Consider the following 1,153,433-nt stretch of genomic DNA (forward strand, 5'->3'; position numbering starts at 1 on the left):
ACGTACACAGGTGTACATACACGGGGGTACGACACGTACACGGGTGTACATACACGAGTGGGGGTACGACTCTAACGTACACAGGTGTACATACACGGGGGTACGACACGTACACGGGTGTACATACACGGGTGGGGGTACGACTCGAACGTACACGGGTGTACATACACGGGGGGTACGACACGTACACGGGTGTACATACACGGGGGTACGACTCGAACGTACACGGGTGTACATACACGGGGGTACAACACGTACACGGGTGTACATACACGGGGGGTACGACTCGAACGTACACGGGTGTACATACACGGGGGGTACGACACGTACACAGGTGTACATACACGGGTGGGGGTACGACTCGTACGTACACGGGTGTACATACACGGGTGGGGGTGTACATACACGGGGGTACGACTCGAACGTACGGGGGGTGGGGGGGGTCGGCGCGTATGCGGGCACATGTCTCCATGGTTGCTATGGGAGTTCGGTGCGGACGGTGTTTTTTCCATACGGTTGTAACATCGGACGCACGGGATGGATCGTGATTCCGCGGTCGGACTTCACTTTTCACATTTGTACGGTAAATTGTCCGGGGACGTGTCGGACACATTTTCCGACCTGAGGACGTGTGGGGAATTATTCCCAATGCGATTCGTATGGTCTTTTTCCCATGCGAATCGTAATTGGCAGTTTGCACGGCACTTGTACGATTCGTACGGTAAAAAGACCGGATACGAGTCGTACGGGGAATTTTTTTACCGGATCGTAATCGGCACCAAAATGTATTGCAATGGTTTTAATTAACTACACAAATAAAACTTGAACTATGCGTTGCCTCGCTGTGGAGTTGTAGGTGACCTTGTATTTCGCTTCCTGCTAGTCCCTTTCTATAATAGCTTCTCAAGCAGTGGACACCGGTTCTGTAATTGACGCTGCTTCGTCGTAGAAGCACGTAGTATACCGCGCATTTTCGGTTTGTGTTTTTTGCCTGGTGGAGGCTTGCTGCCTCAAGGGATCACCATGCCCCCCAGTGGCTGCCTTGAGCCAGACTGGTTGCAGTCGAGGGCAGACAAGGTGCAGCTTAACTGCTGCTAGATGGCGGCTAGAGGTCCCTTGACCTGGCCAACGTCAGTGACCCCGCCTCAGTGCCCGCCTCGAACAGGCACAGCATCGGTGCAGTGGGTGTGAAGGCGCTGCACAGAGCAGACAGAGAGCTGAGAGGACAGCAGCCCAACGTGGCTGCCTGCTGCATCCTGGCACGAGCAGGCAAAGCTTGGAGATGGAATAACGCTAGGAATGGGACGCGCTGCCTAGTCCCATGGTCTGAAGGAATTGTCACATTAGATTGATTGCCACGTTCACAAATGACATGTTTTTTTTTTGTTCAGGTTGAGATGCATTACCTTTGGTGTATCTGAGGTTTTTCACTAGGGTATAAGAAAAGTCATTAAAAGAATACCAAACTATTTCAATTACACGTGAAAACATTTTTTAAACGATTGGGCAAAAAAAATGATGTGACTACTTTGAAAGTGTGTGGAGACTTCGCAGATGTCATTCTTTTAACAAAAATAAATGTGAGGTTTGCCAGCCCCAATTGAAGTTTTATTGACACATTTTCCCTTGTGGGAGCAAGTGGCCTGATCCAGAAAAAGTAGAGACCCTCAGTAGGAAGTTGCTGCTGCCATGTCTCATTTGTTTGCTGGCTTCTGGGCATCACTAGCTACTGTGCCCACTATGGCCTTGATCAGTGCTCCCTAGAGGGGTCTCACGATAAAAGGGCAAACATACATGAGGTCTTGGGAATTCCAGGGCACCTCTGATGGCAGTGAGACTCGCATTGCAAAGTCTTACTTTGACTTTGCACTGCAGAAGACATTGTTGATGCCAGTCTAAGGGGCCTGGGTGGCATATGGACTTAACACGAACCCAGTCTTGGGTTACCATAGGGCCTCCTCACTGCTTGTGCCAAGAGAGAGGAGTGGGCCTGTGAAAAGTTCCATGTTTGGAAAGGCATAAACAGCTATGGATGACCAACATGCCCTCGAGACCATCTATGACAACAAAACAATAAAAATCAGCCCTGTCCTGAAAGGCACATGGCCTGCAAATCGAAGGCTATGGTGTCCACATTGTGCACAAACCTGGAAAGGGTTGTAATACTGCTGAGCTCTGCACAAGATTTACTTTGCCTTCCATGACGTCGTCTCACGCCTCCTTCGCAGAAAAATACATTCCGGATATGAAACAGGCTTATCCCTGTAAAGAGCAGCAACAGCGAAATGGGTAAAGGCCCTATCTCTCCTGAAAGCATGGAAACAATGCGAACAAACAGACCATGGGCAGCTGCTGTTTGCGGCACCTGTGTTTTTTTGCGGTATTTATTTTAGCACCCAAATATAGCACTAAATGCCAGATTTACGTTGCACGTAATTTTGTGCAGTTTACCAACATTTGGGAAAATTAAGCAGAAGGAAATAACACGAATTTCGCGCAGCCCTAATTTTGGTCGATTAGACATCTGCCTGATCAGGTTTTTGTTGGCAGGATTGGTAATAGAAAACTATAGCTAATATACTTCTGCTTGTATATCTATATGGAACAAAGGTAGCCAATATTTATTGAGTTGAATGTCTCTTTTATCTGAGTCAGATCGTGTCGGCAGGGTAACAAAGAAACACAAAATTTGTCAGGAGTTAAATACCAACATATTAATTTGCAAAGCTCTTTCGTCTATTTGTTCCGAGACCTCAGTTACCAATTGGTCTCATGCTTTGCGTCACCTCCTCACCGCTCAATTTCCACGTACCTTATTTTATTAACTTAAACTTTACTGAAGTTTTCAACATTAAACAGAGAAAGTAGGACAAACACATTTGTTGCATCTTATGTGAAACATTAAAAAAAAAATGCAAGTTTGGTGTGGTGACAAATGTCACATTTATCAAATTGATATGTTTTGAAAGAAAGTGCATTTTTGAATAAACAATTTTGCTACCTTCTTCAAATGAAGACAGCTTCTAGCATCTGTGCGTTAAAAAGCCTCGGAATGCGTCCATAAATGTTTCCTGAGGAAAGCATGTATTCCTGTATCACACTGCATGACTCAGTGTGTAGTAATTGTATAGCTCTTAAATCCCTGCCGGCACAGCACCCAAGATAATGTGCTGCATGGCTAATCACTTATAAGGTTCCAAAGGTGGAACATATTGGCTATGCCAATGCTTGTTTCGAGATGACATGGACCTGACCCATGATAACAGACTTTTGTAGAAAGCGATGGAGGCACTATTTTTAGTGGTTGGAGTACTGGTAGAGGGGGTTGATACTGATGTGCCTCCTGGGGCTGATATCAGGGTGCAAATATTTGAAAATGCATGCGTGAATGATAGCACTGGGTATGGTCTTAGCAAAGAAGCGGGTTGTGATACATTGGATGTCACCCTGAGCCCCAGGGGAGACAGACTGGAAACAAGCTCTCCTTCAGTGGTACTATAGCTGATCAGCAACTTTTTTTTTTTTTTATATGTTTTTATTGAGCATGGCATACAATAAAATATATATTTCTTTTTACAATTAGATGTTAAAATACAATTAGATGTTTGAAGTACAATTAACAATACAGAAAAAACTACGAAGAAGAGGGACTCTCAGTAGTATTCAATAACCTCTATACTGCCATATTCAATTTTCCTTTTTGACAAAAGTGTACAGAAATTTCAACTAAAGTGCAATAGCCATTGAAAGTGCAAGATGCTTATTAACTCTTCATATCTAATGAATACTATTTCCACAAGTAAAGTGCAAATGCTTATAAATATGCTGACTGAGTCCATTTAAATATTCATATAAAACATTTTCGTTTTAATCCCCTTTATCCTTTTCTAAATTTTCAAAATATCTCCAATTCACTTCAAATTTTTTGAGAGCTCCTACTCTGCTAGCATATGCTTTTTCGAATTTGTAAATCCTTTTCATTTTATTATACCATTTCAATGGGGAGGGTACATCTCTAGAATTCCAGTTCTGCAATATTAATGATCGAGCTACAGTACAATGTTATGTTATTTACTTTTATTACGCGCACAGATACTCGAAAGAGTGTCCCGGCGCGGCCCAAGGAAAGACGGAACTAAGACCAAGCCCTACGAGAAGAGGTGCGTTTTTAGCAGTTTTTTAAAAACCCCAGTGTCTTCAACAATTCGGAGTGAGAGGGGGAGCGCATTCCAAGCCCGGGCAGCAAACACGACCAGGGAAGCGCCACCTAATCGATGGCGCTGGAAGCAAGGCATCTTCATCAGCCTGAGGGAGGAAGACCTCAAGTATCTCCCCGGCACGTAAAACGAGAAGCGTTTCTGCAGGTAGCCAGGCCCCTGCCCATGCAGGGCGCGGTGGGCTATGGTGAGAGATTTGAAAGCTACCCGAGCCCTGACCGGGAGCCAATGAAGGGAGCGACGGTAGCCATGAACACTCTGCCTGGGACCCAGCCCGCCCAGCATGCGGACAGCCGCATTCTGTGTCACTTGAAGCTTATTGAGAGCATAAGCTGGGAGCCCAGCATAGAGAGCATTGGCATAGTCCAAACGGGACAAAATGAGTGCCCGGACCACTGATTCCCTAGCCGCTTGAGGCAGCAGCGGAAGGAATCTTCTCAGAATTCTGAGAAGACCAAAACAGCAACCTGTCAGACGCTTAACCTGGCTGGAAAAGGAGAGATTACTGTCAAAATAGATGCCCAGGTTCTTTGCAGTCTGACTGTTGGAAACAGGCGGTGGGAACTCGGGAGGCCAGATAGACTCTCTGAATCCTGAGGGGAAGTCGCCGAACATCAAAACCTTGGATTTATCCTCATTGCATTTCAAATGTGCCGACGCCAACCATTCAAAGACCGAGGAGAGGCACCTCTGCACGGGGGCCACAGAGGACCCCTGTTTGTCCCAAGTGAACAGAAGTTGCGTGTCGTCGGCGTAGGCAATGACCTTAGCCCCCAACCCCTCCGCTAGAAAGACCAGAGGAGTAAGGTAGATATTGAACAAGAGGGGGCTAAGGGATGAACCCTGGGGAACCCCCGTGCCAACTTGAAGAGGTGACGAGGCCACCGGGGGTATCCAGACTTGCTGGTACCGGCCATCCAAAAAGGATTTAATCCAGCCCTAAACCGAGCCCGACACACCAATCTTCGAAAGTCTGTCAAGCAGCAGTGAATGGGGGACAGTGTCGAAGGCCGCCGACAAGTCAAGCAGCACAAGGGCAGCCTTCCCGCCGGCGTCTAAACACTCCCGAATGGCTTCTGAGATATCCAAAAGAGCACCTTCCGTACTGAAGGAGGGGCGGAATCTTGATTGGGCAGGGTGAAGAAGACCCGCACTCTCGACAAACTCCGACAGCTGTCTGTTCACTATTTTCTCACAGACCTTAGACAGGCTAGGGAGGAGAGAAATAGGTCTGTAGTTTCCCGGCACTAAAGGATCGAGAGTAGATTTCTTCAGTAGGGGGAGGATTTTGGCCTGCTTCCAACAGCTAGGGACCCTGGCATCCTGCAAGGACAGGTTAATGATGAAATTAACTTCCTCATTCACCGTCTCTGCCACAGAAGCCAGAAGTCTTGCTGAGCATGGGTTGTCCGGAAAACCAGACTTCAAACCTTGAAGAATTCTCAAAGTGCACGACAAATCTACCGGAGAGAAATTAGACAAGGAATGAATGGAGGGCAAAGCAACAGGAGTGGTGACTGAAGAGACAGGAGGAACCGCGGGCCCAATGGAGACAACTGTGCCAGAGAAGCTGCCTTGTATCTTTAGAATCTTGTCCCGGAAGAATGTAGAAAGCGTCTCACACCAATCAGTTGTTGCCGGTAGGATGCAGCTCTGCGCCACAGAGATATATAAAAATACTTCTTCAGCCTTGGTCATTAATATATTTTCCTTGGATATACCAAACAAGGCTGATTCTCTTTCAGGCTGTAGTCTCTTTCCAATTGCCAAAATTTATATCTAAAAAGACTGCCTCAAGAAGGGTTGGATTTGGGAACATGTATAAAATATATGATGCCAACCTCCCTGACCATTAATATGACACCTAAAGCAGCGATTTTCGACTTCCACATACCGTTTCCCCAAAGCTTCTGGAGTCAGATAGGCCAGCCATCGAGATAAAAAGGCCATCTTTTTAAAATTAGCTGCACCCAGGGTTTTATTTCCAAGATGGCAGATTTTTTCCCACTCTCTGGTTGACAAAACACATTGTGTTTCATTAGCTATTTTGGCTAAATGTTTATTGATTAATTGTATATGACCTTGATTGTGCATTAGTTTATACCATTTTCCCATACCCTTCGTTCCTGCCCCATACAGGGCTGCCACTCGATTGCTTACTGGGTTAATAAAGCCTTCCATACTACTCAAAAAATGAACAATCTGCAAATATTCAAAGAAAATTGGTAGATTGGGACTTTTAGCTCTTGCTGTAACTTCCTGCCATGAAACTAATCTATTTTGGGTAATAAATTGTCTTAACTCCTTAAACCCATAGTTTGCCCAATTTATTAAATGATTGTATCTAATTCGAAGACCTAAGCATGAGCCTTCCCCTATACTTAAATATTGCAGCCCCGAGGAGCCCTCTTTTTTAAAAAAGGACTGAAGTCTAAATTAATAAGTTCCTATTGTCTTATATCTAACTTTCTTCGGACATTTAGAGGTTTTTAAAAATACACAAAGTTGAGAGCCGGCTTCCAACATCATTTTATCCAAAAAAAAAGTATCTCTATTGGATTTTGGTCTTATCAGTCCTGCCACTATATCTAGGAAGTGGTTCTGTCGGGTGTAGATTATCTCTTTATACCATTAGGGCAATCATTGGTTTACTTATATGGAAAACAATTTAATCATAAGCAACACACATGGAGACCATAACGGGTATTGCAAAAGTTTTATAAATTACGTCATTTATAAATACCCACATTCATTTGCATGGCTGTCAAAATATAAACGGCGCTGTGATTCGTGACAGGGTGAATCTGGTGCTCAGTGCTGTGGTGAAGGTGCGCAATATATACAAAGTGAGATTTCATAAAATTTTCGTTTTTCAAAAGGCCAGTAAGGAACAGATGTTTGAATAGCTCTGTAAAATAAATGAATTGGACTTTGACACAGAGGTGCCGATTACGATCCGTTAAAAACCGCGTACGAACCGTCGGTCGGAGCGAATTCCCCGTCCGACTCGTACCCGGTTGTAAAACTTTACAAACATGGAATTACGATTCGCACGGAAACACCATTTCCGTACGAATCGTAAAAAACACCGACCGACGAAAATATACATACGAATGTGATCCGGGAATGCTGCGACGTGACGTCGGGACGCTTTCAGGCAGCGTTTCACGAACCAGGAATTACGATTCGAACCGACAGCAGTCCGGACGGCAATATTTTCACGGCACCCAAAAAGTGCCGCAAAAGCGAAGTACGGCGCGAATCGACCAGAGTAGGTGGCCCGGTACACGCCGACCCCCCCCCCAGCCCCCGTAGGTACGCGCCGACCCCCCCCCAGCCCCCGTAGGTACGCGCCGACCCCCCCCAGCCCCCGTAGGTACATGCCGACCCCCCCTGTGTGTACACCCGTGTACGGTGCGTACCCCCCCGTGTACGCTCGAGTCGAACCCCCCTGTGTACGCTCGAGTCGAACCCCCCGTGTACGCTCGAGTCGAACCCCCACCCGTGTATGTACGGTGCGTACCCCCCCCGTGTACGCTCGAGTCGAACCCCCCGTGTACGCTCGAGTCGAACCCCCACCCGTGTATGTACGGTGCGTACCCCCCCCGTGTACGCTCGAGTCGAACCCCCCGTGTACGCTCGAGTCGAACCCCCACCCGTGTATGTACGGTGCGTACCCCCCCGTGTACGCTCGAGTCGAACCCCCCGTGTACGCTCGAGTCGAACCCCCACCCGTGTATGTACGGTGCGTACCCCCCCGTGTACGCTCGAGTCGAACCCCCCGTGTACGCTTGAGTCGAACCCCCACCCGTGTATGTACGGTGCGTACCCCCCCGTGTACGCTCGAGTCGAACCCCCCGTGTATGCTCGAGTCGAACCCCCACCCGTGTATGTACGGTGCGTACCCCCCCGTGTACGCTCGAGTCGAACCCCCGTGTACGCTCGAGTCGAACCCCCACCCGTGTATGTACGGTGTGTACCTCCCCCGTGTACGCTCGAGTCGAACCCCCCGTGTACGCTCGAGTCGAACCCCCACCCGTGTATGTACGGTGCGTACCCCCCCGTGTACGCTCGAGTCGAACCCCCCGTGTACGCTCGAGTCGAACCCCCACCCGTGTATGTACGGTGCGTACCCCCCCGTGTACGCTCGAGTCGAACCCCCCGTGTACGCTCGAGTCGAACCCCCACCCGTGTATGTACGTAGCGCTGGGGGTACGCACCGTACATACACGGGTGGGGGTACGACTCGAACGTACACGGGGGGTTCGACTCGAGCGTACACGGGGGGGTTCGACTCGAGCGTACACGGGGGGGTTCGACTCGAGCGTACACGGGGGGGTTCGACTCGAGCGTACACGGGGGGGTTCGACTCGAGCGTACACGGGGGGGTTCGACTCGAGCGTACACGGGGGGGTACGCACCGTACATACACGGGTGGGGGTTCGACTCGAGCGTACACAGGGGGGTTCGACTCGAGCGTACACGGGGGGGTATGCACCGTACACGGGTGTACACACAGGGGGGGTCGGCATGTACCTACGGGGGCTGGGGGGGGGGGTCGGCGCGTACCGGGCACCTGTTTGGACGTCTCCATGGTTGTTATGGGAGTTCGGTGCGGACGGTCTTTTCACCATACGGTTGTACATTCGGACGCCCGGGATGGATCGTGATTCCCCGGTCGGAGTTCACCTTTCACGTTTGTACGGTGAATCGTACGAGGACGTGTCGGACACATTTTCCGACCCGAGGACGTGTGGGGAAATATTCCCAGTGCGGTTCGTATGGACTTTTTACCATGCGAATCGTGATTGCCAGTTCGTACGGCACTTGTACGATTCGTACGGTAAAAAGACCCGATACGAGTCGTACGGGGACATTTTTTACCGGATCGTGATCGGCACCCGAGTCTTTCAACTGGTCCAGCGAGTATGTCGACGTTTCAACCCAGGGAGCATTACTATATTAGTCAATGCGGGTCTTCATCAGGACAGGGACAGTAGGGACAGCCTAAGAAAGCCCATACAACTCAAAAGGGGCGTGTATTTCTTTATATTTTGACAGCCATGCAAATGAATGTGGGTATTTATAAATGACGTAATTTATAAAACTTTTGCAATACCCGTTATGGTCTCCATGTGTGTTGCTTATGATTAAATTGTTTTCCATATAAGTAAACCAATGATTGCCCTAATGGTATAAAGAGATAATCTACACCCGACAGAACCACTTGTTTATCTTATACATGATTGCCCAGGTTCTGAGGGATACTGGGTTACCCCATTGTTACTATAATCACTATATCTAGGAAGGCTGCCTCATAATATGTTTTTATATCCGGTAGGGCAAGCCCCCCCTGGGCGATTGGGAGTTGAACCACTGCTCGTTTAACCCTTGATACCTTATTTCCCCAGATAAAACTCCTAAACATCATCTCTATTTCTTTAAAAAAAGATATATTAATTCTAATAGGAAGATTGCTGAATAAAAACACTAATAACGGAACAATAGACATTTTGATTAGTGAAACCCTGCCTATAATCGAAAGGGGGATTAGCAACCACTGATCTAATAGCTTCTTGATTTTATTTTTCATTTTAATATAATTTAGATGGAATAATTGATGATATTGAGTGGTTACGAAGATCCCGAGATATCTAATTGGATCTGGTTTGGCTGCTTGTAGCCTCAAGCCTGGAGGAAGGGAATCACTATCTATATTCACAGCCAAAACTTCGGTCTTATTTGAGCTTATTTTATACCCCCCAATTTGCTCATATTTATTAAATTCTCTTAAAAACTTCTCTATATTTTCCTTATTGGGCTTCAGATATAAAACTATATCATCTGCAAATAACTTCAGTTTAGTCATTTGAAGGATGGGGGGTAAAATTGCAGTGTTATTTCTTATTTTGACTGCAAGAGGCTCGAAGAAAAACGTAAAAAGTAATGGCGAGAGGGGACAACCTTGTCTTGTCCCAGGATTTATTGATATTGTTCCCGCTTGTTTTGCATTTATTAAAATCTGGGCCGTCGCCCCCTTATAAATATTTCGTAACATATTTACTATCTGGACTGGAAAGCCAAAATATCAAAGGGCTAAAAACAAAGTGGACCAATTAACTAAATCAAATGCTTTTCAGCATCTACCATTATGATACATGCTGGAGTAGTATTAAAATAATCCAGGGCTTGTATTAGGTATTCCGTATTGGCTGCCATAAGTCATCCAGTTATAAATCCTGTCTGGTCTTCGTGAATTGTTTCCTGAGCCGCGAAGGAAAAACACTCAGCCCATATTTTCATAAAAGTCTTATAGTCCGAGTTTAAAAGACTTATTGGCCGATAGGAGTTTACATCTTCGGGATTTTTATCTTTTTTTACAAAAGACACAATTATTGATTCTTTAAAGCTTGTGGGTATTAACCCTCCCTGATTAATAAAATTAAATAGCCTTTGCAGGGGTTTTAATAGTTCTGTTGAAAAACTCTTATAGAATTCGATAGGGAATCCATCATTCCCACATGCTTTTGCGCCCGCTGTTTTTTTTATCGATATTGAGATTTCATCTAGCTTTATATCCATTCCGAGTTGCTCTATCCGATTTTCTGTAAGTTTACAAAGATCTATGTTTGCAAAATATTCTCGGATTATCTCCTCCCCCACTAAATACTCTGTGGAATATATATCTTTAAAGTGTTGTAGAAAAATCTGTGGAATCTCATCTCTATCCTCTTCTACTCTGCCGTTGTGGGGATTCCAAATCTTCACTATTTTTGCTGCCTCCTGCTTATTCCTAGTAGCGTTAGCCAGAAGTTTTCCTACCAGCTGACTTTCTTCATATACCCTTTGCTGATACATATTTGAGCTGTTGATTTCCTCTAATAAAAAAAAATCTCTAAGAGCAGCTCTCACCTGCTCAAATTTATTAGGAAGCTGTTGTAGATGTAGAGCATATTCCTGTTCAACTGCTTTTTCTAATGTATCTATCCTTAACCCCTTGCATGCCCGCCCCTTTCCCCGCCCAGTGCCGCGCTTTTTATTAGCGGGCGGAGTTCATGACGAGCTGGACTCGTCATGGGCACAGCGCCACCGCAGCCCATGACGAGTCCAGCTCGTCATGGGCACTGAAGGGGTTAATCTCTGATTCCTTGCCTGAGCAGCTGTATAGGCAATAATCTGTCCACGTACAGCCGCCTTAAATCCACCCCATATAGAGAAAGGTTCCGCAGTTCCTTCGTTGATTTTAAAATAATCTAAAATCCATTTCCTCAAACTTGCGACCCATTTTTGATCCTGGAGCAGACTGCGGTCCAGTTGCCACCTGGGTCGCTCTCTGCTCCCGGTCTCCAACAGAATCTCAAGCTCGACCTTTGCATGGTCTGAAAAGGGATTACAGCCATTATCTACTTAAACTATTTGGAGGGATCTCGATATCAAAAAGAAATCGATCTGAGAAGCGGTTTGAAAACGATATGAATGACAGGTAAATTTTGTCGTTTCTGGATGTTTAGCTCGCCAGGGGTCTATTAACTGATATTCTTGTTTCAAGGCTTCGGTGATTTTCAAAGTTTTTGGTTTTAGTTGTTTTTTGTTTTTGTTAGATGTATCTCTCTTTAAGTCTTGTATAAAATTAAAATCCCCTCCCAATATAAGCTGCCCCGAAGCCCATTTATTTTGACCAGACTGATCGTATCGTCTGACACTGGTCCATAATAATTTACAAAATTAATAATCTGCCCTTGTATCTTAACTGAGACCTCTATCCATCTCCCCAGTATATCTCTTTGGACTTCTAATATTTCCCAGGGTAGTTTTCTTGAAAAAAAGATTGCTACACCTCTCTGGGCCAAGCCAGCTGATGCAAAAAATGCATATGAGAAGTATCTGGGTATATAGTATATATACTTTGGGAGAGTTTGATTTTAGATGGGTTTCCTGAAAAAATATTACTTGAGGATTGCAGGATATCAACCACTTCATCAGGGCACCATACTTTTGTTTGTTCAACATCCCGTTGATATTGACTGATAAGATTTTGCATTTATTAATTGCCATTGAAATTCTGTATTTCTATATTTATCTCAAACATCTGATTGTAATAAAAACTGCCACTTTGCACTTGCACTTGCTCTATTTTTCCTGTTTTATACCCCACACCCTTTAACCCTTCCCTTATAACCCCCTCTGAATGTGGAATCCTCCCCACCAACCACGCTGACCACATCCCCCACCCTCCTCTTCTCTGGGTGTCCTGTTGTTACACCCGAGTGATCACACATCCTGGCAATCCCAGCAAATTTATTTTTCATCATTTTCTTTTTTTTTCCCCTTCTTTCCTCCTTTCTTCCCTCCTATCCTTCTCCCTTCTTTCTTGAATCAAAGAGAAAGTCTTAATCTTAGACCGATCCTGCCTAAGATGCCGGACCTTCTGAGATTTCATTCAATAATTTCTGTGCTTCCCCCAAATCAGAGAACATATAAAACTTGCCCCTTATCAATACTCTCAATTTGGATTGCTGAGCAATGGTTGCTTGAGCTCCTCTGGCTTTAAACAAACACAGCATCTTAACAAATTCTTTCCTTCTCAGAGCCGCGGTCGCAGTCATATCAGAAAAAATACAACATTTTACATTTTCGTTTACTGAAAACTGCCTCTGTTGTATTGCTTTAGACAATATTTTTTCCTTGATTCGAAAATCAGCATAATTTAGCAGTATTGTACGTGGCATCGTGGAATTGGGGAAAGGGCGAGCTGGGATTCGATGGACTCTTGTAATAGTGAGGTCGCCATCAAACTCTGGAATAACTTTTTATTTTATAAATGCGTCAACCCACTGCAGAGTTTGAGAGCCCTCCATTCCTTCTGGAATCCCGACTAAAGGTAGATTAGATCTCCGTGAATGGTTTTCTAATTCTTCCATTTTATTCTCGAGGAAGTTTTTGCTCTTCACTGCAGCGTTTGCTTCTTTCATTACAATCGTCATTTGATCTTCCAGTACCGAAATCCTTGCCTCCGCCTCTTGAAGTCTGATTGGAAAACCTAACATTGCTTCTTCAATTTTTTCCAGACGGGCATGGACGATATTTAACTCAGTTTTCTGTGATGTTTTCAGCTCGCGGAGTTCTTCTAATATCAAGTTTAGCATATCCTTAAAATCCATCTTACCTTCTCCGATGAATTGCCGTCTAGGACTATTACCAGTCAGAGGAGATAGGTGGTGGGCTACGGTATTATTCCTATTAACCTCAGAATTTGTTTGAGGATCTTGCCACAATGTTTCAGTGATGCTGATCAGCAACTTGTCAGACACATCATAAGGGACGACAAAGTGGACGAGGCCCTATACTGGAATCGCCTGTGGACGGGACACAAAGAGCACTTGTTGCGTGGTTCATGGACCCATAATGTAGCAGAGGAACGAACACCACTGAGATTGGGGGGCAAAAGCTTACATCGGAAAGAAACTGAAGGCAATATCATTTTGCATGCAGCAAGTCACCATCCACTCAATCTCAAGTGGAGCACCTCATATGGGGAGTTACTCCGTGCCAAGCGTAACTGCAGTACAGAGGAAATGTATGCAAGAGAGAGGGATAGGATGTTTGAGAGATTCAGGGCAAGAGGGTTAGGAGAGTAGGATCTGGTTCACATGTTTACCCCCACTTTTTGCTGGTGTTTCACTGTTTTTCGACTTTAGTCTGGCTGGGACCCTGCTATTCAGGGCCCCAGCCTAGCTGCTTCCTCTCTAAATTGATTTCATGTACTTTAGGTACACTCCAGATTGGATTCTAGGGTACCCTTGTGAGTCCCTAGTATATGGTATACTATGTACCCAGGGCATAGGTACCCCAGCGGCCTACCAGGGGCTGAAGCATGTATTGTGCCACCCCTGGAAAGCCAGGCAAAATGACACCACAGGTCTGCTACTGCAGCCTGAGTAAGGTGGTGCATGCACCCCTTACTGAGGTATAGGTTCACAATACCTCACCTATCACTGCATATAGTAACCTATCAGTCACCCCTATGGCAGGCCTTATCTCTCCTGAAGGCAGGGTGCTTGGTTATATGTGAGAGGTTGCCCAGGCATGAGCTGAGCACCTCTGCAGCCTTCGGAATCTCTTCTCCGGGGTTGTCTGTGGTACAGCCTGACCATAGACTCTGCAAGTGCATTATATCTAAAAGGTTAATGCTAACTTTGGACTGGCTGCACGGAAACATGTTGTGTTTGGTGTCAAACACCTTGGAATCATACCCCCACATCAGTTCTTGATGTGAGGATATGATCCCACCCTTCTAGAGGGAGAGACATGGCAGTACTGGTATACCCGGTAGAAATCTAATAGAGCCCTGGCATCACAAAATGGATGCTGCAGCCACAGATACGGGTCTGGCCTCCTGCTGCTGACTGAAACTCCGGCAGGGGAGGCCTGGACAATAGGTTTCCTGTCACATGGAGGTGCAACCACCTCCCAGACAGGCTTATGTGTATTGGGGCTGGGTGGGAGCACTCTTTGTGTGCTTTGAAGTCCTGCACTGGGGGCACATTTGGTGTCCCTGTGCATAGTCCAGCTCAAACCAGTTCAGGGGCTTCCAGCCCCTACTGTGGTGCGAAACTGGACAAAGGAAATGGGTGTAGCCGCCCCTCTTTCCAAACCCTCCCATAGGTGGTTCCCTAGAGTTAGTCCAACCCCTTCCTTAGGTATAAGTAAGGAACCTCTGTAACCAGAACTTTAGATATCCATGGATGAAACTCTGAAGCTGAATCCTGGAACTTTGACACTCTACTAAAGACTAGAGGACTGAAGAAATCTCCCTTGGGGTCAAGGAGTGACTCCCCTGCTTGGCAGGCACCAACGATGCATTCTGCCAGTATGCATCTCTGAAGCTCCCGCCGGACTCCGAAGTATTTGCAGCCCGGTTGAGGATTTCCAGACATCTCAGAGGCTGACCCGAGTCCCCAGAAAAGCTGGGACCCGCAGCGCTCGTGAGTAGCGTGGAACCGGAACTCCTGGTCACCGTGCACTTTTGCAAGTTCATTGACTTCTCAACATCTCTTGAAGTCATGCTTGGGGTTACTCATAGCCCCTACCTCGAGCAAAAGATCCACTGAAGATTGTTGACCTAGTCACCCCAAGTGACCCATGGGCCGCCATTTTGTGTTCCTCTTGAGGTCCCATCGCGATCCCTGGTCTGTCGACTGTTGGGTCCCTGAGGGGGTAACTTTGATTTTCCTTGGGCTTCCCTGGTTGCTCCAGACGTGCCCTGACTCCCAACCAAGTGGTGAGTCCCTCAGATCTTGCTGGTCTGCACCAAAGCATCTTTCTCCTTTCTGCATGGGTTGCTGTTGCCAAGGCTTGTTGTGTTCAATCCAGGCACCAACACTGCAGCACTCGACATCCTTTGTGGGACAGTTCAAATCCAGCTCCTGATCATCCTTGACACCTCCTGGTCATCGTGGCTGAAGAGTCAAGCTTCACCATCTTCACCTGAAATCACCCGACATCGGTGGGCATCCGCCTATCACCTTCCTGGTCACTGGCAAGTGACCCAGACTCTGTCTCCTCTGCTTTCAGGTTCTTCTCGACTTCGATCCAGGCTTGGATCTCTTCGGACACTTCGCATCTTCCCGCAGCAGCACTTCTTTGCCAGCTCCCATTGAAATCGACGACGCGACCCGACACCATTTGACACCTATGCACCTGGCTTCCCTGGGTGAGGTAACACGAGCACTCCGGTGCTCCCGTGGGTGTTGACCCTAGAACTTCCTAATTCCCAAAGGGTTTGGTCCTGACTAATTTCTAAGTGTCCCTAATCTTTAACCGCGACGTTCCCCAAAGAAGCTAACGGGAGCTCGCGACTGTGTTCTCACACTGCACACGGCCCCGTGGGTCCCCTGTGTCACTACTTTGGGTGGTTCCTTGGGGTCCCAGCGATTCTACAGGCTCTAGGACTTGTATCTAATTAAGTCGTGGTTCTTATACCACTATTTTAGTATATGGTTTGGCTCGCCCCTAGGGCCTGACGTGTATTTGTGCTATTTTACTGTCATATTTGAAGTGTAACTTATGTGTTTTGACCTCTAGTCTCATAAAGAGACTAGGAGGGTGTGTTATATATACCTGATGTGGTTGTCTTTCATTTAGGCACTCAAGAGATTATAGACTGGTAAAACAAGCTGCTTTACATTCCTTCAAGACTTAGCCTGAAGGCTGCTCTCCATAGCTACCACTAGGATAGCTTTCAATAAAGGTTGTCTTTAACCTATAACCAATAACGGGTTGTTTGGACTGGTACAGGGTGCCCACTATAACTAGTGGACAGCATATACCAGGCCAACTTCTCACATTGGTGTGCAGCGGATGGGATTCCAGCTTGCTATTGTTTTACCAGATAATCTCAATTGAGTCACTAACTAAAAACCACTATTCAATTCAATTTATTTATTATGTTTTGGCTCTCAAAAGAGGGCCACATAGAAGTTTACAATGATAAAAGCAGAAGACAAGTACATATCAAGATTATGACATTTGAGAAACATATTTAAGTACAAAAATAACATACAATGACAGATCTACAGCAGGAAGCAATGTCAAACATCTCCAGAGGCATGTTAATAAATAGCTAAAAAACCTTTAAAAAAGTTAAAAATATAGAAACAGAACATTTCATTAGGAGGCCAATAAAGTGCTTGGAGAAAGCCGTTCAAAGTGGAAATGCCCAGACGGATACAAATAGGTTTTAACCATCTGAGACGCAATATACGGAGCGCAGGGCAGGTCAATAAAACATGCATACAATCCTGGGTACTCAGTTTACATAAATTGCACATAGGAGAAGAACCGTACCATTTGGATAAAAGTAGATTTAAAGGTACTAGGTCGTAACGTAAAAGAAACCAGAATCTACGAATACCATGCGGCAAGTTCCATGTGACATAGGGTTGGGCCAACTTCATCACATAAGAATTAAGGAGAAGGTCTACATCCCTTTTTTCACAGATTAACTTCTTATCAGACTGAAAACATAGTTCCCACGAGGCCTGTTTTAATACGAGTTTTAACTGTAAGGGAGAATACAAAAACAAGGTGTTTTCATCTAATTTTAGAAGGGTTACGGCTTTTCTAAAATTCCTTACAAGTTGTGAAAACTCTTTGAAATTACCCAGTAATTCACTTCTGAGGAGAGCTCTCATCGTCCCTAGTTCAGCTCTAGCCAGGCAGGCCACCCATTTTACTAGGGCACATAGTCCCTGTACCCAACTGCTCCTGAGACCGAAATCGAGCCTACAAGCGGCCAAAGAGCACGCAGTATTCAGAGAAGATAGGGATCTTAAGAGTTTCCCCTCAATCTTATGGCAAAAGTCCCAATATTTCACCTCTATAAGTTCTATACCATACAGTATCGTTGCGGGGATTTTAGACCTGTACACCTCCAGTAAACACGAAAAGTGCCTTTTCCCCGTAGCCTGATAGAGGGAGTTTAAACCTTTGCCATGGGCGAGGGCTTTGCGTGAACTATGCTCAATATGGGGCCTCTCACTCAAGTTAGCCTTGATAATTTTCCCCAGGAAGGTATAGGAGTTAACAACCTCCAGTTTTTGGCCGCCGATATACCATCCAAAATTTACAGATCGGCACTTCTTCTTACCGGCTATGCACATAACTTTACTTTTAGATATATTAATCTTCATGCAATGGGCAGCAGCAAAAACATGAAGGGCATGTAGCCGATTTGTAAGTCCTTTAGGAGTCAAGTCTAGAATAAGGACGTCATCGGCATACATCAAGCAGGATATTGGGGTCCCCCCCATCACCGGAGCAATACCCTCACTGGCAGACAAGGCGGCGGGTAGGTCTACAGTATATAAGGAGAACAAAAGGGGAGCCAATAAACAGCCTTGTTTAAGGCCATTCAAGGACGAAATTTGATGGGAGAGCCCCCTTTCGCCCCCTTGCAAGACACTACACCAAGTCTCTGTATGGAGAGTCCGAACAAGCTCCAATAGATAAGCTGGAACACCAAGAGCTGCCAATTTTCTCCACAGCGTTCTACGGTCTACTTTATCGAACGCTGTGGAGAAATCAATAAAAGCCGTATACACCACCCCCCCTCTCACCTGCACGTATTTATCAGTAACCACATGGAGAGCGGTGAGGTTATCTAAAGTACCATGCCCCCTACGGAAGCCAGTTTGTTCAAGAGGCAAGATATTATTCTCCTCGACCCAGTCGGAGAGGAAATTTAAAAGACATTTCGCAAAGACCTTTCCGATAGAGTCGAGGAGGGCTATCAAACGATAATTGCTGGGGCTATCCCTGGTTCCCTTCTTAAAAATAGGGACCAAGATACTTCCCCTCCAGGAGGCAGGTACCGTTTTAGACAAGAAACAGGCTTTAAACAATGGATACAGGATTTTACTCCACCTTAAAGGATCCTGCTTCAGGAGTGTCATAGGGAGTTCGTCAGGACCCATTGCCCCAGAGGCACGCATATTTTTTATAGCCATCTCAATTGCTTCCTCTGTGGGATAATTAATGAGTCCTTCGGGCGTTGCATCTAGGACAATATCTTCACCTGTAATACCATTCCCTGCATAGAGGTCCCGAATATAAGTGATCCATACCTCTTCAGCTATGGGGATGGGGCAAGGGCTTATTCTAGTACCACATCCCTTCCCAATTATTGCCCAAAATTCTCTAATCCTACCATGAACAACTGATTCCCTCAAGTTGATCCAAACTGTATCTTCCTTCTCCTTTTTTATTTTCGCCTTTAGTCTGCATCTCTTTCTTTTTAGTCTAGAAATTTCTTTTTCTCGTTCCATAACTCTATCTAGATATTGCTCACGGACTAGTTTATTTATTTCCTTGTTCAGGATGCGTAGTATACTAGGCACCACTACCCCTTTTCTAGGGCGGGAAGTCTTTTTTACATGTAAAATAATGTTTCGCATGAGTTTTTCAAAATTAACTATTTCTAGACCACGCCACTCATTTAATTCTATTAAAGTTTCACATAATATATCCTGGACCCCATTAATGGCAGAAGGATTCCAAAAACACCTTCCCGTGGAAGCGTGGAAAGCAGCGTCACTGCCGTTAAGGGACCATGGCGCAGTGGGCATGGAATTTAAAGAAATAGTTATGAGCATTACACTATGGTCGCTCAGAGATGTAGGAATAATCTTAAAATCCTGAATACACGGAAACAAGCCATAATCCGAGATTGCATAATCCAAGATAGAAGACCCAAAAGGAGACTTATGTGTAAATTTGGCAGGCACATCGGACGGGAATCTCCCATTTAATATAAGTCCCTCAACGGCCGCTAGTTCTTTTAGCAGAATCTTCCCTCTTTTGTTAGTCACTAACTTATCTGGGAAGAGGGGTAGGGGAACAAAATGCGCCTCTTCTTTAGATTTATTTCTAAAAAGTTTCAGACTAGCATTGGAAATTTTGCAGTTCAGATCTCCAACGAGAATGATATCCGGAGGGGATGGAACATTTTTAATTTGATCAATATATCGAAATACCTGCTTCAATATGAGATTAAAACGCTCTTCTGGAGGAATATACACATTAAGAATAACAATAGGTGACTTTTTAAAATTACTAAACAGATTTGCTATTGTTATAGCGTGAAAAAATTTACTTGGGTCGGTGTAATGGGAAAATCTCCACTGCAATTTATTTGATAATAGACAAGCGATTCCCCCCCTAGCGTGACCTTTCTTGGAAGGGGCAGCTGGCACTTCCAAAACATAGAAATCTTTCGAAACGTCCAGCATATTAATACACCAGGTTTCCTGTATACAAATCACATTTGCTCCTAAAGAGAATAAAAGGTCAAATTTCTCTGGGCTACTATGAATCCCTGCCGCATTCCAAGAAATAATTTTCAATGGGGTGTTAAAGATGGTGAAACAATTTGGGGTTATCTGTGGTCTTAGTAGATAAGGCACTAAAGGTACCCTAGGTACATATAATACACGCTTTAGAATACAGTAAGTTCTACTGAACTTAGAGGAGAGTAGGATCTGCACTTATGTTGCCCCCACTTTTTTTCTGATGATAACACTGGTTTCTGGCTATAGTCTGGCTGGGACCCTGCTAATCAGGGCCCCAGCCTCTCTGTTCTCTCTAAACAACCTGGAGTGCATATTAGATGCACTAGTGATTGGATACTGTGGTACCTTATGAGCCCCTAGTATATGGTAACTTAGGTACCAAGGGCATAGGTACTTCACAGGCCTACCAGGGGCTGAAGCATGTATTATGCCACCCCTGGAAAGCAGACTAAATCTGGCACCACAGCCCTGCTTCTGCAGCCTGGGTGAGGTAGTGTTAGCACTCCTCACAGAGATATAGGTTCCCTATATCTCACACATATAAACCTATCAGTCACCCCTAAGGCAGGCCCTATCAATCCTGAGGGCAGGGTGCTTGGTTTCCATGTGAGGGGGTGCCTCTGCCTGATCAGGGCCCCTCTGCAGCTGGCAGAGTCTATTCTCTGTGGCTGTTTGTGGATGCGGTTAAACCATATACTCTTAAGTGCATTATAACCTCGCGGTAAATGCTAACTCTGAGATGACTGCATCAAAACATGTTGTGTTTGGTGTAAAACGCTTTGGAATCATACCCCCACACCAGTAACTGGTGTGGGAGTATGATCCCACCCTTCTAGAGGGATAGACATGTACCTACTGTGGAAACACGGTAGAATCCTGAAAGAGCCCTGGTATCACAAAATGGATGCCACCAGCACAGACACTGGGCTGCCCTCCTGCTGCTGACCGAAACTAGCAGTGGAGGAGGCCCAACAATAGGCATCCTGTCACAGGGAGGTGTCACCACCTTCCAGACAAGATTTAGTGTATTGGGGCTAGGTGGGTGCACTCCTAGAGTGCTTTGAAGTCCTGCACTGGGGGAGCAGTAGGCTCCTCTGTGCATATGCCAGCTCAAACCGGTTCAGGGGCTACCTGCCCCTGCTCTAGCATGAAACTGGACAAAGGGAAGTGGGTGTAACCACCCACTCCCCTGACCCTCTCATAGGAGTGGTCATAGAGCTAGTCCCTCCCTTTCCTTTAGTATAAGATAGGGAAACCTTGCCATTGCAAACTAGATATCCCTAGACGACGCTCTGAAGAAGAGTCCTGGACCTTTGACATTTCACTACCTTTGGAAGACTGAAGAATCTCCCTTGGAGTCAAGGAGTGACTCCCCTGCTTGGCAGGCAACAAAACTTTGCATCAATGGTCGCAAACTTTCCCACTCCTGCCGGAGTCCGAAGTCCATGCAGCCCCGAAAGGGGATTTCCTGACCTCTTGACGGCCATCGTGAGTCCCCAGCAAAGCTGAGGCAAGTGGACCCCAGGAGTGACGAGAAACAGCAATACCCGGGTACTGTGCACTATTTTTGAGTGCAATCCCTTCACAACATTCTATGAACTTGTGCATTGGATGACGTATGGTGCAAGCCTCCAGCAGGATTTCCACCGAAGATCAGAGGCCTACCTCGTCCCGAGTGACCGTGAGCTCCTGTAAAGTGAATCCTCCTGAGGCGTCTTCGCGATCCCATGCCAGTTGGCTTGTGGGTCCCCTGAAGACTTTTCCACAGAACCAAAGGGCTCCCCTGATTTCTCCAGGCCTGCCCTGACTTACCCTCGCTGGATGAGTCCCTCAGACCTTGCTGGTCTGCACCGCTGACTTTCGTCACTTTCCACAAGACTTGCTGTTGCCAAGGCTGGTTGGCTGCAATCCGGTTGCCGACACCTCAGAAAGCTGCAGACTTCGTGGGACACTCCGAATCCAGCTCCTGGTCATCATCGACGCCTCCTGGACCTCGTGGCTGGAGAGTCAAGACACCGTGATCACCTGAAATCACCCGACGACTGTGGTCATCCATCTTCCTGGGCCCGGGTCACTGGCTAGTGACTTTGAACACTGTCTCCTCTGCTTTCAGGTCATCTTTCTTCTGAATCCAGCCTTGGATTCCACCGGACACTTCTTCTGTCTTCACAAGCAGCAAGTCTTCTTTGGCTCCCATTGAAAACGACGCCGCGACCCGACACCAAAAGACACCTATGCACCCGGCTTCCCTGGATGAGGTAACTCGTGCACTCCGGTGCTCCTCTGTGTGTTGGCTCTAGAACTACTTACCCTGTAAGTGACTTGCTTGAAGACTCTCCCGAAGTATCCTAAAACTTTCAAATTCCAACCGCGCCTTGCTCCATCGAAGTCTTTTGAGATCCGCAGCTGTGTTCTCACACTGCATGCATCTCCCGTGGGTCCTTTACTTACCTGCCTTGGGTGGATTAGTGAGGCCCCAGCGCTTCTGAAGACCTTCTCCCTTCTCAAGTCGTTCTTCTTATACCTCTTTTTTAGTATATGGTCTGGTACGCCCCTAGGGCCCCAGCCATATATGTGCTTAACTTGTTGTGAACTGTTGATTTTTGCATATAATCTTGACTTCTAATCTCATAAAGAGATTAGTAGAGTGTGTTAGAAATAAATACATATATATTTTATATATATACCTGTGTGGTGTCCTTTCATTTGGTAATTCAAGAGATTATAATATAAAATAAGCTGCTTTACATTCCTCAGAGACTTAGCCTGAAGGCTGCTCTCCACAGCTACCACTAGGATAGCTTTCTTTAAAAGGTTGTCTTAAACCTATCTACCATAAGAGTCGAATTGGACTGGTGCAAGGTGGCCACTTTAACTAGTGACCAGCATATGCCAGGCCACCTTCTCACATTGGTGGGCAACGTTTGGGATTCCAGCTGGCCATTGTTTTACCCGAAAATCTCTATTTGAATTACTAACTGAAAACCACTAAAGGTACTCAAGGTGCATATAAAGTCAAACTTAGTATCAATAAGTTCTACTGAACTAAGAGCTGTGAGTGAAGGGATAGCACACCCTTGCTACAGCTCAAGCTAGGATCAGTAGCCCACAAACTAGTGTAGGTAGTACAACACTGCACAACACTAGAATGTCCTTAAGGGCTGGAGCCAGTGGGTCCACCCAACCTCAGTATAAGGACATGACTTTCTTTGACTTGAAAGCCATGTGTGCTGCAAGGCACCTGAGGATAGGACAGAGTCCCTCCACACTACACCTGATATATCTGTTGACAAAAGATGATCTTAAATTAGCTCTAGGAGCTAAAGGGTCTGAATCAGGGGGGGTCAGCTATAGTCTCTGGGTCAGATGATGAAAATCAAGATGACCTGGACTCTGTGGTTGAAGGGCCAGACCCACAAGGGTCTGAAAAGGACAGAGGAATTCTCCCTAAGAGAACTGACAGAGTGGAGGAGAGGCCTAGGTCCCTGTCTAGGGAATCTGACCGCTCATATCACTCTGGCAGGGAATCTTTCCAGCAGAGGAACTTATACTTTCCTAGAAGGGAGACCTCCTCTGACAGAATGGACAAACTGCTGCAGTATGAGGAAGCAAGATTTTCCCTGAAGGCCAAGCAGTTGGCATTAGACAGAGAAGCCTTTGAGCTCCAGAGAGCTTCTAGAAAAGAGGGGTTAGAAACCCCTGGTGGCAGCAACAGTGTCCCTAGAGTCAGAGATTACATTCCAGACCATAGGAACCTGTCCAAGGTTTTTCCTCTCTACCAGAGTGGGGATGATATCCACAAATGGATAACTGCTATGGAGAGGGCCTGTAGAGTACAACAGGTCCCCCAGAAACAGTGGGCAGCAATATTGTGGCTCTCCTTTTCTGATAAAGGTAGAGACAAACTCCTCACTGTTAGAGAAGAGGATGCTGATGATTATGAAGTCCTGAAGAGTGCACTAATAGATGGGTTTGGCTTAACCACTGTGCAGTACAGGTTGAAGTTCAGAGACACCCAGAAAGCACAGACTCAGGACTGGACTGACTTTGTAGATTGTGCAACCAAGGCTCTGGAGGGTTGGCTGGTTGGTAGTAGAGTTACTGATTTTAAGGGATTGTATAATCTTATGATGAGAGAACAGATCCTTAATAATTGCCAAAAACAGTTGTTGCATCAATACTTGGTGGACTCTGATCTTACCTCTTCCCAAGAATTGGGAAAGAAGGCAGACAAATGGGTCAGAACCAGGGTGGGGCAGAAAACCCAGAGCCAAGGGGGTGACACTAAGAAGCAGGATTCTAAGGGCTCTGAGAAAAGTGGGGATAAGTCAAAAGACCGGAAGTCTTCACAAGGGCCCCAAAAATCTGCATCTGGTGGGGATTCACAGTCTAACAAAGGGAAAGGCCAAAAGAAGCCCTGGTGCAAATTCTGTAAACAGAAAGGGCACTGGACTTCTGACTGTAACAAGTCCAAAGACCAAATCACCACCACTCCTGCCCCTAAGGCAACTGGTCCCCCTAGTACAGCTACTGGTGGAGGTGGTAATCAGAATAAGGGTGTAGTAGGGTTGACCCTGGGTTCTGAAGTGGACTCTGGCCTAGTCAGAGTACCCACTCAGGCATTACTGATTTGTGATGGAGACATTGATATGTCCTTCCTAGTGAGCCCCAGTAATCTGGGCAAATACAAACAGAAGCCTGTAATAAATGGCAAACAGGCTTTGGCATTCAGGGACACAGGAGCTAGTGTCACCATGGTGGCAGAGGATCTTGTGGACTCTGGGCAGATCATCCTGGGCAAAATGTATCAGGTTACCAATTCAATCAATGACAGGACCAACCATAGTGTGGCAGTTGTGAATTTCTCCTGGGGAGGGGTAACTGGACTCAAGAAGGTTGTAGTCAGTGCAGACCTCCCTGTTGAGTGTCTATTGGGCATTGATCTAGAGACTTCAGCCTGGTCTGAAGTAGAGTTATGGACTCATGCTGAGATGTTGGGCATACCTGCAGAGGTATTTGCTGTGACCAGGTCACAGGCCAAAATGCATCAAACTGAACCAGCTCGGGATCCTGAAAGTATGGATCAGGTGCTACCCAAGAGGAGGAGCAGTAGGGTTAAGGCAGTGCTTTCCCCTCTGTCTCAGATCACAGATTCCCCTCCTGAGGGAGGAGAAGCAGATCCTGAAGAAGGAACTGCCCCAGAGGGACTTGAGCCTGATCAGGTTGAGTTCTTGGGGGTAGGGGGGCCTTCTAGGGAAGATCCGAGTAAGGAGCAACAGTGATGCCCCTCTCTTGAACCCCTCAGACAGCTGGCTGCTGCTGAGGCTGCGGGGAGTGCTAGTGGGTCCCATAACTTTTATTGGGATGAGGGACTCCTATATTCTGAGGCTAGATATCCTACCCCTGGAGCAACCAGGAGGTTGGTAATACCTCAGAAGTTTAGGGGGTTCCTCTTGACCCTAGCACATGACATCCCTTTAGCAGGACACTTGGGCCAAAATAAGACCTGGGACAGGCTTGTTCCACATTTTCATTGGTCACATATGTCAGAGGACACCAAGGAGTTTTGTCGCTCCTGTGTCACTTGCAAAGCCAGTGGCAAGTCAGGTGGCACAACAAAGGCCCCCCTGATACTACTACCTGTGGTGGGGGTACCCTTTGAAAGGGTAGGGATTTACATTTTTGGTCCCCTTGACCCTCCAACTGTATCTGGGCACAGATTTATCCTGGTGGTAGTGGATCATGCCACCAGGTACCCAGAAGCAATTCCCCTGAGGACCACCACAGCCCCTGTGGTGGCAAGAGCCCTCATTGGAGTTTTCTCCAGAGTGGGTTTCCCAAAGGAGGTTAAATCTGACAGAGATGCCAACTTCATGTCAGGGTATCTAAAAGCAATGTGGAAGGAGTGTGGTATAACTTACAAATTCACTACTCCCTATCACCCACAATGCAATGGGTTAGTTGAACGTTTCAACAAAACCCTAAAGGGAATGATTAAAGGCCTCCCAGAAAAGCTTAGGCGAAAATGGGACCTTTTACTTCCCTGCCTTCTGTTTGCATACAGAGAGGTTGCACAGAAGGGGGTTGGCTACGGCCCATTTGAACTTCTGTTTGGGCATCCTGTAAGAGGTCGATTATGTTTGGTGAAGGAGGGCTGGGAGTTACCTCTCAAACCTCCCAAACAGGATGAGATGGATTATGTACTTGGTCTCCGCTCCAGGATGGCTGAATACATGAAGAAGGCAACTAAAAACCTGGAGGCCAGCCAAGAACTACAAAAGACTTGGCATGACCTAAAGGCTGTGCTGACTGTATACCAGCCAGGACAGAAAGTGTGGATGTTGGCGCCTGTAGCCCCAGCAGCTCTACAAGGCAAGTGGAGTGGCCCCCATACAATTGTTGAGCAAAAGGGAGAAGTCACCTACTTGGTGAATGTTGGAACTCCCAGGAGCCCCCTTAGGGTGCTCCATGTCAACAGATTGAAACCATATGTTGACAGGGCTGACATGGGCTTGCTCATGGCAACTGATGAGGAACAGGAGGAGGAGAATGACCCTCTCCCTGACCTGCTCTCACAGAACCCTGGTGATGGGTCAGTAAATGGTGTTGCTTTGGCAAGCAGCCTCACTGATCATCAGCAAACTGAATGCAGACAAGTTTTGCAACAGTTTAGACATATGTTTAGCCTGACCCCTAGTCAGACTTCCTGGTGCACCCATGAGGTGGACACTGGAGACAGTCCACCTGTCAAGAGTAAAATCTACAGGCAACCTGACCATGTCAGGGACTGTATCAGGACTGAAGTCCAGAAAATGTTGGAACTAGGTGTAATTGAGCCTTCAGATAGCCCTTGGGGTAGTCCAATAGTCCTTGTGCCCAAACCTCATACCCAGGGTGGTAAGAAAGAAATGAGGTTTTGTGTAGACTACAGAGGCCTCAATGCAGTCACCAGGACTGATGCCTATCCAATTCCCAGGGCAGATGAACGGATTGATAATTTGGCCTAAGTCAAGTATCTGAGTACATTTGACCTAACAGCTGGCTATTGGCAGGTCAGGTTAGCTCAGGATGCCAAGGCCAAAACAGCATTTTCGACCCCTGGTGGGCAATACCACTTTGTGGTGATGCCCTTTGGTTTGAAAAATGCACCTGCCACTTTTCAGAGGTTGGTGAACAAAGTTCTGACAGGTATGGAAACTTATTTCTCAGCTTATCTAGATGATATTGCTGTCTTTAGTTCCTCCTGGCAGGATCACCTGGTCCATTTCAGAAACGTTTTGGAGGCCCTGCAAAAAGCCTCACTATCAAGGCCACTAAGTGCCAGAAAGGGCAGAGTCAGGTTGTGCACCTGGGACACCTTGTAGGTGGAGGCCAGGTTCAACCTTTACAGAGCAAAATCCAAACCATCATGGAATGGGTTGCTCCAACTACCCAGACACAGGTGAGAGCCTTTTTAGGCCTGACTGGGTACTATAGGAGGTTTGTTAAGGGACATGGAGCTATAATGACCCCCTTAAATGATCTTACCTAAAAAAAAATGCCACAAAAAGGTTCAGTGCACAGCTAGCTGTCAGAAGGCATTTGAAGACCTAAAGCAGGCCTTGTGCACTGCCCCCATCTTGCAGAGTCCAGACTACACCAAAAAGTTCATTGTCCAAACAGATGCTTCTGAGCTGGGTGTGGGAGCTGTACTATCTCAACTGAATGATGAAGGTCAAGACCAGCCAGTAGCTTTTATAAGCAGAAGGCTGACCCCTAGAGAGAAACGTTGGTCAGCTGTAGAGAGGGAGACCTTTGCTGTGGTGTGGGCCCTGAAGAAGCTGAGGCCATACTTGTTTGGCACTCACTTCATAGTTCAGACTGACCACAAGCCCCTCCTATGGCTCAAACAGATGAAAGGTGAAAACCCAAAACTTTTAAGGTGGTCCATTTCCCTAGAGGGGATGAACTATACAGTGGAACATAGACCTGGGACCCAACATGCCAATGCAGATTGACTCTCAAGGTATTTCCACTTAGAACACGAAGATTCAACTGGTCAAAGTTAGTTTAGTGTCCCTGCGTTTGGGGGAGGGGTGTGTAGGAGAGTAGGATCTGCACTTTTGTTGCCCCCACTTTTTTCTGATGATAACACTGGTTTCTGGCTGTAGTCTGGCTGGGACCCTGATAATCAGGGCCCCAGCCTCTCTGTTCTCTCTAAACAACTTGGAGTGCATATTAGATGCACTAGTGAATGGATACTGTGGTACCTTATGAGCTCCTAGTATATGGTACCTTAGGTACAAAGGGCATAGGTACTTCACAGGCCTACCAGGGGCTGAAGCATGTATTATGCCACCCCTGGGAAGCAGACTAAATATGACACCACAGTCTTGCTACTGCAGCCTGGGTGAGGTAGTGTTAGCACTCCTCACAGGAATATAGGTTCCCTATATCTCACCATACACACACACATATAAACCTATCAGTCATCCCTAAGGCATGCCCTTTCAATCCTGACGGCAGGGTGCTTGGTTTCCATGTGAGGGGGTGCCTCCGCCTGAGCAGGGCCCCTCTGAAGCTGGCAGAGTCTATTCTCTGTGGCTGTTTGTGGATGTGGTTAAACCATATACTCTTAAGTGCATTATAACCTCGCGGTAATTCTAACTCTGGGATGACTGCATCAAAACATGTTTTGTTTGGTGTCAAGCGCTTTGGAATCATACCCCCACACCAGTAACTGGTGTGGGAGTATGATCCCACCCTTCTAGATAGACATGTACCTACTGTGGAAACACGGTAGAATCCTGAAAGAGCCCTGGTATCAAAAAATGGATGCCACCAGCACAGACACTGGGCTGCCCTCCTGCTGCTGACCAAAACTCGCAGTGGAGGAGGCCCAACAATAGGCATCCTGTCACAGGGAGGTGTCACCACCTTCCAGACAGGATTTAGTGTATTGGGGCTGGGTGGGTGCACTCCTAGAGTGCTTTGAAGTCCTGCACTGGGGGAGCAGTAGGCTCCTCTGTGCCTATGCCAGCTCAAACCGGTTCAGGGGCTACCTGCCCCTGCTCTGGCATGAAACTGGACAAAGGGAAGTGGGTGTAACCACCCACTCCCCTGACCCTCCCATAGGAGTGGTCATAGAGCTAGTCCCTCCCTTTCCTTTAGTATAAGATAGGGAACCCTTGCCATTGCAAACTAGATATCCCTGGACGACGCTTTGAAGAAGAATCCTGGACCCTCGACGTTCCACTACCTTTGGAAGACTGAAGAATCTCCCTTGGAGTCAAGGAGTGACTCCCCTGCTTGGTGAATTTTTTCAGCTAAATTTAAGGTTTGCAGGGCATTCTGGGTAAGGAAACGTTGGGGGATCCACGCAAGCCATACCTCCCTGGAATCCCCCGGGTGTCTAGTTTTCAGAAATGTGTGGGTTTGGTAGGTTCCCCTAGGTGGCTGCCGAGCACCGGGCCAAAAACCCAGGTGACCCCCCTTGCAAAACCAGGTCGTTTTGATGTAGGCAATTTTCATGTCGCCTCAATACGTTTTGGGCCCTTGCCTGTCGCTGGTACTTGTGCCTCCCACACGAGTGAGGCACCGTTTTTATCGGGAGACCTGGGGGAACGCTGGGTGGTAGGAAATTTGTGTCAGCCCGGTGATGCCACAACTTTTCCACACAAAAATGTGTGAAAAAGGTGACTTTTTCAGCTAAATTTGAGGTTTGCAGGGCATTCTGGGTAAGGAAACGTTGGGGGATCCATGCAAGCCTTACCTCCCTGGAATCCCCCGGGTGTCTAGTTTTCAGAAATGTGTGGGTTTGGTAAGTTTCCCTAGGTGGCCGCCAAGCCCGGGGCCAAAAACTCATCGGACCCCCTTTGCAAAACCAGGTTGTTTTGTGATAGGTAATTTTGATGTCTCCTCAATAGGTTTTGGGCCCTTGCCTGACGCGGGCACTAGACCTACCCACGCAAGTGAGGTACCATTTTTCTCTGAAGACTTTGGGGAACGCAGGGTGGGTGGAATTTTGTGGACCCACGCAGATTCCAGAACTTTCCACCACAGAAATGTGAGGAAAATGTGTTATTTTGGACACATTTTTAGGTTTGCAATGGATTCTGGGTAACAGAACCTGGTGAGAGCCAGTGAAGTCACCCCATCCAGGATTCCCCTCGGTGTCTAGTTTTAAAGAATGTACAAGTTTGCTAGGTTTGCCTACATGCCAACTGCGCAAGGGCCCAAAATCCACAGGTATGCACATTGCTAAACAAAATCCGGAGCCCAGTGGCCTTTCTGCCGCCCTGGGGGGAAATCGGGGAAGGGGGTTTCATCCTGATATGCCCCTAAAGGGGCAGAAAGATTGTGGCTATTTTTTGTGGAGGTGTGGGCACTGGTGGGGGCACTGGTATGACCATTTTGGGCAGCCCCCACCCCCACACATAAAAAAAGCCTGCATACTCGCTGGCGCCTAGTGGGCTTTCTGCCCCCCCAGGGGGCAGATCAGGGGCCACTGCCACCATTTGCCCTCCCGGGGGGGGACAGAAAGACTGGAATTTCTCTGGGGATGGGGTGGAGTATTGTCATGCCCATTTTGGGTAGCCCCTACCCCATCACTAATAAAACAAAAAATCTATGGTTTCTAGTGGGCATTCTGCGCCCCCAGGTGGGGCCAGATTGGGGGCTACAGCTCCCATCTGCCCCCTGGGGGGCAGAAAGACTGTCATTTTTGTGGGGGGAGGGTGGGGGCACACACCCTAAAAACAATTGCGCAAAAAAAATCCCTGGTGTTTAGTGGGCTTTCTGCCCCCCCCGGAGGGGCAGATTAGGGGTCAATGCCCCATCTGCCCCCCAGGGGGGCAGAAAGACTGTAATAATTGGGGGGTGGGGTGGCAGCATGGGCCAGCCCGTTTTGGGCAGCCCCACCCCTATTTTTTTTTTTTTTTACAATTCCCTGGTGTCTAGTGGTCTTTTTGCCCCCCATGGGGGGGGCAGATTGGGGGCCAATGCCCCATATGCCCCCCAGGGGGGGCAGAAAGGCTGTAATGGTGGTGGGTGGGTGGGGGCATTGGCGTGCCCGTTTCGGGCAGCCCCCACCCTAAAAAAACCTGAAAATAAATCCCTGGTGTATAGTGGGCTTTCTGCCCCCCCGAAGGGGCAGACTAGGGGCCAATGCCCCATCTGCCCCCCGGGGGGGCAGAAAGACTGTGATAATTAGGGGGTGGGGTGGGGGCATGGGCCTGCCCGTTTTTGGCAGCCCCCACCCCTATTTTTATTGTCAAAAAAATTCCCTGGTGTCTAGTGGGCTTTTTGCTCCCCCAGGGGGGCAGATTGGGGGCTACTGCCCCCATATGCCCCCCAGGGGGGGCAAAAAGACTAAATGTGCCCAAAATTATTTGGGGGGAGCAAAGGCCCTTGCCCAAGGGGCCGCTCCCCCCTCCATGGTGTCTAGTGGGTGGATCCCTGCTTGGGGATCGCCCTCCTGTGGCGATCCCCAAGCAGGGATCCACTGGGGAGGGGTACAATTGGAATGGGGAGATTCTCCCCTTTCCAACGATACCTCTCCCGTCTTTCTACGTGCTCAGGGGGCTGAGATAGCCCCCTGAGCACGTACAAAGTGAAAACTGAAATGAGCCTCTCGGCTCATTTCAGTTTCACTTTCACTGTAATGACGTCGGCGCGACGTGCGCGCCGATCGTCATTACAGTGAAAGGGGGGGGGGCCTCGGGAGCTGGGGAAGCTCTTCCCCAGCTCCCGAGGCTATTTTGGTTTAAAGGGAATCCCTCTGGTGCCTGCACCAGAGGGATTCCCTAGGGAATGCCTCATGACGAGCTGGACTCATCATGGGCACAGCACGACTGTGCTCCATGACGAGTCCAGCTCGTCATGGGCATACAAGGGGTTAATCTAACCAGTTTATTTGTTTATTTTCTTTCCACAGGAGGAAAGGAAGGGGCCCACCGAACACTTGCGGGCACTTCACGGGCCACCTACCCTTTTCTTCACCTCCTAGGAGTCACCTCTTAGAAGAGATCAACCACCGTATAGATAAGACTTTTCTCTCTTTATTTAATTATATGCTTAGTTATCTCACAATATAGTCACTTAATGTTATTTGTCTCTGGACAGTACTGAGGGATCAATATGACAGAGCCACTTGGCACGAGCACAGTGTACAGCTTAACATGTACATCCTTTCGAGCAGGTAGCAAAACGCCACTCGGCGCAAGTATTGTTGATCAACCTATTACCCTATTACTTGCTTGGCCTGCCAGGGGTACCCACTTTCTTTCCATTGTGTCCGTCACCTTATACTCTGAGGCTGTGTGACATAGTACACGGTTCTGTTAGTGCTGGATTCTTACTGCACTAATTTTGGGTGACTTAGGGCTCACCTTGCCCTCCGGGTTTCATTTCGCATTCGGAACTACAAACACTACGAGGCACTGGACTCACAGTGGGTACTGTGGGCACAGTGGGGATCTGGAGAAACTTGTCTCAGATTGCACCGCATAGGATGTGCCGCCTTTAATGAGCTACGTTAATTTCAAGTTTATTTCACGTTAGTTTCATGCTCTTTACCAGGTTTACCCATGCCGTTTTTCTAGGTATTATGACACTAATAATACAGCAGAACAGATATCTGTAATGTAAACGGTGTACAATTGCATACAATAACATTTCGTTTTGCATTTGAACATTATACCTTCACTGTAGGCACTCTAAGATGGCCACATATTATTTGTAATTTTCTTGCAAAGTACACAGGTTATCCTCCTTCTATGTACATGACAGAGACTATGTATTCACTGAGTTTACACTCGGTTCTTAGTGTGATCAAGGAAGTCCGCTTCCGAAACGTGTTACCTTGAACCTGTATTAAATCAACCTTAACGGAGTTCTGAGAGCGTGTGTCATTATATTTGTTTGGGAAAATAACAAGATATATATATATAGACTGATAAAAACACAGGTTTCAGGGACATTATAGTTAGGCTTACATCTCACTCGTACAAAACCAGAGAAATTCAGCTTTTATAGTTAGCTGAGCTAACTATAACTCGTGCCCCCGCAATGCACTGCTGATGACGTCACATATTACATCACTCATGACATGATCAGTGACATCATTGGTGGCGTCACTGATGACATCTCAAATGACATCACTGATGACATCACAGAGGTGCAGAAACAGACAAGAGGGGTGGGTGCAGAAAGAGGCAAGAGAAGTACAGAAATAAGCAACAGAGGTACAGAGAAAGGGAACACGTATGCAGGCAAGAGAGGTGTAGAAAGAGAAAAGAAGGGAGCAGAAAGAGGCAAGCGGGGTGCAGAAAGAGGCAAGAGGGGTGCAGAAAGAAGCAAGAGGGGTACAGAAAGAAGCAAGAAAAGTACAGAGAAAAGCAAGAGAAATACAGAAAGAGGTAAGAGAGTTGCAGAAACAGTCAAAAGACGTGCAGAAAGAAGCAGGAACAGTGCAGAAAGAACCACCACAGGTATAGAAGGAGTCAAGAGGGGTGCAGAAAGAGGCAAGAGGGATGCTGAAATTGGCAAGCGAGGTGCAGAAAGAACCAACAGCAGTGCAGAGAGAACAAACAGAGGTGCAGAAACAGACAAGAGGGGTGCAGAAAGAGGCAAGAGGGGTGCTGAAAGAGGCAAGAGGGGTGCAGAAAGAGGCAAGAGGGGTACAGAAAGAAGGAAGAGAAGTGCAGAAAGAAGCAAGAGGGGTGAATGAAGAAGCAAGAGAAGTGCAGAAAGAAGCAAGAGAAGTGCAGAAAGAAGCAAGAGAAGTGCAGAAAGAGGCATGAGTGTTGCAGAAACAGGCAAAAGAGATACAGAAAGAAGAAAGAGCAGGGCAGAAAGAACCAACAGAGGTGCAGAAGGAGGTAAGAGGGGTGCAGAAATTTGCAAGAGAGGTGCAGAAAGCAGCAACGGCAATGCAGAAAGAACCAATAGAGGTGCAGAAACAGACAAGAGTGGTGTAGAAAGGGGCAAGAGAGGTGCAGAAAAAGGGAACGGTGCAGAAAGAGATGCAGAAAGAGGAAAGAAGGGTTGCAGAAAGAAGCAAGAGGTATGCAAAAAAAAGAAGCAAGAGGGGTGCAGAAAGGAGCAAGAGAAGAAGATACAGAGGTGCAGAAGGAGGCAAGAGATGTACAGACAGAAGCAAGAGAGTTGCAGAAAGAGGCAAAAGAGGTACAGAAAGAAGCAAGAGCAGTGCAGAAAGAATCAACAGACATGTAGATGTAGGCAAGAGGGGTGCAGAAATTTGCAAGAGATATGCATAAAGAAACAAGAGCAGTGCAGAAAGAACCAACAGAGGTGCAGATTTAATCAAGAGAGGTGCAGAAATTTGAAAGAGAGGTACAGAAAGAAGCAAGAGAGGTACAGAAAGAAGCAAGAGAAGTGCAGAAAGAATAAACAGAGGTTCAGAAAGAGGCAGGACGTGTGCAGAAAGAGGCAAGAGAAGTGCAGAAAGAGGAAAGAGAGGTGCACAATGAAGGAAAAAGGGTGCAGAAAGAGGCAAGAGGGGTTCAGACAGAGGCAAGAGGGGTACAGAAAGAAACAAGAGAAGTGCAGAAAGAAGCAAGAGAGTTGCAGAAACAGGCACAAGATGTGCAGCAAGAGGCAAGAGAGTTACAGAAAGGCAAGAGAGGTGCAGAAAGGCAAGAGAGGTACACAAAGAGGGAAGAAGCGTGCAGAAAGAGGCAAGAAGGGTACAGAAAGAGGCAAGAGGAGTGCAGAAACAGGTTAAAGAAGTGCAGAAAGAAGCAGGAGCAGTGCAGAAAGAATCAACAGAGGTACAGAAGGAGGCAAGAGGGGTGCAGAAAGAGGCAAAGGGGTGCAGAAACAGACTAGAGGGGTGCACAAAGAGGCAAGAGGGTGCTGAAAGAGGCAAGAGGGGTTCAGAAAGAAGCAAGAGAAGTGCAGAAAGAAGCAAGAGGGGTGCAGAAAGAAGGAAGAGAAGTTCAAAAAGAAGCAAGAGGGATGAATAAAGAAGCAAGAGAACTGCAGAAAGAGGCAAGAGTCTTGCAGAAACAGGCAAAAGAGGTTGTGAGAAGTTGGCCTGGTATATGCTGTCCACTAATTAAAGTGGGCACCTTGTACCAGTCCAAACAAACTCCTTATGGTGATAGGTAAAAGACAACCTTTATTGAAAGCTATCCTAGTGGTAGCTATGGAGAGCAGCCTTTAGGCTAAGTCTTGAAGGAATGTAAAGCAGCTTGTTTTACCAGTCTATAATCTCTTGAATGACCAAATTAAAGGACAACCACACCAGGTATATATTTAAAATATATGTATTTAAGATAAAACACACCCCTCTAGTCTCTTCATGAGGCTAGAGTTCGAAGTACTTAAGTTACAAGTCAGTATTCAACAGTAAAAGCACAAATACACATTTGGGCCCTAGGGGCGTACCAAACCATATACCAATAAAGTGGTATAAGAACGACTGAACTAGACACAAGGCCTAGAGCCTGTAGAAGTGCTTGGACCACAAGGAACCACCCAAGGTAGTGACACAGGGGACCCACAGGGACGCGTGCAGTGTGAGAACACAGCCGCGAATCGCCGTTTACTTCTATGGGGAAACTCGCGGTTGGAAATTAAGAGATTAAGGACACTTAGAGGATGACTATGAGCGAACCGTTTTGGACTTAGAGGTGTCTAGGGTCAACACCCACGGGAGCACCGGAGTACTCGAGTTACCTCACCCAGGGAAGCCGGGTGCATAGGTGTCAAATCGCATTGGGTCACGTCGCTGTTTTCAATGGAAGCTGCTCAGGAAGTGCTGCTGCTGTGAAGAGGAGAAGTGTCCGGAGGGATCCAAGCCTGGATCAAGGATGGAAGGAACCTGAAAGCAGAGAGGACAGAGTCTGGGTCACTTACCAGTGACCAAGGGCACGATAGTCCAATGCCCACAGATGTCGGGTGCTTCAGGTGAGTTGATGGGTGACTTGACTCTTCAGCCACGAGGTCCAGGAGGTGCCGATGACAACCAGAAGCTGGATTCGAGCCATGCCACAAAGTCTGTCAAGTGCTGTAGTGTCAGCGACCAGATTGGACCCAACAAGCCTTCGCAACGGCAAGTCACTTGGAAACAGAGAAAGGACGTTGGTGCAGACCAGCAAGGTCTGGGGGACTCACCCAGCGAGGGTAAGGCAGGGCACGTCTGGAGCAATCAGGAAAGCCCAATCAGAAGAGGAGTCGCCTTCGTGGGGACCTACTAGCTAACAGGCTAGCGATCGCGAAGGAGCCTCAAGTGGTCACACTGGAAAATGGCCCACGGGTCACTCGTGGAGTGGAGGCCAGAAATCTTCATTGCAGGAAGTGCTCAAGGATGGGGCTACTTGGAGCCCAAAGCACAACTTCGAGGAAGACCAGGAAGATGATGGATCAGCAAAAGATCACGGTGTCCAGGGGTCACGGTTCCACGTCACCCACGATAGCCACGGGCCTCAGCTTTGCTGTGGACTCAGGGTAGCCTCAGGGAAGTCTGGAAATCCACCTCTGGGGATGCAGAGACTTCAGCATCTGGCGGGAGCTTCAGAATTGCAGACCAGACAGTTGCTTCTTTGGTGCCTGCCAAACAGGTGTGGAAATTTAGCCTGCAAACTGAACATTATCTGCGCCATCTTGCCTCTCCCCAGCGCCACGCACAGCGAATGCACGGCCGCCATTTTAGGCACCCCACTCTCTCCCCGCTCACTCTCGACCGCCAGCGCTTTCCCCTGGCGCTGCGAGCATCCCCCGCGCGCCGGCCACCCCCGCTCTCTCATACAGGCCATAAACCCTCTCCTTCTGCGCGACCCTGCTACGGAACCACATCCGACCGACATCCCATACATGGTCATGCCTCTCCTTTGATAACCCCCTTCCTCTGCGCCCCATTGTCCGAACTGGTCCCAGGCCATCACCTAGCCCTGCGGATGCAGTTTATTGCCCCTACTGTAAGGGAAACACCCCGCATCAAAGGGATTACAGTAGATCAAAAGCCCCTACTCCCTGAGACCGGACCGGTCGCACACACCCCCAGGAATTGGCGGAATACCCTGCTGCGCAATAGCCATCTCCTACTGTGGGTGGGGTGGGAACTTCTACTGTATCTATGTGTGGGAACGGATCTGAACCGGGGCTTCAGGGGATATTCCCCCGCACATCAAGGGAATCTCAAGAATGTACTATGTGTAATAAAGCAATAAACCAGTGTATAAGAGACGAGGTCTCAGAGATGCAGTTAGAGCACCTCGTGACGATACCTTGCTGTCTGATCTGATGTGTTCTGCTCCGACGGAATAAAACTTTGTTTCCTGCCTTCCAGTCTCCGGCGCCTGCCTCTTTTATTGGTAAATTATCGAGTGGTATGAGAGGCGATTACCGCCGGGCAATTACTTGAAAGGATACCGACTGAAACTGCCGCTACCATTTAACAATTGGCGTCCCAAACGTGGGGCCCATCAGCGACATGTGGATCCAGTGGGAGAGGTCCCGACGACAGAGTGAACGACTGCAACGATCGGGAGAGCTCCTGCCCAATAGACCCTCGTCTGGCAGCCGATCATCCGAACTTCACTGGTTCCGAGCAGACCTCTCTCGAGTGATCTACGGTCCTGACTGGGAACCATCAGGAGTGCCGCGGCAAATACGGAGAGTAGAGGACGATCGGGCGCTGGAGACGGAAGACGAGAAACTGTCCACGCGGTCCGGGTAAGGTCGTGATACACGACAAATTGAGAAATAATTGATTGATTGTTTGAAGCTTTGGAAATTCTAGTATTGCTCATTGATTGCTCTTTTTTGAAATATTCGCTGTCTACAAACGGGGAGGAGTAGAAATACTCTCTCTCTCTCCCTTTGCAGATAGTGAAGGGTAGGTAACGCAGACTTTTGTCCCCGTTGAAACCCGTCGTGCCTATCTTTATCTCCCCATTGATTGATTGTCCGAACATTGATTGTTTTGAAGAATAGTGCTTTTTGAGATATTCTCTGTTTGCAAATAACGTAGAATAGGAATATTCTGTCTAGTCTTTGCAAATAGTGAAGGGTAGGTAACGCAGACTTTTGTCCCCGTTGAAACCCGTCGTGCCTATCTTCATCTCCCCATTGATTGATTGATTGATTGTCCGAACACTAGTTGTTCGATATTGGTTCTTTGGAGGTATTCTCTGCTTACAAATAACGAAGAATAGAGATATTCTGTCTAGTCTTTGCAAGCAGTGAAAAGATAGGTAGTGCTGACTTTTGTCCCCGTTGAAACCCGTCATGCCTATCTTCTCCCCACTGATTGGTAGTTGGTTCTGCCCGGACCGCTTATTAGAGGTGAACCACCCGGCTCCACTGGAAGGCACCCCTAATAAGGACATGTTCACTAAATATGGACTAGTCGCCGTAGCCTATAGCAAGCTGTGGCATAAATATACCAAGAAGGACCCCGAAAGTCAGTGGCCACTGATGGGATCCTTCGACGACCGCAAGATAGAAGCGCTAGAAGTAGCTCTGCGTAGCAATAAGACGACGCCTACTATGCTTGACAGTATTGGCATGTGGCGCAAAGAAGCGACGCAACGGAAAAAGAGGGAAGAAGTAAAAGCAGAAAAGGAATTACGAAAGGCAGCTCACCTTGCCGCTAGAAAGTTAGAAGAAGACATAAAGGAGAGAAGGGAAACTAAACTAAGACAGGAGCCCGAAACCTCAGGCCAGTACGCTGTTAGGACCCCTTCTCTGCTCTACCCTGAGTTGTCCTCCAAGCAGCGAACGAATGACGAATTACTGTTAGGTCCCCCGATCATTTACATGCCCCCTCCGTATGCACCCTCCCAATCAATAGTGCAACACCTACAACCCCCGAACACGAGCGAAAGCAGTACAGGGGCCTCGGCCCTCACGGCCTCCGCGCCGGCTGAGCCTCTTGTGCCGAACCCAACGTCGACTACAACGCTAGACGACCATGAGATAGGAAAGAAAGAGTCCACCAGAATGAATCGATTAACTAAGGATGAACGAGCAGGAATTGACAAGATAGTAGGGACGCTGGTGGAGCGAAAAGAAAGTGAGGAGTATATAACAGACGTGTATAAATCGTATGCCGACAGCCGCAGACGACACTTCGTCGTACGGCTCTGTTATCACGCCCTGAATGCATATGAGGATAGGTACCACGATAAAGGTCCCGAAGGCTTAGCGGCCCTATATAGGAAGGTAGACATTGGGGAAGAAAGAGAGGGCGATGTAGCGAACCTCTTCACTCGTACACTCGAGGTCTACCGACACCTTAAAGAACATGGACAGACCACCAAAACAGAAACCCCCATAGCAACTAAGCCCCAGGGAGGAAGGGCCGATGCCATGATGCCCATTAAAGAAGCTGCCCCCTACTGGGTCCCCCCACGGGGTCAGGGAACACACGACGACATCAACAACCCAGATGCGAAGGGAAGGGTTGTATATAACTGGGTCTATCAGCCATGGGACCGGCAAGATATTTTGACTTTTAGAAAGACTCTACCCGACTTAAGAAAGAACCCGACTGCCTTCTACACGGAATTGGGTACAGCCTTAGGCTCAACGATAATGACGTTAGCAGATATCGACTTGTTCTTTGGGCTATGCCTGCCGGCTGATGTGTGGAAACAAATCCGGAAAGTTGACCACGCTGAGCCGTTCGGATATACCTGGGTACAACTCGATACCATAGATAAACAGCGATAACCAGGACAGAAACCCCCGAAAGCCATCTTAGAGCTCCCAGACAAGATTGTACAAAAGCTGAAGACTCTAATCCCAGAAAGAAAGGTAGACTGGTCGATAGTGACGGCTTGCCGTCAGAAACCCCAGGAAGATGTGTCTGAATACTTCTCCCGATTCGAGACTGTGTTTTCCGATTACAGTGGCCAAGACATGACCACCGCAACCGGACACCACCTCTTTGTCCAGAATTATGTAAAGGGTCTGTCTCAAGAAGTTTCCCAGAAGCTACAGACCAGCGAGAGCAGTTGGGCAGCCTCCAAACCCGCAGCAATTCTCCAGATGGCCCAATACTACGAAAACCAGAAGAACGAGAACGATAGGGCGTCAGAGAAGAAGAAAAAGGAATTAAAGGAGAGGGTGATGATAGCTCAGTTGCAAGGGGTGACCATAGGAAGGGAACCCCCAAAAGAGAATTACCAACCAACCGCCCCAAGAAAACTACCCCCTAGAGACCATACACCTACACCCTACAACGGACGGAGAGACTTAGATGGGAACCAATGTGCGTTCTGTAGAGGGTTCGGACACTGGAAATCCCGGTGCCCGGTCCTTCTGGAAATGAACAAAAATAGGGACCCCAGAGACACAACATATGACCCCAGAAATAGAGGACAGGGACGAGGGCACACGAACAACACCATCAACGACAGGCCAGGCAGACCAAACACCTTTGATCGCCCCCGACAAAACCAGTATCAGCAGTCCGACTACGAAAGCACCCATGACTTCGCATAGGACCGCCAGGGACAAGGGAGGGATCCAGTTGAACTCCGTGTTGACCAGCAAGGTCCTTACGTTACCGCTAAGGTCTTGGGCACAAAATCTCCATTCCTGGTAGATACTGGGGCGACACGTAGTGCGTTATCTAAACGACTGATTCCTAGGGCACCCTTGTCTGGCTCACACGTAACCTCAATAGGCTTTGACGGAACGCCCTCCACTAACCCCTTATCAACACCAATCTCCTTTGACTTAGAAGATAACACCACTGACACGACCTTTCTGCTCTCCTCCAACACCCCCGATGCTATTATGGGACTTGATTTGCTAAAGCATTTTCGAGCCACCATCAGATGCTCCCCAGACGGAGTTCGAGTCATCCTACACGATAACCCAGATCTGTCCAGACCCTGTCACACACGGCGTATGCTCTCTATAACCGATGCTGATATGTCCCTACTCGACACATTACCTTCACATCTATGGGCTAAAACCGACTCAGATGTAGGGCGCATGGTGATCGACCCGGTACACATAACCGTCCGACCGGACGCAGTGCTCCCGAAGCTTCCACAGTATCGGATATCACCCGAAGGCGAGAAGGCATTGGTGGAAATCATCGAGTCCCTGGTCGAGGCGGGAGTGGTGGAAGAAGTAGTCAGTAATGTTTGCAACAGCCCTATCCTACCCATTGTAAAGAAGCAAGGCGAGGGGGATGAGAAAGCCTACCGTTTCATTGTTGACTTGCGAGAGGTTAACAAAGTAGTCATACCCCAGTACCCCGTAGTCTCAGACATCACCACCATCCTCACCCTGATTCCATCCACTGCCACCATCTTTACTGTTATTGACCTCAAGAACGCATTCTTTTCCATCCCCATCCACCCAGACAGCCGCTACCTGTTCGGCTTCACTTTAAAAGCCCGTTCGTACAGATTCTGCAGGGCACCCCAAGGTTACACTGAGAGTCCCAGTATTTACAGCCAAGCCCTCAAGAGGCAACTGGATGCAGTCCAACTACCCAATGGAGTGGTGTTGATACAGTACGTTGATGACATTCTTTTGGCGGCCGACACCACTCCTCTCACCGTCACAGCCACCATTCACCTCCTCCGCTTCCTTGCGGAGAACGGTCACAAGGTCTCCAGAAAGAAATTGCAATTCTGCCAGCCCCAGGTAACTTATCTAGGCCACCTACTATCCAAAGACGGGAGGAAACTTACCCCTGACCGAATTCAAACCATCCTAGAAACCCCTGTTCCCAAAACTCAGAAGCAAGTACGATCCCTAGTGGGCCTCACCTCCTTTTGTCGACAGTGGTTGCCAAACTTCAGTCTTACCATAAAGCCTCTGCTTTCCCTGCTGGCTAAGGATGTCCCCTTCCCCCTCCCCTGGACACCTGAATGTCAATCCTCCTTCAAAGAATTACGAAACGCCCTCTGCTCGGCCCCAGTCCTAGGAACCCCAGACTACACTAAACCTTTCTCCCTCTTCACCCACGAAAGGGAGGGATATGCGTTGTCTGTCCTAACCCAGTCCATAGGCCCTAAGCAACGCCCTTGTGCCTATTTCTCTGCCACTCTTGACCCCGTAGCCAGAGCTCTGCCCGCCTGCCTTCGAGCAGTAGCCGCCGCTGCTGTCTCTATCCGACAAAGTGAGGGGATCGTGCTCTCGAACCCCCTCACGGTATTGGTACCCCATGCTGTTGACACCCTCCTGAACCAAACCAAGACTCAGCACCTGACTAGCGCACGACTGACTGGTTATGAACTGACTCTGCTTGCACCCCACATCACATTAAAACGATGCACCACTCTGAATCCAGCTACACTACTGCCTCTCCCTGACGCTGACCCCAATGCATCTCCTATACATGATTGCGTGACCCTCACCGACGAACAAACCAAGAGTAGGGTTGACCTCCGGGATACTGCCTTCCCGGACCCTGACGGAGAACTGTGGGTGGATGGCTCATGCATCAAGCTCCCCGATGGCACCACCTCAGCTGCCTATGCAGTCACCACAGCCCGAACAGTTGTTGAGACACAACGATCCGCACAGGCGGCGGAACTAATTGCTCTTACACGAGCCTGCATCCTGGCAGCAGGGACAACCGCAAACATTTACACAGACAGTCAGTACGCCTTCGGGGTAGTTCACCACTTTGGGCTCTTATGGAAAGAGAGGGGAATCTTGACTTCTCATGGCACACCCATCCTGCATGGAGATCTAGTCTCTGCCCTGACCGAAGCAGTCCTCCTCCCCACACGGTTAGCTGTGATCAAATGCCAGGCACACAAGAAGGTGACAGACATTATAGGACAGGGAAATGCACTGGCTGACATTACTGCCCGAACCACAGCCGAGAATAGGTCCACGACCCGTATGTACGTGACCAGGTCACAAACTGAGAAATGGAAGGATGCTAGGGAAACAATTAGGGATATCCAACTAGCCTGCACACCACACGAGTTAACCGAATGGGCCCGGGTGGGATTGAAGGACGATGACGGTTGCTGGCGAACCAAAGAGTTGAACAAATGGTTGTTACCAGATTCATACTTGATCCCCATGCTGACCATGGCACACTCCCCCGCACACATAGGGTCTGCCCCCATGATCGAACTCATCTCTAAAGTCTGGCACAACGACAAAATACCAGACTCAGCCAAACGTCTAGTCCAACAATGCCTAGTATGCCTCCAACACAACCCTGGGAAAGGAACTGCTGTACCCCGGGGAGGGTTCGGGGTCCCCAATCACCCCTTTGAAGTCCTACAAATGGACTATGTCCAGCTAGAAAGGTGCCAAGGTTTGAAGTATGTACTTGTCATTGTGTGTGCCTTCAGCAAGTGGGTGGAAGCCTACCCAACCCATGACAACACCGCTATGACTACCGCAAAGGTACTACTGAAGGAATTCTTCCCCCGATACGGCCTTTGTCGAATTTTGTGGAGCGACAATGGCCCCCACTTCGTAGCCGAAGTTATCCAACTCATCTTGAAAGGGTTGGGTGTAAAACAGAAGTTCCATGCGGTCTTCCATCCCCAATCTGCAGGCCTGGTTGAGCGACACAATGCCACATTGAAGCTTAAGATAGCAAAAATAGTCGCCACCACAGGGCTAAAATGGCCAGACGCTCTCCCACTAGCATTGCTATCAATGCGTTCCACCCCCACCAAACACCACTTAACCCCCTACGAGGTCGTCTTCGGGCGGCCCATGAACCTTTGGACTGCACCAAAACCGACATCCATCCACGTCGTCCCGGACGTCCTCATGTCTGATTATCTGTACAATCTAACTAAAACGTTGTCTATCATCCATCAGCAGGTGCTGCACGCCATTCCCGATGTTTCCAGGGGCCCCGGGCACGACATCCAACCTGGTGACTTCGTCTTAGTGCGTAACTTCCAGCGCACCAAGAGTCTGGAGCCCCGGTGGACGGGCCCCCTGCAAGTCCTGATCACCACCCGAACAGCTCTTCGAGTGGAGAGGAAACGCAATTGGCTGCATGCACACCACTGCAAGAAGGTATCACCGACCCTGACAGCCACGGACAACGTCACCGCCCAAGAGGTACTTCTGGACAAAGACCGACCATCCCTGAGCCGCCGCCCGGATACAGAGACACTTGAATTGATTGAATATCCCGATCCCACTGTGCCATCCAAAGAAGGGTATAACTTGCGACGAAAGGAGAGGACTTCGGCTAAGCAGACCACAGGCTAAGTGGAAATCTCAGAGCGGTAGCCCAGTCATCTCAAAGGCCACCAGGAGAGAAACTAAGCAAAGTCTGTGGTTCTGCCCGCTACCGTCTCTCGAAGGTGATGGAAGCGCCCGACATGAAGGTGATGGAAGCAACCGGACGTCCGAAGATCCACTACAGAAACCCAAAGACTGACCGAATGCACAGCTTTAAGACAATAGCACTTTTCATTTCCCTTCTCTTTTGCCTTCTCCTCGTGGTCACCTTCTGGATCATGGAGGAGAGCACACCCGCTCATAAGACATTGCTGACCACCTTTCAACCTACCACCACGAAAGAACACCATCTGATCTCACTTTCACCCCAACTCCGAGAAAGGCGTAAGGAGTTCTGGAATAACTCTTTTGTGCAGTTGCTCCACCAACACAATCTTGCCACCAACGCCACTAACTGCTGGATCTGTGGATTGCTGCCCCATGCCACTGGGCACTCAATCCCTTTCATCCCTTCACCTTTTTCTGTCCATGGTTCCTGCCTCGCCTGGCTGATCCTCCTGCAGGAGAGCTACAAGGACAATGCCACTTCCGGCAGAACCATGTCACACTTCTACCATGGGTTCTGGCTGAACAAAACTGGTAGAACCTCCGCCCTCTTCTGCCCTCTGAGATCGAACACTTCCTTTCACATGGACATCCCCGCCAAAGAACGAGTTGAAATGCAAGTGTTCAACAATCCAGCCAGACCCACCTTCTCTTACCTCCGAAAACGGACAGCCGCCACCCTAACAGTGGCCCTGTCCGTCATCAACATCACTGGATCTGTATGCCTCGAAGGCCTGGGGGCACAGCTGGTGGGCCACAGCTACCCGAACATTGGACTCAGTTGACCCACCCTCCTTTGTTGCCTCCCCGAATATGTACTTCGTCTGTGGTACTAAGGCCTACACCTGGCTCCCGAAAGGTTGGGGTGGCACCTGCTACATCGCCTTCGTCCTTCCCCCGACATATGTGGCTCCAGCAAACCATCACCGACAGAAACGTGCCAAAGACATTGTACAAGCCGACTCCACCGGAGCACAGTTCATGGACGCAGTAAAGGGTCTTGTTCCGCTCTGGGGTCCGATGGCAAACAGCCGTGCCATCCGCCACTTAACCCAGGCAGTCGAAACAGCAATGAACATTACAGCTGGCGCCCTCGCCAACAACACCGCTGAGCTTCAGGCCGTCCGCCTGGTGGCTCTTCAGAACCGCCTTGTTCTAGATGTGGTTCTGGCTGATCGTGGAGGAGCATGCCGCATCATTGGGTCCAGCTGTTGTACCTACGTACCAGATAACTCACCCTCAGTCTACAAAGCAATTGAACACCTCCACAGACTGTCCACAGAGGTCCATCAAGAGCAAGAAGAATGGTCGCTGGGGAGTTGGTTTTGGGACACTATTAAAAGTTGGGGATGGAGGCTGTTTTCATTTATCCTAATACCGATTGTGATACTATGTGGATGTTGTTTGGGGATTCAGTGTCTGCCACCTTTATGTTCGCTTTTTATGAACTGCATCTGCCCTAAGACTTTGAACTTTGAAACAGAGCGGATGAAAGCCCTCTATGAGGTGGAAGTCCGCAGTATTATGGGGATAAATCCGAACTAGACAAGCTGGCGAGATATGTTAAAAGGGAGGACTGTGGAAATTTAGCCTGCAAACTGAACATTATCTGCGCCATCTTGCCTCTCCCCAGCGCCACGCACAGCGAATGCACGGCCGCCATTTTAGGCACCCCACTCTCTCCCCGCTCACTCTCGACCGCCAGCGCTTTCCCCTGGCGCTGCGAGCATCCCCCGCGCGCCGGCCACCCCCGCTCTCTCATACAGGCCATAAACCCTCTCCTTCTGCGCGACCCTGCTACGGAACCACATCCGACCGACATCCCATACATGGTCATGCCTCTCCTTTGATAACCCCCTTCCTCTGCGCCCCATTGTCCGAACTGGTCCCAGGCCATCACCTAGCCCTGCGGATGCAGTTTATTGCCCCTACTGTAAGGGAAACACCCCGCATCAAAGGGATTACAGTAGATCAAAAGCCCCTACTCCCTGAGACCGGACCGGTCGCACACACCCCCAGGAATTGGCGGAATACCCTGCTGCGCAATAGCCATCTCCTACTGTGGGTGGGGTGGGAACTTCTACTGTATCTATGTGTGGGAACGGATCTGAACCGGGGCTTCAGGGGATATTCCCCCGCACATCAAGGGAATCTCAAGAATGTACTATGTGTAATAAAGCAATAAACCAGTGTATAAGAGACGAGGTCTCAGAGATGCAGTTAGAGCACCTCGTGACGATACCTTGCTGTCTGATCTGATGTGTTCTGCTCCGACGGAATAAAACTTTGTTTCCTGCCTTCCAGTCTCCGGCGCCTGCCTCTTTTATTGGTAAATTATCGAGTGGTATGAGAGGCGATTACCGCCGGGCAATTACTTGAAAGGATACCGACTGAAACTGCCGCTACCATTTAACACAGGGGAGTCACTCCTTGAACCCAAGAGATATTTCTTCAGTCTTCTAGTTGAAATAGAACGTTGAAGGTCCAGGATATATGTTGCAGAGTTTCGTCCAGGGTAATCTAAAGTCGCAAGGACTGGGTTCCCATACTTATACTAAGTTTGGGGGTTGGATATCTAGGGACCCACCTATGGGAGGGTTTGGAAAGAGGGGTGGTTACACCCATTTCCTTTGTCCAGTTTCACGCCGGGGCAGGTAGCCCCTGCAACCGGTTTGAACTGGACTATGCACAGGGACACCAAGTGTGCCCCCAGTGCAGGACTTCAAAGCACCAGAGAGTGCTCCCACCCAGCCCCAATACACATCTGCCTGTCTGGAGAGGTGGTTACACCTTACTGGGACAGGAAACCTATTGTCCAAGCTTCCCCTGCCAGAGTTTCAGCCAGCAGCAGGAGGCCAGACCCGTGTCTGTGGCAGTGGCATCCATTTTGTGATGCCAGGGCTTTAGAAAGTCTCTACCGGGTAGACCAGTGTAAACATGTCTCTCCCTCTAGAAGGGTGGAATGCTACCCCCGCCACCAGAACTGGCGGGGGGGCAGTATTCCAAAGCATTTGACACCAAACACGACATGTTTCCGTGCAGCCAGTCCAAAGTTAGCATTTACCGCAAGGTTATAATGCACTTAAGAGTATATGGTCAAGCTGCACCACAAACAGCATCAGAGGAGGTACTCCGAATGCTGCAGAGGGGCTCTGCTCATGCAGGGGCACCCTCTCACATAAAAACCAAGCACTCTGACTTCAGGATTGTTAAGGCCTGCCATAGGAGTAACTTATAGGTTTTATATGTGTGTGCAATGGTAGTGATATAGGTAGCCTATACCACAGTAAGAGGTGTGTTAGAAATGGGGGTCTCTAGTTGGCAATGGCTGGCCACTGTCCAAGTAGGGACCCTTCTTCCTAAGTCAGAGAAAGCGGGCTACACCCTTTGATAACCCCTGTTCAACCCTGTGGTAACGTAGCACGAGCAGCTTGGCTTATCTCAGAAGCAGTGTATGAAGCATTTATGACCATACACAGTAACACAGTGAGGAACACTACAAAGGGACACCACACAAGTAGTTATAAAAAATAAGTATCTTTATATATAGACTTAACACAAGACCAATAACAGTAAAAATCCACAATACTAGAAAAAATAGGGTTACTCTTAATATGCTGCAAAAATAGTTCAAGGTGTGCAAAGAGGAGTTCAGTTCAAGGCAGTGGTCTCTGCGACCCTTTTACTCACAAGATACCTGGATTCTGTAGCAAAGCAACCAAAATGTCGCTAAGGAGTTGTAGCGATGATTTTCCTTACGCTAACCAGCAATGCGTTGAATCGTTGCCGCAAGGGAGGATGATGCGCTGATTTGTTTGCAGGACAAAGCGACAAACTTCTACATGCTAAGCCGGCGATGCGATCAAATCCTTGCCGCAAAGGGAGGATGATGCGCCGAGCCTGTGGCGTGTGCGACCTTGTTGCGATGAAAAGAAATGGCGCACCGCGAGGGAGCGACGATCCTGATGCGATGCAATGAAAATGGCAAATGCTCGGCGTCCGTGCTGCGATGTCGTGAAGCGATGAACTCGATGCGATGATCTTTGGTTAGCCAGCACTTTGAGGCCCGCAAACATGCAATGCGATAATCTTCGGGTTAGTGAGCATTTGGCAGCCCGCAAACATGTGATGCGATGATCTCCAGTAGCGAGCACTCAGCGGTAGCAGCGTGATGTTTTCCTTACGCTCTTCAGCTGCGGCGGCTCGCTAACGGGCATTAGCCATGATTTTCAGCACTCTCTTCTCCACAGTAGAACTAGAGGCCCTGGAACTCACAGGAGCCTCACCTGCAGATAGAAATCCTCGCTGGGAGGAAACAGGAGGCTGGTGGTGGAGTCTGATGTGCCTGAGACTCCTGCAAAGAGGCTAGCTCTCTTCTAGCCCTTGGGTGATTGCTGTAGCAAAAATAAAAGTTCCTTCAAGGTCCTTTTCCTCTTCTTCCAAGTCCAGTAGTAACCACTGCAGGCCAGTCCAAGAAACAGCACACAAGCACAAGGACAGTCCTCTCCTGCAGATTCCTTCAGTTACACGGAGAGAGGTTCTTCTTGTTGTTCAGGAGCAATACAAATTGTAGGGGTTTCAGCACAGATATTTATAATCCAAAAGTCTTTGTTCTCAGAAGCTACAAGTCACTGAACCCAGCCAGAATCAGTTCTGCCCAGTCCTGGAGCACTTTGTTTACCAGGCTGCTTCTTTCCTTTCAGAGTGCAGGGCAGAGACATCAGACGCACCACAGGAGGTGGAGCCAGCATTGTGGAGGGAAGGCACAGCACTATTCAGGTCCCAGGTGCAACTCCCCCCCTCCCCATCTAGATGCAGATCTCTCTATTCACCACTGGGACACCTCACCCTGTCTCCTGGAATTCCCTAGCCCTGTCACTCCAAAACCAGACAGCCAATACACATAACAGCAGAGCACACTGGAAGGCTTAGGAAAGAAAATACCTACTTTCTAAAAGTGGTATTTTCAAACACAGAATATAAAAATAAACTTCACCAAAAGATGTATTTTAATATTCTGAGCTCAGGCATACTAAATTTGTTTTTCTACCATGTCCCAACTGGGGTCAGTTAGGACTATAGAATGTAATAGTCAAACCTCCCATTTTGGCCTATGGAGAACAGGTAGCCTTACAGTAGTGAAAAACAAAATTGGGTGTAATTCACTACCAGGACATGCTACACACACCAGGGCATGTCCTACCTTACACATACAATGCACCCTACCATAGGGGTGACTTAAATGATGCCAAGGGAAGGTTCAGGGGCTGGGAAGTGGGTGCACTTCACAGCCAAGATGGCAGTTCTAGACTGCACACAGACACTTCAGTGGCAGATCTGAGACACACTTTACAAGCTGCTTCTGTGGGTGGCGCAAACCAGTGCTGCAGGCCCACCAGCAGCATTTGGCTTACCAGCCCTGGGCACACACAGGCCACGCTACTTGGGACTAACAGGTAAAGCAAATAAGCAAATCACGGATATACCAATTCACATGTCATATTTACACAGGGAGAGCATATGCACTTTAGCACTGATCAGCAGTGGTAAAGTGCCCAGAGTCATAAAGCCAACAAACACAGCTTAGAAAAAATCCAGGAGGAAGGCAAAAAGCTTAGGGATGACCCTGCAAAAAGGACCATTTCCAACAGGGTGCAAGCACCAGCTTGCCCAGGCTGCAGTAGCAGACCTGTGGTGTCATTTTGGAGTGCTTCCCAGGAGTGGAGTAATACATGCTTTAGCCCCTGGTTGGCCTCTGAGGTACCTATGCCCTAGGTACATAGTATACCATATACTAGGGGCTTAAAAGGCATTCCAGAATCCAATTAGAAATGTACCCAATGCACATGGAAACCATTTTAGAGAGGAAGCAGCTAGGCTGGGGCCGTGATTAGCAGGGCCACAGCCAGACTAAGGTCATAAAACAGTGAAACACCAGCAAAAAGTGGAGGTACCCATGTGAAGCAGATCCTACTCTCCTACACGACCCGTCCAAACGCAGGGACATTAAACTAACCTTGACCAGTTGAGTCTTCATGTTCTAAGTGGAAATACCTAGAGAGTCCATCTGCATTGGCATGGTTACTCCCAGGTCTATGTTACACTGTAAAGTCCATCCCCTGTAGGGAAATGGACCACCTAAGCAGTTTGGGGTTTTCACCCTTCATTTGTTTTAGCCATAAGAGGGACTTATGGTCTGTCTGAACAAGGAAGTGAGTACCAAACAAGTATGGCCTCAACTTCTTCAGAGCCCAAGCCACAGCAAAGGCCTCCCTCTCAATGGCTGACCAACATTTCTCTCTAGGGGTCAGCCTTCTGCTTATGAAAGCTACTGGCTGATCCTGACCTTCATCATTCAATTGTGACAGTACAGCCCCTACCCCCAATTCAGATGCATCTGTTTGGACAATGAACTTCTTGGAGTAATCAGGACTCTGTAGAATGGGAGCAGTGCACATGGCCTGCGTCAGGTCATCAAATGCCTTTTGACAGATAGCTGTCCAATGAACCTTTTTGGGCATTTACTTAGAAGTTAAGTCATTCAGGGGTGTCACTATTGATCCATACACCTTGACAAATCTCCTATAATACCCAGTCAGGGATAAGAAGGCTCTCACCTGAGTCTGGGTGGTTGGAGCAATCCAGTCCATGATGGTCTGGATTTTGCTCTGCAGTGGTTGAACCTGGCCCCCACCTACAAGGTGGCCCAGGTACACAACCTGACTCTACCCTATCTGGTACTTGATGGCCTTGATAGTGAGGCCGGCCTTTTGCAGGGCCACCAAAACATTCCTTAGGTGGACCAGGTGATCCTCCCAGGTGGAGATAAAGACAGCAATATCATCTAGATAAGCTGCACTGTAGGCTTCCAGACCTGTGAGAACTGTATTCACCAACCTTTGGAAAGTGGCAGGTGCATTCTTCAAACCAAAGTTCATCACCACAAATTGGTAGGGCCCACTGGGGGTCGAAAATGCAGTTTTTGGCTTTGCATCATCAGCTAGTCTGATCTGCCAGTAGCCAGCTGTCAAGTCAAATGTGCTAAGGTACTTGGCTGAGGCCAAAGTATCTATAAGCTCATCTGCCCTTGGAATTGGATAGGCATCAGTCCTAGTGACTGCATTGAGACCCCTGTAGTCCACACAAAACCTCCTCTCTCTTTTCCCACCACTGGTGTGAGATTTTGGCACAAGGACCACTGAACTAGCCCAAGGGCTATCTGAGGGATCAATAACTCCCAAATACAACATTTTCTGGACATCTGTCCTGATACACTCCCTGACATGGTAAGGTTGCCTATAAATCTTATTGTTAATAGGCAGATTGGCCCCAGTGTCCACTTCATGAGTGCACCAGGTAGTCTGACGTGGAATCAGAGAAAACATGTTTCTGAATTGATTGAGCGCCTGTCTGCAATCAGTTTGCTGCTGGGCAGTGAGGCTGCCTGCCAAGGACACACCATCAACTGACCTATCATCGGGGTTCTGTGAGAGAAGGTCATCAGGAGCCATGAGCAAGTGCATGTCAGCCCTGTCTACATATGGCTTTAGCCTGTTGACATGGAGAACCCTGTGGGGACTCCTGGGAGTTCCTAGGTCTACTAAGTAAGTAACCTCTCCCTTCTGTTCAACAATAGTGTGGGGTCCACTCCATTTGTCTTGTTGAGCTGCTGGAGCCACAGGCTCCAACACCCACACTTTCTGTCCTGGCTGGTTAACAGTCAGTACAGCCTTTTGGTCATGCCAGGCTTTTTGCAGTTCCTGGCTAGCCTCAACATTTTTAGTTGCCTTTTTCATGTACTCTGCCATCCTGGAGCAGAGACCAAGTACATAGTCCACTATGTCTTGCTTTGGGGGCTTGAGAGGTAATTCCCATCCTTCCTTCACCAAGCACAATGGACCCCTGACAGGGTGACCAAACAAAATTTCAAAGGGGCTGTAGCCAACCCCCTTTTGTGGCACCTCCCTGTATGCAAACAAAAGGCAGGGCAAGAGAATGTCCCATCTTCGCCTAAGCTTTTCTGGGAGCCCTTTAATCATGCCCTTTAAGGTTTTGTTGAACCTTTCAACTAAGCCATTGCATTGTGGGTGATAGGGTGTGATGAATTTGTAAGTCACTCCACACTCCTTCCACATTGCCCTTAAGTAACCAGACATGAAGTTGGTACCTCTGTCTGATACCACCTCCTTAGGAAACCCACTCTTGAGAAAACTCCCAACAGGGCTCTTGCCACCACAGGTGCTGTAGTGGTCCTAAGGGGAATAGCTTCTGGGTACCTAGTAGCATGATCCACTACTACCAGGATAAATCTGTGCCCAGATGTTGTTTGGGGATCCATGGGACCAACAATGTCAATCCCTACCCTTTCAAAGGGCACCTCCACCACAGGTATTGGTATCAGGGTGGCCTTTGTAGTGCCACCTGCTTTGCCACTGGCTTGGCAGGTTACACAAGAGCGACAAAACTCCTTTGTGTCTGCAGACATGTGGGGCCCGTGAAAGTGAGGGACCAGTCTGTCCCAAGTCTTGTTCTGGCCCAGGTGACCTGCTAAAGGGATATCATGGGCTAGGGTCAATAGGAAGCCACTGAATTTCTGAGGTATAACCAACCTCCTGGTGGCACCAGGCTTGGGGTCTCTACACTCTGAGTACAGGAGTCCATCATCTCCCTACACCTTGTGGGTACCACTAGCACTCCCAGCAGCCTCAGCAGCAGCTTGCTGCCTGAGGGGTTCAAGAGAGGGGTAGCTCTGCTGCTCCTGGCTCAGATCTGCCCTGGAAGGGCCCCCTGTCCCCAAGAACTCAACCTGATCAGGCTCAAGCTTCTCTGGGACAGTTCCCTCTTCAGGACTGTGATCATCTCCCTCAAGAGACTGATCCACCTTCTGAGTCAGGGGGGAAGGCTCTGCCTTAACCCTTCTGCTCCTCCTCTTGGATGGCACTTGGTCCATTCTTCCAGAATCCAAGGCCTGTTCGGTTTCAGACATTTTGGCCTGTGACCTGGTCACAGCAAACACATCTGCAGGGATGCCCAGCATTTCTGCACGAGTCCTGAGCTCCACTTCTGCCCAAGCTGAAGTCTCTAGATCATTGCCAAGCAAGCATTCGACTGGTAGGTCTGCACTCACCACAACCTTCTTAAGGCCAGTTACCCCTCCCCAGGAGAAGCTAACAACTGCCAGAGAATGGTCTGTTCTGACATTGCTAGCATTGGTCACTTGGTACATTTCACCAAGTATAATCTGCCCAGGATCCACAAGATCTTTTGTCACCATAGTGACACTTGCTCCTGTGTCCCTGAATTCCAAAGCCTGTACTCCATTGATCAAAGGTGGTTGCCTGTACTTGCCCAAGTTACTGGGACTCACAGAGGGGGTCATATCCATGCCCCCATCACAGGCAAGAACAGCCTGAGTGGTTTCCCTGACTAGGCCAGAGCCCAACTCAGTACCCAGGGTCAACCCTACTATACCCTTGGCTTGTGTATTCCCACCACCAATTGTAACTGCACTAGGGGGAGCAGGTGCCTTAGGGGCACTGGTGGGGGCTGGAGTATTCTCTTTGGACTTGCTGCAATCACTGGTCCAGTGTGTCTTTTATTTAGAGACTTTGCACCATGGTTTCTTTTGGCCTTTCCCTTTGTTGGACTGTGACTTCCCACCTGAAGAAGATTTTGGGGGCCCTTGTGAAGACTTCTGGTCTTTACCCTTCTCCCCGCCCTTGTCAGAGTTCTTAGAATCTTGCCTCTTTGGGTCAACACCTTGGTGCTGTACCTTCTGCCTCACCCTGGTTCTGACCCATTTGTCTGCCTTCTTTCCCAATTCTTAGGGAGAGGTCAGATCAGAGTCTACCAGGTACTGGTGCAACAGCTGATTTTGACAGTTATTAAGAATCTGCTCCCTCATTATCAGATTGTACAATCCTATGAAGTCACACACTTTACTGCCCAATAACCATCCTTCCAGAGCCTTAGCAGCACAGTCAACAAAGTCCACCCAGTCTTGATTTTGTGCCTCTTGGGTATCCCTGAACTTTAACCTGTATTGTTCAGTGGTTAGGCCAAACCCATCTATCAGTGCACTTTTCAAGAGCTGGTAATCATCAGCATCCTCTTCTCAGACAGTGAGGAGCTTATCTCTACCTTTGTCTGCAAAGAAGAGCCATAAGATTGCTGCCCACTGCCCTTGGGGGACCTTCTGTACTTTACAGGCCCTCTCCAAGGCAGTTATCCATTTGTGGATGTAATTCCCACTCTGGTAGGGAGGGGCAATCTTACTTAGGTTTCTATGGTCATAAGACCTCTCCCTCTCTCTAGGGAAGTTGCTGCCACCAAGGGACTCTAATCCCTCCTTTTTGCTAGCTCTGTAGAGCTCTAGGACTTCCCTATCTAGGGGCATCTGCTGCTTCCTAAGGTTGAATTTATCTTGCTCATACTTCAGCAGTCTCTCTCTCCTCTCCTGGGAGGTTTCCCTCCCTCTGTGAGAAGAAACAGAGGTCCGTACAGATGAGGTAGACTGAACAGACTCCCTTGAGAGAGATCTATTCCTTCTAACCCTACTTTCAACTCTTCCTAGAGGGACAAAGAGGGGAGCATTCTGCTCATCCTCATCATCCTCATCCAGTTGAGCTGGGGTCACCAGATCCTGATCAATCATTGCCATCAGTCTAGTCAGCAGCAGAGTTTGGGCCAGGGGGAGTTCCACCCCCAGATCCACCCTCAACTGAGTAAGGAGCAACAGTGCTGCCCCTCTCTTGAACCCCTCAGACAGCAGGCTGCTGCTGAGGCTGCTGAGAGTGCTAGTGGGTCCCATAAAGTTTATTGGGATGAGGGACTCCTATATTCTGAGGGTAGAGATCCAACCCCTGGAGCCACCAGGAGGTTGGTAATACCTCAGAAGTTTAGGGGGTTCCTCTTGACCCTAGCACATGACATCCCTTTAGCAGGTCACTTGGACCGAAACAAGACCTGGGATAGGCTTGTTCCACATTGTCATCGGCCACATATGTCAGGACACTAAGGAGTTTTGTCACTCCTATGTCACTTGCCAAGCCAGTGCCAAGTCAGGTGGCACAACAAAGGCCCCCCTGATACCACTACCTGTGGTGGGGGTACCCTTTGAAAGAGTAGGGATTGACATTGTTCGTCCCCTTGACCCTCCAACAGCATCTGGGCACAGGTTTATCCTGGTGGTAGTGGATCATGCCACCAGGTACCCAGAAGCAATTCACCCGAGGACCACTACAGCCCCTGTGGTGGCAAGAGCCCTCATTGGAGTTTTCTCCAGAGTGGGTTTCCCAAAGGAGGTCATATCTGACAGAGTTACCAACTTCATTTCAGGATATCTAAAAGCAATGTGGAAGGAGTGTGGTGTAACTTATAAATTCACTATTCCCTATCACCCACAATGCAATGGGTTAGTTGAACGTTTCAACAAAACCCTAAAGGTAATGATTAAAGGCCCCCCAGAAAAGCTTAGGCGAAAATGGGACCTTTTACTTCACTGCTTTTGGTTTGCTTACAGAGAGGTTCCGCAGAAGGGGGTTGGTTACAGCCCATTTGAACTTCTGTTTGGGCATCCTGTATGAGGCCCATTATGTCTGGGGAAGGAGGGCTGGGAGTTACCTCTCAAACCTCCCAAACACGATGTGATGGACTATGTACTTGGTGTCCGCTCCAGGATGGCCGAATACATGAAGAAGACAACTAAACACCTGGAGGCCAGCCAAGAACTACAAAAAACTTGGCATGACCAAAAGGCTGTTCTGACTGTGTACCAGCCAGGACAGAAAGTGTCGGCGATGGAGCCTGTGGCCCCAGCAGCTCTCCAAGACAAGTGGAGTGGCCCCCATACCATTGTTGAGCAAAAGGGAGAAGTCACCTACCTGGTGAATCTTGGAACTCCCAGGAGCCCCCTTAGGGTGCTCCATGTCAACAAATTGAAACCATATGTTGACAGGGCTGACATGGGCTTGCTCATGGCAACTGATGAGGAACAGGAGGAGGAGAGTGACCCTCTTCCTAACCTGTTCTCACAGAACCCTGATAAAGGGTCAGTAGATGGTGTTGCTTTGGCAAGCAGCCTCACTGACCATCAGCAAACTGAATGCAGACAAGTTCTGCAGCAGTTTAGACATATGTTTAGCCTGACCCCAAGTCACACTTCCTGGTGCATCCATGAGGTGGACACTGGAGACAGTCTGCCTGTCAAGAGTAAAATCTACAGGCAACCTGACCATGTCAGGGACTGTATCAGGACTGAAGTCCAGAAAATGTTGGAACTAGGTGTGATTGAGCCTTCAGATAGTCCTCGGGCTAGTCCAGTAGTCCTTGTGCCCAAGCCTCATACCCAGGGTGGTAAGAAAGAAATGAGGTTTTGTGTAGACTACAGAGGCCTCAATGCAGTCACCAGGACTGATGTCTATCCAATTCCCAGGGCAGATGAACTGATTGATACTTTGGCCTCAGCCTGAGTACATTTGACCTAACAGCTGGCTACTGGCAAATCAAGTTAGCTGAGGATGCCAAGGCCAAAACAGCATTTTCGACCCCTGGTGGGCACTACCACTTTGTGGTGATGCCCTTTGGTTTGAAGAATGCACTGCCACTTTTTAGAGGTTGGTGAACAAAGTTCTGACAGGAATGGAAACTTATTGATCTGCTTATCTAGATGATATTGCTGTCTTTAATTCCTCCTGGCAGGATCACCTGGTCCACCTCAGAAATGTTTTGGAGGCCCTGCAAAAAGCAGGCCTCCCTATCAAGGCCACTAAGTACCAGATAGGGCAGAGTCAGGTGGTGTACCTGGGCCACCTTGTAGGTGGAGGCCAGGTTCAGCCTTTACAGAGTAAAATCCAAACCATCATGGAATGGGTTGCTCCAACCACCCAGACGCAGGTGAGAGCCTTTTTATGCCTGACTGTGTACTATAGGAGGTTTGTTTAGGGATGTGGATCTATAGTGACTCCCTTAAATGATCTTACCTCAAAGAAAATGCCAAAAAAGGTTCAGTGGACAGCTAGCTGTCAGAAGGCATTTGAAGACCTAAAGCAGGCCATGTGCACTGCCTCCATCTTGCAGAGTCCAGACTACACCAAAAAGTTCATTGTCCAAATAGATGCTTCTGAGCTGGGTGTGGGAGCTGTACTGTCTCAACTGATTGATGAAGGTCAAGACCAGCCAGTAGCTTTTATAAGCAGAAGGCTGACCCCTAGAGAGAAACATTGGTCGGCTATAGAGAGGGAGGCCTTTGCTGTGGTGTGGGCCCTGAAGAAGCTGAGGCCATACTTGTTTGGCACTCACTTCATAGTTCAGACTGACCACAAGCCCCTCCTATGGCTCAAACAGATGAAAGGTGAAAACCCAAAACTTTTAAGGTGGTCCATTTCCCTACAGGGGATGGACTATACAGTGGAACATAGACCTGGGACCCAACATACCAATGCAGATGGACTCTCAAGGTATTTCCACTTAGAACACGAAGACTCAACTGGTCAAGGTTAGTTTAGTGCCCCTGCGTTTGGGGGGGGGGGGTTGTGTAGGAGAGTAGGATCTGCACTCATGTTGCCCCCACTTTTTTCTGATGTTAACACTGGTTTCTGGCTATAGTCTGGCTGGGACCCTGCTAATCAGGGCCCCAGCCTCCCTATTCTCTCTAAACAACATGGAGTGCATATTACGTGCACTAGTGATTGGATACTGTGGTGCCTTATGAGTCCCTAGTATATGGTACCTTAGGTACCAAGGATATAGATGCTTCAAAGGCCTACCAGGGGCTGAAGCATATATTATACCACCCCTGGGAAGCAGACTAAATTTGACACCATAGGCCTGCTACTGCAGCCTGGGTGAGGTGGTGCAAGCACTCCTCACTGAGATATAGGTTCACTATATCTCTCCTGCACACACATTTAAACCTATCAGTCACCCCTAAGGCAGGCCCTATCAATCCTGAGGGCAGGGTGCTTGGTTTCCATGTGAGGGGGTACCTCTGCCTGAGCAGGGCCCCTCTGCAGCTCTCAGAGTCCATTCTCTGGGCCTGTTTGTGAATGCGGTCAAACCATATACTCTTAAGTGCATTATAACCTCGCGGTAAATGCTAACTTTGGAATGGCTGCATCAAAACATGTCGTGTTTGGTGTCAAATGCTTTGGAATCACACCCCCACACCAGTAACTGGTGTGGGAGTATGATCCCACCCTTCTAGAGGTATAGAAATGTACTTACTGTGGAAACACGGTAGAATCCTGAAGAGCCCTGGCATCACAAAATGGATGCCACCAGTCACAGACACTGGGCTTCCCTCCTGCTGATGAATGAAACTCGCAGTGGAGGAAGCCCAACAATAGGTATTCTGTCACAGGGAGGTGTGACCACCTCCCAGACAGGGTTTAGTGTATTGGGGCTGGGTGGGTGCACTCCTAGAGTGCTTTGAAGTCCTGCACTGGAGGAGCATACACCAGTTCAAACCAGCTCAGGGGCTACCTGCCCCTGCTCTGGCGCGAAACTGGACAAAGGGAAGTGGGTGTAGCCACCCACTCCCCTGGCCCTCCCATAGGTGGGTCATAGAGCTAGTCCCTCCCTTCCTTCCAGTATAAGTTAGGGAACCCTTGCCATTGCAAACTAGATACCCCTTGACGACGCTCTGAAGACGAATCCCGGACCTTCGATGTTCCACTACCTCTGGAAGATGGAAGAATCTCCCTTGGGAGAAGTTGGCCTGGCATATGCTGGTCACTAGTTAAAGTGGCCACCTTGCACCAGTCCAAATCGACTCTTACGGCTAAAGAAAGCTATCCTAGTGGTAGCTGTGGAGAGCAGCCTTCAGGCTAAGTCTTTAGAGGAATGTAAAGCAGCTTGTTTTACCTTATAATCTCTTGAATCACTAAATGAAAGGACACCACACAGGTATATATATAAAATATATATGTATTTATTTCTAACACACTCTACTAATCTCTTTATGAGATTAGAAGTCAGGAACATATGCACAAATCAATGTTTCACAACAAATTAAGCACTTATATGGCTGGGGCCCTAGGGGCGTACCAGACCATATACTAAAAAAGAGGTATAAGAAGAACGACTTGAGAAGGGAGAAGGCCTAGGGCCTTCAGAAGCACTGGGGCCTCACTAATCCACCCAAGGCAGGTAAGTAAAGGACCCACGGGTGACGCATGCAGTGTGAGAACACAGCTGCAGATCCCAATAGACTTCAATGGAGCAAGTCGCGGTTGAAATTTTAAAGTTTTAGGATACTTCGGGAGAGTCTATAAGCAAGTCACTTACAGGGTAAGTAGTTCTAGAGCCAGCACACACAGGAGCACCGTAGTACAGGAGTTACCTCACCCAAGGAAGCCGGGTGCATAGGTGTCTTTTGGTGTCGGGTCGCGGCGTCGTTTTCAATGGGAGCCAAAGAAGACTTGCTGCTTGTGAAGACAGAAGAAGTGTTCGGTGGAATCCAAGGCTGCATTCAGAAGAAGGAAGAGCTGAAAGCAGAGGAGACAGTGTTCAAAGTCACTTGCCAGTGACCCGGGCCCAGGGAAATGGATGCTCACAGTCGTCGGTGATTTCAGGTGATTATGGGTGTCTTGACTCTTTAGCCACGAGGTCCAGGAGGTGTCGACAGCAACCAGGAGCCGGATTCGGCGTGTCCCACAAAGTCTGCAGCTTACTGCGGTGTCGGCACTCGGATTGGAGCCAACAAGCCTTGGTAACAGCAAGTCTCGTGGAAAGTGTAAAAAGTCAGCGGTGCAGACCAGCAAGGTCTGAGGGACTCACCCAGTGAGGGTAAGTCAGGGAAGGCCTGGAGCAATCAGGGGAGCCCTTTGGTGCTGTAGAAAAGTCTCCAGGGGACCCACAAGCCAGCTAGCAAGGGATCGTAAAGACGCCTCAGGAGGATTCACTTCACCACTCTGCAAACGCACCTCCTGGCGTGCTCTTGGTTAGGGGATGAAGTCCCCATGCCTCCTGAGGGTCCCTGGGGGCCAACTAGCCCTCCTGTAATCTCTAGTAAGCCCCTCACTGCTGGATTGCTGAGAATGGTCAGAGGCCACGCCCCCTTTCTACACCACTCTGCAATCGGGCCTCCTGGTGCACTGGGATGAAGTCCACTTTAGTCCTGAGGTCCTCAGGACACAAGAGGACATCATCACCCCACCAGCAGTGAAGCAAGAGGCACGTTTGCAGGGTGGTGTAAAGAGGGACGTGGACTTGGACCACCTCTCAGCAATCCCACTTTGTGGTGCTTACTGGAGGTCTGAACTCACAAAAAAGAGAGAAGGGCTAATAAAAGGGCCAGGGACGTTAACCCAACTTCGGTTGAAAATGTTCTGTTCCTGCCCTAGCCACTATGTGGAGATAGTTAACTAAGGAGAAACAAAACAGAGGGAAAATCAAAAGATTTTTTAATACTGCCATCACCCACTATGCAGTGGCATGCTTCATCATAGGGCCGCTGCAAACGTCCTGGCGCAGACCAACGCACTGGACGGAGCTTACAGGAGGTACCTGGTGGCCTAGTTGCCCCTAAGTATCCTTAGGATTCAAGGGGACTTAATCCCCCCACCCAAAACGCGCCTGGAGGTGCGTTTGCAGAGTGGTGCAGGGAGGGGGCGGGGCCTCCATCAAGATGCTGGTTTCTATTTCCTGTCTTGTTTTTGGAAGGGGGCTGTGTGGCCCCCTTCCCTTAATACTTTGGGGGCCCTGGGGACCCCATCCCCCAGGGCCTGAGCATTTAAAAAAGGGAAGGCAGCCACCCTCCCGAGGGTGATTTTGGCCCCGGGGACCCCATCCCCTGGTGCATGGCCACTTCTTTTTTTTAAACCTATATTTAAAGGATTGGGGCAGCGGGCCCCCCTCCTGAGGCCATTTTCTACCCCAGGGACCCTATCTCCGGGGCCTGGCCCCAGGTTGTGGACAGCGAGGGGAGCCCCAATGTCCCTGTGGTCCCTGCCGGCTCCCCGCTTACTGTGGGAGCCGGCATTGCTTTTGGACAAGGGGAGCTGCAAACAAGCAGCTCCCTTTGCCCAAAAGCAATTCTGCTTTGTTTCATGGAAGCAAGAGCAGGTTTCCTGCTCTCGCTTCCATGAAGCAAAGCAGTGTTTGCTATGGCAGGGCAGGAGCAGTGCTCCCACCCTGCCATAGCAAATTGCAATGTCCCGGGGACATTGCTGGAGCTGGCCCTGGTGGGTGGTGGTCCCTAGGGCCATCTAGGGCTCCACCAAATGGCCCCCTCCAACAAGTTTAAAGCCCCGGGGAGATGGTGGTCCCCGGGGCCGGGGGTCTGCAACAGACCCCCATATTAGAATAATTAGTGCCCAGGGGAGGTGGGGGTCCCCAGGGCAGTGTGGCAGGGCTCGAGCCCACCCACAATTACATTTTAAAGGTAGCTCTGCTGAGGGGGTGGTCCCAAGGGCTGCGGGGGGCCGTATGGCCCCAGGGCTGCGGGGGGGTGTATGGCCCCATGCATTTAAAGCATGTAGCTCCAGGGAGGTGGTGGTCCCCGGGGCTTGGGGGAGCTCCCCGCCCTAAAAAATTAAACCCCGGGGAGGTGGCAGTCCCCAGAGCTTGGGGCGGCCCGTGAGGCCCCCCTGCCCAAAAATATTTAATGCCCCAGGGAGGTGGTGGTCCCTGGGGCAGGAGCACCCCCAAGCATTTTTAAGAAAAAGCCCCAAGGGAGGTGGCAACCCACAGGGCTGCAGGGGCCCCCGCGGGCCCCCACGACATAATTATGTATTGCCCCAGGGACCTGGCCCACCTGGGGGCTTAAAAGAAACGAAGCACGGGAGTCAGCGCTTCATTTTTTTAAAAAAATGTCTGCCGGATTCGCGGATCCTACGCGAATACAGCTGAACTTTTTTTTAAATATGCTTTTTTTGGCCCTGACCACCTGACCAGGCCTAGGGGGTCGGGGTGTTTCTACCCTGTCCCCTTTTCTTTTTTTAATAGTTTTTTACTGTTTCCTTGTGACTCAGTTCAACCAAGTCACAAGATGGCTGCCAACACTTCCTGGTTTGAAGTGTTAGCAGCCAATCAGAATCAAGCTTGTGCTCGGGAGGGTTCGCGGATCCACCGCGGTTACCAGATATCGATTTTTTTTTTATTTCTCAGGAACTACTGAACGGATTTACACCATTTAAAAAAAAAGAACACTTTCTGAACCAAAAGCTACCTTTTTGACAAATTTGGTGTGATTCAGTTCAGCAGTTTGGGTTGTAGCTTTGTCTAAAGTTTCCTATGGAAATAACATGGAGAAAACGTGTTTTGGGACCCCCCTTTTTTCTCGGGCCCCACTTGACGAATAACTCCGAAACTTTCAAGACAGAAGCTGACCGGAGCAGGGCATTTGTTTTAACATTTTGGCAAAGATTCATCAAACGGCACTTAAGATATTGGCAAAAGAAAAAACGCTCTTCCTATGGAAACTAGGTCCTAACTATAACTACCTACTGGCGACCGCCAGTAGGTGTTATACATATATATTATCTACTGGCGGTCGCCAGTAGATAGTTATAGTTAGGACCGTGTTTCCATAGGAAATCTGAAAATTCTATTTTGAATAACTTTGGCGCCGGTTGACGAATCCTCGCGAAATTTTCAAAACTAATGGGGCGCTCTGCTCAGCTCCTACCCTGAAAGTCTCGGGGCGATTCGTCAAGTGGGGGCCGAGAAAAAAGGGGGGTCCCAAAATTCGTTTTCCCCATGCATTTTCCCATAGGACCTTTAGTCGAAGGTACAGCCCGAACGGCTGAACAGAATTACTTGAAATTTGGCAGAGAGGTAGTCCTCAGGTCAGGGAAGTGCCTTTTGCAGGTCTGGTGTCAATCTGTTCAGTAGTTCCTGAGAAAATAGCATTTAAAAGCATATAAATATCTATAAGCGCTCACCGTGCGCGCACTGTGCGACCACCGTGCAAGCACCCTAACGTGCGCGAGCGTAATTCTGATTGGTGATTACATGTTAGTCAACATTCGAATTGGTCGAAATCAGGAAGTGTCGGCCGCCATTTTGTTTGTTTTCAGTGCGAGAGTGAAAAAGGAAGGTGGCGAACGTGAAAAGGGGGCAGGGTAGAGAGTTCCTGACCCCCTAGCCTTTGTCAGGGGGTCCCTGAAGGAACCCGAAGGCAGAAATTTTTTTTTTTTTCTTTTTAACTCGCGGGGGTTTGCGCTCCGTGCACGCACGGTGAAAAACCAAAAAAAATAATAATAATAATTTAATACGTAGTTTATTGTAAAATAAATATATAAAAAAAATAATAATACATACATAACTTAGCATTTAAAAAACCGTACAAATTCACTGAAAAAACCATAGGTTTCATACACGTTATAGTTAGGAATTAGCATTTAAAAAACCTTGCAAATTCACTTAAAAAACCACAGGTTTCACACGTGTTATAGTTAGGTGGATATTTCACTCGTAAAAAACCAATGAAATTCCCCCGTTCTAGTTAGTTCAGATAACTATAACTCGCGCGGCCGCCACTCTATCACAAGGATGATGTCATCAGTGATGTCATGAGTGATGTCACTGACCATGTCATGAGTGATGTAATATGTGACATCATCAGCAGTGCATTGCGGGCGCGCGAGTTATAGTTATCTGAACTAACTATAACGGGGGAATTTCATTAGTTTTTTACGAGTGAAATATCCACCTAACTATAACATGTGTGAAACCTATTGTTTTTTAAGTGAATATATATATATATATATTTACACATAATCTTTTTAGGTCAAGCCTAAAATCAGCTGCATGCGTTGCTCTTCGTGGCATGCTGTAATCCATCTGTGGAGTTTGAACACACCCCCGGTTTTGGATTGGTTGCTTGGGCTGCCTTTACAAATTCTATTGCTTTCATTGGTGAACAGTGTTCACTTGTCCTGCTTTGTGTCCGTTTCGTTACTGCCCCTGCTACATGGATCCTTTCACCAATGCCCATATGTTTCCTTATAGTGTACTACTTTTTCTGTGTGCCGTCTACTCCCCAATGGTGGGTGCACAGGCTGCCTCCAGACCTAGTTCCCTTTATCTGCCCGTGCCTTCCCCCAACACCTCCTGCTTTTCGCTTTGGAAGCATCTGTTGGTAATTGTTCATGAGTTTAAGTGCCTTTATTTATTTATGTATTGCGTAGCTTCGACTTTAAATTTGAAGAGCGAGCACCACACTTCAACACATACGCCTTTATTTCTACATGGCATGATTGGGTTTGCCTTTGATATTGCAATGCGAAGATTTCTAAATATCTTCCCATGGTGTTGCAGATGTTGTTGTCAAAGCTGGAACCGTGCGGGATAAACACTCCCAGTGTTTAGAATCATACCCTCATGTGTTTTGCGGCCATTATAACGTGTATACCTTCATTTCATTCCGAGCAGTTGTCCTGGGCGTTGGGACACTTGGGTGCCTTTCAAAAGGCCTGAAAAGTGTGTTCCCACCACTTTCTGAGACTCGAGGAATGGGAAAGGTGGACAGATTTTGACCTTCAAGCCCAGCTAGGGCTGACGTAGCAAAACAGATGACACGCTGTGAACATGTATGACTTGCAGGTCAGACAACTGCCAGTAATACATATGTACAGGGCCTCTGGATTTATGTGGGAATAAAAGGGAAATTAAGCATCATGTTTTGTGATAGTATCGCCTCATTATTTTGTCATTTTTACGCAGTTGAGCACTGGGTAAAGGTTTTACCTCATTAGTTCCAGTTTGACACTCACAACAAACAATGGGCAAAAGATAGGTGACTAAACAACTTCTTTGAAGGGTTTTCTACTACATGGCAACATGACTGCGTTTCACAAATTCTTTGATAAAATCTGGAGAGTATGTAGCAGATGATAGATTATATGGCAAATCCAAAATAATGTGGAAAATGCCACAACCACAAAAATCGCATAATTACAGTGGCCCTACATATATACGATGTCGGCACACCCCTCCAATGTAGTGCACTTTTTATTTAACAGCCCTTCCTGTGCTAACAGCGGAACCAAAAGATAAGACCAAGGGTATGTGTTCTGACGCAGTAGTAGGATGCTGACCAGAAACCTTCATACTAGAGGTGTAATCCATTGTTCCTGTTTTATTTTCATTATTTATTTTGAATGCCTCACGATGACTATGCATTCTGCGCCAACGTATCCTTACCTACATAGTTTTTCATTTTTACAATTTATAGCAATACAGAGAAGGAGTTAAGCATTACCTTAAATTATACTTAACTGATTTATTTATCTTCATTTTTGAAATGTTATTCGAATCAACTAATTAATAGTTTGTGTAAAATAACGTGGTCCGAGTTCATTGTTTTAAAAAAGATTCTCGTCAAGCGGCGTGATTTCAACTGTTTACATTTCTCCTTGAAAACTTTAACATTTTTATGTCGACACAGGTGCATGCAAAGCATCTACAGTTTGCCAATAGCACTGAAAGTTTTGGGCATTTAAAGTGGTAAGAAGTAGAGAGAAAAGGATTGCGGTTACTGTTAAATGATTGACGCAAAATATATCAAAGCTAAATGTCCACCTGGCTGAGTAGGCATCCAGCATATATCCCCCACAGTAGAGGGTGTAACTTACCATTGGCTGCTTGAGTGCTGCCACAGAAATCTTGACAAGGTGACAAAGTAAATTACAGTCTTTTGCTGTGTCCCAAACATTTGGAGCTAAAGTCTCAAAAATATCCACCTAATGCTAGATGTTCTTCCCTTTGAGAAGACCCACGTGACTGATCCTTCTTAGGTATGGAATTACCCAAGACCTTTAGATTTTTCAGCCTGTCTGCTTTGTCCATTGGTCCTTAGTAGTGATTCTTATTCTGCCCACTGCAGCACACAACGTGGGGCAATGGGACAGCTCATCCCTACACAAAGTAGTTTGTTTTAGTATCTGAGACTACAGTGGCAACATGTGATTTATTTTTTTAGACTAAAAAATATGTTTGCTTTCAGCAACGTATTTCTGGTCTTATGTGAGTGTGAGGTTTTCAATTGCTTACCATAATTTAAATGGAACAGGATCTTTTATATCCCCTAGGATGTAGTAGTCCCAATTGTTGCTTGTGATTGTATATATAGGCATTGACAGAAGGGGAATGCTTCATAGATTGTTCCACGAACGCCATATGTGACATATTTCAGGCTATCAATTTACGATACTTTTACATAAAACAAAGTAATCTAGGCAGTGCTCATCCTGCAACTATGGCTTGGATTGGGTTTATATTTTGGATCCTCTTTGAACAGCCCTATGTTAGACACTTTACAACACCTTGCAAGGATAGATGATTTCTGAAACATTCTTTACCTCTCACTCCCTGCGGCTACTCCTGTTTATCATTCCAGTCAATGTGATAAAACCAAATGTATCGGTTTCAGTTTTGAAGAACTCATTGCTCAAGGGAGATGGGGCGGTGTTTTAGCATTCCTTTCCATACATGTTCTCCCTGAGCTGCTTTGCTCGACACAGCAGATGCCTGCTTGTGCATTTGCTACAGCAGGGCTGTGCTGCAACAAAACACATTATGAGACTCCATCCTACGAAATTTACAAAAACACCAAGATTTTTCTAGCTTGTGGTGATTTAGGTGAATAGTAGTTTGGAAATATCCCCAGCGTCACTCCTGTATCATAGCAAATTGTAAAATAAACCCATGCTTGCACACCCGTAATAAAAAGCGCATTTGCCCTACCCACAAAGATCGAATTTCAAATCATGCACGTTCTGTTTACGCACCAATTTTCATTCCTGCACTCCTTTAATATCTCAGTGGCACATACTCTTGGGGGAAAACAAACAATTTATAGCCCAGAAAAGTGATTTCGCAGTGGTATTAATGACCTACTTTTTAAAGGCCAATGTCTCAATCAAAAGAGAGAAAAAGAGCATTTTAAAAGTTGCATTTTACACACACTTTACAGTAGTATCAGACTGCATGACCCAGTGTGTAGCAATGGTATAGCTATTCAATCCCTGGCAGCACAGCACCCAGGATAATGTGCTGCAGGGCTAAACACGTATAAGGTCCCAAAGCCGAGACCTATTGGCTATACCAATGCTTGTTTATATAGTGACCGGAGTTTAATATTAACAATGACTATTCATGCCTGGGTGTCCTTTTATAGGAGGGTGGATGGGCACTATAAAAATAATTATACTAGTGATAATTATGGGGAGGGGCAATAAAGGACTTCAACGGTCCGAAAACCTTCAATTTATCAAGATGTTTCTGCTCCATTCTTACAGGCAAAATTGGTCTCAGGCATCCAGCAGGACAAAATAAAATTGTCAATGGCCCAGTACGATTCTAAGACTTCATAAACAAAAATGGCTTGCACAATTATTTATATGCAATAGGGAAGGCTACTTGCCTGTCCGGTAACTGGCACAAAAGTATCAGAGATACCAACCCGTATGGGTGTATTAATCAAGCCCCTTGGGCATTACAAGCTTCCGCACCCGAAAGTCTTGACTAATGATTGCCCAGGACCTATACTCGACACCTGTAGGTACACAATGAGCTGAAACCTCCATCCTGCTTGGTAACCAGAAATAAAGGTAAATTGAATCCTGTGACCCTTTCCTCTAGTGGCACCACTTCTACTACCCATTTGTTGAATAGGCTTCTGGCTACAAGATCAAAACGTGCACCCGGGGGTACTTCATTGGACGAGGGTGGTATGTTGGGGAGACCATCACCCTTGCGAATACACCATCTGACCACAGAACAGGCAACTTTAGGATTCACTTTGACGCATACAAATGTCCCTGACAGATCAGAGAAGGCTTTATAAAAAAAAAGAATTACAGACAAGGGAAAGCCTAATGGGCCTGATAAGGCCCTGGGCTAGAAAGCCTGTTCCGGTGAAACCTACAAGGTAAGACTATAATCAATTGCTTCTCCCAGCACCCCATACTGCAAATCCCCACAATCACACCCAGATGTAGACAAGCCAGACACTCACCTCATTCAAACTACAGACCCAACCTCCAACATTTCCCACTAACTACAACACACCCTTAAAACTACATTCCAACTTATGCTCATCAACGCTCAATCTGCAGAACTTACTCCACGCACCAGATGTCACAGACCTCATTACTTTTCACAACCTTGACACCCTCTTTGTCAAGGAAACATAGTCCCCTGCTCATTCTAGATGTCTGTCTTTCCACAGTATCCATCATGTAGATTACACACATAAAAGGAAGGAAATGCTGCTGTTATCCATTAGTCCTGCTGGTCATGTACACTAGGAAAGCAAGTAACACACAACTTCATCGGGGACAGAACCTGAGGCTGAATTTACCTGGTGGGGATTCCGTTGCTGCCCCGTCCGCTTTGCCAGTGATTTTCGCCGCTGCTCCTGGGTCCTACACGCTGGTGTCTCCCCTGCCGCCGCTGTTTCATCTCGCGGCCGAGAGCGGAGGAGACTACAGCTCCCAGGCACCACAGCGGCCGGTGACGACACCCACGCGCCCGGAGGCGCACAAAAGGACGAGGCTCCCTCGGGGGAGCGGGGGACAGAACCTGAGGCTGAATTTACCTGGTGGGGATTCCGTTGCTGCCCCGTCCGCTTTGCCAGTGATTTTCGCCGCTGCTCCTGGGTCCTACACGCTGGTGTCTCCCCTGCCGCCGCTGTTTCATCTCGCGGCCGAGAGCGGAGGAGACTACAGCTCCCAGGCACCACAGCGGCCGGTGACGACACCCACGCGCCCGGAGGCGCACAAAAGGACGAGGCTCCCTCGGGGGAGCGGGGGACAGAACCTGAGGCTGAATTTACCTGGTGGGGATTCCGTTGCTGCCCCGTCCGCTTTGCCAGTGATTTTCGCCGCTGCTCCTGGGTCCTACACGCTGGTGTCTCCCCTGCCGCCGCTGTTTCATCTCGCGGCCGAGAGCGGAGGAGACTACAGCTCCCAGGCACCACAGCGGCCGGTGACGACACCCACGCGCCCGGAGGCGCACAAAAGGACGAGGCTCCCTCGGGGGAGCGGGGGACAGAACCTGAGGCTGAATTTACCTGGTGGGGATTCCGTTGCTGCCCCGTCCGCTTTGCCAGTGATTTTCGCCGCTGCTCCTGGGTCCTACACGCTGGTGTCTCCCCTGCCGCCGCTGTTTCATCTCGCGGCCGAGAGCGGAGGAGACTACAGCTCCCAGGCACCACAGCGGCCGGTGACGACACCCACGCGCCCGGAGGCGCACAAAAGGACGAGGCTCCCTCGGGGGAGCGGGGGACAGAACCTGAGGCTGAATTTACCTGGTGGGGATTCCGTTGCTGCCCCGTCCGCTTTGCCAGTGATTTTCGCCGCTGCTCCTGGGTCCTACACGCTGGTGTCTCCCCTGCCGCCGCTGTTTCATCTCGCGGCCGAGAGCGGAGGAGACTACAGCTCCCAGGCACCACAGCGGCCGGTGACGACACCCACGCGCCCGGAGGCGCACAAAAGGACGAGGCTCCCTCGGGGGAGCGGGGGACAGAACCTGAGGCTGAATTTACCTGGTGGGGATTCCGTTGCTGCCCCGTCCGCTTTGCCAGTGATTTTCGCCGCTGCTCCTGGGTCCTACACGCTGGTGTCTCCCCTGCCGCCGCTGTTTCATCTCGCGGCCGAGAGCGGAGGAGACTACAGCTCCCAGGCACCACAGCGGCCGGTGACGACACCCACGCGCCCGGAGGCGCACAAAAGGACGAGGCCTCCTCCGCGTCGCGGGACGCGCGCGGGCGTCGCCGGGCTGAGCCCGGGCAGAGGGCGGGCCGTCTGTGGCCGTCCGGGGCAGGACGAGGCTGGGCTGGGCCCCCCCCTTGCTTCGCCAAAGCCGTACAGGTAGTTACATAAATTATGGTGAAACGCACGAAATCTATACCTGCTAATACTGCTACCCCTATTGAGCTGCCCACATCGATTGATGTATTACTGGCTAATGCCCTCACCATGGTTACCAACGAGATTGCGGACACCGAACGTAGGATGTCCTTTGGACTTCCTACTACTACCTTGTTAAACTCCCAGTCCCTTAACGATTCTCCCACTTTGGGTCTCCCCCTCTCCCCTAGAGTAACAGTCATCAAAACATCAGCACAAACTGATATTGTAACTCCCATTACTGATACAACCAGCTTGGTGACTGTACCTGGAACCGTTCAACTAGCGGAATCCGCACCAGACAAAACAACACGTCCTGTCACAACAACAAGGGAGAAACGTAAGAGAGGCCCAGTGAAATGTACCATAAACAAAAGGAAACAACCAAGTCACAGCAGAAACCAACCCACCCCACAAAGTTTATGGAACAAAAATAAAGGAAATGACTGTGAAATAGTGTTATCAGGCTCCATTGAGGATTTATCTTCATAACTTTCACCATCGGATGAAGGAGCGGGAAGACCTACCGTTCCTGCCTGTAGTCCCGAGTCTCCCGCCCGGGATAAGGGTACATGTGAGGTCATTAGACTATGCGATGAGATTGACAATTCGGTCAGTACCCAGACTGAGCATACTGACCGTAATATCCAATCCAAAGTCAATGGTAACCTGGTTGAAACTATCGTTGACACCATTTTTAAGCAAGTCGAAATTCAAATAGCTAAGCAATTTAATCTCGTTTTTAAAAGACTGGACAAAATTGAAACCCTTGTAAAAAAAGAGGAAATTAAAAGGAAAGGCACTATGAGTGCGGATGTCGCCCGGGGTGAAAAAATTATGAACAAATTAGAATCATTATGCATTGATCTGAGGGAGGGAGGTTTGACCATTACTAATGACCCCGGCCATGGTAACACTAAAAGCTTAACAGCGGTTAAAGCCGTTCCTTCTAGCAGTACTTCAACCAATATCCAACCCGCACTGACTAAGGGCCCAAATTATGATTCTTTTGGAGCAGCAGGAAGAGCTATTACTAATACTGTGAGCTCGGACGCCAATCCTACTATCACTTCATCAGTAACCCGAAAAGATAGGACAGGCAATAAACCGGAGAGTGTAAGCGCAAGTAGAGGTGCGACAGTAAGAAATAGCACCACTAATAATTCAGGACCATCACTTCACTTACCCCCAGAAGCCTGCCCATATGTTCTTGTGCTAGCTGGTGTACCAGCCCTTAATGAAAACCAAAGTGAGTCATGGCAACAATTGCACAATAAATGCATTGATTGGCTGACTAAACATAAAGGGGCAAGATGGAACATATCCAATGAGATTATATCAACCCGTCGGGTAAGCTGGGTGGGCCCACAACACAAAAATATCAGTGGGGACTGCATAGTGATTAACTTCCGACACCCGAGTTCAGTAAGATTCTTTTTATACATACATGATACCTATGCCAATACATCGACTGCAATAACTCTTCACCCACTGGGCCATTTTTATAGGCCTCCACACAGAATATTCCAAACGGCCCCTAACACAATTCCTTTATCCAACAGATTTTCCGCCCTATCTGAATTAGGTAGCCTAGATTGACCACTATTAACTTTCCCCACTACACTGGATAAGGCTACTAGTACAATGCCTTTGGAAAGGGCAAAATTCATAAACACTTCTGAGTCCTGTCCAGATGGTTTAATTTCACCCCTTGTAGTACGCCCCCATCTTCCCATCGCCCAGCCCTCTCGCATTACTAATCCATCAATTGATACTCTCAGTATCATTAGTTGGAATATTGCTGGCCTCTCAAGCAAGATGAAAATTAAAGAATGGGTTACATGGATAAGTCATTTTGATGTGGTAATGCTGCAGGAAACATGGTGTACATGTCCTCAATTACTAGAGGTTTTTTTTGCTCATAACCTTACTGCTTTGCCCTCTGTTTCGGGGCGACCAAGTGGTGGTTTATCCATCTGGGCAAAAGTTTCTAAAGACGTGAAAATTGAACCTTTACATGTGGTCAGTAAACATCTGATAGCTGTGAAATATGTTGCAAGGTTAAGAATTTGTCTCATAAACTTTTATAATAATGATTTTATTAACCATCCAAATCCTACTTTTTTGGAACTGTTTAATTTTATTGATGAAGTTGCAAATGGGGAAAAGTTTGGCCAATTTGATGGCATTTGTGTTGGTGGAGACTTTAATGCCCACATCCACCAAACATCATTGCCCTGTAGACGAGGTACCGAATTATTGGATTTATTACATAGCAGGGATTTAGATGATGTAATGAGCCTATGTGGATCCTCCGAGGGAATTGAGCCGGCCCCTACTTACATTGGCCGTGGTAGTTCATCTACGATTGATTACATGTTTATCTCTTCCCTCCTTAGTGAAGTGCTATTTAGCTCTGAGGTTGTTAATAGCCCATATAGCGATCATCTGCCCATAGTAATCCAATTTAAATCTATCAATAAACCTATAGGCCCTTGTGAGACAGGAGCCCAAAACATCACTGTCTCTACAGACAGGCTTAGGATTGTCTGGAGAGGGGTCGACAACCATGAGATCCTATCTACTGTGATCAGGAATAATCCTCTGTTGATCTCCAAATGTTTAGCATTCGATGGCCCCGACATAATTAAGTCTTTTTGTGATTTATGCATAGCTATAAAAAGGGCAATATCCAGACCGTCAAAAAAACATAACGTAACCGATCAAAGATGGTTTGACACCAATTGCTCGAGGGCCAACAGAGAACTCAGAAAGGCCTTGGCAGTTAAACCCCGTGATGTGCCCCTTGTCAGTTCACTGCGCTTTAAATATAAATACGCACTAAAAGTCAGAACTGAGGAGCTTTTAATAAGTCACTGGGATAACCTAACGAAATCTGCTGCCCTAAAAGACTCAACCGGGTTTTGGAGAAACGTAAAGAACTTGAGAGCCCTGGGAAGTAACATCACCCCAATCAACTGCAATATCACAGGAGACTCATGGCTCTCCCACTTTTCGAAATTATATGCGGAAGATGGAGATCATACCGAGGATAATTTCCCAGACAGCACCATCGTTATAACACTAGAGGAGGTAGAGGAAGCTATTGGAAATAGTGCCGGTAATAAGGCACCAGGCCCGGATGGCCTGTCTATCGACCAGATTAAATCCAATATAAGCTTCTGGGCCCCCTTACTCTGTAATCTTTTTAACAACTTGAGTAAGAAATCTATCCCCCCGACTTGGTCCAGTAGTACTATTGTACCTATTTTCAAAAAAGGAAATATGTTGGACCCGGGGTGTTATCGACCAATATCGTTGATCGATAATACCCTGAAGGTCCTTGGCAGGGTCTTATTTGATAGAATTAGCACATGGGCAGATGACAACTCTATCATCCACCGCTGCCAGTTAGGCTTTAGGAGCAAACTTGGCACGGTGGAACAATGCCTGAACCTCAATCTTATAATGGCCAAATACACAAGAGCTAAACAATCCCCTCTGTATTTTGGGTTCATGGACCTAAGCTCAGCATTTGATTTTGTAAACCGCTCCCGCTTGTGGTCCATTCTCTTAAACTACGGCTTAGATGAACCACTAGTCCACTTTTTGGCCAACCTCCACTGCAACCTGAAGGCCCGCGTCCGAATAAATAATGAAGGCGAGGTCTCAAACGAAATTTTAATAGGCAAGGGGGTCAGGCAGGGCTGCGTTCTGGCCCCCTTGCTTTTTATATTATACATCAATGAATTAACCCATTCTTTATGCAACCTGACAAAAGACGTTCCTATGATTAATAAGAAACCAATCCCGGCGTTACTCTACGCGGATGATGCGGTACTTATAGGCCGCACCCCGAACGCCCTACGTATTTTAATTTCGGGATTTGTCGACTATATGTTTGACTTAGGTTTGTGCACTAATTTCAGCAAATCTTTTATAATGACCTGTGGTCCTAAAAACTATAAAATCCCAAAGATCGTGATAGGTCAAAACTCCTTAAAAAGCACTTGCACTTTCCCATATTTGGGCCTTCTATTTTCTAATAGTGGCTCGTGGCAACCCCACGTTGCAATGGGGAGAAATAAACTCTCAAAATCGATCAACTCTGTTATCTCTCTCCGCCAACCACGCCAGGCGGACGTGGTTCCCAGCCTATTACAAATTTATCGGAGCCAATGTCTCCCAACTGGCACATACGGGGCTGAAGTTTGGGGGTTTTCGAACTGTTCCGAATTACAGAGAGAAGAGAACAGATTTTGCCGGAAAATTTTGGGGGGAGTCATTTGTGCACCAACTACTGTATGCCATAATGAATTAAAACTACATTATGTTGAGGATTTTATAAGAGCCAGACCTGCACTGTTCTGGTTAAGGGTCTGGAAAAACCCGGCAGCTTCCCTGTCCCGCGAGATTATTATGGACTGTCTAAATTGCGAGAATGTCAACTTAATTCCCTGGATTAATGCGGTAGAAAAGAGCCTCATGAGTGTTAATTATGGTCATCTCTTTACAAACCCCGACCAGATTGATGGCTCCCATAAAAATTTAGTGAGAAGGGCACTCTATCAGCATTATCACATAGAGAGGGAAAGAGTAGATTCTGTGAAACCATCTACTATCAGTTATCTACAAATCCAGGAATTATCCCTTGAACTCCCGATGTTACCTCAGCCCTATTTACGCAAAAAATTGGGCAGATGGAAGAGGACCCTACTCTTCAGATTCAGGGATCGGAGTATTATTAATCTAATTTGTTTTCCATTGGGGTACATTAAAAATCTGGAAAAATTAAATTGCCCATGTGACCATGGTGGAACCCAGAGTATGTTACACTTTATTTTTGGCTGTGGTTTTTACATGAAGTTTACAAGGCATTATTTAATCCCCTATTGTAGAAAACATGATTTGACCGACCTCAATCACGCCTATAGACATTTTTTAATGTTGGGATCTGATGAGTTAATTTTTAGAGTTAGCAATTTTCTTAATGCTATTGTATGCTCTCGCAGGTCCTTGAGAATCGATTAATTTTATACCAAGATATGCACTTTGCACTTTAAAACGTGATTTGCACTAACCTAATGTGTCATAACGCATTTGTCTTGTTTTCATGATAACTATATTTATCCTTTGCTATACACCGCTATATATTGTATCTAAGGTGGTTCTATGCATTGTATAGTATAAAGGCCATTCGAGTTTTCATTGTTGTTTTTATAAATTATATTTGTAAATAATAAGTTGCGGCCCAAAATTGTAGTATTACATGTGTATTTTTAAAATTTACTTTGTGCTTTTATGGATGGTATTTGAAATCCGAATAAAGTCTATTTGAATTGAATTGAATCATCGGGTTGCTGACATGCCATATCCCACTCAATGAAAATCAGAATTCCACCTTCTGATTTACAGGCTTTCTGGGCAGAACAAGGACTTCTCAGATCTCTGTGCCACCGTGTCTATCTGTCATGCTCAGACCATCCTCTTGGGAAACTTCAACATCCCAGACTACAAGTTCAGAAAAAAAGCAATACCATAAGAAACCCTCAACGTGGTATAGCATGGAACACAACCAACACACTCCAAAGGCCACATCTTTGACCTTGTCTTCTCAGCACCACCAATAATCCAGAGCAGCCACCCACATTCCCTGACTTGACTGCCCATTTCAACATCCATATCTAGTTGCCAGCATCCTACTAGCAAGCCAAGGTCGACCCAAAAAGAAGACCAAACTTTCAGATTCTTTGAAGGCTTCTACATAGACAAGCTAATGCATGAACTAATCTTTAACCTCCCCGACTCCCTATTCAACACCAGCACCCTTCTAAAAAACTTCAAGATTTTTTGGGAAAACTATGAACATCCACTGCCCAATAAAACACTAAAGAGCAAGCTAAAGCGTTTCACATCCTGGTTCTCTAAAAACCTTGCAAACAATAAATAATCCATCCACAGACAGGATAGAAAGAAAATGGAGACAGCGAAGTCCCAATGATCTCATAATACTTAAATCCCTCGGTGCAATACACAGACAGCTTATCACATCACCTGAAACAAATACTATACAAACAATCAATGAAGCCACCAACAGAAGCAAAACACTTTTCAAGACAGTCAAGCACTGCATTAAACCCTTGCCACACTCACCTATTACTCACTCTACAGAAACATCAAATGCCAGCAACCTTTTCTTCAGTGAAAAAATACAGTTGATCTCACAGCACACAGACGATATCAATCCTACTTCATCTCTCACACCCACTCCTTCTCTTAGAATCCCACAATGGTCAGCATTCAATGCCCTATCTCTCCCAGAACTGACTGACATAGTCAAGTCCCTCAAAGCCACTTCTCATGAAAATGAGCTCTCTTACACCACCTTACCATTGTCAATGTCTGCCTCACTAACTGCATTTTCCCAGAAGCTCATGAGTGGCCAGATCATCCAACTCCTTTAAAGAAAAAAACACCTACACTAGACCCCGATGACCTCGCCAGTTACTGGCCCATCACTCACCTAGCATTCACCTGCAAGAAAGATCAAAGAAAAAGCAGGTACGTACCACTCCGAGATCACATCAATGCTAACCATCTCATGCAAGACTACCATTCTGGCTTCTGGTCACACAGCAGCACAGAGACCGCCAACTTACACATCATAGATGCCCTCTTGACCACAGATGAAGAGGACCCCTTCCTCCTGATATAGCTGGATATCTCAGCTGCCTTTGACAGTCAACCATCCCACCCTCGTATGCACCCTTCAGTCACAATGGGGTTCAGTGGCAATGTCCTTCACTGGTTTTCCTCCCACCTTTCCAACCAATACAAATTTGTTCACAAGAGGCCTCTAGGTCACAATGATCCCTTTATCATGAGACGTATTCCAAGGTTCCATACTGTCTTCTTCAACCCTTACGTGGAGAAGTTTGGTGCTCCACTAGCAGATAACAGCATCATGATTCTCCAAAATGCTGACAATACACAGCTCTCCTTGAAAGTCTCCTCTGCTTCAGATATTTAACACCTGAAACACTGGTTGCACATAATACAAACCTGGATGTCCAGCATCTACCTGAAGCACTGGCCAACCAAGAAAGAATTCCTATTATTTGCTGTGAGAAAATGTATTATTAGTTGGGGTGGAGGATAGTTCACCACAATTAATAAGGTCACTATTCTTGTAAGGGCCTGTAAGGGTTTCAGTAATTTAAGCCTGAGCTCAATTCCTACTAACAGAGCAGAGAGGCTTAACTTAGGAAAATGTATAAAGCATTTAAAAATACCAAAACACTTAAGAAGCCAAAAACACAACACAATAAAAATCCTGCACCAATTTATAAAAATAAAGAATAATTTATTGAACAAGTGACACCAAATCACAGAAATCCAATAAGGGGCCCAGAGATATGAAAGATATTAAAGTTTTAAATAAAAATAGAGCCAAAAAGCATTAAACAACAACCAATGTGTTCTGGTTGCGCTTACTGAGACCTAGGCGCAATCTAAGACTGACTACTATGGAGAGCTGGTCAGAAACAGGGTTGTTACCGGTCCAACATTTTACCTTCGGACTTAGCTTCTGAAATCGAAGAACAAAATCCTCAGCCGGGCAAGGCAGTAAGCTTTGGCTGAGAAAGGCTCCACGAGGCCAAAAGTTGCCAGACAAGTTCCCAGTGGAGCTGTTGGCTTTTGCACGAAAGCTCTGAGCAGGAGAAATTCAAACATGCACTAAGGGAAGGCCTCTCACCGCCAAATACATTTGGCGCCCTCGCTCTGTGAAGATGTAGTCACTTTTTTGAAGCTCCGATTTCTACAGCAGGGCAAGGCAGCAAGCTGTAGTCGAATAGGGCTCCTTTAGGCCGGATACCTCCTCTGCAACATCCTGCTGAAACTGATTTGTTGAAGTAGAAAAGCACTTAGTGCCTAGCGCAGTGGATTTTACCTTTTGACTTATGCTGACCACCTCTTAATCATTACTGGAAACTGGGGACCACAACGGAATAATTTTTGGAATCTGGGGATACCCACTGAGTAATTCATGAAAACCAGTGACTTCCAACTAAGCTTTTTCAATAGATTAGGCCACATTACAATACATAGAAAATACAGGAACAGCCACCTAACAACTATACAAGCAATGAAATCTTTTAATTCACAAATATAAAAAAATATTTAAAAAAAATAGAAAGTTTAATTGGAAAGTTGAAGCCTTTCTAAATTTAATTTAAGCCACTCATTGTCTATACTATATTCTGTTTCATGCACTTGTACTGCTCTCATTAATCAGTTTGGGGATGCTAACCTAATTTTTAGCTTCCAATTTCAAATTCTTCACAATGTTTTAACATTTTCAATTTGCTTATTTATTTATATACACTTTGTTAATATTATTTAATTTTATAAGCAGTTGCAGACCTCCAGTGTAGGCTTCATGGACCCTCACTAGTCCCTGGACCACAGGTTCAGTCCTAGTAGCAATGTAGCTTCATCAGATTGACATGGAAGGTCTGTCCCAGTCCTACGGAGGAATATGAAGCCAAAAGGTTTTACATGCCAGTTTCTTCAAGATGGTAGTAGTATACTTCGACACAGCCAGGAATAACAGGACCTCAGAAACAGCACTTGGGAGGGGGCCAAAAATCACTCCAGCAGAAACCAACAGTAGGGTTGAGGGCAGGTCTGGGTGGCCTCTTTAGGAAGAAGGGCTTCTTACAGCTTGTTGAGTCCCTGTAGCTTAAATGTTTTCAGCCAACTGACCCTTGGGGTCCACCTCTGTGTCCTGGGTACAAGGAGCAAGTCCAGCCTTTCAGGTCTCCTCACAGGTGTCAATCTTGTTTTGCCTTCCACAGGTCCAGTAGTGTTCTGAATGGGGTGCTCATTGGTACCACATTTATGGCAGGCACTAGCCGATGGGTGGGGCTTCCGTGCCCTTTCTCTAATCAATAAGGAAAAGGTTCCCAGAGGCATCCTACCCATTTCTGCAGCAGGTCCTGTGTGCCCTATTACAAACAACCCCACAGTGCCACACTACCCAAATACAACATAGCAGAACCTTTCTTTCCCTGTGCAGAGAACTGCGTCGCTGGTCACTCAAAACAGATCCAGGAGGCAGTTTCCCTCCCACTGGGACTGGTGCCTAGCTAACCAGTGGGACAAAGAAGGGTTGCAGGCCTAGGTGTTAGCTACATCTGCCTGTGACAGGGTAGGCCTCTTTAAGTTGATCAAGTTCCTGGGCACTATCCAGACAGTCATCCTTTTAGAGGAACAGAATATCTCTCAATGCCTTTGTAATCCACACCTCATTACGGGGGCTATTCAGCTCCTAGGTGACATTTAGAAGTTCACACAAATAGGCTACTAGAGGCCTTTTCCACCTATACACCCAGGATCTGGATCAACATCCCTATATTCATTAGGACTGCTCTAATTTAGGAAAGAGTTGAAGATTTGCTTCTTTAAAGATTACTACATCAAAATGCATTAACAGTCCACAGCTCTGTGTCCTCTCCTATTATTCGCTGACTTTATGATTGCCTTTGATCATGTACAGCTCTCCACTGCCTTTTGGCTTGGTTCACGCAATAGAAATATTATGAGGAAAATGTTGCTTACTCAGTAAGCATCTGTTTGTAACACGTAGTGCTGTGGATTTACATGCTTACCATAAGTTTGCCATCTAGATTGGTGCAAGTTGTTTTCGAGTCACAAGGTGTAGCGATGACTCCTCTCGCTTGCAATGTACATGGTCCTCAACTTCATAGTTAAGATTGTTTTCTGCTTGGCGGGTGAGGATGGAGTGTAAAGGATGATGTATCCTAGTGACATGAACATGCGTCAATAATGTAACATTTAATGTAGACAACTGCAACCAACACAGATTTCGATAGAGGAGGGTGGACTATGTGAATTTACATTACTACATGTCACAGACAGTAAGTAACATTTGCCGTTTTGAGCATGTATTGCCGTAGATACATGTTTAGCAGACTGTAAAGCAGTTTTCCTCCCAAAGCAGTGGCTAAACTGTGTGGGTTGTATTGCTTTGAAATATTGTACACAGAACTGCTTGGCCCACATTAGCTTGTTGTTGGACTAAGACAGCTACACAGTAATGTCTTGTAAACTTACACGTAGCGGCTTTACATATGCCAGCTATAGGTATGTTTCCTAGAAAGACCATTGAAGCTCCTTTTTTAGGAATAAAGTGAGCTTTTGGTAGGATAGGTAGAGTTCACTTAGCTTTAGCGTAACAGGTTAGGATACATTTAACGATCCAACGTGAAATGCCTGATTTAGAAATGACCTTGCCGAAGTGTGGTTTTGAAAATGCAACAAAGAGTTGTGATTTTCTAAATGATTGAGTTCTATCAACATAGTACATAAAAGCTCATTTTACATCTAAAGTGCATAAAGTCTTTTCCGAAACTGAATCAAGTTGTGTGGGAAAAAACTGCTAACTCGATAGATTGGTATAGGTGGAACTGAGACCACTTTTGGTAGGAAAGAACTTATGATTAGTACGTAGTGCCACCTTGTCTATGCAGTTGGATGAATGGTTCTTCTAAAGTTAGTGCCTGAAGTTCACTGACATGTCTGAGTTAAGTGATTGCAACGAGTAATGTAACCTTTCAAGAAAGAAACTGGCGGGGGGAGGAGCCTAGCGCGCAACCAAGATGGCCGCGTAGGCTTGTGGCTCCCGAGGGTCTCCGCAACCTCCCACGTCTATCCTGTCATAATCCTGGTTTTCTCGATGGGCTTCTGTTTATGATCTTGCGCTAAGGTGCCACTCGTTTTCCAAATCGAAATTGGACTCCGGGAACCGGTTTTGTGGCGATCTGAAGTTTGAGGCCTTCTTCGGCCTTGGTCCCGAACTCGAGTTGGTGAAGTGTCCGGGTGCGAAGTGAACAACAGCGGCATGCCAGGTTGGGCCAGCCCCGGACCCCGTGCTTTCACTTTCTGTTTCGTGTTGATCTGCGGAAACTGACGTCGGGACATTGGGTTAGCAGCGCCGAGGACGGAGTGCATAGCCTGATTCTTGAACTGTAAACGGGCCTATTTCAGTTGGTGGCCCTGGTCTCCTGGCCTTCCTCCGGGTGCTGGAGGGTGCTGACCTTGGTGGTCGCCGACGATGACGACGAGAGTGGACGGCGATAAGCTGAAACCCAAGTCTACCCGGAGGGGAGCCTATTCCCAGGCCAACAATATGGACCGCTATGCGCAGCCAAAGGGATCCCCTAGTGGATCACGTAAATCGCTGAGCCGCCCAAGGAGGCCTCGGGCGCATCATCCGAATTGACTCTGCTGGATGTCATGGGGGCCATTGAGGAGATGAAGGCGACTGTGAACCAGCAATTTGATACCTTGGCTAATAAATTGGACTCGGTGTTGATTGATGTCACTTTGGTCAGAGCGGACCTGTCCAAAACTAATGACCGGGTCGACTCATTGACTCAAGCGGCGTCGAGCCTAACGGTAGATGTGGCCGCTTTGCAGACGACGGTGCGGAGGTTGCAGCTCGCCAGTGACCTGACTGATCGTCGCCTTGAGGACTCCGAAAGCAGGGCCAGGCGGAATAACATCCATATTATCGGGGTGCCCGAACGATCGGAGGAGTCTGCTGTGGATCTTTTTGTGGAGGATCTAGTGGTGACTCATCTAGCACCCAAAGGGCTGAGCAAGTTCTTCGCCGTGGAACGGGCCCACAGGATTCCAGGGGGTGCACCGAAGGTGGGTGCCCCCCCGGGGCCTATCATTGCCCGACTTTTAATTTTCGGGATAGAGACGCTATCCTTCAGGCATCGAGGGTGACTGGGCCAGTAAAATTTGAGAATTCTAATGTTAGCTTTTACCCAGACTTCACGCAAGCGGTTCAAAAGCAACGGATGGGATTCTCGGCCATCAAACGGCGCTTGAGAGACATGGAGTTGAAGTATGCGATGCTATTCCCGGCTAAGCTGCGGGTCGAGTTAGATGGTCGCTCACACTTCTTCGACCGGCCGGAGGCGGTGGGAGAGTGGCTGGACGCCCTACCCAGGAGTCGAGGTCGGGAAGGTCGGATGGCGGAGAGCGGAGAGGGTTTGACGGCGTAGGAATGGAACTGTGATCCTGTCGATGGACTGGACTGGTAACGTTTTGCACCTGTGGCTGCACTGGACTCCAGTTTGTAACTCTTTGCCCCGTGGTATTTGGAGGTTGCGGGGGGCTAGCTGGGGCCCTTTCCTCCTTCAGGGTTTTTTTTCTTTTCCCCTTTTTTTTGTCCTTTCTGTAGTGAGTTTCATATTGGGGCGACAGGCACACTGCATGTTGGGGGGGCTGTTCGGGCTCACGCAGGGGTGCAGGGTGGGGGGAGTTCTGTTGGGGTTGATGAGGTGGGGTTGGGGTTTGTTTGTTTGTTTCACAAGGCGGAGTAATGTTTTTTGTTGTGCTATTATGATTGTGCTCTCTGGGAGGGGGATAGTTTGTGCGGGGAGGGATGGGGGGTAAGGGGTTGAGACTTCTTTCATGGAATGTGAACGGACTGGGGGACAGGATAAAGCGGGGGGTAGTCCTGCAGTTCTTGAAACGTATTTCGCCTGACATTGTGTTTCTGCAGGAAACACACCTCATAGGGAACTCTTTCCATGCCATGAACAGACGTGGGTATCGCCTTCTGGCCCATTCTGGTTTCACCTCTGGCTCGAGGGGAGTAGGCATTTTTGTCAGGACCTCTCTCCCGTTGGTGGTGGATGAGGTGCTCCATGACGACAGAGGGCGGTACACTGCGCTGGTGGGGAGGTGGGAGGGTAAGCTGATTTCGCTGGTCACAGTTTACGTGCCGCCGGGCCTGCAGACGGCCACCTTTGCTGATTTGGGGCGCCTGCTACTTGGGCTTCCGGGGGGGGTTTTGGTCTTGGGGGGGATTTTAACGCGGTGGTTTCCGGAGTTGAGGATCGACACCCCCCTAGGGACCTCCCTCGGGCCCAGAACTGGCTGGGGGGCTTTCTGGATACCCTGGGACCGATAGACTGCTGGCGGTTGAAACACCCTGGACAGGCGCAATATACCTTCCACTCTGGGGCCCACAGTAGTCTTTCGAGGCTTGACTATATGCTAGTGCCTGCGGCCCAAGCTGGGATGATCGGGGAAGTGCGACACTTGGCACGCGGTATATCTGATCACTCCCCTCTTTTGCTACACCTAGATATCGCCTTGGGGGCGGAGGGGAGGGTGGCGCCGATCAACCCCTGGTACCTACGAAACCCCACGATCCGTGCAGACCTGGTTAAGTCCCTGGAACACTATTTTAATGACAACGTGGGGTCGGTGTCTTCCGCCATCTCCCTTTGGGAGGCCTTTAAGACGGTGCTCCGGGGCCAGGCTCTGTCTCTCATTTCCCATACCAAAAAATGCGTGGCGCAGGAGGTTGTTCGGCTAGAAAATGAGATCACCGAGTTGGAGATTGATTTGGAGGAAGGTGTTACGGATGACAGACTGCATGTGTTGGCGCTTAAACAGGCCGACTACAAGGCGCTGGTTACCGAATCTGCTAGGAGTATGAGCAGGGAGCAACAGGGGCGTTTGTACGATATGGGTGATAAGACCGGGAAGTTGATTGCCTGGTTGGATAAGAGGGAGAGAGCGAGTCGAGTGGTGCCGGATGTTGAGAGGGTGGATGGTGTGCATGTGACGGACCCCGGTGATATTGTTGATTGCTTTGCGGAGTATTTTCACGGGGTTTACTCTCCGGTCTCAGAGCGATCGGAGGAAGACTCTTGACTATTTATTCGAGACATTGCTCTGCCATCTCTATCTGATGAGGATAAATTATTGATGGATGCGGCCCCATCGCCGGATGAGATTGCTTTGGCCATTCGCTCTATTGCCTCTGGTAAGGCCATGGGTCCTAATGGCCTTCCCATCGAATTATATAAGTTGCGCCCAGATAAGATTGCGCCGTATCTCCGGGACATGTTCCTTGAGGCTCAGGCGGCGGGTTCCCTCCCCCCTGACCAACGTCTTGCTACTATTGTTGTTATCCATAAGGAAGGGAAGCCGCGGGATCGGTGTACTTCTTACAGGCCTATCTCTTTGTTAAACGCGGAGCCCAAAATCCTTGCCAAGGTACTGGCCAATCGCCTGATCCGGGTTGTGGGCGACCTGATTCATCAAGATCAATCCGGTTTTATACCCCATCGCAATACCGCTTTGAACCTGCGGCGACTGCATGGCGTCCTCGCTAGAGCGCCATTCATCCATGAGCCGGCCATTTTGGCGTCCCTTGACGCTACCATGGCGTTTGACACCTTGGAATGGCCGTATATTTGGGCAGCATTGGCGAAGTTTGGGTTTGGCCCGGGGTTTATCGGTTGGGTGAAATTGCTTTATGATAACCCACTGGCACAGGTGGTGGTCAACGGACGGGTGTCGGCTCGCTTTGTTTTGGGTAGGGGCACCCGACAGGGATGTCCGCTGTCGCCTCTCCGCTTTGTTTGGAGCCCCTTGCGGAGTGGCTGCGGTGGCACCCCTCGATGCGTGGCCTTCGATGGACGCCGGAATACGAGGATCGTGTCTCCCTATATGCGGACGATATCCTCTTGTATCTTGCATCTCCGCGCAAATCGCTTATTGTATTGGTGGATGTGTTGAGCTCCTTTGGTCGCAACTCCGGATTGGTCATTAACTGGGCTAAGTCTTGTGTGTACGTTCTCTCCGGGGAGGCCCCCCCCCTTCTGCGGGGGTGCCCTATCCAGGTTGCGCAGTCGGGGTTCACGTATCTGGGAATCTTTATAACCCTGGACCCGGTGGCCCGGTATGAACGGAATCTTCTCCCCCCCCTTCAGCGCCTCAGGGCGGATGTGGCGGGTTGGCGGCGGCTGCCGCTCTCGCCGCTCGGCTGGGCGGCGTTGTTCAAAATGATGTCGCTGCCGCGCTTTTTGTACGCCCTGCAGAACACTTTGGCCGTAGTGCCGGCCCGCTATTTTCGGGAGGTGGAGTGTCTTCAGCGTCGATTGTTCTGGGATGGGCAGCCGCGGATTGCTCTCGCTAAACTAACCCTACCGTGGTATGATGGGGGGGTCACTCTCCCTGACATTAAACGATAATATTGGGCCTCCCAGTTGGCTGCTATCAATCACGGGATGTATGGGCCTGCTTTGAACCCGGCTTTTGAGATGGACAAATTGTTATTGCCAAGCGGGGATTATAATCGAGCACTATACTCGGGGTCCCTTGATGCGCGGTTGACTGGCCCGACGCGGGTCGCGGTGCAGGTGTAGCATGCAGCAAATGCGGCGATGGGGTGGAGGGATCGCTTGACTCGGGCAACGCCATTGTACGCTTCCCAGCGTTTGGGTTATCTGTGTACTACGAAAGGCTTTGAGAAATGGGATATGATTGGTATCAGCAAGGTAGGGGATCTCTGGACGAAAGGGAAATTTAAGACGTTCGACATGCTGAAAACTGAATATCAGCTGAACGATAGGGAATACTTTCGGTATGCTCAGGTTCACCATGCCTTGTGTTCCGTGTTCCCGGACGTGGCGGCTATTCCAGAGTATTCCCCGTTGGAAGACAGAGTATTGGACGGCTATGTGCCGGATAGCACCATTTCGCTGATTTATAAGAAGCTTATCAATGATCGACTGGGTTTGCTGACCTCATTGCGAGAGACGTGGACTGCCGACGGCTTGGAACTTGACGATGAGGATTGGGTGTCAGCGGTGGCCTCCCCAAAAGAGGTGGCTATCCCGGCCCGTTTGCGTTTCGTCCAGCTTAAGATACTTCACAGAGTGTACGTCACGGGGCCTGGTTTGATGCGTATGGGGTACTCGGTGGATGGTCTGTGTAAGCGAGGCTGTGGACTACTGGGGACTTTCCTCCATATCCTGTGGGAATGTCCGGAAGTGACTCGGTTTTGGTGTAGAGTGCATGCGGTGTTAGAAGAAGTCACGCATGTTGCCTTGTTGCCGGAGATGTTTGCTGAATGTCTGGGAGCCGACTGATTACAATGTGATGCAGACGCAGTGGGTGACTCTGGGCTATATGGTAGCGAAGCGTGACATTGCACAACTGTGGGGCTCCCAGAGGCCACCAACGGTCTCAGCGTGGAAGGAACACATGGACTGGTGTATGTTCAGAGAGAAAACGGTGTATGTGGCGAGAGGCAAGCCTGGGAAGTGGATTAAGGTGTGGGGTCCCTGGAACTCCTATCGTGGAGGTATTTGCGCCCTGCCCCAGACGCGTGAGATGGATGCTGCTCTGTCTCCCTAGCCCGCGCATTCCTATATGCTCCTGCGACATGCGACTTTGGTTTCTTCTGCCTGCCCCCCCCCCCTCTGTCTCCTTGGGTTTGTTTACTCCTTCGATGCGGGGAGCACATGTTATTGCCATTAACCCCCTCTGCCTTGTGTGTGTGATGTTTTTTGTTTTTTCAAAATATGAAACCTTTCTTTGCTTATTTATGGACTACGGCTGCGGCCGGCGGAGTTGATTAGCACCCCAGTAGCTCTTTTGTTGCTTCATCGATGTGAATGTAAAGCTGTGCCTAGGTTTACACTGTGCGTTAGCGGCCGGCCTGTTGGTTGTAGGCCCATATTTGTATGTCTCTGAAACTGTTATAAAGGTTTTCAAAAAAAAAAAACAAAATCTGAAATGGGCAGTGTGTGGACACATTGTAAGAAAGGGAGTGACTGCACTCATGATGGCAGTCAATTAGAGAACAGTAGGATACATTAGAATATATTGGTTATATTATACGGTTTATATTATATTGATTGGCAACAGTCAAAATTGATAGTGTATTGCAGTGAAGACTGCTATTTATATACGTACAATGCTAAGTTAGCACAACCGCGTTAGATGTTAGAAAGCCATCTTGACACTTTTGCTGCTTTTGCACACGACCCTGTAGTTACATGTTATTAATTGAGAAATGCTTGCTCGCCTTTGCTTCACATGAGAACTGTCTGTTGTTCACATCCCTAACAGTGAGCAGCGACCTTGGTCTGAACATTGTGTAAAGAAACAGTCTTCTGGGTCGCTAGACGGTGCATGTTGTTGGGTTCAGGTTGATCGGCCCACTATTTAGCCATAACACGCACGCAGCTGCAAATACCTGAAAGTCGAGTGCTTTTAATATTGCAGTGCTGCATGTTTTGCACACATTCGGAAGAAGAGCTTTCTCAGGAGCAGAGTCTAGCTGATCCTGTGATGTGATTCCACTAAGCTGATCTTTACGGTATGGGGTTCCCCATTCAAGCCTAGAGACCTTTTATTAGTCTAATAATAATAATAATATTAGTTTACTAGCGAAAGGAAGGTGGCTGATGTCCACTGTCATTTTAGTATGATTACTCCTTTCATTTTCTATGGTATTGTAACTATGCTGATGGTTTTGATCGTAATCATTTGTCTGCTTATGTTAGCCAAAGTACTGCATCTTAGGACACGAGGTTTATAAAATAAACTCTAAACTTTAAAAAAAAAAAAAAAAAAAGAAAGAAACTGGCGAGTCTCAATGTAGGACCCACTAGTCTTGTTAACACAATGTTGAGATTCCAAGTAGGGGCTGGGAGCACACTAGAAGGAATCACTCTTTGAGGCCCTATAAGAGTATTTTGATTACAGGGATTCCAAAATACAGATGTGTGTTGTCTGTTCTGCCAATATGCAGCGACTGCTGCTAGGTGTAGTCCTATAGAAGTAAACGCTAACTCAGAAGTATATAAATTAAATGGGTAGCAAACAATATTTTTGGCGCTTGCTGTTAAAGGATCAATGCTTTTTGAATGATAATAGTGGACGAAGCGTTTCCACTTTGCTGCACAACAGGCTCTAGTAGTGGGCTTTCTTGCTTCTTAAAGAATGTCCGTACACTGTTGAGGTAGATTTAGATATCCAAACTATAAAACCAAAGGAGCCAGATTGCACCTGGTTTTGAGTTAGAAGCTCCGGCCAATTGGGTAGTACGTGATGTGGAACTACTGAGAGTTCTAGTAGTGTGGTGAACCATGGTTGTCGTGCCCATTTGAGAGCCACAAGTAGGAGGGTGAGACACATTTGTGAATCACAAACAGAAGCAGTGGAAAAGCGTAAGTAAATATCCCTGACCAACTGTTCCATAGTGCATTGCCTTTGGGCTGCGGGTGTGCGAGCCTGGATGCGAAGTTGGAGCATTTAGTGTATTCTGCTGTGGCGAAGGTCTATTTCCACTGATGGAGAATGGGGGAGGACATGTGGGTTGAGCTCCCATTCGTGGACTTGTCGGTGTCTCCTGCTGAGATCTGCAAAGTTGTTGTCCACTCCAGGCAGATACTCTGCTAAGAGGTGAACGTGGTGCCAGAAATCCCACCTCAAGATGTTCTGGGATAGATGAAAAGACCTGGTGCATAGAACATTGCATTCATGTTGTCTGTCTTGATGAGAATTACTTTGCCAATGAGGTGGGGGAAGGAATGCTTTCAATGCTGGATGACCAGCTAGCAGCTCTAGGTGGTCGATGTGGAGATTTGTTTGACTGACAGTCCAATGTATCGTACAGTCAACTCCTCAGAATGGCCATCCCTTTACAAGATTGTTGGTATTCCACTAGTGCAGAGAGTGGCAAGTTTGATGGCTCACCAACACAAGATTTTCCAGTTGGCCTTCCGCTTGAGTCCACTGATGCGCTAAGCATCCTTGCAACAGACTCGTGTTCAGGCTGGTATGATGCATTATGGCTATGCACGACGCCATGATACCTAGGAGTCGCATAACTGTTCTTACTGTTATTTGTTGATGAGGGCAAAATGGTGGAATGAACGTGTGGAAGGATTGAATCCTTGCAGCATTTGGATAAGCTATCTCCATGTTTGAGTTGAAGAAGGCCCCTAGATAAAGTTGTATCTGAAGAGGTTGGAGGTGAGATTTGATTGCATTGACTGTAAAACCTAGCTGGTTAAGTAGATTAATGGTAGTTTGAGTGTGTTGAAAACACTTGTGATCTTTTGTGCTTTTGATCAGCAAGTCGTCCAGATAAGGGAAAACGTGTATTTTTTGCCTGCGTAAGTAAATTGTTTGCTACTACTGCTAGGCATTTGGTAAACACGCTGGGGGCTGTGGTGACCCCAAAAGGAAATACCTTGAACTGAAACTGCTGTCAGTTTAACACAATTCTAAGGTATTGATGTTGTGCTAGGTGAATTGGAATGTGGAAGTAAGCATCCTTAAGGTCCAATGTAACCACAAACTCGCCTTGCTTTAGTAACGGAATAATATCTTGAAGAGTGACCATGTGGAAGTGATCTGAGAAAATGTGCCTGTTTAAGGGTCTGCAGTCCAAGATTGGCCGTAGAGACCTGCTTTTTTTGTGGAATAAGGAAGTAAAGCAAATAGACCCCTGTGTCTTCTTGGTGTAATGGCACAAGTTCTATCGCTCTGCATTACAGAAGGAAAGTAACTTGTCCATCGGAGAGAGACATCTAGCCGTAGATTCCTTACCTTTGAACAGATACCCAAGCAATTCCACCCCCAGAGGAGGGACTGCAGAACGGCTTAGACCATATAATCATGAAAAACAGATCAAGCAAACAGGCCTTCTCTGCAAACCTGGGAATTTAGGCAGTAGTGTCCAGCAAATGAGGGCAGAGATGCCCACGTGGCAGCTTGGCAGATATTGGAAACACCACGCTGGAGAGCTGTGGTGGCTGCTTTTGCCCTGGTGGAATGGACCCTAAGCCCTTCAGGGTGATCCTTCTTCGCTAAGGTGTAACAGATTTTTATACAGAGGATAACCCATTGGGATATAGTCCTCTTCTGGACAGCACGGCCTTTCATGGCATCAAGATATTCTATAAAGAGTTTGTCATCCACCTGGAACTCTCTGGTTCGATCGAGGTAGAACGGTAACACTCTTTTTGGGTACAGACGATGGAGACACTCCTCTTCCTTGAAAGGGTGCAGGGGTGCATAGAAGATGGGCAGGGTAACAGACTGTCCCAGATGGAAGGGTGTGACCACCTTAGGCAGAAAAGATGCCCTAGTCCACTTTGTCTGTAAAGACAGTCCGGTAAGGAGGCTGCAGTTCACTTACCCTCCTGGCAGAGGTTATTGCCACAAAAATCTGTCTTGATGGTGAGCAACTGCAGAGGGCAGTTATGCAGCGCCTCAAACGGTGCACACATCACAAAGGTGAGAACCAAATTAAGGTCCCACTTTGGCATAATAAAAGGTGAAGGAGGAAACAAGTGGGTTAACCCCTTCAAGAATCTCTGCACCAGAGGAGATCTGAAAAGAGAGGGCTGATCAGGTTGCCGAAGGAAAGAAGAAAAGGCCGAAAGCTAGCTGTTCAATGTGATCAGTGCAGAGCCCTGCTAGGCCAAAGAAAGTATAAACAGAAGGACTTCAGATAAGGGGGCAGATAAGTCAATAGACCGGTCTGTACAATATTTCCAAAATTTGTTCCATCGGCCGGCATATACCGATTTCATGGAGGGATGCCTGGCTACCAAGATAACCTCACAGACTTTGGGAGGGAGGTCAAAAGTTGTCAACTGTCACCGCTCAATCACCATGCAAGGAGGCAGAGAGTGGAGATGTTTGGGTGGAGAACCCTCCCCTGCTGCTGCGAAAGAAGATCCTCCCAAAGGGGCAGCCTTACCGGAGGATTGATGCTCATGTCTAGCTTGGGATACCAAACTCTCCGTGCCCAGTCCAGAGCCACAAGAATAACTTGTGCCCGGTCGCTCCTGATCTTCTTGAGCAATCTGGGCAGAAAGGCACATAGGAGGCCTGAGCTCCACTCGTGGCGAAAAGCATCACCAAGCTAGAGCCGCCTTGGAAACTAGAACACGCAAAACTGCAGACATTGTGCGTTCTCTTCGTAGGCGAACAGATCTAATCAAGGCTATCCCCACTGCTGAAAGAGACCTTGTGCCACCTCCAGATGGAGACACCATTTGTGATCCGCAAGGCACTTTCGGCTGAGCACATCCACCCTGGCGTTCAGAGAATTGGCCAGGTATTGAACCACCAGGGAAATGCCCTGTTGTTCTAGCCAAGTCCAAAGACGCTGGGCCGCTTAACAAAGATTCCACGACCCAAATCTGCCCTGTTTTTGCAGTACCACGTGGCTGTGGTGTTGTCCGTGAACACCTGTACAAGCCTTCCCTATGACGGTAAAAGGGCTTTCAGTGCCAATCGGATCACCCGAAGCTCCAACAGATTGATATGGAGCTTGGCTTTAGCCAGAGACCATAGTCCTCTGATCTCCACCTCCCCCAGATGGCCACCCATCCCAGAAGGGATGAATCCTTCACTAGTGTGAGATCGGGTGGGGAAGGGAGAGGGGTCTGCCCTTGAACCAATCGCGGTCTGTTAGCCTCCACTGCAGGTCTCTCGCAGTGCCCTTTGAAATCTGAAACAGGTTGGTGAGATTTCCTCGATGTGCGGCCACTGGAACTTCAGGTCCCACTGCAGAGCCTATATGTGTCACTAGCTGGATGCAGGCAGCTATGAGGCCCAACAGCCTCAGAGTAATTCTCACCGAAATCCAGGAAAGAGGCTGAAACATCGGTATCATAGCCTAGACTCGCCTTTCGGAAGGATAGGCCCGAAACTGCACTGTGTGCAGAACCCCCCCAATGAAATGGGATGTCTGAGAGGGAGTCCGGTGTCACTTCGGCATGTTGATAGTGAACCACAGCGAATGCAGGAGATTTGCCGTAGCTTGGAGGTGGGAAGAAAACCTTCAATGACAAGTTGTCGAGATAGGGGAAGACTGGAACCCCTGATATCCACAGATGGTCTGCGACCAGCACCAACCTTTGTAAACATCCGACACCCGAGGGGCGCTGGTGAGGCCAAAGAGGAGCACTGCAAATTAAAAGTGCTCATGACCCACCGTAAACCGCAGGTAGTGACGATGGGCAGGCGTGATGGGAAAATGCAAATAGGCATCCTGCAAGTCCAGTGCTACCATCCAGTCTCCCAGGTCCAAGGCAGAAAGGACCTGAGCAAGGGTGAGCATCTTGAATTTCTCCTTCTTGAGGAAGTAATTGCAGTCTCTTAGGTCTAGGATAGGACGAAGGCCTCCATCCTTCTTGGGGACCAGAAAGTAGTGGGAATAGAAACCACTACCTACTTTGGGCCCGGGAACCCTCTCTATTGCTCCCTTGGCCAAGAGAATCTTTACTTCCTCTCGGAGCAAACCAAGGCGATCCTCCATCAGCCGATCATACACTGGAGGCATAGATGGAGGAGCAGTCTCGAAGGGGAGGGAGTAGCCCCTTCGGAGTAATTGCAACACCCACCTGTCCAATGTAATGTTTTGCCAGTGGTGGAGATAAAGGCATATTCTGCCACCGACTGTCCGAGAATGATCCTGGGGGAATCGGATTAGGAAGGTTTTGCGGTGGAGGAGGAGATGGTGGCTTGGCTTGACTTATGGTTTCCAGATCCCACGAGGCCGGGGTGAACCGCGTCCACAGCCCAGCAGGGGTTGCTGAACTTGCGGGACCCTCTGGCTGGATTAGCTCAGCTGGTAGCCCCTTCCGTAGCCACGAAAGGAGCAAAAGGTAGATGGAGCTCTGGGGGCAGTGACATGGCCCAAAGACTTGGCTGTGGCCTGCGAGTCTTTAAAGCGGTCAAGGGCAGTATCTGCCTGGTCTCCAAAGAGACGGGAGCCATCAAAGGGCATGTCCAAGAGGTTAGCCTGGACATCCCCGAAAAAACAGACTGTAGGAAGGTGGAATCTGACTGCATGGTTGCCCCCACTTTTTTCCTGGTGTTTGAAGGGTGTTTGACTAGTCTGGCTGGGATCCTGCTATCCAGGACCCCAGCCTATCTGCTTACTCCCTTAAATGACTGGTGTGCATATTAGATGCACTAGTGATTGGATACTGTGGTACCTTATGAGCCCCTAGTATATGGTACCTTAGGTACCAAGGGCATAGGTACTTCACAGGCCTACCAGGGGCTGAAGCATGTATTATGCCACCCCTGGGAAGCAGACTAAGTCTGACACCACAGGCCTGCTACTGCAGCCTGGGTGAGGTTGTGTTAGCACTCCTCACTGAGGTATAGGTTCCTATGTCTCACCATACACACACATATAAACCTATCAGTCACCCCTAAGGCAGGCCCTATCAATCCTGAGGGCAGGGTGCTTGGTTTACAATGTGAGGGGGTGCCTCTGCCTGAGCAGTGCCCCTCTGCAGCTGGCAGAGTCTATTCTCTGTGGCTGTTTGTGGATGCGGTTAAACCATATGCTCTTAAGTGCATTATAACCTAGCGGCAAATGCTAACTTTGGAATGACTGCATCAAAACATGTTGTGTTTGGTGTCAAACAACTTGGAATCATACCCCCACACCAGTAACTGGTGTGGGAGTATGATCCCACCCTTCTAGAGGGGACGACATGTACCTACTGTGGAAACTCGGTAGAAATCTGAAAGAGCCCTGGCATCACAAAATGGATGCCACCAGCACAGACACTGGGCTGCCCTCCTGCTGCTGACTGAAACTCGCAGTGGAGGAGGCCCAACAATAGGCATCCTGTCACAGGGAGGTGTCACCACATTCCAGACAGGATTTAGTGTATTGGGGCTCGGTTGGTGCACTCTTAGAGTGCTTTGAAGTCCTGCACTGGGGGAGCAGTAGGCTCCTCTATGCATATGCCAGCTCAAACCGGTTCAGGGTCTACCTGCCCCTGCTCTGGCGCGAAACTGGACAAAGGGAAGTGGGTGTAACCACCCACTCCCCTGACCCTCCCTGAGGAGTGGTCATAGAGCTAGTCCATCCCTTTCTTTTAGTATAAGATAGGGAACCCTTGCCATTGCAAGTTAGATATCCCTGGACGACGCTTTACAAGAAGAATCCTGGACCTTGGCAAGCACCAAAAACTTGAATCAACGGTCGCAAACTTTCCCACTCCCGACGGAGTCCGAAGTCCCTGCAGCCCCGGAAGTGGATTTCCTGACTTCTCGACGGCCATTGTGAGTCCCCAGCAGAGCTGAGGCGAGTGGACCTCACGAGTGACGAGGAACCACAATACCTGGGTACCGTGTACTATTGTCGAGTGCAACCCCTTCACAACGTTCTACGAACTTATGCTTTGGACCACGTGTGGTTCAAGACTCCAGCAGGATTTCCCTCGAAAATCAGAGGCCTACCTCATCCCGAGTGACCGTGGGCTCCTGTAAAGCGAATCTTCACGAGGCGTCTTCGCGATCCCTTGCCGGCTGGCTTGTGGGTCCCCTGAAGACTTCTTAATCGAACCAAAGGGCGCCCTGGTTGCTCCAGGTCTGCCCTGACTTACCCTCGCTGGGTGAGTCCCTCAGACCTTGCTGGTCTGCCCCGCTGACTTTCTTCACTTTCCACAAGACTTGCTGTTGCCAAGGCTTGTTGGCTCCAATCTGGTTGCCGACACCTCAGTAAGCTGCAGACTTCGTGGGACACTCCGAATCCAGCTCCTGGTTGTCGGCGACGCCTCCTGGACCTCGTGGTCGAAGAGTCAAAACACCGTTGATCACCTGAAATCACCCGACTTCCGTGGGCATCCATCTTCCTGGCCCGGGTCACTGGCAAGTGATTGTGAGCACTGTCCCTTCTGCTTTCAGGTATTCTTCATCTTGAATCCAGCCTTGGATTCCACCGGACACTTCTCCAGTCTTCGCAAGCAGCAAAACTTCTTCGGCTTCCATAGAAAACGACGACGCGACCCGACACCAAAAGACACCTATGCACCCGGCTTCCCTGGGTGAGGTAACTCGTGCACTCCGGTGCTCCTGTGGGTGTTGGCCCTCGAACTACTTACCTTGTAAGTGGCTTGCTTGTAGAGTCTCTAGAAGTACCCTTAAACTTTAAAAATCCAACCGCGACTTGCTCCATTGAAATCAATAGGGAACCCGCGGCTGTGTACTCACACTGCACGCGTCTCCTGTGGGTCCTTTACTTACCTGCCTTGGGTGGATTAGTGAGGCCCCAGTGATTCTACAGGCCCTAGGCCTCAGCCCCTTGCAAATCGACTTTACTAAACCTCTTTTTTAGTATATGGTCTGGTACGCCCCTAGGGCCCCAGCTATATTTGTGCTCAACTTATTGTGAAACATTGATATTTGCATATGTTCCTGACTTCTAATCTCATAAAGAGATTAGCAGAGTGTATCTAGAAATAAATACATATATATTTGATATATATACCTGTGTGGTGTCCTTTCATTTGGTAATTCAAGAGATTATAAGGTAAAACAAGCTGCTTTACATTCCTCTGAGACTTAGCCTGAAGGCTGCTTTCCACAGCTACCACTAGGATAGCTTTCTTTAAAAGGTTGTCTTAAACCTATCTACCATAAGAGTCGAATTGGACTGGTGCAAGGTAGCCACTAAAACTAGTGACCAGCATATGCCAGGCCAACTTCTCACACAGATGTTCTCAAACAGGCGTGGTGACAAACAGCCACCGTCGTGGAAATCGCTCTATCTAGCGAGTCCGTCGTGACCAAGCAACATCTGATGGCGAACTTAGCTACGTTCCCTCCCGTCTGAGATAGCTTGAGAGAAGAGAGCAGAGCCCCGTCCTCCTCCGAGACTCTGGGCAGCACCTGCGCTACCGGACTAATGGCCCAACAGGCATGTGGTGTTCCGCGACCCCAATGCCAGACTGGCGGAAGAAAAACATTTTCTTGCCGAAGTTCTCCAGTCTCTTGGATTCGCTGTCCGGGGAGCGGAAGGGAATGCCCCATGAGAAGTGTATGCTTGGACCACCAAGCTTTGAGGGGTCGGTGGTAAGGAAAAGTGGGTCACCCGGTGCAGGGCGATGGCAGCGGGCGATCACCCTGTTCACAGGAGCATGTTAAGGCATCATTAAAGGGCAGTACGGGTTCCGAGTTCAAGACCCAGGCTGCAGGACCTCTGTCAAGACATTAGTGTTGACTGTCACAATAGAAGGCTGCAGGTCGAGGACCTTAGCAGCCCTACGCACCACCATGGCAAAAGATGCTCTCTCCTCCGTAGCCAGGTTAAGAGAGGAAAGCATGCCAGAGTCTGGGGAGGTGTCCAGGCCACTGGCATCACCCAGTTGATTGAACCAGTCCAGATGTTGAAGCTGCAGGATTTCTAAGGGATGCTGCTCCCCTCCACTCCCAAACCTCTTCCTCCATCCCTAAGCCTTCAGAATAGGGCATGGAGCCATACGGCTCCGTCGGCACCGGTCTCGGAGGACGCCCGACAGGCTCCGTGTCATCTGGAACAAGGATCAGGGAGGCACTGTCGGTGAGGACCGCGACACCGGACACGATGCCGGGGGTTGCTGTGGAGGTGCAAAAAGTTTCAGTCCAGACCCGGGTCCACTCGGAAGCAGTGGCCGGAGCCTCCGGCATGAGAACCACGGGGCTCCTCAGCCTTCTGAGCCTGGTGGCGCACTGGCAGAGTCAGGCCGCCAAATATGGCACACATGGCGTTCTAAAACTTTTAGCTGGGCAGGGATTGCTCCTGGCCCCGGAAAGGGAGGGAAACGTAAAGCTGACCCAGGCACACGCTCCACGGAGCGGGGCCTCGAACGCTGAGGATCATCCGCCACGTCGCAAGACTGGCGGGGCAAAGTCGAAGCATTCTTCAACTTCTTGTGTTTTACAGTGGTGCCTCTTACCGGACTTCGATTCCCCGGAGCGGTGCTCGGACCTTCCTCTCAACCGAGACCTGGACCAGGATCGAGACCGAGGAGGCGTCGCATGGCTTGAACTCCAAAGTCTTTTTACTTGACATGACTTCCTAACACACTAACGAAGTTGACAAAAAGTCTGTCAAAAATAACAGGTGGTAGCTCTCTTCAGTGGATCGGCACTGATGGCACGGAAAGAAAAGAGCTGAGGTCAGCGCACCGGAGTTGCGGTTATATGGACAATGTGGACATCACAACGATGAACAGATCACGCAGAGTGGACCGACGCCACCTACTGGCGCACAGGGGTACTGCTAAAAAATATCTTCCGGATCCAGCCTGACGTCTGCGGCTAGTTGTCTATCAGATAATCCCCTATAATATCTTCTTGGGGAGGATGATAGGTGTGGGTTTTATTATAGAAGATGGGTATCTCGGGGCAAGTTGTCTTGGACCCTGCACAATAGGATGAGTGGCAAAAGGAGCCTCGTTGTGATGGTGTTTGCAATGCTCCATTGCTTTCAGTAGCTCGTTATCTTTTTCCCAGAAGAGTGTCTACCTGGGGTCCAAAAAGATGTTTCCTATCAAAGGGAAGAGCTAGTAAGTTCTGTTAAACTTCAGGCTTAAAGTCTGATACCCTTAGCCAGGCATGTCTCCTAAGGATCAGACTTGAATTAATACCCCTAGCTGCTGTGTCACCTGTAACCTAAAATCTGTTGTATTGTACACAAGGCCTTGAATGGCAAAGGCCCCAGCTGTCTTGCAAAATAATTTAACCATTGCATACCTTCCAGGTCACTCCACTCGGGAACCAAATCTCTGCATCTCGAACCGCAGTTCAAGAAATCGCTACTGGGTGGGAAAGCTTTCTTTCAACTACCCCTCTCTTCTGGAACCAACTTCCTATCCATCTGCGTCAATGCTCTGATCACCTCCATTTCAAAAGGCTTCTAAAAACAATACTATTTTATTTGGGGTGATTCTGGCGCTTTATAAGTGAATAAATAAATAAAATTCGCTGTGCCACCTGCATCGAGGGCACAACGTATCATTGTGTTTGATATGTTTGCCCTCTGAGGCAATCTGATATACCCTTTTTTTGTGCTCTCTGGGAACATCCTCAAGAATCTCCCAAGCGGGCCCTGTCTTAGCACGATAAGAGACAAATGGAGTTTGCAATCCTCCAATGGTGAATTTGCGCAGCCACTCTCACCCACTGCCTCTATCTTTTTGCTCTCTTTATCTGATTGGGGGGTATCACGGGATGTTGGAGTTTGCCCTTTTATGGGCTATGGCCACCACTAGGTAGACAGGTGTAAGTTGTCCCTTAAATGTATGCAAGGTCAATTGCTGAGAGCTTGTATTGTTTTGTTTTAATCGACCCTGGGAGTGACAGCTCTAGCCCTAACAGAGCCGATGGAGATGTTCTGAGTGTGTCTGAGCAAACCCTTGAGCACTAGCAGATATTGTACCAAATGCAGATTGGATGAGAGGGTTTTGAATAAAATAAATCATCCTCTAAAGGCTTAGTATGTAGAGGTACTTTATGGAATATAGCAGTCCTACTTCTCATATCATAAATTGTTGAATCATCAGGGGGAAGATAGTCTGGCCAGGTATACATCCTTGTCTGTATTAACTTTTCTGCTTCAGATGAATCCCACGGATCTTCTTGAGGTGAGATTGAATGTTGGTCTTCCTCTCCCCTACTCATTGTGTAGGAGTGTAGTGAACAGTCAGGTGAATCGGTAACAGGGTGAACAGGTGAGAGTTGTGGAGATGGGGCATGCACCGTAGGTTGTGGTGTTGGTGGCCTTGTGTGCACTGGGCTGGTAGCCATATCCTTTTTTAGGTCTCGCCTGACCCAGTACATGCGCTGGTCTGGCGAGACTTATTGAGAGGGTTCCAAAAAGTGCTACCAGGCCAGCCTAGAGCTACAGTACATGTGCGCGGGCACGCGCGCCGCGCTTTACCGCGACTACTTTCACTTTTGCGGCCGCACGGCATAGCCAATAGGTCTCGCTTTTGGGACCTTATAAGTATTTAGTTATGCAACTGTTGAATGGCTAAACACTTATAAGGTCCCAAAGCCAAGACCTATTGGCTATGCCAATGCTTGTTCTTCTTTGGAATGGAGAAGAGGAATGTCTAGAGCCGAGTTTTCGGTATCAAAGGTCGACTAGAGTCTGATGTGGTGGGCTAATAATCCGAAACCAGTCCCAGGATGTTTGTTTTCCGGTCCTGGCCTGGCAGTTCGGGCTGAACTGTTCCCATGGGGGAGCAGGGTCAAGCCTTATTTGCATATGGCTGGGTCTAAACTGGAATGGCATGGCAAGCAAAATAACGAAGGATTAAACCCAGATGTGACAGGTGGGTGAACGTTTGACAATGTTCAGCATTCCATCCATCATATTTTTTTGTTGTAACCTTAAAATACAAGACATTGCCCGCAAGCTGCTCCAAGGCTGTAACCTGTGGGGGTGCAGGGTCAAACCTGCAGAATTTTGTCCACTCTTGGGCAGTAGCTCAGGGGGTAACTGCAGTGCCTTACAAATATTCAACAGAGCCTGTTAAAATACCTCAACCTGGAAAGGGTAGGTTGATGGGAGTCCGGTACTCCAACTTCATCTTTTCCATAACTGGAATCAGCTAACAGGGTAAATACCACTGTTAGAGGACCATTTCTTCACGGTAGAAGAGTGCTTCTCCTTCCTGTGGTGTTTCTTTGCAGGATGACCAATTCAGGATCACTCCTTGTCAGAAGATTTACCTAAAGGAGAGTAGATATACTTAGGAGTACAAGTGTACCTTTGTCAAAAATTACATAGCCGTCTTCTTCCCGATGGACATGAAGTGCATAGATGAGCAACAACAGCAGATTGAAATAGTAGTGGCAGCTTCTTATGTCACAAATAGAAGCCATGCAATCCAATAGGGATGCCCTTGTCACACTGATGACAGGGTATAAACCCCAAGACCTTAGGATGAGACATCTGATCTTGTCACTGTCAAATTTACTTAGAAGAGCTCGAGTCCTCGGAGACAGATCACAAGGGAAACGTTTTCTAGATCAGTATGCCATCAACACCTAACAGAACACAAGGCAATGTATCAGCTGGATTATTTCTGATCTATTTGAAGGATTGGGAAGACATTTGGTTGTATAATTTGGAGTGCTTGCAATTTCATGTTTAATCTTTTGGGACTTCACTCGCATCCATGGAAAGCATGGAAGTGGCTGTTCTTCCTTTTTGCAGAGCATTCAATTTTGAAGCAGTCAATCAGTCAGGGGATTTTAAGCGCACTACTCACCTGTGAGGGTTTTGAGGTGCGGGGGGTAGGGGTGAAGCTCCGGTCAGTCAAAGAGCAAGGGATTGAGGGTTTTCCTGAAGATGTGCAGGGTGGGGGCGTGCCTGATGACGATCGAGAGCTCGTTCCAGGTCTTAGCTGCTATGTAGGAGAAGATTCTTCCACCCATTCTTGATCTGTGAATGCACGGGGGTTCAGCGAGGGCAAGGTCGGCGGATCTGAGGTTCTACTTTGGTACGTGGACGGAGTCTATAGTTGAGATATTGGCGTCCGGTGTTGTTGAGGCATTTGTAGGCATGGGTGAGTATCTTTAAGGTTACTCTTTTCTCGACGGGTAGCCAGTGGAGGTTACGCAGGTGTTCGGAGAAGTGTTTGTATCGAGGGATGCCGAGGACGAGTCTGGCTGTGGTGTTCTGTATGGTCTGGAGTTTGCGGAGTAGAGACTTCTTGATCATGGCGTAGATGGCATTTCGGTAGTGTAGACTGCCGGTTAGGAGCGCATCGGTGACTATCTTCCTTGATTCAGAGGGATCCATTTGTAGGTCTTTCGGAGGAGGCGGAGGGTGTTGAAGCAGGTGGGGGGCAACGGCGTTGACCTGTCGGGTCATGGAGAGGGAGAAGTCGGGTATGATGCAGAGGTTTCAGGGGTGGGAGGTGCTGCTGACGGCAGTGGGCCACCAGGTGTTGTCACATGCAGAGAGGGAGGGTCCGAGAACAAGGACCTCTGTCTTCTCCGAGTTGAGGTTCAGGCAGCTGTTGCTCATCCAGGATGCAACGTCCTTCATTCCTTCCGGGAAATTGAGTCTGGTGGTGAGGGGGTCCTTGGTGAGGGAGAGGATGAGACCGTGCTGTCTGACGATGGCGGCGGGGGGGCCATGTAGATGTTGAAGAGCGTGGGGCTGAGCGATGACCCTTAGGGTACTACGCAGTTGATCTCTGTGGGTACGGAGAGGAAGGGTTGAAGTCCGACTCTTTGGGTTCTGCCGGTGAGGAAGGAGCTGATCCAGTTGAGGGCGCTTCCCTGTATGCCTGCATCGTGGAGTCTCGCGGTCTGAGACTGTTTCGAAGGTTCCAGAGAGGTCAAGAAGGATCAGGGCTGCGGTGTGTCCTTGGTCAAGGAGGATGCAGATGTAATCTGTGGCGGCAAGTAGATCGGTCTCAGTGCTGTGGTTGCTGCGGAATCCGGATTGGAAGGGGTTGAGGATGGAGTTTTCTTTGATGAATTTCATTAGTTGGACGTTGACTGTCTTCTCTGTGACTTTGGCCGTGAAGTGGAGGAGGGAGATGCGCTAGTAGTACTTGAGGTCCGTGGGATCTGCTGAGGACTTTTTGAGTAGGGCTCCGACTTCTGCGAGCTACCAGTAGTCGGGAAAGATGCCGGTTTCAAAGGTGGTGTTGATGGTGCGCCATAATTCCGGTGCAATGGCGGCCCTGTGGAAGACGTGCGGGGGTCCGTTGGGGCGACTTTCATGGTTGATGCGGTGTCTTCAGTGGTGACTGGGGTCCAGGAAATGGTGGGCTGGCTGGCGTTGCTGGAGGAGGGAGTGGTTTCAGAGTCAGGTGTCTGGTTGTTGAAGATGCCGTAGAGGCCCTTGATTTTCAGATGGAAGTAGGAGTGGCGCTTGTTGCAGAGGTCCTGGGAGGGGGTGATGTCTGTGGCTTCGCTGGGGGGCAGTCGACAGTGAACTTCATCCTAATACTACTGAACTGGTATAAGGAGTGTATTTCTCTGCTCACCCCAATTACAGTCTGTTGCCTGGAGATTAATCATAAGGTGAGGAACCTGCAGATCAAAGTATCTATCAGAATGTGCAAACTATTTGTAGGAAGTTTGCTAAGCCAAAGCTCTAGACGTTCAGGAAGGATGGGTTCTGTATTCTGGTGGGGGAAAAATCATACATCCATTTCAGGAACAGGTAACTGTTGTGTTCCATAAGTTGATGTGAAATACAAAGTACTGACTTGTTTAGCTTTTTGAATGACTAGTCCTTGTGATGCTTGAAAATATAGCTTAAATGAACAAGTTACTTACCTACGGTAACGCTTTTTCTAGTGGATACAGTATCTGCCTGTTGATTCCTCACCTTTTGAATTGCCACCCATGGATAGCATTCCACAGAAACTTTTCTCCTCAGCTCTCCCACGCTGACAAGGTCGTCAGAATGGAACAGCTCCGCATGCGACTCCATGTGACATAAGACAACCACGGCTGCCTGCCGACATCAGTTCCACCCATTTTTTCCATTCCTTCAAAGGCAAAGAGGAGAACTGACAACATTTGCACGAGTATACCAACACGGACAAAATTGGACTCCTTCACCATAGACATTTCCTAGTGCCAATCATCACATGATTTTAACAATAAATCACGTAAGATATACATGGATTATTTTTCAGTATAAGCACGCAGGCAACGGGGAGGCGGGTGGGTAAGTAAGTAACTTGTTCTTCTGATGGATACATCTGCCTGTGGATTCCTCACCTTTTGAATTGAATCCCCAAGCAGTCCCACTCACGCCAGAGGTTGTCTGCCTGCCTAGAACAAAACAATCCTGCAACACAAAACGTGCAAAATGGTAGTCTCTCCTCACCTCATTTCTAAGCAATAGTGTTTTGCAAAAGTGTGAAGGGAGGCCCAAGTTGCAGATGTCTACCACAGGAACACCTCTAGCTAAAGCCGAAGAAGACTTAGTTCTGGTAGAATGAGTTTGAATACCTTCAGGAGGCTCCTTCTTGGCCAAGGCGTAGCATATCTTTATACAGAGGATGATCCACCTGGACAGCGTTGTCTTGTGGACTGCCTTGCCCTTCATCTTGCCCACATATCTGATGAAGAGTTGGTTGACTAACCTGAAGTCCTTGGTTCTGTCCAGGTAGAAGCTGACCGCCCTTTTAGAATCCAGGCGATGAAGCCTCTCCTCCTCCTTAGAAGGTGGAGGGTAGAAAGTGGGTAAGGTGATGGATTGCCCTAGGTGGAAAGGAGTTGTAGGAAGGTGGAATCTGACTACATGGTTGCCCCCACTTTTTTTCCTGGTGTGTTGATGGTTTTTGACTTAGTTTGGCTGGGAACCTGCTAATCAGGTCCCCAGCCTATCTGCTTTCTCTTACAAATTGATCCCATGTACTTTAGGTACACTCCAGATTGGATTCTGGGGTACCCTTGTGAGTCCCTAGTATATGGTATACCAGAGTTCTTCAAACTGTGGGGTGTGCCCCCCTGAGGGGGGCGCGACCCCCATCCTGGGGGGGCACGCACTCCACTGTAATTTACCTTTGTTCCCCGTCGCAGGTCCTCTTAGAGAACTCCGGTATGGTTGGAGGGAGGGGAAATCGACGGGGCACGAAGTGCCCATGCTTTTATTATGTTCACCGTCCCAGGAGGGGGTTAATTCATTCAGCTTCAGCTGCAGTGAGGAGGCAGGAAGTCTCCTCTGCTAAAACCGAAGGCAAACAAACACACAGCCTTCAAAATCGATATTATAGTAGAGGAGACTCCTAGCCTTGCACTGCAGCTGAAATGCCTGTCTGTTAGTTTGCTTTCAGTTTAAGCAGTGGAGACATCCTGCCTCTCACTGCAGCTGAATCATTTCAGCTCTATGAATTAACCCCCTCCTGGGAGGGTTAGCGCTTCCCAGAAAGGAGACAACGTTTCTTTTAAAACTACACAGGCAGGTGCGCAAAATGCCAGCCAGCCATGTGTTCTTTTAAACAGACTGCAAATTGCGTGTCTATAAATAAAGAAGCATGTTCCCTTTTATTACCAGCCATAGATTATTCAGACAGCCCTATAACACAAGTAAAAGTTATTTCTATTTATATTTGCTGTTCAAAGTATGCATGGACAAGTACTGACAAAACAGCTTTAGGTGACTGCTTATTTTTGTACCGCCTGGGACATCAAAATAATGAGCTGGCAACCCTAATCACAAGACATGGAGTTTGTTGCAGGATCACCACATTCTTTATTTCCTCCACCCTGATCCTTGGTTACTGCCATATTAGCAATAGTTTAACACATTTGAAACCCTACGCTGCCGTCAATAACATTCTCAATTACTTCAAGTGTCTGGGAATGCACCTTGCATTCAGACAACTCGCTTCTCATTCTCGCCCTTTACTTTCACGCTCACCCTGCACTCACACTGATACCCATGCACTCACACCATTCACCCACTTACCCTGCACTCACAGTGATCACTTTGCACTCACAATGCACTTGCACTGTTCACCCTGTACCTCACCCTGCAATCACACAAGCACACAACTCAACCTGCGCTCAAGTGACACTTCACTCACCTGTCCCCCTCACTGCTCAATCTGCAATCTCACTCAAATAAGCCCACCACTAACCATACATTCATTCGTCCACCTCTGCACTTATATCTGCAACCAAATTCATATGGTCACCTCGCTCACCCTGCAGTCACTCCTCTTACCCTACTCGCAAACTGTCGCACGGCTCACCGTGCACTCACATGAGCACTCCTGCCACCCACACAGCACAGAGAATGAATGTGCCTGCTCCACAGAATGTGTACCATGCAGATCACAGAACTGTGTGAGTAAACAAGGACTAGCGCTATAACAAAATAAAGAGAGATGAGGTGCATCGTTGGTGAGTGGTAGTGAGGGAATTCATGGAGAAGGAGGAAATGTGGGAGGGGGCACCAAAAAAGACTGTTGCACTGTGTGCAACAAGTGCTTGGGCCAGCCCTGGCTGGGAGTGTTAGCCCCCACCCGAAGTTCCGGTCTAGTTGCGCCCCTGTACACGAGTATGGGCATGTCGTCCTAAATTACAAAAGGACACATTTACATGCACGGCAATCCAGCCTTCTAGGGGTTCCCTTGATAGAGACAGCTCTGTTTTTGCCCTGATGGCCTGGAATAATTCCTAAACAGATTCTTGTAAGTACCGTTTTGTTTCATTTCTTTTTAATGTGATTGATGTAAGGAGTTGTAGGAGAGTAGGATCTGCCTCTTATGTTTCCCCCACTTTTTTTCTGATGTTTACACTGGTTTCTGGCTATAGTCTGGCTGGGACCCTGCTAATCAGGGCCCCAGCCTCTCTGTTCTCTCTAAACAACATGGAGTGCATATTAGGTGCACTAGTGATTGGATACTATGGTGCCTTATGAGTCCCTAGTATATGGTCAAACAACTTGGAATCATATCCCCACACCACTGGTGTGGGAGTATGATCCCACCCTTCTAGAGGGATAGACATGTGCCCAATTTGGAAACGCGGTAGAATCCTGAAGAGCCCTGACATCACAAAATGGATGCCACCAGTCACAGATACTGGGCTGCCCTCCTGCTGATGACCGAAACTCGCAGTGGAGGAGGCCCAACAATAGGCATCCTGTCACAGGGAGGTGTGACCACCTCCCAGACAGGGTTTAGTGTATTTGGGCTGGGTGGGTGCACTCCTGAAGTGCTTTGAAGTCCTGCACCGGGGGAGCAGTAGGCTCCTCTGTGCATACACCAGTTCATACCGGCTCAGGGGCTACCTGCCCCTGCTCTGGCGCGAAACTGGACAAAGGGGAGTGGTGTAGCCACCCACTCCCTGACCCTCCCATAGGTGGGGTCATAGAGCTAGTCCCTCCCTTCCTTTCAGTATAAGTTAGGGAACCCTTGCCATTGCAAACTAGATACCCCTGGACGACGCTCTGAAGACGAATCCCGGACCTTCGACGTTCCACTACCTCTGGAAGACAGAAGAATCTCCCTTGGAGTCAAGGAGTGACTCCCCTGCTTGGCAGGCACCAAATCTTGCAATCAACAGTCGCAAACTCCACCACTCCCGCCGGAGCCCGAAGTCCCTGCATCCCAGGAAGAGGATTTCCTGACTTCTCCAAGGCCATTGTGAGTCCCCAGCGACGCTGAGGCAAGTGGACCCCACGAGTGAAGAGGAACCGCAATCCCTGAGTACCATGCACTATTTTAGAGTGCAACCCCATCACGACGTTCTACGAACCTGTGCTTTGGGCCACGTGTGGTCCAAGCCTCTAGCAGGAATCCCTCCAAAGATCAGAGGCCTACCCCATCCCGAGTGACCGTGGGCCTCTGTTGAGTGGATCCTCCTGAGGCGTCTTCACGATCCCTTGCCGGTTGGCTTGTGGGTCCCCTGAAGACTTTTCTACAGTTCCAAAGGGCTCCCCTGGTTGCTCCAGGCCTGCCCTGACTTACCCTTGCTGGGTGAGTCCCTCCGACCTTGCTGGTCTGCACCGCTGACTTTTTATCCTTTCCACGAGACTTGCAGTTACCAAGGCTTGTTGGCTCCAATCTGGTCACCGACACCGCAGTAAGCTGCAGACTTCATGGGACACGCCGATTCCAGCTGCTGGTCGACGCCTCCTGGACCTCGTGGCTGAAGAGTCAAGACAACCGTGGATCACCTGAAATCACCGGACGACTGTGGGCATCCATCTTTCTTGCCCCAGGTCACTGCCAGGTGACTTTGAACACTGTCCCCTTTGCTTTCAGGTCTTCCTTCTTCTGAATCCAGCCTTGGATTCCACCGGACACTTCTCCTGTCTTCACAAGCAGCAAGTCCCGACACCAAAAGACACCTATGAACCCGGCTTCCCGGGGTGAGGTAAGTCCAGCACTATGGTGCTCCTGTGGGTGTTGGCTCTAGAACTACTTACCCTGTAAGTGACTTGCTTGTAGACTCTCCCAAAGTATCCTTAAACTCTTAATTTCCAATCGCGACTTGCTCCAGTGAAATCAATAGGGATTCGCGGCTGTGTTCTCACACTGCATGCGTCTCCCGCGGGTCCTTTACTTACCTGCCTTGGATGGTTTCGTGAGGCCCCAGCACTTCTGAAGGCCCTAGGCCTGTCCCCTTGCAAGTCGTTATTCTTAAGTCTCTTTTTTGTATATGGTCTGGGACGCCCCTAGGGCCCCAGCCATATTTGTGCTTAATTTATTGTGAAACTTTGATTTATGCATATGTTCCTGACTTCTAATCTCAAAGAGATTAGCAGAGAGTTGTTAGGTATATATATCACATATATATGTATTTATTACTGTGTGGTGTCCTTTCATTTAGTGATTCAGGTGATTATAAGGTAAAACAAGCTGCTTTACATTCCTCTAAAGACTTAGCCTAAAGGCTGCTCTCCACAGCTACCACTAGGATAGCTTTCTTGAAAGGTTGTCTTAAACCTACTACCATAAGAGTCGAATTGTACTGGTGCAAGGTGTCCACTTTAACTAGTGAACAGCGTATACCAGGCCAACATCTCACAGGAGTCTATTACTATTTGCAGAGAAATGTTAGTTTCAAGCAACAACCATAAAAAAGTTTATTTTAGATCCAAGAGGGGTCCTCACATATGAGAAATGAGGATATCACAGATATTATTCGCTGTAAAATTAGTGGGCTGCTGCTTTGTTACAACAGTGAAAACACACACCACTATCTATGAATATTAGATGTAACCGCTTTTAGAATTCCAACCATAGTGCCTGTGCACCGTTAGTAGCCTGGCTAAAGAGGGTATGGCAGAGCTGAAAGTAAATCGTTTAGACTCAAAGCTGTACTGAACAGGGGCCCCCAAAATAGTTTTGGCCCAGGGCACCCAAAATCCTTAACATGCCCCTGACACCACAAAGTCTGTCAGACAACATTGCTCCGAAGTAAAATAGACAACATCATTCATTCATTATTAGTTCTATTTTTTTTTTTAAACATAAGCCCAACGTGTCCTTAACCCCAACTGCTTCAGGCAAACAACTTATCGTACTACTAAGGAATTCTCAATTAGGTGTTCGTTCAACACCCTCTCTGTGGACTTTCAACTTTGTCTTCGGGTCCATAACAGGTTGGTAGGCAATTATCCCATTATAATGCTGCCTAAAACGGTTGTTAATGATTTCTAGAGAAGATTTGTTTCTCGTGTACCAGCTCTGAGCTAGGGAGTGCTTGAAAAATCTGACAACACTGTCTCCCTTACAGTCCCTGTTTTGGCTGAAAATGTCTGCAGAATATTCAGCTTTGAGAGAAACTGCTATCAAAACTTTCTTGCCTTTCAGCTGGTCCTTTTTATGTGAGATTGGGTTCTCAGCACTTGCGGTATTAAAGACAAGGGGGCAGATTTACAAGCGCCCTGCGCCACCAGTACGTCACTTTTCGTGACGTACTGGTGGCGCAGGGGGCTCCTCCATATTTACAAGGACGGGAAAAGTCACCCTGCGTGACTTTCTCTCCTTGTAAATACGGCCCCTTCACACGCAGCACTTTGTGTTGAAGGGTTGGTCCATGGGTATTGCTGTGGTTGTTCCCACGCAACACCCATGGAACAAGACACATCCCCAGATTTACGAGGAATCGTAAATCTAGAAATGCGTCTGAATGCTATGCCACCCTAGAGGTGGCTTAGCGAGGCGCAACGAGGAGAAAGTTTTAATTTCTCCTCGTTTTTCCCTCTTTCAATGCGTGCTGAATTCTAGAGCATGCATTGAAAGAGGGAAATGCCTGTAGTGATATCCCCACGACGCAGGCAACCTTGCACAATGGTGCAAGGATGCCTACGCCAGCGCATGGCTGCAGTTTGTGCGCGAGCGCAGGGGGAAGCACAGAGATGCGTCATATTCTTGTAAATATGTCGCATCCCTGTGCTTCGGCAGTGCAGCGGCGTGGCGCAGCCAAAGGGCTTGCGGTGCCACGCTGCGGCACTTCCTTGTAAATCTGCCCCTGGATGTAGAGCACTACCTGAGGATGGCAGTAGCAAAAATCCATCCACAGATTGACCGTCTGGCGAAAAACAGGCACACCCGTCACATTTATGTTGGTGGGGTTATCAATCAATGTCATGTGTAAAACAAAGCATCCTAGTAAAAACAATTTGCGCACATTTTATCTAGGAAAATGGTGGTTTGAGCTATGTAATAATCTGTCATTTCAGCACACCCACTCACAAACCTGCACTTTACTAAACACTCTTATTATGTTGAACATTATTTGCTGGATATGGCACAGGTTATGCGCGCGGCGGTCAATTATGTAGTGTACCAGATTCCAGAAATTTCTGTCAGGTGTGGGGGGGGGGGGGGGGGGGGGGGGGGGGGAATGGGACAGCTACAAAAATTGAGCTGGGGGGCTCAACCTACAAAAGTTTGAAGACCTCTGTGGTATACTATGTACCCAGGGCATAGGTACCCCAGAGGCCTACCAGGGACTGAAGCATGTATTGTGCCACCCCTGGAAAGCCCTCCAAAATGACACCACAGGTCTGCTACTGCAGACTGGGTAATGTGGTGCATGCATCCCTTACTGAGGTATAGGTTCACTATACCTCACCGATCACTGCACATAGTAACCTAACAGTCACCCCTATGGCAGGCCTTTTCAATCCTGAAGGCAGGGTGCTTGGTTATATGTGAGAGGGTGCCCAGGCATGAGCTGAGCCCCTCTGCAGCCTTCGGAATCTCTTCTCCGGGGTTGTCAGTAGTGTAGCCTGACCATATTGCATTATATCTAAAACGGTTAATGCTAACTTTGGACTGGCTGCACGGAAACATGTTGTGTTTGGTGTCAAACACCTTGAAATCATACCCCCCACATCAGTTCTTGATGTGAGGATATGATCCCACCCTTCTAGAGGGAGAGACATGACAGCACCGGTATACCCGGTACCAACTTAACAGAGCCCTGGCATCACAAAATGAATGCTGCAGCCACGTGTCTGGCCTCCTGCTGCTGACCGAAACTCCAGCAGGGGAGGCCTGGACAATAGGTTTCCTGTCCCAGACAGGATGCTGTGTATTGGGGCTGGGTAGGAGCACTCTCACAGTGCTTTGAAGCCCTGCACTGGGGGCACATTTGGTGTCCCTGTGCATAGTCCAGCTCAAACTGGTTCAGGGGCTTCCAGCCCCTGCTCTGGCACGAAACTGGACAAAGGAAAGGGGTGTAGCCACCCCTCTTTCCAAACCCTCCCATAGGTGGGTCTCCAGAGTTAGTCCAGCCCCTTCATTAGGTAGAAGTAAGGAACCCCTGGCAACAGGACTTTAGATATCCCTGGACAAAACTCTGAAGCTGAATCCTGGAACTTCGACGCTCTACTCAAGACTAGAGGGCTGAAGAAATCTCCCTTGGGGTCAAGGAGTAACTTCCCTGCTTGGCAGACACCAAAGAAGCATTCTGCCGGTCTGCAGCTCCGAAGCTCCCGCCAGACTCCGAAGTATTTGCAGCCCAGGAAGAGGATTTCCAGACATCTCAGAGGCCGACCAGAGTCCCCAGCAAAGCTGAGACCCGAAGCCCTCGTGAGTAACGTGGAACCGGAACTCCTGGTCACCGTGCACATTTGCAAGTGCATTGACTTCCCAACGTCTCTCGAAGTCGTGCTTTGGGTTACTTGTAGCCCACGCCCCAAGCACCAGCTGCACCGAAGATTGTGGGCCTACACTCAACGAGTATTCCGTGAGCCCGCTTCTTGCATTTCAGCTCGAGGCTCCTTCGTGATCCCTGGTCCGTCGACTGGTGGGTCCCTGAGAAGGCAACTTTGATTTTCCTTGGGTTTCCCTGGTTGCAGCAAACGTGCCCTGACTCCCCACCGCGTGGTGAGTCCCCCAGACCTTGCTGGTCTGCACTGAAGCATCTTTCTCTGTGGGTTGCTTTTGCCAAGGCTTGTTGTATCCAATCCGGGCACCGACGCTGCAGCACTGGACATCCTTCGTGGGACAGCTCAAATTCAGCCTCCTGGTCCTCGTGGCTGAAGTCAAGCTTCACCTTCTTCACCCGAAATCAGCCGACTTCTGGGGGCATTCGCCTATCGTGCCCCTGGTCACTGGCTAGTGACCCAGACTCTGTCCCCTCTGCTTTCAGGTTCTTCTCGACTTCGATCCAGGCTTGGATCTCTTCGGACACTTCGCATCTTCCCGGCAGCAGCACTTCTTTGCCAGCTCCCATTGAAATAGACGACGCGACCCTTCACCATTTGACACCTATGCACCTGGCTTCCCTGGGTGAGGTAACACGAGTACTCCAGTGCTCCCGTGGGTGTTGACCCTAGAACTTCCTAAGTCCCAAAGGGTTTGGTCCTGACTCATTTCTAAGTGTCCCTAATCTTTTAAAAATCTAATCGCGACTTTCCCTAAAAAAGCTAACGGGAGCTCAAAGCTGTGTTCTCACACTGCACACGGCCCCCGTGGGTTCCCTGTGCCACTACCTTGGGTCGTTCCTTAGGGTTCCAGCGATTCTACAGGCTCTAGGCCTTGTGTCTAGTTAAGTCATGGTTCTTATACCACTATTTTAGTATATGGTTTGGCTCGGGCTCAACGTGTATTTTTGCTATTTTACTGTACTATTTGAAGTGTAACTTATGTGTTTTGACCCCATGCCTCATAAACAGTCTAGTAGGGTGTGTTTAGAAATAAATACATATGTTTTATATATATATACCTGGTGTGGTTGTCTTTCATTTAGCCATTCAAGAGATTATAGACTAGTAAAACAAGCTGCTTTACATTCCTTCAAGACTTAGCCTGCAGGCTGCTCTCCATAGCTACCACTAGGATAGCTTTCAATAAAGGTTGTCTTTAACCTATCATCAATAAGGGGTTGTTAGGACTGGTACAGGGTGCCCACTTTAATTAGTGGACAGCATATACCAGGCCAACTTCTCACAGGAGTGACCACCTTAGGCAGGGCAGCAGCTCTGGTCCTAAGAACCGTCTTATCCACAAGGAATGATGTAAATGGAGGCTTGGCGCTAAGAGCTTGCAACTCACCCACCCTCCTAGTAGAAGTAATAGCAACCAAAAATCTAGTTTTAAACGCTAGAAACCTTAAGGTACAACTGTGTAATGGTTAAAAGGGAGAACCCATCAAGAAAGTGAGAACCAAATTTAAATCCCACTGAGGCATGATAAAAGGAGTGGGAGGAAATGTATTTGTGAGACCTTTAAAGAATCTCAGAACTATGGGAGGTTTAAATAATGAGGGTTGATTTGGTAAACCGAGAAAAGCCAACAAGTAGCCTGTAACAGTAGGTACTGCACAGCTGGGGAAAAAAAAACCTAGAATATCAAACAAACGAGCCTGCAAAGGATCAATCGATCGCTCTCCAGACCATTTAACATACTTTGCGCAGATACCAGAATACACAGATTTGGTAGAGTATCTCCTGGCCAATAAAATAACATCCACTACATCCGATGGGAGAGAGCGAAAGAACTCCGGTTCCCTGGTTCAATCTCCAGCCATGAAGGTGCAGGCTCTGGATGGGGAGGGGGTACAACTGTGAAGGACCGCCTCTGGATAGACTCCACTTGTGATCAGCCAAATACTGCATATTGAGACTGCCCGCACTAACATTCAGTTCTCTGGCCAGGTGATTCGCGATCACGCAAATCTCCTGATCCGGAGCCCAGGACCAGAGTCGCAGAGTCTCTCTGCAAAGAAGCTACAACCCTACTCCTCCCGGTTTGTTGACGTACCACATTGCGGTAGTGTGGTCAGTCAGGACCTGAACCGACTGACCGAGAAGAGAGGGAAGAAAGGCCTTGAGAGCAAAACGTATAGCCCTCAATTCCAGAAGATTGATGTGAAAATCTTTCCTCTGGAGACCAACGACCTTTGAGCTCCAGATCCCACAATGAGCTCCCCACCGTAGAGTGGAGGCATCCGTTATCATGGTGGCCACCGGAGAAGGAGGTTGAAACAGCTTCCCTTGAGACAGGTTGCCCAGAACACTCCACCATAGCAGCTTCGCTGCAGTCTCTCTGGAGATCCTGACCACTTCTTAGAGATCTCCTTTCTGTTGAAACCACTGAGGCAGAGGCACCACTGGAGCGCCCTCATATGCCAGCGTGCATGGTTGAACAGTATGCAGTAAGCGAACAGACCGAGCAGGCGCAAGACCTTCAGGACTGGGACAGCCGCTCCATTCTGAAAAAGAGGAATTATAGCCTGGATGCCTTGAATAATCTGTAGAGGCACGACTCATAGTAGTGTCCAGTAATGCCCCTATGAACAGATTGCGCTGAGAGGGCACCAGGTGAGATCTGGGTACATTTATGGAAAAAAACACATTGAAGAACAGTTGTTTTATCACTTGCAAATGATGTAGCACTATCTCTGGCGACTTCCGATTTGAGCATCCAGTTGTCCAGATAGGGGAAAACAGGAACCCCCAAACTTCTGAGATGTGCTGCCACCACCACCATCTCCTTTGTGAAGACTCGAGGTGGGGAGGAAGCCCATATGGAAGGGCCGCAAACTGGTAGTGTTGAGACCCCAACACTACCAAAGATATTTCCGATGTGACTTCAGGATAGGAATGTGAAAATACGCATCGTGCAAATCGAACACCACCAACCATTCTTCCTTCTGCAGCAGAAGAAGAAGAACCTGAGCCAGGGTCAACATCTTTAATTTCGCAGATCCATTCAGCCGAAGAGCCAGGTCTTGAGAGTCTTCCTGAAGGTGTTCAGGGAGGGGGCGCGTCTGATGTCTGCCAGTAGCTCATTACAGGTCTTGGCTGGAATGTGAGAGAACAATCTTCCGCCTGCTCTGGCTTTGTGGATGCACAGGGTTTCAGCTAGTGCGAGGTTGGCAGTTCGGAGGTTTCTTTTGGGTACGTTGAAGTTTATTCTGTCGTTGAGGTATTTGGGTCTGTTGTTGTGTAGGCAATTGTAGGCGTGCGTGAGGATTTTAAAGGTGACTTCTTCACGGGGAGCCAGTGGAGTCTCCGCAGGTGTTGCCTGATGTGTTTGTGCCGGGGGATGCCCAGAACAAGTCTGGCCACGGTGTTCTGTATTGTTTGGAGTTTGCGGAGTAGGGACTTGTTGATGACGATGTAGAGCGTGTTTCCAGTGTTCTGGTGATGAGTGCGTGGGTGACTGTCTTCCTTGACTCCGGGGCGATCCATTTGAAGGTCTTTCGAAGGATGCGGAGGGTATTGAAGCAGCTGGAGGTGACTGCGTTGACCTGTCAGTTCATGGCGAGTGATGAATAGAGTATGATGCCGAGGTTTTTGGCGTGGCCCGACGGGGTAGGTGGGCTTCCGAGGGTGGTGGGCCAACAGGTGTTGTTTCATGCTCAACGGGTGGTCCAAGGACGAGGACTTCTGTCTTCTCGGCGTTGAGTTTTAGGCAGCTGTCTTGCGTTCCTCTCGAAGTTGAGTTTTGTGGTGGTGGGGTCTCTGGTGAGGGAGGATGAGCTAGGTGTCGTCGGCGTAGGATATGATGTGGAGGTCATGTTGTCGGACATTGGCTGCGAGAGGGGCCATGTAGATGTTGAAGAGGTCAGGGATGACCCCTGTGGGACTCTGCAGGTGATTTCCGTGAGGGTGGAGAGGAAGGGTGGTAGTCTGATCCTTTGGCTTCTTCCGGTGAGAAACTATCAGATCCAGTCCAGGGCAGTTCCTTGTATGCTGGCGTTGTGTAGTCTGTCGACTAGTGTGCGGTGAGAGATGGTGTTGAAGGTTGCAGATAGGTCGAGGAGGGTGAGGACTGCGGAGTGGCCTTGGTCCAGGAGGGTGCGGAAGTCGTCTGTGGCGGCAAGTAGGGCGGTCAACGTGCTGTGGATGCTTCGGAACCCGGATTGGAAAGGGTCGAGGACGGCATTCTCTTCAATGAATTGTGTCAGTTCCCTGTTCACTGCTTTCCCTGCCACTTTGGGTGCAAAGGGGAGGAGCGAGATGGGCAGGTAGATCTTGAGGGCGGTGGGGTCGGCGTGGGCTTTTTGAGTAGGGGCCTGACTTCTGCGTGCTTCCAGTCGTCTGGGAAAGTGCCTGTTGTGAAGGTGGTGTTGATGGTTGGTTGCAGTTCAGGTGCGATGGTGTCTGCGGTCTTGTGGTAGATGTGCGGGGGGCAGGTGTCGGTGGAGGCCCCCGTGTGGATGCCTTTCATGATCGTGGCAGTGTCCTCGGTCGTGATTGGTGTCCAGTTGGAGACGGTGGGCTGGCTGGGGTCTCTGGGGGGCGCCGGGTGTGGATTTTTGTGGGTGGTCGACAAAGTTGTCGTAGTGTTCTGATCTTCAGGTGGAAGTAGGTTCCAAGCTTGTCGCAGAGGTCTTGGGACGGGGTGAGGTCTGTGGCTTCGCTGCGTGGGCTGGTGAATTCCTGAATGACACTGAAGAGCTCCTTGGAGTTGGCGAGGATTTTGTTGTGGATGAAGTTTCTTTTGGTTGTTCTGATTTGGTTGTGGTAGCCCGTCATGGGGTCCTTGTAGGTGGTGTAGTTTTTGGTTGTCTTGGTGTTCCTCCAGTTCTTCTCCAGGCATCTGCTGGCACGCCTGGCTTCTTGGAGATTGGTCGTGAACCAGGCAGCTTTCCTGGGGCGCTGTTTGCCGGGGTTGCGTAGTGGACGAGCTCATCTGCGCAGTTGGAGATCAAAGTGTGGAGTCTTCTGGCAGCGATGTTGGCATCGGAAGCCCAGGTGGGGTTGTCTCAGGTGAGGGTAGAGATCAGTTGCTTGTTGGTAACCTTGCGCCAGTTCCTTCGTGGTGAGTGGGAGGGTGGTTTTGGTGCCTTGGGTTTGTCGACGGTGAAGTGGACGCAGTGGTGGTCGGTGATCGGTCCATGCTGTTACCTTCAGCGACGATGGGGTCCAGGGTGCGTTCCGCTCTGTGTCGTGTGGTGACGAATTGGTTGAGTCCGATGTTGGCGAGGCTGTCACGGAGGATGGTGGAGTTGGAGTCGCTGGGGTTGGCGAGGTGGAAGTTAAGGTCTCCAATGAGTATGTAGTTCACTGATATGATGGTGTGGGGTGCGATGAAGTCGGTGATGGTAGTGGCGAAGGGTGTCCGGGGGCCCTGTAGATGTGGGTTCCTCAGTGTGGTGTTAGGGCTGGTCTGGATCTGGAAGTGCAGGCGCTTAGCGGAGGGGAAGGTTTAGATTGAGGTGGTGAGACGGAGGATGCTCTTGTGGGCGATGGCGAGGCCCCCTCCTGGGTGGTTGGGTCCTTCCTCTGGATCTTGTATCCATCCGGGATGGCGGCGTTGATGTTGGGGTTGCGGAGGTGGTGTTGGTCCAGGTATCCTTGAAGAAGGCGATGTCAGGCGAGAGAGTCGAGTAGGTTCCAGATTTCTATGGCGTGTTTGTGTACGGAGCGCACGTTGAGGAGGTGTAGATTCGAAGAGCACGAAGCCTGGCCGATCAGATTTTCTGGTGAAGGATGAGTTGACAAGAAAGCAGGAACCATTCGGAGCCACCTTGTACCTCCTTGCCACAGACCTGGACACCGCTGGAACAGACATCGGTTTCTGTCAGGATGTCAAGAATGGGTTCAGTCAAAGCCTTGTTAAAGTAGAGTCAAGTTGGCGCCGGTTCAGAACCAGACTGCGCCAGTGACGATCCATCCAGTGGCACTTGCCCCTCCAGAGATTGTACCAGCATTGAAAATCTCAGCGTCACAAGAGGCCAACTCCCCGGAACCATCAGCATAAAAGGCAAGAGGTGCCTGAGGGAAATGAGGTGGCAAACCTTCCAGGGAAAATGACAGCGGACCAATGGGGCCCAACAGGCCCACCAGTAGGATTTGCTGCTCTAGCGAAAAAGCCCAACATCGCTTTTAAAAAATTGGACGGATCCGTACCAGGAGTTGGGAAGGCAGGATACACAAGATCATGCACTGCATTCTGTAAAGCCAGTCGAGGAGGCAGCACATTCGGTTCCAGCTGCAGTGCCAGAGACCCTAGAGTCAGAGGTGGAGTGGCCAGCTTCGGCAACTGTGGAGGCGTTGCTTCTCTTGGAGCCGGTGGAGTCACCAGCCTCCGTGCCGGAGATGGGGCTGGAGTCACCTCAGGAGGAGGAGATTTTGAATCTTTCTGATGACACCTGGGAACTGGGGACACAGACGTCGGCGTCGCATCTTTCGACAAACAATGCTAAGACCCATGCCATTGCTTTTTCTTGTGCTTATTTGACGACCTCGAAGTATGTGGAGCCGGTGACTTGGAACAGGACCTCTACCATCGACCCCTTTTTTGCTCCTTGGCCAGGAATAATTTGTCCTCCCTCTCCTTCAGCGCCTTGGGATCTATGCGCCTGCATGATGAACACTCCCCGACGTCGTGGTCAGACAATAGACACCATAAACAATCTTCATGGGGGTCAGTGATAGACTTGTGGCCCCAACATCCCCTACATGACTTAAAACCAGATTTTCTCTGAGTAGCCATAGTCGATGCTACAAAGACACTGCGACTCGCAACAAGGAAAGTACCAGAAATGGAGAGCCCTGGAAAAAACAGTTGCGCGTCAACAGCATGGAAAAAAGGGACATCAGCACACCGACGAGGTCTTATGGCTCCAATGACGTCACGTGGAGTCACGTACGGGCAGTTCCAATGTGACATCATCGTTGATGTGGGAGAGCTGAGGAGAAAAGTTTCCGTGGAATGCTGCGCTTGGGGGATAATTCAAAAGGTGAGGACTCCACAATGTATCCATCAGAAACACTCCAACAGACTAACAGTACCACTTTCCTTAACACAAATCTAGGTAGTAAACAAATATAAACTGCATGGAGCTTTCAGCATAAAAGCAATGAGCACACACTAGTCTATACAAAAGTAGAGCTATGCTGATCATCAATAATGCTTTAACCTCACAACCTACTTATTCAGTTTTTTGCTGTAAAATAATGTATGTATGTATAAAATATTTATAGAGCGCACTGCAACCCTACGGGCATCCTGGCGCTGGCGACAAAGTGAAGGGAAGGAGGACGAGGGGTTATGCTCTAGGAAAGAGCCAGGTCTTGAGCTGCCTACGGAATGATGTCACTTCCTGGACCTGTCTGAGCTCCAAAGGGAGATGTTTTGCATCCGGTTGTTCTGCAAAACATCGTAAGTGCTTTTATTAGCACAACTTCTACATAAAATAAACAAAGAAAAGACAAGGCGTCAAGCAAACTTTAAGAACTTGTTATAAAATGCAGTTACAGCTCATCCATTATTTCAACGGGAGCCAATTGTAACAAGAGTGAGTTACCAGTTAATGCAACCTTAAGTCTTTTTAGAGTTGGTTTAGGCAAGTTATGAAGAACCCTTACGGTTAACAGAAAGTGAGTTTATGATTAAAGGGAAAAAGATCAAGGGATAATCTTACCATTGTAAAAGGATCTAGCCTAACGGTATGTCCCTTTGCATGCCTGGGACCAGTAACTACCTTCTTGAGACCCAGTGCACCAAGATGATACAATGACGAGCATACATGAAGTTCGCCACATTGGTTTGCTTAAATGTTGAAATCACCTAGTGTCAACACCAGCTAGCATGTTCAATTAGAGAACAAATCATCAACGCTGTGATCCCCAAGTGGTCCAGAGAGATCACAATCTACATCAACTTAGATTATGTAGCACAATTACTAAAAACTATAAGCTAGCTTAATATATTTAACCCCCAATTTATTCTTTACAAATACTAAAACTCCACCATTAAAACTGTACTAGCCAACCAAATGGAGTAACATTCAGATACAGCAGCTTTAATTCCACACTGAATTGCCTCTTTGCTCAAGTTTCTTCAATTGGTAGGATATCAATTGCGCTATCATCAACAGATAACACACATCATAGGCATGAGCCATCAATAAAAAGGCATTAGTACTAGCTATGTTAAGAATAAAAATATTAGCCTACAAGGTTTTATAAATGTCAGCATCTTTCAGGGAGTTCAAAAGCCCCATAGGAGTGGTAGGAACATTCTGGTTCTACCCAACTCCAGGGCCTCATACTGAAACGGATGTTGACTACTGAATTTCTCTGTCACCATGTCAAGTTGCAGCTGGCAACTCCTTGGCTTCTTTATCCTTAGGTCCAGCACCCCCAACTTTGATTTCAAGCAGCAGAATAGCACCTAAGAAAGGAGAAGGTGGAGAGCTTACTGATGACAGACAGCAAACTTGATATAAACGTATTTCTATACATTGCGGCCCCTCTCAGGTACTTTTCTATCCCGGTGGATCTTTTAAACTTTTTATAGAGCACCAGATTGTTTACATTGTGGTAGTATAATCACCAATTAAATAGCGGGATGAAGCCATAGCCAAGACCACCAAGTATAACTAATGTGTTTCAGAGATGGTGTCTTAGTAGAAGTACCAAAGCAGATGGGGCATTAATTAATGGCCTTTTCCTGAAACAATGGAGCTTGGAAGACTCTCCATGCTGCAGAAGAGCAATGGGCTGAGATGAGCCCTTTACATTTCAGGACATGAAAATGCATTGTCATATACCGGTTTACAATATTCTGGGAATTTCCAACTAATTTCCCCTCACCACTCTACCCTCCATACACAACCCCCAAACTCAGCACAGCTAGAGATTAAGTTCCTATTTTGTCAGTAACAGCAAAAATTGCTTTGCAGCACCTGTGGACTCTGGTTACAGCCTGGCAAACCCTTGAATTACTGTTAAAACTTTAAAAAGTACACCATTGGAAGAAAAAAAAGACCAATTGAATCAGAAATGGTTAGTATGTGTGCCGAAAACAAATTACAAGTAGCTCTGACTAATGAAAGCCAGTTCAAAGCGTAAACAAAATTGCCACAAATATGCTAACAATTCAGCAAAATAACCTAAAAACTACATAACACAAATGGGCAGAATGACATTGCTCTTCAACGTAGCATGTGGCACTGCAAATCTAGCAAGCCCTATATGTGCCCTGTCCCAACTGGATGATGCAGCACATATTAAATTCCGCTAACAATACTTAGTTCCCATCAAGCAGGCAGCACCAAACAAAATCTGTTGAGGGTGATGGCCATTTTAACACTGTTTACTGCTATTTTAGATTACCTGGGATTTCCAACCTATCGCAATTAATCATTCCATTTGTCAGGTCTCAATCGCCCTGCTAGTGGCACCTGTTTAACGTGTACCCATACTACCCTTCCCAGGCTTCAAAAAATCTAAACACTCACTTCCTACGGAGAGTCAATTTTTATCAGGGTGAACTAGTTTTCAGGCCTACTTTCCCATTCTGGTAAGATAGCTTGTGCTGGCAATGATTCGATGTTCTGTTCATCAAGAAAGTGAATGAGTAACCAAGATGCCTTTAAATTTAGGTTTTATCCGGTCACATTTACTATGCGTGTAAAAACAGATCAAATATCAGGTTAGGTCTTCTAACAAATCTTAATTTATTTTATCATAGAGATTGGTGTTTACTTTTCTTTCTCTGACTGTAACGTTAGAGATTTTGTAAAGTAACCTGCCTGACTACAGTGCTGCTGTGTTGAGCTACAGGGAGAGTAAAAGGAAAGGCTGGAGAAGGTCAGTTTTTTTCCAACATTTAAACACCTTGGAAACAAACGGAACAATTATTTCAAAATCAAGTTAGGACAGGATTTTTTTTGTAATTCTGAAGTGTGATGGAAAAACATGTCAACAGAATAAAAGCAAATCAGAACACTATTTGGTGATATGCAAATGTTAAATATTTACTGAAACCTGATCTCCACACATTATTGTAAGTAGGCGACAGTTTTATCAATTAAACTGCAGTTCAGTGGGAAACTGGGGCAATTTCAATGGATGTCTGTGAGCTACCACATTTAGTAATAGGTTCGTGACAGTGTGCTCCACCATGCACCACCAGCTACAGACCACACCCTTACTGGTCTCCTACTGAATAGGGGTGGCTCATTTGGTACACATGTTTTTTGTGTGATGCTCATATGTTTCATAATCCCTATGACTTCAGTGATGTAACATTGACGCCAGGACCACACACACTAAAAAGTTTTCCAGCATACGGATTCTGATTAGGACTGCTGCTCAGGCTCAGGTCGCAGAGATAGAGCTTCAATCAGATGTTAGTCACACTTGTGCTTTTGGTCAATAATAGTGGGCTTCTGTACTGCTCGATTTTCCCGGCCTTTCTTGTGTTAAAGAGGGACCAATATGACTTCAGTCTCTTTCCATTCAAGTTTAAGGGTTAGAGTAGTGTATAGAGCCTATTTATTAGGCACTCCGACATGATCCTGTGTTCTTCCCCATAGATCAGGGTTTGCATACATATCCTAGGGGATAGATTCGTTAGCATTAGGGGTAATCTGTTCTGTAGTGAGGGTATTTGATGGAGCCGTGCTGAATTCAGGCCTGGTAGGCCTTAAACGGGAGAGACTCCATCTTTCCTCCTGCTCTGGCAGCTTGGGATGTTTCTAGGTCATAGGCAGTGTTTTAGTTAGGAGGTGTTATTCGCTTGGAGAGAACCGGTTCAGGCCGGCCCTTATCGAAGGATTGTATTTTTCTTCATGCCGAAGACACTACATCAGGCCGGCCGGCTGGGAACGTGTCCTTGGCACGGGGAGGTACAAGAATTTGGTGGGCGGCAGGTTACGGGCTGGAATTTTCCATGAGGAAATGCACATCTATATTAGTAAAAGTTTGAGGCAGATACTGGCACTTGCTTTTAGTCCATAGGCGGCACCTGGCCGTTAGCAGTAAAGCTGCTACTTATTCCAGGGAAGACAGATGACAAACTTGGAGGTGGAGAAAAACCGAGAAATAGATATTCCAAAGAGAAGAGAGTAGCCGATGAGGAAGAGGTCCCAGTGACTCGGAGAGGGAGACGGGAGTAAACCCGTGATTGCGGAGGTGTGACTTCCAGGCGAAGCCGAGGCGCAGACGAGAAGGGAACCTAGATGACCATTGAGTGCAGGCTACATACGCCCAAGGTGATGTCAACCCCTTACTATTAGAGTGTACAACTTAATCTTTCACTTTTCTTTGCAGGTTATGTGATATGTATTATGTTCCGTGAGTGTGCATGTAATAACTAAATAAAGTATTCAGTTTGTAGTAAAGCAATATGTGCTACGTGTTCTTGTGTAAGAGGGTAACCTATTCTTCTAGTCAGCTGTGACTTGACATGAACAGATGTTAATCCTGATCAGGTAGGTGGTAACTGAATAAGGGAGAAAGGAGCCCCTCGAACTGGGGAACAGGTTGTGCTCAACTAGCCGTCTGTGTGTGATCTGATACATAGTAACACTGATTCCCTTGTTGTTAATTCCCTTGTTGTATGTCGTGGTAATGATAGGATGAACTCGTGCTAAGGCTGCCGTCTGGGCAGGAAGTCCTGGGTCCGTTTGGGACCGCGAGGCTGTGGCTGCCGTCTGGGCAGGAAGTCCTGGGTCCGTTTGGGACCGCGAGGCTGTGGCTGCCGTCTGGGCAGGAAGTCCTGGGTCCGTTTGGGACCGCGAGGCTGTGGCTGCCGTCTGGGCAGGAAGTCCTGGGTCCGTTTGGGACCGCGAGGCTGTGGCTGCCGTCTGGGCAGGAAGTCCTGGGTCCGTTTGGGACCGCGAGGCTGTGACTGCCGTCTGGGCAGGAAGTCCTGGGTCCGTTTGGGACCGCGAGGCTGTGGCTGCCGTCTGGGCAGGAAGTCCTGGGTCCGTTTGGGACCGCGAGGCTGTGACTTGTAGGTCTTGGTATATATAGTAGGAATTCCCTGTCCTTAGGTGGTACATATATGTGGTTATTTAGGTGTAAATAGGCCCTAGGGAGGGGGTAACGTTCTGGTTTGGGTTAGAGAGGCTCTGTTGAGCGGGTTCTATCTGATCCGAAAACCCAAGCAGAACATTTGGCGTCACGAACCGTTTACGAAACCTGTGTGCGTTGTGGTTGTCTTGTGTTTGCTTTCGGCGCGTGCGTGGTTTTGTTTGCATTTTATTTTTGTATATTTGTGTGTATAGTTTTTATTTTTCTTCCTTCTTTTCTTTTTCTTCTTTTCTTCTTTTTCCTTTTTCACGATGTTTTCTAGAAGGTCTAAATCTACTTTTAAGTTGCCCGTTGATATTCCCGGATGGGATTCAACGCCTTATGAAGCCTTGGCCCGTGAGTGGGCTGATTCTACTGGTTTGAGTGAGAATTGGAATTCTTCTTTGGAGCTGGCAGAGCCGGCTAATGTGATTGCTTGTTTGCAGAAGGCACCCGTATCGAAGGGTGAGGAGATTCCCATTTTGGGGCGCAGAGGTTGGATTCTTTTGTCTGCATACAGGATTCTGCATGAGAGATTGTTGAAGTTACAGATATCTCTTAAGGATGTGGAAGCGCACTTTGTTGAGATTCAGAATTCTCACACTTTGTTGCGGTGTCAAAATAAGTTGCTTGCTGATAAACTTGAGACTTACCAAACTATTGCCGAACGGGCGGCTGTGCGAATTGCTCGTTATAAATACAAGAACAGGCGCGGTCGGGTTTCGACGCGAAAGGTGCGTCTGGTTGTGGCGACAGCCGGGCTGGATTGGAATCCTGATGAATGGGATGGTAATATCTGGAACTCGACTGATTCTTGTTCCTCGGGTGAGGAGTCTGCCAAGCGCGAGTCTTCTCGCTCCCGCCATGAATGTAAGTCTGCTTCTCGCACCTTTGATGGTGCACCCAGTGATTACGCTCGTTCTTCGAGTGGGATCAATGCCTCTTACACTGATTGTCCCTCTACGAGTACTGATCGGGCTCCTTGTGATGCTCGTCCCGCGGTTTCTGCGCATCCAGTTTTCCGTCGGAAGTTGCAGCAGTCTCCCAATGCTCCGCAGGGTATTTCTTTGGACTGTTTAGAAGACTTTACTCAACAGGAAATTAGTGATATTTTACAGCGATTTCGGCAGCGAGCTGGTGAGTCCTTGCTCACATGGATGGTGCGCCTTTATGAACTGGGCGCTGCTGGTATTATGTTGGATACTGGCGATTGTTTAAAGTTCTGTTCCTTGAGTTTGGATTCTACTGTGCAGGATCATTTTCGTAACTATAATGGTGTTGGTCAGATTTCTTTACTCCAATTGGCGACTGAGGGTTGTAATCAAAAATATCCTACTGAATCTGACTGGCCTGTGAATGACAAGCCGTGGTATACTTTGCGTGATGCTGCTCAACGTCTCAAAGAGGAGGTGATGAAAACGGCAATTTTTCTGGGTACTGCTGACAGATTGCTTGATGGTTTGTTGACATCTTCTGTGCGGAACCGTATCATTCGATCTTCCCCTGTTGCCTATAAGCAGGTCATGATGACTTTATTGATTAATCAGACTGGTAACGTGTTATCTACGGTTTTGGAATCGGTGCGCCAACTCGGTGAGTTGGGTGAGTGGTTTAAACCTGAACGTCAGTCCCGGCCTGACACTCGTACTCCTGGTGAAAATAAACTTACTAGACGTGATATTTTTTCTGGTCTTCTGGCTGATGGTGTGCGGAGGGAGGACATTGATGGTGAGACTACCGCTCGTTTGTGGGAGTTGTTTCGCAAACGTGGCTTGGATCGAAAGGAGGGTGCCCGGCGTGTTCGGACCACTGAGTGTGATCGTGGTGGTTCTGACGGTAGCGGTGATGACGACCGCCGTGGGCGCTCTGTTCGTCGTGATGATCGACGTTCTGCACGTGATGTGTCCCCCCGTCGAGAGAGAGACAGGGAGAGAGAGGGGGAAAGAGAAAGGGGGAGAACTGACTATGTTTACAGCAGACGTAGAGATGATAGGGATCAATCCCCTGAGTTGAGGAGGAGAGAGGATCGTCACAGTTTGGTCGATCGTAACCCGCAGTACAATGCAGAAGATACGAATCCGTTCCGTACTGGGAATGGATATGAACAGGAGGTACCGATACCTAAGAAGCGTGAGAGTCTTTATCCTGATTTATCCTGGTATACAGAATGCAGTAAGAATGATTAGGAAATAGGTCAAGCTCCGGTACACAGATGGGCTCACAGAGATAATAGACCCTATGTAGATATTGACATTTATTGGAGACATCGTAATATCCAAAGGGCCCGAGCATTGGTAGATACAGGAGCGGAGGCCACTCTTATTCATGGAAAATCGAAGAAGTTTACAGGTCAGCCTTTTACTATTACCGGATTAGGTGGAAAAGAAACCCCTGCAGTTCAAACTTTGCTTGAAATGAGAATAGGTAGAATTCCTAGAAAAGAGTATTCTGTACTAGTAGTGCCACTTCTAGAATTCATAATTGGGATTGATATTTTGAGAGGAATGACTTTGCATCTAGATGACGGATGTTACCAATTTGGAACAACGCATTATATATCGTCCAGACCTATACGGGTTGGTCGTTTAAGAATGCCCCCATACAAGTTCCCCATGCGACAAAAGTGGTTTGTCAGAAGCAGTATCGTATTCCAGGTGGTCATGAGGAGATTAGTACCACTATTCAGGAGTTGGTGGATGCAGGAGTCATAACCCCAGTTACTTCTGCTTGGAATAATCCTGTTTGGCCGGTGCGTAAGAGTGATAACTCTTGGCGCATGACCGTTGATTATCGAGAATTGAACAGGCACACACCCTCTTTGACTGTTGCAGTACCGGATGTTATTACACTAATTGAGAGAATCCAAAAGCATCCAGGTACATGGTATGCGTCCATTGATATTGCTAATGCTTTCTTTTCAATTCCGATTGCCCCAGAGTGTCAGGAACAATTCAGTTTTACGTGGAACGGGCGTCAGATGACGTTTAGAAGTCTTCCCCAGGGCTATGTGCATAGTCCTACGATATGTCACCGGCTGGTGGCAGAGCATTTGGCTGAGGTACCGGTTCATCCCCAAATTCAGATATGTCATTATATTGATGATGTTTTGATCCAAGGCGAAACACAAGAGGAAGTTCAGACCCAATTAGACAGAGTCATTGAGTGCCTGCGTGAGAAAGGTTGGGAAATCAACCCAGATAAATTGCAAGGTCCGTCCCAGGCTGTAAAATTTTTGGGTATTAATTGGCATGAAGGGCACCGTGAAGTGATCCCTCAGGTTAAACAGAAGATTCTTGATTTTGCAGTTCCTAGAAATAGGAAAGAAGCCCAGAGCTTCATTGGTCTGTTTGGCTTTTGGCGCCAGCATATTCCTCATTTGAGTCAAATATTGGCCCCCTTGTACCGGGTCACGCGTAAAAAGAATGCATTTGAATGGGATAAACCACAGCAAGATGCGTTTAGTCTGGCAAAAGAGGCAATTCAACATGCTCTGGATTTATGGCCTGTACGTGATGGTGACGTGGATTTGAATGTGTCTGTACAGGGCCTTTATGCAAATTGGAGTTTGTGGCAGAAACAAGGCAGGAGTAAAGTGCCAAAAAGTTACCTGATGCTGGTGAGCGTTACACACCCTTTGAGAAACAGTTACTTGCTTGTTATTGGGCTCTGGTGGATACCGAGCAATTGACTTTGGAACATGATATAGTTCTGCGTCCGGAAATTCCTATCATGCAGTGGGTTCTGAGTTCGCCGAAAACTCACCGAATTGGACACGCTCAAGAGGCGAGTGTGATTAAATGAAAATGGTACATACAAGACAGGGCACGTGTGGGCCCGAAAGGAGTTGCTTCTTTACATGAGCAGGTGGCGCGAGCGCCATCGACTGAGACTGAGAGTGAATGTTCCGTACCTTTAGCACAGGAGTCTCCTGTCAAGTGGGGTAAGTCTTTTGATGATTTGTCCGCAGCGGAAAGAAACCATGTTTGGTTCACTGATGGTTCAGCGAGGTTTATAGGGATGACACGGCACTGGAAGGCGGTGTCCTATAATCCGATCACACAGAAATTGTTGAGCACAACTGGTGAAGGTAAAAGCAGCCAATTTGCCGAGCTTTACGCTGTTTACCAAGTTTTGAAACAAGAGTTACCTGGTACATGTCATATTTTCACTGATTCTTGGTCTACTGCCAATGGACTGGCTGTTTGGTTGCCAACTTGGCATTCCCATAATTGGAAGTTACATTCCAAAGAATTATGGGGAAAAGAGTTATGGCAAGAAATTTGGGAGATGCTCCCACAGAGTACTGTTACAATCTTCCATGTGGACGCTCACACCCCGATAGATTCTCTTGACAAATTTTTTCATAACATTGCAGATGAGAAGTCTAAAATTGCTGAGGCAGTGGTGGACAGGCAAGATTCTGATATTGCGGGATTGGCGAAATGGGCACACCAGAAGGCAGGACATTTTGGAGAGAAGGCCACTAGCAGGTGGGCTGCTGATCGAGGAATTTATATTCCCTTAGACTTAATCAAAAATGTTATTTTACACTGCCCCGTTTGTCAGCATATCAGACGGCGTAAGGTGCCCCAAATTGTTAAAGGTCATTTACATCGCGGCAAACTGCCCGCTCAAATTTGGCAGATTGATTACATTGGTCCACTTCCCATGAGTAGGAATTGTCAATATGTTTGCACTATTGTTGATACATACAGTGGCCTGCTGGTAGCCCTTCCCTGTAAGCAAGCTACCCAATTGAATACCATTAAAACATTAGAATTGATTATGATGTACTATGGTGTGCCATTCCAAATTCAATCTGATAATGCATCCCATTTTCGTGGAAGATTGGTACAGGAATTCTGTGCGGAAAACAATATAGAATGGATATTCCATATACCCTACTACCCACAGGCCTCGGGCCTGGTGGAGAGATTGAATGGCCTGCTAAAGGACCAGCTGCGTAAGTTAACGGATGACAAGTATAAAAATTGGCGAGACTTTTTGCCCCACGCACTATTGATTTTGTATAATCGTCCTTTTTTAAATGCTGAATCTCCACTTATGCGTTTGTTTCCCCCGAATGTTGAGGCTATGCCTAATGAAATCAGAGAAACTGTGATGTATTGGGAAATTACTCCCGGAGCTTTGGCTCCATGTAGAGCGACCCCAGGGTCGGCAGGTTTAGACTTGCATGCTATGGATGACATTGTTATAAAAAGTAGAGATCGAGTCATCATAGAGACAGGTGTTGGTGTTCAGATACCACCTGGAAATTTCGGATTGATCGCCCCTAGATCGGGGCTGGCTGTAAAAGGCATTCAGGTGCTTGGAGGAATTATCGACAGTGATTATCAGGGAGAGATTAAGGTGCTCCTGCTGAATAGCAGTGAGGTTGACTTACTGATACATCGCACTGACCGAGTGGCTCAATTACTCATAATGCCTGTTTTCAGTGGTGTATTAATGAAAGGCACTGCTCCAACGTTGCTAACTGTACGTGGCCAGAAAGGTTTTGGCTCCACGGATAATCCTGGGGCCAGAGTTTGGGTTCAGTCGCCTAAGAATCCCCCTGAACAAGCAGAGGTCATTGCCACCGGTCAGGATAATACCATTTTGGTTATGAGACCAGGGAGAGATAGCTGGGAAGCGGTCCCGGCTGATAAATGTTATTTACGAGAATGATTAATGCCTGTATTTGGTTCTCTTTCAGATCATTCTTTGGATTGTTGCTGCAGGATGTGTCGGAGCCGGACTGTTTTCGGACTGGTACGACGAGAAAGGAGGGATCCTATCAACCCGGGATGAACTGGGAACCCGAGTGTTGCGTTCCTTCGCTGCATGAGATTCATCATCGAACTTTTGGACCGCACTAGCTAAGAGGGTGACTGACGCCCCTCACTTCTGTTTGACACCGATGAGATCTGTACATGACATCCTGGCGACCTGTCTGGTTGCCGTCCCCGCCTCATTGGAAACTTTAGTTCATATTTTTAATGTCTCGAAGGCCCGTCCCAATATTCTCCTGGGTGATTTTGCTACCCATGTATATTGCCCCCTATGTATTGAATTGCCGAACGAGCAAACCCCCATCCAGTCCCAAATACTTACTTATAATATCACACAAGGTGATTTGTGCTTCTTTCTTACGTGTAATCCTAGTGCGATCTCTGAATGTCTGCGCCTAAAACTAAAAGGCGCCACTTCGTTTACAGCTCACGAACAGACTTTGTGCTTTCAAAGGACACCGACCACATGTGTTTCAGTTCAGAACAATATGACTTGTAATAGTTTGGTAGTTACCCCCAGTCACTATCGCACGATGTTACTACCTGCCGGATGGCTTTTCTCATGTGGTAATACTTCCTGGCCATTTGTCCCTGCAAACATTTCCGGAGGCCCTTGTGCCATTACGAGACTCAGTTTGTTGATGTTCGCATCACATCCGAATGCCAACTCTCGTGTGCTTCGAGATACTATAATGTTACAGGAGGATTGTGACCCATCTTTGCATTTATATTCCAAGTCTGAATACCTTAGCTTAGCTGTTTCAATTATTGGTGTTCCTGCTTTGGCGGTTTATAATGCCAAATCTATTGGGAAAATGGCCTGCTGGATGGTGAAATCTTTTAATCATACTTCTACAATTTGTCTGACATGCTATTAGACGCCCAGGGTGAACATAGGGCCATTTTGCAAAATAGAGCAGCCATTGATTATCTTTTGCTTAAACATGGACATGATTGCTCGGACTTCGAAGGTCTCTGTTGTTTTAACTTGTCTGACCATACACAATCCATTCGTGCTCACATCGACAAGTTGCGTGACTTAACAGAAGAAGTTAGAAAACACATTGACCAGGGCTGGTTTGACTGGCTCTTTAATTGGTTACCTGATATACACATGCTACGCCAAACATTAGGTGGTATTTTGATTGCTGTTGCTGTTTTGATTTCTATCTGTTGCTTTATTCAGTGTATTCCTTCATTACTTCAATTCTGCACACTTGGTACTAGACATAGATCAGTTAGTTTTGTTTCATATTATTCTTCCACAGATGTTAGCTCCATTTAATGAATGTATAATAGACTGAAGTCAAGGGTGAAATGTACTGCTCGATTTTCCCGGCCTTTCTTGTGTTAAAGAGGGACCAATATGACTTCAGTCTCTTTCCATTCAAGTTTAAGGGTTAGAGTAGTGTATAGAGCCTATTTATTAGGCACTCCGACATGATCCTGTGTTCTTCCCCATAGATCAGGGTTTGCATACATATCCTAGGGGATAGATTCGTTAGCATTAGGGGTAATCTGTTCTGTAGTGAGGGTATTTCATGGAGCCGTGCTGAATTCAGGCCTGGTAGGCCTTAAACGGGAGAGACTCCATCTTTCCTCCTGCTCTGGCAGCTTGGGATGTTTCTAGGTCATAGGCAGTGTTTTAGTTAGGAGGTGTTATTCGCTTGGAGAGAACCGGTTCAGGCCGGCCCTTATCGAAGGATTGTATTTTTCTTCATGCCGAAGACACTACATCAGGCCGGCCGGCTGGGAACGTGTCCTTGGCACGGGGAGGTACAAGAATTTGGTGGGCGGCAGGTTACGGGCTGGAATTTTCCATGAGGAAATGCACATCTATATTAGTAAAAGTTTGAGGCAGATACTGGCACTTGCTTTTAGTCCATAGGCGGCACCTGGCCGTTAGCAGTAAAGCTGCTACTTATTCCAGGGAAGACAGATGACAAACTTGGAGGTGGAGAAAAACCGAGAAATAGATATTCCAAAGAGAAGAGAGTAGCCGATGAGGAAGAGGTCCCAGTGACTCGGAGAGGGAGACGGGAGTAAACCCGTGATTGCGGAGGTGTGACTTCCAGGCGAAGCCGAGGCGCAGACGAGAAGGGAACCTAGATGAACATTGAGTGCAAGCTACATACGACCAAGGTGATGTCAACCCCTTACTATTACAGTGTACAACTTAATCCTTCACTTTTCTTTGCAGGTTATGTGATATGTATTATGTTCCGTGAGTGTGCATGTAATAACTAAATAAAGTATTCAGTTTGTAGTAAAGCAATATGTGCTACGTGTTCTTGTGTAAGAGGGTAACCTATTCTTCTAGTCAGCTGTGACTTGACATGAACAGATGTTAATCCTGATCAGGTAGGTGGTAACTGAATAAGGGAGAAAGGAGCCCCTCGAACTGGGGAACAGGTTGTGCTCAACTAGCCGTCTTTGTGTGATCTGATACATAGTAACACTGATTCCCTTGTTGTTAGTTCCCTTGTTGTATGTCGTGGTAATGATAGGATGAACTTGTGCTAAGGCTGCCGTCTGGGCAGGAAGTCCTGGGTCCGTTTGGGACCGCGAGGCTGTGGCTGCCGTCTGGGCAGGAAGTCCTGGGTCCGTTTGGGACCACGAGGCTGTGGCTGCCGTCTGGGCAGGAAGTCCTGGGTCCGTTTGGGACCGCGAGGCTGTGGCTGCCGTCTGGGCAGGAAGTCCTGGGTCCGTTTGGGACCGCGAGGCTGTGGCTGCCGTCTGGGCAGGAAGTCCTGGGTCCGTTTGGGACCGCGAGGCTGTGACTGCCGTCTGGGCAGGAAGTCCTGTGTCCGTTTGGGACCGCGAGGCTGTGACTGCCATCTGGGCAGGAAGTCCTGGGTCCGTTTGGGACCGCGAGGCTGTGACTTGTAGGTCTTGGTATATATAGTAGGAATTCCCTGTCCTTAGGTGATACATATATGTGGTTATTTAGGTGTAAATAGGCCCTAGGGAGGGGGTAACGTTCTGGTTTGGGTTAGAGAGGCTCTGTTGAGCGAGTTCTATCTGATCCGAAAACCCAAGCAGAACAGCTTCTCATTGGCTAATTATAAGGCGGGATATACGGCCCTAGACATGTTCCCACTGCTTTTACCAGTTCGGGTGTTCGGTGCCTCAGTGCTCGGTCAAGGATTTAGTACATTGGACTGCACATGAAACGGGGTCAGTCTTGCCAAAAGCTTCTCCTGTGCTTTTTCAGCTGTGGCAAAGAATCGCAAAACATCAGCTACTAGGGAAGCCGTCTGAGTCACGACCCCGTTGCTTCAATTTCTCTGTGGAAGTGACACCTGCCGGCCTCCCTATGGGACGCTCCTTGCTTAATCCAGGACTTTTTTTTTTTTTAAGGTACATAAAATGTAAAGATTTTACCTACCTCAGATTATAGTACTTCACTGAGAGGTATTAAAAGTGATCATTTTTAAAATTGCACTTACAAACAATCCTGCCTTCATCAGTCCTGATGAATATATGAAGTGAGTGGCTACAGCCAAGGTCTATGGGAACAGTTTGAAAGGACCAATGGTCTGCTTGACCTTTTGTGCTAGCATGAAGTTCAAAGCTCCTTTCACTTGTTAGACCTACACATTTTAACTAGGGGTGGGACAAAAATTCCACTCCGCCTGCAGAGATCGAAGCGTTCTGCCTGCTCCATATTCCAAAGCTCCACCAACAACTGCATGGCGGAGTTTTTTCTTGTGTGTGGCTTGTTGATGTTAAGTTAGTGTGAGAATTTACGCTCTCTAGCGGGATTTTCAGGCAATAGAATGCCTCCCAATGAGATTTCTCAATGTGGGCAGTCACGGCAAGTGGTGACCGATCGCGGTGAGAAAGCTGCTGCTGCTTAAGTAGAAAATCTACTTGAGCGGCAGAAAGAAGTTGCACCTCTAGCGCATCGCACGGTGCCATTCGTGCTGATTTTTCTGCGCTGAACAAGCTCCCAGAGCTAAAAATCCGACTGATGTGCCGAATACTGTTGCTTGCGAATCTTTGGGGAATCTCGCAGAGTTTTTTAGTAACTCCCTGAGTACCACCACCACTAGTTTTAAGGTTGCATTTACCTTTTGCACTTGGACTTTTAGTTCTATCAAATCTAGGCTGCAGCTTACTGACTGTATCGCCCCCTAAGTTTTAATGGCACAGGCCCAGACTGGACTCCTTTGTCTGGGAACCCAGCCAAACTAGGCAAACTCTTAGGGAACTACGAGGAACACTGCTAATTACACTGTTCAAGTTGTATAGTTAGAAAATCATGCTAAGTGAAACTGACATGCTTTCTTTAGCATCTTTTACATGGTTTTTAAGCCCTGAAATACATGACAGTGGTAACTAACGGGTTTCAGGATATGTACTGACCATATGGAAACTTCACTCAAGCCTGCTAATCCAATAATAGAACCATCTGCTTTCAGCAAGTGCACTCAGAACGATATGTATACAAAATATGAAAAAAACATGAAAAAAAAAGTCCTGCATCGGTCACATAACAGTCTACTAAGAACCAAGACCGTTTCTAAAGCACCGGAGCTTAAACGCAGAAATGGCAGAAAACAGGGTTTAGTGCAGTTCAAGTAGGTGTAAGGTTGGAAGTATTGCAGCTCTACAAATACAACTTAACTCCACTTGAGTGAAATAGAATGAAAGACCAAGGTGGCACTACTTCAAGGCTTAAACCAATTTAGTGGAACATGGTGAGATACAGTATTGCAAAACCATCCCCCGATGACAAACATGAAGAGAACATGACCGCATACAAAGCGGCAAACATTATGACTCGGCTGATGCATATTTGCAGTACCTGGTTTGTAAAGAAAAGGGGAAGCACACCATAGATCCTACAATGAATGCAAGGGGAAAAAAAATAAGTAGAAAATGGTCTACTAATGAAAAAAATTCAAAATATAGCACTGATCACAAAGTATCTTAAATAGATGCATGAACCCAATAATAGTTTGGTTTTAGTAAGAAGGAAAATGCTACTTACCCGGTACGCATCTGTTTTTGGCATATAGAGCTTTATAGTCCTATGCTGTGCATAGATTGCCATCTAGTTTTGGGTCCAGATGTTTGCACTTTGTTTTTTCTTTGAAGAAGTCTTTTCCAGTCACAAGTTAGGTGGCTCCTTTCTGTGATAGTGCGCATGGGCATCGACTCCATTGCTAGATTGTTTTCCTGTCAGAGGGTGATAATGGAGTTAGTAAGAGTAGTAAAAGGAGATTTCCATGAATGCATCTATCTAAGTAAGATGTTAATGCAACAGGTATATGTACCCGGGGAGGCGGGTGGGCACATATGACTCTACAGCTCTATTTGCTAACAGATGCATACTGGGTAAGTAGCATTTCCCGTTAGAGGCATATGAGCTGTAGATCATATGCTGTGCATAGACTACATAGCAGTTATCTCTCAAAGCGGTGGCTAACGTGGATCTGTTGCAGTGGTCTGAGATAGTGTACGTAAAACTGCATTTGAATGCACTCTACTATCCACCTTGCAATACCGGATTTTGATATGGGATTGCCTTTGTGTGGTGGAGCAAAAGCGACCAATAGTTGATTTGTGTTATGGAAAGGATTTATTCTTTCTATGTAATAAAGCAATGCTCTCTTTACATCTAAAGTATGTAGGCACGTTCTGCCACTGAATCTGATTGAGGGAAGAACACAGGCAACTCAACAGATTGATGGATATGAAAAGCAGAAATGACTTTAGGAAGGAATTTAGGATTAGCCCGAAGAACCACTTTATTTTGGTGCATTTCTTAAAAAAAAAAAAAGGGTTCTTCTATAGTTATTGCCTGAAGCTCACCCACTCTGAGTGATGCGATAGCAACGAGGAAAGCAACTTTCCATGTCAGGAATTGCAGTTCACATTTGTATAATGGCTCAAAGGGTGGACCTATTAGTCTGACGAGAATGTTGAGATTCTACACTGGAGCTGGTGGACGTTTCGGGTGAATGACTCTAGAGTCCCTCCATAAAGGCTTTGATAACAAGCACTCTAAAAAGAGATAGAGGTCTATTCTGAAGGTATGCAGCCAGATGTAAGCGTTTCGACGTGTACGCTAAATTGGAACGTTGTAGCTGTAACCAATAACAATGTTTTGTATAGAAGCATCAAGCGGGTTGATGGGATTATTACAGTATATCATAAACCGCTTCCACTTTGCTGCAGAGCAGGCTCTTGTGGCAGGACGTTTTGCCTCTTTGATAATATTCATGCAGTCTGGAGGTAGATTAAGATAGCCAGATTGAGTTGACTGGGGTCTGGATGTCCTATGGCTCTGTGTGAGGAGACTGGGTTTAAGATGTAGTTTTTGGTGAGGAACTACTGAGAGTTCCAATAGGGTTGTGAACCAAGGTTGACATGCCCATGTGAGAGCAACTAGGATTAGTGTCAGGGACGCTTGTTTGAGTTTACGAACCACTCATGGAATGAGTGGGAGAGGCGGAAAAGCGTAACCAAATATCCCTGACCAATTCATCCATAGTGCACTGCTTTTGGACAATGGGTGTGGATAGCTGGATGCGTAGTTTGGGGATTTTGAGGGTGTATTTTCCATTCGTGGATTAGCTGCGTCTGACAAGTGAGCAAATCTGCCATCCGACTGTTCTGCTAGGAGATGTATCTTTTGATGTAAGGCCCACTTCCAGATGGTCTGCGCTAGCTGTGACAGCTGGACAGTGCGTATCCCTCCCTGTTTTTGTATGTAGTACATAGCTGTCATGTTGTCTGAACGAATTAGGATAGTTTTGTGCACTAGCCGAACTTGAAATGATTTTAACGCCAGAAAAATTGCTAGCATCTCTAGATGATTTATATGAAGCTGTTTCTGCTGCAAGCTCCAAATGCCCTGAATTGTGTGGGTTTGGAGATGTGTTCCCCAACCTGTCAGTGATGCGTCCGAAGTCAGTACTTTCTGTGGAACTAGGTCGCTGAAGGGCCGCCCTTTTAAATAGGTTTTGTGTAATCCACCACTGCAGAGAGCGATGGGTGCTGCCGTCTACCAACACTAGATCTGATAAACGACCGTGAGCTTGGTTCCACTGAGGTGCTAAGCATTACTGTAACAACGCATTTGAAATCTTGCATAGGGGACTATAAAAATGCAAGACACCATCATTCCCAGTAACTGCATGAACACTTGAGCTCGTAGGGGGTGTTGAGGCTGAAACTGAGACATCAGGGTTTGTATATTCTGGACTCTGGCTGGAGTTGGGTGTGCTTGAGCTTTATGTGTCTATAGTAGCTTCTAGATATGCCTGAGACGTGGATTGTTGGAGATGGGATTTGGACAGATTTGCTGTGAATCCTAGCTCATGGAGCAATTGCAGTTTTTTGTGTGTGGGGTAGACAGCTGTTGAGCGAGCTGGCCTTTATGAGCCAGTCGTCTAAGTATGGGAAGACATGATTATGCTGTCTTCGTAGATGGGCTGCGACTACTGCTAAGCATTTTGTGAAAACCCTGGCTGCGGTTGTTACTCCAAATGGGAGGACTTTGAATTAGTGCTGACCTGCTACCACAAACCGGAGGTATTTGCGGTGCACAGGGTGTATTGGAATATGAAAGTAAGCGTCCTTCAAATCCAGAGTGGAGAGAAAATTGCCTTGCTGAAGGGGGAAGCACTTGTTGGTGTTACCATATGAAAATGGCCTGACTGAATGTATAGATTTAGTTCTGAGGTCTAATAGAGGCCTGAGAGAGCAGTTCTTTTTGGGAATTAGACAGTAGAGGGAGTACACCCCTGCTCCCTGGTACGGTAAAGGGACTGGTTCTATTGCACCTTTCTGCAACAAAGAGAGAACCTCGTTCTCTAGAAGGGTGAGATGTTCTTGTGACATGAGGTGGGACCTTGGAGGAATGTTCGGAATTGGAAATTAGAAAGTAGAGGGAGTACACCTTGGAGGAATGTTCGGTGGAGTACTTGTAAGCTCCAGGCAATAACCAGATTGGATAATTTGTACAACTCATTTGTCTGATGTAATCGTATTCCAAATGGCTAGAAATTGAGAAAGACGTCCCCCGACAGGAGTGGAATGGTCGGGTGGTATGGAAAGGAAGTCACTGTTTGGAAGTGCATATTGAGTTGCCTTTGCCTCTTCCCAAGAAGGTATTTCCTCTATATCCGCCTCTAAAATAACGTCTTGAAGAGGGCAACTGATTGTTTCCCTTGTAAGAGGAGGAGGGATTGTCTGTAGACGCATTTTTGGAGCCGCCCCTATAAAATGAGCAACAAAAGGATCCTCTGTTGGAAGGTGATTGTAAGGCCCCGATGGACTTAGCAACTTCAGTATCCTTTTACATCTTTTCTAGTGATGTATCGACAGCTGGACGAAAGAGGTGTTCTTTGTCAAAGGGTTGATTAAAAATAGAGGCTTGTACCTCAGGCTTGAAACCTGAAATTCTTAACCAAGCATTTCTACGGAGCAGTACACTAGGGTTAACTGGTCAAGCTGTAGTGTCGGCCTGATCTAGAGCACACCAGATAGCGGTATTAGTTATTAATGTACTCTCTTGAATAAGGGCACTAGCTCTAGACTTATGCTTATCAGGAAGAAATTCAATGAGCTTTTCAAGCTCATCATAATGAGCTCTATCACACCTTGCCAAAAGTGTTTGAGCATTGACCATGCGCCAATGATTAGCTGCTTATGATGCTACCCTTTTGCTCGAAGCGTCAATTAGTTTGGACTCTTTATCAGGAGGAGGGGCTTCCCCTGTTTGAGGATTAGCTCTTTTACGAGCGTTGGAAACTACGAGAGTCCAAGTGTAACTGGCCTTTGATATATACAGGGTCATTAGGTGCAGATTTGTATTTTTTCCTCTACCCTGGGAGTGATGATTCTAGCTCTCACATGGTCTTTAAAGATGTCATCAGTATGTTTAAACATACCCTTTAACATTGGTAATGTTTGTGTAGCCCTTTGAGATGAACTTAGTGTCTCAAACAGAAAAGCATCCTCTAAAGTCTTTATGAAGCTCTACTCCATGATATTGTGCAGCACTGTTACCGAGCTCAATATATCCAATGTTATCATCTGGAGGAGAAGGTCAGGATGGAAATAGGTCTGGGTCATTATCTGGTTGAGGGTCAGCATTTTAATTATCCCATGGGTCAGTATCCTGTGGTGTGTAGTCATCTATATCCCCATCCCCTCTATCCTGTGGGTCAGGTGATGGTGGTGGAGGAGAATGTGAAGGTGTAATGAGTAAATTTGGATCAATGGGTGAAGGTGGAATGTATGGTGGAGAAGGGTTAGTACCCAAATTTTCCTTTTTAGAGGAATGTGGTAGTCTTTTTCTAAGCCCATTTTCCTCTTAGGATGTTTGGCATGAATATGTCCAGTTTCTGGATAAATCACAATCTTCTTCTGTTTCGGATCCAAAGCTTGAATATCGGTCCGAGGCTCTTTAGTTGAAGTACTTTCTTTAGACGCCGGTTTTGGTGTCGAAAGTTTTAGATCAGACGTTTTTGGCTCCGTAGATTTAGCCTTATACACCGGTGGCACGGAAACCAGGTGTTTCGACGCCGAATGTTTCGGGTCGGCACCGGCGTGGGAACGAGTAGAGCCCGAGGCGGAAGGCTGTTTATGTTTCAGTGCCGAACTCGAAGGTGGGGCACTCAAAACCTTCTCTCGGAGCCGACCTTGGCCCGAAGGCAGAGGAGGGACCGGAGTCTTTTTATGGGGAAGATGGTAGGGGACGGAAGTCTCTTTACTCATGATCCGTTGCCCGGTGTGAGGTTGGCTTCAGACACGGAGATGTGTTGCTCCTCCTTTTCTGCTTCCTGCGCTTGTGATTCTTCATGTCCAAACTAGTCTCCGAGGAGATCCAGCGTGGAGCCACTTTGCTGGTACATTTCGGGACGTCGAACCAGACTGTCACGGAGCGTCTTCTTTGATTATACGACCGACACGCGTCACAGTCCTTCTCGTATTCCGGGATAGGCAAAGGTTGCACACTTCGTGCAAGATGGTGCAAGGAAACTTAGCTCAACACCCTGGACAGAACTTGAATGGAGTCAGTTCCATCGACTGCTACCGACCCCGGCGCGGATAGGCCCAGCGGCCTTCCATGAATCTTTCGATCGAAGGTTTGAGTGTAAACAATACGCGGAGAATGGGAAAACTGATCTTCAAACAATACCGACGAGGGTAGTGGATTGCGTGAATGGGGCCCGAAGAACGGTGCCGAACCGGAGTGCAACAATTCACATCCGAACCCGATGGCAGAAAAAAAAAAAAAAAAAAAAAAAAAACAATGAAGTCGATGCCCATGCGCACTATAACTGAAAGGAGGAGTCACCTACCTCGTGACTGGAAAAGACTTCTTCGAAGAAAAATAAAGTGCAAACATCTGGACCCAACACTAGATGGCGATCTATGCACAGCATATGATCTACAGCACATATGCCTCAAACATTACTGTTTTAATAAACAAATTCAATATTGTAATTAGCGAGCACTATGTAGCTTTCCACTTGCAAAGAAAAGTTGGTTGGTTAGGGCCAGGTCCAGTCAGGTGAAACGGTCTATTATAGAGAAGGATAACAAGTGTTGCTTTGCCAGAAGGCATAACTTTTTGTCAACCCTATTTCAAGCACTCAATAAGACACAGACTGTACTGTTTGCACAGGCTAAAAATACATCACTACACACTTGCTACATTGGGGAAAGACTGCAAACCTAAAAGTTGGCAGGGTATGCCCAGACGTGGGTCCCTTGCTCACTTTGCCACTGGATTCAAGATAGCCTGGCTGATGAGGGTTATGAACCTGAAACCGGTCCCAGGATGCTTGTTTCCGGTCCAGGGAAGACATGGCTTGGCAGTTCGGGCTGGACTGTTCCCATGAGGCACAGGGTCAGACTGATTTGCATATGGTATGTCTGAACTGGGGTGGTGGAGTGAGCTAAAGAATGATGACAGATTAAACCCAGATCAGTTGACTGGGGGTGAGTGTTTGATTTGCTCAAGCACTCTGTCCATCATCCCCTTTGGAAAGACTGTATACCTGCCAGGAAGTTTCTAAAGATTGACCAAGTAAGTTGACCTGTAAGCCGAGCAAGGTAGCCAAAACCATTTCAATTAAGGAGTTTGAAGATTCAATAAACAGCACAACTAGAGAACTTGTGATCTGAAACATCTATGTAACCAGAAAGTAACTGCTTAAAATACTATTGTAAATCACATACCAAAGAAAATCAAGTTTCAAGGTAAAAAGCAGTTTATGGCACAATACTCTGTGAATCCTAAACAATGCTATGGTTTAGAAACATTTCAATCACAGAATTCAATGAAAATACATTTAGGTCTGTAACTTAAGGAAAAAAAATAAAGTATTTGAGATCTGCAGGGCACTGAAGTCATGCTACCTTTAATAAGAACTGACTTCATATGAATAATATTCATGTTCTAGAGCTACACACCCGATGCAATAAAAAGGAGTACACCCGAACATCGGCAACTGAATGGGAATTCACATTGTGAAAGCAAGTCCCTCTCCACTCAATGAAGCAGTTGAACTACTCACTGGCCTTAAAAGAAGTCTGAGTAAAATGTTTGACTATACATTATTCATGCTTTCTTTGTTAGTGGATAATTCTTTTTGCAGTAGGTGATTTTAATGGAAAGCAAAAGTAAAACAACAGTCAATCCACCACCACCAACCTTTCAAACGCAGCCAACACCATGCCAAACATCAAACAAATGTAACTTGCTGGACGGAAAGAAGATTCATTTTGCGGTCATACAAATCCATATTTGCTTCTTGAACAAGGAAGCCATTGTCTTCAAATAGAGTTCGGATAATAAATCAAAGTTCAGTGCTTAAGAAAATGACGGTGCGAGGAAGAATAATCCATTACTTTAATAGATCAATTTGAATCATCGTTAAAGCAGAACCTACATTATGTAAGGGATTTGCACATTTTAGGTCATCCGGTCAGGACGAACACTATAGAAACCACAATTGAACTAGTTGGTGAAAACAATCAGGGAGGCCACTGACGTTTCAATAAGTGGTCATAAAAATACTTTTTTTTTTTAATACTTTTGCACCATCATTGCAATCTCTTTCCACAAAGCTACACCTACACTGTATGACGTCTCCAAACTTTCCACAGGTATAATACAGTAGTGCAGCACATATGAACTAGTCATTCCAAGATGGAACAAAAAGTTCTTTAACTTGAGTAGTCTTTCCTCAATTTAAAACATACATCTTAACACATACAGTCTCTCGATGATGAAGAGGCAAACAAAAAAAAAAATCACAGCAATTGCTGTTGCGATGTTTTCGCTCATCATCCTTTACTTAACAAAATGTTTCAGTGGGACACAAATGTAAAAATGCTAAGGAGTCTTCATACTATTTTATATTTTACAACAATCCATGCAGGCGCTCCTCTTAAAATATTTCGACACTAAATATGTCAGGATGTAGCACGCTTCTTTAACTGATTCATTGCACAATGAACGGAGACATATACATTCTGTTCTTGAGTTTTCATGTAAACACTGTGCATATAAATCCTTATGATGTACAAAAGAATCGCAGCTGCCCCAAAATGCAAACCCCCGTACATTAATAGGCCAAGCACAGTCATGCCAATGTTACAGACGATCCCACTACACAAACAGTAGAATTCAAGGCATTTACGCCTCATAAAAAAATTAAATGTGGCAACAGCCTAATTAAAACATTTTAGTCATATGTACAGAATGTACATTTCAAAAAACACCTGAACAATAAAAATGCAAGAACAGCTGTCTCACCACGAATTAAACTAAAATAGTTTTGTTTTAATGAACAATGCATTAAAAGGAATTACAAAGGCACTTCCCTACACAAAATCTGAATTGAAAATCTGCAGGCTAGGAATGCAACTACTGCAAAGTAAATCGACTTTATGTGGAAGGGCAAGGATGGAATTATGAAGGTCGCAATCAAAAACATTTGGGATTCAATGTGATCCATTAATGAGCAGTCAGAATCTCGTCTTTGTGTCTATGCTGCTTTTCCTGGCTTCCTCTTTCCAGACTTCGACTCCTTCTGCGATCATGCTTATTTGAATGGTCCTTGCCATCACTGTGATCCCGTTTGTGAGACCGATCCTTGCTTCTACTCCGCTTATGAGGCCTTTCTTTGCTCTCACTATGTTCTCGTTTCCGGGACTTTTCAATAGTGTCAGTTCTGCCCCTACTTCCGCTCCTACTGTGCTTAGACCTCTCTCGATTGCCATTTTTATGCTTACTTGATTTTTCTTTGCTTCTACTTCTGCTATGCCTACTAGCATTCTTACTTGGGCTTCTGCTCTTCTGCTTTTTATCTCTACTTTTACTCCTACTGTGTCTTCTTTCTCTTCTTGTATCTTTTTTGTCATCTCGATGCTTCCTGTCATCTTTCTCCTCTTTATGTCGTCTCTCTTCACTTTTCTTCTCTTTTGACCTTTCATGCTCTCTTGATTTTTCGGTATCTCTTTCTCGCTCGTTTCCCTTTTCATAATCGCGGTCTCTACGCCTGCTTCTTTCATTTTCCTTCTCTTTATCACGGCGATCAAACTTTCGTTCATGACTGCGACTTCTGTGTTTCTCTCTGCTTCGGCTTCGCCTACGGTCCAACCCACGTTCAGCACTTCGGGAGTTTGGCTTATCTTTCGTTTCACGTTCTGCTCGCTGCCGTTCTCGCTCTCGTTCTAGTTCTTTATCAAAGCTAGTGGACCATCCATGTCCTTCACGATGGCGACTCCTACTTCTTGATTTTCTTGGAGACCTCTTAGGACTTAAAGACCTTTTCGGAGACCTATGACATCAAACAGAATAAAGAAATTCAGAAGCTGTGGACTGCAGTTAGAATACATAGGAAAAAGATACTCCACAGTTATTAATTTACCTTTCCTAGCGTAACATACTTTGGATTTTAAAAAAAATGGTGAAACGTTAATCTTTCCGATCCATCGATCAAGAACTCCTACCTGCAGAGTGCACAGTATTTAACCCTTCACCACAAGTTAGAAAGACAAGCCATAGGCAAAATGGGGATGCTGTTACATTTAAACTGTTGGTTTGTACCTAGTTCATCTATGCATGTACTCTCCCCCCCCTACACATGTGTTAAAAACACACATATACTCGTGCTACACCTCCCTCCCCCAACAGCATAAAAACAGGAAACCGAGACAGCATAAGCCCAACCAGTCTTGGAGTAATACAAATGCACATATTTCACGGTCAAAAGCAGGACTCTTTTTGGATGATGTATCAAGAGTCAATACTTACCAAACCCTGGTGGAGCAAGTTGTATTGAGAAATGGGCATGGCTTTAAAAGCATGCTCCCTTTACTCTAGTAGAAAAAGAAAGAAGGTGAAGTGGGATACTTCACATATTTGTCAAGAATGTTGTCAAATTTGACAATAGAGTTTTAAACCTGCTGCAATGTTTTTTTTTTAAAGGGGCAAGAAAACATCTTGATAAAATCAGACCATTCTGGAAACAAACTGTTTTAGGCTTCTCCCTTCAAAGATACCCAAATGGAGGGCCCTGCAGATAAAGATGATATCAAAGGTTTTCCACTGGTCGAGCAACATGTTACAAAAACGGACGAGGTGAATGCATATAAGTATCCTAGACAACATTTGAAATTAAATCTAAAGTGGAATGAACACTTTGATTCAATTAAAATTAGGTTCACATCAGCATTACGTGTAATGGTTACATTTATATAATAAATATTTTGGGCTTCTGCTGATTATGCAGCTCATTGCCTATAAAGGAAAGATTCCACTCATGAATCTCTATGTTTCCGAAGTGTTACATGTGAATTCATGAGTAACATGGGAATCATTACTTATCAACTGTATGAAGAGGTTATTAAATGTGGCCCCTGGAACCATGCTTCAGGTCTTTAGAGGCAAACTGAATATCCCCTCCTGGTCGGATACGGCAGGGGTATATATGCTATGATTTTTAAAAACCTCACTAAAAAGGACTACATATTGGTGTTGGAAGGACACCTTAACGAGTGAAAACATTTGTGCAAAGAACAGTGTATGCCGTGTAAAGTACATGGAGGGGGCTGACCAAGCTTCTGACCTAGTCAGAGGCTCTCTGGTCAGTGGCCCTCCGCCCGTGCACAGTGCCGGAGGCTATTGTTATGCACAGAACACAGTCAAATTAGTGAAATAAGCACCGAGGGCCTACTACAATCTAAAGAAGCCTTGAATCGATTTGCCTTAAATATTTCTAGTTATAATTAAAAAAAATCTTTAATTAGCAAATAAACTTTCAATTTCTTTTATAATGGGAATTTAAGGAAATGACAATATGTTTCACTATAGTGTGAGATTATGCAGCCATTACCTAAGAATAGAGGTTTCAAAATTTAGATTACAATGTATCCACTATTTCCTATACCGGATATAGCTTGCAAATGAATGGTGGAAAGTGTACATGTACGCTTGGTGATAAATGAACAAGCATTTATGTACTAGATTGTGTCCTATGCAAAAAATGTTTTGACAGCCATTGTTTAAGGTATACTGACAGACAGCATAAATTCCTCTTGTTCACTCAGCCACAATGACATTCATACAAGTGAACTTATTTAAAAAAAAAAAAAATCAAGCTATTATAAACTTAATCACAGTAAAGGTTTCAAAGGAAACAAATACTTTACCTGTCGATGTAGTTTTGCAACTTGAAGAATTTTCTGGATTCACATGCTGAGCATTATTCCGCCATCTAGTGGTTGGGTCCCACCTTTGGCTGCCATCTTCGGATTCTGTTTTTTTTCCCCTCCTATTGTCATCTTACTTAGCGGAGGAGGGTGGGTTCGCTAGTGAATCCACAAAATTCTCCAAGCAGCAAAACTACACCGACAGGTAAGAAACTATTCGTTTTGCAGTGTGAATCTTTTCTGGATTCACATGTTGTGCATAGACTTTGAAGCGGTTTGCTAGTCTTGTGGTGGCTGGGTGGAAGATGAACTTTGGTTCGTAAATAGATGTTGTACGATCTTTTGTCCTAGTTGTGCTTCTTTGTTCATTTGAATGTCCACACAGTAATGCTTTATGAATGTGTGCACTGAAGACCATGTTGTAGCCATGCAGATGTCTTGAATTGTAGCTAGAAATGCAATAGTTGCTCTTTTCTTTCTGGTTGAATGTGCCCGCGGGGCACCTTGTAGGGTTTGTCCTTATCTGTGGCATAATTGTATGGCTTGCGCTATCCATCTTGCAATAGTGTTTTTGATTACTGGTCTTCTCAGAAAACTGTTTGCAAAGGATACAAATTACTGTTCTGTTTTCCTGTATTCCTTAGTTCTTTCAATGTAGTACATGACTGCTCTACTTGCGTCAAGTGTGTGCAAAGCTTTTTCAGCTTTGGTCTTTGGATTTTGAAAGAAACTTGGTATATTTAGACTCTGATTTATGTGGAATTTTGATCCTACCTTTGGTATGAATTGAGGATCTCTCCTCATGCCAATCCTGTTACTATGTATTTGGAAGTAAGGTTCCTGTAGTATTAGTGTCTGCAGTTTGCCAAGGGATGTTATTACCACTAAAAAGGCAGTCTTAAGCGTGAGCATTTGTGGCGTTGCTTTGTGTAGTGGTTCGAATGGTGCTTTCATCATCTGTGCTAGAACTACGCTCAGGTTCCATTGGTTCTGGCACCATTTTTGGAGGTGCAATTCTTTTTGGCCCTTCTAGGAACCTTTTGACTACATATGAAGTGAAGAAACTTTTCCCGGTTTCGCCTCTTGTATACGCTAAAATTGCTGCTAAGTGTACTTTTAGTGATGTATAGAATAATTTACATTGTAGTAAATGTGTAAAGTACTTTAGCATAGTCCTTTCTTTAGTAATCTACTTTGAAGTAAGTTTTTTAAGGCACCATTGTGTACATCTTTTCCATTTAGCTGTATAACATTTTCTTGTTGTTTGTTTCTTAGCTTCTCTTAGAACAGCCATTGTGCTTTCTGGTAGTTTGAGATGTGCGAATTCTAAGTCCTCCGGAGCAATGCCGCTAGGCCTAAGCTCTCTGGTTCTGGGTTTAGTACTTTTCCGTTTTGCATTGTTAGCAAATCCTTTTTTGGAAGATTTGCCTTCTTCCTTGAGACATCTCCATTATTTCTGAGAACCAAGTTTGTCTAGCCCACTGTGGTGCGGTGAGAATCATTGTCATTTTGCTGATTCTGCAATTGCTGATCACCTTGTTCAGTAACTGTATTGGGGGGATAGCGTAATCAAATAACCCTGACCAGTCTATGCATAGCGCATTCCCTAGGGACTGTCTGCAAAGTCGCCTGGATACGAAGTTTGGCATTTTGCTTTGTCGGGTGTTGCAAATGGGTCTATTTGGGGTGTCCCCCATTTCCTGAAAATCTTTTGCAGTTCTGTCCGATTTAGTTCCCACTCGTGGGATGATGTGGTTTGTCTGCTCAGTCTGTCTGCTTCTATAGTGTCTTTACCTGGTAGGTGTATTGCTATTATGTCTATTCCCCTTGGGATTGCCCATCTCCAAATCTCTTGAGCTAGCGTCGTGTTACAGACTGAGTTCCTCCTTGTTTGTTTATGTAAAAAACTGTTGTGTTGTCTGTTTGTATCAACACCCTTTTCCCGTACATCTCTTTCTGAAAGACCTTTAAATCTAAGAATACTGTTTTAGCTCCAAGATGTTGAAGTGTTTAACTGCATCCTGCTGTGTCCACAATCCCCTCACTTTTAGGTTGTTGATGTGTGCTCCCCACCCTATCAGTGATGCATCTGTTATGGTCCCTGTTGGAGGTGGTGGTGGTGTGAAAAGCCTGCCATGTGCTATGTTTGTTTAGTTCCACAATGCCATCTCCTGATGAACTGTGTGACAACAACTAGATCCTCCCAACTCCCTGTTGCCTGTGACCATTGTGTCTGGAGCCATTCCTGAAACTGTATCATGTGTAGTCGAATGTTGGGAATTAAATGAATGCATGAGGCAATCATTCCTAGTAATTTCACCACTGTCCTCACTGCCAGATGATGCCCCTTCTGGTATAGAGGAGTCTCCTTCAATAAGGCTGATCTCCTTTTCTCACATGGGAATGCTCTCCCTAACACTGTATTTATCTCTGCGCCTAAGAACACCTTTATGAGTTCTGGCTCTGGTGAGGATTTCTCCCAATGTATGGAGAACTCCAGTTGAACTAGTGTCTATCACCTGTCGTATATGCTGTTTGCACAGACTAAGAGTTTGCTCTTACTAACCAGTCGTCCAAGTAGGGGTAAACATGAATTCCCTGCCTTCGGAGATGTGCTGCTAGGCCCTCTGTAAACACTCATGGTGCAGATTTTAGACCGAAAGCCAGTACTTTGAATTTGTGGTGTCTTTTGTTCACCACAAATCTTAACAGCCTCTTGTGTCTTTTGTTCATGCGGGATGTGTAAGTATACATCCTTCAAGTCTATTGTGGCCATGTAATCTCCTTGCAAATGAGGTAGCACCTATTGCAGTGTAGTCATTTTTGAATCTTTGTGTCTTTATACATTTTTTAGAAACCTTAGATCTATTACTGGTTGTACTGTTTCATCTACTTTTGGAACTAGGAAGTATCTTGCTCTATTGCATGTTTCCCCTGAAGTTCCTGCACCTCTTTGACAATGGTGAGATAATTCTGCTTTTGAATGCATCTTTTGCTTTGGTCTCCTGTTTGGAGGTTTTGTTAGCTCTACGCAGTAACCGTACTGTATTATGTTTAAAAGCCATTTGTCTGTGGCTATTTCCTTCCATTTTTGCAGGAAAAATCTTAGTCTGCCTCCTACTGGAGCGGTATGTTGGAGTAACTGTAAACTGACAGGTTTTTGTATATGTTTTTCTGTGTGTACCCTCACTGCTGTTCTTCGGGAGTACCTTTTTTTGAGCACAGTCACTTAGTAGAGGTTTGTTGTCCACCTCTTTGTGGCTGTCCTCTGCCACGTGGACACCCTTGAAAGGATTGCCTTTCTTGTTGGTATTGCCAGCTCTGCTGCTGTCCTGGCTGCTGACCCTGGCTTGCCCCTTGGTACGTTTGCTGGTAACTTTGATGTGAGGTAGCTGGTTGGTGTGTACCTCTCCCTGCTGGTCTCCTTGATGGTGTGCCTCTACGCATGCCTCTGAATTGAAGAGCACCCATGGATCTAGCGGTCTCATTTTCCTTTATAATTGAGTTTTTCATCAACCACACTTCTAAACAGTTGTTCTCCGTTCAATGGCGAGTTAATTACGTTACTTTGCACCTCTGGCTTGAAGCCTGATATTCTCAGCCATGGTTGCCTTCTTTCTGTGATACCACTCATCATTTGTCTGCTTGATGTTTCTGCAGCATCTAGGGCTGATTTTAAACATGTATTCACAATGTTTTTACCCTCTTCTACCAAGTGGCTAGCTCTTTTTTGGAATTGTTCAGGTAGATTCTTTAACAATTCTCCTACCTCCTCCCAATGTTGATAAGCATGTCTGTTTAGCAATGCATTGGAATTAGCTATGCCCCATTGATTTGCTGCACTTCTTTCTACCTTCCTCCCTACAAGGTCCATCCTCTTGCTTTCTTTGTCTGGGGGTGGTCCCACTGTTGGTACATTTGCTCTTTTCCGTGCTGTGGAAGTAATACAGTCAACTGGTACAGACCCTCTGATGTATATAGGGTCCTCAGAGGAGTGCTTATATTTCTGGTCTGCTCTTGGTGTGATAGCCTTGCCTGTTGCGGGCTCCTTGAATGCCTCTTTTCCCTGGTCCAGTACACTTAGCAGCATTGGAAGGAATTGATTTGATTGTGTTGGCATCAAAGTCTCGAATAAAAAACATGATTACTTTTTTTCTTCCTCCAGCTGAACTCCATAAGTTTCTAATCACCTGGTTATACATGCCAATGTCATCTGGGGGTGATGGCCTCAAAGGATATGTTTCTACAGCCTCCTCAGGTGATTCTGTGTTCATATCATGCCATTGGAGGTCTTGATTCTCAGAGACTGCGGATTCGGCATGTGATTGTTCATTTTCGACGTCTTCACCGAAGAAGAATGATTCTTCCTCGGATTCTTCAATCGGCTCAGGTGTTGTCGGTGCTATTAGCTTCGACGGCCTTTTTGCCTTCAGTACTTGTTGTTTTCTGCGGTATCTTGAATTGTTTCAAGCTTTCGTCTTAGTCTTTTTTACATTGTAAAATATTATCCATTTCGGCTTCAAGCCTCTTCCTTTTCTCCATCTCGGGCGCTTGTGTTTCGGCGTTAGGACTTTCAGCTTTTCGCTTCGTGCTCGTTGGAGCCAATCCGGTCGTCGACACTTGCTTGGATTCTGAGGCATCCTTTTCTAGTCTGTCCTTCGACGTCTCTCTTTGAGGGTCCTTGCCGTTCCAGAGTCCTTATTCAAGGATGCTACTGTGTGTTTTTGCTTGGATGCCGCGTGCTTAGACGCCGAGGCTCCCTTTGAAAGTCTAGAGTCTGATTTTCTAGTTTTTTTTTCAAGGTAGACTAGTCTTACCTCCTTCAAAGTCTTCTTCTCAACCTCCACGACCGAAACATCTGTCCTTGTCGCCTTCTAGCCCTTCGGCCTTGCATGTTGTAGTTGGCTCGTCGCGGCCTTTCTTTCACCCTCAACGTCTTCGGGGTGACGACGGAGCACATGTTATAGGCCTCGCTTCGATGATCCAGTGGTAGGAAAAGGTTGCAGACCAGATGCTGATCCTTATGAGCGTACCTGTGGCGACAGTTCTTGCAAAACTTGAACTGTGTCTTGTCCATTACCGCGCACAGGGAGCCCCCTGCATGCGCATTCTCCGATCATTGTCGAAGTTTTGTTTTTTCACCTTTCGTTGATCTCCAGTCGATTTGTATTGAAACTTGAAAGTAAACTTTCTACTGTTATTCTTGAGTATTTTCCTTATTTTCGTCGATCCTTCTCTCCAATCTTGGGAGCTCCTTCCGTATTGATCCAGACCTAACGGCGGAAGGCAAAATGGTACTTACCAGTATGCATCTGTTCTTGGCATGTAGAGCTGCAGATCTACACACTGTGCATAGATCGCCAGCTGGTGTTGGGCCCGGATGTTTGCAGTTGTTTTTCCTCTTGGAAAGTCTTTGGAAGTCACGAGGTATGTGACTCCTCCCTTGGATCGTATTGCGCATGGGCTTCGGATCCATCCTCAAGATTGTTTTTTGCCAACAGGGAATGATGGAGCATAGTAATAAACAGTGAAGATGCCCATGTGTGTTGTATCTAAATAAGATAAACTGGAATAGATAAAGGTAGCCAGGGAGGCGGGTGGGCGTGTGTAGATCTGCAGCTCTACATGCCAAGAACAGATGCATACTGGTAAGTAGCATTTGCCGTTCGAGGCATATGAGCTGCAGATTACATACTGTGCATAGATTATATAGCAGTACCCATCCTTAGCGGCGACCACCAGTATCTGGTGCAGTGGCTTGAAACAATGTTTTGAGTACAGCCTGGTCCACAATAGCTTGTTGCTTAGTTTGCACATCTACACAATAGTGTTTAGTGAAAGTGTGCGGTGTTGACCATGTAGCTGCTTTGCAGATATCATCTAAGGGGATGTTCCCCAAGAATGCCATGGAAGCCTCTATCTTACGTGTAGAGTGGGCTTTAGGGGGAACAGATAGCGTTCGTTTTGCCTTGTGGTAGCAAATCTAAATGCATTTGACAATACACCTAGCTATCCCAGATTTGGAGATGAGGTTGCCTTTATGTGGTGGTGAGAAGGAAACGAACAGTTGTTTTGTCTTACGAAAGGGTTGTGTTCTCTCGATGTAGTAGAGTAAGGCTCGTTTGACATCTAATGTGTGGAGAGCACTTTCTGCAACGGTTTGTGGTTGCGAGAAGAATACGGGTAGTTCCACAGATTGGTTTAGGTGAAAGGAAGAAATGACTTTAGGGAGGAATTTTGGATTCGTTGGAGAACCGCCTTGTTATGGTGCATTTGCAGAAAGGGTTCTTGAATGGTGAGTGCTTGTATCTCGTTGACCCTTCTGAGAGAAGTGATGGCTACAAGAAAAGCAGTTTCCATGTTAGGAATTGAAGTTCACATTTGTGTAGAGGTTCAAAGAGAGGCCTCATTAGTCTTGTGAGAACGATGTTTAGGTTCCACACAGGTGAGGGTGGCACTCTGGGGGGAATTATTCTTTTGAGGCCTTCCATGAAGGCTTTTAAGGCAGGTACTCTAAAGAGTGATAGATGTTGCCTGTTTTGTAGATAAGCTGCTATGGCCGCAAGGTGCAGTCTAATAGACGTGTAGGCTAGGTTGCATCTTAGTAGGTGTAGTAAATAGCCTATGATGTGTTGAATGGACACATCTAGGGGATTGAAGTTATTGTTGTGACAATAGATCACAAAACGTTTCCACTTGGCTGAGTAGCAAGCTCTAGTGGTAGGTCGTCTAGCTTCTTTAATGACGTTCATACAGTCAGGGGTAAGATTAAGATAACCGAATTCTAAGATTTCAGGAGCCATATCGAAAGGTTGAGCTGAGCTGGGTCCGGGTGCCTGATCTCTCCATGGTTCTGGGATAAGAGGCGTGGAGAGAGGTGTAACTTTTGGTGCGGTACTACAGATAGTTCCAGCAGTGTGGTGTCAAGTTGGAGCTACTAGGATGAGAGTGAGGGAGTGCTGCTGTAGTTTGCGCACCACATATGGAATGAGTGGGAGAGGCGGAAAGGCGTACGCAAATCTGCCTGACCAGTTCATCCATATCGCATTGCCATTGGACAATGGGTGTGGATACCTGGCGGCGAAGTTTGGGCATTTGGCGTTTTCATGGGTGGCGAAGAGGTCTATCTGTGGATGCCCCCACATTTGAAAGTAAGGGTGAAGAACTTGTGGATGGAGTTCCCACTCGTGGATCTGTTGTGTTTGTTTGCTCAGCAGATCGGCCATAGTGTTTTGGACTCCTGGGACACGTTGGGCTAGGAGAAAGATGTTTTGGGGTATGGCCCACCTCCATATGCTTTGTGCTAGGTGAGAGAGCTGCGGAGAGTGTGTGCAGCCTTGTTTCTGTATATAGTACATGGCTGTCATGTTGTCCGTGCGGACTAGGACGGCCTTGCCCGAGACTTGTGTTTGCAAGGCCTTTAGGGCTAAGAATATGGCTAGTAACTCCAGATGGTTGACGTGGAGTAACTTTTGTTGAGGTGTCCACCTGCCCTGCATGGTGTGATGTAGTAGGTGAGCTCCCCAGCCAGAGAGCGATGTGTCCGCTGTGAGTACTATCTTAGGAATCCGCTCCAGGAACGGTCGCCCTTCGGAAAGGTTTTTGGTGGTCCACCACTGCAGAGCGCGATGGGCACGACCGTCTACCAACACCAGATCTGTCAATTGACCCTAGGCCTGGTTCCATTGGCGTGCTAAGCACTCTTGGAGATGACGCATCTGGAGTCTTGCGTGAGGTACTATGAATATGCAAGAGGCCATCATTCCTATAAGTTGCATGAACACTCGAGCTGGAAGAGTGTTCCGGTTGAACTTTGGCGCTTAGAGCCTGAATGCTTGCTATCGTGGCAGGACTGGGATAGGCTAGCGCTTTTGAGGTGTCTATGGTGGCACCGAGGTATTGTTTTACGTGGGACGGTTGCAGATGGGACTTTGCGTGGTTTACTGTGAAGCCCAGTTTGTGAAGTAGTTGGATAGTGGCGTGAGTGTGATGTACACACTGGTTGTATGAGCTGGCTTTTATGAGCCAGTCGTCTAGGTATGGGAAGACGTGGATGTGTTGTCTTCGCAGGTGTGCTGCCACTACCGCTAGGCACTTGGTAAACACCCGTGGTGCTGTGGTGACTCCGAATGGGAGTACTTTGAATTGATAGTGTTGACCGTCGACTACAAATCTGAGAAACTTCCTGTGAGCGGGGTGAACAGGAATGTGGAAATAGGCGTCCTTGAGGTCTAGGGTGGCAAGGAAGTCGTTCTGGGAGAGTAGGGGGGGGGGGGGGGGGGGAGTACCTGCTGGAGTGTGACCATGTGGAAATGGTCTGAGTATATAGTGGTTTAGGGGTCTGAGGTCTAGTGTCGTCCCTTTTTGGTATGAGAAAATATAGGGAGTAAACTCCCATGTTTTGTTGGTGGGCAGGAACTGGTTCTATTGCACTCTTTTGTAGGAGGGAGATTACCTCCTGCTTTAGAAGTGACAAATGTTTGTGACATTGGTCGCTGTTTGGGTGGTATGTTTGGGGGGGGGGGGTGTAGATGTTGGTTCGAGGCAGTAGCCTGACCGAATTATCTGTGTCACCCATTTGTCTGAGGTGATGGTAGTCCAGACAGGAAGGAAATTGTGGAGTCTGCCCCTGACCGGAGTGGGATGGTCTGGGGGGGAGTGGAGGGAAGTCATTGGGCGGGGGTGGAGGCAGAGCGGGAGATGTTAGTTTTCCCTCTGCCTTTATTGTTGTTACCCCTGTAGCCGCCTCTCTGGTAACCCCTAGTGAAGGTGGATTGGGTAGGGGCCTTATAGGAAGTGGATGCGCTGGAGGAGTAGCCTCTGGAGTTGCTTCTAAAGGAAGAGGGGCGAAAGGAGCGCCTGGGAGCTTGCAACTGCAAGGCTCCCACAGATTTTGCCGTGTCGGTGTCCTTTTTCATTCTTTCAACGTCGACGTAGGGGCCAAACAGATGTTGCTCGTCAAAGGGGTGGTTGAGGATGGAACTCTGCACCTCGGGTTTGAAACCTGAAATTCGTAGCCAGGCATGCCTACGCAGGAGGACGCTGGTGTTAATTGCCCTTGAGGCGGTGTCAGCTACATCGAGGGCACCTGGAATGGAGGTGTTGGTGATGATTTTGCCCTCCTGGATTAGCTCGTTGGCCCTATTTTTGTATTGGTCAGGAAGGTGTTGCATTATGGGTTCCAGTTCATCATAATGTGCCCCGTCATATCTTTCTAAAAGCGCTTGTGTGTTTGCAATGCGCCATATGTTGACAGCCTGTGATGCAGTTCGCTTGCCAGAGGCGTCCAGGAGTTTGGACTCCTTATCGGGTAGTGGAGCCTTGCCTGATACCTGGGAGTTTGCACGCTTCCTCACATTGGAGACTACTAGGGAGTCTAGTGGTGCGGGGCCTCTGATGTAGGTGGGGTCTGTAGGGGCGGCCTCATATTTCTTTTCAATGCGAGGGTTGATGACCCTGGCTGGGTCTTTAAAGACCTCCGTTGCATGCTTTAAGCATGGGTAGAATGGAAGTAGCCCTCTGTGTAGTGTCAAAAGTATCTAGGAGGAAGTCCTCTTCCACGGGGTCTGTATGGAGATCAACTCCGTGGTAGTGTGCAGCCCTATGGAGCAGTTGGTTAAACCCCATTGTGTCTTCAGGGGGGGATGGTCTTGAAGGGTAAAGGTCATCCTGCGGGACGTTAGGGATGTTTTAGTCGTCCCATGTGTCTGGGGAGCCTGTAGGAGTGGGGTCCCCTGTGGGCTGGTTATCCGGCCCATCCCTGTGTCGTCGTAGACGTCATCATCCTCATCAGGAGAGGGTGTGGGAGAATGATGAGTTGGGGGGAGGTGGAGGAGGAGGAGGAGGAGGAGGTAAAGGCAGTCTCAAAGGGGAGGTAGCAAAGTCTCTTCTCTTTGGAGGTGGAGCAGGCTTGTCCCGCGGTCTCTTTTTGATGCTGAGCATCAAACGTCCAGTTTCAGGGTCCTTCACAAGTGTTTTTTGTAATGGATCTGGCCAAAATAGTTCATCTGTGGGGGGCCGATCCTTCGGTGCCGGAGCCGTAGGTTTCTTAGGCTTCGGCTCTGCATCGGTTTGTTGTTTTGAACCATGGGCTTTCGAAATGTCTGTTTGTTTCCTCGGTTCCGAGATGACTTTCGGCTTCGAGGTGTGGGTTTCGAGGTCCTTTGGTTTTTTGCTCGGCTCCGGAGATGGTGTCGGTACTGAGGAGCTAGTGCCAGTCTTCGGCGCCGAGTGCTTCGGGGTGGAGCTCGGCATGGAGGAGGCAGTCTTCTTTTTCAGTGCTGGTGCCGTGGAGTGTTTCTCGGCACCGACGGCAGGCTGGCTCGAGCCGCCGGAAGGCTTGATGGGCTTCTTAACCAGACCCGAAGGTGAGGTATGGGAAGCAGTGTCTTTGGCCGTGCCTAGGCCGAAGGCGTGACCGAAGCCTTTTCGATGTCGTCGAGGGTGGGGGTCGATGTTAGTACTCACGCCACTCTTTGCCGGAGTGATGTCCTCGACATCAGAGTCGTCTGCTTCGGAGGCGCTGACGAGGCCCTCTTCGGTGTGCTGCTCTTCCGGAACAATAGACGCCTTCTCCGAAGATGTCGTCGGGGATCGAAGTCGACGAGTGAGCCATTGTTCTCCTCGCTCGTCGGTCCCGAATAGTCTTCTTGGAACGGAAGGATTTGGGAGCCGGACAGTCTCTTGCCTCGTGTTCTGGGGAGAGGCAGAGGTTGCACACCTCATGTAGATCGGTGTGGGGAAATTTTGACCCACATTGAGGACATTTTTTGAATGGCGTCCTTTCCATCAGCAGGACAGGAGGCCAGGTAGGCCCGAAGGCCTTCGTCGACGGCCGGGATCGAAGACTTCGAATGATGAGTCGCGTCGAGTGTGGAGATCGCGATCGAAACAATACCGCGGAAATGGAAAGGATTGCGCGCCGATCAGAAGAGCTGAAACGGTTCGGAACCGGAGCGCAAAGAACACATCCGAGCCCGATGGCGGAAAAAAAAACAATCTGAGGATGGAGACGAAGCCCATGCGCAATATGATCTAAAGGAGGAGTCGCATACCTTGTGACTTCCAAAGACTTTCCAAGTGGAAAAACAACTGCAAACATCCGGGCCCAACACCAGATGGCGATCTATGCAGTGTGTAATCTGCACCTCATATGCCTCGAACATTCTAAGTCCTCTGGAGCCAAGCTGCCAGGCTTAGGCTCTCTGGTTCTGGGTGTAGCACCATTCCGTTTTGCAGAGTTAGGAGGTCCTTCCTGTTAGGGAACTCGTGCCTTGTGACATTTCCATTATCTGTGAGAACCAGGTGCTATGAGGATCAGTGTCACGCGGCTGATCCTGCACTTGAGTACCTTGTGCAGCAGTGGTATCGGGAGGAGAGAAGCGTAAGCAAATGTCGCTGACCAGTCTATCCATAGCGCATTCCCTAGGGACTGTGTGCATGGTTGTCTGGATGCGCAGTGTTGGGATTTTGCATTTTGGGGTGTAGCAAATAGGTCGATTTGCGGAGTCCCCCACTTTTTGAAGATTTTCAGAATTTGATTGATTCATCTCCCATTCGTTGGATGCTGATGTTTGTCTGCTCAATCTGTGCTTCTACATGGTCCTTCCCTGGAAAATGAATTGCTAGTAAGTCTATGTTCCTTGGAATATCCCATCTCCATAGCTCCTGGGCTAGGGTTGACAGTGTTAATGACTGTGCTACTCCTTGTTTGTTGATGTAAAACATTGTGGTTGTATTGTCTGTTTGGATCAACACCCTCTTTCCGTAAAGCTCCTTCTGAAAGGCTTTTAAGGCTAGGAACACTGTTTTTAATTCCAGGAAGTTGATGTGCTGTATCGAATCCTGCTGGGTCCATAAACCCCTCACCCTGAGGTTGTTCATGTGGGCTCCCCGCCCCAGCTGGGAAGCGTCTGTTGTAATGGTCACTGTAGTAGTTGGATGTGTGGAAGGTCTCCCCTATGTTATTTTCTTCCTGTTCCACCATGTCATCTCCTGAAGAACTGTGTGTGACAACCACTAGATCCTCCCAACTCCCTGTTGCCTGTGACCATTGTTGTTGAATCCATTCTTGGAATGGTCTCATGTGCAGTCGAATGTTTGCACCTAGATGAATGCATGAAGCCATCATCCCTAGTAGTTTCCCCACTGTCTTAACTATCAGAGCTTGCCCCTTGCGGTATAGATGTGTCTCCTTCAGTATTGCTACTGTTCTCTTTGTGCTTGGGAACACCTTCCCTAATGTGTCGATTTCTTCCCCGAAGAATAACTTCACCTGTTCTGGTGTTATTGATGACTTTTCCCCAATGTATTGAGAAACCGAGCTGGAACAAAGTCCCTATGACCCTTTGTATGTGCGGTTTGCAAAGGTTGTATGTGCTTGCTCTTACTAACCAATCGTCTAGGTATGGGTAAACGTGCATTCCTTGCCTTCTTAGGTGGGCTGCTACTGCTGCTAAGCATTTTGTGAACACTCTTGGTGCCGACTTGAGTCTGAACGCTAGCACCGTGAATTGGTAGTGCGTTTAGTTGATTACAAATCTGAATAGGTTTATGTGTCTGTTGTTCATGGGGATGTGCAAGTAATAGTCCTTTAGATCTATAGTTGCCATGTAGTCCCCTACCTGTATCTGAGGTATTGCTTCTTGATAGGATGTCATTTTGAATTTGAGTCTTTATGAACTTGTTTAGGAACCCTAAGTCTAGTATAGGTCTTAGTGTTCCGTCCACCTTTTGTATGAGGAAGTACGTTGAATACACACCCTTGTGCTTTTCCTTGTAAGTTCTTCAGCTTCTTCGAGCAAATGACAGTTCTCTTTTTGAATGAACCTTGTTCTTTGGTTTCCTGCATGGTGGTTGTCTTGCCAGTTCTATGCAGTAACCGTATCGTATTACGTTTAATATCCATTTGTCGGATGTAATCCTCTTCCACTCCTGGAAGAAGTTTGCCATTCTGCCTCCCACTGGTGTTGCATGTTGGAGGTATTCCTTGTTGTTTGGGACCTGATGTTTTTGTATGTCTATTTGTTGTTGCGCCCTCTGAGATCTTTTTAGTGTGCGCGCCAAGGTTGTAGTGCAGTCACTTGGAGGTGGGTTGCTGTCCCCCTCTTTGCTGTTGGCCTCTCCCTCGAGTGCGCCCTCAAAAGGACTGCCTCCCCTGTTGGTATTGCCAACCTTCTTGTTGTTGACCTGGTTGTTGACCCTGTTGCTGACCCTGGTTCCCTCCTTGGTAACCTTGTTGAAAGGTCTGGTGTGAGGCTACTGGCTACTTCTCTGCCTGTTGGCCTACGCGATGGTGTCCCCCTACGCATACCTCTGAATTGTAGTGCCCCCATGGACCTTGCAGTTAAATTTTCTTTCTTCAGCTGTGTTAGCTTGTCGTTCGCAGCTGTTCTCCATTCAACGGGGTGTTCAAGAGGTTACTCTGAACCTCTAGTTTGAATCCGGAGATTCGTAGCCAGGCGTGTCTTCTCTCCGTAACCCCGATCATCATTTGCCTGCTTGCTGTCTGCAGCATCTAGGGCTGATTTTAAACATTATTAGCCATGTTTTTCCCCTCTTCCACCAAGTGGCTTGCCCTTCTTTGGACCCAGGTCTCGCAGATTCTTGAGCAGTTCGCCTACCTCCTCCCAGTGTTGGTATGCATGCCTATTGATCAATGCGTTAGAGTTGGCTATGAGCCACTGATTAGAGGCACCTTGTTCCGTCTTCCTTCCTGTGAGATCTATTCTTTTGCTCTCATTGTCTGGTGGTGGGCGCATGTTAGTTGGTACATTAGCCCTCTTTCTGGCTGTGGAAGCTATTATAGAGTCAGCAGGCACTGAGCCTCTGATGTACATTGGGTCCTTGGAAGAGTGCTTGTATTTTTTCTCACCCCTTGGTGTTACTGCCGTGCATGTGGCAGGTTCCTTAAAGGCTTCCTTTCCCTGGTCCAGCACACTTGGGAGCATGGGCAGGAATTGGCTCCTTGTTCGTGTCTGATTGTACATTCCTATGTCGTCGGGGGTGAGGGCCTCGAAGGGTATGTATCTACCCCTTCTTCTGGCAAGTCTGCGTCGAGATATTGTCACTGCATGTCTTGTGTCTCCGAGGTCGCCGAACCGTGATAGGTTTGGTCCTCTTCTTCTCCCTCAACTTCGAAGTAGTATTCTTCTTCCTCCTCTTCGATTTTCAGGCTCTCTTGGCGCTTGTCGACATGGAAGTCGAAGCTTGCCTCACCATCTCTTCCTTCGATGTCCAGGAGTCTCTCGTGACTGCTCTTCGATGACCTTGTCTTATCAAGGGTTTTCGCCATCTGGGGGACCTTGTCAAAGGAACCGACGGACTGTTTGTCCTTGGATGACATTGCGGTCGCCGTACGTTTCGACGCGGGGCTGTTTTAAGAGGACTTAGAGTCACTCTTTCGGGGCTCTGTCGACTGTTTTGGGGTCGCTGTCTCTTACCTCCTTCCGAGTTTTTTTTTCCAGCGTGGACGACTTGGACGTGCGCATTCTCCTCGACCTCAGGCCCTTCAGCGATGTTGTCCTCTTCCTCGCTGGAGAGGCCCATGTCTCGCAGCAATGGTGGTGGTCCTTGACCCTGCCGGTTGTAATTAGCTTTTTTTGCCTTTCCCTCACCCTCAAGGTCTTCGGGGTGAAAGCAGAGCACGCGTTGCACTCTTCGGTGCGGTGGTCGAACGGGAGGCAAAGGTTACAGATCGGGTATTGGTCCTTCTGTGCATACTTGTGGTGGCAATTGTCACAGAACTTGAATGGTGTCTTGTCCATTACAGCGCCCAGGGAGCCCCCTGTGTGCGTATTGTCTGTTAGACGTCGAAGTTTCGGCTTTTTTCCCCCTCTTCTCTGCGTCCCGGTTCACCACCAAAAAGGCCGGTGTGTTGATAAGTTATCCTTTTCTTCTAGCTGATTTTCGTAGATTCTTCTCGCCAAAGTTCTGGAGCTCCTTCCGTTTCGATCCAGACCCAATAGCGGAAAAAAAGATTCTGAAGATGGCGACCAAAGGTGGGAGCTTCCAGAGGAAGCACGTCGATGTCACAGAAGGACATCAAATGACGGCATGGCGACACCCACCAGGCCACGAAAAAAAAAAAAAAAAATGCACGAACAAATTCTACAATTCCGGACCCAACCACTAGATGGCGGAATAATGCACAGCATAGTGGATCCAGAAAAGATTCACGCTGCAAAACTGTAGTTCTCCAGTATTGGAATCTTTCTAGACTCCCGTTTGAATTATTCACCATGGTCGAGATGGGAGTCTCCAGCACCATACAATAATACAATGTTAAAGATAGTGCATGAAGGCCCTAAAAACAAAAGTTATAATTAAGCCAATCAGGCTGCTTTGTCCTCTAGAACACTCCTGACAGAAGCTCTAGTCCCTCGGATTATCCATTGCACGAGTGCTGGAAAACCACTTAAAGGAGGCTTAAAGGAGCTTCTCAGAAGAGGGGGTGTGTCCCATGTGAATCTATGAAAGATTCCAGGACTAGAGAACTACAGTTACAGCTAAGTAACTTATTTTCTTACTCTAGTATTGGAACTTTCATAGACTCATGCCTGATTCAGAGTATAGAGCAGTAGTGAGGCACACTGAACTGTGAGCTGTATACAATTCTATAGACATTCCTTTTACATAGAATAAAAAAGACTTAACAATGAACATCTCTTATGATATTCGCTAAAAATATGGCATTTCTGTATGCTGCAAAGACAGAAGAGACATTTATAGGCAATGTGTGGAACCAGTAAGAGGTTGGTTGGTTCACTCTGCTCACTTCCTCTGAGTTAGTTGTCGCAGAAGACTCCCTCCTATCCCTGCATCCTCTCATATAACACTATTTCTCCCTCTCTCCCACCCTTTTTGATCTTTCCACTATCCTTGTTAACTCCCTGCTACTCGATCTTGAATTATTTCTCCTTTACCCTATGTTAATCGCTATGATGCCTTTCCCTCTCTGCCTTCCTTTATTTGTGCATTCACTCTGAAATTTTCCGTGAAAAATGTTTAATTTATTATTGTTGTTAACTAGCTCTTGTTCCTTATGTAAAGCGCTCTGATACCTTCGGATCTAGCCAGCGCTATATAAAACACAATAAATAAAATAAATAAGAAAGAGGAAGCTCATCTTTACAAGAAAAGAGGTCTTAGAACCACTTGGCCTACTGCAACAGACCCTTGAGGAGTCAAATCCAGGCAGTATTGTTGTGTACAAGAAAACATTCTTCCGGGTAGCTGCTCTGCAAATATTATGGAGTGGCACACCAGCAAACAGTGCCGCTGAGGTTGAAATAGCTCTTGTAGAGTGGGCATGCACAGAAGTAACGAGTTTCCTGCTGTTTGGTGACAAAAGTGAATTGCAGCAGATATCCATCTAGCACTGCTGTTTGGAAAGGGTTTGCCGCTTCCCTGGGGCACTGTAAGCCACAAACCCATTAGACTTATGAAAGCTCTACAACGAGGCTGTGGCTAAAGTGTAAGGGAAAGACAGGGATTCCTAGTGGAGGGCGAGTACCCATGTCTGATTTAAGACAGGGAAGGGGCACATCGGGAGCGAGGTGAAAGACAGGAGGCACACTGACATGGGGTGGGGAGGGAGGGGGGAGGGCCGGTAGCTCATTCTCCCGGTTGTTGGCTGGTAACTTTGTGTACTAAACATTCTTTGGCCGTGGAGGAAGCGGGTTTGTACTGTGTTGTTGCTATGAAAACAATAAAAAAATGTTTCAACAATAGACTTATGAAAGCTCTTGGTCCTGTCTATGTAGAACTTGATGCACCTCTTGATGCCCAAACCGTGAAGAGCCCTTACAGCCGGTGTTGAAGGGTTGGAAAATCAGTCTTCAAAATCAGCGGCTCATTGAGATGGGAGTCCGAAGAGACTTTAGGGATAAACTTTGGGTTTGTACGTAGAATTGACCGGTCCTCTCTAAACTGTAGCAAGAGTTCCTGAATAATGAGTGCTTGGATCTCACTGACACTTCTGGCAGATGTCAGGGCCACAAGGAGAGCAACTTCACAGTACAGGTACGTTTAACTCGCTCTGTCAACGGGCTCAATTAGGTGTTTCATGAGCTGCGATAGCACAATGTTCAGATGTCAAGATGGAGTAGGAGGTTTGGCTGGTGCTGGAAGAACTGCTTAATTATTCTGGAGAACCATAATGAGGGTGACCTGGCTGCTCGGCTGAATCGAGAAATGGCCGCCAGGTGAAATCTGATGGATGCATGCGCTAAACCTGAACATGCCAACCACAATAGGAATGGTAATATATTTTCCGCACCAGTTGACACCATAAAACAAAATCTTTTCCACTTGTGAGAATACGTTTTGTTAGTACGGTCAGCTCTGGCCCTGGAATGTATCTCTCCGAATTCAGGAGGGATGTTCAGATGGGCGAATTCATTGTGCTCAGAAGCCAGGCCGAAAAAAGAAGAGAATCTGGACTGGGTGTAGGACTTGACCAAGACTCATCGTTCGAAGAGAAGGCGAGACCTTCAGATGAGCGGTTTCTCCGACAGCAGAAGGGGTTTTGTAAATCAATGTTGGCAAGTCCACATTGGGGCTATCATTATCACTCTGCAAGGTTCGATCTTCATCTTCATGAGAACCTTTGGAATCAGGGGAATGTGAGAAAGGCATAAACAAAGATCCCGGAACATGCCATCGAAAATGCATTCCCCCACGATTCTGAATGGTGATGCCAGCTTGCAAACAATCGGCATTTGGTGTTCTGTGGGTTCACAAAGAGGTCAAGATTGGGTTTCCCCCCCATTGTTTCCTGATTCAGTTCCCACTTGTGGCAAGAGGACTTCAGTCTGCCGAGAGTGTTTGCTAGCTCTTTTTTTTCCTGGGACATGCTCCGCTCGTAGATACACTCCATTTTGGATGGCTCAATCCCACAAGTCTTGTGATTCTCGAGAGAGGAGTGATCTGGTACCTCCCTGTTTATGTAGTGCATCGTTGTTGTACTGTCCATTCATATGAGAACCTCAGAGTCATTTTGTCTTGGGGAGGAAGCCTGCAAGGCCAGGTGTACTGCGTTTAGCTTGAGGAGACTGATAAGGCTTCTGCCACTTGCCACTGCTCTGTAGGTCTGGATAGTATGTTCCCCATCCCTCCAAGGAAGCATTGGTGGTAATGACCAAACGAGAGGTTTGAGCTAGGAATCAAAGGCCACCTGAGAGGTGTGTCTGCTGAGTCCACCAAGCTAGTTTTGATCGTGGCTGGAGTGACTTTGATGAGATCGAACAAACCTGTCGCTTGTACCCATTGGATGTCTAGTTCTTCCTGGAGGGATCGCTTCCTTAGCCAGCAGAACTTAACTAAAGTAACGCATGAGGACATCCTTAATAATGACTTGTAGAGGCGCACTGAAAGACTCTTTCTGATGGACTTTGCCAATGTTATTAGCTTGACTTGTGTTCCTTTGCGTTCAAAACATTTTATTGAATTTTAAAATAGATCAACACAAAAAAAGCTGCAAACTGGATACCTACACAAGCTTATTAATTAATATTAACAATGGAATAACAGTACCTATATACAAAGATTAAATAACGTCTAATATATAGGAAGTAAGAATTGTAACGAAAAATTAAGTGAAGAACAGATCATCCATGTACAAAAACTAAGAATAGAGCTATTAACTATCAAAAAAACTTATAATGATGGAAATAAAGCATTAACAAGGAATTAAAAATGGGTAGTTATATAGTGATCAACTGGTTTCAAAAATCTATGATACACAGAATTATTATGAACACCACCAGATAAAGATAGACTAGCACCTCTCCTAGTAAACACTATCCATGACCACCATGTAAGTCCTGATAATGAGGAAGAAGCTTTCCAACTAGCCGTAATAGATTTAAAGGCTTCTAAAACTAGAAAATCAAAAAGTTTAGATTCTAGAACTGACATAGAAAGAACAGCAGATTTACAAATCAAAGTGGAATATGAAACTGTTTCAGAAAAACTGAATATACATTTGATAACATCCCAAACCTCCAACCAAAAATTAAATATATTACATTCATAACGCGTATGTTTTAACGAACCTGTATGTAATTTAAAATGCCAGCAAATAAAAGGCAAAGGCTTTGCTTGAAATAACTTTAAAGGAGTCCGTAAACAATTAGAGAATATAAGAATTGGTTTGAAATAATGACACAGGAAGCCATCCTGAAATCCCATTTAACCAGACTTTCTGCCAAATATCTTGTGATAATGGTAATTCTGTATTACAGAAATTAGAAATCATACCAATATTACTCCCTTGTAAACTATACAACTGCTTATAGATTAAGGATATAGCATGAGGTTAGGTAGTCACTGTTTGAATATAAACTTAAGTCGGAAGTATTATTGGAGGGAATATTACCAGAAAAGGAATCTAAAATAGAATTAAATAAGAGCTCGTATTTGGAAAAATTAGAAGGTAAGCCAAAATTTTGTTACAATTTTTTAAATGAGAGAAAGGCATTATGGTATAAGGCTTTAAGGAATCAAATACCATTATTTGTCCAAGCCTTCCAAAAAAGTACGGTTCTGAAAAGTTTTAACTGTGGATTATACCATAAAGATATTTTCTAGTTATGGGAGACAGGAGATTGAAATAACGAATCTAAATCATGGAAGATCAGTTTAGTGGATTTTAAAATAACAGATTTAATTAGTTAAATTTGATGTATTAGACATTGTCATTAAAGTAGACATAGGAAATGGTGCTATTAATTCTTTTTCTATAAGAAGCCATGCGGGAGGATTAGTAAATTGTGAATGAGTGAACCAAAAAATAACTTTGCTTTAATATAAAAGCTTTGCTCACCCGGGGCTTGAAGATCTTCCGTGGCCGGAGACGGAACCGGCGCCGGAGATGGAACCGGCGTCGGAGTCCGAGCTGGAACCGGTGAAGCTGGAGACAAGGAGACCACTGGAGATGAAGGACCAGCAGGCGAATCCGGCACAGGAGAAGGAGAAACAGAGTCCTTACGACGCCGAGCAGGTGACTTCGGCGCCGAGCTCTTATCAGAATGGTGTCGAGACGAGTGCCTTCTCTTTTTCTTATGTTTCTTGGCCCGAGAAGTATGTCCCGAAGTCAACTTCGACGCCGACTTAGATCTCGATCTTCTCCCTCTCTTCTCCTTCTTCATTTTTGCAATGAAGAGTTTTGCCTCCCGTTCCTTAAGAGCCTTCGTGCTCATCTTCCGGCAGCTGGTACAGCCATCCACGTCGTGGTCCGACGATAAACATCACACACAGTCCTCATGAGGATAACATCACACACAGTCCTCATGAGGATCAGTGATGGACATGTGCTTGCCACACTCCCGGCAAGGCTTAAATCCAGACTTTTTTGTCGACATCCTCGAAAGAGAACAGGAAAAATAACCAGAATACACAAAGTATCAACGACGCTAACAGCGATTCCCGAAATCCGTTGGCTTTGACGGCGCGAAAAAAAAGGGAACTGACGTCATCACGCAGACGAGGTCTTCTTATGGAGCCAGTGACATCAGCGGAGTCGCGAGCGGTGCCGTTCCTCTGTGACGTCGTCTTCGACCTCATCGGCGTGGACGGCTACAAAAGTTTCCGAATGTTGCTGGCGCAGGGGATATTCACAAGGTGAGGAATCCACTGGCAGATGTATCCATCAGAAACCCCATAACACCCATTACATTTTACCATTTTCAATATATTATAACTGATGCAAGGAGTTTTATTATTCCAAATGAATTTTATATAAAATGACCTAGGGAATTGAGTTGGTAACATAGCAACAAGATAAAATATTTTGGAAGCAATTATTTTAATTGAATCCATTTTCCCGCACCAAGAAAGATGTAAAGAATGCCATATGGATACTTTTTCTTTGATATAATTTATAATGTCACAATTTAATGTGAATAATTTTGTAATATTATGGGGGAAAAAATGCACCTAAATATTTAAATTTCTCCCTTTGCTAAAATATATCTTGAATAGGCATCATGTCAGGCACACAATATACATTTAAAGGAAAGAAAAAATCCCTGTTTTGTTTGCATTTAACTTGGATCCAGAAATTTGAGAATATAGCGATATTGCGTGAAATATGGGAGGAAGGGATGACTCAGGATTACTAATAAACAAATGATCATACGCATAAGCTGTTTTTATAGTAACATTATTAATATTACCACCATTAATATCTGTACATTTTCTAATAGCAGTAAGCAGAGATTCTAGAAGAAAAAGTAAAGGAGACAAAGGACAGCCTGGTCTGGTTTGTACCCCTAAAAAGAAAATTGATAAGAAATATGACCACTCATAAAAAGTCTAGCAGAAGGTCTGGTATAAAAAGCAGATATCATGCAAATAAATAACTCAACAAAATTAAACATAGCTAGTAATTGAAATAAAAATGGACAATTAACTTTACCGATGGCTTTTTCTGCATCTAATGCCAACATTCCACGAGGTTCTAATAATTTAGGTCCCAGCTCAATAGCGTGAAGCAACACTCTGGTATTATTTGCAGAATATCTAAGTTTCATAAAACCAGATTGATCAGGATGTACAATAGAATCAAGCACAGAGGTCAATCTAGTTGCAAGTATTTTGGCATCAAGTTTACAATCTTGATTTATTAAGGAAATTGGCCGATAGTTTGGAACAATACTGATATTTTCTGTAAACCACAATTGTGCAAAAAATTGTCAAAGAAGAGTCAACAGATGGTTGATTATATGAAGATTCTTTATAAGTTACAAATTCATTAACAATATCTTAATGGGATAAGGCCACATTACCATCAACACCATGGATCGCAGTGATAGGAGTCAAGTAATTTGCCAAAAATCTACCTGATGTATTAGCATTAAAAGAAAATTTGGCCTTATTATTGGAAAGTTGCATACCTGCACGTCTACTTAAAATGGAGTTGAATTCATAAGTTTTTGTAGTTGCATTTTGTATGTAAGATCATTAGATGAAATAAATCTCTCCAATTTTGCAATTGGTTTGTCCAAATCTTTAATTTTAGCATGAAAAGATTTGTTTTCATGAGCCATAAAGGAAATGGTTACACATCTCATATATGCTTTAAATGCGTCCATTCATGTTACCAAGTACAGAGTGCAGATAAATGTTTTGGTGTATTATTTTCATTGAGAACAGTATGAGTGTTCATACACCATCTGGACAGAGTAAAAGAGTTGGGGTGAACTGAAAAATAGCTGAATTAAGAGCATGGTCAGAAATATCTAGATTATGTAGTAGAAATTGACTGAATTATTGTCGGGATACTAATAAATAATAAGAATTATGAGGATTTGAGAAAAAAGTAAAACATTTTTTACTTGGATGGTGTAATCGCCAAATATCAACTAATTTAGTTATTTAAACAAAATATTTTAAAGCGAAAAAAAGCTTTAGGTGGGCGATATTTACATTGTGATGATCTATCTAAGAAAGCATCACATATTAAATTAAAACCCCCTCTAATAATGAGTTTGAGCACTTCTGTGATAAATATAAGAACCACAATTTGGGTTCATCATTTGTTGGCCCATAAACAATTAAATAAATAGGTGTAGTATCCAATTTAATTTTAACAATAATGTACCGACCTGTATCTGAAATTTTACTCCGTATTTGAAAATGTCTTTTTTTTGCAAAAAGGAGAGCTATTCCTTTTTTCTTATTAATTGCAGGTGAAGAAACTATAGTATCAACCAATGTTTCTGCATTTATTTTATCGTCAATGTATCTCCTGTAAAAAACAATTCTCCGTTTTCTGACTTGCTAAATTAACTGATAAAAATTTAACAGAGCTGAATCACTCAATGAAAAGGATAGGGCGCTCCAAGACCTACTTCTAATAGCAGCGGTCAAGATTGTACTCAGCAATTGGAAGGACACACGCAAAGCCTCCTTTAATTGCTGGCTGAACTGGGTCACTAACCTACGAGGGGCTGATAATGTAACTCTCCAGAACTCACCGTGGAAATCTTCCACCAGACATATTTGGGACACTCGTGATCTCTACTTTAGCTCACACAAACCACCATGAACCACACCAATTGTAAAAACTAACCCCACCCACAGTCTACTTACACTAATGTTCGCTTCTCCTAACATAAGTCAGCGCTCTAGAGCCATTAGTTGAGGCAGATTCCTAAGTGGTCTGTACTATGTGCTTGGGCTGATCATTTGGATACCTCATGGCTTCGACAACAGTCTTAGTCGCCAGTGTGGTAATACTCCGATACTACAAGTGTTTAATCTGTGATTTACCGCCATATCAATCTGTTTAACAGGGACATCTGTTTGCCATTTAATTATGGTCTTATTCTTATTGTTTATTTTCGTATGTCCCTCATTTGTAGTTTTGTACGTACTGTTTTATTTGGAAGCAACCAATAAAAATAAAAAAACTTTTGAAATACAAATTTAACAGGATGTCTTAATCCTTTAACATTGAAAGAAACAATTTTAAAGGGATTGAAATTAGCCATAGGTTAATAGAAAAGCCAGTAGAAAAGGACAAATCGCACATCAAAAGTAGCTCTAGATAAGATAAATAGGGAGAAAAGGAAAGACAAGGACAAACATACGCAAGACAACATGAGACCATAAATAGAGCATAGAATCACACACACCCATGACCAAGAATAACCCACCAAAAAAGAAAGCCCATATAGCTAATCTGAAAAAAAGGCAAGTTAAATTGAAAAGCAAGACCTAGAAAAACGAACCAGAAAAAAATGAATAAAGTCAAGTATTTGTGCATTTGTTTCCATGGACACGGATGATTGATGATCCAAGAAAGTACATAGTTCTTCTGGGCGTTGAAAAGATTTTGAAACACCTTCTTTCCAGATTCTCAAAGTAGAGGGATCGAAGAGACCATACTTGAAACCAGAGGAGCGTAGTCGTGGTCTCATGTCAGTAAATTCTTTACGTAGTTGAACAGTTTCTTTGGCAAAGTCTTGGTGTATGTAGATTTTATTTCCATTTACCATTAAAGACAGAATTTGTCTAGCGGCTTTCTTAATCATCACCAAATGATTAGGGCGTAGAACTTAAAGGATCATTTGCTGTGGTTTGCTATGACGAGGGTTTCTGTGAGAAGGAATGCTATGCGCTTTATCGATTTCTAATTTCTCAGAAAATTGCAGCTTTAACAGACCCAGCAGCAAAGTACTGCCTACAATCATTTCCTTCCAAGTCTTATGGCAGATTAAAAATACATAAGTTGTATTGACGGTAATGATTTTCTAAATCCAACAGTACCTGACTCATTGGTTAAATCTTTGCTACCATAGGTGTGAAGCTATCAATTTTAGCTTTATTATGTCGGATTTTAATTGAGTTATACGAAATTTTCATCAAAAGACTAGCCATGTCTTTACGGATTTTTTATTTTACTTCTGACACAAGAGTCAGCATTTAGACATACAGCTTGAAATTCTTCCAACAAAGTGGACAAAGATGGTTCATTTGAGTCCACAATCTTAGATTTCACAGGTGGTGAAGAAATAGTTGGTTTACGTTTGTTATTCCCTGTAGAGATGGTTTTTCCATCAACTTTACTGAGTTAAAACAAATATATATATATATATATATAAAAATAAAAATCACCCAAAGTTAAAATGTAGAAGAAAAACAGATATTCAAGTAATGGAGCGCAGCAGCTGAAGCTGACTGTGGGAGTGGTTCCAGACCTCCAGCCTCTCCCTTTCCTGAAGTAGAGCTCAGCTCTCCTGACAAATCTCAGATGAGCAGCCGGTGAGAACAGTAGCCTATAAAAAAGCACCAAACCTGTCACAAACGTCTTCCAAAACCTGCCAAAGGAAAGCGCTGGGGTGAACAAGCAGTATTCTGGGCAATAGGTATGTAGAAAAAAACCCTAATCGTTTAAATAAGCCGTCGGTAATTTGGGCTACTTAGAGGTTCAGCGGGAGGCAGCCATCTTGGTTTGCGTGACTCAGCTCGACTTGTGTTCTAGATATTCTTTGATGGTTGTGGGCTTGACTTTTTCCAATTCAGAGTGAGACCTAGCTCGTTGAACAGGACTTTGCAAGCGTTTATTGATTCTTATGCTTCTTGACTGATGTGATTCCTTTACGGAACCGTGTGGAGAGGCGGATTTTGAGCTAAGCTAGTACGCCGTGTTTGTAGAGATTGAAAGAATCTACGTTAACTACACATTGCAGTTGGGGGTTACGATTAATGGGCTCCCCCGTGATTTGGCATTCGGTGATTTTGACCCTAACGATCACATAGTCCTTTTTGATAGAGACTAAAACGCTGATGATTCTGACGGTCCGACAGGGATTCCTGCCCTAGTGGTGTTTCCCTGGGAGAGATATCCTTATAAACCCTAGTCCTGATGAGGCCTAAAGCAAGTTGGGCTGAAACGCGTCGACTTTTTTGAATATAAAGAGCTCCCAATAAATTTAAATCATTTGTGTTATAGACATACGAAGAACTAATAAACTGTTTAGAGAGGTACAAGTGGTGTTGCCTCCTAGTACTGCTGAGTGGGGCTACTTTATATAAATGGAATGCTTATAGTGAAAAGGAGTTAGCATCCATAGACATATTTAGGGGAATAAGGAATGGATAAGATGTTCCTTAGTTATTTAGATTTTGCTTTTTTGTTTGATTTTTGTCCAAACTTTATGTACAATTGAATAGTTGACATTTCATATGTATATTGATTAAAATAAGATGTGTTGAATGAAGCTGTGTTCAGACAATTATATGAATACATGATTTACCCTTAGTAATTTATCTTGAAGGAATAATTTATGGTATCCTTCACATTATTCGAAAAAAGTATATGATCTGTTCCATCGCATCAATGTGTTTTGATTATTATTGTATTACCCAGATGCGGCTGGAGTATTGGGTTACCCCTGTGTATATACTGTCTTGACTGAAATTCGCCTTGACAAGCCAGTTATCCAAGTACGGGAACACCTGGTGTTTTTGTTTCCTTATGAAGGCTGCTACCAGAGCCAGACACTTGATATATATCCTGGGGGCTGACTTTAGACCAAAAGGAAGAACCCTGAACTGGTAGTGGCTGCCGGCTACTGTGAACCATAGGAATCTCCTGGGGGATGGATGGGGATGTGAAAATAAACATCCTGCAGGTCAAGAGTGCACATATCTCTGTGGATTAGATGTAGGAGAATATCTTGTATTGTTACTATGTGGAATGAACGTTTGAGATACGTGTTGAGATCTCTAAAGTCAAGGATAGGCCACCATTCCTTTCACTTTTTGCGAATGAGTTAGAGATTTGAATAGAATCCCTTTCTTTGTTGTGAAATAGGGACCCTGTCTATCGCTCCCTCACGAGGCATGATCTTGACCTCCAATTTGAGCAGTTGTAGATGTTTGGGAATGGAGGTGTGCGCTGGGTTTAATGGTGGGTTCTTAACGAATTCTAAGGTGTGGCCGAAATGAACAAGGTCTAGGACCCATTGGCACGATATGATCGCTTGCCAACGTTGGATAACTGGGATATTCTTCCTCCTAGTCTGAATGGTGAAGAGATAGAGATAGGGATAGCCAGAGCCGGTCACAGTTCATTGGCAACGACCAGCGTCCTTTCCCTGACGTGTTGCTCTTCCTCTAGGCACAGGTCTGTAGTAGGCCGCTTGAGGTGGTCTCTGGGAAACTGCAGATGAAACTGCTGGGAGGTGAATGTGTAGGAGGGATATCGGTACTGCGGACAAACCTCCTCTATATGATGGCATGCCTCTTCACCTGGTCCCACGAAATGGCATCTTAACTGTAGAGTCCTGAGAGATTTAGTCATCTCTGTGTCAGTTGTTACTGCTTGCAGGGCTTCATTGACATGCTTGCCGAACAAGGCCCTCCATCAAAGGGAGGATCTAAAATTTTATTTTGTACTTCAGGCCTAAAGGAGGCAACTTTTAACCAGCCCTGCCTTCTGAGCATTTGTGTGATTTGGAATGCGTGAAAACACGTAATACATCTTTACTTGAGAATCGGACCGTGGGAGGAGTACAAGTGTCTATGAAATTATTAGCCTCCTGGCCACGTATAATTGCAAGGAGACCGACTGATTGAGCGACCATTGTGCCCTCGTGTTGCCTAGGATTTTCTCAAATTTTAATTGACAGTTGCTTCTTATTGTTTTTGTACTGATGATGACCTGCCAAATGACTATGGTAGAAACGCCGTTGACGCCTTCCCTGGTCAAAAATAAAAAGAGGAAGCATTGAGTGTTAGGTTTTTGTGATTCCACAAACTTGTCATTGCATTTAATCGGTTTCCTTCTTTTGCCACCATTATTATTTATGTTTACAAAGTTTGTCCTTGTTACTGACATGTTTGTGTAATTTTAGGAGCACTTTTTATAATGTGTATTTCTACAAAAATAGAATAATATATGAGAAACTTTTTTTGAAAATGTTTGAAGGGTACTGAATCGTTTGTTTGCAGAGTAGTCATCATCGATCTCACGGACATCAGCAGGGTTGTCAACGGCTTAGTCGATGAGATGATCAGGGAAAGCTTCAGGGTCGACGGTCTAGTCATAGATGCCATCAATGACTATCGTCATTGAGAAGGAGGAGGACAACGTAGTGATTGTAGATGTCAATGATGCCACTGTATACATTTTCATCGTCGGTGCCAATGACTATGTTCTCATTGACGGTAGGGTGCAATCTGTCGGCAGGTGGAGCAGAGGAAGGCTTTTTGAATGAGTGACTGACCTTAGGAGGTGGCTCAGAGGATGAGAATCTAGCCTCTTTTGAGGAGGCAGAATGTTCCTTTAGGTACTTTTTTTTGAAGAAGTCTTAGGTTTGTGAGTAGATTTTGAAGGACTGCAGGTTTTGGAAGACCCAGGAGTGGGCTTGTTTTAGGCTTTTCTTGGCTGCTCAGACAAGAATGGGGTGATCTCTCCCTCTCGAAGAGGAGTCGTCACCACCAGAGTCCAAAACTGGCACTTTCCTGGTTTTGAGCTTTGGAGACATACCTTACAGTCCTTGGCAGAATGAGCTGGGTAGAGGCAATAATGCAGTCTTGCTGTGGGGCTTCAGAGCGTAGTCTCTTTTTACCTCGGGTATTGTAGACTCTGAAGAGACTTTCTCCTTGTCGGACATGCTGGTTAAATGAAATCCGATTTCTATGGATGAAAACACTGTGGGTAGAAGGTAAATATCCCCACAGCACCCGAGTACTGGAAATATCTAGAAACTATCCAAGTAGGAAAAAAATGAGAGCTCAATAGAGACCCCCTAGAACGACATGCGGTAGAAAATATGAGGGATTGGAACGTCTCTCTGGAGTGTTCTAGATTGCAAAGCAGCCTGATTGGCTGAAGTACAAGTTTGGTCTTTTTTAAATAGGCTATGATAACTTAGAAGGAGAATGGCCGAAACTCACCTCTTCTGAACACAATTACTAGACGACAGACACTCACCTTAACACAGAGCTTCTTTGATTTCCTGCCTATACAATTTTGGGGTTGCTCAACGCACTCGCCTTCCAGCTAAAATCCCAGAGGGGACAACAGACTGGATTGGTCTTGGGGGCAGCCCTACAGACAGCTTCCTACCCACCATGGTTGTCTCCAAATGCCTCCGGTACATACTGAAGTTAGAAAGCCCCCCCCCCCACCCCCCCGAGTCCGGAATAGCTAACGGGGCTGCGGTAAAACGGCTGTGTGGGACGACGTAACTGGAATCTCTGCCTGCCAGGCCACCATATTCCAGGTGCGGCGGCGCTCGCACTGAACGCTGGTGCCCCGTTGGGTGCCCTGCCCGGCTAAAGCGGAACCAGGAGGTGGAGACACGGCCGCAGTGGTGATTCATGTGATTCCAGGGTCGAGAGGCCTGAGAGTTCACATGTGGAACACCGAACTGGCTGAGAGGAGGAGCAGTTGTGGACCCGAGGCTCCCGGGACCCGTTCATAGGATCGGCCCGAGGTGAAGTGGGTCTCCGGGGGCACATGTGCTGGAGGGGACTGAGAAGCCTGGCTCCCAGCAAAGTGGGGAAGGAGGGATCCTGACCCTGATGAAAGGGGGGTATCCTGGAGGCGGAAGGGCAGCTGCCGCTGTTGAGAGCCGCTCTTGCCACAGAGAGCACATTGTGGAGAGGGGAGGCCCCAGAAGTGAATAATCCGCCAGGCCTAAAGACGTCTACCCCAAGCGAAGCAGGGAGGTGGAGATCCTGACCTTGGTGTATGGGTGACACCTCAGAGGCGAATTCTGGGAATGAGGGTCTGGTGAACAGTGGAGTACACTGTGTTGCGGCGGCCCTCGAGACTTGACCCTGCGATGACAGGGCCAGTAGTAGTACTGACAGCCTCTGGCGACGGATAGCCCCCGCCTAGAGGACTGAGATAAGTGGAGTGCCCCCTACCTCAACAGTGAATGCCAAAGGGGCGCTGTTGAAGGGCTGCCAAGAGCGGCTGGCGAAATGACGGATGGTTGTTCCCCGGGGGCTGGGAGATCCTGATAGCCGGGCTGTGGTGATGGTGTAGCGCACTTAGTCGTCGCACTGGTGATGGATTCTGGGGAGGGTTGCAGGCTTTAGGCCAACCACACACGCAACACCAGATGTGATAGCGGAATTCTGGAGTGAGGAGACGGTTGGAAACACTCCCGGGCTCAGCACCCAGCCCTGGAAGGCGGCGGATACGTGTCAGTTGAAAAGCACGTGGGGATCAACCTGTGGCTGTCCGTAAACCTAGGAGGACACCTGAAGTGCTAGGTATCTAGGGTGCGCCACGATTGGCATACCGGACGAAGTGCCAGGTTGAATATTGGACAGTGTCTATTTTGGTTTCGATAGTACCTTTTAGGTCCGTTATGGCAGCCATAATGTCAAGTCAGCGAAGGTTCTGCTGCCCCGGTTTCTTACGTCTGGGCTCCTGGAGCCACTGTACGGGGGATTTAGGACTGCGTACTTGTCCATCTTGTTTGCTTGTATTGTGAATGAGGCCTTTGGTGTCACCATTTCCTTTTGAGTCCGCGGCCGGTGAGAGTCCAGGGACACTCCTTTGGTGTGTTCAATTTACCCCCGTACATCTTATCAGCTCTGGGCCTCTCTCATTCGTCTTGTAGGTCCAGGTGCCCCCCCCCCCCCCCTTAACCCCTCCACCCGGCCTGACGATTGTACTATCTAGACGTCTCACCAGTCAGCTCTTTTTTCCCTAGTTTCTGCGCACTATCTCCGGGCCCCCCTCCTTAGTCCTGTTGGGCAGTCTCTTCAGCTGCTAGGAGGCAGAATCAGGACTCCTGGTTTGAATGTCCGCCTGGGAGTACCTCTTGTTGACTGCCCTTCTAACATGGCCACTCTTTGGTAAAGTAACTCCCTCTATGCTTTTTCGACTATGTCTGGCTCCGTGTCTCTTACAGTGGTCTTAGAGTATCGGGTTCCCAGTCTGTCGAGTGTACAGAGTTTACTGTGTGCAGCCTCACTTTCTCTTACCCTGGAAACTTCTAGTCTGCATGAGCCGCCAATCCAATCGTTTTACTCAATCTGGATCAGGCAGCCCGCTGCGCGTTGGGCTGGAGCCAGCCTGCCGCCCCCCGGCCTCATTTTTGATCTGAGTCTCGGGCCCTGCAGCGGCGTCTCTCTGCCACCCGCAGACTCAGGGCCTCACGCAGCCAAGGCCTACTCCGCTGGTCCCCGGAGACTCAGCTGCTAACTGTCCAGCTGCTTTTACAGCCTTGTGCGGGAGATGGGGGTTTCTCCCTGGCAGTTGCAAGTCTTGTTGCCCTGATTTAGCCCTCTGATATTAGGGTCAGGCTTTCACCGCTTCCAGGCCCCTCGCTTCTCTGGCCTCTCACGTTTGTTGCTGGCTTTCACGATGTTCTGGCAAGTTCGATTACTCGTCGGGGTGAGATGTTCACTGCTGCGCTCGTCACCCCCGTGCAGGTCCGGATTCATGGACAGATGTAGGGCTAATGCGCTATTAAGCCCGGAGCTCCAGTAGTGTGCGGTCATTACAGGCGGCTCCAAGCCAGGTCAGGCACTCAAAATGAAATCCACTGCGTCACTGGGCAGATCACCTTCGCTCAATATCTATGCACGAAGATGAAGGTTTTGGCTGGTAGGGTTCAGAATCGCGCTGTTGATGGGAGAGCAGGTCCTCCCGAAGAGGTAGACTGAGCAGAGGCAGACAAACAGATTCAGCCAGAGTACAAGACCCTCCTGGCCAAGTACAGCACTATTAGTCCGTTACCTCCTGACTTTGGCAGAGGCAGGAATACCCAAGACAATGTCATAGTAGGTGCAACATGTATTCCAAAGAAACATGAGGGGGAAATTCTAGATTACAAAGAGCTTGACAATGAGTGTTTCGGTGGGCGCATCCTGGCACAACACAAATTCCCACATGATGGTGGTGTTGTCATTCAGGAGTTGCGCAAGAATGCCCTTCAAAGAAGGTAGGAAGGCCATCAGAACCAACTGGATGACAGTTCCAGAAATATGTACAGGTTTGCTAGGTTTCCTTAGGTGCCAAATAAGTTAGTCAAAAGTTCACAGCTACACACTTAGCAAAAAAGTTTGAGTGGAAAATGGGATGTATCCATGTTGCATTTTGGGTGGTTGCAGACATGAGGCATACCCACACAAAAGAGCTAGCATTTTATTTTTTATCAGAAGACACGTGGGAGCATAGAATCATTTGGCTGCGTTATTATCATAAGACACGTGGGAGCATAGAATCATTTGGCTGCGTTATTACCAACTGGATTTCACTGCATGTGTGCCTTCCAAAGGTAGGCCAGTGTGTAAGACTACATTAAAAAAATACTTTGCAAATCATACGCTATACGGATGGGTACTGACAAATTCAGTGATGTACAAAATCATATATTGTGCTCACTTAAGAAATACATAGTTTTTGTCTACTCATTTTTCACTCTACTTATTTCACCATATGAATTGGTCTATGCTCGGTACACAATGAAAAAGCATTGTACAGTGCAGCTCAGTTGTTGGCTCTGGGTTCCTTCGGTTCTTGTAAAACCTACAAACCACGTATATCACTGCAACCATAAGGGCCTAACGGATGAAATGGTATATGGCTTCCATAAAATCGCCCATTGTGAAAAAAGTTACATGAAAACGTTGTCACAAATGACCCCTTGCCAAATGCAAACTTTTGTACACTTTTCAGAAATCAATAGCTTTTCTGGATCGCCCATGAGTTTCACACTGGTTTCCACCACAAACTGGAATTTATGCTGAGGGCCAAAAAATAGGAAAAAAGGGCTACCTCTTTAAAATAAAAATGCCAAAACTGTGGTAAAAACAAAAATATAGGTTTTTTGATTCATCTCTGCATGTTCCTGAAAGCATTTTGTGGATGCCTTTCTAAAAGAAGGGGGAAAAACAGACTTTTACCAGATCACACTCCCCCCCCCCCCCTCCCTAAAAAACAGAAATCTAGATATATTTGGTCTATTTTCACAGTCCCCTCTAAGAGAATCCACAAACCCTGGGTACTTTTAGAATCCCCAGATGTTGGAAAAAAGGATATGGGGTTGATACAGCAGCGACGGGGTTAATAAATAATTGTGAGCACAACATTTTCATGACTGGATTTATCTGAAACAAATGAAATGGCATTCCATGAGTGAGAGCACATGTCCCAATTTAGTAAATGGTCTTTAATGGTGAAGAATTTCCCCACTAGCATCTTAAATTTTAATCATTGTTGTGTATAGCTTTCCAATATGGCTGCCAGATTGTCAAATTCAACACTGCCACAGAGTGGAATGGGATCGTCATATTGAAGTAATTAAACTGAGGGAATTCGGTTTCACTGGAATGCTTGAGGCGGTAATTGTGGCATGTCTTAGGGAAACCTCAAATTTTAGGATAGCACTAGTTACCTCAAGGTAGAGGTCTTAAATCTGAGGGGTGCGACCCCCACAGGACCGTGGAGTCCTGGGAAGAGGGTTCCGCATCCCCAGCTTCACTTGTCCCTAGCAAACCAAAACGTTTTCTTTCCTTTTGGAAAAAGACAGCGGGAGGGCTGATTTAGATAGTTATCAGCTGCTTGCCTGCATGAAATGCAAATGTGCACTGTGTAAAGGATGCTTGGGAGCGGTTCTGGCTTTAATTGATCAAATCACTCCAAGCTTTGTGATGAAAGTTTTTTTTCTTTTGAGTGGTAGTGCAAATATTTAACAACTGGGCTGGGAAGGCTTGCTTTTAATTTTAACTGCATTTACACAGCCCTTAGTACCCCCTAAAGATGTGTTGAAGTGACAGTTATGTAAAAACAAATTGCATTACATACGCTCTGGTATTACTAAAATCTACCTTTTGGAAAGACCATTTTATCGTAAAACTATTTGCACGTTTTGCAGCATTCAATCTTTCACTGTGTGTAATGCAAGTACAGACTTACATATTCACAGTGCCTTCTGTCACAGGCTGTGACCTTGTAGCACTAAAAAATACACATTATTATTCTCCACTGCACTAATCAAGAATTAATTATGTGGCTCTATGGTTACATACAACTCTGCAGTGCATCAACTAATAGAGGTTTCATAATGTACTACAGTGCATTTCCCATAAATTTTTACATTTATGATTTACGCTGCCCATTTTTTTTTTTACATGTAGCTACCTGATGGTGAAAGACCAAAAAAAAAAAAAAAAAAAAAAAAAAGTACAGAATATTTTGGAGCTTATTTATGAAAGGCTTGCATCGCCAGAGCATCACTTTTTTTGACGCTCCAGTGGCGCAAGTGTCTCAACCATACCTATGAGGCAGTGTAAAGTCACCCTGAATGACTTTGCATGGCCTCATAGATATGGAGTAAGACATAGCAGCACAAGTCACTGCGTTGCCTTTCTCTGCGTCAAGGAGGTGGTCCATGGGCTTTGAGCAGGGTTCCCACGCAACACAGGGATTTTGATGCTACCCCATATTTACAAAATCATGTAAGCCCGGGGAGCTCCAAAATCAGACGCCTCCCCAGCAGAGGCATAAAGAGGAGAAATGTTTTAATTTCTCCTTGTTTTTTCCTCTTTCCATGAGTGCTGCATTTTGCAGGTCACGTAGAAAGAGGAAAACGCCTCTCTGGGTTGTTTTTGTGAAGAAAGGTGCCCCTTTCTGTACAAAATCAACCCTGCCTATATTGGTGCAAGGCAGCAATTTGAGCACCAACGCAAGAGAAAAGGACAGGAATTAACCGTATTTCATAAATGAGGTTCATTCCTGCCCTTTCACATTCACGTAGGGCAGCGCTGCAAGAAGACTTGCGGCGCTGCCCTACGCCAATTCCTCATGAATGAGGCCCTTTGATTTTAGCTACACCTTTGACTACGCCCCCACGATTATTGACCTTTGGTTTGCTAAACACTGTTTAATATTATTTCCCCACCATAAAAATTATTTGCTGTGGGAATTGGGGGCGTTTATGGTTGTCAATAGTTGATGAGTACGAGATTCAAGAAATTTTTGTAAGAAGGGGGTCCTTACGCCTTAAAGTTTGACAAGGGGGTCTCAGCATCAAAATGTTTGAAGACCTCTGCCTTAAGGTTAGAGATTTTTCCAGTTTCTAAATCCCTTGCACAAAGCTTCAATGCAAGCCACAACTCACTTCTTTAGTAAAAATGTCATGTAGATTCTTCACATAGAGGTGAAGTCACTGTAGTTGGACATTTTAACAAGCTACAATACTGGCAAATTAAGGATAGCACATTTATAGTGAATAAAAAGGTGCCAAATGAAGTAACATTAGATGAGTGCATATCACGTGTACACAGTCTGCATTCCGTTATATTACCTATCACCATTTAAGTTGGTACATTTATATTGTCTAAAATTAGTTTGGTGAGAGGAGACAAGCTTGTGCACAACACAGAAAACATTCATTTTTTGGTATCAAACTATGGTCTTTGGCCTGCTGCTCATTTCCAAAGAAGATTTTCATTGAAAAGAAATAGTTCTACAGTTTTTTCCTATTTGGACTTGGAGTGGGAATCCCACCCTCACCATTACAGAGTACATTATCAAACACAATCAGAAAGGATATAAATTATATAACCTTGAACGTCTTCGTTCTGTATGTCGCTCAGTTTCTTCTGCTTCTTCTTTGCCCTCCTTGATTTGTCTAGGTTTTGTTTTTATAAGCTGGTCAATCTGTTTTTGAACAGGTACAGGGATTCTTGGGAACAAGGTGGAAAACCACTCAAGTTTTGTGAGAAAAGAGCGAAGCATTACCCCAATAGTCATAATACAGCCTCCACCAGCCTTCACATCTAGGTCCTGCAAAAAAAAAAAAAAAAAAAAAATCCACATCATCAAGAAAAAGAGCACCTTCATCATTCACTGCAAATCAATATTCTTTTTTAATATTACCAGTTACAGGATTGCTGAAATGTATTAAACTATGACATTTTTAATCAGGTAATGCTCTTTAGGATTCATTTGCATTCTTAATAAAAGTTATATAGAAGGGCAGGACCCACAAGTCTACTGATATCTGTGTTGCAGGAGCAGTTTTATTTTGAAGCTAAGTTATGATTTTGTTTTTTAATACACCTACACAGAGAGACATCAGTGACTCATTTAACTGTTGGAATTTTTCATGTCCTGCCTTGTAATCATACAAAATGGTTTGTGAAAAGGGTTCTTAGTACAGTAACTGAAAGCAATAGCAAACCAACTGCCATGAAGCAGCGAGGTTTCCAATTTAGGGTTGTGTATGAAATAAATAAATGAAAAATATTGGTAATGCATAATCCATGATGACCATTGTCTCTGAAAAGTGTCATTACCGCATGAAGGCCTTCTGGATATGCCCTCTCGCAGCTCAGGACATGTTAGTCAGCTATTGTCAGTCCAAAACCTACAGTGCAAGCACACAAGGAAAGTGAGATTCATTGTTACCTAAACATAAACAAAGAATTCTGCTGCTTGCACTCACACACATTAAGTGTTCAGTTTTATTTTGAAAAATATTTGAAGCTCAACAGATCCATGGAAAGAGTGAGCTTATTCAAGTACGAAGAGATTAATAATTCCACTACATAGCATGCACCGATCCATACTTAACCTCCTTTTTACATTTAAACAAGCAATTACATCCTTTACACAATGTGGCCGTTAGTCACCCATCACATTCAGCATCTAATCTTTACATTTCCTACCGATCAACTATGGTAAGAGCTTGGTGCCATAACTTTACTTTCTAGCTGTCTTGTTTATATGCCCAATGAACATAAAAAAAGGCAGAACACACTAAACATTTTTTTTTATGTTTCTGGTTACCGGGAGTAGAGTCCTTTAATGACAGGGTAAAAAAGAAAGAGGTCTGATGTATCAAGTTACATTTTGACCGAACTGCAATTTTCAGGAACTATTTTGAGGTCAGTCTACACATCACTTGTAGAAATCATTATTTACCTCAGCCGTTCAGAATGTCACTTTGGTAGCATCAATGTATAGTGGAAACCTCCGATCGAAACTATCACCTGTAAAATATTCCCCCGACATGATCTCGACCAAAGGTACACATTCTTTCCATCCACTTCACATTTTACGTTCTATTTTGGAGTAATGCTAGGGTAGCGCAAAGCTACACGAAAAGGTGGGCTCACGTAAGAGTGAATCTCCTAAGTGATACGAGTGTTGTAGAATACTAATGCTTGCGCTTTTTGTGCTTTTCAGTTACAAAACCGCGTTGAATCTGTAACTAAAAAGAAACAAAACATGCAAAAGTGTTTATATTTTAGTCAGAAAAGTGAGGAAAAGAAGCAAATGGGTGGAGCAGAACTAACAGGGAGGGGGAAGATGGAAAAAACACAGACGCAACACAGGAGGGCTGGAGAGAGGTGAAAGCAACACAGGTGAAGGTAGATGATAGGCGAAAGCTGCATGAGGAAGGACAGGAAGACCACAGAAGCAACACGAGGCTTGGAGGAAAGCAACACAGGGGAAGGGAAGGAACAAGAAGGAAAAAGGAGGAACATGCGGGTTAGGAGAATCAACACTAAGGGTGTGGGGAAGCAGTGCGGAGAAGCAAACAGGTGAGAAAAATAGGGAGAGGAGAAGTACTCTGGCAACAAAGAGCAAAAAGATAGATAGAGAGAGAGAAATATAGATAGAGATAGAAAGAGAGATATAAAGATAGATACGTAGATAGAGATAGATGGAGATAGATACGTAGTTAGATGGATGGAGATAGATAGATCGATAGAAAGATAGATGTGAACCTGTCGTTTACTGGTGCTCATGAAAAGCGCCAGTGTTGATGATTGAGTGCCGGTACTTGGCACCGGAAACCACATGTTCAAATTAAGCACTGCATGTAGTGTTCTTCCACCTGTGGTTGCACAGTGTACAAGCCAATCAACTAATTAGCTAATCAAATTAGCAATTAGAAGACTTTGCCAATCAAAAACAAATGTAGTTTAAATGTAAATCAGCAACAATTATTTTGATAATGCTTTCCCACACATTGAGCATGTATTCTGTATAATAGCACGTGCAGCCACATACACCACACTAAGCCCTTTACAACTGCAAAAACCACTTCAAGTTGCCCAGCACATAACCGTTTCTTTTGTGCGGCACAGGATGCCTTGCGTGCACTAGCGTTTTATGTGCAAGTATCAAGGTGTTCAGTCCTCTCACCACTTTAAACAGCCATGCTGACTGAATCACAAAAAGCAACAATGAAACCACAATTGATGTGTTGAATCACAGTTATTTTTGGGCACCCTACAATGCAGCACTTCTTCCTTACACACATTGACTTCAAGTTCGCCTGCCACAAAAAATCCCGCAGTATGTATAACCGTGTTTGACCGAATTAAGGTATGTTTTTTGTCCGAAATCTGTTTTTGCCACTCCCCAAAAGGTCCCTTGCTTTCTCTTCGTATCGTCAGCAACACCTTCAGCTTAGTGTCACATCCGCCCGCCTGCACCTTTATTACACTCTTATAAAGCCAAATTGTGACGGAGCAGTTATGGGCTGTGTGCTCGGTTAACAAAATAAAAACAAGCATTGGTAAACACGAATGTTGATCTGTTAACTGTGACAATATCTGTAAAGCATTGTTTAAAACAAGTAAAAGATGTAGGTTTTCATTATTTTAATCCAACTTCTTCAAGTACCTATTGTAGCTGTTTAAAGTGAAACTGGGGCACAGGAGCTTTTAAAAACAAGCACTGTGAAAGTCAACAAGAGCAGCAAGGGCACTTACCTAAGAATCTTCCCTGCTCTAAATGCGCCCCTCTCCACTCAATTGAATAAGAGCAAAAACAGCATACTTAATGTGCGTTTCGGTGCTCGAGATGGCAGTGTTTCCTAGGACTACAACACCATTTTCATATGCAGACCAGGAGCCATTCAACATATAAATGATTCATGTATTTACAGAATGGGAGAGGGAGGCATCATCTTACGCACAAAAAGCATTACAAATACAACTACCATTTGCCCAAATGCACCGTATAACAACACAACAAAGTCTGTTGTATGGAAAACCCTTACCAACAAAATAAAAACATTTATCCCGTGGGCTTATTTCTCCTAGCGATTTGAATTGGGCATAAACCAGTTACAGTTCATGCTCATCCAGTAAAGGATGTCACTCGGGAGAGGAAGTTTCATCTGTAACAGAAGCAAATAGGTGGTTTTGTTTTTCATTGCTGGCAGAGGGGAAAATAATATTAAAGGAGAAAAAATAAAAATAATAATAAAACTGCCCGTTAAACAAAAACAATGACAGAAGAAAATGAAATTTGTGCCCGTGCTCTGAGTGGGGTGAGAAGAGCCTGAACAGACACCCTCAGGACAATAGTGACGGGAGACGCATTCACCTCTCAACGGTGCTGCTGCGGTTGTTGCTGGGCCTGGGGAGGATGGGCCGCCATTTGACAGTCGCGATGCTAATGGTGCCGCCCAGCCCTCGCCGGAGCGCCGCGCAAGGCTCCGAGGCAGCGCTATATGGAGCTAGGTTTCCAGGGAAGGCAGCTCCGGCAGCAGCGGGCGGGGTAGGAAGCTGGAAAGGAGGCGCACTGCTCAGTGAGTCCTCGGCACGGCGGCCATTTTAAGACTGGCAGAGAGTTCGGGAACAGCTGCCCGCTGCCTGGGCCTTCGACTGTGATATAGTCCGTGGAAGGGCGGGGGTAGGAACGAGGTTGCCAGAACACCCTCGTACTCCGGTTTACCAAAGAGGCATCGCATCTGTGGACTGCTCTCCCGTAACGGCCGGTGCGCTTTCCTCTTTTAGAGCCGTCCCAGTTGGACTGGCTCACGAGCCGTCCCAGTTGGACTGACTCGCATGACTGGTTTCTTATCTCTATGGGGCCATGTGTTTGGCCCCATAAAGATAAGAAAACCTTTTACCCAAGCAGTAAGTCGGGGCAGCCAGTCCAACTGGGACGGCTATAAAAGCGAAAAGTGTACGTCACGAGACGCTCCTTTCCAATGGCTGGCCACCGTTTAGCATAAACGGTGACGCCAGCCAATGGAAAGGAGGGGCAGGGCTTAAAGCCCACTAGAGAAATCTAACCAAAACATTAAATCTCGCCAGGCGCAGTGTATGCTCCCAGTCCTTTAATGTCCGCATTCTCCTATGGAGCTACAGGAATCAGTTCATTCAATGATCCGTACATGAAGTCTTCCAGAACCTTGGTTTTGTTCAACACAACTGTGACAGTTCAGGAATTTAAAAAATCTTGTAAGTTGGAACAGATCACCCTTCAAGAGGATTTCCCACCCCTTAGAACAGCTCCATTTACTTTGCTTACGGAACATGAGGGGTAGCCAGGAAGCACCTTTAGACCCGCAAGTTCCTGCAAATGCAGACCACAAGGAATAAGGGACTCCTGGGCTATTTCACACAGGCAGCATTGCTGGTCCACACTACCACTTAGGTATCCGTAATTATGAGCCTTGATACAGCAAAACCTAGGCTGAAACAGTTGTGTTCTTACAAACCAGTTGTCTCCAAGGATTAGACCTGCTATTGATGTCCATGCAATAATGTTTTAAAAGTAAAGATCTGGCACCAACTTTGCTCATTTCTACTTTAAGACATTCCTGAAATTGATTACCTTTACAGTGATGGACCATTCTACTACACAATGCTCATACAGGCAAGGTTTCTCTCGCATTCTCTCAGGAAAAGCACAAAAATCACACAAAAGGTACCCTCTATCAAAAAACATTCTATCATGTAGACATATCTTCTTAAACTTTCCGTATGCTTCTTTCACTGAAAGCTGCTGAGAAAATTAATGGCTTTTTCATGAATACGTGCCTCTTCTCTAAAGATTAATCTCACACCTACCGGTCTGATGTTGCTGGATCTTTAGCACCAAGTAACCCAACACAATTAGTGAGCTATAAATCATTATAACATATCAAAATAATAAACGTGTGGTATGGAGAACTGTAAAAAAACTGAAAGCAACATGAGTTTGCCTATATAAAATTAAAAATGACTTTTGAAAGTAAATTATACCGAGTCATAAGAACTTAATATCAAAGTGCAACTATAAATAAAAACTCTAAAAACAAACATTAACCCGTCTGATTTTTCGTTCAATAAATCAGGTTCAGAAGAAAACATTTGTCTCACAAATGTGCATAAGGCCTATAAATTTAAGTACACGTCTTGCGTCAAACAGTAAGTCATTTACTGAATCATAATATATAATAAGTTTACGAATGGATTTAAAATAAGGTAATGGATATGAGATGTTAATCACACCTGGGAAATGTTTTTGCCATCATAGTATATATTTCCAACTCTAAGAGAAACTTTTTGAAGAAGATCACAGGTAAACAAATTAAGCCTACCACAGAATGGATACTCCTAGTGGGTTTACACCCTTGTCCACACACGGAATAGAAAACCATTTTCCAGAAAAAAACAAAAAACATTGACCAATATCTCAAATTCTGCACTCACTTAGCAGGGAGGGCCAAGTCGCTAGAGTCTAGGGCCTAGACACAGTAACCGTTTATGTTTGCTGTGGACGCCCCCTCCATATAACTAGTGTCTTGCATGTGTGCTTTAGGAGCTGTTGCACTGCCAAAAATGCAGTCTGAACAGAATAAGAACGTGTGGATCCTTTGGAGAAATGGCAGTGTAGTCTCGAGCAGGTTGAGCTGACTGTTTACATTCTTCACAATTTTGGTGACTTGGGGAGGAAAGAATTGCCCAATTCTGCAACTTTTTCGTTAGTCTGATGGTCTCTGTGGTTACTGCCAAGTGAAAGATAGTTCTGTCACATCAGTTTAGTTTACAATGTGAAGGACTTCCTGAAAACAGAGCATGAGAACAAGTGAAAAAAATAAAGTGTATATAAATCAATGCAAGACAAAACTGATTGGATACCATATTGGATAAACTCCAGGAATAAACCTTTTCCAATGAATGATCGTAGCTTCTGGCATACTTCAGCTTCTGCTACTTTCTTTATACATTGCAGATTGGAAATTTAACAGTATGTTTGCACTAACAGACAAACCAAGCTTGGGTTTTAGGTAGGGTCAGTAATACTACTTTTTTCAGCGATTCCCGATAGGATGCCTCTGTAAAGAGGAATTACCAAGAGTTTAAAATGGTACTGGTCATTTAGTTAACTCACTGTTTAGCAATGTCTTTATATTTTTAATAGCTTACTAGATTAACTCTAATGTTAAAGAGGATGAAAAGCATGCACTAGCGTTACTTTCCAAGTGCACAAGGAGTGTGGGCTGAAGCTTTGAAATTGTAAATGTCTGCTACAAAACGTTACGTGAAAATTTAAGATGCACTTTATTTTAAATTTCCACAAAGCTCTTATTTCTGTTATGTGTTAGAAATCTCAAGAAGAGGACTGCAGGGTCCCTAATAACCACAATCTTATACAGGAATCTTGACTGAAGCTAGTACTATATAATTGGTGGACTGGTATACTGGGTACATATTGAGTTCATCTTTCCTCAGGTATTAGTAAAAGAGCACTTGTTATCAGAACAGCTACTTGAGGTCTTTTTGCTTTAACTAGTTGTGGTAATATGCCAGCACCAACATGAAAAGGCCATTTGAAATGAGCACCATGTATATGGGTAAGAAAAACCTAGAGGTGATCAAGAGACACCTAACCTAGAAAATACCTTTTACAACTGGATATATGTGCTTTTATTTGCGGTCTCAAGCTATGAAGAACCTGGTGGCCTAGGAAGACTAAACGACAGACGTCTTTTTACTATGGCAGGAAACATAATTCAATACAGGAAATCCCTCAGACCGGATCATCTGTACTTTGACTTTACGAATATATAAGACAATGCACTGTAGAAATGATACCCCAACGATAAATATTACTTTTCCCTATACCTGGTCCTTATCACTGTATACCATCTCTCAGGAGACTAGATCTTGCAGACCCACACTGCCGAACCACTGCACAAGACTGCCACTACTAGTCTTTCCCTTCTACTCCTCCTAGTCCTCATCTGCCCAGCTCAACTTTGGTTTGTAATATGCCATTGTTCACCAATCACCTCTATCAGTGGAACTTCACCTAAGGTCTAATGTGTCAGTCTAACACTATGTACAGGTCAAAGTATTTAATCCATGAACAAATACAAACAATTAAATAAAAGGAGTCTTGCATACTTTTTTTTTCCATTGGGAATTATTTTTGAAAATGCCTGCGTGTAATCACTATTGAGAGGTACCCCCAAAGAGTAGAAACCTACAAGATTTAGAAAGGTTTTACTTAACTTTAGCTAGAGCTTGCCACCATCTTTTTGACACTAATAACCGTGTAGCAGGTGTTACTACGGGTTAATGCCATAAAAGCAGCTTGAATGGAGGGTAGTTTTACCATTGATCTTGAAAATTTGCAGAGGACAGACCCTGGAGTAAGCAGGCAGTTATAGAGATTGAGCCAAATAATTTGAGCTCCAGGAGGCAGGCAGAAAGTGTGACTTTATGCTCTCTTTCCCTTGTTTGCACACAAGGAGGTGTTTTAACTTGAATTGAGTGCATATTGATTGCACTACCCTCTGCATCAAAAAAAAATAAAGGATAAATTAAGAGTCCGGATCCACACCAAATTATTGAAGAGTGTATCTCCGCATTCACATAGGAGCCACACCATCACGAGTGCCGTAGCACTGGTGAATTATAAATATCAGTGAACAATTTAGAGAAGGGAAGAAAATTGTTAGACCCGAGGAAGGTGGCTTCATTTATATAACCCACCGAAATGCACCGACGCAGAAGATTTATTTGAAGAGAGTCAGCAACTACAAAAAAAGACGGGGAAGCTTTACCCCTGCGGGGTGCTGTCTACATACGTTTTCAAATTAACAGTAGTAAGACAAATTTTACTGTCTGTTAGTTCCCGGTCCAGTGAGGTTGTTCATTTGTGTGTGTTTGTTTGGAAAATCTGTTAAGCGCACGTATACCGAAAGGTCTCTTGGCGCTGTAAGGGGAGGGAGAACCTGCCTACGGGCTACTAGCAGTAAGCTAGAGTGAACAACCAGGTTTTCATTTTTTTCCTGAAATTGGTGTACTCAGGTGTTAGTCTAATGTCTATTGGCAGGGAATTCCAGAGAGGGGGGCAAGGACAGAAAAACGGGAGCCACCCGTTCTCTTGCGCTTGAATCTTGGAATCGTCAGCATAAACATCGTGGCCGATCTGAGATTCCGTTTGGGGAAATACCTTGAGATCTTAGCAGAAATTAATTTAGGGCCCTTCTCACAGAGGGCATTGAAGACCATACAGCCTGTCTTAAACATGGTCCGCTGAGTCACCGGGAGCCAATGTAATTGCTCTAGATGTGGTTTGATGTGACTTGGTTGCTGAAGGACTAGCCTGGCCACTTGATTTTGTACTAGCTGCAGCCTATGGGTCTGATTAGCAGGGAGCCCTAAGTAGATGGCGTCAGCGTAATCCAGCCCGGACATGATCAGGGCGAGCATGACAGCCGTGCTTGCTTCCCTGGTAAAGAATTTCCTAATTTTCTTAAAAGTCCTCAAATGGTAAACGCAAGATGAGGTAACAAGGTTGATCTGTTCATGCATGTATAGCTTGGCATCGATTTTAATCCCTAAACGTTTAACCAAATTTTTAGGGATAGGTGGAATGTCCAATGCAGCTGGCCAGTGTGCTGGCGTCCACTGATCGAGTCGATTATTAGAAATAAATATCTGTTTTATCAGAGTTTAATTTGAGATAGTTATGACTCATCCAGTCTTTAATGAAGAGCATAGTACATTGGAAGAAATCCTTAGATTCCTCCGTCTCGTCAATTGGAAAGATCAGCTGTATGTCATCAGCGTAATTGTATACCTTCACTCCCCTGGTTTGCAGAGCATGAATTGGGGGCTGATCTAGATGTTAAACAGTTGTGGGGAAAGAGATGAACCTTGTGGTACACCACATATGGAATTGACCCAAGCAGAGGCAAAAGAAACCAGCCTAACAGACTGGGTGCGTTCCCCTAAAAATGAGAGCATCCAGTCCAGTGCCTTATCCCTCAAGCCCGCCGCTTCCATTCTATCCGCTATGATGTGATCCACGGTATCAAATGCAGCGGATAGGTCTAATAAGACAAGGGCTTGTGTGCACCCCCTATCTGCACCCTCTTTCAGATCGTCCACTACGCTCACAATAACTGCTTCGGTGGAGTGTGATGATCTGAAGCCTGCCTGATGGGGGTCCAGGGAATTAGTTTCTTCAATGAAGGCACAGAGAAGTTTTACAACATGTGCCTCCAGTATATTTGTCGGATAAGGGAGGAGCGATATTGGTCTATAATTGCTCATTAAGCTGGGATCTACCCCTGCTTTTTTTTGCAGTGGGACCAGCACTGCCACTTTGAAGGCGCGTGGGACCACCCCTTGCTCTAGAGAGGTTTTGAGAAGAGTAAGATAGGTATACGGAAATTGTGTGAGAAGGTCTTTTTGTATCCTAGCGGGGCAAGGGTCATTGGGGGAACCTGATTGTATCTTGTTTCTAAGCTCTACCAGCCGATCCAAGGTGACATTTTGGAAATGAGACAAAGTTGTAGGATTCATGAATTGCTCATGAGATTTCCAATCCTGAGAGGTAAGAGGAGATAGAATTCTGGATGTTCTTAATTTTGTCAACAAAGTAGGTGCTCAAATTGTCACAAGACCTGTAAGATAGTGATGGTCAGAGTGACACGGTCTGCACTAGAGAGTTCTCTAACTATTTTAAAATGTCCTTAGATTTATTTTCAGAGCCAAGTACCCCGTTTGTGTAAAAGGCATTTTATGCCTCCACAATGGCTGCTTTGTACTCAGCGAGTGCTTTATCATAACTTTTCTTTTCTGTTGGGGGAGTAGCTTCTCCTCCATTTTCTTTCCGCCTGGCGGGTTTTAAGTTTTAACTCTGCGGTGAACCAATAAGAGGTTTCATGCCGCATGGAACCCCTCTCTTTCCATTGTAATGGGGCATGCATCTCGCATGCACCTAGTTGTCAGTTGGAGATGGCTCTTTCCAACTCATTAACTTGTCCGTTATTGGAGGGATTGTAGAATTCAAGGAATTGAATTCTGGTAGGCGAACAATTCCAATTTCTAGTCAGTAATTTCGTGTTACACAACGTTTGTGGTAAAGATAGACCATTTATAGCAAAGTGTATCGGGTGGTTATCTGACCACACACACGGCTTGACCATTAATTTACGTACCAAGAGGTTTGAGGTCCATAATTGGTCTAAAGCATGCCCTTTAATGTGGGTGGGAACCGTTATATGTCCTTCAAGATTCAGATTATTTAGTAAATCTGTGAGCTCCTTGGAGCCCCGGCTCCCCTCTTCCTCGCTCGACCAACAATTCAGGTCTCCAATTACAACAGTATTTGCATAATCTATAGCGAGTGGGGTCAGGTAATTAGCTAATTTTATGAATTGGTGTTTATCGGACAACTTCGATGTTTAACAGTTTTTATATTTTTTTGTATTGTTTATTACGATATGTAAATGTCTAAATGTTTATTATGATATGTAATTTTACTGTATATTTTCACCTTATGTGATATGATCTATTAAATATGCACAATTGTAATCTTGGGAGAGTAGTGAAACATTAGATGTCCAGTGGTATGATTTTTTGGTTTTAACTATTAAGTTACATAGGAGCTCTATCCCTTTGGATTGTTTGAGCCCCTCTCCTTGGTTTCAAGGTGTTACTACTACTACCAAAATTAAATCCGAATGAATCAAAAGAATTCAAGGCATAATTGGCTTTGCCAGGATTGCAATTATTGGCCTTCAGGTCACAGACAGGTGCCAGCTAGTTCAAAGAACAAGGAGTACCTCTGAGGTAATTTCAATTAATCAAAATGAACACTAGTCCAAGGTCCAAACTAACACTGACCGGTCAGGCATATTTTGGTAGAATATTCTGCTTAGTTACGCAATGCACGAATGCTGTGCGCATCATCTTTCCTAACAGCTTTGCGATCCGCAAAAGAACAGCTCAGAACCTGAAAATAAAAACCCTAGTGCAAACCAGGGCCGAAGTGGTAATACTTGGCCAACACTGGTGCCTCTGTTACTGGGCTGTGCCAACCTTTCCAGGGACTACATCACCTCATCAACTGAGAGCAACAGGACACCTGTCAATTTTCAACTCACTTGGCTTTTCTAAGGGTATTCTGAATTCAAGAACGCTGTACGACATTTTTGGAAAGTTATGCGAAATTACACTTAATTACGCAAAACTCAAAAAAACATTTTAGAGCAAAATGAGTCTTTACAACACAAAGTGAAAATCACATTGTGCCTGTTCGCGTATTGACATAAGCTACACAGAATGCCTGTCTATTGTCATCTTCTGGATAAGTCATGGAAACTATTTGCTTGAAAGACACTTCTAGTTCCAGAAAAAGTGCACATGGGTGTGCAAATTCTTGATAGTCTTTCTTCTATTCATTTTCTACTCTCCAGCTGAAGTGATATAAATCTATTCATCTGCCTTGAGATGATTCCTTTTCAAATGGTCTATTTTTTTGGCCAACTAATTTTGTCTTACCTCTCAAGAAGTATGTATGCACTGGACTCTTTATGGTGAACTTGTTAGTGACCCAAAGCGTCAAATATGTTTTCATATATTTGCTTTTTTCTTTCCACAGGAAAGGCTAAAGGATATGTTCAGTATCAGAGTTTGGATGATGCCAAAGCTTATACTAAGCGCATAATCTCCTTAAAACGTAAACACAGTTGGCTGCCCAATATACATGTTTGTTCATATATGGCGTTTTCTTGAATAGGTAAGAAGTCCAAACTAGCACAATGCTGGAAAGGAACTTATGGGGTTTGATGTGCAACACTTGTCTAATATTGGGGGAGGAACCTCAAGTTGAGGTTGCGTGTACAGATGCTAGTTCATTGTTTCTACCATGTTGCATGGCAAGACATTTAAATACAGATTACGAGAAAAAAAACCAATGAACAATTTAACAGAACTTGTCAATGTCTGCATTGTGAGCTGTGTTAGTGATATTCGAGGTAAAAAAAGACGAAATAAAGCACAAATGGAGGGGGATGGGTTAAAAAAAGCAAAAAGAAACAGGTTCGGATAGTGAAAGGGAGGCTGAAAGTACACTGGGCCATTCAGAGATCGAGGGAAAGGAAGACAGGGATGACGGAAGTAGATAGGGATGAGAAGGAATAGACTAAGAAGGGAAAAAACAATAAAGGAAGAAGCAGATGAAGGCCGATGAGAGAAGGAAAATAACAAAAGGTATACAAGTAAAAAATGGCACTGTGTAAGGAACGGTGGAATAAAATAAGGTACACAGTAGGTTAGGAGTACTTGTAAACATGAATGAAAATATTAAATAAAAAGGAAAAATCAGGGAAGGAAGTTCTAACAGAATGAATAAAGGGAAGGAGGGATAAATATTAATAGGGAAGAAGGTACAGAAGGTGAAAACAGAAGAAACATCAGTAAGGAATGGGATACCTGAAGAAGGAATGGAGGATGGGGTCAGGAAGGGAAGGGGGGGGGGGGGGGGGGGGCAGAAGGGGAGATCAAGAATAAAAAGTATGATATAAGTGTACCCTCTATACTGACCATCATACTGCTCGATGCTACTGTTGATGCTCCAGAATGATAATACACACTTTATTTGTACTTGAATGTATGTATATACAGCTGAACTGCCTATGTACTGTCTTCGCTGTTGCGTTTCGTTTTCTAATAAAATTGTAAAAATAAAAATAAAAAAGAATAAACAGGATGGATGGAAGAAGGAATAAGATAGCCAAAGGAAAATATAAAAATGGGGTACGAAGGCTGGGGGAAATAAAGAAAGGAACGAATGAGAGGAAAGGGAAGAAATGTGGCCTAAATCGTACTTACTAATTATGGAATCAGAAAATCAGGGTTTTAATGGCAACTTATCCATCTGGATAGAATTTGGTTATTTTGGTACTATCATTTCATTGGTACTGCAATTTGTTTTTGCATGTATCTGCAAGATCAGGAGCACTTTGAAACATGCCGTCAAGTCTTAATTGCTACTTAAAAAGAACTTAACTGCAAAGGAGGAATGATGTTGGCAGAGATGCAACTGTACTATCCGGAGGTAAAACATTAAAAATACTAAGTGTTATTACAGTCAATAAAAGAATTAACTTGTTGAGTCCTGCTTTAGGTTTGAGTGTGCTATTTTTATGTCAGATGACAGCAGAGCTTTTGCTAGACATACTGAGATCAACTTTAGAAAAAACTTCCAGGAGTACTACAAAGAGGGTCTTAAGCTCCGCCTGCATGACGATAGTCAAGGCTACAAGTTTTGACTGGGCAGGAACTTTGCGTTTCCACAGTAAACTAGTGCTTCCCCTCTGTGCAGCTCTGATTATTTTGCTCATTTATCCAGCTGCCTGATCCAGCAGTAGTATGGTTGCTCGAGCCTGAATTTCAGGGGCACACACTTGACATTGTAATGCTGTTAAAGTGTCTTGCGTAACTAGATAGGTTTACAGCTTGAATTTCTTTGCGCCTTCTCCTGATTTTTTTTTACTGTTTATGAGGTTACTACAGCTTCACTTGCTTGCAGGTCATTTAATCGGCTGCACGCCACATCCCACATGGCCATTTCCTCTAAACTAGACCATTATGGAATGCTTTGGTCTATAGTGTTTCACGGTTTTACCCTTCCAAGATGGATAAACGTGGCGGTCGTGCTGCAATTTGAAAACAACGATAGATTGTTGCAAGAACACCACTCACTGCTATGTCTTTTTTTTTTTTTTTGCAAGCGTATGCCTGCCGTGGCATACTTTTTCCACTTGTATTCTTTTACATTATCTTGCATATGTTGCCGAATTTGCATGTGCTTTATTATGGTTGTGCCAGAGTGAATGCAAGAATAAGTCAGTGGATCGGTGAATAGTTGCATGAGTGTAAAGATGAGTGACGTGTGCATGTATGATGACTTGAGTGTCTAAATCCTCATAAAAAGCTATTTGATTCATAAGACAGTGGCATTGCCAATCTTTTTAATATTTCACAGGATTCATGAATAAGAAATCATGAAGTGCCCCTTACCCCATCCCCAGGGGTGAACTATACGTATAGATAACCGTAGGAAGACTAAAGACCTTAGAAACCGCTTTTTATTTTAGTAGCTCAAGATATTCTAGAATAAGTGCCCATTGATTGTTCTGGTTTGTTCATTCATTAATCTTTTTTGGCAGTACACACTTTTAAGTTCATGTGACAAAGTGTGGAACACTAATAACCCTTAAACTACCTCTTACTTGATTTCCATTCTAGTGGTCTTACTTTCAAAATGGTTGAATGCCTGAAATAACACATTTTAGAAATATTCTAAAACTTGATAGAACTGCAAACACTTAAGTTCAAATCAAAATATTCGGTTGACAGAACAAAATTAATAAAAATGAAAAAGAAAGAAATATTACCCTCTTGGACATACCTCTTCATCATCAAGGAAGTCTACATACCAATCCCATAAATCTGTAGGTGGCTGTGTATACCTAGGATGCAAAAAGGAAAAACTATTTAAGTTTAGGATACATACTTTCAGACTGCCAAATCAAAACAAATGATTCACTACTAACCGTATATACATAAATCCTAGCGCTCTAATATAGGGAGAATCGGTATGTGTGATAAGGCCCATCACTTGCTTGCGCGTGAGTTTTAAAGTGAAAAGCTTGTATAATAGGCAAAAAGCAGTTGAGACAATCCCTCCAGTTCCGACACCACGGACCTAAAACAAAAGAAAAATTATTTGAAAAGAAAAGTTTCTTAAATTAAGTTTTTATATATACTTAAATGCAATACAGGCAGCACCTATGATTGTGACCTTAGATTGGAGTATCAAAAGAAAAAAACGATTCTATCTGACAAATAGTTTAATATCAAACAGGAATTGCCACAGTACCTATACATGCTAATCCGAGGATCACAAATTACATTCTTGTACCAAGTTTGCATTATGCCATTTAAACTTCTTTGACCCTTCAAAAGCTGATGTACTTCTTCTTTGGTAGTCAAATAAAGATACCATGTAAGAAAGTAGCAGCCACTCTACAGGGATTCAGTGGTTAAAATGTTGGTAGCATTCACAAGACCAAATAGAGTCATTAACACAATCATGTCTTTAAATAAATTTGAAATGCCAGTATTTAAGATGCAAAGGACCACAAAGACCTACAATCAGTTGCACATGTGGAATTTTGATTTGATAATTATAGTACAGGTGCTCACCAAACCTGAAAGGGAATGGAGTACCTACTCTAACAAAAAGTAATGACTTGCAGGGGGTTCTTCCAGGTTGAGCACTCGTACTTTGCATGCAAATGATCAGTGGCACTTGACCATAAATACGTAATTATTTAGCTGTGTGCTCATGCCTAACACACGTACATTCATGCACGTTTGTCTGTTAAAACAGTTCCATTATTGATAAGCTAAAGACTGGGACCTGCAGGTCATGGACATGCAGGCTAATAACCAGCATGCATGTGTTATTGGACCTACTACATTTAAACAACTCGTACCAAACTTTCATTCCCTCATTTTTGAGTTGTCATTTTTAGGTCTCGCTGAGTCAGCGCATGCGCTGCTCTGCGAGAAATTTAGTGTGTGGGTTTTTCAAAGTGCTGCCACAGGCTTTTAGTGGCCTAGCGCTTGCGTTCACGCGAGCGTGCACGCGCGCAGTCGCCATCTGTCTTTGATCGCGATCACTTTCACGGCCGCGCGGCCACTGCTTGGTTTTTTTTTTTACTTTGCGCCTTATGGCGATTCGTGTAGGTATATTCCTGAATAATTACATAAGTGGGATGCCCGGTCCGTATGTGTCGGAGGCCTCGATAAAAAGGCACAAAACCCATGTATCTTTTCTTTTTAATAGCGCCTGGACAAGGCTGGCCAGCTTATCTTATGGAATATTTACATGGTAGTTACATTCTAGAACCGGAGCTTTGGACCCATCCCCCGTGTCTGTTTCCAAGGCTTGTGTTAGAAGAGCTGAATTTCTTTATAGCGCCTGAGGTTGGCTCGCTTATAATATGGAATATTTAAATTTTATTTCGACCCCACCTCCCAAGCGCTGGACCTGTCGCTGCATGTGTATGTGCGAGGCTTGTGTTTTCAAGAGGCAAACATATTTGTACACCACCTTTGGAAGTTGCTGTGCTTATATTATGGAATCTTTCAATTATAGCTGGAACCTAGGACAGGAGCCTTGGACTCTAGGATCCTATGTATGTCCGAGTCTTATTTACTTACACAAGAGCCGCAAAAACATGACACTTTTCAGCGCCGTTGTTGGTATTCTGATGTTATTCAATTTATAAAATATAATTTCTTACCAGAAATGCAGCTTTGGACCTCTGCCCCATATGTGTTTGTCCAAGGCTTGTTTTAAAAATGGGGCAAACAACATGGCTTTAATAGCGCCTTGTGGAGGTCAGTATTGTTCCATTTAAAAAATAATTACATTATAGTAACTCACCGCAAGTCGAGCTTTGGACCACAGCCATATGTGTATCTGCCCGTTGCCTTTGTTAACTAACGGCCAGAAAATATGGCTCTACATAGCGCCTTGTGTTGATGAATTTGACTAAATATTGAAATTATAATTTCATAAAGCGTGACGTGCGCGCTGTCATTGGGGTGTGTATGTTTATATCACCGGTCTTTTCTAAAGTAGTCCACATATTAGGTTTAGTGACGAAGAAGTGTGTCTAAATATACCATCATTACATCAAATTTAACGTGTTTTGTGCTTAGAATTTCTCCTAAAACGTCCGCCTCTCAATAAACGGAAGTGGATCGTTTTAGCATCTGAATTGTTTTGTTTTTGTTCATAAATTGTGCACCTTTATAAATTGTAGATTTATCCGTTTAAATTTAATTTTGTGTAGCAATTTGCATTATTAGCATCTAAAATACAACTATAATCATGAAGCATGCTTGTATTATAAATTATTGTGATTTTTGCGTCGGTGCAAGGGTGCTTGTGGAGGGGTAGGTGGGGGGCTGTGCAAGTACAGTCAGCGTCTCTGAACCGTCGGACTGACAAGGTGAGAGATTCGGGGACACAGAGTGGAAAGAAATTTCATGTTTATAGCGTAGGGTCTCGGGGACTTGTTAAGTGATGTTCGACCGCAGAAGGGAATTGAGGCGTGTTGTGTAGGAATGCACGAAAGTGCGTGTGTGCACTGCTCTGTTTGCCCGAGTAACCAATGTAAATCCAGGATTGTTGGCTTTGCCAAGGCTTGTTTCTGACGCTATCGTGAACATTGACGCTATCGTGAACATTAATCTAAGTCTTTCTACTTCCGTTTCTTGTTAAACATGGTTATTCTGTGATTCGATAATCCGACCTAGTCTCTGTCGCTGCTAGTATCGGACATTGTGGAATTAACTGCAGGCAAGTTTGGGATGGCTGTAAACAGGACTAGAGTCAGGGGTACACGCGCGTGGACAGTGTCCATCCACTCTTTTCACAGGGTGGACGCCATCCACCCTGCAAAAAAGTTGAGCCCCACTCTAAAATATGCTGAACTCGTCCCGGTGTAAATTTGAGACACCCGGATTCAATCAGTAGCACCTGCTCCTTATCTGCTTCCCTTCCGAGCAGCAACGTGCAGACGGGGAGAGGGTTTTGTTATTTGAGACAGCTGGGCCATAACAAAGGCTGAACTTAAGGGCCCATTTGGTCTTCTTTGTTTCAGTATGCCAGCTGGTGGCTGCCTGTAGCCTCACACCTAGATGTAAATGCTGAGGAAGGGAAACAAGCGGCGCAGCTTGTTAACACTTCAAAGGCGCATAAGAGAGGCACAATGTTGACTTTGTTCGGACCTATACAATACATATTCCTGCACTGTAAGAATGTCAGATGTGTTACTCTGTACCAGGGTAAAATAACAATTTAAACACCATTTTTTTAAAATTTGTTTTACAGTGCTATCCATCCCAATGTACGGTGCCAGATCACTTTACAGCAAACATACATATTGTCAATAAATCACACAAGTTTGTAAATCATTGTACAGGATATGTTACATAAGACGGTGAGGGTTACTGGGTGTAGGAGTCACTTATCCTCAATAGCTCACTGTGCTATACTAGAAGGATTACAACGCAACTGCATGTAACAAAAGGATCTCTGTGTTCAAAGCAGTAACCTACTTACCTAGCTACATATAATAAGATCTGCCATCTGCATGTTGCATGATGTGCTTTGCAGGAGGCGCAGTAACCCTGTATGCTAATTTAAGTCAAAACTAGGATTGGACAAAAACAGATCTTTCCATGAAGTGTGTTAACCACCAGGCAAAAAAAGCAATCATATCTACATGGATACGTGCTGCACATGGAATATTATGCCTGGTGGGGTAGGCTGGCAGCATAGTTAGTTAATCCTTGGGTAAAGGAACCGGTCACTTCCTGCAATGCCACACCCTGTGATACTACCTAACTTGGAGAGTCCCCCCCCCCCCCTCCCCAATTATTTTTTTTAGGACTTGTGCCCTGGCTGTAAATTACAAATGTGATTGGAGCTCCTTTGTATATGAATGATTTGTTGCTTCTCCTGGAGTGTATTGCAGTTCTTTCTCGCTCTCTCTGCTCCCCTCCCCCATACGAAGGTTCTTGGAGACAGGAGAAAGAACATCTTTTAGCCAGACTACAAAATCAGCCTTGTTTCCTCAGAAACTGTAGCTGCTGCTAGAGCAGAAAACAGGCAGGCTGGCCCTCTAACACGCACAGATGTACATTTCTAAATCCACATAAATGCTGGCAAAGGATTGCGTGTTGGAGCAAAAATAAAAAAAGAAAAAAATAAAAAGATTTTTTTAAAAAAAAACCTATCCGACCACCTATCTCCTCACAGCTGCTGCTGTGTATCGGTGCCACCCCCTCCTCACACTCCTTTTCCCAAAGAAACAACTGTAACTTTTACAGCCAGGGCTGAACGATTCAAACCGGTGGGGAAAATTGTTTTAGGCTGTTTCAAGTCTGCCCACTGGTATAACAAGCATTTGCAATGCAACAGGTCTCGCATTTGTTGGAGTTGGAGCTATTGACATTGTAAATGCCAATGTTTGTTAGTTATGTTTTTTAAGTGGAGTGATAATTTAAATAAACAAGGAACATATTAACCTGTAATAATGTGCTAGAATCTGTTGGGAGGAATATGGTTAAAGACCAGTGTGCAGGGGGGCGTGGCTAGCGCCCGCGAGCAATGGCGGCTTCCTCGTAGCTCTCCCGGGCAACGCGGTGAGGAGTGACCGCGACGAACCTCCCGGCGTCTATTCAGCATGAAGAAACTACGAATTATGCCTTCGGAAAGGCTGAGGCACGGCTGAGCTGTCTTTGCGACCTCATAATTGCCTGCAGTTGGTTCTTATCTTCGTCGAAGGTCATGAAGTGATTTCGCTCGCAGCGTCCGCCATTTTATCACAGCGCTGACGGAGCTTCGTTTTTCAGCGCGAAGATGCCTCAGGTACTGAACTTCTCGCTCAAATGGAAGTAGTGACCTTTTTTTTTTTTTCTTTTTCCATCTTGATAGCCTGTTGTACACCTTGCTGAGCCCTCTTCACTTCTGGGAGAGGTTTTGGCTCTATTTGGAGCCCTTTCCATGCAACTTGGAGCTTTGTTCCTTATGGCTCGCCCCTTTTCTTCATAAATTCGCTACATTTTGTGTGAGCATTATTTTGATGACTTTTTTGTTCTCTACTATATCGGATATGGCCAGGTCCTATGCAACATGTTTATATATGTGGAGTTCAATGTACCTGTGACCGCCATTTCGCTGATGCTTCTGATTGCGCCCCACTCTTCGCAGCCTTGCAGTGGTATAGAGTTTTTAACGAAGCTCTTTGTGGATTATTGCTCCATTTAGCCCTGGCTCTTTCAACTTGATTGCCACAGTACTGATTTCTTCACGCTTTTGGATGTCGCTGTCTCTTTTTGCTGCAGTCCTTTTTTCCTCATTTTGTCATTCTTATTTTTATTTTTACTATTCCATCTATGGGCAGATTATCTAAGGAGTTACGCAAGCCTTCCCCAACTCCACGTAAATTTCTTCTTCAAACGGGGTCTAGATATAGGTGTCTGGAGATGGATGACTCCTCCGACCCCTCGGCTAAAGGTTCTCCTTCTGCCTCAGCTCCGCATTCTAGTGGCGTCATTAAGGCTTCCACCAAAAGACTAAAAAAGGACCCTCCTTCTCCTCCCAAACAAACCTCATCAGTAACTATGGATATCCTTTTGGAAGAAATTAAGTCCTTGCGCCCTTTTATTGAAGACACAAAAACCACTCTTGAGGAAACTAAATCCACTCTACAGATGCTCTCCGACAAGTGGTCAAATGTTGATGGTCGTGTAACCCTTTTAGAACACCAAGTAGATACTCTTGCTTCCTCTGTTGCCAAGGTTGATCCATTATGTGTTCAAGTGTCTACACTCCACAAGCAAATTGAGAACTTGGAAAACAGAAGTAGGAGAAATAATCTCCGCATTTATGGCCTGGCGGAAAATTCAGAGGGATCTGATGCCTTAGCATTTTTTAAATCCTTCCTACCGAAGATTCTCCAGCTACCGGATACCACCTGTCTTAACATACAAAGAGCTCATCGTCTGGGTCCTCCTCCCACTGGTTTTTCTACCACTCAAGCAAAAAAGCCGAGAGGTGTTATACTCTATTTTTTGGAATACACCGATTTACTCACCGTCCTGTCTGCTGCCAGGGCACTTCCTCGTCTCACTTGGTCTGGTAATCGGCTTTTTTTCTCACAGGATTATGCAAAATCCACTGCAGATCGCCGTAAGGACTTTCTCTCACTTAGACCACAGCTCCGGTCTATGGGAGCGAGATATGGTCTTTTTCACCCATGCCTCTTCAAGGTGACTTTCAATAACAAGACTACTACTTATGATGACCCGCTGAAACTGAAGAGCTTTCTCTACTCTCACAACGCTACCAGTATGGATACTGCTGCTTCATCTAGTTCTTAATTTTTGATTGCATTTACCTGTTTCGTGTTATTGCCTCTGCACTTTGTTCCTGATTGACCTTTCATGAATGTTGCGTTTACACAGTTTTTCCAATTGCTTATCTCTTTGTCAATTGTATATCTTCTCTGTATTTAACATTTATTCTTTTTTCCCCTTCGTATAGATTTCTTCCTTCATATCACCATTCGCCTTCATGCCCCTGGAGTTCGTTGCGTCTGTCCTCCCTCCCCGCCTTCCCTTGGGAGCCTAAGACTCGTCGTTGTTCTATGTGGCCTCCACCCTCCTCTCGTCCTGTTTGTTCTCGATATTATGTAAGTTCATTAATCTTCCTCTTTTGTTTTATTGTTCTCCCCTTTGTCTGTCTTTCTTCTTTATGCTCTTTAGGTCTTTTTTTCTTCTTGTTCCAGTCCTTTCATTTTTCTTCGCTCTTGCTCTTGCTTATGCTACTGCCCCTTGCTTTTATTTCCTCTCTTTTTCCTCATCATGAAACTGGTTTTCACTGTATGACTCGTTGCGTAAATATTTTTCTTTATCTTTGCTGTCTCCTATTAACATACACATATGCTTTTAATATCCTTTTTATTTTTTGTTTATTTTTACGCTTCTCCTTATTTACTATATTGTTATGTTCTTTTATCATTGATCAATGCCTTTGAAAATATTGTCTTGGAATGTCAGAGGTTTACATTCGCCAATTAAAAGACAGAGAGTGTTATCCCATTTGGCCAAACTTAATGCAGATATAGCGTGTCTGCAGGAATCACATCTATCGGAAGTTGAATCTGTTAAATTAAGAAGGGGTTGGGTGGGTGAGGTATATTTTTCTCCAGGTGATGGCAAACGTAATGGTGTTTTGATTTTATTTAAAAAATCTCTTCCAATCCAGTCAGTAACGCATACCGCTGATGCTTCAGGTAGATGGGTGTTAGTTAATTTTAATCTTGATAATGTTCCTATTTCCATTTTAAATGTGTACGCACCCACTTGTGGAGACGCCTCCTTCTGGTCCTCCTTAGCCCCGCTAATCACTCAATACTATGTTGATAACTTCATTCTAGTAGGTGATTGCAACGACGTTTTTGACCCCTTTTTGGACAGGCACTCAGCTACCGCTTACATCCCTCATAAATCACAAAAAAGTTTCACTCAACTCATTGCACAATTCAAATTTGCTGACGCCTGGAGACTCTGCAACCCCACCTCACGAGAATACTCTTTTTTCTCGCCCCCTCATCACACTCAGTCTCGACTAGATTACTTTTTTCTCTCACATCGTCTTACTCAGTCCCTTGTTTTTTCTGATATTGGCTCCATTTTAATTTCGGATCATGCTCCAGTCTCTATTACATTAGATGTATTGCAGAAGTCTACTCCCTTCAAAAAATGGCGGTTCAATAATGCTCTCCTCCTTGATGCACAATTTGTTTCTTCCTTTACATCCTTTTTTCATGAATATTTTTTGCTCAATCACACAGACGAAGTTCCATTCCCTGTAGTCTGGGATGCTTTCAAAGCGTCAGCCAGGGACTTCATTATCAATTATGTCTCTCATAAGCGGAAGAAAACCCAACACGACACTGATGTTATTCTTTCTAGGATCAAACATTTAGAGCACTTATATTATACCTCTAAATCAAAAGATCACCTAAACGACCTAATTTCTGCCAAACTTCAATTTAACAAAGATTCCACATTCAACGCCTCTAATTTTCTCTTAAAATCCAGCGCCAAGTTTTATGGTGGACAGAACAAGGCTGGTAAGCTGCTGGCTAATTATCTAAAGATCAGACATAATAAAGTTAATATTGAGTCTGTCTATGGTCGGGATGGCTTGCTAAAACATAATAATGAAGACATCTTACAAGAATTCTTACATTTTTATGAAACATTGTATTCCTCTGAAGCAACTTCGTCTGGACAATCCATTTCCCAATTTCTCTCCACCATTTCTAGTCCTTTTGATACCCCTCCAGACCTATCTTCCTTAGAATCTGATCTTACTCACAGAGATCTTCTTCAGGCTCTTCCCGCTCTCAAACATGATAAAGCTCCTGGCCCAGATGGTTTTACTGTCGAGTTCTTTTCCCGTTTTTCAAATTTGCTAATCCCCAAATTGCACTTGCTTCTCTCTAACTTTCTTCTAACTGGCTCTGCCTCTTCCTCCTTCTCCGATGCTCTTATTTGTATTATCCCAAAACCGGGTAAAGATCCACAGTATTGTAAAAATTACCGCCCTATTTCTCTAGTAAACATCGACTACAAAATTTTCTCTAAGGCATTGGCATTGCGCCTAGAGTCTCTATTACCCGAGCTTTTAGGAAAAGAACAATCTGGCTTCGTTAAAGGCAGACTGTTATCGGACAACACCAGACTGTTTTTTGACATTCTCTCTAAGACTTCACATCACCCTCATTCCCTTGCAGCCATAGCTTTGGATGCGGAAAAAGCTTTTGACCGAGTTGAATGGCCCTATTTGTTTCAAACTCTGAAGTGGTTTGGTTTTGGACCAAAAATTTCTTCCTTGATTTCTTTTCTTTATTCTTGTCCTAGAGCTGCTATATCGGCTAATGGAGGTTTATCTTCTTATTTTTCATTAGGGAGAGGGGTTAGACAGGGTTGCCCACTCTCACCCTTTTTGTTTAATTTGGCCTTAGAACCCTTTCTTCTGCGAATACGTCAAAATGACAATATACATGGTTTCAGTTTTCATGATTCCAACATCAAAATGGCAGCTTATGCGGACGATGTCTTATTATTTATATCTCACCCAGTTACCTCTCTTCCAGCATTCTTAGACGAAGTTCATTCTTTCGCTCACGTATCGGGCTACAAACTAAATAAAGACAAATGCGAAATCCTACCACTCACTAAAGTGACTTTCAAGGATGACTTCTCGGCTTCAGGTTTCACTTGGAGCCCTAACTCTATTAAGTATCTAGGCCTTCATTTTCATTCCTCTCTTTCGGGTACGATCACCAAATCTATGGAAGAGTGTATACAAAAATTAACCACTCTTACTAGCAAATGGCATCCTCTCTACTTGTCATGGTGGGGACGATTAGACACAATAAAAATGATGCTCTCTCCCATTGTTTTATTCACTATATCCAACATACCTCTTGCTATTCCCTTAAAATATTTCAAGAAGATCAACTCTATTCTCTCTTCCTTCTTATGGGGTCATAAAAAATCCCGTATGTCTTTGTTTAAGTTAATGCGCTCTAAGAAGGAGGGCGGGGTGAATTTTCCAAACTTCACCTTGTACCATAAATCTTTCTTGTTACACCAAGTTTCCCATTGGATCAATGATGTCTCGTTATCATCTCCTCTCTGGTTGACCTTAGAACAGTCTTTTATTTCTCCTTTTTCATTCATGGAATACCTTATGTTCTCTCGTAGACCTCAATCTATTTCAACTCCTATTCTTAAATATACCTCCAAAATCTTTCCTTGTTTATCTGATTCAACCTTTTTTGACCAACCTATTTGGCATAATACGTCCATTTTAATCAACAACAAGCCAATTTTTTGGAAGCCTTGGAGAACACGTGGTCTTATTTGGGTGAGGCAACTATTTCACCATGCTCAGATAATTCCTTTTGATTTAGTTGCCACTTCTTTCAATCTTCCTCTCGCTTTTCGAACCAAATATTCATTGTTGTCACAAGCATTACAGCACGCCTACGAAGTCCATCTTGCTACACCTTCCTCATCAATCTCCACGTCGTCCGCTGCGTCCTCGCTGAATTCTTTACTCCATACTCAATCTAAAGCTTCAAAGATTTATGCTTTTCTTCACACTTTGTCCTACCCCCGTATTAAAACTAGTACAGAGGAACATTGGGAAAAAGATTTTGAAACCTCATGGCCCACTGTATTATGGGACAAACTGTGGTTGAAAATTCGCAGATCCTCCAGGGCAGCAAATACTACTCAAACATTATTTTTTATTTATAACCGTTTATTGTTCTCACCACTCACTCTCAGCACTCACTTCCCAGATACCTCTGACAAGTGTTGGTCCTGCTCTCTACCAGGTGCAGATCTTTTCCACATGCTTTTTGATTGTCACTATGTTCTTACTTTTTGGAAGCGGGTTTGGTCTCAAATTAATACGATTTTTTCCTCCATTCACCCCTTTTCTCTATCTCATATTTTTTTAGGAAGCCTATCTCCCATCTGGGAGCATTGCACTTACAACATTAGGATAATTGATTTGCTATTGGCTGTGGCATTTCAGCAAATCACCAAAAACTGGAAGGATTTCAGCAATTTATCTTATAAGGCTTGGTGGTACGCTGTTTGCTATAACCATAGACTAGATACTACTTTTGTCCATCCCTTAACCTTGCTGTTAAGCGAAGAGAACTATGGAGCCCAGTTACAGACTTTTTTGACTCAAGTGCTTGTACGTCTCTGTCTTTAACCCCGATACAGCAAGAAGTTTCTAAACCTCCATGATTTCCTGTTCCTTCTAAACAAGGTACTTCTTTCTCGTTCTTTCTTTTTTTCTTCAACTTTGCTACTGATTATATTGTGTATTTCATATTCCTTTTCAATATTTTATTTCATGCCAATTGCCAGTTTTTGCTTCTATTTATTCTTAATCTCGAATGTTTCATAACATAGCATATGTTATTGTGATTACTTAAAATGCTATTTATCCATTTTTGCTTATTTTGTTTTCTTGTTTTATATCTTATTATGTAATGTTTGAGCATTTCTTATTTCAATAAAACTTTTCTGAACTTAAAAAGACCAGTGTGCACACTGATGAGAGGCATGCGAGTCCAGGACAGTGTCTCCTATGAATGAGCAGTGCGGACCCTGATTAACAGTCTCTTAATCATGCAGTTTTGCCATCTGTACTAGTCCTGTTATCAGCGCTATTCTTATTGTTGCCATCGGCACTAGTCTCATCGGCACTACTCTCGTCGGCACTTGTCTCCTCGTCGTCGGCACTCGTCGCGGCGGCACTCGTCTCGGCGGCACTCGTCTAGTTGTCATTAGTGTTATCAGCACTAGTCCCACTGTTATCATCAGTGCTATTCTCATGGCTGTCATGGGCACTAGTGCCATTGTTATCATCAGTGCTATTCTCATTGTTGTCATGGGCACTAGTCCCGTTGGTATCATCAGTGCTATTCTCATTATTCGCATCGGCACTCGTCCCATTGTTATCATCAGTGCTATTCTCATTGTTGTCAGGAGCACTAGACTCTGTAACAGTCACCCAAGTATAAGGTCCGTGGCCAGCTGCATATCTGATGGTCACTGATTTACATTGGTAAAAGGCTTCTGCTCCGGTCCACCCCGCCTGTAGCACAGCGCCTCACTGTGAGGACAGAGGACGAGGTGTTAAGAATAAGAGAACAGAAAGCGCGCCAGCAAGAAAGTAGATGAGGCACATTCAGGCTAATGAAGTGTCCGAGACCAATGGAATAGGAGGCAAAGAAACACTGAAGGCAACGCATCTCCAAAAAGATCAAACAATAGGAACCGGTGTGTCGCACACTTCCAGCTGCACTCACAGTTTTGATTGCATTTACATAGCACTTACTACCAGTGGCGAGGCGTCAAGTTATGCATGACATACTAAATAGCCCACACTCCCTCTCAGAAGTCACCCCACTTACATTTACTGTCACTACCTTCAAACTTATACAGAGCTCCGCAGTCTTAATATGGCTCACTCTACTGCACCACGCTTCCCTGTGAAATGGATAAAAAAAAAAAAAAAAAAAGAAAAGAAGCCTGCGAGTGGTGCGCGCGCCACAGCGAGACATGTGCTTTCAATTATCACGCCCGTGTCTGGGCACGATAATTGAAACCACATGGCCTTTGGTCTGCGTAATAGACACCAATAGGCCATGCGCCTGCCTTTGGCCTATTAAGTGCCGTCTTAGTGAAAAACACGCACGCAAAGGCCAATAGCAGGACACAAAAGGAAAAGCACACGCACAAGCGTGCGCAATTCCTAGGGCACTCTGAAACCCCATTTTTAGCTACTAAATGTCTCGCGCTGCGCGAGACCTAAAAAAGTAAAAGATGGCTAGAGATGTGATCCAGTTCTTTTTCTTCTCCCATTTATTTTTCCACAACAGTGCAAAAAAGGGTCAATTTTTTTTTATTTCTTTCTAAGACTATTCATGACAATCAGGCAGGCAGAATGTGGACACCGCATTTTCATTTACTTTTTTGTTTCACTTTTTTGTGAGTCAATAACACTTGCAACTTTGTTTCCTGTGGCATTCAAGTTGCATCTCAATACAATAACATGATTTACTATTTACGGAGCTGGTCAGCCCTAATAGCCACCTTTTGTCACACTTCCCTGATCTTGTTTAACATGTTTTTTGTATGCCTTTTATCAGCCTGTACCAATACCCTCACAGCCACGCATTCCTGTATACTTATTTTTAGGTCTCGCCAACGGAGTGCGCATGCACTGCATAGGAGACCTTTAGCCGTCATGCCGCTGTTTTTCCAAGCACATACTCGTGCTTGTGGTGGCATACGCCTTGCGGCAGTGCGCAGTGGCGCGCCACAAGCACGAGTATGTGCTTTGAAATAGAGCAAACAGCTGCTACTTAAGGCGCGTGTGCACTCCTCACCCCTCCCACTTGTTAACTTTGCCTCCCAACGCTCCTTCTTGTGACACTGCACAGCCGGCTGACGGCACTTTCATTTGTAACTTTTTTTTTTTGGGCACGGCCCTCAAATTCATACTGGATTTGTCAAAATACTGAAACGTGCACTTCAGGGCTGCCACCCCAAGGACGCAAAGCAACTTTACTTTCTAAAACATGTAGTTGATCAGCCAAATCTAGTGCTTAGAAAGCCGTGCATGCTTTTTAGAGTTGCATTAATTTTAGCATTCATCCTAACAATTACATTTTGGACATAACATTGGTAATGCTTATCAAACGAAAAAGAAGAGGACTGCTCGCATCTCAAATGAACATATCAGTGATGTCCATACAGACGAAAGAGAATTTAGATTCAATAATAAGTCCTAACCATAAAGTTAAAGGATTGCAGAGCAATATGCTGCTTCAAAAGACATGCGCGAAATTACCGAACTGATGCACAAAAATCCGTGCACTGATGTGATGTGTAATCTTCGGAATAAACGGGAGTCAAAATGGCCATCGATTTACAAGACGGGTTGTTCAAAACTAAATTCGGCGTACTCTTATTTTTCCATTATCAAATTGGTGTGTGGCGAAAGCATCTAGATCTACCCAACTGTTGGTGGTAAAACTTCCACATAAAAACACATGCAGGTGTACCAATGGAACACATGTTTCTGAGCGATGTGATAACTAGCCTTTCAAACAAATGCCAAAACGCAGCATGGCAGGTGGCTTTCTACTTAAAGGGCAGGGTAAAAAAAATAAAGTTGTAACAATCAACAACCATTTAATTTGCCATCGGATTCTCGGTGTACCATTTGACAGCGCACAACAAAAAAACAAGCATTGGCATAGCAAATAGGTCTCGCTTTTGGGACCTTAAGTATTTAGTTATGCAGCAAAATATCCTTGGTGCAACAACACCAACTGTTGCATGGCTAAACACTTATAAGGTGCCAAACGCGAGACCTATTGGCTATGTCAATGCTGGTTTATTACAGGAATCTAGTCTACCTACCCCAAAACAAAAAGCATTTATTAGTATAGTTCTCAAACCTCAAAGAACCTACATAAAATGAAATCCTTCAGCCTATGTTTCTACTGAAGGTAGATGCTAAAATATTGGCTTGATTAATGCTCAAAAGGTTAACCAAATTATTTCTAAAACTCATTCATCCACATAAAATGGACATTATTAAAGGGAGGAATGTTAGTGATATGACTCCTAGTTAACATTACTGTTGAGACTGTATGGCAAATTACGTTTTGGCGACTTATATAAAAAAAAATGTTTTGGGCCATAGAATAATGAAATGTTAGGGCCAAGGTAGTAAGGCAGAATGTTCATCGTTAAAGGCACCCGACAGGCTTTCCTATATCTCCCCTTTTATAGCGCCTTAGAACCATTAGCATACACCAGGATCCCATAATACAACAGCAGTTCATATTTATGTTTTTAAAGAATTTAAAAAAATGTTTATCTGCAGATGATGTGTCACCCACCAACTTACTCATACGTTACCCTATAAGATTAGAAAATTGTTCTACATGCGCTATAAGGATACCCCCGAGGTTATGCTTTTTGGTGACTTATTCTCGACTACCGCCCCAGACAACTTTAAATACCTAGGTATACAAATATTTAGAACCTCCCAAGACCTTATAGATGGCAATTTGTTGAATGCTATTTCATCACTCCGAAGCCAGGTCTCTTTTAGGACCTCGCTGCCCCCGTCGGTGATGGGTAGAGTATCCATTTCTAAATTGGTGATGCTTCCTCGTCTCCTATATTTTTTCACTAACCTGCCGATCACTATCCCGGCCCAAATTTTTCGTACACCATATACACTCCTTTTAGAACTTATTTGGGGCAAGTGGAGTAGGAGGGTCAGCCTTGCCAAGTTACAGTTTCGACTTGAGGACGGAGGACTTGGAGCCCCGTATTTACCAGCTTATTATATGGCCAGTAAAGTGGTTATCTTATTGGCTAGCGGGACGACACATTCAGGAAATTGGCTACACGTATCAGCTTATTGACTGGGGTATCCTTCACAATTTACTCCTGCCCCAAACTAGGATGCCACCTACAGCTCCCCCTTTCTAAAAACTGCATTGGAAGAAGGCAATACACCAAAAGGGCCCCCCCCCCCCCATTCTCCCCCAACATTCCCTTTCTGGGAATACCTACTACTAGTTTAATCGCGAAAAGGGCTTTATCCCTATGGGTTCAAAAAGGTGTGTCGGCAATTGGAGCATTATTCACTGAGGACATACTAGCAGATCACGATAACTTTGTCCGTACTCAGGGGTCCCACCCCTCCCCCCCCCCCCCGACACTTTCTTCTACACGCAGCTATCTCTCACTAGATCAAACGCTGGTGGTCCCCTGACGGGATTGAACCCCCCCAAGCATGAACTAATATACGCAACGTCTCTTATGGGAAGGGGACGCCATCTCACTCGCTGGCTATACAGAGGTATTCGAACACACTCAGGGATACCGTTACTGCCACTCCGTGTTAAATGGTCGCTGGAGCTGGGTAGAGAAATGACAGACAAGGAATGGTCCTCTGTTTTAGAATTTCCTAAGAAAGTGTCCTGCAACGCTAAATTTAAATACATACAGTACATGATTTTACATAGGGCATACCTCACACCATATCACCTTAATTGCATATTTCCTAACCTACAACACCTACTTCATATGCTATGGGGGTGCCCGCGTTTACACATACTGGCAAACTGTTGGTTACAGATTGCAGGAAGTCACCGGTACGACTGTTTGGTCATCGGCGGAAAGCTGTCTGCTGGGACTGCATAAACGACCCAAGAGGCAGGAGGTCCAATATAGATTTGGCAACTTGGCTGTGCTTATAGCAAAATGTGCTATCACAATACTGTGGAAATCTGCCCCCGCCCCCCCCTACACCTATCTCATGACAGACAGAAATGGTCTGCAGGGACACCGCTGAGTACGATTATCAGACAAGAGGAATTTAGGGGACTACGCAAGATCCCTATCTCTCTGGATTGGGACCACATGCTTGAAACATTCAAAGCCATTGATATGCTAACCCCTCCAACATCGCAGATCGGGCCCAGCCCAGCCCACCCCCACATCCCCAAGAGCTGAACTATCTACTACCCAGTAACGCCATTTTCCTTTATCTCTGAGGACCTAGAGATATATACATATGTATGCTATGAAACTGTCTTACTTACTGTGTGGATACAATCTTTATTTGTGTCACGCTATAAGTTAGTGGACCAGGAATAGGGGGTTGGGTTAGTTCTAAGTTTTCGTATTAAGTTTGTAAAGTATAGTCTGTCAGATATTTATGGGTCTGCTAATATTCGGATATCTTACTATATCAATGGACTGTCAGTTCCTTATCTTTTGCTCCTTAGATAAAATGACACCGTCTTGATATGTGTTCTTGGATACGAATGTCCACATTGTCATTTACATCTTGGAAATAATTGGTGTATTCATGTTTGATACCTTTTAATTACTAGCGGCCAATTGTCTGGAAGATGTATCACATTTATTATGCTGCTTGAAAACTCAATAAAGATGTGTTAAAAAAAAAAATAAGATTGGAAAATCAAATAGTCTAGGGAAGGGATATTTAGGCACTCTTTTACAGTCTACCAGAATGCAATTTCAAAAAGTTTTTTTCTCCTTTTTCGGAGCTGGCCTTCATATTTAGTACTTCCGGCCTGGGAGCACCCCACAATGCCCAGGCTATTTTAAATGCTGGTAGGTGCTTGTGGAACCACAATGGCAACGGCAACACCAACAATCAAGTCTTATGGAGGGGGCCACAGGGAACGCAGCAGCCCCTAGGGGAAAAAATAGCACACACCTAACCACATGCTTTTGGGCATATGGGAACGAACATGCAGGAAAGGTTTTTCCTCATTTACAAAGCTCTCTCAGAGCCAAGCTTTTGGTCTCGTGCTTTGGAGTGTGGGGACTCCTCGTGGTTGGGCCTATGACAACATTCTATAGCCTGAGGGATCTAAAAGAAAGACGGACACGTTTGAGGTTATTTTGAATAAGTTCTGATGTTTTTGGCCATTCTTTGAGTATCAGTCTCCACCCAGGAGTAATCTTTTATTCAATTTGGCTAGCACTGCTTGTGAGGATTACAGTATACAAACTGACTTCACTTAGAATTTGAAAGCAGTGACCCACACTTTGCTCTAACGCTCTCGAACAGCAGCCACTACTTTGACAAAGAGAACAGAAAAAGGTGCATTTAACCTGCCCATTTGTGACACAGTACTCCTACTGGCCCAGAATATTTCATTAGGACTAGTGAATGCGTTGTGTCAAATAGACATATTGTGTTTTACTCTGCCCGCTTTGTCTGTCTCATATTCTTTGTCACCATTTGTCCTCAGAATGCCTGGTCATGCCTCTTCTTGTGTTTAGCCCCCCCCCCCCCCGGCTTGGACCACATACTTTTAAATATCCCCTGCACCAGTTTGTATGACCATTTTAGGACCATCTCTTCTTCAGCTCGTGCTTTTACCAGCTCCGTCTCCTATCCACACTCATCCCAGCCCACAGATGACTTCCTCCTGCTCATCTAGTTGCTGCTTTTCGTTTCCCCCACCTCCTCTGTCGCTGCTTGCTCCCTCGCACCTCCCGATGCTTGCACCGTCCACAAATCACCGCCGCCCCATCACCGCTTTAAAGCCCCTTTGTAGTCGGTTTCGTTCTAGTGAGTGGTGGTGTTCTGTCTCAATGTCCTTTTAAGTGTATAGCTGATGTGCCAATTGAAGTACGCGTGCACTGATGCCATTACTTGGCACACGTGTAGCCTATATTTATTTTCCATGTGTGGCTACTGTGTGTGAGCGCGGGTCTTTACAACATAGGTGGACGTTCGGCAATGCTGTTTATAGTGGTTATCACAGAGCATGTCAAAGCTTCTGAAGTACTTGCGTCTTCTGCTTTAATTGCATAGCCACGTCCTCCTGTGCGAGATGATTGAACTGTTCGTGTTTCACCTTCTTGTTTCTCATGTCATAGGGTGGGGCACTTTTCAAATTTCTTCCGTTTGAACACTTTCTTGCTAGTTCCGCATTCACCAATGAAGTGATTCTGTGCACCATTGTCACTTAACTTGAATTCTCTTCAAGGAGCCAGGCGGAGACTTGATGTCATCAAGGTCTGCCGGCCAATGGATCCGTGGTAAAAGTAGTCCTTTTAACATAGTTGCCAATGAGATGTATATCCTCATTTTTTTGTGCAGTGTTATATAGCGCCAACACCGCCAGAAGGTAGTGGAGTGCTTTAAATTAGCACCAGTTCCTTTACAGAAGGGAACATTCTTTGTAGGCATAGGAAGATAAAGTGATTTGCCCAGAATCAAGGATGTTAAGCAGACACCGAAACTTGAACCTGGTTTCCCAACTCCAGCAGCTGTGGCCCTTACACCACATCCTTTCCCCAAAAGGATGCCACATAGTCTTCCTAGCCTCGGACTCAGTTCCACATTTCGGGATTATGGCCAAATAACTGAATCTCCCCATCATATTGGGATGGCCTTCAGTCCGACAGTTTCCATCTCCCGTGTGGGGTCCCTCAGGGATCAGAGCTATCACCCACGCGGTTTAACATCTATGTCACCCCTCTGGCCAGACTCATTAGGAAGCATGGTTTTGCCCTAGTGTCCTACGCGGACGATTCCCAGATCATAATATCAACGACCAATCAATCAGATGACACAGCTGTTAGATTTCACATGTGCCTTCTGGAAATTATGACCTGGATGAACCAGAGCTTCCTGAAGATCAATACAGACTAAACAGAGATCCTCGAGTTTGGCCAGGGGCAACCTCTGTGGAACGACTCCTGGTGGCCCCTGAAGGCTGGTGAATGCCCCTGCCCTGTGTCCAAGGTGAGAAACCTTGACGTGCTGTTCGACTGTCAGCTAAATTTCTCGGCCCAGGTGAACAGCCTTGCCTCGTCATGCTTTTTCTTAATAAAGACCATGAGAAAGATATTCCCTTTTATTACGTCAGAGCTACGTAAGACAGTGGTGGTGGCGCTTCGGCTGTCCAAGCTGGACTATTGTAACGCCCTACTGCTGGGGATAAACAAGGCCCAGTTGAGTAGGTTACAGTCTTTGCAGAATGCCGCTGCGAGACTGCTTTTGGACATTCCTAGGATCACTAAATCTTGGCGGGAATTAGAACTTTACACTGGCTCCCCGTACAACAACGTGTGGAATTCAAGGCGTTATGCCTGGTCCATAAAGCAGTCTTCGGGGGAGGAGCCAAAGACATTCAGAAAATGTTGATTCCCTATATCCCCGGCCGTGCCCTAAGATGCAGTACCCTGAATCTTCTTCAGGTGAGCAGGATTAGGAGAGTTAGGTGGGGTGGAAGAGCCTTCTCAAACTGCACCGCAAGACTCTGGAACAAGCTCCCTCTTTCTCCAGATCTGTGCCAAACCATCAACGCTTCAGGAAGGGCCTGAAGACATGGTGGTTTTAAGGGAGTTCTTGCTTAAGAATGATTTATCTACACACTTACCAGCGCCAAGACACTTCGGCATTCGAGCGCTTTAAAAACTCATATCCTACCCTATCCTACAGCCCAGCCTGTGAAAAGGTGAGAGAAGTTGAGTCAAAGGAGAAGCTGCTGCTGCATCCTCGTAGGGGCCAGTTGCATGTGTCTAATGGATCATCTGTGTTTCCTTGCTGCATGAATCCCAATCCTGAACGCCCAGGCCTCTCGCCGAGCATCACTGGCATGTTAAATGCAATTGCTAGGCCTCTCCAATGTTTTGGAATAGAGCGCAACCCGAAGGTACTGCAGCAGAGGAGGGTGGACTGGAGGTCAGGGGCCCAATGGTTAAATGAACATGCAATCCTGAGAGAGAGCGTGCGTCCTTGTTTTTATGTGAATGAGCATTAGCAATGGTTTATTCATGTAAAAATGGAGACATTTATGTATATGCAAGTATGTGCATATTGGTGTGATGGCCTTTTGGTGTCAACCATAACAGCATGACTGCCAACCTGAACATAAAGCTTGCATAATAATAATGCTTGTTCTTGCCATTTTGGTGCCATCCATTATAGAATGGGGATAATAAAGGCAAAAAGGTCTTGCATAAGTCCATGGGAACTATTGCAATTTTGGGGCATTCTTTCGCAAGATGCTGCCTATCCCCTTACATTTTGGTGGCAATTCTTGCAACTGTGCGCCATTTGTGGCGAGATGGAGCTGAATCTGAGCCACCACTGGCATTTACATTGAAATTTCTCAGCAATGAGTTATCCATCTCTTGATCATAGTGGTTGCAGACCATATGTATGTGTGGCAGCAGTACAGGTGCGCCTCTTATACTGGATTTATCAGACTGGTCAAGATCGGCTATTAGAACAAATAATTTGAAAGGCCCCGACAAGACAGACTGGAAATTGACTCCAGAATTTACCTACTGTCCGTGCAATTACATAGATTAGCACTAAATTCCATAGAAAGTTAACATGGAGTTGAATTAATGTGGCCTGTTCTGTTAGTAGCAAATTTAAAATTAACAGTACAGACAATTAATTGGGAGAAAACATTTGAATGGACAGCAAATGCCTAGTAAAAACATAAGAAATTACCATACAATTACTTTACTCTGCGCACATCTGGCATCATATATTTGGCTGAATCTGCCTCTGCTTATTCAGATACAAGTACTAAGGGCTAACAACTGCAAATTAATTTGGATTCACCTGCAAGCACCTTCAATTAATTTGTAGCTTCAACCTAAAAAAAACAGTTCATTTATTAAACTGATTTGTGGTGGCCATTGCTGTACTGAATTTTGTGGAAAATGGGACAGCGGGACTCCTATCTTATTTTTTTAAACTGAAAATGGTCTGTATTCCACATAACGGACATTGTAAAAAAAATATATGTGCGATGCCGCCAGCAACCTTGAATAATGTAGAGGGCTCTGAAATTGTGATTTTAAGAGGCAAACCAAAAACAGCTGTAGTCAGTACCACAATGACAACAGTACAATCTACTTTTAGTGCTGACAGATTTCACATTGCAATGTAAAACAGCTGACTTTAATACCAAGATACAATTTTTTAAAACGAGCTACAAAGCACAGAAAGCTGCTGAATGCACGTACTTCTACTTACCCCCCCGCACATCCCTGTCTGGCCTGCTGTTTTCCTGCTCCCCTTTTCCCAGGGTTCTACATGTATAACCTTGAAAGAAAAAGAAAGCAAGAGGTCAGTGACCATCATCTGGCAACAAATACACATACTAGCATTAATGGATGAAAACCCCTTTAAGTAGGTTATACACATTTTTAGTATAATTAAAACGACATGGTTGACCAGACTCAAAAATTACTCTTGAAATGAGGACCAGTTTGTTAGAAGAAAAAAAAAAGACTTGTGCTAAATTGTAAATCAACTTACTTAATAACTTAATATGCCCATAGTTTTAGGATTGTCTTCAAATAGGGTCAATTGTCTGTATAGATTGTGTAGTTTTATGAACTATTTGGTACTCATTAATAATCAAATTTCTCTGAAGATTTGTGTTCCTTAATTCCCTAGTAAACTTAGTATCTCGCCCACAACCAAGCGATAAGAACGAAAGCTAAATCAGGACTAATGCAAGGTCACTTGCCAGCAGATGCCCAAGAATGCAGCTTCCTCTTTAGTTAGTAGTCTTGAATGTTGAACACCAAGTGGGACTGGCTGAAAAAAGGAGTGCATTAACAGATTAAAAAGGCAGTGTTTGAAGAATCACAACACGTCGGATTTATGTTGCACTGGAAGAAGGACGGTAGATAATCAAGCTGAACAGGCAAAGTGTTTAGCAATTGGTGGCACAGTGTTTTTTTCTCGATAAGTACACATGGCTTGGAAAAACTGAGCCGAGTCACGTTTTGCTCAGCTCTTAATAAATTATTATACGATCTGTAGGAATGCGAGAGAAAATAGTGATCTTCTTAAATACCGCAAATGAAGCTCTGATGTTTGAGTCAACACACAAAAGAGTCTATCCTTGTATGTTCTTTATACAGGCTTATTTGTACTATTCGGGTTCCTACACTAGCACCGATATGAATATAGCCCTTGAGTATTTTTGTTATCAGAGGGAGACTAATTACGGATGCCAGAGGCCTGCAATGCCGCTGTCTGTAATCTTTATGGAGACCCTGCTGGGGTGGGACTAAACCCCCCAGCATCCACCCTGCTAGCTACAGGAGAGGGCCGACTGCTGATGTTACTAAAGTGTACAGGGACTCCCACAGCACAGAAGGCCAATTATGGCCGTCCAGAGTGGATATGGTATTATAGACCACCCCTCCCGTTTTGTTTGTACTGTCCTATGGCAATGTCTGTGAGAATATTCTGTGGGCTACTGTATTTACTCTGCTGGCATTAAGACGTGATACCTGGCATTATGGGCAAAAGAAAAGGAACATGTAATAAGGACCACGGGGTGACTTCTTCCTGCACTATCGTCCCTAAGCTCAGTGAGGAATCTTCAGTTTCTCCGTCACCCATACCCCCGCCAGCCGACATGTGTACGAGCAAGACCCGGAGAGCTGCAGATAATTTAACATCGTCAACACCTCAAAATTTCAAAGGGTTCACTGAGGATTCTGTCTGGGCCTCGGCTATACAAAACGTTAGTGTTTCATTAAGAGTTTTTGAGTCCTCTGAGGGAGAAGCTGGACAAAAGCAAATCAGCAATGGGGAACATTTTTAATTTGTGTCAGCAACAGCAGAAGCCTGTTGCGAACGAGCCTAAGAACATAATTTCAACCGTATCCAGCTGTGATCCCCCACGACTAGCACTTACACATCCAGCGGACATACTGCCCTTAAGCTGTCCAGGCAGACTTCCCAGTCTGGTGCTTTTCCAGATGCTCCAGCCTATGCAACAGGCCTAACTAGTTCTTCTGTGCCCTCAGCTATATCTTGCTCTAAAGTGCGAGAGACCCATCCTATACCTCGGTCTCTTCAGTTACCTGTGATTAAACTTCCCCCTGCCTGCTGTCCATATACTTTTGTTCTGGGCAGTGTCTCCTCATTGTTTAAACTCTAATAAGGAGTCAACTAATCAGCTCCAGAACGAGGTGTGCCATTGGCTGGTGAACCAGTCCAACTTCAACATACAGGAATTTAAGAATATTTTGCTGGCACGGTCTGTGGCATGGATTGGCCCCTCCACTAAATCTAGTCAAGGGGACTGTATCATTGTCAACTTGAGTTACCCAGAGATTACAAGGAAAAATCTGTCCCAGCATTATCGCCCTATGTTAGGAATAGCAATGTTAGCTTTCTCCCTATGCCTTTTTCTATGGGCCCCCTCATCTTGAACAACACCTAGCCTTGGGTCCCATCAGGTCATGATACTCGGGTCTGATTATACATTTGGCGATTATAATATATGTAACAACCAGTTCTCACTGCTAATGGACCTTGATGGTCTGGACTGACAGTTTATTAGTCCTCAGAATATGAATTTATGTGCTGAATATAGTGAACCGATATAGGGGATGTTGGCTGAGGCTTCTCAGTCACAGTGTTCTGAAGCCATCTTTTGTGCTCCTTCAAATCAAGGTTCATATGGCTATTTGTACCCACCTATCTTCATGAAGTGTCACTTTGCCTGTTGAAGGTGCTAGCCAGGGGGGATGCTCAACACAGGGGACAGAATGTCGGGGGGTCAAGTGGCAGTAATTATTTTACATTAAGAAGTTGGAATGTGGCTGGGCTCAATCCAGAGTGGCTGTCTCATTGATAAATATGATTTTGCAGGAGACTTGGACAGTGTTACCCATAATGTGTAAAGGATTTCGTGTTATTCTTGTCCTGCTACGTCCTCACCCCATGGGAAAGGCATTGGGGAGGGGGGGCTCTATCAGGGTTAAACGTAACCTTGGAATTAAAGTTTTTGTTTTAAATTCAGACAGGCTCTGCTTATTTACGATTGTTTCAGCTCATCAAGGTTCTGTAAGGTTAATTTTTACAACAACTGTTTTTTAATTATCACTGTCATTTGTTTGATGGGTTATTTAAATTATGGGCTTGAAACCTTTGTCGAAGGACAAAACCTCTCAGTCATGAGTCTTAATATGTGGGGATTTCAATGTGAAGATGGGCAACGGGCTCACAGAGCTTGGTTCTTTGAGCTCTGTTTTAGGTTAGAGTTGAGGGACTGTGTTGTCCCGGCTGGATATTGTAGATGTAGTTAAGAGGTGTAGCGCAGCGGCCAGGGCGACTGACTCCGGAATCTGGGGATCACGGTTCGATCCCCGGCGCCAGATTAGCCCAGCACCATGTGACTCTGGGCAATAGCTTGCTTAATCTTCCCAACGGCCCCCAGCGCCTAGAGACCCTTATGGGTGATTGTTCGCGTTTTACAAATGTGGATTATTATTATTAACTATTTCAGGGTTCCTGTGCAAATGAGCCAACATATAGAGGACGGGGATCGAGCGTCAACTATCGATTATATATTTGCTTCCAAATATTCCCTGCAGTGGTGTCTGAATGGCGCCGTGATAGAGACTCAATGGAGCAATCATAATGCCTTATTAGTTGAGGGAGCCTACTTATTTTGTAGGGACAAAACATGGTTAATCTGTGATGATATTAACAAGCATTCCAAAGACAGACTAAAGTAGCGTGGCACCCAAAACATCCCACTGCCGTGCTGAGCTGTCTTCTCAAAAAGAACATGCTAGCGTTTTTTTGTGGTGCCAAGCGATGGCTCCGGGGAAGTTATTCATTCGATATCAATAACTATGACACCGATAAGCATTTTTTTCTCGAACCCACGCAAACCTGTCTTAGAGCACCTGCGATGGTTCTATGTGAATTTTCAGCTGCCAATCATCGCATGAGAACAGCACTGGCGGGGATTCCCAGGGATGTCAAGGCAATCCAGGAGGCTAGGCATGGCTATAAATTGGCTATCAACGAGAGCAAGCACTCCTTGTATTGAAAAGATTGGGAAACCCATGAATCAGCCGCTGCCCAAAATTGCAGCAAGGTATTTTGTGACATAGTTAATAGGCTTCAGCATCGAGATGCTCCCCCTATTCAACTTCCAATCTGCAATATCTCAGGCAGGAATGGGTTAAGCATTTTACCCATTTAGATCAACTGGAGAAAGATGGAAAGTGTGAAGGTATATTGCAACAGCATCTTGCCCAATCCACCTCCTCCAAGTTACTGTACAGGAAGTAGAGGACGCAATCCAAACTAGTGAAGGCGGGAAGGCGACTGGTCCAGATGGGATCCCAAGGATCTTCTCAAATGTAATTTGGATTTATGGGGGTCACTTAATCACACATGTATTTACTAACTCTTTGTGTAGTAAGATTTCCGAGTCTTGGTCACTACAATCGAGCAGATCTTCAGGAACGGTGATAGCGGGTCGTCTAAATGTTATAGATCAATCTACCTGGTAGACAGCTCTGTGAAAGTTCTGAATCTTCAATTGACTGCAGTCAAGGCCACCAACAATAAAATTCTATCCCCTTCCCAGGAAGATTTTCGTCCAGGTACAGTGGAGCAGTGCTTAAATTTACACCAGATAGTGAGCAAATACACTATCACTAATCGCTGCCCACTGTACCTGGCTTTTATGGACTTGTCAATTGATTTGGATTGTGTAAATAGGCGTAAATCGTGGTTGATGTTAATCAAATTTAGGGCAGAAGTCCCTTTAGTCAACTTTTTACAGTCTCCATGAGCAACTAGGTGCTAGGGTACGATATGGACAGTCAGGGGAACTCTCGGATGCCTTTTCACTAGCTAGTGGGGTACGTCATGGGTGTGCGTTTGAACCCCTGCATTTTATTCTGTATATTAACTATTTGAACACTCATAGCGGGTTCTACCGAGGACGTGCCAAAAATTGCCACCTCTGCTGTCCCGGCATTATTATATGCAGATGATGCAGGTTTGTTGGCTAGAATATCCAGGGCACTGCGTATCTTAGTAAAATCTTTCGTGCAATTCATGTGCACCCTCTACATGAGCCCTAACCGTGGGAAATTCCATATAATGGCTTGTGGGCCCTATAGAAAAACACTGACAACCGTTAAACTGAATGAGCAACACCGTATGGAATTTTTGCTATATGTGCATAATGTTTGACTCAGACAATTCCTGTCAACCACAAGTAAACACTGCGTGTCTGAGACTTGGAAGATTGGCAGGCTACCCTTTTAATTTAGCCAAGAAGAATGGTAGGCCCACTATCTCCCCCTACCATAAAGTTTATAAAAATGCAATGTGCCCCTACAACAACATACGGAGCAGGGGAATGGGGACACTATAATGCTTCTGCCAAACAGACAGAAGGAAACAGAATCTGTAGGCAGTTAATTAATCTCCCGCCTCCTAATGCTAATGTTATTTTGCACTCCGAATTGAATTTTCAATATATTTTAGATACCATTAAATACGCACCTCTCCTGGTCTGGGTGAGTGTGTGGATTAACAATGATGCAAGCTTTAACAGAGCAGTAATAGTGGATTGCCTTAGCCAGGATAAGGGGCTCTCTATTCCTTGGTTGAACTACGTCAGCAAATCTTTTGCTGATATTGGTCACCCTGGACTGTTTAGTACCCCTGGTTCAATTATTAAACAGATAAGGGGGTGGTCGAGTCTAGGTATACCGAACGTACTTCTCCAGAGAATACAAGAAGCTATTAGTAAACATACTATCTGTAATTTCTACTACACTCTTACGGCAGGAGACACTCCACTGTATCTTACACTGGTACTCACGTGTTGGGAGAGGTCCCTTCTTTTTAGATTTTAGACGAACAGTCTGGCGCTCAGCGTGCTTTTCTGATGAAGCAACGGTGTGGAATAGCTTGTTGCCCCCTTGCCCTCGTAATGGTATGGCAGAGCAATCTGTCGCACTTTGCTATATTCTGCAAATTGTAACCACAATTCTTTTCAGCTCGGTCTTAAATCCACACTGAAAAACTAGCCTCTCAGAAACGTACAGAGGCTTTAATCTATCTTCAAATGCTAAATAGCCCAGATATTTGTTATAGTGTGTACTTTTCTCTGAAAATGGTCATCCGTTCCAGAAAGCCTATGGAGGGGAGTTAGGTGGGCAGGCCTGGTGTTTGCCGAATTAAGGTATTTTATTCATAGTCGGCCATGTATATATAGATGGATTTTTACTGGTTTTTGAAAGGTACATAATGAGAATGTTATCTGATGGATCATTTGTTATGACTACTGTTTTTAAAGTGATAATGTACTGCTGTGATTTATCATGTGCTTTCACAATCTTTTTCTAAAGATCGAATAAAGATTTTGAAGGCCCTAGAGTATTTTTTATCAGAGCATCTAAAGGTTTTTTGTTTACTTCTCAACCACAGTTGTAACAATGGAATGAGGGTGTCTTTCAGCTGGTCTGTGAATTCATGTTTAAGCATAGGTACTTTATTTTGGAGGGCCAGTATACTAGCATGCTATTCGTTGGGGCACGCTATATTGAAGGGGCACTGTAAATGCAGGCAGAACAGTCCTTTGCAAAGAGAGCAAAAAGGAAGGCTACAAACGTACAAGAAAATGCTTGTTGTGGGTCAAAGTACCTGCCAAGAGATCAATCCTATTTGGGGAAAGCAAGACTTGGTAAAAGATAACACGATTATAGATGTTGGCACTTAGTGAACGGGTAGTACTCGAAGAGAGCATTCTTCTTTGGAAGAGGGTATGAACAGCTTCATCAAGGAACGAAATCAGACTAGCAATGGAAAAAGCAAAACACCAAACTAGATGCGAAGATCTAGAACTCTAGTCCCACAAACTTAAATGCTGAATTAATAGTAATGTCCCACTCAATTGCTCTAGATCAACGTGAGCAAGAAAGGTTCAGAAACCTGAGGCGATGTTCTTCTGGGCTACAATTTCATTCTGGTGAGTGAGCGGGCTGGAGACTACAAAAAACAGGAGTAATCCCTCTAAAAAGCAAAGAGACAAGATTATACAAAACCAACCAAGCACAGTAAACTATGTATTGCACTGAGATCAAATTCAAAATTAACGTTTACAGTCTTTTTTTGTATATCAAAGAGTTGTGTTTCTTCTGCCCTCGGAGTAAGCTGCAAGCAGTGAAAAGGTATTTGCGGAAATTAGAAGCTGTGTGCCGACCACGCTGACACTACAAAGGAAGCTTTAATACTCGCAGAGTTGGGGGGGGGAGGGGGGGGTGTAAGTAGAAAGAAGGTGCAAGTCGGTGTAATTCGGATGTATGCAATTCCCCAACCTTGTTGGATCGAGAAGGAAAGTTTGACACCAGTTTGGGACAGGTCTGGATATAAAACAAAGCAAAAACCTAATTATATGACTCACCTGCTTAAACAATTGTAAGGAGTTTTTCTGTACTATTGCTGGAATCTGTCCACAACATAGGAGGTCCAATCACAGTAGGAGGACTGAATTTTCAAAAGTCAGTGATTTTTTGTGTTTGTTGATCTGGTGCTGCATGAACCTGCTTAGATTGGTGGTATTTTAGGAAAATCTGTGGACGTTTGTATTTAGCGTTGTCAAGAAGGTGGAGTAAACCATCATAGCCACTGAAACAATGTTGACTTGAGCAAAATTCCCAGCTGAATTGTGCATATTGTTGATTAAAACCTCATTGTGCACATCAATATTATAAAACTGTGTACAAGTGACAGCAGAGGAGTGAATGTTTTAATGTGCGAGGAAGCTACAACTTCTGTACATTATGTTTAATCCACATGAATTTTGGTTGTTTAAGGCTTGATAATGTCCCTGGTATTGTTTTATATAAAGTATTCGGAAACAAAAAGAGCAATAAATGAACAAATTTCCTACGTTCCCATGTCCAGGCAAAGTGGTTTAAAAGGGTAAGAAAATGCTCCTGCCATCACTAGATTGTGTGTAGATTATAAACTCCTAAAAGCCAGGCAACAACCAGATTACTCCTCCAGTCATAACACAGGAAGTAGTAATGGGGTTCTTTACTGCATATAGCATACACCGATTGGTCTTTGTGCAAAGCATTGAATTATACACTTTAATATAGTCAGGATAGTTATTAAATGTGTATGCACGCCTACATAAATTTAACAAAACAAGCATGTAAAAAATGCAGTTTCAGATTCTATCCATTTGCCTTAAAACTTGGTGCCTCCATCCTAGATTTTAGCAACAGTGAACATCTCCTTGCATCAATAGCACTGATACTGGTCTATTTGGGGTGCATCTTCGGTTTTGGTGGACAATCAGGGGTGTGGAATTCCTATAGCCCGACGACCAGGACATATTGTTTGGTGCCAAGGACAAAAAAGATTTCATGTTTCTTTTGCCCTTGGGACAGGGAGGCCCAACACCATGCAGCACTAACCCTTTGGCTGCCAGATTACAGTATCACATTATGGATCAGGGAAAGGCACTGTCTGTAGTTAAGGTAAGATTTGTGTCCGTATGTTAATGCTGTACCAACTCGTATTTATAGTTCATTAATTCATAGCTTTCATTAATAGGGTGAGTGCTTTAAGTAAATGTAAGAACAGACTGCAAAACTGAGTGGTTTTAGTATAAAATAAAACGTATTAAAATGTGTACACACGTTAGAACAGTTTAACAATATGAGACTACATATAAAGCTTTCAGTATGCTCTCCGATTAGATGTGAATATATTCAAAAGCAATATTGATCACGTATTCAAACCATACTATGGTAAGAGGTCTGGCATAATCAGAGGTTCTATTATCGGGGCCCTAATATAATGAGATTGCTGCCATAATGCGTTGCTGCACCGCATGGCATCAAAGGGACAAGTGGATTTTGTTACAGGACAAGTAGATTTATGAAGCAACCTGTCCCACTGACAAGTAGATTTTTTATTAAATCCCACACCCGATGCCGTATGACATTTTCTCAGAAAAGCACCATTTTAGAACATAGATTTGTTGCTCTTGAACTTTAAGAGGTAGGCTGTCCACCACAGAATAAAGGACAGATCAAGCTATGTGGGTGCAAAGTTACCAACAAAGCATTTGCGTGGTGCACAAGGTAAATTACAAAAAATGTGAAGCCCGTTTGGTGCGCCCAGGAGGGGATCTAGAGTCAGCCTATGGCAGGGAAGGAAGTTCTAGTGTGAAAAGGAAGGGGGATTGTTTCTGCAGAGGCAGGCCTGCAACATGAAAGAGTTAGACAATGGAGTGTTTCGTGAAAAAATGGGGCTCGAGATCTTTGAAGAAATTAGAAGGAAGGCGCTTTGTTGAAAGCTTGTGAGAAGTGTGTCCCAAATGTTGCATTCATAGGATGAAAGGGGCAGATACCTCGCCTCCACGGCTCTAGACACAGGCATGCGCAGTCTCTAAGAGACATGTTGTATATACGTTATTAGCTTTGGTCCGCCAAAAGGCTTCCTGCTTGCTGGCTCCATCGCCGCTCTCCTATTCTTTCTCCCCATTTGTCTATAGCAAGCATGCATCATACCTCTTCCTGTGTTTAGCCCACCAAGAGCATGGACCGATTACTATCCAGGGGTGTGGAATTTAATAAAATATCTACTTGCCCATGGGGCAGGCTGCTTCATAAATCTACTTGTCCTGTAACAAAATCCAGCTGTCCCTTTTGTGCAATGTAATGCGGCGACAAATTATGACAGCAATCTCATTATATAAGAGCTCTGAAATAGCCTCTCTGTTTATGCCAGGGCTCCTTCATAGTAGGGTTTAAATACCAGCAATTCCCTTATGTTGCCACGTTTCTGCAAATCTACATACTGGGGCTGAAGGTAATGGTAATCAGTAGTTCTAGGGTTGGAAGGCCCTACTGAGTCTGTGCAAATCTACTAACTTGCATGTTTTAAGAGTTTTCACCAACTCTTCCCTTATTTTTTCCCATACTGAGAAAGGTTGGATATTTACTCCTGACAATGGCAGACCTAAAATTTCTTCAAGGATTGGGAAATAAGTGGTTAGAGGTAAAGTGAACCTGCAAACTCAGATTTTAACATGAGCAAATCTACACCTGCATTTTTGATCATGCGAAAATGCAGTTCACAAATATTTTCTAGGAGTACTATTTCTTGGCCTACTTCTGTAAAGTCTTGTGAATTCACGAAAGTTGTACATCTGCACTTAATCCAAGGACATGGGTGCACTTTATTTAATAATTGGGACCCTAATTAGGTCTGGCGTTAACCATGACCCTTTTGTGTGTATTAAAATTTTGTCTCTCTCTTTCGGTCTATCAGCTAGCTTCACTGGGAGTGACAGCATTCTGCTCTGTCACAAGGAGCATATTGATACAGTCGTTTTGTTCAGTGCCAGGAACTACTATGCAATGTGTGCTTTTTGAGACCAAAACAATTTTTGCTTTTGCCAATGTTTGTTATAATGGCAAGGGCCCAGCAGCTCCCACACTAATAATGTTTTACAAAAACCATGCCAAAAAAATCACGCATTGACAAAAGGCTGACCAACAATTACAGATTGCTGGCTTTACCAATGCTGGTTTATTTTTGTTTCCCATAATCTTATTAAAACTAGTTCCACTTATTTTCCATTATTAATATTTTGGTAAATACTAGCATGAATCAAAACATTTTAGTAAATGATGCTGCATTTTTTCAGTAGTTTAGCCAAATGTTTTTGCATGTTTTGTGAACATTTTATTTTGAAAGCAAAGAATCATCAAACTTGCTTTCAGGCTTCTGCAAATATTTGCATGTAATCAGAGAGCATTCTGTGAGTAGTATACATATCCACATATTGTTGAACTTTGCAAATGTGTGGCACATTTTTATACTCTAACCACTGTCAGTAGAGCAGTCTGAGCTTACAATATTTACTTAGAGAGCTCACCCTAATAATAATGTATTTGCATTAATGAACCATAAATACAGGTTTGAACAGCATTAACACATGGACACATTACCTTAACTGCAGGCAATGCCTTTCCCTGATACATAATATGGTACTGTAAACTGGAAGCCAAAGGGTTTGTGCTGTAGGGGGTTGGGCCTACTTGTCCCAAGGACAAAATACACACGAAAACTTGTTGCCCTTGACACCAAACAGTATGTCCTGGGCTTCAGGCTGTAGGAATTCCACATCCCTGACTATCCATCCACAGATCCCATTTTAACCACTGTTTTACAGACTACTTTTTTCTTAACACACGCGATTATTTTTTCCACTCGCTCTGTTTCTGTAAACGGGCCTGTAAATCTTGTTCCTATCTTTTCACATCTGCGGTGTATTCAAATACTGAGGTCAAACGTCAGACGCTGATTTCCAAGGGCACCTGCTTACTTTCTCAGACTTCAAAATAAGAGGATTTGCAACCCATGGACATTGTTTTGTATTACTTGTCTTGCTTATTCTGGCTTTGTAAGGCGGTACCATAGTCTTTTACCATTTACTTTTTACTTATGCTGTTACATATGCTTCAACGCTCGAGGATTGGGGGTGCTGCCATTTAACATCCCTTTGAAAGCGAACTTGGCGGCCTCATTTTTGTGTGTTAAATTGCACTTCAAAATGAAACTCTGGTCTTGTAGATGAACGTGTTAGACACTAATTTGAGATTCTCATACGCTTACAGTAACTGGTGCTTACAAAGCTTTTGAAGGTGGGCTCGATGGTCTCCTTTCCATGGGTTTTTATACGCTTAAACTGAAACCTAGAACAGGAGACAAGGGAGACCCTACTCACAAGGAACCACGGTAAGTATTGTATAAACAGTAACAGTGGTTCCTGTGGGAAAATATAAGTATTGGTGTTACTAGTATGCGCAATCGCAATGTAGGCAAGGGTTAGGTCGATATCCAAAGGAGAAAAAACCATATACAACTCAATATTTGGTACGAACAATAGATAATTATGTAAATATAAATGCGATTTATATATTTTTTTTAAACTGTGCAATGTGTCCTCCGTTTACATGGAACCTAAGAAAATGGCGACATATATACTTGGTTTCCAACATTTGTAAAAGTCGACGATCAGAAGTAATTAGTAATAGAGACAGCGTCCTTATATAATAATAGGCGCTGATGAATGGTTCGCTTGGCTTTTGTCTACGGCGTTTCGACCCCATAAGAAATGAGGGGTCTCTTCAGGACCTAATAATATAGAGACATACGAGACGAAGAATTATCTGGAAGCGCGATGGACGTGCACCTCAGGAAAGTGAGACGTGTAAAAAAAAAAAAAAAAGGGTTACTCACATGGGATCGGACATTCCTTTATCTGTTCATTACACACATATTCCTGAGCTAGATACGTTAATCAGGGAAACTACCACGCCTGGCTTGCAACAAATGAAACAACCAACTGTAACCTTCTGAACCACAACAAATTATAAGAATCTGCAAAAGGTGAAACTGACTAAACAAGGAGACAAAACACTGGAACAAACTGCCAACAAAAGGAAGAACAAGGCGACAGACCAATATAACAAGACTTCTAATAGGAAAGTGGCACTCTACGCCTCAACATAGTGTTATAACAGGTGTACTTCAAATCTCACTCACCCGCCAAAAAAAGAGTCTTGTAAATGGAGCATATACGCTGGTCAATCCCAACTCGTCCCACAAAAGGCATACAATCATTTTTACTTAACAAAATATCGTCACACTTGAAGATTAGCTGCCTCCAAATCATAAGCGACAGAGATAGACGTTTAGCGGTTGGCTGTTTTCTAACTAGATTTAAACAATACACTACAAAAAAGACATGCAAGGAAGGCAACGCGCGTCCCATAAGGTGTGTCCAAAGTAGGACCAGGAGGGCTGCACCCGAGCCAGATTTTCAGGATCACTAATCATATGAACGATTACCAATAATACTTGATCAGTTGTCTCTATATACCATCGAAAACGATCTGGAACTGAATTTTTTAAAAAAAAGGGCAATCAGCTTTGGGCAAAGGAAATATCAAGGTGGTGGTTGGCGATATAAAAGTAAAAATGTTGACAGAGCCCCTTCTTACAAGTATCTGGGGGTTCACTTGGACAGAAGGGGAACATTCTCTAAACATAGAGACGAGGTAGAAGCCAAAGCCCTGACAATCCAGGTGGCTTTTAAGACTCTTGCAAGGCAACTATCTGGCCCTAGTCTGACCCCACTTATATGTGTCATGAAGGCAAAAATCATCAATTTCCTCACCTATTGCCAGGAGATCATGCGGGGTAAAGACAACAGCCACGTAAATAAAATAATAACAAGAACATTCAAACAGGTGCTGGGTTTACCAAAATCCTCATCTCCCGCCCAAATACGTCTCGAGTTTGGTCTTCAAGACCATCAAGCAGTAGGGCGTGGAGCGTATATCAGGCTGTGCAATAAGTTGCGTACCTCCGGAGAAGGAACCCTGGAGGCTCTTTTGTGGGTGGAAATCTCAGCCGGACAACTTGGCAGTTCATTCCAGCGCTATCTGCAAGATTCTTTAAAACTCTTAGACACAGAAGAAATCTGGTCCTCTAATCGATCGCAGCTGGCTCTTAAAATTCACATCAAAAGAAATGTCTGCCTTTGGTCCTTTCATTCGGATAGAGCCCAACTGGTGCAACGTAAGCACGCCTGGTCAATTGTATCAGGATTCAAGCCAGGGATTATGGCACCCCACCTGTCATGGTCCTATTCAGTGCTGCGGAAAAAAAGATTTTTGGCCCTCAGAATGGGTGAATGGCCATTCCTGTACCATCTGCCAGGATGGCGTTGTGCAAATCCCAACGCAACGTGCAGGGGGTGTGGGAGTAGCCCAGAAACAATCGAGCACGTGGTATGTCTATGTCCTGCAGTCCATGACGATCGAAAGACCTTGTTAAAGAGCAAATGGAATAAACTTGCCATTCGTACGTGCCGGCAAGCCATCCTTGCATCAATGAATCCGGATAATCCACAGCTCAATATCCGGTTCACCAAGTTCATCACAGGAACAGCAAGAAAATGTATACACCGCGAGCGCCAGCAAGCCATTAACGGTTAATTATTAAAGGACAGATTAAGCCCCACACTGTTTCACTTGATTTGCACACTCGTCCGCACCACCCAAGAACAGTAGAACACGGCCTTCGGCGTACGGTCCATCTTGCTTTCCGTGTAATCTTGGAACCTCCAAACATTGTACGCAGGGACTTCACAATATAAACGGACTCGCACCACTAGGGCCTTTACTACAAACACAGACTCCTATTACAGTATTATTAATTACTAATGTCTGCCTGCGGCCCTAGTAGATGATAAAATTAAAATGGACGATTATGGCCCTTAACTGTTCTTTAATCACTCTTTTAAAAAAAAGGGGTCGTACCGTTTAGATGAGTTAATACTTTTGATCATTATAAAAAACAGGTTTCTAGGATTTTAAATTATTTTATGATGAATTCTTGTCGTGATGGTACAAATGTAAATATTTTAATAACTATTCTTGATACACGTTTTTATTATGGTAGCATGTTCACCATTGTAATGATTTTTATTAATCAAACAATAAAGTATTCTGAGATTAATAGTTTGTATGTAAATTTGTCAGTGGCTATGACAAGCAGACATAAATCTAGCCAATCTTAATCCTAAATGTAACACCACACTGTGTTAGAAGTAGCACGGTCGACCTGTGGGTTGACAATTTGTTCCGTTATTCCTGCCGACTGGAACCACAGAAGCTGCTTTTATAATTCCAGATTAGCCAAGTATCAAAGCATAAAATCCTGAATGTGCATTCTCGACGAAGCGCTCCCAGCAACTACCAACGCTGCCTCAGTAAGAACACAAAACCCAGATAAAACATCAAAGTAATGGAACAGAGCTCGAAATCCTTGTCGTGTTTAAGGAGAACAAGCGTACGTTAGTATAAATAACTCCATGCAATAGGACCCCTACCACGCGTTACCCTTTTTTGCCAAAAAAACTCGCTATCATGGAATTTTTAGACCATTACAATGTTGTTACAAATAAGACCACATAACGAAGTGTGAGATTACAAAATAAAAGAATCAAAAGGATTAGACAGTATGAATGCTTACAACTTGAAAAGAAGCAACGCTGACGCTGTGAAATGTTTATTAAACACAACTACTGGTTCAGCGGTGAAGCTGTACAACCGAGCTGGGCAAAACAGCCATGCGGGATCGCTCACCTTGAAGTAAATCTCGTCCACTACCTCGTGGTAGGTCTTCAGTTCGTAGAGTTGCACCTTGAAGTATGGCGAGGATAGGATGTTGGTGAGGATCATGGGATTCAGGTTCATGGTCTTCTCGTTGCCCCATAACGGCAACACGTTGCCCTGCTTCCCGGGGGGCTTGTTACCGCCCGGCTGTAGGCCGACCCCCGCGCTGCTGTTCGACATCTTTGGTGGAGGAAGCTTTTTCGGCCGTTTCACGCCCGAGAATCGTCAATTAGTTGGCTGCCATTAATCCGGGCGCCAAGGCCCAGGTTGGGATGCTGCGGCCTCTCAATCCGTTCCTGAGGAGTCAGGCCGCGAACAACCGCGCAAAGTGAAAGCGCAGGCCTCGATGTGGGAACTTTAGCAGCGCAGAAATCGGAGGTCACGAAGTGCGCTGCCGCGGGGGATTGCTTGAGAAATTAACGGCGCTTCACGTAATCCAGAAAGAAATTTGCCGAAATTATCGGTACGAAGAGACCAGATGCTTATCCACCAACTGCTAGCCGCACCATCAAGATGGCGGCCGAACCCGGAAGTGACACAACGGAACAAAAGAGAGACGATGGACCAAACCGCCGACCTCCCGCAGTTAGGCCTCCTAGGGGCTGCCATCTTGGCCTGTTATTTCTGCTAGTCGTCTACGAAATCCGAAGTACTTCTGCCATCTCTCAAACAGGTCGTCAGAGTTCTTTAATAATTCGCGTAACATTATGCGTGTCATAATGCAATTTAAAAGTGTCATAATGCAATTTAAAATAACTCAGCGTTGGCTATTGAACGCCGACCGCGCTAGATCTATTACTGTATAGTATGTGTTTTAAGTTTTATCAGGAAACGTACATGTACAGTCTATGCATGTTGCCGCTCCATGCGTTTCTATTGCCGATTTACAAGATACATATGTGCAGTAGAACTAGCACTTCCTTTCGCAGATGGGACAGGGTTGTACTTACCTGTGGGCGGAGCTGGAGTTAAGCCCACCTCGACAGACAGCTTGCTTCAGCCTGCGCTCGTGGGCGGGTCTTAACGCCTTTGGCAGCAGAGTGAGGATTTGGGCGGAGAGTTGGCTTCATGAGGAAGTTCGTCAGGTTAGCTAGAGTCAAACGCTGTGCTTAGTGTGCTTGACAGACCCAGAGGTAATTTCGCTGTACTGTTTATGAGAAATAGGCTCGAGAGGTGTCGGTTTCTTGGGGTTCCTGGTGGTGTGTAGGTTGCATACGTTTGTATTGAGAATGTGAAAGAAACGTGTCTATCGGGCGCTTTGTGAAAGCCGTCTCGCTCTTTTTCTGTGTACGTATGTAGAAAGACTTTGTTTTTTTTATTAAAAATGTTTTATTACAACTTGCCATGAAAAAAGTCTCACATTCTCCCCGCTCTTTAGTTTTCTATCGGGTCTCTAGTGTGAGACACACGTTTGTTTAGTTGTTTTCTTTCGTTTGGTTCACCTCTAGCTAAATCATGCAATTTTTCCACTTTAAAGTAAGAATGTATTAATATGTTAAGTCGCAGCGTGTATATTTACGCCTCAAAATATTTTAGTCACTTACAACTTAAAAATCAGACGGAATACTATAACGTTCAAACAAATACTCCTGTATCGTATTGTAAAAATAGCATTTGAAGTCTGAAACGTATTTTAATGCAACCTTTTAATTTTAAAAATGCTACAGCATGCCAATTACATTGCTTCCTTGAGTTAAAACGGTTTTCGTATATCTCCTCCAATTCATGTTGGCCTTGAACCGGATCTTTAAATGTCATAGACATGTTCCAGAGGAATGGACACGTACAGGGGTCACCTTATTTTTTTTTTTTCCAGAGTTTTATATAGCGCGAACTTGATCCTTTACACAGCACCAGTTACCTTGCATGAGGACACACATTCATTAGGTCTCGCCTGACCCAGCGCATGCGCTGGTCTGGCGAGACATTTTTTGAGGGCTCCAAAAAGTGCTACCAGGCCAGCCTAGAGCTACAGTGCACGTGCGCGCGCGGCGCTTTACCGCGATTAATTTCACTTTCATGGCCGCTTTGATGTTCTGCGTGAGGCTTCAATAGATTGCAGCAGTTAAAACAAGCATTGGCATAGCCAATAGGTCTCGCTTTTGGGACCTTATAAGTGTTTAGTTATGCAACTGTTGCATGGCTAAACACTTGTAAGGTCCCAAAGGCGAGACCTATTGGCTGTGCCTTTATTATTGCGCTGGGAGTAGTAATCCATTCATATTTGCAAATTATACTCGCCTGAATAGCTTTAATAAAATCTGATTTCTTCTGCATTAGAAATGGGAAAAAAGCTAATTTGTATGACGTTTTTCCTCCTATTTATGCTGCAAATTGTACATGGGCGACCAAGTTATTAAAGGTGAAAAATGTGTTTTTCTATGAAGTGTTTTCTAAAACTGCCTCTGTAATATGTATCAAATGCCACCAACTCTGTCTTTCCTATCTATTGCTCCTTCTGTTAACCCCTGATAAGTCGATAGTACCTATTACGTGCTAGAGGGGCTGTGGTGCAAAAGTGTTTCACTAATCCAATAAAACATAACATATGCAATAGATCGTTATAATTCTCGTCATGGCATCCATCCGAGCTAGTTTTATTTGCAGTCCTCGTCCTAGCAACATGCCAATGCTGTGACAACATGGATCCTGCTGTTCTCTTTGTCTTTTGTGATTAGGATCACATTTGGGGGATTCATACAAATGAACTAAGCTAGCGTCAAGTTCCTCCGCTATGCAGCTAATTAAATCAACATACATTAGTCGGGACTAGCTGCATCTTTCCACAAAGAGGCATGCATAACAAGCATTGGCATAGCCAATGGGTCTTGCCTTTGGAACCTTATAAGTGTTTAGCCATGCAACAGTTGCATAACTAAATACTTATAAGGTCCCAAAAGCGAGACCTATTGGCTTTACAAAGCGGCCGCGAAAGTGATCGCGATGGTGATCAAACATCAAAGCGGCCGTGAAAGTAATCGCGGTAAAGCCCGCGCACACATGCACTGTAGCTCTAGGCTGGCCTGGTAGCACTTTTTGGAGCTCTCAATAAGTCTCGCCAGACCCAGCGCATGCGCTGGGTCAGGCGAGACCTAAAAATGGTACAGCTGAAAAGAAGGTTGCTGGAGAAAACACTCTTCAAGCCTCATTGGCAATGTAATGGTTTTCATTCACTGCTGTGTTTACCTTCCTCCGTCAAAGTTTTCATTAGAACATTGCTTCATAAACCATTTTAAGGTTTTTATAGCAAGCTGGAATAATTGTATTAGGCTGAAGACGAGGTTAATGTCTCCTTCCTAACCCACACACACTCACTGGTTCAGCACGGATTTGTTCGCTGGCTGATATCCAAATGAAAAAATTTGATTAAAATGTATTTAGTTTGAAGTTCAATAACCCAGTAACAATACTCTTACAATTTTAAAAGCTCTTTCAGCTGTAAAACAAGATGGAAAGGTGTTCGAGCTGTGCAAAACTTGTAATGCTTGCATAATTTGCAAAATATCCTAAATTTCGCATTACATGGAATATGCATAATTTTGGGCCGCATGCAAATATGACATATCGCACACTTTTTTGCCTCAGGATACTGGATGAAGCAAACAATTTGCCTCACCAAACATTTCCAGGTCCAGGAAGATCCACACAACAAGCAAGCAAACGCACAACTAGATTGGGCCCACCTGGTAGTCCAACTGTAAATGACAAGTGGACTCCGATGTACCTATGACCACTAAGTACAACTTCGAGACAACACAACAATGGCGGATGAAATAGACCACTTGTGACTGGCATTGGACCTAGTAGTACGAGCCCCTACAGAATGTGATGCTATCGGACAGCTGAATCAAAATTGTTAAGCTAAATCTGCTATTTTTGACCCTGACCCCCCACACTATACATTATTAACACCTCCAGCTAAAAAAACAAGCATTTGCAATGTAATCGGTCTCACCTTTGAGACATTATGTATTTAACTATGCAGCACATTAGCCTTGGTGCTGAAACATCTACAACTAAGACCCAGAATTAAAAGTGGCTACTGTGCACATATGGTAGAATTCCAGATTATTATTATTTTTTAAACAAAGCCATATATTGCCTCCTAATCGCCTTGAATAATTGGGTGAGCAGTTATTTTAAAGAAGAGATTTAAAAGAATTCATTATAGCAATGGCACATATTTTTGAAACTACCGAATCTTGAATAATTCCGGTAGGACAAAAAACCCCATATATAAACACTACAATTACATTTCTGGATTATGCTGTATACTTAGGTGTGAACGAATCACATTTCGGAATTTTTATTAGTATTTCGAATTGTTATTAACAAACGGCATATTGGATATAAATGGAAACATTAAACCTGTTAGGCATACATGCACATTCTTAAGTAGGTTTGGACAAACGTGGCCCCCATCTGCAAGCATTTAACACTGCTGTCCATAGATCATCGTAGAACCACATGGCACCACCTATTGGCACGCTGCAGCATTGCTGAAACAATTCACTGGCTATAAACTGCACCTGCGTGATATTTTTAATGTGAGCAACCTGTAGTTAGAAGTATCCATTAGAAAAGCTTAACACTGCCTAAAGTCTTTATAGAAAGTAACTACAGGCAACACGGGAGCAAACTAGTGCCCTCGCCTTAAGCCTTATCACTTTCTCTCAATACATTATTGTGCAATGAGGTCTCCTACTATATTATACTAAGAAATGACCTACGATTTGGCAATTTTCATTTAAATAGTCACTCTTAAAAGAGCAGTATTGAACAGGAACCAATACCCTGTCATCTAGTCTCTTACTTCTAATCTAGGTCCTCCTACCCAGTTTTTTAAGAGGTATGAATAAAAAAGTTGGGGGGGGGGTGTCTCAAACATGGGCGTGGTCCTTTCCAAGACATGTGGCATATGTAGATAAGATTGGGGCTTAAAGCATGGGAACTAAAATCTTCTGCTTCACACAGTGTGGCATTTGCCAGTATGTGGTGCCACTGTGAGTTATTGATACATCCAGACATATCCCACAACAATCAATATGCGCTTAAAACAACCAGACCTATTAGATAGGACATTGAGTTAGCAGGTTCATATAAATGAGTAACAACAATGTGTTTCCGGGAATAATTTGAAATGAAAATGTTTCAACCCATAAAATATTATATATTAAGCATTGCTAAGGTCTGTGGAAGGTAGTGTTTTTCACTCCTGTTCTCCCAAATAACTCACTTCCCTTTGTAATCTCAAATTCTGTTAAACCCTTATGTCCTTTTGCGACCAACCGCTTTTATAAATTTCCTATCTGCATCATATGTCATCTCCTTCCACAAGTACTTTCTTCAGTTACAACCTCCTCACCATGTACTCCCTCATATACACATACTCTAATAACCTATACACACAGCGTTTTCTTTTCTTTTGGGGCTGTCAATATTTTGACAGCTGCGCACCTCTGCATTACGTTCACATAAAATGGTTGTCACATTTGCCTAACCGTGACCATTGCTTTGTATGCTCTGCAGAGGAGCCAAGGGTTGGGTGAAGGTATAGTATGACGTTCTTAATGAACCACTAACAGGCACCGTGAGAGACTCGCACTGCCTTCAACCTCAACTCCAGAACTCTGAATCGTGTCCCTCCATGAATATGTATTCACACTCAACTCGCGCGCTGTGCAAGTGTCCTATGTTGAAAAAAAAACCAGAAACAACACTTGCAAAAACTTATGAAATGCAGGATGAAATGGAACATCTGAACGTTAAATAGGGGATAAATGGCTTACATCCTTGGGAGTTTTTACAGACACTTGAGAAATCGATCAATATTTGTGTCTGTAAAATTAAGGATATGAAAATGGGGCCAGGTAAAGACTCGTTTCAAAGTCAGCTTTAATTACTGCCGGGTCTGTGATCTGGCAAGAATGGTTCGGTTTATAAGCCCTGCTCCTACCTCCCCTCTGGAGACTTAGCATTGAAAGGTCTGCAAGAGTACAAATGAACACATAAGTTCACGTTATTATAGTACACGTGACGTTATACACGGACAACTACAGCCCTGTAAATAACAAGAATTGGCATAGCCAATAGGTCTCGCTTTTGGAACCTTCTAAGTATTTAGTTATGCAGCACAATTTCCTTAGTGCAACAACATCAACTGTTGCATGGCTAAACACTTATAAGGTCCCAAAGGCGAGACCTTTTGGCTATGCCAATGCTTGTTTTGTTAGGCACGGGGAGATTAAGTAATTTACCAAGAATCACAGCATCATTACCGAGACTCGAACCCAGTTCCCCCAGGTCCGAAGTCGAGCGCCCTAACCGTTAGGCCAACTCCTCTCCCCACCTTAAATATTAGGAGTGCGTGCTGAAATCGAAAAAGCAAAGCACATTCCTTTGTTTTTTTTCCGTAGATTTCCTTAATATTCTGGGCTTCGCTGTGTTTTTCAGAATTTTTTGAGCGAACGGTGGAGCATGATTGGCTTAAAGGTACATAATCGCAAGTCATCCACATAAAAAGTAGTTGTATTTGCATTGTCTAATTGCTAGAGATGTGCACAAAACTGATTTGCTTTTTACCAGCTCACTTCTTTTCGCTTGAATAAGAATGGCAGTTTGGGTAACTAAGTGAGGTGTTTTACCCCACTCTTCATCACAATTTGAAGGGAAAGTGACTTCTCCCAAAAATAGTTAATAGGCTTAATTTGCTATTCTAACTACTTCAGTGGAATTTTTTTGGGAAAAATTAAACATTTCCAGAATATTAAAAATTACAAAACAGTTGAGATGTTGTAATATAGCCTCTCTGTGCAATCCTGCTAGCTGTGGTTTTGTCAAAACGGGTGTACCACAGTGACGAGGAGGAAGAGCAAGATGCATGTAAAATCACTGTGAAGGGAACTATGTGTTGTGGAGAAATTTGAAAAGGTAGGGCGGGGCAAGCTACTGTTTTTTAATCGGACAAGATGGTGGTAGAAGAAAACATAAAAGTAAGAGGATGGTGAATAAGGCATGATTTGGACTTTGCCGGGCTGGACTGTCAGCATTCCATAATAAAAACATTTACCCATCATATGTATCACCGGTCAACTGCCATACACATCACTGGGGTGGTGTGCAAAAGAATGATGGATTTAACCCAGATCCTTGTGACTGGGGGTGAATGTTTACATTGTCTAGCATTCCGTCCATCAGTTGTTTCTTTTGCATGTGTCGCCCTAAGTGGGAAGAGTATGCCCAAACGTTCATGAAAATGGCATTTATTCAACTAAATGATTAAAGCCAAGCCAGTCTACAAACACGAGGTGTGCTTTCAGAATTATCTGAAAGCACACGTTCGTGTTTTTAAACTTGATGCATTTCTTTTCTAAATAGAGCATGGCTGTGGGTCTGACTGTTTGCCTTTTGAAAGTATTTATGTTAAATGCAGCCCTTGACAGGCGCTGTGATTAACACAAATACTTTCAAAAGGCCCACAATCGGCCACGCTCTGTTTAGAAAAGAAATGCATCAAGTTTAAAAGCACAACGTGTGCTTTCGAATGATCCTGAAAGCACACCTTGTGTTTGTAGACTTGCTGCATTTCTTTTCTTAATGCAGCACGACTGCAGGGCTGGTTGTAGGCCTTTTGAAATAATTGATGTTAATCACAGCGCCTGTCATGGGTTGCATTTAACGTAAATTCTTTCAAAAGGCAAACCATCAGCCCTGCATTTAGTAAAGAAATGCCGCAAGTTTTATATAGTTCAAACTCAACCTTAAAGTATTGGAGCGCTTTACATGATTTATTATTTATTTCTTTTTTTATGGTATGCATGGGGACATTAATTGATTTGCCCATAATAACAGGATGTTAAGCTGACTGAGACTCAAAACGCATCTCCTAAGTCGGCAGCTGGAGCATTGGGCCACGACCTCTACCACAAGAGCGGAAGCATTTTCAATTTGATATACAAATTTATACAACAAACAACCATTGACAAAGCCAATAGTCCTGGCTTCGTGTAGGTGTATTGTTGCTTGTATTATATATCTGGATGCAATGACAAAAGAAGCAAAATATCAGTCGAGTGGCACACTATGCTAAGCACAGATTTTTAGCTTAATTGCATTTAAGCCACACCCTTAATTGCTTCGGTCACGCCCCTTTGAGAGACTCCCTAGTTTTTCATCCCACTTAAAGCCCTGCTCTACACGTGTGGTCAGGTTATTGGCACACTAAGCCCTGGCTGCAGCTCACAGAGACCTTACTCTGCCGCACACAGGGGAAAAAAATTAGAGGGAACATTACTTATGTGTAACAGTTGTTGAATGCATCTCTGACATGGTGTAAAGTATAATGGGCAGATACCAATATTAATTGTTACTTATTGCTGCGTAAATTAAAAACAGTAAAAATATATATTTTTTTAAGGTGGTGTAAGGGAAGATTTAGGCTGAGGTAAGATGTTTCTCACAAGTCACCAACACACAAGCCTAGTCTCAATCCCAAATGCGTATTCAATTATTCTTCTGAGTGTATTTTAATGAAGGTGATGTCCCTTGAACTATTTCACACTAGTAATCAGAAATAAATCATTATTTAGTTAGGAAGAGAAGCAGTCCATAACATAGATTTATATCTCTGGTAAACAGAAAGTGACTTGGAACAGAATACACAGGAAATGTATAAAAAGTGCTGGACCTTTCAGAAATCATTTTATATAGTAAATTGTACCCTTAAGCTTTTACCTGCTCTTCAGTGCCTCTTTGCTTCCCAATAAGATTTGTTCTATACAAGTACCATCATAAACAAACCATACATACACCATTTCCTTTTGCCTGCTTCAACAGGACTAAAAATAAAAAGTAGAGCAATTTGGGGAATCATCAGGATGAGCCCATCTGTTCTAATAGGAGGATTTGGACTCAGAAAGCTATTGTCAAACCTCCTTTAATTGACTCCGAAGCCTACTTTTTTTTCAAGACTTTATTGATTAAAGCAAGGATACAAACTGCTTGCATTAGAGACTGTCATATATGCTCCGTGTGCCATAAAGCTCTCCTGAGCATACAGTGTGTGATTTCACACGCATCTCCTCTACACCGGAGGGTTCTGCCGAGCACAGTGGGTGTGCTGTGAATTCTGTTTGTTCTGAAGCACAAACCCCCAGCCCTGCTGTCTTCTCTCACACATCACTTAAGGGTTACACTAGCTTCCTCTGGTACCTTCTGCTTGCCATGTCCCCAACCCACTCTTACCATGATAATGCAATGATCTTCTCAAGTTGGATGTTCTTGCGGCAGCATTGAAGGGCATAAGGTGAAAGTTGAAATTGCATCCGTATAGGGAAATGATATCTGCGGAATCTTCCGACGCACACAATATCACCATCTTAGCATGGGATAAAGAGCAGTAGAAAGGAACGTAACTACATTAAAAATAAAACTCTTGGTTCTTTTATTAGAGGTACACCACCAGTGCCACACAGACACCTGTCAAGGGAAATGGTCACATAACCTTTCAGAAAAGGATGGCACCCTCTGATGGAGGACGGAAGTGCTTACTGAGAAACCCGAACTACAATAAATATGTGCAGCCTGGTGTTCGCGTACGGGACGGCCGAGCGCAATATCTTCTCCGTGACAGCCAGTAGTTGAAGCGATAAAGAAATTTACCGGGTGCCACACATTTGACACAGAGCGACAAGAGCGAGAGTGCGATCGGAAGTAATAAAGCGCCAAACTGCATCTGCATTTTAGTAAGTTGGATTCTCATACTCTGGACTGCATGCGTGTCCCTCCTCCCTCCCGTGGCAATACTCCATGGTAGTTAACTTGTAAGGAAAGGTGGGATATGCACCAACCATCAGCCATTATCACACTTCCATTTTTAAATGACACACACAAATGCCAATCCTAAACAAAAGAGGAGTCAGACCACACAACGCACATACAACCGATCGCCTGACAGCGCATGCGCTGTTTAGGCTTGACCTAAAAAAAAATCACAGGTACTTTTATGAATGGTTGTGAAGTATAAGTAGATCTGGGGTTGCAGGTTTACTATTTTCCCAGGACTTTGACTTTAGTTTTTATTCACCATGGTCTACATTAGGAGTTAGACCTGACTTGATGGGAGTCAAGATGGCGTCCGACTGACAGCACCGCTGTGGTGCTCCGCCGAGCATCCCTGTGTGAGCAGAAAATACATGGCTGTGATGCGGTTTTGAAAATCGGATACCTTGTGGAGGATAAGGTATGCTCCATACGGACCCCCCTAGCGCCCCGTATGCTCCTCTTACCGGCACCCTGAGGCTCGAGCTGCAGTGGCTCCGTCACCGCGAGGACGCCCACACATCTCTGGCATCCTGGATCACTTCTACCCTGTGTGCGCCCTGCCTGACATCGTCTGATGCATCAACACAGCGGAATCGGAGAGACGCTGGGGGAAGCAGCGGCCCTCTCCTGCCCCGCAGAAGAAACCGACAGACTCGTGCAGGCAACACCGGCAAGAGGGAACCTGGACCTTTATCAACCGGCACCCTCGTCGCGCTACTATTTTTCAGTGCTGGACAAGGCAGCATGACCGGGAAGGGGGCGCGTGGTGGCAAAGTGAGGAAAGCTCTTACTCCCCCACCCCCCCCCCTTCTGGTGAGCGCTGCGCCTATACTGACCTGGCAAAAAAAGCCAGATGCCCTGGAGGTAAATCCAAATGCGGGGGGAGAAGGGCGAGAGGACTGAGTGCATGGAACAAAAAAGTACTGAAAGTGAGATGGCAAAACCGGTGGTATTTAAGAAAAACACCACACGGCTCACCAAAGACAAATGGCAGCCTACAACCATTAATCACCTCAAGTTTTGGCTCCACAATTAAGGCAGTGAACGGCTCCACTGCAATGGGAAGCTGTTCTGGCGGGTCTGAGGCGAAGCTGGCGCAAGGTGAAAAAGGGCAGTGTGAAACTTGGCAGCCTACGTTGCAAGAAGCCATAAGTGTACCACAAACCCCTGATAACGTAATGTCTACGGTTGCCACCGCTCCTTCAAACCTGACAGAAGGGGGCTTGACAGAAAATACTGAGAGCCCCAGTAGATTTACCAGCAAGGCAACCCACAGTCCAACCCCCCGAGCGGCGCCCTTGAATTCTTCCAGCAATGAGCAAGCCAGCGGCCATGATCTACAAGTCTTTGTGTTGAAAACGCCTGACAACCAGGATAAATTCTTTTCCCTTACCGAGGAATCTGAATTCTCTGACATTAGCATCTCCGTTTCAAGCGGAGAGGAGGGAGCTAAGTGGTACAGCAGCTCAAACACTGATCCTGTGAAACACAAGCAGCTCTCCAAAAAGGCACAAAAAAAAAGAGCAGGGACCAGCGTAAAAAAGACTACGATTCTTCTGACAAAGAAGATAACACCGAACTGAAGTGGGACTATGAAGAAACTGCTCTCACGGTATTCTCTAACCCCGAATCAACCTTGGGCGGCAATCAGACTATCATGGAAAGCACCAAAAAGAGTGAGCACCAGGAACACTGCGAATACAACAAGGAACCTGCTCTAACTGACATCTTACAGTCTATTAAGAGCTTCCAAGCTGAAGCTAAAGCAGACAGCTGTAGATCTCGCCTAGCTGCAAAGAAACTATAGGGGGCAGTCAGGAAAGTAGTAAAGACCTATGCAGAAATTGCTGACCGCATGACTTCAGTTGAAGTAAGAACTGAGCAACTCGAAGAGGATGTCACTAAGCTAAAAAAAAAACGATGAGCATGAGGGAATTGTTAAGGACCTGATGTGGAAGGTAGAGGAACAAGAAAACCGGCAGAGGCGTAACAATCTGCGATTCCTGGGGGTTCCAGAAGGAGTCGAAAAGGATGAGCCTAGGAAGTTTATGATTTCACTCCTGAAAGGGGCATTTCCAGAGCTGCAGGATTGGGACTGGGACAAAGAAGTTCAAAGAGCTCACCGGTTTCTTTTGTTCTCCAATAAGTGGGACCAGGCATCACAGCAACATCCCTGGGCCATGCTGGTATTTTTTGGAAATTTTTTGCTCCGGCAAGTACTCTATGATCTGGCTAGACCCAATAACAAGCGATCATTTGAAGGTATAGCTTTTTTTTACCCGACCAGATTTTGACCACGCCACGGTCGAGCGCAGGTGGAGACTGCGGCAGCTCTTTGATCCCTTTCAGAAACTGGGGGCTACGGTGTACCTACAGTATCCGGCTAGACTCAAAATTGTTTTTCAAGGGGCTACACAAAGCTTCATTTCTGAAATTCAGGCCAAAAACTGTTTAGAGGAAATTGCAGGACATCAACAATGATCGCTTTAGCAACAATGATAGATGGTCCATTGTAGGTGCACACACTCGGAAATCAGATCCCATGTCTGTATTCTCTTTGTTTTTCGTCACTGAATTTTCTCTTACCCCACTGTGTGCATTATAAGATGGTTGGTGTTATGAATCTGATTAGACTTGTATCCTCATAGCCATAGTTACTACAAACTCTTTAAATGGTTCAATTCACATGGGGGGGGGCTTAGCTGGATCACGGGGGGATAGGATGACGGATGTCAAACCCCTGGCCCAGCAGCGGCCTGGTAACCTCCAAGATTGGTGGTGGGTGGGGGGCGGAATAGGGGAGAGGGGAGCGGATGGGTCGGACAGGTCACCAAAACAAACAAGAGCAAGCGTTTCAGGGAGTACAGAAGGGCAGAGGGAAAATGGCAAGAGGAGTCGATTTAAACTCAGCAAACTAGACACTCGTGATGATATCTCTAGGACACTTATCTCAAAAATATGGGGAGGTTAAAAGTGTTATCCCTAAACATCTGTGGATTGAACGATAGTAAAAAAAAGGCAAATGGTAGCAATAGGATTACGAACCTGGGGGGCGAATATTGTATGCCTCCAAGAAACGCACATAGAGGGTTCTCAAAGCCATATTTTAACACATTAGGGTATAGGTTGGTGTGCGCTACTTCACAAGGGGCACGGGTACGGGGGTGGTTGCAATTTTGGCAAAAGGCAGCGGGTACGTTTGTAACCATTCTAAATCCGATGAATTTTGTCGATGGGCTATTACGGAATGCCAATACGGAAAGGGTCAAAAGCTGACTATGCGCTATATATGGGAGCAATACGGATGATCCAGCTGTTTTTGACAATCTCCAATGAGCTCGCGCATTGGCCTCTTCCAGTAATGGTCTGTGGGGACTTTAACATCAACCTCCTGTCAGATTGGTCTCTGAAAAATGACTGGCTGTACAAAGGCCGTAAACTGAAGGTATTTAGGTCTCTGAAAAATATGTGCCTCGTACACGGACTAGTGGACGGTTGGCAATCATCCAACGCGAACGACCCAGGGCACACTTTTTATTCTAATCCACACGCTACACACGTAAGAATTCATTATGTTTTAATGTCAAAACTCACTCCAAAGTAATTGTCAAATCGAGAAATTGCCTCGGATATTATCAGACCACAATCCCCTAATCTTTACCCTGGTCATTGCACCCGTAAAATCAGAATCTACACCCTGGACCTTTGAAAAAGCCCTGCTGATTGATCCTAAATACTGTACTCGTATGAGAGATTGGATCCCCAAATTTCTAGCCGATAATATCGGCAGTGCCTCAATTGACATAGTTTGGGACACCCTGAAGGCAGGGATACGTGGAGAGACGATGCAGTATTCTTTAAGGGCTAATACGCTAGAGAGGGAAACTATGCGGAGCTTACAGGGCAATCTCAGGCTGGCTGAAGAATTGGTCAGAGCTACAAGTAGGGAAAATGCGGCCGAAGAAATCTCTAGATACCCAAGTCAGGTAGCAATTGCTAAGGCAGCTATCCCTAACATCTTTATCGACAACTCAATCAGGAAAGCAACCTCTCGAAAGGAACTGGTGTATGAAGTCAATGAACAAGTGGGCCACCAATTAGCAGTGCGAATGCGACAACAAACCACTTCCAATCTGATCAGGGAAATAAATGATCCCGTTGAGGGTCAATTAAATGGTCCGGAACTCATTAGAGAAGCATTTTGGCGGTTCTACAGAGATCTGTACACAGAAGAAGGTAGGGGGGACTTAGCCGAGATTGAAAGCTACTTTGATGGAGGCGAGCTTGAGAGGCTTGAGCAAGAAGACCAGACCATGTTGGAGGAACCCCCTAGCACAGATGAAATCCTAACCACCGTCCAAAATCTTCTGAAAGGGAAAGCCTCCGGTTTGGATAGCATCCCTTCCGAGTTTTATTCAACGTTTCTGGAGCAAATCAAAAACACTTTGGTAGAATTAATTATACACATATTTAAAGGCGGCCATCCTCCAAACTCCTGGTCTAGAGCTAAAATAGTTATTTTCCCCAAAGAAAAACAAACCTCTAGAGCAGCTAGGATCATACCGTCCCATAACTCTCATCAATGCTGACTCGAAAATATATTAGAAAATTCTGGCCAGCAGAATCGCCCCTATGATACACAAAGTGATCACCAAGAGCCAACATAGCTTTGTGCCAGGGAAATCAACCATCAACCACATTCAGAGAGTGATCACGCTACTTGATGGTACGGAGACTGCAGGAGACCCTATGGCATTGATCCTTCTCGACGCCGAGAAGGCTTTCGATAGGGTCTCCTGGCAGTTTCTTTGGAACTCTGTCTAAGGCTGGATTCAAGGAAGGCTTCATTCGGGCAGTACAAAAACTGTATATTAACCCCAAAGCAGTGGTACTGGTCAATGGAAGTTTAACTAAAGAAATCACAATCTCCCGAGGAACACGCCAGGGCTGCCCATGCTCACCATTGCTTTTCGCAATATACATTGACCCTTTGATTCGCCGGCTAGAAAGGAATAGAAACATTACCCCTATCGTGTTACAGGGATACTCAACAAAAACACTCGCATATGCAGACGACATTGCTGTCGTCTCCACTGATCCTACGACAGCCATGCCTGCCATTGAGAGAGAAGCTAGCAATTTTGGACTAGTCTCTGGCTACGCGCTTAACCAAGGGAAGACACATTGTCTTGAACCAAAAAAGCAGTATGGACGATTGTCGAGTGGTGGACAAAGCTACGTACTTGGGAGTCGCCATCTCCTCTGATCTCAAGAATTTGTTAGACATTAACCTAAAACCAATGCTGTGCTCAATACAGAAGGATCAACGCCGTTTAGACAATCTTCATTTATCTATTATTGGAAGAGCAAATGCAGTTAAAATGTTTTTTTCCCTAACATTTTATATTTGTTCAGAGCAATCTGTCTCGAATTCACAAGCCAATGGTTTAAATCGATTGAACCCACATTTTCTAGTTTCACTTGGGCATATTCGCAACCCTGGCAGGCCTATAAATTTCTCACACTCCCTAAGGACAGAGGAGGGCTAGCTCTCCCCTATCTAAAAGCTTATTACTGGGCATCAGTGCAACTCTATAGCAGGGAACTACTTCAAAATACGGGGACAGGTGGGGACGACGATACACCATCCATATTCCGACTCATCCTGGACAATACAAGTAGAGGGTATCTATGGAGACATCTGCATGATAGCTACCACAAAAAAGTCAAGTTCAAAACACTCTATAGTGGGTTTAAGGTTTGGAAGGTGGTAAGGAAAATGTTAGGCTTGGGGCAAATGTCACACTATACCCCCTTAATGGATAACCCACTTTTTAAAATATCTGCAAATCAGAGATTTTCTGTTACGCAAGCCAGGGGGGAGGACACTAGGCGAAAAAACAACTTTAGTGGAGACAATCATTCACACTAGGAACCACACCATTGGCGGAGTCTACGCCTCCTTAACCGCAATGTTCCCTGATGATTTAGAGAGAACTTCACAGAAGTGGCAGAGAAAACTAGATATATCATCCGAGGGATTTTTGTATGCTTATGAGCTAGCTCAAACTATCCTAATTTCTACTAAGCTCCAGGCACAATTTTGCAAAACCTGCTTCTTCTTCTTATACTACACACCAGATAAAATCGCCAAGTGGGGGAGCGGCAAGGGGACCTGCTGTCCGAGATGCATGCAGGTTAATGTTGACTCTATTCATATTTTTGCCACCTGCACCAGATTAAGAATCCTAAAACAAGACATAGAGAGATTTTTGGCGTCTGTTCTCCATAGAGAAATCGTTCTATCGAGTGAGTTAATCTTACTAGGGCCGATGATCCGAATAGTCCCGGCAGTGGCCACAAGCTTCTTTTTGTTGCAATGGCGGTCTTGAGATTATGTATTGCTTCGGCATGGCTAGATCCTATAGCACCCTCTTTCCAACAGTGGCTAGCTAGATTATTAGCCATATCTAACATTGAGGTTGCCATCTACAAAAGGAAGGGTAAACAACGGCGTAAAAGGGGGCTTAGGATTTGGACTCCTCTTACACAATGGTGCGTCGCACAAAACTAATGGGAGTTCATTGTATTTTCTCTTTGTCTGTTTCTTTGTTGTTTTCCTTCTTCCCTTTTTCCAAGTGACATACTTGCTCTTGGAAAATAACCAAATGTATGAATATGATGAAGCAGATTCCTTGGCAAAGTTAGACTGTAATGCTCATGAGTTAATGTGTATTATGGAATCAATGGTATACCTGTCCGTCTGGGGGGGATAGGGGGGGGGGGGGTGCTAAAAGATGGAAAATTCTGAATCAAGATATTTAAAAAAAAAAAGAAAAAAGTTAGACTTGACTTAATCTCGCAATTCAGCTCTCAAAACAGCAGCTGGTGTCCTGCAATGCATGGAGTAAAGTCAGACTGATGCTGCTTAAAACGACAGGGCTATATCACCTAAAGTGAACGCTTTTGGTGGCCACAGTTTTGGGCGGACATTTGTCTTAAGTGGTTAAAGAGCTGTCAAAGTGCGATTCTACCACCTAAGAAAGTGGTAACTGATTGCTGGTCACAGAAACTTAGAAGGCATGAGCTAATTTTGGCTGGAAAAATAGCAGCGTGTTCTGACCTATCTAATGTGAAAACATCTTATGGTACATCGCAACAAAACAGTACACAACTCAAAACTGCAGTACAACAGCATCAAATCACATTGCAATAATGCTGCGCAAAAAGACAGGTGCACAAAAAACACAGCACTAACACCACAAATTGTCTCACAACAAAAGTGCACAACGATCTTACCACTCATTACCACCTCCAGAATCCTGTTTTATACCACTGTGGTAAACAATGTTAACATCAAGCACTACTTTTGTAGCGCAAGTCAAAACTTTTTTGTGATCCGGCCCGAAGTGTGCAATGTAAGCAAATCCAAGAGTCTGGTGTAATAAATAATAGCAGACCTTTCATATTTTGGAGTGGAATCACATGTAACTATATTTTTACTGTGCAACACCTCCACAAGACGCTTGGACGGAATACATGTTTAAGAAATAAGTGTATAAAAAAACTTTGTGCATGATGTGTTCTTTATGGCTCACTACGCATGAGAACCTACTGTTTTTTATCTTGCTGTTAAAAGCATTTACAGTAATGCTATGCAGCAAAATATAGCTCCTCTTCCTGTCACTGTGAAATACATCAATTTATCCATCATGGGAAAGAAATTCTGTACTGATACTGCAGACACCATGCTTCAAATATGCCCCATCCCAAATACTTCCCCATACCACCACACTGTAGATGCATGTAATAAGGGTGGTGGCGGTGTCCTGCCTTCTTGTTTAATCCTGTGCGTCTTTTTGTAAAACTAACATAATCAATACAATAAGTACTATATAAGCTCGCATAACCCAGTTGTTCTAGATGTGTGCTTTGTTTTTATACTGCTCGATATCTGGCAGCATCTGCTGCTTTGAAGGTAGCCCTGCCAGGAACAGTGTCATTTTAGAAACATTGGTTGTAACAGTAATCTGAGTGGCTGGCACAAATATAGAAGTGTGCAGCAAGTACCTCAACAGAGTGAAAACCTATACCGACCTCAAGAGCGGTAGCTGGAGTCTTGCCCTTCTGCTATGGCATTTAAGTCAAATGTTGGATTTACAAGCACAACACAGTCGTTTGATACAATAGCAGGTAATTATCCTGTCATGTATATTTTGCTCCACCCCTTTGCCAGCAGGGTGCTATGTTCCCAACCCACTCTTACCATGATAACGCAAGGATCTTCTCACGTTGGACGTTCTCGTGACAGCATTGAAGGGGACAATATGAAAGTTGAAATTCCATCCAGATACGGAAATGCTACCTGCCGAATCTTCCGACACACACAATATCGCCATCTTAGCATGGGATAAAGAGCAGTAGAAAGGAACATAACTACATTAAAAATAAAACTCTGGGTTCTTGTACACCTCACCTGTCAAGGGAAGTGGTCAAATAACGTTTAACAAAAAGATGGCGCCCTCTGCTGGAAGACTAAAGCTCTTACTGCCAATGCTGAACTACAATAAATACGTGCAGCCTGGTGTTCCCGTACGGGAGGCTCACCAGCCGAGTGCAATATCTTCTCCGTGACAGCCAGCAGTCGAAGCGCATAAAGATATATACCTGGTTTCACGCAGAGCGAGACTGCGATCGGAAGCAATAAAGCACCAAACTGCACTTTCATTTCAGTAATTTGGATTCTCGTACTAGGGACTGCGCACGCCTCCCTGCGTGCTCCCGCGAGAATAGTCCATGGGAGTTAACTTGTAAGGAAAGGTGGGGTATGCAAAAACCCTCCGCCATTAGCACACTTCCATTTTTAAATGACACACACAAAGGCCAATCCTAAGCAAAGGAGGAGTCAGACCCCACAAAGCACATACAACAGATTGCCTGACAGCGCAAGCGCTGTTTGGGCTCGACCTAAAAAACCAGTAGTACTGCAGGGGCTGGGGAAGCAGCCGACGAGCTATGGGTAACACCAAGGAAAGCACAGGAGCAATGATGTGAAGGAGAAGCAGCACATGAAGAGAGAGCAAGAAAACACGTCCTCCAGTGAAGTGTCGAGAGAAAAAGATAAAAGTAGTTCCCTGATTGTCAGTCAGCGATGCAAGAAGTCATCGAGGAAAAAGGATGTTAAAGTAGCTACAAACAAAAGAAGAGGTAGGAAAGACACACAATTAGAAACAAGCAATTGAGATTGACAAGAAAACCAATCGGTGATAAGCTATGGGCCGACTAAAAGCCCTCATTAAATATTGGTATTGTACACAATAGGTCTTTCGACAAAAGCTGTCTGTAGGCGAGACTTCAAAATACTTTTTTTAAAATAGATTTTCTGTAATAACAGTACAACAACATTGAGTCATGCCATAATTCATTATATCTTGGTTAGCAGTGTTTACAAAGAGTATATCCGCATTGAGGCTTATTACAGCTATAAACAGGTATGTCTTCCTTTCAGAGTGACCGGGTTGAGAATAGGTTATAATGCATTTTCATTGCGCTCCAGTAAGTACGCAGGAAGGGGTGCCCAAAAGTCCTTCGGACGTGATCTGGTCGGCAGCTCCTCCTCCTATGTCTTGAGAGTGTCTGCAATACACTAGATCTTTCAGCCATGTCTTAGGCGCGGGGCATAATGTGGTGTCCCAGTGTATGGACACCCTCTGTTTTGCCATTAGCAGTGCTATCGCCAATAGCTTTTTCCTTGCTGGTGGTATCTTACAGATCAGACCCAGAATGCACACCCGTATAGAACACTCAATCTCACATTGTACGACCTCACTCAAAATTTCCGTTACATTTGCCCAATATTCTCTTACCATCCCACAATTCCATGCTAAGTGTGTGAAGTCTGCTTCCTGCATCCCACATCTGTGGCAGACAGGCTCCGCCCGCAGACCCTGTCTCCAAAGCCTCTGAGGTGTGTGGTAGGGCTGATGGAGATATTTGAGGTGGATTATGCGTAAGTTGCAGTTCAGTGTCAGCATGTCTGTGAGGCTGTAACAGGTTGTCCAGTCGTCTTGTGTGAGTGGCGTGGACAGAGACTGGTTCCATCGTGTTAAGGCTCTGGTAGTGGGTTGTGCGCATTCTATCTGCATAGCGTGATATAGTCGGGCTACCAGGTGACGTCTGTTGGGTTCTGTTATTATTGTCTGTAATGGGGCTAGAGCTGGAGGTTCCTCAGGTAAGTTGGGGTATAATGATTTGATGGCCGCTCTTATCCTGTAATAGATGAAGCGGAACAGTAATGATTGGTTGATAATGTATTGTAATGCGGTCATTTCCCCAAGTGCCCTTCTACGTATAAATCACTCATTGTACTAATGCCTGCGTCACGTAGCATAGTGATGCTTCCAGCGTCTTGCACTGCTGTCAGCGCAGGGTGGTTAGCAAGGGGCATATAGCGGTAGTTTTTGTCATTTGTCCTAGTTGTCGCCATGCATCCGTGGTGGCCTTTATGGTGTTCATTTCAGAGCGAGTGACATCCCTGCAATTGTGCGGTAATATGTGGCATAATGGTATGGGGTAGGCATCGCCCTCTTCCACGGCCAGATGAGGCAGGTATTGCCGTGGATGATACCAGTATTGAGCATAATGTGCCTGTGCACATAATAAAGTTTAAAGTTCGGGGCGGCAAACCTACCCTGATTATACGGGAGCGACAGCGTGTCCCAACTGATTCTTGCTTGTTTTCCCACCCACACCAATTTGTTAATATGTGTTTGTAGTGTTCTAAAGAAGTATTGCGGTAGGGTGATTGGGATGTTGGTGAAGAGGTATAAAAATGTTGGCAGTACCACCATTTTTATAATGGCTATTCTATCTGCTAACGTCAGGGGGAGTTTGATCCATTTATCCACTTGTTCCTCTAGTTTGACTATTGCTCTCCCCTAGTTCTGGCTGATGACTACCGCTGGGTACCTGTGGATCAAGACGCCCAAATATTTTACAGGGTCTGTCTGCTACTCCAGGGGGTATTCCAGGGAGCATGTTTGCGTATGCTCAGTAAGGGGGATGATCGTGAATTGGTTCCAGTTGATTTGAAGGCCAGAGAAACCCCCAATTCCAATGTATTCCCACAGAAGCTGTGACAAATAGTGCTGTGTGTCTCTCCCGTACAGCACCATGTTGTCTGCGTACAGTGATAACCCTATTTGGCGTTGCTGAAACCTAAGTGCCGCGCCTGCATATTTTTGTCGGACTTTACAGGCCAGGGGTTATAGTGCTATAGTAAAAAGTAGTGGGGAGAGCGGACAACCCTGTTGTGTTCCGCACCTAATCGGCACTGGCACTGATATCTGCCCATTCACTTTAATTCTAGCAACTGGCTCGGTGTAGAGAAGTCTGATCCAATTTAAAAACCTATCCGGCATGCCCATCCTGATCATTGTGGCAAACAAGTAGCCCCACTCAACCGAGTCAAAGGCCTTGGCTACGTCCAGCAGGACAGCCGTAGCCTGCGACTTCGGATTTAAAATATGTAAAAGCGCAAATATGGTGCGTATGTTATGGGAGGTCGAGCGCTCCGGAATGAATCCCGACTGATCTGGGAGTACAATTGTGGGCATTAGGGGCGTTAGTCTGGTGGCCAGCACCGTGGCTAATATTTTGACGAAAGTGTTTAAGACTTCAAAATACTTGGCTAGGGTTTAAAGTCGGAGTGTGTGTATCTGTAGCAAGGAGCATCAGACATAATATTTGCATCATTTAAGTATTACAACTAATTTCAGAGCCACTACAGTTTTTTTTTTTAGCAATACAGTCCAGGTTCATTTACCCACCTTTTAATATAAAAGAAGCTGGTAATCAAAGTATTGTAGTGTCTGTAACATAGAAGGATGCCTTGCCAGATACAGTGGGGATATGAAGACAGTAATAATGACCCCTCTTCTGTGCTCCCCTTCAGGCACATGGGCAGCATCTCTGACATGCCCAGTCTTTCTTTATTGTTGGAGTGTAGACCTCAATTAAGGATTTTGCTATCTAATTGTTTCCCCCACAAAATCAGTATTTAAGGCTGCACAGCTCCATGAATCTTTGGAGCTCTATCTCTGCTATGGTCTTGGGCGAATTGCATTCTTCAAGAGAGATGACACTGACCGACAAAGAAGGAACTGAGTTGCTGAGCATGGGGACCTTCCTTGGTGGGTGTCCCTTCGGTCTCTTGCATCACACCCAGGCTGTAGTGAACACTGGACCCAATAAGGTGGCAGTATGAACCAAACATTTGTGAGTGCCTGGCTTGCAGATTAAGCACCATAGAGTGTGGAAGATAGATGGATTGAACCTGCACTGAACACCCATTGAGGACCCAGGACTAGAGGAAGTCTTGGAGGGCTGCAACAGGGTGAAGGAAGCCGTAAAGCTCCAGTGCCTGAGATGCTCTTTGTTAAAGTCGTATGCATGGCAGGTACCTGTTGGATTTGTATTGCTGATATGCAGTCCCAGTGACAGGTTTTAAAATGTTTGAAATTCTAGTGCACCAAGACATCTTCTTAAGCCTGGGTGTTGAAAGGGTGGGAATGGTACATTTCGTAGCATGTCTATGATAAATGATAGAGGGGCTGATGCATATTGGCCAATCTATCTATTCTCATTTGCATGTAGTGTTAGCACCAGTTCCTCTCTTGCTCAGCACTCTGGTCTAAGATGAGGTCTCAGGGGCTGGTGAATGAATAGCATGTAGATGATAGCATACCTGTTCACTCAACTGTTTGTCTGAAACAAGCACAGAGAAGTAATTCCTGGGTTCTGGAAACTGGGTCTGGTGTGCGTAGACTCTGTCATACACATGCTGTATATGCACTGGTCACTGCCTCTTTTTTCAACATCCTAGGTCTAAATGGATACCTCAAGGGCCCAAAGGAAGCAGGGGTCTATGCAGGAGCAGCACATATGATAGTGCGTATGTGTATCAAATCAACACTCTAAAAACATCCTTGCTGCGGTTTAGAGAGGGGCCCTGCAGAGTATGCACGCTGTTGTGCAGACTCTGCATGCTCACTACAATTCAGCTGCTACATTTTCTCCAGGTTCTTTCTCCTTCAAGTTTGTAAAAGAAGAAACTTTCCAGACTCTGAGAAGAGGGATTCATGCAATTGATCACACTCAAAATGTATGTCTCCCCAAAACCCGGGACTGATAAGTCTTTGGTGATATCTCATGCACACTAGCATACATTTGCTGTATATATTAATTGCACTGGCCTTTTTCTCCTTTGCTTCTGTGAATAACCCTCCCAGACCCACTCACTAGCATCACCTTCTATATCCATGGGTGTCGTGTAGTTCCTACAAATCTATATAGGATATACGCATTTAGACAATATAAACTAAGGAATTGGTGTCCAGACTGATTCCAGACACCCCCCAAAGGATATGTTAGTCTGTCGACCAGTTAGCACACAGTGCCACTAGAAGCCCCACTTCCTTACCAAGGAGCAAATAGTTTCTGGCAACTATCAAACATGTCAACCCTGACCCCTGAAGGATTGTGGAAACAGTTCAGTACTTTTCGCTCAGTCACTCATGCTCACCTTGTCTCAGAGAGATACACATAATAAACGGTGGGGACATTTTCAAAAAGTATTTATTGAACCAGTGTCATTCTAGTATAAAATACGTGTGCTGCAACTACCATTAGACAGAAACCTATGTATACGGTTATAAGCACCAACAGAGTAAAGAAAAGGTAGAATACTACCATGGTGCTAAAACAATGAATATATGCAGGCATATAGGTACATGGCAGTAATCATGAGTACTCCTAAGATGCAAACCCTAACTAAGTGTACCTAGCATGTATATAGCCAAGAATCCCCCAGGAAAGAGCCAACCCCATTACCTGTTGGGAGAGAATGAAGGACCCCGCCATGGTCTCGAGACGGACACCCCTCAAGGAATGTCAGGCCGCTGCGTGCTGAGTATCTGTGTGCAGGGACCTCAGCGTTTCGTGTCAGCATGAAAGTTTCTCCTCTGGTTTGCACAGCAAAGATGTGGTACTTACATACCCGAAAGCTACCTACAGGGGTTATCCCTAGATTTGTCATTGTACTGTGTGCTTGTCCGCCAAGGATGACGAAAGTGGTGACTTTTGTACACAGTTAGTATGCAGAAGATAGTAATCCTGCTGTGATACTAAAAATCCTCATACATAATAAATGAGGCTAGTTTTCGAAGAAAACCACACATTTATTCAGCACCTAACTCGGTAAAATGTTGGCACCAGAGCAGTTCTGTAGAGCAAGGTAAGACAAATGTAGGTAAAAGGTTGTGCAACTGCCTTTGCCTATATTGGGGTTTATAACATGGCCACTAATCACAGGAGATCAGGAAGATGAGCCAGTGAGTTAAAAGGTCCCCACTCACCTGTGGTAGTGCCTTGCTTGCTCCTTGTTGCAAAGCCAACTCAGCCTTCCATACTTCCATACTTCCAAGGTCAGTAAATTGAGTCTCTGTAAATCTGGTAACAGTACCAACTCGTATGTAGGAAATAGAAATAGTACCAGTGTGATAGAAATAAGTAATTCATATTGCATTTACTGAATGTGGTTGATAAGCCTATATTAAAATAGTGTAAATAATACAGTTCATTAGTTATATATTCGACTGCATAGTCTCATAAAATGAGAGGTACTGAAATAGACAACATCATTTAAGAGAGAGGAGGAAAGTACTGTTTTGTCTGAGCGAGGATTAGTATACACAGTAAGATGATTGAATCATGCATACAGGTTTCTGCACTCTCCTTTATCTTTGTGTGATACAGTAACCTTTGAAGTTTGATTTATGAGTACCATTAAACACATTACAAGATTCTTCTGATGAGATCAACTTTGAGGATGACCCTTGAGCGCTCAAATGACCTATATATCTATATATATATATATATATTCACTGAAAAAACCATAGGTTTCAGGGGCGTTATAGTTAGCTGGACTTTTCACTCGTACAAAACCATTGAAATTCCTCCGTTATAGTTAGTTCAGCTAACTAGAACTTGCGCACCCGCAATGCACTGCTGATGACGTCACATATTACATCACTCATGACATAGTCAGTGACATCGCTCATGACCTCACTGATGACATCTCAAATGACATCACTGATGACATCATCCAGTGAATGTGTGTTTTTCAGAAAATTACATATGTTTTAAATGTGTATATCTCAAGGTCGATGGAAGAATAAATGGGTATATAAGTGTCTAAATGGATGATTTGTTTTTGAAGAATTGATTGTATAACTGACTGATTAAGTGTATCTTAGTGAATACATGGCTTAGCGAGTAATGTTTAAATGTGTAAATATCTGTATCAGTCTCTCACTTTGTGTATAAGTGGCTGCATGGGTTGGTGAGTAGCTACATGAGTGTCTACATAGGTTATTAGTTGGTTTTTTGAGTATCAGTATGAGTGCGAGTGTCTGTATGGTTCGGTGGGGGGTATTACGTAGTGCATAGGTGCATGAATGAGTCACTCACTGTTTGTATGTGTTGAAGACAGCATGTGTGCAGGACTGTATGGGTGGATGAGTGTGTGCATGGGTGTGTTAGTGAGTGAATGACTGTCTCAACAGTGTCTTTATGAGTAACTACATATGTTTTAAACTAGTATATGTGACTATTGGTGTATATAAGTGAGTATATGTGAGAGTGAGAGATTGAAAGAGTTCCTGTATGAATAAGTATGTGTTTCTATAAGTGATTGTTTAAAAGACTAAGTATGTGTAAGTTTCTGTAGAAGTAAGTGTGGTGGTGTGTGTATAACTGTATATGCAAGTAAATGGATGTTTGATTCTTTATTAGCATGAGTGACTGTGTGTGTGAGTAACTCTAGGGATGAGTGGCGTTGTTTAACAGGATATATAGGTGTACGAGTGCATATGATCAGTGAGTACATGTATGAGTGACTGTATAGGACTGTTGGTGAATGAGTGGATGTGTATGTGGATCTTAGAATTACTGAATAGGTTGTTGTAACTGGTATTGGTATGTCCATTGTTTTGAACATTGTAGTTTCTATTTTTGAATGTGTGTATCAAAGGTTATATTAGGGGAAGAGGAGGTCTGCCACTCTATCACAACGATGATGTTATCAGTGATGTCATCAGTGATGTCATCAGTGATGTCACTGACCATGTTATGAGTGATGTAATATGTGACGTCATCAGCAGTGCATTGCGGGCGCGCGAGTTATAGTTAGCTGAACTAACTATAACGGAGGAATTTCAATGGTTTTGTATGAGTGAAAAGTCCAGCTAACTAACGCCCCTGAAACCTATGGTTTTTTCGGTGAATTTCTAAGGTTTTTTAAAATGCTAATTCCTAACTATAACGTGCCTGAAACCTATGGTTTTTTCAGTGAATTTCAAAGGTTTTTTAAATGCTAATTTCTAACTATGCCTACAGAGATAGGACATGTGAAGAAAGAAGAAACAACGCACAGAAAGAAAAAAAAGAAATGCAGAAAGAAGCAACAGAAGTCCTCAAAGACGAAGAAAAGTGCAGGAAGAAGGATAACGTGCAGAAAGAACAAACAGAAGAGAAGAAAGAAGCCTTGTTGCAAAATCATCCTGTACCCTCAACTTTTTCAGACGGATACTGGTGGTAACTGAGTCTGACTAACCAGTCCTAGAGCCAGTGCTATGTTAAAAGACACTCCGAATACAGTGAAAACACCTACATACACTAGGGAACACTATGCGTTGGGGTCCCCCTGTGATCAGCATGACCTCCTCTGTAAGCCCCTAGTATATAATAGGGCAGGGTATTAAAACTACCTCTTAAAACGTGCCACAGGGCGTGTTTGCACACGTCACCTCAGGCCCTGTCCCCTCACTTCCCCACTGTGTAAACACGCCCTGTGGCCGTTTTAAGTTGGAAGATTAAGTCCCCTTGAATCCTGAGGGTCCCTAGGGTCCAACTAGACCACAAGGTACCTCCAGTAAGCGCCACAGAGCTGCGTTGCAGAGAGATGTAAAAAGTGGCACGGCCTGGACCACCTCTCTGCAACGCAGCTCAGTGGGGCTTACTGGAAGCACCTGGTGGGCTAGTTAGCCCCCAGGGGCCCTCAGGATTGAAGGGGAATTATTTCCCCAACTTAAAACGCGCCATAGGGCGTGTTTGCACACGTCACCTCAGGCCCCGTCCCCTTCCTTCCCCACTGTGTAAACATGCCCTGTGGCCGTTTTTTAAGTTGGGAGATTAAGTCCCCTTGAATCCTGAGGATCCCTAGGGGCAAAATAGCCCACTAGGTACGTCCAGTGCTGCAAGGAGGGGGCGTGGCCTCCAGCGCAATGCCGGTCTTTTATTTTTTAAAGAAGGAGGGCTGTGTGGCCCCCCTTCTTTTTCTAATTTACTGACCCTGGGGACCCCATCCCCCAGGGCCTGCACCCTAATTTTTTTTGTTGAAAAAATTAATTTGGCCCTCCCAAGGCCTTAATCGGCCCCGGGGACCCCAACCCCCGGGTCATGGCCTTTTTTTTTAATTTAAATTCTTTAGGAGGGGGCTGCGTTGCCCCCCTCCTCAGGCAACTTATGGCTCCGGGGACCCCATCCCCCGGGGCCGGCCTTTGTTTTTTATTATTTTAAAAATATATATATTTATAGAAACACCTAGGACATGCTGGACAAACCGTATGTACCTATCACCATGACGATTTGCGTGATATTCATTAACAGGCGACTATGCATAGAATGAATCCACATGGAATGTATTTACACCGCTAGTGAAGCTCTGACGTGTCTGACGCCCTACCGTGCCTAATCCCGGCGCCCCCGCCGGTGGGTACTCTCCAAGTAGACACCCTTGTCGTTTATTTATACAAACATGGGTAGCTATTGACGGGCACATTTGATATACACGCACACCAAGCCATTCAAAGGGGATTCGACAAAAATTCGACCAAACTATGCAAGAAACCCCCCTCACGGTTAATAAAAAACACATCCACCGCCGGATGTGTAATACTTTTTATTTTACTCTCTGGAAAGGAGACGAACCTCACTTGAGAGTCACAGCGTGCTCCTGGCTGAGCCCAATGCTGTTACACCCACCAGTGCCCACCGATTGCCTCACACCTCTGTGTTGTATTCCACCAGCTAGTGCGTATGCTATGACACTCTCTAGCCCATGTGCACTGTAATACCACCCCGTGAATGTCATGCCACACTTGCCTTCGCACGGGTTATATTGCCCCATCTAACGTGCCTTCCTCGATGTGTATGTTATAACGCACAGCGCTATGCCATACATATTACAATCTGGGATCCATATCTTTGTCACAGTGCATATGCAACGTTACACTCCCCAGCACATATTTTATATTACAACTTTAGAGACTAGTTAGGTTACACAACACTGCCCTGTGCATATTACACTCCAAGGCGCATATCGCATAGCACGCGCTAGTGCCTGTGCTATCTCGCGCTCTCCAATGAATCCGTCATTGCGCACAATGTATTGCATATTATATTTCACGCCCCGGTTCATCTTATATCACACTTTTTGGTGCATAGTTTATACCATATACTACATCTAGTTTTCATTTTCAATCGTGCTCTCAGGATTATGTTCTATAGAACACTGCGTCCACCTACCCTTTTCACGGGCATTACATCTTGCGATGGGGGTGGAGGGTCAGGGGGTGTTTCTGCCAAGTGAGCCCGGAGTCACAGTCACAAACGTCCTCTTCTTCCTGAATAAAAGTGAGATTATGCTGCATACTTGTTCAGATTTTAAGTAGTTCGCACAGACACACATTTTAAAAACAATAAAGTTCCTAATACCCACCTTCTCTGAACAGTTAGCTTGCTGCCCCATCCCCCTCCTCCCTATCCTCTGTTGTCTGAATCCATGGACTAGCCTCCTTCCTCCTGCCATGCATGGTCTGATGTGCTGCCACTGCCCTCCATTTAGCATGATGTACCAGTCCACTCCTCCTGCCCTCCATTGCCCAATTCTATGGCCCATCATTGACCTCCTGCTTAGCCTCTGTGCTTAGCTTGCTGCCCCTATTCTCCTTCCCCCTGCCCTCCGATGTCTTTGTGCATGCCCCTGCTCCATCCTTTTTGCCCACCATGTTCCATGGACCTGCCACTCCTATCTACTCTGAGTGTTCTGTTGAGCTGCCACTCCCCTAGCACCTGCCTAGCATTGTCAGATGACTGTAACCTGTCCCTGCCACCTCCACCCTGCCTGTCCACATGCCATGCCCCTATCCCCTTTCTCCTGTCCTCCATGGTCCATTTTACTGCCACACCCTTCTGCCCTCCCTGATCTGTTGTGCTGCAACTGCTCCTCCTGCCTGCCCCGCGCGGTCTGTTGTGAGGCCCCTTCCCCTGAACTCTCTTGTCTGTGTCCAGGTCCTGACCCTCCCTTCTATTCTCCATGGTCCTTTGTGCATGCCCCTGCCCCCTCCTTCTTGCCCATCATAGCCATTGTGCTGCCACTAACCCTCCCGCTTGCCATGCATGGTCTTCTGTGCTGCCATGGCCCCTCCTACCTTCCCTGTGTGGTCAGCTAGCTGCCCCTGACCCCCTCCCACCTTCCCTCCATGGTCTGTGTGTATGCCACCATAGTCTCATTGTTGCTCTCCATGGTGTGTCTTGTTTCTAGTGCCCATCCTGCCTGACCTCCATGGTCATCTTGCTGCTCCTGCCCTGCCACCTTGCCCCCAGCCCTCTGTTTCCATGTGCAGACCCCCTATTCCCTCCCTCCTGGCTTGTCTGTTCCATTGTAATGCCCCTGATCCGTCCCTCCTGCCCTTTATGGTCTGTTATGCTGCAGCTTTCTCTCCTGTCTGTCCATTAGGGTCAGCTAGCTACCATTGCCTCTTTCCCATCTGTTCTCTGTTGTCCATGTGCATGGTCCTGTCCCCTCCCTATTGCTTTCTATGGATTGTTATGCTGCACTCCCGTCCCGCATGCGCTGTGTGGTGTATTGTGCTGCTGCAAACCCTGATGCCTGCCCTGTAGGGTCAGTTTGGTGCACCTCTCCATGTCCCTCCTGTCCTCTGTTATCCGAGTCCATGTCCCTACCCCAATTCCTCCTGCCTACCATGATTCAATGTACCATACCTGCGAACATTTTGAACTTGGTAAGAGGGAGATTTTGAAAAAAAACTGGGGTATTGATTTTCCCCTTTGAGTTACATTGAAAAAGAGGAGATTGTAGACAGGACGTTTCCTGGCTGAAACCGGTCTGTTGGCATGTATGGTTGTACTACCACTGCCTCTTCCTTCTGCCCACAATGGTCTATTATATTGCCACAGCCTCTCTTGCCAGTCCTGTATTGTTGGTTTGTTGCCCCTGCCCCCCTTTCCACTGCCCTCCATAGTCTGTTGTGCTGCCACTGCCCTTCCTGCCTGCCCAGTGTGGTCAAATTGTTGCCTCTGCACTCTCCTACCTGCCTACAATTTTCAGAGTCCGTGCCCCTGGCCTCTGCCTCTCAACAGTATCCCAATGAACAACTAGATTGCTAACATTCTATATTTATTACAAAAGTGTGGAACGCCTGACGTCATCTTGATGTAATCAAAACTGTAATACCTAGAGTATTTCCTTTAGAAATTACATATATGAGAGAGTCTTATTTGCATCAAAAGTATGGTTAGTGCTCTAAAAAACTTAAATGAGGACATATTTTCTGAGTTTTCAAATAGCGACAAAGAACTTTTAAATTATTTGTAATCTTTATGTTTTTTTATCCAGTTGACCACTTGATTAAATGTTGCACCTTGGCAAGAGGATGTGGTGTTACTTCCAAAGCTGCAGACTTTGCAACTGGGGAACCAGGTTGGAGTTTCTGTTTCAGCTCAACATTCTGTGATTGTGGTCAAATCACTTAATCTCCCCATGTCTACAACCAAAATGAATTTGATCTTGTGTGATGTAACCAATGCTCATGTAAAGCATTCCAATACCTGACAAGTCTGCACTATATAAAACTGCAAAAACGCAAAAAATAAGTGTTTTGCACACTTCTGTCATTGGGCTACATCTGGGTGTTATTTGTGCTGCATGTAGGCTCTTTTGTGTCTGGTGGCCATCTTGGGAGATTTATTTGTTATGAAGTTTCCTAATTTCCTCATTTACTGCAGTCTCCTCAGTAGGAAATGCTTTCAGTTTTTTACTTTGATTCCATCAAGAGGGTATTCAGATATGTCACACATTTGCCATAAATTCTGAATGTTAGCACTCTAGTTGCTCATTAGATCACTGTAGTAAAACTACTGCTCACCAGGGAAGTCTGCTGCTGGTATTCAAAGTGCATGTTTCAGTCTGCATGTCAGAATTTGTTTATGAAATAGAAGAGGATTTGAGAAGTCAAAATGTGCCCTAATTTTTCTTTCTGCAGAACTAATCATAATTTCTATGGCAAAATGAACCCCCTCATTTTGTTCCTTTGTAAATTAAATGTTTTAAGTGTTATCACTTTATTCCAATCAAGATGGCTTCAGGTGTGCCATACTTTTGTCATAAGTAAGACTGTTAGCGCTCTAGTTGTTCGTTAGAACACTCTGGGACATTCTGTCATTGGGCTATACTTGGGCTACATCTGGGTGATATTTGGGCTCTTTTGTCTCTGGTGGCCATCTTGGGAGATTTATTTGTTATGAAGTTTCCTAATTTCCTCATTTACTGCAGTCTCCTCAGTGGGAAATACTTTCAGTTTTTTACTTGGTTCCATCAAGAAGGCATTCAGATGTGTCACACATTTGCCATGAATTCTGAATGTTAGCACTCTAGTTGCTCATTAGATCACTGTAGTAAAACTACTGCTCACCAGGGAAGTCTGCTGCTGGTATTCAAAGTGCATGTTTCAGTCTGCATGTCAGAATTTTTTTGTGACATAGAAGAGGATTTGAGAAGTCAAAATGTGCCCTAATTTTTCTTTCTGCAGCACTAATCATAATTTCTATGGCAAAATGAATCCCCTCATTGTGTTCCTTTGTAAATTAAATGTTTTAAGTGTTACCACTTTATTCCAACCAAGATGGCTTCAGGTGTGCCATACTTTTGTCATAAGTAGGACTGTTAGCGCTCTAGTTGTTCTTTAGAACACTCTGGGAAGCTGCAGTAGAACACAAAGGAATCCACTGACAGTCTCTGCCCTTGTTGGATGTACATGTTTTACTGAGAATGTCAGACTTCATTCTCACATGACTGAGAAAGATAATGTGAATTTACAGAAAATATGCTCTGTTAGCTTATAGATCACCTTCCAAACCTCTGTGGGAAAAGCATGAGAAAATAGTTTTCTCTCAAACATGATTCATGATATCACAGCAGAAGGCTTTTTCACATGGTAAAATCACCTTAGAACACACCACAATTCCTAAAATGAGTATGGTACCATCAACAAATGATTTATAATGTAACTAAAGTCTTAAAGCCTTCTATTAACTGCAATGCTTTTTAATGAGGTGCTATCATGTATATTGGTCCCAAGATGGCTGCCAACACTTCTTGGATGAAGTGCTGACAGCCAATCAGATCTCACGATGAGATGTGTGGTTAGGCTCCGCCCAGATATATATGTGATTTTAATTTTGATTTTCTCGAACTACTGAACGGATTTACACCATTTAAGCAAAAGGCACATGCCTGACCTGAGGACTACCTCTTTGCCAAATTTCAAGTAATTCTGTTCAGCCGTTCGGGCTGTACCTTCGACTAAAGGTCCTATGGGAAAATGCATGGGGAAAACGCGTTTTGGGACCCCCCCTTTTTTCTCAGCCCCCGCTTGACGAATCACCCCGAGACTTTCAGGGTAGGAGCTGAGCGGAGCGCCCCATTAGTTTTGAAAATTTCACGAAGATAAGTCAACCGGCGCCAAAGTTACTCAAAATAGAATTTTCAGATTTCCTATGGGAACTCGGTCCTAACTATAACTATCTACTGGCAACCGCCAGTAGATAATATATATATATATATATATATATATATATATATATAATAATTTAGGACGATTTATTTGTTGTTTGGAAGGGCACAGAGAATGAAGCACAAAAATGTAATTCGATCAATTTACATTTTACAGCCACTATAAGTAGAACGACAGTCAATTTTTTAGACACAAAGGTATACATAGAGAATAACCAAATTGAGACAATGCTTTACCGCAAAGAAACTGCTGGGAATTCAACCTTGCACTCCAGCAGGGCGAGTTCCGTATAATTCTGGAATACAGTAAACAACACAAACAATTGCGTATTATCATCAAACGCAATTGGCCATTAGTTTTGAGTGACCCAGTAATAGGATACACTTTGTCACACAGAATATCTATTACGCACAAAAGGGCACCTTCAATCAGAGATGTATTGATGAAAACAAATCCTGAATTGATAGGAAACTGCGGCTGGTTAAAGACTCACAAAGGCTTCTTTAGGTGCAAGACATGCAAAGCATGCCAACTGGGTATTAATAAAACCTCATATGTGACACCATTTAGTCCTGAAGAAATCAAGATAACCAAACTGCTTACGTGTAAAACAGAGTATGTTGTTTATGTTCTGGTGTGTCCATGTGGGCTACAATATATAGGAAGCACAAAGCTACAGGCCCACAAACGAATATTACAACACACCAGGGCTATAACCAATCAAGACACATACCCTGTTGCAAGGCACTTCAGGGAATACCATCAGTCTAAGAGTCCAGATTTGAAATATTATCTCATAGACTCAGTACTCCCGAGTAGGCGAGGTGGCAACCGAGAAGCTAAATTGCGAAGGTTGGAAACAAGATATATTCTTGAAATGGACTCTGAGACACCGGGAGGCTTGAATAACACCGAGGATATGTATACCTGTCTATAAAATTCTATAAAAAAAGTGTATAAAAAATCTAGGTACTGTTTAGCATATTGCAACTCAAATATTGATATACATATATTTTTTATACAGTATTGGTATATTTTATGGTACGTTTTTAAGATATTTATATATTTATTTATATATATTTATTTATATATACATATATTTAATGTTTGGTATCTGGAACGTACATGACCCAATCTACATAAATATACAAGTTCAAGCTGTAATGAATATTTTTGTACTTACAAAAACTGATCTACTTTTGAGATCAAAGAGAGATATAACCTGAGGTGGAATTAACTTGTATAAAAAAAAAAAAATAAAGTCTGTGAAAAAAATAAAAAAATCGATGATCTAAAATTGATATATATCACAGATAAAAAGGAAAGGACAAAGTAAAAATATAGTTAGAACGAAAAGGTAAATTATAACTATAATAACTTAAATAAGATAAGGAAGATTACAAGTGAGGGCAATCGATGATTAAAATAAAGTGAGGGGGAAGGGGAAAAGAAAAGGAAACAATGGAAGAAATAAGGGGAAAAGTATAAATAACCCCCCCCCCCCTTCTTTCTTCATTTCAGCACTTTAGCACTTTTTTACTTTGCACTTTATTAGGCACTCTTTTGCACACAAGGACATATGACAATATATATTCATCAATATTGTCTGTACAATATAAGGGTTTAGTCAGGAATTGAAAAGAAAGAAATTGCGACACAATATATATACCTTTTTTAATGATATTATATTTCGCACAAAGTCTTTTTTATGTCTTTATTGACATGCTGCATTTAAGCAACAATTCATCAACAGAGGGAATATTTAAATGCCTTAATATTGAAGCAGGATCATTCACCATAATTGATGTGTAGACAAAAATTATTATGTCTATATTTAATGGTGATGGCCATAAGAAATGACTTCACAAAGTAGCAGTATGAATACTTGTATTGTATTATATATTTATACAAATGTGTGAAAATAATGTGATACATACATCCTTCGCTTTTTCTTCAAAATAATCATTCTAATGCATTTATATATGTACTCCAAAAATGACAACTATATTCCAGCATTTAAGCCATGACAAAATTGGTTGTAGGGAACTTGGATACATATATGTATTTTTTCCATGTCCTTGATCATGTGCTAGTTTTAACCAATTACACAGCACTGTCACTTTAAAATGTAAAGCAGGACCAAAAAAATGTTACCATGTGATCAAGACTCCTGGCGAGTTGAAACGAGTCATGGCGGCATCAATAAACAACTAAAGGAATGCACAAAACTTGTGGTCTGTGTCCGTATGCGGCGAGGCAAAAGCGAAGAGCTTGCGGAAAAAGTGAGATACACACACACACACCAAACGGTCCCTTACTGCGGAATACTACCAAGCATAAACCATAGAAGTAAAATGGATTATACGCCAGAAGATCCAAATAGATATATATACATTTATTTGTTCAACCATATGACACAAAAAAATAGTGGAACAACGGAACAAGAAAAAAGAATTTCAGAGCTTAGACATTTTCTATTGACTGTAGAAACAACAAGCAGGTCATGTCATATCAGTTTAGATTATCAATGCTATCCTAACTTATTTGCAGAACATTTTCATTAGTCATAGTACTATTTGTCAACAATGTTTCAATCGCTCCATAAAATATGGGAGCCATCATCAGGACATAATTCAATATGCCAAAAACAAAAAATGCATGTAAGAGAGATGAAATAGAAAGAGAGGAGGAGATTAAATGGAAAGAGGAGAGAGATGAGGAAGAAAGAGGGTCAGATATCCTGTAGAAAGAGGAGAAAATGCATGAAAATTGATTATCAATGATTGAGCCATAGAGAAACAAGACGACCAATCAATACATGCATGTGCGTGGTCAGGTGTCAACCAAACGTGCAGCTCGCTGTAGATCATATTTGCCAATACTGCAAGGTAACTCGTGCTGGTGAGAATGTTGTGATCCCAATTAAGGGCAAAACTGGGTAGTTTAAAGTGCAATTGTAAAAGAAACTGGCATAAGGCCATCACCTTTCTCTGAAACACCAGACTCTGTTCAACTGATTAGTTCCAGTCTAGCTGAACAAGTCTAGCAATGCTAAAATAAATGTTAGACTACAGCTAATTATTTACATGCTACCTGAAAGCTGACACCATTCCAGTTGGCCTCCAGTTTAGGAATATTCCCAGTGTCTTCATCGATGAAAAAAATATTTACATGGCTGCAGCTTCATAGGAATCGCATGTTCCCGGCACTAGATGGTGTTTGGAATTTACTGCAAATGCAGCATACCCCAAAATTTGTTGAGGAAATTAGTGACTTGGAAAAACAAATTAAAGAATCCGGTGTCATCTGACATTAAGAATTTGCTTGAAAAGATTGAGAAGTCTATAGCATAACAGAATAAGAAAACCACCAAAGTAAAGAGTCATTAAAAGCTATAGAATTGAAAGAACATTTCCCTATCCTGCTGACAGCGTCAAAAGAGGGTCTACACAAGACCTACCTTTGGGCGCCTTTGGGGTGGACATAAACAAAACAACTTAGTTGCATTCTCAGACATCTCAGCAAAATCTTCAGACAACTATGAAATAGGTGAAGGGACACTCCCAATAGAAAGTGAGAGGCCAGGGATGAGCTCGCGGACAAGGGGGTGGTCAGACACCGTGCTTGTACAGTGCACTAGGGGAGTGTCAAACATGGCAGAAATATTACCGATTGTGATATGTAATTGCTGCCCCCATACAACCCGATCCACGATGAGCGAGTTTCAGACTGCACCCATCTTTAATTTATCCACTTATCTACTTTCCAGAGAGGAAACTTCATTACTAAGTAAGGGACTCTCCTTCGTTCCTACGACACGGCCTAACTTCCTTGAACTCCAAACCGAAATGCTATGGTTTTTCAAAAAGATTTGCCTTCATGCCTTTTTTGTTGATAATCCAAGCCTGCCCTATACTGCCAATACACATTTCTGACCACCCTCCACTTTCTCTCCTCCACACAGTTGTGTTCCTCCTGATGTACACACCTTCGAAAAATTAGTTCTGAATGAAATTTCTAGTTTAGAGCAGAAACATAGTTTAATTCCATATAATTTGTCTAGCACAGGGAAAAATGCATTGAGTAGTCTTAAACTGGATCGTTCCTTAGTTATCAAGCCTGCTGACAAGGGTGGACGTGTGGTAGTTCAAAATCTAGACTCGTATAAACCTGAGATTCTCCGGCAACTGGCGAATCTTGACTATTTCCTCGGACTTAACACTGATCCCACCAAAGACATCCTGAGACTTATTCTCAACGTCACTGAAACCGGAAAATCGGAAGGCTTTCTGACCCAGAACAAGTTCATATTCTTTTTTTTAAACTTTTTATTATTTTTGTTGTGAACAAAACAGCAAGACACTTGAGTAGACATTTTACTCGTATCTTTTGACAATACAACATCCCACTCTACACCCCGGACCGAAACGGCTTATCGGTAATGTGGTCCATAGCCGGCATCAACTTTTCCCATTGCCGCCCCAAAATCTACTACATCAATCTGAATCAGAGGTGTCATCATGTGGCGTCGGTGGTGGGTCACATATGCCTCCCCTGAATTTGTTCCATGCCCCCCATACCTTGTCCCACTTGCGGGGGCAACCCCGCCTGATAAACGCTGAGCGCTCAGCAAACATGGCCGCGTCCATATCTCTCCCCCATGCGGTCAGTGAAGGTACCCCCCCCCCCCCCCCCACCACTTCTGGGCTATGTTCCTCTACGCCGTCATTATCACCAGCGTGGCCCAGCTCTGGGCCTGACGACTGAGGTCGTTGGGCTCCCACACATTCAGCAAGCAGCGCCGGGGCTCCGGCACCAACGCTACGCCGCATGCCTGCGACATTGTCCGCATCATCCGCTTCCATAAATCCTGGATTACAGGACAGTCCCAAATGGTATGATAAAAAGTGCCTTCCTCCCCACAACCACGCAGGCAGAAGGGGTGTGATGCTCTGCCTATTTTATGTAACAAATGTCTGGTATAGTACGAACGGTGCAAAATTCGGAGCTGCACCAGCCGCAGCCTTGATGGTATACCCGCCTCGCGCGGCGAGGCCAACACCTCGCGCCATTCCGGATCGTCAAATTCGCCGATCTCATCAGCCCACTTCTCCCGCAAGGGCCCCATGAGGTCTGGCATGTTATTGATAAGCTTGCGGTACGTGAAGGACGTAACCTTCTTAGGCATGTATTCCGTCAGTAACCTGTCCTCCAATGGGGATGCCTCCGGAACCTCCCCGCCGGGAGCCAGTTTTGCGATCAGGGCATGTTTGATCTGAATGTACCGGAACCATTCCGAGGGGGCCAGGTCACATTGCTGCTGTAAGCGTGCGAACGGGACGACTGTCCCCTTTTGCCACATATCGCCTATCACCGAAATTCCAATGTTGTCCCAACCATCGAAGCCCTTACTATCCCTCAACCGTCCCAACTGCTTTGCATCCCAGAGCGGTGTGAGTTGCGTCAAAACCCCCCGCCACCCCAATTTGGCCTGGGCCGCATGCCAGATAGACACAGTCTGTCTCAGGGGGCCAATCCACGTCGGCACCAGTCTCCCATCATATAGTGGCGACAGTATGCCCCTCTCGCCCAATATATCTCTATCCGCCTTAAACGCCGGGTCCGACTGTGGCGCGTGGAGCCATTGATTAATGACCTTCAACTGTGCCGCCCAGTAGTAGAGTTGAATATCAGGGAGCGCAATTCCCCCATCATACCACCCACAAACTAATTTAGACTGCGCAATTCGCGCCGGCCTGTTGCCCCATAGAAGGCTAGAGACCTGCGCCGCAATCGCACGGAAGTAGGCCGGGGGAACCGGATACGGTGTGTTCTCCAGCACGTATAAGAACCGTGGCAAAGCCATCATTTTGAAGAGCGCTGCTCTCCCCAATAGGGTCAGTGGCAGTGCTCCCCAGTGATGCACGTCCCGCTTGAGGCGGTCCATCGGGGGACACAGATTGCGCCGGAAAAACTCCGTCTGATCCAACGTGATGTGAACACCTAAGTATTTGAACGATCCGTCCGCCACATGGAGCGGATACCCCGCCGGCAGCTGCGGGGTAGGGCCATGCAGTACGAACAGGACGGACTTTGACCAATTAATCGTGTAGCCGGACGCTCTACCAAAGACTTCACAAATATTAAGTAGTGCTAATATAGAACGTCTAGGGGAGGACAGATACAGCAACACGTCATCCGCGTACAGGGAGACGCGGTCCTCCCAGCCGTCAGACCACTTGAGGCCCCGTATCATGGGCTCCCAGCGTATCCAAGCCGCAAGTGGCTCAAGTCACATGGCAAAGAGCAGTGGCGACAAAGGACAGCCCTGGCGCGTGCCACGCGTCAGGGGGAAGTCCTCCGACATATGTCCATTGGCTGTGACATGGGCCACTGGGTTAGTGTATAGGAGTCGAACCCGGGCGCAGAGTTTTGGCCCAAAGCGCAGATGTAACAACACTGCAAAAAGAAAGGGCCATTCAACCATATCTAACGCCATTCGCGCGTCCAGAGAGAGAAGCACCGTCGGCTCACGCAACCATTCCGCCCGGGCCAACACCCCGTGCAGTCACCAAGTTATGGGATGTACTTCTGCCGGGCATAAAGCCTGACTGGTCTGGGTGCACAATGTCGGACAAGTGCGGCGTCAGTCTGCTGGGCAGCAGCTTCGCGAGGATCTTGGCCTCTGCGTTAAGCAGCGATATGGGACGATAGGAGGTACACTGATCGGCAGGTTTACCTACTTTTGGAATCACCACAATGGTGGCGTGCGTTGGTCTAATGGGAGATCGCCGGATCGCAAGCTATGGGTAAACATATTTAGTAAATGTGGGGCAAGCGTCTCGGACAGCCTCTTGGAGTTCAATCGGTATGCCGTTAGGCCCCAAAGCCTTACCGGGCTGCAACGCGCCAATAGCCGCCTGTATCTCCTCCAGCGTGAGTTCAGCTTCCAGGGCCTCCCGCGCTACCGGCGCGAGTGCGGGCATCTTGAGGTCTCTAATGTATGTCAGCGCCTCCTCCACTGTCATAGAGGAAGCGGAAGAGTAGACCCCCCGAAAATGTCCTGCCAGAGCATGCACTATCTCGCGCGAGTCGGACGTCCTGTGTTAAGTTGCGCAATCCACCTATCGCCACTGTCCCGCTTATCAAGCCACGCCAGCAACTTTCCAGTTTTATCGTCCACGTCATAAACTGTGTGCCTCGAAGCTTCCAGGCGCTGTCTGGTGCGTTCTGCGAGGTGCTCCCTATATTTCGTCTGCACCAATCGCAGTTCGTGGGAGGCCGCGGGAGACGGGTCTTGGGCCTGGTGGGCCTCCGCCGCTTTAAGCTCAAGCTCCAGTGACTGCAGCTCAGAGAGCTTTCCACGCTTGTACTCCGCAATAGAGGCCATAGCCTGTCCCCTAACGACCGTTTTGTATGCCTCCCAGAGAACAGCAGGGTAATCAACCGAGGCAGCATTTTCTTGGAAGTAAAGGCTCGTCACCTTCGCTATTGATTTGCGAATAGCAGGGAGCCGTAGGCAGCCGGGATGCATCTGGTAGATGCGGCGCCGCATCAAGTGATAGCGGGTGTACTGCAAGAGTATCGGGGAGTGATCCGATATCCCTCTAGGTCTAATTTCTATACTATCAATATTTTGGAGGCAGCCAGACGACCCCAGAAAGTAGTCTATGCGTGTTAAGCTATTGTGCACCCCAGAGTGATACGTGAATTGCTGCGTCGCCGGGTGATGCAGCCGCCATAAGTCCGTTAGCCTAATTGCCTCCGTAAAGCTCTCAAGACGCGAGACTCCCCCGCCCCTCGTCCGTGGAGGACACCGGTCATGGAGGTCGTTCATCACAGCATTGAAGTCTCCGCCCATTATCTCCTCCCCCTCCGTTAAAGCCAGCAGAAACTCGCTGAGCGCCGTGGCATGCAGTGCAGGTGGAATATAGACACACTATGTTAAGGGGCTGCCCCTCCCATTGGGTATGGATCGCCGCAAATCTCCCCGACCCATCAGTTTTAACATTGTGCAGTATTAAGTGGGACTGTAGGCGCACCAGTATGCCCACCCCCCTAGATCCGGAGGTAAATTCAGAGTGTGTCAACATCTTATAGCCCCATCTATCCATCGCTCTGCTAGCGGTGCCAGTAGGGTGGGTGTCTTGAAGCAAGACCACCGCTGGGGCGCATCTCTTAATACTCTGCAGGACCAGTCCCCGTTTGATTTTGTCTCCCAAGCCCCGCACATTCCACGTGAGTAGGGAGAGAGGCCGCACCGGGGTCAGATTGGTTTCAGTGGGTGTGCCTTGCGTTAGATCTGACATTACGGCAGGTAGGGCAAAAGGGAGCAAACATTGCGGCAAAACCGGTGTAGGACATGTGTAGTGCAATGAAGGCGTGCATTGTGTGATGTAAGTGTCATTGTCATCAGAAACTCAAACATAGCAACAAAAACAGTGAAACAATCCCCAACCCCCTCCCTGCCTCCCTGCCATACGGACCTAGAACTGCCCGCCACCCCAACTCAGCAGAGTGCTCAAACCCCTTAACCCCAAACAGTACTTGCGTGCAAAGGAGCGGGAGGTCCGAGGAAGACCAAGACATCCCCTGCCCCAAGGTCCCATAGATTGTTCGATAAAGTAACATGAAGCAGGCCACTCCGGTGGTAGTAGGTCTCTAAGTTCACCAGGCATTAGCGTGTCTAGAGAGGCGCAGTAGGAGCTCTTATCCGGCGGGTCCTCCCCCCCCCCCCCCCCCCCCCCCCCCTCCTCCGGCCGCCGGTCCCGACCACCAGGGTCCTCCGAACAAGTTCATATTCTTGAACAAAAAACCCCCAGGACACCGGTGATTTCCACACTACCAAAAGTGAACAAAGACATGCTATTCCAGCATTCTGTGTACATTGAACGTCGTGTCCTTAAATGCTAATGTTCCCCAGAAAGAGGGCTTGATGATTATTGAAATAACCCGGGAATCAAGGACTCACTCGCATGGAGTTCCCACATCTTTTTTTCTTACATTGCTGGAACTTTGCTTGACTCACAACGTTTTCCAATTTGACGGAAACTATTTCCAACAGAACAAAGGGACAGGAGTTTTTTCCCCGAACTTTGCTATACTTTTCATGTACCATCTTGAAACAGATATTATTTTCTCCCAGAATAATCTGTTTCACCACGAGATTAGTCACTGGAGATGCTACATAGATGACATACTTATGATCTGGCATGGCTGTGAGAACACCCTTCTAAACCTTGTTCTCTGGCTTAATACTCACTGTAGTGGGTTGAAGTTTTCCCTCACCCACAGTAGATCTGGAATTTCCTTTCTGGATCTACTTATCAAGACATCTGCTGGTGAACCTTTTACATCTTTGTTCCGCAAACCCACGTAGAGGATTACCCTTCTCGCCTATACCAGCTATCACCCATGATAGCTGGTATAGGCAAGAAGGGTAATCCTCTACGTGGGTCACCCAAGGGCCCTGAGGGATTCCTTACCATTTTTATAGTTCCTCCGTCTCTGGAGAAACTGCTTTCTCAAATAAGACTTTTTTTCTGAAGACAAGACCCTATCCGCTAAACTACAATTCAGGGGCTACCCTCGTAGACTGGTCAGACAATCCATGACAAGGACCAGTTACAGTCCAAGGGATGTACTCTCAGCGGCTGCTCCTCCGCTAAGGCGGAGGAGCATCGCCCTACTTATCTGTGAGCAGTTCAAAAAATAAAATGATAATAATGCAATGTTATTATAATTTTTTTCCCATACTGACTTGGGTGCGGGCAGGACTGGGCTGGCCAGACCGGAGGCGCAGGGGAGTAATAGGTGCTCTAAGTGCGCATGACGGTTTGGCCGTCCATCTTATGCCGGCCAAACAGTCTTGCGCACATAGCATGTTCTCCACCCAATTGTATTGCACAGCAAAGGTGGAGAACCTGCACAGGCTCCCAGTCCCTGGCTGAGCACCGAACCACAATGCTTAGACCAATCACGACGCTGCTGTCATGCTGATGACAGCAGCGTTGTGATTGGCTAGGGTATCCTGGGAGCCTGTGTACTTCATGGTTCTATGAGTCCACCGAAGAAGACCGAGAGGCAATGGCCGGCCTGCAGGTAAGCCCCCACCCCCCCTGTCCCGCCACCCCTCTAAGTAGCAGCTGCTACTGGGTACTCTTGACACCCAAAATCAAAAAAGACCATTACCGCATGGCTTGTTGTGTGACTACATATTCCCATGTTGCTAATCTGGTAAATGTATACTAAAACACTGGCCAGCCTTGAACTCTGGCACACTTCAACTGGAGTGACCCTTATTTGCATTCTGCAAAAGTGGGAGTATTAAAGACCACTTGGTCATGGCCAGCCTCCCCATCAGCAAACCAATTCAAATCTTACCAGAAACTTGGGGTATGAACCCCCGGTTGGGACACTAAATGTGGTAGTTGCAGTGTCTGCCCTTTCACTATTGAGACCAAGATTTGTGTACATAATAATGTAAACATTGTGTTGAATTAATTCACTAATTGCAATACCATGAATGTTATATATGCCAGCGCCTGCCTATGCAATCAGATTTGTATAGGGTAAACTACCCTGAAAGTGTGTATTCGGATCTGCCAGCACAGAAGCTGCATTCGTTGCAAAGTCACCAACGCACCACTGGTGGACCACTTTGAACTGAAGGGACATACAGAGAATGATCTGCGCTGGCAAGTGATCACTGCGGTAAAAACCCCACCTAAAGGGGCAGACATGACCTTACTACTCAGCAAGGAGGAACTCAAGTGGATACTCCGCACTAACAGCTCACACACTGGCCTAAACCGAGTGAAGGTCGGGCCTATTCTACTATAATCCTTGTTACTTTAAGGACTACATTGAGATAGTTGCTTGTTGTCATTCTCCTTTAATGTTTTGCAATATATGCCATTCTTAAACAATACGCAACGTTCCTTCTTTTCCATACTTGCAGGCATGGGGTCAATACACTGGTCCTATAATAAAATATATTACGTATATGGTCAATTGCTCAACCAACTTTCTCTCCTGTGGGCCTTTCTGTTCTCTGAATAAAGTCAACTAATTCTATTTTTGTATATGCTGTACTATATGTAAGTTGAAAATATTTAACTCATGTGCTTTGAATTGGTTCCCATACAAAATTTTAATATACATCTTTTGCTTTGACTATGACCAATTCCAATATGGCCAAATTATATTTTCCTATTCTTGGCAATCTGTGCATGTAATCCCTCTTCGCTTTCTGTTTTCTCACAATAAACTCATGCGCACCACATTCCTCATTTGAGAGGCTGTATGTAACGCGCCCATGCACTCTTCCGATGACCGCAGTTTGCCATTCCCACACCACACAGTAAGTTGTGCACTTTCACCAGTGCGCATGCTCATACTTTAGCTCTTAGCAATGCCGTCTCTCACAGCGACATATTGTTTGTTGTATTCCTGAGTCTTGCGTTGTCCTTATTTCTATTCCTGCCCTAGTTTCTCTATACTAGTTATAATGACTCTGCACATTTGGCACCTGTCCCTTACTTTTGGCAGTTGTTGCCAGGTTTACCTGCATTCCACACAATAAACAAACCTTGCTCCATCCTGCCTTGCTTGCACCTGTGGTTATACTTTTAATCTGTATGCCCTTGACGTTCTTCAATTTCTTTAATTTCGATTGGTAGTCCTTTCAATTCACCGCACCTTTCACAGTTCATTTAAAATCTGTGTGGGGCCATCATGGCGGTCACTTGAAGCGTTAGCTTCACTGCGAACCACCCTGAGCGGCTGACATCCGCAACAGCTGCAGCTTCCCACATCACTCCTCATCTCGACCGGGAGGGCCCCCGGTGTCTTCCATGACACTAGGTGGCCACCAAACAACTGATCTGCTGTGTCGCGGCGCATGGCAAGGCCTGCACAGCTGCAAAAAGCTCTCCCTGAATTGGATAGGCCGTCGGCACCCGGGCCAGGCCTGTGACGACTCGGAAGGGTGTAGAGCATCACTGCCCAACCCCTCCCCGCGGACCCGAGCTAGACTGTGGTGGGGGGACTTTTGCCTTGCAACGAGGCTGTGCGGTGCTTCAGAGTGCCCACACTGCTGCGACCAGGAGGCCTTGGCCGCCCTACCTGATCCGTTGCCCCTGCCTTGACCTGTGGCGTCTCCCCGTAAGGCCTGCGGGACTGTGCCGTCGTCTCTGTCGGGACCAGGGGACAGACGCTGTGCCGGTGGGCAATTGATGGACCGGGGCCTGGTTCGACCTGAAGACGAGAGAGAAGCGCCTGGAGCTGTGGGCCCACCATGAGCCCTAGCGGGGACTGTGGCAGAGGTCCCCCTCTCCTGGCACCTCAGGGCCCCATGCAGAGACTGCTGATTTTGACCTTGCTGCACAGATTGGTGCAGGGTGGGAACCTGACACCCCTCATAGTGGCAGGCAGTAGGACGCACACCAGTCTGCTGTGCAGCAACTCACGCGGGGGAGTTGAACTGGTGCCTTGAGACTGAGGGTGGCCCTCCCTGGCATGGAAGCAGGAATGGCCTGATGGTTGGGGGCTTCCCCCCCGATGGGCCCAGCTGGTGGCACCCCTGGAGCTTGAGGAGGCCGGCCTGTGTGGACCTCAGACACAGCCATTGGATCGCCATGGTAAGGCGGCGGCCGCCCCCATACACCCTACGTGACCTCTGCTACGCGGACTGCGTTGTCCTTTCGGTCCGCCTGAACTGGTGCGCTGGGGCCCGGCGGGGGGTAGAGACCCTGAGGCGCAGGTCGAATGCTGAACGGACCGGGCCACCCCTGGCGAGTGGCCCCTCCTGGTTTCTCCCGGGCTCCGGATCCACTTGATCAATCCTGCCCTTGGACGGAGTCCGGAACGATGACCTGCTGAGTGCACCCTGCCGTAAACTGGGCTGATCGTGACCCGGATCACCTTGCGCTGCCCTTAGAAGAGCTGAGAATCTGGCTGAGGCCCGGGATCATAATTGCGGTGGTGCCGGGGGGGATCCCCGAGGCTGCTTCCCCTCTCCTCCCAGCCACCCCTGTAGTGTTTACGGTCGTGGGACAGCGGGGAGCATTCTGTCGGTGACTGCTGAGGTAGCTGAAGACCTGGCTACGGTGGGGGCCCTGATGAGGACTGGCCGTGGTATATCAGAGGGGCCCTCCTCCCGATTGAACCTTGACATGCAACTGAGGCCTCCGGGCGGGGGCTGTTGATATCCACAACGATTGGGCCCCGGCTGAGTCATTTGCATCATAACGAAGGTACATAGTGGTGCAGACTCGAGCGGGTGAAGCCCACATTTGGCGGCCGGCTGCTCTTTTCACTCCTACCTCCTGTAGCCCCCCTTCCCTACCTGTGTTTGAGTTCCTTTTTTGGGACTGTTACACGGCTATCGCTAGACACCGGTACAAATACCCACATCTCTGCAGACTGTAAGTACATTTCTTCCTTGTTGAATTCATTGTTTGGGGCAGGGCGGGGCGCTTAGTCAAATCCCAGGGGAGACCCAAGAAGATAATATCTGTGGAGGTCGATTGGGGGCACTGCGCAGCGTGAGCCCTGAGACATAGCCAAGTGCAAACAAGATCCACTTGTGGAGGGCTCAATGTGATGATGTCGAGGCATGACAATGGTCATATGAGACGCATATAGCCAACGGGATGCCCAAAAGTGGGTAAGAACACTAGGCGTTGAAAGCTTGAACGGTTTGTTGCGCCCTCCTCGGTGGTTACCACTGGCAGAGCGAGACAGCTGTGGCACATGACGGTGGGGCAGACCTTGCTGCGTGAAGCAGACGTCGTACATTGAGGGACCTCAGCGACGACCCACACCAGCGTGAGCTAAATTGCAGCTTCTCAATTTGGAATGGGCCACTGAGTTAATATCATTGGTGTTGAACATAGGCCCTGAACCCACTTGAACATACTCTGAGTAAATAACAGAAGTGCAGTTTGGGTTACCCAAACGTATAATCGAATACACCAACTCACAGGTATTAATGGGCAGAGGAAAGCCGAGAACGACCTCCAGATCAGGGAGGGCTGGGTCTCTCTCGCCGACCTCTGAGCACTCCTCCGGACGTTCATAGCAAGCAGATGACGGAGCGGTCCCTAATCCCCCAGTGGATACATTAGATATGATCTTGCAGGAGATAAGGGACTCAAGGTCTGCGTTAGAAAATCAATTGGGCACGATCTCAGTGGACCACAACTTACTTAAAGATGACCATAGAAAATTAGCTGATAAAGCTAAAACTACAAATCAAACATTGGAAACGATAGTACCACAAGTGAACAGTCATGATGAACAATTCAGTCCAATGCGCCAGCAAATTGAATCCCTACGGGATTGTGCGGATGATGCAGAAGGTCGGGCTCGATGAAATAACCTCAGAATAGTTGGATTCCCGGAGGGATAAGAGGGCCCTAACCCTACGACCTTCATAGAAAACTGGTTGCAAACTAGTGTGGCCCCTGCTGGGCTGTCCGCGCAATTTTACTGTCGAACGTGCTCATCGAGTCCCCACACGTCGGCCTATGCCTGGTGCAAACCCCTGCCTGATATTGGCTAGAATTCTGAATTATAGAGAGCAAGACCATTTATTGCAGGCGATGAGAGACAATGGCCCGCTACATGTGGATAATGCTAAAATCTCGATCTTCCCCCGACTATACTCTAGCTGTACAGCATAAACTTTTTTCATTCATGGAAGTTAAGGCTCGGGTCCGAGCAGCAAGCCTCACGTTTGCATTACTGTTTCCAGCAAAATTGAAAGTCATGTATAACCAGCGTTCTGTATTTTTCGACACGCCGGACAGTGCCTGGGATTGGTTGGACAGAAATTTCCCAGACACGCTGCCTGCCAGATATTTGGACTCAACACAGCCGAAATCACAACGCGCACCCGGAGACGCAGATGGGGTCTCCTCACACAGAGTACAGGATCCAGTCCTCCGCCTCAACAGCAAGTGATGGAGGGCAGGCAGGAGGCCCTCCGGTCTGCCACGGCCCTCCATATCTCTCGTCCACCTATCAGCACAACTCCTTCCGAAGAGGTCATTTCGGACTCTGGCAGAAGTGTCGCACTGTTCCCATCGGAGTCCACGCACCTCAGCAATGATCCTTTGGGGTGACCTGTTTGTGCATATAATGGAATATGGTCCCCAACTAGTTAGATTGTGAAGTATAAGCTTCCCATGTAAGCCATAATGCTGACTCCCAAAATCATATTAACCAGTATCTACATTACTATGCAGTATAATTTATGTTTTTGAACACGTGAAAGGGAAGGATTGGTGAGTTCCCTTGCCTGGCCTGTTCTGGGCGATTTAATTCATTGAATACTGTTTTTGATAGGAACGGTATATGCAACCTCTCCTGAAAGTGTCAGCAACTGTTTAAAGTGTATTATGTTGATGTTTCGTAAACAGTTTGGTCGAGCGAAGTTGGATTGTTGGACCCAGTGTTGGGATTAAAGTTGTATTGTTTGTATTATTGCCACACAATCCGATGTTGGGGTGAGGTGCGGGGGGTGGGATGGGTGGGGCCTAATTAATGCGCCCTGATGGTGTAGACTGCCAAATCTTATACTATTACATCCTGGAATGTTTGGGGAATGGGAACGATGCACAAGCGGCATAGAATAGCTGCACAATTACATCGCCGTTAAGCCCAAATAGTATATCTCCAGGAGACATACCTACTGCCCTCAAACTTTGAAGTTACAGAGACGCTGGAGGCGTCAATTTTATGCACCAGCCTATTCCGCCTTCTCTAGAGGGGCTGCAATTTGGATATGGGCGGGACCCCCCTTCTCCCTCAGTGAGAGTAAGATAGATGACCAAGGAAGATGTGTGTTTATACGGGGGCATTGGATGGTAAGCAAGTGGTGTTGGGTTCCATTTATGCTCCAAATGTGGACCAAGAGGCTTTTTTTTATCACGAGTCTCCTGGGCGCTCTCGAACTGGTTGCAGTACCCATGGATATTAGGTGGGGACCTCAATGCAGTGTTCGGTGTCTGTCTAGACTGCTCTTGGAGAGGTGTGGCTCACTGGTTAGAGGCGGCAGATCCGCAAGCAGAGAATCGGCCAGGGACCAGGGTTCAATTCCCGACGCGGCAGGGTCGTGGACCAGGGTCAAAACGGACTCGATAATTCTCGCCTCGGTACCTACTCTAACCAGGAACACACTCGGCAACTCTGGGCATTAGCTTGCCTCATCTCCACAACGGCCCCCCACATTCGCCGGGGATGCCTGGTTTCACCTTGGAGATACCCAGGAGGGACCATCTCACAGGGATAGCCAGGACGGGTTCCCCAGCGGTCTACAGCGCCACGACGCCTCAGGGCAGCAGTGCGCTTTACAAGACACTTACATTTACATTTATGCCCCTCTGCCGAACACTAATGCTCACTCGCAAGCGGCTGCTTTTAAAGCGATGGGCACAGGGATGGGATTTACTTGATGTCTGGAGATCCCTGCATGTTAACATGCGCGAATATTCCTTTTATTCCCACCCGCACAAGTTGCATACTAGTGTAGACCACGTCCTATGTACACCAGACTTGTCCCCGACCATTAAGCAATATAACTATTTGGGCAAGACCATATCCGATCCTAACCCCATAGAATTAATGCTAAATTGGGGCCGATCTCCCGCACCTATCCCCACATGGCGATTGCAGCCTCTACATTTGGAAGATCAGGTGTTTCGAGCCACATGGACTACAGCCATTCCCCCATTTTATGCAGTGAATGAGGGCACAGCCATGACCAGATCCTTAGAATGGGAGGTCTTTAATGTAACAATACGGGGAGTCGCCATAGGATCCTTGGTGGGAATTAGGAATGAGACGGTTAGAGATATATCGGAACTAGAAGGTGTTTTGAAAGCAAGAGGTAGCAGCCGAAGTAAGCGAGGAAGGGGCAGAGGACTTACAAGAGGCCAGGATACTGTATGCAGAATTATTGGAACGATTAAGGACGATTGACATGCAAGCGTACACACTTCACATACACGCTGAAGCTGATCGAGCTGGCACATTGTTAGCGCGATTGATTAAACCTCAAACAAACCATACTGGCGATAAATAATGCTCAACGCACATTGATCACCTTCCAAGAATACTACACAAACCTGTACACTGCTTCGTGTCCCCCCCCCCCCCCGCCCCCCTGAGACATGTCAGACACAATCACTGGCTTTCTTGCAGATATAGAACTTCCCACTATTTCAGACTCGGAGTTGGCGGCTCCGATCACTACAGCAGAGATCCGTATGACTATAAGGTATTAGCCCGTAATAAAACTCCAGGCTCGGATGGGCTCCCTATTGAGTTTTATTCCACTTTTGCAGCAACATTAGTTCCCAAATTGCTACAGCTCTATACAACCTCGCTCGCTGAAGGTTCATTACCTCCCACCACTAGGGAAACATTAGTCACATCCCTTTTGAAGCCTGACAAAGTCCTGACTGAACTTACGTCCTATAGGCCCCTATCAATCCTTAATTCTGAATACAAAATACTTAGTAACATTTTGGCATCTAGATTACTCCCCCCTACTTCCCAAATTAGTGCCATAGATCAATGTGGGTTTATACCCAAATGCAGCACCTCACAAAATATTCGCCGCCTGCATGCTTTGATCCATGCAGCCTCGTCATCAGCATCGTTCGCTGGATGTTTATCGTTAGATGTACGCCAAGCTTTTGATACCCTGAGTTGGCCATATATTATGGCCGTGTTAGCTAAATTTGGACTTCCCACGACATACTGCAATTGGGTAAAATTGCTATACACTAACACTACTGCCCGTGCCAAGAATGGGTCCACTATCTCACCCACATATTGTGTTTCTCCGGGAACACGCCAAGGGTGCTCCTTGTTGCCCTTATTGCTTGTACTTGCATTGGAGACCCTAGCACAACGCCTGTGTCATATTATGACCCCATATGGTATTCCGATAGTTGTCACAGTCCTTTCTGTGTCACTCTACGCAGATGACATGTTATATTTTAAAGATTTGAACAAAAATATGCACGCCATAGGAGCAGTGTTTTCACGGTTCGGGGAATATCCGGATGATATCTTAACGCCTTGAAATCGGTGGCATACTCCTTTTACGATACGTATAATCGACCCTATTTACAATTTGGGCAGATGCAGTTCAAGGTGGAACCCACAACTTTCCAATATCTAGGAATACCCGTCTACAGGACCAGTGCGGACACTATAGATGGGAATGTGGTTAGGACTATTAACTTGCTCCGTTCCCAGATCTCGTTTTGGATTACCTTGCCATTAACTGTGGCGGGTCGATTGGCCGTGTCTAAAATGGTCATGTTACCCAGACTCCTATATCACTTTGTGAACTTTCCTGTTATTCTCCCGGCATGGATTTTTAAAACGCTGGATACCTTGTTAGCGTCCTTACTGTGGGGAACGGGTAGAAATAGGCTAGCATTGGCCAAAATACAGCTTCCGAGTACCGCTGGTGGTGTGGGGGCTCCCGATTTTAAGGCATACTGTATAGTAGGGCAACTACAATGGCTGGCATATTTGCTAGCGGGCCATAATTTATTTGAAATATGATATACTCCGGACTGTTTGCAGCGTGGTACCCTACAGGCACTGCTATGTCCTGGGGTTGACAAACTGCTGGATCCCCCCCTTTCTCTTGCATATAGCAATGCATTATTGGACACAGGCACAAAAATATGCAAAAATATTTTTCCCATATGCCCCAAATATCCTGCTTTGTGGCCTACCCACCAGACAAGGAATATTATCAAGGGCTCGGCTGCGGAGTTGGACCCAGACTGGTACAGAGACAATCTGATTTATTCTTGGGTGGCAACCTGATGACCCATGATGAATTTGTACGCACTAATGCAGTACCAGAATCCCTCGTTCTCACGCATGCAGCAATCACGCAATTCATCCGGAAATATTGGTTGGTGGATCAGAAAGAACCACCCATCTTTCAATTGTTGAAGTCCATTTACATAATGGGGCATGGCCACCACCTTGATGACTATACTGAGGGCTAAGGGAACATCTGGATACTCCACTACTGCCTCTCCAGCAAAAATGGAAAGGAGCCCTGGTAAGGGAATTTGATGATAGAGAATGTGCCTTAATGTTAGAGCATCCTAGACGGGTCTCTCGTAATTTCGGACTGAAAACAATACAATTATTAATACTACACAGGGCTTATCTCACCCGAGCGCAATACAGAAAATGTTCCCCACTTCCTCTTCTGGCTGTCCAAGATGTCCTGGTCTTGTCCTGTACTGGGAGGGTTTTGGACAGAGGTTACGTAGAGCTTATCATTATTAACAGAGCACTCCCCTTGGAATGCTATAGAGGTCTGCCTTCTGGGCCTATCCCCAAGAAGGCGAAGCTACAGCGCCGCTTTGCAGGGTTAGCCCTGATGCTTGCAAAAAAGATTGATTACCGCGCTGGAAGTCCTGCACAGCACCGCGCGAAGGTGAATGGAGGGAGGAAGTTCTTCGCTGGGCCGTGGCGGAAAGGGAAGCGCTTCAAAGCGAGGAATATAGAGGGCTGAGAAAAAGACCAATCTCCCTGGAATGGGCACAACTAGTAGAACATTTCAAAACGGACACAGAAGAAATGTTGGAGGGCCCCCGGGACACACTGGAAGACCATAATGATGATATCTGATTATCAATACTACGACAATTCTGACTTTTGGGTTTGCTACCCCCTCATCCCTTCTCCCCCCCGCCTTCCTTGTGTCCCCCTCTCTCTGCCCTTCCCTCCGATATCTGACACAACTACCTCGTAGTACTATACTCTAGCGACGAGGTACCTAGAACGCAGCGGCAAAGTTTGTTGTTCTTTTTTGGGAGGGTTGTTTTAGGGGTGGTTCTCTAGCAGGAAAGGGTCATGAGTAGTTATAAAATGAAGCTTAATGATTGTTGAAATACAACTGGTTCATAGTAGTATCATTAACATGGTCACAAATGATAAGTGTTATTGCGTCGTAAGAAATGTGACCAGTGTTTGGGAATATGAATAGACATGTACACTAAGTCATAAGAAATGTTCAAAAGAAAAGAACTCCAATCTATGTAATGTATTTGAATCATTTTTAAAGCTCACAAAATGTGTGTTTAAAAAAAAAAAAACTTCCCCCAGCTCACTCCACCATCTCCAGACCCACTGGGAGGGTGGAGTGGGTCCACTAGAAGAAGAGGATTGGCACCCTGATTGTTTCCCACGAGCTCACCAACTCTTCCAAATTGCGGCCAATACAAACTTACTACCTCCACGAAGCTTCCCTCGCCCCTTCACATCTGCTCATGGCTGGTCTCCGGACTGATGCCACCTGCTCCTGATGCGCGACTGCGCCCGCAGACTATTTCCACATGGTCTGGTCCTGCGTGACAATACAAACATACTGGGCCGCAGTAACAAGAGAACTGACAGAGGTGCTGAGGTGGGCGGTTCCCCTCTCTCCCAACCTGAACCTTCTGAGAATAGCAGAGGACGTGGGGGCACGAGGGCTGATAGTGCCTTCCTGGGTACGGGCTTTCTGGTTGCAAAGCATGACATTGCGACAAAGTGGCTGTATCCCTCTCGTCCCTACCATTGCAATGTGGCGCAGCGAGGTTGACTGGTGTGCCCATCAGGGGAGGGTGGTGTTTGAGGCGAGAGGCTGTCCCCAATAGTATGGTCGTGTGTGAGGGAAGTGGCTGCACCTCTGACTTACTGTATCCAAACTGCAGCTCCGGAGAGACTCCATGACCTATATATGTTTATGTCCTGGTTCGCTTGGTTGTAACTTATACATGTGATACTACACGCTCAACTTGTGCCTTGTTCTCATTAGCCATACAGTGACTTTTTAAAACGCAGCAAAATTGTTTATCAAAAAGAAATCGGCATGGGCACTCGCCATCCCTCCAGGCGAGTGTCTCGCGTATTCCTGCTTCTTCATATATTGATCTTTTCTTAATGTAGTCTCAATATGTCATCATATTCTAATTTTGAGTTCAGGGTACAGCGGCAATATAGGTCAGTTTTCTTTTCAATTCTATTTTAAACTACCCAGTTTTTCCCTTAATTGGTATCACACCATTCTCATCAGCACAAGTCACCCCACAGTATTGGCGAATGTGATCCACAGTGTGCTTCACATTTGTTTGACACATGACCACGTACGTGCATGGATTGATTGGTCGTCTCATTTCTCTGTGGCTCAATCATTGATAATCAATTTTCATTTCTTTTCTCCTCTTTGCCGGTCATCTGACCCTGTTGCTTTCTCCTCTCTCTCCTCTTTCCATTTCATCTTCTCCTCTCTTTCCATTTCATCTCTCTTACAGGCATTTTTAATCTCTGGCATATTGAATTATGTCCTGATCAAGATCCCCATATTTTATGGCAGGATCGAAACGTCGTCGACAAATAGTACCATGACTATTGAAAATGTCATGTAAATAATTGATAGAAATGGTACTTTAAACTGATATGTGACATGACCTGCTTATTTTTGCTACAGCTAATGGAAAATGTCTGAGCTTTGAAATTCTTTTACTTGTTCCGTTGTTATCCACTTCATAATGTTTTGTGTGTTATATGGTTGACCCCTTAAAATGAGCAGTGTGCAGTTAAATTCTTTTGATTGAAGAGGACATGTGAAGAGATACACTGCTAGGCATCTCTCTCCACTCGCTAGGCTGTGATTCATTAGTAAAATCATAGAGCACAGCTCATACTTGTACTATCACATTGCCCTTCTTGACCTTTAGCTTTTAATGGGTGTATAATATAAATCTCCCATTAAAGATATAGCCTGTTTTCAAATGCTGCATTATGAAAACAGGTTTGCTGCCTTCCCCTCATACTTGGCAATAATGGCTTTGTCTTGCTTCCCAGATTACAAACAGTTAGATAAATATCACATAGCCATTATAAACTGTTATGTCCTATTACAAAATCTAACCATTACAGAATAAAACTCCAAGCTACTTTAATTACTATTACTGCTAACTATTTTAAAATAGTGAAATAATGAAGAGGGCCAGACTTATTGCATTTGTAAGTAATGGTTGCTTACTCATCTTAAATGCTGACTTAGGGCCTGATTTAGATCTTGGCAGAACTACTGTGGTCACTCGACGACAGTTTCCAAGTACTCTATCATGCTGAAGGAATCCCGCCTGCCTTATGTAGATATATACAGGCTGAACCTCCGCCCGGGTTGACCGAGTGTTTTCCTTTGCGTATGCTGCTCAACACAGGCGACGCGTCTGACTTCTCTGCTGGCGAATAGTACTCCGCCGCCGTTGGGGCGGCAGGGTTGCACTACGCCTATTTAGAATTCATAGTTGTGCTGGCGGTGTCCTAGCTGCAGTTTCCAGGTGGAGGGAATCTGTAGCGGGACTCAGTCAAGAATGTACCATTACTGAGACCATTGGATGGAGACTAGCATTACAAACCTGTGTTTTTTTTTTTCTTCTTTTTTCGCTTAAATGTTTTCACCTGCATGCCATCTATAAAACACCATCCAATTCAGACCATGATCCTTTGCCATTACAGCACAGCACAACATTTTCCTGGAAAAGTTTTGGCTGAGTATTATTTTGACTTGTGGGTTTACAAAGTCTTTTAATCACATTATAATTAGAACTCCAGGTTTTATGGTATTTTTTTTATTTTTTTTTTAGCATTTCCATCTGTATTTATCCATATTTATTTTTTGCCCACTTTATCTGTATTTATCCATATTTAATGTGTTTTGCGAAAAAATGAAGTGGTAAAACTGTACATTTCCACATTTTATTTAACTGATAGACGCGCACACATACTTTGATGTCTGTCTGTTTTAGCTATTTCAGTTGCCGCATATTATATAACAAAACATCCACTGGTAAATATTAGCATTATACCACAAATGTATGTTGACACATGGCATTATTTAATGAAATTGCATTATTTTTTTTTTATTTCCTATGCTGTCCATCTGCTCAGCTGTTGGCATATAGTTCATGAAAGGCAGAACAGAGTGACTTAAAAGAAGCCCAATTTTCTGTATTTATCCACTTTTAAAAATAAATGCAGACAGAAAACACATTGTTTTCTGTCTGTATTTATCTGTAAAAATCCGTAAAAACAGAAAACCGGGAGCCTTAATTATAATTGGGGCTCCCGATTTTATGGTATTTTTTCAACCTTTCCGTCTATTTATCTATATTTATTTTTGGGCCATTTTGTATGTATTTATCCATATTTATTTTGTGTTTCGCGTATAAATAAAGTTGAATAACTGTACATTTCCATATTTATTTATCTGATAGACGCGCACTCATAATTTGATGTCTGTTGGGTTTTACTATTTAAGCTGTCAAATAATACATACCAATACATCCACTGGTAAATACTAGCATTATACCATAAATGTATATTGACATATGCCATTATTTATTTTTATTTTTTTTTGTGTCAAAAAAACCTTTATTTCAAAGAATATGCACAGTACAATTACACAATTGCCAAATTACAGGAGACAACGCGTGGAAGCGTTACAGTACCACAGAAATAATCACATGTTCAAACGACAATAAAAACTTTATCCAGAAGAGTTACCAACAGCTCAGTGAAAAAGGGCAGGAGCGGGCACCCAGAGGGAGAAACATGTGTAAGGGAGGGAGAGACAAGGGTGGGGGACCGTGTACTGGAGAGGGCCAGCTTATGGACCGGCAGCCGCGGAGCCGGCGGGGAGCGCGGGAGAGATCGCTGTTTGCGGAGCGGCGTGGCTTGCAAGATAGGTAACTAGTGGCCCCCATATATCTAGAGGACGGGTTTTAGCCGGCAAGAGATCCCAAAACTCAGAAAGGAGGGTGTGGCAGCGAGAGGCGTCTTCCAACCAGAGCGGCACCCTAGGCGCGGGCCTGCGGCCCCAACACATGGAGACCCTGCACCTAGCCAGAACGAGCAGCATGGCTTTCAATCGACGGGTTGCATCTGGGCAGAACTTAACAAAGCCCAGGAGGCAGATCGTGGGGTTGGGCAGCAATGGCGAGGAGGTGATTTCGGAGATAATTACACATACTTCCTGCCAAAATGCCGCGACTCGGGGGCATAACCAGGCAAGATGGCCAAAATCGGCCGCGGAGCAGCGTAGGCATCTGTCACTAGCCACAAGACCTAATCTGTGGAGATGAGCGGGAGTGCGATATAATCTGTGTATATATTTTAAAGTGTATTAATCACAAGCGGTAGTTGGGGGAGAGATGCTTAATCTGGGAACAGCAGTAAAGCCAGTCCGCTTGAGATCTCGATTCTCAGGTCCTCGCCCCAAGCCATACCTGCCGGGTCAGTGGAGACCGAGGAAGCTGCTAGTGTACAAGCATACATTTTAGTGACCAGTTTCTTTGGGAAGGAAGAGGCGTAAAGCATGTCAAGCCGGGCCAGCGATTGGGGGGGGCTGGGGAAAGGAAGGATGTATCTTCCTGCATGTCGCCCAAACCTGGTAAAATAGCAGAGTGTCCATGAGACCAGCATTAGGAGCGAGCGAGATAAAGGTCTCCCCAGGGTACAGATCCGAGATGGTTAGGAGGCTAAGGCGATTAGTGTGTTTAACCATCCCCGTCGACTGGAGTGAGGGGAAAGCGGAATGGTGAGCAATGGTGTTTGCCGAAAGCAGGTCCAAGCCATAAAACTTGAGAATGCCGTCCGAGGCCCAGCGCAAGTCCTCGACCATGTCCATTTCAGTGCACAGGAGCTTCGCTGGAGCAAAGAGCGCAGTCGAGAGCGGCCAAGGGGTTGCCAGGTCCGCCTCCACTGCTACGTGAGGCTGGAACGGGGTGGGGTGAAGCCAAAAATAAAGAAAGCTCACCTGTGCGCTTCAAGCATAAAGCTTAAAATCCGGGGCTCCCAGACCGCCATGCGTCATTGGAAGGGTGAGAATGTTGTAGGCGACCCTGGGTTGCCTCCCAGCCCAGACCAGATTGATGAGCAGCGAACGGACCCTACGGAAGAAGTGAGCCGTGAGAGGGATAGGGATGTTGACGAAGAGATATAAGAATTTTGGGAGCACCACCATCTTTGCGATTGCTATACGTCCAGCCAGAGATAGCGGTAGTCGATTCCAGAGGGGGATTTTGGACTCAAACCAGTCAACAGCGCAACCTAAATTAGCCCTCCAGAGCTCATCGACGTCACTGCTCAACCAAACTCCCAAATATCTAGTAGGCTCAGAGGCCCATACAAAGGGGTAGTCAGATTCAAAAGGGGCCGTGGCATCCGTGAGCAGGAATAATACTGACTTGTTCCTGTTAACCTGGATACCGGAATAGCCACCAAAACTAATCGCCGAGCAGACTGAGGTTTTCCCGTGGTTGCCGAACGTAGAGTGTAATATCGTCCGCATACATGGACACTAATAAAGCTCGCGCCGAAAAGCCTATGCCTCTCTGAGTGTGATGCTACCGATGGCGAGCCGCAAGGGGCTCCGACATATGCCATTATTTAAAGAAATTTCATCCTGTTTTTAAATTTCCCATGCTATCCATATTCTCAGCTGCTGGCCTATATTCATCAAAGACAGCACGGAGAGTCACCTGAAAAGAGTGCAATTTTCTGTATCTATCCACTTTTAAAAATGTATGCAGACAGAAAACACATTGTTTTCTGACTGTATTTATCTGTAAAAATCTGTAAAAACAGAAAACAGGGAGCCTTAATTATAATGGCAGGGCGGAGAAATCCCATTTTTACTGAGGAAGAATTGTCAGTCATGGTGGATGAAATGATTAGAGTAGAGACACAAGTGTTTGGAGCCCAAGTACAAAATACAACCATATCTCAGAAAAGGCAAATGTGGGCCAGAATAGTTGACAAAGTGAATGCTGTAGCAAACAACCTGCGCATACGGGGAAATTAGGAAGAGGTGGAATGACCTGCAGAGGAGAGTGTTCCCTGGCCTCCAAGCGTCACATGGAGGCTCAGAGGACTGATAGTGGCTCTCCCAGCCCTCCTTTACAACTTTTTCCCTGGGAGGAGGTCTTGCAGATCCTACATCCGAAGGCTTGACAGGAATCCCTGGTGGAGTGTAGACTGGTAAGTTATACTTTGGAATTTGTCACTCAGCCTAAATATCCTTTTTCATTTTAATCTAGCTGCTGCGTAGAGTTTTGCACCTTTGTTAATCATATAAACCTAGATATATCAGTATACTTTCTTTTGTCTTGTTTGTTTGAATATATTTTGTTGTAACTAAGATTACAGGTTTCAATCTCCAGTACAGTTCACAAGATGAAATGGTGCTTTTACCCCAGACAGCATATCTCATATATGTTTTTTTAAACTCAAAATGTCAGTTTTTGGTTCTTACTGCATATCTTCACTAAGTGTGTTAAACTTAAAATTTTGCAAGTGTTGTGCATGTTTAATTGAAATGAATACAGCTACCACAATGCCTTTTTTGTTATGTGAAAATAATAACACAATGTAATTTTTCTCATTCTCTGTTATGGAAAATGTCACATACTTTGAAGCGTTATATAGTTTATCAATCTCTATTTCATATTTTGTTTTTAAATGTGTGTGTTTAATGTTGTATGTTGCCCTATCCTTGGTATCTCAGTGAATTGATAGTATTTATTTCCCAAATCAATTTTTTCTAGCTTACAAATGTGAAGGTTTGTAATTTTGTATGCAGAATATAAATGCAGTGTTTATATGGTGATTAATGCTAACTATCCTTGTAAGTTGTGTAATTTTCAGAATGTTTGCCTGCTAGGCCTTGGAATGGTATTTGTTGCATTTCTCCTCACTACTTCGTTGTGTTGAATCTTTGGTATATCTTACGTGTACTTTTTATTTTTTCCATTTCAGAACATCTTTTTACCTACTTTTTGAAGTTGTTTAGTGTCTAATTTAAGCTTTTTGTGTATTGTGTCATAATACCACTGAAAGATACATTCATGATAGTAATTAATGTTTTCCTTTTATTCATTTTTAGCTTCAAACTCAATTTATGTATAATCCAGACTTTTACAAATTGTTTTTGTTTCTTCTACATATATAATAGGTCCAACACCCAGAGTACGTGGACAACAATCTACCACTCGGGATACTTCCACTCCAGACTAGGAACAAGACTCCAGGGAGGACTCTACTCCTGAAAGTTCGGCTAATGAGGAGTAGGCTGGTTCATCTGGTCTGCATGGGCAGACTGCTCCAGTGAGTGACAGTCAGCCCACATCTACACCTCCTATCTCAGCTGTTATCACCCCTCAGCCTGTAGATCCCTCCACTTCCGGTGTCCAAACCAACATCACCCCCAATCTTGTGCCCCTGAGTCCTGCCTCTTGTTGATACACCACCTCCAGTTCAGCCAAGAAATAGTGGGATGGGGAACACTGGGTCAAGGAGACAGGGTAGTGGGGGTTTGTGAGGGAATCTGTGGGCCAGCAAAGTGAGGTCACTCTCGGTTCACTGTCACCCAGGCCACCATTCACCAATTCCTGGGACCCCTCCATCAGTCCCAAGACATGATAGGCCTAGTCCTTACAGAGCTTCTGGAGATGAAGCAGTTGCAGAGGGAGCTCAATGTTAAGATGGAACATTACAACTCCAATATGGGCTCCCTGACTGGGGTCTTGCATGACATTTATACCCTTTTGTGCATGCCTTTTTCAGCACCATCTTCCCCTTTCTGTGGCCCAAAAACATTTGAGCCAACTACATCTGCTTCACCCACAGAAAGGGAGGCCCATGCACCCACCTCAGTCCCTGCAACCGTGGATCCACCAACCCTCCAGCACACATTCACCCGGACCATCAGGAGAGGATGGCAAGATCACCACCACCAAGAGACACAGATCTCAATTTCCTCCAGTGTATGACTATTGTTCACTCTGTGGACTATTTTCTGAACAAATTTACCTTTCTGATGCCAATTGTATTTTGAACATTGGATTTAAAAAATGTTTGGCTCCTCAATAATAGTTTCATTCACCATGAGTAAGTTTTATAACTTTTTAATATTTTTGTTGTTGTTTACATCCTGTTTTAGCTTCTTTGAATAAAAACAAAACTAACAAAGTCTAAGACTGCTGTTGTATTTCTTTTCTCAATGTATTTATCATTTATTCCTTCCATCAGTTGATCCTCTGGAATGTCTTAAAATCCTTACAGGTCTAAAGTCGGGCTCGCCTTCGGACCCTTGTCCTGCTAGGATTCTGGCAGTGGTAGCTGAGGTTGCTAACGCAGAAGTGACCTCCCTCATTAATTTATCCCTCCAGAAAGCGGTGGTTCCTCTGGCTTGGAAGGAGGCCAAGATCTTCCCCCTCCTCGAAAAGCAGTCATTGGACCCCCTTTGTCCGGGGATTTACTGGCCTATCTCCCTCCTCCCTGCATTGGCAAAGGTGTGTGAGAAGGTGGTAAACAATCAGCTCACCGACTTTGTGGAAAAGGAGGCGCTTCTAAACCCAGCTCAATCTGGGTTCCGGGCGTCACACAGCACAGAAACTGGACTATCTGGACGCAGGCGGGAGGGCTGCGCTGATCTTGCTCGACCTCTCGGCTGCGTTTGACACGATCCTGCACTCACTTCTTTTGTCACGTCTGGCCAAGATTGGTCTGTCAGGCACTGTGTAGAGCTGGTTTCGATCCTTCCTGGAAGGCCGGTCCGAGCAGATCTGGATTCCACCACCCTCCTCTTCCCCCTCAGCCGGTAACAACGGGTGTCCCGCAGGGATCCTTCCTTAGTGCCCTCATATTTAATATCTATGCGACTCCTCTGATTTACCTGACAGAGGAGCTGGGTGCTAAGGTGTTGGCATACGTGGATGACACCCAGCTGCTTTTTACCTTGGACAAAGGTTCGGACTCTGTACTACTGGTCCAACATTGCCTTTCATCTATCTTCAGATGGTTGGCGAAGGCACAGCTCAAATGCAATGAAGGGAAATCAGAGATTCTGCTTTTTGGCACATTTCCCCTTAACTTCAGAGAGCAGCTCTGGGGTCCCGATTACCCACTACCGACTTCAACTGGGAAGCCAGTCAAAAACCTGGGGGTTTGGTCTGATGAAGGCCTTTCCTTTTCAGTACACATCAAGAAGCTGGCCGGCGGTTGTTTGGCCTGCTTCTTTTAGAATATTCTTTCCCCTTCTGCCGCTTGCAGCGAGGGAAACAATCACTTGCGTTGATCTTCTCTCGGCTGGAATATGCCAATGTCCTTTTTGCTGGTATCCCGGGCTACCTGTTGAAGTTACAGGTGGTCCAAAATACCGCAGCCAGACTTTTATCGGGTCTGTCGGCCAGGGACAGTGTGCATCATCAGTTGCGCTCTCTTCACTGGCTGCCCATGGCAGCCAGAGTGAAATTTAAGCTTCTGACCTTGGCCCACCATGCGTTTTATGGGTGTGGCCCTCTTTACCTGCAGAGGCGTTTACCCTTCTATTTTCCTGCGCGCTCCCTGCGCTCTTCGTCCCTATGCTTTGCCCAGGTCCCACGTTTTAAGCGTCGGAGGATAGGGGGCAGCTCTTTTTCAGTGAAAGCAGCGGTTGCATGGAATGCTCTTCCTCTGGTCCTGCGTACCATCCAGGATCCAGTTGTAATTAAGAAGAAACTGAAAACTCATTTATTTACCTGAAGCTCACTGACGTATCTTGCTGGTCTCGCGCCGGGACACTCACGAGTAGCCATGCGTGTAATACATTTATATAACATACCATAACATAACGCATCACACATATTACAATGTAAAAAATAAAATGATTGTTTACCCATATACAAATGCCTTGTAGCTAATGTACTCACGTTTTTCTAAAATGATGAAAAAGAACAAATAGCACAAACCCTAAAGATGTATGTTATCAAATTGTATGAAATAAATGTTTGTTATAGTTTACAAACAAATTACAACTCCTGCATAATCCAAACCAGCCATTTTAACATTTACAGTTCCAGACATTGCCACCACGGAAGAACGTGATGTAGCCCAAAAATCTGATTCAATAAGTAAACTGTCATCAGTATGAGCCTGATCAAATTACCCCAATAGTGAAAATCCTGTCATGACTCCATTTTGTGGCCACAGGATCATTCCAAGACATTGTTGCAATGTCTGCTGCAATGTCACAACCACCTTTAAATGGTTTGATACTAGAAGTTTGTTCTACAATGATGAGGCACATACTCAAAACTGCAAACAAACTATCAAAAGCTGGACAAAAGAGGCCTCTTCAAAGCTCTAACAGTCTACACCTAATTCCACCCAAATTTAAGAAAGAGCAAACGCGCGCTCCTTCTCCGGGAACGCTCCCAGAATATGGATCTTACTGCCTCAGAATTTACGTGAAAATCGCCCATTCCCTCATTTCAGGAAAAAACGTAAACTTGTGCTTCTAAATGAATACCTGAACCCCCCCCCCCCTCCCCAAATCTCTGATTGCCCTGATGCTCCTACCCCACACCCTCCATGTAAATTTGAGCACCACTACCTCGGGGGGGGGGGGGTGGCACTGCGTCTCTACTCTCCCCACCCTTATAACACCCTACCATAACTACCTCAGAGCTATAGTGTTTAGATAGCCCCTGTATATCATTTACTTCTTTTATATACTGTTCCCATGTATTTTTTATTTACTCTTACGTAACTCGTGCAATTGCTGCTATATCGTTTACATACCCTACTATCTATTGTATACATCTTTTTATACCATTAATATGTATTTTTATTTACTCTTTATGTAACTTGTGTAATTGCTACTGTGCTAGCTCAGTAATGCGCTCTGATACCTTAGGGTCAAGTTTGCGTTATACAAAACCTGATAAATAAATAAACCACTTCATACACTTGACACAAAATGAGGATTTAGCCAATGTCAAGAGATTAGTATGCTTTGGGTCGAATACTAGATGTGATTAGAGCAATTTAAGCAGCACATATTGGCTTGAGGGCACCATTCAACAGTACTGTAATCTTCATAACTCCAAATCAATAACCGTACAAATTGTCTTTGACAAGATATGTACCCCCAAAGTGTGTCTTTCACAGGATCAGTTCGTTTCCTTTGTAATTTGCAACAGCAGCATTAAACTGCAAATGTCACAACTTTGAAATGTCCAAATGACGATGACATGGCAAAGGGTCTTAAAACAAATAAAAACAAAAAGATTTATTAAATTGCATTACAAAATAGGCAACTTACAAATGAATAATTTTGAGGACACGTTTTCTTCGTATAATGAAACATAAACAATGTAAATGGTACCAGTAGTCAATGTGTCAAAACTTTGGTCAACAAACATCTTTGGCCTGAATTTTATCAGCTTGCCCTTTCTAAAGAGATGTCCAGCACGCACTGTTATCCTATTAGATTAAAAGTTGGTTTTACCTTAATGTCATACTATGTTTTTTTTCTAATGTCATACTATGTTATTTCATACTTGCACTCATGAAGTTGTCAATAACATCTTGACGTAAGTCCGTTTCTTTCTCTTCACCACTGTCAACTTCATTTGGCATTTCAACATTATCACCCGGTGCTTCTTTATGGTCTCCACCCTCTGCGATGTACAGGACGTTCGGTCGCAGGCCTATGTTTTGCATCATGCAGCAAGTCCTGATAATCTGGCATACCTTATCACGTGAGTAGAGGAGGGCTCCACCAGTCTATCCAAACCGCAAAATCTGGCCTTTTGGGGCCCAAAAGACCGCGCCACTGGCCTCTGTGTTCTTACATTGGCCTAATTGAAGCGGACTTCCCCTGGCGTTTTTGTATTCCTCGGTGGTGCTAACAACCATGGTCGGTTAGGATAAGCTGAGTCTCCTACATGAAAGATAAAAAAAAAAAAATGTTTTAGACTTGGCATCTTTTGGCGTGTTTCCCCTGTCTTTTTGCTTTTTGTTCTCCTGGTTTTGACCGCTGTTCATTGTTAAAGTGCAAGTGCTCCTGTTGTAGATTGTGTTATGGATTGGTGTTTTCATGATTGGCATATTTGATTTACAATGAAGTTCCTAGTAAAGTGCACTGAGAGTGCCAGGGCCTGTAAATCAAATGCTACTAGTGGGCTTGCAACTCTGATTGTGCCACCCACAGAAGTAGCCCTGTAAAGGTAGGTCAGACCTGCCACGGCAGAGTCTGCGCACAGTTTGGAACTGTCATGTCGACCTGGTAAGTGCACTCACTTGCCAGGACCTAACCTTCCCTTTTTGTACATGGTAGTCACCCCTAAGGTAGGCCCCAGGTACCCCTGTGGGCAGGGTGCAGTGTATGTGAAATGTAGGACATGCCCTGGCGTGTGTGGCATGTCCTGATACTGAACTACTGCCCATTTCGTTTTTCACTATTGCAAGGCTACCTGTTCCCATTGGATAGATTGGGGAGTTTGCTTATAACATCCTATAAACATAACTACCCCAGGGAACAAGGTAGGAAAATAAAGTTTAGTATGCCTGAACTCAGACTGTTAAAATGCATCTTTTAGTGAGACAATGCTGTTTCTAACCTCCTGCCAGAAAGCTGGGCCAAAGAGAATAGAACTGGTTTGGACTAAACAGAGACACTTTATGCCTGAGAGAATAAAGGATTAGTATATATACTGGGGCCCAGACCCCTGAACTTCAGAGCTCGCTGGAATCGAGGAACCTGCCAAGGAGAAGAGCTGGGAGAGCTGCCAGGAGGAGTACTGTGTCGCTGTATTGTTGCTTTGTTGGGTTGGCGGCCTGCAGTTGCTGCTTCTGCCATGGGCAGTGAAAGGACTGGACTGGACTTTCTTTACTTTTTTTTTTTTAAATATCTGTTTTATTGGCATTTGTAAAAATAACATTCACATTCAATATAGTCTCACATCCATAGCAAGAGTATCATCTTTAAAACATTCACTGACAGCCCTCTCCTTTTCACAGCATTGATATACCACTGAGTTAAGATATTATTGCTCTACATCAGTGAGTCCATAATTAGTTTCTCCATTGCGACCATCTCTTCGAGCTCTACATTAAACCCTTGCTATGGCATAGTGCGCGATAGGGAGTGGTTGAGTTTATCAACACCATCTTTTACAGATATACATATATTCAGAGTGCATACACAACTGCCATACAGTAACTCAAAAAATGTATAAGAGGAAAGGAATGGCAAAAAGGAAAGGAAATCTGACTCGGTGCATCCACAAACTTGGTGCACAATTAACAACTGTAAAACTACCAGGGGTCTTCTATCAATACTGGTATCGGAGAATGTGCTTGACGCTACTGTTGGGTTGGGGGCCTCCAGAGGAAGGGGGGAAGAAGAGGGGAACGCCAGGAGAGGCCAAAACAAATCGGGGCAGTGACCAGCCACTGACATCCAGGGAGATATCCAAATAGTGGCCTGATATAGGGGAGCAAACCCAACCTGTTCCCCGGGGCCCAAAGTCATGGACAAGTTCTGTTATAGTCATCAAGGGATTAGGGGTTATGCGCCTCTCCTGGCCCCTCAGTCAGCCGTGCTCGTTTGGGACTCTTGATCCGGTGTGTTACGTGTGTCCCAGCCTCTAAGTATATCAGCCCAGGGTTCTGCCAAAGGTTTGTGCCTCTTCGTAATCGTATTCTCTCCGATTAAGGCCTTCTCCTCTGCTCTGGCCCAAAAGGACACATCATTTTCCCAATCTATAAGTAAGGGATTCCGCTTTGCCTTCCACCGAAGGGCTCTCCGTCTCTTAGCCAAGAGTAAAGCCAGGTCTATAAACCTATGACCCATTCTTTTGGATTTGGGTCTTGGGAACAAGCCCAGAAGGCATACCTCTGGGGAGCTCACCAAATTACGCCCCAAGACCCCATTGACAGTGTCTATTATCCTAATCCAGTACTCTGTAAGCCCAGGACATGACCATACTATACCATATGATCAAAATTGGCGTCGACTAAAGAGCATCTGGCGCAGGCCTGATCATCCCTACTGTACACTACATTCAGCCTGTGTGGGGCAAGGTATGTTCTATGGAGAAAGTTAAATTGTAGGAGTTTAAAGGCTGCATTCCTAGACACCTTTTTGGACTTCCCAGGACCTTCTTCCACTTCTTCTCAGTCAGTTGCCTATTTAGGGTGCCTTCCCATCTCTCTTGTACTCGCGGCAAAGGCCGGTGAGTCATTTTCATTATTGCTAAGTAGAGCCATTTTACTAGGTGTCTCGCCGAGCCCAAAGTCACCATTGCCTGAAGGGTGGCATTGCGTGGCAGGTTCTGTCGTGTCTACGCCCCACAGTTCTGCCAGCGCCCCGTATCTTATGGTAATTCAAGAACTGTCCCTGTGGTAAGTCATGATACTCCAGAAAGGCCTCTGACGGGAGCAGCAACCCATCTCTATAGCAATTCCCCCAACCGTCAGCACTCCTGCTGCCTCTCAGCCCTGCAACTGCCGCTGTGTGAGAGGGAACCCATCCCTACTTGTGGGAGGCCTGTAAGGGGAATACTTGATACATAAAGCGGTCTATCTTTAGATCTTGCAGTGCATCTATCCCAGCACGTTACCGCCACTGAGAGCAACGTCCCCATGTGTTTGATCTTCTGGCGACGGTTAAGCATTCTAGGGAGCAAGGTCATTTCTGCGGTACTAGCCGGCAGTGATAACGTGTCGAGCCCTCTCCCAGCAAGCCACCTGGCCAGCCACTGGAGCTGTGTCGCCAAGTAGTAGGCTTCGAAATCGGGGGAACCCAGTCCTACCCCTGTAAGTGGAAGTTGCACTGTTTGCTGGGATACTCTATTACGTCCGCCATCCCACACCAAATCTCTCAATAAGGTGTCCAGGGTTTTAAACCAACTCTTTGGGATCACCACAGACAAACTGACGAAAAAGTATAAGAGTCGTGGTAGCACCACTATCTTGGACAGTGCTACCCTAGCCATTACTGGCAATTTGAGTGATCGCCAAAAGGAGACCTTTGCCTGGAATGCTCCCAGGGCACTTCCAAGGTTCCCCTCGAGCAGGTCCACTTTACGATGATAGATCTGTATTCCTGGGTACCTGAAGGAGGTCGACGCCCACTCCAGATCTAGCGGGAAATCCAGCGGTCTGTCCAGTGTGGGACTCAATGGGAACACATAGCTTTTGGTTTTGTTTATACGTAGTCCCGAGAGCTTAGCAAATTCCTCAAATTTGCAACACAATCTGGATCCCACAAGGTCCATTCCGCAGATAGATCAATACGTGGTCTGCGTATAAAGATATTATATGGTGAGTCCCATTAAGAGCCACCCCTAGTCTCTCACTTTCCTGCCTGAATCGCTCTACTAGTGGCTCCATAGCAAGAGCGAAGAGCAATGGTGACAGAGAACACCCCTGGCAGGTTCCTCTATATATAGAATATGGGGTGGAGACCGCTGCACCTGTACGCACTCCAGCTCTAGGATTCGCATACAAGAGGACCCATTGTGACCAGCCAGCTCCCATCTGCATTTTCCCCATGACTGCTAGTAAAAAGTCCCATCTCGGGGAGTCAAAGGCCTTTTCCAGGTCTACTGCCACTACCACAGCTTTCGGATAGTCGCCCAGGTCTTTTTGGAAAAGGACATGATATAACCTTCTCAAGTTGTTGGATGTGGAGCGTGAGGGTATAAAGCAGCTCTGGTCTGTATGGACCAGTTTCTGCATCTGGCAGAAGCCTAATCGCTAACGCCATAAGATTTTAAAATCAATGTTGAACATAGACATGGGCCAAAATTCCAATACCGCTGCTACATCCTTCTTTGTTTTTGGCAAGGGAATCACCAATGCTTCCTGAAGCAATGATGGTATCCGCTTCTCTTGTAGTGCAGTCACATAGATCTGTTCTAACCTCGAGGCCAATATATCCACAAAGGAGGCGTTAAATTTGGCAGCGAGGCTGTCAGGCCCAGGTGTTTTCCCCCCACGACATCTCTTTGATGGCTGCTCTAAATTTCCCAGCCTTTACCGGCAGCGCCAGTGAGTCTCTGTCTAATCCCCGCAATCCTAACTCTCCTAAATATTCCAGTACATCATCTCCCCATATTTCTCCTGGGGTCCCATAGAGTTACTCGTAATACTCCCGGAACGAATCCTTGATGTCCTGTGGGGAGCATAGTACATGCCCATCACGGATACTGGGAATTGGGGTTCCCCTGCTTTTCGGTCTAATCAACCAGGCCAGTAGCCTCCCCGCTCTGCCCCCTTCTACGTGTTGCCGTTCTTGGTACATTCGGTAGTCTAGCGTCCGTAGCCTGTCCCATGTGGAGTTACAGAGGCTCCTCACTTCTGCCAGTCGACCCTGCACTTCCGCCCCACCCTCTGTCTATCTAACGCCAGGATCTGAGCTTTCAGGGATTCAAGTTCATGGGCAATCTCCCATCTAGCCCCTACTTCCTGCCCTAAACATTGTCCTCGGAGTATCACTTTAAAGGCATCCCATTCTATCAAGTGGGAGCTAGTGGTTCCATGATTTTCCGCAAAATAGGTGGCCATGGCTTCAGAGAGGAGTTGTTTAAAGCTGTCATCTTCCAACAGAGTGGGATCTAGGCGCCACAGTGGGATGGGGGCCCTCTCGAGGGTAGGGGCAAATCGTATTAGCAAGGGACTGTGATCCTTACATATTCAGCCTGAGATCACATGGGAGCCAGCCTGTCAGGGCAGAAGACCATATCCAGTCTCGTATGTAAGTCATACAGGGAGGAGTAATAAGAGTATTCTCTTCTATGTGTGTTGTACAATCTCCAAGCATCTATCAATTCCCACCCATTCAACCAAGCCTTGAGTCACTTAGCCACAGTGGGTGCTATTGTACCTCTCAAAGGGGGAGTAGATCTGTCCCATCCTATGTAACATACACAATAAAAATCGCCCCCCAGAATAAAGTCATCCTGTGCCACTCCTGCCAACGTCCCAGAGAGCCGCTCTAGAAAGGAAAGCTGATCACGATTTGGCGCATAAACACTTCCCAACGTTATTTCCCTGCCCTTCAATTTACCCCTGACCACTACAAATCTCCCTTCTGTGTCTGATTTTCCGGGAGACCTGGAAGGGGATCCCAGGCCTGACCCACACTAGCACCCCCCTGCAAAAGCCGAGTAAGTAGTTGCAAATAGCTGCTCTCGCCATCTACGTCGCAGCCTAGGCACTTCCACCTCCGTGATATGGGTCTCCTGCAACAGTACCGCGTGGGTTCCCCGACGTCGTATGTAGTTCAGGATACTGTAGCGTTTGGAGGGAGTGCCCATACCCCTAAGGTTCCAGGTCAGGAGTTTAAACTCCTCAGCCGGATTACTAGCACTGGCCATCTCTCAGTACAGTCCGTCCCCCCAGTAACCCTCCCCCAAAGCACCAACCTGTAGAAGTGTCGCAAACGTCCTGGTGTGTAACAACAAAACCAACATAACTCCCACACCCATGAGTGGACTGACAAAGGTCAGCTGCCCAAACCTGCAGAAGAACTGCATTATACTGAACTGCAGTAGTTAGTTAAGGCTCAAAGGTACTAGCGCAAGGACCTAAATAGAAGGCCCAAAGCTGCGGAGTTGGGACCTATGGGGAGCATGGCAATCACCACGGACGCCTAACAAACGCACCAATGAACACCCGGGGTGCGCCCGCCTTGATAGGCTGATCCTACCTAGGAAGGTAGTGAACGCTCGGCGTCTATCCCCCTCCAGTGTGGTGTGCCACAGGGCTCTTCTCTTAGCCCTACATTGTTTAATGTATATATGGCCCCCCTGGAGGATGTGGTGGCCCCTTTTGGTTTTAAAATCATCAGCTATGCTGACGATACGCAGCTGGTGGTTGCTCTCTCCCATCTTAACGACAACCCAGACTCTCTGCATTCCTGCATGTCCGAAATCCATACTTGGATGTGTGACTTGGCTTTAAAGCTGAATGGTTCAAAAACTGAATTAATATTGCTAGGGAACAAAACCCCTTCGCTTCCTCTGACTAGCTGGCCTAGCTGTATGGGAGCTCTTCCGAGTCCCAGGAAGGAAATCAAGAGCTTAGGGATTTGGCTGGAGCAAGATCTCTCATTTAGGACACAGGCGAAGAAAACGGCGGGAGTCTGTTTTGGCCTTCTTCGTTCTGCGCGTAAAGTCATCCCCCTGCTTCCATGGGCATCTAGGAAGCTGCTCATTCTGGAGCTTATTGTATCCAGATTAGACTTTAGTAATATTATCTATCTAGGCGCCCCTGAAGCGACTTTCAACAAACTCCAGCAGGTTCAAAATGCTGCTGCAAGGCTGCTTATGAACACTCCTAGGATGCAGTCAGCGAAACCCGCATTGAAGGCCCTGCACTGGTTGCCGGTGCGGGAAAGGGTCAAATTTAAGGCTCTATGCTTAGTGCATAAAATTCTGCAGGGGAAGGGATCCCCCATTTTGAGGAATTTAGCCGTGCCTTATAAGGCCAATAGAGACCTCCGTTCCAACCAGAGTTATCTGCTCCAAGTTCCCAGAGTGAAAAGGGCGCGGTCTGGCGGACGTAGATTTTCGGTTAATATTGCCTACTTGTGGAACGCGCTTCCAATGGGTCTGCGGTCTGAAACGAGTTTGGGTCGGTTTCGGAAACTTTTGAAAAGTTTTCTTTTTCCTGCTTGACGTTCCTGACTTCTTAGCCGTTTTTTCTGGTTGTTTTGCTCTGGACAAGTGCTGGGATGCCCTAGGGTAACTATGCGCTATATAAAAACTGCATTCATTCATTCATTTCCACCACCCCCTCAAAACCCCAACAATGGAAGCAGGCACCGGATCCCAAGACAGGGAGGGGGGAGAAGCAGATAAAGGGAGGAGAATGGTGTATAAGAAGCCAAATGAAAACCTGAAACCACAGCCCACAGTTTAGATAATATCATCAGCTGTGTTCGGAGTCACAATTGGTAGCTGAACACTGTTACTGCAGGATACATCAGAGTCCGATTCATCCGTCCCTTTATTCGAACCTGTGCCGCCATCCGATGCCGACCCTGCCTCATGTCTGCCACCGCCTGTAGTGCCTCTGCTCTTTCCTTTGCAGTCTGTGATGAGCTCGGTTTCTTGCAGCTCCCCCGCCGCTGATGTCTCCGCAACCACTTCCTGGGCTCCCCGGCTGCAGGTTGAGCCACTTTCGAGAGTGTCCCAGGCCGGCCCTCCGTTTAATAGGCTTCCAACCATTCCCAAGCGGCCTTTGGGTCCTCACAAAAGTGCGACTGCCCACCCAGCACTATCCACAGTTGGGCTGGGAACATCAGTGAGTATTGGATTCCCTCGTCGCGCAGGGCTGTTTTGACCTCAAGGAAGGAGGTGCGGTGCTTCTGAACCTTCAATGTGTAGTCGGGGAACAAGGACACTTTGCTATTGTCGACCACGTTTGGGCCCTCCGTGTGCGCTTTCTGCAAAAGCGCATCTCTATCCTTGAAGTGGAGCAGTCTGGCCACCACTGGGCACGGCGGCCTCCCTGGGGCCAGAGGCCTGGCTGGGATGCGGTGCGCCCTCTCCAAGGTGTAGAGCTGTGACAGGCCCTCCGGTCCAACCATCTCACGCAGCAATTGCTCCAGGTACTGGATCATATTGTTACCCTCCACCCCTTCAGGCAAACCTAGGACTCTCACATTGTTCCTTTGGTTCCGTCCCTCCATGTGCTTGGCCCTTCTTTCCAGAACAGCCACTCGGCTGGTAAATTCCCCCATCTGATTAGACAAGGAATGGTGTTCGGTCTGCTTAACCCTGTCGGCCAGTTTTGCATGCTCCGTCCGCAATAGACCCAGACCCACTGCCACAAGGCTGTTGTCTTGATGCAGCGTCGCCTTGGTATCTGCAATGGCCACTAGAATTTTGGCCAGTTGCTGGTGGACAGGGACTTCCGAGGGCTTACCTTCGAACTCCATGTGTACTAGCTCAGATGTTGCATCCTCGTGGTCTGGGGGAGTTCCCATCTGCTTTCTTCTAGGCTTCTCCATCATTAGCGGGGCAAACTGCCCAACGGAGGATCTGGTGCGCCCCTATCTTGGCCGTCGGGGGGCAGCTGCCAGGATGTCAGCCACCCACCACTTCAGTGCAGAGACACAAAGTTCCTGTGACGGGGGGTGACTCGTCCTTGCACCCCACATCTTCCTGCAGCACCCCAAACCGTTTAGAGCGCCTCCCAGGATTCCTGGCCCACTGCTCTCACTGCGAAGTCCCTTGTCCCGCCCACGTGGCACCTAGGGCAAGACCTCTGGAACAGGTCTCCCAGAAAGTACCCACAGGCAGGTGGCAAGGATAATGGGGGTCACACTGCGCTGCTGCATCCCTATAGCGACACCGCGCCTATTCCGTGGTCCAGGGATACAGCCTGGCACCGCACTCAGGCCCAAGATTGGAACAGTACCCCATTCCGAGCCCCGTTATAAGTCGGCAGTGGACGGAGTGCGCTCCTCCCACAGCTCCAACAGTGTGTGCGCTAACCGACTAAAAGGTATGCGCCACTCAGTGTCCAGGGCCCCTAATGCCTTGCTCAGCCCGCTCCAAAGTAACCAAACCAGGCCCAAACTGCCTCACCCTCCCTGTCCACGGGGTGCCAACCACTGCGGGGAGCCCCCGCCGCCATGCACCCTCTGTTCCAGTCCTCGGGCCCAAAGGGGAGTGGCGCACTCAGCAGCCCAGCCAGCACAGCACCGTCGCACCTCGCGGCCGCACCCCAGTCATTGGGCCGCCAATGCCACACCTCCGATCTCTCTCCGCTGCTGCCAAGGCACACCCACGGCTATATCCCATCAGGGACAGCCACTGCCTGTCGCGGGCAGAGAGAACCTAGGGCACCGCTCATGTCCAGGGGGTCGCTCCCAGCCACTGCCTCTCAATTGAAGCCCCCGCTCCACACACCCAGCTGCGCAATACCTGAGAGGGGGTGATCCGGCCACTGCCTCGCACTTCCAGTGCGCGAGCATCTCAGATGGTGACACCGCTCCCCTCTTTGCGGTGTGGTAGCGACGGCAGTTCAACGCCTTCCAGCGCCTGCAGGGCCTCACTATTCCGCCAGTGCTCGCTCTGTGGTGAGGCACCCCGGGCACGCCACCGATCCACTACAGCCCCCGGCGGGGAGACAAAGTTTCAGCGCTTCCCCGTTCTCCGGAGATCACTGGTCAGGAGGATCTCCATCTCCCGGCTCCGACTTCCGGGCCGCTCCTCCGTCCCGGGCCGACCGGCTCCAGCTCCCGCTAACCGGCTCCGTTGCTTGCACAGCAACCTGCCAGCACCGCATCGAGCACCGCTTCGCCCTGCACCGTAAACCTTGGTCTCACGGACACCGTCTGGACGATCGTCACCGAGCCGCTGCCTGCACTGCATCGAGAGGGCACCGCACCCTGCATCGCTTCCATTTTCCAACAAAACCGCAACTGTTGCTACGACCCACTCACACCATTGTGCCAGCTGCAACTAGAAAGGTACTGTTACCAGTCTGTCCACGCTTTCGCTGACCTATACTGACGTGGTCGGCATGGAGCTGTTAGACTCTGTTTTCATTATCGCGGTAGCCACAGACGGAGCTACCGACTCGTACGAACTGTGTTTTTGAGGTATTTCTGCACTTTTAAGGATATCTTGCAAAGTATCTATGTTTAAGTACTGTATGTTGGATTTTTATCATTTTGGTCTTGTTTTGGATATATAAAAATATTGGATATTTTTCTTAACTGTGGTGTCCTTTTGTAGTGTCTTCACTGTTTTACTGTTAGTTATGTGCAAATGCTTTACATACTGCCCCTAAGATAAGCCTGACTGCTCGTGCCAAGCTACCAAGGGGGTGAGCAGGGGTTATTTCTGATGAATACTTCTGCCTGTGGATTCCTCTCCTTCTGAATACCCCCTGCGCCAGCATTCTGCGGAATTTCTTTCCTAGCTCTCCCACGTCGACGAGGACGTCGTAATAGCACGGCTCCGCTCGCGACTCCGTATGATGTCACCGGAGCCATAAGAGGACCTTGTCGGCGTGCTGACGTCAGTTCCCTTTTTTCCACACAGTCTACGCGTAAGGGTCTTTCTAGGGACTCTCCATTTTCTATAGAGAAAACTTTGTATCCTCGAGGATTTCTAATGGCTACTTCTAGGAAGTCTGGATTTAAACCCTGCAGGGAGTGTGGCGGTCACATGTTGATCACTGACCCGCATGATGATTGCCTTTGGTGCTTGTCTTCGGATCACAACATCGATGAATGCCGAAGCTGCAGGAAGATTAATCCGAAGGCCATTAAGGAGCGTGAGGTAAGCTGTTTATAGCCAGAGCAAAAAAGGAAAAGAGGGGTCGTAAACGAGCGAAGTTGTCGTCTTCTCAAACTTCGAAGTCAAGAAAACATAAGATGTCTAAGAAGAGATATGGCTCTGCGCGGTTCATCGAAGGTCAGGGCTTTGAGGTCGCCTTCTCCAGCTAAGCGACTTCGAAGGCAGGACTTTGTATCTCCTTCTCCAACTTCATCTCCACGGATGACGCTGGTTCCATCTCCGGCTCCGAGGTCGCCAGCGTCGAAGGGCTCTTCGTCGCCTGAAGGTTCTCCGGCTCCTTGTATGTCTCCGACGCCCAGGGAGTCTTCTCCAGTCCATGTGGCTTCACTTCTCCGGGCGCCGGCTCCGCAGGCTCCAGTTCAACCTCATGTGGTTCTTGTTCAGGAAGATACGGATCCATATCCTCCTATTCCTGTTCCTGGATCAGACCCTACGCATTTTCTTAATGCAATATTTGGCATTTTTGCTAGGGCCTCTACTCCATCTGATGCGCCTTCGGGCCCCGTGGGTCCTTTGGCCTTCAACTTGGGTATGCCTCACCACTATGCTCAAGCACCCTTTGTGCCATTGTTGCCGACGACTCCAGCTTGGCATTTTGACTCTGATTCAATTGACGCTAGGATTTGAAGCTGAGGCTCCTCCATCAACGCCGTTGATGTCCTCGCCGGCGCCATGGTTGGCGCCGCCGAGTCTTAAACCGCGCTCTAAGAGAAAGGCACAGAGGCTCCTTGAGGAGGAGGAGGAGGAATATGCACAGGAGCAGGATGAAGGAGAGATTGTTGAGTCTGTGGACGAGTTTGAGGGCTTACAGGAGGCCAGTGGATTGGATACTTCTCCTGAGTATGATCTCTCATCTCCAAAGGCTGAAGTATTGCAAGACATTGCTCCTTATGTGCTAATAAGGAAGGCAGCTGAGTTGCTTGATCTGCAACTTCCTTCAGCGAAGGTAAAATCTAATATCCTGCCTGAGGTTCTTAATACACCTTCTACAGCCTCTGAATCTCTGCTACCCTTTAATGAGGCTTTAACGGAGCCTATTTTGGAAGTTTGGCAGAAGCCCTTGTCTGCTCCTGCAGTTACTCGTTCCGTTTCAAGAAGGTACAGGCATGCTCCTGGGGATCCGGCTTTTCTGTCTTCGCATCCCTCACCAGAAAGCTAGGTGGTCCATGCTTCTTGTTGGAAGCAATGTTCTGGTTCTTTCCCTACCATACCCGGTGATAGGGATTCTAAAAAAATGGAGCAAGCAGCAAAGAAGGTATTTTCTTCTGCAAGTATGGCTCTAAAGTCAATGCACCTGTCTGCTTTGGAGGTATATCCATGCTCTGATGGACTCAGTCAAGCAGCTAGTTTCAAAGTTGCCTGAAGAGGATGGGAATAATTTCTTGGAGGCCCTTTTTGATTCTCAAGCTGTGGCCCGTCATGTGATACAATCGGACACCGCTGACTCTCTGGCTTGTGTGATGGGGTCTTCTTAGATCGTCCAGATTTTCTCCTGATGTTCAAGCGACTCTGCTGGATTTGCCCTTTGATGGGCCGAGACTGTTTGGAACTAGGGCTGACTGCCTTGCAGCGTTATAAGGATAGCCGAGCAACTGCAAGGTCTCTGGGCCTTCAGACGCAGTCTAGGGGATACGGCTATAAGCGGTATCATGGTTTTGGAAGGGCTGCTTCCTTTCGTGGCCGCCAACAGATTCAACAGAGCCAGCAGCAGCAGAATCCTCTGTACAAATCGTACAGAGGGAAAAATAAAGGACGTCTTAGGGGAGCCTCTTGGCAGCAATCCTCCTCCACTTCTCCTCCCGCCACCGTTGGTACTTCAGGAAAGCAGTTCTAGATCCCCCATCTTAGAACATGTTGGTCCGGTAGGGGGTCGGTTGTTCCACTTTCTACAAGATTGGAAATCGATCACTTCAGGTCGTTGGGTTTTAAATCTTGTAGAGAATGGGTACACCCTCCCTTTTTTAGAGTTTCCTCCTCCTTACCCTCCTCGCCAGGGTTGTGCTCAGAGGACCACTTACTGCTTTTACAGAAGGAAGTTCTTACCTTGTTACAGAAAGGTGCGATAGAGGTGGTTCCGGAGCAGGAAAGGGGTCAGGGTTGCTACTCCTGGTATTTCCTGATCCCAAAAAGGACGGTCAATTAAGGCCGATCTTGGACCTCAGGATTTTGAATCTTTACCTCAGACAGGAAAGGTTCAAAATGTAGACCTTGGCTCAGGTTCTTCTTGCGCTGCAACAGGAAGACTGGATGGTGTCCATTGAACTGCTGGATGCGTATTTACATCTTCCCATCCTGAAGTCACATCGGAAGTATCTCCGGTTCACGGTAGGATCGCAACACTATCAGTTTGCGGTTCTTCCGTTCGGTCTCACTTCCGCACCTAGAGTCTTTACGAGGGTGATGGCAGTGGTAGCAGCACATCTCAGAAGGTCAGGGGTTCCTGTTTTCCCCTACCTGGACAACTGGCTGTTAAAAGCAGAGTCTCCGGAGTTAGTGATGTGCCATTTGCAAGCAACAACGCAGCTGTTGTTCAAGTTGGGTTTTTCAATAAATGTACCCAAATCTCACCTGGTGACATCTCAGCGCTGCCTGTTCATAGGGGCAATACTGGACACTACTGTGTGTCTGGCTTTTCTGCCTCCGCAGAGGGTTCTCGACATTCAGAAGATGATCCCTTTGTTTCACGATGGAGCGGTTGTTCCAGTCCTGAAGGTTGTACGCCTGCTTGATCTGTTCGCTTCCTGCATACTGTTGGTCAGTCATGCGCTCTGGCACATGAGGGCTCTCCAGTGGTGCCTCCGCAGGCAGTGGTATCAACACAATGGAGATCTCGGGAAGAAGGTCAGAATCTCCAGAGAAGCTGCAGCGGATTTGACTTGGTGGGGTGTGGAGGGCAGCCTGTCTCAAGGAAAGCCCTTTCAGCTTCCTCCACCTGGGGCCACAGTGATCACAGATGCCTCCACTCTAGGGTTGGGTGCTCATCTGGGGGATCTAGAGGTCAAACGTCTTTGGTCTCCAGAGGAAAGGTTGCTTCACATCAACCCTTTGGAATTGCGGGCGATACGTTTGGCACTAAAGGCTTTCCTTTCTTCACTTCGCAGTCAGTCGGTTCAGGTCCTGACGGACAACACTACCTCAATGTGGTACATCAACAAACAGGGAGGTGTAGGGTCGTATCGTCTGTCGAGAGGCTCTGCGACTCTGGTCCTGGGCTCAGAACCATCAGATTTGTGTGTTTGCAAATCATCTAGCCGGTGTGCTGAATGTTCGTGCGAACAGTCTGTCGGCATTACTCGGCCGATCATGAGTGACGGCTTCAGCCGGAGGTGGTCCATCACATCTTCCAGATGTAGGGGTCTCCTCGGTTGGACCGGTTTGCCACCCACGAGAACGTGCACTGCCCGTTGTTCTGCAGTCTCCAGTTTCCGATGCAGGGAGCGCTGGGGGGAAGCGTTTCAATTGGATTGGAGCTCACAACTCCTTTATGCGTTTCCTCCCATGCCCTTGATTCCTTGGGTTCTGAGGAAGATTCGTCGAGACCGGGCCCAAGTTATATTGATTTCACCAGATTGGCTAAGAAGGGTGTGGTACACAGATCTACTTCACCTCTCATCGCACCCTCCGCTCCGTCTCCCTCTCAGGGCAGACCTCCTCTCGCAGTCGCAGGGGCAGGTTTTACACCCCCACCTCCAGAGCCTGCACCTTCATGCCTGGAGATTGAACGGGGCAACCTGAGTTCCTTCTCTCCCGCCGGATGTGGTGGATGTTATTTTATCGTCCAGGCGACGCTCCACCAAGTCTGTTTACTCTTCCAGATGGTCAAGATTCGTTAAATGGTGTGGAGAGAGACCCATTGATTAATTTTATTAATTTATTTTATTTATAAAGTTTTTTATATAGCGCGAACATGACCCACGGGGGTATCAGAGCGCTTTACAGTACACTGTTATCACACACTTTTTTGCATTTTTTTCTTTCATACAATCGGAAATCGCATACAATACAAAAGAGGTAGACATTGGTGTTTGGAAACAATCAGTGGCAAAAGTCATCAGAAAGTTAAAGTTTTAGGGTGTTAATTTGTTCATTAGAAACATTTTCGCTTCTTTTTTGAAGGCGGCAAAGGAAGAGATTCTGCGTACATCTGGGGGAAGGGTGTTCCAAATCCTCGGTGCGATACCTGAGAAAGCTCTGCACCCAGTTCTCTTTTTGTGGAAGGATTGAGGTTTTAGTAGTAGTGAGCTCGAGCTTCGCGAATGTCTGCATCCGCCCGACCGTTCCAGCTTTTTTGCTAAATAGCTGGGGGTGTTGGTATGTAGGGCTTTGTGTCATGCAGGCGATCTTTAGTTGTATTCTCGCCTCGTTGGGTAGCCAGTTCAGAGCCTTCCAGGCCGGGGTGATGTGGTTATTTCTTTTTATTCTGGTGACCAGCCTGGCCGCAGCGTTAAGTGATGCCCAGAGCGGTGCTAGCTTACATTTAGGAAGACCGCATTGAGTGGTGCTTCCATAGTCCAGTCTCGGTAGTACTAGTGCTTGTACCGCCATTTTTAGATCATCCTGTGGGAGGAAGGGTTTAAGATTCCTTAGGATACTCAACTGATAATTGGCTCCCTTGGTGGCATTGTAGATTTGCGCCTGCATATTTAAATGTTTGTCCAGGGTGACTCCCAGGTATTTTGTCAATGATGTGTGGGGAGCAATTGAAGGAAGTTAGATGCTTCAGCCATAAGTCTATCTTGGGTGTGTGATTGGGAGGGGAGATGAGGAGGAATTCAGTTTTCTTGGCATTGAGCATGAGGGGGTTGCCATTGAGCCAGCTTTGGGTATTATGAAGAATGGCGTTGAGGGAGATGAAGTTGTCTGGTGAGGAGACTTTCATATATAGTTGTGTGTCGTCCGCGTATAGGTGATATAGAATGTTTGCAGAATTCAGAGCATTGGCAAGGGGTTCCATGAGTAGGGGGTTCCATGAGTAGATTAAAAAGGATTGGTGTTAGTGCTGATCCCTGTGGAACTCCTAGGGTGACCATGGATGGTTGAGATAATGATTGCTTCATCTTGATTCTTTGGGTTCTGTTGCTTAGGAAGGAGGCGAACCATTGTAACACTGGACCGGTTAGGCCCATCCTTCGTTCAAGTAGGGACAGTAGATTGCCCTGTTTAACCGTGTCGAAAGCGGAAGATAGGTCCAGGAGTATCAATAGGCACGATTCATTATGATCTAACATTTTTAAAATGTCATCCATTATGTGGGTGAGTGCTGATTCGGTACTGTGGCCTTGACGGAAGCTGGATTGGTGTTTGTTTAGCAGGTTGAAGTTCTCGATGTGGTTGCAAAGTTGAATTTGTACACATTTTTCCAATAGTTTCGCCAGAGTGGGGATGTTGGATATAGGGCGATAGTTGTTGAGGTCTGTGGAGAGGGAGTTGGCTTTCTTTAGTATAGGTGTGACCTACCCTATTTTAAGGCAGTCAGGTATGGATCCTTGCCTCATAGAGGAGTTAACAATTTTTGCCCATCGGGGTAGAATAGAGGTCTTTATCATTTTGAATATGGCTGGGGGTAGGGGATCGGAGAAATGATTGGCAGGGTTGATCGCTAGCGGGGTGCTATAGATTTCGTGTTCCGGGATGGGTGAGAAGGAGAACCAGTTGGCATTGTTTTTTGGAGCTTCGATTGGAAAGTTAAAAAGGTCCTTGATCTGTGTATGAAGCAAAGGCTCATGGTCAGTAGTTTGTTGGGTTTCTTTCTTGGATTGAATGTCATTTTCAATGGTTCTAGTCTTTTGTAGGAAGAATTTGGCAAGCTTGTCGCAGTCAGGGGCTGCTTAGCTCCAATACGTTTGGAGAGTTACGCGCTTGTTGTTTCACGATTTCGAATAGTTTTTTGGGACGGTTAATGGCTTGGTTCAGCTGTGTTTTGAAGAAATCTGCTTTAGCTTTTAAGATTTTTCTGTTGTAAGTATTTCTCAGCGCTCTAAGTTGGTATAGGTGATCAGTGGAGGGTGCTGATTTCCATGTTCGCTCAGCTAGTCTTAACTTGCGTTGGTCCGAGTTTAGGTTCTCATTGAAATTTTTGTGGAGACCTTTTTTTCTTGGAGGGGCGCTGTGTTATCAAGGATTTCAAGCATAATGGCATTGTAAAAGTCTGTGAGATCCTGGACATCAGCCATGTCTGTTGAGGGGATCAGGGCGGAATTGCATTGGGATACCAAGGCGTTGGGATTAATATTTTGGATATTCCTTTTCCATTGTTTTGTCTTCGTAGGTTGGCTTTGTTTTGAAGTTACCTCACTGTTGATGGAGAAGAATATGCTGTAGTGATCAGTCCAGTCACATGGGGAGATGGATTCTAGTGATATAGTGTTTGTTTTTGCTATGATGAGGTCTAATGTCTCCCCCTTGTTGTGGGTTGGGCTGTCGCAGAATTCGGACAGATCCTGGTCTGACAGAAAGGATTTGAGCCCGTTTACATCATGACCGCCAGTATTTTTCCAATAGAGATTGAAATCTCCCAGAAAGATCTGCGGTACTTGTGAGTTGGCGTTTGCTGTAATGACTTCCATTAGTTCATCAATGAACTTCAGATTATCACGGGGGGGGGTATATTATGTGAAGTTTGCAGATGATGCCCTTGTCATAAGAGATGTTGGTGCAGAGATATTCACAGGAGGATAGGGAGGTAGCGTCTGTTTGATTAACTGTGATTTGTGTTTCGATAGATGCAGGCTAACCCCCCTCCAGGTTTCTCAGTTCTATCCAGGCGAAGTATATTATGACTAGGGGGGACCAGTAAGTCAAGGATGGGAGCAGACGAGCTCTTTAGCCATGTTTCGGTGAGGATGATGATGTCCAGATCCTTCGAGAGGATGAGATCATAAATGACTGTAGCATGTTTGTTAGCCGATCTGCAATTGATAAGTGCGCACTTTAGTTTGCTATTTGAGTGAGTGAGGTTAGACTGCATTATGTTGAACTTTTTTGTAAGGTTTTCCCTAATTATGGATCTGTAATTGTGAGTGGGTTCTCTGTAGGGGTTGGGTTGAATGGTTTGGATAGTGCAACCTAAAGACTTGCTGCTGTCATTATGGCTGTTGTACGATATGAGAATGTCATGTAAGTCATTGTCAGATAGGCCATCCATAGCCCTCATAGGACGATCCGGGTCATTGGGGGAGGGTATTTTATTCTGTGTTGAATAGTCTGGGTATGGATTCATGGTGAAGTATCTACTGGTTTGCTGACTAATTCGGTTCACGGTGTCGCTAGTAGCTTTATTAGAGGTTAGGAGTTCACTGGTGATTGATGATAGATTTTACATTTCATCATTGGGATGGGCTAGGCCTATGGTTAACTCGTTGAATCTTGCGGTCCAGTCATGATTAAGACAGTTAAGTGTGTGGACGTGTGTTCTCGTATAGTGGTGGTATGACCTCCAGTAAGGCCTGGTTGCGTTGAGATTTGGATATCAAGTTGAGTGGGGATATCATTATTAGGTTTTGATGGGGTTTGTTGAGTAAGGAGGGTAGTTGGTGAGTCAGAGTAGATGTGAGAGATGGACTTAAGCGGTGATCACATGAAAGGGGGGGCTTCTGCATGGGAAGGAGATATGGTCGTTGAGTGTTGATTTTGGATGAGCGGATAAGGGTCGAAGGCGTGAGGGGATGTTCGGGGATCAATGTAAATGTCGAGTCAAGAGGAGATTTGTGAGAGAGCTCTCCCGCTGGTTGGGCTATTGGGATGTCAGTGGTGGAGTTTCGATTGGTACATTCTCCGTTGGTCGGCATGTGAGTCAGGTGTGTGCCTGCATTGGGGTGTTTGGTATCTAAGCTTATGACTGTTTGAGATGGACCCGGGGGCCCTAGTGTGACTGAGTCAGTTGTGAGGGACATGTAGGGGTCATTGGAGGTGGGGCAAGATATTGGGTTTCTTGATGTCGTTAATGGGTTAAGTAGCAGATGTTGCGTATCTTCTGGATAAACGTGAGGAGTCGTGTCGGGGAGAGAGTTTTTCTTGCCTTGCTGTTTGCTTCTCTTTTGAGAGTAGGAAAGATCTTGTTTAGGAGTGCTAGATTGCTATTAGATGCTTGTATGAGGATATTACCATTATTGTATATGGATATGGTGGCATTCGCCTTGCAGAAGTCCAAGGCTGTGACTTCCAGTTTGAGGGCGTGAGGGGTATTTTTGGTGTTGGAGATTTGAAGCATGGAGTAGAGGGTGTTCCTCCATTGTGCACGTTTTTTGGTGTGGAAGATGAGGTCATTCGATAGTATGCCTTTGTTGGTGCAGAAATAAGGGTCTGAAATCAGTGTCTCCGGGTGAGTTTTCAGTATCATGTGTTTGTTTCTTGGCTGCATTTTTTGATAGATTGGGGGGGGGGGGGGGGGGTAGGAGATGGTGAAGGCATGGAAACCTGATGGCTGTATACTTATTTCCATATTTATTTATTTTTCCTCTCTCGTCTTCTCACCTTCTTCCTTCTTTCTCTCTTTCTTCTTTTCTTCTTCCTATCCCTATTGTCTGTCTTACCTTCACTGCTTCCTTCTTTCAGCTATTTGTTGATAGCTGAAGTCCTGTATCTGTCTGGTGGAGGTTAGGCTGTTCTGAGAGGGCATCAGCCTTAACAGTGTTGTTGGTCCCTGTTTGTTGGACCTTATTCAATAGCTCTGTTATCTGTCTGGTGTAGGCATTGATTGAGGTTAGGGCTGTTCTGAGAGGGCCGCTGCCTTAACAGTGTTGTTGGGACCTGTGTGTTGGATCTTCTTCAATAGACCCATATGCCTTAGCGATACTCATTACCTTCCCTTTTTTCCACAGTTTTTTTCCCCCTCACTGTTTATGGTAAATTTATTTAATTTTAATTGACACTTCTTCTTTAGCAGCATCTCATCACTGGGCAATGCAGTGTTATGATGTTGTAGTACCCCAATCCAAGATGGCCGCGGCTTTTCCTTTGTTTGCTCAGTCCTCTTTTTATGCCCATTGTTGCCGGATCTTCCCCGTGATGAAGCCGAGTGCTCTCGAGGCAACTGAGACCCCAAAATGGAGGACTGGACACCGGGGACCCCCTCCCCCCTGCAGCCAGTACAAACGGGCTAGTGGGCTCAGGTGAAGATCAGAGGCCCCGAGATGCTTCAGGATGGGCCAAAGTGGCGAGGCGCTCGCAGGCGTGCCGGATTTCCCGGGATGGGGGAGGGGAAGGCTCACCTCCACAGAGACAGCCGGCGCCCCCGTGAAGGGCGTGCGATCGCAAGGCCAGGCGTTCCGCAGGCAGTGACTCACCCGGTTCCTGGATCCCGTGGAATCGGGGCTGCACACCAGCCTCCCGCGCTAGACCGTCAGCAGGGCATCCGCTGGTTCCACCATGCAGCCAGCATTCTCAGCGCTCTACGCTCCGGAGCTGCCCCAATGAAGATCGATGGTCCTCGGTGGCCCAGGGCCGTCGATGTGTTCACCAGGCGGCCATCAATGCCTGATGGTCTAGTCCTATTTCCCGGCTGATCTGAGTTCTGTACATCCGCCTCCAAGCCGGAGACGGTGACACGGCGTCCGGGTCTCCAGCCCAGGGAGCGATGACCCGATGGGCTCACCAGGCGTCCCCCACCACCACCAATGTCCGGCAATCCGCCGTCCGACGGTCCGTAGTATGGTGAGTGATATCTGCAGGTTCCAGGGTGGTGTATTTGGATGTTAGTGGGCAGCAGGGTGATGGGTGGTAGGGTTAGACCGGGATATCGACCTTTTCTGGTGATCCCCCAACCCGTAGCTCACTAGAGGAGCTCCTGTCCAGCGGCCATCCTGCCCGTATCTTGATCCTTTAAAGGCCCACTTATTGGATGCTCTTCAGTTTTTGCTGTTCTTGGCCCAGCAGGGTTGTTGTGTGGCTACTGTTAAGGGCTATTTGTCGGCCTTTCTATGTTTGCCAGACCTGCCGTCTTTATTTAAGTCCCCCATTGTCATGACGTTCATTAAGGGTCTTACAAATAGGTTTCCTCCCACTCCTTTTATTATGCCTCAGTGGGATTTGAATCTCGTTCTTACCTTTTTAATGGGTTCTCCATTTGGGCCGCTTCATAGTTGTCCTTTGAGGCTTCTCTCTTTTAAAACGGTTTTCTTGACTGCCATTATCTCAGCCAGGAGGGTAAGTGAGCTTCAGGCTCCTAGTTCTAAACCTCCATTCTTGACCATTCATGCAGATAAGTTGGTTCTAAGGACCAGGGCTGCTTTCCTTCCCAAGGTGGTTACTCCTTTCCATATGGGACAGTCCATTACTTTACCTACCTTCTATGCTCCCCCCTCACCCTTCCAAGGAGGAGAAGACACTTCATTGTTTGGACCCTAAGAGAGCTGTCGGCTTTTACTTTTGACAGAACAAGAGATCTGAGACTGGACGATCAGCTCTTTGTGGGCTTCATTGGACGAATAAAAGGCAGAGCTGTGCACAAGCGGACACTTTCAAGGTGGATCATCTTGTGCATTAAAATCTGCTACGCCTTGGCCAAGAAGGACCCTCCAGAAGGTATCAGAGCTCATTCCACCAGAGCTAAGTCTACTTCTTCTGCTTTGGCTAGAGGTGTTCCTGTTATTGATATTTGTAAAGCAGCGACTTGGGCCTATCTCCACACCTTTGCAAAACATTACTGCTTGCATTTGGAGGTTAGGAGGGATGGTCCTTTTGCTCGTTCTGATTTGCAAGATTTTTTGGTCTAGTCAGGTGGACACCCTCCTCCATGAGAGGTATGGCTTTGGGATTCTATTCAGAAGGTGAGGAATCCACAGGCAGAAGTATCCATCAGAAGAACAAGTTACTTACCTACGGTAACGCATTTTCTGGTGGATACAATATCTACCTGTGGATTCCTCACTGTCCCACCTGCCTCCCCGTTCTCCACCTGTTTCTACCAAAAACTGCTTTAACTGTTGGACATGAATGTTTTTAATATGTCTTACGCATGTTTGTTTTAATAGTGGGAAATGCTTGGTCTGTTGCTATTTCTCCATGCCTTTATTGGTTATGCATATGTATATATACAGCACGACCGATCAACAATATTTATGTATTTAATTAGGCAATGATACAAAACTATGCCATAATAGTAGGTGTATTATTGTCAAATCACTTTGTTTGCACTAGCACTTTGTTTATGATATTTTTTGCACAGTCACTGGCAGATACTCTTTATGCTCTACAAAATGTATTTTCCGTTCGGTGACAATTCCGTGGGTTCCTGGTACACAAGTAATGATCATAAAAGGCACTTGCCGATACATGTACTCAGCAGGATGTATTATCATGATGAAGCATGGAAGATATACATTTTAAATAATTACTTTTACTTGTATTTACAAAATAGTTTTTTACACAGTACAGTAGTTATTGTCACCAATGGGGGTTCTGTAAAAAGTGAGGCTATACATATAGTCTGTTGTTGAGCTTTATAGAGCAACGGGGAGGGATCACTCTCCCAGGAAGTGACTATTTAATCACGTTCAGGATCCTGGCAAGTCATGTCATCAAGACTGGGGTGACCTAGTCGAAACGCGTCATGCTGTGGAATACTGCAATAAAGCACTGATAACTCAACTATACGCTGTGGTCTGTACCTGCTTTGCAAGATGAATACGCTTCAGGACTGGTTTCTTCATTGATATATATATTTTTTTCACTGAAAAAACCATAGGTTTCAGGCACGTTATAGTTAGGAATTAGCATTGAAAAAACCTTAGAATTTCACTGAAAAAAACATAGGTTTCAGGGGCGTTTTAGTTAGCTGGACTTTTCACTCGTACAAAACCATTGAAATTCCCCCGTTATAGTTAGTTCAGCTAACTATAACTTGTGCGCCCGCAATGCACTGCTGATGATGTCACATATTACATCACTCATGACATGGTCAGTGACATCACTCATGACATCACTGATGACATCTCAAAGAAGTAAAGTGCAGGAAGAAGGATAACGTGCAGAAAGAACAAACAGAAGAGCAGAAAGAAGCCTTGTTGCAAAATCATCCTTTACCCTCAACTTTTTCAGAAGGATACTGGTGGTAACTGAGTCTGACTAACCAGTCCTAGAGCCAGTGCTATGTTAAAAGACACTCAGAATACAGTGAAAACACCTATACACTAGGGAACACTATGCGTTGGGGTCCCCCTGTGATTAGCATGACCTCCTCTGTAAGCCCCTAGTATATAATAGGGCAGGGGTATTAAAACTACCTCTTAAAACGCGCAACAGGGCGTGTTTGCACACGTCACCTCAGGACCCGTCCCCTCCCTTCCCCACTGTGTAAACACGCCCTGTGGCCGTTTTAAGTTGGGAGATTAAGTCCCCTAGACCACTAGGTACCTCCAGTAAGCGCCACAGAGCTGCGTTGCAGAGAGATGTAAAAAGGGACACGGCCTAGACCACCTCTCTGCAACGCAGTGCAGTGGCGCTTACTGGAAGCACCTGGTGGGCTAGTTGGCCCCCAGGGTCCCTCAGGCTTGAAGGTGAATTATTTCCCCAACTTAAAACGCGCCACAAGACGTGTTTGCACACGTTAACTCAGGCCCCGCCCCCTCCCTTCACCACTGTGTAAACACGCCCTGTGGCCGTTCTAAGTTGAGAGATTAAGTCCCCTTGAATCCTGAGGGTTCCTAGGGGCAAAATAGCCCACTAGGTACGTCCAGTAAGTGCCATTGCAGAGAGGTGTAAAAAGGGGCACGGCCTGCACCATCTCTCTGCAACGTGGCGCTTACTGGAAGCACCTGGTGGGCTAGTTGGCCCCCAGAGTCCCTTAGGATTGAAAGGGAATTATTTCCCCAACTTTAAAACGCGCCACAGGGCGTGTTGGCACACGTCACCTCAGGCCCCGTCCCCTCCCATCACCACTGTGTAAACGCGCCCTGTGGCCGTTCAAAGTTGAGAGATTAAGTCCCCTTGAATCCTAAGGGTCCCTAGGGTCAAACTAGCCCACTAGGTACCTCCAGTAAGCGCCACAGAGCTGCGTTGCAGAGAGTTGAAAAAAGGGGCGTGGCCTCAGAACAACTATCTGCAACGCAGCTCCCTGGCGCATACTGGAGATACCTGTTGGGCTAGTTGGCCCTCGGGGACCCTCAGTATTGAAGGGGAATTAATTCCCCAACTTGCAACTCGCCAGGGGGCGCGTTTGGAGAGTGCTGCAAGGAGGGGGCGTGGCCTCCGGTGCAATGCCGGTCTTTCATTTATTTTATTTTTTTAAGAAGGAGGGCTGTGTGGCCCCCCTTCTTTTTCTAATTTATTTGCCCTGAGGACCCCATCCCACAGGGCCTGCCCCCTAATTTTTTTTCATTTGGAAAGGGGCCGCGTGGCCCCCCCCCAAGGCCTTAATCGGCCCTTGGCACCCCAACGCCCGGGGCATGGCCTTTTTTTTTTTTTTATCCTTTAGGAGGGGGGCTGCGTTGCCCCCTCCTCAGGCCACTTATGGCCCCGGGGACCCCATCCCCCGGGGCCGGCCTTTGTTTTTTATTATTTAAAAAATATATATATTTATAGGAACACCTAGGACATGCTGGACAAACCGTATGTACCTATCACCATGACGATTTGCGTGATATTCATTAAAAGGTGACTGTGCATACAATGAATCCACGTGGAATGTATTTACACAGCTAGTGAAGCTCTGACGTGTCGGACGCCCTACCGTGCCTAATCCCGGCGCCCCCGCCGGTGGGTACTCTCCAAGTAGAGACCCTTGTTGTTTATTTATACAAACATGGGTAACTATTGACGGGCACATTTAATACACACGCACACCAAGCCATTCAAAGGGGATTCGACAAAAATTCGATAAACTATGCAAGAAACCCCCCTCACGGTTAATAAAACACACATCCACCGCCGAATGTGTAATACTTTTTTTTTGTTTTTTTACTCTCTGGAAAGGAGACGAACCTCACTTGAGAGTCACAGCGTGCTCCTGGCTGAGCCCAATGCTGTGTTACACCCACCAGTGCCCGCCGAGTGCCACACACCTTTGTGTTGTATTCCACCAGCTTGTGCGTATGCTATGACACTCTAGCCCATGTGCACTGTAACACCACCCCGTGAATGTCATGCCACACTTTCCTTCGCACGGGTTATATTGCCCCATCTAACGTGCCTTCCTCGATGCCTATGTTATAACGCACAGCGCTATGCCATACATATTACAATCTGGGATCCATATCTTTGTCACAGTGCATCTACAACGTTACACTCCCCAGCACATATTTTATATTACAACTTTAGAGACTAGTTAGGTTACACAACACTGCCCTGTGCATATTACACTCCAAGGCGCATATCGCATAGCACGCACTAGTGCCTGTGCTACCTCGCGCTCTCCAATGAATGTCATTGCACACAATGTATTGCATATTATATTTCACGCCCGGTTCATCTTATATCACACTTTTTGGTGCATAGTTTATACCATACACTAGATCTAGTTTTCATTTTCAATCGTGCTTTCAGGACTATGTTCTATATAACACTGCGTTCACCTACCCTTTTCACGGGCATTACATTTTGCGATGGGGGGTGGAGGGTCAGGGGGTGTTTCTGCCAAGTGAGCCCGGAGTCACAGTCACAAACGTCCTCTTTTTCCTGAATAAAAGTGAGATTATGCTGCATACGTGTTCATATTTTAAGTAGTTCGCACAGACACACATTTTAAAAACAATAAAGTTCCTAATACACACCTTCTCTGAACAGTTAGCTTGCTGCCCCATCCCCCTCCTCCCTATCCTCTGTTGTCTGAATCCATGGACTAGCCTCCTCCCTCCTGCCATGCATGGTCTGATGTGCTGCCACTGCCCTCCATTTAGCATGATGTACCAGTCCACTCCTCTTGCCCTCCATTGCCCAATTATATGCCCCATCATTGACCTCCTGCTTAGCCTCTGTGCTTAGCTTGCTGCCCCTATTCTCCTTCCCTCCGATGTCTTTGTGCATGCCCCTGCTCCATCCTTTTTGCCCACCATGTTCCATGGACCTGCCACTCCTATCTACTCTGAGTGGTCTCTTGAGCTGCCACTCCCCTCCCACCTGCCTAGCATTGTCAGATGACAGTAACCTGTCCCTGCCACCTCCACTCTGCCTGTCCACATGCCATGCCCCTATCCCCTTCCTCCTGTCCTCCATGGTCCATTTTACTGCTACACCCTTCTGCCCTCCCTGGTCTGTTGTGCTGCAACTGCTCCTCCTGCCTGCCCCATGCGGTCCGTTGTGAGGCCCTTTCCCCTGAACTCTCTTGTCTGTGCCCAGGTCCTGACCCTCCCTTCTATCCTCCATGGTCCTTTGTGCATGCTCCTGCACCCTCCTTCTTGCCCATCATAGCCATTGTGCTGCCACTAACCCTCCCGCTTGCCATGCATGGTCTTCTGTGCTGCCACGGCCCCTCTCACCTTCCCTGTGTGGTTGGTCAGCTAGCTGCCCCTGACCCCCTCCCACCTTCCCTCCATGGTCTGTGTGTATGCCATCATAGTCTCACTGTTGCTCTCCATGGTGTCTTGTTTCTAGTGTCCATCCTGCCTGACCTCCATGGTTATCTTGCTGCTCCTGCCCCCTTGCCCCCAGCCCTCTGTTTCCATGTGCAGACCCCTATTCCCTCCCTCCTGACTTGTCTGTTCCATTGTAATGCCCCTGATCCGTCCCTCCTGCCATTTATGGTCTGTTATGCCGCAGCTTTCTCTCCTGTCTGTCCATTATGGTCCGCTAGCTACCATTGCCTCTTTCCCCTCTGTTCTCTGTTGTCCATGTGCATGGTCCTATCCCCTCCCTATTGCTTTTTATGGATTGTTGTGCTGCACTCCTGTCCCGCCTGCCTTGTGTGGTGTATTGTGCTGCTGCAAACCCTGATGCCTGCCCGGTAGGGTCAGTTTGGTGCACCTCTCCATGTCCCTCCTGTCCTCTGTTATCCGAGTCCATGTCCCTACCCCAATTCCTCCTGCCTTCAATGATCCAATGTACCATACTTGCGAACATTTTGAACTTGGTAAGAGGGAGATTTTGAAAAATAACTGGGGTATTGATTTTCCCCTTTGAGTTACATTGAAAAAGAGGAGATTGTAGACAGGAGACAAATCAAATAAAGCCCATTTGAGCTTAAAAACATTGGACGTTTCCTGGCTGAATCGGGTCTGTTGGCATGTATGGTTGTACTACCACTGCCTCTTCCTTCTGCCCACAATGGTCTATTATATTGCCACAGCTTCTCTTGCCAGTCCTGTATTGTTGGTTTGTTGCCCCTGCCCCCCTTTCCACTGCCCTCCATAGTCTGTTGTGCTGCCACTGCCCTTCCTGCCTGCCCAGTGTGGTCAAATTGTTGCCTCTGCACCCTCCTACCTGCCTTCAATTTTCAGAGTCCGTGCCCCTGGCCTCTGCCTCTCAACAGTATCCTAATGAACAACTAGATTGCTAACATTCTATATTTATTACAAAAGTGTGGAACACCTGACGTCATCTTGATGTAATCAAAACTGTATACCTAGAGCATTTCCTTTAGAAGTTACATATATGAGAGGGTCTTATTTGCATCAACATTATGGTTAGTGTTATAAAAAACTAAAATGAGGACATATTTTCTGAGTTTTTAAATAGCAACAAAGCACTTTTAAATTATTTGTTATCTTTGTTTTTTTTACCCAATTGACCACTTGATTAAAGGTTGCACTTAGGGGAGAAGATGTGGTGTTACTTCCAGAGCTGCAGACTTTGCAACTGGGGAACCAGGTTGGAGTTTCTGCTTCAGCTCAACATTCTGTGATTCTGGTCAAATCACTTAGTTTCCCCATGTCCACAACCAAAATGAATTTGATCTTGTGTGATGTAACCAATGCTCATGTAAAGCACTCCAATACCTGAAAGGTCTGCACTATAGAAGACTGCAAAAACACAACAAATAAGTGTTTTGCACACTTCGGTCATTGGGCTACATGTGGGCTACATCTGGGTGATATTTGTGCTGCATTTGTGCTCTTTTGTCTCTGGTGGCCATCTTGGGAGATTTATTTGTTATGAAGTTTCCTAATTTCCTCATTTACTGCAGTCTCCTCAGTAAGAAATGCTTTCAGTTTTTTACTTTGATTCCATCAAGAAGGCATTCAGATGTGTCACACATTTGCCATAAATTCTGAATGTTAGCACTCTAGTTGCTCATTAGATCACTGTAGTAAAGCTACTGCTCAGCAGGGAAGTCTGCTGCTGGTATTAAAAGTGCATGTTTCAGTCTGCATGTCAGAATTTTTTTATGAAATAGAGGATTTGAGAAGTCACTCAAAATGTGCCCTAATCTTTCTTCAGCACAAATCATAATTTCTATGGTAAAATGAACCCCCTCATTGTGTTCCTTTTTAAATTAAATGTTTTAAGTGTTACCACTTTATTCCAATCAAGATGGCTTCAGGTGTGCCATACTTTTGTCATAGGTAAGACTGTTAGCGCTCTAGTTGTTCGTTAGAACACTCTGGGACATTCTGTCATTGGGCTATACTTGGGCTACATCTGGGTGATATTTGGGCTACATTTGGGCTCTTTTGTCTCTGGTGGCCATCTTGGGAGACTTATTTGTTATGAAGTTTCCTAATTTACTGCAGTCTCCTCAGTAGGAAATACTTTGTTTTTTACTTTGGTTCCATCAAGAAGGCATTCAGATGTGTCACACATTTGCCATAAATTCTGAATGTTATCACTCTAGTTGCTCATTAGATCACTGTATTAAAGCTACTGCTCACCAGGGAAGTCTGCTGCTGGTATTGAAAGTGTATGTTTCAGTCTGCATGTCAGAATTTTTTTATGAAATAGAGGATTTGAGTAGTCAAAATGTGCCCTAATTTTTCTTTCTGCAGCACTGATCATACTTTCTACGGCAAAATGAACCCCCTCATTTTTTTCCTTTTTAAATTAAATGTTTTAAGAGTTACCACTTTATTCCAATCAAGATGGCTTCAGGTGTGCAATACGTTTGTCATAAGTAGGACTGTTAGCGCTCTAGTTCTTTAGAACACTCTGGGAAGGTGCAGTAGAACACAAAGGAATCAACTGAAAGTCTCTGCCCTTGTTGGATGTACATGTTTTACTAAGAATGTCAGACTTAATTCTCACGTGACTGAGAAAGATATTGTGAATTTACAGAAAATATGCTCTCAGTTTAGCTTATAGATCACCTTCCAAACCTCTGTGGGAAAAGCATGAGAATTTTTTTTTCTCTCAAACATGATTCATGATATCACAGCAGAAGGCTTTTTCACATGGTAAAATCACCTTAGAACATACCACAGTTCCTAAAATGAGTATGGTACCATCAACAAATGATTTATAATGAAACTAAAGTCTTAAGACCTTCTATTAACTGCAATGCTTTTTGATGAGGTGCTATCATGTATATTGGTCCCAAGATGGCTGCCAACACTTCCTGGATGAAGTACTGACAGCCAATCAGATCTCACGATGAGATGTGTGGTTAAGCTCCGCCCAGATATATATGTGATTTTGATTTTCTCAGGAACTACTGAACGGATTTACACCATTTAAGCAAAAGGCACGACTCTGATCCAAGGTCTACCTTTCTGTTAAATTTGGTGTAATTCCATTCAGCAAGTTCGGGCTGTTGCTGCGGCTAAAGGTCCTATGGGAAATTGCATGGGAAAACACATTTTGGGACCACCCTTTTTTCTCAGCTCTGCTACACGAATCATCCCGAGACTTTCAGGATGGGAGCGGACCGGAGCTGGCCAAAAGTTCTGAAAATGTTGCGAAGATTCGTCAACGGGCGCCAAAGTTGTTCCAAATAGAATGTCGCTGATTTGCTATGGAAAATAGGTCCTAACTAGAACTACCTACTGGCGACTGCTGTTTTCAGATTCTACTTAACTTCACTATTCACATTTTTCGAAATCATCCAGTATGAATTCCTTAAAGCATCTTCCCATTTTCCCTCTAGGCCGAATAATGCATCTAACATTTTTGTTGAAGAAAAAACAAGTATGAGTTGGGTAATTCATAAGGCAATCTCGGTTTTATTTTCAAGTGTGTATCGTTGCAGTGACTCCAACCATAATTGCATTTTAAATATACAGTATAATGTCCACATGTGGTAGTAGCTCCAGCATGGAAAACAATAGCCAGTGTTGCCAAAGTTCTTCCAGAAATAGATACTTGAGTAGCAACAACATTTTTAATTTTCGTTTCCACTTTTCTTCTATTTGGTCTACAGCGTTGTAGCATTTAAATTAGATATTTTCCATATCTTTGTAGGCATAATGCAGATAACATTTCTGATTGACAACGAGAACATTTCATATCATGATTTGCTTCTTTTACTAATTTTGGAAAAGGTATAGATTTGTTAAATATATAAATCGTTCTCTGTCAAATATAGTGTTTGAAGTTAATGAACACTGTTGACATTTGTGATCCCATTTGTAACTGAGTCCAAATAAACTCAATCTGGATTCCTTCATCTTCTAATACTCCAAGCATAACCATCAGAAACTCTTGTGCATCTTGTTGTATATTAGGGCTGAACGTTAAATATCAAGTACATGTATCCAAGAGTTGGCGAATACCAGAAGCAGTATGGATCTTACTTCTGTCAGTTCTCAATTGTTTAAATGAAGTATAAAGTGCAGAACATAATCTTTTTTTTCCTGACTTTCCATAATTTCACCATAAAGATCTTCTAGATAAAATATAACGTTTAGAATAACATTACCATAACAGTTGACACCAGAAGCATTTTCTAATTGGTATCCCACATCATCACTTGTTTGTATTTTCTGTTTCTTTGCATCTTTACTTTTCTCTTGAATTTTTTCTGCTTTTCAACCACACAACACGTTTTTCATAAATAGAATATTCACCTAAAGTTGGTGCATAAATTCTTCTTAAACAATGATATTCTCTTACACAATTTACATCAGCACTAACCTTGTTTTCATCGTAATCAATTAAATACAATCCAGACAATGTTCTAACTCGAGGTAATGCAATATATGCCATTCCCTCTTTAAACACAGTTGTTCCAACATTTACTAAAGCATTATCTACACTTAAACCTTGAGATTTATGAATGGTTATTGCATATGCTAAACAGAAAGGAAACTGTTTTCTACGAACATACAAGTCTTTTACCAGCAAAAAACGTACAGCACAATGCCCAATCTGTCTTACCTCTGTAATCTGATCAAATTAAATTTTTCAAGAATTCAATTGCATTTCTGTTTTGATATTTCACAAATTCAAGGGGGGCGCTAGAGAGCGCGCGGCCAAGATGGCTGCGTCCGTGTGAGGCTCCCGAGCAACGGAGCAGTTTTCCTTCGGTTATCCTGCCCGGAGTGTGCTGCGGGGCTGCCAAGACTGCCTGTCCCTGCCCGTGGGCTCCCGGCACCCGGTGAATCGAACAGTGGCGGCGGGGGCGGCCTCAGCCCGCGTGCCGCCCCCCCTTGGGGATCTGACCGAAGGGCAACGCGGAGAGTGCTGGAAGCGGCGTTCGGCCGCGCGCATTACCCCACGCCGCGGCCTGCCACGAGGCGGCTGGGCCGCACGTCACGAAGCGGACCGGCAACGGGAGGACTGGGGACCCGCGAGGGGGTCCCCCTGGGGCGACGGTGCACTTGACGCCTGCTGCATCGCCTGCGCTGTGCTGGCACCCCTCACGCCGTGATTCTGCCAGTCCAGGCACCCCAGGACATAGGGGGCCTGCCGTGGTGGACGGAGGAGGAAGACATTGCGGCCGGAGGCACTGAGGGGGGACGTGACGCCTGCACAGCCCAGTGGCCCGGTGAGTGACCTGCTGTGGAGGACCCCTCTCTGGGCGTGAGGCTGGGGACGGGCCCCTGGCGAGCGCCCGACTGCTGCCCCCCGGAGGCGAAGCGGAAACCTGTAGTGGCGCAGGTGACCCTGGCGGCCGCGTTGCGGCCCTGCTACCCACGCCGGTGGATCGGGATTGGGGTGAGGCGCCCAGGGGACTGACCACTTGTCTGCTGCTGGACGCGGGGGAGTGGCTGCTACGGATCCGACTGAGTGCGACCTGGCGCACTTTGGCTACTGGTTGCCCACAGTTCGCGGTGCACCTCCCCCGCTGGCGGCGCTGCCCTGCGCCCTGACACCCTTGGTGCTGGCCTGACTCGTGACGGTGGGACTGGACCCCCTTTGCTAACGGCGCCTGGTAGTGATTGGAGCCCCGATCGGCCTCGTGCATCACTGAGCCCTCTGAATGCCATCGGCGCAGCAGCTGGCCATGGGGCTGCTTCGGAACAAGCAGGCCGAGACCAGACTGAGGGTGGACGGCCCTGATGCGATGACGGAGCGCCCTGTTGTGATCATGGCGCCGCCCGCATCGACCCTGGAGGCCAAAATGGACGCCATGTTGGCGGCGGTCGACCGGCTGAGCAACACGCTGGAACAAACTCGCACCTCACTGGAGTCCCGAATCGACAAAGTCACGGTGGACTTCACCCTGCTCCACGCCGACCATCGCCAGCTGGCGGACACTGTTGCCGGTCACGGCCAGGCGCTACAAGACGTGCAGCCGATAGTGCGCAATCACTCCGCCACCTTGCAGGATCTGATCGACCGCGTTAACACCCTTGAGGACCGTGCGGAGGGCCGCTCTCGGCGCCAGAACATACGCGTCGTGGGCCTGGTGGAGGGCGAGGAGGGGCGGCGACCCGAGCAGTTTGTTGAGGACTGGTTACGAGATATCCTGCCCCCAGGAATGCTCTCCCCGCAGTTCGTGGTGGAGAGGGCGCACAGGGTGCCGATGCGGAAGCCTGTCCCCGGAGCCCGGCCGCGTCCTTTCCTGTTTCGCCTCCTCAACTACCGGGACCGGGACGTGATCCTCCGGGAGACGCGGAAGATGGGAGCCCTTACAATAGGGGGTGGCCCGGTGATGTTGTTCCCGGACTACACTGCGACTGTTCAGAAGCGGAGGAGCAACTACCTGGAGGTGAAACGCCGTCTCCGAGAGCTGCACATCCCATACTCGCTGCTGTTCCCCTCACGCCTCCGGGTGGTCACGAAAGATGGGACACGATTTTTCGATGCCCCGTCCGATGTCTGGGACTGGCTGGAGGAAACGGGCCAACATGGTGGCCCCCGGCCCGCGGACCCGGGGCCTATGGTGCGCAGAGAGAGGAGGCTGAGACGGCGGAGACAGAGGGACCGACGCGGTGGGATGGGGCTGAGTCCCCCGGCTGCGCCAAGTCCGGAGCGGATGCGTGTGGAGCGGCTGGAGGCTCTGGAGGCGGTGGCCACCATGGGGTCTGTGAGCAGCCAAGGGGACGCGGCGGCTCGCATTCACAGTGACACTGAGACTGACCTGTCCTCCTCCCCGTCCATCCTGATTCTGGAAGACCAGGTGTTGCCAGAGGTGACCCCACAGACAGCCGACCTTCTGGGGTGAACTCTTGCTGGTTTGCATTGTGTCCACTGCAGGTACCCTGGGGTGTCGGGCGGGTTGCTCCGAACTGCTCTCCGGGGGAGGGGGGGGAAGCCTACTGCCTCTGCCGTCCCCTGGCCTGTGACTTCTGGGGCCCTGTACACTTCTGTGAGTGAGATGGGGGGTTGCGGGGATTGAGGGGTAGCATGGGTCCCCCTACACATGGGCCGGGGACCGGGGTTTCGGGCTTGTTCTGGTTGCGGGGGAGCGGGGTGACGGCGATCCCTACACACACTCCCCCGGGGAACGATTGGGCGAATGGCGACCCTACAGACACACGAGGCCCTGACGGGGGTAACACGGGGCTCTTGCAAGCCAGGCACAACGGTATTGCTCTTTAGCCCCTCGCCAACCCATCTCTGACCAGGTAGTTCACAGGCGATTGAGCCTTGCATGTTTGGACGAATGCCCAGTTCTGGGGTTCGCCCCTGTGGTTATGGAGTTCCTTTTATTCATATTGTTTTTATTTTTCTCTCTTTACATTCTGCAGTGTTCTGCAGTTTTCTCACACACCATGTTCTTGCAGCAGGAGGTCTGGGTGGCGGTCCCTCTGGTCTTTCTTCCCCCTCCCCTTCCCCGGCTGGCCCGCTTCGGCCGATGAACCTAGTGTTGTCCGCGCTCTACCCCAATGGCTGACACTGCAATCGTCACTTGGAACATTAGGGGCATGCACACACCAACCCGCCGATATTCTGTTTTCGCCTATCTCCAGAGGCACAAGATAGGGGTGGCCCTTCTCCAAGAGACACACATGACACGGCTAGAACTGGACAGACTGCGCGCCCGATGGAGGGGACAGCTTTTCGGGACCACATACTCCGCGCATGCTCGGGGTACACTAGTTTGGGTTCGGGCAGGCACACCCTTCATATGCTCTGAGACGGTGCTTGACCCTGACGGTCGATACACTCTGGTGCGGGGGCGACTCAATGGGCACCCTGTGCTCCTGGGTTCTATCTACGCCCGAACGTTGACCAACCGTCGTTCCTTGATCGCCTCTCGGTGGCCCTGACCCCGTATGTGGGTCTTCCCTGGCTGCTGGGTGGGGACTTTAATGCCGTGCTGGACACGAGCCTTGATAGATCCTATCCGCCACTCCGTAGTACACAGGCGGTCTCGAACGCGAGGAACCTCACTGATTGGCTGTCACGGTGGGCCCTTCATGACGTCTGGCGCACCTTACATCCCGCTGACCGGCTCTATTCCTATTATTCTGCGGTACATGATCTTCACGTCCGCCTTGACAGGGTGGTGAGCTCCCCGTCGCTGGACCCTTTGATAGTCCAGGCGAATTACTTGGGCCGGACTCACTCTGACCACAACCCTCTTCGACTGCGTCTCTGCTGGGACCCGGGGAGACCACCCATCCCCACTTGGCGCTTGCAACCGGCTGCTCTTGAGGACGCGGAGTTCCGGGCCTCGCTCGGCACGTCGGTCGAACAGTTCTTTGACCTCAATGAGGGCACGGCGGGGAGCACGTTGACGGAGTGGGACGCGCACAAGACAGCCATGCGGGGACACTGTCTGGGGGCGACGGGGAATATCCGTAAGCAACTTACGTTGCTACTCACCGCTCTGGAGACCCGGCTACTGGCATGCGAACGTCATGGCGAGGGTGGTGGGCGTGACTCGACCTGGCTGGCCCGGCTTCGGGCACGCCATGCTGAGCTGCTGGAGAGGTTGCGCTGCCACAACTACGCTGCCCATTCGGCACGGGTCCACGCCACATCGGACAGGGCGGGGCGATTGCTGGCCTGGCTGATCCGACAGGAATCAAGCTATGCGCCAATAGCCTCCATTCGCGGGCTGGACGGCACGCTGGTGCACACGCAGTGGGAGATCCACCAGACGCTCACGGCACACTACAAAGATCTGTACACCTCGGCGGGGCGACGGCAGGCACAGGATCTTGATCTGTTCTTAGGGGCTGCCGGCCTCCCCACAGTTCCGGATGCCCACCAGGAAACACTGGAGGGTCCCCTCACTCTGGAGGAGATGGGGGACGCGGTGGCCTCATTGGCCTCTGGCAGGGCGCCTGGACCGGATGGTCTCCCTGCAGAATACTACAAAGCATACCGGGAGTCCCTGGTGCCCCGTCTGCACGCGTTATATCTCACAGCCCTTGAGGAGGCCACCCTACCTGCCTCCATGAGGGAAGCCTACCTGATCTCTTTCCCCAAGCCAGGGCGTGATCCTACTCCTCTAGGGTCCTATCGCCCCCTCGCCCTCCTCAACACAGACTACAAGATCCTGGCCAAGGTCCTAGCGGAGCGGTTGGCCCCCACCGTGCCTGTACTGGTGCACAGGGACCAGAATGGGTTTGTGTCGAAGCGCAGTACCTGGCTTAATCTTCGCCGGTTCTTCCGTGTTGCCGCACACGGTGCACAGCATTGGCCACGGGCGGGCTGTCTAGTGTTAGACCTCGAGAAAGCCTTCGATAGCTTGGAATGGGGCTACCTGGTGGCAGCACTATCACATTACGGACTAGGCCTTGGGTTTCTGCAAATGGCGGTGCTCCTCTATAAGAACCCTGTGGTCCGGGTGAGAACTGGCCCGTACATTTCCGAGGCCATCTCGGTTGGCCAAGGTGCCCCCTTTCACCCCTCCTTTTCGCGCTTGCCATCGAGCCCTTGGCAGCCATCCTGCGGGGGGTGTTGACAGACGGCATTCCAATGGGCGACGCCACCCACCAGGTTTCCTTGTACGCGGATGACCTCTTGATCTTCGTGCGGGATGTGGCGAATATCTCGGGACCTTGAACGGGTTCTCACGGAGTTTGCAACGCTTTCCGGGTTAAGGATCCCCGGTTTCAACTGGGAGGTGTGCCTGTCCGGTGGCAACCGGACACCTTCCGTTACCTGGGCATTCAGGTGTACCGGCGACCCGCTGACTTAGTGGAGGGTAACTTGGGCAGGGCAGTGACGGCGATCAGGGCCCAGATGCGTTTCTGGGGAACCCTTCCCCTTGCGGTCACGGGTCGCATTGCACTGGTCAAAATGGTGGCCCTGGCCAGACTCCTCTACTATTTTGCTAACCTGCCGACCTATATCCCGCCGCCCTGGAGCGCTCCCTTCGGGATTTTGTGTGGGGCACCGCACGGCACAGAGTGGCGCTCTCTAAGTTATACCTCCCCACGGGTCAGGGGGGACTCGCGATGCCCTGTTTTGCACACTATTACCTAGCAGCACAGCTGCAATGGGTGGCCAGGTGGTTGGCCGACCGGGAGAGGGACGACACGGCGTCCGTGGAGCCACCGCTCCCCCTGACGGATGTCATCGCGTTGTTCCATCCGACGGCCAGAGCGATCAAGCCGGGGCCCCTTCTAGTGGCGGTGGCCTGTCGGTGCTATCGGCGAGCCCTCTACCTGACTCGGTCACATACCCCATATGCCCCTGCCATGCCGATTGAGGGTTCACCTAGCGGTCGAGGGATATTGCGCTCGGCAGAGCTTGCCGACTGGCACGCGGCGGATATCTGCACGCTGGGGGACCTCTACCACGACGGTGTGCTTATACCGTTCGCTCAGTTGGCGGAGGAGACGGGGTTACCGGCCGGTCAGTTCCTCCGTCACCGCTTGCTAGTCGCGACGCTGACGAGTCGGTGGGGTGCTCTTCAGGAGGAACCGGCGCAACACCTCATGATGCAGTACCTCCACGTCATGGGACGGGGCGGTCACATGATTCGCTGGTTCGCGGCCTCCTTGCGCACGATGGTGGCGGCGGACCTGTCTCCACTGCGGGGTAAATGGGAAGTGGATTTGGACCGTCCCCTGACCGACAAGGAATGGAGGGAATACGCCACGGGGGCCCACACGGATCCCCAGGAATTTGCGGTTTCGCCAAATCCAGTACTTCATACTGCACAGAGCATATCTCACTCCCGACTCCATTAATCGCTATTTCCACCGGGCGGACGCTGAATGCCCACGCTGCAGGGCTCTGGATGCTGGACTAGTACACATGTTATGGAGCTGTCCAGCGCTCGACTCATACTGGCGGACGGTACATGGAGCGCTACGTACTTGCGCCGGCCCGCTGGCGCAGCGAGATTGGCCCGCCTGTCTGTTACACTTGTTTCGTAGAACTCCCCCCACGAAGGTTGCCTGTCGTTTCCTCGACCTGGGCATGATTGTGGCGAAGCGGGTAATTACCAAGCGCTGGAAGGCGGCTGAACCCCCTCGGGCGCAGGCGTGGCGGAGTTCCTTGCTAGTGTGGGCGGGGGCGGAGGGCACGGCTCTCTTGCGAGAGGAAACGTTAGGCCTCAGACACACACCCATAGCGAGTCAATGGGACGTACACTTGCAGGTCCTGATGCAGTTGGATGGGGATGCCCTGAGACTCTGTGGGACACATACTGCGGAGCCACTTCCTGGTGGGGAGGGGAATGGAGGTGAGCCTGGGAGACCCACTCTGGGGATTGGCGGGGAGGTCCCAGCCGAACCGGGAGGATGTACGGACACTGACATTTGCCTCTCATAGTATGATATGTCGCGGGGGATGGGGGGGCCGGGTTTGGGGGGGGGTGGACCGGGGGGGGGGGGGGGGTATCCTGAGGGTCGTATGGTCTAAGATCGAACCTGCTGCTGTTCTTCTGTTGGACTTCTGGTGTTTAACCTATCTTCTTTTATTTCAGTTCGGTTGTTACATGAATCTGTTCAACTGTGGGCGGTGGCCCTGACACTTACTTGTTTGCATCAATCCACGCCTCGTAGTGGCGTTGGATCTTGCGGCTCACCGCATTCACAATTAGCGGATACTCCTCTGAGTACCGGACTTATTGCCTGTGGGATATTACATTCATGATGTATGTTATGTCTATACCAACAAATGCTAATAAACAGATTTCATAATAATTGATATTTCACAAATTCAACAACTTTCCCCATTGCTCTATTTACTAAACCTTTCTTCTATATTCAAATTACGCCTCAAAATTTCCCGACCGTTTATACACACATCTAAAAAAAATTCTAAGCCAGCAGTTTTTGAAATAGACTTTTCCAAAGATTCCAATTTAATCTGTAGTTTATTTGAAAGAAGAATCGTTATTCCTTGATGCTCCATTTTATAAATAGCTTCAATGTGAACTTTTTCTTGATTTTTATTTTTTTCAATTTCAAAAACTCTTGATTAAATGTATAACACTCTTCCACTGCAGGCATTAAGCAAACTATAGATTTTTTTTTTCTGCAATGTTCTTGTAGAGTACTGCTGCTGGTGTGTTTTCAGTTGTAAACAAGTTCTTTAGTAGACGACTTTTTAAAGCTTGTTTACCATGTTTGCTTAGAGCACCAATTCTTACATCTTTCAGAATATTTCCATAATCTTCATCACTTGCTTGTCGCATATTCTGAGTCAGTTCTTTATATTCAAAATTTAACCAGAGATTCATACTTCCTAAATATTTCCTAGTGTCTTCATGTAGAAGAGTTTTAAATACTGGCTCTCCTTTTACAGGAGTAAGTTGTAGCAGATCTCCAAAAACAATTAAATGTTTTCCACCAAAGAGAACGTCGTATTCTGTTTTTAATACCTGTTGCATTCTTAAATGCACGAAAGCAAGCATAAAGTTTGAGACCATGCTTGCCTCATCAATAATTAAAAGTTTAATCTTCTTCAGCACTCTTGACACTTCATAAGCTTCTCCAGATAACTTCTGATATTCTAATTTATTATCATGTTAAACTGGTAACATCAGTAATCTATGCAAAGTAATTCCTTTAACATTGTGCGCAGCTAATCCAGTTGGAGCTGTTACCACACAAGATAAATGTGAACCAGTAGTTTTTTGAAGGTAACTTGTCAAAACTTTAAACTTTTACCCGTTCCAGCTTGACCACTGATGTACATCAGAATAGGTTTAAACGATGAACATACACTTTCTTGCTTTTCATGTAACAAACCATGTTATATCTGTTCTCTCACTTGTACATATATTTCTTTTGGTTCAATATTTACTTGTTCTAACTTTTCCAGTGTAATATTCTCCTCTTGTACTTGTTGCACTGCAATTTCGAACGGTGGTTCACAGAGGGAGAGTTGTGGGCCCAAGAAGGTTGTTGGGGGCTATGCTTCAGAGAGCTGTGGTCTAACTCGCACAGAGAAAGCAACGGGCCGACAGGCCTACAAGCAGACACACAGCTACGAGCTAATGGGCTGGCTAGCAGAGGTAGAGCTGCGGGCCCGGTGGCTCGCAGATGCAGAGCTGCGAGCCAACGGACTAGCTGCTAGCTGGTGGTGTGGGGAGAGGGAGCGTGAAAGGGGTATCTCACACAGACAGAGCTCCGGTATGTTTTCAGAGTTACCTTGCAGAGGTAGAACTACGGACTTGATGTCTTGTAGATGGAGAGATGCGAGCTGACGTGGACTGAATCACAAAATGGCTGCCAACAGTTCCTAGTTTCAACAGTTCTCACCCAGGCTCGTAGAGGGAGATCTGTGGCCCGTGGGCTCGCAAAGGCACAGCAGCGTACTGGCTCTCAGAGGTAGAGAGCTCCGAGCCGACGGACTGGCTTCTAAAGGCATAGCTGCGAGCTGGTGATGTGGGGCGAGGGAGCGTGAAAGGGGTATCTCGCACAGATAGAGCTCCGGTATATTAAATTGCCCCCGGGACCTTTGTTTTATTTTCACTCCATGCGAGGCACAAGATAGCTGCTAACACTTCCTGGTTTGAAGTGTTAGCAGCCAATCAGAGGCAAGCTCGTGCTTGGGAGTTAGACTCCGCCCAGATATATATATATATATATATATTACCTACTGGCGGTCGCCAGTAGGTAGTTATAGTTAGGACCACGTTTCCATAGGAAAACCTCAACATTCTATTTTGAATAACTTTGGCGCCGGTCGACGAATCCTCGCGAATTTCTCAAAATAGGTGGGGCGCTACGCTCCGCTCCTACCCTGAAAGTCTCGGGGGGATTCGTCAAGCGGGGGCTGAGATAAAAGGGGGGTCCCAAAACGCGTTTTTCCCATGCATTTTTCCATAGGACCTTTAGAACGAGCTACAGCCCGAACGGCTGAACAGAATTACTAGAAATTTGGCAGAGAGGTAGTCCCTAGGTCAAGGAAGTGCCTTTTGTAGGTTTGGTGTAAATCTGTTCAGTAGATTCTGAGAAAATAGCCTTTAAATCAATATATATATCTGAGCCCGCTTACGGTACGCTTACCGTACGCTTACCGTACGCTTACCGTAAGCTTACGGTGGCGTGCGTGAGCGCGATTCTGATTGGCTCTTAGATCTTAGTAAACATTCGAATCGGCCGAAACCAGGAAGCGGCGTCCGCCATTTTGTCTCTCGCACTGAGTGTTGTTTATCAAACATGATGGCCAAAAACATGTTACGGGGCTGTTTTGACAACTCCCTCCCACATAGTCATGTTGAGGGAGTCCCCAAACATCCCCCAAGAGCAAAAACGGTTTTATTTTTTTTTCGGCAATTTCGCGGGGTACGCTTACCGTACGCTTACCGTACGCTTACCGTAAGCTTACCGTACGCTTACGGTAAAAAAATAAAAATAAAAAAAACACTATCCACACTTACCCCACCCCCTGTGCTTTTGGTGGCCGCAGGCCACCAAATGTGCAGGGCTTATTAATAGAGAAAAAAAACGTAATTTTGGCAACATGAAATTATAAAATCGAAATAAAAAAAACACTATCCACATTGACCTCACCCCCTGTGCTTTTGGTGGCCGAAGGCCACCAAATGTACAGGGCTTATTAAAGTTGATAAAAACCGTGCACGGAACGAACTGCGTTAAGTGGGCGCGCACGCCACAAATGGCGTAAAGTAACTTAGCATTTAAAAAACCGTACAAATTCACTGAAAAAACCATAGGTTTCACACACGTTATAGTTAGGAAATAGCATTTAAAAAACCTTGCTAATTCACTGAAAAAACCATAGGTTTCACACATGTTATAGTTAGCTGGACATTTTACTGATAAAAAACCAATGAAATTCCCCCGTTATAGTTACTGTAGGCAACTATAACTCACGCGACCGTAATCCTCTGCTGATGACATATGTGTCTTTATGAAAAAAAAATATTTGTAATATATGTATAGCTAAAATTTAATGGAAGAAGATATGGGCAAATAAGTGTCTAAATACAGTATTAGCATGAGCAGAGGATTGCGGTCGCGTGAGTTATAGTTGCCTACAGTAACTATAACGGGGGAATTTCATTGGTTTTTTATCAGTAAAATGTCCAGCTAACTATAACATGTGTGAAACCTATGGTTTTTTCAGTGAATTAGCAAGGTTTTTTAAATGCTATTTCCTAACTATAACGTGTGTGAAACCTATGGTTTTTTCAGTGAATATATATATATATATATATTTTCCTTTAATATCTCAAACTACTGAACGGATTTACACCATTTCAACAAAAGCGTGCTTTCTGGACCAAGACCTTTCTCCCTGCTAAATTTGGTGTAATTCCGTTCAGCAGTTTGACCTATAGCCTTGTCTAAAGTTTCCAATGGAAATTGCATGGAGAAAACACGTTTTGGGACCCCCCTTTTTTCTCAGCCCCCCCTTGATGAATCACCCCCAAACTTTCAAGATAGGAGCTGATCTGAAAAGAGGAACTTTTTGGAAAATTTCGTAAAGTTTCGTCAAACGACGCCAAAGTTATAGGCCCATTAAAAAATGCTTTTCCTATAGAAACTAGGTTCTAACTATAACTATCTACTGGCGACTGCCAGTGGATAATATATATATTTTAACTGAAAAAGCCATAGGTTTCAGGAACGTTATAGTTAGTTGGACATTTCACGCGTACAAAACCATAGAAATTCCAGCGTTATAGTTAGTTCAGCTAACTATAACTCGCGCCCCCGCAATGCACTGCTGATGACGTCACATATTACATCATTCATGACATGGTCAGTGACATCGCTGATGACATCTCAAATGACATCACTGATGACATCATCCAGTGACTGTGTTTCTGTAAAGTTTAATTTTGTTTTATATATATGCCAAGCTGTATTGAGGAATGAGTGGGTATAAGTGTCTGTATGGAGGATTTAGTAGGTACGTGACTGACTGGATAAGTGAGTGATTAAATGTGTCTTACTGAATGCATGGGTTAGTGATTAAACTGTGTGAAAGTCTGTATCAGTCTGTCTGTTGTATAAGCTGCTGCATGGGTTGGTGAGTAGCTGCATGAGTGTCTATATGGGTTATTGATTGCTTGCCTGAGTATTTGTATGGCTGCCTGAGTGAGTGTGTGTGTGTGTGTGTGTGTGTGTGGGTGGGTGGGAGGTGTGTGACTCTGTGCATAGATGTGAGTGGTTGATTCACTGGGTGTATGGGTTCAAGAGTGCATGTGGATACAGCTGTGTGGGTGAGTGTTTGTATGGGTGTGTTGGTGAGTGAATGGATGTCTCTGGTACATGTGCAAGTAATTACATATGTAAAAGGCAGTATATGTGAGTGATGGTTTATATAAATAACTATATGTGAGAGTCAGTAACTGTGAGATTGGCTGTATGGATGAGTGTGTATTTGTATCAGTGATTCTATAAGAGAGTAATTATGTGTTAGTATCTGTATGAATAAGTGAGGTTGTGTCTGTATAACTGCATAGGTGAGTAAATGGAAGTATGATTTTTTGCATGACTGACTAAGTGTGTGAGTAACTGGATATGTGGCAGTGTGTGAGTGTCTGTATAGGTATATGAGTGCATATGATAGTGTTGTATTAATGAGTGACTGCATGTATGAGTGACTGTATGGGTGAATGAGTGGATGTGTGTGTAGATCTAGGAATCAGTCAGTGCGTATTTAGTAACTGGTATTCATGTGTCTATTTTTTCGAAAATGGTAGTCTGTATTTTAGAGTGGGTGTATCAAAGGTTATATTCAGGTGTGAGGAGGTGCATCAGATTTTCACGTGGATGATGTCCTCAGTGATGTCATTTGAGATGTCGTCAGTGATGCCATCAGTGATGTCACTGACCATGTCATGAATGATGTAATATGTGACGTCATCAGCAGTGCATTGCGGGGGTGCGAGTTATAGTTAGCTGAACTAACTAGAACGCCGGAATTTCTATGGTTTTGTACGAGTGAAATGTCCAACTAACGTTCCTGAAACCTATGGTTTTTTTCAGTGAATTTCTATGGTTTTTTTAAATGCTAATTTCTAACTAGAACGTGCCTGAAACCTATGGTTTTTCCAGTGAATTTCAAAGGTTTTTTAATTGAAAATTTGTAAGTCTAATGTACCTCAATCCCATGTTTTTTTTAATTTGATATTTATTTATTTTAAAAAAATGTGGATAATTTTTAAATATTATACAGAAGTCGCGCACCCTACACGATGGCTGCGTGCATTCGGTAGCCATTTTGAAAAGTCACGCTGGGGTCGCGACTTCAGCGTTATCTGTTAAGTATGAAATATCTTTAAATTATAAATAAAAGTTTTCCTTTAAGTGTTTGTCTAAATTTATTAATAAAAGTATTTTTAAAGTATGATTTTCCATATAATTTCGACTAAAAATTATGCAATTATTATTGGATTCGAAGGTTAGGAGGGATGGCCATTTTGCTCGATCTGTTTTGCAAGATTTTTTGGTCTAGTCAGGTGGACACTCTCCTCCGGGTGAGGTAGGACTTGAAGATTCTATTCAAAAGGTGAGGAATCAACAGGCAGAAGTATCCATCAGAAGAGCAAGTTACTTACCTTTGGTAACGCTTTTTCTGGTGGATACAGTATCTGCCTGTGGATTCCTCCCTGTCCCACCCGCCTCCCCGTTGTCCACCTGTTTCTACCAAAAAGATGCTTTTACTGTTTGGCATGAATGTTTTTAATATGTCTTAATCATGCTTATGTTTTAATAGTGAGAAATGCTTGATATGTTGCTATTTCTTTGTCTTTATTGGTTATGCATGTGTGTGTGTGTATGTGTATATATATGTATATATATATATATATATATATATATATATATATAATATTATCTACTGGCGGTCGCCAGTAGATAGTTATAGTTAGGACCGTGTTTCCATAGGAAATCCGCAACATTCTATTTGGAATAACTTTGGTGCCGGTTGACGAATCCTCGCAAAATTTTCAAAATAGGTGGGGCGCTCCGCTCCGCTCCTACCCTGAAAGTCTCGGGGGGGGATTCGTCAAGCGGGGGCTGAGAAAAAAGGGGGGTCCCAAAACGCGTTTTCCCCATGCATTTTCCCATAGGACCTTTAGTCCGAGCTACAGCCCGAACGGCTGAACAGAATTACTTGAAATTTGGCAGAGAGGTAGTCCTCAGGTCAGAGATGTGCCTTTTGCAGGTCTGGTGTAAATCTGTTCAGTAGGTCCTGAGAAAATAGCATTTAAATCAATATATATATCTGTAAGCGCGCTCCGTGCGCTTACGGTAAGCTTACCGTACGCGTACGGTGCCGTGCGCGAGCTCAATTCTGATTGGTGGTTACATGACTGTAAACATTCGAATCGGTCGAAATCAGAAAGTGTCGGCCGCCATTTTCTGTCTCTCGCACTGAAAAAACAAAGGTGGATAACGTGAAAAGGGGGCAACGAAGAGAGTTTCAGACCCCCTAGCGTTTGTCAGGGGGTCCACGAAGGACCAAAATGTACGAAAAATACATTTAATAATTTTTAAAAAAAAATCGCGGCGTGCGCGTACGGTAAGCTTACCGTACGCGCACGGCAAAAAAAAATTTAAAAAAAAAAAAACGAAATAAGAATCCCATTTATTAAATAAATTGAAGGACCTGCAAGGGAGAAAAAAAAATTGTTACTGTGTAAAAAAAGGCGAGGCGCGCACGGTATGAACTGCGCAACGTGGGCGCTCTGTGCGCGCAGGGTGTGCGCACGGTGAAAAATCAGAAAAAAAAAATAAAAAATAAATACATAACAGCATTTAAAAAACCGTACAAATTCACTGAAAAAACCATAAGTTTCACACACGTTATAGTTAGGAATTAGCATTTAAAAAACCTTGCAAATTCACTTAAAAAACCATAGGTTTCACACATGTTATAGTTAGCTGTACATTTCACTCGTAAAAAACCAATGAAATTCCACGTTATAGTTAGATCAGGTAACTATAACTTGCGCGACCGCAATCCACAATGTGTCATTTCAGATGTCATCATTGATGTGATGAGTGATGTCACTGACCATGTCATGAGTGATGTAATATGTGACGTCATCAGCAGTTTATTGTGGGCGTGCAAGTTATAGTTACCTGATCTAACTATAACGTGGAATTTCATTGGTTTTTTACGAGTGAAATGTACAGCTAACTATAACATGTGTGAAACCTATGGTTTTTTAAGTGAATATATATATATATATATATATATATATATATATATATATATATATATATATATATATATATATCCAAGAAAGAAGTGACTCAAACAGATAGATTCACCAAAGAACAAAAATATATTTCCACTACAACGTTTCAGCTTCCGCCTTCCTCAGGTAGTACAAGATGGTTTGCTCTGTGGCTGCACAGATGACATCTGTTTGAGTCACTTCTTTCTTGGATATTTTATTTCTTTGTGACTCATTGTATCCTTTGGGATCCAGATTTTTGCCCTGGCTGGCTGTTGTTTTCTTGTGATCCTTCATCTTCAAGTGTGTATATATATATGTATATGTATGTGTATGTATATGTATATGTGTATATATATATGTATATGTATATATATGTATATATATGTATGTGTGTGTATATTACCTACTGGCGGTCGCCAGTAGGTAGTTATAGTTAGGACCACGTTTCCATAGGAAAACCTCAACATTCTATTTTGAATAACTTTGGCGCCGGTCGACGAATCCTCGCAAATTTCTCAAAATAGGTGGGGCGCTACGCTCCGCTCCTACCCTGAAAGTCTCGGGGGGATCCGTCAAGCGGGGGCTGAGATAAAAGGGGGGTCCCAAAACGCGTTTTTCCCATGCATTTTTCCATAGGACCTTTAGAACGAGCTACAGCCCGAACGGCTGAACAGAATTACTCAAAATTTGGCAGAGAGGTAGTCCCTAGGTCAAGGAAGTGCCTTTTGTAGGTTTGGTGTAAATCTGTTCAGTAGATTCTGAGAAAATAGCCTTTAAATCAATATATATATCTGAGCCCGCTTACGGTACGCTTACCGTACGCTTACGGTAAGCGTACGGTGGCGTGCGCGAGCGCGATTCTGATTGGCTCTTAGATCTTAGTAAACATTCGAATCGGCCGAAACCAGGAAGCGGCGGCCGCCATTTTGTGTATTTCACTCTGAAAAAAAAGAGTGAAAACAAGGAAAGGGGGCAATGAGGAGAGTTACAGACCCCCTAACAATTGTAAGGGGGTCAAAGAAGGACAGAAAAGTACAAAAAAAACATTTATTGATTTTAAAAAAAATCACGGGGTACGCGTACGGTAAGCTTACGGTAAGCGTACGGTAAAAAAAATAAAAATAAATAAATGAAAAGCAGATTTAAGAGTTTAGAAATTAGGGAGCTCTAAAAAGAGCTGTTGTGTTTATGAAGTCATTTTTTTAGTGGTACCTACAAGTAAGTACCGATGCAGAGTCTAAGGTTCAAGAGGAAGACTCTGTTCCCTTCATCATTGAAGTGCACACCATCTCCTCTATAAATGTCTTGCATGTCATAACGCAAGTTGTTGTGGTAAATGGCACCCATACCATAGTCACGGAGGAAAGCAGAAACAGATTTGTTGACGTGCTTTCTTGCTTTGTCAATCTGCGGACAGAAATGATTGGACCAGTTCCATTTTTGCCTTTGGCATATGTTGGAAAACACAAAGGCAGTTTTAGGGAAAAGTGTAAACAGTTGTGCAAAGGTGTCCTTCATAAGCATTTCCAGACCTACCCCAGTCAAAGTGCCTAGGTCATTGCCACCACAGTGCACTATTATGAGGTCAGGGTGTTGGATTTGAATGAAGGATTTCACCAATGGCATCAATTGGTGCCACTTTAACCCTCTCTGACCAATCCATTTAATGTCTACATTTGGCAAAGCAAGGTCTCTCACCATATCTGTTTTCTCTGCAAACTTTTCACTCCAGAAGACATAGCTGTGCCCTACAATCCACACTGTGAACATCTTCAAAGGAGAACTGGATGCACTCAGGAGGTGTCTTTCAGTAGAATGGCAATATGAAAAGAAAGACAGTTTGCAAATGGAGGCATACATATTTTTTTAAAACAAAAAGAACTGATTGGCTGTTTCATACCATTCCAGAATAAAAACTAGGCTGTATGTGAAAATTAATAGAAGCATGTTGTGTATTGGTACAAAAAAATGTGTAACCAAAGAACAGTACTATGGATTTGCTGTTAGGTTTGAAAAGTCAAGCACTCTTGCTCTGTGGAATTGAAACATTGTGTGTCGAACTTCTGACCTAACTGCACACAGCAGTGTTCCATGAGCTGTTGCTATGGTAGCAGGCAGAAGTCAAGTTGGGGGAAGGGTACTAGGCAGAAGTCAAGTTGGGGGAAGGGTACTTTTGGAAAAGGGTTCGTTTTCAACCAATAGAAATGTGTGAATACATGTGAAAAAAAGGGGGAAGCACTGAGATTTGAAACTTACATGTATATGTGTGGAAAAATAGAGGGAAAGTTTGCCATTATCTGGTTCTGCTGAGAGGAGAGAGGTGAACACAACAGAGATCCTGGCTCTGATAATCTGCTGTTTGAGTGTCACATTTCTTTCACAACTAACTAATTTTAAAGGTGAGTTTACAGTTTGAGAGGGGATGTATGTGGTAACTTAAGAAATGAATAATAGAAATGGGAATTGTTTTTGTTGTAGTTACACATGGTGGTTTCATAATGTGTCAGTGTGTAAAAGTGATTTACACTTGCCCCGAAAAAAAAAAAAAGAGCAGTAAGTGTGCTTTCAAATTGGCAAAGAAATTTCGTTTTGGGACTAATGTGAAAACATGACTCTGTGTGCATAGAAGAATTATAGGCAGAGATTTATTGCGTCTTGCTCTGGTGATTTCACAGTAGCATTAGATGGAAAGGGGGAGCGAATTATTGGGGGAAGAAGCAGAGGCTTAGCACACACCCATGTCCTTGCCGTGTATAGTCATGCACAGTATTTACAAGCCAGTGGGGTTTTCAGGTTTAAGTCTGTAATGCAAATACATTCAGCATCACTAAGGCTGGTTGCCCTTGGTGGAGTGTAGGCAGTCACAGAGAATGCACATGGTGGTGGTCTGAAAAAAAAACAGCTTGGACACGTGCAATTAAATAAATCAAAAATAGTGGTTTCATAATGTGTCAGTCTGTAAAAGTGATTTCAAATTGTAAAAAGAGATTTTCACTTGGCCCGAAAAAAAAAGAGCAGTAAGTGTGCTTTGAAATTGGCAAAGAAATTTCGTTTTGGCACTAATGTGAAAACATGACTCTGTGTGCATAGAAGAATTATAGGCAGAGATTTATTGCGTCTTGCTCTGGTGATTTCACAGTTGCATTAGATGGAAAGGGGGAGCGAATTATTGGGGGAAGAAGCAGAGGCTTAGCACACACCCATGTCCTTGCCGTGTATAGTCATGCACAGTATTTACAAGCCAGTGGGGTTTTCAGGTTTAAGTCTGTAATGCAAATACATTCAGCATCACTAAGGCTGGTTGCCCTTGGTGGAAAGGGGGAGCGAATTATTGGGGGAAGAAGCAGAGGCTTAGCACACACCCATGTCCTTGCCGTGTATAGTCATGCACAGTATTTACAAGCCAGTGGGGTTTTCAGGTTTAAGTCTGTAATGCAAATACATTCAGCATCACTAAGGCTGGTTGCCCTTGGTGGAGTGTAGGCAGTCACAGAGAATGCACATGGTGGTGGTCTGAAAAAAAAACAGCTTGGACACGTGCAATTAAATAAATCAAAAATAGTGGTTTCATAATGTGTCAGTCTGTAAAAGTGATTTCAAATTGTAAAAAGAGATTTTCACTTGGCCCGAAAAAAAAAGAGCAGTAAGTGTGCTTTGAAATTGGCAAAGAAATTTCGTTTTGGCACTAATGTGAAAACATGACTCTGTGTGCATAGAAGAATTATAGGCAGAGATTTATTGCGTCTTGCTCTGGTGATTTCACAGTTGCATTAGATGGAAAGGGGGAGCGAATTATTGGGGGAAGAAGCAGAGGCTTAGCACACACCCATGTCCTTGCCGTGTATAGTCATGCACAGTATTTACAAGCCAGTGGGGTTTTCAGGTTTAAGTCTGTAATGCAAATACATTCAGCATCACTAAGGCTGGTTGCCCTTGGTGGAGTGTAGGCAGTCACAGAGAATGCACATGGTGGTGGTCTGAAAAAAAAACAGCTTGGACACGTGCAATTAAATAAATCAAAAATAGTGGTTTCATAATGTGTCAGTCTGTAAAAGTGATTTCAAATTGTAAAAAGAGATTTTCACTTGGCCCGAAAAAAAAAGAGCAGTAAGTGTGCTTTGAAATTGGCAAAGAAATTTCGTTTTGGCACTAATGTGAAAACATGACTCTGTGTGCATAGAAGAATTATAGGCAAAGATTTATTGCGTCTTGCTCTGGTGATTTCACAGTTGCATTAGATGGAAAGGGGGAGCGAATTATTGGGGGAAGAAGCAGAGGCTTAGCACACACCCATGTCCTTGCCGTGTATAGTCATGCACAGTATTTACAAGCCAGTGGGGTTTTCAGGTTTAAGTCTGTAATGCAAATACATTCAGCATCACTAAGGCTGGTTGCCCTTGGTGGAAAGGGGGAGCGAATTATTGGGGGAAGAAGCAGAGGCTTAGCACACACCCATGTCCTTGCCGTGTATAGTCATGCACAGTATTTACAAGCCAGTGGGGTTTTCAGGTTTAAGTCTGTAATGCAAATACATTCAGCATCACTAAGGCTGGTTGCCCTTGGTGGAGTGTAGGCAGTCACAGAGAATGCACATGGTGGTGGTCTGAAAAAAAAAACAGCTTGGACACGTGCAATTAAATAAATCAAAAATAGTGGTTTCATAATGTGTCAGTCTGTAAAAGTGATTTCAAATTGTAAAAAGAGATTTTCACTTGGCCCAAAAAAAAAAGAGCAGTAAGTGTGCTTTCAAATTGGCAAAGAAATTTCGTTTTGGCACTAATGTGAAAACATGACTCTGTGTGCATAGAAGAATTATAGGCAGAGATTTATTGCGTCTTGCTCTGGTGATTTCACAGTTGCATTAGATGGAAAGGGGGAGCGAATTATTGGGGGAAGAAGCAGAGGCTTAGCACACACCCATGTCCTTGCCGTGTATAGTCATGCACAGTATTTACAAGCCAGTGGGGTTTTCAGGTTTAAGTCTGTAATGCAAATACATTCAGCATCACTAAGGTTGGTTGCCCTTGGTGGAGTGTAGGCAGTCACAGAGAATGCACATGGTGGTGGTCTGAAAAAAAAACCGCTTGAACACGTGCAATTAAATAAATCAAAAATAGTGGTTTCATAATGTGTCAGTCTGTAAAAGTGATTTCAAATTGTAAAAAGAGATTTTCACTTGGCCCGAAAAAAAAAGAGCAGTAAGTGTGCTTTGAAATTGGCAAAGAAATTTTGTTTTGGCACTAATGTGAAAACATGACTCTGTGTGCATAGAAGAATTATAGGCAGAGATTTATTGCGTCTTGCTCTGGTGATTTCACAGTTGCATTAGATGGAAAGGGGGAGCGAATTATTGGGGGAAGAAGCAGAGGCTTAGCACACACCCATGTCCTTGCCGTGTATAGTCATGCACAGTATTTACAAGCCAGTGGGGTTTTCAGGTTTAAGTCTGTAATGCAAATACATTCAGCATCACTAAGGCTGGTTGCCCTTGGTGGAGTGTAGGCAGTCACAGAGAATGCACATGGTGGTGGTCTGAAAAAAAAACAGCTTGGACACGTGCAATTAAATAAATCAAAAATAGTGGTTTCATAATGTGTCAGTCTGTAAAAGTGATTTCAAATTGTAAAAAGAGATTTTCACTTGGCCCGAAAAAAAAAAGAGCAGTAAGTGTGCTTTCAAATTGGCAAAGAAATTTCGTTTTGGGACTAATGTGAAAACATGACTCTGTGTGCATAGAAGAATTATAGGCAGAGATTTATTGCGTCTTGCTCTGGTGATTTCACAGTTGCATTAGATGGAAAGGGGGAGCGAATTATTGGCGGAAGAAGCAGAGGCTTAGCACACACCCATGTCCTTGCCGTGTATAGTCATGCACAGTATTTACAAGCCAGTGGGGTTTTCAGGTTTAAGTCTGTAATGCAAATACATTCAGCATCACTAAGGCTGGTTGCCCTTGGTGGAGTGTAGCACTGTGGACATGGGCTTTTTAAAAAATCTGAAAAGTGGTTTCATAATGTGACAGTTTGTAAAAGAGATTTTCACTTGCCCAAAAAAAAGAGCAGTTTGTGTGCATTCAAATTGGCAAAGAAATTTCGTTTTGTGACTATTGTGAAAAGAAATGTAGTAATATATTTAAATACAATAACAGATTTTTTTTTTAGTTTTTTTCAGGTATTGCTGAAGAACAGTGAACAAAATTTAAGATGCCTACAAAATCTCGAGTTCAAAAAACGCTAAAAAAAAAACTATATTTGAAGACAACTGGAGGACCAAAGTTAGTAGAAGATGCTGATGTTGGGAAAAAGAAAAAATCTTCTGGTAAGCAAAAAAAACAATTTCTAAACAAAATATTCAAAACAAAGAAAAATGTACAAAATGTCTGTTCTCGGAAAAATGTAACAAAACATAGAGAACAGCAAAAAATTGAGAATTTAGTTAATGCAAATATACCTTCTGCAATTGAAAAGTTTAACATAAACAGAAAAACAGCATTTAAAGAGATACGTAGAAAAATGTTTCAGAGAAGAGTTATGTCCAATTTGATAAAGGATATAAAGAAATATAAGCAAAAGGCTAAATATTACAAGAGAAAAAAAGAAATTGAAGCCATTGCAGCAAAAGCATTAGAATTAAAAAGGAAACTATTCATATTAATTTTGAATAGGATGCGTACATTAGATAAAATGGTTAATGTACTGAAATCACAAAGCAAAAGCAAAAGAGTAGTGAACAGAACAAACTTTTGTAAAGTGTTTTTAGGAAAGTGGATGCATAGTTCAAGTAGTGAACCTTTTTTTAATGAAGAGAGCTATTTTCAAAGTAATAGTTTGCTGCATGCAGTTGACACCAGAGGTCGTTCATACGAAGTAAAAAATGGTTGCATAATGGAGAAGGAGATAATGGTTCCAAGAGATGAGGTACAAGTGATGGCAGATGAGGCAATGGGGAGACGTCCTAAAGCCCCAGTGTACACTTGGAATTGTAGTAGTATTTGCACTGTGCGTCAGGAATCTATTGACCGATTTCGAGAGTTTCTAAGAGAATATAGTAAAAAAAGTGTAAAACAAAAGATTAAGGTGCTTCAAAGTCTGGATCCATGCAGAGTGAGAGAGAATACTGGTTTGCAGGGTCATTCTCTTGCTTGTCTATCTAGAAAAGTGTGCAATAGTGTTTTCCATCATTTTAGGATGCTGGCTGTTCATCATACTGAAATGAGAAAGTTTGTGAGACGGTTGTATTTTGCCAAAAGTCCAGCAATAAAGTTAAATGAATTGAATAGGGCTCTGTTCCGAGGAACGGTATCAGATGTAGAGAAGGTTGTTGATGAAATTCAGTTTTGTTACTTTGGTCCTGAACAAAACAGTGCAGAGAAGGACACAGTAAATGAGGCAGAAGTGGAAGACAATGTAGAACCCTCTGTAAGTAACACATTTAATGATCATATAACAAAATTTGCAATAGTCTCTAATGAAAGACCAAATTTTACTTGTATTTGTTGCCGCAGAACTCATTATAGAAAACAAACTAGGAATGTTGATCTCTACAGAAAGAGTGAAAATGAATATAATTATAAGTGGAAGGAATTTGCCACATATATATTTCTAGAAAATTGTTTTGAATTGGGTGAAGATCAGCGTATTTGTAAATACTGTTATAACAAGTTAGAGGAAAATAGAATGCCGACCAGAGCTGTACATAATAATTTAGAATTGGATGCTATTCCTGCTGAACTTTCTGAATTAAATACATATGAGTCTATACTCATTCAATGTGTTCATCCGTTCCAGACCATAGTACGTATGGAGCCCAAAACTGGTAAATTACCTCCTTCAGATTTACTGAGAGGTTTAAAAGGTAGAGTGGTGTATTTGCCCTTGGATTTGAAAAAAAATATGGAAACTATTGATGCGGATACTTTGGAAACTGAACCATTAATTATTCTGGTTAATGGTGTACCTACAAAGAATAAGAAGATTTGGCAGGAGCTGGTAGATGTGCGGAAAGTACAAAGAGCAAATTTGTATTTGAAAAAAAATAACAAATGGTATGAATCAATTTATATAGAAGAAGAAGAAGAAGAAGAAGAAGATTTACAAGGAGACACAGAAACACCAACTGGACAAATTGAAAAAGTGGACAAGTCAAAGGAAGAAGAAATTTATGAACATTTTAGCATACATCCTCTCCATTCGAAAGAAGTTATGGGAGACAATATTGATCTCTTTCAGATGAAGAAAGCAAAAGGAAATCCCGTGAGTGTATGGGAGGAGAGCTTGGAAGCTCGATGTTTTCCCCAGCTGTTTCCTAAAGGAAAAGGAGGACGATACGATGAACGTCCAGAACAGATTCCAGCTTCAGAGTATCGAACTACAAGACTATATGCTGAAGATCCCAGATTTCGACAAAGTATTCCTTATTTGTTCCATCTTTTATTTGAAAGCGACTTGTCTGCACTGTCTTATGCAGTAAATCACATTTTAAAAAGTGGAGTACATTTACAAAATGTGTCTGCTAAGGATTTTATGGAGAAAGTGCAGCACCGAGATGATCATTTGGAAACACAACTGATCAATCTGATGGCTTGTCAGCGTGGGACAAATGAATATTGGTACCGACGCCATGGTGAACTAAAATGCATGTTACGCAATTTAGGAACACCGACATGGTTCCTTACCCTAAGCTGTGCCGAGTACGCTTGGGATGATTTACTGGATTTTCTACGAGAGGCCAATTCAAACATTAAAAACATCGAATACAAGACAGCAGGAGAACTGTGCTCATTGGATCCGGTTAATGTTTGCAGATATTTCAATCATAGATTTGAGGCTATGATGTCCTTCATCTGCAATAAAAAAAATCCACCCCTTGGAGAAGTAGTGGATTTCTTTTGGAGAAAAGAGTACCAGGCAAGAGGTGCTCCTCATATTCATATGCTGCTGTGGATCAAGGATGCCCCAAAGTTTGGAACAGATACTGATGAAGCAGTGTTATCTTACATTGAAGAATATGCAACATGTGCTATACCAAAAAGCACAGAAGAGAACAAGTTAAAGGAGCAAGTTCTACGTTTCCAAAGTCATCGGTGTGGAAAATACTGTCGACGGAAATACAAGAGCAAAGAAAAATACTACACTAAATGTCGATTTGGATTTCCTAGACCTGTTCTTTCAAATGGAAGAGTCAACAGTTTTATGTCAGCTGTGAGACATACTATCACAAGAAAATCACCTAAGAATACCTACAACCTTAAAAGAAAAGAAGAATCTAAAAATATAAATGACTACAACCCAGTCATTTTATCCATGTGGAACGCTAACATGGATATACAGTATGTTGCTGACAATTCCATTGCTGTTGCTCGATATGTAACGTCTTACATTACGAAATCAGAAAAAACAGAATTGAAGGAAATGTGGGAAGAGATTTCTCACGAGAAGACTGTCAGTAAGAAGCTGTACAGTTTCAGTTTGAAGATGTTATCGCATCGAGAAATTGGATCCTACGAATGTTCAGATAGGTTATCTTCTGCAAGTCTCTACTCGAAGTCAAGAAGAATAATTTGGGCAAGTTTAGGCCTTGCAGCAATGAGAAATCGGGTACTGAAATCTGTTGGAGAAATTGAATATTTGGCTGAGAATGACCCAGAAAGTACAGATATATTGAAAACAAACATGTTGGACACATATTATCCCAAGAGAAGTCATCATCTGGAGAACATGTGTCTCTATGAAGTGTTACAGAACTACATTTATTCACGGAAAGCTGCAGAAGACATCAACAGTGGAAAATATAAAGTTGTTGGTGAAGAAGGATGTTTGGTGAAGCAAACCAAAGGAAGTTTGATAAATCACCGGAAGCTGAGTTGCGACACTACCGACAAGAAAGAATTTTACTACTTGGCTCTTTTACAGTTGTTTAAACCATGGCGTACAGAGGATGAACTACTGGGAGAATTCCAGAGCTATGAAGATTCTTTTAATGCTTGCAAAGACAGCATACAATGCAGTACATTCTCAACTTATCTGCAAATGTTAAATGAAGAAATTGAACAGGAAACTACAATTGCAGCAGAAATAGCTAGAGACAGTTCTCAGGACAGCCAAAGTTCAGGAACACACAGTCAAGATCCCCTAGGACAACCAATCGTTGAAAATGAAGCATCAATAGCCATGAATGAAGTGGAAACGGCTATGAATCAAGGTCAAGAAGAATTTATAGACTTAGAAAATTTGGAAAGACAACTGAATCAAGAGCAGCAACAAATTTATGAAGAGATCAAAAACAAAATTGATCACGGATTTCTACATATCAAAAAAGAGTGCTCATGCACATCATTTCATCCAATCAGGATGTATGTAAGCGGACAAGCTGGCACTGGAAAAAGTTTCCTAATTAAAGTCATCAGAAGCTACCTAAAGCAAAAAACTGATTCTACTTTGTCTTGTGTGGTTACTGCTCCAACTGGGTTAGCAGCATATAACATAAAAGGAATCACCTTACATCGTTTGCTAATGTTACCAGTGGAGCATGAGAACAAAATACAATTCAACAAGCTAACTGGAGAAGCATCCTTGGAAGTTTCAAGAGTATTGAAGAAGATGCAAGTTCTCATTATTGATGAGGTGAGCATGGTATCAAACTTAATGCTTGCCTTTGTGCATTTAAGAATGCAGCAAATTTTGAAGACAGACTATGACGTGTTATTTGGTGGAAAACACGTCATAGTTTTTGGGGATCTTTTGCAACTTACTCCAGTTAAAGGACAACCAGTGTTTAATACTGTGACACATGAAGACACGAAGAAGTCATTGGGAAGCATTGGAAATACAAATATTTGGTCCTTCTTTGAGTACAAGGAACTTACAACTAATATGAGGCAAGCAAACGATGAAGAATATGGAAGTATTCTGAAAGATATCAGGATTGGAATACTCACAGAAGTTGAGGAAAAAAGCATTACAGAGTCGGCTGCTACATAATTTATTTCCAAAGGAAGAAATAGTTGCAGAGAAAATATACAAGAATATTGCAGAAAACAAAAGTGTCATCTGCTTAATGCCAACTCTACGTGAATGCTCAATATTCAATGAGGAGCTTTTGAAATTGGAAAAGGAAGAGATCAGGAAATTGGAAGCAGTGGACAAAATTGAGGATGGAAGAATTACTGTCACAGTAACAGGCAAAATGAAAAATAAATTGGACTCACTAGAGAAGAACATCTCCAAAACAGCTGGATTAGAAAAAAATCTATGTTTGCATGAACTGTAGAGTATTTTTAAGAAGAAATTTGGATGTTGAAAAAGGTTTAGTTAATGGAGCGATGGGAAGAGTTGTGGGTTTTATTAATTATCAGAAAAAAGAAGGAGTTGAATGTTTAAAAATAAAATTTGATCAGATAGAAGAAGTTAAAGATATTTGTCGTTGTTCAGTTCGTTTCATGCTTGTGAAAGACTTGTATGTACGTAGGAAGCAGTTTCCGTTTTCTCTAGCATATGCTGTAACTATTCACAAGTCTCAAGGATTGACTGTAGATTGTGCTTTTGTGAACATTGGTTCAACTGTGTTCAAAGAAGGTATGGCATATGTAGCTTTGTCACGAGTGAAAACATTATCTGGTTTATTCATGATAGACTTTGATGACTCAAAAGTTAGTGCTGATACAAACTGTGTAAAGGAGTATAATAGATTAAGAAGAAGCTATGCTCCTCATTTAGGTCAGTATCCTGTGTTGGAGAAACGTGTAGTTTCTCGTAAAAGGAGAAATGAGAATATCTGTAATGAAGATGTAGAGAGGAGGAAAAAAAAGAGGAGTGATGTAATTGCAAGCAAAAAGAAAAAGGAAAATGAAGAACAGGTTGTAGGATGTCATTTTGAAAATAGCTCTGGTGTCAACTGCTACGCAAATGTAGTGCTGAATGTTGCATTTTATCTGGAAAGTTTGCAAGAGCAGATAATAGTAAATCAGGGAAAAAGATTCTGTTCAGAGCTGAGTCTCCTTTTTCAAAAGCTGAGTAAAGATAAAACTCAAATAGAAAGTGCTACTGACATTAGAAAACTTTTAGATGTATGTTCAGGACGAACACAGTTTTCTCAAAATGAACAGCAAGATGCACACGAATTTTTGATGTATTTTCTTCAGGTAGTGGAAGAAGAAGGAGTTCCCATTGACATTTTTTTTGGTCTCTCTTATAAATGGGAACATAGTTGTGATAATTGTTATAATATATGTGGCTCTATTGTTGATAATGAAAGGTTTATTTATTTGACATTGCCAGAGAGTAAAACAGTCACTTTTGCAAAATTAGTTAAAGATGCTAATCATAGCATGAAATGTGGTGAGTGTAATTCTGACATGTTATCAACATTAATTTTAAGGGAATACGGACAGTATGTAATTTTAATGATGCAACGATGTAGAGCTGATGGATCAAAATTGGATACTTTAATAAAGAAGTTTACAGGACAGCAATTATCAATTTCAGGAAAAACTTTTGTAACTGTTGCAATAATTTTCCATGATGGACCTACTGTTACTTCTGGACATTACACAGTTTATCTAAAATGTGAAAAAGGCTGGACACTGTGTAATGATTCCCAATTGATTTTCAAACAACGTTTGCCTTTTGATTTAGCAAATTCCTATCTAATCTTCCTGAAACCTAAATTTTAGAGAGACTTGGCAAGATCTGGACAAAATAATTTTACCATTTTACTGGATTACCATTGCAATTTTGTAGAAAAAATATTTTTAAAATTATCATTTGGCCTAAAGGAAAGATAACCAATTGTAATGTGGACTTTTTTAATTTTTAAAGCAATTTTGAAAAACCAATAATTTAGAGATAATCGGTAACTTCTGCACATTTTAAATTTTGGAATGCTATTGAACTGCCATTGGAAATTTTTTCAAAAATGATTTAAAAAATTACTATTTGGCCATGTGGAAAAGTAAGCAATTCTATTGTGGACTAAATAAATTATTCAAAAAATTTTCGTGAACCAAAATGTTAGAGAATCGGTGAGATCTGGTCAGATTAAACTTTAGAATTTTAATGGATTTCCCTTGGAAATTTATTCCAGGAAAAAAAAAAGAATACTATTTGGCCTAAAGGAAATAAAATCAGATGTATTTTGGAGTTATTTGAGATATAATATTGTGATTATACTTCTCAAACAAACATATCAGACGGTATTTTAAAGAAAAAAGTATTGTTTTTAGATGATATTTTTTTAGAATAATATGCATTTCTGTTATGATAAGTTTAAGTGAGAAGAGATTCTGGGCTTTTTTAATACAATCTTTGAGATTGTTAATTTTTTTTGCCCGCTGTAAAATGATGAATGCAATTGCTTTCACAATTTATAGTGAAATGCAATATATTCTGAAAACAGCAAAAATAAGGCAAAAATATTTTTTGGTAAAAAATGTAAATATGTGTACTGTATTATAAAATGGTTTAAAAATATTAATACTTTTTTCTTTATTTTCAGATCGATATAGAAAATTTTCGGAAACTACAACCATTTTAAAAACTATTTTTTAAAAAAACAAATGAATAAATATTTTTTTGAGTGAGTATGGTAAGTCAATAATAATAATTGTAGTCTCTCAAGGACCTTGTAATGTGATAAATGATTTTTAGTGTTTTTTTTAAAAAATAAAAAAAAAGGTACGCTTACCGTACGCGTACGGTAAAAAAAAAAAAAAAAAGTTTTTAAAAACATGTAAAAAAAAGATGAAAGATAAGGTTGGCTCTTAAAAGAACCGTTGTGTTCATGCAGGGACAGAGGAAAGGAAGCATGGGAAAATCATTCATAGCTACAAATGTGCTGATCTATTTTGTTGTTCACTAGGGAAACACTGGTCTCCCTATGACAAATTAGACCTTTACAAAATGTGCAATGAATATCAACCTTCCGAAATCGAAGGTTCATTTCCAGAGGGCCAGCCAAAGGAGATTCTCCCCCCACAGATGAAGGGCTCACCTGACCTGCAGAAGGAGTCAGCCCTGCAGGTGATGGTCCAGGCTGAGCTGCTGTGGATGTACTGGCTCGTCTTTCTGAAGAGTTACCTCCAAAAAGATGACCATGTGTCCTTCTGTGTACATCCTGGAGGTGTCTCTTCATGGTGTGATTCCCAAAGGAATACTTCCTGTTAGGATTACCTCTAGAAAGTACACGCTTACACAGCTTGCAAGTAACTAAGGGTGCATTCACCTTTTGCTGGCCTTCTGGAAAAGTAAAATAATCCCAAACATAAGAAGGCTTTTGTTTCCTCGATCTCTGCCTCAAGACAGTGCTGCTGGTGCTAGCCTCACTCTCAGAAGAGCTCTGCTGTTCTGCCATCGTATCCCAAAGACAAACCAGCTCCTTCTCCCAAGGGATCACAAGCAGAAATGAGGGGAATGGGTGTGGTGTAGGAGAGTTCTAGAACTGAAAGTAGTTTCAACCAATCAAAAGTTGTGTTTCAAGATCACATGACCTACCGTACGCTTACGGTACGCTTACGGTACGCTTACGGCAAAAAGTACGCGTGCACGTAAAAAAGACACGCGCTTCCGCGCATGCGCATAACAGTCACTCCCCGGCACTTCCGCGTAACGTGCGCGTGTGGCGTAAGCGCGCACGCGTCCCACGCGCAGTACGCGCGGCTACGCAAAGTACGTAACTATACGCAAGCAGCGTAGATAGATTACGGACGTTGCGTAAACCGTACGCTTACCGTGAGCTTACGGTACGCGTACTATTAAAAAAAAAAAAAAAAAAAAAAAATCTGGAAATAAATTTTACATGTTTATTTAAAAAAATATATATAAAAAAAATATTTAAGGATTTTAAAAATTTAAGCATAGTCTTTATAAAAGGTAAGAAAATTAAATTAAAAATATGTTTGAAAAAAATGAAGAATAAAAAAAAAAATAGCATTTAAAAAACCTTGCAAATTCACTGAAAAAACCATGGGTTTCACACACGTTATAGTTAGGAATTAGCATTTAAAAAACCTTGCAAATTCACTGAAAAAACCATGGGTTTCACACACGTTATAGTTAGGAATTAGCATTTAAAAAACCTTAGAAATTCACTGAAAAAACCATAGGTTTCACACACGTTATAGTTAGGAATTAGCATTTAAAAAACCTTAGAAATTCAGTGAAAAAACCATAGGTTTCACACATGTTATAGTTAGCTGGACATTTTACTCGTAAAAAACCAATGAAATTGCCCCGTTATAGTTAGTTCAGCTAACTATAACTCGCGCGCCCGCAATGCACTGCTGATGACGTCACATATTACATCACTCATGACATGGTCAGTGACATCACTCATGACATCACTCATGACATCTCAAATGACATCACTGATGACATCACTGATGACATCATCCTTGTGATAGAGTGGCAGACCTCCTCTCACCTTAATATAAGCTTTGATACACACATTCAAAAATAGAGACTAAAAATTTCAAAACAATGGACATACCAATACCAGTTACAACAACCTCTTCAGTAATTCTAAGATCCATATACACATCCACTCATTCACCAACAGTCCTATACAGTCACTCATACATGTACTCACTCATCATATGTACTCATACACCTATACATCCTGTTACATAATGCCACTCATCCATAGAGTTACTCACACACATAGTCACTCATGCTAATAAAGAATCAAACATACATTCACCTGCATATACAGTTATACACACACCACCACACTTACTTCTACGGAAACTTACACATACTTAGTCTTTTAAACAATCACTTATAGAAACACATACTTATTCATACAGGAACTCTTTCAATCTCTCCCTCTCACATATACTCACATATATACACCAATAGTCACATATACTAGTTTAAAACATATGTAGTTACTCCTGAAGACACTATTGAGACAGTCTTTCACTCACTAACACACCCATACACACACTCATCCACCCATACAGTCCTGCACACATGCTGTCTTCAACACATACAAACAGTGAGTCACTCATTCATGCACCTATGCACTACGTAATACCCCCCACCGAACCATACAGACACTCAGACTGATACTCAAAAAAACAACTAATAACCTATATAGACACCCATGTAGCTACTCACCAACCCATGCAGCCACTTATACACAAAGTGAGAGATACACTTAATCAGTCAGTTACACAATCAATTTTTCAAAAACAAATCATCCATTTAGACACTTATATACCCATTTATTCTTCCATCGACCTTGAGATATCCATATATAAAACATATTTAATTTTCAGAAAAACACACATTCACTGGATGATGTCATCAGTGATGTCATCAGTGATGTCATTTGAGATGTCATCAGTGATGTCATGAGTGATGTCACTGACCATGTCATGAGTGATGTAATATGTGACGTCATCAGCAGTGCATTGCGGGCGCGCGAGTTATAGTTAGCTGAACTAACTATAACGGGGCAATTTCATTGGTTTTTTACGAGTAAAATGTCCAGCTAACTATAACATGTGTGAAACCTATGGTTTTTTCACTGAATTTCTAAGGTTTTTTAAATGCTAATTCCTAACTATAACGTGTGTGAAACCTATGGTTTTTTCAGTGAATATATATATATATATATTGCAACAATGTAGCCCAAATGTTGTTGACGCCGGCGCTCGTTTCTGGGGCGGTGCGCTTGCCACGGCAGGGCTATGCCGATAAATATCCAAACCAGTTCTCTGTCTTACATTTGAATATGCGAGCATGAAGAAGGCTAAGCGCCGAAACGTGTCCTCGCCAATAAATATATATATATATATATATATTATCTACTGGCGGTCGCCAGTAGATAGTTATAGTTGGGACCGTGTTTCCATAGGAAATCTCAAAATTCTATTTTGAATAACTTTGGTGCCGGTTGACGAATCTTCGCGAAATGTTCAAAACTAATGGGGCGCTCCGCTCAGCTCCTACCCTGAAAGTCTCGGGGACTGAGAGAAAAGGGGGGTCCCAAAACGCGTTTTCCCCATGCATTTTCCCATAGGACCTTTAGTCGAAGGTACAGCCCGAACGGCTGAACAGAATTACTTGAAATTTGGCAGAGAGGTAGTCCTCAGGTCAGGGATGTGCCTTTTGCATATATGGAGTCAATCTGTTCAGTAGTTCCAGAGAAAATTGCAGTAAAAAGCACATGCATATCTATAGCCGCGCACCGTGCGCGCACCCTAACGTGCACAAGCGTAATTCTGATTGGTGGATTCATGACAGTCAACATTCGAATCGGTCGAAATCAGGAAGTGTTGGCCGGCATTTTGTTTGTTTTCAGTGCGAGAGTGGAAAAGGAAGGTGGCGAATGTGAAAAGGGGGCAGGGTAGAGAGTTCCTGACCCCCTATCCTTTGTCAGGGGGTCCCTGAAGGACCCCGAAGGCAGAAAAAAACATTTAATTTTTTTTTTTTAAATCGCGGTGGTGCGCGCACGGTGAAAAACCATAAAAAAAATACATTTTTAATACTTAGTTTATTGAAAAATAAATATATCTAAAAAAAATACATACATAACTTAGCATTTAAAAAACCATACAAATTCACTGAAAAAACCATAGGTTGCACACACGTTATAGTTAGGAATTAGCATTTAAAAAACCTTGCAAATTCACTCAAAAAACCATAGGTTTCACACATGTTATAGTTAGGTGGATATTTCACTCGTAAAAAAACAATGAAATTCCCCCGTTATAGTTACTTCAGATAACTATAACTTGCGCGACTGCCACTCTATCACAAGGATGATCTCATCAGTGATGTCAAGAGTGATGCCACTGACCATGTCATGAGTGATGTAACATGTGACGTCATGAGCAGAGGATTGCGGGCGCGCGAGTTATAGTTATATGAAGTAACTATAACGGGGGAATTCATTGGTTTTTTACGAGTGAAATATCCACCTAACTATAACATGTGTGAAACCTATGGTTTTTGTTACAAGATTTATTGGCGAGGACTCGTTTCGGCGCTTAGCCTTCTTCATGCTCGCATATTCAAATGGGATGTAACCCACGGGGCACTTTTAAAATACACACGTAGTCCCCATTGGATGAGGGAATCAGTGGTATAGAGAAAGGAATACTATTAGCAAAGTCCCGAACAAATGTCCAGTTCCTCAAGCCTGATGTTTCAGCATGAGCATGTGCAGTGGGAGGTCTAGCAATATTCCCAAATGTTCGTCTGTATGACGATTCCAGCCTTTACTGCAGAACAGTCACCGCCCATGTTTATTCGAAGCGGTGAGTATGTAGTCCTCCCTCACAATCCAAAAAAGTGCCTTGTTGCAAATCTTATGTCCCACAGTAACTGCCCCTCGCCAGACCATGGCAGCTTTCGCAGGTGAGGAATCCACAGGCAGCTATTGTATCCACCAGAAAAAGTGTTACCGAAGGTAAGTAACTTGTTCTTTAGGAGTGTAACTCCCTTATCCTGACTAGGAAGAAGTGTCCCTACTTGGACAAAGGTACCTACCTCTGCCAACTAGAGAACCCCATTTCTAAAATGACCCCCATTTCTAACAATATGTAACACAATTTTTGATTATCCAACTTGAAATTATTCAAACAATATATGACAGATTGTATTTACCAACAAACCAGGCTTTCTCAGGTCCAAGTTCTGACATTTGCAGGGGTATGCTGCCGTTCCATAGTGCAAAGGAATCATGGGTTGAGCTGCTGAAATGTGCACACACACACTTGTGATGTACAAATCAGGTAAGCAAACAACTTGCTCATCGATTGAATAGAAATTCTTCTAATTGCGATAGACTTCTTCTCTGGCATGTGGTGGCACGAAGGCAATATGTGTGCCATCAATTGCTTCAACCACATGTGGTAGGCAAGCCAAATCATAAAAATCGCTCTTCGCATTGGCAGAATCCCCCTATCATGGAAAATGGATGAAGCTATTGATCTCTTTTCACTGAAGAAAAAATGTCTTGTACTACACCACTGAAAGTTGTTTGAGACGTTCCACCAGATACTGCCAAAGTGTATTGGAAAGATCTTGTGGCTGAAAAATGAAAGTGCTGCCATGAGTTTGACAATTGGTGTAATAGATGTGGAAATTTCTCTTGTCAGGCAGAAGATCTGGCTCCAGCTGATGACATGAATCCAGTATAGTTAAGTTTGCCGATTCAATCTGAATTTTTTGATAATATCCCATTCTTCCATAGTGGCAAGGTCTAGAAATGATCGGAACACTTGAGGCTGTTGTCTCCTCACTCTCCCTGGGTTTATAGGTTTACATACAAAAAATGTCTACATTTTAAAACATTCACAAACTTATTATTTTTTTTTTTTATAACTCTTTTTATTAAAGAAACATCGACAACAAGGCATAGTTTCATAGGAACACCGCATAGGTAGTTGCAAGCACAAGGATTCAGCAATGCATAACATACTTGCACAAACTTATTTTTGATAAATAAAACAAATGTCATGTTTAGCTAAAAATATGTATGCTTTAACTTAATTTAACACATGTAATATTGACATTTTCTCTTAACAAATAACATGTTTGTACCAGTCTACTGTTTAAAAAAAAAAAAAAAAAAATTGGTGTAGATAATACATTTTAAATGTATTATTTACACATTTTTTATTTATTCAACCAAAATACCGTCAGTGGAAGTGTAAACAGCACCTCGCAACTATCGCGTTTGTAACACACTACATATAAATGTTTATTTTCTAATTAATTAGTGACATTAGTATTTTGTATATGTAAACAAACTAGCCACCATTTTTAGTGGTGGTGACACACTTTACATTCACAAACACACTATTTGACTATCTTAAATGGCGTGCACCTGACCTCGCCATCATGACATTTAGAATTAGACTTCCGCGGCAGAAATTGAGCGGGTGGTGGGTGGAAAACTCCACGATGAACAGCCATAGGCTAATGTGTGTGAAAGCAACGCACAAAAGCCAATGTCTGTGTCCGGCTCCACTGATGATCGCATATGTCGTGTACATGTACGCTGCGTTTCTAAAAAAAAAAGCTCACTTGCCTCCTAACAATGTAGCCAACAAGACCTCCTCAACTTTTGCTGCTGTTTCCGATCTCTGGGAACGACTATGTCAGGAAGAGCAGGTGGCTGCCCAGCCTTCTCGCCAGAGGAACAGGAGTTGCTGGCAACTGAGGTTCTGTCCCTATACAGCCAGCTCTGTAGCTCGCCAGAGGAACAGGTACATGTTTAAAATGTATTTAAAAATTTGTTTTTTCTTTTAAACACAGGCTAGAATGTCCCTTTGAATTCCTGATTGAAGTGTAGTGATTGAAGTGTCATTTATTTTTTACATTACATAGAACAATGATGGTGTTCATTTTAAGGCACTTTATGATTAGAGAAAACAACAACATTAGTATATGGTGTGTTTTTTAAGCTTCACATTTTATTTGGTGTGTATTTCGAGATATATCTATGCATATGTTTGAATGCCATGTGAAATTTAGAAGTTTCACATCATGTTAATTTAGAAAACGCATCATATTTTCTTTACAACTGTACATATGTAATTTTTTCCATACCAAATACAAATTATGTTTAAAAAAAAAAAGAAGAAAACATTTTATTGATTTTACAACTCAGGTGAGAAGTAGTGCACCGAGCGCTGCGTATGTATTAAGTACACTACCACATTGCAGTACGGTAATAAGGCGTTAGAACTATAGCTCCACACAAGCCGCCAGAACAAAAATGAGTATCATAACAATGCATGAAACGATCTTCCTGGATGTGCATTGAGAGTGTCCACACCACAATGCCCTATTCACCCACCATTAAACCATGGCCTGTCTGTGCGGGGCTCTCACTGTATCCTCCGCCCAATCCTTCCAGATCTTAGTGTTTCTGGTGGCGACCCGTGCCAGGAATATCAGGTGAAATACTAATGATGTTTGCTATATGTATTATCCCACAAATCAATCAGCCTACATCAGGTGTCTCCAACCAGTTGTTTGGAAGCTACCAGTAGCTCCCAGACACCGTCAGATTAGCTCAAACCTTGAGTTCTATTTGCAGATGTGCACAGGGCCATATTTTCATTTCAAAGTTAAAGGAAGGCTGTGCTCATGTGACATCATTAGGCTGCAGATAGCAGGGTCTGATAGTGAGCAGTCAGATTTTTGGGCCAGGCTGGGGCTGAATCACAGAGGCGAACAACTGAAGCACTGAGGTATTTGACTCTTAGAAGAAATTCCTTGTTAGGTAAATTTGGAATATTGAACAAAATGATGCTTCTGAATGTTTTTAAATGTCAGAAAAATGAAATCGAGAGTTACCTTTATTATGGAGTCAATTCATTTCTATTTTATCCCATTTCAAAGGGATGCATTTACAAACAGCAGGCCCCTTATTCGTAGTGTGCATTATACACTGTGCCATAAGTAAATAGGAAAATTACAGCCCTTTTTTTACATGAGAGAAAATTTCAGTGCAGAAAAATGTTCCATGATATGAAGTGTAAATTGTGTAACATCAATACAGAAAAACAATAAGCCATAAAACTTTTTATTTCCCTCACATTTCTTGTATCAATACAGGTCAACGCCCATCAGAAAAAGACCAGTAGGAAGGCCATCACCAAGAAGGTGTGGATCCTGGGGGTCTACAAGTCGCTCAGCATTTGTTGTTGAAAGAGATAGGACCTACGAACCTGGGCCCAGAAGTAATTGGAGTTGAGCTCGGCAAGTCCGCTCAACGTGGTAAGCACATGCACTACACCCTGCCTCCCACCCCCCAATGGCCCACATACTTGCAGTGGCCTATCCAGAGCTTGATGGGCAGTTGAGCCTTACAGCAGCATCAAGGGGGTAAGTTCTAGTTTGAATTTAAAGTGTTAACTAACTAATGTTTGTTACAGCAACAAATGTTGCAATCAACCTTAAGGTTGACAAATGTCCAAAGCACAAGAAGAGTTCTTGCAGGTGTAAGATTTGCACAAAGTGTATGATGATGTGTTTTGTATATGAATTTGTGCAAAAGGATGTCACCTGGTTCCTGTAAACTACCAAAGGACTGGTTTTAGCAAACGCATTCCTGCCTGCCTAAATAACAAATATACATCCGGTTGTTTGTTGTATAGAACAGTTGTACCAAACAGGCCACTAGTCTTTATAGTGTCAGGTGGGATGCTCCTTCACTCTTGTGAATGGTTGAGCCCTATTACGAGTGACATAGCATTAAATGCACTTATGATACAGTGGATGTTTCAATCGTGACACTGTTAAGTTGGTTTTATACACAAATGTGTGAGCAAGTGAGTCAAAATGACTATTAACATCAGAACAATTGGCTACATTTTAGATTCAAAACAAATCTCAAATGTTTATTACAATTCATGTATGTTTTATTCTTGTTTAAAAGTGACAGATTTGCATGATGTCTTACTCCTTCACAAATGTGCATGTAAGCCAGTGTGTTATTTGGAAAATAATTGTGATAGGCATTTAAGTTTTGGAAAAATACAGACCGGAATGTATACACATTGGTGATATAGTAACACATACCCAAAACCATTTTTCAATATCCTTTGCTATGTCCCGATAAGTCAATGATGGGGAAAAATGGGATACTTAAAGAGACTTTTGCAGATGGAATGTTCCATCACATATATGTTGGAGCATTTCATCTTGAAAACTCGAAATGAGGCCAAATCATGACTTATTAGGAAAATGTAAAAATGCATCAAGGTGTAACTGTTGCATATTGTGATTTACATGTAAATCTTTGACGTAAACACAAAAATGAATCAGTGTATGTAATATTTACAGTGATGTTGCACCAATTTTTGCTTAAAGTAAAAAAGGCAGCACATTTTGTACAATTTTTTCACAGTGGTAAAACACACGTTATATTACTTGAGATATTTAGGAGTCCAATATGAAAATGTTTTTGCTCTGTACTGAAGTGGATTAGAAATGTATCATTCCCTATGTATTTTCTTATGCTGTAGAAGTCCTTTGTCAATCCACTACAGTACTGAATCCATATAATATGTTTTATATTTGATACATACTTTAGTTACTTGAAGTAAGTGTTACCATTGTGACTTGCCCAAACAAATGAAACGGGCTTGCAGTTTATACAAATATTGGTACAACATTGCAGTATTTGTTGACGCATATTGATTCATGTGTTACTTTTTGCGAATGAAAAGAATGCAGCTTATTTGGCCTTGTATACACACTGTACAAAGGTATTTTTGGTTTACATCCTATTTGGTGGCATACTATTCTAAACAACAAACCCCAAACATTCAGAGGTGTTAAACAGTTCCTGGAGCGAATTAATGCTTAAGAGACAAAATCATAAATTATATAGGTATTTTCGTCATAAATTACAAAACTGTGGCTAAATGATGCATGAGATATTGATGATAAAGAACAAAAGTTTGAGAGTCTTGAAGCAGGTGCAATCTGAAAACTTGGAAAATGTTTTGAAATCACAGTTCATGATCAATTCTATTTACAAAGATACAATAAAACTATCATATATATATATTTTCAATATCGTCAGGAGCAGGTGAAGGAGAATTTGGCAACGTATGCAGGAAAGCAGCTGACCACTGTTTCGATGTGTTATACCACCGACTCTGAACACAGTGGCATGGAGGGTGAGCGGATTGCCACGGAGGCCTCCGGCTCTACATCCTCATCGGAGGCCTCCACAAGCGACCAGTCTCTAGTGGTGGCGGGCCCTGCAGCAGCTGTTCCACCTGCATCCTTGTCCGCCACCCAGTGTTGTGTGTTTATTGCACGACCCATTGTGGTTTTCCCTATGTTGGCCTGACTGTGCATGTTGTAGACCTCATTCTCTTTTGCACACGCTACTACATAAACATGCTTGCTTTGTGCCACATTGTACTTTCACACTGAACCTGCATATGTTTTTGTGTTTCGTTCTTTTCCTGGGATTTAGTCCGAATACCACAGATCAACTCAAACAACAATGTCCCTTGTTATTTTTCTGGCCAGGCAGTTTCACCTAGACATAACACAAAAATGCAGCTGTTGCTTATGTGCATGCATGTCTTGTCATATAGATGAGCACATGAGCTAAAAAACAACAAATGTAACGAGTTCCGAGACAAGAACACTGCGTCTGCTGAGATGTAAAATGTCCATCTGTGTATGCTAAGGTACGGGGTCAGCCACTAATCCCAGAGATCTTTGATATATAATTAAGCTTCAGCAGCAGGTTAGGGGGGTGTAGGTTATTCTGTCTTATAATATGACATAGCTTTTCATGGTATACGGTTATCTGAAAGAGACAATTAGTTATGAATTTCTTACCTTAGAATTACCCCCAAGCGTCAAACTGGATCCGGAGAATTTTTTGTCGGCAATACCCCTGCGCATCGAAAGGTGGCGTCGGTCGGCTCTACTTCGCCATTGGTGTCTTTGTCACCGGAATGACGTCACAGTAGCTACTTAGACGCTACCCTCGCGTGCTGACATCAGTTATTTCTTTTTCCGCACCAGCCAGCGCAGATCCGGAGAGAGCAGTATCCCCAGTCACTTTTTGACTGACCTTTTGCTGACTTTTGTCAACGTAATTTTTGAGTCTTGGACTGCTGGTGTACGTCAGGGATGCCTGGTTTCAAGGCTTGCGGTTCCTGCTGACGGTTGATGTCGGTGATGGATCAGCACCACGTGTGCCTGTTCTGTCTGGAACCCGACCATGACTCCAAGTTATGTTCCAACTACCGGACCATGAATCCGAAGTCTTTGCTGGAGCGGTCCCGAAAGCTTCTCAAAGCCCGGCAGTCTGCTCCGCGCCGCTCGAGGTCCCAGTCGCGTCGGAGGTCAAGGGGCTGGCCACGTAGCCGCCACCACCACCACCAATCTTCTTCCAAGTCTTCGCACTCCTCCGGTAAGTCAAAGCACAAGAAGTAGTAGAAGAAGCATTGTTGCTCTTCGACTTCTCCCCGTCCATTGGCCGACATGACAAGGAAAGTGGGTGGTGCCCCTCCCGCGGCTCCGCGTGCAGACCCCATAGGTTGACTCTGGGTTTCCCTCCCTTCCCGGGATCCGGTGCCGACCCCTGCCCAGCTTCGGCGTTTCTACGAAGCAATGCATGCCATCTTTGGGCAGCCTTTCGATGCCAGCGGCTTCGGCCCCGGCACCGCAGGGTCCCCTTGGACCCTGTGCCGGTTACCATGCCGTTATTCGTACTTTTTGCTCCGTAAAGACCTCGCAGTAAGAACCATTAACTCTATAGCTCCTTTGATAGGGAGCCTGATATGGACTTGTGTGACGTCTTATACACCGTATAAGATGAACCTTGTGCTTTCTTGACTTGAGATCTTACAATATATGCCCATTTCCGATCTGATGTTTATCGCGTTAGGAAACTTACACAATGTTATATATATATTATATACTGATTCTTCATTCATAGTTTCAAAGCCCTGACGAAGTACCCTCTGGCAACTGGGAACGAAACGCGTTGGCTGTGAGCCAGTTTTTATGATTATCTTAATAAAAGAAGACATTTAGTTATGTTATGTTATAAAGAACTTCTAAAGCGCACGTACACCAAAAGGTTTCATGGCGCTAAACTTGAGCACTGTTAGCAGCGGGAGGACCTATGCATAAGCTTGCGTGAATAACCAGGTTTTAAGAGCTTTTCTAAAGCCTAGCAGGTTGTCACAGCTCCTGATTGCTAGGGGTACGGAGTTCCAGAATTTAGGGGCAAGGTGGGAGAACATGGGCCCCCTTGACGTTTAAGCTTGAAGAGGGGGAGAGTCAGTAGATGGAGATGGGCAGAACGCAGGTTACGCCGGGGGATATGTTTAGAGATCATACAACTAATAAATTTAGGACTTCTGCAATATAGTGCTTTGAATATCAAACAACCAGTCTTGAATGCTATACGTTGGGCCATAGGGAGCCAGTGAAGTTTGAGTAGCCAAGAACTGGCAGAATGCCAGTTAGGCTGTTTAAAGATTAGCCTTGCGGCCTGGTTCTGCACCAATTGGAGACTGTTAAGTAGGAACAGGGGCAGGCCAAGGTAGATGGAATTGGAAAAGTCGAGACGTGAGAGGACCAAGGCGATGACAACTTGAATAAGTGAGTGAGATAGCAAATGGGCGATCTTGCGAATTTTACGCAATTGAAAGAAACAAGAGGAGACCACTGTACTGACCTGTCCTTTAAGAGACAGGTCAGCATCAATGGTGACCCCTAAGCTCTTCACTGTAGACGAGGGGTTGGGGGGGTCCTAGATCGGTAGGCCAATAGTGGTGGCCCCATAGATTCTCACTCTTCCCAGGCAGAACCAATTCAGTCTTGCCTGGGTTAAGTTTAAGGTGGTTGAGGTCCATCCACCGTTGAATATGAAGCATGGTGGCTTGAAATTCAGCAACTGAGTCGGCGGAGTCCAAGGTGAACACTAGCTGAAGATAATCAGCATAGTTGAAAGTAGTAACCTTTCTGTTTTTTAGGGAGTGAATCAATGGTTTGAGATATAAGTTGAACAGAAGTGGAGACAGGGACGAGCCCTGTGGCACCCCGCAGGAGGTGGCTAGCTTAGGGGCCGTAAAGGGACCGAGGCAAACCGCCTGAGTCCTGTTTTCGAGAAAGGACTTTATCCAGTTGAATGCGGGGCCCTGTATGCCGGCTTGCGTGACACGGTCCAGCAAGATTTTATGGTCGACCGTGTCAAACGCGGCCGACAGATCTAAAAGCACCAGGGCCTGAGGAATGTTCTTGTCTGAGTTAGCTCTAAGTGTATTGAGTGCTGCGAGGATCACTGATTCCGTGGAATGAGCAGGCCGGAAACCAGCTTGGCGGGGCTCTAGGTATTCTGTTTGTTCAATAAAACAAGAGAGGCTGCCTGCGACATGAGTCTCCAATATTTTAGCCAAGAAAGGGAGGAGAGAAATAGGGCGATAATTAGATAGGTGTAAAGGGTCAGCCCCTGGCTTTTTCAGCAGAGGCACCACTATAGCATTCTTCAAGGCTGTAGGGACCGAGCCTTGCGCTAGAGATTGATTAAGGAAGGGCAGCACATGCTGGGAGAAGTTAGAGAAAGCAAGCCTCATAACTTGGGGGGGACAGCAGTCGTTAGGGGACCCAGATTTGACACGGGTTATTAAGTCCGTGAGTAACCGAGGGCAGATGACCGGGAAATGAGATAAAGTTGCGGAGTTAGCAGGCCCGCTGGATACGGGTTCTGTATAGAGACTAGTAGAGATGCTGGCTTTGATGATGGAGATTTTGTCCTGGAAATAAGTATTCGGGGAATTACATAGCTCTTGAGTCGGAGACTGACTGGGGAGTGTTCTCTCAGAGTTACATAGGTCATTTACAATCGTGAAGATTTCCTTTGACTTATTCTGCGCGTTGAGAATTCTAGCTGAGAAATAAGCCGCCTTTGTCTCTAGTATTGCTATTTTATACTCTTTGCGAGCCTGTATAAACAGTAATTTATCTACTGTGGAGTATCTGGACCTCCATTTCCTCTCTCTTTGGCGGAGCATAAGTTTTAGTTTTCTTAACTCCGCTGAAAACCATTTGTGAGCGTTCGAATGACAGGCGCGAGAGAATTTGGTGAGGGGAGCATGAATATTGGAGGCCAGCAATAACCAATTAGAAATGTTTTTTTCCATGATGTTGACATCGGGGTTGAAAGTGGGGGCTGAGCTGGATAGCGTGTAACGAAATCTGATTCGTTAAGTGTCCTCCATTTCCTAGTCACTCCTCCTATAACTGAGGAGGCTTTGGGCCTGGTGTTTATGGAAGCCGTGAATTTAAGTAGATGGTGGTCGGACCAGATGCATGGTGAAATTAATGGCACCGATAAAATGACATTAGACCACCAGATTTGGTCCAGGATGTGTCCCTTTTCATGGGTGGGAGCTAGTACATGTTAGTTCATGTTTAGGTTTGAGAGCAGCTCTGAGAGTTCTTTGGCATGAGGAGCGTCCCGGGCATCCTGAAACCAGTAATTCAGATCTCCTATGAGTAAACCGTTAGGGTAGTTGGTAACGAGGGTAGCCATTTGTTCGCTAAGTAATGCGGGAAAAGTAGGCATTGCCTGGGGAGGGCGATAGATCAGCACAAAGACAAAAGAACCATAATTGGTATCGAGTTTGAGAACAATGTTCTTGACATCCGGGAGAACAAGGGCGGTAAGGGTAATAAACTTGAGTTTTTTTATTAATGATGGCAGCTTCCCCACCACCACTGTTTCCTGAGGACCGGTTGGCGTGCAAGATGTAGTAATCCGAGGGGAGTGCGGAGTGCTGCCAAGATGTCAGAGGCAGAGTCCTCGGTAAGCCAGGTATCGGTGACCAGAAGGATGTCTGGCTTTTCAGATGACAGAAGCAGGAAGATGTTGAGCTGGTGCTTAACCAGAGAGCGGGTGTTGAGGTAGGAGATGTGCCAGGCTGGAGGTTTAGCTGTAGGGGATCTGGGTGTGGGAAAAATGGGGGGTGCGTAGGGAGGTCGAGTCGCTAGGTTTTTTAGAGATGTTATTTTCCATTATCCATTTGTGAGCAATAGGGTTAAGGGGGACGTAGGTGTCAGCTAGTGATCTGAGTTCTATGGATGAGTATTTAATGGTATTGGTTATAGCCCCTGGGCGCAGACAGGCTTGCCTTTGGTGCGCCTTCGGCGCGCCACCGGCGCGCCCGCTGCGCGTGTCTGCTGTGCTCCCGCGCTGCAGTGTTCATTTAAAGGCTAAGCCCCGCCTCAGCTCCTCCTCCTGCCGGCCGATTGGATGAGGCTGCGGGGTGGAGAGGTGCAGGGGAATCGAGCAACGATCACAAGTAAGTTTTAGTGCAAATACAATTTGTAGATAGCGTGATATTCACAGCAGAGATATTTAAGCAAGTTCTGTTTTAAAAAAGATGTAGAAAGTTAAAAAGACGCTGACAGCGGAGGTCCGCGCGGCAACAAAAGCAAGTATGCTTTGGATATTTTGGATCACATTGGCCTGATTTACTGAGTGCACCTTCCTTATTTATGAAAATGTTCCCCTTGGATCCAGGCCTGGATCCGGATCGGCGCCGGTCGACCTGACTACACCTCCCCGGAAGCCGACTCCACCAGCACCACGTCAGCAGCCTACGTCGGTTGTGCCCACAAACGGGGTCTACCCCGACGTAGACACTGAGCCGGACCGGCGCCGACTGACGCCGGATCCAGTGCCGATGGGTACTTTGTTGCCCCTGTTCTACCCTAGTTCTTTCACACCAGATTGTCAACCAGAAGAGGGTGAGGAGGACTGGGAGGGGTCTGGAGACCCTTTGACTGACCAGTTGGATTGCAAACCATACTGGAGAGAGGAGCTGGGGGAAGCCATTGTTCTGGATAACTCACCAGACCATGGCATGTTGTCTCCTCCTACCGTGGCTACGGAGGAGGGAGCGTCTTACGCAGTGGTGTTGCGTAGGGCGGCCGAGGCTCTCAACCTCATGCTCCCTACGGTGGCTGTCAGGACTAACCTCCTGACAGAGGTGCTTCAACCAGCAGCGAGCTCTTCGGAGCCCCTTCTGCTGTTTAATGAAGCCCTAACCGACATCCTTTTGGGCACCTGGTCCAGGCCCAACACAGGAGCTCCTGTGGATAGGATGATTACCCGACGCCACCGCCCGGCCCTGGGCGACCCCACTTTCCTCTCCCACCCCCCCACCCCTGAGAGCTTGGTGGTCCAAGCCTCCAAGTCCAAAGGCGCATTCCCTAACGCACCACCTGATAGGGAATCCAAAAAGATGGACCACCTTGGGAAGAAGATATTTTCTTCCTCCAGCTTGGGACTGCGGTTGGTAAACACCGCATGTCTGTTGGGCCGTTACACCCACTCCTTGTGGGATACGGTGGCGCAGGTGCTGCCCCAGTGCCCGGAGGAGGCCCAGGCCGCACTCTTCCAATGCAGTTGCCGAGGATAGAGACGCAGCCAAGTTTACCATTCGCTGTGGACTGGACACCGCCGACTCGCTAGACAGGATGATTTCCAAGTCGGTAGCCTTCCAACGTTACGCCTGGCTGAGATCGACTGGTTTTTCAGGAGATGTCCAAGCTACCCTTATGGACATGCCCTTTGATGGCCGTCGCCTACTCGGCGACAAGGCAGATAACATGCTAGAGCGCTTTAAGTACTCTCGGGCTACGGCCAAGTCCTTGTGTCTCTCCATCACCCGCCCTGCGCAGTCTGCCTTTCGCCCCTTTCATGGCTTCGGAAGAAGTGCCCTGCCACGTTCCGCCCAGCCTCTGCGCGGCGAGGACGTGGGAACCACTGCCGTGGCTCTGAGGGCCAGTGTGCGGGCCAGTCCACCATAGCCCCCTCTGCAGCAGCCTCCAAACCCTCCTAGTCCGACCTTTCAGGGCGACTAATCGCCAGTGGGGGGCAGGATTCACCATCACCTTCTCCACTGGCACACCATCACATTGGACAGGTGGGTTTTGCAGATAGTACGAAGGGGCTACTCCCTCCCCTTTGAGACTACCCCTCCATCCATGCCACCTCAGCACCATCGTGTGTCGGAGGATCATCTCGCCCTTCTCCAACAGGGAGTTTCGGCACTCTTGGCCAAGGGAGCCATCGAGTGAGTTCCTGCCCCAGAAGTAGGTTGTGATTGCTATTCTCACTACTTTCTGGTGCCCAAGAAGGACAAAGGCCTGTTTCCTATCTTGGATCTCACGAACATTAACCGCTTTCTTCGGAAGGAGAAGTTCAAGATGTTGACACTGGCCCAGGTCCAAGCAGCTCTCAGCCCTGGAGACTGGATGGTATCGTTGGACTTGCAGAACGCTTATTTTTACATCGTCTGCGGTTCACGGTAGGCCATGAGCACTTCAGTTCACCGTGCTCCCCTTTGGCCTTACCAGCACCCCTCGGGTGTTTACGAAAGTGATGGCGGTGGTCGCATGCTCATCTAGGCAGATTAGGGGTTCCAGTCTTCCCCAATCTCGACGACTGGCTGTTGAAGGTGGGCTAGCCCCGGGCTGTTATCTCCCACCTCCAGACTACGGCGGATCTCTTGCACTCGCTGGGGTTAACTTTGAACGTGCCGAAGTCACACCTGACTCCCTCTCGGGAGCTCCTTTTCATTGGAGCAGTTCTAGACACAACACAGTTTCGGGTCTATCCACCCGAGCAGCGAGTCCGGGATATTCGGGCTATCATTCTGATCTTTCAGCCTTTATCCCAGGTCTCGGTCAGAATGACTCTGAGGCTGCTGGGCCTCATGGCCTCCTGCATCCTGCTGGTAGATCAATCCAGGTGGCATATGCGGGCTCTGTAGTGGGATCTGAAGTTCCAGTGGGCACAGCATGAAGGGAACCTGTCCGATTGCGTCCAGATCTTGGAGGGCAGTGCACGCCAATTGCAGTGGTGGAAACCTGGATTGGATCAACGGCAGATCCCTTCCCCAGTACACTGTGGTGACCGATGCATCACTTCTAGGGTGGGGCGGTCACATGGGCGAGGCGAAGATCAGAGGCCTCTGGTCTCCAGCGGAGTCTGAGCTCCACATCAATCTGCAGGAGCTCCGGGTGATTCGTCTTGCACTAAAGGCATTCCTTCCCTCTGTCCAGGGAAGAGTAGTGCAGGTGTTCATGGACAATACCACCGCCATGTGGTACTGCAACACTGTAACGCCCTGAACGTCTCAGGATTGTTTAACAGACACGAAAATGAGAACGCAACCACTTGTGAAGGTTTAGTTATTTTAATGAAGGCAAAAATAATACAAGGAATAAACAAGGGTTATAGTCACTGGAATCCTCCAGGCTAAGTACGTTACCAGCCCACAGCACGGATGGTCCTAACCGTCCTCTGCATATACGCCGATCCCGGCGTATGCCAACAGAGGGCAGAAATGAAATGGCCGACAATGCCAATCGGTAGGCTGTGAGGGGCACGAAGAGTGTTGGGGAGAATCGAGGAGTCAGGGAAACACCCAGCCGGGGTCTCTACCTGAAGGGAGCAGCCGCTCAACCTCTTCCTCAGACTGCACCGGGACGCGGAGTCACCTCCTGGTGATGCGTCACCGATACCCCAATCACAAGCAAAGAAGACTGAACCGAGAGCAGCCGCTCGATCGATCCCGTGGACTTCCGAGTCTGTAACGCGGCAAACACCTCCTGGTGTGCGTTACAGCTGGCAGTCCCTGTATCTCTGGTCGGGCTGGGAGTTACGACTCCAACCAGCAAAAGCGCCACTGCGCTTTGACTCAGCCGAGTCAAAAAGCGAAGCTCAATGGTTATCCGGTAGAGCTTCCGGGTCCTTCACAGGTGACGATGGGGCAAGACACGGCCCAGGGAGTAACGACTCGACCCACCTCCGTTCTTGCCTTACTGGAGCACTACTCCGGAACACTGCTCTTCACTAAGCAGGTACGTCGGTGTAAACACAATAACCGACAGCGTTGTACCTCCCGGTTCCTCCCTTTATAGGGCGTGTTTTCCTTGAGTTATGTAACAGCTCTCCTGTTTACATAAGGGCGTGTTTTCCTTGAGTTATGTAACAGCTCTCCTGTTTACATAAGGGCGTGTTTTCCTTGAGTTATGTAACAGCTCTCCTGTTTACATAAGGGCGTGTTTTCCTTGAGTTATGTAACAGCTCTCCTGTTTACATAAGGGCGTGTTTTCCTTGAGTTATGTAACAGCTCTCCTGTTTACATAACCTCTCAACTGCTAAGCATCCTGGGAGATGTAGTCCGTTTTCGCTGGTTACCGTTTTCCTCCCCTCGCATGACAGGAATTCTTGACAGTACATCCTCCCTCTCAGCGGCTCCCCACGGGTCCAGCGCTGGCAGGAAAACGCCGATGGAACAAGGAGACCAAGCGCGGAGCATGAACCCCTTCAGCCGGTTCCCATGACTGCTCCTCCGGGCCATAGCCTTTCCACGCAACCAGGTACCACAGCTTCCCCCTGCGCCATTTGGACGCCCGTATGCCCGACACTTCATACTCCACCTCCGACTCCACGCATACCGGCCTAGGTGTCCCAGACGGCTTGGAGGGTGCTGGTTTGAGCAATGATACATGAAAGACAGGGTGTATCCGCAATGACTGGGGCAAGCACACCTTCACGTTCACGGGACCCATACACTTGGTAATTCGATAGGGGCCCATGTACTTGGGATGGAACACACTGTTCTTTCGAAACCTCATGTTTCTTGTGGATATCCAGACGTAGTCTCCAGTGCGGTACAGTGGCCCGGGCCTTCTCTTCCTGTCTGCCGCAGCCTTGTATCTTCTCTTGGCCTCTATTAGGACAGCCCTTGAGCACATCAACGTGTCTTTTATGTGTGCCACCCTGTCCGCTGTGGCGGGAATCCTGTCCTCTCTGAACGAATGTAGAAATGGCAAGAACCTGGGATGTTGGCCATAGTTGCTATAGAACGGAGATGACTGTGTGGAGCTGTGAGTGGCGTTGTTATAGGCTATCTCTGCAACCCATAGCAAGTCGACCCATTCTTCCCTGCCCTGGTCCACAAAACATCGCAGATACTGTTTGAGCGTTTGGTTCAGGCGCTCGGTTTGGCCGTCCGTTTGAGGGTGGTAGCTGGTGGACAGGGCGGTCTTAACATGCAGCGCAGTGCACCAAGTCTTCCAGAATTGCGCAGTAAACTGCGACCCCCGGTCCGACACGATCACCCCAGGTAATCCATGCAGTCGTACCACATTCTTTAGGAGTAGTGACGCCAATTCCCCGGCCGTAGGGACTCTCTTGCAGGGGATGAAGTGCCCCATTTTCGTCAAGTAATCCACCACCACCAGTATTGCCGTCATCCCCTGGTCTACCGGTAGGCCCACCACGAAGTCCAGTGATATGCTATCCCATGGTCTATCCGGGGTCGGAAGTGGATGTAAGAGCCCTTGGGTTCGGCCATGGTCGGCCTTCATGGTAGCACACGTAGGACACTCCTGTCCCCACCTCCTGACATCCACTCTCATGGTTGGCCACCAGAAATGCCGTCCCATGTTAGCCACCGTTTTTTCAAAGCCCAAATGACCTGCGCATGGAGAGTCATGGCACCAGATGAATGCTTGTTTCCTTAGCCTAGGCGTGGGTATCAATGGGCACCTGCCCTTCAGGGGTATCCCGTCCTTCAGCTGCCATTCTCTGTGACTGAGGAGCCACCTCCGCCATGCGAATGACCTGATCCCTCTCTTTATTCCCCTCAGGAAAGTATCCGGTTGGATAACCCCAATACCATCCTCGGGGAAATGATGGAATGCTCGGTCGCAGGCAATGGTTCCTTAACTGCAGATTGACGGGACAGGGCGTCCGCCTTCCGGTTTTCTGTCCCCGGCCGATATGTGATGCGGAAGTTGAACCCCGCAAAGAAGATCATCCACCGCAGCTGTCTGGGAGAAAGGTGTTGTGTGGCCGTCATGAACTGTAGGTTCTGATGGTCCGTGTACACCGATACCACATGTCTTGCCCCCATCAACCAATGCCTCCATTCGGTGAAGGCGTCCTTGATTGCGAGAAGCTCCTTCTCCGCAATATGGTAGTTGCGTTCGGCGTCGTTGAGTTTGCGGGACATGTACGCAACGGGATGAAGCACCCCTGTGTCGTGGTTGCGTTGGGACAAGATAGCCCCCAGCGCCACATCCGATGCGTCCGCTTCCACCACGTAGGGGAGATCCGGATCGGGGTGAGCCAACACCGGCGCCTTACCAAAGGCGCTTTTCAGGGCCTCAAAGGCTGTGTTCGCTTCAGGGGACCAGACAAACTCCTTGGACTTCCTCAGTAGCTGTGTGATTGGGGCCACCAATCCTGAAAATCCATCTATAAACCGCCTGTAAAAGTTGGCGAAGCCAATGAAACTTTGGACGTCCTTCACGCTTTGGGGCACCGGCCATTCTTTCACCGCCTTGATCTTTCGTTCTGCCATCTCCTGTCCCTCTGGACTCAGCATCACTCCGAGGAATTCCACGGATGTGACGTGGAAGTCACACTTGCTGAGTTTACAAAACAGCATGTTTTCCCTCAGCTTTTGGAGCACAGCTTTGACGTGGTGTACGTGCTCCTCCACACTGGACGAATAGATGAGGATGTCGTCGATATATACGACCACGTAGATATCCAACTCCTCTCTGAATACCTCATTCAAAAAGTACTGAAAGGCTGCCGGGGCGTTGCACAGACCGAACGGCATGACGAGGTACTCAAAAAGGCCGAACCTGGTCTTAAAGGCGGTCTTCCACTCGTCTCCGTCCCTCATGCGCACCAGATGGTATGCCCCTTTCAAATCCAACTTGGTGTAGATACGAGCTTTCTTGACCTGTTCCAGAAGTACACTGATGAGAGGCAAGGGGTACCGATTCTTTACGGTTATCGCATTCAATGCCCTAAAGTCCACACAGGCTCTCAGCTCCCCATTAGCCTTCGGGATGAAGAAGAGTGGCGAGGCGGCCGGAGACTTGGACGGGCGGATGAATCCTAGTTTGAGGAGTTTATCCAGGTACCCCCGGAGATGCACGTTTTCAGGCTCCGTCAGGGCATACAGCCTGCCGCTGGGAACGCTGGCCCCTGGCACCAGGTCGATCTGGCAGTCAAACTGCCTATGTGGTGGTAGCACTTCCGCCTTCACCTCATCAAATACATCCTCAAAACTGTGATAAGCCTGGGGGAGAGCCACATCTTTTTCTGCCGCTGTAGCCACCGTCTGACTCCCGCTCTCATCTGCGTCAAGGGATTCCGTTCTTATTCCACAATGCAGGATGCAATACGGTGACGTCAGTTCGATGCGATGTGTTGGCCAATCCACAGAGGGGTTGTGTTTCTGTAGCCACGGCAATCCCAATATGACGCCAGATTGGGGCGCTCTGATGATGTTAAAATCGATTTGTTCCAAATGGTTCCTCCCACATCTCATCGGAAGGACCCCCGTGTGCTGCCCGATGGGCCCCGTCACCAATCGCCTTCCGTCTACAGCATAGACGTCTTCGGGTACAGCTTTGGGAAGAAGCACTAGCCCTAGCCTGCATGCCTCGTTGTGGTCCATAAACATGCCAGTGGCCCCTGAATCCACCATGGCCACAACGGGTATCCACTGGTCATGCACTCCCACGTGCACCGTGAGAAACAGGTGTCGTTGTCCCTTAGTGACCGAGTTGGAAAGTGAAGGGATGGATGAGTGACTCCGAGATGCCCCTTCTTTGGTCTGGGAGTCCTCTAGTTTTCCGCCGGTACGTCCACCACGGCTGTTACCGACCGGTTGGCCCGATAACGTGACGTCTTCGGTTTGGCAGGGCATTCACGTACGTAGTGGCCTTTTTTGCCACAATATAGGCACAATCCTTGTTTACGGCGTGACTCTTTCTCCGTGGCTGTGAGGCTCGCTCGTATTGCGCCGATGTCCATGGGTTCTCCCTTGGATGCGGTGGCAGTTTCAGGACTTCCCACTGTCACATAGGATGGAAGGGATTTTCCTTTTCTCCCATGATCCCCTTTTCTTTCACTTAGCCTATGTTCCAGCCGTAATACCAGGTTGATAAGGCCCTCACATGTCTTGGGTTGGGGGTCAATATGAGCCACGGCGTCCTTGAGCTCATCGCACAGCCCGTGATGGAAGAGCGCCGTCTGTTTAGCAACAGGCCACTTGGTTTCCGCAACCAGCCTTCGGAACGCGTTGAGATACTGCACCAGGTCGTTGGATCCCTGTCTCAACTCAAGCATTTCACGGTCCGCCGTGTACGAGTCAGCCCTTCTGTCGAAGACCTTCAGGAATTCCTCGCGAAAAGCACCCCAATCACATAAGATGGGGTCGTCCCTGCTCACCAGAGGTACGGCCCATTGTGCCGCGTTTCCAGCCAAATAGGATATAAGGAAAGCCACACGAGCCTGACTCGTGGGGAACGCCCTTGGTTTGCACGATAAATGTAGCGCCACTTGTGTGAGGAATACCTGCACTGTGTTAGGATCCCCACTGTACCTCTCTGGTGTTGCCAAGGGGACGGCTACCGGCATTTCCACTACTACCGCAGGGGTCTGGTTCGTGAGGGAGGTGCTGGGCGTGAGCGGGTCCGATTGGATAGCATCCAGTCTGGCTTTTACATCGGCTGTTTCTTGCCTGGAGGCAGCCAATTCATTTTGCACGGTCGCTAAAGCAGCCAGCACATCATCAAGTGTTGCCATGCCTGTTATCGACCGGGAGACAGTTAGTGTTATTAAGGTCGGTTATTTTGTAACGCCCTGAACGTCTCAGGATCGTTTAACAGACACGAAAATGAGAACGCAACCACTTGTGAAGGTTTAGTTATTTTAATGAAGGCAAAAATAATACAAGGAATAAACAAAGGTTATAGTCACTGGAATCCTCCAGGCTAAGTACGTTACCAGCCCACAGCACGGATGGTCCTAACCGTCCTCTGCATATACGCCGATCCCGGCGTATGCCAACAGAGGGCAGAAATGAAATGGCCGACAATGCCAATCGGTAGGCTGTGAGGGGCACGAAGAGTGTTGGGGAGAATCGAGGAGTCAGGGAAACACCCAGCCGGGGTCTCTACCTGAAGGGAGCAGCCGCTCAACCTCTTCCTCAGACTGCACCGGGACGCGGAGTCACCTCCTGGTGATGCGTCACCGATACCCCAATCACAAGCAAAGAAGACTGAACCGAGAGCAGCCGCTCGATCGATCCCGTGGACTTCCGAGTCTGTAACGCGGCAAACACCTCCTGGTGTGCGTTACAGCTGGCAGTCCCTGTATCTCTGGTCGGGCTGGGAGTTACGACTCCAACCAGCAAAAGCGCCACTGCGCTTTGACTCAGCCGAGTCAAAAAGCGAAGCTCAATGGTTATCCGGTAGAGCTTCCGGGTCCTTCACAGGTGACGATGGGGCAAGACACGGCCCAGGGAGTAACGACTCGACCCACCTCCGTTCTTGCCTTACTGGAGCACTACTCCGGAACACTGCTCTTCACTAAGGAGGTACGTCGGTGTAAACACAATAACCGACAGCATTGTACCTCCCGGTTCCTCTCTTTATAGGGCGTGTTTTCCTTGAGTTATGTAACAGCTCTCCTGTTTACATAAGGGCGTGTTTTCCTTGAGTTATGTAACAGCTCTCCTGTTTACATAAGGGCGTGTTTTCCTTGAGTTATGTAACAGCTCTCCTGTTTACATAACCTCTCAACTGCTAAGCATCCTGGGAGATGTAGTCCGTTTTCGCTGGTTACCGTTTTCCTCCCCTCGCATGACAGGAATTCTTGACAAACACACAGGGCGATGTGGGGTCGTGGACCCTATGTCAAGAGGCCCTCTGCCTCTGGACATGGCTGGAACATCAGGGCATATCCCCTGTGGTTCAACACATGGCAGGTTCACTGAACGCCAGGGCGGACTTACTCAGCCGCAGGTGCATGATGGATAACGAAAGGCGCCTTCACTCGGAGGTGATGCAATGGCTTTTTCAGCAGTGGGGAGAGCCTTGGTTAGATCTATTCCCCACCGAAGAGAACGCGAAATGTCAGCAATTCTGCGCATTGGAATTTACAAGTCGGCACTCGCTAGGCGACGCGCTTCGTCGCAAATGGAGTCGCGGTCTTCTATACGCCTTTCCGCCTATACGACTTCTGCCCATAGTGCTGAAGAAGATCAAGCGTGACCGGGCCCAGGTCATCCTTGTGGCTCCAGATTGGGCACGAAGAGTCTGGTATTCCGAGCTGTTACACATGGCCATCGATCCTCCGATCCGACTGCCTCTTCTAGAGGATCTTCTGTTGCAGCAGCAGGGGACGGTCCTCCACCCAAACCTGTCCAGTCTCCACCTCCTTGCGTGGAGATTGAGCGGTGACAGTTGACAGCTTTTGACCTTCCTCCCGAAGTCTGTGAGGTTACCTTGGTAGCCAGGCGTCCCTCCACCAAAATGGTATACGGCTGCAGATGGAACATATTTGTGGCATGGTGCACAGCAAAGGCTGTGGATACCCTTTCTGCCCCTCTTTCTGAGGCTACTTTTTGGCAAAGAAGGAGACTCCAATGGGACTGCACAGTCATTCTACCAGGGCCACTTAAGCAACCACTGCTCAGTGACGGGGAGTCCCCCTCAATGACATCTGTCGGGCAGCTACGTGGGCATCTCTGCACACGTTCACAAAACACTACTGCCTGGACAGCCAAGTCCAGAGAGACCGCTTCTTTGGCTGTTCTGTTCTCCAGGACTGTCTGGTGTGAACTTGGTTTGCAGACCCACCTCCTGGGTTGGTATTGCTGGGGTATCTATTCTAGGGTAAGGAATCTATAACTGTCTCTTTCAAATGAGCAAGTTACTTACCTTCTGTAATGATATATCTGTAAGAGACATAGATTAGTTATAGATTTCTTACCGACCCACCCATCCTCCCCGTTCTGGGAACTGACTTGTAGGGTCAGGGAATCCCTTTCAGGGCCCTAGTTTTGTGCACCAGTGGTCAGTGTCTTGAATTGCTCTGCGCTTCTGGTGTGGAATGTCATGTAAAGAACTGCCATCAGCGCGGAAGGGCAGCTTCTAAGTAGCTACTGCGACGTCATCCCGGCAACCACGACGCCAATGACAAACGTGAAGCTGACCGATGCCGCCTTCCGACGCGCAGGGGTACTGATGATGAAAAGTTCTCCGGATCCAGTCTAATTGTGGACAAGTACGAATCAGAGAGCAAAATGTGTATCCTGTTACCACGTTCCCTGAGCGGGTCGAGTGTTTTGTTCTGGGAGGGCAAGTGCAAGGTGAGGCACTATAGCTAGTCGAACTTACAGAGGTAGTATCGTGACTCAGCCCCTACATACTGATGGTCTACGGCTCTAAGAATAGTTCTGTTCCAGAGCAGAATCTGCAACACCAGAGAGCCATCTCCATCCTCCCTGTTGCTCCTCTCCAGTTGGCAAATCTGCCCCCTGAAAGGGCTAGGGTCTCCTGTGTGCAGACACCTCACCCTCTGTCCCTGTCTTCCCCCGGCTGTGCTGAGTAAGGAGGCTGTAAACCTCCTACACAGCATCTCTGTAAGCCAGACTGCACTCCTAAGACTTAGTTGCTATATGCAACTAATGGTAGCATACCTGGAAGGCATTCATAGTGTTATGTCTGGCCTGCAGGGATTTACAGGACTAACCTCCTCACTGACCGCAGCCTCCTAAGCAGCCCAACCTTGTGCCCCAACTCAGGCCCCTTCACCATTCCAATTCCCAGTTATAATCCCTCTTTCAAGCACACTCACTCCTTGGCACGCACCCACTACAACAGACACAAGCGGCACACACACACAAACACACCAATAACCACCCAAACAACATAGAGACGCCACACCACCACCACCACCACCACCACCCCATAACCAGCACACTCACGACCACCACCACAGCACCCATGACCACCACCATGACCAAAACCACGCCCACAAGCACCAGCACACCCCCAACCAGACCAGCCACCTCAACAGCACACTCATCTAAACATACACACACTCACAAAACCAAATGCACACACTCACCCGAACGCCTGCCAAGAAACACACCCAAACGTACAAAACATACACCAGAATCACATGCAACTGCACCACAGACCCACACACACCACACACTACAGCTCCCTCTACCTCTAAAACTCAGTCCTCTTCAGCCCCCCCTACCTTTTATCCTAGTTCTGCTTCCAAACCAAAACACACCCCTCCCAAACCCAAAACCATCCTTCCCAAACCCACCCCTTCTGAGAAAGATCATTGAGGTGCCTGCTCTGGGCCCACTGGATGCCCTTCTTGAGCATGTTCCCCTTGGCAGTTCTACTTGGCAAGTTAGCAACAAGAGCACAACAGTGAAATCAGTTGGCATTTGTATATATTTTCCCTTCATTTTTATAAATGAGAGAAGTAGTATGATTTTTATAAATCAAGATTTTTCATTACACCAAGTTTGTCCTGGCATTAATTTTCATTTGCAATTGTTTACGGGGTAAAAGAGTATTTGATTTTAAATGCAAGCATTCCTCATGCTAATGGACACTTGCACCAACAAAAAAATGTTTTAATATTTTTTTTCAAGTGTTAGTGCAAGTGTTTATTTCAACTTGATAAATAAGAATAAACCCATATACATTATACCTAAAAAAAATATGTAGCAATTGAAAATGGATAAAATACAGGAATTGCACACAGACAAGGGGAAATGTTAAATGGATACATATGTAACTGATTGAAGTTTGGGACTGACATTAATGTAACAGGTATTTAAAAAGTAAACATTACATTTAACTTATCACAATGATGTGTAATGCATATGTTAATAATTTGACAATTTATGCACTCTATTTCAACACACTTGTATGGTCACTTTTTGATTTTTGGTTGCCACTCGTTTCAGTCTGTCTCCCTGCTGCTGTTCTCACCACGCTACAGGAGTAGCACAACTAATCCACCCTGTGCCTGAGGAGCCGCTGGGACGCCGGCACTAACTGCATTGCAGCAGAGGAGGGTGAGGCGCAGGCCCCGGGACTGCGAGGACCAGCATTCCACAGCTCCAGCTGGTCCTCTTCCCGCGTGAGCCGCGCCCCCTCACAGCGCCACGCCCCCAGCCAAAGCCCTGCAAATACTCGCGGCACCCGCTTCGCGGGTGCCACTCGTTTCAGTCTGTCTCTCCGCTGCTGTTCTCACCACGCTACAGGAGTAGCACAACTAATCCACCCTGTGCCTGAGGAGCCGCTGGGACGCCGGCACTAACTGCATTGCAGCAGAGGAGGGTGAGGCGCAGGCCCCGGGACTGCGAGGACCAGCATTCCACAGCTCCAGCTGGTCCTCTTCCCGCGTGAGCCGCGCCCCCTCACAGCGCCACGCCCCCAGCCAAAGCCCTGCAAATACTCGCGGCACCCGCTTCGCGGGTGCCACTCGTTTCAGTCTGTCTCTCCGCTGCTGTTCTCACCACGCTACAGGAGTAGCACAACTAATCCACCCTGTGCCTGAGGAGCCGCTGGGACGCCGGCACTAACTGCATTGCAGCAGAGGAGGGTGAGGCGCAGGCCCCGGGACTGCGAGGACCAGCATTCCACAGCTCCAGCTGGTCCTCTTCCCGCGTGAGCCGCGCCCCCTCACAGCGCCACGCCCCTACAATCTACTACCCTTTAAAGAGCGCGCTCTGGACCGCGTAACGCGGGACGCGCGCGGGACGCAGCCCGGGGCGAAGACCGGGCAAAGAGCGGGCCGTTTAAGGCCGTTCAAGGACGGCTGAGGACGGCCCTGGCCCTGAACCCCTGCTTTTTCGCCCTTAATCCTCACTAAACGTCTAAGGTAGGCGGAACTGTGTCCTGTATTTTCGTATAACAACATCAACGGCCGCCCTCCAGCTATTACACCATTCTCTATTGACTCTGTGTTCAGATGTCGGCCATGCGCAATAGAACTAGAAGTTGTGCGAAAAAAGCTACGGTGGTAGCACAGGTGACAGGACCTATAGATCTTTTCATTTCCCGTGTAAATGAGACTATTGATCAAAGCATTGTTTTACTGGAAAAAAGAGTCTCCACGGATCTGTGGTAAATAAAAATACCGGACTGAATTTCATACGGGATCTTAAATAAAGTAAAATAGCTCAAAATAACAAGAGGCAGAATCCGTGGTATAAGAGGTTTTCTAAATGGGCTTTATTCCATTCAAAATGGCCGACTCGAGTCGCGGCCTTCAGGTTCCGTCACCACGAGGGTTCAGGAAGTGAAGTACAATAATTTATTGACAGACATGTATTTTTATAATAAGTGCATTACAATGAAACGAATGTAGAAGGCGTAACATTTGATAAGAAGAGTGACAAAACAGGTACGTAATCGAAACTAGGCGTAATAAGGAATAAAAGAAACATGATTGGTTTGCATTATCAGACATAGGTGGATCTATAAGATAATACTTGGCATAGATGCGCGCGCAGCAGCATGACGTGTAATTGACGTGCAACTAGGGGGTGAAGGGGACTTGACATTTAGCTCTACATGTGGAGACGAGAAGTCTGGGGGGTCAAGTCAACCTAATCCCAAATCATATCTACCATCCTATGTTTGGAGAACTATGTTATCCACAAGGAAGGACTCTCGGACAGAATCTATTCTATACTAACTGTGTGTGCGTGTACAAGCGTCTAAGTGTCTATATGAGATGCGAGGGATAGAAAACTTTCCATGGCAGCAGGACTATGAATCACTTGCAGGAGGACGGAAAGGCTGAGTCCTTTGCTTGTGAGCTAAAGGAAATGTTTACCTAAATCACTGGACAGGAATGCATCGGCTGAAGAGCAAAATAGATAATTCGAAGGTGAAATACAGCTTCTTGGCAGGCATGCGAAAACTGGCCGAGGCAGGCACCGTTAGCTGCACAGGGAGTAGGACAAAGTTCATGGATACAGATGCGAGCTCAAGCTGAAGCTGTCAGAGACAGAGAGCAGGGAAAGGCTTTGAGGACAGAATCGGGCCTACTTGCCTGAACTGTAAAAATGGAGTAACTTAGCCATATAAAGTCGGTGGCCTTTCATACTTAGGAATCGAATATCCAGCCCATTGATGGCGGATCTGACAGAGAACATGTTGACGGTAGACACACATATGTTTGCGTCTTAGAAACTGGAACTGGAGGGAACATACATGTACTTGTAACATGCATATAGAACCGTTGGGGTCCAAGATAGGGGACATAACTGACCAGGAAAATCCACATTTCCACAGATCTTGCAAATGCTAAGCGCTCATCCTTGGGTTCTCTTGCTAATGCCAAATCACCCGCTTTGCAGTCTTCGAATATTTGCTCCCTACCCTTAACCATGCCCACTAATAGTGCTCCGATTGTACCAAATACTGTTGATTTATCGGTTGCCCTATCAGACTCGGACCCGTCTTTTGTGGATCTGGAGGTAACACCAGATCTAGAGGCCTGTCAGTCTTCTGGCAAAGCGGCTCCATGTCTGAGCGGGTCTAATGATGTGGTAACAGCTCCTGTACCTATAGCTTCTCGGGGAAGGGTTACCAATCTCCCAAAGGCTATATCTAAGAGTAAAAATAAAGCTAAAGTTACAGTTAGGAATCATAATTTGATTTCCCCCAACCCACAAACGACATCAGGTATTCCTTGTTGGGTGCAAAACATGGTAACAGATTTAAAACTGGACCTTGAAGCCACAATAGCAGCACAAATCAAGCCTCTAATTTCCAAACTGGATAGGCTTACGTCTTTAATACATTCGAAATGGCCACATAAAACGAATGGGCAAGGGCCTGATCAGCCACAAGGGATTACAGAAGCAGCCCCTAAATGTTCATCATGTATCCAGCCCCCTAAAGATGTATTAAATAACGTTCAAGTAACCGTAGCCCCCGGGAACCCAGTTATACCTCATTTGTTGCAAACTGGGAGTAATTCTGTTCAATCCACATCTATACCCACTCCGAAGGTGGTGGGTTCTATTTTGACTCCCCAACACTCTGTTGTTGGTAATAATACCACCACTATTCAAGTAAAAGATGTTGTAGGGAAATCTAATACCCCTTTAGCACCTCTTTCTACGAACAAACCTGAAGGTCTTAAGCCAAAGCAGGCACGTTTTAGGTCAATTAATTTACCACCAGAGGTTTCCCCTTTTGTGGTCGTGTTGACAGCAGTCCCCCCGTTGAAGGAGGGAGTAAAAGAAACTCACGTTGAGCTAAGAAATAAATGTGCTCAATGGTTCCACTTACATAAACCTCTGCCCAACAGTATGAACGGTGAAATTCTTACTGTACGTAGAGGGGACTGGGTGGGTAGAAGCAAGAAAACAATAGTAGGGGATGTAATTACAGTTAATTTTAGAGATACAGGGGCAGTTAGTTATATATGTAATGTACCCAATAGTGGTCCTGCGACTCAAATTAACCCACTCCCCTTGTCTTATTTCTTACCGATGCCTTCAAGACCAAACCCTCCTTGTTCCACTTTTCAAAGTAATAGAGGATCTGTGTATTCCCCGCAACATGCTACAAAACCCTGGCAGCAACCACCACACCCTTCTTCTTTTTTTCCACATTATGTTAATTTTCACCAGCAGCCATTACATGCTCCATCTTTTCCCCTGCACCATGTTAATCCTCATTGGTCACATCCTCCCCATTTTCCACCACCCTTATTTCAGTCTGCCCATCAGTGGCAGCAACCCTTTCAGCCACTACAACCAGTTAAACCCCAGTGGCAACAAACATGGCAGGACTTGCCCCCTTCCCAAGACTCCCTGTACTCACAACTTGCTCATCCTAACAGATATGCTGTGTTGGACGAGGTAGATTGACTGAGCTCTACTGAAGCTTTGGATTTAAACATCTCTTTGTCCTATTTAGATATGGCGAGTGCTCCTCCTGTTACATCTTTAGCCGCACTCCCCGAACCCCCAATGGTGTCATCGTTAATACCCCTCTCGCGTTTAGAAAACAGGGATAGCTTTGATGCATGTACAGCTACTGTTACTCCCAGATTAAGCCCAGATATCATCTCTCGGGAAGATGGTCCTACTTTATTACGAGCAACTCAGCCAGAGTCATCGGTAGTTGGTGATTCTGGCAAACCAGCAGGACTCTCTCTTGTTTCCTGGAACATTGCTGGCCTTGCCAGCAAATTAGGTACACCCTTCTGGACCAGTTTTTTGGGGGAGGGATTGGACCTAATTTTGTTACAGGAAACTTGGTGTCTGGACCCCATTAACATCGAAGGGTACGCATCCTACTGTCTCAGAGCCACCAAATCTAGCTCGGGTAGGGCTAAGGGGGGCCTTTTGTTGCTTTTATCTACCAAGCTGTGCGATTGTATGGTTAAATACAGCACGACAGTTGGGACCCATAGCCAAGTTATAAGGGTGGAGTGCAGGAAGAATATTGATTTAGTTGTGATAAATTTTTACAACAATCTCTTTGATGCTACTAGAGGGGATATTCTACCGCCTCTAGAAAGGGAAATAACTAAAGCCCTTGCTATTTCGAAAAGAAAGGCCGAGGTTGTCTGGGCAGGGGATTTTAACCTGCAGCCCTGCCATTTGTCCAACGGGAACATCTGCGGTTTTGGTGCAGCAATGAGTAGTCATTGGGGGGGTTTGGGTGTGAGGGAGGATTCTCCTCACTTCCAACATTGCAGTTATGGTTCCACATTAAATAATATGCTAGTCACACTAGACATGACCCTGTTAAACTGTAACACAAACAACCAGGCAATAATATGCCCTACATTTACAGGCAGAGATGCAGGATCATTTATAGATCATATTCTGTTGTCTAGCAGTGGAGACTTTACCGATCTGTATGTAAATGAAGAAAGTCTCAGCGACCATAACAGCCTTCGTGTTACCCTTCTGGGGCATGGTACCTCGACGGTCTCAGGTGGGAAATGTTCTACTGACTTAGTACCTATTAGACCGAAGGGTCTAAGGATTAAATGGACTGGATTAAATTCTAAGGTTAAGCAGAAGGAGGTTCTTACCAGATGTAAGAACCAAATTAGTTTCTGTTTGGATGATGACTGTGACTTAGGCTGCCTATTAGCTCACTTTGTCTCCATGAATAGTATTATTGATGGTATTTTTACTAAGGCCTCGCTATCCAATAGCGGTCCGAAGCAGGGGTGGTTTGATAAGACCTGTATAGTCGCCCTCCGTGATTTAAAGAATGCTTTGGGCACTAATCCACGCGTTAAGACGGATATTCAATTTTTTAGGGCAAGATATAAAATAGCAATCAATACTAGGAAAAGGGTATTACATACCGAGGCGTGGGATAAGTTGAAGGAAGCAGCCGAGACCAAAAACTGCAAACTGTATTGGGAAACAATTAACAGCCCGTTTCTCAATAAAGAAGATGTCCCAGAATTAACATCTTATGTGGCATGTAGCGATTGGGTCAGTCACTTTTCCAAAATTTTCAATCCAGAAGGGTTATCTCTTGAGTCAATGTTACCTGAGTCTATCTCATGGCTACCCCTCCCGTTGGGAATTACATTAGAAGAAAGCCATGAAGCAATTTCTTTAAGCAAAGGAGGTAAGGCCCCTGGCCCCGATGGGGTACCGCTGGATTTATACAAAGATGAACCAGCTTTATGGGCTCCCATCCTGGCGAGGATATTTAATTGTGCGGCAGAAACTAATTTCCCGTCTACTTGGGGTCAATCGGTCATTATCCCTCTACATAAGAAAGGTGATAAATCAGAGGCCTCTAACTACCGTCCAATTTCATTATTGGACGCCTCTGTGAAGGTGATGAGTAGGATTTTGCTCAGGAGGCTGGAAGATTGGGCAGCTGATTTTAACATCTTAACTAGAGTCCAATATGGCTTTCGGAAAGGCCTGGGCACATTGGACCAATGTGTAAATTTGGACCTTTTAATTAACAAATATACTGTGGCTAAAAATGGCAACCTTTTTTTATGTTTTGCTGATTTGAGCAGTGCTTTTGATTTGGTTAACCACACTATTCTTTGGGAGGTTTTGCTAGATGCAGGGGCTCCGAGGGAAATAGTCCATTTTTTAGCTAGACTTTACGAAAAACTTTCTTGTAAGGTCCGCTATGGCACCCTTGGCGAAGGTACCCCGTTTTTCAAAGTGTCTCGGGGAATACGCCAGGGATGCGTTTTGGCCCCGTTGTTATTTTCCCTCTTTATTAATGACGTCGACCGTTCCTTGGTTGACATCCCAGCAGATGCCCCCTTGATTGGTGGTAAACCTGTTCCGCTGTTACTTTACGCGGACGACGCTGTTCTCATATCCCGAACACAGATGGGCCTTCAGCGCCTAATCGATAATTTTATGCAGTTTATTCAAGTTAGGCGGCTCCGCGTGAACAAAACTAAGACGTATGTTATGTCATGCGGTCGGGCAGCTAAGCAGGTAAAGCATACCTTTTTTCTGGATAAGGAAAAGTTGACTCCTGTCAAGTCCTTTTGTTATCTAGGAATTACATTTAACAATAGCGGGTCTTGGACCTCGGAATTTGATTCTATCAGACTAAAAATGCTGCGGTCTACTGGCAGTATTTTTCGTTTTGCCTCTAAACTCGGCTCACGAAGCATTTTAGACATGATGAACATATACAATGTTTGTTGTGTCTCCTCTGCACTGTATGGGGCAGGTGTATGGGGCCATAGTGTGGGTACATCCCTGCAGAAGGAGGAAAATAAGTTTTTAAGGAGGTTGTTATGCGTTCCCCCTTCTGCCTCGATTCTTCTGATCCATGAAGAAGTTGGGATCGAGTTTATTTCTGATTTAGCAGCAGTCCGGCCACTTTTATTGTGGCGTTCTATTTGGGCTAAACCAGAGACTCGATTTACTCAGGATATCATTCTTGATTGTATAGGCTTGGACCACTCCTCACGTATACAGTGGTTGAGATACATCCACCGCTGGTATCTCCTTCTTTTTAATATTGATGTATTCCGCGAGCCAGAAGAGGTTGTTTCTATTTCAAAAAAAGAAATTAAGACAACGTTTTTAAACTTCCGAAAGGCAGAGCGAGATAAAATTTCTGGCAATCTTATTACCGTGAAATTTTATAAAGATTTAAATTTAACTTCGGGGTTCCAATCCTATCTTGTGTATGTGACCCGTCCCTCCCATCAGTATGTTTTAACACGTGTCAGATTGGGTATTGTTCACCATCTGGTTGCATTTCCAAACACAAGAACCAGTTCAGATATACCCTGTCCGTGTGACAGTATTTCCCGGCAGAATAGTTGCCACTTTTTACTTCTCTGTAAATTTTATCATTCTCTCAGGTTAAAATACCTTAAGCCAATTTTTATCAAATATAATATTCGTACTACAGAAACAGCACTGATACTTTTATCCTCATTAGAGAACGAGGAGATCTGTTTTTTCCTGGCTACTTTTATTCTGAAGTGTACAGTTGTCAGGAAAAGTATTGTACTATAATATTTTTATACTTACCTGTCTGTACCTATGTTATACAGCTGCCAGGTATTGTATTACGCTGCTATTACTGTTTACATTTTTGTCTGTATATATACGTCTTCAAGTTTTATACCATTTTTGTAACTAAGGTATTATTTTTATTTTGTTGATGTCCACAGTATATTATGATTATTTATAAATTTTGATGTACAGCTGCCAGGAAAGGCCCATTGAGTAATTCCTACTGATCTCCTGTCTGTTCATTCATGTACGTTTTGCTTTTATAATAGTACGTTGACCCAAACTGGCAAGATTACTCCTTAATTGTTGCACTTCAGCCTTTTGCACAACGTCTTATCATCGTTTCTTATAAGTGGTCATATGGTGATTTTAAACATTTTAACTATGTATTTTTTGCTTGTATGATTTGTATGTACAAATCGAATAAAAGCTTTAAATTGAAATTGAATTGATTTTTGGTTAGATGTCCTTTTTTGTGCAAGTGTTGAGTGTTTTTCAAGGTTGCTTGCACCAAAATTAGAAATACAATGTAATCGTGCTGGTGTTTTTCCTAAAATGTCTTAAACGTCAGCATTACACACATATGCACTGCATATTGGCATGCTATTGCTTGTGAGTGAGATTTAAAAATGCACGTGTCCATAGCTATTGTAAATAGGTAAGTCAAAAGGTAACGGGTAAAAGTGGAGATTACCTTCGATTACAGCCACGGCGGGGTTGATTTTCTTCTTTGTCATCAAGCAGCAGAGGCAGGACTTGGAAGATCGGATCCATGGCTGAAAAGGAAGCGATAAAAGGTGAGTTTCAGCCTTATATCCCTTCCAATGCGCCAACTCAGGTGTGAAAGTTTTGCCGCCACAGTCATGTCGGCGGGAAGGCACCTCGGGATTGGCCCGGTGGACAAACTGGCTGTCTGCCCTCTGACAGCCGCTTTTGCCTGTGGCACTGTCGCCATGGGTCAACATACATGGCGAATTCGGAGGCACTCTGGTCTTTCGTCCATCGACCCTCTAGCATCTAAATAGAGCGGGAGGACCACCTAGTAGGCGGACTGGCAATCCGACCGAAAAGCGACAGCTGAACCATTACCGCCATGATCTAAATCAAGCCCTTGGTCTCCTGCACAGACCTTTTGGATCCCAAGAGTGGAATTAATTTCCACAAACCGTTTCAGTCCCTGCTTCCCAACTGGTGACATAACATGATGTTATAGCCCTGAAAGTGACTCATACCCTTTATCATAAGGTATATTTTGTTGACTGTTAAATTGTTTCAGTTTCCCGATGCCGGAGTTCAGATAGCAGCCACTGTAGCTGCCGAGAGCTGGTTCATAAAAGCACAGGAAAGCCCTGAAAAAGCTACTTGGTTGTTGATTTGAGCCACACCCATGGTTGGAAAGGGGATAGTGGTGAGTGGAGAGTCGTTGTGAGGACTGACGAGGCTTGGGAGACTATACCCCTCCCCCAAATCAGAGCTGGCCCATTGGCATAGCTGGTAAATGATTGCAATGGGCCCGCTTGTTGATTCACCTCACCTGCTCTCAGCTTAGGGGGGTCCCCCTCATGGAGTTGGTTGTGTGGCGCACCTAGTTCTTTGCCCCCCTCACACCCTCTGGATTATTAGACCATGGCTTGAAGTGAGTGAGGCCAGAGGAGAGGTGCTTGTGTGGGTCTGGGAAGGCGAGGTGTGACTGATTCAGATTACAGCCTGTATGAAGGTGGCTTTTTATTTAGTGTACCAAAATGACGTACGCTATTTAGAAAGTCCAGACAACTCTTATTGGCTTAAATTAAAAACAATCCCGAATGCTGTCTTTCTGGTAGTGTGGGTGAGCAGTTTAGGCTTATCAGAGGGTAGTGTTAAGCATTTGTTGTACACACAGAGTCAGTAAATGATACACACACTTAAGAAGAAACTTGACCAATTTAGAAACTAACATAGATTTTTTTTTAATATCTTAAACACCAAGATTATCACTCGGGTAACTACTTTAGACATTAGAGATTTTTACAGGTAAAACAGTAGCTGTCAGATTTGAGACATGAGCCGTGATTGTGGTAATGTTATCCTATCGGAGAAACATTCACTGCATAGGTACACTTGCAGGACTGTTCTTCTGGACTTAAGGTAAGTAGGGGCCAAGGTCCAAGAAAGCACCAACAGTTCAAGTTTACCTGCCCTGGGGTGTTCAGATGCAGAGGTTCTTTATGCGGTGCTAACGCTACACACTAAAGTCATTGGGAAGAGTACCTGTAAGAAAAAGGCTGCAAATGGGGACTGGGGGACCAGTCTGGCAGAACCCAAGGTGGGAGGGAGGTGCTCGACTCTTGAGGATCTTGGAACCACAGAGACCCTGCCGGTTAACTTGAGCCTGGGCTGGTGAGCTCGGTTGCAGAGGGGTTTTCCGGCGGGTTTTTGAGTTAGAGGCTCTCGCGGTTCTTGGTTTACCTGCAGAAGAGGGAAAAGAAATACAGCAGGGCCACTCTAGGTGTGGAGCTGGCCTCTCTTGAAGTCCTTCAACGTGCAGATGACTTTTGGCGGCAGTGGTGTTCCAATTGAACACAAACAAGCCTTGGTGCATACAACTGGCTCCGGTACCCCAGGTTTTGGTTGCTGGGTGGCTCCTGGGGGTCCTGGTGTCCCCAAACTTGACAGGGAGATGGATCCGACCTCCTAGAGCAATAAATACCTCTTTCTGGATTGCTGCTCCCTCGGTGGGCCCGGATGTCACCAGAACATTGTACCAGGCAGATGCAGTCAATGCCTGCTGTTGCTGGGAAGTGGCTCCTCTACTCCAAGGGAGCTATTGCTGGCTTGATTAAGTTCTGGGTAGATATCCAAGGGTTTGGTGAGGCTGTTCCGCTTCTGGACGAGTTGGTCATGGCGATTGTCAGGACATCAGCACCCAGGCAGGGGTTTGCTGCAAGTTCGGTGCTGCTGGTCCGCAGTTCTCACGTCTTCGGCTCCTCTTTGTCCTTCTTATTCTTTCAGGCAGACTAATCTAAGGTCCTGGTGTCAGGGGGCCACCTAAATGCTAAATTTAGGGGAGTGAAGGGAAGTAGCCAATGGCCTACTTACCCCTGGGGTCACTAAACCCCCCTATATGACCACTTCTTGTGGGGTTGGAGATAATCCTGTCCCAGAGTTCCTAATTCCACCAAAAACAAGATGGTAGATCCCTACTCTCGTGATGCATGTCACGTAGCCCACCTTAGGGGTGTGATTAGCCTGGAGGTGCAGCATGCCTACTGCATAGTTAATTTCCCACCTGCCAGGTGCCAAATGGGGTCACATATCAAAGGCGACAGGGGCTTTGAAGCCCCTGGTCTTGATATGGTAAGTCACAAGCCATCCTGCTGGAGGAGGTGTGAATACTTTCCTCTGGAGCAGGCACTGTTTCTGACCTCAGAGAGCGATGGCTCTCACCTGCAGGGGGTCAGAAATTTCTCTTTGTTGGCAAGCTGGATGATATCATTCAGCCAGCACACTATATAATGATAGATTCTTCAGGAGCCACCTCTAAGGAACCCTCTGGGTGCCTGTCTTAATAAATCTAGTACTGGCAACAGCACAGATGTATTAAGACAAGGTGTTTGATACCAAACACCATGGGTTTCAGTAAGGCCATCATGTAGCTGGGGAAGTCGTAATGACCAGTGCCTAGTACATATACTTAAGATGGCTTCCCTGTTAACTTGTACTATCTAGTAATTGAACTGGACAGCACAGAGGCATATCTGCTCATGCAGATATGTGTCCTCACATTTAATATAATGCACCCTGACTTTGGGTTATAAGGCCTGCTGCAGCGGTGACTTACATAATATGCAGTGACTTTGGCATGGCACACAGGGAGTGTGCAATGTCATGTTTTCACACATGGTGTGCACCATGCCACGCATCCTACATGCAATTTGTATGGGGTTCCCTTAGGGTGCATAATACATGCTGCAGCCTTAGGGACACTCTTTAGTACCCATGTCCTAGGTACCAAGGGTACCATTAAGTAGGGACTTTCAGGGGTGCTAAAGTGTGTGTCAATTGTAACACAATTAGACCATTTTGCCTTGTTTTTAGGGAAAGAGCTCTGGGGTCTGGTTAGCAGGGACCCAGTGCACATCAGTCGAAAAACATCAGTACCAGTGGCAAAAAGTGAGAGTGAAAATGACCTAAAGGGGCACTTTCATACACAGCCACACATGAAAATTGGTTCAGGGGCCCTAGAGGCATCTAGATTAAAGATTGAAAGCAACATTTGCAATATAGTAGATTGTAAACATGGCATCAAAGAGAGGTATGGTGTCTCTATTGCTGATTATTTGATAGTTTCTTATTCAATCTTTGGTTTAATTTTCAATTTGAACATAACCAAAAACTCCTTTAGTGATTGCTAGATCTGACAGCCCATAGGTGGTCTTTCCCCAAATTTTTGCCTACTCACCTCCTATTGCTGAAATTCGTTTTTAGGACTATGTGCCCCTTACCATTGCTGACCAGTGCTAAGATGCTTGTGCTCACTCCCTAAAACATGGTAAAATTGGCCTACACCTGATTGGCACTTTTAATTCACTTATAAGTTCCTAATGAATTGTTACAATATGTACCCAGGACATGTAAATTAAATGGTACTAGTGAGCCTGCAGCATTTATTGTGAGACCCATGTAAGTCACCCTTTAAAACATGTCTTGTGCCTGCCACTGCACCATGTTGTGCAGTTTTAAACTACCAGTTCGGCCGGGCAAAATCAATCTTTTGCCTGGTCTAAGCCTCCATTTTTCATATCTATATATGTCACCCCGTGGTAGACCCTAAACAGACTATAGGGCGAGGTGCAGTGTATTTAAAAAGTTGTACTTTTAAGATTTACATGTCGTAGCAGTGAAAATTCCCAGATTTGTTTTTCACTACTATGAGTAAGATAACCTTCATGAGGACTTGTACTTTTTGCGCACACCGCCTTTTTGTGCTGTTACCACGAATTCTCGATCTACACCACTGTCTATCCTCATCCATTTTGAACAGAATGCCAAGTCATATAATCAGTTATAACAAAATAATTTAACACTATTCTCAAATGGCATGTGACCTATAATATTGCAGAGTAATCAATATCACTCTTCTTCCAACTACCTCACTCCTCTCTTCGATTGATTAGGGCAAGGGAACCACACATCTCCCCTTAAATAATTGGCCATAGCCAGGATCACCTCACATTCTTCATTCCCTGTCTCATTTGCTTCACTGGCTCCTTTTTGTTATTGCTTTCCAACATTGCCTTTTACACCTCTGTTTCTTTTTCCTTTCTTTGCTGTCCTTGTCCTGTTGCCTTTATCCATGGTAGTAATCCACTAGAACGCCTCCCCAATATTGAATGCTAGTGTAAGAACAAAAATAAAACCTATCCCTATCCAATATTCTCCTCTGATAGGCAGTATGTGGTCAACTTTAAGTCTCTTCTCTGTGTGGGCAGAATGGGCAATGACCTGCAACAAAATGGTTCAAAGGTGTGTTAATTGTTAACACTTTCATGATTTTCTCTTTAAGGAGAAATAATGCATCTCTACTAGGACATCAAAAGGAATTTCAGCACTTTTTCATCTGCCTTTGTATACTGTGAGCATGATCAATTTGGATATTCATAACTGCTTCTCGCCCTAGGACCAAGTGAAAAATTACTTCTAGAACACCCTTGAGATCATTTGCCCTAACCTCCTTCTCTCCCAGTCTATTCTGTTAAACCGTATTTGAACAAGGGGGTGTATGCTTTGTTAGTTTGCATTATAGGTTCCTTAGTGGTTGGGCCTTAACCTTGTGGTGTTACTTGTTCATTGAGCTGCACTGTCACTGGGTAGCAAGATTAAACAATCCTGGCACTGGCTATTTTTTAATATTGTGCTTGCAGTGCTACATTTTCTGGCACTATAAATGGTAGTAGGCAAAACGTTGCCGCTTCTATTCTCTTACGTGAGTCATGTAAGTCTACTAGAAGAGTTTCCTCTGACATGTGAACAAAGCATGCAGTGTGGATGTATTTCAGTGGCAGAAGTTGCCCAAGGCTGTATGTACAGTAACATCTTCCTTAAATGATGCTACTCTGGGTATACTTTGAGAATGAATCCTGCCATTCATAAGCCAAGCACTATTACTCTAAGTGCTTTTCAATTTAAATACATTTTCTTTCCTTCCACCAAAATGTTCAAACTCCAACACAGCCAACAGTGTTTCCAGGTCAAAAACTCTTTTTCAAAACTGTGTGTATATGTATGTATGTATGTGTATATATATACACACACGCACTAAAACTGTAATTAAAAGATATGCACAAATAATGTTTGTTTCAAATCGGAGATGGAATACATAATACTTAATATATTCATGAGTCTAAAAAAAGTAATGTTTTCCTCCTAATTAGCATAGATGTTGATCTAGTATAAGTACCTTTTCGGACAATATCTGTACATAAATAGCTAATAATAACCTACATTTTTTATGGCACACATTCATAATCTCCTATCTCTATCTAACCGATTTTACACATTCATAATTTGATCTTGACAGCATAAGTCATAGACTCATTATCTGTATATATTCACTGAAAGAACAAAGGTTACAGGGATGCTATAGTTAGAAAATAGAATTAAGAAACCTTACAAATTCACTGAAAAAACCCAAAGGTTACAGGGATGTTATAGTGTGAGAAGTTGGCCTGGTATATGCTGTTCACTAGTTCTAGTGACCACCTTGTACCATGCCAAGCAACCCTTATGGTGTGGTTGTAAGTCCACCTTTTCGGACTAGCTGCCCTAGTGGTAGCGTAGGCTAAGCAGTCTTTGAGGCTAAACTCGTGAAGCGTGTTAAGCAAGCTGTTTTACCAATAGTAACCCCCTTTTATACCAATGAAAGGACACCACACAGATATATATTCAAAATATATATGTATTTATTTCTCAAAGTAACCCCTAGTCTCTTTATGAGCACAGGAGCACAAATCGTCAAACAAGATTATCACAGAATACACAGAAGTTGCACTTTATATGGATAGGCCCTGGTGGCCACTCGAACCATATACTAAAATAGTGGTATAAGTACCACGAACAGAAAAGGGAAAAGGCCTAGGGCCTCTAGAATCGCTGGGCCTACAAGGAGCTAACGTCAGTTAGTGACCAGGAGGTCCACGGGTGGCGTGTGCAGAGCAAATAGTCACACGCGTGCTCCCATAGGTTTCAATGGGTGCGTAAAAAGTACAAAGTTACTGCAAAAGGAATCTTCCGGATGACCTAGGAACTTAAGATTTAGAACACAGGCACTAGAGATGTAATACTACACTTGGGCACAGGAGTGCCAGCTTTACCTCACCCACAGGAAGCGGGTGCATAGGCCTCGAAGTGCGTCGGGTTTCTTCTATCGGTTCCGTGGGGCCTGTAGACAAAAGTGCTGCAGGCGGTCGGTCGGGAAGAGATGCAGTAGATCCAAGAGTGGATCGGAGATGTTGAAGACCTGTAAGCAGAGGGGACAGTGTTCACAGTCACTAGCCAGTGACCAGCGTGGCACCAGGTGGGTTCCAGGCGATGTCGGGTGCAAACAGGAAGGAAGGTGTAGCTTGACTCTGCAGCCACGTGGTCCCTGAAGGTCGACGACGTCCAGGAGTCGAGTCACGAGCTGTCCCACGCAGGCTCTCGCTGTCGGCGGTGTCGGCGACTTGATCGAAGCAAACAAGCCTTGGCAAAAGCAATTGTTGTAGGAAAGGAGATAAGCTGATGGCTCTGACCAGCAAGGTCAGAGGAACTGCTCCTTTGGAGGGGAGCAAGGGCCAGTCTGGAGCAACCAGACCAGCGGTGTTTGTCGTAGATTTCGTCGCCAAGATGGCCACTAGCCAGCGGCCAGCAACCGGTTAGGCGCGTCGAGTGGCAAAATGCAGAAGGGCCCCACGCAGATCGTGGAGATGCTGGAGGGCTCACCTTTGGTGCAGATGCTGCTCAAGGGTTGGGCTTCTCAGGACCCAAAGCACAACTTGGAGGGAGCCTCGGTTGTTGCACTGGTCAGCTTGTCGTAGTCGTTTCAAGATGGCTGGCTCCACGTGTCTCGGTGCCTCCACGGGTCTCCTCTTTGCAGGGACTGTGGATCGGGCGGTGAGAGGTCTGGAGGTCCAGGTCTTGTCAGTCTCTGGGCTCGGGCTCCGGCGGGAGGCGGCGGCAAAGCAGACGTTGATTCGCTGGATGGTGCTTGCGTTAGCAAGGTGGTCACTCCCTGACCACAGGGGAGATTGGCTTCAGTCCTCTGTGCAGCAGAGCGTCGAAGTTCCCGTCTTCTTCTTAGTTTTAAGTTGATTCCAGGATGTCTGAAGTCTTAGGACACAGCTCCTACCTTTAAGCGGATTCTAGGGGCCGGACTACCTGCTAGGTCCCTCCCTAAGGGTGGGACCAGGAAGGGGGGTGGTTACACCCCCAATCCTTTGTCCAGCTCGCCCCAGGCCCGGGACTGGTGTGCCCCAGGACCGGTTTGAACTGGCATATGCACCGAGGCTCCTTGTGAGCCACAGGCATGTCTGGTTTCTTTCAAGCCCTACCTGACCAATACACAAAATCCTGTCTGGGGTGGTGCACGCACCTCCCCTGGCAGGAAACCCTTTGTCCACACCTCCCAAGCTGGAAGGACTCCCAGCAGCAGGAGGGCAGACTTGTGTCTGTGGTGGCAGCATCCATTTTGTGGAGCTGAGGCTATGTCTGATTTTACCCGGGTTTCAGGTACTGTACATGTCGTGTCCCTCTAGAAGGGTGGAATGCTAACCCCGTCGCCAGAATTGGCGAGGGGTTAGTATTCCAATTCGTATGACACCTTACTCGACATGTTTTGATAAAGCCAAACCAAAGATAGCATTTAACCGCGAGGTTCATAATGCACTTAAGAGTATATGGTATGACGATATCTGGAAACAGTAGAAGGAAGTTGTTCCGACCACTGCAGACAGGCTCAGCTCATGCCAGAGCACCATCTCACATGGAACCAAGCACTCTGCCTTCAGGATTGTTAAGGCCTGCCATATGAGTGACTTATAGGTTACCAGGTGTCCCATTTAAGGTTAGGTATAGGTATACTACACCTAAGTAAGAGGTGATTACACCAACTTACCCCAGCTGAGTGATCAGCCAGTTGTGTCAAATTGTTAGGCCAAGCCTGGGGTGGCATAATACATGCTGCAGCCCTTGGCAGGCCTTGGGTACACCAATGCCCTGGGTACCTAGTGTACACTGGTACAGGGGCTGACAGGGTGATCCAACCAATTGGGTATGTACCTAGGGTACATGGAGTCCATTTTAAAGAGAGAACAGCCAGGCTGAGATCCTGAATAGCAGGATCTCAGGCCAACTAAGTCGAAAAACCAGCTAGACACTAGGCAAAAATTTGGGGGTAACCATAGTCAGATATCCACCTTCCTACACAACCCCCCCCCCCCAAACGAAGGGAGATAAGGCTGACCTTGACCAGGTAAGCCTATATTGCCCAAGTGGCCATATAAGGAGGAACCAGCACTGGCATGGTTACCCCCTGTCTCATGGTCCACTAAGCAATCCCTCACCCTAAGGGTATCAGAGGGTCTCCACCATAGGGAATCTCTACCTTTGGTGTGTCTTGGCAAAGTAAAAGGCTGGTGTTGAGATGGAGTACTGAAGTGAGTGTCCTCAAAGTGAGGCCTCAGCTTCCTCCAATCCCCCTCCACCATGGATGCCTTTCTTTCCTTAACTGAGTTGCACTGTGCTCTCAGGGTCAGCCTCTGGCTACCTAAAGCTGGAGGCTGGGTCCCTTTTGTGGGCTTACTGGAGGGACAGGTCAGGTCTGGGGCCCTAAGGTCCCATGTTTGCCTGTACCCAACAGAATCCCTCTGGGGGAGGTCCCTAACTACCTGTAAAGGAGATCCCTCAGGAATGTGTTTACCCATCACCTGACTAGGGCTACTAGCCAGGCAATCCTCATCCTTTTGATGGGGGGGTTCTTGTGGACAGGGGCCCTCTTGGGGTCCACTGGCCTCCCTGACCTCTGCAGCCCTGGGCTGACTGAGGCAGGGTAGAGAGAGGCAGGCTACCTGCACCAGACTGGGTCCCACCTTGGAAGGGGCAACTGACATCAGAGGCTCTGCCAGGCCAGGCCTGGCTACCTCTGGGGCAGTTCCTTCACAAGGGGTGAGGTCAGCTCCCTGAGGAGGCTGACTTTTTCCTAATGTCTGGGGAGAGGGAGACTTTTCTTCCTCCCCACTACTCTCTGTTTGTGTGGAGTGATCCATAGTTTCAGGCTTCACTACACCTATGTCAGTCTGAGTATAGGCTGAGACCATTACAGCCTTGCCAACCTTTTCAGGGGGGCACTCAGTTTGTGTTTGAGCTGTGACTGTCACAGCTCTGCCAGTCTCTACAGGGAAGTCTGTCTGTGCCTGGGCTGTGGCTACCACTGCCCTTCCAACCTTTCCAGGGAGGAAATCTATTTGGACAGGGGTTGTGAATGGCACAACCCCACTACCCTTTTGTGAAAGGCCTACCATTTTAGAATGGGTGTCTTGTTCAACTCCAGCCCAAGCTGAGAGTTCTAAGTCATTCCCCAGTAAGCAGTCTACAGGCAAGGTTGGGGACACTGCCACCCTTTTAGGGCCAGTGACACCTCCCCAGCTGAGACATACCTCTGCCATGGGATGACTGTTCTGTTTGCCATCAATGTTGGTCACCTGGTAGGAGAAACCAGGCAAAAGCTGCTCAGAGGGAACTAGCCAATGGACCACCATTGTGATGCTAGCTCCAGTGTCTCTGTAGGCCTCAGCTTTTTTTTTTTTTTTTTTTTTGAAACCGTTTATTACATCCATAAAAAGGTTACAAGTATGGGCCTACAACCGCACGGCCGGCCGCTAGAGCATCACAAATATAGGACATACAGACAGTAAAAGTCTCTCAGCGGTGCACAGTAGAAACACAGAAGTAGTCAACGGTGCAGGCCTCACGGCGTCCTGCCACAGAGTACGGTTTCATTTTAAGGACTAACAACATCAACAAAAAACCACAACCGCAAGGCAACCTGAGATTCAAGGTGACAGCACTTGCTCCATAGTGGGGGATCCAGACTGGCAGGAAAGATCTGAAGAGGGGGATGGGAGGAGATCAAGGACTGGGGGGCCGCGTGCCCGCGGCCGAGCAAGAGGGTCCAGCTAGGGAGACGGAGCAGGCGAGGCAGCCGGCAGCTGCGGCGGCTCACAAATGCCCCCACGGTAGGCGTTCCAGGGGCCCCAGATTTTCACCCACGCCCCAGGCTTACCCCTCACCACATACACCACCTTTTCACGGAACATACACCAATCCATGTGCTCTTTCCAGGCCGACACCGCAGGGGGCCTCTGGGATCCCCACAATTGAGCAATATCACGTTTCGCTATCATGTATCCCAGAGTCACCCACCGCGTCTGCGGAACCGAGTAGTCATTCGGCTCCCATACATTCAACAAGCACCTCCTCGCTTCAGGCAGCAGCGCTACACGCGTGACCACACGCAGGACCTCATGCACACCACGCCAGAATCGCTCCACCTTCGGGCACTCCCACAGTATATGCATAAAAGTCGCCAACGCACCACAGCCACGCTTACACAGTCCGTCCACGGCAAAACCCATACGTAGAAGCCTCGGCCCCGTCACATAGACCCGGTGAAGGATCTTGAGCTGGACGAAACGAAGGCGAGCCGGGATGGCCACCTCTTTCGGAGAGGCCACCGCGGACATCCAATCCTCGTCGTCCAGCTCCAGCCCGTCGGCCACCCAAGCCTCGCGTAGATTAGTTAACAGGCACGATCTATCATTAATCAGCTTCTTATATATGAGGGAGATCGTGCTGTCCGGGACATGGCCATCCAGCACTCTGTCCTCCAGGGGGGAAGACTCCGGAATGGATGCAACATCCGGGAAGACGGAGCCCAGCGCATGGCGGACCTGTAGGTACCGAAAGTACTCACTGCCCTGCAGCTGGAACTCCGCCTGCAGCGTCTCAAAAGTTTTGAATCCCCCCCTCGTCCAGAGATCCCCCACTGTGCTGATTCCGATCGTGTCCCACTTCTCGAAGCCCTTCGATGTCCACAGGGAGCCCAGCCTCTCAGAGGCATACAGTGGAGACGCCCGGGTCAAACGGTCCTTCCACCCCATAGCTGCATTAGCCGCATGCCAAACCCGCACCATGACACGCGTCGGTCCCGTCAGACGGGAGTCGGGCGCGCCAGAGTACAGCGCTCGATTGTAATCGCCACCGGGCAGGAGCATCTTGTCCATCTCGAATGCCGGGTTCAGGGCGGGCCCGTAAAGGCCATGATTAATTGCAGCTAGCTGGGAGGCCCAGTAATACCGTTTAATGTCCGGGAGGGCGACCCCTCCATCGTACCACGGGAGCGTCAGTTTAGCCAGAGCAATACGCGGCCTCCCGTCCCAGAACAGGCGCCGCTGAAGGCCCTCCACCTCACGAAAGTAGCGTGCCGGGACCATGTCCATAGTGTTCTGGAGGGCGTAGAGGAAGCGCGGCAAGGACATCATTTTAAACAAGGCCGCTCGGCCGAGCGGCGAGAGCGGGAGACGCCGCCAGCGCACCACATCCTCCTTCAAACGCTGGAGAGGGGGCAGCAGATTCCGCTCATAGCGGGCCTCCGGGTCAAGAGTGATATATATACCCAAGTACCGGAAACCCTGGGAGGCAATCTGGATCGGGCAGTCCCGCGGCAGGACCGGAGCCTCCCCGGAAAGCACGTAGACACAGGATTTCGCCCAGTTAATGACTAGGCCTGAGTTGCGACCGAAGGAGCGCAAAACATCAACTAGGACGATCAGGGACTTGCGCGGGGAGGCGAGATACAAAAGGATATCGTCCGCGTAGAGGGACACACGGTCCTCGTGCTCGGGGGTCCAGCGGAGACCACGGATGGAAGGGTGCCACCGCAGCCACTCCGCCAGAGGCTCCAGGGCCAGGGCAAACAGAAGAGGCGACAGGGGACAGCCCTGTCGCGTGCCCCGCCCCAGCGCGAACGGGGTCGACACACGCCCGTTCACCACCACCTGCGCCATCGGGCCCGAATATAGTAATTTGACCCAGCTGATGAAACCCGGGCCGAACCCAAACTTCGCGAGCATCGCCCAGAGATATGGCCATTCGAGCGTATCAAACGCCATGGTGGCGTCCAAGGACGCCAAGATGGCTGGCTCCCGCACAAATGGGACACGCGCAAGCACGCCGTGCAAGCGCCGTAGATTAAGCGCCGTGTTGCGGTGTGGGATAAAGCCCGATTGGTCTTGGTGGACCAAATCGCCCACCACGCCAACCAACCGGTTAGCCAACACCTTGGCGAGGATTTTGGGCTCCGCGTTCAAAAGCGAAATCGGCCGATAGGATGTGACCCGTTCACGGGGCTTCCCCTCCTTGTGGATTACCACAATTGTGGCCAGACGCTGGTCCGGCGGGAGGGAGCCCTGCGAGTGGGCCGCGAGGAACATCGCACGCAGGTGGGGCGCCAGCACATCCGGGCGTAGCTTATATAGCTCAATGGGAATGCCATTGGGGCCCATGGCCTTGCCGGATGAAATCGAGCGAATAGCCGAGGCAATTTCGTCCGAGGTGGGAGGGACGTCCAGCGAATCCCTGTCTTCCGCCGTAAGGGAGGGGAGTGCAATATCCCGAAGCAGGGCACGGGAGTCCGCCTCCGAACAGGGGGAAACAGGGGAGTAGACTCCGCGGAAATAATCCGCGAAACAGGAGACAATGGCTTCCGGCTCCGTGGCACACGCACCATCCACACTCTCAATCAAAGGCACCACTCGGCTCGCTCTCTCTCTCTTATCCAACCACGCAATCAATTTACCGGCCTTATCACCCACATCATACAAGCGCCCCTGCTGCTCTCTACCAAGGCCCCTGGCCGCCTCCGTGACAAGGGCCCGGTAGGCCGCCTGCTTTAACTGCAGAACATGTAACTTGGCGTCTGTTACCCCGTTCCCCAGGTCACCCTCCAATTCCGCAATCTCGGCCTCCACCCGGGTCACCTCCTCCCGCTCGCGCCGCCGGGCATTGGCAATAAAGGAGAGGGCCTCCCCTCTAAGAACCACTTTGAAAGCCTCCCATAGGGAGACGGCAGATGGGACCGACCCCACATTCTCCTCAAAATAGCGCTGCAAGGATGTGATCAAGTCGGCACGAATGGTGGGGTCGCGCAGATACCAGGCGTTAATCGGGGCCACCCTGCCATCCCCCCTCGGGAAGACATCGAAATGCAACAACAATGGGGAGTGGTCTGAAATACCCCGTGCCAGATGGCGCACCTCTCCCACCCTCCCCGCATGGGCCGCTGGGAAAAGGATGTAATCAAGCCGCGAAAGACTACCATGGGCCCCCGAGTGGAAGGTGTATTGTTGCAATACGGGATGCTTTAGGCGCCAACAATCCACCAGGCCCAGTGTGTCTAAGAGGCCAGGCAGCCACGCCTGTGCCCGGGGGAGGTCCCTAGGGGGATGGCGATCCATAGATCCAGAAACAACCGCATTAAAGTCCCCTCCAACCACCAATAAGCCACTCGGAAGTTCCAGAAGGAGGCGCCCCAGGTCCGCAAATGTAGTGGCCTGTAGCCCAGGCGGGACGTACACCGACACAAAACTGAACACTCTACCCTCCATACGTCCCGCCAGAGCAGTGTAACGGCCCCTCTCATCGTGGTGCACCTCATCGATCTCCAGCGGGAGCGAGTTCCTAACCATAATACCCACCCCCCGCGAGCCCGAGGTGAAGCCAGAGTGGGCCGCCAAACGATATCCCCTCCGATTCATTGCATGAAAGGTGTTACCTATAAGGTGCGTCTCTTGCAGGAAGACAACATCTGGGGAAATACGTTTTAAATACTGCAGGACCACACCACGCTTAATCCTATCCCCCAGGCCGTTAACATTCCATGACAACACAGTCAAGTCCCTACCCCCCATCATACGTCGAAACAATCGGTCGTCCCCCACCGAGCAGTCTAAAGACAACAAAACAGTTGCAGGATTGCCTTGCGGTACAAACAAACAACACACCCCCCCCACCCCCCGGTCCCAACAAAACTCCCCCCTCCCTGCACCCCTGCATGAGCCCAGACAGCCCCCCCAAAGTGCAGTGTGCCTGTCGCCCCATAGCTAAATACTAACTAGTCCCCCAGAGGAGGAGGGAAGCCCCCAGCAGACCCCACACGACCTCCACGGAAGGGGAACCTACAGAAGCAGTATGTGGTGAAGGAACAATGTCCCGAGCAAGGCAGTACAGTCACCCCTCAATTCTGATCCAGCGGGCCCTCCTCGCCAGCCGCGCTCCCCCCACCCCCCCGGCCCCGATCCCCAGGCAAGGTGTCCAACCAGTCCCCAGCCGCCTCGGGCCGGTCGAAGAAGTGCGTGCGACCATCCACCTCCACCCGCAGCTTAGCCGGGAAGAGCATTGAGTACTTAAGATTTAGGTCCCTTAAACGACGTTTGACGCCAATAAAGCTCTGCCGCTGCTTCTGGACCGCCGGAGTAAAGTCTGGGTAGAAGTTTACGTCCATGTTGTCCAACCTGACCGGGCCCTGTTGCCTGGAGGTCTGGAGGATGGCATCTCGGTCCCGAAAATTAAAGATTCGGGCAATAAGGGGCCGCGGCGGGGCACCGGTCTTAGGGCGGCCCCCGGGGACCCGGTGGGCACGTTCCACCGCAAAAAACTTACTCAGCCCCCGGGGCTGGAGATGGGTCAGGATCAAGTCTTCCACGAAGAGATCCGCCGCCTCCGCCTCACGTCCCTCCGGCACACCAATAATGCGGATATTATTCCTCCGGGCGCGACCCTCGGAATCCTCCAGTCGCCGGTCCATCAGGGCGCTCGCCTGGCCAAGCCGGCGCACCTCCTTCTGGAGGGCCACCACGTCAGTCATGAGGCTCGTTGTGGTGTGGGTCAGGGAGTCGACTCGGTCGTTCGTTTTTGACAAGTCCGCCCTCACAAGGCCCACATCCACCAGGACCGAGTCCATTTTTTGCGACAAGGTATCAAAACGCTGGTCCACTGAGGCCTTCAGTTCAGCGATGGCGCCCATGACGTCCCGGAGGGTTAGATCCACTGGATGGGCGAGTGTCTCCGTCGGGCCCACCGGGGATGACCGCGTTGTCTCCGGAGACCCCTTTTGGAGCGTGTAGCGGTCCATACTATTGGCCTGGTGCGCCGTGCCACGGCGGGTCGTCTTCACCTTCGCCCGGTCGCCATCTTGTTTGGTGGCCATGCTGGCCCTTTCGCCGTCGTGCCAAGATCTCAAAGCGGGCCGTCACACCAGATCACGGGTGTCAAGGGGGCGACCACAGAACCGCGGGTCGACCCACCGCCGGTGGGCCAGCTGGGCACCTGGACAAGGCCACACCACCGCACCCCGCTCCGCAGCCCGACCTCGCCAGAGAGCAAGGAGGCGCAAAAGCGAAAGTGAAAGTGCGGGGTACGCGAGTCGCCCAGCCCCGCTCGCCGCTGTTATTCACCTTGTCCCCGGATCGCGCCACTACTCCAATCCGGGGGGCCGGCGAGGAGAAGGCCGCAACCTTCAGTCGATGTTCCCACCGTTGTTCGGGGTCCGATTCGAGCCCAAAAAACGGGTAGTGCCTCAGCTCGGGTTCCCCGACACAGTCCCCTTAACAAGGACAGGATATTTCCAGGATTTATTCAGGAGGTCGCGGAGGTCCTCGGGAGCCTCGCACCTACGCGGCCATCTTGGTTGCGCGCTAGGCTCCTCCCTCAGGCCTCAGCTTTTGTACCATTGATGTAGGGCTCCTGTCTGTACCTACCCAAAGTGTTGGGACAGGCAGTGAAGTTGGCAAACCCCATGCCACCATCACAGACAAGAGTATCTGCTGCAGGGGAATTGGCTAAGCCAGGGTCCCCCTGTGTTCCCCAAGTAAACCCACCCAAATTTTTGGGGGCACTCCCACCACCTGGGGGATTACTGCTGACAGTAATAGGTGGTGTGACAGGAGTAATTGGAGGAACAGTTTTGTTTGTAGCCCTTGGGCAACTGCTGTCAGTTTTCCAATGCCCAGGAGTTTTACACTCATGGCAGTAAGGCTTTTTACCTGTGGTAGAGGAGGGAGCCTGGGACCCACCACCCTGTGTGGACTTTTGGGGCCCTGAGGAAGATTTCTCTTTTGCTTTATCCCCACCCTTCTCTTGAGGTTTGGTGGTATCTTTCTTTTGGTCACCACCCTGATTCTTAGGCCTGATCCTGGTCCTGACCCATTTATCTGCCCTCTTTCCCAATTCTTGGGGAGAGGTCAAATCTGAGTCTACCAGGTGTTGATGGAGGAGCTGGTTTTGACAGTTACTTAAAATCTGTTCTCTCATCATCAAATTGTACAATCCTGTAAAATCAGATACCTTACTTCCCAGCAACCAACCCTCCAAAGCCTTAGTGGCACATTCAACATATTCAGACCAGTCCTGAGTCTGTGTCTTTTGGGTGTCTCTGAACATTAACCTGTACTGTTCAGTGGTTAAGCCTAACCCATCTACCAGAACACTCTTCAGGACTCTGTAATTTCTGACATCCTCTTCTCTAACAGTGAGGAGTCTGTCTCTGCCTCTTCCTTCAAAGGAGAGCCAGAGGATTGCTGCCCACTGGTCTTCAGGAACCTGCTGTACTTTGCAGGCTCTCTCAAGAGCAGTTATCCATTTGTGGATGTCATCCCCACTTTTGTAGGGGGGCACAACCTTAGACAGGTTTCTATTATCGAAAACCCTATCTTTGTCCTTAGGGACAATGCTGCCACCAGTGGGTATAGACCCACTCTCTTTATGCTGTCTAGCCTTGCTCAGTTTCTCTTCCATCAGGGCTACTTCTAGCTCCTGCTTCCTGATCCTCAGCTGGGCTTCTTGCATCTTGGCCTCATGTTCCCTCCTCTGAGGGGTGGTCATCCTTCTCCTGGAGTGACCTTGAGAGCCTCTAGAGCCATGGGAAGCATTGGAGTCACCTGAGCGATTCCTTTGCCTTCCAAGCCCTGTGTTAAGTCCACTGGGGAGATCCAGTGGGGTGAACCCACTGTCAGTCCCCAATAGCCTTGGTTTAGCTGGGCCAAGTATAACACTTGGCACTGGGCTAGTTCTCCCTTCATCCTCACCACTGTCTGTATCCCCCTCACTTTCCTCCTCTGTAGTATGGTTTTCATCTAAGGGATGGCTATTGGAAAGGGGTACCTCAGTGGCATCTTCAGAAGGGGGGCCTCCTGTTCCTGTCCCTAAGGGGGCTAACTGGGAAGCTCTCTTGAGCTCTCTTTGATTCTCATCATCTTGCAAGAGTGCTCTGAGCACAGCAGAGGTAGGGTTCTTGGGCTGTTTAAGGCCTCTAAGAGTTGCCAACTGCCTGAGCTCATTCTGATTAAGGGTAGCAAAGATGGATGGTGCCCTCGGGGGGTCACTCTCAACAGAGATGGGTACAGTGGACCCCTCTGCCCCAGCCATTGCTCTTAAGTGTGGGTGGATGTGTTGCAATCTACCTACACTTGGGTTTACCTACTAAACCTATCTAGTAGTTGTAGTCAGGGTGTGCTACTCCCTTTGCTCTACAACAACTAAGTTCAGTAGAACTTAAGTATATCTAATCTTGTTTTATATGTACCTACAGGTACCTATGTGATCTTTCAATTGGTAACCAAGAGATTACAATGGTAAAACACAGCAAGCTCAAATCCAACCGCTGCTCACCAATGTGAGAAGTTGGCCTGGTATATGCTGTTCACTAGTTCTAGTGACCACCTTGTACCATGCCAAGCAACCCTTATGGTGTGGTTGTAAGTCAACCTTTTCGGACTAGCTGCCCTAGTGGTAGCGTAGGCTAAGCAGTCTTTGAGGCTAAACTCGTGAAGCGTGTTAAGCAAGCTGTTTTACCAATAGTAACCCCCTTTTATACCAATGAAAGGACACCACACAGATATATATTCAAAATATATATGTATTTATTTCTCAAAGTAACCCCTAGTCTCTTTATGAGCACAGGAGCACAAATCGTCAAACAAGATTATCACAGAATACACAGAAGTTGCACTTTATATGGATAGGCCCTGGTGGCCACTCGAACCATATACTAAAATAGTGGTATAAGTACCACGAACAGAAAAGGGAAAAGGCCTAGGGCCTCTAGAATCGCTGGGCCTACAAGGAGCTAACGTCAGTTAGTGACCAGGAGGTCCACGGGTGGCGTGTGCAGAGCAAATAGTCACACGCGTGCTCCCATAGGTTTCAATGGGTGCGTAAAAAGTACAAAGTTACTGCAAAAGGAATCTTCCGGATGACCTAGGAACTTAAGATTTAGAACACAGGCACTAGAGATGTAATACTACACTTGGGCACAGGAGTGCCAGCTTTACCTCACCCACAGGAAGCGGGTGCATAGGCCTCGAAGTGCGTCGGGTTTCTTCTATCGGTTCCGTGGGGCCTGTAGACAAAAGTGCTGCAGGCGGTCGGTCGGGAAGAGATGCAGTAGATCCAAGAGTGGATCGGAGATGTTGAAGACCTGTAAGCAGAGGGGACATTGTTCACAGTCACTAGCCAGTGACCAGCGTGGCACCAGGTGGGTACCAGGCGATGTCGGGTGCAAACAGGAAGGAAGGTGTAGCTTGACTCTGCAGCCACGTGGTCCCTGAAGGTCGACGACGTCCAGGAGTCGAGTCACGAGCTGTCCCACGCAGGCTCTCGCTGTCGGCGGTGTCGGCGACTTGATCGAAGCAAACAAGCCTTGGCAAAAGCAATTGTTGTAGGAAAGGAGATAAGCTGATGGCTCTGACCAGCAAGGTCAGAGGAACTGCTCCTTTGGAGGGGAGCAAGGGCCAGTCTGGAGCAACCAGACCAGCGGTGTTTGTCGTACATTTCGTCGCCAAGATGGCCACTAGCCAGCGGCCAGCAACCGGTTAGGCGCGTCGAGTGGCAAAATGCAGAAGGGCCCCACGCAGATCGTGGAGATGCTGGAGGGCTCACCTTTGGTGCAGATGCTGCTCGAGGGTTGGGCTTCTCAGGACCCAAAGCACAACTTGGAGGGAGCCTCGGTTGTTGCACTGGTCAGCTTGTCGTAGTCGTTTCAAGATGGCTGGCTCCACGTGTCTCGGTGCCTCCACGGGTCTCCTCTTTGCAGGGACTGTGGATCGGGCGGTGAGAGGTCTGGAGGTCCAGGTCTTGTCAGTCTCTGGGCTCGGGCTCCGGCGGGAGGCGGCGGCAAAGCAGACGTTGATTCGCTGGATGGTGCTTGCGTTAGCAAGGTGGTCACTCCCTGACCACAGGGGAGATTGGCTTCAGTCCTCTGTGCAGCAGAGCGTCGAAGTTCCCGTCTTCTTCTTAGTTTTAAGTTGATTCCAGGATGTCTGAAGTCTTAGGACACCGCTCCTACCTTTAAGCGGATTCTAGGGGCCGGACTACCTGCTAGGTCCCTCCCTAAGGGTGGGACCAGGAAGGGGGGTGGTTACACCCCCAATCCTTTGTCCAGCTCGCCCCAGGCCCGGGACTGGTGTGCCCCAGGACCGGTTTGAACTGGCATATGCACCGAGGCTCCTTGTGAGCCACAGGCATGTCTGGTTTCTTTCAAGCCCTACCTGACCAATACACAAAATCCTGTCTGGGGTGGTGCACGCACCTCCCCTGGCAGGAAACCCTTTGTCCACACCTCCCAAGCTGGAAGGACTCCCAGCAGCAGGAGGGCAGACTTGTGTCTGTGGTGGCAGCATCCATTTTGTGGAGCTGAGGCTATGTCTGATTTTACCCGGGTTTCAGGTACTGTACATGTCGTGTCCCTCTAGAAGGGTGGAATGCTAACCCCGTCGCCAGAATTGGCGAGGGGTTAGTATTCCAATTCGTATGACACCTTACTCGACATGTTTTGATAAAGCCAAACCAAAGATAGCATTTAACCGCGAGGTTCATAATGCACTTAAGAGTATATGGTATGACGATATCTGGAAACAGTAGAAGGAAGTTGTTCCGACCACTGCAGACAGGCTCAGCTCATGCCAGAGCACCATCTCACATGGAACCAAGCACTCTGCCTTCAGGATTGTTAAGGCCTGCCATAGGAGTGACTTATAGGTTACCAGGTGTCCCATTTAAGGTTAGGTATAGGTATACTACACCTAAGTAAGAGGTGATTACACCAACTTACCCCAGCTGAGTGATCAGCCAGTTGTGTCAAATTGTTAGGCCAAGCCTGGGGTGGCATAATACATGCTGCAGCCCTTGGCAGGCCTTGGGTACACCAATGCCCTGGGTACCTAGTGTACACTGGTACAGGGGCTGACAGGGTGATCCAACCAATTGGGTATGTACCTAGGGTACATGGAGTCCATTTTAAAGAGAGAACAGCCAGGCTGAGATCCTGAATAGCAGGATCTCAGGCCAACTAAGTCGAAAAACCAGCTAGACACTAGGCAAAAATTTGGGGGTAACCATAGTCAGATATCCACCTTCCTACATATAGTTAGTCTCAGATTTCACTCGTACAAAACCAGTGAAATTCAGCAGTTATACTTACTTGAGCTAACTATAACTTACGCCCCCGCAATATACTGCTTATGACCTCACATATTACATCACTCATGGCATGGCTAATAACGTCACTGATGACACCTCAAATGACATCATCCACAAAACCACTCACACCCCCCATAGGACCACTCGTATTCCCACCCTCAAAGAGCCTGTCACATACCCATTCAGAGGCCCATACCAGTATTTACACAACCAGTCAACAATAGAGCCACTCACTCATACTTGCACTCACTCACCTACTAACTCACTCACCAATACAACCACTTGCACATTGAGTCATGCAGACACTTACACTCCTACTCTTCTACCCTTACAGCTACTCAGACACCAATACAGAAACTCACACAGCCACTAACTTACCCATACAGGTACCCACACACTCACTCATACAGCCACTCACAAAAACATCTACTCTCTGAAACAGCCACTCACCCATTCGCACCCAGACACTCATACAGCAGCCCACTTACGCATACAGCCACTCCCACACCTACTCAGTCATCCATACAGCCACTCCTACACTTACTCACGCTTAAACATCCACTCACACAGCTACTCGCATCCCCACTAGCACATCCATTTAGCCATTCACACATCCACTCACACACTGATTCAGACAGGCAGCCACTCAGAAGAGATATGTTAGAAATAGATTGACTAATTACTAGTACAGAATGAAGAGTGGTTTAACTAAAGCTGTAGTTTAGCATGCATCTTTAAGTCTCAGAAACTTAGCCTCAGGATGATGTCATCAGTGATGTCATCAGTGATGTCACTGACCATGTAATGAGTGATGTAATATGTGAGGTCATAATCAGTGCATCTTGGAGGCGTAAGTTAAAGTTAGCTCAGGCAACTATAACTGCTGATTTTTACTGGTTTTGTATTAGTGAAATTGGAGCCTAACTATATGTCCCTGTGACCTTTTCTTTTATTCAGAGAATTTCTTTCAATTTTACTTCCCAACTGTAACCTTTAAGAGTGAGTGTGTGAGTGAGTGTCTCAGGGGGTGTGTGAGTGAGTGTCTCTCTGGGTATGAGTGGGTACGTAAGTGTCTCAGTGGGTCTATTAGTGGGTGCATGAGAGTCTCAATGTCTGAGTGGGTGCATGAGTGGCTGAGTGGGTGTTCTGCTGGGTGTTTGAGTGGGTGCGTAAGTGTCCAAGTGGGTCAATGAGTGGTGTGTGTATGTCTGAGTGGGTGCATGAGTTTTTGAGTGGGTCTGTGAGTGTCTGGGTTTGCAAGTGCCTCTGTGTGTGAGTTAGTCTGTGAGTGAGTCTGTGGGTGGGTGTGAGTGGGTCTGTGAGTGTGTGTATGAGAGTGACTGGGTCCGTGAGTTAGTGGGTGCGTGAACCTGTGAGTGGGTCTGTCGGTGGTTGCATGAGTCTCTGAGTAGGTCTATGAGTAGATCTGTCAGTGGGTACATCAGTGCCTGTGTGGGTCTGTGACTGGGTGCGTGATTGTCTTAGTAGGTCTTTCAGTGGGTGCATGAGTGTCTGCGTAAGTCTGTGAGTAGGTGCATAAGTCTCAGTGGGTCTGAGAGCGTATGTGTGAGTGTCTGAATGGGTCTCTGAGTGGATGCAAGAGTGAGTGGGTCTGTGAGTGGATGCATGAGTGTCTGAATGGGGGTTTGAGTGAGTGGGTCTGTCAGTGGGTGTGTGAGTGGGTCTGTAAGTGGGTGCATATGTGTCTGGGTCGGTTAGTGGGTATGTGGGTCTGTGAGTGGGTGCATGACTCTGAATGAGTGTGAGTGGGTGCATGAGAGTGGATATGTGAGTGGGTGCGTGGGTCTCAGTAGGTCAGTGAGTGGGAGCATGAGTCTCTGAGTGGATCTGTGAGTAGGTAGGTAGGTGAGTGAGTCTGTGAGTGGGTGGGTGTGTCTAAGTGAGACTTAGGGTAGATGTCTGAAAATATTTTTGGTGTTTGTTTTTCAGTGATATTTACAAAGTTGTTGCGATGTATATTTGCAAATTCGTCGCAACGTTACACGGGGGCTACTCTGATGGTTGCGACGAATTCGTGAATAATGGGCGTGAAAATAATCCTGTTTATCAACATATTATACACATGAGTGGTCCCCCAAACACCCCCATATTCCAGCCAAGATGTCTGGTCACATCCAACCTGACCCCTTATGCCACTGCCTGTCATTTCGTTTGAGCCCCAGAGACTGTTCCGATGAAATAAAATGGCAGCCGCAATGCTCTGCTCAGGTTGCAGTCAGCCAATCAAGGCAATCCTGTTGCACGCATTTACGAACAATTGTGAAATCGTCGCAAATTAGCCACGATCGCAGATATACAAATTGGAATATCCTTAAATTTCTCAACATTTACTGAGCGGATTTACACCAAATAACTGAAAGCGTGATCTGCGATTCATTCAAAAGCTACCTTTCTGTCATAGTCGGTGTAACTCCTTCCAGTGGTTCGGGCTATAGTCATGTTCAAAACTCCTATGGGAATTAACATGGAAACACACTTTTTTTTCAACCAACCCGCCTTTTTTTCTCAGTCCCTGCCTGACGGATCACCCCTAAACTTTCCATGCAGAACAAGATTCACCAGGGCACTTTTCGGAGGAAAATGTTTGTGAAAATTCATCAAACGGCACCAAAGATGTAGGCAAGTGAAAAAAAACGCTTATTTTAACCCCTTCGCTGCCAGGCCTTTTCCCCGTCCTGTGCCATGCCCTTTTTTGGCTATTTGGCGTAGTGCGCGCTGAGGCCCCTGTAACTTTTTGACCACATAAGGTATCCACGCCAAATTTGCGTCCTTTTCTTCCAACGTCATGGGGATTCTGAGGGTACTCAGGGTTTGTGGATTCCCCTGGAGGGGTCACAGAAATGAGCCAAAATACAGCAAAATTTAGGTTTTTTGGGGTGAAATGGGAAAAACGGGCAGCAAATGAAAGCATCTGGGTTTTTCCCTGCAGGTGTTATGAAAAAAGGGTTTGTGGGGCTGAAATCACCATTTTCCCAGCTTTTAGGGGATATCAGACTTTTGTCAGAAACCCAACATTTTTTACACAGTTTTGGCATTTTTCTGGGACATAGCCTATTTTTGCTATTTTTTGTGCTTTCGACCTCCTTCCAGTTAATGGTAGAAATGGGTACAAAAGCAATAATGGATCCTGGAAAGCTATGCATTTTGGAGAAGTAGACAAAATTCTGAATTCAGCAAGGGGTCATTTGTGTAGATCCATCAAGGTTTCTTTATAGAAACTAACAGTTAAATATAGGATAAATTGAAAATTTGTTGAAAAAAAGCGCCTTTTGTGTCAACGTTTTCACCTGTAACTTCTTCTAATTTTGACAACTCTTTGAAAGCAATATACCGTTACATCCGCTGGACATTTCTGGTTGTGGGAATATATAGGACTTGTAGGTTCACCAAGAACCCGACGAACCCAGAGCCAAAAACTGAGCAGCAACTTGCAATGGTTTTTTATTATGTACCGGGTATATAGTAATTATTCTGTAAAAATGTGTACATGGAAAAATCTGTATGAAAGACACCTATGTATTTCTGAAATGGGAACAAAATATAGAGTTTAGAAACAGTAGATATTTGCACATTTCCGAAATTGGGAATACTCATACTAGCATGAGAATTATCAGTCATTTTTTAGAATGACTTCTTTTTTACACAATGTCTTTCATTTGGAAGGCAGAAATGCATCGAAAGTCAATAGGTAATAACAGTTCCTTTACTAATCTGAATTACCCTAAGTCTCCCGATAAAAATGGTACCTCACTTGTAGGGGTAGGCATAGTGCCCACGACAGGAAATGGCTCAAAACCCAACGTGAACACACCACATTTTCACAATGCAAAATTACCCTTTTTTAGCAAAGTGCCTAGCAGTAGTTTTTTAACCCTAGCTCTGCCGGCACCTAGGGAAACCTAGCAAACCTATACATTTTTGAAAACTAGACACCCAGGGGAATCCAGGATGGGGTGACTTAACTGCCTCCCACCACGTTCTGTTACCCAGAATCCCTTGCAAACCTAAAAAATTGCCAAAAAAACACATTTTCCCCACATTTCTGTGGTGGAAAGTTCTGGAATCTGCGTGGATCCACAAATTTCCACCCACCCCGTGTTCCCCAAAGTCTTCCGATAAAAATGGTACCTCACTTGTGTGGGTCGGCCTAGTGCCCGCGACAGGAAACGGCGCAAAACGCATCGTGGACACACCTCAATTTCGCAGTGAAAAATGAACCTTTTTTGGCAAAGTGCCTAGCTGTAGTTTTTGAACCCTAGCTCTGCCGGCACCTAGGGAAACCTACCAAATCCACACATTTCTGAAAACTAGACACCCGGAGGATTCCATGAAGGTATGGCTTGCGTGGATCCCCCAACGTTTCCTTACCCAGAATGCCCTGCAAACCTCAAATTTAGCAGTAAAAAATCACCTTTTTCACACATTTTTGTGTGGGAAAGTTGTGGCATCACCGGGCTGACATAAATTTACTACCACCCAGCGTTCCCCCGGGTCTCCCGATAAAAACGGTGCCTCACTCGTGTGGGAGGCACAAGTACCCGCGACAGGCAAGGGCCCAAAACGTATTGAGACGACATGAAAATTGCCTACATCAAAACGACCTGGTTTTGCAAGGGGGGTCACCTGGGTTTTTGGCCCGGTGCTCGGCGGCCACCTAGGGGAACCTACCAAACCCACACATTTCTGAAAGCTAGACACCCGGGGGATTCCAGGGAGGTATGGCTTGCGTGGATCCCCCAACGTTTCCTTACCCAGAATGCCCTGCAAACTTCAAATTTAGCTGAAAAAAATCCCCTTTTTCACACATTTTTGTGTGGGAAAGTTGTGGCATCACCGGGCTGACACAAATTTACTACCACTCAGCGTTCCCCCGGGTCTCCCGATAAAAACGGTGCCTCACTCGTGTGGGAGGCCCAAGTACCCGCGACAGGCAAGGATCCAAAACGTAGTGCGCCTCAACAGGCAAGGGTCCTAAACGTAGTGCGCCTTACTACGTTTTGGGCCCTTGCCCGTGGCGGGTACTTGGGCCTCCCACACGAGTGAGGCACAGTTTTTATCGGGAGACCCGGGGGAACGCTGGGTGGTAGGAATTTTGTGTCAACCCGGTGATGCCACAACTTTCCCACACAAAAATGTGTGAAAAAGGTGATTCTTTTCAGCTAAATTTAAGGTTTGCAGGGCATTCTGGGGTAAGGAAACATTGGGGGATCCACGCAAGCCATACCTCCCTGGAATCCCCCGGGTGTCTAGTTTTCAGAAATGTGTGGGTTTGGTAGGTTCCCCTAGGTGGCTGCCGAGCACTGGGCCAAAAACCCAGGTGACCCCCCTTGCAAAACCAGGTCGTTTTGAGGTAGGCAATTTTCATGTCGCCTCAATACGTTTTGGGCCCTTGCCCGTGGCAGGTACTTGGGCCTCCCACACAAGTGAGGCACCGTTTTTATCGGGAGACCCGGGGGAACGCTGGGTGGTAGGAAATTTGTGTCAGCCCAGTGATGCCACAACTTTCCCACACAAAAATGTGTGAAAAAGGTGATTTTTACAGCTAAATTTGAGGTTTGCAGGGCATTCTGGTTAAGGAAACGTTGGCGGATCCACGCAAGCCATACCTCCCTGGAATCCCCCGGGTGTCTAGTTTTCAGAAATGTGTTGGTTTGGTAGGTTCCCCTAGGTGGCCGCCGAGCACCGGGCCAAAAACCCAGGTGACCCCCCCCTTGCAAAACCAGGTCGTTTTGAGGTAGGCAATTTTCATGTCGCCTCAATACGTTTTGGGCCCTTGCCTGTCGCGGGTAATTGGGCCTCCCACACGAGTGAGGCAAGTTTTTATCGGGAGACCCGGGGGAACGCTGGGTGGTAGGAAATTTGTGTCAGCCCGGTGATGCCACAACTTTCCCACACACAAATATGTGAAAAAAGTGATTTTTTTCAGCTAAATTTGAGGTTTGCAGGGCATTCTGGGTAAGGAAACGTTGGGGGATCCACGCAAGCCATACCTCTCTGGAATCCCCCGGGTGTCTAGTTTTCAGAAATGTGTGGGTTTGGTAGGTTTCCCTAGGTGGCCGCCAAGCCCGGGGCCAAAAACTCATAGGACCCCCTTTGCAAAACCAGGTTGTTTTGTGATAGGTAATTTTGATGTCTCCTCAATAGGTTTTGGGCCCTTGCCTGACGCGGGCACTAGGCCTACCCACGCAAGTGAGGTACCATTTTTCTCTGAAGACTTTGGGGAACGCAGGGTGGGTGGAATTTTGTGGACCCACGCAGATTCCAGAACTTTCCACCACAGAAATGTGAGGAAAATGTGTTATTTTGGACACATTTTTAGGTTTGCAATGGATTCTGGGTAACAGAACCTGGTGAGAGCCAGTGAAGTCACCCCATCCAGGATTCCCCTCGGTGTCTAGTTTTAAAGAATGTACAGGTTTGCTAGGTTTGCCTACGTGCCAACTGCGCTAGGGCCCAAAATCCACAGGTATGCACATTGCTAAAAAAATATCCGGAGCCCAGTGGCCTTTCTGCCGCCTTGGGGGGGGAATCGGGGAAGGGGGTTTCATCCTGATATGCCCCTAAAGGGGCAGAAAGACTGTGGCTATTTTTTGTGGGGGTGGGGGCACTGGTATGACCATTTTGGGCAGCCTCCACCCCCACGCATAAAAAAAGCCTGCGTACTCGCTGGCGCCTAGTGGGCTTTCTGCCCCCCCAGGGCGCAGATCAGGGGCCACTGCCACCATCTGCCCTCCCGGGGGGGGCAGAAAGACTGGAATTTCTCTGGGGGTGGGGTGGGGTATTGTCATGCCCATTTTGGGGATCCCCTACCCCATCACTAATAAAACAAAAAAATCCATGGTTTCTAGTGGGCATTCTGCGCCCCCAGGGGAGGCCAGATTGGGGGCTACAGCTCCCATCTGCCTCCTGGGGGGGCAGAAAGACTGTCATTTTTGTGGGGAGGAGGGTGGGGGCATTTGCGTGCCCGTTTCGGGCAGCCTACACCCTAAAAACAATTGTGCAAAAAAATCCCTGGTGTATAGTGGGCTTTCTGCCCCCCCGAAGGGGCAGATTAGGGGCCAATGCCCCATCTGCCCCGGGGGGGGGGGGGGCAGAAAGACTGTGATAATTGGGGGGTGGCGTGGGGGCATGGGCCTGCCCGTTTTGGGCAGCCCCCACCCCTGTTTTTATTGTCAAAAAAATTCCCTGGTGTCTAGTGGGCTTTTTGCCCCCCTGGGGGGCAGATTGGGGGCTACTGCCCCCATCTGCCCCCCGGGGGGGGCAAAAAGACTAAATGTGCCCAAAATTATTTGGGGGGAGCAAAGGCCCTTGCCCAAGGGGCCGCTCCCCCCTCCCTGGTGTCTAGTGGGTGGATCCCTGCTTGGGGATCGCCCTCCTGTGGCGATCCCCAAGCAGGGATCCAACGATACCTCTCCTGTCTTTCTACATGCTCAGGGGGCTGAGATAGCCCCCTGAGCACGCACAAAGTGAAACCTGAAATGAGCCTCTTGGCTCATTTCAGTTTCACTTTCACTGTAATGACGTCGGCGCGACGTGCGCGCCGATCGTCATTACAGTGAAAGGGGGGGGGGGGCCTCGGGAGCTGGGGAAGCTCTTCCCCAGCTCCCGAGGCTATTTTGGTTTAAAGGGAATCGCTCTGGTGCCCGCACCAGAGGGATTCCCTAGGGAATGCCTCATGACGAGCTGGACTCGTCATGGGCACAGCGCGACTGTGCTCCATGACGAGCCCAGCTCGTCATTGGCATACAAGGGGTTAATGGAAACATGGTCCCAACTATAACTATCAACTGGCGGTCGCCAGTAGGGGGATATATATATATATATTTTAGTGATTGTACGTTATGAGTGGTCAGTTCATTATGTTTCAATTAATCATATTTTCTGCTAAAGGTGAGAACCCTGCCATTCTCATAATCTTTTTAGGCCCTCAGGAACATGCATTGTTTTTTCATTTGAATCTCTGGTATTTTGTTAAGTTATTTGTCAAAGGCTTCCTGTGTGTCTGTAGATCTTGTTTCAATGCTTCCAATTCTTCAAGAATTCCCGCCCTGTCCTTCCATACGTATGTAATTAATAATCCATCATTTCATTCCTTGAAATATTGGTGGCCCACTCTTGCAACATCTCAGGGTCAGGATGCTGGTATGAAAAGGCAATAAGAATACGGAGTCCTCGTGGAATGTGCCCGCATTCCAGATATTTCTCCAATGTTGCAGCTTCCCACCACTTAGTAATTTCTTGTCTCATCAACTTCCATTTTATAGTACTTTTGTTTAACATTAAGGTTCATAGCTGTTTCTCCAGTGGTATTGGTAATATTGCTTGTTTTAGAGAACACTTCCTCTGCTTTCTTCCTCCTTGCAACTTCACTGGTTTCCATAGTAATGCTGAATACGGTGGGATTGTTACGTTCCCACTAATTAGGTCAATAGCTCATATAGTCCAAAACACCTCCACGCTTAACACATACCATCCAGTAAATGATGGTCATGCCAAGCTTTCCCTTCTGTGAGACCAAATACTTATTGCCCTACGGACAGTCCAAATATTGACCATCAGCCATTACTTTCTCTAAATATTATCAACATTGTTTGTAGATATGAAAGAATTATGTGGGCATAATTTGCATGTGTACAACTGTAAATGATTACAGTATGGCCGCCATAATATGTATACCTGTCACTTTCACTTATGTAACACTTTAAATGTTGCATTTTGAATCAGCTGCTCACCCGTGATCAAGGCGTCGAAATGCCGATACGTGTAGGGTGCTTTTCTTTTGCTTGTATGCTGATTCTGATAATGATTCGGATGCAGTAAACCATCTTTGCACACCCCCGTACCTTTCTAGTTGTGTGTGTGTGTGTGTACACACATACATACATATATATTATGCACATTACTGAGTGGCGGTCACCACTGGGTGGTTATATTTAGACCTGCAGTTTTACAATAAGTTTGACACCATTTGCTGAATCTTCACGGAATTTACACAAAATGTCTCATCTACCTCTGCTCCTTTCTGAACAATCTTATAGTGATCCGTTCAGCAGGGGATGAAGGTGGACCTTGTGGGGGCGTCCAACTGAAACCGTTCCAGGGGCAAATTAAAAAGAATTTGAGGGGGATTCCGATGAATCTGCAGATTCACCGCCATGCCCAATGTGACGGCCCTGGGAGTCCACAGTAGATCCATGATCATCTGTAGGGGGTAGGGCGCAGTGCCTTCCTGCAGGACAGGCCTTGCGTCCAATCCCATGCCACATAGGGTGAAGGCCATGCAATGGTGGGGGCTTGGGTTGCCAACTCAACGCCTCGTATGGTGATGAACATCTTACATTATGTTAAAAAAAGCATAGAAATTCTTTTTGGTCCCTGGAGCTTTTTTTCCCTTTGGGCCGTCTCGCTCCCATGACGTAAAATGTCCCTGACCTGTGTCTAATTAAAAATAAAATATATGGGGGCAGGCTAGGGATACCCTGGTCCCCTAGACCTTGCAGGGAGGGGGGTCTCACCTGAACACACTCCCCTCCCTGGACCAAAATATTTTTTTTTTTAAACTCAACCTTGCGGCGTTTTAATTATAAATAGAACAGACCCAGGAGTGGGCCAGGGCCAGGAGAGGGTGGGGGTGTCTTAGCATTTTTATTTTTGTACATCTGGACAGTTGGTTTTGAGGCATTCTTTTGAGAGGCTCTTGAATCCGATTAAATGTCTCTTTTGGCCATCTCATTCCTCCCACGGTGTCGAGCTTTTTGATTGGGTGCCTTCAACTTGAGGATAAATGTTGCAGGCAGTCATTACAGGACTTGAGCCACACAGGGCCTGGGGTCAAATGCTAATTTAAGTGGAGGGGGCCATGTAGCCCCCCTCTCCGAGCTGCAAAGGGGACCTAGGGACCCATCTTCATCCTCTGCTGCCAACTTGATAATAAAGGGGATGGGGGGCACTCAGCCCCCTCTCCGATCCTATTTTGTACCCCGGGTTCCCCATCCACTGGGACCAAAATACTAATTGAAGGGGATAGGGACCGCTTCCCTTTTCCCTTGCCTTTATCGGCCCTGGGGACCCCATCCCTCAGGGCTCGATAATCTACAGTATTCCAGGAAGCCCACCCCCGGGACACAGTGGTTCCCAGTATGGGAGAGTCTGGGCATACCCTGCCTGAATTCTCCCGGGTAGGGAGTACCACTTTGCGCCTGTCTGGAAGTTCCCTTTATAGTACTGGCTGAGGAGCTTACTTGGGCATTACGGCTCACCCCACGGCCCCCAATGTAGAAGTTGGTGGGTGCTCCGGGTGGGGACCAGGGCACACACTCGAGGCTCTGGGGGATGGGGCCCCTGAGGCCCTGTGCCCCCTCCCCCTATTCATACATAAAGACCCTGATTGTCTGCTTCCCATGGTCTTTAGGAGTTCGGGAGGGGAGCAGCGCAGCCCCTCCCTTATTTTAATAAAAAAGACCCTGGGACGGGATCCATGAGGCCTTGAAAGGCTCAGGGAGGGGAGGCTGCACACCCACCTTCCCTTATAAAAAACATTATATACACTAAACACTTTTTTTTAAAGTGAATAATACCTGAGCAGTAGGAGCCGCTCATTTATTATTCACTGCTCCTAGGAAGGAGCATCTCATAATGCCCTGCAGCAGCTTTATATTTTTTTGAACTTGGTGGTGCTCCTAGAATAGGGAGGGGCACCACCAACACTTTTTTAAAATTTGTATTTAATGTTGTTGGGGGGCTGCAAGCAGTCCAACAGCCCCCAGCACCATTCAATAAAAGGAAGTTTCCGGGGTCATAAAATCCATGACCAGAGGACTTACCTTATGTTTTTTAACCACTCCTAGCTGGCGCTTTGTATTTTTCAACTGGAAAAGGGCCTCTTGTGGTTGTTTTTATAATGTAATTTCTTTTTTGCCAAAAAATTTTTTAATAAACCTCAGACATGTTTATTTTATTTTTTTAATTTAAAAACCATCTGTCTCTATTTAATTTTGACATTTTTCACTCACAAAATGTAGTAACGAAAACTATATAAAAGGAGTAAATGACAAGGTTTAAAAAAACAATTAAACATATTAAACATTGGGCGTGGCTTGGATTGCCAACATGGTGGACGCAGCCTGACGAGGCTCCGGCCGTCCAAGCCGTTAATCCGCCACAATACTGCTGTAATCCAACTCCAGCAGAGAACATTAACCGCTATCAGGGGTCAGAGACGAGCGGTGCCCTGAAATAAGATAAAATGGCAGTCAGACGGAGGCTTTTGACGGTGATTGGCAGACAGGCAGCCGGGGCTTGGGCTCAAACAGATGCGAGTGGACGTCTCCCTTCGGCCAGTGCCTGGAATGGCGTACGAACTATGAGACAGATAATTGCCGCATTGATTCCCCAGAGGTGAATGCCCGTGTTGGCAGCCCAGGGGCTGAACACACCACCGGTGATGGGCTAACGGCGGGGCAGCGCGGTCCCAGCCACGACTGGGGCTTGGAACCGGAGCCGCGCAGGCCAGACCGCGTTGGACCCTGCTGATCCCAGACGACGTGACTGGTGGGGCATAATGGCCTGCCGAGAGGGGTCTGCCCAGGGCCAGAGATGAGGTGATTGGTGAGTGGAGGCCCTGGCCGGTCCCAGCTGTATTGCAGTGCCCAGAGTGATAACAAACCAGGAGTGGACCGGGGCCCAAAGAAGTACACAGGGGCTGGGCTCGTCCTCATCTGTGAATCCGTGAACCCCAAGTGCGAATGTGGCCAAACTGAGCCCTGCATACAGACTTACTGGAAATCAACCAGAGGGACACAATTACTGCGGCAGGCACCGCCTGCCTTGCGAAGTTAGGCCATGGGCTCCTCCTTGTGGCTGCATTGGCGGTAGCAAGGGGAGCACCAGTCCACGACTGCCGGTTGCGGCCTACCCAGCAGCAGCCACTGCATCCTTACCATACAGACTCTGCAGGAAGGGCCGGTCGGGGGCAGGCTGCGGGCTGGGTGTCTGACGTGTCTGATCCCGCCAGGGGGTCTACTTGGCTGGCTTCCCAGGGCTACGTAAGCGGCTAAGCTAGGATTGGTGCAGCTTTTGGTCAGGGGTGGGTCGGATTCCGAGAGGCCTGGCCTGCAGTGCTGTTATCCGGTGTGCCCAGTGAGATGTCCGGAGAGGACCTTTGGACAGCGTCCTCAACTAATCAGTCACAGCTTGAAATTGCACAGGCATGAGACATAGCCGCTTATGGGTCTGGGTGCCTGCTGGGGCCCTTTCCCGCTTTTTTCCCTCTCCTACTGATATGGGCAAAGACAAGCCGGTGAGCTCCGGCCCTATACAAAGCACCCTGGATCAATTTGCTACTGCCCCGGGAGGAGCTAATGGAGGTGAAGCAGGTGGTCCAATTCCAGATACTGTGGCGCTACTAGCTGCAATCATTCAAGCTCGAGATACCCTTGACGCGAAGATTAGCGCAGTGGGGACAGAGGTGTCATTCCTGCGTCAAGACCTCCGCAAAGCTGTGGACCGCATCACGGAGGCGTAGACCCACGTCTCAACAGTTGAGGACACCGTAACTGTTCTGCAAAAGAAGGAAAACGACCTCAACGTGGTCACGCAAGAATTGGCATCCCACGTGGAAGATGCCAAAGGCCGGTCTCCACACAATAACTTGCGCTTCATTGGCTTCCCGGAAGGGAGCGAGGTCCCCTCCATGAACCGCTTCCTTACACAATGGCTGAAAGCACTCCTGACAGAAGCCTCCTTATCCTCCTGCTTCGTGGTGGAGAGGGCACATCGGGCGCTGACCAAGAAGCCACCCCCAGGGGAGAGCCAGAGACCAGTGATTGCTAAACTAAAATTACGCAGGCCGGGATGCCATCCTACAATACACCTGGGCGGATGAGATGATGCACCTAAAACTACACACACCTCCACCGCTGGAATCCGATTTCTCTCAGGGCTCGCAGAAAAACAGATAAAAAAAGGAACAACTCCAAGAGGAGGCACAGATCTAGATCCAATTGGCGTTCTCGGACCCAAGACGATGAGGCATAAATCGCCGCCTTTGCCTCTCCGATCTCTGTCCAGGATTGAGTTAGTATCCCTCTGATGATTCCAGCACCAACTGGAGCACCATCTCATGTCATCTCAAAGAAATATCTCGCCGCTGGACATCTATGTTCACGTTTTAAGGGAAGTTCGGGTATGATTGGATGTGGCCCCCTGGAACCGCCAGTTGGGGCCCCAGGTTGTCCTTCTCCGCGACAGATGCTCATTGTTGTTGGCAGTATCGGGGTGGAGTGATGGAGGACTTTCCTACTTTTCAAGTAATTATTGTTATAGTTATCACATACACACAGGATCATGCCACGATTTTGCGAATGCAACTGAAACTATGCTTCATACAGACGGTAGAAGACTACACACGCACATAGTCCCCAGGTCGGGGAATTGACCATAGTGTCCTGGAATGTAAGAGGGCTACTTAACAAAATCAAGACAGGTGCCGTTCTACGACAAGCCAAGCGCTGTGAGGCTGACATCCTGCAGGAGACCCACCTCCTAGGTAACAAAACCCCGTGCCTCACTAAATTCGGGTATCACATAGATACCATTCTGGGTTTTCCCAGGGCACAGCAATCCTTATACACTGCTGGATCACATTTATCCCATCCAAACACTGGCTGGACCCTGGCGGCCGATACACCATTATATCTGGTACATTACATGGCGAGCACAAAAGCATCTACGCTCCCCCTCCTTTGGGGCATACCTTCATTGACCGGATCAAGCGACTTTTGGGGGGGAACTCCCAGAGGGCCTGATACTGCTGGGCAGGGATTGGAATGATGCCATGTCACCCCTAGACCGGCGGCGGGTGCAGGAGCGTGAGCCTCCGATGTGGAGATCAAAATTATACCTCCTAGCTACTACCCTGGGGTGGCCTGATGTATGGCGCGCCTACCACCCCTCCGAGAGGGGGTTTACATTCCTATCAGCTGTACACGGCTCACTATTAAGATCAGATTATGTCTTTGTGCCACACAGTTACATACACAGAATATCACAAATCTCTATTTTGCTTGGGGGACGGTCTGACCATTCTCCTGTTCTAGTTAAACTTCACACAGGATCGCAAAAACCTCCCTTTAAGTGGCTTGTGTCACCTTGGCACCTTTGAAATCCAGATTATCAAGAGGCTCTCAGTCAGGCCATTTCTGATTATCACACGTTCAACACTGCCTCTGCCTGTCCAGGACTACCCATTGGGAAGCTCTCAAACCTACAATCCGCTGGGTAGATATAAGCTTTCGTGCAGGCAAAAAGCGTAAACGCCTCGCACAAATTGTTGACTTAGAAAAATGTCAGAGGTCCCTCTAAGCCCAATTCGTCACAGGTCCCTGCTCAACATTACACCGCAATTTACTCCAAACACAACAAATACACCAACGCCTTACTGAGGAGGAACATGTGATCTGACTTGCGTCACAACATAGAACCTATCAATGGGGGGATAAATCCAGCAAAATGCTCCAGCGACTGTGCCAAGCTGCGTCGTTCCCCATCACAGTCCCGACGCTCTGGGATACAGAGGGTGTTCTGTGCTCATCTCCGGAGGCAGTGGCCCAAGAGTTTGCAGCATATAATGCCACACTATATAAGCAGAGGAAACACATCTTGAGCGCCCTGATAGGAGAATTTTTAATCGATATCCGGATTGCGGGAGACAGATCGGCACCCTTCCCTATCAATCGCAGTACAAGACAGGGTTGTCCCCTGTCCCCGTTATTATTTGTTATGGACAAATGAGAGGGACCCCTTAGACCAAAGGAATAGGGTTCAAACGTCACTAAACAAGAGAAGATTTCCTTTGGGTTTAATTCTCAGGACTTTTGGTTATGGTACTACTGATCACTGCACCGTCTTGCCCCAATCAGAACCACACCCGTTCACATCACTCCTCATTTTCCATACCCACTAAGATGTTACAGAAGGCCCACGGTCAGAATGATGCGCAAAAGTAAAAAATAAATCTATTTATTGATAGTATAAAACATATGCATAAAAAGTGCAGATACACTGCTACGTTAAAAACAATTTAATACATAAAAATTGGATCACAAATGTACTAATAGAGCCTAGTAAATCCTAGACAAAGTTATTCAAACTTCATAAAAAGAAATTGGGTATAATCACAAAAAGCTATCTATATCACGAGAGAACACACAAGAGACAACACACTTTGTCTTTAAAAACTACACATCCGTGTTACAAACAATAATGGCTGGAACCCGATACTGAAAGACTTATTGGTGATCTGTGGATTGGATGTGATGGAGCGTCGACGTGTTTCGAAGGAATCTTTTAATTTACACCATCTTTTTCAAGACCTTTATTGTGACTCTCAAAATAATTTAGTATTGCCAGTGGAAGGTCAAAAAACCTGTGTGGTAAAACCTGTTATTTGCCTTGGCTGTAGAGCCTTTAGCATCCTGGGTGCAGCAAGATCCATTGATCAGAGGGTTCAATTGGTCGCAGACGTGATCCGACAGAATCGCATTATATGCAGACGACGTGCTGTTTTTTTGGCGGACCCGTGGTTCTTGGGACCCTGAATCCTCCAGATCCTCTGGGTGTTCGGGAAAACTTCGAGACTTGGTATTAATCCTTCCAAATTGGTGCTATTTCCTATCTGTGGAGAACAAGGCTGTTGAACATGGGCCACACAGTGTCACATGTGACCGGCGGTTTTAAATACCTAGTAGTCTTCAGCTCACCTTGTCCCATCACTTTGTGGACACATAACATTAACCCACTACTAGCAAACCTATGCGATGAAACCACTATCTGGTCCCACTTACCGCTGACTCTGTATGGACAGTCAGCGATTTTTTAAATGTTCTCCCTGCCTCAGATTTTTTACAGGTTGCAAATCTTCCTATATAATATTCCTCGCACATGGTTCGCCCAAGTCAATGCAATCTTAAATAAGTTCCTTCGGAATGGAGGCACCATTCGGGTAGCACTGCGTACTTGCACACAGTCCACATAATACCGGGGAATTGCGCCGGCGGATGTGTACTCCTACTATGTTGCATCTCATCTGTTGGTTATTCATGAATGGTGGTATTGCTCACATGCAGACCCAGCTTTTGCATTGTAACATCTGGCGATGGAAGGTGTTCCCCTCCAGAGGCTTCTTTAGAGCCAAATAAACCTAGATTTCCTGCCCCCTGCCAGCAGAACAGTCATCCAGCTCTGGCCGTACGCTGTCAGAAACATGGGCTGGTTGGCCCGCCTGACACAGACAACCCCACTATGGGATGGCACATATGTACGCCCTGTAGCAAAACTCCCTGGCTTTTACAAATGGGACCTGTTGGGCATTTCCACCCTGGGCTTTGTTATGCAGGGTACTTCTCTTAAATTGTTCCAGCAACTGCAAAAAGATTTCCAGCTGCATAAGTCACAGTTCTGTAAGTATTTGCAGCTGAGACACGCCCTGACCCCCCGATTTGCTTGTTAGATGACCTGCCAGAATTTCACCCCCTAGAGGGTCGTTTACTGATAGGGGACTTAGGGGCACATACGATTCATCAGATCTACCAGACACTGACCACCCATACCCACACCACATTACATAAAACAAGAGGGGCATGGGAGGAGGACCTGCCCGACATCACGGACGATGACTGGATAGAAGCCCTCTCCAGTCCCCGCTGTACTGCAGTTTCCACGCGCTACCGTCTCATCCAATTCAAATACCTCCATCTCATATACCTCTCACGCACCCACTTGTGGAAGATGGGTGTCATTCAGTCCCCTACGTGCCGCAGATGCGGGGATGCAGAGGGAACCTTCTTTCACACTGTCTGGAGCTGCAGAGCGCTGCAGCCATTTTGGTGTAAAATTTCGTCCTGCCTGAGCCCGATCTGATCATGGGATTTCCCTTTGGACCCTAAGTTCTTCCTGCTCCATAGTACAGAGAGGATTGAGGGGAACCACTATAAATAACACTTAGTTTTCCTGGGCCTCACACTTGCCAAACGGAACATTGTCCAAACTTGGAAAGGGGCATCTCCACCAGCAGTAGGAGGGTGAAAAACGGCCATGGACAGATGCATGGGAGCAGAGCTAGCGGTTTATTCTGGCACGGGGATGCCCGCAGAAACATGGGAAAAGCTGGTCCCGATGGGCGGCATTTTGGGGCATAGATCTCTCCCCCCCCCCCCCCCCCCCCGCAAACAGGCCCTCCATAAAATTTGCCCCTGATACATCTACCTTATTACTATGATGCCCAAAATGTGTAGCCCTGACATCCGCACATATACACTTAGACATTCTGCGTTCAGAAAATGATGTGGTAGCCTGTGTTGCGTTCTAGTTGTTCGGCCTGCAGATTCGCAGGCTAAGTGGCTGTACAATATAATTGGTACTCTTGATCCGCTATGTTTTTACTATGTATACAGTGGGCTCCGGTCCATCATGTGCCATGGAAATCTAATAAAAAAAATTAAAAACAAAACCAACATGTTAAACATTGCATTGTGTGAATTTTTGAAATATGCATTGGATTAAAAATATTGGTGATTTTTGTAGCAAGATGATATAACAGCTTTTAATTTTTTTATTTTATTGCATTTTAGTAAACCTAAAACATATCAGATTTGCCTTGGACTGTGTCAGACATTGTTGCACGGGCCGCAGAGTAGCAACAGCTATACATACATATGAGAAAATACAGGCATTATGGACTCCGCGATGAGCCATGTACATTATATGAAATTGTAGTGTTGTATATTATATAAGGTTTGAACAAGAGAAAAGCAAAAGATAAACAGCAACGCAACTACCCACTCACGCCTCCAAAATTGTTCACCACATTAAGCCCAGATCTGTCATTGGATCAACATAACTTGGTAATAATGAGTGTCATTACACCTTGCCAGAAGTCACTGGAGTCAACATGTAAGATCTGCAATGGGTAGTAGGGGAACATCAAAAGACACTGACATGCGAGTGCCTGCCCCACCACATGTATCGAGATCAGACACAAGGTCTGATTTGTATATATTAATATGCTCACCCTTTCATATAGCCAATAGGCTCACTTTTTATATGTTGGCGTTGCTGAGCCTGTACGTGGCGTGGTGCGTTGCCTAGGTTTGGCTGCTTGTGGATGGTTGGTTTTCTGATGTTTGGGGGATAGCCGCAAGGCCTGGCCTTGCAGCCATCCCCTACTGTGTATAGCCAAAGGTCGTACGTAGCAGGTTTGGCTGTCTATGGTGGGGGGTTGGGTTTATGTATGGTATTAAAATATTACTTTGTTTAAAACAAAAAGTAGAAATACACTGTAAAAGTAAAGATTAAAGTGACATCTTAGTTAAGAGGACATTTAAGTGAAAGTATAATGGTTTAAAATAAAAACACGGAAATTCCCAAGTTATAGTTATATCCATAAGCTATAGCTCATGCCTGAAGGTAACTATAACTTGGGATGTATCCATGCATAGCTAATTTCCCCACATATTACATCACTCATGAGATGCTGTATAACACCATTGATAATATCACTGCAACATTAGAAATGATATTATTGATGACAAGATTGTGCATGGTGGGAGTGGGAGTTATAGTCACCTAAGGGCACAAGTGACCGTTACTAGAGGTAACAATACCCAGTGAATATCAGTGTTTTTTAGAGTTCAAAACGTTACGTGAAATTTCCACTTAACTATAACATCACTTTAACCTATCTTTTTTTTCCAATGACTTTATAAATGTGTGTATATGTGTGTGTGTGTGTATATATATATATATATATATATATATATATATATATTCACTGGAAAAAAAACGGTTTCAGAGAATTTATAGTTAGAAATTGGCATTTAAAAAACCTTAGAAATTCACAGAAAAAAACATAGGTTTCAGGGGTGTTATAGTTAGCTGCCCATTTCACTCATACAAAATCATAGAAATTCCTCCGTTATAGTTAGTTCTGCTAACTATAACTCACGCGCCCGCAATGCACTGCTGATGATGTCACATATTGCATCATTCATGACATGGTCAGTGACATCACTGATGACATCATCCACTGAATGTGGTTTAGTTTGAAATTTAAATATGTATTATATATATCCTAATCTGTATTGAAGATTGAGTGGATATATAACTGTCTGGATGGAGGATTTAGTAGCTGTCTGACTGTCTTTTTAAGTGAGTAATTAAAAGTGTCTCACTTAATACATGTATTAGTAACTAAACTATGTGAATGTGTCCAGCACTGTCTCTGTTGTTGTATAACATGCTGCATCAGTTGGTCACTAACTACATGAGTGTGTCTATTAGTTATTGATTAGTTGTTTGAGTATTTGTATGGGACACTGAGTTTGTGTGTGGTTGGATGGGGTGTGTGTAACTCTATGCATAGATGTGTGAATGGTTGATTGACTAGGTGTATGGGTTTAAGAGTGCATGTGGAAACAGTTGTTTGGGTGACTGAGTGTATTTATTTGTGTGTTGGTGAGCGAATATATGTTTTAGTTGTACATCTTCAACACAGCAAAAAAATAAAAGGCATTGTATGTGAGAGTTGGTGTATATAAATAAGTATGTGTAAGTCAGTGATTGTGAGAGTAACTATATGAATGAGTGTATAATTGTAATGGTGCTTTTTTAACATATTAACGATGAGTTACTATGTGTTTGAATAAATGAGGTGTTGTTGGATAATTGTGGAAGTGAGTAAATTTAAGTGCGGTACATTTTTTTTCATGAGTGAGTAGGATGACTGCATAACCGACTAAGATGACTGCTGATGTGTCAATGTCTATATATGTTTAGAAGTGCATTTGATAGTGTTCTATTAATTAATGACTGCATGTATAGATGATTCTGTTGTTGAATGGGTAGTTGTGTGTGTAGACTTAGGAATCAGTGAGTGGGTATGTAGTAACTGGTATTGGTGTGTCAATGGTTTCAAATATGGTACTCTGTATTTTACAGTGAGTGATGAAAGGTTAGACTAGTGTATGATGAGGTGTATCAGATTGTCAAGTGGATGATGTCATCAGTGATGTCACTGACCATGTCATGAATGATGCAATATGTGACATCATCAGCAGTGCATTGCGGGCGCGTGAGTTATAGTTAGCAGAGCTAACTATAACGGAGGAATTTCTATGGTTTTGTATGGGTGAAATGGGCAGCTAACTATAACACCCCTGAAACCTATGTTTTTTTTCTGTGAATTTCTAAGGTTTTTTAAATGCTAATTTCTAACTATAACGTCTCTGAAACCTATGTTTTTTTTCAGTAAAATTTCAAAGGTTTTTTAAATGCTAACTTTTAAGTGTGATAGTAGTTATATCTATTTTTTGTACTGATTTTCTACAGTTTTTAAACTGTTTATTTATAAATATTTTATTCATTAAATAACATTATATATTCTGAAAATTGCAAAAAAAATAATTTTTAATTAACTGAAATATTGATTAATTTTCTTGATTTCATTTTTTATTTTAATATATTTAAATTATTTTCTTTAAAAAAAAAAAATTTTTTTTTCGGAGTCGCGCACTCAGTGTACACATCACGGTGGGTGCGCGCATTCCAGCCGCCATTTTAGAAAAGTCATGAAGGATCCGCGTATGGTGTGCGACGGCTACGTGTTTTTCAGTTACATCATAGACATTTAATATCACATATTGGTATGCGACCAGTCCGCGACTCCTGCTCCCGCGCATTTGCGACACATGCGCATTACGGTACGAGATGTTTGCGCGGTTGCGTGTCCCGCGTGACATATACGTGCTGGGGCACGGTGGGTGCGCGACTCCCGCAAAAACATGTATGTTCCAAAATGATATGTATGTGTCTTTAATATACATATTAAGGCAAGAGATTATGTAAGATATTAGTCAAAATAATATATTTGTACTTATAATAAACTTATATTATTTTTAAATATATTTTTGCGAAGTCGGGTGCGTGCATCGTGAGTGCAGAAAACCAGGTCAGCAGAGCTGCTGTAGAGCCAGAGAACCAGGTCAGCAGAGCTGCCCTAGAGCCTAAGAACTAGGTCAGCAAAGCTGCTCTAGAGCCAGAGAACCAGGTCAGCAGAGCTGTTTTAGAGCCAGAGAACCAGGCCAGCAGAGCTGCTTTAGAGCCAGAGAACCAGGTTAGTAGAGCTGCTTTAGAGCCAGAGAACAAGGTCAGCAGAGCTACTCTAGAGCCAGAGAACCAAATCAGCAGAGCTGCTTTAGAGCCAGAGAACCAGGTCAGTAGAGCTGCTCTAGAGCCTAAGAACCAGGTCAACAGAGCTGCTCTAGAGCCAGAGAACCATGTCAGCAGAACTGCTTCAGAGCCATAGAACTGGGTCAGCGGAGCTGCTTTAGAGCCAGAGAACCAGGTCAGCAGAGCTGTTGTAGAGCCAGAGAACTAGATCAGCAGAGCTGCTCTGTAGCATAAGAACTAGGTCAGCAGAGCTGCTCTAGAGCCAGAGAACCAGGTCAGCAGAGCTGCTTTAGAGAGAGAGAACCAGGTCAGCAGAGCTGCTTTAGAGAGAGAGAACCAGGTCAGCAGAGCTGCTTTAGAGCCAGAGAACCAGGTCAGCAGAGCTGCTCTAGCTGACACTGACTGACTGACACAGATTGACTGCCACAGATTGACACTGATTGACTGACACAGATTGACACTGATTGACTGACACTGACTGACTGACACTGATTGACTGACACGGACTACTCTCTACTACTCTACTACTGGCTCTCTACTACTCACTCTCTACTACTCACTCACTACTACTCTACTACTCACGCTCTACTACTCACTCTCAACTACTCACTCTTTACTACTCACTCTCTACTACTCACTCTCTACTACTCACTCTCTACTACTCACTCTCTGCTACTCACTCTCTACTACTCACTCGCTACTCACTCTCTACTACTCACTCTCTACTACTCACTCTCTACTACTCACGCTCTACTACTCTCTACTACTCACTGTCTACTACTACTACTCTCTCTACTACTCTCTACTATTCACTCACTACTACTCACTACTACTCTCTTCCACTCACTCTCTACTACTCTCTACTACTCACTCGCTACTACTCACTCGCTACTACTCTCTACTACTCACTCTCTACTACTCTCTCTACTACTCTCTATTATTCACTCTCTACTATTCACTCTCTACTACTCACTCTCTACTACTCTCTACTACTACTCTCTACTACTACTCTCTACTACTCACTCTCTACTACTCTCTCTGCTACTCACTCTCTACTACACACTCTACTACTCTCTACTACTCGCTCTACTACTCACTCTCTCCTACTCTCTACTACTCACTCTCTACTACTCTACTACTCTCTCTACTACTCTCTCTCTACTACTCACTCTCTACTGCTCGTTCTCTATTACTCGCTCTCTACTACTCACTCTCTACTACTCTCTACCGCTCACTCTCCACTACTCACTCTCTACTACTCGCTCTCAACTACTCTCTACTACTCACTCTACTACTCACTCTCTACTACTCTCTCTACTTCTCACTCTCTACTACTCTCTCTCTCTCTACTACTCACTCTCTACTACACACTCTCTGCTACTTGCTCTCTACTACTCTCTACTACTCACTCTACTACTCCACTACTCTCTACTACTCACTCTCTACTACTCTCTACTAGTCTCTCTCTACTAGTCTCTCTCTACTAGTCTCTCTCTACTACTCTCTCTCTACTACTCTCTCTCTACTACTCTCTCTCTACTACTCTCTCTACTACTCCACTACTCTCTACTACTCTCTCTCTACTACTCACTCTCTACTACTCTCTCTCTACTACTCTCTCTCTACTACTCTCTCTACTACACTCTGCTACTCATTCTGCTACTCACTCTCTACTGCTCACTCTCTACTGATCATTCTCTATTACTCGCTCTCTACTACTCACTCTCTACTACTCTCTACCGCTCACTCTCCACTACTCATTCTCTACTACTCGCTCTCAACTACTCTCTACTACTCACTCTACTACTCACTCTCTACTACTCTCTCTACTTCTCTCTCTCTACTACTCTCTCTACTACTCTCACTCTCTACTACACACTTTCTACTACACACTCTCTGCTACTTGCTCTCTGCTACTCACTCTCTACTACTCTCTACTACTCACTCTACTACTCCACTACTCTCTACTACTCACTCTCTACTACTCACTCTCTACTACTCTCTCTACTACTCTCTCTCTACTACTCTCTACTACTCTCTCTCTACTACTCTCTCTCTACTACTCTCTACTACTCTCTACTACTCACTCTGCTACTCACTCTCTACTACTCTAATACTCTCTCTCTGCTACTCACTCTCTACTACTCTCTACTACTCACTCTCTACTACTCACTCTCTACTACTCTCTACTACTCACTCTCTACTACTCACTCTACTACTCACTCTCTACTACTCTCTACTACTCACTATCTACTACTCACTCTACTACTCTCTACTACTCACTATCTGATACTTTCTCTACTACTCTCTACTACTCACTCTCTACTCTCTATTACTCACTCTCTACCTCTCTACCTCTACACCTCTACACCTCTATACCTCTACCTATACACCTCTACCTCTCTGTACATGCACACATATGCACATATATATGCATATGCATTTATATATATGTATGTGTATATACATATATAAATATAATCTGCATATCTATATAAATATAAATGCATGCAAACATATACATATATGCATACATATGAATGGTATGCACATGAAAGTTTGAAAAACTCTAATACAAGCAAAGCTAAAAAGCCACCTAATTACAAACAGAATTGCTTTAACTTAAACGAGGGCGAGACCTATTGCATTTTCAATGCTTGTTTACTTTGATTCCATCAAGAAGGTATTCAGGTGTCGCACATTTTCCATAAATTCTGAATGGTAGCACTCTAGTTGCTCATTAGATCACTGTAGTAAAGCTACTGCTCACCAGGGAAGTCTGCTGCTGGTATTCAAAGTGCATGTTTCAGTCTGCATGTCAGAATTTTTTAATGAAATGGAAGAGGATTTGAGAAGTCAAAATGTGCCCTAATCTTTCTTTCTGCAGCACTAATCATAATTTCTATGGCAAAATGAACCCACTCATTTTGTTCCTTTGCAAATTAAATGTTTTAAGTGTTACCACTTTATTCCAATAAAGATGGCATCAGGTGTGCCATACTTTTGTAATAAGTAAGACTGTTGGCGCTCTAGTTGTTCTTTAAAACACTCTGGGACATTCTGTCACTGGGCTATAATTGGGCTACATCTCGGTGATATTTGTGCTACATTTGGGCTCTTTCGTCTCTGGTGGCCATCTTGGGAGACTTATTTGTTTTGAAGTTTCCTAATTTCTTCATTTGCAACAGTCTCCTCAGTAGGAAATACTTTCAGGTTTTTTACTTTCATTCCATCAAGAAGGCATTCAGATGTGTCACACATTTGCCATAAATTCGGAATGTTAGCACTCTAGTTGCTTATTAGATCACTGTAGTAAAGCTACTGCTCACCAGGGAAGTCTGCTGCTGGTATTGAAAGTGCATGTTTCAGTCTGCATGTCAGAATTTTTTAATGAAATAGAAGAGGATTTGAGAAGTCAAAATGTGCCCTCATTTTTCTTTCTGCAGCACTAATCATAAATTCTATGGCAAAATGAACCTCCTCATTGTGTTCCTTTTAAATTAAACTACTCACTCTCTACTACTCACTCTCTACTACTCACTCGCTACTACTTTCTACTACTCTCTCTCTCTACTACTCACTCTACTTACTCACTCTCCACTACTCACTCTCCACTACTCACTCTCCACTACTCACTCTCCACTACTCACTCTCTACTACTCGCTCGCTACTACTCTCTACTACTCACTCTACTACCCACTCTCTACTACTCTCTACTACTCTCTCTGCTACTCACTCTACTACTCACTCTCTACTACTCACTCTCTACTACTCACACTACTGCTCTCTACTACTCTCTACCACTCACTCTCTACTACTCACTCTCTACGACTCTCTACTACTCTCTCTACTATTCCCTCTCTACTATTCCCTCTCTACTACTCTCTACTACTCACTCTCTACTACTCACTCTCTACTACTCACTCTCTACTACTCACTCTCTACTACTCACTCTCTACTACTCTCTACTACTCTCTACCACTCACTCTCTACTACTACTCTCTCTACTACTCTCTCTACTACTCTCTCTACTACTCTCTCTACTACTCACTCTACTACTCACTCTACTACTCACTCTACTACTCACTCTCTACTTACTCACTCTCCACTACTCACTCTCCACTGCTCGCTACTACTCTCTACTACTCACTCTACTACTCACTACTACTCTCTACTACACTCTCTACTACTCTCAACTACTCTCTCTACTACTCACTCTACTTCTTACTATCTACTACTCTCTGGTACTCTCTCTACTACTCACTCTACTACTCACTCTCTACTACTCACTCTCTACTACTCACTCTCTACTACACTACTCTCTACTAATCACTCTCTACTACTCACTACTACTCTCTACTACTCACTCTCTACTACTCTCTCTCTACTCCTTCTCTACTACTCCTTCTCTACTACTCCTTCTCTACTACTCCTTCTCTACTACTCATTCTCTACTACTCTCTCTCTACTACTCACTCTACTACTCACTCTACTACTCTCTACTACTCACTCTCTACTACTCACTCTCTACTACTCACTCTCTACTACTCACTCTACTACTCTCTACTACTCACTCTCTACTACTCACTCTCTACTACTCACTCTCTACTACTCACTCTCTACTACTCACTCTCTACTACTCACTCTCTACTACTCTCTCTCTACTACTCTCTCTCTACTACTCTCTCTCTACTACTCTCTCTACTACTCACTCTACTACTCATTCTCTACTACTCTCTGCTACTCACTCTCCACTACTCACTCTCTACTACTCACTCTCTACTACTCACTCTCTACTACTCACTCTCTACTACTCACTCTCTACTACTCACTCTACTACTCTCTACTACTCTCTAATTCTCACTCTCTACTACTCACTCTACTACTCACTCTCTGCTACTCTCTCTGCTACTCTCTGCTACTCTCTCTCTACTCTCTACTCTCTATTACTCATCCTCTACTCTCTACCTCTCTACCTCTCTCCCTCGCTCTACCTCTTTACTCCTCTCTACCTCTCTACCTCTACGTCTCTACGTCTACACCTCTACCTCTCTACATGCACACATATGCACATATATGCATATGCATTTATATATGAATGTGTATATATAAATACATACATATATAAACATATATATATAATCTGCATATCTATATAAATACAAATATAAATGCATGCATACATATACATATATGCATGTTATGTACATGAAATTTTGAAAAACACTAATAAAGGCAAAGCTAAAAAGCCACCTAATTACAAACAGAATTGCTTTAACTTAAACGAGGGCGAGACCTATTGAATTTTCAATGCTTGTTTACTTTGGTTCCATCAAGAAGGCATTCAGATGTGACACATTTGCCATAAATTCTGAATGGTAGCACTCTAGTTCCTCATTAGATCACTGTAGTAAAGCTACTGCTCACCAGGGAAGTCTGCTGCTGGTATTCAAAGTGCATGTTTCAGTCTGCATGTCAGAACTTTTTAATGATATAGAAGAGGATTTGAGAAGTCAAAATGTGCCCTAATTTTTCTTTCTGCAGCACTAATCATAATTTCTATGGCAAAATGAACGCCCTCATTTTGTTCCTTTGCAAATTAAATGTTTTAAGTGTTACCACTTTATTCCAATCAAGATGGCTTCAGGTGTGCCATACTTTTGTCATAAGTAAGACTGTTAGCGCTCTAGTTGTTCTTTAAAACACTCTGGGATTTCTGTCATTGGGCTATACTTGGGCTACATCTGGGTGATATTTGTGCTACATTTGGGCTCTTTTGTCTCTGGTGGCCATCTTGGGAGACTTGTTATGAAGTTTCCTAATGTCCTCATTTACTACAGTCTCCTCAGTAGGCATACTGTCAGTTTTTTACTTTGATTCAATGAAGAAGGCATTCAGATGTGTCACACATGTGCCATAAATTCAGAATGTTAGCACTCTAGTTGCTCATTAGATCACTGTAGTAAAGCTACTGCTCACCAGGGAAGTCTGCTGCTGGTATTGAAAGTGCATGTTTCAGTCTGCATGTCAGAATTCTCTAATGAAATAGAGGATTTGAGAAGTCTCTCAAAATGTGCCCTAATTTTTCTTTCTGCAGCACTAATCATACATTCTATGGCAAAATGAACCCCCAAATTTTGTTCCTTTTTAAATTAAATGTTTTAAGTGTTACCACTTTATTCCAATCAAGATGGTTTCAGGTGTGCCATACGTTTATCATAAGTAGGAGTGTTAGCGCTCTAGTTGTTCTTTGGAACACTCTGGGAAGCTGCAGTAGAACACAAAGGAATCAACTGACAGTCTCTGCCCTTGTTGGATGTACATGTTTTACTGAGAATGTCAGACTTAATTCTCACATGACTAAGAAAGATAATGTGAATTTACAGAAAATATGCTCTCAGTTTAGCTTATAGATCACCTTCCAAACCTCTGTGGGAAAAGCATGTGAAAATAGTTTTCTCTCAAACATGATTCATGATATCCCAGCAGAAGGCTTTTTCACATGGTAAAATCACCTTAGAACATACCACAATTCCTAAAATGGGTATGGTACCATCAACAAAGGATTTTTAATGTAACTAAAGTCTTAAAACCTTCTATTAACTGCAATGCTTTTTAATGAGGTGCTATCATGTATAATGGTCCCAAGATGGCTGCCAACACTTCTTGGATGAAGTTCAGACAGCCAATCAGATCTCACGATGAGATGTGTGGTTAGGCTCCGCCCAAATATATATGTGATTTTACTTTTGATTTTCTCAGGAACTACTGAACGGATTTACACCATTTAAGCAAAAGGCACGACTCTGAACCAAGGTTTACCTTTCTGCCAAATTTGGTGTAATTCCGTTCAGCAGTTCGGGCTGTAGCTGTGTCAACAGGTCCTATGGGAAATTGCATGGGGAAAAAGCCTTTTGGGACCCCCCTTTTTTCTCAGCCCCCGCTTGACGTTCACCACGAAACTTTCAGGATAGGAGCGGACCGGAGCTGGCCAAAAGTTTGGAAAATTTTGCCAAGATTCGTCAACCGGTGCCAGACTTATTGGGAATAGAATGTTGCGGATTGCCTATGGAAAATAGGTCCTAACTATAACTACCTATTGGAGACCGCCAGTACGTTATATTCTATATATGTGTGTGTATATATTTATATTCAATTTAAGCAAACTGCACCCATTAATCCCATATTATCACGTAATGATGGCCTAGTATAGTATGATATGATATAATCTGTGATCAGTGAGCAAATGGAGCGTGCACCCGAGGTGAGTGGCATTCCATATTTTCCCACAGTAATGTAATGTAACTATGCATTTGTTAAGCGCAGACTGTCGCTCCGCAATGAGCCTTCTGGCGCTAGGAAATAGGGAATGGGCAAGTCGGTGGGAATTAATCCTGAGGTCTGATTAGATTAACGCGAAACAGTGGGCATCAGGGATATTATATATCCAAGTTTTTAATGCCTTCCTAAAAAGGGATTCCGAATCCTGTAGTCTTAGATTGCTCGGATGTGCATTCCAAGCTTTAGACCCCAGGAAGGCAACCGTTTTACCTCCCTTTGTGGATCGTTTGAAGGCGGGTGGTCTCAGGAGGTTGGCTGTGGATGACCTAAGAGTCCTGATGGTGGTATAAGGGGAAAATCGGGCTGAGAGGTAGGTAGGTCCTGCCTTGTGCATGGCTCTGTGAGTGGTTAAAAGAATCTTAAAGAGGATTCTCTTATGGATTGGAAGCCAATGCAGAGTTTTTAGTGCCGCGGAGGCAGATGCTCCACGAGGGAGTTTCAGGACAAGGCGTGCCGCAGCGTTTTGGACCACTTGTAGTCATTTTATTTTAGTCTTATTGGCCCCAGCAAAGAGGCTGTTGCAGTAATCTAAGCGCCAGAGGATTAGCGCCACTGCAACAGATTTCCTTGCTGGAAATGGGATAAGATCGAAAAATTTCTTTAACGATCTTATTAGACTAAAGCATGTCCCTGCTGTGGATAACGCGTGAGGGGGAAAAGACAGCGTGGAGTCGAACTGAACACCTAGGTTTTTTGCATCTTTGGCCATCTTGGCGGGGGGGGGGGGGGGGGGTGATTCCTTCAGACCACCAACTATCCGGGATGAAGGTAACATTTCTTCCAATGGGCAGGATTTCTGTTTTATCAGTGTTACATTGCAAGTGGTTGTCTCTCATCCACTGTAGGACTTGTGATAGGCAGGTATTAAAGTTCACTTCGGCCTCAGTGTTATCGTTGTCAAGGGACACGATCATTTGGGTATCGTCCGCATAAGATGTTACTTCGATTCCGAAGGAGCTTATGAGAGAGATGAGAGGGGCCATATAAATGTTGAACAACAGAGGGCTTAAAGAGGAGCCCTGAGGGACTCCTGTTATGATTTTCTCTGCTGAGAGAAAGGGGCCTAGGGATACAGTTTGTCTACGGTTGGTTAAGAATGATTTGATCCATTCTAAGGCAGTGCCTGCAATGCCGCCGCGTTCGAGTCTCTCCAAGAGGATGTCATGTGAGATGGTGTCGAACGCGGCCAGTAGATCAAGTAGGATCAGGACTGCTTTCCTTCCCTTGTCTGCTGTGGTTTTTAATGCCTCTGTGACTTCCAAAAGGGCAGATTCTGTTGAGTGCCTAGGCCGAAAGCCTGATTGTTGAGGATGAAGAATATTAGCAGATTCAATGAATTTTGAGAGTTCTTTATGCACAAATTTTTCCGTGATTTTACCCAGTACCGGAAGCAATGAAATGGGCCGGAGGTTAGAAAGGTTCGAGGGATCAATATACTGTTTCTTTTTGAGGGGTTTGACCAGGGCGAGCTTCCATTCGTCTGGAACAATACCCGTGCTAAGTGATGAGTTAACAATTTGATTTATAACCGGATTGACTTTGTCAATAAGTTTGTGTAGGATCAGGGGGTGCAGGCGTCCAGTGGGGATCCTGATTTGCAGGTCAAGATGATCTCAGAGGTTGATTCTAAAGGTGAGAGTTTAGCCATTTGTGGGGACACAAGTAGTACTGCTAGAGATTCAGCAGATGAGAGTTGGAATCAAAAAGTCGGAAACCTGCCAGTACCCATGTATAGTTAGTCCAATTGGTTTCTAAATATAATAAAACCTGCATCTTGATGATTCCCATTTGTATTCAGGGCCTGCTGCACACTGTAGGCGTAGGTAGATAATAGAATGCTCCAAAATTGTATTCTGTATAAGGGGGAATTGTATACAGAAAAAGACAATATATATGGAAAAAAAGAAATTCCAAATCTGTGAGGAGGATATGAAGCTTACTGAAAATGTAGTATTTTAAAATATTACGGGCAATGTCTTCAGAGGTATATCCTTCAATATGTGTGCCGAAGGTCAATCTAGTAAAAATATAAACAAAATTGGGAGTAACTATCCTAGAGTGACGACATGGACTGAAGTGCTGACTTACTCATATGTGATATATCAGGAAATTTAATGTGCGAATTGCAGTCATCAGTAATTCACACTGCCCTTTAATTTGGTATGTAGTAAAATGTGCATACATTTACACCAAGTTCAATCATGTCACAATATTATATTTTTGCTTACAGGCATGGGCAGATTGTTCATTTTAGTTTGCAAAGCATTATTTTCATTCTAGTTTGAAAAGTATTCTTTTCTGCATATAATTCAACGTCGAGGAACATTATCCTATGTTGATGATATTCGAGACTCTGGTTTACATTAATACTACTCATGATAGTTCTTTAGTTCTAATTCCTTGCCCTTTCAAGCCTCGTCTATGTACCTCCCCCAGTACTCCACATTCTCGGGGGAAATTTGGCGGTTGTTCCAGGATTGCTCCCTCTCATACCTCCCCATGAAGAGGTTTCCATAAGAATGAGCAAACCTAAAATCCATCGCTGTCCCTCGTTTTTGTTGATACCGTTTTTTCTTGATAGAAAAAGAAGCTGTTCTGCAAAACAAATTGTGTGCGATCATACGAAATTCTGAAGTGAAGTAGGTAACTTGCTAATATCATAAATAAAGACTTTATGGCTTTCAGACCCTACTTATGCTCTCTGCTAATATATAAACTGGATACATCCAGTGTGACAAGATGGTATTCAGCCTTCCACGGTACATCCATTATCTGATTCAGTAGCTCCTTCATATCTCGAATGTAAGAAGGGGGCATGGTGACCATTGGTGCTAGGTAAATATAATTATCCTCAGAGTTTCTCCTTATGAGATATAAGGACATCCCAGAGGATTCTACCACCCTTGTGAATTTTGTGGACAAAGTAGATAATGGGGGTCTTCGCATATTTAACATACAAATATGTAAATTATTTCTCAGTAATCCAATGTCTCTATATTTCAATAACTTGGCTCTCAACAACCTTTTTGACACACTTAGATTAGATACCTTCACCAGGGTGTGGTTCTGTAAATTATTAAATTGTCTTACTTGTCATGATCAGAATAGTTCATGACGGCAACATTCCTCCCCTTTATCCACCTGCAAATGATAATTGAGGTATCATTCTTTAGACCTTTCAATGCATTAAATTCATCTATATTCAAATTGTGATGGTGCCTCCATTCAGAGTACAAATCAAAGTACCAAATCAAAAAATATAAGTCACATTGTCACTTTTCATTTCTGGAGGAAATTTTGAGTTGCATTCCGTATCGCATTCCATGGGAATAATTTCCACAATATCCAAATGCTCCGCTATATCCTTTATGTCCCTGTTCTTTTTATCTTCTAAACTTGTAAGTGTTCAGATACTTACTAGATCCCTAAAAGGTCTCACTCACATCCCCTCTTATCTCAAGATGCAAGCTTTGTCTCGGCATGTTATACAAATAAAATCATTTCACTTTCTGGTTATGAATCTTAGCAAATTCAACTTAATCTGTAATTAATTCAAATGTTTTGATGGGGCAAAACTTAATCCTTTATTCAGAAGATCTATTTCTGTCCTACTCAGTGCTCTATCAGATATATTGGTCCCTATATTCTCTACTTTGCATCCCCTTTCTTACTCTGTGCTCTTGCTCTTACTCCATCCCTTTATGAACTTCCTTCTGATTTTTCTACTTTTTCCACCTCCTTTACCTCTTGATGTCTTCCTTTTTTACCTTGTACAGTAACATACAGTGTGTGAATGAATAATTGGAATGTGAACTTTACACTCTAAAGTAACAATGAGAGAACCCTCGTAACCCGATTGTCTGAGCCCTCTTCTCACCCCCATTCTAATTGGTCCATTGTCGTATGTGGCTGTTTAGCTACTAACTTAAGAACTGATTCAGCATGCAAGCAAGCCAAAAAACATCCAAAAGGTGAAATGTTGTTCCTGAGATGCAACCGATTGAGCTGACCACAGGAAGGTGAGACCAATCATCCCCTGGTCTCTGTATCAAATGGGTTCCACCCATTTAGGCCCTCAGGGGTTTTGCTTTTGACTACCAGGTTTTTGGACTTTTAGTGGGTGTGAGTCTCACTAACTGGGTGTCACTCATGGTAAATTCACTGTAATAGGATTGAGCGTGTAAACCTCCACTGTCTAGTTTTTACGATAAGGTTGCTGCTGTACAGCTAATGTAAAAGGCTCTGGCTGGTTACCGGTGAACACGTGAATGCACACGTGCGGGCTGTGTGTGTGAGACTACCATCTTGCACAGCACTGGTATCTTTGCACAGGTAGTCTGTCACATAAGGGACCCTTCAGGGATTGTTACTGGCCTGGGGTAGGTCTTATAATGTGGGTGGGCATTCATAGTGTAGGTCTGTACCGCTTAGTGGTCTTTGATGCTTAAACTATGTACATATTATACGCAAAATATGTCCTAAAGTACAGTTTTGCTCTATTTTGGACAGCAGGGTCCAGCGAGGTACCAATCTGGGGTTAAACATGCACCTCAAGTATGGATTAGCAGCTCTCAGGATGTGGACCCAGAAGCAGAAAAAGAGCACAAGGAACCAAGCAGAAACCAGTTCTGGTGCAGGGAACCATTAAGAAGGCAGCTCTCCGCAAAAAGAGCATTTAGAGACTAGGAGGCCTGAAGATAATGCTCCTGGTGGCTAGGGCTGGTCCGCATGAGCAAAATGAGTCTAGAGTTGTTGAAATTGACCCGACTGTGCCAGAGAAATGGGACTGGGAAGTTTGCTACCCCACAGGAAAAATATAAAGAGAACAAGTGCATTGCGTTCCACCCAGTGTTCCTAAAATCCCCTCGGGATTGGCCAGGGCCTGGTGGTCGGTGCAACATTCACTTCAATATTTTCTGGGGGAGGGGTTGTGCGTTGGGCTCCCTTCCTGGCCATTTTCCCCAGGAGCAGCACATGCATTAAAGGTCACAGGGGCTCACTCCTCCGGACCAAAGAAGCTGATGGCCAGGTTCCTTGCCCACCCCATACCTGTGTCTGAGAGGCAGGGCACACACGCTTCTAGTTTCCCGCTCCTGTCCATGGCTGGAGCAGAAAGAAGAACTTGTTCATGCCATGGTGGAAGCAAAAAGCAAGATCATGGCTCCCGCTCCGGTTCAAGAGTGGTGCACGTGCATGGGTAGCTAATTGGGGCCGCAGGGACCTTTGGGTTACACCTGCGTCATCCAGCGACACTCTGGAGCCCAGTGTGGGATTAAGACACTCCATCAAAAGCAAGGAAATGTGTTGCGACACTACATTCACACAGGAATTGAGAGCAGAATAACCTGTTCATTTAATATGCAATCCTCCGTGCTTCGATGCCCTTTTGAGAGGGCTACAATGTGCAGAACTCTTTGTGGTGCTCCAGGCAGGGGCACTTCCACGATTTTACCAACATCGTGGGGGTCTGCAGAACCCCTTGGAATGTTTTTAGGAAATTAAGCCTACCTTTCCCAGGGTATTAAATTATTGGCCCTGGTATAGGTTTTTCCTTTATTTCAAGCACTGTCAGAGCTGTAGCTTTTGTTCTTGGGCTCTAGAGTGCGGTAGCCCCGATGGTTGGTCCAATGACTATAATGGCAGTCTAATAGAAGCCAAAGAAAGACTGACACCAATGTTTTTGAAAACAAAATGCTTTATTGACAACATTGCTACTGACAATACGATGTTTACCATTATAACGAATGATGTTGATTATTAATACTGTATTCATTGATTTCCTTGGGGGTACAATGTTGAATCACAATATATGGGTTCCTTTACCAGCATGTTGACACCTGGTCTGCCTTATTAATAATGGCATACACTTGATGTTGCATCGGGTATAGGTGGGGGGGGGAATGAGGCCTCACTAGAGGTGTGACGTGATAAAAGAGCATCACCAAAGGTATTTCCGTTTACCCAATGTACATATAGGTATAGGGTATAGGTGGGGGGGGGGGGGGTGCTCGCGCTCTACAAGTACTTTTCAAAAGCTCCAACTGGACAATGACTTGAGTGTTGACGCTTCCCAGCTAGCCGCGGTACACCCCAACTCCCCTGAGTAGGCTTTGGTCTGCTATGCTGCGAGAATCAAGTGCTGTAATGAGGTAATTGGTTTCCAGTAAAAAGACGGTTGCCGATTTATTACTTGTGAAGGACTCGTGTCTTTCGCAACAAATAGCCCAATTTCTAACACACTCAAATTTCAAAGACCCACTTTCTCTTCCTTGGTGACTCCTACCTGTCACCTACAATATGAGTTGTGCAACCGACTACATTCCATGTATGTTAGACAGTTTCCGCTCCTCGCTGCTGTGAAGGGCTCACAGTTTGCCTGTAAGATGACCAGTAGAGCTCTCCCAGGATACAGTCTTCAATATGGGATGGAAGAAGGGCCAGTGTGTAAGCTCCTCAAATGCATTGTCTTCTAAACTGGACTGTTATATTATGGAAAAATCAGATTCACCGTGCTTTCCTCTGCAGTCAGTCTTTCTACCTTAAAATGTCTGCTCCTCAAAATCGCCCCACCTGGTCTGTTCTCAATCCTCCACTACGGTGGCCACCAGTGTTTTTTGGTGGGCTGAAATGCCCACTGTACACCCACCTCCCTAAATCCGTCACCACTCGGCCTCATCATTTATGATGCTTCCTTGGCCAATCCTACTCGGTATGCTTAGTCCAATACAGAGCCTTTGTGGGCTTAGCATCTCAATTCTCAGCTCAATTCTGTTTTGTGTCAGGGATGCCCAGATATATGTCCTATGCTCTTTGTGCAGTTGGACTCAAGCTGCACCCCACTGACGAGGGCCAAATAGGCCAAAACTGGTCTGGGGTTGCATGTGTTCCTAGAGGGGACCTGACATGGTAGTTTGGGATGGACTGTTCGTTTTGGAGTAGAACCAAGATAATGACTTGCATATGAGTGATTTCTGTCTGAGGTGGCATGGTGGGCACAAAATGATGGCCTAGATTGCATCCCTGTATAATACCAGTGGCAGAAATTAATTCAAGCTATAGAACCCACAACTTTTTTTTTCTTTTTCCTGCAGTTTAATTGTATGCCCAGAAATAGGACATGTGCTCACAGTGGCATAGAACTCGACCTGCACCCGGTTTACTGATCCAAAACCTGTTTGGGATTGTTGGTATTCTTGTCTAGTTGGAAACTGGCTCGACAGTTCGAGATGGAGTGTTCCTACTTGAGCTGGACTAAGACTGACTTTCATACAGCAGGTTCCTATCTGCGGTGGCCTGGTGGACAAAACATGATGGGCTGGATTTGTTTTTGCAGTTTTATATAGCTAGAAAGTGGCTCAAAGGCATAAGAGTGTTTTACACGAGCACTGGATTGCCTTACACAAGGTTAGATTTGTATTTTTAGGCACAGTTCGATTCACAGGAACTTGAGCCAATGGCGGGACTTGAACCTGGTTCCCAAGGTCTAAAGTCAGCAGCCCAGTCAGTCAACATCTCCTCTGAAATTGTGGCCAACAGTAATTGCCATTGGCTGACATAAATTCAAGCAATCGACCTAGCACTTTTTCGTTATCTCTTAGAGGACAGGTCGCCTACCCCACTGCTTCCTCTCATCCCGGCAGCTGATCTAGATTTGTCAATTGCTCAAGTTGTTATCAGGCTTGTCCCCTCCTAAATTACCTTGCATTCTTTTCACTTATCTTCTGTATACAGGAATACAGACACCCTCTTAGAAATTTGAATTTTTGAGTGAGTGGTGTGGGAACCCTTCTCATGCAACAACCACAATCCCTGTCAGGGTGAACCACAAAAAGTCAATTAACCTGTACTTAACTTCTCGTAGCTTGGCACGAAAGCAGTCAGACTTAATTTAGAGGCAATTTGTAAAGTATTTGCGCAGTACTTAAACAGCAATAAAGTGAAAATGCAGCAAAAGAAAAATCCCACACCAATTTAGAAACATTTAGTAAAATTGAATAAATTATTTGACACCAAAACAACAAAAATCTAATAAATTGAACTGGAGTTATGAATTGTTAAAATGTTTACTAAATCCAGCACCTAGAAAGTTCAAGGCGCCAACCACCAACATCAAGTCCCTCGAGAACGGGGCAAAGTCAAAAGTTATGGCAGATCGTGATGGAGCATGGTTCGGATACACGAGGTTGATAGGGCCTGCTCTCCGCTTACCTTTGGACTTGTGAGAAATATTTGAAGAAAAATATCTGTAGTTCTGCCCTCCTGTGGGGGTGTTGTGCCCTCTTGGGACACTTGGCAACCCCTTCACGTGCCCATACTTGTAACACTCATGGCACTTGAGGGCCACTTTTGTGTTTTCTTCTGGTCCGGTTGGGGCTGGGCCTCCCCTATGAACTATTTTGGGGGCTTTGAGAGAGCTCCTTATTTTTATCTCCCCATCCTCTTTCTTCTGGTGGGCACCCTGACCATGCCTGTTGGGAATCTGCCAGAATATTTTTGGACACTGGTGCTGACCCAGAGGTCTGCCTCCTTTGCAAGCTCCCTAGAGTCAGTGATCTTACTGTCAACTCTGTGTTGGCTTAACTCTAAGGCAGGTACTGAGCATGTGCTCCCTCAAAATTAGATTTTACAGCTCAATACAATCATTTACTTTGCTGCCCCTCACCCACTCAGTGCCTTACTGGAGTGGTCTAGCAAATCCACTCAAGACTGGTTTTGTAGTTTACGGCTGTCCCTACGCCTGATGCAATACTGCTCAGGGGTCAGCTCAAACTTTGTGAGTAAAATGGCTTTCATGGGAGCATACCTAATCCAATCCTCACCTCTAAAGTAAGAAGCTATCCCTTCCCACTGGGGCATGTGTTTCCACAGGCTGGCTCTCCCATCATCCTCTGTTAACCTGTGCATCCTCAAAGGTATCTCATAGGCAGAAAAGCATGTATCTTTGTCATCCCCCACCACAGGGACCAGTCTTGGTGTGTGTGGACCCTCACCTCTCCATAGGACACTGGATTGTTGCTGGATCCTGCTGCTTGCTTGACTTTAAGGTCCAGGTCCTTCAGGTTCCACTCATTTTTTGTTTGATCTGTTTATTAAGTTTTGTACATAAGAGAAAAAAATAATGAAACAAGCATTTGACAATCTTACATGTTACCATATGGATCCGGTGAACAATTTACCTGACCGAATATGTGAATCGGTATCACAGTGATTTTAAAGCATCACTGCCATCAGTTCAACCTGGTTAACAACAAATAGCATCCGTCCTCTTCCAAATAACCTCAAATTTCCTTCATCCATGTTAATGTCAGCGGGCACTCGGGCTCACTAACCTTATAAGCCGGATACAGCAGGGGCGATCCACGACGCTAGAGTCCTCTCTCCCCGAGAACAGTATTACCCAAGAGGATGCTATAACCCCTCCAGAGGCAACACCACCCCGGGGAAGGGGGATAACTGGGGAAGGGCTGTGGTGACTTGGGACGGGACCTGCACTCCGGAACCCCACTCCTGTGAGAGAGAGAAGGAACAAGGATGAGCCACCGGACCCCTTACCCACCCAGCAAGGACAAACAAAAGTAACAGAACAGGGTGACCTCCCCTAAACACTCACACAAGTAGTTCCCAGGTTAGCGCAGGTAGTCACACTCAGCACAAAGTACTCACGACACCGCAGGCCGCGGAGATGAGGAACGAACGCTCTCCGAGCCTTTCAGTCAGCTCCAAGCGCAGGAATGGCCTCCACGGCGGTTTCAGTAGCGTCGTCCAAGAGCTCTCCGAGCCTTTCAGTCGGCTCCAAGCAAGGGTGAGAACAGGTCCAGTAAACGAAAGTCTCGAAGCGGAGAGACACTAGCCAGGTCTCCAGGCGCTTAGAGGGCAGGGGCAGAAGGGTGCCGGGTATTCCAGAGGCTGTGCACACCCAAACAGGACTCACGCTTTCTCGAGGGCAGGCGAGGCTCCTACGAGCGTGAAAAGGTGGTTGGTCGGGATTCGTAGGTGGGAGCCGGGCCACGGCTCCTTCAGCAGGGCTTACTTCGGAATAGTTCTAGCGCGGTCCGTTACACCGCGGTACGCAGGAAGGGACTTGATTGACAAGCCCTGATTCTTCCATGTGCGAGGCTTTTGTACCACCTCAGGAAGTGCGTCGCGCGTTCGCTAGGGGTGATGGGTATTGTAGTTTTCGTACCCACCCCCTCCCTAACGACTCGCATAACTTCCCCGGTGCGGCGAACGCCAGCGTACTTGCAATTCCTGACAGAACCCCCCTACTAGGGCCGGCGTCTCGAAGGACCCTTGGGTTTCGTAGGATGAGCCGCGTGGAAGCGGCGAAGCAGGTCAGGGCAATGCAAATTGGCCAGAGGTTCCCAGGACCTTTCCTCGGGACCAAACCCCTTCCAATCAATTAAGTAGTGTAGCCTGCCCCTGATATATCTAGAATCTAGTATCCCTTTGACTTCGTACTCGTCCCCACTATCTACAAGAAGTGGCTGAGGGTTTGGGGGGAGTCTAGTGCGAGGGAGACAGGGCCGCAGCAGAGAGACGTGAAACACTGGGTGAATGTGCCACGTGGGCGGGAGAGACAATTTCATAGCTACAGAGTTCACCACTTTGATAATGGGGTATGGGCCCACGTATTTGGGTTTCAGGCGCCTGTGCCCCTTTAAGCGTAGATGTCTTGTGTCTAACCACACTTTGTCTCCTATCTTGTAGGCCGGTTCAGGTGTTTTTCTTTTGTCTGCGTAGCGTTTGTCTCTGTCTTGAGCAGTTTCCAGTTGTTTCTTTGCTGCTTGTAATACCTTTTTCAGGTGCGCGTGGTGTTCTTGGATCGAAGGGTGTTTGGTTTGTGCAGGCCACTCAAAGGGCAACATGTTGGGATGGAATCCAGTTAAACAGAAGAAGGGGGAGCATCCCAGAGATGAGTGTTCAGCATTATTGTAGGCGAATTCAGCCATCCATAGGAGCGTACTCCATTCTTCTTCATAGAGCAATGTAAAGCATCTGAGATATTGCTCTAACGTATGGTTCAGTCTTTCCGTCTTGCCATCTGTTTGAGGGTGGTAGCTGGTGGAGAGACGTGCATCCACCTTCATGACTTGACACAAAGCCTTCCAAAATCGCGACGTGAACGGTGTGCCTCTGTCCGTAATGAGAACCGCGGGGATTCCATGACTCCTTACGACATGCTGTAGAAACTGCTGGGCTAGGCCCGCTGCGGACGGGAGTTTCTCCATGGCAATAAAATGGCCCATTTTCGTCAAGTGGTCTATGACCACCAGGATGGTAGTCATTCCTTTACTAGAGGGCATTTCCACTATAAAATCCATAGACAGTGTGCCACGGAGCTGGAAGGATGGGAATAGGGCGGAGCAGCCCACATGGTCGTTTGTGCTGTGACTTCCCTTGCGTGCAAATGGCACATCCTGCGATGTAGGCAGCTGTATCCGGGTTTAATGTAGGCCACCAGAAACGGCGCTTCATGGCTGTAGTGGTTTTCATTACTCCCAGGTGTCCACCCAAGGTGGAATCGTGAATCCATCTCAAGGCTTGTTGTTGTAGGGAAGAGGTCGGTAGATACAAGCGTTTATCCTGGAATAACAGACGCTGCCTGGAGGACCGGTGTAGAGGGTCTTTGGCTATCCAATCTCCTTCCTCTGTCTCTGAGGTTTGGTTTCGTACTTCTTCTATGAAGTCGGGGGTAGTATCATCTGCCGTCAATTCATCAGGGAATGATGCAGATCCTAGAATCAAGGGGGTGTCCTCCACGGGTACAGGGCTCGTAAGGACAGGTTGTTGGGGCCGGGATAGCGCATCGGCCTTTCCATTTTGAGGCCCCGGGCGATATTTGATTACAAAGTCGTAATCGGAGAAAAACAACGACCAACGTAGTTGTCTCGGGGTCAGGGCTCTGGCGGTTTTGAGGAATAAGAGATTCCGATGATCCGTATAGATCTCTACGGTGTGTCTGGCGCCGAGTAAATGATGTCGCCACTCTTCACACCCTCTTTTTATGGCCAGAAGCTCTTTATCCATGATGCTGTAGTTGACTTCACAGGGAGTCAATTTCTTGGAAAAGAATGCAACGGGATGTAACTGTCCCGTGTCCGGGTGTCTTTGTGACAGTATGCCACCCAATGCATATTGGGAGGCATCGGTTTCTACCACAAACGGACGAGTGGCGTCCGGATGGCGCAGCACAGGGGCTGTCATGAAGCAGTTCTTTAAGGTCTGAAAGGCTCTTTCCGCAGCAGAGGTCCAGTCGAAGGAGGCTCCTTTCCTCAGGAGAAGTGTTAATGGTTGGATAATACCGGAAAAGTTCTTTATAAAACGGCGATAGAAATTCGCGAAGCCCAAGAAGCTTTGTAGGGATTTCACGTTGGTAGGTGATTCCCACTGGGTGATAGCCTGCGTTTTCTTATTGTCCATCACCAATCCGTCTGGACCGATGATGTAACCCAAATATTCTACCTCCGAAACGTGGAATAAGCACTTCTCTAGTTTGGCGTACAGCGCATAAGTGTGTAGGCGCTCCAGCACCGCCGCCACGTGCTTCACATGTTCTTCCAGGGAGGCTGAGTACACCAAGATGTCATCGATGTACACGATGCATGATACGTCTAGGAGGCCCCTCAGTACCTCGTCCATGAAATATTGGAACGCGGCGGGAGCGTTACACAGGCCAAAGGGCATGACCGTGTATTCGAATAAGCCGAATTTGGTCCGGAAGGCTGTCTTCCACTCATCGCCGCGTCGTACCCGCACCAGATGATAGGCTCCCCGGAGGTCCAGTTTGGTAAACACCTTCGCCGTCTTCAGTTGGTCTAAAAGAACAGGGATCAAAGGCAGGGGATACCTGTTCTTTATGGTGATTTTGTTGATCGCCCTGTAGTCAATGCAGGCCCTTAAGCCGCCTTCCTTCTTTGGGATAAAAAAGATCGGAGAGGAGGCAGGCGAGGTCGACGGACGTATGAAACCAGTGGAAAGCATGTCGTCAAGGTATGTCCGGAGATACGTGGTTTCCGCTTCAGTAAGGGCGTAAATCCGGCTACAGGGGATACTGGCTCCAGCTTCTAGCTCTATGACACAATCATAGTCCCTATGTGGGGGTAATCTTTTGGCTTCTTGTGTGTCAAAGACCGTTCTAAACCTCTTGTATATGCTGGGTAACTCGGTGACTGGACTTGCAGGTTGCGGGCTGCTAGTGCTGGCAAGGAACCCCGCTGGACTATCCTTCAGGGACGAAGCGTTGACTTGTTCCTTGTTACAGTGTTCTTGGCAAAAAGATGAATTTAAAGTCACAGTGCGTGCTGCCCATCTCACTAGGGGATCGTGGAGAGTCAGCCAAGGCATTCCTAGTATAAGTTTGAAATGGGGGGCATCGATCAGGTCGAAACGGATCCGTTCGAAATGATTCACCCCTATTTGCATTACTATGGGCCTTGTGTGGTAACACACTGGACCCGAGGTTAGAGCCGAGCCATCCACTGCCTTCACCTTCTCAGGTGTATCCTTTTGATCCAAAGGGAGACTTAACTCCTTGGCGTATCGTTGGTCCATAAAATTACCGGTTGCCCCGGAATCCAGCAGGGCATGGACCACCACGGAGATGTCATGAGGCAAGTTCAACAAAACGCACACATTCATGTGAGCGACGGAGGGCTGTATGGTGTTGGCTACAGTAGGGAAGACCTCATTTTGTCTAGGCCTCAAACAAGCGGTCCCCGTCTTATTTGGGCTCTTTAGTTTCCCTGGTCCTCAGTTGTGTAATCCACTACAGACACATTCTTCGGTCCAAGGCTTCTTGTAGTGGTATTCGGGGGTCGGCTCCTGCACTCCTTGATAAAGTGGCCCGGCTTGCCACAATACAAGCAGAGTTTCTGCGTTCTCCATTTTTCTTTTTCTGCAGAACTCAAGGGGCCTCGAATGCCTCCAATTTGCATGGGCTCGGTCCCATCCCCCGGAGAAGGCTTTTCCTCGGGAACGGCTCAGGGCCGACTGGGAAGGAACCGGGTGTCGCTGCGGTTCTTGTCCCCTTTTCGCTCTAGAAGCCGGTGATCCAATTGGACGGTTAAATCAATTAAGTCCTCACAAGTGGTCGGCATATGTACCACTTGGGCCAGAACATCCTTGAGTTCGCTCCTTAACCCTTGATAGAATAGGGAAGTTCTTTTTTCCATGGGCCAGTCCGTTTCTACCACGAGTCTGTTGAAGGAGGTGATGTAGGTCAGCAAGTCCTGTGAACCTTGTTTCAACGTAAGGAGTTCTTTATCTAATGACAACTGGTGCGCCTTGCGGTCGAACAGCCGTCTCATTTCCACACAAAAGGCGGAGAAATCGTACAGAACCGGATCATCTCGTTCGATCAACGGGAAGGACCAACTAGCCGCATTGCCTCCTAAATACGACATTACAAAAGCTGTTTTTGCCTGGTCCGTTGGGAAGACTGTTGGTTTGCACAAGAAGTGGAGCTTACATTGACCCATGAAGATGCCATACTTCTTTGGGTCCCCAAAGAACCTTTCAGGAGGGGCAAGGGGCAGCTGCATGGGTTGAATAAACTGCACCGGGGGAGGGCCGGAATGGAGGGGCGTAGAGAAAGAGCGATGTGGGAAACCCCCAGGGCTTGGTGACCCCCCGCCTGCAGCCTGTGTACCCCCTTCCGCTACGTGCATCTGGGTTGTCACTGGGGGCGGCAGGGTCCAGTCTCGAATATAAGAACCCCCTTTGGTTCCAGCGGGAGGGTGACGGGACAGACAGGCTACCTCTCTTCTCATGGTGCCCATCTCATTCTTCATCTCCTGATTCTCTACTCTAAAGGCGTTCACCTCCACCCTAAGCGCGTTCAAGGTGTCCATCATAGTGGCCAGGACGGTAGCAGTATCCATCGCCCGGGCTGTAGTAATCCGTGGGCTTGTCAATCTGTCAGCGGGCACTCGGGCTCACTAACCTTATAAGCCAGATACAGCAGGGGTGATCCACGACGCTAGAGTCCTCTCTCCCCGAGAACAGTATTACCCAAGAGGATGCTATAACCCCTCCAGAGGCAACACCACCCCCGGGGAAGGGGGATAACTGGGGAAGGGCTGTGGTGACTTGGGACGGGACCTGCACTCTGGAACCCCACTCCTGTGAGAGAGAGAGAGAAGGAACAAGGATGAGCCACCGGACCCCTTACCCACCCAGCAAGGACAAACAAAAGTAACAGAACAGGGTGACCTCCCCTAAACACTCACACAAGTAGTTCCCAGGTTAGCGCAGGTAGTCACACTCAGCACAAAGTACTCACGACACCGCAGGCCGCGGAGATGAGGAACAAACGCTTTCCGAGCCTTTCAGTCAGCTCCAAGCGCAGGAATGGCCTCCACAGCGGTTTCAGTAGCGTCGTCCAAGAGCTCTCCGAGCCTTTCAGTCGGCTCCAAGCAAGGGTGAGAACAGGTCCAGTAAACGAAAGTCTCGAAGCGGAGAGACACTAGCCAGGTCTCCAGGCGCTTAGAGGGCAGGGGCAGAAGGGTGCCGGGTATTCCAGAGGCTGTGCACACCCAAACAGGACTCACGCTTTCTCGAGGGCAGGCGAGGCTCCTACGAGCATGAAAAGGTGGTTGGTCGGCATTCGTAGGTGGGAGCCGGGCCACGGCTCCTTCAGCAGGGCTTACTTCGGAATAGTTCTAGCGCGGTCCGTTACACCGCGGTACGCAGGAAGGGACTTGATTGACAAGCCCCGATTCTTCCGTGTGCGAGGCTTTTGTACCGCCTCAGGAAGTGCGTCGCGCGTTCGCTAGGGGTGATGGGTATTGTAGTTTTCGTACCCACCACCTCCCTAACGACTCGCATAATTTCCCCGGTGCGGCGAACGCCAGCGTACTTGCAATTCCTGACAGTTAAGTGTACAGCTATACTAAGCATAAATATATAAATTGCATATATACAAATCAGATGGCTTCACTCCGCCATGTCACATTAATCTGCTTAGTCAAACAGTTTTATTGATAACATCTAATGCAATAATTCAACTAACGAAGGGGGTAGGGAAAGGGAATCAGGAGCCCTATAGAGGAAGATAAATCCCTGGGCCGCAAGCGGTACCGGGAAGTACCATTAGTACCGTCGTGTATTGGTGTGTTTTGACCACTTGGAAGGTATAGATGACAGTTCAGGGTATATGGAACATACAGGACTGTACAGCTCACAGCTTGGGCCACGGTATGACACATAGATTGCACAATACTAATTAATACTAAGAATATCCTGGGGGTCATCCGGTGCAAGCATCCCCTGAAGCATGCACAACATTACATTCAATTCAGTGGCAATAGGAAATTTGCGAAGGCCCAATGTGTTTCCCCGTACAAGGGAGACCGCCTCTGTCTTAACCCAATTCAACATTTAATGAAACCATGCTTTCATCGGTGGAGGTTCTGCCGCCTTCCAGCGGCATGTAATAAGCCGTTTAGCCACCAGCAGGTCCAAATCCAAAACACTAGAGGATGTTTTGTATTTTTTCCTACTGAGGAATACTTCAGTAATAAATGCCTCACATGTCCGTGGTATCTCTCTACCAGTACTAGTGGCTCGTGCACTGATCACCCCATCCCAGTATAAGTGAAGGTCAGGACAGGACCAGAGCATATGCAACATATCCACATCCAACAGCTTACAGCGAGGACAACACACATCTGACCTATGAAAGTACCTATTTATCTTGTCTGGGGATATGTATGCCCAGTGGACAGTATAAAACTGAACAAATCTAAAACGAGCATTTCTGGGGATCTGTCTGAGGCTTTCTAGGACTATGGGCCACTCCTTCACCGAATATGGCTCTCCCTATCAGCCTCCCATTTAGTCCGTAGTGGCGTTAAATCTGCTAAGGTGTGCTCTCGGATCAACTACGCAAGGGCGTATCCAAATAAGCGGCCCTCTAGCAAATAGAGAATAATCAGTGGCGTATATTTTACCCCTCCATCTGCGCTGCAGCTTAGCAATCTCCACCTTGTTCAAATGTGTTTCCTGCAGAAGTGCTAAATGCACTCCATGTCGTTTGAGATAGGAATATAAAGCATACTTGCGGGAAGGCGTCCGGAGACACCGCACATTCCAGGTAAGTATCACGTGACCCATCCTAAAGCTACGCTAAGCATAATGTCCCAACCCTTCCAGGTCTCATTAGTGGCCAGTCTGGTATGCCCTCCAATATCTCCAGTGCTCCCCCCATGTACCAATATGAATCCCCAAAGTCTTTTAAATAGGCATCGCCATAGTATATAACCTAAATCAACCCCCTGGGGCGCGGAGGCGCTCCCGGCGCATCTCCTCCTTTCCAGCCTGAACTTTTACAGACTATATAGTGATTTCACCCACAATGGTCCCTAGTGAGGAGTGTCTGGTTTAGTCACTTTCATACAAACCATCCGCAGTCTGAGGTGTGACATCTGGCATTCTCAGTGAGACCTTATCAGATGTGTCCGCTCTCAAGGTGCCCCCCTCTCCAGAGGAGTGAAAGGAAATAACTGTCATCCAGCTCCGCCGTGTCTGCCAGCTGTTCCGCAATGCGGACCGCTGCCTGTTGCTCCCTGCGGATTTAGTCTGGGCCGGGTGCTATCGATGAACCAAGAGATCGCCTCCCAGGTCCCCGCGGTCAAGGCCCTTCCCTGCCTACCCCTCGAGGCCACGCAGCTACTGTGCTCCTGGGTCACGATCTTGAGTACTGACCCGACGTCTCCAACCAGTCCCAAGCTTCCTGAGGCGTGTCGAAAAACCTAGACTTTCCATCAGAGACCACACGGAGTCTACCTGGGAATAACAGTGAATAAGTGATATTTAGCGGCCGGAGCGGTCGTTTAACAAGCAGGAAGGACCACTGCTGACGTTGGACTTTCATTGTGTAGTCCGGAAAAAACAGCACCTTGGTGTTTTCTAACGTGACTTTGTCCAGTTTCCTTGTCTCTCGGAGGATCACGTCACGATCTCTAAAATGTAGCATTTTAAAGATAAGCGGTCTGGCTCTGTTGCCCGAGGCCGGCTTTCTGCCCGGGACGCGATGCGCCCTTTCTGTGGTGAAAAACGGGGAGAACTCAGTTTTTGGCAGGATAGTCTTGAGCCATTGCTCCAGGAAGGTAACCTTGTCTTGTCCTTCCGCTCCCTCCAGCAAACCAATCAAACATTATTTCTTCGGGAGCGGCCTTCTGCATCCTCTACCCGTTCCTCTAGATATCAAATACTAACTTCATGAGCATTTTGCTGCTTTTCTTGGAATTCTGTGGCTGGATTCAGTTCTGCTACCTCTTGCTCCACAGCGGTGACCCAGTCCTTTAGGTTTCGGTGGTCAGCGCGCAGCAGGTTGAGGTCCAGAGCCACCTTGACCAATTTGGCTTCCATTGATGCACGGGAGCACTCGATTGCTTTCAGGATAGCGTGCAGGTGGTCATCCGAGGTCTTCTGCTCCTCCATCTGGTGCAGATGATCTGCCTCACCGGCACCTGCCGCCTGCGAGGATGCCCGCGCCCCTGGTGCGCCCCATTCTTCTCCTTGTCCCCAGTTTCACTCAAATGGCAACCAAGGCCTTTGGACAGCAAGAGCAGCAAGGCAGTACATTGCCACAGGTGAGTAAGCAGCAACCCAGGCAGGCAATACATAAGGGCATAGTCACAAGCGACGTCTTCTGTCATTTTATCACAGGTGTATCAGCGCGGTCAATGCACCACCCAAAATGCTGATTCCTTGTCCCACTGGCCAGTCCTGTGTGTGGGTGTACTCGTACCCCTTGTTCGGGAGCGTTCTACCGTCCCTTATTCGTGAAAGAATGCCCGGGAGTCTTGGGTTTGCAGCGATGCGGAGCCTTTATTAAAAAAAAAAGAAATAAAGGATTTTGGTTTTCAATTTCTTATGCTCAGCAATTCCCATGCGTCTTTGACAAACTGGCGTTTGTTAGCTCAGAGCAAGGGTAAGGACAAAAAAAGAAAGAAGAAAAGAGAAATTGGGTTCTTTTCCTTGAATTTCTTTTGCTTCTAACTGGATTCTTCCTGTTGCTTCGGGTCATGTTAGCTGTGGGGTTGATCCGGGTCTGGTCAGCTCCTGTAATGTAGGTGTCCGTCTCCTCAAGTAGGGAACCGGAAGAAAACAAGAACAGAAGGAGTGTCAGGTATCTCTCCTTCGATTAGGGAAGAGGATAGGGATTGTGCTGCCACCACCGGATCCTAACTGTGGCGTGCTTAAGTGAGGGAAGGTATCAGTGTACTAGCGTGCCGTGCCCCTTATTCCCTCCCACCAACCCCGAAACCAAAAGGAGCCCGGCACTTGCCTGAACCCACGGCCCTCCTGGGCAGCGGGGAGGGGAGTCGCAGCCTCCACTTCCCCTGCTGGAGTACCGGACTCGAGGGCGCTGCTCCTAGAGCGGTTGTCTTTTTCGGTCTTCCCCTCCGATTGGGACAGGTCCCGCCACTGTAGTGCTTCCTCCTCTTCCGGGATCTTCGGTACAGGGCGTTTCTCATCGCCTTCTCGGTCCGCGCTGTCCTCCATGCTCCTCTCCGGTTCCTCCTCCGAACACCTGCTCAGCTCCCGTATCGCACTTTTAGCCCTTCCCGCGGGACTCCCAATTACCGGCTTCTGAGTTCCGGCCTGAGCAACTAGACCACACACTCCATTTCCGTCTCGGATCCCGCCGTCCGCCATGTTGGAGGGGTCCGTGTCATCCGGCGCGGACAGGAAACCATCACCTTGGGCTAAACACTTTTTCGGGCAGCTAGTGCCCCCCAACGCCGCACACGCAGACCCCCAGTCCTCTCACTCCACCACTTACACAAAGCGGATTCTCCACTGATCACGGGGGTGAGTGCCAACTTCATCCGCATTGTGAGGCCTTTAGCACAGCTCACTGGGCCTTCCGTCCTACCACAAGTTCATTTGCCTTACCAGGTCTCACTTGTGGGCCTTACACTGTTCCACACCTTGTGCCGCCATGCGTAGTCTAGTCTCCTCCCCACAACGCAGTAACAGCGGGAGTGCCACTCTGCTCCTCTGGCGCTCCGTATGTTTCTTCTGTGTTATAGGACAGCTGGTCAGGGAACCTCTGCGTCCTGCTTTGCGGCCACACCTCTCATCGTATTGCTCTCTGTCTTTGCCCCAGGCCACCGCCACCACTCTTTGCTGCGTTGTTCCGCCGGTTATGCACACCAGGGCGGCCTGTACCTGCTCTGTCCGGCATTTTGCCTCGCAATAATCTCCGCACTCCTTCAACAGCCAGGCACCGCCCACCCTCACCAGGCCTACCGTGAGCCAGCGGGGCTCTCCCTCTTCGTGATCAGCCCATGTATGTCCAGCGGGTGCCACTCTACCGCATCCACCACTCCTTGTTGGATCGGGGCCAGGCCCCTCGTGGTCTTCACGCATGTCGTCTGCACCTTTAGGAACTGCGCGACCGGCTACTCTCACCGCCTACAATATCCGGGGACAATCCCCTCGCGGCCGTCGTGCAGTCGTCTGTCCCGCTGTGGCGAAGCAGGCACTGCCTTGCCTACTAGAATTCAGCCGCGGCCCTCCGGCCTCTCTCCGCCGCTCCACTTCCCAGGCAGGAATATCGCCCGGCGCAGCACAATTTAGCTTCCGCAGGGTCCCGAGGGTTTACAGGATCATCAGGTACAGCCCTATATTGATAAGCTGCGTCAATGCAGGATATGTGTGCCGGATTATGGGGATAGATGGCGGAGCGATGTTAAAACGTGTTCGCTATGCTGCCCCTGCAGGCCACTCCCCTTCAGGTTCCACTCATGAGCCAGCCTCTTTTCACGAGAGCCAGCTTCTCTTTCATTTTAAGTTTGGTAATGTGCAACCTGAACACTCTTTTCTGCTTTCATGTCCGCCAAATCCTCAGGGAACAGGCCTTGAGAGGACACACTGCTACCTGCCTTGACTGGGGATGGCTGCTACCACATCCTACTTCTCCTGAGGCTGCAGCTCAGGGTCTGTGGCCAGGTCCTCCTCCTCCTCCTCCTCCTCCTCTAAATCCACATCCTTCTCCTCAAGGTTGATTTCCTCTGGAGAGGACTGCATCCTCTTGACCTCCTAGGCACTGTGAGGGCTACCTGGAATTTTGCCTTTGTGGCCTTCATTCCTGCATTCATTCCTCTCTGTGCAGCGCCACTGCAGCCAGCCTTGCTCAGGCTATCCATCTCGATCACTTCTGTCTCCATATTAGTCAAGAGGAGCAAAGGCAAACTCTAATTTGGAGAAAAAGAAAAATGGGCAAATCAAAAATTAAGTGAAATTTAAAAAGAGGTGGATTCTGGTATTAAATTCCATTTATCTGGGATTTTAGGGTTACGCTAATCACTGCATGGTACTTCACATACTGGATCCCAGTGCAGCACCAATGGTAGAAATTGGATTTTTGTTTGAGGGTTTTATGAACACTTCTCAAGCAGCAACCACCATTCCTGTAAGGGTGAAACACAAAAAGTCACTAAGTTAACCTGTGCTTAATCTTCTGGTAGCTTGGCACAAAAGCAGTCAGGCTTAAATTGGAGGAACTATGTAAAGTATTTATACAACACAAAACAGTAGTAAAGTGAAAACACAATACAAGTAAAATCCAACAACAATCTAGACAATTAGAGGAAAAGTTGATAAATTATTTGACACCAAAATGACAAAAATCCAATCAGTAGAACCAGTGTTATGAATTTGAAACATTTTTAGTAAAAACTAGCGCTTAAAAGATTAAAGAGCCACCTGGAGACATCTAGTCGCACAATGATAGGACAAAGTTTAAAGTTATGGCCGACCTCAATGGAGCGCAGTTTGGATATACAAGGTGGATTGGGCCCAGACTCCGCTTATCTTTGGACTTCAAAGAATCTTTGAAGAAAAATGTCTGAGAAGGTAAAGTTCAGTGGGACAAGGCAGACGGCGGTGTCCAAGGAGGAGGTGTCGTCGGGGAGCCGTTATGCGAAGTTTCGGCGAAGATTTCTATGTTCGTACTCCGTTTCTTTTTTGGAAGTCGAAAATCTCCAGTGGGATGAAGGTGCAGGCTGTAGCCAACGAGCAGGATATCCTTTCTGCAAGGAGCTGCTGAGTAGGATTTCCTGCTGCTGAGAAGAACATAGCTGGAGCTATCCCTAAGTCAGGTGACCGGCAATGCAACTGGAGGGATCTGTGAGCAGGTAGGTCCCTGTCTTCACTCAGTTCTCATAGTATTTTAAGTCCAAAAGTTTGGATTTAGCTTGTTAGGGCACCTTTAAGCCACTTCAGGAGTCTAGTACTGGGTGGGCAGTACTTGGAGGGCAGAGCTCACTTCAGGCAGGATAGAGGTGCAGGCTTCATGTTGTTGGAGCTTTTTGTGTCCCTGTGGCTCAGAACAGAAGAACAGCCAACTAGTTCTTGGAGTCACTCTGGCAGGAAGCATCAAGGCAGTCCTCCAGCAGCAGAATAGTCCTCTGAGGGTTCAAGGCAGGCTCCCAGCAGCAGGGCTGAAGTGTAGGGCAGCCTTTCTGAGTGTCCTCTGCAGGTCCAGGTGTGAACTACAGAGTGGGTCTGAGGGTCCTATTTTTATAACTTGTGCCCCCACTCCACCTGTACAGATATTTCTGAAATTTCCTGCCTTCCTGCTCAGGCTCCAAGGGTGCTGAGGTGACGAAGGTTTAGTTTGAAGTTCTTTGTGAGTGTGCTAGGCAGCTCTTTTAAAATGTCAGGGAAAAGGCCAGGGAACAGTTCCGCCCTACACATCCTGGCAGGATGGGCCCCTTCTGCCAACACAATGTCCCACTTTGTCTCACTGTCTGGGAGGAATACACAAAGGCCAACTGCCATGCAAATCAGCCATGTGACCAACGACACAAGCTGCAGGCACCAGGTGATTAAGACAAGAAAATGACAAATTTCTGTAAGTGGATTTTTCAGAATTATGACCTAAAATCCAACTTTCCCATTAAAGAGTATTTTAAAATTAAAATTCTTTAGACACCAAACATGGAATTTCTACCTGCTCCCAAACAAACTTTATCACTTGTTAAATGTAGTAAGGTAACCAAATGTTATCCTATGGGAGAGGTATGCCTCACAGTACTGAAAAACGATTTTAGGTGTTTTTCACTACAAAGACATGTAAAACGTAAAAGTACATGTCGAACTTTTTAAATACAATCCATCATGTCCTATAGGCTGCTTAAGGCTTACCTTAGGGGTGACGTATATGTATTAAAAAGGTAGTTTTAGGCATGGCAAGAGTTTTATTTTGCCAGGTCGAATTGGCAGTTTAAAACTGCATGCATGATGCAATGACAGGCCTGAGATGTTTTAAAAGGCTTCCTAAGATGTTTTAAAAGGTTTCTTAAGTGAGTGGCATAATATGTGCAGCAGGTCCACTCGTATCATTTAATTTACAGGTCCTAGATACAGGTTGTACCCCTTTACTAGGGATGTATAAATAAATTAAATGTGCCAATCGGGTATAGGCCAAATTTACTATGTTTCAAGGAGTGAGCACATGCACCTTAGCACTCAGTAGAGTCCTAATGCCATCAAAAGCAAATTTCAGCAAACAAGAGGGGAGTAGGAAAAAAGCCTTCGGGAAGACCACCCTAATGCTACCAGTTCTGACACCTCTGAGAACCTTTCTGGGGACAATTTCCTATCCTTCCTCTGCTTACTGAGCCAGTGTCTTTTGTTGCTGGTTGCTGCAGCACCCCAGTCTGCACCAGATTGATTGGCTGTACATACATGCTGTCGTATTATAACTGGCTGGTTGTCTCTTTCCTGTTGTACTTTCACACACCTATGGTGCAGCTAGGTGTCCTATGTCTGTATGAACAGGTGCCCTTTTACTTCTACTGCACGTTCAGGTAATTGATGTCAATTTAATATCAAGTCTCCTCATCAGTGTGGATCAAACTGAATTGTATCTGGATTATGTACTTGGGGAATGGTGGACATGTTCAATCTTCAAAGTGTTGCCTGGTTAGAGCTGGATTGCTTTTGGTTGATGCAACTTACTCCCAATAATCAGCCTCAGTTCTCCTCAAGCAATGAAGAAATAGATCAAAAACAGAACACTAGACTAATGAAAAATGTGTGATCTACATAAAAGCCTGGATAAAAATATGGCATTAGTCTTTCTCACTGTGGCTTAGTCAAAAAACATTTTCAATAGCGTCCCCAAACACAATGCACAAGAAATTATAAATATGAAGTAGTTTAGTTTTATTAGGAGATAGAAAAAGGTAAAATATGACTACACCCCAAATATCATGTATAGACTATTCCGTGTAGTACTATTTAATTAACATGCATGTGTTTCTAGTGAAACATTCAGAAAATCTGACCGTGATCTTATGTTTTCAGAATCTTAAGATTGTCAAATCTGGTTGTCCTTTCAGTGAGTTCCTGAGGATATTTTACTTATTTTAGTGGATTGGCTCGTTTATGAGGTCATGTTTACGCCACCCCTCTACAAGCAGCGATACCAGTTTGTGAAGGATCTAGTGGAAAAACACCAACCAAAAAAGGTAGGTTGGTTTAAAGTTTAATTTGTTATGCAAAACTGTAAAAACAGGTTTCCATAAATGTCTCAAATATTGATTTTACATTTTTTCTACTGTTGGTGATTGTTAGAACTGGGGGTCTCTAGTTGGCAGAGGTAGGTACCTTTGATCAAATAGGGACCCTTGCTTCTAGTCAGGATAAGGGGCTACACTTCTAAAATAACCCCTGCTCACTCCCTTGGTAGCTTGGCACGAGCAGACCGGCTTATCTCAGAGGCAGTGTGTTAAGCCTTTGTGAACACATACAGTAATACAGTGAAAACACCACAAAGGGACACCACACCAGTTTAGAAAAATAAGTAATCTTTACTAGACTTAACACAAGACCAAACGACAAAACTCCACAATACTGTTATCAAAAAATAGACTTTAAAATGGTAGAAATAGCTTAGTTCAATGTAGATGGTAAATGCGGCACTTTACTCTCAAAGTACCTTAGATGCATCACGCAAAACAAACAAAAGGGTCGCAGGGAAGTTGATGCGCCGTTACTTACACTCAGGGGAGTGGATGCGTTGGTTCCTTACTGCTGCGCAGGGGAGTTGAGGCTCGCTTCCTTACTGTGTGGGGAGTTGATGCGTCGTTTCTTACTGCGGCCCTGTGACGATGCGACAAGATGGCGTCTCAATGCGATGCGACAATGTTGGATGCAATGCGTGCCCTCCCGACGGCCGTTTGGCGAACTCTAACTTCTGAGCAGCGACAGGCCCTGCAACACACTTCTTCAGTGATACGATGGCGACCTCTGTGGCGGCGACACTCTTCTCTGGTGAAGCGACGTGCTTCGTCGATGATGCGACTCCAAACAGCTGCAGCGGCGGCACGCTTCTTCGGCGATGCAACGGCAACCGCTGTAGCAGTGACACGCTTCTCCTTCTTGCATTGCGCTTCCAGCTCCCAGCGACAGTCTTCTCAGAGGGCCCAAGCAACAGTAGGCACCTCTCTGCAAGTAGAATTCCCAGCAAGGAAATTCAGGGGGAGCTAGTGGTGAAGTCTTGTATCCCTGAAACTTCAGGCAGGAGGCAAGCACAATTCAAGCCCTTGAAGATTCTTCTTCAAGATTGCAAAAGTACACACAAAGTTCCTTTTCTCCTTTCCTTGGCAATAAAGTAACCACTGCAGGCCAACCCCAACAGCACAGGGGCAGTCTCCTCCTTCAGCTTCCTTGGTTCTTCGTCTTGATTCCCAGAAGTGATCTAAAGTTCTAGGGTCTGGGTCCCTCTTTTATACACACAAATCCTTCCCCTCTGAAGGCAGAGAGCGTCTGCACCTAGCCCTAACCAGTTCTGGGTGCATTCTGCCAGTGCACAACTTCTTCCTTTGTCACTGTGGGTCAGGGTCATCGGACACACCACAGGAGGTGGAGCCAGCATTGTTGAAGGCGACTCACCCTTTCTCCTGAAGCCACCCCAGCCACTGTCACTCACAAACCAGACAAGGAATACACACACCTAGCAGAGGCAGGCTGGATGGTTAGGCAAGAAAATACCTACTTTCTAAAAGTGGTATTTTCAAACACAGAATGTTAAAACCAACTTCACTAAAAGATGTATTTTATCATTCTGAGTTAAGGCATACTAAATTTGTTTTTCTACCATGTTCCCTGGGTCAGTTAGGATTATAGGATTATAAACTGGCCATTCTTGCCTATGGGAACAGGTAGCCTTGCAATAGTGAAAAACAAAATTGGCTGTAATTCACCATTAGGACATGCCACACACATCAGGGCATGTCCTACCTTTTACATACAATGCACCCTGCCCATGGGGGTACCTGGGGCCTGCCTTAGGGGTGACTAACATGTAGAAAAGGGAAGGTTTAGGGACTGGCAAGTGGGTGCACTTGCCAAGTCGACATGGCAGCCCCAGGCTGCATACAGGCTCTGCGATGGCAGGCCTGAGTCACATTTTACAAGCTGCTTATGTGGGTGGCACAATCAGTGCTGCAAGCCCACCAGCAGCATTTGATTTACCGGCCCTGGGCACACATGGTGCCCTGTACTAGCGTCTGACAAGTAAATCAAATAGCCAATAATGGAGTCACTAATTCATTACAACAATTTACAATAGGGAGCCTGTGCACTGAATAGCAGTGGCACAGTGCCCAAAGCATCAAGACCAGCAAAACATATAGCAAAAACACAGGAGGCAACAGGAAAAAATGGAAGGTAGACCCACGCCAATGGTGCCAGGTCTAACACGTGTCCCCTCCAGCTAAAATGTGGGAAGAACTACCCACCCCATGGGAGTTCTCTTCACTAAGGCGGAAAAATCTGGACAGACCATCAGCATTGGCGTGTTCTGTACCAGGGCGGTGTTCCACCGTGAAGTCCATCCCCTGTAGGGAAATGAACCACCTCAACCGCTTTGGATTCTCACCCCTCATCTAAATCAACCATCTGAGGGGCCTGTGGTCTGTCTGGACCCGGAAGTGAGTCCCAAACAAGTATGGTCTCAACTTTTTCAGTGCTCAGACCACAGCAAATGCCTCACGCTCAATTGCACTCCACCTCTGTTCCTGTGGAAGTAACCTCCTACTGATGAAGGCTACAGGTTGGTCTAGACCCTCCTCATTTATCTGTGAAAAAACAGCCCCCACACCATGCTCTGAAGCATCTGTCTGTACAATGAACTCTTTAGAGAAGTTGGGCGCCAGAAGCACGAGCGCCGTGCACATGGCAGTCTTCAGGGCATCAAAAGCTTTCTGACCGGTGTCAGTCCAGTTCACTTTCTTGGGCTGCTTCCTGGAAGTCAGCTCTGTCAAGGGTGCAACAATGCTGCCATACCCCTTGACAAACCTCCTGTAGTACCCAGTGAGTCCTAAAAAGGCTCTCACCTCTGTCTGGGTCTTGGGGAGGTTCCCAAGCTAGGATGGTCTCAATCTTGGGCTGTAGGGGCGCCACCTGGCTGCTCCAAACTGGTTTCCCAAGTACACCACTGAACCCTGCCCGATCTGGCACTTACCTTGATCGTGAGGCCTGCTCTCCGCAGCGCCATCAACACTTCCCAGAGGTGGCGCAGATGTTCTTCCCAAATGACGCTGAACACTGTAATGTCATCCAGGTAGGCTGCACTGAAATCTTCCATTTAAGCCAACACCTGGTTGACCAACCTCTGAAAGGTGGCAGGAGCATTCTTCATCCCAAAGGGCATAACCCAGAATTGGTAGTGCCCATATGGTGTGGAGAATGCTGACCTCTTTGGCCCCATCAGTTAAGGCGATATGCCAGTACCCAGACGTTAGATCAAACGTGCTGAGGTACCGGGCAGCCCCTAACCGATCAATGAGCTCATCAGATCTGGGGATGGGGTGCGCGTCAGTCCTGGTGACTGAATTGAGCCCTCGGTAGTCCACACAGAACCGGAGTTCTGGCGTGGCACCCGGTGCGGCAGCCTTTGGGACCAAGACCACTGGGCTGGCCCACGAACTGTTAGAGGACTCAATCACCCCTAATGCAAGCATCTTGGAGACCTCCTTGATGCAAGCTCTCACCCTATCAGTCACTCTGTAAGTTTTGTGCTTAACAGGAGGACTGTCCCCAGTGTCTTCATCATGGACACACCAATCAGTGACACTTGGAATTAGGGAGAGCAGATCAGAAAACTGTCCCAACAACTGGCGACAGTCATTCTGCTGCTCAGGGGTCAGGGTGGTAGAGAGGTTTACACCATCCACTGACCCATCTTGCTCTGTTGCAGACAGGAGGTCAGGAAAAGGCTCGGTCTCCTCCTCCATTCCATCACCTGTCGCTAGAAGCATGCCCACTTCGGACCTCTCTAAGTGGGACTTCAGGCGATTGACATGTAGGACCCACAAAGGGTTCCTGGGAGACTTTAAGCCCACCAAGTAGGTGACATCGCTCTTGCGCTCCACCACCTCAAATGGTCCGGTCCACTTATCCTGGAGCGCACAGGGCTCCACGGGGGCCATGAACCAAACTTTCTGACCAGGCTGAAGCTCAATCAGAGTGGCATTCTGATCGTACCACCGCTTCATCTCTTCCTGGCTGGCTTCCAGATTTGCCCGAGCGAGTTGCCTGAAACGCCGGGTTTGGTTTCTGACGGTCAGCATGTAACTATATACATCCTGGAAGCTTTCCCCCAGCCTTCCTTTACCAAACTCAAAGGTCCTCTCACAGGGTGACCATACAGCAGTTCAAAGGGGCTGAACCCTAAGGACTTCTGTGGCACCTCCCTGTAACAAAAATGAACCTGTTCAAAAAAGGTGAACACACTACTCAGTGACCCCTCCAAAAATGCACAGTCACCCAACTTTGTGTGACAAACCAGCGGTTATCTTTGTATCGTCTGATCAAACGGGACCTGGATCACCAGATAGTTATTAAAATCGGTCGCATCTGTAGGTTCTATCTCCCGTGGTATAATCCACCCTCTGGTGTGAAATAACCAAGCAAAAAAGGAGAAAAAGGTGAAGAAAAGTTGGCAGTGCCTCACGGGAGTAACACCATGGGAGTCTGCAGACTGGTACTCGCCTGCGTCCTCAGGTTCTCATCATTAGCAACTGCCAGCCCATAACACAAATTATGATAAAGTAAGAACGAAAAAAGACAGAAGACAGAGTGCTAGGTGTGGTGTCGTGTATTGCCAGTGCACCGGGTAACTTATCCGGGCATGCGGCGGTATCAACCCTGTAGGGAGTGGCAGGGTCAAAGCAGAAACACCGCCATTCCTAATCTAAAACCGAGCTAGACAACACTAGCTATGTTGCTTTATTCCGTGCTGTGTGTCTGCTCACTTAAAACCGACATGTTTCGTTGCCTGGGGGAACTTACGGCAATTTCATCAGGGTAAGGGTTAATTTTCCACACTGCATCCCTAGTTGTCTATTTTTTATATTTTCTGTACCTGTGGGAGGCAGAAACAAAATGACACAACCAATCATCAGTCAGCACCAATTAAAACGTAAAATATCGTGCAAGTGGGAACCACCTTCATTTTATCAACCTATTTACTGGGTTGTTGCCCTTCATGGGCATACCTGTAACCCCCTTTGTTTTGTGAGTGTGTACTAGTCCACAGTCACGCTTGCTGCCACATATGCTGCAGAACGTCAGTCTGTGAAGGAATCGGGAGAAAAATTAGAAGCTGGCATCATGTTATGCACATGTATTTTAAGAGAAATAGTAGCTTGTTCCTTTGTCTGTAAATATAGGCTCGGGCGCTGTAAGAGCGTGCTGGTGCTCAATGGGGCAGTAATGTATGTGTACCCAATCAGCCCTTCCCATTACCCAAGGAGTGCAACTACCACTGCCTCATGTCAAGATCTTTTCCATGTGTTTCATATCATTTCACGGAGGCAGACTCTCGTTACTGCTCCCGCAAAGAATCTACACAAAACGTCTTTATTAAAAAAAAAAAAAACCCCTGGGCTTAAGTGGGATACATATTTCCAACCGTTCCCCTGCCTGTAGTAACCGCTCACCTTGACAGCGTGAGTGTCCGGCATTATCTCAGCACCTCGCGGAGTCGGTGGGCGGCACTAATTTTCAAAGCACGGCGCGCCACGTCGGCGCATGCGCGTATTGTCCCTCTTCTAATTCTACACTCTTTTACCATAATGAAGGGCCTGAGCGCCATATTGTGCAAGTATTTTGAATGGGGTGCCCTCAGTGCAGTTGTATGTACAATACGGTTTTACCATAACCCGATTAAAACATAGTAGGTGTGTTATTATAACTATTCCTAAATGTTAAACTCCTAAATATGTGTTGTGTAATACAGTCCACCTTTAGTGTGCAGTGCTTGGACTTATCGAATGTGTCATCATTATAAACATCCTCAAGTGATACATGATATACAGTTTAAGATTAGGATTCAGAGTTCAAAGTTCGAGATTCAAAACGAGATTCAAAATACAGAACTCCGAGTTCAAGTGTTGATGTCCTGAGTGCATCCATTCATCAAATATGGCAGAGGGACTTTACAGTGGAGTGGTCTCACTTTATCTGCTTGTTACCTCGGTTTGTACATCAGTAATATTTTATACATCATCTTATGTGGGTAATATAATCCATTTTTTCATGCCTAAAAACTCCCATAACTTGATGGGTGAAAGTGGGGAAAGTATAAGGCCATTCAGAATCATTTGCCCTTAGTGCTAGCCTGGGCGGCTACCCCACATATACCTCTTTCAAAGGGAGTTATGGGGACCTAATCACCAGAAGGCCTACATGAGGAATTCATATGGGCAAGGATCATGTGTGTTCAATGAACAACTACCCTGTTCCATTCAATGAGGTTGTTCACCCCATGTTGGTCCACCCCCTCATTATAGATCCAGCGTGCTTCTTTTGTGCTTAGTCTAGTCTCCGTGCAAAGAGAAGGCATGGCAATAGGACGTACCACTTATGCCTCAAGGTGCCTCAAGACCCATAATCATGCCTTTGAGGATCCGGTTGAATCTCTCAACCAGCCCATTACCTTGTGGGTGGTAAGGAGTGGTGAGCTTATAAGTTACCCGACACTCCTGACACAGGGACTTCAAATACTTGGAAATGAAGTTTGTACTATGGTCTGACACCACCTCTCTTGGGAACCCCACATGGGAGAAAATCCCCATCAACGCATGACCCACCACAGGGGCCGTCACAGTCCGGAGAGGGATGGCTTCCGGGTACCGGGTGGCATGGTACACCAAGACCAGTATGAACCTGTTGCCCATGGCTGTCTTGGGATCCAGAGGCCCCACAATGTCAATGCCCACCCTTTCAAAGGGGGTGCTGACCACAGGGAATGGCTGGAGAGGAGCCGTGTGCTTCCTTCCACTCTTTCCACTTGCCTGGCAAGTCTGACAGGTCCTGCAATCAGTATCTGAACTCTTGCGCATTTGGGGGCAATAGAAGTGAGTGACAAGCCTTTCAAATGTCTAATCCTGCCTCAAATGTCCTGCTAAAGGCACATCATGAGCCAGCCCCAGTAGGAAGGCTCTGAAGCACTGGGGTACCATCAGCACATGGGCTGACCCAGGCTCAGCAACCTTAGGCTCACTATACAGGAGACCATTCTCCCAGTAGATCCAATGTGACCCAGACTGATCACCTGCTGCCTGGTTTGCAGCCTGGTGCCGCAGACCCACAGAAGGATGACACTTGTTCTGCTCCTCACAGAACTCTTCCCTGGAGGGTCCTCCTTCCTGCTGCCAATGGGTCAGCTCAGGCAGGTCCCCCAGTTCAGCTACCTGCTCCCCTGTAGGTTCTAGGGTCCCCCTCAAGGTCTGCCTCCTCCTGGACCGTGGGAACGGTGGAGGCTGGCTTCCTGTGCCCCCTGCCTCTTCTTTTTAAGGCAGGCACCAGGGCCACTCTTTCAGGCTCCAGGTCCTCTTGAACACCCTTACTGGCTGTCATGGACCGTGTGGTCACACACGCCCACTCAGGCAGACCCAACATCTCCAAATGAGCACTTTGCTCCACCTTAGCCCAAGGAGAGCTCTCCAAATCGTTACCTATCAGACAGTCAACAGGCATGGCTGGCCTCACAGCTACTTGAAGAGTACCTGAGAATTCCCACCCCCCCCACTCAAAGGGAACCTGAGCTACCTTGCAGTGGCTCTGTGTTGTCAACTGCAACAACTGGGTAAAATGCATTGGGGGCCACCTGCTTCAAAGACACCAGGCCACAACTGATAGCTGTCACACTGCCTCCGGTGTCTCTAAGAGCCTCCACTCTATGGCCATTAATGGTCACCCACTGCCTGTACGTTTTAGTGTTATCAGGCAGCTGGATCTTGGGGGCCACCATCTCTGCAGCACCCCACCCACCTTGGGCACCCATCTACTCCCCCAGGGCTACACTAGCTATCTGTCGGGGTGGTGCACCAGTGGGTGCTGTTTTGCCTCTCTGTGGGCACGGGGGATCATAGAACCGGTGGCCCACCTCACTGCAATGAAAATATTTCATGGGTCCCCTATGAACAGGTTTACCTGTCGGGCCCCGGGCTTCTACTTAGGGGGAGGCTGGGAATCCTTCCCTTGGGGATTACTTTGGGGCCCTTTCTGGAACTCCCTCTGTTTACCCTTGTCCCCCCTACTCTTCTGCTCGGGGGGACCCTGCCCACCTTAGGTGGAGTCTCCCACATGACCCTTGTGGACCCGGGTGCTCACCCAGTGGTCCTTCTCCTCAGCAAGCTTCCTAGGGTTAGTCATCTTGCTATCAATAAGGTGCTGGCATAGCTCTGGAAAACAATTACTAGACAAGTGCTCCCATGCAAACAAATCATAGAGCCCCTGATAATCATCCACTTCGCTACTCTTCACCCAACCATCCAATGCTCTGCAAAAAAGTCACATATTCAAGTGCTAGACTCCTGTTTTTTACAATTCCTAAACCGTTGTCTATTAAGCTCAGAGTTCAACCCATACCTGGTCATTAAGGCTTCCTTCATTCGCACATAAGAATTCTGATCCTCAGAAGGCAATTCCAACAAGGTATCCCACCCATCACTGAGAAACCGCCCCCACAACCCTGCTCCCCAATCCTTCTCAGGGACCCGGTGGGAGGTCATAGCTACCTCATAGGCTTTGAACCATTGCCCATTATCTTCATTCTTATGAAACTCCTTAACATCCTTGGAAATGAACACTCTTGTTTCTACAGGCACAGATGGTGCGCTAAAACCAAAGGAAATGGTGCGCTGCCACCAGAGGGAGAACTTTCTAAACTCTTGGCTTTCAATTCCAATTCCCTCAACATCCTCTCACGCTCCAAATGCATTCTTTTTTCCTCCAATGCCAACTTCTTATTCTTCAACTCCATCTGCCCACCTATTCTGAGCTTGGCCAGCTCCATCTTATGCATTCTATCTCTCTCCCTGTCCTCCAGCTCTCTTGGGGACAGGTCCTTTGAAGACACCGCTGTCTGCTCTGGAAGGCACCTTCCTCCCATCAAGGCCCACTGGCCCCTCTAGCTGCCCATCTAAATTCTCTACCTCCTCCCTAGGCTCTTCAGGATACTCAGTGGCATTCCTAGATTCTACCCAGGCCTTCAGCGCCTTCTGGTTTTCCTCTTTCTTGGAGAGGCCTTTCATAGAGACTTTAAATTTTCTGCAAGCAGCTTTGAGGTAAGACACAGTGTAAGTGTCAATCCGATCTTCTTCAACATCAATGTCAACCGATGCAATGGATGCTGGTTTGCTTATGGTGAAAAACAGTTGGCAGCTCTCAAAAAGCAAAAAGAAGTTCCAAGGAAAATTCTACCAAACAGTATGTGAACATGCTATGGTCTGCACTCACTAGTAGTGTACACCAATCACTGTATATGAGTCACAAATGCAAGTCCAAATCCTCACCGCTGACCACCAATGTTAGAACTGGGGGTCTCTAGTTGGCAGAGGTAGGTACCTTTGACCAAATAGGGACCCTTGCTTCTAGTCAGGGTGAGGGGCTACACTTCTAAAATAACCCCTGCTCACCCCCTTGGTAGCTTGGCACTAGCAGACAGGATTATCTCAGAGGCAGTGTGTAAAGCATTTGTGAACACATACAATAATACAGTTAAAACACTACAAATTGACACCACACAATTTTAGAAAAATAAGTAATCTTTACTAGACTTAACACAAGACCAAACGACAAATCCACAGTACTGTAATCAAAAATAGACTTTAAAATGGTAGAAATAGGTTAGTTCAATGTAGATGGTAAATGCGACACTTTACTCTCAAAGTACCTTAGATGCGTCATGCAAAACAAACAAAAGGGTCCCAGGGAAGTTGATACGCCGTTCCTTACACTCAGGGGAGTTACTTACTGCTGCGCCTTGGAAGTTGAGGCTTGCTTCCTTACAGTGTGGGGAGTTGATGCGTCGTTTTTTACTGCGGCCCGGTGATGATGCGACAAGATGGTGCCTCATTGCGACGGGACGATCCGGTGCGATGCGAGAACATGGCGTCTTGATGCGATGCGACAACGTTGGATGGGATGCGTGCACGGCCGTGCGGCGAACTCGGTAACTTCTGAGCCACTGCCCTGCGACGCGCTTCTCCGGTGATGCGACGGCGACCTCTGCGGCGGCAACACGATTCTCCAGTGATGTGACACGCTTTGTCGATGATGCGACGGCGAACAGCTGCAGCGGCGGCACTCTTCGGCGATGCGACGGCAACTGCTGCGGCAGCGACACGCTTCTCCTTGTTGCGTCGCGCTTCCAGCAACACGCAGTCTTCTCAGAGGGCCAAAGGAACAGTAGGCACCTCTCTGCAAGTAGTATTCCCAGCAAGGAAATTCAGGGGGAGCTGGTGATGAAGTCTTTTATCCCTGAGACTTAGGGCAGGAGGCAAGCACAATTCAAGCCCTTGGAGATTCTTTTTCAAGATTGCAAAAGTACACACAAAGTTCCTTTTCTCCTTTCCTTGGCAATAAAGTAACCGCTGCAGGGGCAGTCTCCTCCTTCAGCTTCCTTGGTTCTTCTCCTTGGCAAAGGGTTGTCTTGAGTCCCAGAAGTGATCTAAAGTTCTGGGGTCTGGGTCCCCCTTTTTAAACACACAAATCCCTTGTCTCTGAAGGCAGAGAGTGTCTGTACCTAGTCCAAACCAGTTCTGGGTTCATACTGCCAGTGCACAACTTCTTCCTTTGTCAGTGTGGGCCAGGGTCATCAGACGCACCACAGGAGGTGGAGCCAGCATTGTGGAAGGCAGGCACAGCCCTATTCAGACCCAGGTGCTACTCCTCCCACCACTCCCAATGCACATAGGCCTATTCAGCGTAGTGCTGACTCACCCGGTCTCCTGAAGCCACCCCAGCCCCTGTCACTCATAAACCAGACATGGAATACACAAACCTAGCAGAGGCAGGCTGAATGGTTAGGCAAGAAAATACGTACTTTCTAAAAGTGGTATTTTCAAACACAGAATGTTAAAACCAACTTCACTAAAAGATGTATTTTATCATTCTGAGTTCAGGCATATTAAATTTGTTTTTCTACCATGTTCCCTGGGTCAGTTAGGATTATAAGATGTTATAATCAAACTGTCCATTCTGGCCTATGGGAACAGGTAGCCTTAAAATAGTCAAAAACAAATTGGCTGTAATTCACTATCAGGACATACCACACACATCAGGGCATGTCCTACCTTTTACATACAATGCACCCTGCCCATGGTTGAACCTTGGGCCTACCTTAGGGGTGACTAACATGAAGAAAAGGGAAGGTTTAGGGACTGGCAAGTGGGTGCACTTTCCAAGTCGACATGGCAGCCCCAGGCTGCACACAGGCTCTGCAATGGCAGGCCTAAGTCACATTTTACAAGCTGCTTTGTGGGTGGCACAATCAGTGCTGCAAGCCCACCAGCAGCATTTGATTTACAGGCCCTGGGCACACATGGTGCACTGTACTAGGGTCTGACAAGTAAATCAAATAGCCAGTCATGGAGTCAGTAATCCATTACAACAATTTACAATAGGGAGTACTTGTACTGTGGCACTGAATAGCAGTGGCACAGTGCCCAAAGCATCTAGACCAGCAAAACGTATAGCAAAAACACAGGCGGCAACCGCAAAACATGGAAGGGAGACCTACGCCAATGGTGCCAGGTCTAACAGTGATCTTATCTGGCCCTAAACTTGTACTTGGGTAAAGAGCCTCAACCTCTAGCTATTCAGAAAAGTGCACACTTTTGGAGATGTCCTTGTCTTTCAAAATCATATGGAAACAGCGCCAAAAGACCAAAGACTTTCACAAAGTAATTATAAGGTGTAGGGAAGTGGGTTTCTGTTGCAGTAACCCCTCCACTTTTTGCTAGACTACTGATGCCCTTTTTTTTGGTGTGCCCTGGGTCCCTGCCAATCAGGTTCCCAGGGCCTGTGTTATTTCCCCAAAACTAACCCAATTGGCATCTCTGGCCACAGGTCAGCCCCTGGTAAATGGTACCACAGGTACCCAGGGCACTGTGACCAGGGAAGACCTCTAAGGGCTGCAGCACTTTTTGTGGCACTCTTAGAGGACGGACACACACACGGACACACACACGGACACACACACGGACACACACACGGACACACACACGGACACACACACGGACACACACACGGACACACACACGGACACACACACGGACACACACACGGACACACACACGGACACACACACGGACACACACACGGACACACACGGACACACACGGACACACACACACGGACACACACGGACACACACACACGGACACACACGGACACACACACACGGACACACGGACACGGACACACGCACACACACGGACACAGACACACGCACACACACGGACACAGACACACGCACACAGACACACGCACACAGACACACGCACACAGACACACGCACACAGACACACGCACACAGACACCTGTGTGTTTTGATGCAGAACAAAGTGAAGAGTCGACATGGCACACATTCCTGTGTGTCATGCCTACAACCCACTGCCCTGGCATAGATCAGTCACCCCTCTAGCCGGGTTTCCTATGCCAGATGTGAGGGTACAGGTGCATGAGCCCTGTACCCCTACAGTGTTTAAGTCCATTCTTAGACATTGTAAATGCAGTGATGCCATTTAGAGCATATGGTGCTGGGAGCTTCTCATTACGAACTCCACAGCACCATAACGGCTACACTGAAAACAGAAGTTTAGTATCAAACTTCTCAGCACATTAAACCCACACTGATGCCAGTGTGGGATTTAATGTAAAATGTACACACAGGGTATCTCAGAGATGCCCCCTGAAAACTAACCCACCACTAGTGTCCAGGCTGAGTTGCTGCTTTCAGCTGCCACCACCAGACATGTTTCTGGACCCATGGATCGAGAGCCTGCTGCTCTCTGGGGCCTGAAACAATGCACATCCTGGGACGAGGTGCCAAGCCTCCTCCCCCAGGATGGGCTGGGTTCACGAAGGGGAAGCTTCAAAGGCATGCCGCCTTTGAGAGACTCCCCAGACTATTTGCGGCTTTCAGCAACTGGTCCCCACTGGTTCTACCGCCACTTTGGGCGGGAGAACCGGCGGGAAAAACAAGTGAGGGAGAGAGGTGTGCTCATCTCTGCCAACACCACCCCTCACGTGGGGGAGGCGAGGTGAAGCACAACTCCGAGTCCCTGCCATCTTGAGGACAGGGGGACTCAACCAACCAGGGACAGTCTCCTGCCCCCCTCCCACTGGAGGGTGGCACAATAGGGGGTGTACCCACTCCAGGAAAGGAATCATTGGTCCCTGCCCTTTACCTACCTGAAACGTCCCTAAATCTAGTATTTAGGGGGCACCCTGAACCTTGCTTCCTCAGATCCAGAAACGACAAGAAGAAGGACCGAACAGACGTGCAGCCAGCTAACAAGAGGAAGACGCCCACTGACTTGGCCCCAGCCCTACAGGCCTGTCTCCCCTCGAACCTGCTCCTGCGAAATCCCGGTTTGTCCTACAGCCAGTAACTTCAAAAAACCTGGAGGACCTGCCTGCCTTCACTTCCAAAGACTGCTTCTCCCGCGAACACCGGATTTGTTCAACTGCAACCTATGGCAGCAGCCAGAGACCGCAAATCCAGCCCACTCTGCGCCCACCGAACCCGGCCCAAGCTCGAGTGGAAAAACACCACAAGAAGATCACCCCGGCGATCCTGACCCGAGATCCGCTGACCCCTGACCTGCCTCCAGTTGACGCCTGCAGCCTAAATCCAGAAGGCCCCCCTGACCGCGACCCTGAGCTGGTAAGAAGATCCGACCCCAAAAGGCACCCCTTCACCCGATGCCCCACGGCCTTGTGTTCCCAGACCGACGGTGCCTAACCAACCCCTAACTTCCCAACTTACCTCTCGAAGTGGTGGCCGCACCCAGAAGTCCTTTGTCTCCCTGCATGCAGTGCTTTCCCAAACCGGAGGTTCTCCATTGAAAACAGGGCACCCAACCTCGAAACAGCACCCTGCACCCGGCCGCCCCAGTGCTGCTGAGGGGCACCTTTTGTGCTACTTTGTTTCCCCATTTGCCCTGACCTAAACCCTAGGAGCTCTGCTCCCACAACCCTGTGGCCTGCTTGCCAGCAGCCACCAACCGGAGGCCCCCTATCCCCCATTGGAAAACATTGGGCCTCAACACTCTGCACACGGCCTCCCTAGTGCCACTGAGGGTGCAACAAGAGTGCATCACTGAACTGGGGGACCCCCTAGTCTAACCCCAGAACCTTAACACCCACAGTCGAAAACTTACCTGTGAACCGATAACCTGTTTTCCTCCATAGGATAACATTGACAATTTTCTTCCAAAAAGTTTCCAAGTGTGGAGTTTTGAAATCAAAAAATATTCTTTAAAAATTGCACGAATACCCAAAACGTATTTACTTACCTGTTTGCAGTAAATATCCCAGTGCTAGGTATCCAGCACTGAGTTAGAAAAGTAACGTAAAAAGTAACTTACCTGTAATTTACTGAAAAAGCCTATTAATTTCAATGTACTGTATTTGCTAAGTATTGCAACCTACTGCATCCCCTGTAAATCAAACAAAGTACAATTTTTATTGCATTTTCAAACTGTTCTACAATCAGCAACTTATTACTGTAAAGTATTTCATGCTTACCTGTGCCAGGCTTGCTTGGTTCTAAAAATAAAACAGTATATTTTTTTATACAAAAACAATTGGCCTAGAGTTCAGTTCTTGAGTGTGTGAATTCATTTGCTGACTGAGTGTGTACATCAAATGCTTAACACTGTCCTCTGATACTGCTTTACTGCTCGACCACTCTACCACAAATGGAGAGTAAGGTTCTATCTAACTTTAACCTCTGCCTACCTCTGGGGTCACCTGGACTCTACACACTATACCTCATTTTGGTGTAGTATATATAGAGCCAGTTTCCTACATAAGGTAATCCACAAGTAGAGGCTCATTGTAGATTATAGTAAATGTGTCTAAAACCCTTTCTTTGATTGACTTGATACCTGCACGATCACCATTTTACATCAAAGAAATTGGTATTTACATTTAAATTCTTTTAAGTTGAATAAAATGATAATAGATAAAATAAACAGTAATGTGCATTTCCAAAACTAGCTTGTGGCATTTGTAGGACTGAAACTGATGCCCAGATGAGGATATGGGTGCAGTCTCTGAATTCACGGGTCATTTACAATTGGGATTCTATGTCAGGACCGGAGGCGAGGATTATGCTCTACTTTCCTTACTTTCAAGGTAGCAGCCATTTTAAAGTCATCAACTAGTATTCCCATGGTACGTCGGGAATGACAGAAAACAATAGTGTCCACATCTAGAGTGTCCCCTGTTCCATCATCCAATCAAGGCTCCCTTAGGTACAGACAGTCCTCTCTCTCTGTTTAACCTCCTCTTTCTTTGCTGCTGCAGCCTGAGATAAGTCATGTTTCTTTGAGCTTATAACCTATTCATGAATCCATAATGCCACTAACTAATGCGCATGCTATGTTCACTTTGGCATGAACGTTCGGTTTGGTACATTCTGGTCGTTTTATTTGCCTTTTGCTTTCAGCGCGTAAGAGGAACGGTTTTCCTACCTCGCTTCGGGCGCTCTGGTGCCTGCGCGCTTTTCACTTCGCGCCGCTTCTGTCTAGTGCGGTCGGCGATATTGGTGTCCTTCGGTGTTGTTTTCCGGACTATTCCGGTGTTTCTTGTGTGGCGAGTCAGCCGCTACTCGGCTGACTCGCGCTCCGACCGTGGGAGTGTTCCTCCCTAGCGGCCGTATCTTGGTGCGGCTCGCGGTGTCGTGTTACACCGCTAGGGGGCACGTTCTCGCGTTCCGAGGATTCCGCGCATTCCGCGCGCTTTAATCTCGGAACGCGAAGCATCTAAAGAGCCTCTGCCTGTCCCGACGCCGTTCTCACACGGTCGGTAACATTGCCTTTAGGCATTAATTACAATTACGCCCCTGAACATCTCTAAAGGTCAGTGACCAGTTTTACAAGACTGTGGTGGAGTGTGCACCCAGTCGTGGGGGTCAGTATCCTAGGCCTTTGATTGAACGCTCTTCGGAGTCTGTATTTGCGGGATAAATCCTGCTGGGACCTTGGGGACAGGCTGCCCAATTTATTTCTGCACCAGGGCTGTCGGGTCCCATGGCAAAGTGCCTGCACGCAAGTTCGCATGCCCTACCTTGGCTGACACCCAGCCTCCTTTCACGGAGTTCACCTCCTCTGCGACTCCTACTCATTACGTGGTGTATATATATTTGGATCTGTACCCTTGGGCATCTTGCTCCCATCTACATTATGGAGTCTTATGACGACTCTACTTACCTGGATGACCAGGACGAACAGTGGGATGAGGACCCGCTTGCGGCGCTGCAGTGGGTCGATGACTTCTACGATGCCGTAGACTCCTCCATTTATAAAGCTGTGGAGCAGGCCATGGCTCCATTGGAAGATCGCCTCTCTCGGAGGATTGAGCTAGCCTGCGACAGGCTAGCCAGAGCGTCCCAAGCCCTTCCGGCTTCTCTTCCTTCAACGGCGCCCAACGACGATACTCTTCCACCCCCTGCTAAGCGGGCCAAGGATGCTGGGGTGGATGTTGACGCCTTCGCCCGCATCAAGCAGGCGTTCCTGGCCAACAGAACCCCTCCTGCTGCGCCTACCCCGGGAGTCTTGAGTCTTGGGACTGATGACGGTGCTGGGCGTCTCGCCCATGCGGTTTGCCGCAACCAGAGCCCGGCGCTTCAGATTCCGGCGCTGTTTCTCAAAACCTCTGCGCGGATATGCTCGATCCGGAAGATATTCTGCACCCTCGGTCCTCGGACTGGGCACCCTGTGACAAGGTCACCCAGTACGTGGCTAGCCGCATCCGTAGACCTCTGAAGGCCTCAGTTCGTAACTGCCTTAGAGCAGAATGCCCGCGCCCGTCGTTGGACGACAAGGTTGCGGCGACCCCAGAAATCGATTCGAGGATGGCAACATTCTTACAAAAGTTTATCAAGGATCCCAAGAAGGGAATTGACCGATCGTGGCGGGCTTGCCAAGATAAACTGCTGGACATTCTTGGGCCTATCACCAAAATTCTTGACATGGCCGAAGAAGCTAAGGCATCGGGGGCCCTGATATCCCCCGACAATCTCTCCTCTTAGGCCCAACGGGTGGTCATCTTCTTGGGGAACGCAAACTGCGCGCTGTCAACAGAGAGGCGCAGATCTCTGCTGATTAAGGTGGACCCCAAACTGGGGGATTTGGCAGACTCCGAGGCGGGCCCGGTTGCCCAGGGCGGCCTCTTTGAAGAGCCCTTCATGAAGGAGCTAGGGCGCTTTGTGAACACCTTCACAACTTTGGACAGAGCGCAATCCTCCATCCGCAAGGTCTTTCGCCCGCGGGTTTTCAGAGGGGCCAGTCGAGTCAGGGGCCGCTCGGCCGGCCGCCCAAATCAGCAGAGAGGAGGCTCCAACCAGTCGTCGTATCAAGATCAGGCCAGATTCGGGAACTTCTACCCGACGAGGGGACGGCGAGGGAAGAATCGTGGTGGCAGAGGCGGTGGCACCTCCAGTTCTTCCGGTAAGTGTTCTCCCTTCTTCCCAACTAAGAGTGGGGGGCCGACTGGTGCATTTTTTCCAGGCTTGGACTTCTGTCACAGGCGACGCGTGGGTACTCCAAACTGTCCAGGTGTTTCATATCGAGTTCCACGGGAGGCCGCTGCAGAAAACTCCACCGCGTCCCCTAGTCTTCTCGGTAGAGGACTCAGCCTTAGTAGATCAAGAGGTCCAGGTGCTTTTGCTCAAGGGGCGGTGGTGCGATCCACTCTTCATGCACACGGTTTCCTCAGCAATCTCTTTCTAGTAGACAAGGCGGACGGTGGGCAAAGGCCCGTGATCAATCTCCGAGAGTTCAACGAGTGGTCAGTCTACCGCCACTTCAAGATGGAAGGAATCCATCTTCTTCGCGATCTTCTCAGGCCCAACGATTGGCTGGCGCGCTTAGATCTAAAAGATGCGTATTTGACCATCCCAATCTTTCCTCCCCACCGGAGGTTCCTACAGTTTCTTTGGAGGGACGAAGTCTACGAGTTCTCAACTCTTCCTTTCGATCTATCCTCTGCTCCTTGGTGCTTCACCAAGGTTTTGCGCTCGGTAATCGAACGCCTACGCGCGGCAGGCATGCGGCTCTTAGTGTATCTGGACGACATTTTGCTGATCAGTACAAAAGGGGGTGGTGATGGATGGAGCATCAGAACCAATCAAACACTCACACCCAGTCAACAGATCTGGGTTTGATCCATCACCATTCTTTAGCCCACTCTGCCACCCCAGTTCAGAACATGGCCATATGCAAATCAGTCTGACCCTGTGCCTCATGGGAACAGTCCAGCCTGAACTGCCAAGCCATGCCTTCCCTGGACCGGAAACAAGCTTCCTAGGACCGGTTTCTGGCATAACAGATCTGTTGACTGGGTGTGAGTGTTTGATTGGTTCTGATGCTCCGTCCATCACCACCCCCTTTTGTACCGCTTTGTTCGCCATAAGTTGGCAGGGTATGCTCAGACGTGAGTGCCTTGCTCACTTTGCCACTGGATTCAAGCAAGCCTGGCTGAAGACGGCTGAAATGCCAGAAACCGGTCCTAGGAAGCTTGTTTCTGGTCCAGGGAAGACATGTCTTGGCAGTTCGGGCTGGACTGTTCCCATGAGGCACAGGGTCAGACTGATTTGCATATGGCCATGTCTGAACTGGGGTGGCAGAGTGGGCTAAAGAACGGTGATGGATCAAACCCAGATCTGTTGACTGGGTGTGAGTGTTTGATTGGTTCTGATGCTCCGTCCATCACCACCCCCTTTTGTACCGCTTTGTTCGCCATAAGTTGGCAGGGTATGCTCAGACGTGAGTCCCTTGCTCACTTTGCCACTGGATTCAAGCAAGCCTGGCTGAAGACGGCTGAAATGCCAGAAACCGGTCCTAGGAAGCTTGTTTCTGGTCCAGGGAAGACATGTCTTGGCAGTTCGGGCTGGACTGTTCCCATGAGGCACAGGGTCAGACTGATTTGCATATGGCCATGTCTGAACTGGGGTGGCAGAGTGGGCTAAAGAACGGTGATGGATCAAACCCAGATCTGTTGACTGGGTGTGAGTGTTTGATTGGTTCTGATGCTCCGTCCATCACCACCCCCTTTTGTACCGCTTTGTTCGCCATAAGTTGGCAGGGTATGCTCAGACGTGAGTCCCTTGCTCACTTTGCCACTGGATTCAAGCAAGCCTGGCTGAAGACGGCTGAAATGCCAGAAACCGGTCCTAGGAAGCTTGTTTCTGGTCCAGGGAAGACATGTCTTGGCAGTTCGGGCTGGACTGTTCCCATGAGGCACAGGGTCAGACTGATTTGCATATGGCCATGTCTGAACTGGGGTGGCAGAGTGGGCTAAAGAACGGTGATGGATCAAACCCAGATCTGTTGACTGGGTGTGAGTGTTTGATTGGTTCTGATGCTCCGTCCATCACCACCCTCTTTTGTACCGCTTTGTTCGCCATAAGTTGGCAGGGTATGCTCAGATGTGAGTCCCTTGCTCACTTTGCCACTGGATTCAAGCAAGCCTGGCTGAAGACGGCTGAAATGCCAGAAACCGGTCCTAGGAAGCTTGTTTCTGGTCCAGGGAAGACATGTCTTGGCAGTTCGGGCTGGACTGTTCCCATGAGGCACAGGGTCAGACTGATTTGCATATGGCCATGTCTGAACTGGGGTGGCAGAGTGGGCTAAAGAACGGTGATGGATCAAACCCAGATCTGTTGACTGGGTGTGAGTGTTTGATTGGTTCTGATGCTCCGTCCATCACCACCCCCTTTTGTACCGCTTTGTTCGCCATAAGTTGGCAGGGTATGCTCAGACGTGAGTCCCTTGCTCACTTTGCCACTGGATTCAAGCAAGCCTGGCTGAAGACGGCTGAAATGCCAGAAACCGGTCCTAGGAAGCTTGTTTCTGGTCCAGGGAAGACATGTCTTGGCAGTTCGGGCTGGACTGTTCCCATGAGGCACAGGGTCAGACTGATTTGCATATGGCCATGTCTGAACTGGGGTGGCAGAGTGGGCTAAAGAACGGTGATGGATCAAACCCAGATCTGTTGACTGGGTGTGAGTGTTTGATTGGTTCTGATGCTCCGTCCATCACCACCCCCTTTTGTACCGCTTTGTTCGCCATAAGTTGGCAGGGTATGCTCAGACGTGAGTCCCTTGCTCACTTTGCCACTGGATTCAAGCAAGCCTGGCTGAAGACGGCTGAAATGCCAGAAACCGGTCCTAGGAAGCTTGTTTCTGGTCCAGGGAAGACATGTCTTGGCAGTTCGGGCTGGACTGTTCCCATGAGGCACAGGGTCAGACTGATTTGCATATGGCCATGTCTGAACTGGGGTGGCAGAGTGGGCTAAAGAACGGTGATGGATCAAACCCAGATCTGTTGACTGGGTGTGAGTGTTTGATTGGTTCTGATGCTCCGTCCATCACCACCCCCTTTTGTACCGCTTTGTTCGCCATAAGTTGGCAGGGTATGCTCAGACGTGAGTCCCTTGCTCACTTTGCCACTGGATTCAAGCAAGCCTGGCTGAAGACGGCTGAAATGCCAGAAACCGGTCCTAGGAAGCTTGTTTCTGGTCCAGGGAAGACATGTCTTGGCAGTTCGGGCTGGACTGTTCCCATGAGGCACAGGGTCAGACTGATTTGCATATGGCCATGTCTGAACTGGGGTGGCAGAGTGGGCTAAAGAACGGTGATGGATCAAACCCAGATCTGTTGACTGGGTGTGAGTGTTTGATTGGTTCTGATGCTCCGTCCATCACCACCCCCTTTTGTACCGCTTTGTTCGCCATAAGTTGGCAGGGTATGCTCAGACGTGAGTCCCTTGCTCACTTTGCCACTGGATTCAAGCAAGCCTGGCTGAATACGGCTGAAATGCCAGAAACCGGTCCTAGGAAGCTTGTTTCTGGTCCAGGGAAGACATGTCTTGGCAGTTCGGGCTGGACTGTTCCCATGAGGCACAGGGTCAGACTGATTTGCATATGGCCATGTCTGAACTGGGGTGGCAGAGTGGGCTAAAGAACGGTGATGGATCAAACCCAGATCTGTTGACTGGGTGGGAGTGTTTGATTGGTTCTGATGCTCCGTCCATCACCACCCCCTTTTGTACCGCTTTGTTCGCCATAAGTTGGCAGGGTATGCTCAGACGTGAGTCCCTTGCTCACTTTGCCACTGGATTCAAGCAAGCCTGGCTGAAGACGGCTGAAATGCCAGAAACCGGTCCTAGGAAGCTTGTTTCTGGTCCAGGGAAGACATGTCTTGGCAGTTCGGGCTGGACTGTTCCCATGAGGCACAGGGTCAGACTGATTTGCATATGGCCATGTCTGAACTGGGGTGGCAGAGTGGGCTAAAGAACGGTGATGGATCAAACCCAGATCTGTTGACTGGGTGTGAGTGTTTGATTGGTTCTGATGCTCCGTCCATCACCACCCCCTTTTGTACCATTTTGCTGATGGCACAATGTCCCGAGACCCTTTCTCGTCATCTGCAGACGGCGGTGAATTTACTCCAGAGCTTGGGCTTCATAATCAACGAGACGAAGTCAACGCTCGTCCCTTCCCAAAGGGTGGTTTTCCTAGGGTTCTCCATCGATTCGGTAGCTGCTACGCTAAGCCTTCCTTCCAGGAAGATGACGAAAATCCGCTACGAATTGAGGAGAGCTCTTGCTCAGCATCAACTCTCCCTAAGGCAGATAGCTCGCTTGGTGGGCCTGCTCTCGGCTTCCATCCCAGCCATTTTTCCGGGCCCTCTCCATTACAGAGCCTTACAGCGTCTCAAAGCGCAACACCTTCGGAGAGGCCTGTCCTATTTGCGGAAAGTACCTCCGTCGGCGGAGGCCAGAGAGGAGATCCAGTGGTGGCTTTCCAACATGGAGGCTTGGAATGGACAGGCGATTTTCGGTTCGACGCCAGATATTATTATCGGGTCCGACGCCAGCAGACCAGGCTTCGGCACGCGGTGTGGCGACTTCACTACCGGCGATGTGTGGTCGCCTATGGAGCAACAGTTGCACATTAACTGTCTGGAACTCCTGGCGGGGTCGTTTGCGATCCAGTGCTGGACCAAGGACTCCATTCGGTCTTGTGTGCTCCTCAAGATGGACAATATATCAGCCGTCCGGTATATAAACCATCTTGGGGGAACGCGCTCCAGGGCACTTTCGGACATGGCAGCAAATTTCTGGAAGTATTGCCTGGACCACCAGGTTTCGGTAACGGCAGAGTATCTCCTGGGCCGAGACAACCAAGTGGCAGATTTTCAGTCCCGGCATCTCCACGACAGCAGTCTCTGGAAGTTGCATCCGGGGGTTTTCACGGATCTCCAATCCCTCTGGGGTCCCTTCTCAGTGGACCTCTTCGCCTCCCGACTGGACTTCCAGCTTCCCCGGTTTTTCAGTTGGAGACCGGATACCCTCGCAGCGCAGACGGATGCGTTTCTACAGGACTGGCAGACCGAGAGCGGTTATGCCTTTCCCCCATTTGCCATGATCACAAGAGTCTCCGCTCAAGTGCATCGTCAAGTGGCAAACGTGGTCCTTGTCACCCCGATTTGGAGGTCTCAAGCCTGGTTGCCAGTTCTTCTGGAACTTTCCTGGGATTTTCCAATCCCACTCCCCCTATTTCCAACACTTCTGCTCAGTCCGGACTGAGTTCCTCACCCGTTGATACAGCAGGGCTGCCTTGCCCTCATGGCATGGAGGATTACAGGGGACGCTGGGCGGTCCCAGGCCTTTCGAGAGCAGCTGAGAACCTCATGTCAAAGGCCTGGTCCGACAGCACAATTAAGCGGTACCGTTCCACTTGGCGACGGTGGTGTCGTTGGTGTGTTCAACGAGGTTTCAATCCCGTGGCAACCGATGTGACGTCCATCTTGAATTTTTGGGCCTCTCTGGCGGAGGAGGGTTTGGCTTATAGAACCATCAATACCTTCTGTTCGGCCATTTCGGCAGGCCACAACATACTGGATGGTTCTCCGGTGGGTGAACATCCCCTGGTTTGTCGCCTTCTTCAAGGCATCCGACTCATTACCCCCGGAGCCGCGGTACTCCCAACTATGGGACGTTAACAGAGTGTTGAATTTGTTTTTATCCTGGCAACCGAATAGGTTCCTCTCGAGGAAGGAGCTATCGGCAAAGCTAGTGATGCTTCTCTGCCTGATTTCGTGCAGAAGGGTTTCTGATGTCAGGGCCCTGGATGTCACTAGTCGAATTTTTTCCCGTGAGGGGGTTACTTTTACCATCCATAGACGGACGAAGTGCGGACCGCGTTCTATATCCTATCCGGCTTTTCCAGATTCCCCGAAACTATGTGTGGTATCCTGCCTCAAGGCATATGAGGAAATGTCGGAGGAGTTTCGTCCTCCGGAGGAGCGGCAATTGCTCATTGCCCTTCGGAAGCCCCACAAGGCGGTTTCTTCCCCCACCATTGCCCGTTGGGTACGGTGGGTCATGCAGGAAGCGGGCATCGACCTGTGTATTTTTGGCACACACTCGGCAAGAGGTGCGATGGCCTCTAAAGCTTTTACCCTGGGCGCTCGTCTGGAAGACATTCTGAATGCTGCGGACTGGTCTTCCGAATCCACTTTCAAACGGGTTTAGTTTAAACCGATCCTTGATATGTCTCATTTGGTGGTGAGCAAGCTTTAAACGAGCATAATCCTCGCCTCCGGTCCTGACATAGAATGAAAAATTTCCTAGCTATTGTAACGGAAAGTTTCAATTCTATTAAGGACTCGGAGGCGAGGATTATCCAACCCAGGGTACAAAGTTCTCCTCCTTTGACTCCTTCCCTCCCCGTACTGGGTTAAGTAAAGTGTTTTGTGGGCTAAATTTTAAGAGGTCTGACGTTTGTATTTTCTGTACTGTCGAGCTTGTTTGCCTTGCAGGCTAAACCTTAGACACGACTTCCGCTTATATTCTCTCTTGCGTTTTAGGAGATTCTGGAAAGCAAGACTCCTGAGGTTCCATGCTGGCTGGCCTACAGCAACGAAAGAGGAGGTTAAACAGAGAGAGAGAGAGGACTGTCTGCACCTAAGGGAGCCGTGATTGGATGATGGAACAGGGGACACTCTAGATGTGGACACTCTATTGTTTTCTGTCATTCCCGATGTACCATGGGAATACTTGTTGTTGTTGTTGACTTTAAAATGGCTGCTACCTTGAAAGTAAAGAAAGTAGAGCATAATCCTCGCCTCCGAGTCCTTAATAGAATTGAAACTTTCCATTACGATAGCTAGGAAATTTTTCATTAGCAAACATTGAAGGGACAGGCAGCGAGTGCAGGTGCTGTTCTGGCATTTGAGCCCAGAGTTCTTACTTAATAGATTTGCAGGTGCACGTTGAATTCATATTTTGGACAACTTTGTTACGGGGAGTATTAAACTCCAGTTGCGGTTGCCCATTAAACGGGCCACCCAGATTGGCTAGGGGGATTTTCAAGTTTTGCCTGCACAGCATGCTTACGAAATATCTTGTAGAGAAGATTTTTTTAAAGGGGCTTAGAGCTCTCCCATTATTTACCTGTGCTTACCATTAATTGACTCCCACATCACTCTCGTTTCCTTGCTTCCTATTGGTCGGCGCCTCCTCTCCACCTCCTATGCTTTAAGTCTTAGTCCTTGCTTGGAGCCTGGACCAAGTATTGCTTCCTGCGGCCAATGTCCTACTGGCTGCAGGCTTCTACAGGTACTCGTTTTCTTTTTCAGCATGCAGTCTTATTGAGAGCATGTCAGTGCATACCGTCTCCTTCACCTCCCTCCTTCCTCCAGCTCACTGCTGATCTGATTCTCCCATTTAATTGAGCTGCTTGACAAGCTACAAGGCATCCTGGCTGGCCACAGGATGGGCCTTCTCGGATGGCTGATTAGCCAGTGGATTCCCTGGGTTCTGCTGGGCTCGCTGCTGCATGATTTTCCATGGACTAGTCGCTTTCCCAGAGCAGGTGTACTGTGAGGCCATTGAGGATGCTAGACATGATGCATTCAGAAGGCAAGGGTGCAGTCTGTGCCGACTGTCTATTTAGACCACTACGCCCTGTCTTTACATGCTTTCAAATAATGGGATACTTAACGATAAACTGCCTTTGTAATAATTAATGCTCACGCATTCAGCTGTATTCACTACTTTCATTGTTACTTTGATGCCCAGTGACTTCTTAAGACTAATCTGTACTAGGTAGGACACGCGCAAGATTTGAACTTGCTGCTAGTTGTGGGATACAGTAACTGGTTAGAGGTCTATGCAATGCATATTTCGATAAAATACATTGATGTCTGCTTCCACATTTTAAAGAAATACTCTAAAAGTAAGTGAACATCCTTTGCCTGATACAAAAAACTGTTTCCTTTGAGGCCGAAATGAAAAAGCAAACAAATAAATACATAATTGCATATAGTATGGATGCAGATGTGCAGGGAGCAATATGCTCTTTATTACAATTGTTTAGTGTGGAAAACAAAGCCTGAATGAAACTGGAATGGCACCCCTATTTGATGAATGTCAGAAAAAAAACGTTCCATGTTTAACACATGTTTTTTCTTGGTAATAAAATCTTTCTGATGTGAGATCCACTAGACTTAATTCTTCTTTTTCTTAGATGACCAATTATAACACCTTCTGTATGGCATAAACCATGACTTATTCATGAACGTGTTACTCTGCATACTGACTAATAGGAGGTAATCAATCCCCTGCTCCTTGGGACTGTCTCCTTAATTTGCTGATGTTCAGATACTTACCACTAGACTCCCTAGGGTGATTGTCAGATATGTTTCGTGTTCACGTGTAATTTTGATACTCACCTAATTGTACAATATGACCTGTGACCCGTACTTGGCTTGGTTTGATATGAACAAGTGAGGTATCTTGGATGACCAGAAGACTTTGTTTGCTCTTAAGAAAGAATTTGATTTATCCCCCGCACCAAGGGACTTACCTTATCCCATTTTATTGATGTTTTTATACCTATCCTTTGATACATATTTCAAATATTTTTCATCCTCATTTCTAAATCAGATTGGCACCTGTATTTTTGCTCATTATGAAATATTCTTATTTGATTAATTATTCTATTGTAGTGTTTGATCAACCCTGACATCCATTACTTATTTTATTGATTTTTGGATTTCTTGTGCAGATAGCCCTGATGCCCGTGCCAGCACCTGATACTTGTTATTTTGCCTATGGAACATACAAATTATACTTGGCGCAAACTGATTTAATGACTCCTCCTGCAGAATATTATCTATCTGATATGCCTCACTTGTATTTCATTCACACTCCAGTGTGCTATAACTCTCCAGGAATTGACCATTGTTATGAACTGAATTGATGAATCCTCCTGCAGGATTTTATGTATCAGATTTGTCCAATTCGTACACTATTCAATGCAACCATCGATAATTCGTCATCATTGATATGTAAAGATTCCTGGTTTCTTTCAGCATTAACAAAGTTTATTTTCTTTAAATAATAGTTAAGAACCGATCCCACTCTTAATCCTATTTGGGTTTTTCCAGCACCGCGCTTGCACGGTGCTCGTGAAATCTTGTAAAGGAAAACAAAATCTTTTAAAGGGACTTCGAGCCGGTCTATTACTTTACTCACCATTGGTTGGCTTCCATGTCTTTCTTGTTTCCTTACTTCCTATTGGTAAGTGTTACATTTAGATTTCTTTATTATGTATATTAAGTTTACATTGAATTGTTCCCGTTCTTTTACACCCTCCTTTCCTTGTATAGTATCTCCCTTCTGCCTCAGGAAGGCTGCCTTAGAATGTTCATGGTGTGGCAGTTGCTGCATTTGTGGTGGAGAGAGGAGACCGGTAATAAAGAGTTCAAACTTAGCTTGCCTTAAGATTAATCTTTTCATCACTGGCGACGATCTGTGGAAGGGAACAGATAACAGTAAGCACCTCCTCCTCGCCTCCGGCTTCCTCCTGGGCTTCAAGCCTCATTCTTGCCGTGGAGCATGAACCATGTACAGTTTCCTGTCTACAGTCAGTGTCCTTCCACTGGCTGCAGACTGCTCCAGGTACTCTTTTGCTATTTTCAAAGTGCACTGTTATTGAGTGCATGTCTTTTCAGTCGCTCTCCTTCACCCTGCCCTCCTCCTGCTCGCTGTTGTTTTTTGTCACCCATACCCACTCTCCTACTACTCACTGTTGTTTTCAATGCAGTTTCTTTCCTGACACCCCATCCCCGCCATCCCACTGCTCACCATTGTTTTCACTCTCCCCCCCCCCCCCCCCGCCCATCTCTGGCTTGTCGTTGATTTCACCTCATCCCCCCAGCACTCCTCCTGCTCACCATTATTTCTAAAACATCTACTGCCTTCCTCCCGCTTGTTATTGTTTCACCCAAACCCTCTCAGCCCCCTCCCACTCTCCGATGTGTTTGACACAGTCCTCCTTGGTGTTGCTTGACCCTTCCCCCCCTCCCCCCGAACCCCTCAACTCGAATGCACTGTTTTTCATATTGCACAGCAGCGGAGACCGCTGTGCACCGTGGCCTAAAGGAATGACAAAATGCTATGCTGTGCCATAGTGCTTTTTATTTTATTTTAGGCCGTATTGCACAGCAGCGCGAACTGCTGTGCAACATGTAAAAAAAAAACATTGAAAAAACCAATAGATTTCGCATTTGCGAAACCTATTGACTTTGCCAGTGCTTGTTTGCATTCAGCAGTTGTAAAGTTCCCGGTTGCGTTTGTTATGTTTTTGCTGCATTTGGGTGAACAAGAGTAAACATTGTTTCATAAGCTTACAGTAGAAACTACACCTGCTTCATCCACTCCTTCCAGCATGAATAGAGCTTTTTGAGGCTGATCGTTTTCTTAATTCATGCAGTCCTATATATTTCTGTATGTCAGCTCACTAATGCTTTCTTTGGTCGATTTAGGATCTTAGTTTCCTTGTGAGAGTCAAAATGTATCCCCAGTTGTTGCACCTGGCTTGTTTGCCATTCCGATGCGGAATATATTTCAAACACACTCGTACAATGTACATTAAGCAGTTTACGTGCCATCTTGGTTTGGTAAGTGTATAGACAGACACATTTGAACATTCTGAGTCATATGTGTGATGGGTATTGAGCTTCATATTATATTGCTAGAATACATAGCAACCTTGCAATGGGGGGGGTGGGGGGGGGGTAGTTCCTACTCTCATTCAAAAAATAGTTAGCCGATGTTTTCTGATTTCAGAATGTGTCCCTAATAAGAAAGATATCACTAATTGCTTATAGTAACATATTACAAGTTACTTTTGATGTCATGGCACTTTTTTTCTGCAGCTGCCAGTTTCTGAACTTCCTTTCTCCTCCCTCTGCTCCCTCACCTACAGGAAGAGGGAGCCATGTATGATCAAGTCCCATATACCAGCAGCTTCCTGTAGTATGTCTCAGCCAGGAGATGAGGTAGCAGAGCTGGGAGCTTGTCCTGCACACCAGCACCTGCTCAGATACCTTCTCCCTAGCTAGAGCAGCCATTGCACACAGACGCCTGCTCAACCCCACCTTGGATGGTTTCATAGAGGCTAGAGCAAGCTGCACTTCCCCTGCACCTATGGTAGACTGTATCTGGCAGGTGCCCAGCCCCTGCAGCTATAACAGACTGAAGTAGTCAGGCACTTGCCCACCCTCACCCACTATGTCTCGCAGGCTAGAGCTGGCCACAACATCTAGCGCCCCACCACCTTACCACTGTTGTGTTATGTTATTTAGTTTTCTATAGCTCACGAATCACCGGGCGGCATCTCGGCCCTTACCTAGCGAAATGAGTAAGGAGTCCGGACACATTAAATGAGTATATTAAAACAGAAAAGTTTTCAGTAGTTTCTTAAAAGCAAAGTACGAAGTACATTTTCGCAGGGCAACGGGGAGCTGGTGCCAGTATCGTGGGCGAGATCCGAAAAACCTCTCCCTCCCCCCTCCCCCCCTCCCCCCCCCTCCCCCCCCCCCCCCCCCCTCTGTGCGGCTTAAACAGATACGGGGAACCTTGAGCAGGGCCAAAAAGTTGGATCTTAGGTTGCATCCCGAAACCTGCTTTATACATTTCTTCTGCAGGTAAAGGGGACCTTTGCCATTCACGGCATTAAAAGTAAGACAACAGATCTTAAAGAAGGATCGCTTCTTTATTAGTAGCCAATGCAGCTGTTTTAGCAAAGGAGCCATTTTTTTTAGTAAATTGCTTGTGTGTGACATCATTTGTACTATTATATGACTCTATTACGCAGTCTAAATTATGCCACCCTTAAGTCTTCTTTGATCAAGTATGTCATACTTGTTCTACAGTATGATCATAAAGGCTGTACAGTTTTTATGTTTAAGTGCCCATAATACTTTATGAAGACAGCATATGCTTAAAATCTTTCGTTTTAAGTGAAAATGGCACATTGCATGTTAGAGTTTTCTGTCAAAGCAGCACATTTTGCACACTGAAGCTGGTGGGATTTACAAACCCATTTCTCCTCAAAACAGAATTAAACATTTTAATTTCTTGTTAGAACATACAAGATTGACAATACCCGTTCAATGTCCAGTTTGATGTGAAAATGTGCCTTAAAGGCCATGTTGAATTAAAATGTGCAGAAAGTATTTTTGCTGTTTGCTAACTAGTAAAGGTCACAATTAAGCATGTGAAATGCGTTTTTTTGGTTCACTGTTTTAAGTCTAGTATTTCGGGAAACAGATTATCCATAGGCCATCATTCTACCCCTATTCTTTATCCAGTGTATCATGACCCAGGGTCAAATCCCATCTGTGTTTGAGACCTCATAGGTCTGTCCAGATCATACCATTTAGGGCTTTATTTATCCAAGGTATTAAATGCCTGCTACTGCCCAAACTCCTAAGTGAATGAAGGATCACGTGTTGTGAGGGTTTATCATTATCACTGTCCTACCCAGCCTCTGTATCGTTGACTGGACTTTGTGTCTTGCAAAAGATCTTTGGCATAGGCCGTGTGACACCGAAATGCACTTCGCCACGACATAGAAATGACTGAGATTAATGAGAACCACCAGAGGACATCAATGGAGATTACAACAGGCTTAATAAATATATCTAGTGGTCGCCCGTAGGTAGTTATAGTTAGGACCTAGTTTCCATAGGAAAAGCATTTTTTGATTTGCCAATATCTTTGACGTTTGCCGAATCTTTCAAAGCTCAGGTCAGCTCCTGTCTTAAAAAGTTCGGGGTGATTCGTCAAGCGGGGGCCGAGGAAAAAAATGGGGGTCCCAAAACCGTTTTCTCCATGTTAATTTCCATTGGAAAGTTTAGACAAAACTGCAGCCTGACCTGCTGAACGGAATTACACTAAATTTGGCAAAAAGGTAGGTCTTGGTCCAGAAAGCGTTCTTTTTTTCAAATGGTGTAAATCCGTTCAGTAGTTCCTGAGAAATAAAAAAATATGTATCTGGTGATGGAGGAGGATTCGCGAACCCTAGCGACCACGAGCTTCTTTCTGATCGGCTGCTAACACTACAAACCAAGAAGTGTTGGCAACCTTCTTGTGACTCGATAAAACCGAGTCACAAGAAAAAAGGGAGCAAAATGACATAAAAAAGAAAAGGGGGCATGGTAGAAAAACCCTGACCCCCCAAGACCTGGTCAGTGGGCCTCAAAAAGCATTCTTTTGTAAAAAAAAATAATAATAATAATAATCAGCAGTATTCGCGCTAGGTGCGCGAATTCCGCCGGAAATAAAATAAAGCTAACCACTCTGTCCCGCACTTTGTTTTAATAAGCCCCCAGGTGGGCCAGGTCCTGGGGGCAATGCGCGTAATATATGCGGGGGACCCGGGGGCCACCACCTCCCCAGGGCATGATAAATATTATGCAGGGGCACGCGGCCCCACCGCAGCCCCGGGGACTGCTACCTCCCCAGGGCTTGTATTATGCGTGGGGGGGCTCCTGCCCCCCACATGCTGTGCCGGGGACCACCACCTCCCCGGGCATATGTATAATTATGTGCGGGGGGCCTCGTGGGTCTCCCAAGCCCCAGGGCTTCAAAATAAATAAAGGTGTGGGTGGGATTCTGCCCCTCCCCACACTGCCCCGGGACCACCACCTCCCCGGGGCATTGACTAAATTAAATACGGGGGTCCATTGCGAACCTCCGGCCACGGGGACCGCCACCTTCCCGGGGCTATAAATATGTTGGAGGGGTGCAATGCGGCCCCCCGTGTGGAACCCTCCTTGGCCCTACGGACCGCCACCTCTTAGGGCCGGCTCCAGCAATGTCCCGGGGTGCCCACCCCCGGGACATTGCAGTTTGCAATGACAGGGCAGGAGCACGGCTCCCGCGCTGTCATTGCAAACTATGCTTCGCTTCATGGAAGCGAGAGCAGAAAACCTGCTCTTGCTTCCATGAAGTGAAGCAGATTGCTTGTGAACAAGGGAAGCTGCATGTCAGCAGCTTCCCTTGTCCAAAAGCAATGCCGGCTCCTGCAGGAGGCAGGTAGCCGGCTGGGACCGCGGGGTCATTGGGGCTCTCCCCGCAGTCCCCAATGTAAGGCCATGCCCCGGGTGAAGGGGTCCCCGGTGCCATAATTGTCCTTAGGAGGGGGCCCGCGTTGCCCCCCTCTTTAAAAATAATTTATTTGTAAATAAAAATGATGGCCATGCCTGGGGGGATGGGGTCCCCGGGGCAGAAACCGTTAAAAAAAAAAAAAACTAAAAGCAGTGCCCCAGGGCCCATAAAATGTTGAGAAGGGGGGCCACACAGCCCTCCTAACTATTATTAAAAAAAAAACCAGCATCTCGTTGGAGGCCCGCCTCCTCCCTGCACCACTCTGCAAACGTGCCTCCTGGCGATCCTTTAGGATCCTTAGGGGCCAACTAGCCCACCAGGTACCTCCAGTAATCCCCACACAGTGGGATTGCTGAGAGTTGGTCCGAGGCCACATCCCTTTTTACACCATTCTGCAAACTCGTCTCTTGGCGCACTGCTGGTGGGGTGATGAGGTCCACATTTGTCCTGAGTACCTCAGGACTAAAGTGGACTTCATCCCCCGAGCAGCAGTGCGCCAGGAGGCGTGTTTGCAGAGTGGTATTAAAAGGGGGCATGACCTCGGACCAGTGGGTCTTACTAGAGATCCCTGATGGGCTAGTTGGGCCCCAGGGACCCTTAAGAAGCAAGGGGACTTCATCCCCCAACCAAGAGTGTGCCAGGAGGTGCGTTTACAGAGTGGTGCAGAAAGGGGGCGTGGCCTGTGTGCAGCTCTCAGCAGTCCCACTATCTGGGGCTTACTGGAGGTATACAGTAGGCTAGTTGGCCCCTAAGGACCCCCAGCATGAAAGCGGACTTTAATCCTCATCCAAGAGCGCACCAGGGACCGCGTTTGCAGAATTATGGGCAAAGGGGGCGTGTCCTGCTATGAGAACTTAGCAATGCTGCTGTGTGAGACTTACTGGAGGTAATAGGAGTGGTAGTTGGCCCCCAAGGATGTCCTTGGGATGCCAACTACCACTCCTGTTCTGTCCAGTAAGTCCCACACAGTAATCTTGCTAAGAGGTCTTCGGAGGCCACGCCCCCCCTTTCTCCACCACTATGGGTTGGGGGATGAAGTCTACTTTACTCTTGAGGGACTTTGGGAGCTAAGAAGCCCTCCTGGTACCTCCTGTAAGTCCTACGCAGCGGAATTCCTGAGCGCTGGTAAGAGGCCCAGCCCCCTATGTACACTACTCTGCAAACACAACTATTACGTTATAAATTAGCATTTAAAAAAACCTTAGAAATTAACTGGAAAAAACACAGGTTTCAGGGACGTTATAGTTAGTTGGTCATTTCACTTGTACAAAACCTGAGAAATTCAGCTGTTATAGTTAGTTGAGCTAACTATAACTTGTGCCCCGCAATGCACTGCTGATGATGTCACATATTACATCACTCATGACATGGTCAGTGACATCACTGATGACATCATCCAGTGACTGAGTGTTTCTAAAAAGTTCAAGAATGTTATATATATTCACTGAAAAAAACATAGGTTTCAGGGGTGTTATAGTTAGCTGGACATTTCACTCGTACAAAACCATTGGAATTCCTCCGTTATAGTTAGTTCTACTAACTATAACTCGCGCGCCCGCAATCCACTGCTGATGACGTCACATATTACATCTACTCGATGATGTCATCAGTGAGGTCACTGACCATGTCATGAATGATTTAATATGTAACCTCAGCAGTGGATTGCGGGCGCGCAAGATATAGTTAGTAGAACTAACTATAATGGAGGAATTTCAATGTTTTTGTACGAGTGAAATGTCCAGCTAACTATAACACCCCTGAAACCTATGGTTTTTTCAGTGAATTCCAAAGATTTCTTAAATGACAATTTTTAAATGTAATAATAGTTATATTTATTTTTTGATACTGATTTTCTACATTTTTTTAAACTATTTATTTTTACATATTTTATTTTTTACATTACATTATATATTTTTAATATAAATGGAAGAAAAAAAATTCAAATATTGAAACTTTTTTTTTTGTTTTATATATTTTTTAAATATATTTATATTATTTTCTTTGGTTTTTTTTCCTTTCAAATTTTTTGGGGGAGTCGCGCACCCAATGCGTATCTTTCACGATCACTGCGCGGAACTTAGCTGCCATTTTAAGATTGTTGTGTAGGATCCGCGTAGGATGTGCGATGGGTGCGTATTTTCCTGTGCAGTTGCTATGCGACCGGTACGTGACTCCAGGCGCATACGCGACACATACCTATTACTTTACGCGACGCTCGCGCACTTGCAAGTGACGTCATATACGTGTTCGACGCGTTAGGAGTCGCGCACCCAGGGGGCCGCGCTGAGAGCCACGCTGGGTGCGCCACGCTGGGTGCGCGACTCCTAATTTGCCCGTAAAAAAGAAATTAGCACCGATCACTAATTTCTATTCTCCCCAGGGACTCCATCCCCCGGGGCCTATATACAACGTTGGGGACCGTTTTGCACACTTCTGTCATTGGGCTATACTTGGGCTACATCTGGGGGATATTTGTGCTACATTTGGGCTCTTTTGTCTCTGGTGGCCATCTTGGAAGACTCATTTGTTATGAAGTTTCCTAATTTCATCATTTACTACAGTCTCCTCAGTAGGAAATACTTTCAGTTTTTTACTTTGATTCCATCAAGAAGGCATTCAGATGTGTCGCACATTTGCCATAAATTCAGAATGTTAGCACTCTAGTTGCTCATTAAATCACTGTAGTAAAGCTACTGCTCACCAGGGAAGTCTGCTGCTGGTATTGAAAGTGCATGTTTCAGTCTGCATGTCAGAATTTTTTTAATGAAATAGAAGAGGATTTGAGAAGTCACTCAAAATGTGCCCTAATTTTTCTTTCTGCAGCACTAATCATACTTTCTATGGCAAACTGAACCCCCTTATTTTGTTCCTTTTTAAATTAAATGTTTCAAGAGTTACCACTTTATTCCAATCAAGATGGCTTCAGGTGTGCAATATGTTTGTCATAAGTAGGACTGTTAGCGCTCTAGTTGTTCTTTAGAACACTCTGGGAAGCTGCACAACTAACACAAAGGAATCAACTGACAGTCTCTGCCCTTGTTGGATGTACATGTTTTACTGAGAATGTCAGACTTCATTCTCACATGACTGAGAAAGATAATGTGAATTTACAGAAAATATGCTCTCAGTTTAGCTTATAGATCACCTTCCAAACCTCTGTGGGAAAAGCATGAGAAAATAGTTTTCTCTCAAACATGATTCATGATATCCCAGAAGAAGGCTTTTTCACATGGTAAAATCACCTTAGAACACACCACAATTCCTAAAATGAGTATGGTACCATCAACAAATGATTTATAATGTAACTAAAGTCTTAACACCTTCTATTAACTGCAATGCTTTTTAATGAGGTGCTATCATGTATATTGGTCCCAAGATGGCTGCCAACACTTCTTGGATGAAGTGCTGACAGCCAGTCAGATCTCACGATGAGATGTGTGGTTAGACTCAGCCCAGATATATATGTGATTTTACTTTTGATTGTCTCAGGAACTACTGAATGGATTTACACCATTTAACCAAAAGGCACGAGTGTGAACCAAGGGCTACCTTTTTGCCAAATTTGGTATAATTCCGTTCAGCAGATCGGGCTGTAGCTGCGATCAAAGGTTCCTATGGAAAATTGCATGGGGAAAACACATTTTCGGACCCCCTTTTCTCTCGGCCCCCGCTTAACGAATCATCCCGAGACTTTCAGGATAGGAGCGGACTGGAGCGCCCCACCAGTTTTTAAATTTTCGCGAAGATTCGTCAACCGGCGCCATAGTTATTCCAAATAGAATGTTGCGGATCTCCTATGGATAATTGGTCCTAACTATAACTACCTACTGGCGACCGCCAGTAGGTAATAAATATATACACACACACACACACACACCAAGGTGTATTGAAGAATGAGTGGGTGTATGAGTGTCAGAATGGATGATTTAGTGTGTGCGTGACTGACTGTATAAGTTAGTGATTAAACGTGTCTTAGTGAATGCATGGGGAAAGATTAATCTGTGTGAATGTCTGTATCAGTCTGTCAGTTGGTGTGTAAGTTGCTGCATGGGTTGGTGAGTAGCTACATCAGTGTCTATGTGGGTTAATGATTGGTTGTCTGAGTACCTGTATGGGTTCCTGAGTGTCTGGGTGGGTGGGTGGGGGGGGGTGTGACTCCCTGCATATATGTGTGAGTGGGTGATTCACTGGGTGTATGGGTTTATGAGTGTGTGTGTGTTAGGGACTGTGGGTGAGTGAGCGTATGTATAGCTGTGTTGGTGAGTAAATGGATGTCTCAGTGGTATATGTTTAAGTAACTACATATGTGAAAGGCAGTAGATGTGAGTGTTGGAGTATATCAGTTAGTAGATGTGACAGTGAGTGATTGTGACAATGGCTGCATGGATAAGTGTGTGCTTATGTCAGTAATTGTTGAAGAGGGTACGTATATGGTACTATGTATGAATAAGTGAGGTGGTGTGTGTGTAACTGTATAGGTGAGTAAATGGCAGCATAGTTATTCTTTGGGTGACTGACTAGGTGTTTGAGTAACTCTGGGTGAGTGGCAGTGTGTGATTGTCTATATGGGTGTATGAGTGAATATATCAGTGACTGTATTGATGAATGACTGCGTGTATGAGTGTATGGATGTGTGTGTAGACGTATGAATCACTGAGCGGGTATGTAGTAACTGCTATTGGTTTATCTATGATTTCGATATTGCTAGTCTGTATTTTAGAGTGGCTGTATCAAAGGTTATATTAGGGTGTGAGGAGGTGCATCAGATCACGTGGAAGATGCCATCAGTGATGTCATTGACCAGGTCATGAGTGATGTAATATGTGACGTCATCAACAGTGCATTGCGGGGGCACGTGTTATAGTTAGCTCAACTAACTATAACAGCTGCATTTCCTCTGGTTTTGTAGGAGAGAAATGTCCATCTAACTATAGCGTCTCTGAAATCTGTGTTTTTTTTCAGTGAATTTCAAAGGTTTTTTAAATGCGAATTACTAACTATAGCGTCCCTGAAAGCTATGTTTTTTTCAGTGAAAATATATATATCTATAGATTGTCAGAGAAAGGAATAGAATAAGTATATGATAAAATTGACGAACAAGGAAACTAGATTACCAAGATTTATGCTTCGATAAAATGTTTGAGCATGATGAAAAGATGCTTTTTTCTGTTGTACACTGTTGATATACATATGGTCGAAAGAGTTTTATGATGTAGTATGAATGGGAGTGTATGGTATGTATGCAATTGATTTTTAATAGAGGGGAGATGACTAAGTACAACTTAAGAGGCAGTGATAATGTTGCATTTTTGCACTTTATGATATATGATGAATATTGTTTATAAAGGAAGTATCATTGTTTGATTAAAGGAGATGCATTGTGTTAATGGAATTGTATTGGAGTAAATAAAAAAAATATTCATACAATGATGGTTTTCTTAAATAAGGTTTGGGAAGAGGGGTTCTTTTATATGTACAGAGGAAACCCCCATATGTCAGAAACTATCAAAGTCGCAGGTCATAATCCGCCATAAACTGCTGAAAGGATAGGACTTAACCATTCATGTAGCAATCCCCCATTGTAATGAGGCCTACCTCTGTCTACTGTATCATCTGGTGGGATGTAAAGACGGATCGATTGGATTCACCACAAGGTAATCCAACCAGAGGTATTGCCGTGGAGTACAGTGGGATTTGGCAACGTTATTTTCACATTTCCTCCAATATCGCAAGGCTGTCAATAGTAGTCTAGGCACCTCATGGGGTTTGGGCATTTTATCTAGCAAGAGAGGTATTAGGGCACCTTGGTTGGGTACCCCACCCGTGTTATCCATCACCTTTACCCTCTCACCATCTAGCCTCTAAGTTGTCCAATGCATTTGTTGCACTAATGAGTATAATTCAGGATCTGGGACTTCCAGACCTCAGGTTGTGATTGTATTCTTAAGTGTTAAGAGCCACCCTCTGTATACAAGTGTCCCAAATCAAAGCTACACAGAGTGTATCCAGTCTCACAAACTACCCCTCAGTATCCAGGCTGGCACGTTGACAAATAAGTAAAGTAATCTGGAGAGTATAACCATTTTTGTTAAGGCAATATGAGCCATCGTGGGTAACTAAAGTAAGCTCCAAAAAGCCACATAACCCTCCAGGTTCTGGAGTGCTGGCTCCAGGTTCACATCCCAGAGATCAACAGGGCCATGGTCAATATTAATGCCCAAATATCGGTAAGTGCAGGGCGCCTACGATATCCCCCAAATGTCGAGTTGTGACTTCTCCAATCCCAGATGTACCGGGAACAGTGTCGCCTTGGAGGTGTTTGACTTCAACCCAGAGACCCTCCCAAAGTATTTCAGTAATTGCAACATCGCAGCCAGGTCCCACTCTAAGTCCTTAATGTAGAAGAGCAGACTGTCTTCATATAAAGAAATAACACAGGTGTCATCCCAAATGGTAGTTCCTCTATCTTTTCCTTCCTCTTTAGCCACTGCCGTCAGGGGTTTGATTGCTTTTACAAACAGTAGCGGAGAGAGGGGACAGCCCTGTCTGGTACCGTCCTGTCAGGTACCGTGAAAGATAGAGTATTGCGGCGATAAATGGTGGCCTGTCTTAACACACACCACTGGTTTAATATACAGCAGCTTGATCCATTGTTCACAACTAGGGTCCAGTCTTACTCAGGCATTATAGCTTAGAGAAAGCTGCAATGTATAGCATTGATCTTTCTCTCGATCCACAGAGGACAAGAGCGCATGGGGGTCGGTCGTTTCATCTGTTTCATCTAACACCCTGTGCAGCCTTCTTAGGTTGGGTTAGGTGTTGCATATAGGTATTAACCCATTCAGGCCACTGTTAATCAGGGTCCAAATAAATGTATATAGCGTGTTCGCTATAACTTTGCAGAGGATTTTAAAGTCCATAATCCGCATGGACAGGAATTGGTATGAGCCAACCGATTCTCTGGGTTTACCATGTTTGGGCATAGGTATCACTAAGGCTTTTCTTGGAGTTTTCTGGGGGCTCTTTTTTTTTTAATGCTAAAGCATAAACTTTGAGCAGTTGGGAAATTATCAGTTTGTAGTAAGTTTGGTAAAGTTCGGCCTGTAGCCCATCAAGTCCTGGCCCCTCTCCTCTAGCCAGTTCCTTGATAGCTCTCTGGAGCTTTGTCAGGGTAATAAGACTTCCAAGAGCCTCTCTCACCTTATGTGTTATTGTGACAAGCGGTTCCCTGTCCAGGAATGCTAGGATATTGTCTGGCGACGCTTCTGTGTGAGGGCCATATAATCGCTTGCAATTGGTGTCGGACATGTCATTCATATGACTGTTCATGCACCCGCGTATTTCCGTCAGAATGGATGTAGGTTATTGGAGTGCCATTGTAGGAAACTGACTCTATACACACTATACCTCATTTTGGTGTAGTATATATAGAGTCCAGGTGACCCCAGAGGTAGGCAGAGGTTAAAGTTATATAGAACCTTACTCTCTATATGTGGTAGAGTGGTCGAGCAGAAAGGCAGTATCAGAGGACAGTGTTAAGCATTTGATGTACACACTCAGTCAGCAAATGAATTCATGCACTCAAGGACTGAACTCTAGACCAATTTTTTTGTATAAAAATATATACTGTTGTTTTATTGTTTGAACCAACCAACTAAGGCTGGACAGTTGCCGGACTAGTCAGGTATTTTTGTTGGCTAAGGGGGACTTTACCAGTGCCACTTTTGGAGTTCTCCCTTACTGGGATAGAATCTCCCTGGCACTCTGGAACTGTGGCTAACAGCTGCCTACCTTTCCTACACTGTTTCTTTTTCTTTTGGGGCTTAGCTGCACTAACTGCAGGTTGAGCCCCCCAGATTTCTTGGGTGAGGTCTAGCATTGGACCAGCACCTCTCTTTAGCTTAGACCATCCTCTGGGTGGTCATTCCCCAGGAGACAATCAAGGGGGAGGTCTTTACTTACGATCACCTTTCTCCATCTAAGGGACCCAGCTATTTCTAGGACGACTACAGCCACAGGCCTAACAGTGACCCCCCCCCCCCCCAGGACAGTCCTTACTCTTTTTGTGTTTCTCCTGGGACATACTGGTTTGAGAAAACCAACCTGTCATGCACCACCGTGTGACTGGCACAGGTATCTCTCAGGGCAGTAGCTGGGATTCCATTCACCAGTAGGTGGTGGAAGTGTCTACTCCCCTCTGAAACTTCCAGCTTACCTTTTGGGCCCATTTTCCAGTTGACGGCTAGGAGGACTTCCTCATCTGAGGACCCCTCCTCCAAAGCTACACTGGCAACCCCTAGAGCTATACTACTCACCCCTGGAGCTGTACTAGGGGCTTCGTTTTTAGGACAGCTAGGGTCCTTGGTGTGGTGACCTGCCTTTTGACAGTTGTGACACCATACTCTGTTGGGATCCCAATTCTTAACTTGATACCCTGTTTTAGTTTGTGAGGTGTCTTTGGGCCCACCCTCCTGGACAGGTTTTTGGGGAGCTACCTTGGACTCCTTACTTTTATCTTTAAGGGGTTCACTGTCTTTCCTCTGGGGAGGCTTTGTAAACCCTTTCTTTTGGTCACCCCCAGTGGACGTCCTAGTTACCTTTGTTTTGACCCAGTGGTCTGCCTTCTTTCCCAATTCTTGGGGAGAAAGTGGACCTAGGTCTACCAGCTACTGATGCAACTTTTCATCAATGCAATTACTTAATGTGTGTTCCCTCATAAACGGGTTGTAAATTCCATTCAAGTCATGCACATTGTTTCCAGTTAACCAGCTACCTAGTGTCCTTACTGAGTAGTCTACAAATCAATCCAGGACTGGTTTTGGGTTTTGTGAGCCCCCCTGAATCTAATTTCGTACTCCTCAGTTGTGAGTCCAAATCCCTCAATCAGAGTTCTCATCATGAGGTCATAGGACCCATCATCTGCCCCAAAAAGGGTCAGGAGTCTGTCTCTGCAGTTACCAGAGAACAGTTCCCAAAGGAGTGCCCCCCAGAAAGTCGTCTTCACCCTTCTGGCTTCACAAGCCCTCTCAAAAGCTGTGAACCACTTGGTGATATCATCACCCTCCTCATATTTAGAGACAATCCCTTTTGGGATTTTAGGATCATAAGATTGCTCTCTATCCTTATTATTTTGATTGCTGCCACCATTGATGAGTGCTAATCCAATCTCCTGTCTCTTTCTCTAGAGCCAGGAGTCTGGTCTCTTGGCCCAGTCTTTTGGTCAGCCTTGCTAAAAGGCTGTCCTCCTCATTGAGTCTGTCCCCAATGTCCTCACCAGAACCTGAGCCACATGTGTGGCCTCTAGGTCCCCAGAGGTTGACTCTTGGAAGGAAGGGTACAGGGTCCCTTTCTTCCCTAGGAAGTGGTGGAGGTGGGTACCTATCTCCATCCTCCTCTCCTCCTTCCTCATCTGATTGGTCATCACCATTTTCAGATGGTTGCGCCTTTGCATACTCAGCCAGCAGCACCTGAAGGTTTTGTTTGGTTGGATTGGGGCCCATTGGTATGTTTTTAATTTTACATAAGGACCTTACTTCCTTGAAAGACAAGTGAAGGTAAGGGGTGAGGTCAAGCTCCTCAACCATGTCCTGTATGTCATTATGGTTATCTTCACTAGTAGCTGGGTTCTTATTTTGACACATTCTAACAAAAAAGTTCTAACCCCTCTACCCTTGACTACAGTGGCTTTTGATGTTCTAAAATTCTAAATGGACTTAAGCAAGGCCCTAACAAGACTTTTAGTAGTTTCGTAAAAATGTCAATTTCAATTCTAAAGGCAATTTAAGAGATCTGTTGTGTAATCGGGTGGTAACCAAGTAGTCCAACCAATGCAAAGTTGTATATCCCACCGCTGATCCACCATAGTAGGAAACCGGCACTATATATACTACACCAAAATGAGGTATGGTGTGTGTAGAGTCCAGGTGACCCCAGAGGTTAAAGCTAGATAGACCCTTAATCTCCATTTGTGGTAGAGTGGTCGAGCAGTAAGGCAGTATCAGAGGACATTGTTAAGCATTTGATGTACACACTCAGTCAGCAAATGAATTCACACACTCAAGAACTGAACTCTAGGCCAATTGTTTTTGTATAAAAAAATATACTGTTTTATTTTTAGAACCAAGCAAGCCTGGCACAGGTAAGCATGAAATACTTTACAGTAATAAGTTGCTGATTGTAGAACAGTTTGAAAATGCAATAGACATTGTACTTTGTTTGATTTACAGGGGATGCAGTAGGTTGCAATACTTAGCAAATACAGTACATTGAAATGAATAGGCTTTTTCAGTTAAGTTACTTTTTACGTTACTTTTCTAACTCAGTGCTGGATACCTAGCACTGGGACATTTCCTGCAAACAGGTAAATAAATACGTTTTGGTAATTCGTGCAATTTTGAAAGAATATTTTTAGATTTCAAAACTCCACACTTGGAAACTTTTCGGAAGAAAATTGTCAATGTTATCCTATGGAGGAAAACAGGTTATCGGTTCACAGGTAAGTTATCGACTGTGGGAGTTAAGGTTCTGGGGTTAGACTCGGGGTTCCCCCAGGGTCAGGGATGCACTCTTGTTGCACCCTCAGTGGCATTAGGGCGGCCGGGTGCAGAGTGTTGAGGCCCAATGTTATCCAATAGGGGATGGGGCTTCCGGTTGGTGGCTGCTGGCAAGCAGGCCACAGGGTTGTGGGAGCAAAGCTCCTAGGGTTTAGGTCAAGGCAAATGGAGAAACAAAGTAGCACAAAAGGTGCCCCTCAGCGGCACTGGGGCGGCTGGGTGCGGGGTGCTGTTTAGAGGTTGGGTGCCCTGTTGTTTTCAATGGAGAACCTCCGGTTTGCGAAAGCACTGCAGGCAGGGAGACTAAGGACTTCTGGGTGCGGCCACCACTTCGAGAGGTAAGTTGGGAATTTAGGGGTTGGTTAGGCACCGTCGGTTTGGGAACACAAGGCCGTGGGGCAACGGGTGCAGGGGTGCCTTTTGGGGTCAGATCTTCTTACCAGCTCCGGGTCGCGGTCAGGGGGGCCTTCTGGATTTAGGCTGCAGACTTCGGCTGGAGGCTTGAGGCAGGTAAGGGGTCTCCGGATCTCGGGTCAGGATTGCCGGGGTGACCTCCTCGTGGTGTTTTTCCGCTCGGGCCAGGTTCGGCGGGTGCAGAGTGGGCTGGATTCGCGGTCTCCGGCTGCTTCCAGAGGTTGCAGTTGAACAAATCTAGTGTTCACGGGAGAAGTAATCTTTGGAAGTGAAGGCAGGCAGGTCCTCTGGGGTTTTTGAGGTTGCTGGCTGCAGGACACACTGGGATATCACAGGGGAGGGGAGACAGGCCTGTAGGGCTTTGGGCCAAGTCAGTGGGCGTCTTCCTCTTGTTAGCTGGCTGCACGGCTGTTCAGTCTTTCTTTTCTTCTTGTCGTTTCTGGATCTGAGGAAGCAAGGTTCAAGGTGCCCCCAAATACTAGATTTAGGGACGTTACATGTAGGTAAAGGGCAGGGTCCAATGAGTCCCTTCCCTGGGGTGGGTACACCCCCTATTGTGCCACCCTCCAGTGGGAGGGTGGCAGGAGCCTGTCCCTGGTTGGTTGGTCCTCAAGATGGCGGGGACTCAGAGTTGTGCTTCACCTCGCCTCCCCCACCTGAGGGGTAGAGTTGGCAGAGGTGGGCATACCTCTCCCTCACTTGGTTTTCCCAACGGTTCTCCTGCCAAAAGTGGGGGGTAGAACCAGTGGGGACCAGTTGCTGAAAGCAGCAAATGGTCTGGGGAGGCCCCAAAGGCGGCATGCCTTTGAAGCTTCCCCTTCGTGAACACTGCCCATCCTGGGGGAGGAGGCTTGGCACCTCGTCCCAGGATGTGCATTGTTTCAGGCCCCAGAGAGCAGCAGGCTCTCGAACCAGGGGTCCAGAAACGTGTCTGGTGGTGGCAGCTGAAAGCAGCAACTCAGCCTGGACACAAGTGGTGGGTTAGTTTTCAGGGGGCATCTCTGAGATGCCCTCTGTGTACATTTTTCATTAAAACCCAAACTGGCATCAGGGTGGGTTTAATGTGCTGAGAAGTTTGAGACCAAACTTTTCAGTTTTCAGTGTAGCCATTATGGCGCTGTGGAGTTCATAATGACAAGCTCCCAGCACCATATGCTCTTAATGGCAGCACTGCACTTAAAATGTCTAAGAATGGACTTAAACACTGTAGAGGTACAGGGTTCATGCACCTGTACCTTCACCACTGGCATAGGGCACCCAGCTAGGGGGGTGACTGATCTATGCCAGGGCAGTGGGTTGTAGGCATGGCACACAGGGATGTGTGCCATGTCGACTCTTCACTTTGTTCTGCACCAAAACACGCAGCCTGCAAAGTCAGTGTGTGTGTGTAAAGGTACAGGGCCTCTAAGGGTGGCACAATAAGTGCTGCAGCCCTTGGACGACTTCCCTGGTCACAGTGCCCTGGGTACCTGTGGTACCATTTACCAGGGGCTGACCTGTGGTCAGAGATGCCAATTGGGTTAGTTTTGGGGAAGGAACACAGGCCCTGGGAACCTGCTTGGCAGGGACCCAGGGCACACCAAGAAAAAGTGCATGAGTAGTCTGGCAAAAAGGGGGGGTGTTACTGCAACAGAGACCCACTTTCCTAGGCCATTCTGCTCTGGTCGAACCAGCGTGGCCCAGAACCTACCCTGATTCCCTTCGCTTCCCCTATTAAGGTAATTGCAATAGTGGTAGTGACAAAGTTGTTCAACTATTAGGTATCTATATTTTTATTGTTGCCTAACTGCATCTTCGTTGCATGGTTTGAGACCACTACTAGTTCAAAGATGTATATCTTTTTTCCAATGTCAGCAGCTCAGTATCTAATGCTTTCTGGATCCCAATTCTCTTACCCATACAGTTGCCCCTTATTACTACTTTAAGTGCCTCCCACTCAAGAAGAGCATTTGAGGCTGTGACTTTTTTATGCTTGGAAAAAGTCAGAGAACGCTTCATTAAGTCTCTTAAAAAGGGGAGGGGGGGGGTCAGTTAGCGCATTGGGCTCCAATGTCAAAGTGGGCACCGGGTGAGCTGCCTGCCCACCTGTTTCAACACCAAGGGAAGGTTATGATCAGCTAACGTCCGTCCGAAGTGTTCCGTTCTCCTAATTAGAACACACAATGGGAGAAACATAGTGTCTTATTGTCGCGAACATGGATATCGCTATGTCCTGAATAATATGAGTTAGCAGCTGTCCTACCATGATGCATCTGCCAAATGTCGACTAGTTCCTAGTTATTGAGCCAGCAGAGAAATCCTTAGCCACGCTGATGGATTGCCCCCCAGGTACTGGTGGCGTGGAATGGTCTAGATCCACCTCACCAACAGGGTTACAATACCCGGTAAGTAGGAATGGATAGTTTGCCACTTGCCCCACTTGTTGAAAGAGGGAGTAGAAGACGTCCCACTGGTCCTGGTTCCGACAAGTATGCTCCCTAATAAGATGTTATGGCCACCAGGACTCATCGCCCTGCCTTACCGTGTACAGTCCTAGTGTATGATGGGCACCCCCAGCCTAACCCAGATCAATGTCATTCTCACATATGCAGTGTGTGTTATTGGGAACTGCTGGCCCCTCCATCTACATTGTAGGTGGGCTACTTCTAGGACGTTCAGGTGTGTTTCTTTGAGGCATGCAATGTGGACATCCCTCCACCTGATGTAAACTAGTTCTTTGGCTCTTTACCGTAGAGCCCAAGCCTCTCACATTCCAAGTAAAGCGGCTATAAGTTTCCAGATCACTGCCCTTATTACTTTGGGACTACTGGATACCTCCATTAAACCCAAGTAAGTGCCATCCAAAATCGAACCTGACTTAGGGAAACAACATGTGTAAACTTGTGAACCCAACTGTCACTCCCCAGGGCGGGGTAGCAAAGGCTTCCCACCCAAAAAAAAGCAACTGTAAACATTCTTGTTCAGCAGACATTCCTAATATAAACCGATTACATTGGGGTGCAAACTAAGTATAGGGCCATTTCCTTGGTCTCATGCCCTTCCATCCCACCTACTCGCAATGGTGGTGTATAGTCCCTCCCACCTTCAACGTGTCATGCATACCTGCCAGTTCAGAGAGTTCCGTGGTATCTGCAACCCCCACAGTAGCCAGGGTTAATGTCAAGGTGAGGTGTCCATTTGATACAGCTTGCCCGGTGCCAAGTGCCCACCAGAACGTTCATGTTGGCGGGTCCAGCTCCATCCATCAAAGGTCCTCTGCGGTTCAGGGTGTGATCTGTGGGAGCGCTTCCTCGATTGCAAAGATCCCCTCAGAGCCTAATTCAGAGGACCTTGGGTCAGATCCCATGGTCCTCTCAGCATCAGAATGTCACCTGTTTCCAATCTCCTCCACTGCGAACACAGCAGTTGCTCGATCCCACTCCAGCTGATGTCTTGTCTGGCAGCTATCCTTGTCAAGAGATGCTTGTTCTATTGTTTCGTTATCCATGTGAGGGAGTGGGTGCGGTTGCGTCCGTGGCTCTCAAGTATCCATGCCGTTTTTATACTTTTCAAGACAGTCCCATGCCGCCGCTGGGTCACGGCAGAATATGAAAGTGCCATTCAAAATCATCGTCCATTTGGCAGACAACATCAGGGCTTATCCTAAATTCTTCTCTCTGAGTTCTTTTCTTTTTAAACTGAAAGGAAAGAATTTCTTTTAGCCTGTACTACCATAGTGTAGTATGGAAACATCGAAACCAAGGCATTTTCAACTCTGAACGACCCTTTCTCCTGATTATCTGAATGAGTAGATCAGGTCCTGGTAGTGCAGGAGCTTGGCTACCACTGTCCTAGGAGAGTTTCCTTTTGAAGGGTTACTGGTCAGTAATTTCTGTGCTCTCTCAAAAGTGAAGACTGCAAGAGTTTTTGGGGCATATGCATTGTTCCAGGTATCAGTCATGTCCGAGCGCTCAACTTATCAGGGATAGCTACCATTCGTATTTTGTTTCTCCTTTGCTGTGCCTCTGCATTTTCCGTCCACCTTTCTAACGGAGAGACATGATTAGTGAGGATCTGTTCCTAGGCCTGTGTTGCATTGGCTCCTGGTCATCAAGGCTTTCTTCAGTAGCTTTAACTGGCCATTCATTGCTGAATACTGGGAGGGCCTGGTGGGGCCCGACGCCCAGGACATATTGTTTGTGGTCAAGAGCAACAAGTTTTCATGTGTATTTTGTCCTTGGGACAAGTAGGCCCAACCCCCTACAGCACAAACCATTGGGCTGCCAATTTGCAGTACCACATTATGGCTCAGGGAAGGGCACTGTCTGCAGTTAAGGTAATATTTTTGTCCCTATGTTAATGCTGTTCAAACTTGTATTTATGGTTCATTAATTGAAAGCCTTTAATGTTAGGGTGAGCGCTCTAAGTAAATGTTGTAAGCTCTGACTGCACTATTAACAGTGGTTTCAATATAAAAATGTGTACACACGTTTTCAAAGTTTAGCAATATGAGGCTATGCATAATGCACCCAGAGTGCTCTGTGATTTGATGCAAATATTTCCAGAAACTTGAAAGCAAGACTGATGATTCTTCACTTTCAAAATAAAATGAAAGCAGGAAAACAAACAGTTTGATAACTACTGTAAAATGTCAGGTACTATTTCTTTGCAGTATCATTTCGTAACGTGATGCATGCTAGTGTTTCCTAAGAATATTCATAATGGAAAATCAGTGTAACCAGTTTCAATAAGATTATGAGAAACAAAAATAAACAAGAATTGGCAAAGCCAGTAGGTCTGAAATTGGTGGTCAGCTTTTTAGTTTTGTCAATGTGTGACTTGTTTTTGCATGGTTTTTTGTAAAACCTTATTGGTGTGGGAGCTGCTGGGCCCTCACCATTATAACACACATTGGCAAAAGCAAAAATAATTTTTGGTCTCAAAAAGCACACACTGCCACAGTAGTTACTGGCACTGAACAAAACTACTTTGAGTGCCAATATGGTCCTTGTGAAAGAGCAGACTGCTGTCACTCACAGTGAAGCCAGCCGATATATATATAGAGAGAGAGACAGAATTTTAATAAACAAAAAAGGTCACAATCCATGCCAGACCATGGGGCCCAATTATTAAAGAAAGTCTCAAAAGTGCACCCATGGTATATGTCCTTGCATTAAGTGCAGCTATACGGCTTTCGTGAATTCCCAGGAATTTACCGAAGTAGGACAAGAAATAGTACTCCAAGAAAATATTTGTGAACTGCATTTTGGCATGAGCAAATATGCATATGTAGATTTGCTCATGCGAAAATATGAGTGTTTGCAATTTCACTTTCCCTCCAACCACTTTCTTACCAACTCTAGAAGAAGGTATACGTCTGCCATTGTCAGGAGTAAATTTCCAACATTTCTCAGTATGGGAAAAGATTAGAGTTGTTGAAAACCCTTAAACATGAAAGTTAGTAGGTTTGCACAGACTCAGAAGAGCATTTTAACCCTGGAACTATTGCTTACCACTACCTTCAGCCCCAGTATGTAGATCTACGGAAACGTGGCAACATAAGAGGATTGCTAGTATTCAATCCCTTACTATGGTAGGAGCCCTGGCATAATCAGAGAGGCTATATCAGAGCTCTTATATAATTAGATTACTGCCATAATTTGTCGCTGTACTACATGGCACCAAAGGGGAAAGTAGATTTTGTTACAGGACAAGTAGATTCATGAAGCAACCTGCCCCTGGGACAAGTAGATATGTTATTAAATTCCACACCCCTGCGTAGGCCTAGGGGAACACTTTCTGGCATCTCCTCAGTCATGCAGCTGGTGTGCCAGTCTAGAAATCACGCCCGGTTTGCCCCTTCCATACATTCCTCCACTGTGAGATGTCCGCTGTGTCCTGTGCACAACCTCATAGGCTCGTAACACTCGCTACACCAGTGCCATATTGTGTTTGTCAGTGCGGGGTACCAGTGCTGCACTAGCTTGACGCGACTCCTGTTGTTACTTAATGTCGTCTCTCTGGGACCTTCCCTTAGCTGCAGTGAGACTTTTGTGGCAGTATATTGGGTCTCTCACAATTATTTTTGACATCTTAAAGAGGGATTAGGAGGGCCCGACCTGGTAGCTCAAGCCTGTTCCGCCAGCCTTATGCAGGGATAGTCACGCCACCCACACCACCCCCAACCCTCCCTCCAATCCCCCCTCCGTTTTGCTGCCTCTCCATATGGTGTTTTCTTTAGTCTGTTTTCTCACTTCTGAGTGGGACTATCACTGACTTGTGTTTCAAACTAAGTGTACACAATGACAAGAAGTGTATAAAGATGTAATTTTGCACATGTGAGACTGCATTGGGTACTACCTGTCCCAAGGACCATCGAGCTCCTGGAATGGGGCTGAGGAGGCAAGATACTCCCCCTGACTTTAGCGCCATAAAGTACACATCGGACTTCCACTGTACAGGGTGGGTGCAGACATGCCTCGGCCAAGGACAGGCATGTCTGCAACAGTAAGAGACCGGGTTAGGACACCCCTTCTTTGGTTTTGTTAATTTGGATTTATAGAACCCTAATGGTTTTTAAATAGGTATTACTCAGGAGTTATTATAATTAGATCGTTGTCACCGTTACTTTGGGATTGGAGTTGGTGGCTGAACTATTTGGATATTCTGTGTTCTAGTTTGATGTTTTAAACTTTTACTTTTGTATTCTTGGAGCTATAACATGGGAAAGAGAAAAACTGCTGAACCCTTGCAGGTCAGTAACAAGCTTCCCGATAGTGTAATGCATTCCACTGAGAATTGCACATTGCAGCAAATTAATCACTTTAGTGAAGAACTGGAAGCTATTCTTGGTAAAGGTAGTGCGCATACCATCGGGTAAAGGTCAAGAGATAAACATACACACTATTATAAAATGAAAACACATTTAAGCAATCCTAGTAACCTTCAGAGCCCGGCTGAGTCTGTTAGTATTTCATTGATCGTCCCTAACTCTCCTTTGAGGCTCATACAGAGCTCACCCAAGGCACCTGCAATTTACTTACAATTAGAGCCTCCTTCTACCAACCAATTAGTGCATGCTATTAGCAGAGATCAAATAGTAAACTACCAGCACCAGGCGGAAATTTCTATTCCTTGTAGTAATAGATTTGCTCCTTTAGGTTCCCTGATAGCAGTATTCAAGCTATACCTGTACCTATCCATCCAGAAAAGGAAATGAATGAGGTTTTTTATAAAAATTAAACTTGAATATTTCATCAAGAACTTGAGTGATGTGAAATCTAGGGTTTCCGAGCTTAATCACAGGCTACAGGTAGCCTTAGAAAGAGGTGTATTTTTCAACGCAGTAATCCCGATTGATCTAAAGGAGGGCTCAAAGAGGGATCCCACGCTAAATGCTAACTCTAAAGATAAACTCAAGAAATGCCATCCATCAACAAATTTAGGGTTACTACCCACTATTATCCCCAATGGGGGCTGGAGTAAGGGTAATACACACACTTACAAATATTACCCTTTTGTACCACCTACTATGGGTAACCTAGAGGAGAGAAGTTGGTTCACTCTCTGAAGTACAAATGATCCATGGTGGCGTCATACATATTCCTCCCGTAAAAACTGTGCCTTCACTTGCAATAACACAAGAGACCTAGGCCCTACTGTATTCCTGACCAACGTCCAAAAGCTAAATACTAGCTCATTTATTAATAAAGTGATCCATTGGATCAGACATGACTGCAATTGATATTCCCTTGTACGCTCCAACTTTATATATATACAGAGCACATATCCAGTAATACAGATCAATTCGATTTTATCAAACTGATCCTAAATGATAATAAGCTAGTAGAAGGTTTGATTACCCTTGAAGCACGTACAACGCCACCGTTTGGCTCCAAAATTTGGATTAAACTTAATTTTACACAGGTCTCCATTTCTGATTAGGCAGATTTGTAGCCTGAATGTTGGACGGCGTAACGATAATACGATTATTCAGTGCAAGATGTATCTAATGTAAGAGTGATCGATTGACATACAGTTATTACCATAATGCACTGTTTATTCATCTGCCCTGCACATATGGGTTTAATAAGAGAGAAAGGAGATGCAAAATAGAGTATTGGTGTAAACGTGGTCCTGATTATTGTACAGGTCCCAATTAAGACATCTGGCTCAAGCGTCCCTTCCTTGGGTATGGGTGAAGATATTTTGGTTAATCCTAGTAATAGCTTACAGATGTTATCTTGGAATATAGCATGGTAGTTGCGGAATTTAGATGACCAGGAGTGGGGTGACTTTTTTTATAAACATAATTTCTGTTTGGGCCTTGGAACTGATGCACAGGGTGGCTTTGACAACCTATAGTAGAATTTTCAACAAATTCAGGTCATCTGGTTGTTGGGGTGCTTGTTCGTGCAAAAATAAACGTAAAATGTGTAGTCAGTAAATTGGAGATAAATACTCCATATATTTTAGCATTAAACATATGGACAAATAAGGTGCTCTCTATAAATATATATAAAATTTACAATCACTCCATGCCAAGAAACAATGTGGCTCCTACTTTATCTATTTTGGACCAACATCTGTCCTACATTAATAACAGACATCCTATTCTTTGTGCTGGAGATTTTAATGTCGTCTACGAACCATTAGAATGTCTGAATAATTTTATAGTCCAAGAAAAAAAAGTTTTAGGAATTTGCACGCTTCACGTTGATCGTATTAAGGCTCCTCCATCAGTCACTTTTTAACTTGCCTGTAAGATATGGACTGCGGGCATGTAACGGCTGTTCATTGTTCGATAAGGAGAAGTCATACACATTTACTCCAGGATCCTTTAGAAGTAGATGAGACTACTTTTTTCTGGATATCCAGCTTTGACAATATTTAGTCAATTGTAGGGTTCTAAGTAACAGGAATAGCGATCACAGCACTCTCCTACTTATTTTGACCGAGGATGTAATCTGTCAGTAAAGAATAGGCAGATGAAAAAAGCCCCAATAATTGGAAACAATAGGTCATTAAAGTGAAAAAAAATCAAAAGCAAACCAGCAATTCTTGAGCAAATTTATCAATCTTTTAACATCATTTTTACTCCCTATATTGATCTCAACAACTGTGCCACTCCCCTCAATGAGATTAATAAGTATTTATTTGGCATTTTGAAAGAATTATGTTCAACAATGACTAGAACTTCCCTTCCTTTGCCATGTAGCTCAATCCCGTGGTATACTAGATACTGTAGCAAGTCTAAAATATCTCTTGGTTCAGCAAGAAAATCATGTATGCCTTCTGTTATTAGAGAAGCAAGAGCCAATTAGAGATGTACTTTAGACGTCAGCAAGAGGAATTGGGATGAAGAATATTGGGCAGATCTTCTTGAAGCTGTTAAAAGGAATTATAACAAAGCATATTGTTGCACATGGGAGCCAGAATGGCAGCATTGCCACAAAACCTCATATACAGTCTAAAATTTGGGAAAACTATTTTTCAAACCTTTACTCCAATGCACGAGTGAAGCCACTGTAGTCCATGCTGACTTCATGTCCAACCCTCTAATTCCAACTTTAGGAATCCATATTTCCTATGTTTCACTCTGAAACTTTAAAAGCAATTGAAATTGTGAACACAGGGAAGGTTCTGTGTTTAGATAGAATTCTGAGGGATATTTATAGATCAGAGCTGGAAGTATGGGACCTATACATAAATGTGTTGTTTAATAGAATATTTTGTGGAGCTAACATTCCTTAGTCTTGGTGTGGGTCGGTAATTATACATGTCTTTAGGAAAGGTGAAAGAAGCACATCAGTGAACTATAGACCAATTAGTCTGATTGACCATTTACATAAAATATTTGCCAGACAGTTGCTTTTCAAGGTATCAGAGTGCATAAATGAGACACAGATTTTATCACCTTACCAAGCGGGTTTTAGGAGCCAAGCCAGTACAATCAGCCAAGTTTTTAGGGGTGTCTTAATTAGTTGGAAGTGTCCCAAATAAAAAAAAGAAACCATTGAATGTGGCTTTAGTTGCTTTGAGGGTAGCACCTAGTCCCTAGGAACAAACTTTGGGACATTCTCGAGTCAGTGGGCTTACTGGGAACTTTTCTAGATTTTATAATTGGGCTTCATGAAAATAATTTTGCCCAAGCGAGGTGGGGTAAGCATGGAGAGATAACCGATCGCATCCCTGTAGAACACGGTGTGCATTTTTGTTCCAACTTTGTTGTCTGTATATAGGAATGAGGCCATAGACTTCTTAAATAATTGTGTTGAGATACTCGTATATTGAATGGCAACCGTGAACCTGCACTTCTGTTTGCGGATGACATCCTTATTCCACGTACCCCCATGGGCTTGCAGAGTTTATGTAATAAATTCACGAATTCTTGTGCTCTGAGGTGTTTGGAGATTAATGTAATCAAAACCAAATATATGACTTATGGGGCACACAAATATTTTAGGAGGTGAGTGAGAATGGGTGGACAATTTTTGAATACGGTAGATAAGTTTGACTACCTGGGAATAGGGATGGATAATTCACTTTTATGGAAAGTTCAAGCACAAAAGAGCAAAGCACTGCTGCTTCATGTAGCATCAGTTGTTAGGAATATGTACAGGGCAACAACCTCTCTGTCTTTATCGAGGGCAATTGAGGTGTACAGAGCCAAAGCACAAAAGCAGCACTGTTTGGTGCAGAAATATGGGGAGCAATTAACACTTGACCTGTCCCAATGTGAGACTGGTTTGATAAGATCCTTGCTGAATCTACCCCAATGCACTCTATCTATTCCACTCTCTTTTGATCTTGGGGTGAGGAGGTTTGGAGATTTGGCAGCTCAAGATCCCCCTCTTCTGGATGCGAATATGGCTCACACCTGAGATTTCCTCTTACAGGAAAGGTCTTGAAGAAATTTTGATTTTGGATAAGGACCATAAGTTGCCAGGGCTTGCCCATGTTAAAATCCTGGATAATAATCTTGGGATTGGAAATATTTTGGCACATTCCCTTGTTGATTACAAGAGTATTGAGATTGACTGCAGTCAATACTTTATTATACTTTCATAAGCTAGCCCCTTTTTTGAAAGTTTCATGTATGTTCTCTCCCCCCAACAGCCCAAGACACGTATGTTACGTTTCAATATGGAACTCTGTTAATTATCAGCTTTGTATATAAGTGGGCAGGTCTTACTGATTCTTCTGGCACATTGTAATAATATATTGGAAAATGTTGATCATATTTTTTTTTGTTCGGCTTACAAGCACACGAGGAGAAAGTGGATAAGACTATTTTGTCTGAACTTGGGACTCAGCCAGTATACCATAGCTTCTAGAGTGGTATTTACTGAAGCGAGCAAGCATATTGTTTTTACCCTCAGTACATTGCTGTTTGGCTTCGAAGGAAGCAGTAAGGGCTTTCTTTTTAAAACAAATCCAGCTATAATGATTGTTTGAAAATATTTATATTATAATATATTTTAAATGTATTTTTTCTGTTTGTGTTTTTTATGGGGTACATCCCCAAAATGAACATATAGATTCATTTTGCACAGCAACTAATTACATGAATACAAGTAATCTTATTGCATTATTCAGATACATTTGCTGAACAGCTTCTAAGATAGAAGGCTGCTGGAACCTAAGCCACTGACCTGGAGAAGGGAGCCTAGATAAGGTAGCAACACTGGAAGCAAAATCCTGGGAAAGAAGCGAAACCAGAGGTAATGACACAGTCAAAACAAAATTCAAAATCACAATCCAACGTACTGGCCAACAAGTTCAAGCACAGAGGAAACCCATAAGGAGGAAATCAAGAAGTGAGAGGGTTGCTGAGTCATTTAATGGTCTAGGGCGACAAGCAGTAAAGCCATGCAATGCAGGAAGCTGCCAGGCACCTCCCCAAGGCAAATAGTGTTCTAAAAAGCACTGCTGCATACAATGCCCCAGATGTTACTCCTCGTGACCTCCATTCTGTCTAGCTGTCAGCACCCCAGCCGCTATAGACAGGGCCGCCACAACCTTACAGGAGTGTTGATCCAAGTCTCTCTCTGCCATCTCCCAGGAAAACATTAAAGCCTAAGTTTGCCTTGCCTATTCCTGACAAATTGCGCCATTTTTTGTGATAGTTGACTTGTCGTGACTAGGGGTGTCCCCCATACCACAGATAGACAGATGATAATGGATCTCAGACACTTGTATACTTTAAGAATCGGACAAACATTATCCCAACATTACCCTTTCAGGCTCTTCATAGTGACATCCAGACATCCGGCACTAAGGAATTGGACACCGAATGTAGGAGGAGAACACATCATTCTCTCTGGCGTTCGTGAATGGGCATTGACCAATGTCTCCTGAAGTGGAAGACAACGGGAGTGGAGAAGGGAGAATCACCGAGAAGTTTGAATGGCAGGGTGAGATGACTGAGAATGCTAGCGCTTTCAGCCTGGATCTCAAGATAGAAAAGGAGACTATCACTACAATTCCAAAAATAATCTCTTACAAACCCGATTGCGATTGCCCAGACCCTTATGCTGACATTCCATGTGTCTGTATGTGTGGAACATGTAGGGTAGTAGATCTTTCTCTGTATTGAGAGTCGGAGCACCAGGACCAGCTGGATCCATTTTGGACAGCTCCTAAATTAAAATGTAACAAGATAGAGGAGGATACTGGTTCCTCAAGTATTAATATGAATGGGCTGAATGGACTCTCCACAGGAGAGTGGAGGCACATACACTGAAGTAAATGAGAATGGAAATAGGAGTACCCTACGAAATTCAATGAAGACTTTATTACCAAAGGGATGATGATTAGTTCTACCTGAACACCATCATAGTTGGTTAGGGAAAGGGGTGAAACTGTAGTTTCTGTTGTTTAAGGGGAGTATTGAACCTATTCACAAACTGGATTTTGCCGTGTTTAATATTACTATAGTAGTACTACTTACATACTGCAAAATGCTATTCACATACCTTCATGCAGAGGTCTTCGTCTCTCCTGTCTTTTCTTTGCAAAGCTCTCTGCCCAGGCCTCCGAGATCTCTGCACTAATACGCCTATGTTTTAGGATTAAATCTGTTTTTATTAAAGAAAACAAAGTATCGGAACGGCAGCAGCAGCTGGCGCCTACAACCCTTCGGGCCGGCGGATCACAGCTCCTGTAAGTCAACCCCCCAGGATCCCAACCCGAACCCCATAGGCGGATCCCCTTTAAACACAGCATGTCGCCTACAACCCCTTGGGGCCGGCCGCGTCTTAACTGCAAGGTTCAAGCGGGTCTCCGAATTCTCCGCAGGGCGACTGACTGTTCTCCCCCCCGTGCTATCTAGTGGAGCCCGCCCGTGGGGAACCTCCCCGCCATGTGCTTACCCGGGAGGGAAATTCCCCTGGGAAGGCTAAGATTCCGTTCTGGGCGTAAGGCTTCGTGACCATGGTCTGCCCTAAAGGGCATCCCCCGCTTCGATACTTCCTGAACCAAAACAACAGGGAAGAACTGAAAACATTCCCCCAAACTTCCCCCCCACCTATCCAGCACCCCCACCCCTAACTACCCCGTCCCTCTGCCCTCCCCCCTCCCTCGTCGTCCAGTGCGTGTCGTCAGGCCTACCGGGAAATCACCCGCAGTCCCTCTCAGGTGACCCGTGTCAGTTGCCGTCAAGAGGCGTTCTCCTCCTGTGCGGCGAGCCTCAGAAGCCGAAGATAGCGTGGGCAGGTCAGTTCTCTAAATTCCGTGACCAGTAACGACTGGAACGGCTGCCATATGTTCGCAAACCGTTCCGCCTCGCCCGCTGCCGCCAGCGACATCTTCTCCATACCCAATACGTGCCACAGTCTGTGGAGCCAGCCCGTGACCGAGGGAGGCGTGGCCGTGCGCCAGTGTATCAGGATATTCTGAACCGTCGACCCCAATGCGATGGCTATCTGCCTCCCTCTGCGGGATTTCAAGGGGTACATCAGCTGATTCGGGAGGCCTAGCAAAACCTAGACCGGCAGGCGCGGCAGCTCGACTTCAAAGTGGGAGTCTACGTCGTCCAGTACCTCCTGCCAATAGGTGCCCAAGTGAGGGCAATCCCATAGGATATGCGTAAGCGTACCCACTTGTCCACATCCCCGCCAGCACGTATCCTCTTTACTATGATCCATAGCATGTATGCGTTCTGGGGTGTAATACCAATAAATCGAGACTTTAGTGAAGGTCTCTGTGAGGCCTGTGTGGTACGCCGAGTGGCGAGCCCTGTAGGCTATCTGTTCCCATTCCTCGTGGCTCAGGGCTCTGCCTAATTCCTTTTCCCATCGCTCCCTCCCTGGGTTATAAAAATGTGACGGGGGCGTTTGGAGAAACTGGTAGAGGTCGCTTATGAGCTTAGAATCCGAGGTCCGCGACAGGAGCCAGCGCTCATAAGGAAGGAATCGTCTGTCCGCCGACTCTCGAACCTGAGGGTGCAACGCCCAGTGGCGCGCCTGCGTGTAGCGCATCCTCTCGGTCTCTTGGAATGTATATACCTGTCGGAAGCTCCGAAAGGGAATCACCCGTTCCGTATCGTACAAATGACATAAAGCCCTGCAGCCCGCCGCCCGCCAGTGAGCGAACGCCCCCCGTTCCATCCCCAGGGTAAAATCAGGGTTATCCACCAGGGTTGTCAGCGGCGAAGGAAAGGTTGTGAGGCCGTGTGTGATGTTGGTGGCGTCCCATACCCACAGCGGGACTCGGTGATGAAGGAGGCGTATAGGTTAGCGGGGCGGTGCTCCCTACGCAGGAACGGCACCTCCTGTAGAGGCCTGCCCGCAACCGCCTGATCCTGGAAGAGCCAATGTTTGTCGGACTCCCACTTGCTCCATTCTACTAAATAGCGCAATTGTGTCGCTTGAAAATATTTGCGGAGGTCCGGAATACCTAGTCCGCCCGCCTCCGGTGCCAGCATCGAGAGCGCTCTCCTCATCCGAGGTTTCTTGCCCTGCCATATAAAGCGTGCGAGGTCAGCCTGCATTTTCTGGATCCATCCGGCCGGAGGCTGGAGCGGTAGCGCTCGGAACAGATACAAAATCTGGGGTAAAATCATCATCTTGACCGCTGCCACCCTGCCCAGCAGTGAGAGGGTGTCGCGGTCCCATCGGGTTAGTTCCCCCTGTATTTTCTTGCCCAGGGCGGCGTAGTTTGCCGCGACCATAGCGGGTAACGTGGGGGCCAACATAATTCCCAGATAGGGTACAGTATCCGACGACCAGACTATCGGCACCCGATGTTGTAAAAGAGTTCTGGTTGTCTGTGAGAGAGAAAGGTCTAGAGCTACCGATTTCCCCATATTCATTTTGAATCCCGCGACCTTCGCAAAAGCAGTTAGCTCCGTTATGCACGCCGGCAAGGCCCGCAGCGGGTCTTCGAGGGACAGTATGACGTCATCAGCGTATATCCAAAAAAATGGTCGGGTCGTGCACAGACCGGGCAAGTAGAAAAGGTGAAGAAATTGTCGGGTGCCACTGAGGTATCACTCTCATAACCCTGGGAGTGTGAAAAGACAAGCAAAATCTCATGCGTTGGCTGAACACAGGCAACGTCCCTCTGGGCACACCTCATTGAGCGAAAGCTTAAAGCATGTTTAATCCATCTGATTGTGGCATTGAGTGAAGATGCAGTAAATACTTGAAATCAAAACATTTATTGATCTCTCGGCTTTTCAAAATGCTTCATGTGCTTTAAATGCAATAACGATGATATTATACATGCTCCATATCATCTGGTTGCCATAATCCCAATGCATTTCGGGCCCATTTGGCCCTTCATCAGGGGAGTCTAAACAAAAAAAGATACACAACAATAAATGACTGTTTACAATGAGAAGTTACGCCATAAGACAAAAGCCAATGAAGGACCCTGCCAGCGAGTTTACAAAAAGTGCCAAAATACCATGGTGGCCACATTGTCATGTGCTACAATGCATAAATAAACTTGATAAAGACCGGAGGTGTATTGCTTTAATCAAAGAATAACCGAGGCGAGTTGCCAACGGTAACGAAAGAGGTGAACCAAAATGCCGTGTTTTGTGCTCAATAAAAATGACGAAGTGAGGAGGAAAAACGAAAAAAGGTAAACACAGCTACTATGCGTCTCATAAAAATCAAAACGAGAAAGTGAAACAAGTGCCAATAAAAGCTCCATACATAGTGAACTGACGTACATGCAACTAAACGCACAAGTGTTCCAGTTAAAGCAAGTGTTTACCTTGTGCTGATAATTCAGCTGTTCGAGCTGTAATAGTGCAGCGGTGCCGGTTTTCGGTCACGGAATGTGGGTAAAGCTGCTCGACAAACGGCGCGCATTTAAAGTGAAAAGGTGCCGGTGTAAACCGGAAGTGACGTGTGATGGTTAGTCCGCATAGCAGTTTAGAACTAGCGGAAATAGTCGGCGCCATGTTTCGAGTACCGGTGAACGAGCAAAAAAGCAAAGGATTAATAAGGTGTGAACAGAGAACAGGCAGTTTGTAAAATGGGTGAAAACAAAGAGTGTGCATAAAGATAAAAAATGTCGTGAAAATAATGGAAGTTAAAAAACTGCAAACATGCACATGCAACTGTACAGAATTTATAAATAGCAAGCGAATTCCAAGCGGTCATTGAGACCCTTCGGTTTCAAAGAGTCCAGTTTATAAATCCAGAAATTTTCGCGTTGCAGTAGAAAGGTGTCATTGTCTCTGCCCTCCATCTTTGATACAGTTTCCAAAACCAGGAATTTCAATTGCGAAATGTTGTGTTGTTTCTCTAGGAAATGAGCGGCCACTGCTGATTTCAAATTGCTGGTGCGTATATTGCTTTTGTGCTCCAAAATGCGCGTCTTGATCTTCCTTATTGTTTTACCAACATAAACCAGGCCGCAAGGGCATTTTAGTAGATAAATAACGTTGTTGGTGTCACAAGTGGCATTAACATGCAATTTGATGGGAGTACCTCTCATTGGGTGTGCAACTGAGTTGCCCCTGATGATGCTGTTGCAGTTGCTGCAGTTTAGACAGGGAACTGTCCCTCGGAACAGTGTGACGGGTGCATCAATCCTAGGGCGAATTAGCTCTTGAATGTTTTTACTCCTGGTATATGCAAACATCGGTGGATTGCTGAAGATGCCATTAAAATCAGTTTCAAACGTCAGCATTGGCCAATGTTTTCTGATTGATTGTTTAAACCTATGGCTCATGGTGGAAAACCTGGAAACCATGACCATGCGATTCTTTTCTCCACGTGTAGTGGGTTGTAACAGTCTCTCACGTGGCGTGTTAGCCACTTTTGTTATGGCGTTAGAAATGACCTCCTGAGGGTATCCACGGGTGGTGAAACGATGTGCCATGGCTTGAATTTGATCTTGTGATTCAGAATGATCAGACACAATTCTTTTCACTCGGAGTAACTGTGAAAATGGTAGGTGGTTCTTCAGTGCCGGTTGATGGAAACTGGTGTAGTGTAACAGGTTGTTACGATCGGTGTTTTTTGTAAACAAGGTGGTGGTGAGTTGATTGTCACGTATTGTCACCTGAACATCCAAATATGTTATAGTTGCCTCATGGAAACTGAAGGTAAATTGAATGCGGTCGTTGATCTGATTGAGATTTGTCAAGGCTGCCTTGAGAGAATCTAATGAGCCAAACCATAAGACGAAAATATCATCTATATAACGCAAGAATAGTCGTGCATGTTCCTTCCATGTGTCCAAACTCAGAATGAATTTATTTTCAAATGCATGCATGAACAAATTCGCGTAGGTAGGTGCGGCACAATTGCCCATCGATGTACCAGTGAGCTGTAGGTAAAAGTTGTTGTTCCATCTGAAATAGCTTTGATAAAGTGTGAAGGTGAGGAGTTCCATCAAGAACACTTGTAGATCATGGTCCAGATCAGACTGCAGTAGTACCTCTTCAATTGCTTCAATTCCTAAGTCATGAGGAATAGTGGTGTAAAGTGACTTGACGTCAATGGTGCACAACCACACTTCTTCGTCATCAGGCAATGTAACCTGATTGATCTTAATTAAAAAATCAGTGGTGTCCTTAACATATGTGTTCATACGTGAAACAAACTGTTGTAGGTGAACATCCAAAAACTTACCAATTGTTTCGTGTATACTGCCCCTTGTGGACACTATTGGACGTAGTGGGGGATTCATAAGATCCGTATGAATCTTGGGTAGCATGTGCAGGGTGGGTGTTCTGGGATGTTTGGAGATTAAAAATCTCTTGGTTTTTTCATCAATGGTTCCGTTTTCCACAGCCTTGTCAATAATGGTATGTAGAAGATTGGCGAAACTGACTGTGGGATCTTGGGGTAAAATCATATACGTGTTGCCGTCATTCACGTGTAGATCTACTTGAGTTTGATAGAAAGTAGAGTCCATTATAACTAGGGCGCCGCCCTTGTCTGCTTTTTGACAGGTAATGTTCCGATTGTTAGCCTGATTGTCCAAGATTGCTCGCTCCTTGTTGGTAAGATTTTGGAGTTTAGAACGTTTCCTAAAATTGAAGGAAAGAATGTCATTTTTCACCAGATTCTCAAAGAGGTCCAATGTCTTGTGGGAGATTGGTGCTTGGAAAGTGCTCTTCGGGCGGAGGTGTTTAAGTAAGTGAGATTCAGGCTTGTGATCAGATTGTATTACATTTTCAAAAAAATGTCGCAACCGGAGGTTGCGCATGAATTTGAACAGACAGATGTCCAATTCCAATTTGTTGGTGTGATAGGTTGGAACAAACGACGTGCCTTTTTGCAATGTTTTGATATCCATTTCTGTGAGTTGATGCTCAGAAATGTTAATGACTAAATAAATTCATTCTGAGTTTGGACACATGGAAGGAACATGCACGACTATTCTTGCGTTATATAGATGATATTTTCGTCTTATGGTTTGGCTCATTAGATTCTCTCAAGGCAGCCTTGACAAATCTCAATCAGATCAACGACCGCATTCAATTTACCTTCAGTTTCCATGAGGCAACTATAACATATTTGGATGTTCAGGTGACAATACGTGACAATCAACTCACCACCACCTTGTTTAGAAAAAACACCGATCGTAACAACCTGTTACACTACACCAGTTTCCATCAACCGGCACTGAAGAACCACCTACCATTTTCACAGTTACTCCGAGTGAAAAGAATTGTGTCTGATCATTCTGAATCACAAGATCAAATTCAAGCCATGGCACATCGTTTCACCACCCGTGGATACCCTCAGGAGGTCATTTCTAACGCCATAACAAAAGTGGCTAACACGCCACGTGAGAGACTGTTACAACCCACTACACGTGGAGAAAAGAATCGCATGGTCATGGTTTCCAGGTTTTCCACCATGAGCCATAGGTTTAAACAATCAATCAGAAAACATTGGCCAATGCTGACATTTGAAACTGATTTTAATGGCATCTTCAGCAATCCACCGATGTTTGCATATACCAGGAGTAAAAACATTCAAGAGCTAATTCGCCCTAGGATTGATGCACCCGTCACACTGTTCCGAGGGACAGTTCCCTGTCTAAACTGCAGCAACTGCAACAGCATCATCAGGGGCAACACAGTTGCACACCCAATGAGAGGTACTCCCATCAAATTGCATGTTAATGCCACTTGTGACACCAACAACGTTATTTATCTACTAAAATGCCCTTGCGGCCTGGTTTATGTTGGTAAAACAATAAGGAAGATCAAGACGCGCATTTTGGAGCACAAAAGCAATATACGCACCAGCAATTTGAAATCAGCAGTGGCCGCTCATTTCCTAGAGAAACAACACAACATTTCGCAATTGAAATTCCTGGTTTTGGAAACTGTATCAAAGATGGAGGGCAGAGACAATGACACCTTTCTACTGCAACGCGAACATTTCTGGATTTATAAACTGGACTCTTTGAAACCGAAGGGTCTCAATGACCGCTTGGAATTCGCTTGCTATTTATAAATTCTGTACAGTTGCATGTGCATGTTTGCAGTTTTTTAACTTCCATTATTTTCACGACATTTTTTATCTTTATACACACTCTTTGTTTTCACCCATTTTACAAACTGCCTGTTCTCTGTTCACACCTTATTAATCCTTTGCTTTTTTGCTCGTTCACCGGTACTCGAAACATGGCGCCGACTATTTCCGCTAGTTCTAAACTGATATGCGGACTAACCATCACACGTCACTTCCGGTTTACACCGGCACCTTTTCACTTTAAATGCGCGCCGTTTGTCGAGCAGCTTTACCCACATTCCGTGACCGAAAACCGGCACCGCTGCACTATTACAGCTCGAACAGCTGAATTATCAGCACAAGGTAAACACTTGCTTTAACTGGAACACTTGTGCGTTTAGTTGCATGTACGTCAGTTCACTATGTATGGAGCTTTTATTGGCACTTGTTTCACTTTCTCGTTTTGATTTTTATGAGACGCATAGTAGCTGTGTTTACCTTTTTTCGTTTTTCCTCCTCACTTCGTCATTTTTATTGAGCACAAAACACGGCATTTTGGTTCACCTTTTTCGTTACCGTTGGCAACTCACCTCGGTTATTCTTTGATTAAAGCAATACACCTCCGGTCTTTATCAAGTTTATTTATGCATTGTAGCACATGACAATGTGGCCACCATGGTATTTTGGCACTTTTTGTAAACTCGCTGGCAGGGTCCTTCATTGGCTTTTGTCTTATGGCGTAACTTCTCATTGTAAACAGTCATTTATTGTTGTGTATCTTTTTTTGTTTAGACTCCCAATGGGCCCGAAATGCATTGGGATTATGGCAACCAGATGATATGGAGCATGTATAATATCATCATTATTGCATTTAAAGCACATGAAGCATTTTGAAAAGCCCAGAGATCAATAAATGTTTTGATTTCAAGTATTTACTGCATCTTCACTCAATGCCACAATCAGATGGATTAAACATGCTTTAAGCTTTCGCTCAATGAGGTGTGCCCAGAGGGACGTTGCCTGTGTTCAGCCAACGCATGAGATTTTGGTCATCAGCGTATAGGCTGACTGCGTGGCAAAAACCGCCAAATTTCACCCCTCTTACCGCCACGTTATCCCGGATCCGCTGCGCAAAGGGCTCCATGTAGAGAGCAAAGAGTAGGGGCGACAGCGGGCATCCCTGCCTTGTGCCCCTCTCGATGGCAAAGCTCTTGGAACTATGCCCGTTTACTCGCACCACGGCCGTCGGGGATTGGTAGCAAGTGAATATCATGCGGCGAAACTTGTCCCCCATCCCTATTTTCACCAGTACCTGTTCTAGATAAGGCCAGTGGACGCGGTCGAACGCTTTCTCAGCGTCTACCGCTAGTAACATTCTCTCCCCTGGGATCCGTGACGCCTTTTCAATGAGGTGGGTAATCCTCTTGGTGTTGTCCACCGTCTGCCTTCCGGGAACGAAACCCGCCTGATCTGGATCTAGAAGGCCCGGCAGATGTGGAGCCAGTCGCGCCACCAATATACCGGTGTACAACTTGAGGTCAATGACCCGCACTGTGTTCTGTCTTTCCCCGGTTTGGGGAGGACTACCAGGGACGCCTGCAGCAAATCCGCTGGAATGGCCCCTGGTTCCGCGAAGGCGTTAAAAAGACGCGTGAGGACCGGTGCTAGTGCCGTACAAAATGTTTTGTAGAATAGGGACGAGTAGCCAACCGGTCCCGGGGACTTACCATGCTTGAGACGAGCGATGGCCGAAACCACCTCCTCTATCCTTATTTCCTTATCTAGGGTCTCCGCTTGAGAAGGCGTCAGGGACGTCAAAGAGACCGAGTCCAAATATTCGTGTGTCGCGTGAGCGTCTGGGGGCTCCCCGGTGTAGAGGTCGGCATAGTACCGGCGAAAGAGTTCCGCTATGTCAGCCTCCTCCGTGACAGGCGAGCCCGTCGGGCTGGTGATCTCTTTCACCATCTGCCTCCGTCGCACCTCCCGGAGTTTACTCGCCAGTAGCCTGCCGCATTTGTCTCCCCCCGTGTAGTAGGCATGCTTTAAACGCAGCGCCGCATACTCCGCGCGGTCCATGTCTAGCGCCGTCAGTGTCTTTCTCGCCTCCTTGAGCTGCCGCCAGATCCGGGGGGCCCCCGTCCTGCAGTGCATTTGCTCCAGCTCGCGGATCCTCTGGGTGAGTTCCTCCCGCTTCTGCCGCCTGGCCTTATTATCCGCCGCGGAGATCGCGATAAATTGCCCTCATTTCAAAGCTGCCCATTGGGTCGCGCTAGATGTGTCAGAACCCCCGTTGTGTGAGAGGTAGTCCCGGATCGCTGCCGTGACTTGCGCGACCACCTCCTTCCTATAGAGTAAGGAGTCTCGGAGCCGCCAGATCCGTGGGGTGCGGAACACCGGTGGCAAGGTAACGTCGCCATGACCGGGGCATGGTCCGACATGGAGATCACCCCCATCTCCGCCAATGTGGCCAAGGAGTACATTGGTCCCGTGACCAGAAAGTGGTCTAGCCGCGCATACGTATTGTGTGCGTGTGAGTAGTAGGAGTAATCCCTAGCAGTGGGGTGCAAGCGGCGCCATAGGTCATGTAGATCCATCTCCGCCAACTGGGCCTTACAACCGGCCGAGAACTCCCCCACCTGCGGGCAGCGGTGTGCCGACCTGTCAAGGGCCGTGTCAAAGACCATGTTATAATCGCCTCCGACAATGATATGCCTGTCAGGCGTTGCCATGACCTCCCCCATGGCAGATCTAAGGAAGGGTTCCTGCCGGTCGTTCGGGCTGTAGAGGGACCCTATCGTAACAGAGAGGCCCGCTATTCTGAACCTGTAGGCCAATAGCCTGCCCTTTTGTTCCGCCTGTTTATTGAGAACCTCTCCTCTAAAGCGGCGGGCCACCAGAATCGCCACCCCCGCCGTTTTCGTGTCGTTGGATGAGAAGAACTGTGAAGGGAACGCGCGGGATCGGAGCCTGAGGCAGTCTCGGGGTAAGAGGTGCGTCTCCTGAAGCAGACAGATATCAGCCTGGGTGTTCTCTAAGAGGGACAGAACCGCTCTCCGTTTGACTGGATTATTGAGGCCCCTGACGTTAAGCGTCACAATGTTAAGAGTCTTGGCCATCTTTGGATGAGACAGCTGCCGCCATGTAGCCATGCTTCCCCTCTGCAGCCCCTTGACTCGGGCCCCGAGCGTAGCCGCCATAATCGGGACTTTGTGTACGCACTGGACGACCCCCCCTCCCGCCGTGATCTCCCTCCCTCTCGCCCCATGAGCCCCCGTCCCCCCCTCCCCCACTCCACTCCTTCCTCCCCAACTACCCCCCCGCCCCCCAGCCCCTTCCCCTGGCAACGTGCCATTAACTTAGGGCGGACATCCAGCCACCCGTCCCTCCCCGCTCACCCCCTCCCCCCCCCCCCCCCCGGGCCCCATACCTGCAAATTGCGCCGGTGTTCTCCGCCACTTCCATCACCGCGCTTTCCATGCTAGCTCTGATGGTGGGCGAGTCCGGTCTCCCGGAGCGCTCACGGGTCCGCCTCCTAGACACTCGCTGCCAGCCGTCCCCCCCCCCCCCCCCCCCCCGGAGCGCCCCCGTCGCTGTATTGTCGTGTCGTCCTCCTCTGTTGCGGTGATGCCCAGGACTCCACACGTTTCCTGCAAGGAGCGGAGGTGATGCACAGTACCGTTCCACCTAAAGATTAGTCGAAAGGGGTGTCCCCAAGCATACGGCGTTCCGTGTTCTCTGAGAAAGTCCGTAGCAATTTTAAAAGATTTCCGTTTTTGAAGTGTGATGGCCGATAAGTCTTGGTAGAGGGCCACCGGGTGTCCTCTGAAGGTCAGTGACTGCCGCTTCCGCGCCTCTGCCAGAATGCGTTCCTTGAGCGGGAAGTCCGGGAGAAAGGCGAGAATGTCCGGGGGCGGCGCTGATGCTCTCCGTGGGGGGCCCACCCTGTGCGCCCTGTCGATGCGGATGGGGAAGTCCTCCTCCTCGCCCAGAACCTCCCGAAACAGGTCCCGTAAATATCCCGCTACATCCGCCCCTTCTTCTTTGGACGGCACTCCTCGAACCCGGACGTTGTTCCTCCGCGATCTGTTTTCGAGATCCTCCGCGTGTGCCTGGAGGTCAATTTGCTGGTCCCGGAGGCGCAACACTTCCTGCTGCAGGGATTCGAACTCTTCGTCTCGTCTCTGGCCAGCGTCTTCCACCGTGGCCACTCTTTCTCCCAAGCCATCCATCTCCCGGCGTAGCTCTCGCTCCTCCCCAGCCACTTCGGTTTTCAGGGTTTGGAAGTCCTCCCTGAGGGAGCTAAAAAGGGACTCCATAAAGGGCCTGGTGACCGGGGGCTCTCCGTCAGCAGCCCCCCCCCGGGCCTCCGGAGGAACCAGGCGATGGCAGTCCTCTGTCGGCTCTGTGTTGTGTTCTGCCGAGGAGTTCGGGGAGTGTACGCTCCCCCTTCTGTCCACCTCTGCTGCCCGCCATGCCGAGGAGGAGGCAAGGCCCCTCAACTGTACGACCCCGCTCCCCACCTGCGGCGGCCCCTGGTCCTCTGCGGCACTGTAAGGCACCCTCGGTCCAATCCACGCCAGTCCCCTCAACGGCTACTGCGCCCTGCTCCAGTGACCGGAAATGCCGGGCCCCTCAGCCCCTCTGGGCCGGGCCCCTGTCCCTTCCGCCGTCCAGGGCTCTGCGCACTGCCTTTGTCTTGCCTGTGGGAGTGTGGGTCCTCTCCGTTGTCTACATCCCCGCAGTTACCGGCTCGGGCCCCTCAGTAGGTGCAGGTCTCCGACCCCATCTCTCCCCAGGGCACCGGGCTGCGTGTTCGCGCCACAGCCGGATCTCGTGGAGAGGCAGCGGGGTGGGGAGGGGAGGCCGCCGTCCCTCGTTCCACTCCTGGTCGCTCCCGAGTGGCAGCCCCCCTCTGCTCCGCCGCGTCTGTGCAGGCCGAAAAGTTACTGCCTGGCCCCCTCCTCTGGGAACCTCACCTCTCCTCCGGGCCTGGCTGGGTCCTCGGTCGCTGCGCGCGTTGTCTCCCAGGGCCCACAGCCCCGCGTGTAGTGATCCCAGGCCGGTCGCCTCCTCCAGCCCAGGGATAAACTCTTCTCTCCCCGCCGCGTTCCGCCGCTGCCGCTCCGCTCGTGCTTCCCTTTGGCGGCCTCCTCCTCACCGCTGCCCGCAGGGCGCCATGCTCTGGCCCCGCGTGTCCGAGCTTCTCTCTGGTGCCTCTGTATCCATGTGGCCGTAGCGCTCACCAGGGGGGTGCCCCTTCCGCGTGTCCACTCGTTTGTCGCCTCAAGGAGCTGACCTCAGCTGCGCCCCACTACTCAGAGTCTCACCACCGGCCTCCACCGCTGCTCCGGCGCCTCGTGCACAGGTCGCCGCTCTCCGCCCGGCTGCTTCTCAGGGCCAGCCCAAGGCAGGGCGCGTACCTTCCGGGGCCAGGTCACCCCCTTGCCCGCTGCTGACGGTGTGTTTGCCCCACCTGGGCCGCTGGCGGGTCTCGCGATCAGGCGCCGATTCTCGCCTCGCCGGGCAGCAGGCCTCGTCCCCCGGCTCGGCCCTCTCGAGGTCGCGCATCTGGGCACGATCTCTCTGCTCCCGGCCCGTCACTGCGTGTCTTCACAGGGGGGAGTCCCCCGCGAGCCGGTGGGCGCCGCCAGCGCGGCCGCGCGCGTCAGTTCCTGGCACACATCCCCCGGTGCTCCGCTGTCGCCGCTGCTCCGGCTCTCACCCGGCCTCGTTGGGAGAGAGGGAGGGGGGGGGGGGTGGAAAGAGGCCCGCACCGGCTCCAAGTTCGGCGTCTCAGGGGCCCGACGGCCGGTCGAGGGGACGTCCCCCGCCCGAACCTCTGCCAACTACCAGTTTGGCCTCTCTCCGCAAGCTCGCTCGCACCGCCACAACTCCTCGTATCCACTGACGCCGGGGGAAGCTCTCTGGCCCTCGGTGTTCGTCGGCCCTTTTTTACCGGTCTGCACAGCTCGAAGGGCGGATCCTTCCCCCAGCGGCCGCCGGGTTGCTGCTCACCCACCAGGGTTGGCACACGGTCACTGCTGCGCGCGTTCCCGTCTCACCGTCTCCTTCGGCGAGGCCCCGCCAGCAAGACCGGGCTCTCGCAACGATTCCTGGCCGGGGGCGCTCTTGCCCGGCCCGGCTCTATGCTCCACCTCTTCCCGGCGCCTCAACTCCGGCGGCGTCCTGCCTACTGCCCAGGCTTCCTAGAGGCCCCGAGCCGCTTCACAGCTCCTGCCGAGGCTCCGCTATCTCCACCGCCACTTCTCGGCACTGCTTAGGGGGAGATACAGCTATTAAACCGGGGTCTGGGGCCCAACAGAGCGGGAGCCGGCAGGGAAAGCGTCCGCTCACGCCGCCATCTTGGCCACGCCCCCTAACACCTATGTTTTAGTAGTAAATTAGGGAGGGATGTGGAATTGGTTAAAAAATGGGTAATGCTTATTACTATATAGAGGTGGTTTTGGGAGGAGTAAAGAGGGGTTAAGTGAGGGCTATGGGGGGAGGAGCACCTACCCACAAAAGAGTAAGCCAATTGCTATCTACAAACTGCACTTCTAAAGTTACTACAGCCACCAAGCAGTGGCAAAGCCAATATCTCTTGCCTATGAGAGAGTTATTGGCTTTACTAATGTCCTTTAGCTATGCTGTAGAGCAGCTTGGCTAAAAGTCAGTAAAAAAAAAAAGCTATAAAAGTAAAATAAACAAAAAAACCCTAACAAAAAAACGCTATGACCTAGGCAGGTTAGAATTAAAGCACTATGGCGCAGGCAGTGCTGGCGGCATAATAGCTCTTTTTTTCTTATGGCAGGTGATTGGGGGTGCAGCTCAGACAATGGGAGGGTGAAGGCTGGTCAGGAAGAAGCACCACTAAGCAACCTGATAGGAAGAAGAATATAAAAAAAACTAAAATAGTACATCAATCACAGCATTAGCAGTGGAAAGACCATAATCAAGATGAAGCTATCTGTAGTTGGTCTGAGCTCGGCCTCTCATATAATTCCTTCGCCGTGAGGGCAGCTACTCCAAATCGGGACATTGTCCCATGAGTGCAGTGCCCGGCGAGCCTTCATCCTTCCCCCCCCCCCTCCCCCCCACCTTCCCCGTTGAAACTTTCTTGGCTCGCTCCAGATCCGGGCTTGGACCGGTGAGCCTGCGCGAGACTTGCATCAGTCCCGGAGGCCCTGCAGTGACAGGGTCTGCAGGAGGGCCAGGGAGACAGCCACCCGGCTGTATGCACTGCGCTGGCAGGGGGGGGACGTGGCACCTTGGGGTATACCGCCGGCGAGTCGCACCCTGCACGCCCAGATTAGGTGCATGGCGCCCTACACATGCTACGGACTGGGCTGGGAGACGCCCTGAGTGCCAATTGATAGTCCGTTAGGGGCCCGCTGTCTGACCGCCATCTTACATGCCCTCAGCCCTGTAGGAGAATTACTAGATCTTCACCGGCCTCCATCCCCTTTGATTTTACACTGCAGGCAGCACGTGTAGACCCATTTGGTGTGCGTTCTTGGTCACACCATCAGTTTGTTGTGCCTGACCCTGCTGAGGCTCACTGTAGTCGCTCCATGGCATGCCGTTCACTACCACTGCACTGAAAGCCGCCCCTCACTATTCAAGTTACCTCCGGATGGACTGCTGGCTTCTCTATACGTAGTAGTCGCTGGAGTTGAACTTCTTGGCCCGGAATCCTCCCCGCCTGCACTGGCTCCCCCTTTTCCACCTTCGGGGCGGAATGGGCCGCAAGCATCCCACACAAATATTGCTCACATTTGAAAAGCCTGCGGAGAAAACACAGGAGCTAGACACCAACATGGCGGATGGTGGTCAGGGCACGGACCCTACAATCGACCCGACAGCATCCCAGTCTTCCCTCCTGGCGGAATTGAGGGCCGGATTCAGAGCATTGGACGGCCGGTTCGACACGCTCGAAAAGCGACTGGATACGTTAGGCACCAAAATCAACGTCCATGAGCATCGACTGGACACAGTGGAGGGGAGGGTGTCCGAACTTGAAGATGGAGTTGCGCTATCCACTAAACGTCTGGTGCGCATGGAAAACTCCTAAAAGAAGTAGCTATCAGGAATGAGGACTTAGAATCTTGCAGTCGGTGCAACAATCTACGCATTCTCGGGGTACCCGAATCGACGAACACTGGCCGCATGGACCTCTTCACAGAAACATTGCAAACTGATCCCTTTGGGAAAGCTGCCTTCACCCCGGAATTTGTTGTAGAGCGTGCTCACTGCTCCCTGGGCCCGCGCCCCAATCCTGGATGACCGCCGAGACCCATTATTGCTAGAATAATGAACTTCCGCGACAGGGACACTGCTCTCCGTCTAGCAAGGGAACGCAGTGAGACCATCTGGCAGGGCTCAACAGTTGCACTGTATCCAGACTTCACTGCGATGGTGCAGGACGCGCGGCGAAAGTACAATGGTATTAAGGCAACCCTGCGGAACTTAGGCCTTAGATACTTATATGTCCAGCTCGCTTACGAGTTGATGTCAACGGCCGTTCTTGTATCTTTAATTCCCCTACAGCAGTGCAGGAATTCTGCAGGTCCTACAAAAATAACATTAGCCAACAGAAAGAGTCTGGGCCTGGTTCGTTCGCCCCCCCACCCACATAGTGGCTCGGTTGCAATTGTAGAGCTTTTTTCAACGGAATAGTCCTCCCCATTTGTTGTAAGCTGTAGCTTTTTTAGGCTAGATCTCTTCCTAGATGCTTAGGCAGAATACCTATCATTGCTTTACAATGCTGGGAGCTGTCGGACGTTGCCTCACCCTAGAGTGTTTTTCATGCTATTGGTTCTTTTGATTATAATGCATCAGTCTTTTCATTTGCATTTACAATTTGGATGTTTACTTGATGCATACGGTTATGGTATGAATGGGTTTGTGCCTTTCGCCTGTTTGCGTGAGGCTGGGTGGAGGGTGGGGGCGGGGATATATTCACAGACTTGTTTCTCCAGCTTTAGTCTGCACAATGCTTGTTGCTATGTTGAAATGTATTTCTCCAATGATAACATACTGATTTTTCACATTACCTGCTTGAATGACTTCGACACTTGACTTATCTGACCGATCTTGCCTGTCCTTGATTACTTTGAATGTCAGGGGCCTCAAAAACAACAAAAAAGAGAAGCAGGTTCGCCAATACTTACGAAGGCATCATATTGATGTGGCGTTTTTACATGAAACACACCTCCCGAAGTCCACTGACACTCATTTTGCAGCGAGCTGGGGTCCACACTGCTATTTCTCAAATTTCAGCTCATATGCCAGGGGCACAGCGATACAGATACATAAGCGGCTCCCCTTTCGCTTTCACAAGGCCCATTGTGATGTAGATGGCCGCTACACCATAGTCATGGAAAAATTGATGGGCCACAGCGTTACACTGGTATGCCTTTATGCCCCTAATATTGACAGCCCCAAATTATTTCACGAACTCCACTCTTTGGTTCTGCGTATGGGCTCTGATCTTATATTAATGGGTGGCGAATACAACCTACTGATTCACCCCGTTTTAGATAGATCTTCTGCCGCCCCAGACACTAAACCACGTGCATGACGTGCCCTCATAGAAATGTGTGACTCTCTGAATCTGATCGACATTTGGAGACGTCGCAACCCTACTTCGAACGCCTTCACACATTACTCGGCACAACATGATACATGGACCAGGTTGGATTGCTGGTTATGCTCCCCGGGCTTAGCCACGTGGTACAAGACCACCAAGACACTCCCAAGAACATAGTCAGATCACTCCCCGGTGGTGTTACAAGCTAGCGTTCCTAGGCCGGAGGGTCACGAACGACTGTGGCGAATTCCGGGCAGAGCCTTGAATGATGACCTGTTTTTCACTGAGATTAGGGAGGCCATAGTTGAATATTTTGAATTAAACACTGGCATGGTAGATACCTGGGCAGTTCTTTGGGAGGCCTTTAAGGCTTACAATAGGGGCGTGTGCATTGCCAAGCACGCAGGAGTATTGAAAGATCTCAGGATGGATGCTATTGACAGAGAGCTACTCCACTCCCCTCACCCTGATGGAGCCAGGAGACGACTAGCATTGCTCTCTGAATTTCGCGAGGCAGCCGAGAGGGAAATCCACTTCCTTAGTAAATATGCAACCACTCGCCGCTATGGCGAGGGGGAGAGGCCAGGGCATACCTTGGCTCGTCTGCTGAGACCCCTTTATGGTAACTCCTATATCGCAGAACTCAAATCCCTGTTAGGACAACAACTCACTGACACAACTGAAGTTCGGGACAAATTCTTGACGTATTATAGTGCACTTTACACTTCCAAGACCACTCATAACTCCGCCGAACAAGAAGAATATTTTTCTGAAATTGCCTTGGTATATATAGAAAAATACATGCAAGACTTTCTGGCCAAACCCTTCTCCTCTGACGAGATAATACGCGCTATTGAGGCGCTAAATGGATCTACTGCACCAGGCCTTGATGGATACACTGGTGACTTTTATAAATCCTACAAAGACTTACTGGCTCCCAGACTGCTAGAGGTTTACAATGAGGCACTTGAGCCAAATGAGCTACCGCCCTCGCTCCGAGAAGCTGTGATTGTTTTACTCCCGAAGCCTGGGAAGGATCCTCTACTCTGTGTGGTTCGTACAGACTGCTGTCTTTGTTAAATTTAGACTATGAATTCCTGGCAAAGATGATAGCGTTGCGGCTCTCGTTATTACTTGAATTTAAGAACACTGTTCGCAGTCTTGCACAGAATTAATACTGAGACTCCAGCTGCGACAATTCTCCTCGATACGGAGAAAGCCTTAGACTCCCTGGAGTGGCCCTTCTTTCTTTCGGTTATGCGCAGGATGGGAATGCCCATGGGATTCATTAATCTCACTGCTCTCCTGTATCGTGGCCCAACTGCCAGGATCTGTTTAAATGGCACCGTATCTTGCTCCTTCTCTCTCTCAAGGGGCACCAGACAAGGCTGTCCGTTATCACCGCCCCTGTTTATTCTGCCAATGGACCCCCTCGTTCGCCACTTTCAGGAGAGGCATCTGCAGAGAGGACTCCAGTTCCGTACGGGTCCCCTGCTGGTTTCCCTATATGCGGATGATGTCATTCTGTACGTTCGGGACCCGCAGGCAAACCTTGAACCCTTGATAATGGAAATTAGGTTTGGGCGCTTTTCAGTTTGGTGATAAAGTGGCACAAACCAGTTGTATTTCCTCTCACCACAAGCACGACACATTGGGATTGTGAGTTTACTCTGGAGTGGTGCGATGACTCTACCAAATATTTAGGTATACATATTCACTTGGACACTGCCCAAATAAACAGACTAAATTATGGGCAGGCGGTAAACTTGAGACACAGGTTGAAAAATGGATACAACTCCCCCCTTTCGATTGCTGCTGGGTTGCTTTAATTAAAATGGTTATCCTCCCCAGATTTCTCTATTTGTTCAATAATATTCCTATACTGCTCCCTAACAGTTTCTTCTTAACATTACGCACTCTCCTCATTAAGCTTACCTGGGGCGGCAAGAGAGCCAGGGCCCGTTGAGAGGTTATGATGCTTCCTTATGATAGAGGTGGATTTGGGGCACCCAACCTTAAGTTATATTATATTAGTTGCGCAGTGCACTCTTTGTTCCATCCTGACGCCAGAATCTCATACTTGCGTCTGGAGGTCGATGTGGTCCTTCCTGACTCTCTAAACACGGTGCTGCATCATGTTCTCCCTCGAGGCCCTAATGACATACAAACTGTCTCAACCACCATCTGGGCCTAGAAAAAAACTGATTAGAATCATTAAGGCTCCCATATTATACTCTCCTGGACTCTCGATAATTAATGAAAATTGGATCCCAATCACCCGCGAGAGACTGGTGCAACAAACGCTCTCCAAATACGACGTCAAGTCGGGGACTTGTTCACTGGTGGGGAGGTTTTCTCTATAGCTGAGGAAGACAGATTCAGTGAGGCAACGTTCATGGATCAGTTTATTCTTAATCGGGTACGTTCAGCAATGAGGCCGCTGCTACCGGGATTCCCACTTGAGCCAAAACCATTCACTCCACTCTCTACAGTTCTTGAGTGCAAGGGGGGAGAATATCTAATTTCTAAACTATACAGGGCATGCACAGACCTCATCCCGATTGACGATTCCAAAATTCTGGAGAAATGGGAGGTTGATCTGGGACACCCGATTCTGGATGACCAATGGACTACGTGCTGTTTGCAGAATAAGGAAATTTCCTTAAACAGCCAGCACAAACTGGTACACTTAACATTTTTAGTAGACTTCCTGTAACTCCAGAGAAAATTCAAAAGATTGATCTGAACAGACCCTACTTTTGTTTGAATTGCATTGCCTCACACGTGGATTTTGCACACCTCACATGGACTTGCGGTAAATTCAGAACATACTGGGTCGAAATATTTTGCACATTGTGATACATGGTGGAGATGGACATTACACCCTCTCCTGAGGTCACATTGATGGGCTATGTGGTTAATTTTCCAAAGGGGATCCGCAAATTCATTGCTTTGGAGCTGCTGTTGGCGAAGAGGGAGATTGCACTAAAGTAGGGAAAAACGTCTGCCCCAACATTACAGAGTTGGTTAAACAGCCTTACCTATTGTAATACTAATAGCGAACTGTACTGCAACACCCTACCCAGATCATCCCGACCAAAAGACATCTGGGGTCCTTTAAAAAAGTATGTAGCTGCATCACGGTCCCCTAATACCTCACAACAGGAACATGGGATTGTCTCAGCTGGAGTGGGCTGATCACGATGTGCGCACTAACTCGATCTGTAAATTAGTGAAATGTCTGTATTTAGAAGCTACTTTGCGGGTCCTGGTGTAGCCTGTAGGATGCGTTCAGATGGACAGGTTGGCGGGTCGGAGGAGTAATGCTGTCATTTATCATAATTTGCGGTGGTTGTCAAACAGGTCGGATAGTGGGGATGTACTTTATTAATATCTATTTTTCAAACGATGTTATGTAATTAGCAATGTGTTTTAACATAATGTTTTATTTGAGAAACTGATAAAGTTTTTTTTTTTTAAAGGTATGCTCCACCCTCTGATTTCAGGAGATGGAGACCTGTAAATCTACACTGTAGTAAAGCTACACTTTTAATGGTGAATACTCTAAAGTTGTAATTTACTTAAAAGTGTAAGAGTAAACTTATACATGTAGATTTAATCACATGTAAGCTTACCTTTTTGAATAACCCCCAAAGATTCAAGGCAGGGCCTGTTCTTTTATCTACTCCATAGTACTGCTTCAGAAAGGCTTATGACAGCAATGTGCAGAGATCTCACGCTTTATTGTGTCCTTGTTTAGGATACTCCACCTTGGAGCAAGCACCATTGCTTCCTGTTGCAGGTGCCATCACTTTGCACAAAGGCTGAGTTTGAGTGACAGACAAAAATGACATTTAAAGGAGAGCCACACCAAACCACATCTGCAACCTTAGAAAGCGGCTCCACTTCAGAGGTCTGAAAATGAGTATAAAAAAGAGTTCCATCCTCCCCACTTGGTTTCAGTTCCAAGTTCTTCTTGACCAAGGTAGCAAGTGCTCCACAGTGTACTCAAGAGTGTTCTGTTACCATGACTGGTGTCTATGTGACAGACAGCAGAGGTGAGAGGACATCACCTAAAGGATGCACCATTTGCTTGAGCAGCTAATGGTCTGCTTAGCACATCTAAACCTGCCTGCTGAAGGAGGGATGGAGAATGCCCGGTCATGCAGGAGGACAGACTGTTCATGGGGCAGTGGCCAGTGAATTCCTGACATAAAGAACACCGTGAAGTAGCGGACTGCTCTAGGGAGGCTAGAGCTTCCAAAGAGGATCACTCACTGAAGACCTCGCCCAGATGCTGCAACATATGTGATATAGCCACCTTCAACAATCAGCCTGGCAAACTGCAGCTGTTGAAAATATGTGTCTCTGTGCAGGCCTGCTGCCCTGTTTTCCACCAGTGAGGCTTTCACTATAATCCAAGTGAGGCTGCCACCGCAGTGCCACATCCCTGTAGCAGGTGCAAAAGGGAAGGGTTTACTGAGTACATTCTTCAGTGCCACCAAGGCTGCACCAAAGGTAAAGCGGGCCCTAAGTGCAAATAGACTGAAAGACTGAGCATGCTGACAAATCTGCCGTTTGAGCAAGAAACCTTTGCCCATGTGAACTCTTTGTGGCAAAATCCATTTTAATGGCCTACGCAATAGCCAGTCTTTTAATCCAGAGTGAACTGTGCCTGTGCTTTATAAATGCCTAAATCCGTATGCCATACCAAAGAGTGTTTGTGGACATTAAAATACCTAGAGAGGGGGAGAAGGCGCCAGAAGTTGCGCAGCACTTTTCCAAGGATCGTGGATTATAATGCTATAGTTGTGCATATTTTAAAAACATCTGGTAGTTTGTGTTAGTGTGAGATTAAAGTCCTTTTTTAACATAAGATGAGCACTGGACTGGACATTAAATGATTGTGTTAATCGGTTGATTGTGGAGTTCTGAACTCCTATTTCCCCTCTTCCCCACTACCTCTTAGAGAAGCCATTGACCACGGAAGGGGTGTACTTGGATCTGTATGCAGAGCCACCGTAGGATGGACCCCCAGAAGACCATTGGCAAACAACCTCAATCACTACTGTTGGGGTCCAGGAACCTCTGCCTGCCCTGTGTCCCGCCACCCTTGCACCAACCTTCATGCCAAAAATGGGGTCTGAGAGTACTAAAGGTGGTACAGGGCTTCAGCGTAGAGATCTGTGAGATTCCTATGGAGCCTTCCTGGTTCAATCTTTCCGTTCTTACGAGAATAAATGGTTTGGATAAAAAAACATATCAGAGATGGAAGCCAAGGGAGCAACTTTACTGTCTCTCCAGTGGTCTTCAGACCTCCTCAGCAACTGATTCATGGTCTAAGAAGGCCAAGTGGTTCTGACCAATCATTCATAAATCTCCCAGGATTCAACACCTGGGTTAAATAGGGCCTTTCAAAATATAATTAAACCTATGGTGCAAGATTTTCGCCTAGGGGGCAGCTACATGTTGAAAGTTGACCTGCAGGTGCTGATTTTTAGTGCCCTTCAACTCTTTCTACAATTCTCTTGTCAAGGTCCTTCTGATTTTCACCTTCATCAGCATCATAATGTTTCATGATGCTCATGAAACCAGTCATGGCATATCTGAGACCAAAAGGGGTAAAAATTATTATCCGCCAGATGATATGATTTTCATAGACGGGATCAGAACATGCTGCTTCAAGAATTTTATAAATCTTGAAGGTTTGGAGTTCATGATAAGCTAGTGCAGTTCTCACCTGTAGCCTTTTACTGTTACTCACCAACTCCCAAAACTGTGGGCATAAAGAATGAATTAAGAAAGCAAGTGGCATTGGACAGAATGTACCTGCAAGAGTTGGCAAGGGCAGTGGGTTTTTCTTCTAATCCTCCCTGCAATTTTTCACCAGGTCTCTGCGCTATCAAGTTCTTAAATAAACATTCGATATCTCTGCATGGGTCTACCTTCCTGTTAGAACTGGGGGTCTCTAGTTGGCAGAGGTAGGTACCTTTGACTAAATAGGGACCCTTGCTTCTAAGTCAGGGTAAGGGGATTACACTACTTGATTACCCCTGCTCACCCCCTTGGTAGCTTGGCACAAGCAGACAGGCTTATCTCAGAGGCAGTGTGTTAAACATTTGTGAACACATACAGTAATACAGTGAAAACAATACTGATGGACACCACACAGGTTTTATAAAAATAAGTATTCTTTATATAGACTTAACACAAGACCACAAACGACAAAAATCCACAATACTGTACTCAAAACTGACTTACAGATGGTAGAATTAACTTAGTTCAAGTTGATGATAAATGCGACACAGTTCTCACAAAAGTACCTGGATGCGTAACGCAAAATAAACAAAAGGCTCGCAGCGTTGGAGATGCGTCAGTTCCGTGCTTCGGGGGAGATGATGCGTTGCGCCTCAATGCTTGCGCGGAGTAGGGGATGCGTCTTGATCCTTACCGGAGAGGAAGTGATGCGTAGATTCTCGTGCTGCAGCCCGGTTGCGATGTGACAAGATGGCGCCTCGATGCGATGCGACAATCCGATGCGATAAGATGGCGCCCTTGATGCGACGATGCGGGCACGCCTGGCAGCCTTGCGGCGACTCTGTACTTTGGAGCCGTGACAGGCCCTGCGGCACGCTTCTCCGGTGATGCGACTGCGACCCTCACTGTTGCGGCACACTTCTCCGGTGATGCGACAGCAGACAGCTGCGATGAAGACATGCTTCTGGGAGATGCGGCACGCTTCTCCGGCGATGCGATGACTACAGCTGCGGCGGCGACACGCTTCTTGTTATGTCGCGCTTCCAGCTCCCAGCGACACGCAGGCTTCTGCAGATAGAATTCCCAGCAAGGAAATTCAGAGGGGAGCTGGTGGTGATGTCTGTTGTCCCTGAGACTTCAGCAGGAGACAAGTACATGTTCAAGCCCTTGGAGAAATATTCTGCAAGATGATGAAGTACACACAAGTTCCTACTCCTCTCCTTGGCACTGAAGACACCACTGTAGGTCAACCCAGCAACACAGCACACTGGCAGGGGGGCAGTCCACTCCTACAGCTTCCTTTGGTTCTTCTCCTTGCAGAGGTTTCTTCTTGTTGTTCCAGAAGTGATCTAAAGTCTTGGGCTCTGGGTCCCAATATTTATACTACTTTTGTCTTTGTTCTCTGAAGGCATAGAGGCCTTTGCCTAGTCCAAACCAGTTCTGGTCAGTCCTGGAGCACGTTGTTGACAAGACTTCTTCTTTCCTTTCAGGAAGTGCAGGGCAGAGACATCAGACGCACCACAGGAGGTGGAGCCAGCATTGTGGAGGGAAGGCACAGCCCTGTTCAGATCCCAGGTGCAACTCCTCCCACCCATCTAGATGCAGATCTCTCTATTCAGCCCTGTGCTGACTCACCCTGTCTCGTGGAATCCCCCAGCCCCTGTCACTCAAACTCCAGACACACAATACACAACCTAGCAGAGGCAGGCTTGGACAGTTAAGTAAGAAAATACCTAATTTCTAAAAGTGGTATTTTCAAACACAGATTGTTAAAACCAACTTCGCTAAAAGATGTATTTTATCATTCTGAGTTCAGGCATACTAAATTCGTTTTTCTACCATGTTCCCTGAGTCAGTTAGGATTATAAGATGTAATAATCAAACTGCCCATTCTGGCCTATGGGGAACAGGTAGCCTTGCAATAGTGAAAAACGAAAATGGCTGTAATTCACTATTAGGACATGCCACACACACCAGGGCATGTCCTACCTTATACTTACAATGCACACTGCCCTTGGGCCTACCATAGGGGTGTCTGATATGAAGAAAAGGGAAGGTTTAGGGACTGGCAAGTGGGTGCACTTGGTCATTCAGCATGGCAGTACCAGACTGCACATAGGCTCTGCAATGGCAGACCTGAGACACACTTTACAAGCTGCTTCTGTGGGTGGCACGACCAGTGCTGCAAGCCCACCAGCAGCATTTGATTTACAAGCCCTGGGCACACATGATGCACTGTACTAGGGTCTGACAAGTAAATGAAATAACCCAATCATGGAGTCACTAATCAATACATCAATTTAACATGGGGAGTACTTACACTGTGGCACTGAATAGCAGTGGCACAGTGCCCAAAGCATCTAAACCAGCAAAACATATCAAAAACAGAGGAGGCAATCAGAAAAAATGGAAGGGAGACTCACGCCAATGGTACCAGGTCTAACACTTCCTATTGAAAGAATCCTGGCTGATGCGATGGTTATATTTGGACCAAGTTAAGGCCTGGAATTAGTGCCATTTTCCATTGGGTGCCGTACTTCATTAATCTAGTTGAATGCCAGTTATTAGGAGTGAAAAGTCCATTACATGGTGAATAGGCATGTATCCCTGCCGTGAGTTCAAATGCACGTGAAACTGGTGCCCTGATCTTTTTGTTGGGTGCCAGCATCATACTATTGTAGCTTGTGCACAGAGGCATAGGCATGTCCCTGGTAACGCGAGGTACGAACTTGTTCAGAGACCTTGAGTAGTGCACAAAGTGTGCCCTTGTAGTCAGTATAGGACTACTGTCCATTCTCTTGTTGAATGACATAATTTGGTGGTGGCAGCGTACCAATTTTTTTTTAATCATCGGTATGACCCGACCTTTTTAGGTCCAGCCTACCAGACAGCACAATCTATATGGTGGTCAAAGACGTATTGTAGGCTTACCAAGAACATACAGGAGCTTACATCCCACCCATTGCTTACCATTTGTTGGCTTTACTGTCACTCTTATGTGCTTGCATTCTATTGAATGGCTTTCCTTGTTTCATCAAACGCACAAAAGATTATGCTTGAAAGTTAACTAACAATGGCAGGCAATCGCTTTACCCATCATGCCACATTAGATTAGGTCCAGCAATATGCAAATAAATCAGCCTTGACCCTGCTCTAGTAGGAACAGCCCAGCCACAACTGCAAGCTTTGTCCTCTCAGAACCAGAACGCAAGCAACCCTAGACTGGGTTTACCCCGATTGGGGCTTGTCATTCAGGTGCAGCTTGGTTCCAATAGCACGATGAGTAAGGGACCCATGTCTAGGCATCCTTGTTTCAGCCTGTCCATCTTGTGTTTGTCCATTTCATGAAGCAAAGCCTCTTTACCTTCTCTTTGGCTGGCTAGCATCTGTGCTTCCTCTGCACACTTATAAGGAACTACTTTTTTCTTTTTGTTTAAGCACTCCATGAGAATGCTTTTCTTCCCCCTCCACATTGCTCTCACTTGCCCACGTGATTCTGTTCCCCACTCACATGTGTTGGTCTCTCTCACCTGTGTGCTTTCCCCCATGCTTCTCCCCTCCCACTGTGTTGCTTCTCTCCCTCGCCTGCCTTGTGGCTTCAGCTCCTGCCCATCGTGTTATGTGACCCCACCGCCTTAGCGTGTTGCTTCACCCCTATCTGCTCTTCTGCTTCTCGCCCCACCTGTTTTGCTTCACCTCCCTGCCTCCCCAACCAGCTTATCTTGATAAACAGTTTTAAATGCTTTCATGGTACTTTTTTAAAACAAAACTTTTTTGCTACTTTTGTTTTTGCTAAATTTGTTTGGATTGGTAATTTTTTTTAAATCAAAGTTTTTTTGTGGAGCATACATCCATGATGGACACATGTAGGCGCCTAAAAAATAAAGTGGCAATTCATTACGTCTCTTCTTTTTTTCAGCCTTGCTGTAGATCAGCCTCGAAGGAGAAAGATCGACTTTGCCAATCTTTGTTCTCTGTCATGGAGAGTGTGGTCTCCTGACCCCTCTAATGTAATTAATCAATTACAAAATGTTAACCCCTTCGGTGCTCATGATGGCTGGGAGCCATCATGAGACACAGTGGGCGTGTGCTCATGACGGCTCCCAGCCGTCATGGCACCCCCCCCCCCACAGGGGAAGCGCTGGCGCTCCCCCCGTGGGACACAGATCTTTGTGCCTCCCCCTGCCCCCCACTCCACGTCATCAAATGATGTCAGCGCGTGAGGCGCGCTGACGTCATTTGAGGATTCCGGATGCACTGGAAGCCATTTGCTTCCAGTGCATCGGTGGTGAAGGAGGTGAGTTTGTCCTCCTGGAGGGGGAGGGGATTCCATTTTAAAAGGCATCGGAGGAAAGGATGGGTTTTCCTTTCCTCCGAAGTCTTTTAAAAAAGCATTCCTGCTGCACGATCGTGCCTGGGGCGCGGTAGTGCAGCAGGAATGCCTGTTTTTTTTAAGCCTATTTTGTTGCAGGGAGCGGCCCCTTGGGCAAGGGTCGCTCCCTTTGGGGGTCAAATGTTTCTAATTTGATCTGCCCCCTTGGAGGGGGCAGATCGGTGTTTGTTAAATATGTAAATATATGTGTATTTCGATTGGTTTTTTTTTTTTTTTTTTTTTTTTTTTTTTTTTTTTGTAAATGCCTATTTTGTTGTGGGGAGCGGCTACTTGGGCAAGGGTCGCCCCCCTTAGGGGAGAAATGTGTTTAGTTGGTTCTTTTGGGGGAGGGGCAGATGCCTTGATTTAAAAAATAAATAGTAAGTAAGTATTTTTTTTTTTTTAAATATGCTTTGTGTGTCAGTGAGCGGCCCCTTGGGCAAGGGTTATCCCCTTGGGGGGGGGGGGGGGGGAGGGGGGGGTTAATGTGTGTAGGGGGCAGATGTGGTAACTAAAAAAAAAAAAAGTGTGTGCCCACTGGGCCACCAGGGTTTTTAAAAAAAAAAAATGTAATTTGTGTGTCAGGGAGCGGCCGCTTGGGCAAGGGTCGCTCCCTTTGGGGGAGCAATATGTTTTTGGGGAGCGACCCCTTCAGCAAGGGTCGCTCCCCTTTGGGAAGCATTTATTTTGTCCGTTTCTGATCCCCTGGATAGGCAGATCGACCAAATAAACAACTAATTTTATTGTATGCCCACTAGGCCACCTGTGTTTGCTTTAGTGTTGTTGGGCGCGGCCCCTTGGGCAAGGGTCGCTCCCCTTTATCGGGTAATTATTGTGGTCGTTTCTGCCCCTTTGGGGGCAGATCGGCCATATGTTTTCATGCCCATCTGTCCCCTAGGGGGCAGAAGCCAGTAGACACCAGGGCTTTTTAAATGTTAGTGTTGGGCAATGACCCCTTGGGCAAGGGTCGCGCCCCCTTTTTGAGGGTGAATTTTTGGCCTGTTTCTGCTCCCTGTGGGGGCAGATTGGCCTTATTCTTTTAGGCCCACCTACCACCTTTGCTTGGCTGGTGGATAGTATGTGGACTAGTGCATTATTTGCATATGTGATTGTAATGTTTTATTTTTCCTTTTTATTCTAGTGTAAAACTTTTGATTCCTGTTTGCGGTTTCGGTAGTGGTTGTTCTGCAGTTTTGCGTAGTTGCATTTTTTTGGTAAGAAAAACTTTTTTGTTGTATTTACTCCAAATGAGTATTATTGTCATGCATGAATTAATTTTTTTGCAAGTGGTGTCATAATGGCAGCATATATAGGTAGTGTTTTGAGCATGAAATTCTTTGCGATGTGTTTTGCATTCTCTTATGTGTAATTTTCTTTTCTTTTTCTTTTTTAGTGGGATATTGTTGATCCTTACTGTGTCTGTGCAGAGTAGGTGGTGGTGAGTCTAGCTGCTTCTGGCAAGTGAGTGGTATCGTTTTGGAGTATATAGGTCTTTCTGATACACATTTTGTCTATTACTTATTTTTCAAAGTGTTTGTTGTTGACTTGTTTGACAAGTTACCTTTATTAGTAAGGATTATGGCTAGCCGTAGAATGACTGCTCAGCAGGTTGTTGGTATGCTGCTTGAATCTTCCTCTGAGCAGGATTATGAGACTGACCGTGCGTTTGAGGGAGAGGAGGGAGGGGAAGATTCAGGCAGTGAGTTTTCTCTCCACATGGAATCCTCGGATGATGAAGATACTCTCAGTGCGGATGAAGGTGCTCTCAGTGCGGATGAAGTGCCTGTTTTAGAGGAGGACACTGATGTGCCAATTGTGCAGCAAGAGACATCGGTATTGCAGCCTGAGGCTGCAAGGCTTCCTACTGGAAGTGCTGAACTCTGGGTTGATCCTAACATGGTGCAGCCGGCTTTGCCTGCCTTTAGTGTGGATGCAGGGTGTAGAGTGGATTGTGATTTTTTTTTTTTGCCTATACAGTTCTTTCAGTTGTTTATGGATGATGTATTTTTGGCTGAGATTGTTGAGCAGACTAATTTGTATACAGTTTTTGAGGGACCACAGTGCCACACTTAAGACCCACTCTAGAGCTACCCTGTGGACTCCCACAAATCTGGATGAGATGAAGAAGTTTTTGAGTTTGACTTTTTTGATGGGCTTGATAAGGAAGCCGTCCATGGCTTCATATTGGTCTACCAGTCCCTTGATGGCAACGGCCATATTTCCTGCGATTATGACCCGTGATCGGTATTTACTTTTGCTTCGGATGCTGCATTTTGTTGATAATACTTTGGCGTTGGCACGAGATCACCCTGACTGTGACCGTCTTTTTAAGATTCGGCCTGTTCTTGATCACTTTGTAGATCGATTTTCAGAAATATGTACTCCAGGGAAAGGAATATCTATTGATAAGTCCGTTTGGTTTTTAGGTAGTACATCCCTAGCAAGAGGGCACGTTATGGAATTAAGCTGTATATGTTGTCTGAAAGTAGGACAGGATATGTTTTTAATTTCCGTGTACACACTGGTAGGGATTCCACAATTGACCCCCCTGGTTGTCCGTCCACTTTTGGAGTTTCAGAGAAAATTGTGCGGGATCTTGCTAGAGCACTGTTTAACAGAGGCCACCATTTGTACCTTGATAACTGCTGTGCAATTGTTTAAGGAATTGTTTAAAGTGGACACTTTTGCTTGTGGCACAATCCGCTCTAACCGTAAAGGTTATCCAAAAGAGCTTGTTTCCAAAAAACTTCAGAGGGGGTAGTGCAGTTCCTTGCGTAGTGATGAACTACTTGCTGTGAAATTTGTGGACAGGAGGGATGTGTACATGCTGACTATCATCCATGATGAGAGTACTTCACCTGTGGCTGTTTGGGGTCAGTTTGCTGAAGTACGCAAACCGGTGTGCATGTAGACTACAATAAGCACATGGGTGGTGTTGATAGAGTAGATCAAAGGTTGGAACCTTACACTGCTATTCGTAAGGCATGCATTTGGTACAAAAAGTTGGCCATCCATCTCTTCAATTTAGCAACTTTCAATGCTTTTGTTGTGTACAAGGAGTGTTCTCCTGAGTCAAAGTTGACTTTTGTTCAATTTCAGCAGTCTGTGATAGGAAGCCTTGTTGTTGTGGAGCAGGCAAGTGTTCCTAGAGTTGGAGTGGTGGAGTATGTGGCTAGATAGAAAGATCTCCACTTTCCTGATTCCTCCCACGCCTAAAAAAAACAATCCCTGTAAGAGATGTAGAGTCTGCTTGCGAAGAGGTGTGCGGAAGGATAGTCGTATGCACTGTGCCGATTGTCCTTCTAATCCTGGGCTGTGTGTGCCCTCATGTTTCAGATTGTATCACACTAAAAAGAGTTTTTGGGAGCAACCGTGAGTCTAATAGTGTACTGCCTGGTCTGCATGGTTTGATAAAGTTGTTCAGTTTCACATTTGGCAATAGAATGATGTCTTTTGTTTCTGCTGTCGTTTTTGTAGTTATAGTTTGGTATGTAGTTGCAATTGCTTTGTGTTTTCTTTGTTGATTAAAAAAAATTATGACGGTGTACGTGGACTGGCGGTTGGCTGGCGGTGTGCGTGGACTGGCGCTTGGCTGGCGGTGTGCGTGGTTTGGCGCTTGGCTGGCGGTGTGTATGGTCTGGTGCTTGGCTGGCGGTGAGTGGACTGGCGATTGGTTGGCAGTGTGCGTGGACTGGCGCTTGTCTGGCGGTGTGCGTGGACTGGCGCTTGGCTGGCGGTGAGTGGACGGGCACTTGGCTAGCGGTGTGCGTGGACGGGCACTTGGCTGGCGGTGTGCATGGACTGGCGCTTGGCTGGCGGTGTGCGTGGACTGGTGCTTGGCTGGCGGTGAGTGGACTGGCGCTTGGCTGGCAGTGTGCGTGGACTAGTGCTTGGCTGGTGGTGAGTGGGCTGACACTTGGTTGGCGGTGTGGGAGTAGTGACTAGCTGCTGGTCACTACACACACTGCTAGCCAAACGCCACTCCACGCAATCCGTTAGCTGGTGTGGTTGCTGTGTCAAGAATGTGAGCGTGTGAAAGTGATGGGCCCTTGAATGGCGCTGTCTGCTGGTGTGAGTGTTGTAATGTGCTGGGCCCGCGGCTGGCGGTGTGAATGGTTCTGTATGTGTCACACATATGAAAGGTGTATGAATGGCCTGTAAAGAGGTTGGTGCCGAGTCAATGGTTCAGTTTCTCGTACTTTCAATTATTAACAGTGCATTTCTTTTTTGTGAAATCTCTGGTTAATACAAGTATATATACTGAACCATTGCTCACCCTCGTGCCCAATCCAACCAGTATGTATGTGTGCTTCAGGAATAGATGGTTGTGTAGAAAAAAAATTCTATTCTGTTTTTGTCAAACAGGGTGTACCTTGTTCCTTTTTGTGAATGTTGTAATGTGGTGGTTTTGTGCCTGGTGGCGTGAACGGTCTTGTGTGTATCATATATGAAAGGTGTGTGAATGGCCTGTAAAGCGGTTGGTGCCTTGACGTGGCTTTACAGCTCATGAGCTGCGAGTCATTGGTTCAGTTTTTTGTCCTTTCAATTATTGACAGTGCATTTAATTTTTGTGAAATCTCTTGTTAATAAAAATTTATATACTGAACCAGCACTCGCCCTCGTGCCAAATCCAACCAGTATGTGTGTGTGCTTGAGAAATAGATGGCTGTGCAGTAATCTTTGTTTGTTTTGTCTCTCTGCCAAGCTGTACATTTCATTTAAGAATAACTTAACAACCGTAGTTTTTGTCGTAAACTAAACACCCATGGGAGTGCATGGTGAGGTCTCTTGTGGAGCCCAACAAGTTATCTTACCCACAATGTCCTACAAACCTCAAAATGTGTCTGTGACATTATCCTTACATTATTTTGCCAAAATTTTCACGCGGAGGAAAATAAAAAATTTCCAACCCCTCTGCATTTCTCCAAGTATCCCAATAGAAATGGTACCTCACTTTTATGGGTGGGCCAAATACCCGCGGCAGGGAAGGGCCCAAAATCTATTGATGTGACATCAAAATTACCTATTACAAACCAACCTGATTTTGCAAGGGGGGTCCCATGAGTTTTTGGTCAGGGGCTCGGCAGCCATCTAGGAAACCTACCAAACCCACACATTTCTGAAAACTAGACACCCGGGGGCTTCCAGGGAGGTATGGCTTGCGTGGATCCCTCAACGTTTCCTTACCCAGAATCCCCTGCAAACCTCAATTTTAGCTGAAAAAATCACTTTTTCCACACATTTTGTGTGGGAAAGTTGTGGCATCACCGGGCTCACACAAATTTCCCACCACCCAGCGTTCCCCCAGGTCTCCCGATATAAATGGTGCCTCACTTGTGTGGGAGGCCCAAGTTCCCGCGACAGGCAAGGACCCAAAACGTAGTGAGGCAACATCAACATTCCCTATCAAAAAATGTTTTGGGCCCTTGCCTGTCGTGGGTACTTGGGCCTCCCACACAAGTGAGGCACCATTTTTATCGGGAGACCTGGGGGAACGCTGGGTGGTGGGAAATTTGTGTGAGCCCTGGAACGAGGTTGAAAGCACAAAAAATAGCAAAAATAGGCTGTCCCAGAAAAATGCCAAAACTGTGTAAAAAATGTTGGTTTTCTGACAAAATTCTGTCATTCCCTAAAAGCTGGGGAAATGGTGATTTCAGCCCCACAAACCCTTTTTTGATACCATTTGCAGAGAAAAACCCAGACACTTTCATTTGCAGCCCGTTTTTCCCATTTTTCACAAAAAAAACAAAATGTTGCTGTATTTTGGCTAATTTCTGGGAACCCTCCAGGGGAATCCATAATCCCTGGGTACCTTTAGAATCCCCATGATGTTGGAAGAAAAGGGCGCAAATTTGGCGTGGATACCTAATGTGGTCAAAAAGTTACAGGGGCCTAAGCGCACACTACCCCAAATAGCCCAAAAAAGGCTTAGCACAGGGGGGGGAAAGGCCTAGCAGCAAAGGGGTTAAGTTACCTTATTCTAACAGCACCCCAATTTAAATACGTTTTTCACTCTAACAAACCAAAGTCACACTAGCTGTCCCCAAATCATGTTTTCCTATTCTACTTAAATAAAAACATAACCTTTTTGTAATCCAAATGCTCATTCTAACCTCATTGTTATTTAACTGAAATAATAAAATTAAATTAACTACTCCTAGAGAATTAAATTAATTCTTAATAGGAATTAAATTAAAGTCACTTTCGTCTCCCACTGTGATCTCCACCCTTACATCTTAATAAATATGAATAATAAATATAGTATTTGACTCAGCCATTATCAGTAGTAAATAGTATTATACTGAGTGATTGATATATATATATGTAGCTTAGGAGCTTGCCAGTAGACAATACCTAGAGTGACCTTTATAGCCAGAGGCCCGTACCAGGATGCTTGTTTCCCATCCAGGGAAGACCTGGCTTGGCAGCTCGGGCTGTACTGTTCCCATGAGAAACAGGGTCAAGACTGATTTGCATATAGCTGTGTCTGAACTGGGGTGGCGAAGTGAGCTAAAGAACGATGATGGATTCAACCCAGATCTGTGACTGGGGGCGAGTGTCTGAAAAGTTTCAGCGCTCTGTCCGTCATCTCTTTGTGTTTGCTTCGTACCACAATCAAGGCAAGTATAGCGAGCCTGGGATGCATTTATTTGTATTTTTGTTATAATCAACTAGTTTAATACTTACCCAAACCCTTAATAGTTTTTTTTACAGTTATCATATCCCTAACCCTAAACTTATCAGATTCATATTAATTCTAATTATATACAAATAATTTAGTATCTTTTAAATACGAATGATAAAATACATTTACCTTAAAATGTGTTGTCTTGATTCTTTGGGCATGGTAAACGCAGACTCAGAAAGTAAAAGCGCTGTTGAAGTAAAAGCAAGCAAGTAAATGTCAGATTAAGTAAGAAAGGTACAATGTAAAGGTCAAAAACCTTCTTCTGTATCCCTTGATCCATTCTGTTCAAAGCATTACACAAACCTTTTTACCAGAACATCTATGTAATTTATTTTTCATATAATTTTTGGCGACTTGTATTTCTTTTAGACCCATGTGAAAGAAATATTCTGACAGATATTTTGCATAGACCAATTAATTGCCTGCCAGTTAAACAGGTGGCTAGTCCTACCCATATATTCAGACATACGCATGCATGACTATCTGTTTTGAAATACAGTCAAATATTCATGTGCACACTCTTCATCTGACTATATCGTATGACCACTCAGCAAAACCATTTTAAATAAATAGTCTGAAATCCTGACTTTGGTTAGACCACTTTAGCTGTGTATCTAATATGCCTTAGCTTTCAATTAGAGCCTACTACTACTCTCCTCTGGAGTCACAATAGATAGGTCCTGGGACATGATGAGATGCAACTGTCAGTGTACACCATAAATAGAGGGCCCAAGGGGATCAAACCCTTATAATAATTAGAGGAAGGTACAAATCTACAAATCATTACTTACTCTTTGCACCGAGGACCCTTAGTCACTTACACAAAATCCGGTTACAGGCCCACACATGTTCAGACTTATCCTTTTTAAAGACAAGCGTAAGTGGCACACTGTTAAAGATTTTCTTCATACTGAGAGGCGCAGGGCCCACAGTGCCTATGCGGGAAAAAGTGTGCATCTTGTCAACCCTCCACTGGGTACATCCATCGAGAAGCAGAAGCATTCACAATAACCAACTTATAGCCCCAAGTGGCATGTAAGCACACGCATGACCTGTCAACCACCATCAGAAAATGAAGGTGCAACAAATTGCCGGTCTCAACAGTGATAGTGGCTATCAGGTCATTCTGATCTAAGGCAAAGAATTGACTAGCAACAAGAAAAAAGGACAACCCACCTGGTCCGACCTCAGTTCACTAAATAGAGACAACAAGATGGCAAGTAAAGATCAAAGAGAGCCATCAATATAGGACATCGTGATTTTGAAACGGGCAAAAGGCAACAAAGGGTGAAAATTAACAAACTCAACCAGACCACTCCAGCGAGTGACCAGGAAAAGGGACCCTTGAAACAATTGCACAAGAATACTCACAATAATTCCTGAGAGAAATAAACGATGGGGTCTGTAATGTTAGGGGCAATCTGAAAACTTGCCCAGGGAACTGCAGAAAGACATGGAGAAGCAGTGTACCCAAATTGCAGACCAAGAGCAGAGGGTGAGTGAGCGTTCCCAAAGAACAGCACCACATTGGCAACAGGATCTCAGTGCTGGAGGCTCCATGCAATGACTTTATGTCGAAACATGAAGACTTTGAAAAAAGATCAAGATGCAATAACATCAGGACATTGGGTCATCCCAGAAACGCCGATTTTTAGGACAAAAATCTAAAACATTCTTCACTACATTAAGCAGACCGCCCTCCTTTTTTGCAAATTCGCAAATTTCCTTTCCCCGAAAAAAAACAACCTGTCTTTAGTAGTGCTGGTTTTCTTTACTTGTTGCAAACCTCTGCTCTGCAACACACGGAAGCAAGTAAAGAAAAAAAACATCTTGTGAAGGAGATAATTCTTTTTTATAGTGTCAGAGAGAGTTCGCCTTAATGCACACCATCTCATTTAACATCGGCCTGCATGAAGATGGACACCTATCAGGACAGCATAATTGTTACTTGTCTGCCTAGAGAGTCACGGCTACAAGAGCCCCAAGTCCCACTGTTCCACCTCCATCCTGAGTAAATTACTGTGATAAAAGGAGGAGAAAGCGGAACACCAGGCATGTTTTTTTTCTTTCTGACAGCACAGCATGTTTCTGACTCGGGATAAACTGTGCACATCGGTTAGTTTGGGTTTACACGTTAGGACTGTGAACTGCTTATTATACTTTTAACTGTGGGGAATTTGCATTTGCATTACCTAAATGTTGAAATATTGAAATTTTAAAAGCAATGGTAACCAATTGAACTGTTTTATCCTTGTGACATCGCACTCCACACTTTTCTGAACTCCACTTCCTGGAGTTTCTGGAGGTTTTTTTCAGAGCGGCCATTTTTTGGCTTTGGCGCTCTAGTTTCCATTTGGTCTCCGATACTTAATGGGCTGCTGGCCCGCCAATGGAAAGCCTGTTGTGCCTGTCAGTGACCGGAATGCAACCAGCGCCACCCACTCTGCCTGTTTACAGTCAGGTATGATGTCCTCCGCCTTTTTAAAGTCAATGTTGACACTACTATGCATGGTTAGCTCGTTCTTTCCCCAAACAAAATGAAAGGTCCCCCGGCATGTCGAATCTGTAGATTAGTACTTGGATCCTTTGCTGACCTACCTCTTTCTATTACGAAAGCGTTTGAGGAGAGACGTATACAACGCCCACTCCCTGAGCCAACATGCCCAAAAGATCCATTATTTGCTTATTGACCTCCAGCTGGACTTCCTTTTGTTTACTGAATTGTGCCTCAAGGAATGGTGCAATCCTGATATTGTTCATGTTTTACCCTCAGGTTACACCATCCTTAGACAGGACAAACCAGTGTCCTGAAGTGGCAGTTTGGCAGTTATTTTACAAGATGTTTTCCAATGCCAAACCTTTGATTTAGACTCCTTTAAAGGAGCACTAAGTATTGGATTCTGTTTCAAGATTAGCCCTTCCCTATCCATTGCAGGGTATTTATATATCATCCCTCACACCCAAGCTCCTGTTTTCTAACCTCTTTAGGAGAAACTCAAGCCCCCTTTGCGCTTCATTATGCAAACGTTACCATCCTGAGAGATTTTAACCTCCAATTTGGGTGCAGCATTGACTTGGAAGTAGCCAACTTAATGGATACATTAGATAACTTTGGGTTGCAGCAACTGGTGGTTCTACCTACACACTCTGCATGACATATCTTAGATGGTATCTGCTCTAACATTTCTAATTTGATCACATGTTGATTTGGTTCAGCATCCACCTTCAGCCAGCCTGCCTACCTCTTGCCCCAGATCCTGCCCTTCAAACTATGGACAAATGGGGCAAGCTGTTGTCTGATCCTAAGGTGACTAGACGTGTATCCATTTCTACCCCTACCTTGTCAGGAAATGTTGGCTTTCAAGAACTGGATCACTCATGTCACTGATTAATTAGCCCCAGAAACTCCCACAAAGAGGGAACTGCATTCTCAGCCCCATGGTACACTCATGCTCTAGCAGATCAACATTTTCACTGCAAACAAATTGAGTGGAAGTGGCAGAAAGCCTATAATGCAGAAGACCGAATGCAGTTTAAAACTGCCCTAAAAATGTACCACGGGCAGAGTAAGTCAGCGAAAAAGATTTATTTTTCTAAGCAGATTGGCAAAGCTCAACATGACCACAAATTTATTTTTGTGATCGCTAAATCATTTTTACAACCGAAAGTACTGGTCAGAGAGATTCCCCCATCACAAACTTTATGTAATCACATTTCTTCCTTTTTTGAAGCTGACATTCTATGTGAATTTAGCTCTACCCCTTTGTTAACAAATGACAAAATCCCCCCCCCCTCCCCAGCAGGAGCTTAAGTGGCCAATTAATTATGTTTTTGAAATAGGCTAATATTCTCCAGCCTCGGCAGTCTGACTTCCGCCCTAGGCGCTCTACGGAATTAGCTTTGCTAAAAGTTTCAAATACTCTAAAGTTAACTTTAGAAATTGGGGAAAATGCAGTGCTGATTTTATTAGACCTATCAGCTGCATTTGATACCATCTCTCACGATATTGTACTGCAACGTTTTAAAAACCAAGGTATTTCTCATCTTGCCTTACAAATGGCAGACAAACAGTGGCATTAGGAGATTTTCTAACCCCCGAAACAAAGTTCACCTCAGGAGTACTACAGGGCTCATCACTTAGCCCTGCTTTATTTAATTTATATATTACCCCCCCCAACCCCTAATTTAGTTGATCTCTTCGTTTGGAATTGAAACAACATCTTATGCCGACGACATGCATCTGATTTGACTTTGGGCAAAGCATCCATCTGCTCTGAGCTTAACTTCAAACTTGGTCTAACAGAAGTTATTGGTGGATGCAATCCAACCATTACAATGTAATACCGATAAGACTGAGATGCTGCTGCTGAGTAAAGCCAACTCCTTTGACCCTATGCTATGGTGGCCGAATTCTGTACCTCTGCCCCTTACTACAGTTGAGGTAGTAAAAAACCTCAAAGGGAAATTTCTTTATCCTTTCGCCGACAAGCCCTTGCAGTTGAAGGAACGTGCTTCAATTTTATAATATCACAGTCAAAATTATTTGACTACCTCCCACTTACAGCAAGAAAGACAGTGTCCTTTCCATTAATAACGTCCAGAATGGACTACTGCAATAGTTTATATTCAGGTGCAACTAAACAAACTATTCAGAAATTGCAGGTGGTACAACATGCGGCTGCCAAACTTGTATTGAAACTGCCATGCCACTCATCAGCCTCAGCAGCTCTTAAAGCACTACATTGGTAGCCAGTGCATAAGAGGGTCCTTTTTTAAAAAATTCTCCAGTTCACTTTCAGAGCCTATAGAGCATTAGCTCCAAAATATATAATCTCTAAATTCACCCACTACACCACTGCTCAGCCCCAAGATCCCATATGCAAATTTTCTCAAACCCTCTACCTTTAGACTCAAAACCAAAGGAGGCAAATCCTTTGCTGCCTTTGGGACTAAGGCTTGGAACCAACTCCCCAATTATCTGAGATTCATTGAATCTGAATCCATCTTCAGAAAACATCTGAAGACCCAGATTTTTGCTGCCCCCGACTCATTATGTCTAACACTTATTCAGCGATTTCTTGTCTTGGTCAATCACGTTGTTAAGAACCCTGCTTCCTACGGCGCAGCACCAGGATGTTCCTTTGGGAGCGACAGTTGCGCTTTACAAATGCAATATTCATTCATTCATACACAAACACCTGTCTGTCTTGTGTTTCTTTTCCGTTACAAATATAGCTCTAAATCACCTGTGTGTCTTGCAGAAGGATAAATATGGCTATTTGTACTGGTGCCAGGGTGATAGGAAAATATTTGTATGACACTGCAGTAATAATAGAAACATGGGCAGTATTTGAGGCTGTCCAGTGTATTTGATGAATCAGTTAAGCTGTGGGTTCATAAGTCATGGAAAATAGCTGTAATTAACTCGAGTGACAGCTCTGTTTGCTGCCAGACAGTGGGACACAGCCTTAGGCACTGATTTAGCTAGACCTGAAACTTTTATCCTAAATGTTTCTTTGGAAATAAACAACATTGCTTATTTACAGCATTAGAAGGGTGACCTCACACTGAGTCAAATTCTGAGAGCATACATCAGTATATCTGAGCACACGCAGCAGTTTATGGCCACAGATCAGGGCCAGCTTTAGGGCTGTATGACTTGCGTTTCCATGAATATGCGATGTTATATTGCATGCGCTACAACGCATGCAATTACAACGCGGTTGATGTTGTTACATCGCAAGTCGTTTCTACGACTTGCTGTAGGGGGCGCGCTGGACTTAGGAATAGTATAATTTACTATTCCAACTCCAGAGTGTGCAACAGTATGGAAGGTGTTGGAATAGTAAATTATACAATTCCTTAGTTGAGCGCGCCCCCTACAGCAAGTTGTAGAAACGACTTGCGATGTAATGGCTTGCATTGTAACAACGACCGCGTTGTAATTGCATGCGTTGTAGTGCATGCGATGTAAACGCTGTTTCCCGTTTCCACACCTGGAAATGATAAGTAGAATGTGTCACATTTACTGATATCACTCGCTCCCAATAAATGGGGCACCCCATGGTGAGACGTAACACAAGCTCCACTATATAGGCTTACACAGAATGGTAAAAATCATAAGCTTGAATGTTGGGGAGCTTAATACCAATACCAATCTCTTATAGTCAACAGATGAAGAGATTGTTTTACTCCAAGAGACCCACCTGATCAAACATGACTGGATGAGCCTCTACTATTTCTCTTCAGGCCTTCCTAACAAAGAGGGAGTTGCAATACTATGTGCTAAATACTTTCAGGGGAAAGTTAAGAGAGGCATCTCGGATGAGGCAGATAGATCATTAACTGTAGTTTTCTCATTAGGGTCCCAGATCATAATGGTGACATCATTGTATAGCATTAACACAAACCTGAAGGCTTCCATGAAGTCGGGCATCTGTCGTCCTCAACATAGGAGGTCATTGTAGCAGTGACTTGATGGGTGGCTCGAGGGACCACACAACAGGTTGGACTTGGGACATGGCATTTCTGTGATCTAATTTAAAGTGTTTTGATTCAAAGGCTTTGACTAATGTGTAAAGGTATTGACATACAATGTTACAGATATTACTCACATTCCCATTGCATTTACATTAGGCTACATCACTTTCTAGTGGGCTGTAGATTAGTACCGCAAGTCAGAGAATGTAGTGTAGGCCACGTAGCTGTATCAAACCTTGCAGCATTCAGGAGTACACTCACAACACTAAAACCTAAAAACAAAGAGGTTAGTTGAAGATTTATTGATCACCTACTCCAAGATAGAGCTCTAAGAATAAGATTAAAGAGACCATCACCAACTTCATGATGGAAAAACAATAACGAGGCGGTGCTGATAATGATACTCTGAGACACTAACTGGTGTTGTGGGTTGGCTTTTTCTCTTCATGTCAGCAGCCTCTTGCCGTAATAAGATGAGGGCCGATGTTAAGGTAAATCTCAAACTTGATTTAGGCCTACTAGAAAAAGAGCATAAATATACTCAGGCACCTAAGAGGTGGCCCAGAATCCATCCGCTGCACGACCATTTGTGAGCTCCTGACTTGGACAAGGCAGGATATGCTCGAATGAGAACAGGCAGAGGTTCAAAGTCTCTGTCAACAAGGTGGGCAAGCTCTTGGCCATGCAAATGAGAGCAAAGACCATCAGTAAGGGAGTGAGGGAATTATCGGATGGGACTGCAGGACAGGCCTCAAAGGGCAGACATTACCCATGACTTTCATAACTTCTGTCAGGAATTATATGATGAAGAAGCATTATAGAAGAGACACAAGCCAAATCTTACAGCCACACACCAGGGTCAGAAAGTGAATAGACGCTAAAGTATAAGCTTTAGACGAGCCCTTAGTTCTTGAGGATGTTATTAGAAGTAACTTTAAGTTAAAGTTGGGCAAGGCCCTAAGGCCCGATAGCTATATGACCCTAATTTACAAATGTTTCTGCAGACTTCTGGTTCCTAACTTAGGAAGACTCTTAAACATTTTGGGACAATCGGGTAGGGTGTGCAACTCCTTGTGGCATGCCCTATTGTCCGTTATCCCAAAACCAGGCAAAGACTCTATTGTTGTGGTTGCTATAAGCTGATCTCTCTCTTAAATCTTGACCGTACGTTTGTTCACAGGCATCCTGATAGCTAGCTACCTGGACCAAATGGGCTCCATTTTGGGGCACCAACACTGTGACAATGCAAAAAAAATCCTATTTATAGTGGAAAAGTCTGCACTTTCAGGAACTCCTTGCTTCGCTCATTAGACGTTGAAGTGTTCATGAAGTACCTTGATATGCATTTAGTTTTCACATTATCATTTACAATCGAGCACAAATAATTTAGTAGTAAGTATCTTCACTCTTATTTTATCTAAAATCCACCTGAGTATAATAACTGCCTGAATCACCTTACACGTGTGATCGCCATTTGTGTACATTTAAGTTGGAACATAAACTGCATTGAAATGTATTGCCTAATTTGTTTTTATTTACATTAATTCACAGGTGGCGGACTTGGGATGTGCTGACTGCTCATTGTTGTGGATGCTGAAATTTTGCAAATGCATTGAAGAACTTGTTGGCGTTGACATCTGTGAAGATGAAATGAAAGAAAAAATGTAATACATTTTTTAATTTTTCCGTTAGATTCAAAGTATTACATCATAGATTGGGCAGCAGGGGTCAAATATTCATACAACTAAGTTCTAAAAATAAAAATACTATTTTTAAATCGCATGAACGCCTTTAGTGTATGACACCATCACTGTTGCGGCCTTCTTCAAGGCTTACTGTTGGGAATATAGTTCTCTGAATTTTCTTGCATAATTGGGATCTGAGATTTACAATCCTAGATTAATAACCTTTGTTTCGGCATACCCATCTCTTATCCGGACTCTGAAATTGCGTTACTTCTTGTTCGCAATGTGTCTTGTGTTAACAGATTTAAACTTCTGCACTTCTTTTTTTATGCATCGTACATATGTTACTCCGTATGGCCTTAATAAAATAGACCCAGAGAGGGCCGCTGTTTTTGCACGTCATGGGATGTTACTGTATTCATAACAAACAAGAGCAACCCATATGTCCCTGTGAACTGGGTATTACTATGAAGTAAGAACAGTGTCCACAAGGAACTTATTCACAAACAGTCATTAACAATTTTGGAGCAAAAATTAAACTCCCAACCGATTTAATCCACAAGCCAAACAAAAGTATCTAGTTACTCTGGAGTACTTATTTATTTAAACAAAAACAATTAATTGCACAATTCACAATTATATGAAACATTTCAGTTTTCAGGCACAAAGAGAAGTAGTGAAGAAAGTGAAAATAGAGCCCAGTGTGAGTAGTAGTAGCCTACAAGGTGAAATAGGTGTATAAAAGGTCTTTCTTTTAAAAAACAATGAGGAGCATATAAGCGTGTAACGAGTCTTTTTTGCTCTCCCTTTGTTGAAGTCGACGACGTTTCAACCCTCTCTGGGTACGGGGTCTCATCAGGACATTATCTGGGGACTACAAACAAGCAAAGTGTGAGTGCCCGAATTGCACTAATTATATAAGTGAATTTAGGACTCCAGTAATTCGTTGGCTTACCTAATTACGTTCAATTTGAATTTGAAGAATGGTAGATAGTATCTATCTGACGAAATCTAAAATGCAAAAATGATATATAAGGAATTTCACAAGTATATCCTTATAGATATATATTTCTTTATACTGTCACTGAAAAACGAGAGTTGTATCACTTATCCGGCCCATAAGGAGTTATTCAATTCATAAACCTAAATAGGACATCTTCCTAATAAGGGCTAAAACCATTCTGGTATAGTTCCTAGGTGTTTATCACACTATAGTAATCTACATGGAACCATACTTATCTCCGCTATTCACACCATTATGTATGTCACTTACTTGGAGTATTAAATATCTCCGCGTTCTCCGTTTAAACAATGGCAAGGCTTCCCAATTTACAAGTGCTATTTTGGCCAATCCGTATGATGATCTATATAAAAGCAATATAATAAAGGACAATCGGTAACTGAGGTTATACTAAACCGGTTACCTTCTTTTGTGAAAAAATATTACTCACAGGGCTGTTGTGAGGATCCAGGGTGTCCTTGAACCAATTCTGGCTGTACTCAATATGCCGGTAGTGAATACCTATAGAGCAATGAGGCCAAAAGTTAAAGCCAAGCCTTCACCTAGTGAGATAATATAAACGAGGCAGTGCGCGTGAATAACTTACTTTTCCAATAATACACGAATAAGGAATCCAATTACAGGATGATTCAAGCATCCAAGTCGCCCGCGCAAATCGGTGAACACTGACCCTGGAGGCGGAAGTATTTAATCCACCTGGAGGCCTGCATGTGTACAGGGGAGGAGCCAAATTCATTGACGGCCATCTTGAAGAGGGGTTTTCTACTCGTATCATTAAGGATAACCAGGATCAATCCGCCGTACAAGTGGCTGCACGCTAACCCCGGAACCGGAAGTGCTTGATTCAACCCCGACTCGTGCGTATGCACCGAGGAGGAGTAGGGTTACATGGCGGCCATCTTAGAGGGGGGCTTTAGTAGTCAATAGTCGGTCCTTCTGTGTGAGGAGGACTCGAATTTATAGAAAACGATGTATTTGGCAAATATGAAAATGTAAAACCAAGGGTTGCGTGCAGATACGGGAAATATGTGAACCCAAAAATTGCGCTCGAAAAGGAATATAATTATATATTTCAATCAGACCAAATGAAAACGGTGTACTCTGGGGTAGTTGAGGGGTCCATACACCTGAATAAAAATAATTTGATAGGCAACTATGTCCAGGAGAGCAAAATAGACTAGTTGGAGGTTATCGATGTGGTATCATCATACATTGTTCATACACATGATGTTTAATCATACTTAAGTTGGTTTTAACCAAAGATGTATTAATACTTCAGTACTTGCCGCTGTACCGAACAATTCAGGGCAACATATCATTTTTTGGTCAAGATACAATTTACATTAGTAGGATTTTGTATGTGTGGAGGCATCCATGAGGACATCAATGAATCAAACATTACAATCAAAATTCAAGTGTAATCGAAAATCGATGTAATTTCGAAAGCTGACAATCTACCTAATGAAGTTCTAATATAGGCCCCATAACCTTTCATTTCCAAGAAATAATAATAAAGACTGGGCACATTATCATGGCTAGAACTCTTTTCACTTGCGTGTTAATGAAGTTCTAATATAGGCCCCATAACCTTTCATTTCCAAGAAAAAATAATAAAGACTGGGCACATTTATCATGGGTAGAACTCTTTTCAATTGTGTGTTAATGTAAGCTAATGAATTTCCGCCATTCTTCTAGACTGTTAAGGCCCTGAGTTGTCGATTGACACTTATCGATCCATTTACATTCCAGTGTCTGTAGCAAAATTGACATATACCCTCCCCTGGGTGGCAGTTTAGCTTTTTCAATAACTTGCCACCTGATGTCATCAGGTGAGTGAGCCTTCTCCTTATAATGCTCAACCAGTGGGGCATTTTCAGTAGAGCACCGTATTCTGCTTCGGTGTTGGCAGATGCGGTTTTTGACTGGTTGTGTGGTCTGTCCAATGTAAATCAGCTCACATGGACACCAAATGCAGTATATAACATTACAGGTCGCGCAATTGGAAAAATCGCGCAAGATGTAATTAATGTTGGAATGTGAGAAGGACTTGGTTTCCTTAGTGAATTTACAAGCGATACAACTACCGCATTTATGATGTCCAGTTATAGGTGGTAATGACCAAAGGTCCGTGAGGCTACTTTTCGTTTCCTTGATACTTGTATCGGAATGGACCAGATGGTCTCGTATGTTTTTCACTTTTCTAAAGGATAACATTGGCAACTCACGGCCGATGTTGAGAGTATTCAATGTGAGCCAGTGTTTCTTTATGGTCTTTTGAATCTGTGTGCTTAAGGGGCAGAAGGTGGTCACACATACCAATTGGGGTGATGGTCTTTTTACAGATTTTTCCAAAAGTGTCTCGCGAGGACTAAACCATGCGCGTTTCATTGAAGTTTTTATTAATCTTTTTGGATAGCCCCTCTTTAAGTCTGGCACTCAGAATCAGAAGGCGGATTTCTTCAGAGAAGCAGACATTCTGAGTATCAAGGAAACGAAAAGTAGCCTCACGGACCTTTGGTCACTACCACCTATAACTGGACATCATAAATGCGGTAGTTGTATCGCTTGTAAATTCACTAAGGAAACCAAGTCCTTCTCACATTCCAACATTAATTACATCTTGCGCGATTTTTCCAATTGCGCGACCTGTAATGTTATATACTGCATTTGGTGTCCATGTGAGCTGATTTACATTGGACAGACCACACAACCAGTCAAAAACCGCATCTGCCAACACCGAAGCAGAATACGGTGCTCTACTGAAAATGCCCCACTGGTTGAGCATTATAAGGAGAAGGCTCACTCACCTGATGACATCAGGTGGCAAGTTATTGAAAAAGCTAAACTGCCACCCAGGGGAGGGGATATGTCAATTTTGCTACAGACACTGGAATGTAAATGGATCGATAAGTGTCAATCGACAACTCAGGGCCTTAACAGTCTAGAAGAATGGCGGAAATTCATTAGTTTACATTAACACACAATTGAAAAGAGTTCTACCCATGATAAATGTGCCCAGTCTTTATTATTTTTTCTTGGAAATGAAAGGTTATGGGGCCTATATTAGAACTTCATTAACACGCAAGTGAAAAGAGTTCTAGCCATGATAATGTGCCCAGTCTTTATTATTATTTCTTGGAAATGAAAGGTTATGGGGCCTATATTAGAACTTCATTAGGTAGATTGTCAGCTTTCGAAATTACATCGATTTTCGATTACACTTGAATTTTGATTGTAATGTTTGATTCATTGATGTCCTCATGGATGCCTCCACACATACAAAATCATACTAATGTAAATTGTATCTTGACCAAAAAATGATATGTTGCCCTGAATTGTTCGGTACAGCGGCAAGTACTGAAGTATTAATACATCTTTGGTTAAAACCAACTTAAGTATGATTAAACATCATGTGTATGAACAATGTATGATGATACCTCATCGATAACCTCCAACTAGTCTATTTTGCTCTCCTGGACATAGTTGCCTATCAAATTATTTTTATTCAGGTGTATGGACCCCTCAACTACCCCAGAGTACACCGTTTTCATTTGGTCTGATTGAAATATATAATTATATTCCTTTTCGAGCGCAATTTTTGGGTTCACATATTTCCCGTATCTGCACGCAACCCTTGGTTTTACATTTTCATATTTGCCAAATACATCGTTTTCTATAAATTCGAGTCCTCCTCACACAGAAGGACCGACTATTGACTACTAAAGCCCCCCTCTAAGATGGCCGCCATGTAACCCTACTCCTCCTCTGTGCATACGCACGAGTCGGGGTTGAATCAAGCACTTCCGGTTCCGGGGTTAGCGTGCAGCCACTTGTACGGCGGATTGATCCTGGTTATCCTTAATGATACGAGTAGAAAACCCCTCTTCAAGATGGCGGCCAATGAATTCGGCTCCTCCCCTGTACACATGCAGGCCTCCAGGTGGATTAAATACTTCCGCCTCCAGGGTCAGTGTTCACCGACTTGCGCGGGCGACTTGGATGCTTGAATCATCCTGTAATTGGATTCCTTATTCGTGTATTATTGGAAAAGTAAGTTATTCACGCGCACTGCCTCGTTTATATTATCTCACTAGGTGAAGGCTTGGCTTTAACTTTTGGCCTCATTGCTCTATAGGTATTCACTACCGGCATATTGAGTACAGCCAGAATTGGTTCAAGGACACCCTGGATCCTCACAACAGCCCTGTGAGTAATATTGTTTCACAAAAGAAGGTAACCGGTTTAGTATAACCTCAGTTACCGATTGTCCTTTATTATATTGCTTTTGTATAGATCATCATACGGATTGGCCAAAATAGCACTTGTAAATTGGGAAGCCTTGCCATTGTTTAAACGGAGAACGCGGAGATATTTAATACTCCAAGTAAGTGACATACATAATGGTGTGAATAGCGGAGATAAGTATGGTTCCATGTAGATTACTATAGTGTGATAAACACCTAGGAACTATACCAGAATGGTTTTAGCCCGTATTAGGAAGATGTCCTATTTAGGTTTATGAATTGAATAACTCCTTATGGGCCGGATAAGTGATACAACTCCCGTTTTTCAGTGACAGTATAAAGAAATATATATCTATAAGGATATACTTGTGAAATTCCTTGTATATCATTTTTGCATTTTAGATTTCGTCAGATAGATACTATCTACCATTCTTCAAATTCAAATTGAACGTAATTAGGTAAGCCAACGAATTACTGGAGTCCTAAATTCACTTATATAATTAGTGCAATTCGGGCACTCACACTTTGCTTGTTTGTAGTCCCCAGATAATGTCCTGATGAGACCCCGTACCCAGAGAGGGTTGAAACGTCGTCGACTTCAACAAAGGGAGAGCAAAAAAGACTCGTTACACGCTTATATGCTCCTCATTGTTTTTTAAAAGAAAGACCTTTTATACACCTATTTCACCTTGTAGGCTACTACTACTCACACTGGGCTCTATTTTCACTTTCTTCACTACTTCTCTTTGTGCCTGAAAACTGAAATGTTTTTTCATATAATTGTGAATTGTGCAATTAATTGTTTTTGTTTAAATAAATAAGTACTCCAGAGTAACTAGATACTTTTGTTTGGCTTGTGGATTAAATCGGTTGGGAGTTTAATTTTTGCTCCAAAATTGTTAATGACTGTTTGTGAATAAGTTCCTTGTGGACACTGTTCTTACTTCATGGGATGTTATTGGGCGCTTTCTTACACTTACCCTGAAAGTGTGCCCAAGTTCAAACGTATTGGGCACATGTGGTGTCACGCATAGGAATGGCCACAGGAATCAACATTCCACTGCCGCTGGCCTGCCTCTTGGGTGTGGTGAGGCATCCTAGAGGACGCAAGATCCTCTATGGGCTAGCCCAGCTGGCCTTGTTGCTGGCAAAGAGACAGGTAGCCATTGGCTGGATGGGGGTAAAGGACTCAAAGCTGATACATTGGCTGAGGGACCTGATAGAATGGTGGGTAGTAGAGGAACAGCATATGAAGCTTTCATGTAGTGATGAGGGGGCATCTGAGGCTATATTGCAATGGCCCCAACTGCTGTGTATGTTTCACAATTATGATGATCATTTCATTAAGGATGGATCTGAGATAGAGGATTGAACAGAGATGGGTAACTGTTTCTTTGTTGTTTTTTAACAACCAAGTGACCCCATATGTATTTTTTGTCTGGTTAGATCATATATGCTCTTAGTATATATCAAACGATAAATCCTGCCTAATACTGTCATGACGCACTGTATGGTTTTTTTATCAATAAATACAGTTTAAAAAAGGGGCGTGTCTTACTGAGCCAGGATGGTGGACGCACTTTGAGAGTGCTCCCGGACCCCTCCGCCATCCGTTCACATTCCTCACATTCTGCGGGCCATCCTGTCCTGAATTTTGTTGTCCCCTCTGGTTGTGCTCCTGGATGCGCGGAGTCCCGAGCTTCATCGTCCCGATGGTGCAGATCGGCCGGCCGTGCCTCGCGGCCAAGATGGCGGCCCCCTCGCCCTGAACGCGGCGTCTGGCCTCCTATCAGCACACCTGAGTGAGCGGAGGGGCCCTCCTGCTGCTGGATCGCCCGGTGGACAGCGCCGGCCCAAGGCGATACCTGCATCCTTCTCTCCGCCCGAGGCCTCCTAGTTTACCCTGCTGGCGCTGGAGGGAGCGGGCCCAGTAGGCAGTGGCCCGGCTGCCTGTTCCTGCAACGGCGGTTGGGACTGTGTCCCGGCCGCTATATCGGGCGGCGGGGGCTGGAGGACAGCGGCTGTCGCTTCCTACCTGCCACGAGGCGCTTCTGACTACCCGGGAGCCGAGGCATGGCGGACCATCGAGCGGGTGAGTCCCGGTGGTGGAGAAGGTCCGGGGACATTTGTTGGGGGCCTCCGCCCCCTCTTGTGGGAAGCTGACTGGGGTGGGGACAGCCTCGGGTGGTATCACCCTTCGTCTGGCCCGGCTGGGTCACCTCCCGGTCTCTGTGGTATCTGAGGCGGCGGCCTGCGGCGGATGGCGGCCCCCTGGCTGGGGGTGGCCTGTGGGGCAATATCGGCCGCGTACATCGAGCAGCAGGAAGCCCGTGACTGGGCCCCTCAGCGCCATCTCGCCCGCCCCCCCGGCCTAACACTGCCTAGTCTGAGGAGAGTGCCAGAGCGGTTATGGAGGTGATCCCCCCACGCACCCCCCCCCCCCCGGTCGGACCCCAAAGCCATGATTCCGTCCCACCATCTGCAGAGGCAGCGATTCTTAAACAAGGGCATTCGACTGCACACGCCGAGCGGCACCCAGCTGCACGTGCAGACCTCCATCTGTGGCCCCTCATCCCGCATCTATTGGGACCACGGGCCCGTCTTGCTGGAGCCCGGGTTCTGGAGTGGCCCCCTCCCCTGTACTATTACACATCGGGGTTGTAGCCTAAAGGGGGGTGGAACCGGCCGCTGGCCTCAAGTGGTGCGGGGCCCGTGGGGGCGCCTCTTCCGCCGGCTCCTCTGGCTTCTCCTTTGCCGCCCTGCCTGAGTGCTCTGTGGGCCTTGCGGGCGGGGTCCTCCCTGCGGCCCTGGTCCAGAGTTCTTTCCTCTACCCCCCTTCTGTCAATGGAGGGCTATCCTGCCTGGGGAAATGGAGTCAGCCGCACATACCGAGCGGCAGCGGGCTTGAGTGGGCTTCCTCCTCTGCTTCGGCTGCCCCCCTACCTGATCTTGGCCTGTCCAGGGAAGACCACCGGCCCCCTGCTGCTAGGCCAGTCTGCGTGGACTCTGGGAGTCCTCTGCCCTACGGAGCGCCACCATGGGCAGAACGGATAGACTGGCCAAGACCCCTGCCACCCAAACCAAAATGGACTGTTTCACCACCTTGGATGTGGGGGTGACCCGGGGTGCTGCGGAACAGGAGCCCACACCGCCCTGGTATTTGTCCACTATCCTACAGGCTATCCACGCCTCACAATCCTCGGTGGAGGTCAAGATCGCAGAGGTGCGAGTGGACATGACCCTCATCCGGCAGGACCTCCGAAATGCCATGTCCCGGATCAAGGAGACTGAAACCCAAATCTCCACCGCGGAGGACGACGTCCAGCAACTTAAGGGACTGATGGCTCGTCTCCAGTCGCACACCCAAGAGTTGCACCGCCGGGCGGAGGATGCGGAAAACAGGTCCCGACGCAACAACCTCCGCCTGGTGAGCTTTCCGGAGGGAGCGGAGCACCTCAGGACCTTAATGATATGTGAAAAAGTGTGACCACTGCGCTATTTTTTCTTTCTCTTAAGAGCCAGCACCCCTGCCGGAATCTCATGGGGCACTCGCAGCAAATCGCTAGTGTGAGAACAAAGTTGTTTTACCTCTTCTCACTATTTTATGTCATTACCGATATTACTGTCACTCACAATAGCGCTTATATCGGTACTCACTATAAATATCTCACCTCGACGTTAGTTCCGTCATCCACACGGACACCACGGTCATGACAACTTGACATGATTGTGCATATCATGCTAAAACCCAAATTGTATGTTTGTTTTGTCTTGTATGTGTTTGTGTACAGGAATGCCTGGATAGGGAAACCCCCTCTCACATATAGTGCACCTTAGTACGTGCAACACATTCTTCTGATCTAAGACACGACAAGTAGCATAGATCACACTTTTTCACTTATCATTAAGGTCCTGAGGAAAGCCAGTTTACACGATAAGGCCTGGCTGAAACATGTAGACCACCCACTGGATGCAGGAGTACCCTAATACCACTCCACCTACATCCGACGCCTTGTTTTTATTACTGCCAGAGGCCCAAATATTAAAGAAAAACTCTTTGGGTAATGGGACCACTGGACAGTTTTTAAACTATCACTTTCACGTCCCCATCACTTCACACTCAGTAACATACCTGCTCCGCTGTAACACAGGCATTGAAGCACACCTGGGACACATTTGGTGTCATCGGGTGGGCCCGATGATGAAGCATGCCACCAACTAGGTTGGTGGGTGAGGGCTTTATAATAAGAAATAAGACTTTTCTTTACCAAACATCATCAACCATACATTTTTGAGCCTCCAATCACGTCTAGTTAGACTAGTTCTCTTTGATTAGAAACAAAAACTGAGAGCACTCAACATCTAATATCGGTTCCTCTTTCCGGCACGCCTGTGAGTGGTGTTCGCTAACAAGACCCTGTTCTTTGACACTCCAACTTGGGCCTGGGGGACAGAGGAGCGCCCTCTACGAGCTAATGTCCGGAATTCTCTGCCTGGGGGGATGGATGGCGGGCTCGTCCACCCTGCGCCTTCCGCCCCCCGGCCTCAACGCAACCGCTCCCTCAGGCTCCGTGGTCAGAGACAAGCCCGGTCAGACGCCCCGTTGGGTCCCTCCCGACAGCCAGTATTGCTTTCCGAAGAATCCTTGGCCGGGAGGCAATCAGGCTCTTCCGGCCACCTGGACCGCAGGGGTGCTTCGCCCCAGCCCTCATTGCTGAACCTCCCAGATACGGACCTTTCCCGCAGCCGGATGCTCCTGAGAGACCCTGCTTGAATTTGTCTCTGCCTGCCGGGCTTAGCTCCGCAGCCGGAAACTGTGCTTAGACTCATATTGTTCTTTTTCTTCCCAACGGACTCTAATATGCACATCCTGTCATGAGGAGGGGTCCTCCACGCTTTCCCATTCCCAAGCGTTCTAGTTTGGTCGTTAGTTCGTTTGATTATTGTTAGGGCGACAGATGCTTCCGTTCCTGAAGTGTAGGGTGGGGTATGGGATGGGGGGGGGGGGACCGTTGTCCCGAGTTTTCCTTTTAGTTTGTTTCTCTTGTTTTTCAGTTTTGTCGCACCAGCATTCCCATGGCTCCCTGACCTGCACCCGGTGGGAGGCATGGACTTCCCTCTGGACTCCTAACCAGGCCTTCTGGCGTCCCACTTTGGTGCCGGACCTCCCTTTGGGGTTTCACGGCCACACTCTGTCATTATGCCTGATACACATCTGCTAGGCGCATCTCTGCGCATCATGTCCTGGAATGTTAATGGCCTCCTGGATCGTTTTAAGCGCATGACTGTATTACGTTATGCACAACGCCTTGGGGTAGACTTCTTACTGCTACAAGAGACGCATTTGTTGGGTAATCACTGCCCCTTTTTAACACGCTACGGTTACGATAGGATCTGGCACTCAGGGTTCACTCGGGGCTCCTGGGGGGTGGCGATCCTGGTAAAACGTTCTCTTCCCCTTGTGACAGTTCATGATGCCCAGGGCTCTTTCGTGGCCCTCAGTGGCACACTAAACGGTAGCCCCCTCAATCTTGTGTCGCTCTATTCTCCTCCTTCAATTTTAACAACAACCCTAACCAAATCCGCTGACCTCTTGGCATCCCTACCCCTGGGTCCCACTTTCCTTGGAGGCGACTTCAACGCGGTCTCCTCACCTGCCCTAGATACGACCGGTTCCCCTTCCCCAAGTAGACTTGTGCAGGCAAAACAGCTGACGACTTGGTCCGAATCGTTGGGTCTATGTGATGCATGGCGTATATGGCATCCACACTCTAGACAGTTTACACATACTTGGCGGCGCACCACACGCAGGCGCGCATTGACGTTGTCTTTGTCCCGTCGACGGACTGTCTCATGATTCAAGATGTCGCTATCTTCCCCCGGGGTATTTCTGATCACACCCCAGTAATGATTTGCATGGGCCCCTCTCCCGTCTCTAGGCGTAAGACGTGGAGGTTAAATGCTTGGTTGCTTCAGGACGGGGAGTTCCGGATGGTGGTGGGACGGGAACTCAGACAATACTTCCTCTCCAATGACTGGTCGGTCTCCTCCCCGGGCACCCTGTGGGAGGCTGGCAAGGCTACGATTAGGGGGATCGCCAAGGGCCAGCTCAAGCACCAGCGGCAGGCTCAACTGGAACAAATTACCTCACGGGAGGCGCAGGCCCTATGCCTTGAGCGTGCATCCACCCGATCCCCGGATGCTTCCACAGCGAGACTTCTTACCCATCTCCGCTCGGAGATCAAGCAGTTGTCGGTGGAAGCAGCCAAACTCCTCTGGCGCACATCCATGGCCAGGATATATGGTTGGGCGACAAAAATGGCTCACTCCTTCACCGCTTAGCCACATATCCTAGGGCAAACTGCATAATCCCTGAAATCGTGGCGCAGGATGGGTCGGAGTGCCGCTCCCAGCGGAGATGGCCCATGCCTTTGCCTCCTACTACCTCCAACTATACGAGGCTGGAACTCCAACTCTCTATCTCTCTCATGCGGGTCTGCCGAAGGTCGGGAACGGCCACCTTCCTCGCCTGAACCCCGTTACTCAAGACGATCTAGACCGCCCCATCACCCACGAAGAAATTGGGGAAGCGATTACCCTTATCTCCTCCGGCAAGACCCAGGCCCAGATGGCCTCCCGCGAGAATACTATGCTCACTACCGGGATATTCTCACCCCCCCCATCTTGCGAAACTGTTTTGGGAGGCTGTTGTAAAAGGCTCCTTCCCCCAGGAGACGGACATGGCCACCATTGTGGTTCTGCCCAAGTCCCAGCCGCCCTCATCACGATGTGCGGATTATCGCCCTATCTCCCTCATCAATACCGAAGTGAAATTGTTTGCCGCGGTCCTCGCCCAGCGGCTCAAACCCCACTTGTCCGAGCTGGTTAATCCCGACCAATGCGGGTTTATGCCCTCACGTGGTACCCGGCACTGCCTCCGTAGATTGCAATCAGCCTTGGCCCACCGTCACCTCCTCACCCCCTACCTTGCGATTCTTCTTGTAGACTTTGAGAAGGCTTTTGATTCGGTGGGCTGGGGGTTTCTAGAGGATGTCCTCGATGCAATGGGACTCGGTCCTCGCTTTCGTGCCATGGTCAGGGTTCTCTACGCCCATCCTCTGGCTCGTGTCCTGGTGAATGGGGTTCTATCGGAACCCTTCTCGGTCTGCAGGAGAACGAGGCAGGGTTGTCCTCTTCCTCCCCCCCCCCCCCCCCCCCTGCTCTTTGCTTTCGTGATGGAGCCCTTGGCGTCCCTGATATGGTCGTGCGCGCACGTGTGGGGATGGGATTGGCCCAACACCGAAACAGACAAAACCGCCCTTTACGCGGATGATGTTCTCATTTATTTAGCAGATCCTGCCTGGTCGGGTCCCTATTGTCTCTGCATCTTGCATTCCTTCGAATGGGCCTCTGGCCTCCGGTTGAACCCCGACAAATCAGTTCTGGTTTCCCTCCACCTGCTTCGACTGGCAATCCACTATACCACTTTGCCGTCAATCTTTCAAATACCTGGGGATATGGGTGACCCTACTCCCTGAGCTTAGCTGGGCCCTCAACGTCACTCCCCTGGTGAGACAGGCCAAGGCGGACCTCGAGAAATCGCAACCATTGCCCCTGAACCCCATGGGGAGGGTCGCCCTCTTTAAAATGATGGTGCTCCCCAGTTTCCTCCACGTTATTCAAAATACCCCCCTGTGCTTCCTCAGGACCTGGTTCAGCGAATTGGATAGCATGGCCAATAAGTTTCTTTGGGGGAAAGGTAGGACCAGACTGGCAGTGAATGTCTGTAGGATCCCCTCGTTTGACGGGGGTCTGGGGATGACTCATCTATATCTGTATTATCTTGCCACGCGACTACTCTCTATACATGACTGGTTCAACGGGGGATGGTCTGACCCGGCTTACAGGCACGACTTGGGGGAATTGGGCCTGACCAAGGTTCAGTCCATGTTGTACGGGGCGCCTATCCCATCCTGCCTACCAATGGTGACACGCTCCGCGTTATTGGCCTGGCGGGCCGCACTGCGGCATACCGAGTGGACACATACACTGACCCAGTGTACACCCTTGTGGCAGGGGACCTGGATCAAAAAGGTTAATGGGCTGCAGGGTTTCCGGACATGGGACCTTATAGGTATCTCACAACTAGGCGATGTATGGGTGGGGGATCACATGCGTTCCTTCAGGGACCTTCAAAATAGATACTCCCTGCATCAATCGCAATTCTATAGGTACCTGCAACTGCGACATGCCCTCCACAAGCACCTCACAACAGGTACACGGCTTCCTGATCATAGCCCGCCTGAGTCACAGATTATGTTTGGGAACCTGGGAAAGGGTGGCATCTCCTGCATTTACCGCACACTGATCAATAATACCCCTACTTCCCTAGGCCGACTGCAAGCTCAATGGGAGGAATGGGTGGGCACCCTAGCGGAAGAGGATTGGCGCGACGCCCTTATGGCCCCTAGGATGGTCACTGCCTCCACCAGGTTACGCTTGGTACAGCTCTACTACTTACATGCAGCCTACCTCACCCTGGTGCGCCTCCACCGAGCGGGATTTAGCCCGACCGCCGCCTGAACTAGGTGTGGTCACGACCCAGCTGATTTCCTCCACATGATATGGACATGCCCCCGCTTGACGCGGTTCTGGGGGGACATTGAGGAAGAACTCACCGAGGTCCTGGGGTGGAAGGTTCCCCATAATCCAAAACACACGATGATGGGCATCACTGAGGGTTGGATGGGTCGCGGAATGAGAAGTTGTTTTTCACTACAGCAATGGTGGTAGCCAAAAGGGACATTGCGGCCTCCTGGAAATGCCCTGAACCCCCGAGTGTTGGATGCTGGCGGACTGGTGTGCCACGCAAGAGAAAATCATGTATGAGGCACGTGGGTGTCCCAAGAGATATCGTAGGGTCTGGGGGAAATGGTTGGGGTGTATGGTTTAGTCTCAAAGGGAATGTCCAATTCCATGTTGTGCTGCATTTATTAGTATCTGTGAACAGGGTTGCGCAAACTCTTGTATGTACTCCTGGATTTTCATGGTGTCGTGATGACTTGCTGGTGTCTTCTATCAACTTATTAAAAATCAATAAAAATGTGTTTATCAAAAAATACAGTTTAAAAAAATAATAACCTTTGTTTCAAACAATAGTTCGAATATTTGTATCTGTGTATTAAAATGTGAATTTCCCTTCCTTTTCACTGCTTGCCTATAGGTTTTTCTTATCTTAAAATATTTGGATATATTTCCTAATTTAGGTTCCTATCATTTTAAAGTCCGGGCTCTTCAAGTGAAATTTTCATGGGAAGGCAGAGCACTATTATTATATTATCTACCACTTTTAGGTTTGCAGCAATGGATACCTTTGGTTTGGACTCTCATAAGCCTTCATTTGACTTAAACGGGCTAGTTTTCTAAATTAACTACTTTTCTGTGTTCTCACCTACATTCTCAATATCTGGGAACACTCCTCACTAGTGGGTAGAATTGATGCTGATGTTTTTTGTGGATATGTGTTTTCCTTTTCATTTTATTAATCTTTTTTGTTTTTTGATGTCTCTTATCTAAGTAGCCGCATCTTGTTTCTAGCATTTAACCAGTATTATCCACCATTACTATAAGGGTAAGAGGCAACCAAGTTCAATAGTTAAAGGTGTATCTGCTTTCATATCAAATTTGAAATCTCATCTATTCCTGTCCCAGTAATGTAGGGGTTTCATCATTTAAACCAACTTACTGAAATTGGCCCGTCTAGTAATATTATTATCCAGAAATCATAATATGCACAATTGCATAAGAGATGACCTCATTATTTACTTCTTTCACTATTAATACTGGTCCCTTTGTGGGAGTGTCAATCTTCAGAGGTCCGCTCCCTCTTCTCTCAAGAGAAAATCCAATGACAATTGATGTGTAAGCCCATCGTGTAACCTGGGCTGTCAAGCTAGGCATTGGAAGACAGTCTATGGATTAGAAGTAGTGATTCACCAGTGTGTGAAATGTGGATTATTATATGGTGTGGTTGTGACACCTCACAGTTTGATAATAAAACAAATTCATATCTGGTCCAGTTAGATCTGTTTGTAAAACTTTAGCTCAACCCTGTGTAGCGTTGGCTCAGAGTAGTTTGGGTTGATCAAAGAAACAAGTGTAAATCATTATGTAAACTTCTAAAAGAAGAGAACACAAGGAAAATCCCAAACCAACTTATAAAAATAGGATGTATTTTTATTTTCAAATAGACCGTATGGGGCATAGCTGAGATGGTGACATAGTAAGTCGCTCGGCTCCACGATCTGTGCTGTTTACTCCTTCAAGTTTTCTAATCTTACCAGTATCACCTGCCGACGGTCCTGAGGGACGGTTCAGCTGCCGTTGGACACGACGACGGAGCCACTGAGCAGAGCTGAGGTGAAAGAACAGACTCCGCAAGGTCAGGCCGAGCTCCTGAACTCGTTGGTCTGCCTGACTGCCCCGGGTGCTTGCTGATTTTTCACCTGTTCCCACCCACACCAACCAACACCCTCCCCAGCTCATCAGCATGGGGGAGGAACAACATTGTACTCTATGTGACAACCCACCTGGCCAGCCCCGGGGAGAACTGCGGGACATAAAAGAGCAGCTTCGGGACTGGGCTCCGATTTCATGGGTCTGCGGAGGTCCCCTCCAAAATAACATAAATCGGCAGGCAGTGTGGGACTGGGTGTGTGGTGACTGACCCACCGGCGAGGGAGCGGAATGATCTACTTTCCTCCATCACAGGTATACTGGGATCCCCCACTAGCACCTTGAAGGAAAGCCATAGAGACCCCATTGGAGAGCAGGGATTCAATACAGGATCCTCTGTAACATTGATGACGGTATACCCTCCGCTGGTGAATGCACATAGCTTGGCAACAAGGGGCAACCCTGCGTTGAAATCGCCACCTAGCTCAAAACTGACTAATGGTGAAGGGGTCTTGTATCAACACTAGTTCCATGTCTGAGAGACCATCGTAATATGACCTGGCATGCTTACATCTCTATCCCCCACTCTCTGCTTGTCTCCCCTGCACCATGGTGAAACTGAACTGCACGAAACCCGAGGGACAAGGAAGCCTCCCTGACAACGCAACAGTGCTTTAGTACCCTACATCAGGAATATCAACCAACCCATATGCTATAATGCATGAATGCACCACCAAATTAGGAGATGTATTGAAGGCTATACAGGGTGTGAAATTCACTTTGGAGCCAAAACTAGATTCAGTGGCAAATGAGATGGGACTGATGAGGGCGAATCATAGAAAACTCGAGGAACAGGTAGAGGCTGAGTCGACATTAGCGAGGCTTGCCCCCCTCAGTCCGTGACCTGGAATCACACAGGAGAAAGTTTGGTTATTGAAACTAAAAGCGGATGATGCCGAAGGTTGGTCTCGTAGAAATGACGTGCGCCTTGTGGGCTTTCTGAAACAGCCTGAGGGCACCAATATGGAACTAAACCATGAGACATGTGTTGTGGGTACGGTACTGGCCGGCAAACAATTGATCTTTTTCTCAGTGGAATGAACACACTGAGTATTAGGCCAACCACCAACCCAGGAGTGCCATCTCAGACCGGTGGTGGCGAGACTTTTCAGCTACCAGGATAGATACCACATTCCATAGACATCAAGAGCACATGGATGGTCGAGAACAGTAAGGTGAAAGTGAGCATTTATGTGCACCATACTACTGAGAGACAGTGCAGCATAGAGTCATTCTGAAGGGTTGCGCAGCATCTCCAAGGACTCAACACAAAATGTGTGTTGATGTTCCTAACCAAACTGGGGGTCACCGATGGTGGGAAAGTTTACTTTTTTTTAAAACTCCGACAAAAGCACATTCATAGTTGGAAACTAAAGAGGCCCCTTCGAGGACGGTAACCAAAATGACTCCGCTGATTACAAGCAGGCTTGGACATAAAAGACTTTGCAGAAGACTCCGAAGTCAGCCATCTCAGGAACAAGCAGCTAAAGAATGGACCACAATTGTAGAGGAGATCGAGCGGTACACCAGCCCCAGAACGCCAACATTAGGAGATGACCAGGAACACCATAATGTTATGAACAATACTGAACTGGAGTAGGCTATGTTGACCCTGAGACTAGGCCCCAGGCTCACGCCAATGACAGCGGACTTGATTGGTTAGCAGACGGACTCCTATGTATCCCTTGCTGGCTCGCTGCATTTTTCCGGGTCAGAGAGGAACAATGGACGTAAAAATTGGTAGATGGAAGTGATGCATGGGGAGGCAGAGATGATGCATGTTAGAGAAGAGAACGCCCACCTGGGGAGGGACACAGAGAACAGAGTACATAACCTTTTAACGCCCCTGCTGACTACCGAATGGACATGATGCGTGGGCACCAGTTCAGGGTCCCAAATTATGGAGATGCGTATTTCCGGGTCCTTCACCAGGGATGGGGAGTTCATACTTTGAGTGCACGCGCTGGTAACCAGGCCGGCATGACACTATGCGTAGTCAACGCAGGCCTAACGCTGCAGGGATATGGTACATCCTTTTCAAGGCAAAGGACATAATGCCTGACATATATACAGTATATTACTCTGGAATGTTAAGCAATGGACACCCACACCAAGAGTTACAGAATTCACGCTTATCTAAACACAGAGTTGTACACTGCATATTCACAAGGGATCCATATGATTGCCACCAAAATTTCCAAACTGCTCAAGCGATAGCGTGGCACCTTGCTGGGCACCACATAATCTAACTGTGCCAGATGGGTACTAATGTGTGTTGCACCCAGGGTCCCATTCCAGATGACCTACTCCAGGGCGTTCCAGGCGGGCCAGTACATCACTCCAGAGGCGGCCACTGGACAGAGAATGAATAGCACTGACAGCGGTCCAGGCCCCCAACACACATTCGGCGGCTTACTTCACCACATTCACCCTCTTCTCTCAGACCCAACTTTACCATGTGTTTGGGGAGGGGACTTTATTCAACAAGGTACCAGACACTGACAAGGCCTTACTCGTTCGCAGCGTCAAAGTCACTGTCTCAATGGGCGATGAACATTGCGGTCATAGATGTGTGGAGAGCCATGCATCCAACCGGTAAGGAGTACTAGTTTTACTCCTGGGTGCACACCTTACACACGTTATGTTATGTTAACAAGAATTTCTATAGCGCACGTACACCGAGAGGTTTCATGGAACTTGCTTTAGGCGGTGTCAAGACAGAGATGGATTTACGCATGAGCCTGCTCAAACAGCCATGTCTTGAGCATTTTTCTGAACCCCAGGAGGTTGTTGCAGGACCAGATTTCTGGTGGGAGGGAGTTCCATAATTTAGGGGCCAGATAGGAAAACCTGCACCCCCTCTGGCATTTGAGCTTGAAGGCAGGGGTGGTTAACAGCTGGAGGTGGGCTGAACGCAGGTTACGGGGGGGGGGGACATGCCTCGATATCAGGCAGCTGATGAATTTAGGGCTCCGGCAGTACAGAGACTTAAGGATTAAGCAACCCGTCTTGAAAGCCGCGCGTTGGGCGATAGGGAGCCAGTGAAGTTTTAGTAATAAAGGTCTGGCAGATTGCCATCTTGGTTGCTTGTGGATTAGTCTCGCAGCTTGGTTCTGCACCAGCTGGAGATGTTTAATTAAAAACAGTGGCAAGCCGAGGTAGATTGAATTAGCAAAGTCAAGATGTGAGAGTACAAGGGCAATCACTACCTGTATGAGAGCCGTGTGAGTGAGCAGGTGGCTAATCATCCTGATTTTGCGCAACTGGGAGAAGCAGGTCGAGACCACTGCCCCTACTTGGGCTCTGAGTGAGAGATCAGCATTTATGAGGACCCCTAGGCTTTTTACAGAGGGGGACGGGGCGGGGGGAGGTCCCAGTTCCGTCCGCCAGTAGTGTGGGCCCCAGAAGATCTGGCCTTTAATGGGCAGGACTAGTTCTGTCTTGCCCGTATTAAGTTTGAGATGGTTAAGGTCCATCCAACGCTGGATATGTAGCATGGTAGCTTGAAATGCTTGGATTGAGTCAGGGGAGTTATCAATAGTAAAAACAAGCTGAAGGTCGTCAGCGTAATTAAATGTGGTTACCTTCCTGTTCCTTAAAGAGTGGATCAAGGGCAGGAGGTAAAGATTGAACAGATGGGGAGACAGCGACGATCCCTGTGGGACCCCACAGGTGGTCGCGATCTTGGGGGCAGTGAATGGGGCAAGGCGTACCGCTTGGGTGCGGCCCTCGAGGAAGGACTTGATCCAGTTGAAGGCTGATCCCTGTATGCCGGCCTGTCTGACACGGTCCATCAGAATTTTATGGTTGACCGTGTCAAAAGCGGCTGACCGATCCAGGAGCACCAAAGCCTGAGAGATGCCCTTGTCCGCATTTGCTCGTAAGGCGTCCAATACCGCGAGAATTACTGTCTCAGTGGAGTGAGCGGGGCGAAAGCCTGCTTGGTGAGGATCTAGGTGTTCAGATTGTTCAATGAAGTTGGATAGGCACCTAGCAATGTGAGCCTCCAAAATCTTGGCCAAGAAGGGAAGCAGGGAGATGGGGCGATAGTTAGATAGGTTCAGGGGATCGGCCCCTGGTTTCTTTAGGAGAGGGACCACTATCGCATTCTTGAATGTGTTAGGGACCCTGCCCTGCGAGAGAGACTCGTATAGAGAGGGCAGCACGGTATGTGGCAAGGCAGAGAGGAGAGGGTGTCCTTTAGAATGTGAGGGGGGCAGCAGTCTCTGGGGGAACCTGATTTGACTCTGGACAACAAGTCCAGGAAGGCCTGAGTGCAAATGGCAGGGAAGGGATCTATGGTAGCTGTATTGGTTATCAGGGTGTCGGGGGGGCTCCGTGTGTCTGGAAGTGGGGAGGCTGGCTTTAATGTTGGAGATTTTGTCCACAAAGTAATCGTTCAGGGAGTTGCATAGTTCTTGGGTGGGTGTCTGTTTAGGGAGAATTCTCTCTGCATTACATAGGTCGTTGACTAGCGCGAACATTTCCTTCGACCTGTTATGGGAGCTCAGGATTCTAGCAGAGAAGTGGGCGGCCTTGGCTGCCGTTATGGCGTTTTTATAATCTTTGCGAGCCTTTAAGTACTGGAGTTTCTCTTCGAGGAAGTATCTTAGTCTCCGTCTCCTTTCTTTTTGACAAAGCGCTAGTTTTTGCTTTTTAGCTCAATAGAGAACCATTTCTGTGCGTCGGCTCGGCGGGCACGGCTGAGTTTCGTAAGCGGGGCATGTGTGTTGCAGGCCGCTAGTAGCCAGGCAGAGATGTTTTCTTCCATGGTGTTAATATTGGGGTTAAGAACGGGCACTGAACTAGTCAAGGAGTCAATGAATTTCTGTTTGAGAGCCCTCCACTTTATCAAGCCACCCTCGGCCGTGGGGGTCTTAATGTTGAGGGGAATCGTTGCTGTGAATTTTATTAAATGATGATCTGACCATATGCATGGTAAGATCGTGGGCACAGATAGTGTTAGATTGGCGGACCAGATTTGGTCCAGTGTGTGCCCTTTGATATGCGTGGCAGAGGATATGTGCTGAGTAAAGTTACGGTTGGAGAGTAAATCAGTTAATTCTGCAGCGTGCGGCCCACCAAGGGCGTCGTTACACCAATAATTCAGATCGCCTATTTGTATGTTAGCCTAGTTCGTGGCCAAATTAGCCATCTGTTCACTCAATGAGAGAGGGAATAAGGGCATGTACTGTGGGGGCCTGTAGACAAGGACGCAGATGAGGAGTCCAGAACTGGATTCCAGTTTAATGGCAATATTCTCAACCCCCAGAAGGCTAAGGGAGGTGATGGTGGTGAAATTGTGGTCTTTATGAATGACTGCGGCTACTCCACCACCAGTTTTACCCAGAGGCCGATTTGCATGTAGTATATAATAGTCCTGAGGTAACGCCGCTGACATGTCCGGTGTGAAATCGTGGTTTAACCAGGTTTCCGTGACCAGAAAAATGTCTGGTTTTTCTGCCATAAGCAGCAAAAAGATGTCCCAACTGGTGCTTGACCAAGGAGCGGGTATTGAGGTAGAAAATAAGTAGGGTAGTGTTTTTTACTTTGGTAGGGCCGGAAGCTCGAGAGCGATAAGAGATGCGGGGGGTTCTATTGTAGCAAGAAATTAGTGGATACATTGATACACAGAATACCTGGGACACACGCTCTCTGACCATAACCCCCTTAAGATCACCATCGCCTGGAGAGAGCAAAAAGAACAGATGATGGACGGAGGCTGAACAAATCAAACATTCACCCCCAGTCACAGATCTGGGTTTAATCCATCGTTTTTTTGCTCACCACGCCACCTCAGTTGGGACCCAGCCATATGCAAATCAGTCATGACCATGCTCTGCATGGGAACTGTCCAGCCCGAACTGCCATGCCACGTCCTCCCTGGACCAGAAACAAGCATCCAGGGACGAGTTTTGGGGTATCACCTCTCATCAGCCTGGCTTACTTGATCCCAGTGGCACAGTGCACACATGATCCATGTCTGCTCACATCCTTCCCACTTAGGAGGACAAAAGCAAAAAGACTCCCGCTCTGCTATCCTCACTGCGATAGGTGATCGGCCATCCGCCCTTCTGGCCATTTTGACTGCCTTTGCTCAAGTTCCGGCGAGTGAGCCTGGGTGGAAGAGCGCTCCTGTCTGGAGCCCTGCGGACACGAGGACAACATTGCCTCCTGAATACTGTATTGCTGGTGGAGACGCCGCCCTGGATGATAGGCGTGCTGGGGGTGTGCCATATGCTGGTGGTCTGGCGAGCTAGGTTCCGCTAGGGGTGCCTCCTTGACTGCCTGCTGCTGGTCACGGAGGCGGCTGGATTAGTCCATGTGCGGCTTGTGGCCTGTGGCGGGTGGATTCCGTGCGGACCTGCTGCAGTGCGCCCCCGGCTGTTTTCCCGCAGGCCGGTTGGCACCTCAGGGACTGTGTGGTGCCACCCGGGGCTGTGACCGGTCTTGTGCGACCACGATAGGGAGAGATAAACCAGGTGCCACAGGCCCCAAGCAAAGAACCATGGCTCAGTTTGCTTTGTCCTCGGGTGGAGGTGTTCCCCCAGCCCCTATTCCTGACAATGCGGCCCTGTTAGCGGCCATCACGTGCGCAAGGGACACACTGGAGGTCTAGTTCGGTGTGGTTGGTGCCGAGGTTTCCTTTTTGCGGCAGGATCTGTGCAAGGCTGTGGACCGCATCAGCGACCAAAACAAGGGTGTCATCTGTTGAGGACAACGTGCAGACCCTCCAACAGCAGGCTAATAAGCTAACCACGGTCTCCAGGGAGCTTGCCGCTTGTGCCGAGGATGCCGAAGGTCGCGCTAGGCGCAATAACCTTCGCTTCTTTGGGTTTCCGGAGAGCTGCGAAGGTGGCTCCACGGCCAGTCATTGCAAAGCTATTAAATTATGCAGATAGGGAAGCGGTGTTGCAGTATGCCTGGCTGAATAAAGACAAACTCCTTTATGACTCCAGACCCATCATGATTTTTCCGGATTACACCCGTCTGGTGCAACAACAAAGACAGTCTTTCACTGCAGCAAAGTGGTGGTTGTGTGAACTCCATCTTTCGTATATGCTAATCTATCTCGCCAGACACCAGGTGATCTATAACACAAAAACTTTCTTCTTTGACTCGCCCAGAGCTGTGTTCGCCTGGACAGATGAAAGGGCCCATCCGAAACCGCACTCCTGAGGAAATTAAAATATCATGAGGCCTATGTGTCCCCGTGTGTTCCCCGTCACTCATGTGCACATACATGTAACCTATGTATTTCCCCTCCATGGCCTGTCTATCATGATGCTTATGCTATAACGTGGCCTGCCATAATCCAGTCTCCCATGAGAAAAACGACAAATCTGCTCTGAGGCCTACACGTTTTGCATCATGTTTTCCCGCATTTTCATGAAAGCCCATTATTGTGGCTCAGTCAGAGCCGAAAAGAGGTTTCAGGCCTCAGAACGCTGAAAGCTACAGCTGCGTATCCTTGGCCTTGCACACTTGGGCCTCAGCCAAAGGGGCCCAGTCCGAGGTGCCGAGACAGTATTGAGCACGGTTATCTGCTTACTCCTACCGAAACCACATTCCTGCCTGGAGAAGGAGGAATAAACACGACCCGTCTGCAAAGGAGAAAACCTAGGCTTTCTGTCTCTTTTTGTGCGATTGCAAAGCTCACGTCAGTGAAAAGCCCATAACCCCCATGTAAGGCCCACGCAGTAAATGAAGAAATAGATGCCACATTGGCTCTTGGTGATGGGCAACCTATGTCACAAATCAGTCCCTGCTCCAGACTCTAGATATCAGATAATACAAGATGTGCTGGTCGCCCTGACACTGAAGGCCTCACTTCCAGACTCCAGACTCCCCGGTTGCATAGCAACCCTTTCACACGTCAGTTACACGTCATGCTCGAGTTGAGCACAAGTAAGGCAAAGTTCCAGTAAAGTTCCAGCTGATCACGCAACCCTCTCCAGGCATCCACCCACCTATGACACTCACCTATTATCATCAAGTGGACGCCCACCTTCACGCCTACGTACACACCCACATGCTCTTATCTCATTCTCTCTTGCTCCGCCTGAAGCACTCCTGCTTACGTATATTATTACAATGTATATATACTGTACTCTGTGAATAAAGTTTGAGAATATTTTGAGAATACTCTGAGAATTAGACCCTTCCTGATCCCTTGTGGTGATGGAACTATTCTCCCTATAACTCGAGTTATTTGAATAAAGCCCTTTTGAACCTGATACCACGGACTCAGCCTCTTGCTTCATGCATGATCATATTGATATATAGAAATTCTGAGCGCGTAATATTTTATTTACGACATTAATGGCGCCCGAACAGGGACAAATCTCTTTCCCCATGCGCCGGAGATGAAGGTCCAGTTTTGCCCCCTTCCACAGCCGTGACGGACTTCGAGTGTACACGCCGCGGGTTTTCCCGCCAACTCCCTCAGGCCAACGAAGGAGACGGACTGCGACCAGGCATCCATACGAGGCGGTGAGGATTGCGGATCGTCCCGACCCAGAGCCCACCCTGCGAGAGAGTTGTGTCCGAGGTTTCCAGAGATCCACCTAAGATACGCCATTCCCTGCGCAGCGTCAAGTGTCCGAGGCCTTCAAGTTCAAGTTCAAGTTCTGCTTCCCGGTGAGTTTCTCATGGGGGTTGCAATAATGACGGGTTCATTTAATGAACACGGTAAAGACGTGTCTCACTTGTGAGACCGGTATGTTCAAGAGCATGCATTCAAGAATTAAAGTCCAAGTTTTCAGGTGCACCGATATAACTGTATGAATGTTATTGTCTTAGCCAGGTTCAGTTAGGTTTGAATGTGTCAAGTTTTTATGTAAGTTTGTTTCATTGTGATTTTTGGGTTTTTGGTCATTGTGATTTTTGTTTTCGGTTACATTCCAACATGCCGTTATTTTCAAAACTGCGTAAGATATGTACCAGAAAAGGTGTACTAGAGGAACCAGTTAACATTCCGCCTAGAGACACACCTGGACATTTTATGTACTGTAAGCATGGTTTAGATGCCGTTTTGTTTTTAGAACTATGGGTGGATTACACGAAGGATTTAGAGACAAAGTATAAATGGCCCATTACGGGAACGTGGGATGCGGAATGCATTATGAAGGTAGAGGAAGAGTTATGGAAGAGAAAATCTAGACCTGCTCAGAAGGACGCCATTGAGTTATGGCGCAAGGAGTCACATAGAAGAACAGAGAAAGAGTTCCACAAAGCAGAGAGAAGTAGACAGGAGTCTGAAAAAGCCAAAGAAAAGAAATTACAGGAGGAAGGGGAGCGGGTAAAAAGAGAGCAGGCTGAAAGAGAAAGAAATACTGTCGTTGCTGGTATTTACCCCGTCCTTTCAGTGGAACTAGCAAAAGTGGCCCCAGTAGAAAGACCAGTTAGAGTGCCACCGCAAGTACCTTGAAAAATAAAACAAACAGCATCCGAAACGTTCATTAACACTTACCTAGAGGAATCCCCACCAGCATACGTGGACGGATTTTTCCCTGCACCCCCAACGCAAGAACAGCTCCAGGAGCTCGAGGACGGCGGGGAGGGAGGATCCGGGGCAACATCAGGAGGGGGGCCGACAGTAAAAGTAGACATCTCCGAATGTATATATGACCCAGATCCAGGAAAGGGCAGAATGCTCGTGTTTTCACTACGGCTTAGACGAGCAGTCGCAGATTTGGAAAAACTACCAGATATGGATAAACATCTAAAGAAAATGTACACATTCATAAGAACAGGGGAAGGTTCTGAGTGCATAGCAGAAGCTGTACAAAATTGAAAGGTAATTATTAAGAACTATATCCTTCGCTTCCTAATTAATTGTCTGATTAGGGAAAAAGACGAAGGCGACGGGGACGTAGACCGTTGTTATATTGGTTGGAGTGATCGCATAGATGCCGGTCAGCATGATAAATCAGGCCAGACAGACAACATGTTGACCAAAATCCGAAAGGCAATAATAGCGTCACACGAAGGAGGCCCGAACGAAAAGGCTGAGTTATCATCTGATGACGAAGCAGGGGACAAAGACAGAATACATTATGTGGGCCATGCCCGGCGATTCGAAAGGCCCAAGGGCCTCAATCACCGTAAACAGGGAACTGCCATAAAAGAAAGATATTCCCTTGAAAGTTTGTTCCAAATCACCGAAAAAGCGGTGAATAAATGGTTAGGAAACGATCTGCCCCTCACCCCGACTGTTAGACGGACCGGGAGGGTCGGCCGAGGACAAGGGGAGAGGTCTCCGGGGAGAGCCGTCTCCAGCGATCGTACAGACGAGTAACTTCCCCCCCACAGATGTACACCACACCAAGATCAGGTTTAACGTTCTTTATAAGCAATCTTTAGGTACGATAGAATGGTACAAGGAGGTCAGGACTCAGGGGTCCCCTCGATTCTAGTCTCTTGGTTGGGAAAGGGGGTAGCGGGACAGTCTTGTTACCAATCTGGTAGATGCGATGATATGATGGATAGCTCACAATCCTCGAGCTCGGTGTTCTAGCTGGACGGGCCGCGGCAGCGCCAGCAGGTCCCGATGAAGGTGGTGGTTACAACGGTCCGCGGCAGCGCCAGCGGGTCCCAATGAAGGTGGTAGGTACAACGGTCCGCGGCAGCGCCAGCAGGTCCCGACGAGGATGGAGGATGCAGAAGGCCGCGGCAGCGCCAGCAGGCAGGATGATAGTTCACAAGGCAGGGCTACGGCAGCGCCGGTAGTCCGTCAAGGATGAGTTCTTCTCGGTGTCTCTCGACTCCAGGATACAACTGCCTTCCTGCTCTGGAGCTGCCCCAGTTATAGGTCTGGCGCCCTTTGATGTCCGGACCCTCGCACTTGGAGGTCGGGAGGTCCGGGATGAGGGAGTCCAGACACCCAGCAGGGGGTGGAGCCAGCGCCCGGGGGAGCTGGGGGGCGATCGGCACCTGGCGGGGGAGAGCCATCGACACTTCTTTCTCCCATCGACCTGCCAAGTAGTCCGTTCACCTCCTGGGTGGATGGTGGTGCCGGGATGTCGGGGCCTGGCCAGGCCCAGGGTTAGGGTCGAGCTGAGGCCACGCGGCCTCGTGGTGCAGTGTCCAAGATGGCGGCCGGGCCGGGCGAGGGAGCCGGTAGTGGTTCGGCCCCATGATACAGAGATGTCCGGGGGCAGGAGTCCCGGCTGGAGACGGGGTGTGGGTTGTTTCTGTGGGTAACACCTGGAGGGCCGGGGCTCGGGCCCTGTCATGCGGGGAGGGAGCAAACCCTTCATGTGGCCTGTCCAACATGCGTCCCCCCCCAGCTGAAGGCGGGGAGAGTCACCCATCCTCTTGGGGACTCTCCTCGTCGAGGCGGAAAAAGCGTGACAGGCCATCTGCGTTGGCGTGGTCTTGGCCCAGTCGATGTTCCACAGTGAAGTCCATCCCCTGCAGGGAGATGGACCAACGCAATAGTTTGGGGTTTTCCCCCCGCATCTGCATTAGCCACTGCAGGGGTCGATGATCTGTTTGCACCCGGAAGTGGGTACCGAAGAGATAGGGCCGGAGCTTTTTGAGGGCCCACACCACTGCGAAGGCCTCCCTCTCGATGGTGCTCCAGCGCTGTTCTCGGGCCAGGAGACGTCTGCTGATGAAGGCCACCGGTTGGTCAAGTCCCTCGGAGTTCAACTGGGAGAGGACCGCCCCGATGAAGTGGTCGGAGGCATCTGTTTGTACGATGAACTCCCGACTGTAGTCGGGGGCCTGGAGCACAGGGGCCGTGCACATGGCGGCTTTCAGCTTCTCGAAGGCCGCTTGACAGTCTGGGGTTCAGTTGACCTTCTTCGGGTGGTTTTTGGATGTGAGTCCCGTGAGGGGCCCCACAATGCTGCCATAGTCCCTCACGAACCGCCGGTAGTAGCCGGTGAGCCCCAAGAAGGCTCGGACCTCGGTCTGCGTGACTGGAGGCTGCCAGGACTGGATGGCAGCGATTTTGAGTTGCAGAGGGGCCACCAGACCGCTTCCCACCTGGTGTCCGAGATAGGTCACGGACCCCTGACCAATTTGGCACTTGCTGGCCTTGATTGTGAGGCCGGCCCGTTGGAGGGCCTGCAGGACCTCTCGGAGGTGGTGGAGGTGGTCGGACCAGTGGCGGCTGTACACAGCGATATCGTCCAGGTAGGCGGCGCTGAACTCCTCGAGCCCCGCCAAGACCTGGTTCACCAGTCGCTGAAAGGTAGCTGGGGCATTCTTCATGCCGAAGGGCATGACTTTGAAGTGGTAGTGGCCATCGGGGGTAGAAAAGGCGGATCGTTCTTGGGCCCGGGGTGTGAGACCGATCTGCCAGTAGCCCGCTGTCAGGTCGAAGATGCTGAGGTAGCGGGCAGCCCCCATGCGGTCGATCAGTTCATCCGCTCGGGGGATGGGATGAGCGTCAGTTCTGGTGACAGCATTCAAGCCCCGATAGTCGACGCAGAATCGGAGCTCAGGAGTGGTGCCAGGGGCAGCAGCTTTGGGGACCAGCACTACCGGGCTGGCCCAGGGGCTGTCCGAGGGCTCGATGACCCCGAGCGTGAGCATCTTTGATACCTCCTCTTGGATGCAGGCCCGTACCCGATCTGGTACGCGGTACGCCCGGTGTCTGATAGGGGGACTGTCCCCAGTGTCCATGTCGTGCAAGCACCAGGGGGTGACCCCTAGGGTGAGGGAAAACAAGGTAGCAAACTGCAGCAGGAGGTCCCGGCAGCCTTGGCGCTGTTCTGGGGTGAGGGCATCGGAGAGCCGGACCCCGTCCACGGAACCATCTTTCTCACGAGTCTTCAGGAGATCAGGGAGAGGCTCGGAGTCTTCTTCCGCTCCACTGTCTGTAGCCATCAGGAGGCTGAGCTCCGAGCGCACAAAGTGGGGTTTGAGTCTGTTGGTGTGGAGGACCCGGAGGGGGTTCCGGGGAGATTCCATATCGATGAGATAGGTGACGGGGCTCTTGCGTTCGACCACTTTGAAGGGCCCCGTCCACTTGTCCTGCAAGGCACATGGTTCGGTGGGGGACATCACCCACACTTGTTGGCCAGGTTCGAATTCGATGGAGGAGGCATTTTGATCGTACCATTTTTTCATGTCCTCCTGACTGGCCTCAAGGTTCGCTTTCGCCATTTCTCTGAATCGCCTGGTCTGATTGCGTAGGGTCAGGAGGTACTTGAAGACGTCTGGAGGGGTCTTTAGGGGGGCCATCTCCCAACCTTCTTTGACTAGGCTGAGGGGCCCTCGCACAGGGTGCCCGTACAAGAGTTCGAAAGGGCTAAAGCCGAGGGACTTCTGGGGAACTTCTCGATAGGCGAAGAGGAGGCACGGAAGTAGTACATCCCACTGGCGACGGAGGGGCTCTTCCAATCCCCCAATCATTCCCTTGAGCGGGCGGTTGAACCACTCGACTAGTCCGTTTCCTTGAGGGTGATAGGGGGTCGTGAACCGGTAGGTGACCCCGCACTGTTGCCATAGGGACTTCATATACTTCGAAATAAAGTTGGTGCCTCTGTCGCTGACGACTTCTCGGGGGAAGCCCACCCGGGAGAAGATCCCCATTAAGGCCCGGCCGACCACCGGGGCTGTTACAGTTCGCAGGGGCACAGCCTCGGGGTAGCGGGTGGCGTGGTCCACCAGTACCAGGATGAACCGATGTCCTTGTGCTGTACGGGGGTCCAGGGGCCCCACAATGTCTATTCCCACCCTCTCGATCGGGGTGGTGACAACTGGGAAGGGTTGCAGAGGTGCTTTGAGTTTGCGGCCGCTCTTCCCGCTGGCCTGGCACGTGGGGCAGGACCGGCAGTGGTTGAGGACGTCGTTTCTCATCTTCGGCCAGAAAAAGTGGGTCACCAGGCGACTGTAGGTTTTGTCCTGGCCCAGGTGTCCAGCCAGAGGGACATCGTGGGCCAAATTTAACAGGAAGTCTCTAAAACGGAGGGGCACCACCAGCACTCGACTGGCCCCTAACTCCGCGATTCTCTGCTCACTGTACAATAGGTCGTTGTCCCAATAGATCCAATGGGCTCCGGTGGTGTCCCCTGCGCTCTGGGCGAGGGCTTGCTGGCGGAGTCCCTCAAGGGAGGGACAGGTCTTCTGTTCTTGACGGAACTGTTCCTGGGTGGGCCCCCCTTCTTGATGCCACTGAGCCAGGTTGGGAAGGTCCTGGGGCTGAGCGAGCCCTTCGGGGGTTTGCTCTGGGGGGTTGGTATGGTCGGTGTCCTCTACTGGAGCGATCGGGGGAGGAGGTGCTGGCCATTCTGGTTCTTCTGGTCGGGGGATGGCACGGGCGGCCATGGACCGGGTGGTTACGCACGCCCAGTCCGGGAGGCCCAACATCCCCAGGTGCTCTTTTCTTTCTACGGCGGCCCACGGGGAACTCTCAAGATCATTCCCCAGGAGACAGTCCACGGGGGCATCATCTCGGACCGTCACCTTCAACATGCCGGAGACTCCTCCCCATTCGAAGGGGACGCAGGCCATCCGACATAGACTCTCCGAATTGTCGGCTGAACGGACGGGGCAGAGAATGTTCGGCAGGATCTGCTCTGGTTTTACCAGGTGACAGCGGACGGCCGTCACACTGGCCCCCGTGTCACGTAGGGCTTCGGCCCGGCGTCCATTAATGTTCACCCACTGACTATATTTTCTGGTGTTGGCGGGTAGGGGAGCCCGCGGGACCATGTCTCTTCCCCCTAGGCACGCTAGAACCATGGCGGCCGGTTCCCACTCTTGTTGTCCCTGCTCGTATTCTTCCTGTTCTTCGGAGATTTGTTCTCCCCCCAGGGCGGCGGCAGCTACCTGGCGGGGTCTCGGAGTTTGGTTCTGTGGACAGTTCGGGTCATTGGCGTAGTGGCCGACTCGCTGGCATCGGTGACACGTGACATTGGCTCGGAACCCCGGCCGCATCGGGGGGTTGCCCCGGCTGGCCGGGGGCGGGGTGCTGGCAGCGGGAGCGGCCGGGACGGTGTCTCTTCCTCGTCCCTGGCCTCCTCCTCCTCCTCGGGGACGGTGCTGACCTTGGTTGTTCCGGTTCTGTTCGTGCAGCCCTCTCCGGCCCACTCGGGTGCTTTCCCACCGGTCAGCTTCGGCGGCGAGTTGCCGTGGGTCAGTCAATTTACTGTCGAGGAGGTGCTGCCTGAGCTCGACGAAGCAGTTGTTAGAGAGGTGCTCCCACACCATGAGATTAAAAAGTTGCTCGTAGGTCGTTACGTGGCTTCCCTTGATCCAACCCTCGAAGGCTCGGCTGAAATAGTTGACATATTCCACCCAAGTTGTACCCGGGATTCGGGTGCAGTCTCGGAACCTCTGGCGGTACATTTCGGGTGTGAGCCCATATCGGGTGAGGAGGGCAGCCTTCATGTGGTCATAGGATGACATCAGATGGTCTGGGAGCTGTAACAGGGCATCGCGGCCTTCATTGACGAACCTCCCCCATAGACCGGCTCCCCAGTCACTTCGATCGATCCGGTGGGAGGTCATGGCGATCTCGTAGGCCTTGAACCACTGTTGTATGTCGTCCTCTCGGACATACTCTCGAACGACATCCTTGGGGATGTGGACTTTCTTTTCTGTCGCTCCCGGGGTGCGCGGTCGCTCGGGCACCTCCAGTTCTTTGTTCTGCTTCCGTAGGTCTATTTCTGCCAGTTTGCGCTTGTGTTCGTACGCTAATCTCTTTTCTTCGAGCTCTCTCTGCCTCTGTTTTTCTTCCCGTTCTTCTCGGAGCCGCAGATGTTCTAGGTTCAGTTTTTGTTCGGCTAATTTTAGTTCACCGTCCATTTTGAGCCGTGCCATTTCTAGCTCATGTAGTCTGCTTTTTTCTCTCTCTTGGATCTCTTCCTGCGAGAGACTCGTTCTTCGCTCCTCGGGAGCCGTGGTGTTCCTCTCTGATGCTGCAATGTTTTGGTCCGGGGATCTCGCGGCCCCGGTTTCTGCCCACGACTCAATGGCGTGCTTGAAATCGTCTTTGGTACTCAGGCCGGTGGTAGCAATGCCTAGTTCAATGCAGAATTGTTTCAATTCACGATGGCTGTACTCTTCCAATTTCTCCATCTGGAATTTCTCGGTGGATCCGCCCTCTTTGGTTGACATTGTGGTTTCGTCGTGGGGTGAGCTACTCTCTGTACGATTACGCGTTGATTCGGATCGCGCCGCTGGCCACCAATGTTAGACGGACCGGGAGGGTCGGCCGAGGACAAGGGGAGAGGTCTCCGGGGAGAGCCGTCTCCAGCGATCGTACAGAGGAGTAACTTCCCCCCCACAGATGTACACCACACCAAGATAAGGTTTAACGTTCTTTATAAGCAATCTTTAGGTACGATAGAATGGTACAAGGAGGTCAGGACTCAGGGGTCCCCTCGATTCTAGTCTCTTGGTTGGGAAAGGGGGTAGCGGGACAGTCTTGTTACCAATCTGGTAGATGCGATGATATGATGGATAGCTCACAATCCTCGAGCTCGGTGTTCTAGCTGGACGGGCCGCGGCAGCGCCAGCAGGTCCCGGTGAAGGTGGTCGTTACACGGTCCGCGGCAGCGCCAGCAGGTCCCGATGAAGGTGGTGGTTACAACGGTCCGCGGCAGCGCCAGCGGGTCCCAATGAAGGTGGTAGGTACAACGGTCCACGGCAGCGCCAGCAGGTCCCGACGAGGCTGGAGGATGCAGAAGGCCGCGGCAGCGCCAGCAGGCAGGATGATAGTTCACAAGGCAGGGCTACGGCAGCGCCGGTAGTCCGTCAAGGATGAGTTCTTCTCGGTGTCTCTCGACTCCAGGATACAACTGCCTTCCTGCTCTGGAGCTTCCCCAGTTATAGGTCTGGCGCCCTTTGATGTCCGGACCCTCGCACTTGGAGGTCGGGAGGTCCGGGATGAGGGAGTCCAGACACCCAGCAGGGGGGTGGAGCCAGCGCCCGGGGGAGCTGGGGGGCGATCGGCACCTGGCGGGGGAGAGCCATCGACACTTCTTTCTCCCATCGACCTGCCAAGTAGTCCGTTCACCTCCTGGGTGGATGGTGGTGCCGGGATGTCGGGGCCTGGCCAGGCCCAGGGTTAGGGTCGAGCTGAGGCCACGCGGCCTCGTGGTGCAGTGTCCAAGATGGCGGCCGGGCCGGGCGAGGGAGCCGGTAGTGGTTCGGCCCCATGATACAGAGATGTCCGGGGGCAGGAGTCCCGGCTGGAGACGGGGTGTGGGTTGTTTCTGTGGGTAACACCTGGAGGGCCGGGGCTCGGGCCCTGTCATGCGGGGAGGGAGCAAGCCCTTCATGTGGCCTGTCCAACACCGACAGAAAATGAATTAGCACGGTCAGCCACCCTGTGGATATCCCAATATGATATATATAATAATGATATCGTAGCACAAACGTTCTTGAGCCTCCCACCAAACGAACAGCGCATAGCTGGTGTTTACATGGTCCAACATTTGATCACGTTATATGAGAGTCAATATTCTGGTCCTGGTCTATTGTATAAGTTGCTGGACGACATAATACTAGACAGGTGGATGAACATGGGTACTGAACTGATTAATGTCATCCTGGATCAGCGACACAAGTATATAGTATACGTGACTAGGTCCCTGCTTCCCGCTCCACCACAGGTTAAGGGACAGTCATACGACAAGCTGAACCCCCTATGAGAGGTTCATCCTGTAAAGGATGCAAACAATGAACTGCAACGGGTGTATGTCTACACCCCCTTGTCAAAATTAGAGATACTGGAAATGAAAAAAATGTTACCATCCCATGATAAAGACCCGGGGGGTTTTCACCGAGAACTAAAAGACATTCTTCGCTTAGGAGAATATACATATGCTGACATTCTAAAGTTATTAAAAGTACTATTGCCTGCTGGTATTTACGAGAAGCTGAAAGGACAGGACTGGGAGGTGGGAGAGAAAAGGCTCAGCTGGGATCTGTTGGAAAGAGAGGAAGAGGGAAGAGGCCCGGGGGTTGGTCTGGGTCCCCGAGCTAAAGAGCTACCTGAACTCCTTGTACAAGTTTTGCCCAGATTATTAATTACCAAGAAAGAAGACTGGGATGCTATTTCAGCCTGTAAACAGAAACCAGACGAGGACACTAGCGATTTTTACTCTAGGTTTGAGAAGTGTTTCACTATCAATAGTGGTCTTAAGCCCGGTAGCGATTCATATCCCCATCTTTTCGTGAGCAAACTAGTAGAAAATTCCCTACCAGAGGTGAAGTATAGGGTACTGAAGGTTGAGAGTACTTGGCAAGCAAACAGCCCTTCCCAAATGTTACAGATGTTACAATACCACCAGAACAGAATTAGAGAAGAACACGACCAGGAAAAGAGACGCATGAAAGACACAAAGATGAAGATGCTGGTGGCCCAATCGACACCGGCAAACACAAACACGAACAAGAATAGCACGAAACAAAGTAATGGGACCTGTAATTATTGCAAGAAGCCAGGCCACTTCGTAAATGAATGTGCAGTCCTGAAACACAATATAGCTATAGGTAAGACAAAGCCACGTCCTTATCCTCCCAAAGAAAATAACACACATCAGATACGTTTCCGTTGCCGCCGCCGCCTGTCCATGCACCTGCACCAGCCCACGCCACAACACAAATGTATGAGCACGCTCAGACTAACTATCCAGAATACCAAGCATATTCATGAAGCAGCCCAGAGAGGGAATTCGACTTGCCCCTTATTCCAGTTCCTGTGGACCAAGCGGGTCCCTATGTGCATGCACGTTTACTAGGACAAAATAAAAAGTTTTTGATTGACACTGGGGCGAGTAGAACTACCATCAGTCATTCCGAGGTTCCAGGGGCACCCCTCTCGGGCTCAAAGAGTATATCCCTGGGCTTTTCAGGAAAGCCTATTATCAATGAGGTTTCAGAACCAGTCTCTTTAGGAGTTGGTCCACTAATACATACAACAGACTTACTGCTTACTAAATCATGTCCAGAAAACTTACTTGGCATAAAAACATTAAAGGAACTGGGAGCAATTATCTGTTGCTCGCCAGAAGGAGTGCGACTGTATTTACGTGATTTCAAGGGCCATTTTGTAATGAAAGATATTGACATCAGGCTTCAAAATGTACCACAGCACCTATGGGCACAAGGCCCGACTGACGTAGGTTTCATGAACATTACACCATACCAGGTCACCCTCAAGGAAGGAGTGGTGCTGCCACGGATTAGACAATACAAAATTCCACCTGAGGCTGAAGTAGGGTTGCTGAAAATAATCGATGAACTCATCGCACAAGGGGTGGTGATAGAGACAGATTCAAATATATGCAATTCACCTGTTCTTCCTATTCTTAAAAGAACTGATCCCAATACATCACCTGTCTATAGATTAGTTGTGGACCTGCGAGAATTAAACAAATGTGTGGTGCCACAGTACCCTGTGGTCCCGGACATTTCTTCACTATTGACTGCCATTGATGCGAAGGCTACGTTCTTTACAGTTATCGATCTGAAGAACGCATTTTTCAGTATCCCAATACATCCGGACAGCCAATATCTTTTCGGTTTCAGTTTAAAAGGCCGCAGCTTCAGATTCACAAGAGCACCACAGGGCTTCACGGAAAGTCCTAGCATCTACAGTCAGGCACTCAAAAGACAACTAGACAGTATTCATATGCCTACCACTACAGCACTGATACAGTATGTAGATGACATTCTCATCACTGCACGATCGGAAACTGACTGTGAAACTGCATCACTCACTGTTTTACACTTCCTAGCTGACAAGGGGCACAAAGTGTCCCCTTCGAAGTTACAATTCTGTGAACAGCAAGTGGCGTACCTTGGGCACTTGCTATCCAAGGAGGGTAGGCGACTGACACCAGAACGTATTCAATTGATTTCTGGCCTTTCACGGCCCAAGACACAAAAGGAGGTACGTGCATTCATTGGCCTCACTTCATATTGCCGGCAGTGGATTCCCCAGTATGCTTACATAGCCAAGCCCCTAATACAGTTGACGACACAGGAGGTAGCTTCTACTAAAGTCCTCCCTTGGACACAAGAACACACTGTGGCATTTGAAGAATTAAAAAGAGCTTTATGTCAAGCACCAGTTTTAGCGATCCCTGATTACAACAAATCTTTTATGCTTTTTGTGACAGAACGGGATGGAACAGCACTATCTGTCCTAACACAAGATCATGCAGGAAGACACAAGCCCTGTGCTTATTTTTCTAGTACATTGGACCCAGTAGCACAGGCTTTGCCTGCGTGCCTAAAATCTGTTGCAGCAACAGCCTTAGCCATAAGACAAAGTGACTCGATAGTGCTGGGCCACCCCCTGACAGTACAAGTACCACACGCAGTAGAGGTTCTCTTGAATCGAACACAAACCCAACACCTGACTGTAGCGAGACTGACAGGTTATGAGCTGACGTTATTTCAACCACACATAGAGATCAGACAATGCAACATACTGAATCCTGCTACTCTTTTGCCCTCCAGTACAGAGAACGTTTCCCCACATGACTGTGTTGAAGTGATACATACCGTGACTAAACCAAGACAAGACTTGACAGATGTTGCACTCCCAGACCCTGACCTAACACTCTATGTTGACGGTTCATGTATGAGGACGGGGGCGGGAGAATTAGTAGCAGCATATGCAGTGACCACTGCTACTGAAATCATAGAGACTAAAAGAATAGACATACTGTCAGCACAAGCAGCAGAGCTCATCGCTCTGACACAAGCGTGCATAAGAGCTAAGCACCTGAGAGTAAACATCTACACTGACTCACAATACGCATATGGGGTAGTTCATGACTTCGGAGTACTATGGAGGGAAAGAGGTTTCTTGACCTCTCACGGGGCCAAGATACAGCATGGCCCCCTTATTCAAGCCCTTCTGGAAGCTATACATTTACCAACAGCCATAGCTATCCTGAAATGCAAAGCACATACTAAAGCCACAGATACCATTTCTCAAGGCAATGATCTGGCAGACCGAACAGCCAAACAGACAGCTCAGACCCCACTAGACATGACAAAATCACAGATACCATCAATGACCAAAGCCATGACAGTCAGGGATCCTTCCAAGGATGTACAAGACATACAGACACATGCTACTCTAGACGAATTAAAGAGATGGTCGGAACAAGGAGGGGTACTGACTGATCAGGGTTGGATGACTAAGGGCAAAGAAACATGGTTTCTTCCTGATGCGATGGTACAAGTGATCATAAATACCGCACATAGTCCTGCACACTTAGGAGAGAAAGCAATGCTAGACAGCTTACAGAATATATGGTTCAACAAGCACCTGCGTGCAGCAGCGAAACAAAAGGTCAGAACATGTATGATCTGTTGCCAATTCAATCCAGGTAAAGGCATTCCGATGGAACAAGGTGGATTCCATCCACCTGACCATCCTTTTGAAGTCCTCCAAATGGATTATATCCAAATGGACAGATGTAGAGGTTACAAATATGTCCTGGTAGTAGTATGTTCACTATCAAGATGGACAGAGGCCTATCCAGTTCCTGATTATACTGCTGTAACTACCGCCAGACAATTGGTGCGAGAGTTTTTCCCACGTTATGGATTACCGCGTGTCGTATATTCCGACAACGGTCAGCCTTTCTCTGAACTCATGAAACAGGTGTCCCTTCTGTTAGGGTATACCTGGAAGTTCCATTGTGTACGACATCCTGAGGCAGCAGGCCTTGTAGAAAGACACAATCAGACCTTAAAGATAAAACTAGCAAAGATTTGCGCAGACAAAGGTGTAGATTGGATGGTAGCCCTGCCGGTTGCCCTCTTTTACATGCGAATGGTAGCCCATTCTAGAACAGGCTTATCTCCCTATGAAGTGGTCTTTGGTAGACCACCGAATATGTGGGGCACTCCAATGCCTAAAAAGATCACTGATGTTGATAGTAACATGCTGACAGATTACCTGGCTTCCTTGATGTCTGCACTACTCTCTTGTCGTTCGCAGGTTGCTGCCGCCTTCCCTGACAACACCCAGGTCAAGGAACATTCCCTCGCTCCTGGGGATTACGTTTTAATACGGAACTTTGATAGAACGAGCCCTCTTGAGCCGAGGTGGAAATAACGATTCGTTTACAAAGGACATAAACTTTTCAGACTTTGAGCCCCCTTTACTAGAGGAGACTCCCCAGCAGGAGTACAAAGCTAAACTTAGATCTAAAAAGTCAGAACCCGTTTGATCAATTAAGTCCACTAGGTGGTGAAGCGGTTGAACATGTATTCTGGCTTGCATAAGATCTTGGACACTACTGATGAGAAAAAGAGCAAGATGAAAAGCAAATACTGTAAAATATTACGTGGTAGATGTATAGTGACTTTGATTTTTCTATTTCTTCTGTGCATCACGATAATATGTATCAGCTTAATACTACATGCTATCTTTCCTCCTATTGCCTCACTCTTACACTCTTCTACTAATGATACTATAATGCACACATTTAGTGATCTGCCATCCCATGAGCTATCATATCGACTTGCCTTACGCAACAATACCTTTATTCAGATGCTGCACCATTCACATCAGACTAGCAATGCTACAGACTGCTGGGTCTGTGGCCGACTTCCCCCGTATCAGAAGGTGAAGGGAGTGTTACCTCTTTTCCCTTTTCCATTCTCCCATAATGGTTCTTGCGGAGCATGGTTTGCCTTAATGACATCCATCAACGGTGATGCCAAAGAATGTCAAGACAAGGAGTGTAGGGGCGACTGGGTATGGGGTAACTTGAATAAAGTCATGAATAAAGCATGTTACCCAGATGAAGAAGGTCTTCCCCAACGGAAAGGTACAGATCTAGAAAATGAAGAGTATCTGCAAGGAAATGCGACCCTCGACTTTATAGTGTTGAATGTCAAGCCCATACACAATTTAGGTCCATCCTCAATTACAGTCCTGCCAGTAAAAGGGAATTTGTGTGTCAGAAAAGAAGGCTCAGTACATTTGGGGCACAGCGAGTGTAACACTATAATAGTGTTTAGAGACAAAGGAAAGTCTTACTTCAAAGCATCACGACACACCTATTTTATTTGTGGCCAGACAGCCTATGTGCAACTGCCCTTAGACTGGGGTGGGACGTGCTATATATCATTTCTTTTACCACCCGTTTTCTTGGCCCCATCAAACTATCATCAAAATCTCCAACTAGCACTTATCAGACACAGACGAGGGCTCGATGCCTCTGGCATTGACCAGACTGAAACAGCTTGGGAGCAATATACAGATTTCCACAAAGGATTCTTTTTCTTCATAGGTCCCGTCCAGAATAGTAAACATATCCGCAGACTAACAAGGATTCTAGAAACAGTTGCTAATGAGACTGCATCAGCCCTGGGGAACTTGACCCAGGAACAATCTGCTATGAGAATGGTCGTTCTTCAGAATCGTCTTGTTCTTGATGTCATCCTAGCGGATAGGGGCGGGGCCTGTAGGGTCATCGGTTCCAGCTGTTGCGTTTTCATTCCTAATAATGCACCGTCTGTATACAAAGCAATAACAAGACTCCACAAGATTGCCCAAAGCATACACCAAGACCCAGGCACGTGGACTTGGTCCAGTTGGCTCTGGGGAGTAATATCGGCATGGGGATGGAAAGTGCTGACCGTCTGTGGATTAATACTACTGATGATATTCAGTTGTTGCCTATGTCTGCAGTGTGGCCCGGCCATTTGCGGCCTGTGTGCTACTGCATGTGTTCCACATCCCCATTTACAGAGCATTGAAAATGGAAAAATAATGCTGCAAGAACAGATTGACTGTCTCATGAGAATAGATGTGACATGAGGGTCCACTAGGGGACAAGGAGGGAATGAGGAAATTAAAATATCATGAGGCCTATGTGTCCCCGTGTGTTCCCCGTCACTCATGTGCACATACATGTAACCTATGTATTTCCCCTCCATGGCCTGTCTATCATGATGCTTATGCTATAACGTGGCCTGCCATAATCCAGTCTCCCATGAGAAAAACGACAAATCTGCTCTGAGGCCTACACGTTTTGCATCATGTTTTCCCGCATTTTCATGAAAGCCCATTATTGTGGCTCAGTCAGAGCCGAAAAGAGGTTTCAGGCCTCAGAACGCTGAAAGCTACAGCTGCGTATCCTTGGCCTTGCACACTTGGGCCTCAGCCAAAGGGGCCCAGTCCGAGGTGCCTAGACAGTATTGAGCAGGGTTATCTGCTTACTCCTACCGAAACCACATTCCTGCCTGGAGAAGGAGGAATAAACACGACCCGTCTGCAAAGGAGAAAACCTAGGCTTTCTGTCTCTTTTTGTGCGATTGCAAAGCTCACGTCAGTGAAAAGCCCATAACCCCCATGTAAGGCCCACGCAGTAAATGAAGAAATAGATGCCACATTGGCTCTTGGTGATGGGCAACCTATGTCACAAATCAGTCCCTGCTCCAGACTTTAGATATCAGATAATACAAGATGTGCTGGTCGCCCTGACACTGAAGGCCTCACTTCCAGACTCTAGACTCCCCGGTTGCATAGCAACCCTTTCACACGTCAGTTACACGTCATGCTCGAGTTGAGCACAAGTAAGGCAAAGTTCCAGTAAAGTTCCAGCTGATCACGCAACCCCCTCCAGGCATCCACCCACCTATGACACTCACCTATTATCATCAAGTGGACGCCCACCGTCACGCCTACGTACACACCCACATGCTCTTATCTCATTCTCTCTTGCTCCGCCTGAAGCACTCCTGCTTACGTATATTATTACAATGTATATATACTGTACTCTGTGAATAAAGTTTGAGAATATTTTGAGAATACTCTGAGAATTAGACCCTTCCTGATCCCTTGTGGTGATGGAACTATTCTCCCTATAACTCGAGTTATTTGAATAAAGCCCTTTTGAACCTGATACCACGGACTCAGCCTCTTGCTTCATGCATGATCATATTGATATATAGAAATTCTGAGCGCGTAATATTTTATTTACGACACTCCTCCCCCCTCCCCTCCCCCTCCATCACTGGAATCTGACTCTTCAAAGGGATCGCAGCGGCCCAGATAACGCAGAACGAAATCCCAAAGGCAGAATCGCTCCGGTTCAGATCGTCGCTCCTCCAGTCCTGAGCAAGCATCCTAACTGACTGATTGGCGGCGACTCTCCTAGTTGCACACCAATATATGCTATGGAGTTGACTTACCTCGAACAGTTTGCCCCTGCAGAGGTGGACGGCAGCTGACTTGCACACTCACGGTTATGTTCTATGGGGAGGTTGAGATCCATACATGGGGAGTCTCTGGGATCCACAGTTGGGGTCCGGGGTGCTCCTCATCGCAACAGATGCTCCTTGTTCTAGGCAGTATCGGGTGGGGAGGTTTGGGGGGGTAGTTTCAAGGAAACAGTTGTTATTCGTTGTTTACACACACAGGCACACATCCCATTCTACATTAGGCAGTTTAGCGCTGGTAGATCCAGATTAACCCCATGACTTCTCACGCTTCGGCCTCCCAGCTGGGCCAACTAACAGTGGTGACGTGGAACGTAAGAAGGCTCCTCAACGGGGTCAAGCGGGGGGCCATCTTATGGCAAGCAAAACGTTACGGGGCTGATATCCTTTTCTTGCAGGAGACTCCTCTCCTGGGCAATAAGGCCCCCTGTCAGGCTAGGTTCAGATTCCAGCAGGTCTACCATGCGATTTCACGAGGGGTTCCTGCGGGACTGCTATTCTCATCCATGGTCGTGTCCCCTTTCTTCTTACAAAACACTGGGTGGACCCCGGGGATCGATATGTCATCTTATCAGGTACGCTCTATGGTGAGCCGTTCATGCTCTGCAATGTATATGCACCCCCGCCCCTAGGGACCACTTTCATAGAAGCGTTGACTAGACAGTGGGGTGAACTACCAGAGGGCTTGACCCTCTTGGGGGGTGACTGGAACAACACTATGACACCTTTGGACAGGAGACGGGTTCCCGGGGCTGCCCCCTCCACTGGTCTCTCGAAATTGTCGTTGCGTGCATAGGCTTTGGAATGGTCTGATATTTGGCGGGAATACCATCCGGCTGAGATGTGATACACATATCTAACAGCGGTGAACGGATCTGCATCTCTCCTAGACTACATGTTCACACCTCTGAATCATGTCCACCAGTTTGCCCAGGCCTCACATCTCCAGAGAGGGCTGTCTGACCACTCCCCAGTTACGGTGACCCTTCTCTTTGGGGTGCACCAGCCGCCCCTTAGATGGCGTATGTCCCCTTGGCACCTACGTGATCCAAACTATCGAGAGCCTCCACTCAGCCATTCAAGAGTATCCCACCATAAATGTCGCCTCCACTCCCTCGAGGGTGACCCTGTGAAAGGCCCTGAAGCCTACCATTCGAGGGGTGGACATTAGTTATTGGTCCCACGAAAAACGCAAGCGCTCCGAGCAGCGAGTGGGTTTAGAGACCCAGTGCATCTCCTTAGAGGCGCAATACAGGAGGGAGCCTACTCCGTCCTTGCGGAGAAATTTGTAATTCGCACAACAGCAGCTCAGTCACCATCTCACAGAGGAGTCCAGAGAAATTTGGCTGGCGTCTCAATACAGAATTTACCAGTGGGGAGACAAATCCAGCAAAATGTTGCATAGACTGTGTCAGACCCGGCGGACCCCGGCCATGGTTCCAGCTATTAGGGGCAGAGACGGTGTTCTACATACATCCCCGGGGGAGGTGGTGGAGGAATTTGCCCATAATTTTTTGCACGTTATACGCACGGAAGGAAGAGATCTTGGGTGACTTAATCGCTGAGTTCCTGCATGACATTTCCCCCCCAGTGGCTATTGGATCAGATGCGAGACCAATGAGATGCCCCCATCTCACTAGATGAATTAACGGCGGCACTCAACGTGATGCACTCTGGTCGGGCTCCGGGACCCAACGGTTACCCTATGGAGTTCCTCCTTTCCCATGTATCCATACTGGGCCCGCACTTATTGGATTCGATCCAGGAGGTTCTTGAGCAGCATCTTTTGCCTCGTGATGGGCGCCAAGCCGAAATCGTTTTCTTTTTAAAACCTTGTCGTCCTCCAGAAGACCCGTCCTCATACCGTCCAAATTTCCGCATTAATTTTGAATCCAAGCTGCTGGGGAAAGTCCTTGCGGACCGCTTATGGTCCTGCGTTCAGGACCTGGTCCATTTAGATCAATCTTGCTTTTATGCCGCACCAGGCTACCCGGCACAATATTCTGCACATTCATAACGCCATGGCTCCGGAGCTGGGTCGCCCTGCAGCCTTGATTCTGGCGGATATAGACCAGGCCTTCAATTCTCTCAGCTGGGAATACCGATTTCAACTTCTGGAGGCGGTTCATTTCGGACCTCTAGTTCCTAGAACCTATAGCCTCCATTCGTATTGCTGTGCACCCTTCTCCCTTCTGTCCAATCGGTTGGGGCATTAGGGCTGCCCCCTGTCCCCCCCTCCTTTTTTCCCTAGCGGTGGAGCCCCTGGCGGCCTGGGTCCGTAGGGATCCGGTGCTCAGGGGATTTGACTGGCCATGATCACAGTCAGACCGTATCGCGTTATACGTGGCCGATGTCCAGTTTTTTATGACTGACCCCTGGCTATCTGGCCCACGTATTCTGCAAATCCTCCGGGTCTTAGGTCAAACCTCAGGACTCCACACAAACCCGGCTAAATCCGTGTTATTCCCTGTCTGCGGCCACCAGGGCAGGGTCACGTGGGCATCCCAGCTAAAAAATGCCGCAGAGGGCTTCCAGTATTTGGGAGGATTTGTGTCCCCCTGTCCGCAGATTTCATGGGCTCGTAACATCAACCCGCTTCTTACTAACCTTCGCAAGGAGACCTCTGTCTGGTCTTCCCTACCTCTCTCGTTGTATGGTCGATCGGCCATTTTCAAAATGGTCTCTCTCCCCAGAGTGCTCTACCATCGCCAAAACTTTCCATATCATATTCCGAGAGCGTGGTTTGCAAAAATTAACGCTATTCATAACACATTTTTGTGGGGAGGGGGGGGTGATCAAGGTGACACTGCAGACATGTGCACAGTCCACATATTGTGGAGGCATAGCGGCAGCTGACGTTTACTCTTACTACGTGGCAGCCCACCTTTTGATCATTAATGATTGGTGGTACAACTCACCTGCGGACCCGACAGTCGCATTCAAGCATGCAGCCATGGAGGGGACCACGCTTTTGCAAATACTTCACAGCGCGCAGAAGCTTGACTTCCTACCGCATGCCAGCCGAACTATGATTCGGTTGTGGCGATACACCGTTCGATGTATGGGATGGAATATGCGGCTGAGGCAGTTGACGCCCCTATGGCATGGTATTTACTTATGCCAGGTCGCCGCTTTGCGGGGGTTCCGACAGTGGGACCAGATGGGGATTTCCACACTGGGAGACATTATGCGTGGCACCGTCCTTAAAACTTTCCAGCGATTGCAAGAAGAGTACCACCTCCTTAAAACGCAGTTCTACAGGTACCTCCAATTACGGCATGCCCTAGCCCCCGTGTGGGCAAATCTCACTGACCTTCCTGAATTCCATCCGCTTGAAGGCCTTCTTCTTATGGGGGAATCTTGGTGTGCACAAAATTAGGCAGATTTACCAGATGCTGACGACACACTCCACCACAATCCTCCATAGAACAAGGAAAGCGTGGCAGCATGACATCCCTGATCTTACTGACGAGGACTGGGCAGAGGCGATAGCTAGCCCCCGTGGGGCAGCAGTAGCCTCCAGATTCTGCCTTATCCAGTTTAAATATGTTCATCTTGTTTATTACACCTGGATTCGCCTCTGAAGGATGGGTGTAGTGCCATCCCCCATGTGTCTACGCTACAATAGGGAGGAAGGGACTTTCCTTCACACGGTGTGAAGTTGCTCCGCATTACAGCCTTTCAGGCGCAGGGTGTCATTGTGCTTCAGCGAGGTACTGCCCTGGATCTTGCCGTTTGATCCCAGACTGTTTCTGCTCCACAGTACCGACGTTATAGGAGGGAACAGATATAAGCAACATCTACTTTTCCTTGCCCTCACAATTGCCAAGAGGGATATAGTCCAATTGTGGAAGGGAGAGTCTCCACCAACACTGGGGAAGTGGCAAAAAGAGTTGGATACATGCATGGGTGCAGAGATGGCAGTATTTCAAGCTAGGGGTTGCCTGCAAAAACATAGGAAGATATGGACTCGGTGGGCCAATAACAGTGGAATCGATCTTCCCCCTCTTCCTTCACAATCCCTGTAGGATATGCCGCATGGGAAGCATGTGGGACATAATGAAAGTTGCATTGGGTTCCCTTTTGAGTATGTGTGCACTGATTTTTATTTGCCAATTTGGGTGGGGTGGTAGAGCCAACGTGCAGTTCTTAGTTTGTTTTTCTTTGATGTATATGCAGCTGGTGCCACTTGTTTATTCCATTGCAGTGGATTTTGCGATACCTTGTTACCAAGTGAACTATGTCGGGCGACTGCCTAAGTGGTACTATATAAAACTAATAAAAATATGTTTTTTTTAAAAAAGTTACCCTTTACACCTCCTGGTCCGAACTGAATGAACAGGCGGCAGATTATTACTTAAGTCCAATTATTCTTCCTTGCCTCAGTGCGACTCAGAAAGCTGCACTGGAGGACCTCCTTTAACCTAGGAAATGCATGTGACGACAACTCAAATGGCCAGGGGCAAAGCACCGGGCCCAGATGGCCTTCTTCTTGAATTCTATGTCCCCTACAGAACAGGACTAGTGGTGTTGTGTGTTAGACATATGAGTCGAATAAGGTGGCTTGTCACCTACCCAAGTCTATAAGGGAGGCTTTAATTATGGTCTTGCTGAAACCTGACAGGAATCCCCTAGCAGTAGGATCCCATGAGCCTCTGTATTGAATCTAGGTTACAAAATTCTGGGTAAAGTATTGCCCAACCACTGGTTACCCCTGGTCCAGACTCTGATACATACTGGTCAGAATGTCTTTATTCTGAGCCTTAATACCTTCTTAAGTCTCTGGTGCTTATTTGGGACTTTGGACTGGGCTAGGTGACCTCAAGAGGATCACTTGGTGGTCTCACTGGATATTGCAAAGGCACTCAGCTGACCTTATCTGCTGGGAGTTCTACGGAGCATCAGCACAGGGGCTGAATTCCTTTAATAGGTGAGTTTTCTGTACAGGGATCCGGAGGTGAGATTGCGTATGGGGGGGGGGACTAATATCATGGTCTGTCCAGATCAGTAGAAGAACACGACAGAGGTGCCCACTCTCCCCTTTCATATTTGCTCTAGCTATAGAGCCCATGGCATGTGCCTTGGGAGCGTGAGTTTATGATTGGGGATTCAGATGGGCGGAGAATAGCACATAGTATCATTATATGCCAATGATGCCCTGATATGTTTAAGGGGCGGAATGGCTATTGAATGAAATCTTGGCCCAGTGACAGTAGAGGACTTCAGCAGGGTCTCGAGCCTCAAAAAGAACTGGGACGAATCTTGCTTGTTCCTGTTGACCACCAGGGAAGCTGACAGACACTGGCCTCAACTGAACACAGTACTACATTTAGCGACTGACACATTTAAGTCCTGGAAGTGCACATCCAGCACACAGAAAAAGATCTGTTCAATCGTAACTTGAAAAAAGCTATAACTTTGATCCGGAACTCCCTCCCATTCTTGAGCACTTCATCGCTCGCTATACACTATGGATTGCATATCGATCTCTACAATGTTGATAATCCCTAGTTATTATATTTCTTTACAGCACTCCCATTCAAAGTGAAACTTTCCTTTTTCAACAATCTGTAATCCTTACTATCAGAGCTAATACGGACTACAGGGAGGCACAGGGTGTTGTGGACTGAGCTTTATCTCCCCCAAGTTGACTGGGGTTTAGCTGTTCCCGACTAGTAATTATAATATGCAGAAGCTGAACTTTGGTTGCTCACAGCCAACTGATGCCTAGATGTGCTTTACTGTGTCTGTTAGGACTAATGACCCGCTCAGATTTATGGACTTTTAACTGGTGCCTGCTAAACAGTGTATTAGCATGTCTTGGAAGGCCGCAAAGGCACCGACAAACTGTTGCGTAGTTTGTAACTGGAGATAGTACTATTGGTAAAAACCCAACCTTCTTTAGTGGGACAGTATTCTGGGAGATCAGAGCATGAATTCCACCTCCTGAAGGAACTGGCTTTTTGTCATCCTTCAGTCTACACAGAATAAGCAATATGATAAATTCAGTTAAATCAGCTTTGCAGACTGAAGCATCAGGTAGTAGAAGATCCATGTCCTCAGCCACTTTGAAACTTTCTAGTAGACTGGGACCTGTTGTAGGCTTATAGTGATTTTGCACACGTTGGCTAAGTAGTTGGGTTATAAGTCTGCAGCTTTGTTTATGCATACAGCTGAAATAGCTTGTTTTCCAACAGCTGCTTCAGCTTCCAGCAGCTTTTTTCAGTTTTGAAAAGAGTAACATGGGGGTATCGTGTGCTGGATGTTCCAGACAAAGAAGAACTATCTTCAAAATCAAAATGATCAAAAGCAGCAGATGTAAATCCTTTCCTGGTAAAGTGACTTGGAAGGGGTGTGCTGTTGGATTCTCAAGATTTTACAGCATGAGCTTCTTACAAGTTCCTGCTCTGTACTATGTCATTATAACTTGTTGATACACCAATCCTATTCATTGAATTGATTAGCTCTCTACTTTAGCACTTGTCATAGATTGTGTGCGTTGCGGAGTTTTATTTTTGCCGTGATGTAATTCATAAAACTTGATTTGGAAAAGACAGAGCGTTTGCACAGCATAAGCCTGTTGGTTCATGGTTATATCTTCAAAGCCATCATCAATGTTTTCGGCTTCTGTTCTGAACTCAAGAACTTTAGTTTGTAACATTTTTGCTTTGCAGATATTAAACAATGAGGTAAAACATGTTAAGACAATATAAGGCATTCATGTTGACTCCCATGATTTGCAGAGCTCTGGGACATCACACAATTTGTCATTAAGCCCAAAATCTAAATCTTTCAGTACATTTCTTAAAATGGCTCCTGCTGATTTTACTGTGTCCTCTTATTTTGCACCAAGAACTTAAGGAGTCACATCAGCTGAGAACACCATAAGTGGCTTACTCTTTTTATTAGACTGACAAAAACAAATTCTGTCGTACATTCTCGCCAGAAATATATTTATTTCATTATTGTGGATCAATACTGTTTCATCAATGTTGACCATTATTTCTCTGATCTCACGGAGTGTGACCCCGTAGCCAGCGCTGAAGAGAGGCTTTAAAACTTAATTTGATTTTATAAAGAGTGCAAACTGAACTGAAGGCTGACTGTTACGTTGCTGGTGGGAGCTCATTATACATTCATATTTTCGAATGTATGCATGCATGCAGTTTGGGTGGGCATACAGATCATCTGCAAATGCATTCATCTCGCTGTTAAGATCAGCTACTCAGCTAAAAATGTCATCTTGGAAGAAACTAGCTACAGATAAAAACATGTTTGCCCTTTGAGACTCACATTCTGATGAGTTGTTGGAGGTGGACAAGGGGTAGCCATCAATCTTCAAAGTTGATTGGCATCATTGCACATATGGACGCCCTGACAACCCGGGGTTTCTTATGGATCGTTGGCTTCTATTTAATGGTACTTTCTCCCAGGCGCTATACTCAACGCCTAGTAAATTCCCACTCACCGGCCCCACGGACAACACAGTCAAAATCTGGCATTCTGCAAATAGGTCACTCGGTTGGCATAACAACCTAACTCTTGCAGCGCCTCTATGGGACTCGCAGAAACTGGGATATATGGGAAGCTCAAAGGGGTTTGACAAATGGGACCTAATAGGCATCTCCCAAGCCAAGGATCTTTGGTGCGCGGAGGGTGTGAAGTCCTTTCACACTCTCCAAACTCAGTTTGCTCTTGCGGATTCTCAGCGCTACAGATATTTACAAATCAGACACTCGCTGCAAGCAGCATTTCCCGCAGGCGCTACTCCACCAGATGCCTCTCCACTGGAGGATAGGCTGCTGGATGGCCACCTACCTGACAGAGCCATTTCGCTGACATATAGAAAACTCATTAATAATATGGAAAACCCCCTGTCGAACCTACGAGACAAATGGACCGAGGATGGAATAGAGTTGGATGACGAAACGTGGCAGGAAGCCGTCTCCTCTCCCAGAACGGTTGCTATCCCGGCGCGACTCAGACTGGTGCAACTAAAGATCCTCCATAGAATTTACATAACTGGGCCCCAGATGGTACACATGGGTGGAGTGACAGATGGCTCTTGTAGGAGGGGTTGCACACAACTGGGTACATTTATGCATATACTATGGCACTGTAAGCAGATTCACGAATATTGGCGTAATATACATATAATCATGAGTGAAGTGTTGGGGGTAGAAATCAAGCCAGAAGCACCCAGGTGTCTCCTTAATATCTGGGAACCCACCAACCTAAACGCTTATGCTGAGAAATGGGTCACACTTGGTTGCATGATTGCCAAGAGAAATATTGCACAACTCTGGGGAGCCCTGAAGCCTCCCTCGATCACTGATTGGGAGCGGGATCTTGACTGGAGTATGTTAAGAGAAAAATCAGTTTATATGGCCCGTGGCTGCCCCCGAAAATGGTCCAGGATGTGGGCACCCTGGAATGCATACCGGGGCAATATATGTACCCCTCCTCGTGATGTAGATGATGTTGACCCCCCCATCCCCGTGATTTTCAATCATTTATGCTGCTATATTCGTATTTACCTTGATTTCACTGTGACCCAAACATTGATGTTGTGCACATTTGCATGTATGTCGAGATTGTTTAATAAAATGATTTATAAAAAATAAAAAAAAGTTGATTGGCATTTGGTTTGGTTGTTGTTGCTTTCTCTGAAGGCTCAGATTCTTGTTGTGATTCACTGGCTTCTGCTATTGTTTGATGATTTTTTTTCCAGGCTTTTTTCCATTGTATACAACTTGTAGCACTTGTTTTTATAATGATAAAATATTTGATTCTCTTCATCCGTCAGTTTCAATCTTTTGTGAGCTTTGTCTTGCTTGTATTTCTGCAGAATCTCAACTCTCTTCTATCTAGCCTCAGTTAATGTTAGCTTTTCTTTTCGATTAGTTTGGCATTTGACACATTTTTCTTTGTTGAAGGAGTCCTCAGATTATGCAGTTAGCAACACTGTCAGGAGGTAAAGATCCTCCTCTACCACCTGTTTTGCTCATGTTTAAGAATTTGAATCAACTGAAAACCTGAAACAAAAGCAATATTAAAATAAATTACCAATATGATGGCTAAAACTCTTCGTTATAGAGCCACCATTTTGAAAATGCAAAAGGGTTGCTCTGAAGAGTAAGTTTTTGTCTCAAGAAGACTAAGGGACCCTCAAACCTATGTTTTGACACCAAAAAATGTTGCCCGGATTAGCAATGTCTACCCAAGCCAAATTACTTCTCTAATGATACAAAAACACAAATCAAAATGTAAAATCTCTGGACAACAATTTTTTAAGGTGGTATATCAAGGGGCCACGACTAGCAGGCAAGCCGCCTAGTCTAAAAAGTATATGTAGTGGGGTTATTTGTGTCTGTGTTCCAAAACAAATGGTATTTAGCAAATACACTTTTTTGCAGGAGTGCCTCCTGCTTGACGAGCCCCTCACCAGTCACTTCCTAAATGGGTATGCCTAGGTCTGAGTGTTAGCCCGTGATGGAGGATCTGACTTTCTCTATGGTTATAGACATACTCAAGAGGTGTTTGGCAGACTTATGATTAGGAGACTTCCTGACATCCGAGACACTCCCAAACCAATGCTCTATTTGCAAATCCATTGGCAGATTCTGCTGCAGTGAAAGAGCCACACCCAGTTCATTTTCCCTTTCCTTGAGTTCTCCAGTTTTCTGCTTGCCTTGATTGAACTCCATGTGGTACTGTACTACTCTGTCCCTTTCTAATGAGTCTGGGCCTTTACAAAAAGCCTTTTGCTACAGATTCAATCAGAGTAGCTTCATCTACCCACCCAAGTACTATCAATTCAAGCAGGTCTGGCATTCACCAGAGACCCATACCTGTAAATCATGTAAGCCACTATTTGGTAGGCTATCTTATATCCAAAGCAGTGTGCTCAGCGTGCATCCATTCACACTGCTTTTGCAGATCATTTGTATGTAGTATTCCTTTTTCTTGTTTTGTTCAGTTTTTCAACTGAATAAAGTTATATTTGGAGATGTACATGTTTTTATTTTATTCTACTGATTCATCACCGCTTGTGGGTAATTCCGGTGAGACTGCTTTTTCTGGGGGATTCTGGGTCTGTGTTTGACAGCGTCATTTGGAATTGAAGCTTTTGTTTCTTACTGGGTTTCCTCTCTTCATCTCAGAAGACCTTGTTTGTGTATAAATACCTACATTTGTGCCTCCATCTTTGCTCTTAAATGTCTATGGACCTTATGGACGACACAAATGGAGGAAAGGATATACAGTCTTCACTACCGTATTTCCCTCTTCTGGGAGATCAAGCCTGACCAATGGGTGTCCTGGATATCGTTAAATACTAGTGGGCCCTCGCAGCTTGTAGTGATAAATGAATGGGTGTATGCAGATCGCAATGAACCAGCGCTCTGAGTGGACAGGGAGGCAATGGACTCTAGTAACTACCCTGCGATACTTTATAGGTGACAGCGAAGATAAGCTCTTTGCTGCGCATACTCAAAGCGGTGTAGGTGTGTTCGGCAGCATTCAAATTCATGGAATGGGCAGGGCGGGTGAAGGAATAGACAACCTGGTGGGACAGTTTCTTATTTTCGGAGGTGGGCACCCTTTCTCTTTCTGGGGGCTCCTGGGCATTGAGAGCTTGGGAGAACTGCGAACAGGGATGGGATCTTTTGCCTTCGATACACTGAAGGGTGAATATAGTTTGGAAAAAAGGAAGCGCTATCGCTACCAACCAGATGGTTCATGCCCTGCATCACAGGTAAAGTACAGGTAGCAGAGCCCTCCCCCTTGGAGGACAGGCTTCTACTTGATCTATGCTAGACAAGGCCATATCACTAACATATAGAAAGATAATGAACAACACCCCGTACGAGCTGGGTTCCCTGAGAGATAAGTGGGTGGTTAAGCTGGTGGAGATGGACGATGAGAAATGGGGAGAGGTGTTACAGGGCCCAAGAGTTATGGCAATAAGAGCAGGATTTAGACAAGTCCAGCTCTGTATCTTGCACAGGTCCTATTACTCGATAACACTGCTGCACAAGATAAGGAAGGCGACCACCTATCATTGTGTGAGGGGCTGCGGGCAAGAGGGCATGTTTCTCTATATATTCTGTGGACATGCCCAGTTATCCGGACCTTGGTTACGGAAATTGAGGTCCCGATGGATGCCAAGTGGCTTCTTGTAAACCTACACAGGGAGAGTGATGGGCCTAAATACACAATGTTGTGGCAGGAAGTGGGGGCTGGGGTGGCTGAAATGATGTGGCGAGGTTGTTGGGTTCACCGACCCCGCCTGGGATTCGTGAATGGGAGAAAGACCTGGACTGGTGCCAGCAGGCCGAAAGAGTGGTGTACCAGAGCAGGGGGTGCCCCAAAAAATTGAAAAGGTATGGGGCTGATGGAGTGCCTACCGCAATCACGGTAACACCTAGGAATAGATGTGATTAAGCTGATATGATGAGGATGCCTGATGCATTAGGTTCATGGTGTTGGGGATGCACAGTCATTTATGTTCTCTTGATTGCCAGTGAGTCACTATGCTCTGTTGCTATATAACATTCTAATGTGCTGCACTCTGAAATGTATCCACTGCATTGTATTTTTACGGCTGTGTTCAAAACAAAAATATGTTTTAAAAAAGCCTGATACGTGGAACAACGCTGTCCTCATTTAAGACAAAAAAAAATGTTGGACTTTCATCCTTTTTTGCCAGGCTCTCCTATTCCCTCTCCAGCCCCTTCATAGGCTCCAATTTACGATCTAGGTCATTTAGGAATCTCCATTAAGGACTTTCTAAGAAGGCACATTTTACTCAGAGTCAAACGTTGCAGAAGCTGTTCCCAATTTTTTTGGTCCTTGACGTTGTTGTTGATCTTTGAAGCGCTCTGTTACGTAGCCCTTAAGCACAAGAAAAGAAAAAGGTGCGAAGCAGTGGAAAAACGAAAAAGACCTACTTGAGGTATTTAATATATTCTTCAGAACATGTGAACAACATGTTTGAAACAAAGGCAGCAAAGCTACCTCTTTTGTGGAGCAGGTACAGTTAGCTTAAGTGTGTGTGCATCGGGTCTGTTGAAAAAAGGTGAGAAATCTGACAACTAATGTGCTTCAGGTTTGAAAAAATTCAGGATGCAGTGTAGATTCCAGAATATCCGAGACTCTACAAACGACACAGCTTGCCAGTCAAGTGAGACGGTGCCAGACTTCTTTAGAAGCATGTATGAAAACCTGAATTGATTAAAGTAGTGTGTAAAAACATTGACTTCTATCTCCCCCTAAGAGCAACTTCTCTTGGCCGCCTATAGCAGGCCATGGGAAAGGCACTGGGACATAATGGCTGCCTGGTGGTATTTTACCAGAAATTAGCCTCAGCTGTGACTTCCCAGATATTCGAGATGTTCAATGAAGTCCTTTGAGTCAGAACCCTCCCCAAGATATATGTAGAACCACAGTGGTGGTTCTCCCCGTGCCAAACCAACCTCATAGGGATTGTGCTTCTAGATCAATGTTGAGGCCAAATTATTGGCGAAGAAACTTGCTGCAAGACTAGGTAAGGTGATTAACAAGGACCTAAACAGCTTCATGCCGGCTAGGTGAATGAGGCACAGCCTTCGACAACTCCACTATATACTAACGCGAGCCCATGAGCTATTCAAACCGACTCTAATAGCCCTACTAGACTTTGAGTAAACATTTAACTCAGTCAAATGACCCTTCCTACGCTTAGTCCTGAAATAGATAAGCTTTGGTGCCTACTTTCGGAAGAGTGTTCAGCCACTCTACAGCAATCCGTGGGCAAGGGTGAGAGTCAACAGTGTGCTAACTCAGTAGTTCTTAATACAGAGGGGCACCAGGCAGGGTTGTTCCCTGTCTCCCCATCTCTTTGCCCTAGGAGCCAAGCCATTGTCAGTATGGGTCAGACTTGACGCACAAATATGGGGACTGCAATGGGCCAACGGCTTAGAGGGTTGTATTGCCCTCTATAGGATGACGACATACAGAAACCCGAAATCTCGATCCCCTGGTTAATTCAGATGTTGCAGGTATATGGAGATTCAGCAGGCCTCCAGGTGAATTGGTGTAAATCGTGACTGATCACCCTTGTTGATTTGTTGATTTCCCCCCCCCCCTCTCCTCGGACCCCCCCCCCCCCCCCCCCTTCTTTAGATGGGGAATATTGGTGAGAATGATACATCATAACTTTTGTGTGCATACTTCCAAAAAGAGACATAGCTAAATGCTGGAGATCCAACGCGCCCCTACCAATCCAGAAATGGCTGAGGGGTCTGGACTAGTCTGAAATTGTTGAAGAGGCAGTTTACAGATTACGAGGCTCTCCAAATACATACACCAAGATATTGGGCTCCTAGAACAACACTTTCAGATCCCTTGAGCAGGGCCTTTAGTTTAGGTTCAACGGCACCTGATGCCAAGCTCGGGTGCGCCATATTTTAAAATATCTTACACTGGCATAAAAGCACCTGCTGCGGAGTTCTTCATGGTGGACAATTTTCAGGCGAAAATAAAAGACTGGACATGCCTATCGTTTTATGTGCCCTCTTAAACTCAATATTGAATATTGAAAAAGCATAAACGTACACAATTGTGTAAGTTTACCTTTGTGAATCAGGCCGAATTATGGTAGTAGTACTGCTGGTGGTAGTGGCGGTGGTGGACATGCTGTCTGGAAAAGTATGTTTTAGAAGTTATGTACTGAAGCCTCACCTTAGCCTCGTTTTACCAAAGAAACAGTGACTTATTACAGCGGCTGGACTGACAATTAAAATAGGGGCTGATAAAAAGATGCATGTATATATTAATCTGTTGTGTGAGAAGTAATCATGACTGTAATTAGAGGGCACAGGCACATTGGATAAAGTCAGAATGGACACCATGCCCTCCACATAAATGGGTAGAAGCAGATCTTGACAATTCCTGGTGCACAACCCCCTGAAGTACATTGAATAAAATGGGCTTTTTCTAAGGACAAAAATGAAATTAGAAAGTGGTGACATTGGAATCCCTACACTGCTTCTCTAAAAAATGTGATACTGGAAAATGTTAGGTGGTGGATGCAGTGAGAAAGCTGGTTCCATCGTAATGGCCACCTGGAATTCCCTGGCTGAGCGAATGGGCGCCTGGAATTCCCTGGGTAAGCCTGCATGGCAGTCTCTGCTCCCCACTGCTGCAGTGGACTGGAGGTGAGTGTGGTGACTCACCTTACTCTTCATTTCTACTGTATTGGACTACAGGAAGGGCAGGTGCTGGACATTGATTCATTTCTACATTAAAAGTTGATTATTATGTACTATAGAACTCACTATAATATCACTGCACAATGCTTTGGCTATGTGCTTACTGGGGACAGTAAGTGCTAGCAAACAAATAATGTTGTATGTACTGTCAGCAGTGCAGGAGGTGGACTCCTATACCTCTTGTCACTGTCGGGGAAGAGAGAGGGACACCTGAAATAGCCATTGCTGACACAGTAGGTCTGGCACAGTAGGTCTTCCTGACTGTTTTACTTTGTGCAAGGGGACAGGGAGGCAGCAGGTGACCTGCAATCACTGCTGCTGATGTAGCGGCGTTTCGGTACATTGTTTTACTTTGTACTAGTGCTTGGAGTGAGAACGAGTTATTCACCACTGTGGATGCGGCACCCTTGTATGGAGTGTGGTGCTGAGATAGATGGTGTTGCTACTTGGGCATTATAGAAGAGTCTCAAACAAGGATTCCTTTGCATCTCATTGCTCCCTATGAGGAAGCACAGGTAAACAAGCAAAATGTCACTCAGCATGACTAGCACTCCAGTTAACAAAATGTCTTTGTAGTGTGATGATCAAATATCAGATTGAGACTTCCAATAAAGTCAACTGATCAGTGTTTGAAAGCGGCTGGCCCCTTCATATATGATGAGGAGGAGGAGGAGAATGATAATGATGTCTATTACTATTATTATTACAATAATAATAATGCTGACTACATGAGGCTAGCAGACAGTTTGTCGCTAGGCCATATATAAAAATGATGGTGGTACTTAAAGGATCTCTTCTTTGATTCCTGAAGGTTTAGGTTCATATTGTGTATATTTGTACTTTGATATTTTATTATCAATATGTATATGTGACTTATAGACTGTTTCTGAAATTTACTGACATGCTCACTCATTTTATGTATTTTAGGCACACACTGGCCCCCCTTCCTTGTGATTATCTGCAGCCCTGTGCAAGACATTTGTCTGTCACGCTTTACAAAGGTTCGGTTGCCCAAAAGGATCCAGTCTTACTCAACTTTGACATGGTCACTAGTATTGAACTGTGAGTATTCCTCTGTACTAAATTCGTGTAGCATTGCAAACAAAACAAGTTATGTGACATTCTTATACACAGAATATATCCCAAACCTCATCTTCCTACTATGATCTCCCAATAAATACTTTTAATACTCTTCCCTCTCAGATCCCCCCCCCTTATCCTTTTCAATCCAACTAACAGACTCATATGTCCACTTCTCAAATTAACTCAAAGTTCACTATACCAATCCACCACTAATCCCTTTTTGGTTCCCGAGTAGCGTGCTCTCCACGAAAGCGCATCAACGCCTCGTCAGGTGTAGTAAGTACTATATAAATACAATTACAATACAATAGATGAACGGGAAGTAGAGCTATCATGAGGAGAGATGGAAGATGTGCATTTGGAAGAAGGTTGTTAAAAAATCAATAGGTATTAAATAAGAGTGTCTTTGAAAATGCATGTAACCAAATCACTAAAAATACAGACCCACTTAAGGCTGTTAGATCTCGGATGTAGTGACAACTTGTTGGTTGGTAGAGATAGTCCTGTGTGGTATGGCACTAACTTCAGTCACTAGCTTCTTGCGTACTACTCTATACTGATACCTGATATGACTGTTAGTTGCAATGTTTTAAGATCCCGGTATAATATCTACGAGGTGGGGCACTCAAGTCACTGAGTGCAGAGATGAAATTGCTGCTTTAAGCTACAAGACATGGTTGTGGTGAAAAGTCCAAGTTCAGGTTCCGAGTGGGCGTACAGACCATAAACAAAGAGTATTAGATTCAGCAATTCTTAGGCGGATCATTCAACAGAAGCTTTGTTATTGTTAATCAAGACAGATAGAACGAATGTGATGCATGATCTGTGAGATATAGCCTCATTTTATACTCCAGATTCAGTTAGCACTTTTAATGCAAAACCAACTTATGTTATAATGAATCGTGCCACCGTGCACATTGATATTCTAGAGAATTGGTAGCACATGTGCAGAGACATTCTAGCAAAGCTGTTAGGATGCCATCGCCAACATAAATGCTTGAGATGCGCCCTTGCATATAGCATCCTCGTGTGCTTTCTCAGCCACGGTCTAATTCTTGAAATAAATCATCGGCTCAGCAGCCTCTGTGGTCATATACAATGCCTAGAAATAAAGTGTTATACGTAAAATGGGTAGTGAATATTGCATTCGCAAAGAGTGGGTAGGGTCTGCTACTACACAAAATGGTAAGACGATTGGTAAGAAGGCTTTCACCCAAGATTCAATTTTCACAGTCAGTGTTAAAAAGTCACTTCCATGTTTACTTATTCAAATACATCACACTGTTTTAGAGTGAAATAGTTCAAATTTAATGTTGGTGCTTCCTGGTAATGTCTTTATTCATGTTGCGACAGATAACATCATGAACAACCAAGCTGTTTTCCCCCTTGGTAGTGCGCAGGCCTGGAGTTCTTTCAATATTTATAACAGATGAATGCACATGCCAAATGACAGCAATTCCCACAATAGATATTATTTTTGTTAGCATTGGAAAAAAAGTAGGATTCTAAATATAATCAGTGATTAATGTACATTTAAACCAATAAACCATTGGTCAAAGTTTCCATTTTTTGATGGTCAGCCAACACATGTTTTGCCCAGTAGAGGTATGCAGGCCTGAGGCTTTCTCAAGGCTGCTAAGGGAAAGAAATTAAAGGCAAAAGATGATGATTAAACATCATGTTAGTTTTTAATGTTAGGTTGTGTGAAGGCACACTGTGATTCTATGGCAGGACCGGAGGCTCCAATTATGCTTTTTCCTTCCTTCGCTTTATTACTATGCCAAACACAGAGCAGCCAGAAAAAAGAGTGACTTTTACAACCAGAACTGGAAAAAAACATCCTCCGGTCACAAGATAAACAATCCAAAATGTTTTGTCTTATAAACATCAACTCCCATCAGTCCAAGGGATAACACAGCATCCAAGTCCTTCCACGCTGTCCATAACTCCTAGAAAGCTCCTCCATTCCGTGAAGCCCTCCTCTTTCTTCGCTGCTGTGCAGCCAGTTATGTCCCTTTCGTTTTTCTGGTATTTCTGTGTTTAATACTTGGAGCTTGATAGCGCTTTGGTGGGTCATGAGTTAAGGGACGCAACGGTTCTTTGTATATGTGGTGTTGATTTTATCCCCACAGAGTCCCTTACGGCTGCGGGAGCGTTTATCTCGCTCCTTTCACGGCCGGTCCACCTGCGGCGGCCTTTGTTGGCCGCTAGGGGGAGCCCGTGCGTCCCGTTGCTCTCGCAGCGCGGCTTTCTCTTCAAAGGGAGCCGCGCTGAGAGAGTCGAGTCTGCCGGAGCCTGTCCCCCTGCCGCCTCACCAGAACGCCCTTCGGGGTCTGTATTTGTCCCGCATTAGCATTTTATTACGCCCGCAGGGGTCTGTATGCCAGCGGAGGTCTCGGAACTCCGTAATCGCCTGAGGGCAGGTTGAGCACTGTGACAGCGCACTGGGTGGCGGTGTGGTCTAGTCAGTACTGAGGGCCGGCGCGCTTGGGTGTGTGTGCCACCCACAGCGGCTGGGCCGCATTTAAAGCCTTGCAGTTCTTGGATCTGCCCAAATTTGTCCTGGCACTGCCGGTCCACCTTTAGCCCTAATAAAGACTTGGTCTGTTGTGGCTGCTTCCCCTGTTGGCCTTAGCCTGCACTGCTGCCTACCTGTTACGAAGTTCTCCACTTCTGCGGGGTTGCGGCATTGCCTTGGGGTTATCCGGGGGCAATATGGAGCAGGGGAGCTATTATGAGGAAGAAGAGGCGACACAGTACTTGCCTCTGGATGATGATTTGTTGGAAGCAGTAGATAGTTCTATCTTTAGGTGTGTTTATGAAGTGGTAGCCCCTATGGAGGAACGCCTGTCTAACCGCATTGTGGCGGAATGCGCTAGATTAGCACAAGCCCATCGGGGGGCTGCTTCTCCTGCACCAGGTCCTTTACCTCAGGAGGGTGGCCCGTCCCCCAAGAAAGTACGTAGAGAGGGCGGCACGGAGGAGTCGCAAGGGGTGGACAAGGACACCTTTGAACGCTTGAGGCCGGCTTTCTTGGCTAAGTCTGGTCCACCTCCTTCTGCGCCTCCCCCACCGCCGGAGCCCGCAGTTTCCACCGCCCCTCCCTCGCTGTCCCAGGCTGGAGGTTCCCCGGCAGATACCGATGATGAGGAGGGGTCTTCGCGTTCTTGGCGTCCGGCCAGTTCCGCGGGCACATTGCCCCAGGATGACACAGGTATGCTGGACCCGGATGAGATTATGCATCTGCGCTCCGCAGCCTGGGCTCTGGGGGACAAGGTGGCCAAGTTCGTGGCGGGACGCCTCCGCAAGCCTCTAGAGAAAGAAGCACGGGGATGTCTCAGAGCGGAATGTCCACGCCCCACTTTAGAGGGGAAGGTAGCCCTTATGCCCGAGTTAGATTAAAAAATGGCTACCTGCCTGGTTAAATATGTGAAGGACCCCTGCAAAGGTATAGACCGATCCTGGCGGTCCTGCCAGGATAAGCTTTTGGATGCCATAGGTCCTATGACCAAGATTCTAGATATGGCGGAGGAAGCAAAAGTCACGGGTTCTACCATTTCCCCCGAGTTGCTATCTAACTGGGCGCAAAGGGTGATAATCTTCATGGGGAATGCAAACTGCGCCCTATCAACTGAACGCCGATGTTCATTGCTGATCAAACTCGACCCAAAACTGGGCGACTTAGCATCTTCTGAGGCAGGCGCTGTGGCTCAAGGGGGCCTCTTTGGGGACTCCTTCGTAAAAGAATTGGGAAAATTCGTAGCCACTTTCACCTCCTTAGACAAGGCCCAATCCAGCATTAAAAGAGTTTTCCAAACTCGTTTTTCCCAAGGAGCCGGTCGCGGTAGGGGCCGCTCGACCGGCCGTGGCGGTCAGCAGACTAGTAACAGAGGACAAGGCTCCAGGCGAGGGCAGTACAAGTCCTCGGCCAACTACAACAACTTCTACCCTACCAGAGGTCAACGTTTCCGGGGCCGTGGTGGCTTTAAGAACAACTCCGGCGGAGGCCAATCAAGCGGTGAGTGTCATGCAAGCGGAGCAAGTGCGTATAGGGGGTCGTTTGGCGGCCTTTCAGGGCGCTTGGGCACAGCTTACGGCAGATGCTTGGGTCTTGCAGACTGTAAAGGGATTTCACGTGGAATTTTACAGCCAGCCTGTTCAGGCAGAACTCCCACGGCCCATTTCCTTTTCCGTTCCCGATGCACAGCTAATCGTCGAGGAGGTGTCCGCCCTGCTCAGGAAAGGAGCCATCTGTCGATCAGCTCTGCACCCAAACGGTTTCCTCAGCAATATCTTTTTGGTAGAAAAGAACGATGGGGGACGACGTCCGGTGATCAACCTCAAAGAGTTCAACGGGTGGTTGGTCTACCGGCATTTCAAGATGGAGGGGATCCATCTTCTTCGGGATGTATTCCTGCCGTACGATTGGATGGTGAGGCTAGACCTCAAGGATGCGTATCTGGTGGTTCCAGTCCATCCTCCCCATCGCAGATTTCTTCAGTTTCTCTGGCGCGGCCATGTGTACGAATTCAGTGCCCTTCCGTTCGGGCTTTCTTCCGCACCTTGGTGCTTCACAAAGGTGCTTCATACCGTGATAGTTTTTGAGGGGTCAAGGAGTCAGGATGATTGTGTACTTAGACGACATCCTTCTCATGGCTCAGTGCCCCCTGAGGCTGACAGCTCAGTTGCAGCAGACAGTATCCCTTTTGGAGAGCCTGGGGTTTGTCATCAACAGGACGAAGTCGGTCCTAGCACCAACGCGCAGTCTGGTCTTTCTCGGTTTCGTCGTGGATTCCGTTCAGTCCTCCTTGAGCCTCCCATCTCGCAAGATGGCCAAGATCCGACATACTTTACGGCAGACCATCGCCAGACCCCAAACCTCCCTCCGTCAGATTGCCCGGGTGGTAGGACTTCTTTCCTCCTCCATCCAGGCAATCTTTCCGGGACCCCTTCATTATCGGGCCTTGCAGCGCCTAAAAGCACATCGCCTCAGGAGGGGGCTTTCGTACGACCAGGCAGTCCCCCTGTCGGAAGAGGCCAAAGAGGAGATGTCATGGTGGTTGACACACATGGAGGCCTGGAACGGTCGTGCAATCTTCGGCTCAGCACCGGATATAGTCATAGAATCGGACGCAAGCAGATCCGGATGGGGTGCCCGGTGCGGAGAATTCTCCACAGGCGGCGTTTGGTCGTCAGAGGAGTAGAAGTTGCATATCAACGCCTTGGAACTTCTGGTTGGTTCGTTCTCTGTCCGTTGTTGGACCAAGCGTAAGCGAGCGCGTGTGTGCTTTTGAAGATGGACAACGTTTCAGCGGTCCGTTATGTCAATCGACTGGGAGGTCCCCGGTCCTGGGCCTTGGCGAATCTCGTGAAGGAATTTTGGGAGTATTGCTTGGCACACCAAATTTTGGTGACGGCGGAGTACCTGCCGGGCCAAGCCAACCAGGTAGCAGATTGGCATTCCAGACATCTGAGAGATTCCAGCCTATGGAAGCTGGATGTTCGGGTCTTTCAATGGTTGAACGATCTCTGGGGCCCGTTCTCAGTGGATCTTTTTGCATCTCGTCTCGACCATCAGCTCCCGTGCTTCTTCAGTTGGAGGCCCAATCCGCTGGCGGAGGCCACGGACGCGTTTCTCCAGGACTGGAGTCACGAGAGGGGTTATGCCTTCCCGCCATTCTCGATGGTGATAAGAACGGCGACCCGGGTCCGGCTCTTGGAAGCAGATTTAGTGGTGGTGACGCCTTGCTGGAGGTCTCAAGTTTGGTTTCCAGTTCTTCTGGAACTTTCTTGGGATTTTCCAATCCTACTCCCCTCACTTCCTCATCTTCTTCTGAACCCGAACGGGGAGCAGCACCACCTCATTCACCAAGGATCTCTCCGCCTCATGGCATGGAGGCTTTCAGGAGACGCTGGTCGCTCCCAGGCCTTTCGGGATCGGCTCAAGGTCTCTTATCAAGGGCCTGGGCAGACAGTACATCTAAACGCTATCGGTCCGCTTGGACTAAGTGGATGCGTTGGTGTCTCTGACGGGGTCTTGATCCCATGGTCGCAGGCGTCGTTCCCATGTTGAACTTTCTCGCTGATTTGGCCACAGAAGGTCTGGTTTACCGCTCTATTAACGCGGTTCGTTCGGCGATTTCTGCAGCTCATTATCCGGTAGACGGAGCCCCGATTGGGGAGCACCCGTTCGTCTGTCGACTCTTGCGGGGTATCCGTCTGTCACTTCCCCTGGAACCGCGATACTCGGTCCTCTGGGATGTCAATTTGGTATTGAATCTTTTCTTATCCTGGCAGCTGAATAAATATCTTTCTTTGAAGGAACTCTCCGCTAAGCTGGCCATGCTGTTATGTTTAGTTTCCTGTCACAGGGTTTCTGACGTCCGAGCGTTGGACGTTACGGCAAGGGGTTACGTTTACGTTGGGTCGACATACTAAATCAGATTCAAGGACTATTTCATATCCAGCTTTTACGGACGCGCCCAAACTGTGTGTGGTAAATTGTCTAAAGACGTATTAGGACATGACTCTTGAATTACGCCCTCCGGGCGAACGGCAGCTTCTTATTGCCTTGAGAAAACCGCACAAAGCTGTCTCCTCCCCCACGATAGCCAGGTGGGTGAGGTGGGTCATGCAATAAGCGGGTATTGATACAAAGCAGTTTGGAGCGCATTCGGCTAGGGGCGCGATGGCTTCTAAGACATTTTCTTTGGGACCTCGCTTGGAGGATCTTATGCGAGCGGCAGATTGGTCTTCCGATTCCACCTTCAAAAGGTTTTATTTTAAACCAGTGGTGGATGTGGCTCAGTTGGTGGTAAGTAAGCTTTGAACTAGCATAATCGGAGCCAGCCTCCGGTCCTGCCATAGAATCGAAATTTGCCTAGCAGGGTAACGGCAAGTTAAATTCTATTAAGGACACGGAGGCGAGGATTATCCCTCCCTTTGCACAGTAGGTGCGAACCCACCCGTACTTCCGTAAGTAATCCAGTTTCTGTTTTTTTCTGTCAGTTATTTGATTGCCGCATGGCGACCTGTGCGGTGTGTCCAGTAATAAACTCTCGTGTTTGTTTACATGCAGGAAATGATGGAGCTAAGCAGGATCAGTAATGTTCAGGCGTGAATTTGCGCGAAGAAAGAGGAGGGCTTCACGGAATGGAGGAGCTTTCTAGGAGTTATGGACAGCGTGGAAGGACTTGGATGCTGTGTTATCCCTTGGACTGATGGGAGTTGATGTTTATAAGACAAAACATTTTGGATTGTTTATCTTGTGACCGGAGGATGTTTTTTTCCAGTTCTGGTTGTTAAAGTCACTCTTTACTGCTTTTCTGGCTGCTGTGTGTTTGGCATAGTAATAAAGCGAAGGAAGGAAAAAGCATAATCCTCGCCTCCGTGTCCTTAATAGAATTGAAACTTACCGTTACCCTGCAAGGCAAATTTCGATTCACGCCACATGTGATGTTTTATTTATTTTTGCTTTGTGTGATGCATATGTGAAAGAGATAGGGGAATGGGTTTGAGTGAAAGCAAACCTATTAAAGTATCCTAAATTGAAATTACAATGTTTTTGGGATCTCCCACCTTCCCATGAAAGGCTCTTGCCAGCAGAGAAGGGGGCCCCTGCCTCACAAGTCCAAATTCCTCAAGTCATGTTTTGCATTAAAAATATCCTTCGTTGCTGACACCAGATAGCTGCCTTACTGACCTGGGTTTTATTATGCCCTTAATTTAGTCATCACACCAATGCTCGCCCTATAATGTATCTGGAGATCTGCAACAGTAGTGGATCCCACCCCTTAGTTGAAGGGGCCTCCAGTTCTTCTGCCTTTCTCTAAGATGTGTTTTTTTAAGTTTTAGTTCTGAAAGTCAGGGCACAGAATGCCGAACATCAGATTGTTAAAGGGACTTTCTCATCTCACTGTACTGACTGCATAGAGCAAACACAAGTTGATACTGAGGGCCCCCTGCCCCCTCGAGAATAGAAGACACGCCCTCCCCCCGCGCCAGCGGCACTGCGGGGTTGGCCATTATGCTCCTTAGCAAAGCATAGGACTTTCGCCCATTTCTATTTCCCCTCTTGGGGTGGATTTGGGCATGATCTGCTAGTCCATGGGCAGAAAAATAAAAACAAAGAGCACAGTTGCTTTTTGAAGCCTTGTGAGGTCCGGGGCAATGCATTTATTCTAATGCTAAAGCGTTTGCCCAGCACACCACATTAAACTTCAAGTAACTTCTCATGCAGTTAAGTCTGTGTGCAGCGCCTGCCTGCTGTGTCCTCCTGGCAGGCAGTAATCATTCTCAAGATCCCAAGCTGAGTAAGTTCCTTTGAAGAGCACTGTCAGAGGCCAGCCATTGTAATTAACTTAATGTGATTACCATTAGGTTAATTTCACTATTTGATCCCTAACTATGCCAGGCGAATTCCTTGTTTCTTTAAATTCTTCAATGCTAGGAATGAGGAATTCTTGGTTTAGAGGGAATTTCTTTTGCATTTCTCCTTTTTTAGGTAGCGCAGCACATGCACTATCTCTTAAGACATGCTGTATGTACTCTGCGGGCTTTCTGCAAGCCCATCACTTTTCATTCGTTCCTTCGTCTGCCTTTAGAAATTCCTTTGGTTTCTTTAATTAATAATTTACATTTGTCCTTCCTTTTGGCTGTTTTGTTCCCGCCCTGGAGACTGGCCTTGTTACATGGATCAGTTCACTTCTGGCCATTTATGTTAGTTTTGGCGCACTACTTTTTCTTTTGCCTCGGCTCGTGTTTTAGGATGGTTATGGGGCTATTCGCTTTCAGAACACAATAATCTACTTCCCTTTCCGCTCTTTCCCCGCCTCAGTTCCACTCACTTGTGACAGCAGCTGTTCCAGTAAAGTTGATATCTTCAGTTTCAAAACCCTGCTCACTCGTTTTATTGTTTTTAAAAAAAATAGGATTACAAAACCTGCCGGCTGGCTTATTACAGTAAAAACAATGCTAAACAGGAGATATAACTCCAGATGCCATTGGCACATCTCCAGCCGCTCCGCATCATTACATTTCAAGCGAGCGTTAATCTGAAAACAATCGCCACAAAATGAAATGGGAATGCAAATCTGTGCGGTCATGCAGAAATCAATGACATGACTAGCATATCCTCTTTAACGGGTCAATCGAAACCGCCCCTAGCTGCAGAGTGTGAAGTTTCCTTGAGGCGGTGTCACGTTCCTTTCGGTGAAGGGAGAGCAGTCTCTTTGGAAGAGTTTTCTACACAGCCCTTGATTTTCCCGTAAGGGCATATCCTCCTATCGGTGGTGTAATTGTGCACGGCTCTAAGTCTCTGCTTTTCTGCACTGTATGGGAGATGTTTGCTCTAGTTTGGTGCACTTTCCTCCCCTGCTTCCTTTTGTTGACTTTTATCTTCTTTGGTCCGGCCTGGGGGACTTTCCGAGCACACTAATCTGAAGAACCTTTGGGGGCAGTAGCGCAAACAATGATGTGAGTTTTTAAATGTGTTGCTAGATTTCATCAATGTGAGGTGGCAATGGAGGACTGTATTTATTGGCTACACCCCCATCCTACAATGCAGTTTCATTGGCACATATGTATCCGCTCTACACCCCCTGTGACAGCCCCCCACCACATCACCCAAATAAATAGTGCTCTTTTTAGTCGTGCATGTAGCCCTACTCCCCTCTTGTTGTAATTTGTGTCTGCCTCGGCCATGGCTTTTGAGAACCAGTTCTCCAGCCCCAAGCTAGACAAGTGCACGATGCAGGGGAGGACGAAAGGTCAAGTAACATTCTTCTATCTTTTATTTTTAAAATAAAGCCAAATATTGGATTTTAAGGGCTTTCTTAGGTTTGGTAATTGCCTTAAAGTGAAAGAGTGCTGCTCAGACGGCCGCTCTTCTGTGTGTGTGCAGTTGCACCAGCTTCTTGCAGGGTTGTTTCTTGTGTTTTGACACACTGTTGCTCGTGCAGCCCTGGTGCTTATACACAAGAGAGGGACATGTGTGGTGGCTTCTTCCCCAACAAGTCTATCCTAGATAACACCTCCCCATTCTTGCGCCTAAGCGCAGCAGAATGCTCTCTGGAGCAGTCCCTGGCAGCTGCTGTGCATGACCGGCCGAGAACAAGGCGCCCCTCCAACACCCTCAGGAGCCCTTAGTGGAACAGGCCTCAGTGAATATATATTTTTGTACTGCTTTTGTTCGATATTATTGGCGCTTTTAAAAATGAGGCAGAGATGAGCCATGAAAAATCAAGAAATCAAGGTGAAGTAAGTACTGCATGGGTTAATGTATCTGCTGCAGAGAGCTATGCATAACTGCCAGGTGGATCTTTGTGGAACCGACTGTCATTCTTCCTTGCGAGGTCCATAAAAAGAGTGACATTAAGTTGTGAAAAAACAGGGTGTGTTATTTTATATTACAGGCTAATGTTATTGTCTTTTTCACGCAGTTATCGTACTTTCACCTCCTCTCTCGAATATGACAGGCTGAGCGAGGTAGGGAAGGTGTAGTTTGCACACTTTTCCTGCAGCTCCTTGGCATTGGGGTAGTTCAGTCACTTTGCAATGCAAGGTACTAAGGATGGCTTTTTAAGGGCACAACGTTACTGTATCTGTTGCACATAATTAAGCTATTTCCAGTAAGTGTATTTGTGTACGCTAGGGATGGGAAAGGAAGAGGTGTAGGCATTATTGTTTAAGAGGGGGAGGCAAGGAACAACATATCTCGTTAGCTGTTTCTGTGTGAATGACAGTGCGTGTAAAAGAGCAAAGGTTATATTTTTGAAAGTACTGGAAGGATATAAAGGTAAACAACATAAAAATATCGTGGTTTTGGCTATTCTGAAGTAACATGGCGCGAAAAAGCACAACATGAGTGGTTCGTGATCACAAGCACACGTGAGAGTGAAAAGTGTTGTGGCACCACTGCACCAATGGAAGCTATGCCTACATAATTGTGAATCGAAATTAGGGATAGGAGAGGAATATGTATATGGGTGAAAGAAAGCAGTTGTGTGTTGTTTTTGGGTTTGTGTGAGGTGCGGTGCCACTGCACCTGTTGCACAAACAAAAGCTATGGGCCAGTAAGTAGAGTTGCGTTGGCTATATGCAGTAGAGTAGACGAAGATGGAGAGGTGTGTTTTGGATGGGATACAGCGAGAAGGGTGATATGTTGTGCTGTTGTTATTATAGCACAGGCATGAAAGAGGACACTTGGTAGTTAAAAAGGGGGCCAAGTTCAAAATGTGTGTCAGTGCGCAGTGGAATAGGCAGTGTGAAATGTCCCCTAGTGGAAGGAGGACAGTAGGTTCTGTGGGTCCTGATTAAAATAAAAATGTGGGTCAGTGCTCAGTGTCCTGGTGTTGCTGCCCTTGCTGCACGGCTGCAAAGAGTCAGTGCAAAGACGCATTGATTGGGGGTGGGGGTTGTTGTCACCCTGGTTAAACCACTGTGCACTTTAAATAAATGTTGTGTCAACATGCGTGATCCCCTCAAACCTATGCAAATGTTTTTGAGACAACAACCCCCACCCCCAATCAATGCTCTCCTATAGCCCCTCACTATGCCTCTGCCACTTTGCCCTGACTCTTTGCAGCCGGGCAGCAACACCAGGACACTGAGCACTGACCCACATTTTTATTTTAAACAGGACCCACAGAACCTACTGTCCTCCTTCCACTAGGGGCCATTCCACACTGCCTACTCCACTGCGCACTGACACACATTTTGTACTTGGCCCCCTTTTTAACTACCAAGTGTCCTCTTTCATGCGCCTCTCACAAACCCAAAAACAACAAACTGCTTTATTTCACCCATACATATTCCTCTTCTATCCCTAATTTCGATTCACAATTCTATAGGCATAGCTTCCATTGGTGCAGTGGTGCCACAACACTTTTCACTCACGTGTGCTTTTGATCACAAACCACTCATGTTGTGCTCTTTCACGCCGTGTTACTTCAGAATAGCCACAAACCACGATTTATTTTAATTTTTTTTACCTTCATATCCTTCCAGTACTTAAAAAAATATAACCTTTGCTCTTTTACACGCACTGTCATTCATACAGAAACAGCTAAAGATATATGTTTTTCCTTGCCTCCCCCTCTTACACAACAACAAAGCCTACACCTCTTCCTTTCCCATCCCTAGCGTACACAACTACACTTACTGGAAATAGCTTCATTATGTGCAACAGATACAGTAACGCTGTGCCCTTAAAAAGCCATCCAAATCAGATGCATGCTTTCTTACAAAGTTGAAACAGGATCCCAAGCATCCAATTACTTGCACTTCAGCCCAAAACAACATGGCTACACCACTACGCACATTTTAGGTCTCGTCTGGTGTTAGCAGCACGCATGCGCTGCTCTCGCCATGACGAGGCCTTTTGGAATCGATTCGGATTCCAAAGCGTGCACGCGGGGAGACAGAAGAGACAGAAGATGTGCACGCGGGGATTAGATGCTTTACTGGCGGCGTGATACTCTGGGGACTTTTTTTTTTTCGCCGCCAGTAAAGGCAGTCCCCGCGTGCACATTTTCACAGCTGTGAAAACTCTAATCATTTTTATTCACATCTAACTCATTTGTGTTGGGTAAAAGATTACTTCACACGTTCTCGGTTCCTCTCACAGATGTTTTAGATCTTGCTACAACCTGTATCTTACAATTGTAGCTGACATTTGGGGGGGGATCTTCAGTGCTGCGGTGTGAATCCTGGCAAAGCCATCTCAGCATGTCATCCTTCTGAGGCCGATAAAATGAGTGCCATTAAGATCAGCGTGAACTGCTACATAAAGAAGTCTTTATTCTTTGCTCACGTTCAGCACAGCCACCAAATCTCCCCACCGGCCTCCCTCGTGTTCAGCTCAGACGGCAGTTTACCCTGGGTCTGGTGTCATTAATAACTTTAGATTGTAGTGTGTTTGCTACACATTCGGGAAATCATTATTTATTTTTGTAATGTGTTAATTGTGCTCCTAAATCCATAAATAGGAAGACATGCATGCCACTGCTTTGTATTTAGGAGTCTGCCTCGAGTAATCAGCCAAAAATGTTTTTGTTTAACTTTTTTTCATTTTTTTCCGCTTGAAAGATCCCTGCTTTTCTGCAAGTCAGGAAGGAAATATAATTCTCTATTTTCTCGAGTCGGACCCCGGGTGTGATGTTACGAGTCTATACGTCGCATTGCTCCCTCGTCCTCCCACATCCTGGGCGTGAACAGTGCCCGGATTAACAGCGCCCAGAGCATTGTCCGCCGCCGTGAAAGGCGCACTAAAGAGGGGCCCGGGTGAAAAGCCTCCATGATGGGCCCTGTCACTGATCCGTCATAAAGAGGTGGGAACAAAAACCGCCGCATGAGGGTCCCCTGTGGGGCTTCAGTGACATGGACACACCTGCAGGGGGTGTATGTACGGTGGCGGTTGGAACATGTGACTGCCAGAGCCTTCCAGGTGTGCTTCCGGAAGCGGTGTGGATTTCACACAAATCAGAAGTTTAACCCAAAACGTGGGTGGGAACTTACATGAGCGAAGGTCTATATATATTTTTTTGTGAATCTGCTTCACGACATGTTTGGTTTTATGTACAAGGTAGCTCCCTAAAACTAGTTTCTTAAACGTGGCCTGTGTATTTTTTCTGATTTATAAAATTCCTACAAAATCTTAGCAGAATTTGGAAACCCGAAGCGAGGTGGGATTTAGAACGCGTCAGGGGGCATGCTATTAAGGACTTCGTTTTACAGATGAACTAACACCAAAGAGCCCTGACTCACATGATGAGGAGGCTCTGCGTTGGATTCATTAGGTCTTGACCTCTGACCCTTTTGAGCAACGCCCACCATTGTGGCCGCCCGCCAGGTGAGCTCCACCACTGAGACTACCAAACAAAAAAAGTTCAAAGCAGGAGGGTTCTAGGGAATTTAAAGACCACACAGGATTGTATCCCCAATGATTACATTCAAAACTGTACGAAATCCTAGGGTCTAATCAAGACTACGGTGAAAAAGCGTGGTGAACCACTACTAACTGATGTCTACAGAAATCAACAAAGAACCAATGGCTATAACCCACTGAAATAACTGTGGGCATTTCCCTTTTCAGGAAGAAATCCCTCACTCACCAAAGGTGACATGCTTCATCATATTGGATTCTCCTCCCAAAGGAAACCCCTAGTTCCTTTGTGGGCTACAACCCCCTCTCTGAGAGGAAGGAGCTCAGGGATGTTTTAAATGGTTATAGGATATTCTAAATCCACATATGAAGAGGACGACAGTGTGAATGAGGGCGCAGCGCAAAACAAAAAGCTAAAGTGAAGAAAGTGAGACTAAAACTAGCTAGTGAGCGTACAACAGTACAGTTTATTCCAATACACCCACTGCCAGGATTAAAAACAGTGCACCAGCGGTATGGATTTAAACCGCATTGGTACGGTGGAAAAAGATGGTCAACATGTTTCAGCCTTAAAGCCCATACGTGGACGGGGCTTTCATCAGGACCTAATGTGGTACTGCTGAGTGCTGCTGGTGAGCTCCACCACTGGCCAGGATGTCTGAGTCATACGAAAGATTGTGAAGCAAGGGGTCTGTCTCTCTCCTTGTCCACAAGTAATCGCGTGCTGGCGGACATGCAATGGACTCAGTCCAAACCTCTGAGACACAGCAAATTTCCCAACTCATCTCATGAGCGCGCATCTGCTCCGGGCACGCGATGTGTAAACCATGGACAGAGTTTGGGTGAGGAGAAACCCCGCAGACACCCACAGGAGACAAGGATGGAAGATCACAGCAGGCCAAGGTCAGCGTGTGGTAGCGAAGGAAGCGCGGATCTAGTGTTTGAGCGATGGTAGGAGTGCAGGAGCGAAGGGACAGAAGTATTACTGGAGTAAAGAGACAGATGAAGGGACAGATATTTTGTGCTGGAGTGACGAAGGGACAACAACACTGCAGGAGTGAAAAGGAGAAAGAGGCAGCCCTAAGGGTAAGGAGACAGAGCTACTGCAGGAGTGAAAGGACAGAGCGCTGGAGGGACTCAGCTAGTGCATTAGGGAAGGGAGAGAGCTTTGTGCTAGAGTGAAGAAAGGACAGAGGTATTCCTGGATGGAGAGACAGTGCTAGTGCTGGAGTGAAAGGGACAGAGTACGTTCGAGAGTGATAAAGGGGCGGAGCTAATGGTGGAGCAAAGGGGAGACCGAGATAGTGAGCGAGGCAAAGGACAAAGCTGATGCGAGTGCAGGTGTGAAGAGACAGAGCTAGTGTAGGAGTGAATGGGCAGAGCTAGTGCAGGTGTGAATGGGCAGAACTAGTGCGGGTGTGAAAAAAGGGACAGAGCTAGTGTAGGTGTGAAGGGGCAGAGCTGGTGCAGGTGTGAAGGGACAGAGCTGGTGCTGGCGTGAAAAAGGGACAGAGTTAGTGTTGGATTGAAAAATGGACAGAGCTAGTGCAGGGGGGAAGCGACAGAGCTAGTGCGGTAGTGAAAAGGGACAGAGCTAGTGCAATTGTGAAGGAACAGATAAAGTGTTGGATTGGAAAAGGGAAACAGCTGGTGTAGGCGAGAAGGGACAGAGTTAGTACTTGAGAGAGGAAAGGAAGCGGCTATTGCCGGGGTGAAGGAACAGTGTTTTTGTGCTGGACCAAAGAACGGACAGAACTAGTGATGGAGTGAAAAAGGGACAGAGGTATTGCTGGCGTGAAGGGACAGAGCTAGCGTGAGCTCTGGGAAAGGGACAGATGTAGAAAGATTTATTTATTTATTTGTTTAATGCATTTTTATATAGCGTGGACTATACCAAAAAAGTCAGAGCGCTTCACAATAGAACCAAATACAATACATGAGGAAATTTACCAACTTACACGTTACAGATACAAATCGGAAAGTTGAAAAAGTAAAATAAAAAGAATAGGTGGCAATCACACAAAAACAACAAGCAATTGCAATGCAATAGGTCTCGCCTTTGCGAGAGTTTGAGCTATTGGCATTGTAAATGACAATGCCTTTTATTTATGTGTTTTGAAAACCTGCAAGCGGTGTGTAAACACACACTTTGTACTTAGAGTCGTTGCTTACGAGAAGCAAGGCTGGCAGTAACTGCGCCTCTTTTACTGCCAGCTTTTAGTACAAAGTGCGTGTTTACGGACCGCTTACAGGTTTTCAAAACACATAAATGAAAGGCATTGTCATTTACAATGACAATAGCTCAAACTCTCACAAAGGCGAAACCTATTGCATTGCAAATGCTTGTTAAAACAGTTGTAGAGTGCTTGCCTTGTCATCTAGAAATTAAATGCACATGCCCTTCTGAAGCAACACACCATTACTGTTTTTCTAGGACCCTTTAACACACGAATTTGAAGTCCAATTGAGAAACTCAAGCTTATGGATAATCGCAAAGATGCAGAGCTTTGCCCTGGAGGAGGAAGTTATAAATCTGCCATAATGTAATATGTGCACTCAACACCTTTCTTTTTAGAAGCTGCAGTGCAACCTGGATAATGCGCTGCATGGCTACACACTTATAAGAGCCAAAAGGCGAGACCTATTGTCTATGCCAATGCTAGTTTCCAATCCGTGGGAGGCAAATGCAGAAACAGTTTCGCGTCCACTTTCCGCGGACAGGAAAATGGGCATTTCCCCCAGCACTAATACTAGGCAGATAATTTCATCTACTGGTGCCCCAGTTACTTTATCAAAGTTGGTAGTTCCTAGAGGCAGTTGAGTTTGCAGTGGTCTTGTTTCTGGACACCTAGTACTAGCAACTATTCTTTCACAAAGCTGTATTTGGCAGTGGTACTGCGCAGTTACATGGGGTTTGTTTCACCTTACAGAATAGAGCATCTGGAGTCAAAAGAACTGGAGATGTACCCAGAGGTGGTATTTGGTTATATGGCTCCTGCACGGGTGATTATCAGCACTCCAAACTTTGAATTCAACCACTTGCTTCCAAAATTGACATTATTCAGACATCCAGATCACAAGTTTGAATGGAAAAGAGAAGAGTTTCAGTGCTGGTAAGTACGGCTTTCAGCTGTAATTTACAATTACTACTTTTTTATATATACTTTTATGTATACCATATAATAGTATTCTGTACATGTGGACGTTTTTGAGTGCTGAACGAAAAAATAAAGTGACATTTGTGTTACCCTATTAGATAGTATTGTTACGGTTTGATGAATCATACTTGATTGGTATAACTGCAGTTTGAGAATGTTGATAAAGAAAATCAATAATTTGGTTTTTATAAGATTGTTGTTAATAATCTATTAAGATAATACCAAAGACCTATTGCATCAATTAATTTTCTAAGACAGGCATTCTTAATCTTTCAGTATATTGATTTAATTTGTGCTAAACACGGTTTTAATGAAATATGTTTGGATGACAAAGAAATGCGTTTTCATCAGAAAAATGCTAATGAATGTTACCACAGTTGCTGTTAAAATATAAAGATTAAAAAATCACTAACACATGTTTAGGGTCTAAGGGAATTAAAGACCTTATGAGGGTTCAGTCCCCAAGCTCGACAACCATATTAAACAAAAAACCCAAAGGTCTGTACAACTACTACTCGTCTTAAAGAAGTCCAAAATAAAGAGACTACAAATCACCAGCTACTATCAGAGGATTAGTAGATAAAGAATGAGAGAACCCTTCTGAGTGGTTGGAATCCCATCAAACACAGGAACTTGATCAGATTTATCATCTGGGTTTCCATCCTTCCATCCACATGCCCTCTTGATCATAGAGGGATCAATCAGTGGAATTCGTCAGGAAGGGGGTCTAGAAATGAGACCTAGGAAAAATTACAGATGTATATAGACTCAGAGAAGTCCTATCTAGTAGTGTAAAGTGGGAAAAAAGGGCAGTGCAATGTGAGTGAGTGAATATAAAACAGGATGTATAGCAGAACAAAGTATTTTGAAGGAGTCTTCAAAGGGGAGCTTTTTCGATTGGCATGTATGGCGGCCCGCTCTGGTCGCGAAGACACCCCCCTGCGGAAGTGCGGGTCCGGTGTTGTCACTTATATAGCACCGAAGGAAAAGCGTGTGATTCTGCATGGCGATAAACAGCAGGAGAAAACATCCCCAAGTTGCACAGGACCACTTTGGTTTTAAAACTCACAAAGGAGACTCAGTGACAATATCCACTAAGGAATATTAACTTTCAAGACCGCATATACCACAATGCACCATTATGACACGCCCTCTTGGGTGGAACATTGAAATATCGCGAGTGCGAGGTAATTTTCATCGCTGCTCTCCACATTGCCTTCCTGTGATCAAGGGCAGAAGGATGCCCGAAACGCGTTTATCGGGCACTCACGGTCGGGTACCTCGTAACACGGCGGTGAACCTGCAGTTAAAATCACTGCTCCGTTCTCCCAAAAGGAATCCGCACTCACGGGGCTAAGTTCATTATTTTAATGATACTTGTGCAAACCAGTATCATTAAAATAATGAACGTACCCCCGGGAGTGCCGATTTCTTTTGGGAAAACAGAGCAGTGATTTTCTATATATATAGAGAGAGGATGTTCGAAAGAGCAGAATGTGTGAATGCGACTTTCATTTTTTACAATTTTTCAAAGATAAGATCCGAGAACTTTAACTATATTTCTGGATCGATACTACTGTAGAGAATGACACCTAAATTTAGATATTTAATGCTGCTGTATACTATTCACGTATGATTACAGAACTGGTTAACTTTGCAGAAAATACAAAAAAAACTAGAAACACTATCTGGGAATATGTGACGTGACAACGCATGCCGTTGCAGCGCAAAACTTTACCCCGAGGGAGCGCTGAAAGTTGGAATAGATTAATTTTCTATTCCAACTCCAGTGTGTGCAACAGTAGGGAAGGTGTTGGAGTTAAATCCAAAACCTTCTACCCACTGCTGCACACCTTTTGCGTTGCAACGGCATGCGATGTAATTGCATGCGTTGAAAAGACTGTTTCCACTATCTGGGCTTTTCAGTAGTTGGTGCAGTGTGTTTAGCAAGGCTGTTTCATCTGGCATGCTGCAGTTGTAAAATTGCGAAAAGTAAGCTACATGCATTGCATCTCTCAGAAACATTTAGTGGACAAGCACAGATAATTAAAATTGTAAATAATATATTCAAAATCTATCTGATTGCTAGCTACACGGCACATAATAAAAGCTAATAGGATTTGAATTTACTTTTTGGCCATAGATCCTCAATAACCCATTGCACGGTTTTCACAGTTACTTTTTTCAGTGGGCTGTATCCTTGTTGCTAAAACCGAAACTACTTTTCAGCACTATGTATTTTTAAAACTGTTGTGGGAAAACTGAAATTAAGAAAGACAAGACCTCTCTTGTCAAGGCAAAAGTCGGTTTACTTGTCTCAGCCGTGAGAACAGCTGCCCTCGCAGGTCTCTACTGATGTCTGCTGTAGCGAGATTTATTTGTATTTCTTTTTCTCTCTCTCTTTAACATAAAAAATGTAATTTCTGGTTTTTTTTTTTGTTTGTTTGTTTTTTTAATAATCTTTTTATTATAGTCAACTTCGTCGAGGCATAACCGTTCCAGGTAATATATGCACACATTATATATCAACACTACATAGTTCAATCTCCTTATCACATTAACACTTCTTACACCGTAGTCATTAACATTGCCCCACATGCTGATATCACCCCCCTTCCTAGCTTTCTTCATCAGAGTCCTCTTCCGTCTGTTCAGGTGGTGGATCACAGATGTTTCCCCTGAATTTGTTCCAGGCCCCCCAGATCTTGCTCCATTTCCGGGGACAACCTCGGTTAACGAATACTGTTCTTTCAGCCAACATAACCGTGTCCATGTCTTTACACCATGTGGTCAATGACGGTAGTTCCACCGCTCCCCACTTTTGTGCAATATTAATGCTTCGCCACCATTATCCCCAGTGTAGCCCACATTTGCTCCGGATGAGTGAGGTCATTCGGCTCCCATATATTTAACAAACATCTCTTGGGCTCTGGTGTTAATGCCACCTCCCCTGTTTGTGATATGGTTCTCATTACCCTTGTCCAATATTCTGCAATTTTCGGGCACTGCCATATGGTGTGATAAAAGGTACCCTCCTCCCCACATCCCCGCAGACAGTATGGGTGTATTGTTCTACCCATCCTATGTAGTGTAGGCCTAGTGTAATAGGTTCGATGCAGAATTTTAAGCTGCACAAGTTTGAGTCGTGAAGGAATGCCCACCTCCCGTGGTGAGGCGAATGCCTCCTGCCATTCAGTGTCGTCAAGGTCACCCACGTTATAAGACCATTTGTTCTTGAGTGACACAGTTGGATCTGGCAGGTTGTTAACTAACTTTCGATAGGTGAATGAAGTAGCCCGCCTCTGCATGTGGTCTGTCAGTAATCTGTCCTCCAGAGGCGAAGCTTCCGGGACATCGGTACCAGGTGGAATGACTGCTGTTAGCGCATGTTTTATCTGCGTATATCGGAAAATTTCAGAGGGTGCTAGCTCGTATTGTTGCTGAAGAGTCTCGAATGTAATTACACTCCCCTTGTTCCACATGTCACCCACCGTGGATATGCCTATTGCATCCCATTGTTTGAATCCCTTACTATTCCTGAATTTTCCCAACCGCTCCGTATCCCAAAGAGGAGCAAGTCGGGTTATAGTCCCTTGCCATCTCAACTCAGCCTGTGCGGCATGCCATATGACGACTGAGTTTTGTGAGCCCCGTTAATGCAGGGGGTTGCTTCTTATTATAAAGGGCGGTCAGCATATTTCCACCTCCCCATACTGATCTGTCTGTCCGAAATGCAGGGTCTGTTGCGGGGCGTGTATCCATTGGTTGATTACCTTTAACTGCGCCGCCCAGTAATATAGTTCTGTGTTAGGGAGTGCTATCCCGCCATCGTACCACCCTCGGACCAGCTTAGCCTGTGCTATGCGCGCTGGTTTGGTACCCCACAGAAGGCTGGAAACCTGCGCCGCTATCGCTTTAAAGTAGCTTGCCAATACTGGTATCGGTGTATTCTCTAGCGCATATAGAAATCGGGGAAGCGCCATCATTTTAAATAGCGCAGCCTTTCCCAACAATGTGAGCGGCAGCGTCCCCCAGTGTTTTGCGTCCCTTTTAAGGCGCTCTAGTGGGGGCACCAGATTTCTGTTGAAGAAATCATCCGTGTCAGCTGTTATATGTATACCCAAGTATTTAAACGTGCCACCCGCGATCCGCAGTGGGCAGTCGTTAGGGAGTTGCGGTTGAGGGCTGTGTAAAATATACATTACAGATTTGGACCAGTTTATGGTGCAGCCTGACGCCCGTCCGAAGAGATCGCATATATTTAGAAGAGCCAGTATGGAGCGCCTAGGGGAGGTCATATATAATAGGATATCATCTGCGTATAGGGAGATGCGGTCTTCCCACCTCACTGCCCATTTGAGACCCCATATCATAGGTTCCCACCTAATCCACGCCGCCAGTGGCTCCAGCACCAGAGCAAAAAGCAGCGGCGACGGGGGACAGCCTTGACGTGTACCGCGCTCCAGTGGAAAGTCTTCTGAGATGCGTCCATTTGCCACCACCTGTGCCACTGGTTTAGTATACAGGAGACGAACCCATGCACAGAACTTAGGGCCGAAGCCCAGGTGATTAAGCCCGTGTTTTTCACACGACCGCGTTGACGGCGAAGCAGGGTTGTGAGGTTGGTCAAGACGCCGTTCCCGCTGCTCCCGCCTTTGATCGCCTTTGTTGCCGCCGCCGCCGCTGGCACCACTCCGGGGGTTGTTTTAGCCTCGTTTTAGGCCCCCTCTCATTAGCGGTTGGGGGGCCCAGCGGGGGCCGGTTGGCAGGTGCGGCTGTGGCGACTGTGGCGACTGCGGTGAGTTGAGAGGCGGAGCGGTGCATGTTTGCACTTTGAGTGGAGGGGAGCGGGTGTCCGGCGCCTGACCTGGTGCATCGAGGTTTGCTGGGGGGCTCATGAGAGGCCGTGAGTGCCCCCCCCGCCCCCTGCAGCTGGAAGTCGAAGAGCAGCAGGAAGAGCAGCGGAAGCAGAAGCCTTTCCAGCGGTGGCAGGAGCCTTTCCCTGAAAGAGGCTGCCGGAACCGTGAGTGAGCGCCTTTCTGTTGAGGCAGGCCCCGTAAAAGTCTTTCCCTATGTAGATAGGAGCTGTGATTGTTACTGCACCGGCAGGGGCCACCAAACCATTCTAAAGTGACAGAATCCACAAGAGCTTTTCTGCAGCGGCAGGTAACCGCTAAAAAACCCGTTTTGCAATAGCGGAATCCTTTTTTTAAAATCATAATCAAATCGTAAGAAGATCCTGGAAAACTGTGAGTGCTATTTCGCAGCGACAGGAACCAAAAAATTTTTAAAAAAAAAGAATTTCAGCAGCGGTAGGTGTCGCAAATCAGTCCCGGTAGCGGCAGGAGCAGCCAAGACTCTTATTTAATGCAGTAGAAGCCGGGAGTCAACCTTAGCAGCGGGAGAGCCCGTTAAAAGTTCCTCAGCGCCTGCAGGAGCGGGTCCATTCCCCTGCGAGTCTCCTCGAGTGCGTCAAGAATATTTTTACCACAGCAGAGTTTTGCTGCAGGTACTAAAAGGGTCGGGTTGGCCTATAAAATCACGGCTAGAGCCGCTGTTATAAATTTTATAATATAATTACAATATACAAACTTTTATTAAGGTATAACTAACCACAAATATAAAATAAACAAAGTAAAATTCTTGGAATGCGCTCAGGAAAGGAAAGATTACTGGGCCCTCCCAATAGACGAGCCCGTAAAATGCAAGCACCGAATGTGTTAACAAAAACTAAAAAGCACAGTTAAAAGGACCAAGTCAAACTCTAATATCACCAATAGCACGGATGTTTGAAAAATCTATAAAAATACCACAGAAATTTGATTTTATGAAAGATCCAACAGGAGTACTTATGTCAATGGAACCAAATTTAGAAATAAAACAATTACAGACACCAATTAAACCAATTAACATCTTGGTAAGAAATAAATCACCAATTGAAATAGAATGTGATATAGAATGTGAGTATGATTATGTCAGCAGTACAAAAATAAAGGAATTAGAGGATCAAACAAACAAACAAACAAACAACGGTCTTGGACAACCAAGTTTTGCTTTTCCAAACAGTAGAGAGGGACTCGGATATAGAAGGGATGAAAACGTGGATAAAAGATCTACCACAGCTTGATAAACCGGTTAACCTTATGAGTTCTGGGGCCCCTTTGCCACTAGAAATTGAAGTCGAAATAAGGAAAAAAAACGAACCAGACAATGCCAACACACAATATGATATCACACTTAAAGACGACGAAGTCAACCAAGTCACCCAAGTAAAGCAATCCCCAATTACGGAGAGTATAAATATGGCATTTGTGTCGAGTATGCCATTAGGAAAGAGTGGAGACCTAAACGGGGAATTGACTTGTGACAAACAAGAGTACGACACTTTCAATCAATCAAAAAAGCGACTAATAAAACCAGAGGAGGGAATGTGCAAATGGAAAAAGTTGAATACATTGATAAACATTGGGCTAAAGGAAAAACTCAAACAGAAAATCATGAAAATTCCCAGGATGATATAAACACTCGTATGAAAAAAAACGAGGTACTTAATAAAGCAGGTCTAAAAAACACAGGCAATCAAGATCTAGGATCGGTATGGGATATATTTTATCATACATCAATACTAACTCTGGAAGCATTGACATATCAATCAAATAAAATGGATACCCAAATTGAAATACTAGGAGTTATGGCTAATGCAGTCACCGGAATTGATCATAAATTAGCTGAGTTAAATAACTTAATAAATAAAGCTCAAAAAGAAGCAGCTTCAAATTACTTTGACTGCACATGTGCACCTATAATAAATAAACTGGCTACTATTCCGGATGTAATAAATAGCATATTAGAAGACGTTGAAAGCACTGTGGGAAAAAAACTAGAAAATCAAAAAGCTGTGATAGGTTGCATTGGAAAAAAATTTTTTTTACCATCTGCAATTGATGAAAAAGAAAAAATCGAACAAATTGGCGAAATTAAAATTTCTAATATTGTGAACAAACCAACTATGAAAGCAATGCAGAAGAAACCAGATGAAATATATAGTTTCAATAACACGGTACAGTGGAATGACATAGGACAGGATAATGAAGATCTTATGGCCTTTGAATTAACAAAGAGACAAAGGAAAAAATTACGTAAAACAAGAAAAAAGGAAAAAAAGGAAAAAGCTCTAAAAACATCTCATACCAGATAACTTGATAACACAAGAAGGAAAAAAAGAAACTGGAAAGAAAGACGGCGATGTTCTAAGCAGTCAGTTTACAAAACGATTGGCAAGGAACGAAAAATATTATGATATATTCACAAAGTCTGGGAAACATATTGCAGACTTAAAATCAATTCCTTCAAATACATATACAAGCATACCTACGGAAAATACTGTTCAAAAAGAGGGGAGGAAAGTTCAGGGGAAAAAAAATGAACTAATTGGATTAAAAGAAAATGGATGTGTACTAACACAAGACCTTAAGTGGGAAATCGAAAATGATCCGATGGAAAAAACAGGGTCTTTATCTACCTTAATCAGTCATAACGAAGAACAGAGGCAACCTATCCATAACCAAAATAACTCACCTAATACATCAAAAACACGTTGGAATTTGATACAAAAAAAAGAAGGAAAAAACCAACGGATGGAGGAAACTGTCACCAGCCTAGACCTGAACCACAGGAGCCGAAGATGATCCCAACACCCCACCACCTGTCCACCACCCGAAAATTCGAATCTTCTGTGCAGTGTACAAGTAGGGGGGAAAGGGGAAGTGGGAGAAAAAAGAGGGAGACAGCCAGGCGTTGAGGGTTGACGTTCAATCACGTTATGGGTCAGCCGAGTTGGAACTATCTTGCACGCTGAGCCTGCAGTGGATGATAAAAGCAATAAGCATGCAATGCTACACAATTGAACATTTGATTTTGTTAATGAACATACGTTATTTACCCAAATAACCCTAGGCTATTGCTTCTCTCTTCCTACTGAGTTGTTGTGGACTGTGGTATTTCAGCATCTGTAAGAGGAGATATACTGTGATCTAGGTTTTCTAACTTCCTATTTCGTTATTGTTATTTATTTATCCTTCACTATATTTACCCCTAATGCAACTTCTCAGCCTAACTTCTTTGCTGATGAAAATCATTTCCAACCTATAATCATAAATTTTTATCATATGAGAGGATAGTAAACCTGGTGTCAACAGACACCGCTTACCACCGCTACTACCGGGGCTTAATACCAGCAACTGGTGACTAATTCACATGTGAAGTCTTGTACTGACGAGAAGATACTTGTAATGTCCTTGTACGCCGCTTCTGAGGAGATCAGTGTTTGACGTCCCATGTTGCGCAAGCGTGTTTAATTTCCGAATGCTTGTATAAAAATTCTAAACTAAGTTGCAAGACGCGTCTTGGACTACGCTATTCTTTCTATGAAATAACCTGGGTGCGTGAAGGGGAAAACACCTTGCTACCTCACGCTGACAGTTGAAGTGCGCAGTTCTTTTCAAAAGCTCGCGCATTAAGCACCTGGCCCGTCATGAGCCTCGGAGGTCTAGACCGCTGATTCATTTTTGTTAAATCTCTAGTGGAGTCCGTTTCAGCCATGTTGGAATTCTGCAAAGCCACAATACATTATTTTAAAAAGAGTTTTGTAACTAACAATTTGTTTTTCCTGTGGTAACATCTCCTCACAATTCTTAGACGAGTTTTTATTTTCTTTTTAACCCGTTTCAAATCGAGGCCTGCCTGGCAGATCCTGACAGTACCTCCCTCCAAAGGGGGTCCTTCCTCTTTCGGTTTTAATGGATAATTTTTGTGGAAACTTTTAATTAATCTTGGGGCATGGACATTTGGAGAGGGTTCCCATGATCGTTCTTCTGGACCATAACCCTTCCATTCCACCAGGTAGTACAATTTCCCTTTTGACCTTTTTGAATCTAGGATCTTGCTGACTTCAAATTCTTCGTTTAATTCTACTTGTTTAGGCATAGGAGTCTTTTTGTATCTTACATTAGGAGGGTTTTTTTTTTAAAAAGTGAAACATGAAAAGCTGGGGGAATTTTTAATTGTTTAGGGAGTTGTAATTTGACCACTGCGGGATTGATTTTTTTATTGACCTTAAAGTGACCAATGAATCTGGGTTGAAACTTCCTATTCCCCTTTAATCTCAAATGTTTAGTAGATAGCCAAACCTGACCTCCTATCTTGAATTCTGGGCCCACTCTTCTTTTCTTATCTGCTTGTTTCTTATATGATGCCTTAGCCTTCTGCGAGCCTTCCTGAGCCTTCTTGTGTGCGTGTTCTAACTGCAATAGTATGTCCTTAACCGCTGGCACTGTCTCATCCTTCCTCCCTGTTATCAAACTAGGGTGTCTCCCTGAATTCAAATAAAACGGCGAATACCCAGTGGAACTGTGTTCATCATTATTATATGCAAACTCGGCTGTCCATAGTAATTCTGAACAGTTTCCCTCATGTTCTAACAAATAGAGCCTCAAATACTGTTCTAACTCTTGGTTGACTCTCTCTGTTTGCCCATCGGTCTCAGGGTGGAAACTGGTAGAAAACCGCGTATCAACTCCCAACTCCTGCATGAATTCTCTCCAAGATTTAGACACAAATTGGGTTCCTCTATCTGATATAAGGATCTGTGGGACCCCATGAGCTCGAATTACATGTTGATTAAACAACTGAATTAACGGATGAGCTGTAGGAACAGATTTTAATGGAACAAAATGGCTCATTTTGGAAAATGTGTCTACAAAAACCAGTATAACTGTGTAACCTTGACTAGGCGGAAGGTCCACTATCCGGTCTAGAGTCAGTGTGCCATGGGTGTGGTGCATTGGGAAGTGGTTGTAATAATCCTTGTGGCGCTTGTCTGCTTGGTTTTCCCCTAATGCATAGATCACAAGTCAAAACATATTGGGCCACCTGAGCTGCCATGTCTGGCCACCAAAAATATCTTTTGATCAGATTTAACGTCTTTTTTATGCCCTTATGACCCGCCAGAGGATCATCATGACAGCCTTTCAAAGCCTTCTCTTGTAAATTCTTGGTTGGTAAATACAAAGCCTCATCATAATATGGAAGACCCTTTTTAATGTTTTTTCTTTCATTGTCTCCAACCCAATCCTTTATCTCCTGGACCGAGCAATTTTCATGGATCTCTTTGGCAAAATCTTGTAAATGAATGATTCCAATAATCTTATCTGGTGGAATGATTGGTTCAACTGGTGAAACCTTCATGTCTTCTGATATGTTCAATCTAGATAACGCATCAGACTTCACATTCTTTGCTCCTGGTTTGTAGGTGATCACAAAATCAAATTCCGAAAAGTATAACGACCACCTCAATTGACGGGGAGTTAGGGTTTTTGCTGACTTCAAAAACTGCAAATTACGATAATCGGTAAACACAGTTACACAATGTTTGGCTCCTAATAAGTAGTGGCACCAATCTTGAAAAGCTTCTTTTACTGCTAACAGCTCTTTATCAGCAATCAAATAGTTGATTTCAGGTTCCGACAGCTTCCTGGATCTATAAGTGACCGGATTAAGTTGTCCCGTTAATTTGTTCCTTTGAGACAAAATTCCTCCTGTGGCAAAGTCTGATGCGTCAGTCTCCACAAGAAAGGCTTGTTCCGGGTCGGGATGTGCCAAGATTGGAGCAGTTATGAAAGCCTTCTTGAGGAATTGAAATGCCGATTCGGCATCTTCTGACCAATCAAATTTCCTTCCCTTCTTTAAAAGCTGTGTAATAGGGGAAACCTTGGCAGAGAAGTTGGGAATAAATCTCCGGTAAAAATTGGCGAAGCCAAGGAAACTTTGGATTTCCTTTACATTTTTTGGAGAGGTCCAATCCTGTATGACCTGTACCTTAGATGGATCCATGGCCACTCCATCCGCGGATAACACAAATCCAAGGAATTCCACTTGGTCTGCGTGGAATGAACACTTCTCCAACTTTACAAAAAGTTGATTCTCCAATAGTTTTTTCAGGATGGCTCGTACATGTTTTACATGGTTTTCCATGCAATCAGAAAAAATTAATGTCATCAATGTAGACAACCGCCACCCTATCCAGGAATTCCTGAAGTACATCGTTTACGTAGTGTTGGAAAGCCGCTGGTGCATTGCTCAACCCATAGGGTTACTGATACTCGTAAAGGCCATATTTAGTACGGAAAGCCGTCTTCCATTCGTCTCCTTCAGCTACTCTCACCAAGTGATAAGCCCCTCTGAGGTCAAGTTTTGTGTAAACTTTTGCCCCTTTGACTTGATCCAAAAGTTGTGAGATTAGGGGTAGGGGATACCGATTTTTGATGGTTACTAAATTAAGTGCTCTGTAGTATATACATGGGCGGAGAGTTGCATCCTTCTTAGGTCTAAAAAATAGCGGCGATGAAACCGGTGACTGAGAAGGCCTGATAAATCCGATTCTCTGATATTGCTCTAAATATTCTTTTAAATATACATTTTCTGCTTCCGTGAGGGCATATATACGACTGCACGGCAAAGTGGCCCCTGGCTCTAATTCTATTTTGCAGTCGTACTCTCGATGTGGTGGAAGTTTCTCTGCATTTCTTTTATCAAACACACTGGCCAAATCTTGATATTCCTTTGGGACCTCCTTCAGTTCAACAACACATAAATGATTTGTAAGCTGGGCTAATTCTGTGGCTGGCGATCCCACGGATTTCTCACTTATGTGAAAAAAACTGTTCTTTTTACAATGTTCAGAAGTCATTTCTACTGTTCTTCTTTCCCAATCAATTTTTGGGTTGTGTTCTGACAACCAGGGCAACCCCAAAATCAATTGGAATTGCGGAGCATCAATCAAATTGAATCTTATAAACTCGCGATGGTCTTGCAATCCAATCAATTCAATAGTTTCTGTTTCTTCGGTAATGGGGCCCGATGTGAGGTTGGAGCCATCTACTGCCTTTACTACCTCAAAATGTTTTTTCTGGATAGCATGGATTCCGATCTCCCTTGCATATTTCAAATCACAAAAGTTGCCAGTGGCTCCCGAGTCAATCATTACTGACACACCTTTGACTTCCATGGATCCAAATTTTGCTGTAAAGGACACAATCAAGTGTGGTGCGGCCGACTGTAAAGTGTTTATTAATTGTTGAGATTCTTGAGTTGACTCACCAACATTTCCCACCAGGGCAACTCCATCTACTGGTGGGATCTGTCTTTTAACCCTTGGTGTTTTTCTTGTTTTTTTAGGGCAATCTTTTACAAAGTGCCCTGGAGCACCACAATACATGCATAACTGTTTTGATCGTCTCAATTCTCTCTCATCCTTAGAGAGAGGACCTCTGACAGAGCCAATTTGCATTGGTTCCTCTCCGCTAGCGGCTTCTCCCTTACTGCCTTCAGTTTTAACTCGATCAAGCCGAGGTACAAAAGCACGGTAATCTTTCTTTCTTTCGGATTTTCTTTCAAACAGACGGTGTTCAATCTGCAGTACCAAATCAATTAATTCAGAGATTTCTTGTGGTCTTTTAGGTATTTGGGTTAAAGCATCTTTCAGTTCATCTTTAAGGCCACGATAAAAGATCGCTGAACGTTTGCTCTCTGGCCAATCTGTTTCAACTATTAGTTTGTTAAACTGAGCGATATAAGCCACAAGGTAACAATCACCTTGCTTTAAGTCCAGCAACTCGTTGTCTGTGGCTTGGTTGGCAGTTCTTCTGTCAAAAATTCTCAAAAACTCTTTCTTGAAAAGTTCGAAATCAAATAGTGCTGGGTCATTACGCGAGATCAAGGGCATAGACCAGGCAGCTGCATCGCCGCTCAAGTAGGACAACATGAAGGCGACTTTCGTTTGATCCTCTGTAAACACTGCTGACCTACATAAAAAGTGTAGTGAACATTGAGTGAGAAATATTTGGGCCTTATGCGGGTCACCACTAAATCTTTCGTGTGTGGCTAATGGAACTATGGGTGCAACTGAATGTATTACTTGGGCCGCTACCTCTGAAGCTGATCTTCTATCTGATCCCAATCTCGGCAAGGTGGAAGTTCCTGAAATTAGCTCCTCCATTCTTAATCTAATTTGTTGAGTTTCCTGCTGAGACCTCTTAACCTCTTCCCTTAAACTCCTATTCTCTTCTGCTGACTGTGTCAGCTGGTTTTGCAACCCATCTAGTATGCCCGCTAAAGTCTTATGGTCAAACCCCTCAGCCATCTCGATTCGGGTGGAAAAGGTTGGCACTTCAATCTGTCACCAGCCTAGACCTGAACCACTGGAGCCGAAGATGATCCCAACACCCCACCACCTGTCCACCACCCGAAAATTGTAATCTTCTGGGCAGTGTACAAGTAGGGGGGAAAGGGGAAGTGGGAGAAAAAAGAGAGACAACCAGGCGTTGAGGGTTGACGTTCAATCACGTTATGGGTCAGCCGAGTTGGAACTATCTTGCACGCTGAGCCTGCACTGGATGATAAAAGCAATAAGCATGCAATGCTACACAATTGAACATTTGATTTTGTTAATGAACATACGTTATTTACCCAAATAACCCTAGGCTATTGCTTCTTTCAGCATCTGTAAGAGGAGATATACTGTGATCTAGGTTTTCTAACTTCCTATTTCGTTATTGTTATTTATTTATTCTTCACTATATTTACCCCTAATGCAACTTCTCAGCCTTAAACAAATGTGAGGTAAACAGTTCTCTTATATCCTGTAGTATGGATAGACTATCAACTTTTTAACTTCTTTGCCGATGAAAATCATTTCCAACCTATAATCATAAATTTTTATCATATGAGAGGATAGTAAACCTGGTGTCAACAGACACCGCTTACCACCGCTACTACCGGGGCTTAATACCAGCAACTGGTGACTAATTCACAAGTGAAGTCTTGTTTGTACTGACGAGAAGATACTTGTATTGTCCTTGTACGCCGCTTCTGAGGATATCAGTGTTCGACGTCCCACATTGCGCATGCGTGTTAAATTTCCGAATGCTTGTCTAAAAACTCCAAACTAAGTTGCAAGACGCGTCTTGGACTACGCTATTCCTTCTATGAAATAACCTGGATGCGTGAAAGGGAAAACACCTTGCTACCTCACGCTGACAGTTGAAGTGCGCAGTTCTTTTCAAAAGCTCGCGCATTAAGCACCTGGCCCGTCACGAGCCTCGGAGGTCTAGACCGCTGATTCACTTTTGTTAAATCTCTAGTGGAGTCCGTTTCGGCCATGTTGGAATTCTGCAAAGCCACAATACATTGTTTTAAAAAGAGTTTTGTAACCAACAATTTGTTTTTCCTGTGGTAACATCTCCTCACAAATGAGTTTTTATTTTCTTTTTAACCCTTTTCAAATCGAGGCCTGCCTGGCAGATCCTGACAGAAACAGAGAATAACTTTACGAAATCAAAAGAATTGACTGAAGATAACACCCATAAATTTATAAGGGACAACATAATAATTATAACAAATTGTCAAGGCAAACAAATTATATGTAAAGAAAATGAACCTTACGACGAAAATAAGAAAGGAACGTTGAACTTGAACAGACGTTCCCAAATTACTTTTACACCATTATTTGACTCATGTGGCAAGCATGACACCCTGAATAGAGGAAATATTCTTTGCCTTTTTAAATCTATACCATCATTGGAAAAATTGACAACAGAAGATATTGACTGTGTAAGCTTCTTACAAAATTCCGAAGGCAAACAACCAATAACAGTGCTAATTGTAAACACTGCCTCTATAGCAGATCAAATCATGCAAGAATACAAAGTTTTTTCACAGCTGGGGGATATTAATTAGCCAACTAGCCCCAAAGGTATACCCAACTCCTTTTATCAAAGAAGAAAGTCCAATGAAAAGACCGAGCAAGATGAAAGACGATCTAGTCTATTCTATATTAAAAAATCCCCTGGGAAAAACAAACTGCGATAGTGGAAAGTCCATATATCAAGGAAAAGATAAAGAAAAGACAAAAGAAAATAAAGGAGTAAATGAGAAATGGATCCTGACGGCTTACATGGCAGTAACAAACAATGACAGAACAAAACACAAGATGTAACAGATGAAACGAACACAATAGTGGTTTGGTCATGGAATATAAATGGTTTATGTAAAAAGATCAAAAATTCTTAAATAGAATCATTAACAAACTGTTATCAAATTATATAGTTGCAGGAAACTTGGGAATTGTACCCTTTTATGTTACAAGGATATAAAGGATATTTTTTTCCCGCAATAAGACATTATAAATTTGGACGGCCGTGTGGGAGCCTGGCAATATTTTTACTGATTGCTCTAAAAGTAGAACATAGGCAGCTAGATACGAATATTTCTAATTTCCAAGCTGTGAAGTTGAATTACCTAATAAGAAAGGAAAATAAACCAAAAAATCTAATCTTAATTGCTGCTCTTACTACCTTTTTGTTGGACCAAATAATGGAAGACCCGTCTATAGATTTCTTAGTTACAGGAGATTTTAATATAAATCTACTAGTACAATTCATACGGGATGATTTTATCCAGTCCCAAAATCACCAATGGTTAATCCCAGAGCAAGTACTTGATCACTCAAAAAATGTTAAACAAAAGACTATTGGGAAGAACTTCATGATGGACATGGAAGCTTTGGGTCTTAGAATGTTGAATGGTAGATTTGAGTCAGATACACCTCCAGCATGGTCTTTTCAGTCTCACCAGTATAAATCTAGAATAGACTATACTATGGTTTCTGTAAATATCTTTGACAAAATTACTTCATATCACTTAAAAAAGGCATTTGAAAGTGACCATAGTCAACAAAAAGTACAAGTGAAATTGCTAGGATCAAAACATCAAAATTACTTAACCATGCACGGTCAGATTTGTACTTCTAATTATAGAAAACTTACATGGGAAACAAATAATATGGACACCACGATGAAAAAGGCACGAGAACTAATTAAAAAATGTTTTGAATAAGGTAAATGCACATCCACCTAGATTAGCTGATAAACAAATATCTAATCTACTTTATGCGGACGATGTTGTACTTAAAAGTCACACCAAAGTTGGGTTGCAAAGGCTAATTGATTGTCTATCAGTGTATGCAAAACAAAATGATATGGTGATAAACGAAACAAAGACCAAAGTAATGGTAGTTACGAAAAATATAAGGCTTAAAAATAAATATAATTGGAACCTGGAGGGAACGAAATTAGAACAAGTTGATTCCTACCGGTATCTTGGAGTTATATTCAACGATAGTGGAAATTTTCTCCCGCAAAAAAGAGAAATTACAAGACAAGCTAATACTATGACTGCAGCTTTTAGGATAATTCAGAATTCAATATCTGATTTGTCTTTTCGTCCTTTACTAAAGATCATCTCAGCAAAGCTATTACCTACACTAACATATGGTTCTGAGGTATTAAATGGGAAAGACGCAGAGATTATTAATAATGCAATTTCAAAAACGTACAAAATCTTATTTTCCCTGCCAACAAATGCTTCGCAAGCTCAGGTGAGGCTCGAATTTGGGATAAATAACCAGCTTCTAGCAAGAAAAGGACAAGCTTTTAAAGTTTGGAATAGAGTAAAAAATGACCAAGAAAATCAAATGTCCCAGCTATTATGACAAGAAGTCAAACATAATAAGAAGCTGCAGGCTTGGTCCTACCTAAATAAAGCAAAAGAAGAATTTGGTGTAATATCGATCTGGGAGAATACGATTACCCAAGAAAGTTTAAAAAAACAATTAACAAACTTACCAATAATTTTTCTCTGATAAAAGATAAGGATATATGTGCGAGAGAAAAAACATGCATGGCCAATCATAAATGGATATATCAAAAAACATGTCCAAGAATATTTAGAAATACCATGGTCATTGAAAAACAAGAAAATCTTTATCAGAGCACGCTTTGGGTTTCTGCCGGGTTTATGTCATGTACCCATATGGAAAAAAACAGCAGATTGTAGATTATTTAAATGTGGTAACGAGAATATTATACATCTACTATGTCTTTGCCCTGGGTTAGAAAAGGAAAGGAAAGCCATTTTAAAGAGACAATTTAATGAACGTGGACTAAGGTCATGCAGACAAGCAGTGATGGCATGTCTAAACTCTAAAGATATATTCATGATCTCTGCATTTGTAAAATTTTTGAACACTGTGGATAAAAAATTAGGGGAATCATTTATTCTATTTTTTTATATATTGTATATTGTATTAGAGGCATGATAGCAATTGTGATTATAGCGTTTTAATTCTTTTATATTTGAGGATATTTTAATTATTTTAATTAATCACACAAATAAACCTGAACTGAACAGGTGATTAAGCACGGCAAACAGGAAGGGCCACTCCACCATGTCAAACGCCATCCGTGCATCTAGGGAGAGTATAACAGCTGACTCCTGAAGATAAGGGGTGCGGGCCATCACCCCATGCTAGCGCCTCAGGTTGACGGCCGTATTTCTACCTGGCATAAAACCATGCCCTGCAGCTCTTGCTGTTTTTCTCGCATGTGCCCCGTAATAGAGACAATGGCCTGCCCTCGGAGGACAGTTTTATAAGCCTCCCACAGGGTAGTCGGAGAGCTAACCGATAGAAGATTTTCCTGAAAATAGTGTTTGGTTGCCGCAACTATAGCCTTCTTGATCTTGGGGACTTGCAAATAACCAGGACGGATGGGATATATACGCCGCCGCATCCTGTGATGATATGTGTACGTTAGCAGTATTGGAAAATGGTCAGAGATACCTCTAGGCCTAATCTCTACACTGTCGATATTCCTCATACTATCAGCTGAGGCTAAGAAGTAATCTATTCTAGACAGGCTATTGTGCACTCCGGAATGAAAGGTGAATTGCCGTGTCGTGGGGTGGTGCCATCTCCACACATCATTAGGCCCAAGTGCTCCCATAAAGCTCCCAAGGCCCGAAATGTCCATTGTTCGCGCCTTTACCTGGTATCGGTCCAGAGTTCCATCTATAGTTGCATTAAAATCCCCCCCTATCAGGAGCTCCCCTTCCGGAAGATCAAGTAAGAAATCACTAAGTGCTGGGAGTGCTACTGCGTGTAATGCAGGGGGGGATGTAGACGGATAATATATTGATGGACCGCCCCTCCCATTGACCTATTATAGCCACGAAGCGGCCTTGAATGTCTGTTTTGGTGTTATGCACTATTAGCAGAGAGTGTTTTTTAACTAAAATACCCACTCCCCTGGAGCCGGAAGAGAATTCCGAGTGGACAAGCATTTTAAACCCCCACCTGTTCAACGCCCTGCAAGTGGTTCCAGTAAGGTGTGTTTCTTGCAGTAAAGCCACTGCCGGCGAGCAACGCTTTATACATTGTAGCACCAGGCCTCTTTATTTTATCTCCCAGGCCGTGTACGTTCCACGTGAGCAAGGACAGGGCCAGCACCGGAGTCATGGTGGACGGTCCTGGGTCAGGGTCAATTGTGTCTTCATTCGCCATATCCGACGAAGTGCAGAAGAGCTGTTGCAAGGTCATATGTGCAATGTGTCCGGTGAATCATGTGTAAGGATGTGCCATACCGGAGTGCCTCAGTAGAACTGAAAACAAAAAACCAACAGAACCAAAAGAACAGTCCCATCCCCTCCACCCCGCCTCCCTGCCTCCCTGCTGGACGGAGTCACAACTACCCGCCACCCCAACTTTGCAGAGCACTTGGTCCCCATTCCCATGAACAGTACTTGCGTGTAGGGGGTGAGGTCCACTGAGGGTTGCAGTTGCTCCCCGCCTCAAAGACAAGCTGCTCTCATTGTTGACTAGCCGTTACCTCATGTTAGTGAGTTCGCTGGAGTGCCCTCGTTTTGCATCAGTTCGTAGTTGCTGACCGCTACAGTTAAACTCACTCTTCGGTCAGATTTTGCTTCTGTTGTTCCTCTTCCCGCTCCAGTCCACCATTCCTGACTTCTCCATCCATCCTGTGGTGTCTCCGGCTTCTGTCTGACCGCTGGGATCTTTCCACACGACGCCATCCCTCGAGCCACTAGTGGGCCTCTTCAGGTGTCTCGAAGAACCATGTCTTTCCGTCCGCCACCACACATAGTTTTGCCGGAAACCGCATCGAATATGGCAGCTCCCTGGTTCTCAGTTCTTTTTTAACTTCCATGAAGCTCCTACGACTCCTAGAGACGGCCGCCGTATAGTCCGGAAAGAAGGATACCACTGAGTTTTGGACGCGTATCGGTGGTGCCACCTGCGCCGTTTGCAATATGGCATCTCTGTCTCGGAAATTGAAGATGCGGGCAAGAAGAGGTCTAGGGGGAACCCCGGGCTTGGGCTTACCCCCCGGCACTCTGTGTGCTCTTTCCACAGAGAAAAAGTGGAGAGTCCCCTGGGTTGAAGCCTGGCTTTTATGAGGTCTTCTACATACAGGTCCACGGCAGGGTGCCCCTCGCTCTCGGGAATGCCCGTAATTCTGACGTTGTTGCGCCGTGAGCGCCCTTCTTGCTCATCTAACTTTGCCGCCATGAGCCTGTTTTCCGCCTCCAAGTGGTTCACCTTTTTGATCAAGGTTGCAGTGTCCTTCGTAAGGGATTTCGTTGCCTGTTCAACGTCTGTCACCCTGGCGGTCATCTTTTGGAAGTCGGCCCGCAGGAAGGAAACATCTGTGGAGATCGATTCCACCGTCGACTGCATATTCGTGAGGGCAGACATGATGTCTTCCAATGTTACCTTAGTCGCTCCTTCGTCTTCTGGGGCCTTGTCTGGGAGTCCCTTACACTCTGGCGGCGCGGGAAAGTCTTTTCCGAATGCAAATTTGCCTAGCTTGACCTGAGAGGTCGTGCGTGGGTCTCTGCCTCCCATTTTTGACATGATAAGGACGCTCCGATCGGTAATCGCCGCCGCCTGCCGCGAGACCGCCTGTCACGCGCGGCCTGTCTCTTTTCCCGCTGTACCACGAACTGACCTTGCAGGGTTTATGATCGGTAGCGTGTGGTCAGAGATGCCGCATACACAGTGCGTCGCACCTGCGTGTGCCACTCTGTTATCGCACTGTTGGGGGCACCAGCCAGGAAGGTCGGGTGGGCCTCTATTCGTGGCCTGCTGTGATATTCAGGGCACACAGCCCCTGCCGCCGTTGAGAGTGGGTCCTCAGTGATGTCATGAGTGATGTCATTGACCATGTCATGAGTGATGTAATATGTGATATCATCAGCAGTGCATTGCAGGCGTGCGAGTTATAGTTAGCTGAACTAACTATAACAGGGGAATATCAATGGTTTTGTACGAGTGAAAAGTCCAGCTAACTATAACGCCCCTGAAACCTATGGTTTTTTCAGTGAATTTCTAAGGTTTTTTAAATGCTAATTCCTAACTATAACGTGCCTGAAACCTATGGTTTTTTCACTGAATTTCAAAGGTTTTTTAAATGCTAATTTCTAACTATGCCTACAGAGATGGGACATGTGAAAAAAGAAGAAAAAACGCACAAAGAAAAAAAAGAAATGCAGAAAGAAGCAACAGAAGTCCTCAAATACGAAGAAAAGTGTAGGAAGAAGGATAACGTGCAGAAAGAACAAACAGAAGAGCAGAACGAAGCCTTGTTGCAAAATCATCCTGTACCCTCAACTTTTTCAGACGGATACTGGTGGTAACTGAGTCTGACTAACCAGTCCTAGAGCCAGTGCTATGTTAAAAGACACTCAGAATACAGTGAAAACACCTACATACACTAGGGAACACTATGCGTTGGGGTCCCCCTGTGATTAGCATGACCTCCTCTGTAAGGCCCTAGTATATAATAGGGCAGGGGATTAAAACTACCTCTTAAAACGCGCCACAGGGCGTGTTTGCACACATCACATCATCTCCCTTCCCCACTGTGTAAACACGCCCTGTGGCCGTTTTAAGTTGGGAGATTAAGTCCCCTTGAATCCTGAGGGTCCAACAAGACCACTAGGTACCTCTAGTAAGCGCCACAGAGCTGCGTTGTAGAGAGATGTAAAAAGGGGCACAGCCTGCACCACCTCTCTGCAACGCAGAGCAGTGGCGCTTACTGGAAGCACCTTGTGCGCTAGTTGGCCCCCAGGGTCCCTCAGGATTGTAAGGGAATTATTTCCCCAACTTAAAACGCGCCACAGGGCGTGTTTGCACATGTCACCTCGGGCCCCGTCCCCTCCCTTCACCACTGTGTAAACGCGCCCTGTGGCCGTTCTAAGTTGAGAGATTAAGTCCCCTTGAATCCTAAGGGTCCCTAGGGTCAAACTAGCCCACTAGGTACCTCCAGTAAGCGCCACAGAGCTGCGTTGCATAGAGGTGTAAAAAGGGGCGTGGCCTCAGAACACCTGTCTGCAACGCAGCTTCCTGGCGCATACTGGAGATACCTGTTGGGCTAGTTGGCCCTCAGGGACCCTCAGTATTGAAGGGGAATCAATTCCCCAACTTACAACTGGCCAGGGGGCGCGTTTGCCGAGTGCTGCAAGGAGGGGGTGTGGCCTCTGGCGCGATGCCGGTCTTTTATTTAATTAATTTTTTTAAGAAGGAGGGCTGTGTGGCCCCCCTTCTTTTTCTAATTTATTGGCCCTGTGGACCCCATCCCCCAGGGCCTGCACCCTAATTTTTTTTGTTGAAAAAAAACAATTTGGAAGGGGACTGCGTGGGCCCCCTCCCACGGCCTTAATCGGCCCCGGGGACTCCATCCCCCGGGCCCGGCCTTTGTTTTTTATTATTTTAAAAAAATATATATTTGTAGAAACACCTAGGACATGCTGGACCGTATGTACCTATCACCATGACGATTTGCGTGATATTCATTAAAAGGGGTCTATGCATATAATGAATCCACATGGAATGTATTTACACCGCTAGCGAAGCTCTGACGTGTCTGATGCCCTACCGTGCCTAATCCCGGCGCCCCCGCCGGTGGGTGCTCTCCAAGTAGACACCCTTGTCGTTTATTTATACAAACATGGGTAGCTATTGATGGGCACATTTAATACACACGCACACCAAGCCATTCAAAGGGGATTCTACAAAAATTCGACCGGTTAATAAAAGACACATCCACCGCCGGATGTGTAATACTTTTTATTTTACTCTCTGGAAAGGAGACGAACCTCCCTTGAGTCACAGCGTGCTCCTGGCTGAGCCCAATGCTGTGTTACACCCACCAGTGCCCGCCGAGTGCCACACACCTCTATGTTGTATTCCACCAGCTAATCCTTATGCTATGACTCTCTCTAGCCCATGTGCACTGTAACATCACCCCGTGAATATGTCATGCCACACTTGCCTTCGCACGGGTTATATTGCCCCATCTAACGTGCCTTCCTCGATGCCTATGTTATAACGCACAGCGCTATGCCATACATATTACAATCTGGGATCCATATCTTTGTCACAGTGCATATGCAACGTTACACTCCGCAGCACATATTTTATATTACAACTTTAGAGACTAGTTAGGTTACACAACACTGCCCTGTGCATATTACACTCCAAGGCGTATATCGCATAGCACGCGCTAGTGCCTGTGCTATCTCACGCTCTCCAATGAATCTGTCATTGAGCACAATGTATTGCATATTATATTTCACGCCCGGTTCATCTTATATCACACTTTTTGGTGCATAGTTTATACCATATACTATATCTAGTTTTCATTTTCAATCGTGCTCTCAGGACTATGTTCTATATAACACTGCGTCCACCTACCCTTTTCACGGGCATTACATTTTGCGATGGTGGGTGGAGGGTCAGGGGGTGTTTCTGCCAAGTGAGCCCGGAGTCACAGTCACAAACGTCCTCTTCTTCCTGAATAAAAGTGAGATTATGCTGCATACTTGTTCATATTTTAAGTAGTTCGCACAGACACACCTTTTAAAAACAATAAAGTTCCTAATACCCACCTTCTCTGAACAGTTAACTTGCTGCCCCATCCACCTCCTCCCTATCCTCTGCTGTCTGAATCCATGGACTAGCCTCCTCCCTCCTGCCATGCATGGTCTGATGTGCTGCCACTGCCCTCCATTTAGCATGATGTACCAGTCCACTCCTCCTGCCCTCCATTTCCCAATTCTATGGCCCATCATTGACCTCCTGCTTAGCCTCTGTGCTTAGCTTGCTGCCCCTATTCTCCTTCCCCCTGCCCTCCGAAGTCTTTGTGCATGCCCCTGCTCCGTCCTTTTTGCCCACCATGTTCCATGGACCTGCCACTCCTATCTACTCTGAGTGTTCTGTTGAGCTGCCACTCCCCTCCCACCTGCCTAGCATTGTCAGATGACTGTAACCTGTCCCTGCCACCTCCACCCTGCCTGTCCACATGCCATGCCACTATCCCCTTCCTCCTGTCCTCCATGGTCCATTTTACTGCCACACCCTTCTGCCCTCCCTGGTCTGTTGTGCTGCAACTGCTCCAACTGCCTGCCCCACGCGGTCTATTGTGAGGCCCCTTCCCCTGAACTCTTGCCTGTGCCCAGTTCCTGACCCTCCCTTCTATCCTTCATGGTCCTTTGTGTATGCCCCTGCACCCTCCTTCTTGCCCATCATTGCCATTGTGCTGCCACTAACCCTCCCGATTGCCATGCATGGTCTTCTGTGCTGCCATGGCCCCTCCCACCTTCCCTGTGTGGTCAGCTAGCTGCCCCTGACCCCCTCCCACCTTCCCTCCATGGTCTGTGTGTATGCCACCATAGTCTCACTGTTGCTCTCCATAGATGTGTCTTGTTTCTAGTGCCCATCCTGCCTGACCTCCATGGTCATCTTGCTGCTCCTGCCCTGCCCCCTTGCCCCAGCCCTCTGTTTCCATGTGCAGACCCCTATTCCCTCCCTCCTGGCTTGTCTGTTCCATTGTAATGCCCCTGATCCGTCCCTCCTGCCCTTTTTGGTCTGTTATGCTGCAGCTTTCTCTCCTGTCTGTCCATTATGGTCAGCTAGCTACCATTGCCTCTTTCCCCTCTGTTCTCTGTTGTTCATGTGCATGGTCCTGTCCCCTCCCTATTACTTTCTATGGATTGTTGTGCTGCACTCCCGTCCCGCATGCCCTGTGTGGTGTATTGTGCTGCTGCAAACCCTGATGCCTGCCCTGTAGGGTCAGTTTGGTGCACCTCTCCATGTCCCTCCTGTCCTCTGTTATCCGAGTCCATGTCCCTACCCCAATTCCTCCTGCCTACCATGATCCAATGTACCATACTTGCGAACATTTTGAACTTGGTAAGAGGGAGATTTTGAAAAAAAACTGGGGTATTGATTTTCCCCTTTGAGTTACATTGAAAAAGAGGAGATTGTAGACAGGAGACAGATCAAATAAAGCCCATTTGAGCTTAAAAACATTGGACGTTTCCTGCCTGAAACGGGTCTGTTGGCATGTATGGTTGTACTACCACTGCCTCTTCCTTCTGCCCACAATGGTCTATTATATTGCCACAGCCTCTCTTGCCAGTCCTGGATTGTTGGTTTGTTGCCCCTGCCCCCCTTTCCACTGCCCTCCATAGTCTGTTGTGCTGCCACTGCCCTTCCTGCCCGCCCAGTGTGGTCAAATTGTTGCCTCTGCACCTTCCTACCTGCCTTTAATTTTCAGAGTCCGTGCCCTTGGCCTCTGCCTCTCAACAGTATCCCAATGAACAACTAGATTGCTAATATTCTATATTTATTACAAAAGTGTGGAACGCCTGACGTCATCTTGATGTAATCAAACCTTTAATACCTAGAGCATTTCCTTTAGAAATTACATATATGAGAGGGTCTTATTTGCATCAAAATTATGGTTAGTGCTCTAAAAAACTAAAATGAGGACATATTTTCTTTGTTTTCAAATAGCGACAAAGAACTTTTAAATTATTTGTAATCTTTGTTTTTTTACCCAGTTGACCACTTGATTAAATGTTGCACCTAGGGGAGAGGATGTGGTGTTACTTCCAGAGCTGCAGACTTTGCAACTGGGGAACCAGGTTGGAGTTTCTGCTTCAGCTCAACATTCTGTGATTCTGGTCAAATCACTTAATCTCCCCATGTCTACAACCAAAACAAATTTGATCTTGTGTGATGTAACCAATGCTCATGTAAAGCACTCCAATACCTGACAAGTCTGCACTATATACAGCTGCAAATACACAAAAAATAAGTGTTTTGCACACTTCTGTCATTGGGCTACATGTGGGCTACATCTGGGTGATATTTGTGCTGCATTTGGGCTCTTTTGTCTCTGGTGGCCATCTTGGGAGATTTATTTGTTATGAAGTTTCCTAATTTCCTCATGTACTGCAGTCTCCTCAGTAGGAAATGCTTTCAGTTTTTTACTTTGATTCCATCAAGAAGGTATTAGGATATATCACACATTTGCCATAAATTCTGAATGTTAGCACTCTAGTTGCTCAGTAGATCACTGTAGTAAAGCTACTGCTCACCAGGAAAGTCTGCTGCTGGTATTCAAAGTGCATGTTTCAGTCTGCATGTCAGAATTTTTTTATGAAATAGAAGAGGATTTGAGAAGTCAAAATGTGCCCTAATTTTTCTTTCTGCAGCACTAATCATAATTTCTACGGCAAAATGAACCCCTCATTTTGTTCCTTTGTAAATTAAATGTTTTAAGTGTTACCACTTTATTCCAATCAAGATGGCTTCAGGTGTGCCACACTTTTGTCATAAGTAAGACTGTTAGCACTCTAGTTGTTCTTTGGAACACTCTGGGAAGCTGCAGTAGAACACAAAGGAATCAACTGACAGTCTCTGCCCTTGTTGGATGTACATGTTTTACTGAGAATGTCAGACTTCATTCTCACATGACTAAGAAAGATAATTTGAATTTACAGAAAATATGCTCTTAGTTTAGCTTATAGATCACCTTCCAAACCTCTGTGGGAAAAGCATGAGAAAATAGTTTTCTCTCAAACATGATTCATGATATCACAGCAGAAGGCTTTTTCACATGGTAAAATCACCTTAGAACACACCACAATTCCTAAAATGAGTATTGTACCATCAACAAATGATTTATAATGTAACTTAAGTCTTAAAACCTTCTATTAACTGCAATGCTTTTTAATGAGGTGCTATCATGTATATTGATCCCAAGTTGGCTGCCAACACTTCTTGGATGAAGTACTGACAGCCAATCAGATCTTACGATGAGATGTGTGGTTAGGCTCCGCCCAGATATATATGTGATTTTGATTTTGATTTTCTCAGGAACTACTGAACGGATTTACACCATTTAAGCAAAAGGAACGAGTCTGAACTGAGGACTACCTCTTTGCCAAGTTTGGTGTCATTCCGTTCAGCAGTTCGGGCTATAGCTGCGTCAACAGGTCCTATGGGAAAATGCAAGGGGAAAATGCGTTTTGGGACCCCCCTTTTTTCTCGGCCCCCGCTTGACGAATCACCGTGAAATTTTCAGGATAGAAGCGGACCGGAGCTGGCCAAAAGTTTGGAAAATTTCGCGAAGATTCATCAATCGGCGCCAACGTTATTCCAAATAGAATGTTGTGGATTTCCTATGGAAAAAAGGTCCTAACTATAACTACCTACTGGCGACTGCCAGTAGGTAATATCTCGAACCAGTCCACAACTTCAATAAAGAAGGTGCTGACTCCATGGGTAAATAACCAAAGAAAGATTCTTTTAATTCCACAAGACCTAGACGTGTTTTGGCGGCGGACCGCCTTGCTCACTACATCAGGTATCTCACACATCAGCAATATATACATAGGTGGATGACAAGCATTAACTGGTTGGTTCTCACAGCAACCGTCCGTACGCAACGGACATAGAAGAATTGGCTGCATTGGCATGATTGTGCAAAAACGGAAAAGTAAAAAGAGAAAACATTTCGTTGTTTCTGATTTACGCAATTGTTAATAAAGGCACAATTGTTAGATCGAAACATTGCGAGTGCATAAGGGTATACTAAATAGAAAATAATGCAAGCTGTGAAAATAATTAAAAAACACATCGTGTTTGAATTTTGAGAACCGCACTGTTATGTGTTCCTCTGTGATTTATTCGAGTAACTTGGAGACCTGGCTTCAAACCATCTAGGTGCTGCGCTCTTCCCTCTTGTGTATAACCCCCACTTTAACGAAATTAAGTGAGTCAAATTCACGGTTGCCTGTATAATGTACCTACAACATGTATTGCAACCAAAGGATGTTTATAATCCGTATTGTGGCATTGTGGTTGCTAACACAGCGTAATGGCATGCACTTGGAGGGATGTGCAGGCTGTATTACCTCGGGGTATAGTCATAGGGTGACGCTGGGTACTGCCCAAGTGGGCTGTGAATCTTTGGACTTTAGAGCCAGTGTCTGCACGATTAAATGTCTGGGACAACACAAGTTAGTGGGTGCTCAAGGTGGTGACTGAAAGAAACAGTGAAAAATGTGTCAACTAAACCTTAAAAAGATTATTTAAAGCAGTGGGAACATAACGCTACGGATCGGGTTAAAGGTACAGGACAAGCAGCTGGGATGTCAGAGATGTACATTGAGAGCCTCATCTGCATTCATTCCATTGGGAATTTTAGAATCTAGGAGGATTATGTATCTAGATCACAATCTTCTGAGTGACAGCTGTCTATTCCCTCCCCTGATGTTTTTAGGGATACTGTCAATTACGAAGAAAGAAAGATCCTGGGTTTTGCCGGCGTGGCACGTGTTGATGTGTCTCGCAACTGGATATGCTGGGTCATCATGTGTGATGGCCCTAAGATGTTGCAATATCCGTACGTGTGCGGGGTGTATTGTGCTACCGACGTACCGTTTTCCACACGTGCATTGGAGTACGTAAACATCGAAGTCTGTTTTACATGAGCAGTTTCCTCTGATTTCAAATGGGGTTTGTCTCAGTGTCAAAGGGACGGTTCTGATGTTGATGCCGTGTTTGCACGCTTTACAATTGGAGCACTTGTGAAACCCTCTTTGGGGCTTGAGCCAAGTCACTCCCTTGCTGGTAGATGGTGCATTGCAGACAAGTTCTTGGCGCATTGATTTTGCTTTTCTGAACGTTACCTGTGGTGTCTTAATGCACGTTGGGCCCCGGATAGGGCCGTTACGTACTAGCTGCCAGTGTTTATACAGTATTTTCCGCAGGTTTGTATTATAGGTGTTAAAACCCCGTGATCAATCTTGGGGTATTTCCTACAGTTTCTTTGGCCGCTTCTTGTTGGTTGCTTTTGGGTGAGAAAAGGAGGTTCTTTCTAGTGATGTTTTCAAATTTTCTCTCTGCATTTGTAAGTGTGTTAGTGCTGTAACCCCTGTTTTTGAGTCTCATGAAAAGGCCATTCTTAGATTGTTTAAGTCCCTCATATGTGCTGCAGTTACGTGTCATTCTGAGGCATTCCGCACATGGTATGCTCTCCTTGAGTTTGATGGGGTGAAAGCTGCTAGCGTGGAGGATTGCATTACCGGAAGTCTGTTTTCTGTATGTCCTCGATTGTAATCTGTTATTTTCAACGTATAGTTCAAGGTCTAGGAATTTGATTGATGTTTTGCTAGTCGTGCATGTGAAAGCTAGGTTCAGACGGTTGTTATTAATTTCTGTAGCAAATTTATTAGCACTATCTTCTGTACCCTGCCACAGTACGAAGATAATATATATATATATATATATCTATACATACATATATATACGAAGGTATTAACATTTTGGACTTCCAGCTCGCATTTAAATATATTCACAATGCACTGTGGGATTAGTAGTAAGGTGACTTCAGTCACGTGATGCAATTAGTTTAAATACGCCCAAGCGCACCTGAGCGCTGATGTTCCAGTCTGTGATCAAGGCAAAGGTGCCGAAACGTTAGACGAATGGAACTTGGTGCTGCTGGATTTTGGAAATAAAGCTATGTTCACAGTATTGGGCCTCACGTTGTTTGTGTTACCAGTGTGGCTTTGATGGGCTGCTCCGTGCCCATTGTGTGAGGCCGCCCTGAAGAGTCTGGGGCTCCGGAACGGGGAAATGCTTTTCTGGATATTCAATTGAGGAGCCCGACTCACTTGCGCTTCCAACCTACTGAGGAATGCCACTAGAACAAACAAAAGGAACTGCGCTTGGAGGGGATTCAAACAGGACAAAACCCTGTCATGATCGTGCTGCGAAAAGCTTTCTGTCCGGAATGTAACATGCCATGAGAACATTTGCGGTATGTGCAAACTCACCTGACTGTGTGCAAAGAGAATTCCACAGCAACAACAGTGCGTGTGTTAAAAAATAATCACCACGAAGGTATTATCATTTTGGACTTCCAGCTTGCATTTAAATATATTCACAATGCACTGTGGGATTAGTAGTAAGGTGACTTCAGTCACGTGATGCAATTAGTTTAAATACGCCCAAGCGCACCTGAGCGCTGATGTTCCAGTCTGTGATCAAGGCAAAGGTGCCGAAACGTTAGACGAATGGAACTTGGCGCTGCTGGATTTTGGAAATAAAGCTAAGTTCATAGTATTGGGCCTCACGTTGTTTGTGTTACCAGTGTGGCTTTGATGGACTGCTCCGTGCCCAGTGTGTGAGGCCGCCCTGAAGAGTCTGGGGCTCCGGAACGGGGAAATGCTTTTCTGGATATATACATACATCTATATCTAAAATGACATCACTGATGATTGATATATATATATATATATATTATCTACTGGCGGTCGCCAGTAGATAGTTATAGTTAGGACCTATTTTCCATAGGAAATCCGCAACATTCTATTCCCAATAAGTCTGGTGCTGGTAGATGAATCCTCGCGAAATTTTCCAAACTTTTGGCCAGCTCCGCTCCTGCCCTGAATGTTTCGTGGTGATTCATAAAGCGGGGGCCGAGAAAAAAGGGGGGTCCCAAAATGCATTTTCCCCATGCAATTTACCATAGGATCTGTTGTCGCAGCTACAACCCGAACCGCTGAACGGAATGACATCAAATTTGGCAAAGAGGTAGTCCTCAGTTCAGACTCGTGCCTTTTGCATAAATGGTGTGAACCTGTTAATTAGTTCCAGAGAAAATTAGGGTTAAAAAGTTAGTGATATCTATTGCCGGTGAGGATGCGCGGACCCTACCCGCACCGTAAGTGCACCCTCCCCGAATCGAGCGCGCACCCTCCCGATCGCGTGGTGAATGCTAATTGGCTGTCGAGTGTCTGTCTACATTCGAAACTAGGAACTGTTGGCGGCCATTTTCTGCCTCGGTAGAAGCGAGGCTGAAGAAGCAGGGGGTATAAGTGTGTAAAACATATAAAGGGGGCAGAGTGGAAATACTCTGACCCTCTAGAGGTGCTTAGGGCATCCCAGAAGGACCCCCTGGGGACACCTTTTTAAAAAAAAAAAAACTGCGAAATGCGCACATTCTATCGCGTTTGGTGCACGATCCTCTCGCGTTGGGTGCGCGGATCCAAGGAAAATAAAATTGAAAAAAGACAAGAAATCATTGGTTGTATGACAACTTTCTACACTGAAAGGTAGGGTGTATATTTCTGTTTTTTAAAGGCATGATTCTTATTGGTTAACAAAAACTGATTGTAAGGAACATTATATATGATAAGCTGATATGTTGAAAAGTCAAGCACACTTGCTGTCATGTTTAGCAACATTGTGTGCTGAACTTGTGACCTGTGTGCTCAGTGCAGTGTTCCATGACCTGTTTCTATGGTAACAGGCAGAAGGCAGATTGGGGGAAGGGTTGAAATGTATTTCATTTGGAAAGGGTTGAAATGTTTAACCAATAGAAATGTGTGTTTGCTTTTGAATTTGTGTAAAGGATTGTGATTTGATGATTACATGTATATGTGTGAAAAATTAAAGAGAAACTTTGCCATTCTTTGTTCTTGCTGAGAGGTGCACAGTGCAGAGATTCTGTATAAGAAAATCTGGTGTGAGACTGATATCTGGTGTGTGACTGATATACTTCTTAATCTACAAAACAACTTGAAAGGTGAGTTATTTAATTGTGAGGGGATGTATGTAGACTATTTTGATTTTAATCAGACTAATGTATTTCTCCTGCTAAAGTGTAGGGAGTACTTTTTTTCTCTACAATCTTATTGACAGTGTGTGTGCATGTAGAAACCATTCTGTGATGAGCATTTGTGTTTTTGATTTGTTTGCAGACGGATAACTGTGCTGTTTTTATATTTTGGTAGAATTAGAAACCAGTCCTTGTTTATGAATTTGTGAAATGAGTTCTGTTTCTATACTAAAATGTAGTACTCCTTCTAGATGAAGAAATGTATTTTGGTATAGTGCAAGGGAATAGTGTTGCTTGTCTAGAATCACACTGTGAGTCTGTGTGCATTTGGGAACCACTGTGAGAGAAGCATTTGGTAACATCGTGTATTTGCTGACAGATAACTCTTTTAAAACCGGTCATGTTGTCAAGTTTTAGTAGCATTAGAAGCCAGTCTTTGCTTATGCGTTGATTAAATGAGTCATGCTTTGACACTAATGTGCTGTACTTAAATATGTAGATTGTGTGCAGTACCCTTACCTCTACTAGACTAGTGAATGTGTTTTGGTAAACTCCTAGGATAGTGTTGCTTGTCTAAAATCACACTGTGAGTCTGTGTGCATTTGGGAACCACTGTGAGAGAAGCATTTGGTAACATCGTGTATTTGCTGACAGATAACTGTTTTAAAACCGGTCATGTTGTCAAGTTTTAGTAGCTTTAGAAGCTATTCTTTGCTTATGCATTGATAAAATGAGTCAGGGTTTGACACTAAAGTGCAGTACCATGTACTATTCCCTTCACTGTGCCAGAGCTGAAAATTTAAAAGTTTTACCCAGGCACTGTCCTAGCAGTAGTCTGATGATTTAGTCAGTTTCCAAGTGCTCATGTTGTGAACCATACATTACCACATAGACTGCTTCAAATGTCTATGCAGAATGCATGCAGGCTTCTAACATACTATACACTTGTCTTTCACATCTTCAATTCCCTAGTCAGTATCCATACAGTCCAGCAAACATCCTGTCACTCCCTTTGCACTCCTCTAGTGACCCATTCAGTACCAAGTACTAATCCATTCACTGTGTCAAAAGCCAACCACTTATAAATTCACCCAGGCACTCTCTTTGCTGTGCTCTAATCATTCCGTCAGTTCCCAAGTACTCATGCAGTGAGCCAGGCCTTAGCACATAGACTGCTTCAAATGCCCATTTACTATGCATTCAGGCCTCTAACCACCTACACAGTTATCTTTCACACCTTCAATTCCCCAGTCAGTATTCATACACTTCTAGCAAACACCCTGTTACCCACCCAGTGTGTCTCCTTATAGTACTGTAATCATTCAGTCAGTTAGCATGTAGTCTTTTAGTGAGGTAGGTTTTAGGGCATGAATTGCTTCAAAGAAGTATGCACTATGCATGTAGTGTTTTAACCACTGTCACACTTGTGGTTCAGGGCTATAGTTTCTTAGTCAGTTTTTGTATAAAATGTGTTTGTACAGTAATGGAATAGTATACATTTGAAAGTTATTAATATACATTTATTTATTATTCTTATTTACAGATACTGTTTTTCAACGTAAAAATAGAGAAATCATGCCAGAAAAGAAAAAGAAAAACTCAGAAAGGCGCAGGAGTGTTTCTCATCCATTTGCATTCTTCTCGTGCAAGATTGTTTGGATGAAGGGTCCTTAGGTGTTTCATCATACTTGCCATGCCATACGAGTATTTCTTGTTAGGATCCCCTCGCAACAGAACTCTTTTGCAAATCTTGCATGTGACCAAGGTGGCATTGATCTTTGTTTGCCCCTCGGGAAACGTAAAAAAAATTCCACACCACTGAAGAAAAACGTTGTGGGCGTGGTGCCTCCTCCAAAAATTCATCCTTAGATTCGGTGAATATTTTAAAGCGACAACATTTACAGTTTTTGTAAGTTAAACTTATAAAAGTTTGTTAGCCATAAGCATTTTATATATCTGTGATTTGTATCTTGTGGTATTTTGCTGAGAATAGCATGTTTTTTTTTTTTTTAAAAGAAACCTTTATTATACAATAAAATACATACAAGGGCCTACAACCACCAAGGCCGGCCGCTACAGAGCCCAAGGGCCCGCAATGCAACGCCACACATTCAAATGAACCAGAGGCGAAGCTCCCGGCAGTTCGTGAGCACATGCAACAGGCTGTGGCCATAGGCCGAGAGCAATCGGAAAAAGCAGTTTCATTTTCTATTAAATACAAAACACACTCAAGGCAATGAGAGTCCGAAATAGCAGCGTGCGCTTCCCAGGACGGGGGACAACGTACAGTGTCCGAATCAGTTCTTGACAGGAAGTGGTAGTGGGGGGCAACGGGAAGACAAAGCATGGAACACACCTCACACAATCCCGCAGAATGTGTGGCTAGGGGGACAAAGCAATATCGACCTCTAACGGCAGAGGCGGGGTGCAGATATGTCCACGATATAAATTCCATGGACCATACCTTAGTCCATTTCCCCGGCTTGCCTCTCGCCACATACACCGTCTTTTCCCTAAACATACACCAGTCCATATTCTCCTTCCATACCGCGATCGTGGGCGGCCTCGGGGAGCCCCACAGCTGTGCAATGTTACGCTTAGCCACCATGTACCCCAAAGTCACCCACTGCGTCTGTGCCACATTATAATCATTCGGTTCCCAGACATTCAACAAACACCTCCTAGCCTCTGGCAACAGAGCAACGTGCGTGACCTCCTCCATTACGGCGTGGATACCGTTCCAAAATCGCACAACCTCCAAACATTCCCATAGGATATGAAGAAAGGTACCCGACAGGCCACATCCACGCTTACACATTCCATCCCTCGAGTAACCCATACGTAGCAAACCGGGCCCCGTGACATACACTCTGTGGAGGATCTTCAGCTGTACGAATCGTAAGCGGGCCGGGATCGCCACCTCTTTCAGGGAGGCCACCGCCGTTACCCAGTCCTCATCGTCCAGTTCCAAGCCGTCGCCCGTCCATGCCTCCCGCAGACGGATCAGCAAGTCCGCGCGATCATTAATAAGTTTTTTGTAGATCAGAGAAATAGTGCTGTCGGGCACATAGCCATCCAACACTCTATCCTCCAGCGGGGAATATTCGGGGATAGCAGCAACGTCCGGAAAGACCGAACACAGCGCATGGTAGACTTGTGCATACCGGAAGTACTCTCTATCATTTAATTTGTATTCAGTTTTAAGCATTTCAAACGTTTTAAAAGACCCCTTCGCCCAAAGATCACCCACCTTACATATACCAATCGTATCCCATTTCTCAAAGCCTTTCGTTTTCCACAAACAACCCAGCCGCTCGGAGGCATACAACGGCGTCGCCCGAGTCAAGCGACCCCTCCACCCCATCGCAGCACTCGCCGCATGCCACACACGTACCGCAACCTGCGTGGGTCCTGTCAACCGTGCATCCGGGGTCACCGAATACAGCGCCCTATTATAATCCCCACCCGGGAGCAGTAATTTATCCATCTCGAAGGCCGGATTCGAGGCAGGACCGTATATCCCGTGGTTCACCGCCGCCAATTGAGACGCCCAATAGTATCTTTTAATATCGGGGAGGGCGACCCCCCCATCGTACCAAGGGAGCGTCAACTTGGCGAGAGCGATCCGCGGCCGCCCGTCCCAAAACAGTTGGCGCTGAAGACCCTCCACCTCACGGAAATAACGGGCTGGCACGACATCTAGAGTATTTTGCAAAGCGTACAAGAAGCGAGGTAGCGACATCATTTTAAACAATGCCGCCCGTCAGAGCGGCGAGAGCGGAAGTCGTCGCCACCTCGCGACGTCGGCCTTCAATCGCTGGAGGGGAGGGAGAAGGTTTCGCTCATAGCGGACCGCGGGATCCAGAGAGATAAAGATTCCCAAATATTTGAACCCCAGTGTAGCAATCTGGATAGGGCAATCCCGCGGCAGAAGGGGGGCCTCGCCCGAGAGGACGTAAACACATGACTTGGCCCAGTTGATAACCAGGCCAGAGTTGCGGCCAAAGGAATTCAATACGTCCACCAATACAATTAGCGACTGTCGGGGAGAGGTAAGATACAGAAGGATGTCATCCGTGTAAAGGGAGACACGGTCCTCAAACTCCGGCGTCCATCTAATGCCCCGCAGCGACGGCTCCCAACGCAACCAGGCGGCGAGAGGCTCCAAAGAAAGTGCAAAGAGAAGGGGTGATAACGGACAACCCTGCCGCGTACCTCTCCCCAGTGCGAGGGGAGCCGACACCCTACCATTCACCACAACCAGTGGGTCAGCATATAGTAATTTTACCCAACCAATAAACTCCGGGCCGAACCCGAATTTCGCCAACACGGCCCAAATATACGGCCACTCCAAAGTGTCGAACGCCATAGTAGCATCTAAAGATGCCAAGATGGCCGGCTCACGTATAAACTCCGTTCTAGCAAGCACGCCGTGCAACCGCCTCAAATTCAGGGCGGTATTCCGATGGGGTATAAAACCGGACTGATCCTGATGAATCAAGTCGCCCACGACCCGGACCAGCCGATTAGCCAATACCTTAGCCAGAATTTTGGGTTCTGCGTTCAAGAGCGAAATGGGCCTATAGGAGGCGCAGCGATCTCGCGGCTTCCCCTCTTTGTGTATCACAACTATGGTGGCGAGACGTTGGTCAGGGGGGAGGAAGCCCGCCGCACGTGCCGCGAAAAACATGTCCCGAAGATACGGCGCTATCTTATCGGGACGCAACTTATATAGTTCAATGGGAAGACCATTAGGACCCACAGCCTTACCAGACGCGATCGAGCGAGTGGCCAAAGCGATCTCATCTGACGACAACTTCGCCTCCACCAATATTGCACCAGCCTCCGATAGGGTTGGCAATGCAATGTCTCTAAGCAACAGATGAGAATCCTCCTCCGAACGCACAGAAACCGGAGAGTATACCCCGCGGAAATAATCCGCGAAGCAGTCAACAATCTCCACAGGGTCAGTCCCACGCACTCCATCCATTCTCTCCACAACGGGCACCACCCTGCTCGCTCTCTCCTTCTTATCCAACCAAGCAATCAACTTTCCGGCCTTATCCCCCACATCATACAGTCGTCCTTGCTGCTCTCTACTCATCTCTTTAGCGGCATCCGTGACTAGCGCTCTATAATCTGATTGTTTGAGGCTGAGAACGTGCAATTTCTCATCAGTAACACCCCGCTCCAAGTCCTCCTCCATTTCAGCTATTTCAGTTTCCAGGCGAACCACCTCTGCTCTCCCGCACCTCTTAGCATGGGAGATAAGTGACAAGGCCTGCCCCCTGATCACCACTTTATAACCCTCCCATAGGGAGACAGCCGATGACACCGACCCCACATTATCATTGAAGTAGTGATCGGTGGACTTGACCAGTTCCGCGCGGATCTTAGGGTTACGTAAACACCAGGGGTTAATGGGCGCTACTCTCCCCTCCGCCCCAGGGACAACCTTCAGTTGCAACCATATAGGGGAATGGTCAGAAATACCTCGGGCCAAATGACGCACCTCCCCAATCATCCCAGCTTGGATCGCCGGCATAAGCATGTAATCAAGTCTCGAGAGACTCCCATGGGCCCCCGAGTGAAAGGTGTATTGCGCCTGTCCCGGGTGCATCAATCTCCAGCAATCTACAAGTCCCAAGGTGTCCAGAAAGCCACCCAACCAGGCCTGAGCCCTAGGGAGATCCCTGGGGGCGCGACGGTCCTCCAACCCGGATACAACAGCGTTAAAGTCACCCCCCAACACCAGAACCCCCCCAGGGAGTCCCAGGACCAGACGCCCCAAATCAGCAAATGTAGCCGTCTGTAACCCCGGAGGCACATAAACAGCAACGAGCGAAACAGTCCTACCCTCCCATCTCCCCACCAGTGCCACATAGCGCCCCCTATCATCGTGAAGCACCTCGTCCACCTCCAATGGGAGAGAGGCCCTAACCAAAATGCCCACTCCCCTTGAGCCAGAAGTGAAACCAGAGTGAGCGGCAAGGCGATAGCCCCTCCTATTTAGGGCATGGAAGGAGTTCCCAATCAAATGTGTCTCCTGCAGGAAAACAATGTCGGGCGAAATCCGTTTCAAAAACTGCAACACCACCCCGCGCTTGATCCTGTCCCCCAATCCATTCACATTCCACGAAAGGATTCTCAATCCCCTACCCCCCACCCCACTCCCGTGCACGATACCCACATCCCGGAAAGCACAACCCGGACAAGTCAGCAGAGAACTTCACATTGCCTTGCGAAACAAACAAACAGTCCCCAACACCCCCCCTCCCCCACATTCCCCCAACCACAACTCCCCCCTCCCTGCACCCCTGCTTGAGCCCAAACAGCCCCCCCAACTCGCAGTGTGCCTGTCGCCCTAACATATACCACAAAAAGAACCCCAGAAGGAGGAAAGGGCCCCAATAAGCTCCCCACCACCTCCAAGCATTTGAAGGGCATAGTGTCCCAAACTAGAGTCCAGTTGAGCCAAGGTACAAGACGTCACCAGTCTAGTCCATCACCAGGAACCAAGTTCTAGTCCTGCTGCACCAAACCCTCTCCGCCATCCGACCGTCCCGATCCTGTCCCCGAGGCAGGGCATCCAACCAGTCTCCAACCGCTTCCGGCCGGTCGAAGAAGTGTGAGCGACCCCGGAACTCAACCCGCAGCCTAGCCGGGAATAACATCGCATATTTCAGCTCCATGTCCCTCAAGCGCCGTTTGACGCCCAAAACACCCAGCCGTTGTTTTTGGACCGCTTGCGTGAAGTCCGGGTAAAAACTGACATTAGAGTTCTCAAACTTCAGCGGCCCGGCCACCCTCGACGCCTGAAGGATAGCATCCCTATCCCGAAAGTTAAAGAGTCGGGCGATTATAGGCCGCGGGGGAGCACCCACTTTGGGCGCACCACCCGGAATCCTGTGGGCCCGCTCCACGGCGAAGAACTTGCTCAGTCCCTTGGGCGCGAGACGATTGATCACCAGATCCTCCACAAAAAGGTCAGCAGCAGAGTCCTCCGATCTTTCCGGCACTCCAATGATACGAACATTGTTCCGTCTAGCCCTGCTTTCGGAGTCCTCAAGTCGACGGTCCGTCAGGTCACTGGCTAGCCGCAACCTACGGACCTCCGCCTGCAGGGCAGCCACGTCCACAGTTAGGCTCGACGCAGCTTGAGCCAAGGAGTCGACCCGCTCGTTAGTTTTGGACAGGTCTGCCCTGACCAAATTCACATCGATCAGGACCGCGTCCAATTTATGAGCCAGGGTATCAAACTGCTGACCCACAGCAGCCTTCATCTCCTCAATGGCGCCCATAACGTCCAGCAAGGTCAATTCTGACGATGGGCCCGAGACCTCTTTGGACCTCTCAGGCGATTTATGCGAGCCACTAGGGGATCCCTTTGTCTGCGCATAACGATCCATGTTATTGACCTGAGTATAGGCTCCCCTCCGGGTTGACTTGGGTTTCGACTTGTCTCCGTCTAGTCTCGCCGCCATCGTCCGAAGCCACCAAGGTTGGCACCCGCCAGCACCAGGAACAAGGACCAGGTAGCTACTTCAATTGAACACAGACGTCGCAGACAGGAAGCCCGTGTATAGTCCGAGAGTCAGGCCAGACACTCCGCCATCCGCGCCCCTCTGAAACACCAAAGTCCCTCAGCCGATATCAGAAAACAAGCTTGAAAACGAAAGTGAAAGTGCGGGGTACGTGGCAGGTCAAGCCCAGCATGCCGCTGTTGTTCACTTCGTACCCGGGCACCTCACCAACTCGAGATCGGGACCAAGGCAAGAGCTGGCCGCAAACTTCGGAGCGCAACCATTCCGGTTCCCGGCGTCCGATCTGAATTTGGAAAACGGGTGGCACCTCAGCGCAAGTTCATCAGCAAAAGCCCGTCAAATAAATCAGGATTAAGTCAGGATAGACGTGGGAGGTTGCGGAGGCCCTCGAGAGCCGTAAGCCTACGCGGCCATCTTGGTTGCGCGCTAGGCTCCTCCCCCCGTTGTTTTGTTTTTTAATAATCTTTCTGATTGTTTTTTTTTTGCCCGCTGTTAAGTGATGAGTACGATTGAAATCACTATTTTTAGTGAAATTCAATATATTCTGAGAACAGCAAAAAAGGCAAACAAATTACTTTGTGGAAATTATGCTGTGTTGTAAAAAATTTATTATTACATGTTATAATTTTTTTTTCCTTTTCTTTCACAGATCCAAATTTAAAATTAAGCAATTTATATGAATTTAGATTGCAATGAAAATGAAAAAAATGTATACCATTTTGTATTGCTATTACTGTGAAGGTAAGTTTAACTAAGTCTCAATATGCAGAATGAGGAGGTCTGCAAGAAGCTACAAAGTTGAAACACGTTTCTAAAAACACTCTGTTTGTACCTATGTAGTTTTGAAATCTGACCATAATCAGATATCCTCTGACCTGCAAAAAAAGAGATTTGAGGGGTTCATAATATTTCCCATTGTAGCTATTGAAGGACCGCAATCATTTCAATCATTCTTCTTTGAACATCTTTGCAGACAAAACTCTGTGCTTACCTTCTATCATTCGCAAGGAATTTTAAAACTGGAAATATGTCACTTTTTGTAACATAGTTATAGCACAAGACACTCTTTCATATTTACAAAGAGAGGAAAAGGCACTCTGTGCACTTTTTATACTCCATGTAAATACAACCTCATTATACACACCAGTTTGCGTTGAAAGGGTGTTCTATAATTGTTTTTTTTTTTTTTTTTTTTTTAAACCGTTTATTGCAATCTCAAGTATATACAAGTATGCGCCTACAACCTTCCGGCCGGCCGCTAGAGTGACAGGAGCATCTGACAGACGTACAAAAAGGCACTTGGCGTTGCAGAGAAGTAAATCAGGAGGTATCAACGACGTGGGCCACATGACTCTAAGCCCACAATACGGTTTCATTTTATACAAACACAACGACACAGAAAAACCACACCCGCAAGGCAACCCGCAATCGAAAGTAACCGCACGTGCTCCTCAAATGGGGGACCCCGACCATCCACAGGAATCTAAAGAGGGGGAAGGGAAACAGATCCAGGACTGGGGGAACTCTGTGCCCGGGGCTGGGGGAGGGGGTCAACTAGGGGGACGGAGCCGGTGAGGCAGCAGGCAGCAGTGGTGGCTCGCAGATACCCCCGCGGTAGGCGTTCCAGGTGGTCCCATACTTTCACCCACGCCCCAGGCTTACCCCTCGCCACATACACCACCTTTTCTCGGAACATGCACCAATCCATGTGTTCTTTCCAGGCCGACACCGCCGGGGGCCTCTGGGATCCCCACAGTTGAGCGATGTCACGCTTAGCTATCATATATCCCAGAGTCACCCATCGCGTCTGCGGAACCGAATAATCAGTTGGTTCCCACACATTCAGCAAGCATCTCCTCGCTTCAGGCAACAGCGCGACATGCGTAACCAGTCGCAGGACCTCATGCACACCACGCCAGAATCGCTCCACCTTCGGGCATTCCCACAGAATATGCAAAAAAGTCGCCAAAGCACCACATCCTCGCCTACACAACCCATCCTCGGCATAGCCCATACGCAGAAGCCTTGGCCCCGTCATGTAAACCCGGTGGAGTATCTTAAGCTGGACGAAGCGAAGGCGAGCCGGTATGGCCACCTCCTTCGGAGAGGCCACCGCGGAAATCCAGTCCTCGTCGTCCAACTCCAGCCCATCGGCAACCCAAGCCTCGCGGAGGCCAGTCAGCAAGCCCGAGCGGTCATTGATCAATTTCTTGTAAATGAGGGAGATCGTGCTGTCCGGAACGTGGCCATCTAGCACTCTGTCCTCCAGGGGGGAAGACTCCGGGATGGAGGCGACGTCAGGGAAGACGGAGCCCAGTGCGTGACGGACCTGCAAGTACCGAAAGTATTCACTGCCCTGCAGCTGAAACTCCGTCTGCAGCGTCTCGAATGTTTTAAATCCCCCCCCTCGTCAGGAGATCCCCCACTTTACTGATGCCTATCGTGTCCCACTTCTCAAAGCCCTTCGAGGTCCACAGGGAGCCCAAACGCTGAGGCGCATACAACGGCGACGCCCGGGTCAAACGGTCCTTCCACCCCATAGCTGCATTGGCCGCGTGCCACACCCGCACCATGACACGCGTGGGCCCCGTCAAGCGGGGATCGGGCGCGCCAGAGTAGAGCGCTCGATTGTAGTCGCCACCGGGCAGGAGCATCTTGTCCATTTCAAATGCCTGGTTTAAGGCGGGCCCATAGAGGCCGTGATTAATTGCAGCTAGCTGGGAGGCCCAGTAATACCGCTTAATGTCCGGGAGGGCGATCCCCCCGTCGTACCACGGGAGCGTCAACTTCGCCAGGGCTATACGCGGCCTCCCGTCCCAGAACAGGCGGCGCTGTAGACTCTCCACCTCACGGAAGTAGCGCGCCGGGACTAAGTCCATAGTGTTCTGGAGAGCGTACAGGAAGCGCGGCAACGACATCATCTTAAACAATGCCGCCCGGCCGAGCGGCGAAAGCGGCAGGCGCCGCCAGCGCGCGACGTCCTCCTTCAAGCGCTGGAGGGGGGGAAGCAAATTCCGCTCGTAGCGGGCCTCCGGGTCCAGCGTGATATAGACACCCAGGTACCGAAACCCCTGCGAGGCAATCTGGATCGGACAGCCCCGCGGGAGGACGGGAGCCTCCCCGGAAAGCACATAGACACATGATTTAGCCCAGTTGATGACGAGGCCTGAGTTACGGCCAAAGGAGCGCAGGACATCAACCAGGACAATCAGTGATTTGCGCGGGGAGGCTAGGTACAAAAGGATATCGTCAGCATAGAGGGACACGCGGTCCTCATACTCGGGGGTCCAACGGAGACCACGGATGGAAGGGTGCCACCGCAGCCACTCCGCCAGGGGTTCCAAGGCCAGTGCAAACAGGAGCGGCGACAAGGGGCAACCCTGTCGCGTGCCCCGTCCCAGCGCGAATGGGGCCGAGACTCGTCCATTCACTACCACCTGCGCTAATGGGCCTGAATACAACAATTTGACCCAGCTGATGAATCCCGGTCCAAATCCAAATTTCGCCAGCATCGCCCAAATGTATGGCCATTCGAGCGTGTCAAACGCCATGGTGGCGTCTAAGGACGCCAAGATGGCCGGCTCCCGCACAAACGGAACACGCGCGAGCACCCCGTGCAAGCGCCGCAGATTGAGGGCCGTGTTGCGATGGGGAATAAAGCCGGACTGGTCTTGGTGGACCAGATCGCCCACCACGCCGACCAGCCGGTTGGCGAGCACCTTGGCGAGGATTTTGGGCTCCGCATTCAAGAGCGAGATAGGCCGATAGGATGTAACCCGGTCTCGGGGTCTCCCCTCCTTGTGGATCACCACGATTGTAGCCAGACGCTGGTCCGGCGGGAGGGAGCCCCGCGAGTGGGCCGCCAGGAACATCGCGCGGAGGTGGGGTGCCAGTACATCCGGTCGCAGCTTATACAACTCGATAGGGATGCCGTTCGGGCCCATGGCCTTGCCAGATGCGACCGAGCGTATGGCGAGGGCAATTTCGTCCGAGGTAGGAGCAGCATCCAACGACTCCCTGTCCTCCACCGAAAGGGAGGGCAGCGCGATATCTCGAAGCAGGGCATGGGAATCCGCCTCCGAGCAGGGCGAGACCGGGGAATACACCTCGCGGAAATAATCCGCGAAGCAAGAGACAATGTCTTCTGGCTCGGTGACACGTACACCATCCATCCTCTCAATCAGCGGGACCACACGACTCGCTCTCTCCTTTTTATCCAACCACGCAATCAATTTACCAGCCTTATCACCCACATCATACAGTCGCCCCTGTTGCTCTCTACTGAGGCCCCTGGCTGCCTCCGTGACGAGGGCCCTATAGGCCGCTTGCTTAAGGTGTAGAACATGTAGTGCAGCATCCGTCACCCCACTCCCCAGATCACCCTCTAATTCAGTAATTTCGGCCTCCACCCGGGTCACCTCCTCCTGCTCGCGCCTCCGGGCATGGGATATGAAGGAGAGGGCCTCCCCCCTAAGAACTGTCTTGAAGGCTTCCCACAGGGAGATAGCCGAAGGGACAGACCCCACATTCTCCTCAAAATACCGCTGCAAGGATTTAATCAAGTCAGCACGAATGGTGGGGTCGCGCAGGTACCAGGCATTGATTGGAGCTACCCTGCCCTCCCCCCTCGGGAGGACATCAAAGTGCAACAGGAGCGGGGAGTGATCTGAAATACCCCGCGCCAGATGGCGCACCTCTCCCACGCTCCCAGCATAGGCCGCAGGGACAAGGATATGATCAAGCCGCGAGAGGCTACCATGGGCACCCGAATGGAAGGTGTATTGCAGCTGCGTGGGATGTTTTAAGCGCCAGCAGTCCACCAATCCCAGTGTATCTAAGAGGCCGGACAGCCACGCCTGCGCCCGGGGGAGGTCCCTAGGGGGGTGGCGATCCATAGTCCCAGAAACCACCGCATTGAAATCCCCCCCAACCACCAGAAGCCCCCCCGGAAGGTCAAGGAGGAGGCGCCCCAGGTCCGCAAAAGTGGTAGACTGTAACCCCGGTGGGACGTACACTGATACAAAGACAACTACTTTGCCCTCCATTCTCCCCACCAAGGCAGTGTAGCGTCCCCTCTCATCATGGCGCACCTCGTCTATTTCCAGCGGGAGCGAGTTCTTAACCATGATGCCCACCCCCCGCGAGCCAGACGTGAAGCCCGAGTGGGCCACCAAACGATAGCCACGCCGATTCATGGCACAAAAGGAATTACCAATAAGGTGTGTCTCCTGCAGAAAGACCACATCTGGCGAAATTCGTTTCAGATACTGCAGGACCACACCTCGCTTAATCCTATCCCCCAGTCCATTAACGTTCCACGACAACAAAGTCAGGTCCCTACCCCCCATCACATACAGAAGCCATCATTCGTCCCCCCGAGAGCACCTCAAAAACACCAATACAGTAAAGGGTTTGCCTTGCGGTAAAAACGAACAACACCCCACCCCAACCCACCCGTCCCAACAGAACTCCCCCCTCCCTGCACCCCTGCATGAGCCCAAACAGCCCCCCCAAAGTGCAGTGTGCCTGTCGCCCCATAGATGAGAAAACTAACTAGTCCCCCAGAGGAGGAGGGAAAGCCCCCAAGAGACCCCGTACGACCTCCACGGGAGGGGAACTTACACAATCAGTCAATGATGACAATAATGTTGTCCAGAGCAAGGCCTACTATTAGTCCCTCAGTCCTGATCCGGCGAGCCCTCCCCGCCAACCGCGCCCCCCCCACCCCCCCGGCCCCGATCCCCGGGCAAAGTGTCCAACCAGTCCCCGGCCGCCTCGGGACGATCAAAAAAGTGCGTGCTGCCATCCACCTCTACCCTCAACTTCGCTGGAAAAAGCATCGCATACTTGAGGTTCAGGTCCCGTAGGCGACGTTTGACTCCGAGAAAACTCAGTCTCTGCTTCTGGACCGCCGGAGTAAAATCAGGATAGAAGTTTACGTCCATATTGTCGAGTCTAACCGGTCCTTGTAGCCTAGAAGTCTGCAGGATAGCGTCTCTGTCCCGAAAGTTGAAAATCCGGGCAATGAGAGGCCTCGGAGGGGCTCCGGCCTTAGGTCTTCCTCCGGGGACCCTGTGGGCACGTTCCACCGCAAAGAGTTTACTCAGCCCCCGGGGCTGGACATGGGTGAGGATCAGGTCCTCCACAAACAGATCCGCCGCCTCCTCCTCACGTCCCTCCGGCACTCCGACAATGCGGACATTGTTCCTCCGGGCCCGACCCTCGGAATCCTCCAGTCGACGATCCATCAGGGCGCTCGCCTGGGCAAGTCGGCGCACCTCCTTTTGGAGGGCCGCCACGTCCGTTGTGAGGCCCGAAGTAGTGTGGGCCAAAGAGTCGACCCGGTCATTCGTCTTGGACAGATCGGCCCTCACCAGGCCCACATCCACGAGGACCGAGTCAATCTTCTGCGCCAGAGTGTCAAAGCGCTGGTCCACCGAGGCCTTCATCTCGGCAATGGCGCCCATGACGTCTCGGAGGGTCAGATCCGCGGGCAGTGCAGGAGCATCAGTCGGGCCCACAGGGGACCTACGCGGCGCCTCTGGAGATCCCTTCTGGAGGGTGTAGCGGTCCATGCTGTTGGATTGATGGGCTGCGCCACGGCGGGTCGGTTTCACCTTTGCCCGGTCGCCATCTTGCTTCGTGGACATGGTTCCAGTCCCCAAATCGTGCCAATCTCCTTGAAAGGGGCTGACAAACCAGTTCACGGGCTCCGGGGGGGGGGCGACCACAGCTCCGCAGGGCGGATCACAGCTGGCGGGCCGGCAGGGCACCCCGACGAGGCCACACCACCGCACGCCGCCCCGCAACCCTACCTCGCTTGGCAGCAAGGAGGGCGCAAAAGCGAAAGTGAAAGTGCGGGGTACGCGAGTCGCCCAGCCTTGCCCGCCGCTGTTGTTCACTTTGTCTCCGGATCGCCCCACAACTCCAATCCGGGGGGCCGGCGTGGAGAAGGCCGCAAACCTCAATCGGTGCTCCCGCCGGTGTCCGAGGTCCGATTTGGAAACTGAAAACGGGTGGCACCTCAGCTCGGTCTCACAAACACAGTCCCCTCGTCTAGGACAGGATACGGTCAGGATTTATGCAGGAGGTCGCGGAGGTCCTCGGGAGCCTCGCACCTACGCGGCCATCTTGGTTGCGCGCTAGGCTCCTCCTCTGTTCTATAATTGTTGTTGTGCATAATTGCACTGAATACTCATAGAACAAGACACATGTCTAGATTTGTCAGAAATCATAAATCTCGATAGGTGTGTGAATGCTGCACCATTCTAAAATTGGTGTAGGAAAGCACAACAAGGAGAATTGTTTTCATTTCTCCACATTTTTATATCTTCAATGCATGCTACAATGCTCAGCATACATTGAAGGAGAAAAATGCCTTTACTGATTGTTTTTGTGCAGGAAGGTGTGTCTTCCTGCACAAAAACAAACCGCACATGACATAGATATCCTTGCACTATGGTGCAAGGGTGTCTGTGTCACCACATGGCTGCAGTTTAAGCAGCCGTGCAGAGAGAAGCATAGATTTGCAACATATTTATGTACATATGTTGCATCCCTGTGCTTCGGAAGTACTACAGCACACTGTAGTTAAAGAGGTTACTGTGTGATGCTGCAGCACTTACTCATAGTTCTGCACTTATACATTCACCATACGCTACTAATGCATCGTGCAAGATTGTTTGGATGAAGGGTCCTTAGGTGCTTCATCATATTAGCCGTGCCGCACAAGTATTTCTTGTTAGGATCCCCTCGCGACAGCACTCTTTTGCAAATCTTGCATGTGACCAAGGTGGCATTGGTCTTATTCTGCCCCTTGGGAAAAGTAAAAAATTTCCACACCACTGAAGAAAAACATTCTTTGCGTGGTGACTCCTCCAAAAATTCATCCTCAGATGTATGAGGAGATGCAGGTGATGCCTGCTGCCCTGAAGCCATTTTTAGTAGAAAAAAGTTAGAGCTAAATGTAAACTTAGTCTAAAAAAATCTTCCTCTCTGCAAAGAGATGCTCCTCCAAAGAAGGTCAAAGAAGAATGATTGAATTGGGTGGGGTCTTTTAATAGTTAGAAGAGGAAGTGTAATGAACCAATCAAATCTCTTTTTTTGCAGGTCACATGGGATCCGCGCACCCATAGGCAACACGCACCCAGCGCGCATCCGCGAAATTGAATTAAAAAAAATTATAGGATTAGATGTAAAAATATATTAGTTTTAAGACTAGTTTAGAGTTTGTCTTCAATTAATATTCACATGAAATACATGTATATATGTTTTTTTAAATGTTAAATATTTTGCGGGATCCGCGCACCTACCGCGTCATAGACGCAGATGACGCATCGCAGAAGCGCGTAAACGTCGCGTTACGTACATCGAACGGGTCGCGCATAGGCTGGGAGTCACGTACCTGTCGCATAGCGATCGCGCACTAAACACGTACCCAACGCATACCATGTGCGGATGCTATCGCGTAGGGATCGAGATCGAGAACAGTGCGCATAGGGTGCGCGGATCCAAAAACATGGGAAAAAAATATATAAAATTAAGTTTTTGAACATATAGTTAAAGAAATATTTTTAAAAATATAAAAAATGTTTGAAAACCCCAATAAAAACAAATAATATTTTTTAATTTTTAAAAGAATTAATTAAAAAAATAATTTAAAAAATGGTGATAAAGAATTTCAAAAAAACATAATTAATTAAATTGACACACTGAATTTGAAAAATATAGAAATCCAATGAAAATCATTAAACATGATATCTTTAGAGATAAGTTATAGATAGGAATTAGCATTTAAAAAACCTTTGAAATTCAATGAAAAAACCATAGGTTTCATGCACGTTATAGTTAGGAATTGGCATTTAAAAAACCTTAGAAATTCACAAATAAAAACATAGGTTTCAGGGGCGTTATAGTTAGCTGGACATTTCCCTCGTACAAAACCCTAGAAATTCCCCTGTTATAGTTAGTTCAGCTAACTATAACTCGCGCCCCCGCAATGCACTGCTGATGATGTCACATATTACATCACTCATGACATGGTCAGTGACATCAATGATGACATTTCAAATGACATCACTGATGACATCACTGATTACGTCATCCATGTGATAAATTAGTGCATCTTCTCACACCCTAATATAACCTTTGATACACCGACTCAAAATTTCAGGCGGCCATTTTGAAAACCATAGATACTCCAATACCAATAACTACATACCCACTCATTGACTCTTAGGTCTACATACACCTCCACTCACCTGTGCAGTCACTCATACTTACAGTCACTCTGTACAGGACAATCATATGCATTTATACACCTATATAGACACACACACACTGCCAATCATCCATTGAGGTACTGACACACCTAGTCAGTCATGCAAATAATTAGTTACAGTCCAATTTACTCACCTATACAGTTAAACACACTCAAGTTCACTTACTCATAAAAATACTAACAAATTCTGACGCTCTTATACAATTACTGATACAAGCACACACTCATCCATACAGCCACTCCCAAAATCACACACTCTCACAATAAATAGTTATATACTCTTACACACATATACACTGTGTTTCACATATGTAGTTACTGACACATGTACAACTGAGATATACATTCAATCACTAACACACCCTTACATACAGTCACCCAACCATACAGTCCATCACAGATGCACTCTTAAAACCATGCACCCACTGAATCACCCACTCACACATCTATGCACAGAGTCACACACACCCTACCCACACAAACACTCAGGCACCCATACTGATACTCAGACCAATCAATAACCCATATAGACACTCCTATAGCTATTCACAAAACCATGCAGCCACTTATACACCAACAGACAGACACATACAGACATTCACACAGTTTAGTCACTAGTCTGCAGTAAGATACATTTAATGACTCACTTATAGTCAGTTACGCACCTACAAAATCACCCATTCACACACTTATACAATTCTTCCATAGGCCTTTCACTATAAATATATAAAACATATTTAAACTTTTCAGAAAAACACACATTCACTGGATGATGTCATCAGTGATGTCATCAGTGATGTTATTTGAGATGTCATCAGTGATGTCGCTGACCATGTCATGAGTGATGTAATATGTGACGTCATCAGCAGTGCATTGCGGGGGCGCGAGTTATAGTTAGCTGAACTAACTATAACAGGGGAATTTCTAACATCTCAGGCCATAGGGCCCGATGGACGGCGATCGATGAGGGGTTGCTGCGGGCACACTGACTGGGGGGGGTGGGGGTAGAGGGAGTGGTGGGTGGGGGATATAGGGTAGGTGCGTAGCAGAATGGATTTCTCCTGATGTGTATTTTGCTGGGGGATTCCTAGTATGATGCTACCGTGTGTAATGTTGGTCCACAGGACTTTGGGTGTGAAAAAATCAATAAAAATATTTTAACAAAAAAAAACAGGGGAATTTCTAGGGTTTTGTACGAGGGAAATGTCCAGCTAACTAGAACGCCCCTGAAACCTATGTTTTTTGTGCGAACATAGATATATATATATATATATATATATATATAAAATTCCCTTAAAAAACAAAGGTTACAGGGATGTTATAGTTAGGAATTGGAATTTAGAAAAAGTTAGAAATTCACTGAAAAAAACAAAGGTTACAGGGGTGTTCTAGTTAGGCGTAGTTTTCACTCATACAAAACCAGCGAAATTCAGACATTCTAGTTATTGAGCTAACTATAACTCACGCCACTGCAAGGAACTGCTTATGACCTCACATGTTACATCGATCATGACATGGTCAGTGGCATCACTGATTTTTTATTTTTTATTTTTTTATAGAACAACTTTTTATTGATTTTCAAGGTTCCCACCATAACCAATACACAGCTTATTCGCCTACAACCTTATAGGCCGGCAGCCAAAGAACTCAGATAATGAAATGCAGGGGTCTAAGAGACAATGAGGCCATACTATAACCCAAGAACAGGTCTAGATACAATCGCCCACTTGAACAGAATCCCCCGCCCCAAAAGCTCTATATCCAACCCGGTCAAAACTTCAGATGAACAATATCAGACAAGTGCGGGGGTTCCAGCAAGTAATAGCAGAGGCGAAAGGCGCCGCCCGCGCCCTAAGAGGGCGATATGCCCTGTTCGGTGCATGACGCTAGGACAGCCTCCTGGTTTCCAAACCCTTCTTACTGCAATTCCAGCCAGACCTGAGGCTATGCCGCCCTAGAGGTAGCAGCACACCAACAGATCGGGCAGCACCTCCCCACAGGCAGCGGCCATCCAGGAGGACGGTGTCAGGGGGATCTCTTTACCATGCCCCCATCCCATTCTTCAACAGGGGTACCCCTGAGCAAGTCACAATGGCAGAAGTAGAGTCCTATGGAAGCACCAAATCGTTCGCCAATTACTTGCAGAGCATAAAGTGGCACACCAGCTATCAGGCTAGACATGGCAATAGAAAGACAGGCAGTAGGGCAATCCAGCGTTACCTTGGCATGGCGGCGGGCGAACCCTCCGCTGCACTCCCTGAATCAAAGGGTACCTATACGGCAGTCAACCAACTGAGGCGGGGTCGGGGGTAAGGGAGAAGAAGGGGGGAGAAACTGGGGTAGAGAGGGCGGGCTTGGCGGGGAGAAGGAGGGCGAATAACACTATCGCTATCTCGTGGTGGCCGTGGGCTCAACTGTTCAGAGTCAGGGTTCCCCCCCCGAGGGAGGTGGCAGTATCTGGTACACCCTACCGGTTGTCCGCAGACCCCCAGAAACCCCCTTGGTCCACAGGGCGTACTTCATCGTCAAAGAGCTTAAGGGCCTGGAGCCGTGGTGGCTGCAGTCTAACGTGCTCCAAGCGTCCCAGATGATCTACCAAGGGCTTCCAGAGTTTCCTAAACTGAGTATCTCGAAATTGGAGACATGCCGTGAGCGACTCCATCGCCACCACATGCCACAGACGGGTAAACCATACGTTGATGGAGGGCGTGTCGGGTTAAAGCGCCACCGTCTGTTTGGCAGCGCACAGCATGTGGAGGCTAAGGTGCCGATCACGACCCGTCATAGCTCGTAGAGTCTCTGGTCTAAGGCCTGGGATGACCACAAGCGGATCCTCAGGCAGGTGGTACCCCAGAACCCTTTTGATATGGCTGAGGACCTCTTTCCAGTAGAGGGCCAGGAGGGGGCACGCCCACCAAATATGTATGAAGTCTCCCAGCGCCTGAGTACAACGCCAGCATAGGGGAGATGTCCTAGGAAACATCTTGTGAGGGCGAACGGGGGTGTAGTACCATTGGGTCATTACCTTGTAAGCTGACTCCTGTTGGGGAATGCTATGTAGAGTTTTGGGGATGTCCCTCCAAAGCCTTGCCCATTGAGAGGGGGTAACACCTGAGCCGGAGACGTTTTGCCATCGCAGTTGGTATGGGTGGGGATCCAGGCGCTGTGCGTGCTGCAGCACCTTATAGATACGGGAGATCAGTCCCTTATAGGTGCCGAAGGTACGCGCTAGCTGCTCGAATGGGGTGTAGGGCCGCGCGGCCGCCTGCGACAGGGAGAAGCCCTGAATCCAATGACGGAGCTGGATATACTGGAATTTGTCCTTCCCTGTGAGCCCAAATTCTTGCTGGCCCTCCTGTAAATAGGTTCCCTATCGTCCTGCAACCCGTTTCCGTCCAGTTCACGAAATAGGGCGGACGACACGCCGGAGGGAACTGCGGATTGCGCGCAATGGGAGTGTGAGGGGACGGGAAGGTGGTAAGGCCCTTGCGAACTGCCACCTTGTCACAGATCTCAAGGACCGTTTTTGTGGGGACCGCCAAGTAGGCGCTGCGATGGCGCGCCTCTCGAGGCAACCAGGCGTGGTCCCACAGTGGGCGGCAGGTGACAGCCCGATCCATGTGGAACCACACCTTTTCACTCTCCCATGCTCCCCACTCCAGTACATAGCGGAGATGCGACGCCCAATAGTAGTTAAGTAGGTTTGGGCAGGCAAGCCCGCCCCTATCCCGAGGGAGCGTCAAAATTTTGTTAGAGAAGCGTGGTTTCTTTCCGCCCCAGATAAAGGCAACAATCTCCCGTTGAAGCCCCTGTATCAGGTGCCCTGGTATAGGCGTCGGCAGCATTTTAAAGAGATAGAGGATCTTCGGCAGGATAGACATTTTTACCGTGTTGAGTCGACCAAGCCTAGAGAGTGGTAAAGCTTTCCATGCGCGCAAGTCGGCCAGGACTGAGAGTTTATACTCCTGCCAGTTAGCCTGTGTCCAGGTGGCCAGATCGGGGGTCAGGTTGAGACCCAGGTATCGCACCGACCGGGACGCCCATTGATAAGGAACGCAGGCCCGCAGCGACACAAGGTCCGCTTCCGGGATCGTAAGATTAAGGGCCCAGGATTTCGTGTGGTTGATTTTAAGCCCAGAGGCGCTTTCATAAGCCTGAAGCAGCGAGTGCACTGCCGGCAAGGAACGCAGAGAGTGAGAAGGAGGTCATCCGTGAAAAGGGCGATCTTATGTTCCACCCCTCGAAGAGAGATACCGCGGACGTCGGGGGACTGGCGTATCATGATAGCAAGGGGTTCCACCACAAGGGCGAACAGCAGGGGTGACAGGGGACAGCCCTGTCGGGTGCCCCTACAGATGGAAAAGGGCTGCGTGAGCTGACCATTTACGCGCACTCTAGCGACCGGTGAAATATAGGGAGCCATAATGCGCCCCACCATCTTCGGGCCCAGGCCCACCTTCCGTAAGACCGCACGAAGGAACGACCAGTCCACCCGATCGAACGCCTTTTCGGCGTCAAGCGATAACAAGCAGGCTGGGATACCCCAATGGTTAGCCTTCCCAACTATGTGCGCTATGCGGCGTACGTTGTCTGCACCCTGGCGGTGTTGGATAAACCCCACCTGGTCTGGCTCTATGAGATTGGGCAGATGGACGCTGAGCCGCTTAGCCAGAAGTTTAGTGTACAGCTTGAGATCTGTATTTAGCAGGGCGATGGGCCTATAAGAGGAGCAAAGGGTGTTATCTCTCCCGGGTTTTGGAATGAGGGCTATTTCGGCCATTGAGGGTCCAACCAACTCATCAAATGAGTTAAAAAGACTGAGAAGATATGGTTGTAATTGCGGCAAAAAGGCGCGATAGAAGGAGACCGGCAACCCATCCGGGCCTGGCGTTTTACCCAATGGAAGGTCGCGAAGGGCGTCAGCTATTTCTGCCGAGGTGATGGAGGTCTCCAGGAGCCCGGACTGGCGCTCGCTTAATGGTTCCCAATCGCAGGCGCCCAGAGTCGACGAGATCAGATCCGCCGCAGGCGGGTCATCTGTATATAAAGTCGCATAAAAATCGCAGAATATTTGGAGCTTTGCCGATTCCGTGGTGGCCCATGACCCGTCTGCCTTTTGCAGCTTGGCGATGTGGGCCTTGGCTGCCCGTGTACGCAGGAGCCGAGCCAGAACGGAGCCCACCTTGTCGCCGCCTGTATAATAACGCTGCTTGAGCGCAAGCAGAGCACGCTCCGCTTTGTTTGTCCTATGAGCCCGAAGCTGGCCTCTAAGGACGGCCCGGCGTCATTTGTGCGCTGCTAGCGGACGCTCTTGGTCTATCTTCTCGAGCGTCTTGACTTCCCGCGTAAGCTTGGTCTCATAAAGCTGTGCCTCACGCGCTCTCGCAGCAGCTATAGCCGTGAGGGTACCTCGTATGGTAGCCTTGAACGCGTCCCACAGATGGGGAAGGGGGGTCCCTGGGAGGTCGTTTGCTTCAAGGTATGCCAGGATGGCGGCCTGAATTTCCTCCCTATCCACGGGGTCCCGAAGGACGTGATCCGGGAACCGCCAGCGACACGACCGCGGAGGATGGGTGAGGCGCTCACGCAAACTCAACTCCACGTGTGCATGATCGGAGATTGAAATAGTAGAATGTGCCGCCGATATGGTGTCTTTGAGCAGAGAGTGTGAGACAAGCAGCAGGTCTATACGAGAGTAAGAGCGATGCGCGTGCGAGTAGTAGGTATAGTCTCGTAAGCCTGGAGAGTGGTAGCGCCAGATATCAACTAAGTTCAAAGCACCCAGGGAGTTCTTCACAGCCGCAGACATAGCCCCTACCCCATGGAAGGCACCCCCACAGCGATCCAGCTCCGCATCCCACACCAAGTTGAAGTCGCCTCCAACTATGAGGTCCGTATGCACCGGCTGAAGGTGTTCCCTAATCAGCTTGCGTAAGAAGGCATCCTGACCCTGGTTGGGGGCGTAAACGTTACAGAGAGTGAGCGTGCGATGTCCTCTCCTGACCTCAACTTTCAAGAACCGACACTCACTATCACTGAACACTTTGTGAGCCCCTTGAGCTAACCCCGCCCTGCAGAGAATAGCCACCCCTGCTGTCTTAGTGGCCGCAGAGGCCCAAAACTGCCGGGGGAAGCGTGGGTGGGCCATACGGACCACGTCAGCCCTAAGGAGGTGGGTCTCCTGAAGGAAAATTATATCGGGGTTCTGAAGTAGCAAATACCGCCATATTTGGCGCCGCTTGTTGGGCGAGTTGAGCCCCTTCACATTAAGAGAGAGGATCTTCCAGCAAGGTTCAGTGGTCATTATCCCAGGTCCACTCGAAAGGCTATGCCCACACAAATTTTCCACGCGCTAGCGTGTCCCCCCCCGCCAAGAGGGTACCAAAGGAAGGGGAAGGAGAGAGAGTGGGAAAGAACAGGTGGAACAACAAATATACGTAAACGGCCAACATGGCCAACAAAGCCTATTCCAGTCTAGGGAGTCGCCAGGCACAATGGCACAAGCTGTCCCGGAGATGTCACTCTCCCAAAGATAGGCATGGGGGTCCGTCATCGCCAGTCTATAAGTCTAAATCGCCAAGGGCCCGCTCCGGGCCACCGCTGCTGCAGAGTGGGTGGTGCGCCGAAGAACGAGCAGGAACGCTTCACCAGCTTGGGCGCCGAGGACATGAAGGGGAAGGCCTCCGAGGCGAGTAGAGACGAATCAAGCCAGAAGGCTGTAGAACTCTGAGTATCTTCATGAGGGACTTTCCAGCTCGCGGGGGCTCATTTGAGAGGAGACGCCTGTGAGCCGGACAGCGACGTACCACCTTCCAAGGATTTGATATGTTGTATGATATCCTGCTTGTCGCGTGATGTTCTGCTGCCATCAGGGGAGGAAGGGTGGCGGGCGCGGCGTACCGTAGACCACTGCGGCTTCAGCGGGACTCTGAGATTCGCCGGCCGCCGCGAGTGGCTGGCCGGCGGGGAGTCTTGAATTTGGAGCAGTTGGGCCGCCTCCCGATAGGAACGCAGCACCCGGCGCTTGGATTCCCACTGAAAGATGAGGGCGAAGGGGTGGCCCCATTGGTAGCGGATGTTAAGATCCCGCAGCTTGTCAGTGACAGGTCGGAAGTCCCTTCTGCGTCGGAGAGTCGTGGGGGCCAAGTCTTAGAACAGCGGTATAGGTTTGCCTTTGTAAAGTAGTTCGGACTTATCTCTAGCCGCTTTGAGGATTGCTTCCTTTTCGACAAAGAAGTGGACCCGTGTCAGGATGTCGGGGATGAGTTCAGGCCTCCCAGGTGGTCCCGAGACCCTGTGCGCCCGATCCCGGGCCGGCGGCGAGGCGTCGTCGTCTCCGCGGATATCATGCAACAGGTCCGCCACAAACGCCATGATGTCAGTGCCTTCCGCCCCGATTGGAACACCCCTGATGCGTATGTTGTTTCGGCGCCCCCTATTTTCCAAGTCCTCCTGTTTAATCTGGAGCTCGACATGCTGTTCCTCCAAAGTCGCCAGCCGCTGCCATAGGTGTTCCTGGTCCTCCGTGCGAGCATCCAGAGTCTTATCCATGTCGTCCACTCGAGCTCCCAGTTCCCCCACGTCCCTCCGTAGGTCCTTGACGCACGCTTGGACTTCAGTACGAAGTGACCCAATTTCCGATTTGAGCTCCTGCATGAACAGCGCCATGAAGGACTGAGTGACCGGCTCGGCAGAGGCTCCCGCTCCTGACGGCGTGGCGCCCGTCGACGCAGCGCTGGGCTTGCTCCAGAGGTCGACGACCGAGGCATCCTTGGAGGCCACCGGTGGCTCCTTCCCTGGCTTCGTGCGAGTCATGCTTCAAGGGCGCCCCCCGCCCCGAGGGCAAACCCTCCTCCGGGCGGCCGCAGCAAGACGTATAGGGCCCAGGCGAGAGGCTAGAAGTTCAGGGCCAGTAAGTCCACTCCCGCGGGGGGGGGTTCGCCGCCCGCCTCCGTGCCACTCTCCCCGCCAAAGCAGTCTCCACACCTCACAGCGTCAGGTCTCTCTCAGCTCTCCAAGGCCCACACAGGCACCCCAGCTCCCCGGCCAGCCAGGTCAAGAGCGCCACAAAGCCACGCGCCCCCTCGCCGGGGCCCACCACACCACAAGGCAGACCTCCAACCAGGCACCGCAGCCGTCTCCTTCAACGCTGTCCCCAGCCCTCCACAGTCTCTTGCCAGGCTCAAACCAGTCTATGCAGCAGTGCAGGGGGAGCAGCCGCCATTAGCCGCAATCCAGGGTCCCCAGGCCCCCACAGGTCGCCTGTGTCCACTCCCCCTAGTTACCTCCACCGGCGATGCACAGGCAGGTAGGCCCCCAGCCGTCTACGAGCAGTCCAGCGCCCCGCGGCGAAGGGCAAAGGCAGGGCGTCCCTGGGCAAAGCTCACCTCTGTCACCAGGCGCAGAGCGTATAGCAAGCAGATCGCAGGCAGACAGTCCTCACCAGCCACCTCACACCCGGAGCCACCGCTGTGTTCGACCTCGCCACCCGGCCCCAGCCGCGACCAGGACCCAAGATGGCTGCCAGCACCCTCTCCACCGTGCCAAGTAGCGTCCAGGGTCCCCAGCCGGAGTCCGCCAGTCTCTGCCACCCAGCCGTGTCCGCCGCCGCCGCCTCTTACCGACCAGTGCCACCTCCAAGGCCAGCAGCCGCGTCTCGGCGCTCCCGGCAGCTCCCGGCTCACCCAGGGGGAAAATGGCGGCCGCCTCTCCGTCTCCGGGGCTCCAGGGTCGATGATCCGGCAGCTCAAAGTCTGCGGCGGCAGAGGGCTCTCCAAGCGACCTCCGCCCACCGCTCGCAGTCGCAGGCTCTCCCCCGCCTGTGTGTCGCCAGGCGCCTGGAACGCAAACAGGAGGCAAGCAAGATGGCGGGCTACGCGGCAGTCCTCGGGCCCCTCTCACTCTCCGCGGCGCGATGCACCGCCCGCAGTCTTCCCCGGGCAACACCAAGCCCTCCGGGAAGAGCCCGCAGCTGTCCCCCTCACATGTGCGCCGTTCCGGGCTCCGCCGCCTCCACCACACCGCTGTTCGAGGCCAATGATAGCTGCGGCAGCCCGGAGCAGGAGCAACGCGCGTCCTACTCCATGCCCGGCGAGACCACGCCCCCCCTCCCATCACTGATTTTTGTTTTTAAAAACGATTTTAGGTGAAGAAATCAAAACCTTCTCAGGGGTTTCACTGATACACCTGGTCCTTTTAAACCAACAAAGAAGAGATTGGCACAGAAGCTGTAATATAAAATACATCTTTTTTATTAACCTCAGATGAGGGAGATTGCGTCACACAATAATCTCAAGTCACTGTAGGAGGCATTCTAAGGAGTACAGAGAACAGGGGCCTTATATACCCACACAGGGGCTCAAAAGAAGGCGGTACAAGTAAACATGTGAAGAGTTACAGTCAACAAATAGGAAGAGTAATAAGTTGCTGACATCAGTTAGAACAGCCTGACAGTTCTATACTAGGAGCAGGTGCATTCTACTAGCTAGACCCTTCGGGTCATGTGCAAGGCTCTGGAAGAAGGAAACAGCAAATGGCCAGCACATAGCTAACTAAAATGGCTGCCAAGTATAAAATGGCTGCCAAGTACAAAATGGCTTTCAGCTCATGCTAACAGATCCCCGTAATCTTTAACAGATGGTCCTTTTAGCATGAGCTAAAGACATTCCTATGATCCAGTAGGAACACAGAAAATATTTTGCACATTAATTTTCATAAATTTATCAATATCCTAATTCATTGCTAGGTGGGCATTTTACATCCCAAACATTTCAGTAAGCTGGTATATATAAGGTATAAGCAGGAGTACAAAAGGAACAGAGCATTGGGTCATACAGATAGCAGGAGAGAGTAATGACTATTATCACAAACAGAATTATTAACTTTCTAGTCCTAAGCAAATCCCAGAACCATCTAGTAAAAACATTTTCAAGGCTCCTATGTATTTCAGTGACCATCCATTTCAACTTCAGAATAGCCAACAGCACTTATCTAATAAAAACATTTTCACTAGACTTTTCTAGTGTTTCCTTTATGAGGGCCAGAACATCAATCATTATAATCAAGGAAAGGGTAAAGTAACATTTGTCAACTGCTCAGATGAACTTTTCTCTCGAAGAATAAACATTATTCCTAATGCAAATATTAAAGCAGTCGGACATATTACAAAAATAATCCTGGATCCAGGGGACCAGGAGAACCACACAGGGCCATAGGAATTATGACAAGGAGCTGCAAAGGGCTGCTCCTCCTCAAAAATGGGACGACTAAAGGGGTACATTTTTAACAAAAAAGAAGTCCTTGGGAAATTGAAGCCGCTGTACAACCAGCCAGAGGGGAGTCTTCTCCCTGTGTCCGTTTGAGCCTCACAGGCAGGCTCTTGTTGTTCCCACGGTGGAGCTGCACAACTAGCAACTCAGGAATCACGGCCCAGTTTCAAGGGAAAAGTTTCTTCTTTCAGGATAGGGCAATCACCCACCAGGGCAAATGCTCACAGCGATCCTGTCCAGTGTCTCAGGCAGTGCACCAGTTTTCTTCACTTCAGTATACCAGGCACCAGAGACACAGCACCTGTACCCTGAACTCAAAAGTCCTTCCCTAACTCCTGTATTGCTCTGCTGGCACACTGCTCTTTCGTTGGGGCCACAGATTGCATCCAGTGTACCCAGGTATCTCTTGACCAACAACCAAAAGGTGCATACTCGCAGTCACTTTTGGACCAGGATTCAGAGGCCTGATGCTAGGATCTCTGAAGCCACCCTTGTTTCAAAAAGGGGTCACCTCAAGCAAAAACTTCCTTGTCGTTCTGGTCGGTCTGTGACTCTCAGCTGGGCATCAAAAACTTGATCCACGATTTCTTCTTTCTGATTTGTGACCCTGTCTTTCGCCCAAGACAGTGGCAGGGGTACACACTTCACATCCAAGTGCTTCCGGTCTTCTACCTTCACTGAGGTCCTAGTTGCCAGCAATGCCTGTGCTGGTTACCTTCACCTCGACTTCAAGCTGGACTGGTGCTGACTCCCCAAGCTAGATCTGATGTCTGTGCCCCTCTGGCAATGGTTGTAAGGCAGTAAATATCTATTGGTGGACAGAACAAAAGGGTCTTTAGATTAGGTACAGAAATAATCTATCAACAGAGAGGATAGTCTCAGAATACTTCCTAGTCTTGGGACGCCCCATATATTAGCAAGGCACCCAAGAACTACTTCATTTATCTATGTGAGAGTAAAAAAAAACAACAGCCTGGACCTATTGGCAAGTATAAAACGAACTCTTTGTTGACCTGACAAGAGTAATATGTCACCCAATCCCAAGCAGCCAAGGAAGTCTGTGTTCATTTACTAAATTCTGAGGAAAAGAGAAAAACAATACGAACATACTTCAAATCCTTACATCTGTGTATTCCTATATTATTCATCTGAAGACCCTCAAGAAAAAAGGAAATGTTCTACACTTTTACTCATAGACTTTGCATTACTTGTACAGGACTGCAGACACTTCTTAAATGATTTCTCTTAATAAAAGCATCTACATTGTACGCTTAGGACCATGCTCTCATGTTATAGGAGCAACAGGAAAATCTAAAACAGCTAATTTAACAGGGATTCCTATTACATAAAGAACTACAAATTTCAACATAATGGGTACATACATTTCTCCAGCAGAAAATATTGTGACAAACTTCTATAAAACAATATTTTCCTCAAAAATGTTTGATAAGGATCACATGGGCATCTTCCCTGCATTCAACTTTTCACGATCCAAACTATGCAATATCAGCTCTAGTAAGGACTATCAGTTTATTTACACAGACTAGCTAATAAAAGACTAGCAATTCCCTTGCAAAACTGTATGTAGCATGAGAATAACATAAACAATAATGGTGTTATCACCTGAGAATTTTAGAACTAAAACTACCCACATCTAGTTCCCCTTAAAGATCAAATAAGGGAAAAGCAATCTAGACTACTCATCCCTTCATAATTTCAGCAAACAGGATGGGCATTAACATAACAAATTTATTTATTCATTTTATTAATGCTAACAATGTTTAAAACAGTATTACTGCATAGCCAATTAAATGTCTCATGGCTATTTCACAGACAGTTTAGAAAGGCTCAAAAGAAATTGAGAAAAAGAGAGAGAAAACATAAATTTGCCTATCCTTAATTTGTAGAGGAGCTAGCCTCCTTCCCCCATTTTGACAGTAGCAAAGCTGAAACAGATTTCACTTCTGTCAACACTATCAACCCCTATTTGTAACAACTGGGAATAAACAAAGTTATAGGAGTTAAATAGCACATTGAACTATCTAAAGAACATGAATAACCAACCACCAATTCCTTTAGCAAATGTACAAGTGGAACATGAGGGCGCATGAATTCAAACGAAATCCCATTGCTTCCTTAACTCAGCCCTAAAAGCATTAGTGCTATATACATGGCAGAGCCATTCTCTTAATCAGAACTCACATATACCATTATATTGCCTTTTGTCCATATCAGTGCACAAAAACTTGCTTTTGCCCAAAAAAAAAAGTACGCAAAACCTCTCTATCTCTCCCTGCCCTGCTGTTTCGTCATTCAAAATGTTTCCAATGTCAAAGCAAACCTTGCTCTGAGCCCTGCTAGGCTTCTAAATGTAGAACGTCGAACTTTTAACCCCTTGCCAGCTGTCCCATTTTGTGTGCAAGGGTTTCCATGCCGTTCTCCCAATTCAAAGTGACCCTGGAGACTGAGAGCTGACAAGCAAACCCACTCCATTCCTGTCTACCAGCAATTCAGAGGTAAGCTTAATAACTTCTGCCAGTTTTTGTACATATTTAAATTTGTAAGCAGTGTGCCGAGTGCTTGTCTAGCAGTATAGATGTCAGCTACTCATTCTATACTTACATATGTGCATTTACTGGAGCCTAAGGCAGTTTAAAAGCTGCTCTGATTGGCAGAATTGCTTGTAAATAGTGAATTTTACCCAATTTCGACTTTGATGTTTGGGGCACTTAAAAATGAATATCCTACAATTTTTTGGCGTATTAGTCATCCCCAGAATGTTCCCTACACATTCCAGAGATGTGGCATCAGAACTATATAATGTATACCCTTATAAAAATGAGTTTTGTACGCCTGGGTAAAGTGACATTTCACATGTAAATTGCCCCCTATTGCGGTACAGCACTGCTTAAATTCAATTTTGATGTTAGGAGGTCACAGTATCATTATTAGGCATTATAAATATTAAAAAACGAATTTAATGCACTTATCTTTAATTTTTTTTTTTATATAATGTAATGTTTTTTTTAATAAATCCAATAATTTTGATGAGTCCACATATGAAAAGCAAGCTGCATCCCTTGCCTATCATATTTAAACGCATTCATTCATAACCCTAAGCACAGAAGCCTAACTTAAAACATGAAAAATCTGCGCCACTTTATTTTTTAAAGGACAGTCATTATTTAACATCAGAACCACAGATATGCTTATTTAAAAAGGCATTAAGAAAGGAAAATCCCTACTGTCAATCTGTTCTCTGTTATCCAAAATAATGAACCTGATTTTTTGTAACTTTTTTAAAAGCATGCAAGCCTCTATACCATGTTAATACTGACTTAAAATCCTAGTTGTCAGCATCCCTTTCTCTCTGTAGACTGCAGGCAAAAAGACAGCTGCTTCTCAGTGAGACAGTTAAAACACAGCTGTCGGAAAGCTTCTTTTTAGTGTTGAAATGTAAGCACAGTGACAGTCTATTTAAAACTGAGGCATTTCAATGAAGTCAAATCTATTGTTCTATAATGTATGTTTAGTTCAACAACAACCAACTCACTCAGATAATGTGAATGCCTTTTAATACCTAATGCATAAGGATAAATGATGTGACATTTTGTATTTGAATTTATTTATTGCAAAACACACAATTTCGTTTTTGAGGCCTTTTTTATTCCTATTCAATGTGAATTCTAATTTTATCTAGCATCGTGGCAATTTGCACACATGTATAGTGTCTTACTCTGTCAATTTTAATGATAGCGTGCAGCTATTAACATATATTATATAATTCATTGCTGGATTATTTTAAAATATATTTTATTGTAATGATATTTTGCATAACAGAATGATTACAAAAAAAACACATTGAGCTCATTCCAGACATTTTCAGAAGGGGGTCATACACTCAGAATACACAATAGAGCGCGCTTAAGGCTAGCCATTCTTGCACCAAGAGCGCAATCGCTATTTACTCACACAAGTACCACTAATGACAAAACACATAGACATTTAAACACACATTTAACCCTCAGATCAACACTTGGGACAGAAACAAATGACAGCCCACAGACTGTACTTAAACCACACCATTTGTAAATACTAGTTGTAAGTCATATTTACAAGAAAAGCTCTCAAAAGTAGTTCAACAACAGCCCAAAAAGACTTTTCCGTTTTCAAGAAGCCAAGATACACCAAATTCACTAGATTTGGCTGGCAGAACACCAAAAACCGCTCTGTATATCACCACTTATGAATGTTACTAAGTGCACAGACCAGGATCCTTTTTATGTACATATTTAGTTCCTCGGGGTACTAGTCACAGAGGAAGAAATACGTTTTTTATACCTAAACCTAGTTAGGTATCCCCTCTAGGGGAGCCGGCTAATTCTATACAAGTTCCAAAATCGTACCTCCAAGAAAGCAACACATTCTACGATGTGTGCTAAGAACAGGCATGCCAAGAATATTGCAGCATATACAATATTATACACAAAGTAGCACTTAACTCAGTGTGCCGTTCAAGTTAACAAAAGTTTCTCATTACCTGCCTACATAAATTGCAATTTAAATATTTCCAAATTCCAAATATTGGCCAATTTCCATACAATTCCAAAAAGCGTCGCAACAAACGACCTTACCAAGCACAAAAATCTCCAACCTCAGTGCCAAGTTCTGAGTGACCAAACGGTCGTTTTTAGAATACTCACGCCAAAAATGTTCTCAGTCAGGAGTGGTAAGCAGTTGGAGTCAAATCAGGAAGTCCAGAAATATACTGGGCTGCAGACACCGAGAATCTCAGTTTACTAGCGTCCTAGAGTCCTGTTCTGTCCTCCTCAATAAATTCCTGTCTCCCATCAAGACCACTCCCTTGGATAGCCACTTCTCTGATGAGCCTCACAGAGGGCACCAATTGAAGAAATCCAAACCTTCTCAGGAGTTTCACTGATACACCTGGTCCTTTTAAACCAACAAAGAAGAGATTGGCACAGAAGCTGTAATATAAAATACCTCTTTTTTTGTTAACCTCAGATGAGGGAGATTGCGTTACACAGTAATCTCAAGTCACTGTAGGAGGCATTCTAAGGAGTACAGAGAACAGGGGCCTTATATACCCACACAGGGGCTCAAAAGAAGGCGGTACAAGTACACATGAGAAGAGTTGCACACATAGATGGTCATACAGTAAATGCACAGTCAACAAGTAGGAGGAGTAATAAGTTGCTGACATCAGTTAGAACAGCCTGACAGTTCTATACTAGGAGCAGGTGCATTCTACTAGCTAGGCCCTTCTGAGCATGTGCAAGGCTCTGGAAGAGGGAAACAGCAAATGGCCAGCACATAGCTAACTAAAATGGCTTCCAAGTACAAAATGGCTTTCAGCTCATGCTAACTGATCCCCGTAATCTTTAACACCAGTCCAACATTGTTTTCTTCATTTTTGTAAACATTTTAGCTCGTACCAGAGTCAGCCCCTCCCCCCCCCCTTCCCGACCCCTCCCAGGTTTAGGCTTATCTTCTGGCATTCTATACCTCCTAACAGAGCTGTCTCCTATTTAGGATGAGCTGCGCCCTTGGGCCCTCTCAAGTTCTCCCCTTGGTCATGGCATCAGTGACATCACTGATGACATCTCAAATTACATCCCTGATTACATCATCCACAGAATCTCAGACGTGCCCACTCATTGCCCCATATAACTTTTCATACACCCCTCCAACTTCCACACTACAATTCTCAAACCCATTCACACACCCATACCAGTATTTACACAGCCACTCACTGATTCATAGATCAACACACACATCCACTCACTCGCCCATACAGCCAATCATACACCCACTCACTCTCTAATACAGACACCAACATATCCACTCATACATCCACTCACACACTGTGTATGCTGCATGACTCTCTCACAGGAAATGTACCTTTCCTGAGGTGTTGGTTCCCAGGGCTGCGGTGGGGCTGAGCAGCCCCATCACATATCCATAGCTCAGGGCCCTGGGGAGGTAGCATTCTCCGGGGCTGCGGGGTGGGGGCCGAGCAGCCCCCGCATTTCCATTCTTCAGTGCCTCAAAGAGGTGGCGGCCCGAGGCTTTGCATAAGCCTAGGAAGGGGGCCCCATGAGCCTCCCGGGAGCTTCTTATAAAAGACACGAGGGAGACCGTGCATCGTTTTTTTTATTTTTTATTTTGTTGCGGATTTGCAACAATAAACAAAATAATTTATACCCCCGTGGTGTCCCTGTGGGACCCCCCCAACCATATCTGGGGGATCAGGGTAATCCTACATGAACCCTTTTCATTACTATTTACTTTTTTTGTGGGACCCGGCTTCAATCCAAGTCCTAAGATGACTGCCAACACCTGGATGAAGTGTTGGCAGTCAACAAACAAATTTTAGTATGATCGCAAGTCTACTGCAAGGGCTTGCGTCCCCAGATATCTATACTCTTTAAACTTTAGTACCTGTAACAATGTATCATTTATTAGTTATAGATTTCTTACCTTAGAATTACCCCCAGGCGTCTGACTGGATCCGGCAAATTTTTCTCTTAGCTGTACCCCTGCACGTCGGAAGGTGGCGTCGCTCGACTCCGCGTCCGGCGTCGTGGTAGCCAGGATGATGTTGCGTTGCCTACTTAGCTGCCGCCCTTGCGCTCTGACGTCAGTTCTTTCTTTTTCCGTGCCAGTCTAGCGCAGATCTGGAGAGAGCTTACCCTTTTAGTCATTTTTTGACTAAGCTTTTTTCAGCTTTTGTCGACTTGTTTTTTTCAAGTCATCGACTCCTGGTGCGCAAGCGATGTCCCATCTTCGGACCAGCTTCAAGCCCTGCAAGGTCTGTCACAAACTGATGTCTGTGACTGACCCACATCTCGTGTGCCTTTGATGTCCGGAGCATGACCACGACCCGAAGTTGAGCTCCGACTGCCAGACCATGAATCTGAAGTCTTTGTGGGAGCAGTCCTGAAAGCTTTTGGAGGCCCGGCCTGGTAAGTTGAAGCATAAGAAGAAGGTGAAGAAGCACTGCCACTCTTTGCCTTCTCCCTAAGGCTCTGTTTACAGTGCCTGATTCAGGGACAACTCCGCGCCTCCCCCTGTTTCGGGACAGGGGTGTCCCCTGCCCAGCTTTGTACTTTCTACGAAACCCTCCATCGCATCTTTAGGCAGCCTGACTTTGCTGGCGTGCCTTTGGGCCCCGTGGTGTCGGTCGGGGGCCCTGGGCCTTGGATACCGGCGGCTCTGGCCCAGCCGCCGGAGGGCCCCAGTGGATCCAGGCCTGGATCCGGATCGACACCGGTCAACCTTACTCGACCTTCCCCAGCGACAATCCCGGCGTTGGCCATGCCCTTGGCTGACGCCATCTCCATACTCATCCCCACGATGGACCCAGAGTCGGACCGATGTCGGCCGACGTAGAATCCGATGCCGGAGGGTACTTTTGTTCCCTTGTTCATCCCAGGTGTTTCCTATTGCCCTGAAGGTGGTGATGAGGACTGGGTGAGGTCTTTGGACCCTTTGGCAGACCAGTTGGAAGAACTGGACTGGAGAGAGGACTTGGATGACACCAGTGGTCTGGACACTTCACCAGACCATGGCATGCTTTTTTCCCCTAGTGCGGCTACAGAGGAGGGAGCGTCCTATGCTGTGGTGGTGCGTAGGACAGCTGAGGCCTTGGGCCTGGAGCTCCCTACAGTGGCAATCAGGACCAATCTCCTGACACAGGTGCTTCAACCTGCGGCAACTTCCTCGGAACTCCTCTTGCCCTTCAACGAAGCCCTCACAGACGTCCTTCTGGGCACTTGGTCCAAGCCCATCACAGAGGCTCCTATGGAACGGAAGATTGCCCGCCACCACCACCCAGCTCCGGGCAATCCCTTTTTCCTCACCCAGCACCCTTCCCCCGAGAGATTGGTGGTCCAAGCTTCTTCTTCCAAGGGCACATTCCCTTCTGCTCCCCCAGACAGGGAATCCAAGAAGCTGGGTCATCTTGGGAAGCATATGTTCTCTTCCTCCAGCTTGGCACTGCGATCCGTGAATACCACGTGCCTCTTGGGCTGATACACCCATACAGTCTGGGATACGGTTGCGCAAGTGCTGCCTCAGTGCACGGAGGAGGCCCGGGCCGTTCTCTCACAGGCTGTGGCAGACGGGAGAGATGCAGCAAAATTCACGATTCGCTTTGGACTGGATACCACCGATTCACTGGGCAGAACGATTGCCACGTCGGTTGAGGACGTCTGGCTTTTCAAGGGATGTTCAAGCCACTCTGCTGGACATGCCTTTCAATGGCCGTCGTCATTTGGCGACAAGGCAGACTCGGCGCTGGAGATCTTTAGTTATTATCTAGCTACAGCCAGATCCTTAGGCCTCTTGGCGTCCTCCCGTCCGCCACAGTCTGCCTTTCGTGGCTATGGAAGGGGCACCACATCCAGCCCAGTCCACGCGAGCTGCCCAGCCTACGCGTGGCCGTAGACATGGGACCCCGCAGCTGCGCAAGTCTGGGAGCCAGCGGGCAGGCCAGTCCACCCTTTTTCCCTCCAAACCCTCCTCGTCTGACCTTTCAAGCCCGCCAGTGGGTTGCAAGGATTCGCCATCACCTCCCCCACTGGGAAACCATCAGGTCAGACATGTGGGTTTTGCAGATAGTCCGAAGGGGGTACTCCCACCCCTTCGAAACTACCCCTCCCTCCATGCCATAGCATGTCGGAAGACCATTCGGGGCTTCTCTGCCAGGAAGTTTCAGCTTTCTTGGTCAAGGGAGCTATCGAAAGGGTCCCTGTGCCAGAAGTAGGTTGTGGTTGCTATTCCCGCTACTTTCTGGTGCCCAAGAAGAACAAAGGCCTGTGTCCTATCCTAGTCCTCAGGGCCCTCAACCGCTTCCTCCGGAAGCAGAAGTTCAAAATGCTCACGTTGGCTCAGGGCCTGTCTGCCCTCGACCCTGGAGACTGGATGGTGGCGTTGGACTTGCAGGATGCCTATTTCCATATTCTTGTCCTGCCATCCCACAGACGCTACCTACTGTTCACGGTAGGCCACAAGCATTTTCAGTTCACTGTGCTCCCCTTTGCCCTTACCAGTGTCCCTCGGGTGGTCACGTACGTGGTGGCGGTGGTCTCAGCTCATCTGCGCAGATCAGGGGTTCTAATCTTCCCCTATCTCGACGACTGGCTGTTGAAGGTGGGCTCCCCAGACTGTCGTCTCCCACCTGCAGACTATGGCGGACCTCCGACATTTGCTGGGGTTCACTATTAACATGACGAAGTCGCTTCTTTTCATCTGGGCTATTCTGGAAACAGTGCAGTTTCCGGCTGATCCTCCTGAACAGTGAGTACGGGATAGTCGGACTATGACACTGATGTTTCAGCCTCTATGCCAGATTTCGGTGAGAATGACCCTAAGGGTGCTGGGCCTCAATGCCTTCTGTATCCTGCTGGTGGATCATGCCAGGTGGAATATGCGGGCTCTGCAGTGGGACCTGAATTTCCAGTGGGCGCAGCATATGGGGAATCTTTCCGACTACATCCAGATCTCAGAGAGAACTGCACTCCAACTGCAGTGGTGGTTAACAAACCAGAATTGGGTCGGAGGCAGATCCCTTTCTTCTTCCCAACCAGACCTCACAGTGGTGACCGATGCATCACTCCTGGGATGGGGCTGCCACTTGTGAGAGGTGGAGATCAGAGGAGTTTGGTTGCCGTCGCAGTCCAGGCTCCATATAAACTTGTTGAAGCTCCGGGTAATTCGCTTGGCACTGAAGGCATTCCTTCCCTCAAAGGGAAGGCAGTGCAGGTGTTCACAGACAAAAGCACTGCTATGTGGTACTGCAACAAACAGGGCAGGGTGGGGTCGTGGACTCTTTTTCAGGAGGCTCTTCACCTTTGGACATGGCTGGAACATTAGGGCATGACCCTGGTGGTTCAACACCTGGCAGGTTCTCTGAACGCCAGAGCGGACAAACTCAGCTGTCGGTGCCTGGTGGATCACAAATGGTGTCTTCACTCAGAGGTGGTGCAAGGTCTCTCTCAGCAGTGGGGAGAACATTGGTTAAATCTGTTCACCACCAAAGAGCAAGCACAATGTCCACAGTTCTGCACGTTGGAGTTTCATAGGCGGCGCTTGTACTGTGGCGCTTTGTCTCAAGTGGAGCTGCGGCCTCCTGTACACCTTTCCACCTGTACCACTTCTGCCCCGAGTGCTGAAGATGATCAAGCACGACCGGGCCCATGTTATTCTTGTGGCTCCGGACTAGACATGAAGAGTTTGGTACCCCGAGCTCCTGAGCATGGCCATCTATCAGACTACCCCTTCGGGAGGATCATCTGTCGCAGCAGCAGGGGATGGTCCTCCACCCAAACCTGTCCAGCCTCGACCTCTTTGCGTGGAGATTGAGCGGCGTCAGTTGACAGCTTTTGACCTTCCACCCGAAGTCTTTAATGCCATCTTGGCAGCTAGGCCAGGCATCCCTCCACTAATATGGTATACGCCTGTCGATGGAACGAGTTTGTGGCATGGTGCACAGCAAAGGCTGTGGATCCCCTTTCCGCCCCTACTTCTGAGGTGCTTTTGTTTATTTGGCCCAGCAGGGCTCTATTCTGGGCACACTTGAAGACTATCTGGCAGCCATTTCTGCTTTTCTTCAGCTGCCAGAGAAGCCCTCTTTGTTCAAGTCCCTAATTCTTAATATGTTTTTAAGGGCATTATTCACCTCTTTCCTCCATCTCCTTTCATAATCCCTCAGTGGGGCTTGAATCTGGTCTTGGCTTACCTTATGTGTGCTCCCTTCGAGCCTCTTCACAACGGTCTGCTTCAGCTCCTTACTCTGAAGACTGCTTTTCTTGTTGCCATCACCTCTGCTTGCAGAGTAAGTGAGCTTCAGGCTCTTTCTTATAAGCCCCGTTTCTTCTCTGTGCATCCAGACAAAGTGGTGCTTAGGACGAGACTCTCGTTCCTTCCTAAAGTAGTTACTCCTTTTCACATAGGACAAACTATCACTCTGCCCACCTTTTCTCACCTCCGCACCCTTCCAAGGATGAGGAGAGACTCCATCGTCTGGACCCAAAACGTCTGCTGTCCTCCTACCTTGACCGCACTAAAGCTTTCCGGGTGGACGATCAACTCTTCGTTGGCTATGTGGGTACCAAGAAATGTCGGGCTGTAATACTGCATTTTTTTTTTTATATAAAGCGCGAACAGCTACCTCGCTAGGAGGTGTCCCGGCGCTAGGAGAACACAGTTGACCTGGAGGCCAGAGAAGGAGAGCTAGCGGGGTTGGGTGAAGAGCCACGTTTTCAGCAGTTTCTTAAAGCAAGGTTCAGAAGGGGCCTGCTGGATTTCTTGTGGTAAAGTGTTCCATAGAGAGGTAACGTTTGCCGAAAAAGTCCGTCCGCCTAGTCGAGCCTTTTTCGTACGCGGGACGGCCAGTTGAACGCGGCAATTGGACCGCAGTGCGTGGGTTTGGGAGTATCTCGGGAGGCGGTTTTTCAAGTACTCTGGGCAGGAGCCATGCAGAGATCTGAACGCCAGCGTAAGTGCTTTAAATTTTATTCTGCTAGCAACTGGCAGCCAGTGCAGTGATCGAAGATGCGGAGAGACTGACTGCTTGAGAGGGATTCGCAGTAGCAGTCTCGCAGCCGCATTTTGAACTACCTGAAGTTTTTGCGTCAGGTATTTTGGTAGGCCTAGGTAGAGTCCGTTGGCGTAATCCAGCCGTGATGTAACAGTGGCATGGATAACCGTTTTCCGGCAGCTCTCCGGGAGGAGTCTCAGGATTTTACGGAGATTTCTCAGTTTGCTCAAGCAGCAGCCGGCGACTTGTTGGATGTGGGAGGTGAAGGACATGCTATCGTCCCACCTCACTCCAAGATTTTTTGCCGTGCGGCTGGGTGAGGGGGCTAGGCCCATCTCCGTCGGCCACCAAAGTTCTGAGGCGGGGGTGGGGCCTCTGCCAAAGAAGATTACTTCGGTCTTATTGGCGTTTAATTTTAATTTATTCGTGTTCATCCAATGGGCTATATCTTGGAGACAGCCTTTGAAGTTCGAAAAGGACTCCTGCGTCATCTCTGAGTACGGAAATACCAACTGGGTGTCATCGGCATAGGAAATTGCCTTGACACCCCAGTTGGCAATCAACGTAAAGAGAGGAGCAAGGTAGATGTTGAACAAAAGGGGGCTGAGAGCCGACCCTTGCGGGACTCCGCAGCTGAGGACCTTGGGTGCTGAAGAGACCGTCCCTAGTGCCACCTTTTGAGTTCTCTGGGACAGATAGGAGTGTATCCATCCCAGTGCCTTATCCTGGATACCTATCTCGGCCAGGCGGCTGAGTAGTCTGGCATGGTCCACCGTGTCGAAGGCGGCCGACAGATCCAGGAGTACCAGCATTGCTGAGTTACCTGCATCCATCGACCACCTTACTGACTCGGCTACCTCAATAAGCGCTGTTTCCGTACTAAAGCCGGGTCGGAAGCCTGACTGTGTCTCATGTAGTACCTTATTTACTTCTATAAATTTGCTCAGTTGGCGCTGTATGACTTTCTCCAGCATTTTCCCCGGGGCGGCTAACAGTGATATTGGGCGGAGATTACTGAGGTCTTCTGGATCCCCATTAGGTTTTTTCTTTAGTGGGAGGAGAGTAGCATGTTTCCAGACGTCCGGGAATATACCCGAAGCGATGGATGAGTTCCAAATGTGTTGTAGTGTGGGGGCTACAAACTCAGCTAGAGAGCTCCATAATTTAGCTGGGCACGGGTCGTCTGGGGAGCCGGATTTGCATCGGATAAGTTCTTGTCTTACCCCACTCAGGGAAATATTCATGAACTGGGTGAAGGTCTCACCTGGCTCGTCTTTAATCGCGAGGTCTTGTTTCAACGTTTTTATTTCTGGTCTAAAAGATTCATACACCTTTTTGATCTTTTGGTCAAAGAACTCAGAGATGTGCTCACATAGAGTAGATGTCGGCGAAACCTCCCTCTCAATGCACTTGGGTTTAAAAAACGACTGTACCACCTTGAAAATCTGTTTGCTTGACTGTTCTGCCTGTAGAATAGCGTCCGCATAAAATTGTTTTTTACTTTTTCTAATTGCTTTCCGTAGTTTTTTGGAAGCTTCCTTATATATAGTTCTTTCTTCCAGGCCGTAGTTTGCTCTCCATAGTCTTTCCAGCTTTTTGCATGCTGCTTTCTCTTTCCTCAGGTCCTGCGAAAACCAGGGAGCTGAGGGGGAGTCTCTCTTTGATAATGCTCGTGAGGCCGGAGCAATGGAAGAGACCATCTTTCTGACCCACTCATTGAGGAGCTGTGCATCTATATTGGCATTGTCGGTCAAAGATGGGGTAGTTTGTGCCAAGACAGGGCCCATAGTATCGGGGGTCAGCCTTTTCCATTGTCTCTTCAGGAAATAACATTTACTTGAAGCGGGAATGTCATATACCATGTTCAGTTTAAATGGGACCAATGAGTGGTCTGACCATGTCAGAGGGAGTGGAGTGGAGCTGTCCAAAAGCGTACCATCTCAAGATGGGTTCTCCTTTGTATAAAGGTTTATTACGCTTTAGCAAAAAAGGAACCTCCAGTGGGGCTGTGGCATATTCCACTAGTATTCCACTAGAGCTACGACAGCAACTACTGCTTTGTCACGTGGAGTCTCACTTATCGACATCTGCCAGGCAGCCACGTGGGCATCTATGCACACCTTCACCAGACATTACTGCCTGGATAATCAAGTCCAGAGGGACGGCTACTTTGCCCATTCTATCTTCCAGGACTTTCTGGTGTGAACTTCGTTCGAAAACCGTCCTCCAGGGTTGGTATTGCTTGGGTATCTATTCTAAGGTAAGGAATCCATAACTAATAGTCTCTTTCAGATGAACAAGTTACTTACCTTCGGTAACAATGTATCTGTAAGAGACATTTATTAGTTATAGATTCCTTACCGGCCCACCCATCCTCCCCGTGAACTGACTTTGAGGGATAGGGACTCCCTTGCAGGGCCTTAGTTGTGGGGCACCAGTGGTCAGTGTCTTTCATGGCTCTGCGCTTCTGGCGTGGAAAGTCGTGTCAGAACTGACTTGAGCACGTAGGGGCCGCTTTTAAGTAGGCACCGTGACGTCATCCCGGCGACCACGACGACAGACACGTAGTTGACCGACGCCACCTTCCGACATGCAGGGGTACTGCTATGAGAAGAATTCGCCAAATCCAGTCTGACGCTTAGGGGTAATTCTAAAGTAAGCAATCTATAACTAATAAATGTCTCTTACAGATACATCATTACCGAAGGTAAGTAACTTGTTTGTCTCTGAAACTACTGAACGGATTTACACAGAATCACAAAAAGCACACTTTCTGGACCAACATCTAGCTTTCTGCCAAATTTGGTGCGAGTCCGTTCAGCGGTTCTGGCTGTAGTTGTGTTCAATAAATGAAAAATCTCCATTGACAATACATCGGAAAAACTTGTTTTTGGACCCCCCTTTTGTCTCTGGCCCCTGCTTGATGTTTCACCCCGAAACTTTCAACACAGTAGAAGACCCAAAAGGGGAAGTTTTTTTTAAATTTCATGAAGATTCATCAAGCGGCACCAAAGTTATTGGCAGCACAAAAAACGCTTTTCCCATGGAAACTTTGGTTTTAACTATAACTACCTACTGGGGGCCACCAGTAGGCAATATAATATATATTCACTGAAAAACACAAAGGTTGAAGTGACGTTATAGTTAGGCAAATATGTCGGTGTTCAGCTGTTCTAGTTAGCAGAACTAACTATACCCTGCTCCACCGCCATGCAGTGCTTATGACTTCACATATTACATCGCTCATAACATGTTCTATGACATAATTTATGACATCATCCAATGAGTGGATTAGTTTGTTTGTTAGTTTTCATAGTGGCGAGTAACTACCATATTATTTTTCTACCTAATTTTGTACAGCCTCTGTCCAGCTAATGGGAGTAAGTACTTACAAAACTCATGTGCTCCTAAGGCATCATAGGTGTGTAGAGGTATTGAACACGTTATAAATCTTTGCATTGAAGAGTAACTCGGTGTGCAGGTGACAGTTGACGACTTGTGTTCACCATGTTTCACACAAGTATTTTGTCTCTGCATAAAAAGATTCCAACAGGGCAAAGATTCTACGTAATACATTCTCAATTCAATTCTGTCCTTATTTGATCTCAACTCAAAGATTGTAAAAGATAAACACATTGCAAATAATCTCATGGTTTAAAAAAGAATAAATATATACAGAGACTATAAAATACATATAACATTAAAAACTTTAAAAAGTACCACAATATTATACCTTAATTAAAATTCAGCTCCATTGGGAATTACGATATTTTGTTTGGAAGCAGGAACAGGGAATAATAAAAAACGGGACATGTGGTGCAAACAACATTACATCAATTGGAATGACATACTCTTTCTCAATACTAAAGTGCATTTCAAGGAAATCAATCAGCTAAATTATATATATCATTATCGTTTGACATTCAGCATGAAAGATTGTTAAAACTCACACTCCTACTCTGTGCTAGAATGCATTTAAAAAAGCAGCCAACCTGACAACGTGTCATAATCGTTTAGTTGCTGGAGAAAGAGTAGAGCAGCTTTGCATTTAGAGAACTTATACCTACATAGCGGGCAATAAATATTTTCTAGGATAGGTGGTAACCACAAAAAAATATGAAATGCAGTAATGAATGAGGCGAGTTCTCGTCGCATGGGCAAATACATATATCAGAAGAGGAGTATTGCCTTAGCGGGAAAACGTAACAGCTAACAAATCGTACCCAATCTAAATCTAGTCAGCATTGTTCGTCCATAAACATTCTGTCCAAAATAGTAAATACAGGGCTGTCCCTTCTTTCATCTGAATTGCACAGTATTCTCTCACAGCTGGTTTTATCACTTCACCGTCTGTGCTTCAGAAAACAATCCTGAATCCAACTTTAATTTTTTTGTTTTTACTATTGCATCTGGAGTCTCGAGCATAGTGCACAGCCCAGGGATAATAAAGTATCCCTAATGTACTTTAGCCACAGAATTTTCATTCCATGTTGACAGGAAAGACAGTCTCTTATAATTGCCGAGTTAAGCTCAGCTTCACTATTCAACCATATTGAGCACCTGAGAATCAGGGGGGCTAGATTAATACGATCTTGTACATAGTCCAACTCTAATTCCTGGTGCAAGCAAAAGTGTGGAGTCGATAGGGGAACACCAAGCAGGCAATGACAGAACCTGTTCTCCTCAACCTGGATCGCCCCAACCTATCTGTAGCTCCAGATTCCCATGCTATATGTCACAGTCGGGAAACACTTCCTTTTGTAAAATTCTAAAATTGGAGCAACCGGTTTTCTGCCAATACATGCGGCAAAGGAAAAGGTCATGCCAACTGTTCTGGAAAAACGCTTTTAACGCAGGAGGACCACGAGCAGGCCTCATCAAAATCCTGGCCAGTGTATGGAAAGGAGCTCACCCTACTCAGTTTCCTTCTTTCAATGCTTAAGGTGCGGGTATTAGTGTTTCTGGGACCACACGTCATTATAAAAGTCTTCGTAAAATTTGTCTCTAAGTCAGGGCTCTTGGTAAAGGCCACAAAGCTTTAAATTAAAATCTTGAGGCCGTTGGCCTTCCTGGCAAGAAGTGCTGCATCATCCGCATATAATAATACAGGCATGGTCTTTAACCCAGGGTACGTCCGCTCCAGGTGTAACCAGTACTCTGACAAGGTCATTGATATAAAGCAAAAAGAGAATGGGGGCAAGTACATATCCTTGACACACTCCTTGTTTAACTTTAAATGGTGGTGTACACTCACCGGCATTTCCAAACCTAACAGAGTCAGAGAGATCCTGGTGAAGAAGTCTTAGGAGAGAGACCAAGCTCTCCTCTAGGCCCAGGGATACCATGGTAGCCCATCATTTGAACTTGTTGACTCAATCAAATGTGCTCGATAGGTCCTTAAATGCACCCTTTGCTATTTTGGATTTAGCCAATATAAGGTGTAAATTTAGGCACTGTTCAGTCTTCCCGAAGCCCTTCCAAAAACCATATCCCAATTGGGGTAAACATTACTCTCATTTATCCAGAGAAGAAGACGATCCAGGATTACTCTACCAATTATCTTAGTTGTGGAGTAGAGCAGGGATATTGATTGGTAACACCTAGGATCATGGACATTACCCTTTTTGAAGATAGGAACAACGATAGGCGTGGACCAAGATGATGGTACCCACACCCAACACTGTTAAAGACACTGGTAAGCACGGGAGCCTAGAACCCAGGATCTTCTTTAAACAAGTCAAGAGAGACTTTGTCCGGACTCAGAGGCTTCTTGCAGGGGCTGTTATGGATCGCTTTAACAACCTCGTCAACACAAAATAGGAGGTTGCCACTGAATGTTTAATCACACTGTCCCCCTCCGGATAACACATCATCAATAGAATAAACAACAGAAAAATGATCTGTCCAAGCTTCGGCATTAATCTGGACAGTTCCTTTATCTGTGGATGACACAGGTGATAAACCAACTTGCATCGCCTTCCAAAAAGCCTGGTGATCTTTTTCCTGGTAAGCAACAACAATAGACTCCCATTTCTCATCCTTAATAGCTGCCTTCCTCTTTTTTGATTTATGGTTCCGTTTTTTATTAACATTTCAGTAAAACAATGCCAACAGCAAGCTTCACTGTCATTAATAGATAATCAGCCCCGAGGGCCTGACATGTTGATGCTAATTTCATGCAGCCGAAACACCCCCCCCCCCCCCACCCCCCAAACTACCCCACACCCCCACATTGGGACACTAGAAATGTACAGTTGTTATATTTGCTCAGTAATTTGAGGTTTGTGCCGATTGATTGGTCTCCAGCGGGCGTAATAGTCGGAGGTATTTAGGGCATGTCATTTCCTTGAACTCTTGTGAAAGCAGGGATACGTACGGGCGCCACAAGTCCCCAAATGCCTCCCCCGTCCCGGACTGTGTCATAGTGATCTTTTCCATACCCAGGATATGCCAGCCTCTGAAGCCAATTGGTGTGTGTAGGGTTCTGGGGTGAACCCCAGTGGTTAAGAATGCTTTGGGTAGCCACTCCTAGTGCCATGCCTATATGCCATCCGCATCTGGATTTCAGAGGGTAGGTTAAGGGGTTTGGAAGGCCCAGAAGTATGTATGTAGGGAAACGTGGCAGTTGAGTGTCCAGAAGTTTGTCAATATCGAGTACCTGCGCCCAGTACTGTTGGATTTGGGGGCATTCCCACAAGATGTGTGTTAGTGTCCCCCCCGTTGCCTGCATCCCCGCCAGCAGCTCACGCTCTGTGTGGGCATGACCCTATGCAGTTGAACCAGGGTATAGTACCAGTACGTGGCTACTTTTGTGACGGTTTCGGTAAGGCATTGCTACTAGCCGTGTGTCTGCCAGTTACTCCACTAGTTGGGTCGGCAGGGAGAGGCTAAGTGCCTGTGACTTCCAGACTTTGATCTGGAAGCCCAAAGCAGTCCCAAAGGACTTGAGCTCGCCTATAAAAGTTGGCAGGGCAGTGGCTGGTTTGTATAGTGTCACGAGCACGTCGTCTGCATATAAGCTGATGGTGTGACACTTGCTTCCGAATCTCACCCCGGTGATTACGGGGTGATCCCTTATTCGCTGGGACATAGTTTCCATGTACATGGTAAAAAGTAAGGGGGCAGAGGGTAGCCCTGGCGTGTGCCCCTGTGAATCGGGAAAGGCAGAGAAGTGCAGCCATTAGGCCTGACCGTCGCGGTGGGAGCATGTTAACAGTTGGGGATTTGAGTCTTGCACCTATCCCTATAGTCAGTGTGTGAGGGCCTGTTCGAGGTAAGCAACAGGATGATCAGTACACACTATATCCAATAATTTTAGTTAAACTTCGAGATTAGTGTTTCACATTTAGAAAAGTCACAAATGGTTTCATGGAGACATATTATTACATTTTCAAATCCTTGAGTTTTTTTCACAGATTAGGTCTTCCAAAAAGCAGCCTACGTGTTTCGTCCCATCTCAGGACTTTTTCAGGGCTTCAAAACACAGATAATATATACACATTTAGAATCACAATATATTACAATGCTCCATAAAAAAGATACACATATACAAACTTCAATATGCAATGTTATATATATACAAAGCGTTTAGCAGAAGACATCCATTTTCTAACATAATGCTAGGAAGAATGGTTTATTTCTGCTTACTCATATTGTCTGAAATCATCTGACACCATGCTCAATCTAAACACAACAGTCATAAACATTTTCTTTTTCAAAAGACCTTTCATTAGCACATTTGTCAATATTTGATAAGAACACTCTAATCAAAGAGTGACACCTTATAAGGGTTTCCCTTTATTTCATTATCTGGTTTTATGAGTGGGTTTATTTTTTTGGACAGATATTTGCTAAGATCTATACATACAGTGTATATTGAAGTTTGTATATGTTGCTAATGTATGTTTGAATTGTATTCACTGACTGGGGAATAGGAGGCTTTTTGCCCTGATCTTTACACCACATAAATAATATACCCATACAGTGTAACAAGTGTGGTACCCTTTGTCTAAGGCTTTTTTGTAAATCTCTACCTGTTCGAGGTAAGGCCAGTGGACCCTATCAAAGGCCTTCTCTGCATCAATCGCTAGCAGCATATATTCCCCCTGGGCACAAGAGGCTTTTTCAATAATATGCAGGATGCGTTTAGTATTATCGCTGGTTTGCCTTCGGGGTATGAAACCTGCTTGGTCCGGGTCGACCAAAGAAGTCATGTGTGTTGAGTCTGTGTGCTATTATGCTTGTGAAAAATTTCAAATCTATGTTTAGGAGGTAGATAGGTCTGTACGAGCTGCAGCGTGATTTGTCCTTCCCCGGTTTGTGGAGGACTATTATAGAGGCCGTCAACATTGAGGCCAGAATCGTACCCGGATCCGTGAAGGAGTTGAGTAGGCATACCAGTATGGGCGCCAGGAGGGGACAAAAGGATTTGCAATTTGAAGCCTAGAAATTACCAATATTACTTCCTCTATGCGGATCTCCTCGTCGAGGGATGCCGCCTGGTCTGGGGTGAAGGGTGTCATTTGCGCAGAATGTAGATACTGGGCTCTGTCTTCGGGATCTAGAGATTGATCCGTATATAAGGGGGAAATAAATCTTTAAAGGCGTCGGCCGTGTTGTCTGATACTAGGTTGCCTGTTACAGTGTAGATTGAATGTGTACCCCCTGCTCCTATCTTTTGGCACGTAACCTGTTGCACAAACATCGTCCACGTCTGTCCCCACTTACGTAGAATGAGTGCCTCAGGCGAAGGGCGGCGTACTCCGCTCTATCTAGATCTATGACAGCCAATTGGGAGCGAATATTAGAAAGCTGGCGCCACACTCTTGGAGCGCTTGTGTGCTGGTGTATTCGTCCCTAATCTGTTTTGTAAGGTCATTCCTCTTATCCTTACGGACTTTATCTGCCTCTGAGATCGCTATTAGCTTTCCCCAGATTACTGTCTTGAGCACTTCCCATAACACGGCCGGTGAGACCCGCTGGGATGTCAGTATGTTTTAAATGGTGTCAGTATGTGTTAAATATTCTTGAATTGCTTGCTGGATCTGCGTCTTAACCTCCTGGCGATGTAGCAGGGTGTCACATAAGCACCAATGCTTGGTGGGGGAATTCGCCGGGTGAAGGAATAATGCAATCCTTACAGCCCCATGGTCCGAGAGTGCCGCTGTGTGTATTTCGGTGGCCTTAATGAGCGTCTTTGTTTCCCTAGTACACAGGAAGTAGTCCAATCTAGCGTAGGTCTTATGTGCGTTGGAATAAAAGTGTCGGTGATTAGACCTCCATAGATCTTCCAATCTCAGGTTCCTCATCCATTCATGCCTCTCCTGACAGTGCTCCAGCTTGCCCGTGCCTCTGAGCTGACCGATCTAGGGTATTGTCGAAAACTAGATTAAGGTCCTCTCTCTTGAGTACTAGTTTGTCATCAGTCTTCACTGCCCTCTGTAATGCATTACTCAAAAACATCTCCTGTCCCTCATTCGGGCGTACAGTGTGCCTATCACTAGCGGCTTGCCTGCCACTGTAAAGCGGTATATGAGAAGTCTACCTCTGATTTCGTCCACCTTATGTTCCACCCACTCCCAGAATATGTTTGCCGCCAAAATGGCCACTTCGGACATCTTGGAGGGTGACGGCAAGAAAAATTGTTGGGGAAAGGCATGGAATCTAAGACGGAAACAGTCCCCTGATAGTAGGTCCGCCCCCAAATTCTCTAGGTATGAGAGGACCGCCCTGCATTTAATTGGGTTATTGAGGCCACTCACATTCAGTGTGAGGACTCTAAGAGTTGTATCTGGCATGAAGGTCGGGAGAAGCAAGGTGAGCCCTGCTTACATCGTTGTTCCTGAAGCCTATCTCCTTCAATGTGTTCTGTTGTAGCTACCGCTTGCCCTTTGTATATTTATCGTCGTGTCCGCTGTGGAGGTGAGTGCCAACCCCAAACATTACATTGGAAAAAAAACAAGATAACAAAAGTAACATGAAACATAGAATAGCTGCTTACGTATAGTCCCAAAGCCAGATAAGGCTGCATGGTCAATTCAATGAGGACCGTCTTGTGGCCATTGGTCCCGTCTTCCCTCCCTGCCGCCTAGCCCGTAGTCTCTGTGAAATGATGTAGGGTGCCACAGGGTTCAAGAGTCACCTTGCTTCGCAGAAACTGATGCCACTGCCTCCAAAGCCACCTGCCGGCCTTCTGCAATTTCGTCCGGGTCAGGCTGGGTCACCCCGGTCTTTCTGTAGGGAAGAGGAAGACCAGTGGTCCCATCTGCTCCCCTGGCGAATCCAGCCCCAGCAATAGGCAAGTCTCTGACAGGGCGCAAAGTTGATACAGTCTCCCGTCATTCCAGAAAATTAGGTGAAAGGGGTGGCCTCATGAGTTTGATATCCCTTGGCTGCGGAGGTGGGCAGTGGCTGGGCGGAGCTTCCTCCGTTTCTGTAGCGTTATGGCGGCTAAGTCTTCAAAAAAGGTAGGCGTTTGACCCTGAAAGGTGATGGGGTGCATGGGTGCGGGCTTTGTGCAGGATCGCTTCCTTGATTTGAAAGTCGTGTACACAAACTACAATGTCCGGGGGAGTTGCTGAGTTGCAGTGGGCCTTGTCAATCTGGATAGCAGTGATTGTCCAGGGGCCCGCCGAGGACATGGTGTAACAAGTCTCTGACATAGTCAAAGATGTTTTCGCCTTCCGCTTTGGACTTTTTTCTTCAATACGGATGTTGTTCCGCCGGGACCTGTTTTCCAAGTCCTCCATGTGAGACTGTAGGTCTATCTGTTGCTCTCAGAGTCTCAGGACCTCTTGTTCTAGCACCTCTGTCTCCTCCTCCCCGCCTCCTTCCTTGTCCTCCAGGTCCGCGACTCGGTCCCTTAGATCATCGACGTCTCCCTGGATTTCTTTAATGCCCTGTGAGAGTTCTTGCCTGAGTGAATGGCGATCTTCTCTAAGAGTGGTGAAGAGAGCCTCCAGAAAGGTGCGGGTAACCGGTTCCTCAGTAGCCTGGTTGGGAGGATCCTTTATTTGATCTGTTTGTGGGCCGATATCTCCCGCCAGGCCCGTGGAGGGGCCAGTGAGCATGTCCTTGAGAGAACGGCCCTTTTTGGGGTGGGTGGATGCCATCCTTGCGTGTGACCCAGCAGGCGTGTCCCCCATACCCAATGCTGACCGCCAGGCAAGGAGGTCCTCCCCTCACTCGTGTTCTTATAGGCTATCCTCTTGCAGTCTCTGTGCTAGCCCGACGATCGTGAAGATGCGATGGTCTGCTGTGCCTACTTGAGGGTGCGATTAGAGCCTATGGCCTCCCCTCCGAGTTGTAGCTCAGCCGGCCTAGGGGCCCTCGCTTCTTGTTATGCAGCTGAGAGGCAGGCTCGGCAGATGCTTTGTGCCTAGGTGTTGGGAAGTACTGTGACTGAGTGCTTGTCTGGAATTTGCAGCAGCTTGCAAGTCATATACTGGTACACAGGCTGTAGGAATGGATTGGCCTCATATTGCAGGGGATTGTCTATCCAGAGTGGGCTTTGATCAGGATAGTTGCCTGAGATGAGTTGTGCCCTCTATTCCGCCCTCCTACTTGATCAGTCTGCCCCCCCTCCCCGAGCTGTGGGAGCGACAACCCCCCTCCCCCCACCCCCCCACCAAGACCCCGTTCACTCTTGGTGGTTGGACCTGCTGGGTCCCTCTGGGTCTCGATGGTGGTGGTTGCAGGTTATGTGTAATTTCCAAAGGGGGCAATTGCTGGGGCCCAGTCTTGGATGCTCCCCCTCAAATGTGTCTCCGCTTCCTGCTGCAGTCCTCTGCCCCTCCCGAGGCCTCCTGCCCGTCTGGTCCAGACCTGTCCCTTGTGGGCCTCACGGCTCCCAGCCTGGCTGTTAGTGTTACCCTCGACTGCGGGGGCTGGGCCGATCCGCGGCACACCGACAAGACTGGAGAGGGGGTGCCACACCCCAGCCCCACAGCAAGGGGCACTTCGCCGCCGCCCGGGCGTACCGCTGTGCACGCAGGAGGCTGCTGCTCCTCCCAGGCCTCCCACCCCACACCACCGCTGCACCTCACCTGGGGGCCGAGTTCCTCTCCATGCAGGGCGCACAGGCGCGCCATCCGCTGCAGCCCAGCCTCCCTCGCTACATCCACCTAGCAGCCGCTGCGTTTTGCCCAGGTATCGCAGGGTGTCCGAACCTCTCCAGCTCCGCCTGGGCGAGTGTGGTATTTCAGTGGGCCTCTGTCCTGCGCCGCCCTGTAAAGCTCGACAGGAGCCTGCGATCGCCCCCTCTGTGGTCCTTGCACAGACCCTCTGCTGCCTCAGGCTAAACGGTGTCCCCCCATGTGTTTCTGACCCTGTCGGGTCGCCGAATGGATCCCTGGGCACTTTCTAGGCCGGCGGTGGGCAGGAGAGACGGCGAGGCACGTCTTACCTCAGCGCCATCTTGGCCACGGCCCCTCTTTTTTAATTTAAACCGAAAGAGGAGGGACAGGGGCAGATAAAAGTCCAGTATACAAGCCCCACAGATATTGTACCTACAGTTGGTATGAGGTTCCTGTCAAGTGAGAAGCTTAAAGACTGCCTGGGGGCAGGTAGAAAGTTCTGCAAGGCCCTCACATGCCCCGAGGAGTGTCATGCTTCATCATCGTGCAGCTCCTCGTTGGGCCGGAGCTGCAATGCCCAATGGGCCCAGCAGGGGGCTGTTAGCCACATTTGTTTTATTTTTTCCTATGTGAAGGACGATGTGTGATGGTTTGTGTGAAAAATGTAGATTGGTCAAAAGAACATGCAGTAGAAATAACTAAAAGAACCCAATAACTATTTAATGGCTGGGTTAAAAACGTAAGGTCTGGCTAGAGATGGATATAATCAATCAATCAATCAGGGGTTTATAAAGCGCGGTACTCACCTATGAGGATCTCAAGGCGCTGGCGGGGAGGGGAGGTGCATCTCCAGTGGGGGGCAGCTCCGTGTCCGTGGAAGAGCTAGGTCTTGAGGTCCTTCCTGAAAGTGTGCAGGGTTGGGGAGCTTCTGATGTTCACAGGGAGCTCGTTCCAGGTCTTGGCTGCAATATAGGAGAAGGCTCCCCCGCCTGTTCTGTTTCTGAGGATGCGGGGGACCTTCGCCAGGGCAATGGCGGAGCGGAGATTCCTCTTGGGTATGTGGAAGGAAACTCTCGTTGAGGTATTTGGGTTCGATGTTGTTGAGGGATTTGTAGGCGTCGGTAAGGAGTTTGAAGGTGACCCTCTTCTCGACGGGGAGCCAGTGGAGGTCTCAAAGGTGTTGAGTCATGTTTTTGTGACGCAGTGTCCCGAGGATGAGTCTGGTTGCGGCTTTCTGGATAGTTTGGAGTTTGTATAGAAGGGTTCTGTTGATTCCGGCGTATAGGGCGTTGCCGTAGTCCAGTCTGCTAGTTATGAGCACATGGGTGACTGTCCTTCTGCAGTCGGGGGGGGGGGGGGGGGGGGAAGCCATTTGAAGGTCTTGCGAAGGATGCGCAGGCAGATGAAGCTGGTGGAGGCGACGGTGTTGATCTGGAGGTTCATGGAGAGGGAGGAGTCGAGGATGATGGCGAGGTTTTGTGCATGGTCTGTAGGGGTGGGAGGGTTCCCGAGGGCATAGGGCCACCAGGTGTTTTCCCAGGCAGAGGTGCAGGGTCCGAGGATGAGGACCTCGGTCTTCTCTGAGTTGAGCTTCAAACAGCTGTCTTTCATCCAGGCTGCCACGTTCTTCATTCCTTCCTGGAAACTGAGTCTGGTGTCTTTGGGATTCTTCGTGAGTGAGAGGATGAGCTGGGTGTCGTCGGCGTAGGATACATTGCTGAGCCCATGCTGTCTGACGATGGCAGCGAGGGTGGCCATGCAGATGTTGAAGAGCGTGGGGCTGAGCGATGATCCTTGGGGTACTCCGCAGTTGATATCGGTGGGTTCGGAGAGGTAGAGAGCCTGATCCTCTGGATTTGGCCGTAGAGAAAGGATTGGATCCAGTCGAGGGCGGCTCCTTGTATCCTCGTGTCGTGAAGTCTGGCTGTGAGCGTGCGATGTGAAACGATGTCGAAGGCTGCCGAGAGGTCTAGAAGGATGAGGGCCGCAGTGTCCCTGGTGGAGTAGCATGCGGATGTCGTCAGTGGCGGTGAGGAGGGTGGTCTTGGTGCTGCGGTTGCTGCGGAATCCCGACTGGGAGGCGTCTAGGATGGAGTTTTCTTCGGTGAAGGCGGTCAGTTGGGCGTTTACGAGTCTCTCAGTGACTTTGGGCGCGAAGGGGAGGAGAGAGATGGGCAGGTAGTTTTTCAGGTCTGTTGGGTTGGCCGTTGGTTTCTTGAGGAGGGGTTTACCTCCGCCCGCTTCCAGTTGTCTGGGAAGATGCCGGACATGAAGGAGGTGTTGATGGTCCTTCCTAGTTCGGGAGCAATGGCAGCGGCGGCGGCCTTGTGGAATATGTGCGGTGGGCAGGGGTCCGTTGGGGTTCCTGAGTGGGTTTTCTTCATGGTCGCGGTGATGTGTTAGACGGTGACGGGATTCCAGGTCATGATGGTTGGCTTATCAGCGGCGTGGGGGGGCGGGGGGTGTCCGGCGTCTGTTCGATGAAGTTGTCGTAGAGGACCTTGATCTTCAGATGGAAGTAGGAGCTGAGCTTGTCGCAGAGTTCCTGGGAAGGTGTGACGTCCGTGGCTTCGCTGGGGGGTTTTGCGAACTGCTGTATGACGTTGAACAGTTCCTTGGAGTTGGTCATATTGGTCTGGACTTTGTCTCTTATGTAGGTCCGTTTGGTGTCGCCACCAAACCATCAATAGGTGGTGTTTTTAAATAAAGGTCAACATTTTTCTTGCCCTATTATTGTCATAAAGATCATGGCATTTTGCCTGGACCAAAATCCAAATCTACTTGTGTAGGGATGGGAAACAAGTGTGTGTAAATTATACCATACCCTAGATAGATTACATTAATATGTAGTATGCCTTCAAGGTCAAGGGGAACCAAATAATAGAGGAGAGAGAGCCCTAGTCGTATTGGCAGAATGGATGCTCACTGGCATACCGAAGGTCAAATGTAAGCGCGTGCGTCTAGCGGCTGAACTACCGCTCATCCAGGCATTTTTTTTATGCCATAGTGTAGCCTTTTCTATAAGCTACAATTGTGCTCAGATTTCTTGGGACCTGCTTTAAAGCAGTACGCAGACTGTTAGCTACCCTACAATTTTGTCAATCCGGATTTATCTTGAGGGAAAGCCCTCCTCACTGATCTAGTCAAGTTACCTTTAATGCATGTTAAAAGTTTGACAAAACTATCTATTACAATTGAGGGATCTTGCGACTCCATAATACAAGCGTTCACTAGATCCTTACTACAGCTGGCAACCTGATTCATAACCAGTTTCATGTCGGCTGAACGCCAGACCAACCTGCGCCCGCATCCTTGGCAGTTAACAACTGGCTACTCACTGTGGCTACCCGTTGTTGCTTAAAGGGAACCGCTATCTGCGCTGCAAGCGGGTTGTGCCAGCACAAGAACCTCACCCCCCCATAATCAAAGGAGACAGCCTCCACAAACTAAAAATATAATCTACCATGGACCCATTACCCTTACTTGTATAATTCGGGATTATTGAAGGAAAGGTATCGATGACCACATTTTCTAGATCATGGTCTACTTGCAGTGAGTATGATTAACGCCCCCTGGATTCCATGACTTTAAGATTGACTTCTGTTGATGAAGGGTCAAAAATAGAGTGAGACAAGGGAAATAAAAGTCCCAGTTTGGCATTAAATTTGCCTGTCAGCAAAAGATTAAAAGGTTTGCCGGCCACTATTACTACTTCTTCTAGCACGCAAATCAAGGAGGACAAACCCTGAAATTAATATTCCTCTTATTAGAAAAATCTAAATTCTACATATGCACTCTAAATGTATTCCGCAAACAGAGCTAAAAATCCTGTACCACATTCATATCAGACACAAAAGGAGAAATTGTACAGTCAATATTGACCTTGAACCAGGCTGCCAAGCCCCCCTTTGCATTGCTGGAGAGGGTAAGGCTGGGAGGCTGAAGTGCATATATCCGTCAAAAACAGCCATGATTTTTAATGATAAATTGCCAACCCTCGTTATGTATTTTCGAGCCAGGCTGGCTACATTCCAACTAAAAAAGTGGAGCTACTCTCAACCACCAATTCTACGTGCGCACTCACCCTTGGGGTTGTATAGGATAATAATGGAATTGTAGATGTTCCGGGGGTGTATTCCAAATGCATCCTATCCTGTGGTGTGACATTTTAATAGTGGCTGTGAAAATAATTACCCGGGAGTCTCTGGGAGTAGCCTACTACAGCCCCACTGCCACTCACCTGAGCATGATGTCAATCGTCTTCCAACCCGGTCAGGGCCTCATATCTATTTTGGAGGAGCAGTGGCCTATACTGGTGCAGGCTGCTATTAGATCAGGGGAGGGCCTGAGGCCATGAGACCTAGATAAAACTGGGGCCAAATGCCTATAAAAGAATTGCTAGGGCAGAATCCTAATCGAGCTAGGTTTGCCCAAGGCAGCTCTAGCTTGTGCCAGGCCTGCAACAACAGCGTTACGTATATTAATGATTAATAAATCACTACTAAACTGCTTTCCCACACATCCAGTCCTACCCACCCGCTGTGCCAGGAGAATCTTATTGCAAAAGTCCCACTGTCCATGCACGATGGAATTCAGCCAATTCATTGCTTTATTCATAAGAGACCTTGTGGGTTCAAGTTGGTCAGGAGGCTGACTAGGAACATGAGCTAGCACAACAACATATGGACATGAGGTGGGAGGTAGATCTATAGCGGGAAGGGATCCTAGCCTCGTACTGCTACTATCAACCTGATCAACAGGAGGAACTAACACGGTCTTGACAACAATCCTCTGTGACAATGAGGGTAGGGCAAGTTCCATGTCATTGGCCCGAGGTTCAATGTTGGCATCCGTACCACTACCGCCTCTATTGCAAACTAAATGCTGCGCTGATGGTATTGCAGGACCAGATGAGGGATTGGATGCGGTATCCAAAGTAGGCAGTAATTTCTGAAAGAACCCCTCCCACTTTTTACCCAGTTTGGCCTTGATTGTATCAAGCTAGTCGAGAAGGAGGCAAAGTTTTGCTTCCAGCTATTTGCTCAAATGCACACTCATACAGTCCCAAGGGTCAACAATTGGAACAGGCTCTTTCGCACGATCATCTGACCCGGGTGCCTCCTATTTTTCAGTGCGACCTGGCAACTTGGGTTTTTCAGTCTTTTTCCTACATTTTACTGAAGGGGCTGGGTTTAGATCTAAGCCTGGGACTGAAATTGGAATTTGATCCAGGGAGCAGAGATTTGACACATCCCATTCTCTTCACCTCATCCTCAGCCAACAGGCCTGCCCTAGCAATCTCGTTGACCCCAGGGCAAATGCCAGGGCCATCCCCGACAGATAAGATCGATGGCATAGCCGATTGCTTCAAGGGGGCAGCGGGATCATCGCTGTGTGGATGGTGGCTGCGAGTGTAGGTCATCAGTTGTTCGAGATAGCCGGCGCCCATCAAGTTTAATCTCATTGGACACCAAGTCCATTGCCCTCAACAAAAAACTATCAATTGTAGTGCGCGATGATGGTTGGTATAACTCTTTTATTTCCCATAATCGCCATAAACCGAGCTCAACACACATAAATGGACCCCGAGTTAAATAAGTAAAACTCACAAAACCATTGCGGATGATGAAGGACAAAAACGATGAGCCAAGAAATTGGGCCCAGTCCAGTCTCTGCCAGTCTGTGATGGGCTAAGATAGGCCTGTCTTGGCCCAGGTGCACTCCAAGGTGCAACCCGCGCTGCAGGAGGTTGTAGGCGCTTTTCAGCATGTGGCCAGTCCCTCCTTCCTCTGGGTTTGTTGGAGGACGTAGTCCCACCCCAGCAGGCCTGCAGGGAGTGTTGCGGGCAGAGCAGCACAACAGGTCCAGTCAGATTTACATTTGCGCGGCGGAAGGTCATAGGAACTTTTCAACGTGTGGCCAGCCCCTCCTTCCTCAGGGTATGCTGGAGGACATAGTCCTACCCCAGCAGGGCTGCAGGGAGCATTGCGGGCAGAGCAGCATACCAGGCACAATGAGAATTACAATCTATATACTCAGTATTGTAAGCAGGCTTGAGTTATTAGACTTTTCTCAGCATGAAAATATCTACATAACATAGAAGGCTGTGTGCACGAGGTACTAATGTATGTACATGTGCTTGTTTTCCTTCAGAAGATGGATTGTCTGTAAAGTTTTCACCACAGTACAAAGGCTGCAGGTGATATGATCTTTAGCACATTCAGACCTTGGTTATTTTAAGTGACTAGGTTGTCTTTGGACATGTTTTGCATAGAGTGTACACTGTTCTTAGTAGATGCTTTTTAATACTCTGTGGTGTATTGCTCATGAGAGTTTAACTGTCTACAAACCGTGTGGTACAGAGTAAACTCTCTCCATACAGTAAACAGTGTTAATAGTACCCACTTTTCAAATTATATCCACTTCTTTTCTCAATGTAGATTTAGTGACTGTGAGGGTTTTGATACAGGTAAAGACTATCCTTAGTGAGCCATTAGTTATGTAACTGCTTGAGCATCTGGAGGAACTTAGTTTTCCCTGAACAGTTGTATACAGATTGAACCCTATGTGCAGTACAGGTTACCCTTTTATCTGTGGTTTAGCGTCAACATGACTCGGCTACCCATGAAGTGTATGTTATAGGGTCAGTGTTGCACACAAACAAGCTTGCTTCAACTATGAAGGTTGTATGTATGATAGCGGAATTGATGCTTCATATTATTTTGAGCTATTTTGCACTTATTGCCATAGCTCTGTTTATAGAGGAATGTGTACAAAAGAAACGTGGATGATGTCATCTGTGATGTGATTGATGGTCATAGAACATGTCATCAGTGATGTAATATGTGAGGTCATAAGCAGTGCATGGCAGGGGCGCATGTTATAATTAGCTCTGCTAACTGTAACTGGTGCATTCCTGTGTGTGTTTTTGTGGCTTTTTTAGTTCAAAAGTTAATGTTGTCACTGACATATTTACGTAACTGTAACATCACTTTAACCTTTGTTTTTTTCAGTGAATTTCTATGTTTTTTAAAAACCAAAACAGATCTTTTTATCACACTTAACTATAATGTTACTTTAACTTTTGTTTTTTTCAGTGAATTTCTAGTTTTTAGTAACGTAAAATATTTGATTATCATATGTAAAGGCAACACCCCCACCCCCGCAGGTAGCCAACCCCACACTGCGAAGGGTGTGAGGTTGGCCACAGGGCATGGCTTACACCCAGGCCCTGCGTTGAACTCCCTGCAGGCAGCCACCTGGAGACCACCAACCTCACGCCGCGCACAGCCTTTGCTCGTGCATGGCGTAGATTTAGCCACAGGGCCTGTGTTCCAGTCAGGCCCTGCTTCTAACTCCCTGCAGGCAGCCAACTCCATGCTGCGCACAGCCTGAGGCCATGCGCAGGCTGAGAGTGAATCACAGTGCTTGGCCTGCCGCCAGGCCTAGTGACCAACCCCCCAGCAGGCTGCCAACCCCACACCGTGCACAGCCTTTGTCGTGTGCACCTTAAGGTTGGCCTTCGGACCTGGAGACTCCATCCCCAGGGGCCAAAACCTGTATATTAAGGGAAGGGGGATGTGCAGCCGCCTCCCTGACCCTTAATTGGACCCAGGAATCGGATCCCCTGGGGCCAAATAGAATTAGGGGAGCAGGGCATTTAACCCCCTTCCTGAGCGTTAATAGACCACATGCTCCGCGGTCAAATACAAAAATAACAAGCATTGGCATAGCCAATAGGTCTCGCTTTTGGGACCTTATAAGTATTTAGTTATACAGCACAATATCCTTGGTGCAACAACATTAACCTGTTGCATGGTTAAACACTTATAAGGCCCGAAAGGCGAAACCTACTGGCTATGCCAATGCTTGTCGGGTTGTGTCTGTGATCTAGACCATTATGCTTCAAAAATAAGGGTTTTATGTTTAAAACAAATGCTTTGTTTGTGAAAACAACGGCTTTCATTTAAAAAAGATATATTTCTTATGGCGACAACAAAAGAATTTTGGATAGTAAATAATTATTTTTTAATTAAAAAATGTATGAAGTGGTCAGCCAGAAAATTACAAGAATGTGCACTATCTGTCACTAGTATGCTAGTAATATGCCAGGGATAACAACAAATGCCACCACAAATGCCTCCACTTTGTCAGGCATAGCGACTAAAGTGCAAAACAATACTATATCTACACCAGAGAACAATGCAGCTGACAATATTACATCAATAAGGCAGTGCAGCAATGCTATTGTGTTTTGTTTTTTGTCATTTAATATTGTGTTGGTCTTTGTTGTCTTCCTGTTATCTGTTGTAATTTAGTGTCACTCTGCAGTGTCCTCGTTGTGTTTTTTGTCTTTTGTTGATGTGCTTATGTAATACATTTTCTTGGTTATTTGCATAACAGGAGAGAGTGTGTGATACAGCAGCAGTGTATGTGCGTGAGACACAGGCCAAACGAGGGTTTAGAGAGAAGTGTGCGCGAGAGGCAGGGAGAGCTGAATGGTTAGAGAAGGATGGGACAGGGAAGAAGTTCTTCTTCGAGACCCCTGTAAACTGATGGGTTTGTACAATCCTTGCTAGTTCATACACAGAAAGTCAAAAGTCTTTCAACCATACAACAATGGTATGAAGGTCTCTGTCTAATGAAAAACAATGATTATAATCCTGAAAACCTCACAATACCTGGAGTCATCATAAGTCATGGGGCTGTCTAGCATACAGCAGGAACCCACAGCCTCCCAGATGTTCCATAATCTCAATTAATGAATGGAGCTCAGAGGACCTCAGTGTACAATTGGTAATCTGATGCACAGCGCTCACTGCAACAAGAGCCACTCTTCAACCAGCAGGCCAGAGGTGGACACAGCCTCAACTGAGATAAGTTGCCGCCACCACCACCCTGGCTTTGTTGAGGAAAGGGGGCCGACCACAAGACGAAGGGTAGATCTAGATCTTTCCAATAATATTGCACCCTGACCTACCTACAACTTTCTGCAACAAACGTGTGAACATCCTACGAGGATATATGAAAGCAAGCAACCTTCGCATTTAAAGCTTTGCGCAATGGGATAGATCAGTTAGAGGGTGAGATGGTCCACTGAGGAATGCGGAATGGAGCTGGCTTTACCCAAAGAGTTACATGGGGTGGAAACTGCAATAGTGCACAGACCTGTGCTGAATAAAGCCTGCTTTATATAAAGGGTTAAACGGGATAAAGACTGCGAAGATGCACTGACGCATACTGAATGAAGGTAGCTTGTTGCACAGGGTTAGATTGGGTGGAGACTGCGCTAGTTCACTGACCTGGGCTGAATAAAGCTGGCTTTATGTAAAGGGTTAAACGGGAACAAGACTGAGATGGCGCAATAAAAATACTTCTGGGACAGACACAGAGGGTCAAAAGCAGACATGGCAGGAGCCAGAGACATCGGAAGCGAGAGGAAAGTGGGAAGAGAAGTGAGGGGGGGAGGGGTGAATGGACAGACCAAGTGATGCGCGCGCTGATGCATAATGAACGAATGGCTTTATCGAAAGAGTTAAACAGGATAAAGACTGCGATGGTGCACTGGCGCATACTGAACGAAGGTAACTTGTTGCACAGGGTTAGATTGGGTGGAGACTGCGCTAGTTCACTGACCTCTGCTGAATAAAGCTGGCTTTATGTAAAGGGTTAAACGGGAACAAGACTGAGATGGTGCGATGAAAATACTTCTGGGACAGTCACAGAGGGTCAAAAGCAGACTTGGCAGGAGCCAGAGACAAGGAGGGAGACATTGGGAGCGTGACGAAAGTGGGAAGAGAAGTGGGGGGGAGGGGTGAAAGGAGAAACAGAGTGGTGCCTACGCGACTAACTATAACAAAACAAGCCCGGCTTCAAAAGTGGTGCGTGCCCAAGCGCCCGCCGTGGCGAAAGTGAAAGCAGCATATGTTTCCAATTAACGCGAGACGCGGCGGGGGAGGGGCGGAGGAGCGTTCAGACAGCAAGCGAGAAGAAAGCCAGATGGTGCCTGATCGGGCGCTGAAAGCTGGCGGCTGCGCGTGTGCACGCACGTGTAACCGCAAGCGCTAGGTCAACAAAAGCATGAGGTAGCACTTTGAAAACCCACTTACTAAATGTCTCGCAGGGTAACGCATGTGCTGGCTCAGGCGAGACCTAAAAAGGAAGGAGGCCGTACCGCACCACTCCCAAAGCCTGGAGGATTGCATGCCGCATCTCCATTTTCCTTATGCCGCGTTACAGTCTCCCCTGACCGATGCCCTCATGTTCTCCTCACGTGTGAGGAGCATCAGACAGCAGAGACCCTCCTCCACCCTTTCCCGGGTTTTACCTGACGACTTCGGTGGGATTGTAGAGAGTGGCTCCTTCTGGTTGTCAATTGATCTGCAGAGCAGAAAACTTCAGAAGTGACGATAATCAGCATTTGAGCTGCCGGGCCTGCCAAGCCCGCCAGTAACACAGACTCTGCCATTTAACTCACACAGCCAATCACTCGCTAGAGCCCAGTTATGGGCTTATAGCCAGGCAGACACCTCCAAAGGTTCTCTGGCTTTCTGCTAACATATCCACTGCCCTCACGCTTATTCCCCGCCACACTTCAGTAACACCAGAAGAAGGGCCAACCCTATGGGAGCAGAGCACTAACTACCCTCAGCCCCTTAAACTATAATCTGCGTGTGAGTAGATATTTTTCTCTCTCCAGTGATCAGAATTTCTACTCTCTCCCCACCAACACATGTGGCCACAGCTTACTGGATCTCCTGGGAGTAAGAATGATTCATTTCACAACAAGGCAATAATAGTTAGCCAATTCAAACTGTTGCTTTGAGTAACTCCGCTACTGCGTTATGTCAGTGATGGAGGACGGTGTCCAGTGTTACTGGGCAACAAATGTCATGACTATATTATATGATCTATTTGCTTTTGCTGTGAACTTAGGGCTATGATTGTCTTAGAAAGTTGGACTGCTCAAATCAACTCGTATTTCCTTATCCTAATCCCACCACTAAAACTTTTCGGGTTCTGAAGTAGCGTGCTACTCGCCGAAAAGCGCTTCGATGCCTTGTCAGGGGTACAAAGCGCATAGAATTGGCAGTTATCAGGGCCGGACTGGCCTTAGCGGGCACCATGGGCTTTCCCAGAGGGCAGAAGGGTGGGGGGCGGTTTTGGAGCAGTGGGGGCCGTTTTTAGGTCGAGCCTAGCAGCAGCGCGCATTTGCTGCTCGCTCTGCAAGACTGCTGTAGTAGAGTATGGGAGAGAAGCTGCACCCACTCTCCTCCCATATTTTTCATTGGCTTGTGTCATGGTCTTTCATAAATGCTGCCTTCGGATTCATTGATAGGCTAGTTAGTCCCTCCTTAGTACAGCCTTGTCTTCATTTGTACCCTCCCATGGCGACTGGTCTTTTTACTTTAGTTGTTACACAGGACCGGTTATTTAGTCTGTAAGCACAATTTACTTTATTGAGTTTCTCTTACTGCAGGCCGGACATGCGCTGCTTCAGCTGAAACCGCTTGTGTGTTTTTTAAGCAGCAGGACCGCCCTGTAACACGGGTGCCCGCTTTTAATCACTTTAAGCCGGCATTATCTCGTGTCTATTTCAAACCCCGCCCCCCAAGTAAAATGGATTTAGAAATGATTAGTGAATTAAGTCATGTGAATTCCAGGTAGCACATAATCGTGTGCTAATGGGCTAAAGCTGACAATAGCACATCTGTGTTGCATGTCATCTGCACTAAGCCACCTGACGGGTTGTTTTCAAAAGCCTTTTTTATTAATACCACCACCATCCCCAATACCACCCCCACCAATACCACCTCCGCTAATACCACCACCACCACCACCAATGCCACAACCACCAATACCACCACCACCAATCCAATACCACCACCAACAATACCACCAATAATACCACCATCACCAATACACCCACCTATACCACCAATGCTACCACCACCACCAATACCACCACCATCAATACCACTACCACCAATACCACCACCACCAATACCACCAATACCACCACCAGTAAAGTACCACCAATACCACCACTACCACCACCAGTACTACCAATGCCGCCATCACCACCACCACCAATACCACTACCACCTGAAACCCCACCACCACCCATTCCAATATTACCACCACCAATACCACACCACCAATACCACACCACCAATACCACACCACCAATGCCACCACCACCAATGCCACCACCACCAATGCCACCACCACCAATGCCACCACCAATACCACCACTACCACCACCAGTACTACCAATGCCGCCATCACCACCACCACCAATACCACTACCACCTGAAACCCCACCACCACCCATTCCAATATTACCACCACCAATACCATACCACCAATACCACACCACCAATACCACACCACCAATACCACACCACCAATACCACACCACCAATACCACACCACCAATGCCACCACCACCAATGCCACCACCACCAATGCCACCACCACCAATGCCACCACCAATACCACCACCTCAGTGCCTTTCGCTTACGAGTAAGAGCAGGTGCACTGTACGGGGACAGAGCTGCAGCTGATACCATCCCTCCTTCCCTCCATGCCTTGCCATAAAGCACAGCCTGCCCTGCACCAGGAGGTGACGCCAGGGCCCTACTACAGCTGGAGTTTTTTTTTTTATTCAGCCAAAGATAGCAATGACATTACGCAATGACACACTGCACACTCAAATCACGGAGAGGGCAGAAAATACCCCCCCCCCTCTTCCTCCTGAGCCGCAACAGTGTAATGACAGAGCAAAAGGTGTTGTAGGGCTTTGTTAGTTTTTATACTTATTCATCTTTTTCACTGCACTTTTTATCAATACTTTGATGACCCCGTAGGCCGGTCTCTTCCTGTGATATATACAATCTAACAGGCGGTCGAGAAGGCCCTTTACGGCAATGCAATAGGTTTCGCATTTGCAAGAGTTTAACCCCTTCCACGTGTGGCAAATGCCGCCGTGATGCGAGGGGGGCGGGGCTGGGTGTGGCGCTCAGGTACCCAGGACGGCTCCCGGCCATCATAAATCACGGTGGGCGTGTGCTCATGACAGCCGGGAGCCGTCCAAACTCCGCCCACCAATTAATTAGCCGCGCGTGGGCGGAGCGGCAACGGTCGGACGGCTCCCGGCCGTCATGAGCACACAACTACCGTGACTCATGACGGCCGGGAGCCGTCCTGAACATCGATGAGGTTAAGCTATTAGTAATGAAAATGACAATTCCTTTTATTTATGTTTTAAAACCCAAAACATACATAAAAGGCATTGTCATTTACAATGCCAATAGCTCAAACTTGCGTAAATGCGAGACCAATTGCATTGCAAGTACTTGTTGTTACTGGGGGCTGGCTTTGCAGCAGTGCTGCAATATTGGCTCCCTGTAACAAAAGCAGCAGCAGTGTTTTCAACCACTACCCCCACCCCACCCCCAACACACACGCACCCCTACCTCCAGGGCCAGTCCCACATAATTGTCAGGGCTGGTTTGCGTTCTCAGTCCGGCCCTGGCAGTTATGCATGAATCGGATCCAGAATCCTGGCTGGACCCAGCAATTCTTCACATCTGTGAATTGGTGGAGTGTGCAAACAAGACACTTGGGTACAGCAGGGGCTCTAACATACACGTGACATTTAATGGACGTGAGGATTCAGGCATGTTATACACATTATAACGAGTAGAGGCCGTGCTTGGTAATAATTCCAAGCAATCTCTGTTTGAGTGGTCCAAAAGAGCACTGTTACCAGTTCAAATAATCGCCTTCTAATTAGTCCAAGAAACACTGTTAATAGTGAATGCCAGTATGTTGTAATCCGAACAGGCAAACATTTTGTAAATGATGTTTGATTGCTATAGGCAAGCAGTTTACAACACAGTCAGTTGTCAGACAGTTTTAAGCAGCTGTTAAGAAACCTGCTATTTGTTATTATTTTCTTGTCTACCTCGTTTTCTATTAATTATTTAATTTAAGAGAAAATTAGCTGGGAGCAGCTGCCGGAACATTCATCTATTTGCTGCAAACATACCATCTTAAATACAGATGTACATGTGCACATAGAGACATTGCTAAACAGGCACAAAAACGTGCTTGCGTGCAAACAAACGCCTTGTTAGATCAAATGCACATTGCTGCCGATGTGCCACAAACAGTGGCGGCTGGTGACATTTCAAAGTGGTGAGGCGTAAAGCACTGTAGCGAGTGAGCCCGAACAACAAAAGCGGGGTTCGGGGGGGGGGGGGGGGAAATTTTGAAAAAAGAGTGGACAAAAGGTGCATTTTTAAGCAAATCCGCATCAGGTACATGTTCTTTGCAGCAGGCACATTAAGCTTCTGCGCTACCTTTCCATGAGTCAAAACTTCCACTAGACAAAACTCTGATGTCTCTCCAAGAAAAACATTATCCATCAGCGTTATCATGACATTTGTGTATTGTTTCTGAACCATAATATACTTGCTCTCTTGTCTAGTGTGTAATTGGAAGGGCGTTGCAATATGCTGCCTAAATAAAAAGTACCAGCATCCTGGAAAGAGCAAAGTAAAGCATGTGAAATGTAAGCAGTAAGAACATGGTTTAGGGTTACCAATCTACCCATCAATCAGCCATTGCAGTACCCCACGATTGGTGCACTTCCCCACCAGGGAAAACAATGTTGTTCAAAAAAAGACAAGAAAGCAAAAGTACTGCTTCACTGCAAACTCTGTAAAGTAGCGCTAATATGTTTGGGTGTGAATAAAATCAATGTAGCCACTTTGCGAACACTCTGACTTGCTTTATTTAGTTTGTTATTGATTTTTCATAGTTTGAACCTTACTTGACCAGAGAGTGGCGACTGGTGAAGTTCATATGGGCAAGAACATTGAAGCAGAGTTTTTGCGCACTATGCACATAATTCACCTTTTGTCAAATTGTATATATCAAAATATATGTTACTGAAGAAAACAATTACCAGCAAAGTGCCACATGTTGCGTAGCGCAGTGCCAGATAATTTGTAAAGGTTTCATTAGTCACTTTTTCCTTGCTGTTTGCTGTATTCCGGAGTGTCGGTGAAACCTTTGGTGCCTAGACTGTGTCTCACTCTGTGCATCAAAAAAAGAAGGCACGTAGTGACATCCTCGCGCTAATGAGCGCTCAACATTTGTACAGCAACTTCTGGGTGTCACCAGCGCTTGCCTGAGAAGGGAACTGAGCCCAGCACAGTTGCCCAGGATGACAATGCTTATAAAAGAGAGGCATCGGGCAGAAAAGCTGGTCTCCCATGCTTGACTGTTACGCGTCTCTTCACTCTTATTCCATCAGTCACTGATTTTCTAGGCTCCGAAGGGTGGGGTTTACGTTCAGCAAACACTAAGACTCACCCCTCACCCCCCCCCACCACGACCACCCACTCTCACTTTCCACCGCCAACAACTTCCACCCACCACGAATCTGACAGAAATGCGTTCACTCTAGAAGCAGCAGTTTTCCTCTTTACTCACTTCTAGAAGTTGATAGGAAAAGAAGATTATTCCTAAATTGGCGATTTTCCCCCGGTCTAGAATATAACAATTTTCTGACTGTCAGAGAAAGAGAGTTATAGAGTAATTTGATTTTAATACTACTACAGCACTTGGAAACAAACTAAAAACTGTAATCTGTTTCCTATGTTTACCATGGTAAGTATACTGGATATCGAGGCCACGCAGGCGAACGAGAGCCACCTGCTCCGCCTAAAACCATATACTTGCAGTGTTATATCGTATAACCAAACGGAAAGGGACGGTCCATATTACTATAGTATTAGTAATAGTATACTATTAGATAGTGAGGCCGCGCAGGCGAACTAGAGCCGCCGGCGCCACCTAAAACCATATAACACCGCACATATGATATGTAAATTACACCAAACGGACGGTCCAAACCGCCAAATGGTTTGTCCCGTTGCATGCATTATTACATCGTGCATGGGAACATTTCTACGTTTATGGTGGGTTTACCAGTCGCGGCTCGCAATGGTCAGGGGGGGGGGGGGGGTCACGTGGGGGTGGGGGCCGCAGGGGGGTTTAAAAATAAAGTCACTTGCAAACACAAAATACCTAAAAATATATGCTCAAATTTACTTTTCAAAACTTAAAAACAAATGCAAATGCTTCCCAAAGGAAATACAGAAATCTATTCTTACTGTTCCAAGGCGGAGCAGCCAGGAGCTTCGTGGGGGGGAAGGGGGGGGGCGGAACAAATAGGACTATGCGAACAGCAGAAAAGGAGGAGGGGAGGAGGTCATGGAAAGACTCACTTTACACCTACAAAACCAAAATAGCACCAAACTGGCCTCAAATATGTTTTGAAACATGTGCAATTAAATGTTTTTTTTTTTCAAGCGAGCCATTACTACCTAGCATGTTACTAGTATTGCAGGCAGAAAATGAAGATATTATGGGAGAGGCAGAGAAGGGTGGCTGTATGGATGAGAGTGCAACAGGAGAATCAGAAGACATATGCAAGGAAATGCTTTCCACATACAGAGCAAAATTCCAGCAAAGTGGGCTCAGATTTAATTTGAGAAACTTACAAATGCAGTTTCTCCCCAAAAACCACACATTAATAGTTCCTGTTAAATGAAAGCTTTAAAATTACAAATCTAAACTACCGCAGCAACGACTTCAAAATTACTTTGAAAAACGTACAATTAAATGCAACGTCTTTCTAAAGACCACACAACAACAATGGCTCAAGTGTAGTGCAATTACGCATAAGGGGGGGGGATTACAATTTAAAAAAGAAAGCTAAGCTTACCAGACCAGGTCCGCACGGCGCCTCTCTGCTTCTCGGCTGGGTCCCGTTGGCGCCTCTTCTAAGGAACAGCACTGGTTGGCAACCTGCTGGCATTGGCTTAGAGCAGGGTGACTCACCGCCCGCCTGCCCATTAGGAGACGGAGGTTTGAGCCTTTGCTCAACCCTCGCTCTCCTAATGGGCATGCGCCAGCCACAGCAGTCAGTAGTGCGCATGACTGGGCACGGAGCAAAAATTTGCTTCCTTCACCCAGCATGCGCACTGCTGCCTGCTGTGCGCTCTGCGCCACCCCTGGTCTGCTGCATGTCAGTCACTCAGCAGCATGACGTCAGACCACCCTCCCCCTTCAGAATCTGAAGGGGGTGGGCAGTCCGAGTTCATGCTGACTGTGACTGACAGGATTGTCAGAAAATTCTCCCTCGACGCCGAGGCGAGGGAGCTGCCGGTGCGGGCGGCTTGTGGGGCAACGCTCCAGCGCCCTTAATGGACGCACCGCCACTGGCAGCAGATGTGCTTGGCTGCACTTTACAATTTCACATGCAGGCTGCACTCGTGTGATGGCAGGGTAGAGGGTGGATGGGGTCATATGCGCACAGGCAAACCCTGGTGGGTCCTCTTCCAATGATTTGCACTGTGCTGCACTGATTAGTGCGCGCTGCGCGCTCATTTGCCAGTGGACCTTCTGCGCCATTGTGATAGGCACACACCACGGACTCCTCGTGGGCGGCGCCCGCCCCAGCCAGTAAATTCCGCACACAGGCTTAATACCAGCCCAAAAAGTAGCCCCCCGCCAGGCATGGGTTTTTCCCCCCACAATTGGGAAAAATGTTGCTCAACTGTGCGGGAAGTAGCTCAATCTGGCAACACTGCAGGAAACCGATCATTTCTATGCGAAGAGCGTCTACGCTGTTGTTTCCTGTCACAGCGCACTCTGTGGGTGAATGTTGTACTGCAGCACTACAAAGCTGGTTTATTCCAGGTGTTAACAGCGATTAACACGCTTATTCCATTCAGTTTATGAATTTTACTACTTTGTGATATTTGGCAGATTTCTTTAATTATTTTTGTATATTTTGTTTTTCTTTCCTTAAAAAGAAAAGAGGAAGATGCACATACTTTGTTCAGCTATCATTGACAGCAGAGACACATTCTTCTAAAGTATTCTTTTCTTTGACAACAGAGACACTTTGTGTTAAAGTGATTTCTTTTCTCCCCATTCGTTATCTATTGCACATTCACCCCTGCTGTGTTTATTTAAAATGCAAACAGTAACGCCACCCAGTTATTTGTTGCAGGAACCCTGGAAACCACCTGTAAAGTGGTGATTGTGGTACAGATCCTTTAACGGTTACTTGGGATAAATTGATGGGCTGAAATTTAAAGCAGATAGGAAGCGTAGTCACCTTTATTATTACTTGGGTGTTGATGATCAAAATGTTTTTGACCATCTACTGGAATACACTGCCAGGATAGTGAATACCTTGATGAATATCAACTAGCGGTAAAATAGTTGAGCACCTATTTTGAGGGTAAAGTTAACCTTGTGGTGCATAGGCATAAGTTCTTTACTTGTGTTTAAGGTCCTAATGAATCCATTGATTCTTAAGTTACTGCACTGAAGGATTTGGCTGGTTACTGCGACTTAGAGGGTTTTACCTCTTAATTAATCAGGGATCAAATAGTTTGCAGATGTTATTCCAAAAAGATTCAGCAAATTTTATTATCTTGTAAGAAACCACCGTTGGATGATGCTATTGACATAGCAAAAAGTATCGAATGTACACAGATGCTAAACAGCTAGAAGCTGAAACCTCCATTACAAGGGTGTCAAATGTCAATTCGTCTGTTGAAAGTTTGCATGCCTCAGACGTCAGTGATTATAGTTCAAAAGGGGGGGGAGCATTATCGATACAAATACCAGAGGTGGGAAGAGTGTTGCAACTGAACATACTTATCCTATATTGTAGTGTTTTAGATGTGGGTCAAATACACGTGTCTAATTATAAAAATTGTCCAGCTGCAACATAGGAATGCTGAAAGTGTAAGAAATTGGGTTGCTTTGGAAAAGTGTGTAGGGGTGGCAGACGTATGCCAGGTAGGTGTGTTCAAGATTATGCGGTGTGTGATGAACATGAGGATGTTGAGAAAAAAGTAGAAGAATTGGTGCTGTCTGTCGGTTGTATGGGAATCAACAACGTTCAAATGGAGAAGAAATATGGTGATCCGTTGGTACAGATAAAAATTGAAGGAATTGAAATTCCCCTACTTATTTATTCAGGAGCCAGGATTACCATCATCTTGATTGACCAGTATAACGAGTCTTGGCCACACAAGATGTTGTTACCTCCTGATGTGGTCACTACTGCTTTCGAGGGCAGTAGAACAGATCTGGGAAGGTACTTCTGGGGAGATATCACTTAGGAAAGCAAAACCATACATGGGAAAGTGTATATTGCCTCCAAAGGTATAAATGTGTTGGGGTGAGGGCACCAGGTGGATTTTGGCATGATCATCAACCCTGGCCAAAAAAAGTGTCCAATGTCTTTGATAAATGCAGTTTCTGATCGTACACAGTGGAAAAAGAAATTTCAAAGTGTGTTTCTTGACAAGATTCACCAAATCAAAGATTTTTCTCATTTTATTAAAGTTAAAGAGGGTGTGTCTCCTGTGAAACACAAGCACTGCAATGTACCACACAGTAAATGGAGTGAACTGACACTGAAGTTAAAAAAAAAAAAAAAATGCATACTGACGGGATTATCGAAAAAGTCGATACCACTCTGTAGCCAAAAAGAAGACCGGTGAACTACATTTATGTGTGGACTTAAGGTCACTTAACAAAGCTATTTGGGTAGGGAGCTCTCCGTTACCAAGCATTGATGACTTGATCACAACTGTAGCCAAGTGGTTTTCCAAATTAGATTTACGTGCAGCTTATCATCAGGTGGATTTGGATGAGTGTTCTCATAATTTAACAGCTTTTGTCACACCTGATGATACCTTTCAATTTTGCCACATGCCATTTGGATTGGCCTCGACTGCTTCTGTTTTTCAGAACATAATGACCAACATGTTTCAGGATGTACCTAACGTAGTTATGTTCCAGGATGACCTATTGGTGCACACTGATTCAGAAGAAAGACCTATTGAGGTGGTGGAACAAGTTCTGTTAACTTTGCAAAAATAATGGTGTGACGGTTAGAGAAGACGAGTGTATCTCTGCTGTGAAAGAGATTGAGTATTTGGGTCATGTTCATTCTAAGGACGGAGTTAAACTCAAGCCCAGCGTTTGTCAACATCCCGCTGACAAAGATCAACTCTGATCCTTTATAGGCTGGTTTAAATTTTATACAAAATTCATTTGAAATTTTGCAAATCTTACTGAATGTTTTAGAGATTCGTTAGAAAAAGGAGCAGATTTTATATGGACATCTACGTGCCAGGAACATTTTCAGCTTATCAAAGAGAGTATTTTGGCAGCTCTGGCTCTTCAAGCACATGTTGAAGGTCAGGATACCTATGTGACAATGGGTGCTGTACTGTCACAAATGATTGGAGATATAGAAGTGACAGAGTTAGCTTCTAGAAGGATGAAAGACATGGAATTAAGATATTCAGTGATTGAAAAGGAAGTGCTTGCATGTGTGTTGAGAATAGTGTGAAAGGAAATGTTTGTTGAGGACGGATCATAAACCATTGGTGGATATTTTACCTGGTAATAAGATAAAGAAGGCTACGGCTAGACTAGCAAGATTAGCATCTAATTGAATTTAACTTCTGTGTGCATCACGTTGCGGGTGGAAAGAATATCAAGGCAGATTATTTATCTAGGCTTCCCGTAGAGGATTGTGATATAAATTCAAAAGAACAAGAGGACATTGAAGAATGTAACATTGCAAGTGTGGAAGATATTGTGATTTGGTCTGATATGGGAGATTGGTAGAATGCCTTGGAGAATGATCTTGTGTTGAAGCAGGTCATGGATATTGTAATTGTGGGGTGGCCCAAAGAAAGATCAGTAGGAGTTGATTTGCAGCCCTATTGCAAAATTGCTGATGAACCTTTTATTGAAAACAATTTGCTGGTCAGGGGAGGGAAGTTAATTCCTCCAAGTTGTTTTAGATGGAGAATAATGGAAACTGCTCATGCTGGTCATCTAGGAATGACTGCAACTAAATGCAGAATCTGCAATGATTTTTGGTGGCCTAGTGTGGATCGGGAGGTAGAGGCATTAATGAGTGAGTGTATACAATGCTCTTATAGTGATAAGCATTTGTCTACATCCACACCTGTTCTGAAAGCTGTTTTGTTACTGGACAGGGTTTGCCCAAGAGTAGCTGTGGAATTTTTAGTCCCTTTTCATGTATTACCTAATTGCATGAAATATTTTGTGGTTCTAATAGATCACCTGTCTAAATGGGTGGAGGTAAGAGGAGTTTCGGAACCTAACACCAAATCGGTCATCCATTTCCTACAAGGTCTTTTCAGTAGAGAAGGATTGCCTGAGCTGCTATTAACAGATAATGGTGTGCAATTGATGTCAGCTATTATGCAAGAATTCTTAACATAAGGTAGGAATGAAACATTAAAGCACTCCACTATATCATCCACAGGCAAATGGAAAAGTTGAGGGATTCAATAGGGTGTTGATTGAATGTATTCAGAGTTCAATAAAAGCGAGAGTAGATTGTGAAACTGCTGTTAGTGATGTAGTTTGGACATTTACAACCACTCCACATTCTCTGTCTGTATCTGTGCCATTTGAATTGATGAAAGGAAGAAGGGTAGTGTCCACATTGAATACATATTCGAAAATGAACGCGTTGGTTGGCAAGTGTAGTGTGTTGAATGAGGCCAGAAAGGTTAAATCACAAAGAAAAGGAAGAGAAGTTAATTTCTCGGTTGACAATTTTGTTTGTGTAAAAGATCCATTGTTGCAAAAGGTTAAATCTAAATTTAGGGAGCCCATTTGTATCACCGACATTAATGGTCAGGCAGTGAGAATGAGTAATGGACAGTGGTGGAATGTGTCTGGTTTAGCTAAAGTCAAGAAAAATAATATTGATGTAGTCAAACAAAAAGAAAATCTAGATACACAAGGTATATGGAAAAGCACAAGGATTTGAAAAATTCCAAGTAAATGTAATGATTAGATTGTATTTGTTGTGTGTTGTCTGTTTTGTTTTTCTGAATGTCCTTTATATTTTATCTTGGAATTTATTTTATTGTTTTAGTAAAGGGGGTTTCTTCCTTAAGGAGGGGAGATATGTGGTGTTTACGTAGTGCGTAGTATGTAGCTTACATTACAGACTATTAAATCACAAACTATTGTACTATTGTAGTATTTGGAATGTGTTGGGCAAGGGACTGGAGTATAAGAGTCAGTTAATGCTGATCCTCTGGGCCCTCATTACATGTATCCTGTTATACCTCTTCAACGTCAATAAATCATACATGCAACTAATGAAGTTTGTTGGAAGTTACTTAACAGTACAGAATCTAAGAGAGGGATTTATAAAATGGGCTAGTCCCAAAATGGTAGCGAGCAAAGCAAGAATTGTAAGTAAATGAACTTTTTGACACTATAATATGATGTATTGTATAAATACAGGTTTTGAATGGGTAGGAAGTCCCAAAATTGTGTTCTGTGGGATCCCAAAGTTTGAGCGTCAACAGTCCTGCCTGACCATGTTCATTTAGGGATGGGTGAGGCAGGAGCCTGCGTTATGTGTACTAGACAGCTGATTCTCGTAATGGCCCTGTTTGACTTGAGAGACAACAAGCATTGGCAAAGTCAATAGGTTTCAAGTATTCAAACCTATTGACTTTGTCAATGTTTTTTTTTACTTGTTGTACAGCAGCGTGAGCTGCTATGCAACATGGTTTAAAGTAAAAACAAATTTTTACAAAGCACTGACTCGGCCAGCATTGACCTCGTCATAGCGCTTTTTTACCCCTTTAAGTCATGTTGCACAGCAGCCTGCGCTCCTGTGCAACATGTAAAAAAAACAGTGCACGAGATACGGGCTATGTCAGCCAGAGAGTGAGATACATGGGTGGAGGTCATGGGTGTGGAGGGAGGTGAAATAGCAGCAAAAGAGAGGAGGGCGGATAGAGGATGACAAACCGTGGTGAGTGGGAGAAGTGGGGGGGTGACAACAGCAAACCAGAGGATGGGGTGGGTGACAAACCATGGCGAATAAGAGGAGGGAGGGGTTGGTGAAAAACAGTGGCTGGCATGAGGTGGTGGGGGAAACATAACCAAGGACAGGGGTGAAGGAGAAGGACTGCAGAGGTATGCACTCAGTAAAAGTACGTGTTGGAATGTAACAAAAGAGTACCTGCAGAAGCCTGTATCCAGTGGAAGACACTGGCCTCTGACAGGAAGCTGTACTTGGGCCATACTCCACAGCAGGGACGGAGACCAAGACCAAGGAGAAAGCCGGAGGCTAGGAGAACGTGCTTTGCAATAGGAAGCAAAAGTGATATTGGAGCCTACCAATGGTAAGCAAAGGTAAGTAGTAGGTGGGCTTTAAGCCCCTGCGAAAGTACGATGTGTGACAGGGCTCAAGGCAAGTGCTCCTGTGATATTGACATAGGCGCTGATTCATGAAGTCCTTGAGCGAGATCAAATCAAAGTTTATTTGGATTATATTTGAATCCATAAAAGTACATAAAACAATAAAAACAAATCCCTAAAATCATGCACTAATTAATTTATCAGTTTTATGCATTAAAACATTTTTAAAATTATGTCAAACACCGTATATGCAAACGGCCAAAGCTTCTTCATAAATTCTTGCATCCCAAGAGTACATATTCAATACCTAAGGTACAGATATAATATATATATATATATATATATATATATCACCTACTGGCGGTTGCCAGTAGGTAGTTATAGTTAGGACCTATTATCCATAGGAAATCCGCAACATTCTATTTGGAATAACTTTGGCGCTGGTTGATGAATCTTCGCAAATTTTTCAAAACTGGTGCCCCGCTCCGGTCCGCTCCTATCCTGAAAGTCTTGGGGTGATTCGCCAAGCGGTGGCCGAGAAAAAAGGGGGGTCCCAAAACGTGCTTTCCCCATGCAATTTTCCATAGGGACCGTTAGTCGCAGCTACAGCCCGAACTGCTGAACGGAATTACACCAAATTTTTTTAAATCGGCAAAATCCGCGGGCTCCCGCGCTTCGTTGCCAATTTGCCCCTGTCGGGGCAAAATCCCGGGGGCTATGGAATTATTGGGTTGGGGGGCCCAAAGGGGGCTTTGTGACAATATTTGTGGGGGGGAAAGAGAATACCCAGTGTGGTGGGGGCTCAAACCCCCCCACACGCCCTGGGGACCACCACCCCCGGGGCTTTCTAAATTGGTGGGAGGGGGGCCGCACGGCCACCCCCCCCCCTCCCCCCCTCCCCCCCCGGAGCCAATGATGGCCCTGGGGACCGCCACCCCCCAGGGCCGGCTCCTGCAGTGTCCCGGGGTGCCCACCCTCGGGACACTGCTGTTTGTTATGGCAGGGCGGGAGCCTCGCGGCTCCCGCCCTGCCTTAGCAAACTTGGTTTGAATTTTGAAAGAGAGAGCAGGGAAACCTGCTCTCTTTAAAAATTCAAACCAAATTGCTTTTCCACACGGGGAGCTGCATGTTAGCAGCTCCCCATGTGGAAAAGCAATGCCGGCTCCCGCAGGAGGCAGGGAGCCGGCGGGACTGTGGGGGGGATTGGGGACCCCCCCCACGGCCCCCAACGGAGAGGCCCAGCCCCGGGGGATGGGGTCTCTGGGGCTATTAACGGCCCGGGAGGGCACCACGTGCCCCCCCCCCCAAAAAAACAATTAAGAAAAAAAAAAAATTGGAAGGCAGGCCCGGGGAATGGGGTCCCCGGGGCCTTTAGTGGCCAGAGGAGGGGGGCAACGCAGCACCCCTCCAAAAAAAATGTATATAAACAAAAAGGCCATGCCCCGGGGGATGGGGTCCCCAGGGCTGATTAAGGCCTCGGTGGGGGGCCCAAGCGGCCCCCGTCCAAATTATTATTATTTTTTTTAAATTAGGGGGCAGGCCCTGGGGGATGGGGTCCACAGGCCAAAAAATAAGAAAAATAAGAGGGGCTATGCAGACCCCCTTTAAAAAAAAAAAAAGAAGTACCGGCATCGCACCGGAGGCCACGCACCCTCGTTTCAGCACTCCGCAAACGCGCCCCCTGGCGCGTTTGCGGATGGAACGAATTCCCCTTGAATACTGGGGGTCCCTGGGGGCCAACTAGCCCACCAGGGAACTCCAGTATGCACCAGGGGGCTGCGTTGCAGAGAGGTGTTCTGAGGCCACACCCCTTTTTACACCTCTCTGCAACGCAGCTCTGTGGCGCTTAATGGAGGTAGCTGGTGGGGTAGTTGCACCCCAGGGACCCTCAGGATTCAAGGGGGGGTAATCCCCCAACTTAAAACGCGCCATGGGGCGCGTTCGCACAGTGGTGAAGGGAGGGGGCAGGGCCTGAGGTGATCTGTGTGCAAAAATGCCCTGTGGCGCGTTTTAAGTTCAGGAATTAATTCCTCTTCAATCCGGAGGGTCCCTGGGGGCCAACTAGCCCATCAGGTACCTCCAGTAAGCGCCACGGAGCTGCGTTTCAGAGTGTTGTAAAAAGGGGTGTGGCCTCAGAACACCTCTCTGCAAGGCAGCTCTCTGGCGCATACTGGAGGTACCTGGTGGGCTAGTTGGTCCCCAGGGACCCTCAGGATTGAGGAGGAATTAATTCCCCAACTTAAACCGCGCCATAGGGTGTGTTTGCAGACATGTCACTTCAGGCCACGCCTCTATCCTTCACCACTGTGCCAATGCGGCACGTGTTAAGTTGGGGGATTAACTCTTTTTTAATACTGAGGGTCCCTGAGGGCCAACTAGCCCAACAGGTATCTCCAGTATGCGCCAGGAAGCTGCGTTGCAGATAGGTGTTCAGAGGCCACGCCCCTTTTTACACCTCTATGGAACGCAGCTCTGTGGCGCTTACTGGAGGTACCTAGTGGGGTAGTTTGACCCTAGGGACCCTTTGGATTCAAGAGGAATTAATCCCTCAACTTAGAACGGCCACAGGGTGGGTTTACACAGTGGTGAAGGGAGGGGACGGGGACTGAGGTGACGTGTGCAAACACACCCTGTGGCGCGTTTTAAGTTGGGGAAATAATTCCCATTCAATCCTGAGGGCCCATGGGGGCCAACTAGTCCACCAGGTGCTTCCAGTATGCACCACTGTGCTGCGTTGCAGAGAGGTGGTCCAGGCCGTGCCCAGTTTCTCTGCAAGGCAGCTCTGTGGTGCTAACTAGAAATACCTGATGGGCTAGTTGTACCCAAGGGACACTCAGGATTCAAGGGAACTTTATCCCCCAAATTAAAAGGGCCATAGGGCATGTTTACACACGTCAGCTTGGCACCGCCCTCCCTTCACCATTGTGCAAACGCGCCCTGTGGCGCGTTTTAAGAGGTAGTTGTAATACCCCTGCCCTATTATATACTAGGGGCTTACAGAGGAGGGCATGCTAATAACAGGGGTACCCCAACGCATAGTGTTCCCTAGTGTATGTAGGTGTTTTAACTGTATTATAAGTGTCTTTTAGCATAATGCTGGCTCTAGGACTGGTTAGTCAGTCAGTTACCACCAGTACCCACTCTTTCTCCTCCTCTGTTTGTTCTTTCTGCATGTCTTACTTCTTCCGGCACTTTTCTTTGTCTTTGAGGACTTCTGTAGCTTCTTTCTTCATTTTTTTTTCTTCTTTCTGTGTGTTTTTTCTTCTTTCTACACATGTCCTATCTCTGTAGGCATAGTTAGAAATTCGCATTTAAAAAACCTTTGAAATTCACTTAAAAAACGATAGGTTTCAGGCACGTTACAGTTAGGAATTAGCATTTAAAAAACCTTAGAAATTCACAGAAAAAACCATAGGTTTCAGGGGTGTTATAGTTAGCTGGACATTTCACTCGTACAAAACCATAGAAATTCCCCCGTTATAGTTAGTTCAGCTAACTATAACTCGCGCCCCCGCAATGCACTGCTGATGACGTCACATATTACATCACTCATGACATGGTCAGTGACATCACTGATGACATCTCAAATGACATCACTGATGACATCACCAATGACATCATCCATGTGATAATTTGATGCATCTTCTCACACCCTAATATAACCTTTGATGCACCCACTCTAAATTACGGACTGCCATTCTCAAAACCATAGACACTCCAACACCAATAACTACATACCCACTTATTGATTCTTAGGTCTACACACCCATCCACTCACTCACCCGTACAGTCACTCATACTTATGGTCACTCAGTACAGGACTATCATATGCACTCATACACCTATATAGACACACACACACCGCCACTCATCCACAGAGGTACTCACACACCTACTCAGTCATACAAATAATTAATCACACTGCCATTTACTCACCTATACAGTTATACACACACCAGCTCAATTACTCATACAAATACTAGCACATTCTTACGCTCTTATACAATCAATGATACAAGCACACACTCATCCATACAGCCACTCACAGTCACACACTCACTTATAGCCATTTATGTACTCCAACACACACATATACTGCCTTTCACATATGTAGCTACTCACAGATGTCCACTGAAATATATATACGCTCACTAACACAACCATACACACACTCGCCCACCCATACAGTCCATCACAGATGCACTCTTGAAACCATGCACCCAGTGAATCACCCAGTTACACATCTATGCACAGAGTCACACACACCCTACCCATACAGGCTCCCATACAGATACTCAGACAACCAATCTATAACCCATATAGACACTCATGTAGCTGTTTGCAAACCCATGCAGCCACTTGCACACCAACAGACAGATGGATACAGACATTCACACAGTTTAGTCACTAACCCATGCATTCAGTAAGATACGTTTAATCACTCACTTAGTCAGTCACGTACCTACAAAATCATCCATTCACACACTTATACACCCACTTATTTTTCAATATGCCTTTCACTATATATAATAAACATATTTAAACTTTACAGAAACACAGACACTGAATGATGTCATCAGTAATGTAATTTGAGATGTCATCAGTGATGTCACTGACCATGTCATGAGTGATGTAATATGTGACATCATCAGCAGTGCATTGCGGGGGCGCGAGTTATAGTTAGCTGAACTAACTATAACGGGGGAATTTCTATGGTTTTGTACGAGTGTAATGTCCAGCTAACTATAACATCCCTGAAACCTATGTTTTTTTCTGTGAATACATATATATATATATATATATATCCCAGCAAGCAACGGGAGATAACTCACCTGAGTAGCCCATTGGAGGGCAGTCAATTATGTATAGGTGTGCCAGTAACAGTGCGAACATTCGAGCTTAGCATATAAATAAGAAATATGAACTCCGAAACGCTTCAGGCAGACTGCACTAATTATCAGAATGCATGCATCTGTTTTACGGATAATAAAGAGTTTTTTGAAGTCGGCTGCTGCGCGAGTGCGTCCTCATTTTCAGAACAACTATACACACACAGACACTAACACGTACACACAGACACTAACACGTATACACACACACACACACACGCACACACACACACACACACACACACACACCCGAACAGGCTTGGCATCCGCAACATAACTTTACTGGTTAGTTTGTGCTCCGGATTCCTCTGTGTCATATACCAGTGTCCTGGATCCGCCGGTACCACCCCAGTAAAGGTCTGTTGGGGTTTCAATCACACCTTCTATGTAAGTATCTCCGATGTTTTCGGATGTCGATTGCTTGGGAGGCCTTGCTGGCGTCAGACCCCAGGTCTATTACGTTGGTCTTGTCCACACAGGCAGTCTCTGCTCTTATTACGGCCACAGCGATATGCCCTGGTAATGAGTTTAGTGTTGTCATTGGCATCCACAGTTCCCCCTCCCAAATTATATATACATTTCCCAATAATAAGCACACAACACAATTTGTTAGATTGGGTACAAATGACGCAGGTTTATTGCATACACCGTTATGTAATGGTTGGTTATCTTACGGGCGATCCAAGGGCAGGCAACCAACTGGGCCGCCTGCCCGCCTGATGAGCCGGGCAGCACTGGAGCGAACCCCGCCTCTGCTGCCCTACCCGGGATTCTCTTACAGGATCACATGACCGTTGGTAACTTATTACTCACGCCCCTTCCAGGGCGGAGCGTCGCATGGCAACCCCCTGGTTGTTCAGGCTCACAACCGCCCGAAGGACTAGCGGGGCGCCGAAACGGCATCCAGGACCCTCCCATGAGGCTCAGCCGATTTGGCTCTGGCACCCCCTATGGTGCCGCGCAGAGGTACCCTTTGTACCGGCCTGCTTCCAGATCGCCCTGTAACTCCGCCTGCAACGAAAAAGGAAAACATTACAATATTCTCTACCACCCCCACCTGCCACCACCACGCCGGGTAAGCGGAAGGGAGGGATGCGGCGAGCATGGCAAAGAGGACGACCTCATGGTGGGGGAGGGCTATATAGCCTCCCCTCGGGCAACGATGCCCCCCAGAAGTGACGCCCATCGCGTCACACCCAGGGAGGAAGAGGGGGGACTCACCGGAGTCCCTGCCCCCAAGGGGGGTGCGGGGAGGGGACTCTGGTGTCCAGCCGACACTAGAGCGCCGACCGCTCTATTGGCCCCCTGCGGGTGCCGCGGTCAGCGGCATAGTGTCATCATTGGCATCCACTGTACGCCCCTCCCAAATTATATATACATTTCCCAATAATAAGCACACAACACAATTTGTTAGATTGGGTACAAATGCCGCAGGTTTATTACATACACCGTTATGTAATGGTGGGTTATCTTACGGGCGATCCAAGGGCAGGCAACCAACTGGCCGCCTGCCCGCCTGATGAGCCGGGCAGCACTGGAGCGAACCCCGCCTCTGCTGCCCTACCCGTGATTCTCTTACAGGATCACGTGACCGTTGGTAACTTCTTACTCGCGCCCCTTCCAGGGCGGAGTGTCGCATAGCAACCCCCCGGTTGTTCAGGCCACAACCGCCCGAAGGACTAGCGGGGCGCCGACACGGCATCCAGGACCCTCCCATGAGGCTCCCCGGATTTGGCTCTGGCACCCCCTATGGTGCCGCGCAGAGGTACCCTTTGTACCGACCTGCTTCCAGATCGCCCTGTAACTCCGCCACAGCCCTGGAGGTGGCCCCCGTCACCGCCATTGCCCCCCACCACAGCTGTAGCTTACCTGCAAACTCTCATCTCTAGCACCTCACTCAGGTCTAAAAGGAAAAGGTCCAAGTCTACTGGCGATAAGTGAACCCCATCTTTGTCGAAGTAACCTTTCACATTCTCTTTGATCATTTCATGTCCTTTGAAACCTAGGCCCCTCTGGTCAGCAAACTTGCGCATTGCCCCATTGAGATGCTTCCGGGAATGCTCCACTGCCTCAACTGATTTGGCCCCTCACCACGTTCTGCATGGAATCATCTCCGATCAGAGGACATCACACTGCCCTACGCGCTTGCAGATCTCGCCTAGGTCCCTTTTCATGGCCTGCAGAAGAAGCCTTCTACCCAGAGCAATGAGGTCATTCCCACCCAGATGAATCACTAAGATTTTGGGGGGAGCCCCCTGCGCAACCAGTCTCTGCTCCAGTCTGTTCCGGAGCCAGCTCCATCTCATGCCAGGGAAACCCATCCACTCAAACTGTGTCTGTGGGAAGCGCCTCGTCCAGTTCCGGTGCGACGCCCATTGAGCCACCCTGGAGATAAATGAATGCCCGATCACCCAAACCGGTAGCCCTAGTAAAACAAGAGACACGGTTTACACTCCTAATCATTTAATAACTCTGTAAAATACACGCACACTAAAACAATAACCACTACAATCCACTGCACACAAGAATTGGCAAGATACATCACGGGCGAACGTATCATTTATAGCAATCTGACTCCCACCGCCCCACCTTCTTCACACTCCCGGGCTCCAAGCCTGCCTTGAAAGCAGCCGTGGCTGCCCCGATCCTGAATGAATGGCTGGAAAATCTCTTCTTGGGCTGAGCCAAACCTGCCCTGGACAAACTGGCTCTGATGATTCTTTCCATTTGATATCTGGTCAGGGGGCCTGGTCCATATGCATCAGTAGATAGCCCAGGGCAGGGGGACGGCACAGCAGATATTCCCTGACCCAGTGGACCGGGCAAAACCTAGGGTCCCCGAGGGGCCTGAGGACCACGTCAATCCCTTGCCCCGCCTGGTCAGTCTTGGACCTAGCCACCAGCTCACTAATCCGGAAGGCGCCGAAGAAAGCCAAACAGAAAGCAGCTGCGAAGAGGGTAGCCTCATACTTGGAATAGGTAACCCCCTCCAGCGCGCGCAGCATGCCCATGAGGATTTTGAAATCAATGGGGGCCCTATTGTCCCGAACCCTGGGCTCATCCCTAGCCCACCCTTTGAGAGCAGCCCTTATGGCAAAAGATTTTGTTGGGTCTATCCCCCCTGACAGCTTGGCGTCGTGGCTTACCGCCGCCAAGTGGCTACCCACCCAGGAGTGGCTCTTCCCATGCTCCCAGGCCCACACCACAAATGCCCTCACTCTACCCTCAATTGGTGCAGCAGATATACCCAATGAATGAGACACAGTCCTGAAGGTGGCCATGTGTGCGCCATATCGCTTCCTGGTACCTGGGGCCAATGATCTCTCCCCCATGCTTCTCAGTCGTTGGCCCACTGCAGGATCCTCCAAAGGTGCGCCCGGAATGGGGTCATCTGTGCTCTCACCCGCGGCCAGGCCTCCCTGAAGCGGAGCCACTGAAAACGAGAAAGAGCATCAGCTGCCACATTCTTCACACCTTCAATGTGTCTTGCCCTGAATTCCACATTGGCGCGCAGGCACATCCTAGCCAGTTCCCTCAGCAGGCATAGGACAAGATGGCACTTTGCTGTCTGCCCATTGATGGCCTGGACTACCGCCATGTTGTCAGACCAGAATAGGACCTTTCTGTCCGACAGGGTCTCTGGCCAAAGGTGTAAAGCAATCACGATGGGAACAGCTCAAGTACAGTGATGTTCTTGGTAATATTTCACCTGCGGCAGGCATTGGGCCACTCCTGGGCACACTAGTTCTCGCCCAGGATTGCCCCAAAGCCCTCCCTACCAGAGGCGTCCGTGAATAGGCATAGCTCCTGACTGTCCACCCAGGGTTTCCGCCATATCACCCTCCCGTTTAACTGGGAGAGGAAGTCAACCCACATGGCGAGGTCCTGCTTCAAACATGTCTCTAGTCTGACCCATTAGTGCTTCTTTTTAACTTTTGCTGTCGCCCTAGCTAGTCTCCGAGCAAACACCCTCCCAACGGGGATGACCCTGGTGGCAAAGTTAAGTTTTCCTAAAAGGCATTGGATGTCGCCCAGGGTAGCCTTGTCTTTCCCCAGCAATGCCTGAATATCCTGACGCAACGCCTGTACCTTGTCCGCAGAGAGTTTGGACTCGCCCTTGACCGTGTCCAACTGGATGCCTAAAAATATCAGTACTTGCGCCGGACCCTCAGTCTTGCCAGGTGCTAACGGCATACCCAGGTGTTTTGGCAAGTCTTGAAAACACTGCAGTGCTCTTGCGCACTCCTGCGTGTCAGCACTCCCAATAAACAAGAAGTCGTCAAGGTAGTGCGTCACTCCCTCAACCCCAAACTTACTCATTAGGACCCATGGAAGGAAAGAGCTGAACGCCTCGAAGTACGCACAAGACACTGAGCAGCCCATGGGCATACAACTGTCATGGAAAACTTTGCCCTGCCACTTGAAGCCCAGGAGGTGTTGGCTCTCGGGGTGGACAGGCAGTAGTCGGAACGCCGACTGTCATATTTTGCCAACCACGCTCCCTTCCCTGCTCTCCTGATCATGTCCACCGCCAGGTCTAGGGAGCAGTAGGATACCGAACACCTCCCCTCCTCCAACCAAAAATTAACTGAGTCCCCTTCCGGGTATGACAGGTGCTGGATCAGCCTAAAGGACCAGGGCTCTTTCTTGGGCACTACCCCCAGAGGGGAGATTGTGAAGTGCGGAAGAGGTGGGATGTTGAAAGGGCCCGCCACCCTCCCCAGGGCCACTTCCTTCTTAATTTTGGCCATCACTATCTCAGGGTGGTCCCTCGCTGATTTGAGGTTCTCCGCATCCCTGCTGACTAGGGGGCCTAGGTACGGAATCCGAAAACCTTCCACAAAGCCCACCGCGAGGAGCGTGCCCTCTTTGTTGTTGGGGTACCCATGGATCAGGGGGAGGAGGTTGGCAATGCTGATGGGGGAGGGACCCTTGCATGGAGTGGGAGGAGCCGGTTCCACCCCCTGGGGCGCGGGGCAGCCTGTATTGCAGTTGGGAGGAGAAAAAATGCTGGGTGGTGAGGTGGGGACTGGGGCAGGGCAATGATTACTTGTCCTGCCGTGCTGGGGGCTGACCCGAGCTGTCTCACTTGGAACAGGAGGAGGCAGGATACGAGGCCCCACACTTACTGCAGTTGTGTGCGAACCTGCATGCTTTCCCCCAAGAACAGGAGCCGGCGTTAAATAGCCTGCAGGTCCCATTGAACAGTGATCGGTTGCCTGGCTTCTGGCCCCCTCCCCGACCCCCCCCCCCCCCCCCCCCCCCGAAAGGATTTCCTTGTCTGGCCCTTCGCTTCCTGCTTTGTGTCTTTGCTCTTGTCACTATTGGAGGTGCTGGGCTTAGCTGTCCCTTCCACTGCGCGCTTACCCATGTGCATGACCCAAAGCCTCACCTCCAGTTGGTCCCATTCTAACTCCGGGCAGATGGCCCTCTTTTTCCTAAAGTCACAGTCATAGCGGTACCAGCCCATTCCCCCACTATTCACAGCCTGTTCAGTGATCATGCTTGCATATTGGAATAGCCCTGGCCCTTGGTCCGGGAACCTCTCCATTATCACCGCCGCCAAAATGGTGAAGGCTTGTCCCCACGTGCCAATGTTCTTTTCCGGCCATGTTTGAAAGCGCACCTTCTTATCGTCGTCCTTGGCCCCCATCTTTTTAGTGTCGACCCCCTCGGCCCCATGCATGAGTAGGGTAAAAATGTCAATAAACTCTCTCCTCCAGATACCTTCCTTGGCTGCCAAAGGCACTTCCCACCCCAAGGAGCAGCGGCCAGATAGTAGCGGCGCCATGGTGACCAAGGGCTTGGGCACTACAGCGAGGGCTGACCCTGTTGGTGGCGCAGCCGGTGAGGCCACAATGGGTATGGTAGACGCGGTCACCGCCGGAGGTGGGGCCGAGTTGGCTGTGGGTTTGGTTGTCATCGTAGCGACCCCCAAGGCTGGAGGCTGTCCTCCCACGTGCAAGGGGATTGCCAGCACCAGTCCCCCAACCTGAGCAAGGGATGCGCTAGTCGGGCTGCCCGACCCCCCCCCCCAAACTTGCGTGAAGGCCGGTTGCGCCGGGGCCCCCACGGGGAGGGGAGGAACGGCGGTCCCAGCCCCACTGGACGGGCTTGCCAGGGCTAAGCCCGCTCTGACCTCAGACATAAAGCTCCGCAAAGTGTCTGGGAGCTTACCAAGATCTTCCGATGTAGCATAGGCCACCGGTGGCGGGCAACTGGCCGGTATGGTCGATGGTCCATCTCCCATAGCCGGGGACACCAGGAGGGGGGTGGTGGCCCGAGGGAGGGCCACGGCCCGGCTTCTCACTGGCAGCTGCTCCGCTGGAAAGTCTTTGACCGTGGGTCTACGTATCCTCTTGGACCTAGAGGGGCTTGCCTCATCGTTGTGCTCCTGTTCTGCGGGCGGGACCTCGCTGGCGATTCCAGAGTCCTCAGGGTTATTGGCTTTCAGAAGTGTGGTGGCCCATGCCAAACCCTTGGCCTTAGCTAGTTCGAGAAAAGCTGCGATCCGTGCATCTTCAGAGATGCCAGTCGGGGTCTCATCGACTTGGGACCTCATCGAAAAAAGCGGTGGGGATCCCTGACTATCCATCGAATTTCGTGCATGTGCCTCCCAATCTGGAAGGATAAGGAAAAGGATTTAGCCCAATTCCCCTCACCGCGGAGCACCACTAGCCCAGGTCTTTGTCCGAGGTACCAGCTCTGGCTCCCGTGGCTATGTACTTACTTACGACCGAGAAACACGGGCGGAATGTCGGGCTGGTCAGACAAGCGTTTTCAGAGGCACTGTGGGTGGAGATGAAAGAGAGGTTAGCCGGTACCCCCAAACCTCCCCACCTCTGAGCCCCCACCCTGCCCCCGTGCACCGCGAAGGACCAGCTCGGGCCCCCCTTGGGCGGGGCCGCGCAAGGGATATCCCTGCTCCCTGGCTAGGGGTGCCGTTACTCGGGCGTGCGAGGTGACCCTCCTCAACCCCATACCTGCCGCATGCGTGTATCCCTTTGCAATCCGGCATCAAACGCGCTGCTCTTCTCCCGCCGACCTGCTGAGAGACAAACCACATGTGAGGCAAGGGAGGGCAGTGCAGCACCTAACCAAATAGCGTGAACAAGTGTCAACTCCCTTGACCTATGGACGGTTACGAACCTGCCACGCCCTACGTGGCACGCCTTAATACCCTAGTGGCCGGCTGGTTTTGCCGCAACAACTCATACCCCTGTGCTGCTCCTCTAGACCTGGAATCCCGCAGCAGCTGGAAGACAAGATGGCGGGATACACACGTTAGCTGCAGGGTCACCACACAACCATCCCTTACTCGGCTGCACAGGCCCTGCTGGGTTGTGCCTGGATCACTGTGGGGCGCCTGCGCAGCCCCTTGAAACAAAACTTCACCCCCGCCTGCTTACTTGATAAGCTGACGTGATTGGAAGAGCTGCCGCTGCTGGGGACTGACTCGGGACCTCATAAATGCGAAACACACTCTATCACTGATTTACTTTCCCCAAATAGCTGTGTGTCATCCTAAACGGGCACATGTTTCTGCCCAGCATCATAGAGGAGCTCGTGCACTGAGAGCTCCTTCAAAGCGTCTCCCTTCACCCGCCGGGCGCAACAGGGCACGCAGGTGTACTTTAGCTCTGAACACTGATTTATCACATCTGAAACAAGTGCAACTGACCATAGATCACACATAATGACCGCGTGAAGCTGGGACGCGAACGATAACATAGATATATATTGAAACAGTGCGCTATGCCCTTAGGTGTCAAGGCGCCTTGCTTTAGATCATACAATCTATACATCATTGTGCCCTGTCTTGCACAGTCCCATCCTCCACGTGGAAAGAAACTATTGGGCAGTTTAAGCCCGCCCCCTAGCCTTGCATGGTGCCACGCTAACACTGCGGTAACATCCCCAAATGACTCTTCCGGATGAAAATATTTTGCTGATTATTGGCGCGAACTCAACTCGAAGGTATCGTGGCGCACTACTTGAGCGCCGATTATTTGCGCATTCAGACACGGGGAGCTGAAGTGCTTTGCCCGTAATCCCATGCTGCGTGTGCGAGCCTCTCAGTTTCCGGGTGGAGGCCACTCGAGGGAAATCCCAGCGGCCACCGCCATAGCCCAGCAACTCTCGGACGGGGTGGTTGAGGGGGGGGATATGACGCGCACCGGATATTCCCGCCCCCTGCACTCATATGGTGCCGCGCTAGCATTGCGGTAACCTACACGATCGTTCTGTTTCACCACTTTTATATGGCGCTAAAACGACCCGAATGTATCAAAGCGCTTTAACTTGCGCACCGGTTATGTTACAGTTAGGAGTGGGGAGCTTAAGTGCAGGAATCACCAGATGCGTGCGCAACCCTGAGGCTCGCCCCGTGTTTACCCGCACCAGGGTCGGCCGCCTAGCCTATGAACCACATCCTCACCGAGGTAATTTCTCAATGCCCGCATGCCGCCCGCGTCGCACGCCAACTTCCTAATTAGGCGCGCTCCTGTCCCCCAGGTGGGGTCAACGGCTAGCGGCTTATCCCCTTAAGGCCCTACGCACCCCCCTGCTTACCCCCCCCCACGCAGTGGCAGGCACGGGCAGCCGGGCCCTGGACAGCGCAACCCCTGGCCGCGAGAAGATAATTGCAACCCCCCCCCCACCCAGACCGTGGCGTGGATCGCCCATCCCTCCTTCACCAAGAACGTCGCTTAACGGGCAGGAATGACGCGGAGCTTGTGACCCCTCCCCACCCCCCCACCCATGGCAGTCGATGCCAACCGGCCCCGTACGACCTGATACTTCCCAGGGACAGGGCCCTGACCGTTTTGACTTTTAAGCAACGCGACGGACTGCAGCTCGACGGACGAGCGATCCTTCGGATGGGCGAGCGATGCAGCGAGCGTGGCAAAGAGGGCGACCTCATGGTGGGGGAGGGCTATATAGCCTCCCCTCGGGCCACGATGCCCCCCGGAAGTGACGCCCATCGCGTCACGCCCAGGGAGGAAGAGGAGGGACTCGCCGGAGTCCCTGCCCCCAAGGGGGGTGCGGGGAGGGGACTCTGGTGCCCAGCCGACACTAGAGCGCCGACCACTCTATTGGCCCCCTGCGGGTGCCGCAGTCAGCGGCATTGTACTCCGGGTGCAGGTCCACCTTTCTCAGTCCGCTCTTTGCCCTGCTCTGTCGGAGTTGGGCCCTTCTTCCAGCAGCAGTGGTTGTCGCAGTAGCCCGTCCCGGGCTCCTCTGTTCGCACCCCCGCTGTCGCCGGCTCTCGGCCCCCGGCACAATTCGCTGCTGATACAGCTCTCTGGTGTGCTCACCTGAGTTCTAGGCCTGGCACGGTTAATGTGCTCTAGGGTATTTCCTCCGATTGTTCGATAGGGCAAGCCCCAACCCTCAGCCCACAGCTGTGATACGGGCTGCAGGAGGCCGCTGCTCCGAGGCCCGCTCTCTTCGTGGCTGGTTCTCTGCTATTACAGGTCAGACACGACATGTCAAGGCGCCACTGGCTCCTGGCCGTATTGCTGCATTCTTCTTCCCTGCTATTTTCCTGGTTACGGATAGATGTCAGATGGAAAGGCGGATTAACTGGGATGGATGGCTCAGCGGAGCTACACTACCCTGCTGCCATCTTGCATCGTGGCAAGCCACGTCGCCCCCCCCCCCCCACACCTCCCCCGTAAGAGTGATTCTAGATCATTTCACCTATTCTTTCTTCCCATCCAAGTGTTGTGTCCCTTGTTGCTTGTGGGATTACATCTTGTAAGCCTATAACAGTTAAGATTCAGAGTTTTCTTCCGTCAGCAACTGAAGAGCATGCTCTCCCTAAAACAAGGAACAAGCGTCTTGTACAGATATTTTCTGGCATACAAAAAGGCACGAAAACACTATCCAATTCTGGTTGTCAGTTCAGTGAAAGACTGAAGAAGTTTCCCTCCTCAGGAATCTTTGATTTGAGCGTGTGACTATATATTAGAAACCATAAATTTGTCCATTCAATATAAATGAATACCTGTTGAAAGAAAGTGCTTAGCTGTTAGTAGCTGACAATTCAAAAGGGAGTAATGCCTTCTATTGGAATGTCGATTATTTCAGTATGGTTGTCAGGGTTAAGTTCAGACATGGGGTAGGCCTTCTTTCGAAGACTGGTTCTACATTTATCAAATAATCCTTGGCTGCTGCTCCTGTAAACATGCACCTCAAGAATGTCAAAGGGGTCACTACCTTGGATAGGAAAGAATACATCTAGCAACCAGTTGCATGAGACTGAGAGAGAAGCCCTCGTTTTGTATCTTTTTTTTAATGTAATGACATTAGCTGTAGCAGAGAGTTAAAGCTGCTTGTGGCCAAATCAAAATGGAGTCCAGCTGAGCTGGAGAACTACCAGCCTATTTATTTATTTGCATCATTGGAGTACATTTTTAGCAAATAGTTATTCGTCATATACTATCTTGGATAGATCAAAATATCCTTAGTGACATTGGCTGGCGTCCATCCTTGGGTTCAGCATTATGGACAAGGCCATGCCTTTTTACTGTTGTCTTCAAATATGGGAACCTAAGGAAAGGCAAACTATTTTTAGCTTTTGTTGATTTAAGAAGTGCATATCATGAAGTCAACTGAGACACACTTATGGTTTCTTTGTGCTCTGCAGGAAATTCCTCTGGGTTATCTGAACCTGTTAGCCATTTGCTGTCAAGCACCCTCATCCGTGTTTTCTGTGGTCCAACTGGGAGCCTTTGTGAATTCATATCTATACATAAAGGAATGCAGCAAGGCTGGATATTTGCACCAACCTCATGTGAGCACTTCATAGATGCCTATCTGAAGGCTATTTGTTTATATGTAACTAGGGGCAAAAGTGCCAAAGCCTCTTTGCTGCTTTATGTGAATGTTGCTTTTCTTTGAGCTCATTGAGAACTGCCTCATCAAATCTTTGATATCCCTCAAGAGTTACTGTGAGGGTATTTGTCTGAAGATAAAGGTTTTGAAATTCCAAGCATTACTAGGTGAAGTAAAGCAATTTATCTGAAATCGGAAAACGATGAGCATTGGTTACAAGGAACAAGTTACCCCTTTTGATTAGGTGGGAGTTCATTTCTCTCAAGTCTTGAGAGGTGATCTGCCCGAGTAACTAACGCTAAATCTACTCATATGATAACCATCGGTGGGCTTTTTTACCTTTTAATACTATCTTCATTTGTAGGCATTTTATTGTTGCTGACCTAGAACTTAGAGAAGCCTGCTTTCTAAAATCCTTGCTACATTAATTTCCTAGCATGTCCAACTTACTCTTTGCATAAGGTACTGAGTGTTGGGAGTATTGTCTCTCAGACTGCTGTGTGCCCCTTTCTATATGGGGTCTGTTTATGGATCAACTCTAGTGACCCCCTTCGATGGAGAAAGGCTGAGAGATCTACTTAGAGAGACAGCGTTGCCAGTCTTCCTTGGCTGTCCCACGCAAAGAATAAATACAGATCAGGTTAAATTTAGGACTGTTGTGATCTTGATGGAGAATAAATAAATTAACGGAGCTGATTTAATGCAGCGCCAGTATTATGACTTGAGACTGCAGGAGCGACTTGAACATTTCTGTGTTACTTTATAATGAACATACAGGTGGGTAGGTGCTCCTGATAATATATTGTGTATCCGTATGCGCTCTTTGTTCTCAATTTAGGTTATTGATTCTAGCTATAGGCCACTGCTCCTGCCTCTGGAAAGTAGCTGTAACTATACAAGTGTTCAGCTCATGTTCTGTTGCTGTGCTCAGAGTAAAATGTTCATTGCAAGATTGATTGTCCTAATATTTATTTATTTTTTAATTTAGAAAGTAGGAGGACCAGCTTGACTGTCTTCCATTGATTGTTAGCGATGCCTGTTTTTCTTCGGCACACATTTGTTCCTAGTAAATCTGAATAGTCTGAAATATTCAGGTTTCTGGATTTTTCTGATCTTCATGAGTGTGAGTTAATCTCTCAGGTTTGGATTGAGGGTATTGGACCCAGTATACTGAAATTAGCTCCCATATACCACTTTTTAGAAGGATTACAGTTCGATCCCATGGGCTGACAGAGTGAAGAGCTCTATGGGTGTGTAGTAAGTTGTGATCTTCTGCAGCTATACTGGACCTTTGCTCCAGTACACACAGGCCATGCCAGGAGCCGGTGGATAATTATAAAGCAAACAAACGTGGTAGAAAGGAATAGATAGGCGAATTACTTTTGCATAGAGCACACTTAGTTACTCTATTTCTAGTTTATTAATCTAGAATGAATTTTTTCAAATTATTTAAACATTTCTGCATCGACAATGACATCGGATCAAGAAGAGAGTGACAACTTAAAAAACACACAAATGTACACATAAATTATACATATACAAATTATTGACATACAAAAAACCAGACACCTTCTACAAACCAATTGACCCCTAAAATTACAAATGATTTCTACTCGTGTCCTCCAAATGATTTTAGGACGGACCACTATGAGGTAGTCCTGGAAATGCGCTGCAACTTAATCAGTTATTGTCGGGCCTTCCCAGCGCACTTGGCAAAGAGTTTCCAAATAATATTTAATTTCTGGGACTCCTCCTCAAACAAGGTCTACGCAATTACCTACGGAAGGTTTCGACCCGTCGCTTGTCGAGGAGGGATACCACGGGCGAGGAAGGCCCGTTTTCTTACGGGTCTCTGGGTACCCGGATGACCCTTACATACGAGCTTCCGGTCATCTACCGCCCCATTGTGGGTTGAGTCCCTGTTCTAACCCTGTCTTGAGGAGGCCGAGGAAAGTGTATGGCCGAAACGCAATTGCGTAGACCTTGTTTGAGGAGGAGTCCCAGAAATTAAATATTATTTGGAAACTCTTTGCCAAGTGCGCTGGGAAGGCCCGACAATAACTGATTAAGTTGCAGCGCATTTCCAGGACTACCTCATAGTGGTCCGTCCTAAAATCATTTGGAGGACACGAGTAGAAATCATTTGTTTTTTTAGGGGTCAATTTGTTTGTAGAAGGTGTCTGGTTTTTTATATGTCAATAATTTGTATATGTATAATTTATGTGTACATTTGTGTGTTTTTTAAGTTGTCACTCTCTTCTTGATCCGATGTCATTGTCGATGCAGAAATGTTTAAATAATTTGAAAAAATTCATTCTAGATTAATAAACTAGAAATAGAGTAACTAAGTGTGCTCTATGCAAAAGTAATTCGCCTATCTATTCCTTTCTACCACGTTTGTTTGCTTTATAATTGTTCCATACCCAGGTACAGAAAGGGTCATTTGGGTATAACCCTGTTGTTTGCTAGAGGAGCCGGTGGATAGCCTTACGAGCAGATTTGATGTGGACCTGCTTAATGAGGTGGCTCCTTGGTTCTGAAGCAGTTGGACATGAGTTTGGAGGAGAGACCCTTGTAGATGGTTGCAATAGTCACAGTGTGACAAATAAGGGCTCTGGTCAGTTTGATTATGTCATTAGTTTGAAGGGATCATTTTTAGGAACAATAAGGTGTATGTACATAAACCTGTGCCACAGTTTTGGCCCAGGGAACAAACATGAGGTAAGTATCAAGGATAATTCCTAAATTTGTCACTTTTAATTAAGTTGATTGAGGTGTTAAAATTTAGCTAGAATAACAGATGTTCTGTACCGGCTGCCATATAACAGGACTGCTGCTCCGATTCTGATCTTTTTATTTTTGTTCTTGGGTATGAGTTACCAGCATGTTTGTAATGGAACTTATATGTTCTAAAACTGGTATCATATGAAGTGTGTTTTGGGATGTGAGTAAGTGATCCAAGACCGATTCTCTTTTTCTGTGACATAGAAGATGCTTACGAAGTATCTAATTTTGCTGCCATCGTCTTAGGATCCTAGCTTTCTCTATTGTCTATCCTAGTAAGTTTGGTATTTGAAAATAAGTTGTAAAGGCTGAACTCCATAATCCTTACACCTAAATCTGTGCTGATCTTTTGTAAACTGAAATACATCTATTAATATGTTATTCTTAAAGACACCCTATTTTTCAGAGATCATAAGTGAATTTACATTAATATTTAGCCAAAAAATTGTTACTATTTCTTTTCAAGATCCGTAAGTGTTTTAAATTTTACAATAGGGAGATCTCCATGTAATTAGTGTAAATTAATGTTCTATATTTATTTGAAATGTAGAACAGAATGAAAAATGTTACAGCATTAAGAGAAGGGTGTTATAATACCAGTGGTTTGGCATGTGAAAAATTGTTGGTTTTCTCTGCTGTCCTTCATTTTCCTTTACAAAGTACAGAACAGATTTTTAAGCTGGGTGTCGGGTTGTTTGTTGAGAAGATCTTGGTCTTCTCCTGCGCCTTTGTTTCCCACTGCAAACATCTTATGCAGAAGTGCTGCCACATTTGGTATAGATTTTGTATGATTCTGAATACTGTTGATACTATAAAATATGCATTGCTGCAGTTTCGGATATTTGTTAGTGTAGTTAAGGTAGTTTTGATCTTTATTACACTGTGTTGTGCTCTTTCTCATCCCTGTCTAATCTCCCTTCAGCCCTCCCGTTGCTTCTATTATGGTCATGCTTGCCATCATGGTGGAGATTAGCTATTGGAAAGTAACCATGCTTACGTGAGGATACACTAACAAAAATTAGATAAACCGTTTTGAGAATTAGGGGTTTGATTTATATTTTGGCTGGCAAAGGTAAGTCCATCTGGGCAATGGAGTAAATCACGCCCTGCCAAAATCAGAAATGACCGCCAAGCCAGCAGTCATTTCTGAAGCATTGGCAGGAACGGCTGTCACGGCGAATCCTGTCCATGCTTTTTTAAGCTTGATGCACTGCTCCATCAACATGATGGAGCCGTCCGTCAAACTTATTTTTTATTTATTTTCAAAAAGATATTGAGCTGGAAATATTAGTAGAAGAGTGCATTGCAAACAATAACACACTCTTCTATAAATCATCTCTGACAGTCCCTTGAGCCACCAAAGCCACATCTGGCAAAGAATAAATGCCAAAGGAGTTTCAAGTTATAGCATAAGTGAAATTCAGAAAAGATGGTTAGACGTGTGCAAGCCCTAATGAGAGGTTTGCAAGCAAGAGGCTGCTGGATCTAGGGGAGCACCATCTACAAAGCCACAACCAACACCACTGTAAGAGGCCATTGAGGCCTACACTCGCACCAGAATATTGATAACCTTTGTAGCACCACCAGCAAGTAAGTATTTGCACTATTACTCACATAGCTCCATAGCATATTACCTTAATTTCTTTGTTACTTAGAATGTTGTTTATTAATAAACTCAATTCCCCATCAAGTATGTTTGATTACAATGCATTGAGAAATGTAGTTCAGTTAAACTGATGTGAAATGTAAGTCAGTTGTTTAATATTTAACCATTTAGAAATTACATTTGAGTTACATGTCCCATTGTACATATTACTTAAAAAAACACATCTTTCATAAACATATTGTGGTAGCTAACATATTCACTCTTATATAATTCATGGGGGTGCGCAGCTCAAGAAGTCCAATCCAAACTGATAGTTAGAAAAAATAACTTCTTTATTCTGATAATGTTCTTCTCTAAAAAAAACATCCACTATAGGATATCCAGCCAACGAGTTTCATTCCCAAAAGGGAACTTCCTCAGGGCAAAGCCAATAATCGTATGCGTCACAAGTAGGAAGTACTTCATATATAATGACTTTAATAGTTCTGGATCTCAAATGTGTAGTAATATATAACTTCCTTGGTATATCCTTATGTAAATCTCCAAGTTGTGTTTAGATCCCCAAACAGTGTCCCATAGTCCAAAAGCATCAAGGTGTTTGGAAGGATCTTATGTTGTAATCGCAGCTCAAACAGTGTATTGCACTGTTGCCCAAGCAACAAGGATCTGTGCAGACCTGATAGTCGTACACGAACAAGTCCTGCACCGTAGTGTGTAACCACAGGTGATATAGTGGATGTTTTTTTTTTAGAGAAGAACATTATCAGAATAAAGAAGTAATTTTTTCTAACTATCACTTTGGATTGGACTTCTTGAGCTGCGCACCCCCATGAATTATATTTCCGTTTGATCTGGAGCAAAGTGGTGCTACTCAACAGCTGGCGCAGGGGTAGTTTCGCACAGCGAACTCATAAATAGGAACTGGCACGAGGTGCTGCACAGGAGGTCCGCCGTTGTTGTCTTTGAAAACATATTCACTCTTCCACAGGTGTCAGCCATGATACAAGTGATGACATATAGGAAGAGGAAGATGTGCAGGACGAACCCTGCAGTTAGGCCGAAAAGTGCTGAGACATCACTTCCCTCCATGCAACACCTACATCATCATCTGACATACGACCTTAACCTACCAAACCCACACTAACTGAGCAAACATGTAACAGGGAGTGACAGAAGCAGAGACGCCCTATACCTCGATGACTGCTGTGTTGCCGAGGGCCAAGGTTGAGAGCAGCAACCTTACCTCTTTGAAGGGCTTGTGTGAGGCAAGACAATGCCACTGCTATACTGTCTAGAGGCCAGTTTTTAAATGTAGAGAAAACCATGCTTTAAGTGCAGTGTCAACAACAATCATCTATGTAGGAAATGGGGCACAGCCTTGTTGGTATTCATACAGAAGTGCAGGAGGGAGTAAGTGCAATTCGTAAAAGTATTGACTGCTTAGCTTACATCTTCAGTAGTTACTCCACAGCTCTATTTGGTGAATCAAAGAAATTAACAAAGTAACATGTTTTCAGGTAATTATACTCATGCAAGATATGTAGAAGGACTCGCTGTTGATGGATTATTCTCAATGGTTATTCCTCACCTTGTGAATAACCCCCCACTTACCCAGACTGCATCCTGAGATTTGTCAGAAGACTTCTCCCAAATGCCAGCAGGTGGCGTTGTGCAGCTGCACATCTGCTTCATCCCACCCAGGATATGATGTCTGAGCCACATATAATTGCCACTCCTGAGCACTGACATCCGTTCCTTCCTTTCCGCGCTTTTTGATAACAATCTGAAAGCTCACTCCTAAACTATAACCACATTTTTTAGATTAATTTTTCTCCAAAATATTTTTGCAGTGTGCAAGGTAACATGCCTAGCTAAAACTATAGGGTTTTAGCCTTGCAGGGATTGTCACAAAGAGATGTTTGCACAGATCTCCATTTGATTTCTCTAAAATATTTAGGGTCATCACACAACTCTGAGTAGTGCAAGGACTGAGCCAGGATAAACCCCAAAGTGATCAGTGACTATGAAGCCTAGCTCTATGTTGCCGGACACTGTAGGAAGGCACATAAGATCCGCTCCGGTTGAAGACAAGGGTGCGGACCCAGACCCGCTCTCCAGCCCATATGCATATAAGATATTTCTCACAGTCAAAATCATCAGGCTAGTCCTAAAAGAAACATAAAAAAAGACACGATTCTTCATCCCACCACGCTTGACCTGAGAAGTCGCCAGGATCTCAATGTGTCTTTTGGTCTCGGTGCCAGTCTCCTCCAAGGAACTGATTTCCCAGCTCATTCCGATGCACCCTGAATTCCCAGGTCCATTGGAGCCACATCACAACAGTTAGAGGCTTTTAAAGAGGTCATTTTATTGATTTTCAGCACCATTCTGGCTGCCTCTGCTGCACCTTTGTACCCCATAATTTGAGGAGGCCTCCAGTTCAATCAATCAAATCAAATTTATAAAGCGCATGGCTGCACTAGCTAGTGCGTCCCCGCGCTGCGACAAGAACCCGTTTCAGGCAGAGGATAGAGCAGAGAGAAGTCAGACAGTGGAGTTCCCAAATGGAAAAAAAACACGTCTTGAGCTTTTTCCGGAAAAAAGTCTCCGATGATTCCAGCCAGAGCTCTATCGGAAGCTTATTCCAATGAGAAGCTGCTAAAAAGCTAAAGGAGTGCCCGCCCATCTAGCTCTTCTGATAATCGGGATGCTGACCTGACCCGTCCTACTAGAGCTTAAGCCTCGCGTGGGAACATACGGGGTAAGAGGGTCATGCAGATAGGAGAGGCCCGTCTTCTGCATAATACGATGACTGACACACATAGCTTTGAACAAAACACTTTCTCTCACCGGGAGCCAATGCAGGGAAGCCTGGGCCTTACTGGATGAGGCTCTCCTCGGGTGCATTAAAACGAGACGCGCAGCCGCATTCTGGATGCGCTGGAGTCTCTGGACACATTTAATGTTGGCTCCTAAGTACGGAACATTCCCGTAGTCCAAGCAAGATGTCACAAGTGCGTGGACCATCGTTTTTCGCGCTGACACCGGGAGTACATCTAAGGTCTTCCGGAGAGTGCGCAGGACCCCAACACAGTTTCCCGCCACTCGCCTGGTATGAGTCTCAAAAGACAGTTTGGTGTCCAGCCACATCCCGAGGTTCTTTACCTGGTCCTTAGGAGATGGAGTCAGGCCCAGGGTTTGAGGCCACCAAGCAGAGGACCAGATCGAGGGGGCCTTACCTGTCACTAGAACCTCTGTTTTATTGCCATTAAGTTTAAGGCAATTAAAGGCTATCCAAGACGCCAACTCTTGAAGACGCATTGAGAAGTTTAATGCTGCCTCCTTAGAGTCTTGAGTAAGAGTCACCACAAGCTGTGTGTCTTCAGCATATGACACCACACTGACTCCAAACTTCCCTACAGTCTCTGCCAGGGGGTAATGTAGAGATTAAAGAGAGTTGGGCTAAGTATGGAGCATTGTGGGACCCCTTGGATTACCATTGGTGGATTCTTCCTCAACGCCATATGTGCATCTTGAGCTCACTGCCCAGTCCGCCCCAACACCCAGACTTCAGACCAAGCGCCATCATCCATACAATGACAATGCCGCAGACCTTGGAGGAAGAACCCATTTTTTTATCCGACTCCGAATGGAATCCTACACAGCCTTGACCGAAGTCATGTCGGGCCCAGCCTCAACTCGACTAGTCCCACCTCATTATGACTCAGTTGGATGCTGTTCCAGCAGTGGAGTCACTCATAAGTCCTCTACAATCTTTTTGGATCAGACTCTTATCAAAGCCTCCATAACCTAGGAGATGACAATGGAGATGGTGATAATGCCCAGTATTATGATGGTGATAACTTGTACATGGATATGCAGAAAGCTTGTTTTATTGTGGTCATCAGGTGTGCAGCTGAAGTTGTGGACCTATAACTACCATCCATTGAGGTCAAGATGTATGTGCTGACAGAAGTTTTGCTGCCTGGGTAGGTATTCACCGCGCCACTGCTCCCTTTCACAGATATGTTACTGGGCGCACTTGGGCCAAACCATGCTCTTGCCCACCGGTGAATAGACGGGTGGCTAGATGCATCAGACTGGTGTTATGGGCCTGAGTTAGGCCCATGTAGCAAAGCTGTACATTTTCCTACCATGCCCTCTTTTCTGCACAATAACATTACTGCTGTCACCTTTTGCACATATTCGTGCATGTGACAATGTGGGATTAGTTTCTCTGAAACTGCTTTGCTTACACATCTGGCTTTGCGCTACGTTATCAGGATGCCTCGAACACAGAGTACAAAGCCTTTACGCATGATGTACAAATGTCGTTCTATCTTCATACACGGGGCGACTGGGCTATCTACATATCTACAACAATGCTAATCGGTGTGTACATTGCAAGGATGCATTTTATTATAAATAAAGAGCATTTCTGGGGCTTAGTAGAGGAGGCCCTAGAGCTGACACCGAGGATCCCTGTATGCTGTGGCTTTGCAGAACAGCTACCTGACCTCTCCGTGAGCGGTGTTCATTTCGTGACCAAGACGGGGTCCTACATTCTCTCCCTTCAGGTAATGGGTTGGATCATCCCTTGGGGAGATTCTTGGCTCTACACCTACACACATTCTAGGCATACACAGCATAGGGATTGCATAGTAGGAGTATGCCTGATTACTACCTTGTTTTATATGCCTGCATATATACACTGTTTTAGCCATGGTAGAGCTCTTATCTGCTATTTACTCTTTTGGTGCTTGTAATCACTTTACTCTGATTCTGTCTACTGATTATGGCAGCACATGTATTTTATACAAGAATAATGTTGGTTCAATAAATATATTGAAAATGTCCCATTGTGTATTCTCTGTATATTTCTCTGAGAACAAGAGTGCACGAGTGACTGAGATAAAAGGTTCTAGATCTGTTACCACGATCCCTGAGGGGTCAGGGTTTTCATGTTCAGTGGTTGCCAGAAATCCTTCGCTCCTTGTTTAGGTTAGGGGGGCTTATGGTGGCACTGTGAGCTAGCTGGTCTCCAGGCCAACATATCCTGCAGGGGTGCTTGGAATCAGTCTAGGCTCCTCACCCAAAGTTTGTTGTTCACAAGCGCACAGGTCCTACGGATTAGTGGGAACCACACGACATAGCGCCACCAACATTGGTTAGATTCATATTTCACGGATAAACCTGAGTAGTTCAATTGTGCCTTCTCAAACTCCTATTCACCTTCAAGCCAAAAAGGTCCATGGTGGTAGGGAAATTGGCCTCAGCTGAGAAGTGTATACCCTATGCATTGGCTGTAGGTTATTCAAGCTTGTAGGATAAAGTCCCCACATTGTGCTTACCCTATCTCCATAAATTCATTCACTAATTTTCTTTTTTCTTCAAGCAATATCTGTAAACTGAGAAAACTTTGAAGAAGCTGAAGGGGAATTAAACATAACAGAAAACTGCAGACATGCAGGTACTCTCAAATGACTAGATTATGGTCTCCCGGCTGCGGGTGGAGACGTTATCTTGGTGGTTGAGGCACACGAAGCATTCTGGATAGAAGTATTCTATTCCTGGGTTAAATTCCCAGCTGCAAATGCCCATACACAAATGTTTCATACCTACATTGAGAAAGAAAAACCAGAGGAATACACTCCATATGAAGAAGTAGAAATTCTTCTCTGTTACAAAGAGCCTATAAACTGTTTTAAAGGTGCTCTCCCAAACACCACAGAAAACGTAAGACTCGATCCACTCTGCAGTGAAGGAGTGACATGGCTGGTCTTAGCTGCATTACAACGCATCCAGACATACTAATTTAACAGCAGAAGAAATGTGTACACTATACAGAGACTTAGTGAACATATTCAGAAATCTCACACAGTTCATAGTGCATAAACAGTTAACCCTGCGCAGACTGCACAAGCTGCACAACCCCAATGGACTACCAATGATATCAGCCCACAAACGCTGAATGCCGTTATGGGAAAGATTCCCACTAGTCGGGAGCAAATTCTGTCTGGATAGCACAAAAAACGAGCCAGCTTGAAGAAGTATTTCCCCATACGAACCTGCAAGAAAAACGCAGAATACTGACTGTTTGCTTGCCAATGGAGATGGCTCCCCCAGTGGAGGACTGTGCCACTTGGGGTACAGTCTTTGCTGCTGTTTATTCCAGAACACATGGAACCCCTTCATTGACTGTCTTACCTGATGTTTTGAAGCAGCTTATGAATGAGCAAGGGGCAGCACATGCCCTGGACTTAGGCATGAAACCGATGGGCAATTTTGCGCAGGACCCACCATAATGTAAAGTAAAATAAAGGGGAGGCAGTTGTGTTAGCTATATGCAAACGCTAAGGGATTTCACTCCTACAGAACAGGAACGGGAATTACCAAAAATTATTGAAGAAACCTAGGCTACGCTAGGTAGAGATAATTTGGTAGCCGGACCTGGGAAAGCACAACTTAAGAATAATTCTGAAAAGGATAACTCTAAGCAAGCACCCGAACCTTCGACGAAGAAGAAGTGGGATAATAAAAACATAAAGACAAGCAAAGATCATGGGGTGGGTTTCCTCAGCAGGAAGCCACTAAAAAAGATACAATCTTAGAAACCGTGATACATTAGAAAACCTGACTGGTATCAGGATACTGATACAGGTTTCTCTCGGTCCTTTCAGGAGTCATTTGATACACGTTTGGGGAGAGGTGGACAGTCAGAGCGCAGATTGGAAGAGCACGTGAATCGGAAGAAGGAATAATGCTCGTCTGAATATATCATTAATTAAGAAGAAAAACCTAAGAATAACAACCCTCAATTAAGAACAAGGTGGCTGGGATTAAAATAAGGCATGCCCAGGCTACTGAGGACTCTGCTTCTGAACGGGGAATGGGCAGTGATGATGCTGGACAGCACTGCAGAAAACACAATAGCTCGCCGGAAACTGATAGATTATCTGGGGGCAGTAGCACTGAGTAAACCTAGCACGGTGGAAACACTTGATACTAGGGTAAATGTTTCATATCATTTATACAAAATAATACTCCAATTGGACTGGGACATACCCAGAAACATGAAGGCTTTGTTTTGGGAGAACATGACATTTGGTTATGATATTCTCTTGGCTGAAAAAGACTGCCACCTGAGTTCTGAATGGAATGCCCAAACGGGTAAACTGTAATTTTACCTGCTTTTTGACGACCTTGTTCCAGAATCAGTTAAACATTCTTATGCCAAGGAGTGGGCGTTAGCGCTAGCTCCTGCACTATACCAAAATCGTGTTGGGTGGGTATGGCAAATTGTGTACGCTGTACAGATGAGCAGGACAACGGCTGTTTTGCCAGAATAGGTTCCTTTATTTAGAGGAGAGTATCCCATCCAACATTGAGCAGCAGGGGATCGCAGCAACTGCCAAACCTTCAAACAACTAACATTCCATCACCTGAGCACAGCTCCTCAAGCATGACAGACTGTCACAAGCTCGCTAGGCAGAACAACCCAGCCACCTTGCTTAGTTACCACACACCTGCTTCCCTTATTAAACAACAATAAACAAAAATGAATATTCCCATAGCAGCAAAAATCACATAAGCAGAGGAATAATTAAAACAAAGGGAACAAGAGCATATGAAAAGAGAACTAGGATCTTAAACATAATCTTTCAAATACCCAGTTCTCCTGACCACACAACGAGATTCTCGGGTTGTTTTAACACATCTTTTTCTCTCTTCATTGTCACTTGAAGCCTCCGTGGATGCTTCACGTTCTCTGGTATCTCCATCCACATTACCACCACACAATTAAGATTCCAAATTCTATGGTCCTCTGTCTTAACTGCATTAGTAAAAGTTTTGATAACACGTACAGGCTTAGAGAATTTGGGGAGCTCACTCTTCTTTGGACTTCTGATCATGACAAAGTCCCCTGCACACACCTTTGTTTTCTTCACTGCCCTTCTGATATCAAAATCAGCCTTCCTCAAACTCACCTAGTTTTCCTCATGTTTGCGCTATTCCAGGGCACCCACACATCGACTAAACTGTAATGCATAAGCATTCATCCAGGAAGGTTCGACAAAAGTGTTAGGAAGTCTTCCTTGGAAAAGCTCAAAGGGGTCTTCCCAGTTGTACAATGTCGTACAGTTACCCAATACATCTCAATCATTTTACATACCTCCTTCTTCCAATAAAGGGCATTGGACTTGGCCAATGAGATGGTTTCCTTTATGACTCTGTTCAGCCTCTCAACCATTCCATTTATTTCAGGATGATATAGCACACATTTTTTGGGAGTATGCCTCTAACACTTAGGTAGTTGTAGCGGGGCGCAAGGAGACACGGACACAGGAGAGGTGTTTTCAGTGGATTTTATTGCTTTCACGGAACGTTTATGCAGGCGAGTACTTCGATAATAAGGTAGGGGAAGATCTGGACCGCGGGGCTCTGGGCTGACACGACCTCTTCTCTCTCTCTCGAGGGGCGAGTCTTCTCCAGATTGCCGGTTCGTTGCCGAGTTCTCCGGAGGCGGGGCGGCCCAAGGAAGAAAGAAACAAGATAGGGGGGAATCAGGTTCCTGGAAGTACGTTCCGGTTTATAGGGAAGGGGGGTGAGGGATCACGCAGTGCTTTCTATTAAACGACCCAGACTGTGAGTGAAAAAGTGCTCAGGGGTAGGGTGTGCACTGAGAGCTGTAGACGTTAGGGTCAAGGAGGTTTAAAACCCCTTCCTCCCACCCAGGCTTTGATTCAGCCCCGTACCTGTTGTAGCCACACTTCCCTTGAAGTGTGGCACGGGGATTCGCCGGTACGGTGGCCTCCTGGCTCAGCCCTCTGGACGTCCGTGCTGCTCTCGTCTCTGCCTCTGCTTTCTCCGTGTTCTTGGTCTCCTCCTCCTCCGTCTTTCTCCGGTTCGCCTCCGTAACCTCCAGACACTCGTCCACTCCCTCCTCCGTTCCGATCTCCTCCTCGTTCTCCAGTCGCTCGTCCTGCTCCGCTTCCTCTGCTCTCCCGATCGCTTCGCTCTGCTCCACAGTCCGCTCCTCCAGGTGTAACACACACCGGCTTGTTCTCCTGTCCCACTACTTCTGGTTCCGGGGTGTCGACGTCACAAAGGGGGCCGGGTCCGGGTTCTCCGAACTCCGCCCAATTAAAGAAACAGTCGCTTCTTTGTGCCTCCTCCTCGGTGTTCCACCATTGCGTGTGAGACAGGTCCCTGTGAGGCTGTGGGGAAAGAGAAGACAGGGGTGACCGACTAAGGATTGGTCCGGGGTCCCCCCTGACGTTGTCACAGTAGTCTACCATCTCCTTAGATGTGAGTTGTACCCAAATTGTCCATCATTATACAATGGGGTATAACATTACCTAGCAATTAGAACTGTGAGGACTTTAATCACAGCATTGCTCTCTATAGATTTGTAAAGAAAACTTCCAGCCATCTGGAAAACAAATCCAGTACTACAATAAGGTAAGTTTGTCTTCCCTGTCCATGAATGGGCCCGCCGATATCCAAAGCAATCTCCTCTCAAGGTCTACAAGGTAATCTCCTGGAAATCATGGGTTGAACTTGCATGCATGAACTTGTCACTCAATGCACACATGGAACAATCATGCACCAACCGCTCTACATGCCTGTCCATGCCAGGCCACCAGTATGATATACAAATTTGTTCCTTACTCTTGGTCTTGCCCTGATATTTCTCATGAGCAAGATCCATCAATTATTTCCTGGAACTGAGGGGAGAGACGAGTCTTGTTCCTCTTAACAACAAATCTTTGTTGACAGACAACTCATCTTGCACAGCCCAGTAATTGCGACACCTCTCTGAACATTGATTCTTACAGCTCCATCCTTCCCTCATGAATTTCATCACCTCGAGCAACACTTCATCCTTGGCCACCTCCTCACGCCATCTGTCTTCAGATATCACATTGATAATACAGACACATTGAGTCATCTTCTAATACTTCTTCTGAATCAACACCATCCTCCTCACCAGGAATTAACCTGGAAAGAGTGTCAGCTACAGTGTTGCAAACATCAGGTACGCATTCAATGATAAAGTCATACTCTTGTAATGCAATGACCCACTTAGTAATGTGGCTAGAAATTAAATCTACCCCTTTCTTCTTGAAAATCTCTACAAGAGGTTTATGGTCAGTCCGTACAGTGAATGATGACCCCGCAAGAACTTTTTGAGTTTCTTCACTGCCCAGAACACAGTCAGTGCCTCTCTCTCAATGACGGAGTATCTGGATTCCGTGAAATTCATTGCTCGTGAAAGAAACATGATGGTCTCAGTTTCAAACTCCCTTCTTGTTGAAGTATGGCACCCAACCCTTTAAGACTGGCATCTGTGGTGACAATAGATCTTCTTTGGGGATCAAAATTCTTCAGCTTGAGAGCCATACTGAGATAAACTTTAAGTAACCTAAATTCTTCTTCACAGAGTGAGTCCAGGAGAAGACAAAACCCTTCCTCAAGCGTGATCTCATGTTAGCACTGAGTTCAGCTAACCCTTTAATAAATTTGGCATAAAACTTAATCATCACTAAGAACTTCAACTCTTCCCAACATGTTAGGGAGCTCATGCGCATGATCGTGTTAATTAACTCATCCTTGGGAACTACCCCCTCATCAGAAACTGGCCAAGATATGTAATGGACCTAGTACCAAACTTGCATTTTTTTGGTTTCACAGTAAGATTCCAGTCAGACAACCTACCCAACACTTCTCTTAGTCTGGTATTATGCTCCTCAGTATCTCTGCCAAAGATTGAGATGTTGTCTTGATATATACAGACTCCTGTAATTCCTTGAAGAATTTTTTCCATGGTTCGCAGAAAAACTGTGGAAGCGGACACAAGCTCAAAAGGTAACCTAACATCTAAAAATGCCAAACAGAGTGATAAACGCAGCGAGATCCCTTGAGGGCTCTATCAGTTCTATCTGGTGGTAAGCACTGGTTCGGTCAATGATGCTGAAAACCGTGGCACCACCCAAGAACAATACCAACTGCGAAATATTTGGAAGTAGGTATCTATCCACTACTACATATTTGTTGAAGTGCCTAAGGTCCACATACAGACGCATGTTACTGTTAGCCTTCCTTGCAGCCACTATCGGAGCAAGCCACTGGGTGCCTTCTACCTATCTATTATGCTTTCAGCTTTATTATTTCATCCCTCAATTCTTCCCGAATGGCAATAGGAACATTCCTAACTTTACAGCAAATTGGCCTTGCTTGTTCAACAAGATGAATCTCATGCTTATAAGACTTCAAACATCCTAACTCTTCCCTGAACACCTTGGGGAATTCCTCTTTGAGCTGACAGGACAATTGTGGTTCAGAAGCAGAATTAACCTTCGGGGAAGAAAGGTCCTTGAGTTTTATGGGTGATGTGCTGCCAGGATCAAGCATCACCCCCAAATCACCTTGATGTGACCAACGTATTATGCTGTCCGTTTTCTGATAAACGTAGACTTTCCCACATGTGAGACGTTGCTTGTAATCTATTTCACCTGTGAAATATCTACGCAACTGTACAGGCTTACCACCATATGCGCATGGTTTCATATAGGGGTGGAGCAACCTGATCTTGTGAGCCAACTTGTTTGAGAAAAAATAATTTGAGATAATAGTAATCTTTGCTCCTGAATCAAAAAGCACATTAGTTTCTCCTTCAACACAAATGGTATCAACAACACTGTTTTTGCCATTGTTGTGAGCACCTACTTGAAGCACAATTTGTCCACACACAAAATCATTATCCTTTTCCCCAAGATCATCGCTCACTGAGATCTCTAAGTCTCGGTTTAGCCCCTTTAGTTTTACAAACAGTGGCCAAATGACCTTTCTTATTACATTTAGAACATGTCATCTTAAGCGCTGGACACTTATCATTGGCAAGATGACCAGTTGAATCACAGTGGTAACATTTACGCACAGCTGCAGACATGTTTTTGAGTCCACTCTTTTCAGGTTTAACAGTGACTCTCTTTGCTTTTTCTTTAATAATATCAACCCCTTGATCTTTTTCTTTTTTGATGACACCAATACACTCTATTGAGTGTTCTATATGTTTTGCTACAAAAATAAATTCTTCTAATGTAAGCTCATCCTTCAACCAGAGTTCCTCTCTTACCTTTTCTATGCCACAACCCACCATAAACTGATCCCTAACATGTTCATCAGTTAAGTTGCCAAATTTACATGTAGAAGCAAGTTTGTGTAAATCTGTAACATAGTCTTCAATTGACTCCTCAGTGTTCTGAAATCTCCTGGCAAAGTGGTAGCATTCAAGAATAGTGCCGACTTCTGGTAAAGAATGAGTGTCAAGTTTTTGTAAGCATAGCTCATATTCATTCAAATCTTCCAAGTCTGCTTGTGAAGGTTGAGGAAGATGATCATGACCTTTGGCCCCCAAACAGTGCATCAGTAAAGACGCTTTCTTCTCCGCACTCAATGTTGCACAACAAACTCTGGCATACCTTTCGAAAACCTTTTTCCATTTCTGCCACCTGATTAAAGGAGTACCTGGAGTTGCCTAGAAAAAATTGCGGCGGCGTAATATTCTGCATTGTGAAGACAAGCAAAGCACCTGTCAACTAGCTAAACAAGAAGTAAGAAAGATCTTGTAATATTATGAAGGGTGTAAGTAGTTGAAGGACGATTGACAAGAAGAAAAGGCAGTTTCTGTGTAGAAACTAGCGACAAGGCTGACGTAATTTACAACAGAAACATGGTAAAGGAAAATAAACGTGGAATAGAAATCGACACGCACAAGGGAACACAAACCAGACAGGAGAAAGGTCCGAGACCTTAAGCACTAAACCTTGTAAAACCAGGTATTCACACTATTGGAACAGTATACAGGAAGTTAATGTAAAGAGAAAGTTCAGCATACTCTCGTGCATACCACTGATGCTGAACAGCTGACTTCAAACAGACCGCAAATTCAACAGCATAAGGATCAATCAGGATGTACAACGTCCTAAAAGGAAGAGGAGAACCTGCACCAGTGTGCATGCCACTTAAACGACACACAAATGTGCAGAAAGTAAGGTCAGCTCACTAGTGTGCATACCACTGAGCCGGCACGCCAACGTCCAAACAGGATGGGAAGACTCTGCACCAGTGTGCGCGCCACTGAAACGGTGCGCTGTCTGCATCAGTGTGCACACCACTGAAACGGAGCGTGAAAGTGTGGAAAGTGAAGTCAGCTCACTAGAGTGCACACCACTAAGACGGCACGCCGATGTCCATACCAGAGGAGGAGGTTCTGCACCGGTGTCCGTACCACTGAAACGGTGGGCTGAGGTAAACTGCAGTAATAAGGCAAAAACACTGCTCAAGAAGACGTGCCCGAAAAATAGGTATGTGTACCACTGCTGCCACAGCAAAAGGAGGTATATTTACTGACTGGTGGAGTGTATCGTATTTACATTGCTGCCACAGTCACGCTGTAACTCAGTTCAATAATAGCAGAGCAGAGATGCCTCAGTTCACGTGTGTGTGTGTGTGTGTGTGTAGTACTGGAAGTTCACACACAAAACAGCTCCCTTAATCGATGAAAAAACAGGGGAAATCCGACAACACCACGTCAGGGAGATCCATTGAGACACATCACACTGAACATTCCATCAACTGGAGACTGCTCACACTGAAGACACTCACTAACAATTCACCTCAAGGAGGTCAGAGCAGGTCAGTTTTGGTGCGTGTACAGTTGGGTCACAGTTCGCTTATATCTTGTTCAGTTGCCTAAGAGAAATAGGAACTGACAGGAAACTTCTGCTTTAGAGCATGAATAGGAACACCCTGAGACCTAGAAAGGAGTCTCAATGACAATGTTGCTTTCCTTCATAACGGCAAGCGAGAGTGTGAAAGAGGAATATTAAAAGCTGTTCACAATGCTCTCTTTAAATACCCACAGTTGACAGAACATACAGCGGAAATAGAAGTAAACACTCCTACAGAGATGAATTTCACCGGCAACTTCAAAGTCCAGATCCAGGAGCGTCTCACAGGTAGCTGTGTTGGGATTCTCTCCCTCTCTGCATCCTGCCGACTACACCAGTGTGGCAAATTAAGTACGCTGTACAGACAAGCAGGACAACAGCTGTTTTGCCAGAATGGGTTCCTTTATTCAGAGGAGAGAATCTCATCCAACATCGAGCAGCAGCGGATTGCAGCAACTGCCAAACCTTCAAATAACTAACATTCCATCACCTGAGCACAGCTCCCCCGGGTGACCTCGCGGAGTTCCATGCTCAGGCGTGACAGACTATTACAAGCTTGCTAGGCAGAACAACCCAGCAACCTTGCTTAGTTACCACAGTGGGATGATAAGTCACCGCATCATGAGATCCCATTAAAAATAACTCCTCAACCGGAGAGACAATACAAAATAAAACATGAAGCTAAAAAACAAGTTTGGGAAATCCTAGAACACCTTGAGTACCAGGGAGTAATAGGAAATTGCACCTCATCAATAAATAATCCCTTTTTTTCCGTAATGAAACTAGACAATTCATACTGTCTAGTATTCGATTATAGACATTTAAACACATCTACTCGCGCAACCGCAGTACAAAATGCACATAGTGGCACACTAATGAATAACATTGTGCGAAAGAAATATAAAACAACACTAGATATCTCAAATGGATTTTTCTGCCAAAATGTAGCCCCTGAAAGTAGATATTTGACAGCATTTTCAGCGCTAGGCTCACAGAGGCAATCTTGTCGATTACCTCAAGGGTATAACAGTAGCCCTTGACAGGGTAACTTTAAAATTTGGATGAGGAGGCATTGTCGCATGTAGATGATATATACCTGAGGGAGGATGAATTAATAGAACACTTGAATTGAGTAGACCATATAATTCTGGAGTTTGCTCACCTAAGCTACGAATGTAATCAAAAAATCAAAAATTGCCCCTCTCAATGTCCTGGTTTTAGTATACGAACTGTCAAGTGAAGGCGAAAAGCCTGGCTGCATGTTTTTTTTTTTTTTTTTTAAATGGGCGTTACTCCAACCTCCGACTCTGAAAAAACTACAGTCCATTTTAGGATTTTAAAATTTTGGCAGAACATACATTTTAGATTACGCAGAACGAGTAAAACCATTCTACGATATAATTAGACATGACTTTTCAATAACACATTGGACTCACGAACCTACAAATATTTTGCCTTCAGTACAAGCTGACATGATAGCTTCCAAACATTAACACACACATGTAAACAAGACTAACCTGGTGATCCATGTAGTTGCTAGACAAACCGGGGTATACATACATCACGTTCAATAAAGGTGATACAGTACCTATTGAATACAAATCACATTTGTACACAAACACTAAAATGCATTTTGAACCCACTGAGAAAATTCTCACAGTGCTACAGACTGCTGTAGTGAGAGAGAGCACTAGCTCAAGGTAAACACATAATTGTCGTAACCTCGTTACCGACCTTAAAGGTCATCACCAAACCGAGCATTCCAATTGCAAAAGCTTTACATCCACGATGGACACAATGGGCTAACTCTCTCACTGCAGCACACGCAGACGACAGATAGGATTCTACTCTACAAACACAAGCATTTTTGCAGAATGAACAAGAATATCCTCTGCCAAATTAAATAATGCCTCTAGATCGATATGATTACATCATCTACACTGATGGGTCTCCCTAGCCTGCCATAGGGACTAAGTATCAATATTTTACAGCATGCACGCTCGTAAAGGAGCGCACGCATGACAGCAAGTTCCTTCTGGCAAATACACACACGCAGTCCCTAGCTGACTGTACAGCGTAGCTGGCAGAACTCAAAGCCCTGATACTGGTGTTATAAAATACGGATCATGGATTCCCCACACTGTGTGATTCGTATTATTGTGCCCAGTCATAGAATGAATATCTTCATTACTGGGGCCAGAATGGATAGTAAGATTCCAAGGGTTGCACAATAAAACACAAGATGCTTTGGGAACAGGTGACAAAGCTGAAAGAGTGCCTGCCCCAGGCTCATGTAATACACACATTGAGTCATCAACGTGTTGGCGTTCATGTTGCAGGGAATTTAATGGCTGATGAGGCTGCTAAAGTAACAGTTTGCACTGCTGCGGTTTCTGCAATCACTCGTTCAAGTACTAGTATAGTCAGAGACATCATGGTGGCTGTAAGTGCCGCACGCAATGACACACACCTGCCAGAAGGCTTTCCACTCAAGTACTCCTACAAGTTAGATGCACAGAGCATAACATGCTCAGATTCCAGGAGTGGAGGGATAATACTAGCTGCACATAAGGGTCTCGATTCAGCACATGCAGGGATTACTGCTACAGTTTTGTTACTGAAGCAGCGCTATTGATGGCCTGGTGTTACTGAACAGACCAAGGACTTTGTCCTCAAATGTGACATCTGCCAGAATGAAGGGCTCCACCGTGGTATGTCCATCACAGACACCTCTTTTGATTTCTAACAAAGCTTTGGCCTGTCTATTTGGATCACTGCAGCCGCTTACAATCATACAGGGCTTATAAGTACATCTTGGTGGCAGTAGATTCATGCTGTAGGGTCCTTTGGGTATGCCACAGCGGTTGGCTGATGCCTGAACTGTTATCAAGAATTTTATTGGGACAAACGCAATTGGCACACTACATTCCGAACAGCAAGGGTACTAGGTCCAGGTCACAGTTGGGTCGATCACCTATATGGGGTCCAGAGGGCACACAATAACATGCCAAGAAAATCCCTGGGTGGTCGTACTCCATATGAAATCCTGTTTGGGGTAAGAATGTGGGTCCCAGATCTCGACAGTGGCGGCAGAAACACTGTTTGACATCCATTAACTTTTCGCAGTTTTATAGGAACTATGTTAATTCCTGGACACAAAGCAGCGCCCAACTGAAACGCACCGCCACTGGTGAAGTGAAGATTGTACTGGCAAGACCCGGCTGGGTCCCAAAGATTGGGGATCTGCTCAGGGAAAAAATTGTGGACAAGAAAGAATTTGGGCCATCTTACAGAGCACCTGTACCTGTCTTGGCTGTCGAAGGTACCAGAACTGTACTTCTTCCACCCTTCGCCAATCGGCGAGACAAAAGGTTTGTCTCCATTGATCTGATCAAACCACATTATGTGGCTGATTCTCAACAGTAGGCCACATGACATCCTTGTTAGCCATCGCTCTCCTCCCTTTACCGTGCAGGAAGTTCAGATGGAAGGTTTAATAACTAAAGAAGATTCCTCTCTTCAGCAAGAAACAGTAAACAACAATGAAATGCTGCTTCTCCCTGTTGAAACAACAGCAACTGTACAATCAACTAGTGCAGCAACACAACGTTCAATCCGACAACTGAAAGAAAACAAGATCTACTTAAATATACCAAAGACTGAGTCATCTCCTGGTTCAATACAACCAGCTGAGCTGCCAAAAATAGACTGGACGACGTCTGGCTACTTCGTGGAGTGCGACTATTTCTCTTCAGATTCAAAGGAACCTGAGCTACCATCACTACCACCTCTCCCCTTCAAGCTACGTGTGAGTGCTCTCGACTTTGGCTGAAAAAGGCATACTTTTTTATTCCTTGGTTACACCTTTGTATTACAATTGGGTTACTTTTCCTGGTCCTCTGGATTGGGTTGGTGACTGTCTTTTTCCTGCTTCTGAACGGACATGATTTCCCAGAACGCTCTGCAGTCCGGCTTGTGAACTTGGTGAACAGTACAGCAGTTCAAGTTCCAGAAGGAATAATCTGGAACAGGGTATCGTATGATGTGTATGGTACAACTGAACTTTTACAATTCCCATATTTGTTTAAGATTTCTTTAAATGATATTATCACCTCTAGTACTTTCTCTGATGATTAGAACATTGATACAGTACTGTTGCAGGAATTCTGCTCATGCACAGAACTATGCGCAGGAAACCAGGACCTCAGCGCATTGTTTTGTACAAAAAAAGCCACCTCAGTGCCCAGAACCCCAATCTGACTAGCAATAGTGTCTCATTCGTTCTCTGTCTGCTATGCGCCTCTCAGACGGGTTTCCGCCCGCAGCATGGAACTGAAACTGCTCTCCTAGCAGTGACGGAAGAAACTAGATTGGTGCTGGACCGGGGAGGAAAAGCAGCCATCATACTACTCTACCTCAGTGCCGCGTTCGACACTGTCAACCATGCCACACTGCTACACCGTCTGAAAGGCATGGGCGTGTCGGGCGCGGCCCTGGAGTGGCTGACCTCCTTCCTGGAGTGTTTGAGGGCAAAGCAGTCTCCCCTAAGCAACCACTTAGATGTGGGGTTCCTCAGGGCTCCTCCCTGAGCCCCACACTTTTTAATGTCTATATGCGACCTCTAGCGGAGATAGTCCAGCCCTTTGGCGTGCGTATTGTCACCTACGCGGATGACACCCAGTTGGTGGTCTCTCTGGACCACACTGAGGAGCCGTCCAACACCCTGGGCCTCTGTCTAGAGGACGTTGCTAAGTGGATGCAATCGTCCTGTCTCAAACTTAACGGGGAGAAGACAGAGATTATGCTATTGGGTAACCCTCCTCCGACCATTTTGACATCAATTTGGCCCACCTGCCTTGGTGCTCCCCCCCCTCCCAAACCGCAGATAAAGAGTCTGGGAATCTGGCTCGATAAAGCGCTGGACTTCTCGGTCCAGGCTACCAAAACTGCCTCCACGTGTGTCGGCCTAATGAAAATGCTCCGCAAAGTACTCCCTCTGCTTCCTTTCCAGGCGAGGAGAATCATGGTTCAGGCCCTGATACTCTCCCGCCTGGACTATGGAAACGCGCTATATCTGGGTGCCCCGGCTTCAGTGACCAACAGGCTCCAAGTCACGCAAAACTGCGCCGCCCGATTATTATTCAACATCCCCCGCTGGCAGTCAGCCAAGAAAGCTCTAAAAGAATTGCACTGGCTCCCGATGGCTGCTAGAGCACAGTTTAAGGCTATGTGCATTGTGCACAAATCTTTCCATCGAACAGGCCCTGCCATCCTGTCCCCCTTAGTTGTGCCCTACGCTCCATCCAGAGCCCTTCGCTCGGGATCATTGCACCTAGTTACCACTTCTAAAATCAACAAAGCACGTTGGGGCGGCCGTTCCTTCTCCCATACTGCTGCAAGACTTTGGAACTCCCTCCCCTTAGCCCTCAGAGAAAATAATAACCGGCTGGCTTTTAGGAAAGCTTTGAAAACCCACCTGTTTGCAAAAACGTGCTAGTCTCACCCTGCGGCCCGCCACAGTGATCAATTAAAGCGCTGCGAGGCCTCCGGGTAGTCTATGCGCTATATAAATATAATTTTTCATTTCATAATTTTTCATTTCATTTCTGTACTACAGCGAAGCTACCAATGATTAGACAACCTAGAACATGCGACTTAATAAACTGTCAAGAACAGTGGGTAACAAGAACACTCTTTCGTTCACTCTCATACTTGTACACAACGTGAGTAATCAGAGACACTGCATAGTTTAAATTGTTTATTTTTAACTAACGTGCTCTAAGGTGCAGTACTCTAGCCAATACGAGCAGCATAATGCATAAGAACAATATGATCAGCATTGTTACAATTCCATAAAGCACAAAAGGGAAAATCATATTATAATGACAGTGGAAACAGGACTATTGCACCTTTTACTAACCTCCCCGTGCTCATGAGCTAGTTTAGAATAATTATAGAATACCTCTAGGCTTTGTCAGCGAGACCCCATACCTACGAGATCAGATGCAATTAATTACATCCCAGGATCAGCACAGCTCTTCTATGTTGGAAAGGTTTTCTCCAAGTGCCTTCTCATGCATGTAATGCCATATTAAAAAGCACCCAAGTTTCAGTTGGGCCGCTGTGATTCATGTTATGTCTATGTGCGTGGGACTGACCAAAGTGAATCAACAGCATACATTGCTATTCGACCTTGAACACGCTGTGCAGACAGAGCGCACGGTGCCCAGCTAGATATGTGAAAGGTAGACAGTTCACTGAGCTATTAGATAGCTTGCGCACAACTCTTTTTATTTGTTGGTGGTTGTAGATTTTTGTTTCTATTTTAATAACTTTCAGGCTTTGTTTTTTGGGTGCTCCCGGGGTGGCGTCTTCTGTCCTATGGGTACGTCACTGTCATAGATACTTTATAGTGCTTCCAAACTCCTTTGGTTGCATCCCCCTGGGCACTCCTTGTTTCCTTGTAAAAGGATTTTGTTGTATTTTTATCTTTGTAACAATCACATGGCTTCATGGATCATTCTCAATAGAGTTCTTTATTGTATTATCTTTGTTGAAATTAATATCATTTCAATTTTCTTTATCTAGCATTTTAATTGTTTCTCATTGGTACTCCAATGCATTTCGGGCTTCTCGCCCTTCTTCATGGAGAATATCTACAATAGAATCATTGCACACATACTTTACCAATAAAGTTCTTTCAACTGGTTTAAATCTTATTATCCCCCATTTGATATTTTAGCACAAAGGCGTATTTCAATATCATACGTGTGTTTATGTTCCTCTAGTGATGTCCCCGTGATGTGTGAATTTTTAACCATTCTGTGCTCACTGTGATTGTGACTGTTATACCGTTAACACGACGATTGTGACTCGTGAACATTATCGTATCTCAATGGTGCTCGGCCACGTATAAATGATCTGCAATGTTTACTCACGAATATTGTGCTCGTTCAGTATTCCCCTGTTCTGCAAATGAAAAGGGGGCGATTCATGAGAAACCATTCGAACGGGCAAGATTACCGGTCTAAAACGTAATCTACATAGCGCTATTTAAATGCGCTAGTGTCAGCTTACTTGTTTTGGTTTTGAAGTCTCCCGTGCAGTTTTCGTTCGGCAGCGTTGCAACATTAGAGTCGTTCCCAAAGTCGGCGATTCCGTTTTACATGGATTAGATCGTAATGTTTTTGTAGAGTTGGGTTCCCGCGATGCTTCGTGAGAATGGTAGATTTAGTAAAACGACTAGATATAAGTTGCGTCGGCCATTTTGGGTGTGGGTTTTTATGTATGTTATAGATGCACAACCTGTTTATGATATGAGGAGAGAACATGTTAAGAGAACATGTTATAAGCCACGATGTGCCCAGGGGGATGCAACCAAAGGAGTTTCGAAGCACTATAAAGGTAGACAGTTCTCATGTGAAGCAGCGCCAGAAAAGTATTTCAAGAGAACAGAGCCATGTAGTGTCATGTGCAAAAGCGGCAGAATGGCAGCCAAGCATGTACTACTTATGCTAACCTAGCAATGTCTGCAGTTAACCCCATTTCCTCACTACACCTTCCCCTTGGCCAGGCCAACGGACAGTGGACTCAGTAGAACACAGAGTTCAAGTCAGAGTGAGCAAGAATTAAGAGCAGCAGTCATATTTGGGAAAAGAGTCAAATGTTGCATAAATTAGTGTGTAAATAATCGATTTGAAAAAAAGAAAAACCATTACAAAAAATATCCGGCAGATGATGGAAGACATCCAGGTTAATCCATTAAGGCGTATGAGCAGTAAGTTGCAACAGCCTCCAAGAGGAAGTCATTGATATCGTCAGAAAGGAGAGTTGCCATCCATTCCAGCAAAGAGAATGAACATACATGTTCATCAACAATGGGAGCTTCTAGCAACATCAGTGGACAACTTGCGTGTTCCTTGTAGGAGAGTAGGATCTGCACTTATGTTGCCCCCACTTTTTTTCTGATGTTTACACTGGTTTCTGGCTATAGTCTGGCTGGGTCCCTGCTAATCAGGGCCCCAGTCTCTGTTCTCTCTAAACAACTTGGAGTGCATATTATATGCACTAGTGATTGGATACTGTGGTACCTTATGAACCCCTAGTATATGGCACCTTAGGTACCAAGGGCATAGGTACTTCATAGGCCTACCAGGGTCTGTAGCATGTATTATGCCACCCCTGGGAAGCAGACTAAATCTGACACCACAGGCCTGCTACTGCAGCCTGTGTGAAGTAGTGTTAGCACTCCTCACTGAGGTATAGGTTGCCTATATCTCACCTTACACACACATATAAACCTATCAGTCACCCCTAAAGCAGGCCCTATCAATCCTGAGGGAAGGGTGCTTGGTTTCCATGTGAGGGGGTGCCTCTGCCTGAGCAGGGCCCCTCTGCAGCCCTCAGAGTCTATTCTCTGTGGCTGTTTGTGGATGCGGTTAAACCATATACTCTTAAGTGCATTATAACCTAGCGGTAAATGCTAACTTTAGGATGGCTGCATCAAAACATGTCGTGTTTGGTGTCAAACGCCTTGGAATCATACCCCCACACCAGTAACTGGTGTGGGAGTATGATCCCACCCTTCTAGAGGGATAGACATGTACCTACTGTGGAAACACTGTAGAAATCTAAAAGAGCCGGGTATCACAAAATGGATGCCACCAGCACAGACACGGGGCTACCCTCCTGCTGCTGACAAACTCGCAGTGGAGGAGGCCCAACAATAGGCATTCTGTCACAGGGAGGTGTCACCACCTTCCAGACAGGATTTAGTGTATTGGGGCTGGGTGGGTGCACTCCTAGAGTGCTTTGGAGTCCTGCACTGGGGGAGCAGTAGGCTCCTCTGTGCATATGCCAGCTCAAACCGGTTCAGGGGCTACCTGCCCCTGCTCTGGCGCGAAACTGGACAAAGGGAAGTGGGTGTAACCACCCACTCCCCTGACCCTCCCAGAGGAGTGGTCATAGAGCTAGTCCCTCCCTTTCCTTTAGTATAAGATAGGGAAACCTTGCCGTTGCAAAGTAGATATCCCTGGACGACGCTCTACAAGAAGAATCCTGGACCTTCGATGTTCCACTTCCTTTGGAAGACTGAAGAATCTCCCTTGGAGTCAAGGAGTGATTCCCCTGCTTGGCAGGCACCAAAACTTTGAATCAACGGTTGCAAACTTTCCCGCTCCCGCCGGAGTCCGAAGTCCCTGCAGCCCCAGAAGTGGATTTCCTGACTTCTCGACGGCCATTGTGAGTCCCCAGCAAACCTGAGGCGAGTGGACCCCACGAGTGACGAGGAACAGCAATACCCGGGTACCGTGCACTATTGTCAAGTGCAACCCCTTCATGACGTTCTACGAACTTGTGCATTGGACCACACATGGTCCAAGCCTCCAGCAGGATTTCCCTAGAAAATCAGAGGCCTACCTCGTCCCGAATGACCGTGGGCTCCTGTGAAGTGAATCCTCACGAGGCGTCTTCGCGATCCCTTGCCGGTTGGCTTGTGGGTCCCCTGAAGACTTTCTCATCGAACCAAAGGGCTCCCCTGGTTGCTCCAGGCCTGCCCTGACTTACCCTCGCTGGGTGAGTCCCTCAGACCTTGCTGGTCTGCACCGCTGACTTTCTTCACATTCCACGAGACTTGCTGTTGCCAAGGCTTGTTGGCTCCAATCCGGTTGCCGACACCTAAGTAAGCTGCAGACTTCGTGAGACACTCCGAATCCAGCTCCTGGTCGTCGTCGACGCCTCCTGGACCTCGTGGCTGAAGAGTCAAGACACCCGTTAATCACCTGAAATCACCAGACTACTGTGGGCATCCATCTTCCTGGCCCCGGGTCACTGACAAGTGACTGTGAACACTGTCCCTTCTGCTTTCAGGTCTTCCTTCTTCTGATTCCAGCCTTGGATTCCACCGGACACTTCGCCAGTCTTCACAAGCAGCAAATCTTCTTCGGCTTCCATTGAAAACGACGCCGCGACCCGACACCAAAAGCCACCTATGCACCCGGCTTCCCTGGGTGAGGTAACTCGTGCACTCCGGTGCTCCTGTGTGTGTTGGCCCTCGAAGTACTTACCTTGTAAGTGGCTGGCTTGTAGACTCTTCCGAAGTACCCTAAAACTTTAAAAATCCAACCGCGACTTGCTCCATTGAAATCAATAGGGAACCCTGCACGCGTCTCCCGTGGGTCCTTTACGTACCTGCCTTGGGTGGATTAGTGAGGCCCCAGCGATTCTAAAGGCCCTAGGCCTTGTCCCCTTGCAAGTCGACATTCCTAAACCTCTTTTTTTAGTATATGGTCTGGTACGCCCCTAGGGCCCCAGCCATATAAGTGCGTAATTTGTTGTGAAACATTGATTTGTGCATATGTTCCTGACTTCTAATCTAATAAAGAGATTAGTAGAGTGTGTCTAGAAGTAAATACATATATATTTTATATATATACCTGTGTGGTGTCCTTTCATTTGGTAATTCAAGAGATTATAAGGTAAAACAAGCTGCTTTACATTCCTCTGAGACTTAGCCTGAAGGCTGCTCTCCACAGCTACCACTAGGATAGCTTTCTTTAAAAGGTTGTCTTAAACCTATCTACCATAAGAGTCGAATTGGACTGGTGCAAGGTGGCCACTTTAACTAGTGACCAGCATATGCCAGGCCAACTTCTCATATTCCTCAAGAAAACTGTTGTAGGAAATCATGTGCAGCTGCACAGACATCCCATTCCACTAAAACTCCAAAGAACCAAAACAAAAGGACAATCCATAGCCACACTCAGAGTGGCCAGTGGCAAAGTACCGTAGCATTCAAGCATACGACTACGAAGCAACAGCAGCCAGTCTCCGCTGTTTGGGGCCACAGAGGGAGCAGCCATTCTTGAGCAGGGAAATCAACAGCAGAACCCCAGCAGCTAGGGCAAGTAATAGTGACAAGCCACCGAAGACGCTGGAAAGAATAGAATGGATAAATGCCGGTATCACACCAAATATAGTTTGAAAAGAGGTAACAAGGCCAGAGCCCACAGCTTTAAAAAAAAACTGACTAATGCCTGTAGTGTTAGAAGCATTGAAGATACTGTGAATCAACGCACCGAAATGTAGTGGGAGGTCAGTATTAAGAAGCGCTTGTACTTTTGTACGGGTGTTAGCCACGTGAAGGACGAATGTCTCATGGGCAGCGCTGAGAGCAACTTCTTTTTGGGACAATAATGCTCTTATTCTGCTCAATTTATTGAACTCTGCCTTCAAGGTCGGAATGGAAGGCCAAATCGAGATGTTGAGCTTCCCATGTGGGGGTGTAAAAAGCACATTTTTACAGCAAACCACATGTTGTGAGACTTTTACAATGCAGGATATGCCAGCAAGCATGCCGCAGCAATCTCCATTATTTAAAAGCAAATAGCTACCGTTTGCTAGCAGGGTAAACATAGGTGTGATAGCTGGTACTGGATGATCCTTCAAAACACAAGCCAAATTTGGTGCTGTTAAGTTGCATGTGCCATGCAACTGTATATTCTTACACACAAGAGAATGATCAGGCAAGTAATCACATGATTCCCCAGTGAGGTACACCTCTTTGTCATCCCGTAAGCAATATGTGAATGGTTAAGACCACACCTCGTGAAGAAATGCAAGGAAAATGGCAGAGTTATTAGCCCATGGATGAGCCATACTGCTGAATTAGTTTCAGCAACAGAAAATGGCAAAGGTTCTAATTTTTCAATATGTAAAAGAGTGTATATGGAATCCTTCATGGACATAAACTGTAGTTTATCTGTCAAGTTAAATGGCGAAAATAACGACGACGTGTTCATGTAATCCCATGGAACTTTCCCAATCTTCAAAGTTTGCAATGTCCATGCAAACTGCATAATTGAACGCAATTGATTTTGACCATGATGCAAAACAGACACTTCATCATGAACAATATCCACAACAGATGAAACAATATTGTCTAATGTGTAAATACGGGATGAAAGAGTGTTAATACTATTATCAACAACAGCAAGCACTTTTTCTAAATTAGCTTGGTCTATTGCCCTTAGACGCGAAGCAGCTTCAATTTAGGACATTGTAAGTTGCATAAAGAAATTGTCTTGATCTAGGACCAGCTGGCCCTTTTATAAAATCTGTCAAGTCAATGTCACTTGACAACAATGACAAATGGCGTTTTACTGACGTAAGGGTCGAGTGTTGCAACCAATTTTGACATAATTTTCCTACTGAATAGCTAGTAACCGAATTGGAGTCAGAAAAACGTGGGTCAGGTCTATCCTGAGTTTATCCTGGGGCCTTGCCCTTAAAACGGCGTTGGCAAGAACCTGAACTTGTTTGCCAAACCAACCAACCCAGGGGATCCATGCTAGAGATATTAAAAGTATTATTGGTAAGCAACAATTACAAATCATCAATTGCCAAATCGGTATGATTATTCCAGTTCTCACAATGAGCTAGTGCAGGTATTTTAGGTGTATTCATTTGTTTCGCAGTGGCTAAACCTAAACAGGTTGTTTGATAAATCGAACTATTCAAGAATAGGACTTGTATTGGGATAAGGCACGCACGATGCACAGCTTCAGAGCCTTGTACCTGCCAAAATTTAGAACCCCAAACAGACTTAAGATCTACTGTATCCTTCCACAGCTCATAGTCACCCACTGCTAGTTGATCAATAAAGAATTTGGAATACACTAATTTAGTGTGGGTGAGCATGACTTTTGAATTGGAAGTAGTATTCATTTTAAAATAAAATGAATCTGGATTGGATTTCTGAAAATCAGTGAAATATACAAATTGTTTCAAAAGATTTTTTGAACTGCCTTCAATGGGAGCCGGGCAATGTTCCCATTGTGTGTAATTGAAAACATTTCTAAATGTATTCGCTTTATGCAGGTAATGATGGCCATAATGCTGGTAACAAAATAAATCAGCATAATTTGCAGTATTTAAATACAACTCCTCAGCATCAAATGCAGCATAATACTTTAAATCAGAAAATAAAGATTGAACGGCTTGTACGTCCCAATCATCAGAGCCTATGTTATGTTTCACTACATCCCCCATAGAAACACGAAGTACATTTTGAACATTAACCACCTCGGTGCGGCCATGAATTTGGAAGTTTACTGCATCCCACACTATTCCATCCGCAACTGGCCAGGCAGAGATGTTGACAAAAGTCTGGTCCCTTTTCATGATGTGAGAAGAGGGGTGGGGTGGCAAAGTTCCATCAATTACTACAAATCCAATCGACATGAACAAAAAAATGGCGATGAGCACCAACCAAATGTATGTCCGAGGAGGAACCAAATAATTTCTTTTAAACCAGGTGACAAAAATAGAAAATTTGGACGGGGTACTCGATGATGTGGAGTTAGTGTCAAAAGAAAAACGTGACTGGTTAAGGGTGTTGTCTTGTAAACCAGGCAATGACTGTAGTGGGATACGCATATTCAGTTTCTTCATGAAGACTGCAAGCTGGAAAGTTAAGCAAAGGATCAGTAACAGTGGTTATCTCTATGGCAGTGTCAGGCCTGATGTTGTTGGAATTGGCCAAAACTGTATTCCTGGATATTGTTGGACAGGAAGCAGCAGGTGTCATACTATGTAGAATCGGCCAGGCGTTGTAGTTTGACATTGTCCATGTATCTGTTGTCTTTGCGACCAGGCAGTGGTGGTAAAATGACTGTACGAGTGCCCTTCACGCCAAGCACTGGGACAGGTGCACGATAAGAGGAGCCAAACTCTCTTGTTCTCCACCTTCTCACGGACCAGGTCTCCGATCTTGGGTAGCCAGCCGACTACCGGAATCTGCAGCGCCGCTTCAACGGCGGAGGGTAAATGTTCCTTTGCAAGACTGTCTCGAGTCTCCTGTAGTTTCTGTGACACATCAGAATGATTATCTACGTCAAAGGATGCAGCTGTCGCCGCCATGTCTAGACCGCCAATGTCTGGAACAAAAATGTTCATGCCAAAGAGCATTTCGTATGGGGTCCGCCCACCCATATATCTTCTAGGGAGATTTAGTGCACGTTGTACGCTATACAAATGGGCAAACCAGTTCCTGCCAGTACCTATAATTCTAGCTGTCAAGGATTGCTTTAAGTCACGGTTCATTTGCTCCACAACCGAGTTGCCCTTAGGCCTGTATGGAGACGAAAATTTGACTTGCACACCCAAAGACCTCATGGCATCCTTGTACGCCTTAGAGGCGAACGCGGGACCCTGGTCAGAATGAAAGGTGCCACATGCAAAAATTCCCACAAAGAAACGCAAATCCCTGATGACAGTTCGTGTGTCAGCACTGCTTTGTGGCCAAACCCCAACAAAACGTGTGCACCTATCAACTGCAACTAAGACAAACTTATACGCAGTATCTGAAGAAAACGGACCGCAGTGATCTCAGTAAACACAACTGAATGGTTTATTAGAAATGTACAGCTGTGTTTGTGGTGGGCGTGCTGCCATTGAAGGTTTAATCTGCTGACAAATGTCACAAGAAAGCACATAATTACGTGTTTGTTTATATAACCCATGCCACCTGTAACGTTGCTGCAAGAAAGAGACAGTTGCCGAAACGCCGGCATGAGCCGAGGCCATGCTTTCGTGTGCGGCTGTTATCAATGCTAGCCCGCGGTCCTCGTTGGGATTCAACCTGTTACCAACGTCATTAATTCTCACATAGGGAACTTTATCGGGACTTAAATGAAAGAATATTTCGAAGGGAAACCCTGTGGGTACTTACTTCCCTTCTCTGTAGCAGCTATAGCTGCCAAGATGTCATCATCAATCTTAGTCATGGATCTTGTAACTGCTGCAACAGAATATGTGGCTACTGCTGTTTTAGCTGCTTCATCAGCCAAACTGTTACCGACCACTGGTACTTCTGCTCGCTGGTGGACGAGAGTATGAATTACTCGTGTGAGAGGCAGAAGTTCTTTAAGCTCTGCGACTCCAACCCAAAGCATTTTATGCTTAATTGCGCTCCCTTTAGAATCATGATAGTCATTCTGAGACCAAAAGAATATGTTGTCATTAAAAGACTGAACACAGTAGTAAGAGTCACTTACAATCAAGGTAGTCACATTAGGATCAGCAAACTCCAGTGCTAGAACCAGAGCACGCAGCTCTGCTAACTGGGCGGTACAGTCCCCTAGTGCCTGTGTGTGCACGACACTGGACTTGAACTCACCGTTCACTATGGTCCCTTCCACTGTAGCGCATGCTGCAAAGTAAGAATGTTTTGATCCGGTCGCCGGTGGCACAGAACCATCGGTATAAATGATACATTGGTAGTCCTCGAGCGGACGCATTGACAGAGGAGCAGGATGAACAAATTCATACTGTAAGATCTCCTGAGTTTGCAATGAGGAGTCAAAGATATAGGTGACATCAGATGATGTCAACGAAGTAGCCCATTGTATCCAACGCGGATGTAAAGCTTTTGAATTTGGTGCACTGGCTTTCGTCACAGCTTCAAGAGCAGGATGCGTCTTCCTTGCGCGAGTTTACGTTCCTTCAGGATCGCCATCTGGACTGCGGCCAATACTTTTTCAACAGTTGAAAAACGCAATTCAGCCAAAGTGTACAAATGTGACTTGTAAGCAATAGGTACTGTCACCTTCAATAAATGTCAAGAAGGTGAAACCCACTGCCCCTGGCACAATTTTTATCACCAGGTTTGTGTTGTTATCACGCGTTAACATGTATTTAGATTCAAGAAGATCAGACTGCAAGGAATGCAGAATAGCTGAATGTTCCGGAAGCCAGCAGGCTTTTGTAAAGGTAGGTTGTATCAAGGCATACAGCGGCTTGATACGCTTGGCATAATCGGGAATGTAAGTTCGTCCAAAGTTTAAAAATCCCAGCAAAGATTGCAATTTTTTCAGGGTTGTGGGAGAGCGCAAACGCCACATTTCTCCAAGAAGTGAGGCGCCAGGCCTCTACCTTCATTATTGACAAAGCTGTGGCCATAATTCGTCATCCGTGAGATAAATATCATTAACGTACGAGTACGCATCAGGGTCTATGTCGGCTAACAGAGAGACAACACGTGCGGCAAAAACGCCTGGGCTGGTTTTGTTGCCCATGGCCAATCTTGTAAATTGTTTTTGTTTGCCGCCCAAATTGAATGCTGTCCATTGACTACTTATAGTAGACAGATTGTGGCTAAAAAAGCCATTGAAAATGTCAAGTGTCTAGCGCGCAACCAAGATGGCCGCGTAGGTGCGAGGCTCCCGAGGACCTCCGCGACCTCCTGCATAAATCCTGACAGAATCCTGTCCCAGATGAGGGGACTGTATTTGTGAGTCCGTGCAGAGGTGACGCCCGTTTTCCGTTTTTAAATCGGACCTCGGACACCGGCAGGAGCATCGATTGAGGTTTGCGGCCTTCTCCACGCCGGCCCACCGTACTGGAGTTGTGGGGCGATCCGGACACAAAGTGAACAACAGCGGCGGGCGAGGCTGGGTGGCTCGCGTACCCCGCACTTTCACTTTCGCTTTTGCGCCCTCCGTGCTGCCAGGCGAGGTTGGGTTGCGGGGCGGTGTGCGGTGCTGTGGCCTCGTTGGGCTGCCCTGCCGGCCCGCCGGCTGCAATCCGTCCTGAGGAGCGGTGGTCGCCCCCCCCCCGGAGCCCTTGAACGGGATTGTCTGCCCCCTTTCTGAGGAGATTGGCTCGATTTGGGGATTGCGACCATGGCCACAAAACAAGATGGCGACCGGGCCAAGGTGAAGTCGACCCGTCGTGGCACGGCCCAACAATCCAATAACATGGACCGCTACACCCTCCAGAAGGGATCTCCAGAGGTGCTGCGTAGGTCCCCCACGGGCCCGACTGATGCTCCTGTTCCGCCCACGGACCTGACCCTCCGGGACGTCATGGGCGCCATCGCCGAGATGAAGGCCTCGGTGGACCAGCGCTTTGACACTCTGGCGCAGAAGATCGACTCGGTCCTCGTGGACGTGGGCCTCGTGAGAGCCGATTTGTCTAAAACAAATGACCGGGTCGATTCTTTGGCCCACTCTACCTCGGGCCTCACAACTGACGTGGCGGCCCTCCAACAGGAGGTGCGCAGGCTTGGCCAGGCGAGCGCCCTGATGAATCGTCGACTGGAGGATTCCGAGGGTCGGGCCCGAAGAAACAACGTCCGCATTATCGGGGTGCCGGAGGGACGAGAGGCGGAGGCAGCGGATCTGTTCGTGGAGGACCTGGTCCTCACCCACCTACAGCCTCGGGGGCTGAGCAAATTCTTTGCAGTGGAACGGGCCCATAGGGTCCCCGGGGGTAGGCCTAAGATCGGCGCCCCTCCGAGGCCTCTCATCGCCCGGATCTTCAATTTTAGGGACAGAGACGCTATCCTGCAGACTTCTAGGCTCCAAGGGCCAGTCAGACTTGATAACATGGATATTAATTTCTATCCTGACTTTACCCCGGCGGTCCAAAAGCAGAGACTAAGCTTTCTGGGTGTCAAACGTCGCCTACGAGACCTGAATCTCAAATATTCGATGCTTTTTCCAGCTAAGCTGAGGGTGGAGGTAGATGGCCGCACGCACTTTTTTGATCGTCCCGAGGCGGCCGGGGACTGGCTGGACACTTTGCCCGGAGATCGGGGCCGGGGGGGCGGGGGGGGAGCGGTTGGTGGGGAGGGCCCGCCGGATCAGGACTAAGGGACTAATGGTAGGCCTTGCTCCGGGCTGTGTTATTGTCACCATTGACTGTTAGGGTAAGTTCCCCTCCTGTGGAGGTCGTGCGGGGTCTCTTGGGGGATCTCCCTCCTCCTCTGGGGGACTAGTTAGTTTTCTTCTATGGGGCGACAGGCACACTGCACTTTGGGGGGGCTGTTCGGGCTCATGCAGGGGTGCAGGGTGGGGGGAGTTCTGTTGGGATGGGTGGGTTGGGGTGGGGTGTGGTTCGTTTCTACCGCAAGGCAAACCCTTTATTGTACTGGTGTTTTTGAGTTGCTCTCGGGGGGACAAATGATGGCTTCTGTATGTGATGGGGGGTAGGGACCTGACTTTGTTGTCCTGGAACGTTAACGGGCTGGGGGATAGGATTAAGCGGGGTGTGGTCCTGCAGTATCTGAAACGGATTTCGCCTGATGTGGTCTTTCTGCAGGAGACACACCTTATTGGTAACTCCTTTTGTGCCATGAATCGACGTGGTTATCGTTTGGTGGCCCACTCGGGCTTTACGTCAGGCTCACGAGGGGTGGGCATTATGGTCAAGACCTCGCTCCCGCTAGAAATAGACGAGGTGCGCCATGATGAGAGGGGACGCTACACTGTTTTGGTGGGGAGAATGGAGGGCAAAGTAGTCGTCTTTGTCTCAGTGTACGTCCCACCGGGGTTACAGTCCACCACCTTTGCGGACCTGGGACGCCTCCTTCTTGACCTTCCGGGGGGGCTTCTGGTGGTTGGGGGGGACTTCAACGCGGTAGTTTCTGGTACTATGGATCGTTATCCCCCTAGGGACCTCCCCCGGGCACAGGCGTGGCTGTCGGGCCTTTTGGACACACTGGGATTGGTAGACTGCTGGCGTTTAAAGCATCCCACTCAGCTGCAGTACACCTTCCATTCGGGTGCCCATGGTAGCCTTTCGCGGCTTGATCATATCCTTGTCCCTGCGGCCTATGCCGGGAGGGTGGGGGAGGTGCGCCATCTGGCGAGGGGCATTTCAGATCACTCCCCGCTCCTGTTGCACTTTGGAGCTACCCTGCCCTCCCCCCTCGGGAAGACACCAATCAACGCTTGGTACCTGCGCGACCCCACTATTCGCGCTGACTTGATCAAATCCTTGCAACGGTATTTCGAGGAGAATGTGGGGTCAGTCCTGTCGGCTATCTCCCTGTGGGAGGCTTTCAAGACAGTGCTGAGAGGGGAGGCCCTCTCCTTTATTTCCCATGCCCGGAGGCGCGCACAGGAGGAGGTGACCCGGGTGGAGGCCGAAATTACTGAATTGGAGGGTGATTTGGGGAGTGGGGTGACTGACGCTGCGCTCCACGTTCTGCACCTTAAGCAGGCGGCCTATAGGGCCCTCGTCACGGAGGCGGCCAGGGGCCTCAGCAGAGAGCAACAGGGGCGATTGTATGATGTGGGTGATAAGGCGGGCAAGTTGATTGCGTGGCTGGATAAGAAGGAGAGAGCGAGTCGTGTGGTCCCGCTGATTGAGAGGACGGATGGCGTGCGTGTCATTGAGCCGGAAGGCATTGTTTCTTGCTTCGCGGATTATTTCCGCGAGGTATATTCCCCGGTTTCTCCCTGCTCGGAGGAGGATTCCCATGCCCTGCTGCGTGACATCGCGCTCCCCTCCCTTTCTGTGGAGGACAGGGAGTCGCTGGATGCCGCCCCCACCTCGGACGAAATCGCCCTCGCCATCCGCTCGGTCGCTTCTGGCAAGGCCATGGGCCCAAACGGCATTCCTATCGAGTTATACAAGCTGCGACCGGATATACTGGCACCCCACCTCCGCGCAATGTTCCTTGCGGCCCACTCGCGGGGCTCCCTCCCGCCGGACCAGCGTCTGGCTACCATCGTGGTCATCCACAAGGAGGGGAGACCTCGAGATCGGGTCACATCCTATCGGCCTATCTCGCTCTTGAATGCGGAACCTAAAATCCTCGCCAAGGTGCTCGCCAACCGGCTGGTCGGCGTGGTGGGCGACCTGGTCCACCAAGACCAGTCCGGCTTTATCCCCCATCGCAATACGGCTCTTAATCTGCGACGCCTGCACGGCGTGCTAGCGCGTGTTCCGTTCGTGCGAGAGCCGGCCATCTTGGCGTCTTTGGACGCCACTATGGCATTTGACACACTCGAGTGGCCGTACATCTGGGCGATGCTGGCGAAGTTTGGCTTCGGGCCGGGTTTCATCAGCTGGGTCAAATTGTTGTACTCGGACCCACTTGCGCAGGTGGTGGTGAATGGTCGAGTCTCGGCCCCATTCGTGCTGGGACGGGGAACGCGACAGGGTTGCCCCCTGTCGCCGCTCCTGTTCGCACTGGCCTTGGAACCCCTGGCAGAGTGGCTGCGGTGGCACCCTTCTATCCGAGGTCTCCGTTGGACCCCTGAGTATGAGGACCGCGTGTCTCTCTATGCAGACGACATCCTTTTGTACTTAGCTGCCCCGCGCAAATCACTGATTGTCCTGGTCGATGTTCTGCGCTCTTTTGGCCGCAATTCAGGCCTTGTCATCAACTGGGCCAAATCCTGTGTCTATGTGCTTTCCGGGGAGGCTCCTGTCCTCCCGCGGGGCTGTCCGATCCAGATTGCCTCGGAGGGATTTCGATACTTGGGTGTCTACATTACGCTGGACCCGGTGGCCCGCTACGAGCGAAATTTGCTTCCCCCCCTGCAGCGCTTGAAGGAGGACGTCGCGCGCTGGCGGCGCTTGCCACTTTCGCCGCTCGGCCGGGCGGCGTTGTTCAAAATGATGTCACTGCCGCGCTTCCTGTACGCTCTCCAGAACACTATGGACCTGGTCCCAGCGCGCTACTTCCGTGAAGTGGAAGGTCTACAGCGCCGCCTGTTCTGGGATGGGAGGCCGCGTATAGCCTTGGCAAAGTTGACGCTCCCGTGGTACGACGGAGGGATTGCCCTCCCGGATATTAAACGGTATTACTGGGCCTCCCAGTTAGCTGCAATTAATCAGGGCCTCTATGGGCCCGCCCTAAACCCGGCATTTGAAATGGACAAGATGCTCCTGCCCGGTGGCGACTACAACCGAGCGCTCTACGCTAGTGTGCCCGATTCCCGCTTGACGGGACCCACGCGTGTCATGGTGCGAGTATGGCACGCGGCTAATGCAGCTATGGGCTGGAAGGACCGTTTGACCCGGGCGTCACCGCTGTATGCGTCTGAGAGGTTGGGCTCTCTGTGGACCTCGAAGGGCTTTGAGCAGTGGGACACTATAGGCATCAGTACAGTGGGGGATCTCTGGACGAGGGGAGGATTTAAAACATTCGAGACGTTGCAGGCGGAGTTTCAGCTGCGGGGCAGTGAATACTTTCGGTACCTGCAGGTCCGTCACGCGCTGGGCTCCGTCTTCCCAGACGTGGCCTCCATCCCGGAGTCCTCCCCCTTGGAGGATCGAGTGCTAGACGGCCATGTTCCGGACAGCACGATCTCCCTCATTTACAAGAAATTGATAAATGATCGCTCGGGCTTACTGACTGGCCTCCGCGAGGCCTGGGTTGCCGATGGGCTGGAGTTGGACGACGAGGACTGGATTTCCGCGGTGGCCTCTCCGAAGGAGGTGGCCATCCCGGCTCGCCTTCGTTTCGTCCAGCTTAAGATACTCCACCGGGTGTACATGACGGGGCCAAGGCTTCTGCGTATGGGCTATGCCGAGGACGGATTGTGTAAGCGTGGGTGTGGTGCTTCAGCGACCTTTTTGCATATTTTGTGGGAATGCCCGAGGGTGGAGCGATTCTGGCGTGGTGTGCATGAGGTCCTGCGAGCGGTTACGCATGTCGCGCTGTTGCCTGAAGCGAGGAGATGTTTGCTGAATGTGTGGGAACCGACCGATTACTCGGTTCCGCAGACGCGATGGGTGACTCTGGGCTATATGGTGGCTAAACGGGACGTTGCACAGCTGTGGGGATCCCAGAGGTCCCCGGCGGTGTCGGCCTGGAAAGAACACATGGATTGGTGCATGTTCCGAGAAAAGGTGGTGTATGTGGCGCGGGGTAAGCCTGGGGCATGGGTGAAGATATGGGGCCCCTGGAACGCCTACCGCGGGGATATCTGCGAGCCGCCGTTGCTGCCTCCCGCTTCCCCAGCTCCATCCCCCTAGTTTGCTCCCCCCCTCAGTTCCGAGCACAGTATTCTCCCAGTCCCGGACCTGTTTCCCTTCCCCTCTCGGGGGTTTTCAGTGGATGGTTTGGGGTCCCCCATTTGCGGAGCACGTGCTGCCACTTTTGATCGTGGGTTGCCTTGCGGGTGTGTGTTTATTTATGTTGTTGTGTTGTATAAAATGAAACCGTATTGTGGGCTCAGAGCCATATGGCCCGCGTTGTGGATACCTCCTGCCTTAGTGTCTATGTAAAGCTAAGTGCCTCATTGTATGTATGTCATTTGTTATCGTCACTTTAGCGTCCGGCCGGAAGGTTGTAGGCCCATACCTGTATATATTTGAGATTGCAATAAACGGTTTCAAAAAAAAAAAAAAAAAGAAAATGTAGTTTTATATTTTGTACGCACAAGACTGGCTACAAGACCGGAGCTTCGGAGTAATCCAAAACTAAGCGGTACGACCCAGAGAGGATTACCTCCTCCTCCCGTGGAGCGGCTAAAACAAAAGGCGGGGGCCAGTCTGCCTCAGCTAACAAGATGTCATACGAAGAAGTCAGATTCTTCCCAAAAATCACTTTAACAACACGTTGTATATCACCTTCAATTAGAAATACAATTTCATATAATCTGTCAGGGGGAGCCACTCGGGTGTCAGCAGTTTCTACTGTCATGAAAGTGTCAGTTGCTGTCGCCTCCAGAAATGGAAGCAGTGCTTGCCGCACTATTGTAACCTCCGCTACGCAGTCTAGCAGTGTTATTGCCCAAGTTAAATTCCGAAGGCGGGTTCTCACCGTCCGTGGCATATGTCGCTGTTAAAGCAGCAACTTTCTTTTTCTGAAACGGAGGGTACTGATGAGGAAACTCGTCCTGCTTTTCTTTACCGTCAGTCTGACGAGGTTGCTCGCGTCCGTGTGGGGGCACCTCTGCCGCGATCCTGGCGATCACCTCCACCGGCTTGTGAGCCTGATGTTTCCTGTGAGGAAAGAGGAGAACGCTGATCAGGGACCTGGTACCTGTCAGGAGACCGAATTCTCGTGCGGTCGTGCAAATCATAAGTGCGCTCAGGACTCTGGTACTGGTGACGCTGCATGTGACCCTTGTTTCTGTTATTGCTTCCCCTGTTTTTTATTTTTCCAATTCCTTTTAGGAAAAATAGTACGGTCGTCTTTATTAGACTGCTCCATCTGAGTTTGCTGTTGTGCCCGTATTTTAGCAAAAGGCTTAAAACCCAAACTATTGCGTCCAATGGTCTTATAAGTATCTGCAATAATTTTCGGTAACTCTCAGGGTTTCTCTTCCTCTGGGACAAGACGCAAAGCATTAGACACCTGAAAGTTAACCGCATCTCCCTTGACGTTCGCAAGTATGAGATCAGCAACTACGTCAAACACTCCGACAATCCTCATTCCCAACTCAACTGCCGCCTCCGGGCCAGGCTCATCCTGAACACGCTTAATCACGGAGGGCAGCACAGTCATAGGTGTGCCAAAACACTTTGCATACACTGCTGCAAACACTTTACCCCAATTCTCACAATCTGTTACCTCTGGTATCAAGTCTTTCTGCAAACTTATTGTTAAGATCCTGTGTTTTTCCGCAGGAGTGGTATTAGGAAATACTGCCTCCAGCTGGTCAAATTTCTCAGCAAGCCAGTAAGGTAAATCATCCTTATTCTGTGGACGCTTGCCCATAACCAAATTAACCATGACGGAACTAATAGACATCTCGGCCGGTCCAGTTGGTTGCACCACAACCCCAGGTGCTCCCACCTGGAGATTGCGGGAAACGTATTGTACTAGAGCCCTATGCACCTCAAGTAACGAGGTGTGTAAGACACGTAATTCTTCTATAGTGGCTACTAGATGATGTGGTGTGTACCCGGCCAAAACTGGCCAAGTGGCCCCTGGAATCAACAAAGGGCCTAAATGGGCCGGAGTCACTGTGTGTGGGAGGGCGCCATTAAACTAAATATGATGTTGCCATGCCGAAATCGGAACATCGAGTGTTGCATATGGCCGATATAAAAATCTGTATCGCAGTGGGATTGTATGCATGGAACAAACCATCGTCTCCATTCACTGCCGGAAAGGTTACCCAAGAGTAAAATACATCAAAGTGGAAAGCCGGATTGGCTCCAATCACAAAGATAAGTGCGATGCCTGCGTCTGGCACTCCATTTGCGGTCAAATGATGATGGAGTCGTGCGCGGCTATGTGGCGCAATATCGACTTCAGTCATAAGGATTAAGAAAAGGAAAACAACTTAAAAGCGTGTTAGCGCAACAGGTCCGTAATTCATATGAATGAGAAAACCATTTTATTATATCAAGCTTGAAAAGACCTATAAAGTATCAATACAGGTAGGTTATGCCATCACCACAGTTTACTGGAAAACAGAAACGATGGTATTGTGGACAAGTAGAAGCACTACTAAAGCGTCTCGTAAATAAGTACCAGACCAAACGTTATGGGCGCCATGTTGCAGGGATTCTGCTCATGCACAGAACTATGCGCAGGAAACCAGGACCTCGGTGTATTGTTGTGTACAAAAAAAGCCACCTCAGTGCCCAGAACCCCAATCCGACAAGCAATAGTGTCTCATTCGTTCTCCGTACTACAGCGAAGCTACCAATGATTAGACAACCTAGAGCACGCGACTTAGTAAACTCTCGGGAATAGTGGGAAACAAGAACACTCTTTCGTTCACACTCGTACTTGTCCACAACGTGAGTAATTGGAGACACTGTATAGTTTAAAATGTTTATTTTTAACTAACGTGCTCTAAGGTGCAGTACTCTAGCCAATACGAGCAGCATAATGCATAAGAACAATATAATCAGCATTGTTACAATTCCATAAAGCACAAAAGGGGCAATCATATTATAATGACAGTGGAAACAGGACTATTGCGCCTTTTACCACACTCTCCCTGCTCATGAGCTAGTTTAGAATAATTATAGAAAACCTCTGGGCTATGTCAGCGAGACCCCATACCTACTAGATCAGATGCAATGAATTACATCCCAGGATCAGCACAGCTCTTCTATGTTGGAAAGGTTTTCTCCAAGTGCCTTCTCATGCATTTAATGCCATATCAAAAAGCACCCGCGTTTCAGTTGGGTCGCTGTGCTTCATGTTATGTCTATGTGCGTGGGACTGACCAAAGTGAATCAACAGCATACATTGTTATTCGACCTTGAACACGCTGTGCAGATAGAGAGCACGGTGCCCAGCTAGATATGTGAAAGGTAGACAGTTCTCATGTGGAACAGAGCCATGTAGTGTTGTGTGCAAAAGTGGCAGAATGGCAGCCAAGCATATACTACTTATGCTAACTTAGCAATGTCTGCAGTTAACCCCATTTCCTCACTACAGTACATAACATGCTAGAAGATCTAGAGCGGTCAACTGTGTTTTCTTCTGATGAATTGTATGATGGTACGTCTAATTACGGTGATATGTTCAGTTATCAACATTATGGTCACCATTTTCTGCATAAAGCAAGTATCCCACGTGCTGTTTATAATTAGGGATCCCCGTTTTATGGTATTTTTTGTTGTTGCCATTTCCGTCTGTATTTATCCATATTTATTTTTAGGTCTCGCCTAGCGTTGCAGCGCATGCGCTGCTCGCTCGGCGAGACATATAGTTAGAGAGGAGATTTCTGAAGGGTGCTCGAAGCCCCACCCCTCATTTTCATTGGCTGGCATCACCATTTATGGTAAACGGTGGCCTGCCATTGGAAATGAGTTATTTTTGTTGCCGCCCTTTCCCCTTTTCGTCTGGCCCATCCGGACAGGATTGTCTGCTTTGCGGCTGTCGCAAAGCAATTTCTTATCTTTAGGGGGGCCATCTGTTTGTAATTAGCAGAATCAGGTTACTTGTTTTCATTTTGCATCCGTCCAAGTCTGCGTACGCAGGGGCCATCTGTTTTTTCGCGTCCGTCTGTGTAATGCTTGTTTTCGGTAGGCAGCGCGGCAGCTTGTTATTATTTGGAGTGAACACATGACCTTGTGTACCTCTTCCAGACTAGTGTGATTCCATGATTTCATCTTTTGGTCACCGAGTGAGTACCTGAAGCAAGATTTTGCGTTTGCTTTCTGTTGGAAGTAGATTCTTGGTGGAAAAAGCATTGATCTGCTTCTGTTTGTGTTACTGTAGTTTAATTTACCTAGAACTGCCCAGTGGCCTAGTGAACAACCTATGAGTGCTTCAACATGCGGCATCCTGGCTTCTGGCTGCTCTGTGTAGGTAGACACATGCTGAACCGACCGTACAAAGCCCTCAGTCACTGACCGCCCGCAGAACTCCTTGTCACTGCAACCTGGCTCCTAAAAGCGTGTTGGAAAATACTGCCACGTGAGGTGACTCTGCTCTACAAAGGGAACTGCGGAAGTGATGCATTGGTGCCCACTGCTCTCTCCGGGCACAACAGCAGCTCCGAGCCAGAACAGCGGGCAGCTCTAAGAGCAGCGGAGAGCTGGCAGGCAATGCCACGCCGTGAACGGAAGCAGATGGTTCATGTGCCAAGCGAATACCCACCACGTCTTGTGTGCCCTGACATGCCTGCTTCCTCATCACTGCTTGAGTGTCCCACACAGGGCAACGCGGGTCTCCATCAGCGGTAATGAAAAGGCCGTGAATTAGCTTGGGCTGGTGAGATAGCTCACAGATATGATAAAGTGCCCTTCTTGGGAGGGGCTCCGAGTGAGGCCCCCGCTAACACGATTTGACGCAATAAACATTATTTAAGTCGAACCCCCGCACCGCTTTACCTCTCACATGAAGGAAATGGCAGCGGTAAAATCGAATATAAGCCCATATTTACCGGTGCAGGATCGGGTTCCTGACAGCGGAAGCGAGAGCAGCGTCTCTTCCAGCCCTTTATCCTCCTTAATAAATACAACCTGCATTATCCGCTTCAAATTGGTCAGGATTAGGTTTGGGCCCAGAGCTTTTCAATTTTCTATGATGGGATAAACGGAATATTGTAATAAAGTTCCGGATAATATTGTGCAGGCCGGACACGTCACCATCCCATGCTTCGTCCCTGGTGGGGGGCTTGTATTCTGCCAGTTTTATGGAGACCCAGGTTTACCATATATGCTTGGATTTTGGTGTGACTGTTTTTGGGGCAATTTGATTTTTTTCTTGGGGTTCGGGCTGGGTTTTGGGCGATGCTTTTTGGGTGTCTTTTTTTGGGCGGTTCCCATTTGAATGTTATCATTTTTCAGGGTTCTCTATTAAGCTAGTATTGTCTTTGGGCGTTTTATTTTTTGGGAGGGGTGTTGTCTGTATGGCTGCTCCTATTTCTTTCTTTGTGAGTACTTTTTAACGATGTGTTTTGTTGATGATGATCCATTTTTAATTTTTTTTTGCGTGAGTAGTTTTTATCGACGCTGTTTTTGGGGACTTTTTTTTAGCATGGGCTGTTCTAGCTTAGGGGGTTCCTTTTTGAGCTTTTTCTCATTTTTACGTGGAGGGTCCTGTTTTTCTAATCTTATGTTTCTAGCTGTTCTTGCAGGGTATTGTGGACGGTTCATCTTTGGAACTGTTCTGTGGCCTTTTTGATGCCCCTTTCTCAATCTTTTCCTCAGGACGTGTTCCTCGGGGGCGGTGCGCGGACCGAACCAATTTCGGATAGTTATTTTTGCAATGTGTTGTTTTGGGTGTGTTTCATTTTTTTCAGGGGGGGGGTATTTTGCCTTGATGGTATTTGTGGAGCACTTTATTCAAGGATCTTGTATTTGGATGTTTTTTTATTCAGGTGGGGATTCCATATTTTTTTATTCTGAGTATGGCGTCCTGCGGGTTAAGACTCAGCGGTTTATTGTAGGGGGTGTTGACTGATTTCTGGATGTTTTCCTTTCCTGCGCATCCCTTTCTTTGGTCATCTGGGGTAAAGAATATTCTATATTAGAGTGTTTTATGGCTGTCTTTATTTTGCAGGTGGTGTTATGTAAAGTTGCTTTTTGGATACCTATTTGCTTTCGGGCATAGATGTTATTGACTGGGGGTTCTTTGTGGTGATTGTTAGTTTTGTGCGCCTTTATGGGGTTTCATGACGTTTTAAGGGACGGCGCTAAAGTCAGTAAAATGTCCTTACATTTCAGAGCCCACAGAAAAAGGATCCTGAAAAGCCCGGTTTACCACTTGTTTTAGAACTAGACGGGTGACTATAGGGCCGTGATTATAACATCGCGCTTGATGACTCAGCCTTGTGGCTTGATTTGCAGAATGAATACGGTGGGTAGTTTATCACCGTGCTCGGTGGCTCCTGCCCTCGGACGGACGGAAGGCAGGGTAGCCTGTAGGGTACACACACTGGCGTAGCTAGGGGGGGCGGTCCGCCCCAGGCGGCACTCATTTGCGGGCGGCACTGGTGGCCCGTGGCCAGTCCAGGATTTTGTTTATGGAGTCGGGACACTGACAGTGATGTACACGCCGGTCACCCACCACCACCCCCCCACACCCACACGTGCAGCTGTAACTGAGCAGCACTGCACACGTGTAGGTAAGTGCAAGCGCACATGCTTGCAAATGCTGCACCACCTAGCTTAGTAGTGGTGCAGCGCTCGATGTGGATCCCAGGGCCGTCAATCTTGTAGCGCGCGAAAACGCTACCAATGACGGCCCTGGGCATTTTTTTCGGCCAGCCCCCGCGCTGTATGGTAAAATAAACTAGTAACGAGCACCACCACCACGCGATCTCTTTAGTGGAGTCTCTGCAGTGAAGGGCGATTTGCAGCAGACAGTCCAGCTAATTAAGAACAGCAGCAGTCTGAGTCCGCTTCGAGATCCCCGACCGGGCCGTGAGTATTTACGACTATCCCTGACGAGGTGCTGAAATATGTTATTAGATAAGATTGTTAATATAATGGATTGTAAACGATTTTCCGTTTGTTCTTTTTTTTTCCTCCGGTCAGTTTCTCAGAGTTTTACATACACGCTAAGCACATGGTCCTTGAATTGTGACTGCTTTATCCGCTGTAAAACATAGCCAAAGCTCTTTCAGTGCAAACTTCCATATAACACCAGATTTTCCCACATCAATGTCAAGACAAAGACAAAATCCTACCTACTTATTTATCACAGGCAGGGTTTCACTCCTTCCACTCCTAGTCGTTTAACCACCAGCTCTTTTCAGGAGTTTTGCGTTCAAACGTCCAAAGTTAAGACAAACCCCAGAATGCTACTTATTATTGATTTAACGGCCTGTACTTGCTTAAGGCGTCACACTTGAAATGGGGCCACTTAGAGCAAGATGGCGGCCGCATCAGTGGCCGGGTAAGCTGGTGCTCTTCACCTCGGCAACTTACTGTGTATCCGATGGCGTTTTGCTCACCGAAATAACTCCGTTTACAGCGTCAGTGATCAGTGCTTCAGGTGCTGGAGTTCGCTGGTGAGGGATTTTCTCGAAGGTGTCTTCGAGGATATCGCAGTCTATGCTTTGGCGTCTTGCGAGTGCCGCAGCTGCTTGGGTTGACCTGCGGAAACTGCTACGGCTACGGCGGCTCCTGTCAGCTTCTATTGGCCTCCACACTTCCGGGAAAGCTATGCCAGGAAAGAATATGCTCCCGCGGACCGCTAGCAATAAAGCTAATACTAATACTCAGCCTGCGGGCACTCCGGTAAAGACGCGGCAGACGGCCGCAGGAGTGAGGTCGGGGGAGAAAGTGTCAGATAAGTCTGAGAAAGCAGCGTGCAAACGGCTGGAGGCAAGCATTGGGTCCGAGGTTTTTCAGACAGTCACTATCGAGTCTAGGACGGCTGAGATGGGAGTGAGTGCAGCTGAGCCAGCACAGCAGATTCCGGCAATGTTCAAGATTAAAAGATTAAAAGTAAAGTACGAAAATTTCAAGATCTACCTGGTGAGCCAGTCCCGAGCGAGGGGGGAGTACAGCAGAGTACAGGCGGCAAGGAAGGTCAACAATCTATGGAAGTGACTCCGGCTCTCCTGATCCCCTTGCAGGGTCCTGGCAGGGGGATTCTGGGAGATGTAGTCCAGGTAGGATCAGATCAAGTTGGTAGAGTCGGTGCCACAGCAGCAGCAGTCCGGTGAGGAAAGGCCCTCCCTGGTTAGCTCTAGGGGGTTGGCTATCCTATCCACGGTGGATATTCTAAAGGCTGGAACTATAGAAACGCTGAGAGAACCATCTGACTTACCGGATAAAGTTTCAACCACGGAGGACTTTTTCTCTTTATCTGATAGGTCCTCGGCGGATAGTGTAGTGCAGGACTGGTTGGATGGGGCCAGTACGGGGGGAGAGGAGGAAATTCTGGAGGATTCCGTGGAGCTCTTGGGGGGACGGGATCAGGTTACCGGAGGAGGGACTGGGATAGGGTCAGAAGCCTCTTCTACCTGGGATGAACAGAGCTCGCCTAACTTTGCCGGGATTATCGTATCAAGTGAGGTTGTATCATCTGTACAAGGTCATTTATAGAAAGAAATTCGGTGCCTGGAGAAATTACACAAACTACAATCTATGATTTAATTATGAATCATAGGGCAGAAACACAGGCCGGCTTAACCCGCACTCAGAACGCTTGTAAAAGATTACAGAACGCTGTCAGAAGAGTTGCTAAGACATGCTCGGATGTGGCCGTAAGGATGAGCGAGGCCGAGACAAGGATCTCCACACTGGAGGACGAACTGGGAGTTCAGAAGGAAACGGCTGAGTCCCTTAAAGCATATAGGGACGATATACACTGGAAAGTAATTGACCTTGAAAATAGGTCTAGGCGTAACAATCTGAGAGTGCTCGGTGTGCCGGAGGGAAAGGAGGGATCTGATCCGTTAAAATTTGTGGCAGAGCTATTCTCGGGGGCCTTTCCTGAGCTGGGACACTGGGAGTGGCAAAAGGAAGTCCAGAGGGCACATCGATTTCCATTTGCTCAGAGGAAAGGGCAAGGGGAAGCCTTTCCTAGGGCTATTTTGATCTCCCTGAATAATTTCCAGGCGAGAGAAGATCTCTGACCTAGCACGACCAAATAAACAGAGAAATGCCAAAGGCTGCCAATTTTTTGTCCGTCTGGACTTTTTTCAGTCTACAGTTGAGCAACGGTGGAAGTTCAGACAGCTCATTCCAATGTTCCAAGCTAAGGGTGTTCAGGTGTTCCTTCAAAACCCGGCTAAATTGCAGGTGCTCAAAGGTGGTCGTAGTCAGTTTTTTACATCTGAAAGCAAGGCGAAGGAATATCTTCAGTTAATGTAAAGTACTTTTTTTTTAAGGCCTTATGTGCACGTGAATTGATGTTGGGTGGTGCTAGGGTATCTAGGAGGGTCTATTGGGCCCATCGGGCTTTGGGTTTTGCCTTTTGGACTCAGGGGTTTGGGTTTTGACATTTATATGAAGGAGCTAGAAATAATACGGCAGTAAATATGCATTATTATGGCTAGCTGTGGACTAATATATCTGGACAATCAGGGAAAGTACGGATCTATTACTGAGTTCACAGGGTGGTATTTGTTGAATTATGATTCCTTTTTGGTTGTTTTTACTATGTCTGTAAGATTGCCGACGCGGAGGCGGGGGCACTGAGCTTAACCATCACTAGGGAAGTTTTTCCCAATGCTCTATGTGGGGGGTCAAGGGGGCAAGGGGGGTGGAGGGTAGGAAGTGCAGGGGGGGTGTTTGGGGTGGTTTGGGAGGGTTGGGGAAGGGGGGTATTGGTGGAGGGTGTGAAAGATTCAGCGAGGAGTAAAGGTTCCATGGCTCATCTCAATCTGGCCCAGGTAAAGCGAGAAGGTACACAGACTAAGATTTAAAAAAACGATCTAGTCTCTAAAAGGTATCAGCTATATGGGGGTCTAGCAAGTTGTTGGTCTAAAGTTACTTGGCGGGAGGAACCTTATTGTGCCAAATCTCTGAGACAAAATCTGGAAATTGATAAGGATTTCGGATGAGGAAATTAATATGCTGTACTCTGAATGTTTGCGGGCTGAACGATTTTAGAAAAAGACGGGTGTTAGCTGGAATTATATATTCATGCTCTTGGGACTTGCTATTTTTGCAAGAAACGCATATAGCGTGGTCTAATAGGGCCTGGCTTAACTCCCTTGGTTTGGAATTATTAGCTTGTACATCCCAGTCAGTTAATATTAAAGGAGTTGCGATACTTGCCAAGAAGGGACTGATGGAGGTTAGGAAGCATAAAGTCGATAAGCTGGGACGCTGGGTCATTATGGAGGCAGTGGTTTTCCAGCAAGTTATTACACTGTGCTCAATATATGGGCCAAATCTAGATGACCCGGAGGTTTTTCAAGTGATTAATACAGAATTGTCATTATTTTCACAACCTATGATAATCTGTGGTGATCTAAATATTCATCTTCATTCACGGTTTAATCTTAGAACGAGTGAATCCTATATGGGAAGGAAGTCAAGAGGGTTTAGGGGTCTGCAAGCGCTGGTTCAAGATCAAGGGTTGTATGATGCCTGGGTGGAACTTAACTCAGGCCAAGATGGGTATACATATTTTTCGGCCCCCCATGGAAAAATGGTACGGTTAGATTATTTTTTAGTTTCTGATGCTATTTTATCGAGTGCATCTATTAAGATCCTTCCTAAAATTATATCGGATCATAATCCGGTGGTGTTGGAGTTTGAATGTACTGATTTAACGCCTAGGACCACAAAATGGTCTTTTGATAGAAGGCTTCTCCTCAATGAAGATTATTGTAATTGGATGAAGGAATGGATTCCTGAATTTATCCAGGTGAATATAGGGTCAGCCAGGATAGATATTGTCTGGGATGCACTGAAGGCCGGGGTGAGAGGTGAGACAGTTAGATTCGTTGCCAGGAAGCGTAAAGCCGAGCGTGTAAAGACTATAAACGATTTAGCGGCCCTCTCTCAGCTGGAGCAAAAATTAGTCCAAGAAATAAATAGGGGAGGTAGGGTTAAGGAGGTCCAGGTGGAAATTGCAGTTTATCGAGCGAAAATATATCAGGGTTATGCAGATGAGGCAGCGGCCAAGTATCAATTATATAGGAACGAATGCTACGAATATGGAGAGAAGGTAGGGAGTGTCCTTGCTAATAGGTTATGGCAAAAAGAGGCTAACTCTAGGATAGCTGAGATAAAAGACATGGAGGGGAAACTTGTAAAGACCCCTTCTTTGGTCCAAGACTCTTTTAAAAGGTATTATGAAAGATTATACACGGCAGAGTCAGTGGCAAGACCCGAGAGCTATCTTGATGAAATGGCGGTTTTGGGGTTAGATGAGATGGATAAAGATGTATTGTCTGGAGTGGTTTCTTGGGAGGAGATTGAAACTGCTATGCTGTCGTTAGCACCAGGGAAGGCGATGGGCCTAGATATGATCCCCTTAGAGTTTTATATTAAGTTTAGGAAGGCCTTAGAGGGGATAATGACTTCAGTATTTCAAGGGGCGTTTGATGGGGTTCCCCCAGCTTCTTGGTCTCAGACAGTAATAGTAGTTTTAAAAAAAAAAAAGGAAAGGATCCCTATGAGCTTTCCTCATACCGACCAATTTCTTTAATTAATGCTGATAATAACATTTATTCGAAATGCCTGGCAAAGAGATTAGGGGGAGTTATTACTCCATTAGTCTCATTACAGCAACATGGGTTTATAGCTGGGAGGGGGACTACGGACCATGTTAGACGACTTATTTCCGTTTTAGATTGGGCTCAGGCGATGGGGGTACCAGTAGGGGTGGCCCTGTTGGATGCCGAAAAGGCATTTGACAGGGTCTCCTGGGAGTTCTTATGGGCAGTGATGAGGTGGAAGGCATTTCCTAATGATTTTATACGGGCAATACAGTCAATGTATTCCACCCCGGGCGCAATAGTACGGCTGGGGGGAGAGGAGTCACAGAGGTTTATGGTTAACAGGGGTACCCGGCAGGGTTGCCCCTGTTCCCCACTTCTTTTCGCTCTGTTTATAGACCCTCTCATCTCTAGACTAGAGACTGATATGGAAATTAGACCTGCAATGGCGCAGTCCTACTCAGTCAAAGTATTAGCATATGCCGATGACCTCGCGGTTGTGTCTACTGATATGAACAAGGCCCTGCAGAGAATTGAGGTTATTACTAAGCAGTTTGGAGCAGTGTCTGGCTATAAATTAAACTTAGGAAAGACACAAGTGTTACATACGGAGATCGGATTACCTCCGGAGATAGAGGTAGTCACAGAGGCAACGTACCTGGGTATAATTATCTCACCCCAAATTCAAAATATCCCAAGGATTAATGCGGAACCGATGCTTGTATCCTTGAATAAAACTTTGGAGCGATTAAATCGGTTGCATTTCTCTCTATATGGAAGGGGCAATGTATTGAAAATGTCGATTTTTCCGAAGTTCCTCTATCTTTTTCGGGCTATTCCTATTCTCTTTCCTAACTCTATATTCACTAAAATAGAACGAATGTGCTCACGATTTCTCTGGGGCTATCGCCGATCTAGAAGAGCAATTAAATGGCTTTACTTGCCAAGGGAACGTGGAGGTCTGGCACTTTCAAATTTTTATTTATACTATTGCGCCTCGTTATTTCAATTTATGGGAGTCCTGGTCTGTGGGGAGATGGCAGTCTTGGACCCCGCTTTTTCACCCTCAATATATGAATGGTGTTTGGGTAAATCGGCGCAAGGGCTACTTTTGAAAGTACTGGAGCCAAGTTACTACAAAAAGACCAGATTTAAAATTATTCAGGCGGCATACTCAGTTTGGAAGAGGCTACGTAAGCAGCTTCATATCCCTAGTATTACATGGCATACCCCATTCGATTCGAATGCCCTATTACCTTTGGTATTCCAGGACTCGATCACGCGGAGGTGGGCACAGTATGGCATTAAATTAGTTGGGGACTTGTTGGAGCAGGGCGAAATGGTCTCCTTCTCAGTACTTCAAGAGAGATTTAGGGTTAGAAAGTCTGATTTCTTTAAATACTTACAGCTGAGAAGTTTTTTGCAGGGCGCAATTACGGGGGGGGGAGATGTCAGGTACGACAGATTCCAATCTTGGATCTATTGAAAGGGAACTGTAAAATAGGGCAAATATATATCGAACTTATGCTAACACAATCTGATGATATGGCTAGACAGGAAGCAATATGGGAGGAGAAATTGATGGTAAATAATCTCGATTTACAGCTGGTAACGCAAACTGCTAACTCTAGATTACTCTCTGGTAGCCTTAAAAGCCAATCGTATATGGCAATGTTCAATCTGTATAATACCCCTGCAAAGATTGTAAAATGGAAGGCGGGGAGGGGGGATAAATGCTCAAGATGTGGACTCCAAGCGGCAGATTCGGTTCACATGTTCTTTTCATGTCCCGCACTCTAGCCACTTTTGCTAGATATTGAGCAGTTTATGTTGCAATCCTTGGGTATCTCGATATCTTTAACAGCAACTCTGGTCTTGTTTGGTATTGAATTTGGTACAGAGGTGGGTAGGCGAGCGGTTTCCCACAGAGGCCATAAGTTCATTTGTATGTCGGTTTTGAGGCTATGTATAACTTCTCAGTGGCTGGACTCGGAGCCCCCGACTTTCGCTAACTGGAGGGCTAGGGTTGTTTCAATATATAATATGGAATCGGCATTGTATAAACTGAAAGGTATGTCAAAGAAAAAGTTGGGGGCCTCGATATGGGAGCCGATAAGAAACTGGCTACAATAATGCTATTGAGACTACCTGCATTATTGCGGTATTGATGAGGAATTTCAGATGTTTTATATTCTTGTTTATGCTTTTTGTCTTCTTTTATTTTTTTCTTCTTCTTTTTCTTTTCTTTTATGGCAAAATGGAATGTAACTTCGCTGAATCAATAAAATTTATAATAAAAAAAAGAGAAATGAAATGGGGCCACTTAGCTGCTGTTAAGTGTTGGAGTCGTACAACATACGTTACTCTTTCTTTGCACCTAGTTGATGTGGGATAAATGTGTTTTTTAACCTTTTCGAGGCTTGGTATTTTGGTGAAAAAAGGTCACATACAGTGACAACCTTGATGTTGATGAGCGTTTGAAAGCATACTGGGTGAGTGCACAGTTAAGCTTTCTTACACAAGGCACACAACTAACTAAATCGACTTTTAATGCTTTTGTAAATATTACTTGTGATTTCTGTCATGGTAGAAGTTGAAAGTTCTGAAGCCTTCTTCCACAGGAGTGTATATGCTAACTCTACTCAAAGGTGTGCATAAGTCGGTAGAGGATTTGGCCTAACGGCTAGGCCGTTCGACCTTGAATCTGGGGAACTGGGTTCGGGTCTCGGCAATGATGCTGAAAATCCTGTGATTCTGGGCAAATCACTTAATCTCCTTGTGCCTAACAAAAATGAATGTGTCCTTATGTAATGCAACTGGAGCTATGTAAAGCGCTCTGATACCCGATTCGGGTCAAGTTTAAGCTATATAAAACTCTATAAAAAATATATATATGACCTCATTATAATATTTACATCCACGGGTCATTAACCTTCACTCTGATCAATATTAAGCATTCTATCATATTCATATTAAGTACATGTAAGTATCCTAAAATGTAACATCTAGAGCTAAGTATGTTGACCTTAACCAATGTTACATACCTAATTGTCATAATTAAATTAAAGAAATGAACACTTACCATAAGGCTAATGTTGGGTCTAATCCTAGTCAATTTAAATATTTAATTATATTAATTTAATCCAATGACATTTTAAAAAAAAATAAGCAGCCATTACCCTAACCCTATTCCTTGGGAAGACCTTAATATTAACCATAACCAAATATAAAAAATATAATATCAATTAAATAAAACTACATTCAATTAACCTTTACATGAGGTAATGTTGCTGACTGTAATGGCAAACGAAGACGTGGAAATTGTCGAGGTAAATGACATTGCAAAGGTGAGACAAGGTAATGTGCTCGAGCTAACAGTATGTCTCCTGTGTGTGGTTCTGCAAGACAAGGCTTCTGAAATATTGTTAGTTACAACCTCAGGTCTAGCAAAATCTGCTACACGTATCATGGGCCCATTGGCAGTCACCGGCCCGTTATCACTGTGGTCTTGGTCATGTAGAAGAATTCCACCCCTGTTTCGGCTTCAGGGCCGTGAGTCTTCTGACTTACTCGTGGACCGGGGGTATGTAAAGCATTCACGTGAATACTGTTGGTGTCACAATCAAAAGTAAGTGCTATTTTGCCTAATTTACATCTGTTTTCTCCTGCTGGAACTCCTCCCTCTCCCAACCCAACAAAGAACGGGTCATGTTTGCAGGTGCCACTTGTCGCTTAGGGGTGCTGACGGAGGCAGCTTGATTTATGGTAGGGCCTGCTCTGCTTGTGTGTATTGGTGTTTTATTATAGTATGATGTGCAGAGGCGTAGCTAGAGCTTCTGGCACCCGGGGCTAGCCCTCAGATTGGTGCCCATGATAGGTACTGGGGGGGGAGTGCGGGGGAAAAAGGACGGCGAGCAGCGGGGGTGGATTGGCAGGGTTTCAGACACTCCAGGGTGCTATCTAGTCTTTTCTCTCTGTTCAGTCCAGGAATTCCAGCTAACTGGGAGATTCCTTACAGTTTTCCTGCAAACAATCTGATCTTGGAAGGGTCCTCCTATTTGATGGAGTTGCCCAATCCATGGGTTCGAGGGTGGTGTTCGGTTCAGACAAGAAAGTGCAACAGGCCCTTTTTAAAGAGGTAGGTTTTTAAAGTGTTTACTGAACTGAAAGAAGATGAACTCATAAACAAAGTCTAGCTAATTTCTCAGGAGGACCATATCTATCAGAGCTTTAATCAATGCTTAAAATACCTGGAGTTATTTTAGTATGAGCAGGCAGCATTTCTGGATAACAGATTTCTCATGGGTAGTGTGTGACCATTTCTTATAAGTAGCAAGTGCCTCTCCATGTATGGGACACAAAACCTGGAACTGGTTGTTTTACTGCTTCAGAATATAAAGGCGGGCATCAGTGCCCGGGTGACGTGTTTGTGTTTTTTTTATTTAGGAATAGTCTACATGCCAAGTTCTGGATCATTAGCAGTTCCACATTTGTGCTTATTCTAGGTCCTTAACTGCATTTAACCTATTTGATATTGCGAGTAAAAATGCCAGAATTGTTGGAATAAGAACCCATAAGCATTCTGCAAGCACTAGCCTTCTTGTCTTTCATTTGCTGCACAATACACAAGGTGAACAGGAGGATTAGTGCAGTCTCAAAACTGGGGGAACCGAAAAGCAAAGTAACAGTTACTGCTCCGTGGCAACACAACTAATTCTGAAAAGCACAGCAATTGTTTAAAGTGCCTAAACTATTCACCTGAAGATAGCACTGTGCGATTATTTCGTGAACATAAAGTTCATAAGTAGAAAAAACTTCTCTGAAACACCAGTACCTACTACATGACATGTTTTATACATTCAGAAAATTGCAATTTCTAGCAGCTGTCCTTCAAAGCACTGGAAACACATTTATTAACCCGCGTGAGACAAGTCATCTCCACTTGGAGCATCTGTCACTGGGCCGGTGACAATGGCGAGGTGACAGAGACTAGAGAGGCGAGCCATCTTGTACAAGTAACGTCAGGCCTGACTAGCAGGCATTAAATTACCAAACAAGCACACCAAAGGGCTTGTTGCTTTTCAGTACCTCTTGTAAAGCAACAAATCAATTAGATGTCGGCCTGTCAGGAGATTAATAAATAGGTCTTTCACACTCCTATACTCGCACCACCTAAATCTGCGAGTCCAGAAAAGCTCTGCCTAGTATTGTGCGAATTCTTACTCGCACACAAAACACATCAGTGGCGTAGCTAGGGTGGGGCGGTGGGGGCGGTCCGCCCCAGGCGGCACTATTTTTGGGGGAGGACAAAGGCATTCAGATAAGGCTCTGCTTGCTTTCGTGGACGTTCGGGGATGGGCAGAGAAGGAATAGGACTCGGGCAATGTCCTCTTCTTTTTTGTGCTGGCAGCTGCCCCCCCCCCTTTCCTATTATTCCCTCTCTTTCTGTCTTGCTCCTCACTTACTGAAAACCGTGACTTGAAGAAACTGTTCACAGCCTCTCTTTCCTTCTTTCATTTAGTTGCTTCCCTGTGAAATGGATCCAAAAATGAAAGACACTCTTGTGGGAAATGCCCTTTTTCTGACATTTTTCTATTCCAGAGTGCAGCGGGATGAAGAGAAATAGAAGGTTTTAAATATGAAAAATAAATACATAACTAAATAAAGCAAGACAGAGTGGTTGCAAAGTGGCCAGATTGGTTTTATTTACATCCAAATACATCAGCCTCACTTTACAGAGTTTGCCAGTGAAGCGCTACTTTTGTCTTCTCGTCTTTCTTTGAACAGCATTGTTGTTCCCAGGTGGGAAAGTGTACCATTCCTGGAGGTAATGCAATACGTGGTTGATGGGTGGATTGGAAAACAAAATGTGTACCATGGCTCTGAGTTTATGGATGTGGTCTTTTTAAACCATACTGCTTACGTTTTGTAAGGATATAAGCAATGGACATTGAAACGGTCACCTTCAGGGCCCTCTAGTCATGTCCTTAACTTTTCAGGTAAAACCACTCACTGATTTCTGAATAGTGAGTGAGAGATCGTTAACCGCTTGCATGCTCATGACGAGCCCAGCTCCTCATAAGGCACAGTGGATCTGTGCTCATGACGAGCTGGGCTTGTCATAACGGTCTCGGCCCGCGGCGAAGGGGCTAAGGTAACCATGTTGTTTCTGCTTACATTTCACCTGCTTTATTAATCTTGCATTCCCTATGAGCGTTTGCTTTTACTTTTTTTTTTTAGGCAGCATATTACTCTTATCAATTGCATAATTTGAATTGAGCCACATCCAAGTGTTTATAGCGGGCACAATTAGGTTGTAGCTGAAGGCAGTGTGAGTTTCTCTCAGTGGGGCAGTGTGGTGTTCAGTGGGGGAGAGGATGTGGCACTATGGCCAGAGCTGTCGAATTTGGAACTGGGAAACCGGGTTCAGCTTTCATGACCAGTCCACCAGACCACTCTACTGAGGGAGCACATTCCCATGCTAGACCTTTGAAGGCCCCACTAGACCTTAGAAGGCTTGATGTCTTGGCACAAGCATGTGTACCCTAGTGGTGTCAATTGTGGGTTAGCCTTGAAGGCCTGTCCACCACAATCCATACTGAAGTTCATCTCCAGTCTTGCGGGCAGGCCTACGAAGCAGCACACCCTAGAGCAACAGTGATCCAGTTGCTGTGACTCTGTCACTGAGGTCACATGAACCTTGAGCAGGTTAGAGCGATGCGAACGGTGTGACCGCACTGGGTACCTATTTCGGGTGGGTGCGTAGTGTTTGTAAGTATATTATGGTTTTTTAAAAAACTTGCTGCATCCTTCCTGACCTCCAGCAATTTTCAGAAACAATAAAAATGTCATGATAACTTCGGTGATTAATGTTCTTCCTAGAGAGAGATCGGTGTTCTGTCTAGTGGAAGGGTTGACTCCTGGAAAGGTAGCACAGAGGGTTAATGTGCCTGCTGCAAAGAACATGTACCATGCAGATCACAAAGTGCACTGCTTTAATTGGGGATGAATGGTCATTTAATGTCAGCTGTAGATGATGGATCCCTGAACAGTATCATGTATGTGCATGTTTGCATTGTGCTGAGGGGATTACCAGGTAATTGTTCACGCAGCTCTCTGATGGATGTCACATGCGGTTTTTCTGAGTCCCCTGATAGATTATGCAGTCTGTGTGTTCTCTTTAGTACTGCCAGTCACTGCGCATTCAATTGTGTAGCCTTGGACCGTGTCCTGTATATGCATGTAACTTGCATGATCGAGGTAACTATTAGCGGCGATACTACGTGTCTCTCGGACCTCTTCAAGTGCTCGCCGTCCTTTTTCCCCAGCAACCCCCCCCCCTCTCCAGGGGCGGCAATCTGAGGGATAGCCCTGGGCGCCACAAGCTCTAGCTACGCCTCTGGGGGCTCCCTCAGCACAGTACCCCGGCTTGAGAACTCGCGAGTGTGTGTGAGGGGGGCTCCACATGCCTTGCAGCCCCCCCCCCTCTTTTAAGTTTCCTTACGCTACTGGGTACCCGGCTCGCCCCTGCCTGGACCCCCATTCTCCATAGGTCTTCCTCGAGCGGCTTCTCTCTACAGCTGCTGTGAGGGTCCCGAGTTCGACCAATGAGGGCGGGGCTCGGGGATGCCTGTACTCCCAGTTCCAGAGGGTCTCCTCTCTGTGCAACTGCTTTCAGGAGACTCACGTCACGAATTGGTTTGTTATGTGTGGGAAGTATCAGGCAGCATGAGGGTGTGTGGTTCTTGCCTGTCGATGCATTTTAATTTTTGGGGTGTTGTCCGAGGTCCATCCCGTGCACATCTAAAGCAAAAAACTGTCATTTCAGCATTTTACTTTCACTGCTGCTGTACAATTAAGCCAATGTGAAGCAGAAATTGCAATTTCTTTTTTTAAAAGCAAAAATATAAACAGTAAGGCTAAAAATAGCCATATCGGGTACAATATTATATAGGAAAAGCTTAATGACAGCTGCCGGATCCGGGATCCGTCTGGTCCCCTCTCATTTCCAGCTCTGCCGCGACCTGGTGTTACCCTGAGCCGACACCATGGCCCAGCCCGCTGTTCCATTCTCCAAGAAACGGGAGGTGTGGCACGGGGGGCTCCAGAAGCGAAATATAAACTTACTCCGCCAAGCGTGGCGAGAAGCACCAATCATGAATGCTGCGTCACGTGGGAAACAGCCTTTACCACGAAGCATTTTCTACGCAATACGTTTACAACGGTACACTTACCTCGAAAACGTCTTCACAACGTGTATTGCTTCAACGACGTCTTTAGCACGCAAGCAACGGCATCACGGAAAAACGTCATCCTGGTCGGAAAAAAAAGCGTCAGTCCTTCGTTAGTGTCGGCGAAGACCTAAGAAAAAGGAAAAAAAAGAAGAAAGGGGGCTTGGGGGGGTCTCTCCCCCCCAAAAACGAAAAAGCGGGGTAAAGGCAAGATCGAGGTAAGGGCAATGCGAGGAAAAAACATTTTGTTGTAACGCATGCGTGGTAAAGGCATGCGTTGCAACGGAATGCGTAGTAACGACATATATTCAAGTCACGTGTGCCGTCCGTGAAGAGCGCCAGGACCTAGTTTAAAAGGCACTTCTGACTACAGATGATGTCACATGCAGTTCTATCCAAGGGACATTATAAAGTAAAACGCGAACAGAAGGGGTTAAATATATGCGTGTAACGCAAAACCTCGGTGCATAAACAAGTCCGTAGACACATTCCATAGTAACTCCGCAACATTTGTGACATGTTCAGCTCTTTGCATTCTGGGACTTGTAGTTTTATTTTCGTCTATTAAAAGCCACCCTGTACGTTTCGGCATGTGCAGTGAATTTGGTCAAAAAGCTGAGTTGTGTTTAAAGGCCTCATGGCATACGACTCTTCACCACTACGTGGCATGCCTGGGTGTGCGTCCATGCAGCGGAAGTGATTTGTGCCCACGCCCTGTAGGCGTTCTAGCAAGGAAATATCACAGGGCTGTGTAGGTGGTCTGTGGGAAGTTAAACAAAACTGCCTTCCTTAGCAAATGTTCCGCCTCCGGACATACTAATAAAAGGCTGCTGTGGTTCCTCACACCTGGCGCCTCATGCCACCAAGAAGGTGTACCTTTGTTTGTCAGCACAGTGCCAATAGGTGAGGCCTGGTAACCATGGTACCCATGCACTGCAACACTTTAACTGCACACCAGCCAGAGTAACCAGTCTTGGAATCATTAATCACACAGGAGACACCCGTGGACATAAAACAATACAGGTGCGAGGGTTCCTGGACCTGTGGGTAGTTAAGTGGTGTCCCCTTTGAAAACCTCACCTGGAGTATCGCGCCCCTTCCTGGGAGGCGGCCAGTGCAAGAGGTCTCAACCGGAGTACTGCCTGCCATTCTGAAGGCCTTATGTGAGGTATAGTGCCCAGGACAGAGAGTCACACCTGAGCATTGTGCTAATTCTGTAGCCCTCACCAAGAGAAGTGCTCTGCATGAAGCAGTAACACCATGAAGTTTGCATGCAGTCCCACAGGTCTCACCTGGAGTGTTGTGCACAATACAGAGGGCCAACTGACGGATTGTGTCCAGTACTGCAGGGTTTATCTGGAGTACCGTGCTAGAAAAGGCAGTGTGCACCTCGTAGACATTTACATTTTAAAATGCGGTTTGATTAGATATTATGAAGTGCTTTGCTGTTTTAGAAATTGAAAGCATTATTGTATGTTTATTTGTTAAATCGAAAATAAACATTTTAAAATTCAAATAATTTACAGTATTCAGACATATCTGATGCTGACTTTATTTTACAACCATCTCCACTCACCAATTGCCAGCACCTGTTGAGCACACAACCTTCTCACACTTCACTTTCTACAGCATTATCCTCTCATACACTTTAACACAGGGCAGTTGAATTTAACATGTTTCATTCAATTTGAAACCAGCATCTGCAATGTAATAGGTCTCGCATTTACGCGAGTTTGAGCTATTGGCATTGTAAATAACAATGTCTTTTATTTATATCTGGGTTTTTTAAAACATAAATAAGACAGTCATTTACAATGCCAATAGCAATACCCCACACACGCTTTTGGTATTGTAAATAACGATGCCTTTTAATTTTTTCAAAGGCATTGCCATTTAACAATGTCAATAGCTCAAAATAATGTCATTGCGAGACCTATTGCATTGTTAATGCTTGTTTGCTAATGTTATCTTTATTTATCCATATTTATTTTGTATTTTGGGAAAAAATGACGTTGAAACTAGTATATTTCGACATTTATGTAACCGATATATGTGCATGCATGCTTGAATGCCTAATATGTTTTAATGATATGAGCACCCCCACAGATGATAAATCAATGCACTAATATGGAAACATGAACATTTTCCAATTAAGGTTGTGCATATCTACTCCTTTACTAAAAGTCCTTTCTTTTTTAACTCCTTACCTGTTAATCTCACAGCTATTGTCCTGGCAGTCATGTCTGACAGCATTTAGAATCGCTCAAAGAAGAATCCAATTTCTGTTTTTATCCGCATCTAAAAATAAATACAGACGGGCAAATAAATGCTTTTCTGTCTGTATTTATCTGTAAAAATCAGTAAAAACGGAAAACAGTGAGCCTTATATATAATTACACTCCATGAGAACACTGCCCAACACCACCAGAAATTAATTCAAAAACTTTTCCACAGAAGTTTGCCTATTTTTCTGGTTTTGACACATCAGACTCGGCCTTCCATTATTTTCGGCTTGCACCTACACCTGCTAAGAAAAATATGCTGACAAACACTAAGCTGATTTACTCTGCTTCTTTTCTTTCCCAACTGTCTGTGCAGGGTTTCGACTTTTGGAAGGATACAATAGTAACAAAATCTGTTCGGGGAACAAAAGATTGTCCGGCTCAGGAGACTGAGAATATGTTTAAAGCATGCCTAATACCACATCAAATGATTTTCCTGAACAAAACTGGGCAACAAACTTCCTGTCTTGGAATAGCTAAGATGAACGATTTGAACATTACACGCTTTCCCATTTTTGCATGTTTTGAGACCTGGCAACATTGCACACAATACAGTGAGGATACACTAGATGCCATAATACGCAATGGTTCTTACATATTCATCAGATCCCAATTGGGAGGAATAGTTGGTTTGGCCTTTAGACACTAATGGGTGTCAGTCTAAGTTCCTGGGTAATACCAAGGGGTTTAAGATCAATAGGCCTGATCAACGTTACAACGTACCATCAGAACACTCGGGTGTTGATGTCATACAATGTTGCGAAGTTTGTGCCTTGATTGGCTAAAAACCTCAACACTTTCTCAGGTGAAGCAACACTTGTCTCTTCTGTCTGATGACATGGATCTCAAAGATTTCTTACTTGGTCCCCGGATTCCAAATTAAAAGCGCTTCTTACATGCCATATACAATGAGCTATGGAAGGTCTATCAACAGGAAGCTGCTGAGAGACTGCGTGAGATTGATAAGATTAAACTAGAAAAGGCTTTGACAGTGGTTATCTGAAAGAAACACGTTAGTTAGATTCCTCACCTTAGAATATCCCCAGGCGTCAGGCTGGATCCGGAAAGATTTTTCGTCAGCAATACCCCTTGCGCGTCGCTAGGCGTGGTCTGCGGCTCCGCGTCAGTCGTTGGCGTCGTGCGCCGGAATGACGTCGTCGGAGTACTTAGACGCCGCCCTCGCGCCCTGACGTCAGTTCTTCTTTGTTCCACGCCAGACAGCACCGATCCGGGAAGAGCTTACCCCTTAGTCACTTTTTGACAAAAATTTTTGACTCTTTTTGGTCTTCTGTCGACTTGACTCTGGTGCCGGTAGGATGCCTGGTTTTAAGGCCTGTGACTCCTGTCATTGACTGATGTCGGTGACGGACCACCATCGCCGGTGCCTTTACTGCCTGGGGGCCGACCACGATGCGGATTCGTGCCTCGACTGTCAGGCCTTGACCTCGAAGGCTAGGTGGGAGCGGTCCCATAAGCTTCTCGAGCTTCGGCACTCGTCTCGGCGCCGTTCACGATCCCGGTCCAGGAGAATGTCGAAGGACCGGTCGCAGAGCCGCAGCCACCATCATCGCTCGTCGGGCTCAAAGTCTTCGGGTAAGTCGAAGCGCTCAAAGAAGTCCAAGAGGCAACACCGCTTTTGGACTCTTCCCCCGCCGGCCGCGCGATTCGGTCGAGGGTCAGGGTGGTCCGGATCGGGAATCCAAGAGGCTGGAACAGTTCGGAAAGAAGCTGTTCTTCCCTTAGTTTGGGACTGCGGTCCTTGAATACCGCTTGCCTCTTGGACCGTTATTCCCACTCTCTGTGGGATACGGTGGAGGACGTGCTGCCCCTGTGTCCGGAGGAGGCCTGGTCACGGCTCACGCAGGCGCTTGCTGACGGGCGAGATGCAGCACGGCATGCCATAAGATGTCGCTGGGTAGGGCAATTTCAACCACGGTGGCGCTCCATCGCCACGCCTGGCTATGGTCCACGTCTTTCTCGGGGGATGTCCAGAGTACCCTCATGGATATGCCCTTTGATGGCACTCGCCTTTTGGCAAGAAGGCGGATAGTGCGCTGGCTCGCTTCAAGGACTCCCGGGCTACGGCCAAGTCCTTGGGTCTCTCGGCCCCACGGCCGCAAACTTCCGCCTTTCGTCCCTTTCATGGCCAGGGAAGGGGCACCTCCTCACGTCCGCCTAGCCACCGGCCGCAGAACCAACCTGCACGCGGTCGCGGACGTAGATTCCGCTGAGGCGGTACTGGAGGACTGCCGGTCAGTTCACATCCACCCTGGCAGCATCCGCCTCAAAGCCCTCCTAGTCCGAGCTTTCAGGCCCATTCCACGCCAGTGGGCGGCAGAGTTCGCCATCACCTGCTCCACTGGCGTTCCATCACGTCGGACAGGTGGGTGCTGCACATCGTCCGAAGGGGCTACTCCCTCCCCTTCAAGACGACCCCTCCAGCCATGCCACCGCAGTACCACCGTATGTTCTGGGATCACTTAAATCTTGTGTGGGAGGAAGTTACGGCCCTCTTGGCCAAAGAGGCCGTTGAGCGCGTTCCTGGTCCAGAAGTAGGTCGTGGTTGCTATTCCCACTACTTTCTGGTTCCCAAGAAGGGCAAAGGGGGCCTACGCCCTATCTTGGACCTCAGGAGCGTCAACACCTTCCTCCGGAAGGAGAGGTTCAAGATGCTCACCTTAGCTCAGGTTGTGGCTGCCCTAGACCCTGGAGACTGGATGGTAGCGTTGGACTTGCAGGACGATTATTTTCACATCCCCGTCCTGCCGGCCCATCGGCGTTACCTGCGTTTCACGGTGGGTCAGGAGCACTTTCAGTTCACCGTGCTCCCCTTCGGTCTCACCAGTGCCCCTCGGGTGTTCACGAAGGTGATGGCGGTGGTCGCAGCTCATCTGCGCAGATCAGGGGTTCCAGTCTTCCCCTATCTCGACGACTGGCTGTTGAAGGCGGGCTCGCCCCAGCAAGTCGTCTCCCACCTCCAGACTACGGCTGACCTCCTGCATTTGCTGGGGTTCTCCATCAATGTGCCGAAGTCGCACCTGAGACCCTCCCAGAAGCTCCTCTTCATCGGAGCGGTTCTGGATTCGGCGCAGTTCCGGGCCTATCCTCCGGAACAGCGGGTCCGGGATATTCAGGCTCTGATTCCCATCTTTCGGCCTCTATCCTGGGTTTCGGTCAGGTTGGTGCTGCGGCTTCTGGGGCTGATGGCCTCCTGCACCCTGTTGGTGCATTACGCCAGGTGGCAAATGCGGGCTCTGCAGTGGGACCTGAAGTTTCAGTGGGCCCAGCATCGGGGCAACCTGTCCGACCATGTCTTGATCTCGGAGGGCACTGCAAAGCAGTTGCATTGGTGGCTCACGAACCGCGATTGGGTCAGCGGCAGATCCCTCTGCCTACCCCAACCGGAGCACGTGATAGTGACGGATGTGTCCCTCCTGGGATGGGGGGGCCACATGGGGGAGGCGGAGATCAGAGGACTCTGGTCTCCGGAGGAGACTCGGCTCCATGTCAACCTTTTGGAGCTGAGAGCGATCCGGCTTGCACTGAAGGCATTCCTGGGGGAAGTGTGGTGCAGGTGTTCACGGACAACACCACCGCCATGTGGTATTGCAACAAACAGGGCGGGGTGGGTCGTGGACCCTTTGTCAGGAGGCTCTGCGCCTCTGGACATGGCTGGAACACCAGGGCATCACCCTGGTGGTTCAACATCTGGCGGGCTCTCTGAACGCCAGAGCAGACGAACTCAGCCGCCGGTGCATGATGGATCATGAATGACGTCTAAACTCTGACGTGGCGCAAGGTCTCTTTCTGCAGTGGGGAGAGCCTTGGTTAGATCTATTCGCCACCGAAGAGAACGCGCAATGTCCGCAGTTCTGCGCGTTGGAGTTTCCAAGGCGGCACTCGCTCGGGGACGCCTTTCGTCGCGAGTGGAGTTGCGGTCTGTTGTACGCCTTTCCACCTATACCACTTCAGCACTCTGGGCAGAAGAAGATCAGGCGCGACCGGGCCCAAGTCATCTTAGTGGCTCCGGATTGGGCACGAAGGTACTGGTATCCCGAGCTACTCAGTATGTCAATCGACCCCCCGATACGACTGCCTCTTCAGGAGGACCTTCTGTCGCAGCAGCAGGGGACAGTCCTCCACCCGAGCCTGTCCAGTCTCCACCTCCATGCGTGGAGATTGAGCGGCGATAGTTGATGCCATTTGACTTGCCTCCTGAAGTCTGTGATGTTATTCTGGCAGCCAGGCGTCCCTCCACAAAAACGGTATACGCCTGCAGGTGGAACAAATTTGTGGCATGGTGCGCAGCAAAGGCTGTGGATCCCCTTTCCGTCCCTCTTTCTGAGGTTCTCCTCTTTCTTCTTTCTCTTGCCCAGCAGGGCTCTGCTCTGGGCACGCTTAAAGGTTATCTTTCAGCTATCTCTGCTTTCTTACGGCTTCCTGATCAGCCTTCTCTTTTCAAATCCCCTGTTGTTTCTCGTTTCCTCACATGTTTCCTCCTGTCCCCTTCGTAATGCCTCAGTGGGATTTGAATCTAGTCTTGACTTTTCTGATGTGCGCTCCCTTTGAGCCTCTTCACAATTGTCCCATTCATCTTCTGACTCTTAAGACTGCTTTCCTGGTAGCTATCACCTCGGCTAGACGGGTGAGTGAGCTCCAGGCTCTATCGTCTAAGCCTCCTTTTCTTTCTGTTCATCCGGACAAGGTAGTCCTCCGGACTCGTCTTTCCTTTCTTCCGAAAGTGGTGACTCCCTTTCACATCGGGCAATCTGTTACGTTGCCCACCTTCTTTCCGCCTCCGCATCCGTCGAAAGAGGAAGAGAGGCTCCACCGTCTGGACCCAAAACGGGCGCTGTCCTTTTATTTGGACCGCACCAAACAGTTCCGGGTGGACGACCAGCTTTTTGTTGGATACGTGGGTGCTAAGAATGGATGGGCAGTACACAAGCGGACCATCTCGCGGTGGGTCGTATTGTGTATAAAAACTTGTTACTCCTTGGCTAAAAAGGACCCTCCTGTAGGGCTGAGAGCCCATTCCACCCGGGCCACAGCGGCGACTACTGCCCTGGGACGGGGAGTTCTCTTGCAGGGCATCTGTCAGGTGGCAACGTGGGCCTCGTTGCACACGTTTGCCAAGCCTTCTTGCCTGGACAGCCAAGTCCGGAGAGATGGCTTCTTTGGCCATTCTGTTCTCCAGGACTTTCTGGTGTGATCGGGGTTGGTATTGCTGGGGTATCGATTCTAAGGTGAGGAATCTAACTAACGTGTTTCTTTCAGATGAACAAGTTACTTACCTTCGGTAACGATGTATCTGTAAGAAACATTAGTTAGTTAGATTCCTCACCGCCCCACTCATCCTCCCCGTTCTGCGAACCAACATCTAGGGTTAAGGCTATCCTTTCTAGGGCCCTAGATTTTTTGGCACCAGTGTCGGTCTCTTGCATGGCTCTGCGTTCCTGACGCGGAAAGCTATGTACAAGAACTAACGTCAGCGCGCGAGGGCGGCGTCTATGTACTCCGACGTCATTCCGGCGCACGACGCCAACGACGGACGCGGAGCCGCAGATGACGCCTAGTGACGCGCAAGGGGTATTGCTGACGAAAAATCTTTCCGGATCCAGCCTGACGCCTGGGGATATTCTAAGGTGAGGAATCTAACTAACTAATGTTTCTTACAGATACATCGTTACCGAAGGTAAGTAACTTGTTCGACAATGGCATGACCACATTTTCGTCTAGGATATATTCACAGGGTAAAAATAGTATTGTCTGCACGGACAATCACAACTTTAATCAATTGTTCGAATAAGCTGAACACTTCAAACCTTGCATTCAGGCCACGTGCCGTGGCGCTATATATATAACACATCTAATCTGTTTTCCTTATACGTTCCAAGTGAAAGACCGATATTAATGGCACAAAGAGATGCAAAATATACCAATGGCACAGAGATGCAAAATATACCATGTTGCACATTGAAAAATTAGACCAGTTACCTTTCACTGTTGCCGAAACATCTTCCATGGTTGTATTACCTTACCAATCACAACATTCCAATTCCAGTACTGTCTACAACATCATCAAGTAGGCAGATATAAAGCATTAGGGGAAGGATTTGTGCATGAACACTGGGAGTTACCATTCAGGTTTAGGTGCAGGAATGGGGAAACAAACGTCTTTCTCAGCGGTTCGGACTGTGAGAATGCTTTAAGTGGGTCCTTGATCTGCAAGGATATTTCACTTCACGGGGCAAGTAATACGTCTGTTGCGAACTTCTTCTATAATCTGAAGAGTTCTCCGGCTGCAGTGTTTCATCTGGCTTTCAAGCTACTCTCAAATGGGAGCTATATGATGCTGAATGAACAAGGTTGCTGTGGAATGGAACCAGGTATCGCTTATCTTGTAACGGTTAATTCCATAGTTACTTGTTACACACAAGTATTGTTTCCACCGGCCTGCAAAGTTACGGAGTTACAATGTGGCTTTCGATAAATATTTTAAACATACGGTTTGATTCTCTAAGCAAACTGAAAGCCATGCTTTTTCAAAAGGATGTGGCCTTAACATCCACCAGAGAGACATTTGATCTCCAGGTTGTGAGGTCATTGTCCGACGCTACTTCATACAAACTTTCCACTGCATTTTGAGGAGCTGGTCCACCATATGTTTAACATGTCTGAAAGCAAGGGGATTGCACACTTTATACCATGTATTGGCTCTGGATTGGTTAGTACCTTTTACACCGTTTTTTGAGTTATACCTTCATTTATACACTCCGTATTTGGAAGCGTTTTTCGAGGTCTTCCACTTGTCCTGCGACTTGTGGTGGGAATTCTGATTTTAATTTTGCTGGCCCGCAATGAACGTCCCAGTTCAAACCGGTATGGAGACAACACCGGCTGTGCTGCTATGCCGTGAGCGCATGAAAAACACTGCTTTGGCACACCTCAGGTTTGAGAACTGAATGAGCATTGATCCTTGTCGTTCAGGCCTGTTTGGCCTCTCTGTGTACAACCTATATTCCGCGGCCTCACTGCGTACAACCTGTATTACGTTGCCTGCTTTGCAGTGATGAATGCGTATTGGATTTCTGCCTCAGATCCCAAGTAGTTGCGCCATTGGACATTGAGATAAAAATGGACCGTTTGAAGGCCCATGGGTACAGTTGTCCTCATAGTATTCCATTGCTGTTGAAGGCATTATTTGAGCCACACTGGGATGCTTTGATTCCTAGTGAAATGGATCCTGGCTCCGCGGAAGACTTACTGGATGTAGTCTCTCCGGCGGCTGCTGTGGGAACTAGATGGAACCACATTTGCTCCATAAACCTGCTTTGAGGTGCGCCTCTGGGAACGTCGTCTGCTGTTGCCAGCAACAGCAATGTTGCGGCTACCACTCTGAACACAAACAATTGGCTTTTCCATTTGGTGGGAAACATTTTGGCCTTTTTTTTTTTTTTAAACAAAGACTCGAAAACAATGTTTTACTGCTTTTATTCTAGGCACCGTGGCTTTCTGAGTGCTTGGGGTTTCAAACAGTATAATGACTTTGAATGGCTTATATGAGTATTTTAATGGGAAACTTACTTTTAGATTATTTATAAAGTGATTTTTTAGACCTTTTTAATTTGCTTTTTTAATGGCCTGCTGCCTTTTCAAGATAGCTTTTTAGGTCGACCTTTAGTATAAGGAGTGGGTGTTTTGTGCCCGAGTTAGGCCCATGTAGCTATGCTGCACATTTTCCTACATTGCCCTCTTTTCTGCACAATAGCATTACTGCTGTGAACTTTTGCATATATTCGCATGCGTGACAACGTGGGATTAGTTTCTCTGTAGCTGCTTTGCTTATACATCTGACTTCATGCAACATGATCACGATGCTTCGAACACTGATTACAAGGCCTTTACGCATGATGTAAAAATGTTCTGTCTTCATCCATGGGGCGACAGGGCTATCTACATATCAAAAACAATGCTAATCTGTGTGTACATCTCAAGGATGCTTTTTATTATAAATAAAGAAGCATTTCCGGGAGTTAGCAGAGGAGGCACTTCAACTGACTCTGAGGGTCCCTGTATGCTGTGGCTTCTCTGTGAGGGGTGTCCAATTCATGAGCAAGATGGGGTCCTACATTCTCCCCTGCCATGTAATGGGGTTGGATCATCCTTGGGAGGATTCTTGTCTCTACACCTACACACACTCGAGTCATGCACAGCGTAGGGATTGCATAGTAGGAGTATGCCTGATTACTACCTTGTTTTATATGCCGGCATATATACACTGTTTTAGCAGCTGTTGGTGGAACTCTATCTGCTATTTACTCTTTTGGTGCTTGTAATCACTTTCATCTGCTTCTGTCAACTGATCATCGCAGCACATGTATTTTATACAAGAATATGGTTGGTTCTGTAAATATATTGAAAACGTCCCATTGTGTATTCTCTGTATATTTCTCAAAGAACAAGAGTACTCAAGTGACTGAGCAAAAATGTTCTAGATCTGTTACCACGATCACTGAGGGGTCAGGGTTGTCATGTTCAGTGGTTGCCAAAAATCATTTGCTCCCTGTTTAGGTTAGGATCACTGTGAGCTAGCTCGTCTTTAGGCCTACATATCCTGCGGGGGTGCTTGGAATCAGTCTAGGCACCTCACCCAAAGTTTATTTTGTCTACAAACTGATTAGTAGGAACTACCCAACACTGGTCTCAGGAGACCCTGCCTCCTTACTTCGCATCCTACACCTCAAAGTCTGGTAGTCCAGTAAGCTGAATTGGTTTCCTACAACTCCCTCTGACATGGAATCCAAAAATATGGAGACATTCGCAAAACCAATATTTTTTCTGCCCGTCTCCCCTTTCGTTCTGTCAATGCCAGCTGCCTCTTGGGAAGACACTTACATGCATTGTGGGATATGGTCAGGGAGATCTCACTGACAGTTCCCGACTAGTTTCAAGCGAATGTAGCGCAGATCATCCTGGATAGTCAATATGCAGCAAAGCACGTCATTCGTTCTGGGCTGGAAACTACTGACTGCTTAGGCAGGGCAGTTGGTACCATTTTGATGCTTCAGTGCTATGAGTGGTTGAGTTCCACAGGTCTTTCTGGTGGCGTATAAGCATCGCTAATGGATACGCCATTTGATGTCTCCCTGAGCTTGTGCAGTTTTGCCCCTTTCAAGGCCTTGGAAGGGGTTTAGCTAAAAAACAAAGCTGAAACTCATTACCCCAGTGACAGACCCCCAAGTCCTTTCAAGGCTGGTGTCAAAAGATCCAGCTGACATAGTCATGGCCATCAGGTACAGCGTACTGCCCAGTCCCACACACTTACCGTTTCAGCTTACAAAATGCTTTAGTTTGCCCCCAGCTGCACATGGCCACCCTGTTAGAGTCAGGATTAGTTTTTACCTCCAAGGGCGTCAGGACATTATATCCAACTGGTGAGTTCTCCAAATAGAGCAACAGGACAGCGCCCTGTCATTCCTGTCCGGCCTGTTGTATATTCTACCCACACCAGAGTCACTTGCAGAAGACTATTTGTCCAGTCTGCGCCAGGAAGTCCAGGCTCTCTTGACCAAATAAACCATAGAGAGGATCCTGGCATTGGAAATGGGGACTGGGTATTAGTTCTGTTATTACCTGGTGCCAAAGGAGAACCTGTCAACTTCTTCCTGAAGAAGGTCAAAATCAAGATGCTTACTTTGGGATAGGTTCTATCTGCGCTGGATCCAGTACACTGGTTGGTAGTGCTGGACCTGCAGGACATTTATTTTCATATTCCCATCCTGCAGTGTCACAGGCGCTGCCTGTGATTCAAGGTAGGCCAGGAGCATTGTTAGTTTTCTGTGCTCTTTGACCACACCAGTGCCCCTCGGGTGTTTACGAAAGTGATGACGGGAGTCGCAGCACATCTTTGTAGTTCGGGTATATCACAATTCCTGTACCTTGACGACTTGCTGAAGGTTGGCTCACCACAGTCAGTCGTAGACCACCCCCAAACAACAGCAAATGTTCTAACATCTTTGGGGTTCTAATCAACATGCCAAAGTGACACCTGACTTCTTTCCTAAGGCTCCAGTTCATCACAGCAATTCTGCAATTCTGAATATGGTGCAGTTTTGAGCATTTCCTCCAATACAATGAGTTCAGGGCATTCGGGCTGTGATCCAGATGTTTCAGCCTCGATCCTGGGTCTCAGTGAGAGTGGCTCCAAGACTTCTTGCCCACCTGCATCCTGCTGGTTGACTACACTAGATGGCACATGCAGTCTCTGCATTGGGACCTCAAGTCTCTGTGGACTCTTCACCAAGGGACCTTTTTAGATTCAATCCAGGTGTAGGAGGAACTGAAAAAGATTGCAGGGATGGGGTGTCAATGTCAATTGGACCAGCGACAGACCCCTGCCACATCACCTTGTTGGACTTGCATGCTTTTTGAAGAACTCTAGCATTCGTAAAAAGGAGGCTGTTTAATTCTTCATGAACACCACCAAGTGGTGAGGCAACAAGCAGTGCGGAGTGGGGTCCTGGTTCCTGTGCCAGAAGGCTCTGGAACTGACTCGTCACTGATCGTAAATCACCTGGTGGGATCTTTGAATGACAGTGTGGACGAAGTCAGCTGGCAGAGCTTAGTGGATCACAAATGGCAGTTACACCCTGAGATGGCACAGGGCGTCTTCTAGCAATGGGGAGAATCCTGGCTCAATCTGTTCACCACTGCCAGTAATGCACAACTTTTGAGCTGGCGTTCACAAGAATGTTCTTTGGAGAGACTTACAGCCTAAAATGGAGCTCAGGACTCCTGTGTGCCTTTCCACCACTGCATCTCCTGCCCATAGTTCTGAAGAACAGAAATGACCAGACTCAAGACATCCTAGCTAATCTGGATTGGGCCAGGAGAATGTGGCACCTGGAACATCTAGGTATGAGCATCATTGTTTTTTACGCTTATCTTTGACCATTTGCACATAGAGAACTTATCTCTGCCAGCGCGTTTACATAGTTATCCGAATGCTGTTTCCCACTGATTTGTGATACGCTGTATATTTGGGCTTTTTTTCACTTTGACTCATGCAGCTTGTTTAGACCGCTCACTAGTGTTTTCTTAGAGTTCGAGGACATAGGAGCATGCACTTTTATAGGCATACTTCTCAACATACATATTTGATGCAATACGAATTGGTACTTGGGACAATATTCGTTGAATTTAGTACTCCCTCACCAGAGATTCCTCGCCTTGTTTTCTTGTTTCCCCTGCAGAGCGGGGCCTCATTAACCTGAGACAGGTTCCAGGGAGGTGAGGTTTGATCCTTTATCATGAAGGGTAAGCCACAGATGCTTATGGTATGAGTGGATACAGGAATGCTTCTTTGTCTCCCTAATTTGAAGCACATTGTATAACAAAATTGTTTATTATTAAATTTTTTCAGGTGATGATTGCACCCTGTGATTGGAGGTTTTGCACCAAGTGAGGGTGTATCGTTTATTCAACCCCTTTACTCTCATCTCACTTGTTATTATAAATAGAGAGTTTCTGTATGCAGTAGCTAGAATATTACAGGTCCTGAAGAAAGCCGTGGGGAATTTCCCCTAATGGCTGAAACATGTCGACCTACTGATAGCAGTTACTAGGGATTACTGCTATGACCTATGAATAGCAGTTACTTGGGAATACTGCGCTATTTTCTCTGCACCGTTTTTACTAGGTGTGAGGAGGGTGGCATCATTTAGAGTTACTTGTCTCTCCACACAACCTTTTTAACTTTTTTTCCTCACACATATATCCTTCCTTTTTTGCACTGCACCACAACGGATTTCCTTAAATATGCACATAAGCACATTTTCTTTCTCTGTTGTTTGTATGGTTCCGCCACGGCATTGTCTATGAGCAATAGAGCTTGCCAGTAAGGCAGTCCTTATGATCAAGGGACTGACCTTCTACACTCGGCGGATGACCAAATGATAAAATCGATCATCAGAGCTTGATATCTTAGCTCTATTACGAGTGGCAATTTGATGGAAATCCTTGCTCTGCTCTGAATGCCTGTGTGGTGCTATACCTGTTTTCCAATCCTTGTGTATGTCTCTCCATGTGCTCATGTTATTGACCCCCAGTTCTCTTTTTGTATGTTGATTCGGTTTGAATAGGGGATTAGGACTTGGGCAGGTCATTAAAAATACTTTCCCTTAGATCCTGTTTTCCCATCGGTTAGTTTGATGTTCTTGAGCAGCCGCTGAGCTGCGGGTCTGTTATTTTGAATATATTGAACTACATTAGTTAGTAGTTTCTATCCGCTTTACCCCTATCACTTGGGAGTGAGCGATTTGTTGTACTGTAGTTTTTCTCTTTTTTTGATATCACTGGTCTTAGTGTGAGTTAGCAATGGCAGAATTTAGTGGTCTGGCATATGATGATGCAGTATATCAATCAATTCTTGACAACATGCCGAGCATCCTTGAGGGACCTAGTGCCCCCATGTCAGATATAGGTAAGGATTGTGGGAAAGTCCTTCTTTTAAAAAAATCTCATTCACGTTCCTCTATACATGGCGCTATTATGGCCGAATATTTACGGGCGAATTGTGCACCCCCTGGCTTATTTGTGACTAATGCACCTCGGCTATTTCTTGAGGACAAGGTTTTCCGTAAAGATTGGTCGTTGATAGCTTGGCGGTGCACGCGAGACTGGCTGATTTTAATTATCAGCACAGCCAAAAGAGTTGCTGATTCTATCCTGGTAGAGATACAGATCCTAGAGTCACAAATTAAAACTACCATAACAGCGACACTATTCAAGAAAAACCTGGAAGAGTCTAATAAAAATAACAAAGAGTTCAAAGACTCCATTCTATTGACCAAAATCGAGAAATTCATAAAAGACTTGGCCAAGTTCAAACATGATAGAGTTTATCCCTACACCAGTGATAATTACTCACCGCCGGAGTTTAAAAGTAATGGCAAGAGATTTGGATCTACGTATTCAGGTTCCAGTTCGGATGATACTTCCAGCGAGACCGATGAATCTACTAATCAACGATCTCGTTTTCGAGGTAGAGGTAGATTTCCCAGACCTTATAACCAAAGGGGCCCTTACACACCACATTTCCAACAATGGTGGCAACCCACTTCATGGGGATTTCCACCACAACCTTTCCAACCCCCTATGGCACCCTTTCAACCGGCATATGATGACCAGTCTTTTTTAGGATATGGCCCACCAAGATCCAGAGGCAGAAGAAGAAACATCCAGGCCCAGGTACACTGGGACCAAGCTACCGGCCCACACTCCGGGAACCAGGAGCAATACGAGGAAGAACTCAGCCCAATCAGGGAACAATCCAAATCCAGTTTAATAGTCAATCTGAGCAAACGTATTTTATCAAAGGAAGAGGAACTTGTACTTAACAGAGGCCTTGGGTTTGTCACCACTTCTGATGGTGACCCCTTCCAAATTCAGTGCGAGTTGGCACAATTCTTTAGAAAAATAAGACTCCATTATTTTTTTTAAAAACAAACAACCCACAGAAGATGACCTGATGGAACTTAACACAGGTTTGAGACCAAAATCCACGTTTAATCCTCCGGCATACGTGGTTTCACCTCAGGTTTTGACTTTTGAAAACGCAGTCAAGAGCGAGATCACTGAACTGTGTAAACGAAAGCGCGTTAGTTACAAGAATCTACCGCGCATAGAACACCAGGCCCTACAAGCATTAGCCTGTTAAATGGTAGCGGCCGTTGCAGTCGATAACCTTTCAAGTATTGCCCGGCGGTAATCGCCTCTTATACCATTCGAAAATTAACCAACAAAGAGGCAGGCGCCGGAGACTGGAAGGCAGGAAACAAAGTTTTATTCCGTCGGAGTAGAACACCTCAGATCAGACAGCAAGGTATCGTCACGAGGTGCTCTAACTGCATCTCTGAGACCTGGTCTCTTATACACACGTTTATGACTTTATTGCAGGTTTATCATACATGGCACATTCTTGAGATCGCTTTGATACATGAAAGAACATCCTCAGAATCCCCGGCTCAGATCCGCTCCCACACATAGCTACAGTAGAAGTCCCCACCCCACCCACAGTAGGAGATGGCTATCACACAGCTGGACATTCCGCCAATTCCCAGGGGGTGTGTGCGACTGGTCGGGTCTCAGGGGGTGGGGGGGCCTTGATCTACTGTAATCCCTTTGATGTGGGGTGTTTCCCTTACAGTAGGGGCAATAAACTGCATCCGCAGGGCTAGGTGATGGCCTGGGATCGGTTCGGACAATCGGGCGCAGAGGAAGGGGGTTATCAAAGGGATGTATGACCATGTATGAGAGAGCGGGGGTGGTCAGCGCGCGGGGGGATGTTCCCACGCCAGAGGGACGCACTGGCGATCGGCAATGAGGTCATGGTGCCTAAAATGGCCGTCGCGCGTTTTCTGCGTGTGGCGTTTGGGGAGAGACAAGATGGCGCAGAAAATCAATTACGAACTAAATTTCCACAGTCCTCCCTTTTAACATATCTCGCCAGCTTGTTTAGTTCGGATCTATCCCCATAATACCTCGTACTTCTATTTCATACAGGGCTTTCATTCGTTCTGCTTCAAAGTTCAGAGTCTTAGGGCAGATGCAGTTCGTGAAAAGTGAACATAGAGGTGGCAAGCATTGAATCCCCAGGCAGCATCCACACAGTACCACAATCGGTATTAGGATAAACGTAAACAACCTCCACCCCCAACTTTTAATAGTGTCCCAAAGCCAACTCCCAAGTGACCATCCTTCTTGCTCCTGATGAACCTCTGCGGAAAGTCTGTGGAGGTGTTCAATCGCCTTGTAGACTGAGGGTGAGTTATCCGGTACGTAGGTACAACAGCTGGACCCAATGATGCGGCATGCTCCTCCACGATCAGCCAGAACCACATCTAGAACGAGGCGGTTCTGAAGAGCTACCAGGCAGACGGCCTGAAGCTCAGCGGTGTTGTTGGTGAGGATGCCGGCTGTAATGTTCATTGTGGTTTCGACTGCCTGGGTCAGGTGCCGGATGGCACGGCTGTTTGCCATTGGACCCCACAGTGGAACAAGTCCCTTTACTGCATCCATGAACTGTGCTCCAGTGGAGTCGGCTTGTACAATGTCCTTTGCACGTTTTTGCCGGTGATGGTTTGCTGGAGCCACATATGTTGGAGGAAGGATAAAAGCGATGTAGCAGGTGCCTCCCCAACCTTTCGGAAGCCAGGTGTAGGCCTTAGTACCACAGACGAAGTACATATTTGGGGAGGTAACAAAGGAGGGTGGGTCAACTGAGTCCAATGTTCGGGTGATGAGACAGGAACTGTGGCCTACCGGCTGTGTTCCTAGGCCTTCGAGGCACACCAGACCTGTGATGTTGACGACGGATAGGGCCACTGTTAGGGTGGCGCCGTTCATTTCCGGAGGTAAGAGAAGGTGGGTCTGGCTGGGTTGAACACCTGCATTTCAACTCGCTCCTTGGCAGGGATGTCCATATTTAAAGAGGTGTTTGATCTCAGAGGACAGAAGGGAGCAGAAGTTTTTCCAGTCTTGTTCAGCCAGAACCCATGGTAGAAGTGTGATACAGTTTTGCCGGAAGTGGCATTGTCCTTATAGCTTTCTTGCAGGAGGATTAGCCACGCGAGGCAGGAGCCATGGACAGAGAAAGGTGAAGGGATGAAAGGGATAGAATGTCCAGTGGCATGTGGTAGCAATCCACAGATCCAGCAGTTAGTGGCATTGGCGGCAAGGTTGTGTTGGTGGAGCAGTTGCACAAAAGTTATTCCAGAACTCCTTACGTCTTTCTCGGAGTTGGGGTGAAAGTGAAATCAGATGGTGTTCTTTCATGGTGGTGGGTTGGGCAGTGGTCAGCAATGTCTTATGAGCTGGTGCGTTTTCTTCCAGGATCCAGAAAGTGACCATGAGAAGGAGGCAAAGGAGAAGGGTAACAAAAAGTGCAATGGTCTTTGAGCTGTGCATTTTGTCAGTCTTTGGATTTTTGTAGTGGATCTTCGGACGTCCGGTTGCTTCCATCATCTTCATGTCGGGTGCTTCCATCACCTTCAAGGGACTCGGTAGCGGGCAGAACCACAGACTTTGTTTATTTTCTCTCCTGGAGGCCTTTGAGGTGACTAGGCAACCGCTCTGAGATTTCAACTTAGTTTGTGGTCTGCTTAGCCGAAGTTCCCTCCTTTCGTCGTAGGTTATACCCTTCTTTGGATGGCACAGTGGGATCGGGTCGGGATATTCAGTCAATTCAAGTGTCTCTGTATTCGGGCAGCAGCTCAGGGATGGTCGGTCTTTGTCCAGAAGTTCCTCTTGGGCGGTGATGTTGTCGGTGGTCGTCAGGGTCGATGATACCTTCTTGCAGTGGTGTGCATGCAGCCAATTACGTTTCCCCTCCACTCGAAGAGCTGTTCGGGTGGTGATCAGGACTTGCAGGGGGCCCGTCCACCGGGGCTCCAGACTCTTGGTGCGCTGGAAGTTGCGCACTAGGACATAATCTCCGGGTTGGATATCGTGTCCGGGGCCCCTGGAAGCATCGGGAATGGCTTGCAGCACCTGCTGATGGATAACAGACAATGTTTTAGTTAGGTTGTACAAATAGTCAGACATGAGGACGTCCGGGACGTCGTGAATGGATGTTGGTTTTGGTGCGGTCCAAAGGTTCATGGGCCGTCCGAAGACGACCTCGTAGGGGGTTAAGTGGTGTTTGGTGGGGGTGGAACGCATTGATAGCAATGCTAGCGGGAGAGCGTCTGGCCATTTCAGTCCTGTGGTGGCAACTATTTTGGCTATTTTGAGCTTCAATGTGGCATTATGTCGCTCAACCAAGCCTGCAGATTGGGGACGGAAGACCGCATGGAACTTTTGTTTTACACCCAAACCCTTTCAGATGAGTTGGATAACTTCGGCTACAAAGTGGGGGCCGTTGTCGCTCCACAAAATTCGACAAAGGCCGTAACGGGGGAAGAATTCTTTCAGCAATACCTTTGCGGTAGTCATAGCAGTGTTGTCGCGGGTCGGGTAGGCTTCCACCCACTTGCTGAAAGCACACACAACGACAAGTATGTACTTCAAGCTTTGGCACCTTTCTAACTGGATGTAGTCCATCTGTAGGACCTCAAAGGGATGATTAGGAACCCCAAACCCTCCCCGGGGTACAGCAGTTCCTTTACCAGGGTTGTGTTGGAGGCATACCAGGCATTGTTGGACCAGACGTTTGGCTGAGTCTGGGATCTTGTCGTTGTGCCAAACCTTGGAGATGAGTTCGATCATGGGGGCAGACCCTATGTGCGCGGGGGAGTGTGTCATGGTCAGCATGGGAATCAGGAATGAGTCAGGTAGCAACCATTTGTTCGTGTCTTTAGTTCGCCAGCAACCGTCATCGTCCTTCAATCCCACCCGTGCCCATTCAATCAATTCGTGTGGTGAGCTGGCTAATTGGATGTCCCTAATCGTTTCCCTAGCATCCTTCCATTTCTCGGTTTGTGACCTGGTCACGTACATGCGGGTCGTGGACCTATTCTCGGCTGTGGTTCGGGCAGTAATGTCAGCTAGAGCATTTCCCTGTCCTATAATGTCTGTCACCTTCTTGTGTGCCTGGCATTTGATCACAGCCAGCCGTGTGGGGAGGAGGACTGCTTCGGTCAGAGCGGAGACTAGATCTCCATGTAGGATGGATGTGCCATGAGAGGTCAAGAATCCCCTCTCCTTCCATAGGAGCCCAAAGTGGTGAACTACCCCGAAGGCGTACTGACTGTCTGTGTAAATGTTTGCAGTTGACCCTGCTGCTAGGATGCATGCTCATGTGAGAGCAATCAGTTCAGCCGCCTGTGCGGATCGCTTTGTGATGCGGGCTGTCTCAACAACTGTTCGGGCTGTGGTGACTGCATAGGCGGCTGAGGTGGTGCCATCGGGGAGCTTGATGCATGAGCCATCTACCCACAGTTCTCCGTCAGGGTCCGGGAAGGCAGTATCTCGGAGGTCAACCCTACTCTTAGTCTGTTCGTCGGTGAGGGTCACGCAGTCATGTATAGGGGACGCATTGGGGTCAGTGTCAGGGAGAGGTAGCAGAGTAGCTGGATTCAGAGTGGTGCATCGTTTCAATGTGATGTGGGGTGCAAGCAGAGTCAGTTCATAACCAGTCAGTCGTGCGCTAGTCAGGTGTTGAGTCTTGGTCTGGTTCAGGAGGGTGTCAACCGCATGGGGTACTAACACAGTGAGGGGGTTCGAGAGCACGATCCCCTCACTTTGCCGGATAGAGACAGCAGCGGCGGCTACTGCTCGAAGGCAGGCGGGCAAAGCTCTGGCTACAGGGTCAAGAGTGGCAGAGAAGTAGGCACAAGGGCGATGCTTGGGACCTATGGACTGGGTTAGAACAGACAACGCGCATCCCTCCCTTTCGTGGGTGAAGAGGGAAAAAGGTTTAGTGTAGTCTGGGGTTCCTAGGACTGGTGCTGAGCAAAGGGCATCTCGTAATTCTTTGAAGGAGGATTGGCATTCGGGTGTCCAGGGGAGGGGGAAGGGGACATCTTTAGACAACAGGGAAAGCAGAGGTTTTACAATAAGACTGAAGTTTGGCAACCACTGTCGACAGAAAGAGGTGAGGCCTACCAGAGACCGCACTTGCTTCTGAGTTTTGGGAACAGGGGTTTCTAGGATGGTCTGAATTCGGTCAGGTGTAAGCTTCCTCCCATCTTTGGATAGGAGGTGGCCTAGGTATGTCACTTGGGGTTGGCAGAATTGCAACTTCTTCCTGGAGACCTTGTGACCGTTCTCCGCGAGGAAGTGGAGGAGGTGGATGGTGGCTGTGACCGCGAGTGGAGTGGTGTCGGCCGCCAGAAGAATGTCATCGACGTACTGTATGAACACCACTCCATCTGGTAGTTGGACTGCATCTAGTTGTCTCTTGAGGGCTTGGCTATAAATGCTGGGGCTCTCCGTGTAGCCTTGGGGTGCCCTACAGAATCTGTATGAACGGGCTTTTAAGGTGAAGCCGAACAGGTAGCGGCTGTCTGGGTGGATGGGGATGGAAAAGAATGCGTTCTTGAGATCAATAACGGTAAAGGTGGTGGCAGTGGACGGAATCAGGGTGAGGATGGTGGTGATGTCCGAGACCACGGGGTACTGAGGTATGACTACTTTGTTAACCTCTCGCAAGTCAACAATGAAGCGGTATGCTTTCTCATCTCCCTCGCCTTGCTTCTTTACAATGGGTAGGATAGGGCTGTTGCAAACATTACTGACTACTTCTTCTACCACTCCTGCATCGACTAGGGACTGGATGATTTCCACCAATGCCTTCTCGCCTTCGGGCGATATCCGATACTGGGGAAGTTTTGGGAGCACCGCGTCCGGTCGGACAGTTATCTGTACGGGGCCGATGACCATGCGTCCTACGTCCGAGTCGGTTTTTGCCCACAGGTGTGAGGGTAACGTGTCGAGTAGGGACAAGTCAGCATTGGTTATGGAGAACATACGTCGTGTGAGACAAGACCTGAACAGATCCGGGTTATCGTGCAGAATGACTCGCACTCCGTCTGGGGAACATCTGATGGTAGCTCGGAAATGTTTTAGCAAATCAAGTCCCATAATAGCATCGGGGTGTTGGAGGAGAGCAGAAATGTCGTGTCAGTGGTGTTATCTTCTAAGTCAAAGGAGATTGGTGCTGACAAGGGGTTAGTGGAGGGCGTGCCATCAAAGCCTATTGAGGTTACGTGTGAGCCAGACAAGGGTGCCCTAGGAATCAGTCGTTTAGATAACGCACTACGTGTCGCCCCAGTATCTACCAGAAACGGAGACTTTGTGCCCAAGACCTTAGCAGTGACGTAAGGACCTTGCTGGTCAACACGGAGTTCGACTGGATCCCTCCCTTGCCCCTGGCGGTCCTATGCAAAGTCATGGGTGTTTTCGTAGTCGGACTGCTGGCACTGGTTCTGTCGGGGGCGATCAAAGGTGTTTGGTCTGCCTGGCCTGTCGTTGGTGGCGTCGTTCGTGTACCCTCGTCCCTGTCCTCTACTTCTGGGGTCATATGCTATGTCTCTGGTGTCTCTATTTTTGTTCATTTCCAGAAGGACCGGGCACTGGGATTTCCAGTGTCCGAACCCTCTACAGAACGCACATTGGTTCCCGTCTAAGTCTCTCCGTCCAGTGTAGGGTGCAGGTGTATGGTCTCTAGGGGGTAGCTTTCTAGGGGCGGTTGGTTGGTAATTTCCTTTAGGGGGCTCCCTTCCTATGGTCACCCCTTGCAACTGTGCTATCATTACCCTCTCCTTCAGTTCCTTTTTCTTTCTCTCGGACGCCCTATCGTTCTCATTCTTTTGATGTTCGTAGTATTGGGCCATCTGGAGGATAGCTGCGGGTTTGGAGGCTGCCCAACTACTCTCGCTGGTCGGTAGCTTCTGGGAGACTTCTTGCGACAGACCCTTCACATAATTCTGGACAAAGAGGTGATGTCCGGTTGCAGTGGTCATGTCCTGGCCACTATAATCGGAAAACACTGTCTCGAATCGAGAGAAGTATTCAGACACATCCTCCTGGGGTTTCTGGCGACAAGCCGTCACTATTGTCCAGTCTACCTTTCTTTCTGGGATTAGAGTCTTCAATTTCTGTACAATCTTGTCTGGGAGTTCCAATATGGCTTTTAGGGGTTTTTATCCAGGTTCTCGCTGCTTATCTATGGTATCGAGTTGTACCCAGGTATATCCGAACGGCTCAGCGTGGTCGACTTTCCGGATTTGGTTCCACACATCAGCCGGCAGACATAACCCGAAGAACAAATCGATATCCGCTAAGGTCATTATGGTTGAACCTAAGGCCGTACCTAGTTCAGTGTAGAAGGCCGTCGGGTTCTTTCTTAAGTCGGGTAGGGTTTTTCTAAAGGTCAAGATGTCTTGTCGGTCCCATGGCTGGTAGACCCAGTTATATACAACCCTTCCCTTCGCATCTTGGTGGTTGATGTCGTCGTGTGTTCCCTGACCTCGTGGGGGGACCCAGTAGGGGGCGGCTTCTTTGATGGGCATCATGGTATCAGCCTTTCCTGCCTGGGGTTCAGTCGCTATGGGGGTCTCTGCTTTGGTTGTCTGTCTGTGTTCTTTAAGATGCCGGAAGACTTCGAGTGTACGAGTGAAGAGGTCCGTCACATCGCCCTCTCCCTCCTCCCCAATGTCTACCTTCCTATACAAGGTCGCTAAGCCTTCGGGACCTCTATCTTGGTACCTATCCTCATAGGCATTCAGAGTGTGATAACAAAGTCGTACGACAAAGTGTCGTCTGCGGTTGTCGGCATACGAGTTATACATGTCTGTTACATATTCCTCACTTTCTTCTCGTTCTACTAGTGTCCTTACTACCTTATCGATTCCGGCTTGTTCATCCTTTGTTAGTCGATTAATTCTGGCGGAATCTTTCTTTCTCATCTCAGGGTCATCTAACGTTATTGCTAACGTTGTGTTCAGTACAAGAGGCTCGGCCGGCGCGGAGGCCGTGAGGACCGAGGCCCTGGTACTGCTTTCACTTGCGTTTGGGGGTTGCGGGTGCTGTACTACAGGTTGGGAGGGAGCGTATGGAGGGGGCATGTAGATGATCGGGGGACCTAATAGCAATTCGTCATTCGCTCGTTGCTTGGAAGGTAACTCAGGTTAGAGTGTAGAGGAGGTCCTAACAGGGCACTGGCCTGATGTTTCAGACTCTTGTTTTAGTTTAGCTTCTTTTCTCTCCTTTATCTCTTCCTCTAACTTTTTAGCGGCAAGGTGAGCTGCCTTTCGTAGTTCTTTTTCTGCCTTTACTTCTTCTCTCTTTTTCCGTTGCGTTGCTTCTTTGCGCCACATGCCGATACTATCGAGCATAGTGGGCGTCGTTTTATTGCTACGTAGAGCTATTTCTAGCGTTTCTATTTTATGGTCATCAAAGGATCCCATCAGTGGCCACTGACTCTCGGGGTCCTTTTTTGTATATTTATGCCATAGCTTGCTATAAGCTACGGCGACTAGTCCATATTTAGTGAACATGTCCTTATTAGGGGTGCCTTCCAGTGGAGCCGGATGGTTCACCTCTAATAAGCGGTCCGGGCAGAACCAACTACCAATCAGTGGGGAGAAGATAGGCATGACGGACTACAACGGGGGACAAAAGTCTGCACTACCTATCTTTTCACTGCTTGCAAAGACTAGACAGAATATCTCTATTCCACGTTATTTGCAAGCAGAGAATACCTCCAAAGAACCAATATCGAACAACTAGTGTTCGGACAATCAATCAATCAATGGTGAGAAAAGAGATAAGCACGACGGGTTACAATGGGGGACAAAAGTCTGCGTTACTTATCCTTCACTGTCTGCAAAGACTTAGACAGAATATTTCTATTCTACGTTATTTGTAAACAGAGAATATCTCAAGAAGTACTATTCTTCAAAACAATCAATATTCGGTCAGTCAATCAGTGGGGAGGAAAATAGGCGCGACAGATTACAATGGGGGACAAAAGTCCGCGCTACCTACCCTTCACTATCTGCAAAGGAAGAGAGAGTATTTCTACTCTTCCCCGTTTGTAGGCAGCGAATACCTCAAAAAGAACAATCAATAAGCAATACTAGTATTTTCAATCAATTAGTCAATCATTTAGCAATTCGTCGTATTTCTCGACCTTACCCGGACCGCGTGGACAGTTTTCTCGTCTTCCGCCTCCAGCGCCCGATCGTCCTCTACTCTCCGTTATTGCCGCGGCACTCCTGATGGTTCCCAGTCAGGACCGTAGATCACTCGAGAGAGGTCTGCTCGGAACCAGTGAAGTTCGGATGATCGGCTGCCAGACGAGGGTCTATCGGGCAGGAGCTCTTTCCGATCGTTGCAGTCGTTCACTCTGTCGTCGGGACCTCTCCCACTGGATCCACGTGTCGCTGATGGGCCCCACGCTTGGGACGCCAATTGTTAAATGGTAGCGGCAGTTGCAGTCGATAACCTTTCAAGTATTGCCCGGCGGTAATCGCCTCTTATACCATTCGAAAATTAACCAACAAAGAGGCAGGCGCCGGAGACTGGAAGGCAGGAAACTAAGTTTTATTCCGTCGGAGTAGAACACATCAGATCAGACAGCAAGGTATCGTCACGAGGTGCTCTAACTGCATCTCTGAGACCTGGTCTCTTATACACACGTTTATGACTTTATTGCAGGTTTATCATACATGGCACATTCTTGAGATTGCTTTGATACATGAAAGAACATCCTCAGAATCCCCGGCTCAGATCCGCTCCCACACATAGCTACAGTAGAAGTCCCCACCCCACCCACAGTAGGAGATGGCTATCACACAGCTGGACATTCCGCCAATTCCCGGGGGTGTGTGCGACTGGTCGGGTCTCAGGGGGTGGGGGGGCCTTGATCTATTGTAATCCCTTTGATGTGGGGTGTTTCCCTTACAGTAGGGGCAATAAACTGCATCCGCAGGGCTAGGTGATGGCCTGGGATCGGTTCGGACAATCGGGCGCAGAGGAAGGGGGTTATCAAAGGGATGTATGACCATGTATGAGAGAGCGGGGGTGGTCAGCGCGCGGGGGGATGTTCGCAGCGCCAGAGGGACGCGCTGGCGATCGGCAATGAGGTCATGGTGCCTAAAATGGCCGTCGCGCGTTTTCTGCGTGTGGCGTTTGGGGAGAGACAAGATGGCGCAGATAATGTTCAGTTACGAACTAAATTTCCACAAGCCAAGGATGATGGTATTACCATTAAACCAGCTGATAAGGGGGGCTCTATAGTCTTTTTAGATTCTATTGACTATAGAACTGAATGCTTACTCCAGCTCAATGATGAGAAATCTTACAGGGTCCTGGCTGAAGACCCTACTCCGAGACTGCAGAAAATCATAGCTGAGTATAGTGAAGAGGCATTGAATGAGGGATGGATTACAGCGCGGGAAGCCCAATATTTACATACTAAATTCCCCATAATCCCTTATTTTTATATATTACCCAAGGTACACAAAGCTCAAAGACCTCCTCCTGGAAGACCAATTATCTCAGGACAGGGTTTGATTTTGGAACCCTTGTCTACATTTGTAGACTTCTTTTTGCGACCTATAGTACAGAAAATGCCCACGTATCTGCAGGATACGAAAGATGTACTACGACTACTTCCCCAAATTGAATTTGACACGGAGAGAGACTTTTTAGTCTCCTTCGATGTTGAATCCCTTTACACCTGAACTCCCCAAGATGAAACCTTAGAGACTGTAATGTCGATTTTGGAAGCTACTGACCTGGAATCCATTACACCGGTACATTTCATTATGGCGCTCGCCCGGCTGGCAATAAAAGACAATTTTTTTAAGTATGAGGAAACCTTATACTTACAAATATCAGGGACCAGCATGGGGAGTGTCTTCGCCCCCAGCCTGGCGAATTTGTATGTCCACGCCTTCGAACAGGAACCCGTTCTAGGTCCCACTAACCCTTTTTTCGCATCGATTCGCTTGTGGAAGCGTTACATCGATGACGTGTTAGTAATTTGGCGTGGTGATCATGAGTCGATCCTCGCTTTCCATCATTGGCTGAACACACGGAATGATTTTTTGAAATTTACCGTAGAGATTAACAAGACCAGGTTGGCTTTTCTAGATCTGTCTATTTTTGTCACACCTCAGGGTCTTGAGAGCGAAATTTACCGCAAACCCATGGCGCGTAACTCACTACTACGGTATGACAGCCAGCATCCAAAAGCACTGAGAGATAATTTACCCTATGGACAGTTTCTCCACGCACGGAGAAATTGTTCCACCTCCGAGTGCTTTGACACCCACACCAGAGCTTTGACAACACAACTTCTGGAGAGGCATTATCCCCGAAGACTAGTGAGGCGAGCTCTCAAACGGGCCACTAATAACAACCGGGAGGCCCTACTTGAGCCACCAGTGAAGAAATCACCTCTTGATAGGTTGACTTTTGTGCATACATTTAGCACATTATCTAATCATATTCAGAAGAGCATTCGAAATCATTGGCGACTGCTGAACTGCTACAAAGAGAAGATTGCCTTGCCGCTATTTGCATTCAAAAGAGCTAGCAACATCAGAGACAGATTGGTTCACACACGCCCTAAAGCACTACCAACAAGGCCGTTGGGCACGTTATGGGGCTTACCAGCAGTAACAGGCCATCATCCCTGTGGTGATTGCTCTGTATGCCCACAGACCTCACATACTACAACTGTTGATATAGGAACCAACAGACCTTGGGTGCAATCTCAGTTTACCAACTGCAATAGTAGCAATCTGATTTATCTAATCACCTGTCCGTGCCAGACAAAATATGTCGGGATGACAACCCGCAAAGTTAAGGCACGTATGTTGGAACACAAAAGTACCTTCAGGTGCAAGAAGCTTACCACCAGACTCATGAGACATTTCTCAGAAAAGAACCATGGCCCAGAAGACTTTAAATGGACAGTCCTAGAAAAACCTGTTATACCATCACATGTTAGTGACATTGCTAGGTATCTGTTTGTAAAGGAGCAAAGATGGGTTCACAAGCTCCACAGTGATACCCTTGGCCTTAACGACGATATACCCTGGGTTAGTCTTTAACACATACCTGATGGCACTCACTACTTCCCACTTAGACCTGTATGGTCTATACATTATATTAAGTAGGCCACTGCACTACTGGTGTTACTTAAGTTTTGGTTAAGATCTACTTGGAGTTCCACCCTTGACACACAGAATAGGGTTGTGAATTACAAGGCGTTCTATACATTGGAAGTTTCTTGATCAACTATACCCGCTATTATTTCCCCCTGGCCAATTATCTTGTTGTATAGTGTGTGGAAGGACTATGAGCCCTTTCACTTTGACTTTGCAAGATGACATTTCGACAGCCTTGAATATTATAAGTAACACACCACATAGACCAGCTAGTCGTCTCTACAGCAGGTTATACCTGCATTGGTACAGAAAAGAACATTACTGTCTTCACATCATACTTTTTTGCACCATACTCGACTGGCGTTTACTATTTTTCCAGCTGGCACTATGGGTCCCGATATTAAGGCTGTGTGATGTGATGGGAACATCTTTTAGAATTGTGCCCTTGGGATGATGTACCGGTATTACGGCGAATTAGGCACAATATATGTCCCAACAAGGACTAATAGCCGTAAGTTTACTTTTGACAATGTGGGCAGTATGAACTACATGTGCACAGCGCGTGACGTCACTGTGTAGTTCAACGCCGTGACGTTTTTTCACGTAATCTGGCATCTTGACGCTTTATGCGTCTCTACTATGACGTGAGATTCATGCGCCGGAAGGTTATGGAGCGCAACCAGGTATTTTTCGAGTATTTAAGCCTGCTTCTCTGCCGAGTCGTTGCCTCTCCCCCTGACTCAGTATTGCCTAGAGGTAACGATGGACAGGTTAGTTGCAGTGTGACGGTTTCCCCTTTGACTCTGTCATTCTTATTTTTATGCCGTAACTTCTGACCTTTTGCTTAGTCCTAAGTAGAGAACTCTCTCTGTCAATGCGCTTGCTTAGTGGACTTGAATATTTGTTTGGTCATTGTTTTTTACGCTTATCTTTGACCATTTGCACATAGAGAACATATCTTTGCCAGCGCGTTTACATAGTGTATCCGAATGCTGTTTCCCACTGATTTGTGATACGCTGTATATTTGGGCTTTTTTTCACTTTGACTCATGCAGCTTGTTTAGACCGCTCACTAGTGTTTTCTTAATTAGAGTTCGAGGACATAGGAGCATGCACTTTTATAGGCATACTTCTCAACATACATATTTGATGCAATACGAATTAGTACTTGGGACAATGTCGTTGAATTTAGTACTCCCTCACCAGAGATTCCTCGCCTTGTTTTCTTGTTTCCCCTGCAGAGCGGGGCCTCATTAACCTGAGACAGGTTCCAGGGAGGTGAGGTTTGATCCTTTATCATGAAGGGTAAGCCAAATATGCTTATGGTATGAGTGGATACAGGAATGCTTCTTTGTCTCACTAATTTGAAGCACATTGTATGACAAAATTGTTTATTATTACATTTTTTCAGGTGATGATTGCACCCTGTGATTGGAGGTTTTGCACCAAGTGAGGTTGTATCGTTTATTCAACCCCTTTACTCTCATCTCACTTGTTATTATAAATAGAGAGTTTCTGTATGCAGTAGCTAGAATATTACAGGTCCTGAAGAAAGCCGTGGGGAATTTCCCCTGATGGCTGAAACATGTCGACCTACTGATAGCAGTTACTAGGGATTACTGCTATGACCTATGAATAGCAGTTACTTGGGAATACTGCGCTATTTTCTCTGCACCGTTTTTACTAGGTGTGAGGAGGGTGGCATCATTTAGAGTTACTTGTCTCTCCACACAACCTTTTTAACTTTTTTTCCTCACACATATATCCTTCCTTTTTTGCACTGCACCACAAAGGATTTCCTTAAATATGCACATAAGCACATTTTCTTTCTCTGTTGTTTGTATGTTTCCGCCACTGCATTGTCTATGAGCAATAGAGCTTGCCAGTAAGGCAGTCCTTATGATCAAGGGACTGACCTTCTACACTCGGCGGATGACCAAATGATAAAATCGATCATCAGAGCTTGATATCTTAGCTCTATTACGAGTGGCAATTTGATGGAAATCCTTGCTCCGCTCTGAATGCCTGTGTGGTACTATACCTGTTTTCCAATCCTTGTATATATCTCTCCATGTGCTCATGTTATTGACCCCCAGTTCTCTTTTTGTATGTTGAGAAGGTAACAGAAGACAGGAAGTTAATAAGGAGGAACTAATAAGCCTAATAACAAATCAAAGGCCAACCTTTACAAAGGACTGTGACAGGAGCCAATTAAAAAGATGGGCAGAGTTTACAGTCCATACCTGAATATAGCATGTCTGGAACAGACAGTGCAAGCCTTGCCTAGGCGAGGCCTAAAAAAAGCGCCAGAACGTGGCCAGTGTTGACCTAATCACAGTACTTTTATAGGTCTTGTCTGAGACAGTAAATATACTGCTTCATGTGGGACTGTTGCACTTTAAAAGAATACAAATCTAAAAAGGGGCTTAGAGCCCACCCATCATTTACCATTGGTACGCCTGCTCATCAGTCTCCTTTCTCTTGCTTACTATTGGTCGGCTTGCTTGTCAGTTTCCTTTGTCTTGGTTTATGGATCAATGGCAGCTGGTTTCGTTTTTTGCCATTCTCGCTTGCTTCAGACGGCTTTGGGAGGATTTTGGTTTCAGCTCTTTAGGTTCGACACACAGTAGGAAAAGATAATAGATCTTGCCTATGCAAGATTTATTGTTTATTTCAATATGATTTTTTGTGTCCAGCACAGGCCAAGTCATCTGGCTTTCTTCTCTAACTTAGGCATGCTGCAAAGCAACTGCGCTGCTGTGCAACATGGCTAAAATAAAAACATTAACACAATCGCTCTAGTAGGTGAGAGCTACCGACTTTGCTTATTGAAACTGCAGCAGCTGAAAAGACGTTTGCCAATAATACACTTGTTTTTGACAGGAAAAACGTTTTAGAAATTCTCAAATCTTTTTTTTTTTTTTGAAACCGTTTATTGCAATCTCAAATAATTACAAGTATGGGCCTACAACCGTCTGGCCGGCCGCTAGAGTGGCAGAAGCATATGACATATATACAGAAAATCTCTTGGCGGTGCAAAAAGGTAAATCAGGAGATATCAATAGCGCAGGCCACATAACTCCAAGCCCACAATACGGTTTCCTTTTGTCAAAACACAACAACACAAAAAAAAAAAAAAACCACACCCGCAAGGCAACCCGCAATCCCAAGTGACCGCACGCGCTCCTTAAGTGGGGGACCCCAACCAATCGCCAAACTCTGAAGAGGGGAATGAGAACAGATCAGGGACTGGGGAACCACGTGCCCGTGGCTGGGGGAGGGGGTCGGCTAGGGGGACGGAGCTGGTGAGGCAGCCGGCAGCAGTGGCGGCTCGCAAATACCCCCGCGATAGGCGTTCCAGGGGCCCCAGATTTTCACCCACGCCCCAGGCTTACCCCTCGCAACATACACCACCTTTTCACGAAACATACACCAATCCATGTGTTCTTTCCAGGCCGACACCGCCGGGGGCCTCTGGGATCCCCATAATTGAGCAATGTCACGCTTAGCTATCATGTATCCCAGAGTCACCCACCGCGTCTGCGGAACCGAGTAGTCAGTTGGTTCCCACACATTCAGCAAGCATCTCCTCGCTTCAGGCAACAGCGTGACACGCGTAACCACTCGCAGGACCTCGTGCACACCACGCCAGAATCGCTCCACCTTTGGGCATTCCCACAGAATATGCAAGAAAGTTGCCAAAGCACCACAGCCACGCTTACACAGTCCATCCCCAGCGAAGCCCATACGTAGAAGCCTTGGCCCCGTCACGTAAACCCGGTGGAGGATCTTAAGCTGGACGAAGCGAAGGCGAGCCGGGATGGCCACCTCCTTCGGAGAGGCCACCGCGGAAATCCAGTCCTCGTCGTCCAATTCCAGCCCATCGGCAACCCAGGCCTCGCGGAGGCCAGTCAGCAGGCCCGATCGGTCGTTGATCAGTTTTTTATATATAAGGGAGATCGTGCTGTCTGGGACATGGCCATCCAGCACTCTGTCCTCCAGGGGGGAAGACTCCGGAATGGACGCGACATCCGGGAAGACGGAGCCCAGCGCGTGGCGGACTTGTAAGTACCGAAAGTACTCACTGCCTTGCAACTGAAACTCCGTCTGCAGCGTCTCGAAAGTTTTGAATCCCCGCCTCGTCCAGAGATCTCCCACTGTGCTGATGCCGATCGTGTCCCACTTCTCGAAGCCCCTCGAGGTCCACAGGGAGCCCAACCTCGCAGACGCATATAGCGGTGACGCCCGGGTCAAACGGTCCTTCCACCCCATAGCTGCGTTAGCCGCGTGCCATACACGCACCATGACACGCGTCGGTCCCGTCAGGCGGGGGTCAGGCGCGCCAGAGTAGAGCGCTCGAATGTAGTCGCCACCGGGCAGGAGCATCTTGTCCATTTCAAATGCCGGGTTCAGGGCGGGCCCGTAAAGGCCATGATTAATCGCAGCGAGCTGGGAGGCCCAGTAATACCGTTTAATATCCGGGAGGGCAACCCCCCCGTCGTACCACGGGAGCGTCAGTTTAGCCAAGGCAATACGCGGCCTCCCGTCCCAGAACAGGCGACGCTGCAAACTCTCCACCTCACGGAAGTAGCGCGCCGGGACCAAGTCCATAGTGTTCTGGAGAGCGTACAGAAAGCGCGGCAACGACATCATCTTAAACAAGGCCGCTCGGCCGAGCGGCGAAAGCGGCAGACGCCGCCAACGCACAACGTCCTCCTTCAGGCGCTGGAGGGGGGGCAGCAAATTCCGCTCGTAGCGGGCCTCCGGGTCCAGAGTAATATATATACCCAGGTACCGAAACCCCTGGGAGGCAATCTGGATCGGACAGTCCCGTGGTAGGACCGGAGCCTCCCCGGCAAGCACATATACACAGGATTTCGCCCAGTTTATGACGAGGCCTGAGTTGCGACCGAATGAGCGCAAAACATCAACTAGGACGATCAGTGATTTACGCGGGGAGGCGAGATATAGAAGGATATCATCAGCGTAGAGGGACACGCGGTCCTCATGCTCGGGGGTCCAGCGGAGACCACGGATGGAAGGGTGCCACCGCAGCCACTCCGCCAGGGGTTCCAGGGCCAGTGCAAACAGGAGAGGCGACAGGGGCAACCCTGTCGCGTGCCCCGTCCCAGTGCGAATGGGGCCGAAACTCGTCCATTCACCACCACCTGCGCCAATGGGCCGGAATACAACAACTTGACCCAGCTGATGAAGCCCGGTCCGAAGCCAAACTTCGCCAGCATCGCCCAAATGTATGGCCACTCGAGCGTATCAAACGCCATGGTGGCGTCCAAGGACGCCAAGATGGCCGGTTCCCGCACGAACGGGACACGCGCGAGCACCCCGTGCAAGCGTCGCAGATTAAGGGCCGTGTTGCGATGGGGTATGAAGCCGGACTGGTCTTGGTGGACCAAATCGCCCACCACGCCGACCAGCCGGTTGGCCAGCACCTTGGCGAGGATTTTGGGCTCCGCGTTCAAGAGCGAGATAGGCCTATAGGATGTGACCCGCTCACGGGGTCTCCCCTCCTTGTGGATCACCACGATCGTGGCCAGACGCTGGTCCGGCGGAAGGGAACCCCGCGAGCGGGCCGCCAGGAACATCGCGCGCAGGTGGGGCGCCAGTACATCCGGTCGCAGCTTATACAGCTCGATAGGAATGCCATTGGGGCCCATGGCCTTGCCAGATGCGACCGAGCGGATAGCAAGGGCAATTTCGTCCGAGGTGGGAGGAGCGTCCAGCGAATCCCTGTCCTCCACCGAAAGGGAGGGCAGCGCGATGTCCCGAAGCAGGGCATGGGAATCCTCCTCCGAGCAGGGAGAAACCGGGGAATACACCTCGCGGAAATAATCCGCGAAGCAGGAGACAATGGCGTCCGGCTCGGTGACACACACACCATCCATCCTCTCGATCAACGGAACCACACGACTCGCTCTCTCCTTTTTGTCCAACCACGCAATCAATTTACCAGCCTTATCACCCACATCATACAGTCGCCCCTGTTGCTCTCTACTGAGGCCCCTGGCCGCCTCCGTGACGAGGGCCCTATAGGCCGCCTGCTTGAGGTGTAGAACATGCAATGTGGCATCCGTCACCCCGCTCCCCAGGTCACCCTCTAGTTCCGCAATTTCGGCCTCCACCCGGGTTACCTCCTCCCGCTCGCGCCTCCGGGCATGGGAGATAAAGGAGAGGGCCTCCCCTCTGAGAACTACCTTAAAAGCCTCCCACAGGGAGATAGCCGAAGGAACAGACCCCACATTCTCCTCAAAGTACCGCTGCAAGGATTTGATCAATTCAGCTCGAATAGTGGGGTCGCGCAGGTACCAGGCATTGATTGGGGCTACCCTGCCCTCCCCCCTCGGGAAGACATCAAAGTGCAACAGTAGTGGGGAGTGATCTGAAATACCCCGCGCCAAATGGCGCACCTCTCCCACTCTCCCAGCATAGGCCGCAGGGACAAGGACATAATCAAGCCGCGAGAGGCTACCATGGGCACCCGAGTGGAAGGTGTATTGCAGCTGCGCGGGATGCTTTAGTCGCCAGCAATCCACCAATCCTAGTGTATCTAAAAGGCCGGGCAGCCACGCCTGTGCCCGGGGGAGGTCCCTAGGGGGATGACGATCCATAGACCCAGAAGCCACCGCATTGAAGTCCCCCCCAACTACCAGAAGCCCACCCGGGAGGTCAAGGAGGAGGCGCCCCAGGTCCGAAAACGTGGTAGATTGCAACCCCGGCGGGACGTACACTGATACAAAAACGACCACTCTGCCCTCCATTCTACCCACCAAGACAGTGTAACGTCCCCTCTCATCATGGCGCACCTCATCAATCTCCAATGGGAGCGAGTTCTTAATCATGATGCCCACCCCCCGCGAGCCCGAGGTGAAGCCCGAATGGGCCACCAAGCGATAGCCTCGCCGATTCATGGCATGAAAGGAATTACCTATAAGGTGTGTCTCCTGCAGGAAGACCACATCTGGTGAAATTCGTTTCAGATACTGCAGGACCACACCACGCTTAATCCTATCCCCCAGTCCGTTAACGTTCCATGATAACACAGTCAAATCCCTACCCCCCATCATACATGGAAGCCATCAGTCGTCCCCCAAAGAGCATCTCGAAAACAACAATACAGTAAAGGGTTCGCCTTGCGGTGCAAACAAACAACACTCCACCCCCGCCCACCCATCCCAACAGAACTCCCCCCTCCCTGCACCCCTGCATGAGCCCAGACAGCCCCCCCAAAGTGCAGTGTGCCTGTCGCCCCATAAGTGAAAAACTAACTAGTCCCCCAGAGGAGGAGCCCCCAATGGACCCCGTACGACCTCCATAGGAGGGGAACATACACGATCAGTGAATGGTAACATGAATGTTGTCCAGAGCAAGGCCTACTATTCACCCCTCAGTTCTGATCCGGCGAGCCCTCCCCGCCAACCGCACCCCCCCCACCCCCCCGGCCCCGATCCCCAGGCAGAGTATCCAACCAGTCCCCAGCCGCCTCGGGACGGTCAAAAAAGTGCGTGCGACCATCCACCTCCACCCGCAGCTTAGCTGGAAAAAGCATTGAGTATTTAAGGTTCAGGTCCCGTAGGCGACGTTTGACTCCGAGAAAACTCAGTCTCTGCTTTTGGACCGTCGGAGTAAAGTCAGGGTAGAAATTCACGTCCATATTATCGAGCTTGACCGGTCCCTGTAGCCTAGAAGTCTGCAGGATAGCGTCTCTGTCCCGAAAGTTAAAAATCCGGGCAATGAGAGGCCGCGGCGGGGCTCCGGCCTTAGGTCTTCCTCCGGGGACCCTATGAGCACGTTCCACCGCAAAGAGTTTACTCAGCCCCCGGGGCTGGAGACGGGTGAGGATCAGGTCTTCCACAAACAAATCTGCCGCCTCCTCCTCTCGTCCCTCCGGCACCCCGACAATGCGAACGTTGTTCCTCCGGGCCCGACCCTCGGAGTCCTCCAATCGACGGTCCATCAGGGCGCTCGCCTGGCCAAGCCGGTGCACCTCCTTTTGAAGGGCCGCCACGTCTGTAGTGAGACTCGAGGTAGTGTGGGCCAGGGAATCGACCCGGTCATTTGTTTTAGATAAGTCGGCTCTCACCAGGCCCACATCCACCAGGGCCAAGTCTATCTTCTGCGCCAGAGTATCAAAGCGCTGGTCCACCGAGGCCTTCATCTCGGCAATGGCGCCCATGACGTCCCGGAGGGTCAGATCCGCGGGCTGAGCAGACGCCTCAGTCGGGCCCGCGGGGGATGTACGCGGTGCCTCTGGAGATCCCTTCTGGAGGGTGTAACGGTCCATGCTGTTAGACTGATGTGCCGGGCCACGGCGGGTCGATTTCACCTTCGCCCGGTCGCCATCTTGCTTTGTGGACATGTCGCACTCCCAAAGTCGTGCCAATCTCCTCGAAAGGGCCGATAAACCGGTTCACGGGTTCCGGGGGGGGGGCGACCACTGGACCGTAGGACGACTCACAGCCGGCGGGTCAGCCGGGCACCGGGACAAGGCCACACCACCGCACCCCGCTCCGCAACCCTACCTCACTTGAGGGCAAGGAGGGCGCAAAAGCGAAAGTGAAAGCGCGGGGTACGCGAGTCGCCCAGCCCTGCCCGCCGCTGTTGTTCGCTTTGTCCCCGGATCGCCCCACATCTCCAATCCGGGGGGCCGGCGCGGAGAAGGCCGCAATCTTCGATCGGTGTTCCCACCGGTGTCCGGGGTCCGATTCGAGAACGGAAAACGGGTGCCGCCTCAGCTCGGGTACACAGACACAGTCCCCTCATCAAAGACAGGATATAATCAGGATTAATTCAGGAGGTCGCGGAGGTCCTCGGGAGCTTCGCACCTACGCGGCCATCTTGGTTGCGCGCTAGGCTCCTCCGAAATTCTCAAATCTTAATGATTCTTTATACCTCAGGGTTTGGAGCTTCTACTACACGTATTTTACAGTGGAATGGATCTAGATTGAGATGCAAAATATGTAAAGAAAATACATAGAGAGAGTTGTACGAAAACGCAGTCAGTAGGGTATTGAATATGATCCGGGTGCGCACAAACAAATGCATTATTTGATGTTATAACCATTATTATAGGTAATAGCCAAATATGACGCCTGTCTGCATGCCATTGAACATTCACTCACTGTAATCGACTATTTCATTTGAATGTACATCTAAAAAATATAAAGCTAATAAAAATGTATTTAAAAGGAGAAAACATCGGGTGTATAGAGTTCGTTGAAGTTTGTCAACCCCTAGGCAAATACCTGTTTGTACAGGGGCCAGAATTCTGAGTTGGGAGTATTTACTAGACCCAATAACTAAATTCCTCACCCATCATAACATCTGTGCAGGTCAAACCTGTCAGAATTTAACAGGGGAAATAATCTGGTGTTTACCTTAATATCGGGGCACAAGTCCTAAAAAAAGAAGTGGGGGGGGGGGGACACTGCAAGTTAGGTGGTGTCACCGGAAGTGACATCACGAAATGTAGTCCCCTTCTAATTAACAAAGGTTACAAGGCGATGAGGGAAAAGCAGAATGTTTACATTGGAATTAGTCACCGTATTGACACTCAAAGGAGCGGGGAAATTAAAGCTGCGCTTGTTCGGTGCGTATTTATTTCCCGCAGTAAATGTGCCGTTCTCCGTCTGAAATGCATGAATACATACTGACCTTTTCTGATATACGACCACGAGCGCCCGTCTGTCATACCGAACGGCTCCATCAACGTGAAACAACTTAAAGAGCTCTGTTCGCCCTCTCTCGGCAATAGGAGGTGAGGTTTGGTGAGTGCTGAGCTCGGCGCAGGTGCAGGCTCTGGTACCGGCTCTATCTTTTGTGCAGGGGGGACGGCGTCCACCCGGTAAAATAAGTGGGGGGGGGGGGGGACGCCGTCCACCTGCGTGGTACCCCGACTCGAGCCCTGTTAATATACAGATTATAGTGCCCTAAGCAACGCGCCAAAATCCGTATGTTATTCGTCCAAAAACTCGGAACAGGTGCTAAGTATCACACCTGATAAATATCGAATCCCACCATGCATTTATGCACGACACCTACAACACACTCCGAAGCAGGGGCTTTATACACGTTTTCTGAAAACATAATAAAAGGGAATATGTCTGTCTCCGTGTGCAATAGAGAAACGCAGAGCATACGTCCCTTGACACACACCGATACCTACTGTTTGAAAAGGGATTTTTGCTAAAAATGATATCACCCTGATGTGCGAGTGACAAATAGAGAGCCACACGGCCTGTGATGCTAAGCGGGCAGCCTTGAGCCACCTCATACTACGGTCTAGGTCGGAGATATTGAATCGGTCATTTGACTAACGAGCTTGTGTTCCCTGCAGCCGCCTGCTGAAAGAAAGGCCTGTTAAAAACAAATCACAGTAAAGAATAAACCCTTTGAAAATGCTCCCTGCAGCACGTCACTGGATGGTTATGACGCCATGATTAGCCATGATAACACTGCACTAATACAAATCTAGTTTCCGCTGATTACCGCTGCCACCTTTCATTACTGTTCTGGTGCGTATTTGCCTTCGGTACCGCAATGAGCTTGCCTCTGTTTATGATCCACTATGTTAGGGTCTTATTAACGTAGGGAGCAGACTAGGAGATCGTGTTTTCACTGATAATGCGGCCGATTTAACCAACCGTGAAGACAAACACCCCTTCTCCCCCCCCGCACATGTTGTTTTGAATCGAGAGCCACATCAGAGCAGCGAGAATCATCCCGAGCTACCTTTACTGGTAGTAACGACTCATGCTCCCCCATGCAGGGTTAAGTGCCTGATATCAAAAAACGCATCGACATAAAATGTCCCACATGAGTAAACATGGAACACCACAGCAGAAGCAATCAGTGATCATTAGCAGCAAGACTCTCCAATTCAGCAGGAATCACCAGATGCAATCAGGTCACCTTCGAACACCAGTGTGTAGCGTTGCGCTCTAGTGGTTAGCGCCAGGGCATGCTGGGAAGGGGGCGTGGCTTAGCGCGTTGAGCGCGAGGAGAAAGAGCGTGAAGGCAGAGGGAGACGGGAGTGTTCCCGGCGCTCGGTTCCAGCAAGCATAAATAAAGAATACCTTGCTCACACTTACCTGCATTATTGGGTACAATACAACTTTTACAATGGCAACGGGAGCGGGATGAGACCGGCACAGAACCCAGGCACCTCGAGAAGGAACCGAGCACGGCAGAGGCACCCAGTCGCCCTGTACCAGGGACAACAGCCGGGAGTGTCACCGGCAGCTCGAAAGAGCAGAACGCGACAGCAACGGCGAACAGGGCGGCCAGAGACAGAGGGAGGTCACAAGCACAGGAGGCCTGGCCGGGTAAGAGGAAGCAGCACACCGACCGGTACAGGGCGCACCTAGAGAGAGGGCCACACCTGGGAGAAGCATCACCTGGCTGCACAGAAGCCAACTGCACCGCGGCGCCCCGAGCGACATAGCAGGAGAAGCGACAGCACAGCACAAGGGGGCCCACAGCAGCTACCCAGGGCCCACTGGGGAAAACAAAGACAGACCTGGCGACCCCAGGGCCTTCGCAGAGGGGGCAAGACAGCCTTTCGCCCACGCAAACGAGCAACCAGAGAGGGAGACATACACCAGGGAGCCCTCCAGGGGAAGACGACCGGGGTAGTACAGCCCACGGTGAGAGGGGCAGGATGTGCGCGCAAACAACGTCACTCACCAACTTAGTGCCATTCGTGCCGAAAAGAGGAGACCCGGCGATGCCCTGGGAGGACTGGAAACGGTATTTCCTGAACTATATTGAAGCCCTAGAAGAAGAGAGCGAAGGGGAGTTCTCAAGTGCTAGGAAAAAGAAGATACTCCTACACAACCTAGGCCCGGAGGGCATCAGGGTATATGACAGTTTGGTGAAAGAGACCAGACCAGCGGCGGACACAGAAGTGTTTCAACACGCGCTGGAAGACTTAGACGCTCACTACAGGCCAGTGGTGTGCACGCCATCGACAGATGCAACTTCTTCCAGAGAAAACAGATCAAGGGAGAATCGGTGGATGAGTACGTCGCGGAGCTACAGAAAATGGCGGTAACATGCAAATTCGGCGCACTTCACGACGAACTTATTAGAGATCAGATTATCATGCACACCACCAGCACGGCCATACAGGAGAAACTGTGGGTCAATGGGGATGCCCCGCTGAAGGAAGTGGTAGCGCTAGTGAAGAAGGCTGAACTATCTAAACGGTGTGCAGAAGCTGCCAAAAGAGAAAGCAACGACCGCACGCCAATCTGCAGAGTAACAGACGGGGACAGACCAGACGCTTCGAAACAGCAGGCCTCAAGCGGCATGAGGTATCAAAGGAGGGCACCGCAGAGGACCATGAAGAACCAGAAGCCACTGGAAGAGAGGAAGAAGGGGTGCTACAGGTGCGGCAGCCAATCACACCAAGGCAATGGCAACGTTTGCACCGCGTTTCAAGCCAAGTGCGCATACTGCAAAATAATGGGGCACTACGAAAAGGTGTGCAGGCGCAAGCTCGGTAGGGGAGACGTGAAGTACGTAGCACAAGATCCAGGAGGGGAAGAAGAGCCCCAAGTAGAAGAAGACGAAGTCTTGTGCATCGACGATCAAGTGCTGGGAGTGAATTGCACACGGACCAAGAAACCAGCACTACAGATGACGATTGGCGGGGTACAAGTGCACATAGTGGCGGACTCAGGCTCCCCATACACGATCGTCCAGAGGGCAGTATGGGAAAACGAATTTGGTTCCAAAGTCGGGGACAAGCTAAAACCCACCGATATCCATCCGGTCACGTTCACCGGAGAGCCCATACCCATGGTAGGATATCGCAAGCTGATGTTCGAGTTCAGAGGGCGCAGAGCAGAAGGGAAGCTGTACGTGGCAGAGAAAGGACCCTCCGTACTGGGGTTTGAAGGACCAAGGGAACTTGGGAATACAGCTCAACCCAGGAGGCTCCAAACAAGTACTGCTAATAGATCCCAAGCAACCGCAAGGTGAAGGCAAGTGGATGGAGGCGTATCCCGAGGTGTTCAAGGGAACTATTGGGAAGATGACAAAATTCACACACAAGATACGACTCAAGGAAGGTGCTAAACCAGTGAGTCACAAAGCCTGCAATATTCCCTTCAGATGCAGGGAGGCAGTTCAGGAAGAATTGAAGCGGTTGGAAGCAAACGGAGTCATAGAGGCGATCGAGAGCGCTGAGTGGCTGGCGCCATTGGTGGTAGCCCAGAAACCAAATGGGAAGGTGAGACTATGCGTGGACCTGAGGGAGCTCAATAAGAACATTCTAGTGGACAAATTCCCTTTACCCAGGATAAATGAGATGTTGGCGATGACCAAGGGAGTCAAGTGGTTCTCCACGATAGATCTAACCTCTGCGTATCACCAAATCGCATTGCATGCCACCTGCAATCATCTGACATCGTTCATCACGCCCTTCGGGTGCTACAAATTTCTCAGGATGCCTTTCGGCCTAGCATCCGCAGCGGCGGTTTTCCAAAAACTGATGCACAGGTTGTTCCAAAAAGTGGAAGGGGTCCAATACTTCCAGGATGACATCCTAGTGATGGGGAAATCCCAGGAAGATCACGACAAGAAACTGCACACGGTGCTGGCGATCCTAGCCCAAAATGGACTCACAGCGGAATGGCAGAAATGCAGGTTCGGAGTCAACTCAGTGACCTACTTGGGCCACGAGATCAGCGGAAGGGGCATAGAACCGAAAAGAGCAAACATGGCAGCCATAAAGGACGCACCCACTCTGACGAGGAAGGAAGATGTTAGCTCCTTCTTGGGCATGGCTGAATTTTACAGCAAGTTTGTCCCGCACTTCGCGACCAAAACGCACAACATACGGCAACTCCTGAAGGAAAAAAATGCGTTCAGGTGGACACAGGAGGAGCAAAACGAATTCGAGAGCGTAAAGCAAGACATCTGCACAGCCATTCCCCTGGAAGGGTTCGATCGAGAATCATTGTCCATACTGACCACTGAGGCCAGTGACAAGGGCCTGGGGGCGGTCCTGATGCAGAAAACCTGAGGCGGAGAGGTCACCACCGTCAGCTTTGCTTCAAGAGCGTCGTAGAGAAAGAGATGCTAGCGACGGTGTGGGCGATGGAACGGTTCAGGCAGTACTTGTGGGGCGCGAAATTCCTGCTCCGCAACGACCACAAGCCTCTAGTGAAAGTATTGACCTCGAGCGGGCATGCGCATGCGACGCAAGGATGAGCTTGAGACTGTTGGACTACGTGTATGATGTGGAGTACATCCCCGGATCCAGAAACAAGGTGGCGGATTTCTTGAGCAGGGCAGCTGCCATGGAACCCGCAGGAGATAGAGAACCTTCGGAATGGGAAGAGTACGTGGTTGCAGTTACGCAAGACCATGAAGGGGCGGTCAGCATACAGGAATGGGAAGAGGCGTACACAGCGGACGAGACCATGAACACAGTGAAAGGCTATGTGACACATGGGTGGCCCGACAAAAAGCACCTAGATAGTGAGCTGAGGAAGTACTGGGAAGTCCGAGAAGAGATGTCCATTGGAGATAATCCGGTGTTTCTATTGAGAGGGGACAAGGTGGTCCCTCCGATCTCTATGGTGAGCCATCTCTTAACCATCCTACATGAGGGACATCTAGGGATCATGAAAACTAAGGCGAGAGCGAAGCAGGCGTACTGGTGGCCAGCCATGGATGCTCATGTGGAAAGACATGTCATGACATGCGAACAATGCAACAGGGCGGATAAGACACAAACCCTACTACGTCCACCGCTGGGGAAGTTCACAGGGGAGTCAAGTCCCTGGGAAATGCTGTCAGTGGACATCCTAGGCCCAGTCCTGAACGTGGAGGGAGTACCCAAGTACCTCATAGTGGCAGTGGACAGATACTCGAAATGGCCAGAGGTGGATGTCTGTGAAAGCGCTGACACAGAGACGGTGTTAGCATTCCTCACAGCCACGTTCCTGAGGGAAGGAATACCCAAGGTAATAACGTGTGACAATGGCCCACAATTTGTTTCAGAGAAATGGAACGCGTTCATGTCCAGGAATGGAATTGAAGTCAAACACACTCCAATCTACCACCCGGCGGGAAATGGACTGGCCGAAAGATTTAATCAAGTGATAATGGGATCCATACAAGCGGCTATCAGTGCAGGGTTGCAGTGGGAGAAGGAACTCCAACGCATGCTCTGGGCGTACCGCATCACTCCGACCAGCACGGGGTACAGCCCGTTCAAGATATTGAGAGGACGTGAACCCTTTACAAAGGACAATGTCGCGTGGAAACACCTTATGGTACAGAGTAAATGGTCGCCAGCAGTAGCGAGGCGTAACCTGGACAAAGCACAGGCAATATATACTGAGTACTATAACAAACGACGGAATACCAAAGGGGTGACCCTGGAGAAGGGAGAGTGGGTGAGAGTAAAACAGGCCACGCTGAAAAGAAAAGGAGAGAGTAAATTCAGCCCGCCGCTGCAGGTCATAGAAACATACACCAGGTCAGCTTTATTGAGCGACGGAAAGGTATGGTCGCAGGACAGAATGGCGAAATGCAATAGAATTGTGAAATGGGAAGTACCGGAGGACAGAAGAACACGGGGCCCCTCAACTGAAGATGCACCGGAAAGGAAGGAGTGTGAAGCCGAGGAAGAACCAAACCCAAAGTCTCCCGGGAAAGGGGGGAGAGCCAGAGCCTGAGGGCGTTGGAAAGAAACTCAAAGGATCGCTTCACGGAGGCTGAGAATCCAGTGCAAGTTGAAGAAGAACAAGGAGAGGGTGCAACCGGGGGGGAATCCCCGGCTAGAAAGGAACAGGTGGCTCCAGAGAAAAGACAGAACTATACAAGATCGGGCAGAGAGGTCAAGATGCCAAGAAGGTTTGAGGACTATGAGACGCAACCCAAGTAAGACTGAACTAAAGGGGGGGCCTCCGAGGTTGTTGTTGTTAAAGACATTAAAAAGGGGAGATATGTAGCGTTGCGCTCTAGTGGTTAGCGCCAGGGCATGCTGGGAAGGGGGCGTGGCTTAGCGCGCGGAGCGCAGGGAGAAAGAGCGCGAAGGCAGAGGGAGACGGGAGTGTTCCCGGCGCTCGGTTCCAGCAAGCATAAATAAAGAATACCTTGCTCACACTTAAGAAGGTGTCCTGCATTATTGGGTACAATACAACCTTTACACAGTGCAGCCGGTTTCCCTGAGCACACACATTTTCCAACCCAGGGCATTCATTCAGTTTACAAAATCAATGCCGCAAAGCAAACGTGTGCCATTTTAATTATAAACCAGCATTTGCAATGCAATAGGACTCGCATTTACACGAGACCTATTGCATTGCAAACGGGCGTGCAGGCGGCAGCGGGGCGAGATGGCACGAACAACTGGAGTACGGGGGGGGGGGCGAGAAGGCACGGACTGCGGCAGGGGGAGAGAAGGCACAGAACCTTATTAAAGAAAATAATGCTGACAACACTCGAAGTAAAGGGGCCAGTAGACCTGGAAGGATACAAATGACGATGGGGGGATGCTGATGTGAGACCCACGAGGCCCCTTATGCATCGTGTGGAAAGGCGGAACGAACACTTCTCAGCCTTCACTGATTGTGCACTAGTTACGGCTGCGCGGGGCTCAAAGGACTTCGGAAAAACGGAACATCGGATTAGAGGAAGAGCGGGAGAGCGCTGAGTAAGTCTGCGACGGTTACTGCCACAGCAGGGGAGCCAAGCCCACAGGAACCACAATTTCCGGCCTGCCTTGTGGCGAGGACGCCACCAACGTTTCCCTTTCATGCCAGGAGGCGCTTAATTGCCGGACAGGGCTCCCGCAGCGCGGGAGAGCGCTGAGTGAGTCCGCAACCGTTGCCACAGTGGGTGAGCCAAGCCCGCAGGAACCACAATTTCCGGGCCTGCCTTGCAGCAAAGACGCCGCCAACATTTACCTTTCGTGCCAGGAGGCGCTTAATTGCCGAACAGGGCTCCCACAGTGCGGGAGAGCGCCGAGCAAGTCCGCGACTGTTGCTGCCACAGCAAAGGAGCCAAGCCCACAGGAACCACAATATCCGGCCTGCCTTGTGGCGAGGACGCCGCCAACATTTCCCTTTCATGCCAGGAGGTGCTTAATTGCCGGACAGGGCTCCCGCAGCACAGGACGCACGCGGAAAGAGGCTCTGCAACCCCTCTTGGTTTGCTGATTATAGGGCCTAAATACTGCTTCAGATCCTGTGGATTGATTTTTGGCGCCCGATCCAGCAGTACGACGGTGAGCTGTTAAGATAAAGATCCGTCCCTTTTGTTTGCAGTAGATGGCTACCAAGACTGTGTGACTCTATTTGACTTTGTAGTCAGGAGGGTTTGTAAGTAGTCTGTGCTACTTGAAGTACTTATAGATAGGATTTTTAAGACCGGTTCAACCGTATAGGTTAAATTTTATCCATGTGTAGCATATTGTTTATTATATGCTTAGTATCGAATTTATTTGGGGTGATTAGCGCTATTTAATTAAAAAAAATTCTAAATGCCAAATTTTTGGTCTTTTTTTAACACAAAACCTATTTTAATCCTCGTGGGTCACTAATTTGTCGTACCTAGCTCTGTTTTATTATATTTGATAGTTTTATATTCCCCTTCCTCCATATACTAATGTATTTTGCTATTTCGCTCTTTAGTTTATATTGACATTTTGCACATTGCACTTTGAGGATACGGACAATTTCACCAAGGCTGTATATCCCTCCAGGGTACTTACTGGCACTTTGCACTTTACAACTTGCATTTGGCACTTTTATACATTGTACTTTTAGGATACGGCTTGTTTTATTATTAAGGGGTGCCGCTCGCAGGCGCAGGACCTTGCTCCCATTCAGACTCACCTGGAACTGTCTCCCGCAGTAGACCTTGGCGCAGGACAGCACGGATCTTCACTGAACTCTACAGGGGGTTTTAATTTTGACTTTGTGTGATTCGCGGGACTGCGAGGACCAGAGTGCTTTCTTTCCTGCTGATTACTCGCACCTGGCTCCTCTTCCCGCCCCTCATTCCGGCCAGTACTTCACGCCTCGCGGCCCCCGCTTCGCGGGTGCCGCTCGCAGGCGCAGGACCTTGCTCCCATTCAGACTCACCTGGAACTGTCTCCCGCAGTGGACCTTGGCGCAGGACAGCACGGATCTTCACTGAACTCTACAGGGGGTTTTAATTTTGACTTTGTGTGATTCGCGGGACTGCGAGGACCAGAGTGCTTTCTTTCCTGCTGATTACTCGCACCTGGCTCCTCTTCCCGCCCCTTACTCCGGCCCATTTAATCCTTGCCTGCTCTCGCGCTAGCGGGACGCGTGCGGGGCGTAGTCCGGGGCGAAGCCCGGGCCAAGGGCGGGCCCGTTCTAGCCCGTTACAGACCGAGTAAGACCGGACCGGGCCATTTCTCTTTCATTTCAGTGACCATAGCTTAAAATGGCAGCAAGGGAAACCCGTAGTAAATGCCTTGTAAGTAGTGGGTCTGTATCAGGGACTTTAGATGCTTTTTTAATTCGAGCCAATTCTCTATTAAATAATGAGATAACGGTCCTTGAAAAGCGCCTCTCTATAGGCATTGAAAATGCCAAAAGATCCTCTTTGGGTCATATTGCCCAGGCAAGGACGCCTGACAATGTCCCTCTGCCCGGCATACAGACACTATCTATTGTTAGCCCTGCTACTCCTGTTTTTAACTCCCTTATCGATAATGAGTGTCCCCAGAGAACGATTAATGCTAGGACATCGCCCGTGACAAGCCCCAATCCTAATCCCACTATTAAAAACAGTATGGTTGGTAGGAAGCGTTCTAGAGCTGTTAGGGAGGGAGCCATCCCTAAGAAGAACAAAGGCCCCCCAATAAAGAGAAACAAGTTGCACAAGCCATTAGTTTCTCCCCCTTGTACTGATACAGTTCCTGAAAGCACTTCAAACTCTAGCGCGTCTCCCGTCGCAATAAGCAGATCTGTATCTACCATGACTATTTGTCCAGATCAGGTGGCTTCCCTCCATTCCTTAGTTACCCCTACTTCTAATACTAATTTGGGCACAAATACTGAACCGCTTCACAAAGATGTAAAGGCTTTATTCAAATCTTTGCTTGATCCTCTTTGTTTCAAGCTGGACCAATTGGAGGATAGAATAGCCAAATTGACAAGGGTAATTGAGTCTTACCCCAATCCCCTCATAGTTCCATCCTCTTCTGAAAGGGAGCGGGGTAATGTCGCTGCACTACAGAGTACAAGCGCTCCAATTCTACAATTACCCACACATACTCCCGTATCCTCGACATTGCCAGCCCAGGCTCCCACACTCCCTATCAGCAGCTTCATCCCTCCCTCCTCTACGGTGACAAACACAAATTCTCTAGGAAGGGTAGAGCCAGATTTCCACCAGACCATTACTACCAATCCTCCCATTGCTGGAGTACATCTTACCCCAAACCTCCCCCCAGAGGCTGCCCCGTTTGTTGTAGTTTTAACGGGAGTCCCTAAACTTACTGAAGGAACCATCGAATCATTCTCATCGCTTAAGAATAAAGTGGTGAGTTGGCTTACAAACCATAGACCTCTCCCCCCAAACTATTCGGGTGAGATTTTGATGGTTCGTAGGGCCCACTGGGTGGGTAACACTAAGAAAGATCTTATCGGGGATTGTGTGATTATAACCCTGAGGGATAAGGGAGCCGTTTCTTTCATCCTTAACTCCCCTCATGTGGGGTCTGAATCTTTAATAAAGCCCTTCCCACTAGCTCTTTTCTATCCCCCACCGAGAAGACAACAGGAACATGATTATGACCAAGGGTGGACACGTGTGGGTCGTAATGGATTCTGTAATGGGCATAGTACTAGATATGAACTACAGGGCTCTTCCCTATATTTGGGGGATTACAATCGATTCAGATGTCTTAGCGAGGTTGATTGACTGGTTCCAAATACATGTTCAATCAGTGGGTCGCTCTACGCTGAACCATCTTCCCAAGGAGATCTAGACATGGGAGTTATTAAAACCATACCACCAAGCCCGACTCCATATTCAAATCCGGATGAGGATTTTAAAATTTTACCACAGATTGTGTCTCCTGTGAGCTCCCCTATTGGCCCCTGTACCAGGGATAATGTTTTTGTCGTATGCTCTAATTCTCCTTCTATAGCTGATTCTCCAAACCTAAGCATAGATGCCCCTACCATAGGAGAGCCCAAAACTGATGTCAACCTTATCTCTTGGAATGTAGCGGGCCTAAAGAACAAACAGATATGCAATGAGTGGGGTAATTTTATGGACACTTTTGATATTTGTTTGTTACAAGAGACATGGGCCATGGATAACTACCAACGAGAGGGGTTCGCCTCTTTTGGCATTCTGGCTTTATCTAGTGGCAGGGGGAGACCTTCTGGAGGTCTTAGCACCTGGGTTGCAATTCATCTGGGTGCTAAAGCCAGGCAACTCCAAACAGGATCTGATGACATTTTATGTGTTATACTGGACTTGCCTGAGAACAGGCATTTGGTTCTCATAAATGTCTATTCTAGACCATCTCCAGGAGGACGTGAATCTAAGGTCATTACAGCTCTGAATGATTTTATTCTGACTTTAGATCCAGATTATTCCGTCATAGTAGGCGGCGATTTTAACTGTCAGTTTGAGCCGCTCAGTCTCTCAGCCCAAAATGATCCTGTGGCGGAAGACACACATTTAAATATCCCTGACCCTATGATCCCTACGGTCAGAGCTTGGACCCCATTAGTACTTCAAATTCTTTCTCTTACCCTTTCTTTATCATTGAGGGCTTGCAATGGCCGATTTAAATCCGACCAGCCTGGACATACTACTTTTAATAGAGCTGGGCATTTGTCGATCTTGGATTATATCCTGATCGACACAAAATCATGGAACAAGGTCTTAGATTTTAGAGTGGTCGTTCGTGATGATAGTGACCACAATGCCCTTACTCTGAAATTAAAACCAGATCATTGGGGATTTTCAACGTATGTCAGCGGGGTGTCCCCTCCATTGCAATCTCTAACTCTCCATAACAACAAACGAAGAGTTAAATGGTCTAGCATCCTCATGCATCCTGAGAAACTGGCAGAAACTTATAGATTGGCACTTCCCTGCCTTAATGAAATGGCCGGTGTAGTGCTAGACTGCTCTTCCGCGGAAAGTTTATCCAGCCCCGTTATTATCCACACTCAGTTATCAACGAAAATCCTGGACGTTTTTTCTCGTTCAGAGGCTCCTAAGGCACCAGTGCCCAACAAGCAATCTTGGTTCACAGGTGAATGCAGGAAATTAAAAACTGAGCTGATTGTGGCAATAAAAGCAAAGGATAAACTTAGAACTAAATCACTCCGTGCCCTTTATAAACAACAGACCAACAGGGCAAGGAAGTCTTGGGAAGACGATATGTGGGAGGAGTTGAGAGTATCTTTACAGAATAAGGACTTTAAGACCTTCTGGGCCATTGTTAGCAATGGTAAGAAAGACTCTGACCCCATTACTGGTTCTAATATTGCCCCTGCACTGTGGGAAGGGCATTTCGGTGGCCTATACTCAATAGCGGATTCTAATTCACTTCCCCCAGTTGATTCTCCCTCTATTACAGCTTGTTGTGCTGCAGCTATCCCACGAATCGAAATTAAGGAGGTTGAAAATGCCATCTCTATGCTCATATGTTAGAAATGAGGGGGCTCTGGTTGACACAGGTGTGAACCCACAACAAGCAGGGACCCCTTACCTCTTGTCAGGGCGAAGGATGACTCCCCAGAATAACCCCTGCTCACCCTCTAGGTGCGTGGCGCGAGCAGTCTAGGCTAAGTCTCAGGCGTACACGGTTAAGCAAATGCAATTACACATACAGTAAACCCCTTGCATGCACCACAAACGGACACCAATCAGGAGGTATATAAAAATAAGCTTTTATGTAGTTTCAGCAGATTCAAATACAAGGCCCAGTAACGTTGAACTGATGGGGCCACAATTCTTGGAAATACGGTCAAGTTCTCTTGGTTTTACGGAAAGTTCTTTAGGCGGGCACAAGGTAACTGTAGGCCTCAGCGCACTTCGTGCTGAGGCAGCGCCCGGGGAGCACACAGCAGATGACAGGGAAATAAGAACGTTGCGGACCCTGGATCCGATGCGAGCTCGCGGTCGAGTTCGTAGTTACAGTACCTTGTTTCTTGACGCAAAGGCGGGTGCGGGATTTCAGCGGCTCTTCGACAGAAGAGCGAGGCGGCGTCCGGGGCTCCCACACTTCACGATGGGGGGGTCTGATCTTCAGGCTCACGACAGGAGCGGGGTGTTGCAGGTGGCGGGTGAACAAAGCGGGGCAGCCGGGCACGCCGATGCGTCCGGGCCGTCCGAGGCTTGGAGATGCTCACAAACGCCGATTCCGGCGGGAGGGTGAAGGTGCACAGCGAGCCTCCACGAGCGAGGTGACGGGGCAGCCCAGCACGGCGTAGGGGGAGCGGCTCCGATCGAGCGAGGCTCTTCCCAAGGCGGGGGCGGCTAAGCAGTCCTGGTCACGGCTCAGGGAGGGGCTGGGCACGAGGGTCACAGCTCCGGCGAGGGAAAGGACACCACGGTCTAGCAGCAGGCGAGCGAAGATCAGGTAGAGCCCAATGGTCCTGGGGCTCAGTTCAGGGGGCAAGCTCAGTTCCAAGCCCTTGGAGATCGTTTTTGGAAAAGCACAAGTCTTGAAAGTAAAAGTAAAGTAAAAGTCTTCAGCAACAGTTTCTCTTCTCCCCTTTGGCAGCAAGGTCACCACTGCAGGCCAATCCCCCAGGATAGGGACAGTCTTCCTCCTACAGCTTTCCCGGTGCCTCCTCCTCAGGCAGAGATTCTTCTTGGTCAAAAGCGGATCTAGTTTCTTAGGAGCAGGGCTCCTCCATTTATACCACAAATCTTTTGTTCTCCCAGGCCAGGGGGGCCCTTGCCTAGTTCAGTCCGGTTTCTGAGCACTTTGTTTACGTGATGCAGGCTTCTCCTTTCAGAGTGCAGGGCAGAGTCATCAGACGCTCCACAGGGGGTGGAGCCGGCATCGAGGTAGCGGAGCACTGTCCTATTCAGAACCTAGGAGCACTCCTCCCACCCATCTACCTGTTGATCGTCCTATTCATACCAGGCTGCCTAGCCCTGCCCATCTGGGTTCCCCCAGCCCTGTCACTCACACCAGCCAGACATCAGATACACAACACGCAGAGGCGGCTGAAAGGTTTAGGCAAGCAAAGGCCAACTTTCTAAAAGCGGCATTTGCAAACCCGGAATATTAAAATAAACCTTGCGAAAAGATGTACCTTATTATTCCGAGTTCAGGCATACTAAACTCGATCTCCTACCATGTTCCCTGGGTCGGTTAGGATCATAAGGTGTAATAATCCAGGCCGCCCATACTGGCCTATGAGAACAGGGTAGCCTTGCAGTAGTGAACAACAAGATGGCGGTAATTCACTACTAGGACATGCCACGCATCCAGGCGTGTCCTACCTTAGGCGTACAATGCACCCTGCCCGTGGGCCTACCAGAGGGGTGACTAATATGCAGCTAAGGGAAGGTTTCAGGGACCGGCAAGTGTGGGCACTTGTCGGTCGGCGTGTCAGTACCAGACTGCACGCAGGTTCTGCGATGGCAGACCTTAGATATATTTTACCGGCCGCTTCTGTGGGTGGCACAACCAGTGCTGCAAGCCCACCAGCGGGGTTCGCATTTACATGCCCTGGCGCCCCCGGCGCACTTTACTGGGGTCTGACAGTAAATCAAACAGTCCAATCATGGAATCCAACCAACATATACAATTTACATAGGGAGCACTCGCACCGTGACACTGGTTGGCAGTGGCACAGCGCGCTGAGCGGCCAACACCATAAAAACACATGAGGCACAGCGACAAAAAGAGGAAGGGAGACTCACGCCAAGGTGCCAGGTCTAACACGTGTCCCCTCCAGCTGAAAAGTGGGGAGAACTACCCTACCCCAGGGAGTTCCTCATCACTAAGGCGGAAAAATCTGGACAGACCGTCAGCATTGGCGTGATCTGTACCAGGGCGATGTTCCACCGTGAAATCCATACCCTGTAGGGAAATGGACCACCTCAACAGCTTTGGATTCTCACCCCTCATATGCATCAACCATCTGAGGGGCCTGTGGTCCGTCTGAACCCGGAAGTGAGACCCAAACAAGTAGGGTCTTAGCTTCTTCAGCGCCCAGACCACAGCAAATGCCTCACGCTCAATAGCACTCCACCTCTGTTCCCGTGGAAGTAACCTCCTGCTAAGAAAGGCTACGGGTTGATCTAGGCCCTCCTCATTAATCTGTGAAAGAACAGCCCCCACACCATGCTCTGAAGCGTCTGTCTGAACGATAAACTCTTTGGAGAAGTTGGGAGCCAAGAGCACGGGCGCCGTGCAAATAGCAGTTTTCAAGGCCTCAAAAGCTTTCTGACAGGTGTCAGTCCAGATCACTTTCCTGGGCTGCTTCTTCGAAGTCAGCGCTGTCAAGGGGGCAACCATGTTGCCATACCCCTTGACAAACCTCCTGTAGTACCCGGTGAGACCTAGGAAGGCTCTCACCTCCGTCTGGGTTTTGGGTGCCTCCCAATTCAGGATGGTTTCTATCTTGGGTTGGAGGGGTGCCACCTGGCCACTCCCAACTTGGTGTCCCAAGTACACCACGGAACCCTGCCCGATCTGGCACTTACTCGCCTTGATCGTGAGGCCTGCCTTGCGCAGCGCCATCAACACTTCCCAGAGGTGACGCAAGTGTTCCTCCCAAGTGGAGCTGAACACTGCGATGTCATCCAGGTAGGCTGCACTGAACGAATCCAGCCCAGCCAACACCTGGTTGACCAATCTCTGGAAGGTGGCAGGGGCATTCTTCATCCCAAATGGCATAACCCGGAACTGGTAGTGCCCATCTGGGGTGGAAAATGCTGACCTCTCTTTGGCCCCCTCGGTCAAGGCGATCTGCCAATACCCAGACGTTAAATCAAACGTGCTGAGGTAGTTGGCAGCCCCTAGCCGATCGATGAGCTCATCAGCTCTGGGGATGGGGTGTGCGTCGGTCCTAGTGACCGAATTGAGTCCTCTGTAGTCCACACAGAACCGGAGTTCGGGTGTGGCTCCCGGCGCTGCAGCCTTTGGGACCAAGACCACGGGGCTGGCCCAAGGACTGCTAGAAGACTCAATTACCCCGAGGGCAAACATCTTGGAGACCTCCTCCTTGATGCATGTCCTCACCCTGTCAGTCACCCTGTAGGCCTTGTGCCGCACAGGTGGACTATCCCCAGTGTCCACATCATGGACGCACCAATCAGTGACACCAGGGACCAGGGAAAACAGGTCAGAAAACTGTCCCAGCAGCTGGCGACAATCATTCTGTTGCTCAGGGGTCAGGGTGGAAGAGAGGATGACACCATCCACTGACCCATCTTGCTCCTTGGCTGACAGGAGGTCAGGAAGAGGTTCTGTCTCCTCTTCCATTCCAGCATCTGTTGCCAAGAGCATGCCCACTTGGGACCTCTCCAAGTGGGGCTTGAGGCGGTTGACATGTAGGACCCTTAAGGGGTTCCTAGGAGACTTCAGGTCCACCACGTAGGTAACAGGACTCTTGCGCTCCACCACCTCAAAGGGACCGGTCCACTTATCCTGGAGCGCACACGGCTCCACGGGGGCCAAGACCCATACTTTCTGTCCAGGCTGAAGCTCTACCAGAGTGGCATTCTGGTCGTACCACCGCTTCATCTCCTCCTGGCTGGCTTCCAGATTTGCCTCAGCAAGTTGCCTGAATCGCCTAGTCTGATTCCTGAAGGCCAGCATGTAACTATATACATTCTGGGGAGGTTTCCTGGGAGATTGCTCCCAGCCTTCTTTGACCAGACTTAGAGGTCCTCTGACTGGGTGACCATACAGAAGCTCAAAGGGACTGAACCCCAGAGACTTCTGTGGCACCTCACGGTAAGCGAAGAGAAGGCATGGTAAGAGGACGTCCCACTTACGCCTAATGGCTCCTTCTAGGCCCATTATCATGCCTTTGAGGGTTCGGTTGAATCTCTCAACCAACCCGTTTCCTTGGGGGTGGTAAGGGGTGGTGAACTTGTAGGTTACACCACACTCTTGCCAAAGAGATTTCATGTACTTGGACATGAAATTGGTACCTCGGTCAGACACCACCTCTAGAGGGAATCCCACTCGGGAGAAAATTCCCATCAGTGCACGTCCCACCACGGGGGCCGTCACTGTCCTCAGAGGAATGGCTTCCGGGTACCGGGTGGCATGGTCCACCAGGACCAGGATGAACCTATTGCCCATCGCTGTCTTGGGGTCCAGTGGCCCTACAATGTCAATCCCCACTCGCTGGAATGGGGTACCGACCACAGGGAATGGCTGGAGTGGAGCCTTCTGCTTCCTTCCACTCTTTCCACTTGCCTGGCAAGTCTGGCATGTCCTGCAGTGAGTATCGGAACTCCTGCGCATTTGAGGCCAATAAAAGTGGGTGACAAGCCTTTCAAAGGTCTTGTCCTGCCCCAAATGCCCTGCCAATGGCACATCGTGAGCCAGCCCCAGTAGGAAGGCTCTGAAGTCCTGGGGTACCACCAGCGCACGGGCTGACCCAGGCTCAGCAACCTTAGGCTCTGTATATAGGAGGTCGTTCTCCCAGTAAACGAAATGCGATCCTGACTGATCACCTGCGGCCTGGTCTGCAGCCTGCTGCCGCATACCCACGAGAGAAGGGCACTCCTTCTGTGCCTTGCAAAAGTCTTCCCTGGTGGGACCCCCTTCCTGCTGCCAGTGGGTCAGCTCCGGCAGGTCTCCCAGTTCAGCTATCTGCTCCCCTGTAGGCTCCAGGGCATCCCCCTCAAGGTCTGCTTCCTCCTGGACCGTGGGAACTTCAGGGGCCGGCTTCCCGCGCCCCTTGCTCCTTCTCTCTGAGGCCGGTTCCTGGGCCTCCCTCTCAGGCTCCAGGACCTCTTGAGTACCTCTACTGGCTGCCATGGACCGTGTGGTGACACACGCCCAATCCGGCATACCCAACATCTCCAGGTGAGCACTCCGCTCCACCTTAGCCCAAGGTGAGCTCTCCAAATCGTTCCCTAACAAACAGTCTACAGGCATGGCGGGCCTCACAGCTACCTGAAGAGTACCAGAGACCCCCCCCCACTCAAAGGGAACCTGAGCCACCTTGCAGTGTCTCTCTGTGTTGTCAGCGGCAACAACGGGATAGAATGCATTGGGGACCACCTGCTCCTGAGACACCAGGTGACACCGGACAGCCGTCACACTGGCTCCTGTATCTCTAAGAGCTTCCACCCTATGGCCATTTATGGTCACCCACTGCCTGTACTTCTTAGTGTTCTCAGGCAGCTGGGTTGGAGGGACCACTTCACGGTCTCCTAGCGAGACCAGGGACATCTCTGCGGGACCCCACCCACCTTGGACATCCCTCTCCTCCCCCAAGGCTACACTAGTCACCTGCCGGGGTGGAGCACCAGTGGGTGCTGGTTTACCAAACAATGGACACTTTACATCAGAGGCAAAATGCCCCAAATTGTTACACCTGTAACATCTTACGGGCCCCTTTGGAACAGGAGGACCTGTCGGGGCCCCGGTCGGTTTCTGGGGTGGGGGAGGCTGAGAACCCTTCCCTTGGTTCCCTTGGGGACTATTTTGGGGCCCTTTTTGGAACTGCTTCGGTTTACCCCTGTCCCCCCCACTCTTCTGCTGGGGACCCTGCCCACCTTTGGCGGGATCTCCCACGGTACCCTTGTGGACCCTGGTACTGACCCAGCGGTCCGCCTCCTCAGCAAGCTTCCTCGGGTTAGTCAGCTTACTATCGATCAGGTGCTGGCGTAGCTCAGGAAAACAATTACTGGACAAGTGCTCCCATGCCATTAAATCAAGAAGCCCTTGATAATCATTCACCTTACTACCCTTTACCCAACCATCCAGTGCTCTGCAAAAGAAAGTCACATACTCCACATACGTACTATTGGGAATCTTAGTGCAACCCCTGAACCTCTGTCTATATAACTCAGGGGTCAACCCATACCTAGCCATCAATGCTTCCTTCATATGGGCATAAGAATTACGAACATCAACAGGTAAATCTAACAGTGTGTCCCGCCCTTCACTCAGGAACCTTCCCCACAACCCCGCTCCCCAATCTTTCTCAGGGACCCGGTGGGAAGACATGGCTACCTCGTAGGCTCTGAACCACTGCCCGATGTCGTCATTCCTGAAGAACTCCTTCACTACATCCTTGGGAATATAAACTCTTGGTTCCGCCGGTACTGGCGGTGTGCTGCCACCAGAGGGATTAAGCTCCAAACTTTTTGCTTTCAGCTCCAGCTCCCTCAGCTTCATGTCATGCTCTAATTGTAGTTTCTTTTCTTCCATGGCTAATCTTTGTTTTTCCATATCCATCTGCCCATGAAGTTTTGCCATTTCCACCTCGTGTGCCCGGGTTGCGGCCCTGTCTGCCAACTCTTCTGGCGACAGGCACCTGCCAAACTCATGGACACTTTCTGGTGGAACCACTTCCACCTGATTCTCTGGTGCCTTTGACTCATACCAGGCCCTCAGCGCCTTCACAAATTGTTCCTTCTTTTTCAATCCAGTTTGGGCAATCCTGAACTTGGAGCAAAGACCTTTCAAGTCTTCATTGGTACGATTCAGAAGCGCGTCTTCTTCCCAATCTACGTCTTCAAATCCAGAGATTATGGAAGCCGCCCTTCCGGCGGAAAGTGAACCAGGCATGGCTCTAACAACGGAGACTCTTGGCAAAACAAAAACAAATGCTAGCCTTGTGGCTGTGTTACTGGTCTGCTCTCACTACGTGGTGATCAGTGATTCACTATACGCAAACCACAAATGCAAATCCGTAAATCCTCACCGCTGCCACCAATGTTAGAAATGAGGGGGCTCTGGTTGACGCAGGTGTGAACCCACAACAAGCAGGGACCCCTTACCTCTTGTCAGGGCGAAGGATGACTCCCCAGAATAACCCCTGCTCACCCTCTAGGTGCGTGGCGCGAGCAGTCTAGGCTAAGTCTCAGGCGTACACGGTTAAGCAAATGCAATTACACATACAGTAAACCCCTTGCATGCACCACAAACGGACACCAATCAGGAGGTATATAAAAATAAGCTTTTATGTAGTTTCAGCAGATTCAAATACAAGGCCCAGTAACGTTGAACTGATGGGGCCACAATTCTTGGAAATACGGTCAAGTTCTCTTGGTTTTACGGAAAGTTCTTTAGGCGGGCACAAGGTAACTGTAGGCCTCAGCGCACTTCGTGCTGAGGCAGCGCCCGGGGAGCACACAGCAGATGACAGGGAAATAAGAACGTTGCGGACCCTGGATCCGATGCGAGCTCGCGGTCGAGTTCGTAGTTACAGTACCTTGTTTCTTGACGCAAAGGCGGGTGCGGGATTTCAGCGGCTCTTCGACAGAAGAGCGAGGCGGCGTCCGGGGCTCCCACACTTCACGATGGGGGGGTCTGATCTTCAGGCTCACGACAGGAGCGGGGTGTTGCAGGTGGCGGGTGAACAAAGCGGGGCAGCCGGGCACGCCGATGCGTCCGGGCCGTCCGAGGCTTGGAGATGCTCACAAACGCCGATTCCGGCGGGAGGGTGAAGGTGCACAGCGAGCCTCCACGAGCGAGGTGACGGGGCAGCCCAGCACGGCGTAGGGGGAGCGGCTCCGATCGAGCGAGGCTCTTCCCAAGGCGGGGGCGGCTAAGCAGTCCTGGTCACGGCTCAGGGAGGGGCTGGGCACGAGGGTCACAGCTCCGGCGAGGGAAAGGACACCACGGTCTAGCAGCAGGCGAGCGAAGATCAGGTAGAGCCCAATGGTCCTGGGGCTCAGTTCAGGGGGCAAGCTCAGTTCCAAGCCCTTGGAGATCGTTTTTGGAAAAGCACAAGTCTTGAAAGTAAAAGTAAAGTAAAAGTCTTCAGCAACAGTTTCTCTTCTCCCCTTTGGCAGCAAGGTCACCACTGCAGGCCAATCCCCCAGGATAGGGACAGTCTTCCTCCTACAGCTTTCCCGGTGCCTCCTCCTCAGGCAGAGATTCTTCTTGGTCAAAAGCGGATCTAGTTTCTTAGGAGCAGGGCTCCTCCATTTATACCACAAATCTTTTGTTCTCCCAGGCCAGGGGGGCCCTTGCCTAGTTCAGTCCGGTTTCTGAGCACTTTGTTTACGTGATGCAGGCTTCTCCTTTCAGAGTGCAGGGCAGAGTCATCAGACGCTCCACAGGGGGTGGAGCCGGCATCGAGGTAGCGGAGCACTGTCCTATTCAGAACCTAGGAGCACTCCTCCCACCCATCTACCTGTTGATCGTCCTATTCATACCAGGCTGCCTAGCCCTGCCCATCTGGGTTCCCCCAGCCCTGTCACTCACACCAGCCAGACATCAGATACACAACACGCAGAGGCGGCTGAAAGGTTTAGGCAAGCAAAGGCCAACTTTCTAAAAGCGGCATTTGCAAACCCGGAATATTAAAATAAACCTTGCGAAAAGATGTACCTTATTATTCCGAGTTCAGGCATACTAAACTCGATCTCCTACCATGTTCCCTGGGTCGGTTAGGATCATAAGGTGTAATAATCCAGGCCGCCCATACTGGCCTATGAGAACAGGGTAGCCTTGCAGTAGTGAACAACAAGATGGCGGTAATTCACTACTAGGACATGCCACGCATCCAGGCGTGTCCTACCTTAGGCGTACAATGCACCCTGCCCGTGGGCCTACCAGAGGGGTGACTAATATGCAGCTAAGGGAAGGTTTCAGGGACCGGCAAGTGTGGGCACTTGTCGGTCGGCGTGTCAGTACCAGACTGCACGCAGGTTCTGCGATGGCAGACCTTAGATATATTTTACCGGCCGCTTCTGTGGGTGGCACAACCAGTGCTGCAAGCCCACCAGCGGGGTTCGCATTTACATGCCCTGGCGCCCCCGGCGCACTTTACTGGGGTCTGACAGTAAATCAAACAGTCCAATCATGGAATCCAACCAACATATACAATTTACATAGGGAGCACTCGCACCGTGACACTGGTTGGCAGTGGCACAGCGCGCTGAGCGGCCAACACCATAAAAACACATGAGGCACAGCGACAAAAATAGGAAGGGAGACTCACGCCAAGGTGCCAGGTCTAACATCATACCTAACAAAGCGCCGGGCCTGGACAAAATCCCTAGCGATCTTTTTAGGTCTGAACCTACGGTGTGGGCTCCCTACTTATGTGTCCTTTTTAACTCCATTTTGTATGGTGCAGAGCCACCAGTAACCTGGCGTGGCGCGGAGATAGTGCCTATTCACAAAAAAGGCTGCCCTTTACAGCCCTCAAATTATCGCCCGATAAGCCTAATTGATACGACCCAAAAACTATTCGGGCGCATAATTTTGAATAGATTACAGGCCTGGGAAGAAGAAAATAACGTTTTAAGCACTTTGCAGGCCGGCTTCAGGAAGGGTACTTCAACCCTTGACCAGATATTTCGTCTTCAGGTTATATTCTGGAAGACTGTGAGAGTAGAGGGTGGCAGCCTCTACCTCATTTTTGTTGATCTAAGGTCAGCTTTTGATCTGGTCCCGAGAGAAAAGCTCTGGGCCGTTCTGCAAAGGCTCAACATTCCCCCCTATCTCTTGGATGTTTTGAAGAACTTACACAAGGCCAATTTCGCCCAGGTTAGATGTGGGAAGTATGGCGAACTCTCTGACCGCTTTCCTGTTAGTCGAGGAGTTCGACAAGGATGTGTGCTAGCTCCCACGTTGTTTTGCCTATACATTAATGGACTCATAAAACACCTTCTAGCCCTCAAAGACATTGACGTCCCTAGGCTTGTATCGGGCAAGGTTCCTGCTCTAATGTTTGCTGACGACACCCTGTTGTTGTCACGCACTCCCATGGGAATTCAGCGAGTTTTAGATGGCTTCGTTGACTTCTGTGGTGACAGGGGCCTTGAGATCAACCTAGCCAAAACGAAATTTATGATTCTCAACCCTCCTAAAAGTACCCGCCCGAGCCCAGTATTGAATGGTATCCCCCTTGAAAGGGTGAAAACGTTCACTTACTTGGGGATTACACTCCAGGAAGATCTTGGCTGGGGAGGCCAGGTGGTCAATTCTACACTTAAGTTGACCCAAACTACAGGAGGTATGGCTAGATTGTTTAGTGGCACGGTTTTTAAACCAGCGGCCCCAGTGGTAGAAATTTTTAAAACTCAAGCCCGATCTGCCGCTACCTATGGAGCAGAACTATGGGGCCACTCCCAAATAGATAGTCTAATGAGGGTCGAAAACTCCTTTATCAGGAAACTATTAAGTTTACCCCCTAGTACTCCGCTGGTCCCAATTAGATTAGATCTGGGACTGCTTCCCATTGAAGAAGTGGTGGTGGCCCGGCCTGTCCAATATTGGAAGAGATTATGGTCCAATCCAGACCTCGAAATTTTCAGAGATTAATTTCTGGATCTCTGGCCTACACTCAAACACATGAAGATCCCTTGGTTAACTCACGTTAGGGAAACTTGCTTCAGGATTGGTCGCAGGGAACTCTGGGATACCCCAGAAGCTTCCTGCCTATCTGTTTCTAAAACCAATCTTGCTGAAGAACTAAGATACTTTCATCTAACACGCCTGCACATGGATCCTAACATAGGCAGGCTGACCGAACAGTTTCTCCAGATTAAACCGAACTATGGGAGGGAGTTATTCCTGGATCTGATTTTCCCTCCTCTAGCCAGGAAATTATATGTTCAATTTAGAATGGGTACCTTACCACTCAGGTCTTTCACTTCTAGATGGGACATTAAGAATAGTATTTCATGCCCTGCATGTGGCTACAAGCTGGAGGATGAAATTCATGTGTTCTTTGTTTGTCCTGCGTACCTTACCCATAGGAAACGTTGGGTAAAATCGATTTGTAGGAACCTTGGTTTTAGAGATTGTGTTAATGCCCTGCGAGTTTTAAAATACGACACCCATCCCCCAATTGTGTTCGCAGTTTCACGCTTTCTTAATGCTGTATGGTTTCAGCGTAGGAAACTTTCCACCAATTTTTAATAATGTGAAAATTTTAATTTGATTATTTTATTCTGTTTTGGTGGTTAAAATGTGATCTGCTCTTGCTTTCGACATATAAATTGTTGTATTGTATTCTGCTTTTATGGCCCTTGTGGCCGAAATAAAGTTTTTTGACTGACTGACAAATGACGACATGGTGTCATAAGGAGGGACTAACAAGCCAATAAACAAATCGGAAGGCAGCATTTATGTATGACAAAGACACAAGCCAATGAAAAAGATGGGCGGGGCTTCTCCCCCGTACTCAACTACCCCAGATCAACCCCAGAGCAGTTCTCGATCTAAAAATATGACAGTCTCCTCAAAATTAAAACAAAGTGTCTTTATTTAAAACGCTGAAGCTTTTCAACATAGCATATCATATTATATCTCCACGCTCAGAGGAATTTATTAAAACTGAACAGTATTCAATATAAACTTAGAACGTTCCTGTGCCCCCTTCCTGATGACAGTGTTATTAGTGAATTATGCGGCACAGCACTTGTCACATAGAACCTAAATGGCAAGTGACTTGATTTTTATTACAGACGTAGCAATATCATAGTGTAATAAATCACAACGCACACCTTAAACTCACTTATTTGAGGGTGCTCTAATATGCGATGATGAAGAAACAGGAGGCTGTGTGAATTAAACTGTTTTGGCTTGGGTCACACAATTTGCAAGCTGGGCAGCTGGGATTGATCACAGGCTTTCTCTTTACACATTGTGCAGTTCAGTCACTAGACAGGTATCCATTTTCTCTTCTGTTTTACATGAAAGTTGAATGTTTGTCTTTAATACTTGGCGCCGGAGGGTGGAGCACGGGTGGCAGGCAGAAACCACATGAAGGCTAATCTCATTTTGGGCCAGAGGGTCCAAGAGCCAGAGCTACACGTATGGCTCGAGCTTTCAGTGCCTCGCTCACTTCTAATCATTTTCACTTTTCATCACTATCCAGTTTAGGTGGTCACAATGCACTTTACATTAAAGCAGACTAATTAGGGGAACCACATACGACAAATATGTAGCTCAGAGCTGCCAGTTTGTTCTTTAATTGTTTTCACTTAATATGGGATACTGCTCCAGCTCTCATACACCGTGCTTGGTCGCACTAGAGGCCTGATGTATGATCAAGGAGGTCACAAACAGTGAATGAAGATTGCGCACCAATTAATTCACTACTAATATAGGAATGGCGGTCTGCAAGAAGCAGCTGATCACTATCCATGTAACTGAATGCTCAATGGGCCACACTTGACCAAACTCACTATATGCATGCGGCACAGCATAGACTTGTTATGCCATGTTAGACTTATTTATTCGAAGTGCATTCTGCCATTAATATGGGTTTGCACATCCGGTTTTGGTACCTTCTCGCCCTAGTTTGAGGATGCTCATATATAGACAGTCTGGTTGGGTTTAAAAGCGAATACATCATTTGTAGTCGTTTGGGGAGCTTTCCATCTACTTACTAGTACGGACTGTGTTGGTGGGTTGCATGGAGTTGGGTGTAGCATGTTTTGTTGATAGCCTGGTGTGCAAAGTAATGGGCAGGGGTATGCTGTTGTGAGCCCCGTGATATTGGCATATCTGTGCAGTGCCAGATGTTTGATATCCCCTAATATGCTGTGTGGGTGTTTTTGAGTGCATTGTTTTTTCGTCTGGTAAGAGCCACCTAAATTCACAACATGCCTCCTGCTGTTTTTATGGTTTATTGGGAGAAGTAGGGAAGGTAGTAAGACTTAGAGCTTTCCGTGCATCTATCCTTACTTTCCATCTGTCTTTTAGCAAGGCGGTGTTTGTCAAATGTGCATACATTGCCTTTTTCTTAATAAATAGTCAATCTGACTAATGTTGCTGTTGCTTAAGAGTTGAGTCAGCGGTGGAACAGGTAGCATGTTAATTATCCAGAGGCTCCTGTGCCCTAAATCTCTATTCCAGAAATGGCCCACATACATGTTGCAGGCCCTCGCCTTCTTATCACTGTCTGGTTTTGTAATCTGGTCTTAAGTGAAGACTATGCGCAGAATACTTTTCTATGTGAAAGCTTGGCTTGGAAAGGGTATTCTGTGAACTATGGAACTATCTCCCATCTTAACCAAAATTACAGGGCACTCACATGTCCAAAGAGACCAGGGACTGGATGCACTGAGCATTTTATCAGTCGGAAACACTGCGATTAGCTGCTTACGACCCTTGATATGTTTTTTAAAAAAATGCACTAGATCTATATTCGGAGTCGATACACTTTTATTGACACCTAAGATTTCTATTCAAATGGATACCGAGTACCTGGCTTCCTAGAACGAGAAAAATATGGTAGATGTCAGAGTGGGTGGACTTTAAGATGAGAATGAGTAACAGAGCTGCACAATGGGCCAAGAACATAAATCGGGTATGTACGGAATAAGAAGGAAAGTTGGATCTAAAAGAAGGGGCGTGGCCACCGTTATAGTGGTCTCGCATTTGCGAGAGTTTGAGCTCTTGGCATTGAAAACACAATGCCTTTTATATATGTGTTACTTTAAAAACACAAAAATAAAAGGCATTATAATTTTCATCGCCAATAGCTTAAACGCTCGCAAATGCGAGACCTCTTGCATTGAAAATGCTTGTTATTTGTGACTCGAGTATCACTTCCTAGGTGGGATTAAGCCGACAGTGCTGCACGATGCCACCTGCTGCCACACAGGAGTTATCTAAAACATCTCCGGATCCAGTTTTGTGCTTGTGGGGAGTAATATGGTGAGGAATCTGTGGTTAAATAGAGAGAGTATCAACCAGAAAAAGCGTTACTCAAGATGAGTAACCTGTTCATTTAGCACTATTAATCCTCATGTGAGATCTATAGAGGACTCACATCTAGCTCCACTATGACGGCGCAGAGTTAAAATAAAAAATTAAATGTCACACTGCAGCAGCGATGTTGCTAAAGGAATGGTGCAGATGACCGGCGCACTGCAGACACTCCATAATATTCATATTACCATCAGTAATATCAGTACTCCTGCATAGAAAAGTGAAGTAGCTTCCACAATTAGTTGTGCATCTATGTCGGAAACAAAAACATTTCTGCGAACAAGGTCTCATAGTGCTGAACAGTTAAAAGAACGTATGTTTTCAGGTGTCCAAATTGGTTCTAAACGACGCTAGAAACAATGAACAATTATATGTGAATTTCGTTATTGTAAGTTTTAGATAACAAATGTCGATATTTCCAATAAGATGTTATGCTTTTCTTTTTTTCTGTATATATTACATATTGATATATATATTAGGTATCTATTTTGTTTGACAACTATGTAATTAGAAGAAAATATTTTTCAAAATAAAATTTTTCTTCAGAATTGATGGTGTGTGATTTTAGTCCTTTATTGTCTTCCTTCTGCAGCTATTCTTACTACCTGTTGGGGCTAGGGTGGCACTGACACTTCATCAGGTCTGTCCTCATCAGGTATTATGCTAATGCCTTTCTGGTAGCATCGTTGTGCAAAAACAAGCTAGTTCTGCATGCTGTCTGTGGTGCTTACTGCAGAACTCCTCCACTTTTGTGCAAAGAAGTCTGATTTTAAGAGGCGAAACGTTTGTTCAGTAACTGGACACGTGCATCAGTGTGCTGCTACATTGTACATTCTTTTAATGGGAGTGCGTACATGAATGCATGGGGTCATTATCCGCAACCTTAAAGCATACCACTGTCACCTGAAGTATACCACTGTCACCTGAAGTGGTTAAACAACACTTAGTGTAATTTTCTATAAAAAAAATAAACCTATGGTATTATATTGGTTTTTATTTGTTGACCAAGCTAATAAATAGTTGTCTCCAAAATCACCCCTGGATAGATGTCTATATAATCCACAATGGCGAAACACGTTGGAATTGTGTATTCCTAGGGTATTTTGCCACTCTGAGCCCCTACCTTTTGTGAATGGCTTACCACCCAAACTCAGGAGTCAGTCATTTTTCAATGATTTGCAACCACATTATGGTCGTAATACATTAATACATCACGTACTGACACACAATTTGGAAGTGACTCCTATCTCATTTAGAAGTCGGTAAAAGTCTACTGACTTCTAAAATGGGATTAATACATAGTTAAAACCTATTTTGCTGTTGCCAATGCACCTATTTTGCAAATCGCATTTGTGACGGCGAAATAGGTTTGTACATCAGGCCCCTAGTTACTTATCCAGTTAAATAAGATATTGGAAGTCTTCCGACCTTCTGCACCCCACACCACCAGGCTCTAGGCTTCACTGTTCTTTTTCTCCTGTGCAGAAAGAAACTAAAGCTGTGGAGAGGCGGTATGGTATGTAAGCATACTTATGATGCAGGCATGCATTCAGGTCCCCAGTGGAGAGCAGTGTGTTAAAGTGTGTGTAACTAGTATCTGTTCACATAAACTCATGTTGTTAGGTTCAGTCATATGGAACCTTCTCGAACATTATTTTACAACAATAACAACCAGCATCCAAAGGTCCGCCAAACCCTTGTCTTTTATTTACTTGAATCCTCGTTTACCTTGTTTGCTAGGTCCTGTATGCTTCTGTAGGTTTAATGGCCAATTTTATTTGTAAAGTTACGTTTGACCTCCATTATTGTATTTATTTTTGTCACCTGTTAATATCTGAAATGTTACATTAAGACAGAATCCTCTAAATTCCTCCTGCTTTCATTGTAGGTCTTCGAATGTTGCTGAGCGATATAATTACACAGTGGAATTTAGTGGTGTAGGAGCACCACCAGCAGACGCTGGAGACGTTGGATTTTGTACTCAAATAGCTGTCTTTGTGAGGAACTATTTGGAGACTGATGAGATGGTTAACAAAAAGAGAGAGACACAATATGTCTACGAAACTGTAAGTTGTTGGGAGAGGCTTAAATACTTTTCAGACTAAGTTAGTCTGGTGGCATTGGTATTGCAAAGAACTTCTCTCTTCGTACAATGACTCTAGTAGCAGCCCTGTACATGCAAACTGTGCAAGACTTTCTTTTAACTGAAATATTGGTGGAGTACACAGCCTCATTCTATTTGAGACACTTTGCATCAATTGGGTCTTCTCATTAAATATGACATTTAAAGGCATCTCCTTTTAACTTCTGAAGACCGTGCCCTTTTTCGATATGAACAGGCATTCAATTAAAACGATCTAAGTGGATGAGCAGATGATGGCTCAAAACAGAATTTATCTGCTCAACCCAGTTCCCATGTTGCTACATACAAGCCTTCTTAGAGCCCTATTACCTAGTTACGCAATGACAGCTCTCGACTCGCAGGTTTTCACCAAGACGTTTATATGTATATATTTCTATCTATATATAGTAACGTAAAAAACACACACATATAATTTTAATTACATGGGTAAAACTTCTTATTGAATGTTTGCCACAGATTTATTTCAAAGGTCGTATTTTACAGAAAAGATGTCTTAACTGTGAATTATTTTCTGTAAGTTCACAGTGCTGAATTCATTTGCAGAATATTTACTTTCAATAACCAAATAAAAATGTTAAATGGGGGGATACCAGACTGTATATGTAGCTCGTAGATGTCCCAAAAAATGGTCTTGTGTGTGGACCTGTGGAACTCCTATCGTGGAGAAATATGTCAGCCTCCCTTGGCTCCCACAATGGATGACCCCCCCATCACCCTAGACCTTCCATCATGTATGATTGTATTCTGTAGTTTACCTACTATACCGCTGATGCCTATCGTATTGCTCCCTCTGTGATATCATTGCATTGCTGATGTTTGTTCTCTCAATAAAAAAGGTTTTACAAAAAAAAAATGGGGGGATAACACAGCATTTCTTACTTCTTTCAGTGTTGGTCAATAAAAAAACTTTCACAATGACAAGTACCGAGACAATCTCACCCTTGCAGGCCCATCCTAGATGCAAGCATCTACCAGTGAATTACCCAGCGTGTGAAAATAAACATTGTAAACGCAAAACCCTGCCAGCAAAGAGTTATACTGTCTCACATTGCTCTTTATTTTCGTTCTTTATATATGTGTTGGTAAGCCTCCTCTCTTTTTTTTTTTTTATTTTTTATTTGTCATAACAGAAAATATTACAGAGGTATGACGTTCAAGACGCCCGTCCCTCCCCCCAACCCCCAGTCTGTAAAACAGCGAGACAAATGGCACAAAAAAAAAGGGTAAACATAAGAGAATAGCACGGTAAGAATCAAAAGAGAAGAGAAAGGATAATGAAAGAAGGGCGGATACTGAGAAAAAAAATAAACCAAAGAAAAGAGAGTATAACAGTGAGGAGAAGAAAACAGTCAAGGGAAAGAACACAGGTCGGGTTAACCCGACTGCTCTAACCAAGATGTAAACTTTCCCCACACATCCAAACCCTTCTTCCGATTTTTGCGCCCTTGCCTGGCGTATACTGCTTTTTCTAGATGGTAAGTGGCCACTAGTCTGGCCAGCCACTGAGAGAAAGGTGGGGGATCAGCATCCAACCATGCTGAAGCTACACAGATCCTCCAGACTGCCATTGCAATGAATATTAAACCCCCAGTTTTGATCCTGGTGGTTTCAGACTGAGTACCCAGCATGATGACAGTGGGGGTTGGCACAATAATTTGAGTGGTGACTTCCCTTAAAAATTCTTGTATTTTGAGGAGGATTGGGGCGAGTTTAGGACAAACTGCAAAGATGTGAATTGAGTCGACCCCAAACTCAGAACACCGGGGACATAATGTCCCTTTGCCAACTCCCCATTTCGCGATTTTGCTAGGGGTAATGTAGAGAAAAAAAACAGTTTTAAAATGTTGTGCCTGTAATTTGGCCGACAGCAGAATATTTTGAGACAGTGCTAAGGAATTGAAGAATGTACTGTGTGAGGATTCAAGTTTAGTATACCATTTATCGGCAATCTTTGGTAGGTCATCTGGAGTTTGTCCGATTAGTATTTTATACAAAAGACCTATCCGAGGGGCCGTGTTGTCACGTAGTTTGTTAAGAAGTTCCACTTCCGTGAACCCTGCACTACCCCCAACCTTTCCGGAAAGAAAATTAGATATGGATAGGTACTTAAAAACGTCTTGGTCTTTCAAACTATATTTAAATTGCAGGTTTGTGAATGGTTTAACTCCATCGCTAGTAATGAGATCCCCAAGTTTCGTAATACCTGCCCTGTGCCAATCTAAAAAATAAGACCTGCCAAAAATAGCGGGAAGATTGCAATTTGTCATAATGGGAGAGTAAAAGTTAAATCTTCCCAGTCCAAATATTCTGCGGATATTACGGAAAACCATATATGAGTTCATTAACGTTTTGAATCTCACAAGTTTGTAGTATCCAAACGAAGTCTCTCGGAGGAGACAGCCCCAGTGTTCTTCCCACAGTAGAAGTTGGAAAGGCGAGGATAGGCCAGATGTTAGTAATAGGGGGGGTTCCCTCACCAGCTCAGAGCTGTATTGCAAGACTGCGGCCCAATAATAAAGCATAATATTGGGGAAGGCCCACCCACCCCGCTCTCTGGGAAGAGATAGTTGCCTTAAAGCCCTCCTTGGTTGTGAGTAAGCCCAGATAAACTGCGTGAATATTTGCTGGAATTTTTGTAAATTAGCTTTGCTGAATTCCAGGGGTACAGTACGAAAGAAGTAAAGAAGTTTAGGAAAATATGTCATTTTGATAACATTGCATCTCCCAACAAGTGTCAGATGTAGATTGTCAATTTGTTTGAGTGCCTTCTTGGTTTCTACAGCCAGAGGAGCTAAGTTATCGGTTACAATTTTGTCGATATTAGCAGATATAAGAACCCCAAGGTATTTAGCTTTTGGCACTATCCTAGCATCAGTCCAGGTGATTTCCCTGTTTATGATTATCTGGGTTTTATTTTTATTCAGAGCATAGCCCGAGATTTTCCCAAATTTTTGTGCCTCTAGCTCTAGTGCAAGTATGGCGTTTTCGGGGTCAGGGGATGTTATAGCCAAGTCGTCCGCATAAGCCATGATTTTAATGTTAATGCCCTGGATGCTAATTGCTAGGATGGCGGGATTCCTTTCAATTTGTTTGATGAATGGATCTAGGTAAAGAGCAAATAACAGAGGGGAGCAAGGACAACCCTGTCTGGTGCCCCGGGAGATGTTGAATTGGTCGGTAAATCTCCCATTAATGGAGACACAAGCCGTTGGTTTAGAATATAGCGCCTGTACTGACTGCGTAAGTCTAGGCCCAAAGCCCATCCTACCCATGACAGCCCACAAGAACCGCCAGGAGACCCGGTCAAAAGCTTTTTCAGCATCTAGTAAGGTTAGTGACATCGGGTCTCCTGCTACCTGCGCTGCGTCAAACAGGGTAATGGCCCGCCTGACGTGTTCCGTGGTGCCTTTTTTAGGGATGAAGCCATGTTGCCATTCTGAAACTAAGGACTCAACCACAGAGGAAATTCTGGATGCCAGTATTTTAGAAAAGACTTTGGAGTCACAGTTGATGAGTGTGATGGGTCTATAGGAACTCATCTCTAGTGGAGCCTTATCCTTTTTGGGGAATATGGAAATTCTAGCATTGGACCAGGAAGGAGGGAGGGAAGCCCCACTAAAGATAGATGTTACTACATCGGTGAAAAATGATTTAATTTGAGGGGCGAAGATCTTATAAAACTCTACAGGAATGCCATCCATTCCTGCAGCTTTCCCATCTGGTAAGCTAGCTAGAGCCTCCATAACTTCGTCCCAGGTTGGAGTGAGTTCTAACAGCTCGCTGTTATCAGAGTTAAGATGTCTAAGATCTATTTCACTTAAGTAGCTAGCTATCTCGCTTTTGAGTGAGCTTGCCACGCTACGGTTCTCCTCAGTGTATAGCTCGGTGTAGAAATCTCGAAATCCCTTCTGAATTGCATCAGGATTATTAGTCACATTCCCTGAGGTTAATTTAATTGCATGTATTTCATTGCTTGTGGACTGTTGCCTGGCTTTGACAGCTAAATGATGCCCAATGCAGTCACTGCATTCGTAATTGTTTTCCCGCAAAGTTGCCCACTTAGCTGCCGTTTTTTCCGCAAATACTGCTCCAACTTTTGCTTTAGCAAGGACTACCTCCCTTTGGGCGTTTTCGGTATCCTGTCCAGACTTAACCACTAGGACCAGATTTGTTTCTGCTATCCTTAGTTTTTCCTGTAGGTCACTAATTAACAACTTCTCCTTCATGTTTTTCCTTGCTGAGAAGTTCAAGGTTTCGCCCCTGATCCCAGCCTTTAATGTGTCCCAGACAGTCATCGTGGAGGCAGTTCCGATATTAATTTCCAGAAATTCCTGAATCCAACCTTGCATATGTGTCCTGTAGTCTGTGTTTTGTAACAGGGCTCTCTCGAAGCTCCATCTAGGTGCCTCCTTCCAATTCCCTAATCCCTTAATGTTTACTATAAGAGGGTTGTGATCTGACAAAAAACGAGGTGCAGTGTCTATGGTACAATTGCTAAGCAGTGAAGATGAAGCAAAAAAATAATCTAATCTAACAAAAGTATTATGTGGGGCTGAAAAAAAGGTGTAGCCAGGTTGCGTAGGGTTTAAGCTGGCCCAGATATCACTCAACCCATGGATCTGGGCTAAGTTAACTAGTGCTTGGAATACTCGGGGCTTTCTGCCTTTGTATCTCCATTTACTGTCAGTTTTCCAATCAGAGGGCAAATGTATGTTAAGGTCGCCGCATAGGATGATGGGAGTGGGCCAGTGGGCAAGTTCCCCTGAAACCATGTTAATAATCCCTGGGTCATCTACATTACTACCATACAGTGAGCAGAGGGTAAACGGAGAGTTGGAGGAGAGGTGGCACTCAGCTATTACCCATCGGCCCAATGGATCTGATTTAACCCGAGGATTGCTAAGAGAGAGTCTTCTGTCCGCCAAGATTCTGACCCCTTTTGTCTTGGCACCCTGTGTGGTAGCCCCTACGACTTTGAACCCTAGCGTGTCTAATAGGTGTTTCTGTGAACCCTCTATGTGGGTTTCCTGGAGGCAGGTAATGTTGCCCCCTAGAGAGCGCAACCCCTGAGCAACATTTTGCCTTTTAGAGATATCATTCAGTCCACAAATATTAACAGAGACAAACCTAAGTGAGTCTATCTTAGCCATCTAAAATATTGAAAAAATAAAAGAAGAGTTTTACCTTGCTCAATGTCTTAACAAGTAAGTACGGAGATATGTGCATGCCTAAGAGTACCTTTAATTCTTTTGTGCCATTTCTAGTGCCCGTCCCGACCCCCCAGCCCTCCCCCCCCATCTTCAGAGAAATCAGGGATAACCTGAGTGATGATAGTCAGTCAAGAGCCCCAGCCGTCTACCACGCCTAAAAAAGAACTAAGTTAAGCTTTCAATCGGCTAGTTGCCCCTTATTTAGAGAAAAAACGGAAAAGACAATCGAGAAAAACAAAGGGTTGTCTACTATATCCGTTTTAAAGTTCAAAAAAGCCATAATCCGACCATTATCATGTCATGGCCCTTAGAGGTTTGCAAGTTGAAAAAGAGTATAGGTCGTGAATAAGAACAGAGAGATGATTATTGAGGCAGAGAAAGAAAAAAGAAAGAGTGGGCTTTTCAACCAGGGTTCTTTCTGGATTTCAGCTCATTTAAGTGTTCGCCAGCCTTTATTTCGGATAGGAAGACCTTAGCGCCTCCGTTAAAGATTACTTTGAGTCTAGCAGGGTTCATTAAGTAAACTTCGGCCCCCAGCTGCTGGAACGGAGAGATCAGTTGTCTCAAACGCCATCTCCGCTCTACTGTCTGATGGCAAAAGTCAGGTTTGGCAAAGAATGTTATTCCATTGGACCCTTTCTTAGAGTTAGGGCGAGCCTGATCATAAATTAACTGTTTCAGAAGAAAGTTGCCAAAATAAACCAGGAATGCCCTTGGCTGTCCTCCGGTGGTATTGCCCCGATCATGTTGTCGTCTCTGGTTGAAGGGGAAGTGGTGCGCCCCCTGCACCTCGTGATCCCAATCCCAGCCCTGTTGGTCAGGGAAAGAGTCCTGCAGGAGTTTCACGATGAAGCGTCTGGGATCGTCTCCTTCCTTCCCCTCCGGAATACCGAGCAAGCGAAGATTGTTCCTGCGTTGGCGGTTTTCCTGGTCCTCCATCTTAGACATTAGGTCTACCAGACAGGCGGTGTTGGATTCGCTCTGTTGCTTGGCTGCCACGGATTCGGTTTCTAAGTGCTCGGTACGTGCTTCTATCATGGAGACGCGGTCGCTAATATCGGTGCAGGTTTTATTCAGTTTTCTTAAGCCTCCTTGAAGTTTCTTGGCGGCGCTTTTGGCTGCACGATTGTCGGCCCGAACCTCCTCCTGAAACTCTTTTATGGAAGCTAGGATAGAAGTGAGGGATGGCTCAACCAGGTCAGAAGGCAGATTTTTTGTAGACCCCCGCTGTGTTGTATTGGGATCGTCCTCGTCCAGAAGATAAGACATATGAGAGTCTGAGTAGTCCCATTTCAACTGGCTGCGCCGCTTGTTCTTGCTTCTTGGTTTCTTTGGTCGCGGAACTGTGCCAGTGTCCTGATTTGAGGCCTCACTGTCTCTTTCACTTGTGTTGGACCCACCCTCGCCCGAGGAGCTGGGTGTGCTATCTGAGACAGAATAGAAATGCTCAGGCCCTGCTTCAGGGGTCCAGGGAGCTTGTGCGCCAAGAGGAACCTCTAGGCGTTGAATACAATTAGCAGTACCGAGTGACTGCGTTTCTGGCGCGGTGAAAGGAGAGCCAGGGATCGCAACATTGGAGCCATTGGAGCCATTGCCGAGTTCCTGCGCTGAAAAGGGCAGAATTAATAAAGTTTGTTCCATAGGTTGATGCGTAGTTGCCCCTTTAATATGAGGTGCACAGGGAAAAGTGTCTGAGGTTATAGCAGAATCTAGACACCTCAGCGATGTGCCGTTGGAGCTAAGGCCAGCGTCGATGCTAGGTTTTTCCCTGGATCCGATTTCTGTTGGTGCAGTCTCCTGGTTGATCGCAAAGCAGTCCTCTTGCGGCGGACCGGGTACAAAAGCTGGTGCGACCAGCGTGGTTAGTGGGGCCGTGGGAGCACTCTCAGTTGGGAGCGCAAGAACTTTGGGAATAACGCCTGATGATTGAGCTTTGACTCCCTTAAAAAGTTTTGTAAGCGGCCCACCCCCCCCTGCCTTACCCAGCAGTTTTTTGTTTCCACTAACCTCTTGCCTGGGTTTGACAGTCCCATCAGCTGATGCAGCATCCCTAGGCTCTTTGGGCTCTAGAATGGCAGCTGTCTTGGTTTTGCCTCCTTTCCTGGCCCCCCGCGCGCTCATGTCGGGGCTGCAAGGATTGCTGTTCGATGTGGCTGAAGGAGCGGTAAACAGCAATGTCCAGATCAAGGCCGCGGTACAGCACCGACCAGGTGGAGGCAGGGGATCCGTTGGATGAATAAAGAAGTGAAGAGTAGCCTTAATTTTCGCCTCGGAGTCGGAGCCACATCCACGTAATGAGAGCCGAAATTCGTGTCTTCCCCGTGGCAGCCTCAGCGTTCTCTGTGTTCTCAGCGCCGGCATCGGATTTGCAGGGCGCAGGGCAGCTAGCCGATCGCTCCCGCGTCTGGCGTGAGCAGCCGAGCGGCGCGAGCGCTCAAGCCGACTTCATCTTGCTCTCCGGCATCCAGCCCTCGGAACGGTAAGCCTCCTCTCTAGGGCCACTTCCCAAACTGAAGGTCGCAAGCCAAGCCGATTTGCTTGTGTACCGCGAAGGTCCTGCTCTTCAGAAGGTGAAGGAACAATGACTAAAGATGACTTTACATTTTACAATTGACTTGTCACATTTGCTTTGCTTCAAAGACAAAGTTCAAATGTCAGGCTGCGTTTTGACAAATTGCTGCCCATTCATTAACGTGGAGATTGATGTTTTTTGTCTTTCTCTGACTGCAAAGAAAGAGAAGTTTTTAAAGTGAACTTAGTGACAATGTTCATAGGGTACATGGAGTGTGAAACGAAAGGCTGTAGGGTGTCATTTTTTTTGTAACACACAGCAACATTTAAATACCCGTAAGTAAACAGTACAGATATTTCAGCTGTTAGGAAAGCAGAAGTGAACCACATTTTGTTTTAACTTCTGAGGTGTGATAGAAACAAAGATTTTGATAGGATCAAAACAAATCAAAACACTTTACTTGGAGAAGTGCGAATGATAAATATTCACTGAAACCCAATTATAATTTGTGTGCTAAATAGTTTTATCAGTAAAACTGTATGTCTTTACACATTTAGTGGCCATTTCAATGGAAAATGGCCTGTCTAAATCACAGTGCGATGCCACACGATGCTTTTGTAATATATTTGCAACAGTGTGCTCCAAAATGCACCAGCTGCATACTACGCTCTCACCTCGCTCCTGCTGAATACACTTGTTCTTTGTGTGAAGCTAGGATTTTTCACAATCCCTATGACTTCAGTGATGTAACATTGATGTCAGTACCCCACTCTAAAAATTATTCCAGCACTTCTGGGGCATAGTTGCTGAACTATGTTCTGGGGCATAGTTGCTGAACTATGTTCTATAGTCCAGTTTTGAAAACAAACCCTTGCAGGTATTCCCAATCAAGTCTCCGAGTGAACCTTCCAGTATTTCTTCCTGCTCTGTTTTTTACTTCACAAAGCTATTTCAACTTAGGATGTGCTCACTATTAGTGATCATACACAATCATCCCAATTGTGTCTTGTGTATAACTTTCACACACAAATTGAGAAACATGGATGAGGCCTAAAGGCCAGAACTGCTAACTTTGGATCTGGGGATCCAGGTTCGAGTCCTGGCTTTGGCTCAGCTTCCTTTTATTCTGAATCAAATCATGTAATCTTCTGTGCTTAAAATAAAATGTATCTGACCTTGTGTAATGTAATCTGGTGCTCATGCGAAGCGCTTCAGTGTCCTTGTACTGGGTTCATGCTATTTAAAACTGCAAAAAAACCTATATATATATATGTATATGTATATATATATATATAAAATCACCACTGTGCCTTGTTTTGACACAAAATGGATATGAAGCCTTACCCCATACTCTGCTGCAGAAAAGTTTTTTCACATTTGCTAAAATCACTGCTCTTAACACTAGGTTTTATAGAAGCCTTGCTTGTGATTTTAGTGACTAGATGCCACATGCCAGCACCCCACTCTGAAAAGTGTTCCAGCTCTAGACTCCAGTGCGGCTCTCCATCTGCCACCTTTATATGCAGATCAATATCTTGGCCACAGTCCAATAAATACATATTGATGAGTGTGGTCAAAGTTGTGACATTCACAAACAATTGCTGTTAGAGAAGAACACGAAAAATTATAAAGAGTATTTTTTTTGGATAATTCACAGTGATTTGAAGATATGTCTAGTATTACATAAAAAAATCGCCTCTGCCTCCTGTCTGTTAAAGCTAGATGGGTTGCAACTGTTTCTCGTTCTATAAATTGGGTTGTGGTTCTAAAACGTTTGGGAGTCACTGCTCTAATGTTAATAAAATATAAGAAAAGCACATTTTAGAATGCATTCTTAATTCAGGATTCTGAACGTTGCAGTTTAGAAGGGGCATAACGAGGTAATGCTTTGTATTTACAGTGTTCCACGTTGCAATGTCTCCAGTGTCGCAGTTTTCCCTGCACACATTTTTCCGGTCTGTATGCTCGACTCGTAATCCCCAATCAGGAGCAAACTCTTATTTGTCTCTGGAATTGAGATTTGTATGGCACTAGTATGCTCTGTTTTCTCAGCCTCTGTAATTTTATTTTAGACTTCTCTAACACACTGACTCAAGTAACTTGTGTGGACACCCACAAGCTATTATCCTTGCGGTGCACCCTTGTCTTCAAAAAACATATATTACTTATGGTTATAGCACCACACCAAATACATTGTCGAACACTTCTCTACATTTTAAAACAGAAAGCTTTAGGAGACAACAATATCTTCATTCTGAAGTCGCAAACATATCTTAAGGTCTATGGCTCACTATTCTCTAACATCCGATTTCCAGACCTTTTACTTTTAGCTACAGTGTTGACTATATTGTATTAAATTTATTTTCACAGTGTCATAGTGAAGTTACCTTGTTATTCGTGTAAGTGATGAATCGCTATTTGTATTTAAAAGCCTCTGTTACATGTTGCATTTACCAGTCAGTAAAATATTTATTTTATCTTTAAAAGGTTTTCAAAATAGTGTACCCAAGCCTCCATGATGAGAAATATCTTCAGATTGCAGTCATTAATGAAACTATGTACCAAGTGCATAGAATTAAGAGACTTCTTTGGAACAATTTGCAGCTTGAGGCTAAAGAAGTTCATGACCTACAGTTTGATTCTGATCACACATATTTGACACATGGACTTGGAAATGAATGGTCTAAAAATGATATTCCTACAGAGGCAGAAAGCAGCATCCAGAAAAGAGGACTTGAGCCATATATGCGAAAAAATAATGTTTATGTTCCTCTGGCCTATCTGTTTTCTATTCCCAAAGTGAAAAACCTTTGTGGCACATATGATATTCTACTAAAGATGATAACTGGCAAAGTTACACTCAACCATGATGGATCTGCTGTGAAACTCAAGATTGATCTTGAAAACGAGAATTATTTTTTGTAAGCTGATTAGTTACTCTTTTGAAGCAATAACGTTGCAGGAAATAATCGGTTCTATTTTTATTTCAAGTGGACAAAATTTGTAAAATGAAGTTTTATTTTTAGTCCTGCAAGAAATCATGCTAACCAGGTGTGTTACATCAGTGACTTCTCATAAAATACTCAATTTATAGTATGATGTCATGATTACTATTTCAAGTTTATATTATTTACATCCAACGTATTTGTGCCTAGTGCTAGTAAATGGTTTATAAGCCAAATGAGCAGTGCTGTTGTGTATGGGTACACATAAACATGTTAAGGATATAGTTTCTGATGATACTTCAATTGCTCACCATTAGTATTTCCCCAGAATGGATATGGAAATTTTCTTAGCAGGGCTCCTGCGCATTTCATGCTGTATTCAGTATATGAGCTATTAGGGACTTTGGTCACGCCCACCACTTTTGTTTGGTTAGTTGGGCTGCTTTTTAATATACCTTTTCTCTGGTTGGTTAATATTATACATCTGTCCCTCCTTTTGCTTCTTTGTTCCCTCTCAGCGGACATCACCAGTTGATTCTTTTGGTTGGCCGACTCTGGCCATGTCTTGACACCTCACTTGCACACTCCCGTCACTTGCAAATGCAGCATCCACGCCGTTATCTGGAGGGGGAACGTTTAGGCCCTTTTCTACAGGCCGCTGGGCTGCTGAAGAACGTCATGGAATCCGGAGGGATGATCACGATTAAACAAGCATTTGCAATGCAATAGGTCTCGCTTTACTGAAAGTTTGAGCTATTGACATTGCAAATAATAATGCAACGGCAGTAGCTCAAACTTTCAGTAATGCGAGACTTATTTAATTGCAAATGCTTCTTATTCAATGGCTTTCCTTCTCCATCTTGTATTTGTCCCTCTCCTGGAAGATATTTTCATGACTTTTGACTAGATTATTTGTATCCTTCCATAGCTTACTTTTAGGGAATTACTTTTTTATTTTTCTTTCAGCATGTCACGGGAGTGTATTTTCTAGCTTTCTCCCTTGTGTGATGTTGCTTTATCAATGGTAATTAAAAAATGGAAACCTCAGATGCGAGCTCTTAAAACAGCATTTTTTGTTTGAATTCGAATTGATATTTTCAGGTATGTGTACAGCATTGCAATTGCTCCATTAATTGCCAGCAGCGGATTTCCCAAAGTGTGGATGATTTCCACTTTTCATGCGTGGATGGCATTGCAATGGTTGGAAGCAGGGTTTTGCTTTTATTGCCACATGTATTCAAAGAGGCATAAAATGTCAATATTTCATCTGTCATGACCTTGAACTGTTATGCCAACCCTGACCAGAGTTTTGTTGAATTCAGATGACTGATTACTGCCTTCCCATTAAAGTATGCTAATTAACTTTTTCTTTCTTATTGAGGTATGCAGTTTTTACCTACTTATAAATAGATAAACACACACTGATATCAGCTTATATATAGACAAACAGCATTCACCCATAGTAACCGCATGGAAGAGCCAGGGTCCCCTCGCGCTGCGGCCCTTGGTGGTAATGAGCGAGCCCCTGCATCCAGCTGAGAGATGGACCGCAGCTTGTGTGAGCTGCCTGGTCATGTGCAAAGACGTGAGGCCTGGAGGCTCCTGGGGACAATTGCATGCAGGGCCCGCCTCCCTGATGGGTGCTAATGATAGCTGGTGCGGCTGAGTGGTTATGAGGAGCAGAAGGCCCTAGAGGGGGCTCTCTTTGTGTCGGTGGGCAGCCGTGGAGATCAGATAGTCTGTCTCTCCTACCTGATACTTGACACAGAAGCAGACTCGCTGTGGATGGGGCACTGAGTGATGCCGGGAAATTCTTTGACTATGCCAGAAGTACAGTTCTCCCTGGGGCTGGGAATCAGGCTAGGAGGACAAATGAGAAGGGAGGGGGGGGGGATACGATGCCTGGCTGGTGGACTTACAGTAACGCAACGGGTGTGTGAGAGGGCTTTGCTGGCTGTCCTGGGGCTCTTTGGAGATGGTGCTTTTCGGAGGAGACTACGGCGTGGGAGGTCACCTGCAATAGCACACGTGCAATGTATACGGAGAGACAGACCGAGAGGAGAACCATTGGGGGCCGCTGGTGGTCAAGAGTTTGGCTTCACAGCATGGACAGTGCAATACGACGAGCGTGAATCCAAGTTGCCCTTGCCCCTCCTGAGGGACACCCAATGATCGCATCTTCCTGGGTCACAATCAGTGTCAACTGGGTTTAGTGTAAAGCAGGCTCTCTCTCCCCCTCGCCAACGCTGGGCGGTCGGCTTGGATATTCACCATGGTTAAGCCCAATGCCCCCAAACCATCTCCACCATCAAAAACTATTATGGACATGCTGACTGCCTCCTCCCCACAGTGGCGGACTCGATCCGTAAACTGGATGCCATGTTGGAAAAACATACAGGAATATTCAATAAAATCCACCAAGCCATTCATGACTCGAAAACGGCCATAGAAGCCCAGCTGGGAGCAATTCAAATGGAAACAGGGTTACTGAGAGCCGACCATGCAAAGCTGGTAGACAGACTAGATGACGCAGAATCGTCCCTGATTTAGTTGTGCCCCACCATGGTGACCATGCTTGATCAGCTAAAGACTTTGCAGACCGAGGTACGGGAGCGGACGGCAAGAGCTGAGCATGTGGAAAGAAGATCTTGATACAACAATGTCCACTTCCTAGACTTCCACGAAAAATCGAAGGGTCCCAGCATGGAGTTGGTACTAGAAGACTGGCTGACTTCTTCAGTGTGGGCCGTTCCGATCCCAAAAGTTATTTTCCATTGAAAGGGCACACAGGATCCCGGGTCGGCTATTAAACTCCCCCAAACCCGTGGACTCCTCTGTACCCAGTGATTGCACGGTTGCTGAGCTTTAGAGACCAGGACCTACTATTGCAAGTGTTCCGGGCCAGGGGGCCTTGGAAATACAATGGGATCGCCATTGTGGCTATCCATATTACACGACTGAGGCATAGAGAAAATGCAACACCTTTGGGGCGGTCAAGGCGCAGCTTCGGACTATGAGGGTGTCCGCTGCTCTACTCTTTCTGGCGATGCCCCGAGTGGTGGACTCCGATGTCTCCCACTTTTTCAACACACCGGAGGAAGCCTAGTTGTGGTTGAAACCACGTGTTGGGGTCAGAACGGTACTACTTTGCAGCCTGCAGATGCTTGCAGAGCAGATGCAGGTAGCTGAGAGAAAGGCAGTGAAAGAACTGGGAGCCCAGGCCCGTAAGACTTTATGGAAATAATACAGGGACGAGACACACCGGCTTAGTAACATTGACTACTAATCGCATCTCTCTAGGCGGCACGCTGAGGGTGACAAACCGGAGTGTATCCAAGCGTCGCTGTTGAAGTCCAAAACTGTGATAGGAGCGATTTGCGATGCTAGTGGTCTCACTATCAATACGCAAGCTGAAATCAACCTGGTCTTTGCAGACTACTATGAGCTACTGTATGCTGCAGTCCCCCCTCCCCTGCCCTCCCCACAGGGCCGGACGGAGACCAAGTTCGGGCATATGTGCGGTCAGCCGCAATACCACAGTTTAATCCACTACAGAGGCAAGAGCTGAAGGAGTCCCTACAATTAGAAGGGTGGCTGTCTGGCATATGTTTTGTAATAACGTGGGTACCCAGTGGAATATTGCGTCACATATAGTGCAACTCTAGCTCCCAACTTGCTTGAGGTCTATTCGAGGCGCACCGAGAGGGCACTCTGACGGCTCTCTGTGAGGCCCTTATTGTCGTGTTACCTAGGTCTGATAGGGATCACCTCGAAGTGAGTTTGTACCACTCACTATCAATGTTGAACATTGATTATATGGTTTTGAGTAAGATTCTTGCGGATAGACTGCTACCTGTGTTGCCAACTCTGGTGCATTCTGACCAGAATGGTTTCATTCCACAGCGAGCAACCTTCTACACCCACAGACTGTGCCACATTATGGGCACCCTTAAAGGGGCTGTTGACCTTCCGATAGCGGTGTAATTGGACATCGAGATTGCGTTTGAAACCTTGAGTTGGTCCTACCTGTTGCTTGTGCTGGAAGGCCTGGGGCTGGGTCAAATTACTATACACGACTCAGCAGGCTAGGGTGAGAACGGGTCACCAGATATTGCATACATTTCCAATTGGCCGTGGCACCCATCAGGCTTGCTGGGTATCACCCATGATTTCTGCCTTGGCAATGGAGCCCCTAGCCTACCTACTAAGGGCATGGGGCCCGGACTGGAGAATAGCCGTGGGGGTAGACTGGCACACGAGATCCCTTTATGACAATGATGCCCTAAGACCATCAGCAGGTGTTACGGAGCGGCTCGAGCTATTCAAACTCTTTAGGAAAATAACTGGCCTCAAGATCAACTTTGTTCCCCCTCTTCGAATGGACCAGGCAGAGAGAGAGTGTGACGGACTGAGTAATTGCCCTGGTGTATGGAAACCTTCAGCTACTTGCGGTTGTAATGTATACCATTCGGACAGGAAAAGAGACCCAATTGATGGACGGAATGCAGAACAAATCAAAACAATTACCCCCAGTCAAGAGATCTGGGTTAAATCCATCATTCTTTTGCTCCCCATGCCAGCCCAATTTAGACCTGGCCATATGCAAATCAGTCTTGACCCTGTGCCTCATTGGAACAGTCCAGCCCGAACTGCCAAGCCAGGTCCTCCCTGGACCGGAAACAAACATCCTAGAACCGGTTGAATGTATGACATTGTTCTGCATTCTGTCCATCAACTGTTTTTACCATTCGGACCGGCGGGGAATTTTCTGGATTCCATCAGCCACATTGTAACGCCCTGAACGTCTCAGGATCGTTTAACAGACACGACAATGAGGACGCAACCACTTGTGAAGGGTTAGTTCTTTTAATGAAGGCAAATAAAATACAAAGAACAAACAAAAGTTATAGTCACTGGAATCCTCCAGGCTAAGTACGTTACCAGCCCACAGCACGGATGGTCCTAACCGTCCTCTGCATATACGCCGATCCCGGCGTATGCCAACAGAGGGCAGAAATGAAATGGCCGACAATGCCAATCGGTAGGCTGTGAGGGGCACGAAGAGTGTTGGGGAGAATCGAGGAGTCAGGGAAACACCCAGCCGGGGTCTCTACCTGAAGGGAGCAGCCGCTCAACCTCTTCCTCAGACTGCACCGGGACGCGGAGTCACCTCCTGGTGATGCGTCACCGATACCCCAATCACAAGCAAGAAGACTGAACCGAGAGCAGCCGCTCGATCGATCCTGTGGACTTCCGAGTCTGTAACGCGGCAAACACCTCCTGGTGTGCGTTACAGCTGGCAGTCCCTGTGTCTCTGGTCGGGCTGGGAGTTACGACTCCAACCAGCAAAAGCGCCACTGCGCTTGGACTCAGCCGAGTCAAAAAGCGAAGCTCAATGGTTGACCGGTAGAGCTTCCGGGTCCTTCACAGGTGACGATGGGGCAAGACACGGCCCAGGGAGTAACGACTCGACCTACCTCCGTTCTTGCCTTACTGGAGCACCACTCCGGAACACTGCTCTTCACTAAGCAGGTACGTCGGTGTAAACACAATATCCGACAGCCTTGTACCTCCCGGTTCCTCCCTTTATAGGGCGTGTTTTCCTTGAGTTATGTAACAGCTCTCCTGTTTACATAAGGGCGTGTTTCCCTTGAGTTATATAACAGCTCTCCTGTTTACATAAGGGCGTGTTTCCCTTGAGTTATGTAACAGCTCTCCTGTTTACATAAGGGCGTGTTTCCCTTGAGTTATGTAACAGCTCTCCTGTTTACATAAGGGCGTGTTTCCCTTGAGTTATGTAACAGCTCTCCTGTTTACATAACCTCTCAACCGCTAAGCATCCTGGGAGATGTAGTCCGTTTTCGCTGGTTACCGTTTTTCTCCCCTCGTATGACAGGAATTCTTGACAGTACATCCTCCCTCTCAGCGGCTCCCCACGGGTCCAGCGCTGGCAGGAAAACGCCGATGGAACAAGGAGACCAAGCGCGGAGCATGAACCCCTTCAGCCGGTTCCCATGAATGCTCCTCCGGGCCATAGCCTTTCCACGCAACCAGGTACCACAGCTTCCCCCTGCGCCATTTGGACGCCCGTATGCCCGACACTTCATACTCCACCTCCGACTCCACGCATACCGGCCTAGGTGTCCCAGACGGCTTGGAGGGTGCTGGTTTGAGCAATGATACATGAAATACAGGGTGTATCCGCAATGACTGGGGCAAGCACACCTTCACGTTCACGGGACCCATACACTTGGTAATTCGATAGGGGCCCATGTACTTGGGATGGAACACACTGTTCTTTCGAAACCTCATGTTTCTTGTGGATATCCAGACGTAGTCTCCAGTGCGGTACAGTGGCCCGGGCCTTCTCTTCCTATCTGCCGCAGCCTTGTATCTTCTCTTGGCCTCTATTAGGACAGCCCGTGAGCGCATCAACGTGTCTTTTATGTGTGCCACCCTGTCCGCTGTGGCGGGAATCCTGTCCTCTCTGAACGGATGTAGAAATGGCAAGAACCTGGGATGTTGGCCATAGTTGCTATAGAACGGAGATGACTGTGTGGAGCTGTGAGTGGCGTTGTTATAGGCTATCTCTGCAACCCATAGCAAGTCGACCCATTCTTCCCTGCCCTGGTCCACAAAACATCGCAGATACTGTTTGAGCGTTTGGTTCAGGCGCTCGGTTTGGCCGTCCGTTTGAGGGTGGTAGCTGGTGGACAGGGCGGTCTTAACATGCAGCGCAGTGCACCAAGTCTTCCAGAATTGCGCAGTAAACTGCGACCCCCGGTCCGACACGATCACCCCAGGTAATCCATGCAGTCGTACCACATTCTTTAGGAGTAGTGACGCCAATTCCCCGGCCGTAGGGACTCTCTTGCAGGGGATGAAGTGCCCCATTTTCGTCAAGTAATCCACCACCACCAGTATTGCCGTCATCCCCTGGTCTACCGGTAGGCCCACCACGAAGTCCAGTGATATGCTATCCCATGGTCTATCCGGGGTCGGAAGTGGATGTAAGAGCCCTTGGGTTCGGCCATGGTCGGCCTTCATGGTAGCACACGTAGGACACTCCTGTCCCCACCTCCTGACATCCACTCTCATGGTTGGCCACCAGAAATGCCGTCCCATGCTAGCCACCGTTTTTTCAAAGCCCAAATGACCTGCGCATGGAGAGTCATGGCACCAGATGAATGCTTGTTTCCTTAGCCTAGGCGTGGGTATCAATAGGCACCTGCCCTTCAGGGGTATCCCGTCCTTCAGCTGCCATTCTCTGTGACTGAGGAGCCACCTCCGCCATGCGAATGACCTGATCCCTCTCTTTATTCCCCTCAGGAAAGTATCCGGTTGGATAACCCCCAATACCATCCTCGGGGAAATGATGGAACGCTCGGTTGCAGGCAATGGTTCCTTAACTGCAGATTGACGGGACAGGGCGTCCGCCTTCCGGTTTTCCGTCCCCGGCCGATATGTGATGCGGAAGTTGAACCCCGCAAAGAAGATCATCCACCGCAGCTGCCTGGGAGAAAGGTGTCTAGTGGCCGTCATGAACTGTAGGTTCCGATGGTCCGTGTACACCGATACCACATGTCTTGCCCCCATCAACCAATGCCTCCATTCGGTGAAGGCGTCCTTGATTGCGAGAAGCTCCTTCTCCGCAATATGGTAGTTGCGTTCGGCGTCGTTGAGTTTGCGGGACATGTACGCAACGGGATGAAGCACCCCTGTGTCGTGGTTGCGTTGGGACAAGATAGCCCCCAGCGCCACATCCGACGCATCCGCTTCCACCACGTAGGGGAGATCCGGATCGGGGTGAGCCAACACCGGCGCCTTACCAAAGGCGCTTTTCAGGGCCTCAAAGGCTTTGTTCGCTTCAGGGGACCAGACAAACTCCTTGGACTTCCTCAGTAGCTGTGTGATTGGGGCCACCACTTCTGAAAATCCATCTATAAACCGCCTGTAAAAGTTGGCGAAGCCAATGAAACTTTGGACGTCCTTCACGCTTTGGGGCACCGGCCATTCTTTCACCGCCTTGATCTTTCGTTCTGCCATCTCCTGTCCCTCTGGACTCAGCATCACTCCGAGGAATTCCACGGATGTGACGTGGAAGTCACACTTGCTGAGTTTACAAAACAGCATGTTTTCCCTCAGCTTTTGGAGCACAGCTTTGACGTGGTGTACGTGCTCCTCCACACTGGACGAATAGATGAGGATGTCGTCGATATATACGACCACGTAGATATCCAACTCCTCTCTGAATACCTCATTCAAAAAGTACTGAAAGGCTGCCGGGGCGTTGCACAGACCGAACGGCATGACGAGGTACTCAAAAAGGCCGAACCTGGTCTTAAAGGCGGTCTTCCACTCGTCTCCGTCCCTCATGCGCACCAGATGGTATGCCCCTTTCAAATCCAACTTGGTGTAGATACGAGCTTTCTTGACCTGTTCCAGAAGTACACTGATGAGAGGCAAGGGGTACCGATTTTTTATGGTTATCGCATTCAATGCCCTAAAGTCCACACAGGCTCTCAGCTCCCCATTAGCCTTCGGGATGAAGAAGAGTGGCGAGGCGGCCGGAGACTTGGACGGGCGGATGAATCCTAGCTTGAGGAGTTTATCCAGGTACCCCCGGAGATGCACGTTTTCAGGCTCCGTCAGGGCATACAGCCTGCCGCTGGGAACGCTGGCCCCTGGCACCAGGTCGATCTGGCAGTCAAACTGTCTATGTGGTGGTAGCACTTCCGCCTTCACCTCATCAAATACATCCTCAAAACTGTGATAAGCCTGGGGGAGAGCCACATCTTTTTCTGCCGCTGTAGCCACCGTCTGACTCCCGCTCTCATCTGCGTCAAGGGATTCCGTTCTTATTCCACAATGCAGGATGCAATACGGTGACGTCATTTCGATGCGATGTGTTGGCCAATCCACAAAGGGGTTGTGTTTCTGTAGCCACGGCAATCCCAATATGACGCCATATTGGGGCGCTCGGATGATGTTAAAATCGATTTGTTCCAAATGGTTCCTCCCATATCTCATCGGAAGGATCCCCGTGTGCTGTCCGATGGGCCCCGTCACCAATCGCCTTCCGTCTACCGCATAGACGTCTTCGGGTACTGCTTTGGGAAGAAGCACTAGCCCTAGCCTGCATGCCTCGTTGTGGTCCATAAACATGCCAGTGGCCCCTGAATCCACCATGGCCACAACGGGTATCCACTGGTCATGCACTCCCACGTGCACCGTGATAAACAGGTGTCGTTGTCCCTTAGTGACCGAGTTGGAAAGTGAAGGGATGGATGAGTGACTCCGAGATGCCCCTTCTCTGGTCTTGGAGTCCTCTAGTTTTCCGCCGGTATGTCCACCACGGCTGTTACCGACCGGTTGGCCCGATAACGTGACGTCTTCGGTTTGGCAGGGCATTCACGTACGTAGTGGCCTTTTTTGCCACAATATAGGCACAATCCTAGTTTACGGCGTGACTCTTTCTCCGTGGCTGTGAGGCTCGCTCGTATTGCGCTGATGTCCATGGGTTCTCCCTTGGATGCGGTGGAAGTTTCAGGACTTCCCACTGTCACATAGGATGGAAGGGATTTTCCTTTTCTCCCATGATCCCCCTTTCTTTCACTTAGCCTATGTTCCAGCCGTAATACCAGGTTGATAAGGCCCTCACATGTCTTGGGTTGAGGGTCAATATGAGCAACGGCGTCCTTGAGCTCATCGCACAGCCCTCGATGGAAGAGCGCTGTCTGTTTAGCAACAGGCCACTTGGTTTCCGCAACCAGCCTTCGGAACGCGTTGAGATACTGCACCAGGTCGTTGGATCCCTGTCTCAACTCAAGCATTTCACGGTCCGCCGTGTACGAGTCAGCCCTTCTGTCGAATACCTTCAGGAATTCCTCGCGAAAAGCACCCCAATCACATAAGAGGGGGTCGTCCCTGCTCACCAGAGGTACGGCCCATTGTGCCGCGTTTCCAGCCAAATAGGATATAAGGAAAGCCACACGAGCCTGACTCGTGGGGAACGCCTTTGGTTTGCACGATAAATGTAGCGCCACTTGTGTGAGGAATACCTGCACTGTGTTAGGATCCCCACTGTACCTCTCTGGTGTTGCCAAGGGGATGGCTACCGGCATTTCCACTACTACCGCAGGGGTCTGGTTCGTGAGGGAGGTGCTGGGCGTGAGCGGGTCCAATTGGATAGCATCCAGTCTGGCTTTTACATCGGCTGTTTCTTGCCGAGAGGCAGCCACTTCAACTTGCATGGCCGCTAAAGCAGCCAGCACATCATCAAGTGTTGCCATGTCTGTTATCGACCGGGAGACAGTTAGTGTTATTAAGGTCGGATATTTTGTAACGCCCTGAACGTCTCAGGATCGTTTAACAGACACGACAATGAGGACGCAACCACTTGTGAAGGGTTAGTTCTTTTAATGAAGGCAAATAAAATACAAAGAACAAACAAAAGTTATAGTCACTGGAATCCTCCAGGCTAAGTACGTTACCAGCCCACAGCACGGATGGTCCTAACCGTCCTCTGCATATACGCCGATCCCGGCGTATGCCAACAGAGGGCAGAAATGAAATGGCCGACAATGCCAATCGGTAGGCTGTGAGGGGCACGAAGAGTGTTGGGGAGAATCGAGGAGTCAGGGAAACACCCAGCCGGGGTCTCTACCTGAAGGGAGCAGCCGCTCAACCTCTTCCTCAGACTGCACCGGGACGCGGAGTCACCTCCTGGTGATGCGTCACCGATACCCCAATCACAAGCAAGAAGACTGAACCGAGAGCAGCCGCTCGATCGATCCTGTGGACTTCCGAGTCTGTAACGCGGCAAACACCTCCTGGTGTGCGTTACAGCTGGCAGTCCCTGTGTCTCTGGTCGGGCTGGGAGTTACGACTCCAACCAGCAAAAGCGCCACTGCGCTTGGACTCAGCCGAGTCAAAAAGCGAAGCTCAATGGTTGACCGGTAGAGCTTCCGGGTCCTTCACAGGTGACGATGGGGCAAGACACGGCCCAGGGAGTAACGACTCGACCTACCTCCGTTCTTGCCTTACTGGAGCACCACTCCGGAACACTGCTCTTCACTAAGCAGGTACGTCGGTGTAAACACAATATCCGACAGCCTTGTACCTCCCGGTTCCTCCCTTTATAGGGCGTGTTTTCCTTGAGTTATGTAACAGCTCTCCTGTTTACATAAGGGCGTGTTTCCCTTGAGTTATGTAACAGCTCTCCTGTTTACATAAGGGCGTGTTTCCCTTGAGTTATGTAACAGCTCTCCTGTTTACATAAGGGCGTGTTTCCCTTGAGTTATGTAACAGCTCTCCTGTTTACATAAGGGCGTGTTTCCCTTGAGTTATGTAACAGCTCTCCTGTTTACATAACCTCTCAACCGCTAAGCATCCTGGGAGATGTAGTCCGTTTTCGCTGGTTACCGTTTTTCTCCCCTCGTATGACAGGAATTCTTGACACACATCATATCCCGTATAGTGGCCAAATACAGCCATTGTCTGGTCCTCTGTGATTTTAATATCCACATGGACAAGCCATTGGATCCTGGCACCTTGAGGTTACGCGAATCCCTTGATATTCTTAACCTGACTCTGTATGTCTGTTTTCCCACCCATGACAAAGGACACACATTGGATCAGGTCTTTTCATCTAACCAGATTCAAATTGAGGCCCCCCTCGCTCTAACTTGGTCAGACCATCACCTGGTCGGTCCATAGAGAGCCTGCATGGCCCCAATCATTGGGCAACACCGGTGTCAGCTATAATTTCAGGCCCTTTCATTTGATTACACCAGAGACAATACAGAGCGCCATGAGTTGCCTCCAGATTCCCTTAAGTGGAAACCTAGAACAGGACGTGCAGTCCCTAGAGGGCTGACTACAACTACAGGCCTTGGAACTTGCCCCTCCCCCTCCCCCTCCTTGAGGGCTGCTAAATCCACCCGAGCTTCTGCCCCGTGGTTCACGGAAGCCCTAAGGGAAAGTACAAGGTCGTGTAAACATCTGGAAAGAGAGTGGCAGAGAAATTATAGATTCACTGACAAATCTATTTATAAACTAGCGCTGAAAGAACATTATAGGAAAGTATGCGAGGGAATTTTTTTTTCTCGCAACAAAAATTGATCTGGCGGGCAACAAATGAAAAGCACTTTTCAATATTGTAAAAAGTTTCTCCTCCCTTATGACAATTAGCTTACCATTCGCTCCTACAAGCGACTGGACCAGCCGCTTGGCTTGCTTTTTTGACGAAAATATTACAAATATTCAGGACTCCTTTGCAGCTCAGTCGACAGACCTGGAGGCTGCTGGTGGACCTCCCTTTAATGTGTGTCCCTGCACTGATGCCTCCTTTATGGAGTTTCCTGGGATCATCTTGGAGCAATCTCTAGTGCTTATGAAAGCTTTGAAATCTGGCTCGCCATCTGACCCATGTCCAGTTAAAGTATTGTCTTCAATAGCAGAAGTGATTAACCCTGTAGTGAACACCGCCTTGCGGGAAGGACTCATATTACTTCTGCCTTTTTTCTCCGAGGTTTTAGAGAAATATGTCAATGAAGTCGCAACGAATTATGTGGAGACCAATCACTTGTTGCACTCCAGCCAATCGGGTTTCAGAGCTAACCAGCACTAAAACAGCCCTGCTAGAAGTTGCGGAGACAATTAAAGCTACGCTGGATAGAGGAGGTAATGCGGTCCTGGTATTACTGGATCTCTCTGCAGCCTTCGATACCGTGCCCCACAATAGACTACTGCAAAGACTTATGGAGAGCGGTATTGGTGGCACGGTATTGAAATGGTTTGCGTCTTTTCTTGTCTACCGCTCACAAACCATCTGGTCTCCTCCTTTCGCCGTTTTGATTCCACCTATGAATGTCGGGGTCCCACAAGGCTCAATACTGATCCCAACTTTGTTTAATATGTATATGGCCCCCCTCTCCCCGAGAAATATGGAGCCAAAATAGTGTCATATGCTGATGACACTCAGCTGCTGTTTATGTGCGAGAAGGGTGTCGAATTCAACGGCAACTTAATTAACACTTGCCTCTCTGAAGTCTTCGCCTGGCTGAGACACAATCAACTAAAGTGTAACTCTGAGAAGTCAGAGATTATTTTCTTTGGTCCACGTCCGTTTGAAGCTTGGCATACCTGGTGGCCACAGGACATGACCCCCCCCTTCGTCCTCGGTCACCATTGTGAAAAATGTAGGGGTCAAATTGGTTGAGGCCCTTTCTATGAAGGCCAAAGTCCAAACGGTGGCTGGCGTCTGTTTCGGAGAATGCTGCGGAACTTTCTCCCCCAGCTCTTAGTCCCCTATAGGAAAGCAGTGGTCCAGGCCCTGGTAGTGTCCAGACTGGACTACGTTAATTCCCTGTATCTCGGCCTTCCTGAGTACCTTCTGGGCCGATTACAGGTGATTCAGAATATGGCGGTGAGGGCCATTTTTCTGTCAGGGGCCAGGACTCGTATAACTCAGCTTCTGTCCTCGCTACACACGCTTCCGGTGCAGAAAATAATACATTTTAAAGCCTTGGTCTTGGTCTTTAGAGCATTTCACAAGATTGGAGCTCCCTACCTTAGGGAAAGATTTCAACCCTATATTCCACAGCGTACCCTGAGATCTTCTTCTCAGCTTTTGATCTCAGCTCCGAAGGTCCTGCTCTGCTAGTGGGTAGATCTTTTCAAGCAGTGGCTTCTCGGCTGTGGAATAGCCTACCCTTCTCTGTTAGACAGATCCCGGACTTACTTACATTTAGGAGGAGTCTAAAAACATGGCTGTTTCAGCTGTGAGCTTCGCTGTAGTGGAATGCCTTGTTTGATGTTGTGTGGTCTCTGTTTCTTAGCGCTGGGAGACTCCAGGGAGTAGCCGTGCGCTTTATAAATATTAGAGGACATAACATAACATTCGAACAGGATCTCTTTGATGAGAATCTTGGTCATCAAGAATGGCATTGCCAGTGTTCCTGACCCTTTGGACACATTTACCTCTTTCACCCATGAGCCGCACATCCATAACTAAAATGTTAGTATTACCACGCTTTATGCAGTCGCAGCCTGTGCATGTAAGAGCGGTGGGCCCGGGTTGTGGGGGGATTCGACAGGCGACCATGAGGGAATATAAAATAAATATTCAATTTTCCCTTGTGGTAGTCTGTCTTATCCCCCAGCCCCCTCCAACCCGGCCCAATGCTCTTACCTGCACGGGCCGCGGCTGTCTTTCTGTACCTGTTCTCAGCCTTGCCAGTGGTGTCCACTCGCTCCTTCTTTAGGGAATTGAGGAGGCTGATGTACGACCTGGTGTGAGGTGGGGGCTGTCAGAGAGTGTTGATTGCCATGCTCCAGAGGCCTCTTAACTGCTGGAGGCCTGTGGGTACCAGACCTCAAGCTTTACTATGCTGAGGTACAACTCCAATGGCCAATACGATGGGTGGCCGATAATAGGATGCCAGAGAGTGTGGTGATCCGGATCGTACTTCAGGGACCAGGGATGCTGGAGTGGCTGATGAACAGGAGTCCCTGAGGAAACTGCTTCGACTGGCACAAGCGTCAAACTTAGCTGGAACAGGTACATCCAGCCTCGTGCTGCCGGGTGCCCCATGCACCACATCTGCCCCGCTTTGAAGGGTGCCAGAGATAAGGGCTCTGCTGGCTGTACGTGACCCGGCCCCCTGGCGAGAGGCTGGAATCAACTAGGTGGGCAATCTTTATGCTGAGGGGGTCTAAATCCCTTCCCGGACTTACAAGCTTCTAACAACCTGGGAGCAGGCCTTTTCCTGGTGCATGGCGCGTATGTGCTTGCGATGTGGAACACATGGGGTAGAGGGCAAGAGGAACTGGTAACACACGAGGAGCTCTTATGTGTCCTCACTCATGGGATGGGGAGGCGGGTGGGTGGTCACGATGCTATATGGCACGCTGTTAACCAATAAAACTCAATCACAGCAGGATAAGCCTAAGTGGGAGAACTATCTGGGTATTGACCTCACATCCAAACAATGGGAGATGGCATTGGAACACGTTAAGTGGGTTTCCCGTAATGCCTGCTTGAAATTCACGCAATTCAATTATCTGCACCAGGTATACTTTATGCCACAAAGGGTACAAAATATGTTCCCAAATTCGTACTCTAGGTACCCGTTTTGTGGACACCCGGATGCGAAATGTCGGCACATGTTTTGGGTATGCTCAGAGCTAGTGAGGGTATGGGTATGAGTGATGGAGGTGGTGTCTGAGGTGGTTGAAGTCCAGCTAGACCCCGACCCCTTGCTTGTCTCTTAGGAGTTACTAAGAGGACAAAGAAAATGAGGTGCCTTCTGCAATTTGTGGACCTAACCCTGGTACTTTTTAAGTGCCAGATTGTGATGGCCTGGAAAACGACCGTCCCTTCTCCGGAGCTGGGCTGGATCCAAGCGGTGCACAGATAGGCAGTAGCGGAGGCTGATGCTATGGCACAAGATGTGAATCGGCAGGGAGGTGCAGGGGCAGCTAAGCTGTGGGACACTTATGTGCTCAAGGTGGTGGACAAATTGGAATATCCCGACGATCAGGTCTCACCCTAGGCAGGAGGAGAAAGCTCCAACCCTGAACGGTTCTGGTGTATAACCTGCAAGTCCTCCGCGGCCCTCCCTCAGGTACAAATGTCAACAAAAATTGATTTACTTTACCTTAAGATGTCACTTCCTGGGACCGAGTTATGTTCTAGTTTGGCTGTGTTTGTCGTCTTGTAGCATTTACTGACTCCCACTGAGAACAGGGCCTATTGGAGATACGTGGGCTGCTGCATTTTAATACCTTTGTAGTAGTGGAAGGTTTGACTGCGGGATGCGGTTTGTACTGTGTGTCTGATTGTCAGAGCTGGCTATGCTGTGTCCCAGTCCGATGCATTAACTGTTGTTTGTTGAAAATATATGGCAATATATGAAAATGCAATAAAGACATCATGGACTTGCTTATGGCATGCTCGACACCTTTATCCCCCATCAGAATATGGTAGGTGTACTGTTCGCCGATCGACAAGTACATTATAATCGCCACAGTGCATATAAAAGTGGACGGAACATAAGCTACGTTGTCAGGGAGTACGCTGTGTGGCAAAATCAAAGTCTTGACTAGCTTTTGAAGTGCTTTTTAGGGAACTTGTGTATACCACTAAAAGGACCACCCTAATAGCCCATGAGAACCAGAGTAAGTAAAATAAGTCAAACAAATGTCCTGTGGGACTCTTTTACTTTTAAACTCAATTAGTAATTTGTATCATAATCCATATTATTGGAAAAGGATGTCTTGCATGATGATGATTTTCATACTTTTAGAATAAGGACAATATAGATTTCAGCATGTATCAAAATTACTGCAAACTAAGCAGTGCTCAGACAATGAATGAATATGTATACAACAACATCGAATAAGACACTGAACTGATTCCAAGGCTGTATATGATTTTATATCAAACAAACGGAGATCCTGTCTATTCATTTATGGTATCACCTGGTAAACCATAACTTTTGAAAGCTACTTAGGGAAGGGATGTCAAGTTTTAGACCCTTAGTTAGTTTTCGGGTCTCATCAGGGCAAAAATCATCTGACTAAAGTTCCCTTGCAACCGTGGATTCTTGGGACCTTCAATAAGTCATCCTGTAGGTAATATGTGCAAGAATTCTTCAAGAAAGAGTCTACAATCTATATCGGACCGCTCGGTAAGTTGGACAGTTCCGATGGGGTAATCACATTATTAGGGAGAAGTGCACTTTTGTATTGTGTGGAGAAAGTGGTCACACGTGCACATACAAGAGTACTTCTAGACCAAGCCAACAATGCAAAATGGGCCACTCGATTCCTTAGACGGTCCAGTAGAGGTAGATGGATTACTTGGGAAAAGCACACCTTTGCATTGTGTCACGCCACCAGCATAGTTGAGGGACTGACTAAGAAACCCAGCGTCCCCATTGACCTTAGTTCGATCCGTTTCTGTCACAGGCACTTGGCCCAGCAACACACATGAGGCACACCACCATGCACTCCTGTGGTTGTTTGGTTTTAAGAAATATCAGTGATTCGTAGGTTTGCATGGGTGGCATCACAACACTGCCCCAAATATAGGAGCTACCCCTATTGTTTATCTCTAAATGTAGCTCTTTAGCCCTTTGTGTCATGGTTTCTTGGCCCACCTACGCAAGTGGGATACCGTTCCTATTGAGAGATGTGTGGAAACATAGGGAGGTAAGAAATGTGTGGCTCCCCACAGATTACAGAATTTTCTGTCACAAAAATGTGAGGAAAAAGTGTGTTTCTTACCAAAGTTTGACATTTGCAAGGGCTTCTGGGTAAACTTACCTGATGAGAACCACGCAAGACACTCTCTTCTGGACTTCTCTAATCATCTAGTTTTAAAAAATGTGTAGGTGTGTTAGGTTTGCCTGGATGCCAGCTGAGCTGGGGCCCAAAATCCACAGCTACCCACATTGCAAAAAAAACAACATTAAAAAAGTGTGTGTTCAATGCATAAATATGATGTGTGTATGTTGTGTTTTAGGCCCTTTACTGTCGTGGGCACTAGGCTTACCCACATAAGTGAGGTACCATTTTTTTTGGGAGACTTGGGGGAATGCTGGGTGGAAGAAAGTTTGTGGCTCCCCGCAGATTCCTACACTTTGCATCACAGAAATATGAGGAAATATGGTCAAAGTTTGAAGTTTGCCAGGAATTCTTAGAAAAACAAACCTAGTGACAGCCACACAAGCCACCCGAACCTGGCTTACCCTAGGTGTCTAGTTTTCAAACATGTACACGTTTGCTAGGTTTCCCTAGTTGCCAGCTGAGCTAGGGTCAAAAATCCACCGTCCACATTGAAAAACAAGGGTCAGTATTTAGTAGAAAAATGTGATGCGTCCATGTTGTGTTCTGGCCTGTTTCCTGTCGTGGGCAGGGCGCCTACCCACACGTGACGTAGCATTGTTATTGGAAGACATGAAGGAGCATAGAATAGTACAACATTTCTTATTACCAATTGGATTTCACTGCATTTATGCCTTCCAAAGTTAAGCCAGTATATAGAAAAGACATTTTGACAAATACTCTCTAAATCCTATGCTAGTACGGGTACCCACAAATACTGAGATGTACAAAATACCCACTGCAGCTAAACTCCATCTCACCCCACCCTGAATTTCCCCAGGTGTCTAGTTTTCAAAATATTTCAAGTTTGCTAGATTTCCCTGGGTGCCGCCTGAGCTAGGACCTACAATCTACAGCCACCCACTATCCAAAAAATGGTCAGTTTTGAATGGGAAAATGTGATGTATCCATGTTGCGTTTTGGCGTTTCATATTGCGGGCACTAGATAAGTGAGGTACCATTTTTATTGGGGGAATGCTGGGTGGAAAGTAGTTTGTGGATCCCCACAGATTCCAGAACTTTCCATCACCGAAATGTGAGGTAATGTGTTTTTTTAGTACAAGTTTGAGGTTTGCACGGAATACTGGGTTGCTCCACACTGATACATGGCCAGAGAATCAGAATCAAAACTCCATCTTGATATGATTTGACTCCCTCCTAACCACTGCACAGTCTTTCATTCCAACACTCAATAATTCTCACTGTGGAATCTATATGCAAGTTTCAATGCTCTATTTGTAACATAAAGTGATCGAACACCTAGGAAGGTCTAGTGATGCTCCGTGCCCTTACACCCTCCCTTCTACCTCAGCATTATCTGGCAGCTTCCCAGCCTGCACCTGTGTTCTTTTCTGATACTCATTATTTGTGACTATGTGCTTAGTTGAACGGTATAGTGCTGTTGTAAAGCGCTCTAATTCCTTTGGGTAATGCCTGCTCTGTATAAAACTGCATAAAGAAATGTGTTTCTCTATTACTGTGTTCAAAGGATAAACAATTGAGTTTACCAAGTATTAACTGAGCCTACAAATCTCGGCTCCCTACGGCTGAGCTATTACGTTTTCCAATGCTTCTACGGTACATGTGCGCTGAGTCTCATTTAGGTGTCATGCTAAGTTCTGGTTGTGGGAGGATGTTCATAGTGGGGGCACGATTGAGAGCTGGTGCGGAGGCTGAAGGCAGTATGACGTAGTTAGCCATAATAATGTTCAGATTACATGCTCATTTAATCCTTGACTTCTCTCTGGTGTGCACAAAGTGATGGTCGCATATGTGCCATTTCTAATGGGCAATTCTAATTATTTTCAACAAAATCTTTCTTACTCATTTTTGGCATAAGTTTGCTGTTTGATTGCTATGGAAGATTCCACCCTTAATCTTATTTACTGAAGCCATGCTCCTTTTAGAGGCCCCACATTTTGCATCCCACATTAAGGAGCTAAAATATTTCGTAAGTAGGATCTAAAATATGTGGTGGTGTAAAACTGTGGAGTTCTTGGAGTCAAATCTAAAAATTGTGGAGCATGAAGGAGTGAGTGTTTTTTTTTTTTAAACAAACTTTATTGGGTGTTACATATTCATTTACCACAGTTCGACACCAGAGATATTAATTCAGGAGGTAGAGTCCAATATTCCCTTCATGCCTCAATTATCTGAGAGGTGCCCCGCTATCGAGGGTCAGGCTCCTCTCGTGCCCCTGCAATTAAACAATAACATACAGGTTTAAACTTCCGTATATCTAACTAATTAGTTCTCAAACTCAATACCCGATGTTACCCTACGCCACTTACCCCCACCCAACCCTCCCTTCAGGCGTACCACTTCCCAGCAAGCGGCTGCTTGGTGCAGACAGGTAGCCCCCCCCCCCACCCTCCCTGTTGTCATATATCTCGGGACGGGTGCATCAGGCATATTTCCACAGCCAGGGCCCCCGTGCATTACATCAGATACCTTAGAACCAGCCCAGTAGCATGCTCTATCATTTGTGCTCTACCCTGCTGCTTTGGGAGCCTCCTCTACCCGATCGTCAGCTCGCATATCCTCTAGGTTCCCTAGTGATACCACCAGTGTCTCCCACGCCCTTGCTGTCTCCTCCGCTCTCTCGTTCCTTGCTCTTTTCGCTGCTTGCATTCTGGTTCTCCCCTCACATTTTGCCAATTTAACAAGTTCCGCCTGCCATCTAGTTATACTAGGGCCCTTTTTTTGACTTCCAGTGCAAAGCAATGTCTCTCTTAGCTAATGAGAACCCCAGGTCTAGAAACTTGCTCGTTACTTTGTTCTTTGCTGTATGGGGAAACCAGTGCAAAAGGCAGGATTTTGGGGTTACCTCTATTTTCTTGTCAGTTACATCAGTCAGTACCGCAGCGACCTCTTCCCAGAAATTCCCCATCTGTGGGCAGCCCCAGAACATATGGCAAAAGTCTGCGCCCTCCCTACTTCAGCGCGGACAGGCCGCCGATTGAGTAATCTTGCCGGGGTAAGATACGCTCTGTGCAGAATATAAAAGTGTACTAGTTGGAATCGAGCATTCCTGGTGCTTTTCCATGCCCTTTCCACTAGCTCCCCCCAAGTTTTTCCTGGGATATCCTCCCCGAAGTCCGCCTCTCATTTTTGTCGCAATGCCGTCAGCAGGAGCAACGCTTCCTGGATCATACGCCTGTATGATCCAGCATGTGACCACCTTAAACGTCCCCGCCGCTGTCACCACGTATTGGCATCCCATTGACATCTGCGGTTCAGTCAACCCTTCCACTCAGTGCTTTTGTTTGGCCGCAGTGAGTGCTGAATGTAGTACGAAATCTCCTCAGGGCAAGTCCTATCTCTTCTGAAGATCCTGGAATGGAATCATGGCACACTCCTCATGTAAGTCCCCTTGTGTCGTGAGCCCCCTCTCTCCCCAGGTCTCCAGCCCCCTCCAGCTTCCTCCATGAGGTAGCACCTCACAAAGTAGTAACAGGATTTCTGGGGTGTACGTTTAATCTGCGCCCTTCTCTGACTCCTATTCCAGCACATACATGCCATTCGTGATTCCAGAGGAAGAGTATTAATTCGCATGGGGAGCTTTAGCACAATTTGGGATAGCAGTCTCAGGTGGGAAATTGTCACGCAACTCTTCCATCCCCTAAGCCGGCCCGCCACCCATCTAGTGAGCCATTGCAGCTGTGCCGCCAGGTAGTAGGCCTCTAAATCAGGTACGGCCAGTCCCCCCTGCAATCTTGGCCTCATAAGCACTCCCAGAGCTACTCTTCGCCTTCCAGCCCTCCATAGAAAGCCCAAGCCCAGTGATTTGAGCTGGGCGAAACTTTTTGCTGCAATCCAGACCAGCAACGTCCCAAAAGGATACAGTAGCCTCGGTAGTCTAATCATTTTAAGAAGAGCTACTCTGCCAATCTCCGACAACGAAAGGGTTCCCCAAAAATCAGCTACTTTTCACCCCCCCCTTATGGCTCTCCCCATGTTACCCTCCAATAAGTTTTCCTGGGTGTGGTAAATTTGCGTACCGAGGAATGTCAAGCAGCGGTCTTCCCACTTCTCTCCATCTGTCTCTTACGGGCCCACTCTGTGCCCCTTTGTAGGGAAAAGGCAGGACTTTGCCCAATTTACTTTCAGCCCCGAAAATCCCACTGAGATCCTGCAGCAACCCCTTAGCTCCCGACAGTGCCACTCTTGAGTCTGCCTGAAACATCAATAAGTCATCTGCATAAAGCGCAATGTGATGGATTCGCCCATCTACATTGAGGCCTTGATAATGCTGTCCCGTTCTGGCTCGAGCCCCTAAAGGCTCCATGGCCAAAGCAAACAAAATGGGGAAAGTGGGCACCCCTGCCTCATCCCTCGGTCATCTCTGCAGGCATCAGAGATTAGCCCCCCAGTTTTTACCCTGGCAGTGGAATCAGTGTACAAAAGAGCCGTACATTTCACAAATTCCTCCCCTAGTCCAAATTTCCGCATTACTCAGAACAGGTAAGGCCATTCAAGGCTGTCAAATGCCTTTTCAATATCCACCAAGAAGACAACTGCTTCCTCTTTCTGGTTGGAGTCTGCTTCCAGGACCTGGAGGAGCCGCCGAACATATAGGGCCGTGTTTCTGGTGGGGATCAACCCCGCCTGATCTTTGTGGATTAAGGTTGTCATGTAGGGGAGGAGAAGGGTGGCCAAAATACCACTCCGAATCTTGTAGTCTAAATTAAGCATGGAGATCGGTCGATAAACCAAAATGTCCCAGACGGGCTTCCCAGACTTAAGGAGTGGGATTATAATTGCTTCCCGCATCGTGACTGGGAGATGCTCCACCCATTTCGCTTCATTATATAGCTGCACAAGCCTTGGTGCTAAAAGCTCAATAAATGCTAAGTAGAATTCCAATGGCAGCTCATCTGTTCCCGGTGTTTTATTTCTGGCCATACTTTTAATAGCCCCTGTCACCTTGCCTATCTCCACTTCCTGGCCCAGAATGTCCGCTATTTCCTCCTCCGATACTGGCAATTCTGCATCTCCCAGGAACATATCTAGGGCCTCATCCTCCGATTCTGTCCTACTCCTGTACAGTTCTGTGTAATAATCATAGAACAAATTGTTAATCCCTTGCTGACCATAACAAACTTCTCCATATTGTTCTCTCATTTAAAGAATCACCGATCCTCTGCTGGCCGGTTTAGCCAGCCAGGTCAATAGAGCCTCAGACTTGTCCCTCTCCGTATGAGCTCTAGTTATATATTGTTTATAATCAAAGCAGCGTAGGCGCTCAACGTCTGCTGTTACTGCTTCCCTGGCCTCTAAGAGCTCCTCTTGCTTGTCTGCCCTCTCAGGTCTTTCCCGTTTTAACTCCTGTAGTCGTTGATCCGCTGTTTGTATATCCTGCAACAGCACTTTACGCACCCCCATCATCTCTGAGATGCACTGCCCTTGGGTGACCAACTTAAACGCATCCCATTCTCCTAGTGAGTTTGTTGCTGTATTGGCATTGATCTGAAAGAATTGATCAGTAGCAGTGCCCACTGTTTTGCGGAAGACCTGATCCTCTAACACGTCAGGTCACAAACACCATGTGGGTAATTTGGGCCTCGACCGAGACCACATGATACCAAGTAATATTGGATTGTAGTCTGAGATTGTTCTAGTGAGATATTCACTGGAGTGAACCGCCTCATGTACATCGGGGGAGCACAGTATTGTATCCAGCCGGACATGTAAGTCGTGTAAAGCGGAGAAAAAGGAATAATCTCTATCTGCAGGGTACTGAGCTCTCCATGCGTCCACCAATCCCCACCTCTGCTGCCAATGTCGCCTCACTTCTGCTATTTTATGTATAGGTGCATCAGGAAGTGGTGGATGTGAGCGATCAAGTTCCACATCAGCGATAGAATTAAAATGCCCCCCTAATATCACTGAACCCGTCAATATTGATGCCAATTTCCCAGACAGCTGCGACAGATAGGCGGTCTGTTCCTTATTAGGAGCATACAGACTCCCGTCTCTGCCATCTAACCGCCTGGTCACCACAACATACCTCCCCTCCAGGTCTATGACCCGGCCCATACATTGAAATGGCACACCCGCTCTCACCAAGATCAATACTCCCCTGGCAAATGCTGAATAATTCGTGTAGAACACTTGACCTCTCCAGCGACGCTGCAGTGACATCCCTTCCTTCCCCATAATGTGAGTCTCCTGGAGCAATGCAACTTGAACCACCCTCCTGATCGAGTATGCCCGAATTTTATGGCGCCGTAACATTGAATGCATCCTGTGAATATTCCAGGACATACACTTTAAGTCTAGGGGGGGAGCTATTGCGTGAAATGATTTTCTCTTCCTGTAAAGTTCCCTATTGTGGCATGCCTGATCCCCACTAACAACCCTATAACCATGTTAAATCCCCAACTCCCACTCCCCAGGACAGGCACTCTATAACTAGTTCCCATCCAAACTTAGTCTAAACTCCTAGAGTCTTCTAGTGGTTTCAAGGTGTGCGGCTTATCCTTCTAAATCCAGAGCCCCCTCCACCCGCCCCCCTGATAGTTAGTTTAGGTAAGTAGCCCCGAAGCTATCCTCCACAGGTATGTGGCGTGACTACCGGTAGTTCTGTGTCCGAGCCATCATTTTCACTAAGTATTAATGATCCTTCAGACCAATCTGCTTCTACTCCACTTTTACTTGACTCAGGACTGTGAACATTTTGACTGTGTTCCGCAACAGCTTGCAGCACTCTGCGTCATTCTAAGCTGAGCTCTCTTGGGGAGGGGGCTCTGGACCCAGTTTTGTTATTACTGGTGTCCTGCTGAGAGATCTCCTAAGAGGAGTCTCGGCGTTCCCAGGTTTGCCTGGTGTCTAACCATTCCCAGGCCTCTTGCGGCATGGTAAAAAACCTTGCTCCCTTCAGATCAGCCACTCGGAGCCATGCCGGGAAGAGCATGGCATACAGGAGTTGGATATGGCGTAGAATTTTTTTAGCAGCCAGGAACGACGCTCTATTATGTTGGACTTCCCTAGTAAAGTCCAGGAAAATCATTACTTTGCTATTGTCAATCTGTAGATTTTGGTTCTTTCTAGCTTGTTGTAGAATGTGGTCCCTGTCCTTAAAGTGCAGGAGGCGCACCACTATCGGCTGGGGAGGCGTACCTGGTCTGGGCAGACGGCCCAGCACTCTGTGAGCTCTCTCCAGCGCGTAGAAGGGTGATAAACCTTCTGGGGGCACTTCAGCCCAGAGCCAGCCCTCCATAAAAGACACCATATTCACTCCTTCCGCCCACTCTAGCACTCCAACAATCTGTATGTCATTTCTGTGTGACCTCCCTTCACTGTCTTCAGCCCGGACTTCCAATACTTTAACCTTAGCCTCCAACTCCGTGAGTGATTTCTGTAGCGTGGTCACTGCGACAGGGAAGTCAACCAACACATTCTCGGAGGCTACGACTCGTTCTTTAAGCTTGCGGTGATTGTCTTTCAACAGGCCCAGGTCTGTGCCTATGGCATCAATTTTCCCTTCCAGCACTTCCCTGGAGGTCGTTTTAGCCTGCATTATTTCTGCTAGCGTAGGCTTCAAGGGAGCCGAGCCCCCTCCCGTCTCAATCAGCTCCTCATCTGTCTGATTCCCAGCGCCCCCTGCGCCCTGGGCAGCACTCCCCTTCTTCCTCGATACTCTCCCCATAATTATCCATTTATTCACTTCTCATCCGACACCAGTGAGACTCCTCTGGCCTCCCAGCAAGTTCAGCTCGTCACCCCCACCCCCTGGAGTTTGTGGGGTGGTTCCTGTTAGGTGGGCAGGCATTATAGCTATTGTTGTGTATGTATCCTCCTCTATGATTTGGCTCAGGTTATGACTGTGGCCCCACGTGATCCCTTGTCTGGATGCCTACCACTGGTCTGCCCTGCCAAGCCTGCTCACCATCAATGTCCCAGGGCAAAAGTCACACACCCAGCCTTCATAGGCTATCAGTCAGCATTCACCTCTCTGAGCTGATCACAGCAGGCTCCTCCTCCGCTTTAGTTGCACATCAAGGAGAGCACTCAGCTCCCCCTCCCCTCGCTTCCTTTTCGCTGCTTAGTGTCAGTAGCTGACTGCTAGGTTCGTCAGTAATGATCACCCGTTGAGCCCCGCTTCCTTTCAACCCGACTCCTGTTTAGTGGAGAAAATCCCAGTCTGAGAAGTCCGTCGCCGCTCCCCAGGGATAGTACGCCTGCACTCTCCTAGATGCTCGTTGGCCGCCCTGTTGATCACCGCTACGGCTCCCCTGGCAGTCGCTCCCTGGATCTTTCACTGTGGGGCCCGCTCAGAGTCTCCCGGTGCTTCAGGTATGCACCGGGGACCTCTTACTTGCTGCCTTCGATGCGTCGTCTCAGTTACGCTTGGCCTGATAGTTTAGGGGCACCATCTTAGGTTTGTCACGCCCGGTCCGTCCGCCAGGACATTTTCGATTTAATACCTTTTGCAAGGGCAGCTCAATCCCGCTAAATGGGTCCACTGAGACCTGGGACCCTCCGGTTCCCAGTTTGAGGCAATTATCTGTGCCCGGGGCTCAGGATGCTTATAGTTGGGGGATGAGGCCGATTGAGCTCCGCAGCTCGGTTTGATCACATCGGCTCCATCGACAAGGTACCACCTGAAGGAGTGAGTGCTTTGCTTCTCTGTGGCACTCCCTCTGAAATGTCTCTGAGAGGGCAGGAACACAGCTGGTGTTATATGTCAGAGGGGGAGTCATGCACATCTGAGAAAAAAACGCAGAGGGCCTGACCTCCTCCACTGTGACACACCAGGTCCGAGGGCTCTTGGTGACTCTGGGCCCCTTTAGAAGTGGAGCTTCAGTATTTGTTGCCTGGCGAATTTGATGCAAAATTGTGCAGCTCATTTGCTCCCTTGAAAAAAAGTTCCGGATACCCTCAGCTTCTCAGGGATGGTACAAGAAATGAGTGCAAAGCTGGGTCTTGAAAATACTAAGTTCACCCTCTCAAAGGATATCTTTACAGTAAAGAAAAATAATGTAGGAATTTTACAGAATATGAAAGGTAATTGCTCTTTGGTGTGAGTGTGTGAGAGACAGCTGAGCTACGATTTGCTCACTGTTGGTCTGAGGGTTGAAGCAAGATTGCAGGCGGGGGAGAAGCAATAGGACGGAGAGAACAAAGAAGCAAAGGGAGAAACACGGACAGGAAACAGCAGCATGGAGCACAGGGGCAGGAGCATTACAGAAAGCAAAAACAGTGAGGACGGGGATAGGGAGATACAATTGGTGGGTGGGGAATGTAACAGGATGTGGAGAGGGAAGAAAACTAATGGGGAGAGAGCAACATGGAGGATGGGAGGTGAAGGAAAAGTAAACGGGCAAGAGAGCAATGTGAAGTTGGGGTGGAGAAGCACATGGGAGAGAAAGCAACGCGAAGGAGAAACATGAGGGGGCGGTACAAATGCAGGTGAAAAGAGAACAGCATGGAGCGTGGCGAAGGTGGGAGAAGTACACCAGGAAGATACCTGGAAAAAACGTGCCCTGTCAAGGAGTGCTTAGAAACAAAAAATGAGTCCCTGAAAAATTACCTATGGGAGGACACAAGGGATGTGCCCATGCTTGTGTGGAGGGACAAACTCAAGAAGAGGAAGTAAAGCCCACACCAGCTAACAAGTAAGAAGCAAGCAAATGAGTGACAATAAGGCCAACTAGAGATAAGAAATGGGTGGACTCTAAGCTCACTGTAAGCTAACAATACGTCTTGCAACAGACAGCACGTGCTCTGTCTAGCAGGCAAGACCTAAAAAGACACATATTGAAGAAGGCAAGCCCTAGCCCCTCATGTGTAATAAATCTCTTTCCTTTCACAGTAGTCACCAAGAAAAACTAAGCAGCTGCTACGATACTTCACACCGCTCCTAACACAAAATTCTCTCTGAACAAAATAACCATTACTAAACATATAAAAAAGCAAATCACTTTAGCCAAAGGAGGATTCCGCACCACACCCTATATGCACTGCTCTCCTCCCTTCTAAGCCAGCTTATCTGCCATACTTCTTTCTTCTTTAAGAGGCATACATTTGATTTTTTAATTAATTTCTCGTTGTACACTTAATTATCACTTGCAAACACGTTTGAACTAAGCTCATATGCTGTCCAAATATAGCTGAACTTATTGCACTTTTTATGTTTGCCAATGCAGAACAAAATCAGCAGCAAGTAATGGCAAAGCCAAAATGTCAGTTAACATCCTTTAAAGAAAAGATTAATTTGCTTTACCAATGCTTGCTTCTGTATTCTAGTTTAGTAATTTGATTATAGTTTAGTAATTTGATTACAACTATGTTTCTTTTTCTGCCTCTTCCTTCAAGGAGGTGAGAGGGGTGGATATGAATCTAAAAGAGCCTTACGCTCCAAAACTATTGTTACAGGTAATCAGTTTCTTAGGTAGCACAAACCTCGTCTAGATTCATATTCTCTGCGTAGATTATATAGCGGTTTCTTTCGTATAGGAAAGTTTGCAGAGAGTGGGCAGTACTGAATATGTTTCATCACTGGTAGTCACCTGTGTGCTTCCTTCCTAGCTGTAGAATATACTCAGTACTGTTTGGTAAATGTGTGCATGGACACCCATGTACAAATGTCCTTTAGTGAGACTTTACCGACATTTGCTAAGGTTTCTATATTTTTTTTCCTTGTTGAATGTGCCCAAAGCTTGAATTGTAGTGCGCATCCGAATAGTCTGCACAATCCGTTTGGCTGTAGCCGCCTCCGATACCATGTGTTCTTTAGATTGTGGTGCACGGGCCACAGAAACTACTGTCGAAATATTCTAATGTCCGCACTGGCTTTTAGGTAATACAGGACAGCCTTCCCGATATCTAGTGCATGTAGTGTTCATTGTGCTGGCGTCTTTGAGCCCTGGAAACAAGGGAGCAGCTGAATAATCTGATTAAATTGTATACAACCGTAGAGATTAGTTTAGGGTTAGTTCTCATTACCAATTTAAGTACTTAAATGTATCATTCCTGTATAGGAAGTAAAATAATTCACTTGCCCTGCGTAGTGATGCTATAGCAGGAAACACACAAAGATGCCCCTAAATGCTGACCAGGTAGTATGCCATGTAAAACACAGGATTGGAGGTCAATTGTTTTAACCCACAGCTTTATTTACTTAGGACAACCCCCTTTTTATCCCTCTTAAAGGACTATGGTCTACAATACGATTTTGTCTGCGGCCAGCTAAAAGCTGTCACACAGGTGAGACCTAAAAATTGCGAAGCTGTCAAACCGTCCTTGGAGTGAAATCTAAGACTTGTGGAGCAGAAACTTTGCTACTCTGCGACACTATTTTTCCAAATACTAAGGGAGTGTTTTTAATGGTAAGTATTTTAATGTGACGCTCCGCAACGGTTCAAAATGTGTTTTTGTGTCTTTATTTAATATTTTTTTTCAACAGTAATAGCGCCATTTATCACCTTACATTAACCAGTCTTGACAACATGTGGACCACATTACTTTCTGTGAGCTTGTTACATCATTTACAGAAGGTCCACGATCACCATGCATAGTTAACTCATATGTCATAAGTAGAGATCTGAAGTTTCATTCACATTCCCTTTTATATATTCATCTCAGTTATAGCAGGTGAATGTATGATCATTCCTGAAGAGTTAAAATCTCGGTTGCCAAGAATATTCTGAGTAGGTCCATATATCCATTGGTGGGACTTAGGAAAAAGAAGGGCAACATATCTATCTAAGATGCCATTGCAGTCTGATCCAGTGCTTTTGCATGGGTAGTGGGCACCAGTGCAATGCAGGCCTGCATTTTGTTAGCAGCCGGACCTGGTTTGTGACCAGAATTTAGCTCCCACCCCAGGAAGAACCTGTAGCATGGATGGGTCTATGGCTTTATGATAATTTTCCCAACTTCTCTTAAGATTGCTTTCTGCTGATTCAGGCCATATCGCTGCAGCTATTTTGGGAGGAAGTAGGATCTTTGAAGACATTTTAATGTAAAAGTCTATGTTTGCTGTTTAGGGTGGTGCATCTGGCTTCTGCACAGCAGAATTTCCATTTCTCAGCAGTTAATGTTGATCTTCCTCCCATTTCAGACTTTTATTTCTATTAAATGGGGGTTTTAAACCAATTATCTACCTATAAGTACGAGAGACTAATTGAAATGGCCGTGGCAATTCCTAGACTAATGCTCAGGTTGGTATAGGGTCACGTCCTTCCAGGAATCTTACAAGTATATTTTTTTTAAGGCTTTACGTAATCTGAAATATAGAAATGTATGTAGGGTGGTAGCCAGGGTATTGATCCTTTTGAAGCTCTCATGGCTTTTCAGCTCTCCATCTACAAAAAGGTCCTCTGTATGTTTTATACCTAACCTAACCTTGAGTAAAGGCCTTAGGTTCTGATGCTGCAGAGAGCTAAGGGTTATTCTCAGTTGTAATCTTTGAGTGGTAGAGTTTTGCAAAGCTGGGTCTGTCAGTAAGCCTTTGCTTACAACCCCATCCATTCTGGTATTCTAGCTTGACATAGTATTGTCATCGCAAGGGGACATGGTGAGTCTGACTCTTTTCTGACTCTCAGTTATATCATATATTAGAACATTGGAATGTGGAGCCCTTCATTGTAGACAATGGAGTGCTCCGTGCTTCTACGGGCCGGTAAAGGCCCGCAGAGCAACATTCCAATGTTTTACAAAAGCCTCTGGAAGCTCGAGGGGATTTAAATCTCCTCGAGCTTCGAGAAGCCTTTGTTTAATTTGTTAGAACATTCTGCCCTTTAGTGGCAGAATGTTCTAATAGCCTTACAGCCCTTCGTAGCAGGGCTATACCGCTATTAAAGTCCCGCTGCTTTTGTTAAAGTCCCTCGCCTTCGGCTCGGGCCTTTAACGCTGCAGCAGGCCTTTAATAGCCGGTATAGCCCGCTACGGCGGGCTATAAGGCTATAATATTGGGTCCAGAGACGTTAATAAGGACAGTCTATAAACCCTCTATTATGCTTGAAGAATCAGAAACCTTCCCTCTGGTTTTCGAAGGATTGGGTTTGGAAGGAAGTCCCCTCCTTAGCTACACCATCACCCCTCCCCCTCAGCATTTGTGCTGTGAGATGCATAAAATTATTGGCCGCCCATTCTATGCACTCCATGTTGTTTGTTCTGTTGAGTTGGGTGCATTTTTTGCAAAAATTCTATATCTACCTTATGTCTACGTAAAAGCGCCATGACTCTTCTGGACTTTCATGCATCATTCTGTCCGCTCATATTCCATGTTAACCATTCAGAGACCCATGTGTCTTGATTCCGGTGCATCAGAATAAACCTGCGCCTGTGGGCGCTTAGGATGCGTGCAGAATTTATGGTTCATAATGCTGTTAGTGGGTGTTGTTACACAATAAAACTGCCATCTGCTGCCCCCTCCCTAACACCCGGAGCTCTCCAACTATCAGTGTCTTCTATATTCCCACCAATCCTAAACTTCAAATTGACAGGTATGTTTGGACCTGCTAGGTGCGGAGGTAGTGACCACTTATAAGACACTGCATCAACACGGTGTTGACAGTCCTAAGTAACAAACAGGTTTGGTATGCATCTGGACCCCATACTTTCTAAACCTTTCCTACCAGTAGCTGTATTATAATGCGGATTCTGGAAAAGCAGTAGTAGCAGTGGCGGCCCCTCGAGGGAGTGCGGTGAGGCGGGGAGGGGCAGGTTGGGGGGGGGTAGTAAACTCCTGCATACGGCCAAACGGAGTTAGGTAAATAAATAATATGAATTACATTGCGTGCGCTGCAACGCCAAATGTGGATGCCACGCGTGCAAAGTAATTTGTTTTATTTTTTTATTTACCTAACTCCGTTCGGCCTTATGCCGGAGTTTACTACCTCCCACCCTACCCCTCCCCGCCTGCCCCACCGCCCCGCAGCACTCCCTTGAGGGGCCACCACTGAGTAGTAGGATATAGCATTTTGAATTGAAGGGAAGGAATAGTAGTGTGCAAGGTAAAGGTCCATTGAAATTGGCCTGTTAATTGCTTATGGTCACTCCTTTGCATGTTGTGTAATGTCATGGCTTCTTAGCAGGCCGACGCCTGCCGATGTGATGTCATTCTGTTGCCATCTTTAATCGTTGCAGTGCCTGTTGTCTGAGTTGGTAGGTTGAGGTCCGCACCAAGCGGATTCACGTTTCTCTTTTGTGTGGTTCTTGATGCAGTGGTTCGCTACTGAGATGGGGTGGGGCGGGGGGAATTCATGGGTCTTCCTAGCCCTGGTGAATCTGTGTTGGGTGGGGTACAACATGGCATGTTGTCCATTGAGGATTTGCACTTTTTTCTCGACATTGTTAAAAGCACCCAGTTTAGCAAGGACTAGTTTGTTGTACAAGTTTGGCCTCTTTAAAGGAAAAACATGGGAACTTTGTCTTTTTACTACCCACTGCTAAAACCTGCCAATGTTGGCTATGCATGGGCAGAAGCTAGTTGACTAATTGATTTTTGAGTCCTCTTTATGACAGAGAAAGTCTATGTGGTGGCCACATTTTCTTTCTTTTAATCATACCAATTCACAGTCAGAATAACTAGAATGCATTGTGCGAGGAATGACATTTGTACAGTTAATGTTGTTTTAATACTCAAGCCTATAAGACATTCTATGTTCACTTAGCTATGGCAATGGGCTGTCTGAGTTAGAGGACCCCCAGATCATGATACTACAGCATATTGGAGAAAACTCACATTTGTCACCAATAAAGTGTCAGATATTCGGTTAAAAATTTAAAAAAACTGGGTCAAAACATTTTCGCCTCAGAGTGTCTATTTGGGAATGATGTACACTCAGGTTAATTTGCTTTGAAAAGAATATTCGTGGGCAAGACCAGTGTTATTTTGGTGTCTGCCATACAAAGAGATTCGAGGGACCCATTATTGTTAACCTATAAATCCTCTGGGTCCCATGTCTTGGGATAGAGACCCATATTTAAAATACTTATATGGGAAATAAGTTATTTATTTAACATTGTCCATTTGACGAAGGATAGTAACTCTCCACTTTGACATGGACACTGTAGGAGGATGGCTTAAGTGTGTACCTCTTCCCCAGTTGTCTTGTTTGAATTATCAAACGCAAGTCTGGCTTCCTACTGCTGCAATGTAAAGTCTGGAAATAGGGATATTGTGGAGCCTTAGTAGGTTAGTTCTCTTCTCTTCTGTGCCAGCATGAGGGCAGGGTCCCAACTCCTAGAGTTTCAGAAAACTAGCAACTGTCGGGCAGGGTGGTGTCTTAGGAAATGGTTTTGATGTAAAAAATGTGTGGGCTCTCTCCACAATGAACACTGAAGAGAATTTGTCTCTGCCAAAAAGTTCTGCTATGAGCGCTTACGCAGACTTTTCCATATTGCCAGTATTGGTGGACTCTCCTATGCCAGTAATATGAATGTTGTTGCACCTCGAGTGTGACTCCAGATCTTTGTCCTTGGCCCTTATATTCTCTAATCCAGTGCCTTGCTCGTATCTTGCTGCCATATTATCTTCAATGTCCGATATTGATTCAGCTAGGTCAATTCTTGAGGCTTGCTTGTTGGGACGTTCCGCTAGGTGGCCCATGCATGACAATAGCATACTGATTCATAGTGTGGAGACTGCATTTATTTTATTTTATTTTTTATTATTGAACAGTATGGCAAGGTACATACAGTGCATAGAAATGAGTTACAGTGTGCAATTTCGGTATTAGTGACAGTAAGACATTCTTCTCGGTTATACAAAGCCAATTAACAGGTAATGCATTGCTCCCTATAGGTTTACAAATATCCCCGTCAGGTCTTATCCAACATTGCTTCTCTAGTCATGTAAGCAAATTTAAACCACTATTGGCGTATCTTTATCACGTGCACCCTCCCCTGTTTCCTTTCCTACCAGATACTGCTGATACAAGCCCCAAAAACTGTTCGGTCGGTTCTGCGGTGGCAGCAGATCGCTGTACAGCTCCGATTGCGTATCGCAATATATCATGTCTCTGGACCAATCATAAATGGTAGAAATCGGTCCCCGTGCCCACCTAATAGCAATTCTGCGCTTAGCTAGCAATAAACCTATGTCAATCACTCTTCTGACAACTTTGTGCAACTTCCCTGTGTATCCCAGTAATGCCACTAGTGGATTTAACGTGAGTTCCAGTCCGCAAATTTCACTCTATGATTGGAAGATTTGTTCCCAATAGTTAGCTATACGGGGGCACGTCCAGGCCAAATGCATAAACCCAGCAGGATCCACACCGCACCTTTCGCAGGCAGCCGATTCGCGAAGCCCATATTTAAGTAGCCACTCAGGTGTGTAATAAACTCTTTGGAGAAATTTAAAATGAATTAAACGGTGTCTGCCATTCAGTGACACTTTTTTAGTAATATCATAGCAATATTCCCACACACTATCGTCTAGTGCAACTTCTAGAACAGTTTGCCATTCTAGTCTAGCTTTTGTATGGTGGTGCCGCCAGTCGTCTTGTGTTGTAGAGTATATAATGGAGACCATTATTCTGGGAGTTTTGCAGCGTAAAATGTGGGAGAGGGCCCTTAACTCAGGAGGCTCTAATAGCTCAACGCCCAGCAGTTCACCTAGCACATGTCTAACTCTATGGAACTGATAGCGAACCAACTGCGTGGGAGGTTCTTCTCCTACAGCCAGCTCGTCCCAGCTACGGACCTTACCCTCAACAAACATATTCTCAATCTTGGAAACTCCTACTTTGTCAAGCAACTGGACCACCCCTTTCTCACGACTTATTGGCCTCCAGTTGCACCACTTAATTGGGGTCAAAGGGGAATATAGGATGGCTCCCGCTTGTCTTTTTAGTAAGTTATGCCAAATGTGCACTACAGAGTTTATGGAGTCCAGGATCCCTGTTCTTCTTATTGGTGCCCTAAACAACATTACCGGCAATTGCTTTGGCGCCACCTTTTCTATAAATAAATGCGGAGGACACGTTTCCTCTTGCAACCAGTGGTAGGGGTGGGAGCTCTGAGCTGCCCTGTAGTAAAGCTCCAGGTCTGGGGCCCCCAAACCACCCATTGAGTATGGGAGTGTTAGTATATTCCAACTGACTCTCGGTTGTTTTCCAGCCCAGGCTAGTCTTATGAGAAGTGTGCGGATTGTTTTAAAAAGATGCATAGGCAGAACAATGGGTATGTTTAAAAAATGAAACAGAAATCTGGGCAGTACTACCATCTTCATGAAGGATATACATCCCAGAAGTGACAAAGGCAGTCGAATCAATCGTTCAATATCTTCCTCTAACCTAGAGATTAGCCTACCATAATTCTCCCTAATCACCAAGGTGGAGTCCGTATGAACCCAGACTCAAAGGTACCGCTCAGCCCTCCACAGGGCTTGGTCGCCCACTCACTGCTGCCGCTCCTGCCTGCCTTTGCCGCCTCCTGCCTGCAGATTCCTTCGCTCGCTGCCCGCTGCTTCTGGGAATTTCCCGCTGCTCCTGGGACTTTCCCGCTGCCCGCTGCTTCTTGGAATTTCCCGCCGCTGCCTCCCTGCGGCCCCGCCCCCCTGTGATTCCAATCGCCGCCCCGCTCCCGCCACCCAGCTGCTCCTCCCTCCCGGCTCCTTACTTATGACGCCCCCAGAGCGACCGCGCAGCGGACGCGCGCAGCGGGAGCGCCGATTGAGCGCCAAAGGTGCGCCAAAGGTAAGCCCGTCTGCGCCCGTCCGCGCCTGGACCGCGCCCAGCGCCAGACCCCCTGGTCCTCGCCCTCGCCAGCACACCCTGCACATCTACGACGCCAAAACCCTCCACGCACTCAACGCCGGCCGAAACACCGCCTGCTACCGAGCCACCCCGAGACGCACCCACGGACCCTTCACCTGCCTGACCTGCCGCTTCACCGGCCTCCGACCCAACACCGCACCTGCTAAACCGAGCCCCAGCAACAAACACCTGATGTGCATCCTGCTCAACACCCGCTCCGTTCACAGGCATGCCGTCGAACTCTGGAACCTCCTCGACTCGACAGCACCAGACATCGCCTTCCTGACGGAAACCTGGATGAACGCCTCCTCAGCGCCCGACGTCGCCATCGCCGTCCCAGAAGGCTACAAAATCACCAGGAAGGACCGCGTCAACCAGACAGGAGGAGGCATCGCCATCATCCACAAGAACACCATCCGCATCACGACCAACTCCGATGACACCTTCACCTCCGCCGAACACCTCCACTTCCAGATACACACCGACCCCAAGACCACGCTCAGAGGCACCCTCGTCTACAGACCACCGGGACCACGCACACAGTTCAGCGAAGACATCACAGACTTCGTCAGCCCGCACGCCATCAATTCCACCGACTACATCCTCCTGGGGGACCTCAACTTCCACCTGGAGGACAACAAGGACCGCAACACCACTGCTCTGCTGGACAACCTGGCCAACCTCGGACTCAAGCAACTGGTAACCACCCCCACCCACTACGCCGGCCACACGCTTGACCCAGTCTTCTCATCCAGCAAATACGTCACCTTCAGCCACTCCACCAATCTCCAGTGGACTGACCACAGCTGCGTCCACTTCAGCTTCAGTAAAACGACGACCCACCACCACCCTCAACAAGCCCCCCGCAGGAGCTGGAACAAGATCACCGGCGACCAGCTCACCACCTTCCTCAGCCAGAACCCCCCCACCAGCTCAACGGACCCCAACGAAGCCACCAACAACCTCACACAGTGGATCACCAACTGCGCAGATGCCCTCGCACCACTGAAGAAGAATCCCCCCAGCAGACGCGGCAGCAAGAAAGCCTCCTGGTTCACCGACGAGCTCATCACCTCCAAGAAGAACTGCCGCTCCCTGGAGAACACCTGGCGCACCAACCAGACCACAGACAACATGACGGCCCTCAAACACGCCACCCGCAAACACCACCAACTGATCCGCGCCACAAAGAAGACAGCCTTCAAGGAACGACTGGACAACAACACCCACAAAAGCAAGGAACTCTTCAGCATCGTCAAAGAGCTCTCCAACCCCGACGCCGGAAACAATGACATCACTCCCTCGCAAGACCTCTGCGACTCCCTCGCAGCGTTCTTCCACGACAAGATCGCCAACATTCACAACAGCTTCGGCCCACCAACCACGAACCCCACCACCGAACCGATGCCCCCCACCGCCACCCTCCGCACCTGGACCCCAGTCAGCACCAAAGACACAACACGCACAATGAACACCATCCACTCCGGATCCCCTACGGACCCCTGCCCACACCACATCTTCAACACGGCTGACCACATCATCGCACCTCACCTCCGCGACATCATCAACGCCTCCTTCAACACCGCCACCTTCCAGGAGTGCTGGAAACACGCCGAGATCAGTGCCCTGCTGAAGAAACCAACTGCAGACCCCTCCGACCTCAAGAACTACCGCCCCATCTCGCTCCTCCCATTTCCTGCCAAAGTCATCGAGAAGACCGTCAACAGACAGCTAGCCGCCTTCCTCGAGACCAACGGATCCCTCGACCACTCGCAATCCGGCTTCCGAGCCAACCACAGCACGGAGACCGTCCTCACCGCAGCCACAGACGACATCAGATCCCTAATGGACAACGGGGAAACTGCGGCCCTCATCCTCCTGGACCTCTCCGCAGCGTTCGACACTGTCTGCCACCGCACCCTGGTACAGCGCCTGAACAACACCGGCATCCAGGAGAAGGCCCTGGAGTGGATCACCTCATTCCTCGCCGGAAGAACCCAGAGAGTCCGCCTCCCCCCGTTCCGGTCAGCGGCCACCGAAGTCATCTGCGGCGTTCCACAAGGGTCATCGCTCGGCCCCACCCTCTTCAACATCTACATGAGCCCCCTCACAACCATCGCACGTCAACACAACCTCAAGATCATCACCTACGCCGACGACACCCAGCTGATCCTCTCCCTCACCAGCAACCCAGACGCCGCCAGAGCCAGCCTACACGAAGGGATGAAAGACGTCGCCGAATGGATGAAGAACAGCCGCCTGAAACTGAACTCAGACAAGACGGAGGTTCTCATCCTGGGATCATCACCCTCCGCCTGGGACGACTCCTGGTGGCCCCCCGCCCTGGGAGCCACCCCCAAGCCAACGGACCACGCACGCAACCTAGGCTTCATCCTGGACTCCTCCCTCTCGATGACCAGACAAGTCAACGCCGTCTCGTCTTCATGCTTTAACACCCTGCACATGCTTCGAAAGATCTTCCGGTGGATCCCCACCAACACCAGGAAGACGGTCACCCAGGCCCTCGTCACCAGTCGGCTGGACTACGGGAACGCCCTCTACGCCGGCACCGCCGCCAAACTCCAGAAGAAACTCCAACGGATCCAGAACGCCTCAGCACGACTCATCCTGGACATCCCCCGACACAGTCACATCTCCGGACACCTGAGAGACGTGCACTGGCTCCCCGTCAACAAAAGAATCACGTTCCGACTCCTCACACGCACACAAGGCCCTCCACGACCTGGGCCCCAAGTTCCCCAACAGCCACCTGACCTTCCACAAGCCCACCCGCCAGCTCCGCCAGCCTCGCTCTCGCCACCGTCCCCCGCATCCGCAGAGCCACCGCCAGAGGAAGATCCTTCTCCTACCTGGCAGCCAAGACATGGAACTCCCTCCACCTCCGGACAACGCAAGACCATCTCGCCTTCAGGAAGCAACTCAAGACCTGGCTGTTCGAGCAGTAGCGTTCCCCTCCCCCCCCCCCCTCCCCCCCCCCCCTCCCAGCGCCTTGAGACCCTCCGGGTGAGCAGTGCGCTATACAAATGCCTATGATTGATTGATTGATTGATTAATAGCTTCAGTTGACCACTGCAGAGGATAACCCAACTCATTCAAGGAGTTGGGGGAAAAATTGTCGACTTAGCCCAATTGATTTTCAAACCCGATCTGTCCTCATATCTTACCACCTCATCAAGAATTGGGGTGAGATTAACCTCGGGGTCTTTTACATACAACAGCTTGTCGTCTGCATAAGCTGACACAATGAGGTTATACTCGGGGAATCTAATACCCCTATGGCTATGGTATTCCCTGAGGACGCAGGCAAGCGGTTCAGCCACTAGGGCGTATTGCAACATGGACATCACTGTCGCGTACCTCTCGATATTTTTATAGGGGACGTGACAATGTCACCGACTCGTATTCGGGCTGATGGAGAGCTATATAAGACTCCCACCAATTGCAGGAAGAGATCACTCACACCCATGCGCCTCAAAACTGTGTACATGAATATCCATTCCACTGAGTCAAAGGCCTTTTCGGCATCTAAAAAGACCGCCGCCACCTTGATCTCAGGTTTAATATGTTGTATTGCACCAAATACTGTTCTAAGATAATACGACAGGTTACGTTCTGGGACAAACCCCACTTGCTCAGAGCCAACCAGCATGGGGACTAAAGGGGCAAGGCGGTTAGCTAGAACTTTTGCCAAAAGCTTTGTGTCAACATTAAGAAGCAATAGAGGTCAAAATGACGAGCATTCGTCCCCCGGTTTGCCGGGCTTTAGGATAGTTACTATGAGCGCTTCTCTCGTGGAAGCAGGCATCGTTACCTCCTCCCCATCTCTTCAAAGAGGGTGCACAGGTGTGAAATTAGTGGAGCTTTAAATTCTTTATAGAATGCAACAGTAAGTCCGTCCGCCCCAAGCACGCCCCCGATCTCATCGAGCTTAATGCCACCGATATCTCATGCACGACTAATGGCCTCATAAGGTACTCCCTGTGTTCATCAGAGAGCCAGGGCATCCAAACTTGTTATAGATAGTCTGTAATGGCTGTTTCGTCAGTGGAAACATTTTTGCTATATAAATCAGTGCAATATTGATTAAATCTGTTTGCGATATCTGTGGATTCAGTCAGCAAACCTCCATCAGCAGCACATATTTCCATCACATTCACAGCCTTCCTTCTGCCACGTAGCAAAGCAGCCAGCACCGCACCCGGTCGGTCATGCTCGCCATATGTTCTGGCCACTGCATACTTCCCCATATGTTTTACTTTACTATCTACAGTCTCATGGTATTCAAACAGTGTCTCTTTCAATCTATCAGTTACACTAGGGCAGTCATTCTCTACAGCTTCCTTTTCCAGCTCAGCTAGCTTCTCTTCCAAATAAACCAGATGCCGGCGGATGGAGCGCAATACACCGGAATGCTTGGACATGGCTATCCCCCTAATGTATACCTTAAATGTTTCCCAGTTTGTTGCGAACTTCTGGACCAAACCTATATTAGTATCAAAGAAGCACTCCATAGCTTTGGCAAGCTCAGCACTAAAAACGCTATCCCTTAGTAGAATGGTGGGAAACGCATGTAAAGGGTGCAGGCTTCCTCCTTAGATTGCCTATATCTAACAGTACTGGGGAGTGATCTGAAAGAGAGCGGGGAAGCACCCTACAATCCTGCACTCGCTGAATCAAACTTCTCAATACAAACCAATAATCAGTTCTGGTGTGTAAGTGATGTGGGGCAGAATATTGGGTAAAACCACCCGCACCCGGGGATCGCTCCCGCCGTACATCCAATAGCTCCAGCTGCACAGCTATATCACAAACTACCTTGGCTGCTGCCGAAGGACGGCTCGCCGTCCCTCCTGATTGGTCCAGCATGGGGTCCATCACACAGTTGAAGTCCCTGTCCCAGATGATAGTTTGGACTCCCCCCGCTTTCTTATGTTCCAGCAAGTTCTGATAAGACTGAAGGGCAGTCATAATCAGGCCCATAGACATTGACCATTAGCCAATCGATTCCTATACCAGTGCACATAGAAATGACGTATCTGCCAGCTACATCAGTGTCGAGGTCCTGTATTTTAATTCCTGATTCGGGGTTGACCCATGTGATGACTCCCCTAGCATGTGTGGTAAAACCAGCCATGCGAGTATGACCGTGCAGAGTTCTATGGTTCAGCATATTACTGCCTGCCGGCAGATGGGACTCCTGCAGCAGCGCAATATCAATCTCGTGCCTCACAAAGTATGCTACCACCTTATGCAGCTTTCTATGATCGTTCAAAGCCCTAATATTCTAAGTAAGCAATCAGATTTTATCACCTCTGCCTTCCATCAGAGATCAGTACAGTAGTCACAACAAGGGGCCATCCTATATGTAAAGTAACACAGACTACTCACGAGGAAGATCCTTAACTGTAAAACATCAGTTGCACATTTCCTGTATCTTGCACTGTAGTACCGAACGAGAAAAAGAAATCCCCCCCCACACGCCATGCATACCCCAACAGAGCATAATCGAATCCAACCCACCCTTCTTCCAATTTGAGAAGTATATGAAACACTTATTTGCAAATTCAAAATAAGTAGTGGGTAACACTCCGGGGTGGATGCTACCGGCATCGTGTCTGAAGGCAACTATAAACTTTAGCAAATTAAACTTAACCATCAACTTCTATTATGCATTCCCTACCCAACTTCGAATGAAGAGTCCCCCTAGGGCAGTTCTTACAGCAGAGCATGGAGAGTTATCATCATAGTCCAGCCTCGTACTGCTTCACAATAATCGCAGACTTGTACAGAGTCTTATTGAGTGTCTCAGTGTACCAACAATGGTACAGTCTGTGGTCATTGCCTGTCTCGCAGAAAGGAAAAAAAAAGAGATGGGCCCAGATCGCTAGGCTGCCCCAGGATACCAGTAACATACCTTTTGCAATCCTTTACAAACGATATCTCGATCACTCAGGCCTTCTACTCTTCCAGATCAACTCCAGTTGCCTTTGGCTGTTCCTGAGTCGAATTCCCTCACCTTTCTGACTTTTTACAGTCCTTGAGGGCCTTTTGTAGGTACCTAGGGTCAACAAATATTTTCGCCGTGCCATTCATTGTGACCCTAAGGCCGGCTGGGTAGAGCATAGCATAATCAAGCCCAAGGTCTCTCAGCTTCCACTTCAATGGGGCGAACTGACTTCTAGCTTCCTGAACTTTGGTGAAATCAGGGAAGACAGAAAGAGGAACCTTCATAATGCAAATCTTTCGACTCTCTAGCCCGCTTCAAGGCAGCATCTCTATCTCTGTAGTTCAATAGTTTCGCAATTACTGGGCGAGGTGCAACACCTGGTGGTGGCCTGGGACCCAAGGAGCAATGAGCACGCTCCACGATGAACATATCAGAGAACGTATCTCAGCCTAGCAGGGTGTGAAAACCTCCATGTTTCCCATCGGCGTGGTTTCAGGCAGTCCAGTGATTCGAATATTGCTGCGTCTAGACCTTGCTTCTAAGTCTTCAGCTTTTCCTGTAAGGTCGTTAGTAGCTTCCCCATCTGTTTTTGTGCGGTATCAGTTTGAATTTGAGCCTCTTCTATGTCTGCCACTCTCCTTTCTGTCGTATCTATTGGTTCTGCCTGCTTGTCTATTCGCTCCGACATCCTGTCCATCCTGTACACCAGAGAGTGAATCTTAGCGTCAATAGTGGACAGACTCTTTTGCATAGCTGACAAAATCTGTTGCAAGTCTCCCTCCGATTCCTCCAAGGTAGTCTGCTGGTCTGTCCCCGCCAGGGCCTGCCTCCTCCTCCCTATGCCGCGACTTGTGCTGCTCAAACGCGGTTTCTGCTGTATTTTATCCACCTTGCCCATCTTTGCGAGGTGGCTAGGCCGGACGTCATAAACCACACTTTGCCTTTAGGTCTGCACCAAAGAGGCTATCCTCGGCAATGTCAAGCCGGAACAGGCAGGAGACAGCTAACCCACCAGCCCAGCCCCGCCAACTTGGTAGTCAATCAGCTGTGTATCGATCTCATGCGCGCCAGTCTGGCCCAGACACACTCTACTGGTGTTCTTCGTGTTTTAATGACCAACTCAGTGCTTCGCAAGGTATATGGAGAGGTACAGAGGTAAGTGCAGCTATTGTTCCTAGAGATTGCAGGGAGGCACCTTGTAGTTCCCACGCCTCACATCTGAGAGTCCAACCACCTCCAGGCACCAATTCCCTGGCAGCAGCCCAGTCCCCACAGCACACCTGGCACAGCACCAGATTCCATGCATTCAGCCTCAATGTATTATGGAGGAGCTGTCTTTTTCGCCTGTGTCAGGCCATGTGGTTCCCCCACCTGGCCCCGTCAAGAATGCAGGGCTCAGTGACACCAGATTTATCAGCAGGCTTCATCACTCACCAGCGGTCGTGTTGCTCTTCCCAACCTCCTGGGTACGCGTAAACACTGCTAGCTGCAGAGCCGCGGCACTCCTCTAGTCTGCTTGTATTTTCCCTCCGGCCAGCCGCTAACAAAGGCAACAGCTCCTCGGACTCTTCCGTGCAGCCCTCTCACCTCGCTGGGCTCACGTAGATGATCCCACCAGCAGAGTTTTCTTTTTGGGTGCTCCGGTGCTCCTCAGAAGCTACCCCCTCCCTCTGCCCCTGGCCCTTGGCATCAGGGGAACCAAGCGGCCTAAGCTGCACGTCAGCAGGGCTTAGCAGTAGGCCTCACCTAATGCTCGCCGAAGGCTGTGTGTCATCACTCTCCACTCCCGCACTCAGGACGCTCTGATTTCTTTTATGCTGAGCTCGATCGGTAGCCCATAATCCCCAGACTCGGAGGCAGCAATTACTGTGGCCCGGGGGTCTCTGTATGCGAGGATAATTGTCGGTAAGTTGCGATGGCTAGCGGTGCTCTCTTACGCCGCGGCCATCTTGGAGCCAGGCAAGCTCCGACCCCTTGAAGACTGCATTTTATATCTTGCAGTATTGTTTTTATGTTTTGGCCTGCTGATGCATCTCAGAATCAGGTAATCTCCTCTTCCGTATAGGTTTGATGTGTGTTCATATTGGAGTACATTCTCTTGAAGAAGTGGGAAGTAAGAGGCAGTGGAATGTTTAAGAACAGATAGAGAAACTTAGGCAGGACCACCATCTTGGCAATTGCGACTCACCCCGCTAAGGATAGCAGGAGATATTTCAATGTGAGGATTTTAGATTCAAGCCACTCCATAGTGCTGCCGTAGTTAGCCCTCCAAATCTCCTCCGTGTCTCTACTCAGCCAGATGCCAAGATATTTAGTCAGCCCGGCAGCCCATTGATCGGGTATTCCGCGGGGATGAGTTGCGTCGCGTCCATTAACGGGAATAAAATAGATTTATTCCAGTTTATTTGAATGCCTGAGAGGTCTCCAAATCTGATGACCTCTCTGGTCATTGGGGCCAGATTTTTTCTTGGGGCTCACGGATATTTAATGCCACATCATCAGCATATATGGAAGTCACTAAGCCGCGGGTGGAGAACCCGATGCCTCGTGGCGTGTGGTGCTGTCACAGCCATGCTGCAATGGCAAATAGCATGGGTGACAGGGGGCATCTCTGTCTAGTGCCTCTGGTGATGCACATAGGTTCAGTGATTTGTCCATTAATACGTATGCGTGATGAGGGCAACATGTAGAGTAACTTGATATTGCTTATGAAGGCTGAGCTGAGCCCGAGGCGACCAAGCAAAGAGGGAAGGCCATTCTAGTGAATTGAATGCCTTGGTGGCATCCAGCAGGGCCGCCACCGCCGGCAGATTGGGATTAATTTTGTGCATTATGGAAAAGTTGGTGCACAAATTGTGTGACGTGGCGCAACCTAGGATGAAGCCGGATTGGTTCGGATGAGCTATAAGTGTCATGAGAGGGAGGAGGTGGTTGGCCAACAATTTTGCATATATCTTGTTGTCTGTGTTGATTAGTGATAACGGGCAATATGAATCGCAGCACTCCGGCGGTTTGTCAGGCTTAAGGAGAAGAGTGATCAACGCTTCGCAGAGAGTGGTAGGGATTTGGCCACTCCTGATGGATTCATTGTACGTTTCAGCGAGGGGAAGGATGAGGAGGGGCGCATATTGTTTGTAAAATGCGGCTGGCAGTCCGTCAGATCTAGGTGCCTTATCGCCCAGGATACCTGAGATCACTTGTGGGATCTCCTCGGTGGTGAATGGTTCATCCAGATACTCACGATGCTAATCGCTGAGCCATAGCAGCTCAATAGTAGCAAGGGGGAGTACACAGAGGCAGTATTTAGTTCAAAGAATTCAATGATGGCGCCACAAGCTCTTGTCAGAATGCTGCATCCCGGAGCGCCTGAGGTGGTAGGTGCCATGCGAACATGCGCCGAGGAGTCAGCGGGATTCGCATGATCAGGCTCACCGATGAGTGGTCTGATAGTGTGCGTGCCAGATGCGTGGCGGAAGTAACCCAGCATGATACATCTCAAGTGATTACCCACAGATCGATGCGGGACCAGTAACCATGAGTATTAGAAACACGAATGCCCTTGCGCCGTTCAGGGTGGAGATGCCACCAGATGGCAACTAAGCTGTTATCCTGCATATGGGTGTGTCATGCGTTACTATTTTTTGGGTGGAGAGTTGTAGCCCACACCTGGTACCTTGCGGGCCCGGTGTGAGGAGGGAGCGCTATGATGAAGCATGTCACCTTCGGGTGAGTGAGGGTTCTCATCCTTAAAGACTAAGGGGCATATCATCAAGGACCGGCGATAAAAGCGCACTTAGCGCTAGGATAATTATCGCCGGGTAACGTGGAATTTTATCGCTGAGATAGCGTGCTATCAGCAACGCTTATCTCAAAAGCGTTAAAATTCCAAGCACTAACTGCCAAATGTGAGATTATTGCTGGAAATCCAGCCCAGCGATAATCTCACAAAGTTTGGCGATAGCTTGTTGATAGGGCAGGGCAGACTTAGCCATGATATCCACCTTACATTGGATATCATGGCTAAGTCAGACCAAAGTAGAAGTAGGATTGCGAGTGCACACCTTCCCTTTTAAACAATGTTACAGTTTTAGCTGTGACTGCTGATTAGTGCGTGCAAAACAGCGCTGTGCTCGTCCCCACACAACTTGCATATATGAACTAGAGGGCGACAATTATGTCCCCAGCTGCTGCACTGCTGAAATGAGGAAACCATCCTCGTAATTAAACTATACTTTCACATTTTGATCCAAGTAATTCATAGTAATCCAATAAATGTATCACATTTTTATAATCCATGTGCTTCAATGATTGTTTAATCACTCCAGAGACAGCCAGGTGAAACGAGAATGTTTTAATTCGCATTTTCAAATATCATATGTTGCCAAAGCTTAAACATAGACACGTGCTTTCAACATTCCTTCGAACAAGCCAAAATGAAACCCAATGCATTTCGAACTCTTCATTAGTTCTTCATCAGGGGTACTGAAATAGATTAGAAAGGACCACGTAAACAAATACCCAAAAATACAAACCATGTATTACTGTTTATGAAATACTTCAAATATAACCTGTGTACCACCTGCACCTAAACTCCCCTCGCGTTATACAAATAAATAAAATAAAATTAACATGAAATATTACCCCACAACCCCTTGATATTACAAACTGCCTAAAATCAAACAGTGTTATCTAAGAACTCTTCCTCCATTGACTCTTAAACAATCATTGAAGCACATGGATTACAAAAATGTGATATATTTATTGGATTACTATGGATTACTTGGATCAAAATGTGAAAGTATGGTTTAATTACGAGGATGGTTTCCTCATTTCAGCAGTGTAGCAGCTGGGGACGCAATTGTCGCCCTCTAGTTCATATAAGTCAAACCAAAAGCAGGCGTAAGGAAAGTAGCGATAACCGAGGTTATCGCTACTTTTCTTGTCGCTCTGCAGGTTAGCAAGAGGCTAGATAATAGGAGAAATGTCGCTTAGCTACATTTCTCCCGTTATCTTGGGGTGGAACGCCCACTTCGCATCTCATTAGAGATGCGAAGATGGGCGTTGGAGGAAAGGGTGAAAATGCAAGGAATCGCGCGATAGCGTGACCTTGCTGATAAGGTGATAAAATTATCGCCGCTTTTCGTCCGAAAACGGACGCAAAAGCGGCGATAATTTTATATCGCCTCCTTGATGATATGCCCGTAATCCTTCTTTAATCCCCCACCTTTTTGAGAATTTATCTTTTTGTAATTACTTGATATATACTCTATGCATGAGCCGCCTGCTCTGGCGGATCTCTGCCTGCTGCAGTGTTCATAGCAGCTTTCTTGTCATTTGAGTAAAACCTAATAAACACATTCTGAAAAAAGGAAAGGGGTATCACTTGCCAGCAGTTAAATTCAGACAAAAAAACTGTTGTTACTATGAGTTACATCAGAAAGTCGGATGGCCCCTTTAATCATATGCAATTGAACTTTATTACGATGCCCTTATGTTACGGGCTTCATTACATTTTACTAATAGTTGTTTTCTTCCCTTGTTGGGTTGAACCATACCGGACCAGGAGGAGTGATAGCCTCATTGTTGCCAAATTATTATTGAGTGAATTGATTGCCAGGTTTGGGTTACTAAAGTGAGTTTGTGGGACACGTTTTAAAATAAGGAGATTACGAAACTGCTGTGTGTAGTTTTGAAAATCCATCAGAGATTCCACTGCAGTTACAAACCAGAGCCTAGCGGTATGGCAGAGAAAACTAACGGAACTCTGAAATCCAAGATGACCACAGCATGAGCTTCTGCCTCATTAAAATGGCCCAAGGCTCTTCTCTTTTTTCTGATAGGTCTCGGAATCTTTCCCAATAGTAAGACTGGACTCTTCCCGCACGAAGTGCTGATGGTGAGCGCCGTGAGAATTTCATTTGTTCCTGCAGTTGCGCTTGTAAATATAAAGGATGGCATGGTTTTTGACTACTGCAGAGAATTGGCTGATATGGTGTGTTCTGTTTCTCGTCGTGTTGACTTGGCGACCTCACCTGCAAGACGAGCTGTGCCATGACCTTAGTGCAGTAGATTGGGTTTGGGTGAAGAAACACATCAGGAAAATGTGCCATGAGTAGTGTTAGAAGGGACCTTTTTCATGTCATCCTTGTGATAAATACTGCTACTGTGTGAAGGATTACCACACTGGATCCATACCTCTCATATCAAAAGAATGAGACACAGTGAAGAAGTGGTATCAACAGCCACTGATCCGTAGAGTGAAACTGAAGTTAAGAACAAATGTTCAGATGGAGAAGACAGTACACAGGGGTCTCACAATCAAGCAGTGACAATTGCAAATACTGATGGATGATCTAAGAATAACCACAATCAGTCAAGTATCTGAGAACTGGAGTGTGCACCACAAACCGTAAGAGAGCACAGGCACATTGAACGGCAGAATACAAGAAACCAGGAGAGAGTACAAGTACTTTGAATGGCAGAATATAAGAGGAAGAGAAGTGTCTGAAAAATGGAGAGAGAGTGAGAACAGTTGTGACAGAGGAATGAATCCCAGAAACTGTCAGTGAAGAACGAGTGCCAATAGAACAGAAAGCTAGTGACGGCGAACAACCAGAAGTTAGAAGAACAAAGAGTGCCAAACCGAAGATTTTCAGCTCCTGACTGAATCTACTTCGCTAGAAGCGATCCTGATCTGAGAGCTTTTGAAACTGAACTTAATCAAAGTGTTGTTGAGAAATCCCCATTAACGATGCTGCCATGGCTAAAAATAATTTTGATTATTGAACTCAAGTGACCTAGATCCACAGGTTTGGTAATTCACATTTTGCACCGTAGGTATTGAGACATGGATATTAGCCTCCCATAGGTATCCTACTGAAGCGTACAATTTCCCTTTAGGCATCCACTCGAAGTCGTAGGTTCCTTCATCCTACAGTTATTACGAACTACCAGATTACAGTAAAAAGAACTGAAAGTTTGCTGATTTGTACAGTAGTGTCACCGAGTAAACATTTGATTTTTCTTTTTTGATCTGACTTGAGAGAAACCATGTTGTCAACCACACAGAAGGGTTGCAAAATGATAGTAGTAGTTTTAGCATTTGCCATATTTATATCAATAGTGGGCCTTCGCTTTTCTGTCGAACATGCCTCAACTGAAACAAAATCTATGTAGATGAGCAACGTAGATTGTTTATTTTGGACTGTTAAATGAGTATTTTAAAGTCATGGGTGTCCAGGAATGTCATATTTGTATGTATTTGCCTGTGTCTACAGCAGCCGGTGTCCTTTATCACAACTTGCCTCTTACGTATTCACTTACATGCAGTATAATCATGAACTTGTTTTAACGTCAATATCAATTTGAGTATTATCTTGCACATTTTGATATGCCTATGGATGGTGCTTCAATGTTTAAATATTTATATCTGAATGCTAGAGTGAAGTCTATAGAGAAAATGTATCATTATGTAAGGCCTATCCCACACATTAACATGACTTACCCGATTAATTTTGAAGCTTCATGTAAGTTGAATAGGACCGAGAAAGATTTTATAGAACAATTGAATGAAAGAAAAACTAAGACTGTGAAAAGAGTAAAGAAAGGAAAAAGAATTGGTTGGGAAAAAGAAGAAGAAACAGAGAGTTAGAAATACATCCAAAACTTAGCTTGTATTTTCAAAGGAGGGGAAACTTGTGTGGTGAGAAGGAAAGATCAGGTTCATGGGTCAGAGTGGGTAGGTTGGGTGATTGTGTACAAGAGTTCAGAGCTAAGGGTGATCACGTTTTGTCAGGAAAAGTACCTGTTATTAGAGGAGTTTATTATCTGTGTGGAGAAAAATGTTTATTTTCAGCTTTCGCGAAATTGGGCAGGTAGTTGTTATTTAGCTGTAGTGTTTCTAAAAGTGCATCATGTAGATGACATAAATGATAGGAGTATAAAGGCTCTTGGGAAAGCTAAGCATAGTGCTTCACAAGTATTAGCCAAAATATTTGAAGCTCTGATACCTTCTGTGGGTGTAGTTTTAAATGATTTCAATATTAAAAATCTACTTTGATAGATCGTTTGGCTACTAACACTGCTGGTGCTTTAACTGCAATAAATACATAGCTTATGGCCATAAGAGCTATCGTATTGCAGAATAGGCTTGCTTTAGATATCTTATTACCAAAAGAAGGGGAAGTCTGCTGCATGCTTTGCTTTCAGCAGTGTTGCACATTTGTAACTGATACAAGTAACCAGATTAGCAAGTTCATAACTAACATGACAGATATCTCTCGGGAGGTGAGGATTTAGAGAGAAAGGTCCCTGGGAAGCGATAGGAAAATATTTTCAAAGATTGGCGAGTAATTTAATGGTGTTGGAGGAGGATTTCTTAAAACTGTACTAACCATGATAGTTATCCTATTGATTTGTGTGAGATGTATATTTCTTTTTATAAAAGGGATCAATATGATTTCAGCTAAAGGTGAGTCAAATTGCAAGACATCATAGCAGCTATCCGCAATGAGAGGAAAAAAAGAGGAACCACAAAGAATTTGAATTGGACAACATTCAAGATAAAGTATATTGTGAGCATAAAGGTTGGAAGGAGTCCAGATGTAAGCTGTAAAAATCAACAACTTCTGTGTATTGGGTGAATTCAATTAGTGAAAATGTTTTGTGATGATTTTCAGAATCACCAGTGGGAAGGATTGAAAGAGTTTATCAAATGTTTTCATTAACATGGCATTAATGCATGGACATGCAAATGCTATATGTAGAGCTCAATTATATGTAATCGCATTTAGTTTGACTATAGGTAACGTAGGCCTGAATTTTAAAATGGCTAATGTTGTGTGTCATCTTTACTTTGTTACGCATAAACATTTTGACAAAAGTCATTGTATGGCAATGCAGGTCCTTAAATGGGATTGACAAAGCCACACAAGGGACAATTTGCAGCCCCTTGCGTGACTTTGTAATGAGATGTAACACAATGAAGTAACTTGAACTGTGATGCGTAATATTTCTTTGTGGTAGATGTCCCGTGAGTGGAGCATGAGCGTTCTCGTGCATCCACCCATGGAATTTAATGCAATCACAAATTTACAAACACTTGTAAACCAAGAATTCCACCAAAATAATGCACCTACCACGAGAGGCGTAGTGAGGAGAAATATCTTTAGTCCACCTAGTTAATTCCTCTTTCCACGTGTGCTACATTCTACACATGTAGAAAGAGGAAATTGTCTCCAAGGATTGCTTTTCTGAAAACAATCCTGCCCGTAATGCAGGCTCCCTTGCACTATATTGCAAGGGTGCCCCTGTTGGCGCTAGGCAGCACACAGTGCACCAGCAGAAGGAGAGAGAAGACATGCTCCATATCTTTGCAAAATGGAGCATTTCTGCTATCTCCCTTTCACGCAACAAAGCACAGCAAGGTCCCTTGCTATGCTGTTTGATGTGAAATAATGGTAAATATACCCCTTTATTTCTAGGCAAGCTGGAGTTCTAATTAATGAAAGTAATGTTCATTTGCCTTCTTTCCAGTGTGAAAAAATACTTTCTTTTCTTTGTGATAATCATAGAATATATTTTAATGGAAGACACCTGCAGAGTACAGCTTGGAATGTGTATCTCTTCCTGGTTAATATACTGCAAGTTTGAAGTATGCAGAAATAAACCTATATTGTGAAAGACTTGAGAACCTAATTGTATCATCTTGCGTTAACCTGATTCAACAGTCTTATGAGAATACGTGTAGGTCTGTAAAATGTTAAAGTTGCGCTTTAATATAATGCAGATTTGAATTGAGTGTTTAGTCTTGGACTTCGCATCAGAAAAGAGAAAAGAAAGCGATTATAGAATGCTTTCCCAAGTGACTTTCCTTTGCTTTTCCCTTTAAGACAACACTATGATGTGCAAATTCTACGTCTTCAGGAACCTTTTGGCTTCGGGTGGTATAGTTTCCCTGTTTTTATGATGAACAGGTTTGTAATATTTAGACCTTAGAAAATGCCAGTAGATGGGAGGACCAATGCTCTTTGATTTGCATTGGGGCAATGAGAATCATGTGCATTCTTTATGTTCTGCATGTGTGCATTGAAAAGAGTTTTCATTAAATGTTTTCATTTTTATTCAGTTTAAAATGACTAACGTTGGTTGCCATCTTTGCTTCGTAACACGTGAACATTTTATTTCTAGGTGAGCTGGAGTTCTAATTATCGAATATAAAGTTCTTTTCCCTTCTTTGCCACGTCAAGAAATCCTTTCTATTCTTTCTAATAATCATTGAATGTTTTTAATAGACAGCATATTAAGAAGACACCTGCAGAGAACAACCTGATACATGTATCCAGTGGCGGCTCACACAGCTAAGAGCGTGGGGCGGGGGGAATTCAACAGAGAACAGAATAAGTAATATTTAATGAATAAATAAGTAAAGGCAATGGGGCGAGTGCAAAGTAAGTGGTTTTATTTATTTATTATTACTTATCCCGTCATGTGTCGAATTCCACTCTCCGCCCTGCCCCGCCTCACAGCTCTTACCGATGTAAGCTGCTACTGCATGTATCTCATCCTGGTACAGATAGTGTAGCTTGTATTGTGAAAGCCTGGAGAACTTAGCAAGCACATGCTGTATCAGCTTGCTTTAACCTGAGTGGACAGTCTTATGAGAATTGCTGGTAGCATGTAAAATGATAAAACTGCGTTTTAATACAGTGCAGAACTGAGTGGCCAAACTTGTGGATTTAAGAGTGCTCGCCCGAGTGAGAGTACTGACTTTCCTTTGTCTTTACTATTGAGGTGACCCCATGATTGTTCGTCCTCTAAATTTAAGATTTTAATATACTTTAAATTAAATATTAATTGAAGCGTATGTAATTTGTTTATTACCTGATGCTAACCTGATTTTGATTTCTGTAGATCATAAACCTTTAACAAACGTTCATGGTTTGAAAAGTAAAATACTTTCTGTCTTTCCTGGGGAGCCTAATGTGCTTCACATCTATTGAATGTATTGACTTGTTGACCAGGCTCATACGAGGGCCTTTTGGAATCGATAAGGATTCCATGTGCACGCGTACGAGTGGACAAAATGTGCATGCGTATGGACAAGAGATGTGCACGCTCGCGCGCATGGCGGCGTGCTTTTGCTTTCCGCAGTGTTTTAGCACAACGCATGCATGGTGTGCTTTCTCTTTCCACCCCCCCACCCCCAGTGTAATGCTTACTGTAGGCGGGCTTCACCAACCGCAGTAAAGAAGCCTATCCCTACGTCTGAGACATATTTTCAACTGTTGTAGCGAGAATTCCATCTCCCAGTTGAAACTGGTGTTTGGTTTTCAGACAGTGCGGGTTTTCGGTTCCAGACAGTAGTTTTATCAAGTCTAATGGAGTTTACTTTTTTTGTTGCATACATTGTGTTATACTGCCTAAAACTCCACATGCCTTAACGAGCCTCAGTAGAGCACGTTCTGCAGCTGGGAGGTAGGAGCCTCAAATACTGACTCACGTGTGTGGCTTCATGTCACGTATGTTTGTGTGTGCACATACACCATATGTCCTTGCTTATAAGAGGGACGCAGCAGTACAGACTGGGGGCCGCCGCTGCTGTGGCATGTTATCGGGTTGACAGCGTCTCTGGCCTCGTCCGTAGTGCCGGTGAGGTTTATCCGAGGGCCCGTACTCAAGGCTGTCCTGTTCTCCCAAGCCCAAAGCCGCTCAAATATAAGCCCAAAATAAGCCCAATCAGACTAGTTTCAGCCCAAAAACCAGCCCAAATTAGCAAGTCTCCAATTATGCACAAATTGTCATCAGAAACAATTTTAACGACAAATATACATTCTATTCAATATACAGATGGTGGGAGGGTGTTAACTGGGCACCTGCCTTAATGCTATTAATTTTTAAGACCAGTTCTCACTGCGACTTCTAAGAGCCCCTGCAACTCCACTCTGCCTATTGCTTAAAGATTCAGCCCCCCCGCCCCCCGAAATCGGCTCCAGTTCGAGCGGCAAACAGTGTGCGTCAGTGCGCGCCTTGGCATCAGCAACGTGGTGAAGCACGGAGTGTCAGATCCATGCCAGGACAGTGGTAAACAGACGCACGTGGTGCTGCCAGCAGGTGCGTGCGAGGTTGGGTGGCCCCTGCACGACCGTTTGCAAAGCTGGGCTGGCCTACGAACAACCGATGTGGTCAGTTTTGGTTTGGGTGTTAAAACACTCTTTACCTACGTCAACTTCCTGGCATCTATCAATATTCATCACTTCCTACAAATAGGGTGACCAACTGGCATGGGTGCAAATTCAGGACGGTGAGTGTAAAAATTCAGGACAAAGGGTCAAAATTCAGGACAAAACTTCGGGACAAAAGGTACGTTTTACAGACACATCAAAGGAGGTCGGGTAATAGTGTATAAGTAATTCCATCTATATCCAAACATTCATCCATTTGAAAACGTACGTATCTTTCCATCCATCATTTCACTCATCCATCTCTCCATCCACACTTTCACTCATCCATTCATCCACCCTTTCACCCTATCCATCCGTACACTCATCCATCCACTCTTCCACCCAACCATCTACTCATCCATCCAGCCATTTATCCACTCACCCATCCAGCCATCCTTTCACTTACTCATCCATCCACCCAGTTACTCATCCTACCACCCAGTCCCCTTTTCATTCATCCATTCATCCTCCCTTTCTCTCTTCATTGACCCTTTCACTTAGCCATCCTTCCTTTCTTCGATCCACCCATACTTCAACTCATCCACTCATGAATCCATCCATTGACCCTATCACTCATCCATCCACTCATCCATCCACCCATTCACTCACCGATCAGCCACCCTGCCACTGTGCTAGGCCATGAGGTGATTGTGACATGGTGTTTCCAGGGCTTTAAGCGGGATGAAAAAACTGGGGGTCTCTCCAAGGGGCGTGTCTGATGTAATTAATGGTGTTGCTTAAAACAACTAAGCTAAAAATCTGTGCTTAGCATTGTGTATCGCCGGACTGGTATTTTACCTCTTCTGTCATTGCATCCAGATATATATCACAACAATTAACGTTACACCTACAACAAGCCAGAACCATTTGCTTTGTTAATGGTTGTTAGTTTCATAAAATAAAAATACAGCAACCATGGCTTAATTGAATATAATATTGAAACTGCACTTTTCTAAAATGATGAGACGGAAAAAATTCCCTGCCCCAATCTCCACTCTGTCTATTGCTTAAAGACTCGCACCCCCCTCGAAATTTTTTCTTACACCCCCCTCCCCCGAAATTTGGCTCTAGTTATGCCTCTGACTCACTCACCTGAGGTCGGGGCGGGCGTCGAAGTCCGGACTCAGCAACTGCTGGCGCCGCCGGGCGGCCTGCTGCTGTGCTGCGTGACTCCAGGCTGTGCTGTCGACTGGTGGTGGGCTCACTGGGCTGGCTAGCCTGCGCTGCGCAGAGAGCGCTGCCTGTGAGCACCACCCGCCGCCACCTGTGGCCTGGGTGACCACCAGTGGACCACAGTGGGCGGCAGCAACAGGGACACCACGTGCGTCCGACTCCAGTCCGACTCCTCATGAATCATGATGATGATGATGCGTCCTGGCGTCCACCGTTGAGCAGAGCCGAAAGTAAGAGCTCCAGCCTCCGTCAGGTCACGCACCGTGACGCACGCACGCAGTCCCAGCATTATAGAGAACCCAGGGCCGTCATTGGTAGCGTTTTCGCGCGCTACTTGATTGACGGCCCCGGGGGACCCCCACACTGGCCCGCACCCACACAAGTTCACAACAACAAAGCTAGGTGACCCCTGCAGCACGCATGTGCAAAATAAGAGTGAGTGCACTGACTCCTCGTGGTCGGCGCCCGCCCAGGCCACAAAATTGCGCACAATCTTTTATATCAAGCCCAAAAAGTAGCCCCCCACCAGGCATGGGTTTTTCCCGCACAACTGGGAAAAAAGTCACCCGATTGTGCGGGAAATAGCCCAATCTGGCAACATTGATCCCAGTGCCGGGCCCCTGACAGCCCGCTCTCACACCTCAGCACCCCTGGCATGCCACCACCTCAGATTCCAGGCATGAGTCAGTTGTTTCCCATCACACTGGTGTCCTCCCCCCGTGATCCTAGATTCCAGGGGTCACTGCAGTGCCTGGCAGAGATGCTGATGGGGCAAGTAGTGGGAATAGAGGCCGTGTCACGTGACCCACTGTAGATTAAGAGACCGTGAGCTGATGCAGATGGCGGCGAAGGGGGAGGGGAAAGAGCGCAGTATCCGATGAGATATGTATCTGGCTGGGTACCCCTCAATTTCAAGGAACTCCTTACGCGACTCAGACCTAATCATTCAACCTTACCTCACCACCATGTGGCATCCACAGCCAGGGGCATCTTAAGGATTTGTAGGGCCATGGGCAAGAAATCATTTGGGGCACCCTCTTTGGAGAAACTTTGAATGTATTACCCCGTTTTGGCTCATTCGAGCCCTTGTGATGCCCAGCAATATTTAATTACATGTTAAAGCATCAGAAGCCCTGATGTATACCAATGTTGGCACCTGCATTTGGCTGACTCCATTGCATCAATGTTTTCCACTATATCTTGTGCTTGACTTCATGCAGGCCGACTACCCGCACCTGTACACCCACCATGTTGTTATTGTAAAATAGAAAAATAAAGCTTTAAAAACCTTCAGAAGCTCAAGCCTGGTGCCCACCAGTCCAGAAGTACCAAATAAAGCTTGAACAAGCATTGATAAAGCCAGTTCTTTTTGAGTTTCAATTTGGATTTTTTCTACTTGCAACATTTAACGTGGAATTCAGTGTCTAACCTACATAATACTCCTATTTTAGGAAAAGCGCGCTAAGGGTGACTTCACAGAATTTCAGTGGACTAGTGCATAGTGTTAAAATATGACATATGCACATAACACTTGAAATTGTAGCTTTAATTACTGAATACTTCTAATCACAAATCTCTAATTGCCTTCTTGCTGCAACAGTTACAATTAAAGCTCTGCTCTGTGGGTTTTGCATTGATAAAAATCTAATAAGATTCTCCAAATGTATCTTCCCCTGCCGTGTACTTTTTCTCCTCTTTATATGTGTGCACTTCTCTGTCTAGTTCCCGGTGACGCTTCTGAGTAAGAGAAATGGAACAGGGCAGAATACAAGAGATGTGTGGGGACATAAGGAGAACAGCATAGGGAGAGAAGTGACATAGAAGCAGAGGGGGTAGAGATAGAGATGATGTAGAAGGATATATGAGCCTGGGAGAGGAGTAAAGTAAATAAAAACAAGCATTGAAAATGCAATAGGTCTCACCTTTGATTAAGTTAAAGCCATTTGCTTTGCTAATGGTATTGTATAGCAAAGCAAATGGCTTTAACTTAATGAAAGGCGAGACCTATTGCATTTTTAATGCTTATTTCATTCAGCTCCCATTTATGAGTTATCCCCACTTCTTTGCTTAGTGGTTCTGCCTCTACACATTTAGCTGCCCTGCCAAATGGGCTGCTGTAATCATATTTTTGTTTTATTTATAGCTCATTTCCACATGTCTAGGACTAGTATGATAGGGTGTATGATATGTTCCTCCTTGTATAAGTAAAAGGTTGCTGATGTATTGCCGGCCTCTGTTAAGACTTTGTTCTTATTTGTGTTTGGAAGACCTTTCCGCTAGAAAAATATTTTTTTAATTCCAAGTATGTGTTTTAGGGCTTCTGTTTTCCAGTGACCTTATACCTTGGGTCTTCCTGCGTGCGCATCCCATGCAGTCTGCCGTAATGTCACAGAAGAAAGTAGTGCTCTGAATGATCTGTCCTCCTCATGTTTTCTCTTAAAGTACTGCTGTGGTGGCCTTATATCTAGCCATGGATGTGGTATGATTGGAAAACATGATGCTGTCATGGCCGGTAATCTCATTATTATCCTCGGTATCAGGCACTGGGACATCTGGTGAAGACAAATCTCTTATTGCATTGCCAGCATTCTCCTTGCTGCTGGTACTGCTAGAGAAGTGTTAGAATGTAGGTGAGCCCCAGGAATATATATTCCTGTGCTGGTACTGGGGATAAATATTTGAACAACCACTGTTGTAGGATAGCTGAATCTCTGACCGCGTTCTCTTCTGGCATTGCAAGAAAGAATTCCACTCCAGCAACCATTCATCTCGATTGAGTACACATGTATTGAGTGCCGCTCTTTGAGCTTACTTTATTTCAAAGGGGAATACATAATAAGTGTCTTCCATTGCAAACCTTAAGTACGTTTTATAATTTAATTTCATTTGTATGAAAAAAATGGGCATCTTTTAGGCTGTTCTTTTCTCTGTAGTATCCTTCTTTTAACATAGAAAATGGCTTCCCGTGGAGTCGTCATCATGAACTTTTGTTTTCTGACATTATTTAAAAAACTTGATGTCTATAATCAATCTCAGTTTTAGGGCTTGTTTTTGTACAAGAAAGTACGCAGACTATACTCCTGTGATTCTGTGTGAAGGTGGTACTGTCTTCATAGCCTTTTCTGAGAGTTCCTGTATTTCCTCTGATTTTTTTTCTTTTTTGAAAACTTTTTATTGGCATTTGTAGTAAAAAAAAAAACATTGCATACATTTTCATCGTTGGAATTACAGTAGATATGAGCCCTTGAACCACAGTGTACAGACGGTGCTTTTAGAGTCAGCGGAGCTTACAGGCTTACAGTGTTATGGTCCCCGCCTATTCTCTGAATTAGAGACCGGCTAACGAAGCCTATGTCTGGGCCCGTCCCACTAATGCGCGCTGTGGACGCCGCACCATGCGGGGGCTGCTACATGTATCCATATCCCCTGTGTGGGTTGCCACACAGGTCTGTGAATTGCAGCCATCTGATTAGTATTACCGAACTGGGGATATGAAAAAATGGGGATTGCACCATAGCTAGGAATATAAGCATTGTGAGTCTAACGTCGGATAGCAGTGTCTTTTCCTGTCGCAGTGTTAGGGTTTTGCAGGCGCGGGGAAGGATCGGGGGAGGGGGTGAAGGCGGGAGAATTAGTCTTTTTCCGTACAGGGGCCTAATAGGGCAACAGTTACAGTCTGCATTTAGGACCCGCCGGGTGCCCGGGACTCCTGCTCGCCGCCTTGAGCGGACTCCAGAGTCGCGGAGGCCTCCTGAGAGCCAACCGTTCGCGGGCCCACCACCGGTAATGTTTCCTGAGCGAAGGAGTGCAGTAGCATCGCCCAGGGCAAGGAAATCGGATGTTTGCGATGTCCCCGGGCCTCCTCCGTTCGAAGTAGCGTTTCCTCCGCTTTCCCCCACTTCTTAACTGCCCCCACCCACGCCACCAGGGGAGGTCCCTCCTGCGCTTTCGAGTGCATAGTGATGCATCGTTTGGCCGGGATAAGCCCCAGGAAAGCAAACCGCCTCTCCACCTTCTTGTTCTTATGCCGCCCATGTATGCCCAGGGCACTAGCCTCCCATGTGTATAGGTCCTGCAACCCCGTGACTGCACGAATGGCGATATGCACCGCTCTCCAGTAGTTATGAAGTGTCGGACACTCCCAGAGCATGTGTAGGAAAGAGGCAGCCGGCTCTAGACACCTAGGGCAGGCAAACGTTTTATCAGAAAAGTATTTCTGTAGCTTTTCAGGAGTGAGGTACGCTCTATGTAGGATGTGTAACTGTATATTCTTGAATCGGTAATTGCAGGACACTTTTTTGTATATTCAAGGGCCCTGATCCATTCCATGTCGGTTAGTGGCCTGCGGAAGTCATGTTCCCAGTGTTCCCTCACAGGTGCAAGTGTGGGCTGCCTCAATGTCCGTACGGCCTTGTATATCCAAGTAACTAGGTGTCGCCCGGGCCCCATCTGCAAAATCGCGTGAATGACCGGGTGCGTGGGGGGTTCCGTATCAATCACCCGCCACTGTTTGCGACAATCAGTGAGAAGCTATCTATGCCTTAGGAACTGTCCCATGGGAAGGTCGAAATCGTCTACCAGCGTGTCAAATGTCTGTAGGCTCCCTTCAAAGAATAACATCCCCACCTCTGTCACGGCGTGGTCTGTCCAGATTTGCAGCATACTTTCCGTATAATATTCTTGGCCCCTGGGAAACCCTACCAGCGGCAGAAGCGGAGAGTACGGGGGTGCATCCCGGTCCATACGATGGAAACGAGCCAAGCAGGCGCGCGCCGTGTTGACTTGTAGGGGCCCAGCCGGAATCGGCGCCGCACCCGGCAGCAACATACGGTGAACAGTGGGGGTTTGTATACGCCCTGTATTGGTGGTCAGCTCTCCCCGTGCCCAGCCCGCTGTCCAGCGCGACACCCACTGCAGCTGGGCGGCCAGGAAATACGCCTCAAATGACGGGGCCGCTAGCCCCCCCTGGTCGAGGGGCAGCTGTAGTTTTGCCAAAGCAATACGTCTGCGACCAGTGCCCCAGATGAGGGATCCCAACAGGGTATCGAGCTCGCGAAAAAAGGAACGTGGGGGAACCACCGGGAGGTTCGAGAAAAGATATAATAGACGCGGCACCAGAATCATTTTCGCGACCGCTGTCTTCCCCGTGACCGCCAATGATAAGTTTTGCCAAAAGTGAACAGAAGATCGAATGCCACCCATCACTTTTCGGTAGTTCCCCTCGTATATATCGTTCGGTGTATGGTATAGTCGAACTCCTAAATAGTGTACCGCCTGGGGGCTCCAGGAGAGATCCGCACCAATTGGACTTCCAGCCCTGTGCCTCAGTACTGAGTCCCGTAGCCCCTCAGAGGGACCAGCCTCGAATCCGGGCCTCAGCCGTCGCAGCAGCCAGCGCCCAGGGACGACACCCCGGCAGCGCACGTGTACTGGTCATCGCTAGGCCTCGGAATCTGCCCGCCTCGGCGTCGGCACACTCACAGTCAACATATCTCTCCCGCAGACTAGTGGGGCAATTGGCGCAACACCAAGCGCCTCAATCCACACCTCCGCAGGAGCTCCCTTATCAGTCTCATGGCGATCCCAGACGTGTGCCGAGTCTTCACCTCTCGGTGGTATCCGGGTCAGTGCACCCTGCGACCTCCACAGCCCCGCTCAATACACAGACAGTCCAGGCGAGCCTTTGTTAGATAGTCTTATGCTGGAATCAGTGCCTCCAGGCTCCGGGCCCACCCTGCAGTTCTATAGGCCGTTGGGCGATGTCACGAGGGGCCGCCATTTTAAGGTCAGACGGGCCGCGAAATGGCCGCCTCCTTCCACGATGTTGGCTCAGCGTGCAGAGTCATTCACCAGGCTACCCCCACCGTCGCGTGGGCTCACCTGGGCTCCAGCGGTAGTCCGAGGTCACTGGAGGCGCGCCTCACGGTTCCTCAAGTCAGCGGCAGACGGGCCACTCGCGGCCAATGCAGGTGGTGGCAGCGCCCCCCGGCAGCGCGTGACCTCCGATCCTCAGCGGCCCATGCAGGCTGCCTCCTCTCCTCGTGGAACCCAGGTAGGGGGACCCTCACCACTCTCCGGGTGTGACATAGGCAGGGCACGGACATCGATAACCAGCTACTCTGGGGCTCCCGCTGTTCTGGGGAGGAGGGCGCACAACTCTCCGAGAGTCGGAGGTCCCAAGCTATCCCCACCGGTGCATCTGCTTCATCCCCATCGTCCACACCATGCCAGGAGTCCGCTTTTATGCCGCAGGAGATCCGCAGGCCCACACCGGTTCAACCGCTGTGGCGGGCAGCGACATTTCGGGTGGGCGCCATCTTGTGCTCAGCGCCGTCTCTCCTCCGCAAAGTCCAGATTTCTGCCCTCCCGACGCCGAACCTGCGGCGCCGATGCTGGCGCCAGACACCCGACACCGTCAGGACCCCCCGGGCGCGGGTCAGGACCAGCTGGGCTCCATGTAACTGGGCGAGGTGAAAGCCCGATCACGGAGCCTCACCGGGACATGTCCGTCTTGGCGGCCATCTTAGCCACGCCCCCTCCTGTATTTCCTCTGATAGTATGTCTTTTTGCTGGTTGTTGTAAGATTCTGTTTGACATACATGGTGTTCGTTTGCCCTCTGGTTCTTCACAGTCGGTGGAGTTGATAGCATTTAACACTGATTTGCCTGTCATGATTTCACTCCATCTTTAAAGGAAACCTTGAATTCTGTCCCTAGATGTGTCGTGTGTTCGGGGGGTAGACTGAGGCAGTCTCTTTGATTATGCACCTCCTCTGGAGGACTGATGCCTTCTCCTAGCTCTCCCTCAAAAGCAGTGACGTGGAGGTGAGCTTTGTTGTGATAAGATTCTTGGTAGCTTTTATATCAACCATCTGTTGGGCTTATGATGTGTTCTGTGTTTGGGTCAGTGTGAAAAATGGTCAGTTACTACCATCCCTCTTCTAGAAACACGCACTTTCCTACAGAAGAGGCATACTAGAAGAGAACCAACAAATAAAGAAATACCCGGCAACACAGTGCTTGCCAGGTGCTGCGTAACATGTCGGGCCGCTTTAGGGCGGTGACGGTTCTTTATCAAGTGTTACACCCTTAGTGGGGCTTCATAAAATATGGGAAGAAGATTTAGCACTTCTAATTACAGAAGTAGATTGGGCCAAGATGCCTGCTTGCACCTATACAGTATCTAGAAATGCTAGATTTAAGCTGATTAACATTTATTATCTGCACAGGGAGTATCTAACCCTGAGCAAATTTTCTTGGATCTTCTATGCTGCAACATGGGCTGCCACCGATGCTTAGAATAAGGAGTGGAGATGCTTCATATGGTGTGGTCCTGCCACCTATTAAAGGATTTCTGGAGTGAATAAGTGACTTGTGTTAATGAGGTGACCCTGAGATCGATTGACTGTGCACCCCTGACATGCCTTCCGGGGGGATTCCCCGGACCTGCAAAATGCAAGACTACTACAGGGTGCATAGATCTGGCTCTGGTCCTAGCTAAGCATTGTGAGAAGTTGGCCTGGTATATGCTGTCCACTAGTTGTCGTGGGCACCCTGTACCAGTCCAAACAACCCCTTATTGGTTATAGGTTAAAGACAACCTTTATTGAAAGCTATCCTAGTGGTAGCTATGGAGAGCAGCCTTCAGGCTAAGTCTTGAAGGAATGTAAAGCAGCTTGTTTTACCAGTCTATAATCTCTTGAGTGGCTAAATGAAAGACATCCACACCAGGTATAGATATGAAATATATGTATTTATTACTAAACACACCCTCCTAGTCTCTTTATGAGACTAGAGGTCAAAACACATAAGTTACACTTCAAATATTACAGTAAAATATCACAAATACACGTCAGGCCCTAGGGGCGAGCCAAACCATATACTAAAATAGTGGTATAAGAACCACGACTTAGCTAGACACAAGGCCTAGAGCCTGTAGAATCAATGGGACCCCAAGGAACCACACCAAGGTAGTGACACAGGGGACCCACGGGGGCCGTGTGCAGTGTCAGAACAGAGCCGCGAGCTCCCGTTAGCTTCTATGGGGTAAGTCGCGGTTAGATTTTTAAAGATTAGGGACTCTTGGCAATGAGTCAGGACCAAACCCTTTGGGACTTAGGAAGTTCTAGGGCCAACACCTACGGGAGCAACGGAGTACTCGTGTTACCTCATCCAGGGAAGCCGGGTGCATACGTGACAAATGGTGTCGGGTCGCATCGTCGATTTCAATGGGAGCTGGCAAAGAAGTGCTGATGCCGGGAAGATGCAAAGTGTCCGAAGAGATCCAAGCCTGGATCCAAGTCGAGAAGAACCTGAAAGCAGAGGGGTCAGAGTCTGGGTCACTAGCCAGTGAGCAGGAGAACGATAGGCAGATGCCCACCGATGTCGGGTCATTTCAGGTGAAGAAGGTGAAGCTTGACTCTTCAGCCACGAGGACCAGGAAGCATCAAGGACAACCTGGATTCGAGGTGTTCGACGAAGGATGTCGAGTGCTGCAGCGTCGGTGCCCGGATTTGACACAAAAAGCCTTGGCAACAGCAACCCACGCTGAAAGAGAAGAAAGGCTTCGGTGCAGACCAGCAAGGTCTGAGGGATTCACCACTTGGTGGGGAGTCGAGGCACATCTGGAGCAACCAGGAAAACCCAAGGAAATTCAAAGTTACCCCCTCAAGGACCCACCAGTCGACGGACCAGGGATCACGAAGGGACCTAGAGAAGAAACACAAATTGGCGGCCCATGGGTCACTCGGGGTGACTAGGCTGACAATCTTCAGTGGATTCTCTGCTCGAGGTGGGGGCTACAAGTAAGCCCAAGCACGACTTCAATAGGCGTCGAAGTCAATGCACTTGCAGAAGTGCACAGTGACCAAGAGTTCCGGTTCCACGCTACTCACGAGGGCTGCGGGTATCAGCTTTGCTGGGGACTCGGTCGGCCTCTGAGATATCTGGAAATCCTCTTCCTGGGCTGCAAATACTTCAGAGTCTGGCAGGAGCTTCGTAAATGCTGACCGGCAAAATGCTTCGTTGGTGCCTGCCAAGCAGGGGAGTCACTCCTTGACCCCAAGGGAGATTGCTTCAGTCCTCTAGTCTTTAGTAGAGCGTCGAAGTTCCAGGATTCAGCTTCAGAGTTTCTTCCAGGGATATCTAAAGTTCTGGTTACAGAGGTTCCTTACTTATACCTAAGGAAGGGGTTGGACTAACTCTGGGGACCCACCTATGGGAGGGTTTGGAAAGAGGGGTGGCTACACCCATTTCCTTTGTCCAGTTTCGCGCCAGAGCAGGGGCTGGAAGCCCCTGAACCGGTTTCAGCTGGACTATGCACAGGGACACCAAATGTGCCCCCAGTGCAGGACTTCAAAGCTGTCTGAGAGTGCTCCCACCCAGCCCCAATACACATCAGCCTGTCTGGGAGGTGGTTAAACCTCCCTGTGATAGGAAACCTATTGTTCAGGCCTCCCCTGCCGGAGTGGCTGCAGCATCCATTTTGTGATGCCAGAGCTCTGTTAAGTTGGTACCGGGTATACCGGTGCTGTCATGTCTCTCCCTCTAGAAGGGGGGGATCATACTCCCACATCAGTTATTGATGAGGGGGTATGATTCCAAGGTGTTTTTGTCACCAAACACGACTTGTTTGCATGCAGCCATTCCAAGGTTAGCATTAACCGTTTAAGATATAATGCACTTAAGAGTATATGGTCAGGCTGCACCACTGACAACCCCGGAGAAGAGATTCCGAAGGCTGCAGAGGGGCTCAGCTCATCCTTGGGCACCCTCTCACATATAGCCAAGCACCCTGCCTTCAGGATTGATAAGGCCTGCCATATGGGTGACTGATAGGTTACTATGTGCAGTAATAGGTGAGGTATAGTGAACCTATACCTCAGTAAGGGGTGCATGCACCACCTTACCCAGGCTGCAGTAGCAGTCCTGTGTTGTCATTTTGCGTGGCTTTCCCAGGGGTGGCATAATACATGCTTCAGCCCCTGGTAGGCCTCTGGGGTACTTATGTCCTGGGCACATAGTATACCATATACTAGGGACTCACAAGGGTACCTCAGGATCCAATCTGTGGTGTACCTAAAGTACATGCAATCATTTTAGAGAGGAAGCAGTTAGGCTGGGGCCCTGAACAGCAGGGTCTCAGCCAGACTAAAGTCGAAAAACAGTGAAACACCAGCAAAATTGGGGGTATAGATATGAAGCAGTTCCTACTCTCCTACACATCCCCCCCCCCCAATGCAGGGACATTAAACCAACCTTGACCAGTTGAGTCTTTATGTTCTACGTGGAAATATCTGGAGAGTCCATCTGCATTGGCATGGTTACTCCCAGGTCTATGTTCCACTGTATAGTCCATCCCCTGTAGGGAAACGGACCACCTGAGAATTTTGGGGTTTTCACCCTTCATCTGTTTTAGCCATAAGAGGGGCTTATGGTCTGTCTGAACAATGAAGTGAGTACCAAACAAGTATGGCCTCAACTTCTTCAGAGCCCAAACCACAGCAAAGGCCTCCCTCTCAATGGCTGACCAAAGTTTCTCTCTGGGGGTCAACCTTCTGCTTATGAAAGCTACTGGTTGATCCTGACCTTCATCATTCATCTGTGACAGTACAGACCCTACCCCAAACTCAGATGCATCTGTTTGGACAATGAACCTTTTGGAGTAGTCTGGACTTTGCAGAATGGGAGCAGTGCACATGGTCTGCTTCAGGTCATCAAATGCCTTTTGACAGCTAACTGTCCAATGAACCTTTTTGGGCATTTTCTTAGAGGTTAAGTCATTCAGGGGTGTCGCTATTGATCCATACCCCTTGACAAATCTTCTGTAGTACCCAGTCAGGCCTAAGAAGGCTCTCACCTGAGTCTGGGTAGTGGGAGCAACCCAGTCCTTTATGGTCTGGATTTTGCTCTGCCATGGTTGAACCTGGCCTCCACCTACAAGGTGGCCCAGGTACACAACCTGACTCTGCCCTATCTGGTACTTAGTAGCCTTGATAGTTAGGCCTGCCTTTTGCAGGGCCTCCCAAAAATTCCTCAGGTGGACCAGGTGATCCTCCCAGGTTGCACAGGTTGAGCTAAAGACAGCAATATCATCTAGATATGCTGCAGTATATTCTTCCAGGCCTGTAAGGACTTGATTCACCAACCTTTGGAAAGTGGCAGGTGCATTCTTCAAACTAAAGGGCATTACCACAAATTGATAAGGGGCAGAAAATGCTGTCTTTGGCTGTGCATCATCAGCTCGTCTGATCTGCCAGAAGCCAGGTCAAATGTGCTTAGAAACTTGGCTGAGGCCAAAGTATCTATTAGCTCGTCTGCCCTTGGGATGGGATGGGCATCAGTCCTAGTGACTGCGTTGAGACCCCCTGTAATCCACACAAAACCTCATCTCTCTCTTGCCATCTATGGGGTGAGGTTTAGGCACCAGGACTACTGGACTAGCCCAAGGGCTATCTGAGGGTTCCACAACTCCCAAATCCAACATCTTTTGGACTTCTGTCCTTATACAGTCCCTGACATGGTCAGGTTGCATGTAGATCTTATTCTTCACAGGCAGACTGTCCTCAGTGTCCACTTCATGAGTGCACCAGGTGGTCTGACTTGGAGTCAGAGAAAACATATGTCTGTACTGACTGAGAAGCTTTCTGCAGTCAGTTTGCTGCTGGACAGTGAGGCTGCCTGTCAAGGCTACACCATCAACTGACCCATCATCAGGGTCCTGAGAAAGCAGGTCAGGGAGTGGGTCACTCCCTTCCTCCTGTCCTTAATCACTAGCTATGAGCAAGCCCATGTCTGCCCTGTCAACATATGGGGTAAGTCTGTTGACATGAAGTACCCTGTGGGGACTCCTAGGGGTTCCAAGGTCTACCAAGTAGGGGACCAACAATTGTATGGGGGTCACTCCATTTGTCCTGGAGAGCTGCTGGGGCCACAGGCGCCAACACCCACACTTTCTGTCCTGGCTGGTAGACAGTCAGTACAGCCTTTTGGTCATGCCAGGCCTTTTGTAATTCCTGGCTAGCCTCAATTTTTTTGGTTGCCTTTTTCATGTATTCAGCCATCCTGGAGCGGAGACCAAGTACATAGTCCACTATGTCCTGTTTAGGGGGTTTGAGAAGTAACTCCCATCCCTCCTTCACCAGACACAAAGGGCCCCTAATAGGATGGCCAAACAAAAGTTAAAAAGGGCTGTAACCAACCCCCTTTTGTGGAACCTCCCTGTAGTCAAACAAAAGGCAGTGCAAAAGAATGTCCCATCTCCGCCTAAGCTTCTCTGTGAGACCCTTAATCATGCCCTTTAAGGTTTTGTTGAATCGTTCAACTAAACCATTGCATTGTGGGTGATAGGGTGTGATGAGCTTGTAGTTCACTCCACACTCCTTCCACATTGCAGTCAAGTAACTTGACATAAAGTTTGCATCTCTGTCAGATACTACCTCTTTAGGAAAGCCCACTCTTGAGAATACACCCAAGAGGGCTCTTGCCAACACAGGTGCTGTAGTGGTCCTAAGTGGGATTGCCTCTGGGTACCTAGTGGCATGGTCCACCACCACCAGGATAAATCTGTACCCAGATGCAGTTTGAGGATCCATGGGACCAACAATATCAATCCCAACTCTCTCAAAGGGAACCCCACCACAGGTAGTGGTATCAGGGAGGCCTTTGTTGTTCCACCTGCCTTGCCACTGGCTTGGCAGGTCACACAGGAGTGACAAAACTCCTTAGTGTCTTCAGACATGTGGGGCCACTGAAAGTGAGAGACAATTCTGGCCCAAGTCTTATTCTGGCCCAGGTGTCCTGCTAAAGGAATATCATGGGCTAGTGTCAATAGGAAGCCCCTAAACTTCAGAGGTATAACCAACCTCCTGGATGCACCAGGCTTGGGGTCTCTACACTCTGAATAAAGGAGTCCCATCATCCCAATAAATGTTATGGGTGCCACTAGCATTCCCAGCAGCCTCACCAGCAGCTTGCTTTCTGAGGGGTTCAAGAGAGGGGCAGGTTTTCTGCTCCTGGCTCAGATCTGACGTGGAAGGGCCCCCTGTCCCCAAGAACTCAACCTGGTCAGGTTCAAGCTCCTGTGGGACAGTTCCTTCTTCAGGCTCAAGATCATCTCCCTGAGGAGGCTGATCTGCATTCTGAGTCAGGGGGGAAGGCACTGCCTTAACCCTACTGTTCCTCCTCTTGGGAGGCACCTGGTCCATTCTTCCACAATCCAAGGCCTGTCCAGTGTTAGACATTTTGGCCTGTGACCTATTCACAGCAAAGACATGAGCAGGGATCCCTAACATTTCTGCATGTGTCCTGAGTTCCACTTCAGCCCAAGCAGAAGTTTCTAGATCATTGCCAAGCAAGCATTCAACTGGTAGGTCTGCACTTAACACACCCTTCCTATGGCCAGTTACCCCTCCCCAGGAGAAGTTAACAACTGCCAGAGAATGGTCTGTTCTGACATTGCTGGCATTAGTCACTTGGTACATTTCACCAAGTATAATCTGCCTGGGATCCACAAGATCATTTGTCACCATTGTGACACTTGCTCCTGTGTCCCTGAATGCCAAAGCCTCTTTTCCATTTATTAAAGGCTGTTGTCTGTATTTTCCCAAGTTACTGGGACTCAGAAAGGCGGACATATCCATGCCTCCATCACAGACTAGTACAGCCTGAGTTGGAACTCTGACTAGGCCAGAGTCCATCTCAGAACCCAGGGTCAACCCTACTACACCCTTATTCTCAACCTTACCACCACCAATTGTAGCTGTACTAGGGGGAACAGTTGCCTTAGAGGCAATGGTGGTTGGGGTAGATTCTTTGGACTTGGTGCAGTCACTTGTCCAGTGAGATTTCTGCTTACAGATTTTGCACCATGGTTTCTTTTGGCCTTTTCCCTTGTTAGACTTTGAATTCCCACCTGAAGAAGATTTTCAGGGGCCTTGTGAAGACTTCTGGTCTTTACCCTTCTCCCCACCCTTGTCAGAGTTTTTAGGATCTTGCTTCTTGGGTTCACCACCTTAGTTCTCTACCTTCTGCCTCACCCTGGTTCTGACCCACTTGTTTGCCTTCTTTCCCAATTCTTGGGGAGAGGTCAGATCTGAGTCCACCAGGTACTGGTGCAACAGCTGATTCTGACAATTATTAAGGATCTGCTCCCTCATAATCAAATTGTACAATCCTTGAAAGTCATGCACTTTGCTGCCAAGTAACCAACCCTCCAGAGCGCCTTAGTAGCACAATCTACAAAGTCTACCCAGTCTTGATTGTGTGCCTTTTGGGTATCACTGAACTTTAACCTGTATTGTTCAGTGGTTAGGCCAAACCCTTCAATTCATGCACTTTTCAGACTGCTATAATCATCTGCCTCCTCCTCTCTAACAGTGAGGAGTTTATCTCTATCTTTGTCTGCAAAGGAGAGCCATAAGATTGCTGCCCACTGCTCCTGGGGGACCCTTTGAACTTTACAGGCCCTTTCCAGTGCAGTTATCCATTTGTGGATGTCATCCCCACTCTGGTAGGGAGGGACAATCTTATTCAGGTTTCTATGGTCATAAGACCTCTTCCTATCTCTAAGGATGTTGCTGCCACCATGGGACTCTAATCCCAACTTTTTTCTAGCTCTGTGGAGCTCTAGGGCCTCCTTATCTAGGGCTACCTGCTTCATTCTGATTTCAAGCTGAGCTTCCTCATACATAAGCAGTCTCTCCCTCCTCTCCTGAGAGATTTCCCTCCTATGAGAAGAGATAGAGGTCACTATAGATGAACCAGAATGGTTATATTCCACTGATGGAGATCTAGACCTTCTATGCCCACCACCAACTCTTCCAGGAGGGACAAAGAGGGGGCCAGTGTGGCCCTCCCCTCATCTTCCAGGGGAGCTGGATTTTCCAGGTCAAGATCATTGTCATCTTCCTGGTCAGCATTAGAGGTCAGGTCATGGGGAGTTTCGACCCTAGGCCCTTCCTCATGTGCTGTCCCACCCACTCTGCCTACCCCTTTAGACCCTATATGTCTTCTGAGATCGTCCAGCCTCTATGAAATGCTGGGTGGTTGGACTTTTGCCTGTCCTCCGTTTCCTAGCTGTGCATAATGCTCTCAGTTCCATGAATGGGAGGTTATCATACTTGGAAACTAGAAGCCCATTGGCTTCTGGCAGGGACCCACTGGTTCCTGGCCTTGAAGACCTTACTAGTGAAGTGTGGTGTATTGTACTACCTACTCTAGTGTGGCCTACTAAACTCTCTTGAGTTGTAGAAAGGGTGTGCTAAGCCCTTAACACACAACTCTAAGTTCAGTAGAACCTACTGTATTCTGAAGCTTGTATTATATGTACCTAGGGTACCTTTAGTGGTTTTATCCCACACGCTGCACACCAATGTGAGAAGTTGGCCTGGTATATGCTGTCCACTAGTTGTCGCGGGCACCATGTACCAGTCCAAACAACCCCTTATTGGTTATAGGTTAGAGAAAACCTTTATTGAAAGCTATCCTAGTGGTAGCTATGGAGAGCAGCCTTCAGGCTAAGTCTTGAAGGAATGTAAAGCAGCTTGTTTTACCAGTCTATAATCTCTTGAGTGTATGGATATGAAATATACTTATTTATTACTAAACACACCCTCCTAGTCTCTTTATGAGACTAGAGGTCAAAACACATAAGTTACACTTCAAATATTACAGTAAAATAGCACAAATACGGGAGGAGCCTAGCGCGCATCCAAGATGGTCGCGTGAGCACAGGGCTCCCCGGACCCTCGCTGCTCCTCGGAATTTATCCTGAATCTATCCTGACCCGGTTGATGGAATCTGGGAGACGAATGCTGGCTGAACACTAAACTCCTTTCGGAAATCAAATCGGACCTGGCAATCCGGAGTTATGGTGGTTTGAACTTTTGAGGCCCACCCTACGGCAGTGCCCGATGCGAGGGTGATCTGTGTAGCCGGGGCGTAGTTGAACAACAACGGCAGCGGAGCGGTGCCAGTGGCCGTCCCATCACTTTTGGTTTCACTTTTGGTCTTTGAGGGGCTGGACTGTGGACTTGCCTGGTGCGACTGGGCTTCCATTTTGCCTTCGCTTGATGCCGGTGGCTTCGTCTGCTGCCAGTGTGCTCATTGACGGTGGTCCCTTCGCTCCGCCATATTGCGGCCTGTGGTGCGACACACGTTTGCCTGGTCTGTGCCACCTCGACGCTTTCTCGGTGGTCCCCTTCGGCGATCGAGGTTCTCATGGGAGGCAGGGGAGACCCCGAGAGGCGTAAGACCAAGACATCCCTACGTGGGGGACCGGTCCAGACGAACAACATGGACCGCTACACTCAGGGTAAAGGATCCCCCGGGACAGCCAATGTCCCCCCGGATGACACCAGTGGTGGCCCGTCCGTTTCTCCGGATCTGTCCCTGCAGGACATCATGGGCGCCATTACGGGCATCAGAGAGACCATCGCTACACAGTACGAGGCCTTGGCCCGTAAAATCGACACGGTGGCCATTGACATTACCCTAATCCGGGCGGATCTCTCTAAGACCAACGAGAGGGTTCAATCGCTGGATGTGCGGACGTCCTCCCTTGGGACGGACGTGTCGGACCTGAAGGCCACTCTCGGCGATCTCAAGTCGGCCAATGATCTGATGGCCCGGCGGCTGGAAGACTTCGAGGGACGGGCCCGCCGCAATAACATCCGCGTCATAGGCGTTCCGGAGACCTCCGATAACCGCCCGGTTGATCTTCTGGTCGAGGAGCTCATCCTCGAACATCTGGCTCCCGCTGGCCTGAGTAAGTTTTTCGCTGTGGAGCGGGCCCATCGAGTCCCAGGTGGCCGGCCGCGACCGGGTGCCCCCCCGAGGCCTATCGTTGCAAGACTTTTCCACTACAGAGACCGAGACGCGATTCTGCAGGCCTCACGGGTTCATGGCCCGGTCCGACATGAGAACTCTTCCATTAACTTTTTCCCGGACTTCACCCAACTTGTCCAGAAACAGCGGATGGGCTTCCAGGGGGTGAAGCGGCGTCTCCGGGACCTCGGTCTCAAGTACTCTATGCTTTATCCTGCAAGGCTCCGAGTGGAACATGAAGATCGGACTACCTTTTTTGACTCTCCTGTGACTGTGAGTGACTGGCTGGATTCGCTGCCAGACCGGGGTGACCGGACTGGGCCCTCCGCCGGTACCGAGGGTGGTGGGTCTCCTTTGGAGTGACTTATGGTCCCGGACTCTGCCAGGTTGTGCTGTTCGTCTGGGTTCTACTTCTTTTGTACATTTTGTTTCACTATGTTGTGTGTGGGGAGCGGGCGGGGACGGGTCCCCTACCTCCTCCGGGGTCTTTTCGTAGAATGGGGTTTGTAGGGCGACAGGCACACTGCAAGTTGGGGTGGTTTGAACCGCAGGGGTGCAGGGTGGGGGGTGTTGGAGTTGGGGGGGGGGGGGGTTGGTGGGTGGGTGGGGTTGTTTGCATTTGTGTTTTTTGTTTTCAAGGCGAAGTATTGGCTATGGTTCATCCTTGGGTGTTGAGCTCTTTGCTAGGGGGCCCTTGACCTACTGGATGGGATGGGGGGGGACGGGTTGAGACTGATGTCTTGGAACGTCAATGGATTGGGGGACCGTATCAAACGGGGTGTTGTGTTGCAATATCTGCGTCGTTTGACTCCTGATGTGGTGTTCTTACAGGAGACGCATCTGGTTGGCAACGTTTGTCGGGCTATGAACAGGGGGGGATATCGACTTGTGGCCCACTCTGGTTTCACCACTGGTTCGAGAGGGGTGGGCATTCTCTTGCGAGCTTCACTTCCGTTGGAGATCACCGGGGTGGTCCCGGACGATAGAGGGCGCTATGTGGCTCTGACTGGGAGATGGGAGGGGCAGTCCCTTTCCTTGATCTCAGTCTATGTTCCCCCGGGCCTCCAGAACTCCACCTTCTCAGACTTGGGTCGTATGTTGCTTGGGCTTCCTGACAGTCTTCTGCTTATGGGTGGGGTCTTTAATTCGGTTGTCTCGGGTGACCTGGACCGTCATCCGCCCAGGGCCCTCCCTGCTGCCCAGGCGTGGGTGGGCGGGCTCCTGGAGACCTTCGGTCTGGTGGACTGTTGGAGGTTAATGCATCCGACACAGTGTCAGTACACCTTTCACTCTGGGGCCCATGGGAGTCTCTCCAGACTGGATTATTTCCTTATGCCCGCGGCCCAGGCTACTCGGATTCGAGAGGTCAAACACCTGGCCAGGGGTATTTCTGATCATTCCCCACTGTGGTTGCTTTTTGACACCGGGTCGCGGTCCGCTGGGCGGATCGCTCCTATTAACCCTTGGTACCTGCGAGACCCCAAGATCCGTGATAGCCTGATTAAGTCGATTGATCAATATTTTTCTGAGAATGAGGGGGCGGTATTGTCCTCGGTGTCCCTGTGGGAAGCTTTCAAAGCAGTGTTCCGCGGGCATGCCCTGTCCCAGATAGTGGAGGCCAAGAGGGTCAAGAGAGAGGCGGTTGTGACGCTGGAGACTGAAATATCGGGGCTGGAGGCAGCCTTGGAGGCGGGTGTCACCCCGGATGGGCTGCATGCCCTCAGCCTGAAGCAGTTTGAATATAAGTCTCTTGTCACTGATGCTGCCAAGACTATATATAGGGAGCAGCAGGGCAGGTTGTATGACGCCGGAGACAAGGCGGGTAGGCTGATTGCCTGGTTGGATAAGAAGGAGAGAGTGAATCGTGTGGTCCCGGAGCTTCGGGTGTCGGATGGAGTGTGTGTGACTGAGCCTGGTGAGATTGTTGAGTGTTTTGCCGACCACCTCCGTGCAGTGTACTCCCCGGTGTCCGAGAGAGATGAGGACGACTCTCGTCTTCTGCTTCGGGATATTGCCCTGCCCGGCTTATCCGTCGATGACCGCGAGCTGATGGATGCCCCTTTGTCTGTCGAAGAGATTGCTACTGCGATTCGCTCCCTCCGCTCGGGCAAGGCTATGGGCCCCAACGGCCTGCCGATTGAACTATATAAGTTGCGCCCGGATAAAATCGCGCCTTTCCTCCGTCATATGTTTCAGGAATCGCTCGAGAGGGGTTCCCTTCCTGACGACCAGCGTCTGGCTACTATAGTAGTGATTCCCAAGGAGGGTAAGCCACGTGACCGCTGTGCCTCCTATAGGCCTATTTTCCTGCTGAATGCCGAACCCAAAATCCTTGCTAAGGTCCTCGCTAATCGCTTGCTGAGCGTTATATGTGATTTGATACATCCGGATCAATGTGGCTTCATCCCACATCGTAATACCGCTCTTAACTTACGGCGTCTGCACGGTGTCCTTGCTAGGGCTGAGTACTTGGCTGAACCGGCCATATTGGTTTCCCTAGACGCCACGATGGCCTTTGATACCATTGAATGGCCATTTCTTTGGGCCGTCTTGGCGAAGTTTGGGTTTGGGGAGGGGTTCCTTGGCTGGGTGAAGCTCCTTTATGCTGGACCAATGGCTCAGGTGGTTGTCAATGGGCGGGTTTCTCGGCCTTTCGCTCTCGGGAGGGGAACTAGGCAGGGGTGCCCGTTGTCCCCGCTGCTCTTTGCTCTCGCCCTGGAGCCGCTCGCTGCCTGGCTCCGTTGGGAGCCCTCGATTAGAGGGCTCCGGTGGGCCCCGGGCTTCGAGGATCGGGTTTCGTTGTACGCGGATGATATTCTCTTGTATCTCACCTCACCGCGGAAGTCGCTCAATGTTCTCTTTGATGTCCTTACTTCCTTCGGGAACAACTCGGGTCTGATAATCAACTGGTCCAAATCTTGTGTGTATCCTATCTCTGGTGGCTCTCCTCTCTTGCCGCCTCGGCTTCCGCTCCAAATATCTCAGTCCGGCTTTAAATACCTGGGGGTGTACGTTTCGTTGGATCCGGCGGTCCGCTATGAGCAGAATCTCCTGTCTCCACTTCGGCGTTTGAGGGCAGATACGGCTCGGTGGTGTAAGCTGCCCTTGTCTCCGCTTGGTCGCGCGGCGCTGTTTAAAATGATGTCCCTTCCCAGATTCCTTTATGCACTCCAGAACTTCTTCGATGTCATTCCTGCGGCCTACTTTAGGGAGGTGGAGAGTTTGCAGAGGAGACTGGTTTGGTACGGGCGATCGCGTATCGCGTTGGCCAAGCTGACTCTTTCCTGGTATGACGGGGGCATCGCGCTTCCTGATATTAGACGGTACTATTGGGCCTCCCAGCTGTCTGCCATTAACCATGCTACGTACGCTCCTGGTTCGAACCCGGCATATGAGATGGATAAATTCCTGCTCCCCGGCGGGAACTATAACAGAGCGCTTTACTCGCGGTCTGCTGGTAGGGCCCTTACGGGCCCTACCAGGATTGCGGTCCGTGTATGGAAGGCGGCTAACGTGGCGATGGGCTGGAGTGAGCGTTTAACGTGCGCCACTCCTCTATTCGACTCAGACCGCTTGGGAAACCTCTGGACAACGAAAGGCTTCGAGCGCTGGGATACAATCGGCATCAGCAGAGTTGGGGACCTGTGGGTTAAAGGTGCGGTTAAATCCTTCGCGGCGCTTCAGCGCGAGTATGAGCTTAGTGGCAGAGAGTTCTTCCGTTATGCACAAGTTCGGCACGCCCTGCTTTCGGTCTTTGGGGAGGGGACCACGGTCCCTTCTTCTTCGCCTCTTGAGGACCGCATACTCGACGGTCACGTCCCCGACAGTACTATTTCCCTGATTTACAAAAAACTGATAAACAATCGGGCTGACCTCTTGGTGCGTCTTCGGGAGGCATGGACGGGAGATGGGGTGGAGCTGGACGATGAGGACTGGCAGACTGCACTGTCATCCCCTAAGGAGGTGGCCATCCCGGCCCGTCTCCGCCTGGTCCAGCTTAAGATTCTCCATCGTGTATATGTGACGGGCCCCCGCCTGGTCTCGATGGGGTTCTCAGACGACGGACTCTGTAAGCGTGGCTGCGGGCTCAGTGCTACTTTTCTCCATATCCTATGGGAATGCCGCGAGGTGGCGGAATACTGGCGCCGGGTGCATGATATTATGAGACGAGTCACCGGGGTCGCTCTGCTGCCGGAGGTGCGTCGTTGTGTGCTGAATGTATGGGAGCCCAATGACTGCAATGCGGCTCAGGCTCGATGGGCGGCCTTGGGGAACATGATTGCAAAGAGAGATATTGCGCAGCTTTGGGGTTCCCAGCGGCCTCCCACCGTGTCCGTCTGGAAGGAAAACATGGACTGGTGCATGTTCAGGGAAAAAACGGTGTATGTGGCCCGTGGTAAACCGGGGGCTTGGGGTAAAATCTGGGGGCAGTGGAACGCGTATCGTGGGTCTATCTGTGCTCCCCCTTTGGTAGATACGTCCGGGGTCGCCTCGTCCCCCTGATCCTTGAGGGTTCCTTGTGCATCTCGTACTTCGGAGTACAGATTTGGTTCTCTCGTTGCCCCCCCCCCCTCCCTCTCAGGTCTTCTTTTCTTGACCGCCCTCGGGTGGTTGGGTGTTGACTCCCCCGGCTGGTGTTCGGCGCCCTTCATAAGTCGTTTCGCCTTGTTTGTTGTATTTTTCTTTTTTGTTGTTATTTATACTAAAAGTGTGTATTCTGATTTCCTTTATGTGCAGTCTGATTTACTGTGATAGTGCGGAGCCCCTGTGGGCTAGCCATTGTTTTCTGATATGCTGGAACACTTTGACTACTAGCGGCCGGCCCTGGTGGTTGTAGGCCCGTGTTTGTAACCCTTTTATGCACAATAAAATCTTTTCACAAAAAAAAAAAAAATAGCACAAATACACGTCAGCCCCTAGGGGCGCGCCAAACCATATACTAAAATAGTGGTATAAGAACCACGACTTAACTAGACACAAGGCCTAGAGCCTGTAGAATCGCTGCGACCTCAAGGAACCACCCAAGGTAGTGACACAGGGGACCCACGGGGGCCGTATGCAGTGTGAGAACACAGCCGCAAGCTCCCGTTAGCTTCTATGGGGAAAGTCGCGGTTAGATTTTTAAAGATTAGGGACACTTAGAAATGAGTCAAGACCAAACCCTTTGGGACTTAGGAAGTTCTAGGGCCAACAGCCACGGGAGCACCGGAGTACTAGTGTTAACTCACCCAGGGAAGCCGGGTGCATAGGTGTCAAATGGTGTCGGGTCTCGTCGTCGATTTAAATGGGAGCTGGCAAAGAAGTGCTGCTGCCGGGAAGATGCGAAGTGTCCGAAGAGATCCAAGCCTGGATCGAAGTCGAGAAGAATCTGAAAGCAGAGGGGACAGAGTCTGGGTCACTAGCCAGTGAGCAGGAGGACGATAGGCAGATGCTCGCCGATGTCGGGTGATTTCAGGTTTAGAAGGTGAAGCTTGACTCTTCAGCCACGAGGACCAGGAGGCGTCGAGGAAGACCAGGAGCTGGATTCGAGCTGTCCCACGAAGGATGTCGAGTGCTGCAGCGTCGTCGTTCGGATTGGACACAACAAGCCTTGGCAAGAGCAGCCCATGCACAAAGAGAAGAAAGGCTTCGGTGCAGACCAGAGAGGTCTGAGGGACTCACCACTTGGTGGTGAGGTGGTGGCACATCTGGAGCAACCAGGGAAGCCCAAGGGAATTCAAAGTTACCCCCTCAGGGACCCAACTATCAACGGACCAGGGATCACGAAGGGACCTCAAGAAGAAACACAAAATGGCGGCCCACGGGTCACTGGGGGTGACTAGGCCGACAATCTTCAGTGGATTCTCTGCTCGAGGTTGGGGCTACAAGTAAGCCCAAGCACGACTTCAAGAGGCGTCAAGAAGTCAATGCACTTGCAAAAGTGCACGGTGAACAGGAGATCCGGTTCCACGCTACTCTCGAGGGCTGCGGGTCTCAGCTTTGCTGGGGACTCAGGTCGGCCTCTGGGATGTCTGGAAATCCTCTTCCTGGGCTGCAAATACTTCGAAGTCCAGCGGGAGCTCCGGAAATGCAGACTGGCAAAATACTTCATTTGTGCCTGCCACTCCTTGACCCCAATGGAGATTGCTTCAGTCCTCTAGTCTTTAGTAGAGCGTCGAAATTCCAGGATTCAGCTTCAGTGTTTCGGCCAGGGATACCTAAAGTTCTGGTTACAGAGGTTCCTTACTTATACCTAAGGAAGGGGTTGGACTAACTCTGGGGACCCACCTATGGGAGCGTTTGGAAAGAGGGGTGGCTACACCCATTTCCTTTGTCCAGTTTCACACCTGAGCAGGGGCTGGAAGCCCCTGAACCGGTTTGAGCTGGACTATGCACAGGGACAGCAAATGTGCCCCCAGTGCAGGACTTCAAAGCACTCTGAGAGTGCTCCCACCCAGCCCCAATACACATCAGCCTGTCTGGGAGGTGGTTACAACTCCCTGTGACAGGAAACCTATTGTCCAGGCCTCCCCTGCCAGAGTTTCGGTCAGCAGCAGGAAGCCAGACCCGTGTCTGCAGAATCCATTTTGTGATGCCAGGGCTCTGTTAAGTTGGTACCGGGTATACCGGTGCTGTCATGTCTCTCCCTCTAGAAGGGTGGGATCATACTCCCACACCAGTTACTGCTGTGGGGGTATGATTCCAAGGTGTTTGACACCAAACACGACAAGTTTGCGTGCAGCCAATCCAAAGTTAGCATCAACCGTTTAAGATATAATGCACTTAAGAGTATATGGTCAGGCTGCACCACTGACAACCCCGGAGAACAGATTCCGAAGGCTGCAGAGGGGCTGAGCTCATGCTTGGGCACCCTCTCACATATAACCATGCACCCTGCCTTCAGGATTGATAAGGCCTGCCATAGGTTACTATGTGCAGTGATAGGTGAGGTATAATGAACCTATACCTCAGTAAGGGGTGCATGCACCACCTTACTCAGGCTGCAGTAGCAGACCTGTGGTGTCATTTTGGTTGTCTTTCCAGGGGTGGCATAATACATGCTTCAGCCTCTGGTAGGCCTCTGGGGTAGCTATGCCCTGGGTACATAGTATACCATATACTAGGGACTCACAAGGGTACCTCCGGATCCAATCTGGGGAGTACCTAAAGTACATGCAATCAATTTAGAGAGGAAGCAGCTAGGCTGGGGCCCTGCATAGCAGGGTCCCAGCCAGACTAAAGTAAAAAAAAAACAGTGAAACACCAGCAAAAAGTGGGCTTATACATATGAAGCAGATCCTACTCTCCTACAAGCATGAGATTACAATACACTGGAAAGACAGTAGGGCCCCTAGGTATGAGAAATGGAGGGAGGAACTAATCCAGTGGGCGGGATAAAAGAACACAGTGTTTCTCAGAGAGGTGAGGAAGGGTAGGGGATAAATGGACAGGGTTCGAACTTCGGACCATTTCCAGGACTTTGGGAAACTGGCATGCATGTTAGATCGGGTGAGGGAAGCACATAGCAGCAATTTTTAAACATACATACCTTGGGGTGGAATGTGCACTGATGGCATGTCATATCATTCTTTTCTATGCTCTGGGGTTAACAGTGTTCTGTGATTTTTTAATTAATAGGGTAGGAACCCATGGGTATTAATATGGGAATGTGGGGGAGGAGAGGGAGTTACTGTTTAATCCTAGTAGGGTTGTTTTCTTTGATACACAGCAATGCATTGTTACCGAATGTCTATGTGATGAATTGTACTTAGTTACATGTATATCCTAACAAACTCATTTGGATATTTTAGTATTATTTGATATACCAATAAAATGTTGTTGTTAAATAAAAAAAATAAGACATCGTCTTAGTGAAATCTGCTCTCACCCCTGTGAATATCAGCGCTTCATCGCTCCAAGGGGCCCCCAGTGCCTGAATCTTCAGCCCTGGTGGGACTGGAGTCCCAGGCCGCGACGCGGTCATTCCTGCTATCCGCACCATCAGTAAAGGGGGACTGCAAGTCCCAGAGGACAGTGCGAAGCCCGCAGCTGCCGCCAGTGAGGGGGAGGCGTTGCCATCGCACTTAAAGCGCTGCCTCTCCCCCGCGGCATGGGACGCGCGTGGGCCGCGCCTGGGCGGGTCCGTCCTGGTCCGTCATCGCCAGGAAGAGGCAGGGCAGGGCCAGAGCTCTTTCATTTTTTCTTCTTGGAACACCTTTATCACAAAAAACTTCAGAAGCTATCTTAAGGTACTGTCATGGCTGAAGGCTGTGTAACTCATTTGTAATAGTTTGTTATTTTCTTTTTTTTTCTTTTTTGTAGGTGTCACTAAATTGACTATGTTCTAAACCCCTTGCAAACTTTTAATCACTAGAAGTTAGTCTAAACGCGTTTGACGATATAAAAATTTCACCAGTGTCTTCTGTTGGCGATTTAGGCAGCTGACTATCAGGTTGGGAATGGGTAAAAGGAAAGCCATGGATAGTACAGGGGGGGGGGGGGCTATGTGTCCCGTTAGTGGTGTGGGTAAGGGGAAAAAGGCAAGGAAAGCAGCAAAGAGTGTAACTGCCGCCAATAACTGTGTAATGAACAGAATTGATAATCTAATCACGGAATGCGAAGGGCTATTAGGTGATGAGATCCCTTCTGATATTGCTAATAAGGATTCTACTCCCCTGCGTCCAATCACTGTCCCCGAGATGTTTCAAAAATCCTTTAAAAAAGGAATAGAGATTGGCTGTGAGTCCACAACTTTGGGTCCTGGGCCAGTTTTGCTGTCTGACACCTCCCCTCCATTCCCCTTACCTTCCACTCATGATGTTGTGGGCTACCATGAGCCCTCTATTATCTGTACGAATCGTTTTGATGTTCTGGCTGGGGAACCCGATACTTGGGGGAAGCGTATACAACACAACCTATCCCCTCTAGTAATAAGAGCTCAAGGGTGGTAGTTTCCACTTGTCCTATTCCAACACAGACCCTTATCCAGATGGTTACTTCATTAAAGGAGGAGGTTGGATCACTGAAAGGGATGATTGAGGAACTCATGGGTACCGTTAGAATGTTAGTCCATAACAGTACACTACATACGTCAGCAGGTTCTCGATTTTGTAATTCAAAAGAACCATCCAAAGCAGGTGATCCCATAATTTGTGGTCAACAACACGCACCTACAATTCCATCTAAACGAGCCATTAAGGCTTCAACCCTCATCCAGACAGTCCCCTTTGTTGCTCAGCCTTGTAAGACTCCACAAAAGCAACTCTATTCCCAGGTTGCCAGAAAACATGACAGGCCTACAAATTTAACAATAGATCCACTAATGGGTATCAATGTCCCAGCCCAATAGAATAAACAATCTACTCACCCTCCTATTCAGCCACAGACAGTTTTTCTAGTTAACGTCCCCAAGACTGCTCTTAGTAGCGGCTTTGAGAATGCTGAATCTTTGAAAAACAAATCTATCCATTGGCTACGGCATGTTAGGGGTTGTCGCTCGTTGATAAGGGAAGATATTATCAGGGCACGGAGATGCACGTCCAATAATAACTCTATGGACAGCATCGATCTAACCCTGACTAACTCTGCTCTGGTGGAAAATCTTTTGGCATTAGAGTATTGTTATGAATCAGTCCCAGGTCCGATACTCCTCAGGATTCGGGCGACGCTATATGGGTCCACCTCTCGATGTCACCAACTTCCTGCACTAAAGGCACGGAAGACTGGAGCGATCAAGCGAGGGAAGGGAAGGATGGGAACAGCGGGGAGTAGAACCTGTAAAGAAAGTTAAGGTACAAACAATAATAAACTACAATGCATTAACACTTAGCTACTCTCATTAATTCTCGCTAACCAGTTACCAGTAAAGGATTTTCTTAAGTTCCTCGTAAACACGCATACCACAACTCGTTAGCATAACCACACACCATATGACCAATCTCCATCTATCCCCCTACTTCGGGGGTTGTTATGTCTAGTAACCATAGAAGTTTGTGAGAGGCTATGTCTTTGCGTAATGATTATTAGCACGAGGTAAATGGTACTCCTATAGTGTACAACCCTCACTCTCGGGATACACACTCTCAGAAAACAATACTGGTAGGTCCTTGTGACCTTTCAAATGCCTGACTGACTTTTATCTCATCGCTAGAACGTGTGATAGTACTAAATGCCACCCAGCCTGATTTACATACTTGTCCTATAGGTGCATGGTCAAAAGAGAATCATAACGTTTGGGTAATAAGATACCACTATTTGTAAGTACTCCCTTCCTTTCAGAGATTGTAGTGGCTCTGCCTGTAGACCGAGTCAGAGGTCTTTGAGCCTCTCAAGTTAGAGCCTTTGTAGGTGTGCTAGCGTTAGCCTGTCTCTGGATCCGTGCGCGCACACCCCTTGATACTTGCGGTTTTGGAAGTTCACCGGATACCACTCGGAGACTTTCACGCTGTGGTCGCGTGTACCCCCGAACTCCGTCAGGTGAATCTTTTGAGTGTCGTAATGAGGCGGAAATGCCTCTGTGCCTGACTCGTGGTGTTTCCTCACCACGTTCACTCGCCAAAACCAACTCCGAATCTCCTCCTGGATACCCGACTCTGATGCCGAAATCCTCGGCCGAAGCAACCGCAACCACCGCGGCTTGCACTCCAAACGCGGGAAAACGCTCGTCGTAGCCAACAGTTCGTCAATTACGCACAACGTAGTGCGTGTCTCCTGGGCATTTTATGCTCTTTGGCTCCTCCTCCTCCTCATGCGCATGGGTTTCTGGGATGGGTAGTTCTTGTAGGCGCATTGGGCCCGGATCCTGACAAGTATAGGTCCTGCACTCCGGACTCTACATCTATCCAGATCAGGTGTTTCCAAACAATTACTGCAGCAAGGGCCTATGACAATGTGTTCTCATTGCCTACATTTAGAGGGTCCTCACTCGAGGCGGTTGATTGACTATGTCAGGACTCACATCCATGCCAGGAATTAGAATTCATTCCAAACTCCAACATCCTAAGTCCTGCTATTACTCTTCAATCATGTTCTGTTTCTGAACAATCTCAAATCTGGGCAACAGCTAATAGAAACAGTAGCTACTCTGTCTGTAGTGTGAAGAACCATGGGGTGGCAGTAACTTGTAATACTTTTGTTCCATCTTCTACTCTACCCCTTTTGGTTCAACAAATCTCTTCGGGAAATGGATTTTCAATTCTCCAGCTCAAGATCCTTTCATGGAATGTGGCAGGGCTCCAAAATAAAATGTCTTTACCTGATTGGAATATTTTGATTGAGGAACACCATATCTGTATATTTCAAGAAACATGGAGCCTAGTGCCACTATATAAGTCTGGCTATACCTGCTTCTTTACACCTGCTGTACATACGGGCAGGGGCGGCCTTCTGGACGTCTTATTGTTTGGGCTAAGATTGACATGAACTGTGAAATAAAGGAGCAGCAATGTGCGAGCCCGGATATTACGTGGCTTTCGATCAAGGGTGCTAGTGGTGGTGAAACCCTTGAGTTGTTTAATGTCTATATAAGGGGGACCTCAGGGGGTAAAGCATCAGATATTGTTATGTCATTGGAACAGGAGTTATCCAGCTGCCATTCAGACTCGTATGTCATGATAGCTGGGGATTTTAATTGCACCTTCGAGCTCTGAAGATTTGTTGGGCGTAGATGAAGACGACGCCAAGTGGGGTATCCCATTGCTAAACATACCTCCTATCAAGAAATGGTCCCAGGTAGCAATACAGATCAGTGCTCTTACTTTAGAAGCTGGATTAAGGGCTGCAAATGGCAGATCCCCCTCTGACGTCGCAGGGGCTAATACATATAATAGAGTGTCTTGCCCCTCATGAATTGATTACATATTAATTGACGTTGTATTTTGGAGATTCATAATAGATATGGAAGTGGTTCCTTCTACTGATAGTGACCACAATATACTAAGCCTGACTATGGAATCGCCCTGGGCTCCTTTTATTCCCACAATCCAGGGGACAGGACCTCTTATGAGGACAAAAGATTTTGTCCCCTCAAACTGCAGCAGGTTCCTTAAATGGCCAAGAGTGGCGGCTCAAGAATCTCAAATGGTTGAGATTAAGCGCATACTTAGCGACAGCACACTCAAATTGCGAGAGGCCCAGAGTGAAGAGGACAGTCTGTCTAGGGTTCCAGAGTTATATGGAAGTATGATGACTCAGTTGGGGTCTCTGTTCAGTATAAAGAATCATGCTGGCAAACAAGTTAGATGCCGTAAAAACTGCCGGACGTGGTTCAATGCGGATTGCAGACAGAAGAAAAAGGCTTTGATTTTAGCGATAAAAAACAGACATTGCCCTCTAGTAGGGGAAACCAGAAAGGACTTTAAAAATGCTGTTATTCAAGCAAAGCGTGAGTGGGATGAGACACACTGGCAGAACTTAAAGGATGCAAGTGTAGCCAGGGATCCCAATCTCTTTTGGGATATGGTTAGGCAGTCAGGCAATAAAGATCCTGATTTAATCCCTAACCATATCGCAAATCAGGATTGGTTTAACCATTTTGGGAAACTTTATTCGAGGCCCAGCTTAATTTCTCAAGACGGGTCTGATGGTCATATAAGTAGCTACCTTACTCAGGATGTCATTGATCCCTTTAATACAAAAGAAATAGAGGCAGCCATTAAGAAAATAGTTCCAGCAAAAGCCGCAGGCCCGTATGGTGTTCCGGGTGATCTTTTTCTTGCAGACCCCCCCCAATTGGGCAATCTATATTATGGTTTTAATTAATTCGATCACAAAGGGTAGCACAATACCTGACTCATGGAAAGGTGCAGAGGTGGTACCTATTTTTAAAAAAGGTGCTAGGGATGACCCTGCCAACTACCGTCCAATTAGCTTGATTGATGCTATGCAGAAAGTAGTTGGCAGGGTGTTGCTTCAGAGAATTCACCACTGGGTGGATGATAAGGATGTCCTTTCCCAGTACCAAGCGGGGTTCAGGGCATGTACAGACACAGTGGACCAAGCATTTAGATTGCTTTTAATTTATTGGAAGGTTGTACTAATTGGCAAAGGCAGTCTTTATTTCGCCTTTATTGACCTGAAGACTGCCTTTGACCTAGTGCCCCGTGATCGGTTGTGGCAACTACTAGGTGAAATGGGGATCGACCCGATGATCCGGAACCTGCTCATTCGCCTTCACGCTGGCAATTATGCCCAAGTAAGGTGGGATCACAGGCCCAGAAGACAGACAGGATCCCTGTAAATAGAGGAGTCCGCCAGGGTTGTGTAATGGCGCCCACCCTATTTTCTTTATTCATCAACGGGGTGGTCAGTTTTTTACAAGAACGTCCATCAGAGGCCCCATCCCTGGCAAGAGACAGGGTTCCTACCCTGCTCTTTGCGGATGATGCTCTCCTCTTGTCTAAAACTCCGCCTGGGCTCCAGAAGCTCTTAGATAGGTTTCATCTCTTCTGTGAGTCCAGGGGATTGGTTGTTAACACCTCCAAAACTATGCTTAAGACGTTTAATCCTTACAGGCCATATAAAGCTAATTTCATACTAGATGGTACACGCTTAGAGCGACTCTCAACGTTCGACTACCTGGGTATTCGGCTTGCTAAGAAAATGCATTGGCGGCATCATTTTGACAAAATGCTCTTGAGCCATAAACGTGTGGTAGGAACATTACTCAAAGAACATCGCTCCTCGCAGAGCAGACCTGTGGCTCCTGCTCTCGCGATTTATGCAGCTAAAGCAGTCAGCTCAGCTCTCTATGGTGCCGAATTATGGGGCTTCGACAATGTCGATGGAATTAGTAGATGTGAACACAAATATTTTTAGAGATCTAGTGATGCTTCCCAGCAAGGTACCTTTAAAACCTTTGAGTGATCTGGGTAGGCACTCTTTTAAAGATATTGCCCCTGTTATTTTGGGCCCGCCTGCGTCGGACCCCAGAGCTTGGTAGCTATGCCTCCGCGCTCACCGAAGTGATGGCTATGGATGGCAACCAAAAGATCAGAAATTGAACTCCCATTAGAGCGCCTGTGAGAAATTGGTTTACTGTTTTTCGGCGGGTTAAACCCTACTCACCCAGGAACCACAGCTATATAAATTAAATTATATTGTCAGAGTGAGGCACAAACAAACCATAAATTAACCTGTGCTCAACCCTCTGGTTGCTTGGCACAGAGCAGTCAGGCTTAACTTGGAGGCAATATGTAAAGCATTTATGCAGCACTTCAAACAGTAATCAAGTGAAAGCACAACACAAGAAAAATCCCACACCAATTTCGAAAATTATAGTAAACTTTAATAAATAAAATAAGATCCAATCGGTAGAAACTGAGATATGCAGGTTTAAAGATTTCAGTAAATATAGCGCCAAAAAGCACAAAGCGCTAACTGTAGCTATGTGGTCACACCAGACCGGGACAAAGTCACAAGTTTAGCCCTACCATGATGGAGAGCGGGACGGTTAGAGGGACCCAGTTAGGCCAGCTAAACAAGATTACCTTGAATTCTGGTTGTGCAGCATTGCGAGGTCCCACGTCGAGGATGCGTCGTGCAGCCGAGGCAATAGATCGGTTCTAAGAAGCTGTGATGCTGGGTCCTGCTTTAGTTTCCAGGATCCTGTCTATGAGGGCATGTGAATCGAAGTGCGACGTCAAGGATTCATTGCGCAGTCAAGACGATGCATTGGTTCCAAAGAGCTGCAAGGTTGTGATGTGAGAACCTGCATTGTCAACGCTGCCATCGATACTGGATTTGCGATGCGGGGGCCTGCAGCGGTGAGGCTTCGTACAACGGTGGTTCCGATGTGGGCTGTGAGGTTGAAGTGGAGTCGTTGGGCTGAGAGAATCCTTGCAGCTGTGTCAATGCATCAGTTCTGCTCAGTTTTGCGTTACACAGCAGAGGGGACGCGGCTGTTCTGCGGGATCCACCGATGGACTGGCAGAGCACCTCCAAGCCTTTTTCCAAAGGTCCAGGACTGAGTCGAAGGGTAGGACTCACAGATTGCAGAGTCCAGGTGCTGGGTTCGAAGTTTATAGAGCCTTATGTCCCTGATGCTCTGGTCTGGAGGCCAGCCAACTAGCACTTTGAGTAACTTTGAGGTCCTGCGTTTAACAGATGCAGGTCCAGTCCTTCTCACCCAGGCAAGAGGGCAGCAGGCCAGCACAGAAGGGCAACCATCCTTCAGAACAGCAGTCCTTTAGAGTTGTGGTCCTTCCAGCAGCACAGCAGTCCATCTCTGAGATTATCCACAGGTCCAGAACTGTATGAATAGTTGGTGTGTGTGGTCCAATATTTATACCTGGGCCTTCCTTTGAAGTGGATGAAGGATCTGGAGGTTTCTATTAGAGGTCCACAATCATCCTGCTTTCGCTGTCCTGGCTCCACACCAACTAATTGGGGTATGCAGCCCTTTGTGTGGAGGCAGAACACAGCCTATTCGAGTGTAAGTAGGGCTGTGCCCAGCTCCGCCCTCTCATCCTGCCAGTGATGGCCTATCCAGGCACACCTAAACTCTCTATTGTGTGTGGCTGTCTAGGAGGAATAAACAAAGCCCAACTGTCAGTTACACCCAGTCATGTGACCCAGAGACAGGCCGCAGGCATTAAATGGCTAAAGGCAGGAAAATGCACCTGCCTTTAGCTGGTACCATTCCTTGGGTACTTCGAATTACGATGACCCTAAGTATAAAAAGGGTTTTAGCTTTATAAGTACTAAATGTAGCCGGGACCTCATGGTCCATACCATGGAAACAGCTTGTGCCAGAAAGAAGCTGAAGAGCTAGACAATTTAATCCAAACGATTCAGAACAACCACATGGTGTCTGAAGCAAAGGCTCTATTGGAAACAATAGATAAGGAAATACAAACCTTTAAAGATAGTACTATCAATTTTAAGACAACAAATTTGAAAAAGCTTTCAAAACTTTTAACATCGAATCTGTGTATCCTTACCTTAAAGAAGTCTATAATACAAAATTGGAATCACGTAGAGCCCTATCTGAATACCAGGGCAGGTCAAGAAATCGATTTACCACTTTTTCTGAATCTTCATCAGAATCAGCCGGAGAAACAGATCCTTGAGAAGGCCCTTCCAAGAGACAGAACACTTTTTTAGAGAAGAGAGAACAAAGAAACCGAGTAAGATTCAAGCAGCAAAAACCATGGGAGATGAGGACCTGAAGGAACTTTTACAAAACATAAACAACTCCTCAGTAATAAATCTGTCTACTCAGCAATAGACTGAACCTCAAAAATCGGTCTTAAATTTGGGAGTCAAATTTGTTCCCAATCAGTACACTGACTTTACTAATCTGGAAATAGAGGCATTGGAATTTACTCTTAAGATCAAATTAAAAGTATTTTTTTCACAGAAAATAAATTAGAGGAAATAATGAACCATCTGGATTAACTAAAAAATCTACTTGTGTTCCACCACCACAGAGTTTACCCAGGCAAGTAACTGCCTTTGAGCAGGCAGTCTTGACCTCTATCTGCCAGCTAGAAAACAAAAGACAATAGATCAAAAGAAATATTTCTCAGCAACAGCAGAAGGCAATTCAGGAATTAAAAAAGGATGACACAATAATTAGAAAGCCTGCAGATAAGGGCAGCGCCCTAGTCATTTGGCCGAAAAATATGTACATAACGGAAGACAAGAGTCACATTTTAAACACGGAATGGTATCGGCAATTGAAGGAGGATCCATCAAGACAAATCCAAGGCGAAATCTCCACAATATTGAAAAAAGGATTGGAGGAAGGAATCTTAGGCCCAAAGGAATTTGAATTTAAGAACAAAAGTCATCCCAGAACTCCGGTTATTTATTTCTTGCCAAAAGTACACAAATGTTTCAAATAATCTCCTGACCGACCTATAGTCTCCGGCTGTGATTCAGTTTTAGAGTCTGTAGCCAAATATGTGGATATTTTTCTAAAACCATTTATTCAATATGTACAGTCGTATATCAGAGATACGATGGATTTCATCACAAAAATAGAGGACCATCCATTTGACTGTGATCTCCAGTGGATGGTCACATTGGACGTTGTCTCTTTATACACACAGATCCCACAAGAAGAAGCACTACAAACCATGGAGTATTACTTGGAAACCAGAAATAGGCCACATAGAGTTCCAATAGAATTTATTCTCAAATTGGCAGAAATGTCGCTCAAGAGAAATTATTTCGAATATGATTACATGTTTTTTATGCAGACAAAGTGGACCGCAATGGTTTGTCCCTTCACCCCAGAAATGGCGATCCTGTTCATGGCCTGCTTTGAGGAAAAGTACATTTTCAACAATAATCCTTTTGGGGGACAAATCCAACAGTGTTGTAGATATATTGATGACGTTTGGTGCCTTTGGAATGGCACTGAAGAACAGTTACAATCATTCCATGAATGGCTAAACAATCGACATCAGGATATCAAATTCAGCCTCAATAAAAGCAAAACAGGTCTTACATTTTAAGATGTTGAAGTAATACCACATGAAGGAAAATTGATGACTACACTTCATCGCAAACCAACCGATTGAAACACAATTCTGCACTATAAAAGTTCCCACCCTAGGAGTTTACGGGACAACCTTCCGTATGGTTAACTATTGCGCATACAAAGGAAGTGCGCATGAAAAGAAGATTTTATGCTACATGCTGCTGTACTGTGTGATCAACTCAAAGAAAGAGGTTACCCACGCAAAATCTTGAAACATGCAACCAAGAGGGCATGGTATACCCTACGGGAAGAATTATTAACAAAGAATATAAAGAAACCACTAGAGAAACTAGTATGCGTGACATCTTTCTGCCCACACACCAACAAATATTGCCAAATAACACTCAACAATTGGCATCTTCTCTCGGACCTTGAATGTCCATTAGATAGACCCTTATTCGCTATGAAGAAAGGACAAAGCATCAGCCAAAATATCACACGAGCCGATATGGCCTCACAAACACTAAAAAAGGACTTATGAACCAAGTGGAACATGACACCTATAGAAGGACACCACAAATGTGGTAACTGTTCAGTCTCTTCAAGCGCAATTGAAGGAACAGAATTCATCCATGACACAATTAAATGGACACACAAAGAATTTACTAATTGCAAAACAAAGAATGCCATCTATGCTATCTGTTGTCCTTGCCCCAAATTATATTGAAAAAACAACACAACAAGTAAATCAAAGAATCATGCAACACTGATCCCGAATAAAAAAACAGGTACAGGCAGCCCCAATGGTATCTCATTCCTTAGAGAACAAGCATTTACAATGCAATGGTCTCGGCATTGTTAAAGTTAGAGCTGTTGGCATTGCTCATGACATTATTCTTGTTTGTTTTTGTTTTTAAAACATTAAAGAAACAGCATTGTTATTTACAATGTCAATAGCTTAATCACTCTCCAATGCGAGACCTATTGCATTTGCACCCACACACAGAGCCACACACATAAAGCCACCCACACACAGAGCCACCCACACAAACAGAGCCACTCACATAGAGCAACCCACACACAAATAGAGCCACCCACAAAGCCACCTACACACACACACACACACACAGTTACCCACACACAGACAGAGCCACAACGCATAGAACCGCACACGCAGAGCCACACACACAGAGCAACCCACACACACATAGAGCCTCCCACACACACACAGAGCCTCCCACACCTAAAAAGCGTCGCACAGTCAGGCGAGGAGGCCCGACCGCTCACATCCTTCTGTGAAGGTGAATCTACACAAACGGCTACGGTCACGGCTCCGTGAGCAGCGCGACTAAAACAGATAACGCTGGCTCTGCGTTAGCGTGCACGCAAGGGGCGCGGTGGAAAGTTTGCCAAACGTGACGCGTCTGTAACTGGGCACCCTCTGAGTGCTGGCAGTATTGCGAAATGTCCTAAAACGCGTTCGAGATATTCCCGTGTAGAGTAAATAAAAATAAACAAAATTACTCTGTACACTTTCCCAGTGGCAAGCTAAAACCCGCCTTCGTCCCTGCTCGAATGGAAGAGCAGTATCGAGCAGTTTGTTGAAAGTCACATTGCAGATGATCTGAAAACGGTCTCATGCGTGTCTCAGACATCAGCATAGTATTTAAATAACATGCACATAGTTAATAATACAGTGTCAAGAACGTAAATACATACTGTAATGGCATAAAAGGTTCCAAATGTGCATCCACGCTTTCACAAATGAAAGGCAACCACATCCCCAGTACATTCAATACCCCATGTAATGCGTCAGCGTGCACGCAAGGGGCGCGGGGGAAAGTTTGCCAAACGTGACGCGTCAGTAACTGGGCACCCTCTGAGTGCTGGCAGTATTGCGAGCTGGCTCTGCGTCAGCGTGCACGCAAGGGGCGCGGTGGAAAGTTTGCCAAACGTGACGCGTCTGTAACTGGGCACCCTCTGAGTGCTGGCAGTATTGTGAGCTGGCTCTGCGTCAGTGTGCACGCAAGGGGCGCGGTGGAAAGTTTGCCAAACGTGACGCGTCTGTAACTGGGCAGGGCACCCTCTGAGGGCTGGCAGTATTGCGAAATGTCCTAAAACGCGTTCGAGATATTACCGTGTAGAGTAAATAAAAAGAAACAAAATTACTCGGTACACTTTCCCAGTGGCAAGCTAAAACCCGCCTTCGTCCCTGCTCGAATGGAAGAGCAGTATCGAGCAGTTTGTTGAAAGTCACATTGCAGATGATCTGAAAACGGTCTCATGCGTGTCTCAGACATCAGCATAGTATTTAAATAACATGCACATAGTTAATAATACAGTGTCAAGAACGTAAATGCATACTGTAATGGCATAAAAGTTTCCAAATGTGCGTCCACGCTTTCACAAAGGAAAGGCAACCACATCCCCAGTACATTCAATACCCCATGTAAAATATATACAATATTCGGCACATGCTTAGGGACAACTTCAGATATTGTGCATACCCCAGGACCCCGCAGGAGCTTGCCGACTTGCTAACCATGTTTCTCCGAGGTCAAGCAGAAATGCCTCGGAGAAACGCAGCAAATTTTCGGATTGGGGGACGTGTTTTTCTTTCTCACCTCTTCCCATTGGTTGGAATGTTTACATTCCAGAGGAGAGAAAGAAAGTAAAAAACACGCCCCCGAATCCGAAAAAAACGGGGCTTAAACGGACAGACGCCCCTCTCCTCCAATGGCTGGCCTCCGTTTAGGAAGCCAGCCAATGGAGAAGAGAGGCGGGTTCAAGCCCCGTACTAACATACATTAAATCTCGCGAGCAAGACTGCGCAAGCGCAGCCTTCGCTAGCCGAGACTTACAAATCACACTGTAAAAGACTTCACCTGGACCCTGTTATCAACACTCAAACAATTACCAAGAGGAGGAAACATTGAAACTCAACTTTTACAAAAAGAGGCACCTTATTTTAAAATTTCACAGGACCCAAATGGGCCAGAATGAGATGACTGAATTAACAAAAATCTAAGCTGCATAAATACCGCAAAAAATATTTGTTTCTGAACAAGAAACACAGCACAAACGTTCGGCAAATCTCAATACCCAGAATTGCTCTCCGGGGTTCAAACCCACGACCGATCCACAAATGTTAATTTTGAAAGACCACAAACACGAAAAACACAAATAATTCGATTTATGATAACTCCAAACTGGAGGAAGTTCCGCTCCAAAAGATGAAAGCAATTCAACAAAAAGCATATTACGAAGCACTACAAGATCCAAAATTCTCACAACTCCCAGAAACCGTGTAAAATGGTTTCAAAAATGAGCGGCAGGAACCGGAAAAAGAAAGGAATCCATAGAATGCCAAGCCAGGAGATGACTGATTTATCAGCCCAAGCCACCGCATCATTTTCAAAGTAAGCTCTCTCCTAAACTTAATACTGCATCAACACTATTCAGAAAAAGATTTGTGTCTTAAACTGTTTGTGTTTCCGTGACCCTAGATCTGCATAGAAATCAACTTCACTACAGTCCGCAAACAGTAAAAATTCACCGCGCCCTCGGGGTGCTGTAACAATATTTCCACAAGTACGTTTAATGAAAGCATGAGAGTGTGTTTTCCATAACTAACGGGCCACATAAGATTCATACGGCTTGCTTTTTTGCCTCATTCCGAAACACAAACAGTTTGTTGATTCATAAGCGCTCAACTGGCAAGACCAGCTACGCCAACACGCCTGCAAGTTGTTTTGCAGCCGGTCACGGCGAGAGATAATTCAGAAAGAATTTATACAGTTTCTCTGTTGCAGAAATTGAAACTTGAACCAATAGAAACTGTTCTTTGATTCAAAAGTGCATGATTGGCAAGAACCATCACGCCATTACCAAAGTAAGTTGTGTTAGACGATCTTTAGTTAAAAACGGACTGCGATTTACGATGAATGTTTTTTCTGTTCCAGAAAACATAAGTATGAGAAATCACAACTGAAGCATACCGCCTCTCAAAGGAAACGTGGGTCTCTACTTCGTTGAAAAGTGAGTTTTCAAAATGTGCACACCGTAAAAGTTTTGTAAACGAGCGCGATAGCCCGCTACAAATGCAATTTTCCTTTTTTGCTTCAGACTTGAGAATATACGGAATATTTCTCTTGACGAGCTTGGCAAACAACAGAACTCCCAACAATTCTGATAGCAGTAAGCTTACAATGTCATTAATGAGAAGTTCATCCATAAACAAACCTGACAACTAAGTAGCTCTTTCAACTCTTTCTTTTTAGGTACTCTTAAAAGTCAAGTCACAAAGGAATAAACAGCATGCTGCTTCAAATACGCGAAACGAGCAACACGAACATAAAGCAAAGCAAAGTCCATTCGGCTCTATCAACTTAAACGAGTAAGCGTTCTACAGCAATGTGTGCACTTGTTATAGTCCATAATAATTACGTTTTAGTAAACTCAAAAGCTCTTTTCTCTTACAGTACTTCAAATGCAAATTGATTAAATCCTGAGACACAACAACAATTAATAGTTTAGGTATCATAAGTTTTCAAACTAAAAATTAGTTGTGCTAAAAAAATAGTGTAAATTTTTGCGAAGCTTTAATTCTTAGTTTTTAACTTTACTTTTGGTAATTTTGCAGATTACACTGCGTCATTTGCCCTCAAGAAAATTCCTTGATACTTAAAGGGATTAGAAATGCGTCTGCACCTTTCAATATAACTCCATGAGGGTGATTAACGCAATATAGCCTAGCTAGCACAATAGGGAGATCACTTTAACTCCACATCCCATCATGCCTCAAGCTTAACCCCATGGACAAGGGAACTCACAAAAAGAAAGGGAAATAATTATGAAGAGTTCCTTTTGATTACTGATTTGACAAAACATTGGTGTAATGCTAAATTGAAGTTTTTGATCAGTGTACCCATTATATTATGTTGAAGTTTGTGATCATTGTACTCATTGTCAAACTTTATTAACTGCATTGTCTTGTGATTATGTGCTTTTGATTTGTTACAACCATTTTGTGTATCGCTTTATGTTCATGCAAACAGTTAATAGTATAAAATGTGTCTTTGAATGTTATAAGCCATGGCAAATAGCAAGGACCAAGAAAAACAGGTCTACATTCTGCTGAAATAAATAGCAGGAAAGAAAATAAGGTGATCAGAATCTTTTTCTTTCAATTTTTTTTTCGAAAAGTGGCATTTTCCAAATTATAACTTAAAATCTGACTTCACTATGAGAGGGGATTTTTCATTACAATTCCAAAGACTTGAAACTAACCCTGGGCACGACACTACGCTTCGTCCACGTAGTGTACGTAGCGCTGCCTGCTTCGCAGTTTTCGAAGTAGGCGAAGCGTAGCTGCCTGCTGCCCACCACCCGCCCGCCCAACTTTTAAAAGATGACATAAATTTATAATAAAGCAAATTAAAAGGCACTTACCTGAAGCGTGGCGTCTCTGGGGCTCCCTCTTCCTGGTTTTCAACTTTTCTGACAAATGCGCATGTGCGGACGCCCGCGCATGCGCATTTCTCGCAAGACCCCCTGGATCGCACTGCATGTTGAAGCCCTGGTTCGATTGTGGGGTGGAGCTTGGACACAGCCATATGACAAATAATAATGGACATGGGAATCTCGGGGAGATAAATGTACGACCTCGCAATCACTAGAAACACAGCTTGGGGAGTGAAATGTTAGTGGTCTGGCCCATATAGTGCACATGGGAGTTATCGCTACAACCGTCTCGAGCTGAACCACTTGTGGGGGCAGAGAGTGAGGCTTGCTGCAAGCCTCAGGGGGGAAAAAAGGCCTAAACACTAAGGAACAAGTCTCATTGGGATGGCAAGTGGGAGATGCAAGTAATTGATTGGGTACAGGGTCAATAATCTATCTCAAAGTTAGTTTTGCTGACAGTACATGCAGCCTATCTGTGACGGGGCAGGACGGTCTGTACAAAAAAGAACTTTATTGCCAAGACAGAGTATCCCTGGAGAGGCCTTTGAGAAACATTTAGGACAGGTCTGTAAGTGCTCCTCTGCTTGACATGTGCCTTGGCTGTAATGCACCCTACCCCTAGCTAAAGATAAGGAAGGGGCAATCCATCAACAGGGAACGATGGACAAGATATTATTAAAATTCTCCCTCCTTTCAGTGGAAACACATACGGGTGGCAAGGATGGTGGCATGGGACTACACGGTGAAGTCCCAGTCCCTACAGACGATCATTTAAGACGTCAAATCTTCCTGACAGGCATTAGAGATAAAAATATGAGAGGTGTGAATCGACGTTGCTTTCCTTCTCAGGACCTTATAAATATGGAGGAAACAGTGAAAGAGGTAAGGGGTGTCTCTCTGAACTGTGAGATACAGTTTGCGAGCTCAGATCCATAGTACAACGGTTGGAAGCGACCTCTGCAGAGCTAACAATGCGGGTGAAAGATGCAGAAGGACACACCCACTGCAATAACCTTCATTTTGTGGCCTTCCCAAAGGAGCAGAGGGCCCGAATCCTGAAGGACCCTATTGGCTGAAAAATTCCTCTGCATGGTCATAGATGTGCACCTCTGCCCTGAGTGTTCTACTGTATTGCAGTCTGGATCTCTAATACTGATTTTTGGTGTCATAGGCAAACCTGGATCATGTGCGTGCGCCATGACATAGGCCTGACTCAAGGATTTGTGGTCTTGTTAGAGCGGGAGTGGCTCTCAAAGCACTATCCTTATAGTGATGGAAGGCTACTGCCTTCACCAGAAGCTAAGCAACATGAGCATAGTGGTGGCAGAATACCATGTAGTGATCAGTAGGAGATAACAGGTTCTTTTCAACCTGTGTCACTGGATTGAGGCCTAGAGCATCACTAATTTTTAAAGTTTTGCTTCTGTGTTTGATGTGTAGTGCATGAGTGGTGTCTCTCCGCTGGGTGTATGCCTGGGAAAGTGTACAATACAGGGATAATGCAGTACAGTGCATTGTATGTTTGCTGAGTGCATGTGCTGATGGTATGTGTTTCTAAGATTGGTACAATACATGATGGATGCAGCACATGCATTTTAAATACATGTAGCGAATGTATGTGTGCCTATGAATGGTACAGTGCATGACGGATATAGTGCTGTGCAGGGCATGCATATGAAATGTATGTGTGCCTATGAGTGGTATAGTACAGGAAGGATACAGTGATGTGCAGTGTGTGTACATGCTGTATTCATGCACTGGGTAAATGGGTGTATGTGATTAATACAATACATGCAGAATCTGGGTTCTGTTTTGGGAGACCCAGACCTGCGTGGTGAAACATGAGGAGGTAGAGGAACCTCCTCAGACATATTTGTCTATTGCTAAGTGAGACACACACTGGAGAGGGGAGGGCAAGGCTTCCCCTGTACACTTAGGGGTATATTCACAAGAACGTGTGATACCTACAGCTAGAGTAGCTTAACGCAACTCTCAACATCGCAGCCCATCGTGTGAAAATAACCCTGTGAGAACGTGGAATTCACAACAAGGCGGTACCATGCGATAGTCTGCCTAAACCGCGGACAATGTCCGCGATACAACCACATCGATGGAGATAAAAACACAAACGACAACACACAAAAAACCTGCAATGGGCCAAAGCGCGATGAGGAAATCAGCGATAAGCAGCGCCAGGCCTGCAACACAAACCTGGCAGGTGGGAAAAATCACCATAAAAGTAGAAAAAACACCCAAACACAAACTGACCAACACCCAAGCACCATGGAGGTAGCCAGAGCAGGTGCATAGGACGAGCGCAACACCACAAGCACCCCGGACGACCAGCCCGGGACCTCGGGGACAGGGAAGGGCAAGAAGAAGAGGAAGACGAAGTTCAGTCCGCAGGCGAACAGGATCATAGTCACGGAGGTGATGGAACACCATCAACAACTGTTTGTCACCTCCAACGTTTCATTGGGCAAAAAAACTGGAATATGGCGGGACTTCGTGGACAAGGTGAATGCCGTCGGAGAGCACAAGAATACAATGGACGAGGTCAGGAGGCGATGAAATGACATCAAGAGAAAGACCAAGGAGAAACTCACAGCCAACCAGAAGGCAGCAATGCAGACTGGAGGTGGGGGCCCAGCGCCACAGCTTGTGCTGGATGACATGGAGGAGCTGGTGTTGACAGTCATCAGTGTGGATACTGTGGCCGTAGTCGGGGGACCGGACACTGCTAGACAGGACACAACACAACCGCAACAGGGTGAGTGACCACCAGGTACTGGGTGAACGGGTGGAGATGGCCACGATGGCACACATGCACAACCAAGCAGAGCACAGTGCACACCCTCAATGACTGGGTCATCGCCCAGATCTATAGACTGTCACAATGTACAATGCCATACTGTCTGAATGTCAACATGTACCATGCGGCTACATACATGTGGACACATTGCAATACACCATCTCCCCTTCACATTGTAGGGCCACCGTCAACACCCCCTGCAGAGCAGTCCCAGCCACTCTACACTGATGACGAGGAGGACAACCCCAGCATCGACGCACAAGCCCTCATAGACATCATTGACATCATCCGCGACTCGCCTCCAGGATCAGGGCTGACCAGCTGCATCGAGGAGACACCACCCACTACCCAAACCACACAGCAGGAGGCACCCATGGCCCCAGCAGTCTCCCAAGACCCCCAGGAACAACACACGGCCTTCCAATGCCGTGTGCTGTAGGCCCAGAGGGAGATGGCTGAGCAGGTGCGGGTAGGGTTCGTCCTCATGGCCACCAAACCGGACACCATGCATGGGTGTCTAGGCCCGCTCCATGGTCTCCAACAAGCCCTGACTGACATCGCTGGAGTCCTGACGCAGAGAGAAGAGCACCTGTCCACTCAGAGGGGCACCAGCGTTACTAGCCGTGAGCTGGCACACATGCGAAGGCTCATGGAGGACATGGTGCAGATGGAGGCGGAAAGGATGGCAGCCACCGCTGTACATCAGCGAAATGTAACCACGCTCTACCATGCTCTGCAGATCATCATCATGGCATTGCTGCCACAAGGCGTGGCGCAGATAAATGCTGCTGCCCCCACACCATCCACATCTCCGCCCCCTGGTGTGCCATTGCCTTACAGTGTGGCAGACGTATCTGCTCCGGCACCTGATGTGTCAGTGGCACACAGTGCCTCAGTCGGTACTGCAACATGCACATGTGGGGCAGAACAAACATCCGGGGACGAGGATGTGGATGGGTTTGTGATCAGGAGGCACTAGCATTCATTACCACCACCTGCCTGTTTCTGCTTGGTGCCACAGATGGCCTCATGACTGTCCACTGACCCCGAAACACTCCAATGCACTCACCTTGGACAGCGACATGGACTGCCATATCCTGTTTGATGACCAAGGACACGGCTACCAGACTGCGGACTGTACCCTTCCTCTTCCGCAGTACGTGTCATCCCCGGATGGACTCTGGCTGGCCCTCCACGGGTCCATATTGTGTAGTGTGCTCGGCAATGCCCTGTACTGCTCCAGCTGCAGAACTGCACTGGATGTGCAATAAACATCCAGTGATACACAGCTGTGTTATGATTTTCATCATTCATGTATGAATGTGGGGATGAATGTAGGGACAGTGATTTCCCTTGCGTCAATGATGCTCATCCTGTGGGATGCCAGTCAGAGGGTGCTACATTGCATATTGTGTACCGGGTCCCGTGAACACTACAACAGGGACACACGCATCAGTCACTTTCATGTCCGGACATGGACTGAACCACGCCCAAATCCCATGAGTCATTTTTGCAGGCCCTGCGCTAGTCCGGCGTACGGCTGGCCAGACCACTCCGCTTACGCTCCGAGGGGGGGCCCTCATTGCTACCAGTCGCAGGCGTACTCGGGTGGTGTGCAGGTCACTGGTCTAGTTGTCTGCATGTCACAGCCACTCCCTGAGCGCAGGTTTGCACGCACACCACACCCATCCAGCAGATGTGTCACAGGCCATGTGACTCCACCAACATAAGAGGCCGACGATGTCACATTCCCCTCTGCCGGTGGTGACTGGATGACGGACGCTCCACGGTTCTCAATCATAAAGGGCACATGAGTTGTTGCGCACAGGGTTAGTGGCACCCGAGGCCCTGCGCCCATCACAGGCCTACCACCATGTGACGCTGACTGGCGTTGCACACGGTTAGTGGCACCCGAGGCCTTGCGGCCATCATGGGCCTACCACCACGTGGCACTGACTGGCGTTGCACAGGGTTAGTGGCACTCGGAGCATTGCGGCCAGCACAGGCACCCCGCCAGGGTGACTTTGGGTGCACTGAGTCAGTGGCACCTTAAGCTTCTGAGCGGGTGTGCAGCCTGCGATGATGCCGGGTGCACTGGTATGTCCTGTGCCATGGAGTAATCAAGGCCCAGCACCAAACGTGAGACCTGGTGGCCTGTGGAGCGGGGCTGCATGGTGTGGAGGGTGCCATGTCTGCGGGCCCCGGGCTTGTGGCTTGCAGAGGCACGTGGTGGGACCTCCTGTCTACACGCCGGTGGCGGAAAGTGAACAGTGACACCTGGGTGTGCATGGACGGGCATCCTCCGATGGGTGGCGGGTGGGGCTCGGGTGCCTCTGCCTGGGTGTGCATGGGCGGGCATGCTCCGATGGGCGGCGGAAGGGGCTGGAGTGTCTCTGCATGGGCGGGCAGGCGATGTTGTCTTGTGCAATTGTGTGTACTGTGCCAATCATGTATCTGGACTCTGTTTCAGAAGACGGGTCTGTCTCAGATGTGTGACCTGGTGTACTGCTATACATACCGGCCGGTGATTGGAGACACACCGGTGGCAGCAGGTGAGCAGTGTGGCGTGGGTGCGCAGAGGTCTCTCTCTCTCTCTCTTCTTCTCTCTCTCTCTCTCTTCTTCTCTCTCTCTCTCTCTCTCTCTCTCTCTCTGTCCTTCTCTCTATCTCTCTCTCTATTCTCTCCCTCTCTCTCTCTCTCTCTCTCTCTCTCTCTCTCTCTCTCTCTCTCTCTCTCTCTGTCCTTCTCTCTATCTCTCTTTCTATTCTCTCCCTCTCTCTCTCTCTATTCTCTCTCTCTCTCTCTCTCTCTCTCTTCTTCTCTCTCTCCCCCACTTCTTCTCTCTCTCTCTCTTCTTCTCTCTCTCCCTCTCTTCTTCTCTCTCTCTCTCCTTCTCTCTATCTCTCTCTCTCTCTTTCTTCTTCTCTCTCTCCCCCTCTTCTTCTCTCTCTCTCTCCTTCTCTCTATCTCTCCTTCTCTCTATCTCTCTCTCTATTCTCTCCCTCTCTCTCTCCCCCCTCTCTTCTTCTCTCTCTCTCTCGCTCTTTCCCCCTCTCTTCTTCTCTCCCCCTCTCTTCTTCTCTCTCTCTCTTCCTCTCTCTCTCTCTCTCTCTCTCTCTCTCTCTCTCTCTCTCTCCCTCTCTCTCCCTCTCTCCTTCTCTCTCTCTCTCTCCCTCTCTCCTTCTCTCTCTCTCTCCCCCTCTTCTTCTTCTTCTTTCTCTCTCTCTCTCTCTCTCTCTCTATCTCTCTCTCTCTCTCTCTCTCTCTCCCTCTCTCCTCCACTCTCTCTCTCTCTCCCTCTCTCTCTCTCTGTCCTTCTCTCTATCTCTCTCTCTCTCTCTCTGTCCTTCTCTCTATCTCTCTCTCTATTCTCGCCCTCTCTCTCTCTCTCTTCTTCTCTCTCTCTCTCTCTCTCTCTCCTTCTCTCTCTCCCCCTCTTCTTCCCTCTCTCTCTCCTTCTCTCTATCTCTCTCTCTCTCCTTCTCTCTATTCTCTCCCTCTCTCTCTCTCCCCCCTCTCTTCTTCTCTCTCTCTCTCGCTCTCTCCCCCTCTCTTCTTCTCTCCCCCTCTTCTTCTCTCTCTCTCCCCCTCTCTTCTTCTCTCTCTCTCTCTCTCTCTCTCTCTCTCTCTCCCCCTCTCTTCTTCTCTCTCTCTCCCCCTCTCTTCTTCTCTCTCTCTCTCTCTCTCTCCCCTCTTCTCTCTCTCTCTCTCTCTCTCTTCTCTCTATCTCTCTCTCTATTCTCTCCCTCTCTCTCTCTCCCCCCTCTCTTCTTATCTCTCGCTCTCCCTCTCTTGCTCTCTCTCTCCTTCGCTCTTTCTCCGTCCTTTGAGATACGCAGGACACACCTTCTCATCATAATTTTTGTCTTGCAGGCTGTGACCTACGGATTGTCCCGAGGGTAGCCGCCATGTGTCTTCATTTCATTTCAATGTTCATTTTAATAAAATTTCATTTGTTGCTTCGAAAGTGAATGTGTGATGTTCATTTTTGTGCCAACACATGCATGTCACCAGTTGTCATTGTGCCACATCAAGCAGATTATTTTGTACGTATTTAGGTGTAGCTGATGTGGCATGTCTTTGGTCGGGGGTGCCGGGGAGGGGGGTCCTGGGGGTGGTGGTGGCCGGTGTTGTTGCCCTTTCGGCCCTCCGGGCTACATGTTTAGATGCCCGGGTGCATCTTTCCGATGTGGCTGTGGGCTGTACTCCCTTTTGTGGTGCAGGCTGTGGTCCGACTTTGCACCAGGTCAGAGCAGGTGCTATTTTCCTGCTGCTAACTCGTCTTATCACCTGTTTTGTGTTCTTATCGCAGTTCTGGCTAGTCGTTGTGGAGTGGTGTTGTCGCGGCTTCTGGCACGGAAACGCCTACTCTGCATCTCAATAGCGATAGTTGCGGGGGTCATCTGTGGCGATGTTTTTTGCGGCTGCTATCGTGGGTAAACTGGTGCTGTGGGCTGTTTACACCAGCTCGTGATTGGGGCGATAAGTTTATTGCTACTTTGCTGTGATAAAGTGCTGTTAACTCGGCGATAGCTCCTTGTGAATATCCCCCTTAGAAGGGTGCTCTTTGATTCAGTGAGAGGTCACATGGAAGGGGCCTGGGCATATGTCAGCAAGATGGGGCTGATAACATTATAAAAAGTAGGGCTGGGGCCCTGGGCTAACCTTTTGATGCACATATCACTGTTGCTGTTGCTGACATCCAGGTGTAAACTCTGTTCAGTTCCAATGGACAGTGTTATTGGACTATCAGATTTGGAGTTGCTCCTGCTATGACATACTGCTTTCAAGAGGGCTAGAAATGCACACCTCAAAAGAAGTAGGCCCCCAAAATAAACTTCAAAGACCCAGTCTCTAAATCACATTTGGTATCTGAAAATGGGCTGTAAGATGGGGAGTTTTAGACCCCAAAAATTGTCATCTGCCAAGTAGCCATATGGGCTGTCTGAGAAGGATCAGGACTAGGGACCAATGCCTGCTAGTCTCCCAGATGAGTGAGGGAACATCACCTAGGGAATCCAAGACCAGCTGCACTGAAGCTTGGAGCAACAGTGATTACCTGCTTGCCAAGACCAGTGTGCCCCTGTGAGGAAGAGGAGAGCATTGGCGGGAACAAGGTCCAATGGGTAGCCCTGTTGAGTTGACTCACTTTGCAAAGTTTGAGGAGACAGCTGCTGCACTGATCGGGTCATTGACTGTGTGCAGGGCAAGGTCTGTAAACCTCGTATGCCAGAGGAGGGCCACTGTGAATTGAGCAGTGTTCATCGCTGTGCCGATCGAGCTGGAGCCAGTGGTGAGTGGAGCAGGATGGGCTGCTGTGAGAAGACTGCCAGTAGTGGGCCATGATCCTAAATGCCAGGAGGGGATATGAAGACTCCCCCCAATGCCAGAGAGGGCCACTGGGATCAGCAAGATATGTGACCTAGTTGGACTCGTCAGTGAAGTGAGGCTGCTGTGGAAACCTGCCCATCTGCTTGGGAAGAACTGATTCGCACCAGGATCTATGCCCCTCCCCATCGCAGAAAGAACCAGAGACTAACCGTGCAAGAGGGAGCTGCTGAGAACCTCCAATCGCTGCGGAGGCACGGCCACAAGTGAATGCAACTTAAATCAGCTGCTACTGCTCCAGTGCAAGGGGTGGGCTCAGGAACTCCAGTCGCTCCAAACCTGCACCGTGCGGGTAAGACTGATTTCGGGTCAGTTGGCCCAGGGGGAACTTGCTGCTAGAACACTGCTGACTTTAAAATAGTGTTACAGTGGAGTCTTGTAACTCAGACTACAGCTAGGGCTTGGCATGGATGTTGGCCATAGTGAAGGGGGAATAACCACAACTGCTAGAAGTGAGGAGAGTGGGAGCTGGGGAACCACCTATTGGAACACTAGAGCCTTGCCCCCAATCAGACTGTGTAGTTGTTTGTGAGTTGTATTTTTCCTTTGTGTTGGTAGTGGTAGAAATAAAATATTCTCTTTTTTCATAAAAGTGAGTATTTGTCTGTACAATAATGTATTGCTGCTGCTGCATTTTGAGTTGAGAGCCTGTGTTCAGTCCTCTGTATCCACACCACCTCCTCGAGGCAGTCTTGGACTGCTCAGATCATGCGAACTCTGAGAGTCATGTGCTGAAGGGGTACTTTGCCCATTTGCTTAGAATCCATTTTTGGTCATGCCCGGGGAAATCAGGAGTAAAAGGGCCCCAACCCCTATGGGGGAGCCCAGTAACCCCTGCTTGCCCAGTGGCCCTATGAAAGAGGGTTCTGACTGGCCCCTCCACTTCAACACCTCTCATCTCTAGATTTCTAAACTATCGAGACTGGAGCAGAGAGCCTGAATCTTGTAGGGTTTCTCAAGACTTGGTTCAAGAATGTCCGGCTGAACAACATGATTTGCACCTGTTTCCATATAGAATGAGTTGTTCTCTCAGCCAGCATCTACACCTGAGAGGTCTCTAACCCCATACAAAGATCTCTCATCACTAGCTTTCTGAACTATAGAGACAGGGATTTAATCTCTAAAACAATGAGAGAAGGGAGAGGTTGAATGATTGATTCTTTATTGTATGATTACCAAAAATCATTTACAAATACGGTGCATAATACGTCATAAAACATACATCTGATTATTAAAGGGTCTATAAAAATATAAAAACGTGTGTCCCATAATTTTTTTTAGGACATCTGGGGGGTGCAGCAGAAAAGCGAAGAAGAGTCACCAGACAAAACTGAAAGGCATGGGTGCTTGAGCATGCGATAAGGTGTCTTACCTTCATGCATGTGATTATTATGTGCGTAGGCAGACATATGGGATAGTATTTACAAATACAGTGCATGATACATCATAAAACTTGCATCTGTTTATTAAAGGGTCTATAAAATGGTAAAAAGGGAGAGGTGTGCTTTGAGGCATAGTGGATAACGGAGTTTCTTGACTACACCAGGGCTACCCACAAGCAGAGAATATCTTTTGAGCATGTCAAGCAAAACTGAGGGTGATAAATACATGCTTATTTACCCTACTGGTTAAAAGTTATCATTCAAAATGAGTATATATTCTGTGATGCCCCAGAGCAAGCCTGGCCTTGGGTAGAGGTAGGGTGCTCTGAAGTCAGTTGTGGCCATTTGAGCTCTGTGAGGTGTGGTCTTTTCCTCAAAAAACATCTGGACCCCAAGGAACAACATCGCCAAAGATGGCAATAGAACCGCCAGCACACTAGTGCAAAGGATAAGCCACAAAAGGATTCTAGAGGTACCACCTGTCTGCGATTGGGCACGTCATACTCAGAACGATGCTAACCAAAGAAGTTGAGATTTGGATGGTGAGAAATTGGCACTTGAAAAGGAGACAACCTCTGGACATGTCTCAGATGAGAAGATTGATCAATCTGAGTCTAAAAATGAGGGCTAGAGTCTTGTTGTGTTGATGGTGCTCTGCCCTTCATCTGATGTAAAAAGAATTTCCATTTGTAGACATTCATTCCTATAATGTGTGGCCTACTGGTCTTCTTGAGGGAGGATGCACCAGGTGCCTCTCCAAATAGGTGTAAAAGGGGAAGATGGTTATTCTAGGAGCGAAGTAAGTCTCAGGTCAAAAGTTGATTTCTAAGCTTATTGGTTCTTCTCACCTTTTTTTTTTGTTCTGGTACGTTTTAATTGGAAGGGTTGACCTCGCATAAGAATATTATTTATGGGGGCGCTAGAGGGCGCCAAGCAAGATGGCTGCTTTCGCATGAGGCTCTTGCGGTTCAGGCCTTTATCCGACAAATATCCTGGTCGTCGGACGAAGCTGCAGCGAGCAACGCAAAGAAGAGTGCACCGGAATGCGGCAGCAGTGAAAGCTCCCTCAAAATACGGGGGTACATGCCCGTCACCACTTAGAAATCGCGGATGATTCCTGGTGCCTAGACCACCCAACATGGCGGCGGCGGAAGCCTGAGCCTTGGTGCTGCATGGTGAGCTACGGATCGGCGGTGGATACCTACCGGGAGCTCGGAGGATCCTGCGGGGGTTGGGGGCCCACTTACCGTCTGGGTGAGGCTGCGGTTGTTCGTCCCTGGGGTCCGAAGGGACATGTGCCGCTCCTCCCTGGTCCCGGGGCTGTGATGCTGGCGGCGGACGGCCGCGACTTGGTGTGACGTTGCTGTGAGCGGGGGCCGCTGTCTGGATTGGTTGCGGACCCGGAGCGACTTCGGATTGAGGCCGGACGGTTTCCGCGAGGCGAGGCCCGCTCTGCTTGGCGGACGCTGCCTGGCGCGGGAGCCGGGAGGGAGCGGACTGTGCCTGGGTGACCCGGGGAGCGGAGGAGCCTCATGGCAAGACACACGAAACACCTAAGGTGAGGAGCGCTGGCCGCTGGGGATCCCCTCCCTCCCCCCCCCTGAATTGCACCAAGGGAGAATTGGAGAGCGAGGGGGCATGAGCGGGGGCCCGATCTGGGTACGGACTGTGCAGTGCCCCGGAGCGATATACTTCTGCCCCCCCCATTGGAAAATAGCATTGCGACCAGAATGGACAGCGAGTCTGCGAAGAGGTGCGGCCTGGGGCTTTGAGTGGCGTGGCGTTTGCTGGAGTGGACCCGGGTGGCAGCCCGTCTATGTCAGTGGTGCATACCCTGCCGTGGACGTGGGCACTTGTCTCCGCACTGCGGGGATCATCGGGAGACCTGACGTGCCCCTCCTGACCAGACCAACGCATGGAGCTTACGGGCCCGCCACCAGAGCAGAGAGAATGGAAGCCTGGCGCCGGAGTGGGGGACCGCGATCGGGGGCCGGATTCTGGAATTGGTGCGCAGACTGGGTTCTGCGCGGCCGTTGTTTGACCTCCTACTCCGCGCGGCGGAGGGCTGACTCTTGCCTGGGTGACCTGAGGGACCCTCCTGACGGGGATAACACACTGTGATTGTTGGCCTGCCCCCTGTACAAAGAGCCTGAAGAGGTGACACCGGGGAGGGGGGCCGCGACTGGGCACCCGCTTCTGGAACTGGGGTGCGGAGGAGGGTCTGTACTGCCGGCTTCCGTCCTCCTACTCCCCCCTCCCCCATACGCGACACGCGACGGGGGGCTGTCCCTTGCCTGGGGACTCAGCAGGACTTCGGGCGGGATGGGGAAACCGGACGGGCGCCAGCCTAAACTTAACTTTGAGGCGCGCAAGGGTACCCGCTCCCAAATGGATCCAGCAGAAGAACAGACGGAAGCTCCGGCACCCTCCAATGCTGATTTGAAAGATCTACTCCTAGCGGTGCAGTCTAGTTTGTCCTCCATCGAATCCAAGATGGACTCCATGTCCGCGCGACTGGATGGTGTCACGCATAGGGTAGACAAACATAAGGAGAGACAGACGGAACGGAGAATATCGGATCTTGGGGACACCTCCACTGCGACAACGTCCCGAATGCTGGAAATGGAGAGGGTTCTGAGAGTGGTGGCGGCCAAGAATGAGGACTTAGAATCCCGCTCTCGAAGAAACAACCTCCGCATCTTGGGCATATCTGAATCAACAGCTACCGGTAGGATGGAGGATAACGTGGAGCACCTCCTCATTGCGCTGTTTGGGAGGGACGTCTTTTCGCCTGTGTTGGTGGTTGAGCGGGCTCACCACACGTTGGCGGCTCGCCCGGTGCCCGGGGCCACGCCTCGCCCAATAGTTGCTCGGCTACTCAATTACAGGGATCGGGATACGGCCTTCCGCTTGTCCAGGGAGCGGGGGCAGCTTCACCATGAGGGGATGGATATTTCACTGTATCCCGACTTCATATTGACCGTGAAAGAGCAGAGACAGAAATTTCTTCCTGTGAAGAAGAAACTACAGCAGCTCAACATTCCTTATACGATGCTCTTTCCCGCTCGACTCAAAGTAACCTATCAAAGTAAGCAAGACTTCCTTAACACCCCACAGCTTGCGCAGGACTTCCTTAAATCCTTGCCCAGACCGGCGGCGAGACGTGCCTCCCCGCCCCATCGCCAGGGCGGACGGAGCAACACTTCAGATGTCGAAGGAACAGAAGCTCTCTAAATCAGTTTTTCTACATAGGAATTCTGCCACACGGTCATGCAACAGAGGATTGCCCGACTGGGGACATATGGACGCCGGGGCGGGGGGCCAGAGAGAGAACAGATGGCCTGCCCCTGGGAGCCACAGTCGCCGACCTCAGCATGCGTGAAGATGACTTCCCCCACGGTGATCCTGGGGAGGCTGGTGTGAATTGGCGGTGTGTGTTCTGCCCCCTTGCCCCCCTGTCTGACTGAAGTGTCAAAGACAAATGTACCCTGTCCCTGAACTGCCATGCTGGCGATCACCTACGAACTTACAAGATGCACCAGAAACCGAAGCGAGATGACCCTACATGTGATGGCCTGAACACCCTCGCTCTGGCGAGGAAGACCCCTGGTCGCCCTCTGGACTCCATCTCTCAGGTGAACCCTTACCATTGTAGTTGTTGTGGGTTTACTGACAGTTATGTTACAGACTGAACCAATCTCCCCTGTTGGGAGCACGGAATTGAGGGAATGGTGGGAGGGGGGGGAGGGACGTGCACCACGGCAGGATTGGGCTGCTGATGTGGGAGGGGGGAGGGACTGATTTGTTAGAACATACGAGTAGCGAACGACTTTGTGACGCGACGCATGCCATAACTTTGAATACTAGTTTAATGCCTAGATCTCTATGCCAATGTGTTGCAACCCACAGCTTAAACATGTGTAACCCCAATCATTGCCATGACTGAACACTCTAGATCCCCCACATATCGCTTCCTTACGTGGAATGTACGAGGACTGGGGGAGGCCCGCAAGCGTAGACACATAATAACTTACTTGGACCGCCATGACATACACTGTGCGATGCTGCAGGAAACGCACTTTAATCCCGCCACCCCATCCATATTTGCCATTCGATGGGCCAGATATACATGTTTCTCCTCCTATTCTTCATATGCTCGGGGCACAAGTATCCTAGTAAGGAAGTCCCTTCCAGACACTCCAATAGGATCCGTCACAGACAAACAAGGTCGATATTCCATTCTCTGGGGCATGCTCGCCACCCACTCCTTTACCTTTGTTTCATGTTATGGGCTGAACACGGACGACCCAGATTTTTCCGCGTGCTCTGGGGGAAAATCCTAGAGATTGGTTCTACATTCCTACTGTGGGGGGGAGATTTCAATGTCACAGTCAATCCCCCTCAGGACCGATCACACCCGCAACCACATCACTACTCTCAATCACAAGCCACCCTCAAAATGATCATGGCTGACTACGATCTGATTGACGCATGGCGACATAGACACCCATCGAGACGGGAGGGTACTTGTTACACTACGGCCCAGTCTTCCTGGTCCAGAATTGATGCATGGCTCATTACCAAGGGTCTGGCCCATTGGGTGACACATACCTCCCATCTTCCCCGGACATATTCGGACCACTCTCCAGTGCTGATCGCTATAACCCCCCCGCACGTGGATTCGTCGTTTATACTTTGGCGTTTTAATCCACTCTCCTTATTGGACCCAGTATTCAAGCAAGAACTCGAGCAGGAGATCACAGACTTTTTCCCTCGCAACGAGAAGTCGGTGACGCAATACTCCACGGTGTGGGAAGCTTTCAAAGTGACCATACGTGGCCTGTGTATTGCAAAAAGTGGGGGATCTTGAGAGCCATCCGGTCTACTCTGCGCAGATTGGAGACAGAAGTCCAAAACATTGAAGCGGAACACTAATCCCACACCTGAATTACAAGCCAAGCTGCGCAGCGTGCTTACCGAATACCAAGAGACAGCGGAAAGTGAATGTAAATACAAAGGGAAATATCTTAGGGCTCGACACTATGGAGAGGGGGACAGACCTGGAAAAACGCTGAAGTCCTTAATCCGACCTCTGCAATTTTCAAACGTTGGTCTTGAGGTGGAAGACGAGGCCGGCCAACGTCATATTGACACGGCTGCGATAGTGGAGACGTTTCGAGGGTTCTACAGCGGTCTTTACAGGACCCATAGGGCTCAGCCGGTAGACTTCACCCCCTTTTTTGAGGATACGGCGATCGCCTGGTTGGGGGATGGGCAGAGGGAATTTCTTTTGAGACATCACGAGGATGAGGAAATTATATCGGCAATAATGCAATTGCAACCAGGAAAAGCGCCAGGCCCGGACGAGTTTTATATAACTTTCCACCACCTGCTCATCCCGGTACTGCGACATGTATACGAGGAAGCTCGTGAGACTGGTATACTTCCCCCTTCAATGCGAGAGGCGCGTATCATATCATTACTGTTAGACCTGGCACCTTGGCGTGAGTTTCCCTTCCACTTTTTGCTGATGTGCCTCATTGTGTTTTGTTGGTGTTGGCTGCTCACAGCACTGTGCCACTGCTGATCAGTGCAAGAGAGCAACAAGTCACTCTGGCAAAGCTGAAAATAGATGGTCAATTGGAGCTGGAAAGCAAAAAGCTGGCTCTAGAAGAAAAGAGAATGGCTCTTGAGGAGAGAAAGATCCTGATGGAGCACAACGCCAGAATGAGGGAACTGGCGATAAAAGAGAAGAGTTTGGAAAACACTCCCTCTGGTGGCAGCGCAACGCCGGTGCAGGTAGAGTCAAGGGTGTACATACCAAAAGATGTAGTTAAAGAATTCTACAGGAATGATGACATAGGGCAATGGTTCCGGGCCTATGAGGTAGCCATGTCCTCCCACCGGGACCCTGAGAAAGACTGGGGAGCGGGGTTGTGGGGACGGTTCCTCAGTGAGGGGCGGGACACACTTTTAGATTTGCCCTTAGACATGCAGAATTCTTACCCCCACATGAAAGAAGCTTTAATGACCAGATATGGGCTAACTCCTGAAATGTATAGACAGAGGTTCAGGGGGTGTACCAAGAATGCGGGGGGTACGTATGTGGAGTATGTAACCTTTTTCTGCAGAGCACTGGATGGGTGGGTGAAGGGTAGCAAAGTTAATGATTACCAAGGTCTCTTTGATTTAATTGCATGGGAGCACTTGTCGGTTAATTGTTTTCCTGAGCTACGCCAACACCTGATAGATTGCAAGCTGACTAACCCTAGGAAGCTTGCAGAGGAGGCGGACCGCTGACTCAGCACCAGGGTCCACAAGGGTCACGTGGGAGACTCCGCCAAGGGTGGGCAGGGTCCCCAGCAGAAGAGTGGGGGGGACAGCGGAAAACAGAAAGGGTTCCAAAAAGGCCCCCAAAGTAATACCCAAGGGAACCAGCAGAAAGGTTCTCAGCCTCCCCCACCCCCGAAGCAGACAGGGGCCCCGACAGGTAAACCTGTTCCCAAGGGGCCCCCTCAATGTTATAAATGTGGTGAGCTAGGTCACTTTGCCAGTGATCCCAAGTGTCGCCAGTATGTAAAACCTGCACCCACTGGTGCTCTACCGAAGCAAGTGGCTACAGTAGCCTTTGGGGAGGAGGTAGAGGTCCAAGGTGGGTGGGACCCCGTCCAGATGACCCTAGTCTCACTAGGAGACAGTGAGATGGTCCCCCAAGCCAACTTGCCCTCTAACACTAAGAAATATGGGCAAGTGGTGACCGTCAATTGGAAAAAGGTAGAGGCTCTTAGAGACACAGGAGCCAGCGTGACTGCAGTGCGGCAGCACCTGGTATCTCAAGAGCAGGTCGTACCTCATGTCTATTGTCGGGTGGTCAATGCTGACAACACGGAGAGTCGTTGTCCAATGGCTCAAGTTCCCTTTGAGTGGGGGGGGGGGGGTCTCTGGTACTCTGCAAGTCGCTGTGAGAACTGCCATGCCTGTAGACTGTCTCTTAGGTAATGACTTGGAGAGCTCCCCTTGGGAAAAGGTGGAGAAGACAGCTCACCTGCGGATGGTGGGCTTACCTGATTGGGCGTGCGTGACCACCCGGTCAATGGCAGCCAGTAGGGGTGTTGAAGGGACCCTGGAGCCTGAGGGAGAGGCCCAGGAACCGGCTTTAGGGAGAGGGCGCAGGAGGCACGGGAAACCGGCTCCTCAAGTTCCCACGGCCCAGGAGGAAGCAGACCTTGAGGGGGATGCCCTGGAGCCTACCGGGGAACAGATAGCCGAACTGGGGGACCTGCCTGAGCTGACCCATTGGCAGCAAGAAGGAGGCCCCACCAGGGAGGAATTCTGCAGGTAGCAGAAAGAGTGCCCCTCTCTAGAGGGTATGCGGCAGCAGGCTGCAGCCCAGGCCAATGGTGATCAGCCCGGAACTCACTTGATCTACTGGGAGAACGACCTCCTGTACTCAGGGCCTAAGGTTGCTGAACCTGGGTCAGCCCGTGCGCTGGTGGTACCCCAGAAGTTCAGAACCTTCCTACTGGGGCTGGCTCACGACGTGCCATTAGCAGGGCATTTGGGGCAGGACAAGACCTTTGAAAGGCTTGTCACCCACTTCTATTGGCCCCAAATACGCAGGAGTTCTGATACTCACTGCAGGACATGCCAGACTTGCCAGGCAAGTGGCAAGAGTGGAAGGAAGCTGAAAGCTCCACTCCAACCTTTCCCTGTGGTCAGTACCCCATTCCAGCGAGTGGGGATTGACATTGTGGGGCCACTGGACCCCAAGACAGCCATGGGCAACAGGTTTATCCTGGTCTTGGTGGACCATGCCACCCGGTACCCTGAAGCAATCCCTCTGAGGACAGTGACGGCCCCCGTGGTGGGACGAGCACTGATGGGAATTTTCTCACGAGTAGGATTCCCTCTAGAGGTGGTGTCTGATAGGGGGACCAATTTCATATCGAAATATATGAAATCCCTTTGGCAAGAATGTGGTGTGACATGCAAGTTCACCACCCCTTACCATCCACAAGGAAACGGGTTGGTTGAGCGATTCAACCGAACCCTAAAGGGCATGATCATGTGCCTTGAAGGACCAATGAGGCGTAAGTGGGACGTCCTCTTACCATGCCTTCTCTTTGCGTACCGTGAGGTGCCACAGAAGTCTCTGGGGTTCAGTCCCTTTGAGCTTCTGTATGGCCACCCTGTACGTGGACCTCTGAGTCTGGTCAAGGAAGGCTGGGAGCAATCTCCCAGGAAACCTCCCCAGAATGTATTTAGTTACATGCTGGCCTTCAGGAACCAGACTAGGCGTTTCAGGCAACTTGCTGAGGCAAATCTGGAAGCCAGCCAGGAGGAAATGAAGCGGTGGTACGACCAGAATGCCACTCTGGTTGAGCTTCAACCTGGTCAAAAGGTATGGGTCCTTGCCCCTGTGGAGCCTTGTGCACTCCAGGACAAGTGGACAGGACCCTTTGAGATTGTGGAGCGCAAGAGTTCTGTCACCTACTTGGTGAACTTGCAGTCTCCTAGGAACCCCTTAAGGGTCCTACATGTCAATCGCCTTAAGCCCCACTTGGAGAGGTCCGAAGTGGGCATGCTCTTGGCCACCGATGATGGGACGGAGGAGGAGTCAGAACCTCTTCCTGACCTCTTGGTAGCCTCAGAGCAGGACGGGTCAGTGGATGGAGTTAACCTCTCACCCACCCTGACCCCTGAGCAACAGGATGACTGCCGCCAGCTGCTGGGGCAGTTTCCTGACCTGTTTTCCCTGGTTCCTGGTATCACAGATTGGTGCGTCCATGATGTGGATACAGGAGACAGCTTACCTGTGAAGCACAAGGCTTACAGGGTAACTGACAGGGTCAGAGCCTGCATCAAAGAGGAGGTCTCAAAGATGCTTGCTCTTGGGGTGGTTGAGTCCTCCAGCAGTCCTTGGGCCAGCCCAGTGGTCTTGGTCCCAAAGGCTGCAGCGCCGGGTGCCACACCCGAACTCCGGTTCTGTGTGGACTACAGAGGACTCAATTCAGTCACGAAGACTGACGCGCACCCCATCCCCAGAGCTGATGAGGTCATCGATCGGTTAGGGGCTGCCCGGTACCTCAGCACGTTTGATCTAACGTCTGGGTACTGGCAGATCGCCTTAACTGAGGGGGCCAAAGAGAGGTCTGCATTCTCCACACCAGATGGGCATTTCCAGTTCCGTGTCATGCCATTTGGGATGAAGAATGCCCCTGCCACCTTCCAGAGGTTGGTCAACCAGGTGTTGGCTGGACTGACCGAGTTCAGCGCAGCATACCTGGATGACATCGCAGTGTTCAGCGGCACATGGGAAGAACACCTGCAACATCTCTGGGAAGTGTTGATGGCACTGCGCAAGGCAGGCCTCACGATCAAGGCAAGCAAGTGTCAGATCGGGCAGGGGTCCTTGGTGTACTTGGGACACCAGGTGGGGAGCGGCCAGGTGGCGCCCCTACAACCCAAGATAGAAAACCATCCTGGCTTGGGAGCCCCCAAAGACCCAGACGGAGGTGAGGGTCTTTTTAGGACTCACTGGGTACTACAGGAGGTTTGTCAAGGGGTATGGCAGTATCGTTGCCCCCTTGACAGAGCTGACTTCGAAGAAGCAGCCGAGAAAAGTGATATGGACTGACACCTGTCAGAAGGCCTTTGACACCCTGAAAACTGCCATGTGCACGGCGCCCGTGCTCTTGGCTCCTGACTTCTCCAAAGAATTCCTAGTGCAGACAGATGCATCAGAGCATGGTGTAGGGGCTGTTCTCTCACAGATGACTGAGGAGGGCTGGGACCAACCTGTAGCCTTCATAAGTAGGAGGTTACTTCCACGGGAACAAAGGTGGAGTGCGATAGAGCGAGAAGCATTTGCTGTGGTCTGGGCGCTGAAGAAGCTGAGGCCCTACTTGTTTGGGACTCACTTCCGGGTTCAGACCGACCACAGGCCCCTCAGATGGTTAATGCAAATGAGGGGTGAGAACCCAAAACTGTTGAGGTGGTCCATCTCCCTACAGGGTATGGACTTTACGGTGGAACATCGCCCTGGCACAGATCACGCCAATGCTGACGGTCTGTCCAGATTTTTCCGCCTTAGTGAAGAGGAACTCCCTGGGGTAGGGTAGTTCCCCCCACATTTCAGCTGGAGGGGACACGTGTTAGACCTGGCACCTTGGCGTGAGTTTCCCTTCCACTTTTTGCTGATGTGCCTCATTGTGTTTTGTTGGTGTTGGCTGCTCAGAGCACTGTGCCACTGCTGATCAGTGCCACAGTGCAAGTGGTCCCTTTGAAAAGTGTATACATTGATTGGTGTCCATGATTAATTCATTTGGTTTACTGTCAGCCCCTAGTAAGTGCACCAGGAGTGCCAGGGCTTGTAAATACAAATGCTGCTGGTGGGCCTGCAGCACTGGTTGTGCCACCCACAGAAGCGGCCTAGTAAAATGTGTCTAGGGTCTGCCACTGCAGAACCTGCGCGCGGTCTGGTACCGTCGCGCTGACTGCGCAAGTGCACCCACTTGCCAGTCCCTAAACCTTCCCTTAACTACATATTAGTCACCCCTCTGGTAGGCCCAAGGGCAAGGTGCATTGTAGGCATAAGGTAGGACATGCCCTGATGTGTGTGGCATGTCCTAATAGTGAATTACAGCCATTTTCGTTTTTCACTATTGAAGGCTACCTGCTCTCCATAGGCCAGAATGGGCTGCTGGAATTACTACACCCTGTAATCCCAGTGGACTCATAGAGCATGGTAGAATGTCCTGTTTAGTATGCCTGAACTCAGAATAATAAAATACTTCTTTTAGTAAAGTTTATTTTAATATCCTGCGTTTGTAAATACTACTTTTAGAAAGTTAGTATTTACTGATCTGGCCATTCAGTCCGCCTCTGTGCTGGGTGTGTGTGTTCTGCCTAGCAACAGTAAGGAGCAGGGTTGGGGAATCCCCAGAGACAGACTGGCTGCCAGGTGGTGGGTAGAGAGATTACACCAGGATGGGTGGGAGGAGTACACTTTGACTCTTGAATAGACCTGTGCTCTGCCACCACAAAGCCGGCTCCGCCCCCTGTGGAGTGGCTGATGTCTCTGCCCTGCTGCTGAAAGGAAAGCGCAGAGCCACCATAACAAAGTGCTCCAGAACTGGACTGAGCCAGGCCCTGGCCCCTGGCACTAAAGAACAAAAGAATTGGGTGTATAAAAGTAGGAGCCTGGCTCCTAAGAAATCAGATCCTGTTTGCGCCAAGAAGAAACTCTGCCTGAAGGAGAAGGACCTGGAGAAGCTGAAGGAGGAATACTGTCTCTCTGCCTGAGAGACTGGCCTGCAGTGGGTGCCTGTCTGCTGGAAGGAGAAGGAAAGCCTGAAGAAAAAGACTTTAATTCAACTTGTGCTTTTACAAACAATCTCCAAGGGCTTGCGTGTGAACTTGCCCCCTGACCTGCGCCCCAGGAACAGTGGGCGCTACCACCCTGAAAGAAGAGGAGAAGTGCCGTGGGTAATTCCGGAAGCTGACCCCTGGGAACCTGTGCATCCCCTGACCTCACTGAGCAACGCGACTTCTGCTGCTGGTGTGGCTGCAAACAAAGTAAAGGCCCGACAGCCCGAGCACCGTGAACAGCTGCCCCCTCGAGCCGTAGCCTGCGTCTGAGCGCCGAGCCCCTGTGACCCCTGCCGGGTTGTGGAGGCTCTTGTGAGGACCTGAAACGTGCCCTGGTTCACTGTACCGGGACGAAGCTGACAGCGCGCTGCGCTGGGAAATCACCCCCGAGGCTGCCCTTCTGCTTCTGACCCCCCTTCGTGGCAACCTGCATCCTGCCCGAGCGCCCCACGAAGCTCAGCCATCCCCTGGACACTTGGGACGCCAGCGTGACGTGGGACACCCCTGGACTGGACCGCGAGGCCGCCACGAACCTTCCCGTGAAGCTGTAAGGTATTGTGCCCCTTCGCGCTAAAACGTACGGCCCGCACTGCCCGTTGTACGAGCCGTACCTGCCTTGACAGTATTGTGTGCTGGAGAGTACTGAGTTCGAACCGTACTGCCTTTGAAAGATATTCACCGTACTGCCTTTGAAACTAGGAACCGTACTGCTTGCACCGGACTGCTTCACTGTTTGCAGCGTACTTCCTTGTGACTGGGTTCGAACCGTACTGCCAGCGGAAATAATTGTGCTTGCAGCGTACTCCTTTTGGCTGAGTTCGAACCGTAACAGCCTTGGTTCGACCCATACTTACACTGGGAGCAGCAAGGTTCGAGCCGTACCTACGTTTAACCGTACTGCATTGAAAAGCATTGCCGGTGCTCACGCGAGAAGCGTGAGACTCGGCAAGCGTACTCCGGCTCACGCGAGAAGCGTGAGAAAAGGCAAGGTACTGCAAAAACCTTGCCCAGAGCATCCCAAAGGCGCTACGAAGTGCGCAGAAGACCCAAAGAACTTATTTTAAGTAGAACTGTGCCATTTTGGAACCTGTGGACTGCCTTTAAGCCTTTGAAAGTAACTGGATTGAGATTCGCTAAGAGAACTGTATTTATGCAACCTGCCTGAAAGAAAGCCTTCTATATAAAGAATTATATTTTGGATATAAATACAGCCTTGTGTCTTTGTGTGGTGGGGAGTTGATTATTGTGTGGGACAACTTGAACGCTTAACCTATATGCCCTCTGGAAATTTAGCCTGACTGCTCGCGCCACGTTACCTAGAGGGTGAGCAGGGGTTATTTTTACAGAGGTGATCCTTTGCCCTGACTTAGATGAAAAGGGTCCCTGCTTGTCGCAAGTGCATACCTGCGCCAACCAGAGACCCCGGATTGATCACACCCGCAACCACATCACTACTCTCAATCACAAGCCACCCTCAAAATGATCATGGCTGACTACGAGCTGATTGACGCATGGCGACATAGACACCCATCGAGACGGGAGGGTACTTGTTACACTACGGCCCAGTCTTCCTGGTCCAGAATTGATGCATGGCTCATTACCAAGGGTCTGGCCCATTGGGTGACACATACCTCCCATCTTCCCCGGACATATTCGGACCACTCTCCAGTGCTGATCGCTATAACCCCCCCGCACGTGGATTCGTCGTTTATACTTTGGTGTTTTAATCCACTCTCCTTATTGGACCCAGTATTCAAGCAAGAACTCGAGCAGGAGATCAGACTTTTTCCCTCGCAACGAGAAGTCGGTGACGCAATACTCCACGGTGTGGGAAGCTTTCAAAGTGACCATACGTGGCCTGTGTATTGCAAAAAGTGGGGGATCTTGAGAGCCATCCGGTCTACTCTGCGCAGATTGGAGACAGAAGTCCAAAACATTGAAGCGGAACTGCAAACTAATCCCACACCTGAATTACAAGCCAAGCTGCGCAGCGTGCTTACCGAATACCAAGAGACAGAGGAAAGTGAATGGAAATACAAAAGGGAAATATCTTAGGGCTCGACACTATGGAGAGGGGGACAGACCTGGAAAAACGCTGGAGTCCTTAATCCAACCTCTGCAATTTTCAAACGTTGTTCTTGAGGTGGAAGATGAGGCCGGCCAACGTCATATTGACACGGCTGCGATAGTGGAGACGTTTCGAGGGTTCTACAGTGGTCTTTACAGGACCCATAGGGCTCAGCCGGTAGACTTCACCCCCTTCTTTGAGGATACGGCGATCGCCTGGTTGGGGGATGGGCAGAGGGAATTTCTTTTGAGACATCACGAGGATGAGGAAATTATATCGGCAATAATGCAATTGCAATCAGGAAAAGCCCCAGGCCCGGACGAGTTTTATATAACTTTCCACCACCTGCTCATCCCGGTACTGCGACATGTATACGAGGAAGCTCGTGAGACTGGTATACTTCCCCCTTCAATGCAAGAGGCGCGTATCATATCATTACCTAAACCGGGGAAACCCCCGACCTACTGTGATTCGTATAGGCCCCTATCCTTAATTAATGTGGACGCAAAGATTTTAGCCAAATTGATTGCTAATCGGATTAGTCCTCTTAAGACAGTATTGGTGCTCCCTGATCAGTCGGGCTTTGTGCCCACCAGAGGTACGTCCCATAACCTGCGCACACTGTTCGCGCTCCTACACGACATAGACCCTGATCTTCACGCTGCGGCTGTTTTTCTTGACGCCACCAAGGCGTTCGATTCCCTGGAGTGGGACTACCTCGCTTTTGTTTTACAACGAATGGGGTTCCCCTCCCCCTTCCTGACATGGATCAATTTATTATATTCAGGGGTACGAGCTAGAGTGATGGTTAATGGAGTTCAGTCGGCCCCCTTCGCGATTACACGGGGCACCCGGCAGGGATGTCCCCTATCACCCCTTCTTTTCGCCATAGCCATCGAGCCTCTGGTGGCCAAAATCCGACAACACTTTCGGGAATATGCATTGATATACCCAGAGAGGCAGATTCTAATTTCCCTGTATGCCGATGATCTCACGTTAGACCTGAGGGATCCAGAAGTCGGCCTCAATCCCATTCTCCGACTGCTCATCCTTTTTGGCCGACTATCAGGGATAAATGTGAACTGGGGGAAATCCCAAATATTCCCACTAACAGGTGCCACATTGGAATTTGCTCCCGACTTTCCTCTGACTTGGTGTGCAGATACAATCACTTATCTGGGCATCTGGATCTCTCGATGCCGGGAAGAACTGATACGCTCCAACTACGGACGCGCACTTGATCTGACCTTGGTAATTACCGTCCAATCTCCCTGCTCCCATGGGTGAGTAAGCTTCTGGAAAAATTCATAAATCTCCAACTGGTAAACTTTCTAGAAGAACAACAATTATTAGATCCCACCCAGACGGGCTTTAGACCCAAACATGGGACTGAGACCGCCCTTCTTATGGTTACAGAGGAGTCCAGAAAGATCCTGGACCAAGGAGGTTCAGTGGCAGTGATCCTCCTTGACCTCAGCGCGGCGTTTGACACGGTCAGCCATGACATCTTGCTGCGCCGTTTATCCAACGCCGGGATCAGGGACAAAGCCTGGCTGTGGTTCAAATCCTTCCTAGAGGATAGATACTTCCGAGTCTTTGAGGGTGAGTCTACGTCCACCTGTAGACCTTTAAAGTGTGGGGTCCCTCAGGGCTCCTCTTTGAGCCCCGCATTGTTCAATATATACATGAGGCCACTGGCCGAGGTTGTCCGCTCATTTGGGATTAAGATCATCTCCTATGCGGACGACACGCAGCTGGTGGTCTCACTGGCGCAGGAGGCCAATATGCCTGCGTCAGGCGGTCTCAAAGAATGCCTAGAGAAGGTCAAGGGCTGGATGTCCTCTTCATTCCTCAAATTGAATGGGGACAAAACGGAGCTGATGCTCCTAGGTTCCCCGGATCCCTACTTCCCCAACACCTTGTGGCCCCCTTGTCTAGGCCTTCCTCCAACCCCAAAAAACAACATCAAGAGCCTTGGGGTTTGGTTGGATAGATCCTTATCATTTAGCACCCAGGCCACAAAACTCTCAGCCGCCTGTTTTGGACTCATGAGAATGTTAAAAAAAATCTTCCCTCTCCTTCCCATGGAGGCAAAACAGGTGGCTGTACAGGGTCTAATACAATCACGCCTGGACTTCAACAACGTGCTTTATTTCGGTGCCCCAGAATATACCATACGCAGACTCCAGATAGTGCAGAACTGCGCAGCTCGTCTGCTGCTGAACATCCCGCGCAGACAATCGGTGAGGGCCGGGCTGGCTAACCTTCATTGGCTACCAGTGCGCCAGAGGATTCTGTTTAAGGCCATGTGCATTGCACATCAGGCCTTCTGGGATACGGGTCCCAGGATCACCTGGGACCTAATTACCCACTACCTCCCCAGCAGAAACCTCCGCTCCAGCCAGACTTTCTTGGCCACGATACCAAGAATAAAAAGATCCAGATCTGGCGGCAGGACGTTCGCCTACAACGCTTCCATGGCATGGAACAACCTCCCCCTGCACCTGAGAGCCAATTGCAATCTGCCCACATTCCGGCAACAGTTAAAAACTTTTCTTTTTAATCTGCCCCACTAATCCCAGTTAGGCCCCTCTGCAGGTCCCTGGTTATTCTAGCGCTTGGACGCCTTCGGGCAGCAATTCGCGCTCTATAAATCCACATCCATTCCATTCCATTCCATTCCATCTCATCACGGATAAGATCTCCAGATGGATCGCGATGCCCCTTTCCATGGCAGCCAGAGTCTCTTTGATCAAGATGGTAATACTGCCCAAGCTCCTCTACCTTTTTACCAACATTCCTCATGCTCCTAGACGTCATTTCTTTAAAAGTATCAAAGCCCAGTTGATCCGCTTAGGGTGGGGTGGAAGACAACCCAGACTGGCGTGGGATGATCTTACTCGGCCGTTTGAGTCTGGAGGATTCGAAGTCCCAGATATAGAATTATATTTCATCTGCACTCAGGCACACTTTGCAGCATACTGGATGCATCCCACCCCATATATGCCTCCCCTAGCAATTGAAGATGGATATATGGCCCCTACACCTAGTACAGCATATCTAAGCACTACCGCAGTCCCTAGACACCTAGCATCTACAACCGTACAATGCACTACCAGCGCCTGGCGCGATCTGGCGCACAAACTCAAAAGCCCCATACTCTACTCGCCGTTGGTGCCTTTACAGGGGAGACATGATCTACCAGTCACAATGGAGGGTGGATGCCGCCGCATGTTGCGGAAGCTGTCCTGCCTCACGTGGGGCCAATTGTACGCAAATGGAAAGTTTAGAAATAGTGAGGACTTCTTTGGTACCATGACCCCCACTCCTTTGGACAGATTCTATTATGTGCGGCTTAGGCAAGACATGCGTTCATTGACTCAGTGCTTTCCATTGGAACCCCCCCATTATGCTTCCTCTACACACTCTCTTACAGCACACTCCCCCGGAGCATGTAGTGTCGCGCTTATACCGCTCAACTCAAGGGGAAGGGGAGGGGGATCCGGCCGCAGCCAAGGGCAAATGGGAGGCGGAATTGGGAACCTCCATCACGACGGAACAATGGTCCTTTTGCTGCCGCCAAACGGGAGCCATATCTGCCAATAGTAGATTACGCCTTATACATTATAAATATATTCATCGACTATACTACACACCGGCTCGGCTACACCATTTGCACTTGCGCGACACTGATGGCTGTAATAGATGTGGGGCGTGGGGAGCTGACTTTGGGCACTTGGCCTGGGACTGTCCGCCGGTGCGGGAATACTGGAGGGAAGTGCTGCGCGCGCTGGACAAGATGTCTGGGACACATGTGCCCGAAGATCCCCTTACTGCTCTGTTGGGGTACACGGAACAAGTCCCTGTCAGGATGCGGAGATATGTCTCCTTGGCCCTTCTGCTGGCGAAGCGACGAATAGCCTGTCGATGGGGGCGCGGCCGAGCCCCCAAATTCAAGGACTGGATAAACGATCTCATATACTTCCAGGGCCAGTTACACATATATGCTGAACTTATGCCACCCTCCTCACGCCCTAGAGATATTTGGGCCCCTCTTCAAACATATCTTTTGGCACACACTGACACTGGGGCCCCTGACCCTGCTCCTGGCCGAGGGGGGAGCGACAGACACGAGGGAGAGTGACGCGATGAAGCAGAGGATCTCCCGGAAATGGGTATACACTGACCACGTTCTGGTGTCGTGGCGATTGGGGAGGGAAGGGCGGGATAGAGGAGCATGGGGGGGTGCACAATGGTGGAGACTAATTGGACAATGCTTTGGCATAACTGGCAAAAGATGGCGTTGCTACTGTGACTTATTGAACTTGACGTTTGGGGGGCATTTGTTTTGGGATCTGTGTTGATTGTCACCCGTTCTGCTTGCCCACTTGACGCGGCCGGCCCATAGGGGTTGTAGGCGGCTTGCTGTGTTGGCTTCCCCAATGTCCTTTACACATAAGGTCATGCATTGCTGTGCCGGCCCGTTGGGATGTAGGCACCTGGCTGTGTCAGATCTGCATGGTGTCAATAAAGGTTTGTTAAAATAAAAAAATAAAAATATTATTTATTTTCAGGGGTTGTTAGACAGTATTGGTTTAAGATGCAGATGAGATACTTCAAATTTTGGCAGAGTGCTGGGACTTCTTTGATTTCTGAATGGGTTTGAGAAAGTTACTGTACACTAAACACATTCACAGCTATGTCACAACACAATAGGGTATCATGGGGACTCACCAAACCACTGGGTCATACTAAAAAAGTCACCTGAAATGTAAATGGCCTCTTATTATAAGATCAAAAGGGTGTGGATCTTAGGATGGTGAAAACAATTTGATGCTGATTTCGAACTGTTGAAGGAGACCGAATTATGGGGTCCAAATTCCTCTGATTGGCATACCGGGGCTTCTTAGTGGCAGTGCATGCAGGCTTTGTGAAAAGACCACTGGGCAGTTATTTCTCTGCAAAAAAAACGTTTCTCTTTCAGTTGAAACAAATATGGAGAGACCCCCAGAGATGCTACATTGCAATCGGTGGCCGAATTCTGGGCAGCCAAATCTTGTTTCTAAGTTTCTATACCCCCTACCATTGATTGCACATTTTTGACGGGTGTGGGATTACTCATATTGTCACTCTCTCCTTGAGGCCGAATTATTGAGAGAAATCTAAATTGGGTCTTTTTTTTAAAAAAATTTAAAATATTTTTAATAAACTTTTTATTGAATCAAATCACAGTCCTCAGTGCAGATCAGAGACATATCAGTTCAAAAACACAATGTTGTAACAGCTAAGTATCACTTAACACATTAAGTAAGGGCATCATAATTCAACTCTTCGGTGCATTGCCATATCATGTGCGGGTGATGTGCAAATCTCGCCCCTATAGGAATTCCAGTGTTTCCATTTTCGATCCCATTTCTTAGGGCGGCTTCGCATTTTATAAACTTCCTTCTTTGCTATCATGCAGCGATCTAATTCCGCCACCCAGCTAATCGTTAGGGGTCGTGTGGCGGAGCCCCAGGACATTGCGATAGCTCTCTTCACTAATACGTACCCCAGTGCCACCCATTGTTCTATTTCAGTCAAATCTGTGGCCTCCCAAATGTTGAGGATCCCCAACCCTGGTGTCAGGTCAATCTGTTTCCCTAGCGTGTCTTTCATTTTATGGGTTGCCTTGTCCTAGAGGGGGCGTATCATGGGGCATGTCCAGAGAGCATGATAGAACGTACCAACCTGACCACAGCCTCTAAGGCACAGTGTGTCTAACCTACGGCCCAGTTTAGCAAGAAGTGTACCTGAAAGGTAAGAACGGTGGAGGATTTTCAATTGAATGAGACGGAAACGGTGATTTATCGCCGTTTCCCTGGGGGACATTAACGCCGTCTGCCAGTCGTCATCAGATATAGGCCCTATGTCTGCCTTCCATTGGTCCCGGAGAGTCTGGAAGGGGTCAGATAAATTGTTACAAAGCTTGCGATATGTGCCAGATACCGCCTTTTTAAAAAGCGGTTCGGAGAGGAGGCGGTCTTCCAGAGGAGAGGAATCTGGTATAGAGGACAAGTCTGGGATAGTAGTCTGAAGGGCATGCCGAATTTGCAGATACCGAAAAATCTCGCTTGGAGCAAGATCGTGTTTCGTTTGCAGTTCTTTAAATGTGAGGAGTTTCCCTCGATGTACAAAATCGCCAATAGTTGTGATACCGATCATGTCCCATTTATCAAAGCCCGCATGGTGGCAGAGTAGCCCCAGTTTCTGCGTTGACCAGAGCGGTGTAGATTTCGTGAGCTTATCTGCCCAGCCTAGACGTTTGGTGGGTTGATGCCAGACGGCCACCGTCAATGACATGGGTCCGAGATATCGGCCCCTCCGAGCATTACTATACAGGGCACCTAGATAGCCTTCCCTCCCCATCTGATACCTCTCCAGATGAAAGGCTGGATTTGATGGGGAGCCGTGAATCCAGTGATTTGTGGCTACCAGTTGTCAGGCCCAATAGTATAGGCGAAGGTCAGGGAGAGCGATGCCCCCATCATACCACCCCTTCGTCAGCTTGCGGAGGGCAATTCGAGTTGCCCTGCCGTCCCATAACAGAGTCCGGATCTCTCCCTCTATGGCAGCAAAATATGAGTCAGCTATGGGGAAAGGGCAGTTCTGGAGGGCATACAAAAATCTAGGTAATGCAAGCATTTTAAATAAGGCTGCTCCTCCCAGGAGGGATAAGGGCAGCGACCTCCAATGCTGCACATCATCCTGCAGCTTTCGAAGGGGGCCAAGAAGATTACGATCATAGAATGATGTGGGGTCGGTGGTAATATAGATCCAATCAAAACAACGAAAGAGTGTGCCTGGAATTTACTGAAAGAGCACAACTGTAGAACCCAACTAGGTTTCTTAATAAAGCCCTCACTCACCAACCTGGTTGGTGACATGCTTCATCATTGGGCTCCACCGGGAGAGGCCGAGTGCCACCCGGTGTGCTTCGATGCCAGAATTAATGCGGAGCTGGTGGTGTGTGTGGTGGGTAGTGAAAGTGTTTGTTAAAAGTGTCTTGTTTGTGTCAAAAAAGAATAAACTTATTAAAAGCCAAACAGACATGTATAAAAACAAAGTGTGGGACGTAAGAGCTGAATAGATTGTTCAGCCAGGTCCCTCATGATCTGGTCAACATGTTTCTGCCTATGTGTTATGTTTAAACCGGCATTCGTCAGGACCAAAGGAGGCGTGAGAACCTCGGCGGTATGGGCGTGCTAAGGCCCACCCTAACCTGAGGTTATAAGTGTGAAAATATAAAAATTATGGTGACTCTCGCATTGGAGAGGAACCGAGTTTATTCTGGGTAAGTAGAGAAAACCAAACACAGACAAACAAGGAAAGAGACAAACAGGCAATGATTAGACATAGTCATATGGGTTTGTCAACGTCGGACTTACAGATATTTATGCTCTGCGTGGTGCACTTATTTGGTAACACTGGCCATCTGTGCTGCTGTGAAGACAGAAAAGTGCATACAACACGACAAATGCGATCTCTAGACGCAAAGACAATTAAAAGATATGGAGAGCCCAGGACGGTCATTAGCATTAGCCAAGAACTTAGGTGGTAGAACACTATGCGCGGTAGAAAGACACAGTGTTGGTTGGGCACTGAATACACGAAAGAAAATAGAGTCTCACATGGGGTGTAGTCAGAATCTACACCATTTAAAGCAACCACAGATAAGATCACAAAGGAAAGATGGGAGGTTAGTAAATTAAAAAATTTCGAATATGGAGAAAAATGTGGAGCCCTCCTGGCCTGGAAATCCAGAACAGATAGAGTTAGGAATAATATTAAATTGTTAATTCAGAGAGAATCAGCCCTCCCAATCATTGAGGATATGGCCATCAGAGAGGAAGCAAGGGGGTTTATGCAGGGTCTTTACAAGGAAGACAACAATAGTGGACCTGAGGAGGTTAGAGCTTGGTTAGGTCAGAGGGATTTGCCCCAGTTATCCGATGAGAATAGGTCTTATCTGGAGAGTGAAATCACGGAGGGGGAAATAAGAAACCAACTCAAGAAAATGAGTCGTGGTAAAGCAGCAGGCCCTGATGGGCTGCCGACTGAGGTTTACCTGGATTTTCTTGATGTGATGGTCCCGGTGTTAACCATACTTTTTAACAGTCTGTTTAAACACGGTCATAGTATCCCCCCTTCTTGGTTTGAAGCCACAATAACTCTCATAGCCAAGCCGAACAAAGACCCCCAAAAGATAGAGTCCTACAGGCCTATATCTTTATTGAATTCTGATTTAAAGATCTACTCTGGGATACTGGCCACGAGACTTGCTAAAGTTATAAAAACAATTATCCACCCAGATCAAAGAGGGTTCATCCCTGGGAGGCAATTGAATGAATTAACATTCCAGGTGATCGGGGCAATTGATTTTGCGGAAGAGAGGGGGTTGCCATTAGCAATAGTCGCAATGGATGCGGCCAAAGCCTTTGATCAGGTTAATTGGGAGTATCTTTGGGCAACAATGGCCAGCTTTGGTTTTCCACAAGTTTATATAGAAGGGATCAAATCACTTTATCAGAGTCCGCGAGCTAAGGTCTTGGTAAATGGGGGTCTATCAGATTGGTTTAACATCTTCCGCGGAACCAGACAGGGATGTCCTTTGTCCCCTTTATTGTTTGATATCTACATAGAGCCTTTTGTCTCTCTTATTAGAGCTGATCAAAAAATTTCACCTTTTAAAATAGCAGATTTAGAGCTTAAAACAGCGTTGTATGCGGACGATCTTCTGCTATATACTTCTAATCATACTGAGGCAATCCCTAGACTATTTGAATTAGCTGAAGAATTTGGACGGCTATCTGGGTATCAAATTAATAAGGGGAAGACTGAAATAATGGGGTGGAATAATTCAACAGGCATCCCGGGGGCCAGAAATAAAATCAGATACCTGGGAATTTATCTTACCCAGAAACTGACTGATATTCCTAAAATCAGTTGGCAGTTAGTCGTTAAGGAGATTTCTAAAACGCTATTAAAATGGGCCAATTTGCCACTGAATTTGTATGGGCGAGTCAATCTGGTTAAAATGACAATCCTCCCTAAAATAACTTTTTTGTTCAATGCTATTCCGCTGGCTTTCCCTATAAAAGATATTACGAGCCTACAAGGGAAAATAGGATCCTTTATATGGGCCTCGAAATCGCCTAGGATTGCATGGAAGAAATTAAGGAGGGGATTAAAGGTAGGGGGTTTGGCCCTACCTGATCTGTTGTTATATTGTCACGCCTTCCATCTTAAGAATTTCAAATTATTGGCTAACAAATTGGACTCTTCTTCACAGGGTCGCCTATTTCAGGCTCTATTGTATGACCAGCCTCAGGGTCAGGAATTTTTCCTTTTTAAATTTGGTGATCAAAATTTTTTTAAAAAGGTTCGCCTTAAGATCCTGCAGACAGCATTAAGCAACTGGATATATTTCCGGAGAACGTTGGGGATCCCCTATTATAACATTCATGCCCCAATCTGGGATTCGCCAGGTACCCCGGAATGCCTGCAGGATCAACTATCCCAGCCACTTAGGAAAGCAGGTTGTAGGAGATGGGGTGACCTCTGTCTTGATTCGTGTCTTATGGGCTGGGAGGCTATAGCGGCTTTGACCAACGGGTCTTTAACAAGATTTAAATATTATCAACTTTCTGCCTGGTGGTCAGGGCAGTCGCTGGTGTTTGAAGAGGAAAGGGGGATCTTAGATGCTGTCTGTAGAGGCGGAGTTTGGAAACGGGAGGTTTCATTTTGGTATAGGTCACTATTAGGTGTAAAAGAAACTCTGAACCAGGAACTGGGGGGCCTTTGGGGCAATGTTTTAGGTGGCGGTCTGGAGACGGTGCAAAAAATTTGGATGGACTCATTTTTTATCTCACAGAGTTTAATTAAACCAGCAAATCTGAGGAGAAACCACCTGTTTACGGCATATAGGATTTACTGGACTCCGGCAAAGCTATCTAAGATCACGTCCAATAATTATCATTGCCCCAGATGTAAACACCCGGCAGCGGACGATTTACATATGTTTATGGAATGTTCAGAACTCTCGGGTTATTGGGAGGCGGTCTGTGGTTTCTTGGAAAAGGTTTTAAAAACCCCTATTACATGTTCTCTTAGTCTGATTTTCTTCGGTTTGCTACCAAATTATAATATTAATAATTATGCCTCACAATTTATATTCTATGTGATAGTTATAGCCAGAAGAGAAATATGTAAAGAATGGAAATCAGAGGCCCCCCCAAGATTTGCTGATTGTTTAAAAAACATCATGATGGTTAGCAAGTCTGATATGGCTTGTGAGGCCGCAAGCGCTGAGGGGGTGTGGTCGGCCCTGGTTGCTTGGTTGAAAAACTAAGGGTGGTCCTATGATTATGCCAGAGGTTTGTGGTTCAGTCCTCCCGAGTTCCCAAGGTGGCCCAGTTTAGTGAATGGGAATGGGAGTCGGACAAGATGACAGCCTACCTCTGGGAGATCTCTTCTTTTTCCACACACTGTGTTAAGGGCGGTAAGGACATCGGAGAGTGTGGAAGGTATGAGGATCTTCCACCTAGATTTTAAAATATCTGGTGGCATGTATGAGGACAAAAAAAAAAGAATCTACACCATGGGTCTCGGGAGGGGGGTGGAAGCTACAATGGCACACCCTAGGAATAGAAAATAAAGAAAAAGGTACGGAAAAGAAAAGGGGGGATTAAAAGGAGCAGAGAACTTCTCCAGAACTTATCTGAATTGCCTGGTCGTAGGACTCACGCCCGCTCAGCTAGGCACCCGCTTGGCACCTATGTGATCCCTCGATAACCGGTACCCGATGGTGAGTAGAACGGGGAAGCCGGCATGTTTATAAGGAAACTCGCGCTCGAGAGGCGAGGCAAAACGGGGGTGTGTCATCATGTGGTACGCGATGGCGTGTCAGTTCACCGCCAATCAGTAAACTGGAGTTACGCTTAGTGGCCAATCACGCTGTAGTGCTGTGTGGCCAATCACAAGTGGGAACCCAAGGGAGTATTCATTGTCATGGATACGATACACAACGCCACGTCATAGGAATCCCTGTGCCGAAGTAAATCGCTGGGTGCCCGTTAAGTTAAAGTGTGCGCGTAGAGCCAGTAAACATGCCGCTCTGAGCTAATTAATTAAGCATGCTCCACACAGTGGGTTCGAATAAAGAAAAGACTAGTGTATGGAAAACGGACGAGGGGTTCGTATCCAAGGGCAACACTGTGCAGTGTCCAATCGTAACCTCTCAGGTGCAAGTGCGGTGGCGGAGTAGAGAGCAGGGCTTTCGAAACGACCATGCGGGGTATGGTGCACATTATGCCCGTAGGGTTGCTGATAGGAGGTTTATAATGACACTTACCACATATCAAAGGGAAGTAAGGGGTCCAAAAAAGGGGGGGAGGGGGGTCAAATGATGAAGCATGTCACCAACCAGGTTGGTGAGTGAGGGCTTTATTAAGAAACCTAGTTGAGTTCTACAGTTGTGCTCTTTCAATAAATTCCAGGCACACTCTTTCGTTGTTTTGATTATATTTAGTTTGGGGGACTAAGAGTGGCCCATATTTGTTGTTTTTCCCTCACTCTCTTGTTGTTTTCAGCGGGTAATATAAATCCCCAAATATTTAAAACCGTCGGTGACCACGGCGACGTCATATCCGTGTGGCAGCCGAGGCGGGGGGCCATGAAAAACATATAGTACCGACTTTGACCAATTGATAGTATATCCTGCATATTTACCAAAGTTAGTGATGCTAAATTGGGTCTTGTAATTATATTAAATAAGTCAAAATGTATTCAGAGATGATCCAGCATGTACTTTGCTAAAGTAGCACAGGAGTAACTGACACTAATAGAATACACCGCTTTGACTGTCACATTCCTTGATGTGCCACCACTCAGCCCTTCCACATCATCACAGGTCTTAAATATGGGGATAAAACGAAATGAGCTCCGGCACATGCACTCCTAGGAGACTAACATGCCTCAACGGGATGCCATACACAGAGAGGGACACCATTTTGGCGCAATCCCTGGCTTACTGACCTTAGTAGATCTGAGATGGCGTCAGAGTCCAAGCATTCTCAACACATGGAGCGCCTCCCCAACGCAAGGGAATAACCAGGCCAATGTGCGAGGGGTAGGGGCTTAGCTCCAGTGGGGGGTCAGGGTGTGACATCCCTCAAATCCCTTCTTTGCCCTTCTTTGTTCGTCACCCCACTGCTTGTAAGCAGTGGTAAGCAGAAACATAAAATTATAATTTTGCGTTATCATTTTATGGGGCTTCCTGCTGCTTTGTAGGATGGGCGGTGCTGCTCTTCTTTTGGAGCAGGGCAGGGGAGGAATGGTTTTCCAACTACCAAATTTGCGCAATGACTGTTTGTTTGTCTGTATTCTAAATTTATCAAGAGGTTTTAACTTGTTCATTGTTTGGATCGGGATCGTAAATATACATAGTGACTTGTTTACCAAAAAGTTTGAAATCTGCACCCACAGAAGTACTCCTTGAATTTGGAATTCACACTAGTTGGCAGTGATAGTCTTGCAAATCTGCACCAGTCTCAAGTTTCCAGGCAAAAGTTGATGGGAAAAATGCTTGCAAATTGTCTAACCAGTGGCAATTGCTCGGGGTAGCATTCCAACCTATTGTTTTTCACGTACTGGAACCACTCTAGACAGAGGCTCACCTATTGTAAATCAGGACTGACCCTGTTCCTCATAAAAACAATCCATTCCCAAATGTCGTCACTTCACCCATACCCTGCAGCCCCCTGCCTTTTTATTTGGTAAGTTTGAGATTCGACCCCCCTGCCCTCCTCCCCCGAATCTTACTACCTAAGCTACACCCCTGTCCAGATCAGTGCAGCTTCATGCCAGCCCGTGCCGCCTGATATAATATTATACACCTTTATAATTGCGCTGGCCCTCTGTCTAATGTGCTGCTGTGCAGGGGGAATACGTTTCAGACGTTCCTTATCTGTAAGAGCACTGAACAGGCTGCCTGCTTTCCCCCCTGCTCTTTGACATTGCGATTGAGCCTATGGTGGACTGGATCAATTGGGACGCATTAGTAAAGAGGTTTAAGTGGTCGCTTGCACTTGGAGACAAGGGCTCGCCGTAAGTGGATAGTCTCCCCATATAGCTACAGGAGCCAGCCTGGTCAGGTCCTTGGGTGCTGCAAATTCCCTGTATCTTTGGCAGATACTCAGGACTAATGATTAATCTGAGCAAGTCTGTGGTATTCCACTTATGATTAACCGAATCAGACTTACAAGGGGCCGCAAGGTTGGTGGAGGCACTGTAGAGTATGCAGGCCTAGTGTGTGGGAGACATTGTGATGCAAAAGGGTTAATTAGCTTAGGCAGTATTGAGTGAAAATGCATGCAAAAAACCCTTGTTCACGCCGAGATAGCAGATCATTTTGTGATGCTTGTTTGCCATTTTCTATTTGACACAATTGGATGTACTGCAAAAAGGGAGGAACCAAGAGCTTTTGTACTGAGGTCCTGCACAGTGCCCCAAAGGTATGATAAACAAAACCAGGAGTGCAGTTCCTCTGGGAGGGGGGGGGGAGAGCGATTAGTCTCTATAGAATGCCCTCACACACCTAGCAAGGTGTCATGCTTCATCATAGGGCTGTGCTCCTCATCGGGCCGGCGCTGCAATGCCCGACGGGCTCCCGCAGAGGGGCTCTTTATCGGAGATCTTTTTAGAGACAGCCGTATGGGTGTGTGGGGGTAGGTGCAACAAGTGTAGTGAGTGGTGGTGTGGTGAGTTAAAATAGGTATGGTATTGCCAATCGAGGAACAATTTTATTCTGGTGGTATACCAGCCTAATTAAAATCGGTGACCCCCGAGGGGATTATGATGCTCCCCAGGGAAGTAGAAAGGTCGACATGTTTCTTGCCCTATGCCCAGTACGGGTCGGTGGCAATTCTTCAGGACCAAGTGAGAGAGTGCTCAAAAAATATTCTCTACTACATAGTGGGTGATAGTAAAATTAGTACATCACCAAGCGAGTCCATTGGGTCCCAAGGGGAGGTGGACCCACTGTTTCGAAACCTAGATGAAAAGAAAACAGGACAACACAAAGAACACATAAAGAACAATTTCAGCATTCGAAATAGGTGCTGTCTGGCTACAGTGGGCAACCGTGCAGCAGTGTGATTCATGTTAGCATGGCTGAATAGGTGCTACCATGGCTATCCATCTGAAGGACTACTCAGGTGGGGTTCGTGCTGGATAAAATACGGACTACCGACTACACAATACTATAACACCACCATAAGTGCCAAATGCTGTGGACTGCTTCATGGAGTGCTATATGGCGTGGGACCGCAATAAGTGGCCGAGCAAGTGTCAGGCACAGTGCAAAGGAGGACTGCCATCCCCAGATCTCTAGGCTAATTTGTAAGCGTGGTCAATAGGGGGAGGAAGGCAAAAATGCATGTAGCGTCACTGCCCCCAAATACCGGGTAGCGGGTGGTTTCACAAGTGGTGAGATGAGGTATTGAAGATAAAAGTGCCAATGGCTACGAAAGAGGGGACCCCATGCGGGGAGACTCACCCCCTGGGATACAGAAATTGCTGTACGGGTTCGCCTAAAAGCCGAAAAAAGGCTCGCCCTAAAAAACGTAAAAGAAAGCGTTAATTAACCTGCAAAATGCCGCACAACAAATACCGGCATATAACACACTGTACTCACTAAATTAGGGCGTGCACACAGCCGTAATCCTATCGAGGCTTTGGCTTCCGTAACGAGCAGGCGGGGGTGTGTTCAAAATAAAGGAAGTGCTCACACGCACAAGAGAAAACGACTAGACCGCAAGCTTGCGCGGCCATCTTGGGGATGAAAGAAACTTTATTGCACGGTCAATGCGGGAACGGGAACATCAATTAGTAATGTTCCCACAAAAGGGGTAGTCTAGCACGCGTATCAAATTACGTGATTACACATACAGAGGAGTGATTCTGCGGGGTAAATATTGCAATAAAGAATTCGGGCGAGCGTCTAATAGAATGACGCATAGGTGGTGTAAGAGTGCCTCGAAGTCTTATTCATTGTGGGACAAGGTCAAAGGAGAATAACTCAGGCCAGAGGGTCTTGCCACATGAGTTTAAGATGACAAATGTCAAAGAATATCATTGTTACTCGTGCGGTGTCATCTGATAAAATGAAGAGCACCACCTGTAAGCGGACCAGGGGGATATCACAATGATGTTGTCACCATCTGGTCAAAACGTGTACATGGGGTGAATTATGTATTATTGAGGGTAGCCCATGGTATATCATCGTTGAGGCCGATTGTGTGGCTAGAAATTTTAAAGTTCCATTGCTGTTCCTTTCGGAAAAGGGCCTCCTTGCTGATCACAGGAAAGGCTTGCAGAATTGTCCACGTCAGGTCATTGGCCGTGTGGTTCTTCTCCAAAAAATGGGTGCACATTTTGGTGTTTGCCTTTTTGCACCTAATGTTGCTCCGGTGTTCGGAGATTCTGATCTTGACTGGACGTGTCGTCATGCCGACGTACATAAGGTCGCATGGGCATTGAATTAAATAGATACAGTTGCGTGAATTGCAGTTGGTATGGGATTTTTGTTGCCAAGTTAGGGATTCCGAAAATTTGATGTTCCTGCTTGCTTTTGTTAGGGCGCATGCGGTACATTGTCCACATGGGTGATGGGCTGTAACAGGTGGTAAGCCCCACAGTCGCTGGTTGGACGGTGGAGGTAGTCTGGGTCTAGTACTGATAAGCAGGCTTTTCAAATTATCAGTCCTTTTGAAAGCAAATCGGGGCATGGGGATTTGCCAGACTCCTACCGACAGCAAATTCCAATGTTTTTTGATGATTCTTTGGATGGAGTTTGATTCAGGCGTGAAGGTGGTTACACACGTGATTTGATCAGTTTTGATTTTTTCTGTGGAAGTCAGCAAGGCGTCCCTGTTAGTATTTCGTGCTCTTTTGTAGGCCGTTTGCGTGATCGCCCTCGGGTATTCTCTTCTAGTTAATTGGCCTGTAAGGTCATGTGCCTGTGTTTTGAAATCCTCCAATGTACTGCAGTTGCGTCGGAGTCTAAGGTATTGTCCATATGGCAAGTTATTGCGTAAAGCCTTGGGATGGAAACTACTAAAAAGTAGTGGACTATGGCTATCTGTGGGTTTTTTGTGGGTTTTTGTGTTCAAACCTGTCGGGGTTTTGAAAATGAGCAGATCCAGAAAGGGAAGTTCATAGACTGATGAGTTGGCCGTGAAACGTAGATAGGGGTCGAGACTGTTAACCCAAGCTACGAAAACGGGGATGGAGTTCAAATCCCCTTTCCAGAAGATGAGAATGTCATCAATGTACCGTCGCCAAAGGGTGACGTTCTCCTTATAGATGTTAGTCTCAGTGAAGATGTAATTTGCTTCAAAATGCGCCATATATAGGCATGCCAGGCTGGGAGCAAAGGTGCTCCTCATCGAAGTGCCCTGGACTTGATGGTAAATGAGGTCTTCAAATTGGAAGTAGTTTTTTGTTAGGGCAATCTCTGCACACTCCATAATGAAAGAAATGGGTGTGGGCGAATCCCATGTTTGTGCTCGGAGTACTTCTTCCACAGCATCCAAGGTGGCCCTCTGAGGGATGTTAGTATAGAGGGCCTCTACATCCAAGGTAATAAGTGCGTCCACACTGGTACCAGTTTCATTAGACTGTTTGATGATGTTGAGGACATCCCTTGTGTTGAGTAGAAAAGTTGGGGTCTTTTGTTCCAGGGGGCGTAAAAAATGGTCACAGAACCGCGAAAGAGGTTCCAGAGCAGAGTTGATTCCTGACACAATAGGCCTCCCAGGTGGAGGTAGGACACCTTTGTGGATTTTTGGTAATGTGTAGAAATACGGTATACGGGGATCATTGTTCATAAGGAATTCTGATTCATTTTTCGATGTCCAGCCTTGTGTTAGTGCACTGGTGACTAGAGTTCTTATTGTGATGATCAGTTTTTTTATAGGATCCTCTTTGATTTGGGCGTAATACCGTTTGTCACTGAGTTGTCTTAGGCATTCTGTTCTATAGTCAGGGGTGGACATAATGACTATAGCTCCCCCCTTGTCCGCCTCTTTGATAGTGATCGTCGTGTCATTGCTGAGATTAGTTATTGCCAAGTTTTCCATTCGGGAATTGTTGTGGAAGGTTTTTTTCTCTGTTATGGCACTGATGTCCTTGATGACTGCTTTTTCGAAAGCCAGAATTTCTGGCGGCACCATTGCAGAGGAGGGCGTGAAGGTGGAAGGTTTCCGCATGCCTGAGTCAGATTGGGGAGAGAAGTTTTGGTCTTTGAAGAAATTTCTCAGACGGATTTTCCGAAAAAGATCATGAATTTCGCAGTGAGTCCTAAAATCATCGGGTCGTGGTGTGGGCACGAATCCAAGCCCCTTGATAAGGACTTTTTCTTCTATCTGCTTTAGTAGCCGATCTGATAGATTCACTATCAGTTTTTCTTGCTTCTGTGCCCACACCACGACCCGATGATTTTAGGACTCACTGCGAAATTCATGATCTTTTTCGGAAAATCCATCTGAGAAATTTCTTCAAAGACCAAAACTTCTCTCCCCAATCTGACTCAGGCATGCGGAAACCTTCCACCTTCACGCCCTCCTCTGCAATGGTGCCGCCAGAAATTCTGGCTTTCGAAAAAGCAGTCATCAAGGTCATCAGTGCCATGACAGAGAAAAAAACCTTCCACAACAATTCCCGCCTCGAAAACTTGGCAATAAATAATCTCAGCAATGACACGACGATCACTATCAAAGAGGCGGACAAGGGGGGAGCTATAGTCATTATGTCCACCCCTGACTATAGAACAGAATGCCTAAGACAACTCAGTGATACACGGTATTACGCCCAAATCAAAGAGGATCTTACAAAAAAACTGATCATCACAATAAGAACTCTAGTCACCAGTGCACTAACACAAGGCTGGATATCGAAAAATGAATCAGAATTCCTTATGAACAATGATCTCCGTATACCGTATTTCTACACATTACCAAAAATCCACAAAGGTGTCCTACCTCCACCTGGGAGGCCTATTGTGTCAGGAATCAACTCTGCTCTGGAACCTCTTTGACGGTTCTGTGACCATTTTTTACGCCCCCTGGTACAAAAGACACCAACTTTTCTACTCGACACAAGGGATGTCCTCAACATCATCAAACAGTCTAATGAAACTGGTACCAGTGTGGACGCACTTATTACCTTGGACGTAGAGGCCCTCTATACTAACATCCCTCAGAGGGCCACCTTGGATGTTGTGGAAGAAGTACTCCGAGCACAAACATGGGATTCGCCCACACCCATTTCTTTCATTATGGAGTGTGCAGAGATTGCCCTAACAAAAAACTACTTCCAATTCGAAGACCTCATTTACCATCAAGTCCAAGGCACTTTGATGGGGAGCACCTTTGCTCCCAGCCTGGCATGCCTCTATATGGCGCATTTTGAAGCAAATTACATCTTCACTGAGACTAACATCTATAAGGAGAACGTCACCCTTTGGCGACGGTACATTGTTGACATTCTCATCTTCTGGAAAGGGGATTTGAACTCCATCCCCCTTTTCGTAGCTTGGGTTAACAGTCTCGACCCCTATCTACGTTTCACGGCCAACTCATCAGTCTATGAACTTCCCTTTCTGGATCTGCTCATTTTCAAAACTCCGACAGGTTTGAACACAAAAACCTACAAAAAACCCACAGATAGCCATAGTCCACTACTTTTTAGTAGTTTCCATCCCAAGTCTTTACGCAATAACTTGCCATATGGACAATACCTTAGACTCCGACGCAACTGCAGTACATTGGAGGATTTCAAAACACAGGCACATGACCTTACAGGCCATTTAACTAGAAGAGAATACCCGAGGGCGATCACGCAAACGGCCTACAAAAGAGCACGAAATACTAACAGGGACGCCTTGCTGACTTCCACAGAAAAAATCAAAACTGATCAAATCACGTGTGTAACCACCTTCACGTCTGAATCAAACTCCATCCAAAGAATCATCAAAAAACATTGGAATTTGCTGTCGGTAGGAGACTGGCAAATCCCCATGCCCCGATTTGCTTTCAAAAGGACTGATAATTTGAAAAGCCTGCTTATCAGTACTAGACCCAGACTACCTCCACCGTCCAACCAGCGACTGTGGGGCTTACCACCTGTTACAGGCCATCACCCATGTGGACAATGTACAGCATGCGCCCTAACAAAAGCAAGCAGGAACATCAAATTTTCGGAATCCCTAACTTGGCAACAAAAATCCCATACCAACTGCAATACACGCAACTGTATCTATTTAATTCAATGCCCATGCGACCTTATGTACGTCGGCATGACGACACGTCCAGTCAAGATCAGAATCTCCGAACACCGGAGCAACATTAGGTGCAAAAAGGCAAACACCAAAATGTGCACCCATTTTTTGGAGAAGAACCACACGGCCAATGACCTGACGTGGACAATTCTGCAAGCCTTTCCTGTGATCAGCAAGGAGGCCCTTTTCCGAAAGGAACAGCAATGGATCTTTAAAATTTCTAGCCACACAATCGGCCTCAACGATGATATACCATGGGCTACCCTCAATAATACATAATTCACCCCATGTACACGTTTTGACCAGATGGTGACAACATCATTGTGATATCCCCCTGGTCCGCTTACAGGTGGTGCTCTTCATTTTATCAGATGACACCGCACGAGTAACAATGATATTCTTTGACATTTGTCATCTTAAACTCATGTGGCAAGACCCTCTGGCCTGAGTTATTCTCCTTTGACCTTGTCCCACAATGAATAAGACTTCGAGGCACTCTTACACCACCTATGCGTCATTCTATTAGATGCTCGCCCGAATTCTTTATTGCAATATTTACCCCGCAGAATCACTCCTCTGTACATGTAATCACGTAATTTGATACGCGTGCTAGACTACCCCTTTTGTGGGAACATTACTAATTGATGTTCCCGTTCCCGCATTGACCGTGCAATAAAGTTTCTTTCATCCCCAAGATGGCCGCGCAAGCTTGCGGTCTAGTCGTTTTCTCTTGTGCGTGTGAGCACTTTCTTTATTTTGAACACACCCCGCCTGCTCGTTACGGAAGCCAAAGCCTCGATAGGATTACGGCTGTGTGCACGCCCTAATTTCGTGAGTACAGTCTGTTATATGCCGGTATTTGTTGTGTGGCATTTTGCAGGTTAATTAACGCTTTCTTTTACGTTTTTTAGGGCGAGCCTTTTTTCGGCTTTTAGGCGAACCCGTACAGCAATTTCTGTATCCCAGGGGGTGAGTCTCCCCGCATGGGGTCCCCTCTTTCGTAGCCATTGGCACTTTTATCTTCAATACCTCATCTCACCACGTGTGAAACCACCCGCTACCCGGTATTTGGGGGCAGCGCGCTACACGCATTTTTGCCTTCCTCCCCCTATTGACCACGCTTACAAATTAGCCTAGAGATCTGGGGACGGCAGTCCTCCTTTGCACTGTGCCTGACACTTGCTCGGCCACTTATTGTGGTCCCACGCCATATAGCACTCCATGAAGCAGTCCACAGCATTTGGCACTTATGGTGGTGTTATAGTATTGTGTAGTCGGTAGTCCGTATTTTATCCAGCACGAACCCCACCTGAGTAGTCCTTCAGATGGATAGCCATGGTAGCACCTATTCAGCCATGCTAACATGAATCACACTGCTGCACGGTTGCCCACTGTAGCCAGACAGCACCTATTTCGAATGCTGAAATTGTTCTTTATGTGTTCTTTGTGTTGTCCTGTTTTCTTTTCTTCTAGGTTTCGCAACAGTGGGTCCACCTCCCCTTGGGACCCAATGGACTCGCTTGGTGATGTACTAATTTTACTATCACCCACTATGTAGTAGAGAATATTTTTTGAGCACTCTCTCACTTGGTCCTGAAGAATTGCCACCGACCCGTACTGAGCATAGGGCAAGAAACATGTCGACCTTTCTACTTCCCTGGGGAGCATCATAATCCCCTCGGGGGTCACCAATTTTAATTAGGCTGGTATACCACCAGAATAAAATTGTTCCTCGATTGGCAATACCATACCTATTTTAACTCACCACACCACCACTCACTACACTTGTTGCACCTACCCCCACACACCCATACGGCTGTCTCTAAAAAGATCTCCGATAAAGAGCCCCTCTGCGGGAGCCCGTCGGGCATTGCAGTGCCGGCCGACGAGGAGCACAGCCCTATGATGAAGAATGACACCTTGCTAGGTGTGTGAGGGCATTCTATAGAGACTAATCGCCCTCCCCCCCCCCCTCTCCCAGAGGATCTGCACTCCTGGTTTTGTTTACAATTGGATGTACTGCCAAGGTGCCTTGTTTATGGTACCAGACCGTGCTGAGCTTGCGATGCTTGTTTTCGGCATTCTATAGATGAAGCTATCGGCGAAGAAGCTCTTTTCATGGTACACTTTGGCAGCCAGGTGGATCGTGGGAGAGACATACCGTTGAGGATGTACTAACCCAGAGAAGGCCTAGGAGTAGTTATAAGGTCCTGGGAAGATGATTTAGTACCAGTAAGAACAAAGCAGTAAATACTGATAACAGTGCATGAACTTGCGAGAAGCGAACAGAATATTGTGCAAACCAGTGTTTAGTGTAGAAAAAACAGGAGGGGAGTGGGAGGCCGAGAGTAAAGCTCACAGATGGGGTTTTACAGAACTGTCGTCGCCCGAAGCTGCTGCCCCCGGTTATGCCGTTTCAAGGGAGGGTGTCGGAGATTGGAGCGGGCTTCCCAGAGTTGTGGAAAGTTAAGTCCCAGGGGGTGGAGGGCCTGATTCTACTGCTCTATCTTGATTTACCAGAATATTACTATTGCAGCTTTACTTAACTGCAATGCAATTGATTTAAGACACACGTGTGACTAATTTTGCGACTGTTAATTGAAAGACTATCTCCTCTTGAGCTTTGGAATTACTTTTGTGCTCTTGATTTGCTGCATTGTAAATGACTTCAACTATCTGGATAGCATCACTATTGATCTAGAATTACATTATAAACATATGCAACTATTCTGCTAATGTATAATCGTCAATGCCAATATATGTGCTTGTTGATTTCTAAGTGATTGACATTTGCTTGGGTTGGATGCCATCGGCCAGTCGAACACAATTGGTACCAGGAGTGGGGTACAAGTCAATAATGCCTCTGTGGGGACGCAAAAAGGATAAAGAGACAGAGAAGGGCAGAAGGGGCAGAGACTAGATCCATTCCTGGGTAGTTGTTGACAGACCCATTTTCTGGTGTTGCAGGGCCCCTAAACCGATGGGCAGCGCCGGTTCTATGGTAAGAGTTGGATGAAAAAGGGACTCCTCTTTTAGTGGAAAACAAAGTGGAGAGTGTGAAGGTGGGGACAGGAGCTGAAAGCAGCAGGGCAGGTGGGATGGCTTTTCCTGTCTGCACTCCACACGGTGCAAAAGAGAGCATTAGCCTTAGATGATGAGATAAGAAAGCTGCGGATGAGGTAGCAGCCTTGCAGGAGAGAGAGCTGATTATGTGGAAAGCGCAGTAGCTAGAACTGATGGACGGAGGCCAGGTGCGCCGCATTCACCGTGCGAGTAGCTCAGCATATGAGCAAGCACAAGTTCAGAGCACCCTCAGCCAGTGGCGTAACGAAACTGGAGCGGGCCCCCCTGCACAGTACACGGAGGGCCCCCCTCCGGACTTCTTCAGGAGCTGTCAGGCCAGGGTAAAGTGTTGAGGGGGCCCCCTGGAGCTTGCCCCCCCCCGCACCGCGGGGCCTGCGGGGGCCTTTGTTACGCCCCTACCCTCAGCAGTGCAGGTGAGGGCTTGGGTGCGCAAAGGCGACTGGAATCCCAGTGCCTGGAATGGGTCAGTCCTGACGGTGATGACCAGGACCATGAGGTAGAGATACGTGTGGCAGAATTAGGAGGGGAGGCAGGCAAACTGGGGGGCGGGGGAGGCTCTGTAGGCTCGCCCCCTAAAGCAAAATAAGTCAAAGGAATGGGTGGAAGACAGGTACAGAATACTCGTTTGGTGAGGGATTACACACAAAGTGAGTTTTTGGAGATCACATGGTCAGCCAGAAGCCTGGAGAGCACCTGTGTAAATGGCTGGTACAGTTATGGGATGCCGGGGCAGAAGGGACGTTCTTATTACCTGATGAACTTTTGAAAATGGGATCGGTTACAACGCATGCCATGTTGGGGCAGTGGTTACGAGGTGCCCATGGGAAGCAGGCATTTTCCTTGTAGGTTGCTTGCTAGACGGATTGAAGCAGTTGTACTCAAATGCCGTAGATGTTGAGGAGAATTGGGGATTATGGCAGCCTACCACAGAGGCAAATGAGGGAGATGGGGATGCAGGCTGCTATATATTCTCAATAGTGTGCGGGCCTGATGTTGAGCCACTGACCGCAGGGATTAGAGCACCCCTGATTAGGAATACACCCCCACAAAAGAAGGGAGCTTTGTTAGCTCTTCTAGGCCCAGGTGACTAGGAAGAAACATGCTTTACAGGGGGGGGGGGGGGGGGTTGGGTCAGAGAAGCAAGAAGCCTTTGACGGAGCAAAAGATGCATTGCAGAATTTCTCTGTGTTTCGTCCCATCACGGAGTCCCATTGCTCATTAACAGATCCATACAAGGGACAGGAGAGCAAGTAATGTACACACCATAATGTGACTAGCATAATTGATATAGGCACCCACGTATTGTACCTACCTACTGAATCTACCACAGCCGAACCAGGCGTGAGCATACACAGGATATTTGAATGGAACGTCCCTTTCCCCATTAAGCTACCTAGATTAGAAGCTATTAGACAGTAGGCACAGATTATATTTACTAAGTTTGACACAGCTGCTAAATATACACAATACACAGCTATTAGAGTGACTATCGATGCCCAGCCACTGATGCTACCGCTTCTCATGCTCAGCAACTAACAGAGCATCACTGGTATGACGTGTGTTCGCTGGCTCCAGGAGCCATGGCAATTCTTCATTTGGTGCTGCACCCTTTGATTTGGCTGCTCGCTGCTTTTGCTATATTGATTTTTATAATGGGCCGACTGTACGTACTAAACAGCTGTATGTTAGCGTGAAGACGCTTGATGCAATGTTTACTGGACTTCGTAGTAATCTGTCTGCGCACACTATTAAATAACTTGGTTTTTGCATGCATTTACACTCATCAAAAGGGGTGGAGTTTAGAGAATGCAGTTCTAGTGTGCGGAAGAAGGCGTGGCGCCAAAGGGTTAATTAGCTTAGGCCGTGTGGATGAGTGAAAATGCATGCAGAAACCCCATGTACCACGCAGCCACTCTGGTGATGCTTGTCGGCTGTTTTCTACTCGACACAATCAGATGTGCTGCCAAGGTGCTTTGTGCACGGCGCCGCGTTGAGCTTGCGACGCGCGTTTTCGACATTCGATAAACACATCTATCTGCGAAGAAGCTCTGTTCATGGTACACTGGGCAGTCAGGTGGATCATGGGAGAGACATGACTTTGAGGATGTACTGACCCCTAGAGGGCCTGGGAGTAATTACAAGGTTCCGGGAGGATGAGTACCAGTTGGAACAAAGTTGTAAATACTGCTAACAGCGCAAGAACTTGCGAGAAAGGAACAGAATATTGTGCAAGCCAGTTTATAGTGTATAAAAAAAGAGGGGGAGCAGGAGGCCTGAAGTCAAGCTCACAGACGGAGTCGTGCAGGGTCGTCGCCCGAAGCTGCTGCCCCTGGTTACACTATTCCCAGGGAGGGTGTCGGAGATTGGAGCGGGCTTCCCAGAGTTGTGGAAAGTTAAGTCCCAGGGGGTGGAGGGCCTGATTCTACTGCTCTGTCTTGATTTACCAGAATATTACTATTGCAGCTTTACTTAACTGCAATGCAATTAATTGATTTAAGAGTGCGTGTTTCATCACCACTGTGCACGCATTGCATGGTAGGCAAATAATATATATATATATATATTATCCCTTAACTTGTTTGTGACTATACAGAACAATGCAGGCACTCCAATTCTTCTTCGTAGTCGTGAACAAGGCTGAGTGTGGCAGCCAGAACCCATGGACGTTTCCATTTCATGGTGCATGCAAATAAAGTTCGAATGAAGAATTGGAGCGCCTGTGTTGTTCTGTTACTGAAACTGTATATATACACTAGAGCCACTGGCAGGGCTGACTCCGCGCCTCCCTGAGTTTCCTGGAGCTGGAGAGACCTCTACCCAGTTGAGAGAATTTTATGAGGCTATACACCTCATATTTGGGCAGCCCGTTTCTACCGGCGTGCCCTTGGGCCCTGCTGGTTTGGGAAGGGCCACTATTGGATCCAGTCAGGCCCCAGGGATTCACAGATGGATCCAGATTGGTGCCGGTGATGCCATGCCGACTACCCCAGTGCTGGTCCCTAGGTAGACGCTCCCGGCACCTTCCCCATTTACATTCCTGACTCTGACATGGAACCGGAGGAGCGTCGCCAGACGCCGACAGGAGCCATGCCTTCCAGGCAAGAGCCTGAGCCCTATTAGTATGGGATAGGACTCAGGGAGTAATGGGAGTGGTCACTGGGCCCTGAAGAATACCAGCCTTATGAACAGTGTGAATATTTGGTGAACACTAGCAGACTGGATACCGCTCCAGATACTGGCATGTTCTTTTCCCTCAATGTGGCTTCAGAGGAGGGAGCTTCATTCACAATGGTGGTGCGGAGGGTGGCTGAGGTCCTGGACCTTAGCTTGCCCTCAGTGGCAGTCAAGACTAATGTTGTGACGAAAGTGCTTAAGCTGGGAGTTTCCCTTCAGAACCGCTGCTCCCATTTAAACAAAGCACTTAACTGATGTCCTGCTTGGGACTTGGTCCAAGCCCAACACAGGGGCTTCTATGAACAGGACAATTGTCCACAGCCACCGCCCTGCTCCAGGGCAGCCCAAATTCCTCACAGAACACTACCCTGGATAGCTTGGTGGTTCAGGCCTTCACTTCCCTTGTAAATCCTGGCGCATTCCCAACCGCTCCGCCAGATCGGAAATCCATGAGGCTGGACAACTTGGGCAAGAAAATGTTTTCTTCCACTAGCCTGACATTTTGGTCGGTGAACACCGCATGCCATTTGGGCTGCTATCCCACATACTATGTGATACAGTTGTGCAGTTGCTGCTAATGGTCCCGGAAGAGGCCCGGGTCTTGCTCGCCCACACTATTGCCGACAGGAGGGATGCAGCTAAGTTCACCATTATATGTGGACTGTACACCACAGACTCACTGGGCAGAGTGGTTTCGTTCACAGTGACCCTATGGCGCCACACCTGGTTGAGGATGACTGGCTTTACTGGGGATGTCCAATCATCACCCATGGACATGCCCTTTGTTTGCTCTCATCTCTTTGGCGGATGCCGTGCTGGGCTATGGCCAGGTCCTTGGGCCTTTCCATTGCCCCTCGTAACCCTCAATCCGCCTTTTGCGGCCACAGAAAGTGCTTCCAGCTGGGTCCTTGCCTGCCCATCCATCATGGTGCGCAAGCTTCCCAGCCTTTGTGTGGTTGCAGGCACAGTACCTACAGACCCTGTAGGTGAGGTTACCAATGGTCAAGTCTGTCCACCATCCCCTCCACCCCGGCAGCCACAGTCTCCAAACCCTCCTAGTCTGCCTGTTTACCATCATAAGTATGATATAAACAACAAGAGAGGGAGGGAAATAGATCAGGAAACACTCTTAGTCCCCCAGGGTAAGTCTGATCATAACAACAGAAGAGTGTGCCTTGAAACAAAGTATGTAGAGCACGACGGGAAAAACCAAATTAGTTTTTTTATAAAGCCCTCACTCACCAACCTGGTTGGTGACATGCTTCATCATTGGGCCCCACCAGGAGAGGCCGAGTGCCACTCTGGTGTGCTGCAACGCCAGAGTTACTGCGGAGCTGGTTATTTGTGTGTGGTGAATAGTGAATAAGTGAGAGTTAAAAGTATCATGATTGTGTCCCGTAAAAAGTTTTATTAAAGGCCAATCGGACACAGTAAAAACAAAGTGTGGGACATCAAGCTGAGTAGATTGTTCAGCAGAGTCTACTTATTCACTATTCACCACACACGAAAAACCAGCTCCGCAGTAACTCTGGCGTTGCAGCACACCAGGGTGGCGCTCGGCCTCTCCTGGTGGGGCCCAATGATGAAGCATGTCACCAACCAGGTTGGTGAGTGAGGGCTTTATAAAAAAACAAATTTGTTTTTTCCAGCCGTGCTCTACATACTTTGTTTCAAGGCACACTCTTCTGTTGTTATGATTAGACTTACCCTGGAGGACTAAGCGTGTTTCCTGATCTATTTCCCTCCCTCTCTTGTTGTTTATATCATATATTAGCAGCGCACAGCTGTGAGAGTTCTCTCTCCTAAGAGGTTCCTAAGACACCTCTTTCTATTCTTTTTACTGTTTCCTCACCATTTCATGATGGAAAACGTGGGTCTCACCTATCCCGATTCAGAGGTAGATGCCATTCTGGCACACCCTTCCCTCTTTGCTGATCCTGCAATCTCGCAGGCTATAACTCACACAAGTGAATGGGACAGATTATCAGAGCAAAAGAAAAACAGGATTCGGACCATTGTACATGGGACAATATTAACAGAATACCTTCGCACCAACACCGCACCAAAGGGTCTTCTAGTCACAAATGCCCATGTATTTTCCTATAAGATAGATGCTACCTTTAGGAAATAATGGGCAATGGTCGCGTGGCATTGCACGCGCGACTGGCTGGTGCTAATTATCAAAACAGCAGTGAAACTCTATGAAACACTAATGCTCGAGATTCAACATACAGAGAACCACCCTTATGGGCTATAAAAAGAGATTGGATGAAATCAATAAAAATATCACATAGTATAAAGAGGGTCTGACGCAGGCCAAGGTAATCAAGTTCCAGAAAGATCCAAACATTTTTACCTTTACTAAGGCCTACCCATATGCTGACACTACATATACTCCGCCAAGTAGGAATAACTAACACTCCGAACTATCTGATGAAAACTCTTCAATATCAAGTGGGTCCAGCAATGGCAGTTGCAAACAAAAACAATGGAGGGGAGGAGCCAGAGGGATGACAAGACCAAATTTCCCACAACCCATTTGGCATCCTTATTAAATGCCCGGGGGTGGGTTACATCCAATCCACTTCCAATCCCCCAATGTCCCGATGATGGGATGGAACCCGGCCTTTATGCAGGCATCACCCTTCCCACAAAATACCTACCGCCCGCCTTTTTTAGACAGAGGTCGGAGAGGAAGAGGGAAGATGAGAGGATCCAACCAAGTCCGGTGGGAACAGGACGACCCAGTGGGCAACAATACTCGCAGCAAGTCCCAACAGGCGAGTACGAGTGCCCAGGGAGTCTAATTGTTAACCTCTCCAATGTGACCCTCTCCCCTTTAGAGACACAGATCCTTGAGAAAGGATTAGGCTTTGTGCCATCTGCATGCCTGGACAAGTTCAGTCTCCAGTGCGAACTCGCTAATTTTTTCAGAAAGTTGAAACTAAAAGCCTTCTTTGAATGAAAAGAAGAAGGAGCATCTAACCCTGTAAAAGGAGACACCGGCCTGAGAAATAAATCTACCTTCATACCGCCCCCCTCACACAATACCAGCAGAAATCACTGCTTTTGAGCAGGCGGTTTGTTTGGAAATTGAGACCTTCGACCAACCAAGACAATTCAAAAATCTGAGTGCAAATGAATACAGGGCACTAGACAGATTAAAAGCCAATTCCACTATCACGATAAAACCGGCCGATAAAGGCGGTGGTATCGTAATCCAAAATACAGTGGATTATGACAATGAATGCAAACGCCTGTTGAGTGACAGAACTAACTACCAACCACTCATGACAGATCCCTCTGTAGCACTCAAGACCCGGATCACCAATCTTGTGAGAGAGGCAGAGGAGAATGGCCACATAAGTAAACACGAGGCAGATTTTTTAACAGCAGGGGATAGCATAGTGCCCTATTTTTATACTCTGCCAAAGATACACAAAAACAAAATGCCTCCACCAGGACGCCCGATTGTCTCGGGCATTGGCTCTCTACTTGATCCCCTGTCTCGCTTTTGCGACCATTTTCTCAAACCTTTAATCGAAAAAACTCCGACCTATCTGAAGGACACTAAGAACCTCCTTAACTTACTCCGAGAATTATCAATTGATACCGAAGCCACCATACTTGTGACCCTAGACATCGAAAGTCTTTATACCAGCATTCCCCAGGACGATACCATCAGAGTCCTGGGAAAAGCCCTCGATGATATTAACTGGGAATACCAAACACCCAAGAAATTCATCCTGGAATGTGCTACCTTGGCACTTAAACAAACATTTTTTGAATACAAAGGGGATATCTTCCTACAGTCAACCGGGACTTCTATGGGCAGCACCTTCGCCCCCAGTGTAGCGGGCCTCTACGTCCATGATTTTGAACGTAGACACATCCTAGGTGCTACCAATCCTTATTCCTCTTCCATTATATTTTGGAAAAGATATATAGACGATATCCTCCTTATCTGGAAAGGTGCGGAGATCACCCTAATGACTTTTCTACAATGGTTAAACACACTGGACCTCAACCTAAAATTCACTCACACCTGTAGCTCACAATCAGTGGTGTTCCTGGACGTTTTGATCTCGAAGTCTAATGGTTGTCTCACAACCAAAACTCACTACAAACCTACTGCCAGGAACAACCTTCTCGAGTTCTCAAGTTTCCACCCAAGACCGCTACGAGAGAACCTACCCTATGGTCAATATCTTAGTGGGAGAAACTGCAGAAATCTAGAAGACTTCCGAAAGCAGTCCACCGATCTCACAACTAAGTTAAAACATCTGGGTTACCCAGACAAAATCCTCAACAATGGCTATAAAAGAGCGCGCAACCAGCCAAGAGAGGCGCTCCTTGAAGACAACCCAAAAGCAAATAAAGACCTACCTTTGACATGCGTGACAACCTACAGTAGTGCATCTAATTTTGTGAAAAAAGCAATCAATACACATTGGGGTATCCTCACGAGTAACAACCGCACCTGGTAAAAAAACCCTTTTTTCATTCAAAAAAGGACGTAGTCTGAAAGACTCCCTAGTCCATACACGTCCAACTGAAAATCTCATGAAAGAACCCACTATCACTGAAGCTTGGGGACTACCCAAAGTCATGGGTCATTTTCCCTGCACTAATTGCAGCATATGTCACCTGACTAAGCATACCAAAACCCTGAATCTAGAACCAGGAAAGACGTGGACACAACAAGCCCACACCAACTGTAATTCGACCAATGTGGTGTATTTGCTAATGTGCCCATGTGATTTATGTTATGTGGGCATGACGACTCAAAAAGTGAAAATACAAGTGGGCGAACATCGCAGTAATATCCGCTGTGGGAGAATTACTACTAAACTTAGTGAACACTTTATACAGCAGAATCATACTGCCAATGATCTCAGATGGACAGTCATCGAACAGGTGAACACACAACGCAACGCTCAAGAAATCCTTTTTGAAAAAGAACAAAGGTGGGTATACCGGCTGGGCACTCACAGCAAGGGGTTAAATGATAACATTCCCTGGGCTTCAGTGTTGAAACACTAGTTATCCTCACCTCTTATTTGAGTTCTACAGAACACCATTCAATACATTTCTCAATACCTTCTTCCACCTGGCACCTTATTTGGCAAAGAAGGATGAACTTTTTCACTGGATTTTCCCGGGCGCTTTGCCTAATACGGGTCCATAACTCTTTAACCTATTGATTTATAAGGCCCCCCTCACATTCGCACTAAATACGAATTGTGACTGTTGGACTTAAGATCCGGGGGTAGCTTGGCTCAAGTGGGAAGGCCTATACTCGTTAACATGTTGTGCTTGCATCACACATTTCACACTCCAGCGAACCACCACTAAAAAAAAAGGACACTACACCGATGAGTGTTAAAGATTACCAGAAGTCTTTATCTTATCTTTTCAACTGTGGTTAAACATATTCATATCTCAGAAGGTAACATTTCATTACATTTAGATTGAAAGTATAAATTCCCTTTGTCACTTCAGTATAGCATTGTCATACACCCCCGCTGTTGTTACAACCCAGCCCTGTGCCTCTGGAGCGCCACTTTAAATCCTCACAAACGCGCTCCCCAAAACATTTACATCCCTCTGGACATCCGTTGGTTACTCAGTCTACACAATGCTCTTTTGACAATGGGCTCCCCCAACCGCTATACCTCTTGGCCCTTGTTGCTGTCGTCAATTCTTCGACTACTACATTTAAGGCTAAGCGAGAGGTTTACTCTATTACTGGCCTTCAGCTGGTGACCTCTAGGCCATGTACACGTAACCTACTTTAACACTAGTCAATAATGTATTACATTTTAGGCATTGCTCCTGAACTCTTACGGCTTCTAGAGGTTAACTGCTATGTCAAACAATTTACTTCAGCTTCATAATACATAGGCTTCAATCTCACAGATGTCTGGGTCAGTGTACCCGTTTTATTACTCTAGAACCTGGCTTCCCAGGGACCAATCGGGCATAATCAGGACATTAACTGTCCGTAGCTGCGTGCTTTCCTGGACTCTCTTCCCCCCCTTCCTCCAAAGCCCAGCTTACTGTGCAGTCCCGGTGTCCTCCGCTCCAGAAGTCCAGCCGGAACTGGAGCTGACTACCCCTTTCTTTGTAAATGACGGGGCTCTCTTCGCCGGCGAGGTGCTCTCTTCAACGGGGAGGAGGGCGAAAATCTTGGCACTCCGACCGATCCCCTCCCCCAAGGAATACCCTGCTGGTGGATCCCCTCCGGTAATGGAAGTCTCGCTCGGGCCCTCCCCACAGATCTGAGCCTCCCACCTCAGCGGCCTCTTGTCAGCCGGGCGCTATCTCGAATTAACTCTGTGCCTAGGGAGATACGCGCTCACCGCCTTCAGAAGCAGTGCGGCCTGCGGGGGCGCGGCCTTCCACAACTACAGGCAACGGAGGGCGGCGCTTCGGCCCCTTTCCATGTGACCGGAGGACGGCGGCCTCCAGGCCTGTCACGCCCCCCCCCTTCCTTCCTGCGGCGACTCTCCTCACCCGATCAGCGGCGTCGCTGGCTCCCCAGCCCCTCACCTTCACAGGACTCTGGATAACGGCGTGTCAACTCCAGGGGACCACGGGCCACCCTCCGATCATTGGGTGACGGTGGTGCTCGTTACAGGTAGGGACTCGTAGATGGAATAGAAAAGGGGGGGGGCTGAACTTAAGGATGCCAGGAACTCTCCAGTACAGCCGACTGGGATGACAAAGCCCTCCTAGCTACGGGGCGCGATCATCTCCTCCTCAGTCAGGGGTGATGGATAATCGCCACGGCTAGTCTAATTCCACATCTCCGGCAAAGAAGGGATGAGGGGGGAGGTAGTCCCAGACAGCGATCCTGGACCTCTTTCAGGGATACTGGCTACCTGTGAGACCCCAGGGTAACGCCGTTCCACAAAGTCACTGGCTGCGTTCAGGGACCGGTCAGAAGGATAGGGGTGGTGTCAACAGGTTTGGGAAGCTGTGCAGACCCTTAGACCTGTCCATTCCCTAACTAGCGCAACCACCTCCTCACCCAGGTGCCTTACTCCTGATTACCACACAGCTCAACTCCGTCCTAAAATGGCCGCCCTCCCCTCACCTCTATTTATCACCTGGGGCCTGACTGGCCAGAGTTGCCCAGAAGGTTCCGGAACCTCCCATGGCAGTCTATGGCCCAGGTGCTGTGGTGACAGTTGGCGCCACCATTTTATGAGACAAACCTCCCTCTTCCTATTTCCTCATTGAAGCACCTTGCGCCTCTCCCTCAATTAGTAAGGATGAGGCGCCCAGAGCCTCTACATCAACACCAAAAGTAGTTAGTGGACAGGAAAAAAAATGAGAAGGGAAAGGGAAAAAAGATAATATGAGGAGGGAACTGCCAAAGGGCTGACAGGTCTAACAGTGACTATATGATCTCCCTGTTTTTGCTTTGATCCACTGTTTCATTTTCTATTTTTAACCTCCATCGACCCCCATTTAAGCATACTTATGAATGTATTTTTATATACGATCAAAACGTATATAGAATGATCTCCCTGTTTTTGCTTTGATCTACTGTTTCATTCTCTAACCTTCATTTTTTAACCTCCATTTAAGCACACTTATAAATATACTTGGGCGTGTGCCACCTACGGAGACATCGAGTAGAATGAATCTGTTTCTGTCTGCGTGTCGTTCGTAAGAACATAATAAAGCCTTACATTCTGACGTTCCTTTTTTCTGAACGCGCTACTTCCAGCGTTTCATCCCCATGACTACCAGGCTCATTGTCATACCCACCCTGATTTGTCAATACTCCGACCTCTGGAGGCTCTCTAATCCCTATTGGTGGACAGCGGGTGACGCCTGTCGGCACACATGTGACCACGCCATTCGGGACTTGACCCCACCCCCTGGCAAACCTGCGAAAGCTTGCCATTATATACTTGCCGGTTTCCCCTCCACTTGGTCATCGGGGTCCGGTACATGAGGGTATTTTGCAGGCACCAAGCGGGTGTTATGCACTGCAGGCGTGAGTCCTTTTCTTGCAAGCTGAAGATAAGTAACGAGACATTTCGGTCGCTGTTTATTAATCGTTTTAAATCCACTTTCGTTTCCTTTCTCCCAATCCTCTAGGGTGTGCCATTGTTGCTATCACCCCCCTCCCGAGACCCATGATGCAGTTAATGGCTGCGTCTTAAGTGAGACTACCTTTCATTTATTCTATTAAGCATCCTATGCCCAATTGTGCTATGTTTAAGAGCTTTTCGCATAGCTTTTCTCACTCTAGTTCATGTGTATCGATATATCTCACGATGGGCATATAGACTCTTTGACGCTACTGTGAGATTACTTCACCGAAACGATTTTGGTTGACTTTCTTTAGTGCACACTACTTTCCAAAGGCAGCACGTTCTGATAAATGTTACTGCTCATTTGTGCACTGCGTAGAGCATCAGTATCTATCTGTTTATTCCACTGGATTTTACGGAATGAATTATGACTAATTACTATGTCTGTCTCTTTCTTTATATGTTTGTCTGTGTATGTTATGTACAATCAGAATAAACTCTGTTCCTCTCACGCCCGAGGGATACCAGATGATACGTGTTTTAAAGAACTCCTTTTGACACTTTTTATCCTTTTTCACATTTACAACCTCAGGTTAGGGTGGGCCTTAGCGTGCCCATACCGCCGGGGTTTACACCTTATGGTCCTGAAGAATGCCTGTTAAAATTACAACACATAGGCAGAAACATGTAGACCACCTCTTAAGTAGACTCTGCTGAACAATCTACTCAGCTTGATGTCCCAAACTTTGTTTTTACTGTGTCCGACTGGCCTTTAATAAAACTTTTTACGGGACACAATCGTGATACTTTTAACTCTCACCTATTCACTATTCACCACACACGAACAACCAGCTCCGCAGTAACTCTGGCGTTGCAGCATACCAGGGTGGCACTTGGCCTCTCCTGGTGGGGCCCAAAGATGAAGCATGTCACCAACCAGGTTGATGAGTGAGGGCTTTATAAAAAAAACACATTCATTTTTTCCAGTCGTGCTCTACATACTTTGTTTCAAGGCACACTTTTCTGTTGTTATGATTACCATCATAAGTAACCAGTGGGCGGCAGGATTCGCCATCACCTGCACCACTGGAAGTCCATAACATTGGACAGATGGGTTTTGCAGATTGTCCGAAGGGGATACACCCTCCCCTCCGAGACTTCCTGTCCCTTCATGACACCTACTTATGACTTAAGACCACCTATCCCTTTTCTGCCAGGAAGTGACAGCTCTTTTCGCCAAATGAGCCATTGAGAGTGTGCTGACACCAGAAGTAGGTCATGGTTGCTATTCCTGCTATTTCTAGTGCCCAAGAAGGATGGAGGCCTTTGTCCTATTCTCGACCTGTGCTCTCTCAATTTCTTTCTCAAGAAGGAGAAGTTCAAGATGCTCACTCTTGCTCAGATCCTGTCTGCCCTGGACCCAGGAGACTGGATAGCAGCATTGGACTTGCAGGACGTACATTTCCACATTCCCGTCCTGCCTGCACACAGGCATTACCTGCATTTCACGGTGGGCCACAAGCACTTTCAGTTTGCTGTGCTCCCCTTTGGCCTTACCAGCACCCCTCAGGTGTTCACCAAGGTGATGGTGGTGGTTGCAGCTCTTCTGTTCAAATCAGGGGTGCCAGTCTTCCCCCTATCTCGATGATACTGATTTTTCAGCCTCTATCCTGGATTTCAGTGAGACGGACTCTGAGGCTGCTGGGACTCATGCATCCTGCTAGTAATGTACACCCAATGGAATATGCGGTCTCTGCTGTGGGACCTGACGTTTCTGTGGACGCAGCATTAGGGGAATCTCTCCAATATGGTTATTCCACTGTTGTGAGGACCTGTGTCTCTGGCCATGGCTGGAAAAGCAGGGCATATCCCTGGTGGTTCAATATCTGGCAGACTTTCTTAAAGCCAGGGCCAATAAACTCATCCCCAGATGTCCAGCAGATCACAAATGGTATCGCAATCCGGAGGTGGTTCAAGGTCTCTTTCAGCAATGGGGAGAGCCTTGGTTTCCAAGGTGGCTCTCGCTCGGAGACACTTTTCATCTCAAGTGGAGCTCTAGCCTCCTGTATGCCTTTCCACCCATACCACTCCTGCCCAGAGTTCTCAGGAACGACCAGCCCAAGTCATCCTTGTGGCTCCAAACTAGGCACGGGCAGTCTGGTATACTGTGCTGTTGAACATGGCCATCGGCCCTCCGATCAGACGGCCCTTTCTGGAGGATCTTATGTTGCAGCAGTGGGGGAGGGTTCTCCACCTGACTCTGTCAACGCTCCGCCTTCTTGAGTGGAGATTCAGCAGTGACAGTTGACAGCTTTTGACCTCCTCTCAAAGTCTGTAACGTTACCTTGGAAGCCAGACGTCCCTTCACCAAGACGGTTTAAGCCTGCCATTGGGTAAAATTTGTGGCATGGTGTTCAGAAAGACAGATCGATCCCCTTTCTCAGGTTCTCCTTTTCATCTTTTCCTCGCCTAGCAGGACTCTGCTTTCGGCACTCTGAAGGGTTATCTCTCTGCTATTTCTGCTTTCTGAGGTTCTCTGACCAGCCATCCTTTTTCAAATACCCTATTGTAAATAGGTTTCTGAAAGGTTTACAACATTTGTTTTCACCTTCTGCTTTCATTATGCCCCACCTAAATCTTATCCTCACTTTCCTTATATGTGCTCCCTTTGAGCCCTTGGGCAACTGTCCTTTCAGGGTCCTTACCATCAAGATGACCTTCCTGGTGCAATAACATCTGCCCGGAGAGTCCGTGAGCGTCAGTCCTTGTCATTCAAGCCTCCTTACCTGAATATCTACCCAGACAAACTGGTGCTTCCTATAGAGCTTCCTTTCTCCCGAAAGTGGTCATTCCACTTCACATAGGCCACTTCATCAGTCTGCCTACTTTTTATGCTCTGTCTCATCGCTCCAAGGAAGAGGAGCAACTTCACCATCTGGACCCAAAAAGAGTTTAGTCATTCTACCTTGATCGCACACAAGAATTGCTGGTAGATGACCAACTCTTTATGGGGTTTGTCAGAGTGAATAAAGGTCGGGCCATACAGAAGAGGGCCATCTCACGATGTACCATGCACTGTTTCAAAATCTGCTAAGCATTGGCTAAGAAGCAATCCCCTGAGGGGTTGCTTGCTCATTCCAACAGAGCTAAAGGTGCAACAACTGTACTAGCATGTGGAGTTCCTGTCCTAGACATCTGCCAGGCGGCAACATGGGTTCCCTGCACACGTTTACCAAGCACTACTACCTGGACAGTTATGTCCATTCGGATGGACATTTTGCCCGTTTGGTCCTGCAGGTCCGCTGACCCACCTCTGGGGAGGAATCGCTTGGGTATCTATTCTAAGGTAAGGAATCTGCGGCTGGAAGTTTCTATCAGATGAACAAGTTACTTAACTTTGTGATCTATTGTACATCAAAAGGTGTGGAGATGGAGAATGGCGACACAGGCAGTTGATGGAGAATTCAAATTGAAGTCCCAAGTATCTGTCGTTGGGCTGTACCCGGTCCTTACTAAAGAAGATTTGCCCCTCCATCTAAAAGACAGTGAAGGAGGAAGAGTGCACTTTACAGGGAAAGAAACTCTTGAGAATATGATAGAACAGGACATTCTGAAAGAAGGCATGGGGAGTCCATGCAACTTATAGCTTTGCAGAAATCAAACAAAAAATGGAAAATAGTGAAGGACCTTAGGAAAACTAACAAAATAGTTGTTCCATGGTATCCAGTGGTACCAAACCTTAAAAATATTCCCCTAGGAGCTGGAAGGCTGACGTGTGGCAGGCATTCTTCTCCGTTCCACTCCACAAAGAGAACTATATCTCTCTGTGAACAGATTTCAAGATAAAAACTTGTGTGGTGAAATGTGGCATCAAGCTCCTCAAGGGTATACAGAAAGTCCCTCATATTTTATCCATATACCGAAAAGGACTCAGAAACCCTACAGTTGCCTTGCAGATCGCCATTGGTGCAGATATATCAAAGATCTGCTTGTGGCATCTTTGACAAAAGAAGCAGGCAAACAGGACAGAATCGCCTTACTCAACCACCTTGTTGAGAATTGGCATAAGGTTTCCCCCCAACAGATTGCTGTATTGTATTGTCAAAGAGTCAGGTATCCAAGACATCAACTCAAGAAAGGAATTGGGAGAGTGTCACACAACACATCTCAATAGTCTAGTCTTAAAGATGAAATACCCTACCACACAAAAAGAAGTGTGAATGCTCTTGGGAAAGGTGGGCTACTGTTGTCGGTGGAGTCCAAACTTTTTCCTTGTAGTAAAGCCCCTACAGAGGCTTACGCACAGTGACATCCATGACCCAATACCAATGGATTAAGAAATTGTGGAAGCATTCCAAGAGATCAAAAATGTACTCTGTAGCGTACCCACTCTTGGAATACCAAACTACAACAAAGAGTTTGTGCTGTTTTGCCATAAATGCAATTTGTGTGCACTGTCGGTTTTGACTGAGTAGCATGGGGAGGCGAAGCGTTCAGTGGCATACTTTTCAGCCACATTTGATCCTGTAGCCGCTGCACTTCCTGGTAGTCTCAAAGTGGTTGCAGCTGTTAGTTTGAGCATACAGCAGAGTTAAGGCATTGTAACGGCCACTCATTCCATTGAGACTCTTATGAAATGCACCCGTACTCAGCATCTAAAAAATAGTCACCTGACCAAATACGAGAAAATCATTCTGGTGGCTGAAAATGTCTCACTGCAGAGGTGCAATTAGCCAGGGTGGCAGAAAGGGGTAGGTCTCAGCTTACCAAGCATGGTGGATGCTTTTTACTCTGCAGCTAGCATAGACTCTGCCATCACTTATGGGGCCATTAGCTTACCAATTTTGGGTCGGATTTTAGATACTCTTAGGTATGCCTTACATATTTATTATTTGTTGTGATTGGGCATTTTTATTAATTGCCACACTTACTTCTCCAATCAATTGTAGATTAGGTTTATTGGTACTGAAGAATTGCCCTGATCGATAGCAACAACTATTAGCAAGAAACATGAAACTTACACTTACACCACTTTGTGAGCTGTATTGGATCATTGCTCCAATATTCAGCCACCCACTGTTTTTATTCATAACAAGAGGACCCATATATTAAAAATCCCTTTGGTACCTCTTAGCTATTTTTAAACCACTTTATACCAATATACACACAGTGCACCTCCACTCACATCTCACAACAGTCTTATTTTAAAAGATCTCTGGCAAAAAGCCCCGTCAAGGGGCCCATTAGGCATTGCAGTGACAGCCCAACAAGGAGCTGCCCGATGATGTAGCATGACACCCATCTGGGTATTCGAAGGCCCTTGCTTCTGAGCAATCATATACCCAGGATCTGTTTGCTCAGTACCCTTCCAACGGACTTCCCTTTCTCTTCCCTATTACTCAAGAGGAACTGCATACTCCTGGTGATTAGATTAGTTATACTCTGAACCTCACAACTATCTCGCCCGTTTTTTCCAAAGGTGACGAGCACAAGTTTAACCAAAACTGTGTTGATGTCATCGAGTTATGCCTAAAACCGAGACCAGATATTTTGGATGTGTCCCTTCCTGAATCCGAACACACATTATTTGTCGACAGTCCATGCCTGAGAAACAGACTTGTTGTCCTAAGTGCAGAATAGGCTGTCCGCACAAAAAATGGGGTTGTGGAAGCATCTTACTTCTGCCACGTAACCCCTGCAAGAGGGGCTGAATTGATATCTCTGACGAGAGCATGCTGTACATCTGCTGGGTTGAGAGTCACCATTTATACTGACAGCTAGTATGGTTTCAGTGTTGTTCATGATTTCGAACAGCTGTGGTCAAGAGAGGGTTTCCGACCTCCTCGGGTTCCCCCACTCAAAACCACCTGCGCTTGTGTCCATCACATTTTACTTCGATAAACCACGTAAAGAGGAAAATGTGACAGTCCCGAATATGCTATTAAACACCTTACAGACCTTTAATAAACGAACAGAGATATAGCACAAAGCCCCTGGAATTGAAAAGGCAAAATGGAGAAATCCGCATGTGTGAAGGATTCCAGTAACATTTAAGTTTGAGGCGAAGGAAAACCAGATCTGCCCGATTTCATGTTACTGGCTATGGCTCAACATATGCACTGTCCAACCAAGTTTGTTGAGATGGGGTAGTGTAGACCTTCAAACATTATTGGCATAACCCTCATTTCCGTACTGTGGATGACAACGTGTGTCAGCGCTGCATTATATGCCAAAGAATGTGAATGCAGTAAGGAAAGCTGCTATAACCATGAGTCACATAGAAAAGTCAGATGTTCCTTTTAATCGGTTCCAGATTGACTTTCTGGAAATGCTCTGTTCTAACCAGCTGAGGTACAACTTAATAAGAATACTTTTATTTCGGTTTAAAAGTACAGCAATAAAACTACGCAAATATTTATACAAATATAAAACATATATAAAAATATATGTGCATTAGAATACTGAAATACATTTCATAATGCATAAAAGCAAGATATAATTGCAACAGTTAAAATAATCCACACAAATACTCCTATTAAGAGAGATTGACTGTGTGTGTGCAATACTAGCGGTTGCTTTTACGCAACTTGACTAAAAAAGGAAAATTAGCATAAGCCAAGGCACAACCCTCTTGCATACAATCGAAAGACCCTCCTTGCGGGGTCCGCTATGTTAGTTGGTTCTCTTTAAGGCAACACAACATAAGAGAAAATAAGGAGGCTTTGCTAAGTTACCCTGCTAATCATGCATTACCTTGTTTAAAAAAAAATTGGAGGTAGCAAAAAAAATTAATAATTAGTGTCACATCTCAATAACCTTTGCACCTCCCAGACGTGTCTCATAATGGGATGACCCACCTCTTCCTGGGCAGCGTATACCCTGGGTAAAAAAGAAAAATGTTCCTCTGTCTTCTTCGTAAAGGGACAGAATGGGCAGTGCTGAGGAGACTCAGCAATCATAGACCACACTGCTATGAAAGTCTTGAGTGGTAGATTGCCAGTTTTAAATCTAATATATAAATTCTTTGCATGCTGGGGATAACCCACTCAAGATATAGCTCAAAGATGGGATTACATTTGTACAAAACTAATTCCCTGGGCATGCTCGCTAATCTTTGATCATTCCATATATTTTGCATCACGTTGTCCATATGGATGCCTTTTGCCCTTTTTAGTATAGATTTCTCCATTTCCCCACGTTCGGTCCAAGCCTCATCTAACTTAAATGATTTACCTGGCTTTTTAATAGAGCGAAGAAAGAAAATAATTAATGATTTGTCCAGATCAATAATTTCTATCAAGGCTGCACGATAGGAGGACGATTGCAGTGTGGTCCAAATACGCACCCAGTATTTAAATGTGCTACATAAATCCACCTGATCTACCCTCCCAAGGTGTAGATCAAACCTACTAGGTAACAAAGGGGTGCTGGTCGACCTAATAAATCGGTTTTCAACTTGGACCAATGAAATAACATCTATAGCACCCCAAAATTCAGCCCCATAAATAGCCAATGCCAATAGCCAACGCTGATGCTTTATACACTTGCAATACCGGTGTGGCTGCTCTACTATATTTTCTTGTTATTACACCTGCTTTATGTTGTAAAATAGTTCTACTTTTCTCAATCTGAGGGGTCCTGCCCTGAGAAAGCCTTACAACAAGGTCGTCTAAATCTTTCACTCTATGTATTCCGTCTACTGACATCTTATCCCTGAAATAACGGTGGGGTTAAATTGCCAGAAAGTTTAACTTCCATGCATTTAATCTCCAGGCCCCTATTCAAGCAGAAGGAGGCAAAGTGATCGAGCAAAACCTGGAAACCCATAAGGGAGCTAGAAATTAGCAAAGTGTTGTCTGTGAACATCAGCACCAGGGTGCTAATGCCAGCAGATTTCAGGGCATCATGCTTGCATTTACTAACCAAGTCCACCACACCATTAATATAAAGGGTGAATAATGTTTGGAGAAGGACACAGCCTTGCCTTACCCCATGATTGATCAGGATCTTGTTGGTAAGTCCCCCCACACTGCTCCATCTCACATGCGCGCATGTTTCTGTATGCAAGACTATCCATAGTCTCACAAGGTCTTCGGGAACTCCATAACTGCCCAACACCTTCCAAAGATTTGCTCTTGCCACTAGATCAAAGGCAACTCTCATATCCATAAAAGCTACATATAAATGGTCCCTTTTTAGATAAGGATACTTCTAGCATATAGTCCCAAAGAACTAAACACTTGGACTACAGTACTAACTTTTTCTTGAAAGCCTGCTTGGAAGTGTGTGAGCACATGATGATCATTAAGCCACTCCCGGTAATCTATGAAGGACCAGTCTGCTAAAGATTTTTTGGGAGTGGTCAATAAGACTGATTGGCTTATAATTAGCTGGTAAATCTTTTCCACCTTTCTTGTGCAGTGGTTCAATTATTGCACCTTCCTAGATGGCGGAATCTCCTACCCTTTCGCAATAGCATTATTTAATATGTTCAAATATGGGACCCAGATAAAGGACTGGGTGACTTACAAATCCCCCTGGGATACTATCCGGCCCTGCTGCTTTTTCCCTTTTCTTTAGAGACAGAGTAACCGCTGTCTTTAAGGCTATCGGTTAGTGAATTGATGGTACTTTTGTCATGACATGGAATCAAAGGGCCATTCCAACATCCTTCGCCATTTGAGCTCGTCCTCAAAGGAATTTGAAATTGGCCTCCCAATCCTCTGGCTGTGCAAATGCCTCTGGCTGTACCACTACCTCCCTGCTCCCATTAGCAAGTATTTTCCAAAACACCTTTGTGTCCAGTTCTGTAGAGCCTCTGCCATATCATCCCAATGAACTTCCTCCCACTCTTTCCTACCAGGACGCAGATTTGCCTTGTACTGCTTCCTTGCCAGGGCTGTCGCCCCTTTAACCCCCATCTTGATTGAATCCACTACAGCGGTCTTTACCGTCCTGCACTCTTTAGAGAACCAACAGCTTTGTCTGTAATGGGTTTGACGCAACCTCACATCACTAGTAAAGAAGGTTTTTAAACTAGTAGTTGGCTCAAGGTAGACTTCTACAAAATGGATTAAACCTCTATCTATATATTCATACGGCCCTAAGGTATCTATAAACTTCTAGTAGATCTTACAAACCATGGATTCATTTCTTATTATGGCCCCCCCACTTAATATTCCTACCATTATTTGTACTAAGAAGGGAGCTTAATCACTGTAAGCTTATCCTCTTGATGGGTCAAGGCGTACCCCACTAGGTGATTTGACAGTTTAACAGTGGTCAAACTACTCTTGCAGGAGTTGATGCTGACGTTTGGCATGCTAGTTTATCTCGAATCAGATCAAGGAAGTCCCTTTAAGAATGAGGTGATGCAATTACAGTGCACAGCCTAAGGCAGTGACCACATTTTCACTGCAGTTATAGCACAGAAGCTTCAAGACTTGTAGAGGGGGTAAATGGGACGATTAAAGCAAAACTGCCCAAAACAGGTACATCTAAGTCCCTCAAATGACCAAATGCACTTCAACTGGTACTCATGAGCATCCAAAGTACTGCATGCAGGACTCTCCTCCCATCAAGGTACGGATGGTTAGAGCCATCACAATTCTAAGTGTTCCCGCAAGAACTTAGGGCCTGACTGGACTTACCTTCAGAAGAGTGATGATGACTCGAGTGATTTTCAGACTGACATTGTTGACGAGCTTCCATGAAACAGGACAATAGTCTACAAGACAAAGGAAGGAAACAACAGTAGAACATTGCTGAAGAAAAGATTTGAGACAATTTACCCTAGGCCAACGGTTAAAGGACCACAGAGCCGATAAGCATCCAGTTGACTTGGTCCACTACCATTGTAGATTTTGAGATAACGGAGAAGCAGTAGGTTAGGAAAAAGTCGCTTACAAAAACTGATCTGAAACAAAGGACTGATATTTCTTTTTGCTTTGATCTGTAGAAAGACTAACATGCTGCAGAAGTACTGCAACATAGTTGGCTTGCTGATGGATTTCTGCTGTTGGAGTTAGATATCTAACCATAGTAGAGTAAATTAACCCATATTGATTAAATCAGTAGGTAGAATTTCACAGTCGAAATTCTGAATTTTTTGGGGGGTATGCTGTCTTTTATTTAATGCTTGCTGAATATGAAAAGTTGATGCATGTAGAGAATTGCTTTGTGTGCTCAAAACTTCCTGCTTCTGCAGCAGAAGGGTTCTACTTACTATCCTTTTCCGTTGTCCTATGCATTCCCCTGCAATGTGTTCCTGAATCGGCTATATCATCATGATTCAAGCAAGTTGAATTTTTCGGACTATGAGTTATTAGAGAAAGCACCCATTACTAACACTTAAAATATGTACATACGGATGACAAATCACAGTTAAAATTTTTTACAATATAAACGGGTGAGTAGATGAGTACATGGTGACTTTTTACTTGTTTTTTTTACATACTAACAGAACTAATGCAGATGCACATGAGCTTTCATGCTAAATTAACCATGCTGAGATAATCTTTATATGTGAACTTAATGAAAGTATAAGAACAGAGAAAGGAGCCACAGTAGAGAGAGTCAAGGAAGGATGAAATGAAGAAAGGAAGGAAGATGGGAAAAAAGATTTACAGCCAAAGTTAAATTTGGACATGGAGAAGAAAGGGAAACTATGGAAGTAGGAAACTAGACAGTCAAAATAGTGGGCTGGAGTGAATGTGACCAGGAGTACCCAGTAAAGGACAAGGTGTTCACAGGATATAGAATGAGCATAAGTGGAAAATACTATGTGTGTGGTAAGTCCGCTTATTTCCAGTTGCCGCACAATTGGGTAGGTAGTTACTATGCAGCCTTGGTCTTTCCAAAAATATATCGTACTCTTGATCTAGAAGCAAGAAATGACACTTATCTGAAAAGAAGCAAGCAAAGCTTTGCACAAAGTTTGGGCGATATATTTGGTGCACTTATACCTTCAGTAGTAGCAGCTTTAAACAATGTGAAAATTAAAAAGCTGTCATCTCTGGTAGTGGATTAGCCACTAATACCGCAGGTGCACTAATATTAATTAACAAAGAACTTCTTGTAAGGCGAGCTATGATAATTCAAAAGCGGCATGCATGAACGTTACTAATATTATACATGAGATAAAGGAGTTTGAAGAAACTGGTACTTGGAAAAGAATATCTTTTATTATAAGTTCTATTGGAAAAGGATTTTCAAAATTAGGCGATTGTTTGGGAAACATAGGTGGAGGAATCCTTTAACTAATCTTGACCCCTATATAGATTATACTAATTGTAATAGCATGTGTTTTCCTTTTCTTTAGACGCTGTATAATAATTTAATTAAAAGATGGGATACATTTTTGGGAAAAAGAAGCTGTCACCAAAGAGAGGAAGAAAAAGACAAAAGATTGATGTAAAATTGGAGGAGTAGCAAAGTCACTTGTACAGTGAAATAAAGGATCTGGCGGAAAGCAGAAGGAAAAACCCAAAACTGATGTCAGCTGTCCTGTGAGATTGTATCATGTGAATAGGCTTGTAGTCCATGTCCCACTAGAATAAAAATCCAATGTACCTTGCTGAGACAGAGAACAACTTTCACAGACTACTCTGAACGAAGTGTACTTATTCAAAGGCTAACCTAGCTGTCCCATAGAAACCACATACTATGAAACTATTTCTATTCTGCGTGTAGACACTTGTGAGAAGCTCTTTGCAGTAGAATTATGAGAAATCTATTTAGTTGTAATGTCTCTTTTGCCTTATTCAAACCTATGAAAGATGTACCACTGTATTGAATGTGGGAAATCCTGTTCAGAACCCCATAAATGAGTGGGATTTCTTGCTGTGAGAGAGAGCCTTTCCCATACCTTAGAAGGCGAATCTAGGCCGGATTTCTCTCATTTATGCTCTGCATATTGGGGATCTGTACTTTCCTGAGTTCTTGATTGGTTCTGTACTTTATTTATTGACTAATGAATTTTGACAAGATTGAATTAAATGAACAACCTGTTTACTGTTTAACCTCTGTGTCCTTGGCCACATAGGTTCTTTTGGGACGTGGGTGGCCGTTCCTCTTTGTTCCCTGGAGCATGGTTTGAAAGAATTTGCTGCTTATTACGAAAAATTGGTTCTCCGCAAGGGGTAACCTAGCCACGCTTCAAAGTTTATTATTATTTTTTTTTTTTTCTTTTTTTTTTTTTTTTTTAAAACCTTTATTTCAAAATTCAGGACACAGCTATTCAGCCGACAGCCCGAAGGTTCAGCAGCATTGAGAGTTAGATACAGTGATGTGTCCCCAATACAGTTCAAAGAGTAATGCAAAGGTCCAATTTTAAATAAACACAGAAAAAACTCACAACAAACCCCAGCAAGGCAGAACATTGAAAGCCCATGGCGAAAGCCCCCAGGGGAGGCCGGACCCCACTCATCTACTAGTTACAAGACTGTGTACGGAGGAAGAAGGGGGACAGCAGAGGCCCAAAACGGTTCCTAAAACCAAACTGTGCTGGAAAGTAGGTCAGGGGGAAAGCTGTTCCCCGGGAGGTTCCAGATCCGGGGCAAGACATATTCCCCCCCTGTATTGGTTCCACCGCCCCCAGATGGCGTGCCACTTCCGGGGGCGACCTCTAGAGCAGTAGACCGTCTTCTCCCTAAACATGCTCCAGTCCATGTTCTCCTTCCACGCGGTCAGTGTAGGGGGTCCCGAGGAGCCCCACAATCGCGCGATATCCCTTTTAGCTACCATGTTACCCAGAGTCACCCATTGGGTCTGCGCCTCATCGAGGTCAGTGGGCCCCCAGACGTTCAGGACGCAACACCGCGCCTCCGGCTGTACCGCAGTGCCCGTCACCTCCCCCATAACTGCATGGACTCTCCTCCAGAACTCCACAATGACACCACATTCCCAAATGATGTGCAGGAAAGTACCCACCATACCACATCCCCTTCTGCACAGGCCGTCCTCCGAGAATCCCATGTGGACCAGCCTTGGCCCCGTCACATACACCCGGTGCAGTATTTTAAGCTGCACCAGCCTCAGACGCGACGGGATCGCAACCTCCTTAGGAGAAGAAACCGCTGACTGCCAGTCCTCATTATCCAACTCAAGGCCATCCCTAGTCCACTGTTCTCTCAGCCCCAAAAGCATATCTGCCCGGACGTTAATCAACTTCTTATATATGAGCGAGATCGTGCTCTCGGGCATATGACCATCAAGGACTCGGTCCTCAAGGGGAGAGGACTCCGGCACCTTCTCACCCTCCACGAGGACTGATCGGAGGGCGTGACGCAGCTGGATATACCTGAAATACTCTGAGGGCCCTAGCTCATACTCAGTCTGCAACTCCTCGAAGGACTTCACCCTCCCCTTATGCAGCACATCTCCCACCTTGGATATACCTATCAGGTCCCACTTATCAAAGCCCTTCGTATGCCAGAGTCTTCCCAATCTTTCCGATTCAAACAATGGGGTAGCGAGGGTGAGCCTATCCTTCCAGCCCAACGAATCAGTCGCCATCTTCCATACACGCACCGCCACACCTGTGGGCCCCGTGAGGGACGAGTCTAAGGACCGCGAATACAACGCCCTGTAGTAGTTGCCGCCACGCAGCAGCCACCTATCCAGGGCATACCCAGGGCTGAGGGCAGGGCCATAAAACCCATGGTTGATCGCGCTCAGCTGCGTGGCCCAATAGTACCGTCGGATGTCTGGGAGCGCAATGCCCCCATCGTACCATGGGAGCGTCAACTTTGAAATAGCTATTCGCGGCCGCCCATCCCACAGCAACGTCCGTTGGAGGCCTTCGACCTCCCGAAAGTATTTGGCCGGTACCCAGTCCAAGGTGTTCTGGAGGGCATAGAGGAAGCGGGGAAGAGACATCATTTTGAACAGGGCCGCACGCCCAACAAGGGAGAGCGGCAGCCTCCGCCAACCTTCAACATCTCGCCTCAAGCGCGCCAAGGGGGGGGAGCAGATTCCTCTCATAGCGCACAGCAGGATCCATGGATATAAAAATCCCCAAATACACGAAACCCTGCTGGGCAACCTGTATCGAACATGTTCTAGGGATCGGTGGGACCTCGCCACTAAGAACGTACAAGTACGATTTGCCCCAATTAATCACAAGCCCCGAGTTCCTACCGAACGATGCGAGTACGTCACAGACCACTATAAGTGACTTCTTAGGTGAGGCAAGGTACAGTAGGATATCATCGGCATAAAGCGAAATACGGTCCTCGTGATCAGGCGACCACCGAAGGCCCCGTATATCCGGGTGCCAACGTATCCACGCAGCCAACGGTTCAAGGGCGAGGGCGAACAACAGAGGCGACAGGGGGCAACCCTGCCGAGTACCCCTACCAAGCTGAAACGGAGTAGATGCCCGACCATTCACCACAACATTCGCTAGTGGCCCCTCGTACAGCAACCGAACCCAACTCACAAAACCGCGACCGAAACCAAACTTGGCCAGCACGGCCCATAAGTATGCCCACTCCACCGTGTCAAAGGCCATCGTGGCATCAAGAGATGCCACAATAGCCGGTTCACGCAGCGTGCCCGCCCTGGCGATGACGCCATGAAGACGCCTAAGGTTTAATGCTGTGTTTCGGTGCGGGATGAAGCCAGATTGATCCGGGTGGACCAAATCGCCAAGCACCCTACTCAAACGGGTAGCCAGGAGTTTGGCCAGAATTTTCGGCTCAGCGTTGAGGAGTGAAATGGGCCGATAGGAGGCGCACCTATCTCGGGGTTTACCCTCTTTATGTATTACCACGATCGACGCCAGCCGCTGATCCAACGGAAGGATCCCATCCCCCCGCGCCTCCAAAAACATGGCGCGCAGGTGAGGGGCGACCCTATCCGGGAACAGTTTGTACAGGTCGATCGGCAGTCCATTCGGTCCAGAGGCCTTACCCGAGTTTAACGCGCGAATCGCCCCCGCCACCTCGTCAACCGTTATGTCACCATCCAAATCATCCCTATCTATGTCAGAGAGGCAGGGCAACTCGATATCACGGAGGAGATCAGACGAGTCCTCGGGCGGCCTGTCCGACACAGAGGAATAAACCCTACGAAAATACTCCGCGAAACACTTCACAATCCCCTCAGGTTCCACAATCGCCTCTCCCCACTCTCCCGTCAACTCTGGCACCACTCTATTGACCCGTTCTTTCCTGTCCAACCACGCCAGGAGTTTCCCTGCCTTATCACCAACGTCATACAGGCGGCCCTGTTGTTCCCTACTGAGGGTCTTAGCGGCGTTCGTAACCAGGTCCCTATACTCCGCCTGCTTCAAGCAAAGCTCATGCAGTGAGGACTCTGTAACCTCCTCCTCCATAGCCCCCTCAAGGGCCGCGATCTCCTCCTCCACTTGCCGCACCTCGCCATCCCTCCGATTCTTGGCAGCCACCACCAGGGAGAGGGCTTCCCCCCGAAGCACGGTCTTAAAGGCTTCCCACAGCGACACCGCCGAGTCCACGGTTCCCAGATTGTCCTTAAAGTAATTATCCACCTTCTTTACCAGGGCGCTGCACATCTTGGGGTCTCGGAAATACCATGGGTTGATGGGGGCCACCCTCCCTCCTCCCTCCCGACCTAGATCCAGCCGGATCCACACTGGCGAGTGGTCAGAGATACCGCGTGCCATGTGCCTCGCCTCGGATAGCAACGAGGCATGTGCGGCCAGAGTGAGCAGGTAATCAATCCTGGAGAGGCTACCATGCGCCCCGGAGTGAAACGTGTATTGACTCTGTGTGGGGTGCCGGAGCCTCCAGCAGTCTATCAGACCAAACGTATCCAGGAAGTCTGGAAGCCATTTCTGAGCCCCCCCTGTGTCCCTGGGCGGGTATCTATCCAACAGTCCGGAGCCCACAGCGTTGAAATCCCCTCCCACTACCAGCATTCCCCCCGGGAGAGTCAGCAAAGCCCTGCCCAGTTCAGCAAGTGTGGAGGCCTGCAGGGCCGGCGGGACATAAACCGAAACCAAAACCAAAGTCCTTCCTTCCCACCGCCCCGCCACCGCCACAAACCTCCCCCAATCGTCAACAATGGTGGAGTCCACCTCAAAAGGCAACGATGCTCTAACAAGGATGCCCGCACCCCTGGACCCAGAAGAGAATCCCGAGTGTGCAATGAATTTATATCCCTTCCTATTCAGGGCATAGCACATATTACCTATGAGATGCGTCTCCTGCAGCAGGACAACATCTGGCATTGAGCGTTTCAAAAATTGCAAAACAATCCCCCTCTTGATGCGATCCCCCAAACCATTAATATTCCAGCTTATAACACTTAAGCCCCTACCCCCCATCCTCAAACGGAAAGAGGCCCACCCCACACCCGAGGAGCCACCATGGAACAGCCCTGAGGATAATCATCATGCCTTGCAGAAATAAACCCCCCAACAACAAACTCAAAATCCCCAAAACTCCCCCCACCCTGCACCCCTGCTGCAGCTTACAAAGCCCCCCCAACTTGCAGTGTGCCTGTCGCCCTACAAAAACAAAAAATCTACAAAAAGTACCCTAAGGGAGGAAAAGAGCACCCCTCGCCCTCCCGCAACCCTCCACAGTTACTGCACTCTGTTCAAATCTTCAAGTATGGTCAAATCAAGTCAGGCCGGCTCTGAGATATCAGCCCTGTCCATCCCGGCCACTGTCTCCATGCTCGGCTGTGTCATCCCCCGTCCGTCGCCGGGGCAAAGCGTCCAGCCATTCGTCGGCCATAACAGGAGAGTCAAAAAAGAATGTCCGATCTTCATGCACCACCCGTAGTCTGGCAGGGAAAAGCATGGCATACTTCAGATCCAGTTCCCGAAGTCTCCGCTTCACCCCCAGGAAGCTCTGTCTCTGTCTCTGCACCTGCTGGGTGAAGTCCGGATAAAAATTCACCGACGCATTCTGGAAGGGGACTGGGCCCGTCACCCTCGAAGCTTGCAGGATAGCGTCCCGATCTCGAAAATGAAAGAGCCGGGCGACAATCGGCCGTGGCGGGGCACCCGCCTTAGGCCGCCCGCCCGGCACCCTATGGGCCCTTTCCACCGCAAAAAACTTTCCAAGGCCCTTAGGCTTCAGATGATTGAGGACCAAATCCTCCTCAAGCAGGTCCGCCGAAGCCTCATCCGAGGACTCCGGGACCCCGATGACGCGCACATTGTTGCGCCTGGCCCGGCTCTCGAAGTCCTCCAGCCGGCGGGCGGCGAGGTCACTCTCGGCCCTCAGCTTCCGAACCTCGGTCTGCAGATCCGCAACATCATCAGTGAGGCCCGTGGTCTTGTGGTCCAGGTTCTTAACGCGCTCGTTCGTCTTGCCCAGGTCCGAGCGGATCAGATTGACATCTACCAGGATGGCATCCACCTTATGCGCCAGGGCCTCGAACTGTCTCCCCATCGAGGTCTGCATCCCGTCGAGCGCGCCCATGACATCCTGTAGGGAGAGCTCCGGTGTCCCAGGCGAGTCCTCCTTCTGGGCATCCGGCGCCTGGCTCGATCCACTCGGCGATGCTTTCAGGAGGGCGTAGCGGTCCATACTGTTGACTTGGGAATACGTTCCCCGCCTGGTGGACTTAGTCTTCAGCCGATCCCCTTCTGCTTTGCCCGACATAATGGACTCCGGGCAGTCCAGTGCAGTTAAGACTGTTCCCTCTCAGAGAGAGGGATAAGGAGTGAGCAGGTCTGCCTTGTGCTGCCAGAGTAGCCCGCCGAGCGTCCTTGGGGTAATAAAGCCACCCAGAGCTCTACAGTGTCCGGGCAGACAAAGGGAACGAAATCGAAAGTGAAAGTGCGAGGACCTCCGTCCGACAGTTCACACCTCGCCAGGCCGTTGTTGATCAACTAGGAGTCGGGCATCCTGCCAACTCTAGCCCCTGGCATCCCCGGGAGTTAGGCCGCAATCTTCCGCCAGTCGTAAGTCCGGTTCCCGATGGGCGATCCGACCGCGGGTAGCATCAATCGCCTCCCTGACAACTCAGCAACACGGTGCCATGCATACCATCAGGATTAGAGACAGGATAGTCGACGGAGGGCGCGAGGGTCTCGGGAGCTCTAAGCTCACGCGGCCATCTTGGTCAAGCGCTAGGCTCCTCCCCCCTCAAAGTTTATTATTGAATTAAATGGTGTATGCCTAAAATCTTTTTATTTAAAGGATGTAAATTGCTCTGCATTTCTGTTATTTGAAAATTCAATGTTTGATTCCTTAAAATCGAGACGAGCCCAGCAGGAAGCACCAAAGTCTGTCTAGGGACTACACCACTCCAGAACCAAGCTGGACTCCCACAAGGGAGGCTTCGAAAGACTTGAGCCCGTTCACATTAGGAGGAGGTAGCACATTTCTAGATTGAGAATCAGGTTGCAGCTTGTGAGGATATACTAATTGTGGCTGTAGGAAAGCGTCTTTTTGACAGTCACCCCCACTTTTTTGTTCACGATTACTGATGATCTTGATTAGAAGTGCACTGGGTCCCTGATAACCAGTGGCAGTGCTCATTCCCTAAAAACTACACAAGTGCTCAATTGTAACCCAATTGTCAAGGACTTTTGCTCCCTTGTAAGTCCCTGGTAAATGGTAACCCTGGTATCAAGACCATGGGTACTGAATTGGGTCACCAAGGGCTGCAGCATGTATGGTGCGACCCAAAGGGACCCAAACTCAAATTGCACACAGACTGCCTTTGCAGGTTGCGTGAAATGTTGCTAAGCATTCTGAAAACAAGACCTTGCCCACTCCTTATGTGCAGTGCCCAAGCACACTGCATGTACAATATTTAAGTCACCCCGACAGCAGGCCTTAGAATCCTAAGACAAGGTGCATTGTATTACATGGAACGACTCATCTTCATGAGCAGATGTGCCCCTGTGATGCCTAGTTCCATTACTAGGGTGAACAAAGCAAACACAAAATGATGGAAACCAGAGGCAAAGGGAGCAAGGGACCCAAGTCTGGGCATGCCCTGCCAACTTCGGGCAAACAAAGCAAACACAAGGAGATGATGGACGGAGTACTGAAACTTTTCAGTCTCAGTCAAGCTTTCCTGGCTGATGAGGTGTGAAAGCCAGAAAAAAGTCCTAGGATGCTTGTTTCCAGTCCAGCGAGGACCTGGCCTGGCAGTTCGGGCTGGACTGTTCCCATTGGGCGCAGGGTCATGGCTGATTTGCATATGGCTGGGTTCGAACTGGAATGGCATGGTGAGCAAAAAACATGATGGCTTTAGGCCCAGATCTCTGTACTGGGGTGAATGTATGACATTGTTCAACATTTGTCCATCAATTGGTATTTTTGCATTCGTCACCCCTAGTGGGATGGGTATACCCAGACGTGGGTCCCGTGCTCTCCATGCCAATGCAGTCAAGCTATCCTGGCCGATGAGGGGTGAAACCCCCAAAAACAGTTCTAGGATGCTTGTTTCCAGTCCAGGGATGACCTGGCCTGGCAGTTCGGGCTGGACTGTTCCCATTGGGCGTAGGAGCAAGACTGATTTGCATATAGCTGTGTCTGAACTGGGGTGGCAAAGTGAGCTAAAGAATGATGATGGATTCAACCCAGATCTGTGACTGGGGGTGAGTGTTTGAAAAGTTTCAGCACTCCGTCCATCATCTCCTTGTGTTTGCTTCCGGCTGGACTGTTCCCATTGAGAGCAGGGTCAAGACTGATTGGCATATGGCTGGGTTCAAACTGGAATTGCATGGCCAGCAAAAAAACGATGGATATAGGCCCAGATCTCTGTACTGGGGTGAATATCTGACATTGTTCAAAATTCTGTCCATCAATTGGTCTTTTTGCATTTGTCACCCAGAGTGGGATGGGTATGCCCAGATGTGGGTACCGAACTCTCCATGCCACTGGAGTCAAGCTATCCTGGCTGATGAGGGGTGAAACCTTGAAACCGGTCCTAGGATGCTTGTTTCCAGTCCAGGGAGGACCTGGCCTGGCAGTTCGGGCTGGACTGTTCCTATTGGGCGCCGGGTCAAGACTGATTTGCATATGGCTGGGTTCAAACTGGAATAGCATGGTGAGCAAAAAAACGATTCAGGCTTGATCTCTGTACTGGGGGGAATGTATGACATTGTTCAACATTCTGTTCATCAATTGGTCTTTTTGCATATGTCACCCCTAATAGGACAGGTATGCCCAGACGTAGGTGCAGTGCTCTCCATGCCACTGGAGTAAAGCTATCCTGGCTGATGAGGGGTGAAACCCTGAAACCAGTCCTAGGATGCTTGTTGCCAGTCCAGGGAGGACCTGGCCTGGCAGTTCGGGCTGGACTGTTCCCATTGGGCGCAGGATGAAGACTGATTTGCATATGGCTGGGTTCAAACTGGAATGGCATGGTGAGCAAAAAAACGATGGATTTAGGCCCAGATCTCTGTACTGGGATGAATGGATGACATTGTTCAACATTCTGTCCATCAATTGGTCTTTTTGCATTTGTCACCCCGAGTGGGACGGGTATGCCCAGACGTGGGCCCCGTGCTCTCCATGGCCCTGGGGTCAAGCTATCCTGGCTGAGGAGCGGTGAAACCCCGAAACTGGTCCTAGGATGCTTGTTTCCAGTCCAGGGCGGACCTGGCCTGGCAGTTCGGGCTGGACTGCATATGGCTGGGTTCAAACCAGAATGGCATGGGGGCAAAATAGCAATGAATTTAGGACCAGATCTCTGTACTGGGGTGAATATATGACATTGTTCAAAATTCTGTCCATCAATTGGTCTTTTTACATAGTTCCATTACTAAGCATTGCAAGGAAGCCATTTAGAGAACACGTAAACACGTACCAGGCACTGGTCATTACGAGTTACCCAGCTACATGATAGCTTCACTGAAAATAATGGTGTTTCGTATCAAACACCTTCCCTCTGATACCAGTATCAGATTTATTATGACATGCACCTAGAGGGCACCTTAGAGGGACCCCCTGTAAACCTACTAGTCACTTCGTGTGTTAGCTGAATGTTATCTTCCAGCCTGCCACCACGTGGGGGTTTCTGGCCCTCAGCAAGGGAGAGCCCATGCTCTGAGGCCAGAAACAATGCCTACCCATCAGAAGGTGTTCTCACCTCCTCTCTTCCAGCAGGGTGGACAGTGATTTAGCATATCAAGGCCAATGGCTTCAGTGCCTCTGCTGCCTTGGATATGGGACCCGGGCTTCCCCCCAGACCTGTGAAACACCAGCTCTGCCCTGGGGCCAATCTGGGACCAGAGCAGGTGAGAAATTCGATATTCTGGTGCGTGTTGCACTTACAGGCTAGGTACACCCCTAATGTGGGTCACCTGAAGTGAACAGCCAGAGAAGGTTTTCACCGTTTTGCTTTTGGTGAAATTAGAGAATTCAGTATCCCTAACCGCCCCTAAATTGAGTATTTAGGGGCACCCCCGACACCACACTGTCAGATTCGACTTTCGGGAACAGAAGGACTAGGAAGAGCTGACCCCACGAGAACTAAGGACCTGCACTGAACATGGCACCAAACACTGCCTAGTTGCTTGTGCCTTGACAATTGCAAAGACCCAACTTGTCCTGCAGCTGTACATCTTCCCCAACACTTGGAGGACTGCCCAGCACTTACACAACCATTTTGCATCTCCCTTGGGATGGAGGAGCCATCCTTCTGTATCTGCAGGCATCGACCGCATCTGCTTGGTACATGGTGTTGCAGGCAATTGGGTCTACAAAGGGAGCATCACATCAGGAAGATGTCCTTGTGGCTCTAGGAGGTCAGCCCCGTCACTCTGCAGAGTTTTGAAATGCTAGACCCTCCAGGAACTTCCCTACAGCTATACCCTGAGTACCGGAGCACCTGCACCAGCTAAGGCTCGTTTATGTCCAGCCCAAACACCACTGATGTGGAAAACCTTCCTGCATGAAGAGGAACTTCAGGATGACGAGATCTATTACCATAGTGGCCCTGCTGTCTTGTTTTCCCTCCTCTGCAGAACCACGAGAGCCTCGACCTCTAGTGGCCAGCCAGCCAAGACACACTCCACAACCTGAGACTGCGACTCCTGACTGCGTCCCCTTGACCTGGGGTTTTCACGACCTGTACCCCCCACCTTTGTGTTTTTCCAGGCTTGCCCACAAGTCCCTCCTTGCATCCTTTGTTTCAGGTCCCCATTGACTGCTATGGTGTAGCACTCGAGGCTTCAATCTCGATCAGCACCTCTGCACCTGCACGCCCCAGGGCAGGTAACCCAAAACTTTGGACCTTTGCCCAATAGCACCTTAAGTCCAAAAGGGCACCCTTGAACTTCGACTGCAAGTATATGTATGCTGTGTATGTTTTTCCTCCCGTAGGATAACATTACCCAATTTGAGGCTCATACCTCAAAAACCATTGTTTGAGTATTTTTGCTATGTATTTGTACAATCGATATCCCAAAAGTAAGAAAGTTATTCTAAAGATCTTGGTGTTTAAATTTATATAAAAATCTGTGTTAATTTTATAAATTGGTCTTGAATCTCGTTTTGAGTGGGTGCATCATTGCCTGTGTGTGTGCAACAAATGCTGTACACTCCACTTTTATAAGCCTAAATTGCTCGACCACACTACCACAATTCGAGCACTTGGGATTATTAAAGTAAGCCCTGTAAAACAAATAAGGGTCTCCTGGCCATTTTACAAGATGTGCCTTTACATTGGCACTCCTACATAAAAAGCCAGCTTCCTACAGCAGCCCTCCAGTGCATCTGCGATGAACAAGTTACTTACCTTCGGTAACGATATATCTGTAAGAAACATAAGTTAGTTATAGATTCCTAACTTTAGAATTAACCCTAGGTGTCAGACTGGATCTGGAAAGTTTTTCATCAGCAGTACCTCTGCACATCAGAAGGTGGCGTCGGTCGGCTTCGCGTTCGTCGTTGGCGTCGTTGGCGTCGTGTCGCCGGGATGACGTTGTGGTAGCTACTTAGATGCCACCCTCACGCGCTGACATCAGTTCTATACACGACTTTCCGCACCAGAAACGCAGAGCCATGCAAAACACTGACCACTGGTGCACAAAACTAGGGCCCTGAAAGGATAACCTTAACCCTAGTAATCAGTTCGCAGAATGGGGAGGATGGGTGGGGCGGTAAGGAATCTTTAACTAACTAATGTTTCTTACAGATATATCGTTACCGAAGGTAAGTAACTTGTTCATCTGAAAGAAACAAGTTAGTTATAGATTCCTTACCTTAGAATAGATACCCCTGCAATATCAACCCCGGAGGTGGGTCTGAGAACCAAGATCACACCAGTAAGTCCTGGAGAACAGAACGGCCAAAGAAGCCTTCTCTCCGGACTTGACCGTCAAGGCAGTAGTGTTTCGTAAAAAGTGTGCAACGAAGCCCACAAAGCTGCCTGACAGTTGTCATTCAGAGGAACGCCTCGTCCCAGAGCAGTAGTTGCTGCCGTCACCCTGGTGGAATGGGTGCACAGCCCCACGGGAGGCTCCTTTTTTGCAAAAGAAGAACAGGTTTTGTTACACAAAACAACCCATCAGGAGATAGTCCGCTTGTGTACGTCCCGACCTTTCTTGGCGTCCACGTACCCAACAAAGAGTTGGTCATCCACCCGGAACGGGTGGATGCGATCGAAACGGTGGAGCCTCTCTTCCTCCTTCAAAGGATGTGGAGGCGGAAAGAAGGTGGGCAAAGTGATGGTCTGCCAAATGTGAAAGGCAGTGACAACCTTGGGCAGAAAGGATGGACGAGTCCTAAGGACAACTTTGTCCGGATGCACAGATAGAAAAGGAGGCTTTGAAGAAAGCGCCTGGAGCTCACTCACTCGTCTGGCAGATGTGATGGCCACCAGGAATGCAGTTTTGAGAGTTACAAACCTCAAAGGACAGTTGTGAAGTAGCTCAAAGGGAGCACACATTAAATAAGTTAAAACCAGGTTCAAGTCCCACTGAGGCATAACAAAGGGAATAGGAGGAAAGAGATGAGTTATGCCTTTCAAGAAGCGATTTACAACCAGAGACTTGAAAAGGGAAGGCTGATCTGAAAGCCGAAGGAAGGCAGAGATGGCCGAGAGATAGCCCTTGATAGTGCCCAGAGCAGAGCCCTGCTGGGCCAAAGAAAGAAGGAACAAGAGAACCTCAGAAACCAGGGAAGATAGGGGATCCACAGCCTTCGCTGTGCACCATGCCACAAATTTGTTCCACTGACAGGCCGTCTTAGTGGAGGGACGCCTGGCTGCCAAGATTACATTGCAGACTTCGGGAGGCAGGTCAAATGATGACAACTGCCACTGCTCAATCTACACCCAAGGAGGTGGTGACTGGAGAAGTTCAGGTGGAGGTCCGTCCCCTGTTGCTGCGACAGAAGATCCTCCCGAAGAGGCAGATGGGTCGGAGGATCGATGGCCATGTTGAGCAGCTCGGGATACCAGACTCTTCGTGTCCAATCCGGAGCCACAAGAATGACTTGGGCCCGTTCGCGCCTGATCTTCTTCCGCACACTGGGCAGAAGTGGTATAGGCAGAAAGGCGAACAACAAACCGCAACTCCACTCGTGACGAAAAGCATCGCAGAGCGAGTGCCGCCTTGGAAATTCCATTACGCAGAATTGTTGACATTGCGTGTTCTCTTCGGTGGCAAATAGATCAAACCAAGGCTCTCCCCACTGTCAAAAGAGACCTTGCACCACCTCCGAGTGAATATGTCATTCGTGATCAATCATGCACCTGCGGCTGAGTTCGTCGGCCCTGGCGTTCAGTGAACCCGCCAGGTGTTGAACCACAAGTGATGTTCCAGCCATGTGCAGAGGCAGAGGGCCTCCTGACATAGGGTCCACGACCCTAACCCGCCCTGTTTGTTGCAGTACTACATGGCGTTTGTGTTGTCCGTGAACACCTGCACTACTCTTCCCCAGAAAGAGGGAAGGAATGCCTTGAGTGCAAGACAGATCACCCGGAGATCCAGAAGGTTGATATTGAGCCTGGACTCCGCCGGAGACCAGAGGCTTCTGATCTCCGCCTCTCCCATGTGGCCGCCCCATCCCAGAAGGGACGCGTGTGTCACCGCTGTGTTTTCTGGTTTGGGAAGGGAGAGGGATCTGCCATTGACCCAATCCTGGTTCGTGAGCCACCCCTGCAGTTGTCGCGCAGTGCCTTCCGAGATCTGAACACAATTGGACAGATTCCCCCGATGCTGCACCCACTGGATCTTCAGGTCCCACTGCAGAGCCCGCATATGCCACCTGGCATGATCGACCAGCAGGATGCAGGAGGCCCTGAGGCCCAGCAGAGTCAGGGTCAGTCTGAACGAAACCCGGGATAGAGGCTGAAAGATCGGAATCATAGCTCGAGTATCCCGGACTCGCTGTTTGGGAGGATAGACCAGAAACCGCGTCGTGTCCAGAACCGGTCCGATGAAAAGGAGCTTCTGAGAGGGAATCGGGTGTGACTTCGGCACAGTGATGGTGAACCCCAGCGAATGCAGTAGGTCGGCCGTAGTCTGGAGGTGGGAAACGACTGCCTGGGGCGAGCCTGTCTTCAACAACCAGTCGTGATGATAGGGGAAGACTGAAACCCCTGATCTGCGCAGATGAGCTGCGACCACCGCCATCACTTTCGTGAACACCCGAGGGGCGCTGGTAAGGCCAAAGGGTAGTACGGTGAACTGAAAATGCTCGTGGCCTACTGTGAACCTCAGGTAACGCTGGTGGGCCGGCAGGACGGGGATGTTAAAATAGGTGTCCTGCAAGTCCAACGCTAACATCCAGCCTTCCAGGTCAGAAGGGCAGACAAGACCTGAGCAAGCGTCAACATCTTGAACTTCTCCTTCCAGAGGAAGCAGTTGATGTTCCTGAGATCCAAGATAGGACGCAGGCCCTTGTCCTTCTAGGGAACCAGAAAGTAGTGGGAATAACAACCACGACCTACTTCTGGGACAGGAACGCGCTCGATGGCTCCCTTGGCCAAGAGAGCCGTAACTTCCTGCTGGAGAAGGGCCAGATGATCCTCCGACATGCGATGGTATTGCAGTGGCATGGCAGAAAGGGTAGCCTCGAAGGGGAGGGAGTAGCCCCTTGGGACTATCTGCAAAACTCACCTGTACGATGGGATGGTGCACCAGTGAGGGAGGTGATGGCGAATCCTGCCGCCCACTGACGTTTGATGGGCCTGAAATGTCGGACTAGGAAGGTTTGGAGGCTGCTGCAGAGGGGCAGTTGGTGGACTGGCCTGCCCGCTGGCCCCCGGAACTACGACGGTTGTTCCCACATCCCCAGGTGCGCGAAGGTTGGGTAACTTGCTGCGGCCTGTGGCTCTGGGCAGGACGTAGCGGGGCACCCCTTCCGTAGCCACAGAAGGGGCGAAAAGCGGACTGCGCAGGGCGGCTGGAGAGGCCAGAGGACTTTGCCGTAGCTCGTGAGTCCGTGAAACGCACTAAAGCGGTGTCCGCTTTGTCAGCGAAAAGGCGACGGCCATCAAAAGGCATGTCCATGAGGGTATTCTGGACATCCCCAGAAAAGCCAGTCGACCTCATCCAGGCGTAGCCTTGAAGAGCTACCGACGTAAAAATAGTCCTACCCAGAGAGTCGGCAGTTTCCAGCCCACAACAGATGGTAAACTTGGCCGCATCCCTCCCGGCGACAATAGCCTGGGAGAGCACTGCCCGGGCCTCTACCGGACACTGAGGCAGCACATAGGCAACCGAGTCCCACACAGAGTGGGAATAACGGCCCAATAGACATGCAGTGATTACCGACCGCAGTCCCAAGCTGGCGGAAGAGAAAATCTTCTTTCCAAGATGATCCAGCTTTCTGGATTCCCTTTCCGGTGGAGCGGTAGGGAATGTGCTTTTGGAAGTAGAGGCTTGGACCACCAAGCTCTCAGGGGTGGGTGTTGGGAAAGGAAAGTGGGGTCGCCCAGAGCCGCACGGTGGTGTCGGGCAATCATCCTATCCACGGGAGCCCCTGTGTTGGGCCTGGACCAGATGCCCAAAAGGACGTCAGTAAGTGCTTCGTTGAACAAAAGCAGAGGCTCCGAAGGGGTCACTGCTGGCTGAAGCACCTCTGTCAGGCGCTTAGTCCTGACTGCCACTGTAGGGAGTTCGAGGTTGAGAGCCTCGGCTGCCCTACGCAACACTACTGCGTATGACGCTCCCTCCTCCGTAGCCACGGTAGGAGGAGACAACATGCCAAGGTCAGGGGAGGTGTCTAGACCACTGGCATCCCCCAGTTCCTCTCTCCAGTCCTGCTCAGTTTCTAGCTGATCAGTCAGAGGGTCACCTGACCCCTCTGGGTGCCAATCTGGCCGAAAAGGGACCCCAGGAGTGAACAGGGGCACAAAAACCCCTCTCTGCGCCGGATCTGGTGTCCGGCTCAGGGTCCACATCAGGATGGAGGCCGGGGTCGACGCCAGCCGGGGGGCCGACCGGAGTCGAATACGGTAATGGTGCTGGAGGAAGCGGCGCCAGTGGAGGCGTAATCAGGTCAACCGGCGCCGATCCGGTTCCAGGCCTGGATCCACGGGGGGCCTGCGGCACCGGGGCCGGAGCCATCGCGGTGAAGGCCTAGGCCCCCCCAGCGAGTTCGCGGGGCCCGAAGGCGTGCCGGCGGGTTTGGGCAGCCCAAAGATGGCCTCATAGAACGTAGGAAGCTGGGTGGTAGTCGCTCCGGGTCACGGGAAGGGAGGGAAACACAGAGTCGACTCTTTGGGCGCCGCAAGCGGAGCCGCGGGAGGGGCACAACCCGCATCCCATGTGGGGTCGGCCGACCGACAAGGAGAAGTCAAAGAGCGACGATGCTTCTTCGACTTCTTGTTATGCTTCGACTTACCCGACCCCAAGTGCGAAGACTTCGACGACTTGGACGAATGGTAGTGGCTCTGCGACTGGTCCCTCAACCTCCCTCACGACCAGGACCTCGAACGGCGTGGAGCTGACTGCCGGTGCTCAAGCAGCTTTCGGGACCGATCCCGCAAAGCCTTCGGCGCCATCGACCGGCAGTCGGAGCATGACTTGGGGTCGTGGTCACGCTCCAGGCAAAAGAGGCACACGCGGTGCGGATCCATCACAGACATCAGTCGGTTACAGGAACCGTATGCCTTGAAGCCGGGCATCCCTCTTGCACCAGCAGTTGATGGACTCAAAAAAGAAGTCGACAAAAGTTGAGAAAAAAAGTCAGTCAAAAAGAGACTGGAGGTACCGCTCTCTTGGGATCTGCGCTGGCTGGCACAGAAAAAGGAAGAACTGATGTCAGCGCGCGAGGGCAGCGTCTAAGTAGCTACTGCGATGTCATCCCGTCGACACGACGCCAACGACAAACGCGGAGCTGACAAACGCCACCTTCCAACGCGCAGAGGTACTGCTGACGAAAAACTTTCTGAATCCAGTTTGACACCTCGGGGTAATTCTAAGGTAAGGAATCTATAACTAACGTGTTTCTTTCAGATTGTGACAGCTTAACTTGTCTTGCTATTCTAACTTGGCTGACCAACTGTTGTTTGCTGAAGTGGCTTCTTGAATCAAGGCTAGGTACTATTCACATGGCCCTGATTAAAAAAAAGTCCAGCAAAATACAGTAAACATCAACAAACTTGAGTTTGAGACAAATATTTATGAGCAGCTTTCCCTTGAAATGCAAACAAACATTTACTACTGTAAAAAGCAAATGTAAATGCCTGTGCAAGGCTGAAGGGAAACACTCCATATTTCATGTGAGCAAGAGAGAAGGGTCTTTGCTACAAGTAAAACATATTTTGTAAGGAGAAAAAACAACTTCTTACTGGGGCAGAGGCACATTCCCACATCATTTACTTGCTTACTTTACTTTTATAGTTTGTTGGGCTTATGAAAAACTATAAAATAAAGATTTTGTCAAAACTAGGCACATGAAATTCAACAATTTCAGTCATATTTTCTAAGTTTACAGTGAATTAAAAATGTATCAGTCAGGCCTGACAAACCAATTGAATGATGCCCAATACAAAAACAAGTCTTATAATTCTGCAAAAATAAAAAAAACAGAGTAAGAGTATCTGTATGTCTGGTACTTTCTGTTCTTCGCACATAGCCACTGATTTGACTGCCCTATTAAGAATCTCTTTTAAAGACAATAATGAAAGAGTGCAATTATAAGCATTTTGTTTTTAACACAGACCATTTTCCATGTCAGATACTATTTCAGTCCAAGGGGCCTTTGATGTGGAAGTATAGAAGAGTGTCCTTTTAATTCCACCCACGCACTGTAATGATGCATAAATGGCCCTAGCCTTTCCAAAGCATTAAGCCAATTGAAGTCAAACTGTTTGAAATGGCTTAGAATTTTGAGTTACCTGTGGTAACAATCCTTCTAGTGGATACGCTACCTGCAGATTCCTCACCTTTGAATATCCCAGATGCAAGAATGGATCTGGAAACCTTCTGTAATAGTTCTCCTGCACAAGTAGGCAGTGTTGACTGGCTCTCGATGTTAACATGGAGCCAAGAGGACATCAGCAGAGCCATAGAGCACCCAAACTGGTGCTATCACAACAGTTTTTTCTGTGACTTCAACGTGCATTTAAAAAGACTGAAACTTGTCATCATAATATAACGGATATCAATACTTTCTCCAGAAGAAGGGATGGTGGGAGGGTCAGTGACAACGCTTCTCCTTGTTTGTTAAGGTATCACATAGGGGTCGTCTTGCTGGTCAAAATTTGGACCAAGTGACCTCTAATGGATGCAAAGGGATGAAAGCCTGAGCACCAACCAGACAACTCTCAATTCCAGCAGACGGATATGATATTTCTGTTCTTCCAAAGACCAGAGGCACCTGATCTCTAGGTGCGCACCCCACCTTGAAGTGGAAAAAAAGGGAGCCAAATGAGTCTCCCTCGAATCAGGTTGTCCTGTCTTCATACCAGCTCAGCTTCACTGCTGTATCCCTGGAGATCACAATGGATTCAATATCCCTGGAGATCCCTGGAGATTACACTGGATTCAGTCAAGCTTCCTGGTTCCTAAGCTCTCACCGAAACATTTTTTGGATGTCTCAGAGCCTCTGTGGAGAAGGGAAGATCTGAAGCACAAGTAAGTTACTTGTGTAACGATATATCTGTAAGAGACATTAGTTAGTGATAGATTCCTTACCTTAGAATATCCCCAGGCGTCAGACTGGATCGGGAAAGTTTTTGTCAGCAGTACCCCTGCGCGTCGGTAGGCGTCGTCGTGCGGCTCCGTGTACGTCATTGGCATCGTAGTCGCTGAGATGACGTCGTCGGAGCTACTTAGACGTGCCCACGTGCGCTGACATCAGTTCTGTACACTTTCCGCACTGTGCCAACTCAAGGCCGACCTAGACTGCCCGTTAGGTGAGTCATGGTTATCCAATCTTGCTTCCATATTTTGGTGGCTTGTGGAACACATGAATTTTTATAGAGGAATACTTTTGATATGTGTTTCATTTGCATTTTCAGGTTGCCATTGTGTAGCTTTAGTCCTGATGAAGACCCGCATGACAATCTAGGATCGCTTTTATAGGGTTGAAACGTCGACATTACTGAGGCCCAGTTCAAGACCTTGTTTCATAACGAATTTAAGTCATCTTTGGAAACATTGTCATTGTCTATCCTTATACTGGCCTGTTTTACTATGTACATATATTTTTTCTAATCACTGTGTATATATCACGCACTAATTGTGTCACATATGTCACTATGTCACTTTTTCACGAATTCACTTTAATGCTTACACTCTTGGCAGCCTTCCTTTGCTAAAAAGAAGTATATGGGTGTTAATATAAATGATGCAATTTATATATAAAGAATATCTTATCACCCGACATATCTGACTCTACGCTAGTTTATGCGTTTCTGTTTGCTTTTCATGTGTTCTGTCTTAATATAATTTACTTTTTGTCAATTGATATATTTTGTTTTCTGTTAAAAGTTTTTGTAAAGCAAAGTAATTGTGTGGTCTTACCCGATAGAACCATTGTATTAGGAAGGTTTTGAGGCTGCGGTGGTAGGGGTGGCGGATGACTGATCTGCCCGCTAGCCCTGGGACCGACCCTGCTGTTATACAAATTGCTCTGCCCATGGAGGATGCGGGGTCAAGAGCATAATGGATGGTGAATCCCGCCGCATCGTTGCCCTCGGCAATTGCTTAAGAGAGCACCTTCCAAGCCTCCACTAGACACTGTGGCAGCACCTGCGCCACCATTTCCCACACAGAGTTGGAATAGAGGACCAAAAGGCCCTTGGAGAAGCAGAGCCCTGGACCACTAGACACTGGCGGTAGGTGCTGTGCGATGAAACTGGGGTTGCCTTGCAGCAAAGGCGCCCCTGTGTGACTTTTAAAGTGCGTTATTGAAGGGTAGTAGCAGCTCTGTAGAGGAGGCCGCTGCTGAAGCACTGCAGTGAGGAGATTTTCCCTGATAGGCACTGTAGGGAATTTGAGGTTAGGAGCCTCCCCAACGCCATATCACAGAATGAACCCACCACCTCCGTAGCTACGGAGGAGGGGGACAGTGTATCAGGGTGTGGAGATAATTCCAGCTTACTGGGATCCTCCATATTGTCAATATAGTGTAGATCATCCTCTCAGCGAGCTGTGAGAAGGTCCTCAGACTCCTCCTAGTATCCTCCTTTGGAATTGGAGGCAGGACAAGGTAGGCTCACTATAATCCGGCCCTCGAAGCAACGAGGCCGGTGCCGATGCCGGATCCGAAGGCGGCACCAAGGCCGGAGCCGATGCCGGATCTGAAGGCGGCTCTGAGGCCGGAGCCGAATCCGAAGGAGGCACCGAGGCCGGAGCCAACTGCCGCGCCGAGGCGTCCGGCATTGCTACGGCCGGAGCCAACGGCGGCGCCGCGCCGAGGCGTCCGACAGTGCCGGAGGGATCCGACGGCGGCACCAGAAGGACCCGACGGCAGCACCGGATGTACACTGAGCCGCACGACAACGCCTACCGACGCGCAGGGGTACTGCTGACGAAAACGTTCCGGATACAGTCTAACGCCTGGGGATATTCTAAGGTAAGCAATCTATCACTAACGTGTCTCTTTCAGATACTTGTCCTTCCGTATGAACCAATTTAGGAACCTGAGATTGAGAACCGGACAAAAACCACCGTTGTTCTTCGGAACTGGAAAGTACTGAATGTAGCACACCTGCCCAATTTTCTGCTCTGGCACAATTGCACAATCTCCACTGTGCCTTTCTGCAGCAGGACGGCCACTTACTGCCGCAGGATCTTTGAGACTGGTAGGATGAGAGGAAAGCTGGATCTCTTGAAGCTGGTAGGTACCTGGGGAGCAATGGATCTGTGGACAGCTGTAGAAGAGGAAAGCTTAGACCAGATCTCCATTAATGATCCCTTCAATAGAACTAGAAGCTTGCCATTTGTAGAACATTTAAAAGTGAAAAGTGTAGAAGTATGATATAGCTCTGTAGGCACTGGTAGTTCAAGAACATCTGCAGCCTTTCCAAGCACAAAATAAAATGAAACCATCTCAGACCTGGAGAAGTATCTATGTTAATGTCTGGGGAGGTACCCAGGCTGTTGGTTTACCAAAAAGCTAAAATAACAAAAGTAGGATTTAACGTCAACTCCCTGCTATTAGTCACCCGAGCCCATAACAGTATGAAGGGGTTGTCAAGGCGGTTGTTTAGAATGTGCCTATTGTTCTAGGAAACAAAAGGCTTTCCTTTTGGACCTGTGCGTTTTAACAGTGGCGCTTGGTCTGAGTGGACTAGAGGTTGAGAATCGGTTGGAGCAGATTGTGGCACAGAAGTCAATGTCAGAGTAAGCCTTGGAACTGCTGTATGAATGGATGTAGCCAATACCAGTTAACAAAGTTGTGTTGGTGAGATCAGTCCAATAGGAGACCCAAATTGGAGTGGCATTGGGAAAAATGTGCATGGCAGAGGGCACAGATGATAGAAGACTAGAAGGCCAAAAAACCTGTCCCATGAAGCCAGACAGTACAACAGAATGTAAGGCCGGACTCCTAAAAAAAGGGCATCATGGCTTGGATAAAGCCAGATGGATTAGCTCTCAGTGCTGGGCACTCTGGGGTATTTGCATACCGACTCAAGTAGAAGCAGAGGAGGAGGTAGTGATGGGGGTGGAGATGTTGCTGTATCCAGAACTGCCAGGGATGGTGTCTGAGAGATCTCCACCAAGTCTGGCTCCAGATTAGATGCAGCTTGTGGTGAATTAATTTACTTTTGAATCGGTGAGGGAAAGAAAGTGAACCCTTCTGCTTGTGATATTGTCTTTTTCTCTCATGAAGGCTTACTCGAGGAAGACTATCTTGAAAGAGAGTTAGACCTCGCTCGCTACCTCGACTGTGACCTCAATTAATTAATTTATTTGATAACGCCCACGAATCACCCCCTAAGGGGTATCTCAGCGCCCAGTCAGTAAAATAGGTTGAAACAGAGTTAAAAGAGAACCGTTTTTAGTGCTTTCCTAAATGTATTATAGTCAGGACAGGTTGTGACCTGAAATTGCAGTTTGTTCCAAAGGGTAGGAGCCAGATAGGAAAAAGTTCTTCCACCCCATCTAGATCACTGAATGCGGGGGACTGACAGTAGTTCCTTCTCACTGGAACGCAAGTTCCTAGCAGGGTAAGCTTATTTGAGCCTCTGACAAAGATACTCAGGATCCTTGCCCAGTTGGGCTTTATAGGTTAGGCAGCACATTTTGAATATTATCCTGTTCTTTACTGGCAGCCAGCAAGCCAGGCTCTTATGACCTTCTTCGGAGCGAGCCATGAAGAGTTTGAACTGACGCTCCTTGATGGCCTTACCGTGCATCTGTTGACAGAGGACGAACCTAGGTACCACAGACAGTCGTGTGGGTATGTGTTGTCAACAAGGCTTAAAGCCTGAACGTTTAGGTGGTGCCATTGTTCCTACTGTACCAAAAAATAAATATTTTTTAAGTCAAGATCAACTTTATTGCATAAAACTTGTACAAAAATACGTGATAAAATGTTTTTTTTTAAATTAAGTCGTTTTAAAATATTTATCTCAAAGTGACAAAGACATTAGCATTCGTTTGAAACCAACAATAGCACTCATAAGCCATATAATAAGTAATCACAAACTATGGTTTACAGCCAATTAAAAGCTTAGCAGCTCATAGCCACTTCTAATATTTAGCGCACTCTTAAGAAAATTTAGAGTTGCAAGGCACAGGTCTGTTGAAACGAATTTTCGTTGCAGTCAGATAAGACGTAATTCCTGACTGACGCAATACGGGTACTTGGAAGGCAACTCTTGGACTTGAATATAGAAGACAAAATAAGGAAAAGTGATGTGCTCTGTAATGAAACATTGTTACAATGGCAAGGTGGTAATACAATTTTCCATGGACATGGTGTAAGAAAAGCAAATTTAAAATGAATAAGATTTAGTCTAAAACATGCTAACAAGCGCTGAACTGTATTATCAATCCAGATCAAGTAAGGTTCGAAATTAGTGTCCGTTGATACATGGGCATACAACTCAACGGACTTCATTTTAAACACACTCGTTAATCTTTCGTCCCTACAAAACCCTTCATGGCGTGATTTCACTATGACCGTTGCATCGGCCTTAATGTATCTGGGATGTGTGAACAATATCAGTAAGGCCCAATTTCAGAACACTAGATTTAATATACGCCAACCACAGGATTATGTTAACATTTTGTAAGGCTAAGCTGTCAGAGATGCACCCTCTTACCAGCTCAGCCTCAGAATTCAGCCAGCATTTGTTCCACAAGAGTGAGGACATTTGTATCTGGTCCTCTATAAAAAGGATGCCCAGCTCTTCGTGGCAAATAAAATGTTCAGTGTTTTTTGGCACTGCCATCAATTCACGGGAAAAAACATTTTCAATACGCTGCAGTTAATCTGCATTTTTAAACCCCCACACACCAGTCTCATAGACAGTAGCCGAAATACATTTTGATTTAAACTAGGCAATCATCTCAGGTAGGGGTTTGTGATTTAAAGTCCTTGAAAATGTGCCCTCCATTTTAGAGTGGAACTAAAAGTAACAAAAAATGATTTGTCTTTTTAAGTGAGGGGCTCCCATTCTCATACACTTTGTTTTTGTGTGTAAAGGCCCCATTGTCATGGTATAAGATTTTGACTAACTTTTAAGTCCCGGCTTTCCATATACTCCATAAAGTATTATAGTAGCTTCTGGAGACCATTTGGTGTGTACGCAATCATTATAGCAACATCTACATAAAGAAGTATGGGGAGAGAGCGCTTACCTATCTTAGGCATGTCCGCCCTAGCCTGTGCAAGGTGTTCAGTTATGCCATTGATATATAGTAAGAACAGAAACAGGACTATGATGCAGCCCTGTCTTACTCTTCATAGGGACGATATTTGGGAGGTTAATTCCCCCTGAGGTCCATAGCATACTGCCACATTCAGATCGTAGTGTAGATGTTTTACTATAGTAAGGAGATCAGTTTCGACCTCCATATTCTGCATTAACTGCAAAGTTTGGCCCTATTGACCAAATCGAATGCACTTGAGATCTATAAAAGCCATATGGGTGCCCCCTTATTGCCATTACATATTTGCTAGTAATAAGGTGCAAGTATAAACATTGCTCTACAGTGCCTATGCCCGGAAATGTCTGGGGGTTAAGATCCTATTTTTATTAGCTCACATTTCAAGGCGGGCCCGTACTACCCTCCCTAAGATTTTTGCAGTAGCATCAATCAATCAGAGATATTGGCCTATAACAGGACGGGTCTGATTTATCTCCTTTTTAGGTCTCGCCTGGCTATCGCGTAAGCGATCGCTCAGCGAGACTTATGTATGGGCTTCAGAAAATGCTCCCAAAGGCTTCCCAGGCGGATCGGGTGGCGGTTATGCGCACAACCACGCGCATTCCATTTGCCACCAGCTAAATCCTGCGCGTGCGCCGCCTCACGCATTCAGAGAGATTTAGTAAGGGGCACAAGACCTTAGGAATGCGGTTTATGGCCAGTGCATGTGAGGCATTCAAGCGCGAAGCTGGCATCTGGCATCGGACTTGAAAGCAGCAGACTGCTTTCGCCAGCGCGCGCTCGGCCTCACTTCCTGCATCCCCTCTAAACAATTAACTTTCGTTATAACTCACACCCCATATGCTCGTTCCCTCCCACCCTTCCTTTGATGTCTGCTTTTCTTGTTGTTTACAAACCACGCCACACACTGCTGCACGCCACACACTGCTGCACGCCGCACACTGCTGCACGCCGCACACTAACGCACGCCACACACTAACGCACGCCACACACTGCTGCGCACACTGCTGCATTAAACACTGCTGCATTAAACACTGATGCACGCCTCACACTGCTGCAAGCCTCACACTGCTGCACGAAACACTGCTGCATGCCACACACTGCTGCATGCCACACACTGCCGCACGCCACACACTGCTGCACGCCTCACACTGCTGCACGCCTCACACTGCTGCACGCCTCACACTGCTGCACGCCTCACACTGCTGCACGCCTCACACTGCTGCACGCCTCACACTGCTGCACGCCGCACACTGCTGCACGCCGCACACTGCTACATGCCACACACTGCTACATGCCACACACTGCTGCATGCCACACACTGCTGCATGCCACACACTGCTGCATGCCGCTGCACGCCACACACTGCTGCATGCCGCTGCACGCCACACACTGCTGCACGCCACACACTGCTGCACGCCGCACACTGCTGCACGCCGCACACTGCTACACGAAACACTGCTGCACGCCACACACTGCTGCACACCGCACAATGCTACACGAAACACTGCTGCACGCCACACACTGCTGCACGCCACACACTGCTGCATTACTCACTGCTGCATGCTGCACAACACTGCTGCACGCAGCACACTGCTGCACGCAACACACTGCTGCATGCCACTGCACGCCACAGTGCTGCATGCCTCACACTGCTACACGAAACACTGCTGCATGCCACACACTGCTGCACGCCACACACTGCTGCACGCCTCACACTGCTGCACGCCTCACACCGCACACTGCTGCACGCCGCACACTGCTGCACACCGCACACTGCTGCACTCCACACAGTGCTTTTATGCGAGATATGCTACTGACATTGTAAATGACAATGCCTTTTATTTGTTTTAAAACCAAAACATAAATAAAAGGCATTGTAGTTTTACAATGCCAATAGCTCAAACTCTTATAAATGGGAGACCTATTGCATTGCAAATGCTTGTTTGAAAATAGGAACTAAGGTGACCGAGCGTCACACTCAGGTATGTGGCCTTCTACTATGCACCTTAAAACATTCGTTCAGACCGGACCCTAGAGGTATATGTTTGATTTAAAGACATCAACTGCCACCCCAGCAGATTCAGGGGATTTGCCTGGGGTTGAGCGGTTTATCGCCAAGACTACCTCACCCAATTCGATAGGCTTGAGCGACTTTCGGTTCAACGGGCCCGGGTAGGTCAATAGTATGGAATCTCCCTTCCTGATTATGCTGAAAAGCTCCTGTAAAGTAGGATACCCACTTAACTTCGGGAAACAGAGCTTCAACCTTGGGGGTGTCGGAATATGAAAGAAAAGGGTGATTTACTAACGCCCAGAATTTCGTGCTGTCCCCTTAAGGAGGCAGCGGCTGTCAAGCCTTCTCAAGCTTTTGTTCTAATTTCCTTTTTCCGAGCCTCCACAATGTTCTTATATTCCCCTCTCGCTCTACAAACAGCCATAGTGCATCGTGTGGTCGATTTTAAAGCAAGCTTTAAATGCTTGCGGGCAGAAGTGCATGTAGTATTAAACCAACGATGTAAAAGAGCCTCTTTTATTGGTCTATTGACCTTCTTGCCCTCAGATATTGCCCCACATAAAAGATTACATTTTCTCAATACGGTTGGAGAAGGATTTTCTGTCAAACAAGCCATTATGGATTCCAGGTTCACCTGAACTACTTTTTGTGTAAAGCACATTGGGTCGTTTTTTTCCCACCTGACCCTCATTCCTTTATTTTCAGGTTGCGCATTCAAGACCTCTTGTATATACTTTATTATATACTTATACGTGTATGTACTTTGTGGGCTGTGGAGATCAGACCTAGGACTTGTCTGCTTCCGCTTAGGGACTTTTTTTTTCTGTTCAACTGCCTCTATTTAACTGTCTTGATAGAAAACGACCAGCAGAGGTCAGTAAAATACCAGAATTGCTTTCTGCTGAGGGACTTTCTTTTTTTAATCTTTCTGGCAACTGCCTCTATTTAACTTTTTGATAAAAAACGACCAGCAGAGGTCAGTAGAATACTAGAATCACTTTAGCATTCTCTATATTCCAGTCCATAGAAATTGTCTTCCATGAGCTCCCGTAGACAATAATATTTTTTTCAAATCTTGTATTTTCAGTGATATGACCACCGAAGGCCCTGATTTTATATTAAAAACAGAACTTTGGACTATACCAATTTGCGCAGAAAGGCAATATTTCTCTCTATGTGTTCCCATACCTGGCATGTCACGCAGTTTGGTGCTTACTTTCCCTCCATGTTAAAGAACAGTAGATGTTTCAGCACCAAGGCTAATGTGCTGCATAGCTAAATACATATAAGGTCCCAAAGGCGAGACCGATTGCATTGCGTTAAAATCCTGTTAATCCCTTTGTCTCCAGAGATTTTCCTGGAAATTAAATCTAGGGAGAAACATACAGGGTTGTGATCACTAAGACAGTTAGAAATAGTTTTAGGTTCAGAAACAAGGGGAACAGCTTATGCTGGATTTAGTATTTAAAAAATATTATCATATATATTTTGTATATGATTTATGCTTTTATGACAAATATGCCAAAGAAAGTTAATCATGATTTGACAAAATATTTGTGTGTGTTAGAGAATCTCCTCATAAGGAGAGTCAAGCTCTAAACCACGTCAAATGGTACGGAAAAACAGAACTGATATAGCGCCGATCCTGGTGCTATAGGGCTCCGCTGACATAATCGTGGCTCCACATCTGATGTCAAGATGGAGTCACCACCACCTACTGTTCCTGGAGAACTGTTAAAGACGTTTTTAAGATAAATTATTGTGCCTGGAATATATAAAGGTGGAAATCTGCAGTAAAAGCATCCATCAGAATAACTCCTTTCTAGGTCTATGCCTAATGGTTTCTTCTTGTACGTCAGACAAAGGCTGCTTCTTTTGCCAACACTCATTTTTTGGCTTTCTTAGAACTGACTATAAGAAAATATGTTTTTGCACTAGTGCTTAACCTATTTAATTAACTGCTGAAATACCATAGGAGTATGGTATCTTAATGGCATATCATCAGTGTCATTATTCAAGAACCCGCAGCCCCCCAGTTTTCACCAAAACCCCATTTTCTTTAATTCATATCTGACAGAAATACATCAAATACTAGGGGGGCAAAAGCCATCTTGACTGTTCCCCTCCCCCAGCCCCCTTGTAAAGATAGGCATTTTTGTAGTATGTCATGTCTGTTTTTGGTATCAAAAGTGACTCCATCCATTTATAATATTGATATAATATACATAATTTCCTCTGCGACTCCAATTTATTTTCAAGAAGTGAAGTGTCCTATCTGATGTACAAAGACTGAATTCACATCTATGAAGGCTCTATATAGAGGGGACTGTCCCTTTCTTGGGCTTTGGCAATCCAGTTTCCAAACAAAAAATATTTTAAACGTGACTGGCCCCCTATGGAATGATTTAAACATGGAGAATTGTCACCTAGGGGAAATCCCAGAAGTACATTTTGTGAAGCTGGAGTTCTAATATAAAGCTGCAGCTATCCTATGTTTGGGATTCCTTTTTAGCACAATAAAAGTCAGAAAAATAAAACCGACTCAAGTAGATTTCTGGCCTTTCTAACCTAGCTTTCGGAATCTTGCCCTACCTTGTTAACTTATATGAGTCAATGCCACTAAGAATTTTTGGATGCATGGTTGTGAGAGGGAGTTAACTGGCTGGTGAAATGTTCAGCCAGTCCATGGCACTTGTCCATACTCTTGAAAGAAAGTGCAGACAGAGAAAGGTGCACATTTGGGACTTTTCCAATTAAAGTTTAACTTGTCAAAATAATTTGAGGAAAAAAAAGGTCCACACTTCTTTTTTTTTTTTTTAAGAAAGGGCATGTACTAACTTAATCCCATATCAACATTTAACTATTTTTGTTTTATGTTCATTTACTGATTCAGTATGAACATGGTCACTTCTCTGCCCCCATACAGCCATTGTCACCCATGTATACACACAATAAATCAGAGGTTGTCATTCCAGTTTTCATAAGACTTTAATTTTATTGAACATACAAAATACATCACATACACATTATTACAAATACTTTACAATAAAAAAGAAATTTCTAAAAAATGTATTTGTCAGTTTTCTTGGAATTATTAAGTATAGTGTACAGTGAGGGAAAAGTACAGTATGTGCAATTGTGAAGGTCATTCTCCAAGTACAAATATATTACTCATGGAATCACTTCATAAAGCAAGTTACAGTATCCTGATAAACATGTACACAATGAACTAACCAGTCAGAGTTAACATGCAGATTGCTAAATTAAGGTGAAGCATAAAATAAAGAGAGTTCATGTCCACAGGCAGACCTGATACAAATTGCTCAAGTGCTTAGCTTATATACAGGAAATTCTCTCTTGGTTCTAAAAGCATATTACCCGTACTTTTGCTACATAATAAAAAATCCAAGAGCCCAAAAACTACACGTCGAATGGATGGCTTACTACATTGATAACATTTAGAAGGTAATAATCTAGCTAGTAGTAGGTTAATCTTTAGATACCAAAAGTGTTCCTTGAATTGTAATGGAAGTCTGGATCCAAGTGTTTAATACAAGAGATATTTTGTGCAGTAGAGGTTGAATCATGAACATTGTGGCAAATGCTAGTAAATGTCTTGAACATACACACATTTATATTTAAATTTGAGATGCATGTTACAAGAAGAGTATTGTGAACAGAACAAGGGCTGGTATAAAAAAACACTTTTATATCTAAGTGTCACGATAAGTGTTAAATACACTTTACAGGGCACTATATCTACATTGTGGTAAAGGAGGGAGTCGGATATACTTAGCAATGGGTTAAATAGAAAAGCTGATTGAACAAAATAATCCAGTTATATATAAATATTCCAATAGCACTGACTGTTTAAACATCTTAAGCGTTTTAAATGATTATGTCAGAGGCACATAATTGTGACAGTTTTTGCTAAATGTTAAAAAAGCATAGCATTTTCAGATGAAGCGTTCATTTTGTATGCCTTTTTTATCCAAAAAGTTAAACGACTTAAGAACAGCAGTTATGGATGATTGTGGCAGTGTAGAATTTTAGTACTGTATACTATGTTCAACTAATGAGCATCTCCTTCATTTTCAGTGCGTTCTATCAATTTTTGCTTGGAGGTTGCCGGATCCAACAATTCCTGTCAACTCTTGGCAACTTCAGTTATTAAACAGATTGCCTACACCAAGGTAGTTATTCTCCATTTGCTAACTAATGTAGAGAGGAACATAGGCAGCATTTTAAATATCTGTGAGCTTGTTCTGTTCTTAGCTTTTAAATCTGGTAACATTTTGTATTTCCCAAGTTTAGGAAATACAGTGCATCTCATTTCACCTGACCTCAGTAAAACTTAAATTTCGATTACGTGCATCGTGAAGTGAAACAAATAAAACTATGACACCTCAAGACCTCTGCTCTGCTCTCATATCAGGGGTTGTACCTATAGAACACAAACAAACATGTAACAGGACTCGCTTTCCAAATATTACCTGAAGAACAGCCAGATTTTGCTTAGAACACTCATATAATCCACCTTACAGCCTTTCACACATGAAGTTGTGTGTGCAAAAAAGATGTTTTCGAAGCAAGTGCGACAAACCAGTACACCTTTCAAGCAGTTTACATAAACCTGAGTCAAGCAGAAGGTACAGTTACAATTACAATAAAACATGCATCTAAAAAACACACTTTGAGACAAATTTCTCTGGCAGTAAAAGTGGTACTGATGCACATAATGCTCTGAGATAACTTTCAGCAGCTAAAAAGCTTCTGTTTCTCCGTGAATATCACATATCCACTCGTCACCTGCCTGTAGTTTCAACTCCAGGAAAGAAATCCTGAGCTTGAATGACTGGTGTGAGCAATCATGGCAAATTCTATGACCCTTAGCACAGTGGTGTTCAGTAATTCTTTTAATTTTTTTTTTAGTTAAGACAAATTAATGGACCTGAAATACTCTTAATTATACTCTGCCACAAAGGGAATTGTTAAGAGTAATGTTTATGCCTGGATTTTTGAAGAGTGAGTAAACAATACAATTTAGAACATATTAACCCAAATAAAGCCTTTAGAACTTTCTGGTAGGCAATAATGTGCAGATTTATATATCCAGTTGCATTTTACAATGCTCAAAAATGTAATCACATATAGATGAATTCAAGAGCAGATTAAGAATATTAATGTGAATGCTGTATTTAAAGGAATGTTCCCTAATGCACTAGAAAAGGCAACGGATATAACAAAATAAATGGTGGGGTATTTCTCTATTGTTTCTAAAAGATTAAGGCATATAGTTACGCAATCTCCGAAATTACCCATTTTCAAGTTAGATATAGTTGAACAGCTAGCATTAATACTTAACATGTTCAAGAGGGAGTTAATCTAAAAAGCACCCACTTATAATATTTTTAGAAGATAGCAGAAGTGCTTCATATACAAATGTTGGCATCTTGAATTTCTAGGACATAACGTTATGAGATGTTAATTTTAATTCAATTAATTGATTACTGAAAAAGTCCAGGTCTCCTATCAGTACTGCATCAACCAGAGCTTTGCAGCTGGTTATGCCAAGACTTCTCTATCGTGTCCGATTGGTAGACTATGTCTTCCAAAAGGATATAAGATGTTAAAGAAAAGAGGATATTGCCAACACACCAGCTATATTATCAAACAATACACTCACAAAAATTAACAACCAATCAAAATGTTCATAATGCAATAACAAAAGGCCACGTTGGGCCAGTCATGCCATTACCCGATTTAGCTGGCATACACACTGGCTTTTAAGAAAAGATGCACATGACGAGTTATAAGGATGAAAAATCAAACAAACAGACCGTTTCTTTTAGCGTATATAAATCACGTGTCCTTCACAAGATGACTGTTATTAACTATAAACTTAAAATCAATACTTCAAATAAAACTAACATAAAAATTACTACGCCATTGCAGCTACCCATATCTGAACTGTATATTCTATGTCTTCATGTTATAAAAGGATATGTATTTTTCTATGTTAATGAATTTTATTTTTAGAAACCGTTCCCATACAATATAACCCACTTAAAAACACCTATGAATAAAATACTTCAACAGGATTGAGAAATAGTAGAAAAATATTTCTCTCAAATATTCAAATAGCGAAATGGAGAGGCTTTTTTCAAGACAATAAATGTTGTGCTGCATACTACATATATTATACTGTTCCATTCCTACAAAAACTGCACTAGGCTTTAAGATTTCCTTAATTTTCCTTTTTCCTACTCCTTACATTTAGCACAAAATATATTTTACGCGCATGAAGAATAAAACACTCTATATAATTTCTGACCTTACTAACCTTTAACTTTCACTGAAGGAGCCAGAGGAAAATGTGTGATTAGCAAGTAAAGCTTGCAAGTGTCCACTTTTTTGTACTCTGCCTTTAGATTATGTTCTGGCTACTCTCATTTTGTATGGATCCTGCCACACAAATTAGAACCTTCAGTGCTCTAAAGGATATTTTTCTGGAATATAGTTATTTAGCCATATGAGACTTAAAGCAGTACTGTGGCATTTATCTAAAATGTTTATCTCTATTAAGAAGTAATTTCAAGTGAAACGTTTATACTAACCAAAATATTAGGAACAATTTTATAATGAACAGTAAAGCTACTTTTCATTAGAATAACAGGTCAATTTAATGATAAAAATAATCTTTGTAGGTGATGCAGTTTCAAACCGAATCCTTTCACCATGCATTTTTAGGCACAGAAACTATAAGGGTTTCTGGCCACAAACAATAATTATTGATGCATAATCAAACAACAGTTCTAAGCATCTTGATACGATCAATAAATCTGCAATTCGTGACTGAGTCCCCAAAAAACAAAAATCATATTTGTTTGTAGGTATTAGTTTTCCTTGGTGGGCGTTATCATGGTGCATCAAAATGTAAATAAAATATCAAATTAAATATGGCTTCTGCCACAATTACTTTTGAGATTTTTTCATCATTTATTTTACTACATCACTTATTTTTTGCTTAACTCTCTCAATTTACTTGCCATCTATTTTACCCAGTGCTACCTTTACTGAAAATACACTCAAGATAATTTTTATTCTATCAGCAGGTATAATGGCACATGTCTGTGGGTTTCTCTACAGTTATTTTCTTAATTGTCTTTAGTCAGGCAGCTAGTTCTTATGTTTAGTACTCGCACATTACTTTGGTACTTCAGCACATTAAAGAGATGTATATTTATTTCAAAATTCATGCTTGTTGTTCTGTAGTACTAATGTTTTAACTTATTCCAGGTTGAGCATGAGAAATGGCTTTCATTTCTCATAATTTTGACTTTTTGTAATTACTTTCTTAGTTAAGACTGCCATCCTTTGCGTGACATTCCCCTTGAAAAAGGAAGTTGCCCCATAGGAGGAAAGGAAGTGCTGTTTTATAAAGGCAAAAAGGTGCAAGTAAAAGATTGCATTTCGTTTCACTTTCCATAAACAGGAAAATGCATTATTTCTCTGTGCACATTTGCTAATATAATCAGTCTCAAGACCTCCAGTTTCCAGGACTAAAGTTTGTTCACAAAATCAGAAACAGTCGAAGCAAGAGAATGGTTGCAAAAATGTTAAAACAAAGATTGATACGTAGAGTTTTCAATTTCAAATTGAAAAAGTTAAACGGTAAAGAACAAAATGTTATTATTGTAAAAACAAGTATGTCCCTTTTTAGAATGCATCAGTGGTCTTTTAAAACCGGGTCAAATTGTGTCCTGGTACCAAAACATTTTTGGTTGATTGTGTTACATGCTCTGAAAAAAATAAGAATTTAAGATTCAAGTTAATTTAGGAAGCCTTATTTACCTACTCTACCTACCTAAAACGCAACTAGAATTACCGCAATCAGGGGCAACAACGTCCTTCAAAATCAACTCGATTACTTCCTTTTTGCATTTGTACACTCTAATGAATGCCAGCTTTTTAAATACCTGCTTCCATAAAGCCCTACTACAGTAAAACAAGTTATTTTGTACACACCATAGGTATTGTGAATAGTCTTCTGAAACTCCAATTCCCTAGTTTCAAATTTGTTAAAATTATAACTTTATATGACTAACTACCTGCAGAGCATGAATAGGGATGGAAACATATTACAGATTGTTATAAAGATCTATAGACTAAGAACAATTAATATATTTTTAACAGGATTTGCTAAAGACTGGCAAGTTGAAATCAGTGTTGCAATACACATCACATATTAAAGTTCCAAAATGCGAGCATGATATTACTGACCATGAACATCTATGTAAACATTGAGAAATACCACATACTATGGTAAATATGTTTGCAGTTTATACCTAGTGAGGAAAGAGTTGACATTCTAACAACAGTATGGAAGAATCACACAATTCAAGCATACAATAAATGTCAAAGAACTACATCCTTGCTGAAGTATGAGGCACTCTCAAATTATTCAGTCCAGTGGTGACTGGTCTGTTCAGGGTGTTCAACTATTCTCCACTTAATTCTTTGTAGCACTGCTTTGACAGCAACTGGAAGTACAACATGAAGTAAGAATATTGATTCCAAAACTATTCCACAGAATGTAAGTTCCATTCTAGCGCTTGATGACCACTTGTTCGTAAGCACTAGCCCCGACTCTGAAACAAGAGTTATAAACAATTAAATCAGTGTGCCTTGAAAATGACAACGATGAAATAACATACTTGTACACAGGAAACTGTTTTTGTTAGGGATACCCTAAATGTAAAAAAGTATATCACTTGAATGTATTGTAGTCTTTTCATGAACGAGTCTATTTTGCTTTATACATTTTTCTTACGTGTAAATTTTGTAATGTAAGTGCAGTTCTTGCTCATCACATTCCTTATTTTCTGAAAGTTTAGGCACAAGTTCTAAAGACAGGCAACCCCGTACAACCTATTTATATTTTTTGTCCCTCCATTCATGTGCAGCATAACAAATGTTACTTACCCAGTAAGGTAGTGCTGTAGATTCACATGCACCACTTAGTGTTGGGCTTGGAAGTGTGCAAATTATTTTTCTTCGAAAACGTCTTTAGAGTGATGAGGAACAGTGACTTCTCCAGTGACTGATAATACGCATGGGCATCAGCTTCATTGTTAGATTGTTTTCCGCAGGGCAGGTGAGGATGCAGAAGGAGCATACAAATAAAAGATAGATAACCATGCAAAAGGAGAAGGAGAAAGATCCATCTGCAACGACTAGCAGCTTCCGGGGAGCAGGGTGGGCCCATGTGAAACTACAGCACTACATGCTACAAACAGATGCTTACGGGGTAAAACATTCTGTTTGGGGCATGTGTAGTTGTAGATAAACATCCTCTGCACAGACTCTAAAGCAGCACTCCCCTAAGCGGGGGCAAGCCAGAGGATGTTGTAGAGGACTGAAAAAGAGTTCAGAGCACAGCTTGGCCAACCTTTGCTTGTTGGCCTGCAAAGACGTCCACACAGTAGTGGCTGATGAAGGTGTGCAGAAGTATACCAAGTAGCTGCTTTAGATATGTTAGCTATAGGGATGTTTCCAAGGAAGGCCATAGAGGCACTCTTTTTGCATGGCGAGTTTAGTCTGTGGGGGGCAGTCAGTTGCCTTTTGGCCTTAGTATAGCAAGTTTGAATACACTTGACAAGCTATGAAGCGATGCCCCCTTTGGACAGAGTATGTCATCTGTATGGTCGGTGAAAGCAACTAAGTGTTGCTGAGTTTTACAAAAGGACTGCCAAAGTAGTACAGGAGGGCATGTTTGACATCCAGAGTATGTAGGGTCCCTTCTGCAACCCAGTTCGACTGTGGGAAGAAAACTGGTAACTGCATGGTTTGGTTAACTTGGAAGAGGGATACCACCTTTGGCAGAAACTTTAGGTTTGTCCTAAGAATGACTGTCATTATGAGCCTGGAAGAAAGGCTCCTCCAGAGTAAAAGTTTGGAGCTCGCCGACATGTCTTTAAGATGTGATAGCAACAAAGAAGGCAATCTTCCAAGACAGTATCTGCAGAGTGCACAAGTGGAGAGGTTCAAAAGGAGAGGGTCCATGAGACAAGTATGCCCTATTTTGAGGATCCAGATAGGGTCCAGAGGTACCCTGGGTGGGATAAGCCTTTTGAGCCCTTCCATGAAAGCTTTGATGACTTGGATTCTAAACAAGGAGTGCTCTCTATTATGTAAATGAGCTGCGACTGCAGCCAGATTAAGACGCATGGAAGTGTCAGCGAGGCCTGAAGTCTGATGATAAAGAAGACAGCATACTATTTTTTTGGACTGCTGGTTTGGGAGGATCTATATGCTTGGAAGATAGTAGTGGAAAAATCCTTTTTTTTTTTTTTTTTTTTTTTTTTTTTGAAAACCTTTATTTCGAAATTCAGGACACAGCTATTCAGCCGACAGCCCGAAGGTTCGGCAGCATTGCAAGTTAGATACAGTAATGCGTCCCGGATACAGTACGAAGTGTAATGCAAAGGTCCAATTTTAAATAAACACAGAAAAACACACAACAAACCCCAGCAAGGCAGAACATTGAAATCCCATGGCGAAAGCCCCCAGGGGAGGCAGGACCCCACTCATCTACTAATTATAAGACTGTGTGCGGAGGAAGAAGGGGAACAGCAGAGGCCCAGAACGGGTACCTAAACCAAACTGTGCTGGAAGGTAGGTCAGGGGGAAGGCTGTTCCTCGGGAGGTTCCAGATCCGGGGCAAGACATATTCCCCCCCTATATTGGTTCCACCGCCCCCAGATGGCGTGCCACTTCCGGGGGCGACCTCTAGAGCAGTAGACCGTCTTCTCCCTAAACATGCTCCAATCCATGTTCTCCTTCCACGCGGTCAGTGTAGGGGGACCCGGGGAGCCCCATAATCGCGCGATATCCCTCTTAGCCACCATATTACCCAGAGTCACCCATTGGGTCTGTGCCTCATCGAGATCAGTGGGCCCCCAAACGTTCAGGAGGCAACACCGCGCCTCCGGCTGTACCACAATGCCCGTCACCTCCCCCATAACTGCATGGACTCTCCTCCAGAACTCCACAATGACCCCACATTCCCAAATGATGTGCAGGAAAGTACCCACCATACCACATCCCCTTCTGCACAGGCCATCCTCCGAGAATCCCATGTGGACCAGCCGTGGCCCCGTAACATACACCCGGTGCAGTATTTTGAGCTGCACCAGCCTCAGACGCGACGGGATCGCAACCTCCTTAGGCGAAGAAACCGCTGACTGCCAGTCCTCATTATCCAACTCGAGGCCATCCCTGGTCCACTGTTCTCTCAGCCCCAATAGCAAGTCTGCCCGGACGTTTATCAACTTCTTATATATGAGCGAAATCGTGCTCTCGGGCATATGACCATCAAGGACTCGGTCCTCAAGGGGAGAGGACTCCGGCACCTTCTCACCCTCCACTAGGACTGATCGGAGGGCGTGACGCAGCTGGATATACCTAAAATACTCTGAAGGCCCTAGCTCAAACTCAGTCTGCAACTCCTCGAAAGACTTCACCCTCCCCTTATGCAGCACATCCCCCACCTTGGATATCCCTATCAGATCCCACTTATCAAAGCCCTTCGTATGCCAGAGTCTTCCCAACCGTTCCGATTCAAACAATGGGGTAGCGAGGGTTAGCCTGTCCTTCCAGCCCAGCGAGTCGGTCGCCATCTTCCATACGCGCACCGCCACACCTGTGGGCCCCGTGAGGGACGAGTCTAGGGACCGCGAATACAACGCCCTGTAGTAGTTGCCGCCGCGCAGCAGCCACCTATCCATGGCATACCCAGGGCTGAGGGCAGGGCCGTAAAACCCATGGTTGATCGCGCTCAACTGCGTGGCCCAGTAGTACCGTCGGATGTCTGGGAGCGCAATGCCCCCATCGTACCATGGGAGCGTCAACTTTGAAATAGCTATTCGCGGCCGCCCATCCCACAGCAACGTCCTTTGGAGGCCTTCGACCTCCCGAAAGTATTTAGCCGGTGCCCAGTCCAAGGTGTTCTGGAGGGCGTAGAGGAAGCGGGGAAGAGACATCATTTTGAACAGGGCCGCACGCCCAACAAGGGAGAGCGGCAGCCTCCGCCAACCCTCAACATCTCGCCTCAAGCGTGCCAAGGGGGGGAGCAGGTTCCTCTCATAGCGCACAGCAGGATCCATGGATATAAAAATCCCCAAATACACAAAACCCTGCTGGGCAACCTGTATCGAACATGTTCTAGGGATCGGTGGGACCTCGCCACTAAGAACGTACAAGTACGATTTGCCCCAATTAATCACAAGCCCCGAGTTCCTACCGAACGATGCGAGTACGTCACAGACCACTATAAGTGACTTCTTAGGTGAGGCAAGATACAGCAGGATATCATCGGCATAAAGTGAAATACGGTCCTCGTGATCGGGCGACCACCGAAGGCCCCGTATATCCGGGTGCCAACGTATCCACGCAGCCAACGGTTCAAGGGCGAGGGCGAACAACAGAGGCGACAGGGGGCAGCCCTGCCGAGTACCCCTTCCAAGCTGAAACGGAGCAGATGCCCGACCATTCACCACGACCTTCGCTAGTGGCCCCTCGTACAGCAACCGGACCCAACTCACAAACCCGCGACCGAAACCAAACTTGGCCAGCACGGCCCATAAGTATGCCCACTCCACCGTGTCAAAGGCCATCGTGGCATCGAGAGATGCCACAACCGCCGGTTCACGAAGCGTGCCCGCCCTGGCGATGACGCCATGTAGACGCCTAAGGTTCAATGCTGTGTTTCGGTGCGGGATAAAGCCAGATTGATCCGGGTGGACCAGATCGCCAAGTACTCTAATCAGACGGGTTGCCAGGAGTTTGGCCAGAATTTTCGGCTCAGCGTTGAGGAGTGAAATGGGCCGATAGGAGGCGCATCTATCTCGGGGCTTACCCTCTTTGTGTATGACCACGATCGACGCCAGCCGCTGATCCAACGGAAGGATCCCATCTCCCCGCGCCTCCAAGAACATGGCGCGCAGGTGAGGGGCGACCCTATCCGGGAACAGTTTGTACAGATCGATCGGCAGTCCGTTCGGTCCAGAGGCCTTACCCGAATTCAACGCGCGAATCGCCCCTGCCACCTCGTCAACCGTGATGTCGCCATCCAAATCGTCCCTATCTATGTCAGAGAGGCAGGGCAACTCGATATCACGAAGGAGATCAGACGAGTCCTCGGGCGGCCTGTCCGACACAGAGGAATAAACCCTATGAAAATACTCCGCGAAACACTCCACAATCCCTTCAGGTTCCACAATCACCTCTCCCCCCTCTCCAATCAACTCTGGCACCACTCTATTGACCCGTTCCTTCCTGTCCAGCCACGCCAGGAGTTTCCCTGCCTTATCTCCAACATCATACAGACGGCCCTGTTGTTCCCTGCTGAGGGTCTTGGCGGCGTCCGTCACCAGGTCCCTATACTCCGCCTGCTTCAAGCAAAGCTCATGCAATGAGGACTCTGTGACCTCCTCCTCCATATCCCCTTCAAGGGCCGCAATCTCCTCCTCTACTTGCCGCACTTCGCAATCCCTCCGATTCTTGTCAGTCACCACCAGGGAGAGGGCCTCCCCCCGAAGCACGGTCTTAAAAGCTTCCCACAGCGAGATCGCCGAGTCCACGGATCCCAGATTGTCCTTAAAGTAATTATCTACCTCCTTTACCAGGGCGCTGCGCATCTTGGGGTCTCGGAAATACCAAGGGTTAATGGGGGCCACCCTCCCTCCTCCCTCCCGACCGAGATCCAGCCGGATCCACACTGGCGAGTGATCAGAGATACCACGTGCCATGTGCCTCGCCTCGGATATCAACGAGGCATGTGCGGCCAAAGTGAGCAGGTAGTCAATCCTGGAGAGGCTACCATGCGCCCCGGAGTGAAACGTGTATTGACTCTGTGTGGGGTGCCGGAGCCTCCAGCAGTCTATCAGGCCAAACGTGTCTAGGAGGTCTGGAAGCCATTTCTGAGCCCCCCCTGTGTCCCTGGGCGGGTATCTATCCAGCAGGCCGGAACCCACAGCGTTGAAATCCCCTCCCACTACCAGCATGCCCCCCGGGAGAGTCAGCAAAGCCCTGCCCAACTCAGCAAATGTGGCGGCCTGCAGGGCCGGCGGGACATAAACCGAAACCAAAACCAAAGTCCTTCCTTCCCACCGCCCCGCCACCGCCACAAACCTCCCCCTATCGTCAACAATGGTGGAGTCCACCTCAAAAGGCAGCGATGCTCTAACGAGGATGCCCACCCCCCTGGACCCAGAAGAGAATCCCGAGTGTGCAATGAATTTATACCCCTTCCTATTCAGGGCATAGCACGTATTGCCTATGAGGTGCGTCTCCTGCAGCAGTACAACGTCTGGCATTGAGCGTTTCAGAAATTGCAAAACAATCCCCCTCTTAATGCGATCCCCCAAACCATTAACATTCCAGCTTATAACACTTAAGCCCCTACCCCCCATCCTCAAACGGAAAGAGGCCCACCCCACACCCGAGGCGCCACCATGGAACAGCCCTGAGGATAATCATCATGCCTTGCAGAAATAAACCCCCCAACAACAAACTCAAACTCCCCATAACTCCCCCCACCCTGCACCCCTGCTGCAGCTTAAAAAGCCCCCCCAACTTGCAGTGTGCCTGTCGCCCTACAAAAACAAAAATCTACAAAAAGTACCCCAAGGGAGGAAAAGAGCACCCCTCGTCCTCCCGCAACCCTCCACAGTTACTGCACTCTATTCAAATCTACAAATATGGTCAAATCAAGTCAGGCCGGCTTTGAGTTATCAGCCCTGTCCATCCCGGCCACTGTCTCCATGCTCAGTTGTGTCGTCCCCGGTCCGTCGCCGGGGCAAAGCGTCCAGCCATTCGTCGGCCATAACAGGAGAGTCAAAAAAGAATGTCCGATCTTCATGCACCACCCGTAGTCTGGCGGGGAAAAGCATGGCATACTTTAGGTCCCGCTCCCGAAGCCTTCGCTTCACCCCCAGGAAGCTCTGTCGCTGTCTCTGCACCTGCTGGGTAAAGTCCGGGTAAAAATTCACCGACGCATTCTGGAAGGGGACTGGGCCCGTCACCCTCGAAGCTTGCAGGATAGCGTCCCGATCTCGGAAATGAAAGAGCCGGGCGACAATCGGCCGCGGCGGGGCACCCGCCTTGGGCCGTCCGCCTGGCACCCTATGGGCTCTTTCCACCGCAAAAAACTTCCCAAGGCCCTTAGGCTTCAGATGGTTGAGGATCAAATCTTCCACAAGCAGGTCCGCCGAAGCCTCATCCGAGGACTCCGGGACCCCGATTACGCGCACGTTGTTGCGCCTGGACCGGCTCTCGAAGTCCTCCAGCCGGCGGGCGGCGAGGTCACTCTCGGCCCTCAGCTTCCGGACCTCGTTCTGCAGGTCCGCGACCTCATCAGTGAGGCCCGTGGTCTTGTGGTCCAGGTCCTTAACGCGCTCGTTTGTCTTGCCCAGGTCCGAGCGGATCAAGTTGACATCTACCAGGATGGCATCCACCTTATGCGCCAGGGCCTCGAATTGCCTCCCCATCGAGGTCTGCATCCCATCAAGCGCGCCCATGACATCCTGCAGGGAGAGCTCCGGGGTCCCAGGCGAGTCCTCCTTCTGGGCATCCGGCGCCTGGCTCAATCCACTCGGCGATGTCTTCAGGAGGGCGTAGCGGTCCATACTATTGACTTGGGAGTACGTTCCCCGCCTGGTGGACTTAGTCTTCAGCCTATCTCCTTCTGCCTTGCCCGACATAATGGACTCCAAGCAGTCCGATGCAGTGAGGACCGTCCCCTCTCAGAGAGAGGTATAAAGAGTGAGCAGGTCCGCCTTGTTCTTCCAAAATAGCCCACCGAGCGTCCCTGGGGTTATAGAACCACCCAGAGCACTACAGTGTCCGGGCAGACAAAGGGAACGAAACCGAAAGTGAAAGAGCGAGGGCCTCCGTCCGGTAGTTCACACCTCACCAGGCCGTTGTTGATCAACTAGGAGTCGGGCATCCTGCCAACTCTAGCCCCTGGCATCTCCGGGAGTTAGGCCGCAATCTTTCGCCAGTCATAAGTCCGGTTCCCGGTGGGCGATCCGGTCGCGGGTAGCATCAATCGCCTCCCTGACAACTCAGCAACACGGTGCCATGCATACCATCAGGATTTGAGTCAGGATAGTCGACGGAGGGCGCGAGGGTCTCGGGAGCTCTAAGCTCACGCGGCCATCTTGGTCAAGCGCTAGGCTCCTCCCCGGAGAAATCCTTTTTAATTAGCTGCATAGCAGGCCTGTGTGATGGGTTTACTTGCCTCTTTAAGGATAGACATACATTTTGCAGGCAGATTAAGGCAGCCAAATTCTAAGACCTCAGGATATTGCAAGACTGACCTGCATGGGGTTTGAATGTCTGATGATGCCTTGGTTCTGCATGAGAAGGTCTGGTCGGTTTGGCAGTTTCTCGTGGAGTACCACTGACAAGCCTTGAGGGTTCCTGTACGCGGGTTGTCTGGGCCACGTGGGAGCCACCAGGAAGAGAGTAAAGCACATTTGGTGAGGCTTCTAAACCACGTACAAAAAGAATGGGAAAGGCAGAAAAGCGCATGCAAATATCCCTGACCAGTTCACACAAGGCATTGCCCATGGAGTTGAAATATTGGGATTTTGAGTGGTTGCGAAGAGATTTTAGTCGGGAAAACCCCAACGATGGGAGTAGAACTTCAGGGCGGAGTTACCACTCATTGACTTGCTGCTGCATCCTGCTTAGAAGGTTGGCAAAGTTGATGTCCACTTCCAGTCGATACTACGCAAGCAGATGTATCCTTTGGTGAAGTGCCAAATATTCTGCACCAGCGTTGACAGCTGTGAAGAGAGTGTGCCTCCCTGTTTCTGAAGGTAACACATGGGTGTCATGTTGTCTGCCTTGATGAGTACCAACTTGCGTTGTTTTTGATGGAAGAAGGGTTTAATTGCAAGCTGGAAGGCCAGCAGCTTTAAGTAACCATTGTGGAAGGGTCTGCAGCGATTTTCACCTGCTGAACTGGGTCTAGAAAGGAACGGCCCTGCAACAGGTTGTTCCTGTCCCACCACTGTAGGGAGAGATGGTTACTGGCCCAAATCAACACTAGATCCTCCCCTTGACCCTCCGCCTGTGTCCATGGAGCCGCAAGACACTATTGTAGAGTAATCATATGCAATCTTGCATGAGGGATCATGACAAAGCAAGAGGCTTAATGCCAAGGAGGCGCATTACTGTTCAGACTGTTAAGTGGCAATCTGGCTGAAAAAGTGGCAGTAACAGTTGTAAATATTGGGCCCGCGCTTGACTGTGTTAAGCTTTTCCAGTGACTGTGTTGAGAACTGCCCCACTAAGGGTTGGGCTTGCAGGGGTTGAAAGTGGGACTTGACTGTAGTGATAGTGAAGCCTAAATTATGTAGAAGATGTAGGAAATGCTTTCATTATTACCCCCCATTTTTAGGTCGACCATCAGCGCAAGACCTCCTGTTATCAATTGAATCACTTTTTTCCCACCTCCTACTTACCATACGCGGACTCCAGTGTTGATCTTATTTGCTGCCTCCTGAATGGTTCTTGCAGGCAATATGTCATTTCCGTTGAAGGCTGCAGAGCACCGGCGGAGTACAGTTTTGTTCCGCTTTCAGGCGATATCTGTTGTTTGGAAGAACTATTTTTGCATTCCTATGAGCAGGTCTTGACTGACATCACTGACGCCATCGACGTAGCATTATAAATAGAAAGAAACATAGGGCAAGAGGAGTTGGCAGCAGTGAAGTTGTAGCCGTATGATATCCGGTTTCCCTCCTACCCCCTTTGTCTTGTGGATTACAGGCTAGTCAGTGCACAAACACGTCTCTGGTGCTTGTGGCCGGCCCTCGGTCCACCCAGTCCCTGCCAGCGGTGGAAGCCCCCAGCAGTGGGAAGCTCCCACTGATCCTTGCTTTCACTTGTCTGCACGCTGGGACTTCTGCACTAACAGCACAGTAGTTTGATCACAGGTTCCACTTAAGTAACCTCTTTGGACAACTGGACGGTGTAATACCGTAATAGTATCGTCGGGGCAAATCCGCTGATGAAATAGCTGGATGACAAGAACGAGCGCATGCTTTCTGGAAGGGAGAATGTAGGGTAACAGCCAGAGCTGCTGGCCTCAGGGCTAGGGAACCGGGCTCAGTCCCTTGGTCGGCTCCACATTCTGCGATTCTGGTGAAATCACTTAATCTAACAGTGCTAAAAAAATTAATGTGTCCGTCCTTAATGTATACTGGTGGTGCTCATGGAAAGCGCTTCAATACCTTGGGATCGGGATCGCTCTATATACAACTGCACAAAAAAATATTTAGTACAGACACTGCCTTAATTTCACTATAAAACATAGACTTGTGAATACAGCTACCAAACCCTGCTCCTTCCCTGGAGGAGGTCAGATTAAACCAGAAACAGCATGGATGGAACAAGTGAGAGAACGCGGAGAGGCAGCCTTCAATACAGCTTTGTTTACCACATCATGTTTCCCTGTTAAACAATAAATTGGCTGCATTGGAATTCTACACTGTCAATATGGTTACGCACTTCGCTAAATGTATTTTCTTCTGGCAGCGGATCTTAGTGGCTTTAGTAATCCACTCTGACTGAGTTCATTCACCATCAGCCAATCGCTGCACAGCAAGTTAAACTCTGCCTTTGGATGGCTTTTTTTCTTCTTTTTTTTAAATACTCAACTAATTCTGGAACCTCTGGTAGAAAGATCCCGCTCAACAGGGTGAAAACCTGCATTGTTTCTACTTATTTGTTTGTATTTCTTCGCACCAGCAGAATTGTGTAATTTTTGCACAGCAGGTAAAGATGAACAGTCTATTTGAACCTCCCGGTATTGTCTGCAGAGGCCTCGTAGAGCAGAGGCTTGTTGGCTCCTGAAAGGATTAAAAGTCTGTTGATCTTTTACTCCATGTCTGCAATGCTGGTGGTCACACTGCTGTTTTCTCTGCTCCCTGCTGCGAGACTGCTTAACCCCTTCTTGTCTCTATCTGACTGCTGTGGAAGTGATGTGCCAACCAGTGGCCAGAAGCCTCGAGTCTTGGCACCCTTCTCAGCACCACTTGCATTCATTTCAGCCTTAGAGGTCCAATATACAAGGGTAAGGCAAGGACGCGCCATCCTACTCGGACTTATACAAATACGAGACCTACTGCATTCCAATGCTTGTATGCTTAGGAACATTTCAAACACATTTTTATTCAATCCACTCAAAACACCTTTACAAAGACCTTTGACCCCCTCACCCAACGAAAGAACAGTAGCCTGATACAAACACATGACGTGTTTGAGTTGCTTAGATTCTCATTTGAAACAAATCATGGTTGTTCCCTTATCGAGTTCAACGCAAGCGCAGTGTGAAGCCCGGAGGCTAACCTGGGAAAACAAACGCTATCTAAGCCATTTTCATTTTGGAAGTAACAAAGACGTTGCTGATAATAAAAATCCTCTTATTCCGAAGTCACTACTCTGTTGGAACTGCATGACTAGTTATCCCATGAAGAAAGGCAGCCCCCAGACTAAATATGAAAAAGTTCACACTTGGCGACACACTGTGGTCGTCACAACCATGAAGATTAACTTTCTGACATCACGTCCATGTGTAAACACGTCTGACAGGTCTGACAGAAGCACATTTCAAACCTCCAGGCAACATAATTGCTATTTTTCTCAGGCCGTTTCCAAACAGAAATATGTTAAACGCATTGTTTAGCGTGTTTTTGTGTTTGTATTTGAGGACGCATGAAGGGATATAAATTAAGCAGAAAAGAGGTTGAAAGAAAAGATATACTCTTTAACTAACATGCGTTACTTGCAAAAGACTGCATGTCTCAGCAGCGAGCGTTAAAATTTACCGCCTTGCAACCCAAACCACAAACGTACTTGTCTCTTTGCAAGTAAAGTTTTAATGAATGGGTACAGTTATTAGATCAGGTTATTTTTCTCCTCTTTCTGTGCATAAAATACTGCTTATAGTTAAAGAAGTCATTCAATAAATAATCTCACAACATATTTCAAAACCGTCCACATTCATCAAGCGCATCTACATTGCCTATTTTCGGTGAGTGTAAGAAATGCTGCACTCCGTAAAAATAACAGGTTTTTCACTTTTCAATGTGGGATGGTCTGTTTTAGCTAGTTAAGTGCTGCAGTAAAAAGGTCTGCGCAATCAGCTGGCTCATCCTCTGGCCATACCCCAAATCTCTCTTTTTAGGTCGAGACCAAACCCCCTAAACCTCAAATCTCTCTTTTTAGGTTTTGAGACCTGTTGTCATTTCTCATGTTGGCTTAACCCCTTGAGTGCCCGCCCCTTTCCCCGCCCTGTGCCGGGCGTTTCATTAGCGGGCGGGGTTTATGACGAGCTGGTCTCGTCATGGGCACAGCGCAACCGCGGCCCATGACGAGACCAGCTCGTCATGGGCACTCAAGAGGTTAAAGCCATCCCCCTGCTTTTGATTTGCTTGTTTCAGGGTCATTTAGAAATCCTTGCTTGCTAGTGGTCAGCCCTGCCTCTTTGTTCCTCCTTTTTCCCTTCTGTTCCTCCCATGAAACAGGGACTAAGTACTGTCTCGTTCAGATATGCCTCTATGTGGTCTTGGAGGGACTATTTTTTGTCTTTGTTTCCTGGTCGGTTACAGTTTGCTTGTGTTTAGCTTTGGAGGCAAAGCTGCTTACATGTAAATATATCATTCCTCCCTCCCATCTCCTCTTAATGCCACAATTGTGTCAGTACTGCCTTCCTCTCCGTTCCTCCCGCTCTGTTGATTGTATTTATTCAAATTCAGCCTTTTCCCATTTTTTAACGTGTACGGCAGTTGGGCTCGTTTTTGGTAGGATATTTGGTTTGTTTTGGGCTTTCTTTTATGGGTTTTGGGCTTGCTTAAGCCTTGTTTGTGAATAGGCATGAGTCATTGCAGCCCCTCCCACTCCTCCATGTGCTACGTGCCCTCCCATTCAGAGGGTTCCTTCCTTGCAGCATGGGGAAGGCAACAGCTTCAGCCTCGTTTTTAGGTCCCGGCTAGCGATGGCTGCGCTTGCGCAGTCTCGCTCGCGAGAGATAATGACTTGGGAGAAGAGGGGCTTGAACCCGCCCCTCTTCTCCCCTGTTCTCCATTGGCTGGCCTAGTAAATGCTGGCCAGCCATTGGAGAAGAGGTCCCGTCACTCCAATAATGCCCAGTCCTTTTCGGATCGGGGGGCGTGTTTTTTGCGAAAAGTCTCAGGGAGGAGACAACAGCAAAACACGCCCCCGAATCCGAAAACGACGTTGCGTTTCTCCGAGGCATTTCTGGCTGACCTCGGAGAAACATGGTTACCAAGTCGGCGTGCTCCTGCGATTTGTAAAAAGGTATTTTTTTTTAACTACATATCCCGGCCTTTCTTAAACCGTGTACAAATGATCGGTATTTATTTCTGGGAAAAGGTGTCAGTCCTGCCTGGTAAGCGTGCCCCAGCATTTGACAAAACATACTCACAGGCGTTAACAAATAACATGAAAGGAACGGCGTGTGTTTGCGTCAGTCAGTTGCACACAGTTACAGACATTAGTCACAACTTCGAGGTAGCTGCTTCCTTCCACTCCCTGAGTTTCGATCGACCTCACATACAAGGTTTTTTTTTCTTTCTTTCAAAAGTGCTTTTGCACACGATAATGCCTGCTCTCAATTTAGCCGGGGAACCCTTTAAAAGAAAAGTGTTCAGAGCGAGGACAAGCGTGGTGGCCATCTTTACTTTGACAAAAAAGCAAGTCACAGCATTGAATACTTTCGATGGTAATAAACGCATCCAATATCGAGAAACCGTTACTGCACCTTGTGGCCGGTAAAAAGGACCATGTGTTTTTTTTCTTCGATTTCTATTTGTGGACGACATCTACTTCTATTGTAGCTCTAGTGTAAATCTAGACGTCATAAAATCGTAAATCCTGCCTGCCTGCCAGGCTCTCCCATGATTACGTTACGGTATTCCTGGTTTTACCTACACGTACCCAATGGAAATATGAAGATAGATTCTCAGAGTAGGGACTCCTCGATTCCACCGTAAAACAGTTGTGTGAAATTGACAAGACACCGGAGGGATTTTTCATGTTTATTAATGTTGATTTAAATCGTGTCAGTGTTATTACTTACTTGATACAATTTAAAATTCTGGTGTTGCTTTTGTATATTCGCTAACGTTATTACTATAAATTACAGTTTATTAAAAACAACTGTTCAAAGATAATTGAATAATGTCCTTCAGCCGGCTAATGTTTCAAGATGGCCACTCCGTTTCCCACAGTCCTGCAGGCCGCTGTTTTCGCCCCACTTCCTAGAAGATTCCGAACCCTGATTGGACGTCACGATGGGCTGTAAGTGCAGCTGATCGTCCCTGGGAGGCGTTGTCATCGTGAGTGCGGTTCTGGAGTAGCATTAGCGGCGGCACTGCGTCCATTGTCCCTGTAGCCCCAGTATTGCAAGAGCAGAGGAGCTATGAACCACATTTTCGGCAAGTCCAAGCCCAAGGCACCGCCGCCCAACCTGACTGACTGCATCGGCAATGTGAGTTCTTATGAGCGTCTGCCTCCAACTTTGTGTGTGGGAGAGAGGGGGTGTTACATGTACCGAACACAGTGGTATTGTACGATTTATAGAGGTGAGATGTGGGTAGTATAGAGGCCTGAATCCAAGATGTGTGCCTTGGGGGTTTAACTTGCCCTCTAGTTTCTCCCTATCTGCCTTTGCTTGTTATAGTATTCGTCCTTCGGGCGTCAGCCATTATTTCTGAACACCTGCATTGGCATTTGTATTGCCCCCTAACAAACACTTCATTTTATATAAATGTGGCGCTATCGTTGCCCAGAACACCGGTGAACCTCCTCTAAGAGTCTGATATAACACGCGTGAACTCCTAGCGCCTCTTGAGAGCGTTTAATATTATCTAATGTCACTCCCCTCCTGGTCTCTCAAAACGACGTATTGTACGCTAATGGTCACATCAAACTCCCCTGTCACCCTCCCCAGGTGGGACACATGGCATTAGACAGCGCCTAGCCTCACTACATCTGTATCGCACATTATTCAACCAATCGCAGTATTCGCTGTTCTCGCTGCTGACCTATCAACGAACTTGTGTTTGTTGTAAGGTTTAGGTTATACACTTAACTGCTTTCCGGTGACTTCCTGAAGCATAGACCCTAATACTTATGACACTATACACTTACGCTAGTAGTTACTCGTGATTGCGTCGGGTCTGCTACCCTCAGGAATACTGGGTTTTGTGCGGGTGACAATCAAACAGTATTGCTTGAGCACAATCGCTTTGTGTATCACTTTTACTTCCTGGTGTCCTTTGTGTTGCATTTCAGTGGCTGGGCCTGTGATCCCGCAGACGTCACAACAGCCTCCACTGGCACCACCCACCCAGGCAGGACTGGTCTCATGACTCGTCTCCTTCAGTCTCAGGTGCTGTGGACAGCTGTCGCTGGCGAATCTAACGTGCTCTTTGAGCAAAGAGGGGCTACGGACTCGCAGCATTTATCTGCGCCGCGCATGCAATGTGCAAACTGGTGTAATGCCGGGTGTGATTCACACCAGAAACAAGTCTTTTTCAAGTCCTTTGTGAATTTGATTACACGAGTCGTTTGCATGTATCCTGTTTTAAATAATTTCGTAGAGTGCTAATTGCTTCCAATTTATAGTGCTCTTGCAACGTGCAAGTGGCTTCCCCCACCCTCCCCCGAAACCACTCCCAAAGAGAGACAACAGCGATAGCGTGGTTCAACCAAGGCATAGTCTTTTATTTACTGTGTGTGTATGTGGCTCTGTGTATGTATGTGTGGCTGTGTGTGTGTGTGTGTGTGTGTGTGTGTGGCTGTGTGTGTGTGTGTGGCTGTGTGTGTGTGTGTGGCTGTGTGTGTGTCTGTGTGTGTGTGGCTGTGTGTGTGTGGGGGAGGCTCAGTGTTTGTGTGGGAGGCTCTGTGTGTGTGTGTGGGAGGCTCTGTGTGTGTGGCTCTATGCGTGGTGGCTGTCTGTGTGTGGGTAACTGTGTGTGTGTGTGTGTGTGTGTGTGTGTAGGTGGCTCTGTGGGTGGCTCTATTTGTGTGTGGGTTGCTCTATGTGAGTGGCACTTTATGTGTGGGTGGCTCTGTGTGTGGGTGGCTCTCTGTGTGGGTGCAAATGCAATAGGTCTCGCATTGGAGAGTGATTAAGCTATTGACATTGTAAATAACAATGCCGTTTCTTTAAATGTTTTAAAAACAAAAACAAAAAAAATGTCGAGCAATGCCAACAGCTCTAACTTTAACAATGCCGAGACCATTGCATTGTAAATGCTTGTTTTACACGTGTTGCTGCATTCCTCTCCCACCCACCACTTTGCATGTTGCTGACCGATCCTCCCCCACCCCTCCGGTCTTGTTTTTAAGAGCAGTGGATGCATTAGTCCACTGAGGACTTTTATTTGTGTTGTTTGTGCTCAGGCATCCCGGTCAGAAAGCTGCTTCCGCCCTGCGCCTCCTCGCAATTCACAGGGTTACAATAACATCCCCATTAGCAGGGGATTAACCCTCCTTGAGAATTTGCTGACAGACTACAGCACACAGCAGGGGTTCGAAACCCTCAATCAGTTGATTCTGTGTTTGCACTTATACTGTCTGGGGACCCAGTGGCTCGACCAGGCAAGGTATCGACAGCGTCCCTACAAATGGAAACAGATGCATCCGGGCGCGGGAGTGACATATAGTCACTCCGTCTTTACAGTGCCTCCGCTCTCACGTTTTGAAGTAGGTGGAGAGGGTTGCACTACTTCACATACATCATTTTATATAACTGGGAGCCGCTAAACCACCTCCCACTAGTCCCTGCTGCATGTTGAGTGGTACGGCAAGAAAGACATGCAGTGCCAAGAAGTTGATAGACAGCGCCGCTGCTGCAGCATACCAAAACTAACACACAACAAAGTGTGCATTTCAAGGTAATTCGTTTACACTTTCATTTTAAAAAGCACACACAGGAAGTTAGTCTTGGTCTGTTTTACAATAGTCAGTAAAAACAAATTCAGTTTCTATATGTACTTTTACCTCCCGAACAGCATCCTTTCAGGCTCTTTCAGTTTAGACGCCATCGGGATGAAATTGAGATGGTTTTAGGGCCTGACATCTTCTTCTTCTCTTGTGTCTAGTATGGTTATCCGAGTGCACTTCAATGTGTTTGTGTGTGCGCGCTTCACCTCCCAAAAAGCATACTCTCAGCCTCTTTCAGTTAAAACGTCTTCGGGACAAAATTGAGGTGTTTTAATGCATGTTATCTTTTAATTTGACTCTTGCGTCTAATTGGGTTATCCGAGTGCACTTCAATGTGTTTGTGTGTGCGCGCATCTGAGCAGTCTGATGAAAACAGGTTGTCACATTTACAATGCAATAGGTCTCGCATTTGCGAGAATTTATGCTATTGGCATTGTAAATGACAATGCTTTTTATATATTTGTTTCAAAAACCAAACACATTAATAAAAGGCATTGTAATCTACAATGCCAATGGCTCAAACTCTAGTAAATGCGAGTCCTAATGCATTGCAAATGCTTGTTAAATGTATCCAGCACGGCATCCTTGCAGGAATAATGGTGGCCGCACCTTTCTGATGGCTAGTTGCATTGGCAAACACATGTGCATGCCTCTTTCTCTTTTTCTTTATTTTGGTTTCAATCGCCGCATTTGCGCTTTAAGTGTAAATTTCTTAACCTAAAGAGCGGATTGCTTAATAAGTCAAGTAATAGAAAAAAACTTTTTTACAATTTCTTTACTTTGGAACCATTCGTGGCACCCGCTTTAGCTTAAGATATTTACAGTTAAAGCGCAAGTGCGGCCATTGTAACCAAAGTAAATAAAGAGAATAAAAACGTGCGTTCGCCATTTTTTACTCTTTATTTACTTGTAAACTATTCGCGGCACCCACTTTAGCTTAAGATGTTTACAGCCAAAGCACGATAGCATTTAAATGCTTGTTTCTGGTTGCGGCACGAGGAGCTGAGGCAGTGTCGGGCCCTTAATATGTGAGGAGGTAAGCAGGCGTAATTTAGCCTTACTTTTTCCATTAAAAGTTAAGTGTTGCACACAAAACTAAAATACCGTCTGGTCTGTTAAATGCGAGGACGTGCAAAGTTTACTGCATAGAGATTTGTTTCAGAAGACAGCTACAGTGAAGTACAGCTTTTCCTCTGAAACGTACTTGCGCTTCATGGTTGGCATTTTTTTTATTGGATCTGCTTTCACTTTCACAATCCCTAGCGTCCTCAAATTTGCACACTCATCGGCAAGTTTACTGTTTGCAGCACACAGGCTTCTCAGAAGCTGGCTTCAATGTCACGAAACTGAGGTGGGGGATGTTGTGAGACTTGCTGTGCTTTCTAAATCAGTAACAGAACAACTTGTTGTATTGACGATTGTAAGCGCAAGTAAAACTCATGAGTGTCATCAAAAGAATGGATTTTTTGCTGAAAGCACGTTATGTATTACACAGGTCTCTTTCAGTCGATAACCTCTGGGTGAGCACATGCGACTATAATACTTCTACGGAGTTTATTCACTCATCATGCACAATATTTAGCATGTTAAGTATGGGGGCAGTTGCATTTTCTAGCCACACTGTCAGCTTAACGTATGAACACTGTGATTAACATGTCAGCGCTACTGACATATTTTGTATTGTAGTGGTCTGCTTTCGGGGCACAATAGATTTATAACATTTCTCATTGTTTATTCACACAAACTCCTGAGGTGGGATATCTCTTCGAACTGCTGTCACCCGTGTTTTTGCACGCTTCGCTTTCCTGCCCTTGTCATCCTTCAGCATGCACCGACAGCTAAGTGGCGGGCGAGTCAGCGGAGGTGATTTTAGCCCCTGCCTATAATGAGGCCTACGAAAGGAGGCTCCGGGAGAGGATGCCCGGAGAGCACTCATAGCACTGGCCATGTCAGAGCCCTTTTTAATTTTCTACAGCAACTGATCCAGCTGCGTCCCGAAAAGATGCTCGCCATTGAACAGCAGGTTTAACCGATGCGGTTGAACCTCTGGTTTGAAACCTAAGACATGAAGCCAAGTGCGGCGCTAATGAGGACCCTGAAATGTATCCCCTTGTCGCTAGTATTAGCTGCGTAAAGGGCAAATCAGGAGGTAGCATTTGATATTATTTTGCCCTCAGATATTAGTTTGTGGCCACTTTGTCTATATTAGTCTGAGAGGTGCTGAAGAAGTTCCTCCTTCTCGTCCCAGTGGTCGATATCATAGGGAGAGAACAAGTTGATTTATTTGCTATCCCACAATGAGTGGCCATTTGTGCAGCGAATATTGCCTGCGGTGTCAATCTTCTTGCTCTCTTTGTCAAGGGTAGGTCGTCACCTGTCCCCAGGGCATTGGCGCGTTTGCTCGCTGTGTGGACTACCAGGAGGTCCAGTAGCAACTGGCCGTGGATAATCAGAGGGTCTGTATGTGAGCGTTAATATTTTTGTCTACTCTTGGAGCGACAGCCCTGGACTTGATGGGCTATTTGATCGCGTCAGGCACAGGTTTAGCATGCCCTTGAGCATGGAAAAAAACGGCAGGGTGCGCAATGTGATGGACAGTGTCTTGACCAGGATGTCTTTGTCTTCCTTGGCGGTATGTAGGCCACCTAATAAAAGGTGGGTGCCCTATGTTTCACCTTTTGGTGGCGGCAGTGTCACATGGAGAGAAGGATTTGGCCCGGTAGGGATCTGGATCTGCTCCCTCCGGGGTGGACCTACATTGTAATAGTCTTATGGGTCATTTCCAGGCTCAGGATCACAGGTGGTCTAGTAAGGGTCCGCAGGGTATGAGGAACTGTCTCCTCCTTAAGACGAATTTGGTGAGCCCTCTGTATAAGGTGGTAGAGGTGGCCCATGTGGTGATCATACCGGATGTGGAAAGGAAGAAGGAGAAGAAGGGTGTGGAGGAGGACGAGTTGGGAGGACACTAGTGCCCAGTCTTGACGCTTCCTGTGCTCGAGGGGAGATATTGGCTCCAAGTCAAGATGCTCCTCCAAGGTGAGTTTCCTCTTTCGTGTTAGATTATCTTACGCCTTCGGTGGAGGCTTTATTGAGATTTTGCCAGTCTATGGGTGAAAAAGAAATTAGTCTTTTGACGTGCATCAAGCTCTTCCTGGAGGCGCTAGAGTATTCGCTTCTACAGATCTTCAGACCCTGCAGTTAAAGGAGCTCTCGGCCACGCAACTCAACATCAAAGCAGTATTCTGGCTTACTGGAGCTGAGCTTCGGTGCCAGTTGATGTTGATTTCTATCCTGACCGAGACTTGTGGGGCGTTTTCGGTGCTGGTGGATGGAGTGGTATCGTCGGTGCAGACCATGGCCCGCAGGCAGTGGTAGACCAGAAGCCTGCTGCTTAGACTCTGGACGTTCCCTGCTGAGGTTGTGCTGGCATGTGCACGGAAACGGTATGCAACAGTCATGTGGGTGGTGGTACTCATGGTCAAATGCTTCGGAACCTGCTGTGCCTCTGGATCCTGCTGCTCCTCCGCTTCTAATTCAGATTGACAGCTGTGCTCGGGCTGAACTGTAGAGGACAGGCTTCAGAGAGGGCTGCCTCTGGCTCCTCCTCAATATCCTGTTCCTGGAAGATATCAGGGATGTCATCTCCTTTGGGGCGCCCCAATCTGCATCAAGCAAGGCATTTATCCCAACAATACAGCAAGGTATTCTTGGAGCAGAAAGCAAGGCATGCCGAACACGCACCCTACTCGTGTTGGGGGGAAAGGCAAAGGTTGCAGACCTGGTGGTGTTCGTTCCAAGGGTACTGGGGGAAATATTGGAAAGGCATCCTTTCCTTCACTGTTGGATCATCGTTGAAGAGAAGACCGGAAGATGAGGTGCAAGGCCCCACAAGGCGCAGGGCCCAAAAGAGGAGCCTGGTAGTTGATCCTGACAGATGTTGCAACCAGAACAGTCCGATGGGAGAACATTTTTCCATGCCAACGAGGGAGGAGAGGCCGAGGAACTCCAACAACTAACACCACTAGGTGTTGACATGGAGCTTGATCAGGAACACGTTCAAACTCAACGTCGGAAAAAAAGAACAATTTAAGAATGGAGCCGATGCCCATGCGCATTATCAGTCATCGGAGGAGTCACAATATCATATGACTTCATCGAAGAAAAAAAGTTTGCACACATCCGAGACCAAAACTAGATGGCAGAAGTATGCAGAGTAGGTTATCTACAAATACACATGCCACGGACATATAATTTCATTATATGTCTGTAACTTCCCTTTCATCATACACTAAAATAATATCCTCCAGGAGGGGGCTGGGTTTTGATACGTTTTCCTCATCCATAGCTTTTTAGTGCCACCAGGTGGTACCATGGATACTATGCCATAACTGCCTGTTCAAGATGCGACAACATCACAGTATATAAGACGCCAACAGGTGCAGTGGCATTAGTTCCTGGTACTTTTTTGAAGAATCCGGAGAGGAATTGAGTGATTATCAATAACAGAGACAATACAGCATGTAATACGCTTGTATACCATGTGATTTAATAAGTCATGCCACCAACTAACAGAGGAGGAGGAAAGGGGACGAGAAATCTGCAGGAGGATGCAGTATCCACCAGTGATATTATCAAAGCTAAGCATCTTTTCCTTCTGAGGGATATTTCTTTCCACAGATTCTTCCCTTGATGAATGAGCCCCAAGGCAATACCTTCCGGCAGGTGGGATCGAGCAGTGCAGATTATCCCAACTCTGGCAAAGTACCTGTCAGTGTGTGACTTGTGAGGCAGTAATGTGTAACAAAGGAAGCAACGATGACCACGTCTGCCTGGCACGGTCATCTACTGAAATACCTCTGGCCTTGGTTGGGGGCCCTAAATAACATCTGAAGGGTATAGCTTGGCCAAGGCAGAGCAGGTTTTAATACAATGGATAACCTAAAGCGAAATGGTGTGCTTCATCACAGCTTTGCCCTTCTTGGCTCTGCTGATGCCCATAAGGAGCTGACCATCTACTCAACCATGTTAACCATGGTTTAGGTATTAATAATACTGCACACATGGGGTCAGATCTATGCAGCTGCTCCTCTTCTTTGTCAGGATAAGGAAGAAAGGAAAGAAAGATAAAAAATGATGGAATTAGTCATGTGAAATGCAGGCAACACTTTCTGTAAAGAAAAAAGGGAATGTAGGAAGCACCAGTTTATCAGTATAGAAAACTCTGAAAGATGGCAAAATCAGGAGGATCTGAAGTTCATTGACTGTGGGCCAATGCCACTGCACCAAGAAGACCTTTTGCAGAGTAAGAAGAGAAATAGGGTAACTGTGCATCGATTTGAATGGTGAAGCCATAAGGAAACTGGCGCTGATGGCATCCCCTAGAGCAACCCCTGTCGCGAAAGGAGCAGTACATGTGCTGAGGCATTTGGATGGTCTGTTAAGTTTGTCCATGCCAGGACTGTTCTGCTTTGTAGTAGCCTCAAACCTATGTATACTGTTGATGGAACTGTTTTTCTGGGAAGGCTTTGCACAGTAAGCATGCCATTGCTCTGCTGTTTTTGAAGTGCTCCGGGAGAAACCGGCTTTCTTTTCAAACAGCTGATCACCATGGAAGGGAATGTCCATAAGGGTTGCTTGGATATCCCATAGGAGGCCAATGGCACAGCATGAAGGCCATGCCAATGGATTTTTCACCCCATAGAAACCAGTCTTTTAGACTCCTGAGACAATGGTGTTTAGTGTCATGGAGGAAGCCTGAACCAGGAGGCAGTCAGGGGATGGGTGTGAAGACAAGCATTTCCGGTCACAGAGTGTGGGTATGTATTACCCAGCAACTTGTATGTTAACTTGTGGAAACAAGAAGGCTTTCTTCCATTGAGGCAGTATGGGCTTCAATAGCACTTTGTTTAAGATGCTCAGACTGGAGGACAGCTGCAAGATTTCCATTAAAATGTTAGTTTACAGCTCAACACTGGGGAAAAAAAATCAATTCTAGTGCTTCTGCTGCTTCAGAACCACCATGAACAAGAGACTTCCACTGAAGAAGCCCCAGAGTGGTAAGGTATGTCCCCTCCCAGAAATGTATTAGGGCCACATAAGTTCTGTAAGTCCAGGAAAGGGCCAGCATCAGTGTTGTAAGAATGAAGGGAGATATCCATACAAGACTCATCATTCTCTTTATGGCCATAATCTTAGTTGAGCATGACTTGCACAATGGTGGCAGACCGGAAGAGTTCCTTCGTGCGGGCAAACTGTAGTTCCTAGGGAATTGCTGTTTCTAAGATTCAACATCAAAACAGGCCTCAACGTTTTAGTTTGCTGCTCGCACAATGCCCATTGACTAAGAGTTTTGAAGACAGCACTGAAATAGGCTCCAAGGGTTGTACACTGGACAGTAACGGAGACAGCTTCCAAGTTCATGTAGTTGACACATTTTAGGGCACAGTGTTTGTCTCACGTAAGCCCACGGCTACAGCCTCTAGTAGCATGGGGTCAGGTGGTGGCGGATTTAAAGAAATCACCTAAAACCACAGAAGCAGACTCGCCCTTGGGAGTGGTCAAGAGTGTACTGGCACCATATTGAAAATATGCGGAAAGGCCGCCAGAAGGCTTCAACCAGCACTAAGTCGGCATATGGAGTTGAAAATTCCAGCTTCATCCTTTTAAGTGTTGGAATCAGTTGTGACCCCAAGGAAGAACCTGTCATCCGGGAACCATGTTGGGGCTTCGTATGGTCCCAGTAGCAGGGCCGTTTTCCAGAGGAAGAGAGGATTTTTACTTTCCATGGTGTTTTTAGTAGGAATAGCTTTTAGGAGATCATTCCCGGTTAGGAGATTTACTGAAGGGATATACTTTGGTGTATACTTGCAGTCCTTGGCCAAAAATAGCTTGGCCTCCTGCTCTCTGATGACCTTCAAGTGCATCAAGGAACATGAGTCACGTGTCAAGGGGATCATGTTCAGAGCCTAACGACCAATTGTAGAAGTCTTCTAGATCAGACAAATAACATTTTTTTTAGAATCTGTGACAGGACTTGACACTTGAAATCTCTGGAGGTGACATTTGACATGGTCACTAAAAAGGACTGATTTTTTCAGGGAAAAATCATAAACAGCTCTTTACTGTGGTGACTAAATCAGGAAAAACAGGAACCTGTGCCAGTTGGAGCCTTGTATACCCTGATGCCGTCACATCCAGGACAGGCAGAGTTGTGGCTTGAGCTGCATTGCACAACCAGGCAGCTCTGGAGAGTTATTACTGGAAAGAAAATTCTTGACCCAGTCTGTAACCTGGAGGATAGTCATGCGATGAGGATTCTGCAAAAAGAAGTACCCATCAGAAGTACACACCATTTATGCTTAGAAATTTCACGAATCTCAGGCTCTCACACATTTGTTGTGCTGTCAAAGCACTCCTACCTTTAGAGCTAATTATTACCATCAACACTTTCATCAAAAGCAAAGCAACATTGGGAATGGACATATGCATAAGACTTAAATAAGCGAGCAAAGCAAAATCAAAGACGGGCCACACAAATGGGAGGCACGCACTTAAATGTTAAAACAGTGAAATGGGAACTAGTAATGCTGGGAAACAAAAGGGCAAGGCCCTTTGAACAAAATGTCAAAAAAGTATTATTTTCATACAAAAGTGTGGCCTTGTTGGGGGCTACAAATAATAATTTGGGCTAGGAAAAGTAATTTTTATTTTCACTGCTTCATGTTAATTCAGAAAAATTGGGAACCCTACAAATGTTACATAGTTTGCTATAAGAGTAATAAGTTAAACAACAAGCACTGGCAAAGGATGTAGGTCGGGCTCTTCTTAATCAATAGAAGGTCTTCACTGATTGGCAAGTGCATTAGTACATTTAGGTGGCTAGGCGACTGGGCGGACTTACTGCTGTTCTAGTTCAGTCATTCACCAGTCCATTCCGCCATCAATTCCTGCACTTCCCTCGTTAGCCATAGAAGGAAAAAAATATTGCCTTTGCAAAATTAAAGATGTGGACAAACGGAGACACTGTACTAACACGTTTCAACTGTACGGATTGCTTTGGAAAAAAATGTGATCATGAATTCCTTCACAATCTTCGAATCAATTACATAAAAAAAAAAAATTACATGCACAAAGCCCATCGTTTTGGCATTAATATAGTGAAACGGTTGGACTAAAGCACTACACAGGTACTGCTTGGCAGTAGCATTCTACACATCCATAACACAAGAAAAGGGCAGAAGGCGCAGTCAGCAAAATCACACACTTCCTTACCACCACAGTACATGCACAACAGCACTGCAAACTTACATCACACACAAAACTGATTCAGTACACTATTATTTACAAGTTTCTCTCATTGTGATCGTATGAACACAGGAGATGGTGTCTGCGACTAAAAATCTTAAAATGAAAAGACCAGATTGAGTAAGATCCAGGGAAGATAACAGTGTTCAACAGACGACTGTCAATCTCCAAGCATGAAAGTGGAGATTACAAAGTCCTGGTTGGGGAACCCTGCCCTGTTACTGCGAGAACAGGTCTTTCCGCAGGGGCACTCTGATCAGAGGACAGATGCTCAAACTCAGGAGTTCAGGACACCATACCCCCCATGCCCGATCCACAGCCACTAGGATGACTTGGGCCCGGTCCCCCAGATCTTGCGAACTCGGGAAAGAATTAGTATCAGTGGAAAGGCATAAATGAGTCTCAAGTTCCACCTGAGACAAAACAAGTCTCAGAGAGAGAGAGCGAGAGAGACACACCTTGGGAACTCCAAGAGTAGGACAGCTGACATACGGCGGGCGCTATCGAGCCAAGGTTCTCCCCATTGCGGTAAAGGCCTTATGCCACATCCAGGTGTAACTGCCACTTGTGATCCGCTGGGCGCCTAGGGCTGAGCTCAGCCACCCTCGCATTCCATGATCTGGCAAGGTGGTTGACCACCAGGAAAATTCCTTGATGTTTCAGCCATTTCTAGAGTTGCAAGGCTTCCTGCCACAGGGTCCGTGACCCCCACCCCTCCCTGTTTGATTCAGTACCACATCCACATGGCAGTGTTGTTGTCTGTCAGCACCTGTACAGGCTTCCTCTCGATGGATGGAAGGAAGGCTTTCAACGCCAAGCAGATGGTTATCAGCTCGAGAACGTTGAAGTCTCTGATCTCCACCTCTCTGAGATGGCCACCCTAACTCTGAAGTGATGATTCAATCAGCTCGGGGGGGGAAGAAAGAAGAGGGATCTGCCTCTGACCCAATTGCGGTCCGGTAACCACCACTGCAGTGGGGCTCACTGAAACTTCATATCCCACTGCAGAGCTCACATATGCCACATGACTAATGGGGTTATGGGTAGAGCTGGGACTATTAGAGAAGAGGCAGTGATAATGTACTTCAATGCTAAAATGGCATTCGATAAGATCGAATGGCCCTTCCTGTTCGCAGCGCTTGAAAGATTTGGAGGAAAATTCTTGTCATGGGTCTGGCTCCTTTACTCTGGGCCTTTTGCACAAGTTACAGTGAATGGTGGACGGACGAGACGGGGCCGTCCACTTTCTTCACTAATATTACCGTTGGTTTTTAGAACCTCTGGCAATTTAGTCCCCTTATCAAGGGACTAAATTGGATGGCAGAGTGGGAGGACAGAATTTCCCTATATGCCGATGATATTTTGCTCTATTTGGCCAAACCATATTTCTCAATACACAGAATCTTACACATATTTACCCTCTTCCAAAAGTACTCAGGGTACACCATCAACCGGGAAGAATCGCTCATATATATTTTATGCGGGGAGTGCTCCAATCTTCCCAGGAATTGTGGACCTAGGATAGTTACCAAAGGCTTTCAGTATTTAGGGATCTACGTCACTGCAAATCCTACTGTATTTTACGATAAAAACCTAGCCTGCCCACGGCGTAGACTACAAGACGACGTGCAGCATTGGAAGACCCTGTCCCTCATGTTGCTGGGTAAAGCTTCCTTATATAAAATGATAGCACTTTCCTGATTCGTCTAGGTCTTACAAAACACACCATATCTAGCCCCAGCCAAGTATTTCCAAGCAATAGGGTCAGAAATACGTACACTTCTTTGGAATAGTGGCATCCCTCGCATAGCATTGACCAAACTCATGAAAAGCTAGTATGATGGAGCAATAGCCATCCCAGCAATTAAAAGTTATATTGGGCACCTCAATTAGTCGTCACCAATCTCTGGGTACACTGGCCAGGAACAGAACCTGCCTACAGGATGGACAGACATAATATGACCCCCGGGAATTATTTAAGAGCTATTTATGGGGGGAAGGAAAAGTGCGCCAAAGTATACACCAACCTCAACAACCGTCACTTTATGGCACACGGGAACAACTGCATTGGGGTGGAAAAACACGATCACACAGGTCACGCCACTTTTAGAGACGAACCGACTGATTGGTTAGCAAAATGTCCAGGACTCGACAAATGGGACTTAATTGGTCTTTCGAAGGTGGGTGATTTGTGGGCAGGAGGAAAGATTGTCCCCTACAGTGACCTCCAAAGGGACTAAGAACTAGATGTAGGAGAAACTTTTCGGTACCTTCAGGTTCGCAACGCAATATATAGGGCAGTGCCCAGAGGTACTGAATTCCCGGCCCCTTCGCCCATGGAGGATAGACTCCTTGATGACTATTTAAGGGAGAAGGCAATTTCATTGACTTACAGGAAGATACTAAACAATACACCTGACACACCGGAGAAAATGCATTCAAAATGGGTAGAAGATGTGGGGGATATGAGCGATGAAGAGTGGCAAGAAGAACTTGCATCCCCTAGGGAAGCGGCGAGTCGTTCCCGGTTCCAATTAATACAACTTAAGATTTTACATACAGCGTATTACACTAGTATGGCGTTAATTAAAATGGGTACCCTAAGCTCTTCACTGGGCCCTAGGGGGTGTGGTCAGGTGGGAACGTTTATACAACAATGGTGGGAATGTCCGATTCTCCAGACATACTGGAGGAAAAAAACAATGAAAATGTTCGCAATCTGCAGGAAAAAAGTGAAAGTCCTGCCCCGATGGTGCCTCCTCAACATACGGGATGCAACTGACCTTATGGCAAGGGAGATAACTTGGGTTTCCCTTGGGTGTGTGGTCGCTAAGCGCTATATTGCAAGAACCTGGAGGGGAGTCACCGGGCTTACATTCAGAGATTGGGAGACAGACATGGATTGGTGCATGCAGGCGGAGAGGGTGTTATATGAAGGGAGAGGATGCCCACAGAAATGGACTAAGATCTGGGGGGCATGGAACCAAAGTAGAGGGATGATAGGTACGCCATTCAATGACTTCCCCACAGACATGAGAATAATTTGCAAATGGGCATTCCAAACTCGCTGAGACTGTACGGAATGATCCAGAGATATTGGTCCTCTGTGACGATATAATCACAATTGTACAATTGAACTGTGTTCGTGAATATCAAATGTATTGTACTGCATTTATTACTAAAAAAAAACAAAAAAACATATGCCACATGACTTGCTCGACCAGCAAAATATAGAAGGCCATCAGAGCCAGCAGCTTCAGAGTCGACCTCACTGGTATCCAAGACCGAGGCTAAAAGATCAGGATCATAGCTCTAATGCTATGGACTCTCTTCCCATTGAAAAAAGGCACAAAAACGAACCGTGTCCAGAATGGCTCAGATGAAAGGGAGCATCTGAGAAGGATTAAGGTCTGATTTTGGCATGTTGACAGTGGACACCAAAGATGACAGGAGGTTCATAGTCTGGAGGTGGTTGACGATTGCATGGGGTGAGCCCACCTTCAACAGCCAGTTGTCGAGGTAAAGGAAGACTTGCAACCCTGACCTCCGAAGATGTGTTGTACCACTGCCATCACTTTTGTGAACCACCATCCAGTATCCAGGGTTAGAGGCAGGCAAGACCTGGCCAAGTGCGAGTATTCTGAATTTCTACTTCTGGAGGAACGTGTTTGGAGAGTGCAGGTCGAAAATAGGACAAAGGCCTCCATCCTTTTTATGCAACAAAAAGTAGCTGAAATAGGAACTACGTCCTACTTCTGGCACTGGCACACTCTCGATAGCCCGTTTGGCCAAAAGGGCTTGCACTTCCTGCCGCAAAACAGGGAAATGGTCCTGCATCAGTTGCTAAGGGGACGGTGGAAGGTGTAGCAGCATGGACATCAAGGGTAAGGCATAGGCCTTCCAAACAATTTGCAGGACCCACCTGTTCCTTGTTATGGACTGCCAACCCAGCAAGAATTGTTGGATACTACCTTCCACCGGGAGGCTGTACTCCGCTAAAGGCACGCTAAGGGGGTTAGACAGATTGGGCTGTGTAGGGGAGGAAGGTGGGAGGGGGAGTGTGCATCAGGGAAGTTAGTGGACAGGGTGAATCACAGCCTGACACGAAACTGCTGGGCAACTTGTGAAAGTTGGATTGGTTGGCGGTATGGGATACATCTGTTGAAGCCACAAAAGGAGAGGTGGGACATATAATCCCAGGGAGTGCACAGTGGCCCTTTTCTCCTTGATCCGCTCAATTCCGGAGTCTGCCTTATTCCCTAACAGGTGAGTCTCTTCGAATGGTATGTTCATGAGGGGCTAATGGACATCGCCTAAAGAGTAGACCGCAGCCAGGTGTGACGGTGAATGGCTACACTGATACCAATGGCCTGCCCGATGGAATTAGTGGTGTCCTATTCACAACTAATTGTGAACAAGTGTCCTTTATGGCCTGAGCGAGAGGTCGAGTATCTTCAGGGACCCCTGAGAGGACTTGAGCCACTGAATCCCAAAAAGCATGGGAATAGCGCCCAGCAGGTAATTGACATTCATAGACAGAAGCGACAAGCTGGTGGATGAGAAGCCTCTTTGCCCAAACATCACCACCCACTTTGACTCTCAATCGGGGAGAGTGGTAGGGAAAGTGTTGGGGTTAGTCTTACCTCCAGACGCCTGGACCAGCATGCTTTCAGGAGAGGGGTGCCAAGATAAAACAAGCATTGGCATAGCCAATAGGTCTCGCCTTTGGGACCTTATAAGTGTTTAGCCATGCAACAGTTGCATAACTAAATACTTATAAGGTCCCAAAAGCGAGACCTATTGGCTATGCAAAGCGGCCGTGAAAGTAAAAGTGATCACGATCAAACATCAAAGCGGCCGCTAAAGTTAAAGTAATCGCGGTAAAGCGCGGCGCACGCGCCCGCGCACATGCACTGTAGCTCCAGGCTGGCCTGGTAGCACTTTTTGGAGCCCTCTCAATAATTCTCGCCAGACCAGCGCATGCGCTGGGTCAGGCGAGAGCTAAACACAGGGCCATCAAGCAATCTGGCAGTTGAGCAAGGGTCCAGAGCAAGGTTTAGGACATGTCCCCAACAAAGTATCATAAGGTCCATGTTAAAAGGCAAGAGGTGCTCCGTGGATGTTTTCAGGGACCTCATTGGCAGGACAAGGAGCGACAGGAGCCCTGACTGAGGGGAGGTATCGAGGCCACTAGCCTCCTGCAGGTTGTCATACCAATTCTCCTTGTGATAAGGTTGGCCAGTCTCATCACCCACATCGTAATCATTGCCAGAATCCTTTAGGAAGGCTGTATGTTTGTTGTATGCTTTTACCAATGGCCTGTATTTTCCTCCACAAAGTTTTTTTTTACCCAGTTGTAAATACCTACTAGCCAGACTGATCTGGAATTATAAAGGATAAATATAAATATGATGACTAGAACTGGAATGGTGTGCTGTTTCCTGACATTCAATTATTTTGTTTGCTCCCCATTACAAAATGCTGTTGGCTGTCTGGCTGAATCTAAAATACAACCTCAATAAACAATGGGAAAATGCAGGTTTATTATGAGTTAAGAATGTTTACCATATTGACATTCCATGTCACCTTGAATCGTTTTGGATCCCCAGTACTCTACAATTTCCCACTTGCCAATTATGAATTGCCCATGAGAATCATCTTGTGAGTTTCCCCAAAATATCAGTGCTTGGGTAACTACGGACTTTCGATGTATAGGTGACCTTTCTGTTGAAGTAAGAAGTGGTAGGAGAAGAGGTGAGCATGCCCCTTCGAGGAACAATGCAATATGGTCAACTGTGAGCATCGCTTAGAGACAGATGGTACTGTCTATCTACAGCTCTGAATTAAAACCCTTCTACTCTTCTTGTTTGAAATGAGATGGGGATATGGATCCTGGGTCACTGATAAGTAATGTTTTACAGGCATTGCCTGAGTCAATATTGGTTTCAAAAGAAGAATTACCTAAACAACCATGGCTATACAAGAATAATTCCCGGGTGTAAGAAAACAGGCTTTCTGCAGATGTCCCGTCCTCCCACCCCGTCCTCCCACCCACCCATTTGGACTACTAGATGCTGGGTTTTGACTCTGAAAGAACACTAGGGCCAGCTAACCAGGCCCTAGTGCAAGTGCTCTCTCCCTAAAACTGATCCATGTAATTTGGTAACCCCCCACTGGCATGTACTTTAACCCCCTTATAAGAAAGTCCCTGGTAAATGGTACCAGTGGTACCCAGGGCATGGAAGTTAAAGGGGCCACCAAGACCTGAAGTACTGTTTGTGCCACCCTAAGGAACCAAAGTAAATAGATGACAGCAGTCCTTCCACTGCAGGAGCAGTGCAAACTGTTGGAACTCAACTTTGCCCTCATCATGTGTGCGAAGTTCAAAGCATTATTTTTTTGTTGTTATTATTTTTATTGAAAAAGTAGGCATGTGACATTGATAGGGCCAAAGTATTCAAACTGGCGATACAGGTAACATAATCAATGGTTCCTTGAAGCATAAACATCACAGATAAGGGAAACAAGCTGCACCAAACATAATCAGGACCCCTCGGTGATATCCCCTCTAGCTGTCAGAGGTTCACAGATCTCCCCCCTATAAACATTCCACTGCCCCCAAATTTGTGTCCACTTATACGGGCATCCCCTGGCTTCATAAATGGACTTTTCTGTCACCATACATCAGTTCATGTCGGTGGCCCAATCTACAATCTTCGGTGGGGTCGGAGCCCTCCATAGCCGTGCTATATTCCTTTTAGCCACCATCAGCCCCATGGTGACCCATGTACACTCCTTAGAGTTCAAGTCTGTAGGTTCCCAAATGTTCAATAATGCCAACTTGATAGTACAGTGGATCTGGTGCCCCCAGCGCTTCTTCCATTTGGCTCGCAACCCTCCCCCAATACCTCTGGATCCCCAGACATTCCCAGAGAGTGTGAATAAAAGTTTCCTCCTGTCCACATTTCCATGCAAAACCACCATCCAGGGTGTAACCCATGCTGACCACAAGGGGCCCCGACAAGTAGGATCTATGGAGAAGCTTTAATTGCACCAGGCGGAGCCGCGAGGAGATGGCCACCTCCCGAGGGGTGGCCACCGCCGCCCACCACTCCTCATCGTCCAGACCCGCAAGATCATGGTCCCACTTAGCTCTCAGGCAAGTCAGGGGATCCGCCATATTGTTGACAAGCTTTTTATAAATGAGGGATATGATTTTCTCTGGCAGATCGCCGTCCAGGATCCTATCTTCAAGTGGGGAGGATTTAGGGAGAACACTACCCTTGGGGAGCACTGAGTTTAAGGCATGTCTGATTTGGAGGTACCTGAAATATTCAGACTGGGCGAGTTCATACTCTTGCTGCAATCGAGAAAAGGTGACTATCCCACCCGACTTCTAAAGATCACCGACCATGGAGATACCTATAAGGTCCCATCTGTCGAAGCCCTTCGATCGGATCAACCTGCCCAGTTGGTCACAGTGCCAGAGTGGCGTGGTCTGTGTGATTTTGCCATCCCAACCTAGGCTCCCGTTAGCCACCCTCCTCAAGTGCACGGCATGGCCGGTCGGGCCAGTCAAAGTGGGCTTCAAAGACCGTGTGTATAAAGCACTCTCAAAACCGCGTCCCTGGAGGAGCCACCTGTCAACTCGAAAGGCTGTGTCGTCACGCGGTCTATACGTGCATTGATTAATAGCTGCGAGTTGCGAAGCCCAATAGTACCTTTTGATATCTGGGAGCCCGATGCCTCCATCAAACCATCCTAGCGTAAGTTTATGTGTTGTGGTGCGGGGTGGTTTACTCTCCCATAGCAAATCCCGAACAATACACTCGAGCTCCTTGAAATACGAGGCCGCGACTGGGAGTGGGGTGTTCTGTAATGCATATAGAAGTCTAGGAAGGGACATCATCTTGAACAGGGCCGCTCTCCCCAGAAGAGTTAACGGGAGCAACTTCCAGTGCTGGACGTCTGATTTGAGACGTACAAGAGGTGGTAAGAGATTAATATTGTGAAATTTAGATAGGTCTCAAAGCATTATTTTTAATATATGCTTGTCACTCCTAAGGAAGGCCCCCAGAGCCCAGGAGGCAGGGTGCATTATGTTAAAGGTGAAGACATACAAGTGCAAGCTTATATATCCCTATAGCAGTCTTTTTCATTAAGGGCTACTATAAGTGATCAGGGTCCTTAGGATAATATGGGCTGGCACCCAAGCATCCCTGAGGTGGCCAGCCCCATTATGGTAACACCAAAATAGGTCCTGTTTGGTATCAAACAGCTTGCCTCATCACCCCTGACATGATTTCCGTCTTGAGGCCGATGTGGCATGCACCCAAGTGTCTACCTTAGAGGTAGCCCATCTGGTTGCCCCACAGCCTTTCCTGCGGTCTGGCTGTCAGCTCGTAGCTGCTAACGCCAAGACAGCAACATGACCCCTGCCATGAGGTATGAACTCTCCAAGGAGTCAAACTATAGCCTGGAGGGAAGGAGGTCACACCTCCCTCCCTGACAGGATGGCTAGTGAAGTGGCATATTACAGCAGTGAGCTTCAGAGCTTACACCGCCTCCCCTGCCCCCAGGCACATTTGCATCTGGGCAGGCAGAACAATTATTTAGGCAGGAAATGTATCCCCTCCCCCCCCCCCCCTTCCTCACGGAGGCTCGCCACACCCCTAGGGCAGGCTGCCTGTACTGTACAGCTAAGAAAGGTTTCTGCCATTTTTAAAAGTTCTAGGTTGAAAAGGTGATATATCCCTAACCCATGGCGGACAACTACGCTACGCTCGCGAAGTTTGCGTAGTTTGTGCTACTTCGCGCTCCGCGAAGTGCACGTAGCACAGTGCAAAATCACGTAGCACAGCGTAGTTGGCATTTTTTGCTCACGCGCGGTCCTCAACGTCAAGTTGGCGACCGCGAGCAAGCAAAATGACATCCCCGAGAGACTTTTTCCTCGTTCGCGATCAGCAACATCAAGTTGCCGAATGCGAGCGTGGAAAATAAACCTCCTGGCAAGATTCTCAACGCGGGGACGTCAGGTTTCACATTGCGAGTGGTTGTGTATGCTCGCGACTGCTCGTGATGAGAAACTACCAGTCTGCGTTGAGAAAGCTGCCGCTCGAGTAAAAATCTACTTGAGCGGCAGAAAACGACAGCTCGCACTGTACAAGATGGCGTTTTCAATTATTGCACAGTGCGGACAAGCACCCGGCACTGTGCAATCATCACGAACAGCGCACTATGCAGTTCGCGTAGTGCTATGCGTATCTCGCGTAGTGCACTTCGCGTAGCGCTACTACGCAAACTACGCCCAGGGTTACATATATCCCCCGAATGTGGTAACTTCAGGGGCGGATTAGCCGCTGGGGCTAGTAGCCCATTGAATACTTGCACCCACACTACTAATGCCCCTAAATCTAGGATTTAACGGGCACCCCTGGCACCAGAACCTTCCGTTATGATTCGACTTGCAACAAAGAACACAGAAGAGTCCCAAGTCTGCGACAACAGGAGCTGCTCAAACCAAAGGTGTGATGCTCTGCACCTGTAGCAACTATCCTGAAACTGCAAGACTGTGACTTGTCCCGGACCGATTCACCCAGACAGAGGGACCCCCTTTGAGAGCGAAAAGGCAACTCCAGACTCCCCTGGACTAGTGGCACTAGTCCCCTGCAGTCCGCAGGCAAAAACAATGTACGAGAACCAAACTACAGCTGGCCATCTGGCCCTCCGAGGGATCACCCACAAGTAGATGATCCAAGGCATTGTGGGAAACGTAGTCCTAACCTCCTGCAAGTTTCAGGCGTCTACCACTTTCACCAGGACCTCAAAATAACTTCTTGCTGACCTTACAGCTGCCAAGACTTTTATGTTGCCAAGTCCGGCAACCACCACCTTTGCTCGACACAGCACCTTCAGCTGACCACATCCTCACTATCATCATGTAAGCAGTAAAACCAGCTCCCCCGCAGGTTCTGCTTCAGCACCAAGGACAGTCAGGACAACTCTGCACCCAGGCGTCTCAAGCTAGGTAAAACTGAACTGACTGTGGTGGCTGGTCATGAGGAACACAGCAGTTTGCACAAATAAACGCTATCTTTGGGGTCTCAATTGTATTCAGTACTTTAGTGTGTTATCTGGGTAGGTTATTGGACTCTCTTCACTGGTGGTTTGTACAGTTGGCTTAGGATATTGCAAAAAGAGTAATCATTTTAGGATACATAAAGTGATCCTTCAAATGTTCTTGCAGTGTTGGGTAAACATATCCTTCTGTAATGACAGCCAGGAATCTGACAGAGGCAGGCGTGGCCGGCAGCCAAGAGGAATGGCGACTTGCTAGCGAAGCTCCAGTACCCTCACTAGCTATCCTCCATTATCCTGAGTAAATCGCTACAACTGACCCGAATCGACAAAGCCCATGTATCCTACCATCAACCGCCGACACTAACTGCAAGCGAAGACTCCGTGACACCCGGAGAAGCGGCGAGAAAGGACGGCAGAGCTTCGGTGCAGTAACCATGGCGGCACTGTAGCATCCGGTGGTGAGATCCCGGGAGCACGAGTGAAGGGCGCCTGTTGCCAGCTTCACCGATGGTGGCTCTCCGATTCCCGCGGAGCCACTTGCAGACCTGGTCTGAATGTGTGGTTGCGCCCCGAGCGCCACAGTGAGTAGGAGGGGCGGCGCTGGAGGTGGGGCGCTGCAGCAGGTCGAAACCGAGACCCCGGCGTTTACGACCAGCCAGGCCCTGTATGGTAAACCTCTCCAGCGACCTGCATCAACGACGGTGATCGCCACATGCGCAGCCCCCCCTCCACCCCCCCGTCTTGCCCCTTTCCCCGCTGCCTGTGATCTGGAGGGGCCCGGAGGGATTAGTGCAGATACAGAAGGAAGTGGTGACCCCCGGAGGGGAAGCTGAATTCTCTCTAATAGGTAAAGACAATATGGTGGCACGGCGTAAACCAGGGATGAGGGCTCAAGAGTCTGCGTGACGAGTGCCTGTCAAGGAGCGATTTTCTGGGCCCCACGGAGTCACACACAGACTGGATGAGGGCGTGAGGATGCGCGTCACATGCCACAGAGTGTAAAGAGGTGCGAGACGGGTGGTGAAGCAATAGTGGCCTGATATAGAGCGGCTTGCTGGGACACACGTAGTTAGCCTATCCTGAAACCTCTGAAGTGCGGAAGCCAGAGGAGGCCTAGGTACAAATGCGGGGTGTGCACACATTGGACGCCCCAGGAGGAAGGCGGGGGACAATTTTCAGGTCAGGTGCCTGAAGGAAAAGGCACATTGAAGAAGCCATAAAGACCCTGGATTACAGACGCGCTTTCCGCCCCAATAGCCATCGAGCGTTCAAGTATCTACCGGAATACATGCTGGGGACGACCCGTAGTGGGTTCGGCTGACCTATGACGGAGGGCTAACGTAAATACAACAACATAGGGGCATAGACCTCGGAGTAAGAACACTGGTGTAGCCCACAGGGCTGAACGGAGCATCGACGACGTAAAGCTAGCGTGCCCTCCCATACAGACTCAAATAAGCGAGAGGCCATCTGACTCGAGACTGATTGTACTGGGGCTTCCATCCTCAGCGCGTTGAGAATCTGGATGTGCGGCGGGTAAGCTAGAAAAGAGTGTACTATGAGAGGCTAGTCCCAGGGAAACCCGACTGGCTGCCGGTGAGACAACTACCCTCGCTGGGCAGGTGGCGGCGAATACCGGGACTGCTCTCAATGGAACCACCAACTTCGACACACAGCAACCTTGCCATGGCTACTGGCAAGGGACCCAAAGCTATGGCCCACAACAAACTAGCCAAATTTGCATGGAATAAACAGGGGGAGGATCGAGACCAGCTACAAACGGAGGCTCTGGACACACAGAACACTCCTCAACAACAACGTGACCTCACACTCCATGACATCATGGAAGCCATAAGTGGAGTGCGCACCTCCTTAGAGGCCCGTATAGACTCAGTTAATATAGAGGTGTCCCTACTACGGGCAGACTTTCGCAAAATGGATGAAAAAGTGAAAGATCTTGGCGACGTGACGACTACACTACAAACAGATACGTCTCAACTCCAGCGACAAGTCGCTGAACTCCAAAATCAACAAGCACTGATGTCACAGCAGCTGGATGAATATGAAGGAAGTGCTCAAAGAAACAACATACGCATTTTAGGTGTGCCAGAACGTGCTGAAGGGCCGGCAGCTGACCTATATGTAGAAGACTTGGTATTGAAAAATCTACAGCCCAAGAGACTATCGAGTTACTTCTCCATCGAAAGGGCCCACCGAGTACCAGGGGGACGCCCAATGCCGGGGGCTCCACCCCATCCACTAATTGCCCGCGTCTTCAACTACAGGGACAGATACACAATCCTTTAAACGGCGCGATTCAATCCTCCAGTAAAGTTGGATAATAACGTTATCACCTTCTTCACGGATTTTACAGCCAAGGTCCAGGCACAACGGCGCAGCTTTCTGACAGTAAAAAAGGAACTACGCGACCGTAAGGTGAAATATGCCATGCAATTTCCAGCGAAACTGTGGAATCGGACGGCAAGACGTGGTTCTTCACCTCGCCGGAGGATGCCTGGGACTGGCTGGAGGGCTGGCGAAGGGTGGGAGGCCAACGCAGAGACCGGAATGGAGGACAACGATCGAATAGGTCCACCCATGGGACTGAACTGGGCGGTGATTCCGCCTCAGCAGATGCGGGAGAGACAACGCCTGGCTGAGAGGACCTCATTTTGGATCTCGGACTACCCTGGGGGGTGCACAGATAAGTGTTCAATGGGAGTGAGTGGGGTGGTTAGTACGATTTTACTTGCTTTAGTGATGTCTGCGAACTTGGCTCGGGAATTGGGACTGCCGTCACCGGCCAACTATGGGTCGTAATAATAGACTTCTAAAAGGCTGATTAGTGAGCCTGCGAATGTTGAAATGACGTAAAATTGATACGAGTGAGGATAGGAGGGCTGCCAGCCAGTACCTTTCAGTATTCTAGGGGGGGAAAGAGGCACTCTGCCTAGTTGGGGAGTGGGTAGTTCTAAATCCACGGGCAGGGAGGGGGGTGGGATGGGGGAGGGGAGTTTAACTTTTCATGGTTTATTGAGTTTATCAATCAAAGATCGCATTGAGTCATGTACATGTTCCGTTGCTGACCCTGGATACAGAGGGGAGACAATCATGACCTGGGCTGGAGCGGATGGATATGCTTACCTTGTGCAAAGGGGTTGCTGCAAACTAGTTGTACAGGTCAGGGATGTTAGGCACGGAGAACTCTTAGAGTGTCTCAATTCCTCTGTCCTAATTTCGGATGATGGGGGGTAGAATGGAAACTTCGCTATCCGTGCTGACTTGGACTGTGAATGGAATGTGGGACAAAATTAAACGGGGAATAGTCCAACAATATCTTACGCGTCAGGCACCAGATGTGGTGTTATTACAGGAGACACACATGGTAGGAAATAAAAGCAAGGCCCTTACAAGGTGGGGTTATAAGCTCCTGATGCATGCTGAATACACCTCGGGATCTTGAGGGACGGGTATTCTAGTTAAAAAGAACCTGGCACTAATAGTAAAGCGTACGTGGGCCGACCCGGGGGCAGATTTGCGGCCCTGGAGGCGCAATGGGAGGGGAGGGTGTTGAACATCATCTCCTTATACCTTCCGCCAGCACTAGGCAAGGAGGCATTAGTGGACTTGGGCAAACTGTTAACAGATCTTCCCGTTGGAGCCCTTATCCAGGGGGGAAAGGGGAAGGGAATTTCAATATGACCATGGACGATCAACGGGATAGTCACCCACAAAGGCCAGGGGCGAAACAGACTGTGTTAATGATTGACTTTACCACCGCTATGGGACTGACAGATGTCTGGCATACATTGAAGCCAGATGGCGCCCACTATACTTACTTTTCTAACGCACACCAGAGCTCATCTCGCATTGACTATTTCACTCCCTGGTGTGGGTCGAATTTACACACGGTGACTACCAACCGTGAACTGCGATCACCCCCAATCCCTGATATTAAGGAGGAACTATACACGCAGACCATTAACTATTTTAAAGAAAACTTGGGTTCCGTTGACTCGGCATTAACCATATGGGAAGCTTTTAAAGTAGTTCTGACGGGACTGGCACTGTCTCTTAAAACTGGATATGTTAACAATAGACGCCAGCAGCTACTCCAAATGGAAAGAGAAATCCAGCAATTGGAAGACGAACAAACCAATGCGCCCTCAGAGGACGCTCTTCACCGCCTCACGCTTAAACAGGAGGAATATAAGTTTAGGGCTAGAGAACAAATGATGGCTAAACTCCTCCACACTCAGCATAGGCTGTATGAATTAGGGGATAGGGCAGGTAAAACTCTGGCCTGGTTAGAGAAAAGAGATCAAGGTGAGAGATGGGTGCAAAGACTGACTCTCAATGACAGCACACAGATCATGCATCCAAGGGATATTACATAAGGCTTTGCACATCCCTTAGAGCAAATGTACTCCCCCTCTACTACATACACGGCGGAAGACTCCCGCCAGTTCCTTTCCGATAGTGACATACTGGACGAGGACTTGACGGACGAGGAGATCCAGAAGGCTATAAGTCATATCCAGTCGGGAAAGGCGATGGGACCAAATGGGACTCCCATTGAATTTCTGAAACTAGTGGCCACCCATGTGGCCCCACACCTACGATCTATGTACAAGGAAAGTTACGAGAAGGGGATCCTGCCAAAGGAACAGCGCCAGGCATCTATAGTCGTGATTAGTAAGCCAGGGAAGCCAGCTGATAGCTGTAGCTCATATAGACCAATTTCGGTAATTAATGTAGAAGCTAAAATTCTAGCGAAAGTACTTGCCTCGCGACTGATCACGGTTCTCTCCTCACTGGTCCATCCGGACCAGTCTGGCTTAATTCCAGGCAGAAACACGGCATTAAATATATTCGGCGTCTCCACAATGGACTTGCGCGCCGAGAATTTATAGAGAAGGACGCAGTGGTATTGTCTCTAGATGCCTCCATGGCGTTTGACTCTATCGAGTGGCCGTACCTATTTGAAATCCTGAGGCGGATGGGCTTCGGCTCGAAGTTTATGGGCTGGGTAAAATTACTTTACACAGAAATAAAGAGCCAGGTACGAATCAACAACTATAAGTCGCGAACATTCTTCTTACAAAGAGTCACTCGACAGGGTTGTCCTTTGTCCCCCTTGATTTTCTCCCTCATGTTGGAACCGCTGGCTGGTTGGGTGCGGCGGGATGTGATGGTGAGGGGCCTGAAATGGGTGGAAGGGTACGACGATCGAATATCCCTATACGCCGATGACATCCAGCTCTAGCTTGGTTCCCTGTATTGATCTATTCACGCGGTATTAAATATTTTCACAAACTTCGGGAAATACTCCGGGTATGCCATAAACTGGAGCAAGTCGGTGCTATTCGTGCTCCAAGGCCCGATTCCGCGACTCCCTGCAGACTGCAAAGTAGAAGTGGCTACTGATGGCTTCCGGTATCTCGGAATATATATAACTCCGGATCCCCACCTTTTCTATGACCGCAACCTCTTACCCCCATTGACCTGACTACGTGCAGATGTTAAGCATTGAAGGTCCTTACCTCTTTCGTTGGTGGGCTGGGCTGCCCTTTTTAAGATGCTGGCCCTCCTGCGCTTTCTCTACATCCTACAGAACTGTCCAAACCGGGTCCCTAACGCCTAGTTTTCAGGACACTACTATGGGACGGTGGATCTCCCCGTATTGCGATGAGAACGTTGTCAAAGGGGTGGTACGATGGGGGTATTGCCCTCCCAAACATCAGGCTCTATTATTGGGCATCACAATTATTGGTAGTTAATCACTGAATATATCGCTCTCCTATAGACCCAGCTTATTTGCTGGACAAATATCAAACTGGCCATATTGGATATTTGGGGGCCTGGTATTCAAAAGAAGGGGTGATATTTTGGGCCCACTTCTCACACTATCACAATTTGGCATCAGGCAAACTTCTGGCTGGGATGGTCAAATGTCCTCACAAAGGCCGCGCCTCTGTGGTATACACAGAAACTTGGACATCTATGTCACCAACCTGGCTTTGATAAGTGGGATACTATAGGAATTTCTACGGTGGGGGATTTGGTTAAAAAGGGCTCAATCCTTAGGTTTGAGGAGCTTAGAGATAAATACAACATGGCCCAAGGGGAGGTATTACGGTATCTGCAAGTTAGACACGCCCTTACAACGGCTTTCCCTGATCTTACGAAAATACCGGAGTCATCACTGCTGGAAGACAGACTGCTTGATGGCCCGCTACACTCAAAAGCAATATCACTGACCTACAAAAAACTATGTACCAATCTACCTGACACGTTCCACAAACTTAGAGAGCAGTGGCAAAGAGACCTAGAACCCATTGATGATGAGGATTGGCAAACTGCACTAATGTCCCCTAGGGAAGCAGCCTTTACCCTCTGATACAGATTGATACAACTCAAAATCCTGCATAGGTCTTACCTAACAGGAGTTACTCTAACGAAGATAGGTGCTAGACCAGACCCGCTCGGCCTTAGGGGCTGCCAACAACACGCGACCTTCTATCACACGATATGGGAATGCCCCGCAGTGCAGCAAAAATGGGAAGGGTCTACGACCCATATCCAAAATGCCCTGGGAAAAGAATTAATCCTTACACCGAAGCTAGGTCTCCTTAACATATGGGAGCCGATTGACCTCACAGAGGTGGAACACCAACTGACCACACTGAGTTACACCCTGGTCAAATGTGAGATTGCGAAGGGATGGGGGGCGGCGGGTGAACCTTCTCCCCGAGGGTGGGTAAAAGAGTTGACAAGTGAATGATTGCAGAGACGGAAGTATTTAAATCTCGAGGGGTGTCCGAGTAAATGGGATAAGAAATGGGGCAAACGAAACATACATCGTGGTAACCTGTGTGTATCCCCATCAATTGACATGGCCATGCGACAAGTGGGATAGCGAGATTTAGACATATTATGATTGTAACCATACTCACCTTGAATATTGTAATGAAACAAGGAACGATTATTTGCAACGCTAAATGGGAAATGTATGTGACTAACTGTTGTAAAATCAATAAAATGTTTAATAAAAAAAAAAGAATCTGACAGAGCATTGTTCATCCACGGCTAACCTCTTAAGATATCTGTAGAACATACAGTGATATACACCCATATAAACAATGTACAATCTGACAAAGTGCCAAATGGAGGAAGGTTTAAGATGGAGGCAATATTTAATGTCCTGTCCACCCTTCACACATTCGATTGTAATGTGGTAACGTGTTAATACGTAAGCCACTCTTTTTCTGATCCAGATTTGACTGTATGCAGTGTTTGATAGCTCAGAATTTGACTTACTGTCCTCTTCAACACTATTTAAGTTGTGAATTGCTATAAAAGTAACACTATGCTTGCACATCCTTACACAATTATACAGTTTATAAAAAAAACAAATCTGAACACTCTGTTAACACCCCAAAGAACCCTTAGAATGCTTTAGACTATGGGGCATACTTGCGGAGCTGTAGGTGAAATGTTTCTTCCTGCCCCAGATGTTGCTGCCAATCATGCCACAGGGATATACTGTTCAGAGGTAGACAATGGCTACCCTGGTGTTTGTTGAAGGGATAAACCAGCACCTTGTGAGCAGAATTGAGTTTTTTGCCACCACAGTGCCCAGAATACAACACTAATGTAGAACAACCCACACTCTGTGCAGTAATTTAAAATGGCAGCCATACCTTCCAAATATTTACTTGAGGAATCCAGTGGAAGTTAGAGTTTGAAAGAGTTCTGTGGAAAGGAGTGGGGAAAGCCATGCACATCATGGATAATTTGCACAAGAACCAGCTGATCGAGAATTCTTTCCTCGTTTTGAAGGCTCAGTATATTATGTTCGCAAAGCATGTTGGTTATACCTGCCCAGCAGTTGCCAAGGATACACAATTACTCCCACCCAGTGCCAGCATGGGTGGTGGTGGTTTATATACTTCCGAAATCCAGGAGGGCTTATAATAGAGGCGAATGTTGCTATTGTGCCATTTTCGCGATGGGGTAACCAAACACAAGAGCACCGCATGAAACAAAACATTACTGGAGGGGGCTTAAATTCCTCACCTTCCTTGGTGGAAAACTATTTGACTAATGAATTGGTCAGCATCATACTTCTGAACAGCCTGAGAAGGGAACATTTAGAATAGACACAATCAGTCAAAAGATCTCGGATTGCTCCACTTAAGGGCCTTCATAAGAAGGTGCATGGCATCAAAGCCTTGTTTTTTGCCCTAGGGAACAAAATATAGGCTATATCATTTAGGGTAGCTGGGGTGTAGAAATCCCTGGATGTAGCGGAGAAGAGAATCTGGTGGTGGAACTACTGAAGTCCAACAATTCATATCTACATTTTGAGGGCTTCCTTGTTACTTCAAATATTCTAATGTGAAAGACCACCTGAAGGAGGTGAAGAATACTAAAAGGTCAAATAATAGCAGACCGCCGGGCTGAGACCACTGTGAAGTAGAGGGAGCCATATAGTCATCCATCAAGATCTTTCTCCTGAACAAGTTCTCGGACAACCCTGTCCTTAATACCACCAAGGTGCAGAGAGTAGTGTGGTTATACATGACAGCATGGCAAATAGCAATATATTGTAATCGTGCTGCTAATTTTCAATAAGGTGTTTCAGCAGGAAGCAGTCCTTCACTGGGCTATAAAAAGAGACAGTGCTACGTGGGGATCCGCGGCTGCTGTTTTTTTCCTGATGCTGCCCAGCTACCACACTTATGAGAGACCTACAACACTAAGGAAGACCACACTGCTCAAGGGTACCAAGTTTGTGTTTAGTATCTGGCCTGACAGAGTGGTTGAAGAAAGTAAAGTTTTGCCCTTTAGACAAGCTGATTCAGTGATGGGCTACTTTGATTATATAAAAACAAAAGGTGCTCTTTCAAACTGAGAAAGTCTACGCCTCTACTTCCTTTCCATAATGCTGTTGTTTCACAAATGTTTTACTGACTGCATGTAAGTTGTTATGGCTCGCTCCATGGTATTAACTCTCAACTTAATAAAGGGTGCTATTGTTTATTTGTGCTCTAGCTAAAATGTTGTCAAATTCTCTGACTGCCTTATGGTGAGTCGACTTTTTGGATCTGGCGGCATCGCTCCCCTTCCCTACCTTTCTTTTCCATTTAAGGACAGATTTGTGATGACAGCTTACCTGTTTAAGCCTGTGAGGATGCAATATAGTCTGGCCCAGTTATAGTCTGGCCCAGTTACTATGCCCTCTTCCACATGGTAATGAATCTTTATGGGAAATAAACAAATTTACATTGCTTGTTTCTATTAAGCCAGCAATGCTACACGTTCCCTAACCTAAAACTAAATTGTTACTGCTCGACGAACAATACATGTGAGTTAGATTCACCAACAGATAACACCTGCCTGATTGCATTAAAAGATTTTGCTCTGTAAAGTTCTTGGCCCAATCTCTCTGATTCGCATACATTATATAGATGCCTCACATGGGTACGTTAAACATCATTCTAAACTCACTCTTCGCTATACAATCCTACTCTGTTTTCATTCTGTATAATTCACTCCATTACTGAATACATTCTCTCCTACTATTATATGGATTATGCTACTTTCCCTGAAAGCATCTGTTCTTGGTATATAGTGCTGTAGATTCACATGTTTTACATAAGTCTACCATCTAGTGTTGGGCTCGGATGATTACAAGTTGTTTCGAGTCACATGGTTGTATGGCTCCTCCTGTTGGTGATACTGTGAATGGGCATCAACTCCATCTTTAGATTGTTTTGCCGCAGGTGGGTGAGAATGGCGTTGCAGTAAGTATCAGTAATGGGATATCCATGCCAATAATGTGAATTAAACTAAATAAACTGCAACCTACACAGGCTTTTGGAGAGGAGGAAGGGTGCATGTAAATCTACAATAGTACATGCCAAGAACAGATGCTAACAGGGTAAGTAACATAATTCGTTCAAGGCATGTGTGCTGTAAATACACATGCTATGCATAGACTGAAAAGCAGTACCTCTCCCTAACCAGTGGTTAGCCCATGGGGGTTTTAATTGTTTGAAAGAAAGTCTGTAGTACTGCTTGGCCAACATTGGATTGTTGACCTGCCGATACAGCCACACAGTAATGTTTTGTAAAGGTGTTTGTTGTGGACCATGTTACTGCTTTGCAAATGTCAGCAATAGAAATGTTCCCTATGAATGCCATAGAGTCCCCAATTTTACAAGCAGAGTGAGCCCCAAAATCGTTTAGCTTCAATCCATTTTACTATCCATCTTCAAATTCCACTTTTTGAAATGGCATTTCCAATGTGAGGAGGCACAAAAGCAATGAATAATTGCTTAGTCTTTCTAAAAGTTTTAGTTCTGTAGATATAATACAATAAAGCTCTTTTAACATCTAAAGCATGTAGACACCTTTCTGTAACCGAGTAAGGTTGTGAGAGGATGACCGGTAACACTATTGATTGATTAACAAGAAAAGGTGAAATTACTTTAGGAAGGAACTTTGGGTTTGTTCCGAGTACTACATTGTCTCTATGAATTTGGAAGAATGGTTCTTCCAAGGTTACTGCCCGGAGCTCACTGACACGTCTAAGTGAAGTGATAGGAATTAAAAAGGCTACTTTCCAAGACAAATATTGGTGTTGGCAAACATTTAGAAACAAGAGTTGATGGACAGAATGCAGAACAATGTCATACATTCACCCCAGTACAGAGATCTGGGCCTAAATCCATCTTTTTTTGCTCACCATGCCATTCCAGTTTGAACCCAGCCATATGCAAATCAGTCTTGACCCTGTGCCTCATGGGAACAGTCCAGCCCGAACTGACAAGCCAGGTCCTCCCTGGACTGGAAACAAGCATCCTAGGACCGGTTTCGGGGTTTCACCCCTTTTCAGCCAGGATAGCTTGATTCCAGTGGCATGGAGAGCACGGGACCACAGAGGTGGGAATATAAATATACTGTCTCCATACCTCCGTGCAGTCGCTGCAAGTGGGATGTTACAGAGATCAGCAGGAGAGGGAACAAAGTAACAATAATGAGGCACAGTATTTAGACAACTTGGGAAGTAAACCAACTAGAAGTGGAGAAGTGCCATATGGAACATCTGAGGCACACAAAATCACCGGCATGAAATTGTATGAAGTTAATATTCCAAGGCTACCCTTGGGAACTTCGGAGGATAATGAATCATTCAAGAACAAAGTAATACATTGGATATGACATTATCAACATTGTTATTCACCAGTGAGATCACCTCTCCTTGCTATCAAACGCTGCTACTTGTTGAATGAGCAGCATTATTATATAGCTGTGGAGCTGTTCAAGTAGGACTTTGTGACTAGGTTGGTGAACTTAGATCAACGTACCTCACCCCAAAAGGTTCCCTGAAACAATTAAAGTAAAATCCCCCTATAAAGGAACATTTGCCAAGGGAATGTGATGATTCACATGACAACTACAAAAGTGAAACTCCTCTTGTAGCTACTGAGAAACATATTGAGGCTGATCTCAACGAGATTGACTGGCTCAATGAGGGGTGGTTAATATCCAATGGGGAGGTTTGTCTGGAAATTAGAATGTAACTATCCCCACCCTGGAGCGGGCAGATATGCAAGAGGATATTGAGCAAGATAAACAACTGGGAGAGACATATAGAGACGTACAGATCTTAGATGTCTTCCCACAGATCAAGCTGCTTTCCTGGAATGTAGCAGGATTAAAATCCAAGTTGAATGATACAGAATAGGGAGATTTTGTTGAGAACTGTCAGATCTGCATGTTCCAGGAAGCATGGGCTTTATACCCAATCCATAGACTGGGTTATTTAAATTATATCATAGAAGCCAAACGCTCACCAGCTGGCTGTCCATCAGGTGGGCTAGTATTCTGGATAAACACATCTTTAGCCTGTAGAATTAAACTGTTTAATCTTAAGACCACTGACATATTGGGGATAGATATTAATTCAGTAATTGGAACATTCTCAATAAGACTGTTGAATATATACAATAGTTTTTCCAGCCTAAATAGCGAGTCACCAACATTACTTGCTCTTGATGATTTCCTGGAGCAATCTACTACTGATCTTCTATTCGCTGAGGGATTTTAATGTGACTTTTGAACTCTTGAACATTACTCAAACCTTTACAAAGGAGGAAGATGAATAAAGGTGTATTCCCAAGTGAATGAATCCCCCTTACAAAAATGTCCAATGGTCACTGGTCGCATCTTTAACATTATTACACAGCTTACGTAGGTGCAACAGCCGCACAAAATCAGACAAGGGGACTAGTTGCATCTTCCAGAAGTAGAATCAATTATGTTCTACTCAATTCATATCTATGGCCCAACTTACAAGACATGAGGGTTATTGATAGAAATGACAGTGACCATAATGCCCTATTACTGGTACTGAGGAATATTCCCCTCATGAATAGTAAATAAAAAAGCCCTGAATGGCAGGAGAGGCAATTCCTTCATTCCAACTCTAAAAGGTGAATCAAGTTGCCCATCATACAATCCGACGAGTACACACTGGCTTGTATCTATACATCAGTCACCAATGCTTTGTGCCTGCTTAACAATCAAGCTCAGGATGAACCCTGTTATGCTTTATGGAATTACTCGAATCGATCAGGAATCACTTCATTTGAAATCAGAAGGTGAAAGTGTTTAAACCAAAAGCTATCTTATGGGATGGTAAACATTGTAGACAGACTAAATGGAAACTGATGGCCCCAGTAAAAAGTGGCACTAGGCTGCCATAGTTGAAGGGAAGAAGCCGTATAGAAACATACAAGCAGGGGCTAAAAAGAACTGGGAGGAAAGGAACTGGCAAGAAATGGCTAGAGTTGCAATCATGAAAGATGGCAGGAAATTCTGGCATAGACTTGCTAATGGAGCACCCTGTGCTAATAGGGATAAGTATTTTATATCCACCCATAAATCTAGGTACAATATTTGACCAAGTTGTACTCTTACCAGAATATAGATGAGGGTGCAGATGTCTATGGGGATCACCGGACCATAATGTAGGATTGGGAAAGTGCCCCTCCAATTTCCTTTTCCATGGAAGAGACGTTATCAGCGATAGATAGTATGAAAAAGGGGGAAGGCCCCAGGTCTAGACAAGATACCTGGTGATCTCTATTGCTCTGAGCCGGTTGTATGGGGCTTTATACTGAACATGATGCCTAATGAACAATTACTTACCTTCGGTAACGCTTTTTCTGGTGGATAGAGTATCTGCCTGTGGATTCCTCACCTTGTGAATATCCCCTGCGCCAGCAACATTCGGAAACTTTTGTAGCAGTCCACGCCGATGGGGTCGAAGACGACGTCACAGAGACACGGCTCTGCTCACGACTCCGCTGACGTCACCGGCTCCATAAGAAGACCTCGTCGGCGTGATGACGTCAGTTCCGCCCCTTTTTTCCTTGCCTTCGAGGCACACGGACAGACTGACAGCAATATATACATACACAGTATACACAGTACACAATATGCATATCAACACACTCAGTGTGGAAAATAAATAGCAAAGCACAAGAACTAACAATGCTTTTGACAGTGATAAACACCCTTGAAACCCATCAATAGAATTACAGGCATAGAAATACCGGTATAGAAGGATGGACAACGGGGAGGCGGGTGGGTCAGTGAGGAATCCACAGGCAGATACTGTATCCACCAGAAAAAGCGTTACCGAAGGTAAGTAACTTGTTCTTCTGATGGATACATCTGCCAGTGGATTCCTCACCTTGTGAATAGATTCCACAGCAGTCCCCACTCCCGGAGGAGGGTGTCCACCCTTCTATACCAGAAAGTCCTGAAGGACGGAACGCGCAAAGTGTCCGTCCCTCCTCACCTCGGTGTCCAAGCAATAATGCTTTGCGAAGGTGTGGAGGGAGGCCCAAGTTGCCGACCTACAAATGTCCTCCACTGGAACACCTCTAGCTAAGGCAGATGTGAAAGACTTTGCTCTGGTAGAATGAGCCCTCAAACCCTCCGGAGGCTCCTTACCAGTTATAGAGTAGTAAATCTTGATGCACAAGACAATCCACCTGGAAAGGGTGCGCTTGTGCACCGCTCGACCTTTCCTGCAGCCAGCAAAGCCCACGAAGAGCTGGTCATCAACTCTGACGTCCTTTGTCCTGTCCAGGTAGAAGCTCACCGCCCTCTTAGGGTCCAAGCGGTGAAGTCTCTCCTCCTCCTTGGAAGGGTGAGGGGGAGGATAGAAAGAAGGAAGGGTAATGGACTGCCCCAGATGGAAGGGAGTTACCACCTTAGGCAAAAACGCAGCCCTGGTCCTGAGTACCATTCGTTCAGCATGTATGGTCAAGAATGGGGGTTTTGAATTTAGAGCTTAAAGCTCACTTACCCTCCTTGCCGAGGTGATTGCAACGAGGAAAACTGTCTTAAAGGACAACAGCCTCAAGGGACACTTGTGTAAGGGCTCGAATGGAGAACCCATAAGATAGGTTAGTACAAGATTTAAGTCCCATTGAGGCACAATAAAGGGAGTAGGAGGAAACCTATTTGTAAGGCCCTTAATAAAACGAAGAACAATAGGTGATTTGAATAATGACGGCTGATCCGGCAAACAAAGGAAAGCCGATAGAGCCGATAAATATCCTTTCACAGTAGCCACAGCAAAGCCTTGCTGAGCAAGAGAAAGGGCAAACTGTAGAATGTTAGACAGACGAGCCTTCAAGGGATCAATGGACCTCTCTCCGCACCAAAGCACAAATTTAGACCACCTATATGAGTATATAGATTTGTTGGAGTGTCGCCTGGCCGATAAAATAACATCCACCACATCTGGTGGGAGAGAGAAAGAATTCAGGTTGCCCCGTTCAATCTCCAGGCATGAAGGTGTAAGCTCTGGAGGTGGGGGTGTAGAACCTGCCCCTCCGACTGCGAGAGGAGGTCTGCCCTCAGCGGGAGACGGAGCGCAGGGCACGAGGAGAGGTGGAGAAGATCTGTGTACCACACCCTTCTTGGCCAATCCGGGGCGACCAATATAACTTGGGCCCGGTCTTGGCGAATCTTCCTCAGAACCCGAGGAATCAAGGGTATGGGAGGAAAAGCGTAAAGGAGTCGTGAACCCCAACTCAACTGAAACGCGTCCCCCAACGCTCCCTGCATCGGATACTGGAGACTGCAGAAAGACGGGCAGTGAGCATTCTCTTGAGTGGCGAATAGGTCCACCCGAGGAGTCCCCCACGTCCGAAAGACGTGACGAACTACCTCTGGATGAAGCCTCCACTCGTGGTCGGCGGAGAACTGCCGACTGAGACTGTCCGCACGAACGTTCAGAACCCCGGCCAGATGATTTGCCATTGGACAAATCTGATGGACCTGAGCCCAGGACCATAGACGCAGGGCCTCTCTGCAGAGACAAAGAGACCCCACTCCTCCCTGTTTGTTTATATACCACATCGCGGTCGTATTGTCCGTCAGGACTTGAACAGACTGACCGCGAAGGGAAGGGAGGAAGGCCTTGAGCGCCAAACGAATCGCCCGCAATTCCAGAAGGTTGATGTGAAGCAACCTTTCCTCTGGAGACCAAAGACCCTTGATCTCCAGATCCCCCAGATGAGCACCCCACCCTAAGGTGGATGCATCCGTTATCACTGTTGTCACCGATGGAGGCAGAAGGCAGATGGAAGGGCTTTCCTTGGGACAGATTGCCCTCCACGCTCCACCAAGATAGATCCGCTGCAGCTTCTATGGAGACCCTCACAGACTCCCTGAGATCTCCTTTGTGCCGATACCACTGCTTGCGGAGGCACCACTGGAGCGCCCTCATGTGCCAGCGTGCATGGTTGACCAACAGGATGCAGGAAGCGAACAGACCGAGCAGGCGAAGGACCTTAAGAACTGGAACGACCGCTCTGCTGTAAAATAAAGGAATCATTTCCTGTATGGCGAGAATCCTTTGAGGAGGGGGGAATGCTCGACACACAGTAGTGTCCAGTACCGCACCTATGAACAGGTTGCGCTGAGAGGGCACCAGGTGAGATTTGGGTACGTTTATCGAAAAACCCAATTTGTACAACAGCCGAGTTGTATCCTGCAGATGACACAGCACCTTCTCCGGCGACTCCGCTTTTATCAGCCAGTCGTCCAAAAAAGGGAAAACTGAAATCCCCGTCCTTCTGATGTGGGCTGCCACCACTGCCATCACCTTCGTGAAGACTCGAGGTGCTGAAGTAAGACCAAACGGTAGGACCGCAAACTGATAATGTTGCGACCCTACCGTGAAACGGAGATACTTTCTGTGCGACTTCAGGATGGGGATGTGAAAATACGCATCCTGCAAGTCGAGCGACACCATCCAGTCCTCCTGATTCAGCGCCTGAAGAACCTGCGCAAGGGTGAGCATCTTGAACTTCTCCTGTTTCAGGTAAAAATTCAAAATTCTGAGGTCCAATATCGGACGTAACCTGCCTTCCTTTTTCGGAATCAGGAAATACCGGGAGTAGCATCCCTGACCCTTTTCCTGCTCTGGAACCACCTCTATCGCACCTTTCTGAAACAACTTCAGGACTTCCTCCTGCAGGAGAAGACGGTGGTCCTCCGAGCAAGCCCCTTGGCAAGGAGGGTAATTTGGAGGGAATTCCCGAAAGGGAAGGGCGTACCCATTTTCTACAAGATCCAGAACCCAGAGATCTGTAGTTACAGATTCCCAATCTTGTAGAAAAGGGGTAAGCCGCCCCCCCACAGGACCAGCATGATCCGGAATGTCGAATCTAGGGCTGCTTTGCAGTGGTGGGAGGGGCTGAGGAGGAGGAGGAGGAGAGCTGACGTGAGCCACGTGTGCGACCCCTAATTCTTCCTCTGTAACCTCTCGACGAGGAACCTTGCTGCTGCTGCTACTGGGACGGTCTATAGGAGCGAAAAGTCGCCTTTCCAAAGCCCCTATATCTTTCAAAAACACCTCTCGGCTGGGATTGAAGGCCCAACGACCTAGCCGTAGCCTTACTCTCCCTGAAGCATTCGAGAGCAGCATCCGCCTTCTTCCCGAACAAGCCAGACCCATCAAAAGGCAAGTCTAATAAGGTCGACTGCACATCCGAGGAAAAATCAGAGGACTTTAGCCATGCACCCCTCCTGGTGGCAACAGAAGACCCCATGACTCTGGCAACAGAGTCTGCCGTGTCCAGTCCACTCTGAATGACTTGGCGAGCAGCCGCCTGGACATCAGTCAGAACTTCATTGAAGCCAGCCCTATCCTCCTCCGACAGCTTTGGCGCAATCTTCTTTGCCGAATCCATTAGCGCATGGATATAGCGCCCCAATAAACAAGTCGCATTCGTGGACTTGAGAGCCATGCTGGCTGATGAAAAGACCTTTTTGGCCGATTGGTCCACCTTTTTGGCCTCTCTGTCCCCTGGAACCTGAGGAAAGGCCCCCTTTGACCTTCCCGAACAAGCCGCCTGGACCACCAAGCTCTCAGGCGAAGGGTGCGACGTCAGGAATTCAGGATCCCCTGCAGCCACTCTATATCTCCTTGCGACTGCCCTGGAGACCGCAGGAGCTGAAAAAGGCTTGCGCCATACCTCCAGCACAGGCTCCATAATAGCCTCATTAAAGGGTAACAAAGGCTCCGAGACCGCTGTAGCTGAATGCAGCACCTCAGTAAGTAAATTAGGCCTGAACTCCGTGGACGGCAACTGCAGGTCCAACAACTCTGCAGCTTTTCTGATGACCGCATGATACGGCGCTGCATCTTTAGAGGGCTTATCCGATGGTGGAGTGATTTCCCACTCTAGAGACAAATCCAGTCCACTTGCCTCCTTCAGTTCTTCAAACACCTCATCAGATTCGACTAACTCCCCCTCTTCAGCCTCTTCCAACAGAAAGCGTCTCTCATCCACCACTCTCTGTGCTTCCCTCCTGGAACGAATCCGCACCAGCGGCGTCGGCGGCGCCGTGTTTGAATCCGACGGCGCCGGCAGCGGCGTCGAACGCGGATTCGCTGGAGCAGCCGGCGTCGAACGAAGTCGAGTCGGCGCCGGTGAAGAGGGAAGCGGCGTCGAAGTCCTCGGCGCCGGTAGCTGCCAAGACGGCATCGACGGAAAGAATGGCATGAATGGAGCTTGAGGGTAGACCTGCGGCACTCCCAAATTGAAAGCCATCGGACCCACAGGTGCACCAGAGGTATACATGGCCCTTGAAAACACCCCGTACATGGCATTAAGATAATGCGAGGGGTCTTGTCCTGGACCAGGAAATGCAGGATACTGGTCAGGCAGCACCGGACTCGGGCCTGGCGGCGCCGACGGTGGAACAAGTGGCGTCATAGTCTCACCCAGAGCCTGAAGATCCTCACCCGGGGCCGGAGACGGAGCCGGGGAATCAGCTGGAGCCGGAGATGGAACCGGCGTCGGGGATGACACCGGCACCGGAGATTCAGCCGGAGCCGGCGAAGTCACCGGAGAAGAAGGAGCTGGAGGTGAAGCCGGGACCGGAGAAGGAGACACGGACTCTCACCGACGTCGAGTATGCGACTTCGACTTCGGAGCCGAACCCTTGTCGGAGTGATGATGTGAAGAATGCCTCCTCTATTTCTTATGCTTCTTATTTTTCGAAGCATGCCCCGAAGTCGACTTGGACGCCGACCTCGACCTGGATCCAGACCTCCTCCTTCCTTTTTTTTCCTTCTTCTTCATCCGAGCGATGAAGAGCTTCGCTTCTCTCTCTCCTTGAGAGCCTTCGAGCTCATCTTGCGGCAGCTGGAACAACCACCCACATCGTGGTCGGATGAAAGGCACCAAACACAGTCCTCGTGTGTGTCGGTAATAGACATGTGCTTGCCACATTCTCGACAGTGCTTGAAACCCGACTTCCTTGTCGACATTTTCGAAGAAAGACAGAAAATTCTCAGAATAAACACAAAGTAACAGGTAAAGCTACTAGTAACGATTCCCGAAATCCGTTGGCGTCATCGGCACTGAAAAAAGGGAACTGACGTCATCACGTCGACGAGGTCTTCTTATGGAGCCGGTGACGTCAGCGGAGTCGCGAGCGGAGCCGTGTCTCTGTGACGTCGTCTTCCACCCCATCGGCGTGGACTGCTACAAAAGTTTCCGAATGTTGCTGGCGCAGGGGATATTCACAAGGTGAGGAATCCACTGGCAGATGTATCCATCAGAAGCCATAGCCAAGGGGGGGGCAGAGATACTGGAAACATTTAGGCGTTGAAATAATTCCAATATACTAAAAAGGAGACAAAGATACCACAGGCAATTATGGATCCATTATTCTGATAGACAATGCACAGAAAATATTGAGTAGGCAGCTGTTGGCCAAGATTCAAGCTTGGGTGGAACAGGATTAAGTGCTGTCACAACTTCAGGCTGGCTTCAGGTCAAATAAGAGTACCACAGACCAGGTGTATAGTTTTTTCTTATTCCTTTGGAAAACTGTAATATTAAAGAAGGGTCATCTGTATGTATGGAATGTACTCAAAGACATGGGGATGCCAACCAACTTCCTGCACATTCTAATACTCTTGCTAGCAGAAATTATGCACAAGTGAGAAGGGGCAGAGAGGCTGAATTGACGGAACGCATAAACATTCAAAGGGGAGTTTGCCGACTTTGTTTACACTCTATATTAACGAGGTTATTGACACATTAAACAACTGCAAAGGTGACCCGCCTAAATGTGAGATCAAAGAATTCCTACTTTACTTTTTGCAGATGATACACTGCTAATCTCAAAAACCTGCAGAATATATTGAATTGGTTCTCAACTTCCTGCGAGAAATATGGTCTAGAAATCAATGTTTCAAAAACCAAATTTAGAACCTTTTGGTTGCATAGGTAATATAGAGGGGAAAGGAACCTGGGGCAAGCCAACAATTTTGATTATCTGGGAGTGAGTACTACAAGCACACTATCATGGGCCACCAAAATACTGAGGAGTCAAATTACCCTACAGTACGCTGGGTCAACAGTTGTGAAGAAATTAAATAAATCTAGCTTTCAACCGATTTTACCTGCACTCTAAATTTACTGTGAAAAATGGCTTGGTGAGGCCCTCTGCAGTGGAGAGATTTGTAGTGTGGACCAAATTAAGGGGTTAGAGAAAACTGAAAACAAATGTATATGTTCAAATCCCATGCTGCCCCAAAGTGCTAAACTTACACTGGTGCGATTAGAATTAGGTCTAAAGAATAAAGTACGTGTTGCGATCCTCAAACAATTAATTTACCGGATGAGGTTCTGGACTAGATTCCCCTTTAACAAGCACTCGCAGATGTGAAAGCCTCAGACAATTCTGGGACAATATTTTGGTACATATTAAGACTCGGATGTATGAACTGGAATTACACATAGCCCGGGATAACCCAGAGTGGATTACCAAGGAAATGCAAGGTCAAATATGGAAAATATATTAAGAGCATATCCAAGAACGATGGTTGTTTAAACCAACATTGGGTATCTTGACAGAAAGATTCTTGGATTTCAAATGCAATCTGGAACTTGAAATGCCCCTGGATCTCAAAGAACCACCCCAAAGTTTAGATACGGGATCTTGCTGGTGAATACATACAGACGTAGGTGGCCCTGTATGCAAAGCAAGCCCTGAGTCTGAAGAGCATTTTTTGTTTTTCTTTCCCTCTTATCATACATTGAGGAAGACCTGGACAATCCACATTTGCCGCCTGTTGTCCATTGAACACCTTCCAGATGCCATCCGTAACTTAATCTTTGATATTTACTGTATGCCAGGTGGGTAAGATGCATATTTTTTAACGCATGATCTGTTGCTTTTTTAGCATAGTAAATAAAATGAGCATATGTATTGGTATTACCATGATCTTACTGTTATTTAAAGGACTAGAGGAAAGATGTATTTTATTATCTTTTCTATTTCAAATTAAAGTGTTATGTATTTGTGATTTTATGTCTGCTTATAGGGGTTCCCCACCTAAATAAGTACAAAAATTAAAGAATGTATAACTGGTGCACTTCAGTGGTTTAGAATGTAATGTTTTATTTGACATTTTCACCTAACTAGAACATAATTGACATTTGTTTTTTTTGCGACTTTTTAAGGTTTTTGTTAACGTTTTTTAATGTTTGCTTATGGCCAGGCCCTGCGCCCAACCCCCAGCGGGTGGCTAATCCCGGGCCACATACGGACTCCCCCCATTGCTGGTCAACCACCCACAGTTACATAACAATCCATGGACGCCCGCCCAATTTTTTGGTCCCACCGTAATCATGTGGTAGTTTTGCAGTATTAGCATGAATTTCCAGGCTGAAAATTGTGAGTCTGCGGGGATGTGAGAGAAAACAAACACTTTGAACCTGTGCTGGGGGCCCTTCAGAGTCCCAGTCCCCTCCCACAAGGGCTGGAGGGGGGGGGGGGGGCAGGGTACACCTACCCAGCTCCCTTATATGTTTGTATGATTTTATTTTCAAGACATGGGGACCAATTGCTAAACGGTGGTTGCAACATTTCTTTTCATGTTGTAGCCAACCAATACAGCCCTCCGTCCCATGGGACTGGTCTTGGTTCCACGGATCCAGCCAATCAGTAAGTTTCATTTGCTGTTTAGTTCCTTGCTACTCCCTCAGTACATCTTCAGTATACTGTGTCTCTAGCTAGCTATACATTTTGAAGCCTAATTTCTCTAAAACAGCTGAACAGATTTACCAAATCACAAAAAACACGCTTTCCGGGTAAAGATCTAGCTTTCTGTCAAAGTTGGTGGAATTCCGTTGTACCATTTTGGCTGCAGTGTTCTCTAAATTTCCTAAGGGAAGTGCATGGGGAAAACGTTTTTCTTGGCCCCCGCTTGACGCATCCCCCCAAAACTACCCCAGAAATAACTGAGCTGGATGAAGTTTTTTGCGGAAAGTTTTGCGAAGATTCGTCAAACTGTGCCGAAGTTATTAGGAAACCAAAAAAACTATTTCCTATGTAAACATGGTTCTAACTATAACTACACAGTGGCGCCCACCACTGTAAAATATATATATATATATATGTATATATTTGCTACCTGACGATAAACTCCCTGGTTTGGGTGCCACAACTCCTGTGGTAGATTTTGGTTTATACACATATAAACCAAATCAAAATCAAAACAGGAGTTTGAGGTGATGCCTTCCAATAGGAAGGCAGCAGTTTCAGAGCTATGCTACAATAAAAGGTAATCCATAGTGAGACACATGGTAATAACACAAATTCCCTTAATGCTTTTCAGCCCCCACTTTGGTCATCACCAGTGGTCATTGGTGTATCGCACACAAACAACAATATATAAAGCACTAAAAGCAATGCTGTAAAATAGACAAATGAGCAAAAGTGAGAACCCTTACATATGCTGCAGGGATGGAAAGGCCCTCAATGCCACTCTGTCCAGGATAGCCTCTATATTAGTAAACCTCTACGTAGCTTAGGCAGGATGTCAGTTCGCTGACGGAAAGTGCCAGAGATGTCAAGGAGGTGATAGCCATCAAGGCATGAGAATATATGGATCCCCGACATCCAACGATGAACAACCGAGAGGCCGAGGTGAGACAGAACTGTAGAACAGTAATTAGGATGTGTTCGGACCTCGCCTTGCACTGCAGGCAGCATCTGTGGCACTGCAGGACAGGTAAGTGAATATGCTCATCCTGCACGAAGTCTCCTGGGCACACAGAAGAATGAACCTGATGTAGATTTAGGATTGTGAATTTGTCAGGAAGGCTTTCAGAAACAGAAGGTCTAAGACCTCCAACCTTCTTTAGCACCAGCTAACCTTCTACAAGCAGCGAAAAGAGCACCCCTTGCCTTTCTCTGCTTCCAGCATCCTCTTGATAGCACACTTCGCCAGAAGAAGTCTGACATCCTACTTCAAAATTGTGGCATGGTCTGGAGGGACTTGTCCTAGTATACAAAGAATATGTGTAAGTGACAAAATATATGGTAATAGTAATGCATAGCCCCTTTGAATGATTGATAGGTCTTGACGGATTTCCAACCAGGGTGGAAAAATGTAATTCTGCCCACTTCCAGCTGGTTGTGGCTCCGGAAAGGCAAAACAGAGCGGCTTGGTGGCCAATGCAGCAGGCAAGGAGGAGAAAGAGGACCGTGCTGATGTATGCGGTCTTTGGAACTGCAAATATTACAAGTTATAAATGTTTGGCAAAGCTCTTTCTGGTGGGTACTCTAACTGCAGATTCGGCACCTTGTAAATTTCCCAAAGTGGCAAACTGGATTAGATAAACCCAAAAGCAGAGCTGCACACAGGCAGGTGGCGTCGTACGATTCAGGATCAACCCCATTCTGCTCCAAAATAGACAAGCAGAGCTGCATATAGGGGCCGCTCATGCATACTGATGCCAGTTACTTTCAGGAGTTCTCCTGAGCCCACAGACACAGAGTGTATGAGCAAACTGAAAGAACCAGTGTGCAGATTCCTAGATTGGCATATTATTAAATGGAAAAGACCATGCCGCAGAACAGGGGGTGCAAAGGCAGTGAGGAATCCGTGGTTAGAAAGAAGAGTATTCGCCAGAAAAAGCGTTACCGAAGGTAAGTAACTTGTTTTACTTCTGGATACTTCTAACCGCAGAATCCTCACATTGTGAATAGACAGCAAAGCAGTATCTCTCAACGTGGTAGGTCTGTGAATGGCTCAGACTAAAAAGCTGTGCAGGTAAAATGCCTGTTCTGAATGTCTCTGCTGTAGTGCTTCATGTGCGTGTGTAGTAATGCCCACATACGAACACAGTGATAGTAGCCTTGGCTCTGGTCGAGAAGGCTTTGGGACTTTCTGGAGGCCGTTTCTTAGCCAATGGGTAGCAGACCTTAATGCAGAAGACTGTCTATCAAAATATGGATATCCTTCTGCACCTCCTTGCCTTTCTTAGTCCCCAAAAGCTCCACAAAGAAATGGCTGTTCACTTAATGTTCCTTGATCTGAACGACATACAGGGTCCTGCTAATTCAGGGATACTCAAAGTACGGCCCGGGGGCCGCATGCGGCCCTCCTGACCTTTTCATGTGCACCCCTGAGCAACAGCAGCACTGGGCTGCTGTTTCATCGACTCAGCACTAACATTAAAAAAACATTAAATATACAGCATTCACTTATTTAAAGGTCGATTGCAGTTAAACAAAAGGTAGAAAACAAGTTACTTACCTGTAACTACAGTTATCCAGTATTGGTATCTTTCATAGATTCACATGCCTGAATCATTCCCCGTCGCCGAGGCGGGAGTCCCACGGTAAATACAAAAGTAGTGCCAAGAGTAAATAATAGTAGTAGGCTAAAAGAAAAAGCCTAAGAACTAAGTCTTAGTAGCCTATCTACATCATTACAGTAAAAAGAACCAAAGATTGGTCCCAGCCAATCAGCTGCTAGCACCCTCTAGAACCTTCCCAGCAGAGGCAGTTCTCCTCAGATTTTCCTAGCACAAGTGAGAAGTAAATATCCCAGATATAGAGAACTGACTCAACGGGGAGGAGGGTGGGTGCATGTGAATCTATGAAAGATAGCAATACTGGATAACTGTACTTACAGGTAAGTAACTTTTTTTCTTATCCAGTATTGGGGTATCATTCATAGATTCACATGCCTGAATCAGAGTAGCAAGCAGTATAACCATATACTGTCATTTGCGGATGGTGGGAGACACTGGTTCATAAACTCCCAAATAGCATCCTCAGTGTTTGAAAAACATCTTTCTCTCCTTTTTTTTTTTTTTTAAATGGAGTAGTCTTAAAGGAAGCAAAGCTATATCCAAAGCTATATCCAAGTATTCTATTATATATATATATATACATATATATATAAATTATATATATATATACATTTTTAAAATCTTGCAGACATATAAATCTGTACATTTGCATGAATATTAAATAATGGAATAACACATAAAAGGGCAAAAGTACCCGAGTCTGATCTTAATGAAAGAGATGTCCAACCATTGCATCTTCTTGATGTCAAAATTGAAGACAGTAATGCTTTGTGAACGTGTGGACATTTTTACATGTCGCAGCACGACATATATTTTCCGGAGTTAATCCAGCAAACAAAGCTGTTGACGTCGATACTGTTCTTGTTGAATGAGCTTTGACTTTCCTCTGCAAAGGTTTGTTAACCTTGTCATGGCATAAATGAAAAGCAGATGCCAGCCATCTGGCTATTGTTGCCTTTGTTACAGCATTTCCAAGAGTTGCTTGACCATACGCCATGAATAGCTGGTTGGATCGTCTGATATCCTTAGTTTTCTGTAGGTATTATTTTAAACAGTGTTTAACATCCAGCGAGTGTAATGCTCTTTCAGCTGGTGTGGATGGATCTGGAAAGAATGTTTTTAATCTTACCGGTTCGTTCAAGTGAAATTTTGTTGGTACCTTAGGAATGAACCTGGGATTTGTTTGAAGGGTTACGTAGTCCCGAGCAAAATATAAAAAGGGTTCCTTTATAGTGAAACTTGGATTTCACTAACCCTTCTTGCCGAGGTAAGAGCCAGTAAATGGGCAACCTTCCAAGTGAGGAATTTTAGATCAGCTTTATGGATAGGCTCGAATGGACGCTTCATTAACTGCGCTAGCACAGTGTTGAGTTCCCACTCTGGAGGGGTGCTCGCACTGGAGGGAAGGCTCGGAAAAGTCCTTTCATAAATTGTTTGATAAGTGAAGGAGAGCAGAGAAAAGGGAATTTTGAGCATTTCCTGAATGTAGAAAGTGTAGCAAGATGTACTTTGACCGATGAAAAAGTAAACCCAGACTTGGCTAGAGAAAGCAGATAATGGAGAACTTGTTCTGCCGGAGCTGGAATTGAGTGAATATTATTTGCCTCACACCAACAGCAAAATCGCTTCCATTTGAGGCGATAAGTTTTGATTGTGCTTTGGGCACGAGATTTGGCCAATATTTCACGACAGTCTTGTGAAATGTTGAGGTCCTTGAACTCTAAGAAATTCAGGAGCCATGCATGCAAGTGCAGTGACTGTGGGTCCGGATGAACCACTTGGCCTCCGTCCCTTGACAACATCGTAGGCGTCGGCAGTAGGCAAATGGGCTTGTCTTGAGACAATAGTAGAAGTTCCTGGAACCAATATTGTCTTGGCCAACGGGGTGCAATCAGAATTAGACGGCAACCTTCCAGCTTCATCTTGCTGAGCACCTTCGGAATCAATGGTATTGGGGGAAAAGCGTACGCACAAATCCCTGACCATCGTATGGACAGGGCATTCCCTCTTGATCCCTGTTGAAGAAACCTGCTGGCATAATATTGACATTCCTTGTTCTCTCACGTTGCGAATAGATCCAGTGCTGGTTTGCCCCAAGCTTGGAACAGTGTTCGCCTGTTCCTTTTCCAGCTTCCACTCTTAACAGCCGACTGAGATGTGCTCAGCGTGTCCCCCAGGGTATTGAGGAGACCCCTGACGTGTTTGGCTCTCAGGGCATCTTGTGGAAAGTGACCTATTCCCGAGCCTCTTGCGAGAGCATAGCTGATTTTGTCCCTCCTTGTTTGTTGATATAATACATGCTGATGGTATGGTCAGTCCGGACTAGCACAGAGGAACCCGCAATCCTCGGGAGGAATCCTTGGAGAGACAGAAAAGCGGCGTGGAGCTGCAGCCTGTTGATCTACTGTGGTTTTTGTCTTTGAGACCATCTTCCTTGAATCTGCAAATCCTGCAGATGACCTCCCCATCCTTCCATGGAGGCATCGGTCGTTAAAACAAAATCTGGAATGGTCTGTAGGAACGTGAGACCCTGGGTTAGATTCTCTGTCTGCGACCACCAATGTAGAGAATTTATCATGCGCGGCGTGACCTTGATGGTATCGTCAAACGAACCCATGGCTTGTTGCCATTGAAGTTGCAGTTCCTCCTGAAGAGGTCTCATTTTGAGCCGTACCAAGGGTATGAGATGTATCGCTGAAAAGCACATCCTCAGGAGCGAAGCAAACATTCGGACTGAAAACTGGCCTTCTTTTTTAAATTAACCTTGCCAATTTTTGAAGACACAGCTGGCAGCCGAGTGACAAGAATGTGTTGCACTGAACCGTGTGTAACCTTGGTCCGAGAAAAAAAACATGACTTGGAGAGGACGTAACTGATTTGCTGTCATTGAGAATCAGCCCCAGAGAAGAGAAGAGATGGATACATTCTGCTGTGGCAATCTTGGTTTCATGTTCTGAAGGACCTTTGAGCAGCCAATTGTCTAGATAAGGGAATACTTGTATTCCTCGAGATCTCAATGCTGCTGCCACTGGTGCCAAGCACTTCGTGAAGGTTCTTGGTGCCAATTTCAGCCCAAACAGGAGCACTTTGAACTGATAATGGGCGCCAGCCACTTGAAAGCGAAGATATTTGTGATGTTTGGGGTGGATAGGTATGTGGAAATACGCATCTTCCATATCCAGAGAAGCCAAAAAATCTTCTTTGTTTAAACAACTCAAAATCTCGTGAAGACAAGGGGGAGGGGGGCCCTTGGGCAGAGTAGTAGGTGGCTGTTTGATGAATTCCAGGGTGTGGCCGTTGGTTACTAGGTCTAGAACCCATTGGTCTGATATAATTTCCTGCCACTTGTGAACAAAAGCTGATATCTTCTGGCCCACGGGTAAGGAGGGTAAAATGGTTGGCGCCCTGTGGAGATCACTGCTTCCTGTTAGTGTCTCGGCCTTGATACTGTGATCTCTTTCGACCACCCTGATGGGAGAAACTAGTCGTAGACTATTGATGGTATGATGTCTGGCTGTAAGGATGTACTGGGATTGATACTGCCTATTCTGTTGGTTTTGGTATCCTCCTCTTGAAGAAAAACCACCTCCTCTCGCTCCTCTGAAAGATCTGCGCCCGTATTGAAGGGTGCCTAATGATCGTGCAGTATCCGTGTTCGTTTTTATAGCTAAGAGGGCCTCATCAATATGTTTACCAAACCAAAAACTCTCCATCATAGGCCATGTCTAGAATCTTTGTTTGCCCCTCAGGCCTATTATAGGTACCACTCTCGTGATCTTCCTGGACTCTTCCTTGAAATCATGAAGGAAACATTCTGCCTGTTCGACTAACTGGCAGTTGAAGTCTAGCTACTGCCCGCTGCATTAAATTATGTACAGAATGCGGTCATAGATGAGGCCATCGTAGACTTTGCTGTCGTAGACATGGGTATGTAGGCGAAGTTATTGCAGACGAGGCCGTCATAAATGACCGTCCTGAACAACCATCATAGATGAGGCTGTCGTAGACGACCGTCATAGACAATGCCATCATAGATGATGCAATCATAGGTGAGGCCATCCGTAGATGAGGCAATCATAGATGAGGCCATTCGTGGATGAGGCCATTCGTGGATGAGGCCATTCGTGGATGAGGCCATTCATACATGATGAGGCTGTCGTAGACGACCGTCATAGACAATACCATCATAGATGAGGCAATCATAGGTGAGGCTATCCGTAGATGAGGCAATCGTATGATGAGGTTTTCTTCGAGATGAGGCTGTCCTAGGCAATCTCATTGTAGACGAGGCCATCGTAGATGAGGCCATTCGTGGGTGAGACCATCATAGATGAGGCCATTGGTGGGTGAGACCATCTAGTTGAGGCCGTCGTCGACGACCGTCGTAGATGAGGCCGTCGTCGACGACCGTCGTAGATGAGGCCGTCGTCGACGACCGTCGTAGATGAGGCCGTCGTCGACGACCGTCGTAGATGAGGCCGTCGTCGACGACCGTCGTAGATGAGGCCGTCGTCGACGACCGTCGTAGATGAGGCCGTCGTCGACGACCGTCGTAGATGAGGCAGTCGTCGACGACCGTCGTAGATGAGGCAGTCGTCGACGACCGTCGTAGATGAGGCCGTCGTCGACGGCCTTCATAGAGGAGGCCGTCGTCGACGACCATCGTAGATGAGGCAGTCGTAGATGAGGCCGTCGTAGGTGAGGCCGTCGTAGGTGAGGCCGTCATAGATGAGGCCGTCATAGATGAGGCAGTCGTAGACGACCGTCGTAGATGAGGCAGTCATAGACGACCGTCGTAGATGAGGCAGTCGTAGACGACCATCGTAGATAAGGTCAATATTGGTGAGGCAGTAATAGTAGACATGGAGTTTTGTTATCGACTCCTTAATGTCAGGTTAAGGGGATTTCCCTTATGTAGTGTCAGGGATGAAAAGGGAGTTGTAGGATCAGCCTCTGAGGAAGTTTTTCCAAATTGCCTCTCTCTGTGAGAAGTGCCTTATCAAGACTCAAGGTAAGTCTTTATGGCTTTTTTGCGCGCCCTCTGGAGCCTCCTGGCGCGACCTCTCCCTTTGACCTCTCCTATGAGGTGAAGGAATCCTTGTTGTTCTTATCAGAAGTGACAGATTAAAGTCTCTGTAGTCCCAATAATAGCCTCATCTCTCAGAACGTGAGAGTTATTGAGGAAAAGGTTAGACATATTTCGTAGTCTATTACCTTGTTTTCTGCCACTCTGCCATATTACTGCCTTAATAGGGTCAGAGAAATGAAGTATGATCTTGGATGATCCAAAAAGTAGTAATAGCTGAAGAAACTGAGCAGAGCTCAGGGAGACTCCCTTCACACACGACGTGCGGTGAAAATCTGAGGGGAACTGCCTCTGCTGGGAAGGTTCTAGAGGGTGCTAACAGCTGATTGGCTGGGACCAATCTTTGGTTCTTTTTACTATAATGATGTAGATAGGCTACTAAGACTTAGGCCTTTTCTTTTAGCCTACTACTATTATTTAATCTTGGCACTACTTTTGTATTTACCGTGGGACTCCCGCCTCGGCGACGGGGAATGATTCAGGCATGTGAATCTATGAAAGATACCCCAATACTGGATAAGTAACTAGGCCATTAACTTTAGGACACCTACATTTTTAAAGACAGAAAACGTGCAAAAATAAAATAGTCTTCAAAATTCAAAAAGTGTATTTCATTGACCTGTAGAACCATTTCACCTTAGTAAATCAAATTATAGCAGTGCATTCAGAAATATTTTTTTTAAGTGATTATTTTCAAACATGAATTTCCCCCACCCTGACAACAATGCCATTAGTGATTACATCAAAGCACAGGAGATGGTTTTGTACAGCGCGCATCCTGAAGTCATGTATTTTGAGGTCATTTTACATGTGATAATGAAGGAAAAAAAGGAAATTGAAATAAAAGAATTGCCTAGGGTCACACAGTTTGGTCAAGTGGAGAAGCCAGGATTCATCCCAGGTTTTCTGGTTTCACATTGTGCAATTCAGTTCAGCCAGTAGATATACATGCTTTGCTTCCCCATCACCCACTTTACAACCCTGCCCCTCCACCGCTGGCTTCAGTGCGGCCCTCGGTCACACCAAAGACCAAACTTTGCGGCCCCCGGGAAAATGTTTTTGAGCACCCATGTGCTAATCCCATATAAGTGCCACCCATGCGCGCTGACATCAGTTTCTTCAGTGAACTTGTCTTCAGACGCAGAATCCTTTGGCAAACCGAAGGAATCAGTGTGCAAATTCCTAAACTGGGATCTTTTTTGAGATGGAAGTAATTTTATCACAGGACGGGTAGGGGAATAGAGAGAGGAGTGAGGAATCTGAGGTTAAGAGTGCCCGCCAGAAAGAGCATTGTTGAAGTTAAGTAACTTTCTCTTCTGATGGGTATGTCTAACTAAAGAAGGTGGTGGATCTGTGGAAGGCCTCCTGCAGGTAAAATGCCTGCCTCTGCGGACCTGGCTTTTGAGGCAGTAGAGCTTGGTTAAAGTATTAACTCATGCCAACATAAGAGATCACCACACTCACACATTTAAACTCCTGGGAGGCTTGTGCTCTTGGCATTTTAAAACGGCAGAAAGGACATGTATTTGCCAGATTAACCCTTATACTAGCTAAATTAACACTTACATTACACTGGAAGGACCCACTGACCCCGTCCCTGAAGGCCTGGGAGGGCACAGTTAGAAAGTGGGGAGCCGCGGAGGGCCCTGCTCTTCGTTGTGAGGAAGCCAGGCACATTAGTAGATGCCCTGTATTTCCCGAATGGGATACCATGATGTTGGAGTTTATCCAGCTCACCTCCCCGGTGCCTCTATCCACCAACAGACCTACCACCCTACACACCTCCCTTCAACCCAATTTACTTCTTCACACCTGAACATCCATTAAAATATGCCACCTTGTTGGCAGCCTGCCCACCTCTGCGATTTAGAACCGCTCTT

At 47.0% G+C, this 1,153,433-nt stretch overlaps 3 protein-coding genes and 1 long non-coding RNA gene across 16 annotated transcripts in view; 2 read left to right on the top strand and 2 right to left on the bottom strand.

Moving 5' to 3' along the window:
- Positions 1-140,195: 140,195 nt before the first annotated feature.
- On the bottom strand, positions 140,196-230,867 carry PRPF38B (pre-mRNA processing factor 38B). 4 transcript variants are annotated; one of them, XM_085602227.1, is made up of 8 exons: positions 230,305-230,432; positions 222,056-222,136; positions 215,811-215,881; positions 215,312-215,380; positions 194,100-194,251; positions 193,955-194,015; positions 179,067-179,287; positions 140,196-142,145 (listed from the first exon to the last, which is right to left on the bottom strand). In XM_085602227.1, the coding sequence occupies exons 4-8, from the start codon at positions 215,321-215,323 to the stop codon at positions 141,320-141,322; spliced, it is 1,272 nt and encodes a 423-aa protein (XP_085458353.1). In that variant the 5' UTR covers positions 215,324-215,380; positions 215,811-215,881; positions 222,056-222,136; positions 230,305-230,432; the 3' UTR covers positions 140,196-141,319. The 4 variants fall into 4 exon arrangements, with proteins under 4 accessions (XP_085458353.1, XP_085458352.1, XP_085458350.1 ...); XM_085602226.1 differs by lacking the exon at positions 215,811-215,881 and having other exon boundaries at positions 230,305-230,851; XM_085602224.1 differs by lacking the exons at positions 215,811-215,881; positions 222,056-222,136 and having other exon boundaries at positions 230,305-230,867.
- Positions 230,868-230,872: 5 nt separating this feature from the next.
- Positions 230,873-891,777, top strand: HENMT1 (HEN methyltransferase 1). Of its 10 annotated transcripts, XM_085602232.1 has the most exons (8): positions 231,357-231,467; positions 260,915-260,998; positions 463,413-463,541; positions 560,386-560,498; positions 616,643-616,777; positions 633,611-633,793; positions 879,807-879,984; positions 890,271-891,777. In XM_085602232.1, the coding sequence occupies exons 3-8, from the start codon at positions 463,467-463,469 to the stop codon at positions 890,706-890,708; spliced, it is 1,122 nt and encodes a 373-aa protein (XP_085458358.1). In that variant the 5' UTR covers positions 231,357-231,467; positions 260,915-260,998; positions 463,413-463,466; the 3' UTR covers positions 890,709-891,777. The 10 variants fall into 10 exon arrangements, with proteins under 10 accessions (XP_085458360.1, XP_085458355.1, XP_085458363.1 ...); XM_085602234.1 differs by lacking the exons at positions 231,357-231,467; positions 260,915-260,998 and adding an exon at positions 230,873-231,007; XM_085602230.1 differs by lacking the exon at positions 260,915-260,998 and having other exon boundaries at positions 231,315-231,467.
- Positions 891,778-983,547: 91,770 nt separating this feature from the next.
- On the top strand, positions 983,548-990,241 carry LOC146834710 (uncharacterized). Its single transcript, XR_014960324.1, has 3 exons — positions 983,548-983,619; positions 983,703-983,818; positions 990,168-990,241. It is a non-coding gene; the product is annotated as an uncharacterized LOC146834710 (long non-coding RNA).
- A 91,540-nt stretch (positions 990,242-1,081,781) lies between these two features.
- Positions 1,081,782-1,153,433, bottom strand: part of EEIG2 (EEIG family member 2) — a 571,287-nt gene continuing 499,635 nt past the window's right edge. Inside the window, exon 11 of the mRNA XM_085602240.1 lies at positions 1,081,782-1,087,463. Within this exon, the coding sequence (XP_085458366.1) occupies positions 1,087,421-1,087,463 (43 nt within the window). The 3' untranslated portion in view covers positions 1,081,782-1,087,420. The remainder of the gene's footprint in view (positions 1,087,464-1,153,433) is intronic.

Source organism: Triturus cristatus, chromosome 4_2 (assembly GCF_964204655.1).
Source record: "Triturus cristatus chromosome 4_2, aTriCri1.1, whole genome shotgun sequence".
Taxonomy (NCBI): Eukaryota; Metazoa; Chordata; class Amphibia; order Caudata; family Salamandridae; genus Triturus; species Triturus cristatus.

Coding starts and splice junctions, on each gene's coding strand:
- PRPF38B (XM_085602224.1), bottom strand. CDS start 230,514: ATGTCGAACAGCAGCGCGGGGGTCGGCCTACAGCCGGGCGGTAACAAG. Junction 194,252..215,311: donor AGACAGGGATGTGCGGGGGG/GTAAGTAGAAGT, acceptor CTTTTGTTTTAG/GTCCGTGGTGTCGGAACTGG. Junction 194,016..194,099: donor CTAGGATTTATGTATATACG/GTTAGTAGTGAA, acceptor TTTGCATCCTAG/GTATACACAGCCACCTACAG.
- HENMT1 (XM_085602229.1), top strand. CDS start 231,264: ATGGGACAGGGTTGTACTTACCTGTGGGCGGAGCTGGAGTTAAGCCCA. Junction 633,794..879,806: donor AGAGAAGAGTTTCAGTGCTG/GTAAGTACGGCT, acceptor CTTTCATTGTAG/GTCTTCGAATGTTGCTGAGC. Junction 879,985..890,270: donor CACAATATGTCTACGAAACT/GTAAGTTGTTGG, acceptor TATCTTTAAAAG/GTTTTCAAAATAGTGTACCC.